At 36.7% G+C, this 1,153,433-nt stretch overlaps 33 protein-coding genes, 1 long non-coding RNA gene and 4 other non-coding genes across 65 annotated transcripts; 16 read left to right on the top strand and 22 right to left on the bottom strand.

The window, feature by feature from the left end:
• Positions 1-57,626: 57,626 nt before the first annotated feature.
• LOC120627957 lies at positions 57,627-58,558 on the top strand. Its single transcript, XM_039896088.1, has one exon. The coding sequence runs from the start codon at positions 57,803-57,805 to the stop codon at positions 58,556-58,558; it is 756 nt and encodes a 251-aa protein (XP_039752022.1). The 5' UTR covers positions 57,627-57,802.
• Positions 58,559-71,912: 13,354 nt separating this feature from the next.
• Positions 71,913-84,968, bottom strand: LOC120627956. The gene is made up of 4 exons (XM_039896087.1): positions 84,921-84,968; positions 81,078-81,277; positions 72,350-72,567; positions 71,913-72,195 (listed from the first exon to the last, which is right to left on the bottom strand). Exons 1-4 carry the CDS (start codon positions 84,966-84,968, stop codon positions 72,029-72,031), a joined length of 633 nt encoding a protein of 210 aa, XP_039752021.1. The 3' UTR covers positions 71,913-72,028.
• An 11,206-nt stretch (positions 84,969-96,174) lies between these two features.
• LOC120628272 (protein bric-a-brac 2-like) lies at positions 96,175-128,542 on the bottom strand. 5 transcript variants are annotated; one of them, XM_039896560.1, is made up of 11 exons: positions 128,439-128,542; positions 123,095-123,421; positions 120,899-121,071; positions 120,290-120,399; positions 119,954-120,088; positions 119,192-119,382; positions 118,107-118,152; positions 104,405-104,574; positions 102,775-103,082; positions 102,386-102,443; positions 96,175-98,536 (listed from the first exon to the last, which is right to left on the bottom strand). In XM_039896560.1, exons 2-11 carry the CDS (start codon positions 123,152-123,154, stop codon positions 98,420-98,422), a joined length of 1,368 nt encoding a protein of 455 aa, XP_039752494.1. In that variant the 5' UTR covers positions 123,155-123,421; positions 128,439-128,542; the 3' UTR covers positions 96,175-98,419. The 5 variants fall into 5 exon arrangements, with proteins under 5 accessions (XP_039752494.1, XP_039752497.1, XP_039752495.1 ...); XM_039896563.1 differs by having other exon boundaries at positions 128,474-128,542; XM_039896561.1 differs by lacking the exon at positions 128,439-128,542 and adding an exon at positions 128,095-128,231.
• A 2,051-nt stretch (positions 128,543-130,593) lies between these two features.
• Positions 130,594-136,659, bottom strand: LOC120628208 (26S proteasome non-ATPase regulatory subunit 13). Of its 2 annotated transcripts, none has more exons than XR_005658955.1 (10): positions 136,482-136,659; positions 136,299-136,412; positions 135,912-136,047; positions 135,210-135,358; positions 134,017-134,176; positions 133,171-133,277; positions 132,574-132,652; positions 131,641-131,781; positions 131,257-131,522; positions 130,594-130,777 (listed from the first exon to the last, which is right to left on the bottom strand). XR_005658955.1 is itself a non-coding variant. In XM_039896461.1 (10 exons), the coding sequence occupies exons 1-9, from the start codon at positions 136,595-136,597 to the stop codon at positions 131,367-131,369; spliced, it is 1,158 nt and encodes a 385-aa protein (XP_039752395.1). In that variant the 5' UTR covers positions 136,598-136,658; the 3' UTR covers positions 130,594-130,777; positions 131,336-131,366. The 2 variants fall into 2 exon arrangements, 1 of the variants encoding a protein (XP_039752395.1); XM_039896461.1 differs by having other exon boundaries at positions 131,336-131,522; positions 136,482-136,658.
• A 9,205-nt stretch (positions 136,660-145,864) lies between these two features.
• On the top strand, positions 145,865-148,411 carry LOC120628144. Its single transcript, XM_039896373.1, has 2 exons — positions 145,865-146,265; positions 147,678-148,411. Exons 1-2 carry the CDS (start codon positions 146,097-146,099, stop codon positions 148,346-148,348), a joined length of 840 nt encoding a protein of 279 aa, XP_039752307.1. The 5' UTR covers positions 145,865-146,096; the 3' UTR covers positions 148,349-148,411.
• On the bottom strand, positions 146,315-148,941 carry LOC120628143 (protein ALP1-like). The gene is made up of 2 exons (XM_039896372.1): positions 148,411-148,941; positions 146,315-147,501 (listed from the first exon to the last, which is right to left on the bottom strand). The coding sequence occupies exons 1-2, from the start codon at positions 148,713-148,715 to the stop codon at positions 146,628-146,630; spliced, it is 1,179 nt and encodes a 392-aa protein (XP_039752306.1). The 5' UTR covers positions 148,716-148,941; the 3' UTR covers positions 146,315-146,627.
• Positions 148,942-179,667: 30,726 nt separating this feature from the next.
• LOC120628145 lies at positions 179,668-242,877 on the top strand. Its single transcript, XR_005658952.1, has 3 exons — positions 179,668-179,836; positions 194,454-194,494; positions 242,826-242,877. It is a non-coding gene; the product is annotated as an uncharacterized LOC120628145 (long non-coding RNA).
• A 13,243-nt stretch (positions 242,878-256,120) lies between these two features.
• Positions 256,121-279,311, top strand: LOC120628487 (ubiquitin carboxyl-terminal hydrolase 2-like). 4 transcript variants are annotated; one of them, XM_039896885.1, is made up of 14 exons: positions 256,121-256,327; positions 258,436-259,115; positions 260,638-261,693; positions 269,003-269,108; positions 270,796-270,954; positions 271,584-271,714; positions 272,025-272,122; positions 272,964-273,116; positions 273,604-273,697; positions 274,234-274,322; positions 275,507-275,643; positions 276,903-276,981; positions 278,212-278,300; positions 279,213-279,311. In XM_039896885.1, the coding sequence occupies exons 2-13, from the start codon at positions 258,510-258,512 to the stop codon at positions 278,288-278,290; spliced, it is 2,787 nt and encodes a 928-aa protein (XP_039752819.1). In that variant the 5' UTR covers positions 256,121-256,327; positions 258,436-258,509; the 3' UTR covers positions 278,291-278,300; positions 279,213-279,311. The 4 variants fall into 4 exon arrangements, with proteins under 4 accessions (XP_039752819.1, XP_039752818.1, XP_039752820.1 ...); XM_039896884.1 differs by having other exon boundaries at positions 256,121-256,449; XM_039896886.1 differs by lacking the exon at positions 260,638-261,693 and having other exon boundaries at positions 256,123-256,449.
• A 4,023-nt stretch (positions 279,312-283,334) lies between these two features.
• On the bottom strand, positions 283,335-324,594 carry LOC120627810. The gene is made up of 22 exons (XM_039895860.1): positions 324,300-324,594; positions 308,185-308,301; positions 307,598-307,661; positions 307,376-307,530; positions 306,326-306,457; positions 305,638-305,761; positions 304,961-305,211; positions 304,731-304,824; positions 304,120-304,169; positions 303,437-303,538; positions 299,720-299,830; positions 299,100-299,153; positions 296,665-296,791; positions 295,561-295,649; positions 294,080-294,165; positions 293,356-293,446; positions 292,721-292,799; positions 289,806-290,807; positions 289,345-289,451; positions 287,034-287,118; positions 286,519-286,574; positions 283,335-286,442 (listed from the first exon to the last, which is right to left on the bottom strand). Exons 1-22 carry the CDS (start codon positions 324,447-324,449, stop codon positions 284,874-284,876), a joined length of 4,695 nt encoding a protein of 1,564 aa, XP_039751794.1. The 5' UTR covers positions 324,450-324,594; the 3' UTR covers positions 283,335-284,873.
• On the bottom strand, positions 298,436-298,507 carry Trnae-uuc. Its single transcript has one exon. It is a non-coding gene; the product is annotated as a tRNA-Glu (tRNA).
• On the bottom strand, positions 299,240-299,311 carry Trnae-uuc. Its single transcript has one exon. It is a non-coding gene; the product is annotated as a tRNA-Glu (tRNA).
• A 7,667-nt stretch (positions 324,595-332,261) lies between the features above and the next one.
• Positions 332,262-346,905, bottom strand: LOC120627827. 2 transcript variants are annotated; one of them, XM_039895891.1, is made up of 11 exons: positions 346,791-346,905; positions 345,248-345,434; positions 344,937-345,076; positions 342,422-342,559; positions 341,046-341,171; positions 340,884-340,976; positions 339,770-339,894; positions 338,722-338,811; positions 338,481-338,600; positions 337,682-337,844; positions 332,262-335,468 (listed from the first exon to the last, which is right to left on the bottom strand). In XM_039895891.1, exons 1-11 carry the CDS (start codon positions 346,852-346,854, stop codon positions 334,783-334,785), a joined length of 1,932 nt encoding a protein of 643 aa, XP_039751825.1. In that variant the 5' UTR covers positions 346,855-346,905; the 3' UTR covers positions 332,262-334,782. The 2 variants fall into 2 exon arrangements, with proteins under 2 accessions (XP_039751825.1, XP_039751826.1); XM_039895892.1 differs by having other exon boundaries at positions 338,722-338,808.
• A 2,777-nt stretch (positions 346,906-349,682) lies between these two features.
• LOC120628417 (gamma-secretase subunit pen-2) lies at positions 349,683-351,619 on the top strand. Its single transcript, XM_039896775.1, has 3 exons — positions 349,683-349,904; positions 350,171-350,275; positions 350,558-351,619. The coding sequence occupies exons 1-3, from the start codon at positions 349,844-349,846 to the stop codon at positions 350,695-350,697; spliced, it is 306 nt and encodes a 101-aa protein (XP_039752709.1). The 5' UTR covers positions 349,683-349,843; the 3' UTR covers positions 350,698-351,619.
• Positions 351,620-353,148: 1,529 nt separating this feature from the next.
• Positions 353,149-371,026, bottom strand: LOC120627962 (glucose-6-phosphate exchanger SLC37A2). Of its 3 annotated transcripts, XM_039896098.1 has the most exons (14): positions 370,473-371,026; positions 367,113-367,282; positions 365,445-365,525; positions 364,823-364,956; positions 364,205-364,337; positions 361,520-361,668; positions 360,499-360,564; positions 359,534-359,578; positions 357,551-357,740; positions 356,845-356,993; positions 355,986-356,109; positions 355,430-355,507; positions 354,248-354,362; positions 353,149-353,604 (listed from the first exon to the last, which is right to left on the bottom strand). In XM_039896098.1, the coding sequence occupies exons 1-14, from the start codon at positions 370,598-370,600 to the stop codon at positions 353,532-353,534; spliced, it is 1,635 nt and encodes a 544-aa protein (XP_039752032.1). In that variant the 5' UTR covers positions 370,601-371,026; the 3' UTR covers positions 353,149-353,531. The 3 variants fall into 3 exon arrangements, with proteins under 3 accessions (XP_039752032.1, XP_039752033.1, XP_039752034.1); XM_039896099.1 differs by lacking the exon at positions 359,534-359,578; XM_039896100.1 differs by lacking the exons at positions 353,149-353,604; positions 354,248-354,362 and adding an exon at positions 354,368-354,396.
• A 274-nt stretch (positions 371,027-371,300) lies between these two features.
• LOC120627963 lies at positions 371,301-374,194 on the top strand. Its single transcript, XM_039896101.1, has 7 exons — positions 371,301-371,315; positions 371,387-371,528; positions 371,918-372,114; positions 372,231-372,394; positions 373,333-373,392; positions 373,867-373,961; positions 374,061-374,194. The coding sequence occupies exons 1-7, from the start codon at positions 371,304-371,306 to the stop codon at positions 374,156-374,158; spliced, it is 768 nt and encodes a 255-aa protein (XP_039752035.1). The 5' UTR covers positions 371,301-371,303; the 3' UTR covers positions 374,159-374,194.
• Positions 374,195-374,775: 581 nt separating this feature from the next.
• LOC120627961 (putative tRNA pseudouridine synthase Pus10) lies at positions 374,776-385,768 on the bottom strand. The gene is made up of 12 exons (XM_039896096.1): positions 385,593-385,768; positions 384,930-385,234; positions 383,843-383,952; positions 383,172-383,311; positions 382,517-382,618; positions 379,975-380,096; positions 378,752-378,865; positions 378,175-378,277; positions 376,989-377,095; positions 376,450-376,543; positions 375,699-376,341; positions 374,776-374,974 (listed from the first exon to the last, which is right to left on the bottom strand). Exons 1-12 carry the CDS (start codon positions 385,713-385,715, stop codon positions 374,799-374,801), a joined length of 2,139 nt encoding a protein of 712 aa, XP_039752030.1. The 5' UTR covers positions 385,716-385,768; the 3' UTR covers positions 374,776-374,798.
• A 335-nt stretch (positions 385,769-386,103) lies between these two features.
• On the top strand, positions 386,104-406,233 carry LOC120628044 (sorting and assembly machinery component 50 homolog). Of its 2 annotated transcripts, none has more exons than XM_039896232.1 (13): positions 386,104-386,262; positions 386,503-386,616; positions 386,920-387,042; positions 387,654-387,749; positions 389,217-389,301; positions 390,008-390,137; positions 390,671-390,776; positions 391,489-391,576; positions 392,648-392,829; positions 394,109-394,261; positions 395,023-395,143; positions 399,840-400,027; positions 405,262-406,233. In XM_039896232.1, exons 1-12 carry the CDS (start codon positions 386,242-386,244, stop codon positions 400,022-400,024), a joined length of 1,404 nt encoding a protein of 467 aa, XP_039752166.1. In that variant the 5' UTR covers positions 386,104-386,241; the 3' UTR covers positions 400,025-400,027; positions 405,262-406,233. The 2 variants fall into 2 exon arrangements, with proteins under 2 accessions (XP_039752166.1, XP_039752165.1); XM_039896231.1 differs by having other exon boundaries at positions 399,840-400,069.
• A 763-nt stretch (positions 406,234-406,996) lies between these two features.
• On the bottom strand, positions 406,997-411,020 carry LOC120628282 (NADH dehydrogenase [ubiquinone] 1 alpha subcomplex assembly factor 3). 2 transcript variants are annotated; one of them, XM_039896577.1, is made up of 6 exons: positions 410,854-411,020; positions 410,510-410,612; positions 409,792-409,850; positions 409,495-409,588; positions 407,977-408,113; positions 406,997-407,459 (listed from the first exon to the last, which is right to left on the bottom strand). In XM_039896577.1, exons 1-6 carry the CDS (start codon positions 410,901-410,903, stop codon positions 407,351-407,353), a joined length of 552 nt encoding a protein of 183 aa, XP_039752511.1. In that variant the 5' UTR covers positions 410,904-411,020; the 3' UTR covers positions 406,997-407,350. The 2 variants fall into 2 exon arrangements, with proteins under 2 accessions (XP_039752511.1, XP_039752513.1); XM_039896579.1 differs by having other exon boundaries at positions 410,510-410,609.
• A 323-nt stretch (positions 411,021-411,343) lies between these two features.
• LOC120628283 (sodium/bile acid cotransporter 7-like) lies at positions 411,344-420,643 on the top strand. The gene is made up of 7 exons (XM_039896580.1): positions 411,344-411,733; positions 413,866-414,061; positions 414,710-414,845; positions 415,546-415,648; positions 415,903-416,019; positions 418,325-418,444; positions 419,090-420,643. The coding sequence occupies exons 1-7, from the start codon at positions 411,547-411,549 to the stop codon at positions 419,242-419,244; spliced, it is 1,014 nt and encodes a 337-aa protein (XP_039752514.1). The 5' UTR covers positions 411,344-411,546; the 3' UTR covers positions 419,245-420,643.
• Positions 420,644-421,663: 1,020 nt separating this feature from the next.
• Positions 421,664-466,662, bottom strand: LOC120628316 (multidrug resistance protein homolog 49-like). The gene is made up of 25 exons (XM_039896625.1): positions 466,353-466,662; positions 438,893-439,086; positions 437,988-438,132; positions 437,340-437,440; positions 436,659-436,830; positions 435,109-435,233; positions 434,004-434,199; positions 433,303-433,527; positions 432,659-432,845; positions 432,299-432,441; positions 431,653-431,861; positions 431,097-431,231; positions 430,674-430,786; positions 430,129-430,226; positions 429,604-429,768; positions 429,085-429,267; positions 428,737-428,827; positions 428,386-428,498; positions 427,543-427,672; positions 426,720-426,912; positions 426,030-426,192; positions 425,254-425,448; positions 424,069-424,278; positions 423,213-423,468; positions 421,664-422,729 (listed from the first exon to the last, which is right to left on the bottom strand). The coding sequence occupies exons 1-25, from the start codon at positions 466,446-466,448 to the stop codon at positions 422,629-422,631; spliced, it is 3,939 nt and encodes a 1,312-aa protein (XP_039752559.1). The 5' UTR covers positions 466,449-466,662; the 3' UTR covers positions 421,664-422,628.
• A 7,480-nt stretch (positions 466,663-474,142) lies between these two features.
• On the bottom strand, positions 474,143-477,080 carry LOC120628243. Of its 2 annotated transcripts, none has more exons than XM_039896521.1 (3): positions 476,756-477,080; positions 475,275-475,444; positions 474,143-474,270 (listed from the first exon to the last, which is right to left on the bottom strand). In XM_039896521.1, exons 1-3 carry the CDS (start codon positions 477,024-477,026, stop codon positions 474,166-474,168), a joined length of 546 nt encoding a protein of 181 aa, XP_039752455.1. In that variant the 5' UTR covers positions 477,027-477,080; the 3' UTR covers positions 474,143-474,165. The 2 variants fall into 2 exon arrangements, with proteins under 2 accessions (XP_039752455.1, XP_039752456.1); XM_039896522.1 differs by lacking the exon at positions 476,756-477,080 and adding an exon at positions 475,920-476,105.
• Positions 477,081-480,291: 3,211 nt separating this feature from the next.
• Positions 480,292-548,806, bottom strand: LOC120627998 (copper-transporting ATPase 1). Of its 5 annotated transcripts, XM_039896161.1 has the most exons (32): positions 548,517-548,806; positions 546,793-546,854; positions 544,825-544,861; positions 513,205-513,322; positions 511,999-512,126; positions 509,175-509,305; positions 508,370-508,537; positions 507,896-507,975; positions 507,026-507,143; positions 505,454-505,614; positions 504,188-504,288; positions 502,972-503,100; positions 501,223-501,409; positions 498,807-498,904; positions 497,651-497,786; positions 495,969-496,109; positions 494,870-494,978; positions 494,385-494,544; positions 493,956-494,055; positions 492,999-493,199; positions 491,993-492,149; positions 491,140-491,293; positions 489,988-490,120; positions 488,432-488,567; positions 487,696-487,838; positions 486,607-486,699; positions 485,500-485,610; positions 484,838-484,987; positions 484,144-484,214; positions 483,719-483,859; positions 482,869-482,913; positions 481,220-481,319 (listed from the first exon to the last, which is right to left on the bottom strand). In XM_039896161.1, exons 2-31 carry the CDS (start codon positions 546,803-546,805, stop codon positions 482,871-482,873), a joined length of 3,648 nt encoding a protein of 1,215 aa, XP_039752095.1. In that variant the 5' UTR covers positions 546,806-546,854; positions 548,517-548,806; the 3' UTR covers positions 481,220-481,319; positions 482,869-482,870. The 5 variants fall into 5 exon arrangements, with proteins under 5 accessions (XP_039752091.1, XP_039752093.1, XP_039752092.1 ...); XM_039896157.1 differs by lacking the exon at positions 482,869-482,913 and having other exon boundaries at positions 480,292-481,319; XM_039896159.1 differs by lacking the exons at positions 482,869-482,913; positions 544,825-544,861; positions 546,793-546,854; positions 548,517-548,806 and adding exons at positions 530,782-530,995; positions 541,078-541,188 and having other exon boundaries at positions 480,292-481,319.
• A 341-nt stretch (positions 548,807-549,147) lies between these two features.
• Positions 549,148-554,523, top strand: LOC120628343 (glia maturation factor beta). The gene is made up of 4 exons (XM_039896667.1): positions 549,148-549,367; positions 551,548-551,657; positions 552,327-552,414; positions 553,052-554,523. The coding sequence occupies exons 1-4, from the start codon at positions 549,260-549,262 to the stop codon at positions 553,169-553,171; spliced, it is 426 nt and encodes a 141-aa protein (XP_039752601.1). The 5' UTR covers positions 549,148-549,259; the 3' UTR covers positions 553,172-554,523.
• A 1,911-nt stretch (positions 554,524-556,434) lies between these two features.
• LOC120628219 lies at positions 556,435-569,409 on the bottom strand. Its single transcript, XM_039896478.1, has 6 exons — positions 569,317-569,409; positions 566,404-566,493; positions 564,689-564,786; positions 564,283-564,458; positions 558,585-558,751; positions 556,435-557,221 (listed from the first exon to the last, which is right to left on the bottom strand). The coding sequence occupies exons 2-6, from the start codon at positions 566,490-566,492 to the stop codon at positions 557,026-557,028; spliced, it is 726 nt and encodes a 241-aa protein (XP_039752412.1). The 5' UTR covers position 566,493; positions 569,317-569,409; the 3' UTR covers positions 556,435-557,025.
• A 3,436-nt stretch (positions 569,410-572,845) lies between these two features.
• Positions 572,846-654,266, top strand: LOC120627954 (tau-tubulin kinase 1; the record flags this gene model as incomplete). Its single annotated transcript, XM_039896084.1, has 29 exons — positions 572,846-572,972; positions 598,032-598,301; positions 609,539-609,609; positions 610,177-610,256; positions 611,973-612,034; positions 612,852-612,990; positions 614,548-614,698; positions 621,289-621,430; positions 627,457-627,529; positions 629,156-629,285; positions 631,372-631,511; positions 633,227-633,424; positions 635,133-635,213; positions 636,209-636,358; positions 637,207-637,290; positions 638,078-638,258; positions 638,718-638,786; positions 639,329-639,414; positions 640,596-640,697; positions 645,484-645,648; positions 646,111-646,258; positions 647,241-647,404; positions 647,823-647,949; positions 649,262-649,442; positions 649,950-650,024; positions 650,784-650,844; positions 652,343-652,472; positions 653,099-653,210; positions 654,209-654,266. Coding segments are annotated over exons 2-29 (3,216 nt in total), but the record flags the coding sequence as incomplete, so codon positions are not given.
• On the top strand, positions 601,589-604,482 carry LOC120628325. Its single transcript, XM_039896642.1, has 2 exons — positions 601,589-601,865; positions 603,151-604,482. The coding sequence occupies exons 1-2, from the start codon at positions 601,622-601,624 to the stop codon at positions 603,852-603,854; spliced, it is 948 nt and encodes a 315-aa protein (XP_039752576.1). The 5' UTR covers positions 601,589-601,621; the 3' UTR covers positions 603,855-604,482.
• LOC120628324 (protein ALP1-like) lies at positions 601,861-604,332 on the bottom strand. The gene is made up of 2 exons (XM_039896641.1): positions 603,995-604,332; positions 601,861-602,910 (listed from the first exon to the last, which is right to left on the bottom strand). The coding sequence occupies exons 1-2, from the start codon at positions 604,303-604,305 to the stop codon at positions 602,013-602,015; spliced, it is 1,209 nt and encodes a 402-aa protein (XP_039752575.1). The 5' UTR covers positions 604,306-604,332; the 3' UTR covers positions 601,861-602,012.
• A 12,597-nt stretch (positions 654,267-666,863) lies between the features above and the next one.
• On the bottom strand, positions 666,864-671,357 carry LOC120628197 (zinc finger protein 845-like). Of its 3 annotated transcripts, none has more exons than XM_039896448.1 (3): positions 671,290-671,357; positions 670,009-670,191; positions 666,864-669,760 (listed from the first exon to the last, which is right to left on the bottom strand). In XM_039896448.1, exons 2-3 carry the CDS (start codon positions 670,179-670,181, stop codon positions 668,182-668,184), a joined length of 1,752 nt encoding a protein of 583 aa, XP_039752382.1. In that variant the 5' UTR covers positions 670,182-670,191; positions 671,290-671,357; the 3' UTR covers positions 666,864-668,181. The 3 variants fall into 3 exon arrangements, with proteins under 3 accessions (XP_039752382.1, XP_039752381.1, XP_039752383.1); XM_039896447.1 differs by having other exon boundaries at positions 671,033-671,350; XM_039896449.1 differs by lacking the exon at positions 671,290-671,357 and adding an exon at positions 670,940-670,991.
• A 454-nt stretch (positions 671,358-671,811) lies between these two features.
• Positions 671,812-686,385, top strand: LOC120628171 (acidic fibroblast growth factor intracellular-binding protein). 3 transcript variants are annotated; one of them, XM_039896410.1, is made up of 12 exons: positions 671,812-671,831; positions 674,680-674,770; positions 676,923-677,019; positions 678,108-678,209; positions 679,148-679,229; positions 681,761-681,906; positions 683,654-683,753; positions 684,293-684,420; positions 684,617-684,685; positions 684,851-684,937; positions 685,157-685,255; positions 686,280-686,385. In XM_039896410.1, the coding sequence occupies exons 2-12, from the start codon at positions 674,743-674,745 to the stop codon at positions 686,356-686,358; spliced, it is 1,017 nt and encodes a 338-aa protein (XP_039752344.1). In that variant the 5' UTR covers positions 671,812-671,831; positions 674,680-674,742; the 3' UTR covers positions 686,359-686,385. The 3 variants fall into 3 exon arrangements, with proteins under 3 accessions (XP_039752344.1, XP_039752345.1, XP_039752343.1); XM_039896409.1 differs by lacking the exons at positions 671,812-671,831; positions 674,680-674,770 and adding an exon at positions 675,629-675,778; XM_039896411.1 differs by lacking the exons at positions 671,812-671,831; positions 674,680-674,770; positions 684,851-684,937 and adding an exon at positions 675,627-675,778.
• Positions 672,506-674,898, bottom strand: LOC120628170. The gene is made up of 3 exons (XM_039896408.1): positions 674,525-674,898; positions 673,741-674,098; positions 672,506-673,636 (listed from the first exon to the last, which is right to left on the bottom strand). Exons 1-3 carry the CDS (start codon positions 674,611-674,613, stop codon positions 672,728-672,730), a joined length of 1,356 nt encoding a protein of 451 aa, XP_039752342.1. The 5' UTR covers positions 674,614-674,898; the 3' UTR covers positions 672,506-672,727.
• Positions 680,942-681,080, top strand: LOC120628494. The gene has a single exon (XR_005658965.1). It is a non-coding gene; the product is annotated as a U4 spliceosomal RNA (small nuclear RNA).
• A 5,589-nt stretch (positions 686,386-691,974) lies between the features above and the next one.
• Positions 691,975-713,363, bottom strand: LOC120628177 (choline/ethanolamine kinase). 5 transcript variants are annotated; one of them, XM_039896419.1, is made up of 9 exons: positions 713,216-713,363; positions 704,460-704,581; positions 700,252-700,402; positions 699,575-699,727; positions 698,901-699,086; positions 698,320-698,449; positions 697,178-697,485; positions 693,813-694,010; positions 691,975-692,263 (listed from the first exon to the last, which is right to left on the bottom strand). In XM_039896419.1, exons 1-9 carry the CDS (start codon positions 713,222-713,224, stop codon positions 692,153-692,155), a joined length of 1,368 nt encoding a protein of 455 aa, XP_039752353.1. In that variant the 5' UTR covers positions 713,225-713,363; the 3' UTR covers positions 691,975-692,152. The 5 variants fall into 5 exon arrangements, 4 of the variants coding, with proteins under 4 accessions (XP_039752353.1, XP_039752352.1, XP_039752355.1 ...); XM_039896418.1 differs by lacking the exon at positions 713,216-713,363 and adding an exon at positions 712,520-712,642; XR_005658953.1 differs by lacking the exons at positions 691,975-692,263; positions 713,216-713,363 and adding exons at positions 694,929-695,067; positions 712,520-712,642 and having other exon boundaries at positions 693,872-694,010.
• An 8,885-nt stretch (positions 713,364-722,248) lies between these two features.
• LOC120628176 lies at positions 722,249-802,382 on the bottom strand. The gene is made up of 15 exons (XM_039896417.1): positions 802,278-802,382; positions 775,206-776,626; positions 755,945-756,146; positions 755,387-755,545; positions 754,550-755,035; positions 751,983-752,113; positions 751,224-751,444; positions 750,694-750,866; positions 749,430-749,608; positions 747,404-748,375; positions 742,453-742,610; positions 740,840-741,126; positions 726,216-726,379; positions 724,659-724,737; positions 722,249-723,537 (listed from the first exon to the last, which is right to left on the bottom strand). The coding sequence occupies exons 2-15, from the start codon at positions 776,616-776,618 to the stop codon at positions 722,681-722,683; spliced, it is 5,481 nt and encodes a 1,826-aa protein (XP_039752351.1). The 5' UTR covers positions 776,619-776,626; positions 802,278-802,382; the 3' UTR covers positions 722,249-722,680.
• Positions 802,383-849,621: 47,239 nt separating this feature from the next.
• LOC120627831 (DENN domain-containing protein 2B-like) lies at positions 849,622-920,771 on the bottom strand. 2 transcript variants are annotated; one of them, XM_039895903.1, is made up of 12 exons: positions 918,813-920,771; positions 890,484-890,819; positions 866,423-866,531; positions 865,763-865,952; positions 862,100-862,370; positions 860,263-860,402; positions 858,108-858,204; positions 856,491-856,873; positions 854,771-854,920; positions 853,153-853,321; positions 851,188-851,457; positions 849,622-850,409 (listed from the first exon to the last, which is right to left on the bottom strand). In XM_039895903.1, exons 1-12 carry the CDS (start codon positions 920,355-920,357, stop codon positions 850,101-850,103), a joined length of 3,969 nt encoding a protein of 1,322 aa, XP_039751837.1. In that variant the 5' UTR covers positions 920,358-920,771; the 3' UTR covers positions 849,622-850,100. The 2 variants fall into 2 exon arrangements, with proteins under 2 accessions (XP_039751837.1, XP_039751838.1); XM_039895904.1 differs by lacking the exon at positions 918,813-920,771 and adding an exon at positions 893,857-893,875.
• Positions 920,772-922,541: 1,770 nt separating this feature from the next.
• On the top strand, positions 922,542-922,660 carry LOC120628492. The gene has a single exon (XR_005658964.1). It is a non-coding gene; the product is annotated as a 5S ribosomal RNA (ribosomal RNA).
• A 23,353-nt stretch (positions 922,661-946,013) lies between these two features.
• Positions 946,014-1,087,021, top strand: LOC120628474 (scavenger receptor class B member 1). Its single transcript, XM_039896860.1, has 13 exons — positions 946,014-946,154; positions 1,020,794-1,020,959; positions 1,064,995-1,065,086; positions 1,066,524-1,066,684; positions 1,071,941-1,072,079; positions 1,072,804-1,072,931; positions 1,075,596-1,075,680; positions 1,076,732-1,076,862; positions 1,079,175-1,079,296; positions 1,080,579-1,080,713; positions 1,081,931-1,082,049; positions 1,082,533-1,082,664; positions 1,083,069-1,087,021. The coding sequence occupies exons 2-13, from the start codon at positions 1,020,824-1,020,826 to the stop codon at positions 1,083,627-1,083,629; spliced, it is 1,941 nt and encodes a 646-aa protein (XP_039752794.1). The 5' UTR covers positions 946,014-946,154; positions 1,020,794-1,020,823; the 3' UTR covers positions 1,083,630-1,087,021.
• Positions 1,087,022-1,092,372: 5,351 nt separating this feature from the next.
• Positions 1,092,373-1,140,025, bottom strand: LOC120627933 (homeobox protein PKNOX2-like). Its single transcript, XM_039896059.1, has 12 exons — positions 1,139,607-1,140,025; positions 1,108,030-1,108,131; positions 1,106,525-1,106,714; positions 1,103,013-1,103,142; positions 1,102,554-1,102,630; positions 1,101,116-1,101,203; positions 1,099,790-1,099,864; positions 1,098,793-1,098,938; positions 1,096,937-1,097,072; positions 1,095,895-1,095,978; positions 1,094,867-1,094,992; positions 1,092,373-1,093,911 (listed from the first exon to the last, which is right to left on the bottom strand). Exons 2-11 carry the CDS (start codon positions 1,108,101-1,108,103, stop codon positions 1,094,868-1,094,870), a joined length of 1,125 nt encoding a protein of 374 aa, XP_039751993.1. The 5' UTR covers positions 1,108,104-1,108,131; positions 1,139,607-1,140,025; the 3' UTR covers positions 1,092,373-1,093,911; position 1,094,867.
• A 1,551-nt stretch (positions 1,140,026-1,141,576) lies between these two features.
• On the top strand, positions 1,141,577-1,151,343 carry LOC120627991 (importin subunit alpha-1-like). The gene is made up of 11 exons (XM_039896150.1): positions 1,141,577-1,141,795; positions 1,142,574-1,142,724; positions 1,143,315-1,143,462; positions 1,143,802-1,143,883; positions 1,144,841-1,145,058; positions 1,145,677-1,145,768; positions 1,146,296-1,146,474; positions 1,147,371-1,147,564; positions 1,148,675-1,148,846; positions 1,149,068-1,149,169; positions 1,149,780-1,151,343. Exons 1-11 carry the CDS (start codon positions 1,141,733-1,141,735, stop codon positions 1,149,906-1,149,908), a joined length of 1,530 nt encoding a protein of 509 aa, XP_039752084.1. The 5' UTR covers positions 1,141,577-1,141,732; the 3' UTR covers positions 1,149,909-1,151,343.
• The last annotated feature ends 2,090 nt before the right edge of the window (positions 1,151,344-1,153,433 follow it).

Here is a 1,153,433-nt window from a genome sequence, read left to right as displayed (position 1 = left end):
AAAAGACCACCACTTTTATAGAGACATAACGCCACTGTGTGGCGCCGCCATCAGTCTCCTTAGACTCGGTACTTTGTCGTCGCCGTCGACTTCGCACCTTCGCCCTTATATAGTAGTGGCGCGGCGCGACGGGCCTAATGTGTGAGTGAAAAAAAAAAAAAAAAATTAAATTAATTGTTATTTTACAATATCTTCTAATATGAATAAGAGTACTTTGTATTGGTACGTTTTGTTTTTTGTTTTTTTTTTTTTTTAAACGGAACTGAACCTAAGTGACCGGCCTGCGGCCGGGCACCCGTCTTATTCATGTTCTAACCTAACCTAACCTATCCAAACCTTTTAAAACTAGTTTGGATAACTTTAGACCTAAGCCCACCGGCAACTACGACTAACTAATCACTGATCTAGCTATCTGGCTTTCATCAGTGCATCAACAGCAGCATAACTAGTATTAAAATAGTAATGAGTTTTTATTAATGCATATATTCACATTAAATCTTGAATCTAAAGTCTAAAGGAATCAAAACTAGATTTAGGTTAGGTTAGGTTAGAACATGAATACGAGGGGTGCCCGGCCGCAGGCCGGGCATTTGGGTTCAGTTCAGTCAAAAATTATATATTATTTACTATTATTTATATTTGAATGAGAATGAAAAATAGCAATTATTTTGAATAGTTTTCAGAATGAGACAGACGGGTGTGGTAGGGTAAAATCTCCAATTTAAAGTTCCCTTATTGCGTATATGTTATGTGTGTTTGCATAGTAGTTTACTATAATGGTAAGCGGTTCGTGTAACGATCTTGCGCGTCTATATTTACAAGTGTGTGGGCAGTTCGTGTATTGATTATTCGATGACGAGCCCTCGTAAGAGTCCCGTATCGTTATTTTTCGTCACTACCTACCCGTACCTCCCCCCCCGTGCAGGGAGTGGGTAATTTGCGCGCCTGCTGCCTTCCTTGGATGTGGTAGCAGTTTCTCAGGCTCCCTCACCGGAATCGAACCCTGATTCCCCGTTACCCGCGACAAACAATGGTAGTCGCAGAAACTCATTCCGATTACGAGACCTCGTAAGAGTCCCGTATCGTTATTTTTCGTCACTACCTACCCCCCTACCTCCCCCCGTGCGGGGTACAATATTGATATGATATTAAAAAAATACCATTAATAAATAACATAATAAAAGACCACCACTTTTATAGAGACATAACGCCACATAATTATAAAAAGTATAGTGTGTGGATCTAATCAACCACCACTGGCACCAGACCCTCAATGCCCTTAAATTTTACCTCGTTAAAATATTTAAAGTGTACTCATTCCGATTGCGAGACCTCGTAAGAGTCCCGTATCGTTATTTTTCGTCACTACCTACCCGTACCTCCCCTCTGTGCGGGGTACAATATTGATATGATATTAAAATAATACCATTAATAAATAACATAATAAAAGACCACCACTTTTATAGAGACATAACGCCACTGTGTGGCGCCGCCATCAGTCTCCTTAGACTCGGTACTTTGTCGTCGCCGTCGACTTCGCACCTTCGCCCCATATAGTAGTGGCGCGGCGCGACGGGCCTAATGTGTGAGTGAAAAAAAAAAAAAAAAAATTAAATTAATTGTTATTTTACAATATCTTCTAATATGAATAAGAGTACTTTGTATTGGTACGTTTTGTTTTTTGTTTTTTTTTTTTTTTAAACGGAACTGAACCTAAGTGACCGGCCTGCGGCCGGGCACCCGTCTTATTCATGTTCTAACCTAACCTAACCTATCCAAACCTTTTAAAACTAGTTTGGATAACTTTAGACCTAAGCCCACCGGCAACTACGACTAACTAATCACTGATCTAGCTATCTGGCTTTCATCAGTGCATCAACAGCAGCATAACTAGTATTAAAATAGTAATGAGTTTTTATTAATGCATATATTCACATTAAATCTTGAATCTAAAGTCTAAAGGAATCAAAACTAGATTTAGGTTAGGTTAGGTTAGAACATGAATACGAGGGGTGACCGGCCGCAGGCCGGGCACTTGGGTTCAGTTCAGTCAAAAATTATATATTATTTACTATTATTTATATTTGAATGAGAATGAAAAATAGCAATTATTTTGAATAGTTTTCAGAATGAGACAGACGGGTGTGGTAGGGTAAAATCTCCAATTTAAAGTTCCCTTATTGCGTATATGTTATGTGTGTTTGCATAGTAGTTTACTATAATGGTAAGCGGTTCGTGTAACGATCTTGCGCGTCTATATTTACAAGTGTGTGGGCAGTTCGTGTATTGATTATTCGATGACGAGACCTCGTAAGAGTCCCGTATCGTTATTTTTCGTCACTACCTACCCGTACCTCCCCCCCCCGTGCAGGGAGTGGGTAATTTGCGCGCCTGCTGCCTTCCTTGGATGTGGTAGCAGTTTCTCAGGCTCCCTCACCGGAATCGAACCCTGATTCCCCGTTACCCGCGACAAACAATGGTAGTCGCAGAAACTCATTCCGATTACGAGACCTCGTAAGAGTCCCGTATCGTTATTTTTCGTCACTACCTACCCCCCTACCTCCCCCCGTGCGGGGTACAATATTGATATGATATTAAAAAAATACCATTAATAAATAACATAATAAAAGACCACCACTTTTATAGAGACATAACGCCACATAATTATAAAAAGTATAGTGTGTGGATCTAATCAACCACCACTGGCACCAGACCCTCAATGCCCTTAAATTTTACCTCGTTAAAATATTTAAAGTGTACTCATTCCGATTGCGAGACCTCGTAAGAGTCCCGTATCGTTATTTTTCGTCACTACCTACCCGTACCTCCCCTCTGTGCGGGGTACAATATTGATATGATATTAAAATAATACCATTAATAAATAACATAATAAAAGACCACCACTTTTATAGAGACATAACGCCACTGTGTGGCGCCGCCATCAGTCTCCTTAGACTCGGTACTTTGTCGTCGCCGTCGACTTCGCACCTTCGCCCCATATAGTAGTGGCGCGGCGCGACGGGCCTAATGTGTAAGTGAAAAAAAAAAAAAAAAAATTAAATTAATTGTTATTTTACAATATCTTCTAATATGAATAAGAGTACTTTGTATTGGTACGTTTTGTTTTTTGTTTTTTTTTTTTTTTAAACGGAACTGAACCTAAGTGACCGGCCTGCGGCCGGGCACCCGTCTTATTCATGTTCTAACCTAACCTAACCTATCCAAACCTTTTAAAACTAGTTTGGATAACTTTAGACCTAAGCCCACCGGCAACTACGACTAACTAATCACTGATCTAGCTATCTGGCTTTCATCAGTGCATCAACAGCAGCATAACTAGTATTAAAATAGTAATGAGTTTTTATTAATGCATATATTCACATTAAATCTTGAATCTAAAGTTTAAAGGAATCAAAACTAGATTTAGGTTAGGTTAGGTTAGAACATGAATACGAGGGGTGCCCGGCCGCAGGCCGGGCACTTGGGTTCAGTTCAGTCAAAAATTATATATTATTTACTATTATTTATATTTGAATGAGAATGAAAAATAGCAATTATTTTGAATAGTTTTCAGAATGAGACAGACGGGTGTGGTAGGGTAAAATCTCCAATTTAAAGTTCCCTTATTGCGTATATGTTATGTGTGTTTGCATAGTAGTTTACTATAATGGTAAGCGGTTCGTGTAACGATCTTGCGCGTCTATATTTACAAGTGTGTGGGCAGTTCGTGTATTGATTATTCGATGACGAGCCCTCGTAAGAGTCCCGTGTCGTTATTTTTCGTCACTACCTACCCGTACCTCCCCCCCCGTGCAGGGAGTGGGTAATTTGCGCGCCTGCTGCCTTCCTTGGATGTGGTAGCAGTTTCTCAGGCTCCCTCACCGGAATCGAACCCTGATTCCCCGTTACCCGCGACAAACAATGGTAGTCGCAGAAACTCATTCCGATTACGAGACCTCGTAAGAGTCCCGTATCGTTATTTTTCGTCACTACCTACCCCCCTACCTCCCCCCGTGCGGGGTACAATATTGATATGATATTAAAAAAATACCATTAATAAATAACATAATAAAAGACCACCACTTTTATAGAGACATAACGCCACATAATTATAAAAAGTATAGTGTGTGGATCTAATCAACCACCACTGGCACCAGACCCTCAATGCCCTTAAATTTTACCTCGTTAAAATATTTAAAGTGTACTCATTCCGATTGCGAGACCTCGTAAGAGTCCCGTATCGTTATTTTTCGTCACTACCTACCCGTACCTCCCCCCTGTGCGGGGTACAATATTGATATGATATTAAAATAATACCATTAATAAATAACATAATAAAAGACCACCACTTTTATAGAGACATAACGCCACTGTGTGGCGCCGCCATCAGTCTCCTTAGACTCGGTACTTTGTCGTCGCCGTCGACTTCGCACCTTCGCCCCATATAGTAGTGGCGCGGCGCGACGGGCCTAATGTGTAAGTGAAAAAAAAAAAAAAAAAATTAAATTAATTGTTATTTTACAATATCTTCTAATATGAATAAGAGTACTTTGTATTGGTACGTTTTGTTTTTTGTTTTTTTTTTTTTTTAAACGGAACTGAACCTAAGTGACCGGCCTGCGGCCGGGCACCCGTCTTATTCATGTTCTAACCTAACCTAACCTATCCAAACCTTTTAAAACTAGTTTGGATAACTTTAGACCTAAGCCCACCGGCAACTACGACTAACTAATCACTGATCTAGCTATCTGGCTTTCATCAGTGCATCAACAGCAGCATAACTAGTATTAAAATAGTAATGAGTTTTTATTAATGCATATATTCACATTAAATCTTGAATCTAAAGTCTAAAGGAATCAAAACTAGATTTAGGTTAGGTTAGGTTAGAACATGAATACGAGGGGTGCCCGGCCGCAGGCCGGGCACTTGGGTTCAGTTCAGTCAAAAATTATATATTATTTACTATTATTTATATTTGAATGAGAATGAAAAATAGCAATTATTTTGAATAGTTTTCAGAATGAGACAGACGGGTGTGGTAGGGTAAAATCTCCAATTTAAAGTTCCCTTATTGCGTATATGTTATGTGTGTTTGCATAGTAGTTTACTATAATGGTAAGCGGTTCGTGTAACGATCTTGCGCGTCTATATTTACAAGTGTGTGGGCAGTTCGTGTATTGATTATTCGATGACGAGCCCTCGTAAGAGTCCCGTATCGTTATTTTTCGTCACTACCTACCCGTACCTCCCCCCCCGTGCAGGGAGTGGGTAATTTGCGCGCCTGCTGCCTTCCTTGGATGTGGTAGCAGTTTCTCAGGCTCCCTCACCGGAATCGAACCCTGATTCCCCGTTACCCGCGACAAACAATGGTAGTCGCTGAAACTCATTCCGATTACGAGACCTCGTAAGAGTCCCGTATCGTTATTTTTCGTCACTACCTACCCCCCTTCCTCCCCCCGTGCGGGGTACAATATTGATATGATATTAAAAAAATACCATTAATAAATAACATAATAAAAGACCACCACTTTTATAGAGACATAACGCCACATAATTATAAAAAGTATAGTGTGTGGATCTAATCAACCACCACGTGCACCAGACCCTCAATGCCCTTAAATTTTACCTCGTTAAAATATTTAAAGTGTACTCATTCCGATTGCGAGACCTCGTAAGAGTCCCGTATCGTTATTTTTCGTCACTACCTACCCGTACCTCCCCTCTGTGCGGGGTACAATATTGATATGATATTAAAATAATACCATTAATAAATAACATAATAAAAGACCACCACTTTTATAGAGACATAACGCCACTGTGTGGCGCCGCCATCAGTCTCCTTAGACTCGGTACTTTGTCGTCGCCGTCGACTTCGCACCTTCGCCCCATATAGTAGTGGCGCGGCGCGACGGGCCTAATGTGTGAGTGAAAAAAAAAAAAAAAAAATTAAATTAATTGTTATTTTACAATATCTTCTAATATGAATAAGAGTACTTTGTATTGGTACGTTTTGTTTTTTGTTTTTTTTTTTTTTTAAACGGAACTGAACCTAAGTGACCGGCCTGCGGCCGGGCACCCGTCTTATTCATGTTCTAACCTAACCTAACCTATCCAAACCTTTTAAAACTAGTTTGGATAACTTTAGACCTAAGCCCACCGGCAACTACGACTAACTAATCACTGATCTAGCTATCTGGCTTTCATCAGTGCATCAACAGCAGCATAACTAGTATTAAAATAGTAATGAGTTTTTATTAATGCATATATTCACATTAAATCTTGAATCTAAAGTCTAAAGGAATCAAAACTAGATTTAGGTTAGGTTAGGTTAGAACATGAATACGAGGGGTGCCCGGCCGCAGGCCGGGCACTTGGGTTCAGTTCAGTCAAAAATTATATATTATTTACTATTATTTATATTTGAATGAGAATGAAAAATAGCAATTATTTTGAATAGTTTTCAGAATGAGACAGACGGGTGTGGTAGGGTAAAATCTCCAATTTAAAGTTCCCTTATTGCGTATATGTTATGTGTGTTTGCATAGTAGTTTACTATAATGGTAAGCGGTTCGTGTAACGATCTTGCGCGTCTATATTTACAAGTGTGTGGGCAGTTCGTGTATTGATTATTCGATGACGAGACCTCGTAAGAGTCCCGTATCGTTATTTTTCGTCACTACCTACCCGTACCTCCCCCCCCGTGCAGGGAGTGGGTAATTTGCGCGCCTGCTGCCTTCCTTGGATGTGGTAGCAGTTTCTCAGGCTCCCTCACCGGAATCGAACCCTGATTCCCCGTTACCCGCGACAAACAATGGTAGTCGCAGAAACTCATTCCGATTACGAGACCTCGTAAGAGTCCCGTATCGTTATTTTTCGTCACTACCTACCCCCCTACCTCCCCCCGTGCGGGGTACAATATTGATATGATATTAAAAAAATACCATTAATAAATAACATAATAAAAGACCACCACTTTTATAGAGACATAACGCCACATAATTATAAAAAGTATAGTGTGTGGATCTAATCAACCACCACTGGCACCAGACCCTCAATGCCCTTAAATTTTACCTCGTTAAAATATTTAAAGTGTACTCATTCCGATTGCGAGACCTCGTAAGAGTCCCGTATCGTTATTTTTCGTCACTACCTACCCCCCTACCTCCCCCCGTGCGGGGTACAATATTGATATGATATTAAAACAATACCATTAATAAATAACATAATAAAAGACCACCACTTTTATAGAGACATAACGCCACATAATTATAAAAAGTATAGTGTGTGGATCTAATCAACCACCACTGGCACCAGACCCTCAATGCCCTTAAATTTTACCTCGTTAAAATATTTAAAGTGTACTCATTCCGATTGCGAGACCTCGTAAGAGTCCCGTATCGTTATTTTTCGTCACTACCTACCCGTACCTCCCCTCTGTGCGGGGTACAATATTGATATGATATTAAAATAATACCATTAATAAATAACATAATAAAAGACCACCACTTTTATAGAGACATAACGCCACTGTGTGGCGCCGCCATCAGTCTCCTTAGACTCGGTACTTTGTCGTCGCCGTCGACTTCGCACCTTCGCCCCATATAGTAGTGGCGCGGCGCGACGGGCCTAATGTGTAAGTGAAAAAAAAAAAAAAAAAATTAAATTAATTGTTATTTTACAATATCTTCTAATATGAATAAGAGTACTTTGTATTGGTACGTTTTGTTTTTTGTTTTTTTTTTTTTTTAAACGGAACTGAACCTAAGTGACCGGCCTGCGGCCGGGCACCCGTCTTATTCATGTTCTAACCTAACCTAACCTATCCAAACCTTTTAAAACTAGTTTGGATAACTTTAGACCTAAGCCCACCGGCAACTACGACTAACTAAACACTGATCTAGCTATCTGGCTTTCATCAGTGCATCAACAGCAGCATAACTAGTATTAAAATAGTAATGAGTTTTTATTAATGCATATATTCACATTAAATCTTGAATCTAAAGTCTAAAGGAATCAAAACTAGATTTAGGTTAGGTTAGGTTAGAACATGAATACGAGGGGTGCCCGGCCGCAGGCCGGGCACTTGGGTTCAGTTCAGTCAAAAATTATATATTATTTACTATTATTTATATTTGAATGAGAATGAAAAATAGCAATTATTTTGAATAGTTTTCAGAATGAGACAGACGGGTGTGGTAGGGTAAAATCTCCAATTTAAAGTTCCCTTATTGCGTATATGTTATGTGTGTTTGCATAGTAGTTTACTATAATGGTAAGCGGTTCGTGTAACGATCTTGCGCGTCTATATTTACAAGTGTGTGGGCAGTTCGTGTATTGATTATTCGATGACGAGACCTCGTAAGAGTCCCGTATCGTTATTTTTCGTCACTACCTACCCGTACCTCCCCCCCCGTGCAGGGAGTGGGTAATTTGCGCGCCTGCTGCCTTCCTTGGATGTGGTAGCAGTTTCTCAGGCTCCCTCACCGGAATCGAACCCTGATTCCCCGTTACCCGCGACAAACAATGGTAGTCGCAGAAACTCATTCCGATTACGAGACCTCGTAAGAGTCCCGTATCGTTATTTTTCGTCACTACCTACCCCCCTACCTCCCCCCGTGCGGGGTACAATATTGATATGATATTAAAAAAATACCATTAATAAATAACATAATAAAAGACCACCACTTTTATAGAGACATAACGCCACATAATTATAAAAAGTATAGTGTGTGGATCTAATCAACCACCACTGGCACCAGACCCTCAATGCCCTTAAATTTTACCTCGTTAAAATATTTAAAGTGTACTCATTCCGATTGCGAGACCTCGTAAGAGTCCCGTATCGTTATTTTTCGTCACTACCTACCCGTACCTCCCCTCTGTGCGGGGTACAATATTGATATGATATTAAAATAATACCATTAATAAATAACATAATAAAAGACCACCACTTTTATAGAGACATAACGCCACTGTGTGGCGCCGCCATCAGTCTCCTTAGACTCGGTACTTTGTCGTCGCCGTCGACTTCGCACCTTCGCCCCATATAGTAGTGGCGCGGCGCGACGGGCCTAATGTGTGAGTGAAAAAAAAAAAAAAAAATGAAATTAATTGTTATTTTACAATATCTTCTAATATGAATAAGAGTACTTTGTATTGGTACGTTTTGTTTTTTGTTTTTTTTTTTTTTTAAACGGAACTGAACCTAAGTGACCGGCCTGCGGCCGGGCACCCGTCTTATTCATGTTCTAACCTAACCTAACCTATCCAAACCTTTTAAAACTAGTTTGGATAACTTTAGACCTAAGCCCACCGGCAACTACGACTAACTAATCACTGATCTAGCTATCTGGCTTTCATCAGTGCATCAACAGCAGCATAACTAGTATTAAAATAGTAATGAGTTTTTATTAATGCATATATTCACATTAAATCTTGAATCTAAAGTCTAAAGGAATCAAAACTAGATTTAGGTTAGGTTAGGTTAGAACATGAATACGAGGGGTGCCCGGCCGCAGGCCGGGCACTTGGGTTCAGTTCAGTCAAAAATTATATATTATTTACTATTATTTATATTTGAATGAGAATGAAAAATAGCAATTATTTTGAATAGTTTTCAGAATGAGACAGACGGGTGTGGTAGGGTAAAATCTCCAATTTAAAGTTCCTTTATTGCGTATATGTTATGTGTGTTTGCATAGTAGTTTACTATAATGGTAAGCGGTTCGTGTAACGATCTTGCGCGTCTATATTTACAAGTGTGTGGGCAGTTCGTGTATTGATTATTCGATGACGAGCCCTCGTAAGAGTCCCGTATCGTTATTTTTCGTCACTACCTACCCGTACCTCCCCCCCCGTGCAGGGAGTGGGTAATTTGCGCGCCTGCTGCCTTCCTTGGATGTGGTAGCAGTTTCTCAGGCTCCCTCACCGGAATCGAACCCTGATTCCCCGTTACCCGCGACAAACAATGGTAGTCGCAGAAACTCATTCCGATTACGAGACCTCGTAAGAGTCCCGTATCGTTATTTTTCGTCACTACCTACCCCCCTACCTCCCCCCGTGCGGGGTACAATATTGATATGATATTAAAAAAATACCATTAATAAATAACATAATAAAAGACCACCACTTTTATAGAGACATAACGCCACATAATTATAAAAAGTATAGTGTGTGGATCTAATCAACCACCACTGGCACCAGACCCTCAATGCCCTTAAATTTTACCTCGTTAAAATATTTAAAGTGTACTCATTCCGATTGCGAGACCTCGTAAGAGTCCCGTATCGTTATTTTTCGTCACTACCTACCCGTACCTCCCCCCTGTGCGGGGTACAATATTGATATGATATTAAAATAATACCATTAATAAATAACATAATAAAAGACCACCACTTTTATAGAGACATAACGCCACTGTGTGGCGCCGCCATCAGTCTCCTTAGACTCGGTACTTTGTCGTCGCCGTCGACTTCGCACCTTCGCCCCATATAGTAGTGGCGCGGCGCGACGGGCCTAATGTGTTAGTAAAAAAAAAAAAAAAATGAAATTAATTGTTATTTTACAATATCTTCTAATATGAATAAGAGTACTTTGTATTGGTACGTTTTGTTTTTTGTTTTTTTTTTTTTTTAAACGGAACTAAACCTAAGTGACCGGCCTGCGGCCGGGCACCCGTCTTATTCATGTTCTAACCTAACCTAACCTATCCAAACCTTTTAAAACTAGTTTGGATAACTTTAGACCTAAGCCCACCGGCAACTACGACTAACTAATCACTGATCTAGCTATCTGGCTTTCATCAGTGCATCAACAGCAGCATAACTAGTATTAAAATAGTAATGAGTTTTTATTAATGCATATATTCACATTAAATCTTGAATCTAAAGTCTAAAGGAATCAAAACTAGATTTAGGTTAGGTTAGGTTAGAACATGAATACGAGGGGTGCCCGGCCGCAGGCCGGGCACTTGGGTTCAGTTCAGTCAAAAATTATATATTATTTACTATTATTTATATTTGAATGAGAATGAAAAATAGCAATTATTTTGAATAGTTTTCAGAATGAGACAGACGGGTGTGGTAGGGTAAAATCTCCAATTTAAAGTTCCCTTATTGCGTATATGTTATGTGTGTTTGCATAGTAGTTTACTATAATGGTAAGCGGTTCGTGTAACGATCTTGCGCGTCTATATTTACAAGTGTGTGGGCAGTTCGTGTATTGATTATTCGATGACGAGCCCTCGTAAGAGTCCCGTATCGTTATTTTTCGTCACTACCTACCCGTACCTCCCCCCCCGTGCAGGGAGTGGGTAATTTGCGCGCCTGCTGCCTTCCTTGGATGTGGTAGCAGTTTCTCAGGCTCCCTCACCGGAATCGAACCCTGATTCCCCGTTACCCGCGACAAACAATGGTAGTCGCAGAAACTCATTCCGATTACGAGACCTCGTAAGAGTCCCGTATCGTTATTTTTCGTCACTACCTACCCCCCTACCTCCCCCCGTGCGGGGTACAATATTGATATGATATTAAAAAAATACCATTAATAAATAACATAATAAAAGACCACCACTTTTATAGAGACATAACGCCACATAATTATAAAAAGTATAGTGTGTGGATCTAATCAACCACCACTGGCACCAGACCCTCAATGCCCTTAAATTTTACCTCGTTAAAATATTTAAAGTGTACTCATTCCGATTGCGAGACCTCGTAAGAGTCCCGTATCGTTATTGTTCGTCACTACCTTCCCGTACCTCCCCTCTGTGCGGGGTACAATATTGATATGATATTAAAATAATACCATTAATAAATAACATAATAAAAGACCACCACTTTTATAGAGACATAACGCCACTGTGTGGCGCCGCCATCAGTCTCCTTAGACTCGGTACTTTGTCGTCGCCGTCGACTTCGCACCTTCGCCCCATATAGTAGTGGCGCGGCGCGACGGGCCTAATGTGTTAGTGAAAAAAAAAAAAAAAATGAAATTAATTGTTATTTTACAATATCTTCTAATATGAATAAGAGTACTTTGTATTGGTACGTTTTGTTTTTTGTTTTTTTTTTTTTTTAAACGGAACTGAACCTAAGTGACCGGCCTGCGGCCGGGCACCCGTCTTATTCATGTTCTAACCTAACCTAACCTATCCAAACCTTTTAAAACTAGTTTGGATAACTTTAGACCTAAGCCCACCGGCAACTACGACTAACTAATCACTGATCTAGCTATCTGGCTTTCATCAGTGCATCAACAGCAGCATAACTAGTATTAAAATAGTAATGAGTTTTTATTAATGCATATATTCACATTAAATCTTGAATCTAAAGTCTAAAGGAATCAAAACTAGATTTAGGTTAGGTTAGGTTAGAACATGAATACGAGGGGTGCCCGGCCGCAGGCCGGGCACTTGGGTTCAGTTCAGTCAAAAATTATATATTATTTACTATTATTTATATTTGAATGAGAATGAAAAATAGCAATTATTTTGAATAGTTTTCAGAATGAGACAGACGGGTGTGGTAGGGTAAAATCTCCAATTTAAAGTTCCCTTATTGCGTATATGTTATGTGTGTTTGCATAGTAGTTTACTATAATGGTAAGCGGTTCGTGTAACGATCTTGCGCGTCTATATTTACAAGTGTGTGGGCAGTTCGTGTATTGATTATTCGATGACGAGCCCTCGTAAGAGTCCCGTATCGTTATTTTTCGTCACTACCTACCCGTACCTCCCCCCCCGTGCAGGGAGTGGGTAATTTGCGCGCCTGAAATAACATAATAAAAGACCACCACTTTTATAGAGACATAACGCCACATAATTATAAAAAGTATAGTGTGTGGATCTAATCAACCACCACTGGCACCAGACCCTCAATGCCCTTAAATTTTACCTCGTTAAAATATTTAAAGTGTACTCATTCCGATTGCGAGACCTCGTAAGAGTCCCGTATCGTTATTTTTCGTCACTACCTACCCGTACCTCCCCTCTGTGCGGGGTACAATATTGATATGATATTAAAATAATACCATTAATAAATAACATAATAAAAGACCACCACTTTTATAGAGACATAACGCCACTGTGTGGCGCCGCCATCAGTCTCCTTAGACTCGGTACTTTGTCGTCGCCGTCGACTTCGCACCTTCGCCCCATATAGTAGTGGCGCGGCGCGACGGGCCTAATGTGTGAGTGAAAAAAAAAAAAAAAAATGAAATTAATTGTTATTTTACAATATCTTCTAATATGAATAAGAGTACTTTGTATTGGTACGTTTTGTTTTTTGTTTTTTTTTTTTTTTAAACGGAACTGAACCTAAGTGACCGGCCTGCGGCCGGGCACCCGTCTTATTCATGTTCTAACCTAACCTAACCTATCCAAACCTTTTAAAACTAGTTTGGATAACTTAGACCTAAGCCCACCGGCAACTACGACTAACTAATCACTGATCTAGCTATCTGGCTTTCATCAGTGCATCAACAGCAGCATAACTAGTATTAAAATAGTAATGAGTTTTTATTAATGCATATATTCACATTAAATCTTGAATCTAAAGTCTAAAGGAATCAAAACTAGATTTAGGTTAGGTTAGGTTAGAACATGAATACGAGGGGTGCCCGGCCGCGGGCCGGGCACTTGGGTTCAGTTCAGTCAAAAATTATATATTATTTACTATTATTTATATTTGAATGAGAATGAAAAATAGCAATTATTTTGAATAGTTTTCAGAATGAGACAGACGGGTGTGGTAGGGTAAAATCTCCAATTTAAAGTTCCCTTATTGCGTATATGTTATGTGTGTTTGCATAGTAGTTTACTATAATGGTAAGCGGTTCGTGTAACGATCTTGCGCGTCTATATTTACAAGTGTGTGGGCAGTTCGTGTATTGATTATTCGATGACGAGCCCTCGTAAGAGTCCCGTATCGTTATTTTTCGTCACTACCTACCCGTACCTCCCCCGCCGTGCAGGGAGTGGGTAATTTGCGCGCCTGCTGCCTTCCTTGGATGTGGTAGCAGTTTCTCAGGCTCCCTCACCGGAATCGAACCCTGATTCCCCGTTACCCGCGACAAACAATGGTAGTCGCAGAAACTCATTCCGATTACGAGACCTCGTAAGAGTCCCGTATCGTTATTTTTCGTCACTACCTACCCCCCTACCTCCCCCCGTGCGGGGTACAATATTGATATGATATTAAAACAATACCATTAATAAATAACATAATAAAAGACCACCACTTTTATAGAGACATAACGCCACATAATTATAAAAAGTATAGTGTGTGGATCTAATCAACCACCACTGGCACCAGACCCTCAATGCCCTTAAATTTTACCTCGTTAAAATATTTAAAGTGTACTCATTCCGATTGCGAGACCTCGTAAGAGTCCCGTATCGTTATTTTTCGTCACTACCTACCCGTACCTCCCCCCTGTGCGGGGTACAATATTGATATGATATTAAAATAATACCATTAATAAATAACATAATAAAAGACCACCACTTTTATAGAGACATAACGCCACTGTGTGGCGCCGCCATCAGTCTCCTTAGACTCGGTACTTTGTCGTCGCCGTCGACTTCGCACCTTCGCCCCATATAGTAGTGGCGCGGCGCGACGGGCCTAATGTGTGAGTGAAAAAAAAAAAAAAAAATTAAATTAATTGTTATTTTACAATATCTTCTAATATGAATAAGAGTACTTTGTATTGGTACGTTTTGTTTTTTGTTTTTTTTTTTTTTTAAACGGAACTGAACCTAAGTGACCGGCCTGCGGCCGGGCACCCGTCTTATTCATGTTCTAACCTAACCTAACCTATCCAAACCTTTTAAAACTAGTTTGGATAACTTTAGACCTAAGCCCACCGGCAACTACGACTAACTAATCACTGATCTAGCTATCTGGCTTTCATCAGTGCATCAACAGCAGCATAACTAGTATTAAAATAGTAATGAGTTTTTATTAATGCATATATTCACATTAAATCTTGAATCTAAAGTCTAAAGGAATCAAAACTAGATTTAGGTTAGGTTAGGTTAGAACATGAATACGAGGGGTGCCCGGCCGCAGGCCGGGCACTTGGGTTCAGTTCAGTCAAAAATTATATATTATTTACTATTATTTATATTTGAATGAGAATGAAAAATAGCAATTATTTTGAATAGTTTTCAGAATGAGACAGACGGGTGTGGTAGGGTAAAATCTCCAATTTAAAGTTCCCTTATTGCGTATATGTTATGTGTGTTTGCATAGTAGTTTACTATAATGGTAAGCGGTTCGTGTAACGATCTTGCGCGTCTATATTTACAAGTGTGTGGGCAGTTCGTGTATTGATTATTCGATGACGAGCCCTCGTAAGAGTCCCGTATCGTTATTTTTCGTCACTACCTACCCGTACCTCCCCCCCCGTGCAGGGAGTGGGTAATTTGCGCGCCTGCTGCCTTCCTTGGATGTGGTAGCAGTTTCTCAGGCTCCCTCACCGGAATCGAACCCTGATTCCCCGTTACCCGCGACAAACAATGGTAGTCGCAGAAACTCATTCCGATTACGAGACCTCGTAAGAGTCCCGTATCGTTATTTTTCGTCACTACCTACCCCCCTACCTCCCCCCGTGCGGGGTACAATATTGATATGATATTAAAAAAATACCATTAATAAATAACATAATAAAAGACCACCACTTTTATAGAGACATAACGCCACATAATTATAAAAAGTATAGTGTGTGGATCTAATCAACCACCACTGGCACCAGACCCTCAATGCCCTTAAATTTTACCTCGTTAAAATATTTAAAGTGTACTCATTCCGATTGCGAGACCTCGTAAGAGTCCCGTATCGTTATTTTTCGTCACTACCTACCCGTACCTCCCCCCTGTGCGGGGTACAATATTGATATGATATTAAAATAATACCATTAATAAATAACATAATAAAAGACCACCACTTTTATAGAGACATAACGCCACTGTGTGGCGCCGCCATCAGTCTCCTTAGACTCGGTACTTTGTCGTCGCCGTCGACTTCGCACCTTCGCCCCATATAGTAGTGGCGCGGCGCGACGGGCCTAATGTGTGAGTGAAAAAAAAAAAAAAAAATTAAATTAATTGTTATTTTACAATATCTTCTAATATGAATAAGAGTACTTTGTATTGGTACGTTTTGTTTTTTGTTTTTTTTTTTTTTTAAACGGAACTGAACCTAAGTGACCGGCCTGCGGCCGGGCACCCGTCTTATTCATGTTCTAACCTAACCTAACCTATCCAAACCTTTTAAAACTAGTTTGGATAACTTTAGACCTAAGCCCACCGGCAACTACGACTAACTAATCACTGATCTAGCTATCTGGCTTTCATCAGTGCATCAACAGCAGCATAACTAGTATTAAAATAGTAATGAGTTTTTATTAATGCATATATTCACATTAAATCTTGAATCTAAAGTCTAAAGGAATCAAAACTAGATTTAGGTTAGGTTAGGTTAGAACATGAATACGAGGGGTGCCCGGCCGCAGGCCGGGCACTTGGGTTCAGTTCAGTCAAAAATTATATATTATTTACTATTATTTATATTTGAATGAGAATGAAAAATAGCAATTATTTTGAATACTTTTCAGAATGAGACAGACGGGTGTGGTAGGGTAAAATCTCCAATTTAAAGTTCCCTTATTGCGTATATGTTATGTGTGTTTGCATAGTAGTTTACTATAATGGTAAGCGGTTCGTGTAACGATCTTGCGCGTCTATATTTACAAGTGTGTGGGCAGTTCGTGTATTGATTATTCGATGACGAGCCCTCGTAAGAGTCCCGTATCGTTATTTTTCGTCACTACCTACCCGTACCTCCCCCCCCGTGCAGGGAGTGGGTAATTTGCGCGCCTGCTGCCTTCCTTGGATGTGGTAGCAGTTTCTCAGGCTCCCTCACCGGAATCGAACCCTGATTCCCCGTTACCCGCGACAAACAATGGTAGTCGCAGAAACTCATTCCGATTACGAGACCTCGTAAGAGTCCCGTATCGTTATTTTTCGTCACTACCTACCCCCCTACCTCCCCCCGTGCGGGGTACAATATTGATATGATATTAAAAAAATACCATTAATAAATAACATAATAAAAGACCACCACTTTTATAGAGACATAACGCCACATAATTATAAAAAGTATAGTGTGTGGATCTAATCAACCACCACTGGCACCAGACCCTCAATGCCCTTAAATTTTACCTCGTTAAAATATTTAAAGTGTACTCATTCCGATTGCGAGACCTCGTAAGAGTCCCGTATCGTTATTTTTCGTCACTACCTACCCCCCTACCTCCCCCCGTGCGGGGTACAATATTGATATGATATTAAAAAAATACCATTAATAAATAACATAATAAAAGACCACCACTTTTATAGAGACATAACGCCACATAATTATAAAAAGTATAGTGTGTGGATCTAATCAACCACCACTGGCACCAGACCCTCAATGCCCTTAAATTTTACCTCGTTAAAATATTTAAAGTGTACTCATTCCGATTGCGAGACCTCGTAAGAGTCCCGTATCGTTATTTTTCGTCACTACCTACCCGTACCTCCCCTCTGTGCGGGGTACAATATTGATATGATATTAAAATAATACCATTAATAAATAACATAATAAAAGACCACCACTTTTATAGAGACATAACGCCACTGTGTGGCGCCGCCATCAGTCTCCTTAGACTCGGTACTTTGTCGTCGCCGTCGACTTCGCACCTTCGCCCCATATAGTAGTGGCGCGGCGCGACGGGCCTAATGTGTAAGTGAAAAAAAAAAAAAAAAATGAAATTAATTGTTATTTTACAATATCTTCTAATATGAATAAGAGTACTTTGTATTGGTACGTTTTGTTTTTTGTTTTTTTTTTTTTTTAAACGGAACTGAACCTAAGTGACCGGCCTGCGGCCGGGCACCCGTCTTATTCATGTTCTAACCTAACCTAACCTATCCAAACCTTTTAAAACTAGTTTGGATTCCTTTAGACCTCAGCCCACCGGCAACTACGATTAACTAAACACTGATCTAGCTATCTGGCTTTCATCAGTGCATCAACAGCAGCATAACTAGTATTAAAATAGTAATGAGTTTTTATTAATGCATATATTCACATTAAATCTTGAATCTAAAGTCTAAAGGTGTCAAAACTAGATTTAGGTTAGGTTAGGTTAGAACATGAATACGAGGGGTGCCCGGCCGCAGGCCGGGCACTTGGGTTCAGTTCAGTCAAAAATTATATATTATTTACTATTATTTATATTTGAATGAGAATGAAAAATAGCAATTATTTTGAATAGTTTTCAGAATGAGACAGACGGGTGTGGTAGGGTAAAATCTCCAATTTAAAGTTCCCTTATTGCGTATATGTTATGTGTGTTTGCATAGTAGTTTACTATAATGGTAAGCGGTTCGTGTAACGATCTTGCGCGTCTATATTTACAAGTGTGTGGGCAGTTCGTGTATTGATTATTCGATGACGAGCCCTCGTAAGAGTCCCGTATCGTTATTTTTCGTCACTACCTACCCGTACCTCCCCCCCCGTGCAGGGAGTGGGTAATTTGCGCGCCTGCTGCCTTCCTTGGATGTGGTAGCAGTTTCTCAGGCTCCCTCACCGGAATCGAACCCTGATTCCCCGTTACCCGCGACAAACAATGGTAGTCGCAGAAACTCATTCCGATTACGAGCCCTCGTAAGAGTCCCGTATCGTTATTTTTCGTCACTACCTACCCGTACCTCCCCCCCCGTGCAGGGAGTGGGTAATTTGCGCGCCTGCTGCCTTCCTTGGATGTGGTAGCAGTTTCTCAGGCTCCCTCACCGGAATCGAACCCTGATTCCCCGTTACCCGCGACAAACAATGGTAGTCGCTGAAACTCATTCCGATTACGAGACCTCGTAAGAGTCCCGTATCGTTATTTTTCGTCACTACCTACCCCCCTACCTCCCCCCGTGCGGGGTACAATATTGATATGATATTAAAAAAATACCATTAATAAATAACATAATAAAAGACCACCACTTTTATAGAGACATAACGCCACATAATTATAAAAAGTATAGTGTGTGGATCTAATCAACCACCACTGGCACCAGACCCTCAATGCCCTTAAATTTTACCTCGTTAAAATATTTAAAGTGTACTCATTCCGATTGCGAGACCTCGTAAGAGTCCCGTATCGTTATTTTTCGTCACTACCTACCCGTACCTCCCCTCTGTGCGGGGTACAATATTGATATGATATTAAAATAATACCATTAATAAATAACATAATAAAAGACCACCACTTTTATAGAGACATAACGCCACTGTGTGGCGCCGCCATCAGTCTCCTTAGACTCGGTACTTTGTCGTCGCCGTCGACTTTGCACCTTCGCCCCATATAGTAGTGGCGCGGCGCGACGGGCCTAATGTGTTAGTGAAAAAAAAAAAAAAAATGAAATTAATTGTTATTTTACAATATCTTCTAATATGAATAAGAGTACTTTGTATTGGTACAATTTGTTTTTTGTTTTTTTTTTTTTTTAAACGGAACTGAACCTAAGTGACCGGCCTGCGGCCGGGCACCCGTCTTATTCATGTTCTAACCTAACCTAACCTATCCAAACCTTTTAAAACTAGTTTGGATTCCTTTAGACCTCAGCCCACCGGCAACTACGATTAACTAAACACTGATCTAGCTATCTGGCTTTCATCAGTGCATCAACAGCAGCATAACTAGTATTAAAATAGTAATGAGTTTTTATTAATGCATATATTCACATTAAATCTTGAATCTAAAGTCTAAAGGAATCAAAACTAGATTTAGGTTAGGTTAGGTTAGAACATGAATACGAGGGGTGCCCGGCCGCAGGCCGGGCACTTGGGTTCAGTTCAGTCAAAAATTATATATTATTTACTATTATTTATATTTGAATGAGAATGAAAAATAGCAATTATTTTGAATAGTTTTCAGAATGAGACAGACGGGTGTGGTAGGGTAAAATCTCCAATTTAAAGTTCCCTTATTGCGTATATGTTATGTGTGTTTGCATAGTAGTTTACTATAATGGTAAGCGGTTCGTGTAACGATCTTGCGCGTCTATATTTACAAGTGTGTGGGCAGTTCGTGTATTGATTATTCGATGACGAGCCCTCGTAAGAGTCCCGTATCGTTATTTTTCGTCACTACCTACCCCCCTACCTCCCCCCGTGCGGGGTACAATATTGATATGATATTAAAAAAATACCATTAATAAATAACATAATAAAAGACCACCACTTTTATAGAGACATAACGCCACATAATTATAAAAAGTATAGTGTGTGGATCTAATCAACCACCACTGGCACCAGACCCTCAATGCCCTTAAATTTTACCTCGTTAAAATATTTAAAGTGTACTCATTCCGATTGCGAGACCTCGTAAGAGTCCCGTATCGTTATTTTTCGTCACTACCTACCCGTACCTCCCCCCTGTGCGGGGTACAATATTGATATGATATTAAAATAATACCATTAATAAATAACATAATAAAAGACCACCACTTTTATAGAGACATAACGCCACTGTGTGGCGCCGCCATCAGTCTCCTTAGACTCGGTACTTTGTCGTCGCCGTCGACTTCGCACCTTCGCCCCATATAGTAGTGGCGCGGCGCGACGGGCCTAATGTGTAAGTGAAAAAAAAAAAAAAAAATTAAATTAATTGTTATTTTACAATATCTTCTAATATGAATAAGAGTACTTTGTATTGGTACGTTTTGTTTTTTGTTTTTTTTTTTTTTTAAACGGAACTGAACCTAAGTGACCGGCCTGCGGCCGGGCACCCGTCTTATTCATGTTCTAACCTAACCTAACCTATCCAAACCTTTTAAAACTAGTTTGGATAACTTTAGACCTAAGCCCACCGGCAACTACGACTAACTAATCACTGATCTAGCTATCTGGCTTTCATCAGTGCATCAACAGCAGCATAACTAGTATTAAAATAGTAATGAGTTTTTATTAATGCATATATTCACATTAAATCTTGAATCTAAAGTCTAAAGGAATCAAAACTAGATTTAGGTTAGGTTAGGTTAGAACATGAATACGAGGGGTGCCCGGCCGCAGGCCGGGCACTTGGGTTCAGTTCAGTCAAAAATTATATATTATTTACTATTATTTATATTTGAATGAGAATGAAAAATAGCAATTATTTTGAATAGTTTTCAGAATGAGACAGACGGGTGTGGTAGGGTAAAATCTCCAATTTAAAGTTCCCTTATTGCGTATATGTTATGTGTGTTTGCATAGTAGTTTACTATAATGGTAAGCGGTTCGTGTAACGATCTTGCGCGTCTATATTTACAAGTGTGTGGGCAGTTCGTGTATTGATTATTCGATGACGAGCCCTCGTAAGAGTCCCGTATCGTTATTTTTCGTCACTACCTACCCCCCTACCTCCCCCCGTGCGGGGTACAATATTGATATGATATTAAAAAAATACCATTAATAAATAACATAATAAAAGACCACCACTTTTATAGAGACATAACGCCACATAATTATAAAAAGTATAGTGTGTGGATCTAATCAACCACCACTGGCACCAGACCCTCAATGCCCTTAAATTTTACCTCGTTAAAATATTTAAAGTGTACTCATTCCGATTGCGAGACCTCGTAAGAGTCCCGTATCGTTATTTTTCGTCACTACCTACCCGTACCTCCCCCCTGTGCGGGGTACAATATTGATATGATATTAAAATAATACCATTAATAAATAACATAATAAAAGACCACCACTTTTATAGAGACATAACGCCACTGTGTGGCGCCGCCATCAGTCTCCTTAGACTCGGTACTTTGTCGTCGCCGTCGACTTCGCACCTTCGCCCCATATAGTAGTGGCGCGGCGCGACGGGCCTAATGTGTAAGTGAAAAAAAAAAAAAAAAATTAAATTAATTGTTATTTTACAATATCTTCTAATATGAATAAGAGTACTTTGTATTGGTACGTTTTGTTTTTTGTTTTTTTTTTTTTTTAAACGGAACTGAACCTAAGTGACCGGCCTGCGGCCGGGCACCCGTCTTATTCATGTTCTAACCTAACCTAACCTATCCAAACCTTTTAAAACTAGTTTGGATAACTTTAGACCTAAGCCCACCGGCAACTACGACTAACTAATCACTGATCTAGCTATCTGGCTTTCATCAGTGCATCAACAGCAGCATAACTAGTATTAAAATAGTAATGAGTTTTTATTAATGCATATATTCACATTAAATCTTGAATCTAAAGTCTAAAGGAATCAAAACTAGATTTAGGTTAGGTTAGGTTAGAACATGAATACGAGGGGTGCCCGGCCGCAGGCCGGGCACTTGGGTTCAGTTCAGTCAAAAATTATATATTATTTACTATTATTTATATTTGAATGAGAATGAAAAATAGCAATTATTTTGAATAGTTTTCAGAATGAGACAGACGGGTGTGGTAGGGTAAAATCTCCAATTTAAAGTTCCCTTATTGCGTATATGTTATGTGTGTTTGCATAGTAGTTTACTATAATGGTAAGCGGTTCGTGTAACGATCTTGCGCGTCTATATTTACAAGTGTGTGGGCAGTTCGTGTATTGATTATTCGATGACGAGACCTCGTAAGAGTCCCGTATCGTTATTTTTCGTCACTACCTACCCGTACCTCCCCCCCCGTGCAGGGAGTGGGTAATTTGCGCGCCTGCTGCCTTCCTTGGATGTGGTAGCAGTTTCTCAGGCTCCCTCACCGGAATCGAACCCTGATTCCCCGTTACCCGCGACAAACAATGGTAGTCGCAGAAACTCATTCCGATTACGAGACCTCGTAAGAGTCCCGTATCGTTATTTTTCGTCACTACCTACCCCCCTACCTCCCCCCGTGCGGGGTACAATATTGATATGATATTAAAAAAATACCATTAATAAATAACATAATAAAAGACCACCACTTTTATAGAGACATAACGCCACATAATTATAAAAAGTATAGTGTGTGGATCTAATCAACCACCACTGGCACCAGACCCTCAATGCCCTTAAATTTTACCTCGTTAAAATATTTAAAGTGTACTCATTCCGATTGCGAGACCTCGTAAGAGTCCCGTATCGTTATTTTTCGTCACTACCTACCCGTACCTCCCCTCTGTGCGGGGTACAATATTGATATGATATTAAAATAATACCATTAATAAATAACATAATAAAAGACCACCACTTTTATAGAGACATAACGCCACTGTGTGGCGCCGCCATCAGTCTCCTTAGACTCGGTACTTTGTCGTCGCCGTCGAATTCGCACCTTCGCCCCATATAGTAGTGGCGCGGCGCGACGGGCCTAATGTGTTAGTGAAAAAAAAAAAAAAAAATGAAATTAATTGTTATTTTACAATATCTTCTAATATGAATAAGAGTACTTTGTATTGGTACGTTTTGTTTTTTGTTTTTTTTTTTTTTTAAACGGAACTGAACCTAAGTGACCGGCCTGCGGCCGGGCACCCGTCTTATTCATGTTCTAACCTAACCTAACCTATCCAAACCTTTTAAAACTAGTTTGGATTCCTTTAGACCTCAGCCCACCGGCAACTACGATTAACTAAACACTGATCTAGCTATCTGGCTTTCATCAGTGCATCAACAGCAGCATAACTAGTATTAAAATAGTAATGAGTTTTTATTAATGCATATATTCACATTAAATCTTGAATCTAAAGTCTAAAGGTGTCAAAACTAGATTTAGGTTAGGTTAGGTAAGAACATGAATACGAGGGGTGCCCGGCCACAGGCCGGGCACTTGGGTTCAGTTCAGTCAAAAATTATATATTATTTACTATTATTTATATTTGAATGAGAATGAAAAATAGCAATTATTTTGAATAGCTTTCAGAATGAGACAGACGGGTGTGGTAGGGTAAAATCTCCAATTTAAAGTTCCCTTATTGCGTATATGTTATGTGTGTTTGCATAGTAGTTTACTATAATGGTAAGCGGTTCGTGTAACGATCTTGCGCGTCTATATTTACAAGTGTTTGGGCAGTTCGTGTATTGATTATTCGATGACGAGACCTCGTAAGAGTCCCGTATCGTTATTTTTCGTCACTACCTACCCGTACCTCCCCCCCCGTGCAGGGAGTGGGTAATTTCGCGCGCCTGCTGCCTTCCTTGGATGTGGTAGCAGTTTCTCAGGCTCCCTCACCGGAATCGAACCCTGATTCCCCGTTACCCGCGACAAACAATGGTAGTCGCTGAAACTCATTCCGATTACGAGACCTCGTAAGAGTCCCGTATCATTATTTTTCGTCACTACCTACCCCCCTTCCTCCCCCCGTGCGGGGTACAATATTGATATGATATTAAAAAAATACCATTAATAAATAACATAATAAAAGACCACCACTTTTATAGAGACATAACGCCACATAATTATAAAAAGTATAGTGTGTGGATCTAATCAACCACCACTGGCACCAGACCCTCAATGCCCTTAAATTTTACCTCGTTAAAATATTTAAAGTGTACTCATTCCGATTGCGAGACCTCGTAAGAGTCCCGTATCGTTATTTTTCGTCACTACCTACCCGTACCTCCCCCCTGTGCGGGGTACAATATTGATATGATATTAAAATAATACCATTAATAAATAACATAATAAAAGACCACCACTTTTATAGAGACATAACGCCACTGTGTGGCGCCGCCATCAGTCTCCTTAGACTCGGTACTTTGTCGTCGCCGTCGACTTCGCACCTTCGCCCCATATAGTAGTGGCGCGGCGCGACGGGCCTAATGTGTGAGTGAAAAAAAAAAAAAAAAAATTAAATTAATTGTTATTTTACAATATCTTCTAATATGAATAAGAGTACTTTGTATAGGTACGTTTTGTTTTTTGTTTTTTTTTTTTTTTAAACGGAACTGAACCTAAGTGACCGGCCTGCGGCCGGGCACCCGTCTTATTCATGTTCTAACCTAACCTAACCTATCCAAACCTTTTAAAACTAGTTTGGATAACTTTAGACCTAAGCCCACCGGCAACTACGACTAACTAATCACTGATCTAGCTATCTGGCTTTCATCAGTGCATCAACAGCAGCATAACTAGTATCAAAATAGTAATGAGTTTTTATTAATGCATATATTCACATTAAATCTTGAATCTAAAGTCTAAAGGAATCAAAACTAGATTTAGGTTAGGTTAGGTTAGAACATGAATACGAGGGGTGCCCGGCCGCAGGCCGGGCACTTGGGTTCAGTTCAGTCAAAAATTATATATTATTTACTATTATTTATATTTGAATGAGAATGAAAAATAGCAATTATTTTGAATAGTTTTCAGAATGAGACAGACGGGTGTGGTAGGGTAAAATCTCCAATTTAAAGTTCCCTTATTGCGTATATGTTATGTGTGTTTGCATAGTAGTTTACTATAATGGTAAGCGGTTCGTGTAACGATCTTGCGCGTCTATATTTACAAGTGTGTGGGCAGTTCGTGTATTGATTATTCGATGACGAGCCCTCGTAAGAGTCCCGTATCGTTATTTTTCGTCACTACCTACCCGTACCTCCCCCCCCCGTGCAGGGAGTGGGTAATTTGCGCGCCTGCTGCCTTCCTTGGATGTGGTAGCAGTTTCTCAGGCTCCCTCACCGGAATCGAACCCTGATTCCCCGTTACCCGCGACAAACAATGGTAGTCGCAGAAACTCATTCCGATTACGAGACCTCGTAAGAGTCCCGTATCGTTATTTTTTGTCACTACCTACCCCCCTACCTCCCCCCGTGCGGGGTACAATATTGATATGATATTAAAAAAATACCATTAATAAATAACATAATAAAAGACCACCACTTTTATAGAGACATAACGCCACATAATTATAAAAAGTATAGTGTCTGGATCTAATCAACCACCACTGGCACCAGACCCTCAATGCCCTTAAATTTTACCTCGTTAAAATATTTAAAGTGTACTCATTCCGATTGCGAGACCTCGTAAGAGTCCCGTATCGTTATTTTTCGTCACTACCTACCCGTACCTCCCCTCTGTGCGGGGTACAGTATTGATATGATATTAAAATAATACCATTAATAAATAACATAATAAAAGACCACCACTTTTATAGAGACATAACGCCACATAATTATAAAAAGTATAGTGTGTGGATCTAATCAACCACCACTGGCACCAGACCCTCAATGCCCTTAAATTTTACCTCGTTAAAATATTTAAAGTGTACTCATTCCGATTGCGAGACCTCGTAAGAGTCCCGTATCGTTATTTTTCGTCACTACCTACCCGTACCTCCCCCCTGTGCGGGGTACAATATTGATATGATATTAAAATAATACCATTAATAAATAACATAATAAAAGACCACTACTTTTATAGAGACATAACGCCACTGTGTGGCGCCGCCATCAGTCTCCTTAGACTCGGTACTTTGTCGTCGCCGTCGACTTCGCACCTTCGCCCCATATAGTAATGGCGCGGCGCGACGGGCCTAATGTGTGAGTGAAAAAAAAAAAAAAAAAATTAAATTAATTGTTATTTTACAATATCTTCTAATATGAATAAGAGTACTTTGTATTGGTACGTTTTGTTTTTTGTTTTTTTTTTTTTTTTAACGGAACTGAACCTAAGTGACCGGCCTGCGGCCGGGCACCCGTCTTATTCATGTTCTAACCTAACCTAACCTATCCAAACCTTTTAAAACTAGTTTGGATAACTTTAGACCTAAGCCCACCGGCAACTACGACTAACTAATCACTGATCTAGCTATCTGGCTTTCATCAGTGCATCAACAGCAGCATAACTAGTATTAAAATAGTAATGAGTTTTTATTAATGCATATATTCACATTAAATCTTGAATCTAAAGTCTAAAGGAATCAAAACTAGATTTAGGTTAGGTTAGGTTAGAACATGAATACGAGGGGTGCCCGGCCGCAGGCCGGGCACTTGGGTTCAGTTCAGTCAAAAATTATATATTATTTACTATTATTTATATTTGAATGAGAATGAAAAATAGCAATTATTTTGAATAGTTTTCAGAATGAGACAGACGGGTGTGGTAGGGTAAAATCTCCAATTTAAAGTTCCCTTATTGCGTATATGTTATGTGTGTTTGCATAGTAGTTTACTATAATGGTAAGCGGTTCGTGTAACGATCTTGCGCGTCTATATTTACAAGTGTGTGGGCAGTTCGTGTATTGATTATTCGATGACGAGACCTCGTAAGAGTCCCGTATCGTTATTTTTCGTCACTACCTACCCGTACCTCCCCCCCCGTGCAGGGAGTGGGTAATTTGCGCGCCTGCTGCCTTCCTTGGATGTGGTAGCAGTTTCTCAGGCTCCCTCACCGGAATCGAACCCTGATTCCCCGTTACCCGCGACAAACAATGGTGGTCGCAGAAACTCATTCCGATTACGAGACCTCGTAAGAGTCCCGTATCGTTATTTTTCGTCACTACCTACCCCCCTACCTCCCCCCGTGCGGGGTACAATATTGATATGATATTAAAAAAATACCATTAATAAATAACATAATAAAAGACCACCACTTTTATAGAGACATAACGCCACATAATTATAAAAAGTATAGTGTGTGGATCTAATCAACCACCACTGGCACCAGACCCTCAATGCCCTTAAATTTTACCTCGTTAAAATATTTAAAGTGTACGCATTCCGATTGCGAGACTCCGTAAGAGTCCCGTATCGTTATTTTTCGTCACTACCTACCCGTACCTCCCCCCTGTGCGGGGTACAATATTGATATGATATTAAAATAATACCATTAATAAATAACATAATAAAAGACCACCACTTTTATAGAGACATAACGCCACTGTGTGGCGCCGCCATCAGTCTCCTTAGACTCGGTACTTTGTCGTCGCCGTCGACTTCGCACCTTCGCCCCATATAGTAGTGGCGCGGCGCGACGGGCCTAATGTGTGAGTGAAAAAAAAAAAAAAAAAATTAAATTAATTGTTATTTTACAATATCTTCTAATATGAATAAGAGTACTTTGTATTGGTACGTTTTGTTTTTTGTTTTTTTTTTTTTTTAAACGGAACTGAACCTAAGTGATTGGCCTGCGGCCGGGCACCCGTCTTATTCATGTTCTAACCTAACCTAACCTATCCAAACCTTTTAAAACTAGTTTGGATTCCTTTAGACCTCAGCCCACCGGCAACTACGATTAACTAAACACTGATCTAGCTATCTGGCTTTCATCAGTGCATCAACAGCAGCATAACTAGTATTAAAATAGTAATGAGTTTTTATTAATGCATATATTCACATTAAATCTTGAATCTAAAGTCTAAAGGTGTCAAAACTAGATTTAGGTTAGGTTAGGTTAGAACATGAATACGAGGGGTGCCCGGCCACAGGCCGGGCACTTGGGTTCAGTTCAGTCAAAAATTATATATTATTTACTATTATTTATATTTGAATGAGAATGAAAAATAGCAATTATTTTGAATAGTTTTCAGAATGAGACAGACGGGTGTGGTAGGGTAAAATCTCCAATTTAAAGTTCCCTTATTGCGTATATGTTATGTGTGTTTGCATAGTAGTTTACTATAATGGTAAGCGGTTCGTGTAACGATCTTGCGCGTCTATATTTACAAGTGTGTGGGCAGTTCGTGTATTGATTATTCGATGACGAGCCCTCGTAAGAGTCCCGTATCGTTATTTTTCGTCACTACCTACCCGTACCTCCCCCCCCGTGCAGGGAGTGGGTAATTTGCGCGCCTGCTGCCTTCCTTGGATGTGGTAGCAGTTTCTCAGGCTCCCTCACCGGAATCGAACCCTGATTCCCCGTTACCCGCGACAAACAATGGTAGTCGCAGAAACTCATTCCGATTACGAGACCTCGTAAGAGTCCCGTATCGTTATTTTTCGTCACTACCTACCCCCCTACCTCCCCCCGTGCGGGGTACAATATTGATATGATATTAAAAAAATACCATTAATAAATAACATAATAAAAGACCACCACTTTTATAGAGACATAACGCCACATAATTATAAAAAGTATAGTGTGTGGATCTAATCAACCACCACTGGCACCAGACCCTCAATGCCCTTAAATTTTACCTCGTTAAAATATTTAAAGTGTACTCATTCCGATTGCGAGACCTCGTAAGAGTCCCGTATCGTTATTTTTCGTCACTACCTACCCGTACCTCCCCTCTGTGCGGGGTACAATATTGATATGATATTAAAATAATACCATTAATAAATAACATAATAAAAGACCACCACTTTTATAGAGACATAACGCCACTGTGTGGCGCCGCCATCAGTCTCCTTAGACTCGGTACTTTGTCGTCGCCGTCGACTTCGCACCTTCGCCCCATATAGTAGTGGCGCGGCGCGACGGGCCTAATGTGTAAGTGAAAAAAAAAAAAAAAATTAAATTAATTGTTATTTTACAATATCTTCTAATATGAATAAGAGTACTTTGTATTGGTACGTTTTGTTTTTTGTTTTTTTTTTTTTTTAAACGGAACTGAACCTAAGTGACCGGCCTGCGGCCGGGCACCCGTCTTATTCATGTTCTAACCTAACCTAACCTATCCAAACCTTTTAAAACTAGTTTGGATTCCTTTAGACCTCAGCCCACCGGCAACTACGATTAACTAAACACTGATCTAGCTATCTGGCTTTCATCAGTGCATCAACAGCAGCATAACTAGTATTAAAATAGTAATGAGTTTTTATTAATGCATATATTCACATTAAATCTTGAATCTAAAGTCTAAAGGTGTCAAAACTAGATTTAGGTTAGGTTAGGTTAGAACATGAATACGAGGGGTGCCCGGCCACAGGCCGGGCACTTGGGTTCAGTTCAGTCAAAAATTATATATTATTTACTATTATTTATATTTGAATGAGAATGAAAAATAGCAATTATTTTGAATAGTTTTCAGAATGAGACAGACGGGTGTGGTAGGGTAAAATCTCCAATTTAAAGTTCCCTTATTGCGTATATGTTATGTGTGTTTGCATAGTAGTTTACTATAATGGTAAGCGGTTCGTGTAACGATCTTGCGCGTCTATATTTACAAGTGTGTGGGCAGTTCGTGTATTGATTATTCGATGACGAGACCTCGTAAGAGTCCCGTATCGTTATTTTTCGTCACTACCTACCCGTACCTCCCCCCTGTGCGGGGTACAATATTGATATGATATTAAAATAATACCATTAATAAATAACATAATAAAAGACCACCACTTTTATAGAGACATAACGCCACTGTGTGGCGCCGCCATCAGTCTCCTTAGACTCGGTACTTTGTCGTCGCCGTCGACTTCGCACCTTCGCCCCATATAGTAGTGGCGCGGCGCGACGGGCCTAATGTGTAAGTGAAAAAAAAAAAAAAAATTAAATTAATTGTTATTTTACAATATCTTCTAATATGAATAAGAGTACTTTGTATTTTACAATATCTTCTAATATGAATAAGAGTACTTTGTATTGGTACGTTTTGTTTTTTGTTTTTTTTTTTTTAAACGGAACTGAACCTAAGTGACCGGCCTGTGGCCGGGCACCCGTCTTATTCATGTTCTAACCTAACCTAACCTATCCAAACCTTTTAAAACTAGTTTGGATTCCTTTAGACCTCAGCCCACCGGCAACTACGATTAACTAAACACTGATCTAGCTATCTGGCTTTCATCAGTGCATCAACAGCAGCATAACTAGTATTAAAATAGTAATGAGTTTTTATTAATGCATATATTCACATTAAATCTTGAATCTAAAGTCTAAAGGTGTCAAAACTAGATTTAGGTTAGGTTAGGTTAGAACATGAATACGAGGGGTGCCCGGCCACAGGCCGGGCACTTGGGTTCAGTTCAGTCAAAAATTATATATTATTTACTATTATTTATATTTGAATGAGAATGAAAAATAGCAATTATTTTGAATAGTTTTCAGAATGAGACAGACGGGTGTGGTAGGGTAAAATCTCCAACTTAAAGTTCCCTTATTGCGTATATGTTATGTGTGTTTGCATAGTAGTTTACTATAATGGTAAGCGGTTCGTGTAACGATCTTGCGCGTCTATATTTACAAGTGTGTGGGCAGTTCGTGTATTGATTATTCGATGACGAGACCTCGTAAGAGTCCCGTATCGTTATTTTTCGTCACTACCTACCCGTACCTCCCCCCTGTGCGGGGTACAATATTGATATGATATTAAAATAATACCATTAATAAATAACATAATAAAAGACCACCACTTTTATAGAGACATAACGCCACTGTGTGGCGCCGCCATCAGTCTCCTTAGACTCGGTACTTTGTCGTCGCCGTCGACTTCGCACCTTCGCCCCATATAGTAGTGGCGCGGCGCGACGGGCCTAATGTGTAAGTGAAAAAAAAAAAAAAAATTAAATTAATTGTTATTTTACAATATCTTCTAATATGAATAAGAGTACTTTGTATTGGTACGTTTTGTTTTTTGTTTTTTTTTTTTTAAACGGAACTGAACCTAAGTGACCGGCCTGTGGCCGGGCACCCGTCTTATTCATGTTCTAACCTAACCTAACCTATCCAAACCTTTTAAAACTAGTTTGGATTCCTTTAGACCTCAGCCCACCGGCAACTACGATTAACTAAACACTGATCTAGCTATCTGGCTTTCATCAGTGCATCAACAGCAGCATAACTAGTATTAAAATAGTAATGAGTTTTTATTAATGCATATATTCACATTAAATCTTGAATCTAAAGTCTAAAGGTGTCAAAACTAGATTTAGGTTAGGTTAGGTTAGAACATGAATACGAGGGGTGCCCGGCCACAGGCCGGGCACTTGGGTTCAGTTCAGTCAAAAATTATATATTATTTACTATTATTTATATTTGAATGAGAATGAAAAATAGCAATTATTTTGAATAGTTTTCAGAATGAGACAGACGGGTGTGGTAGGGTAAAATCTCCAACTTAAAGTTCCCTTATTGCGTATATGTTATGTGTGTTTGCATAGTAGTTTACTATAATGGTAAGCGGTTCGTGTAACGATCTTGCGCGTCTATATTTACAAGTGTGTGGGCAGTTCGTGTATTGATTATTCGATGACGAGACCTCGTAAGAGTCCCGTATCGTTATTTTTCGTCACTACCTACCCGTACCTCCCCCCCCGTGCAGGGAGTGGGTAATTTGCGCGCCTGCTGCCTTCCTTGGATGTGGTAGCAGTTTCTCAGGCTCCCTCACCGGAATCGAACCCTGATTCCCCGTTACCCGCGACAAACAATGGTAGTCGCAGAAACTCATTCCGATTACGAGACCTCGTAAGAGTCCCGTATCGTTATTTTTCGTCACTACCTACCCCCCTACCTCCCCCCGTGCGGGGTACAATATTGATATGATATTAAAAAAATACCATTAATAAATAACATAATAAAAGACCACCACTTTTATAGAGACATAACGCCACATAATTATAAAAAGTATAGTGTGTGGATCTAATCAACCACCACTGGCACCAGACCCTCAATGCCCTTAAATTTTACCTCGTTAAAATATTTAAAGTGTACTCATTCCGATTGCGAGACCTCGTAAGAGTCCCGTATCGTTATTTTTCGTCACTACCTACCCGTACCTCCCCTCTGTGCGGGGTACAATATTGATATGATATTAAAATAATACCATTAATAAATAACATAATAAAAGACCACCACTTTTATAGAGACATAACGCCACTGTGTGGCGCCGCCATCAGTCTCCTTAGACTCGGTACTTTGTCGTCGCCGTCGACTTCGCACCTTCGCCCCATATAGTAGTGGCGCGGCGCGACGGGCCTAATGTGTTAGTGAAAAAAAAAAAAAAAATTAAATTAATTGTTATTTTACAATATCTTCTAATATGAATAAGAGTACTTTGTATTGGTACGTTTTGTTTTTTGTTTTTTTTTTTTTAAACGGAACTGAACCTAAGTGACCGGCCTGTGGCCGGGCACCCGTCTTATTCATGTTCTAACCTAACCTAACCTATCCAAACCTTTTAAAACTAGTTTGGATTCCTTTAGACCTCAGCCCACCGGCAACTACGACTAACTAAACACTGATCTAGCTATCTGGCTTTCATCAGTGCATCAACAGCAGCATAACTAGTATTAAAATAGTAATGAGTTTTTATTAATGCATATATTCACATTAAATCTTGAATCTAAAGTCTAAAGGTGTCAAAACTAGATTTAGGTTAGGTTAGGTTAGAACATGAATACGAGGGGTGCCCGGCCACAGGCCGGGCACTTGGGTTCAGTTCAGTCAAAAATTATATATTATTTACTATTATTTATATTTGAATGAGAATGAAAAATAGCAATTATTTTGAATAGTTTTCAGAATGAGACAGACGGGTGTGGTAGGGTAAAATCTCCAACTTAAAGTTCCCTTATTGCGTATATGTTTTGTGTGTTTGCATAGTAGTTTACTATAATGGTAAGCGGTTCGTGTAACGATCTTGCGCGTCTATATTTACAAGTGTGTGGGCAGTTCGTGTATTGATTATTCGATGACGAGACCTCGTAAGAGTCCCGTATCGTTATTTTTCGTCACTACCTACCCGTACCTCCCCCCCCGTGCAGGGAGTGGGTAATTTGCGCGCCTGCTGCCTTCCTTGGATGTGGTAGCAGTTTCTCAGGCTCCCTCACCGGAATCGAACCCTGATTCCCCGTTACCCGCGACAAACAATGGTAGTCGCTGAAACTCATTCCGATTACGAGACCTCGTAAGAGTCCCGTATCGTTATTTTTCGTCACTACCTACCCCCCTACCTCCCCCCGTGCGGGGTACAATATTGATATGATATTAAAAAAATACCATTAATAAATAACATAATAAAAGACCACCACTTTTATAGAGACATAACGCCACATAATTATAAAAAGTATAGTGTGTGGATCTAATCAACCACCACTGGCACCAGACCCTCAATGCCCTTAAATTTTACCTCGTTAAAATATTTAAAGTGTACTCATTCCGATTGCGAGACCCCGTAAGAGTCCCGTATCGTTATTTTTCGTCACTACCTACCCGTACCTCCCCTCTGTGCGGGGTACAATATTGATATGATATTAAAATAATACCATTAATAAATAACATAATAAAAGACCACCACTTTTATAGAGACATAACGCCACTGTGTGGCGCCGCCATCAGTCTCCTTAGACTCGGTACTTTGTCGTCGCCGTCGACTTCGCACCTTCGCCCCATATAGTAGTGGCGCGGCGCGACGGGCCTAATGTGTAAGTGAAAAAAAAAAAAAAAAAATTAAATTAATTGTTATTTTACAATATCTTCTAATATGAATAAGAGTACTTTGTATTGGTACGTTTTGTTTTTTGTTTTTTTTTTTTTTTAAACGGAACTGAACCTAAGTGACCGGCCTGCGGCCGGGCACCCGTCTTATTCATGTTCTAACCTAACCTAACCTATCCAAACCTTTTAAAACTAGTTTGGATTCCTTTAGACCTCAGCCCACCGGCAACTACGATTAACTAAACACTGATCTAGCTATCTGGCTTTCATCAGTGCATCAACAGCAGCATAACTAGTATTAAAATAGTAATGAGTTTTTATTAATGCATATATTCACATTAAATCTTGAATCTAAAGTCTAAAGGTGTCAAAACTAGATTTAGGTTAGGTTAGGTTAGAACATGAATACGAGGGGTGCCCGGCCACAGGCCGGGCACTTGGGTTCAGTTCAGTCAAAAATTATATATTATTTACTATTATTTATATTTGAATGAGAATGAAAAATAGCAATTATTTTGAATAGTTTTCAGAATGAGACAGACGGGTGTGGTAGGGTAAAATCTCCAATTTAAAGTTCCCTTATTGCGTATATGTTATGTGTGTTTGCATAGTAGTTTACTATAATGGTAAGCGGTTCGTGTAACGATCTTGCGCGTCTATATTTACAAGTGTGTGGGCAGTTCGTGTATTGATTATTCGATGACGAGACCTCGTAAGAGTCCCGTATCGTTATTTTTCGTCACTACCTACCCGTACCTCCCCCCCCGTGCAGGGAGTGGGTAATTTGCGCGCCTGCTGCCTTCCTTGGATGTGGTAGCAGTTTCTCAGGCTCCCTCACCGGAATCGAACCCTGATTCCCCGTTACCCGCGACAAACAATGGTAGTCGCAGAAACTCATTCCGATTACGAGACCTCGTAAGAGTCCCGTATCGTTATTTTTCGTCACTACCTACCCCCCTACCTCCCCCCGTGCGGGGTACAATATTGATATGATATTAAAAAAATACCATTAATAAATAACATAATAAAAGACCACCACTTTATAGAGACATAACGCCACATAATTATAAAAAGTATAGTGTGTGGATCTAATCAACCACCACTGGCACCAGACCCTCAATGCCCTTAAATTTTACCTCGTTAAAATATTTAAAGTGTACTCATTCCGATTGCGAGACCTCGTAAGAGTCCCGTATCGTTATTTTTCGTCACTACCTACCCGTACCTCCCCCCTGTGCGGGGTACAATATTGATATGATATTAAAATAATACCATTAATAAATAACATAATAAAAGACCACCACTTTTATAGAGACATAACGCCACTGTGTGGCGCCGCCATCAGTCTCCTTAGACTCGGTACTTTGTCGTCGCCGTCGACTTCGCACCTTCGCCCCATATAGTAGTGGCGCGGCGCGACGGGCCTAATGTGTGAGTGAAAAAAAAAAAAAAAAAATTAAATTAATTGTTATTTTACAATATCTTCTAATATGAATAAGAGTACTTTGTATTGGTACGTTTTGTTTTTTTTTTTTTTTAAACGGAACTGAACCTAAGTGACCGGCCTGCGGCCGGGCACCCGTCTTATTCATGTTCTAACCTAACCTAACCTATCCAAACCTTTTAAAACTAGTTTGGATAACTTTAGACCTAAGCCCACCGGCAACTACGACTAACTAATCACTGATCTAGCTATCTGGCTTTCATCAGTGCATCAACAGCAGCATAACTAGTATTAAAATAGTAATGAGTTTTTATTAATGCATATATTCACATTAAATCTTGAATCTAAAGTCTAAAGGAATCAAAACTAGATTTAGGTTAGGTTAGGTTAGAACATGAATACGAGGGGTGCCCGGCCGCAGGCCGGGCACTTGGGTTCAGTTCAGTCAAAAATTATATATTATTTACTATTATTTATATTTGAATGAGAATGAAAAATAGCAATTATTTTGAATAGTTTTCAGAATGAGACAGACGGGTGTGGTAGGGTAAAATCTCCAATTTAAAGTTCCCTTATTGCGTATATGTTATGTGTGTTTGCATAGTAGTTTACTATAATGGTAAGCGGTTCGTGTAACGATCTTGCGCGTCTATATTTACAAGTGTGTGGGCAGTTCGTGTATTGATTATTCGATGACGAGACCTCGTAAGAGTCCCGTATCGTTATTTTTCGTCACTACCTACCCGTACCTCCCCCCCCGTGCAGGGAGTGGGTAATTTGCGCGCCTGCTGCCTTCCTTGGATGTGGTAGCAGTTTCTCAGGCTCCCTCACCGGAATCGAACCCTGATTCCCCGTTACCCGCGACAAACAATGGTAGTCGCAGAAACTCATTCCGATTACGAGACCTCGTAAGAGTCCCGTATCGTTATTTTTCGTCACTACCTACCCCCCTACCTCCCCCCGTGCGGGGTACAATATTGATATGATATTAAAAAAATACCATTAATAAATAACATAATAAAAGACCACCACTTTATAGAGACATAACGCCACATAATTATAAAAAGTATAGTGTGTGGATCTAATCAACCACCACTGGCACCAGACCCTCAATGCCCTTAAATTTTACCTCGTTAAAATATTTAAAGTGTACTCATTCCGATTGCGAGACCTCGTAAGAGTCCCGTATCGTTATTTTTCGTCACTACCTACCCGTACCTCCCCCCTGTGCGGGGTACAATATTGATATGATATTAAAATAATACCATTAATAAATAACATAATAAAAGACCACCACTTTTATAGAGACATAACGCCACTGTGTGGCGCCGCCATCAGTCTCCTTAGACTCGGTACTTTGTCGTCGCCGTCGACTTCGCACCTTCGCCCCATATAGTAGTGGCGCGGCGCGACGGGCCTAATGTGTTAGTGAAAAAAAAAAAAAAAAAAGAAATTAATTGTTATTTTACAATATCTTCTAATATGAATAAGAGTACTTTGTATTGGTACGTTTTGTTTTTTGTTTTTTTTTTTTTTTAAACGGAACTGAACCTAAGTGACCGGCCTGCGGCCGGGCACCCGTCTTATTCATGTTCTAACCTAACCTAACCTATCCAAACCTTTTAAAACTAGTTTGGATAACTTTAGACCTAAGCCCACCGGCAACTACGACTAACTAATCACTGATCTAGCTATCTGGCTTTCATCAGTGCATCAACAGCAGCATAACTAGTATTAAAATAGTAATGAGTTTTTATTAATGCATATATTCACATTAAATCTTGAATCTAAAGTCTAAAGGAATCAAAACTAGATTTAGGTTAGGTTAGGTTAGAACATGAATACGAGGGGTGCCCGGCCACAGGCCGGGCACTTGGGTTCAGTTCAGTCAAAAATTATATATTATTTACTATTATTTATATTTGAATGAGAATGAAAAATAGCAATTATTTTGAATAGTTTTCAGAATGAGACAGACGGGTGTGGTAGGGTAAAATCTCCAATTTAAAGTTCCCTTATTGCGTATATGTTATGTGTGTTTGCATAGTAGTTTACTATAATGGTAAGCGGTTCGTGTAACGATCTTGCGCGTCTATATTTACAAGTGTGTGGGCAGTTCGTGTATTGATTATTCGATGACGAGCCCTCGTAAGAGTCCCGTATCGTTATTTTTCGTCACTACCTACCCGTACCTCCCCCCCCGTGCAGGGAGTGGGTAATTTGCGCGCCTGCTGCCTTCCTTGGATGTGGTAGCAGTTTCTCAGGCTCCCTCACCGGAATCGAACCCTGATTCCCCGTTACCCGCGACAAACAATGGTAGTCGCAGAAACTCATTCCGATTACGAGACCTCGTAAGAGTCCCGTATCGTTATTTTTCGTCACTACCTACCCCCCTACCTCCCCCCGTGCGGGGTACAATATTGATATGATATTAAAAAAATACCATTAATAAATAACATAATAAAAGACCACCACTTTTATAGAGACATAACGCCACATAATTATAAAAAGTATAGTGTGTGGATCTAATCAACCACCACTGGCACCAGACCCTCAATGCCCTTAAATTTTACCTCGTTAAAATATTTAAAGTGTACTCATTCCGATTGCGAGACCTCGTAAGAGTCCCGTATCGTTATTTTTCGTCACTACCTACCCGTACCTCCCCTCTGTGCGGGGTACAATATTGATATGATATTAAAATAATACCATTAATAAATAACATAATAAAAGACCACCACTTTTATAGAGACATAACGCCACTGTGTGGCGCCGCCATCAGTCTCCTTAGACTCGGTACTTTGTCGTCGCCGTCGACTTCGCACCTTCGCCCCATATAGTAGTGGCGCGGCGCGACGGGCCTAATGTGTTAGTGAAAAAAAAAAAAAAAAAATGAAATTAATTGTTATTTTACAATATCTTCTAATATGAATAAGAGTACTTTGTATTGGTACGTTTTGTTTTTTGTTTTTTTTTTTTTTTAAACGGAACTGAACCTAAGTGACCGGCCTGCGGCCGGGCACCCGTCTTATTCATGTTCTAACCTAACCTAACCTATCCAAACCTTTTAAAACTGGTTTGGATTCCTTTAGACCTCAGCCCACCGGCAACTACGATTAACTAAACACTGATCTAGCTATCTGGCTTTCATCAGTGCATCAACAGCAGCATAACTAGTATTAAAATAGTAATGAGTTTTTATTAATGCATATATTCACATTAAATCTTGAATCTAAAGTCTAAAGGTGTCAAAACTAGATTTAGGTTAGGTTAGGTTAGAACATGAATACGAGGGGTGCCCGGCCTGCGGCCGGGCACTTGGGTTCAGTTCAGTCAAAAATTATATATTATTTACTATTATTTATATTTGAATGAGAATGAAAAATAGCAATTATTTTGAATAGTTTTCAGAATGAGACAGACGGGTGTGGTAGGGTAAAATCTCCAATTTAAAGTTCCCTTATTGCGTATATGTTATGTGTGTTTGCATAGTAGTTTACTATAATGGTAAGCGGTTCGTGTAACGATCTTGCGCGTCTATATTTACAAGTGTGTGGGCAGTTCGTGTATTGATTATTCGATGACGAGCCCTCGTAAGAGTCCCGTATCGTTATTTTTCGTCACTACCTACCCGTACCTCCCCCCCCGTGCAGGGAGTGGGTAATTTGCGCGCCTGCTGCCTTCCTTGGATGTGGTAGCAGTTTCTCAGGCTCCCTCACCGGAATCGAACCCTGATTCCCCGTTACCCGCGACAAACAATGGTAGTCGCTGAAACTCATTCCGATTACGAGACCTCGTAAGAGTCCCGTATCGTTATTTTTCGTCACTACCTACCCCCCTACCTCCCCCCGTGCGGGGTACAATATTGATATGATATTAAAAAAATACCATTAATAAATAACATAATAAAAGACCACCACTTTTATAGAGACATAACGCCACATAATTATAAAAAGTATAGTGTGTGGATCTAATCAACCACCACTGGCACCAGACCCTCAATGCCCTTAAATTTTACCTCGTTAAAATATTTAAAGTGTACTCATTCCGATTGCGAGACCTCGTAAGAGTCCCGTATCGTTATTTTTCGTCACTACCTATCCGTACCTCCCCTCTGTGCGGGGTACAATATTGATATGATATTAAAATAATACCATTAATAAATAACATAATAAAAGACCACCACTTTTATAGAGACATAACGCCACTGTGTGGCGCCGCCATCAGTCTCCTTAGACTCGGTACTTTGTCGTCGCCGTCGACTTCGCACCTTCGCCCCATATAGTAGTGGCGCGGCGCGACGGGCCTAATGTGTAAGTGAAAAAAAAAAAAAAAAAATTAAATTAATTGTTATTTTACAATATCTTCTAATATGAATAAGAGTACTTTGTATAGGTACGTTTTGTTTTTTGTTTTTTTTTTTTTTTAAACGGAACTGAACCTAAGTGACCGGCCTGCGGCCGGGCACCCGTCTTATTCATGTTCTAACCTAACCTAACCTATCCAAACCTTTTAAAACTAGTTTGGATAACTTTAGACCTAAGCCCACCGGCAACTACGACTAACTAATCACTGATCTAGCTATCTGGCTTTCATCAGTGCATCAACAGCAGCATAACTAGTATTAAAATAGTAATGAGTTTTTATTAATGCATATATTCACATTAAATCTTGAATCTAAAGTCTAAAGGAATCAAAACTAGATTTAGGTTAGGTTAGGTTAGAACATGAATACGAGGGGTGCCCGGCCACAGGCCGGGCACTTGGGTTCAGTTCAGTCAAAAATTATATATTATTTACTATTATTTATATTTGAATGAGAATGAAAAATAGCAATTATTTTGAATAGTTTTCAGAATGAGACAGACGGGTGTGGTAGGGTAAAATCTCCAATTTAAAGTTCCCTTATTGCGTATATGTTATGTGTGTTTGCATAGTAGTTTACTATAATGGTAAGCGGTTCGTGTAACGATCTTGCGCGTCTATATTTACAAGTGTGTGGGCAGTTCGTGTATTGATTATTCGATGACGAGCCCTCGTAAGAGTCCCGTATCGTTATTTTTCGTCACTACCTACCCGTACCTCCCCCCCCGTGCAGGGAGTGGGTAATTTGCGCGCCTGCTGCCTTCCTTGGATGTGGTAGCAGTTTCTCAGGCTCCCTCACCGGAATCGAACCCTGATTCCCCGTTACCCGCGACAAACAATGGTAGTCGCAGAAACTCATTCCGATTACGAGACCTCGTAAGAGTCCCGTATCGTTATTTTTCGTCACTACCTACCCCCCTACCTCCCCCCGTGCGGGGTACAATATTGATATGATATTAAAAAAATACCATTAATAAATAACATAATAAAAGACCACCACTTTTATAGAGACATAACGCCACATAATTATAAAAAGTATAGTGTGTGGATCTAATCAACCACCACTGGCACCAGACCCTCAATGCCCTTAAATTTTACCTCGTTAAAATATTTAAAGTGTACTCATTCCGATTGCGAGACCTCGTAAGAGTCCCGTATCGTTATTTTTCGTCACTACCTACCCGTACCTCCCCTCTGTGCGGGGTACAATATTGATATGATATTAAAATAATACCATTAATAAATAACATAATAAAAGACCACCACTTTTATAGAGACATAACGCCACTGTGTGGCGCCGCCATCAGTCTCCTTAGACTCGGTACTTTGTCGTCGCCGTCGACTTCGCACCTTCGCCCCATATAGTAGTGGCGCGGCGCGACGGGCCTAATGTGTTAGTGAAAAAAAAAAAAAAAAAATGAAATTAATTGTTATTTTACAATATCTTCTAATATGAATAAGAGTACTTTGTATTGGTACGTTTTGTTTTTTGTTTTTTTTTTTTTTTAAACGGAACTGAACCTAAGTGACCGGCCTGCGGCCGGGCACCCGTCTTATTCATGTTCTAACCTAACCTAACCTATCCAAACCTTTTAAAACTGGTTTGGATTCCTTTAGACCTCAGCCCACCGGCAACTACAATTAACTAAACACTGATCTAGCTATCTGGCTTTCATCAGTGCATCAACAGCAGCATAACTAGTATTAAAATAGTAATGAGTTTTTATTAATGCATATATTCACATTAAATCTTGAATCTAAAGTCTAAAGGTGTCAAAACTAGATTTAGGTTAGGTTAGGTTAGAACATGAATACGAGGGGTGCCCGGCCGCAGGCCGGGCACTTGGGTTCAGTTCAGTCAAAAATTATATATTATTTACTATTATTTATATTTGAATGAGAATGAAAAATAGCAATTATTTTGAATAGTTTTCAGAATGAGACAGACGGGTGTGGTAGGGTAAAATCTCCAATTTAAAGTTCCCTTATTGCGTATATGTTATGTGTGTTTGCATAGTAGTTTACTATAATGGTAAGCGGTTCGTGTAACGATCTTGCGCGTCTATATTTACAAGTGTGTGGGCAGTTCGTGTATTGATTATTCGATGACGAGCCCTCGTAAGAGTCCCGTATCGTTATTTTTCGTCACTACCTACCCGTACCTCCCCCCCCGTGCAGGGAGTGGGTAATTTGCGCGCCTGCTGCCTTCCTTGGATGTGGTAGCAGTTTCTCAGGCTCCCTCACCGGAATCGAACCCTGATTCCCCGTTACCCGCGACAAACAATGGTAGTCGCTGAAACTCATTCCGATTACGAGACCTCGTAAGAGTCCCGTATCGTTATTTTTCGTCACTACCTACCCCCCTACCTCCCCCCGTGCGGGGTACAATATTGATATGATATTAAAAAAATACCATTAATAAATAACATAATAAAAGACCACCACTTTTATAGAGACATAACGCCACATAATTATAAAAAGTATAGTGTGTGGATCTAATCAACCACCACTGGCACCAGACCCTCAATGCCCTTAAATTTTACCTCGTTAAAATATTTAAAGTGTACTCATTCCGATTGCGAGACCTCGTAAGAGTCCCGTATCGTTATTTTTCGTCACTACCTATCCGTACCTCCCCTCTGTGCGGGGTACAATATTGATATGATATTAAAATAATACCATTAATAAATAACATAATAAAAGACCACCACTTTTATAGAGACATAACGCCACTGTGTGGCGCCGCCATCAGTCTCCTTAGACTCGGTACTTTGTCGTCGCCGTCGACTTCGCACCTTCGCCCCATATAGTAGTGGCGCGGCGCGACGGGCCTAATGTGTGAGTGAAAAAAAAAAAAAAAAAATTAAATTAATTGTTATTTTACAATATCTTCTAATATGAATAAGAGTACTTTGTATAGGTACGTTTTGTTTTTTGTTTTTTTTTTTTTTTAAACGGAACTGAACCTAAGTGACCGGCCTGCGGCCGGGCACCCGTCTTATTCATGTTCTAACCTAACCTAACCTATCCAAACCTTTTAAAACTAGTTTGGATAACTTTAGACCTAAGCCCACCGGCAACTACGACTAACTAATCACTGATCTAGCTATCTGGCTTTCATCAGTGCATCAACAGCAGCATAACTAGTATTAAAATAGTAATGAGTTTTTATTAATGCATATATTCACATTAAATCTTGAATCTAAAGTCTAAAGGAATCAAAACTAGATTTAGGTTAGGTTAGGTTAGAACATGAATACGAGGGGTGCCCGGCCGCAGGCCGGGCACTTGGGTTCAGTTCAGTCAAAAATTATATATTATTTACTATTATTTATATTTGAATGAGAATGAAAAATAGCAATTATTTTGAATAGTTTTCAGAATGAGACAGACGGGTGTGGTAGGGTAAAATCTCCAATTTAAAGTTCCCTTATTGCGTATATGTTATGTGTGTTTGCATAGTAGTTTACTATAATGGTAAGCGGTTCGTGTAACGATCTTGCGCGTCTATATTTACAAGTGTGTGGGCAGTTCGTGTATTGATTATTCGATGACGAGACCTCGTAAGAGTCCCGTATCGTTATTTTTCGTCACTACCTACCCGTACCTCCCCCCCCGTGCAGGGAGTGGGTAATTTGCGCGCCTGCTGCCTTCCTTGGATGTGGTAGCAGTTTCTCAGGCTCCCTCACCGGAATCGAACCCTGATTCCCCGTTACCCGCGACAAACAATGGTAGTCGCTGAAACTCATTCCGATTACGAGACCTCGTAAGAGTCCCGTATCGTTATTTTTCGTCACTACCTACCCCCCTACCTCCCCCCGTGCGGGGTACAATATTGATATGATATTAAAAAAATACCATTAATAAATAACATAATAAAAGACCACCACTTTTATAGAGACATAACGCCACATAATTATAAAAAGTATAGTGTGTGGATCTAATCAACCACCACTGGCACCAGACCCTCAATGCCCTTAAATTTTACCTCGTTAAAATATTTAAAGTGTACTCATTCCGATTGCGAGACCTCGTAAGAGTCCCGTATCGTTATTTTTCGTCACTACCTACCCGTACCTCCCCTCTGTGCGGGGTACAATATTGATATGATATTAAAATAATACCATTAATAAATAACATAATAAAAGACCACCACTTTTATAGAGACATAACGCCACTGTGTGGCGCCGCCATCAGTCTCCTTAGACTCGGTACTTTGTCGTCGCCGTCGACTTCGCACCTTCGCCCCATATAGTAGTGGCGCGGCGCGACGGGCCTAATGTGTGAGTGAAAAAAAAAAAAAAAAAATTAAATTAATTGTTATTTTACAATATCTTCTAATATGAATAAGAGTACTTTGTATAGGTACGTTTTGTTTTTTGTTTTTTTTTTTTTTTAAACGGAACTGAACCTAAGTGACCGGCCTGCGGCCGGGCACCCGTCTTATTCATGTTCTAACCTAACCTAACCTATCCAAACCTTTTAAAACTAGTTTGGATAACTTTAGACCTAAGCCCACCGGCAACTACGACTAACTAATCACTGATCTAGCTATCTGGCTTTCATCAGTGCATCAACAGCAGCATAACTAGTATTAAAATAGTAATGAGTTTTTATTAATGCATATATTCACATTAAATCTTGAATCTAAAGTCTAAAGGAATCAAAACTAGATTTAGGTTAGGTTAGGTTAGAACATGAATACGAGGGGTGCCCGGCCGCAGGCCGGGCACTTGGGTTCAGTTCAGTCAAAAATTATATATTATTTACTATTATTTATATTTGAATGAGAATGAAAAATAGCAATTATTTTGAATAGTTTTCAGAATGAGACAGACGGGTGTGGTAGGGTAAAATCTCCAATTTAAAGTTCCCTTATTGCGTATATGTTATGTGTGTTTGCATAGTAGTTTACTATAATGGTAAGCGGTTCGTGTAACGATCTTGCGCGTCTATATTTACAAGTGTGTGGGCAGTTCGTGTATTGATTATTCGATGACGAGCCCTCGTAAGAGTCCCGTATCGTTATTTTTCGTCACTACCTACCCGTACCTCCCCCCCCCGTGCAGGGAGTGGGTAATTTGCGCGCCTGCTGCCTTCCTTGGATGTGGTAGCAGTTTCTCAGGCTCCCTCACCGGAATCGAACCCTGATTCCCCGTTACCCGCGACAAACAATGGTAGTCGCAGAAACTCATTCCGATTACGAGACCTCGTAAGAGTCCCGTATCGTTATTTTTCGTCACTACCTACCCCCCTACCTCCCCCCGTGCGGGGTACAATATTGATATGATATTAAAAAAATACCATTAATAAATAACATAATAAAAGACCACCACTTTTATAGAGACATAACGCCACATAATTATAAAAAGTATAGTGTCTGGATCTAATCAACAACCACTGGCACCAGACCCTCAATGCCCTTAAATTTTACCTCGTTAAAATATTTAAAGTGTACTCATTCCGATTGCGAGACCTCGTAAGAGTCCCGTATCGTTATTTTTCGTCACTACCTACCCGTACCTCCCCTCTGTGCGGGGTACAATATTGATATGATATTAAAATAATACCATTAATAAATAACATAATAAAAGACCACCACTTTTATAGAGACATAACGCCACATAATTATAAAAAGTATAGTGTGTGGATCTAATCAACCACCACTGGCACCAGACCCTCAATGCCCTTAAATTTTACCTCGTTAAAATATTTAAAGTGTACTCATTCCGATTGCGAGACCTCGTAAGAGTCCCGTATCGTTATTTTTCGTCACTACCTACCCGTACCTCCCCCCTGTGCGGGGTACAATATTGATATGATATTAAAATAATACCATTAATAAATAACATAATAAAAGACCACTACTTTTATAGAGACATAACGCCACTGTGTGGCGCCGCCATCAGTCTCCTTAGACTCGGTACTTTGTCGTCGCCGTCGACTTCGCACCTTCGCCCCATATAGTAATGGCGCGGCGCGACGGGCCTAATGTGTGAGTGAAAAAAAAAAAAAAAAATTAAATTAATTGTTATTTTACAATATCTTCTAATATGAATAAGAGTACTTTGTATTGGTACGTTTTGTTTTTTGTTTTTTTTTTTTTTTAAACGGAACTGAACCTAAGTGACCGGCCTGCGGCCGGGCACCCGTCTTATTCATGTTCTAACCTAACCTAACCTATCCAAACCTTTTAAAACTAGTTTGGATAACTTTAGACCTAAGCCCACCGGCAACTACGACTAACTAATCACTGATCTAGCTATCTGGCTTTCATCAGTGCATCAACAGCAGCATAACTAGTATTAAAATAGTAATGAGTTTTTATTAATGCATATATTCACATTAAATCTTGAATCTAAAGTCTAAAGGAATCAAAACTAGATTTAGGTTAGGTTAGGTTAGAACATGAATACGAGGGGTGCCCGGCCGCAGGCCGGGCACTTGGGTTCAGTTCAGTCAAAAATTATATATTATTTACTATTATTTATATTTGAATGAGAATGAAAAATAGCAATTATTTTGAATAGTTTTCAGAATGAGACAGACGGGTGTGGTAGGGTAAAATCTCCAATTTAAAGTTCCCTTATTGCGTATATGTTATGTGTGTTTGCATAGTAGTTTACTATAATGGTAAGCGGTTCGTGTAACGATCTTGCGCGTCTATATTTACAAGTGTGTGGGCAGTTCGTGTATTGATTATTCGATGACGAGACTCCGTAAGAGTCCCGTATCGTTATTTTTCGTCACTACCTACCCGTACCTCCCCCCTGTGCGGGGTACAATATTGATATGATATTAAAATAATACCATTAATAAATAACATAATAAAAGACCACCACTTTTATAGAGACATAACGCCACTGTGTGGCGCCGCCATCAGTCTCCTTAGACTCGGTACTTTGTCGTCGCCGTCGACTTCGCACCTTCGCCCCATATAGTAGTGGCGCGGCGCGACGGGCCTAATGTGTGAGTGAAAAAAAAAAAAAAAAAATTAAATTAATTGTTATTTTACAATATCTTCTAATATGAATAAGAGTACTTTGTATTGGTACGTTTTGTTTTTTGTTTTTTTTTTTTTTTAAACGGAACTGAACCTAAGTGACCGGCCTGCGGCCGGGCACCCGTCTTATTCATGTTCTAACCTAACCTAACCTATCCAAACCTTTTAAAACTAGTTTGGATTCCTTTGGACCTCAGCCCACCGGCAACTACGATTAACTAAACACTGATCTAGCTATCTGGCTTTCATCAGTGCATCAACAGCAGCATAACTAGTATTAAAATAGTAATGAGTTTTTATTAATGCATATATTCACATTAAATCTTGAATCTAAAGTCTAAAGGTGTCAAAACTAGATTTAGGTTAGGTTAGGTTAGAACATGAATACGAGGGGTGCCCGGCCACAGGCCGGGCACTTGGGTTCAGTTCAGTCAAAAATTATATATTATTTACTATTATTTATATTTGAATGAGAATGAAAAATAGCAATTATTTTGAATAGTTTTCAGAATGAGACAGACGGGTGTGGTAGGGTAAAATCTCCAATTTAAAGTTCCCTTATTGCGTATATGTTATGTGTGTTTGCATAGTAGTTTACTATAATGGTAAGCGGTTCGTGTAACGATCTTGCGCGTCTATATTTACAAGTGTGTGGGCAGTTCGTGTATTGATTATTCGATGACGAGCCCTCGTAAGAGTCCCGTATCGTTATTTTTCGTCACTACCTACCCGTACCTCCCCCCCCGTGCAGGGAGTGGGTAATTTGCGCGCCTGCTGCCTTCCTTGGATGTGGTAGCAGTTTCTCAGGCTCCCTCACCGGAATCGAACCCTGATTCCCCGTTACCCGCGACAAACAATGGTAGTCGCAGAAACTCATTCCGATTACGAGACCTCGTAAGAGTCCCGTATCGTTATTTTTCGTCACTACCTACCCCCCTACCTCCCCCCGTGCGGGGTACAATATTGATATGATATTAAAAAAATACCATTAATAAATAACATAATAAAAGACCACCACTTTTATAGAGACATAACGCCACATAATTATAAAAAGTATAGTGTGTGGATCTAATCAACCACCACTGGCACCAGACCCTCAATGCCCTTAAATTTTACCTCGTTAAAATATTTAAAGTGTACTCATTCCGATTGCGAGACCTCGTAAGAGTCCCGTATCGTTATTTTTCGTCACTACCTACCCGTACCTCCCCTCTGTGCGGGGTACAATATTGATATGATATTAAAATAATACCATTAATAAATAACATAATAAAAGACCACCACTTTTATAGAGACATAACGCCACTGTGTGGCGCCGCCATCAGTCTCCTTAGACTCGGTACTTTGTCGTCGCCGTCGACTTCGCACCTTCGCCCCATATAGTAGTGGCGCGGCGCGACGGGCCTAATGTGTAAGTGAAAAAAAAAAAAAAAAATTAAATTAATTGTTATTTTACAATATCTTCTAATATGAATAAGAGTACTTTGTATTGGTACGTTTTGTTTTTTGTTTTTTTTTTTTTTTAAACGGAACTGAACCTAAGTGACCGGCCTGCGGCCGGGCACCCGTCTTATTCATGTTCTAACCTAACCTAACCTATCCAAACCTTTTAAAACTAGTTTGGATTCCTTTAGACCTCAGCCCACCGGCAACTACGACTAACTAAACACTGATCTAGCTATCTGGCTTTCATCAGTGCATCAACAGCAGCATAACTAGTATTAAAATAGTAATGAGTTTTTATTAATGCATATATTCACATTAAATCTTGAATCTAAAGTCTAAAGGTGTCAAAACTAGATTTAGGTTAGGTTAGGTTAGAACATGAATACGAGGGGTGCCCGGCCACAGGCCGGGCACTTGGGTTCAGTTCAGTCAAAAATTATATATTATTTACTATTATTTATATTTGAATGAGAATGAAAAATAGCAATTATTTTGAATAGTTTTCAGAATGAGACAGACGGGTGTGGTAGGGTAAAATCTCCAACTTAAAGTTCCCTTATTGCGTATATGTTATGTGTGTTTGCATAGTAGTTTACTATAATGGTAAGCGGTTCGTGTAACGATCTTGCGCGTCTATATTTACAAGTGTGTGGGCAGTTCGTGTATTGATTATTCGATGACGAGACCTCGTAAGAGTCCCGTATCGTTATTTTTCGTCACTACCTACCCGTACCTCCCCCCCCGTGCAGGGAGTGGGTAATTTGCGCGCCTGCTGCCTTCCTTGGATGTGGTAGCAGTTTCTCAGGCTCCCTCACCGGAATCGAACCCTGATTCCCCGTTACCCGCGACAAACAATGGTAGTCGCTGAAACTCATTCCGATTACGAGACCTCGTAAGAGTCCCGTATCGTTATTTTTCGTCACTACCTACCCGTACCTCCCCCCCCGTGCAGGGAGTGGGTAATTTGCGCGCCTGCTGCCTTCCTTGGATGTGGTAGCAGTTTCTCAGGCTCCCTCACCGGAATCGAACCCTGATTCCCCGTTACCCGCGACAAACAATGGTAGTCGCAGAAACTCATTCTGATTACGAGACCTCGTAAGAGGTTCGTATCGTTATTTTTCGTCACTACCTACCCCCCTACCTCCCCCCGTGCGGGGTACAATATTGATATGATATTAAAAAAATACCATTAATAAATAACATAATAAAAGACCACCACTTTTATAGAGACATAACGCCACATAATTATAAAAAGTATAGTGTGTGGATCTAATCAACCACCACTGGCACCAGACCCTCAATGCCCTTAAATTTTACCTCGTTAAAATATTTAAAGTGTACTCATTCCGATTGCGAGACCTCGTACCTCCCCCCCCGTGCAGGGAGTGGGTAATTTGCGCGCCTGCTGCCTTCCTTGGATGTGGTAGCAGTTTCTCAGGCTCCCTCACCGGAATCGAACCCTGATTCCCCGTTACCCGCGACAAACAATGGTAGTCGCAGAAACTCATTCCGATTACGAGACCTCGTAAGAGTCCCGTATCGTTATTTTTCGTCACTACCTACCCCCCTACCTCCCCCCGTGCGGGGTACAATATTGATATGATATTAAAAAAATACCATTAATAAATAACATAATAAAAGACCACCACTTTTATAGAGACATAACGCCACATAATTATAAAAAGTATAGTGTGTGGATCTAATCAACCACCACTGGCACCAGACCCTCAATGCCCTTAAATTTTACCTCGTTAAAATATTTAAAGTGTACTCATTCCGATTGCGAGACCTCGTAAGAGTCCCGTATCGTTATTTTTCGTCACTACCTACCCGTACCTCCCCCCCCGTGCAGGGAGTGGGTAATTTGCGCGCCTGCTGCCTTCCTTGGATGTGGTAGCAGTTTCTCAGGCTCCCTCACCGGAATCGAACCCTGATTCCCCGTTACCCGCGACAAACAATGGTAGTCGCAGAAACTCATTCCGATTACGAGACCTCGTAAGAGTCCCGTATCGTTATTTTTCGTCACTACCTACCCCCCTACCTCCCCCCGTGCGGGGTACAATATTGATATGATATTAAAAAAATACCATTAATAAATAACATAATAAAAGACCACCACTTTTATAGAGACATAACGCCACATAATTATAAAAAGTATAGTGTGTGGATCTAATCAACCACCACTGGCACCAGACCCTCAATGCCCTTAAATTTTACCTCGTTAAAATATTTAAAGTGTACTCATTCCGATTGCGAGACCTCGTAAGAGTCCCGTATCGTTATTTTTCGTCACTACCTACCCGTACCTCCCCTCTGTGCGGGGTACAATATTGATATGATATTAAAATAATACCATTAATAAATAACATAATAAAAGACCACCACTTTTATAGAGACATAACGCCACTGTGTGGCGCCGCCATCAGTCTCCTTAGACTCGGTACTTTGTCGTCGCCGTCGACTTCGCACCTTCGCCCCATATAGTAGTGGCGCGGCGCGACGGGCCTAATGTGTAAGTGAAAAAAAAAAAAAAAAAATTAAATTAATTGTTATTTTACAATATCTTCTAATATGAATAAGAGTACTTTGTATTGGTACGTTTTGTTTTTTGTTTTTTTTTTTTTTAAACGGAACTGAACCTAAGTGACCGGCCTGCGGCCGGGCACCCGTCTTATTCATGTTCTAACCTAACCTAACCTATCCAAACCTTTTAAAACTAGTTTGGATTCCTTTAGACCTCAGCCCACCGGCAACTACGATTAACTAAACACTGATCTAGCTATCTGGCTTTCATCAGTGCATCAACAGCAGCATAACTAGTATTAAAATAGTAATGAGTTTTTATTAATGCATATATTCACATTAAATCTTGAATCTAAAGTCTAAAGGTGTCAAAACTAGATTTAGGTTAGGTTAGGTTAGAACATGAATACGAGGGGTGCCCGGCCACAGGCCGGGCACTTGGGTTCAGTTCAGTCAAAAATTATATATTATTTACTATTATTTATATTTGAATGAGAATGAAAAATAGCAATTATTTTGAATAGTTTTCAGAATGAGACAGACGGGTGTGGTAGGGTAAAATCTCCAATTTAAAGTTCCCTTATTGCGTATATGTTATGTGTGTTTGCATAGTAGTTTACTATAATGGTAAGCGGTTCGTGTAACGATCTTGCGCGTCTATATTTACAAGTGTTTGGGCAGTTCGTGTATTGATTTTTCGATGACGAGACCTCGTAAGAGTCCCGTATCGTTATTTTTCGTCACTACCTACCCGTACCTCCCCCCTGTGCGGGGTACAATATTGATATGATATTAAAATAATACCATTAATAAATAACATATTAAAAGACCACCACTTTTATAGAGACATAACGCCACTGTGTGGCGCCGCCATCAGTCTCCTTAGACTCGGTACTTTGTCGTCGCCGTCGACTTCGCACCTTCGCCCCATATAGTAGTGGCGCGGCGCGACGGGCCTAATGTGTAAGTGAAAAAAAAAAAAAAAAAATTAAATTAATTGTTATTTTACAATATCTTCTAATATGAATAAGAGTACTTTGTATTGGTACGTTTTGTTTTTTGCTTTTTTTTTTTTAAACGGAACTGAACCTAAGTGACCGGCCTGCGGCCGGGCACCCGTCTTATTCATGTTCTAACCTAACCTAACCTATCCAAACCTTTTAAAACTAGTTTGGATAACTTTAGACCTAAGCCCACCGGCAACTACGACTAACTAATCACTGATCTAGCTATCTGGCTTTCATCAGTGCATCAACAGCAGCATAACTAGTATTAAAATAGTAATGAGTTTTTATTAATGCATATATTCACATTAAATCTTTAATCTAAAGTCTAAAGGAATCAAAACTAGATTTAGGTTAGGTTAGGTTAGAACATGAATACGAGGGGTGCCCGGCCGCAGGCCGGGCACTTGGGTTCAGTTCAGTCAAAAATTATATATTATTTACTATTATTTATATTTGAATGAGAATGAAAAATAGCAATTATTTTGAATAGTTTTCAGAATGAGACAGACGGGTGTGGTAGGGTAAAATCTCCAATTCAAAGTTCCCTTATTGCGTATATGTTATGTGTGTTTGCATAGTAGTTTACTATAATGGTAAGCGGTTCGTGTAACGATCTTGCGCGTCTATATTTACAAGTGTGTGGGCAGTTCGTGTATTGATTATTCGATGACGAGCCCTCGTAAGAGTCCCGTATCGTTATTTTTCGTCACTACCTACCCGTACCTCCCCCCCCGTGCAGGGAGTGGGTAATTTGCGCGCCTGCTGCCTTCCTTGGATGTGGTAGCAGTTTCTCAGGCTCCCTCACCGGAATCGAACCCTGATTCCCCGTTACCCGCGACAAACAATGGTAGTCGCAGAAACTCATTCCGATTACGAGACCTCGTAAGAGTCCCGTATCGTTATTTTTCGTCACTACCTACCCCCCTACCTCCCCCCGTGCGGGGTACAATATTGATATGATATTAAAAAAATACCATTAATAAATAACATAATAAAAGACCACCACTTTTATAGAGACATAACGCCACATAATTATAAAAAGTATAGTGTGTGGATCTAATCAACCACCACTGGCACCAGACCCTCAATGCCCTTAAATTTTACCTCGTTAAAATATTTAAAGTGTACTCATTCCGATTGCGAGACCTCGTAAGAGTCCCGTATCGTTATTTTTCGTCACTACCTACCCGTACCTCCCCCCTGTGCGGGGTACAATATTGATATGATATTAAAATAATACCATTAATAAATAACATAATAAAAGACCACCACTTTTATAGAGACAAACGCCACTGTGTGGCGCCGCCATCAGTCTCCTTAGACTCGGTACTTTGTCGTCGCCGTCGACTTCGCACCTTCGCCCCATATAGTAGTGGCGCGGCGCGACGGGCCTAATGTGTAAGTGAAAAAAAAAAAAAAAAATTAAATTAATTGTTATTTTACAATATCTTCTAATATGAATAAGAGTACTTTGTATTGGTACGTTTTGTTTTTTTGTTTTTTTTTTTTTAAACGGAACTGAACCTAAGTGACAGTTTCCTGTAGACCTAAGCCCACCGGCAACTAAGACTAACTAAACACTGATCTAGCTATCTGGCTTTCATCAGTGCATCAACAGCAGCATAACTAGTATTAAAATAGTAATGAGTTTTTATTAATGCATATATTCACATTAAATCTTGAATCTAAAGTCTAAAGGAAATTAAAACTAGTTCTAGTTTAGGTTTTTAGTTAGGTTAGGTTTATGAATAAGACGGGTTCTTCAGCCTTAGGTTCAGTTAAAAAAAAAAAAACTTTCTATTTTGTACTCTTATAAATATATATTATGAAAAATAGCGATTAGATGAAATTCAATAATAACAATTCATATATAATTTTTTATTAATGCAATTAATATTCAGATTAAATCTTGAATCTAAAGTGTAACGGAATCAAATTTAGGTTAGGTTAGGTTAGAACCTGTATATGAGGGGTGCTCGGCCGCAGGCTTGGGTTCACTTGGGGCACTTGGGTTCGGTTCAGTCAAAAATTATATATTTTTTACTATTATTTAAATTTGAATGAGAAAAATAGCAATAATTTTGAATAGTTTTCAGAATGAGACAGACGGGTGTGGTAGGTTCGGTAGTATTAAATATGTAAAATCTCCAATTTAAAGTTCCCTTATTGCGTATATGTAATATGTGTTTACATAGTACTTTATTATAATGCATTTATTCAGCTATCGGTTCTTGTATTGTTTGATAGACATTTATATATTGATGTGGGCAGTTCGTGTATTCATTCTTTGATACTTTTGAAATATTTTTAATTCTCAAACTCTATGTCGTTACCAGTACTTGTATAGGATAATTATAAAAGTCAAATGTGTGCATCTAATCAACATATATGACCAAACGACCAACCTCGCCTGCAACTATTGCTAAGCTAACACTGATCTAGCTATCATCAGTGCAGCCAAGCGGCAGATGCAGACGCGGCTAGTAGTGTTTAAAGTACAGTTATTATATAATGCAGTTTTGACGCGTCCTCGGACGAATCACTCTAATTTGTTCAAAGTCAAATTATCGGCCCATCTTGACACTCAACGAAGAGCACCGCGATAGGATTTTAATATTGAACCGTAGTGGCGCGGCGCGACGTGCCTAATTTGTTGGTGAACAAAAAAAAAATTAAACATATTTAAATGGTTTTTTATATATACCCATTTACTTTATATTATTATTATTATTATTATATATTATTATAATATATATCGATATCAGTTTAATGTGACTTATGAAAACTATTGAAACTTATTGGTATTTTACAATATCTTCTAATATAAATAAGAGTAATTTGTAGTGGTACGGGTTGTTTTTTGTTTTTTTTTTTTTTAAACGGAACTGAACCTAAGTGCCCGTCTTTTTCATGTTCTAACCTAACCTAACCTAAATCTAGTTTGGATTCCGTTAGACTTTAGATTCAAGATTTAATCTGAACTGACGGTACATTTGCGCGCCCACGCCCACCCCTCTACCACTCCAACGCCCACGCCCACGGCCACTGTTAAGGCCGACAGGTGCGTGCGTATTCTATTTTTAATACACTATCAAGGAGTATACAAACTAAGATTTGTTGATATATTTAATATAATCATCGGGTTTATCATAGATAAAGTGCTGTAATTCCCTATTTCCTAACACGGCCATTCTGACAAGTACGTCGTTCTCGAAGTACATAGGGTTATTCTTTTTTAGGTATATGTATTGTGTGGACTTATGATAAGTCCTTAGGTACATAGAATATCCTAATAAGTACATCATCTTATGTACACCTCTATAACGTTAGTTCAAATGGTATATAAGCATAAAAAATCATCAATCAATCAAATCAAAATTCTGTTTACACTTTTATCAATAAACTGTAAACAATATTCTATCAAAAGATAGGCATTAAAAACATTTTACAATTGAAGTGAAAGAGACCAAAAAAAATTTTCATTAAAATTCCACACCATTTAACATATTACAACAATGTAATACTTCTATTAAAGTAAAATGATTAATTTTCAACAATGTAAATCAAAAATACTCATTTTCATTTATCTTGTACATTTTAACATGTAACATCACAAACCAAATATTTCCATCTCAATATAAATCTCAAACAATTTATCCTTTTGCCTCCAGTCCAACTTTATCAAAATATACACACAGGTAATCGTATTTCCCATCAATTCTGTCATTGACATTGTTAGTCTCATTTAGTCACAGATGCAATCGGTACAGTCTAATATATATATATCAAAACACCAACACCCGCTGGTGATATCAACATTAACTTCAACATCGTCACTCGCAAGTGATATCCGTAAAATCATCACAAACCTGGTGATATTCATATTCTTTCCACTGTCCAAGTCAAGTAATATATAAGATAAATATAAATAAATTAATATAAAAACGCTAAGATGGAATTATTTCTATTATGGAGGGTTTACATCTCTCATCATCTATCATCTCATCATAAAAGCCAAGGTTATAAACCTTTAATTATAACCTATAATTGTTATTTCTATTATTCAAAGTTTTATTTAAATCTAAACATCAATAAAACCACCTGTTTAACAGAATCATTTATCATGCAAGGACTCTTAAAATTTCAAATATAATTTGAAAATTTAAACAACTGTAGACCTAAGTATAATCTAATTATTTATAATGCAACTAATATATTTTCCTTTGCAGCAACAACATTAATTTAGTTTTTACTTGTATTTATTCTTTAGTTAATTTTAAGAACTTCTCTCAACATCATACTGAAAGATTTCAAACCTAGCCCACAACATTTAAGCTGACTCCTAACCCTTTCCTTCGCACCACCCAACATAGACACAAAACTATTTCATTTAACTATTCAGAAGTAATTTACCCTGTTTGTATTGTTCTGATACATAATCATATTCTATTCTATTCTACCAAAAACATTTTTTTTTTCTGTTTTGTTTTCTTTTATTTGTATTATTTTATATGTTCTGAATAATTTACATAATCTCACCTATCTCGGCTTTCCTGACAAGTACTTCGATCTCGAAGTACATAGAAAAGTTCCTTAATAAAAGTAAACAGCTTGGCTAACCTGACTAGGTAATTATTGAAAACTGAACACCCAAATAAAAATGAAAATTAACACACATTCCGTTCGGCTAACCTGACCAGTTAATTTAATTTTAACCTGGACAGACTAATAAAATAACACTTAGCACAAATTCCATTTGGTTAACCTGACTAATTAAATAAAACTTGATAATTCAAATTTAACAAACTTATCACACATTCTGTTTGGCCAACTTGACAAGCTGGTTTATAACAAACAAAACAAATATAAAATATAGGCCATACCAGTTTCAAATAATAAGTACTATCTTTGCAAAGTAGAAACCACAAAAATAAAAAATAAAAATATAAACAAATCCTTAAATGGAATTTTTCACTAAGTCTGGTGCTCCATCTCCAGAGTATCAGAGATTTTAGCACATACCAGCTAATAATTGAGACATCATCAAAAACATCAAACCAAGTACTATCTCCACATTTGCCGGGATGGTTATCCATTAGTTCCCCGGACCACATTACACATATCCTTATATAGAATTTCACCAAGCATGGTGTTTCTGTTTTAGCACATAGCAGCAAATAGTTGAGGCATCATCAAAAACATAAAACTCTTTACTATGTCTACATTTGACGGGATGGTTCTAAAAAAAGTAAATCTGCATTAGAGAAAGGCATAAATTGGACATGAATAGGATCCCACTTCTGATGTTAAAAAAATATAAAATGGGAGGCCAGAGTATTCAGATATTCACTTCAATACCAACAATATTCAGGATGGCACTTAGATCTTTCATTAATTAACAGTATTATTGAAGCTAAATACCTAGTTACTTAGCAGTAATCATTTATTCTCATGACTATTATTCTTCCTTCCTATTAAAGTATTCATTTTATAAAAGACATCTTTTTTTGGTGGGTAGGCATAAAAGAAACAAGTCACAAATTTTACTGCTCTGATTCTTAAATTTATTTAAATCATATAAAGTGTTTTATTATAATTTATTATGTACCTGTGAATAGCCTAATCCAGCCAGCTTGCTAAAACAAATTTGCACAGAACCTATCTTTAGCTTTAATTGTGTGCTAATATAACCTTACTTTTTCACTTTCACAATCACTATTACTTGTCAACAATGGAGTCACTTAAAAGAAGCCTTTATGAGATCAATGACCACTTCAATGCCACGATGGCAGAATTTCAGAAGGAGCTGAAGGGAGCCATCCCAGCCACTAGTCCATCTTCAAACATAAACTCGCAGTTTGTGGCCTTCCGATCATTTGTTATGACTGCTCTAGAAAATCTGCAGCTGCAGGTGGAACTTTTAGCCAGGCAACAAGATGAGTTGGAAATGCGGTCTAGAAGGAAGATTCTTCTTGTTCATGGTATTGCAGAAGGTGATAAAGAAGATCCCAGTGTTTCAGTTTGTCATATTCTTTCGCAACACCTAAAATTGTCAAAACTCTCTGCTGAATCGTTTAGCCGCTGTCATCGCTTGGGAGGTGCCGGTGGTGACAGACCTCGCGCCGTACTCATAAAGTTCAGAGACTGGTCACTCCGGGACACAGTTTGGTCTGCAAAAACTAAGTTGAAAGGCACTGGGGTAACTTTATCTGAGTTTCTTATTAAAAGCCGCCACAAGACCTTTCTGGCGGCTCGGCAACGATTTGGCGTTGCGAAGTGTTGGACCAGGGACGGCAACATCGTGGTCCTTGACTCTGACGGTAAGCGGCATCGCATCACAAGTATGTCTGAGCTGAACGCCATCCCGGCCGCTGGTCAGGATGTGCCGCGTGCCGCTGTAACCACTGCTGCTTCTGCTGCTACTGGTGTAGCCTCTAAGGACTCCAGACTTGCCAACTCGAGACTTAAGAGAGTTGTAAGGAAATAGCTGCACTAGGTTACTATGTACAACGTCCTTTTCATCCAGTGTGCTGTATGCTCAGTTCTCGTGTCGTTGCTTATACATTTATTACTTAAATCTTTACTTGTTATTATTTATTTTAATTAGAACTTTGTTTTGTAGGTAGAATGTTTATTTTAGGTTTAGTTTGTTTTTTCTATTTTGTGACAACCCAAAGACCATGACAGACCAAAATAATAATAGACTAGTGACAACTGACACTGACAGTCAAACGTTTATACAGCCCGTTTGATACTCATATATAGAAGCATTTGTAAAGCCTGCAGCTCACTGTGCAAATAGCGTTTTCTTTTTTTTTTTTGTTTGTTGCTTTGGGTACATATTTTAATTTAGTTGTTTGTTTTTTATTATTGTTTTTATATATATATTTTTTCTTTTTGTTGGTTTGTTTGTTACATTCTGTGTATTGTAAGTTTTTATTTTCTTGTTTTTTGCCATGCAGCTGGTGGATTGAGGTATCAGGTACCTTGTTTTAGTAGTCACTTTTTTCGGTATTATTAATTTTATATATATTTTTTTTTTATATTATTTTTTTATTTTTTTTGAATTCTTTTATTTATTATATATTATCATAAAATATTACAATATTATGTCGTCAAATAGTATAGATAGTATAGATACTGATATTTTTCTGTCTATGTCATCCAGTGATGATAGTTTCCACAGTACATCACTTCATCCTCTTGATGTTACACTTAATTCTAATTTCTCAGATTGTCTGAAAACCTTTAATGTTATCCATATTAACGCCCAAAGCATTCCGGCTCATTATCCTGATATGCTTGCGTCTTTTGATTCCCGTAACTTACACGCTATCCTAGTATCTGAGTCTTGGCTTAAGACTAGTTTACCCTCAACATCCTATTCACTGCCAGGGTTTCGTCTTATCCGAAATGACCGTGTTGGTAAGGGAGGTGGTGGAGTAGCGATCTATTTAAGATCTTACATTCCTTTCTCTATCGTTAGTTCGTCTTCACAACCTCCTCTACCCGATGCGGCTGAGCACTTGCTTGTGGAAGTTCTTTTATCCCACACAAAAATCCTTCTTGGTGTATTTTATTGCCCACCCTCTGTCTCTAACTACTTTCATTCTTTTGAAACAGTATTAGAAAAAGAAGTCCCCTTGTACAGCCATTCTATTATTATGGGAGACTTTAACACATGCCTACTCAAGGATGACTATCGTAGCAAAAAGTTAATGACTGTAGTGGAATCCTGTAGTTTGACTGTCTTGCCCCTTGCTGCTACGCATTACTCTCCTGGCTGTACTCCCTCTTTTCTTGACCTTATTATGGTCTCTTCTCCGGATTTTGTCTTCAAGCACGGTCAATGTCCTGCTGATGCATTTTCATATCATGATTTAATTTTTCTTTGCTATAAAATACGTCCTCCTAAAGCTAAATCTAAAATAATTCTCCAGCGTAACTTTGGTGGGATTGACAAGAGTCGCCTTTGTGATGATGCCAGTCTTCTTGATTGGACTGCTATCACAGATGTCGACTCGATTGATCGTAAGGTTGAGGTATTTAATACTTTGCTAACGCAGCTTTATGATACACATGCTCCTATACGACCGATAAAGATTAAGCATCTGCCAGCGCCATGGTTGTCGGATGAGATAAAAGTCGTAATGAATAAAAAGAATGCGGCTAGATATAAATATAAAGTGAAAGACTCGGAAGACAACCGTAAAAAATATCATAAATTACGGAACCGCTGCAATACCATGTGTAGAGATGCTCAACGACGCCACATTCATAAGTCAGTTGAAAATGGTGATACCATTAAAACATGGAAATTTCTTGAGTCGCTTGGAGTTGGTAAGTTATCCAGTCATACTTCTATTAATTTCGATATTGATCTCCTGAATAAACATTTCTCTACTTCCGATACAATCGATAGTGTCGATAAGGAAAATACTCTTAGACTTCTTTCTTCTGCCTCAACTCCAGACTTTCCTGCCTTTAACTTCAAATCTTTCACTGAATGTGATGTTAAGAAGAGCATTATGTCCATCGCCTCGAATGCTGTCGGTACTGATTGCATAAGCCGTAATATGATCATTCCTATTCTTGATGTTATTTCTCCCATTCTAACTCATATCTTTAATTATTCAATCCACTGTAGTAAATTTCCTGATGCATGGAAAAATGCACAGATTATTCCTCTTCCTAAAAAGACAACCCCCGAATCTTTTTCGGATTTTAGACCTATATCTATTCTACCCTTTTTGTCAAAAGTTCTTGAAAAACTAGTTTTCCAGCAACTGAATCTATTTCTTAATAAACATTCCCTTCTCAATCCTTTGCAATCGGGATTTCGTCTTGGTCATAGTACGGTTACAGCATTAGTTAAAGTGACCGATGACATTCGGCTGGCGATGGATAATAAGCAGGTTACAGTTTTGACTCTGCTTGACTTTAGCAACGCTTTCAATACTGTTGACTATGACATTTTGCTTAGTCTGATGTGCTCTATTAACATATCTCCATCTGTGATAGACTGGTTTCGGAGTTACCTCTATGGTCGTCGACAACGCATTCGCTTGGATGAGTCTATGTCTTCTTGGTGTGATGTTACGGCCGGGGTACCTCAGGGTGGCGTGTTATCTCCCTTACTCTTTGCTATATTCATCAATTCCATTACTCAAAATATATCTTCTCTCTACCACATGTATGCAGATGATATCCAAATTTATCGCCACTCAAGCATTGAAAATCTTGGTTCTGCTGTCTCTGCTATAAATTTGGATCTTGGGGTTATTTATGAGTGGAGCAAGCAATATGGTCTAAAAGTTAATCCTGTGAAGTCTAAATCAATCATCATTGGCAGCCCTGGAATGATTTCCAAAGTTGATGGACGTAACTTATGGCCTATTCTATATAACGGTGTAGGTATACCTTTTTGTGCTACCGTTAAAGACCTTGGCTTATATTTAGATCAGGATTTGTCTTGGTCCACACATATAAAAGAAATGAGTAGACGTATGTTTGCCACCATGGGCTCGCTGCGACGCCTAAGATCTATTCTCCCAATCCCGACTAAAGTTATGTTGGCACATTCCCTCCTTCTATCTATTCTTGACTATGCGGACGCAAGCTATCTTAATTTGACTGAGGACCAGCTTAACAAACTTGAGCGTCTCCAAAATCTTGCTATTCGGTTCATATTTGGCCTACGCAAGTATGACCACGTATCTGAATTTCGACAAAAGCTCAAGTGGCTCCCTATTCGCCGTCGCCGAGATATGCATGTCCTTTCACTTCTGTACTGTGTGTTATTTAATCCTAAAACACCTTCGTACTTGAAGGAAAAATTTGATTTTGTAGGATTGCCTGCTGATTTAAGATCATGTCGTATGCTGACACTTCACATGCCTTTTCACAAGACGAAGTTCTATAAACTCTCGTTTACAGTGCAAGCTATTGAGTTGTGGAATGCGCTCCCACTAAATATACGTGAGGCAAAATCGCTTGAAACATTTAAAAACGCGGTGAAAGCATATTATCTTGCACTATAATGACGACATTTATTATACCTTGATTATGTTTATTTTTATTATCTATATGTTCATATATGTGTATGATTGAGTATATATTAGTTTATTATTTTATATTTATTTATTATATTTTTCTTATTTGTGCAATTTTGTTTATGTATTTGTATTTAGCTATTTGAATGTACGTTTATAATAATTTTACACCACCTGTCCGCTCTCTCTCATCTTGTCCTAATCCAAAGGTTGCCTGGCAGAGATCGCTACTTAGCGATAAGGCCGCCTTTTGTATTCTACTTCTGTCTTTGTATTTCTTTTGTTTTTTTTTTATTTTCCTAACTTCATTGTGGTGTACAAATAAAGAGTTAAATAATAATAATAATAATCTTTAAAGCCCACCAACCTGCTTTACAGCAGTGTTGTGGGTCTGTACTCTATAAACCTGACTTCCCAAGGAGTGAAATAAAACAACTGGACTGACTCTAATACTGTATATTAAGCTTCTCTATAATTCATATTACTCGTTACCTTCAAATGACTCTACTACCAGTAAGGAATGCTGTCTTCGGCAGAGAAGACCACTGGCAAGAAACCCTACCGTTGCTCTTTTATTAAATCAATTTAAAAAAAGACTTATAAACACAATTACAACATTGTCATATGTTATAAGGGCTAGGCCCTTTTATACAAGACATATAAGACAGGTCAAATATAATTACTATGATCACTTATAACATCAGGACTTTTGGAAAAGTATTTTGTATAGAGCAATCTCTGCTACATAAACTGTGTGTGTAAAATAATGCTAGGGCTCCATATATGATACCAATAAATAACGCAAAGGATGAGATATACTTATCTGATGCAACATCAGGTACAACCATAGTACCAACAACTTTTAACAACTTATCTCAACTCCATCACCAGAATATACGACTCTTGTTCCGCCACAACAATATTTAGTTACGTTTATCGTTTCCATTATAAATCATCTATTCCCAATTTGTAACGTTCTATCCACAATACTTTACTTAATCTCTTTACTAATTTACTTTAAATCCGTCCTAACTTCTTCTTCTTCTTTTGATTTAAGGCTTTTCGTAGTGCCAAAACAGCACAATGTACTTTGCCAGTGTCAAGTAGCTTGGAAAAGGCACGAACTAGAGTGGTCAGTAAAGAAAAAGAAATGTTATTTCATAACTTCGACCTGCAATAGTAGTTGTTAGTGAAATGAACTAAGTACGCATGAATTTAACAATAATTTGAAGATGAAATAAAATTCAAAATTTATATCCAAAATATAAAAATCATAGTTTTAATTTGTTAATTTTAATAAATTTGCATAGATATTTAACATACCGACTATACACTGACATTAACACACACTCGGCATTTAAGGGACGAGGAATTTTAGAAGGAATTACACATCCTTGCTTCGTCCTTCGAGATTAGGTATACATTGTAGTAATACGTCAAGGTATCGCCTTTCTACCACTTATTTGAAAGCAGAAAAAAAACTGCAGTTTTTTGCGGGTAGGTACGTAAATCAACCTGGTACTGGGCGCCTGTAGTGTCCGTCATTCGCGTTTTAGTGCCTCGCCGATCACCACATTATAAAATTTTTTACCATTAAAAAGTTTCAAACGATGCCGACACGTAGTCACAAAAACGACAGTGATTATTTAAGAAGAAAATTAAGGAAGATTAAAAAGAAGCTTGCTAAACGTGACAAACGTTTGCATGATAATGCTTCTTCCCATAGTAGCAGCATATCAGCAGATGAATCAACCGTGCCCGTGCTACTGGATTCTGATGAAGGTATTTACAGTGAATTTTTTTTCTCAATCTAAGGATAATGTAAATAGATACATAGTTACAAGAACTATCACTATAAAGAATTTGTGATGTTACTATTCCAACCCATGTTGTGTGCATCTTGTGGGGATGTTACCTTCATTCTATTAGTGATTGTGTACATTTAAAAGGAATGTTACCTTCACATTGTTAAATTATATTTTTATTTGAACTCGTGCGGTTCATAAGAATTCCAAGTGTTGTGGATAGTTTTGAAGGACTATCGCCGCGCTAACAATAATGATATTTTATCGGCATACTTCATAATATATATAATGCATGTGTGTTGTGGCTATCTAATAGGGATGTGACCCTTCGCTACATAGGTGCAAATTAATGTAGAAGCCACTGCCGGGGGCTCATTGCCGATAGAACTGCCTCCCGAAACAGGAGTTACAGGTGACCCTCCGCAACTGGACGAGGAGATTCTGGTTTTATTAGGAAAAACGCCTTCAAAGGATAAAAAATATGGACCAGACATTCGGAATGAGTTAACAGTTCGCTGGGAGCATCACTATAACTAGCTTATCCAAAGATACCAGAAAAGGGCTCTTTGATAAACATCTTGTGCCAAAGAATTGCGCTAACATTGTTGCACCAAAGCTCAATCCCGAGATAAAGGCCGCTTTATCGGATGTGCTCATTAAAAAAGATAAGGCGTTAGAAAATAAGCAAAAACAGATCGCAGAGAGCATATCTTGCGTTAGTGAGGCTCTCACTCGTTTGTTCTGTTTAGAACACAGGGATCAGTCTGTAATAAAATTATTGATCAAGGCCGGTCAACTTATGTGCGATTCACAGCACAACGAATCCATGACGAGGAGGAACTTTATATGCTCCACAATAAAAAAAAAAAAAAAAAAGATATTGAAGATCAGCTCTTTAATACAGAAATAGACAGTTAGTGTTCGGCGAGAAGTTAGCCGACACACTCGGGTGCGGAGATAAAAATAACCCCACCAGTAAGAAAACCTCCCTTAACTCAAAAAAGCGCCTTGCTCCTGTCCAGACTTTAAACTGGACGCCTCCGCTCCTGGCTGCGAGGCAAGCCGGAGCAGCGAGGAGGTTCGAGCCCACAGCTACAGCACAGCGCTCACGGCAACTGCAGCAGCAGCGACAGCCGCCGCGCTCGCAGCAGCCCTCCGGCCCGCGTCGGCAGGTTCCGCTGGACGATTATCCTATTTTTATGACCAGTGGCGATTAATAACTAAAGACCCAGTCATACTATCTTGGGTAAGAGGATGTAAAATTCCTTTTTTCGATATCGGTCTCTCAATCTTACGTACCAAGCTCGCCTGTACTAACACCATCCGAATTCCTTTAATACAAAGCGGCCATCACTGACCTTATAGATAGCGGAGCAATATCACAATGTGATCCGTGTGAAGGACAGTTTCTTTCTAGCTATTTTCTTGTTAAAGAAGCAGATTTATATTAAATTTAAAGTCTTAAAACAAACATATCAATACGTATCACTTTAAAATAGAAGATTTGAGAACAACTTTGAAGTTAATATCAAAGAATAGTTGCATGGCCACTCTGGATTTAAAGGATGCATATTTCTTAGTAGCTATACATACGAGCTATAGGAAGTATCTTCGATTTAAATTTGAGGGAAAAAGGTATCAATTTTATGTTTTACCTTTTGGTCTTAATATCTCAGCCCTCTTCGTCTTTACGAAACTGGTAAAGCCAGTGACGTGTTTACTGAGATCTTTAGGTTACTTGTTAACTATATATTTAGATGATATATGCGTCATTTCTAAAGATTATCAAAACTGTCTAAGAAACATTTCACATACGAAAGATATTTTAGAGTCTTTAGGTTTTATCATTAATTTACAAACGAGTTTTACAATTCCTAGTACTGTTTGCAAATACCTCGGTTTTCTAATAGATACGAAAAAATTTCACGTCAGTCTGACTAAAGAAAAACGAATTTTAGTTAAACAAGATGTATACCAAACACATAGAAAGAAGTAAATATCTTGCTTTGTGTACTGCAAACAACTACGATAGCTAAATGTCACTACCACAATCACTACAAGGTGATTTTACTAGGTGGTTAAAATATATTGAAGAAGCAGTCTATCCCATTAAGCAAGACAGCTACTGTCTAGATTTTTTTTTCCGATGCTAGCAAAAAAGGGTGGGGGGCGGCATGCGGTGAGGAGACTGCTAGTGGCCAGTGGAGTAGTTCAGAATTAGTCAAATATTTTAACTACTTAGGCTGTTTTTTTAGGCCTCCAGATATTCGCAAAGGAATTAAAAGATTGTCGAATTTTATTGCGTATCGACAACACAACTGCTATTTCCTATATAAACCGTATGGGTGGTGTCAGATTTCCAGTGGTGTGAAGTTCGCGAGATATTTGTGTTTGCTTCATACAAAAGTTCAAAAGATAAGGAAATAGCAGATGCGGAGTCACGAAGATCTCATCCAGACATCGAATGGGAGCTAAAAGATCATGCTTTCGAAAGAATTGTGTAAGCCTTAGGCGAACCACAAGTTTACCTCTTTGCATCCAGAATAAATAAAAAATGTCAGAGATATGTCTCAGGGAATAGAGATCCCGGAGCGCGGATCCCGGATCCCGGAGCATTCGCTGTAAATGCATTTACATTGAATTGGAAAGATTTCTCTCTTTACGCTTTTCCCCTCTTTGCGGTTATATTAAAAGTTTTAAGAAAGTTAATAACAGCCCAAGCTGAAGATATAGTCGTGGTTCCATTTTGGCCCACACAACCTTGGTTTCCACTATTTCAGGACCTACTCTGTTCTGAAATAATTCAATTTAAATATAAGGATATTGTTTTATTATCTGTTTCCAACAGCCAACCCAAGCTCACTTCAAGCGTACCACCGTCATCGTTGGATGTCATGATGGCTTCTCTTTTAAACAATTCAATAAGACAGTATGATGTTGCAATAAGACGCTCGGTTAGCTTTTGTACAATATACAATGTAGACATATATGAGGCGTCAACTCCAATGGTAATCTGCTTTCTAACTGATTTACGAGTATATCAGTCCGGCTTACAATTTGGTTCATTAAACAGTCATCGCTCCGCTCTGTCATTGATCCTAGGCTCGAGAGTAGGGTCTGATGACCGCGTTACTAGACTTTTCAAAGGTTTCTACAGACTTCGTCCTCCAACCCCAAAAGATAATATAACATGGGATCCTACCGTAGTTTTAGAGTTTCTGTCAAACTGAATGACAGTTTAAATTTAGAAAATGTAACTAAAAAGATAGTCACTTTACTTACATTAGTAACTGCACATAAAGTACAAACTATGGGAAAAATAATATTACAAAATATAATTATATTATTAATATGCAAATATCAATTAGAATACAGGACTTAATAAAAACTTCACGTCCAGGTTCAGTTCAACCTTACCTAAGTATACCATTTTTTTTTTTTTTTTTTAAAGACCGACCGCAGATATGTCCCGCGTAGACATTGGTAGCATACATAGATAGGACGAAACCTTTAAGAACCAACGAAAAGGCCACATTCATCAGTTTTAAGAGACCACATAAACCAGTATCCACGAACACTATCAGTCGATGGATAAAAGATATATTATCAGTTAGCGGAGTTGACACTTCTTTATTTTCTGCTCATTCCGTCAGACATGCAGCAACCTCCGCAGCCTATAGGAAAGGTATTAATATTGACACAATACGAAATATAGCTATATTATTCGGATGGAGTGGCAACTCTATGATATTTGCCCGATTTTACGTAGAGATATTCAATGTGATCAATCAAATCAGTTCGCTCTATCAATCCTAAACACTAAAGCTGGATTGATTGATTAAGTCAGTCAGTTTTAATTTAACATGAAGTAAATTATATACATAGATTACATAGATATATAACACAAAAAAAATGCTAAGTTAGCATAATTTTGTTATAATCATAAGACCCGTTTAGTTATTTCTGTTTTTCAAATAAATATTGTAAGTTAATTTACAATATTATCAAAATAAAAAAGCGTTTTAATATTTCACTATCTTTCAAAATCTACAATGTATACCTAATCTCGAAGGACGAAGCAAGGATGTGTAATTGGAGATTAAACGAACTTACCTGAAGTGAAGTTCTATCCCAATTATACGACTTGCTTCGTCCGAAGAGATTAGCTCCCTCCCTGCCCAAAATCCCCCAGGCTAGGTGAAATATTAAGGGTCCAGGGCAGGCTTTCAACTAAATGACGGACACTACAGGCGCCCAGTACCAGGTTGATTTACGTACCTACCCGCAAAAAACTGCAGTTTTTTTTCTGCTTTCAAATAAGTGGTAGAAAGGCGATACCTTGACGTATTACTACAATGTATACCTAATCTCTTCGGACGAAGCAAGTCGTATAATTGGGATAGAACTTCACTTCAGGTAAGTTCGTTTAATCTCCAAGTATATCATACAGATTAAAGGGCAATTTCGGGCAGGAAAAAAGGATATGTGAGACTGATCCTTCGTCCAGGCCACACTCACACAGAGAATGATCTCGAACTCTTATTTTTGTCAAATGTACTGGGGTACAAGCATGTCCAATCCATAGACCACTGATAGTTGACGTGACCCAGCGAACAGATTTTTTATGAATAAAGAACCAAGGTTTTCGGGGGATATTAGGCTGGATTGAAGCATATTGTTTTCCTTTAACCGATTTGGATTCGACCCACACTGAGTTCCAAGATTTCTCCAAGTCTGATTTTGCTAAGCAACGAAGGTCTTGCGGGTGGATTTTAAAATAGGTCAAAGAACCCGATTCGGTTGCAAGTTTAGCCCAGGCGTCAGCTGTCTCATTACCAAATCCGTCCTAACTTTTGTTTCCCGCCAATTTATCTGGTCAAACTCGCGTCTCCCGCCATAGATCCTATATTTTTCTATGACAGTCTACTAAGGCCATTATTCTATTTTTAAAACACTATCAATAATCAAGAGTATACAAACTATGATTTGTTGATATATTTAATATAATCATCGGGTTTATCATAGATAAAGTGCTGTAATTCCCTATTTCCTAACACGCGCATACCTAAATTCCAAATTCTACATCGTACAGTTAGTTCAAGGTGGCATGAAAATCGATAACTATGTTCAAGTTGTATATTCTAGTATTTTTATATTTAGAACACGTGTTTCGTAACAGTACAAACAGTGTGAATAAATAAATATTATTAAGTTAATAAAACCTTTTTTATTTAAATAAAATCGTTAATCACTACTGCATTTTTTTACACACACTACACTTTGGGTTATATTATCGGAGTTTTATTAAGGATCCCGAATTTTTTTTTAAATATAATATAGCCTATGTCACTGATAGTGTAGCTTTTTTTACAGTGAAAGAATTTTTCAAATCGGTTCAGTAGTTTTGAAGCTTATTCGATGCCAACAAACAAACAAACGAACAATCAAATCTTCCCTCTTTATAATATTAGTATAGATGTACAGAAATCTTCCAGTTACAGTTTTATTATAAGTATAGATTATGCAATATTTGCAATAACTTACAGAAAACAATTTCGATGGTTCACATCTGCCAGGCGTCCCGTGACGGCTCACACTTATGTTGCTGAGGCTTGGGGTTTTTAATACAAGGACTTTTTATCACAAGTCAGATCGATACACATCGGCATTGTAGAGGATGAAGCAAGAACTTCATCGTACAGATTATTTGTTGATTGTATTTCAGCACTATGTAATTGTGACTGAAGGTCATTGATTATTGTATATGCCCTACTTAATTCTCCCTCCAACATGGAAATTTTTCCTAGAGCTGCTTCATAGGTAGTATGCATTGTTCAAATGAGCAGACTGCCTTCTGGACTTGGTCGCGCTCCTCAATGACCAAAGTGTGTGCACTGTTTCAATCTGCTAGTTCACCTTTCAGTTGGGAGTTCTTGGCTATAATTGCTCTCAGTTCAACTTTACTGTCATCTTGTTCCCTCACCAAGTCAGCATTTACTTGTGTGAGTGACTTGAGTTCACGGAAGGCTTTCTTTAGTTTCAATTGATTTTCCAATCCCGCCGCTCTTCTGGTTAACATTGCAGGAGCCATTTAACAGAACTTGTCTCTGAAACGCACCAAACAGGGTATGTAAGTGAAGGAAAAATATCTATTTTACCTACAGAATAGAGAGACAAAAGGAATAAAAAGTAGGATTCAAATTATTATTAAACAGAGTATTATTAAAGATCTGATTAGAAGTATAAAAACACTACTACAAGTACTAGTTTGGCATATCCAACAGTTACAAATACTATTTTTTGCGCTGACTATTGAAGTTATTTCTAAAATGTATTAATTACCAAAGTAAATTACTAGAACAGTGACCTATATCATAAGGTGTGCTTGAGTAGACTGTAAATGTTGTCTGAGTCAGTTTCAATAATTCTTTAACTTCACTTCCACAAAACCATCAAGTAACGCAAGAATGATTTTGTCGGAATGTATGTAAGGATGTGTCTCGCGATTAACGAGAATGTACTGTGTAATGTGTTTAATAACTAGCGGGATATAATATCGTGATAACATAAGAAACTAAAAGCAATACTCCCCATTAAAATCCTTTGAACGTAAACCATACGTCGTTACAGACGTTGGATTTTGAATTCTCGCCGGACGAACCTCCTGTCAGATGGATTGTTCGATTTTGGTGGTCGCTCAGTTGATTACACTTTTTATGACTAAGTATTTGTCTAATGAACAAACACTTATGTACAAATAATTTACACAGTTTTACGAATATCTATATCTATACTTATAATAAAACTGTAACTGGAAGATTTCTGTACATTTAATATATTTTGATAATTTTGATTGGGGGATGCTTTATAATCGATACTGAGTCCAAAACAGATTTATATTTAATTTTTGTATGTCTGTCTGTCTGTCTGCCTGTCTGGTCTGTCTGTCCGTCCGGGCATCACGTGAAAACTACTGAACGGATTTAAATAAAATTTGGTATAGTGGTAGCTGGTATTCCGGGTCAACATATAGAATACTTTTTATCCCGATAAACAATAAGTTTCCTCCAGGAAACGGGATGAAAGTTTTTATCAATTTTATTTCATAGCTCCGTTAAATTGGAACAGATTTTAATATTACTTTTTTTATTTGAAAGTGTATATTACCAAGCATGTGTGTTTTAATGAAGATCTGATGAATATTGTCTGAGATAAAGGACATAACTCTTCACAGATACTAGCAAGTCGCAAGACATATAGGCACAACGATTGAATGCATGCGTACCATCCTACTGATATTATAAATGCAAAAGTTTGTAAGGATAGATGTATGGATGGATGGATGTAAGTATGGATGTATAGTGTGTATTTTACTATGATTTTCTGTAAATTGACTGAAATATAACGATGTTTTCTAAAGATGTCATACCGACTTAGAGTTTTTCTGGCGTACGCCGCGAAAATGATCGATGGTACATAAAAATAAAGATACATGTTTAAAGTAATCATGATTATCTACAAAAAAATCCGCGATGCTATATGTCTAACTATTATGGTTAAGTCACAATTACTGCTTTTTTTTATAATTTTTCTTTCAAAACTCGGGTATAATCGTAAGATGTTGACATTCCTATCATGATATTAATGTTTATCCAAATAAATAGTTTTATAAACATTAATTTTGAATATATACCTGCAAATTCCTTTTTAAATTATTCAAATTGAAAATATCGCTTAGAATTTGCGACGGGTATAGAAAAGCAAAAAGCAAGAAAAATCAGCGGGCCGCCCGGCCGCGAATATCATAGTTTGGAAACAAAACTGGACCTGGTAAGCAGCGCTCAATTCGTTTCTTGGTTTTTTTAAGATATTGAAACCTCTAATAACCGATTCGGTGCAGACGAAGTTGCGCGGGTCAGCTAGTTAAGGAAAACCCGCTAAACGCCCGGCCGCGTATAATATTGTTTGTAAATAAAACTATATATTATAATTCTGTTGAACTCCTTTACTTTACTTAAAATTTTACTCAAATGAGTATTCAGAAAAATTTGTAATCCATCGCTATTTCAAGTTACAAGTACTGCGGCCAAATTGTAGCGGTCAGCCGAGTGCCTCCCGCAGCGCGCGGTGATGCAACAGTCTCGCGGCGTGAACGTCGCAGTGTCCCACGACTGTCGCGAGCAAGCTGCACTGCACATACGCCTGCTCCTCAAGCCACGCACCGCCTGCCGCCCGCGGTCCTATCACGCTATCCGTCTCGAGACTCTCTGTAATATCATAATATAAGGTTTAAATCCCATTTTAAATCACTCTGCTTGGTGTAGCACCAAAACGCTGGTCGTTGGACAATTACGTAGACACTCCCACACGCCGCAGCAGGTGTAGGGCACACCTGCTGCGGCGTGAGTGTCTGTGTCTCACCGCACAAGCGCGGCCAGGAAAGCGCGGGCAGGCCCCAACAGCGCCGGTCGGAGAACTGCACGCGGTGCCGGTCGGACGCGCCGTGCGAGAGCCGCGCGTTCGCGTCACACGCTGCGACCGTCGCACGTCCAACACAGAGCGCGCCGCACTCGTAGGCCACGGCGTAGCGCCAGCACGTGTTGTTGTTGGACTCCTCCTCCACCTGCCACGGCCCGGTGCTAGCGAATGCAAGAATAGATTTATACACTTAGATGTAAGGCAAAGAATAGCACTATTATGGAATTATTCATGTAGGAAGTTACACTAAATAAATTAATAATTCAAAACAACTAAAAATCACACTTGGTGTAAAAAAAGATCCTGTGCAATTTATTCACACACGGCAGAAGTGTAACTTCTAAAAATAGCCTACGAGAGATTTAGGTGGATGTAGACTATCAGAACTATTAGGATAAATGTAAGGTTTATTTATTTAGTTTTCATGGTAACTAGAATAGGTAAAAAAAATATAATGTTTTCTATCTCACACTGTTCTATACATTAATATATGTCTGTGTCTTTATCTTCATAATATTCGGTTTCCTTGGTAACTTGAATAGGAAACAAAATGTGTAAAACATTCTGTTTCATTCTTGATCGGGAAGCATTTCGCTACATAGAGTTTAAAATCACAACGGTTTTAATTTCCCTTCAATAATTATTTTAACACAAAACAATACAATATAACTCCGCAGTGCAGTGCGGTGCGTACTAAGGGTTCTGTGGATCACCATTTAGGAATCTCTGATGTAGAACATGGTAGCAGGAATTATATTTGAAGAGTGGAATTAAAATAAATAACTTTTTTGACGTGCACAAAATTCTCGGACACGTTCCGTAGAACTTTTTTCGGTTTATGAGATTCTATTTTCATTTTTTTTCCGCCAGTATTCACGATTTTTGGCATAATTTTAAAATTATTAAGGAGATAAAAATATTGACACAAATAAAAATTCATCAACAATCAATACTTATACTAAAACATTCTCGGCGCAACACATGCATTAAACACATGGAGTCCGAGAACGTCTAATGTGTTCTATCTCAATCTATCGCCGGCTGAATACTTTCCGTTTAAATGTTTGTGTGTCTATGGGCTTATTTTTTCGTTTCATAGAGTTTGAAATCACAACGATTCTATACAAGTTTCACTTCAAAAACCAATCTATATAATTTCCAGTTAAGTTTATTTATAAAAGCGTGATTTTAAGCTATTATTTTTTTAACAGGCTTACAAAAAAGGTTCTCATTTCGGTTGCATTTTTGAAGTTATACCTACTTCTCTTGGCGCGTTAGAGAAAAATGGTGAGATTAAATTTTTACGATGCGCGCGCACACCGACATCTGCATTTTTACATCGTTAAGTTAGTTCTAGGTGGCATAACTGGTGACATAAATCGATATATATCGAATAAACAATTATTATTTATTCTAGTATTTTTGAAGTTATACTTCTTTGAAGTTTGAAGGAGACTGCAGTTGAAGGTCTTCCATCGGTCCATGAAAAAATGTTTTATCTTTCTCTCTTGTAGTGATGTGTAACCCATCGACACTTGTAACGCGTGATAAAGCGATATAAACTAATGATAAGGGATGTTTTTAGTAAGTATATCGGAATTGTCGGAATTGTTGTTTCTTTATAGTTCTATAAAACAGTCCGCGACATATTTTTTGAAGTCGACTCATTCGCAGACGAAGTCGCGCGGGTCCGCTGGTATAGAATATAATGATGAATGACGTAAATGTTGGGTGGCTTGAGTTCCCGAAACTTTTGAAGATTGGTCAAAAAATTCGAAGAAAAGTCGCTGCGCATCAAATTAGTAAAACAGCAGTGCCTATCACGAGAAGACCCTCTAGGATTTCTCTAAATAAAAAACAATTAATGTTAAACGTTCGCATTTACCTTTAGTTTGTGTCTGTGCAACAACTATTCATAAGTCGCAAGGGAGTACATACCCAAATTTGTCTATGAATATGATAAAAAACTTCCCTTATCATTAGTTTATATCGCTTTATCACGCGTTACAAGTGTCGATGGGTTACACATCACTACAAGAGACAAAGATAAAACATTTTTTCATGGACGAAGACCTTCAATTGCAGTCGCCAATCTATGAACTGAATTTCAAAGACTCTCGAATAATCGTTTTGATTACTATCAATAACATCTTAAATTTCATTAGCCGAAGAAAAGGATTGACGGTGTATACTTTCAACTGTCAAAGTTTACGCGCTTGTTAGGAAATAGGGAATTACAGCACTTTATCTATGATAAACCCGATGATTATATTAAATATATCAACAAATAATAGTTTGTATACTCATTGATAATGTATTGAAAATAGAATAAAGGACTTTAGTAAACTGTCAAACAAAAGTATAGGATCTATGGCGGGAGACGCGAGTTTGACAAGTTAGATTGGCGGCAAAAGAAAAGTGAGGACGGATTTAAATTAATGAATTGAGAATAGAAGATTAAGTAAAGTATTGTGGATAGAACGTTACAAATTGGGAATAGATGATTTATAATGGAAACGACATACTTAACGAAATATTGTTGTGGCAAAACAAGAGTCGTATATACTGGTGATGGAGTTGAGATAAGTTGTTAAAAGTTGTTGGTACTATGGTTGTACCTGATGTAGCATCAGATAAGTATATCTCTTATATCCTTTGGGTTATTCGGGTATCATATATGGAGCCCTAGCATTATTTCATACAGATAGCTTATGTAGCATACGTTGCTCTATACAAACAATTTGTTTCAAAAGTCCTGATGTTATAAGTGATAATAGTAGTTATGTTTGACCTGTCTTATATGTCTTGTATCAAAGGGCCTAGCGTTATAACATATGATAATGTTGTAATTGTGTTTATAAGTCTTGTTTTAATTGATTGAATAAAAGAGCAACGGTAGAGTTTCTTGCCAGTGGTCTTCTCTGCCGAAGACAGCATTCCGAACTGGTAGTAGAGTCATTTGAAGGTAATAAGTAATATGAATTATAGAGAAGCCTAATATACAGTATTAGAGTCAGTCTAGTTGTTTTATTTCACTCCTTGGGAAGTCAGGTTTATAGAGTACAGACCCACAACACTGCTCTAAAGCAGGTTGGTGGGCTTTAATGATGTCTTTTATAAAATGAATACTTTAATATAAGAAACTAGGTATTTAGCTTCAATAATACTGTTAATTAATGAAAGATCTAAGTGCCATCCTGAACATTGTGGGTATTGAAGTGAATATCTGAATACCTGGGCCTTCCATTCTCTATATTTTTTTAGCATCAGAAGTTGGATCCTATTCATGTCCAATTTATGCCTTTCTCTAATGCAGATTTACTTTTTTTAGAACCATCCCGTCAAATGTGGACATAGTAAAGAGTTTGATGTTTTTAATGATGCCTCAACTTTTTGCTGCTATGTGCTGAAACAGAAACACTCTGGAGACAAAGCACCATGCTTGTTGAAATTCTATATAAGGATATGTGGTCCGGAGAACCAATTGATGTGATATTTTTATTTTTTATTTTTGTTGTTTCTACTTTGCAAAGATAGTACTTATTATTTGAAACTGGTATGGCCTAGTGGCTCTTTTTTTACTTGGAGTCAAAAATAGATTTGATTTATATTTGTTTTGTTTGTTATAAACCAACTAGTCAAGTTAGCCAAACAGAATGTGTGATAAGTTTGATTAATTTGAATTATCAAGTTTTATTTAATTAATCAGGTTAGCCGAATGGAATTTGTGCTAAGTTTTATTTTATTAGACTGTCCAGGTTAAAATAATTTAACTGGTCAGGTTAGCCGAACGGAATGTGTGATAGATTTTTCTTTTGATTCTTATTTATTACATTGAGCAACTAGTCAGGTTAGCCGAGCTGTTAACTTTTATTTAGGAACTTTTCTATGTACTTCGAGATCGAAGTACTTGTCAGGAAAGCCGAGATAGGAGAGATTATGTAAATTATTCAGAACATATAAAAGAATACACATAAAACAAAACAAAAAAAAAACAAAAAAAAAAAAAATTTTGTTGGTAGAATAGAATAGAATATGATTATGTATCAGAACAATACATATAGGGAAAATTACTACTGAATAGCTAAATGAAATAGTTTAGTGTCTATGTTGGATTGTGCGAAGAAAATAATTGGGAGTCAGCTTAAATGTTATGGGTTAGGTTAATAATCTTTCAGTACGATGGTTAGAGAAGTTCTTAAAATTATCTAAGAATAAATACAAATATAAACTAAATTAATGTTGCTGCTGAAAAGGAAAATATATTAGTTGCATTATAAATAATTATATTATACTTAGGTCTACAGTTGTTTAAATTTTCAATTTCTATTTGAAATTTTAATAGTCCTTGTATGATAAATGATTCTGTTAAACGGGTGATTTAATTGATGTTTAGATTGAAATAAAACATTGAATAATAGAAATAACAATTGAACATATACCTTGGCTTTTATGATGAGATGATAAAAAAAAAAGATGTAAACTAATATAAATAATTCCATCTTAGCATTTTTATATTAATTTATTTATATTTATGTTATATATTACTTGACTTGGACAGTGGAAAAAATATGAATATCACCAGTGGGTGATGATGTTGTTGATATCACCAGTGGGTGATGATGTTATTGATATCACTTGAGAGTGATGATGTTGTTGATATCACCAGTGGGTGATGATGTTATTGATATCACTTGAGAGTGATGATGTTGTTGATATCACCAGCGGGTGTTGGTGTTTTGGTATATATTGGTTTGACTATTAGACTGTACCGATTGCATCTGTGACTAAATGAGACTAACAATGCAAATAACAGAATTGAGGAGAAATACAATTATGTGTATATTTTGATAAAGTTTGACTAGAGGCAAATGGATAAATTGTTTGAGATTTATATTGAGATGGAAATATTTGGATTGTGATTTTACATGTTAAAATGTACAAGATAAATGAAAATGAGTATTTTTGATTTACATTGTTGAAAATTAATCATTTTTTTTACTTTGATAGAAGTATTACATTGTTATAATTTGTTAAATGGTGTGGAATTTTGATGAAAATTTTGTTTTGGTCTCTTTCACTTTAATTATGAAATGTTATGATTATGCCTATCTTTTGATAAAATATTGTGTACAGTTTATTGATAAAAGTGTATACAGAATGTAATTGATTTGATGATTTTTTATGCTTATATACCATGAACTAATTTTATAGAGGTGTACATAAGATGATGTACTTATAAGGATGTTCTTTGAACCTAAAGACTTATGATACAATACATATACCTAAAAAGAATAACCCTATGTACTTCGAGAACGAAGTACTTGTCAGAATGGCCGTGTTAGGAAATAGGGAATTACAGCACTTTATCTATGATAAACCCGATGATTATATTAAATATATCAACAAATAATAGTTTGTATACTCATTGATAATGTATTGAAAATAGAATAAAGGACTTTAGTAAACTGTCAAACAAAAGTATAGGATCTATGGCGGGAGACGCGAGTTTGACAAGTTAGATTGGCGGCAAAAGAAAAGTGAGGACGGATTTAAATTAATGAATTGAGAATAGAAGATTAAGTAAAGTATTGTGGATAGAACGTTACAAATTGGGAATAGATGATTTATAATGGAAACGACATACTTAACGAAATATTGTTGTGGCAAAACAAGAGTCGTATATACTGGTGATGGAGTTGAGATAAGTTGTTAAAAGTTGTTGGTACTATGGTTGTACCTGATGTAGCATCAGATAAGTATATCTCTTATATCCTTTGGGTTATTCGGGTATCATATATGGAGCCCTAGCATTATTTCATACAGATAGCTTATGTAGCATACGTTGCTCTATACAAACAATTTGTTTCAAAAGTCCTGATGTTATAAGTGATAATAGTAGTTATGTTTGACCTGTCTTATATGTCTTGTATCAAAGGGCCTAGCGTTATAACATATGATAATGTTGTAATTGTGTTTATAAGTCTTGTTTTAATTGATTGAATAAAAGAGCAACGGTAGAGTTTCTTGCCAGTGGTCTTCTCTGCCGAAGACAGCATTCCGAACTGGTAGTAGAGTCATTTGAAGGTAATAAGTAATATGAATTATAGAGAAGCCTAATATACAGTATTAGAGTCAGTCTAGTTGTTTTATTTCACTCCTTGGGAAGTCAGGTTTATAGAGTACAGACCCACAACACTGCTCTAAAGCAGGTTGGTGGGCTTTAATGATGTCTTTTATAAAATGAATACTTTAATATAAGAAACTAGGTATTTAGCTTCAATAATACTGTTAATTAATGAAAGATCTAAGTGCCATCCTGAACATTGTGGGTATTGAAGTGAATATCTGAATACCTGGGCCTTCCATTCTCTATATTTTTTTAGCACGCTCACTCCATTGTAAAATCTTAAATATTATACTATATACTACGACAATACACACATCGCCATCTCGCTCCAAAGTAGGTAGGCGTAGCTTGTGTTATGAGTACTAAGATGACCGATGAATATTTTTATGAATAGGATACATAAAAAATTAAAATATACATATACACCCAGATACTGAAAGACATTCATGTTCACCACACAAACATTTTCCAGTTGTGGGAATCGAATCCACGGCCTTGGACTCAGAAAGCAGGGTCGCTGCCCACTGCGCCACTCGACCGTCAAAAATGATTCAGTTAAGTATACAAAAATCACAGGTTTTGATGTTGAAACTTGGCTGGATCAGTTAGTATACCACATTTTAATTGCATAATTAAATATAAAAGACCAAATCGTCGAGCTGGAGGAGTTGCTATTTATCACAATGCAAACGATACTACAAGCATTATTACTCCTTGCATTAATATGACAGTCAGACAGTCTGAATTTGTAAGTTCATCATGGTCACGAAATTGTTTTAAATACAATTTATATTTCTACAACTCAAAAAATTTAAGACATTATTTTTTTTTTTTTAAAGAACATTATTTCCATACACAACAATTGAAGCATCATATATGGGTAAAAGTGAGGATAAGTAACCCATGATTTAAGTGGAGACTTTAATATAAACTTTAGTTCAGAGACTTCTGAGCCACTGATTAAATTTTTTAATGACGATTTTAATCTGTTAATAAAAAATGACTCTTCAGTTTTAACAACAAGGCATGGCACCACTATTGATGGTGTATTTACAAGATACTTATCTACAGTTTCAACGAGACCTTTTATATCATAACTTAGCTCTTGTTACTCACGTGCCTATTCAGTCACTACGAGAAGAATCTACGAATATAACAGTAGTTTATTTGAAATATTTATTAATATACTTGATTCATTGCCTTAATGACTAATGATTGTACATTTTTACTATGTTGTCATATTTTTAAGTTAATAAAACCCTTTTTATTTAAAAGTACAATCGTTTTGATTAATTTTAATATTTATCGTTAATCACTACTGCATTTTAGTTGTTTTTTTTCTATACGCCAAAGAAGTATAACTTCTAACGCGTGTACACAAGTACACACACTCTTTTTTTTTTTTAAAGTGTTTACTATCAAGCATGTATTATCTAATTTTAAGAAAGATCTGATAAATATTCTCGGAGATAAGGGGTATAACTCTTCACTGATAACAGCAAGTCGCAAGGCAACGAATGCATGCGTACCGTCCTACTAATATCATAAATGCGAAAGTTTGTGAGGATGGATGTCTGGATGTATGTATGTATGGATGAATGGATTTTTGTTACGTTTTAATGCTACAACGAATGAACCGATTTGGCTGAAATTAGGCAGAGACATGAAATATAGCTCATAGGCTTCTTTTTAACCCGGAAAAGTAAACAGCTCTTACAGGATAGCATTGCTATTTTTCCGCATTTGTCTTTCAAAATCCGCGCAACAGAGTTTTAGATTGAAGTGGTTTTTTGGATAGGCATAGTTGAGGACCTAAAAAGTGACAAAGGTTACTTTTTATCCCGGAAAAACAATTAAAAATATTATTACATATTATCAAACAAAGTCCCCCGCAGCGTCTGTCAGTCTGTCTAGGCGCAAAAAACTGATAAAGTACCAAATAGATTTTCGTACGGTTTTCACTAATGAAGATAGTGACTCATGTAGAAGGTTTTAGTGTATTTTATTATGGTTTTCTGTAAATTGGCTGAAATATAACGATTTTGATGAGCAAATTCCTCAATAATATGGAACTTTCGTTTAAAAGTTACGACGGGTATAGAAATGCTAAAAGCATGAAAAATGCCGAGGGCCGCCCGGCCGCATATTATATAGTTCGAAAATAAAAAAAATGGACCCAGTAGGTTACGCTTCAATTAGGTTCTTGGTTTTTAAAGTTATTAGTACCGATAATTGATGCAGACGAAGTTGCGTGGGTCGGGTAGTTACCTGTATGATACAACGGGACGCTGCAGCAATTACTTACTACTTAGGTAGGTTATAGGTACTATTGCTGTCGGAAAACTAAAAAGTTGTCAATGAATTGACTTGAAATGTTGCCTTGCATAAGTATATTCTTAGTAATAATCCGATGCACATTATGCTGTTTAAAATGCATCGACGAGAAATAAACAAATATCGACGTAAGCGACGCTCTCGCCAAAGCTTTGGAGTGAATGAAGTAGTGCTTGCAGTCTGAGACGGGGCGGGGAGCAGACTCACGTGTGCGCGTGCAGGCGCGCGTGGTTGGAGAAGTCCGCGAGGAAGTGCGCGAGCGCGGCGGGCGATTGGCCCGCGAGCGCGAGCCGCGTGCGCGCGCCGCGCGGCAGCCAGGGCGCCAGCAGCGCGGCCAGCGCCAGCAGAGCGACGGCCGCGCGGCCGCGGCGCCGCGCGGCGGAGCGCATGGCTGCGGCGGACGAGCACTGCGGGTATTCAAACAAATATGAACTTTATCAATCGTGTGTTAGGAAATAGGGAATTACAGCACTTTATCTATGATAAACCCGATGATTATATTAAATATATCAACAAATAATAGTTTGTATACTCATTGATAATGTATTGAAAATAGAATAATGGACTTAAGTAGACTGTCAAATAAAAGTATAGGATCTATGGCGGGAGACGCGAGTTTGACAAGTTAGATTGGCGGCAAAGAAAAGTTAGGACGGATTTAAAGTAATTAATTGAGAAAAGAAGATTAAGTAAAGTATTGTGGATAGAACGTTACAAATTGGGAATAGATGATTTATAATGGAAACGACATACTTAACGGAATATTGTTGTGGCAAAACAAGAGTCCTATATACTGGTGATGGAGTTGAGATAAGTTGTTAAAAGTTGTTGGTACTATGGTTGTACCTGATGTAGCATCAGATAAGTATATCTCTTATATCCTTTGGTAACCCATTCAGGTATCATATATTGAGTCCTAGCATTATTTTATACAGATAGTTTATGTAGCAGAGGTTGCTCTATACAAACAACTTGTTCCAAAAGTCCTGATGTTATAAGTGATAATAGTAGTTATGTTTTAACTGTCTTAAAATATGTCTTGTATCAAAGGGCTTAGCGTTATTACATATGACAATGTTGTAATTGTGTACATAAGTTGTTTTAATTGATTGAATAAAAGAGCAACGGTAGAGTTTCTTGCCAGTGGTCTTCTCTGCCGAAGACAGCATTCCGAACTGGTAGTAGAGTCATTTGAAGGTAACAAGTAATATGAATTATAGAGAAGCTTAATATACAGTATTAGAGTCAGTCCAGTTGTTTTATTTCACTCCTTGGGAAGTCAGGTTTATAGAGTACAGACCCACAACAGTGCTCTAAAGCAGGTTGGTGGGCTTTAAAGATTTCTTTTATAAAATGAATACTTTAATAGGAAGGAAGAATAATAGTCATGAGAATAAATGATTACTGCTAAGAAACTAGGTATTTAGCTTCAATAATACTGTTAATTAATGAAAGATCTATATATATATATATAGATATTTTTTTAGCACGTGCATCACGGTCACTATCCGTTCATCATAACTTGACGCATCGCTTTCACAGTTTGTGATCAATTTGCTTGCATAAGCCTAATATCACAGAATTAAGAACATACGGAAACCGTGTAATATTTTATGTTATTGCAGATATTGCATAATGAAAAGATAAAGCATTACAAATTTGTTCCAAAAATTATTAAAAAAATACAATCAAATGGATAACCACTCCTTTTGTAAGTCGGTTAATAATGACTGTTTTATTACAAAAATAACATTAATTTTTATTCTTACATACGAAATACCAAAATTCAATCATATAGCGTGGCGATGCGTCGCCACGGCCTGTGTCGCCACGCCAACAATCAGGTTTACCCACTTTACGTGCGATTGAAGTAAAACGCGCGAGTGAAAGAGTAAAATGTTCCTGGGACTCCGCCATTCGATTTAATATTCAAATAAATATTTGATATAATTAATTAATAATATATTTATTCCAAAAGTAATAAAGAGTATATTTAGAGATTTTAAAAACACTTTGCAATTTTTCTTTTTTTTTTTTAATTCACAATTGATCTTTTTGAAGAACCGGCGAACATCGTTTTGATGAATGTTATATTTTACTTATTGTCCTATTGCGGTCTAAGAGGAATCAAAAAAATCTAATATCATAAAAATTGGTCCAACAGTTCTTGAGTTATAAATGGTGTAACTAACACAACTTTTTTTTATATATAGAGAAATAATGCTAATCGTTTATGACATTTGGCACTAACTGGCGTATAATTCAAGAAGCTTGGAGTATATGATATATACTTACGGCCAATCCAAATTATTATTTTTATTAATAGCGGAAACTACACAGACGTCTGACGTAAGCGTTATTTCCGCCAGAAAAAAGATCTGAGTCACTCTCTAGTCGCGCCTAAAGAAGTTTTATTGATGAAAGAGTAAATTTATACCAAAACTTTCTAAGACGCAGGCGCAAATAAATACATGCATTAAACACATGGAGACCGAGAACGTCTAATATGTTCTATCTCATTCTCGACCGAATCCTATTTATTTATGTGTTTGCGTCTCAGTGGACTTATTTTTTCATTTCATCGAGTATGAAATCACAATGATCACAATCGTTGTGATTTCAAACTCGAAGTCCATAGTATAACGAATCTACCCTACTCGCTAAATCTATATATAATATATATATATATATATATATATATATATATAAATGAATCCCTATATCACTTTTAATTTTAACTTTGTTACCTGAATTTTCGTCAAAGATAAATTCCATTCTAAGCTAGATTATCAATACGAGATGATATGCAAATCAATAAAATGAATCTAGAAATTATAGAAGAACTAGGTCATCAATCCTTTTGATAAAAACAGTCATGGTTTTGAAGTATTTATATTTGATAAGACGCTGCTAACACGTTGGAAAGTTGGAAGGACTGGGGACTAAAGCGACGCAGGGATAAAAAAAAAAAAGAAGAAAAAGAAAAGATGGCGCGGAAACTGACATCGGGCGTTTGGGATTATTGGGCGAGGTTTTAAAAGGAAATAGGGAAAGGAATATATTAGTATAAGAGTAATTATTTTAAGACTTTAAAGTGGAAGTATATTGTTTGCGTAATCGACAAAGTATATGTTAGTGTATGATTCGAAAAGTGGTTTTTATTTGGACTGGAGTCTTTTTACATTTCAGAAGTGGGATAGCCTACGTAAGTTATAACTCATTTAATATAATGTGTTTTGTGTATTTAAAATTAAGTGCGTTTTTAAATTTGATACGATTGATATTATAGACCTACTAAATAATATGAGCCTACCGCCAATGATAAACGTTGCCATGGGTTTATGTAACAGTGTCCTTGAATTTTTTAATGACAAGGTTGCTTGGAAGCTTCCGGCTCCGCTTTCAGCTGTAACGTAATAAATGTCTATTTAATTTTATAAATTAATATTGTTGGAATTTGCGCGCGGGCAATCTTCCGAAATGTCGCGAAACTGGCATCCCGGCGCGAGGGGAGCGGTGCGCGGGGACCAACCGCGCTCGCGTCTTTCTCACTTCGCACGGCACGGCAGACGCCCGGAAATTCTACCAGAGACTGGACGCCGCGCGGCCGCTGTGCGGCCGCCGCATTTTTTTTTTCCTTACGACTCTCACCTGATTGCTGCTTTTGCCTTTGACCTTAAGGCTACTTACCCTCGAGCTATCTAAACCCCGTGTATCGGGTAAGTGTTGAACGTTTCCTTAAAGTTTAGACGTTAGAATATCTTTTAATCAGGTACATTACGCATGCGAGTCGGCCATTACGCTCATTACCTTTGTTCTTTAATTAATCACTTGCTTAATCCTTGCATATTCTTTGTTAAAATTTCATCTGCAGCTTAATTCCTATTTTTTTTCTTTATAATTAACTTTCCTATTTCGATAAATTCCCAGATTTTCATACTATAGTAGTTCTCTGTATTTTGCTAATAACCTCACGTACCTTTTGCTATTTGCTATCTTTTATTTAATATTAGTCTTAATGTCTTTTGTTTTTATTTTAATGCTTCTCACTCTCTCATAATGTAAACTCCGTCTGATTGTGAACAACGCATCCGCCATCTTGTGCAGTGCTTACCGCTTAGCTGAGCCGCGTGTTTGCAATCAGACGAGTTGAAGCGGAATTATTTTTCACACGCTGGACGAAAATTCCAGGGTCCAAGTTCGACACTCTGTTGTTGTCGACGTCACCTCCGACGCCGATCACCAGCGTTGCATCGCCAACGTGCCGGCTCCTGGTGCAGCTGAAGACCACCTCGTGTCTCCGCCTGCTTCGGTCCAAGTTCGACACTCTGTTGTTGTCGACGTCACCTCCGACGCCGATCACCAGCGTTGCATCGCCAACTTGCCGGCTCCTGGTGCAGCTGAAGACCACCTCGTGTCTCCGCCTGCTTCGGTCCAAGTTCGACACTCTGTTGTTGTCGACGTCACCTCCGACGCCGATCACCAGCGTTGCATCGCCAACGTGCCGGCTCCTGGTGCAGCTGAAGACCACCTCGTGTCTCCGCCTGTTTCTTCTGGGCCACGCAATCAACGGCTACAAGCTAGGGCAGTACTCGCCCACTGCAGAATTTGGAAGCGAATTAATTGACGGGCCCCTTTCACCCACGACCGCTGACCTTTTTACCCTAAATAAAATCTGTGATGACGTGTTCCATCTTTTAATAGACCTGGCTAGAACCGTTACACAGCTCACACAAGATAGAAAAATGAATGTTAAAATGCAAAATGTAAATTGTTGATGTTGGAAAAGAGCAACTGCTGAGTTTCTTGCCGGCTTCTTCTCGGTAGAATCTGCCTTCCGAACCGGTGGTAGAATCACTACAAACAGACAGACTTGACGTTTCAAAAGTGCTTATATTAGGCCTACTTGATATAAATAAATTTTGAATTTTGAATTTTGAATTTTATTATTAATACTCGATTTTAACATCGATTCGATTTAATAGAAAGACTTTCTTGAGTCGAAGGACTTACAGTGATCCTAGTTTCTGAAAATATAGCTGTCATTCAAATTTGTCTACGTTCCTGGATATTAATAACGGCCGATCGGCCCAGTGGTCAGTGATCAGTCTTTCTGAGACCAAGGCTGTGGGTTCGATTCCCACACATGGAATGTTTTGCAGTGTATGGGTGTTTATCTGTACATAATAAGTATTTATGTATATTATTCATAAAATATTCATCAGCCATCTTAGTACACAAGCTATTTTTTTCTTTGGGGCTGGATTGCAGGGTATGTATTGTCGATATATATTTATCTACATATTTATTTAATTTGTTGGATCGGATGTCGGATAATCTAAATTCGATTATCGTATTAAGTTATGATAGGCTGGACAGATAGTTCTCGTTCGTCGATACGAGCCACAGTACAATTGTTTTGAAAGGTCGATAAAATGGATAAACAGTGAAACCCACTTACGTCTGTTTGTGTTTTAATATTAAATCTGGTATACAAATATAGAGATATATCAATTAACATATTCCTTTGATCTGAGAGTTTTAGGATATGGATATGGATGATGAACGCGAACAACTAAAATTAGAGACACCATCGCGCAGCCGTCGACTAGGCCGAGATTCAACGAATATCAGCCGATCTCGCACTCGCAGCCGTAGTCGTGTTGGACGAGGCCGGACTAGAGAGCTGGACTTAGACAGGGAACGTGTCCGGAGGCTGGAACGGGAGCTAATGCGGGAAAGGGAAATTCTAAGGCAGCGCGAGAGAAGCTCACAAGGAACGTCAACTGAGAGGGCACGTGCAGGTTCACTTCATGCTGATGCAACGATGAGAACGAGGCGACCACGAGCGTCGTACATCACGTATTATCAGGTCACGTAGTCCTTCTTTTTCGTCCAATAATAAATCGTTAAAATTCCACAGTCCATAAAGCATGGTCTTGATCAAGCGCAATTGCCGCAAAACGTATCACCGAGTAATAAAAATATAGACAACAAGAATTTCATCCCAAATTTTGATCCCTATGTTAAAAATCAACGAATATTACATATATTAGTTGAAGAAAGTTACTGAATGCGCTGCAGTATATGGTTGGGACCATCTACAATCTTGTACACTTGTGGAAGGTGACACACACACATACGAGTGGAAGAAAAAATTTAAAGTGCGTTTCCTAATAAAATTAACTAGGGCCAATGTTCGGAAGATATGTTGAGGTGAAAAAGTAAATTTAATTAACCTATAGGTTTACTTCTATAGAAGCTTATTATTGTGAAAAGCAAGCATTGATAAATTAATTTGATATAACGGGCAAAAGCGCTGTTGATTGCATCATTCACGGGATCAGAGATAAAACTCTGAGGTCGAGCGCACCAGGATTTCGATGTTCTCAGCCGGAACAACTTTTACAGTTTTTAGTAAGCAAAAAGGTTGATTAAGAATTGTAGTATCCCTACAATTCTTAATCAACCTTTTCACTCGAAAGGTAGGGATCAATCAAAATGTCAGGCGGTACCGCGGTTTTAACGATCGAGTTCTAGCTGCACATTCTAAAAGAAATACTTCTTAACAAGGCATTGATATTTTAACTGTAAGGAACAAGGTCATCCATATTTAAAATGTCCAAAATCGCTAATGAAATGCAATCAATCAGAATTGGAGCTCGATATATACATGCTAGTACGATAGGAGTAGGGAACATCTTATTGCAACGGAGTCGGGGAAGTGTCGATTTGCAAATGTACCGCAAGGAAAAAAAAAACACGCGTACGAGCTTGAGACTTTAGCCGTGGCACGCACATCCATTCAAATTCATAAAAAAAATTCAGGACATATTTAATGAACCTAAAATCATTTCAGGATATATTTATTTATTGGGAAAAACGTTTAAGATAGTGACTGGTTGTAGTGCATTATGTTCAATATTCTAAAAAAGGGACTTGATTCCGCGGATCGCCCGTTGGTGGTTGTCACTACAGGATATGATTTTGATTGTAGCATTGAATATGCAGGTGGCGCATGCCGACTCATTGTCCCGTAATCCTATAATGACTGAAAGCAATCAACTCCATGAAGAAATACCAACTGTACTGACCATAAGAAACGAAAATTACTGGTTGGTTATTAACCCTCCAGTTAGGTAATGCAGAGTTAGGTAGAACTCGATATTCTTTCTAATAACATTAATTAAAACGAACTTTTAGGGTATGGAAAAAACTTAGAACAGAATAAAGCAAAATTACTGGTTTTCGAAACAACTCGTTGTGTTAGGTAGCAGCCTTTCCAGCTGAAGCACCTTTCGATAAGGCATTTAGTTTGTAAAATAGTCACCTGAGAATAGTCATTAGTTTTAATAAGTTTTAATGTAAATTAGTAATTAGTTTTCATTAGTTTACTTATGTGTGGAAGCTGAATAAAGTCTATTATTATTAATATTATTATTATTATTATTAAAAAGTATGTAGAAGCATGCATTGAATGTGCTTATGCGATACACCCTTTCACACCCTGCACATTGATCACGTCGGGCGACCTTTGATAGACCACATTGATCGACCTGTCGAAAAATCCAGGCATAGGCATAAGCACATTTTGGTGTTCGTGAACACTTTCACAAAATTCGTGTTTATCAAATCGGTAAGGAACACAAAGGCTCAGAACGTGATAAAGGTGCTGGAGGAAGTTTTAGAAATTATGCTTCTTTTGGCGCGAAGGAGAAAAATGATGAGTGATTTTTTACGATGCGCGCGCACACCGACACCTGAATTCTACATCGTAAAATTAGTTCTAGGTGACATAGTTGTATATTCTAGTATTTTTAAATTTAGAACACGTGTTTCGTAACAGTACAAACAGTCGCTAACAACCGCAACAGTAATGGCGCAGTCACTTGAGAAACAATATTGAAAAAACAACTTATGACCATAGAGAAATATAATAACTATTCTATTCATACCGAAATTATTTCAGTTGAATTTGCGCTTCCGCCAATCACCGCTAGTCACCGCGATTACGATGTTTACGTTAGTTCGGATGTCTCTTATTCAATTTTATCACGGTATATTCAGTGTTTCTCGGTACAAATTGAGTGCAACGTGATTGAAATGGGCAGCAAATACTCATTTACAATAGTTATTTATTAAAATTATAGTATAACTCTGACCTAAGTAATTATTCAAAAATACTAAAAAAAGACTTGAGAAGTATTAAATACCAGCTGTACCCTGCCACGCTTCGCTGTGGCACATTTTGTGGAAAATTGGAAATGTTGAACAACTTGACGATTTCGAGTTAAACTTATTAAAATCACGTTTTGTAACTATTCAAGAAGCTGAAACTAAATGTCCACATTTGATCCGATTATTTAATACAAATGAAGCTGTAACAAGATATATCAGTAAAATTTTAAATCTTGCACAAGAAAAAAAACTCAATAGTGAAAGATTCACTGATTTCACTGGTTGTACTTCGGCAGAGCAAACTACTTCCTTCCGTCAAAAATTACACAAAATGTCATTAATTGATACTGGAGAATTACCTTACGAAACTGTATTCGTGGTAAACGTCTTCTAAGTACATGATAACAACAAATAGAGACGTGTCTGATGGCTTAGCGAATGGGGCTGTTGGTAGGCTAGTTTATATGGAACTAACTGTTGCCCGCGACTTCGTCTGCGTTTGTTTTTGTTTTTCGAAAGACATGTGGCATTCAAAGATTTGATGTAGTTTAGAAAAACAATTCACATAATAAACAATTACGCAGTTACAAAATTACAAAAAACTCTCATAATTTTTCTCCATCGCACCAAAAGAAGTATAAATTCAATAATTTTTAAAATAAGATATTTTATAATGTACAGAATTTGACCCGTTACAGTTTTAATCAAGTAAAGATAGATAGACATGTAGATGATTATTATTATTAAGTGGCGTTATGAAACCCGCTCTCGCCTTACACATTACTACGTTTATAAAACCTTTGTTTAGACAAAGTTCTCAAATTTGTTCTTTGGAACTGTTTTGACGATATTATTATTGAACACGCCGTGTACACCTTATGTTGTAAATATTTGTAATGCGTTATTTGGTAACTTCTCGGGGAAAAAAAATAGAAACACTGGGTACCTACTTACCGGGAAAAAACTTGATGCTTTGGTCCGGAGTGGCGCAAAAGATCGTCTTACTTTAATATTTAAATAATGTAAAGTGCAAATATGCTTTACTATACTGGATACTTGGCGCCTGGCGGGGAACTGAGTCGTGTGCGCACATCAGGGCTCTATCGCACCGGACGTGACGCGAGTGATAGCGCTCCTTCCGGACTCCGCCGGTCAGTGTAAAATTAGAACAAACATCACATGATTGGAGATACAGGACATAACTCCGAAGCGGATAGCAGCAAACCGTTCACATAAGGCTTAGCGATACTGAGTATATAAAGTGTTGTCACTTTTATGAGGAGTTTAGTTTTCATTCTGTCTTTGTGTTTCAGAATTTACGGTTGGCAATGTTGACGTGGTTGTAGGGTTCAAATAGTGGGAGACTAAAGCTCGAAGAGCAAGAACACTTACATTATTCGCACACACTGCTTGCATTTGGTTAAATATGTTGAAACACTATCTCTACTTAATATCATAAATTTGTATCCCACCAAAAACATTCCGATAAAAAAAACGTGTGAGCCGTCACGGGACGCCTGGCAGATGTGAAACATCAAAATTGTTTTCTGTAAGTTATTGCAGATATTGCATCATGAAATGAAAAAGCATTACAAATTTGCTCCAAAAATTGAGAAAAATACAACGAAATGGATAACCACTTCTTTTTGTAAGTTTGTTAATAGTGACTGTTTTATTACAAAATTAATATTCATTTTTATTGTTAAAATACAAAAATTAAATTATATAGCGTGGCGATGCGTCTCCACGGCCTGTGTCGCCACGCCAAAGATCAGGTTTACCCTCCGCCTATAGATGTTTCACTTCAAAAACTAGCCAGCTCTTACCCACTTCGCTATCACCCCTTCCGCAAAGATTACCGCCTAAAATTATTTACATTCCCTGATATTAACAAAAAAAAACTGCGCGTGTTTAAAAAAAAAAAGTGTGTGTACTTATGTACACGCGTTAGAAGTTACACTTCTTTGGCGTATGGAAAAAAACAACTAAAATGCAGTAGTGATTAACGATAAATATTAAAATTAACCAATTTTATTTCAATAATTATAATTACACTCATTTGTATTAAATAATGGAATCCCATGTGGAGCTTCAGCTTCTTGAATAGTTACAAAACGTGATTTTAATAAGTTTAACTCGAAATCGTCAAGTTGTTCACCATTTCCAATTTGCCACAAAATGTGCCACTGCGAAGCGTGGCAGGGAACAGCTGGTATAATATGTATATATATTTCTCAAGTCTTTTTTTAGTATTTTTGAATAATTATTTAGGTCAGAATTATACTATAATTTTGATAAATAACTATTGTAAATGAGTATTTGCTGCCCATTTCAATCATGTTGCACTCAGTTTGTACCGAATAACACTAAATATATCGTGATAAAATTGTATAAAAGACATCCGAACTAACGTCAACATCGTAATCGCGGTGACGCAAATTCAACTGACATAATTTCTTTATTCTTCTTCTGGCACTCTTAATGTTAGTATGAATAGAGTAGTTGTTATATTTCTCTATGGTCATAAGTTGTTTTTTAATTTTGTTTCTCAGGTGACTGCTTCATTACTGTTGCGGTTGTCAGCGACTGTTTGTACTGTTACGAAACACGTGTTCTAAATATAAAAATACTAGAATATACAACTTGAACATAGTTGTCGATTTATGTCACCAGTTATGACACCTAGAACTAACTGTACGATGTAGAATTCAGGTGTCGGTGTGCGCGCGCATCGTAAAAATTCACTCTCATCATTTTTCTCCATCGCGCCAAAAGAACTATAACTTCAAAGAATTTGTGTTCCCCATACAATTTTTAAAGTGAAACTTCTTTAGAATTGTTGTGATTTCAAACTCGATGAAACGAAAAAATAAGTCCGTAGAGACACAAACACCAGACCATCAATTCGGAAACCTAATTCGAGGAAGAATTTAGCAAGAAACCTCTTAGAACTGATGTACATCTTTCGATACACAAAAGCTTAGAGTTTGTCTCTAACAATCATCACACAAAGATTTATTATTATATCTTTCATTAAAACAGGATATAAGAAATAATATCATATAGCAAATTATCTGAACTACAATAAGATCTGGGATCTTATTCACAACAATAAAGTAACTTCTCAAACAGTTCACTAAAAATGTAAAGACATGTCACCCCACACATTATTAATAAATATAAAATACACAATTGGGTACACACAAATATTTAAACATAAATTACACCATAAACTACGTCCCACAACCTTCTCATCGAATATATTTTATTATACAAGGTGGTAACCTAAGAACCACAATTACAAGTCAATTGTTTAATATCATAATAACTTCACCAGAGATAAGCTTTTATGATAAATCATAATTAAATATGATATAAAGTATCAAATAGTTACTTTAACTATTAAATCTTACTTAACCAGTACATAATATTATGGCTCATTTAAATCAAAGTATTTCTTAAATGATTATAAATTGTAATAACTATCTCTATATTAATTATTATTTATTTAAATAATATCCAAGCAGTTGCTGTATTTTAAATGTTTATAAATGACATTAATAAGCATAAATCAAGTAGTAATCTACTACAGTTATGGTCTACCAACTGCAAAGATAAAACAGTACAAGTGTTGACACACTTGTACAACTGAATACAGATGCCATACTCAATAATACTAAAGTAACATTGACAGAACTTTGTAGAATTATGTATAATATTTCAATATTTTACTACGGAAAAAAGTATACTAGTCTCTGACTATATTCTAACACATGCTTGAAGAATTATTAAATTCGGTTCAAATTTAACGGAGCTATGAAGTAAAATTGAAAAAAAACTTTCATCCCATTTCCCGGAGGAAACTTATTGTTTATCGGGATAAAAAGTATCCTATATGTTGACCCGATACATTAGCTACCACTTTACCAAATTTTATTTAAATCCGTTCAGTAGTTTTAACGTGATGCCCGGACAGACAGACGGACAGACAGACTGACAAACATAAAATAAAAATCTGTTTTGGACTCAGTATCAATTCTGCATCCCCTGGTCAAAATTTTCAAAATATATTAAATGTACAGAAATCTTCCAGTTACAGTTTTATTATAAGTATAGATAGCTGTCATTAAGAAATTCATCAAATGTGTAGTTTAGTAGTACCCTCGCTGTATTAGTTGTGTATTTATACATTTCTTACATGTATGCATTGGTAAGTCCAGAATTACCTCAGGAATCATATTATAAAAGCGTATACTCAACCCCACAAAGGAGTTCTGCACCTTTCGCAAATGGTATACAGATATCACCAATCTATGTCTATGTATGTATGTATGTTTTGTCTCTGACTGTATTATTATGGCGGTGGCTAATGGCGGTATACCAATGGCGTCAATTTGACTAGACCGCTCGCGCAACACAATCCAGGAGCTTCATTTTGACGTGACAACGTCTTATAAATTGGTTTGCCGGGTGACACTTCAAGAAACTGCGTTACGCTCCGCTCACGTTATGCGCTCACAATGAGAGCGAGCGAGAGGCACGCGTCCCTTCCACTCGGGCATGGTTAGCCCGCCTAAGAGCGAGAGAGACAGACATAAAAAGTGAAAGGCACGCGTCCCTTTGTAGTAAACGCTGTTTCATTGTACGCAAATGTATTGCAAGTTATTGTATGTATATTTGTATATAAATACGTATGTATGTGTAAAGGTAAAAATAAAATTTTGTTAATATGAAATTCAGTGCGAGATTCTTTGTATAAATTAATGTTTTAAATATAATTCTTTGTATAAATAAATGTTTTAAATTGTTACTATTATTTCATCCTTCTTCCTACTATACGAATGAATATTCACATTAAAATTATTTTACCACTCAAAGTCGTTGTCACGTAAAACTTTCGCCCGTATACCGACTTTACAGGCAACCAATTTTTTTTAAACTTAAATGCTTTGCAGTATTGGCATACAACGTTCATTGGTCCAATAGCAACGATTTGTTGAATGCAGCTCGATGGGGGTTAAACATTTTCATTTTTTCATTTTTCGGAAGGACACTTGCCGATAACCACCTGAGGGGTTGCTACGGCGTCACCGGGGGAGTGGGGCGAGCGCGAAAGCTCGCCATGAGAAGAGCCCCAGGGCTCGACGACATCAAACGCAACATTTCTATGTTATTGATTTCGATTCCATCGATTCCGTTCAACTTCATTCCGCGCTTCGCGTTGCTCGTCAGTTTGACTTGCTCTTGTATATCTTTGACTCGCATTGCGAGTTCTGCGACTCAAGTTTATGCGTCTAATTGCTGGCATTTTCAAAAACGTAATTTCAACTGTTAATCAAAGAAAACTATTGTATTCTTCTTTATAACCGAGTATATCACTTGTTATGTTAGTAACGTTCATGTTATTATATCCAAACTTACCAAAATTCCATATTAAATTGAACTTTTAATATTAGGCGTGATGGCTCTGAACTAACCGTGATGTACACTAAGAAATTCAGTTTTTTTACATTAGACTATCAAGGAAATAATAAATTAATTATTTTACATGTATTTTCTATCAATAAAATAACTTCGATCGAAGCATTTGTTTTAAACAATATTCAGTTTTTTTACATCCTCTGATGATATCTGCAGCACGCATTCTGTCAATTCCATGTCAAATGTCATAATGTTACCTACATTAAAAAAGTTTATATTGTCCAAAGCGCTAAGGTTAGATTAGAAAAAATATTATACGGTTAAGTTTTCTTATATAAGGATTCTTAAATTTTCTAAATGTCCGCGCAAGTTTTTAAATTTCTGTCATAAGAACCTTCTCGTGACAATAACAAACACAACAAAAAAAAAAGTGAAATCGGTCCAGCCGTTCACGCGTGATGGCGTGACCAAGGGATATAGGGATTCATTTATATATATTATATATATATACTAGATGTTGCCCGCGACTTTGTCTGCGTTTGATTTTGTATTTAAAGTATTTAGTATCGCTAAGCCTTAAATGAGTATAGTAGTATATATATATATATATAACATGTGACTGTCAATTAATTATAGACAAATAATTTGCAATAAAATAAAATTGCGACTATAATTAAAGATCTACGCTATCCTATCTCTTAAGTTGGACCATACTGCTCACGGTGTGCCAATTTAATTTAAAATCGGTTAAGTAGTTTAGGAGACCATCGCGGACAAACATCGTGACAGGAGATTTATATATATTAAGATATATATATATATATATATAGATTCAGTTAAGAGGGAATCGGGTAAAAATAAAAGCCAAGTTTAGACAAAATATTTTAATAGATCGCATCTACGCACCGGACGCCTTTAGTGAAGCTAGTGGCTACGGTTCTTGCAAAACTAGACTCTACGTCTTACGATACTAGGTAGAATTTACATTGTACAACGTTACGTGATAGCTTACACTACGCGAGACTCTTGATATCGGCATATGGCACATTAAACTCGAATTTAAGGTAGAAACACTCCCAATCATCCCAACTCATCTTCTACAATTTCTCGATTAGCTCCTAGAAGGCCCCTGTGCGCTGCGGACCGCACTAGCAGCTGGCGGTCGGGCCTGCTATACCAGTGAATCGTTAAGTGGTGTCCATTTCAGACTTCATACAAGGGCTATCAATTATTACGATACTAAAAATGTAAAGCGGTTAATATTGTCAAATTAAAACGTGCCGGCTATACATGGTAACAAGCTTTCGAAACCTATTAGGCTCGGGACAGGAGTACAGCTAGGGACTCGTGGAGACTTTTTTGGGAATCTTTATCATTCTGATGATATTTGTCTGCTTTCATCTAACCGCTAGAGCTGGAAGAAGCTGCAAATGTCGGTCTTACTAATCAACAAGGGTAAGACCGTGCACATGAGCTTAGTTTCGAGAAAAGCGACTCCTTGTTACTAACTGGGGACAGTCTTGAATTCGGTGAACGTTATATTTAACAGTAACGTTAAGAGCGTCCTACTATTCGGCTGCGAAACTTGGAAGCAAACTGCCCAACAAGTCAATAAACTGCACGTCTTTATAAACATATTCCTGCGTAACATATTTGGTATCTTTGGGCCTGACGCAATTTCAAATTCAGATCTCTGGGTCTTGGCTTAAGAAAACCATATCCTTAATAATACGGCGTATGAAACGGAGCTGGATGGGCAACGCTTTACGCCAAACATTCGGTTTCCCTGGCAATATGGAAGCAGTCTCTAGAAGCGGTTTGTGATGTTACAATTGACAGTACTTGTATGAAGATTGTTAAATTTTTCGTTCAAATAAATGCCTTTCGTGCGCCGTAGAGGCTGGCGCCAGTAATCTGACTGTCGGCGGCGCTCGGCTGACAATATGGAATAGATCGACTTGTCCCGCTGGCCCACTTTCACAGGTTTTCGGATTTATTCGCCTAACAGCTTGCTGTGTTGTCGACCGCCAGTTCAGGTGATTGTCAGTTGCAAGATCCATAATATATTATTTTCTAATATACTAAACCTACAAAAATATACATCTTAAGACCACTTATGCAAGTACTTACAAGCTATTTTGTTCAAAACATAATACTGGCGTTTCGCGAACATGTGTTAAATAAAGCTGATAACCCGCCGGACACGAACATAGCACCAGCAAATGGAATCATGAGCGCCGCAAGCGGTGTCCGGCGAGAGCTCAGCATCATAGCTGCCTGTCAACTGTAACTAATAGTATCCTTTACAACATTACAACTAGAAATGCGGCCTTAGACCAACAAAATAATACTTTCAGTCAACTAGACACCGGAGCAAATCAAATGCAGTCTTCACACAGGACGTCAGCGAACTTTCGATCGGACGACAGTGCAGTCGATGTCAGTGTGTCGTGTGGCGATGAATCTTGTGCGCCGTGGAATAGGATAGGTATTTCATTCCATTTTCAACTAAATGTTTATAATATTTTGTAACTGCATCGGAACACTCCTCGTTTAATTATTACAAGAAGGAATTCACTATCGTAAATTTATAACGACCACTTTGCTTGTATTTATGTATTTTATTTATTTATTACGCCTTATTCAGGTCTGCAGATAACAGAATCGATGCGACGCTTTGCTATTATACTCTAATTCACTTTTGGCCAAAACACGCAAGTGCCACAACGTCAGTTAATAACAACAATTGCGACTGATCGCAATAACTTAATCAAAATTTTAGCAATCGAGCCACCCGAGGGACGGGGCTGACAGACGGACACACGAAGTGCAGCACGTGCGTGTCGCTCGGCGGCGCACAACTGAAACAACTCACAACTGCACGTTACAACTACTGATGATCGGGGCAACCGTCGGCCGATCGCAGTCGGCAGGAAGGTGAATAAAAATTCGGCGGGAATTGCCGTCGGTGTGTCTCCGAATATCAATAAATATATACTTAGCACTAATGTAATTAGAATTATGACATATTAGTAATAAACGAACTGCCTTTTTAAGATCCCGGTTTAAAATAGTTAAAGAAATGACTACTTTTGATTCACTTCATTAATCTATACTTAATTAAAATGATGACATGCTATTAAGATACATGTCATGCACGCTCAAGTATTATATGTCGACAGCAAACTTTTCTTATGTCTCGGGTCATAAGTTGGGTTCTCAGCTCAGACTCGGGCTTATATTCGTAGGCCTGAAGGCAAAATTATCTTGAACACATAAATATAGTTTAATTAATTGTGATCATGATTTATAATATCTTAATCATGAATACTTCGACAATACAGTATAATATACAATATGAGATTCAATATTTACATCATAGATGATTAAAATTTTTCGACGAGTTAAACGTATCTGACTTCAGTGTCATTCGAAATATTAAGTAGGTAAGTATATAATGCACGACACTGTTTTAAGCATATTCAGCTCAAAGACATCGCTCTAAAGTTATGATAATATAGGTAAGAAAGATTCAGATCAAGTATGATGTCTAAGAAAGATAATCCTTTTTAACAAGATGGTCCATCACACGAAGCGATATTTTTAGGCGCGAGTAGAATATGAAGACCCTCGCAGTCGTATGAAAAGATAAAGTTGTTTTTAAACAAACAAATTGTTAAATAATAAACAAATAAGTTTATTTCAAAACGCAACACGCATGATCGACGTTGGAATCGACAAAAATCTCTAGTGGACGAGTCAGTGACAACTTGACAAATAAACACTTTACTGAAACACAACGTGACTCGGACATCACCTTTCGATCTTTCCAGTGGGATGCGACATCCTCTGCTAGCAGCACATACAGGCGCGCGGCGGTAAGCGTAGATATGCACAAAGGGCCGCTTCAAACCACTCTGGCGATTCACTCGATACACGGAGATTCCGAACTATCCCAGAGGCAGTGAAACTGAGTTTTCAACAGTTGGCCGTCGCAGGGTCGGCGCGGCGCGGGCCGGGGGCGGGGGCGGGGGCGGCTCCTCGGGGCTACTGCACGCGCGCGCCATCTGCACAGACGCGGCACACGAGGTCACAGCTGGCGACGCGCTTTACACGAGATGCTGTGTCGGTGGATTTGCACCATCGTTGCATTAAAGTAATAGTTTTCATTTGTAACTAGCTCACGCGTGCCTCTGTGATGTTTCGATATAATGGCTCAGAGCCGCACGAGGAGACCAAGAGATGCCGCCACTAGTCATTCGCCGCCAGTCAGTCATGTTATTTTCTATAAATTTATAAATTTTAAATTTCGCAACATAGCACCTCTATTGTACTATATAATGCTATAGTGCGGTGGACAGGTTTTACAGGCTTTTAGGATTAAAATGACGAATGCTGATTTGGAGCGCTGGTGAAAACAACGGTTTTAACATTTTTTTTTTCTTTCTTTTTTCTGCGAAGTCTTGCATGAAGCGCAAACATACAGACGGATAAAAATCCAATAATCTGGGCCCTGTTTCTATATCTAATCATACATGACCGGAACCGGAATTGTCCAACTTCATTATATGTACTAGCGGTCCCTCGCGACTTTGTCTGCGTATAAACCTTAAAATAGTCATACGCATATAAATAAGACTTAGTCGAGTACTCATGGACACTATTTCCGTTAAGATTTATCAAATTACAAAATATTGAAGCATAGATTGTTACAGGTTTCCATTACTACATTCAATTTATCATTCGAAATATATGAGAATCATTTAACTTAGAACACAATTTAGGTCTAAAAGTTCTAAGTTGAATAGTTCCTAGTTTTTAGTTTGGTTAAAGTAGTGCGACCGGTTCGTGATGTTTGGTACCCCATAATCACTCACCCACCAATACGACTCCGGACTCAGGCAGTATTTTATCCGGTGAAATCTAGTGAGTTAGTACTCGTAGGGTTTATCTAAAATTGTTTTATTGTCGAAGTTATATTATAACCCAAATCCTTACTTAGTAATTAAAATTGTATTAGTGTTAAAGGTACACTTATTATTGTACAAATGTTTGTACTTATTTCTTGAAGTCAGTTCAGGCGGAATTACGAGATTACGCTAAGAAAGCCGAGAGTGTAACAAGTAATTAATTAAATAAACATACGTGTTTCATACAATGATTTTTATCACACGTGAATTCTCAGAAAGAAATTAAGAAGTTATTTAAAATCGTTAGGTCATTTTTATTCTTCAGACTAGCTGTTGCCCGCGACTTTGTCCGCGTTTGATTTTGTTTTTTTGATGTGGCAATTAATTTAGTTGTAGTTCTAAAAAAAGTTAAAGTATTCCGTATCGCTAAGCCCTAAATGAGGGGTTTGCTGCTGTCCGCTGAGGAGTTCTATCCTCTATCTCAAACCACATTCATTAGATCTACACAAAGTTTGGGCAAAATTAAACACCTATTATATACCTCTATAGTACAAAAATAATTATTTAAATCGGTTATAATTTGTCGGAGTTATGTTGTAAAATCGTCAAACACTCATCCCCTCTCCCAAAGGAACCGAGCTTAATGTCGGGATAAAAAGTATCCTATATTACTGCTAACACTTCCAAGAATATGTGTACAAAGTTTCATGAGGATCGGTTTAGTAGTTTTTGCGTGAAAGCGTAACAAACCAAGTTACATTGACATTTATAATATTAGTAGGGATAGGGATAGGGAAGTAGGAATTATAACAAATTATGAATCCTTATCAAATGAAGTAAAGTTATCGTCTCATGTATTTAAGACAAAAGTCTTTTCCCTTTTACTGCATATAATTTGGACGAATGGTTAAAGAGACAGGTATGGCACCGCGATCATGTCGTAATCTTTTGAGTGATATTAATTCTAGTAGACGTAGATACATATGCAGTCAAAATATAACCCCCCTATTGGATGTCATGAAATAAATAATACCTACCGCTCAGTAGTAACCGAACCACATTAATAATTTCAACACGAGTAAAAATGTTTTAAACCCAATGAAGCGGGCACGGCTCAGCTATCTATACTTATAATAAAACTATAACTGGTAGATTTCTGTACAATTAATATATTTTGAAAATTTTGACCGGGGGATGCTTCATAATCGATACTGAGTCCAAAACACTTTGTTTTTCAATTTTATTGTCTGTCTGTCTGTCTGTCCGGGCATCACGTGAAAACTACTGAACAGATTTGAATACAATTTGGTATAGTGGTAGCTGATATCCCGAGTCAACATATAGGATACTTTTTATCCCGATAAACAAAAGTTTCCTCCGAGAATTGGAATGAAAATTTTCATCAATTTTACTTCGTATCTCCGTTAAATTTGCACCGATTTTAATAATTCTTTTTTTATTTTACAGTGTAAACTATCAAGCATGTATTGTCTAATTTTAATAAAAATCTGAGTAATATTGTCGGAGATCAAGACATAATTCTTCACAGATAACAGCAAGTCGCAAGGCATATGGGACACTAACATTATAAATGTGAAAGTTTGCGAGGAAAGATGTATGGATGTTTGTTACGCTTTAACGCAACAACGAGTGAACCGATTTGGCTGAAATTTGGCAGAGATACCTACATTATAGTCTGGAATATCTCAAAGGCTTTCTTATCTTTTTATCCCGGAAAAGCAAACAGCTCCTACAGGATAGCATCGCTATTTTATCCGCATTTGTTTTTCAAAATCCGCGCAACGGAGTTTTAGACTGACGTGGTTTTTTGGACAGGCATAGTTGAAATATTATAAAACTTTTAAATTTTGTTTGATTGAACGCGCTAATCTCAGAAAATGCTGTTTCGATTTTTTTTTGTTTTGGTAGTAACAATTATGGCTATAGGTATAACATCACGCTTCGACCAATGGCTACTATCATTAATGAGAAATGTTGCAAAAACTGCACAAAATATCCTTTTTGAGAAATTCTGATGCGTGCGATGCGTGAACGGTTAACGTTACGCCAAACTACGGAAGTATGCAGTAAGTATATCGGAATTGTCGGAATTGTTGTTTCTTTAAAGTTGTATACAACATAAGATTATTTTGTAAAGTCAACTCGCGCGGCTCCGCTCGTTCATATTATAAAGCTTTTGAGCTTGTTTGGTTGAGCGCGCTAATCTCAGGAACTGCTGGTGCGAAGTTTTCACTTAAAAAGTACAATACGATCCAACACCTATTTTAACCTATTTTCTTTGTGTTGGATAGTTATTTATGGGCTTAAGGCGATAGGCGTAAACAGCAAACAGTAAAACGATGGAAGTAAGTATGACAGAACTGTTCTCTTTAAAAAACAATTCGCGACAACATATGACTATGTTTTAAGGTGTACCTATACGCGGACAAAGTCGCGAGGGACTGCTAGTACATATAATGAAGCTGGACGATTCCTGTTCTACATGTCATGTAAGCTTAGATACAGAAACAGAGCCCAGATCATTGGATTTTTATCCGACTGTAAGTTTGCGCTTCATGCAAGACTGCGAACGGTTTTCAATGCTATACCTCCATAAAGCTCCGGGTTAACATTTAAGGTATATTTATCACAAAAACAATAGGGTTCCTACGGGATAGCGGATGAAATATTTAGACGATTTCACACCATAACTCCGTCAAATGACAACCGATTGTAATAAATATTTTTTTTATTGGAAAGGCTATCTCATCCGTGTAGCGCTGGCCAAATATAGTGACGAAAAAGTGAATAATTTTAGAGACGGAGAATATAACACTGCAGCAGACAGCAGCGATCCACTTATTCAAGACTTAGCATTGGGATGATATATAGGATACTTTGAATCGTGATAAAGCTACTAATGTAGCTGCGGAATGTCCGCCGGCCACAGGGCCGCGGGCGCCGGCCACAGGGCCGCGGGCGCCGGCCGAGAAGTGGATTACCAACATGCGTGCTGCGCCCGCGCCGCCGCCGCGGCAGGATGCCCTTGCGCGCCATGAAGAACCTGCGCACACACAACACTCGTCACACGCAGCAGAACACATTGGGAGATCTGATTGGAGGAGTCGTTAATTAAACTAATTAAAAAAATAAAGGCAATAGCTAATTTTGAACAAAAATATCACGTTTATGCAGATTAAAAGAAAGGAGGAGATAAAAGGAACAACTCTAGATCTTATGTTTTCAAAACCGCGGTAAACGGTAAGCGGTATTATTGCGTTGCTTGCATCCCAGCCAGTTAGTGAGCGGGCTTCGCACTGAGTTGCCGGAGACGCACGCAGCCTGGCTACTACGTACGTGTGCTCAGCTCGACGTGCCGGACTGGGCCCACTCACCGGATAGTGGAGATGGGAATGTTGAACCGCTCGGACACGGTCTGGAAGGTGGAGCCGCGCGACACGCAGTCGGCCGCCTGGCGCAGCAGACCCTCGCTGCGGCGGACGCGCTTGTTGATGCCCAGCTCGGCCGCGCCCGCCATCCCCGCCATCCCCGCCATCCCCGCCAGCCCCGCCAGCCCCGCCAGCCCCGCCAGCCCCGCCGGCCGCTCCGGCAGCTGGATGACGTTGACGGCGGGCACGCAGCCCGGCGCCAGCGTCATCAGGCCCGGCCGCACCTCCACGAAGGGGCCCTGCGACGCGGACGACTGCGACACAGTACACTCATTAGTAATAACTCACGGCGCACGCTTAGTTCGCGTTGTGCATGGTCGCAATCGTGCAGTAGATTTCAAGTATCAAAACACCAAAACGTCAAAGCGTAATATGAGTGGTTTTAGAGTTGCAAATTTTGTAAAACATTTTTTATTTTACAAGAGCGGTTTGTACGATTTTCCATTTTACTTATTAATTACAGGGTATCGATAGTCGAAACCGACCTTGGACTAAATTTCGATAACTTATAAACCTCAATAAATCACATACCAAACGTAAAGTTTTTCAAACGTTCTGAAAGCGCCAAATATAAAAACTTATGATATTAAGTAGGTAGGTACTGATAGTTTTGCAACAAATTTAAGCAAATGGGTCGAATAATATATTATGTGTTCTTGCTCTTTTTGGGCTTTATTCGACCACTATTTGAAACCTTCAATCACGTAAACATTGCCAAATGCCCGTCCCGAGGACCTACTACGGTTTTGCCTTATTAAAAATACTTTGAATTCCCTAAAACAAATGACTGCATTAATAATACTTATATTATGAAAATTAAGTTTAATTTGCTATACTCCGCGAAAGGAGAATCTGTATGGTGTAATTTATAATTTCTTCAATCCTTATACTCCACGCCAAACAGATCTTCGGCAATGAACCCTCTACGCACGTTTCGCTCCGAAACCGGAGCATCCTCAGGAGATGACTTTACAATGAATACTTATATGTTATCCAATATACAATATGCATTAATAATGTTTGGCTTAACAGCAGCACTACATGTTAGTCGATGGCAATTGGTAGGCCCCGTTGACCCAAGTCAGTAAATGGTTAGGTGGTCGTCTTTGGAAGTTTGAAAGATAACTTGTTATCCATCAGCCTCAGAACGTATCCCTAACAATCATATACATCAGATCTACACGAAATTTGGGCAACACTAAACTGATAGTCTAAACTACTGGATAGTAGTAAAAGACATATTTCAATCGGTTAACATTTGACTGAGTTATGGTGATACATCGTAGGAAAAGTTAACGTTACAGTTTTATTATAAGTAAAGATAGATTTAACTGTGGTATTCCACTCTTAGGGTTTTCATAACACGGCTGCTGCCCACAGGGTTGACTCTAAGTGACTAAACTCAGTCACGAAGTAATGCATACGCATTCAATTGTAATGGTCCATCCAAAGTTCCACCATAGCATGGCTGCCGCACTCAGAGTTGGCTCCTTACAAGGAGAAACACTTTAACGACTAATCGGCCCCGGCCCCGTGTGCCCCCCAGCGAGCGCGTCTTGGTGTCGCGAGTACCCACCGCAGGCAGCTGGTGTATGATGAAGGCGGGGGGCTCGTCGCGCGTGTCGTAGGTGTGGTCCCCGGCGGGCTCGCCCCCCACGGCTGCGCGGGAGGTGGTGCGACTCGGCCACTCTTCCGGCTCAGTGTCGCTGCACTCGTACTGGCACTGCACATTCGCGATTGCAAACTCTGCAACAAGAAACAAACTGCAATGTCCGATGTGTGTAGGTCACATTACTAAAGATTAAATGGTTTTCATTTAGTGTTTGAAATGCCATTGCACTGAGGGGGAGAGATTTGCTTTCATCCGTTCAGGAGTTCTGTCCTTCATCTCAAAGCCATACGTGGTTCTATTTTAAGAACAACAGAGATACACTCTGCAACATTAGATCCTTTCTTGGCCCTCACAATATTATAATGTAGATATAAGTAATGACCGATAAGGATAAAAAAATTGAAGTCTTGATTAGAATGAAGACCGACCTAGCCGACGTGTTTCACTCCCCAGCTCCCGCTCGTTGAGGCGGCGCCGGCGCTGGTGTTCAGACTACAACTTCACTTTCTTATTTTACTCCTTCGCTTATCGCTTGGCCTAGACCAACCGGAAATACGTAACTCTAGTCCGAGCCTCCTTGTGGCGTTTCCTCTCAAGCACTCTCTCAGGGCTTCCTGCTCAGTGCTCTGTCGCAGCAGTCCGATTGTAGCCTCGCGGAGATAGTTCGATTAATTAGTTGCGCTTAGTTACGTTTTGTTTTGGATTTTTTGTTGAATATAGATGGCGATTGGCGACCAGGTGGTCTCCGAAGAGCGGGAACTGTTGCTGCTATCGGTATGCAGCGAAATACCTACATTTGAAAGTCGGCATCAATTCAACGCGCGTCGCTAATCTCTGACTGAATTACTTGAACGGTGTTGTGACACAAACACGGGAGGGTGATTACTCGATCGGGCCGAGCATTCGCGGAATAGGAAAAAGCATATGTCAGTACACATTCTCAGATATATGTATTGATTCGTGGTTTTTTTTTGTTAACCGGCTAGTTTTCTGCATTACACAAGCATTGGAGCTGGTTCATAGATATTTTTAATAAATATTACAGTCGCCAGGGGCCGCTGATAGTTTATTTTTGGATTTTATCCTAGGAACGCGACCAAACGAGGCCGAAAGGCAAAATCGATAACAATGAACATTTCGGACCCATTCAAAGGTAACGACGTTTTTGAAGTAAAACTTCAGTAACTCAGATTTTTCTGACGGAAAAACCGCTTAATGAAATAGTGAATATTTAATGAAATGGCGGAGTCCCAATAACATTTTACCCTTTCGTCAATAAATAATAATAAAAGTTTTACTTCAATCGCTCGTAAAAGTTACACGCACACACTTTTTTTCATTACAACATTATTTCAAGCCGATGTAGCCCCACCGCGCGGAACGAGTCTCTTCACAGAGAACAAGAACCGCGGAGCTTAGACTGACCAGGCTGCACCGTGGCAGGCTGGCGGGCTCTATATTTTCCTATCAGGAAAACTAATTTTGCAATAGAATAATATTGAAAGTGTATGAAGTCGAGTATTAATCGCGAGTTAAATGACTGCACCTAAAATGTGTTGTACCTAAATGCTACTAACCTCAGAGTAAATGAAACAACGAACCACTTTAATTTTATCTTCGGTTTTATTTCATCTTAAAAATATATATTCCACTTACAAATTAACCAGCACATACATACACATTTAAACTAATCGTTGCAATTAAAATTACTAACCACAAAATTCAACAAAAAATACTTATACACACCTACCCTTTGGCGTTAAGTCTATTTGGGTTTATTAGGAACTAAACGTACAAATCAAAATAATTCACAGCTAAAATGTTAGTTGGCAACAAAAAAAGCTTCTTAATAATGTTCCTAACCGTATAATCTACCTAGACGTAGAAATGGTTACAGTATTTGCTTCAGCTGAGCACATTACGGCTACGTGTTGGACTGGCACTTACCCAACAGCGCCAGCGCCGCGCCAACACCGCCGCTGGCGCCGGCACGGGTGTTGGCCGATCCGGAACTGTAACTCAACTCTTACAACTAGATTCGCTCACTCGAAATCGAGGAGTCATTTTAAAAATACCAAAATCGAGTATCTGTATGCGAGGTCGTAAGACTCGAAGTCGGGGTCTGCATTTTACTTGACACCATTTAAAAATGTTGTCAGGAAATATTTATTTCTTACTTTTTGGTTGTATTATAAAGTCGGTTCAATTTGTCTATTGTTTTTGTTTAGTATAAAATTTAATTTCTGGCACTCATCATCACACACCTACAGCATGCTCATATTTATGCCTAATTTGCAAAAAAAAACAGAGGTTAAAAATTTAGGTTAACGAAAATTTTGTAAGACGTTCGGCTATTGCGTTTTTCATGAATCTTTGCACAGAGATAGATTGGACTTTTATACCGTACGGGCTTTTGCCTATTACATTTCTTTTATTCCAACGGCCAACGATGTATCCCGAGAAGGTCTCACCGATACAACTACTGCATAGTGTTTTCGCCGGCGAAGACGAGGTCCCCGATTACTGACGTCATACCCACGTTCATGCACGTGGGACTACTAACTAAACCCAAGTCCAGAAAAACCCAAACTGTCCGAACGTCACCCATTAAGTCGAGGTCCGAGCTTTAATTTCAATAATTAACTTTCAAAATAATTTCAATTCGCCGGTGAATTTGGTCTGTTTTGCCCTAACATCACAGTTTGTCGATGCTCGACAACGACTCGACGACTGGAGAATGTGGAAACCTACTATTCTATGACCTGCAAGCTTAGTATAAGATTCACGTGCTGGCACACGTGGCGTCGCGTCGGTGCCGAGGATCGATACAATGTGACATCTACGCATAATACACCCAATGTTAAAACTGTTAAAAGAGTTATTCTCCCAAAAGTAGATACAGTATGTAGAAGTGTGGACGAATTTAATTTTTAAAAGGATATTAATTATTCATTTCCCTCTCACATTACAGAGTATCGACGGTCGAAACCAAACTTCGATTAGGAGCGTACAAATCTTATACTAAGGGTAGTTTGCACTACTGGCAATTTCGACATTTTGGTACTAATGTTGCCATACACAATATTTTTTATAAATTAGTAGTTATAAATTATTCGTACATTTCTTACACATAATACTTTATTTTTTTATACTCTATAAATAAATAGAAGTTTAAACCAAACACTTATACTTATAGCCTATTTTTGACACCTCGATCCGTAAATAACTAATTAGACTAGACAATTTATATATAGCATTAAGTATCAGGTATATAAAACTAATATAATTTTATAAGGTTTGGTACCAAGCATTAAGCCCGAAAGTTAGGCGATGATTTGATGATTTGATTTGAATAGGGTCGAGAGTTTAATCAGGATTAGCGCACACGGCATACATCGCAACAACACGGTACTTGTTGTTCTCACCTGTGGCACCGCAGCGGCGCACGGCTGCCTCAATTGCTGAACTGACAGAGATACTAAAAGTAGTGTTTCGCTTTCAGAATGTTCCCTGCGGTGGCAGTATTTCTACACCTATCAATTAGTATAGCGAGTGAGTACCGTTTCGGGTAGCCTCTTATCTTATACGCATGGCTGGGGTTTGGAACCCCACTACTTCTCCCTCAACATCTACAAAACAAACAATGAATCCTAATAATGAATTCTCAATTATTAGGTTGAGTACGTACAGTTGTTCACAAGGTACAACGTTGTAAAGAAAGTTTTACTTAACGCACAATTTCTAAACCGGTTGCAGTCCGTTGTCAAAAAGTGGAAGAAACAGTCACGGCCCCTTGCTTTTATATTTTGACTCCCTGTGGTCATGCCGTAGGAGCCCAGATCCCGTCGGAAGACGTCACACATGCACAACAGAGCGATTAGCTATGTCCGGTTACTATGCTTCCAAATGTGGTTTTAAGAATGCCCGTTTTCACTAAAGACGAACAAAGCATTACCATAATAATAACGCCAAATCTAAGGATATTCCTAGGCATACATCAACTTTTACCAGGGTATCACCTAAAAGTAGGTGGAACGTTTTTGAAGTGAAACTTATCGACGTATCGCGCCATCTTCTATCTAAATTACATTTTCCCATTTGAAAAAAATTTTTTGAATTGCAGTTTTTAGAAAATCTCTAAATTTACTTTATTTATTAATATATTTTCTGATGATTGCGACATTCTATAATAAGTAGTCAATGACAATTTTATTGACATGTGCTGATCTAACCTTCCATTTTCTAATCTCAATTATTCTATTTAACAAATGTTTGTGTAAAATGTGAAAAGTATATTAATGAATTTTAAATAGAATATAAAGTGAAATATGAATATGAAATGAAATGGCAGAGTCCCAGGAACATTTTACTCTTTCAGCAATAAATAATATTAAAAGTGATACTTCAATCGCGCGTATAGGTTATATGCACACATTTTTTTATTGTAAACATCAGTTGATGTTAATAATTTTATTTACACTAGCAATTATTGCTTCATAGAATGTAGTAAATATCAATTAATTTTAATGAAATTAAAAAAAAAAAATGTTGTCATAAACGTGTTTAGGTGCACTAATACACTCACATTTTTATTTTTCTATGGACATCGCCTAACTAGTTAGGCATTTGATTTGGGCGATTCCTAGGTTAAGTAAAAACGGGCATAAATCTGATATTCTTTGAAAAGCATGTCTCGGCAGCCTGGGCTCTACTTAACTTATTTATTTGGCGGAAGAGTAGCGCCTGCGCACGACCACGAGAGGTGCGGCGCATGATGCTGGCAGGCTGGATGCCGTGACCCGCTGAGTGCTGGCAGGGATGGCCTATGATTCCGTTCTTAATTTTATTTCATTTTTTTGCAAATTGAATGAAAATGTGAGGTCATTTTACGAATTTACGTACCCAGTTGCCATGGGAAAATGCTCACGTTCGGGATTTTCTAAAGCCATTTAAACGTATCGGTTTGTTTTATAAATAATAAATACATAATATATCCATATAGAAAATTATCATTAGATATGTATAAAATTAAATATATTTTTGGCAAATTAGTTAAGTACTCGCAGCAGACACTAAGAGTTGAGACAATAAATTATTTAGATATTCAACTCTTAAACTATTTACTTTTCGGAAATGACTGTTTTTATAGAACTTTGAGGAACACCTACTACTCGTAAACTAGGGAATACATGTAAGTAGAAGCTACTCGTGACAAGTGTCCCGCGAGTAACCCTCCGCCGCGGGCGAGAAACTTGTCAAGTGTACTTGTCAAGGCGCCTCAGAGCGCGGGCTCGAAGCGCTCGGCGCGCGTGTCCGCCAGCAGGTCGAGCGGGTCGAGCGCGCGCGAGGCCCGCGCGCCGCGCCGGCCCTTGGAGAACTGGCTCTTGATGTCGTATTTCTCCATCCAGTTGCGCAGCGTCTTGCGCGGCACGCCGAACTTGTTGGACGCGGCGTACACGCTGTAGCCCCTCTTCACGGCGATGAGCGCGTCGCGCAGGTGCTGCGACGAGTACTGCTTGTACGACTTCTCTTGGAACACGTCGGTCTCGATGTTGACGATGGCGTTGGGGCGGCGGCCCACGAGGCGCGGGCGCGCGTGCACGTCGAGCGGCACGCCGTGCTCCATGTCGATGAAGTGGCGCGTCACGATTTCCGTAGACGTCCGCACACCTGCAACAAGCGAGGAGAAGAAACGGCCCTTTAGTAGTGGTGCGGGGCCACGCTCGCGGCGGCGGCGCGGACTGGGCGTTTCTTTTCCTGGCTTCCTACGGGAGTGGGGCGGGGCGCGATGTAAAAAGCGAGGAAAAGAAGCACTAAATACGATTCTCAGTATATTGTAGAACGAGGGAGCACGCCATTTCCCGATTCACGATCCAGTAGAATAGGCTGTCAATTGTTTGATCTTTTATCTGTCAATTCCGTTAAAGGTGTTTGCAGACAAATTTAAAATAACGTATGCAACGGTAAGCTAGAACTATCACGAGTAACAGCTTACTAATGTTCTTAAAAATAAACATCTAACATGAAACGTGATGGATACGTTGCGCCACAGTAGCTACTCGTACCACTAGTTGACGTTGTCGAACACCATGGACAGTTTCCGTTACCCTCAGCAGAGCGGACGCGGCTGAGAGAAAGAGGAAAGCAAATGGTGTGACAACAATCAGCGAGTGGCAGCAATCAGAGTCCCATTGTAAAATTATTGCATAACTTTTAAAATTAGTTACATCAATAGAAAATGTCAAGTCGGTGCGTGACGAAAAAAAATACCATTCATTGTTTGTATATATTTATTTCATTAAACCCTCAATATAGAACTGATACAATGATTATAATTATATATCTATATAATAATACAATAATCGGGCGGACATTTTACATACACATTTACTTTTGAGAAGTGGTCGGAAGTAACGTTCAATGAAAATAAAATAACAGTGTCGCGGGTACAGCGCGCGTCGTCAGTTCCCTTTCAACTGATAATAGAATTTAAAACATCTTAAAAGGAGTCTATCGGAAAGGCAATGATGCATCGGCTTTCAACGTTTTAATGAGCAAACATAACTACATTTTCAAAAGTTCAGTATCACTAGCTGTTGGTTCGCTTGGGGCGGCGCCACGTGTAGAGCGGCCCCGCCTTGATCTTGTGTCATCTCATCCAAAAAGTCACGAAGGGCTTTTTGCTGTTTGTGCGTTGCAAATTTCTGCCCTAACGTTTACCAAAATTGTCCGTTGTGGCCCAATATAATGTTTCGGAGGCACATGTTCGGCACTGAAACACTTTTCCCAGCAAATACAGACAAACGGATGTCAAACTGTACCTTAAAAGAAGAGATTGGATCAAATAGATCATTATTGATTTCGGGTGTAGGTACGTGTCTACTGTACGGGATGGTCACAGCGAGGTCACAGCGAGGCGGGGCTCAGAGCGGGCTAGGTCTCCACTGCGCTATCAAACATGCTGGATATTTTTGAAAGCCCCAGATTTTAGATTTTTACGTCGCGCTTAGAAACAAATAAGACGGCCTTAAGGTGTATTTCACAATAATCCACAAGCCAGGTTATTGAGGCGATGATAAACATTTTATTTGGTCTTGGAATTTAGTATCAGGCAGATATCATCCAGCATGCCTGCGTGTGTCCAGCCTAACTATATCACATATCGTGATAAAATAAATATAAAGATTTGAATGAATGATTTGGCATCGTCGGATTATGGACAGACGAAGCTGCCTCACAGGACACTAACAGTGTGACGATCTTATCATCCATAAAGAAACAACATTACAGAGCAAATTAATAACACTGTCCGCACACCACAACGCGCGCCAAAGCGTTAGTACACAGTACAGTACAGTACAGCGCCGAGCGATACAGACAACGCGCGCGTAGTAGTGAGCACACATATACACGCACTGTACTCCTAGCATGAAACGCATTCTTAGAGCGGGTTTCGAGTGTCAACACACTGTAACGTTAGACTAATGGACTGAATTCACCTTGTTCTATTCTTCCAAATCTACGTCCAGCGTTCCTAGAAAACGCTATCAAAATAAGAATTAAAAACGTAGAGTAAGTCAACTTTTCGGTGTTTTGATACTCAAAAGGGGCCCTGCAAATGCGAGTGATGTAATAACGATTTATTACATCGGTCGCAGACAATCAAAGACGCGTTCGACATCGTCGCAAACTTATGGCACCGTGGTGCGCAAACTTAAAGATGCGTCCGACACGCGGCGCGCTAAACAAACATAATACTGCGAAACAACACTGACGTTCCACATTATATCTACACAGCCTTACACTACGTTATTATGTATATATTATACTAATAGGCACTTTATGGATTTGGGACGCATGTGATATTTCTACCCAACGTTTTCAAATGGCAACACTCAATACCCCATATGCGAGTGTTTTAAATGGGATCAAGATTTATTAATTTTTATAAAAATGTAAATAATTTATAATTTAACATACAAAATTATGAATTTATGCACAAACATTTTAACACATCGCGACACAACGCAACGCGATAACAAATATGCAAACAACGATTGCAAGGCAAACGGAATCCTAGCAATTACATTAGGTAGGAGCGCGCCGATAGTGCGATTCTTAATAATATCTTTTGAGAATCTTTAACAAAATGTGTGATTATTCATTGTTATTAGGTGAGCTCCATAGGGCGTACCCAGCTTCTGGTCTGCAGGCAGGGGCGGGCAAGTGAGATCTTCGAAGTAGAACTTCTTTAGGTGCAACTAGGGAGGACCTCAGATTTTTTCTGAAAATGTACTGTTTTGTGAAAAAAAATTAGAGGGTCCTCTATAATCGGTATACGAATACCGAATTGTACCGAATGGTTTAAGGTGACATAGTGTTTCAGTGTCAGGGCATAAAATTGTATATTTTTTTTTAACAAAAATAAATCTATGAAGTGATTAAGCAGAAATATTCACATACGAGCTCAGGAAGGTGTAAAATAACCGAAATAAATACTCCAAGAAACTTCCAAACCTTATAAACTCACTAGATATACAAATGTAGGAACATATAATTAGTGGTAGGCCTCCTGTTACACGGCCGGGGGGCGAGCGAGGGTGGGTACGCGAGTATTTCCGAAACACTCAAATTAAAATAAGCTTTTTTGAAGTGGAACTTCTAATGCGACGTCCAACAAGCTTGCGTTAAACGTTTAACGCTACCATTCATGGGTATTTATATTATCTGACAGATTGTCATATTCTGATTCAATGCAGCTGTCGCCACTTCCAAAACATATTGAATACACCGGTTCTCATTCGATCACCGAATTGAAACAACATCGGGCGCGGTCAGTTCTTGGATGGGTGACTGCCTGGGAACACCGCGTGATGATGGCTTTTTTTTTAATTTCTATGTGAAATGGATCGCTTCTACCAGATATTTAAATAAATTTGTCCACTCGAAAATGATGATTAAAAGATGCGATCAATTGAGAATTATAAGAAATTTTAATAAAGTTTGTCGTACAGAAACAATATGAATTCACTAAAAGTTTATTTCAACCCCTACCTATTTTCATTTCCACATTACGAAGATTCACTTCTTCCACGCGGAGGGACTCCACGCACTATTTTTTTATCTGATTATTTAGTGCGGACGCGGCATGCAAACAACGTAAGGTGAATCTGTACTAATGAATCTTAATTATTTTATTCTCCCATGTCATCGGTCCCCACTCGGCACGGCCTCGTCGGAAACTACGAAACACTTATAAATCGAAACTCGATGAATCAGAAACAAAACATCAATACTAATTAATTACATTTAAGTACAATACTTTAAGTAACAAATAAATTACTATTACTATAAGTAATAATTAAGCATAATATATTTGCGCAGCAGTCGTGTTGTATGAGCACGCATGGCGTAGCTTATAAGCTTTCCGTGTGGCCGGGTCGGCCCGCCAGTCCGAGGGCACAATGTTTGCATAAACTATTATCATTTTTAAGAAAATAATTTAACTTTTAAATATCATAAAAAACGACTGCTGCCACAATAAAAATCCGTAACTTATACAAAATTACGCTAAAATTTCATTTTTTAAGTCTTTTATTTATCTTTGGACGAAGTCCATACAAGCACACGAATTTCAGAAAGGCCAATTTCCCGTTTTTACTACAATAATTAACTAATATACTACATTCTTGTATTCATAATATTATAACAAATAAATAAAACAAAACAAATGTACCAAGCTTAACATATTTCTACCAAAGTGGTAGGGTAGTTATAGCCTGGCAATTCATTACGAAGAGCGAATTCTGCGGAATATTCTTTTCTTCGTAAAATCGTCAACTACTTGAAATAGTTAATATAAAAAGAAAACAAAATAAAATCTTTGGGAATAATATTGCGCGTTGTAAATGAAAACTATTTTTAAAATAAGTATAATATCTTTATAGAAATCTTTGCTTTGTCTTTGGCAGTAAAGATAATTGAGTTGAATGCGTTTAACGACGCTATATTATGCAATTGAATCCATAGTCCTATAACACGTTGTAACCAGCGGGATGTTGCGGCCGCACCGGACACTCGACGAGCGATGCCCTTCCTACCGAGAGCCAACACACAAGTTTTTACTAAGCTTTGTTTTTGTTAATAAACTCTGGTTTCTCTTCCATTACTTCATTTGTTTGATACCATTTTTGTAGAGTTGAAATGGAAACTGTTATTTTTCCGTCTCCAGGATACACAGTATTTAGTGCAAAATTACGACAAGATCGATTTAGCGGCTGAGCCGAATATAGGTAACAAATAACCAAACACACTATAACAAATTATTTAATATTACTATGTAATTTCTCTGAAACAGACAAACTAATTCTTTTGGCGGGTTCGAGAAAAATTATGAGGGTAAATTTTTACGATGCGCCCGCATACCGTCACAAAAAACCGACACCCTGAAGTTAGCCATAAGTCAACATTTTAGTTATTAAAAAAAAAGGTTTGAAAAATCTGCGGGCTCATTCAGTGATTTAATTGATTAAATTGTACAAAAATTTTAATGTTGAGTAAAACTTGGATGTCCGATACCTAATGAGATGCCTTTTTTATATTGTTGGTGTCGTTTTTTCTACAAATGTAGAATAAGGCAAAAGATAAAATTTTTGTAAAGATTTTTTTAAGCCAAAAAAGTATAATTTCTAACGCGTGTACAAAAGTACACACACGTTTATTTTTTATATCAACGATTTTTACTACTACACTAAATTCTTGTAAAATAACAGACGTTCCAAAATATAACATAATTTTTCGTTCACGCATTTGTCGATCTTAAGAAACGTCGAAACTAACAAAAAAAACTACTATTGAGTAGGTGACACAGTTCGACAAACTTGCGTCTATTAAGCAAGTAACACCCCTCATCATCTCAGACCCTGAGTCTCAGGCTCCGAGTCTCAGGCTCCGTGTCTCATGCTCCGTGTCTCAGGTTCCGGGTCCAGCTCCGGAAAGCTAACAACATCTCCTGTATACAACGCGGTGAACATCGCGACGATCTATTGAACTGATTGGACTGCGGAATTAACGAACGAGACTCGCTTTGGTCTCAGTTCAGTGACATCGTATGGCTGACCTTAGTAGTTCAAGATGGTTTGACCTCGTAAATTCGTCTCAGATATATAACTGTATTTTCAATATATATAGGCGGGTTTTTTCTCAAAAAACCTGTTACTCACTAATAAACTTAAAATCTCTCGACGGATTTCTAACATCAAATCTAACTATCTCTTACTGCTAAGGTAAACGCCATTGCTCGTGTCAAAAACTTCTGAATTTTAATAAACATTTGCCTGTACTTGGTTTAACCTTTAGCAGACCATACGAGCACTCGGTGACGCCGTTCGTCTGTTCGTTGGCCGCCGGCCCGGCGCCGGGCAGGCCGCTCCGAGGAGCCGCGCGCCCGGCAACTGCGGTGTCGAGTCGAACATCAGCTTATACGTCAGAGTATAATGGCTTTAATTACCAATAATTATTTTAAAATATAACCTTACTAAATTACCTCTAAATCGGGATTCTATTATTTTGATTAATTCCTTATCGCCTTATTTGCTAAGGTTAATCAACCCCAGATGACAAAAGCTTGCAGTAATCATTAAGGAAGGAAGTGACTCTCACAACACAGTTTGTCAACGGAATTACATCATTGTTTATATTTCTCGAAACAAAATTTGTCACGTGTGTATGATATGGTCGATGAATTGATAATCATGTGTGACAGTACAATGTGTATCGATGAAAGACAACAATAAAGATTGAAAAGAATGAGGACCATTTTACTCTGACGTCGCCTCGCTTCAAGCGTCGAACACCGGTGGCGTCCGCGAAGTGTGCGCCGCGTCGGCGGCGCGTCACTCGCGCAGCGACATGTCGAGGGCGGCGCCGTCGGCGAAGGCGTCCGCGCCGGGCGGGCGCCGCGCGCCGGGCTTGGCCTCGTCGTCGCTGGAGGCGCGCAGGCCCGCGTAGGCCAGGAAGTGCTGGCCGAAGTCCGCGCCGGCGTCGCGCGCCAGCTCCTGGTCCTCGCGCTGGCGCTTGCTGTTCTCCACGAACTGCTTGAGCTGCTGCGGCATCGGGAACGACGACTTGATGTGGCAGCGCTTCATCCAGTTGCGCAACGACTTGCGCGGCACTTTGTGCGTCTGCGCCGCCCTGCGAATACACCTGCGTGAGAAACGACTCGCCGGCCGAGCCGCAGTGCCACAGCGCGAGTTGTAACTATAGCCCTGTATCCTACGAGACCAGTATTGGCCATAGTTAAATTGGTCGGTGTATCGCATGGCCAGTTCCGAAGCGGTCTGAAAAGGTTGCGCGACGTGGCACGATGTTCACGGCCGGGATCGGAAGAAATTCCGGAAAAAGACAGGTGTACACCGACCAAAACGAGGCGTGAAAATTGCAAGAGAATTGAAACTCGTTACGAGCGTTACGAGAAATACCTGTATATACTGCCTCCCTTCTTCACATCCATGAGTGCGGCCCACATCGCTTCGTTGGAGTATCTTCTGTTAGGATTAAACTTGCCCATCATCACTCTCTCTAAGTCTTTTCGGGACAACCCCGAAGAGCTGACCTCCTTGCCCTCTAAGAACTGATCTAGATCCGCTTTCAGGACCGTCTCCCCGATGTCTACGTTCTTGTCCTTGAAGATGGGCGGTCGTCCCCGTTTCCGCACTAACTTTTCTCCGACTTTAACGAACTCCTTGTTGGCAGCGTCTTTGCTTCTGGGGATGAGCTCCACTTCGGATTTTTGGCTTTTGATATCGTTCTTCGTTTTTTTGACCTGATTCGCCTTAAGGAGCGACACCTCCAGCTCGCCGTTCTGTTCCAGCCACGACTTGTAGTAATCGTTTTCGGAGTTCTTCTGAGAGTCCTCCACCATGTTCGTCAAACCGTATTTCGAAAACTCGTTTTGGATCTCTGCCGCATTCATTTTGGAGAGTCTGTTCATGTATTCCAGGTTCTGTAACTTCGTCTGGAAGAACAGTTCGCTCTCCGGCTTGACGCGCAGGTAGGGCGCGCGCCGACCTGCAAGCGAAGGGCGGTGTGAGTGGGGGGAAATCATTTGTGAACCATGAATGCTTTAAAAACACAAATGAAATGTCTGTAAGATATAGCTAGTAAAAAAATAAGAAAAAAAATTGGTATTTTTAACAACATTCATGGTTCAAATTCTACCAAAAAAGTAATAATCTACCAACTTTTAAATATCGAAACTTGGCCTACCTTACAGACATTCATTTATTTATTTTTCTCAATGCCCATTCACAATATGATCTTCGTTGCACACAAATCGCGACACAACCAATCGTTTGTAATAAAATTGCTTAGAATGTTAATTTCACGATACTCCTCTATCGCATGGAATGGACGTCAATAGCCCAGCGAGTGGGCTTTGAAGCTGCGACCTTTTGTATGTCAGTACGCACCCTACTGAGCTATTGAAGCTTCATAATTTAAAAAATATATTTTGTCAAATAAAACTTTTTTTATAAAAAAAAAACATGTTTTAAGCAAGTGACAAGAGGAAGTCACATTGCAAATAAACATTGATTTAAAAAGAAATGAAAAACTCAATAAAAACCGTATCAGCGAAAGGAAGGTAAGTACATCACAATAAACTCACCGGAAGATTGTCCTAAACTGCTGCCGGGTTTTCCAGTTTCTTCCTCCTGAAATTTAAATACTTTTGTTATCTATACTTATAATAAAACTGGAACTGGAAGGACGAAATTTCTGTACATATTTTTTGCAATTTTGACCGGGGGATTGCTTTATAATCGATACTGAGTCCGGAACAGATTTTTATTTCATTTTGTCTGTCTTTCCTGGCATCACGTGAAAACTACTGAACGGTTTTAAATAAGATTTGGTATGATGGTAGCTGGTGTTCCGGATCAACACCAGCTACCATCTAATTTATAAATAAAAAATAAATAAAGCTATTTATCACGATAAACAATAAATTTTCAAATTTACTTCATAGCTCCGTTAAATTTGAACCGATTTCAGTAATTATTTTTTTATTTTAAAGTTTATACTATCAAGCATGTATTGTAATTTGGGACGTTTCTATTAGATACTTATATAAATAAATAGTTTTATAATTTAAATTGATTATGTACCTACAAACTGCTCTTTAAATTATTCAAATTGGACCTATCGTTTAGAAGTTACGACGGGTATAGATATTCTTAAAGCAAGAAATATACAGAGGGCCGGCCGGCCGTGTATTATATAGTTTAAAAATAAAACTGAACCCGGTAGGTTGCGCTGCAATTATGTTCTTGGGGTTTTTAAAGATATTAAATCCGATAATACCCGATTTGGTGCAGACGAAGTTGCGCGGGTCAGCTAGTTTCTCAATAAACATGTGACTGCTAGGATTTTAGTTTAAATGGCGTTGTAATTTCCACCTATTTGTTTGTTTGTTATTTAATAAGATCTGTTGTCGTTCTCAGATTGGTTAACGCCGGTAGACGCATAACGGCGGGAGCCATTCAACTCGATGGTAACTTTCTACATGATACAGATTAAGAAATCTGGTTGCACATTTTGCGAATTAACAGAACGAATCCTTTTGAACTAGTAATTAAGACCATTATTGATTATAAATGTGAATTTATTCGACTATCGGTAGGTTTTCTAGTGTGCTTACGAACGAATGATTACAACCAAAGCTTGGCCGCCCAGGCCGCCGGAGCTACGCACCTCGTTGTACTCCAAGTGGTCGTTGTCCAGCTCGCCGTAGTACAGGCCGTCCTCCTCCACGGTCTCCTCTTTCACTTCTGTCTTTTCTCTCTCTCTCTCCTCAGATTTGCGCTTCTTGGGCCCGTTGGTTGTATTGTTGTTGTTGAGTGGTTTCGGCGTTTGTTGTTGGTGTTGCTGCTGGTGTTGGTAGGCTGCGCGCAATATTTATAATTATCGACATTGATCTTTGAGTTAATTTTCTAAAACGGTACGTAAGTAGTACAAAACTCTCCAGTTAACACAAACTTGAAGTACCGTGAAAAAGCGAGCGAGCTAGCGAAAAGCAGGAGAATCTGTGTGTTACCACACAGATTCTTCTGCTTTTCGCGGAATGATGCTAATGAATAATTGTAAAGTGACTTAAAAAATATTCTTTGTAAAGTCGACATCTCGGAGATGCTCCGATTTCGGAGCGAAACGTGCGTGAAGGGTTGAACAAATTGAACATTGGCGAAGATCTGTTTGGTGTAGAGAATGAGGATTGAAGAAATTATAAATGACACCATACAGATTCCCCTGCTTTTCGCAGAGTATAGCAAATTAAGCTTGATTTTCATGGTATATCATGGATTTCCGCAAAGTAACGCCTGCTTTCATCAAATATACAAACTAGTTGTTAGCTAGTTGTCTTAGGAGTTGTTTAAATGGTGTTGACAATTGAGTCGTCAGTTTTGCAAATTAGAATAGTCCCTAGAATATGAGTGTATCGTCTGTGGCACTGACCGTTGGTGCGATGCGCGTGCAGCAACGCGTCGCTGGCCAGCGTGAAGTCCCGCGCGTCGCCCCCCGCGCCCCCCGCGCCCCCCGCGCCCTCCGCGCCCGCCGCCGCGCCGGCGCCCGCCTCGCCCGAGCACAGGCCTGCGCAACAGAAGCGTAAGTGAAGCGGTGCCGATAGCACTTCATGTTTGCCCCTAGGGCATCGGGCATTAAATATAACATTTTTGTTATTAGATCAGTTTAGTTTTCAGTTACAATTAAATTTTGGTTTGGGTTTTTTAGACTTTATTACGTTCTTTTAGGATCTTCGTTGAACCTCTCGTCGACGATGATCGTTCTCACCTCTGATCTGTAGCGCTTCAGCAGACTTCAGCAGGCTGGGCAATTCTTCCTGAGTGACGTTCACTTCGCCCTTGTACATGAAGTCCACCAGCGCCTGCATCTCGCTGAACCTGCGCAGGAAGCATTACACATGACGTGGCGCGGGGCGGGACTCGGATTCGGACTGCTTTAAAATATGTCTGCAGCCTAAACTGTAAACGTTCGAAGCACTTTGCTTTCTCGTTTCGGATACACACCGCAAGGATCTTACATATACCATTCTTTATAAGTCTACAGGATTATAAGTCCTACCTTCAGATCAAGAATGAGTAGGCATCTCGAAGGCAAGCGCGTTCCAACCGTATTCCGTATTATCACTTACCGGGTGTGGTCCGCAGCAAAAGTTTTAACAGTTTTCTTTTTCCTTTCCATGGAATAGGGAGAAAATTTGAAGACTTGAGATTGTTAGAGATCTTAGAAGATAGAACATATCAGCAGATAACGGTAAATAAATACTTTCATTCACTGTTAACAACACCACCTAGAGATACACGCAGGGGTGTGGGTGTCGAAGAATTTCGTGGTCAGCACTAGGGGTGCCAAGCGGGCGCGGTCCGAAGCAGCACTCACCGCATGTCGCGCATGAGCACGATGGGGTGCTTGCAAGGGTTCTGCAGCAGCAGGCGCTCGAGGTAGGCGGAGCAGGCGGACAGCACCAGCTTGTGGCAGCGCAGCTGGCGCGACTCGCACGCCAGCGTCACGTCCGCGAACTGCTCCGTCAGCAGCAGCCGCGGGAACACGGCCTGCGACACAGCGACATACTTTAAGAAATTTAACTGTGCAAAGTTATCTCAAAAAATTATGCGGTGACAACCTAGACAGTACAAGTTTTTAAAGTGAAACTTTTATTACATCGTCTCGAAATTTTTCGTCTGTGTGTTGCATGTCGCGTGGCGGTCGGCCGCGGAGTAGGGATGAAGTGACAGCAGAGCAGAGAGCAGAGCAGCCGAGACCAATATGGCGGCGCCTATAATTCGAATCAGCTGACCGTGTAGTTTGTAGGCTATCACTGATTTGTGCCAGTGCTCCATAAAATATCGATTATAAAATATTGTTTTCAGTTTTTTAATATGTGTATATCATCCAAATAATTGTTAAGTATGTATTATGTACCTATGTCGTACTCTAAGACACAGAGTTCAATAAAAATATTAGTCCGACACCTAGTCTACTTTAATCATTTTCCATTATCATTCCCATTTTCAAAGTATAAAATTAATATTGATGAAACTATTTTTATACCCTCAATAAAATTTATTAATTTATTATTTTTTTATTTATTGTTCCGAAATATTATAGTTAAATGTCTATAATGTGCTTTTACGGTGGTTTCATCTTAATATATATAAATCTCCTGTCACAATGTTTGTCCGCGATGGACTCCTAAACTATTTAAGCGATTTTGATTTTAATTGGCACACCGTGAGCAGTCTGGTCTAACTTAAGAGATAGGATAGCTTAGATCTTTAATTATAGTCGCAATTTTATTTTATTGCAAATTATTTGTCTAGAATTAATTGACAGTCACATGTTATATATATATATATATACTACTATAATCATTTAAGGCTTAGCGATACTGAATACTTTAAAAACAAAATCAAACGCAGACGAAGTCGCGGGCAACAGCTAGTAAAACTATAAAACCCTTTTTTACTTTTAAGGTCAAATGACGTCACGGATTACACCATGTGAAATTACAATCATTTCTCTGAGCTCACTGAACTCAATATGAGTACCACTTTTTAAAAGTGGTATCCTTGTGGTTTAAGTCGTGCACCGTTTCTAAGTTAATTTGGAAAGGAGGTAAATAAATAAATATATTAGGTACTAAGGATAACTCCCAAGTCCCACTGCGTAACATCTAACTGCTGTTAAGATCAAACAAAACATTTTTTTGACAAAAAACCGCCTGTGTTACAATACACTACATTTAAAAAGAATTAATAAATATATTCTACAACATTTTAATGTCGATGCCAAGTAAAATGTAAAAAGTTACTATGTATAGATCATATACTTAGTCCTTTTAATATAGAAGCGAGGTAACCAGTGGGTAGCCAATCATATCTAAGGCACTTCACCATCAGTTCCTTTATTGTAAACAGCATAAATATTACCTTACCCTACTTCCCTACTAATATTATAAACGTGTAACGCTTTCACGCGAAAACTACTGAACCGATCTTCATGAAACTTTTTAAATATATTCTTGGAGGTATTAGAAATAACATAGTAAACTTTCATTGCAAGAAAAAAAATACGTAAGACACAAAAATGTTTGCGAAAAAATCTCAAAATCTCATATATATGACTATAGGTGCAGACTATGTAACGGTATGCTGCCTCCCAAAATTAAGCGGGCGAAGCCGCAGGGCGAATCTAGTATACTATAATCGAAACGCAATCAGTGTAATACTTAATATTGTGTAGTTCTCGTGGCCATCCGTGATCTTCCTCATCAGTTTTACTTGACCAAATGGTGCATTTCGATAGCAAATGCATAAGTTATTTTAAAGGTGCCCGAATAATATTTGAAGAGTTTCCTGAATTTCTCCAGGATCCCTTTAACAGATCTTGACGTAATGAAAATGGGACATGGGAAGTATACGCCTCAAACAAAAAATAATTTTCAGACAGTTCTGATTGAACAAACAGTTTTCGATCTCCGATTAAAAATATATAGGTTAAGATACAGTTTTGCGTACTGTTGACAAAAAAAATAATATGAGGTAGCCAGTGGGTATATAACTGAGGTCGGCTCACCTGCAGGTTGGTGTGGTAGGAGTTCCAGCGCACGCAGAACTGTTGCGGGGGCAGCGCCATCTTGCATCACTAATATTAATTACCTACTAAAATACATTATAAGTATTCTTTGGCCAAACCCTAATTAGTCCTTTTTTTGTAAAAAAAAAAAATTGCACACTTCTATAAAGTCCACCAAAAAGGTTTTTATCACAGATCCTTTACTAAAATAGTTTTAAGTACTGATATAATAAGTATAATATTTTTTTATATTCAAGTAGAAACTGTACGACTAGACTATTTTTTAGAATACTGAAACTTGCAAGAGTGTCGGTGTCGTTATGGAACCTGCAAAAGAAAATACTTCGTTACGTACTACTTAATACTTTGTCATCTTATAACGTTTTATTACACTGAATTAATTATTTTATATGCTCTTGCAAATCTATAAGGGTCACACAGCACACTGAAAGTATTTACTTGGACCAGCACGAAAAGTTAGCGATTATGTTTTGCTGTATTCGACCAGAGCAAAATTACTCTTAGTTATAACGATTTTCATTGCGATATAAACTAAAAATAATCCCTATCCCTACTTTACTTAATATTATAAATGTGAATGCAAGTTTATTTCTTACGCTTTCACGCAAAAACTACTAAACGGATCATCACGAAACTTTGTACACTTTATTCCTGAAGGTATTAGAAATAATATAGGATGCTGTTTATCCCGAATTTAAGCTCAGTTCTTTTGGGAGAGGGGACGAATGTGTTTGACGATTTTACTCCATAACGCCGTCAAATGATAACCGATTTAAATAATTACTTTTGTACTTTAGAGGTTATAATATCTGTTTAATTTTGCCCAAATTTCGTGTAGATCTGACGAATGTGATTGGAGATAGAGGACAGAACTCCTCGGCAGCAAAACTTAAGACTTAATACTAATAAGGCTTTTTTTAGAACTACAACTTAATTGAATGCCACAGCAAAAATAAAAATCAAATGCAGACGAAGTCGCGAGCAACAGCTAGTAAAAAATAAGGTAAGATGCATTTCGATTGGCATTTCATTGTGAATCCCCATCTCGTGCCACCGTCTATAACTGGTTAATGAGTTTAAACGTGGTCGAAGCAATCTCATTGATGATTTGCACAAATGAGAACGTGAAGATAGCGTGAGTGCTATGCGGTTAAGGATAGAAGCAGATAAACAGATCCGGAAACGTTGAGCCATTTACATGATTCAAGTTCAAATATAGTCTTACACGGACGTTTAGACATCAGCGAGCTGTAGTTACACTAGCTGATGGATACCTCTAACTCAATCGAAAGATCAGAAACACCGTACTTGAGCTTAATAATGTTTGAATGCTGTTGGTCGTTATCACAGAAGATGAGGTCCAACAGCATGTATAGCACCCATAGAGAGCTCTTATATCATCGAAGGCGCCTGTCATTTCTACTCGACTGTCAATTGTTATATAAGCCTTTATTTACCGGTTGCTTTTAAGGACGGTTTCCATGACGGCAGCGCTCTAGCTGACTCCACCAAAAAGTCAATCGAATATTATATAAAGTCAGAGAAATTTGTGAATTCGGAATGCTCAAAGAGGAACAGACATTAAAAAACACTATGGCATGCTATTCAATAATGGAGAGAGGGCAGGGCTCCTAATATTATATGATATTATTGTTTTTTTTCAACTTTCCGTGTGGTCTGCGTATAATATACATATGGTAAGGCACATAAAGAGAATATAATGAACTCAATACATGCATGAAACAATGCTCACATACGAGACAGGTAACCGTGCCGGGGGCTACAACTCCGGCACCTCTACGCCTTTCAATACGCAAATGCAATAGGCAAAGATGATACAAACACATCTTGATTGGATGTCCTAGCACTCTACTGAACCACAGACTTCATCCAATAATTATTAATTTCCGGCTCTCGAAAGGTGGAGACACTGACCTCTATTATACTTTAGTAAGCATATCAGGGTAGTATCGGTCAGTGGATGTAGGTATATAGTCCCTTTTAATTTTTTGGCGTGGTGGAAAAGCTTTATAGCTACCTCCGACCCTTGGGCAGGAGGGAGGTTATGCGGGGCTAAAACCACCACGGCATGTCCCTCTTGTTGGCTTTACAGCTAGATATGTAATCCCTAACAACTTGACATTTTTAAAGGAACTAGTTATCCCGAATCCAGAAGCCTTCTCATAGCTAAGCTGTTGCTTGAGCTGTATAATGGACAAATCAATTCCATTCGGGTAATCTGACTCGATACTGCACCCTATTTTACACAAAAGGTAATTTGGAAAAAACTAAGAAGTAGTGAAGAACTTATAGGTTATCTTAATCGATTTAACCAGCTTGTTTTACAATATCGATATTTCAATATCATTTTCAATTATAAAATTAGCGTTTAATAATATTGAATTGATATAAATAGTTTGTCACCGATTGTGTCTCGAAAACGTTTCGTATTTGATTTAAAGTCGACTGACATGTTCGTCGTGTAATTGAAATCGAATCGACGAACGACATACACCACCACCATAAGTACTTTTATTATTCTATTTTTAAAGTAATTAAATAACTTTCTCTTCAAGGTAGGGTGAGGCAACGGTAGGTTGAAAACTCCCCTCACGTAAAAGTTAGAAATAAAAAGGCGCCTTCTGAACATAGAAATCAATACCTTTCTGGCGACCTAAAACGAGGGATGTCCTGACCCTTGCGATAGGTCTGGATAATATGAAACGATGTTCAAAGTATTTTCGCTTTATTTTTAAGAAAACGTTATAAAAGTTGTAACGTAAGACTAAAATAATGAAATAAATCACTTTCACTTGGTGCTCTGTCTGGAGTGAATAAAGAAATATATAAGAATACTCCCAAGCGAGTCGTTGAAACGATTCAGTGATTCAATAGACATCTAACCTTTTAAGCAGACAGTACAAATAAACTCTCGAAACATCAGAAGGGAGCGCTATCTTCATAAAGATAAGCAAAAAAAACGCCCTAGCGGGGGGGTCTGGCAGGGCATCGGCCAACGACCCTAGGGGCGCGACCGAAATAGTCCGCGCGGGGGTCTGTCCTACACACTACGCCACACCGATCTATAGGTATCGTTTATATTTGGATACTTTTGAGGCCAACAATCTGGAAAGCTCTTTCGTAGAACAGTGTCATTGCGGAACCGTTCTTGTTAAATGACCTCATGAAACAATTGTGGGAAAACAGATACCATGATATCACTCTTAACAATTATCTATAATCAAATATCTAAAAGACGAAACATCTTTTTACTCTTTTTAGGATAACAAAATAACCTCTTTCACTTAATTTTTTTATATGAACGAATATGATTTTTTTCTTAAATCAAATCTGGAAAGATTTCGATTTTTTATTTGCACTTATAAAGAATTACCAACTCATTATAGATTTCTTAAATTTCTGATGAAGATTTTCAAAGATGTAAAACGAAACAGAAAACCGCGCAACTAATGCATTTGTATTCATCTATGTCTAGTTATGTTATATTATGCAATTCTTTATTGTAAAAATCACAATTGACAGAAATGAATAATAATTTTAGAAATTCATTTTTAATTTTCATTCATCAAAAGTTTGGATGTTTTAGTCGTTAATTTTTTTATCACATTCGTGAACGCATTGGTAGTCCTTACTTTGTTTAGAATGTGAGCTGATCTCACTGAATTATGCCATGAAATTCGTTTTTCAATCTTGCCTGGTCCTTTCTCTTTTACAATGGAGTTGTACACTATTCCAAAAAGACGTTGACGAATGTCTTTTATCTTTACCTACTAATACATAGAAGATACACAGTTTTAGTAATTTTTGAAAAAACAATGTGCTAAAAAACCAAATTTTATTAATATTTTGAAAAAAAAAAGGGTTCCTCATTTTAAAGATTTAATCAAATAAAATTATGCAATCGTAACGTCCAAAGCTGCTTGAAACATAATGCGATCCGTTCGCAATGCAACGCTAGATAAACAAAGTTACACGTGATTTTGAACAACTAACAACCTTAGTCTATTACTACAATAATAATAAATGTATTTTCGTAAAATACTTATTTTTAATTTATCATAAAATAACCGTTCTAATTTTCTACCTTGGTCGGACGGTAATAATATTTATAAGGAAATTCTTTACACCTATGTCAAGACAAGATTACGTATATTTTCCTAAAGATGTTCCTGCATGGTTGAATGCTCGAGATTGGTGAATCATGCAAATATCCAACCAACGGCAGGCATATCTGTGATTTATTGAATGTTGCTAATGAGCGACGACTAACATTGAACGCTTATCTTTTTCAAGGGTTTTATTGATACAGCTCTACCTGAATGTCAGGTTTTGTCTTGAAAATTATTGCTTAACGTCGAGATGTTAAGACCCATGAAATATTCAGGGCCTCTTATAAGAAATGTGTAATATCTTATCGCACTGTTACGCTCCATAGCACTGTAAACATGAGATTTTTAAGATTGACCGATAAAGTGCAAAAATCCAAAAAAAAAAACGTAACCTCCAATTTCCTATAGACTCACCGCAGATATGCATCCACAGTACACTCAAAAATATTGACACATCCATGAACAATAACAACAACACACAAAGCACTAAAATATCCTTTGGAATCGGAATAACAAATAATTCCATCCACTCTTGGGCGCTACACGAAAGCATAATGGTTAAAACATGAGCACAAAGCCAACATTTGGCCGATCCCAAAATAGTATATCGCAGGCCCCAACTAATGTTATAAACATTCGTGCATGAGCGCTTGACTCACACATGCAAACCCCCAATGAAAATCAATATTTAAACAATTACTCAAAGCTATGTTTGGATGCTGATGAGGTCCGACCCGCAGCGATCAGCGCGAATGAGCGAAATGGTCGTCTATCATTTGCTGAAAAATGTGACTTTTCACGTCCACAACCTCTAATATGGGAAATATACTAAAATAGATATATACTCACACGAGTGAGCGACCGCGCGGAACCACATCACGTATGCAATTAGCGGCGTCTGATGTTTTTTAACCATGAAAAATCAATAATTTTAAGAGCATGAAATTGTTCATATTTTTCCATCGGACCCTACTTTCCTCCCGCGGTCTCAGTCGCGCGGACACATAAAAATGAAAACTCTATTGCAAGAAAACTGTGAGCAAAAGAGACGCATATACATCGTCGATTGTAAATAATGGCAGGAAAGATTCATAACAAACGAGCGAGATGGGGGATAGTATCAGCGGCTCAATAAAAACATAAAGCATTACGTAATTATGTGCAATTACACCAAAAAGCTGAAATATACTCACTATAAATATCTCGTTACACATAAATTTAAACACACCTTAGATTTTTTTGATATTTTCAAAGTATCGCGAATGCATTTTGACGGCAAGCAACCATCCGTCACGCGGACGCCATTACAAGTAGGTATAAACTTGTCTAACATGGCACTTCAAAGCAATGACGTTTAACTTGTAATGTTTTTTCTTGCCACATTGTGTTTTTTTTGTTATCACCTACATTATAACAACAAAAATATTGATCTTCCGGGAAACTTGACGAAACACTAGTTATTTGACAATTAAAAATATCGATTTAAAATCGATGTAAAAATTGTTAGCTGGCATCACTTAAAAATAACTATCAACTGTCATATTAATTTTAGTCTGTAGGACGAAAACCATTTTTATTCCTTAGTCTTTAAAGTTGCACTGGTTTGGCGGTTAATATAAATTATTGATAAGCAGTACTTCGTTGTTTGCAACTACTCTCATTGCTTTTGTTTAATTTAAATTTAAAGTATGAGAATTTTTAACTTATTGTGATTCGGTCTAAGAACAATCATATATATAAAAGAGAAAGTGTGTGGGTATGTTCCGTATAGACTCCGAACCGGCTGGACCGATTTCAATGAAACTTTCAGGAAATCTCCGGATTGACCTGGCGAGTAATCCTGTAAAGTTTGGTGACGATCGGAGCACTCCTATTTTTGAACTGTCGAACTGTCAAATACAGCTTTTATTAAAATTTAATGATGTAAGTTTATTGTTTAAATAAAATAAAGCAAAATCTAGCCCGGAGAAGCGGGTTGGGTACGCTAGTGATTAATAAAAATTCGGTGCACAAAACACCGTGTGACAGTGGAATGATCATATTTTTCAATTTTACAGGTAAGGTTACGTATTACTTTTAATACTACCTACTTATTTTCTGAAAATATTTGAGTTTTTTTGAGTTTGTAAGTACTTTTGTTTGTGAATTCATTTGTTTGTACAGCATGTTTTTTCAGTCATGTCTGGAATTTTCTAAAAGGGTGCGTTAGTTAGATGATCCAGCAAGGAGTTTACTCCTTCTATTTTTTATACAATTAATACAAAACTCTATATGTGGTATATATTATAGCCTTCCTTAGCTTTGCGTATGGAATATTAATTTCTGATTTATGAAAAACTAAAAAAAAACATCTAAATGAAGCCATTTTAAGGGTGTGACTTGCTTTACAGCAATATAAGACCATTGACTTTAGTATTTAATATGTAGTATTTAGTATTAGCCACGCTATATGGTATACCTATTTATTTATTGCGTAGATGGGATAACTTAGTTCATTTTTCTGTTTTATAATTTAAGCACTATAAAAACAAGGTCAGCTATTTTGTTCGGAACTAGTAACTGAGACTAAGAGCAGTCTTCAAAACTTGTACCTGCTTCTATGTTGTAGTCTTTTCGAGGCATGTCTGCTATGAGAGTATTGTCTATTAAAACTCCATATAATTTTGATGATATAAGTTATAAGCTGCTATTACCAGGTGCTAGATACATGCATTTGGTGTAAATGTAATTCTGACCATGGTTATAGAATATGCACACTACGCATGTTGATCTGGTGACGTAGCCTGAACACAGGATAACAGATAAGACTATTGTTATTGAATAGCATTTTTACTTTCAGTGGCGACAACGTTTCTGTGTTATTTAATTTGTTATAAGCAACAACACCAAGATGAAGATAATAACCTGGTTTTTAACCAGTTTCTAAATAGAATGCCAGCAGTGGTTGCCAGTGACTTAAAATTGATTTTTAAAAAACCAATGGATTTTTTTTTGCAGCTGAAGATATTGTATGTCCATCTCCATGATGCAAGCTATGTTATGGGCCAAATTTCATCAACATTGTTACAGAGGTTTTTTCAAAGTTAATTAAAGTAAAAAACAAATAGATAATTTCAAATTTAATATATTCGCATTCTAATGTACATATCTTATATCTTTAAACGAGCAATTCTTGTATATATATAATTGAAATCTTGGAATCGGCTCCAACAATGTTCATGAAATTTAGTATACAGGGGGTTTCGGGGGCGATAAATCGAAGTTTTATTTACTTTTAAGAGGCTTTGGCGAAGTTATGGATATTACTGTAGACAGGACAGAATATTATTGCTAAAAAAAATTTAAGACTAAAATTGTAATTTGTTTATTAATTTCAGACATACATCATAAATGATACAGCTATAACAAATGAGTCAAAGTCACTTATTGTTCAATGTCCATATTCAGTAAGTAACCTTGGCTTGTGTCTGCCTCTTGATATTAACACTTCATTTCTAAGTTCTTGATCCTGCATGTTTTCTCATATCATAATCTGCAAGCAAAAACCAATTATTTTAATGTATTTCAAAACATTTGATACAGCAGTGTGGTAATTTGCATCGCATCATACTAACAAAATAATTGTCTTGCATGTGCCCCTCAGGAAAGTGGACCCCACCTCGTAGGAGAACAACGAAGAACTATATTCCTTACAACCTGTAGGTTGTAAGGAATATAGTTCTTCCCTCCAAACAGTTCTACAGTTTTTAATTAAATTAGGACCTGATCTACCAACATTCTCATGTAATTTGAGAAACGTCTTTGCAAGGCATGATTACGCCTACAGACACTGTGCTAATATTTACGCCTTAATTTTCACGTTTAGCAGCTTAGCAACAGAGTGCCACGTGTAAGATTTTCTAGGATTTTCCAGAGAGCGACATCTAGTTACAGTATCTTTCGTAGTTCACTTTCACGCGATCGAATATGTAAACATAGGTGAAAAAACTCACACTCGGCACTCTGACCTACCGACGTTCTCCTAAAGTGGGGTCCCGTTCAGTGTAGGGGCATGCCAAAAGACACGACCGTAGTTGGTGCAGATGTTTACGTCGTGATTAGGAGCCCGCGCGGAGTCGCGGCTACAGCGTGAGCAGGTCGGGCGCCGTGCTGTGCAGCAGGGCGGCGGCGCCGTCGGCGGCGGCGCACCACGCGTCCAGGCGCCGCGCCAGCGCGCCCGCGCCCGCGCGGCCCAGCGCGCGCGCGCGCACCCACGTCACCGTCACCGTCTCGCTGACCTGCACCACGGACATTTTTCTTAAACACAATATCTGAGGCGCCCACTAAAATGTTTAGCGAAAAGACCACGAGTGGAAAAGAAATGGGCCCGATTTGTTTGCCTCGAATGAGTCGTACCTGGTCGATGTGCCCGCGGATGAGCTTGTCGGCGAGCGCCTTCATGACCAGCAGCTCCACGTCTGCGGGCGGCACGCGCGCCTCCCGCGCGATCTCGCCGAACGACAGGCGGCGCTGCGCCGACGTGCGGTTGAACGCCATCTGCAGCATCGTACGCATTGGTCCTTCGAACCGGATATGCAAACCGGTTTTGTTGGCCGATGTGCTTGCATAATAAATTTATATTATTAATGCACAATTGATTGCTTGTCACCACTGCATTATCTAGATACAATTGGACACATTTAGGAACAATATGTTTAAGACTATGATGGTACTTCAAAGCTAAACCGATGGTGACGAAGTTTTACATTTACATAGTTTGCATTCACCAATGGAAGTAGTTGCGGACACGGCAAACTTGTTCTTTTTGTCAAGGCTCTGGCTTAAATTAATACTCCAGATACGAAAACACACTATATAGCTTCACATTTCGTTTGCCATTTTGAAATCGGGTGATCGTCTACTGCAACGTTCCTAATATGCGAATGGAAAGAAGATAGAGAGACATGAATAAAAAAGTTGCAAGAGGCCTTTGTCGTTAGACAAACAGTTCCAGTCGCCGAGGATATTATTTAAGTTACGCAATAATCTGAATAAAATCTTCATTTTTGTCGGTCCCTCACGACTTCGACCGCGCATAGGTCAGTCTTAAAAGATAAACATATGCTGTCGCACCCTTTTTTTTAGAACTTTTGAAGTGGAACAACTTTGTCATGCATGATTTTATCGAAAGATTACGCATCGCAAGCTCCCAAAGGGGAAAAACCCTCAACACTGAAGTAATTTTTCAAATGAGACCAGTAGTTTCCGAGATCATCGTGCCAAGCAAACAAACTCTTCAGCTTTATAGATGAGTGTATCAGTGGGTTCCGCGTCGTGGCTCGCACTCACCTCCATGAGGCACAGGATGGCGATCTTCTGGCGCAGCTGGCGGTCCGCGCGGTGCAGCTCCTGGTGCGGCGCCTGCGCTCTGCGGGCGACGCGTTAGCTCTCACGAGAACACGTGACTACAATCTCATGGCGAAAATATTTTAAGCTACGAGATTTCATGGACACTTACTTTTTAAATGGTCATTTTGTTACTTAAAAAATCAATTAGAAGATAAAACAAAGGACCATTCCCTTTTGGAAATGGTCATTTGTTTATAAATTTCTCATATACACACTACAACTTTATGTTTCTCAATTTTGTAGTTCCTAAGCTTGTTTCAGTGTATAATCTGTTGGTGAACCTAATAAATAAATAAATAAATAAAATATAGTAAGTATGTTGTTGCCAAGTAGATGTATTTGTGGTTTAGGACTATAATTTCGAAAGTTTAGTAGAAAATATAAGGATATGCAAATAAACAGAAAAACAGTTCAAATGTGTTTACTGGCCAGAGTTGTAGGTCATAAATTTTGGTATAAGAATTTAAAAAATGATAATATTTGACTGGCCAACACAGTAAAATATTATACCTTAGAGTGCAAACGAGCGCCACTCACCGAATGCGCTCGAAGGCGAGCACGTCGCCCGCCGCCACGGCGCGCAGCAGCTCGCACGCCCACGCGTCCGGCGAGCCCTGCAGCGACTCCAGGATGGGGTGCGCCAGCTGCAAGCACGAGCGTGCGCGGTCGGGGTACTTCAATGTGTAAACAGCTCGCTGTTGCCCGCGACTACTTCCGGAAACTAAGTAAAATCCCGGGACCTCCTACGTCCATCTCCAGTAAAACTTCGAAATAAGTTCCACGATTATACGTTGTCACGTCACAATCAGACAGAAATAAATAGATTAAGTTTGTAACTTTAAACAAAAAAACTGTTAAAATCTCTGCATATAAAAAAAGCATATTAGTAGTAACTTCAGGGTGATATAAGCAGATATTTTTGGCTGTGTATAATTCCTGATTATAATTTCGTTAAGATTAGCTCATTAGAAGAATCCGTTCATCCTGTATGCTGTCATCCAAATGTGACCACCTCATCCCTCTGTTTGACTTCTTCCCCAGGGCTGGTTACCGCATTTAAAACTTGTCTGTTGTGCGTGCATTTATTTATAATAATTCACCTAAAAACGGATTGTGTCTCCAACTTCAAAAACTTTCATATAAACATCCAATCACTTTTTACATTGAATGATGTCTACGTTTCAAAGAAAACCTTTTTTCCTAAAGCGAAAACTCCTCATTCTCAAAACCGTTTCTTAGCTGACACCTACATCCTAGAAAGAACTACCTTACAAATTTAAAGTTTGTAGGGTTTATAGTTTCTCAGATTTCGCGATGAATCATTCAGTGACGGAACAAAACAGCAACGCGTGACGCCTGACTGTAATATGCAAGTGCACCCACCAGCTCGCCCAGGTCGTACACGGTGGGCGCCAGCACGGCGGCCAGCGCCAGGCGCAGCGCGCACTCGCGGCGCTCGTCGGGCCGCAGCGCCGCGCCGCCGCCCAGGCAGCCCACGTAGCGCAGCGCCGCGCGGTAGTAGCGCGCCATGGGCCCGCGCACCCTGCACACGGCACGCCGACAAACAACCGCTACACTACATATACTTGTTTCGATCTATCGATGGATACTTCTCGACCTCAATCAACGACGCGTTTCGGTACAACAATAGTTGCTGTATTTTCAAGAAAAGTAGCGAAAAAAAGAGTAAAAGTTTTTTTCGCATTAAAGTTACAACAAACCTATAATTTCTTAAATAATAAATTATGATGAGTTCCTATTATTCATTTGAGATAGGTACTTGAATGTCATAACATTTAAATAATGTTTGTAAAGCACATGAATCTATATATATATAAAAGAGACAAATAAAAATCTGTTTTGGACTCGGTATCATAAAGCAACCCCCTGATCAAATTTTTCAAAATATATTAAATGTACAGAAATCTTCTAGTTACAGCCTTATTATAAAGCATAGATAACAGAAATGATTAAATTTCTTTTATATATGCTGTCAATGCCAAAGAAATTTTATTTCAATAAGGTGAAGGTTGCTCAGTTCTGGTATCTATATACCAAAATGAAAAATCTTTAGTTATGGAACAAGCACTTATGAAGGCAGAAGCTTTAATTAACCGACGATCTCACGAGTGCGGCCATGACACCCGGCTAGGGTTTTCGAGGGAAATATTTTTAAAATATTATTTGCAATTTATATCCACAAAACCTTTAATTTCTGAACATCAAAGTGCAGTTGTTCAAAATCATCCATCATACCTATTCAAGCTGGCAAGAATCTCAGCAGTAGCTCACTATTGACCATTTTTAATGAATTAAGCAAGAAATAAACAAACAAACATGATATGTATATCCACACAATATCTTGACATGATAAATAAAGGAGATAAATGTAAGTAAATGGTCTCCAATCAAAAACAACAAAATGTTACACAAAATCCAAAAGGACATATCAGAAAGTTGTCTCCACTTCCTCAAACTCAACACAACACCTGTTTATAAGAACTGGAATTATTAATTATTATTAATAGAAATATTAACAAAGATATACATTTCAAAGGCCAGCATTTGAAACATACCTGTAGTACTCAGAGGCAAGCTTGTAGAATCTGCCGTGCACTGGGGTGACACCATCTGCATCTTCTAGAGTATTCTCCAGCTGTTCTATAATCTTCTCTGTGGCATCCAAGTCATTAAGATGCTCAAGGTATATCTGACCTTGTAGGACCTGAAATAAAAAAAAAACTTAGGTTAAGGTTTCACTACTTATTTGCAGACTCCTATTAGTCCAGCCCTTGTCTAATCCAGCACATTATTTAATTTGACACATTACATGGGTGCTGATATTCACAAACAAACTCAAAAAAACTCACCACAAATTCAATAGTTCAACACTACCTAGGCCTACTGAACTGCAACGTCAGCAGTTTACCAAGTCATTGAGCATTGTGGCCATAACTAGGACAGTGCATTGCAGCACCCACTCAACCCATGCTCATTATCAATTACTAAAATGTTTGTTGGGCTAAAACAATCATGCACAAATGGATATTGATTACTTTTTTGTAGACATTACTACTTTTACTTTAAGAGGGTTTGAGGCTGCAGTCCAAAACATGGCTACACCTTTAATGCAAGTGATTTTAAATCACTTGACCATAACTTAGAAACATTGGAGATGCTGTGATTAGAACTCATCCCACCAAAAGTGAAACTGAAGTCCCAACCACTTTCACTGCTTTCACTAGGCAACCACTTGGTGAGCTCTGTTTAGTTTGTACCTTACAGAGGGCCAGGGCCTCATCATTCATCTTGACCTTAGCCTCCACCTTCTCCAGGAAGGCAATGGCATCTTTCTTGTCTGTGTACTGCGCCACCACCACAGCTATGATCTCTACAAGAGACAGTGGGTTGATTCTGTAAAGAAATTAGATTTTAGTATATATAAATAATCACATGTAGTAGTCATGAGTGCATGGAAAGTGGTCGAGTCTTAGACATGCAGCTGCAGTGAGAATGTGACTTAGCAGTAAACTTTTATTGAAATTACAACCGAAGATTCGCAATTGAATTCTTAAGCATGACATTACTATTGTAGGTTCTAAAACACTAGGTTCGAATTCTCAAACAAAGATGAAATGGCCTGCTGACTTGCAAACTACGCTTACTTGTTCTCGAAGGTGGTTAGGAAGTTGCTGTATAGCTGTATAAGATTGTCGCCGGTTTGTAGAGACGGATGCTTCACGAGTTCTTGTACTTTTAATGTAAGTTGGTGCCATAGCCTGCAAAACATTACATGGTAAATTATCAATTTCAGACAAAATTATACTTTGAGGTAGACAAAAACTTACTTTTTGTTGTAAAGCTCCTCTAATTTAGCCCAATCCTCCGATAACTCCGGCTCAGAGGTCTGTTTTTTAGCTAGAAATTCGTTTACATCAACAACAGCAAACTTTACAGAAGCCATGTTTTAAAATTAGTATCCGTAATTGTGTGAAGTTAGCGCAAATATCAATTAATATGTACTGTCATTTTGATTCATAGACAATTATTTATTTCTTCAGTAATTAGTGACATCTAGTAGGTTGAGTTTAGGTTAAAAAAATGTTTATAATTACTCTTTAAGCTAGATTTTAATTTTAATAGTCTCACGCGTGAGTGGAACTTTATAAAAGAAAACAAAAAAATCATAGACAATTTTTTTTTAGTAAATAGTGACATCTAGTGGTGAGTAGAAATATGGTTAGAATAAAATTGCCATGTCCAAAATATCATGCAAGTTTAATTTACTTCAGTAGATGTCGCTACCTGTCGTACTTATTTTGAATGAAATTATTCTTTCCAATAGAGTCAACTCTACATTTAAAAAAAACGTACCGGACTTCAAAGTTACACAATCTAAGATCGAAAAATATTTTTGAAAAATTTCTAATAAGTGTAATACTATCTAAAAAGCAAGAAATATTTATGAAAAATATGTAATAAATGTAATACTATGTAAAAAGCAAGAAACAATTATTTTCTAAAATTAATAAAAAAAAATACTTGGTACACCGTCCGCTTTTTTGTTCGCATGTACTAATACTAAGTACTAGTAGTAGATTTCTAGCCAAATAGGCAATCCATTGACATAGTTCATCCAATCAAAAATTTCCGATTTTTATATAATATTATGATATAATATCATAATATTATATGAATGGTTAGTAAATCTGCTACATTCCTGTGCAGTAAGTACCAAATGTGACGTGAAAAAGTAACAAATGCTCACAAAAATGAAAATAGATGTATATTTGGAATGAGTCTGATAAAAGTGATGCCTATTAAATTAATGTTTTTTAGTTGATATAAAATTCATGATATATTAGTATTTATAAGATATGGTATTTATGATATTGTAATAAAATGTGACAAGGGAATCAACTGAATACGACTTATTTCAAGATTCACCAATTAAGAAGATAATATTATATAAGCTTAAGCTTCCTATAAAAAAAAAGAATAGGTATTATTTTCAAACCTTTTTTAAATAAACGATTAATTTTCAGATTTCCTTTGTAATAATATTATAATTCAATTAAATTCGCAATCTACTTTCGCGTCGAAATTGTTGAACCGTGTACTAAAACCATAGTACTAAAGTTAAAAAAAGTCCGACAAGAAAATCTGTGTATAAGTTAGTACCTACGTATTTTTAAACCGGGCGGCTATGTATTTTACTAGCATAAATGTATGATCGTCCACCCTCAAAATAAATGTGTAATATATGTATGCAGACGCCTTTGTTTGAAAAAAGCCAGGGCATAAACTGCTTAGCCAAGCCAAATTAAGTCTGACCACACTTGGATGGACCATATTATTATAGCGCATGTAATCTTCCTCTTTCTTTTTCTTTTCCGCGGGAAACCGTGGAGATGAGTGTTTAAATCATAATAATGTCATTTTTCGTAAACAAAACATATGGCTATAAAAAAATCTATTTATATTTCTTTTATTTTCTTTTATATTTTTATGATATAGCTGATGCCGTGCTTAGATCTTTGTTATTGCACAATATTTCAGCATCATTAGCAAATCTCGTGGCAAATACATTTTCCAAGACGGGGATGTCAGCAGTAAGTATATAAAAGGTATGATGTGGGACTTATAACAGACCCTTGCGGCACCCCCAATTCTCATTGGCAATAATCTCTCATCTTATTGCAAATAAGATATCAGGAGCATTAAGGGGCTATGTTGAAGACGAGTCTTTGCTTTGAAGAGCCATCCGTTGTGCAAAAGCTTGTCGAACGACTATTTAACACCCAGAAATACAATGGAGCAATATTCTTTTCATATCTGTTAGTCTAGATTACAATGATTATTGGGAAAAATTTAAATAGGATGCACTGTCACTATTTAAGTATCTACTTCATTATTAGGTAGGCACACTTTTTTCGTAGTTATAAAAGGTCCTTCATAAGTCATTGTGTCTAAGTGATTCAATCATTAGTGACGGCTTATTTTTTAAAGAATGCGTTAAACTGAGTGATTTCTCAAATTGAATTAAACATAAGTACTAAACTGTTTAAATCTGACAACATATAATACGAAATAACATTAACGAAAATACATCTAGTTTAATCTTCACAGCTCTTAATAGTTCCTTGTTAACATTACTACTTATATATTAAATACAATTTTGAAATACTATAATGTACGTTAACTTCTTCACTTAGAGATTAATGGCTTCAAGGACACTAAACTCATAAAACATGTTAACGATGCCCGAGGCGGTTTTCAGAACACCTTTGTTTTTTTTAGATCTATCTAAAGCGTTCGATTGGGTTGATTATAAAACCTTGCTACCTACCATAAGCCACGGGCATCTAAAACGTTTATCAAAACATTTTGCCTCTTAACTCAATAATAGAACCAAAAGGGTATGCATTTAAAAGACAATGCTTTAGGGTTTACCTACCTTAGTGAGTGTCTCACAGGGATCTATTCTGGGTCCCTTTCCATCTAAATGATCCACCAACAAGTCAGTAACATTTCTTACAATTCCCTGTTTGTTGATAATACATTTCAAATATTTATATCAGATATTCGTCGATGTAAACCGCACTCAGTATAATATAAACTTGAATCACTTGCATTCCTATACATATAACGGCATTTTTTTTAAATGCGAAAGTGATTCTCGTTGTTTAGCTCACTGCACCAATCTCGATAAACTTTGGCAAATATACAGCCGGCATCCTGGAGGCTGACAAAGAAGGATTTTATTCCGGAACTCTGGAACCGTTTTCGTAGGACTAGTAAAATAAGCTTAGTTACCTACTAATATACGAAAGAATTTTGCGTAGGGTGCTTGCCTGTAGTCACCAACATATTTTTACTTATTAATCCATGAAAAACTGACGGGTTCCCGTAAAATAAAAAAAAAACAATAAATATGAATAAGATAAGCTAACTCATTTGGGCTCAAATAGCACATGGCTTATGTGTATTAAGAATATTGAGAATATTGATTTTGAAATTGTAATAAAAATCTACCAGCAAACATGGCAAGTTTATGTACATAGATATCTTTAGGAATATTACTACTAAAGCTTTTACTACCTAGGTTTTACTTGTAACCTATCTACGACACCCGGAGCACAGCACTAGGTCTTACAATAAATAAATACCTACAATATATTAACTTGTAGTTATTAAAAGGTATTAGTCTATGCATTACTTAAAGTACTCATTTGCATTTTTTTGTCACCATTAATTTGGTGTACCTGTCTCTCTACCGTACAATTTTAGGGACATTTACCTGCCAAAGTGAAAACTGCCCCTAAAACCATATATATACCTATATATATTTACATACAAAATAAAACAAAAACTTAAATAGGTTATTACTCTGAAAATCAAAGATTCTTTGTAGAACATATCTACCCCCCTGCAATAGGGTGCAGCAACAATACAAGTAGGCAGGTAAACAGTAATTTACGTACGTAAGGGCTGTTATGTATTTGATTGCAAGTCCTGAATACGCCTGCCTGAAGCCTGTCACCCTTGCCTTATGAACCAATGCTATTTATATATTTATACAAAGGAAAATGGAAAGTTATTAAATTTATTTTATTTACCCTCTATCTATCTATCGTATCTTTTTGTCAAAACCAATTTTTGCACGAAATAAAAAATGTAGAGCAAGGTATTTTACTCGAAATAGTGCTAATGGTGTTGAATCCAATATTTGCAGAAAAATTGCGATCGAAAGTCGGGTCCGAATTCGTAGGTACCCGCGGCGTATACCTACTGTAGGATGCCTCATTTAGGCATAAAACGGTCTGCGAGGTCGGGGATACAAGGTTACGTCGGCACTCGGCGCAAGAGTCGGCCGGCGCCATTTCGTCCGCGCGGCTCGGACGCGCGCCACGATCCCGACGGGCCTCGGGCCCCGCGCCCCCCGGGCCTCGGGCTCCGCGCCCCCCGGGGTCTCGCACCCTTCCGCGGCGACACTTCGCGTTTCGCCTGTAGGAGCGCCGGGCTGGCGGCACCCCGGACTCCGCTCCTGCAGAGCCAGACGAAGCTGGTGCCGGCCGCGCGGGACACGTGCTCCACGTGGAGCCCCGGCCTTCCAGCGCAGCCCGGGCCGGCGGCGCGTCGCCGGCAGAGCGGGCGGCCGCGCGCCGAGCGAGTGTAGGCCTAAATACACGGCGGCCGCGCGACCGCGCCAAATTTTTGCGAAACTTTCGGGCTAAAGTATCCAATAAGATTCTTATAGGCCTATTTAGTGAACTCTCATTTCTGGATGCTCGGACCGTGGACTCTGTGATTGAAGTGGATTTTTGTTTGAAATCTCTCCATTTCAATGATTTTTAAAGGAATTAGTGAAGTGCGAGCTGCGCGCTGTGCCTGCCGCGCCGGAAGGTGAGTGAAGCTTATATTCTGTCCATTTTCCAATACATTAATCGCAATCATTAGTTTATTATTCTTAAAATCGTGTTATAAAGTTATTTGCTCTACCAGTAAACATAATATTATTATTTTCTTACGAATAAAATAATCGCCTGAAGAATTTTAAGCAGTACTGCATCAAAATGGTCTAAATAAACAACTCCTTCGTACCTAAACTAAACAATATAGTATTTATTAATTCATATCCCTAAATTATTAGAAAAATATTATGTGTAAAATTAAAAATACTATTTTTCTGTAAAAGTAAATGAAAACAATCTACCCAGGTGCTATTTAGTTAGTGCAGCAATTTTATGAGCACTAAAAATAAATTGGTAGATAACATAGATTGATAATAGGATTTTATTATTAACTAATGGAAACAACATAAGTAACTTATCGCAAACTTCAGGTATTTTAACACAAAGAAGTTGCTGTAGAGCCACAACTGGGCAAAACTATTCTCACTAAGCAATATTTTTATAACTAAAGAGTAGACGATAACAGTTTTTGTAGTAACTACACGTTATCAGAAAACCAATCGCTTATAATAACCTTACAACACATAAGTATATCATTAACTTGGCTACACCCAATTTCAAAAATTCAACCCGTAACTATAATAGGGCAAATATTACAAAAACTGACTTCAAAAGTCGACCGATCGAGGAATTTCGAAGTGTGGGTGGCATACCGCTTAGAAAACGTTGGATTCGATACTCGATTTTGAATTCGGTTTATAAAGAATTCTTATACCTAGTTGGCTTTTTATTGGCAGCTTAAGTTGGCTTCTGGAGTCATCTATAGAAGCTACAAACTGTTCAACCTTTTCATTCGCCTTTCTTTTCCCGCCGTTAGCACAGGCCTCTCTCATAGGAGAGATGGTTCTAAGGGCATAAACCTACCACGCCGTTCTAATGCGGGTTGGTGGGTTATTTTCTCTATTATCTTTAAATATTCCACCTTAGTTAACGTTTGTCAAATTGAAGCCATTCGAGGCTTTTTTTATCGAATAAAATAACCATTCAAATTGATGTTATCAAATCTAAAATCGCACTGAAGTGAGAAGAGCCTTTACATCTCCCATAGAGAAGTTTGAAAGTTGAGTTGACATTGCCTTGATCCCTTACCATATGTAAAGTTAAAAAGTCTGTATGTACGATGACAAATTTCTCATTAGTTATTGATAAATCAAGTGTTCGTTCAGTGGCTGCTTTTGCCGTGGCTAGTATCCAGTATATCGCCATAACGCAGACGACCTGCCGGTCAAACAAACTAAAATATTTATATACCTAACTAGCCCTCGTAAGCCTTTCGTGGCTTTAGTTCTAAGTTAACAAGTGTAGTTATCAGTAGGTATCACCTCACTATAAAGAGAAATATCATGCATGGACGATTCACAAGCGCTTGTCGTATAGGCCTATTTGAATAAACAAGTTTTGATTTGATTGGATATGTTAAAAAGCAAGAATTTTTATCCTTATATTCCTAACCGATTTTTGATGTCGGTTGATTTTATAAACCGACAATTGCCCAACTTCAAAGCAGTGTAATTATTTTACTTTTGAAGTATCATCTACACCCAAGTAGTATCTACACCCATGTACACCCAACAATAGAATATCACCATAGTAAATAAAAGCTGTATTTGACAGTTTGACAGTTCAAAAATAGGAGTGCTCCGATCGTCACCAAACTTTACAGGATTACTCGCCAGGTCAATCCGGAGATTCCCTGAAAGTTTTATTGAAATCGGTCCAGCCGTTTCGAAGCATATACGGAACATACCCACACACTTTCTCTTTTATGTATATATATAAATAAACACCCAGACACTGAAAAACATTCATGTTCTTCACAGAAACATTTTTCAGATGTGAGAATCGAACCCACAGCCTTGACTCAGAAAGCCGGGTCGCTGCCCACTGCGAAAAGCAAAATTCCATACCCGAAAACGTGGCTTTTATGGAAGTTGGGCAAAACTGTGGCTAATAGTCCGAATATTGGTTTTAAGTTTCCTTTCCAACGAAAGGCCTCATTGTGTAGTGTACAAATATATGACTTGTGAATATATAAATCGCCCGCCCGCAGTTTTTTAATTCTACAGGAACCTCTATTCTCTATGAAGCAAGCTATCCCTTTGCATTTTTTTCCATGATTTTGGCATACGTTAGAAAATACATTTATTAAAACTCTCTGGAAACCTTATCCTGCTGCTTTTCGGGAATAAAAAATAAGTTATATCCACTTCTAGGGTGCAAGCTATATATCTATGTGACAAATTTTATCAAAATCGGTGTAGCGGTTGAGCCGTATTTCTCGAATTAGTCTCTCTACTACTCGAGCATTACTATTTTTGAACTGTCAAACTGTCAAATACAGCTTTTATTTACTATGATGATATTCTATTGTTGGGTGTACATGGGTGTAGATAATGATCTTCACCCGCTCGAGAAGAGAATAGAAGAGAATGAATACGGAGAGAAATTAATGATTTAATATATTATGAGACTTAAATTAAAAATGTAATAATGTAAGTTTATTGTTTAAATAAAATAAAGGAAAATCTAGCCCGGCGAAGCGGGCTGGGTACGCTAGTTATTAATATTTTTTTTGCGACATTCTGTAATATTTAATGACAAGGTTATATTGACATGTGCTGATGTAACTTTCAATTTTCTACTCTCAATTATTCCATTTCACAAATGAAAATATTTATAAAGTATGAAAGTTATATTAATGAATTTTAAATAGAATATAAAATGAAATAGTGAATGGCGGAGTCCCAGGAACATTTTACTCTTTCATCAATAAATAACAATAAAAGTTTTACATATACTTACGAGCAATCCAAGTCATTATTTTAAATAGCGGAAACTACACAGACGTCTGACGTAAGCGTTACTTCCGTCAGAAAAAAGTCTGAGTTATCCCTAGTCACACCTAAAGAAGTTTTACTTAAAAAAATACGTAACCGTGACAGGATTATTTGTCTCACTTCCCTGTGTGAAACACGACCAATAGGTATACCAATTCAGAAAGAGCTCATTACGAAGAATCTGAAAGTATAATTTATTCATAATATAATCAACCATTCTTGCGTACTTATGAGTCGCTATATTAAAAGGAAGGTGCCTACTTTGACAAGTTGTAGTTGTTAAACATTGTTTACCAGTGGTTTGTAAAAATGTCCCATACAAATTGGCATCCTCTTTCGAAGTGGTTGTTTTTATGAGAAAACGCTTTTAGAGGTATCTTATTATTTCTATATGCAGATATCTCCAACTTGAAAAACGTTGACCTTTCATAACATTAGTATAGCAGAATCTCAGGTAAAGCATTATGAATCGAAAACTTTTAGGCCTAAAAATAAATAATTATAATATGATTATTAGAATGTCCAGGGAAAGTCCTTTAGTAAAATACCCACTCACTATATATTGGTCTTACTTTGTAATTTCGAACTCCCAATCTTCCCCCCTTTTTAATTAAACTAAAAATTTTTATTTCAAAAGTGTTGGTGTTGGGCCACTATTTTCCTTTTTTATCTTTTACAAATTTCAGGGTCATTAAATTAAATAGCTACTGAAATAATCTAGTGTGACGGACATACATACATACATTCATACATACATACATACGTACATGCACACTCATAAATATATATATACATACATGCATTAATACATACCTACATACATACACGTACATACACACACACATAGAAGAAAAAGTCGCTTCATGTAAACTGTATATTTATAAGTAGGTACATAAAATAAAGTAATGAGACGTAAACTAACTGCAGCTTCTGGTACTTACAATCATTGTTTATAATATTATTATCCGTTGGAAAATCACTTTGCCCTTGTAAATCATCTAAAATAAAAAATAAAAAAATATATAAGGCTATACACAGTATACATTGAGGTTATATATGTGATTTATGAGTAATAAGAATTAATAATAAAATTTAATGATTAAATATGAAAATTTATTTATTTAATTTTGTATTAAAAATATTCAAGTAGGTACTTACTATTTGGTACACCGGGCACATTATCATTTACGTTAGAACTATTATTTTCTTTTTTTACATGTGATAATAACTTTTTTGACGTGCACGAAATTCTCTGACACGTTCCGTAGAACTTTTTGCGGTTTTTGATACTGATATTATACTTCTTTTGGCGCGTTAGGGAAAAATAGAGAGAGTAAATTTTTAAGAAAAAACCGATACCATGAATTAAGCTATAGTCAACATTATAGTTTTTCTAAAAAAGGTTTGACAGTTGACTTTCAATAATTCAAACAATACCTTTTTTCTATTGTTAGTGTCATTTTTTCTACAAACGTAGAATAAGGCGAAAGATAAAATTTTGAATCAATTTTTATCTTGTTACGCCAAAGAAGTATAACTTGTAACGCGTGTACAGAAGTACACACACGTTTTTTTTTTTAAATTTTATTTTTATTTTTTTTCCTCCAGTACTCACGATTTTTTTTCAGCTTTAGTCTTTGGCATAATTTTAAAATTAAATTATCAAGATGAAAATATTAACTCAAATAAAAATTCATCAACAATCAACACACTTATACTAAAACTTTCTAATACACAGACGCAAACACTTGTATTAAATACTCACAGTATTTTTTCGATGTGAAGAACTACATTGTTAATCATAGTTAAAGTAGCATGCCGCTAAAAACAAACTTATCCCGACCAAAGAAATATAATATATTTATTTTTAATCTTATAGATACTCATAAGTTTACGTTGTTTTCTTAGTTAGGGCGCTTGTACACGCTAAGAAAAAACGCCGGGCGTACCTAAGAATTCGTGTCGTAACTAGAAAATAACTGTGTACACTGCTCGCAGCGGTGCACGAAAAAAAATCTTGTCTGCGCAAGACACGACGCGGCGAACGTTGTTGCGGAGCGGCGGGGGGGCGGTGTAGTAGGGTTGAGCCAGCCCAGTTTTTGTTGTGCGTTGTGCGTTTGGTGTGGACGTGTATTGCAGCGTAGAGTACAAAATGGCTGATGAGTTACTTATAACTTTAGTAGAAGGACGACCGGTATTGTGGGACAAAACTTTAGACATATATAAAGATAAAAGACTCACATACGAAGCATGGAGAGAAATATTTACTATCTTAAACAAAGACTTCGACGAAATGACAAATGTCAAAAAAAATGAATATGGTAAGTACATACAACATATTACTATCTTTTTACAATTTTCAAAAATACAGATTACTAGATATATTCTATATAGCTATATATTATTATAAATATTAATCATTGTCGTTACCCACATTAAATACATCTACAATAAAAGATTTAAGTTGCAAGCAATCATAAGTTCAATAGCGCTAAGTAGCATACGGACACGGCTTTGCTAAAAACGATAATGACTAATACTTATAATAAAATACGTATAAACATGAAAAAAAATATAACATGTAATTGTTTATTTAAACAATATGGCAGGTAAGAATAATTCCTTGTTTCACACTTTTTGGATTAAAATTTAGTAGTCGGGTTTTAGTTTTAGAACTTATTTTTTATGTGTATTTATCTTGCCATGGCAGTGATCCTTCATCAGAGGAAAAATATTCAGTATATTTTTGACGAATTTCGTCTGCTGTGAGATTATTGCCTTCTAAATGCAATGGACTATTTAATCGGTCTCGATTGATTAAAGGCTCAACGTGACCTTCTTCTGTATGAATAAAATTTTGCAAAACGCAAGTAGTTTTTACAATAGCAACTGTTAAATCGAGACTTAAGTTTAAAGATCGGTGCAGAATTCTCCATTTGTTGGCCATTATTCCAAATGCACACTCGACGTATCTTCTTGCCCTTGTCAAGCGATAATTAAATATCTTTTGTTCTTTTGTGAGTTCGTTACCACCGTAGGGTCGAAGTACGTTAGCATGAAGTGCGAAAGCTTCATCAGCTACAAAAACATATGGTAATATATAGTTAGTATTTATTATAGAGCATGGGGATGGTATGTTTAACGTATTGTCAACAAGTTTTTTCCAAAACTGTGTTTCTTTGAAAACATTTGAATCACATTCTTTACCATACGACCCTACATCAATAAAAATGTAATTGTAGTTGGAATCCACAATAGCCATGAGAACAATAGAAAAGAAATGTTTATAATTTAAAAACATTGATCCACTTTCTTCGGGTTTAATTATTCTAATATGTTTCCCGTCCAGTGCTCCAAGACAGTGTGGAAAATTGGCATTTATTTCATATCTTTGTGCTATATTCAACCATTCTTCTTGTGTTGGCATCCGCATATAAACTGTAGATAATTCTGACCAAATATGATGAGTAACTTCACGTACAATGTTCGCTATTGTTTTTATTCCGATTCGAAAATCGAAATGAAGACGTGCGAAGGTATCTCCAGTTGCCATGTATCTGTAAAAAATTGTAACAATGTCTTAGAGCAAGAACACACTTGCAACTTGCAGTGCGATTAATTGCAAGTGTGTTCTTACTCTTACAATGAGGTCATTTCCTTTTTTATATGAAGTTTATGTCTACTTGCAATAGATGGTACCTACTTTCTAACGGTAGTTCGTTTTTTGTTTCAGCAAAGTCTACAGCAAAAAAATGGACAAGTTTGCGAGATAGGTGGATGAAATGTCACAGAAGACTTAAAGAAATGAAATCGGGATCGGGTGCTAAGAAGATTCGTAAATGTGATTTTTACGACGAAATGTTATTTTTGACAAAAATTGTAACACGCCGAGACACTGAGTCAAATATACCCGAAACAACAAACGTGGAAAAAAGTCCCGTAGAACATACACCGATCGCGAAAAAAAAGAAACAGGATGTTAGCGAGGTGGACAAAAATATGGCAGAATTTATAAAGGCTGTTACCAAAGAAGAAGAGAGCCGTGCCATGTCATTTTTTAAAAGTATAGCTCCGAGTGTTGATAAGTTCAGTGATGAGGAAATGGTGGATTTCCAGTTTGAAGTTTTAAAACTTGTGCGTTCTACGCAACAACGAAAGGGAAGTGATGTTCAGCATCAATGGAGTACTGAGTATTACAAAACAACGCAGCCTTCTACGTCGTCATTTAACGTACCCGGCCCATCATACTCGACTCGACCAGGTTACAGTACTCAAAAATCTACATCCATTGAATTTGACACCGAAACTATTAGTAGTGTGGAAACATCGCATACAGATGAATTTCACTTTGACTTTTCTGAAGAATATGAACATGTGGAGTCTGTTGAATTTGGAAACATGTAACACTTCAAAGACATTTATTATTGTATAACGTTCAAATCAATATGCTTAAAAAAATTACTTACCTTAATGTTACGGCCAATCTAATGTATGGAGGAATACTTTCTCGCATTTTGGTATTTTCATGTCGTATATTATTTTCTATTGTTGTCAAAAGCTTGTCAAACGTAGACATTTTCATGCGAAAATAATCCACAAATTTTTCCTCATGTTGTCGCATGACACGGTAAAGGGTAATGAACCCGCCAAACCCATTTTTCTCTTGTATAATTGGATGAACCCAGTAAAGTCTCTTGTTTTTTGTTTCCTTTTTTATTTTGTTATAATAATAATATGCAATTATCATTCTTTTTTGCTTTGTAGTTAACATTTATATAAATAAACGAAACTCACTGATTACACTTGTTATTACTTGCGCGCCCTACGCCCGACTGTCGACTGCACGAAAAGAATCGTGTCGTGTACACGTTTCCATTGGTCTTGTCTGCGGAAGACACGAAAAGTTTTCGTGTGTGGAACAGACAAAATTCTTGTCGTCTACACGAAAAATTTGTCTTGTCTGTCGCAGGAACGGCAAATTTTCTTAGCGTGTACAAGCGCCCTTACGGAACCCCTAATGTGCGAGTCTTCCTCACACTTGGCTAGTTTTTTCTTCTTTCTATTAAATCGATTTTTTAAGTAAAACTTCTTTAAGCGCGACTATGGAGTAACTCAGATTTTTTTCTGCGGAAGTAACGCCTGCGTCAGACGTCTGTATAGTTTCCGCTATTTAAAAATAATAATTTGGATTGGTCATAAGTATATAATGTCTTATACTCCACGCTTCTTGACTTATACGACAGCTAGTGGCAAATATCATAATCAATTAGGATATTCATTTCCAATATTTTCAAACGGATTAATTCTGAATAGCAAACTGAATAAAAATTCATCAGTTTTAAAAAAAATATTTCAAGTTGAAAAGGTTTTTGAGAATCTCTAAATATACTTGTTTATTTATTACTTTGTAATAAATAAAATGTGATATTAATGAATTTTAAATAGAATATAAAATGAAATCGTGCTATTTTACTTGCTATTTTCCACAAAGACCGTGCTATTTGGTGACATCCCTCCCTCCCTACTAATATTATATTTGCTGTATTCCTGTATGTCTGTTTGTCTGTCTGTTACGCTTTCACGCCTAAATAACTAAACCGATTTAAATCAAATTTGGCATAGATATAGATTAGACCTTGAGATATAGAATGAAAGTTTGTCCCGATGTTCGTCATGGAAGATAAAAGATTATATTTTGTTCTAGCGTTAGTCAAATTTCAACCAGTGTAGGCCCGTAGGGGTGAAATGGGAACAAAAGTTCGTATGACAATCGAAGTCATGTCTTACCTCGGAACCGATTTTGATAAAATTTAAAACAGTTATTTAAAGTTTTAAATTTTAGGAACACATTAAACAAAAAAAATTAAACAATTTAAATAGGAGACACTCGGATTCAATTCAAACCTCTGACTATTGGTTTTATAAATAATTAATTAAAACAATATTTCGTAATTTTGTGTAGCTTAATACAAAATTTATTTTTAACGGAGTAAAAAGGAGTGAAGTAATTTTTCTGTATGCCTACTAGGCTAAGGGGACTTTTTAGTTGTGATAAACTTAAAAGTGGTTAAAAGTGGTAATGAAGGATAGTTATTATTTACTAGCTTTTGCCCGCGGCTTCGCTCACGTTAAGTTAAATTATGATTGGGTAAATTTTAACTACTAAGATTTAAAAAATAGCCTTGCTGCTAATAGAAAAATGTGAAAGTAAATTAATAAAAAAATCCGAAACTTTCATTTACACGATGATGACTTTTATAATTATATGATTTCATCCCCTATTAGCCTTTGGAGTTGGAATTTAAAAAAATTGTGAAACACGCATTTCTTTCTTTTTAAACGAAAGCCTTAAATCAAAGTTTTATTGATGTAACTTGAAAAATAAATTGGTAAATGAAGGATGTTATGCAAACTTTTATCTCCCATTTAACCGTCTTAGGGTTGGAGTTTTCAAAAATCCTTTCATAGCGGATGCCTACGTTGATATAACTATCTGTGTGCAAAATTACAGCCCGATCCTTCTAGTGGTCAGAGCTATGCATTGATAGATCAGTCCGGCACCGGCCTCCTATACAATATGTATACAGATCCTTCGTGATGTTCCAATACGGTCTGGCACGACCACTATGGCGTGTTAGTGATCATCACCGGGAACGTGAAAACGTGCTCTCCCGGTCACGGCGTTGGGGTATGATAACTTTCTGATACCCAGATTTTCTGGCCAGAATCCCGATACCTATAAATTTAAGCCACATCCGGAAATTTAAGTCAGAGTCGTGTCAAACATTTATTCGAATAGGCACACAGGTGGCATTTTTGATGCGTACAGTAGATGAACAATGTGTACATAGTAGTGGAATGATGGCGATAACTACATAAGTATACTTAAAGAAGCCCGCGAACAATTTGGCCGGTGTTTTTGTTATAATCATATCGACCTATTACCGTTCCACTACTGGTGGGTCACGGGTCTCCTTCCACAATGAGAAGGGGTTAAGGCCGTAGTCCACCACGCTGGCTCAGTGCGGATTGGTGGACTCCACACCGTTGAAGCAAGTGATATTTTTAATTACTTAAAACGCACTTAACTTAGAAAAGTTGGAGGTGCGTGGTGGAAAAGGTGGGGTTCGAACTCGGCTCCCCGAAAGTGAAGTCGAGTTCCTACCCACTGCGCTATCACTGCTTCTTTTTTGTTATCACCATCACTTAAAACTATTTAGATCAAATGGTTAATGGGATCTAGGGCCTAGACAAAACGGTCCAAGTATTCTTGCGTAGGGTGAAGTATATATAACATAGAAACACCCCCCGTAATAAATCGCTAGTTACCCAGCTAGACCCCAGCGTGCCAAGCATTTATCTATCGTCTATGCGCGGCCCCGCGGCCAATGGAGCCGGCGCGCGAGCCACGTTGCGCCCTCCGCGCTAAACAGGTTAAACCGAGGCATGGGAGAGTCCTTGGCGTCAAGGGTGCGAAAGTTCCCCGCTCAAGGCCCGGGACCTGTCCCGATTGAATGCTCTTTGAAACTAGTTTGGTAGCCCGGCCGCGCTCGGGTGAAGGCCGCGACTCTGTAGGCGAATGCTCATTAGCATGACAGTGCGCGGTCACCGTCCGTCCGTGTGCCGCGCAGGGCTTCGAGGACGCAGACGCAAATATTAATTAATAGTTAGATCGTCCAGTAGCCGTTATACTAATTTTAAAAAAACAGGAAAAAAATAATCAAAATTAAAAAAAAAGAAACAAATAAAACGCATTACGTTACTTTTGGAAAATATATATATTCATGTAAATCCTTTTCAGGTAGGGTTAATAAATTACGCCAACAGTTTATCTGAATTAAAAAGGTTATTATTATTGGATATGTTAGACTGTGCTGCCAAAGACGTCGCTAGCGAAATATTAGTATTTTTTTAAATGAAATCTTCTGTTTTCATAAATATTTTAAGGAACAACGCCAACTTTGGCTAGGAATCATACAAGTCCAAAAAAGCGAAAGAAGAGACAAATATAAAGATGAACAAAATAGATTTTTTATTATAAAGATGAGAAAAGCAGTTGACTGTTGCGTTCGCCACTCCTGTGGAAATTGCCCGCTGAATCGCTTTGAAGCAATGTGGAGGGTCTTAATATGAGCTCTCGGAGGTAGACGGCGCTGCAGTGGGATATTACATGTGAGGGAAAAAAAATTTTATAGTAATCTAATCAAGACGTAGAACATTTATATAAGCTTACCTAAAAAAACTTGTAGAAGACACGTATCTAGTAGTTTGAATAAAGCAACAATTCATTTTACTAGGCGTAGACGAAAAAGTGTCTAATAATCACCTAGTAAAACTAATAGGCTACAGAAAAAAATTGGTTGCCTGTAAAGTCGGTATACGGGCGAAAGTTTTACGTGACAACGACTTTGAGTGGTAAAATAATTTTAATGTGAATATTCATTCGTATAGTAGGAAGAAGGATGAAATAATAGTAACAATTTAAAACATTTATTTATACAAAGAATTATATTTAAAACATTAATTTATACAAAGAATCTCGCACTGAATTTCATATTAACAAAATTTTATTTTTACCTTTACACATACATACGTATTTATATACAAATATACATACAATAACTTGCAATACATTTGCGTACAATGAAACAGCGTTTACTACAAAGGGACGCGTGCCTTTCACTTTTTATGTCTGTCTCTCTCGCTCTTAGGCGGGCTAACCATGCCCGAGTGGAAGGGACGCGTGCCTCTCACTCGCTCTCATTGTGAGCGCATAACGTGAGCGGAGCGTAACGCAGTTTCTTGAAGTGTCACCCGGCAAACCAATTTATAAGACGTTGTCACGTCAATAATATGAATACATCCCTAGTTTCAACATGATGTTACTTAAAAATGGGGAATGTGAGCATTCAAACACGCACACATATACATATACATAAACGCACATGCCGTATATAGTCATTTCATCAATAATGCTCAGAGGCAAAGGTCAATGCCGCCATAGTACCCAATGTTTAATCGGATTGCTAACAATATTGTACTTTAAGCTAAAGTAACAGATACTGTATGCCACCTGACTTCCAAAAATGAGAAGTTATCCAGTGACTGTGTTTTTCAAAAGGAGCGGTGGAGCATTAGAAATAAGAAATACTATAGAATAAATTGAAACATTTTTATTAAAGAACATTTTACTAAAATGCAAATAAAACAGAGCGATAAGGAAGGAGATACCTATAATTTGGTGGCCTTATCGCTACATAACGGTCTCTTCTAGGCAACCTTAAGCGTTAAAAGAAAATGCTGAAGATGCATTGCAGGTGGTAAAAAACACTTATATATTATATATTATGCACACATCAACATCATCATAATTTCAACCAATTGACGTCCACAGCTGGACATAGGTCTTTTGTAGGGAGTTCCACAATCCACAGTTCAGCGGCTCCCAGCGACTCGCCTGAGGTCATCTGTCCACCTCGTTGGGGGCCGACTTACGCTGTATTTACCTGTGCGGGGTCGCCATTCCAGCACCTTAAGATCGGTTCTCTGAGCTATCATCCCCGCCCATTGCCACTCCAGCTTCGCGACTCTCTGAGCTATGTCGGTAATTCTACTTCTTCTACGGATCTTCTCATTTTATTTGATCACGTAGAAATACTCCTAGCATAGCTCTGAGTGACCCTGAGCGACTCTGAGCCTTTTTATGAAGCCCATAGTTACACACACATGCACTTATATTATTGAGACAGTAGTAAAACGCTTTGACCTCGAGGTAAATGCCAACTGCATCGAGTTGCGACGCTGTGTAAAGGCTCTGTGTCTGTGTGTGTCCCTTACTGCTCAGACCAGGCAGGGCTCTTCCTCGCCCTGCACTTACCTTACGATTTATCTGTGTAGACGGCTTTTTAAGACATATGTACTATCCTTACTCTGTGGTAGCGGTCACTTGTAGCGACTATCCCTGCGAGAAAATCAAAATGGTGTTAGTGCATGTTGCGTGGTGGTTGTGTATGATGATAAAAACATATTTTCTAGGCACAGACTAACAATTCTTCGTTTTATTTAGAACTTGCAGGTTTCTTTTCAACCTCAATATTTTGCAGAAGGTTATGAGCAGTTGACATTTGGCTACAACTTAGATAATTGCAAAATTACGTCAAATAGGAGCCTCTTGCGAGGTCAAATCATTATTTCCTCTAGAGAAACAGAGTATACTTAAATATAGTGTCAAATTATTATTTTTTTTATTCAAGTAGGCTTATCCGAGACTTCTATCACGTTAAAGACAATTTCCTTGCTGCCTCGTGCCACTGGCGTGTCTGTACTGCGCCCAGAACGTGGCCAATAAAAAATGAGACTAGACTCGATGGCGTCTCGAGCGCTCAGTAGTCAGATCAGGTCCGGCCGCGTCGTCAGACTAGTTTACAATCGATTTCCATATTATTATTACCGGACTCGAAGAAGCCGTGCAAGTAATGATGAGACCCCTCGTCACGCAACGCAATGAAAATAGTTTTTGCAACCACAATAAAAACAAATCTTGAAAAATAATTTTTTGTAGTTGGTTCATTAAGAAGGAACGAGGCAGCCAGCCAATCAGGGATCTTTTGCCTAAGAAGTTTCCCTGCAAGCAAGTTATGGTCAATGCTGAAATTAACTTGAACTAAATGGTTGGGTAACACTCCTGACGTCAGGCTCATAAAAAACCTGAAACTCGGTGCGTGCCCTAGATACCGCAGGAGATGGCGTTGTGTCAATTAAGTTGTAGGCCTGATTGCGCATCGCCTAGGATGAGTCGCTTCGCGAAGCATCAGCCTTATAATATTCAAATCATTAACGCTTTACTGAACAGTTTTGTTATAGTATCTATGCATTAAATAATGTGATAAATATTACTCAGAATTAAGTAATTCTGTAGATCTACAAAAAAGACAATGGATAAGTAGATTGCATACGTTCTGTTAATCGCCTAATCGTACAGATTGTATGTACTCCTGTGACGTTACGCGCCTCGCTCGCCGACGCGACGCGACGCACGTCAGACGGTGAGTCCAGACGTTAAAAAAATGCTAAGGGTCAGCCTTCTATAGGCAGCTGATAACGAGCCGCTGATAACAGCGAAATGTTGACGCTAATTCGGTTGTGTAAAAAAAAATATTTTAACAAAACTGACTAAACAGCTCTCATAAATTTTATTTTATTAGTATTTAAACCAATTAATCCATGCAATATACTTAAAATGGAAGTCAGTCTCTATGCTTCATCTACTGCACCGGACTTGATGAAATTTCACACAAAGATATCCTGAATTCCTGGCTACGGTCATAGGGGCACCGTTCCCGCAGAATTAACATTAATGTATGTACATACCTATATACTTTTGAGCCCAAGAAATAACATATACTCTCAATCCAAATTAACTGGATACCTTATTTATACCATATATATTTATGATTACCAACTATATTCATATTGCAGAAAAGAGCTGTACGGTCAATATATAAACTTAAATCACGTGAATACCTCCGTGAAAAATTTAAAGAAATAAGTATCCTTACGGTAGCCTCACAATATATTTATAACAATATAGTATTTATAAGACAACATAAATTAGTGACATCTGCATATCGTCTGCGAAAGGTGCAGAAGTCATTTGTGGGACTGAGTATACGCTTTTATAATATGATTCCTAAGGTAATTTTGGACCTACCAATGCATAAGTTTAAAGAATGTGTTAAAACACATTTATTACAGCGAGGTTATTATACAATTGATGAATTTCTTAATGACAAGGTTGCTTGGAAGCATCCGGCTCCGCTTTCATCTCTCACAAGATAGAAAAATGAATTTTGAAATGTAAAATGTAAATTGTTAATGTTGGAAAAGAGCAACTGCTGAGTTTCTTGCCGGCTTCTTCTCGGTAGAATCTGCCTTCCGAACCGGTGGTAGAGTCACTACACACAGACAGACTTGACGTTTCAAAAGTGCTTATATTAGGCCTACTTGAAATAAATGAATTTTGAATTTTGAATTTTATTTTCTATTCGGTATCTTTATACAGAGTTTCACCTAATTCGCTAATATAATCAGAAATCGCTTAAATCGGCACGATCATCAGAATAGGTCGAATCAAACAGAAATGTGTGATATTGGATGAAAATTTTGTCAAAGCAGTTAGTTGAATCCGCACGGTAAAAGTTAGAGCGGTGGTCATCACTGGCAATACGCACTGTTCGAAGAATGATGACTTATGGCGTAAAAGAGTTGTCACAAACTAGGTGCCACATACGAAGCCTCAGGGTAACTCAGCGGGCGATGGAGAGCTTTAGGAATAGAGTTCTAAGAGCCGTAGAAAAACCAGAATTACCGACATAGCCCAAAGAGTGGCTGAAGTGGCATTAGGCGCGCCACATAGCTCGGGGAACCGATTGATGTTAGGGTTCCAAAGTATTGGAATAGCGACTTCGCACCGGAAAACACAGCGTTGGTCGACCCGGACGAGGTGGACGGATGACATCAAGCGAGTCAAGCCCAAGCGGCACGAGACCGTTGTATTTGGAATAATCTCTATAAAAGAGAGATGAGAGAATGTCCATTGGTTATGTCTGTTGGGTGGTGTGCCTCTATAACCCAATCAAAGCAACCCCTCTCTGCTGTTGGTCACCAAACCTCCTTTATTGCCTCTAAAATGTTATAGGTACTTAGTTATACAACTAAAAGTTGCGATGATGACTTTCTTATCGACGAGGTTGCTTGGAAGCATGCAGCTTTGTTTTCATCTCTCAGGACGTAGAAAATTGTAAAATGCTTTTAGATAAGAGCTTCTGGTCAGTTTCTTCTCGAGAACCGGTGGTATGGTCGCCTTTTGAACCGATGGTAGATAGAGTCACTACAAACAGACAGACTTGACGTTTCAATAGAGCTAATATTAGGCCTAATGAATGACGATGAGATAGTGGTCTATTCTTGTGAAAAAAACAATGTAATTCGTCTGCCGAGGGAGGCCGCTTCAACTCGGAAGCCGTCGATTAAAAAAGGAAAATCGGCTGCGCACGTCACACGTGGTCACGTTATCAGAAGCGGGGCGCCGCCGCGTCTCCGGGCTGAGAGAGCGCTATCACCGCTATCACTAGCTATCACTAGCTATCACTATCGGCTATCACTCGAGGCCGCTTTCCTTATCACTTACACGTGGAACATATTGCTAATTTTATAAACCGCCTTCAGAACGGGGAAGGTCAAATGGACGCGTAATGTTTTTGGGCATATCTATAATAATTGAAATTTATAATTTAAAGCTATTCTATATTTGTGAATTTTTCATTTGTCTGTCTGTCCGTCTATCAGAATGTAAACTCAAAATTCATCAATAATTTTCCCTCCTAAATTTTTCTTCCTTCAAACAAACACACCAGTTATTTAATTTTTATCCCACTACAAGTTAGCCCTTCACTGCAATCTCACCTGGTGGTATGTGATGATGCAGTCTTAGATGATAAAGGGCTAACCTAGGTTTTATGGAGACCTAATTGGTTTCTATGCGACATCGTACGAATCTGTAAATTGCTTCGCGGCACATCTTTGTCTAATAGATATCTAGCGACGGCCAACGCCTCCTACCAGACTAGACTAGAGAACATTCAGAAACTATTCATTCCCAAATTGCCACTGTCGAGATTCGAACCCGGAACCTCCAACTTAAAACCACGCTCACCGCTGAGACAGGGAGGTCGTCACATATAGTATGTAAGGTACATACTCCATCGCAACAAGATTATAAATAAATATACTACGACAATACAAACACCGCCATCTAGCCCCAATTTAAGCGTATATTGTGTTATGGGTACTAAGATGACTGATGAATATTTTTTATAAATAATATACATAAATACTTAAAATATACATATAAACACCCAGACACTGAAAAACATTCATACTCATCACACAAACATTTTCCAGTAGTGGGAATCGAACACACGGCCTTGGACTCAGAAAGCAGGGTCGCTGCAAACTGCGCCAATCCGCCGATTATGTTACGCTAAAAGGGTATTCGTCTCGTGGTCTTAGTCCGGGCCAACAACGAGTCTATATAGGCGTAGTCTAGGAGATTCTGTAACCGATAGAAGACAGCAGCGCCGCCGCTTCGACTCGGCCAGCACTCGGCGCGGTCGTCGACCCCGCGCCCCACATACCTACAGCGGGGTCGCCGCGCTTACCCCGGCGGCCACGGGACCGTGCCTGCAACGCTCCGTGTACCGTCCGCCTCGTTGAGCTACCAGTTAGCATGCTCCATTACAAATAACGAGCTTCTGGATTCGTTTGTTTGTCCTTCCTTTACGCCCTCTAAAAGCAACCAATCAATTTTATTTTTGGCATGGATTTAGTTGAAGGGACGGAGAGTAGCAGAGGCTACTTTTTATCTCGGAAAAACAAACGGTCGGTTTGTAAAAATCCGTAATTAACACGGGCGAAGAACACGGGCAAGAACTAGTATGGTATATAGATGAGTGGCCTACCTCCGTGCTTCAGAGAGTACATTTATTCGTGGTTATAGAGAAGCATCATATGAAATAATTTTGAACACATTCTAAATAATTTTTAAAAAATCACTACCGAGGCCTCTACTTCTAAGCGAAAATTTGAAAGAAATAGCGTAAATATAGAATAATACTTGTAAATATTACAGGATATTAAGTTTTTTTTTTAACTAACGAATTGAATTTTATTTAACGAATCGAATTTTATTTAACGAATTCAGCGATGTGGTATTTTAACACTGTGTTGGCCTACCCACTTTCTATGACAGCAAGAAAACTGTTTCGATTGATTGGGATTGGTATCGAGAAGAGACAATAATAATTTCTTTCTCTATGACAGTCCTAGTTACTGCTTACTCTATGTACTTGTACGTAATGTAACAATACAGAGAGGCACATTCGCCTAGCGAATCATCTCTTAAAATAAAGATTAAACAAAAATAAATGTGTGCGTGTAACCTTTACGCGCGATTGAAGTAAAACTTTTATTATTATTTATTGATGAAAGAGTAAAATGTTCCTGGAACTCCGCCATTTCATCAAATATTCACTATTTCGTTTTATAGACCAGTACATGTCAATATAACCTCGTCATTGAATATTATAGAATGTCGCAATCGTCAGAAAAACTATTAATAATTTATTTGTTACAAAAGTAAATAAATGAACAAGTATATTACGAGATTTTCAAAAAACTTTGCAATTTAAAATATTTTTTGAACACTGTTGAATTTTTATTCACTTTGCTATTCACAATTGATCCGTTTGAAAATATTGGAAATACAAAATCCTAATTGATTGTGATATTTAGCTGGCGTAGGTATAAGTCAAGAAGCGTGGAGTATATGACATATACTTACGGCCAATCCAAATTATTATTTTTAAAAAGCGAAAACTGCACAGACTTCTGACGTAAGCGTAACTTCCGTCAGAAAAAAATTTGAGTTACATCCTAGTCGCACCTAAAGAAGTTTTACTTCAAAACAATGAAAAACTTTATCAGCGCGTTAGCTTAGATTAGATTACTACAAACTAATAATATTTAGTGAATTCCATTAATTCACATCTTTCTGGATATCCGCGTGTTATTAAAAGCTCAATTAAGTTTGCTATTAAATATAATAAAATTGGTCTAAGACCATCTTAAGAGGTTCCTTGTAGTGTTTAAAAACGATCTGTAAAAATCAGTGTACTTTTTTCTATAAAAAATACGCGTCGCATTGACTCTATTTTTGAAGGCGGTTGAATATTACATAACCTATCACATTTTATAGCGATATGTATTATAACCGATAGGTTATAGTCGAGTAAACATATAAAACTTTGACCGTATTTCTACGAAAAGCTTGAGTTCGAAAAAAAGTATACCTGTCGAAATGTATCATAAATAATATGGATTATGTAGTTCCCTACCAATGGAGGCGCGGAGCCCGCGGGAGCAGGCCGCCATTGGTCTAGGGGGGACATAGCAAGGGCTCGAACCGGTTTATGAACTGACCTAGTAATAGTTGCGACGCCGGCGCTAGGCGTAGGCAAGTAGATACAAGCTCTACGAATGGGCTCTGCGCGGCGGAGCGGCCTGCGCCGGGGGTCCGTTTGGGCAAATGCACAGCCAAAAGCGAGCACCGTCATGCTCTTTTTTTTCTACAAACTTATACTAAAATAAGCAAAGTGGTTTTTGCGGCTCACTTTTCTTCCTTTCAAATCACCCCGCAGCTGCGAACTACTAGAATATCAGAGTGAACTTATTGATTCTTGATAGAATAGAATTACTTTATTTGCTGCAATGTTTTTAATGATAGTTTTATTTATTTGCTGTTGCCCGCGACTTCGTCTGCGTTTGATTTTGTTTTTTGATGTGGCATTCAATTTAGTTGTAGTTCTAAAAAAATTTAAAGTATTCAGTATTGCTAAGCATTAAATGAGGGGTTTGCTGCTGTCCGCTGAGGAGTTCTGTCCTCTATCTCCGACCACATTCATCAGATCTACACAAGGTTTGGGCAAAATTAAACACATATTATAACCTCTATAGTACAAAAATAATTATTTAAATCATTATAATTTGTCGGAGTTATGGTGTAAAATCGTCAAACACTTTCATCCCCTATCTCAAAGGAACCGAGCATAATGTCGGGATAAAAAGTATTCTATATTACTTCTAGCACTTCCAAGAATACGTGTACAAAGTTTAATGAGGATCGGTTAAGCAGTTTTTGTGTGATAGCGTAACAAACAAACTAACATTAATTATATTAAGTCGGGAAGTAGGGATGTCATGGACATGCTGCAGCTCGCATGCTTGCTGTGACTGTAATTTAATGTAACGTTGCATTGTATTAGTGTTGGACTCTTACTAATTTTAAGCGGTAACAAACTTCGCGGTAAAATAACGTCAATTCGTTTTCTACTATAGTAAGGTGATGCACTGATAATATGGTGATAATTTTTCATTATCACCATACCATACCGTCCGCGACACTAAATTAAATACTAGTTACTACAAAGAGTTCAACACTAGTGAGAGTTTTGTCTGGAGGAAGGCTTTGGCCGTGGCTAGTTACCGCCCTACCGACAAAGACGTGCCCTAAGCGATTTAGTGTTCCGGAGCGATGTCACGTAGAAACCTATTAGTGGTACGACTACCATACTCCCTAAAAGTTTAGCCCGCATCTTAGACTGCATCAAAACTCACCACCACGTGAGATTGCAGTCAAGAGCTAACTTGTAGTGGAATAAAAAAAAGAAAAAGTTCTCTAACAGTGTCTTTGTGATGATGATCTTTGCATAACGAAAATGATTCATAATAATTATGCGTACCTATGATGATTTAATTTCATTTCTACTTATAAGATAAACACAGGTGGAAATATAATTCAAAAGGCGGCCTTATCGCTGGCAACCTTTGATGATGATGACGATAACAGTGTAGGTTGCTCGATCGTTTCTGTCGTAGTGTACATGCACGCAGTGTGCGCGGCCCCACCCGCGGCGCACGGCCAATGGGCGGCGGCCATGTTTGATTTATTTTTGACAGACACTTTTGGAGGGAAGCGGGGACGTTGTTTTTTTAATTCGATCCGCTCCTAGGGCTAGGGTCGGTTTTGTTCTTGTTGCGTGGTCACCACGTACAATGTCGCGTGTTCTACGTGCCATGGGAAACTCGCGTCCTTCGACACTGCCGGCGTTCACTAATAAAGCAAGCTGATAACGACGCTCCGCAGTATTCCAAATCCACAAAACTTGGAACAACCTTGGTTACAACAATTACGAACATTTTTTCTTATATATCTATAGGTACTTATAATAAAACTGTAACTGGAAGATTTCTGTACAAATATTTTAAAAATGTTGACCGGGGGATGCTTTATAATCGATACTGAGTCCAAAACAGATTTTTATTTAATTTTTGTCTGTCTGTTTGTCTGTCTGTCTGTCTGTCCAGGCATCGCGTGAAAACTACTGAACGGATTAAAATAAAATTTCTAAAAAAAAGCTTTTACACAGCGGCCCGACACAGACAACAAACGACTAATTCTACCCCGTGCGGTGTGTAATGGTAAAATTAACCATAATAAATGAGGTTTTTTCATTACATCGTCATAAAAGAAGTTTTAGGCGACAAAGGGATCGAGGGGATACTGCACATATCGGCTTCATCAATATTTTTGACTTATTTAGAAATCGCTTGTAATTCTCGACAAATACCTACCAATTAATTTAAGAGCACCTCTGGATGCACCTGTCAGCCAGTGCCCAGTCGGCAAGTCATCATGCATCAGTGCCGGACACCGGGCTCCTCTCTGCGAGCCTCCGGCCGCAGTCGTTATCAGTAGATAGCGAGGCACTTGTCTCGAAATCTATAACGGAATTAGTGACATGCAAATTGATCGTCCTTGATACCAATACGTCGGTATCAGATAAGCGTAGATCCAAATACCTATTGCGTTTCTACTTATCGATATTGACACACTTTCCTAGTTCCTTTGTTTATTCAGAGGCTACTATGAGTTTATCTGTATTTTTAATTTTACAAATTAGTTGTCAAACAACTGAAAATAGTCCTTTTCTATAGCATAGGTTAGCCCCCGGTATAGCCCGCGGCTTAGCTTGTAAACAATTGTTAATTTTCCGTCGGGAACTACTTAAGGAATCGGGAAAAAAGATAGCCTATGTTCTTTTTCATGTCAATGGCTACACACAACTTAGTATTAAATTATGCACGTCAAATTTCATTCAAATCCGTTAAGCCGTTTTTGCGTGATTGATCCAGACTTTCACATTTATAATATTAGTAGGATATAGTAGGATTATAAAAAAGCTATATAAGCATAGTAGCAGGCGTAATTTTGTGGAGTTCAATTAAACTGAATATTAAGATTAATTTCCTTTATTCTGCGAAAACTGGGAACCGAACATTGACCAATTTATAATTTCTTCAATATTTACACGCCAAAAATATCTTTCAAAAATGTACTCTCTTCGCACATTTGGCTCCGGCCCCGGACGATTTTGAATTGACTTAGCAATTGTTGTACATATTCATTGTATAGATGTTACTCGTAACTCGAACCATGTTGTATATTTTAAGTGACAGCTACTTAGTGTTCTAGATGGGGAGACGCCGAAGTCATTAATACGGAGTGGTCTTTAATATTAGATTAAGTTATTTGTGATTCTTCCTATATCTACTCGGCAAGACCCGATAGCGGAGGAGAACGTATGCTTCTGTATGATCTTAATTCTGTGTTCCCTGTCAAAGATAAGATAATTAATAAGTTCCAAAAGTTCCATAGTGTAGGTACATTATTTTGCTTACTTTTCTAAATTATAAACTTCATTATTGCTTTAAATTTAATTCTCTAAGCAATATAAGCCGATGTTATTTCACAAAATACGGTTCTTCCAAGCCAATAAGGAATAATTATTTAATGTGGAATCATTTTATCTTCACCACAAGTAGATAGTACCCAGTTATATGTAAACAGTGTTTTTCTCGAGCAGGCAGCATATCGTAATCGGTGGGAACATTATTAATCGGAATGCGAGTGCTCTTGGCATTCACACAAAAATGCTGCTTTCATTAAAATACCTGCCCACGACTTGTGACCGAGTGGAGGCCTGTGGCTGTGAGCCCCTGTGGCGTAGCGATGACCTGGCATCGGACTTGTGGGTTTACGCCACTGATAGTGACCCTTACTGGTAAAGTACCTACGACTTACCTTTGTCAAAAGATACTGCGTTGAAACCGATTCCTTACAATAAACAAACAAAGCAACTAGGTGTTAATTAGGAACTGAGTGTAACCCGCGAGCGCGTGGGACTATGTGCGAGTCAAATCTTACAAGTATATACTGAACCACAGAATTCAGAACATACAGAAACCGCGTACACGACTAATATAAGCATCAAAACCACTCCACTTTAGAAGGGTTTCTCGAACAAACGGTTAGGCACTTTATACCATTTGACATTAGTTATTTAACCAGTTGACAGTAGTTATTGTACCTGTCATGTTCTAAACGTTCACCACAAAATGGGAAAATGGGAAAAAGTGTGTGAGCTAGCAACATTCCGCGGATGTAAAGTGAGCGCGGGGCTTTTACTGTTTTTGGACACAATGCACTGCATACAATAACGGCTGAATGAGGATTCTGTATGATCTTAATTCTGTGTTCAGAAATTTTCCCTGTCACAGGAATTTATATCATTTTACGTATAGCCATTCTAGAAAGGGCTACCCCCTTTCGGAATGACTTTTTCCAACACAAACTATAATCAGAATCAATAATTTAATATTCGATTGAAAAAAATATAATTTCAAGTAACAAGTTAACTTTCAATTAATATGTTTCTTGAATTGCAATTATGTTTTTTTATAGAAGTAACTAACGCAAAAGAAACTGTCAACTATAACTAGTTGTAATGACTTCACACAGTGAAGTGTGAAGTCAGTCACACACACGCTCATGCATGTGTTTAATGGTTGCTTTGATACGATCAAGAGTTGGATGTTATCTCTTTACTGTTTCTTGATCTTATTATAATTTTCGGCAGGGCTCCAGAGTGAGGAACCTCTTCACAATACGCGCGGTTTCAAGGACTACTGCCTTCTGTACCTGACCCTTGATCCAACAACCAAGCGAAAGCTTCTTAAGATGTTATTATAATTATTTTCACAATTTTCGATTTTTTTCTCAATGTTGTTTTCTCTAATTTAAGTCTGTCTGTCCGTCCGGGCATCACGTGAAAATTACTGAACGGATTTAAATAAATACAATTTGGTATAGTGGAAACTGATATTCCGGGTCAACATATAGAATACGTTTTATCCCGATGAACAATAAGTTTCTTGCGGGAAGTGGGATGAAAACTTTTTTCGATTTTATTTCATAGCTCCGTTAAATTTGAACCAATTTTAATAATTCTTTTTGTATTTGAAAGTGTATACTATCAAGCAATTTTTTGTCTTATTTTAATAATGCTCTGATAATTTTTTTCGGAAATAAAGGACATAACTCTTCACAAATCACAGGAAGTCGCAAGGCATATGGGACAACATCTATTATAAATGCGAAAGTTTCTGAGGACGGATGTTTGTGTGTATGTATGTATGTATCAACTAAAATAATGACAACTTAGTACCCCAGTATACCACGTGAAATAATAGTAAAATTTTAGTCATGGAAATATTGACTTTGGACTGAAATATTAATTGAAAGTTAACATTAGACATTATACCTTCCCCTAGCGTCCAGTTGGGCGGAGGGGGGTACTCCCACGGGTGGGATTTACACCTGCGACTTTTCGATATCGATTTCATTCCACCCCCACCTAAACCACTGAGCTTTTGAAATTTTAATTTGTACGTTCAGAAATAGGAATCGATTCGACTAGGGAATAGTTTATTTTATAGTATGGCCTCACCTTGGCAGTCATGTCTGTTGCAGAGACTCTAAAAAAGAAACGGCTTTGTCATGTACAAAAATGTTGTAGAAAAAATTTAATTCTTGCTTTTTAATAATAAATATTTTCTACAACATTTTTATTTCGGTGCCAAGTAAAATGTAGAACGTTACTGTGTATTTGTATACTTCATATACTCGTACCATTTTATATAGAAGCAAAAACACTACCACTAATTTCTACATTTTACTTAGCACATAATAAAAAATGTTGTAGAAAATATTTATTTCTCGCTTTTTAGTTCTATAACAAAGTCGGTTAATCGCTTTTTAGTGGGTAGGTTTGTAATCATATCTGAGTTATAATAGCCGAATGTCAACTGCTCATAACCTTCTACAAATTATTGCTTTTCCTGAAGCCGAGGCGTTAATGCTTGAGGAGTTTTCCCGGCTCTTATTATGACGAGCGTAAATTGCTTACTATATAAAATAATCTAAACGCAATTAGTGTAATACTTATTATTGTGTAGTTCCGGTGACCATCCGTGATCTTTATCGTCAGTTTTACTTGACCAAATGGTACTTTTCAATAGCAAATGCTCAACTTAACTTAAAAAAAAATACTCAAATCACTTTAGGTGTCCCGATAATATTTGAAGAGTTCCCTCAATAGCTCCAGGATCCCTTCGACAAATATTGAACTGATGAATTTTTTTTTAAATCTGTTTATAAATGACAGATTTCGGAGCTAACAATCATTAAAAAAAGTGTGTGCGTAAAGGCGATTGTAGTAAAACTTTTATTATTATTTATTGATAAAAGTAAAATGGTCCTGGGACTCCGCCATTTCATTTCATATTCACCATTTAATTCTAAATTCTATTTAAAATTCATTATCATCACTTTCACATTTCATAAATATTTTCATTTGTTAAATAAAATAATTGAGTCGAAAATTGAAGGTGAATATTATAGAATGTCACAATCGTCAGAAAATTTAATGATAATTTATTCATTACCAAAGTGATAAATAGGTAAACAAGTATTATTAGAGATTTTCAGAAAACTTTGCAATTTATTATATTTTTTTTAAAACTGTTGAACTTTTATTCACTTAGCTATTCAGAATGGAATTCTATTTGAAAATATTGGAAATAAATAATCCTAATTGATTATGATATTTGCCACTAGCTGGCGTATAAGTCAAGAAGCATGGAGTATATGACATATTACAAACATTATTACGCATTCGTACTTACGACAAATTCAAGTTGTTACTTTTAAATAGCGTAAACTACACAGACGTCTGACGTAAGCGTTTCTTCCGTCAAAAAAATCTGAGTAACTCGCTAGTCGCGCCTAAAGAAGTTTTACTTCAAAAATGCAACCGAATTGAAAACCTCTTTTGTAAATCGTTTACTAAGTCGGTTAAAACGTTTCGTAAGGATCTGAATATATTCTTTAGACATAGAGCACGTAACGCATGTTTCCTGAAAGCAATAACTTAACTCAATCAGAGCAATAGCTTAGTGGAAACTATACTCTTAACCAATATATTCATGAAATCATCGTCGTAGCGTTATAACTAGAGCATCAACCCACCAGGCGGCTTCAATGCGAGTGGTGGTGAATCATTATCACGTGTTGGTGACATAGACGTGGGCTTAACGTGCGCACACAGGTAATTGGTGCTGCCTGGGGTGGTCAACCTTTCTTCCTTGTCATAAAAATATCTGTAAGTAAGTGTACCTCACAATTCCTGGCTCGACCCGGTAATCGAATACGGACCGCATGATCTGTAGTGAAACACTCTAACTACTTGACGAAAGCTACCTCTTAATTATTGGAAATACTTTATGGTACCTACTTTTAAAATTTTATTATCATGAAATTAATAGATGTCCGTTTAGATCGGTTAGAGCTCGTCAAAGGTCGAGACTCGAACCCGCGTCCCCTGAGCGACGACTACGCTCTCTCTCGAACAAGCTCGTTTGTTACAAACTTCTAAAATTCAGTCTCCCAGACATTCGTACCAAATTTTAAATTGCTTTTACTTTAACAGATCGGCTGCAGAACACAACTGCAAGCCAATAGTGCCTTTTAGTGTAACACATAAGAACTATGATTGCTTGTATTATGAGAAATGGTGGCTTGAGAGACAGTCCTAAGTTTAGTCGTGGGTTGAATACAATATAGAACCGTCCGTTTATGACCGCGATGATGACGATTCTATTCTCTATTCTCATGAAACAAGTAGAATATAAACGTGAGAGACCCTTGAAGTTTGATGGAACCGACCGACAGCAGCAAATCTTTTAAACTACATAATCTAAAGTAATTTGTGCAATAGTTCACAATTTCTATTCCGAGTACAGTTGTCTTAAAAGGTTCACAGCACTGAAGATTGTCCGGTTAAATAAATTAACAGTTCAAAAAAACTAATAAACTCGCTGGTATAAAAACCAAACTTTAGTTAAGTTTATTAATAAAAGCGTGATTTCTAAACTACTATTTTTATTATAGCAAAATAAATCGGTTAACCATTCGCCATCAAATTTGTTAATATCAGAGAAATCGGCTAAAGAAATGGTTGGAAATAAAAAGTAACTTCGTTGCTGCCTTATCGACTATAGATGAAAATAATATTAATTAACAAAAATCTTATTTTGCTAATTGACAAATGGAATAATCATATCAAATAAGTATTTTGTTCTCAACAAATCTTAAAAGTTTGGACGAAATCAGACTGTTTGAAGAGGGCAAAATCAAGCCCAAAGGAGTCGGTTACAAACATACAAAACGGTGAAACTAACGTAAAGCATGTAAAAACAATTAAATTAAATTAAAAGTAAAAATATAAAAACCTTTTACTAATAGCACGTTGAAACCGGTTTTTGATATGCTTTGTTCAGATTTACCTTTAGCTTACCTTGTCGCAATGGGAAGCCAACAGATTCCTTGTCATGAAATAGCTTCTGTTCTTTAAAATCTGAGCTAGACTAACAAAAGCAGATGCTTCATCGTTTAACTCGCCCGTGAGGCTGCCAAGCGGAGAGCGGTAATCGCAGACTCGTCAACAATGGCGGTTAGCACAACAAATTCAAAACAATTACTCATTACAGCGGACCTAAGAAAACCATCTAGTATCAAAAGACGCATTCACCGAACCTCGTACAAGAGTAGTGACCGGCTCTTGTCCTACTAGTTTCCCAGACAGTATTATACTTATATAGAGGTCTTGCAGACTACCGAATTCAATTCTGCACAAATTTTGATATTCTGCCTGAAAGAGAGGAACAGCTGTATCGGTGACTGCGGGTGCGACAGAGATAGATAGCGTCTTCCTACAGCCAGACCCGTCTCGGTCTGTCGTGCGGTGCCAGTAGTAGCGGTTTGATAGCCGGAGCGATTGGAAGCCTCGAAAGTCCAACAGTAAGGGTGGGACTTAAAAACCCGAAAGGCCATATCGTTAAATAACCCTGCATTCTTATAATGAATTGTTGCATAAATTGTTATTATTATCAATAGTGCTCGCTAATATCAAGAATAGATGTGATTTTGCACCGGAAAGTCTAAAGAAACTGACTTCAATAGACTTTTGGTTTCATCTTTTTTATTTAATTTTAGTCTGTAGCAAAATCTTTTAATCTTTGAAATATTATGTTCCAAATAAAATGAAAGTTTCGTTGATTTGTATGTAATCCTTTCATGTAATATTTAATTTAGTCAGCTCATTTAAAAGACTATTCTAAAATAATGATTGTATAAAAATACGAGACTACTTTGAATGCTTACATAATGCAATACCGTTACAAACCATATAAGTCACGTTACTTTAAAAAGGCTTAAAATTCTCTAGTTCAAGATTTGACGTAAGAAGCTTGCCGTACTTTTATCGCTGTAACTGCGACCGCACCTACCTACCTAACTAAATGGTCGGTCGTCGACCCCGAAGGCTGCGCTTCCGCGTCAAGGATTATGTTTGTCTATCCTCCTCTAGCCACCGCGCGCCGCCGGATGCAGGCATAGCTGCCGGTACGCTCACTGACCCATGAGCTGCTAGCTCACTAAGCGAGCCACCTCCCCGGCAAAGTAATCTTCAACGGAGAGCTGCCAGGATCGATACCCGGAGAGGTTCATTTGAAATTTATGTTTAACTAAATTGGGTTAGGGGTTGTCTGATGGTCCACCGTCTAGAACTGTGCCATCGGACATGCGGCTAGTTACTACCATAATTGCAGAGACGTATTGCTAAGCTAAATAGCATTCGAGTTAATCAGGGGCAAATATATATAATAGGTTTTTAGTTTAATTCGTATGATTCCGTCAACTGAAACAACTTAAATGTGTTGCTCTGTAACAACAAAGAAACGACATTTAAAGTTTATTTCTTAAGTAAATTCACAAATAGTTTTTTGATTTATTCCGTTATATCCGTTATACAACAATGACACATCAAAATTGTCTTTTTTTGACTGCCATATTTGTTACTGTTTTATCATAACTTTTGAACTGCTTTGCCGACAGCTTGGAGCGCGGGAGAATTTAAATTAGAGAATATTGAAACTCTAAAGAAATATACTTTCTTTACATATAAATAAGTGCCATACCACTCCGATATTAGTAAGTATTCATAAAGGCTATATTTTCTCAAAAATTATATCACAGCTATCGAATAATACTACCGTTTCATGAAACTATTCACCATTGTTGAAGTTATATGCCTCTTGTGGCCATTTGAATTAACACGTTCTGAGTTCATTAAGACAATTTTGTAATAATTTTACATAACAAAATCGCAAAACCAGTGTGGCTTGCAGCCTTCGTGACTGTGCCTAATACTGGATTTCGATTCAGGCATACTTTGCCACTAGTATTTGATTCGCCCGAGCGGGTTTTGCAATTTTTTGTTTAAATAAAATATTTATATTTTAAAACCTTGTGGTTTTCCATATGAAAATAAGTTGAGACGGAGAATGTAGACAGTTATTCCCGAGGTACCTATGTCTACGCGATCAATCCTTATGAACGAGGAAATCCTAGGAACATCTATCCTTCAACGAGATGGGAAGTTCGAATAGCAATTTTCTTGAAGAACGGATGGATGGTTTTTAAGGTGAACAGGTTACAGATTGGCTCAAAACTTAGCCGGCAGCTTCCATTCTATCAATTGAACGTGGATATCGATTGTGAAGTGGTTTGCAGGGCCAGTAGAGACATACATATTTTTCCCTGTATTCTGTAATTTGTATAATGCACGACGACCCACGGAGTGGATATGATTTGCGTTGGGAGAGTTATACGTTGTATGTGTGTGTAAAATAATTTAATGTATTTTCAAAGCAATTGTAATAGAGATAATAAACGAAGAAAATAAACGAGAAGTGAAGTTAGCTCGCTTGCCGCTGTCACTGCGGCCACACGACGCCAGGCGGCCGGTCGTCGACCCCGCCGGCTGCTCGACGCATAAAGGGCTGTCTACGGGTCCCGGGTTCAGATCCGTGCGAGATCGATGCCGTCTAAGCCGCTTAGAGGTTTCGGGAAACTGCGGAAGCTCTTCATTTCGTTAAAAGCCCAAATTCAAAATACGAAAGTCTTTGATGTGTTCTACCTTTGGTGATATGAAGCGGAGCTTAGAGGACAATGATAGTTCGTCTTGGATCTCGTACGATTTGAAAGGCATATGTTCTGCAGTGGGGGCGGAAGGGTAGGTTTATTGATTGGTGGGAGGCATTGCAGTAAAGCGACGGCTAACGCGAACTCAGCGACGTAGGGTTCCGTTGACGCGTGGTCACTGGTCAGGGCCTCCGTGGCACTAATGGCCGTCGCATTTGTCGATGTAGACTTGCCTGTGCCCTTTAGTAATTTCCTGGTGTGTGGTCAGTTGAGACTCAGAGGCGGTGGCGCGCTACTGTCCCGCTCCTGGACACAAGCATCTTCCACCAAAGGACAGCTGCAAAGGCAATTATATAAGTATCTTCCTGGTACGAAACCGGAAGCTGAGTCCCTAGGCACTGCCAGCCTCCTACCAGGGGATAAGTAATAATAGGGAGGCTGCGAGTCGTAATATGTTACGGCAGCCCCAGCCTTGCGCCTGCGCCGCAAACAAACAAACAAAACCCAAGACTTGCCCGCTTATCAATTATTCGCCGTCCGGTTTGCGCGGCGCGGAGTGGCCCGTCTGCACGGCGAGGCGAGACAAAGCCGGCTGTTGCCATGCGCCCGCCGCGGCGGACTCGGCTACTCGAATACCCCCTTGGTACTACCGGAGTTACTGTATTTGCAGCGATTACCTTCCTTTTCCCAGTTAATAATGTGACAAGTCGAAGATGGGTAAACAACAAGCCCACAGAATCCCTGGATTGTGAGACAAAAGAATTCAATACAAATTATTGGCTCGACCTGGTATTTGAACCCGGGGCCTCACGAGCAACCGAATCGCTAGACCAATGAGGCAGTTACTTGTTGAATAAACTTATTTATGTGGAGAAGTTTGTAGGAGTTATATTCCTCATGATGCAATTATCTTATAGGATCACTTTGTTGCGGCTCTGTGAGTCCGTCCATCCGCCTGTCCATCCCTTTTTGCTCTGTTTTGGGTCGAGGTATTATTATCAAACTTATACCAAATATGTAATTCCATAATAAAAATATACAATTGTACAAACGTTGAATGATTATTACCTGTACATGTACCTTCTATTCATACCATTAAGTAAAATTGTATTGTAAGTGTTTGTTTCAAGCCAAATTGGCAGAGTTTTACCAATGCACATGAGAGATACTAACAAACAGTATTGGTTTGGGGTTAGTCGTTCCCAAACGGCTGGACCGATATTGACGGTATTTTCAAAGACAGATGGTTACAGAGGGAGTTTTTTTTTAAATAATTTTTTTTTTTTTGAAATGAAATTTATTGTTAGGGAGGGGGAGGTACAACGGGATTTTTTTAGTATAGAAATCTATCCCTTAAGGTAAGGCTATGAAACTATGTGAGTCCCATGTTTTTCAAAGTTGGGAATATTACTGTTTTAAAGTAAGATTCCATTTAGGGAACTTTCTAAAATCAACCTTTAAAGGGTGAAACGAATGTTTCCAACATTCGTTTAAATTTAATGTATTAAAATGGGGATGGTTTTAAATAAAATACCTCTAAAAGCTTTTTAATGAACTTGTATTACAATTAGTTTTAAAGTCGATTTGGTTTTTCGATTTTCATTTCATTAAATTCATTTTAATTAATGAAAAACGGGAACGCAAATGATTGAAGACACTTTCAATGAAAGTCCACAAGAGCGAGAACATAGAGCATTATCAGAAGTGTCATTCTCTACAACATATAGAACATATAGAAGCTACTAATATTTTGGGTGTCTCAGAGGGCTTACTTTTGAGGCCATTTTTTAACGGAGTATATAATTGATCTACAAAACCATGCACAAGATTAACCTCAAATTTTTAAGGCTGATAGAAATAAACACAATTCTGACGGTGAAAACCGTGCTGTATCGCATAACGTGTCCGTGTCGTAAATGTTAAATTGAAAATTTTTAAATAGAGCAACTGCTGAGTTTTTTGTCGTCTGCTTTTTGGTACAAAAACTGAATAAAATAAATATGGGGGCTCCCATACAACAGCCATGATGAAATACCGTTTGTATAGATAACGTAAAATATTAATCCATAGTGAGACTTTCACTAAGCCGGTTTTTGAAGATATTTTTTCCAGGGTTCTAAACGGTTTAGTTTTAAAAGTTGGAAATGTTCATGTAATTTCAGTAATAGTCCATTAAGACTTAATCAAGAAATAGAGATCAAAAATAAGCTTCAGAGATAAACAAATTAAGCAGACTGAACGACTTTGCGATGTACCGAATGATATCGCGCTTGTCTTACCGGAAATTCCTCGAAACAGTATGGACTCTTTACGCGTCAAATGTTTTAAGGTGACACTGTCCGTGATTCTAGGAAGCGCTGTGCTCCCACAGCGCCTCAAACTAGCGTTCATAAGCTAAAACGCAGAGCAAGTCCGCCGAGTAAGTTCGCCATTGCTTGTCATAAGCTGTTCTCTCATAGGAGAGAGATACAGCACATACCATACCTTAGCTAATACCACGTTGCTCCAACTGCTACACTAAGATAACGCTTAGGACCCTGGAGGATATTTTCTTCCCCTGAAAGAAGCAGATTCTTCTTTTATTATATGTTTTTCGTTGATTTTGACGGCCGACTGGCGCAGTGGGCAGCAACCCTGCTTTCTGAGTCCAAAGCCGTGGTGAGTTCGATTCCCAAAACTGGAAAATGTTTGTGTGATGAACATGATTGTTTATCAGTGTCTGTCTGTTAATCTCTAAATTATAAGTATTTATGTTTATTATTCATAGAGTATATTCGTCAGTTATATAACACAAACTCCGCTTACTTTGGGGCTAGATGGCGATGTGTGTATTGTTTTAGTATATTGATTTGGTTTGATTTATTGATTAATTCAATCAACTTGTCAAAGTTCTACACAATGTTTCCAATGCTTTATACTATCTTCTAATGAAAACAAGGAAATTAAATATTTTTTCTGATCAATTAATACTTTTGTAAAGGGAGTTGAGACCTGAGAGTTCTCTCTACTGATTTTCGGTAATAACGGTATTCAAACGTTGAATTTTACGTTGAGACGTTATTTGTCTACCAGTATTTGTATCACCGATCACCTCAATGGATTGGCATTGAAATGATGATTGATTACATATCTATCAATCTTACACAACATTCGTTGTTGGTGTCTGATGCAAGCATGGATTTCGACACTTTCGTTGCATTACAGATAAGAAACGTGTAATCTAGAAAGGAGGAGGAAGGGCACAACACAATTGTTTGACAGTTCTATCACGTACTGTTATTTTCACATTACGTAACCGAATTCTTGGACATCCACGGGCGGTTTTTCCCTTCGATGCCATACTCTAATCGTAACACACTCCTAAAAACAGTTTGTGACGCACTAAATTGCAGTTTTGGTTAAAGAAGTGACATTATTATTACGTCACAGAATGCAATAGATCTCAATGCTGCGGCAAATATAGGATAGAAGCAGGCGTTACAAGGAGATGTTGACTTAACAATTATGCATTGTAAAGTCCGGTTTCGGAGCGAAACGTGCGTAGGGGGTATATTGCCTAAGATTTGTTTGGTGTGGAGCATAAGGATTGAAGAAATTATCAATTACACCATACAGATTCTCCTGCTGTTCGCGGGTATAGCAAATTAAGCTTAGTTTTCATAATATAAGGAGCCGAGCATGTTCTAAACTACGTGTGGGCAGCTGGGAGCCCTAAGGAACATTGTCGTTGTCGTGGACGGATCAAATATTTATGTTTAATTTGTTATATTTGCATTTTTTTATTCCACTATAAGTTAGCCTTGAACGTAATCGCATCCTGGTGGAAAGTGATGCCGAAGTCTAAGATAGTAGTGGGCTAACTTGTTAGGGATATGCTCGTTATATATTGATTCAGTTTTATGCCCCATCGTACCGGAACGGTAAATTGCTATGCACGTCTATGTCAGTGGGGTGTTAACTGACCATGCCTGAAGTGTCCCACCGGACCAAATAAAATAGAAACCAGGGCCTCGGACCATAAAACATAGCGCTCACCGCTGTGCCAGGGACGTCGACAAAACCGTTTCGACCGTTCAGTTACGTAACTAGATTTTCCGCGTTAATCACTTTTTTTACTAATCCAGTTTTTCAGGGAAGACTATTATTTTCCGTCCATTATTTTTCTGTTCAGAAAAGAAGTGACGACTGTTATCGATTTTTCATGCAATAAATAACTAGTATTCTGCAGGTTCTTGCTGGATTAAAAGCCCATTTTAATCTCCGTCTTCTCTTACTATCTTTAAGCTAAAAATAAATTCCACTTGTTGCTTAGTGCGGGCGTGAAAGAAAAACTACTAACACTATTAAACTACTATTTTTATTTATTTATAATATTAGTTAGGAAATTGGGGTTTCTCGCAGCAAGGCAAGACATCACAACTGGGTAGCGTGTGCTGCGATGCGGCACACGCGGCCATTGAGCCAGTTCCGCTAAGCGTTATCTTAATTTGGCAACCGCAGCTTCCTAGAAACCGATTACAATGTGGCAAGCCGGCCATCTCGCGTGTCTTGCCTACTACTGAGGGCTACTTTGACCTGTCTAACCTGCTTTTACCATTATCAAATCCTCTCTCATGGAAGAAATTAAAGCTTTGACCCGCCGCGCTGCTACAATGTTGATTGACGGACTTTCATTTTATTTATTCCATTAAAGTTAAGTAATTATTTGTCGACCTCCCTGGCGCAACGGCGAGCGCTGCGAATTTAAGTAGGGAATCCCGCGTTCGATTTCCGGCAGAATTTATAATTTCTGAATTTTCTCTGGATGCTGGAGGCTTCGGCTATGGCTAATTACCACACTACTAAGCGGTTTAGTGTTCCGGTGCGATGTCGCGTAGAAACCGATAAGTGTATACCATACTCCCTAAAAGGTTAGCCCGTTCGTCATCACCTACGTGAGATTGCAGTCAAGGGCTAACTTGTAGTGGAATAAAAAAAAAAGTCGTCGTGGACGTACCTATAAATTTTTTGCACGACTCATGATGCGAAGCATCAGAGAGTGCTTTACTTAAAAAATTTTGAAAAAATTTTTTCGCCTCATTTCGGCGGCTATTTTTATTATTATCTATAGCCTTGTTAGTTCACGGAATCAAGATATTTTGCATACTATTGTCGAGATAATTTAATGGAGATTAATTCCATACTTTTAATAAATTGATTTACTGCATCAGAATTTGAAAAAAACACCAAAATAGGTCAAAAAAATTCTAATCGACGATTGTAGGTCACTGAATGCGAATGATTAATTAATTCAGTGTAGTTTAATTGCAATTAATAAAAAACGAAAACTGCAAGACTAGTAGACTAAAGTATACTTATCTATATATATCCATGTAAAATTAACATGGATGGTGATATATCTATATCTATAGATATTATGTACATTTTATTCCACCAGGGGCGCCTGTGCATCACTTTCCTAGTACAGCTGTTTTAAATTTTTTTTTTTTTGTTTTTTTTTTTTTTTCAATATTTGATAATTAAATGAGCATTATGAGTCGTGCACTTTTGGATTTTCAAATTTTTTTTTTATTTCTCTATAAGATAGCACTTTACTAAAATCACCCTATGATGATGTGATTATACAGTCTGAGATGGTAGCACCATAGCCTGTTAGTAGGAATGGCAGTAATATCGAATCCATACCCCTCATCGGTTTGCGACATGTCTTTGACGGCATGGTGAATAGCCACGACCGAAGCCTCCCACCAGACCAGGCTTAAGTGAAATTTACTGGTACTTTCCTTGCTACTATATAAATAGAAATACGAAGTATATGATGTACCTATACATAGTAACTTTCTACATTTGACTTGGCCCAGACTTAAAAATGGAGTAGGAAATATTTATTTCTTGCTTTTTAGTTGTAGGTATAACAAAGTCGCATCTTATTTTTTTGAATTTATACTTCTTTTGGCGCGTTAGGGAAAATTGGTGAGAGTAAATTTATACGAGGCGCGCGCACCGTCACAAAAAAACGACACCATAAAGTTAACTATAGTCAACATTTTAGTTTTTCTAAAAAAGGTTTGACAGTTGACTTTTAATAATCTAAACAATACCTTTTTCCTATTGTTAGTGTCGTGTTTTCTACACACGCAGAATAACGCAAAGCTAAATTTTTGGAAAACAAACTTCTAACGCGGGTAGGTACATAAGTACACGCACGTTTTTTTTTATTTGTATAAAAAAGTCGGTCCGTTTTGTTTTTTTTTTTAATATTATTAACGAGATAAGTCTTATCTAGTAATTGCCTTGTGTTGTAGTAATCAGCTCCTTTATTGTGAGGAGCATCAATCGTTTATTAACCATATAGAACAGAATAGAACGATATATAATATACCATAATCTAAGCACACCCCGAAAGAATGTGCCCAAGTTCGTTTTAAATATACAAATTGCATTAGATGTGCATATAATATTTGAAGAGTTCTCTCGATTTCATCAGGATCCTTTCTATAAATCTTCACCAAACTATAATGGGACCTCCTCTGAGGTATAACGTACCAAACAAAAGAACAATAATCAAAATCGGATTATAATTGGCGGACAAATCGCGTACCAAATATACAAAAAAAAAATACAGTCGATTTTATAAAATATTCTATAAATATTATCATACAAACTATTCAATAAAATGAGATTTTAAATAAATTTAAACTATAGATACATCTATGTACTTACAAATCTTTATTTAATTTTTTCGCAATCAAAATGAAAAGCGACAAGTAAGGAATCTAGGTCCGAAACCCCAATTGATCCTTATATATATCTGGGAAAAACATCTCGGATATAAGGGCTTGTTTAATGCAAATAATGGTAAATGTACATAACATTCCAATTTTATTAAAGCTAACTACTTAATTAAAAGATTGTATTGTTTAAGAATGTCCTATTATAAAAGGAATTGCTTATTAATATGTAATCGTTAGTGATTTGAAACGTTGAGTGCGGCAGTGCGGATGTCAGTGCTAGCGAGTCTTGCATCGAGCGCAACTAGGCTAGCAGCAAGTCCTGGAGGCTCCAGCCGGGGTATCGACCCGGCGCGTCGCAGGGCGCGGTAAGCATCGATCTAGTCTGCAGACTGCACCGAAGGGCACCCGCCGACCGACTACTCGCCCGCTTTTACTTCTACGGCGGGTTGATGGTGACATTTAATGCTGTAAGATATCTTTAAATACTTATGTTTTTTTAGTTACTAACAGTCATCATAGCACATGGAAGTGGCAGCTTTGTATTTTGGTGCGCAGCTGTCGTAGCAGTGGTGTAATGGACCGATTGCAATGAGGCTTCAACACATTTAACTTAAAAGCGACAGGTTTTTAGGTGGCTTGACGAAAAAGCTAAGTTTGTTGTGGGCTCTTCTTAGACCAGGCGAGTTTGGAAACTTCGTAGCTTAAGTTATAAGATAACGAATGTTGTCATCAATATTACCTCACAATAATAGAAACATTAATGAACGCTTCATCAGTGCGTGTGATAGGCGTGAATTATAAAGAATTTTTCAATTGAATTGCAATTAAAGTTTTTTACTTTTGTGCCTATTAATTTAAACTTTCCCCTCGATTTATTTAAATGCAGCGGATATATGGTGGCCAAGATAAAGACAGGCAGACAAAAATGAATGAAAAAAATTATTTGGATTCAGTATTGATTATAGAAGGCCCTCTGAAAAAAAAAACACAAAACAGCCGCGGTCAATCGGACCTAAAAAAAATCGCCTATGTACTCTAACATTTTTATTTTCTCTGGGCTCAACTGAAGACGGCATCTGAAGGCCGCATACAATGTAGCGTGCCCGCTAGCTAGAATATACTTATTATATATGTATTTGTTACCCAACTTCGACGTTACGGGCTTCTTGTCGGACCGTAGGAATAATAGGCGAGAATAGAGATTGAGCGTTTGCTCCTTTCAGACACAGATTCAGTGATGACAGGTTCGGTTCAGTGATAATATGACAGTTATAGTGTAAAATCGACTATGAGATAAAAATATACTAAGTGCTAACTCGGTTTTAAGAAACTTCTAGCGTACCAAATTTTAATTTCAAAGGTAAAAATTTAAATGAAAATCTGACACTAAAATAGATGAACTTTGAACTTATTAAGAGACATCTCTACAGATTTCAAAAGTTAGTTTATCGTAGCGCTATTTGCTTTACAACGCCTGACTGATGCATGAGGTGAGGTAGCATACCTCGGCGCCTGCCGCGGGCTCTGAGGTAGAGATGTCTCATGATCGGGGTAAACGATGTAGGAAAAATGAAATCAAAGACTGCGTTTGACATTCCCCCTCGATGGGTGGAAAGTGGAGTGCAAATGGCGTACAAGCTCTCGGCGTGCAGTGCCGCTCGGCTGCGGCGCGGCAGCGGGCCGGCGGGCGGCGCAGCCTGCCGTACAAGCCGCTACAGCGAGCGTACTTTCAGTTTGCTTCCATGGCTATTGAACCGCACGTCTCGCTCTGTACATGCCGGTGGCGCGGCGACTGCGCCTTACGGTTGTCGCATTAGGGCTCAGAATGGCCTGCAGACCGCGAGGCGCGGCCGTGTGCGTAGTGCGCCTGTGTGCACGCCCTGCGCGACTGCAGCAAGCCCTAGGTCAGTACTCTCCGATGCATCCGACTGAGTGCATTCGCGCCGCGAACCCGGCCGAACATCAAAAATCACAGAAAAAATCCCTGCCATCCCGATTACAGTGTCCACTACCATGCATCGTGCATTTTTTTCGAAAGAAAACTGTGATAGGGATGGATAAATGAAGGCGTCTTTGTTCGCCGCCATGTTGGATTGCACGGTGAGTTCGCTTTCCAATTTTTTGAATTCGGAACACTCGCACGCCATTTTGAAAAACCTCTTTGTTCAGCCTCCGGCGAACATCTGCCGTGCATGTGCAGCGGGGCGCACAATGCGCTGGCGGGCCGGGCGCCAGCTTTCGTTATTGCATTAGCCGCTAATCGGCTAATCGCGTGACGCTGTGAAATAGATCAATACTGCACTAAGACGCGCCGCACACGCCCTCGCCTCGACACTCCTTTGCCTCTTTACCCACTGTGCTTACGATTTTTGTTAAGAAAGATGTAAATGTTTTGAAAATATTTTTATGGAAAACTGATGTTTGGGAAACACTAAAATTCTTAATGATTACGTCATAAGATGCGCCATTTTGAACGCTCCGCGCCCCCGCTCCTTGCCGATAACTATGACATATAGCGCACACCGCACATAGCCCAGCGAACTGTACCTACCCATTCATGCTGATATCATTATGATATCACAACTACCAATTAACAAGTAAGCAAATAACTTCTTTTCTTCTTTGTCTCTGTTTTATTTGTTTCTTAATATTTAACTGAATAGTATAATGGTAGTACTTACTTGAAGGAGCCTAGTGGGCCAAAGCTGTCCTACGAACCTACCTCTGATTATGTATTTGTGTTATCACGTAGGTATCTATTTTGATGTGATAGCACCCGGTAGCCCGTCACCTCGCCCACTTTAGCTCCACATAAAGTCTTAACCAAAAAGCGGGAAGCCAGGGCCGAGTGGCGGCATCGAAGGTTGATGGTGATTACAATGATCACTTAAAACAGGGGAAAAATAGGTTGCTGTCGTCATCACAAGTTCGACCGGTTGGTGCACCGCGGCTGCGCACAGACGCTTCGCTTGGAGAGGGGTCTACATGCTAGATCCTTGAAACTGCTCCACCCTTATTGGCATCCTTCGTGCTAATAATACAAACCAACGGTTTATGTGTACTTCGAGCCAACGCCTTTTTTTTCCGGAGAATTTACTGGCAGTGACATCGTTGACGTTTATACAAGTGCTTATACAAATGCAACTAGGCCTAGGTACTTGAAATAAATGGATTTCGAATGTCAATTTTGAATTTTGAATTTTGAATTGTTGGCTCCGACTCGCGACTCAACACCGCCAAACCCAACCAACCAAAATCCTGAGGAATCCTCAGGATTAGGAGGATAGACATATCTTCAACAAGTCTAAACCATATTTTTTACCGTATTTCTCAGTAACGCTTCAAAATGAAATGAAATGAATATCAAATACCCAGGTCTATCTGGGACCTCTAAAAACATCAACTGATGAAGATTACAAAATATTTTAGTGCTATCCTTTCCTTAATTAATAAATAAATTAATAAACTACGACAATGCACACATCGCCATCTAGGCCCAAAATAAGCGTAGATTGTGTTATGGGTACTAAGGTGACTGATAAATATTTCTATGAATAATATACATAAATATTTATAACATACAGATAAACACCCAGACCCTGAAAAACGCTTATATTCATCCCACAAACATTAATGTTCGTTGGATGCCAAGGATGGCTAAACATATCTGGTCAAGAAGTTTTTGGATTAATGATTTTGGGCGAAGTCAACGCAATCAAAACATAAGGTCGTGGTCCCATACCTACGACCTATATTGGCATACTTGCAGGGATTAAAACCGATGACAAAGAATTTATAACTCGTAATTTAAGTCACGATAGAATAATTTGTAAAATATATATTCCTTAGTCAAATTATAACTTCAATTATAAAGTCAAACTTAACTTCAACACAAAACAAACAATCAAATAGAAAAGTTTTTACGAAACAGGATTGCAGAAGTCAGACTCTCATTTGGCTGGTTTTTTACACTATTTTTATGATCTAAACTTATTTAGATACTTAATTTTTTTCTATTTAGAAGATGTAAATCGTGTCTTCGCACTCTCTTGGTAAAGGTCTGATGATCAGCAACTTCTTCGTACCTAGCTCTCGCAAAGGAAGGGTGTAGTTTAATATCTTATCAGCATCGTTCAATTACTTGTCGACATACACAGACCATAAAAGTCGATTTAATATTTCTTTCCAATCCTCTTTTATTGTCGTTTAAAATTTCGCCCAACTTCTTTTGAACCCGATGAGGCTTCTTATTCATAATCGTGTTTTGGTGACACGGTGTGAGGTAAACAGAACTAAATTCTCGTTAGTTGAGCAGTTTTATATTTCAATGTATGATTAGAAAAAAATCTATACATATTTAGTATGCGGACATGTAGGTACCTAGGTGTATAAACATGAATATCAATAAATCAGCCTGTCCGAACATATGTCACGGCGGGTCAACGGCCCGGTATCGCGGTGGGTGATTGACACGCGTGTCGTCCAACAGTAAACAAGCATTTCGCAAATAGCCCTTGTTATTGTTGCAACTCTATCGGCCTGTCATCAGAGAACGGTGCGTCCTGCCGAGACGTCCTGCAATCGTTCAGCAGCTTCTGTACCACTGCAGCACTTCGCTCTCACCATGTATATTATTTCTGGTCACTTCTTGGAGTATTGGTAACGGATTTAAGTTCTAACACTGAAAGTAAGAATGCACGTTTGCCACTTACCGGTCGATGCAGGATTCTTTTTTTTTTGCGGTCCCCGCTCCTGGCTCCAAATGTCTCATCGTTGGTTACAAGTATAGATGCTGGCAGCGATAGTCAAAGATAGATGATAATGGGAAAAAGTTGAAAAGTCCCTAATTAACAAGGACGTGCGCGCCAAGCCGTGTTGCACGTTAGCGAGAATAGTCAGACAGCGAATGACATTGATAGGTACTCGTAGGTAGCGCTAGCGAACGTTCGGAATCTTGACATTTACATTCCTTTTCAGTGTTATAAACAAATTATTTATGCTTGCACTTTAGAATCATTTGATATACGGAACAGGGAGTATTTCCACCCTGAGTCATACACTACTTTTACTATACAATTAGAGATTATGATGTCAGAATTGTATCAGCACCATACCTTCTATACTTGGGTATAGTCACACAGCCTGCAGTCAGCTTAACTGGATGTTTCATGTCCTCTGCTATTTCTCAATTTTCAAAATAGGAACGGGTTTATATTTATTCAGTGCGTAAACGAGTAAACAAATAAATTCAATGGTAATTGTGCTAAGTATAATGTATACGTTTGTTAGTGTAGGCATGTAGATTACTTTTCACAACATCTACAGTTTGCCCGCGAGCGGTTTCAGCTGATCCAAGTAATCTATAGCTGACTCACATCTAGGTCATGAATGTAGGTCGATATCTATGTAGCACCTAGCTACAGTCTGCACTTAGCACACAGCTCGATGTGGTGGAAATTTAACGCACAAATGTTATATTTCTTGCTGAAGAAATATTATGCCAGTGCTACCTGCACTCCGATCAAAATTTGGGTTACAGTAAATTAAAAAAACCGTAAGTAATTCTACTTAAGAAAAATTGAAACGTATAAAATTTATACCACGTAGCCTGTTTACTGACTCTACCAAGAATATAAACGCTAAGCTTTGGCGACGGACCAAAACATATCTCAACAACATGTGCAGCTCAGTGGATAACTTGAGAATACATTACGGTGTCTGAAAAACAAAAAAAAATGTATAGTCTCTACAAAATAAGTATACAAAGATTAAGGAATGCAGTTTATTACTAGCTTCTTTACGGTAGAATTTTCATTCTGATCTGGTGTAGAGTTCCTAATAGTAAGTACTACGGACTATAGTCGTAAAAATATAATAGGCCCGTTTTGACATTTGTGCAAGACCATAGAATGTAACTTGGAACGAAACTGAAAGAAACAATAAAATAAAAATCAATTACATACAGTGTTTTAAAAAATACGTAAATTTTTTTGGGACGTTAAATAATATGAAAGAATATATCGCGAGTTTTCTTTTTGCGCTTACTTCACAGTAGTATGCAATTTATAATTGTTGCGAAACGGTTACGTTCTCAGCCTTTTTTTTTTTATACTAGAGCTGTAACCATTTTTTTACTGCATATCGAAATTAAATATTGTGTAGTTATCTTTACTGCAAAGAATGAGCTTGGTTCTCAAAATGGGTTCTAAATAATGAATCTGAGTTGATGTATCTGACCAAGCGGCACATGACTGAAGCGTCCCCGCGCGCACTGTGCAGTTTTTCGTTCCTCATCTTATAAAGTTGACTGTGCGCTCGTTTAAGTTTGATATATATTGTTTACTATTACGTTAACTATGGCTCTTCTATTTTGGACATTAATTTGAATCGATTTTTGTGTTTGTTGTTATATAGTACTAACTCTGTTTCAACATGTTGAAAAGTGGACGTATAATCAACAGCCAGTCACGCGTATTGGTTGTGAAGTTTAAGGAATACTTTGAACGAACGAACACTTTACAATACATAATAATATTAATCAAGTACTGATACAAACTTGAATTGATTTATCGTGAGTATCGAGTCCTGAGTCTTATGGTTCCATAACTAGTTACGTCGCGATGACAAATGTCAAAACGGGCCTATTATATTTTTACGACTATAAAGGACTTTTCTTAAATGCTTGTAAAAGGCCTTTGTAGAAAGAACGTTGCTATGATTTTCTTAATATGATTAAAAATAACCCCGTAATGAGTAAAAAAAGATAACACCGGACAAAAAATAGGGGAATAAATATTGACAGGAAAACATAAATAACTCTACGCTAGACCGGCGCAGTACATAAGTAGAGTCACCTACGTGGCTATGAAAGTAACCAATCGCCGACCGAACCCCAAAACTTAGGACGGGGACGTGAAAAAACAACGGAATAGATAAAAAACTATCCAACCGGTATTCCAAAATGCATACACTAAAAACTAACCAATCACGAGCCAGAAATAGACCAATAGAAAAGGGTCTAGGAGTCCTGCGACCAATGGAGGCCCTGCGCAAGAGTCCGCCCTTCCGGCCCTTCGCATAGCGCCACAGAGCGCGCCACAGAGCATCGCAACTGTAACTCACTGATGGCTCGGACGCGCGACCACTCCGAGTAGATCTATCGGCTCCTAAGCGACTACGTTGTCTTTCTTCGTAAGAACCGTAGAAAAGATGTTTTATGTGAGCTTCCCTAAGACAAATCTGCCTTCCGGTCCGATGATAGTCACTACACACTGTGTTTGTAGGGACTATCATGAGACGACATCTTGACGTTTCAGTAAAGCTAAAGTAGACCTTTTGGAATTAATGAATCTTGATGTTCTTTCTGAGAATTAAGGACATTTGTCATCATTCGCCCCGAAAAAATAGTAAAGCAAGAGTTGGGGAAAGCTTTTACTTTTAAGCGTAGTTTGAAAGGTTTTTTATTATAAACTTTATAAAGTTAATAATAATTCAAGCTGTATCTTTTGTAATAGTTACAGGTCTTAACATAACAGCTGTCCTTAAAATACTTAGACCTTGGGGGGAAAAATCTTTCTAAGCGTCAATTTTCAAAGTATTTTTTTTTATCTAGCGACGCGAGTTACCTACTTCTATTTTGACAGCCTGCCCGGCCCGTCCGATTGTCAGGGCCTAAATCTATAGCTTCTAAATAATGTAGAATTTATTAGTTATGTTTTTAATGTAGAGAAAACTATAGGTTTACTATAGTTTTCTCTAAATTCACAAGTATACAGTTTGATGACCGCACCTGGACCAAAGAAAGCCGTCTTTAGTATCATCTGCTTCTGACTCAACCACGCTAACTAGTCAGATTGTAAATCTGCCATGTACCTATGCCTATTTCCTAGCTTTAGTTTTAAGTTAACGAATGCAGTCATCACCATCACCTAACTAGTGTTAACAAGTTAAATGTATGAACGCTTCATAAGTGCCTGCGATAAGGTCTACATGAAAATAACATTGTTGAATTTGAATTTGAATTTAAAAGTGATTTAGGAGTAGACAGATTTGAGCTGAAGGTAGCGTCAGTTGTCCTTACAAAGAGGTAAGCGCGCCAGCGTTTTTGGCATATGTTTATAAGTGACTAACTGTTGCCCACGACTTCGTCTGCGTTTGATTTCACAACAACTTCACAAAGACAAACACTTTCATCCCCTCTCCCGAATCGGAACCAAGCTTAATGTCGGGATAAAGAGTATGTCTCATTGCTATTTACAGATCTCCCTCTTATAGACAATTAGACAATTTTATTAATAGCTTTAATACGGTTCTTACTGATTTGACACATTATAAGACTCTTGTTGTTATGGGTGATATGAACATAAATATTTCTCAACCAATTTATGACAACCGTTCCCATGAGTATTTGAATCTTATCAGTAGCCATGGTCTCCTACCAACACATTTTTTCCCGACCCACGATAAAAGCTGCATTGACCATGTATTATTAAAAACGCACTTTAAAAATACTACAGTAGTTTTAGATGCATGTGGCAGTGTGCCTTGACATGAGAGTTCCTAGACAACATGTCTCAAATAGTCGACACGTCATTGATTACACCAGTATTAAAAACAGCATTGATGAACATAATTTTAGTGATATAGTACACTCTCAAGACCCAAATAACGCGGCAAATTTGCTAGTTGATACTCTGAGCGGCATTATTCATTCCAACACGAAAATTGTTCGTATGTCTCGGAAAAAAGTACCAATTAAACCCTGGATTACTCCAGGTCTTTTGAAATGCATTAAACATCGGGACCGTCTACATAAAAAGCATAAGAAATCACCCAACAATGAAATTCTAAAATTAACTTATAATCGATACAAAAATTTCTGTAATAATCTATTAAAGCGGTTAAAACGAACTTACGAAAAACTGGAATTTGAAAAAACTAAAAACGATACAAAAGGTACATGGCAAGTTATAAAGAAAATTACTAATATTACTTCTTCACCCTCCCCTCCAATAGAACTTTTACAATTGCAAAGTGACCCAAAATCTTCACTCAATCTCGTAAATAAATATTTTGCTGAGGTGGGAAATAAATTGGCAACACAGATTCTCCAAAGCTCAAATTCTTCCCCAATCAGTAAAATAGGTGGTTCTTTCGGCTCTGTAAATTCTTTTGGCCTGCTACAAGCTTTGATCAAGAAGAAATACAAAACATTATAATGAGCCTAAAATCAAATAGCGCCGTTGGTTGGGATGGCATACCAACTAAGGTTATAAAGTCAAGTTCTATTATCTTAACTCCTATTATAACCAAAATTTGTAATGACTGTTTATGAAAAGGTATATTTCCAAATTGCTTAAAGAAGGCTTTAGTTATACCAGTATATAAAAATGGCGATAGAAGCAGTGTTAACAACTATAGACCTATTTCGTTGCTTACGGCTTTTTCCAAAATATTTGAAAGGGTCTTAAATAAAAGATTAGTTAACTATTTAGAGACTAAAAATATCTTATCTATAAATAAATATGGCTTTAGGAAAAATAAATCTACAAAAGACGCTGCTCTAGAATTAACTGAAACTGTTTCAAGGGCTTTGGATAAGAGACTAAAATGTGTTGGTGTATTCCTGGACTTGTCTAAGGCCTTCGACACAGTTTCTATCCCTATACTCCTGGATAAGATGGAAAAAATAGGAGTCAGGGGCATAGCGCTGGATATATTTAGGGATTACTTGACAAATCGTACTCAGCAAATTAAAGTCAATGAATACTTGAGTGATGCTTTGCCTCTGACCTATGGAGTCCCCCAGGGTAGCATTTTGGGCCCTACGCTATTCCATATATATATTAACAATCTCTGCTGTCTCTCTATACCTAACTGCAAAATGATAGCCTACGCAGATGATACCGTCTTACTTATTACAGGAAATACGTGGGAAAACACATTTATAAATACTGAATATGCTTTACAAAAGGCTGACCGAAAATTTACTTAGCCTAAACATTAACAAAACAAAATTACTTACCTTCTCACCCTCCACCACCTCGCAACCCAGTACTGATAAGTGCATTGTGAAAGCTCATACCTGTAATTCTTTTAGTAACAACTTAAACTGTGCTTGTCCTGTTGTCGAATATGTTACAAATATAAAATATCTTGGACTACTTATAGATAATACTTTGACATGGAATTTACACATATCAAAACTAACTACAAAAATAAGGAAATTTATCTATGTATTTAAAAATCTTAGATCATCAGCTAATAAAAGTACTATTTTTATGGTGTATTATGCAATAGTGCAATCATTACTCTTGTATTGTATTTCAGTTTGGGGAGGTAGCAATAAAACATCACTGCTAAGGTTAGAGAGAGCACAGAGATCTATTTTAAAAGTAATAACAAAAAAGCCATATAGATACCCCACAATAGATTGCAAAGTTCTTTCGGTTCGTCAACTCTTCCTATCGCAAGTTATAAAACGCAAACATAATTCTCTCACCTTTGATAAAAATAAAGTAAACAGAAGATTAGACATGCTTAGAACAGAAAGACATAATTCAAAATTCAAAATTCAAAATTCATTTATTTCAAGTAGGCCTAATATAAGCACTTTTGAAACGTCAAGTCTGTCTGTTTGTAGTGATTCTACCACCTAAGAACCATAGAACTAAACTGTCAGGGAGACAGTCCTATATCCTCAGCTCTAGACTTTATAATAAAATACATGAAACCATTAACATATATCCACTAAATGGAAATAAATGTAAAAATCGTGTCAAAGAATGGTTGCTCACGCAAACATATGCAGAAACTGAAAAGTTGCTTGAAGTTTTATCTTAGTTCGGTAATATTTCACACACACACACACACACATACACACGCGCACGCACACACACATACCCACACACACACACACACACACACACACACACACACACACACACACACATACACATATGTATAAAACGTTCAAAACATGTAACCTAGTACAAATATGATTACCAGCGTTACCTGCGAATTGATATCTTTATTTTTTTTTCTTTTTGTTTTAAACGAGCCATATTTATAAGGAGAGCACTGTCGCCTATAACACAGGTTTATACCTAGCTTAGGGACAGTTGATTTCTGTATATCCGTGTTAATTTTAACATTAATATAAGTTATACCTATTGTGCAGATGTAATGTAAATTTTACCTATGTTTTATTGAACAATAAACAAATATTATTATTATTATTATCCTATATTACTTATAACACTTCCAAGAACATCTGACAATCTGACTTCCATGAGGATCGGTTAAGTAGTTTTTGCGTGAAAGCCTAACAAACAAACTTACATTGGCATTTATAATATTAGTAGAGATAGGGATAGGGATAACTTAGACGGCATATTATATTTTCTTTAAAAAAATATTCATATATATAAATTTTGGCAATGCGAAAGAATATCTGTTTGGTTTTACGTTACTTAAGTTTGCACCACTGCACCGGTCTCAATGAAAAGCATGTATATCGTTTGCATGCTGAGGGCGGACCTAATATGACACTTTATTTCCGGGAAAACTAATTGTGTCAATAATTTAACAAGGAAACTGCATTTTCGGATTTTTGTTTTCAATAGTGCAAAGAAACCTCTGAATTGCCAAAAAATATAGGGTTTAAGTCATAGAACGCGCTTTATAAGCCTGTATTTTTTATGCTCTTCAATACATTATCATTTGTTCCTATCTAAAAAGATTGGTTACACTAGTACAGACAGATAGACACAATGCGATTACTATATCCGTTTTTCTATTGCGTCGATAAGGTTCAAGATAAATACAAAAATTTTACTTACATAAAATAGACTCAAATATCATAAATAGGTATAATGCAAGTCCGAGGCCCAAAGCCGAAAATGCCATTAAAAGTTACAAAGAGTTTTACTTGGGGAGTGCACTCATACAAATAATTAGGGGTCAAAAATTGTTTTCCACCCCGTACCGGCTTGTGTTGTGGGGTTATTGGTGCAAGGAAATATTATAATTTTAACGATATGTTTGTTTGGATCGGATGACAACACACTTTACTGGACTGTACTGGCAGTTATTCGCGTCGCATCGCTCCTCAGGGTGATGCAATGACATCAAGTAGCGCCTTCCTTTAGCTTCTTTAAAAATGGGACTATCAAAATATTGCAGATATGACTCTAAAAGTTCAACAATCTTTTTTGCAAGTTTAAACAGAAACAAACTCTACATGAGTTTATTCTTAGTAAAAGATTACTAGTTGTTGCCCGCGGTTTCGTTCGCGTGCATATTTTGATGCGTGTGTTAGGAAATAGGGAATTATAGCACTTTATCTATGATAAACCCGATGATTATAATAAATATATCAACAAATCATAGTTTGTATACTCATTGATAGTGTATTGAAAATAGAATAATGGCCTTTAGTAGACTGTCAAAGAAAAATATAGGATCTATGGCGGGAGACGCGAGTTTGACAAGATCGATTGGCGGGAAAGAAAAGTTAGCACGGATTTTAATTAATTAATTAAGAAATGGAGATTAAGTAAAGTATTGTGGATAGAACGTTACAAATTGGGAATAGATGATTTATAATGGAAACGATATACTTAAGGAAATATTGTTGTGGCGGAACAAGAGTCGTATATACTGGTGATGGAGTTGAGATAAGTTGTTAAAAGTTGTTGGTACTATGGTTGTACCTGATGTTGCATCAGATAAGTATATCTCTTATATCCTTTGGGTTATTCAGGTATAATATATGGAGCCCTAGCATTATTTTATACAGATAGCGTATGTAGCAGAGGTTGCTCTATACAAACAACTTGTTCCAAAAGTCCTGATGTTATAAGTGATCATAGTAGTTATGTTTGACCTGTCTTATATGTCTTGTATCAAAGGGCCTAGCGTTATAACATATGATAATGTTGTAATTGTGTTTATAAGTCTTGTTTTAATTGATTGAATAAAAGAGCAACGGTAGAGTTTCTTGCCAGTGGTCTTCTCTGCCGAAGACAGCATTCCGAACTGGTAGTAGAGTCATTTGAAGGTAACAAGTAATATGAATTATAGAGAAGCTTAATATACAGTATTAGAGTCAGTCCAGTTGTTTTATTTCACTCCTTGGGAAGTCAGGTTTATAGAGTACAGACCCACAACACTGCTCTAAAGCAGGTTGGTGGTCTTTAAAGATTTCTTTTATAAAATGAATACTTTAATAGAAAGGAAGAATAATAGTCATGAGAATAAATGATTAATGCTAAGAAACTAGGTATTTAGCTTCAATAATACTGTTAATTAATGAAAGATCTAAGTGCCATCCTGAACATTGTGGGTATTATAGTGTATATCATAATACCTGGGCTTTCCATTCTCTATATTTTTTTAGCACGTGTATGCATATGTTCTGTTATTCTCTGAGCCAAAAATGCATGTCGATCTCTTGCTCTGTTTAAAACAAAAACAAATCCATCCCATTCTTGTGATTCGGTCTGAAGGGCGAGGTTGCCGGTGTCATTACACAGGCACATTACAGGCACATGTGACATGAGGCTTAGCACCGCCACAGGGTGGTACTTTGTATGCCCTGCGACCTACCGTCAGGTGGACAATCTGCTTGGTCCGTCGGTATTAAAACTAGCTGTTAAATTTCCAATTGAATCCCTCGTACGCCGACCTAACAACTGGAAGCTCGATTTGTACACGTTTTGCTAGGAATTTTCTTGTCATTCCAGTCACGCTCTGCAAGATAGACGGTGGACAGATCGACACTGGTTTATTCATCAAATCAGATTGACGAGAGATGAGTGTTAATTTAAACTTGCATACAGTTCAACTGGCGGCCGCTGGCGCTTTGCGGCGCTCGCGAACTGCGCAGGCACAGTTAATACACTTTTGCTTATATCATTTCCATTTCAATTTATTGAAGTGTAACTTCTTTTCTGTTACGCACCATCTTCATTTCTAAGTCATATTTATCCGTAACGCGCTATATTTATTTCTAATTCAATGAACACGTGGGTGCGATTATGGTATTATTTTTTTAAATTTATTTTAGGTTAAACTCAATTTTTGATCGTAAATATCATTGAATGTGTTGATCAATACGACTGTTATGTATCTAGACATCACTTAGTTCTAATAATAATATATATATTTTTTATTATGGTATATAGAAGTTTTAATTCTTACGTGTCTACACCAATTTTTTTAAGACAAATTTAGTAATATATTATAACGTAGCAATGCACAGTTTAGGGGCAGCCATTTTTTAAATTAAATAATTTCAAGAATTACTAAGACTCCATCTGGGAAAGAATATTGAGTAGGGAAACCGATTTAATAAAGGATGTTCAATTATCATCTCTCTAATATAAAAAATCATCTAAGTACTAAATAAAAACAATGCTCAATAAGGTATTTCTTTTTTCAGTTAAATATTTTTATGGACATTGTGCGTATGGACGTTGGGAGTGCTTGTTTTGATTACTTTAATTACATAATTTAATTTTTTTTCGTATTTTCTTGAAAACGTTGTTCATTTTCTTACTTTTTAATACATTGTAAAGTTGTATATTTTTCTTTACGAATTTGCATCTATAGACTGATAGATACATATTGACTGTGTCGCAAGTGTGAGGGCGAACTGTAGCACTGCCCCAGACGTCCCCTGCTTGTACGGCGCCACTACACTGTGTCCGCATACCGATTACACATTATTCTGCTCGATTATTTAAATAGCTTTTGCACAAGTAAGACATTGTGATGAAATTTAAATAACAACCCTTGAATTTAAAATAATTACCTGCATTTTCTTGAATGAGGATACTCTAGCATTTGAAAAACATTTATAAATATGAAGTAATAGCACCAAATAAAAGTCCCAGTCGGGAATCGAATACAAGTTCTTCCAACGATGAGAAAATTGTGCAAATACTTAATATTTCCGCCAGAAATATCGCTAAAACTTAAAACCTTGTCTGCTAAAGCTTTCATCATAATAGTCTTAAACGATCAATTTGCAAGGCGTGGGTTTTTTTACGCATTTCCACTCACCAACTGTCTACGTAGTCGAGAATTTACTGACGCTGTGGATTCGTCACTCCAGCAGCTAAAAACCCTTAAGGCCCCTAAGCTATGTGCTTCGCCGTGCTTCATTTTAGCTTAGCAACTCGTTGAGCTATATGGGTATCTTGGATACTTGCTTCAAGTTTCATAACGCACTGATACTCCGAACATAACTGGTTGTCAAACTGAGGTCTGCAATTAGCGGCCACCTCTTGCATCCAGCAGTCATCCCTCCCATTACTGGAAGAACTGCCTTTCTACACTAAAAATTATAGCAATTCAATATCCAAAAGGACCTACGTTTTTGAGAGTGGTTTAAGGAAAAGCTATATTCCACGGTGCCGGCGCCCTTCACAACAAAACGAGCGTCCGCTGCCCAATGGTGTTCCCGGGCGCACGGCGCGCGGGCGAGGGGCCGCCCCCCGTGCACGTGGTTTTTTAGACGGTTAGGATAGATAGCCATAGGGCGGGCCGTGTTTTTTGCTTGCTCATATGTATTGACGGCGCCGCGGCCTTGCCTATTCCACGTCAGCGAACGCTTGTGTGGGACAGATAGCCCCAAGCGACGTGCATATCTTGCGCGCCAGTGACGTCATCTGCGTCTTGGCGTATTTTCAGAGGCGATACATTTCTCGTGTACGTCTTGCACTTGCCGTAGGTGGAATATGCTCAGCTGTGAGGCAATCTCACATTGCTGTATAGGAACCCTTGATAAAATAATTATAATATTCTTGAATTTTTACTTTAAGTAAATCAATAAAAAAACCCTTAATAGTTACTTACTTACTTTAGTTACTTAGCTCTAACGGGTGAACGGATTTAGATGCAATTATTTTCATAACCTACACATCTGGGTATGTTCTCAGAAATTTCAACTACAGGTTTTAAAAAAACAGAACGGTCTCGGCTTGTAGTTGTTTGCATTAAATCTAACAACTTTTGTCGTGTACGACTTTTATTAATTTGATAAAACAAATAAATAAATTATTCAATAAGTCTACTTGTTACTGCTCTGTTACGCATTACTTCAAACCATTAACCATTACTTCACTACTCGACGTTATCGAATCACATATTTGGTTTCACAGTGTAATGTCACTTCGCAGAAATAACATGTTTTTTTTTGTATTAAATAAATTAAATAAGTTAAAGTCTGGTCTACAGGCATATAAGAGAACATATACATTAAACAAACATATTTTTTTTATTTTTGTACCGTCGTCTGGTGAGGAAGCCTGGTCCGATGGGCATTCCTGATCTGATTAGGTATCCTGGTACGGTGCGGGTAGTGACAGTGGACGCTCTGGGTCGCTGGCCGATGGCTGGTCCAGGTGCTAACTGGACGCGAGTGCTATGGCAACTCATAACAATCCTAACTTAACACCTATTACAATTACGAAAATTAAAGATAAACCATTTACCTAAATGGTTTATTTAACCATAACCATTTAGGTAAACCACCTTTCTTTGGGGAAGAAGTGACGACAAGGTTGGTAACCAGCCATCACTTTTTAGCAGTTTTAATGTAACAGTATTGTAAAATAGTTTTAGATACAAAAACCCTTGCCCAGTTGTGAACCAGTAATGGGGTTTATCATAATGCCGATGGTATCTTATCAAATTATTTTGTTTGTTTCAGATTCCTTGATGCGGAAAGCTGGAGACTGATTTCAAAATAAGGTAAGTTCCGGTTACCGGCGATATACTTTCTGTTACATAACACTTGCATGATATAGTCACATAGTTTTTTAAATAAACACGCTGATGACCGCGACTTCATGCGTAAATTACAAGTTTTCATGGAACTAAACGCACCCGTTGCACGATAGTTGCAACTCTCATATTATATTGTGTCAGCCTCGATACTTACCTGTATAAGAGTTAAAAGAGTTTTATAAATGAACTTGTTTACGATTTATTAATTAACCTGCGGGATCAATTTGTATTGTGTCCGAGATATTTTAGTTAAAAATTTAAGTCAAATATTTCTTTGTTTAAGTAGGCCCATAGATAGGCGCAGAAATTTTTCTCTTGATTGTAACCTAATTGATTGTACCTATTACCATAATGTAAATATTTATATGCTCTTACAATCATATTAGGTGGTGTCCTTGATGTCATAAAATTCCAGTAAGTTTGTATGGCTACTGTAGCCACTAAATTATATAATTTTAGTGGGTATGTCCATTAAATTCACCGGAAGGAAGTGATATACCTTGACACTTTCTGTGTGCCATAATGTGGCTTAGATACCTCATTGGCAGCAGATCCACAGTGTCTACGTATCTAGTACGATCTAAGTCGACCCGACGGTTGTTAGTGCAGATACAGTTTAGGAGTTCAATCGCAGGTGACAAAAGTCCATGACACATTAAAAACATTGCAAGTTGTATGCGTATAAGTAAGTAAGAGTAATGCGTAAAGAAAACTATAAACTGTGTAGTGACTAAAATATTCCAGTACATTTAATAAACATATTCTGAATGTTTTTATCAGGAGAAGCTTAAATATGAAGAGAGAACCCAAAACTGTTTTTCTTTATTTTCTTTGTATCATGCGGGTATTACTTAGCGGATTTAGCCCATACTCCGGGTAAACATTGAAGCTATTTGTATCCCGAAAAATAAAGAGTTTTTCTTCAGGGGAGGGGATGAAATACTTTATCAATCTCACACGTCATTATTTCTGTCATTTCAAAAAGTATTTACATAAGTATTTTTTTAAATAACTTAAAATCTGCTTGAATTTCGTGAAGATCTGGTGAATATCTCTGGACATACGAGACAACAAACTTAATGTTACATGATAAGTACACACTTGCTACATGTAATATTATGACGTTGTAGCTGCTGACACTTCATGAAAATGGTAGAAGTTGTCTTAGTTAATCTTCAGCATACAAGTCAACTATGTTGACTCTTAATTAAGTATTCGTTATTAGTGATAGAAAACTGAAAGTAAGGTAAATTCTACGGCACACATCTCCAAATTATTAGCAGTCATTATATAGTAAAATAGGTGGTGACACCCCAGTAGTCACCCCAGACACGGACGCTAATGCATCACATTTGACAATGCTGATTGCGAAAGTGCGCCTGTTTGTCTCTTTGCGTGTGATCTATGTTATGCTCAACCTTCAACAATCTTGATGAAATTAATATATAATACAGGATAATTTTAAAACCACTGCGGATTTTTTTTGTTGGTTCGGTATCGGTTGAACATATTTCCACTAAATTTTTCATATTTTTTTTTTACCATGTCCGAGCACAAAATAAGCAAATAATGGCTACTCCTAAACGGTATATACCTAAAAAAATAATAGCCCACTACAATCTTAGGCTGCATCTTCACTTACCACCAGGTGAGATTGCGGAAAAAGAATACATCGTAATGTGTGGCATGCATAGGTAAGTAATGAGTTTTTAAATTTTAATTGTTTAAGTTTTTAAGTGCTTTATTTTATGGAATTACCGCTGCGACGATAGGACCGAGTGCGAGAACGGAACGTTGATCGCAAGTTAAGAGCTGAGAGCCATTTTAGGGTGCCCAAAATTATCTCTTCCGGGGACTAATCTTTTGTAACCGTTAATTTCTGTATCGTTAGGTCAAACATATAAATCTATATATATATAATGAAAATGGTCTTCCTTTGAGGCTCAATCACGCCTAAATCACTGATCGTATCGACACGAAACTACCACCATTCGATGCGAAATTTTTCCTAGATGGTTTATGGCTATCTATTTTTTGAATTCCAACATTCCTTCATTTTTTTATTGCTGTTTTACTTTTATGAACATTTATCCCGCTAATAAAAACAAAAGATAAGCATTTTCTTTTGATTCTTTTGTTTTCATGGATTTCAAAAGAGTGTATTAAACGGATTATGGTTTTTTACATTCAGCTAAGAATCTACTCACGGTAGTGGAGAACGGCTGGACCAATTGGGCTTTTTTTTATCTTCAGAATTGTCAGGAGAAAGTTTTGTATGTAAGAAAATTTTAAAAAAGCCCGATAAAAAGTTAAAAATTTCGATGATAATCGAAGAATTCCCATCTAAATAGTCACTCACCACGAAATCTCGGGAACCATAAGACTTAGAAACGTGAAACTTGGTAGGAATATTAGTTTTGCTCTATATGTAGAGGACAGCTATGAATAGATTTTAAGAAATTCATTCCCCAAAGGGGATTGCGGGGGCGTTAACAATGAACAATTCCCGTTTTTAAACTATAGCTCCTATAGACTTCAAATTTGGTAGGAATCTTCTGTAAGAGGTGTAGAAATAGGCTATGAACGAATTTTACGATAGCTCACCCCACAGGAGGTTGCGGGGGTGGGTATTAACAATTAATATTTTTAATTTTCCAGCTAAAGCTCCTACAAGCTCCAAATTTTGTAGGAATTTTCTATAAGTGATGTAAAAATGATTTATGAACAAATTTTACGATATCCCACCCCAAAGAAGATTGCAGGGGCGTTAACAATGAAAATTTTCAATTTCCAAGCGATAGCTCCTATAGACTCCAAATTTAGTGAGAGTATTCTATATGTAATATAAAAATGATCTTCGAGCGGATTTTACAATGAATCACCTCCAATAAGGTTCGCGGGGGTGGGTGTTAACAATAAAAAATTTCAATTTCGAAATATAGCTTCTAAAAATTCTAAATATGGTAGGAATCTTTTATTATTCACATAAAGAACATCTCAAAATGGATTTCAATAAAGTCTACTTCCGACAGGAATTGCGGGGGTGGGTGTTAAAATCTAAAATTTTTATTTCTAACCTGTAACTTCTACAGACTCCAAATTTGGTGGGGAGCTTCGTGTATGTAGAGATATTCGTGTATTTCCTTACAACAATCGTCTTTTTGGCAGCGGAGAAAAAGTCATTGAGAGGTTTCAAAAACTTAACTTTACATGTAGCTATCCAATCAACGGACTAAGAATTTTACATTCATTTTACTTTTGCAGACTACATAACCGACGAATTCTTTTATTGCGGGATCGCGGAAATGTAACAGATTAAAATGAATGCATTTTCCAAGCACATGAGATGTGGAAAAGAAATTTAGTTACTTATTCCAATACAATTCATAAAAAACATGCACAATTAATTTTCTATAAAAAATTGATGTCACGGAGAAAATTTTAGTTAACAGAAAATTCGGCGCACTTGAACCTAGATAGATTTCAACTTCACATATGAGACTTGCAATGACTTTAACTTAAACTTTCAATGCTCATTTCAAATTTTTTTCTTCATGTCAATTATTATTAATTTTTGGAAGAAAGGCACGGAAATGTTATAATGATTGCACATTGAAAGTTACAATGAATATTAGTGAGAAAAATCACCTGGATGAAAGATACAGGCTAAATCGATGGAATTTGGAATTTGAGTAAGTCTAAACAATATCGATGCTTACAGTTCTATCCGCGGGGCCTATTTATGTTCATACAAAAATAAAAAAAAAGGAGAATAATAAAAATATGAAAAAAATAAATAAAAATGAAACATAAAATGTAATTTATTTCCTTTTTCAATTCGCCCAGCGAAGCGGGCTGGAAACGGCTAGTAAATATATATATATATATTCATAAATTTGGTTCATATATGACAAATTAAAATATCCGCACTGAAAAAAAATTATCCTGTATAGAGATAGCTTGCATCACATACATAATGTCACGAAAAAGCACAGCGGTACCTTTGGAGAACCTAGATAAACGCAAAAGAAGTCGCGGGCAAGCGCCAGTTAATAAAACACATTCTACTATATTATTAACAGATAGTTAGTATTTCTCTTGGTCATTTGAAACTGAAACTCTGCTTCATCACACTCTGGCTCGGTGACGGCAATTACAGAAGAATCATTGTACAATTAGCTGAGCACTCGCGAGTGCGCTGATAACAGACAGCGTTATCAGCTACCAGCGATGCGCCGCCACTCCATGCCACCGGCTGCATGCGAGTGGAACTGACTTGTAGAACGTATTACATCATTATTCATTTCGCGTGGAAATAAATAAACTTACAATTACGCTAATATTAAAAAAACTGTTTTAAAAAGCGAAAAACCCCAGTTTATTGGTTAATCGAACTAAAAACAAAACAAGATAGAAAAAAGTTTTAAAAAAAGCAACTTCTGGTTTAAAAGTTATACCAACTTAAGTATTTTTTTTTAAATCAAGTTTTATAAAATGGGTAAATAATTAAACTTTTGATAACTTTAACTTGATATGTCCCAGATATTTTATCAAATTAATACGTATTTTAACCTACTGATAATTAGTTCTTATTTAATTAATTTATTGTTTTCGGTGGGTGCGTATTTTGGTACAGGTGCTTTTTCGATTCACTTCAGTCTCAGGAGACTTCAATATTTGGTGAATATTGTCAACGTTGCTCAACCATCGCCCCACAGTACTTGCAGTCATTTATATAAGTTAATACTTATATAAGTTTGGCAGGTTTGCCCGTCAATGTGTCTATGACATAGTAACTTGCAAACGGATGCTCTACCGGTTTAAATGCGGTTTTTGGAGTGAAACAACCGAGACTGCGGTTCATAATTTATGGACGAGAATTGATAGTGAAATGACCTTGTAGGTCACGTTTCTTTGCATTCTTTTTTTCTTGACACCAATCACACCCAATAGTATGTAAAGATTCCTGTTCATTCTTCATTTGAAGGAGCCCATATTATAGGAATCGGGGAAGACGGAAGCCGAAAGAGTATTCCAGATATTTGCGGTGCGAATTGGAACGAGGAATCAAAACGCTTTGTACGAGTCTGGAACATCAACTTCGTAACGATGCCTTGCAGTTTGATGGCACACTCTCCGAAATATTTCTAATATACATCCAAGATAAGCAAGATATATCGCAGCGGGAAGGGCTCTGGGAATTTACGTTATCCCGCTCATTGAACAGCCTCGGTGGTCTATTGATGTGTTCGACTATATATCAAGGTGGCGTTGGTTCCACTCCCGAGTGGCGTCCAGAATTGAGTGTTGAGTAGGTACCAGTCGAAATGTTGGGACTGGTCGCTTTCCCCCCCGTGACAAACAGAGCACGCTAACAGTTTACGGTCCCGGTTACTGCCACGTGACGTGAGAATCTTCATGAAACTTTGTACACATATTCTTGAAGTATTACAAGTAACAAAGGATACTTCTCATCCCGACAGTAAGCTCAGTTCCTTTTGGAGAGGGGATGAAAGTGTTTGACAATTGTACACCGTAACTCAAATGATATCCCGATTTAAATAGTTATTTTTGTACTGTAAGTAGAGGTTTTAATATCTGTTTATAGCCTAAATTTCGTGTAGATCTGATGAATGTGATTCGAGATAGAGGACAGAACTCCTCAGCGGACAGCAGCAAACCCCTCATTTAAGGCTTAGCGATACTGAATACATAAAGTGGACACATTTATGAGGACTTTAGTGCTAGAACAAAATAAAAAACATGCGATTTCGATTCCTCCTATAATATTATCGCGTTCCTCGAAATATAATATTATCGCGTCGTTTATTTGATATCGTGTTGTTTGGGGAGTAAAGATTTTTTAGAAACGAGGCACTGCTGAGGTTCTTGATAGTCTGCCTGCCTTTCAACCCTATGATGGAGTCGCTACAAACAAACAATTTTGCTTCAAAGGTAATTCAGAATTAGTTGAAAGTACTACATTTTAAATATGATTTTGGAGCACCCACACAAAATATCAATTTTACGTTACTTACTCTGAGTAGTAGTAGACTCTCAACTAAAGAAGTAGTAGAGCTTTTTGTGACAGAGCACATCCGGTAGGGTACTACTGCAGCAGAGTTGCTGAGTGCCGGACGGTTCCCGGTGTAATTACAGGCACATGGGGCTAAACACCTACGCCTCAGGTACATGGACACAGGACAGCATTCTGTTTCACGTGTTCACTGCATACGCTGTGAAGTGTTGCTCTGTTTACATGCGATGGCTTCCCACTTGCTATCAGGTGGGCAATCCGCTTAGTCCTTCATTTTTATCATTATCAAAATTAATAAAAAAATGGCCTGTACTAAAAGACAACAGTGAAAGGGGCGACATTACATTAGTTAAGAGATTCGAGTACAAGACAGACTTTTGGCTAACTAACGGTACCTTGTATTCGGAGGGGGGATATATATTTTTAAGATAATTGAGGTCAACGCTCTTTAACGCGAGCAAAGTCTGGCAACGAGCTTATAGAAAGGTAGGTATCAGCCGGACGCTTAATTCCCAAAATTAAGTGTCCGGCTGATATGGACCAGGTTCGTACAGACAGGTTTTATCAAATGCCCAAAAAGACCAAAAAGCCCAGTTGAAGGACCCGCCAACCAGCGTTAGAGGTCGACGACCTGACGACGACCTTTTTGGTAAACGTCATTTCAGCTTTAGCGAGTTATTTTTAGTCCAAAATTGATATTTAGGTCTCCGCAAAACAGTTGCAGCCATTGAGTCCAATGTATGGCACCAGGGTCACGAGGCTGACAGAATTACATCGTACAATAATGCGATTAGTATTCGGTTTTGTTACACATTAATTACCTACGCGTTAAATAATCACACAATACTTATTTTAGGCTATTTTCCACGGGAATTGCCTGTTTCCGGACTATAGCGGATCTTATCCTTAACTAGAATACAGTCTTTGTTCTAATTATATTGATTTGTTTAGGCGTCAAACGGTAACAGATAAACATGCAGAGTTCCTTTCGAACTTGTGATATTAATACTTGATGCCCGCGACTTTGTTCACGTGGAAATTTTGTTTATGCCATTCTCTGACCCCCGACCTGCCACTGCACTACCTAATAACATTTCGTTCTGTGAAGAACAAACCTATCCCTCGAGAACCGCACATTTCCCCGGGATCGGAATGAAGAAAGCTGCTATTCCAGACTGCTATTAATTTATGTCTCAATCCTTCGCAATTATAATATAACTGCTGCCCGCGACTTTGTTCGTCCACGTTTGTTCAAGTTTTTAAAGCACCCCGTAGGAACCGCCTGAACAGCTTTTTTCCCGGGGATAATATTGTACAATGTATATCGCTCGAATGCCTGATGCATGCAAAAAAAAACCTGTATTCTACGCTTTGTGGGTTATGTGCCGGATACAAATTGTGCCAAAAATCATTAAGATAGGTGAAGGCTGAGCCGAACAGATAACAAACAAACAAACAGACGTACCCGCTTTTTCGCAATCAACATTGTCAATCGCAAATGACTATCCCGGGGACCTACTACCGTTATACTTTACCTATTATTCTATTCATTCTCTATCATAAATTACTGGTAATAATCGAGAGTTTTTTGGACTAAGTAGCAGAATTAAAAAATAGTAAATTGCAATTACATAGTCGATTAAAAATACTCTAGGTAAGCAGCGTTGTCAAAAGTTAGTAAATGAGTGGGTGAAGATTTGAAGAAGATTTTGGCGAACGACGGATTCATCTTCTATCACTAACAAAGAAAATTCTTTATCGATATGAAGCTAACGGATTATTAACTAAAGTAAAATTACAGGTGTGTAAAAATATTTAATGCAATTCCAAAATCTCAAAATGTCAAAAAAATAAATTCCAAATATATTAAAAAAGTGGCAATTGAGCAATGCGTTTTATTCAATTGATGAATTTCTGCAATTGAAGCCTCAGAACTAGGTTGTTTATATAAAATTGACCAAATTTTATATGTTGGGGTTGCCTGATATGTTTTTGCGTGAAAGCGTAACAAACAAACTTACATTCACATTTATAATATTAGTAGGGATTCATACAAATAAACACATTTCATTTCCTTTCAATAATTGAATGTACAGTAATCGCCCAGTAACAGTTTGATTACCAGTAGATATAGGTAGAGTTAGATAGATAAAAGATACAGTAGTACAGTTGGCTACTGACACGGTAAACTTCACACACTCCGAAGTTGCTTCGAGCTCAATCTTAAGAGCAACCCTGGGTGATTCCGCGTTGTCTCTGGTGGAGATAGTCTGATCACCTTCCGCCACCTTCAGCAGACCAGCTGCGTGCACACTTTACAAGTTACACAACTACAATGCAATCAGCTTCATGGGATGATGTCAACGAGCGCTTGAAATGTATTTAATGTCATAATTAGGCTGCCCGCACACAATTGACAATGTAATATTGTCAAGGAAGCGGTTAGAGCCCAGTGGGTAGGACTTCAACTTCAGTTTGGGGGACCGAGTTCGAATCCCAGCTCCCGGCCACCTCTAGCTTTTCTAGGTTATGTGCGTTTTAAGCAATTAAAATACAACTTGCTTTAACGGTGAAGGAAAACATCGTGAGGAGAGTACTTCATAATGTTCTCAAAGGTGTGTGATGTCCACCAATCTGAGCCAGCATGGTGGGCTAAGATCTTAACCCCTTCTCACTGTGGGAGGAGACCCGTGCCCTGAAGTGTTGATATGATGATAATGAATAAATAAATATACTACGACAATACACACATCGCCATCTTGCCCAAAGTAAGCGTAGCTTGTGTTATGGGTGCTAAGATGACTGATGAATATTTTTATACATAAATACTTATAATATAAAGATAAACACCCAGACACTGAAAAACATTCATGTTCATCACTCAAATATTTTCCAGTTGTGGGAATCGAACCAACGGCCTTGGACTCAGAAAGCAGGGTCGCCGCCCACTGCGCCAGTCGGCCGTCGATAATGCACATTGTCAATATGTATTTATATTGTTTATATTTGAAGCAGCGCTGCGTTTTAAGTTGGAGGTCCCGGGTTCGGTGCTCAGCAAGGGCTATTTAGTAATTTGCAATTTCTGAGTTTTCTCTGGTCTATTGGTGGGAGGCTCCTGCAGTGGCTAGCTACGAACCCTACTGTACGCGTAGATACCGATAAGGGTATGGTTTTAGTATATATGCCATACAACTAACAGGTTAAACCGTTACCACCTTAGACTACAGCATCACTTACCACCAGGTGAGATTGCAGTCAAGGGCAAACTTGTAGTAGTACAAAAAAAGACAATATTATATAGCACTTCAATACGCAGGCAATACATATGTCAATATGCAGTTATATCCCTACCTCCATATATTCTTGGAAGTGTTAGAAGTAATATAGGAAACTTTTTATCCCGACAATAAGCTCGGTTCCTTTGGGAGAGGGGATGAGTGTTTGACGATTTTACATCATAACTCCGACAAATTATAGCCGATTTAAATAATTATTTTTGTACCATAGAGGTGTGAGGCCAAAACTGTGGTTGGAGATAGAGGACAGAACTCCTCAGCGGACAGCAGCAAACCCCTCATTTAAGGCTTAGCGATACTGAATACTTTAATTTTTTTTAGATCTACAACTAAATTTGATGCTACATCAAAAAACAAAATCAAACGCAGACGAAGTCGCGGGCAACAGCTAGTTGTCAATAATGTTGATGTGTATGCGGGGAGCCGTAGGGTAGCCCGGTACAAATGTATTAGTCCATTGCCATTCCATACTAATAGTATACCTAAATGCCAATGTGTGTCCATCTGTTTGTTACCTATGTTAGGCTCAACCATTGCACCGATCCTAATCAAACTTTGCACTCATATAGTTAGGTTTCTGGATGTGGACATATGTCTTTTTATCTCGAAGAGCACCGGAAAAAGTAACCGTGAGAATAGATACACCTAAACACAGGTATAGCTTACCAAATAAAATGCTTACCTACCCAGGAACCGAACCAAGATCTTCGAGAACCGCAGTTGACCATCTAACCACTAGTCACAAGGGAGTAAAAAAGGTACAAATGAACTAAGTTTGAACGAAGTTGTTAATAATAGTGTGGTGTATCGCGAAGACGCAGCTATGACGTAACAATTATCGCCTGTCACATCTCATGACAAAATATGATTGCGGTATGGTTTCCCCATGCACAGTTTCACTTTTCCGGGAAATGGACGTCCGGCGTCCGGCCCCCCGCGCGGCGCCAGTTCCGGATCAAACCGGAATCCGTACGGTTGTTCTATTAAGATCGACGCTCTATATCTGGGGCGTTGCTGACTTCAATTTACGGTGAAAGTATCAGGTGTCATTTGTTTCATTATAGGTACCTACCTACTGCGCTTACCCGCGACTTACCCGCGACTTCGCCTGTGCACTCTCTTATAGGTACATGGCTAAGAAATAGGGAGCCTTATCACGAATATACCAATGGGGTATTGCAGTATTCTCCGACTCTTTTGGTTAACAACTGTTTCCTTGAATCGATCCAATCAACCAAAATAAAAAACGAATTATTCTAAAGAAATACGCGGTGGCAGCCATAACAGCCAGGCGTGAAACACATTTAAGGTCAAATTCAAATTCAAATTCAAAATTTCTTTATTCATGTAGGCCTATTACAGGCACTTATGAAGCGTTCATGCATATTTGTTTACATAATTGTAACGGGATGGTAAGAACTTCGTTCGCCAACTTAAATCTAAAGCTACGAGGGTTCCAAACGCGCCCTGGTCTAAGAAGAGCCCACAACAAACTTAGCCGGGTAAATATTTTTTTTGTTGTCACCATCTTCCAGTAAATTTATATTAAGCTATAAAGCTAGAGCAATTCACACCCGAGCTTTTTTATCGTTCAAGTAATTTTTAATATTGTACGGGAGCTTTGGTGATACGCTCGACCGTAACAATAGGAAGATCTTCCTCCGAGCGGGTGATCGTGCTCGGTACAGAGGTCCGAACATTCATTTTTGGAAGTTGTATATATAGGCATTCTTTGTGAACACTTCGCTAGCGCGATGTAGGATTTTAGTAGCGCCATCTAGTTATGTAATGTGGAGACCGCCACAATATTATAATAGGATTTTTCTGTAGGTAAGCTTACGTTTTGAGAGACATCTCAAAGATTTCCTTTGGAAATTTGTTATAAAATAATATACAATTGCCCTTGAATGAATTAGCAATTTTGTGTAGCCTAGTAAACTGCACAACGAGTTTATTTTTGCTTCTAATATTAATATTGCTACAGTCCATTTTCTTTTTAAATTTTGATATATTTTTATGGACATAAATTAAATTATCATATACCTATGTACTGACTATGCACGTCATTATTTAAAATTCTTTAAATTTATCCCTTAATGGCTCTCTTGGGCCTATTTTATATTTCGCACGAACAACCCTTTACTGCAGGACGAAAATAGAATCTATATCAGCAGCATTACCCCATAATAAAATGCCATAGGACACAATGCTGTGAAAATAAGTAAAATACATAAGGTCATCAATGGGGGGTCATCGATTACTATGGAAACGTAAAAGAGGTTATTTTAAATATACCTTACCGAGGTATACACACAATACAATATTTTACGACTAGTTATATTTACACACACATAGGTAAATGTTAATTTTTGTTTGCCATTTTTTATATGCTTGGTTTTACATGAAAACTGAACGTACCCATCTACCCTAAAAAACGAATTACTTGATTTTATTAATTCATCATAATCGAGAATATCCTTATTATTAACGCGTAAATTACGGGATAAGGCGTACTGTTACATAATCTACACTTACCTCAATAAATCAGATACCAAACGTACAGTTTTTTTCAATCGTACCGGATGTGCCAAATATACATATGATATAAAGTAAAGATAGTATTTCAAGATATTAAAACAAATGACAAAAGGTGTCCCACTATTTGAAACTTTCAATCACGTAAACATTATCAATCGGAAATTTCCGTCCCGAGGACTTACTCCCGTTTTGCCTCAATTAAAATACTTTAATTTCCTGGAACAAATTACCTCCTTCATTAATAATGTTTGAGCAGCACAAGATACTTGAAAGTTAATAGCAGTGGGTAAGCAACATTGACCCAAGTCAGTTAATGGATGGGCGCCCGTCTTCGGATGTTTGAAAGGCAATTTGGTATCCACCCTCATAAATGTGACAACACTTTATATATTCAGTATCGTTAAGCCTTATGCGAGCGGTCTGCTGCTATACGCTGAGGAGTTCTGTCTTCTATCTCCAATCATATTCTTCAGATCTAAATGAAATTGGGGCAAAACTAACCTGATTATATAACCTATCGAGTTTAAAAAGAATTATTGAAATCGGTTAACATGTGACAGAGTGATGGTGATGAATAGTCAAACGCTTTCATCCCCTCTCCCGAAGGAACCGAGCTGTATTTCGGGATAAAAAGTTTCCTACGTTCTACCTCGTAGTAAGACCTCAAATCGTGCGAAGTTTCATTTGAATTCATTCATGTTGTTTCAGCGTGATCCGCGGCCCAGGTACAGACAGACAGACACGAATGAAAAAAATTACAGTTTTGGCTTCAGTATCGGTTATAGGTGCTCTCCAAAACGTTTTTTTTTAATCTTCAATGTACAGAATTTGACCTGTTACATTTTTATTATAAGTATAGATAATTACTTAATGTTTTTTATTATTGGGGTTTTCCTGGCACCCCCTGTCCAAAAACCCATAGACCTATAGAGAAGCACATATAACCCCTTGCGAAGCTAACTAGAGTCCCGTGGACATCAGTGCAGTAGTAGTTCCCACGGTAACCTGCAGCCTACATCACTCACTGACAACTAACTAACTTGTCTTCGAATGACAACAATATTATCACTACTTTTTAGTGTAAAGTATGTTTTAAAAATAATAAAAAGCAACTGTAATTAAATGAATAAAAGCAAATAAAATAGAAAGAGACTTTCTTTGAGAAAATGTGTTTTTATTATTGACTTAAAAATTTAAAATAAACTTTACACTACACACAAGAAAATATTGCATACAATTTAAGACAGGTAAGATACAATTGTCTTTTTTGTGGTCTTTTTTTTATTTGATTCAGGCAACAAGGCCCAAAAACACATAAAATACTATACAAGCCCAAAACATAATTAAATATGGAAAACAATATATACACTACGTGACAATCTGAAACATAAATAAAAAACAAAAATTCGTAAAGAGATTTCTTGTCACGTTTCCCTATAGCGACGGACTTCACCGACTCACTTATACATAACAAAAAGTAGTGTGTACCCGTAAAAGGAAAAAGTTTTTGCCACAGAGCGCAAGGTCTGAATTCGAGGCGAACCACATATTACAAAGGAATCGCCTGTAGATAATCTAGCGTTAGTTAGGCACCCCGAGTGGCCAAGCACGTCAGTCGCTCACACCGGTATTATTACACCGGTCGGAAATCAGAAGCTCTCTTTTGCAGTCGTTTGAAAGAAGCGCTCATTTTTAAAACAGTGCGGTCGCGGCGCGCGCGCACCGCCGCGCCGTCCTGCTCGCGCGAGACGCCCACCGCCTCCTCGGAGGTGCGGGCGAACGCGACGCGGCAGCTCTTGATACTTCATTATTTACATTTCATTTTTATAAGTAGTTCTCTCTATCTACTACTTTATTTAACGTCCACGGACGGACCAATAACTAAATAGGAAAATATAAGCTACAGAAACATTTCTCTTTCATAATAACTTAAATTGAAAAAGGTATCTTGTGCAATTTTCAAAAGAATGCATTTTCCATCCCATTCTCTCCTTACATTGATGTGTTGTGTTCTTTGTCTTCATATTATTCAGGTTCCATGGTATCCGAAATTGGATTTAAAATGTGTTATGTATTCAATCTCATTCTCTCTTACACATTTATGTATTTATTTCTTTATAATGACGTATTTTTGTTTCATCCAGTCTCAAATACGGCCGACGAACGACATATCTATGAGCTGTAAGAAACTTTTATGGCAAATATTTATTCGTACATAAGTGATAGTAAATACGAAGTAAGTAAGTAATAGGCCGTCACATTCAATGAAATCAATGTGCAAGTATTCGATAAAAGAAAAAATAATAAAATAAGTCAAAATAAATATAAATAATACAAAAATAGCGGGCCCTCGCGACTTAATTCCCCTATAAGTCAATCTTAAAAGACAGACATATGCTGTGACAGACTTTTTTTTGAACTTTTAATGGGAAACAACTATGTGATACATGATTTTATTGAAACTTTAACCGTTTACGCAGCGCACGCAGCGGAAGCACTCAAAAGGGAAAATAACCCCGATTATCAAACATTCTTCACTGGTGCTATGCTCATATTGGTCTTAGCATAAGGAATATATCCTATAGCCTTACACATATAGCCTAACACCTATAAGCCTTAACACTGAAATAATGTTTCAAATCGGAAAAGTAGTTCCTGAGATCATCGCTTTCAATTAAAAAAACCAACAAACAAACTCAGCTTCCGCTTTATATAGTAGTATAAGATAAGATGTAATGTTATTATTTGGTATCAAACTATTATACAGTCCTTTTCAGTTCCAACCCCATAAAAGCTATCATTGATTATTTCTAAATAGATTGGCATGCTGAACATATAAGAAAAATCCATCTAATAGAATAATTTTATATTAATGAAAAGATTACGACTTTGTCGCGTTTCCTTACGTATCTCGTATTATCTCTTTAACCATTCGTCCAAATTATATGAATAAATAGTTTTTGATAATATCTTTCTATATATATATATATATATATATAAAAAAAGTGTGTGGGTATGTTCCGTATAGGCTCCGAAACGGCTGGATTGATTTCAATGAAAATTTCAGGGAATCTCCGGATTGACCTGGCGAGTAATCCTGTAAAGTTTGGTGACGATCGGAGCACTCCTATTTTTGAACTGTCAAATACAGCTTTTATTTACTATGATAATATTCTATTGTTGGGTGTACATAGGTGTAGATAATGATCTTCACCCGCTCGAGAAGAGAATAGAAGAGAATGAATACGGAGAGAAATAAATGATTTAATAAATTATGAGACTTAAATTAAAAATTTAATGATGTAAGTTTACTGTTTAAATAAAATAAAGCAAAATCCAGCCCGGCGAAGCGGGCTGGGTACGCTAGTAATTAATAAACATAACCTAACGATTTTAATTATTTTTTTAATATGAAAAACAACTGTTTTTAACTTAAATATAAAAGTTATATGTATGCTATTACTAACTTTTCTGTTGGCATTATTAAGTTCTATATTTTTTCTATAGAATTCAATTATATATCTCTAATCTTTAAGGCAGAGTTTGTAAAAAACGTTTTAGTTTGAATGTTTTTCTCCGACTTACTTTGCAAACTCGACTACTCGGTAAAATTATTTTGTGTTCAGGTGAATATAAAGCCTATTGCACTCACAAATTATGTGGCTTTATTTTTGTGAACAAATTTTCTAAATTGCTTCAGTAGATCCAGAGATTACCCTGGCAGTGACACAAATTCACTAACTCCCAAACGTGACGTCTTTATAATTATAACAAAATATGTACAAATAATGTCAATTACTAATATAATTAAATTGTTCAATTAGTTCGTAAACATTCCTCGTATCCAACATCAAGTTAGGGATACCATAACTTCATTGCAGTGCCAGTATCAATATCGTAAAACAAACTTTAAAGCACAGAATCTCATATTAAAATATATTACCGTACTGCACATAACCTAATCCAAATTTATCATATTACCTATTTGGAGAAAAATTGTACCACCACACGCATAAACACATAACCTCTGATCCAAATCTTGCATAGATAACAATCTAGTAGTCTTTTGAGCTGAAAGTATTTATGGTGTATTCGTCGGTACGCGCATGCGCTAAAATTACTGACGCACTGCAGAATTGAGGACAGCCAACCAAGATTTTAAAGCCTAAAAATGTAGGTCAATTATAAAGCAATATGAGAATCTTAAACATTTTAACTTTTAATTACAAAATGAAAATCAAAAAATAGTAATTTTGACGAAATAAAACTCCTGTACATATACTATTCTATTTTACAAATTAAAATCAAGTTTTCATGACAGATATATTGAATTATTACTCACTATTTACAACACTAATTCTTGTTATCAGAAATACTTCGTTGACCATTTTTTTGTTGTTTTTGTTGTTACATATTAAACTTCATAGCATATTGCAGGTATATGTGAGTTAAAGGGAAATTTCAAGTGAATTAAAAAATGTTGTCAGCGTGAAAATGGGAACCTAGTTCAAAGTACACATGAAAAATGGTAACACGGCAGTTGACTACACTGATAAAGTAATCTAAATCTATATGGGTGCCAATGTCAAGAACTGTAGATAATCCTAAAACTTTGATTAGAATAACATACAAAATTATAAAATAAATTTAATTTCACAATTTAATAAAAGTTTAAAAAAATACAATATAAGTTCCTCAGGTTGAATTATTTATACAACGCAGGTTACTTATTTTGAATTGAAGCTCAGGATTTTTCTGTGTTAGTTGTTATCAGCAAGCATTTTTTTAGAGAAAGTAACATGAACAGATAATAATTAAAGTACCGATAAAATATTTTTTTCTATTTGGATTCCATATTATTACAGCGTAAATGTGCTCTATACTCTGTTTAACAAAAATGTTTCTTACCTTCGCGTTTAAAGTTGCTCGTGCCAGTAAGTAATATTTAATATCCAGCCAATACAATGGCTTAACCTTGACCATATTTAAACATACCAGTTTCTGAATACAGGAGAGTTTTAAATTCCAACACACTGCCTCGTAAGCATAATGAAGCACGCTGAGTTTTTGTCGGGCGAGATCTACGCAAGCGTGTCTGACATCAGTCGAACACTTGCTCATTAGCATATTCCAGAAGTATTCAATTTATGCATGCAAGGGCAGCTAGGTAAAACTCACTTTTGTACGTTGATTTATAGCGACAGCGGTATTAATAGACTTCGAGTTCTATTTACTAATATTCTACTGAGTATGTACCGTTTAAATTCTATAATTAACGTTGACGATAACATAGTTTTTAACATCACAACTACTTCTTTTATAACCCGCTAGGATATGGTATCGTCAACTAAGTTACCTAATTGTGCATTAAACGTTTTATTATATTTATGTTAGTTTAATTAATATTAAATAGGTTAACAACCCAGAATCATGCTCGTTAAAAAGGGTAAATTATGCGACTTTTTACTGTCTATCACAAGTCATTACAAAAGATATCTAAATGAAATTTGAAAATCATAGATCCAGCGAGAGAACAAGGATCCGCGGGAACTCTTTATTTTACCAGGATAAAAAGTATTCAATGTCCGTCTGCAGGATGCAAACTATTACAAATTTCATCGTAACTAAAGCTGGTTTAGATAAGAAATTTTTAAGGTATAGTTTCATTACGCAGAAAATAAACTATACCGTGATAGACGTACATACAGGCAAGTGACCATCTGTGGTTCCTGTTTTTTCATTTAGAAGTACGGAACATGAAAACATTTTTTACTTGGATGCAAAGGTGAGCTATCGGTGTTAATTAATTTATAAATCTATGGAATGTCAGCCACAAGTAAAATTGGAAATGTAAAAAATTGCATTACAAAAAGGCGTAGCCAGGAATCATATCTTCCACGAAGAATGTTGTCTCTACCGAGAATCGCCTCAAGTAAAATTCTTATCGTAAAACATTACCATGTTGCAGCCATTTAAGATTGGCGTTCTACTCGTCGCGTACACTGAGTTAGCAATCACCTGGACACACGACAACAACTCTTAAAATGTAGCGCTTAAGATATATAACGCTATAGCATATTGTTTCATTGTAGCCGATCGTACAGTCTAGACCTCTAATTGAATGATTCAGAGCTATAAATAACTGCCTATAAATAGAAGAGCTGTTGCTAAGCATAACATTCTATGCAATACCAACGTAAATGCATGCAGCCGCACCGCATACTTTGAAGCTTTAAGCATTATCGTGTGCACTTAATTATTATTATTTGATTATGTTTTAAAGCGTTTGATTCAAGTAAATACATATTATTTTAAATGCCATTTATAAATTCTTAACCAACCTCTAGAAGCTTTCAATTCAATGTGTTTTATTTAGCAAAAAAAGTGCTACTAACGTGAATCCTTAAATCGATTTTGATATTTTTGTTTCAATTTGGATGGGTTTACCGTCTAGTTGTCTATTTTGATTTTATGAGGATATGATGAAGATGGACATAACAAAAATAACAGCAAACCACCCAGTGATTTTTGTTACATTAGAACATAATCACATGAGAGTTGGTTTAGTTTTATTCAAAATGTTTTTTTTTGCATAGACTGCTGAATTTTGAGTTACTGAAATCTAATAGTTATTTAAGACATAAAAAATATCTAGTGAGCTGGAGCTTCATTCGTGTGGAATAAAATAGTTATCATTCATAAATATAATTGAAAAAATGCTTTAGTTGACTTGAAAATTACTTATTTTAAAGCCTTCATTTTTCACATCCTACACAGTAAACTGACAATCTTCATTCTGCATGAATATATTTATGTCTATCTCTCTGGTGGCTGGCATTACTGCAGCAAAAAAAGTGCCTAAAAGAAAATATTCCCTTGGTATTATCATGGAGGAGAAAAAAAACTTTTATTTTATACAACATATGAGAAAAACTCTGATACGTACGATTACGTATCCCATCCAACAACAGAATCACTGCTGTTCGAGCATGGAAACTGTTTAATTTCCAATCTTAAACATTTTAAATGGCTTGAAAAATCTCAAGTACCAAGTCCGGGTGTGTCGCGCTATATTGATCGAAATTCAAGTTCGGAGCAAGAAGTAGAGCACGCCGCTCTCGCTCGCGGCGGCGCGGGGCGCGTGCGAGCGGGACGGCGAGCGGCGCGCGCCCACGTAAGGAGGTGCAATGAACTCTTTAATTTGAGGCTGAACGTTGAAACCGATAGCCGTCTCGTTCGGGGCTTTGAACCGCGACTCAGTACTTGTTTTAGCGACATCATTTGTCCTTGTCTCGGAACGCGTACTTTCTTTCGAGTGATTTGACAGTTTTTTCCTTTTTTTGTGGATTCTAGTGAGTTTTGTGGCGTTTTCTGGATTTTCGTTTTGGGTGAGTCGACCACTTGACGTTATTCTCGTTTCTTAATCTCTGTCATATCTGCAGGCTGACAGTTCAATCTTGGGGCTGTGATTCCCTCCTGGAACCTTGATATTTCTTGCAAAGAGTTGGCACCTATATTTATTACTATCGAGTAAATTAATTATAATTTATAATTGTGATTTTAACAAATGTATGACATTTAGATGATTGTGTGCTGTGTATGAGGTAGGTAGGTATCTGTAAATCGTTGCAGGTCTGTTTTTCATGCGTGAACCTAGATAAAATGTCGTACAAATAGGTCGCTACCAACGTACTAGCTGATGTGGTAGAACTAAGTTATTTTAGGCCACATGTACCTAATCTAACCTTACCTGATACCTACCTACCTACCAAAATGTTGTCACGATAAATATTATGCAATTCGGATATGGAATGCCATAGCAGACTTTACCCTTAATGCCTAAAATTAATTCATTGTTCAAAAAAAGTTGAAACCCATTTTTTATTGTTACCTATTTTAATATATTTTTTACAATGTTTTCCACTAAAATCATATAATCATAGGGAAATGCCAATATTTTCTTTCCACATGTTATTAGAATGACAAGGGACACTCTGTCTTAAAAATACTTTATACTACTAAGTGCTGTATTTACCAAGACCTTCTTATTAAAACCTAACAAGTCGGTGAAAGTGTTTAAGTAACCCTACATAATATAATAACTTCTACAATATGATATTTGGCACACCCTTTACTTTGATATTTTTACCATCAATGCAAAAAGAGTGGTGCTATAATAATGACGGACTTTCAGTCAATCTGCATGTCCATGAAGCAGAGACTCGTGGCCACTCAAATTTATGTATGAATGCTTCTTAAATATTTTAAAGCTAATACGCCACCAGGGGGCGCTGCGAAAGTTGAAAACAATAAAAAACAGCGTTAAAATACAATTTATCAGGAGTTCTTGTTGTTATCATTAGAGTATGTAAATTATTAAAAAAATTAAACATTCCTACCTATTTTATTAATAAGTAACATAAAAAGAGGTTCCGTTTTTTTTTAAATAATAATAAATTTTGAATAATACTAACGGCAAATAAGTAGTTAAGTTTAATAACTTGATTAAACGTTTAACTGATACCAGTTTTATATGTACAACATGATATATACCTAGCAGCTAACTATTACGTAAACATACGGGGAAAAGTTTTGTAATTTTCCACGTAATAACTTTTCTATCCACCTACCTAGTAACCAGTGGCGTGCATAGAGGGTATGCACAGGGTATGCAGATCATATAAAATTAAGAAAATCTCCAGTACGAGTTATAAATATTTAAGGGTAGGTTTTGTATTACTCTTACAATGTCTAGCCTTAGGTTTTTTATAACTCGTACTGGAGATTTTCTTCATTTTATATCATCTGCATACCCTCTATGCACGCCACTGCTAGTAACGTAATATTACAACTTAGTACAAGAAAATGCCAAATTGCTCGAAAAAAGTTAAAAAGTGTTTGATTTATTGTGATATTTAAATGTCACAATAAATAAAAAAGGTTATATTCATAAGTTTGAACAATGTATTGAAAAACATTATATCACATAAAGCTAACTAAATAATTGATTAATTTCTCAAAGACAAGGTGGCGTTCATGTTAAACAAGATAGAATAATTAAAAATGATTTTTAAACAACTGCTACGTATTTTGCCGGCACCTACCTTGCGAACTGTCGGTAGAGTTGCTAGAAACAGACAGACTAAAAGATTAAAACGTGCTTATAAATATTCCTACCTGAAATAAATGATTTTTTCGATAATTTTTTGGTCACACATAACACATTGCACTTGTATAGAATTGAAAGGAGTTAAAAATAATAACATCCGAATATATAGTCCGCTAGAATATACTAGCGGACCCCAGCGCCATCTGTCGGGCTGATTTGTTAATCTAAACCATCCAGGGTGCCACCCAAAAACGCATACCGAAAAATTCATTCAAATCGATCCAGCCGTTTAGGAGGAGTTCAGTGATATACACACGCACAAAAGAAATATATATATAAAGACTAGCGGACCCCAAAGCCATCTGTCGGGGTGTTTTATTAATCTAAACCATCCAGGGTACCACCGAAACGCATAGCGAAAAATTCATTCAAATCGGTCCAGCCGTTTAGGAGGAGTTCAGTGACATACACACGCACCCAAGACATATATATATGTAGATTCAAAATTATTCAGTTAAAACAAGTTAATATAGACACTAAAGAGAACAGTAGATATTTATTAAAAAAAATAACTTGCACCTCGGAATTGATTTTAAAAATAAAGAAAAATTTTTGACCGACAAAGACGCTGTTAACAATTAAAAAGCAAAAAATAAATATTTTCTTCGACATTTCTACGTCAGTGCCAAGTAAAATCTTAAATTACTAAGTTTATAGTAACTAACAAGGAAAGTACTTCATAATAATAATTTACTCACAAGAATGTACGTACATAGAGTTTTTATTATAAGAATTAAATAGAATCCAGTACAATCTACCAGTTGGTGTACGAATATTTCACATTATCATAAATGAACTGTATTGAGATGAGGATACCTACTTAACAATTTATTAAAATTCAATAGATTCATAATTTAATGTCATTATATAGAAATTTTAAATTTTAATACTGACCTAAAATGTTAAAGAAAATATATTTTTCTGGCTTTTTAGTTGTTTAACAAAGTTGGTTATTTGAGAAAAAAAATATCTCACACAAGTACAAGATATTGCTTTTCCCGAGACCGGGGTATTAACGGTTGAGGAGCTCTCCCAGCACTTCACCATCAGCTTTTTTGTGTGACGAGCATAAATTGCTTAGCAATCGTTACCATAATCGAAGCTAAATCCTTGTAATGTTAATTATAGCATGTTCTTGTGGCCTTCATCACCAGTTCCACTCGACTTCATGGCGCTTTTCGAAAGAAAATGCACCTGTTCCTTCAACTTCTCCAGGATCCCTTCAACAAATCTTGACCTGATGAAAATGGGATCGAAAGGGAAGTATACCGTCTCAAACAAACAAATAACTTTTCAAATCTGTTTATAAATTACAGGGTTTAGAGCTAACATATATTATATAAAATAAAAAACTGAATTGCAAACCTCCTCCTTCTTTATAAGTCGGATAAAGATCTATTTCTAATTGCAGGAGTAATCGGGTAACAATATACGGTATACAAAAACTATGGTTTAAAAAGAGGTTGTGAATTAAAAATCTTTTCAAAAATTAAGTAAAAAATTTAGTCAATACAAAAATTATTTTTAATTATGATTTGGCCCTTGATATTGTATTTTGAAAATAATTTCAAAAACCATATATTGTTATCATTTATATTTAAGAAAATATAAGTATAAAACACTCCCAATGTAATACATTTATTCATTTCTAGTATTTATATACAAAGATAAAATAACCTATAGATAACCGCTATTATACCGTACTTATTGAAATAGGTAAAAATACTTGCCTATATTTAAAGGCATCGTAAAAATCAAAGGAAATAAATTGAACTGTACCTGAAAAATAAATCCATCCAACACCAAAACTTTAAACTACTTTTGCAAGCCCTAATGTCTTACACAAAAAAAAGTTGAATACCTACCAATTAATTTGTTGTATTTGTTGTAGTTGTTTTCATTATCGTGATATAGAATCACGTAGGTAGGCATATTCACAAAATATTTATTTTATAAAGAAGAAATCTGTTGGTAAATACTAGTAACAATGTCATGGTAGAGCTCACCAAGTTCTACAAATGTAGAGTTCATACAGATAGCGCCATCTTTCGTCAAGTAGCAGTACTATCCAAACTTTAAAGTGTCATAAAAACCGTTTTTACACCGCTCTTTTTGCATTAGAGGTTAAATCTTGTATGGTGAGACACCCAGGTATGGCCGGGTTCCGTAGTAATTCCCATTCCAAGCAAAAAATTTCTTTCGTAGAACTTAGGGTTCGTACGCTTACGACAATCCTTCCTGAATTTATCCAAATCCTGAAGTTTTGCAGAGTGCGAGTGTGTTTTTGAGAGTGTGTGTGCGATTAAAAAAGTTAAATGTCGACAGCTCAATACATTTTACAGAATACTTATTTTGCGCAGCGGTGAGGGGCAATACGGGGATTTACAATTTTTGATTTTATTTTGTCTGGTCTTGTGGGCTCCGACCGTGGCTAGTAACAACCCTACCGACAAATACAATCTACTTTATTAAGGTAATCAAAAGTCAAAAGTCAAGAGTCAAAAATATCTTTATTTAAGTAGGCCCATAGGTGGCACTTTTGATGCGTACATTACATGAGCAGTACACGGTACAAGTGAGATGATGGCGATTCATAAACTTAAAACTAAAGCTACGAGGGTTCCGAGCGCGTCCTGGTCTAAGTAGAAGCAAACAAACTTAGCCGGATGTTTTTTTTTTGTTATCACCATCTCACATTGTCATTTAAAATCAAATAGCAACTCATGAAATTCTTATTATTGCGTAGTTTCGTTGGCCATCGGTGGACTGCATCATCAGTTTTACTTGCTCAAATGGGGCTTTTCGATAATAGAATGCCGAAATTTCGAAAAACCTCCTCCTTTTTTAAGTCGGTTAAAAAAGATCCCACTATTTTATGATGACAATGGTTAAACATAGATACTTAATGACAACCATTGCGGCAACCGCATATACCACCTCCGCGCCACAATGCCTCGAGTCAACCGAAATCAGGAGTCTTACAATAAGACAAATCAGAGTCAGTTGCTAGCGCCATCTGTCAGGCTGATTTGTGAATCTAAACCATCCAGGGTGCCACCCAAACGCATACCAAAAAATTCATTCAAATCGGTCCAGCCGTCTAGGAGAAGTTCAGTGACATACACACGCACACAAGAAATATACATTTAAAAATATCACCTAACTTTGACAATTCTAAAATACACCATTCCGATAAGGTCCATACACTAATAAAACGTCGCATCGATATAATTAATGGTCAATATCGTTATATTAGATAAATATTGTTTATATACTAGTATAGATAAATAAATAAACTTCGAAAATATCTATCTATCATCGCCATCTAGCCCCAAAGTAAGCGTAACTTGTGTTATGGGTGCTAAGATAACAGATAAATATATATTTTGAATAATATACGTTAATACTTATAATATAGAGATAAACACCCAGACACTGAAAAAGATTTATGTTCATCACAGAAACATTTTCTAGTTGTGGGAATCGAACCCACGGCCTTGGACTCAGAAAGCAGGGTCGCTGTCCACTGCGCCAGTGGGCCGTCAACTAGTTTACGATTTTCCAAGAGGACATCGATGATCGCAACGAATCTTGGAATATCAAATATCACAACGATCAATCGACAGTGCTGCTTGGGATCCGCGATTACATTTTTGTCTTATTTTAATTATGTATTTATATTACGCCACGTCACGTTACAATCCATGAACTAAATGATTCAAGAATGCAATCTTTTCGTGCGTAGAGTCCAGTTATAGCAATCGATCGTAACTATTTTCTTGGGAACGATCGTCGCGAGCGTTTGGGCCCTTTTATGACTTGCATCCTCGTCCGGAATCGCCTTACCTGCGAAGTGCGAACCAGTCAGGTCGCGCCCGCCACGCATCGCAAGTGAAGCTTCGCGGAGCTCATGAGCGCGATCTACATTCGAGCCGGGACCCGAACTTGCGAGCGTGTCATTGCCTCGTGAACTGCGCACCGTTTCCATTAGCTCACTTTGTTGAGGGACGTGATTTTAGTCGCAGTAATGTAACTTTTCTCTTGTATTTCTTGAAGGCCATTTGACTGAAATTCAAAATGTCTTTGTCCATGTAGGCCTATCATAGGCACTTACAAAGCGTTCATTGAAGGCCGATTGGCGCATTGGGCAGACCCTGCTTTCTGATTCAAAGGCCGTGAGTTCGATTCCCAAAACAGTAAAATGTTTGTGTGATGAACATGGAGGTTTTTCAGTAGCTGGATGTTTATCTGTATATTTAAGTATTTATGTATAATTTTCATAAAAAATATTCATCAGTCATCTGAGTTACCCATAACACAAGTTACGCTTACTGTGGGGCTAGATGGCTATGCGTGTACTGTGGTAGTATATTTACTTATTTAAAAAATTAAAAAAAAATCATAATATATATATGTTTACATAATCGTAAGGGGATGGAACTTCGTTCGCCTATTTAAACTTAAAACTAGGAGAGTTCTAAGTAATGGTCTAAGAAGAACCCACAACAAACTTAGCCAGGTTTTTGAAGTAAAACTTAGCGGTGTAAAGTGAGTTTTTGTGGTGAGAGTCATTATCAGGCCTCCAATCTTACAGGAGTGAGAGCTTTCTAGTGTTAGTAGTTAAATCGCATAGCATTCAATTTAACGATTAATATCTAAAAATAATGATAATAAGTGGTACCCAAAGCTTCACGCACTCTTCAAGGCACGGGTGGAATAAACTAATGTTTAGGACACTCTTGGCTCACACTTCCTGGCTCACTCTGTGAAATTTATTAAAAAAAAGAATTCAATACTTAAATTTTTTCAAGACAATAGACCTAGAAGTGAATATTCGAATGACTTAAAAAATGGCTAAGTTTAAACTTAGGAATTTTTCAGTCCAATACCTGAATTAAGTAAATCTTCTTTAGGCGTGACTAGGAAGTATTTCTTTTTTTTTTCTGACGGAAGTAACGTTTACGTCAGACGTCTGTGTAGTTTCCGCTATTTAAAAATAATAATTTGGATTGATCATAAGTATATGTCATATACTCCACGTTTCTTGACTTATACGCTAGTAGCTAGTGGCAAATATAATAATCAATTAGGATTATTTATTTCCAATATTTTCAAATGGATCAATTGTGAAGAGCAAAGAGAATAAAAATTCAAGTTTTAAAAACAACATTTAAATTGAAAGTTTTTTGAAAATCTCTAATGCTTGTTTATTTAATACTTCTGTAATAAATAAATTATTAATAAATTTTCTGACGATTGCGACATTCTATAATATTCAATGACAAGGTATTGACATGTGCTGGTCTAACCCTTAATTTTCTACTTTCAATTATTCTATTTAAAAAATGAAAAAAAATTATAAAATGTGAAAGTTATATTAATGAATTTTAAGTAGAATATAAAATCAAATAGTGAATATTAGATGAAATGGCAGAGTCCCAGGAACATTTTACTCTTTCAGCAATAAATAATATTAAAAGTTTTACTTCAATCGCGCGTAAAAGCATAATATAGCTAAAGTATGCCTTAACTTCGTTTCCCGCCGTGCAAAAAATGGGATCTAAAACGTTAACCGCTTAGTTTCCCTGTCTCCGTATCATCTTTATGCTCAAACATACAGACCGAACTTGGCATATATACGTGTGGGTCCGTTCCATCATTAGTTTTATAAACATATCTAAGATTATAAGCCGCCAGGGCGAGCTGCAGAAGTTGTTAGTGGGTTTTGTGTAAGTAGTAAATAACGTAAATTCTTCCGAAAGGTTATCAATTCGACGTTATTACTTATTATCTTTTTTGGCGATCTTAATCCTAAACTCGGTGTGCCCACGTACACGGAGAGATGTCACCACCGTCCGAGATATTGCATTCTGTATTGCGTACGCCAGGAACAATGTATGCCAAACATCAGTTCAATCGGATGCAAGTTAAATTAGTATTTGAAAAAACAAAAGATTTTGTGGTTTGTACCTTTCCAATTTTCGTATTCCTAAAAATATTACACCTGAGTTTTTGAGAGTCACGCACATAATTTATTTAAATATTCTTAGAGATAGATAAGAAATTAAAAAGATACGTTTTACTCTGCTGCATGATTCTGCCATGTTAAAACTGAAGATGAATCGATAGAAGATATACTTGGTGTTTTCTGTTAGTATGCACGTCGGCCGTGCCGGCCGCGGCAGCGGGCCCGCGTCGCGTAACGCGGTAGCCCGACCGGCCCGGCCTGCTGCGTGAATCATGGCGCGCGTGTGAGTGCGTCGCAGCTGTGTGCGTGCGAGCTGTGCTTGCGAATTCTGTCTACACATAACCAACACCGTTTGACCCCAGCGCAATGGAGGAGTCCCTACTGCCGGGAGGTCAGAGTGTCTTTGCTATTTCAAATGTACGGTGGCAGTGTAAAATTTTGTTCAACAGCGAATTTATTCATAGCCAGTATCGGCTGAGCTCTATTTAGTATGGATTTCTCTACAATTTCTAGGTCAAACATTTTTTGTAGTTATAAAATATATTTTTTGTACTTGCGGACGTTGTGAGAGGATTAGCTCTAATCTAATATCAAAACAATACCAGTATCCGATGACCCCGAGTGCAGTAGAATTTTATCTCTTTTGGAGGTCAGAATATTTTTGTTATTATGATAACTGTGTTGTGAGTGTAAAATGTTTTTTTTTGGTGGCGAATTCGTTCACATTCATATTTTTATTGATAGCAGGTACGATCTTGACTAGCATCTCACCTGATGGTAAGTGGTGAGACGCAGTTCCTACATGATGAAAATGCGAGGAAGCGAAAGCTTAATATATCTATATAAACGAATAAGTAATGGAATGGTAGACTGACGAACAAGAACAAAACTTTAGTTGTTCATGTAAATTTTTGTTAGTGTTTATGGCCTGAAACGAAAGCTTCCCGTTCCGGTGTTGGCATAGAGCACATGACAAAGGTCAAAGTCGTACGTTCAAATTCAAATTCAAAAATGTTTTATTCATGTAGACCTTATCACAGGCACTTATGAAGCGTTTATACATTTAACATGTTACACTAAAGTAAGTGATGGTGATAACTGCATTCGTTAACTTAAAACTTAAGTTAGAAGGGTTCTAAACGCGCCCTGGTACAAGAAGAGCCCACAACAAACTTAGCCAGGTTTTTGAAGTAAAACTTCTTTAGGCGCGACTAGGATGTAATTCAGATTTTTTTCTGACGGAAGTAACGCTACGTCAGACGTCTGTGTAGTTTCCGCTATTTAAAAGTAATAATTTGGATTTGTCGCAAGGAAGTATAGGTCATATACTCCACGCTTCTTGACTTATACGCCAGCTAGTGGCAAATATCATAATCAATAGTGAATAGCAAAGTGAATAAAATTAAACAGTTTTGAAAAAAATGATTTAAAATTGCAAAGTTTTTGAAAAACCTCTAAATATACTTGTTTAATTATTACTTTTGTAATAAATAAACTATTAATAAATTCTCTGACGATGGCGACATTCTTTAACATTCAATGACAAGTTTATATTGACATGTGCTGGTCTAACCCTCAATTTTCTACTCTCAATTATTCTTAACAATTTAACAAATGAAAAAAATTATAAAATGTGAAAGTTATATTAATGAATTTTAAATAGAATATAAAATAAAATAATGAAAATTAAATGAAATGGCGGAGTCCCAGGATCATTTTACGCTTTCATTAATTAATAATAATAAAAGTTTTACTTCAATCGCGCGTTAAGGTTACACGCACTCATTTTTTCATTATCACCATCTCACAGTCGAGTTAATACTTAGCTATGAAGTTAGAGCAATTCATACCCAAGCTTTTTTATCATACATGTAATCCTTAATATTATAATAGGATTTTTCTATGAGGTTACGCTTTATAGAAACTTTAAACAACAGTCGTGGTGACGTGGAGGCCAACAAGGTAACATCAACTCTTTTATTCACCGAAATATCACGAGACGGCTTTACACGCCAATCAAATGTAAATTATTTATTTATTTATTTATTTATACACTTTATTTGTAAACCATCAATAGTAAAAAAAAAACAATGGACACAACAAAAATAAACTTAAAAAGTAGGATACAAAGGGCGGCCTTATCGCTTAGTAGCGATCTCTTCCAGGCAACCTTAGGATTAGGAAAACCTAGGGAAACCGATTGGTGGGGTGTTTTATTATTATATACATACTTACGAACAATTACACACTAATACTTATCAAGATTACACATAAAATATTAATAATAATAAATATAAAAAATAATAAACTAATATATACTAAAACATACTTAAATATGAGTAAGAGTTAATCACTGTCGTCTTTATTGTTCAAGATAATGGGCTTTAACAGCATTTTTGAATATGTCTAGTGACCTTGACTGTCGTATGCTTATTGGGAGTGCATTCCACAGTTCAGTAGCTTGAACAATGAATGAATGCTTATAAAACTTAGTTTTATGAAACGGCATGCTCAAAGTCAGCGTACGACAAGAACGTATATCTGACTGCACTCCAAGAAAATTAAATTTCTCCTTTAGGTAAGAGGCAGTTTTAGGGTTAAATAACACACAGTACAGAAGCGACAGAACATGCAGATCCCGGCGACGACGAATAGGGAGCCACTTAAGCTTTAGTCTAAATTCAGATACATGATCATATTTGCGTAAGCCAAATATGAACCGAATAGCGAGATTTTGAAGACGCTCAAGTTTGTTCAGTTGGTCCTCGGTCAGGTTAAGATAGCTTGCGTCCGCATAATCAAGAATAGAGAGAATAAGAGAATGTGCCAACATAACTTTGGTCGGAATTGGAAGAACAGAACGCAGGCGACGCAATGACCTAATAGTCGCAAACAACCTCCTACTCAATACGTTGACATGCACAGACCATGATAGTTTTTTATCAAGATGTAAGCCTAGATCTTTAACAGTGTCACAGTAGGGAATAGTGACACCGTTGTATACAACAGGAGGGAGATTCTGCCAATCAACTCTAACACCCAATCCCGGGCTGCCAATAATGATAGCCTGAGATTTTACAGGGTTAACCTTAAGTCCATACTGCCTGCTCCACTCACAAATGTTAGATAAATCACTATTAACTGCAGAAACAGTAGGACCAAGGGTAGAGTGACGATATATTTGAATATCATCTGCATACATGTGATAGAGAGAAGAAATACGATGAGTAATTCAGTTAATGAAAATAGCAAAGAGTAGGGGAGACAACACGCCACCCTGAGGTACCCCAGCCGCAACATCACACCAGGACGATGAGGACTCTTCAATCCGAAAGCGCTGTTGACGACCATTGAGGTAACTCCGAAACCATTCTAACACCGATGGAGATATGTTAATCCAGCGCAGGAGACTCAACAGGATGTCATAATCTACTGTATTAAAAGCATTACTAGAGTCAAGTAAAGTCAGTACTGTGAGTTCCTTGTTATCCATCGCCCTTCGAATATCATCGGTAACTTTTACTAGTGCTGTAACCGTACTATGACCAGGGCGAAAGCCAGACTGCAAAGGACTAAGAATACAGTTTTTATTAAGGAAAAGACTAAGTTGCTGGTATACTAGGACTAAAGGACTCAAGGACTTTTGAAATAAACGGCAAAATTGAAATCGGACGAAAATCGGAGAAAGATGCAGGGTTGGCCTTTTTAGGAAGAGGGATAATTTGAGCCTTTTTCCAGGCTTCGGGAAATTTGCTAGTCATGATAGAATGATTTAGAATATGGGTTAAGACAGGGGAAACAACATCAAGAATAGGAATGATCATATTACGGCTAATGCAGTCAGTACCAACAGCATTCGAGGTGATGGACAGTATGCTCTTCTTAACATAACTTTCAGTGAAAAACTTGAAGGTAAAGGGCAAAAAGTCTGGAGTTGCTAAATTAGTATTAAATGACACTGAAAATTTAATCAAATTCAATCAAAATTATCTTCTTCAATATATAATTGGGCAAAGGTTTGAAACCAAATTTTGTATAAATCGTACTTCAAAAGTGACGTATTCCTTCACCGTTGAAGCAAGTGATGAAACGCACATCTATCTATCTATAATTATATATAAAAGAGAAAGTGTGTGGGTATGTTCCATATAGGCTCCGAAACGGCTGGACCGATTTCAATGAAACTTTCAGGGAATCTCCGGATTGACCTAGCGAGTAATCCTGTAAAGTTTAGTGACGATCGGAGCACTCCTAACTCCTAACCTCGAACTGACAAACTGTCAAATACAGCTTTTATTTACCATGATGATATTCTATTGTTGGGTGTACATTGGTGTAGATAATGATCTTCACCCACTCGAGAAGAGAATAGAAGAGAATGAATACGGAGAGAAATAAATGATTTAATGTATTATGAGACTTCAATTAAAAATTTGATCATATAAGTTTTTTGTTTAAATAAAATAAAGCAAAATACAGCCAGGCGAAGCGGGCTGGGTACGCTAGTAATTTATAAAAGTTAGAGGTGTATGCTGGGACTGTAGCTCGCCCCCCAAAAGTGAAGACGAAATACTAACCACTGAGCTATCACCGCTTATATTTAGTACTTGATATAGATTAGACATATTGTCAATCAGCTTTACAAAAACGCCTCATTAAACATTCCGCCATTAATCAAGTGATGAGATACTAATGTAAATAATGTAGGTTCAGTAAGCTATCGACAGTAGCTCTTTCTTTGGTACAAGCGAGATCAGTTACACTCGGGAATCTACTTGATTTTAGAAAGTGAGACCTTTACATTTTGTTGTACGATGACGAGATGTGTAACTCTGTTGTGATAATAGTTATCTGCACATTATGCCCCGTAGTCCACCATCAACGTGCAATAAGCATTCGAGATTGAGTATCGGCAGAATTAGCACGAGTTTAGAAAGTAAGAAATTGCATTTGCATGGTTACAGTGGTTTTAAATATTGGATAGAAGTAGGCGTTTCTTTGCGGAATTCCATGACTCATTATAAAAATTAAGCTTAATTTGCTATACTCCGCGAAACGCAGGAGAATCTGTATGGTGTAACTTATAATTTCTTCAATCCTTTTACTCCATACCAAACAGACCTTCGGCAATGTACCCTCTACGCACGTTTCTCTCCTAAACCAGAGCATCCTCAGGAGATGTTGACTTTACAATGAATAATTGTTAAGTTTACCTTACAATTTTTCATTGTTAAGTTTACTGTACGTGTATACATTGTTTTGTACTTCTTAAGACATACGTTTCACATAAGGGGGTTCCAGCTTGCTGCTTACTATCCAACTATGAAATAAACAGTTAGCAACCTCGAGTGAATGTACTTTCTGGAAGCTCCAGCCTGTCGCCCCGCTCCCGTTGATGTCTATTGTACCTGGACTTTTGTATCGATCTCGGAAACCTTATTAGGCGAACTGTGACCGCACGTGATACGCGCAAACATCACCACATATTGAAATAAGTAAATATATCTATGCCATTTGTCAGTCGATTGGCATGAAAGGAAAGCTAAAAACTCACAGGGTTGGGGACATAAGTGTGCGCAAACGCACCGGTAAATATACAGAAAGTGCATAAGCTCTCGAGATTGCAAACTTCAAAGTTGAACGTTGAATATGACAAAAGTGAAAAGTGGTCGTCCTATACATTACAGGTTTACACATTGAATTAACTCAATAAAATTATATTTGTTTGCTCAATTTGTGACAATTATACACCTTCGAATCTGGTTCGATACCCAATTTTAAAGAAAATAATTTTTATTTCTTTTATGATTTTAAGGTATAATGTATGTTTATATTTTTATATGACTGTATAGAGTACCTACCTATTTCTGCGACGTTTTTTCTATTGTAGCTTTTGAATGCCATAAGAACCACCACCACACTCCCATAAGAATATTCTTATGGGAGTGACCTTGGAATGATTCAGTGCTACAGTGGGGTGCCCATATCCAGACACTAGCGGGTAAGCTCGCCTCAGCTGCATAAGTAGTCAGAATAATTAGACAGTTTGCCAACCTGGAAATAGCTGGGCATGTTAAATTTACTTACTTTTGTTGGATATGTCTTACTCTATATCCTCATGTGGCAAAGCCGCTGATAAACCTAAATTCTTTATTTTTATTACAGAACAGAGCTGTTTGACTAATATATACCACACAGATATATTCCTGCACTAGCTTTGCAGAATATTTATAATAAGTGGTCTTTTTAAATTAATGTAGAGATAATATTTAAAAAAAATAGAATTTTACACAAAAAGTTACATAAGTAGATAATACCAGAATCTGAAAAAATATAGAAATCCTTCGCAGAGGTTGAGTATTATCTGTTATAACATGCTCAAATACCCAAGGTAATATGAGATTTACCTATGCATAAGTTTAAACAATGTATATAAAACACATTTAATATATTGTGGGTTCTACAAACTTCATAAATTTCTAATTGGATAGAATCTGCCTTCCCAATAAGCGGTAGAGTTATTGCAAACAGACAAACTTGATTTATCCAAATATGTGCTTTAAGAAGGCCTACTGGAAATAAATGTATTTTGATTTTCATTTTCATAAGACAATTTAGAAAAAATATAGAGTGAATCAGCACATTATGCGGCGGCCTTATGTCAGTATAAGTAACAGTAAAAAAAAGTGGGCAACCTATTAAAACAGGTATATAATAAAATACCTAGCTATTGTAGGTAAGTTCGATAGGAGAACACAAATAGAATGTTTCTTAACAACAAAGGGGCTTCGAATCGATAGCTCGAGCAGTAATAATAGGGTGAAAGTAGCACCCCATTGGCCTGGCCCGGGGGGTGGGCCCGCGGGCGGCGGGGGCAGGGGGATCGAATTATTACAATCATTATATGCAATGACTTCACTCGCCTTTGGGGGATTCACCCGCAAGCAGCCCCTATCCACGTGTTTTAAAATTACATTATTTTTTACATTACACATTTACAAGTGCTTTATTTCAATAATGGAATGGAATATCCATACCATTTTTATAAATGGTATGTCTGTCTGTTTGTTTATTTTATGTGCGTTGCCTATGCTTTACACCGACATCTTATTTTGAATATTATCTAAATACAATTCTATTGATTATCTATAACACTAATATTATGAGTAGGAAAGATTTTTGGATTGCTTGTTTGTTTATAACGAAAAGGCTCTGAATCGGATTACGGATTTTAACAATTTCTTTACCAATAGAAAATCCATAAAGTAACATAGGATATCATTTATTTTCAAAAAACTACAAATCCTTAAGAAAATTGCTGGATGACATATAAAAGTTATGTACTACATGAGTTATGTAAAGTACTATTTATAAGCTAAAAAAAATCTGTTATGAAACATATGTAACTATAAAAAAGGATAGTCACAATAGCAAATTTTCTCTTTAAGGCGAGTGTAGTCTACCAATCCACACTCGAACAGTTACTCAATGGCGCCAGAACGACTGGACCGATACAGATAAAAATTAGCATAAGCAATGGTTATATTTTTTAATAGCACATACCGGGAAAAACGCGGAAAAATAGCTAATAGCTAGTATTAGCTATTATTAAACATAATCTCAAGATTAATAAAAGAAAGACTTTAATGCCCATACGACAAACGACATATTTATTAATTTTTTTAGGAAACTAAAACTACTTCAAAGTTTGTATTAAACGTAAGCTTATAGAAAAGTCCTATTATAGTATAAAGGACTACGTAAACGATAAAAAAGCTTGGGTGTAAATTATTGCTCTAACCAGGTTGCTCTTATAATAATTTAAAATGACATTGTGAGATGGTGATAACAAAAAAAAAACACCCGGCTAAGTTTGTTGTGGGCTTCTTCTTAGACCAGGACGCGTTTGGAACCCTCGTAGCTTTAGTTTTAAGTTTACGAATGTGGTTATCGCCATCATCTCACTACCGTGTGGTTCTTATGTACGCATTAAAAGTGCCACCTGTGGGCCTACTTGAATAAAGATATTTTTGACTTTGACTTTGACTACTTACAAGTGTAACTTATGCCCTTTTGCACTAACGTCGGACAACGAAATGCTTAATCAAAAAGTGTGTGCGTTTTACGCGCGATTGAAGTTAAACTTTTATTATTATTTATTGATGAAAGAGTAAAACCTTCCTAGTACTCCGCCATTTCATTCAATATTCACTATTTCATTTTATATTCTATTAAAAATTCATTAATATCACTTTCACATTTTACAAATATTTTCATTTGTTAAATAGAATAATTGAGAGTAGAGAATTGAAGCTTAGATCAGCACATGTCAATATAACCTTATCATTGAATATTATAGAATGTCGCAATCGTCAAAAAGTACCTTTATTAAGAAATTTTCAAAAAACTTTGCAATTTTATTTTTTTTCATAAACTGTCGAAATTTTATTCCCTTAGCTGTTCACAATCGATCCGTTTAAGAATATTCTAAATAAATAATCCTAATTGATTATAATATGTGCCACTAGCTGGCGTATAAGTCAAGTAGACTTTTAATACTCCACGTAGGTATATGACATATTCTTACGACCAATCCAAATTATAATTTTTAAATAGCGGAAACTACACAGACGTCTGACGTAAGCGTTACTTCCGTCTGAAAAAAATCTGAGTTACTCCCTAGTCGCGCCTAAAGAAGTTTTAATTCAAAAAGATTCCTAGGCATACATTTACCTTCCCCAATCGATTTTCACTAGGCATCACATATAAACTAACTTGTCTATGGTTTTTGCCGCAAGGTGTGGTATTTTTTGTTTGTATAATTTTTCGTATCTTTCGTTTACTTTCCAATTCGTTGGCTTATCCGGATGACATTGGCAGTTTTCTTACTGCTCGGTGCTCATATTGGCGAAAATGAATACTCAATCAAAAAAAGCAGTCCTCGCTCGGCCTTTATGTGCGTCAATATGTTTGAACCGACTGCAAAGTAAGGGGTTGTTCTCAATTCAGCGCGTATATTTATAAACTAAAATGAGATACGAATTTTGAATCTCGGTACATCGCAAAAAGCGACACGCGTTCGGTCGACGAACTTGTTTGCATGTGTGCGTTCGGTAAAGGTGCGGCGGTGTGCGCGACCTGCGCTGGTGTGAGTGCGAACGCGGTGACGCGGACGCGGACGCGGACGTAGCACGAACACAGCGCACGTGTGCACGTACGCTCGCGCGGGTGTGCGTGCGACAGCCGCGGGTGTGCGTGCGACAGGCGCGCAAGTGTGAACTAACTGATACAGCGTGATTAGAATCGCGTTCCTGATTTACTTTCTATAATAATTCAATCATATAGCGGCAACATTATTTTTATTCCCAGATATTTGAGCCCTTAGTACGAAATACATACATTGGAAGCGTTAATAAATCCGGCACTGAAACAATTTAATTTGAATCAACATGCCTTGATTTTTTCGATTTTTTTTTTAGATATTGAGAATATCCTTTTATATTGAGAAGTTTGTTTTTGTTATACGTTATTACTGCAAATTGTATTTTAATTTAAAAGTGATTTCCGTTTCAATAGAGCTTCGACACTAGAAGGCACGCCTGAAAGAAAAACACCGAAGATCTTCCAATAAATGCAATAGATCAGCAAAAAGTTAACTATATATCGTACGGTTGGCTTATTTTAATTAATTCATTGACTGTTCTTATGTTATATTTCATTCTTTGTATAGTTTTTTGTCACGTGGCTACCAAGGTTTTCACAAGTCTGAGTTAAATTTAGATCGACTTCATAAAGCTTTCGTTGTGAGATAAAAAAGTATACATCATTATCCCGTGGGCATCATGTATAAAGACTGGTGTGTCCGCGTGGCGGTGTGCGTCGCAGGGCCTGCGACAGACGTGTGTGCGTGTGTGCGTTAACGGCCGGGCTGCGCTGGCTGCTTGTTAGCTGCAAACAAGTTGCGTTGCCGTGGAGCCCGACAGAAGCAATGCTTCATACGCATTGTAAACCACACTTATATAAAATATTAATCATGATGCCTCGTATGTCTATTGGTTAGCACGTTCGACTATGGATCACGAGCTCATTGATTTGATTTCCGGATCAGGGTATAAATTGTTACGTATTTGACTTTCGTCAACAAACTCTCAATACAAAGCCGGATTTAGAAAAGTACAGAGTATGTAGAGCCATAATTAATGGACATTGTCTAAAACAAACTGATAATAATCGCTAGAGACCCTCTTAGTTAGTGTTAGACCCTGTCTGTTAGTAGTTAGACCCTCAAAACAAGTGATGTTTTGGGTATAAGGAAATTAAAAACTAATATAAACTATACTTTAAAATACCCAGATTTTTAGAAAACTTATTGCAACTATTTACAAACAAACTTATATAAACTTTATTGAACATCAATAAACCAATTAATTATGTACCTAGAGCTTTCCTTCTAAGGTTGGTCTTTAGACGTTTATTATATTTAAGAGTTAAGGGTTTCCCTATACTTTGGGTAGTCATTTTTAGTGAGTTTAACCACCAAAACCACTTGGAAACCTTCCAAAAACATTAATGGAAGCGACTACACAGCAAACCCGTTCTAATTAATGTGACCGTTACCTTCCCTTCGTGCCTCGCTGCGTACGTCGGCCCCGGATATGATCGCAGCGAGCGCATATCCGAAAAGCAACAGATCTTTTATAGTCGAAGTTCGTTCAATCAATGCTCGCTCTATACTTATACGATCCACTTTCTCTGAGTAAGGTGACACTGGCGTATCCATCAATAGCTCATAACAGTTGGACTGTAGGCCTCTCCCAAGGAGGGTCCGCTCATACTCAACACGCTGGGTAGACGGGTTGGTGATCGAAGCAGATGGTTGTAGTAGCAAAGAGGACGCTGCTGTCCATAAATTATTGCTACCCCGTGTTCCCTTAATCGCCTCGTACGACAACCACGGGACGAGGAAGTGGAGTGGTGACAGCTGTTTTTATAAACGTTTCTATAAAAAAAAATAACGACACTGTTGATACGATGGACATTTGAACAACGGAATTTCCTTTGGCTCTCCTGTAAAGTTGGAAAACCATCTAATCACACATCGAGGCCGAAATTAAACTCTAAAAAAAATCTACATTCATTTATTTCAAGTAGGCCTAATATAAGCACTTTTAAAACGTCAAGTATGTCTGTCTGTAGTGACTCTATCACCGGTTCGGAAGGCAGATTCTACTTTGAAGAAGCTGGCAAGAAACTCAGCTGTTGCTCTTTTACAACATAATTTAACAATCATTGTTCTATCTTGTGTAAGATGAAAGCGGAGCGGCTTTCTCCAAGCTTCCTAGAACTGTATATGTAAACCACAATTTACCTTGATAAAAAGCATCTTACATCCGTGTCCGGGATGCGAGATAGCGCATGCATGATATCAAGCAAGTGTACCGGGTTCGGCAAGCCGGCGCGGCGTCGCCGACCTTGAGCGCGTAGCGTGGCTCGCCGGCGACCTGCCCCACTAGTCGCCGTCTGCGACCTATGCGCGCCTAGTACCCCGATGCTGCATCCGCCGCGCTGGGAACGTAGGAAATTGCTGCTACTTTTGGTGTATGTTTGTTAAACATTTAATTAAGTAACTAATCTCAATAGACATAATTGAAATATAAATATATTTGAAAGTAACAGAACAGCGCCATCTCTTCCCGGTCGTGTTCCAACTGGTATAGTTATTTAGTAGTATATGTTATCAGTCTGTATCAAGTGATTAAGCCAAGTTGCTTTATACTTCCACACCTACTTCTTATAGCTTATTTTATCCACCTTGTTATTTTATAAACTGACTTCCCAAAAAGGCTTTCTCGCCATTTTTATGTTTCCATCGTACTCGGATTACGCCGGGACCGAACCCTCAATCAACAACAACAAATCTTAATGATAATAATCCACACTTCAAAGTCTGTATTCTTCTTTAACTTTTCATTTAATTAGGGATCGAAAATTCATGTTTTCGAAAATTGATATAGATAGGTTAAAATTTTGCGTAGGTGGTCAGTAAACAATGCAGTGCTAGCATGCCACTCTACAAACTCAGAATAGTTCCACACACTTTGATTGCAGACACCTTCAAGATTGTAATTTTGCTAATTATTTTCCAATAAGAAAAAACTCCAGACCAGAATCTATTTGGAAATAATTAATGATACCTTATCAAAATTATCCTTTTCCGGGGATCGATACAGGCTAACTTGTAGTGGAATAAAACAAACGGTGCCTCATCACACAATCGACCAATATCTTCAAATCGCAGAGGTTTTTCAAGTTCGCTCGGAACCTTAGTTCGCTGAAGGGAACTCGAGGGCAACCTGAAGCCGAGCGCCTGTCTCGGTGGCAGCAGACAGACAGAGGCGGGGGAGGCGGGTTCGACGCCCGGGCGGGGATGAGTCTGGCCGAGGACAGATAACAAAAAAGATTACTTATCAATTTTCTTTAATATTATTTTTTTATACTTAGTAATAATTGACGGATTAAACAAGCGTCCTGCGATGTGCCAGCCGCATGTGTTTAGACCGGAACACAGCATTGCACTAATGGTGCTAAGCGGCAAAAATAAGCATGGCGGTAGTACCTACTTCTCGGACAAGCCCTACCTACTACTTAACTGCTATGTGTTTGTGAACATGTTCTAGGCCACTTCTAAATATTGGACGAATTAAGAAGTAAGATATACTTATGTGGTTAATCACGTTATTCTTTTAAAACTTATAACGAAATATTCAAATAACATTTAAGGATAAATAATGCACAAAATACCACATTCACAAGTTGGGAATAAACTAAATTCTAATTCGAATGCAAAAGAGGAACACTATTAAAGTACTATGAAAATCCTTTTTCGTCGTCTACTTTAAATTGCGAACGTCATGCTTTCGGATGAACATCACAGGCGAACATACAACGCTACACCGATATATTATGCATTGCATTGCAAATTAACAGAAGTTTTTTATTGCCACTGTTAACCACAGAAAATAGTGTTTGGGAAGCATTGTTCATAGATCATAGATCCTGTGGCCGTCAGATAACATGATCTTATTCTACAATTAAGCCGGATTTGAGACGAACTATACAGGGGTTAAACGTAAAAAACCACACTGTACAAATATAAAAACTTGTTTAGGCCATGTTACGCTTAATTATGAGATTAAGCGTAACCTGTTTGTTTGTCCTACCTTAACGCTTCTAACTAAGCAACCAATCAATTAGATTTTTAGCATAGAGGTAGTAAAATGGATTGTAATTAGCATAGGCTACTTGTTAATCCCAGCTCGGCTAACATGGGCAGGAGGCAATTATCTCCGCGGAAAGGATAAAAATGTATCTTCTCCCAGAGCTTTATCAACTCTCAGAGCATTGGCGCACAAGCAGAAATAATATCCAAATAATAGGTATATGTGTATCTCCTAACTACGCCCTTCTGGAAAACAAACGGTTCCAACGGGATATAAAGGTAATAGACGCGGACGGAGAAAGCAGGAAACCGCTAGTATAAAATAAGAGGGAGTTAATTTGATATCACAGACAGACTCTTCTATTTTATTGCTTGTAAAGTTTTTTTTGCGAACAGTGCTTGTTGCTCGAGGTCATTACCCGGCTGCACTGGCCGCCCCACTGCAGGGCCGCGGAGGTGGGTAACTGATCAGGACTCCAAAGGTTACAGGTTCGATGCTTTGTCCACGGGGTGGCCACCCCGTGGACAAAGTGGCGAGGTTAAAAAGATAATTACGAGACCTGCTATGCGGCAGACAATGTTAATCCGCGTACAATGTCTGATATGTAAGTCTGTTTTTAGGCCTTTACTACTCAACCGATCATTATGAAATTTCGCATAAGCGTTCTCAGGGGTACAAAAGTGATGAAAATGCAAACGCCAGTTTTCACACTGTTAATAGTAGTTCTCACAGTAATACGTTTAAGGTATTATTATTGTTTTTAATCTATTCTAAGTATATAACAGAAACGAGGGTATTCCAGGATCGGAGCTACCGGCATTAGGCATAGCTGAACGACTTGCAATGCTGAAGTGGCCAGGGCACGGCAACGTAGCCTTTATGACCGGTGGACGCAGAGAAAAGCCTTCGTCTAACGAATATATTTTGCTGGTTTTTAACGAGGCTGAAACCGCGGATCAATGCTAGTCATTCATAAAACTTATCACTCCAAGGCTCCATGGTAACAAAACGCTAAAGTTGCTAAAACAAAATAAATGAAAAATAATAAACAAAAGCTTTCGAGTTATCTATTAAGACAAACTTATTATACAAGTTATAGTGATAGCAATACAGTTAAAAGTCTAATAGCAGTATGGTTTGAGTCAGTTGGTAGCAATGGGAAAATAAAGCAGAAAAGCTTTTTTCATACGTCATCCGTCAGTTGGCCACGAGCAGTCGTGTTGGGAGGTTGTGTCGCGCCGAGTCATAAAATCTCGCGTGTGTATTCACGAAGAGTATTTCGACGGTGTGTAGTGAAATGTACTTTGTGTTAATGGTTTGCTTACAAAGAAAAATAGAATAACAATAACGTAAGTACTTCTCAAAATATCCAACACATTCATTTAAGTATTTTAAATTTTTTAATATACTATATACCAAAGTAAAGTAAGATAAACAAATCTAAAGCAATTCAGAAACAATATTTGAATTTGGTTAATCAGTAATTTCGTAGGCCTACCTAGCTAGGTATGCAATCTACTTTAACCCATATAGTTAACGGAAGTAAAACTGCGGTGTACTGCTATTCTAATAAACCTCTTGAACATTTAAATCGAACCGTCAACATCGTGTAGCCCTGTATTTTATTTTTAAATATTTCAAATCATTTTGTGTGATATTTAGACAATAATTACTTTTAAAAAATTACTAAAATGTATCCTTGTGGTAAAATATATTATAGACTTGCATTTCATGGTAATATCTAAGGTGCCACTAACACACGCTGGCTCGCTCTGTCGCTTGTGAGATACTCGTAGATCTCCAACCCGGACTACCTATATTATGAGTTGAGAATCTAATTCCAAAATAAATATATTAGTGCAATGACGCGACGCGACGGTGAGAAAATTTAATAACAAATTAATCAATTTCACGGTCGCACCTCGTAGAGTTCACAGTTCAGTATTTCTAACAATTTTCCGTTATTTCGCAGAAATTAAACATTGATTGTACTCAATTACAGTAATCAATCTTTATTTGTTCTTTTCATACTAATTTGCGATACCAAGAATCGTGCTTAAAATGTGTGGTGTAAATTGTAATAAATTTTGATCTACAACTAGACGAAACTGCGATATATATTCGTTACGTATTAGAAGTTTTCTAGGCCTTTAATAGATTTTTGTATTTAGTAGGTGAGATCCCAGACCACGTTCGCATAGTTTCTGCAAGGTACACCAAGTTCGTTATGTTCTGTTTCGTCATTAATTTTTAATTCAAAATATTTTACTTTGGTATAATTCTCGTCATCGTCATAAAATCTTAGCTATTTCAATGATTTTGTTCTGTTTGTTATATTTATATATTTTGCTGGTGCCAAAGATTGTGATTTTCTTCGAAAATTGTGCGCAAATAAGTACAATAATGATAATTTCTTAGGAGCTCAAAAGGACTTAGGAGCTGAGAATAACATGATACAGTTACCGGGGAGTCGCACAGTACTGTATAACTGCAGTTATCAAATAACCGCACGAGACACTTCTTTGTGTTTAGACTTCAATAAAAAAAAGAACGTGTGTGTTCTTATGTACACGCGTTTTGAAGTTATATCTACTTATTTGGAGTAACAAGATAAAAATCTTTTGAAAATTTTTATCTTTCGCCTTATTCTACGTTTGTAGAAAAAACGACACTAACAATAGAAAAAAGGTATTGTTTGAATTATTGAAAGTCAACTGTCAAACCTTTTTTAGAAAAACTAAAATGTTGACTATAGCTAACTTCAGGGTGTCGGTTTTTGTGACGGTGTGCGCGCGCATCGTAAAATTTACTCTCACCATTTTTCCCTAACGCGCCAAAAGAAGTGTAACATCAAAAGTTATGACAAAAAAAGAACGGGCTTCGTTATAAAACTTAAAAGCAACAAATCAATATTTTCTACAACATTTTTAAGTCTGTGCCAAGTGAAATGTAGAAAGTTACTATGTATACATCATTTACTTCGTATTCCTTTTTATATAGTAGCAAGGAAAGTCTGGAAGTATACAAAAAAAAAACAAACGAATAGAGATCCTCCTCCTTTTTTCCCACGTTAAACATGGTTAACACCAGACTAACCAGGTGGTAGAACTTTAAATAGAAAAAAAAAATTAGCCCTTGACTGCAATCTCACCTGCTAGTAAGTGATGATGCAGTCTAAAATGGTAGCGGGTTAACCTATTAGGGAGGATGGTAATCATACCCCTTATCGGTTTCTACGCGACATCGCACCGGAACATTAAATCGCTTAGCGTTATGTCGTTGTCGCTAGGATGGTAACTAGCCACTGCCAAAGCCTCCCACCAGACCAGACAAGAGAAAATTCATAAATTATAAACTAAAATAAACTAGTATAAATTAAAATAAACTTTCGTGAATTGCGATTTAGTTCGTTGCATATTGTGGCACGTCTCGTTAGAAGAACTGTCGAGGTTGTCAGTACAAACTGCAACACACGCAAAGTTAGGAATTTAGTCTTTAACTGAGACAATTAGTAGATGAACGAAATTATAGTGTCAAAATAATAACGAACTGGCTTTCGCGTGCTGTGTTGGAAATGATTGCAATTGAAAACCAAACAGATGTGTTTGATTTGCTGTCGTTCGATGACCGGTTCCTCTCTCCGTCACCGAAGCTCCTAAAGTATAAATGTAAAAAACTGGTTACTGAAATCTTTAGCGTCAAAATAACAATTCTAGCATCCTTCACGGCTAGCACAGGCAGGGTACCATAATCCCCCGATTACATCCACTGACAAGGGATAAAATTTACTTGTCCATGTGCCAATGTGAAACAAAGTAAAGGAGAAACTCGCCCTCCTTTGATATTACACGCATATTCTTTTAATATAAATTTCCCCCGCCCATGCTTGGAGAATGTAAAATGTGGGCGAGAAAAATTTTGTGTACTGCTATTTTAGTGACGAGATGGTAATTTTGAAATCTACTTCATACTAAAGCTACGAAGATTCCAAATGCGCCTTGGTCTAAAAAGAGGCCGGAGTGAGCCGGATTTATCACCATCTCACATTTTCACTTGGAACTAAGTATATAAGTATATCTAAATTCAATCACGATTGCAATTGCGGATTGTTGGAATGAGACATTTCCACTTAATCTTCTTTATAAAGAATAGTTAAACCTTAAACTCAGAAAATAAAGGCTCGTTAAAATCAAAATATTTTAAAGAGCCTTTATTTTTGAACAGCTTACTTACCGACTAAAATGATCAATAAGGGCTTTTCTACAATGAAATACGGAACCCTCAAAACACCATATTTTCATGTTAGAGCAGATGGCGCGCGCTTTTTTCTAAATGGCTAAAAATTCGCTTATTTGTCCCCAAAATTAGTTTCCCTTCATTGTTCCACCCTTCTACAACCCTAACGTTTCGAACAATAGATTTGAAAAAAAATCAATATGGTTGCCAAAATCAATAAGATCGATCGCACCGTCACCGAATTTAGACTGCCGTTTGTTACTAAACTTATAAAAAATAATTATTTGTTAGAACAGGCGGGGTCGCTGCTACCCGTCTGTGTCTGCTCCCTTACCCAGTATTCCGGGGAGCTGTATACCAGGAAGTTTTATTTTACAATATTAAATTACTTCATACTTACTTTGTGAAACAAAATATTACTCTTTATAAACAAAAAGCTGATATTAACATTCGACCTACCAGAAACGGACATAAATTAGTGATATCTGTATGCGTCTGCCTTTGTGGGGCTGAGTATACGCTTTCACAACATGATTCCTAAGATAATTCTGGACCTACCGTTGCATACATTTAAAAAATATGTAAAAACACATCTAATATACAGCGAGGTTACTATACAATTGATGAATTTCTTTATGACAAAGTAGATTGGAAGCAGTCAGCCTCGCTCTCATCTCCCGTAAGGTAGAAAAACGATTGTAAATGTTGATGTTGGAAAAGAGCAACTACTGAGTTTCTTGCCGGCTCTTCTCGGTAGAATCTGCCTTCCGATCCGGTGGTAGAGTCACAACAAACAGATATGCTTACTTGAAGTTAAAAGTGCTTATAAAGTAGGCCTACAATTGAATTTTGCATTTGAATTTTTACTTCAAAATAATTATTTATTTTTTTACTAGCTGATACCCGTGACTTCGTTCGCGTGCATTAAGGTTTTTTTTTTCCCCACGGGAACTCTTTTAGTTTCCGGGACAAAAGGTAGCCTATGTTGTTTTCCATGTCAAAGGATACATGCATGAAAAATTTCATCTAAATTTTGCATGCATGCATTTCATTAGGTATTATATTAGTAGGATTAGGTTCGTCAACAGATATACACTAAAACTAGCCTAGGAACTACATCATTGAGAAACATAATATTATAGTTTAATTACAGGAAAGCACATGCGCATCTGACAATGATTATAATTATAGCGAAAAATAAAGTTAATAATGAAAAGGGAACTAATGAAATTGAAAACAACTATATATTCAAACAAAAAAGAAACGCGTTTGGAACCCTCGTAGCTTTAGTTTTAAGTTGACGAACTTAGTTATCGCCATCAACTCACTTCTATGTCATATTTTACATGCAATATACGTATCAAAAGTGACTTTGACTTTGACTTTCAATACGAGGCTATTATCATATTATAGCTGTATCTACTAATAATCTGCAGCAATATATTAAACTTGGCAGCACATATAGATAGTTAGGAATATAGATTGTTGTAAATAAATTTGTTCTATTCAATATAATACAAGAAAATAATTATGAAGTTTGCGTAAAAAACTAAAAAGACAACTATGTCTTTTCTTATCTAACTTTTAAAATGTTTGCTGAACAATTATTGGACTGAATGCGACTCGCTGCTGTCTTAGATCTTCAGCGTTCATAGGAACACCCTGAGGCATGTTTCAGATATAATAGTTACGCGTCAACATTTACGAAATAAACAAAAGAGGCGAATAAAAAGCTTTTTGATGTGAAACTTCTTTAGAAACTCAATGAAACGAAAATGCGTCACGGTAAGGAAACTAACACATAAATGTAAAAATACGATTATAAATATAATTCTTCCGTACGGTTCAGCTTCACCGATTTTGATGAAGTTTATTGTGTATATTTCAATGGGTATCTGTTTGGTTTTAAAACACAATTTGACCCGGTAGGTGGGTACTTCACCGGGCAGGAAGCAGGGTCCATCAGTAGATATTAAATCATGATAAAAAAGAATAAATCTTACATTCGTTCTAATATTCCAAATTCTCTATATCCTTCTCAATGTCTCGTAGGCGTAGGCTACTTTTCAGAATTTTCACTTCTGCTGTGTTTGTTTTTTAAATGACTGCCAAAACGTCTTAGGTTTAGGGATTTTGGGAATTTAGTTAATAACAGGTTGATATTACATGCGTAAGGACTTATCGTGTGGACGGTAGTCGCCCGCGCGGTCGCTCGCCTCCCGTCGCCGGTCGCCGCGGACGCTAGACGGGCGGTAGACATTTTTTCAATCGCCGCATAAACCGGATTGTGGGCGACGTGGTGTATGGCATAGGAGCAAGCGTGGCGGAAGAGGGAGTGATGTGTGTAGTACTGTGTCGCTTCGCCATAATTTGTTTTTGTATTGTCTACTTTCTCCTTACAAAGTTTTTAGAAATAGATTAGACTCAGAAGTTCTAATCGTTAAGAAGATTAAAAATATATAAACAACTTTACAACTACGAAGTGCAGAATAAACTCTGCTTCGTTCTCCAGTGTATTGTTTCCGCTTCGACAACGACAATATTATTTACATAGCAATGATTACATCATTTTTCACAACTCTCTCAATATCGGTATCAAATGAAAGGGCTTGACTAGTAGAATAATGTAACCTAAATTAAAAGTCATGCGTTTTTGAATATTCAATTTATTTACTGCATTAAACTAGAAACTTGAATTTAACATAGCAGTTTGAAGCTTCAGACGACTTTAGTACTCGACATTAATTTCAAATTTGGTATCTTAAGTGTGAAAATAGTCCAACAGGCCAGCAGTCTGATCTGCAAATATTTCGAATTTCAATAAGGTAAATTAAAAACAGAGAAAACTAATTAGATTTAAAACACCGCGACATCCTTTCGTTTGGACCGCACGGCAGGCTGAGTATCGTGACATTGCTCTTAAGAAGCTTCTCCCTTCGAAAGATATTTAAACCTTGCTAGTGGGACCCTGCGACGTTACTTGTCAAAAATATAATATGAAAAAGTTTTGAAACTGTAACCTAACTGTATCTCTGTGAACATCTCTATAGAAATGGGTAAGAATTCAGTTTTGACGGACACATACAAATTTAATAATTTAAAATTTAAAATCCCCGACTGTTAAAGAAGTGTGCATTATTCTACACATGACTAGTCTAGAAGGACAAGCACTTCTGTAGTGGCGGCTATCTTTGTTTGAATAACATTATTCTACTAGTCAAGCCCTTTTATTTGATACCCATATTGAGGGAGATGTGAGAAAAAATTTAATCCGCCATTTTGTCAAAGTTTAATCCGCCAAACTGAGGGTCAGTATGTGACAAATTTATTATTCCGTGCTAAAACCGTCACCGGCCCACTACGGCACGGCTAGCATGGGCAGGAGACAATTATATCCCCGGGGAATGGATAAAAATGTATCTTCTCCCACATCTTTATCAACTCTCAGAGCACTGGCGCACAAGTGGAAATAATATCCAAATAATATATGTTTAAAAATAAACTGGGGTAAACTTCTCCTATTCTCTGTTCCCGTGCTTTAGCAGGTAGACACGTTAATTATATCCCCTGTCCGGGGATATAATCGGGGGATATCATTTTTGTGTCTTGCCTGTGCTAGCCCTGCAGGGGACGAGCCTCTACGCAGAAAGACAAGGGTTTTGTCCACCACACTGCCCTAGTGCGGATCGATGGACTTCACGCACCATATGATGGAGATATATGTTAACTATACTAGGACCTGGGTAAAATTGATAAGTTCCTCGCGCCTGTAGTTGTAAGTCAAAGTATTTGTGCCAAGTCGCTCAACTTACTAATAATATCTTGTTTCAGATGCTGATGCCTGTGACGTCACGCGCCCCGCTGTTCTTGGAAGGAAATACCGGATGTCGTAAGGGCGTCTGCGCACTGACCGATGGCGACTTAACGACGAACGTAGACCTTGATCAATGAACGATAGCTATCTTCTATTTGCTCAAATAGAACGATAATTTATGAACAAATTTAACATGAAGCGAACGCTCAAGTATACTTTTAGTAACCAAACAGTTTGTTTAAAAATTGATTTTTTAACGAGCTGTCAATATTCTACTTCGACTGTATTGTCTTTTAAAAAGTTATGGAATCAATTAACGAAGATCTTCATCAGATCAGGAGGATAAAAAAACCTCCTTTTTTTAAAAAGTTCAAAAAACTTCTTATAATCTATGCAATGACGCTCTCCCATATTCAACATATAGATATACCTGCGCCCTTGTAACGTGATATCCACTACGATAAATCACTAAATGGCGTCAAATGCAAAGTTTAACCTGGAGAAACCCACCGCCACTACCTTATAGCCCTTTATACCATCCTTTTTGATGAATATAATCAAATTTCCTAACAGAAACTATCTGCTATTTAAAATATTCGCATCAATATTAGAATCAAGTTTTTTGTATATGGAAAAAAAACCAACGCAGTAAGAGGTCGTAGACTTTATTGTCTCTAAAAAAAGGTGTGGTGACTCGTGAACGGACCGACGGACAACTGAGCAAACGTAAGCATAATTATTGTGGACATTTAGTAAAGTTTTATTTATGCTCTGAATTGTAGTGATTGTCACATGAGGCATTGGTTTTCTTGATTTTAACTTGGCATCTTTTTTTTTTATTTTAAAGTTTAAAGAAAAAGCTGAATGCATGCTTTTTAGGAAATATTAGTTTTAGGAGAGTCGATAGTCGTTAAGTCGTCAGTCAATAGTCGTCAGTGCGGACGGAGCCTTGACGGCTAAGGCGAGACGGCACGACCAACAGCGGATGGGAGATCAGTTGAAAGGTAATTTTTATTAAATCTCTTCAGTAAATTTTTGATAAATTATTTGCACATTTAGAAACAAATTATTTACAATAAATAAACTTATGTAAATATTTCTATTTAAAAATCGATTGCCAAATAATTTAATAAAATAATGATTAAACATGCTACTACCGCGGTTTGTATAAAGAAACATTTAAGAGATAAAACCAAAATCAAACTAGGAGATAATTTTGTATTATTATCTAATGACTTTCCCAATAAAAGTCATTTGACTGATGCGATTCCCATACAAAACATATGGCGTTGACATTCTTGGTGGACCTATCATTTTACAGCTGCAACATGTTGCACCTATCCAACGATAGGTCCAACGATAATTGTGAATAAATTTCAAGTGATTTCCCTTAAAATATTTATTCTTTTAACATCATTTTCATGTTTGGACCACAGATACACATAATATTAGTCTTAGGTTCTGACAGAAATTAACTTCAAGTATTTATTTGCTTGCTTTACTTCATTATTTATTACAAAAATATTATTGACATTTCACCCCTACTTAAGGCACCCAAGTAACCCGAAACCTAAAGTAGTGACAATTTTAAATCCAACAAGTCGATCAGCTGTCTAGACAACCCTCCCCACGCTGCCCCCCTGGCCACCCCCGGCCCCCCGTCTAGACTGCCGGCAGACTACCCCACCTGTGTTTTTAGTGTTCAGCTGAGAAGCTAAGTCAATAGTCATAAAGGAACGATTTATAAAATATGTTCGTTATTATATTTGGCAAAGAACCTGTGTAGGTACTTACAAAAAGATTGATTTTCTTTTACCTGTAATAAGTAACCAAGTCACTTGTTAAGATAAACTTCTTTCTTTATAATGTGTTATTTTGATTTATTTTTGACCAGCTGTACGTCGCGGCTTTAGACGCGTTATCTTTATCATTATATAACATCGATTTATGATTTTTAACATCGCGGATTTTTTTACAGGCCTACATTATTTCTATAGAAAGCATTCATACTGTTATGGAAGGGTTCGTAAGCAAAGCACTCCTCGGCCGTTTCTACGTTTTTGGAGCTACCTACTTGTTGCAAAATTTATCACGAAAGCTGTTTTACCGGGATAATATTATGTCCACTGGAAATATAGCATAGCAATAACTTCTGAGATTAACTCTCGCTTTCCAAATTACAAACTTTATTTATGTTCAATGTGAGTGCAGCTTATTGTCATATATTATTATCAATTACTGAATATGACTAAAATTACTCAGAAGTACAACTTAACTTAGATAACGTTTAAAAACCACGTTTTGATGACCAACTTCAATTTAAGCAATGTTTCCTCCACCAGCCTGTGTTTGTATGAGCACCCTTCAAATAAATGTTTTAGTTTTATTTGTGAATTTAAAGCAATTATGTACGTGTCCGCTAACTCGGGCATGTTAATTCACGACTACTGGTAGTTTAAATTTTTTTCTCTTTTACCCACTCCAATGTGTATTGTCACATGTATTGTTTTTGTAGTAGTATTTTGGTACTGTTAGACATCTAAGTAGGTACCCTACGACGTACACCAAACGAATTTCAGTTGTTAGGTTGGGCCGATAGGTGGTTCAGTTCGGTACAGTAAGTGAGTTGCACTAACTCAACTTTAATATCTCAAATTAAGCGTATCAACTACCATCTTGTTCGACTTACGCACAAAAACCGATCATGGCTTTTTTGCGAAATAATATGTAAAAAAACCGCCATTGTACATCTAAGTAACAGCTGTTCACTTTCTCACGGGAGCTTTTTGTACTTTTTTACGATTTTTCGTTTGCAACACCTGTTTTGATTTGAGGAAAAATTGCAATTTACTTTTAAAATATACTAGTGATTGTTAATTATTATTATTTACTTCTAGAGTTATCAATAAATTTGTTAAAAAAAAAACATATAAAGTAATGTTTTACAAAGCTTTTGAGTAGGTAAATTTTTTTTTTTTATTATTTTACGGCATCTATCGTAGGGAACATTTGATGGATCATTGTCAAATTTAGGAAATTGTTAGCTAGTCTGTTTCGGGTGTTTGTCTGCCTCTGAATATCTTCGAATGTATTTAACTAGACTATCACCGCTTAAAATTTATACCTTTTTGTCGACAACTTTCCTGTAGAACTCAATCATATATCACTCACCGTTAAGGCAGCTTTCGTTAGAAATGTTTTCTTTCGACCGTTTTTCCCAACTTAATTTGCAAATCCGAGTACCACGTTCTCTTCAGTTTTCAGGTTAATATATATCCTTTGGCAGCCACAAATAGTGTGGCTTTGTATTGGTGAAAGAGTTTTTAAAATCGGTTAAGTAGAGATTATCCCCTTCAGTATGACAAAGTGACAAACTTTACCTCTTTATAATATCGCATTCATTACGGTTTGTTACAAATAACGCGGGAATCAGTCCTAGAGTAGCCTAGTTATGTGATATTCCAAACTATAATCTATCACTGTACCAATTTTCATCAAAATCTGTCCACCCGTTCTTGTCTCGTTGATTTACAAACATCCAGCCAAATTTCCCATAGTAGAAGTAAAATGAATTTGTTTTTTTTTTGACTAACGTTATTATTACCAAAATTAAATAAAAGGTAGTAAAAAGTTGTAAAAGCACCATTTTGAACACAATTGATTGTCACACATCTCTTTATTTGCAACAATAAGAGCAGAAGAATAGATCAATGCTATATAGCAGTCTTTATGATCTTTTTTTTTGTGCAAAATATAACGGTTTTTTAAGATTAGAGTTTCCTGGGTCGGAAGCGAGACATTACTATCGTTTCGCAATACAACTGCCCGATAGCGCTGATAATAAGAATTATTGTAATGTCTTGTTTCAACAGTTTACAAGTTCTTATTTAACTTGCTACTTTCGTAACTGTACCATGTCTGTATGTCTCGTGTATATTTGTATTTAATTTATTATTTACGCAACAGGCTTCATTTCTTTGGTCGTAAGTTAATCACTTATAAACTGATACTTTTTTTTAACCCGCGACGCAAAAACCACGGTGTGGTATAAGTTCGACGTTTCTGTGTGTGGGTCTGTCTGTGGAATCGTAACACCCTCACAGATTTAAAATTTCATTTTTTTTATAGCAAAAGACATTTTTTCAGCTTCCTCAATATGAAAGGGCTTGACAATTAGAATCATGTACGCTGTATTCAAAGTCGGGGGTTTTCTTAATAATTAATTTATATATTATATTCCGGATGAGCTAGATTAGTCTTCTGTCGCTTCAAGTTCTGTTAACGTTGTTTGTATTGTTCGATAGTGTAGTTATGTGGTCACTTAAGGTTAAAAACCTCGATTGATAAAAGCAATTTTCACCAACCCATTAAAAATAAGAACTTATTATAATTCAAAAATAATAAAGAAAATTTTGTCCTGTTTTCAGATCGAGGCTCAAGCAGACGCAGCCAAGCTTCATCGTGGAAGAAGCTAATATTATAAAACATTGCATTTTCGGGAAACGTCAAAACTAATTCAATCCGAAAATTTGCTGTTGTAAAATAACACAACATAGATACTTTGTAACACAAAAACATTGTATCTCACCCTAGCCACACACTTAAAGAAACATAGAAAATCATTTTTTTATCACAGATTGGTGTACCTAAAATTAAAGCGATAGGATTAAGGAGAAGGAGGAAAGAGGTAGGAGAAGTTAAAGGATTTGGATATCAGAAAGTATTTAAAAATAATGTGTGATTAAAAGGAGCTGCATAGCAGCACACTAAAGAGTTTTCAGTCGGCCTTCTTATCTTCATCATTGCCGACTATACAAATAACAATAATAAATGAAGAATAACTCAGAGAGGTAAAACAAATAACAAAAATTATCTATGAAACATCATCATAAAAAATCTGGCGACTATATTTCGACCGTTCAGAAGTTCATTTCTTGTCCTAGCTCCTTATGATTAATTTACATTTCTTAACCTTCGACAGTTTTTGGATAATAAAACTGCCTAAATTTACTCCTCAGTTAAGACCAAATTAACTATACCCGATATAAACTTAACTCAAGAATAAATTTGACATTTTGATAGATGCCACATACAGAAACTGTCAAAATGTTTAATTTATTGCTCAGTCAAAAGTTATTGGACGGTTGTAAAGTAATAAAACATATATATGTTTCGGGGATGCAAATATAATGGAAAACAATGTTAACATTTCATTCTTATTCTACACATTTTCCTATTTGGTGGAGCATCGTTTTAAAAACTTTTCAAAGGAATACGTTTTACTTAAACTGCTTTAAGAATTTATGTTTTCACGGGCTATTCAAGATGATTTTTATTTTGTCCAATAATATTTGCTTCGAGCAGGTCGTTACTTCACAGCTTTAATAGTTTACAGACTCTCTAACTAACCTACTTCCTTGTTGGTCTAGTGGTTATGTTCGACTGCAGATCACGAGTTCCAGGGTTCGATCCCCGGGTCGAGCCAATGAATAATATTGGTATAATAATATTGGTATGTTATGAAAATTAAGCTTAATTTGTTATACTCCGCGAAAAGATTATAGAATTATTCGGAACGAAACGTGCGTAGAGGGTACATTACCGTAGATCTGTTTGGTTATAAGGATTGAAGTAACTATAAATTACACTATACAGATGATTATCTTGCTTTTCGTGGAGTATAGCAAATTAAGCTTAATTTTCATAATATATCTTGGAATTCCGCAAAGTAACGCCTGCTTCTTTCTATAAATTGGGTTTTTCTATCAAGAAATTCTCGGCTCCAGCCCGGAGTTTGATTATTGGTGGTAGTTTACACCTGTGCCTCTGAGTGCATGTTAAGCTATCGGCCGATGTTGTTGAAGCTGCCGTCCCGTCGGACAATGAGAGGGAGGGAACAGAGAGTGCACCTGTGTTGGAGCACACAATTGTGCAGTTGGAAAATATCTTTGAGATGGGCCATCGTCAGTGAAAGACGTCAGGAAAACTGTGTGTGTGTAGTATAGAATAAATCATAGCATCTTTTACACAGGACAGAAGCGACGAAACTATGAGGCCACACGTTTATGGTTTTGTCATGGAACTATGGTGTTAGCTGGTACTAGAGGCCCTGCTCTACCCGCCTCGCGCCTGCAGGCGCTGGCCACGAAGCCTGTATCCGCTTTATGAAGGCCGTATCACGTACTAATGTTTATTTAATAACAGTCCGACAGTTGCCAACTCAATAGGAGCCCTTAGAATCTATTTAATATTTACTTGTTACATTTATTTGATCTGTCTTCATTTTATTTTTGTAAGTTCAGTTCTTTTGTTATCCTTTTGATCCATCCTTATTTTTTTTCTTTTTCCTGCATAGCGAATCCAAGAATTATATAATTATTTGGTTCGCTATCGCTTTCTAGCAAAAGCCTCCTGAACTGGAACCCGTAGATCCGAACTTGTGCGCAAAAGTCGATTGGAGGCACTGCTGCGACTGTTCTGTCGCACATCCGTTCTGAACACCAAACTGTCCGACTTCCGGAAACCATTCAAAATAAGTTCACATATAAAATAAATATTTTGTTGAATATGAATTACTTATAATCGAAAGTTGTGTAAACGTAGACTTCCGACAAGAGCGCGCAGCGGTCGCGCGACAGTCTAGTCGCACGCGCGTGCCCCACACAAGTTTGGTGATACGCGGGCGCAGTTTTGGCTGGAAATCGTCGCCTCTTCAATTTATTTATTCACTGTTCTTTTATTTATTTTTTTGTTTCGAGCTGCACATGAATTTAGTAAGTGCACGTTTTGTTCTTCAATTGTTTTGTTTGATCTTTTGTTATCACTGCTTGTTTGTGTTCGTATTACGTTTATTGGTTTTTGAAGCGGAGCTCTTTATTTCGCGCTCTAGATGGGGAGCTAGGTCAAAAAGCGAGCGAGCGATTCCTCGCCGCTCAGCCGATGAGGTGCACAGCTATTTTCCATAGCAATAATATTTATAGACACAAAATATCTCTCATTTGAATTCGATTAAAACTCAAACTTTTTTTAAATTTTCATACAAATTTCCAGTTACTTCTGCAGTGAACACGAATCTGTAAACTGAACTAAATGGACAGGCCTAAAAATAGCGCTGTCCTTTTCCCCCAGGGAACTTGTAAAAGATAGTGCTACTTTTAGACTTGTGAGACATTTTAAAATTATCAACAGATTTAAATTGATAAGTATTACTCGATAAATAAAATGAAATTGTTGCAAGATAAATATAAGAAGTAAGAACACTGTGCCTAAAACGAAAAATGAGGGCGCGTTAGTGCCTTCATTTTCTTTTGCCTGCTTCGGTTCGGAGAAAATGTTTTTTTTATTTTCTTGTATGACAGTATGTTAATTGTATGTGCTCGGTGTGTAAGTAATATTGAAACCAACTCAACAACAAATTAGTAACCACTTCAGAAACAATATTTAATTGCTTCTTTAAGGAATAAAATGTATACCCCCCTGGGACCTGCCGATACTTATCTGCTTGTTGTCTGCAGGGGTAGACCCTGAAGACTACCTACAGGAAAGTGTCTTTAGGCATATGATCATACACATAGCTCAATATTTTCGTAAAATTTGTACTCAATGTTGAATTTAGGTGTGGGCAAAGCGGCCATTCAACCACGGCTTTAGGCAGAACAGACTAAAAAGGCAGACTTAGTTCGTTAAATCAGCGGGGAAAATAACCAAGTAATGTATTAGAAAAGGTTCAAAAAGTTAACATTCGAAATTCAATTACTAAGAGTATCTATAGGTCTTATACAAGCACTTTTGAAAAGTCAAGTTTGTCTGTCTAATGAGTCTAACATCGGTTCATAAGGCAGATTGTACCGAGAAGAACCAGGCTAGAAACTCAGCAATTGCTCATTTCACATCTATCGTTTTGTGCGTTTTAACATAAATTTTAAATTAGTAACTTTTTTAAGTATACCGGGTTTGTTTTTATATAGTAGGATAAAAAATAAAATGTGGGATTTCTGCATTGATCTTGGGAATTCGTACCTACTGAAAGAAAAGTGCCAGAAGCCACTTTGCCCACGTCTATAGTACTAGTCCGCGCAACGCTATTGGCTGCTCGCAGTGTCAACAGCTCGAAGACGTCGCAGAGGACGCCGGCCGCAGGGGCATAAGCCGCCGGCGGGGTGAGGTAGTAGGTTGTATAGTACTGCATTACACCACATAGGAGAGACTGTATAGCCTGCTAACTTTCCCTGACGGCGGCAGAGCGACGTGGGAACAGAAATAAACACGCAAGAAAGAAGACTGCTACCGGCTCCATGTAGAATAAGATTTTGTTGTGTATATTGTGTTTTTTGGCGCTCGTTGGTTGGTGGATAGATTTTTCTAAGTCGACGCCAACGAATCATGTCGCGAGAAGTTTACATCGATCGGTGCTAATTCGGCGATATTAAATATAGTTTAGTCTAGGCGTTTAAATGTCTAAACTAAACTAGACTAGAAACTAACTAAATCTAAACTGACCGGTCTAAAAGTAAAACCTTTTGTGCTCTAGATTCGCTACCGGACACTATAACGCTACGTTTGGGGCAGACGGTTTATTTTAAAATTCGTGTCCAACCGAATCTGCTTTGATTGAGTAAATATTTCTATTGATGTCACGGAAATGTTGAATTTCAGTCTAGCAATCCTATTATAGGCGTATCGGAATCGGGTCCAACATCAGTCCAACGAGCACCGAGGAAGACTAAACTTGCATATCATTACCGTAACTTGAAATTTAAATTAATAACGTTTAAGATATATGTATTAGGATATTTAATATTTTAGCTGTGATTAGAAACCCTAAGGTACGGTGCAGGCGGACGACAAGACGGCTTTATCTGCTCAAGCAGAGTAATGGAACCGAGCATTGTGTGTGAGGTTTTGAGTTAACGATCGTTGCTAGAGTTGAGGTTCGTTGATGTGAACAATGCTTGTTCTACACAGACCAGAGCTTTATAACGCCTTACGTCATTGCGTTCTTTTCAAAGCATATATAATCGTATAAAAAATTGCAAACTTCAAAGGGAGTGATTGAAGGCAGAATGGTAAATTTCGAGCCACAGCAAAGCATACGTGCGTTGCTCGGTTGCGGCGGTAAACTCCGCGATGTCTGCATGAACCAAGTCATTTGTCGAAAGTCTGCGTCGGCACGAATATATTTTTACACAAGATCACTAGTTTTGGTGTGATTTCGTGTAGCTAAAGATGTGACACAGTGTGGGCGTATTGAAGATCTTAATTATGACGTACAACTTGTGAGTTGACCATTCTTGCACAAAGAGGTGTCAACTTTCTTCACAAAATGTATTTCGTGCGTAGTTAAGATTTCAATGGCCCAGAGAATCAAGCTCCGCGACCTGCGATAAAATCCATTTCCTGTACATTTATTGGAAATATCAAAATGTATGGAACAATGTCTTACCGTTTTCTTGGGAGAGATTAAGCTGACTGCAAGCATACCTTCTATACAATTTGATATTGTCCAGCGTTTGCAAACTAATATATTAAAAGTGAATACAAAACATGAATGTAAATTAACGAGGTAGATATTAATCTGGATACGCGGCTGGCCGTTACTGCGTTTTAGGCGTACTATGTTACAATGCTGGCAAGTGAGACATTTTAAAATTATCAAAGCAAGGAAGTTTTTTTACTGTGATACTATTTGATAAGAATTGGCAATGTGGATACTCTATAACTTGGAACAAGGGTAGGTACTGGATCTGATGTTACAAATCCAATACCCTTATTACAAGGTGTTTTAGCGACTAAAGCATTTAGTTGCGCGCAGATGACCAGTGTGCAAAGGCTTTACTTGAAGAGAATGGAATTTGTCTGTAGCAGAGTTGATATTATGTCGTTGTACAGCTATTCACGAAGCCTTTATGCAAGAGCGGGCAGGCAATGTCAGGGCGACGCTACGATCTGCATGTTATGTAACTTTATGATAACGAAATATATTGATGTAATGCAGTGATCATACGACCTGGCCACTTATCTCCTACCGTGCATACCGCTTGTTTATACATTTATAATGGGTGCATTCAAAATAAACTACATAAATATAAAGATAGTTTTTTTTTATATCTCCCGATAACCTTGGCTAACTTTTTACAAGAAAGGGTTTGCTCCCACGAAACTATTTAACCCGATTTAGTAGAACTCATTCAACATCTTCGTCAGCCTTCTATAACTTTTCTCATGAAGGAGGGAGGGATTTAGAGCTCAAACCCGCCACGCTGCTCCAATGCGGACTAGCTATTATCTGAGATCCATGTTTTAAATTATTTTACAGTAATATTATAAAGTGAGTAATAAATTAAAATTATAAAAACTATAATTTACATAAACTTTTAAAAAATGTGCTGATATTCTTATTTAATTAATAAATAGTTTCCAAGAAATACTTATTTATATTTGATCCATAGCAAATGTTCAAGACATTGTGTCAGTGGGTATTTTGATGTAAATAGAGGGGTGCATTTTCAATACACTTCAGTCCTGTATGGACTCGAACGATGCAAAGATGTCCCCCGTGTCTCAGTCGTTATGAATTGGTAAACCAATTTCTTACCTCGAAGCTGGTGCTGCGATTTGTCTGCCCAACACCAACTATTATTGTATACTTAGGTACAAGGGAATCGAACTCGAGACCGCATTATCTATATTCGAACATCCTGACCCCTAGCCTAACGAGACAGTAGGTACTCGTTACTTATAAAATGTATTATGTAAATACATCATCCCGTTAAGTTAAGGTAGCTTCAGTGCGGAATGTGCCCACTGCAAGACTGGGGCTTAGTTACCATCAATTAACACAATATTTTCTTAAAATGACAGTAAATATGACATCCTTGACGTCCTAAAAAGAAGGATTATAATTCTGTAGCAAAACGAAACGATAGCAGTGAGTTTTCTGTGCGGTAAAAAATTACGAATGGAGAATAAAGAAATTTTAAGTTACTCCGCGGATAGCCAAATATTTCTCTTTGTTGCCGCTGAAGCTGTAGTTACTGTGAGCAACGAAATGAGAATATGTACTAACTTTAACAAACAAGCTTATTAACATGGTGCCGCATTATGCACTTTGGGTACAGAACCCTAAACAGTAACATTGGCCATAAATTAATGGATCGCATTTTAGTCATATCCCACATTAAGTACACTAAATACATATTTTAGTAGTAACACGCGGTTACCAGCAATTTTGTTTGCTACAACTTCTGATTTATTCCCATACAAACTATCATCAGCTATTCTATACAATAAATCCTAACCCTTCAGGCTCCAAGTCGCATCGCCCGTCTGTGTTCTGTTCTCCTCAGAGTTCCTCTTCTACAAAGTGATGTACCAATAATCTTCTTGAAACCTTTCATATAATAAAGCTGAAGAGTTCATTTCTTCGTTTGAACTGGGAAAATTTGTTTTTAGATGTTGAGAAACCAACTCTTCAGCTTTATTATTAGAAAGGTATACCTATACATAACTAGATAAAAAGATCCATAAAACGAATTTTAAAAAAAATCTACTCATCTATGTTCCCTTTCACCCCGAAACCGGAAAATGAGAGCAAACGGGTAATGCTTTTTTTTAATAAATTCTAACACACTTCAAACATTTTTACACGAGTTTGTTTTTAAAGTCGTGACCAAAAAAAACTATAAAGGGTGTGACGCGGGGTAGGATTATATCGACGACAATGGTATTTTTTTACCCCATTTAGCACCTGGTGTTTATTAGGGTTAGCGATTTTTTTCTCAAAAAGTAGTCCAAAAAACGCGATATCGATTGACAGCTTTTGAAAATGAATACACTCGCAAATAACTACAGACATTGAGCGGTTATTACCTCCGGAGGGATTCCTATGCAGTGGGCCACCCACCCCACTCTGCCTTCTGAGTCCATGGCCTCGGGTTCGATTCCCACAACTGGGACATGTTTGTGTGATGAACATAAAAGTATTTATGTATATCTATATTTATAAAAGAGAAAGTGTGTGAGATGTTCCGTATAGGCTCCGAAACGGCTGGACCGATTTCAATGAAACTTTCAGAGAATCTCCGGATTGACCTGGCTTGTAATACTGTAAAGTTTGGTGACGATCGGAGCACTCCTATTTTTGAACTGTCAAACTGTCAAATACAGCTTTTATTTACTATGATGTTATTCTATTGTTGGGTGTACATGGGTTTAGATAATGATCTTCACCCGATCGAGAAGAGAATAGAAGAGAATGAATACGGAGAGAAATAAATGATTTATATATTATGAGACTTAAATTAAAAATGTAATGATGTAAGTTTATTGTTTAAATAAAATGAAGCAAAATCTAGCCCGGCGAAGCGGGCTGGGTACGCTAGTAATTCATAAAAATATTCATCAGGTATCTCAGTACCCATAACACAAGCTACGCTTGTGGCTAAGTGGCGATGAGTGTATTGTCGAAGTATATTAATTTATTTATTTATCATCAGAGTATTAACGGCCTACTTCCGGCCACAGGCCGTAGAAGAGAAGCCTAGAGCATAAACCTACCAGGCTCATGCTTTCGTAAGCTTATAGAGAAATCAAATTAAGGATTACATGTACGATAAAAAAAAGCTTGGTGAATGAATTGCTCTAACTTCATAGCTAGACATTAACTCGATTCTGAAATGGTGATAACAAAAAAAATCCTGGCTAATTTTGTTGTGGGCTCTTCTTAAGGCAGGGTGCGTTTGGAACCCTCCTATCTTTTTTTTAAATTAACGAATGCATTTATCACCATCACCTAACATTAGTGGTACCATGTTAAATGTATGAATGCTTCATGAGTGCCTGTGATAAGGTCTATAAGAAATGAATAAAACATTTTTGTCTTTACGTAAAGCTAGCTAGCTAAAGTTATTTAATAAAGACCACAATGGCTACGCAAAGAATGTACTAGGAGTGCCATCTATTGACAAGAAGAGAATAAGTACTCTTAGCGCTGTCTTCCGTCGAGTAGCAAAACCATTTCAACAAAACAGTTAACGATATTAGAATTTAGAAATTTACTGTAATAACAATTAAAATTATAACCACAACGCATAAAATAATGACCTATGATTTTTTTCACTTTCAGAATTCATATATTAATTATTTTCTACTAAAAATGTTTTTGTTAGTTCTCAGCTGACCGATGAGTCACCGAATTACGTCATGCATTATTAATTAATGCTCTGTGGAAGCGGGACAAAAACCCATATTTTCTATAGCAACACTAAACACAAAAGTCTATTAACTGTCAAGAAATATACTATAAACTTTATTATAACGCAAGAAGGACTAAAATCCTTGAAGAATTCGTGTCGGAAATCGTACAAAAATAGGATTGCCAACAATTTGAGTGACGTCACACAAATGGAGCAAACTGTGGGAGCGATGGAGCCTTGAGCCTTCTAAAATTACATGAGCGCTTAAGAAAAACATTATTCGAAGTTTACGCTCCAATTTTCACTACGTCGTTTTACATACGAGAGTAAGTGGCACAGTGTACGGCGCGTGTGGTTTTAAAATAAATAATTAGATTGTATCGAGAACAGTGTAAACGATTTATTGTTGAAAACAGTTGCTTTGGTTACGAAAAATCCCTTAATATTCGTAAGTATCGCATAATTTTTCATAGCTAATGCACACAATCGATTAGAATACGTCTCAGCTTGTCATTTATTAGAAAAATTAAATTAAAAGTGTTCGCATCGAGCACACAGTGTGTCATGCGAAATCTTATTTGGATACGCTAAAAATAAAACAAGGAGTGTATTTTTGGGTTGGATTTGGTGTTTTAGCGAGCGGTAGATCGGGTGAGTCGTGTGGAAGTGTTACTTGGGTGCATAATTTTCGTTGAACGATATCGGCACGTCCTTCGCCCGCGGTGTCGAGTTACACTATTGTATCGAAATAAGTTGACATCAAAATTGAAAATTACGCTCTCAGATTGTCGCTGCTACTCGTGTGGCACTTCGTAGCCGAGAGGCAGCGGGGATCAGTGAGAGTGCGACCTTGACACGCTAAACATGCACTGATCGCCAGGTGCCATGGTAAACACGGCATTATGTCATTTCTCACTGTATTATTCCCACAGATAAAAATATATGCAACCACACCATATTATAAATTACAATGTTTACAGCCACTAATGCAACAATAATGTACACCCACATAACAAAAACAATCACAATTGGTATTCTCTAGTATTATTAAATTATAATCATTGTATGCTTATTTCTTTACCATACCATCAACTTCTTTCCCAAACTGGTTAACAGATTTAAATGCAACTCAACATGGAGGATAGTGATTAAGGGCATTTTCTTTACTCACTACTGTAGTCAGCCAGTAATGCTATTTGTCCAGATTATTAAAACTAACACCTGACAGTAAGCATGACTTTGAATTGTGTTACTCAAAGGCTCTCTTATGACTAAAAAGGTCTGTGCCTCGCAACAAGACATGGCCAAAAGAAATGATTGGCCTACTCATTCACTCTCACTCGATTGGCCTACTCATTCAATCTCACTCATCAGCAAATTACTGGCTCACTATAGGACAGAAGTCTCCTCATACTGTGTGACTGATGAGAAGGCTGTAGTCCACCACACTTGCCCAGTGCAGATTTGTGGCCTCAACATGCCTTTGAGAATATTTTGGAGAACTCTCAAACATGCAGGTTTCATGCAGCAAATTAGTTATAGGTGCGTGCTGGGATTCAATTTTGCCCCTAGAGAGTGAAAAAAAAAAAATAAAAAAAATAGAAATAGTTTATTTCGGTAAGAAACCAAGTGGTATCAATATACCGCTGAAGCCTTCTTTAAAGAGTAGTATTACTACCCCTGTGTCAGAAGACTCCGCTCTTCTGACACAGGGGTAGTAATAGCGAAGTGAAGCTGATGTCCTAACCACTACGTTATCACAGTGTAATCATCTGCAGTGATGGTAGCCTAGGTCTACTATTATTAAAGAATTACATTGATTATCTCAAATTAAAATTTTTAGTTAAATGTACAATCATGATAAACGTAGGGTCATCTCAGTGTATAAAGTAGGGTCCTATGTCTGCAATTTCAAAATAACTGCCTCTTAAATAGTCCAGATTAATTTTCAAATCATGTTCATGTAATCTTCCCAAATTTCTATATTTCTATATTTGTCATAATTGGTCTTTAGAATAAAAAATCTGAATAAAACCCTGAAAGTTTTTTTACATTTATTAGCTCAGTTAAGACATACTTTGGTTTTGTCCACTTTTAGCTTTTATTTGTTAAAATTACGATTTTTTTCTCAAATTTGTATGGACTCTTACACATTGTATTAGTTCAACTGACAAATTGATATTAACTATATCAATTTGTCAGTTGAACTAATACAATGTGTAAGAGTTTGTTGCATTCCATACTGATACAACACTGCAATCGGTACTCCTAAAAAGGAGTAATCCTTTAGGAGTATATATAATTTGTTGAGTTCTAAAACATGACATAGGTAGTTAAAAGGATAACAAACATGAAGTTATGATTAAATTTCAGGCTGGAATAAATAATATGATAATCCTGCAGAATTGATATGAAATGTTTCCATTTGTTGCAGGTAATAAATTAAAGATGCAAAGAAGGCGTCCGGCCCGTCTGAAAGCATACTAAGAGAACACAAACAAACACAAAATGCCCGTCGTCTCGCCTTCCAGATACACTCCCACCAGTTCCACCCTCACCGGCTCCTACCGATCAACACTGACCTCCTCATCTAGCATAGACAAGCCTTATTATAGAAATAGCAGTGGCACCTACGTCACGTCGACGATACGGAGCAATCATGGGGATAGAACTACGGAATTCAGGTCCAGATATAGCGATGTGGACGGAAAGAGAGAAAGAAAAACATCTTTGGTTGAATACACTAGGAACTCCCGAGCGCCGAGCGTCGGAGAGTCCGACAGCGGCATTTCCAGCAGGTACCGCTCGGATAGAAGCGAGTCTAGATCCCGGGACGTATCGACGACTAGAAGCGAAAGTTCCAGAACCTCCGACCTGAACAGGGGAAAGAGAAACGTCCTGAGTACAGCCGCATTGGCCATGTCCACCGTGGACTTCTACAATAAGTACTCTCCCGCTAATTACGTGCCATTAACACAAAGGATACAACAGCAAGCCCAGAACAACTACGGGGAGATCTCCAGGTCCAAGTCCATATCCAACGACATCGGCCGCCCGCCCGCGGCCGACTGCCGGCCGCGCCGCGCGCGCCCCGCCGCGGCCTCCATCTCCGAGGTAACTCGTGCGATCGCCGGCCGCTCGCTGGACCCGTGCTGGTAGCGTCTTCCGTCCTAGCTGCTTCTGTACATTGGAGCATTTATCTACCTTTGATGGAGCATCAAGTTTGAATGCTTTCAATGACTATGGGATGCCGTAAATCGTTAAAATACCATATTTAAAAAATGGTTCATCTTGGGTAGATTAACTCCATTATAGATACAGTTATCGCGTTACGCGTTGCGAAATGACGTTACCACAGCGATTCCAATATAATTCACATAAAATGCGACCAATCGGGCTTGTTTATTCGCGGGATCGCTTTCATCATTGCTAGGATTCGATTTTGATTACTAGTCAATGCCAATTTTGGATAAAATAGTAACGAAGAAATGTTCTGCACTTTTGAAGTAATTAGTGCTAAATAATACTTCTATTTAATCTTTTTAATCTACTATTTCTTCTACCTAACTTTCGAAGTCAAAATGTGCGGCTGGAACACAAATTTGTCGGAATGTCTTCCTTTCTATTTGTGTATCCGATGTTTAATAGAGGGAAAAGACAAATTATTATAAATCAATGTGTGTAAAAAGTTAATTACTATTATTGTTGTTTTAAAAATATTGAAGAGCTACGTTTGTCACTTTTGTAATTTTGTATCAACTGCTTTTTCGTTTTTTCGTTGCCGACATATTACATATCAAACAGCAAGCGCTATAAACTTCAAAGTTCACTGTTGGATTTTAGTTTAATTAGCCTAATATTACAATAAAAAGTATCAGAATATAGGTTTAGGTTCATAGTTTCTAAGCGCGCAAAGAGTGCATCCCATGATTATGTATCTCGTAGTGAGTGCTTCAGCTTGTCTGACGTCATATCCCGCAGGTAAACAAAGCCGTGTGCGCGTGTGCTGTGTGTTTATGTTCTTAACCATCGCACCGAGCGAGCCATCCAACAGCTTTCAAATAGATTCACGTGCCGCCCGAAAGGCAATGTAAATACTTTCGAAAGTTAACGCTTTCTTTCCCAACGATAACCAAGAACCACCTACGAGAGATGGGCCCCCATTTGAGATGTTGTCACGGCAACCATTTTTGACGTTGAAAGCTCACATACAATTTTGGCACCAACATCCAATCTTTGTCGTAAGGTTTAAATTTGCAACTGCCGTGAGAATATCTTAAGCTTTCCGCCTTGTGTAGAAAATCATTTCATTATCACGTTATTCAAAAAGTATTGTTTTGGCGAATATATTGTTTATCGCGAGATCTGTGTTGCATATCTTTAAACCAGTCCAGAGCGGTCATCATCGAAGATAGATCCATTCCATCACTGTCTCCCGGGAACTCCGGAAGTAGCCGCCTCAAGCGTTAACTTTTGAAAGCGCAAGTCTTTCGCTCGGCTCCCTTCAATAGCATCGTAGTAACAGCAGTGACCCTCAAGGTCTGCGCATGTGCGGATTTGTTAGAACTAACACACACATCGCGCTATTCCCATGAATATTCCATTCTCGCTAAGTGTAAATTTTCAACACAACCAGAAACCCGAAGGCCGAAACAAGGACAGTTCCCCATCGCCCGGCTACAGCAAGCGCCACTCTCTATCGAACGGCATCCGCGACACTAATGGAAACGAGGTGCCCTCTGTGTCGGAAATGCGGAAGCGGTTCGACTCAAAGATGGCCGTGACCAAGCTTCCGGCGAACGAATCAAGATATCCTCCCAAAACTCTGGAACAGTATCTTAGTCAGCTCAAGGATTGCGAAAACGGAACAGTTGGCTACACGAAAATAAACGCTAAAGATGAACAGCCGGTGCCGGTTCACTTACCGTATGTCGAAAAGAATGGCGTCAGCCACAGGTGGGAGGGCTCACCCAGCTCTAGGTCTAACTCGAACTCCGATCTGACTATTAGTAAGACTTTATCCGAACCAGTATCCCTAGCGAAACCTTCCCTAGATAGAAATAGTACGATGTCTACATCTCTCACCGCCAAGCCTACGTCCGAAAGATTAGCTAGTATTAAAAATCAATTAGACCCTAACAATACATTAGGAAAAAATCTAGAAAAGTCCAAAGTCATCCAAATAGAAAACGGTGATATAGATTACGTGGAACGTAAAAAAATACGCAACAGTCCCGAAATCAAATTAAAAGATCTGAAGAGTGATATAGAAAAACAGAGCAAAACACCGAAACACACGACAAATTTTGCTTCGTATATACAAATATCCCAACCGATCGCATCTGGAGCTACGCCCAAGAAGAGTAATGAGGTAGCTACTGATAAACAGGTAAAAAACAAAGAAGCGAAGAAGTCTCTTAAGTATATAGATTCTGAGGAAGATCGTTTATTACTCGAAAATGAAATAGAATCTCCCAGCGGCACGGGTTTTGAAAACAAAACCTTCGAACACGAAAACTTTCTGAAGAAAAGAACTGAAAATAACGAGCTTGAAGCGAGGGATGACGGTGTCAAGTCGATGGAAACGAGCACAGAGAGTACCATCAGTGAATCCACAGAAGATTCTAGCCCGGAAACTCCATCGGCTCGAAGAAAGACCTTGGACATAAAGGACTATGATTATATCAAATCGGTAAGTGTTCATTTCTTTCACTTTACTTGAAGGCACACTTTTATAAAGATGTATTGCAGTACTGAGTTAAGGTGTTGGCAACAAAATAAACCAAATTTTACTGTTTTTTACATTTATCAATTGGAGAGGTTCGTGCGTATGCATATTTTTTATAATATTAGGAACTTTTTTAGACCATTTGCGTAATTATTTTGTCTTTCGATAGAAGCTCTGGAATAGTTACAATTTACTTAGCTTGACAGATTTCGATGTAGATAATTTGAAATTGCTAGGTGACTTTTGACTTCTAAAAAAAAAAATCCTTTCTAACATATAAATACACAAAGGAATGATTTATTTAATACCTAAGCTTAAATATTCCAAAAAGGTTATATTTTATTTTATTTTTGGGACGACAAAAAAAAATTTAACCATGATACATTTACTATCAGCAGGCAAAAAACTATCGTATGTTCAGGTCGGTTGACAGCAGGCAACAAATAAACAGACTGCAGAACCGTAGTTAGGTGAATGTGACACGCATTAGCCTTGTTATTTGAACCAACTTCCAGTGATCCAATTAAATGCGTAGTTTGCCCAATGATTTCTTCGTGACGGTAACCAAAGAGTTGGTGATGGTTACCGGCGCAGCTGGGCGGGTCTACTTCCCACATTCATATGAGGAAGCATGTGCCAGGGTGTAGGATAATCATTGATTAACCTTACATCGTAAAGGCAGCAATCGTTTAGCTATCTTCGAAAAGAAGCCAAAAGTTCATTGGCATTTATAACGGGGGCGTCGGTGTATTTGTGTGCGTGAGTCAGGTGCACACCGACGCGCAGATATATGCGTGCGAAATGTTGTCTGTCATCCTTTTCTGAACTCTTTCTGAAGCAGTTTTTTTAGGGAATCCTTATTTTATAAGACTATTCACAGGCAGCGATATTTAGCCCTCGCCGAATGTCATTTTCCGTGGAATAAAATTCTTCCAAAGTCTTGTCTACTAAACTCAAAGTTGTTGCAGTTCAAATAATGTCGTAAGATGATTATCTTGCACACACAGAGACTCGAATTTAACCTAATAGTATAATTTTTTGTTGAGCTGAGCTGATGGTTTTCAGTCATAAAATGTTTACTAATATCACTTGAGATCATAATAGCCTTGAACCGTCGTTAGTTTGGAGCGTGGTGGCTGGTGGTGCCACCCCTGCAGAGGCGGGTGGGTCAACTTGTATTGTCTATTATAACAGAATAAAATACTAAACGCATGCACGTGTGATAATAGTTACTTATAAATAATGGTTAAAAGTTTCCTTTTGCAAAAGTAATTTACATGATTTTAAGATGAACCAGGCATTTTTTTTTTGGCTCAAACCCGTAAAAATGTGATAAGGAAATATTCGTTATGCGAAGAAGGCCCGCGTGACGCGTCCTCCCAATAGATTCCGGAGTCTAATAATACACGCGCTAAATGTAATCTCGAAATAAAATACGCGGGAAATGTCGACCGAACACTCGCGCCACGTGGACAGTCTGACGTCGCGCCATGTTTAAAACAAGTGCTGCCAACATTGCCAAGTGACACTTTGCCGTAACACGTCCAGCCGCATCCGAGCGATATCCCATTTCTCCTGAGCAATAATTCCTGTGCCTTGAAACAGTGGGGCGGGCATTGATTAAGCTCATGTTATTGATGACATACATTTGACTGGCCATTTCACACTTACTGGCAAGTAATTAAATTAAAAAAATAAAAGTAGCCACGACGAAAATAAACTTTGTATAGGGCTCTCGGGGTCATAGCGATACAACATTTATATCAAGCCACAATTACTCAAGCTCCGACATGACATTCCTGCGCTAAAGTGACCAGGAGTCTCTGCACTCACAGCGTGTCCACGCTGCAGCAGGTTAACCTCGAGGCAACCAAATTAATGCTCTGGCATTAGGAATACTTCATTAGGAAATGTAGAAATGACATGAACATAAATTGTGTTAATGAAATCCAGCTATAAGTTGATAGCTGCAGATATATGTAAACATCGAACATATACACAATAGCATCGCGATTAAATAATTCAAGAAATCGGTCTATATAGGCTAATAAATCTGGTTGGGAACTATTTGAGAATTAAAGACAATCTCTACCGGGTTAATTTTCTGCTCACAGAGTAGAACATTTTTAATCTTTACTTACAACCAGTATACAATAAAACAGCCAATATAATGAAGTAACAATAACAATACTATTGTATTTGTTCTGGAATGAAGTAAAACTTTTGTGTCCGCAAAAAAAAGTATTGACGTTTCGTTTCGACTTAACGTCAGTCTGCCAAACTTTTCGACCCCTTTTAACAATTTTTGAACGCGTATTTTATTAATATTGTTTACTGATATTGCTAATGTGAAAGAGTTAAATTATGCTAAAATCAATTCCATCGACAACCCGTGTGTTTCCTCAGTTGCCGGATCTGAGATGAAGGGTGGAAGGATACGGATTTCTTGTAGTTCAAATCGATAGTACCATACACCCATGTACAGTACAACCATACGGTCTCAGGCCAGAGGATACGATTCTCATGTGAAGTTCAGACACAACCGATCAGGGGTAAGAGCTTGTATAAGGTTTTTTGAACGGGATGATTGACCACCCACCCATCACCTTGTTAATGTCATTGCTGAGCGCAGGCCTCCACCTCTTTTATCGGAGTATAATATGGTTCATGACTCCAATAAAAGTGGTTACAAAACAAAGTACCGTTGCACCATAACTGCAACACGCAAAAGATTAATACTGGACGGATTTTTTTAAACCACAAAACCACCCTATAATTAATCTCACATTGGTAGACATCCCATTGATCACAAGTACCTCGTACGCATCATAGCACGAGCATTCCGACTGGGCCTCGTTTACTGGGTTCCCTTACATTGTCTTATGCAATCGTTATAAATACCGCATTACTGAGGGGAAACCATACAAGTTAATATTCTTACGCCCGTGCACCACTGATAGAGCCTTGATCGTTCCACGGCCGCGAGTGGCGACGCGGCGAGACACGTTGGTATCAACTTAGCTCTAAGATTACGCATAAGTTCGATTGTGAAATTTGGCAGCGGCATTTGGCCTAGCGCGCTCGGCCGGCGCCCGCCCAGTGCACGCCGGGCGATCGCAATGGCCGCTTAATGACGTCACATACCATTCGCGCGAAATGCATTTTCCCGCGGGAATCACCTAATTCTCCGACCGACCATCTCGGATCAGTTCCCGCGCTTTTCAAACGTCAGTTTATGTAATCAGCCCCTTTTAAGTGTCGCGTTCGCTGCGTTGGGTATTTTACTTGTCGCGATTCTACTAGATTCTTAATTGGACTGTGGACTTGAGAATTGTTGTCTATCGAAAGTGACCTTGACTGTTTATAAACTCTAGTCATGTGCCAATGGAAAATGAGAGTGGAGTCTTACGGCGGATGAAATAAGAACCATTCTGAAATGCTATGCCTGCACGGTTGTCCATGAAATTGAAAGAGACAGTGATTAAGTTTAAGAATATTTCAAATTGAAATGTGAATTTGAAGATAATATATTTGGTATCCGTAAAAAATATCTCGAAGTTGTAGGTACTCAGGTAGCATTTGGTGGTATATTAACGGAATACGAGTACGGTTTATTAAAGACTTAAATATTACCAAGATCTCAGATATCGTCATACTGAGTTATCTATTTAAGTAATTAATGTACTTACTATCTGTGACGTAGTCGGAGGAGTTTCATAAACTTTTTCATTGATACCGTCACCCACGTGCTGTGACTAAATTTAAAATTAATATTTTCGCAGACTTCAGACAGTCGTTGTAATTAGTTTTAGTTCTATTACCGTTCCTTACACATTTTAACGTTTTGAATATTAAAATTCTTTTCAAAAGAGATAAACTTGAATTAAATTAAATAAAAATTCTCGTTAAGGCGTGAATGTACTGAATAAAAAAATTGCAACCCTTTAAAGTTGCGTAAAACCTGTGTAAAACTTTAATGAGTGTTTGAGCTTCAAAATTTGTTTCAAGAATAAAACCAAAGTGTGGATGGAAAGACATAGTTTTCAAAACAACGTGTATGAGCAACAAGGGAGAAAATATTTAAAACAATCATATTTCAAACACACCAATAATTTTTAACACCGGTCAATATTATTTACACGCGGGTTAGTGTAGAGAACCATGGAATAGTCTTGTGAACGTAGTGTATAGTGATTAAGAATACTCAGTGCACACAAATCATGCGCTTCATTCGAAGAACGAAGCAGTCCATATTCACCATTGGCGAATTAAAAATAAAAAGTTTCCCACCCTTAGCAAGTTCTGAATTTGACCTTTGAACGGTCAGGAGTGAAGTGAATATAGACAGTGTTAGGAGTGCAAAACGTGTCAAGGTTATACCGATACTTGCTACTGATAGCACCCGAGGTACCTACTGACTGTCCCTAGATTTGCACTTTGAAAAAGTTATAAAATTTGAAGTACGGAACACTTCCTGATGATAAACAATCCGAATCGGCTAAAGATCTATTGATCCCAGTTCCAAAAGAAATACCTGCATAGCAAAGAGGCTAGACAGGTCGAAGTCGAAAATTGTCTCGTGCAATACATCGGTGTAGTCGCCGCGGAGGGTGGTATATGCTCTGGTACCTGGAGCTGGCGGCGCTGGCGTGCGTGGCGACGGGCGTGCTGTCGGCGCTGCGGCATGAGGTGTGGCTGCCGGCGCTACTACGAGCCGCGCCCGGCGCCCGCCAGGCCGCTCCGCGCGTATGGGGTGCACTATCAGGTCCGAGCACAACCTTCCAGGACGTTCACTATGTTTACGACATGTGCCCATCTGGCAGGTCTAAACTAACTGAAAATCGTGACCGTAAATCCGAAACTTCAAACGCAAAAGTTTCCTAACTTATTTTTTATAAGTGTCAACTAAGGTGCACGAGATCAGGACTGACTCTACCCCATCCAAAATAGCGGCCGGCCATAACCCCTTGTTTTACTTACAAGGAAGTTCATACCGTAAATCAAACATGAGGTGCAATATTAAATCCGATTTCAAGACCTTCCAGAAGAAACTTTAAGTTTCGACATGATAATAATTGTGAGCGAGGGTTGCGGACGTTTAAGATTTACAGGCTTTGCTTAGTAACATAATAAGCTAGAAATTGCTAGATTACCTTTTCCTGTGGCGCTCACCAGAAGTATCTGCAGTAGTGCCTAGAGTACTTGTTTTCGGAGGTTTACTTCGGTCACTTTTTAATTTTCTACTTTACCCATGAATTAAATAAGTAAGCTAAGTAACTTTTTGAAGCTTTAATAACTAAAACCCCGCTGCTACTCTTTTTAACGGTATCGTTGGTTACAAGGTCGAGACGAATTTATGGCTATACAAGAATAATCAAAATATGAACACGCGTTTCGTTTCTAGAACGCCACAAAAGAACAAACTAAAACATGTAATACAGATGATTACTTATTCACTTATCATTTGATTCGCGCAGTCTAACTCAATTGAAAGTCGTCCAAAACAATCTGACACTTTTGCAAAAGCTTTCATGTATCATCAGATACGAGTTCCAAAATTGTTTTTGATCGTACTTCTAAAATTCGTTAACTATCTTAAAATATGCCAAAACTTTGTTATTGACTTAACGAAATATATACCGTTCGCGTGTTAACCAGTAGTTAGTGGCGCGAATATTTTCAACTGTCTCGGGGCCTCGCCTACAGTTTTCATTATCATGTCTGAAACTAAAGCCCAAGAGCCGTTGGAAAATGTTATGAAGCTGCCTGGCAAAGTAAAATACTTGGTCCTCTCTATCTTCCCTGACTAAACAAGTACTGCCCGGACGTTTTATCAAACATTTTCTAAAAACTTTCCACCAGCTGACCTGACTTGGCTATTCCAATTTCTTAACAGAAATTTAATAGACCGGCCATTTTAATTTTTGAATTAGAAAAATGATTTAAAGCAATTTGCTTTGCAAAAGTAGCACACTTGATTTTCATACTATTAAATTGACGGACGGATTTTCTTCGGTAAAAGCTGCTTTCTGAACTTATGACTTTTCAAGTCTGTACAACAGCCCGACCGGAAATTAAATTATTTATATTAGTTCCGATTTGACCTCATTTGTAATTGAAATATTAATATTGAAAGTATTGAATTAATATTAGACGACCATTAATTTCAAAGTTTGAGATCATTTTAGTAAAGATTTGTTCTACTTTACTCATCCCAGTTCTTAGTATAAGTGAAGTAGTTATTCGTAAAGTACATAATATGACGCCATCACCTCAACCTGTAAGGAACCCCGTGTAATGTGTGCACATGTCCGCCAGGGGGCGCGGCCGGCGTGCCTCTGTCGCCTAGGCGAACCGTGGAACTTTCTGCGGTGACATTCACACGAATGGTAATATAAACAGCCGAATATTCGCTCTTGTTACGTTGTATGAAATGTTATTATTGTGTGCTTGCTTGGTCTCAACGGTTATGACGTTTGTAAATTGCAGCCTTGGTTTTTTTGCAGTTTTCGAAATGTAGGTACGAAATCATTTAGTTAGGGAAGCATATAGGTCGATTGATTAAACCCAAAGTCATGCCAAAAAATTCAAACGAAATAAAATATAATTCAATACCTATACTCTTTTATAAACAACTATTTCCCAGATTGGTGTTTGAGCTCTTTAAAAGATTAATTTCGACTTGGGTTATTTTGTTGCCAACATTGTTACACAGAGGTACAACTTACACGTAGTTGATGGGGTGCCTTCATCAATAATGAATCCTTGCTCCAGTAGGTCACACATTACGCTATATTTTCATATGTTTGCCTGACATCACTCGTAGATGCATGACGTAGAAGTTTTGTTAAGTACTTAGTTTCCTTTAATTTCAGAATGTAATATGACTTGAATATTTAACCATTCTCTATTAACAATTCTAGTTATTATTTTATTCGCATGAACAGTCATACCAGTGTATAGTTGTTAGTTACTGATATGTTTGTTTGGTTGCTTTGGAAAACAAATTAACATTAAATGCGCATTAATTTTATTACTGTGCCAATTGTATATTAGTTAAATATAAGAGGGCCCAAAGTAGTCATTGAGGTACCCCTAAAAAATACCTTAGATAATTTAAGCAAAATCTCATCGTAGTACAGCTGCTGTTGTCAATAGTCAAAACTTAATTTATTATTTTTCTTTAAACCCATATATTATTTTGTTTGACTTGGTCGAACGCCTGCGACGAATCCGTCGTGTATGCAGCGGTGACGTAGAGTCGTGCTTGCAGGAGTTGGCCGGCGGTAAGAGCGGGCCCAGCGGACCCAGTGGACTCCGACGCAGCTCCGAGCGCACAGACGTCGGCGAACGGATCGAGAAACACTCGCACACCAGTGGTACGTTGGCAGCTTCACGTGACGTAGCGGTTTTTGATAAATTCCGCTACAACCGCACAGTTTTCCGGGATACAAATTAGCCTTCGTGTTTAACGTGCAAGAGTAACAAACACCCATCCACCCTTACCAATTTTCGCATTACAATAATGGTATAGTTTCATAAAATTTTTTGTCAACGATAGTTCTTAACGCAATTTGCGATGGGGACTTAAGCCACAGAAACTGAAACGAGCGAAAGATTACGGTATACGCTACTCACTCCATGAGATGTCGTTCATATTGAGCGAATCACGTAGCAGAAACAAAAGTATTTTTAAGGTTAAAGAAATAAAATTCATTTCACTCGGAAGTCTCCTCTTAATTTTTTTTCGATTGGTAGACTTCACATGCCATTTAGAACGTTATGGAGAATTGTTTTCTTACGATGTTTCCCTTCTCCGTTAAAGCGAGTGATATTTTAAATTCTGTGAATTAAAAACTCATAAAGCTCCGGAAAGTCTTGAAATTCGTGTCACGGATCGAACTCGGTCTCTCCGAAAGAGAGGCCGAAGTTCTAAAACGTGCCTAGTTTTTAGAACTTCGGCCTCTCTAGATTATTTCATCTATACATATAATAAAATCTTAGAATTACTGTCTGTAAATGAAAGATTTTTAAAAACATTAACTGGGAGTCATTAGTAATCTATCTATACTTATAACAAATCTGTAACTGGAAGATTTCTGTACATTTAATATAATTTGAAAATTTTGACCGGGGGATGCTTTATGATCGATACTGAGTCCAAAATAGATTTTTATTGAATTTTTGTCTTTCTGTCTGACTGTCTCTCTGTCCGAGCATCACGTGCGAACTACTAAACGGATTTAAATAAAACTTGGTATAGTTGTAGCTGATATTATAGCTCGTACCATCCTGGAATAGCCTCATAGGCTTCTTTTTATCCCGGAAAAGCAAACAGCTCCTACAGGATAGCATCACTATTTTTATCGCATTTGTCTTTCAAAATCCGCGCAACGTAGTTTTAGATTGAAGTGTTTTTTTTAGATAGGCATAGTTTTTTTTGCAAAATATCCTTTTTGAGAGCGTGTGAACTTACGACTACTTTTTGAAGTTGTCTCATTCGCGGACGAAGTCCCGCGAGTGACGAGTCACTAGACGAGTCGCTAGTAAGCAATCAAACGTAAAAATGCAATTTTTGTCTGTTTGTCAGTATGTCTGTTGGTTTGTGCACGCATCACGCAGTAACTACTGGGCGTATTTGCGTGCAATTTGGTACTATTATAGCTAATACTCCCGATTAAAATAATGGTAAATATGATGAAAGTTTATTGATTTTATTCCGCCATTTCTTAACCGATTTTAATAAATTTTTTTCTTTCACTGCGACGATTTTATAATTAGTTTGATTATGCCCAAATTTTGTTACGATGAGATCAATATCGTTGGAGATACAGGACTGAAACCATCAACGATCGCAAAGCAAACCCCTCACTTAATCTGTCATAAGTGTATGCAAACATGCTCGGTGAATAACGGCGTTAAAACCGTGTAACTTGTTTTTCCCGCCAATCCATCTCGTTCATCTCGCGTCACCGCCATAGATAATATAATTCTATTTTCAAAGTACTGTGAGTATACGAACGATGGTTCGTCGGCGCGGTGAGTGCTGTAACTGGCCGTCCCCAGGGCTGAACGGGCTGCGCAACATCGGCAACACGTGCTTCATGAACAGCGTGCTGCAGTGCCTGGCCAACACGCGGCCGCTGCTCGAGTACCTGCTGCACGAGCCGCACGCCGCCGACGTCAACACCACGCTGTCGTGCATGAAGGGCGCGCTCATCAAAGGTAGCCGCCGGAGCCCGCGCGCACTGCGGGAGCCCCGCTCGCCGACTCTTTACTTACCCATTTATTTATTTTGTTAAAACGTACAGTATACAGTACTATAATTAAGTAATAGGCGATACATATTTATAGTACTTAGAGATTGTTTCCTATGTTAGACATTACATTATTATGAATAAAGAGGGTATTATACAAAGTCCCCCGCCGCGTCTGTATGTCTGTCTGGGTGCGAAAAACTACCAAACAGATATTAATACGGTTTTCACTAATGTACAGACCGACTCACGCTGAAGGTGTTAGTGTATATTTTATTATGGTTTTCTTTAAAATGACGATGATCCTTAAAGATGTCAATAATCAGTTGTATTCAATGGACATTTATAGCGACTTGAGTATTTATTAAAGTAACTTGAGCATTTTTTGTCAAGTATGATGACTGATTATTATAAGACTTCGATAAGTCGGTTATAGCCTAGCTGGAAGGACTTCGTCTTCACTTTCGGGCTGTCAAATAAAGATTATCGGAGATGCGGTGCATGCCACGCCGCCGGATGGCGTTACGTGGCAGTGCTGCGCCGGCAGCCGCACGGGGCGGTCGTGCCGGGCGGCCGCTGAGTGCGCGCGTGTTGCAGCGTTCGCGAGCGTGGTGAAGGAGCTGTGGCGCAGCGGCGAGCGCGACGCCGTCATCAACACCACGTCGCTGAAGGCGCAGGTGCAGCGGTTCGCGCCGCGCTTCATGGGCTACAGCCAGCAGGACGCGCAGGTGAGCGCACCCCCCTCCCGCGCCGCACTCCCGCACCCCCCTCCCGCGCCGCACTCCCGCGCCGCACTCCCGCGCCGCACTCCCGCGCCGCACTCCCGCGCCGCACTCCCGCGCCGCACTCCCGCGCCGCACTCCCGCGCCGCACTCCCGCGCCGCACTCCCGCGCCGCACTCCCGCGCCGCACTCCCGCACCCCCCTCCCGCGCCGCACTCCCGCGCCGCACTCCCGCGCCGCACTCCCGCGCCGCACTCCCGCGCCGCACTCCCGCGCCGCACTCCCGGCGCCGTCGCTCACGTGTCCCGTGTTGCAGGAGTTCCTGCGCTACCTGCTGGAGGGGCTGCACGAGGACGTGAACCGCGTCACCACCAAGCCCAAGCCGATCCTCACGGAGATCGACGACACGCTCAGGTACGCCATTCCTCGGGGGGGCTACATTCGATACCAGTATTATAATCATAAATGCGTGCTGTTGTACAATCTAAATTCTAAACGAGACGAGAGAACCTCGTCGCTATGGTTGTGTCAGTCAACTTATTACTCAAACCTGGTCTGGCACCACCGAACGCTCAATCGAGGGTCTATTCCTGAAGATTGTCTCAAGAACTTCACTAACCTTAACCACACCGTCGACAAAGTCGTTCTTTCATATTTAGTTTCTTGAGAACTGACTCGATGGAACGTGATGCAGATTGCGTAATCTAAGAGATTTCTCCTGCATAAGCGTCGATTTTTGGGAAGAGTGATGTTTGATCAACTATTTCACCGATTGCGTTTACTATTCAGTGTATATGTTAATTTCAACAACGTACTGAATGGAATCTAATAAAATAGACGAGTGCGTCAAGGTGGCCGCGAAATATGCGGCGAGAGGTAGAATGCTCCATTTCTTAACCCGAAAACCGAAAAATTAGGAATTTTAGTAACAATCGAGCTGGTTGTGTCAGAGTTCGTCCGGCGAAGTACTCTATGCTTACTTCTGCCGCTAAGCAGTATTGTTGTTACGCTGTGTCCCGTTCTGAAGGGCGTGGTTGACGGTGTAATTACAGGCATATATGAAGCTTAACAACTTCGCCTCAGGAAGAAGGACACAAGGTAGCACGTTGCAGGACGTGCTACCTGCATGCCCTGTGAAGTTTTGTCTGCTTATACGTTTCCTTTGATCAAAAATGATTTGAATATCTGGTAATCGTTTGTTGACCTTGAGCATAGCAATCGGTAAGGTGTGTTAACCCTGGGCGCGGTGTCGCAGCGACTCTGCGGCGGCGGCGGAGGCGTGGGCGCGCTACCTGCGCATGGAGGACAGCCGCGTGGGCGACATCTTCGTGGGGCAGCTCAAGTCCACGCTGCGCTGCACGCACTGCCACCACGACAGCGTCACCTTCGACCCCTTCTGGGACCTCAGGTAGACGTTTTTGAATTCATTATTTCGCTTTTTTTCGCATTTTTTTCAATCCCTTCCTCCTGCGTAAAGATTTTACTCAACAGACGGTTATATTCTTACCGCTCGATGCGTGGTATTTGTATGGATTTCATATAAAGAATATTGTCATTCACGCGCATGACCGTAATAAAAAGATTTTATTCGATATTTTCATTTACAAAAAATGAGTGATTCAAGTTTTAACAGCAAACCGCCATATATGAAGAATCCGCACAATACTGTACAAAATATGAATTAATACGAAAGTCTTTCGATAATACTTAGTTTATTCGTATGTACTCACTAATGGATGGCATCAGGTTGTAGCCAGTCCTATTACTGGCTGTTTCAATGTTTGCCAACTGTTTTAGTTTTCATATTATAGGAGTAGATAGAGTCTCGTATACAACAGGTTTAAAAACCCCCCGACTACGCAGCAGTTGCATAAATAACCGCCGTGCCCTTGCAGCCTGCCGCTCCCCGCGCGCACCGGCAACCTCAAGCTGCAGCAGTGCCTGCAGCACTTCGTGCGCGAGGAGGCGCTGGACGGCGACGAGAAACCGGTCAGTGCACTCCCCACCCTATACACTACATTACTTCAATATGTACATATAATATATAAAAAAACAATATTTAAATATATGAAAATAATATTTACTAATTAATATGAAACAAAATATTATATAAAAGAAATAATTATCCTCAAATAAAAATTATAAAAAATCAATAAAAGAGAAGAAGGGAGCGGTGAACTACCCCGGGTCATCAGTTGATTGAGACATAAAGTGATCTTTCACAAGTTGTTTAAAGATTTGGATAGATTTTGCCTCTCTAATGGCCAAAGGCAAGGCATTCCAAAGCTTGCAACAGCCTGAATAGTGAATAACTTGTGGTAGAAAGAAGAATTGAGTAAGTAAGCGTGGGAAGAAAATCTCACCCTCGGCACTCTGGGCACGAAACTTTGTCCAAATTACTACTTAAAGGAAGTCACAGTTATTTGTCCCCGAATTTCCCCCTCAAAAGCAGTTCAATCTGAAAAGCGTTTTGTTAAACTGGAGTCAGCTATGAGCGCTCTGTAACGCGTGTGTTGTGTCCGCAGACGTGCTCGAAGTGCGGCGTGCGGCGCAAGTGCCTCAAGTGGTTCACGGTGCAGAAGTTCCCGCAGGTCCTCGTGCTGCATCTGAAAAGGTGAGGTCGCACCGGCCGGGTACCTGCCAATAATAAAGCAAAAACTACACTTTGTTTGTTCACGTAATGGCTAGTGTCGAACTGATGTCATCGTCGACCCATTACTGGTCCACCGCAGGGCACGAGTCTCCTTTCAGAATGGGAACGGTTTCAACCGTAGTCCACCACGCTGGTTGAAAGACACGCTCTTGAAAACATTATGGAGAACTCTTAGGCATGCAGGTTTCCTCGTGATGTTTTCATCGGAGCAGATCTCATTAAAGATTATCAAGAATTTAAATATGCCTGTCAATTATTTAGTTTAGCTTAAAACTAGTGTGGCAACTGTTTATACCGACCATCCCAATTTTACTATACACAAGTTTTTAAACGAAACTCCAATGATGAGGACCTGTGCACACGCTCATAGTGGGTTCACAAGGTTTGATTTTAGTTGATCAACATTTTTTTGTATAACAAAACATTGAAAACTACTATGAAGCAATACTTTTTGGTTTTAACAATGAAAATTGATTTAACATTAGCAAATTGGTATCAAACGATGGCGTTTTTAATCATATCCAAACAAAAACAATTCACACTTGCTCAACGTAAACAATAAACAGTTGAAGGCGCATTGAACGGTCAGTCGAGTCTACTCGCTTTCATCAAGACTTGAATCGACCAAAGTTGAAAGGTGCTATACTTGGATCGATTATCGTTGTCTCAATTTGATGGAGCGTCTGTCATAGTATGCAATTTAGCAGTCTTTTTCTTAAAGTGCCTCGTCTAAAGAAGGTCGGCGAATTCTGGCAACCTTAACTTTGGACACAGCATCTGTATAAAGTGAAAAAAGTAAATCTCCCGAAAGCGCTGCAGTACTGTTTCACTTTTAACTTTGACTCACCAGGATATCTTTAACATTCTTCTGTAAACGCCTCCAGTTTTTTTTAGCTCGACTATTTTTTTTAGACTCGAATTTATCTTACTTGATAGTTAGTAATGATCTAGTCTAAGATGGTAGCGCAATAACCTGTTAGGGTGTACGGTAGTCATACCCCTAATCGGTTTCTAGGCGACATCGCACCGCAACACTAAATTAGCGGCACGCCTTTGTCGGTAGGATGGTAACTAGCCACCCAGTTATCAACTAAAGCCGAACCGTGTGATCTCGTGTGGCGGTGGCGCTAACGGTGTGCCCGCAGGTTCTCGCCGACGGAGCGCTTCCGCGGCAAGCTGTCGGTGCTGGTGGAGTTCCCGCTCAGCGCGCTCGACATGTCGCCCTTCGCGGCCGCGCCCACGCACGCCGTCTACAACCTGTACGCCGTCAGCAACCACTCGGGTGGGTGCCAGAACATCGACTCACTCGACACCACACATTCAGGACAGACAACTGTCTGAAATTCTCATTTCTGTTATTTATATTTCTAAGTTCGCTAGCCTCGAACTTGCGCTACATGTTTTATCTTCTTCCCTTCACATTACACTGTACAAATAATTACAAGTAGATGTGTTATACGAGTCTGAGAGAATAAGTTTAATTTCAGAAATGTGATAAAATTTTGTCAATATGTCACCACTGTGGCGTCAAAATCCCATGTGGCACTAGACGGTATGGCTCCATACGTGGATTGCATAGTCAAAAATAAACTTGCAGTGCAATATAGTAACATAAAATAAGTAATTCATGTAAAGGAAATTGTATGCAATTTTACAATACACTACCAGTTGATATCTTGGAGAAATCTCTTAAAAAGTTCAAAGTTTGTATTAAACGAAAGCTTATAGAAATGTCCTATTATAGTATTATATTATATATAGTAGTATTAAGGGCAACGTCAACGATAAAAATTCTTGGGTGTAAATTATTGTTTTAACCAGGTGGCTTCTTAAATAGTTTTAAATGACAATGTGAGATGGTGACAAAAAATTGGTTGCCTGTAAAGTCGGTATACGGGCGAAAGTTTTACGTGACAACGACTTTGAGTGGTAAAATAATTTTAATGTGAATATTCATTCGTATAGTAGGAAGAAGGAAGAAATAATAGTAACAATTTAAAACATTTATTTATACAAAGAATTATATTTAAAACATTAATTTATACAAAGAATCTCGCACTGAATTTCATATTAACAAAATCTTATTTTTACCTTTACACATACATACGTATTTATATACAAATATACATACAATAACTTGCAATACATTTGCGTACAATGAAACAGCGTTTACTACAAAGGGACGCGTGCCTTTCACTTTTTATGTCTGTCTCTCTCGCTCTTAGGCGGGCTAACCATGCCCGAGTGGAAGGGACGCGTGCCTCTCACTCGCTCTCATTGTGAGCGCATAACGTGAGCGGAGCGTAACGCAGTTTCTTGAAGTGTCACCCGGCAAACCAATTTATAAGACGTTGTCACGTCAAAAACAACTGGCTAAGTTTGTTGTGGGCTTATTCTCACCACCACACCAGGACTTTACGTCATATATTACACATGTAATGTACGCATCAAAAGTGCCATCTATTTGTCTATTTGAATAAGACTTTGACATACGCGTTGCTGGACATGAAACAGTTAACAAGTTCCACTTGTTGTGTGCAGGCACGACGTACTCGGGCCACTACACGGCGTACTGCAAGCATCCCTACACTGGCGACTGGCACGAGTACAACGACTCCAGGTACTGATAGTTATTGGACAGGCAAAAAAATGAATCCGTTGCAAAACGATGCGAGATGTAAATATGTTCGCAGGTGACAATTATAACACTTGTTTATTTGGTTTGTCTTAAAACGCATTTCAACATAGTGTTAGTAGACGGGGAGGCGTATATTTTAAAAGCGGGATAAAATTATGTTGAAAAAGAGTAATCTGCCAAGTTTCTAGCAGGCACTTCTGGATAGAATCTGCCTTCCGAACCGATGGTAGAATTACAACAAACAGACTTGACTTGACGTTGCAAAAGTGCTTATAAACTAGGTCTAGTTAAAATAAATAAATTTTGATTTTTTTTAATTCACTCGAGCCGCGTCGTAAGGTCATATTGAATTAGAAATGCGAAAAAAAAAAATTGTGACCTCAAGGTTCAACGCGTCAGATTACTATACAAACGCTTTATCTTTATGTCCCTGTCCATCTGACAATTATGTGGAGGGATTACCTTAATCTGACAGTTAAACACAATAAAACTGAAACGTTGTACGTGCACGAGTTGTGGTGATCAACTGTAAGAGTGAGAAGGGCAGAGCGGCGAGAAGTATATAGTTCGCAGAGTCTGCATGCACCACACTTTATTCATGATTTTAGCAAATGCTGCTCGTGCAAATCGGCAGATTATGTTACTTCCTGGATTTTATTTCAAGGAATATAGTTACGTTTCATAAATAAAGTTCACTAATTTCCTTTAATCCAGGTTATGTTTTTTAATTTGCAACTTTGTGACTCTCCCGTTTCCTTATGTCACGCTCAAATCGTAATTTTATTGAAATACACACATCTTGCATGTAACGAATGTACTTTACCTTAATCTGACTCGAGTTTTTCTAACTATCTATGTTTTTAATAATCAGATCGGCTGCCCTACGTTTGACTATATATTTGGGCTCAGGTATGGTGGAATTACTTCACAAGGTGCAAAGTTATGTTATTCTGACGCGCTAGAGTAATTCCCGAAATCTCCTCTTTCATGGATTCTACCATAGCTCTTAATAGTTAAACTAATAATTATGTTGTTTATATTAGAAAGAAAATATTTTTAAAAGGATTGGTCTAAAAGAGGTTGTAGATTTGAAAATCTATATGTTTTTTGCAATATTGAAAAAATAAATCGACAAATTATCCGAATAATGGTATTCCAAGAACAATAGAGACTGATAAGGGCGGGCTGTTCACCACGGATGTGTCGTTCCAGAGTGTCGACGATAGCGCCGCGCGACGTGGTGTCGGCGGAGGCGTACGTGCTGTTCTACGAGCTGGTGCCGCGCGCGTAGCGCGCTCCGTGTGAGTGTCCCTTTGCCATTTAACGTTTCATTATAAACAATAGTTTCAGATGAAAGATGCTACCAAAGAACGTCACGTATCTTCGAGCGATAATTTTCTCCAGTCAAATTCCTTACAACGCTCGATACGCTTTTGTTCAATACTGTTAATTTAATGTATGACTTAAGATTTGAAATTTAAACTTTTCCATCCACAACTTTTCTTACTGACCAATTAAAAATAAAACCATTTGACCCTAGATGAGATATTGTTCGGAGTCATCATCAATTCAATTCATAAACGTTCATTGCTGGACATAGGTTCCGTGTTAGGACTTCCACATTCCACAGTCTTGTGAAGTTTGTGTTCATCGTCTCCCTCGATGTCATGTCTACCAACACTGCGCTTTACAGAGCGTGGTGGCCAGTCCAGCGTCTCGAGAGCCCCAACTTCTCCGTGCTATGTTACTCTTGTTATAAGTCATCATCGTCATCATCATATTGCTGTGGGAAGGAAGAGCAGAACGATGGAGTACATAATCCGGCGCCACCTCATCTATTCACCAGGGATTGTCAAACGACCTTTTTGATCTCCCTGCTCAGACTAACATGGTTGGAGAATTGGACATTGAATTTTAATTTATTAATCTGTAGACAAAATCAATATTACTACATATAAAATATACCATAATTTAATCATCGTCTTCATATTAACCGATAGACGTGCACCGCTGCACAGAGGTCTGTTGTAGAGAGTGCCAAATGCAACGACTTATTGCCAATAAGCCGTTGAATTTAACCGTGTCTGATGTCGTCTATCCACCTCGCGGGGTCCGCCGACGCTGCGCTTACCGGTGCGATGTCGATTCGAGCACCCCGGGACCACATTGCCATTTTGTAGATAGGTTGTTCTAAGAAGTGTGTCTACTTGCAGCACCCTGCGCGAGCGGGGCGGGGCTACTGCGGCGCTGTCCGCTGCGTGCGGCGCGTGTCGTGACCCGCACGCAGCGAGCCCGCCACTCGAGCTCAGCCACCGCTAGCACATTCGTCGTCTGCTGAACTCAATGAAGTGATCAGTTCGCGCCGCACGTGCCGATACATGTGCGGTCAGCCCAAAAGTGAGAGCTAGCATAGTCTCCTATCTCACGAAGACCGTTTGTCATAAATGTCGTCACTGTGTGAGATTTTCCACCTACGTCAACCTTATTCGATCGCGTGAAAGCTAACTACGATTTTTATGGTATCGAAGGAGCGCCATCTAGTGACAATACTCGGAAACCTTACTGCCGCTAGATGGCGATATTTGCCATACAAATCGTAGTTAACTCACGCAATCGAATAAGTAAATGTAGGAAGATTGGCATTCTAAGATTAATCGGTTCCAAACTTACGCCCACTATAGCAATATAAATGTGGGTGTTAAGCAACATCCTTAACCGGAAGGTCTTCGTGAGATAGAAAACTTATACTAACGTATGCGCGTCGAACGTTATACTTATTTCACCTTAACCTTATATATCATAATTTCTCTATTACAAATTCAATAACTGTTATTTTTGGTTTGTAACGTTGTACAGTAGAGCTTGCAGTAGCTGCGAGTGCTTAAAGGAGATCGCACACCGCCCCCAGCGAACCGCGCGGTATGATAGTTCGAAATACTAAGAGACATTTCGCTTGAACCTCCACTCGTAGTGTGCAATCAACTTAACTTTAGCACTTTCAATTTTTAAGTACGCCTAAAGTTGTACAACTTCAACAATTTGTCACCATCACAGTACTACAACTGACTAGGAAACATCACAAGTGTATAGATACGTTAGTAAATAGGCGTAGTTCAAATCACAGTCAACTCGGGAAAACCTAGGCGAAGGGGGGGGGGGGGGGGGTAGGCATTCTCTTTCCCCTCCACCACCTATGGGTCCTTCCACTTATCAAGATCGAATGCCTCTTGTCATAAAGCTTAAATTGGTCCGAACATAAATCGTCGAGCCAGCGCTAGTGGCTCATATATAAAAGTCTATATTGAATATCAGAGTATACAACAAGGAGCTTTTCAATTAGCTTTTACCTACTGAAATAAAAAGCAGACGTCGCAAATTGTTTTCCCTATTTCAGTTTTGTGTATGTTAAGACAAAGCTAAATTAACAATTGAATATAATATTTTATTCTGCAATAAACAAAAATACAAAAAATCTTGTAGTCTTTAAAGAAAGAACGCAAATATGTGACTAGTTGTCGCGAGGAGAGGGCATTTAAGACTTGCGAAGCGGTGGAAAATAATAAAATATTTTCTGTATCACGTTATAGGGTCAAAATATAATGTTAAAAAAGTTGAATAAAAAAAAACAAGTACAAACTCTCGATTACGTAGTTAATTGTATAATGTTAAACAAGTGATAAGATAAATAAGAGAATTATAACCGAACTTCAGTTGGGTCCATTTGTTTTACTTTTGTTTGTTTTAAATTATGTGTCAGTTGTATACGAAATCAGATGAAACAACTTGAAGACGTTCAAGTTCCTTTCATTGTTCATTAGTGGCGGACCTGACGTTCTTTATTGTGAACCTAACCTATTTCTGTTTTCATACTTTTGTTTATTGTGGGATAATGCTTTTTAACCCTACAGAAATCTAGTGAGGTTTAAGTGCGATTAACAACACATTTTTAAAATATTTAATCCTGTTAAACCGAAAAAGAGGAGTCAATAAAATTATGCTCCTTCAGTTATCCAAATCCTAAACTAAATAGAAGTGAACGATAAAAAAACGATTTAATAACTTAAACGGTTAGAATAGCCTGGTAATTCAATGGTTGGAGTTTATACGGTAGATGGCGCTACTATACAAGCTAAAGTATCATAAGCATGTACGAGAACGACTATCTGTCAATGTTTGGTTTGGTTTAGGTTTTATACACTGAATTAGCACAATTTATTTTGAAAGACAATATTTAAATAGCGAAGACATACATATATCATCCTGTTGTACTTATGATATTGTATGTATCAGATATAAATATATGCTCATGTGTATCAAGAATGTAAAATAACTGTATAATAGAGTCAAATTTTGTGAAGTACCAAAATAACTGCATTCATAGTCTAAATAATTATAGTATAATGAACCCTATTTCAGTTACTCATCTATTTTTGTATGACGTGGTATTTACATGCTGTATTATAACAACGTTTGATAAAATTTGACTCTAAATTTTATGTTGAGGCTTCATAGTAAGTCGTATTTACAAAATTCAAACAAGTGTTTAGCTTGGGTGAGACATTACGACGACACGCTCGGTTTTCGCTCAATCCGCGCTTACAAAATTTGTCAGTTTATTTTATTTATAAGTTTCATAACAAATCTGAAATTATTCCTGGGCTGGGCTTTGGGCGTTGCGCAATAAGCGGTGACTATGTTTTCCTACTGCATTATTCGTAAAGTAAATAAAAGTAAATAAATTTGTTTTAAGTAACACCAGCGTTACCATATCAGTTAGCTATTTTAATATTTGTAATCACGACCATAAAAGTATATTGAAACAAATATGTATAATATACGAAACGATTTAAAATAAAAGATATTCTATAAACGCCTTTCGGGCGGCGACATACGTCCATAAAATGCTTCGTCTGTCAAAAACATGAACTAGGGAGGAATTAATTATTAAAAAATAGAATACATAATATTATTGGCACAATATATTGCGTAACCGCGTGGATGTGTACGCACTCCCCACATGGTCCGCATTTTTTTTTTTTTTTGCAAAACCTTACATTGTTATGAATTATGTAAAGGTCGGATTTAGTACTATTGAGTTTCTAAAAGCCTCGCGTTTTGAGTAAGTACCCACGCACACTCGGGGTCGGTGCCATCTAACGATCTAGACTTGTTTGTCTAGTTCCAACATATTTATCAATTCAGTTTGAATTGCGATTATTTTGCTAATGACGACGCATGTATTGTATTTTTAATAATAAATTGGTATGTCATGCAAGTAGGTATATAGGCGATACATTTACCATAGAGTAAAAAATGCGTTCGTGCTTTTGACGGGGTAAGTCAGTGCTGCTATATTATAATTATTAATTAATATAAAGAGGTTAAATGCTTGGTCGCGGCGTGGTTGTTTTTTTGTTTTATTTTATCATTATTGTTATTTTGTGATACAAAAAAATGTACCAAACCTATCTACAGTTGAAAAAATTGCGCAGACCTGCAGACGTTCTGAGCTAGTTTTTGATAACAGGGGAAAGTCCTGACAAAATTTTAGTTTATAATCAAGCACTCCTTAAAATGTATTTTTACTCTTAGTTAGTTGTGTTGCTTCAGAATGTCGTACTGGTGCGGCGTTGGTACATCTTTTATATCGCAACATGTCAAACTTTTATTTTGAAAAATAAGTCATTTTATTCACTGTTGATAATTATAATAACAGAGGTTCTTGTTCGAGTTTGTTGCACAGAGTTTCTCAATTTATGTGACTCACTGGAATTCATATTAATTGCCACTCTGAAATAGTCAATTGAGCTGGAACCTCGAAACATTTCATCCACAAATGAATCTTAATTAGCCAAAGATATTACTTATTGCTAAATTGTTGAATCGCTGTATTATTAATATTAAAAATTAATTTATTACGTTATTATAATTGTATTTTAAAGTAATGATCGGTTTACGGGGCTCGCCTCACTAACTATTATGTAAATTATGTAACAGATTTATATGATAGAGTATATATTTAAATGAGTAAATTATTATTAAAACCTTCTGGCGTTTTGATTACGTCCTATCTCTGATACTTTAAGTAGGTATTTAGTGCAGCCGAGAGAAACGTTTTTCTGGTAACATTTAAACAAAAGTAGCCAGAAATGTTACACCGAAATAATACACAAAAATCCGGGCGGTTTCTCGTACCGCATATAGACGGAAGATTAATGAATTGATCAACCCGTAAACTAATATTTTGTAGGCTAAAGATTCTCAATGAAGGTTAAGACGCCTAGTATGAGCAAGGTAGGGCAAAAGCGTTTTGGGGTAAAACAAAAACAAGTGGGTAACATTATGGAATCGGAATTGTTTATTAAAATATTATTTACAAGATATTTAAATCTTCAATAACATGGCTCTAACTACACTTATGGCAAAGGTGTACCCTACGCGTACCTGCGTGTTGGGTACCAAGCCCTCACCTTGTCGCACGTACCTAGTACATCGGTGTACGAGCGACTGATCAAAACACATATATTTTAAATATATTTCCTTTGTTTACTTCTCATATGGGACTTGGTACACATTTCACACATACTCTTTACAACGTTTGATAGCTGTACCCTTAAGCACAAGATTGCACAACTCACAAGCTATAATGGTGTCCCCGCATCGAAACGTTTCACTAATCTCGCTGGCCATAGCGTATAAAGTATAAAGTACCAACGTATATAGCCAGCGCCCCTAGAAAATATTGTCACACCAAAGTTAGCGGATCGGAATGTACTACTTTAAAACAAGCGGCACTAGGTCCACTTTACTCTAACGTTAAAATGTTTTGATACTTCAAAACACTACGCCTATGAGGTGTGCAATCGCATTGTGAGGTACCCTTTACACGATACACCAAAATAATCGCGATTTTTGAAATCGTAATTGTGAGGCTTGACGTGTTTGTATAGATATTTAATTCGTCATAATTAAAATATAACCTAGTCTGGGCTTAAAATTAAAATATTTACACGAATTTATATTTAAATTACCCCTAAAATGGAATATTTACTTTAAAACAATATATTTTGGAATAAATAAATTCAATACATTTTTATCAACATAATATACAAATATGTAACAACTTGAAGTCATAACGTCTCCCTTCTTCTATTGCTCATAGCTTGGTAGCAGCAGTCTCGACAAGTTTCCATTTCAGCTCTGCACTGCCAATATGGCGGAATGCTTGGCCACAGTAAAAATAATAAAGTAAACTATTTTTCATTTGATCTCTATCTTTTTTAGGGTATTGCAATATTTCTATAACTGTCAGAATTACTGACACAAAAAATGGAAACTTTCTCAATTACAAAATATAAGCATTCGAACTATATACAAATATATAGCCAACTCCCAATCTAACTTGGACCGAAAGATGCTAACATAGAGTCTAAAATGGATTAAGATTTTATCCTACCTAAATAGAAATTTCTTTGTACACGAAATCAGTTTCTATCACACGATCAAATTATTTGTTCACTCAGTAACGTACAATCCGTAATGGAAATCGGAAAACACACTTTTATAAATGCTTCCAGAAAGGAATAAGTTATCTTTGAAAAACATCGCTCGAAGAGAACATTGTGAAAACTAAAATGTCTTCGATCGATTTAAGGTTGATATACGCACGAGTCGAATAGTCAAATATATCGTTGGCAGAAACTTATAAAACTACTTGGTCAGGCTTCGTTTGGAAACGCCTTCGCGGCTAGGATACTTGTCTTCCAGGGCCAGCCACTCGTGTGCTGGACGGGCGTTACATTTTGCAGAGGTAAGTTCATTGTTCGATTCACTGCATCGAACTCCACTTGGAGCGGTTCTCTGGCCGGGCGCGGCTACACCGTGAGGCTGGTGATGAGCTGCTGGCACAGCTTGCCGTACTCGCGCTGGTCGCCCGATATTCGTCTCATTTTCAGCCCCTTTTTCTCCTTGGCTTTGTTTTCGCACACGACCAACTCTATTTGAATCCCGCCAGAATATTCCAGATTCAAGAACCCTGTCAGCGCCTCGGAGTCATCGTGCTTCCCCATCTGATCCCCCGTTTCTACAAAGATGTTCTGCGGCGGAACCCTGGTGTTTATGGTTTCTTTTAACAGCTCCATTATTCTATGGGAGTCCAACTGAGAGCATACAGTGGACAGCGCCACCTCGTAGTACTCTTGGACGCAGGAAACTTTCTGAGGGCTCAGTAATATCGGGATCTTTTGCTCCTCGGGCCTGCAGATCTCGGTGAGCCTCAGATCCATGGTCGATCTCTGCAGTTGGTCTATTTCACGACTTTCCTCGCCGCACGGCTCTAATTTATCCCGCGGCATATACACGTCCTCGTAATATTCTTTCACTTCACCTAAAATCCCCTGGGCGGAGATCGACGATCGCGGAGTTTCTCCTTTCTCTGAAAAACTGCTTCTTCCGAAATCACTCCTTTCGGAAAACGAAGATCTCCCGAAATCGCCTCTTTCAGAAAAGCTCCCGCGGTCAGAAAAGGAAAATGACTCTCTGTTTTCCGAGAAGCTTCCTCTATTTTCGCTAAATCCTGAACTAACAGATACTATGTTGGAGTAAATAGACTGTATATTTTGTTCGCAGTTTGGAGACACATTGGCGGAGTCGTTACTTAACGAGTCATCACTGAAACCTAAAGATTTGTCACTTCCCCGCCTCGCCAGTTCTTCAGTTAAATATTTGCTAGTTTCGTCGACGCTTTCTTTAGGCGACGGCATTTCCGTGTCCTTGTCCACCAACTCCACGTGTCTGTGTTCCACGAGCTCGGTTTCCTGGCTGACCTTCCGGCCGATGCCCTTGGTGATGGAGGGCCGATCGTCCAGATCCGAAGGTTCCGATATGACGAATTGGGGTAGAGGATACTTGGAGTTCTCTAAACTATCTACACTATCCTCAGAGGACGATGCGACTAATGTGATTTCGGAACCTAGACAATCTGTCAGACTGATCTGTGGATGGGTCGACGGATAAGCCTGGAAGGTCCGATCGGGGAATTTCGTTCCTCCGTTGTGCGATCCGTTCCCGATTTCCTCCTGGATCATGTCTAGGGGAGAGCCGGGGTTGGATATGGGCGAGTTGTTGAGGGACCTGTGCGCTACCACGTGGATCTGTGGGTGCACCATGGGGTGCAACTGAGGATAGTTGGTGTCCATGTCCACATTGCTCCGCAAGTCTAAGGGCGTCGCGTTGGCTTGCGGCGTGCCCCTGGTGATGGAGCCGGTGTGAAGGTAGCTGAGCCCTTCGGTGATCTGGTGCAGCGGCGAGCCCGGGCTGGCGGGCGAGGTGTGCCCGGACAGCAAGCCGAAGCTGCCGTACGAGTGGAGGGACTTGAGCACTTCTTGCGACAGGTGGGATGTGTACAGGTTGTTCAAGTTGATACCCAGTTTTAGTGACAGGTCCTGGAAAGAAGCAATATGGTGTGAACGTTCATCTCAATAGATGAAAATCAAATGTAATCAAAGGTCTCGTAAGTACCTGCGCGGCGGGGTCTGCTGCGGCGAGGTCGAGTGCAGGAGCGTGTATAGGAGAACCTGTAAATTTAACCATCTGTTATACGCAGCCAAGGGCAAACCGTCTTGAATAATATTAGGTAGGCCTGACGAGAATATTCCAGCGCTAGCTGTTGCCCGTGTTCTTAAGACGTCCGCGTTAATTACAGTTTTTTAACAAATCCCGTGAAAAAAAGTTTGTTTCCTGGGATTAAAAGTATAGCTTATGTTACTCTTCGTTTAACTTTTAACTATGTGCCAAATATTAAGTGGATTGGTTACTTAGTTATGGTGTGAATTATGCACAAACAGACACTTTCGCATTCATGCGAAAGGAATAAAGTGTGACACAGCAGAGAAGCACAAAATTGTTACGTGATTACTTTTATGACACATTACATTTGTGACACCGAGCACCATGGTTCCTGTGCGTTGTCATCGCTATGAGATTCGCTTCTGGGGCCAGTGATCGGCCGTCCCCAAGGTGAGTTAAGAAGATACCTGGTACGGAGGCGGCGGGCGTGTGCGCGGGGTGCGGCGGGGACGCGGCGCCCGGCAGACTGGCGCCGCGCCGCTCCAGGCCGCGCTGTGACAGACGGATGCTGTTATATGGCCGTGTCGTGTTACACGGACTTTAGTTTATATTTTGCTTTTTTTATAAATGTGTCATTTTTGAGTAGCCTCAATTCGCAATGTTTTCTGCTAGATGGCGCTAACAGTCGCTAATCTGATATACACAAGCTAATCTAAATTTAAGTATCGTCGGACAAGGTCATGGTTTAATCAGATATAGAATTAAATGCAGGTTCTAATCTCACCGGTTCTGTGTAACGTAATAAATGTCTATTTAATTACGTTACATAAATTTTATAAAATAATATTGTTGGAATTTGCGCGCGGGCAATCTTCCGAAATGTCGCGAAACTGGTATCCCGGCGCGAGGGGAGCGGTGCGCGGGGACCAACCGCGCTCGCGGCTTTCTAACTTCGCACGGCTCGTCAGTCGCCCAGCTCTCTGCTAGAGGCTGGACGCCGCGCGGCTGCTGTGCGGCCGCCGCCGCATTTTTTTTACGACTCTCACCTGATTGCTGTTTTTTTTGCCTTAGACCTTAAGGATACTTACCCTCGAGCTATCTAAACCCCGTGTATCGGGTAAGTGTTGAACGATTCCTTAAAGTGTAGACGTTAGAATATCTTTTAATTAGGTAAATTACACGCATGCGGGTCGGCCATTACGCTCGTTGCCTTTGTTCTTTGTTCTCGCACATTGACCCATGCAATCGAACATATTTGGCTTAATCCTTGCATATTCTTTGTTAAAATTTCATCTAAATGTTTTAATTCCTATTTTTTTTTTATAATTAAGTTTCCTATTTCGATAAATTCCCAGATTCTCATACTATAGTAGTTCTCTGTATTTTGCTAATAACCTCACGTACCTTTTGCTATTTGCTATCTTTTTAATTAATATTAGTCTTAATGTCTTTTGTTTTATTTTAATGCTTCTCACGCTCTCATAATGTAAACTCCGTCTGATTGTGAACAACGCATCCGCCATCTTGCGCAGTGCTTGCCGCTTAGCTGAGCCACGTGTTCGCAATCAGACGAGTTGAAGCGGAATTATTTTTCACATGCTGGACGAAAATTCCAGGGTTCGAGTTCCGAGTTTCTCAAGTTCGAGTTTCGAGTCTCAAGTTCGAGTTCCTCGCTTCAAGTTCGAGTCAAACCCAAGTTCCGGGTTCGACTCTCTACTGTTGTCGACGTCACCTCCGACGCCGATCTCCGGGTGCAGCTGAAGACCACCTCGTCTTCGCCTGCCTCGCTTCAAGTTTCAAGTTTCAAGTTCCGGGTTCGACTCCCTGTTGTTGTCGACGTCACCTCCGACGCCGATCTCCGGGTGCAGCTGAAGACCACCTCGTCTTCGCCTGCCTCGCTTCGGGTTCGACTCCCTGTGGTTGTCGACGTCACCGTCAACGTGCCGTCTCCTGGTGCAGCTGAAGACCACCTCGCCTTCGCCTGTTCCTTCTGGGCCACGCAATCAACGGCTACAAGGGCAGTACTCGCCCACTGCAGAATTTGGAAGCGAACTAATTGACGGGCCCTTTCACCCACGACCCTGACCTTGTTACCCTAAATAAATTTGTGATTACGAGTTCCATCTTTTAATACACTCTAACTAGAACCGTTACATCTGTACTTTTGAAAAATAGTAAACGAAACTTTCTGGTGGAACGGATTTCAGAACAGTCCACCCCACCCTACGCGACGCATGAACTCCTAAGGTGTTCCAATAATTCCGCGCGTCATCAAGCGACCGACCACATCGTTGTCGCCTATGTTCAGTATATACCGGTTAGCAAGTTAATCGGGCGCTCTGCGTTGACGAGCTTGTTTGCCAATTAATTAATAGCTAGGTTACAAGTTAGCACCTAAGCAGGAAACTCGAATGGGGTGAAGCAGTTAGAATGGGGGTAGTATGCCGATAGGGTATAAGATTATTCATGATAAAGAACATTTTTGTTCCACAGTACTATATAGTAGTAGAAGCCACGCTTATTTCTGCGATAACGTTGTATCTTGCAATGTTGTGCTGCGGCTCGTAGGGTGGGTCGCCGGAGTACTAACGCCTGCGATTCAGGTCGATGGGCACGCTTCATATGGCGAAGTGTTTTTCTGTTTATATGCGATGGATGGGGCATTAGCTTGGTTCGTCAATGATTACTTAAAAACAAATAAAGAAATAACCACAGTTGTCCTAAAATTACGCGCTGACAACCATGAGCAGAATGCCGGCGCCGGGGTGACGCGCTCACCTGCAGCTGCTGGTACTCGAGGCGCGCGGACGCCAGGTCGTGCGCGGCGCGCGGCGGGCTCAGCTCCGCGCGCCGCACGGGCGAGTAGCGCTCCGCGTGCTCGCGCGCTGCAACACGACGCACGTCACAGCTGAGCTACGTGTCACACATTCCACACCCAACTACTCGCTATGATCAAGCAGGCTAGGTCAACACACAGTCACACACACACACGTACAAAAGTAGTGCCAACAATACTACAAGCAAATAAAATGCGCGAACTGAACTTTCAATAAAATGAGTGAATATTTTACACATTTACCGTCAGATGTTGATTTTCATGTCACCTTTTCTTAGACCACGATTTCCTGAAACACTGAAATCCTATAAACGGCCGAGATCCCTTCCGTGGCGTCAGTGGCGCACGCGAGATGAGCTACGGCGCGAGTTGTCCTCCACCACAAACAAGCAAAGTGAATTACCCATCTCCTGCACCGTGGCCAGCGCGGGCAACTTGCCTCGCTGCGCGCCCGCGAACTTGCGCGCGCGCGCGGGCTGCGCGCCCGGCCCGCTCGCCGCGCCGCCCGCCGCGCCGCTCGCCGCGCCGCTCGGCGAGTACACGCCGAACTTGGCGAAGCTCTTGGCGTCCACGGTCATGGGAGTGCCGGAGACGATGGAGCCTTGGGTGGGAATGGATCTTCCGGAGATTATGGACCCTTGGTTCGAATTGAAATTTTGGTTCTGAACGGGAATACCGGTCAAAATCGACCCCTGGCTTTGGATGAGAGTACCGCTCAGAAATGATCCCTGATTCTGAATAGACATTCCGGTCAATATTGACCCTTGATTTTGCATAGCTGATCCTGGAATTTGTACGGGAGAACCGCTCGAAATCGATCCTTGGTTTTGCATCGGGGTTCCGGATACGATGGACCCTTGCGTCTGGAATATAGCCGACGACGTAGGCCCTTGGCCTTGTAAGATATTGGGTGGGATTGACTGACTCTGCATAGGAGTTCCGCTCATAATGGAACCTTGTTTCTGATAACTTTGAGCGGGTATCGGGGTACCAGATACGATCGACGCAGAATTTTGTGCGTTAATACTATCGGAAAAGGCTTGATCCGGGATCCCCGCTTGATGGGAAATAGGGGTCCCACTGACAATGGACCCGGTCTGGGACGCGACCGTTCCATGCGTGGGGGAATATTGGGACACGGCAGGAGTGTACGGGGAGGCCGCCTGCGACGCGGCTCCCATAATGCTCCCCTGGAGAATCGTTTCCAGGACGGGCTTCATACAATTTTTGGTATAACTGGGGGTCCCCGCCGTGATGGACCCCTGGCTGGTCGGCGGCTGGCTGCAAGGCGGGGGGCTCTGGTAGCCCGCCTGGCCGGGGTAGGAGTATCCCCCCTGAATGGACGGCGGTAGGTAGTTCCGGTTCATCCGCGCCTCGACCTCCATTACGAGTTCTGGGCTTATGACTATAATGTGTTTAAACAAAAAATAAAAATTAGCGATGCGACATGCAAACTACTACTGTCAAACAAAACTTACTCATGTGGGCATTTACTGTGTAGACATGACAGCGCGACATAAAGTACAGGAACAGCACGAGCCAGTTTTACAAGGCCTTCCAGTAACACGCCTACTTAATGGGCCTGTCCTGGGCACAGGCCACCCCTTTCTAGCGGCTGAGACGAATATAACAATCCTTTATCTATATATATATATGTATCGCCCTGAACCCATCTATATCACCAATTTCTTCCGAAATGATATACAAGTTCTCCGTGTCTTTACATGGAAAACGCAGATTGAAATTAGTTTAAAAATCATAGGCCGGTGGCCAGATACTTTAACAGATGTTACTGATTTCGTTAAATATAAGAGGTCTCTATTATCTCAATAATTATGTTATGAAAATCTGGTGACAACGATTTTTTCTAAACATAGGTCATGAAGTCAAATAAAATATCTTTATCCGAACAACACTATGAGAACATTGTAAGAATTTTAATGTGTGAGACTCATATTTGCAACGCGGGACGTTACATGTATACCTCAACACTTTGATAGAGGGATTAGCGAGATTTGTCAACATGTATTTTTTTATTGGAAACGACGTTGTGTTGACCATATCGCATTCTAACAAAACAGTTTATTTGATTTGGCAGTATTTACTCATCTATATGTACTAATTGAGTATTAAGTACTGTAGATAAATAACAATCTAAGAACGCTTCAACGTTTTCGTCTATTTTCATTTCATTTTAATTTTTGAAAAGATGAAATTAAGAAATACTTTCAATCTCTTAAATCGCCTTAGTAGCAACGTAATATAGGACGGTTCTTCTGGTTTATATCAATGTAAAACTAAATAAAATCATAAATGCCCACATTTGCAAAATAAAACAGTAATAAGCATTATAACTAGCAAAAAACAACTTTAAAAATGTAAAAACGTTGTTAGCCGAAAATGTTTGAAATCAGATGAGCTTTGAAAACGGCAAAATCAATTATCTGGTAATACTTTTAAAACTTGCAGCTGATAACGTTTTAAAAATTAAAATTTGCAAAAAGTTAAGACAATAATTACAACACACAATATTAAAATGTCATTACAGCGCTACAGGAACTATACATGCTATACACATGTGCGCGGCAGCAAAAATCAGAGGGCGCTAAGTCGCTCGACACCCGTACCAGCTCAGTGCGACTGAGAGCTGAATGTGAGAGTTTTTACCATGTTTATTATTCGCTCGTGTAATAGTTTACTACGACTTGTATGGTTTCGAAATACCGCCATCTAGCGGCAGTACATTTTCCCAGTTGCTAGATGGCGCACTTACTCTATAAATCGTAGTTAACTTTCACGCCATCATAAAAGTAAACGTAGGTAGAAAATCTCACTCTCGGCACTCTGAACTTGACAGACCCGACAGACGTATACAGTCTATACATGATTTTGTCGCTCCGATGTTGTAAGCGGCGATAGCCCAAATGGCTGTAAGCGGCGATAGCCCAATGGGTAGGACTTCTACTTCACTCCGAGTTCGAATCCCAGCACGCACCTTTAACTTCTATAAGTTATGTGCATTTTAAGCAATTAAAATATCACTTGCTTCAACTGTGAAAGAAAACATCGTGAGGAAACCTGCACGCCTGAGAGTTCTCCATAATGTACGCAAAGGAGTGCCGAGTCCACCGATCCGCACCGGGCCAGCAGGGTGGGCTACGGCCTTAACCCCATCTCTTTGTGGGAGGAGATCCGTGCCCTCGTAGTGGGCCGGTAAAGCGTTGATATGATTAGCAACCGCCGATGTAAGACGGTTAAAACGTCCAACGAATATACATCTGTTTGTGTGAGAGCGACTACTAGACTAGTGCGCGTTACCTGGCGGCCGCTCCGTGACGGTCAGCAGGCCGGTCCTGCGCACGCGCAGGTTGGCCGTCGACGAAGGGTTGCTGCTAGCCTGGCGGTAGCACACGAGAGATGTACAGCACACATAATATAAAATATTACAGTGTCTCCCTCCCCCGTAGGTTGATAGTGTATACGGTACGCTTTTTGATATAGGCACAATATTATATGGGAGAAGAGAAATGCCGCGCCAGTCGCGGACATATGTCAAATAATCTATTCTCAATAATTTAAAGTTTGGATGAATGTTTGTTATTCAATGAGCCAGAGCGGCTGAACTGATCCAGATGAAATATAGAACAGAGGCTAATTTTTATCACGGAATAATGAACGGTTTCTGTGGGATAGATTTTGTTATTATTTTTGGAATAGAGGTAGACATGTTTTGTTTGCATAGTGATAGCTCAGGCATACACATCAAATCAAAACTTATGTCTAGCAGTGGACGTCCTTCGATTGATATGATAATGATCACGAATGATGAACATCGAAAATCCCATGGTAAGGAAGTCACGGGTCAGTCAGTCAGTCTTAAACATATTGCGGAAAACGAATTCATATCACGTGATTCTGTTGGTGCGGGGCGTCGGGTGCGCAAGTGCTAGTACCATGGCGGCGGGCGCGCACACGGACACGCCGGCCGCGTCCTCGGGCGTGGCCATGGTGTGCCGCTTGCTGCTGCCGCGGGTCAGCATGTACCTGCGACCGAGCACCAGTTTTACACTTACTTTTTTTTTATTTATTCTTTCCCATAGGGAAAAGGCAAAGGTATATCACCGTACAACCATATCTTCAGTATTTAATAATCATGTCTTGTATGATTGTAACGCATAAAGCCATGTCTTCAGTGTTCAATATTCTCGATCTCATAGCAAGTCGTAAGGCGATGTCTTTAGCCCTCTTACACTTACTGACAACATACAACTGAAACCACTTTGAAGAGAAAAATAATAAAAACTGCTGATAAACTCTTGTTAATCAATTATGTCATTGTGACTTCTGCGTTTGACTCTTGCGAAACTCTCGCTTGAAACTTGCGTATCATATGTAGTCTTTAAGAGATAACAATATATAAGGTATCTTTCCCTCTAAGTTATATCCAGTGAGAGATATTTTGCTCATGTAACGAAATGTAACTAAACTTGACCTCGAAGTTAAACGCATCCCATACTCTCGCCTATAATTGGTTCAAAGAAGGACAAGAATGGTCGCAAGCCAGAAATAACCACTCCGTTTCCCCCAAAGTCGCTCCGTTGAGGAAAACAGTTTTCTGTCTAAAAAAAGCACCCCAAGCAAGCAAAGAATTTTGATTAGACAAAAGCGCGTCGCTACCGGCACAGGTTGGAGTTGTAGCTGGCGTCGCTGGGCGGCTCGTCGGCTGGCTCGCCGGGCGCTCGCGGCGGCCCGCTGTCCGACACCTGAGAACGGACGCAGCTCGGATTATTCGTTCCGAGTTGGTTGCACCGACATACAATTTAAATTCAATTTGTTCCGTAGAACCAGTTTTTAATACACTTTGGGAAACACTTTTTAGAAAAAAAGATAATTAATAGTTAAAAAAAACACGCTTGGTAAAGAAAACCAAAATAATTTCTAAAGTATAAACGCGTGGTTTTTAGTTTTTCTGATTATTATTATTTTTATTGGGGCTTTTTTTTCTCTTAATATTAGAGTGATCGGGTAAAGGTTGGAAATTTAAATTGACATAATTCCCATCCTATTGACTATAAATGAAAATTATATAAATTTACAAAAATCAAGCCAATTGAAAAATGGGATAATATTATCAAATTAGTCCCTCCTCGATATATCTACAAAATTTGAACGAAATCAGACCGTTTGAAGGGGGTCAAAGTCAAGTCGGTTTCAAATATACAAACAAACATATAACTGAAGCTAATATAAAGCTTGTAAAAACGATATTACTTTTCATGATTTTTAAAATAATTAAATTAATTAAGTTTAAATTCGGAACGAATTATTACTAAATACGTTCTCCGCTGTGGGATCCCGATGAGTATAGGTACATCGGGAATGTCACTAAATACAAAAATTGGCTGTTTGCTTTCTTAGTAACGAGCGATAAGTTTTGCAAAAAGACGATACTTTTATGCAGCTGCAATTACATGAAGAGTTGCGTTAAAAATTTAATGCATTCAACAACGTTGCAGATTCTAATGTACACGATTGATGTGTAAAAGAATATCTTTTTTTTTTATATTAATAGCGGGCAAACGACCAAGTGGGTCACCTGATGGTAAGTGATCACCGCCGCCCATAAACATCTGCAGCACCAGAGGAGCCACCAATGCTTTGCCGGCTTTTAATTTTACATAGGTAACATAACATAGTGAAACGGACATCATATTTAAAGAGCTAAGAGCCTTGTGTGAGATTTTCTAGCTATGAGATGGTGTGAAAGTGACCTGACAAAACTGTTTCCCAGTATTGACACTAGATGGCGCTCTATCGACCCCAACAAACACAATCGCGTGCTTCCATCTTTCTCCTTTACAAGAACGAGAGGTGCCCGCCTTGGGCATCCAGTTAACCCTTGACTTCTTTCATTCATAGATACATTTCGTCATTTGAATGAATTGACGTCAATTGAATGTGCAATAACGAGAGAAGAACGTTTTGTGACGATGACGCGCGTTGATTTGATGATTTATGTCCATCCAGAAAGCACCCAAGGCGCCTAAAGGAGTTTTTACTTTAAAGAAAACTTTCACGCGATCGAACAGCTAGAACATGTCACACTGGGCATTGCGTCGTTGCTGCGTGAACTGCGAGGGGAGGGTGGCGGCACTCACGTGGTGCGCGGGCGCGGCGCCGCAGCACGCGGGCTCGGAGCGCCGCACGTGCGCGCCGCCGTCCGACGCGCGCCGCCCCCACGGCGAGCCTGCGGACACGTGACATCTTTTTCAATATTCTTTTGGTTGATAGGTTCATTCCGAAATGGCCCCTTTTTAAGTTCATACTAGAAATTATCATCATTTATGAACTAATTTGGAAAATAAAAAAAAAATACAACCAAACGGATAACCGCTCTTTTTTGTAAGTAGGTTAATAATGACTGTTTTATCACAAAATTAATATTCATTTTTATTGTTACATACGAAATACAAAAATGCAATCATAGTCGCGTTTCTACGCCGCGGCCTGTGTCGCCACGCCAAAAATTAGGTTTACCCTCAAATCAAAAAAAAAAGTATTAAGTGTAAAGTAGTATTATTTTTGATTATTCATAAAAATATTCATCAGGCATCTTAGCACCCATAACACAAGCTACGCTTACTTTGGGGCTAGATGGCGATGTGTGTATTGTATATATTATTATATACATAATTATATTGCAGAAAAGAGCTGTACGATCAATATATAAACTGAAATCACTCGAATCCCTCCGTGAGAAGTTTAAAGAAATAGGTATACTTACTGTAGCTTCACAATATATTTATAATAATATATAGTGTTTGTAAGACAACATATTAGTGTCTATAAACTAAAAGTGGATATAGTGGACTTACAAGAAATGGTCATAAATTAGGGACATCTGCATATCGTCTGCGATTAGGGATTGTGGGATTGAGTATAAGCTTTTATAATTTGATTCCTAAGGAAATTTTGGACCTACCAATGTATAAGTTTAAAGAATGTGTTAAAACACATTTATTACAGCCAGTTTATTATACAATTGATGAGTTTCTCAATGACGAGGTTACTTGGAAGCATCCGGCTCCGCTTTCATCTCTCACAAGATAGAAAAACGAATGTTAAAACGTAAAATATAAATTGTTGATGTTGGAAAAGAGCAACTGCCGAGTTTATTGCCGGCTTCTTCTCGGTAGAATCCGCCTTCCGACCCGGCGGTAGAGTGACTACCAACAGACATACAGTGCTAGTACCCCGCTCACCGTGCGCCTGCATGGCTTGGGGCGGCTTCAGCAGGTGGTGCTTGACGCTGCAGTAGCGCGGCGGCTGGTGCTGCACGGCGGGCAGCTTGGCGGCCAGGTTGGTGTTGGGCAGCAGCGCCACGCCCGCCTGCGGACAGTACATGCCTCGTGTGCTGTTGCTTTGAGCAAGTCCTACACTGCGATATGCTCCTAATGAGAGACCTCGAGGACGTAGCCCGATTCGTTGGTCGGATCAAATCCGCACTGCTCTCGACACCAAAGTGCATACGGCTTTAAACGTTGCTCAAAGCCGAGTCAAATGGCACAAAATCGTCCAAAAAGTTGTAAGTGGAAGGGGTCACGACCCTCAGCAATGAGGAACACGACGTAGAGAGAGAGAGAGAGACACTGCGATACCCGTATTGCACGAGTATCGAAGTAAAACTTTTATCAATATTTGAAGGAGTGAGATGTTCCTGCGACTCCGCCTTTACATTTAATATTGACCGTTTCATTTTATATTCTATTTAAAATTCATTAATGTAACTTTCACATTTTATAAATATCTTCATTTGTTGAATAGAATAATTGAAAGTAGAAAATTGAAGGTTAGATCAGCACGTGTCATTGAATATTATAGAATGTCGCATTCGTCAGAAAATTTATGAATTATTTAATTATTACAAAAGTAATAAATAAACGAGTATATTTAGAGATTTTTAAAAAACTTTGCAATTTAAAATATTTTTTTAAATCTGTTGCATTTTTATTCACTTTACTATTCACAATTGATCCGTTTGAATTAATAAGTCAAAAAGCGTGGAGTATATACTTACGACCAATCCAAATTTTTATTTTTAAATAGCGAAAACTACACAGACGTCTGAGACGAAAAAAATCTGAGTTACTAAATAATATAAATAATATTATAGTCGCGCCTAAATAAGTTTTACTTCAAAACACCGGCTAAGTTTGTTGTGGGCTTCTTTATAGACCAGGGTGCGTTTGGAGCGCTTTAGTTTCAAGTTTGACAGTGACTTGATGGCTTTGCCTAGATATCGCAATACCTCTGACATGTTTGCTGAATCAAGAGACTGACTTCTATGCTCCTTAAAACGGTTTGTGACGGGATGCCATATCTAAACAATGTTAATGGCTATCGGTTCAGCAGAGTAGAAATAAGAGATAAATATGTAGCCATGACGCATGGGAAGTGTTGTTTAAACCCCTTACAATTCTTGTGATTTTTTTGTATACTGGATATTTTTTGCCTTTAATAAAACTTTATTATTATCATTATAGCAGAGAAAACCGAAGAAATTCGAAGATTTGCAATATGACATCCTAACATATTTTTATGCGCTTACATTGCACTGGCTAAACCTTACAAGATAGATTAAATTAATGTTACATTGCACTGGCTAAACCTTACAAGATAGATTAAATTAATGTAGATACTTCATTCTTAGTTTTATTCCCCTACCACCTGTGAATTCACAAGATCTAGATGTAAGAATGATGATGAACAGCATTTTTGCAGTTGGTCAGATTTCAATTCACACAGTTTATACGTTTCAAACATTCGAAAGTAGAGTACGTCAAACAAATCTTCGAAATTCAAACATCAAGCAATAAAGAAACTAAATCGGATTAAAAAACTTTGCGTTCTTCTGGATGTCTATTACAAATTTAACTACTGACTTACTAAAATTTTAATTACATTAATTTTAATGTTAAAATAACTTAAAAAAAACTAATTGAACTTTGAAAATCTCTCAAAAATAAAAACTTCTTCCCGTACCGGGAATCGAACCCGAGCCTCCTGGGTGAAAGCCAGGTATCCTAGCCACTAGACCATACGGGAGATACGAGAACGCTTGAAATATTTGAATTGTTTAATTCAATATAGGTTTACAATGTTTTGTTTATTCAAGTGTGATGCATCCTACTTCATAAATTCATACAAACATATTATTGTAAAGAAATCTATATATTTAAAGACAAACTGCCGAAAGTTGCTAGTTATAATACTTGGATAATCAGATTTTGTTTGTTTAGTTTATTTTTATTTTTTAAAGTAAATTATTTAGATTTTTTCCCTTGGTATAATTTAGCGTGGGTTGAATACCAATTATGCATGTTGTAGCTACTTCTAAGTTGAATCATATGCGTATTTAGTACCTACATCTATTATCATATGTGAATGTACAACATGCCAATCCGTTGGTGGTGCTTTGAATAAATAAATAGACATCGCATCTTCTAATACTGACCAATTACCAGTCTATTCTTATGAAAGCTTTGTGCGAATTAACTAATATTGATGGAACTTAGCATTCCGTAATCAGAAATTTGTTTAATTAAACTGTTACTGAGGAAAGATGTTATAAGTTCTACAAAAAAAAAACAAGCCGTGGACAACATTTAAGGGTATGAGCTGCTATAACTTTTCTTACGTTAAAGTGCGCCGACGCACAGAGTGGTACCGTGCGTGCAGACAAGTCTCCCGCCTAGAAAAAAAAAATATTTTATTAAACAAAAACTTATTAAGTACCTAAATTTTTTTCCAAATCTGTTGCATAAATAAAAAATTGCTTTCCCGTACCGGGAATCGAACCCGAGCCTCCTGGGTGAAAGCCAGGTATCCTAGCCACTAGACCATACGGGAGATGACAAACGAGTCGAAAACATTATTATTATTAAAAAAAACACTGTTAACTACAAGCATTTAGAATATCTTTTATATATTCTTTGTAAGTTAACCAGAGATTGAGATAATATCGTCTTTTAGTACAATATAATATATATTATATAGTAATTTCGTAGCAACATGTACTACCTATATAGCAGAAATTATAATTTCCATCGAAGCAAGGAAGTAAATCTTATTTCATTTTAAATTTTACTCATCACTACATTTTACATCCAAAATTCAGAAACTATAAATACTCAAATTGTGGCTCGAACCCGGAGTCTGAGACTTAAATCCACAGCGCTCACCGCTCCGCCGGAGGTGTTCAGTAAGCATGAAGTACATGATTTTTTATTTCTGAATTGTGAATGTTGTGAGCGGTACCTGCGCGTGGCGGCAGTCGCCCGGGCCCACGGTGTGGCGGCGCGTGGCGTGCGGCGACGGCGGCGACTGCGGCGCGCCCGCCTCCTCGCTCGCCGGCGCCGACTCGCCGAACTGCGGCGATGGACACACACACATATTAAACGTTTTTTATCCACGCTTCTGATACGTTCCGCTAAGATGTGGTGTATAATAATAAAACGCTTTGGAATAATATTAAAAGAGTTACAAACTTATCTCCAACGAAGGTGGATAACACTGCTCTTCTCCGTTTTAGACATTTAGCAATTGATTCTGTTAATCATATTAACAATTATTTTGCAAGTGTAGGTAAAAACCTCGCCAAAAAAATATCTCTGACAACCATCTGTTCACAATTTAATTTTCCAAATACAACACCACATCCTCCACTCTCGTCTTTTGTTCTATTAGCCACGTCAGTTGATGAAGTAAATGCGGTGCTTTCGGGGCTTAAATCCACTAGTGCTGTCGGTTGGGATAACATTCCTACTAGTTTTTTGAAAATGGCCAGAAGCGAGGTGGCCCCAATTATTTCCCATTTGTCCAATTTATGTTTTGAAAAGGGTATTTTTCCATCCCCACTCAAGCAAGCTATTGTAACGCCAATTTACAAGAGTGGTGCCAGAGACGATGTCAATAACTACCGACCAATATCAGTTCTTCCTTCTATTTCGAAAATTTTGGAAAAATGTCTGAACTTAAGGCTGGTTAAATTTCTAGACAGATTTAATTTAATATCAGAAAACCAGTATGGCTTTAGACGGAACAAATCGACCGAAGACGCAGTATCTGATTTAAGTTCTTTAATTGTAGACCAAATTGACCAGGGTAAAAAGTGTCTTTGTGTTTTTTTGGACCTAAAAAAGGCATTTGACACCGTCTCTGTCCCCAAACTTGTAGAAAAACTGGACCTTGTAGGAATTAGAGGTACACCTTTGGAATTATTTAAAGATTATTTATGTAACCGAAAGCAAAGGGTCAAAATAGGTGAATACGTTAGTGATATGGCTGACATCACTTATGGAGTCCCACAAGGAAGTGTCCTGGGGCCAACCCTGTTTTTGGTCTACATAAATGAACTGTGCGAAATCAAGCTCAAGAATGGTCAGGTTTTCTGTTACGCTGATGACACCGCCATAGTTTTTTCTGGGCATACTTGGAAGGAAGTCCAAGAGACGACTGAAAATGGACTGACCATGATAGCTAATTGGCTTAGCGCGAATTTACTTACACTTAACACAAACCAAACCAATTATATATGTTTTTCAATCAAAAATAGTTCTCAACCAAAAAATGATTTCAGTATCAAGATTCACAAGTGTGGTGATCTTTCTTTTCAAAATTGCTCCTGCCCTACCATTGAAAGGGTATCCTCCACGAAATACCTTGGTGTTATCCTCGATCAAAAATTATCTTGGTACCCTCAGATAGAATTAGTAGCAAATAGAGTCAGAAAGCTAACATGGATTTTTAAAAAATTGCGAGCTATTGCTCCAATAGACTTACTCGAAAAAATTTATTTAGCTCTGGCTCAATCCATAACAACCTACTGTATACCTGTATGGGGAGGTGCTGCCAAGACCAGATTTATTGACGTTGAAAGGGCTCAGCGATATTTGTTAAAGGTCATGCGTTTTAAGTGTTTTCGGTATCCCACTAACTCATTATATGCCCTTAGCAATGTCCTAACAGTCAGACAATTATGTATACTCCTAGTAATCTTAAAAATTCATAAAACACTACACTTTGATCCAATAACTTTAAATAAAAGAACAAATAGTCGCATTGTCTCTACAGTTAACACAAAAACAGCCTTTGCCTCTAGGCAACTAAAGAAACAATCTTGTCTGCTGTATAATAGAATAAATAGAGTTTTGAATATTTATCCACTGAAACTGCATGACTGTAAAAAACAGTAACAAATTGGATAAAGTCATTAACGTACGATGAGACAGAATCTCTCTTCCTGATTCTAAAGTAAAAGCACACACATAAACACACACACACACACTCAAACACTTACACACACACACTCACAAATTTGCATGCTTGCATGATTGATTTTGAAAAATTCTAAACAAAAAAAAAGTATAAAATTATAAAATGTATTAAATTGGTTAAGTCATGTTATTAGTATATGTGTAAACTTTATATCGGAAAGAGCGAGACCTCCAAATACAGGTTTTTTTCCAAACTTAAATGGAGGTCTTAGCCTATTGTTTTGTAATGAAATTTAGATAACAAATAAATAATTTTTTCATTTTTTCATTTTCATTTTCATGTGGTGTATAATTTGAGTACCTTCAAGGCTATAGTGAATAGGCTTTTTCTAGGCAAGCGTGCTCCAACCTAGACCTCAACATTGCTTTCTAACGAGCATGATTGTAGTCAAGCGCTGGCGTTAATATATTTAAAAAAAAAACTTTGTACAGATTCAACATATCCTTAATTGTTGCCTGTCGTGACGTCAAAGCCGTGTCGTAACGGCAGATGAGAATACGTTTCTCACCACCCCTCTTCCTCCCGCGGGTGTCGTACGAGGCGACCAAGGGAAAATAACTACTACTGTCAATGTTGATGTTGTAAAAGAGCAACTACTGAGTTTCTTGCCGGCTCTTCTCGGTAGAATCTGCTTTCCGAACCGGTGATAGAGTCACTATAAACATACAAACTTGACGTTTTAAAAGTACAAGTTTTATAAAGTAGGCCTACTTGAAATAAATAAATTTTTAATTTAATTTTTTTTTTAATTGAACGAAGTGCAGTAGCGTCATCAGTGCTGCAACTACCATCTACTGCGATCACCAACCCGTCTGCCCAGCGTGGTGATTATGGGCAAACCCTGCCGTTGGGAGAGGCTTTTAGTCCAGCAGTGGACTGTATTAGGCTGTTGATGATGATGATGATGATGACGACAAATCTGAGAGCCAAGTTCAAGATTTTCGACCTAAGTTACTTATTCAATAGCGAAAAAGTTAACTAAACTTCGATATGATATCTAAATAGCGCCATCTAGTGACAATGCCGTTTTACAGTATATAAACTAGATGGCGCTCCTTCGATACCATATAAAACATAGCTAACTTTCACGCGATCGAATAACATCCGTTTATCTATATTCAATCTATCTGTAGTCGGTTGATTAGTTACTTAACAAAGTTATTATTTGTAAAAGATTGTACAGACATTTATTAACAATAACAATGTTGCTAAGCAGTAAATCCTCAGATTACGGACAGATCGAATATTGAAAATGAACATAAGTAAACCTAGAAAGAAAATCTCACACTTGGCACTCAGTTATCAAATTTTGACTTTGACGTCCAATGAAGGGCGTTTAAAAAGACCGATTTACTCTACTGTGGATGTGAGTTCACATTTTAGTTCCTGGGCGTAAGTTTTCTTATTTATTTAATTATAAAAATATAATCGTACGGTTATGTCATAACATTCTTTTGACATAAAATTTAGTGAAAGAAAAATCAGTAGTGAAGTATTCGCGACTCTAAAACGAGCGACATTAGGGGCCTTTCCCTATGTCAGCATAGTGTTTCTTTAATCTACGGAAGGTGCGTCCGATGAGCCGTGTAAAGGTCAAAATGTCTCTTTACACGGCGCTATGAATGAAGGGGATGTTGCATTTGTAGCTCTAAGTAGTGGGGGTTGAGTCGGTTTTCGCTCGGCAGCCGCGCTCTGTACCTTCTCAAAGCTGTCCGCAGAGTGCACGCCGGTGAGGTAGCCGGCCACCTGCAGCCCTTCGCAACCGCTTTCTTCCGCTTCCATTTGCTCCTCGTCACTGCTCTGCAACGTTTAACAAATAGTATATTATTTATAGATTCACCAAACTGATCGCACACCTCCCCAAGTGGCCCTCCCCTCCCTCGACCAAAATTACTTATTCGATCGCGTGAAAGTTCACTACGATTTATATGGTATCGAAGGAGCGCCATCTAGCTAAAATACTGGAAAACTGTATTGTCACTAGATGGCGCTAAAGCGCGTATATCCCGTAAAGTAAAAGCGTAGTTAACTTTTACGCGATTGAATAAGTAACATCGGTCGAAAATATTACTATATGGCTCTCTGTTGTCAAGTAAAATACCATCGCCTAACCTATAAAGAAAGCAAAACTTCGCAGGGCATGCAAGGAACACGTCCTGCAATGTGCCAACCTATGTCCTTTAACCTGAGGCGTATGTGCTTGTAAGTATACATTAAAAATACATTAAGTGTATTTAAAATAACGCTCGAGATGGTGTAAATGATGGTGTAGGATGGTGTAGTAATTTTTTATTGAATATTTACTGTAAATAACATTTTTTAAACAATGTAGAGTTTTATCATAAATACTATTATTAGAATTTGTGACTCTTGTGACTCACCTTACAACTAGTGAGATCGAGGGGTCGCCCCGTTGTGGAATCTAGCGAATCTGTGGAAAATTAAGGATAAATTACTGATAAACACAGTACCCAAAGCTATAGCATTAAGTAAATAAAAAAAAGATTCTCAAAAAATTTAAATATATAAATTAAATTAATAAATTAATAAAATTAAAACTTTCGCCCGTTTTCATCTCGTTTAATTTTTTGAGAATCTTTTTTTTTATTTACTTAATGCAATAGCTTTGGCCATACATTCACTCATTTACTCACTTAAATTTTTTCTGAACTGCCCTTTACTAAAATAACTATATTTTCATATTGTTTTTGGTAAGGCAGTAATATTATTATAACTATCAGAGCAAAAAGATTTTTTTTTATGTATATTTACATATAATTTTTTTTTTTTAATTATTACGATGCAATTTACTCTAAAGTTTTAATGGTGGTAAAAGTTATCAGTATGATGATTTTTAAGTGTCTGAGTGTTTATCCGTTTATCATCAGCAATCTCAGCACCAATAACACAAGGTAAGTTGAATTGGGGCTAGATGGCGATGTGTGCTTTGTCGTAATGTATGTATATATTATTAGTCAGCGTATCGGCGCACCTCTGTCCATGTCCGCGTTGTCTTTCTGCTGCAGCTTGTCCATCAGCAGGTGGTATATCGCGGAGATGTGGTCGAAGCGCTCCTCCTGCACCGACTGCAAGAACGCGTGACTAAAGTCATTCAAACAATTAAGAAGTGAAGCGGAGCTCACTGCCACCCTTGTGGAACTCCGAATTGCATGACTTAGACCTACAACCGACTAGTCGGGCGCAGTGTGCCGCAGGTCGCACCTGCTGTATGTGGTGGTGCGAGAGGCCGGGCAGCGCCAGCATGCGCGCCAGCACGGCGTCGTGGCGCGCGCCGGCGGCGGCGGCGGGCGCGCCGGCCGGGTGGCAGGCGCACGCGCCCTGCGACGCGTCGTAGCGCCCGGGCCCGGGCCCCGGCTGGTGCGCCTGCAGCCAGCGGTGCCGCGCCACGCCGCGCAGCGACAGCCGCCGCTCCGGCTCCACCACCAGCATGTGCCGTATGAGCTGCTCGCATTCTGGAACGAGCGGAGTGGGGGTCACTTCCAGATTCAACCTAACATATTTTGATTACGTACCTATACAATACAGAACGGCAATCTTTTATAGCTACACTGAGTGGCTAATTAAGAAATAATAATATATTTAGGATGTGAACGGTTGCAGAATGTGACTGATGATTTTATGACCTTTCTAAGGCATTTGATTGTACGTAACATAAAACTTTGATGCCTTAAATAAGCATAATTGGTATGAGATTGGGCTTGATTTTATTGCCTCTTATCGTAGTGGCAGAACTCAAACGGTGTGAGATATAAATGTTGTAAAGCCACAGACTTCCCTACTTTAATAGGTGTGCAACAGGGTTTAATTTTGGTTCCGTTTTTATTGTTAGAACATATCGGTGTTATGAGTTTGAAAAAAGGTATAGAGCACTGGCGCACCTTGCGACATGAAGTAGGGGATGCGGAACTTGCCGGCCAGCACGGTGGCGCGCAACTCGCTGAGCGTGGAGCCGTCGAAGGGCAGCGCGCCGCACACCAGCACGTACAGCACCACCCCCAGCGACTGAAACCAGCTGGCGCTCAGCAGCGAGCCGCGAGAACCCCGCGGGGTACCGTATCCCGTATGCCGAGTACGATAGAGCACGGGCAACCATCAATCGGACTGCTGGAGTTAGGTATCTGACAGGGATTTCAACGCTCCGAAAGTTTCGGGACTCAAAATATAATGGTTAAAAGATACATTTTTATATTATTTTCTAGTCTTGGTTTTCGTTAAATATTGATATTTTTTATATTAGATAAGCACCAATAATACCATACGTACTTCCCAGCAGACCTCGTCCTGGGAAGTACATCAAGTCATTCCGGTCCGAAGGGCATTGTTGCCGATGTAATTACAGACACAGACAAACACTTTGGAGGACGTGTTCCTTGCATAACCTAAGATGTGCTGCTGCGGTTGAAACAATGGTATTCCACCTAAAATCAGGTGGCCCATCCACTCTGTGTTGTCTGTCAAATTTACTAGTATTTAAAAAAATTATAACAAAACCAAAGCTGTATATGTCCGAGCAGACGTCTCCACTCCCGGACAATTGGGTGCGAGTAAGAGGAACAAGAGTGGTACCCATATGTCGGCCTTGGGCCCGTCGTACTGGCGGCCCTCGAACAGCTCGGGCGCGGCGTAGGGCGGGCTGCCGCACCACGTGGACAGCGGCGAGCCGGCCGTGTACTCGTTGCTGAACCCGAAGTCCGCGAGCTGGAAGCACGCCGGGTGCGGACTGAGCCATATGTGAGAGTAGCAGAGCTTTTTGTGACAGAGCTCGGTCGAATGAATGAATGAATACACTTTTTTGTACACTAAGGAGAAAATTCACATCGTCACACGTCCTGCAACATCCTTGTATGCCCACTGGGCATACATGATAGGTGTTGGTCTGTTTATAGGCAATGATTTTCCCATTTACCATCAGGTGCTTCATCTGCTTGGTCCGACGATTATGACCTACTGTAAATAAAAGAATAAATGCGGTTTCTACCGTCAACCCTACTTAACTATGAAGTATATTAACAGTTGTTTCTCTTCTCTTTAGAAAGAAGACTGAGTTCTGCTCATACTGCAGCGTAGTATACAACATTTAAATTTACAAATCGGACCACCCTCGCGATGACGCGCTCTATGATGAAGCATACCTATACCATTTAATAGTTTACAGTAATTATTTTACCTGTAATTTTCTAAAAGTTTACCATAAAATGGGAAAAACGGGAAAAGTTTGCGAGCTAGCAACATGTGAAGTGATACGTACTCGGGGCGTTTTCACTGTTTATGGACACAATAATAGCCGAAGAAGGATTTTGTAATTTCTTATTTCTGTGCGAGATTGGTATTTATTTTCGAGAAATAAAAATGCAAAATCGAGCGATATATAAACAAAATTTTTTACTGCTTAAACAGAAAAATCTCTCTACTGGCGAGGTATTTGCGTAGTTCACCTAATTTGTTATATAAAACTATCAGTTGATCGGTTTTGTGTTATCAAATTAATTATTTGCAATTTATATCAACAAAACCATTCAGGTCAGCAAAAAAGTTCCGAACATCAAAGGGCAGTTTTTTACAATCATGCCTGTCGGGAATTTCGAAAGCCCACAGGGCGGGCTTGCGCGAGCTCACCTTGATGTTCATGTCGCGGTCGAGCAGCAGGTTCTCGGCCTTGAGGTCGCGGTGCACCACGCCGCTGGCGTGGCAGTAACCCACCGCCGCCACCATCTGCGAGAAGGCCCGCGCCGCCGCCGCCTCCGCCATGCGCCCGGCCGCCACCAGGTGGTCTGCGACACACGACCGTCAGCACGCGCCCCGCCCACGCCTCACGCCGCTTGCGCGCGCGCCACTCACCGAATATCTCCCCGCTGGGCGCGTACTCCGTCACCAGGTACAACGTGTGGCTGCTCTCCATCACCTGCAACCAGTCGTACATACAGCTTCGAGCTTGACTGCAGCGCGTGGGAACCCCGAAACGAACGAGCGCACTTGTTCTAAGTAATACTGATCTTGCGAGCCATAGGTTAAATGCTAGACGTAAACCTCCCTTTGCGTGGGCTAGATGGAAGACAAGGTATTCGCCAAATAACTTTTATCTCGTGAGTGCAATGCTTTCAACAAATATACAGAGATGGACATTTTTCACGTCAAAATAGGCAAATTAGGAAATTAATTATGGCAAAATAAGTATTATAATATATTTATAAATTAAAAAAGGTTTATTTAATTACTTATGTTGTGCAATTTTCGCTTGGTACTTAATTCCTAAGCAATTTGTGGTTAATGTTATTGTTTATGTATAACTGAGTTGTGAAAAGCTAATAAATAAACAAATCTAGTACTGGGGAACCGTACTGTCACTAGGTGGCGCTCTTTCGATACCATATACACGGTAGTTAACTTTGTCGCGATCGAATGAGTTCAGTTCTCTTCAGCCTCACCTGGTACAGTCGCACGATGTGCGGGTGCCGCAGACGCTTCATGATTGCGATCTCGCGGAACGTCTTCTTGAGGTTGTCCTCGTCCAGGCGCGATTTGTCTATTATCTTAATGGCTACCTGCAAATAAAAAGATAATTTTAACTGCTCATTCTCTTTTGTACCTATACAAGGTATACAAGGACTATAACTACTTTGCATGCTCTTACGCATGAATGCTAGATATAATAGAATCAAGTGGCAAACGGAAAGTCAATCATTGCTCGGAATATTGATATAGCCAGTAATATTTTGCAAAAAAAATGCACTTCGTATAAAATCTCCTATTTTTTCCCGTACGATTGGGGAAAAATTTTCCCAAATATTTACAAAACCAATATTTCATTTGCTTGTAAAGCAGACTAAATTAACTGGTGAATCCTTGAAATTAAAATTATTATTATTTGCCATTGTTACCTCTCGAATCGATTTGGCTTTTTATCGAATAGCTATCTTTTATTTGAAACTAGAGTTCAACAGTCTCGTTTATCTAGTTTTTCTGCCTATTCATCGTCAGGTTCTTTACACATTTGTAAAATTCTAAATATCATACTAAGTTCACAGCGGATATTTATATAAAACCTATACTGAAAAACAACAACGTTATGTGAGGTCAGACAGACTTGTTGTTTTAGTTTTGAAATATTTTTTATGACCTGTCCGACGTCAACCCTTCTCGGGATGGTTTTGTTGGTGACATAACTATTTTTCAAACACTTTCAGTATTATGTAATATCTAACTAGAAGCAACAATGCAAGAAAAGTCGGTGTCATGACTTATATTTCTTATATTATCGAAGTACGACCCACACCAAACCACAGACAACAGTTCTTCCAAAGTCAGAGAAGTTTTCCATTTCGGAGAAGTTCCTGTTGATATCAAACGCATTGTAATCCTAGTAGGGCTTGTTATTATTGGGAACAGACAAATCTATGCGATAATTTGCGTTCAATTATATATTTTCTTTATTTTTTAACTGTCCTCTGTATCACTACTTTTTAAAATTATTATTCCAATACAAGTTAGCCCTTGACTGCTCACGTGGTGGTAACGGCCTCTTGGGACGTATTGCAGTTATAGTAAACCCATTCCTCTAATCGGTTTTAACGCGAAATCGTACCGGAAAGCTAAACAGCTTGGCGGCACGTCGATAGGAGGTCAACCAGACACCACCAAAGCCTTCTATAAATTCTCAAATTACCCTGCCAGGTATCGAACCTGGGACCTCCAACTTCGCCGCTGCTGCAATCACCAACCCGTCTGCCCAGCGTGGTGGTTACGGACGAACCCTCCCGCTTGTTGGGAGAGGTTTTTAGTCCAGCAGCGGACTGTTATAGGCCATTGATGTCCGTGGTATATTAGGATGACTCGAGAGACCCAAAGAAACAGTGCTTCAAGACAAACTTAAAGAAACCTTATTTCCAGAGGGTCAGTGCGAGCGCGCACAAGCGTCCTCAGCGGCGAGGTCGCCGCCCGTCCTTGCGGCGCGGCCTTGGCGCCCGGGGCCGCGAGACCCCGACCCGCATGAATACTCCGGTGAAGGAATACTTTACTAGCCCCCGAGGCAAAACACGCGTGTTATAAGCTCCTCTAGGTACATAGTCCAAAAGTCTTTGTAACCAAGCATGGCTAGCTTTTTAAATAAATGGAATTTCTGTCATGCTTAGGCGCAGTTTTTTTTCCATCAGAGAGAAGAAAGATGTAAAATGGGGAAAAGGAGAAAGAGAGCAATACATTGTATATCTAAAACAAATCGCGCATGGTCCAATCATGCAGAAGTGACAACGATTTTAGCTCTTTAAGAAGATTCCTTCTATCACGGCTACACAGAATTGACTACTACAACTGAGTATATATCGTATTTCTCGACAACGCAGATTTCCTGTAAAATATGTCATGTTTTTCGCTACTTATTTCTTAGTTATGTTAGAAGGTAAAATGCCATTAAACTTAATCTAAACTTGTACACGAAACCTTTTCAATTAATGTTGTAGTAAGAAGAGAAATCTCTTTATGACTTTATTTTTCGAAAAATGATCTACTGTATGCAACTTTAAAAAAATCAGTTACATAAAGTTAAATTAGATAAAGTTTAACAAAAGGCTTTTATTATCATGACATGAATACAATTATGTATTTCATTTTACATTATTATTACTACGATTATTACAGCATTTCATTAATTGTAATAGAATTATTACAATCATTGTTATCATAAAATTAAATTAGTTAATTAATTTACAAAAAGTATTTAAAATATTTCAGAATTTATATTGCATGATAATTAATTGATGTTTATTAAATTAACAGTCGTATTAGTTAACTAGCGGACCCTCGCGACGTCGTCCGCGTAGGAGTCGATCGAGAAGCTAGAATAGATCTGATGCTAACATGCTAATTATTTCACGTGGTATACTGGGGTACTAAGTTGTCATTATTTTAGTTGATACAAACATACATCCATCCTCACAAACTTTCGCATTTATAATATTAATAGGATGGTACGCATGCATTCGATCGTTGTCCCTTGCTACTTGCTGTTGTTTGTGAAGAGTTATGTTTTTTTTTTTTTTTTTTGACTTTATCTCCGACAATATTTAAGATATCTTCATTATAATTAGACATTATAGATTTGATACTATACACTTTCAAATAAAAAAAGAATTAATAAAATCGGTTCAAATTTAACGGAGCTATGAAGTAAAATTGATACAAATTTTTATCCCATTTCCCGGAGGAAACGTATTGTTTATCGAGATAATACGTATCTTATATGTTGAACCGGAATATCAGCTAACACTATACCAAATTTTATTTAAATCCGTTTAGTAGTTTTCACGTGATGCCCGGACAGACAGACATACCGATTATAAAACATCCCCCAGTCGAAATTTTCAAAATATATTAAGGGTACAGAAATCTTCCAGTTATAGTTTTATTATAAGTATAGATAATAACTAGTTTTAATGGAATTATATACATTGATCGATAGTTACAATCTAAAACTGAGGTTAACCTTAAATAACTTGAAAAAAATAAATACCATAATCACATTCACGTGCTGGTGTATTTAAAAAGATGGCGCGTAACGTAAAAATGTGACGCGTAACCGATAAATGTGACGGTAAATTTTTTTCCAACGCCGATAAAGAAGTCTCACTTCAAAAACATATTTCAGAACTTGTTGTTTTATTGAAGTGTTTTAATGATAAAGCGCATAATACGGGAAGGCCGGGCGCCGAATGAACAATAATTACTTATTGTGTGAAACATTATTGATAGCAATGCTGCGGTACGGCTTTTCGCCGCGTTCTCCTGCACTCGCACACTATGTCGCTAAACACGCCAACTGATCGTGACCGCAACCCGGCTCGGAATGGCTCCGATTGATATGCAACTCAGAAACTTTTCTGCCAGTTGTTAACTGGTTGGGACCTACCGCCTCTATCTGCCATGAATAGTATACAACCGGCGCGGCGCTGTGAAATATTCGGACCTGTCGTAAAAGTGACTGGAGACTGCAATTTGTTTCTCAGTTAAGTTCCATCCATTTTCACGGCGCACGGGATAGTGGCACGTGTAGAGAGCGCAACTTATCATCAGATTAGAGATAGAATAATTATAGAAAACGGACGTAAGTGAAGTGTCGGCTGCGTGTTGCATGTCGCGTGACGGTAAATTTTTTTACAAAAAGCGAATTTCCCTCATCCTGCATCGGTAAAAGTTGGCCGGATATCATTATTATTTTTTATGTTTTTTCTCCTTCTAACTGACAATATAGTTTTGTATTCGCAAGTTGTGGCAGTCTTTAAGTGGGTCTACAATATTACATTTATATGTTTTTTCATTTTTTGTTTAGTTTTTAAGAGTTGTTGTTGTAACCTGTTGATTGTCCCTTAAATAAATAAATAAATAAATAAATGCTTATGTAACCCAATTTTTACAGTAGTTACCTAAATGTTTAAAATGATTGATTGCGTATTGGTTTACTATGATCAATCGGGACGGCTGCAGCCACTGGCCGTGGCCGAGTAGTGCGCGAGGTCCCTTACAGTGCGGTTTTCCTCAGAGATAGTATTGGAAACAATGCTCGAGCCCGTAGCGACTACGCCATTTACAAGTAATACAATGAAAACCCTACGTAGATAACTTACAAACTTTCCGCAGGTCCGTTTTGGTGTATACACTCAACAACAAGACATGAGCCCGAAGACGATACATGGTGGAGTTTTCAGGTTCAACGCAAAACCAGTGGCATGCACATCATATATGCACAAGAGGACTGCCTACCCTAAAATGTTTATGTAACTCAAAAATGCGAAGGATTTTTCCATTTTATGGCATCTTATTTCTTTATGCATACCCCCGTTAAAATTCCTGTGCACGCTACTGCAGCAGACTGGCCTTTTTTTGGGTGGTGGTAAAGCTCTATGGTTACCCTTGGGCAGGACGGAGGTTATGTGGGACTCCCCCCTCTAGAGGATATAAGTATACCCAAACTAAAAACCACCACGGTATGTCCCTCTTGTTGACTTTGTTAGACGCCTGGGAAACCCGTTGTTCTCGTATACTTCCAGGACGTCTACCAAGTACCGCGACCGATTAATAATTTTAAATGACAATGTGAGATGGTGATAACGAAAAAATGTGGCTTCTTCTTAGACCAGGACGCGTATGGAAATCTCGTAGCTTTAGTTTTAAGTTTACGAATATGGTCATCGCCATCAGCTCATTGTAATTCTCATGTACGCATCAAAAGTGCCACCTATGGGCCGGGCCTACTTGTATAAAGATATTTTTTACTTTGACGTTGACTTCGATTGCTGGGGCCCCCGCACTAACGAGGAGGGTCTTGTATCTGGCCTGGTTGAAGCACTAGATCAGGGATAAGATATTGCAGTATCAAGTGGAAGACAACCATTATTCATACAAATAAATATCAGTTATATGAATGAAATCTCTACCAGCTGAGAATAAAGCCGATAAGCCTCAAACGGCTGAACAGAGTGATTTGAATGTGGTTAATTTTAACCGGCTTCTTTTAAAAAAAGGAGGAGGTTATCAATTCGGATGTTTGTTTGTTACTTTAATGTATGTCCGTCATTTATAGAAGGAAATTATATTTTTGTTAGAAAAAGGTTTGTTCCGAAATGGTCCCATTTATTTTATCTAGATCCGATGAAGAGTTTCGGAGACAGATAGCGAAACTATTCAAGCAATCAACCGCCATTGCTTCAACAGCATAATTATTAATTGTTTTCGGCCAAACTACATAATTTAATGCCTGTACCCTCGTTATAAAATATTTCAGTTGGTATAACAAGTGTACCAAGGTATATTTGAAGGCGATCTATTGAAGCTGCAATCGGGACAAAGAAATACGTCAATTCCTTGAAAGCTGATAGTGTGGTGTTTGGGCGCATTAATATGGCAGGCGCCATGTTATCGCGGTTTTTTTTAATTAATAATATATTTTTATGCGTTAGTTAGAGCAACAACCATTATGCACGAAATTTTAAAATTTACCGATTGTAGCGCCCCGTGAATTGCTGGATTAAATAAGAAATTACTGGACTAAGTACAAATTATTACAGCAATTCAGCTCGATAAGGGTTTTATAAACAAACAATAGATATTTTAGGTGTGAACGCGAACCGTTCCCCACCTTAATATGTGTCTGACACGAACCACGCTTTGTTGGGGTTTATACCTGTGCGTACTAGCTGAAACACCCGGGTTCGTTGATATAGAATGGACTTGACAAAGATTTACAAGAAATAACGGCTAAGGAGATAATGACGTCATAGTCTCAATGTCCTGCGGAGTCGCGATTCAGGCACCTTGGAACTTCTACGTCTACTTTGCACGAAGCTATTTGCCAACAGCTTTACAAATTGTTGAGCCATCCCGGTTCCCCATTGTATTTCATACTTATACAAATATACCCTATACGTTCCTAAGAGATGCAACAGGGTCCAAAGGACATCAGTAGTTTGGTAGGTATACCATTACAATATTGTTTGATATCAGTAAGTTTTCCCATTTTTTCAAAATTGGTGAAACTGACGAATTTACGAAAACTAAGGTAGTCTTTGTCAACGATTCATGAGTTTGATCGCCATTCGAGAGTTAGCTGGACGCGAATCTACTTGTGCTCAGAAAGTTAAACCAATCATTACCTTGTTTTCGAACAGTTTTACTTGTTGTTATTTAATTTTACCATATTATTATAATCGTTAAAGTAAAAGTGTTTCCTTTCAATGTTCCTGTTAAAATACCAAGCCCCAGAATTCTAATCAACTACCTAAACAGATACCTGCGGTCAACCGTCTAAGACATTATTTGTATAAAGTTTAAAATTAAATAAAAAATGCTTAATTAATTCGTTTATAATTATTACTTTTCTTTATTCAACGCAGGGAGTTGACCTTCTTTCCTTTAAACAACGCCGTGGCCGCTTCTTCGCTTGTGTGTTTATTTATTCCACTACAAGATAGCCCTTGACAGCCCTTCAATCTCACCTGTGACGTAGCACTCAAGATGGTAACGGGCTAACCTGTTAGGAGCAGTTTTATATGTCTATATCCCTAATCGGTTTGTATGCGACATTGTACCAAAACTCAAAATTTCTGAGCATTCGAACTGAGATAACAACGAACCTGTAGAGAGTTGCTAATCGATGATGCTACGATTTTGCCTGTAAATTAATTCTTAAACATCAATGTACTAAAATCTTCGTATTCGGTTTATGACTCAGGTCTACATCTAGGATTTCCCGAACAGAGTCATACCTATAATGATTAGCAGTTGGATTAAGAGAAGGCAACGTAAAAAATAAATGTACTTATCCAACCAAATGCCCTGCCTAATCGCAAGTCTACAATTACACTGTAAAAAAATAAAGCGGTTGGTTTTTTTAGTTTATTTTCTTTCAAGTCACAAAAAGCAATTGTCTCATGCGCGAAGGGAAGGCAACGACCCGCCTTGAGGCTGGCCTTGCCTGCAGCCGACTGAAACAAGAAGCTCGCGCTGATCCTACGCCTAACCACCTTACACACTCGTTATACAATAGCTAGTTATTTTAAACCAACTTCAAAAAGGAGGGGGCTATCAAAACAGGTGGTTTTTTATGTAGGTTCGAGCGTAACTCCTTCATATACAACGTGTAACCGAATTACTAAATATTGTTGAATGGTGCAAACGTATATTTCTTAAAGAGTATATTCCCTAAAAAAAATTAAACCAAACAAAGCATATTTATTTTTCCATACAACCGAATTGAAATCATTCTAGGTGTTTATTTATGACAACCATATTGAAGATAAAATACCGACACGTGCATAGAACCTACGCTACACGACGCGTTTTTAATAAGTAAAAAAAACTATGACGCTGTACTATTAGCGTTTCGGTTTCACAGATACGAGTAAGTCTCAGAGACACTACTACATAATGTACCTCTAAAGCATGTTAAGTAATATTTCGGTTTCCATATACACTTTGTATAATAGTAATTTTATTTCAAGCGTCTTATAGGCTCCGTTTGGAAATATTAAGACTTACTTTCTGTGTTATTACTATAAATATCTTTTTTGTTTACCATCATCAAACATCAAACGCAATCGGTATTTCGCGGAATTCATGGCATATTAAAGGTTTCTAAAAAAACATCCATAGGTATCCAACCCATGTCCATATCTCAATCCATACATATCTGTTATCAGATCATCACATACCTATACAAGGAAAAAATACTACTAGCTTTTTCCCGCGACTTCGTCTGCGTTTGATTTTGTTTTTTAATGTGGCATTACATTTAGTTCTAGATCTAAAAAAATTAAAGTATGCATTATCGCTAAGCCTTAAATGAGGGGATTGCTGCTGTTCGCTGAGGAGTTCTGTCCTCTATCTCCAACCACAGTATGGGCAAAATTAAACACATATTATAACCTCTATAGTACATTTAAATTCATTTGGTAGTTTTTGTGATGCGCGGCCAAGAAACAGGCGGACAGGCAGATAGAGGGTCAAAAATAAAATACAGGTGAAGCTAATATAAAGCGTGTTGGCTGCAGAATCGTTTAAACAGTGCCCTTAAAATTATTTTTTAAAAGGATCTTCACTGTACAGAATCGGACTAGTTACGTTTGTAATATAAGCACAGAAATCAGAACAAAGTATAAGTATAAATTCGATATACTTATTTTATTTTATAACGTTAGGTAAAAAAAGTTTCAATATCAAGTTATAAAAGCCCCGCTTTAATTAGGACTCCTTTCCACCGAAACTTTGCTAGAATGCGTTGCTCGCGATGTTTTGCCACCAGTAGAACTAACTAATGGTGGTTTCATGGCTAATGCTAAAGACTTGCTAAGGTTATTTTGGATACCTAATCACCTATCTGCGCCTATCCCATTATCTGGGGTCGGCTCTCCTTGTCCGTTTCCCTTTTACATGCGGTTTTGATCAGGTGCCACGTTAATATGTTTTGCTTCAGGTCATTTTTGACCGTCTGTAACCACTTCGTCGTCGTATGTCCAGACTCCAGGGCTATTCGTACCATTTGTTCTGCGGGTCGTCTATTAACTTGTCCGTACCATGGATGCAATTTTATAGCTACCTCTTACATACTCGTCCTTGCTTTGAATCAGCGCAACATGGGCATCGAAGTGGTGTATAACTGTGATTTGGTTTTTAGTAGAGGCCCAGTATTCCGTACACAACAAATCTGAAGATCGGATTGTAGTTTTGTATGCTTTCCTTTGAATGCTTTCTTCATTTTTTCGTCAAATTACAAAGCATTGGTGGGCCTGCCGCACAGTTCCAAAGCTTAGCATCGCTGCATGCGTCTAGTGGGTGGGTGTCTTTTTGCGGGGGTGTAAATGAAACACATTCTGCAGTCAACTGCGCGTAGAAACAATAGCTACGGGTGGGCTCCCTTTAGCTAAGGTGATATAAAAACATAAATACCTATTATTGGCTGCAATCATTTTATAACGACACGATAATGATCGTCATTACACTACTATATCCCCACTGCTGGGCTAATAGAGACGGTGATTTAGAGCTTTGTCCTTCCCCGCTGATTCAACACGGGTTGGCGAGCTTTCTAAGTTATCGCAATATTTTAGTGATAATAACCATTATGCCGTATAGCCATAACGTGCTCTCGAAGGCAAGGGGGTAATTAAACCAAGCCAAGCTAATTTTGTATCTATTGGGCTGGTATTGAGTTATTTTTTGACAGAAAACCCCAATACCGTACATGCTAACCACTTGACCAACAACGGCGTTTATGATCTACACAATAAACATCTCTTTAAAAACAAAATTAAAGAGTACGTCTCACGGGCCCGCTCGCGTCTTTCAGTTTTGTTTTTTTCCTCAAGTGAAGTGTTTAATTCGACAATCCCGAACGTGGGGCAAGAGAGGTCAGACAAATATCTCTACTAAGTGCCAGAGTCTAACATAACTTTTTCAAAATAATATACGTAAGTAATATAATTGGAAATAGAAAAACACAATGAAATCAAACCACAACTACCTCTGGTAGCCTATATTATGTAGCACATAATATTATCTGATCTGAGGAGATACCTGTGCTACGCAAAACACCGCATCAAAATCAGCTTATTACTTTTTCGGAAAAATTTAGACATACAACAAATAAAAACACTACTCCTGGCCCGTTGTTGTCTATAACTGTAAAACATATCCAGGTTACGTAAGGTAAACACCACATTCAAATCAGTCCGTCCGTTTGAGTGCTATGATGACCAACACACATAAAAAACAAAGCTAACCTAAAAGCGGAGTTTTGACACTGCGTCATCAATCAAAATTTTAATGAAGAATTAACTTAGAATGAACGTCGAAGAAATACAACGCGTTACCTTTGCTGGAGGGGAAAGGGGGGCTAAAACATTGAAAAAGTATTACGTTCTAGACTAGAACAAACCATGCAAGTGAAGGTTTCACGACTTAATACAATAAGGAAAAGATTTTTTTCTGTTTTTTTTTTAATCCCCAACGCAAAAAGCGGTGTTCTGAGTTTGACCATTTGGTCTGCGTCATCGTGACGCTTACGCGGATGGACCGAATTGGATGCTGTCTTCTTGAACTACCCTGGCCAAGTAACTATTCGGGGCAAGTTCTTGGACATGTTTTAGGGCTATAGGACAAAAGGGAGCGCTGCATACGTCTTTTAAATTCTTTTACTTGTTCTGTACGTCAAAAACCAATGTGCCGATTTTTATGCGGTCTTTTGCGTTACACAGGAGTAAACTTTGTTCAGGTTCTCAGATACATATACATATTATGTTTTAAGGTCATAGATTACCAAAGAGAACTCGACGGAAAATCTTTACCTTAGGAATCGTGTTATAAAAGCGTATAGGTAGTCAACCCCACAAAGGAGTTCTGCCTGGAGAATCTGGGAGAATGTTAGGAATTTCATGGATGCAGATTTTAATAACACAATATTCTTAGAAAGGCTAGATAAGTGATTTGAATTCTCGTCTGCCTGAATATCCCACAAGTGGGATTGGTGACTCCACATAACTTTATTAACCACCACAAAACATTATGCAGAACTCTCAGCCAAACAGGTTTCCTCACGATGTTTTCTTCACTATTGAAACAAGTGATATTTTAATTACTTAAAACGCACATAACTTTGAAAAGTTAGAGGTTCGAACTCGGCCCCCCGAAAGTGGAGTTCTACCCATTGGGCTATCACCGCTTCATTACTTAAATAATCAAAGAGGTACATTGTACAATCTATAGATCTATCTATCTACCTACCTACTCGTATATAACTATAATAAAACTGTACATTGGATCAAATTTTTTTTTTGGAGCGCATTCTATGACCGTTACTTAACCCAAAACTGTATTTATTTTTTGGGTCCGTCTTTCTGTATCTGTCATCGACATCGCCATCTAGCCCCAAAGTAAGCGTAGCTTGTATTATGGATACTAAGATGACTGATGAATATTTTTATGAATAATATACATAAATAAATAGCAATATACATATAAACACACAGACACTGAAAAAACATTCATGCTCATCACACGAACATTTTCCAGTAGTGGGAATCGAACCCACGGCCTTGGACTCAGAAAACAGGGTCGCTGCAAACTGCGCCAATCGGCTGTTAAAATTGCAAAATTGCATATTTGACACTTCCAGAACGATTGAAAAAACTTAATGTTTGGTAGATAACTTATTGAGGTAGATGCAGACTATGAAGCAGCATGCTACGTCCCGTAATTTACGCCGGCGTAGTCGCAGGGCACATCTAGTAGTTAATAAAAGTTTGTAATGAGCAATATTTTCGTGTTACTATTAAAGAGCGCGGACAAAGTCGCAGGCAACAGCTAGATATTAAATAAAGAAAATCTGAAACCTAATAATATAATCTCTTCACTGAAGAGCAGCCAACGCAAACAAAAAATATTATTACTTACCTAACTAATATTATTTTGTTTTCATTTCATTTGATTTCATCGCCATCACTCAATATATTTTTTCCGTTCAAGGACCATTTAATTTTCTGAAGTATCTTATTTACCAAGTGAAGCAAACATGGGTGAAAGTTGTATGATTTCAGAGCCTAAAAAAAATGTAATTCTTTAGAAATACGACTCTAAATTTATATAATATATGATTTAAATCTGTGACCCAAAAGAAAAAGCGAAATCAGAAGTACTAAACAGAAATATATTTAATTTGAGCCATTAAATACAAGAAACGGTGATAGTGTATTTGCGCACTTCTAACTTTTCTAAGTTATGTGCGTTTTAGGTAATAAAATATCACTTGCTTCAACGGTGAAAAAAAACATCGTGAGGAAACCTGTATGGCTGAGAGTTCTACGTTCGTTATGTTCTCAGAGGTGTCTGGAGCCACCAATCCGCACTGGGCCAGAATCTTGTACTACGGCCTTAATCCCTCATGTTTGTGAGAGGAGACCCGTGCTCTGTAGAGGGCCGGTAAAGGGTTTGTGTGATGATGATGATGATTAAGGTAAAAAAACGTTTTTTAACTTACTATTTAAACTTTATATATACTGTGATCCTCAGAATATCTGCAGTCATATCTGCAGGACTAGCGCAGGCAGGAGACAGTCAGGGGATATAGGGGATGTATTGATTAAGCTTAACAACTCCAGAACATTCAACAAGTTAGCAATTCCTGGAGGGATCCATTATTGCTTGTAAACTATAGCTATAGTAATGGTTACAGAAAAATTGAAAATAGAAACATTGATCACGGCTCACCGTAGCAAATCAACAACTGTTGAGCAAATGTGTATTCTGAAGTAATTAGCACTTTTTGTTTGGCTTGTGATGCTCTAGCTTAATCACAGCTGTTGCCCGCGACTTCGTCTGCGTGTTTTTTGTTACTAAAGCATCCCCTAGCAACAGTTCATTTGAGAAATGTCTGGCAGTAGCAGGAGCAAAAAATTGTAGATTGTTCTGGGTAAGCAATGATAACTGGGGTCAGTTAATAGACTTTTTTAAAGTTATACTTCTTTTGGCGCGTTAGGGAAAAATGATGAGAGTAAATTTTTACGATGCGCGCGCACACCGTCACGAAAAACCGACACCCTGAAGTTAGCTATAGTCAACATTTTAGTTTTCAAATTAATTTTTGACGGTGTACTTACACTTTCAATTGTCAAAGTCTGCAGGCTCATTCCAAAATCTCCAATTTGAATGCGTGTTAAACTCGGTTGTACGATAATGAGAATTTACTCTTATCATTTTTCCCTAACGCGCCAAAAGAAGTATAACTTTAAAAAAGTATAATTATATTATAAAGAAGTATAACTTTAAGAAAGTATAATTTCAAAATCTGGCGCAGTTTTTAAAATGAAATTTTTCTTTCTGTTTTGTTTAGGTGTAGTCTTTAATTTGTTTAAAATCGCGATAACTTCTTACTTAAATGGTCGTTTAGAATGAATTAAAAAGGTTTTGCTGCAACATAAACAACCATCATTGAAATCTATTTATTTGAATGTGTATTAATACTGAGAAGCAAATTTGTAACCCACTTTTGTTTATACCGGCGATCTAATAAAATTTTAGAACACAAAATCTGCTATGTGTCCAACTATGATTTGTAAGAATATACTTTTTCCAGGGCTTTTTTGTAACTAATAACTAGTTCTTTGTTCTCATAATGTTACGTTAATTCTTAAGTTATTTCCTCTATGAACATTAATATTGACCAGATCTACACGAAATTTAGGCAAAATTAACTAATAATACAGACTTTCCGGCGAAAGAAGAATTTTAAAAATCGGCTAAGGTATGGCGGAATTATGAAGTAAAATCTACAAAAACTTTCATCGCATATCCCGAACGAACCCTATCAGCTATAGATGTACCAAATCACATAACAATCCGTTTAGTAATTTTTGCGCGCACAAACAAACTGAAAAATTCTAAAAACTAGATTTTACTTTCTATTCCTTATTTCTAATGGCACCTAGTGGTCTACTTTCAAAAATCTTTAATGTACAGTACACGGCAAATCTACGATTTTATTATATGTATAGATTTTACCAACATATACCTTATTGTGTTTATATGATAAAAATTACTATATAAAATAATGTAAGCAATAGCTGGCAAAAGATAAGTAAAATATTAATAAATATACTACGACAAACACATCGCCATCTAGCCCCAAAGTAAGCGTAGCTTGTGTTATGGGTGCTAAGATGACTGATGATAATTTTTTTTCATGAATAATATACATAAATACTTATAAAATACTTATAAACACCCAGGCACTAAAAAACATTCCTGTTCTTCACACAAATATTTTCCAGTTGTGGGAATCGAACACACAGCCTTGGACTTAGAAAGCAGGGTCGCTGTCCACAGCACCAATCGGCCAAGTATGTATTATATTAGACAAAATCTTTAAAAGCAATGAAGTTTCTGAGCTATCAAAGTTTTACTGGAAATTATTTTGAAACTAAAATCAATCATCAACTTGGCTGTTTAATATTGTTTTATAGAGATCCAAATCCAAGATTAATGACATCAAACATTATAGTCAATCAACATCTTATGATGACAAAGATCAACAAAGAAAGAAAATATTCTAAGCCCAATAAACTTTTATTTCTTTGAAAATTCATTTTAAGCATTGAAAACTGTATAATAATACAAGGTTCTTGGCCAGGCATTGGCTTGCACTTCATATATGCTGAAAAGCTGTTTGGAAAAATGGCATTCTTTACCTAAACTGCGGGTGAAAAACACGTCATTACTTTACCGTGGGTGGTAAAATATGAGAAGTGAGCCAATTATCTCATACTTTACTACATGTTTATGTTGTTGTCTTCATTCATTGACCATACAACCTATTCAGTCATTTATTTTATATTTTTTAGACAATCCACATTAATGAATTAAATGTAGGCCAATAATATAGGCACATAGACAATCTTAATGGTTCAATGTATGCTTTAGTGAATTTTATAATGAAAAAATTTGTTTTAAGCTTAATTAAAAATCTCGAGTGAGACTGGGGTGTTTTCAGCCTTGTATAACAGTCTGCTATTACCAGATAAACTGGAGACGTTTTGCATTGGTGGGCCAACCCTGGACCCATTAGTGCCAGGACAGAAAAAAAATTGCTCTATAAGTCTGATACCTGTGTGGTAACAAGGCGCTACATTCCATTGGCATAGACAATTTATTCTGGGAAGAATCATTTATAAAAAATGCATTAGGTACTTTTTTGTGAATAGATACAAAATTACAGTGAGCAAGGTTTTAATTTAATTTATTTGTGGGAAACCCAGTTTGCGCATGTTCGCAATAGGTTAAAGTCAATGTACAGGCTCAAGCACTGCACTTTGTCAGATATAACTTACAATGAACTCTAAGCGGTGGACACTCTGCTTATGTTATAGGAAAACCTATACTAAGCTTAGGTGTAATTATTAACTCTTACTGCAAAAAGTGGGGCATTATAAGTTTGACTCCTTCAATATGTATTTATCATTTCTAGGCTGGGTGTTTTATGCCAATGTCCCACAAAAGGCAATGCCAGCATTGTTACAATGTTCACAAGTATAACTGATCCATTGGATGCAGTGTTTCTTTGCTTAGTGGCTTTTTGTGTTATTTATTTTCTAAATAAAGTTAAAGGTTTACCCATGATAATCCATTAGATTTCAACTTCAACTCTGTCTTGTGTAATGTTATGAAAGAAATCTTAAATTACAAAGTTGTTTACATCATAAGCTGTTGTTGCTTGTAAACAATCACAAGTCAATATCATTGCTGTACAATTTTTGATTATAGAACACCAAATACATATACAAAATTATAAGAGCCTATTAGACTGCATTCTTAGTAGGTAGTTATTAGAAAAGTTAATAACATTTCTCATGACAATTACAAAAGAGAAATCAGGAAACAATAAGATTCTTATAAGAAATTGTGAGCGATTCCCATGTTTGGAGTGCGCAAATTGTTCGCTCGACTTTTACATCTAAAAGAAGAAACCTTTAGTTGAATGGGGCACGTCAAATGGGCTTCTCAATTGAAAATAACTATCGCAAAACTGTTCCGGAAATCAGTTCCCCCTCTCTTCCAAAGGGAAAACTCATTCCAAAACAAGGAAACTATTATATTGAAAGAGAAAAAAGTTATAAATTTTCGAACAGAGAGTTTGATATTAAGCGACCAACTTGAAAAGTGCATACGGAGTATCATTTTATATAGTAAACAATGCACGTCCGACCGGGTCGGGTTGCAGTTTATTTTTTTACACGAAACACGTTTTCGTCCCATCAGTCACTCGAGTAGTCACGACAGTCAGTCGGATATCAACGGGAACAAGTTCTCAATGCTACATCGCTGACCTGAGCGCGGCTCGCAAATCACATCGTGACACGAGTGGAAAAAACCGATTCACAACACAACACATCACTCCGTGGACGACTCGATCCGGTGGCAACTGGTACAGCACGATCCAGAGACGCATATCCATATCGAATGAAGCACAACTCACTGAAATACGCGACGAAACGAGATAGATACCCACCTTACTCTTAGTAATAACATGTGTCGCTAGCTTTACTACTGCGAAGTTGCCCGTTCCGATTGTCTTTTCCAGCTCATAGTTGCCGACGCACACTAGCTGGTCTATCGGGAAGTGTTTCGTTTTGTGCATCGGCTTGATGTTGCTAGCCATTGTAGACAAACGCGCGGACGTCTACCGCGACGCGTACTCCCCGACGGATTTCAGGTTACTGCGCTTAGTTCGGCGAGCGGGCGCGGCGGCGCTAGCGGCGCTCACGTCATTCCGCTCGGGAAGTACAGCTGCGGCGTTTGACATTTCATTAATAAAAACAAACGCCCTGTACATTGACTTTTACTGAACAAGGTCAAACCGAGCACAATACTACTAGTTTATCAGTAGTTATGTTTTAGCGCTCGTGACATTCTCCAGATGATAACGTGAGACAATCTTATCACTGATTTGTTATCAAATTGTAAAGAACAAGTTGAACATCGCTCGCACATTTAAAGAGACGCGATTCAGTGCCTCTACGTGGTTATATCCGTCTTACTCGTTTCGCTTTGTTGTTAATTAGTGAGAGAGAGAAAGTGGTATGTGGAGAGTCTGCGTGACGTCAGAAGGTAGTTTTACGTCACAGGCGGCAATTTCAAACGAGTACAGAGTACGTCAGACAAAGATATCGATTTTTCGACTGAACCAAAATTTAACGCTACATGAAGATATGTAGCTACCGCGTCGAAAGGCTTGTAAGGTTACATGTTTGAGTTATTTAATATACCTATTTCATACACGGAATCTAGATTTAGGATACAACTGTATCGACTTCATTAAATCGCAATAGTAAGTCGCTTTATGTTATTTAAATAAACAGTTTGCTTTACACTTAGCTGTGAATCATTTTACTAATGTATAATGAAACATACTACAGCAAAACGATAAACTAACAATAATAGCAACTGAATCTTACTAATCGCATCGAACCAATATAAACAGCGGGTGTGTACGGCCGAATCTTTAAAGTAGCCGACGCAACACCCGCCTTTCGGCAATAAAGGACAGCCGCTTATATGAACATTTTAAAAATCCCTGTGGCGCTGAAGCCTTTTATGGAAAAGTCACCGGGAATTTGATTAAGAATGGCCATCTGAACGGACAGGCATCGCCGCGATTTTTGTCCACTTACCACCTTGCTCTGCACCATTAACTAAAACGAAAACGACATACCGCCAAAGACGCGTTCTGATACGATGTGGCAAAAAAACATAAATATTATTTTTACATTCAAAGTAAGAAGGTTCGTAAAAATCGCCTCTAAGGACCCGAAGAGTCCATCTAAAGACTGCTTTAGTCAGTAGTAGTTTATCAACGTTAAGTACCATCTATTACAATATTGTATTATCCTAACAATCCTTTTTCCTACTGTTAACGTAAATTTTAAAAAATACTTTCGGTACCCGTGACAGCCTTCATCCCGTTTCAGATATTTATGAATAGATTGGTTCGCTGCATTCATGTCCGGCCAAAATGAATGGGGTGCGTAGCTGGGTAGGTATCCATTAATTCAATCATTCATTGAACAAGAACTGTTATTGATTATTTAATGTTTTGAAATCAACGCCATCTTTAGGTGCTTTTATGAACATATCCACAGACTCTGCGAAAGATACGTTTGCGTGGAAGTTTCACCCTCTGATTACAGATGGCGGTTATTTCTTTAATTACTATCTATGGCGAATGGTACAGAGCCCTCATTCAGCCGTTAATAAATGCAGTGCATTGTGTCTAAAAACAGTGTAACGCCCCGCGCACGTCTCACTTCAAACCCGTGGAATGTTGCCAGCTCACAAACTTTTTCCCATCTCCCATTTTATGGCAGAGTTTAGAACATTAGAGGTAAAATAATTACTGTGAACTGCTAAATGGTATGAAGTGACTAACCGCCTGTTTCGGAAACACTACTAAAGTGGAGTGGTTTTTGATGCTTCAATATTAGTCGTGAACACGGTTTTCGTATGATCTTAATTCTGTGGTAATTATATTATATTCCATCTTCCCTATCCAATAACAAAGACCTTATAGTCGTAAAAAAGTAATAGGCCCGTTTTGACATTTGTCATCGCGACGTAACTAGTTATGGAATCATAAGACTCGGTACTCGATACTCACGATAAATCAATTCAGGTTTGTATCAGTACTTGATTGATATGATTATGTATTGTAAAGTGTTCGTTCGTTCAAAGTATTCCTTTAACTTCACAACCAATTCGCGTGACTGGCTGTTGATTTTACGTCCACTTTTCAACATGTTGAAACAGAGTTCGTACTATATAACAAGAAACACAAAAATCGAGTCAAATCACTATGTTTAAATCAATATCCAAAGTAGAAGAGCAAAAGTAAAGGTAATAGTAAACAGTATACATCAAACTTAAACGAGCGCACAGTCAACTTTACAAGATGGGGAACGAAAAACTGCGCAGTGCGCGCAGGGACGCTTCAGTCATGTGCCGCTTGGTCAGATACATTAACTCAGACTCATTATTTAGAACCCAGTGTCGTCAATTCAAAATTTTATTTGCGGCTTTGAGTACCAAGCGCGGCGGCTTTCGATATTCAGTAAAAAAAATGGTTACAACTCTAGAATAAAAAAAAAAAAGACTGAGAACGTAACTGTTTTCGAAACGTTTTACAACAATTATAAATTGCATGCTACTATAAAGTGAGCGCAAAAAGAAAACTCGCGATATATTCTTATTCTATTATTTAACGTCCCAAAAAAATTTACGTATTTTTTAAAACACTGTATGTAATAGATTTTTATTTTATGGTTTCTTTCAGTTTTGTTCCAAGATACATTCTATGGTCTTGCACAAATGTCAAAACGGGCCTATTACATTTTTACTATGGAGGGTAGAGGTAAGGAGAGTCATCTTATATGGGAGAAAAGTTGAAAAAGTGTCCAGTTGTTGCGCTAAATAACAGTTCAAAAATCCTCCACAATGGCGCTGGTGGATGCACAGGGTATGGTATGAATGTAGCAATCGTAGATGAATTGAAGTATGCCGAGTTAAAAAATTTAATGTCATTATCGACTAAAGTAGTTAGTTATTGAGAATTTCAACAACTTACGTTGTACAAAATATTGTGGTAAATATAACCTTACTTCCTTGTTTATTTTTCAAGCCTACTCTAACAATATTTATATTTGGCGCTTCTTTTAAGAGTTACCCTGATGCAAATGTGGCGCCATCCTAATTTAATACATTTTGACGACACTTTTTCATATACACAGATGACTCTCCTTGCATCTACCCTCCATAATTTTTCGACTATAGTATATATTATATTTCGACTATAGTTTATATACCTACTCTTTGGTCAATTGTTATTTTAATTTTATACTAGGGTAATGGATTTGCTACATCAAAAATCGCAATCGATAACGCTGCGTTTACCTTAATCGATAATTGGATTAGTGACCACCAATTGGAGATCAGAATTTAACGTTTACCTTCTCTACTACGGAATCGCTGAAGATAAACCATCTTATCTCAGTACACCATCCAACCATTAAGAACAGCGTGTTGGGTACCCTTGAGTCTGGCTATGTTTTCTATCTCTCTTTTAAATGACAAGAAGCCTACGAACCCACTCCAATGGGACATTCATAACGCTACGCAAGATGGCAAGAATGTGTGATTAACGTTTGAAATAAAAAGCTTAATATATTGAAACATAGAGTTTATTCGCTTATAATTACAGCTGTAAGGCATTCGCAAGGCTGGACTTTGTACTGTAACAATTAATGATCAACAATTGGCGAACTAACGTGTCAACATGCCCATACAGAATTTACCGCTATACATTTCAATGTATATTCACACAAAGTTTGTTGAGGGTTTTTTCTTAGAATGGTGCGTTTGGAGCCTTCGTACCTTTAATTTTTTTTTAATATCCACAACATTTTTTTGTGGGTCTACTATAAAGAAATTATGAGTTTAACTAAAATCAATTAAAAGTTCCTGCCTATCTTTTTTAATAACTGCCTCTCTTGATTTTGTAGGGACTTATGCAGAAAGTTTAATTTCTGTACTCAGATCCTCGCTCTCTGATATGCAAAAGTGAATAAAGCTCACAATTCAACTCTCGTATAACTGTCGCGTACGGTAAATTCTGCAGGTGTAATATACTAGGATTATCTCATTTGACATGTTCATTACATGGAAAGCCGTGAGACGTGATATGTAGTAGTTATTGTTTCATGTGCAATACAACTATGTAAATAAAGTTTAACAACAATATGTACAGTCCGTGGGACCAACTGGTTAGACACCTAGTTATAAAATATTTAACATAACGCGCCGATTCGGGCACCAATCTCTACACTATTAATTGACAGATCTAGAAATACCTTGGCGTTCTGTTTCGCAAGATGGCAAGAATGTGTGATAAGGATGGTACTTATTTTAGATCTATCAATTAAGTTATACCAGAGATGTCTGTACAACTGAGCTATCAACAATGCCATGATCTGTCAAGTAGTAGATTTTTATCCCCTTATCAATCTCGTGATTCTGTAACTTGTGACTCAAAAACACAATTTTAACGATTTTAGCTATGACGAAATATGTATATATATTGGAATCCTCTGTCTGAAATATATAGTGTATCTGCCAGAAACCCATTAAGTATGAGATACGTAAGCTCACGAAACACTGTAACGTCAAAGTAAAATGAAGCTGTACAACGTGTAAATGAAAACCGAAGTAATACTTCACAGGCTTGAGAGGTATATTATGTACTGTCTCTGAGACTTATCTGTGAAACGGAAAAGCTAATCGTTTTTGAGTAAACCACTGCCATAGATTTTACTGAAAGAAATTAGATACAGCCGTAAGTCACATGCAAAATTAAAATCATGTGACTACTGTCACTTAATCAGGTATACAGCGTCTCGTTGTTCAGCTACAATGCGCGTGTCGGTCTTTTAACTTCATTAGGGTTGTCATAAGTAAACGTTTAGAATGTTTTGAATTCGTTCGTATGGAAAAATAAATATGCTTCTTTTGATTTAATATTTTAACAGGGTGATTCATAATTATTTCGTATTTCGGTTACACGTTGTATAATCGCAGAGCAGCTTTCCTGTCCCTTCAGCCCTTTGTCGCCTTGGTTGCAGCAGTCGCGCCTGGCTTAGGGCCTGTTTGAATGTCATGCCAACACAAGCTTTAAAATGAGACAAATTAGGTCTATTTTACTCTGACGCAACAGAACATTTCTGCGTTCAAATGTGCAAACGTGTGTGCAAATCTCATAGTATAGCACAGTACTCGAGCAAAAAAATAAATTGTGGGGATAATTACGAATTAGGAAAATAAACCGAATTTGAACGATCGTATTATTGTAAAATCACCCAATGCATAGTCAGACCTTCAGCGCGTTTTTTACGTGTCGCAACGTTTATACTATACCATAATATAATGTGTTATAAGCAGATCTTTTAAAGTATTATTTACAATTGTCTATGTACTAAAATCTAGATCGATACCGAATTTATTGATACATAAAAAGCTAACAGTAAAATTTGTATCTAATGGCGTGGACATTAATGTCGTACCCTCAGTTCGAGGTGCACTTTTCGCAAGCGTCGATGGTTTTACAGTATCGAATAACTATTAACGAAAGGCTAAAATGGACCTTGAATTAAATCTCGACTGGAGAATGCGCATACAAGAACAGTTGGACAAGGACAGAAGGCTAAGGTAACTTTATTAAAGTTTATTTAGTCGAGCGCACAGGGGTAGGAGCTTTACTGGCAGAATCACATTAATTAATATATTATTTTTTTTCATTTCGTTAAAAAAATCAACAAATATCCCAACAAAATCGGATCGGCTTTACAACTAGGTTAAAAGGTATATTTAATCCTTTAAAACCATCGACATTGAGTAACCTCGAACTAAAGGAACCTACGTCCTCTGACAGGACGTTTTCTTTTAAGGATGCCTGAACGGAGCAGTTTACAAGATAACAACGCCTTTTCGAATTAATAACGTTTCCAACTGACTTCTAAAACGAAGGGGTAATTATTACGAAGTGTTTTATTGCATTGTTTTTCATACTATCGAAAAACAATGTTTTTTAGTTTAAAGGATTAACAAGAAATTCGGAGGTGGAGGTAGGCTTCCTCAACGGACAGCAACAAATTATTACTCAATAAGTATAAAGAATAATAATTTAGTAAACTGTTTACACTATTGATGTCACTTATTATAAATCTTTTAATTTATTTGAAGTCAGTCAAAATACGTCAGTGCGGCGTGAATTGTAATAAAATCAGCCAAATACAACAAATTACTACGAATTTACCAATACACTACAACCTGTTATACCCTTTATTAAAAAAAAGTTACTTTTTATGATACAAATTATATTCTATTGTACATGAATCTCTTAGCTAAATTTGCAAGTCTAGTAGTGTCGTCATTCACTATGATATTTGTGAAAAGAAATGGCACTTTTTAAGACCTGTTGATTTATTTTACATATGAGATTGATGTTAACGGTATTAGTACCTTCAGTCAAGGCAGACCGAGAGACAAACGGCGCGATTATGGTCGAGCACACATTTACATCAGTGAAAATCACATGAGTGAATTTCACCGAATGAAAAAAAAGCTACTTCCGTAGATTAGTGCCGGATGTACATTTTTCCGATGAGAATTGTTATTATTGCAAGTGATGCTGGAGTCCATGGGAAGCTACAATCAATAAAAGAAGAAAATTTAATAAGAATATTTTAGACATGTAAGGCAGAGTACCAGAAAGTTTTAAACTTCATCATATAAAGGAAATCAAGGTACACTGGAAGGCAGAAGGCCGGGCCCCAAAAGAATATCAAGACAAATTGAAAAGAGCACTAAATCATTATTTAGAGCAAGGAGACCTTCGTAAGGAGGCGATACCCCAAGACGAATATGACCGACACTAAAAATGTTACAATTACACATTCCTCTTTTAATTCCTCGTGGGCGAGATACTCGCCCATTCTCGCGCACTTTGCCAAGCAGTTTGTATTGACCCTTATTATATTAAATTTACAACAACTATGTGTTACTATTATTTTAATGTAATATTATAAAGCATTTTTGGTCGGTTCTGTTTTGTTTATTGTTTCACGGAGGTAGAAGAAAATTTTCATTAGCTATTATACAATATATACATTTTTACTCGACAAACGATAAAATAATAATTATAGCAACCGTCCCCCACACCAATATAACATTTTATATACAAACATTGTATTATTACATTCTAGGTAAGTTGCCGCAGAAAACATTAGCGAAGGGCTACTGTATTCTGTCTCGCTTGGGTGGTGTCGCACTCAATTCGTTATTTTTATAACTTAGCAAAACGATGTATGATCCCACCACCCACCGACTGCAAGCATTTGGTAACGTCGGACAAAGACATTGCCCTTAGATTGAAACAATGAAATCGTTACTCTTCGTCCATTATACTACTGCATGCCCTTTTTGTTGAGCATATCCCGATACAAAATTAATTTTAACGATGTAAATCTGATAAAACGGTTACATATTATCACTTGCCTGCGATAAAGTCATCAAAGCCGTGATTATGCAACTCAAGCCCACCAGACTTGGAATACTGAGACATCCGTGGTAGAACCCGCAGTAACGAAGTAGCATATTACTCTATAATAAAAGTGTTGTAGCGTTACAATAGTTACGCAGTGATATGTCACATTCCGTTCTGAAATTGAAAGTTGCTGTCAGTTGGAGTATGACACAACACTGCGTAACTGTTCTGACGTTACACCACGTTTATTTATAAGACTGCTGTTAAAAAAAGTATGATGGACGGAGTACAGGTTACACTTTTTTCACATTCCAGTTCCCATAGTTTAAGATTAGTACGCTCGCTCGTTTTCGAGTATCCAAACACTGGAAAATCATTTTTTTCAGTGGAATTTGTCCAAAATTGTTTGGCTAGTGTTTTTGGCATAACATTTGCAAGAATTTTCGACTCTAAGTCAAGGAAAATTAGGTCAATTTTGCTATGACGGGATAATGTTTAGATACGCGCAGTGACTCCATGTTTGCGAGCGTGCAAATCTTATACTAAGCGTATACATATAAAACTGTATCTATGTTGACATGATTACGAGTTATACATTAATAAGAAATATAAAGTACATTCACAACAGTATTTTAAGTCAAGTAATTTTAAATTAACAAATAAATACATATAAAATCACATGAATCACCTCATTTTTAAAATCAGTTTTGACTGATTCTTATCTTATTAATTATGATAAAAACTTTAAGTTATTTGTCAGTTGAACTTATTACAGTATTATTATTTATAGTCATTTTGAAAAAATATAATATTTCTAGACATTATTTTAGCATTTACCATTTCAAATGTGCTTTCTGAATTAACCCTCTATTTAGAATTATAAAGTTTTGAACTAATTTAAAATGAGAAATATTAATGACCCGGAACACAATTTGTTAATCCCCAAGATGTTGCACATGTTGTTGTTGTTGTTGTAGTATGCTAGACACATAGAAACACATTCAAACATCCGACAAAACGGTTCGACGGGTGTGTACGGTCCTTATATGCATTACGACGTTTTTAACTCAAAAAAATTAAACGCTCGATTGCTAACCATATCTGATGACTCTGTACGGACGCAATAAATGTGCTAAACTGGAAACAGTTGCAGTTTAACAGCCATACACTTCCCGATCCCAACAGCAACGTGACCACATATACAAAGAATGATCTAATGCTATTTATTCGACGGACCGACGATCTGAATCGCTAAGACCGAACGGAGTCCAGACGACACACGACGCGTGGAAGTTAACTATGATTTATATGGTACCGAAAGAGCGCCATCTAGTTTAAATATGGGGAAACAGTATTTTCACTAGATTCCGTTCTCTCTATATCGATAGTAAATCTCGGATTAGGCACTCTGGTGTAGGTAATTTGGTGCCAGCATACTTGAAATTTGATTTCAAGACATACGCGTCGTCACGCAAGGTCTATGCGGTTAATATCGACTTTTGTTGTGTATTACAAAATGGCCTCCGGGTCGTACATCTCGACACGTAGAGGCGGTGCGGTTTGACAATATGTTTCCATCATAATGGCACGTGCACATTAATTACATTTTTCACTAGTAACATGACTGGTGCATTATATTATACAGCTAGGTCGGTGATCCTATTAACAATGAGCAAAGCTGCGGTATGTGACTAGTTTGTTTTCATTGATTAAGGCACTTATTCATTAATAACTTCATTGACGTGCTATTAAATTTATAAAATTACACTACCAAAAACCAATCACTTTATTACAATAATAAAGAGAAACGAGTCATTTACTACAGGGATAATATATTCCATTGTACTAAAACATTTGTTTGAATTAATTTATATTTTGAAATCCATTAGAATTCATAAGAATAAGTCAGTAGTGTATATTAAAATCATATCGATAATGTCACTTAAAAAATAATTTCCCCTTAGAACATAACCTCACTAATTGAAAACCGTTACGAATCAAAGTAACGTAAAAATAGTTTTTTTTTTAAAATACTAACTACTTTCCCCGGCCCGGATGCTATTAAGTATCAATCTGAGCTAGGAGTGTCAAATCTCAATTTAAGAAGCCTGACAGTTAAGTTAATCAACCAAATTTCTATAGAGTTGTCAAATAATGTTACTATATACTGTTGGTCACAAACAAATGGAAATTTAACGATGGCGTTAGTCACGTTCCGCCGTCCCCGGCGCATAGTATGGCTATCAGGACTACTACCATGATTGTCTGTTCATTGCATTGTTCTCCCCGCGGCTGGCACGGGCATGAGATATTTTTCTCCCCGGAGATAGGATAAAATTGTATCTGTTCCCACAGCTTTATCAACTCTCCGAGCATTCCACAAGTGGAAATAATACCCAAATAATATACGTTTGATACATAAACGGGGATAAACATCTCCTGTTCCCCGTTTCCATGCATTGACGGGAGGTGGACATGCAAATTTTATCCTCTGTGAGGGGATATAGTCGAGGGATATTTATTTATTTTATATAAGAACGCTTAATAAGTGCCTGTGATAAGACAATTTTGAATTTGGATATGGATTTGGATGTTTGTCTCTTGCCAATACGAGCAACGCATGGGGTCCAAATACACCTTGTAATTTTAAAACTAATATTTTTGAAATTATTAACAATATTACGTACTTCTTTCCGAGAAAATAACTCAAGAAAAAGAAAAATAACACTAAATTAAAAATCTCATTGAATATTAAGTGACATGTTGTTAAAAACATTACTTTTAAAAAAAAAAATTTTTTGCGACGGGGACGGCGGGGTTCGTTAACTTGAACACCTACACTAAGAGCACTTCACCTTCATCGAGAGATTATCTATTCAGACCGAGTCGCCGGGCTCATCCTAGACTACGTGGTGATCGCGGCACTGCTGCCGTACAGCGTATCGTTCGCGTTCACGTCACTATCGATGGCTGGCAAGTTATCGATAACGGAACTTATGGTTTCAGGATAGCTGTCGTTGCCGATAAACAAGTCGTTATCGTTAACGGTAGTCGCGTCGCTCACGCTATCTCGCAATCCGTTAGACGTGACGTCGCTCCCCGCGATAATGTCGCCCGCGTCGTCGGTCGCAGCGGGAGTATAGCGGGCCGCGTCTACTGCGGCATCGTCCGCAGCGGGGCGGGCGCCGGCAGCGACTGCGACGTTGTTGTTGGCGGCGTCGGTGTCCGCGGCGGGGCCGAGCGCGGCCAGGTCGTCGTAGCGCGGCGGCAGCTCGACGTTGCTGCGCGCGGCGCACTCGGAGTCGGCGCCGCGGTAGGGCGGCGGCGGGCCGCACTTGTAGCGCACGGCCTCGCAGTAGGGCGGCGGCGCGGGCGCGCAGGCGGCGCCCAGCAGGCGGACGGTGCGGCCGTTGAGCGTGTAGGTGTCGGGGGAGGCGGGGGCGGGCAGGCGCAGGTCGAGGGTGAGCTCGGCCACGTTGGGCGTGTCGGGGCGCGGCAGGTCGCGGCGGAAGCGCGGCAGGCTCAGCTGGAAGCGGCCCAGCTGCAGCGCCGGCGGCCGCGGCGCCGCGCCCAGCTGCTCCATCACGCGCTCTGCAACCGCGGAGTTACGAACGTCCAGAACCCTCGCATGCAGGGCATTGTGCCCGAAAACAGCGAGAGCGGCCAACGCACGTCTGACTTCACACCCACACCGTCACCATTGAAACATACAGAGCCCTCGTTCGACTATTATCTGCGACTAATAAAACACCGTTTATACGAGTTCAGTAGTCAATGAACTGTAATTAAATTACATTGTTTTACAATTACAGATAGATATTTATGTAAAATGTATCTACCCAATAACTATATCTAACCTATCAAATTGTTCATGTAAATAATTTTGAAGTGTTTACGTATTCTTAGTAGCTATGTGTGCAGTATGTAAATTAATTTAATAAATAAATTATCGCATGCAATGCATTGTGTTCCAAAACATCGAAGCGGATACCATAGAATTAAAACATGTACAGAACCCTCGTTCAACCACTATCGCATGCATTGTGTCCAAAAAAAGTGAAAACGGCCAATGCACGTCTGTCTTCACACCCGCGGAACGTTGCTAGCTCACAAACTTTTCTCATTCTATGGTAGCCGTGTGGCGACGGCAGATCAGAATACAGTTATCACCACCCCTTCTCTGCCCGCGGGTCTCGCACAAGGCGACTAAGGGAAAAGAATAATATAACGCAGAACGGGTTGCAGCGTTCTCAGTACTGCGATCACCAACCCATCTGCCCAGCGTGGTGATTATGTCTAAATCCTACCATTGGGAGAAGTCTTTAGTCCAGCACTGAATTGTTACAGACTATTTATGTTTGATGCTAAACGTATAGAGAACATTATTACCGTCTAAATGGAATGAATTTATTCACCGCCTGTTCGAGAAACACTACTCAAGTGGAGTGGTTTTTCATGCTTCAATATTACTTGTTTACAAGGTTTCTGTATGTTGTTAATTCTGTGTGAGATGCCTTCGCGGGCTTCCCAGAAACTGTGTTCGTACACAGTTTCTGGGAAGCCCGTATCCATAGACATCTTAATGACAACACAGTCAACTTAATGTTTTGAGTAACGTCGGACGAGGCAATTCTTAGGCATACATTATACCGTACACCAATCTATTTCTGTAGGCAACTTGTATAACGTAACTTCAAATTCTTAATTTTTCATATAGATTTTAGATTATTAAAAAAATACCGAATTTATATTAGTATCATCTGTCATGTGTCAGTTTATGAGTTCCGGAAAACTTACGCACCGCCAAATCGGTGTTTAAAACTTTAGATGTCGCCTAACGTCGTTAGGTCTCTAACATCATGTGAGAAATTAAGAAACGTTTTTATTGGCTACGATGCTTTGATAAAAAAAACGTTTATAATCCAAATTATTAGGCATCCAATTTAAGCGTTTCCTAGGTTTAGTGAAAAAAGCCAGAAATGTCTTGTCATTAAGATTTTACGATCGTCCCCCTTCCTAGCAGAAGATGTAACCGAGTTGTTTTGTAACATTTTTTTTTTTTTAATTACACTATAACTTAGCCCTTGACTGCAATAACACCTGGTGGTAAGTTATTATGTAGTCTAAGCGGGCTAATCTGTTAGGGAGTATGGTAGCCATATCTCTAATCGATTTCTACGCGACATCGCACCGGAACCCTAAATCGCTTGAATGTTCCTGTTGCTCGGGTCAATTACGTCCACGCTTTTGACGGTGTCCTGACCAATATTTATTAGGCCGTGGGTTCGATTCCTACAACTGGAAAATGTTTGTGTGATGAACATTAATGTTTTTTTGTGTCTGGGTGTTTATATGTATATTATAATTATTTGTGTATATTATTCATTAAAATATTCATCAGTTATCTTAGTACCTCTAAAGCTACGCTTACTTTGGGGTTAGATGGCGATGTGTATTGTCGTACTTAATATATATATAATATCATTTATTTATCTCCGTATTCATTCTCTTCTCGAGCGGGTGAAGATCATTATCTGCACTAACAATAGAATATTATCATAGTAAATAAAAGCTGTATTTGACAGTTTGACAGTTCAAAAATAGGAGTGCTCCGATCGTCACCAAACTTTACAGGATTACTCGCCAGGTCAATCCGGAGATTCCCTGAAAGTTTCATTGAAATCGGTCCAGCCGTTTCGCAGCCTATACGGAACATACCCACACACTTTCTCTTTTATATATGTAGATAGATAGATATTTAAAATGCGACAGTATGTTTGTGTTTGTCGTTCACGCGGGCGTACCTATGGTGTTGCGGCGGGCGGCGCGGCGCCGGAAGAACTCGACGGGCGCGGCCATGTAGTCCAGGTCGCGCGGCGCCGGCTCGGGCTCGGCGAAGAACAGGTCGTCGTGCGGCGCGCGCGCACCCGCGGCCGTCAGCTCCACGTCGCAGCACTGCGTCGGCACCTGCGGCCGTGCTCTGGGTTTCTTACCAGGGTATGCATACAGCAGCAAAATTGCATAAAATAGAAAAAAATCCTCCTCCTATACGGGCTTTATTTAAATTTTAGGGTATGCAGTGCTTTTGTGCATGTATGAAGTGCACGCCACTGCCGCCGTGTCCGGCCAATTTCACCGAATCCCACTCCTCATACCTCGGTTGCCTTAGTACTTGCCCCTCGCAATCGCAGATTCGTTTTCGAGTTTAGAATCACTTGAACCTCCGAGTGAAATGGATCTTAGTAGCATTGTCGTAAAGCTCAATTTTAATAATAATAATAATCCTTTATTGCCATACTCCATTGTTAATACAAGTTCTTGAACTAAATTATTATCAATTTATTATTAACAATATGGCAAATGGCCGCAAACTCAGCCTTATGCTGTGCATTAGCTAAAATGCTCAGCGCTGATTTTCAGTCTGCTCCAGTATCAAACTGAGCAAAAAAACGCGCCGCCCGGTGCGTTATTATTATAACTGAGACTTAAAATTTTTAAGAAAAAATAGAAATTGATTAACGATACAGAGTTTAACACTTGAAAAGACTCCTTGATTGCGAGCGAACAAATCTTGTGCTAACGCTACAGATAGGTAGAACTCACCTGCCTATACCTGGAGCAGAAAATGGCGGATAACCTGGCGAGACCGAAGCCCCCGGTGTACGGGGGCGGCTCTAGCGCTTCACTCGCGCCTGTCGACGGGGTCTCCGGACTAGGCAACTCCTGGAATCCAAATGTACAAAATAATTTGACTCTCATCGACTTATTTGCAATTTCATTAAAGAGGTCACAGCTGTAGATTTGCATACACCACGCCTGTGAAATAGAGAGAGGAGCTACTCACCGAGGCGCAGAGTGTATTTCTGACTGGACTCGAGGAAACTCCGGGCTCCAGCAGTCGAGCGGCCTCGTACCGCGGCGGGTAGCGTGCCTGCTACAACATAATGACAATAAAATATTAAAATACAATAACAATTCCAACAATACAAGAATTGTTCCGACTCATAGAATGAAGAACATACAGAACCCTCACCCTGCCATTATTGCATCTCTGTATGCAAAAACAGTGAAAACACTCACGTCACGCGCGGAATATTGCTAGCTCACAAACTTTTTGCATTTTCCCCATTTTATGGTAACCCTAAGAACATTTTAATTAAACATTTTTTTAATTATTCTGTTATATAATATTGTAGATGGGTCATAGTTACCATATAAAGAATTATTATTACTATAAGAGGTAAAATAATTACTGTCAACTGCTAAATGGTATGAAGTGAGTAACCATTTGTTTGAGAAACACTGCTAAAGTGGAGTGGTTTTTGATGCTTCAATATTAGTCTTGTACACGGTTTCTGTATATTCCTAATTCTATGTTATGAAACCACATTAGAAATCTTTGAATTTCTTTGCTTTTCTCTACCATAATATGCAAGTATACTACATATCAATAAATAAATAAATCGATATACTGCGACAATACACACATCGCCACCTAGCCCCAAAGTAAGCGTAGCTTGTGTTATGGGTACCAACATAGCTGATGAATATTTTTACGAATACACATAAATACTTATAATATATGCGAGATGTCTCATTAAAAGTTCAAAGTTTGTATTAAACGTAAGCTTGTAGAATAGTACTATTATAGTATAAAGGACAACATAATCGATAAAAAAACTTGGTTGTGAATTATTGCTTTAAACTGGCTTTAAATCATTTTAAATGACAATGTTAGATGGTGATAACAAAAAAAACACCCGGCTAAGTTAGTTGTGGTATATATTCTTCTTAGACCAGAACGCGTAGCTTTAGTTTCGAGTTTACGAATATGGTTATCGCCATCATCAAAAGTGCCACCTATGGTACGGAGCCAGAGCTAGGGCACTCACGGCGTAGTGGTGCGCCGTGTCGCGGTGCGCCGCCGCGTAGCCGCGCAGCGCCACGCGCTTCAGGTGCATCTTGCACAGCGCCGACACCAGCAGCACCACCGCGATCATGAAGATGAGCGCGCACGCTGCAAGCAAACGCACAAATACGCGGTGACAACCACACATACAACCGCTTTTACAACTGAGTGCCTAGTGCAATAAACGTAGTGACTATTCCGAAGCTGAACTCTTTAAACAGTGTAAAGTTTTACCGATGCTGATAGTTGAAATATTCTATTTTAAATGAAACTTTTTCAATAGTTTATACTGGATTAAAGTACAACACGCGGAATATCATCGAGCGCACGAAAGTTTACCTAGTTCCTCGTCTAGTTAATGAATTACCCACTGATGTACGGGACGATATTAATCCTCGTAATATTAAGAAAAAACTGAAATTCTTCTTTTTATATACACAACATGTTAAACTGGCAATAATATTCTCGTACCAAGACTTAATTCTCTGTTATACATATTTTTTTGTACACTTTGATATAAATAAATATATAATAATAAAACTTATTCGACAATGTGCTTCGATCGAGACGACAGTACGGTTTCTCAGTATAGTCACTAGATGGCGCACCTTCTATACCGTAATAATTGTAGTTAACTTTCACCCGAACGAATAAGTAAACGTAGGTGGAAAATCTCCCTCACTCTGAGCCCAAATGTGGACGGAGACATTATTTATTAGCAACAAAAAGGAGAGTTCCTATGTCCTAGATAATAATTTACACTCACGTTTACACGCCATGCATAATTATACGCTACTTGCAATAGGGTATTTCAATGCAATTTTTTATAGTCTGCAATAACGACGAGGCAAACTGACACACGCACAATCATACACTCAATCATCGAAACAACAATTTAAGGAGAGCACTGTCGCCTGTGATACAGGTTTTTTCCCAAATCAGGGACAGTAGATTTTAAATTGCACCATTACATACACACAAATATAAGTTGTGAGATTTGCATTTGTTTGTATAAATATTATAAAAAAAAAAAAATCATTATGCTACTTTAAAGCAAACAATAATCCGATGCTACTAAGCACGAGTGTGAAACTGACCTGTGACAGTGTATATCGTGGATTGAATGAAGCCGTACTCGTCCGGCGCGTGTCTGTCCTCGAACAGCGGCGGGTACTCCACCTCCACGTAACCTGCCGATGTACCGATAGCGTCATGAGGGGCGCGAGTGATCCATTTGTTGGGAGTGGCGGGCCTCGTACCTTCCAGCGTGGAGTAGCGCGGGTGCTCGTTGCAGCACGTGGGCTGCGGGCACAGCGGCGCGCCGGCCCGGCAGCACGCCGCCTCGGGGATGCAGCGCCCCGACGAGCAGTTCAGCTTGTCGCTGCCTAGAAGGCATCAGGGTTCGTTTGCATCGGGCGATACGCTGCTCGGAGGCGTGCTAGCCACTAAGGAAATTCATTTCAGACTAACACAAATAAATGTTCCAAGTTGGCATGCAATTTGAAGTATTTCAAATACCTCCTAATGTGGACTTTGTGGCATGCTCGTTAGAAGGCTCTTACACCATAAATGCATTTCCTGTCGACCAATGAAAGTTCATCCGACGATTTCCTTCGTACCAAATTTAAAGAAATAGGTATACTTACAGTAGCCTCGCAATATATTTATAATAAGGTAATCTTTATTAAACAAAAATAAGTAATTATAAACAAAAGTCGATATAAACTAGAAACGGACATAAATTAGTGAAATCTGCATAATGTCTGAGAAGAAATTGAAATTAAAGTACAGAAATCTTTTGCGGGGATGGGTATATGCTTTTATCGCGTGACTAGCTGTTGCCCGCTACTTCATCTGCGTTTGTTTTTGTTTTTTGAGACACATGGACATTAAATTTAGGAGTAGTTGTACTGAAATTTTTAAGTTGTGTATTCTTATAAAAAAAAAAATTATTCGCATAAACAATATCTGAAAAGAACTGTCTGACCTCCTTCTATCAATCTCAGCTGCTTCTATCACTTACAAAAAATAGTAATCGTCATACGACAAATCGAAATCGCATTGTTAGTTGATTTATATGCTAAAGGTTAACGAAGATTTCTATCATTTCTTATATAATACTTGTGTAAAATCTTAATTTCGGGATAAAAAGTATCCTATATTACTTCTATTAGCTCCAAGAATATGTATCCAAAGTATCATGATGATCGGTTCAGTAGTTTTTGCGTGAAAGCGAAACGAACAAACTTACATTCACATGTATAATATTAGTAGGGTAGGGATGCCGAAGGTAATATTAGATCTACCTTTACCTTAGTTTAAACAATATATTAAAACACATTTAACAAATCGTGGTTACTCCACGATTGAGGAATTCCTTAACGACAAGGCTGCTCGGAAGCAGGCCACTCCGCTCCCATCTCTCACAAAACAGAAAAATTCTACAGATTGTTAAACTTTAAAAAGAGCAATCTGCCGAGTTGCCGGCTCTTCTCAGTGGAATCCGCCTTCCGAACCGGTGGTAGAGTCACAACAAACAGACTGACTTGATGTTTCAAAAGTGCTCATTAATGAATGAATTTAGAATTATTTGATAGAGCACGGGTTGGTGTCGGCGGCGCGGGCGACTACGTACGCGCGCAGGGCTGCGGCGCGCACAGCGGCGGGCGCTCGTCCTCCGCGTGCTCGCAGTCGCGGCGCCCGTCGCACACGTAGGCGGGCAGCACGCAGCGCGAGCCGCACCAGAACGCGCCGCGCGCGCAGTAGCTGGGCCCTGCCGACACGCGCACATCGACCACCACTCGCACGACTCACCGGGCTGACTACACCCGTTTTAAGTAAAACAAAGTCACATTAAAAGCGCCATATCCGTTTCAAGTGAAACTTCTTTAGAATCGGTGTGATTTCAAACCGGATGCAACGGAAAAAAGTACTGTACAAAAGTAAAACTAGTTGAAAATAATCGTGAATACTGGCGGAAGAAAAATTAAAACAAAATTAAAAAAAACCGCAAAAAGTTCTACAGAACGTGTTAGAGAATTTCGTGCACGTCAACAAAAGATTAAGTTAGATTTCTACCACACAAACTTGCACAAACACACACTTTTTTTTCTTTTTTTTTTAAATCTATAAACTAGCGCTTGCCCACAATCAACCCGAAATAACTGATGGTGCTACCTATGATGCAAAATGCTTGCCTATTCTCAAGGAACATACAGTAATTCAACAATTTACGCATACACTTATCAAGACAAATTTTTGAACTGGTCTGGCATGGCATCCAAAGTCATCATCACCCTACTTATTGTTCCCGGACAAATTCTAACTGCCAGATACAATGCAGTTTGGACTTAGGCATGATCATCATCAGATGTTAAAAAGGCCCAGGATTAGCTAGTGAATAGCTTAACAAGCACTGCCAGACACAAAATTCAAATTCTTTTATTTGCATAATACATTGTAGGCAGTGGCGTGCATAGGGTTTTCGGTCAGGGTATGCATTAAAAAAAATAGGTACTGAACATGCTATTTTGATGTTACTGTATAATTTTATTTGTGAGTAGGTACCTAACCTAACATTTTTTTGTGATACCCATGTAGATCTTCATCATCTCCTATGTCCAGTATAGACGACCGACCAGCGAGTTTTTAAAATTGTCTGCCATTGCGGCAATTACATTAAATAATGTTTTTTTAGTGTAAACAATAAACAAAAATAGGTATTATTATAAAAAAATAATGAAACAAAAAACTGATCACTGCCATTCGCCTGTTTATGTAAGTCAGTCAGAGCCCTTTTTACGTGCCGCTCCTTGTAGGTGCATTCCTTCCTTTACGAATAATCTCAATTAAACGTTAGTTAAGAATTAGCTCTAAACTTACCTACATTTCCAAGCACACTGAGCCATCAGATCACACGCCGAATATAAGAACTTTCTTACACTAAGCATATTCCTCACAATCATTTACAAACAGTACACTGTCACATAGGTTAATGTTAACAATAATAATTGTAACTATATACAAACAACCGTACAGCAACCGAAAAAAACAGTATTTAATTCTAATTCAGTGAATATAAGTTGTTATGACAGGTAAAAGGTAAACAATAATGGCGCTTAGCGATTGCCAGCGATAATGAGAATATCATAGTCAAAATATGTTCGAAATATTTTCTTAGTACACAAATGCTATTAAAAGTTGTCATTTGAACAATAAATAAAAAGAATATTACTTCATCAGTTGCAGTTGGTAAACGTTAATTATTTATTTAACATAATTCGGCAACTTTTAATTTGGTTATTTTAATATACTTTGTGAACAAATTAGGTACTCAAAAAGACCTTGAATGTAATGAAATTCATTGATAAATTTTTTAATTACAAAAAAGAATTATTGCCGTTTAAAACAATAAACAAACAAAGCAAATTAAATGTGCTTATAAAAAAACCAAGCATACATTTGGATTTCTAATTTCCGTAAGCAGTGCTTTGAAGATTTGCACACAAGCGAAATCCCTATACTGGAAACCTGGAAAACTGGCACACATAGAAAAAACCAAATATTGTGTTTAGCACGCACGCGATTATATCATTACACACCAGAACTTGCTAGTGTGCTCGTGCACACTAGTAACGACAGATGCATTCAATCGCCGTGCTTCTATGGATACCGCGGCGGCGCGGCTCAATTCGAGCGACGAATAAACGATTTACCCGGCAATGGATACTTAATTGTGAAAACCCCAGCTAATATTATGAGATTTAAATTATATTTCAAGCGTTACTTTTTATTAAGGGATACTGTTTACAATTAAAAATCAAAATATAATCGAAATATTATGCAGTTTGTCTATTTTAGTTCTAAACCATGACACGGGACTTGTCCATTGATTTACATAGAAGTGCGGCCGGTTTTAACTAGGCGCTTTTATAATTTTCTATTAATTGCTTAATTTTTTTTAAATCTTTAAATTTTAGGTCGTCCTTATGGTCTGAGAGGCCCTGAGGTCAGGGTATGCACTGCTTATTTGCATCTATGAGATGCACGCCAATGATTGTAGGTATACATGTTTAGTCATAATATATGACATTTCCAGAGGATTGTTAAAGGATATATTAGTGTGTCTCTAAAATGCATTCATGTTTTACCTCTCGGCTGCACCAGCACATACTTAGTGCTGCTGAACGGCGGCGCGGAGCAAATGTAATGGCCGCTATCGGACAGCTGCAGGTCGGTCCTCTCCAGCCGACTACTGCCTGTCTTGCCAGATGGCTCCGTGGCAAAGGGCCTGCGAGGTCATATAATATCCAGCTTTTACTTGCAGTTACAATTCTTGGCGGAAAGTGTTCTCTTAAAACTCGGCGGTAACTATTCGTATATTAATAAAAACTTTGAGCTTTGCGTCAACTCAAGTAGTGAAGAAAGCGAAAGCAGGCATCAGTGAAACTCCGACACCCACCGGCCGCTGTCGGTGTCGTTGTCGTTGTCGCTGACGTAGTTCCACACGAACACGCGAGGCGCAGGTTCGCCGCGCACCTCGCACACAAGCGTGAGGTTGTCGTGCGCGCGTCGCACCAGCACGTCCGTGTACTCGGTGTCGCCGGGGCTGTACAGCGCCAGGTACGGCGTTTGCGGCTCGCTTATACCTGAAATAACAATATTCCCTGTTTGTTATATTGACCTCCAACCCTATCAACTTAAACGAGAACAATGTGAAGCAATTTTATGTCATGTGTCATAGTGTTGTATGTTAAGTTACTATGTATAGATCAATTCCTTTTTAAATATTAACAAGAAAAGTACCAGTAATTTTTAACATTTTACTTGGCACTGACTTACAAAAGAAATTAATATTTATTTCTTGCTTTTTGGTTGTATAACATAGTCTGCCCTTTTTTGTTAGGTATATAATTTTATTCTTAGTTTTAGTTCTACTTCAATTAATCAATGTACAACTACAAAGCAAGAAATAATTATTTTGTAGAACAATTTTAAGTAAAATGTAGAAAATGAAGCTTATGATTTGCAAATGTAGAAATTAAATTTTAACCCCAAAAATAAAGCTAGACATACCAATTTTTAAAGAAATTAACTGCTGTTGCCCGCTTTGTCGCACTTTTGCTTTAGGATTTTTCTAAATAAATAGATGATTTCACAGTATGAAAACTATTTTAGTTAGGGATGTCATGTCATTTATCCTATAATGATAATAATTATATTTCTAATAACTTCTAACAGCCTATTTAATAATGCTTGTTTACAACAATGATAACAAATCTCAAAATTTAAATTTCACTGGAGCATACAAAGCAAGAAAATAGTGCTATAATGTCACATTTTCTACTTCTGACTTCAGATAACATCTTCAAGAAATGTTCTCATTTGAACTAAAACTTAAGGATGTCACATATTAGCGAAACATTAAAAACTTCTGAGCAAGGAGTGGACGAATGGAGCCAAATTCATATTATGATCTCTGAATATAGTTTTTTTTTTAATACCTTAGATCAGCATTGGTTAAGAGTCCACCAATACTATTGCATTATAAAAAGTGTGCTAGATTCAGTTTAAATTTAACGAATGTAGTTATCACAACTTGATACCATATAATGATGGTAACAGATGTGTGAACACTTCTCTTCTTCACAAATATATAATGCTTAAAGAAGTGTCATATGTGAGGCCTTCCGACTGGACTTGATACTCATGAATGACTAATAATTTACCGTTACATACCTAACGGTTACTTGGGCAAAATTTTCACCATGTTCAGCCAAATTACCAGTTTAAATTTTCTTCAATATCTAAGAAGTGATGCAGAACGGAAACCTTGAGCAAAACTCGTGCCTTTGACAAACAATAATGATGTAATATGCAATCAAGGCTCTTTTTATGAAATATTTATAAAAATATTCCAAGAATGCAAGGAAAACTTCGAATTACACGAGACTTTAAAAACGAAGCGAAGAATTCATGCTTTAAAAATTTGACTACCTACTTACATGTTTCTATAATTAATATTACAACGGCGGCGTGCACATAAAAACAATTTAAATACCCAAACATTTTAATATTTTATTTAGTTTACATTTTCACTGATCTAGCATCAAACAACAATACGCCATGTTGAACCACAGAGTACAGACTAAATTGAAAAATCGTATGACACTGATCTTTACCTACAGTACGCTAGACAGGCTTAATCTTTCCAGATTCGTTATAAACAATTTCCCAGGTAGTTCGTATTTTGTTTTCAGATTGAATTATTTTACCTTTAATATATAGCGATTTAGCATATACACAAACATTATTGAATATTTTAGAATAAGTTTTTATGTGTCGCTAACCAAACTGTTACTACAAACAGACATTACTCGCTTAAAAGTGCATTCAAACCAGTAGAATTCGTTCAAAATTTGCTAGATTGCTAGCGAGCAGATATTTCCGATTAGGAAATACTTGAACATCGGAGGAAGATGGATCTTATTTGGATTAGTAAAACACAAATTTGTCTAAAATTCTAAGCTCTGGGCTACGAATGTAGAACAAAAATATGAAGAGGATTTGCGACTCCCGAAAACAATTAAAATTAAGTCAATTTTACTTTGACAACACAAAGTATGATATGCAATAACAAAACCTCGATTGTCAGCAAGCATTTCTTTGTTGCATTTTAGATCCCCTATCATGTCCTGCAAGAAATACGTTGAGTTACCAGTAACCCTGTATAAATACTAAATAGTAAATTAGTATTTCTTTTCTCAGATACAAGACGTAGAATTTATTAACTGGTTACATATGAATATAAATAGATCCTTCAATTCAATTCAATTCTTGTTTATGGCTTTTGTCTGCGCCAACTGGGCACAAGGTATTTCGCCAATGTCTTGTAGATGAAGAAGGCACGAAGGAGATTGATCGGTGAAACTAATGAAAAGTTAATTTTGAATTTGTACCAAGAAATAGTTGTTATTAGCTAGTTAGCTCTTTAACCTAAGGACACAGACAACACATGCATATATATCTTACACGGATATTTTTTGTACATTATACTTTAATTTTATTACTTACTATATATTTACATAAAAATCTACAATAAGGACTGAAAACAAACATTAAAAAACATTTAACACTCAAAGGACGGGGGACTTTGGGAGGAAGAATGGTGGGATTATGAAGGTTAACTCATGTTTCTTGGGACGTAAACTTTTACAGTTCCACTGTAGCAGGGTTATTGGGCCCATTTTGGAGTAGTTTAAAAAGTTGGCTTAAGTTTTTGGCAACGTTGGGCGGTAAGGGAATTTCACTACATGGAGCGACAATACTAAGTAGAAATTCGGAGATAAACTCAAGCATTTTACCTTGGGAGGGAGGGTTCTCAACATTGTTGTTGAGAGCGCATCCATTAGGAAGGGATGAGGAGTAATCACCGACAATAGTCTGAACAGCTTTTTTATCGTAGCCCTTTGCTAGAGGAGCTCGGGGACGAGGAGAGCGGAAAACTGTTTGCCGGTAGGAGGTTTTGGAGGAAGTTACATTAGTAGGAGTAAACATTTCTTTTGTTATCTCAGCATAGGACCTGCGGACAGGAGGAAACTGAGATGATGCTTCAATGTAAGATTTATTATTCTGAGACATGACCATTTTAATAGATTGCTGCCTGGAGAATTCTGGGCAGTCTTTATCAGTAGCAAAATGACTACCAGAGCAGTGTAAACATGTAGATAATTCCTTGATGACCAAACATGAGTCACCTGTATGGGGCTGAGCACATCTGTAGCATCTGGGCTTAGATCTGCAGATTGTTTTAATGTGGCCAAAACGGCAGCAGTTCTGGCACTGTATTGTTGGAAGTTTATATGTTTCAACTGGCAGTGAGGTGTGGTATGAATATACCTTAGCAGGAAGCATTTGCCCCCTGAAGGTTAGGACAACAGATTGGGTAGGCACCCAAGTGATGACACCCTCTGTGACAGATTTTCTGTTCAGTCGCCTTGATTTCAGAACCTCACCACAGCCAGGCGGGAGCTCTAGCGAATCAACAAGCTCGTCCATCGACCAGTCCACGGGAACTCCTTTCACCAGCCCCATTCTGGTTATGTTGTATGTGGGAATTATAGCTCTATATTTGCATAACTTCAAAACTGGACTAACCAGAAAGTTGTTGGCAGCTTGGGCAGAAGTAAACTCTACAGTAATTTTGTTGCGGCCTATATTTTTGACGCCGTCGTGGATAATTGAACCAATTTTGTGTTTGTGCAAGAATTGACCGAAATTTATAGCCCGTAATGACGCTCCAGAGGATGGGTCCTCCACTTCCCGTGAGACTTGGACGATAAAAGGCCCATTATCATCGTCAGAGTATGACTTGGCGCCTTCGGTGAAGGAAGGATGTATGTAAAGGCTTTGAACGGATGGGTTTACCTGAGTAGGATCAGTTATAGTTTTTTTGGCCGCATATACGTTGGTATCCTCTCCTTGTCGTTTGCGAGACGAGGCTGATGCCCCCGGGTCGGGCGGCTCAGGAGGTGTATCTAGATCCATTTTACTGGAAACACTATAACTACAGACACATAATAAATATTTAACCAACACCAAATACGGTTAGATTTATACGAATATCACCAATAACAACTATTTCTGCTGCTGTGTAAATTCACATAAAACACCGAAATTACACCGGAATCTCACTAACACGTGTGCACAAATTGACAGGCCAAGTTACAGTTCAATATAAACAACACCAAATCCTTTTCAAGACGAGTTTACAGTAAAATCAAAGAAAAATTTGAGAAAACCGCGTCCGCCATGTACGAAGTTTCCCGCCGAAAAAAAAAACCAAATAGATCCTTAATCTGAGGCTCAAAAGGACTGACTGACAGTTGACACAGACTTCATTGTATTTGACTTTTTGTTCCACAATGCACAGATTTTTCAGTTCCCTGCTAACTGCTAAGCTGTATTTCTAGGAAACTTGACTTTTGAGAAAACTAAATAACTAAATTATTGTCCGTGAATTAAATTATCAATCCGAATTGAATCCTGCGATTTCAAAATGGATCTTAATAGATTGTCTAACGATAAAAAATTACAGCTATGCAAGTGGTATTTCAAAGGTAAATATTTCAGTCCCTTACTGTTATAATATGTCAACATAATAAATCATATAAGGTGGCATACATTTAAGATTTATAAAAGATTTAGAAAAGTAGGTATGTATTAGTATTTAATTCTTTATGCTTTGCTAGTTCCACTAGGTCAATAATGTTAAAAATAGAATAGGAGCAATTGCTGTTTGGTTGTTTAATGTAGTTTATATAGGTTTTTTTTAAATATGGTTAATTTTAATTAAACATTTATATTACATTTGTTTTATTTGTAGTGGGGTGTATACTGCTCCCATTTGTATGGGCAGTCAATTTGGTGTGGTTTTTTAAAGAAGCATTTGTAAAGCCACCGTTTGAAGAACAGAAGCAAATAAAGAAATGTATGTATCTCGATATTTCATTAAATGTTACAGTTCTTACCTCCTACTTAGTATTTAGTTTCTACAAGCAGCATATCAAACAGGAGTTCATAACACAACAAATATATTAGTAGCCTAACTAACTAACCTAGTTATCATACTCACTCAATTAACTTTATTGAATAGCAAATTAATAAAGCACCTTATGTACACTATGTGTCTATACTGTTTATAACACTAGCTAGTTAATTATTGATTAAAGGATTCATGGGATAATCTGACACTACTATTTCAACATTCCAGATGTGATACTGAGTGGTGCGGGCACGCTGGTGTGGGCTACACTGCTAGTGGCGTGGGCCACAGCATTCCAGCTGCAGCGGGTGTCATGGGGGGCCACAGGAGATGCACTGTCTTTCATTGTGCCGCTAGGACGTGCATAGATTACAATGTGATTGTGATGTGTCAATTTATTCTAATAATACATAAATGTATGTGCAGCACTATGTGTGATGAAGTGAAATCCTTAATATTATCAATTGTTAAGCTAAAAAAATATTAATAATGCGCTGTAACTCAGCCATTCACATGTCGTGTACACTATCTATCACTTTGCGTAAGTGTACATGTCACTCTTTTCCACTCCATTCCCATGGAGTAAAGTTTGTATTTTTAACAAACTACTACATTATTATCAGTGGCGCTATGCAGACTAAATTTACACATGTACAATGTAAAGATCTGACATACTGACATTTGCTCTGCTATGACACAGCATTGCATGTCATCTGCCACTGACGGGTAATAAAACATACATTGTTTATTTGTGAATGAATTCCAGCTTTAAATCATATAGGGTTCATTTCACTGTAGTTGTACTATGACTGTTTTTCACCATTTTCTGCTGTGACTCCTGGCTCTGTTCCATTAATCTATATTCTCCCAATTATAAATATACCATAATTGTAACTTTCAATTATGGTATACCTTAATTGGGAAATTTTACCAAATTCTTATTGCAAAACTGGTGCAAGATGTGCACTCTACTTCTAAATTCTCCCTGTACCTGACCTTTTCAATAATTATGCTAACCAGTGGCCTATATAACTAGGTTAGGCGATTTAGAATTTTTAAACAAGGAAACACACATAATACCTGAGACGTGTGGCGAGCAAAGGCATCGAATCGGTCAATCGTGAAGCAAAACAAATCTTTATAAAAAGTATGTTCGATTACTTATTGCGACGTCTAGCGTGGGTCCGCTTTCCGGGGACCCCGCTCCAAGGTCCAAGACATCCTCGTACTAATTATTAAAAATGTAAATACTTGAATGAAGTAAGTTGAATAAAACAAAATACCTTAATATGAAAGTATTTTTATTTGTACATAATAAACAATATTTCCCAAGATCCCAAGCGGTGATAGCCCGGTGGTTAGGACTTCGGCTTCACTTTCGGGAAGCCGAGTTTGAGTTCTAGCACGCACCTCTAAGTTATGTACGTTTTAAGCAATTAAAATATCACTTGCTTCAACTGTGAAGGAAAACATCGTGAGCGAATTTGCATGCCTGAAAGTTTTCCATATTGTTCTCAAACGTGTGTGGAGTCCACCACACGTTATCAAAGTGAGAGTCTAGCACACAGTAGAGTGTAGAAAAAATGTGCAAGTTACAGCGAATTCTACAGAATTTAAATGCGGTCCACGAGCATGATCTCGCTTTTATTTAGGTTTGTCATATCACGTGACTAGTTGCAGACTACAGAAGCCTGCTTTAAAGTGTAACACGGAACCCTTACAGATCCGCCATGTCTGTGCTACGCGCAGTTTCAGAGGCTATTTAAAACTGAGACTGGAAATTTACCACAGTCATAGAATATTGAGACCGCTTCCTTGCAACCTTCATATGCATATGTTTTCTTTCAGTCCATACAGCGTACAACTGACATTGTGACATTTGTACTGGAATTTTTGAAACAATACGTGATGTAAATCGGGAATATTGATTTTGAAGTGAGTTCAAAATTTGCCAGTCAAGTTTTTCTTTAAAAAAGAATATTTATAAAATAAACTGACGATAGTTGAACGCGACAACGTCATAAGAAAATACTGATGGAATGGTTGCATTTTTCAAAAGAAAATTTTAATTTTATTTGTTTGATAGATATTATCGTTGCTATAAACAATTGACACCACATTCACTTTTCACTGCACTTCATCCTTGACGAAAACATGTAAATGTATTATTGTATAGAAGCTGTCCACGCGGACGCATCGCTCACTCAAGTAGGAGAGAGACATATGTCGAACGCGGAGGCAGACTGTGCCTCTTTGTCGCTCGTTTCGCGCTCTCGCTTGCACTGCGCTGCACTTGAATGGAAAGCCTCAGAGCGAGGTAACGCCGCATACGTCATGTTTTTTCGTGCGGGCAGCCGGCTCCATCGAATTATAAGACGTTGTCACGTCAATAAATAAACGATTTCTAGTGCTTTTGCTGCGTTTTTTTTTATCTTTGGGTTTCTGAGAAAACCCTGGTGCCAAAAATGTTTGTCATGGTTTATTAGCTCATCTGTTGACGGAAGGGCTGGCGATATTATTAACGAAAAAGATCAGTCTGGCTGCTCAGCGTGGAATTGCAGCATGCATTCTTAGCAGCATTAGTTACTTGTACAGTAGGTTATGTTATATTTTAACTGATATAAGTTTTATAGCAACAAGGCAAAAACGCAAGGTACCTAACGCTTGCTTTCAATAACTCATAAAGATTGGAATACTTTGAAATACAATGTTTAAAAACATACATAAGATAGACTTAAAAAACTCAAAAATAAAGAAATCATAGAAAAGTTGATTTCGGTAGGGAAGTCTTATCTCCATATAAGTAGAAAAACACGAAATACGTTAGTTCGAAGACCACTGAAGTCACACAATTGTCATTTATTTCTATTTAGCTCCACTCAATAATGTACCTCTTCTATATTTGGCAGGCAACTTTTTCTGTTACATTTTGTAGTACCAAAACAGAAAAGTTTCCGGTTTTGTGCTTATACACATTTTGTTTAACAATACATAAATTTATGTTCTCACTTGAAATAAGATATTACATAAACTTTTTCTGGATGCCCAAATCGGCTCACTCACGAGTAAATTAACAAAAATAATTCAACATTCTGTGAGTGAGAACGCGTTTTTCGCATTCAGTACATTATTATTTATCAAAGATTGTTTTGAAAATCGTGTCGGCGCGGGGTCGCCTCCGCGCGGCGGCTAGCGTGTGACGTCATTCGATGCGCACGCGCGGCGAGGCGAGGCGCCGCTCGTGTCGTATCCGCCGCACTTCGGAAGACGCCATCCTGCAACGACATGACGCGTGTATTTAGAAATAGGGAGTTACGGCCTATCTCTATCATAAACCCAATGATTATATTAGATACTTGCTGACCCGCGCAACTTCGTCTGCACCAAATAGGTTATTGGAGGTTTTAATATCTTACAAAATACCTAGAAACGAATTGCAGCGCTGCCAGGTCTAGTTTTATTTACAAACTATGTTATTGGCGGCCGGGCGGCCCGCTGCATTTTTCTTGTTTTTTGCGTTTCTATACCCGTCGCAACTTCTAAGCGATAGGTTCAATTTGAATAATTTGAAAAGGAATTTGCAGGTATATAATCAAAATTAATATTTATAAAACTATTTATTTGGATAAGGATTAATATCAGGATAGGAATGTCAACATCTTAATTTTGAAAGAAAAATTATAAAAAAATTACTGATGGTAAGTGGCTCGCTTACAATCAGAGCAGCACCTCGCAGGGCAAGCAAAGAACACGTCCTACAAATTGGTACCCTGTGCCCATCAATTTGAGGCGTAGGGATTAAGCCGCATATGCCTGTAACTACAGCATTGCAACAATGCTGCTTAGCGGCAGAAATAGGCAAGGCGATAGTACTTCTCCGTCACTAAAAGCCCCGCTAGTGGGAGGTATTGGGCTCACCGGAGCAGCAGTACGAGCGCCATGACGTCGCAGCCGATGAGCATGTAGAACACGTACGACCAGCTGCCGCCGCGCCCCGACACCAGCCCCGCCAGCATGGGCCCCACGGCCGCGCCTGCGACCACGAGCCTCACCTCAAACTACATTCACTCCAGCACGCACGGAAATGTTCCAATTACATACGAAACAATAATACGCACAATACTACATTTATGGACTGGGCATAAACTGAATAAGATTTCCTGGCGGATATTGCTACCTTTTGTTCATAAAAACATTTCGAAATTTATAAAATATGGGACTGCAATATTTTAAACATTAGGAGTAGGAATAAACTTACAGTGCAATATCTAGGTTACATAAAATTCATAATTCGTTTAAAGGAAATTGCATACAATTCTACAATAAACTACCTGACATGTTGGAGATGTCTCTTAAAAAGTTCAAAGTTTGTATAACACGTAAGCTTATAGAAAAGTCCTATTAAAATATAAAGAAAAAGGACTACGTATTCGATAAAAAAGCTTGGTTATGAATGATTGCTCTAATCAGGTTGCTCATCTAATAATTTTAAATGACAATGTGAGATGGTGATAACAAAAAAATACAGCCGGCTAAGTTTGTTGTCGTGGGCGTGGGTTGGTTGTGGGCTTCTTCTTAGACCAGGACGCGTTTGGAACCCTCGTAGCTTTAGTTTTAAGTTTACGAATATGGTCATCGCCATCATCTCACTACCGTGTAATGTATGTACGCATTAAAAGTGGGCGCGAACGCTCTTATACTTGAATAAATATATTTCTGACTTTGACTTTGACCTTTGTATTTTAACTCCATCTTGAACTATCCTTCTTTTATTTTCTTAACTCCACTAACGCACTTCTCTAGAAAAAGTATATGATTTTTTTTTCTGGCGTGGTAGAAAAGCTTTATAGCTACCTCCGACCCTTGCAGGACGGGAGTTATGTGGGACCCCCCCTTTAAGGGGGTCATAATGTTATGAAGTACAAAGTATTATGAATCTTAGAAGAACAATCAAGCACTGACTAACGCTTGTGACAAAGTTGTAAAAGTAAAGTTTTAACTAATTGTTTGAAAGTAAAGTGTGTGTGGGTGCGATTGTGTGTGTGTGTATGTCGCCGTTAGCTATTGTTGCTGCCGCGGTGGCGACGGTAGACCACTTACCAATGCTGCCCGTGCCGTCTATGATGGCGGTGACAGTGGCCAGTGCGCGCGCGTCTCCCGCCAAGCTGCTGTGGGTTCCTGCACGGACATTGAACTCTTAAATCTACTGTACTACTATCAGCTGTTCAATAGCTGAACTGGCTAAACTCTAACGCCAGAACGGGACTTTCAGATAAAACCCAAAAAAGTGAAACGAGCGAATCAAATAATCATAATAATAATAATGGGATTATTTCATTAGCGAAACGGTTCTGTATTCCCTTTTATATTTAAATTTTAAGATAAATACAAAACGTAGTTTGATGATGATTTTAACCCGTATTATAGCGTATTATACAAACCAGATTATTTTTTATCATGCAATGTGACGTGAATTACCTTTAAACTTAATTTTTCGGGAGAAACTTTTAATAACTAATTGAATATCATGGTATCCATTCTTTATCGCGATTATTATTTGAATTTGTCTGTTTTCTATCGATTCATTCGCATAGATCTCCATCTATACTTATATTATAAAGCGGTAGTTTGTGAGTTTGTCGACGAGTCGGCTCACCCAGCTCGGCGCTGACGGCCGTGGTGATGAGCGCGTAGGGCCCGTTGACCAGCACGCCCGCCGCCACCAGCAGCGCCACGTTGAGCGCGTACGACGCCGCGCCCCACGACTGGTAGGCCAGCAGCTGCGCACGGGACAAGCGGAACTACTTTTACACCTTCGCGAAACAAATATTCATTACACTTATTCTTATACCAGCTGTTGCCCGCGACTTCGTCTGCGTTTGATTTTGTTTTTAAACTATTCAGTATCGCCAAGCCTTAAATGGGGGGTTTGCTGCTGTCCGCTGATGAGTTCTGTTTCACCACACCACATTCATCAGATCTACACAAAGTTTGGGCAAAATTAAACACATATTATAACCTTCATAGTACAAAAGTAATTATGTAAATCGGTTATAAATTGTCGGAGTTATGGTATAAAATCGTCAAACACTTTCATCCCCTCTCCCAAAGGAACCGAGCATAATGTCGGGATAATAAGATCCTATATTACTTCTAACACTTCCAAGAATATGTGTACAAAGTTTCATGAGGATCGGTTAAGTAGTTTTTGCGTGAAAGCGTAACAAACAAACTTACATTGGCATTTATAATATTAGTAGGGATAGGTAAGTAGGGATTGAGATGCCGCTCCCGTGGCGTCGGAGTTGTACGTACAAATTGCGTGCATGCGTGTCACTCGCAATTTGTAACCGTTTTAAACTGATTCTGTCTAAGTTGTATATATCTCCTTTCTCTTGTTAAGAAATTAACCTAAAATTTCTTTGTTTAGTATCTTCCAGTTTTCATAACCGCCTAAGGAGAATGCCTGGCGGTACCTGAAAGACTCAACAGTCGCGGCTAAGCGCGGCACTCACCGTGGGTGCGCACAGCGCGTAGAAGGCGCAGCACACGAGCGCAGGGCAGCTGGCGTAGTCGGCCAGCAGCCCCGCCAGCGCCGCGCCCACCACGCCGCCCACGTCGAACGCCGTGCTCAGCTCGCCCGACTGCTTGGGTGTCAGCGTCGCTGCGGACACGCGGCACACGTCACGACACGCGCTCTTCAGAGGAAGCTCTTGTATTATTTTTATAGTAACAATTCACTAAACAGATGGCCCATTTGCAGGGTTAGCACAGGCAGGGGACCAAACACGAAATTGGACAACTTTGCCTCCGTTTATTATTATTATTTGGATATTATTTCCACTTGTACGCCAATGCTCGTAAAGTTGATAAATCTGTGGGAGAAATTAGACATTTTGTCCTCGCGCCGGGGAGAACTGTCTCTCGCCTATGTCAGCCCTGCTGATTGATGGTAACGAAAAACCATCGCTTATAAACACAGCTTGCGGGGCCGTGCATTGCTCAGATTGGAAATAAGAAAACAAAAGGATAGTAAAATAGTGATGAAAAAGAGATACGATAAATAGCTAAGTTTTTAAGGGAAAGATTTCGATAATGTTACGTTTAATCTTATAACCAATGGACAATCTAAACTGCCAATCAAAGCCAAAACAAGTCTGCCTTCAGCCTCTTAGCTCGGTGAAGGTTAAGCGGGAGCTATGTGGAAGGCGGTCCACTCACTGGAGGAGTTGATGTACAGCGGCAGCCAGTACAGGAAGGTGTAGCTGACCAGCTTGGCGAAGAACAGCGACAGCGAGAAGTCCACCACGCCCGGGATGCGCAGCGCGCGCCGCGGCGACACGGCGCCGCCCGCGCGCCGGCCCAGCAGCGCCGTGGCCTCCGACGCGCCCTCGCCCGCCGCGCCCTCCTCCTGCACCGCACGACCGGGTTAACTCGCGCAGCGGACGAAACTCCTGCCACCCTTCGGGGGAGACGGAGTTCGATCCTCGGAATGCACGTCTAGCTTATCAGAATTATGTGTCCAACTTCAAAAAGCACACCGTCACAATATACCGACACCCTGAAGTTAGCTATAAGGTTTGACAGTGTACACTTACAATTGTCAAAGTCTGCGGGCGCATTCAATTGTACATAAATCTTAAATTTTAATGTTGGATGTCCGATAATGAGTCTAATAGTATTCCAAATTTAATTATATTTATTATGTCCATTTTTGATATTTAATAAACTTTATTTAACGAACTGATATTGCTTAAATACCTTTTTCTACAAACGTAGAATAAGGCGAAAGATGAATTTTTTAAAAGATTTTTAATTTCATCTATAAGGAGTATAACTTCTAACGCGAGTACATAAGTACACAAACGTTTTTTATATTCCTCACCTTTAGACGGAAGTTGTTTTTGTTCGAAAGCGATTTATTCCAAAGGTCCCATTTAAGTATAGATCATAATGACTTTCGGAGACAGACAACTCTTCAAAAAATTATAGTAAATCAACCGTGGCTGATACTTTCGCATGAATATGCATTATTTAAGCAATCACAAAACAAAACATCACGCCTATACCCTCGAAATGGTTACGCAGATGTGTTCAGTAGGTAGATATTTCAAGGAACACCTACACTTTCTATCAAAGTTTATATTATAGTAGTTGCATATTTTTTCGCGACTGAAATTTAGTTGTAGCACAAAGTAATCAAGATGAAATCCAAAATCAAATTAAATATTTCTTTATTCCAATAGGCACATAGATGGCACTTTTGATGCGTACATTGCAGGTAAAATAATATAGAAGTGAGTTGATGGCGACAACTAAGTTCATCAACTTAAAATTTAAGCTACGAGGGTTCCGAACGCGCCCTGGTCTAAGAAGAAGCCCAAAACAAACTTAGCCGGAGCTCGGCTAAAAAAAAAAAATTACATTGCAGTCGGCATAACATTTATTTCTTAATTATTGTTTTGTTAAAACACTTACTTTTTCAATAGGAAAGGAATACATCGTGGGTTTTATTCAGGCTTGAGAGTTCTCTATAATGGCGTGAAATGTCTACCAATCCGAGGTGGACTACCGCCTAAGCCCTTCTCATTTTGAGCGTTGAGCCTTGCCCTGTTGTGTGCCGTTAATGGATTGATAGTTATTGTATCATCATATCCGTCTCAACTAATCGACGTTCATATACGGTCTTGTGTCCATCCATGAAGTAGGGGTTCTATACACGCTTCTTTTTCCGACAACGCACTTTGTCTGCGCAGTACATTGAGGTAACTCTGGTACTTCTACGTCTGTTATTTGATTAGATAAAGTCCCTCTAATCTCAGTCAATTGCTGGCTAAGTTAGTCAAAGGGATGGTCCAAATTGAAAATAAGGAGGATTTTTAGCTTATGTTTACCCGGATTGAAGTTTATCAGGTCTTTTGTCAGCTGGTGTAGGAATTCAAACAGGCATTCAATGCTTATTTCGACAATTTCCCTTTCAAGGAAACAAAGGCCCTAAAAATGAGTGATGTGAGTGCAGAGTGAGTTAGTAAGTGAGTGCACGCACTGTACTCGAAAACCAAATCGAGTATCAAAACACACGTCGGGGTTAACAGAACTTACACCTAACCTGTGCCTGCTTGAGTTAAGTATTGCTAGACTAGAAAATCATTGAAATTTGCGAGTTGCATACCTCGCTTAAAGGCAATAGAGCGAGCGACTTACCGGCGGCGAGTTAGCAGAGTGACGCGACGGGCGAAGGCTGGCCGCCTGTAAACATGCTGTTATTTACACACTATCTATGCTTACAGCTACGGGCCTGAGCGCAGTGCATCATCTATGTTATGTGGGCAACTACTGATGGATTAGTTAGTAATCTTAGCTTGCGAATTTATTTAACATTCATCAAAATGGCGTTGCGAAACTCTGTGAAATGTGAATGCGGTAATATATTATTTTTATTCGATGTCCACTCCACAAGCTTACTACATTTAACACATTAGGCAATAAAGCTAGTAGGGATCCTTTTAATTTACTGTAACCTGAAACTGGAGTGTTACTAAAAAAACAATTCATATTGTATGTTTGTATAACACACACTGGCAATATTACGGGTTTATTGTGGATTATAATTACACACATAAAAGTACAGTGCCCTTCGCGTACAGTATAATAAATTGTTCAGGATGCTGATGGGATTGACTCGGTCTTGCAGCGCTTTGGGGTTGTTTGCCGAAGCGCAATATAGATTGTTTCTACACGATCATGCGAAATCGGTGTGCAGGGTTCGGGCTAGTTCCAGCGGCCTTCTGAGGACACTTGCTGGCAGGATTGGTTGTCAGTACCTGTGCCATTGCTGCATGGTACATGCGCTTACCAATCGGGCATGCCAGAAGGGCTATACTATTTCGTTAGGCTAAGTGTACTTATATTTAACTTTGTATTCTAATAACCATTTATGATCCAAGTCGGTCGAAATAAATGACTTTTATTTATTTATTTAAAAATAAAAAAATATATATTATTGTTGTTACAAGGGCCATAATGCAGGACGAACGGATTGGTTAAAAATTGGTAAACGGTGCAGTGGTAAAGCTAATAAAAAGGTGATAATAAAGAATTAATTATTTTCAGGGTTAAAAGTCATTTAGCTGCTTTTCTACAATTATGCATTTAATCGAGTCTTTTACCTGGTCTCCTACGATGACCTGCGTGGGTTCCTCTTCAGTCTCCGATCGGTGGGACTGCCTGCCTGGCTGTAAACAGTTTTACTTGTCAAATTAACATTTGTCGGCGACCTTTACAACTATAGTGAAATGTCAAGTACGGAAATAATCAATGTCAGTGAACTTATCCTAAGCTGTCAAAGTAACTTGTGAGGTCACATTTTTTATTGAAGCTAACTAGGGTCTGCCTGTCGGGCCCTATGGTGTGTCCAATCTAATTATTGAACAATATTAATGTGCTCAGATAAACTATATAATACGCAGTGGGACATATATAACATGAGGATGGTTCGGGTGTTCTTGTTATCACAATACACGTGATAACAAGAATACCTGTACAATGGGAATATTACGAAAGGTTGACCAAAATCCGGCTCGAAGGACCAAAATGCGTGAGTACTTGCTGAATTATGTGTGCTGTGTTATGACGAGTAAATGAAAGAGGCACTAACTAGTACTTCAGCATATGCCATGTGGCGATCAGAATACAGTTGTCACCATCTACCTATTCCCGCGGGTGCCGTTCGATAGAAAATAAAGAGAACACTACACTACACTACACTACATTACACTACACTACACTACACTAGTGTGCTACTACCACCATCAACTGCGATCACTAACCCGTCTGCCCTTGAGAGAGGCCTTAGGCCTTTGTTATAAACTATTGATGATGCCTTGAGCATACATACTAGTCTAATATAATATGTAGCTAACGAAAAGATAATAGTAATTTCGGCGAAGATACAAAGCCTGATAGCTATTGAGTCGCGTCCGGTTTCTACGCCCCATCGCCCGCGTTCAGTGCGAGCAGTGTAGGCCCGAAAGTAGCTGGCAGTATGTGATGTAGATGATAGGGTGTGATGGCCTCATGTCCCAGTAAGCTGTAGCCGGTTAAGCAGGTACTCAGCAGCGCAAGGCTCAGTAGATGACGGCGTGTGGTGGCCCGTCTCCCAGCGAGCTGTGGAGGCAGAGGGGTACTCACGGAGGCCCGGTCGACGGCCAGCCCCACGAGGCGCGGTTCAGGGGCCAGGAATAAGAACACGACGAAGCCCATGATGCCCATCAGCAGCGCGGGGTACACGAACGACAGCGCCCAGTCCGTCTCCACGTACTTCGCAGCCATCAGCGTACCTTGGAGGTGCCGGAGAAAAGTTTTATTATACTCCGTTTTCTTATATGCAGCCTTAGTACAAGTTGTGCTACCTAAATCGAGGTTTCGATTTCGCATTAAAAATCTCTCTATCGTCAAATTTCACTCGTTATAGAGACAAACCTTGTACTTTCGATTTTTGTTCTACAAAAGTTTCGACAAAAGCCCGAACTATAGGCAAATTATAAATTTGTCCTGGAAACTGCACATATCCAACTTAAAATCTAAAATAAATCAAATAAATCAATTATTTTTATGGTATACCATACAATAGTTCAGTCTTTACTTTTATACTGCATTTCTGTCTGGGGTGACAGTCATAAATCAACGCTACTACAGTTGGAGAGAGGACAAAGGGCTATGCTAAAAGTGATGACTAATAGACCTTTTCGGTATTCCACTACAGAATTATATAGAGATTGTAAAGTTCTATCAGTTCGCCAACTTTTTCTTCAACTATAATTCGTAAACATAATTCTACTACTTACGTTAAAAGCCAACATAAAAGAAGAGGGGACATAATCTTTCAAACAGAAAGGCACAAAAGTAAACTTGCTGGGAGGCAGTACTAACTACATCATTAGCTCTAGAATTTACAATAAAATAAATAGAGATATAAATATATACCCCCTAAATAAAATTAACTGTAAAAAATGTATAAAAGAGTGGCTACTGACAAAATGCTGACGCAATGCTGAAACTGAAAAACTTCTGGAAGTCTTAGGATCGAATTAATATGTAAAACTCTAACTCACATATACACACACACACAAACATGCAAACACGCACACATACAAACACACACATATACATACATACATACATAAAAACACACACATACACCTGCAAATCAAATTTATATATGTATATATAATTTAACTAGCTGTTGCCCGCGACTTCGTCTGCGTTTGATTTTGTTTTTAAAGTATTCAGTATCGCTAAGCCTTAAATGAGTGACTGTCAATTAACTAAAGACAAATAATTTGCAATAAAATAAAATTGCGACTATAATTAAAGATCTAAGCTATCCTATCTCTTAAGTTGGACCAGACTGCTCACGGTGTGCCAATTTAATTTAAAATCGGTTAAGTAGTTTAGGAGTCCATCGCGGACAAACATCGTGACAGGAGATTTATATATATTAAGATATAATAATTATCTTGTATAAGCAAACATATAAATACGCGAGTACAATTAACTACGCGACGCAAACTCACACACGCACAATCATCGGAGACAACATTTTAAGGAGAGCACTGTCGCCTGTAATACAGGTTTTTACCTAAATCAGGGACAGTAGATTTTAAATGGCACCATTACATACATTTATTACATACACACCAATATAATTTGTGAGGCACGCATTTGTTTGTATAAATATTATAATAACTACTTTACATTTTAAAAACTGTATGTATTCTTGTGAATAAACTATTTTTTTTTTTATTATTATTATTATTAAATTTGTGCTTTAATACAATGCAAATATGATCCATTTTATTCCCATTTTAAGTATTTCCATATTAAGGGTCATTTTACCCTTCGATTGCGATCGAATGAATCTTTCAATAAGGCTACTGAAGGTTGTATAAGAAAATCGTTATCATTTTATGTTTACTTTTAACGTATCGTTTAATTTACCAATAGTTAATTTCATTATTGTAGTTGGAGTTCTTAGATTTATCAAGATTTCTATCGCATTAGTAAGACTATCAATGAAGATTTCGGTTACTTAACTTGTGAATTTTTGTTAAAATTAATGTTGTAAATTAAAAATTTACAATTAACTTTTTTGGTGGAATTAAGCTGGTTCAAATATATCTCACTACCGTGTTATCTTTTTTCACTTAATGTACGCAGCAGATTTTGACTACCAACTATATGCGTGTCATTATAAAGAAAAAGATAAAGTGTGTCACACAGTCACACACGGTAGAAGTGAAACTTATGAAATGTCCCTGACTTATTGAAAAACTTATCAGTCGCTTCATGTAAACTGCATATTTATAAGAACATAAAATAACTTTTTTTGACGTGCGCGTAATTCATGGACACGTTCCGTAGAAATTTTTGAGGTTTTTTAAATTTTATTTCATTTTTTTTCGCCAGTTTTCAGGATTTTTACAACTTTAGTTTTTTGCATAATTTTAAAATTAATTTATCAAGGAGACGAAAATATTGACACAAATAAAAAATCATCAATAATCAACACACTTATATTATAACTTTCTGGTACGTGCAAACACATGCATTAAACACATGGACGAACGTCTACGTTCTATATGTCTGTACGTCTATGTGTTCTATCTCATTCTCTCGCCGGCTGAACATTTATGTGTTTGTGTCTCAATGGACTTATTTTTTCGTTTCATCGAGTTTGAAATCAGAACGATTCTAAAGAAGTTTCACTTCAAAAAAATTTATGGAATCTCTTTGATATACCATTCCGATACCGGGCAAATCCAAGATGTTTTATGATTAATAATTAGTTCGAAAAAAATTAAAGTCCCTACTTACCTAAGATGTTCCCGAGCGAGGTGTGCGAATTCCAGAGGCCGAAGATGAGCCCCTTCTTGGCGTTACCGAACCACTTGCCCACGATGGCCACCGTGCCCGGCCAGCCCGTGGTCTGCGCTATGCCGGCGCCCGCCTGCGTTGCAATTTGCACACTTGCAGCAATGCACCACGACCAGGACGAGGTATAACCTTATTATATAGTCCTTCATCATCATCATCATCCACTGCTGGACATCGACTCGTTTGATGTCGTCTGGCCACCTCGTGGGGGTCGAACAACTTTGCATTTTCCGGTCGCCATTCCAGCAACATGGGACCATTAGACCATTGGGGACCATTATTCGCAGTAGGGCATTCATTATCTATTATATCCATTTATTTTTAAATATTATTCTTATTATTATTCAGCCCTACAAAAGACCTATGTCCAGTAGTGGACGTCCAGTGGCGTGCACAGGGTTTTTGACCAGGGTGTGCATAAAGCAGGTACATGGCATAAAATGAAAATATTCCCCTCCAATACGAGCTATATAAAATGATTTGGGTATGCAGTGCTTTTGTGCTTGTATGAAGGGCACGCCACTGTGGACGTCCCTAGGATGATATGATGGAGGGTACCTGCACGAGCAAGTAGAAGGAGATGTCGTGCACGTTGAGCGTGCGGCCCAGCCCGAACAGGTAGCAGAACACGGCCGACGCCAGCATGCCCAGCGACAGGAAGTAGCGCAGGTCCACGCGTTCCGCCACCATGCCTGCCACCACCCAATAAATACTTGTATTCACCGCAACATTGCTTCTGACACTTGTGGACAATTAAGGGGACTACGAAGAATTCTATTAAATCTAGGAAAGCGTTATATTCAGATAAGTTTCGTAAAGCTTGCGCTGTATATCGGGTAAATTATAAAAATTATTAGTGTACACACGTAAGTAGTTAAACTTCTTAATGACATTTTCATTTGTTTATTTTATTATTACTATTAATTGATGTTTAGTAGATTAAAAGCAGTATTAACTAATAGTTGCTAGTTTTAATAAAATTATTTAAATTTACTGATATTTACAATCCAAAGCTAAGGTTAACCTGAAATAAGTTTTAAAAAAATACCATAATCACACCCACGTGTTGAATGTATTAGAAATAAATATGGCGCGTAACTGAAAAATATGACTTAGAAACGAAGATGGTGCGTAACGTACGTAACGTAACGTTTCACTTCAAAAACTTAAAATGAGTTACCGGAAACAAACATGGCGCCCGCGTAAGAAAATAGGAAGGCGGAGTCCAACGTTCCCAGCAACGTGTACGCGTCGCTCGTATCTGAAACAATACTGCAGTTAGATTTATCACCCCGTTCGTCATTTCTACAGATAAACAAGAACTCTTGGATCTGAGCTTCTCAAATACGGCATGGTGACCCTACTTATAAAAAATGAATAAGCGAGCAAGCGGATGGAACACATCAGTGGCTAAGTGCTTGGGTGGATTCGAGGGAGTCTCCTCAACGATTGTCATTGGATTCATGAACCCCTTGGTTCGGTCTAAGTTATCCATACCAACAGGTTAAGTAAAAGTTGAAGGTTGTAAAAGCGCAATCTGCTGAGTTTATAGCAAGTTTCTTCTTGGTAGAATTTGCCTTGCGAACCGGTGGTAGAGGCACTACAAACAGACAGACTTGTAGCTTCAGAAGTGCTCATAAACTAGGCCTACTTAAAATAGATGACTAGCTTTCAAGAAGTTTGTAATATCGGTCTAGGTCTAAACAGGACAGGCATTCGAAGTGAAGATGGTAGGAAACTGATAATAATCTGTTTTGGGTATGGCTAAACCCAAATCGGTGTGTACGCGACATTGTACCAGAACGCTGAATCGCTTGGCGGCATTTATTTATCGGTAGGGTAACTAGCAGCGGACTATGAGCACCCACCAGACCAACTTCTGCGCCAGGGAGATCGTCAAAAAGTTTATTACTTAGTAGCGTAAATTTTGTGAATGAGTAGTTTAATACACTTGTATTTTATTTTATATCTGTGAGCCATGTCTACCCATTATCTCGTCTATCGCTATAGAAAAAAATACGAGTAAGTGGTAGAGATAAATATCTCTTGGCACGCATGCTAGCCCTGCAAGCCTTCGGTTCACACGGTAAATTATCGCTCGGAGTTCGAACACGCGCGACCCGCTTTTATATGTTGTTTAATGTTTATATAATACCTACTTGCTGAGTTTGTTAAACTGCAATTTGGTGATACATCGTACATGGTGATAAGGAATTGTAATGTTCATATCTTGTATGAGTTGTAAGAGTTTGTTTGTTTACTTGAACACAATGATGTCCGGAACTAGTGCTCCGATTTGAAAAATTGTTTCAGTGTTGGATAGCCCATTTATCGAGGAAGGCTATAGGCTACATATCATCATGCTAAAACCAATAGGAATATAGCACCAATGAGGAATGTTTCAAAATCGTCGTTTTTTTTCTTTCCTTTTGAGAGCTTCCGCTGCGTGCGCTGCGTAAACGCTTACAGCTTCGATGACATAATGTATGACAAAGTTTCTACCAGTTCAGCCAGTGGTACCAGCAGTTCAGGTGCTACCGCATCCTGTCTCAATGTGATGATCGCTTACTTCGGACTCTCGGGAAGACCGTGTTCGAACCGGTGTGTACCTCTAACTTTTCAGAGTTATTAAATATGCTTGTGTTAAATATGTTGCTTTAACAATGAAGGAAAACATAGTGACGAAACCTGCATGCCTGACAGCTCTCCATAGCGTTCTCGAAAATTTGAGAAGTCTACCAATCCGCACTTGGCCAGCGTAGTCATTCTGAGAAAAGACCCGTGACCTCTAGTGGGCCAGGATGGATTGATGAAGAACCTGTCCTCACGCAGGGGCCCGTGTACTCACTGAACGGCGCCCAGTTGCACCACTGGTCGTCGGTCGGCAGCACACCCGGCGGCGGCGCCAGGCCGCTGCAGTTCTGGTGCAGCACGCTCTTCACCACCGAGATGGGCTTGCGCGTCAGGTGGTACGTCATGTACGTGAAGTATGTCAGCACCAGCACACCCGCCTGGTAGCTGTAACACAATGTATTACGTACACTAACTTAACAACATTCAGATCCCTCATTCAGCCATTATCGCATGAAGTGCATTGTGACCAAAAACAGAGAAAACGCCTCGCGCAAGTCTGACTTCACACCCGCGGAAATAGCCACTTTCCGCTAACAAACTTTTTCCAATATCCCTATTTTAAGGTAAGCACAGAGACTCACAAACAAAAGCGGTAAAATAATTACAGTCGACTGCTAAATGGAATAAAGTGACTAACCACGTATTCGAGAAACACAACTAAAGTCGAGTGGTTTCTGATGCTTCAATATTAATCGTGGACACGGTTAATGTATGTTCTTAATTTTGTGTAATGACATTTTTGTGTTGTAGCACAGGCGGAACGTTATGTTTTGTGATTGCGTACATATTTACATCCCATAAAGCAGCAACTGCGGTTGATTTACTGTAATTTTTTTACGTTGTCTGTCTGCGGAACTCTTCATCTTCATGAAATTTAAATGGGACCATTTAAGGGGTTTATTACGATAAACCCCTTTCTAAGAAGAAAATATATTTGCAAATCCGTTTTATAATGATGGTGTTATGCTCAAATATTCATCTTATTAAGAAAGCAGGCATCCTTTTTGAAGGAAGTCGGTTAAAAAGACAGAAAGCATATTTTATTAAACACCAAGAAACACCTACAAAAAATTTAAACAACAAATATTCTCTGGTGCTACATGATCGCTGGCAAAGAAATAGCAGTGGATATCATTAGTAAAAAGTGGGTTTAGAAAGGTGTACAAATAGTATTATCTATTTAATATATAATACACTAAAACAGCACACGCACATGTATACTCACAAATATATTACATAATATAATGAGGTTAAGGAAAAATAAGAAAAAAAGATGAAGAACTAAGACTAAAGAGAAAAGAAAATGTGAATTAAATTTTTTCGACATGTGATGATTAAACAAAAGTTTGGGTGGGACTTTACTTATCAGATCTAAGCACACAAAGCTGCAGAGGTTGCCACTAATTCACAAAAGTGCACCCTACTTTGTAGTTACCAAACCAAAATTCAGTTGACAACACAAGCTAGATTCATAATGGGCACATAAAATCATTACAACAGCAAATAACTTGTTATCATAGCATTATATGGCAGCAACTAAATATGAATCATTTTAATCACAAAAGTATCAAATGTGTCCAAACAATACCTACTTAAGAGTATGTACTTTTAGACCAGCCATGCATAAGTTTTCATATGTTTAAACCAATTTATTATGTCAGGGTCACATTTTCTCAATTCATTTTTTTACCATCTGACTTGGCAGGTCTGAATTTAAAGTATCTGTTTTAATTATTATTACTATAACAACAGGTAATTTTCGTTAAGTTTTGGTTCTCGTTTATATGTCTTTTCCTGAAAACAATGGTGCTGGTTCTATTGTACACAAATCTCTGAGCAAATTAAATTGAGAAGGGTAACAATTAAGCTATCCTATTTCACATAGAACATTGTGAAATTGCACTACTTACAAACCTGCCAATTTATAATAGTTTACAGGTTTTTGTACAACAGAACTGGCCCAACTGTTTTGTTTTGACTACAGCTAGTGTTATGGTATTGTGGTGGGTATCAGTAATATTTTAAGTCCCAGTCTCACAACAACTGTTACAAAGCACATCATAAGGTCATTTATTTCACAATTTGCCTATTGCCTTCAACTCACTGCTATTGCACAATTTTTTTAATATTCAATGTACTCATCGCATAATACTGTATTGCACACACTCTGTGGAACTTTTTGAGTAAAGAAATACAAAGATTTTGACTTAAACCTGAATGTATAAAAGTTTACAAAAGTAGGTACTATAATATGTTTAATTGAAAAAACATGTATCTGCTATCTAAATGTAATACTTGATAATAAGTACACAAAAGTTGACAACTACAATTAATATAATGATAACATTTTGATTAACTACTGCAACACTTTTTTACAATAACCAGCGTGTGGGAAATTACCCACTTATTACTTCCAGGCAGATTCTTAAACATTTTATGCCACAAAAGTACTGCAGAAATAAAAAGGTGATATACTTGTTGTAAAAAAACTCTGCTTTCATTCAGTCAGTTTTTGTTTACAAAAAGTAAAACTAACAAAAACATTTCAACTCAATCGCCTCTTCTAGCAGTTTTTATCTGAAATCAATTAGTAACAAAAACACTGGGAAGTATGACTAATTACCTAACAATGTTTAGTTTTTTTGTTTGTTTGAATTCTTTTGTGACATTATATAACATTGTTTTAAATGCCTTAACTTAAAGAAAATAAATACTGTAAATTCACAAATGTTTATCCATTCGTAAATATAAAATTGAGTTTTAATTAAATAATGTTTTACTGGCTTAGCATGGAGTTTTATAGGTTACTTTACATAGTAGTACAAAGCTACTTATATACTGATAAATATATGTGGCCCACAACTAGGTAGGACCAAATATGGGAAAAAGGTGACTTAAGTATTTAAGTAAATAAAAATACAACAATATGTAACAACAACACCATCTACCCCCTAACTAGCTTGTGTTATGGGTAATATAAATTCAATATTTAAAGTGGTTTTAATATATTGTAAACAGTGATGTTTTTAAAATACCATTTTAGAAATAAATCTAATACAATACATCACAATTAAGAGGACTATCAAACTCAATCTTTTTAGAGTTACTCTGTAGTGATGAGTTTTATTATTTTATGCAGTTATATTCTTAATGTAAGCAACAAAACTAATATCAGTAAAGTACATATTACACCTAAATTAAATTATTTGCTTTATATGCTTGGGGTGCAATAGCTCTAATATTCTTTTTAGTTTGGGTAACTCTTTTTATACAATTTTCAGCTGTCTCAATAAAATTACATATAACCAATGTAATCAGTAATCTCTACATAACATAAAGTTTGTAATTTCTTTCGGTCTTAATCATGTAAGCTGTAAAACTATATAGTTATTCCCTGTATAACTATATAGTCAGTAAGTCAATAACGAAATATCTCGTAGGTATTAGGGGACTGAAATCGTAGAATGTAGAGCCAGCAATTTTGTATGGAGATTCACCTGCTGGAGTGCAGTAAATATAGAAGGCTTGACTTCTGTGGTTTTTTAAAAATTCGAATAAAATCAACAAATCTTACCATCGTAATCTATTTAATTGGAGTCGAGGGCACATCCAAGAGCTGAACTTCTGCAGACATTGGACACCGACAGGAGCGTCTCGGCTGACCCCACTCATTTTTAGACAATTGAACAACTTCCTTTTCATAAAATCTAATTAAACACTAACAGTCACGAAACTCCAACTTATAATAAGTCAACGCACACACATTTTACAATAAAGCCTTTGTGTACGAAAAAAAAGGTTTGTTTATAAGCAACGAAGTAAACTTTTACATTTTTGATATTTTTCATTCAAATACTCGTTTCAATTGGATGTAAATAATCTTTAAGGCTAGATATCACTGTCGAATAGTAATTTTGTGTAAACTTAATTAGAAAATTATTTAAGTTATTAAACTAATATTTGCGAAAATTTACTTCGAATTCGGTCGCGAACTTTTGACACGTCCCCATTCCAAATGTCAAATACTGAATGCGACTATATAGGAGTGCTATTATTTATTATCGTTTAGCTGTCATTATCAGCCGTTCTAGTGATAGGGCACATTATCGATAATCTCAAAGAAGTCGATTACAAATTGATGTGTCTAATTTAACAAATTGATGTGGTAATTTAATTTAATTTAAACTGCACAGTAATAATAAAATGGAATATAGTTAATAACAATAAAAATATAATGTTTCAGTAAGAATTCGATCTTCTTACTAAAAATGAAGTTGAGATTATTTACAATAACAAGCTATAATTAAATATGCTAATTACATTGTTAATGGCCTATGTAATTGAAAGCGGTCCAAAAAGAAATTGTTTTGTTCAGAATTTCATTCCTTAATTCATTATTAAAACCATGTATACGTTCGTAAGTATAGAAATAAAGCCTTGTTATTATTATTATCCAAATAGTCGATGTACACTGTTTTTTTTTTGCAGAAATCAGCTTTAATTGGGTTTTTAGTGCCGTGGATGATGTGCTCAATTAGCGTGCGACGCGCTGGTTGGCTTGACCGCGTCGTGGAGTATCAAAAGAAACATTTTTTTGATGATCTCCTGAGTCAATCAATGAAAATCACAGGTTTTCCAGCCTTCATTTTAGTAAACTAGTGATGGCCTTTATTTTGAATAATAATTTTTGGTTGTGGGATGTAAAAAATAGATGGTTTCTTTTGTAAGAAAACCTATCCAGTTGATCTATTAGTAGATAAACTTAGTGTTAGAAATAATGTTAGGTCCCAGTGCTAAACGAGATGGACATGAGACAGGACTCTTTGTTAGATATCACATTGATTGGAAGCTCTGTTGATACGTGAGATGCAATCAAACCAACCTATATATTCTCTTTCTTTTTATTTGGATGAAAATAAGATTTATACAGTTTTCAAATCTAGGCACAATACTTCTTGTCATTCGATAGGCATAATATAATATTCTCTATAATCATTTTATCGTAATATTATGCAATAGTAAAAGTAGAAAAAGCGCCTCCTGGATATGCGGACTCTAAGGACTGGGATTATGATTCCGTCATCCGTCTGCTTACACTTATTCGAGATAGCGAAGGAGCCGCGCCAGTAAGACACGCATTCCGTCGTGCCATAAAAACCAACAGAGGGTTCATAAGCTTTTCTGAATCATTTAAAGCTTTTCCTAGTTTAATTAAGGTAAGATGTACTTTAAATTAAGCTTAACTAAATTAACAGAAATAAGGTTGGTACAAAAGTTTGGTACAATAACAACGGTCTCATAACTAATATACGTGTCTTTGCAATTTATATAGGACCACCCTAACGATTTCCACTACGAGGTAGATTCTGGAGAGTACTACGCAGATGTATCACCCATTAATATTGACGGAAAATTAGAAATGAACGATATCATCGTAGTCTCTAACCCTGTCGAAGCAAAGCTGCCCAGCGCGAGCATCAGCGTAAATCTGCTTAAGTAGGTTCTCTTTATTATATAAATCTATATTGTTAGTAATCTGTATACAGTGTTGAATAAAAATACCAGAAAGCTCTCGGCCTTTAGCGGATCATTAAAACTAACAACATTTGTTCTACGACTTTTTGAAGTAAAACTTCTTTAGGTGCGACCAAGGAGTAACCCAGTTTTTTTTCTGACGGAAGTAGATGTATTACGTCAGACGTCTGTGTAGTTTCCGCTATTTTAAAATAATAATTTGGATTGGTCGTAAGTATATATAATATACTCCACGCTTCTTGACTTATACGCCAGCTAGTGGCAAACACAGAACAATATTACTCCGGAGGCAAATATCATAATCAATTAGGATTATTTATTTCCAATATTTTCAAACGGATCAACAGTTAAAAAAAAAATAGCCAAAACAAAACAGTTTCTTAGAGAATTTTAATTTTTTTAAAAGAATAAAAACCTTAAAAATATCAGTAGAGCTAAAAAATAAATTGTACGTTTTTACAGATTACGTATTAAGGTAGATATCTTTATTTGAGTCAACTAAGAGTCTGATGTTTTCTCAATATAACTGTTACTATTCGTTATTAGTGATAGAAACTGAAAGTGACGTAACCTATGTTCTCCTTCAAACCCCTATAGTTAGTATACTTCATTTAGTGACTCCAGTTAATATTGCTTACGCAGCGTAATGGTCTATTACTAGCTGCTGCTACCGCCTAAATATCTTAAATAAACTGTTCCGAGACTAGGACGCTTTTAAAATAAAAACAAACGCGTATGAAATAGTGGGGAAGAGCTAGTACCGTATAAAATAATACTGTGTGATTATTGCGCAGAACATAAAATACAAAAGGAAACAGGTGATTGCCCATAGAAAATGCGCTCACAATAGCGTTGCTGAAGATTAGTTTAACATAGAATTAAGGTAAAATATGTTGCAGGCAAATTTTAGAGAATAGAGCAGCAGCGGGCAGAGTCTTACCAACAACAGTACTCGATATGTAAGTATTCGCAGATTAACGTTAGGTAATTGGTGTTCATTTTTGATAATCGAATCTGTAAAATTATCGTTAATCCGTAGGTACGTCTCTTTAATCAAATATGTCATCACACAGAATCTGGTGTTAAGAGTCACCACAGACCATTATATACACCTCCATACATTGTGCTGCTCTTTGCACATATCAGTGGTTTGGGATGACTTGATACTAGAGCACGAAGTGAAGTTATTAGAGAATTGTAAACTTTTAGACTATTTCCCAAATAATAGTAGCAGCTTTATCAAAATGCCATTTGTGATGATTTGACAGTGGGATTTGGTTTTCCCTACGCGATCCCTATACACAGATTATGACAAGAAACTAAGTACGTAGTAGTAATTGAGCTTGTATATGGCGCTGGAAGAGCACATTACACAAGGAGTTTTGGAATATCGAGTAGCTCTTCTATAAATTAATTGTTATCTCTTTGAACAGCTCCTGGCCAGTGACAGCCAAGAATAGTACTTCTGCTAAAGAAGTTACCGAGAACGCTGAGACCACTACCAGTTCCACTACTGTGCTTGCTGAAGGTATACGACGTCTTCTAAAAAGTATATATCTAGGCAAGTGGGCACAGTTGGTTTATAGGTACGTCGGGTCGTGGGGTTTTAAATAATGACTTGTTTCAGTAACAACTGCAACCTCACAAGGCAACGTGTCCGACACTGCAAGTGGTAATGACACGGCGGTGAACGCAACTGGCACTAATCAAACGGAAACTTTATAAACTAGATCAATAAAGCTTTAACTTGTAGAAATCTAATGAAGCATTTTATTCACGAAACAAAACATTTGAAATTAAAAAGGTATATTTAAACCAAACTGGATGGACCATTCGTCCAAAAGTTTTCGTTGTTTTCTCTTATGCTTCGCTCTTATTGTCGTAGCTTGAGCCTAAATCCTCTAAATGACCTATTGAACACAACGGATTTTTCCAATTGGAACAAGTAGTTTCTGTGATTGGCGAGTTCAACCAACCAACAAACTTATTAGCTTAATTTATTTATTTATTTATTAAGAGCACTAACAACATGCATATTACACGTTTTAAAATATAGCACACACACAAAAACATGGACCGATATGCACATTACAATGCACATAGCATTGACAACGCGTCATGTAAACTTAATTGAGTGAGTTTTTCCTTTATAATATTAGTATAAATACACAATCATCATCATCATCGATCCATTGCTGACCCACTACAGGGCACGGGTCTTCTAGAATAAGAAGGGTTTAGGCAGTAGTCCACCTCGCTGACCAAGTGCGTATTGGTACACTACACGTGCATATGGAAATTTTATGGAGGCTCTAAGGCATGTTAATTAAAAAAAAGACAAGTAAATGTAGTAGTAAAGTATGTATTATTGAGGTGGCCATTGTAAATGCACGGCTGTGACGTCGAGCGCGAGCATGTCCACCTTCGCGCCCAGCACGTCGCCCAGCGAGGGGCGCGAGCGGCCCAGCTCCCCGTGCGCCCACTCCTTGACGTAGGTGCCGGCGGACGTGCGCACGAACATGCGGAACAGTTGCGGGTGATCTGCGGAACAGTTCCCTTAGAACTCGGGGAGTCGTTTGAGAGGATTGAAATAGCTAACGTCAGAGTAAAATGAACCTTATGGTAATTGATTTAAGGCTCAACTTTGCCTGGCCTTTTTTTTAATTTAGCAAAGGCTTTTAGCAGAACTTTTGTAAAATAAAAAATTTAAGTACGGAATTTGTGTTTCTAACAAGATTAGAGAAGGCTCTTTGAAAGGCATTTTACCTTGACGGTATAGATATTGGCGCAAAAACGACGCCTCGATTGTCAGGGAGTAAATCTTGTACTAAGACTGCAGTTTTGGAAAAAGGGTTTTTATTTAGAACTTTAGAGTCTAGAATTAAGTAAAAAATGTTAAAATGAAGTCATTAGCCAGCGCCGCATATTTATGGCTAATACTAAATGATCTAAGGAATAATATTGACGTAATGACAGTTGTTGCATAGGAATAACCAAATTTATTCCTCAGGCGGATTATTATCCTAAATAAACCTAGTTCTAAATAAACTGTAATAATTTGTGTAAACAGGTTGTGTTTGATTTTCTGTTATCTATGTCATCTGATTCTCTGAGGATCTGCACTTTATTTCTTAGAAATAATTTTGAAGACACTTATTAAAATATCATTCGATAAACTCAAAGTTACATCACAGAAGATACAGTTCAAATTGAGAACCTACTCTCTCATTAACGTCGGCTTAAAATACACAGAAAAACATCTTACCAGGAACTTCTACAGCTTTTAATTCGAGTATATGTCTGGTCCTCGTAAGTAAGGGCCGCCTGTGGAGCACTCTTATGGGGGTTTTCTGCTGTATCATAATTCTGATATCTTCACAGTTATTCCGATTTTCTGACTCTCGGACCTCTACAGATGTGTCCAGAAAATCTCTTGAACTATCTGGAGAGTCCAGAACATTCTGGTCACTTTTTAGTGTGTCAACAATATCACTTTCAGCGTCCGTTTCACGATTTTTAATTTCTAGAACATTCACAGATAAATCTATTTCATTGTTTTTGTCATCATTAGGATTGTCTGGATTATCAGCCAATTTGACTTTCAAAGGAGTAGAATTGTCCAAAATATCTGTAGCATCCTTAACATCTTGACTATTAGGTTCCTTGACAGTTCCAAAATTATCTGGACTTCTCAAAGGAACTCCACTTGTGTCTTTGTCATCTTGGTGCATAGATTCACAATTGTCAAGATTATCTGTAGTATCCTTTATACCTCCAGATATATTGCATATTGATTTTGAATTTTCTATATTATTTTCGGTATCTTTTGTATTACGAGCAGTATTTCTGAAGGAATTGATCCGTGCTAAGTCTTCTGGAGTAACTTTTATAGGACTGTCTGGAGATACCTAAAAATAATAATGACATATTGATCTTAAAAGGTAAATTCATTCTTGTATTGTAGTTTATTAAGTCACTATAAAGTTGAAGCGATGTTATTGTTACGGTTTACTCACGTCATCATATTTGGAGTGAGACAGTTTTATACAAATCGCTTCATACGTTTTGCTTTTCGTCTCCTCGCCTTTCTTCAACTGAATTAGATCTTCCCTGAAACAAGACAACGATGTCATAAAAAATTAAATATACCTGATATGTTCAAATCTTATACCAATATATAAAGCTGATGAGTTTGTTTGTTTCCTTGAATCAATCTCAGGAACTACTGGTCCGATTCGAAAAATTATTTCATTAGTGTTGGATAGAATATTTATCGCGGAAGGCTATATATTATCATCACGCTAAAATGAATAGGAGTATAGCATCAATGGAAAATGTTACAAAATCGGGTATTTTTCCTTTTGAGAGCTTTCGCTGCGTGCGTTGGAGTGCTGAGCGGTTAAAGTTTCGATAAAATCATGTATGACAAAGTTGTTCCGCTATAAAAGTTCTAAAAAATAGTCTGCGACAGCATCTGTTAATCTTATCTTTCAAAGTTGACTTATAGGCGAACGACGTCGCAAGGGACCTATTGAATTAAATTGTGTTGATATACCTGGTTATAGGTACAATTTGTTTCACTATGACCTCTCCGCTCTTGGATATATGTTCGCACGCACTTGCGAGCTCCTCCGGCGTCAACTGTCTTGTAGGATCCGTTATCTGGAAACAATTCTTATTAAATTGACCACAGCGCGGCGTTGTACATGATTATGCGTCACGAACGGTTACATACAAGTGCGTGTCAGCACACTTATAACAAGGTTCTTAGTCCCAACAGCACGGCTAGCGTAGTCTGAGACTTAAAATTATATCCCCCCATGATATCCAATGAAAAGTAAAGATCTCAATAGAGGTCAAAATATTAAATCGAGATACCTGCGGCTGAGACTTTCAATCATTTGTCGGACAAAACATAAGAAAATTCCTAAATCATTTATTTAATGCTTTTTGTTATTAAAATTATTTAATTATGAAGTAAACGACTATTTCAAATTAAAAACTTTTTTATAGTCATTATTATTAGACTGAAATTAAACGTTAAATTAATTATATTATAATATGTATTATTGAAAATTCAGAATTTAGAATTTTATTGTTGGTAATTAGTCGTAATTATTATTATATCTCAACTTCAAAGTAACTATCGTTATATGTTCCTATAATTACAAGAATGTATCTTTAATATTTAATCATTAGTAACAATATTTATATCATTATTATATTCTATGTTGTTACTACCCATGTTTAGCTAAATAAATATTCTATTCTTTCTCCGGACAAGGGTTAAAATTAAGGTGTTCAACTGCCAAAGCACCACCACAGGGAATAGGAGAAGATTAACCCTGTTTATTATGACACATATTATTTGCACTTCTCTAATGCTCGGAGAGTTGATACAGCTGGTAGAGGAAGATAAAATTGTATCCTCATCCTGGGGAGACAAATGTCGCTTGCTCATACCAGCCATGTTGGTGAGATGGCATACAAAAGCTAACTTGAAGAGGAATCAAATAATAATTCATAAACTGAAACCCATTCACGAAGAAATGTAATTTTTATAGATAATTAAAAGTGGATAACTATATAAAGTTTTAAACCTTGATAAAGTAACAAAGATCATATATGTACAAAAAGGCATAGTCGGTGGCCACCGTACTGGTGTTCGTGATGCCAATTGTGTTTGTGTAAATGCACCAACGTCGTGTGTGTGTAGTGGGACGTGTGACGTGTGCACGTACCTCGATGGCGAACGGCCTGCCCTCTCCCAGGCAGCGCACGTCCACGTCCTCGCGGCCGGCCGCGATGAGCTTCAATCGGCCGTCCGCTTGCTCGGCGGCCAGGCTGCGGGCACAACACCCTCGGGGTGATTACGTATATCACGACACGCTTGCGACAGGCGTAATCTTGCAATCTATGCTGCCAAACGTCGCTTTTGTATGCAAAAATGACGACTAGCCTCCCTGTTGGCTCCAAATTTTACCGTGCACCTTGTAACCTATTTATTTACAGAAACTCCGTTATAAATAGGTTACACCATATTTTCTGTATGGTTCATTTACTCCTTGATCAATAAAGATTCTTATGCTAATGATCACGAGGTTTACGCGTGTTGCAAGACTAAAACTGGTAGTGGAAAAAAATGTGGCCCAGTCGTGTATTTACATACATGCAATATGAATGAATTATATGAATTTATTATACACCACAGATTAATTTCACAGAAATAAAAATAAAATAGAGCGAAAAGGTAGAAGGTCCAATTTGGCGGAAAGTACAAAAGGAGTAGAAGAGAATGTGAATGGGAGCTCAACTTACTTGTACAAATCCGCTAAGGGTTTGTATATGATCTCTTGGACAGAGGACGGTAAAACTCGTTTCCCTTCCAGTATCCACGGCGACTGCGGCAGGTGGCGACTTAATTTTATGTACCTTGGATATAAAAATATGACATTTTATAAGTTTCCCCTTTTTTAGGGAAATTTGAACCCCATGCTACGAATATTATAAATGCGAGAGTTTGTAAAGGTGGAAGGCTATTTGTTACTCTTTCACGCAAAAACTACTGATACTGAAATAATTAAATTGAATTTTGGAATGGAGATAGATTAAACCTTGGATTAACACATAGGCTGCTTTCAATCCCGGGAAAATGTACGGTTCCCGCAGGATTCATGAGAAAACCAAAAAACCGCGGGCAACACCTGGTTCATACATAAGCCCAATTAATGTATCTGCTATAAAAAAACGGCGTCTACTAACCGGGTAATGAATAACCGCCATTATTACGTGAGTTTCACATGATAGGGAAAAAATATGTAATTTTGTTTTCCTAAAGAAAGAGTTGTGTGCGAAATATCCTGCTAATATTATAAATGTGAAAGTGTGGATGTTTGGTACTCTATCACGCAAAAGTGGCTCAACGGATTTGGATGAAATTTGGCATGCATGTAGCCCGTGACATGGAAAAGAACATAGGCAACCTTGAAAATTAATAAAATACAACAGAACATAGGAAAATTGAAAATCGTTTACGAGCTAAGCCGCGGGCAGACAGCTTTGAAATTTGGTATGCTTATCACCTATGCTATGGAAAAGGACATGTACTTTCTATTACTCACATAGTTCCCGTCGTAGGATAAGAAATTGTTAACGAACGAGAAGAGAGGTACTCACGGGTAGAAGCTAGTAATATATAAATGAAATATTTCTTAGACCGCGTTTGGACAACGAGGGTATATTTTTAAGTTTACGAATGTCGTTATCGCCATCATCTCATTTCTATGTATATATTTTACACGCACTGTGTACGCATCAAAAGTGTCTATGTGCCTATTTGAGCAATTTGGGAATTTATAATTTCTGAATTTTGTCTGGTCTGGTGGGAGGTTTTCGCTACGGACAAAGAGGTGCCGCTAAGCGGTTTAGTGTTCCGGTGCGATGTCGCGTAGACTACCATACTCTCACTCGCTCACGTGAGATTGCAGTCGAGGGTTACCTAACGTAGTGGAATAAGAAAAAGTAATAGGTGTAGTCCGCACCTGCCGGCCAGGTAGTTGGGCGCGTGCGTGCACACGGCGCCGACGCACATGGCGCGCGCGCCCGCGCACGCGAGCCCGCCGCCCGCCGCGCGTAGCGACTGCAAGCTCGCGTTCTGCAACGCCTGCGACCGGGGGTCGGGGATTACATGGGACACCTCTGCTGGTAGGAGAGCCTTTTGTAAGAGCTCGTCCCGAGAAGCCACCGTGGTTATTTCTGACATTAAGCATACCATACCTACTGTAGCTTCACAATATACTTATAGTATTTGTAAGACAACCTATTAATCTATACTAGCCGACCCGTGCGACCAAATCGGTTATTACCGGAAAACACGAATAAAATGACATTTTCTAAAAATGAATCCTAGCTAAATCGATTTATCGCCACCGAAACCCCCTGCATACTAAATCTCATGAAAATCGTTAGAGACGACTCTGAGATTCCAATTATATATACAAGAATTGCTCGTTTAATAATATAAGATAAACAAAAAGTGGGTATAAACAAGAAACATAGATAAATTAGTGTCATCTGCATATCGTCTGCGAAAGTTACAGAGGTCATGAGGCTCCTACTACCATCTCCAGTCCAGTCCACTGCTGGCCAAAACCCTCCCATTTGGGGGAGGACTTTAGTCCACTAGTGGCCTGTTATAAAAAATTGCAAATTCAAATTTGCTAAGTAGTTTAATAACCAGGCTAAGTTTTTTTGTGAACTCTTCATAGAGCAGGGCGCGTTTGGAACCCTCCTAGCTTTATTTTTAAGTTAACGAATGCAGTTATCACAATCACCTAACATTAGTGTTTACATGCTTTATGTATAAACGCTTCATAAGTGAATTTTTTTTTGAATGAAATAACATCAAAAAATCATGACTAAGTATGTTGAGAACGTGCATAACACAATGGCATAAAGAAACAAATCGTACATGAACCAGTCGGATCACGGAATTGACGCGCACTTGATAGTCTTTTTAATAATGAGGAACTGAAACTGGAGGATACGACAGTTTTTCTAGGAATAACGTTAGTTTCTAAACTTCAATGGGGCCCTCATGTAAATAATTTATCGAACAGGCTTAGTTCTGCTGCCTATGCGGTAAAGAAGATACGCCATATGACCGACGTAGAAACTGCTAGACTGGTATATTTTAGTTACTTTCACAGCATTATGTCATATGGAATTTTACTTTGGGGTAATGCTGCTGATATTAGCACTATTTTCGTGCTGCAGAAGAGGGCTGTTCGTTCTATCTACAAAATGGGTCCGAGAGAGTCATTGAGAGATAAATTTAAAGATTTTAAAATAATGACAGTGTATAGTCAGTACATATTTGAAAATTTAATGTACGTCCATAAAAACATTTCTAAATTTAAGAAAAAATGTGACTGCAATAATTTAAACATTAGAAGTAAGAATAAACTTACAGTGCAATATACTAGGTTACATAAAATTCATAATTCGTTTAAAGGAAATTGCATACAATTTTACAATAAACTACCAATTGACATCTTGGAGATGTCTCTTAAAAAGTTCAAAGTTTGTATTAAACGTAAGCTTATAGAAAAGTCCTATTATAGTATAAAGGACTACGTCAACGATAAAAAAGCTTGGGTGTAAATTATTGCTCTAACCAGGTTGCTCTTCTAATAATTTAAAATGACATTGTGAGATGGCGATAACAAAAAAAAAAAAAAAAAACACCCGGCTAAGTTTGTTGTGGGCTTCTTCTTAGACCGGGACGCGTTTGGAACCCTCGTAGCTTTAGTTTTAAGTTTACGAATGTGGTTATCGCCATCATCTCACTACCGTGTAATTCTTATGTACGCATCAAAAGTGCCACCTGTGGGCCTACTTGAATAAAGATATTTTTGACTTTGACTTTGACTTTGACTTAAAGTCAGTCTAAAATGTTATGTTAATTTTGTTGCAATTACTGTTTAACCTTTTAACTTTTAAAATGTATGTTCACAAAAATATATCAAAATTTAAAAGAAAATGTGACTGCAATAATTTGAACGTTAGAAGCAAAAATAAACTTGCAGTGCAGTACACTAGACTACACAAAATAAGCAATTCATTTATAGGAAATTGTATACAATTTTACAATAAATTACCGGTTGATATCTTGGGGATGTCACTAAAGAAGTTCAAAGTTTGTATTAAGCGAAAGCTTATAGAAAAGTCCTATTATAGTATAAAGGATTACGTAAACGATAAAAAAGCTTGGGTGTAAACAATTGCTCTAACCAGGTTGCTTCTTAAATATTTCCTAATGACAATGTGAGATGGTGATAACAAAAAGAACACCCGGCTAAGTTTGTTGTGGGCTTCTTCTTAGACCAGGGCGCGATTGGAACCCTCGTAGCTTTAGTTTTAAGTTTACGATTGTAGTTATCGCCATCACTACTCACTGCTATGTACACATTTTGTATATAATAACGCATCAAAAGTGCCATCTATGTGCCTATTTGAATAAAGATATATTTGACTTTGACTTTGACTTTAACTAATATTTTAGCCCAAACATTAGAAAATTACCTGTTCGACAGATCTACGTGTGAATTCTGTGACAAATCGTCTCTTTTGCTTGCTTCTCTCTTCAAAGAGTTGCGGTGACACTTGTTTTAGAATCTCTAATTCCTGCAAATAACATTTTTTTTTATCAATCAACTTTGAACAGTTAAAATGGAAGTTTACTCCTTTTTTACAAGCTTTTTAATAGCTTCACCTGTACGTTTGTTTGTATGTTTGTAACAAACACCCTTGGACTTGATACCCTCTTCAAACGGTCTGATTTAGTTCTAACTTCAATAATACACTAATTTGGTAAGATTATTCCATTTTTCAATTAGAAAAATAAGATTTTTATATAATTTTCATCTATCATCGATAAGGCAGGAATGATGTTAATTTTAATTTCCTACCAATATTAACGGTAAATGGGTAAACGATTAATTTAATTAGTTTAATAAAATTAGTTTCAGAAAAACTTAAATGTTGCTTGCGTTCTACATCCTCTTTTGATACGGTTTTTACGAATAACGTGGGAACCGTCCTTCTGTCTTTTCAATTAATTCTATTCCAAAATTAAAATTGATTGGTGAGGATGGATAGAAAGTAAAAACAAACAAACACACTTTCGCATTTTTAATATAATTTAGGATGAGGGTGGAAAAAATATTATTTGGAGTACCTGCAAATCATCAGCGTAGTCATAGTTGAGTGTGATCAACAGTGGTGAGATAGCACCTGAGTCTAGAGTCTTGTTGATTTCTGTGGCCAGCTTCACTCCAAATGACCATTTCCATGCTTCTTTCAGAGCCGTTAGAATTTCTGACAAGAATTAACATTAAAGTTAAAGATTTACTTTAATAATAAAAACTAGTGCTAATCTAATATTTAATGGAAACGAATTATAATCAAAAGAATTGTTGAATCACAAAATAAGTCACAATAATTAAGTCAGAGAAATACAAATTTAAACATTTATATATATATATAATCATTCAAAATTTAAAAAAGACAATCTCATTATAATACATGCATCTAAATCGAAGTAACATTTTTCTAAGAGCCATTTATTGAGTTTACTTTACGATTTTCAAATTCTGTACTATCACTGATGAGAGGTTACAGTACTGCACTACAAATGTAATTGGATGATAGCTTTATTGTTTAAGGGTCTAATGTAGTCTTAATATATATGTCAGCATGTTATAAAAGTTAATAGAAGTTTATTATGCTTATTTAACTTGTATAAACCACTGAACGACACTATTCACTGGTGCAGAATTTCAATTTTCCCATCGGTCAGTTACCATACGCTTTGCTAGCCTCAGTTAAAAATAATATGTAATGCATTACTATCATCATATCCTGGAAACTCATCAGCGAGGCGGAGTGTAATTGCTCTTTCACGTAGCAATGTTGTGATTGGCGCAGACAGTGCACACGCAAAAGTAGCACATTCATACCTGAAACAAATGGGTGATGACAATTACTACAAGACAAGCACATAAATTAACCATCAAATAACCGTAGAAGAATAAGTAGAGCTTTTCGTGATAGCGCTCATGTGGGGAAGTACTATCCCCATGTTTATTTAACGCCGAAGCAGTATTGCTGACGCCAAGCCATATTGCTGAGTTCCGGTCTGAAGGACATGGTTGCTGTTGGATGGATGTTTCTTCACATGCCCTGTGGAGTGTTGCTCTGTTTTTAGGCGATGGTTTCCCACTTACCACCAGGTGAACCATCAGTCAATTATTTATAACGATAATAAGAAACCAAGGAAAATTAAATTCATTGTCTTATTCATTACCTTAATTGATAATGTCTACTGCACCCTTGATGCCTATAGTTTTCAGTGGCTTCTGTGTGTATACAGTAAACAATGTAGACATGCAAAGGCAGCCTTATTGAAGCTGGTGTTATGGGTGCTAAGATGACTGATGAATATTTTTATGAATGTTATACTTAAATAATTATAATATACAGATAAGAACCATTTATGTTGGTCACACAAACACTCCGCCAATCGGCCATTGTAAATTGTTACAGGAATTCCATTAAAAAAGCTCTAAAGCACCACTTCTTGTTGCCCTTTCTCTTGTTATGTGAGGTCAGCAAAAAATACTCAAAACTTGAACTTTGGTTTTGGCGTACCTCTCCTTGGGAATGTTTTTTTTCTTGGAATAACAACTTTTCTGTTTTTAAACTCTTTCATCACGAGTTTTTAATAATAATAGATTATTAACATATGAATTAGTACTACATCTTTCCCAAAAAAAAAGGTTACTAAATAATTGAATGAATAATCACTAGAACTTTAAAGTGGCCTGCAAACTCTTTCTGTTTGAAAACTTATTCTCAAAGAGTAATAATTAGATTCAATATAATAGGAGAAGCAGAGATATAATAAGATTCTCCTATTTTATACTCACAGACTTACCTCTTTTTGAATAGTATATCTTTTACCAAAACATAACCCTCCATCCAGTTATCCTCTTGAAGTACCCCGAGACAACTTACACAGATGTCTAACTTCCTTCTTTTACTAGGTGGTGGATTAGTATCACTATCACCATTGCTGATTTTCCTATCAGCACCATTTATGTCTAAAGAATTTCCATTGGAATTATTTAGGTCTTCTCTTATGCTTACATCAAATAAATTTTCTTTTGTATCTGTGATCTTTGAAGCTATATTTTGACTTTGTTCAATAACCCTCATTGGTTTGTCAACTTCATCTTGATACTGTAAGAAAGTTGTTAAATACATAGTAAATCCCTTGATGCGAAATAAAATTAAGACTGATAGGACACTAATAATTATGAGCTTATATAAATATACAGGTGATTTGTTTTTAAATTTTTATTACATAATAATTTTAGTTCACACTTCATTTGCAGTGAAACTAAGAATCCAGAAAATAGATATTATTTATAGTAACAAAAGAGACGTGTGTCACTTTATAAAGCGCGACGGCGGCAAAATCACAATTAAAATAAGGTAAATAAATACTGAAACATTTCTCACATAATTTGTATCTAGACTAGGTATTATCCCATGAACAAATAAAAATAATGATAGCTAAAAGAAACTTGATACAAACTTTAAGCACAAAATTAGCGACGTTCTCATAGGCATTGGGATTTTTTATTCCCATGTATCGAAGACAGCAAGCCTCACAACAACCTAAATGTTTACAATATTTATAAACAGCTTTTGGATTCATTTTGGTTTTAGAATGTAAACAGAAAACGCGTGTCCAAACTCTGAAGTTGAAATCCAAAACTTTGTTTCATAAAAGTCACACAAATGTCAATGTCAAAATTTAAATGGACCGTAAAATGGAGTTTAATATTTATGTGAAGAAGTAAGATTTGTTCTGTATTATTAGGTTTCAAATAAATATTTTTGTAAAATTTGAAATTATTCGAATTATGGTTTCATATTATTATAACACCCTATTTAATTTACAAAGAAAACTTAGTGTTATTAATGTTACCACGTAAATAATAACGACTTACACAGTCAGTGGTCAGTTCTCACTGTCAATCACAATGTACTCTGGCATGCTGGCAATCACCAGACCACCCCCACCACTAGTGACCAGTAAATAAATACTGGCAATCGCAAGGCGATTGTCACTGTCAAACTTTGTTTATGTAATTCAAAAATAAGAATATCCAAATTACAGCTACAAAACCTCCCGAGCCCCGACGTTTTTTGTTGGTTCTAATAAGTTTCGTTTTAACAACATGGGCACCGTGCACGCTAAAGTATATAATAAGTTTTTCTACTTTTTAGATTACTAGTTAGGTTATGTTGATTAATTTTTATAGGCACCACCTAATTGTTTTACGAACAACGGAACGGAGCCGGTTTAAGTATTATTTCTGAAAGAGATTGCTTTTAAAATGTATTTGTATGCACAAGAGGGCACTGCGATTTTTGTAATGTTGTTCTTATCTAGTAATTAGTATTAAGTTGTTATTATAAGTGTAACTTGTGCTGCGCAGGCTGAACAGAACAGTGACAAGGGTGCGGTAGGCAGCGGTATATTTGAGTTTGAAGAACCGGACACTTTTGAAGAACCTGCGCCTAAACCTGCTGTCAAACTCAATGGTGTACGGGTAAGTCCAGAATTGTAAAATATGTGATGCAGATGTGTTTCTATAGTTATTTACTTCATAGAATTTGTAAGAACTATTAAACGCAGATAAAGAATGCAGGCAACAGCTAGCCTTGGTTTAAGCATTGGTCGAAGTAGGATTTATATTTAACTATTTTTCAAAGTCAAAGTGAAATAGTCAAATGTTTCTTCATTCAAACAGGCACATAGATAGTGTACATTCATTTAAACATGTAAAAAAAAATTATATGCAATACAAATACTAATTTGTCATCATATCATTTTATTTCTTTATATTTACTAGGCTCGGGTTGACCGCGTCCATGTGGATGGACTAAGTAGAACCAAAGATGATGTCATTAAAAGTACAATAGATGATTTGTTCCATGCAACAGATTTTGAAGATGTTATTTTTCGTGCACATAAGGTTAGTCCACAATCTTAGTATAATAATAATAAGTAAGTGTCCTGCTTTCTTTAAAATTACTAACGTTACCAGAAATCTAAAAAAAATTATTGGCAAAATTTTTTTTCAAGCTTTTTAGTGTAGTAATATATACTATAAATATATATACATAATAAATAATTATATACATAATAAATAATTGCCTAGTATGACTACTAGCCAATTGTCAACTGCTCAAAACCTTCAACAAATTATTACTTCACCCAAGGTTAATGGATTGAGGTGTTCTTCTGACACCTGAGTTGAGCATCTTTATTGTCACAGGCATAAATTGCTCTCCTACTAAATACCAATATTGCAGTGTATCTAGTGTAATACTTAATATTGTATTATTTTGGTGGTGTGTATAATTGACAAAGCATTGTATAAATTTAATTTGAACAAATTTTTAAGCAAAAGAAACATAAAAATAATTAGCACAATACAAGATGATAGATATAATGGTATCATGCCGATACGACACCCTGAGTATTCTTTCTACTGACAATGTGTATAAAAATTGATTAAATTTACAAGACAAATCTATCTAATCTAATAGGCATCCAAGAGTGTGATCTTTTTCAATGTTTCAGGTCCGTCGAGCTCTCGACTCGATGGGATGTTTTCGTGACATCGGCGTGTTCATCGACGTATCAAAAGGACCAGAAGCTACACCCGAGGGATTGGAGGTATCTATGAAAATGCTATTTGAGGAATCTAGTAGTAGTACAGCTTATTGTGAAAAGCAAAGCAGATTTCTTGCTATGCTGTGTTCCGGTATGATTGGTCTTGTTTCGGCGGGGTGCGGAAACCACGCTGAAACCGGAACCTGCCGGTAGGCTCATGAGGCTTAACACCGCCGCCTCAGGTTGATACGCACAGTGCGGCATGTAGCAGGACCGGTTCCACGCATGCCCTGCTTAGTGTTGCCTTGTTTATAGGTGGTCATTTGCCACTTACCAGGTGGGCCATGTGCTTGGTCTGTTAACTACCACTGTAAAAAAAACTATAAATTACCACAATATTAAAAGTTAAACATTTTTTCACTTTATAGACATTTAACTAATAAATTTCGGAATAATGTTCCATTAATGGTATAAAAATAGCTTGATTATATACTTGGAAAATGGAAATGATACTAATATTTTTATAGAACTGTGTGTTTTGGAGTACGACATACATAATACTACTTAATTAATTAGATGATATACACATATTAAAAACTGAAAACAATATTTTATAATCGTTCATTTTGATCCGTTTTTCAATTATTTTCAATCATTCTATTATCAATTCCAACTTCATCCTGAATTTCACAGTTAATAAACGTAACCAATATTTCATGCAGTGGCACAAATGATTGATAGTCTATACACTACACGGTCAGCTGATACGAACTTTAGGCGCCGCCATATTGGTCTCGGCTGCTCCGACGAGCGCCTGTCACTTTATCCCTACTCCGCGGCCGACCGTCACGCGACATGCAACACACAGTCAAAAAGTGAGACGATGTAATAAAAGTTTAACTGTTATAATTATAAAGAGGTATTTTAGGAATATAAGGACAGAATTAATAACTCGTTAAATTGCTACGAACTACAAGATAGATTTCTAAGGCCTTAACATTTACACTAAATGCGATCATGCAAGTTAAACGCAGTTTGGATTTTAGCCATATTTTTGCATAATTTTATCAAAACCAATTGGTCTAGTGTATACAAAATATGAATGAATTCATACACCACACACACACACATACCTCACAAACACATACTACACACCCATTGAATATTATACATATAGACACAGAAAACCTACTAATATTAGAAAGTTTGTATGGATGGATGTTTTTTACTCTTTCACGCAAAAACTACTGAAACAATTTGGCAAAATTTCGGAACGATAATAGATTTTACCCTGAATTAACACATAGGCTGCTTATCCCGGGAAAATGCACGGTTCACGCAAGATTCTTGAAAAATCAAGAAAGCTATTAAAGAATATATCAGAAAACAGGAATACATAGGGAAAGTTAGATAGAGGATATTGCTGCATCTCTTCCATCCAAAGGCGTACAAATGTCGCAAAATTTGATATCAAACTGCCCACTATTATGTTATTAGGTATATCTATTATATTGTTCCTGTCTGTTACAGGTAACATTTCACGTGAAGGAGCTGTCTCGTATCGTCGGTGGAATCAACACCACTGTCAGTGAAAATGAAGGAAATCTTGTCTTAGGTATTTACTACAATTGCCATTTTAAACTGTGCTAGCTGTTCAAAATGGCAATGTTGCTCGCGATACCGTCCGCTATAATTGCTCTTTTTAGAGCCCGCGGGATCTGTGAGTTTTAACGATGTTTTTTGTAGGTCAATAATAAAGGGACTTTAACCATTTAGTACATAACTTTTATGTATCATCAATAGTTTGCAGCAAACGCCACTTAATAGATTTTATAGGAAGATTTTTGCTATTTTTTACGTTACGTTATTGCAAATTTTTAGCCTATGTTACTTCGTTGATTCAGCTTGCTATTTGTGATTTTTTTTTATAGTCTGTCCAGAATTTTGGAAGCCTATTTAGATTTTATATAGAAGGGCAAAGGATAAAAATTTTACTATTCCAGCCAGCAGCTTCTACAGCTATATCAACTCTGGCGCACAAGTGGAATAATATATGTGTAATAGTAAATGGCGATAAACTTCTCCTATTCTATGTTCCCCTGCTTTAGCAGGTGGACACGTTAGTTATATCCCCAGTCAGGGGATAAAATCGGGGGATATCATTTATGTCCCCTGCTTGTGCAAGGGAAGATGTATAATTTTTTTTCTCGATTAAAATTTTATGTATCCTTAAATTGGATTAATTTCGATTGGGAATTGATGGTTCGTAGCATTACGAATACTCGCAATGCTTCTGCTGACGGCTGCTGTGTGTGTGGCAGGAGTGAAGCTGCCCAACGTGCTGGGGCGCGGGGAGCGCGTGGCGGCCGAGTACAGCGTGGGCCATCGCAGCTCCTCAAACTTCAACGTGTCCGCCACCAAGCCCTACCCGCACAGCCCTCTGACCCCCGTGTGAGTACCTGCCCTGCCTGTTGGGCACTACAGCGTCGGACATTTGCGCGACGACAACGTGCCCGCTTGTTAAACTTACCTCACGAACTAACAGATGTTTATTATCACAATGGACAAAGTAATCCTCTTCGTCCACTTCTTTTTCTTTATCTGGGCACATTCAGTTTCCGCACGTAAGCATGCCGTCGCTTGTTGTGCGTCGAAATTTTCCGCTGTTGCTCGCTACTCCAGCCACCCAAGCTCATTCCAGAATCCTAACATGGTGTCCTGGTTGCTGAGGACTTCTGCTAAAGTGGCTGGGAATCTCAGGTAGATCTCGCGTTGCTCTGTTACGCCCCTGCACTCCAGCATCACGAACGTTGGTGTTATCCATACATGCACTGCAAAGAGGGCTGTCGGTACAAAGTAATATCTCACTGACACGACTCTATTATCTCTATAGAGAAAGTGAGAGAGAGAGGGAGAGAAAGAAAAGAGAGACAGAGAGGAGCCCTATGATCGTAGTAATACACATAGCACGTTGTTTGGCGCAGGTTGAGCGCGACCGTGTACCAGCAGAACCACGAGTACCCGTGGTCGGGCTACAAGCTGCTGGACCGCGGCCTGCTGCTGGACATCGCCTTCAAGACGTCCCCCGTGGTAACGAGCCTGTACATCATTCATATTGCATCATGTCATAGCGCCTGAGTCTGTCGCAATACTGAAGCATAAGAATGCACCCGTAATTCATATCAAAATACCCACCGGCGTGTCATGAATATTGGCAGTGCTTCAAATATAATTTTAATTACTTCTTGAAATAAGATTATTTTAATTAAATATCAGCAACATGGCAAGTTATAGTTATTAAAAGTTTCATTAGGTAACTATTAAATAAAACTACTGTAATGCTTTCCTTTTCCTAAGGTTGCCTGCAGGGCTAGCACAGGCAGTACACAAAAATTATATTTCCTGATTATATTAACTAGTCCACTTGTTAAAGCACGGGAACAGGGAGAAGAAGTTGACCCCCTTCTAATATTACACATATATTAGTTGGATATTATTTCCACTTGTGCGCCAATGCTCTGAGATTTATAAGACAAGATAATTTTTTATCCTTCCTCCGGGGATATAATTGTCTCCTGCCCATGCTAGCCGTGCTAACATAGATCGCTTCTGATAAGGCCGCCTTTTGTAGGTATACTGCTTCTGTCTGTGTTTTTTTTATTCCTCTTTGGTTTTTTTTTAACTTGTAGTGTAAAATAAAGAGTATAAAAAAATTATTACACGTCATAAATATTTATTGACTTCCATTTAAGAACAATTGGTATAATTGAATTGCTGACTTGATAAACCTTTTTTGTATCAGACAAAACACAACCTGCAATGGGAAGGCATAGTTCGGGATACCTCGGTGCTTAGCAAGACCACCAGCTTCAAAGTTCGGGAGAGCAGTGGTAAGCTACCTTCAAAAAAATCATCTTATAAACTCATCTCATAGAACATATATCGGATTTCTGGTTAAATTTTAAATTTCATAGTAAAACCATAGGTGTAATGATTTGGTGCGTCTACTACTTTGTATACTCATTGATAGTACCGGCGCGCATTTTCTATCTTCTTCGCACCGCACCCATTCGTTACCCTGTCGACCCCGACAGGGTCAGCGAATTGACCGACTGTTGCTATAGTTAAATGCAATTTAGAGTTTCTTTAATTGTCAAACTCCACAACAAACAGATATTCCGCAGTGTTCTATGCACGTTATTCCCCGACACCGGAGTATATCCTCAGGAGATGTTGTAATGAACAACTTTTAAGTTAATTGTTATCTTAATAAACTAAGTTAATTATCCTGCTTTTGCGGAGTATAGCCAATTAAACTTAATGTTCATTGTATAACAAATTGGTTATCATCATCATATCATATCAACTCATTACCGGCCCACTACAGGGCACGGGTCACCTCCATCAATGAGAAAGGGTTCAAATTCAAATTCAAATTCAAATTCATTTATTTCAAGTAGGCCTACTTTATAAGCACTTTTGAAACGTCAAGTATGCATGTTTGTGTGACTCTACCACCGGTTCGGAAAGCAGATTCTACCGAGAAGAGCCGGCAAGAAACTCAGTAGTTGCTCTTTTCCAACATCAACATTTAAGGCCGTAGTCCACCACGCTGGCCCAGTGCGGAGTGGTGGACTCCACACACCTTTTGAGAACATTATGGAGAACTCTCAGGCATGCAGGTTTCCTCACGATGTTTTCCTGCGCCGTTGAAGCAAGAGATATATTTAAATTTGCTGAAAACGCATATAACTTAATAGTTAGAGGTTGGGATTCGAACTCGGCTCCTCGAAGTCACTCCAAAGTGAAGTCGAATGGCCCACTGGGCTATCACTGCTTCAACACATTATGGACCAAAATAAACCGCAAAATGTTACCACATTTTTCAGGGTTTGAGTTTCTTTCTGTCAGTAGCGCAAACTATCGTTTTCTGCCCAACGTTGTCAGCTGTCAATGCGCAGGTCCCCAGATGAAGTCCGTGATTCGCCACATCGTGACGGTGGACCACCGCGACGAGCCCATCTTCCCCACGCGTGGGACGTGGGTGCAGTTCTCCAGCGAGCTGGCGGGGCTGGGCGGCAGCGTGGCCAACGTGCGCACCGAGCTGCAGGCGCAGGCCAACAAGGAGGTGGCGCCGGGCTTCGTGAGTAACACATGCGGGACAATCCAGCTGGAGTGGCAAGGGGTTCATAGCTGGGACGGTAGTTTCAAGGTGCTGGAATACAAGGAACGTTCTGTTACGTGCTAGGGTTCGAAGATTTGGAACAAGAACTGATGACTCTTGTAGAATTGTAATCTTCTTTTTAATACCAAGTTCCAGAACACACTTCCAATCGTAAGTCAAGCGTAGTCCTGATCCTTCGCGCAGCTGAAGTGGCAATAGTCCCCATCAATTTTTAGTGAGTGAACGAATGAATGAATACACTTTTACTGTACACCACAGAGATAAAAAAAAACACATAAAATAAGAATACATTAAGAAAATTTGGTAGAGGTTACAATTTGGCGGACTTATATTTTATCTCCCGAATTGACGTTTCGGGGCGAAAAATGTCTCCTGCCCATAGTAACCGTGTAGGCAACCAAACGCGTAATAGTAGATTGTTAAAAAAGGAGGTAAAGCAATGTCTTACGTTACGGGCGCCAAGATGAATCCTACGCGAGTAAGTTGCATCTAGTATCCTCAGTGTAAGGCAGCTTTAACTCTGAGTTGAATACTCTACTTTTCACACCTCGTTTGAGTGTTTTTACAATTTATACTCTATGGATCGCGCATCAAAGGCTCTCGTGAGTGACAGGTACGCCATCATAGATTAGAGCGAGATAGCAATATTAGAATAAATAGATTTTATTCAGATACGCCGTGCGCGATGTTTCTTATTTGACTCATAAAACTCCTAGTATCTAGGATCCAGTACAACATTACTTACCTAGCATGTATTGATGTATTTTATTTTATTTATTAAGACCCAAACAGTTTACTTTATACTTAAAATGAGTATAAAAAAATACACCAATTAAGTAGACGATAATAAATCATACGAATACATTAAAATTGACAGCAAACTTATAACTTAATTATGAAACTTTGAAAAATGGGTTTGAAAAAAAAAACCTATATCGGGGATAGATAAAGTTATTAACGGAAGACCCTTATTAACACTATGCATCAAAGTGGATAAAACATATGTAGTTCCTTTACGTAGAGCAATTATCTACTTGACCTTTTAATACTAGGTAATGTAATAAGGCATTGTCGAGAGAGCTGTAGAAGCAAGAAAGCTGGCGCGAATGCCAGAACCTTCGTAGCTTTAGATTCAAGTTGGCGAACGAAGTTATCACCATCCCCTTACAATTATGTAACCATATTACCTACATGAATAAAGAAATTTTTGAATTAGATTTGAGCGTCCCCAACGCAGGTGCTGCAAGCGGGCGGCGCGCTGGGCGTGCTACACGACGTGTACGGCACGGAGCTGCCGGACCACTTCTACCTGGGCGGCCCGGCCACGTTGCGCGGCTTCCGCCAGCGCGGCGTGGGCCCGCACGCCGACCAGCAGGCGCTGGGCGGCACCGTGAGTTGCCACAGCTAAGCAAACCACGCTCACTTCGGGGGCCGTACATGTGGCTTCCTCTTTACCGATCACAGATAATAGACAATGCATAGACTCATAGACAAATACAGACTAGAGATACCAAAGCACACACCTACAATGAGAATACAATATAAATTTCTAATATTTTCCAAATGAGGCAGTCTCTGGTTTTTTTTATATAGTGATAATTGACTGACCAAACACAAATCCCTTTTGACTGTACGTGGAAAATCGTCGCCTATAAACAGAGCAACACTTCTCAGAGCAAGGGACACTTGCTGCGAAGGTCCGCCCTGTGTCCATCAACCTGTGGCGTAGGTTTTAAGCCTCATGTGCCATTTGGAATTTGTGAAAATGACGGGATACATGGAATAATGCTAAATAATACTAGAATTAATGATCTCAAACTTTTTGTGATGCAAAAGCTGTCTTTATCTGCTTTTTGATAAAAATAACAGTAATGTTTGATATATATTTAGGAAGATAAACTAATAAAATTATAGAAAATTTATTTACCAGCCCAGAGTTACATAGTTGGCGTTAGCTAGCCCCGTTTCTCGGGGTATAGAAATCTGATAAGTCTAATTTCTTTCCTGAATGAAAAATGCCTACTCTTTTTGTGTGCCCAGCAATCAACAGTTGATCTGACTATGATCTTTATGGCTAGACTAGAATGAAACAGTTGTTTATTTGTTGAACACATGGTTTGTATGTCACAAGTGCGCACGTGTGTCGCGCAGGTGTACTGGGCGTCGGGGTTGCACCTGTACACGCCCCTGCCCTTCCAACCCGGCAAGGGCGGCCTGGGAGAGCTGTTCCGATCTCATCTGTTCGTCAACGCCGGCTGTTTAGCGCATCCAGGTATGTAAACATATCTATGCAACAGAGTGTTCCTTCCCATCAAAGCTGTAAAAGGTATTTTTTTTCTACAAATTTAACCTGTGGAACGTACAGTCCTTTTCACTTTTTTTAAAAACTGTGATACTGTGTACCTTTTTTATCAAAGCTAACCTGTCGAATGACATGTCATCTGCTACCAAAGCTTACCTGCGACGGAACGTCCTTTTTTCACATTAACTATAAACTGTGAATCATAGTGTCCTCTTACCACTTAAGCTAAAAGCTGTGAAACGATATGTCCTTTACCATTCAAGCTAATTTGTAAACTATGTATTTTTTCCATCAAGACTAACCTGTGAAACGTAATGTACTCTTAGGCTATAAGCTGTTAGCCGATATGTCCTTTTTCATCATAGCTAGTCTGTAAAACGATGTTTCCTTTTCCCAATTAAAGTTAAAGCTGTAAAACGATGTGTTCTTACCATTAATTTTTGATACGATTTCTTTTCTACCAAATCTAAGTTAAAAATGAATGTTTTTTCTTAGAAAACTAAGCTTAAAACAGGTTTATCCTTTTTCGCTTTAGCTATAAGCCTTACAACGGTTTTCTATCAAATCCAATAGGTATGATCACTGTAATAAAGAATTGCTAAAATATTGCATTAATCTAATTATATGGTTCAAGTAGTATGAAAAACTTTGTGTGTCAAGAATTTTGTGATTTCAAACTATCAGTTGCTAAGTTTTTTGTTATCAATACCAATAATCTTGTGTTGGTGAAGTTAGCAGAGCATTTGCCAGCAGTTCACAAATAAAAGTTCTAGAGTTTCTGATGCTTCTTATATGATCTTATATGATCTGCTAACTTACGATAGACCTATAGTTGCAGATACTTTTTAATAATAGTTCTGTCGTAAAGTCTGAAAAAAATTAAATCCCATCGCACACAAAGCTTTGGATAAAAAATTCTTTAGACCCGTAGTCGCCCGGAACTCTTTGGTTTCTCACAGACCAGTACATAGACTATAATTAAAAAATATTAAAGCGCTTCGAGATCGTAGCGAAGGTGAAAATTTATTTTCCAAGACAATTACATAAAATAATACAGTAAATTTATTTTTGAAAACCCTTCATATTTAAGGCATAAGAACTCAAGGATGTTAAGGGTCATCAAAAAAAATTTTTCCTAATGTAGGTAATTCTTTCGATTTTGAAATATTGACGTATGATATGCAGACTCAAAAACGATATATTTATTTATTTTCTTCCTTTATCTACTTACGTACATTATTTACTTGCATACATTATTTACTTCTTTGCATTGTTTACTTGTTTGCATTATTACATTATTTCCTTTATTACATTATTTACTTACGTACATTATTTACTTACATACATTATTTACTCTTTTGCATTATTTACTTGCATACATTATTTACTTGCAGTCATTATTTACTTAAGATAAATTATTGACTTATGTAATTTACTTACATTATATACTTATTTGTTTACTTTAATTTATTATTTACTTACGTACATTATTTACATACTGTTTACATTGTTTACTTATTGCAATATTTACAGACATAGATTATTTACTTGAAATTCGAAATTCAAAAAATTCTAAATTCATTTATTTCTAGTAGGCCTAATATAAGCACTTTTGAAACGTCAAGTCTGTCTGTGTGTAGTGACTCTAGCACCGGTTCGGAAGGCAGATTCTACCGAGAAGAAGCCGGCAAGAAACTCAGCAGTTGCTCTTTTCCAACATTAACAAATTACATTTTACATTTTAAAATTCATTTTTCTATCTTGTGAGAGATGAAAGCGGAGCCGGATGCTTCCAAGCAACCTCTTCATCTTAATGACAATAAGAAATTCATCAGTTGTATAATAACCTCGCTGTAATAAATGTGTTTTAACACATTCTTTAAACTTATGCATTGGTAGGTCCAAAATTACCTTAGGAATCATATTATAAAAGCCCACAAATGTCTTCTGCACCTTTCGCAGACGATATGCAGATGTCACTAATTTATGACCATTTCTTGTAAGTCGACTGTTTATATTCACTTTTTGTTTATAAAGACTAATATGTTGTCTTACAAATACTATATTGTTATAAATATATATATATTGAGATAAATTATTTACCTATATAACTTATTTACTATATATACTTATTTATTTACTTAGGTACATTATTTACTTTAATACATTCTTTACTTACGTACATTATTTACTTATTTGCATTAATTTTTTACATACATTATTTACTTGAGAACAATTATTTACCTATATAATTTATTTACATGATATACTTTTTTATTTACGTACATTATTTACTTGTTTTTTATTATATACTAACGTACATTATTTACTTACATTTATTTTATACTTATTAATTTACTTAGGTACACTATTTACTTACATACATTATTTACTCTTTTGCATTACCTATTTACTTGCTTACATTATTTACTTATTTGCATTATTTACTTGATTACTTTATTTATTTACGTACATTATTTACTTGTTTACATTATCTACGAACGTTCATTATTTACTTACATTTATTTTATACTTATTTATTTACTTAGGTACATTATTAACTTTCATACATTATTTACTTACATACATTATTTACTTGCAGACATTTTTAACTTAAGATAAATTATTGAGTTATGTAATTTACTTACATTATATACTTATTTATTTACTTATTTGCATTATTTACTTCAATACATTATTTACTTACGTACATTATTTAATTACATACATTATTTACTCTTTTGAATTATTTACTTGCGTACATTATTGACTTATTTAATTTACTTACATTATATACTTATTTATTTACTTAACTACATTATTTACTTAAGATACGTTATTTACCTATATAATTTACTTACAGTATATATTTATTTATTTACTTACGTTCATTATGTTCTTGCATACATTATTTATTGCGTACATATACTTGCGTACATTATTTACTTATTTGCATTATTTACTTGATTACTTTATATAAAGGTACATTATTTATTTATAGATACTTATATTAACGTACATTAATTACTAAGTTACATTATTTACTTATTTGCATTATTTTTTTATACACATTATTTACTTGAGATAAATTATTAACCTATATAATTTATTTACATTATATATTTATTTATTAAATTGCTGTCTTTACACATTTACATTATTTACTTAGGTACATTATTAACTTAAAAACATTATTTTCTTGGTGACATTATTTACTTCAATATATTATTTACTAACGTACATTACTTACTTAAATACATTATTTACTTACGTGTATTATTTAACTTCTCTCTTTATTTACTTACGATAAATTATATAATCCACGACAGAACTATTATTAGAAAGTATCCTAGTAGAACTATAAGGCCTAAGTGTCCAGAAGAAGCATCAAATTTTCATTTGCTTTAAAATGTTTTGCTATCGGAAGTCGGCAGATCATTTTTTGACACCCTTTTTTAACTTCCCGCTAAAAATTTTCAAAAGTTGGGAAGTTATTGGTTCCACCCCGTTTTTCGAAAATCGAGTTTTTATCAGATGACGTTTTGTGGTCCTCGATAGCTTTCCTGACTATTCCCGCGATGGTGTCATCATGTCTGAATGTATGTATGTATGTATGTATGTATGTATGTCTGTGTATGTGTATGTGTGTGTGTGTGTGTGTTTGTGTGTGTGTAAACCTCTCATAACTTTTGAACGGCTAGATCGTTTGGATCGCAATTGGCGGAATTCGGAAGGGCTTTACTAAACTTAGATATTCTACAATTTCAAGATCGATTCGGAGAACTCTTAAAAATAAAAATTTTGAAAAACTGTTTTTTTAGAATAACTTTTAAACGGCTCGACCGATCGATCCCAAAAACTAATCAGCTCTTAAGCGTGATAAACCCAGTCGATCGCCGCCGGTCCGGTTCGGTCAAAATCGGTTGATCCGTTCGAGAGATATCAAAAACAAAAAAAATCAAAAAAGTGTTTTTTTTAGAATAATTTTGAAGATTTTCGTTTATATGTTTTTTGATCTAGAATTCTGCATAGGACTCAATAAGCTGCGTCGAATGCCGCCAAACACGTGAAAATCGGATTATTCGTTCAAAAGTTATGATTAAATACGGATGATTAATTCAATAAATAGTGTTTTAGGAAACTTTCTCTCGAACTTTTCGAGCTCGAAGATCTCATAAACGATGTAATAAATTCAGTTTTAAGCACTTAGGTATGATATTAACGGAAAATTAAAGAAAGGACCTGAAGAGTGAACCACCATACTAATTTGAATAATGTAATATTTTTTTTAACTTCCCGCTAAGAATCTAAATTTCTTAATTTAACTTTGAAAATCCGAAAAATATTGCTTTATGATACTTCTATCAGACTTTTGAGCTCGAAGAACAACATAAGTATGGAATTAGCGGCAAGTTGCAGGGACGGCCTTTAGGTCAACCGTTTTCCTAATATTTTTCGGTAAAAACGCCAGAACTACTTATTCGTAAAAAGCATCAGGAACTCTAGAACTCTTGAACTTCACGCATGTGAAGAGAACTCCCTTTTATTTGTGATCTGCTGGCAAAGGCTCTGCTAACTTCACCGGTATAACAATCTTTAGCCATGGAATATGGACTTTTCGAGAATTATGGGAAAAGTGCGCAAGTAACAGTCCCACTCGCTTCAGAGGAGGCGGGCGCGGCGGTGCTGGAGGCGCTGGGCGAGGCGCGCGTGGCGTGCGGCGCGGGCGTGGCGCTGCGGCTCGGGCGCGCGGCGCGCGTGGAGCTCAACTACTGCGTGCCGCTGCGCGCGCGGCCCAGCGACGTCGCGGCGCCCGGCCTGCAGCTCGGCGTCGCGGCGCATCTGCTGTAGCGGGTGACTCTTGCTTACACTACGACAATACGCACATCTTGCGTTGTGGGTATTAAGATAACTGATGTCTATTTTCATGGAAATTATAATAAATACTTATAATATACATAAATACACCCAGACACTGAAATACATTCGTGTTCATCAAATTAGGAATCGAACCCACGCCGTTGGACTCAGAATGCAGGGTCACTGTCCTCCCAATCGGCCGTAAAAATTGTTGCAATGCTGTGTTCCGGGCGTGGTTGTCGGTGTAATTACAGGCACATGAGACTTAACACCTACGCCTCAGGTACATGGACATAGGTTATCAAGTTGTGCTCTTTATAGGCGTTTTCTCCTTACCAATAGTTGGGCCGTCTGCTTTGTCAATCAATTATTACTATTTAAAAAAAAGGCTGCCGAGACGCGGTGCGTCACGTAGTGCCCCATTTTATATTTTTTTTTAAAAGAAGTGAACTGTCATAGCTGTTCTCGTAGAAACTACTAAACTAAGCTAAGGCTTACTTTGTTCCGATAATAATAAATAAAACTATCATTATTCACACATCCGTTCGTACGAACGCACACATTATTATTATTAAAACTCTTTATTTGTATACCACAACATTTAAAATATAACAAAAACAGAAACATCGAAAGAAGTAGTAATACAAAAGGCGGCCTTATCGCTTAATAGCGATCTCTGCCAGGCGACCTTAGAATTAGGAAAAAAAAAGAAGAGGAGAATAGACTGCTGGTGGTACAAATATTAAAATACATACATGCAAATAACTACATGCCAATACATAAACTAGTGTGCACAAATAGATAAAAAGTAAATAATATAATAAATAAATAAATATAAAAATAAACTAATATATATAATAACAACACTTACATAATTAAATACTTTAACATACAATAAATGAGTAAGTACATATATACATACTATTAAAAGTCGTTAACAATATAATGGGCCTTAACTGCTCTTTTAAATATCGCCAGTGATTTGGATCGTCGTATGCTCAATGGAAGCGCATTCCACAATTCCACAGCTCGTACGCTAAACGAACGCTTATAAAATTTTGTCTTATGATAAGGCATACACAGCGTCAGCGCACGGCACGATCTTACACCAGATTGCTCACAAAGAAAAGTGAACTTCTCTTTTAAATACGAGGGAGTATTTAGATGAAATAACACACAGTACAGAAGAGAAAGTACATGCATATCCCGGCGACGACGAATAGGAAGCCACTTGAGTTTTTGTCGAAATACGGAAACATGGTCATATTTGCGAAGGCCAAATATGAACCGAATAGCCAGATTTTGAAGACGCTCAAGTTTATTAAGCTGATCCTCGGTCAGATTAAGAAAGCTTGCATCCGCATAATCGAGAATAGATAGAAAAAGAGAATGTGCTAGCATAACTTTGGTCGGAATTGGAAGAAATGATTGCAGCCTTCGTAACGAGCTCATCGCCACAAACACTTTCTGACTCAGCTCTTTGACATGCACTGTCCATGACAATTCCCGGTCGAGGTATACACCAAGATCTTTCACAGAGTCACAAAAAGGAATAGCGATGCCATTATAAATAACAGAAGGAATGCTCAGCCAATCAACCCTCGCGATCATTCCTGAGCTACCAATAACGATAGCTTTAGATTTTGCAGGATTGACCTTTAGCCCATATTGCCTGCTCCACTCAGAAATTGCAGCCATATCATTATTTATAGCTGCAATAGCAGAACCAAGATTTTGAAGGGTAGATGAGCGATATAATTGGATATCATCTGCATACATGTGATAGAGAGAAGAGATGTTTTGAGTAATAGAGTTAATGAAAATAGAAAAAAGTAAAGGAGATAACACGCCACCCTGAGGTACCCCAGCCGCTACATCACACCAAGACGAAAAGGACTCGTCAATCTGAATGCGCTGTCGACGGCCATTGAGGTAACTCCGAAACCAGTCTATTACTGATGGAGATATGTTAATAGAGCGTAAAAGACTAAGCAAGATGTCAAAGTCAACTGTATTAAAGGCATTGCTAAAGTCAAGCAGAATAAGAATTGTTAGCTGCTTGTTATCCATCGCCCATCGAATATCATCAGTTACTTTAGCAAGAGCAGTAGCCGTACTATGACCAGGACGAAAGCCAGATTGCAAAGAACTGAGAAGGTTATTCTTATTAAGAAAGAGACTAAGTTGTTGAGATACGAGTTTTTCAAGAACTTTTGAGAGAAATGGTAATATAGAAATGGGGCGAAAATCAGAAAACGATGAAGGGTTGTTTTTTTTAGGTAGAGGAATAATCTGAGCAAACTTCCATTCTTCAGGGAATTTGCTACAGAGAATGGAAGAGTTTAAGATATGGGTTAGAATAGGGGAAACAACGTCAAGAATTGGAATGATCATATTACGGGTAATGCTATCTACACCAACAGCATTCGATGCAATGGATATTATGCTCTTCTTAACATCACATTCAGTAAAAGACTCGAAGGTAAATGGTAAAAAGTTAGGAGTTGAGTGGGAAGAAAGAATACTAAGAGTACGTTCTTTATCGGAACTATTAATTGTATCAGAAGTAGAAAAATGTTTATTTAGGAGTTCGATATCAACGTTAATAGAAGATCTATGAGATGATTTACCAACTCCAAGAGACTCAAGAAACTTCCAGGTTTTAGCAGTATCACCACTTTCAACAGACTTATGAATATGGCGTCGTTGAGCATCCCTACACAATGTATTACAGCGATTCCGTGCTTTATGATATTTTTCCCGGTTAGCGTCAGTATTATTTGTTTTGTATTTATATTTCGCCGCAATCTTTTTGTCCATTAAATTTTTTATCTCTTCTGATAACCAAGGCGCCGGTAGATGTTTCAGCTTGATTGGTCTTAACGGAGCATGCGTATCGTAGAGTTGCGTTATCAGGGAATTAAATATCTCAATTTTGCGGTCAACTGAGTCAACAGCTGCGATAGCCGCCCAGTCCAGATGACTAGCATCATCACACAAGCGACGGCTGTCAATTCCTCCAAAGTTACGCCGCAGAAGTACCCTCGATTTTGCTTTAAGTGGACGTATTTTATATGAAAGATAAATCAAATCATGATAAGAAAATGCATCGGCAGGACACTGGCCATGCTTAAAGACGAAATCCGGAGAAGATACCATAATAAGGTCAAGAAGAGAAGGAGTACAACCAGGAGAATAATGCGTAGCAGCAAGGGGCAGGACAGACAAATTACAGGATTCCACTGTAGTCAAAAATTTCTTGCTGCGATAATCATTTTTGAGTAAACAAGTATTAAAATCTCCAAAAATAATGGAGTGGCTATAAAGAGGAACTTCTTTCTCTAATAAGGATTCAAATGAACGAAAGTAATCAGAAACGTATGGTGGACAATAGAACACTCCAAGAAGAATTTTGGTATGGGAAATAAGAACTTCAACAAGTAGGTGCTCAGCAGCATCAGGTAAGGGGGGTTGTGAAGACATACTAATAACAGTAAAAGGAATATAAGAACGCAAGTAGATCGCTACTCCACCACCCCCCTTACCAACACGGTCATTGCGAATAAGCCTAAAACCTGGCAGCGAATAAGAGGTAGAAGGTAAACAAGTTTTAAGCCAAGACTCAGACACTAGTATAGCATGTATGTTACGGGAATCAAAAGATGCAAGCATATCAGGATAATGAGCTGGGATACTTTGTGCATTAATATGAATGACATTAAGGTTCTTCAAACAATCTGAGAAGCAAGAATCAAGAGTTTTATCAAGTGGAAGGAAAGATGTACTGTGGAAACTATCATCACTAGACGACATAGACAGAAAAACATCACTGTCCATACTGTTCAACGACATTGTATAGAATAAAATAATATATCAAATAATAAATATAAAAAAAAAACAATAAAAATAACAAATATAAAGCAATATATATATAAACTTAAAGAGTAAAAGAAAAAAAAGAATACTAACTATGGTATTAATATATAGATTTTCCTAATCCGCCAGCTGCATCTTGAAAATATAAGAATACTAGACAATTAAAACATTTGCACAGAAAATATTGAAGTTAAACAAAAAAAAAACAATTAACAAAACTGCGTATAACAAAATAAAAATAAAACATAACAGTGTGTTGCAGGCCTTATAAAGTCTATGCTTCAATGTTTCTAAACGAACTACCAAATACACGTCAGTCAAAGTCATCTGTCACCGCTTGTCAGATGTCATTGTCAGACATTGAGAGTGCTCTTACCCACAATAACAAAACCTACAACAAAGAACATAATAAATTGATTAGAAGCTACTACCAAAAAAGATTATACTAATTATTTCATAACAGAACAAATACAAAGCGAGCCAAACAGAACAGTGCCAAGAACTGTAATTTTAAAAGAAACTAGTTGTATTCATTTTTTAATGATACGCTTCATTCTTGTGTTGGCGGCTCTGGTGTCCTTGGGGGCTTCAAACGAAGTAGCAGGCGCAACGGCAGGCGCAACGGCAGGCACAGGCACATCCTGAATGGAAGACGGGATAGCGTTCAGCTCGGTCATAGTCGTGACGCGATGCCGTTTCCCACTGGAGTCAAGCACCATAATGGTCCCGTTCCTGGTCCAACACCTCGCCACACCAAATCGCTGTCGAGCCGCAAGGAATGTAGAGTGGCGACTTTTAATAAGGAATTCAGAGATGGTTACCCCGGTGCCCTTCAAGTTAGTCTTAGCCGACCAAACTGCATCCCTGAGTGACGAGTCTCTGAATTTAATAAGAACAGCACGAGGCTTGTTACCACCCATACGACCCAAGCGATGACAGCGGCTTAAAGAGTCTGGGGACAGTTTTGACACTTTAAGGTGCCCGGATAAAAATTTACACACTAAAGCACTGGGCTCATCTTTGTCTGACTCAGCAACTCCATGCACAAGAAGAATCTTCTTTCTTGACCGCATTTCTATTTCATCCTGCTGTCTTGCCAAAAGCTCCACCTGCAGCTGCAGATTCTCCAAGGCAGTAAGAACAAACGATCTAAACGCCCCAAACTGCGAGTTGATGTTAGAAGTTTACACATTAAGGTTAAGGTATTCGGTTGATGATCATAATTTATCTAAATCGATTATAAGCGATTTATTATCAACTTGTCTTATTTTTTAAGGCTACTGACCATAACAGAAGTGGGTGTGGTGGATATTTTATTTTCGTCTTGTTTACTAAAGCAATTTTTTTTCCAGGTAATTCCGAAATCTGACATACGAATTATAAATTATTATGAAAATGTTCATGTAATATTTAATACTTCAAATGAAAGATATCACTTATGTCACTAACATATAATGGAACTAGATTTTTTTGTAAAATAGTTAAAATTGAAATGTAATTGAATAATTTGGTTTAAAAATACTGTATTGTTTTGCCATTAAATTATTTTTTCTTCGCTAATCAAACAAGTTATATTTGACTTATGTTAAGTTCTAGCGGTACCCTAGAGGCTAGATTAGATACCTGTCTACAGCAGTGATGCGAAGATACAAAAGTAAAGATGCAACATGAAACGTCCGTATTTACGTAACCTATAAGCTGAAAAAGGACGTATTTTTCTACAAATTTTAGCTATTAATCAATGCTAAAAATCTGAACAATGTGTCCTTTTCACCAAAAGCTGTTAAATGATGTGGCCTTTCCCAGTAAACAAAGTTTTGAAACGATGTGTCCGTTTCCACCAGAGCTAAGCTGTGGAACAATGTGTCCCTTTCCGCTTAAGTTTTAAGCTGTAAAAGAATGTTTCCTTTTTCAAAAGTTAAACTGTGGAACGATGTATCCTTTCTGAGTATTAATTAAAGCAAGTTGTAATCCAATGTGTCCTTTTGAATTAAGGATTCTAGCTTTAAAATAATGTTTCCTTTTCTCTGGAAGCTAGCTGAGAAAACGAGAAGACTTCCCTACCAAACTAAGGTGTAAAACGATGTGCACTTTTCATCAAAGCGAAACTGTGTAACATTGTGTATCTTGTCACTAAAGCTGAGGTGTGCAAGGACTTGTAATTTCCATCAAGCCAGTCTGTAAAACTATGTTCTTTTCCATAAAAGCTAAGCCTAATAAAATTAACTATTACGTTACGGAGTTTTCAGCCATGCGAAAGTGTAGACAAGTATGTTATCTAAAAATTATATTAATTGTTGAAATATATTGTTTTAGTTTTGAAACTGTCAGTGTTTAAATGATTGTCAACACCTATCCTATCCAATTTGTTAAAATAAATGAAGTCAAAACTTAGTTTTTTTTTAAATAAGCCCATAGAAGAGAGAAAATATAATTTTATCTTAAAACAAAGCTATGAGGCTTCAGATAGCGCCCCGGTGTTAAGAAAGTTCACAACAAACTTAGCCGGGTATTTTAATCAGCACATTATAAAAAAATAGAAGTCTAGTTGGAGCAATAATTCATACCCAATTTTTTTTATCGCTTTAATCGTTTAATCCTTTCTATTTGTTTAGGATTAGTCTGCAAGCTATGAGGCCCATAGCTTATATATACCTATACAGAGTCACTCAGTAAAAGGAAAAAACGTAGAAAAGAGGTAGGTGGTGCAATAAATAAGATTTAAAAATTATACAAATATATAAATATAAATAAAATATATATATATAAGTGTTGGTATGGTTATTCCGTGAGTAGTGTTTTTACTTTCTTTCTGTACCTCATCATCATAATCAAATCATTACGGGCCCACTACAAGGCACGGGAATAAGAAGTATTAATGCCGTACGCCACCGCGCTGGCTAAGTCCCATTAGCAGACTTCTCACGACCTGGAGAAATGTATGCTTAGGTACTTTGATAAGGCGTTTCGTAACTAGGCATTGCCTTGTTCATCGTTAGTGACAAACAGGCGACGTTCGTACGTTTGTTCTCAACAGGCGTCGAGTGGCGTGTAGTAATTTTGTACATTAATAATAACACAACAACAAATCGTTAACAATTAACTATATTTCGCTATAACTACCTAATATTTACATAGATTATGATGTGTTACTTAACAATTAATGTAGGTACTGCGACTAAAATTATTGGACATGGGTTTAAAACATTTGATACTTCTTTTGTAGTTTGTCTATTTATGACAACAATTTTTAATGAAATAAAATGAAAAATATAGCGTTTACTTCGGTTCCATCTTTTTTAATTACCTACAGTTAAAGAAAGAAGTTCACAATGTCTACGGGAAAATCTCATAGAAAGATCAAATCGCTGACATGGTGTATGGCGAACGATAGATATGATTTTTATTATTGTAAGGTATCTCGAACGTTTTAAACTGTAACTAATGTAATTCCTTCTTATACAAGTTCTCGTAGTGCAGTTTGGATTTCAGCATGTCGTCTTCGTTAACTTCCACGTGGAGGGGAGGAATTATAGCGCCCGCCACTGATCTGAAAATATAATTTATGGTAAATCTAACGAAGATATCGTATATTTGGATTGTATATTCTTGTATAAAATTTGTAGGATACGATAAATGATCCTATCCTGGGGGAATTTTGTTGCGTTCTGGGCACGGATGTGTGTTAAACGTGGCAAAAATATATCAAATTTGATAGTGTATATAAACATTTAGGTACTACCTACTCATTTATCTATAATATGTGTAATAAAGTAAAATTTTTATAGCTGAGTTGCTAGTATGGTTGATGTCTAAGGCTGCCCGTCCACCGGAGCGGAGCGAGGCAGCGGAGCCGTGAAACGGACTAATGCGGAGCGCAGTTGCGTACTGTGTCTGGTTCAATTAAGAGCAGCGGAGATCTTGTGCAATCCTATTGGTTAATATTTTTCCGTTTCTCGGCTCCGCTGCCTCGCTCCGCTCCGGTGGACTGGCAGCCTTAATGGCGTATCAGATTACTTTATGCTCAGCGCAGAACACAGCTGGAATAATAAGTAGTAATCGGTCACCTGGCCTCCGAGTTAAGGAAGTTGAAGGTGGAACAGGCGTGCTCGGTGGCCAATATCTCAACATTCAGCTTGACGGCCCGCGCCGCGCGGAACACGGTGTCTGTGGTGCTCCTGTCGTTGCTCTCGAGGCCAATGATCTGAAAATAAACAACATTTACCGCACGTGATAAAAGACGAGTGAAAAGAGAGTAGAGAAACTATAGGAAATTTATGTGGAAGAATGAAACAGCTTGTAGTACTTATGCGAACTGATATATATATAAGCCAAATTGACTTATTATACCAGGAAAGTAATACGTCAGTATCCTAGCACAGTTGAAACATGACCGGAAGGAGATGGCGCTGTTTTGTTACTTTTAAATAATAATATATTTATTTTAATTAATTATATTTATATAAAATAAATTAAGTAATATCTTTAATAAGAAATGAGGAGATCCCTAGAAGAGCCATAGTTATCGACGATTGGCGAAGCTGAAGTGTCAATAGCTTGGGGAAAGGATGGGCGTTGGGGTCCCACGGTGCTGGAATCCCACCGACAAAGACATCCCGCCAAGCGAATTAGCGTTCAAACTGTAGGAGTATGAGTTTAATTTAACTAGCTCCTTTACACCTTCACCTTTACAGACCGCCTATTTGGTTTAAATTGAAAATGCTTAGTCTACATACATACAACTTGCAGTGAGGCATAAATAAAACACAAGTGCGGTAATCTATAGTAAATTTATAAATTGATAGATGCTTATTACTCGATTACACGAGAATGGTTAAAAGGACCTATGTGAAATTTAGTTTTTTTTTGTTATAGTTCAAGGATCAGAGAATAACTTGGGCAAACAAATGAGATCCAATCATTAACATTTTTACAATGATAATGCTATGAAACTTCCAAACGATGGATATCCAATTTTAGACATAGGTTTTTGACGTGACAACGTCTTATAAATTGGTTTGCCGGGTGACACTTCAAGAAACTGCGTTACGCTCCGCTCACGTTATGCGCTCACAATGAGAGCGAGTGAGAGGCACGCGTCCCTTCCACTCGGGCATGGTTAGCCCGCCTAAGAGCGAGAGAGACAGACATAAAAAGTGAAAGGCACGCGTCCCTTTGTAGTAAACGCTGTTTCATTGTACGTAAATGTATTGCAAGTTATTGTATGTATATTTGTATATAAATACGTATGTATGTGTAAAGGTAAAAATAAAATTTTGTTAATATGAAATTCAGTGTGAGATTCTTTGTATAAATTAATGTTTTAAATATAATTCTTTGTATAAATAAATGTTTTAAATTGTTACTATTATTTCATCCTTCTTCCTACTATACGAATGAATATTCACATTAAAATTATTTTACCACTCAAAGTCGTTGTCACGTAAAACTTTCGCCCGTATACCGACTTTACAGGCAACCAATTTTTTTTTTGTGTGGAATTTATACCTCTCGATTGCCGTATGTTGATAAAGCAGAGTTTAAAATTTATTTTGATATGAATACAGGCGAAATTAATAGATTACCAGAAGATCAATCTTAGGTTCCAGTAGCTTGAAGAACCTCAGTGAGTCCTCTGTAATCTCCTTTGATGACTTTACTTGCCAAGATAATATAGTTCTGTGTAGAAAATAAACATTAAGCTTAAATAATTTAAAAAAATATAACATTCTACTAATATTCTATTAAAAATTAAAATAACATAATTAGCTTTTTAATAGGAATGGTCATGAATATAATTAAGAACCATCTTGGACAAAGATGTTGATAATAAAGGTGAGCTTAAACAACGTAACGTAACATAGGTAAAGAAAATATAATACCTGGGAAAAATAGCTATAGGTCCGAGAACTGTGATTCCATTGTTTAATCTAAATCCATACTAAAACAAAGCACTCATATTATTACATAAAACTTCAATAGTAATGCAATAAAATCTACAAATGCTGTTTCACTGGAACATATTTATTAAAACTGTTAAGGTTTCGCAATAATAAAAAAAAAGTATTATTGTAAATATTGGGGCAGTAATCATGTGCCAGAATTTTGAGGGTGAGATAGCACATATTACATAGTAAACAACTATTAAAATAAAGAAATATACTACAACAATGCACACATCGCAATCTAGCCCCAAAGAAAGCATAGCTTGTGTTATGGGTAATAAGATGACTGATATGTAGGAACATTAGATATATATAAATACTTATATAAACATAAATACATACTTATAACATACAGATAAACACCCAGACACTAAAAAATATTCATGTTTATCACACAAACATTTTCCAGTTGTGAGATTCGAACCCACAGCCTTTGACTCAGAAAAGAGGGCCGCTGCTTGCTGCAAAATCCCAAACATAGCCCTCCAGCTCCTATGTACAAAACTGATAGCAGTGAATTGTAGCCAATATTGGAATTGACAGCAAGACACAGCAACAGACAATTGTAGCCAATATGAGAAGTATATTAATGACTATATTCTGACTTATAAGTGTGTCAAGTTGCAGCTATGACAGCATTTTTGTTTTTACTTACCGTAGCAAAGGCATCTATCATAAGCCCTAAATCCTGCTCCTGGTTGATGACCCTTACTGTAGTCTTGCCATCTCCTTCGTAGGCAGCTTTGTATCGTACGCTACTACAAAAAAAGGGTTAGGTAGCTATTTATAAAAAAATATTTTTATCTCTGAAAAATTCAAAACTAAGACTACCCAAAATGAGAATTTCGGTAACCATCTCAAACGAAATCTCCTGCTCCTGCCTATCAAAATCGCAGCAATGCTATAGACATACATATTTTTCTAACAACCGTATGTAAAACTATAATAGCTAATTGTCTTGTTTCTAGAGGTAAAATAAACAAACAAAACAAATCTAACCTCAGAAACACCGGGTTCCTTTTGACTATGTGGCCTATTTGTTTAAACATTTTTTTAAATTGTTAATTCTTTTATTGCTATCCGTTTACTATTTTTTACTTAAGCGTTAAAATATAATTTGGCAGGAAAACTACGAAACACAATTATTCATTGGCCAGCTGCCATAACGGCGGTTGTCATAGTGAAACATGACTTTTGACATTAATGGCATCATAGAGAATTTGACACACTTCAAGTTTGTATACTTCGGAGCAAATATATGAATTACTTTAAATGACTTGAGTGATGGATGCATTTTTATTCTTTCTTTCAGATACTATTATTTCATTTAAGTTATATATAAAAATGGAATGATAGATCAAGACAGACAATAAGAAATCCTTTTAATATATGATATTAATATCCGAACGCGTTGACGTCATAATTACAAATTGTCATTATGATTTGTCAATGTAAGTTTTGAATTTTGTAGCAATGCAGATGCGCGCTATTTTAAACTTTTGTAATTTGTTGTTGAATTATTGAAAGGTATTGAAACTTTCATGCTGGCTTTGAGCCTTTGCCTCATATCTGAATCTGGAGGGTAATTTCTGTCCACAAACGAAGTTTCTTGAAATATCTGCTCTTTAAATAAAGAACATTTCTTTTATCACTATGAAAACTATTTCATGTAATAACTAAAACATTTTGAAAATGGACAGCGATAATGCTACAATTCAAGTGGTTTATGCTCAAAGGGAGCGTAGTCTTGATACTAGTGTTTTTAAAAGTGGATATGAGGTAGACTTTTGGCAGGAAGTGAAAAAACGTTGGATGGTCCTGGGAGTTCTCCTTGCCATGGCCCTGGCAGTCCTGGCTCCTCAGTTCGGAGCTCCTGGAGGCAACTACATGCATGCTCACGTAGATATTCCTAGAACGCATTGCACCCATTCGCCCATGTAATTACGATGATTATTCTCTTTTAAATTAATCAAAAATCACTGAAACGAAAACTTTACTGCATCATTTCATACAAATTATTAACACCTTATTTAAATAATTACAGTACTCAATAGTACTACACAAAGCTTTGCTTCTTAATTAAAAGTGATAAAAATATAGGTACATATTTATTAGACTAATAGTAGGAAAGGAAAACCTACAGAAACCGACTTTCCTAGTCCATATAACCATTAGCCATATCTAAAAACTTGCTTTGCGGTGATACCTGTATATGGCACAATACTGTTACAAAATTATCTTGAGTAACTTTTTAGGAAAATTGTATAATAAAAAACATAATCATACTATAAAAACAACATCCTCATTAAATAAAATGAAGAACTTGCAGAGATGTTCCTGCATTATGGAAAAAGGGCATTTGAAAAAGTCTTATTTGAGTGGTAATGTAATGCTACCTTTTTTACAAGCACTATAAAAAATTCAAATTTCGTTTATTTCAAGTAAGCCCAGTTTATAAGCACTTGAAATTTCAAGTCAGTGTGTTTGTAGTGACTCTTCCACCAGTTTGGAAGGCAGATCCCACTGAGAAGAGCCGGCAAGAGACTAAGCAGATTGCTCTTTCAATTAAACTTTTCAACATCAAATTACAGTTTATAACACATGTCAATTTAATGACTTTAGTGGTGTGTGTACAACTGGGTTGTCATAAATGACAGAGCTATAGATGAAAATAACAGTGTTATACACTCCTTCGTTTTCATTGGTTATATTGTTTCATTAAAAGTGCACTGATTCTGGCTTCAGATTTTTATTATTATTAGTCTCTAGTAATATTTGTGAATATGGTATACCTAAAGTAATGAGCAATCTATATAATATTTATAAGTATAATCTATATATTTTATTTATAGTCCCAGTTGTGATCCTACCTATATATTATATTATATTTGGAACCCCCCTTGAATTCAAAATAAGCCCCCAAAATAAGCTAGAATAATGCAATGGGTTTCACTAAAAACTGGAGGGCATGAGGTTTAGTAACCTAGTGCTTTGTAACCATTCCTGGTACAAGCTAAGATAAATAGAAGGAAGACACATTTAAAATAAAATATAAACACATTGCAGGCATGTTAAAATAATTATTTCCTTTTACACACTGCTAAAATAGTCTTTCGCATATCGTTTCATGAAGTGACTTTGCAATTAGAGTACAAAAATAGCTAAATATTATCAAGATATTTCTTTACAACATATTTAAAGTACTTTAAATTTTGTATATTTTAATTTCTATTTTGGAATAATTTGATTTGTATACAACAGTTTAATGTCTTATTTAATTGCAAGAAAAATACAGGCTGCAGAGTGATATAGGCTACTTTTTATCCAAAACTTTTGTCCAGTGAATGAGAGCTGCTTTTTTATAAAAAATACTTATTGCTTAGTTAAAAAATGTGGCCTAATTTTTGTAACACAATTCAGCTGTGTTCCCCGATGATGGAACTGTGATCCAAGTTTATAATTGGATGAGTGACTAACTTCTAAGATACTCCTCGGTGCCTTGTAGAGCACATAAGACACTCAGTCCCAGTTGTGATCCTACCTACATGCATTGGTCTAAACTTTATAATGTAAGGTTTAAGAGCTCTTCTGAGAGAGAAAAAGTATAAACCCTGGAAACTAGGATCTACGAATTTTCCGAGCTGGGGCAAACTTCCAATGCCTATAAAACGAAAATGCATTGCGACTTTTTCTTGTGTTAAATGTGACATTTATTTGCGTAGTGGGTATAAAACAAATATATGCTTTGCGAATTTTTTCTAATAGTGATAGTAACTGCCCTGGAATAGAGACTACGCACTATGAAAGAAAAATTAGATTTATTGTGTATATATATAATGTATATATGCCTATAAAAAAAACAATAAATTTATTTTTTCTTTCGCGCCCCCTACAGTTTCTTTCAGGGTAAATAGCCTGGTTGGCGCCCTTTTAAATCCGTGGCTGTGGGATATCCGTGGCAATATATATGATTCTGGCAATTGGTTATGTAAGTTAAGCGTCGTGTTCCAGGCGCTCTGCACACTGAATACTCGACGTACCTACCGCTATCATACATCTACTACTCGGCGGGACGCACGCGAACTCACGCGGGCCGCACCCGTCTGTACGCGCTGACGACGGTTCACGCGCAGATAGTCGCGTTTGCGATTTGCGCTGTCACTGTCAATGCCCTGTCAGTCGCTTTGGACCGGCGAGTCATTGAGGGGTGAGTTTAATATTTTAACATTCGACAAAGGAACAAAATACAATTTCATCTTCGTTTCTGATTCTTACCGCAAGGATCTGGAATGCACTTCCAGCTTTCATTTTCACCATATATAAATATATATATATATATATATGGACATATATTTATATATATATAACCCTCACCCATATATATTATTAAAAAAAGTTTTGAATAATATATATGGGGTTGAATGAATAATATATAACAGATTACAACAGGAATCAGGTGTGGCGTAATGAAAAGATAAAGCATTACAATCATAGTGTGATTTTGCTTTCTTTTTGGTGGCTGCACACTTTCACTTTCTGCTATCGTTTATTAAGTAAAACACAGCCTATCCTCATATGTGTAGTAAACAATACTGTATACACTATACGCACTAATACGTATGGACTACGTATAGTACACATAGAGTGGCGATGCGTGGCCACCGCATGTATGGCCACGCCAACAATCAGGTTTACCCTCGCCTATAGATGTTTCACATTAAAAAAAACAGCAATTCAAATCAGTTGCTGAACATTGGTCTGTCGTACCCAGGAAGTTCCATATTCCACTGCGGCGTTCCCGGCTAGCCGTGTGACATGCTATTACCGTGCGAGGTTTAGAGATGGTATGTTCTAGAGCGATGCTCGCGTCGGTGGCGCGCCCTTGTGCGTGGCTGCCGCTGTCGCTCAGCAGCGACGGCGTGACGCCCGCACTAGCTGCCGTCAACTACGCGTCCTCCTTCGTGCTGTCGCCTCTGGCTCACCTTGTGCTGGTGAGGATTTATATGCTACCAATCACCATCTAGGCCCAAAGTAAGCATAGTTTGAGTTATGGGTACGAAGATAGCTGATGAATATAAATGGAATCGAACCCCAAGCCTTCAACTCAGCAAAAGAAAGAAAGCAGCAGAAAGCACTGCGCCAATCAAAATGTGAATTCCCTTTCAAGTTAGCCCTAGACTGCAACCTCACCAGCGTGGCGGTAAGTGAAGATGCAGTCTAAGATGGTAGCGTGCTAACCTGTAAGTATGGCAGTTGTATTAACTCATACTCCTAATCGGTTTTTACAGTAACGATTAGTAGCTTAGCACCTGCCGGTGATCAAACCGGGGACCTCCGATTATAAGACGCTTTCCGCTGCGCCATGAAGGTCGTCACTAGGCAATGCTTTGCATATCCAAACCCTACAATTCTGTGTATAAACACAGAAAGACAACACTTCTAGCGGTTCAGCCTAATGTGTCTGTAATATCACCGGCACTAACGCTATGCAGACCGGAACACAGCATCGCAATAATACTGCTTAGCGGCAGAAATGAGCATGGCGTAGTACTTCACCCGACGAATTCTATAACAAAAACTACTGAAAGTGTATATAGTTAAACTAATTCATAATTACTTCACCCGACGAATTCTATAACAAAAACTACTGAAAGTGTATATAGTTAAACTAATTCATAATTTCATTTACAGTGTGGAAGAATCCCATTACCTTTATTGAAGCGCGTATTCCTGACTGCGGTGTCAGCTTTTGTGCCATTCACACTTGGTACTCTGTCACAGAAAACTGACATAGGTGAGTTCATTGGGTAGAAATATTAAACGCAACACAAGTAAATATTACTTGCTTTAACGGTGAAGATACGGTATAAACTCTTCTTATTCTGAGAGAATACCCGTGATTTGTAGTGAGCCGGTGAAGCGTTGAAATGACGATACATAGCTGCACTACCTACTCCACGTCGGGTTGACGTTCTACGGTGACAGTTATTGTAACTAATACGACGTTAGTGATACTAAATAAAACAACTCAATAGTACCTAATTTCAGATCCTCGGAGCAGCAAAGTATCAGCTCTAGTGATATTATATACGGAATGTTGCCAGTTGCTGAGAGAAGCTGAAGGTAGCCTGTACATAACTGATGTCATGGCAACACTATTTCTAGGTAATTAATCGGAATTCATCACATCATAATAATGGTAACATATATGTTTGGACAGCTTTATCAGTGCCGGTGAAAAATAGTATTCTTATTCTTGATTCATTCATATTCATTTAGATGGCCGATCGGCGCAGTGGGCAGCGACCCCGCTTTCTGAGTTCAAGGCCGTGAGTTCGAAGTGATGAACATTAATATTTTCTGGGTGTTTAGAAATAGAAAATATTTATTAGAAAAACTCAGTACAATAAGTCTTTGAAATCCTGACCCCTAAACTAGGAAATCTTAAGATCTTAGGTTCCAGTGCCTTCCCAAACATTGATTCAATCATTGAGATAATATATAGTGCACTTTAACAAAGGAAACTTTCTAAGGTGTGTTGAGTTCCCTAACGGTTAAGTGAGAATAGCATGCTGACTGAAACGCGTGTGTATGTTTATTTGTATTTTATAAGTATTTATGTGTATTATTCATAAAATTATTCATCAGTCATCTTAGTACCCATCACACAAGCTACGCTTACTTTGGGGCTAGATGGCGATGTATGTATTTCCGTAGTATGCTTATTTATTTATTAATTAGACCACATGAATCAAAAATTTTAGAATTTGATTATGCAGCACTGGGATATTTCCTACTAGGTGCACCTGTATAAACCCTGCTAATTGAATTGAGGTGTACAAACCGCGACACACGAGCTTTTAGGTGACTTATAGAGATTTTTACACCAGCGCTCAGGAGTGTTCGCTCATCGGGTAATATGATGCTTAAACACGTGTTTAATCATTACTGCTGCATAGTTGATTTATTCCTCCTCATTACTTTTTGTGATATCTAAGAACACTAATATATATCTTGTAAGCACTCTATGTTGTTCTTCCCTGTTGTAAACTTGTTTTTATTTAAGTTCCTATAACCAATTTAAAAAAAAGAAGTAATATCGGAAATGTCTTATTTTGTTAAGATTAGAAAAAGTGTTGGACTTATTATACCGCCTTGCACTACCCTACGAGAGATTCTTTTGGTTTAAGTCATTTTTAAAAGTGCTATACCTTTACCTTTCCTTAATTCACTTATTATTACTTATTGTTTTATATATTTACTAGTTGTACCCTGCCACGCTTCGCTGTGGCACATTGTGATTGAATGGTTGAGAAAAATAGATAAAAACAATCCTTGATCCGTATTATATATCATGCTAAAATTTCTGCCCGATCATTGCAGAATTTTTTGAGTTTTTGAAGCGTACAAAAACCAACATAACATTTTTATATATATAACCAACCAGTATTATTTGGAAATTATAGATAGTTGCAATAGGTCATTGACTGCGAATCTTACATAGACTCTTCCGCACTTGAAGTTTTAGTAGCACCTATTAAAGCATTTTGTGGCCAAGCTTGTCCCTACTACCCCCATGCCTATTTAAGCCGCTAAGCTGCGTTCCACTCCGAAGGGTGTCATTTCATAGGATGTGTTCCTTGCATGGCATTCAAAGTGTTCTTCTGTTTATGTAACAAATTATGGTTTTTCACTAACCATTCGGTTACCACAGCTTGGTCCATTATTTATTACTATAAAAATCCTTTAGGATGTTATCAACAATTATAATTATATAAATAATTTTAACGCCCCCACATTCTCCTCTAGGGCAAATTTTTTTCGAAATCTGATTGTAAGTGACTTTAATTTAACAAACATGAAACTTTTATTAAATTTTAAGTCTGTGGGAATTTTAGTATAAAATTTTCGAAGAGTTAAAATTCAAAATTTAGTTTTTTTATGATTTTTTCGAATCATTAACCCCCTATACACTTCGGAGATTTAACACTTATAAAAAACTTAGCCTATCCATTGAGTCAATGTATCCTCTACATGGATGCAAAATTTCAATTCAATCGGATGTATAGTTAAATAGTTTTAACGGAACAACCGTAAAAAACTCTATAGTATAGATATAGATTATAAGTCTCTTATTCTAATTTGAATTAGAGACTAATAATAAATAAAATCTAACTTGACTGTGGGATTTTGTCGGAGAACGGGCAGCAGCGTGCTCTGTGCTGCTACTACCCTATACTGCGATCACCAACCCGTCTGCCCAGCGTGGTGGTTAGGGCAAACCATCCTGTCGGAAGAGGCCTTTAGGCCTTTAGGCCTTTAGTCTTATAGGCTTATGATGATTGACGATGACTTTTCCATTTTGTTAGTATTTCTCCTGATTTTTTATGTGTAACTGTTATCTTAGTTTCTTCTTTTACTTTTTAGTATATATAGTAAAGAAAAGTGTAACGTACGTGTTTCTTTCTAGTAATAAGCTGGCTAACAACTGTAGCCACTTCTAGCTACCTGTATGTCAAGTGTGGGATGCTAACGTTGAATGAAGCCCAAGCGTTGTTGCTGGTTTCTACGCCAAAGTCCATTCATATTGGTGAGAATTACCTTAATTACATACTGCCAAATCTAAACCTGTCTACTTGCTCACTTTTGTGTTATTATTTACATTGCCTTATATAGTATCTAAGTAAAATTTAGTAAATAGTATTGTTAAAACATTTAAATTGGCTGTGTGAAAGAAATTAAATTGTTAGGCTGATAAAAATTAAGTATTTATCATCTAACAAACTCTTTTGTATCAATGCCACGCGTACAGCTCTGGCCAGCGAATTTGTCATCTCTCTTAGCTCGAGGAAATAATTTGTTGTGTATTATTTATAACCTTTGCTTGTAAGCACTCTATGTTGCTCTTTCCTGTTTTAGAAATAGTGTTGGACTTAATATACCGCCTTGCACTACCCTACGAGAGATTGCATTGGTTTGTGTCATTATTCAATGTGCTATAATTTTACCTTTACTTACTTTACTACATTTACTTTGTAACAAACGGGCTGTAACGACAGAATAGTAACGCAGTGTATTGTCACACTTCAACTGACTGCACTATTTTAATGAGTTGATGTTAAAGTTATTTAAGATTAAACTTTCTGAGATGTTCCAATATACAAGATGGACTGTGTCAAAAGCTTACGTCAAGTCTTAAGTGTTTTGGTTAATAAACGACTTTTATTCTTCGTAGAATGGATATCAGCAACACTATGCTCGGCGTCTGGGCTCGCTCGTTTGCCCGCTGTGTTCATAGCGCCCGCCCAAGCGCTGCTGTTAGCGGCTATCACCGCCGACGACCATGGTGATGATGATGACGGAGATTGCGGTGATGAGTTGCCTAGATAGGATTGAACGGAGTGTATACGAAACAAATTGGTTATAACATCAGTTTTGGGTAGTCTAACGCGCTCGTATTACAGAATCCTCGAATGTATTCTTAAAGATACCTAATTTTGGATTACCATTAGAGTAGCATTAAATAGATCATGGAAAAGCAACGCGTTGAAACCATTGTCTAAAGCGATTCCTATTCGTCAAAAATAATTGTGTTTTTCTAATTTTATCATTGAATAAGTCTTGCAAAGACCCCTAAGGCCTAACTTCAAATATAGAATTTGATTTGGAGGAATAATTAACCAGTAACCTTGATTAAATGTTTCGACGCTTACCTAGATTTTATATTTAAATCTTGAATCTGGATTGAACCAAGCGGTTGCCAGGGTTCTTCGTTTAGCGTTTATTACGGCTTTACAAATCCCGTATGAATCATTGGTTTTCTTGGGATACAAAGTACCCAATGTTACTCTCCGTCCTTTCAACTAACTCTGCCAGAAATCAAGTTGATTGATTGCTTGGGGCGTACATCTACAGAAACACTTTCACATTTATAATATTAGTAAGCAAGTAAGGCTTTTAAGTTGATGACGCTAGTATTTCTGAAGAATTCTATAAGGGATAGTTTTATAAATATAGTTAGAGGCCTTTAAGTTGATGAAAAAATGTGATGATGGTAGTGAGAGGAAATTTTTAGTGAATAATTTGTAGTGAAATAAATTGATGGATTATTGTTGATACAGTTAAGTTAACGGGTAGCGAAAACGAGGTGATGTAGAACAGTTTTGTATTTGCGGAATATTGCAAAGTTTTGTACCGCTTGCAAAGTTGGTCTGCAAAACAATCGCATCGATATTGGTATGTGAACGATGGTGAGCTGTGACTTATTTAACAAATTTTAAAACATAACTTTATATATTTTAATGAACTATTGTTAAAAAGAGGCCTTAGAAAAGATAGCCTTAAGTACCTAGTAGTTCAAAGTTACACATAAACATAAGAGTTTTTTTTTTTTCGTATACTCTAGTTTTGCGACTAGTTGTTGCACTGTTTGTTGCCAAGCAACAGGTAGCAAGCGACAACAGTTGGAGTGTCATTCAAGTCATTGAAAATGTTACATTCTGATTTGAGTGAACGCGCGCCGCGTATCATGTTATGAGGATGTATCTACAAGTAGGATACATTTTAAGAAACCTTGATTAAGAAACATGCTCTTCGTAGTAACAAATTTTAAAGGTTGTAATATTAAAACAATTTTCCATAGTTTCTAGATGGTAAATATTTCCTAATATAAAAACAAGTGTGCTCATAAATCTCCAATTTTTAAAACTAAGCGATAACAACGATATATTCCTTCTTATTCGTTGGGTCCATTATTGTGAAATTAATTATAGGTTGTTGATATTTTTAAATAAAAATTATTTCTTCCCTAAAAGAGTTTTATTTTAATCCTATTTTTGAATTTAAAACTTCTTTGAACGCGGTATGCATATTTTTAAATGAGATAAAATCTTTCTACTCGCGACACTGTTACGAGACGCAGCTGATTGAATTTTTTGATAGAGAATTTGATTTTACTATGTCCAATCAACGCAATAATAGCACAATGAGATATAAATTACAATTGATGCGGTATTCCCGAGATGTTTAAATATCTTCGAATCAAAATTGTTTATTTCCTATTTTAGTTGCCATTCACCTCGTTTTTTTATTTAAGATTGTAATACTATAACATTCATAAAATAATATTAAATATATTTCAAAATTTCTGAATACAATTCATAAATAAAATGCAATTTATATCCCAATTACCCTAGTACCCATAACGCGCCAAAATAAGTTTTCACATCTGTCGGCACTCCCGGAGTGCAACTCGTAATTTTTCTATTACTATTACGGCTATGCTGAAGACTATCATGCCTGATGGAAAGAAATCATGAGTTCAGTCACTATTTACTCTGAAGGTACTAAAGTTATTCGTGGCTAACAACACTGATGCAGCGAAGGCGTTCTGCGCCAGATTTTACTTACAGATTTACAAAGTTTGTGTGACAAAGAAGTGCAGTTTAGTATTATAAATATTTTAAAAGAACATTTGTACTTTAAGCCTCTATATAAATTTATTATATCTGCAAAAGGGAAATTGTAATAATTTTTAATTGTGTAATTTTAAGTTAGGCTATAAGGACTATGTATCCAAGGCTGTTAAACAAATAATGAATAAAAAAGAAGGCGTTCCGTTCCTCAGCGAATTGTATTGAAACTCCTAAATAACATAATCTGTTAAGATTTCGTCTCCACGTGAAGTTCCGCTTAACCTTGAATTTTTAGCAGCCTTTCAAGTGTTAGAATCGATTGTCACTTATTTGGCTCAATAACTGGTGACTATTTAAAATCCTACCAAGACATAAATAAAATACAACTTGCTTTTCCTTACAGTTTATTTTTTTACTTGTACTATTATCTTATAACAACTTCATTATTTGTACATTTTTGAACAGTGGCTTACTATCATAGCTGCAGTTTAAAAACAATTAAATGCCAGTTTTAGACGAGAGTGACATACCTTGTCCTTAACATCCTAAACTGAGGATTATGAAACAAAAATGCAAACAATACTAAAACAATACTGCTAGCGTTAATAGTAAGCCCGCTGAACTGAGTTGCTGGGCGCTTATATAATTACTTATAAATAAATTTTCAATCACAGTCAATAGCTTATATTACCTATAGGTATATCTAATTAGAGTCGTTAATATCAATTTTCATGAATCTCCAAACTTCTTTAATGTGTCTTTAATTCTTAGTTGTTAAATTGATCGTAAATTTTCTAAAAGCCTTAATTTTGTATAATTCTTACTATAGACAATTTGTGTACATCCAAGCTTTACAGATGACGTGCGATCACGCGTTTTTGTCATTCTTTGCATGTCATGGATTTTAGCAAAGTACCACTTTGCCATTAGCGTAGCGTTGCATATTTTATCTAATCCTCATTCATATACTATTATTTTATAAACTTTCGAACATACTTCGTGCAGCTTCTATACTTACTTTAACTTAATAATATTATAAATAACATAGCCGACTTCCTAACCGAAAAAGCCAACAAATGCAATTTAATCAAAATAAACAATTGAACTTTCAATTTGAAAAGTACATACAAAGGCCACTTGCATATATATTAAAATACAAACTCATTACGAAATCGCATTAAATTTACTAATACAAAAGGTGTATAAAAAGGTAGGCACCAGCCAATATTCTAAGAGTATAAATTATTTGATACCCTGATCAAAAGGCACTATGACTTCCTCAATCCTCATACGTCATCAACAGATTACACAAAATGGCGACAACAAAATAGCAAATATCAATATCGATAGATCGTCATTGTCACGAGCTGACTTCTGAAGGACCTTGCTGCTGCAGTAATTCCCAATATAGACCACGTTTGCGTACCAATTCTTCGTGTGAACCGCTCTCTGCAATAACGCCTGCAAAGAAATTAAGTTTAGCATGGAAAAAAAATATCAAAGGCAAATTACCTAAACAATATTGATTTCCAGTTTTTTAGAGTTTTAAACTTTAAATTTTCCGCAAATTATTACAAAGAAATGTTGTTATCAAAAAAACTAGCGGAATATGGCAATGAACCATTGAGTAGGTATTTACTTGTCCCTACGGGTATTTTAAAGACTTAAATTAAAGAAAACTGACTTCGATACTCAAAGAAAATTCAAAATTTATTCAGGAGTTATGCCCGAATCGATACATAACGTCCTTCTTTTTGAACGAAGTCTTTTAAAAAATATTTAATCCGCCATAGCGTGGCGACGGCCATCTTGGACCGATTTTCATCAAACAGAGAGATAACAAAATCAAAATCACAGATGAAACAATGCCGCAGAAAATTCAAACTTATAACACCCCGTTGTTTTTGCGTCGGTTTTATGACACATAAAAAAACTTGAACGGACCTTTGTCGACAACGCTGATGACGTCCGCGTTGCGCACGGTGGCGAGGCGGTGCGCGATGACCACGGTGGTGCGGCCGCGCGCCGCGCTGTCCAACGCCGCCTGCACCAGCTTTTCGCTGGCGGCGTCCAGCGCCGACGTGGCCTCGTCCAGCAGCAGCACGCGCGGCCGCCGCAGCAGCGCGCGCGCGATGGCCACGCGCTGCTTCTGGCCGCCCGACAGCGCCGCCGAGCCCGCCTCCAGCACCGTGTCGTAGCCCTGCGATGAAATTAAATGACACTTTATTGCACACCTTACAGAATGATATTATAAACAAAAAATACACTTAATATAACACACGCTCGGCCCGCTTCAGTACTAGTGGGCTTTATGTGACACAGCTCTGAAGGACGTGGATGCTGGCGTAATTACAGCCACATGAAGCTTAACCAGTCAGTTAAGCACACAACTCAAACTTTTCTGTTATGTGCGTTTTAAGAAGTTAAAATAAGGGTGAAGGTGTAATGGGTGAAGAACAGTTTGTCCTCCCTGCATGGTGTAAAGCCCATTGCTAGCCCTGTCCCCCCCTCAAAATGTGAAGGCATTTGCCCGTGACTCACCACGCACGCCAATTGCGAATTGGTAGACTTTACACGCCTTTAAGAACGTAATGAAAACTCTTAGACATCCAGATTTCTATATGATGTTTTTCCTTCACCGTCAAGCACGTTATATTTTAAGTGCTTAAAATAAAAAAAAAACACATCACTCCGAATAGTTAGAGATATATGCCGGGGATTGAAATCCCATCTCGAATATTTTTAGAAACTTAAAAATTTATGTTAGTATTTCTTAGTGTTACACAAAAGTAATGCTCACCGAAGGCAAGGTGGCGACGAAGGAGTGCACGTTCGCCATTTGAGCGGCCGCAATGATCTCCTCGAGCGGGACGTCGCGGGAATTATCGCCGTACGCGATGTTATCCCGGATGGAGCGCTCAAACATCACTGGCTCTTGTTGCACCAGGCCCAGCTGGGAGCGCAGGCGGGCCAGAGGCAGATCGCGCCGGATGTCACGCCCGTCCACGCTCTGCAAACACGAGCCATGCTCTTAATAATGTACTTGTCGGCCTCGCTAATATACTATTGCTTAATATACTCAACACTGACGAACTGTATTATTTTCTCCACGTTCTAACAAAAGCCCGAGCTGAGCAATGCTGATAAGATCCATTTTACTATGTTCTATTTCAATACTTGAAGACGACTCATCGATTGAGGCTACTGGCTACTAGATGAGTTCACTCGTGTGAGTGAAACCAGTTGATTTGAGCTTAAATATCTTCAAATGAAGCCTCTGATCTATACAGACAGAAGTTTTTGGACTTTGTTATATTCGACCGCAAGTTGTCCTTAACTGTACCTAATTGCACGGATTACTACCAAGTGATGATGCAGCCTAAAGTTGTAGCGGGATATCCTGTTAGGGGTATGTGAGTTATATAAATGCCCTAATCGGTTTATAGGCGGTATTGTCTCGAAGCGAGTTTAGGTCTGGAGGTCGATACCTTCCACCAGACCTAGTGCCTACATGCTTCTGAAATTCACAAAATTATTGATTTACTGTCGTTTCATTTACTATATCGAGTTATTTAGATAGAATTTGAGCATCGCAGCTGGAAGCCATAATAGCTAATTGTGGATTGATTTAATTTCTACGACGAGTTTTTTAAGTATCATTTTTGCTTTGATGAGCGAAATCACTTGTCTCTTATCCCTCCCAGGCACTCCGGCTCTGTTTGGATAGCCACTGTCATATAATTCGCAAACGTCACTTTGGTGGTGAAAATTCACCAAAATTCTATAACTTTTAGTGGCCGCTTTGGATTTATCAAGCCAATTTTTCCGTCGGAGGATTTCTCCCAAAACCCTCGTGCCCCCCTCTACTCCCACAACCACCGAAACCTAAGTAGACCGCGGCCTCTACGCCCCTCTAATTTGCCCTTCATCAATCTTCAAAACGATCAACTTTCGAAAACATACGTTGATTTCACATAGTCCTTACCACGACGCCCTGATTAGGATCGTAGCTCCTCATTAGAAGTTGCATAACGGTCGACTTCCCGCAGCCCGATGGCCCGACTAGCGCAAGCGTCTTGCCCGCGGGCACCTCCAGGCTCAGGCCCTGCAGCACCGGCACGCCGGGCCGCGTGGGGTAGTGGAAGTGGATGTTTGAGAATTCCAGTTTACCGGTCGCCACCTGGGAAAATTACACGCCATTTTTTCTAGCTTGTCTTAATGTATGAAAGCTTTTCATTACGTTAGTGTAAAGCACCTATGTTTTAGACATATAAAACAACATACGGGGCAGACCTTGGGGAATGTTAATATAAGTGCAAACTCAATCTATGTACATATTACAGAATTAAGCACATACAGAAACCGTGTATTGTCGAAAACCACACCACTTAAGTAGTGTTTCTCAAACAGGCGTTCAGTCACATACCATTTAGCAGTTTTAAGTGATAATTTAACCTCATCTTAACGTTTACCATAAAATGGAAAAATGGGGAAAAGTTTGTGAGCGGAATGCTAACTAACAATTGACTCGTTTGCGGGTCACTTTCACTGTTTTTGGACTGCACTGCATGCAATAATGGCTGATTAAGGGTTCTGTATGTTTTGAATTCTGTTTACAAATAACGATAATAATCGTTTTCTACTATATACAGCTCATGGAAAGTCGCGAGTTCAATGATTTTTGTTCGCCCAAAAAGTGCTCAACGCGCCTAAAGAAGTCGCACCTCAAAAAGTTAAATTTTCGGGTGTAGGATATCTTACCCACGAGGGATCATCTACAGCACTGTCTTCAGTCTGCACCGCCGGCTGCCTGGCCAGCGCGCGGATGATGCGAGCGCCGGAGCGCCGCGCCGCCGCGAAGTTAGGCGCGAACGACAGCGCCTCTGCTAACATCCACGCGCCGTAGATTAGAGCTTCGGAAACCCTGCGAAAAACAACCACAGAGTCATCACGCTTTAAAGCCTTAAAAATCAGACTATATTTTAATAAGTTGACACAACCCTACCAGTACACAACTGCTTTTTATTGCTTTTAATTTTATAACTTTTGTTTTGTTGTAGTTTACTTCAGGGCAGCCCTAATCCCTCCGCAACTCCGAAATAGAAAAATCGTCCAAAAAAGCAGAGCATAGACCAACCACGCGGCTTCAATGTGGGTTAGTAGGCTTTAACAATTATTATCACAAAATAATGGTTATAACCGGGACCCACGATTTAGCTGGCTCTCCGAGGCACGGGGGTTGACACAGCCAATATATAAATTTTTGTTTAACAGAGAAAAATTAATACCTACCTAACAATTTTTGCCTCATGGTCCGTAGTTGAACATGCTTACCACTAAACCAACGACCAACGAGGAAAACCAAAATTACTAAAAAAATCTAATAGCGAGTGTAGTTTTCAGTTTAGGAGGCTTCTCTGAAGGCTATCTGGTACACTATTTGGTACTCACAGTATAGCGTATTCGTAGTTCAGGTCCTCCCTGGCGATGAGGTAGCCGCCGTACGCGAGTGACACCGCGTAGCCCAGCGTGGGCGCGCACAGGCACAGGCCGTACACCGGCCCGCGCACCCAGCGCGATCGGTCCTGCTGGCGCGCCGAGTGCAGTGCCTGCTGGTAGCGCCTGAGGATGGCCCACTCCACACCTGAGGGCGACAATTCACTCTTATTCCTCCGTGGATCGAGGAGCCTCGCCGTGTAAGGTTGTAAGATTGATATAATATTTTGTAAGCATTGTTCTTAAGCCAAAATAAACAAGACCCTCGAGAATTATGTTGTCTTATTTCTATAAACACCCAACCTACATGTCGACCCTTCCTTTGAGCGATAGGGTTCGCGACGCGCTCCGATTACCTAATAAAAACTCGTGACTAATTCCAATCGCTAAAATTTATTTAAAACATGGACTAATTCACTTAAAAATTTGCGAATCTAGTGAAGAAAACTTCATTATTTCGCCACTGTAAAAATACGGCTCACATAGAAGAATTAAACTCCAAGCCAGAACAGCGAATGTAATTCTATCAATAATAACAGGTATTTTGTTAATTGGTGCTTCTCTATTTATCTACAACTTTAGAAACATTGTCACCATACTTGGATACGAGCAGCAGTAAGAGAGACGCTTTGTCGTTCGACGAACCTAAAATGTGAAGACCTTGAAAAGGTCAACCGAGATCAACCTCAAATTACTTTAATATTCCAACGTATTATAATGGATGAGGAATAATTTAGGTTAGGTAAGAAAATTAAACTAAGTGTGGCTTTGACGTTACCTAGGCTATGTACAGTCCGCACATTGATCACAGCTTCGGTAGCAAGTCGCGACGCACTCTCCAAGGCACGTTGCTCTTTAACCTCAGACTTCTTGGTCACCCAACCTTCCAAGCATATGCCACCGATTACCTGAACATTAAACTTAAATTAAGCTTCTTACGGAGGCTATTCGTATCGTAATAAAGGAGGGGCTATTTGTTGGTGGTTCTACTATTACTACTTCTTTTGCTGTTTTGGCTTTTAGCTGTGCCAAATTAGCACATTGTACTTCGCCAATATCACGTGCACCTAAAAGTTCATTACTATCTTTAGGATCTACAGGGCTAAAATCATGTTAAGGAAAATTAGCTTACTGCAAAAAGTCACTGTTAAGAACTCTATTTCAGGGGATCAAATTGTTTCGATTCAATTTTATTTATTTGCTGATACAGGTAAATAGGTGTAACGGAAAAAAAAATGTCGATCTTAACTGTACCACGCGAAATTGGCATGCATATTGTTGGCAGGGTAGTATTTAAATTTTAATTGATGTTACTACTAGGTACAAATAAGATATTAGCAATTACAATAATATTAATTACAATTATGAAATAAGGTTTATAATAATACAATACAATTAATAAAGTAATATATTATGTAGATTTACGAACAATAAAAGTATAAATAAGTAGTTAAACCCTTAAATCACGTCACGCAAAACTTATCCATTTCTCTTCTTTAATAACCCATGATACGTACAAGACTGAAAATTTAATTATGTTATTCCAGATTTTGATTTTAAATTGTATTACGAAATGACTTCGTGGAAGATAGATCGAAAATATTATAAAATTTGTACTTACACATGGCACGCTCAGCAAGCTGACGAGGGTCATCTTCCAAGAGTATGCCATCGCCAGCCCGACACCCAATACCATGGTACTAATCCCTTGTAACATCGTGCCCAGACGAGTACCTGAATAATAAATACAAAGTTTTTAAAGCCTTTAGGCATCAAGAGAAGAAAGTTCCTTTATCAAGAAACTTGAGAAACTTGAGTTTAATTTCCTATTGGAAATTTCATACTGCTGAATTGCTGTCTTAGCGTCTAAAGCACATGTATTCGTTTTTAATTTTATATTGAGAATGGTTGAAACGGATTAGATTTTTTTGAAGATAAGATATGAGGTCCTGAAATGTACATATGTTATTACCTGTAGCACCCTGCACTGCAGCACAATCAGAAGCTAGTCGTGCGCAAAGAGCTCCCACCGAATTCGCAGGCACGTCGAACCAACCTTGTTCCTGAAACATAAACAGTATTATTACGTTATCCTATGTTCGAACTCACACATTCTGCAAAGTACTAATTACAATTTTGAGAAATTTTTTGAATTTAGAAAGACAATACCCTAAACTTTGGGACTCTGTACTTACTCCACCCAATCGTATTGTTAGGATAAATCTATCCTTACTACCCAATGGTAGTTGGAATAAACGGAAAGAAATGGAGTTCCAAAAGTTGCTGCAAGAGTTTGAGCGATAGTTAAAACAATACAAACCTGTACTAAGTAGTTGTTAAAGGTCAGTATCCTCAATCTATCCGTTAGCTTCGCACCGGCTAGCCCAAACAGCCATGCTTGTAGGAACGTGACGATGCCACTCACGAAAGCTGCACAAGCAAACATGCCCGCGTAGATTTGAGAGTGTCGGAGGATTTCGTCGTGATCTGGCCACGAGAACATCTGGAAAGCGACTTAGATTATAGTAACTGCACTATTAATTTGGGCAAAGTTTACTGGGTATTTAATTGAAATTATACTTCTTTAGCGGCGTTAGGAAAAAATCATGGGAGTGAAATTATACGATGTAACGAAATGCGCGCACATGGTTACACGATTTTAACAGGACGAAGGTAGTTGCGAAACCGAGTGAAAGGTGGATAAATCGTCCGCCTGCTCACTGTATACGATGCGCTCGCACACCGTCATAAAAAACCGGGACCGTGAAGTTAGCTATAAGGTTCGACTGTGTACACTTTCAATTATCAAAGTCTATTACTTATATGTCGTTCGACCTACCCCATATAACTTGGAGAAGAGCAATGCGAACACAGGCATAGTCGCACCGATCAGAAGCGAGGCCACTCCTCCACCAGCGAGTAGTGGCCATTCTTTACTATTCAGTTTAAGTAGCTGCCAGGTCGTCACGTTGGCTTCTTTTTCTTCCACCTCCTCTTCTGTTTCCTAGAAAATTATTATAGTTTATCGTAACAACTTAAAAATAACCTAAGCTTGATGAAGCTTAGCGACAAAGTAATTAGTTAAACGCTTGGCCGCAATCTCAAGTAGATTTAAGTGGTTATCTCGAAGTATGTGTCTCACTTATAGTATTTAGATAAGATATCAAAACAATTAATATAAGCTTTTCAGTGACTGTACTGCATAATGGTAGACTGAACGTTATCTAAACTATTGGCAACTCGGACCAGCTTGGTGACTGACTTCCTTGGAAGTGAACGATTCCAAAGTGTCTGTAAAGTTCAACTGTTCTTCATTTACCTAGCTGCATTGAATGCAGTGTGATATGTCAAGTCAACTACTTACGTCTTCCTGAATATGAGTTGGTGCAGAAGCCATTTGATTTGAGGACATGGAGCCGAGTCGAAGACTGCCGCGGACGAATCGATCTCGCCGAAACGATTCTGTGCAAGAAACATCATAATCAATGCATTCAATTGGTATATTGTTAGGTATTTGATTTAATTCGCTCAGAATGACCTCTTTTCAGCCTCCTTTTGAAGTCTGACAAGTTCGATGGTTGGACTTCGTATACAATCAAATATAATTTTCGAAATGCTACGTATTTTGACTGGGATAGGTTAGACTTCTCAACTATGGATCACGAGGTCGACGGTTCGATCTCAGGTGGGGCAAATTTTGTACAGTATTGAACTAATGTTAACAGCTCGAAGTTAGGAAATTAGTGGTTTATACCGGTTATTATAACTAACATGTGATAATTATCGTTAAGGCCCATTATGGGTGAGTCTTTAAAACCCATTCTCCTATATGAGAGGGATGGGGGCCTGTGCCCAGCAGTGGGATTTTAACTAGATGATGTTGATTATGATGTCATTGTTGTAACGTACCTCTATGTGTTGAGCAAATGCTGCTGTTACGCCTAACTTTACTCAGTTTCTGCTCAACTTCAACTTTCACGATGTCATCTTCGGTGGACTCTGATTGTGATGCTGCTATGCTTCTGTAACAGGAGTTTCTATTTAAATATGGCAGTCGAATTCGGGGTAACACCAAAACTGACTAGCTTATAGTTCTAAGGAGTACTTTAAATTTTTGCAGCTAGCGTCAGAAGTGATCTACTGCAATATAGTTCTGTAAATGCTTATGGTTTAATCACTAGATTTTGTATAAAGCAGCTCCTATTGGTAACATACAGTTTGAATAGCGCGCCAATCTTTATTATGTATCTCATAGCTTTATCGAGGAATAAGAAACATATCGACAGATAAAAAAGTCTCGAATGTAAAATGTGTTCTAATGAGTATGCTCACTTATGCGTCATGTCGTCTTCCAACAGTTTCCAGTAGGCGCCCTTTTTCGCCAGTAGTTCCAGGTGCGTTCCCTGCTCCAACACGGCGCCCTGCTCGATGTACACTATGCGGGATGCGTTCACTATAGTCGATAACCTGGAATTATAGGAAATAGAATTTATAATCTAGTCGATAATGGAGTCGAAATTTGTGGTCTGTCTAATAGTGAAGAAGTTACTCGATAAACTACAATCTAGTGTTATAAGATATAACAAACCAACCCACACCGAGAGTATTCCCGAGTTTTACTAGCATTATGTATCTGAAGGAAGAAGAAATTTACTTAATTAAGTCGCGAAAGAGCAAAGTTTTGTATGATGAAAACTCATATTTTTTATTGCCCGTCTACTGCGCGTGGTACGATATTCGACTTGCTATATACTTGATTAATTGGGATGTAAATATGCCACCTTTTGGATTATAAATAAAACCATAACAAAATTAGAAATTTGACTGCCTGAATTAATGATTAAAAAACAAAGATAGGAAATATAGGAAGAAAGAAGTAGTTGCAAACCTATGGGAGACCACTAAAGTAGTCCTGCCTTCGCTGGCTGCATCCAAGGCAGCTTGGACCTGTCTCTCAGCAGCCGGGTCCAGTGCAGATGTCGGCTCATCCAGCAACAGGATCGCAGGCTTCCGCAGCAAAGCGCGGGCTATTGCCACTCGTTGTTTTTGACCGCCGGATAGTTGCGCTCCCCTTTCTCCGAGGGTGGTGTCATATCCCTGGTTAAAGATGTGTAGATTAATCACCCGACTATAAAACGGTTAATATTTTAGCAATCTATTAAGTTGATGATTCCTCAGCCTTCTTAGTTTCATAGACTTGGCAAAGTCAAATATGTGATAAAAGCAAATTGCAAATGTAGTATGGATTGATAGCAATGACGAATGAAAAACGGTTTATATATTTCTTGTTATGTGTGTGGAAGAATTGTGTTACAGAGGAGTCGGTCCATTAATTTCTTAGATGTCTCACCTAACCAACCAACTTAATAAAATTCTTTTACAATTTAGTATTACGTATTATTTTGAATTATTTTAATTTATTACATTTATTCCTTTCGTATCCTTAAAAGAGCTTTTTTACAGTTTATTTTTTTTTATAATTTTGCTGAGTTTACTAGGAATTCCTGGAATAATTATTACAAACCCTTACTTACATCAGCTAGTTTAGTGATGAACTGATGAGCGTGCGCAATTTTTGCTGCTTCGATCATGTCTGCCTCGGTCGCGTCGTCTACTCCCAACATTATGTTCTCTCGGATTGTGCCACTGAAGAGAACTGGTTCTTGACCCACAACGCCTGCATTAAAAAAACAAGTTTAGTACAATATTATAAAGTATAATTTTATAAGACCGCAAAACAAAAAGTTATAAGCATTCAAATTCAGTGACATAAGAAAATCAAACGTCACCATCACATTGATGGTGACGGTGAACTTACTGAAAAGAAAGAATCATTTCTCATACCGCGTAAAGGTAGAAAGCATAAGGAAGGTAAGGAAGCGCGTTTGACTCACCAATCCTCCTGCGGAAGTGGTGTAGATGCAACGAGTTCAGCCTGTTTCCATCCACCGCGATATTGCCGCTGTCGGGCTCGTATGCGCGCTGTAGGAGTTGCAACAGCGTGGACTTGCCGCAGCCCGACCCTCCCACCAGGGCCACTGTCTCACCAGCGTTCACTTTTAGACTTAGCCCTCTTAATACCTAAAAGAGGTGAAGTTATAAAATATAAATATACTACGACAATACACACATCGCCATCTAGCCCTGAAAACGTCCATCACTCTTAATTAGATTACCTAAGTTGCAAATAAATACGAAAGCAATATGTTGGGTCTTTCAAGCGGGGAAAGCCGAGTTCGAACCCCGCCATCCACCTCTAACTTTTCGGAGTTAAGAGCGATTCGAATTCTAGGTATTTTCATAATATATATATATATATATATATATATATATATATAGTTCTCCATAACGTCATCAAAAATTTGTAAAGTCCGCCCTAGGCTATCGTGGTGGACTACGGTTACGGTACGGTACAAACTGAATTATAAAAACCTATTAGTTCTAACAAGGTGAATTGCAATCCCCCGTTTAATTTTTAGAGATTTAAAGAACATGCATTAATACTAGGAGTGCATGCTCGAAGAAGAATGTATCTAACCTTAACATCAGGTCTCGATGGATAATTGAAATACAAATTATCGAACACGATATCGCCCTTAAATGCCTCGGGCTTAATTCCGGCATCCTGCAAAGCGTTGATCTTGGACTGTCGTTCTAGAAGATGAAAGAGGGACTTGGCAGCTCCTCGCGCGGTCGAGAAGATTTCCAGATGAGGGTTCAGCATCGCAATATTTTGAGCTGCCATGAACGTGCAGAAAAGGACCTGAGGAAAAAGTTTACTTTAACTGCAAAGCATCTTTTAACAAAGCTTTCATTAATTTCTGTTTTAATAGGTTTTGCACTTTAATATTATCACGTATTTATTACGTTTTAAGGTGTTAATTAGATAAAGATGCTTGCTTAATATATATATACGGTAATATTGCCACTGCTTATTAGGAGAGATCACGGATGAGCGAAAACTGTCGTTGTCATTTGTTTTTAGTAGCAGTAGAGCGTTTCGTGACGAAGCTAAACCGTTGAAGCACTACCGCCTTGCTTATTTCTATCCCTAAGCAGTATTATTGAGTTTCGCAGAATTTCTGTAGTCTGGTCTGGTGTTATTACAGGCACATGTGGTTTAACACCTACGCCTCTGATTAATGGACAAGAATAATTTTTTTTTGATGATTGCTATTGCTTTAGATCGGTAGCATTAGAGTGATTGGACGCAAGATAACATAAAGTTGTATATCTCACCGTGACCATGACCCCGGGATGGTACACCCTGTCCTCGGGCGGCAGCGGCATGTCGGCCACGCAGAGCGCGGCGCCGTACGCGAACACGATGGCGTTGAGGCCGTACGTCAGCAGCCAGCCGAGCCCTGCGCCCGCGCCCGACCACGCGCAGCGGCGCCGCGCCGCAGAACTTGCGCCCGTCAGGGCCTCTGAGTATCTGTGGGAGAAATAACACTTCAGTCTTCCTCTTTGACACGTAAACGAATCGCTACAGGGGAGGTGTGTTGAAAATGAAAAAAATATATCTTACAAAAAGAAAAACAACGTAACATACAATAATAAATCCATTGGTACCTACACTTGGTAATCCTGTATTGTGGATGCCTGTTAAGTATTTAACAATAAGTATTACAGTTTTATTACGACGATACACCGAAGATTATGGTAATGGATTTATCAAATCCTTAACGGTCCGAAATGAAGATACGTAAGAGAAGCAGAGTTCCCGACTAAGCTCAACGAATCTGAAGTGGGATGAACACATAGTTTTGATAGTCGATGGACGTTCAAAAGTCAAAGTCAAAGCCAAAAATATCTTAATTCAAGCAGGCCCATGGATGGCACCTACGTACATTACATGAAAAATTTGTACAGGGTAATAAGGTGATCGCCATGACCATATTCGTAATCTTCAAACTAAAGCTATAATAAGGGTTCCAAACGCGCCCCGATCTAAGAAAAAGGCCACAAAAAATTTAGCCGGGTGTTCTTTTTTGTTATTTATTGTTGCAATAATATATTAGTCTTAGGTTTGTTATGATAAAGACAAAAACAGAAATTAAAAGGGAAGAGAGCAAGACAAAAAGAGAACCTTACAACTAGCTCTGTTTTAGTTTCTGAACATTATTGTCATCATCATCATCATATCAACCCATTATCGACGCACTACAAGGCCCGGGCATCATTTCACAATTAGAAGGGTTTTAGGCCGTTGTCCACAACGCTGGCTAAGTGCGGATTGGTGGATGTACCTACATTATATAACTTAACAAGCTTTGGAAGAAATCTAAAATTCCAATACCAATTGCTTACTTGGCAAAGGTACTACTAAGTTCGACAGACTCACTTGGTGACTTCAACGTTTTCACCCGCGTAAGCTCTGACTGTGCGCACAGCGGACAGCGCTTGTTCGACTATCCGCCCCGCCGTGCCGTACGCCACCACCTCCTCGCCGGAACAGCTGGTCTGGTTCTGTGTAGGGTTAACGGTGTATATAGCGGTAACCAGCTGCCCAATTCACTAACTTTTCCATCAGTTTATGAACGGTGGCCACCGGTTATCGCCATACAAAATATGCGATAAGTTTACAACTGGACTATCAAATTATGCTGTTTGTATGAAGAGTAATGTAGGCCAAGTTTTTGAATTGGCAGCTGTAACCGATGTTGATACACCTAATCAAGTTTTTTTATTTTGGCAATTAAACTCTGACACCATACTTTGAGAATATCGATCCAATAGTCTGACTAATAATCGGCGGCTGTACATATTAAAACATCAATAATATAAATAAATCATGTTATCTATACTTATAATAAAACTGTAACTGGAAGATTTCTGTACATTTAATATATTTTGATAATTTTGATCGGGGGATGCTTGACAATCGATACTAGAGTCCAAAACAGATTTTTATTGAATTTTTGTCTGTCTGTCTGTCCGGGCAGCACGTGAAAACTACTGAACGCATTTATATAAAATTTTGTATCATGGTAGCTGATATTCCGGGTCAACATATAGACGGGAAATGGGATGAAAACTTTTATCAATTCAACTTCATATCTCCGTTAAATTTGAACCGATTAAAATAAGTCTTTTTTTCATTGACACTACTGTGTACTACCACGCATGTATTGTCTCATTTCAATGAAGATATGATGAATATTGTCGGAGATCAAGGACATAATTCTTCACAGATATCAGCAAGTCGCAAGGCATATGGGACAACGATCGAATGCATGCGTACCATCCTACTGATATTATAAATGCGAAAGTTTGTGAGAATAGATGTATGGATGGATGTACGAGTATGTATGGATGGATGTTTGTTACGCTTTAACGCCAGAGACAGAGATACCTACAATATAGTCTGGAATAGCTCATAGGCTTCTTTTTATCCCGGAAAAACATACAGCTTCTACAGGATAGCAGCGAAATTTTTTCCGAATTTGTCATTCAATATCCTCGCAACGGAGTATAAGATCGACGTGGTTTTTTGGATAGGCATAATTGAAATATTAACACGCTAATCTCGGAAAATCCTGTTTCTACTTTTTTTTTTTTGGATTGGTAGTAACAATTATGGCTATATAACATCACGCTACGACCAATGGCTACTATCATTAATGAGAAATGTTGCAAAAACTGCAAAAAATATCCTTTTTGAGAGATTCTGATCCGTGCGATGCGTGAACGGTAAATTTTACGCCAAACGACGGAAGTATGCACTAATTAAGTTTATCGGAATTTTTGGAATTGTTGTTACTTAAAACTTCTATAAAACAGTCCGCGACAACATACCACTATTTTTAAGTCGACTCATTCGCGGATTAAGTCGCACGGGTCCGCTAGTTTTCTATTAAATTAGTTTCTGAAAGTAGTTAATAGGTAACCCACCTTAGCAACAGTGGCGGCCACGAATAAAGCTACTGGCACGACAGCTAAGCCGGCCAATGTGAGCTGCCAGCCGTGTGCCAGCGCCACACTACACGCCATAATCACACTGCCTGCCAAGTATGACGCCATCGCAACATGCTCGCCGACACCCATTTTTAACTTTTCAGTGTCTCTGTGAAATAATAAGTCTATCATTTTCTGCAGATTTGTCTCAATGTTGTTTTTGTATAGTTATTTTGTCATCATCATCATCATTATAACAACCCATTATCGGGCACGGGTCTCCCTCTCACATGAGAAGGGGTTAAGACCGTAGTCCACCACGCTGGCCCAGTACGGATTGGTGGACTTCACACACCTTTGAGAACATTATGGAGAACTCTTAGGCATGGTTTCATCACGATGTTTTCCTTCACCGTTAAAACAAGTGATATTTAAATTGCTAAATAATAGCTGAAATTCTTCATTGACTAAACTTATAGCTTTTTTTAGTCCTTCAATCTCTACTTTGCGGAGGTCCGGTTACAAAGCAACAAAGCAGGATCATAGCTCGAGTTTTCTGTCTTTCTTCTATCACTATCTTTCTATCACACCCATATCATACTAAAAGCTCAATTGCTGGTCCTGTTTAAGGTTACCCTGCTGGAGCCGCCATTATTATATATAGAAAACGGTACTCACTCTGTAAGCGTCGATGCGAAGTTCATCGTGGTGTTGGTATCAAAAAATGCTGTCTCTTGACTTAATACTGATCGTAGGAGTTTCCATCTTAACCTCGTTATCTAAAAAGATATATAAGTTTGAAGAGACGTGATGTGGGGTATATGGACCTACAAGAGGCCAATATCTAGCTGTGGAGTTCTAGAAAACAGCATATATGCTAATCCAGGAAATCTTTTCATTCATTCATTACAAAAAAAGGGTTTATGTATCCGAAAAAAATATAGCAGTATGATAATAAGTAGTTTTAATGCACAAAGGCTACTTTTATCCCGGAAAAATGTACGGTTTCCGTGAGACTTGTTTGTTTTTTATAGACCTAGAGAACGACATGTTGTTTTGCATAGTGGTAGCTCAGGACTCAGAGAATAATGAATAACAGGCATACGCATGAAAATTCCCACGCGAACGAAGTCGAGGTAGCCACTATCAAAAAAACTACAAAGGATTGGTCTATGTTGTGATTTTGAAAAGTCAAGTAAGTATGTCTGTTTGTAGTGGCTCCACCGGTCTGGAAGTCAGATTCTACCGAGAAGAAGCTGGCCAGAAACTCAGCAGTTCCTCTGTTTAACAACATCAATGGTATCATTAATCATTAATGGTACCCACCATTCGTCCGGCGGCCCAGTTGGCGAGCGTCACCGCGCAGGCCGCAGCTACGAGCTGGCACGCCATGATGGCGAAGCTGGCCACCGCGAACGCGACCGAGTCCTCCACGAGGGCGTCCATGTGGAAGGTTCTGTTACTGTCATCTCTGCAAACAAACACATTAAATTTTTTACAAATCCCGTAGAAACCATTTGTTTTAAAGTGAAACTTTTATTACATCGTCTCAGACTTTTTTGACTGCGTGTTGCATGTCGCGTGACGGTCGGCCGCGGAGTAGGGATAAAGTGACAGGCGCTCGTCAGATCAGCTGAGGCCATTATGGCGGCGCCTAAAGTTCCTATCAGCTGACGGTGTAGTGTATAGACTATCACTCATTTGTGCCAGTGCTCCATAAAATATTGGTATCATTTATATCCTGCAAAACTCATGATGAAGATGGAGTTGATAATAGAATGATTGAAAATAAATTTGAAAAACGGATAAAAATGACTTAACTATTATAAAATATTGATTTATTTTTTTTTAATATGTGCATATCATCTAAATAATTGTTAAGTATTATGTATATCTAACTCTAAAACACAGAGTTCAATAAAAATATTAGTTATCATTTCCATTTTCCAAGTATAAAATTAACGATTTTTATACCCAAAAATTTTTAGTTCAATGTCTATAATGTGAAAAAAAATTTTTTTTAGCGTGGTTCGTAAAACCATGCAATCCTTTTTTTCTGGTATGAAATAGCCTATGTTAATCTCCATCTTTTCAACTAGCTCTATGACAAAAATTGAGATTTGTGGTTGCTTTGATTCTGCAGGGCAGTGAGCCCGTAACGGGTTAATTATGATGAAAAAGTCGGATCGTAATCAAATGTGGAAAATTGCGCCAGAGACTCTCATACTCACACTATTCTGTTTCCCCCGAATATGCTTAATATATACGCGTGGCCCGTGCTGTGCTCCGCCTTGTGGCGCGTGATGAAGAGCGCGGTGAGCTCCCCGTAGATCAGCACCGCCGCCACCAGCCCGGCTGAGCACAGGCAGCCGGATAGGGAACCCAGCACCGTGGCCAACCGCTCGCTCCATGTTGAATATCGCCACTGGGAACCAAGAAAGAACATTTTACTATTTACTTGAATAAAAAAATACATATACCACGACAATACACACATCGCCATCTAGACCCAAAGTAAGCGTAGCTTGTGGTTTGGGTACTTAGATGGCTGATGAATATTTGTATGAATACGATACACATACATACACATAAGTAACGGCATTCTGAAAGCACTAATAGATCGATACGACTCTCAAATTTACAAGTTGTATATTAAACTTCACGTAGGGCTGCCTGGACGCATAAATTTTAATTTGTAACTTTTTTTATTTTTTTTATTTAGTTTAGTTTTTAATTATTCTATTTATGTTATAGTGAAGTGCGTAGTGATGGGTCATAGATACCAAATATATACCAAAATACCAAAATAAATAAATAAAATAAATACTTATAATATACAGATACATATCCAGACACTGAAAACCATTCATTTTCATCACACAAACATTTTTCCAATTGTTGGGAATCGAACCAATGACCTTGGACACAGTAAACAGAGTCGTTGCCCACTTCGCCAACAGGCTGACTAATTTACTTGAAGCGGCGATAGCCTAGTCGGTAAAGCTTCGGCTTCCCTTTGGGAAGTTATCCCATCTAACTTTGCGAAGTTATGTACGTTTTTAATTTAAGAAATTTAACATCATATGCTATGCGAGAGGAAATCTGCATTTCTGAGAGAGTTCTTCATGATGTTTCCAACCACTTCACTTAATTCTTCATCTAACACAACTACATAGTATGAGGTTCTCTTTGAAGTTCTTTCTAATAACGGTTCTTTATAAATCCCGTTGGAAACGTTGGTTTGTCTATATAAAGTAGCCTTTATTACTCTCCGTCCTTTCAACTAACCACATGTCAGAAATCGAAATGATCACTCACTTAGGGGGTAAAAAATGGTACACTTATAACATTGTAACGAAGTAAGGATTGACGGACCAAGATGGCCCACCTAGATGCACACAGAGCAACATTTCGCACGTCATGCGAGAGGAACTTCCTTGGCCTGCCCACCCTGTGTCCACCAAACTGAGGCATTGGTATAAAGCCTTATGTACCTGTACTACAACAACATACAATACAATAACAAAACAAACCACGGTAACCACACAATTCAGACTGTAACACAGCGATGCTGCTTGACGACAGAAATAAGCATGGCGGTAGTACACCCCTAGAGCTTTGCCACAAAAAGTTCTCTTACTTCTAGAAACAGCTCTCCTACAACTATTATCTCCTCCTAACTCTTACTCGTACCATCAATATTTATTTGTTAACATTTGCTCTTAAAATTTCCGTTCGCTGTAAATTATTGCATTTGATAAAATGTTTATTAACACATAATACGCGGCATATGAGTAAGTGATATTAATCGTGGTCGTGGAGTGATTCAACAAAATAATTTCGCGTCCATTACAATTAAGAGTGTCGCGGGCTATTGCTTTTATTGCCTCGTTAAGACAATTGGAAGCTTAGTTTATTATTTTTTAGAGATACTCGCAAGGATTTCATATTGGAAATATGATTAACATTTCGTATGGATAACAAAAACAAAGCCCGAAATGTTTACTTTTGAGACATAGAGATTCAAAGTTCTAAATAAATCATCTCCCAGTGCAGGTTTTGATGATTATTCCCATTGAATTGAGACTTACATACGATTTTTTATTTTGTGTTACATTACGTATGTATACAAATTAAAAAATAATTTGTTAACTCTTCACTATACGTGAATTATGAAATCACATTCAACTTTGTCAAATAGAATTTTTAATTTTTAAGGAAATAGGATCTAGTTTGCATCTGGCTTCGGCCGCAGCTCATTAGTGCGTAAATATTTGTATCATTTGAATAGTGTTCCTCAGTTCAATATTTGCTCGACCGCATTCGAGGAGTAGATTTCGCATATACAATCTCTGCTGTAACGTCAAAGAAAAATGGACTAAGACTACAGGACCCGATAACTGCATGAAAGTCTCACACAAAGCGAAATTACATCAAGACGTTTAAAGAGGATAAATTTATTTTTATTTAAGATGAGTGCGTTTTATTCGTAACTAGAGTGTCATCAGAAAAGTTATAACATTTAATTTGTTTTGAGTAGGCAGTTATTTATAAGTATTAAGTAGTTAGCGGGGAGTGCCACTAAAAAAAATAATCACTTTATATTAATTCCAGTGGCAAACAAAAGGTTTACACTCTCGTGTTAAATAAAATCAAAAGTGACTATTATGAAATATTTAAAAAAGAAAACTAAACCTACTGTTATGTTTTATATCCTAATGTAGTGTTAAAGTAGTGTTTTCTTGAATATTAATATTTTTTTTAGTTTGGACTTGTTACCCTCCAACTAAAGATAAATATAGCAGTCACTGGAAATTTACTAATAAAATATTTTTGAAGTCCTCGATCCCGGAAGATTTTAATTATATATTAACCAATTTAAAAATATGGCCCCAACAAAACGGATCACTGTTATGAAATTTGACGCTAAAATTAATTTAAAACGCGATAAACAATACACGTTAACATAAACATACACACGAGCTTATTTCTTTTTTGGGAAATCGATAAAATCTGCTTAATTTGAGTCGCCTTCACCTAGTCTCACTGAGCTTATAATTTTGCAATGATAAAATGACCTTTTGATGGAAAAACAATCGCATAATCAGTTCCGACCGCACAAGGACTGTACCCACGACTGCAGACCGCAGGCATACAGCTGTCAGCCTGAAATATTGTAATATGGTCGACTCCATACATCAGTCCCACGTCTCGTCTGGAAGGTCAGCCATGAGAACAGTATTGTATACCCAACTACGCAACGCAAATGACTGGTATGTATTGATCAGTCCATATTTGTATACTTTATGTATTTTTCGTGTAAGTTCCTTTTTTTATATTTTGAAAGGCATATATTTGCAGTAATTCTCTTAGCCGTTACCTTAGAAGTGCAAACAAAGATCACACAGAAATTAAAATAAATATGGGTACCTCAAAGCGTCATATCACCATAGATGAGAGAGCAAAGCAAAGTTTGAGAGTTAGTTTATTTGTATGAACGCGCTCGTCTAAAGAATTTAAAACACACACACACACCAAATAAAAAAAAAGTTATTGTGTTAGAAAACCTATTATATTGAGGAAGGTTGTAAAACAAAAACCATCATGCTTATAATTAAAACGTCGGTGAAACCGCAGGTCATATTTAGTTCATATGAGTACAAGCTTGTAAATACAATATTTTTATTTTTGTATACGTGAATTTATTAGATACATTTACGTGCGTAACTTAATAATATAATTTCCACATTAGTGGTGACATGTTGAACGGAAAACCCTTGATACATCTATTTCCGATATATATATCTTTTTTATGAACTTTAAAAAGTTAATGCTTGTAATAAGGAAGGTTCATAAAGAAATTTGCATCTCGTGCAAAAGATCACTGAACTTTGCCGCAGTTCAGCATTTGGGTATGTTGTTTGACGAGTGTGTCTGAAATGTTTTTACATGTGTAAGAGATCTTAAGAATGATGCCAGGAATGCAGTAGGTACCATCATTTCTTTTAATTGGGTCTCAAGACGGTGCTGCAGTCAATTCTATTAACCAACACTGTAGATACTAAGTACCTAACGAGGAAAATGACTTTCAACGAAAGGGTTTATACTTAAGTTGCATTTGTAATTTACTCGTACTTGGAATCAAATCGTAAGTACCTATGAATATAAAATATGCTGGTTAAGGCAATTGCGGGCGCAAATAACACCGTACATATTTGTCTGGTAAATTTGTTGAGGATAAAGGATAATGTTTTAATGCTTGTATTTTACTACCGGGAGTTTGTAAACATATATCTGTATCATCTGTGTCTTATGCATCCACTGCTCTACATATCGCTCTTTTAAGCACCGTCATGTCTCGTACTGCAACAAACGTGATTTCCAATTAAATTTGGTAATCATTAAAAAAACCCATAGTGGCTAATGTAATTTATCAACAATTAAAAACACATTAAAAATTCATCCTTATTCACTTTATTATTGAATCATTTTGTATTTGAATTGTTTTTTAAAGTTTTTTTCTCATAAATCGGTTTCTTAATTGAGAAATTTTTAAAAGAACCGAAGAAAGAGTGATAGTGACTTTCATAATAATTTTAAGACAAGGAAATCAAACCAATACGCAGAAGAAATCCCAAACAAATGAAACATTCACAGGTCTCCCGCAATAAGAAGGGGCTAAGGCCGTAGTCCACCACGCTGGCCCAGTGCGGATTAGTGGATTCCACACACCTTTGAGAACATTATGGAGAATATGGGCATGCAGGTTTCCTCATGATGTTTTCCTTCACCGTTGAAGCAAGTGTTATTTCAATTGCTTAAAATTAAATAATTTAGAAAAGTTAGAGGTTGGGTTTCGAACTCGGTCCCCAAAAGTTAACTCGGGGTAAAACCCACTGGGCTATCACCCCTTCGATATATATATGAGAATATTATTAATAATTTAAATATTTAATATGTATTGAGTGCCATGTTGAATATCCCTACACTATGTATACATTCATAGAGAGAGAAAAGTCAATCCATTTTTTTCTAGCAATGTAGAGGTAATTTTGGTTGACAAATTATTAAGGATTTTATTAAGTAATTAGATTTACTAAGAAACCCTATTTAAAGCATTTGACTAATTATTTATGCGACAATTATTTTTAATTGAACAAATCAGAAGAATTAACAATAACTTTTAATGAAATCTTTTGTCTAATGACTGATACGACTGATAACGTATTGTTCTACGTGGAACCTTCGGAATGACTAATAATATACTGTCGGTTCATTATTACACAAATTATAGTTTTCAGCTTACCTAATTAGTAACAAGGCAATACTAATTTACTTAGGTGTTACTTCAACAAGTATCATGAAACTAAATAATAATAAAAAACAATGATTCACGATTACCGTCGGATAACACTGATTTGTATAGTTTTTAATTAGTAGGAAATACAAAACTGTTTAATTTTTGTAAAATCGAGAAATTATAATATAAACTATTTTGTTTTTCTATCACCATTCTAAGCCACTACCAAAGTGGAAGCATACATTTTGATCGAAGTCAGATCGCTTTTGTTGAGGGAACTCGGTAAAAATAAGATTTAATTCTTAGCTTGCGAAGCAGGGCTTTTAAGATAAAGTTCACTTTTGTTTTGAATATTCAGGAGTAAAGAAGAACTAATGAGTTCCTTTGAGGCCTCTTGCTTGAAGCTCCTTTCTAAACCTAAAGTAGCTAAAACGCACAGCTGGCGTTTTAAGGTGCTTATATGGTCCAGTGGTTGACATATTTGGATATACGGATCATAAGACCCTGGGTTCGATTTTCGGGTTGAACTAAACAATTTAGGTCATTGAGTCTTTTGTTAAGAAAGTCCAAATTTTTATTTTTTTTGCTTTCTAGTCCCGTGCTATAGCCTGTTGGTACTGATGTGTATACATACAATGATCGTCAAAGCCCGCCACCTCGCATTTGAGCAGCGTGGTGGGTTATTGCTAAGCCCCTTTTTCTTATTAGATAGGAGGTTTATGACCAACAGTAGAAAGTTAAGAGGCAGAGGATGATAAGGAAATATTGAGTTTCTACAAGATAACACAGTCGATGCACTGAACTTTAAGGTATGCCGGCCTGTAAAGTGTACCTACAGAGAGCGGAATGCGCTGGGAGATTTCCAGTTATACTGCATTTACGGTTAATATCATAGCGGGGAAGGCTCGGGGTAAGTCCCCGAGGCAATGCCCGCATGCGGCGTGCAGGGCTAAGTGACTAACCATAAAACCACACTTCACTGGTGTCATTAAAGTGATTTACAGTCGATTCTAGCGAATTGAGAAAACTTTTCCAAATAATCATTATCAATTCGACCGATTGACGTCCACTGCTGGACATAGGTCTTTTCTAGGGAGTTCCAAAATCCACGATCCTGAGCCGCTTGTTTCTAGCGGCCCCTAGCTACTCGTTTGATGTCGTGTGTCCACCTCGTTGTGGGCCGACCTGCATTTACTGGTGCGGGTTAAATACATACTAACGCGCCTGTAAATAAACCGGCAACCGAGTCTTGCAAACCAAAACACAGCAATGCTGCTTTGCGGCAGTAATATAAATTGCGTTGGTACTTAATCGGGAGAGCTCTAACACAAACTCCTTTCATCCTTGTGATGAGATTCCTATGAAGAATCAGAGTGAACTTGCTGAAAAATACAGTTGTAAAAGCATAGAAGTAGAAGTTTGTTATTAGGGCAGACCTATATTTGCTTCATATAGAACCCACTTGGTCCGATTATGTAAGTAGGTATCTAAAACGTTATCAATAAAAAAATATATTACATGACGATTTGTATCTATTACGAAACTCGTATTTTCCTCTTCGACGTCTAACAAGGAAATACTATTCGTCATTTAGAACGACCGTAAATGTTAAACCATACGGGTTTGCGATAAAGTATATAAGTAAGTATTTTAAGTAGGATACATAAACGTTTTTGAAGTGAACCTTCTTTATCGGCGTCGGAAAAAAATATTACCGTCACATTTTTCGGTTAAGCATCACATTTTTAATTAATTGCGGTAATAGTATAAATTCTTTGACAACATAACCGCACACGTTTAAGGCTTCGAAATGTGTAGTTGCCCACAGTGGCTTACTTCAAGAATTATGTATCTAGAATGATATCGTAGTTATACGGTAAATATAACTAAAAGGTAAACTCTTTGCAGACGGAATCGCTAAGAAAACTAGGTGTTACTAAACCGCATTTTTAAATTATCATAAAACGTGTAGTTTTAATAACACCATACTATATAATTGACTATTATCTTCACACCACTAAACTATGCAGAATCACTTAGTCAGTTGATTTCAATAAACCTCCTTTTTTTTTTAAACTCAGCTATATGTTCGCTGTAAAGATGAGAAAATATAGAGTTCAAAATTAATCAATCTCTTCATTCTAAATTCAAATACACATGAACTAGTTTTGACATTATGAAAATATCAGTTTCATTTTAAACTCCTACAGAAGAATTTCTGACTGTTGATGAATTATTACGCCATAGTTTACAGCTGTATTGGTATGTGATCGTTAGATGTAAGGTTGATCTGTATAACATTATTATTTATATTTAATAAATGATTAATGTTGTTCTATTCATATAAGGAAACATGTATACACTTGTAACATTTTATACATCATGTTATAACACGTGCGAGAAAAAATTACGTAAGAAACCTGCTCGTCTGCACTCCGTGTTATTAAATACATTAAATTTTACAAAAACACTGTATTATTAAATTTATATAAAATAGAAAGAAAGGTATATACCTAATATTTTTTACATTTCACTTGGCGTCAACAATGTTGTAGAGCTATATGAAATATGAATTAATTCCTAACAAACGAACATTGAGAAATTAATTAACTCCTAATTTTTTTCCAAGTTGGTTCAAAATTAATATTTTTTTGTCAAAATTTAACAAAATGTTAATAATAAATACCTTGAACAAAAAAGTTACGTGGAAGTTTTTGATAACTTAAAATTTTAATTAATGTCAAAAATATACTGCAATTTATGCATGATGCTTTTTTGTTGGTTATTGCAAAAACTATAATAATATGATGCAATCAAATATTATAAAACAAAAAAGGTTACATGTACTGAGAGCGACAGCCTGTGCCCAGTGTGCCGGTGCCATTAATATGGTTGCCTTTTTTTCTTTTTTTTTTTCGTGGTGGAAAAGCTTTATGGCTACCACTGTACTTTTCGGCAGGACAGAGGTGTGAGGTGGCGAGGTGTGACGTATGTGGGACTCGTTTACCCGAACTAAAAACCACCACGGCATGTCCCTCTCGTTGGCTTTATTGGACGTCCGGGGAATATACTTCCCAGACGAAAATGCCTTGACAAAATCAATGAAATAATGAATGTACTTTTATTGTACACTACAAAAAGTACATATAAAAGAAAAGGATAACAAAACGACGTATACAATTTGGCGGCAAATCGCTTCATAGCAACAATATAACAATGTAAGTGATGGGGCCGCGTTTGTAAGCTCTCTAATTCTTATTGTCAATACCCCAGTGCCAGTGGTTTCCACCCATAGCCACCTACAGGAAAGTCTACCACCAGACCAAACCAGAATAAATACAGAATATATCAACATCATATCAACTCATTACCGGCCCATTACAGGGCAGGTGACTCCTCCAGTAGTGGAGACAATGAGAAGAGGTTAAGGCCGTAGTCCACTACGCTGGCCCAGTGCGGATTTGAGAACATTATGGAGAACTTGACGGCCGAGTGGCGCAGTGGGCAGCGACCCTGCTTTCTGAGTCCAAGGTCGTGGGTTCGATTCCCACAACTGGAAAATGTTTGTGTGATGAACATGAATGTCTTTCAGTGTCTGGGTGTTTATCTGTATATTGTAAGTATTTATGTGTATTATGTTCATAAAAAAATATTCATCAGCTATCTTAGTACCCATAACACAAGCTACGCTTACTTTGGGGCTAGATAGCAATGTGTGTATTGTCGTAGTATATTTATTTATTTATTAACTCTCAGGTTAACAGGTACGCAAGTTTCCTCACGATGTTTTCCTTCATCGTTAAATCAAGTGTTATTTTAATTGCTTTAAACACGGATATCTTAGAAATGTTGGAGGTACGTGCTGGGATTCGAACTCACTTCCCCGAAAGTGAAGTCGAAGTCCTACCCACTGGACTATCACCGCTTCCACAGAATTTATATATACCCAAATTTCCCAGGCCGGGCATCGAAGTCGGGACCTCCTACTTAAAACCACAGCGATCACCGATCACGAGGGAAGTTGTCAAACGCAGTAATATCTCTCGACATTCCTGCAGGGATTCAGGATCACAATAAATGTGATTTACGACTCATAATAGCTATATACTTATCATCATCGTTTTTACGTATTACGCAATTATTAATCTAAGATTACCGGCCGGCATGCGGCACGGACGAGGAAGGAAAACTAAATAATAGCTCGAACATGTCGTAGGTAAATACATCGGTAGACTATACATTATGGTAATAATATAATGGTGTATCATTTTTTACGTTTATTTTGCGGTGTCTGTAACGTGCATACGTTTGTTTTATGTAGTTAGTACAGTCATTCGTCTTATATATGTTTAACTGCCTCGTGAGGTGAAAATAATTTTCAACGACGTTATCATTATTAAAAAAACGTCGGATATATATGTCTGGTTTGAACGGACTACAGCAAATTAAGCTTGATGTTTGTTGCGCATATAAAAGACATCAACGCGCAACGTTGCTTATAACTCTACCAAGTTGTTGGGTGCAAAGCGTCTGAACATCGGCATTAACACTAATATTTTTTTATTAGTAAAAATACATTACTTCTTTATTACTAAAAGAAAAAAAAAATGCATATTATTACACGCTTTAATCCATTTAAAATAGCACAGCAGTGACTCACATACCTGCAGTCTAACGTGCTAGCAATCATCGTCAATTCTTCTATTCTATCTAGGATGATATTGTTGCTCCCCCTTAACCTTCGCACTAGGGAGCTACATCTTTTGCGCATATTGGCATAAAAGCATAAAATCCTCTCACTTTCGCAAACATCCCTGATGCGCTACAAAAGTGGGGCGGCTTCATCAATCCCCTGAATTATTATATTGTATACAGAGAGCGTAGTAACTTTTCCGAGAGTACTTGACCCAGAGGATAACAAAAGTTAGTGCAATAGGCTCTGAAAAATGTAAATTTAAGGGCGTTAGAAGACCATGAAAAATACATAAAACTCTTTTACAATTATTGATTGAGGCTTAACAACGTGCATTTGAGTAGAGTCGTGGGTCATTTTTGCTAATAGACTCTGTCGTCTGTTAGATAGAAGGCATGTATCCGGCAGTAGGACATTAATAGATAAATGCATACAAGAAATAAATATACTACGACAATACACACGTCGCCATCTAGCCTCAAAGTAAGCGTAGCTTGTGTTATGGGTACCTACTAAGATGACTAATGAATATTTTTTATGAATAATATACATAAATACTATCCATCTCCAAAACGACAGTTGAATACTGGATAGAAGTAGGCGTTACTTTGCAAAATTCCACGACATATTAAGTTTAATTTGCTATACTCCGCGATAAGCAGGAGAATCTGTATGGTGTATTTTATAATTTCTTCAATCTTAAAACTCCACACCAAACAGATCTTTGGCAATGTATCTTTCTACGTACGTTTCGCTCCGAAACCGGAGTATCCTAAGGAGATGTTGTCTTTACAATGAATAATTGTTAAGTATAACAAATTAAGCTTAATTTTCATAGTAATGACAATTGAATTTAATATTTTTCAATGCAATAGTGTTTGTTTGTATTTTACCTTTATTCGGTACATATAAATTATATATATATATGTATATTTTATCTTGCACCATTGAGTACATTAGATGCTTTCTATCCCGGATAATCATGGTTCCGGGGTATTTTATAAAATAACCCTCGTTACTAATGGGTCTCAGCTTAAAGTAAACTTCGAGTATATTATGTGCTTTAATGCAATATGCTGAGCTGACTGGTGTGTATCTATTTAGGAAAAACCAACAGCTAATACATTTTTTCGTGGCCATGTTTTTACTCGAGAATGTTCAGTTTATTATAGGTTTTCACAACGTTTACAAATAGTCAAAATTAAATGTAGGTCTTAATTATATTTGTTTGAAAATGTGTTAATTATATGCATGGTGTTTCTTATCCATATCTTTTAGAAAACGCACGGAGTATCGTCAAATACTGACTTCACAATGCAAAATTTATGAATGAGTAGACTTTTTTATACGCCACAGAGAAAATTGACAAAAATACAAATAGCATAGATCGTTAAGATACACCGTACAATTAGGCGGCTTGATTGCGGTCTCTTCTATTTTCATAAAATAATGATAGGTATATCACAGTCGTTGGTTTGTTTTCGTTATGTTAAGTTAACTTTACACCCTTGCACCCACTTGATGTTAATTTCGGCCCGGTAACATAGCGAGCCGCCACGTTAGGTAGGTCATTGCCTGCACGAGGGGCTAGTTATAGCCCGTGCTACGTAAAAAGAACTCTTAGGATCGATATGCGCAGTGGGCAAGTTTTACAATTACATACCCAAGCATAGGTCCATATAAGGCTAGGAGTGATATTTAATATAATAATTAAGTTTAGTAAGTTATAAAAATATTTAAACGAGCAATATCTAAGTCCCTTTGAGCTTATAGCGGCTTTAAAGATTGGAGTGAAAGTTTATTTTTAGTTTGGAAACTTAAAATTTATATTTAAGTTTTGCTTTTAAAATTTATTAGACAAGTATCTTATATCTTCAAACGAGCAATTCTTGTATAATAAATGGAATCTCGGAATCGGCTCCAACGATTTTCATACAATTTAGTATACAGGGGGTTGCGGGGGTGATAAATCGATCTAGCTAGGATTCATTTTTAGAAAATATTTTTTTTTGTGTTTTCCGGTAATAACCGATTTAATGACGTATATATTTATTTGCACAAAGTATAACATAGTGTATATGTGTCAATAAGCCTTCTTGACGTGTCTGATTAGGTACTGTATCAACTCGGGAAAAACACGATTTTACGAAAAAAAAAGCGAGAAGTAAAAAACCGTAATAAACGTGAACGAAGAACCCGGGCAACATTTATTTCCTATATAAACTAATATAAACCGTTCACTAAGTCAATCGGAGGTATTTTTACCTGACCCGACCTATCTAAACACCACCCTCAGTCCGAATCAAAGTATTTAGTTATTGATCCGACGAAGGAAGTTTCCGCTCCACACGCCGCGAGCTGGTCACATCGACCTGCGACGCAGGCAGTGCTGCGGCCGGCATGACTCAGGCGTATTATGCGATAATTATAATAAAAATGTAGGTTATAACATATACCTATAGTAGGGTACATACAGTACTTTTAACTGACTTCAGACCAAAAAAAAACTCAAAATTCATTTATTTCAAGTAGGCTTAGTTTATAAGCACTTTTGAAACGTCAAGTCAGTCTGTTTGTAGTGACTCTACCACCGGTTTGGAAGGCAGATTCCACTAAGAAGAGCCGGCAAGAAACTCGGCAGATTGCTCTTTACCATTGGGACTAGCATGCGCGCCAGGAGAGAGTTACTTCTACCCTTTATCTCGTCTATCTCTATAGAAAAATACGAGTAACGTGTGGAGATAATTATCTCATGACTTTATATGTACATGCGACCTTTGGGTAGGACGGAGGTTATGTGGGACTCCTCCCCTATGAAGTGGGGTACACCCAAACTAAAAACCCCCACGCGAGTTCCTTTTGTTGGCTTTATGAGACGCCCGAGGACCCATTGTGTACTTCCCGAGCGTCTAACTACCGCCCAAGCAGAGTGTCGGAGCTCCCGAGCTTAAGAGGGATCGGGACAGCTTGATCTACTCTTCAGACAGGGAGTCTCATGTACTATATGACTACAGGTTCAGGTTATTAATTTGTTTCATCCGTTGTTTTGGTTAAGTTACTCCATAATTCTTTTAAAACTGAATAGCATACGATGATATTTTTTTTCATTCGGAAGGCGTAGTTAAATGTTGCGCTCGGAGTGAATTCACAAGGATCGCAATGTGGGTTATTTATAGTGGGTAGTTGTAGATAAATAAATAAATAGCATATGATATAGCATAAGGATGTTAAGTTTATTTAAAACCATATATGCTGTCGGTCTTACAATGTGTTCGTGAAAATGAAGATGTCACTCATAATTTGGGAACTTTTTGCATTACTTGTATGGGACAATATAATCAAATGACTATGATCAAAGTAATTCTGTCGTCGATTTTTCAAATTCGAGCTATATTTAGTGTTAGTGTGAGTCCCCGTTCTACAGAAAAAATTTAAATCGTTGGTATCTTTAATGTGACAGAGATCTTAATATGAAGGACTACGTAATCGATAAAAAAAGCTTGGGTGTGAATCATTGCTCTAACCAGTTTGCTCCTCTGATAATTTTTAATGACAATGTGAGATGGTGATAACAAAAAAAACACCCAGCTATGTTTGTTGTGGGCTTCTTTTTAGACCAGGACGCGTTTGGCGCGACCCTCGTAGCTTTGGCTTTAAGTTTACGGATATGGTTATCGCCAGCATCTCACTACCGTCTAATTCTCATGTACTGTACGCGTCAAAAGTGCCACCTATTGGCCTACTTGAATAGAGATATTTTTGACTTTGACTTAAAAATTAAAGCCTATCAAGCGTGGTGGGACTGAGCTCTTTTTCCGTTGAGAGAAGGAGGCTTGTGCCCAGCTGTGGGACATATATATTGAAGCGAGGCAAAGCGATGCGTAGTTCTGCGCATATTGTTATACAATAGTTTTTTTTTTTTTTAACAATCTATATATATAAAAGAGAAAGTGAGTGGGTATGTTCCGTATAGGCTCCGAAACGGCTTAACCGATTTCAATGAAACTTTCAGGGAATCTCCGGATTGACCTGGCGAGTAATCCTGTAAAGTTTGGTGACGATCGGAGCACTCCTTTTTTTGAACTGTCAAACTGTCAAATACAGCTTTTATTTACTATGATGATATTCTATTGTTGGGTGTACATGGGTGTAGATAATGATCTTCACCCGCTCGAGAAGAGAATAGAAGAGAATGAATACGGAGAGAAATAAATGATTTAAATTATTATGAGACTTAATTAAAAATTTAATGATGTAAGTTTATTGTTTAAATAAAATAAAGCAAAATCTAGGCCGGCGAAGCGGGCTGGATATCCTAGTCATCTATAAAGATATTCTCAGCTTATTAACCAGTTAAAATCAGACGGGTTTTATTAAAATATTCCGTTGATGACATCCAAGTCAGAATACGGTTCTTGAAGTTTTACACAGATATCCATATTTAGTGGATATTTACGTAACATCTATGACGCAGGTGCTGATATTTGATTTTGTAAAAGATGTTCTAATTTATATTTAAACAACGGCGATCGTAAAATTAGGCATTTCATGGGCACCTTAAGCCGTCATAATATTGAGATATTTGCATTTGACTATGGCCATGATTGGGACACGAGCTGCGAGTTTTGCAAATGTTAAGTGAGTGTGGAAGATTATTTTAAACCTTAGAAGGAGAATAAAAGGACGATAGCTGGTATATTATTTTCCAGTATATATTCTAAGATAGCTTTAATGCAAGTCACTAACACAAAAGAAAACTATAGGTATCGTATTCATATAGCAATTGGAAAATTAAATTGATATATTTCTTAATGGCAAGGAGGAGCCTTGTATATGAGCGGCATAAGGTCTTGTCGTGTGGATATCCCAAACAAAAGGACAAACGACGGTCCTGTAATGGTACGTAAATGTCCATCAGTTGACGTGATAATGTTTGAAAAACAAAAAACTTTGCGAAGACAAACTTCTAAGCTTTCTTGGAAAACTCTCGAAGGTAGAGTTAGATTTAACTTTACAGATCGACGAGTTTTACGTTTGCCTTACTTGAAAAAAAGCTACATGTAATAAATTTTTTCCCAAAAACATGGATACTATTTTAAAATTAAAAACAAGAAACAAAAAATTTTATTTTTTTTACTATCACCATATGTTTCTTTTAAAAGTTTTAGTACCTAAGAGAAAAATAAAACTTAGTATCGAAACAAAAATATAAATACACCTTTCATACCAATTCCACTGTCTTGGCAATATGTAGGTTGTTAGTTTGTTTTCGTTTTCGTCTAATGTTAATATGATAAAATCAAACCTATGATCTATGTTCTAAGACCTGTGCCCAGCAGTGGGACATTAACAGGCTACGGATGAAAATTAAACGAAATCAGGGAAAAATACAAGAGGGAAGATACTATTATTTCAAGTTTTAATTAAACCCGGATAACTTATTTTACCCGCAATCTTCTACGAAACTGAAAGTTAGTGATTTACTTCTATTATGGTTTGTAAGCGTGTTTAAAATTTACGTTGAAATCGGATTATTGATTACAAAAACTATCTGACCAGGAAATATAAAGTGAATTAATTCCACGAACTAACGCCGGTAGTTTGCAACACTTATTTTATATGATTTTTATTATGTTGGTATTTGATGGGAATCCCGTTGCCGTCCTTAAAGCAACAGTGAGTCAATTCGCGTCAGTTAATATGTTAATTGATAAGTTCTTTGTCTTAACAAGTTTCGCTACCTACGTTCCCTCTCTGGCGCTGTGGTTATATAAGTGTTCTAATTGTAAGCGGTCCAGGGTTCGCCCGTGACTAGTTATCACTTTGCCATACAAAGACGTACCGCTAAGGGATTTAGCGTTCCAGTACGTTGACGTGTAGAAACCTATTAGGGGCTAGTTTACCCTCACAAATTTCAGCCCGATCACATACGATATATAAACAAAAAGAGTAGGTTTTATAAAAACAACTTTAAATAAGAAATTCTCCCAAAGGAAAGTTAACCCAAGTTATATATCATCATCAAACTCGCGTGCATGTTTCTTTGTCTGTTCAGTGTCCGTCAGCCTAACAAATGTTTTTAAGGATTAGATTTGTAAACATCATATGGAGATATTTTCTTAACGGTTCAAATTCTATAGTCGAGCAGACCGAAGCTTCGCAAAACAAGTCTGAGAGCAGGTTTTTTAATGGCCGGACTTCTAAGTATCGGAACTTAGCAATGACGACTGACGAGTGACGACGTGTCTCCACATATTCGAGATCAAGCAAAACAAACACATCGAAGTGTTTCCAAATGGCAGTTATTATGTATGTTATCAGTTAGTTATTCTTGACATTTTATAATGTGTTTTTATTATTAAAATGTTTTGGATAGTTAAATTATTTTAATTTATAATGATTGATGTTATTATTTGATTTTGCACACCATCTTATTTTATGAAACATAATTTGAACTAATTTACCAAGCGGAATGTGTGTAAAATAAATTCAATATTATTTGTTACGTTTTCAGTTAGTTTGGCTTTGTAATGTTCCGATAATCGAACGTTCGTATAAAGGTACAATTGTAACAAAAACTTATTGACTTTAGGCATATAAAGTTACCAACGGTACGTATCTGTTACTCAACAATGGTTTTTGTATTTTTTGTTACTTACGTCGTCACACCGTCGACATTTTAAAACGATATTTGTTTATACCTAAATCATTGAGCTTTGATGTTTTTTTAAGACGGCTCGTACGAGAAACTGTCCACTCTAAAATAGCAGCACATGGCTCGGACGACTGCCTTTAATTTTCTCTTTTTCTTTCTCCTCTCTTACATAAGACGCAGATAGATTAATTTGATTGTATGTGGTTTTTTTAAGCTGTGTCTAAAACCCTTGTCAACTCACCATCAACATAACGTCCTACTGCTGGGAAAAGGCCTCATGTCTCATAAAGGAGATGGAGAGAGGGTTTCTGAGCATATATCGACCATGCTAGCACGATAATAACCGGGACCCATGGCTTAGCGTGCTCTCCGAGGCAGGGGGGACAGTGCACACTACCAGTTTCCTAACTTTAGAGTAAAATACTTCTTTCAAATACTACTACTACTGTCAGTCAAAATCGGTGACCTCTTGCTTTTAAACATAAATACTATGCTGTCAAATTTACACAAGCTTATTAAGAGGCAGTTATTTCGAAATAATATACCTACCTAGACAAATACTTAAATTTTATTGATTTGTGTACATTCGTCTTAGTTAAAATACCCTATCTCATTGACCTCAGTGAGTCAGTGAGTCTCCAGTGAAAGGTTAGATCCGTCTGTTATAATGAACAAAAGAAATAAAAATAGGCAATGATTTGCGAAAAATTGGATATTTTACAAAAATAATAATTGAAGTACTTCGGGAATTTAGACCAGAGCAATCGATAACGTCAGGTTTTGTTTACTTATTCTACTATCTTTCTTTGAAGAAGTTATAAAAGTTAAGGGCAGTAGCCTCAAGTTATATAAAACATACTTAATTCACCGTTGCAGATTCAGTGTTTTGTCAATTAAGCTGCGGTGCTCGTACCATCAAAGCTGAATCTATTAACAATGGTTTTTATCAGCTTCATAGCGTCTGTTAGCGCCATACTTGGATCATAAAAATATCTGTACAATCTTCGATAGAAGGCCGTTGATATTCAATGAACATAAAGCTTAATTTCCTATATTATTATTATACCTAATACGTGACTACTAGGCAAATCTGCACCGTGCGATTCATGATTTTCTTAGTCTTTATATATACCACACTAATTCCTCTTAAATATTTTTTGTTTTTGCTATTGTATATTGTCTATATCTCGACTGAGGAAGCTCCGCATAGAGCGCATTTTGGAAACACTGATGTTCTATGTTGCATATTCATAAAGAACTAAGAAATTGAATATCACACCATACTTAAAGAAATGGAATGCTTTTATTCTATGAAGTATTAGTTTCGTAAAATTCATAGTAACGTTCACGGATTAATCTACGGTATTCTATAAGTCTGGAATGCGCACGTAACTATTATAAATAACCCAAGGTAAAGTCTGAATCGACCGGTTTATTTCAGTAGTTCCCTCGGTTTTTTACCGAACCGACTATCTACTTCAGTAGTCAGTTTGGCTATTCATATTATAAATCTGTAAAATCTCATAAAATACTTTTTGTGGAACCGTGTAGGTTAATATGAGTGGATTAGGTTTCAACTTAGCTCAGTTACAGGTAAGGGTAGGTTAGGTTAACATATACATCCTATGCTTACAGATTTCAATTTTCCAGATAGATATTCTTAGGGTATTTTCATACTCAAGTCTCACTGGGTTACAAAATCTATAGTTTATTTACTGATAAATATATCCGTGAGGCGTGAAATGGGACTTTTAACCCAATTCTGTGGCACCCTAACAAATGTCAATGATTGTGGTGAAGCGCTAGTCTATTGCCAATAAAAAAATATGTAGAAATCGTTAAATGCAAATCCTGTAGTCAACTTTTATAAAAAAAAGAAAATTATTTAAGAGATCCAGATTTCCTTACCATTCAGTCGATCTCGTTAGCCATTCCGTCGAGTCATGTAGCGGTACGGATAACGAAAGCCAGGAAGTGAGTCTTGGGCCCGTATTAATAAACTGACATCGAGTTGAGAGCAGATTTTCAAGAATAGTTCAATCTATGCTTATAAAACCGAATATGAGAACCCGTTTTTAGCTCAATGTAGGTTTACTGTTTGTTTAAGTCGACACAGACGTATGGACGTGGTGCATGCCTAGTTCTACTTACGTTTTAATGTAATTGTTTGTAATCCCATTACCCATGTACAGAGAATTCGCAAGTAATGTGTGTTAATACGGATTTCCTGTGAAGCCACGTAGTTTGCGAGAAAATAACCACACCTACGTGTTGCAACAGAAGAAAATAAACGCGTCGAAGAATAATCTGGAAAACTATTTGAAACTTTTTTAATTCGAAGCCTTTCTCGTTACTGCAACTCGTGATGCCAAGAAGGAGATTTTGACGTCTTAGAAGTTAGGTTTACTGAATTCTCAGGGATTCGAATTTTTCTACAAAATAATTCAACGTAAACAACTTAAAAAAAATTGGTTGGCAAACGTATTTTGGATTTTGGCTCTCGTCATAAACGATGGACCCTCGGATAGGTCTCCGTCTAAGACGATCTACTTTTTTAATGCCTTTGAAGATGTTAAAAAATAATTTAATTTAAATGACTGACGCTAGTATTTATTTGTACCGTGGTAAAGTGATAACCTTTTCTTTTAATTCTTAACTTTATTTTCTGGAACCTCGGTCTTCAAAGTCTCCTAGGACAACGTATGTGGGATATAAATGACACGTCCGACTTCCGTGCGTCGATACGTTTACAATACGTTTAACAGTTGTAGCACCTTTTCGATGGCATTGAACTCTTGTTTATTATTATGCAATCCTATTGTATTTTCTTGTTGCAGGCTGCCTGTAGCTAAGCTGAAGCCTTCAGCTTTAATAGACCAGAGAAAAGTCTGAAATTATTATATCCATAATGCCTCTATTGATCCCGGGTCGTCTAAGTAATACGCCAGGGAGGTCAATAGTCAGTGTGCGGCATATTTTGTTTATCATGAGCAAATTTATATAAGCGGAGAATGCTTTATAATCGATATTGAGTGAGTTTTTGATTTGATTTGATTTGATTTGATTTGAAAACTACTGAACTGATTAAAATAAAATTTGGCATAGTGGTAGCTGGTATTCCCAGTCAACATATAGATACTAGCTGTTGCCCGCGACTCCGTCTGCGTTTGATTTTGTTTTTATAGTATTCAGTATCGCTAAGCCTTAAATGAGTATAGTAGTATATATATATAACATGTGACTGTCAATTAATTATAGACAAAAAATTTGCAATAAAATAAAATTGCGACTATAATTAAAGATCTAAGCTACCTTATCTCTTAAGTCGGACCAGACTGCTCACGGAGTGCCAATTTAATTTAAAATCGGTTAAGTAGTTTAAGAGTCCATCGCGGACAAACATCGTGTCAGGAGATTTATATATATTAAGATTTTTATCCCGATAAACAATGAGTTTCTTCCGGGAAACGGCATGAAAATTTATTTGAGTTCATAGCTCCGTCCGATTTTAATAATTCTTTTTTTATTTGAAAGCCTATACTATCAAGCATGTATTGTATAATTTTAATGGAGATCTGATAAATATTGTCGACATAACTCTTCACATAACAGCAATTCGCAAAGCATATGTAACTGTGTACTAATATTATAAATAAAGAAATAAAATAATATAAATATTAAGTTTGATTATATACCTGCAAATTCATTTTTAAATTATTCCAATTGTACTAAGTAATTACGCCATCAAGAGGTTTTTCTGATAAATTATACTGGACTGTGCCGGATTCACTTTTTACTACACTTCAAGTAAATTTAATTCGGATGTAGCTCGGAGTTAAAATCGAACTCGTAGTCTGTTAGTGTCTAACCCAAAAGTATATTTGTAAAGCACGAAATCATCAGTTGGTCGACATCAAGCGAGTCTTCTCGGGTAGCGTGCGTAGTAAAGCAGAAAAAAGTGATACACTTTGACTTTGACTAAGGCGTCTTTCCAGTTCCGAGGAATTCCAACCAAATCTAGATGGACCTGATCATCGCATATGTGCTAAACTAAACCAGGTGTTTATTATAATTTGTAGTTTCGGCAATTTGAATTCTCGTCTACAGTTGTAATTAGTGTTGAAGTGTTAACGCCTTGTCCCTGATCAAACTGAAGTGTATTAGTGTTTTAAACATATATTCATTTGAATATTAGCTATGTTTAGTTATTGAACTGTTCAAATACTCTTGCGGTTGGGAACAAGTGGTGTGAACTTGACGCTACTGCTGTTGCTTCGATCGTGTTTGATCGCGATTGTTGCGGTTGCGGTCAAACTCAATGTATCTAGGCTCTGATTCTTCATTACCTACATTATTATCGCACATTGTTATTGCACATGGGCGTACCCAGTTTCTGCTCTATGTGAAATTTCTTAGAGGGCCCTCTTTAATCAATACTGAGGCCAAAACTGTATTATTTTCCTTGTCTGTATGTATCTTGGCCGTCGTTTTTTAAGAGAGTTCATTACTTTTTCTATCCAACTGCCCTTTGCAATTCCCAAAAACATGGAGCTTAAACTCTGTAATGGAATGTTTGCTTTCAGTGGAAACAAATTTCTTTAAACCAATCTATTTTGTGTAATTAAATGTTATACACAAATTATGATGTACGTTTAATTTAGGAAGAGGCGTTATAAATCTAGATAAAAAATGCATAAATGTTGAATCCGGTAGAGAATCGAAGCCCTAGAAAGACAACAGATTACTACGCAAATTTTTCAATTTAAGAAAGGGACTTTGCGGTAATCGTTATTTAGTATTAGTAGTAAGCCGGGTAAATAAAACGTTGTGTAACTCGAATAAAAGTAGCATATTTATATAGGTAAGTCGTGATACAGTAAATAAGGTTGTGTGGTTAGCCTTAAACTTGAACGCGTGTTGGGTCGCAGCGTCGGCGGACCGACCCAACCTGTTTTACTTTACGTGGACGACGATGCGAACGACTAGCTACGACCAGAGATTTCTCTTGCTAATCTTTTTGCGAAGCTAAATCTTCATTATCCTGAGCCCATTTTTTTCAGGAAGTTGGGCTTAGAAGGTTTGACTCTCTAAGCAAATCCAATGCAGATTGGACGGCCAAAACAAACTCATTGAATAGGTAATTGTACTAAGAGGTATGGAAGATTTACATCGTCGGCGAATGAGATATCTGCTTGCAGTTACTCGTCTTTGTTTGCTTACAATTGCTGGCTCGTGGTTTTAGCTGCTGACACCATTTAACACAGTATGTTGGCTTATCTTCGTCAGATGTGCAGCAAAGACTTTGTTTATTTTGTAGTGAAACCGACTAAGCATTTATTGTCATTCAAACCATACTTAATAAAAGACAGTTTTCGAAATCACAGAAAGAAACTGCAATTTTTTGTATATACATAGTTATCTGAGGAGTCAAGAATCGTATACAGGTACCGGTTTAATGTGGAAGCTGCGTTTTTTTAGATGAAGTAACGACAAGCCTTTTATCTTATTTGATCCGAAATGCTCATTGAAAAATTTTAGTAGTATGTAGGTTATTAAGGAATGTATAGGTATAGCAAAGGGCCTTAAAAGTTACAAAGAAACGTGAAATAACGTCGGTATAGTTATTCAGTGTGTCACACTGAAAGCACCTTCCAAATGTGAGAGCGTGATAATACACAGAACATAACATATTCCAACGTTAGACCATGTTTATTAATTTATTTGTATGGCCATAAGAATTGTATTGTAAGTTTTGTAGTGCGCATCTGAACTGGTTTAGGTACGACTATTTTGCCATTTTTATAATAACTTAATTAAATTAGTGTTTCATAAAACTGTGTTTTGATTTCGTTTAAATATGGCACGGTCCACCAAACCATTTCTAGTCGTCGCGAATTATTGTTATAATAAAATACCTACTCCTAATGACAGACCCGGCAAGGTGATAAAAATATTTAAACAGGCTTTCAACATTTTAAAACTTGAGCAATCTTTGGTGCGTCTCCGCTTTCGATTATTTAAAAACGAATCTGACTTAGGAACTATATTTTTTATCAAGTCACTACTTTGTAAGTACTGGGGCAAAGATGTTTCAGTAAATAATACAATTTTTAAGAATTTTTGAGGGAGTGGTTCTCATTATTCTCGGTGATTAAATGGTGCCAAACTAATTGAGAGCGCACAATTTTATCGAGGGAAAGCTTTCAGTTGACGGGCGATTAATATAAGCATGCTTTAAGGCCCGCTTGGATTCGAAGAACTAAAGTAGTTAAGAACCGGGATCCGGGAGGATTAAAAAAACATCCATTAACATAAAACAAATTTTCTATATTTAAAATTAAGCACAATTTTTTTATTGTAATAGTCTTACTGTTCTCTAAATGATTATCTCAAAGATAAGTTCTATTAGACACTAAGAATGATGTGAATTATTAATAGCATTATATTTTTTATGATAAAAATTATTATAAATGACTGTTTTATTGTTAGGTACACTTTTAATATTTGGCTTTTTATATCTTGTAAACATTTTTTGTACAATATTGCATGCTGTAAGGAAATTTGGCTGAGCTTATCAGTGTTTCTCCTTTAGTCATCCATATATAAACCACCAAATTTCGCAATAAATTGAAAATCCAGGCTATGCTTTTCGTTTCCTTGTGAATGTGTTCCTAAGGTACACAAAGTAATCATCATTGTCAACACATTACCGGTCCACTACAGCACTCGGCTCTCCTCTCAGAATAAGGAGTGTTAAGACCGTAAGTATACTACTACCAAAGCCTGCTTCACAGGTGGACAACGTGAAAACGAACGAACGTGAACGAACTTATCCCTTGTTCAGAGGATAAAGTCGTGGTCTCATGCCTATTCTAGCAGGTACAGGTTGATTTAACCTTGGCCTGAGGCGTCAAGCTATTTAGTAAATATCCAAAACATGCATTATTCTGCCTTCTCACGGCGTCATAATAATCAAGTAGGCAATACCTGCGCTGACCCTGGCTGACGTCTGTCCACTAATTGAACACAAATTAGATATCTGCCACATATTTGAAAACTGCCAAGCGATTTATTGTTCCGGTATGACGCGACGCCGCGTGGAAACCCATTAGGAGCAAGGGTTTTATAAATTGTCATATCCCTTTCAGGGGCCGCACCTTTACTCAGTAATAATTAATGAAAATTAGATAATTGCTTGAGAATATATTAGTAAAAAAATAGCTGGACAAGGGTTTCGTATATTTATCTATAAAAACGGCTATAAAATCATGTATGTTGTATAGGAGCCCCCTTAAATATTTATTTTATTCTGTTATTTAGTATTTGTTGTTACAGCAAAATAAATACATCATCAGTAAAAATTTCATCTGTCTAACTATCACGGTTCATGAGATATAGCCTTGTGACATACAGACACAGACCGACGGATTCACAGCGTCTTAGTAAGCCCGTTTTACTCTTTGGGTGCGGCACCCTAAAAAATCCCCTTCCGGCTTAGCGCACTACATTTTAGTGTACGCTTGTGCATTACATACGAACCGAATCTAATGACCGTTTTCACCAACGAAGAACAAGGCAATGCCTAAGTAAGTAACGCCTTATCCAAGAAGATTCCTAGGCATACGTTTACCCCCATCCCCAATAGATTTTCACTAAGCAACTAAGCATATAACCTGACTGATTCTTTCCATAACGTATGGTATTTTGTGTTTATAGTATCATAATTTTAATTATTCGTATATTTTTTTCATTGCGATTGACGTGGCAGTTTAAGAGTTCCCTAAACATTAAGCACCGTCAAATCGGCTTTGTTACTTTGGAGGGCGCCTAACGTCTAAATTCGTGTTTGGACTGAGAACTTCTGTAAATAAAAACCAACTGGGTATATAAATATTTTGCAGTATAAGATTTGTGATGAAATACGTCTACACTTCCGCAACAAGCGCTCTTGGAAACTAAAAACAACTCATTAGGTCAAGACAAGCAATATTAGGTCCTATTTAACTCGACGTTACCGTGTTTCGATACTCGAAAAGGATTCTGCGACTGCAAGCATGCAAACCTTATTCCTACTAGCCGTAAGCTCATGTTCCGCAGTCAATCATGCTTAAAACAAGATCAACGAGCCGATCTTAAGAGGTTACTTTCATATTTTCCCAAGCATATGTAACACAATGGACATCCCGTCTCTAATAAATAGGTAAGTAATCTGGCCACCTATCCAATGAGTCACAGTCGGCCGCGCTGTGCTCAGCTCTCGGAAATACGGCAGCAAAAAACCGCACACCTTATGATAACTGCATAATTTAAACGGTTAGCATTACACGCGAAAAGGATTGGCGTCACAGAAACAACGATCCAGTCGTCGTCCATTGGACGGTAGATCTGAGGTAAATAAATAAATAAACTTCTATTGAACATAAATATTGACATATTTAAATAGAGCACGTTAGGTAGAAGAAGAAATACGAAGCGATCAAAGCCTAGTGAATAACCCGTGAGCCTCCCTTTCGGGGGTACCGAGATCGACACTCTAATTTTTCGGAGTTTTCCCCATTTTTAACAATTAAATATTTGTGTGACTCGTGCGATGAGAGGTAACATAATATACTTTAGAAGAAAATATTTCTGAACACTGCACGACTCATGTAATATTCAAACAAACCTATAGAGAGTGTTTTTTTAAGTTCTATCACGGAATACTTAATGTACGCCCAGTCGGTATGACTTTAACTTCACTTTCGAGAGGCCTAGTTACCTAGCCTAGCACTTACCTCCAATTTTTTTAAGTTACGTGCGTTTTAAGCAATTAAGATATCACTTACTTGAACGAAAGGTTCGTGAAGAAACCTGCATGTCTAAGAGTTCTCCATAACATTCTCTAAAGCCAGCTACACTTGGCCAGCGAGAGGGAATCCGGCCCAAACTCTTCGTTATATCTTAAAGTAGAACCACAATGTCTAAGATGATAAAATTAAATTCCGCGAATTTAAAATGTCAATCAACTTATGTAACGCTACTGCCGAGAAAAAAAAAAGTTGCTCACGAGCCAAGAGACATTGAAACTATAGAAACATCACAAGACCCAAATCTTAAAATATGCGAAACCGTCATCGAAGACAAGTTTTTGTCTGTTTGAAAGCAACGTATTATTAGGACCCACCAATTAACGAATTCTCGAATATATTTCTGAGACATCTGTCCATATCTATATATAGTTACTAATAATAAAGCTAAAGATTTATTTTTTGCTAGTTTTTTCTTGTTTGAACGCACGATTTGAAAAAAGATTATGTATTTGATAGTCCTAGTTTCAAGGAAGGCAGTAGGATAATTTATTCTTATATCTTTAAACGAGCAATTATTTACATGTGGACATTGAACTGATGCTATAGATATCTATTGAAAATTACATTTTTAATTGATGAATTAAAAATACCAATAAAACTAAGAAATACTTACCTTTTTACTTAGGTACCTAAAGCTGACATTTGCTTAAAGAAACTGGTTATTCTTGTTTTGATGGTTAGAAAAATGTATCTTTTAAATACTTTTAATTAGTACTTCATTATTTTAAGGGCCGCTTTTGCAACCGATCTTTAGGCTATGGCCTAAGCGTTCCGCAGAAGTTATCCGCACGCTGTAATTTGATACAGAAAGAGGTGCCTTGACAGAAAGAGGATAGGCTAATTTTGGTGCTGCAGATATGGATGCAAGTGTACCAAAACTTCTACTTATAACCTCTTTTTAGATCTTTGACCCATAATCACATTTGAAAGCCATTAGGTACTTATCTAAGTTTTACGACCAGCAAAATAAGTAATGAAATACTCATGCATTAAAACAGATTTGTGATAAAGGTACATCTATAATTTGTTACGAAACACAAAAAGCTTTCTTTCTTAAAAAAATAAATCGAAACAAATATAGCAGTCCTAGGTCCTAATTGTAAGTTGATCAAGTTAAACAAAGAGTAATTCCTTAAGTAACTTACGATATTATGTAGTTACTGTATTTTTTCATATTTAATAAATTACCAAAGATGAAAAAGGTATGCAAGTCCGCCCGACTTTATGTAGGTTTGATTATGTCTGTAATGTTTAGTCTAAATTATGGCCTGCCTGTTGCACCGGTATGTAATTTACTGTCGGGGGGCCGAGTTCGAATCCCAGCACGCACCTCTAACTTTTCTAACTTATGTGCGTTTTAAGAATTTAAAATATCACTTGCTTCAACGGTGAGGGAAAACATCGTGAGGAAACCTGCATGCCTGAGAGTTCTCCATAATGTTCTCAAAAGTCCACCAATGTGCACTGGGCCAGCGCGCAGCGTGGTGAACGACGGCCTTAACCCCTTCTCATTGTAGGAGGAGACCCGTGCCCTGAAGTGGGCCGGTAATGAGTCGATATGATGATGAGAGACTTATGCCTTATGCCACATGATTTTTTTTTCACTCGGAAAGACCCACGTGGCATAAATTAACCTAAACGGAATCCTAAAAATAATACTTAGCTGAGTTATATGTGGAGATTCAGAGTATTCTACCCTTTCCTAACAGGTTGCGACTCGATCGTTTTAGTAAAAAATAATATGACAGCAAAATATGGTAGTATCGCTGATTTTATTATCATTTATGTCTCTACCGGTACTCTCAGAAAAGTTGCAGCGCGTTTGAAACTCTCGCAGTGTATACTTTCAAGTTGAGAAATATTTTCTTTAAAATAATAATTATGCCTACTTACCTAAATGAATCTATGTAAACCCGATTTCAATGTGTTATGTAATAATAATTATTTTAATAATTAAAAAATGAAATGCAATGACTTCGAGTGACTTTTTGCATCCAAGTCACGTCCTTTATAGCTTTATCCAATTTTTAAAGGGCTTAGAAACCCTTTCAAAAGAATATAGAAACATCAGAATCGCTTAAGATTTGACTAAGATGAAGCTAAGAAGTAAGTTGTCCATTTAAAAATGTACGTGGATGTTAGGCCTAGGTCTGTTTGAGTAAAGAAAGTTTTAGCTCTAAAAAAAAGTACTCACCAGATCAAAAAATCCAATACTATCATCTTGTTTCTTCACACCCATGTCGTAAGCGTTTCCTTTGTGGTTCACAAATCTTTTACTCTGTCCCTTCATCACTTATTTTCGAAAAAAGACACAAAAAAGCGCACTTATATTTTCAGGCTCTACAATAAGTCATAACGACGTGTGAGCTACCTTTAATCTCTAACAATTAATTTACATAAAAAGTGTTAGATAGAAAACTAGTTTTTTTTTTATTAATAGATCGAGCAATTTTAATAAATATCTCGATTTTATACCACTGGTTTCCGCGCAACGCGTGCGTCTGCTCTACACGCGGCCGCGGTTAAAACTGGTTGCTTGTGTAAAGTTTACATTATAAAACCTCGCGGTTATTGGTTTCTTGGGCTCGGGAAACCCCTCGGTACATAAGGCGAGCTTTCTCAAATATTAATGCTAATAGGTTCTTTAATTAGGTGGGACCCGCATGTTTCTACGTACAAGGAAAGTGCATGGATTAGATTGGTTGTGTCCATGTTGTTTTTGCGTTCGTGATGGTGTGGTTTAGCGTGTTGGTAGATGACCGCAAAAAGCTTATAGCTTGTCTAAATACAGTGATTTCCGGGCGCTGCGTCCCATTTAAACCGGGCAAGAAACGGAAAGATTTTTTTGTTCAGCCGAAAATTTGGTCCTTCCTGGCACAATGTTGAGCTGTGGTTCACCGAAATTATATATATTGTGTAATTTGGCTTCCTCCGTTTGGTACAAGCTGCGCAAGATCAAAAGCTTGTTGAGTAGAGCTCACCATCTTAATTGCTGTACATTAAAAGCTTTTGATCACCTATAATCTAATACTAATAACATTTGCTTAAACAAACCACAAATAAACGGTAACGGTACGGCAACAAAAACATAAGCCTTAAAGGGGCATTAATGTATAATAAATCACCTAACTATATTGAAATAGAAAAAAATCAAGATTCCAATATTATACCTGAGTGCGGTCCTTGCTATGTATGAAGTATTTATGAAATTACCCTCAAGTTTTTTCTGATTGTTTCGTAGGTGCTGTTGTTTGGTTAATATTACATAAAAATAAGCTGTAAATATTCTCATAGAGTGAAATTTTAATTTCTATTCAGCAAAATAAATGTCTTTAACCACTATCTCCAAAGTCGTAATCTATATTCTATTGGGTATAGATTTCGAGATTCCTATTTGAAACGATTCCAAAAAGAGAAAGTTATAAATTTGACGTCTGTTTTTGTCAAACAACCTCGATATAATGGGGCTTTAAAAAAACATATAGTCTGGTAGGCAGCTTCGGCTGTGGTGGTAACTAGCCACGACCGAAGCCTCCCATCGACACCGACGTGTTGCGCAGCGTTACGATGTCGCGTAGAAACCGATTTGGGGTATCGGTTTAATATAACTGCCATACTCCCTAACATGTCAGCCAACTATCATCTAAGACTGCAACATCACTTACCACCAGGTGAGATTGCCACCAATGGCTAACTTAATTTTGTCTGGTGGGACTCCGTGGGAGACTTCGGCCAAGGCTAGTTACCACCCTAGAGACAAAAACGTGCCGCGTAGCGATTTACAGTTCCAGTACAATGTCGCCGCGTATGCTACGGTATTTAATATAAGACTGCATTATGCATAACCACTTACCAGCAGGTGCGATTGCAGTCAAGTGCTAACTTATGATGGAATTAAAAATACAACACAACCATTAATAGAGTTAGTTAGTAAGTTTACAATTACAAAGCATTAGTAGTACATAACAATCGTTTTAGTTTCAGTTTGTAAAACATGAGGAAAAGCTCAAAACTTAAATGGTATCGCACCTACCACGATGACAGAGACTGATTCTTTATTCTAGGCACGCTATTTTGAACGCCAACGTACAGCGTTGAACTTCATAATATTTGAGTTCTCTGACGCATTCCACTGGCAAACAAAAAGTCCCGGATTTGATTTCCGTACAATACTTTATAAATTATGTTAAGGACCTGATGTCTGCATGTTTACCTCCTACCGATTGAAAATGTGGTCAATTTATGTACATTTCCCATAATAACTTGAATGGCAGCGCTGTCTTGATTCGAAATAATTAACGCCAAACAAGGCGTAGATGACGCAGCGCGGTCCCGTGTTTGAGGCAGGGGCAATTTGAGTTTTTATAACTTCCGAATTTTCAATTGTTATAAATTTAAAATGCATATAAAAATTTTCAGAACCGACAGGATTTAAACCTGCGACTCTCTGGCAATCGCGTTCTGAGCGCTTTCTCCAAGTAAGCTACGGCTCTCCTACCGTCGATGCCGAAATTAGTATATGCCTTTCACATCAGTCTTATAGCGACTGTAGCGTCATCTAGTAGGAAGTAGTAATCGTTGCAGTTTCCTACTAGATGACGCCAGAGACGTTGACGTTCCGCTTCAGTTGGGGCTACTTACCATCCTACCGAGAAATAAAAGTGGTGCTAAGCGATTTAGCGTTCTGGTACGATGTTAAGTAGAAACCGATGGGGTAGGCGATATGGGTTTAATAAGGCTGCCATAGCCATACTCTGTAACAGATTAGCCCGCTACCATCTAAGACTGCATCATCACTTACAAGCAGGACAGATCGTTGTCGAAGGCTAACTTGAAAACGACGTAACGTTGTAACTTGCAACGTTACGTCGTTTTCAAGTTAGTCACGTTATGACGGCCGACTGGCGCAGTGGGCAGCGAACCTGCTTTCTGAGTCCAAGGCCGTGGGTTCGATTCCCACAACTGTAAAATGTTTGTGTGATGAGCATTAAGTGTTTTTCAGTGTCTGGGTGTTTATATGTATTTTCTAAGTATTTATGTATATATAATTCATAAAAATATTCATCAGTCATCTTAGTACCCATAACACAAGCTACGCTTACTTTGGGGCTAGGTGGCGATGTGTGTATTGTCGTAGTATATTTATTTATTTATTTATTTAACGTGTAAACGAGCCCTTAATCGTTGCTTCAATATTTACAAGTCCTGATGCCCTCTGTTCTGAGCTTTTGTCATAGGCCTGTGCACCGCCTTCTAGACTTTCCAGTGGGTAAAGTGAGTGGGGGAGTTGATACATTCAGAGTTGTCATAATCAAGTGGTTAAGACCGTAGTCCACCACGCTGGCCCAGTGGGGATTGGTGGACTTTACACACCTATGAGAACATTATAGGGAAGTCTCAGGTATGCAGGTTTTCTATCGATGTTTTTCTTCGCCGTTGGAGCAAGAGATATTTTTATTGCTTAACGCACATAACATAACATGTAATAGGAAAGTAAATAAAAGAGAATAACTTATGTTATGTGTGACTTCTGTTAAGTTATGTTACCTACAATTTTTTTAACTTCTTCGTACCGGCCGCCCGTTTTTCGACTCGGATTATCTTGATGTTAAATAGCCTTTAACATTCCTCGACAATTGGGCTTGGTTAATTTTTATATCTGACAGGCAGTTCAGGAGAATAACACGTTCAAACATACAGACAAAAAAACTCTTCAGCTTGGCCGTCGTGAGACGATTTTAAACTATTGCTAAGAACATGTTAATGTACAAACATAAACAAACGAATTCCTATAACTGTAAACTAAAACCTTGCGTCACTAAATAAAGGTTTCCGAGAAAAGTTTCGCGACAAACAGACTTGTATGACGTCACAGTTCCCGTAAAGTGCAGGAAGCTACGGAATAGGTAAAGATTTTCCTTATGTTTTTGTGAATTAACGCCTAATCTCATTACAACAAGAGCTGTAATTGTCTTAAGCTTTTATATTTTTAAAAAGGTTAATCTACATCACTGCAATCTCTCCTGATGGTAAATGAAGATGCAGTTTAAGGTGGTAGCGGGCTAACCTGTTAGGGAGTATACCAGTTATATTTAGACCATACCCCAAATCGGTTTCTACGCGATATCGTACCCAGAACGCTAAATGCGTAAATGCTAAATAGTAGGTTTTTTATGATCGCCCACTCACTTCTTCAATTCTGACTCTTGGCCCATATCCTGGTTTTCTCCTAAGATACTGCAGCCTCGCTGCACGAGTCTCATTGGCTCTGTTCTGTTCTATCTTAACAATTGAGGTCGATCCGGGATTCAAACCCAAACCCTTTTGATTCGTAGTCGAATATACCAACCACTAGACTAGTGTGGCAGTTAGTCCAATTAAAATAGATACTGACTTTTAATGTAAGTGATTAAATTTACCCAACCGCAAGTTAGAGAGCTCCGCTATTAAAACAACAAACAAGTATAAGTAGTACGGAAGACATATTTTTGTTTTATTGACGTTTACATTTCCATGTTTTATATTCGTTTATTTATATGACGCATCAGTGTTCGCTTCAGATGTGTATCAAATGCGGTTAACCACGCTCAAACATCGATTTAATATATTTATGTATATATATGTGTAAGGAAAGGAAAAACACTACGTCCATTTCTTGAGGAAAAAGCGTTCACCTGCATACCGCGTTATGTGTGGGTATGATTTGCATTACTAAGATTGCTTTGCTGATATTTGTAATTTCCAACCTTAGGTGCTAGAGCTGGATAATTCACGACTCTCACTGCAAAAAAAAAAGTGTGTGCGTGTAACCTTTACGCGCGATTACAGTAAAACTTTTTCTTTATTATTTATGATGAAAGAGTTAAATGTTCCTAGGACTCTACCATTTCATTTAATATTCTCTATTTCATTTCATATTCTATTTAAGAACCCTCTCATTTTATAAATATTGTCATTTGTTAAATAGAATAATTGAGAGTAGAAAATTGAAATGTTGCAATCGTCAGAAAATTTATTAATAATTTATTTATTACAAAAGGAATTAATAAACAAGTATATTTAGAGATTTTCAAAAAACTTTGCAATTTAAAATATTTTTAATAAAACTGTGAATTTTTATTCACTTTGCTTTGATCCGTTTGAAATTATTGGAAATAAATAATCCTAATTGATTCAGATATTTGCCACTAGCTGGCGTATAAGTCAAGAAGCGTGGAGTATATGACATATACTTACTCGTATGACCAATACACATTATTATTAAAAAAAAGTGAAAACTGCCAATATTGCATGCAGTGCATTGTGTCCAAAAACAGTAAAAACGCCCCGCGGACGTCTGACTGCACATTAAAGTCAAAGTCAAAAAATATCTTTATTTAAGACGGCCCATCAGAAGTACACGGTAGGGAGGTCTTCTTATGGTACTTATGGAGTGTTATCTTATGGTAGGTAAACGTTTTGAACGTTAGAGTTAAAATAATTACTGTCAACTGCTGAATGGAATAAAGTGTCTAACCGCCTGTTCGTGAAACACTTCTAAAGAGGTTATTGATGCTTCAATATTAGTCGTGTACACGGTTTCTGTATATTCTTGATTCTGTGGTGTAGGAATACCACCAATCCGCACTAGGTCAGCGCAGCCTGGTGGATTACGGCTTCCGCCCTTTTCTTATTCTAAGAGCAAACCCGTTCCCACGCTTTGCTATTTTTTTTTTTTTTTTTTATTTCTTTAGAAGTCTAAAGAAATCTAGCACTTGACTGCAATCTCAACTGCTGTTAAGTGACGATGCGGTCCAAATGGGTAACGGTAACTGGTGGTATAGCAGTTATATTAAAACCAGGTTCGGTTTCTACGCGTCATCGTACCGGAAAAATAAATTGCTTAGCGCCACGTCTATGTCGGTGGGGAGGTAACTAGCCATTCAACAGACAAAACAAATTGAGAAAAATACTGAAATTTCTCCTGCCGGGGATGGAATCCGGGAACGGTCACTTAAATCCATAGCGCTCACCGCTGCGTTAAGGAGGTCGTCAAAATGATGAGAGTATCCACTCTACATTTTGAACTCTATTGTGAAACTGTAGGTACGTAAGGCAACGTGTCTGTGAGCTAACTCATGCCGACAGGTTTAAAGCTGGGTAGGCATGCATTAAAAATAACCTACGCCTCTTGTTACGAGGACGAATATCATATTATTTAAGAACTTGCGTACTTATTTTCTGATTTACGGTAATTACTTTAATCCTTTTCTTATAACGACCTTTGAAATTAGCTATATTTTGTGGTAAATAAAAAAAGTGGAATATTTAGTGGAAAATTCTGTAGTTTTGGAAATCTTATTGGCTTATTCTTGCCGTGTTTGTACGCCTAGTTGTGTTCATACGAACAGAAATGGAGAATGAACCAGCGAACAAAACATTTTGTTCCCTAACTTCATTCTGTATCACATTCTAATCGAAACATATACTACTTACACCACACTTTTTTAAGGTTCATGTCAATTGGGAAAAGTCTATATCAACATTTCCTGGGTCCTGTAGCCTTAGTAGTCATAAGATTTGCTTGCTCGCAATCGAGGATCCAACTCTGTACCGACAAGTAAAATTGGCCTAAAGTGACAAGGTAGGTTAACTCTTTTTAGTCTCAAATCCTGTACTTCCGATTTGTATTTTAAAAGTTGCTTCAGCCCTAGCTGAGGAATTATAGGCAAATTTAAGTTTTTATGCAACTAGAATAAGATCCATTTTACTCTATATTTCAAGCATTTCGATACTCGAAAGCGACTACTCGATTCGAGAAAAAATCTTGTACTAAGAGTACTAATTTTCTATGGAATTGCATGATTAACTGCACGCGATATACAATTTGGTGCCAAAATTTTAAAACAAGCACTATAATGTTATAAAAAAAATGTAAGTTGAGTTTGTGTGCGTATTTCTTGTTTTCGTGAAAAGGCTACCCTTGAATAACATTATTTTAAACCTCAAATTCAAATTCTGTTTAAATTAGGGTATTTCTATACGAAACGTCAAGTGTGTTTTAGCGACTCTAACACCGGTTGGGCAGACAGACTTTATCGTATAGAAGCTAACGAGAAACACAGCAGTTGCTCTTTTTGGCATCAGCAAAGTAATAATATGACCAAAAAATATTACGTGCAATTTTCATGGAGAACGAAGAGGTTTTTATCCTCAGTCTATGGAGCCCTACTGCTGGGCCCTCCTTTGCAGATTGTTATTCTAACCAACAGAGAACATAGGCTTTTTTTATCGTAAGAGGTTGAGATTAAGAGCTTGGTTTCTCCGCAGCATCATAACGGAACACTGAATCGGCGTCCCATCAGCCGACATTATAAATCTCCAAAATGCCCTTGCGGTTAATTGAACCAGGGTCCTACCATTAAAACGCAACACAACACAACAAAACACAACGCTCCCAGTTGCGCCAGGGAGGTCGACATAATTTAGGTAGAGGTACATTTGTTTCAATCACCACCGTTCGCATTGTCAATGTCTCGTAGGCTCTCGTAGCTAGGAAGGAACAGTCCTCGTCAGGTCGCCCAGTCGGTGGAGGTTGTAACCACTCGCGATAGCCTACAGCCGCTTTACATATACTAACATGCCGGGAAATGATGCGTATAACGTAAGTAATGTAATGCCGTCTCCAAGTCTGTTTATCCATATAAGATTAACATCCCCACGCTCACTGTCTTCACTAAACTAATGTTCGACAGAATCTCCTAATGACATATTCACAGATAACTGGAATAAACTACTACTACTACTTTTGTGAAAGACTAATTTGTAGCTACTACTTTGATTTAATTTTGAATTGTTATCTTTGTTTCTCTACTTAATAACGTTTACGTATTACTCTTACTCTTTGAATAACAATGTTATAGTTTCTTAGTTTAAGTTGTCTGCATTAATTAATTAAATAAATCGCAGAGACAATGCAATAGTGAGATGGAAATAAAAGAGAAATTAAAATTCGTCTCGTTATACATTTATTTTTTCTCCATGGCCTCTTTGAAGGCGCTGCTGGCGGCACCCGTTGCTGCCTTCGCAGCCGCGCCGGCTGCAGCGCTGGCTGCCCGGAAGAACTTCTCCCCCTTCCATGCACATATAAATGGTTACTTAAAGCACCCTTCCATGTATACACAAGTGTTTATTTCAAACCTGCTGCCAGTTTGCACCTTGCAACATTCAATATGTAATTGCCGTTATATAGCTAGTTTTGTTTTAAACATCAAAAGATGTCACTAGTAATGGAATAACTCGCGCTATCGTTTAGTGTTTGCTATATTATACATTTAGTTTTATTGTATACGAAATTACCTTTATACATGATTTGCTCACTCGAAATCAAGAGTCGTTTTAAGACAAAGCTTGAACATCGGAGTGAAAAGGATCTTATCTGCATTTAATTAAAGATCAAATTTGCCTCCAATCCTTTAGCTCGGGCGTTTGACAGAACGTTTGTAAAACAAAAATCAGAAATACAGGAAAAGCAATTTTAAAACGAGTGTCATTAGGTCCATTTTACTTTGACGTTGAGAGTTTGATATTGGAAAACTACTCATTCCAATACTAACGACATATGTTGATGATATCTAAAACAAAACGAGGTTATAACGCCAGGGCCTGGTTACGTTTGTGTTAGTGTATGTTGCGTACTCAGATATCCCCTGACATGGTGCCTGAAATCTTCTTGATGCAACTTTTGCTCTAAATAGGTTCACGATTTACGTATTAGGTTATGCCATAAGTACAATTCCTTTTTTTTTTATCTCCCTTTGTATGAGAGGCAATGTATTCATTAGACATTAGCATATTGACATACCGATCAGAAATGGGCATGAAAATAGGTAAGTATTATTTTAACACAATATGACATTCGGAAATAAGTAAGTATCGGAATCTGCTAATAAAACTTATTTCTGCAGCAAATGTAGGTTTGGAATACAATTGCAAATTCCTAGGTTTAAAATGAGCGGAGACCACTTATTTGGACTGCTGTAGATAATCGACCCATCATACGTCACGTGATGTTTATACACAAACATATATTGCCTACAGACTTCCTTTGCAATTGCAGTTGTGCAAAACCATGTACCTCCTTAGCGAGGGTCTTGGTATAGGCCTCCACGTTGGTCTTCTGCTCCGCCGCCAGCGTGGCTATGGCCTGCTTGAACTTCTCTATCTCGACGTTGTGCTTGTCTTTGACGTCATCAAACAGCTTGCGGGCATTCTCCTCAGTTATTTTGACACCATCTACGATTTTGGCTGCAATGAGGTGAAACGTATTTAACATCACCCCAAACCTTACGGAGAACTTTGAATATGTAAGAATATAATACCTGTAGTTATCGGTCTATTTTAAGTCCTCTCTCTCGACCGAACGAACGCTTTCTCAGCTAATTCGTTCGAGGAGCAAACCAGTAGAAACAAGGGGCTTAAAGTTCTCTTAAAAAATTTAATAGTTTATTTTTGTTTATATTATATGGAACACAGATCTAGGTCTGATCTTAATAATAAATCTAATTTGATTATCGGATGGCAAATCGATAGCACTACTTAATTCGATCTTTAATCTCAAGTTTATAGATGAGATTGATTATTCTGGTAAAGAATGGTAGTGCCCAATCTGAGTTGATTGCCTAAGTCTATTAAGCCAAACTGAGGAAGCGCCGTGAATCTATTATCGCCCCGCCCCAACTTCTTAGTGCTCGTTGTTTGTATATTAGGTCAGTAAACTTACAGTCCTTCATCCAAGCGATAAGGTTATCAACGGAGTTGTGCCCGTCTCTTTTTAATTTATTAAAGGTGTCTTCCATTGGGTGCGTTTCAAATAACAAGAACAATGAAATGTATAAAACTTGTAAAATATCCCCTTCTTTACTTAGGAGAATAAAGATAGAATATATAAATAAAATTTGACAACTGTCTTCCAAACAGCTTTCAAATCAATAATCGATCGATGTTTCAAATTCCAAAGTCAAAATCTGTAGAGCTACATTTTGAATTCATTGACTACGTTTAATGTTTTGCCTCTCCTGAAGGTCTATTAGCATTCATTTCATCTTGACAGGGGGAGATTGCCTCTTTGTTGGCAGTATTAATAAGCACAAATTAAAATTATTATTGTATCTACGTTACATAATAAATTACTCTATTGCATTGAAATCTCGCGCATGAAATCAAAATGCAATTTCGTGATATACATTTTTATACCTTTTCAAGTATTCATTCAATTTGTACCTACATCACATTTAAGTATGCCTATTTTAGGCATACTTAAATGTGATATAAGTACAATGATAATTTAAATGTGTTATAGGTTTAGGTACATACAAATATATTTTGGAAATTGTAGTTAAGTATATTGTACCCCATAAGTAAATAAGCCAAGATAAGTTATCTAAAAGGATTTGGGAATGGATTTACAAATTCTAGATTAAGAATTTCGTCGGATATCTAGATTCAGGTCATGGTTTTGAAATTCTATCACAAAAGATTATTCTGGCACAGTTTTATTATATTACTGATCATTTATCTCTTTTAGCTGATTCTCCTCTCGTATCTCTTCAATAATACCTTGACTTACAGTTTCAAAGAGCGCCAAAAACACTTCCACCTCCAGTTTCGATTGTCTAGTTAAAATCCCTATGAGTTGCACAAACTGCACCAAACTCAGCTCCTCCCGGCTAGGACACAGCCTCTCGTAGGATAGTGTGAAGAACTCTCGGGAAATTAACCTCCCGTCTATGATTTTGGAAATTTCAAACCACTTTTGGAGTATTTCATACTTAGCGCCGTTTCCCCCGCTCGCACTGCGCAGAGTAGTGTACATGTCTTCTAGATTCATTTTAGTATAGTACAAAAATTATTTCTTTTGTATATTCGTACTCATTAATTTGGTTTTTTGGATCACTCAAAATTTTAGTTTAGGTATAATAGTAGCAAAAAAAATCGAGTAGGCTACACTGACTGTAGAGAAAAGGGGGGTCAACAAACCTGCGTTTTCAAATGCAGATCGGCACCTTGGGACCCCAACATGTCATCGTTAGAGTCCCAAGGTCGGTTCCTCTGGTCCATATATCGGTATTCAGATCTATGCCTCGACCGCTTGCACCTGCTCAACAACAGCTCAATTATGTAATAATTTTGTAACTGGGATCACGTAGAGATGAATTGTTCCCACTACGCCGACCGTTTACTAAAGAATCCTCCTTAAGAACTCCAAGCAAAGCACTCCCAATGATTGCGCTTTGGACAGTATAAATTAACGAAAGTACAGAAATTGAGTAGATAAATAATACTAAAATGGCAGTCACATCTTTTTATTATATGAGTATATAAAAATAAAATATTTATATTACAGTCAAAAGTAAAATTAGTGTTCCTAAGGCAACGTGTGCACTGACAGCTCACTCTTCTCACGACTTTATATACTTTGTACTAAAAAAACGCGCGTTTGAAAGTTAAGCTTTCAGTGCGCCTTTGCTCATAATTAAGGCTCCTTCACAATATAAGAATTTCGTATGTCGATGAATAGAAATACGTTAAATCAGCATTAGTATTCGGAACTAGTTTAATGTTGACGCTCTTCTTACAGAATTATAATCTTTATTTTAGTGACCTCAAGGTATAAAATAAAGATTATATTTTTAAAATAATATACCGCTTTAAGCGATTGTTGTAAGCCCACTGGACTAAGGCACTGGAGAAAATTAAAAACCGGTTTCGGTCACTAACCCCGGTATCGGAATAATTTCGGTAACCGATAGAATGAAAACATTGTTTTAATGGTTATTAAACACAACCTACCGGTAAATTGAAGCAATTGTTTGCACTAAAAACATTTCATCATAATGTGAAAGAGCTCCTATTCTAGAGTAAATTACCCGGTTATATTCGAGTCAAATTTCCAATCATGTCTGTAAACAAATATTATTGCTTTATTATCAACTTAAGGCCACCAACTCGCGTTAAAGCAGCGAGATATATGCTCTATATATTGTTCATATCTTTTCTGAGGGGGAACCTGTGCTTAGGAACATTAGTCAAGTTTATGGCCGTGGAAGTACCTATGTGTTTGAGCTTACAAATATAATCTTTATCATTACCAGCCTATTATCGGTTCACTGCAGGGCACGGGTCTCGTCTCAGAATGAGAAGAGTATAGGCGGTAGTTCACCACGTTAGCTGATCTCAAAGGCGTGTGAAGTCTGTCGAACCGCACTGACCTAGCGTGGTCGACTACGGCCTTAACCCTTCTCATTCTGAGAGAAGACCCGTGCCCTGGTTTGGGCTGATAATGAATTGGTAATGATAATATCATATTTCTTTCATCATCGTCATGTTAAGAAATGGCCGTCCAGTGCTGGACATAGGGAATTTGTAGGAAGTTCCAAATGCCACACCGCTTGCCTCCAGCGGCTGCCTGCAACACGTTAACCGGCGTGGGATCGCCATTCTAGCAACTTGCGACCCAAAAGTCCACCAGTTCTCCGAGTTATGTGCCCCGTCCTTACTTACCTACTTCAGGTTCGCTCGCTGATCTATGTCGGTAACTCTAGTTCTTCCACGGATCTCCTCATTCCTGATTTGATCACGTAGAGACACTCCGAGAAGAGCTTTGCTATTAAATACTATTGATGTAATCTTAAATATTAGTTGTAACGTTAGCAGCTAGATTTAACTTTACGTTGGATGAAAAATAATATTTATCATTTTTACAATTTACATCCTTAAATAAGTATGAAGTAAATTAATTCGAAAATATACATAAATGACTTCTAGCAAATAATAAAACCTTAAAAAATCCTCTAAGTATAATAAATTGGCAGGTCCTTATGCTAAGCAACAAAAATATATGATTATTGTGTATTTTTTCACGGACTACCTTTCAGTTTATATAAATAATACAAAAACAACAAAACTCTTATATAAATAAAAGTATTTCCACGATTAGAACAGGTATTTCATCAGGTATCGAGTAATTTATAAATTAACAAAAATAACTCCATTATTTACACGGTTCTTTGGGATTTTTGTTTGCAAATACACTTCGTTATTAAAAATAATACGTTATTCTAATTCTTTGTTTGCAATATTAACAACATACATGCAAAACTAAACTGAGAGTTTTATAAAAATTCCGGATTCAAAAACTTTTTCAAAAGACGGGTATCAAAAGAATAGTTCGTTCACATATTTTATAGTAGAGTAGTGTAGATGTTTACACTTATATTATCAGAATTTGATAAACAGTAGCCATTTTCTTTTCAATAAAGTACATTGTAAAATGTAATATACTAAAAATACATAGAAGCGTTACTTCTCGACCTGAATTCAGTTAAATTTAATGAGAAAACATGAAAGCGAAACATTCGTATATATTGTATTTAAGATTAAAATACTGGTAACTTAGCCTCGATTAATACGTTTACATTAAATACTTTTAAATAAATATACTTTTTAGACGTTATACTTCTTTAGCGGCGTTAGAAAAAAATCATCGGAGTGAAATTATACGATGTAACGAAATGCGCGCGCACATGGTTACACGAGTTTAACAAAAAATTTAAATTTTAATGTTCAGTGAAACTTGGTGTTCCGTTAATGAGATAACTAGATAATACGTTATAATAAAACTTTCAATGTATTAAATACCTTTTTCTATTGTTAGTGTCGTTTTCTCTAGAAACGTAGAATAAGGCGTAGGATAAAAAAATTTAAAAGATTTTTATATTGTTACGCCAAAGAAGTATAACTTCTAACGTGTACATAAGTACACCCACGTTTTTTTAAATAAAGACTGTACCGCAGTCACTACATATATATATAATCAGTGGCATTAGTAAGAGATGCGTATGCTTGAAAGTGCAGTTTTCGTGTATTAACTCAGAGTAAAATGAACCTCATTGGTATTTTTTTAAAGCTGAAGAAAATCAACAACAAAGAATGTACGACTCTAAAACAAGGCTCATTAGGTACATTTTACATTGACGTTGGGGGTTCGATACGCGAAAACAACTACGACCAGCTCGCAAGCATACCATTGGCATACTTAAAGGGCCCAAGCGTGCCAATGTCATATTAAGGCGCTTGTATATATATATAAGGTATGTTTTGTACCAATTATAATAATGGCAACTAAGTTTTTTATTTAAACCAATATTCTATATATATTCCGAATCCAGTATTAACACATTTCATCTGTTACGTTTTATGATTTCTAACAAAAAAACTGAAGACATTTAGCGTTCCAGTACGACACCGCGCGGAAATCGATTAGGGTTTAAATATGCTATATCCTTTCTAGCTCTGCGTGCTGCCTTCTTAGCTAAGGGTTAACTTATCACCGAATGAAAATATAACAGTGGATATCAGTCAGGTTAATCTTCTCATTCGATTCATGGTTAGCACCAATACAGATCACGATATGATAGCCAGTCAGGTCTCAAACTGTTAGTTTAGGTTAAAAAGTTCTTGATGCGGTTGTGTGCGTTCCCGTAACCCAATCACCAGTACGCTTAGAACAAGATTTGCTCGCTCTAAATCGGGGAGTCGTTTTCGAGTATCGAAATACATGAACATCAAGGAAAAATTTATCTTATTGCTATTGCATTAAAACTCGCATTTGCCTACAATTCTTCAGCTAGGGCTTTTGGTAGAACTTTATATTATAAAAAATTGGAAGTATTTTATCGGATAGGATTAGCGGTTTTTAAAACGACTGACATAAGGTCCATTTCACTTTAACGGTAACGAGTTCAACAAGCGAAAACGACTACTGGATTGCGAGCGAGTGAATCTTGCAGTAAGGCTACAGAATGTGTGGTGGTGGTGTTTGGGAACACCGTTTAGATTTAATCGGTAGAAGTCCGAGGTTCCATCGAGGAGTTCAGCACATTAGCATTGTCTTTGTAAACAATATGGCTTTAACAAATTCCATGCTGCATTGAGGTTACAAAGTTCACATTTCACACATGTTCCGAGTAACTTGTTCAGCACCACATATAGTTACAAAAGAGATCACTCGTTGATGCTCGGCTGGTCGCGCGTGGGCCGCTTGGGAATGAACGAGACGGTGAGCATGTCTTCCTCTTCCCGCAGCAGGCAGCCGTCGCTCGCCTTGCTGCGGTGGAACAGTCTGCAGGAAATAACACAACATTGTTTTATTTTTTATAGTGAAACTTTTATTACATCGTCTCAGACTGTTTCGACTGTATGTTGCATGTCGCGTGACGGTCGGCCGCGGAGTAGGGCTTAAGTCACAGGCACCTGTCAGAGCAACCGAGGTCCAAGTCCAATATGGCGGCGTATAGTGTATAGACTGTCATTCATTTGTGCCAGTGCTCCATGAAATATTGGTAACATTTATAAACTAAAGAAAGATGGAATTTTTAATAGAATTATATTGAAAATAATTGAAAAACGGATCAAAATTTCTTAAGGACGTATTCTAAGACACAGAGTTTTATAAAAAATATTAGTCGGAGACCTACTTTTGTCATTTCCGATTATCAATCCAATTTTCCAAGTATAAAATTATGATTGATGCAGCGATCTTTATACCCTTAATGGAATATTATTCCGAATTTTTTTAGTTCAATGTCCACACAATCCTTTTAATTTTTTGAATTAGCTTGGGCAGATTTTTGATAGTATTTTAGCATTACATAGGAATCACTTCAGGGCAGCTCCATGTTTTAAGGTTAACCTTCGGCAAGGGGCACCGAGGATCTTTATATAAAAGTGGGGGTTTTTTTTAAAATTCAAATTCTATAATCATGAGGAGCAAAAAGAAAAATAAGCACATTTGTTTGTTCACATGATTTCAGTACAGCTATCTAATCCAGCGTATTGGAAAGGGTAATGTGAACAGGTTTTAATTCTTATATCTACCGAATAGAGTTTATTTTTAGCACAAGGACTATTGATTTAATTTCTTTATAAGATAACTATTCCATTGAAATTTATATAGACCCTACTACCCAATTTATGCCGGGAGTTAACAAGTACGTCAAGTTAAAACACTAAGTTGACGATCCTAATAATCTACCACCATACTGGACTTTCCAATTTCATTTCAGTGCAGTGTAAAGCACTGGACTAATATAAAGAGAACGGATGTCAATGAAACTTATTGGATGCAGCAATGAGTACAATGTGAATTGGCCATATTTCAATAAAATTCCTACAAGTGCAATATTAACCCGTAAGACAATAAAAAATATACAAAACTCCAACGAAAATTGATCACAAAACATGATAAAATAAAACAAAACAAACAAAACCGCCAAACAAACAATTCCGAAACAAAAACACAAAAATTATAATCTCTTACATGCAACACATAAACCCATAAATAATTGTTTTATTTTTTTTATAAATTAAAATAATATAACTTTCACTAATAAATCGATGCAATAAATATAGTATCGCTGAATAACATAAATAGTAATAACATGTGATCTTAGGCCAACACACAAGGGCGTGACATGTATATATTGGAAAAGGCCTCAATAATTTATTTATGTACAGTTTAGTTCTGTACGCCTCTGTGTTTGCAAGCCTTAAAAGAGCAGTATTTTTGTATAAAAGCCGTACATTAATAATAACAACTCAAACACGTCAAACCTCCACCGCGGCCCGACGCACACAAACAAATATAAAATGTATCAATTTCATTGTATTACCATCACAACTTTAACAGAGTCGACTTCAGCGAGTCCCGCTTTCCGCTAGAGTGAGACACAAATACAGAATTGCGTGAGTAGGAAAGAGTGCGATATAGTGCTAAACATTGACTGGTACCTATTATATTCTGGGTTTAAATCAAAATCTATATCAAAATGTGTAAGAAACACGGTGAAAACTGTGAATAGTCATTACGAAACCTTTTAATGTTAGAAATGCGAAAGTGAGTTTGTTGGTTTTTTCCTCTTGCACTCAGAAACGAACGAGTTGCTCTCATGAATGTAGTGTATAATATTCAAACTGAGAGACTGACTTTGTATATTTTGTCCTTTCGCATTTATAACACTAGTAAGAAGAATCAATATTATTTCCAGTATTCTGCATATTGACAATCATCGCATCAACCTATTACCAGCCCACTATATTTTCCCAGTCTTCATCATCATCCCATCGACATCACAGGCCCACTACAGAGCACGGGTCTCCTCCTACAATGAGAAGGGGTTAAGACCTTAGTCCACCACGCTGGCCCACTGCGCATTGGTGGACTCCTAGTATTTTCCTAGTATTCCCTAGTGATTGTTTAATATGACTTGATCAGAATTACTAGATCATATTAAACAATTACTAGGGAATACAAGGAACATACTTGGAGACCACCAATCCGCACTGGGCCAGCGTGGTGGACTAAGGTCTTAACCCCTTCTCATCGTGGGAGGAGACCCATGCTCTGTAGTGGACCTGTGATGAGTCGATGGGATGATGATGAAGACTGGGAAAATATGATTTGTACTTATAGAACTATAATATTACCCTATGTTAGGAATGAAATAAAGCTTTGGCACATACTTGGCCAGAGCGGTGCCCCTGTCGTTGGGGTCCACCTTCTCGTCAAGCCCTCGGTGCACGGACACGGAGTCCAGCTCTTCCAGGTGTATTGACTGCAGGTATTCCGTCGTCCGCAGCTGTTCCGGAGAGGGCTTTTTGAATCTGTGCCGGGAAAGATCAGAATTATAGCAACGGTCACATTATATTTGATACGTCACCCAATTCCACGCAACGCGACGATTGTTGAGTCAAATTAAAGATTGGTATTTTTTCTGCCCAGATTCACATAACTTATAGTTTAGTTTAAAGTAGTTATAAGTCTGTCATGGACTGTGATTAGGCTAATATTTATAAAAAAAACCCTACTGGCAACGTTTCTAACGCAAAGTTAAATTTATAACTTTCTACCCCCTTTTCTGCGTTGGGGTAAAAGGTATGGAACTTACGTTCTGAGCAATAAACTGGAGCACACGACTGAAACAGAACTCATCGCCATCGCGGCGGACGCCATCCAAGGCTGCAAAAAAGAGAACTTACAGTTATAACGATATTATAAGAAATGCGATTAATAACATTTAGAAGAAAAAATAAATTGAGCAGTTTACTAGGCTGCATAAAATTATTAATTCATTTAAGGATAATTGTATATCATTTAATAACAAATTACCAGATGAAATCTTTGAGATGTCTCTCAAAAAGTTCAAAGTTTATATAAAACGTAAGCTTACAGAAAAATCCTATATAATATTAGGGATTACATGTATGATAAAAAAAACTCGGGTATTAATTGCTCTAACTTCATAGCTAAATTTTAACTCGACTGTGAGATGGTGATAACAAAAAAACCAAAGTTTGTTGTGGGCTCTCATTAGACCAGGGCGCGTATGAATACCGTTATCACCTAACACAGTGGCGACATGTTAAATGTATGAACGCTTCGTAAGTGCCTGTGATGAAGGTTTACATAAATAAACATTTTTGAATTCGAATTTAAAATTTGTAAACAAGCTAATGCTGTTGATAAGACGCGGGCAGAAAGTGTGGAGAGCAATATAGGTAAAATAGGTTACCCCAGAAAAAGAAACGGTTCCCACAGATTTTATAAAAAACCGTAATACGTATAGAGGAAGAACGTTGTACCTGTAACTGCAGCCCGTAGAGCGCGAAAGCCCCGCTGGCCAGCGGGATCCCGAGAAGGTTGTACACCGACGCGAAGAGGAAGTTTAGTCGAATCCGCCTCACTGTGGTGCGGGACAGCTCCAGACACGCCACCACATCCAACAGATCGTTCTGGAAACAATCAAAATTGCATTAAGACACTACCGCACTAAAATTTATGAAAACTTTAATTAAAATAAAACACAATTCAATTGAAATGATGATGACAATTCAATTAATATAATTATGTCAATACAATTGAATTCAATTGATAATGATCAAGAAAATTAATTAAATGAGAAAGTGAAAACTGTTGACTATTAAAATAAAATTTTTACATAAAAATATATACGACCACTTTGCTCTAAGAGTCTTGTGTTTCTGGTCGGCATTTTATATATTATAATTAATAATTGCAGTGATATTAAACACTTACCCGTAATCAGTTGCTACGCGACAACGTACCGGAACGGTAAATTGCTTAGCGGCAAATCTTTGTCGGTATGGTGGTAACTACCAACGGCCGCAGCCTCCCACCAGATTTTATGCTTCTAATCCCTTGCAATGCTTAGTTTCTGGTGCGAACTATACAGCTTTACAAGCTGGAGAAATATTTTTTTGGGGAGGAAGATGTGATCACTCACTCTCATAAGAACTAAGTCCGCGGCTTCCACAGCGACGTCAGTGCCGCTCGCGATGGCGATGCCAACGTCCGCTTGCGCCAGCGCCGGGGAGTCGTTCACGCCGTCGCCCACCTGGTAACAGTTTTTACACTTCTACTAGAAACTACACTAGGGTCTACGAAATCGTCGAGAAACCTTCCAGCTTTTAAGGTTAATATTTTTTATTTACAACTGCATTACATACATAGCACATAAGATTTTAAACTACGATTTTCAAGACATTTCTTAAATATAATTCAACGAGTCATACCAGGGTAATGTTTTTTGATTTGTCGATATTTCGACTATAAGAAACGGTGTAAATTAACGTAAAGTTTTAATAAATAACTTAATTATTCCCTAAATTATAATAATATAGTATTTACTTAAATTTCAATACAGGATACAGTTTGAAACACGTGTTCTATTTTTAAATATTATAGATATATTGAAATGGCTATGTAAAAGTGATATTTATTTAATAAACTTAATAATATGATTTATAAATATTATTTACACAATAACAACATACTGAACATACAACATATATAACTAGATGATTTGTAATGAATAAGTAAGATTATTGACAGCTGTCAATAATCTTACTCATAAAAAGGCGGAGCTCGAATGTAAGGGGATCATTTTGTGTTTTGAATTTTGAAGTGAAATAAACGTCTATTGCGAGCGTCTTTATTATCTTGTTCTACCGTTATTTTCTAATACGACACAGTTGCATGGATCGTGGTCACGACCTAATACGACAAATCACAAAATATTATCTTGGTATGTACCCGTTGAACTATATTTAAGAATTAGTTCATAAATTTTTGTCTTATGCCTTAATTTTAGCTTAATTTTATTTATGTTATTTTTCTTTTCGCTCGGCTCCTGTGGTGTTTACACATATTTTAACTTTCCTCATGAACTGGACTATTAAATGCAAAAAAAATATCAAATCTGATAGATTTCATTTTGCTTAAACACTCGACTAAGTGTTCAAACAAAAAAAAACAATTCAGTTTCGCTACAGACTTCGGTTAGGTGAGCTATAGTTGCACTTTAAGTATACGAAATTCAGAAAACTCTTACCATAGCGACTTTCTGTCCCTTTTCTTGAAGTTTCTGTATTTTTGCGACTTTGTGCGAGGGTAACACTTCTGCATACACTTTGGTAATTCCCACCTTGAACAAATACAACTTATGAGTTACGAATCAACATTTACATTAGGGTAATCTTGAGCGAGTAATTTTATAGTGTCTGGTTATAAAACAATTAGTATACCTTGACAAACTAATTGATACGCTAAAATAAACACACACACACGTTAACATCATAATGTGTCATATGTCATATTAGCTTTTGTCCGCGGCTTCGCTCACGTTAAGTTAAATTTTTGATTTGGTAAATTTTAATTAGAAAGGTTTTAAAAAATCAGAAACTTTCATATTAATTTTCATCACCTTTTTGATCCTGTTGCAGCTAACCGAAAACCTAAAATCAAAGTTTCATGGATGTAACATGAAAAATAAATTGATAAATGATTTTAACCGTCTTAGGGTTGGAATTTTCAAAAATCCTTTCTAAGCGGATGCCTACGTTGTAATAACTCTATTTTGATAGATCAGTCAGGTAGTCAGTCACCTATGAATTTTATATATCCCTACTAATATTACAAATGTCAATGTAAGTTTGTTTGTTACGCTTTCACGCAAAAACTACTTAACCGATCCTCATGAAACTTTGTACACATATTCTTGGAAGTATTAGAAGTAATATAGGATACTTTTTATCCCGACATTAAACTCGGTTCCTTTGGGAGAGGGGATGAAAGCGTTTGACGATTTTACTCCATAACTCCGACCAATTATAACCGATTTAAATCATTATTTTCGTACTATAGAGGTTATAATATGTGTTTATTTTGCCCAAACTGTGTAGATCTGCTGAATGTGGTTGGAGATAGAGGACAGAACTCCTCAGCGGACAGCAGCAAACCCCTCATTTAAGGCTTAGCGATACTGAATACTTTAATACTTTTTCAGAATTACAATTAATTTGAATGCCACATCAAAAAACAAAATCAAACGCAGACGATGTCGCGGGCAAAAGCTAGTATAGATATATTCTAAATGTCCTTGAGCACAAGCAATGTAACGAGCAATATCGAAATAATTTACCTGTCTCGCAATCGCTACAGCAGTCTTTCTGTTGTCCCCCGTGAGTAAACACACCTCGAGCCCCACCCGCTTCAAGCAGTACACCGCTAGGTGGGCTTCGGGCTTCACTTCGTCCGACACTCCTATCGTGCACACCAGTTGATCTGTTGGAAAAGATTTATTAATAATCTTTGTTGGTGATGTAACCTCTGTTAGCCATAGATTAAGATGGATAGAGGACAACAATATATTGTATTTACGTTATCATAATTTGGTAAATAAAGGCAGGAGGTTCTTTGTTTGTTGCATGCGTTTTTTCCCACTACGTACAAATTAGCTCTTGCCTGCTTAACAAAAATCGTACACGTAAATCGATTTCTCTGATATTTTTCTTGGCTTATTTGCCTTTTTTGTGTTTTTTTTTATTCTGCAGGATTAAAAATTAATAATAGGCATAATTTATGACAATAATTGTTGAAAAACAGCCGTAAAATACGAAAGAATTAAGTATTTTTCATCAGTTATTTTAGGCAAAAACTGTCAAACATTTAAAAACAAACTTTATTTAAAAAAAAATCAGCACTAAAAAAAATGTATGTAAAGTTTTTTGAAAGGATTAATTTATTTTATCATAAAGTCCTGCTGTTATTATCCGATTTTTTTGAGGTAAACATTATAGTTTGTCCCACATTACCCCAGGGTAATTTGAGTCTAGTCTGGCGGTTCGTTTTTACCCCAGAGTGTTTGGCGACGTTACCGTTAATAGCTGCCAACACGGCGGTGCGGCCGAGCTCTTCGTCCCGCTGCAACGTCTCGTGCACCCGCCGCGGCACCGACACGCCGTTACGAGCCATCCACTCGCGGTTCCCGATCAGTACGAGTTGTTCCACTTCCTGCGAGATAACCATTATAATATACACATCAATTAGATTTAACTTTGATCTAGTGCAAAATTTCTCGTTTTATTTTTAATTTTATCTGAGCTGAGTAGTTAAAAATATTGTGTTTAACATATAATATGTATGACCGGAAACTTTTACCATTTTTTTTATTTCGCTACAAGTTAGCCCTTGCCTGCTATCTCACCTGTTTGTAAGTGATAATACAGTCAAAGATGGTAACGGGCTAATGGATTTTTACGCGTCATTACGCGCACCGGAACACTAAATCGCTTAGCGGCACGTCTTTGTCGATAACAAGCCACGGCCACAGCCTCCCACCACACCAGACCAGAGTACTCAGAAATTATAAATACCCTGGAATGTATTTTATATAATGGAATATATTTTATATTTTTGTACATATCTTTAATATGTTATGTTTAATGTGTACTATGTTTTATGTTTATTTTATGTTAATTTAGTTTTAAATCCTAATATTTACTTATGTTTGTTGTACCTCCACCTACTTATTTCTTATAGCATTTTCTTGTATGCCTTTGGTTGCCTGGATGAGATCGCTATTTTGCGATAAGGCCACCAAATTGTACGTTCTACCTTATTGTGCTGTTGTATTTGTATCTCTGTAAATTTTCTCTGTGGTGTACAATAAAAGTGTATTCATTCATACCCAAATGGTCCGTACTGGGTACCCAACCCGGGACCTCCTACTTAAATATCAGTAGTCACCGTTGCGCCATTACATCCAGTATGGTATATTAACATGATTTAGAAATGTAGTTATCACTATCATCTTACTACCATGTTTTTTTATATCCAATGTGCAATCTATTAGCCTATCTAAATACGGAAATATTTGACTTTGTTTTTGTCATATCGGGCGAGTCGCAGGCAGTTGCTCTACTCAAGCGGCAGACTCATATCGTAGCAAATTCAAATTTCAAATTCAAAATTTCTTTATTCATGTAGGCCTATCACAGGCACTTATGAAGCGTTCATAAAATTTTGTTTACATAATTGTAACGGGATGGTGATAACTTCGTTCGCCAACTTAAATCTAAAGCTACGAGGGTTCCAAACGCGCCCTGGTCTAAGAAGAGCCCACAACAAACTTAGCCGGGAAAATTTATTTTTTCGTTATCACCATCTTCCAGTAAATTTAAATTAAGCTATGAAGCTAGAGCAATTCACACCCAAGCTTTTTTATCGTTTAAATAATCCTTAATATTATAATAGGATTTTTCTGTAAGCTTACGTTTTATATAAACTTTGAACTTATTGAGACATCTCAAAGATTTCATTTGGTAATTTGATATAAAATAATATACAATTGCCCTTGAATGAATTTGCAATTTTGTGTAGCCTAGTAAATTGCACAGCGGTGGACGTCACTCGTTTGTTATGATATACTAACTTCGTGATCCGCCCCGTGTGGCCGTATAACAGCGTGTAATCGCTGGGCGGCCTGTGCGGAACTCAAGGCCGCGTCCCCGCCTCCTCCGACGATTTCCACGGGCACACCGTGCAGTTGTATCGTGGAGCCTTCCCTGCCGAATGAGAAATATAACTTTTAAAAAGATAATGATACGTATACACAACGCTTTATTTAATGGATTCATATTTTTGACCGCTCTTAAACATTAGACTATAATATGAATAGTTTGGGCATTATATAAAGCCACTTACCAAAAAAAGTATATAGTGGAACCCAAATTCATTGAGGGGTAATCTTTATCTACAGGTCATCATTATAGCTTAAACTTTAACAAAAAGCTTATAAAATATATGGCTACAGCGACATATTTATTTCCTATTTCAAGCCATTCTCCGGCTGCTATCCTGGTCATAACCCCTGCGTCTAGTGTTTTAAATTCTTTTTTTTAAATAATTGACGCACAGAACAGATGTCCCACCTGATGGTAAGTGAAAAATCATCGCCTATAAACAGATCAACACTTCACAGGGCATACAAGGAGCACGTCCTGCAACATGCCGTCCTGTGACTATAAATTTCAGGCGTAGGTGTAATGACACCGGCGCCCACGCCCTGCTTGCGAGGTGGTACAGCTGGAAAATGTTTGTGTGATGAACATAAATGTTTTTCAGTGTCTTTGTGTTTATATGTATTTTATAAGTATTTAAATACTCTTTATAAAAAAATATTCAACAGTTATCTTAGCGCCCATAACACAGGCTTAATACCGGTTTTTAGTTTAATTCGTTAGTTTTATTACATTACGCTACAATTCAATTTTTAGACAAATACTTAAAAATAAGTAAATTCACAAATAGTTTTTTGATTTATTCCGTTATATCCGTCATTATAAGTCACGCACAATGACACATCAGAATTGTCTTTTTTTGACTGCCATATTTGTTACTGTTTTATCATAACTTTTAAACTGCTTTGCCTACGGCTTGGAGCGCGGCAGAATTTAAATTAGAGAATATTGAAACTCTAAAGAAATATAGATTCTTTACATTTATTTATATTTGTTTATTTGTTACTTCTCAGGACGAGCTCTGTAACTAAAGTTCTACTACTACTAATTATTGAAGAAGTCACCTGGCAGTAGCCAGCACGGCCCGCAGCTGCGGCGACGGCTGCACGTTCTGTCGCAGCGTGATCTTGGCGCGCAGGCCGCAGCCCGGCGCCGCCGCGAACCCGCCGCACGAGGCGCGCGCCTCGCCCACCACGCCGGCGCACCAGCGGACTATGGCTGTTGACAAATGGTCACTTTACATGGGAGTTATATTAAACCCATACCCAACCCATCATCGGTTTCAAAGTCAAAGTCAAAGTCAAAGTCAAAAATATCTTTATTCAAGTAGGCCCACAGGTGGCACTTTTGATGCGTACATAAGAATTACACGGTAGTGAGATGATGGCGATAACCACATTCGTAAACTTAAAACTAAAGCTACGAGGGTTCCAAACGCGTCCCGGTCTAAGAAGAAACCCACAACACACTTAGCCGGGTGTTTTTTTTTTTTTTGTTATCACCATCTCACAATGTCATTTTAAATTTGTATACTTAATATTGTATTTTTCTAGACGGCGCTTCACGGTAAGTCATTAAAATATCAATCTAACCTAAAATCTTCAGATGGCAGATTGAATTGGGTGCTGTTATTTTATCTACAGGCAAGAGTAAGAAAAGTGTAGTACTCAACCCAATTTATCATATTTACTTTTTGGATTGTTTATACATTTCAGGCGTTAATCAAAGAAGGGAGGTTAATGAAAAATTAGTAGTCCTGTTTGTAGCTCAAACATACTTTAATTTTTATTAAAAAGTAACAATTAAATCTGAGATGAAACCCAGATAAAATCTACCAAGATCACATAAACTCAACTGAATATTTTTTGCTCCATAATTTCAACCTTATTGTGAAGGGTTTAGTAACGATAATCTTACCGGAAGCAACAGGGTGTTCAGAGTTCAACTCCGCTGAAAGTATGCAAGCGAGGACTTCGGGTAAAGTCGACGGCTCGCCCGTTAGAAGTGATACTCTTGCCACACTTGTGCTGCCGCGAGTGATTGTGCCGGTTTTGTCGAATATTACTGTTTTAACCTTTGGAAAAAATTATTAATATTGTTATAATAGCTACCTAGTCATTAACCAGAGTCATTGAAGTTTTTAGAAAGCTATACAACATGTAAATGCAAACTGAAATAGTAGAGGGACATTATTTACCGTCTCTAAGACTTATCTGTGAAATCTAAACGCTATTAGTTTTTGAGTAAACCACTGCCATAGTTTTTACTGAATGAAATTAGTTACAGCCCTAATCTCACATGCAAAAGTAAAATCAAGTGACTCCTGTCACTTTATTAGATACGCGTCGCGTAGCGTGCGTACTATGCTTTAGTTTGAATTAATTGTATGGAAAAATAAATATGTTTCTTTTGATTTAATATTGTTACACGATGATTCCTTATGAAACATACTTATGCATCCTATAACAGTTTTCGCAAGATAATAATTAAGTGGTAATACTGAAATAAGAAGTCAAATAATGAATCACATTTACCCCACTATACTTTTCTTAACTAAATGATTGTATATTAAAATACCTATACTTATAAAAAATGTAAACTCATTCAATGTATTCAAAACTAAATTAGCTTCTTATATATTAAGTAATACCAATAAATTTAAAGACGAATACATTGAATGCGTAGATAATAGTAAAATTGAATTTAGTTTAGTCTAATGGCGAAGTGTATTAATTTATTATAGAAAACTAAGTTTCCTATGTAAGTGACTTAGGTCTTTTTATGGGAAGAAATGTCTTTAAACCTAAACCTAAACCTATATTTAGTTAATTTGAATATAAAAGTTCAATCATAAGCATACACAAGTTATCTAATTAATTACTTTGGTTATTTCCATTCCATAAGCTGTACAAGTTTTTTTTACCTTATGAGCATTTTCCAAAGGCTCCGCTCCCTTAATCAGAAGACCCAGTTTAGCTCCCACCCCTGTAGCAACCATCACGGCGGTGGGGGTAGCCAGCCCTAATGCGCAGGGACAAGCTATCGCAAGCACTGAGAGCGCGAAGTGGAACGCCGTCTGGATTATGAGCTCCCAGTCCGAAAAACCAGAGTCGAGGTAAATTTTCTGTTAATGATAATAAACAACTTATATACTACTAGCTGTTGCCCGCGACTTCGTCTGCGTTTGTTTTTGTTTTTTGAGACACATGGACATTAAGTTGTGTATACATATTTAAAAAAAAAATTCTAATCGCATAAACAAAATCTGAAAAGAACTGTCTGACCAGTCTCAGCTCCTCTGATCACTTACAAAAAATAGTAATCGTTATAGGACGAATCGAAATCGCATTGTTAGTTGATTTATATGCTAAAGGTTAACGAAGAACATTTCTATCATTTTTTATATAGTCTTTGTGTAAAATCGTCAAACTTTTTCATCACCTCTCCCAAAGGAACTGAGCATTATTTCGGAATAAAAAGTATACTATATTTCTTCTATTACCTCCAAGAATATGTTTCCAAAGTTTCATGATGATCGGTTCAGTAGATTTTGCGTGAAAGCGTAACTAACAAACTTACGTTTATAATATTAGTAGGGTAGGGAATCTTAATATCTATGAATATTTAAACGGTATCTGGCAGGCTGACAATTCCCTCTAAATTTCATGTTTACTCAGTTTGTACTGGTAAAGTTTTTTCTCAGTTTGTAAATCAAACAAACCCAGCCGGCTTTTCGAATTGCATACCTATTTGTATTGAAATAAAGAGTTATGCATAATTCAAATTTTCACATTAACGTATTCATTAACTTCGTCGTACGCTGTAATCCTGATTTATTTTACTTCATTAATAATGATAAAAAAACTTTTATTGCACTTACTGGTGTGATTACTTTTATTCTATTGATGTCTAGTGCTCCGCTGATGATCCAACACACTAGCGTCAACACCGACAGGAACACCACCATGGGAACAAAGTAACTGGAACAAGTAACAAAAGCTGATGACAAATGCTGGTCTAAGGTGTTTACAACGTTACCCCATGCATGTTTTGTTTTGAACAATCCTTTTTATGAGTATACTTATAACACGAAAAAATTTAATCAGTGTTATCACAAATAAATCATGTTTTAAAACGAGATTTTAAGCAACTCTAAACTAAATTATTAACCTTTATAAAAAAATATAAAATGTATAGCTCTCTCTCTCGTTCTGACCTATATACTTCTTCTCTTTCATATAACAAAATGTGTCCTGGACGCGGCCTTGAAATTTCAATCGACACCTAAGAAGTACCCAACGATACTTACCCAGCGATAGTATCGGCTAGTCTCTGCACGGGAGCTTTGGAGCTTTGCGCGTCTTCCACTAGTCGCACGATCTGCGCAAGCGTGCTCGCCTCGCCCGTGTGTGTCGCGCGCATCAATAGCGCGCCGTGTTGGTTTATACTGCCGCCTATTACTAGGGAATCTAGAAACAATTTGTCATTCAAATAAGCTTATAGAAATCACTTTAAAAATTAAAAAAAAAAAACTGTGTTTATATCTCTCTCTGTGTTTATGATCTCAATATAACGCTAAACTATGCATTAAATTAAATTACCGTATGGCAATGACAAAAAGCCGCGTTGGTTGTGAACTTCTCCATTGTTAATAGTGCATTCGCTATCTTTAAGTAAATTAATTTATTGTCATCACCATAAAGGTTTTCAAATAGTATATAATAGTAATTGCTCTACTTTTACCCAAATTATAGTTAAAAAATATAAGTTGGAGGATCAGAAGGGAATTGATACCTTTAGTCTTAGCTACAGGCATGGACTCTCCGGTGATGAGGGACTCGTCGCACGTGCTCTGCCCCGTCATCACTTTCCCGTCCACTGGTATCTTCGCGCCGGGCACTACCTAGAACAAATATTAGTACAGCCAACAGACTAAATTTATCTTTGCAGGAAATACTTAACTATCCGTGTTCGCAGTGTTAAGTTCTGATCAAACTCCATATTCAAATTGAAATTCATTTATTTGCTTAAAACATAACAAAAACATTCTAATCTTAAAGTATTCATATTGATTTATTGTAACATGTTCACCGCTCAATTACAAATATATATTATAAGAATGTTATACGAGCATTATTTCAGAATCTTCTAGAATCATGTAATGAAGACATGCCAGAGCACGCGTAGGCACTGATCGCCAGTAAGATTCTGAATTTTCTCTGGCCTGTTCTTGTGCGTTCCAGTACGATGTCGAGTAGAAAACGATTAGGGGTACTGCTTGGGTATTATAATGGCATCACCTACATACACATAATCAATATTTATAAAAGAGAAAGTGTGTGGGTATGTTCCGTATAGGCTCCGAAACGGCTTGACCGATTTCAATGAAACTTTCAGGGAATCTCCGGATTGACCTGGCGAGTAATCCTGTAAAGTTTGGTGACGATCGGAGCACTCCTATTTTAGAACTGTCAAACACAGCTTTTATTTACTATGATGATATTCTATTGTTGGGTGTACATGGGTGTAGATAATGATCTTCATCCGCTCGAGAAGAGAATAGAAGAGAATGAATACGGAAGGAAATAAACGATTTAATATATTATTATTATTAATTAAACTCTTTATTTGTATACCACAACATTTAAAATATAACAAAAACAGAAACAGCGAAAGAAGTAGTAATACAAAAGGCGGCCTTATCGCTTAATAGCGATCTCTGCCAGGCAACCTTAGAATTAGGAAAAAAAAGAAGAGGAGAATAGACTGCTGGTGGTATTATGAGACTTAAATTAAAAATTTAATGATGTAAGTTTATTGTTTAAATAAAATAAAGCAAAATCGAACCCGGCGATGCGGGCTGGGTACGGTAGTAAACAATAAAAGAAATTACCTTCAAAACGTCTCCTCTTTCCACGAGATCCACTGGTATACTCTTTTCGCCTATCTCCCGACCTTCCTGGTCCAGGGTTACTAGCACAGCTTCGGTTGGTTTTAACGACAGCAGTTTTGATAGTGCTTCCGACGTTTTGCCCTACGGCAAAGAAAACATTATTATATACTAAATATGCCCTGCGGCTTCGCAAACCTGTGATCTATTATCTTAAGAACATATACTGTTTGAACATACTTCAACAAACAACTAAGGTGCGTGCGAATGAAATATTTAAACATTGCCAATTGCAAATATCCGTACCAAAGACCTACTCTTTTAATAAAACTTTTACTCCTGTAAAAGTGGTAAATCCGTGGAATGAATTGCCGAGAGATATAAGACAGTCACAGACAGTAAACATATTTAAAAATCGACTAAAAGAATTTTATTTATCTAATATGATATAGTGTATGTATGTTCTTTTGTATGTTTATATATGTATATATTATAATTATATGTATTTAACTTAATTGTATAACTGGTTGCACTATCCCGTTTTCCCTAACCTAATTCTCTACCATAAAGGGTTGTCTGGAAGAGATCGCTTAAAGCGATAAGACCGCCTTTGCGCATCTTATATATATTTTTTTATTGTTTTGTTATTTCTTGTTTTCGCTTTTAATTTGTGCGATAAAGACTTTATCTATGTATCTATCTATCCTTTTTTGCGTTATTAATATTTATAATAATTTTAAAAACCTTGAATTCCCTGTAACAAATGACTGCATTAATAATATGTGGCTTATATTAGTTCATAGCGCTAGGCAACCAACGTTACCCAAGTCAGTAAATGGATAACCCATCTTAGAAATTTTGAAAGATAATGTGGCCCTCATTAATGTGGCAACTCTTTAGATATTCACTCTTGTCAAGCCTTTAGTGAGCGGTTTGATACTGTCAGCTGGAGTTCCGTCCTCTATCTCCAATGATATTCATTACATCTTCACGAATTTCAGAATTTGTCCCGTTACAGTTTCATTATAAGTATACATTTTTAAAGCCTCAGTATTCAATCCTATGTAATATGGATGTATTTGTTTTTGCAGGGTATTTGCAAATAATACACACTATATTTAAAGGGCAATAATGAATGTCTCCTGTGGCAGAACTGTGGGCTTATTTAATATAAGTATACCAAAATAGAAAATAAAGTAACGTATCTACTATTCTTCCGCTATTCAAGATATCAAAGTCAAAGTCAAAGTCAAAAATATCTTTATTCAAGTAGGCCAACAGGTGGCACTTTTGATGCGTACATAAGAACCACACGGTAGTGAGATGATGGCGATAACCACATTCGTAAACTTAAAACTAAAGCTACGAGGGTTCCAAACGCGTCCTGGTCTAAGAAGAAGCCCACAACAAACTTAGCCGGGTTAGCGGTTTTTTTTTTGTTATCACCATCTCAGAATGTCATTTTAAATTATTAGAAGAGCAACCTGGTTAGAGCAATAATTTACACCCAAGCTTTTTTATCGTTTACGTAGTCCTTTATACTATAATAGGACTTTTCTATAAGCTTACGTTATCCTTGACCCAAGCGTCGACTCGCCCGCCTGCACTATTACACCTGATATTAAATATCCTTTAACCTTCCTCAAGAACTATCAAACGCAAATTAACATAATATAGATGCATACCTTAGCTATATGTTCGAGCCATCGCCCCAAGGACACGAAGACGAGCAACATGGGCGGCGTGTCGAAGAACGTGAGGGGGCTCGTGTCCTTCTGCAGCGCCATCGCCGCTATCACCACCGCCAGGGAGTACGCGTAGCTGCGGACAAACGGACATGCGGCATTTCATACCTACTATTAAGTTGAAAGAGCTACTTAGTTCATAACAGCGCAAAAATTTATCTTACTAATTGTTGCCCGCGTTCTTCGTTCGCGGTCATTACGGTTTCAAATCCCGTGGGAACCGTTTGTTTTCTTGGGATAAAAAGTAGCCTATGTTACTCTCCGTCCTTTCAACTAATTCTATGTCAGAAATCAAGTTGATTGGTTGCTCAGTTTGGGCGTAGAGGAAGGACAAACAAACACACTTTCACATTTAAATTCCCTACTATAAATGTGAATGTAAGTTTGTTTGTTACGCTTTCACGCAAAAACTACTTAACCGATCCTCATGAAACTTTGTCCACATATTCTAGGAAGTGTTAGAAGTAATATAGGATACTTTTTATCCCGACATTAAGCTTGGTTTCTTTAAGAGAGGGAATGAAAGTGTTTGACGATTTTACACCATAACTCGGACAAATTATAACCGATTTAAAAAATTATTATTGTACTATAGAGGTTATAATATGTGTTTAATGTTGCCTAAACTTTGTGTACCACCCACCCACACTGAGAAAGGGTTAAGGTAGTCTACCACGCAGGCCCAGTGCAGATTGGTGGACTCCACACACCTTTGAGAACATTATGTAGAACTCTCAAGCGTGCAGGTTTCCTCACGATGTGTTCCTTTACTTCAACGGTAAAGGTAGTGACATTTTAATTGCTTCAAACGCACATAACTTAGAAAAGTTAAAAGTGCGTGCTTGGATTCGAACTCGGCCCCTGGAAAATGAAGTCGAGCTCATACCTACCGGGCTACCATCGCTCCACTAAACCGTGTTAAATTCGTGGTACTTTCCTTACTATTATATAAAAAGGAATACGAAGTATATGATCTATAAACACTTAAAAATGTTAAAGAAAATATGTATTTCTTGCTTTTTATTAGTGCAACAAAGTCGGTTCTTTTTGTTATTTTTTTTTTATATATTTGTAAAGACTGTAAAATGGAGCATACCTGATAGTAGTGGTCATCGATATAAGTACGTCCATGTTGGAGGTGCCGTGACTCAGCGCTTTGTACGCTTGCTTGTAGAAGTGCCAACCGCCAATAAACTGTAAACAAAACAAATTGTTTATTAGCTTCCATACCGTCCGCTCGTTTATATTACTTTTAAGGGATAATTGAGTGCTTTGTATATTATATTGAATATCCCACATATTCAATATAATATACAAAACACAAACTACATGGTAGTAAAGTGAAACCAAGAAACACGAAAAAATAAATCCGTCTCCAGCAACGTGAAAGACAGGTAAATATTTCTTATTCAAATAGGCACTTTTATGACGAAATTTGATCGTGGTATCGAGATGAAGGTGCCTTTTTACTTAGAGATTATGATCCGGATAGGGTATGACAACGGAACAAGAGTTTATGCGGAAAAAATGCGCAGTCCCTAATAGTATAGGACACTATATATTCCGAAAAACTTATTATTTATACACAATGTGCATGAGATATTAGTTTAACATTATAAATATTATCTAATAATGACAAAAAGACGTCTATGGAAACTGAAAAATAAATCCGTGTTCGGTAACGATTCTCTCCCAAGTATCACCACATTCCAAGTTAATCTTTATCCACCCCTATGCTTTAAATCCTCTATAAATGATTCTGAAACAGTTGGCTTATTGCCAACATTAAACCACCCCTCCTAATAACCATAATATCATCAAAACAATATATTATGATGATATAATGTTGTACTGAATTTCATTATAACAATCCTCTGCTTTTGATCCCCCTTCTGCGCATACAAGTTTATACTTTAGTCAACTTGATGCATTGTATCTGTATAAATCACGAGCTTTTCAATACCAGAACACCGCATACCGTACAACAAATAGGTTATTCGAATCCCCGATATTTTTTTGGGAATATTAAAGTTTGGTATATAATTTTCTGAACAAGTACTTTTTAATAATTGCACTTTACTAAATTTTAATTGCTACAACAATAAGTAATTTTTTAATTAATACTTAGTTTACTTGTATACACTCTTACTCAATAATGGTTGTTATTAGGTATCATATTATGGGTGTTGATAAAGGCTTGTATGCAACTGTTGATAAATAGGTATTAAAACACTCATGTGATACTATTATCATAAGCCCACGTTCGCGTTTTAATACTTCTTATTGTACAATAGTTTCATAAATAACCAAAGGACCAATCGCGGGCGTAGCCATGGCGACGAGACAACTGCTTTGTAAGAAGTGTAGTAGAATATGCATCAGTTATATGGTAACGTATACAAAAACAACACTTCTTTCTACAATCCTGTTGTTAGAATGTGCCGCCTTTTTAACGAGTTGGTTTTCTACTGCGATCTTGACATCCTTAATCATAAATCTGTTTCTTTCATTAAATCTCTGCACAGTTGTTGTACTCTGCTTGACAAATGTAAAAAAATAAAATAATTTTTCATAATTTAACTCGTATTCTCTTACACTATGTTCTTTTATATGATACTAGCTGTTGCCCGCGACTTCGTCTGCGTTTGATTTCTTTTTTGATGTGGCGTTTTAATAGTTCTAAAATTAAAGTATTCAGTATCGCTAAGCCTTAAATGAGGGGTTTGCTTCTGTCCGCTGAGGAGTTTTGTTCTCTATCTCCAACCACATTCTGATCCGCACAAAATTTGGGTAAAATAAAACACATATTATTACCTCTATAGCACAAAAATAATTATTTAAATCGGTTATAATTTGTCGGAGTTATGGTGTAAAATCGTCAAACCCTTTCATCCGCTCTCCCAAAGGAACCGAGCTTAATGTCGGATTAAAAAGTATCCTATATTACTTCTAACACTTCCAAGAATATGTTTACAAAGTTTCATGAGGATCGGTTAAGTAGTTTTTGCGTGAAAGCGTAGCAAACAAACTTACATTCACATTTATAATATTAGTAGGGATGTAAATTGTGGTTTTTTTTTGTAAGAAAATATCCAAGAACATAAGTCCGTCCCATCTATTGGCCGCATTTATACACGCGTGTGGTGGAGAATAAATAAATAAATAAATATACTACGACAATACACACACCGCCATCTAGCCCCAAAGTAAGCGTAGCTTGTGTTATGGGTGCTAAGATGACTAATGAATATTTTTTAAATGAATAATATACATAAATACTGATAAAATACATATAAACACCCAAACACTGAAAAACATTCCTGTTCATCACACAAAAATTTTCCAGTTGTGGGAATCGAACCCACGGCCTTTGACTCAGAAAGCAGGGTCGCTGCCCACTGCGCCAATCGGCCGTCAAAAGAATGGCTAGTTTTATTTTCATTGGTTGTTGTTCTTACGTTTATGTTTTGTCACGACCTGTTATATAAGTAATGGCGCCGAGGCCGGTTCACCTGCACGGGCGTGGCGAGCAGGAACATGAGCAGGTTCTCGAGGCTGAGGCCGGGCAGCACGCAGCACATGTGGCGCGGGTCGTGCGCGCGGCCCATGAGCACCATGAAGTACGTCATGGCCGCCATGCACGGCGCGCCGAAGATGAGCGACACGAGGAACGCGTTGCGCCACTTCCGTATTTCTTCTCTGTCAACGAGGCGCATTATATATCTCTGACTGTCCCGCACCGGTACACCGGAAGTTGCAAAAACACAATTTTTTCTCATATACCATCTAATTAGTAATTCATTTAAGGTTATCATTATAACAAATTACCAGATGAAATCCCTGAGATGTCTCTCTCATATAAAACTTATATAAAAGGTAAGCTTATAGAAACATTCTATTATGATGTTAAGGATTACATGTATGATAAAAAGGTTGGGTATGAATTGCTCTAACTTCATAGCTAAACTTTAACTCGACTGTAAGATGGTGATAACAAAAAAAAACCTGGCTAAGTTTGTTGTGGGCTCTTCTTAGACCTGGGCGCGCAGGGTCTACATGAATAAAACATTTTTGAAATTGAATTTAAATTTAGTTTTACATCCTTGTCAATCTTAAAGAACTCTCTTTCATCAAAATTAAGCTTAATTTGCTATACTCCGCGAAAAGAGAGCTCCACGAGGGCTTTTCGCGGAGTATAGCAAATTAAGCTTAATTTTCACACCTTAATTAATTCAAACACCACACATCCCATCTCGGAAAACAAGCTCTTATTATACGTATTTGTGCGAAATACAACGAGTTATCTAAAAAGGCACCAGGCATCGATATCTTCCATGACTCACCCATAGCTTTTAGGAAAAAACTCACTTAACACTTATCGATGCGTTAAATTTTTTGTCAAATTAAGTTTACATGGCGCTTTGTCAATGCTGTGTGCATTTGTAATTGACGTGCAAATCAGTCGATGTTTTTGTGTGTGTGTGCTATGTTTAAAAACGTGTAATTTGCATGTTGTTAGTGCTATTAATAAATAAATTAATTCTCAAAACTAAAATTCATTTACTTCGAGTGGGCATACTTTATCGGCATTTTTGAAATGTCATGTTAGAGACAACCATATATAAATGTTCACGCAACTTTAACATTGTTTTTAACCGACTGCGAAAGAAGGAGGGTTAAGTTTTTCGAGTGTATGTTACATACATACATATGTATTTTTATTTATTTGTATATACAACGTGCAACAGAATTACGAAATAGTATTAAAGGATGCTTAAGTATATTTCATAAGGAATTAACCCTGTAAAAATATTGAATAAAAAAAACATATTTATTTTTCCATACAAATTAATTCAAAACATTCTAAGTGTTTACTTATGACAACCCTATTGAAGATAAAATACCGACACACGCATAGTACCTCATAAAGTGACCGGAGTCACATGATTTCAATTTTGCATGTGATGTAAGGTCTTTATCGGATTTCTTTCTGTAAAAGCTATTTCAGTGGTTTACTCAAAAACTATAAGGTTTGCGGTTTCACAACACAAGTGAACAGTTTTTAAATTAAACAGTTTTTATCGTTTATTTAATTTACTTTTGTTTGATCTGCCCTGGACATCGAACCTTAGACCTCGAACTAATTTCCTCGCAATCGAAGTGAGAAGCAGAGTTTTTAACTCGGTCATGAAACCCATTTTATGTCCTTGTAGCACAACGTACTGTTTTTGTTTAATAAATATATAATTATATTGACATACTTATGTTCCAAATAATTGCTGGTGCCTCGATTGTGTGAACTGACAGCGGTCGCCTCGAAGCCCAGCTCATTGACAACGTCGCAAATCTTCCGCGCGCCGATGATCTCAGGGTCGTATTTCACTTTGCCTCTACCGACACAAACATGACCCACGTTAGATACAAACGTGTAAACTATATACGAAATACTGTTATAGGATGCATAAGTATGTTTCATAAGGAATCATCGTGTAACAATATTAAATCAGAAGAAGCATATTTATTTTTCCATACAAACTAATTCAAACTAAAGCGTAGTACGCACGCTACGCGTATCTAATAAAGTGACAGGAGTCACTTGATTTTACTTTTGAATGTAAGATGTAACTAATTTCATTCAGTAAAAACTATGGCAGTGGTTTACTCTAAAACTATTAGCGTTGAGATTTCACATATAAGTCTTAGAGACAGTAAATAATGTACCTCTAAAGCCTGTACAGTAATATTTCGGTTTTCATTTACAATTTGTATATTGCTACTAATATTTGTACTTCGGTCACCCAGCAAAAAAGCAATGGATTCATGAAATTCAAGGCCAGAATTGTTCTGATTATTCAAATAGGCACGTTTGATGCGTACCTACATACAAAATTTTTACAGTCCATGGTCCATATAATTTAGGGCCACGAGAGTAGTTTTTATGGGGTAAAAATGCGCAGTTCCAAATAGAATATAATATAGACTACTTAATTGACATCCCGAAAACTTAGTAACTATGTAAATGTGAAGATAGATTAGTTTTACATGTTAACCATTATCTAAAAGGGGCATAAAGCCCCATCAAAGCATTTTGTTGGTTTATCCTTCTTCGCGCATTTATAAAATTAGTAGAGAAGTTAAATATACTATACACGCAGGCAAAGTCGCGGGTACAATTAGTAACATATAACAGGCTAGTCATTGAGGGTTACTAGGTCACCAGCCATAAAATGTATCACTATTGTTCGATTAAGGCAAATGGTTATAATTTCAAATAATTGTTATAAATTGTATTACTCCTATTGAAGAAAAGAACAAAAAATTTGGGTGCACAAGGAAACACCCTACAGCGAGTGCGTGAGACTATAGAAATGATTGTTCTTATCATTCATTATCGATAGCATAGTGTTCGAATGACGTAAGTAACTGCTTTGACGTTGGAAGAGCTTCGGATATAATTGTAAAATAAATTGTGCTCACTTTGATGTAGTGAGCGCGATCGAGCAGGAAACTACACCGTTAAGTTTAAGTACAGTCTTTTCAATTTTGTTGACGCACGACGCGCAGGTCATGCCTTTTATCTGAAACAACACGCCTTTATCAAAATCGGCCAAGGAAACAATAGCATAGTGAAAAAAATAAAAACATAATTTTTAACCATAAGTTATTTTCCCCAAAACTGGTAAATGTTTGTGTGATGAACATGAATGTTTAACAGTGTCTATTTGTATTTTATAAGGAACTATTTCATTCATAAAAATATTCATCAGTTATATTAACCATAACACAAGCTACGCTTACTTTGGAGCTAGAACGTGATTTATTTTAAGTTATGCGAAAATCTTATTCAAATTGATTGATTTATCCTTTAAAAACTGGCATTATGTGGGAATAATTTCTTACGCAGACAATTGAAGTGTGACAAACACTGCATAACTATTCCAACGTTATGCCACGTTATTAAATAAGGCCCCGATACTTTTTCACTAAACAATTTTCCTCAAAATTTGATCATATCAACGGATAAATAAAATAGTCGCACAAAGTTATCAATAAGTGAAAAAGCAATACATTTTGTCCGGGCTGCAAAAAAGCCAATCATCGTTATCAATTGGGTTATGATCCAGGTGAATTCCGATTCGCTAATTTGATTATAATCAAAGTAACAAAAACTAGCCGGATGGGCGTAGTAGAGCTTTTTGTGACAGAGCTCGTCCGGGGAAATACTACTACTATACTTATGTCTGTCGCTAAGCAACATTGTTTGAACGCTGTGTTCGGGTCTTAAGAGCGTGGTTTCCGGCGTAATTACAGGCTAAACACCTACACCTCTCACCTAGGTGGATGGATACAGGGTGGCACGTAGCAGGAAGTGTTTCTTGCATACCGTGCAAAGTGTTGCTCTGTTAATAGGCGATTCCTTTAACCATCAGATGGGGCATCTGAGCTGTCCGTCAATTATTCTTCCTCTTTGTCGTAACACTGTTGCCAGAGTGGTCATCACGGTGGGACATTGTTTGGGGCAGTTGTTACTCGCCTCACGATCCGTCACTTGTCCATATTTGCAGAAACTCTGGTACATTCATGCAAGGGACCTCCGACTGCAGATTTGATCTGATCGGTCCATCGCATGGGTGACCTACCGCGCGCTCTGGTGCCTTCTGTTGCCCATAATTATTATTGTGACAATTATTACTATAACGAAAATTGGCGATTAAAATAAAACCATTCTCGGTAAATACGTACCAATATAGTCAAATCTTTCGGCGCTCCGCTATCGCTGATCAGTTCTGAGGGGAAGCCTAAATCGGTGATTGACTCTGCGATGGCTGAGGCCGAAATCTTCGCCGGCTCGTACCGGACTTCTGCTTTGGCCGCTAGCAATGCTATAACTATTGAGTGGACACCTAAAAACAACTGAAATTTAATAAATTTGGCAAAAACAAATTAATTTTTAAAAAGTTTTTACTTAAAGGAATTAAATATAAGGTTGTTGTGCTGAATTTTATCATAAAATAAAAACCTACATCTGAACTTAGCGATATAGTGAGTTTTTAGCGCTATTAAATTTAGCTTAAAATTGATCGGTAAGTAGTCCAGTAATTTAAGCTTAAATTAGGTAAGAATCTCGGAATTCGAGATACCCAGCTGTAAGTCTGTAAATACTTGTATATTGACACCCTAAAAGTTGTCTCAAAACCTACATATGGTAGGGTGTACGCAACTATTTAATTCAAGGTCAAAGGTCACAAAAATCGTTTTTTTGCGCTTTTTTTTTTGTAAATATCTCATTTCCTCTGGGTTTTTTTGCTATTTGTATTTAATATCAATATTGTAGAATACAAAATTCTCTACAAAATTTGTTTTTAAAAAAAAATTCACACGGTGAACGGTGCGTAGGTTTTGAGACAACTTTTAGGGTGTCCATATACAAGTATTTACAGACTTGCAGCTGGGTATCTCGAATTCCGAGGTGAACTTACTATAATGACTGGACTAAAACATTCAGACAGAAATGTACAGCCTGACAATATTAAAAGTCGCTCAGAATTATGCGCACACGCAAGTGATAGAGAACTTGTCTTACCGGAGTGATCGTTTATTCATTTATTTATTTATTAAGGACACTAACAATATACATATTTACTATACACAGTAATAAACTAGTGCAATATTATTTAACACATTCCCTTATATGTACATCTATAACAAGTGATCATGACATTAACAAAAAATAATAATATTAATAATGATCGTTAGTTAAAACCTATAACGGAAGGTTTTGTCAGGCTGATAATTTAAAAATGATCGTTACTCCACATCACAGAATTATGGTAAAAATTGTTGCATTGGCACAGCATAAGGTTTGCGGCCATTAACAGTATTATGTCATGGAGTTGTAACCATTAGTCAAGAGAACATATTTAATGGAACCTGCAGTAGAAATTGAGTTTTGCAATTAAGGTTTATTATTATGTAAAGTATACTATTATTATTAGTTTAATAAATAAATGATAGCGGTGATTGCACCGTAGGTCTTCTGCCTCCCTTTCGGAGCAACCGAGTTCGACCCCCCCACACGCAACTCTAAGTGAGTGAGAGTTATGTGCGTTTTTAATTTAAAGCAATTAAATATCACTTACTTTAACGGTGAAGGAAAACATCGCGAGCAAACCTGCATACCCGAGAGTTCTCTATAACGTCCTCAAAGGCGTGCGAAGTGCACTAATACAAGGCCAGCGTGGTGGTCTAAGCCCTTCTAATTCTGCAGTGGGCTGGCAATCGGTTCATGACTGCGCTTATTATTTATGCACTTACCATGCATTTTGGAACAATGTTTCTCTATAGCGGCGACGCACGACGCGCAAGTCATACCGCGCACTTCCAGCGTACATCGAGATATCTCTGTCCCCTCTTGCGTGGAAGGTAAGGTGCCCTGAACACATATAATATATAATAGATATCTTTATATATATTTCTTGTGTGCGTATGCATGTCACTGAACTCCTCCTAGAAGGCTGGATCGATTTAAATGAATTTTTTGGTATACGTTAGGGTGGCACCCTGGATGGTTTAGATTTACAAATTAGCCTGACAGATGGCGCTGGGGTCAGCTAGTCTTTATATATATATATATTTATTCCTTGTGTGCGTGTGTATGTCACTGAACTGAACTAGACGGGTGGACCGATTTCGAATTTTTTGTGTGTTTCAAGGGTTTTGGTCCACTGGAAAATGTTTAAAAAAAATTATCCGAGTTACGAAGTTCGCTGGGACAGCTAGTATAATATAAAAATAAACGGTTAAAATAATTAGGGACATGTTTTTTCTATTTCTTCCAGATTGTTTCCGGAGTCGTTCGAGGTGTTTTGTAAGTTTACGAACAATCACCAGTCAAGCCATTTAGAGGTTTCGGCCGTGGTTAGATATCCGACTGACATAGACGAGCCGCCAAACGATTTCGGTAATGCCGAAATGCCGCGTAGGCACAGACAGCGTGTATATACGGGAACGGGTGATACGCTCGACCGAAACAATAGGATGATCTTATGCGAGCCGTTGTTCGTGCTTTCGAAGTTGTACATGGTCATTATTTGTGAAAACTTCGCTAATGCGATACAGGAGATTTGTGGCGCCATCTATTTAGGCAATGTGGAGACCGCCACAGGTATGGGTGGATGTACTTACGTTAGCTTGTGTTTTACTCTTCGCGGGAGAGATTTTGATTCTATCACCCGAACCTTGCTCGCTTTTAACTTGTGCTACATCTGAAACAATTTATACAATCTCACTGTTAGAACCAGTACGTCTTGGTAGTTACGGCAGAATCCACACACCAGATAAGGTATTTAGAAATTATTATACTAATTGCCCCGAAATGGAATCGACTGATTCAACTTGTAAATATGATGTAAGAGCAATTCATACCCAAGCTTTTTTATCATACATTAGTGTAGATGCAATGCTTAATATTATAATAAGATTTTTCTGTAAGCTTAAGATTTATATAAACTTTGAACTTATTCAGAGACATCTCATCTTGTAATTTGTTATAAAATGAAATACGATTACTCTTAAAGGAATTACAAATTTTATGCAGCCCAGTAGACTGCACTACAAGCTTATATTTAGAAAATGGTAAGTGGACGTGGATGCGCTTACCTGTGGGAGCGTCGTCCACGCTGACGACGTTGACGTCGAAGCCGAGCGAGTAGATCGCGTCGGCCAGCTGAGGCGCGCTGGCGGCCGCGGGGTCGAACCGCACCAGCGCCGTGCCGTCCGCCAGGCTGACGGTCGCCGCCGACACGCCCGCCATCCCCTTCAGACTACCTGTCAATTCATGATTCCCTAGTACTCACACCTCAATAATGTAACATTGTTTTGTGCTTGTTTTTCGGTTTTCTATGCTTTTTTTAATAGTAATAAGTGGCGTACCAGGCTTCATCATCATCACAATGAGAACGGTTAAGGCCGTAGTCCACCACGCTGGCCCAGTGCGGATCGGAGGACTCCACATGCCTTTGAGAACATCATGGAGAACTATGAGGCATGCAGGCTTCCTCACGATGTTTTCCTTCACCGTCGAAGCTAGTGATATTTTTATCATAACTTAAAACGCACATAACTTAGAAAAGTTAAAGGTGCCTGGATTCGAACTCGGCCTCCCGAAAGTGAAGTCGAGCTCCTACCCACTGCGCTATCACCTCACATCGGCAACCACACCCTTCAGACAAGAACACAGCAATGCCATTTTGCGGTAGAAATAAGCTTGGCGGCAGTACTACCCCGGACTAGTTCTGTTACAATGGATCGGTAACAGTCAACGTGACCCTGGAGTCCTTAATAGCTGCGTTTCCAAGAATAAAAGAAGTCATGTAGAGCCGATTGCAGTTCGCTCACTGGGCGATCCGGAGTTCCGCGTACTCTCAATTGGGAGGTCTGCGGGTTACACCAGTACATTGCTCACCTTCGATAGTGTTGACGCAGGATTGGCAGGTCATGCCCACCACTGCGATGAGCGCGGTGCTGTCACCGGGCGGACCCGACGCCGTCATGTCGATCAGGAGGTCGGTGGGTATTTCGCGGGGAAGGAGATTCCTGGAAACAACAGGCAGATACATGAGCAATCATATTTTATGTAGGGTATATATTTGAAACGTGCTCTTTAAAGTTATACTTCTTTTGGCGCGTTATGGGAAAATGATGAGAGTAAATTTAAAGATGCGCGCGCCATTGTGCGCGTCACGAAAAACCGACACCCTGAAGTAAGCTATTTTAGTTTTTCAAAAAAATGATTGCCAATGTACACTTTCAATTGTCAAATTCTGCAAGCTCATATTCCGGTGATTTAATTGATTCAATTGTACAAAAATCTCTTTTTAATGTTGAGTGGCGGATAAAAATATCATTGTATGCAAGTGTAACTCTCGGAATACGAAATTTAAGATCTGATGACACGATCCAATGGAAATGGGAAATCCTCAAACTGTATAGTGAAAAAATTCTAACTTGATTTATAGTGTATACAAAATCTTTCCATTACTTTTAATAAAATAAATAAAAACAGATAAAAGGAAGTTTTTAGTGTACTTTTATTACTTTCTTAACAATTTAAAAAAAAAACCTTTAAGCTGAAAAGTAACGAACACTATGTTTACATTTTAAGACAGGAAAGAAAATATAGACTTTAGTTTGTGCGTTGAACTCTCCTTAATAAAAAAGTCCGAGTTATTGAATTAAAAAAAAGTAAACCTATCTTAAGACGTCATCCGTTTTTATAATAATTAATACAATTTTGTTATTTCACATGTATTAGCACAATTCTCTAACAATTTATGAGAACAATAAGCCTTTGGTTTGCTCAGTGGTTACTGGCACATAAATGCGCATGTCTGATAAACGATAATAAAATAATACCACGATGTTGTAAAATAGATATCTGCAGCTCCAAAGTCTATTTTTCTTACCTGTCGTACCTATTATATAGGTGGTAGTATTTTTATCTTTCGTTACTTTTTAGTGTAAATTATGATTTCATAATAAAAAAACAAATGTAATTAAATAAATGAGAACAACATATTTTCTATATCTAAGTTTGTTTTTATTATTTTCTTAATAATTTATAAATTAACTTTTTACTAAAAATTAACGAAAAGATTGTGTACATTATAAAACAGGTAAGAAAAAATAAACAATACAGCTCTATGTACTCGACTGATGGATTAGGTAGTTAAGAAATATTGATGTTAACAGATTAAAATGTGACAGGCAGTAATAAAATCGTGCCTTTGCTTTAAGAAGGCGTTTCCTACGTCTGCCAGTTGGTCAAAAAAGTTGGCTTAACCTTGTAAAAGCGCAGTATGAATTTTGAAAAATATGATTGGATAGCAGCAGGCGTTACTAATGACAGATATAATTTTCAGATACCATGATAAGTATTGTTTTTAACGATAAATAGTCAACTGCTAGCATGCATATAAACAATAAAAATATTTGACCCATGGTAAAGCAGCGCCACTTCAAAGCATTCTTTAAACGACCGAGCTAAGTATAAGCACAATAAACGTGATAAAATGGTGTGGTCCTACTGCACGTATACGAGCATTATTTTCTTATCTTATTGATTATTTTGTTCACACGTATGTACGCTCGATGTTTTTTCCTCCTCCTCCAGTATAAACATTACTAAGCTAATTTATATATATTTAACATATCACAGATCCTTAAAACAATCTCTCTATGCACAACTTTCAGATAAACTTTACAATGCTCAATTCTTAAGATTTTTGTTTTTTGTTTGAGTAAGTTTTTTAGAAGATTTGTGTGCTATGCAATACAAACAATTTTATAACAAATAAGTAAATATTTTATATTATGTCCAAGGGTAATTGGATAAATCAAGTTTTTATTAAAACCCTATGTGAATGAGCGGATAGCAGCAAATAACGATTTTCGCATTCCTTTCCTATATTTATTAACAACTGAAAGCTAAAGCTAGGTTAGATTAAATCACTATTATTCATGTGCCTCATTAATTATATAAATATACCTAGCGTAGACCATGGCGAAAACATATCTTGTATCCAATTATATTCGGTCAAACAAAACTTATGATGTTCATAAGTTTTGTTTGCAAAAAATCAACTCATCACACAAGATGATCAAGGTTAATAATAATTCTTGTATTATTTATAATTTTATATCTATTATTAGTGTTTTCACCTACACTTGGAGGAAATATCAATTAAATAAATTTAAAATGCATATAAAAATGTATTTCCTACTAGATGAAGCTACAGTCGCTATAAGACTAATATAAAAGGCATATACTAATTTCTTCATCGGCAGTTGGAGAGCCGTAGCTTGGTTATTGGTTAAAGACTGCGACTGCCAGAGAGTCGCAGGTTAAAATTCTGTCGGTTCTAAAAAAAATTATATGCATTTCAAATTTATAATATTCTTGTACATATACGTACATTACTAGATCTATTTATTTTTATTAGCTTTTACCCGTTCTTTGTCCGCTTTTTTACAAATGGGAACCGTTTTTTTTCCTGGGATAAAAGTAGGCCTTGTTACTCGCAATCCTTTCAACTAACTGTATGCTACAAATCAAGTCAATTGACCGCTAAGTTAGGGCGTAATTTATAATATTAGCATTGATGGTATGGATAGTGCCTAACTTCTGCCTAGCTATTATAACAGAATCTGGTTTTAGCTTCTTTTATAGCAAATTAAATTGAGCGCTTTTTTAAGTCGGATAAAAGCGGAGAGTATATATATAGACAAACCTGGTCTCGTCGTCTGTGCTATCCGTTGGAGCTTCGAACCCCATATCTTCTATATGAGACCGAATGATCTCCACGGAGCACGTTCGCGGGTCATATCTGAAGTAGCCCGCGTGTTCTGACAGCTCCACCTGGGAATACATGAAAACCGTCATTACGTGGTAGCCGATACGTTATGGGAAGTCTTCATAAAAGAAAAAAAACTTTGACTAAAATTGACGCAGATCATAAACAGCGAACCTATCATACACTTACCTAGAATGTATATATTCTGGTTTAACACAAGGCAGGTTGCATCGTCATCATAACTTCAACCGATTGCCGTCCACAGCTGGACATGTCTTTTTGTAGAGAGTTCTCAAATCAACGGTCCTGCTTACAAAAGCTCCCAGCGAATCGCTTTATGTCGTCTGTCTACCTCATTGGTCAAGCCCTCACAAGGTGGACTTTGTAATTGGTAAGTCTAAGGCAGGTTTAGGTTTACCTAAGCCAAGAAGATTATCACTACAACTAGAAGAAACATAGAGGTGATATCCGTCAAATGGCTAAATACATATTTATCAAGCATAGCTGAAAATCATTGCGACTAAAAATTACATTGGAATCGGTTAGTTATTGATTTATTTAAACTGTTTATTTGTACACTACTACACAGTTAGGAAAACAAAGGACGAATAGAGAGATAGTTGTTAAATAGTTGGAAAATCCAAAAGTGCACGCCTCATAATCTCATTCATTACAATAAAATTGAAATTATTTGTAAATTTGTAAAAGTATTTATTAAATAATAATTAAACTACATCTAATTATACCGTGAGAAGTAATAGGCTTCTATCCCTCATAATGCTGAAGCCTATAAAAAAAAACAACTCGATAAGAGAAGTATTTCGCTCGTTATCGTTTTAAACCATATTTTAATTAGTTTAAATAATAAGAAGAGATTTAAAAATATCATGAGTGTTAAAAATAGTTCTTTTTCTGAACATTTATCTATTCACTTATAAGAATAAAGCAATTTATATTAGCAATAAAGAATAAAAAAGTGACATTTTAAGTTGGAGAATCACTCGGTGTGCGTAAACTGACAGTAATACCCACCTCAACGCTTCGCTTATGAGGCGTGCAAAAGGTGGCCTTATCGATTAGAAGCTCTCTTTATCGGTTGATCTGCTTGAGAGCGGGGGCAGAGAAAGGTGCGCGGATCCTCACCTTTACGTGATGTATTCCGGAGAGCTCGCGCACGGACCCCTCGATGCTCCGCACGCAGGACTGGCAGGTCATGCCATTGATCGGCACCCGCACCGCCACCAGCTCCGGGGCAGACTCCCTGCAGACAAACACAAACACCCGCTATAGTTTATATATTACAATTATTAGAAATCCTAAAACTTTATCTTACACTAAAAGGTGAATATTTATATGTTTTGCTCCAAATAAATCGCCTTCTGAAGTTATGAAAATTAAAGACGCGCGTTTCGAAGCGATCCTCAGAAGATGATGAATTGGCAATGAATAATTGTTAAAAACTATTTATTGTACAGTTAACAAGATTGTAGAAAGGGTTGGAGATGCAGCATGAAGATTCTCCTGATTTTCGCGGAGTATAGCAAATTAAGCTTAATTTTCATAATAAATCATGGAATTCCGCAAGGTAACGCCTGCTTCTAACCAATCCTTCTGAAGTCTTTAATACTCTATGAATAAAACTTTTTTCAAAACTAGGTCCTGGAATGGCGACCCCGCACCGGTTAACGCAGCGCACGACATAAAGCGAGTCGCTGGGAGCCACTGAAAACGAGTGCCCCGGGACCGTAGACTTTGAAACTCCCTAAGATCCCTAAGATCTACATACGTCTGACAATAGGTTAAAGTGATGGAGATGTTGAAGATGAATTTTTTTTAGTAAATAAGTTACTCTACTTCAATAAAATTTTCCATTCTAACTAGGGCCACCTTACAGTGACTTGTGCAAAGTCAAGTCTGTATTAGAACTTCTTCTGGAAATTTATAGATAGAGAAGATAAGAAAGGAAAGTAATTGTATTCATAAGCCACAAACTTATGCGTGAAGCACCACCACGTACCTACGTTTTGTGTTGACATTACCACAAAAATATCTTTGGTTTGATATTTTTATCAGCTGCCATTTATAACTGTCCAAATGATTATCTACCCCGCTGCCCTTATCGTTCATATCGAACAGTAAATACTAACCCGAAGAGAATATGATCAGAACCAAAGTTTGTTTACATAAATAAATATTTAATGATATATCTACGTTTGGTTATGATAGCTCCGTGATTTCAAATCATTTCGTGATTCAAGTCATCAAATCATGGAGCTATCGTGCAGTAAAAATCGGTTATATTTCTATATATATAAAATTAAAAATCCTGACTAACTTCTAATCAATGTGAGCCTTAATCGCTGGGGTTAAAAACTTAGCCGATTTTTTAAAAATCAAGGGGGTTAAATAGAGTCTAAAGTTTGTATGAAACTCTGTTATTTTTCACGATATAGCCATGAAACTAGGTATTTTGGCTCTTAAAATAAAATTAAGGAATAATATATGTATCACAGTTTATTAAAATTCGAGGGGGTTAAATAAGAAATGAAATACGCCAAAAAAAAATCAACGCACAGCCTTAATCGCATAGTCATGAATGAATTTTGGAGGTTCCTTTATAAGGTGTAGGAATCCACTAAGAAGGATATAGAAATTCTACACACAGAGAGTGAAATGGTGGGTTGATTACTTTTAATGAAACTGTCAGTCATACATTGATATTTTTGTTTAACTTTAATCAGGAGAAGCTTAAATATCGTTCGAGATTATACACTGATTTTTTCACATTTTTGTGTGTCCGTCGTATATGTTATTAACGCATCGTATGTTATTTATGCGCATTACAGAGATTACAATGGATAAGTGACATTTAGTATACTAAGCTATTAAGAATACTAGCTAATATTACAGGTTAATATTAAAACTATTATTATTTTAAAAACTATAGGGTTCCTACGGGATAAGGGATGAAAGAGAATGAAGAAAATGAGCCCGATATTGACGTGATATTGATGAGAAGTTGCCACAGAAACAACGATCGGAATCTTATGATGAGCAGGAGAGTACCTACTTAAAGATAATCTCCGTCGTGGGTTTATTAAAATATTCGGTTTTATTACTTGTTATCGATTGTATCGGTTGACAGGCCGCTTTTCATTGATAGTAAAGGACATTGCTCCGGGCCCATGCAAAGTTCGCCTGAGAAAATCGCCCATGCAAAGTTTAATTTTGAAAGCCGAATAAAACTATTTGGATACTATAATGGCGACTAACGCTAGTGCATCCCATTGTTGCAAATTGTTTTTATAAAATTATCATAAACAAAATAGGTAACACTTAAAAATCTGCTCATAAATAAAATACACAATTTCCACATATGGTGCTCCCACATTGCCGTTATAAAATGTTTGTAAACATTTTATAACACCAAAACATTTACTAACAAATGTTAACAATTGTTGCACTTTGTTAGAAACTGTTACATGTTATAAGTGCTCCTACATTGATGGAAAATGTTTAAACATTTTATAACATCTAGTATTGGCTCGCAGTTTGGTTTCGCCTTCTGAGGGCTGAGGACGTCTACACGAAAATGGAAGAAGATTTGCTCATTGGAATAGCTTTTATTTTTTGTTTAAAAAAGAAGAAAAAGCGCTCTTATTGGATGCGCCAAACGCTAAAAGCTAGAGGAAAATATAGTGCCACAGACTATCTCAAGGATTTAGGTATTGAATTAGATATTAAAATGTTTACAAACAAAAGATAACACATGTTTTATTTTGTTATAATTTGTTTTGTTATAAAATGTTTACTAACATTACTAAACATTTTCTAACATGAAAATTTATTTGTGATTAAATGTTTGCTAACAAATGTTTACTAACGTTATTAAACATTTTCTAACGGCAATGTGGGAGCACCATAACACTTTAAAACGTGACAAACAACGCACGGTTGGCACGCTTGAGCCCTATGACTATGGTATCTTATGGCCGATCGTTAATATTCCTTACTAGCTTTTACGCGCGGTTCCGCTTGCGTGGTAAATTGAAAAACTTTGCCAGGAGTATAAGAACAGTGTACTACTTGAGGACGCTTGTGTAACAAATGGTGTGTGACTTTCTGTGAAATTTTTTTAACTGAAACTTTCAATGCTCATTACAATTTTTTTTTTTCATATTAATTATTATTCATTTTTGTAAACAAGACACGGGAATGTCATAATGATTGCACATTGAAAGTTACAATTAATATTAGCTAGAATAATTACTTGGAAATTTAACGACAGTGAATTGAACGCACATATTAACTAAGAAATTATGTCGTGTGTTACTTTAGATAATTAAAAAAAAATTATTCCGATACGATCATTTTTCGACCAATTTTGATGCCACATACACCCGTCCATACACGGACGTCCAGAAAAGATTATGTTTAATGTTATTATTTACTATGTTAAACAAAAAAATTGTTATTGAAATGTATTTTATGTGCCTGACAAATTATTTGACTTGATATTAGTGTACTCAAATTAACCTGTAAGTGCAATATAAATAACAAAAATCAATTTCAGTTTCGAGAAAACTGCTTTTTTTGAAATGTCGAGAGTAGAGCACAACCTCAACGCTTCGCTTATGAGGCGTGCAAAATATTCATCAGTCATCTTAGTACCCATAACACAAGCTACGCTTACTTTGGGGCTAGGTGGCGATGTGTGTATTGTCGTAGTATATTTATTTATTTATTTATTTACAGGGCACCATATATATCATATTTAACCCAACGTTGAGATAAGAAAATAAAAACTAATAAATAAAACGGTTTTGTTCTGTCTCCTTTAATAGTAAACCTTCAACCTATTTCGATTGTTCTAGACACGTCTGCTTTGGCACGTATACTAGCTTTATTTATACCTACTGAGGTAGGTATAAATTCGTATATTAAAAAAGCTAATAAAAATTTAGTTTTATATATAAAAAGAATTTGCTTGTCTATACTATCAGCCCGATTTACAATATCACGCTATGACGCGTGGACATAAGTTAAAAATATTCCACCACCTAAAATACTCGTATCATAAGGTGATGCTATTTATATATTTTAGTGATTTCCCTTGGGCATTCGAACTAAATATCTAGTAGCGAATTAAGAAAGCGTTATCAAACGCTATTATAGCCAGATAGAACTTCCGCCTCCCTTTCGTGGACCGAACTTGAAAACCTGCGCTAATTCAATATTACTTGCTTTAGCAGTGAAGGAATCCATCTGACCGCAGGCATGCCTGAGAGATATCCATAATATTCTAAAGGACGAAACCCCATCCGCACTTGGCCAGCTTGGTGGACTTCTCATTTTCAGGGGAGACTCGTTCCCTGTAGTGGGCTGGTAATGTGTTATAATGATCATGTAGCTAAGTTAATAATTTTATGTGCTAAATCGGAGAAATAAGCTGTAATAAAAGGAGAGACATGCGAATTATTATGATTGGATTTCGCCTTTATGGATTCCATTAAACGATTATAAGCACGGCATCATAAATATCTAAAAGGCAGTGCAATCTGAACAAGCGATCTCTTTTCTCTTGACATTGAAATGTTATCTGACCTCCAGACAAGTCGCAAAGCGTACTCGCCCCCTCGTGAGTTATCTCAGAAAAACGAAGACTTTTGGCGATTCTGAATACTCGCGCTCGCATTAACAAGCCACAAATCGAAATCCAGTTGAATAATGCGCAGGAAAAAAAATAAACGTATACCGAATACACCTTCTGACTTCCTAAGCTCATGTTAATTCGCGAGATGATGGAACACGCATTGTGGTAATATCGTTAATGACCATAGCCGTGACTCCGCGTCGTCGATGCTGCGGTCTGAGGAAAAGTATCAAGACACCGATGTCAATAGCGATTGAATTTTATCAGAATTATGTTGGGCAATAGAAGTTTATCTCAACAAGCTGTTTTTTAAGTCTAAATATTTGTTGGGCTTAAGAATTTAAGATCGCTCGAATGAAAATCAACCGTATCTAAAAGACTATTACTCTCTTTCTTTCTCCGTTATTTTCCATGATTAGCTAATAACTTATAGAAATTCAAGACCTAGAAATAATTATTGCGCAATTGTAAGTAAATTTTTGAGCAATGTTGGCAGAAATAAACAATTTACCTTCTTTCTATCTTTATTAATATTAAAGATTCTTGTTTTTTGTATGGTGTGTGTAGTATGTTTGCACGCGTTTAATAAAGGAAATAAGGTTTCTGACTGTTGACTGACGTTTCATTTGATTGATTGATAGACAAAGCGTTAAATCAGCTAAGATAAATCCGAGACCTTTAACTGATAAGTAATGTTATAAGTATTATACAGTATTTGTAAATAAAAAGTCGTGTAAACGAAATGTGGATATAAACTACCGACTTACATGAAAGGGATATAAATTTGTGACATCTGCTTATCGTCTGCGAAAGGTTCATAAGTCATTAGATGGATTGAGTCTTTTAAATACGAGAGACTTTTTTTAGAGATTTTTATAATATTCTGATTCCTAAAGTAATTTTGGATCTATCAATGCATACGTTTAAACAATGTGTGAAAACAAATTTAATAAATCATGGTTACTATACTATTGATGAATTTCTTAATGACAAGGCAGCTTGGAAGTAGACCGATACGCTCTCATCTCTCACAAGATAGGAAAATTAGGATTGTAAACTGTAAAATGATGTTGAAAAAGAGCAATCTGCTGAGTTTTTTGCCGGCTCTTCTCGATAGAATCTGCCTTCCGAGCCGGTGTGTCAAAAAGATTTAAAAACAAACTATTGGATAGAAGCAAACGTTACTTTGCGGAATTCCATGATATTTTATTTGCCGAAAATCTAAATTTCATAAATTTCACCATACAGATTCTTCTGCTTTTCGCGGAGTATAGTAAATTAAGCCTAATTATCATATTTTAAAACAAACTGACTTGAATTTTAAAAGTGCTTATAAAATAGGTCTACTTGACATAAGTAAATTTAGAATTTTTTGATTTTAGCAATATGTACGTAGTATATATATATATATAGATATATATGTATATACATTTATTCGTATAATAAGAAAATTTCTTGTACCTTAATGTAAAAGAAAGTTAAAAACGTTACGAATTCTCATAATATAAAGTACTCCCATGCATTCACACGAGCATAACGTTTTATTTAGTACAACAACTCGATTAACAAATCCGAAAGCAAGGTCATACTCTTTACCCTTAGTGCAAATTTCGTAAACGTGGACAGTTTTCGAGGATCAAATTGGAAATAGAAGCATAAACGAAAAAAATCGTTATGCGGTCTGTAAAACAAGATTTCTAGCGAATTATAAGTAACGGATAGTTTCTAGTTTGAAGCTTGACAGATCAATTCATCTTCATGATGTTTCAAACGGTTCGAGGGAGGTTACCAGTGTTTTGGTTACATTTTTATTCGCACATTCAGCTTAGTCGGAACCTATTTATTGGCAATATGCAGCTTAGACCTACTGAACTGTCTTTATAAAGTATAACCTACTTATTCGATTATAAGTAATATCCAATTATTATTTAAATTCATTTGTTTTATGCATTTAAGTGACTACAAAGGTTCCGAAGAGAGTGTACCGAGAAGAAACATCAACATTTCATAATTTAATATTCATTATTATGTCGTTCTGATAAATAAAAATAGTACCTATATTCTGCTCTCAATGCAACACTGAGATTTATTCGGTTGTCCATAAACGTTAAATCTAAACTAAATTGGCAGTTCTATGCATAGTAGTGCAATCCTTTTCACAATGTTAGCCGTGAAAAAGAATAGCACTATTTTAAGAACTATCAAACTCGTTTAGTTTAATGTATTGTGTGCGACAGAATTAGCAAAAAATATTAGCTTTAAATGGACAGAAAATATTAATTATTAATGTTAGTTATGCAGGAAAACGGACTGCGGCCGCTGTTGCGGTGACTCTCGATTGAGATAAGACCACATTAAATTTAGTTACGTAGCCACCGACTGGCGTTACAACAGAGTCGAAAGTACTGCATGCAGCTCACGATTATTGAGTTTATAATTCCTTGCCCACATCATCGGTCAAGATGTAAGACCACAGAAAGCGGACTTTTTCGGTAGTCCGAAAAATCGACACTGTGTCGGTTATACTCGATTGCATTAATGCCCTTCACACGTTCCTGATTGCTTGTACTTACTTGTCCATCATTGCCGATGGTGTAGAGGAGGCATAACATAATATTATCAATACTTTTGTAGCGAACAAGTAAACAGCGAGCGAACTAGGGGGTAAGCTTTACAAAATGGAGCACGACTGCATTATTGGGCTCGACTTCCGCGGGTTTCTATAACACTTAGTTGGTCGAACGGTAAGTATGTCCCACTGCTTTTCTGTTAAGATATTCTCAGTGCCTTTCTAAAGTTAGGCAAAGGGCCCAGTTACCCCAGTGCCTCGGAGAGCACGCTAAGTCTTCAATCCCTATTTATGGTCCCAGTTATCATTTACGTGGTATCGATACCCTTTTACTATAAACACCCCATTTATCACGTGTAAATCAAGACGTATTATTTTCATTTAAATTTAAGTTGACTTTAAATTTTAGTATCATACTTTATAGTATTCACTAATAGTTTATTTAAGTCATGCCTTTAATTTGATACCAATATTGAGGGAGGACTGATTTTCATAAAACATACCTAAGAAAACTCTACTCTAACCGACACACACACACACACACACACACACACACACAAAAACACACAAAAACACACTCCAAACACACAGCACCCCATCATTTTTTGCGTCGAGAGTTAAAAAGAAACATCTCATCATAGTCTCTTTTGAGCCTATACTCGTCAGGTACTTAAATTTAGAGAAAATAATCTTTCTTATCCTGAGATAACAAAACGGAGAAATAGGTACGTACCTAGTTGAATAAAAGCTCGTTTGAATAAATGCGTGCACTCACTACAAACCACTAATGACACGAATAACATAACTCGTTTCATACAGACTGACTCATATGACGTAAGTGCCCCGGTCTCCGGTAGAGTGCAAAACTGTAGCGCGGTGTGCAAACAGCTAACTCGTAGACAATGAAGCGCTTTGTGCTACTTCATTGGGAGACTTGTATGTATCAGAATTTCAGAGCCCATAAATGAAGAATAATTGTTTAGATTTTCAAATAGGCGCTTTAATTCCTATAGAGTCGCAGTATAATCGTTTTGTAGACCGTATACTGCATAGCTGAAGTTCAGTATGATTAAATTTAACGCGCTTGATTACCCTTAAATAGGAGTGCCACTGGGCATGTCTAGAGTATATTATAGTTTCTAAACATCTCAATTTGTGAGTCCACTAAGCGATAGGTGGAGGGCGCTTGCCTAGAAGATGCCTATACACTTTTGATTTGAAGGTAATCATATTGTAGGTACTGGGGAAAATGGAAGCTGGAAGGGCATTCCAGATCCTTGTGATGCGAATCAGAAACGAAGATACATCTTAACAACAAAGTGGTACAAAAAAGGTGTAACAACTAATTGAGCTTAGTTTACAATTAAAAGTAGAAAAACAAATAATAATCGATGGAAAATTATGCATACGGATGTGCGCGTGAACGACAAACCATACGATATTTTGTCGAAAAAAATTGTCTATAAGAATCCATTAATTTCCATTTGATCATCTCCGCTTCTTTCTTATGCAACCGAAACAACTTTTTGGCAGGCTGACAGATAACAATCGAGTGTCAATAATATTATATGCAATCAAGTTTATTGTGGTGATGGTAAAGGATTTTCCACACTGACTCATTGAATACATTTTTACGGATATCTTCATCAACAGGTATTTCCTCTATTTACCTTTACGAAGTTTATAATGTTATAGCGAGCAATAAAACAATCACTTCGTCGACCTCTCTGGCGCCGTGGTATGTGCTATTAATACCAATATCTTAAAAGTGGGATACTCTGGAATTTATAACTTTTGGATATTATGGTCAGGTCTGGTCAAGGGTTTGATCATTCGTTCGTAGCAATGTAGAAAGACGTGCCATGAAACAATTCAGCGTTTCGGTACGAAGCCGACGATGTGTTTAATATAACTGCCAAACCCCTTACAGATTATCCCGCTTACATGTAAGACTACATCATCAGTTACTACCAGGTTAGATTTCAGTTTGGGATCAACTTGTAGTAAGCGCAATCAAAGATTCATCATCATCAGAGTCTGACTAAATACTGCAATCAATACCTTTAAGGTATATAGTGCTACATTCTGAAATCGTCATTCGTTGAACTAGCAACCGGTTTAGAATTTTAGGTAGTACCTACTGAAAAAAGCCACAAGAAACTCAGGTAGGTATTAAAGATAATAGCACATTTTTTTTCATTGTAGACAAGCATGATATCAGACGAATCCAATGGCGAAATCAGTTGACCAAGCCAAGGTCTCTATCTAGGTCAACTAATAAGGAAAAAACTTTAACGTTACTAAAATAAAACGGTTAAAAGACTTACGTTCAAGCTCCAACAAATTCGATTCAATTGGTGTTCGGATTTTAAGTTATTGTCTAAGGTAATACTGTCACCTTTGGCAGTTCAAATATTAATGGCGGGAAAACTTAAACACAGTTACTAGGTGAGGCAGGTGGGTATTATTTTAAAAACATTCCCGTCACTTTCGAAGTTCAATACGGGTTAGTTTATTAAAGAAGATAATAGATGTTTAACATTCGTGTTATGATGAATCAATAATCTATTTAAGGTGTTAGGCGTATTATGTAAATACTGTTAGGTAACATAATCAGAACACTGTAGATTGCATAAGTTTATGCAGAGGAATTCATCAGCCTTGCCGATTTTACCTCCTTGCACAAACAGGGTTTCATACTATCTTAAAAGATGTTCATTTTTAATTTTCTTGTAAAAGAAATAAGAGAGTATATATGCCCTAAAGAATCCAATGTGATAGGTGTATCTCGTAATTCTTCTAAATAAATGAACAGTTCATTAATTCAAGCTATTGTACTAAATAACGCAAAAAAGTACAGAAATCAGACTGGTAGCTCCTGGGTTAAGACCAATCAAATCGCTCAAACAAAATCAGTAATATTAGGAGAAGTAAAGATTTATAAAAAAATTTCAGTTCAGTAAAATTGGCAGTTTAGGTATAGATGTTATGTTAAATAGAATGTTTTAAATATTTTCGTATTTTTGATGGATGGTCTATATACAACCTACGAGTTATTTTGCGACATGTTTTCGCGCCAAACACCTGTCTGAAAAGCAACATCTTTAATCTGTGCTTGCTGCCTTGTCTTTGTCTATGGTTCCTAGATCCGAAGCGATGACTTTGGTTTCGAAACCTGGTCGCTCTATGGCCTCTATGTGATCGAATCAACAAGAAGATCCATAGAAGAACAAAAACACCAACATAGTTCAGTGTGTTGCTAAGCGGAAATAGTTGGGCGGGGCACAATGCTTGGAGAATCGGTGTTGATTGTTGTCCCTAGGTGCTAGATCGGCGACGCCGAACTGTAAAGCGCAGTATAGGACCCCCAAGTTGGACTGATGACACCAAACCAGTCGCAGGGAGTCGCTGGAATAAAGCTGTGCAAAACCGTAGCGTGTTAAAATCTCTACAAAAGACCCATGTCCTTCGGTTGAGTTCATGACGAGACAGCGATCTAGTTTAGGCGGAATTTTCAAACATTCCCATAATCCATATTTATTAGGCACGCTTGAAGTTTGTTTTCATAACACTGCCCGCTGGTAGCAGCGCGTGCTTACGGACGAGTGGAATAAGACGACTCAGGGAAATGAGAATTCTGTTTGTTTTGAGAATAGCACGAGCTTAAGAAAGTGCGCCACAGTTGAAAGTTTTGACAAATAGACATGGATGGCCCTTTTACGAAGAAAGTTATTATTTCTATCCTCCATCCCTAGTCCGGATACTAATCGATTACTATTACAGTTAAAGATTGGCGGTCATAATAGATTAAATGAATAATTATAAGATTTCCTTCCGAAGTTTAATTTTTTTTAGTCGTTTTGTAAAATTGTTGTTGCAATAATGTCTTATTAGGTTTTAAATAAGTCCACTTAGCAAAATTTTCTTATAATATGTGTTTTACGCGGTTAACGCGGCAGTGTGTAAGTTCACTATGTATGCCGTTGTGTAATGTATACTGTATTGTTGTTTGTGAACCCAAATTAATAAGTAAATCATCAATCAAAAGACAACCATCTTGGGCTCCTTCGACAACATAATCAGGAGGTATTTACCCATTACAGGGCACGAGTCTTCTCATTAGGTATGAGAAAGGTTTTAGGCCGTTATACAACACGCTTGCCTAGTTTAGATTAGGACTTAGTGTGGACAAGTGGATGTAGACATCACGCGCCTTTGAGAACATTATAGAAGACTCTCAGGTATGCAGGTTCCGCTACGATGGTACCCTTCACCATTAAAGGAAGTGATTTTCGCTTCGCAGTTTTCCGGAGCCCATCTTTGAAGCAGAACTTTCATCGGCCTTCCGAGCTATAATCTTAACCCATCACCATTTTTGTGAATAAAATAATATAATAAATACTACGACAATACGCAAATCGCGAACTAGCCCCAAAGTAAGCGTAGCTTGTGTTATGGGTACTAAGATATCTGTTGAATATTTTTATGAATATAATACATATAAATGCTTAAAATATACAGATAAATACCCAGACACTGAAAAACAATCATGTTCATCACACAGACATTTTCCACTTGAGGGAATGGAACCCACGGCCTAGGACTCAGAAAGCAGGGTCGCTGCCCACTGCGCCAGTCGGCCGTCGACTTGTTCATGCAGACAACTCCCAGCTTGATCTTATGAAATTCGAAAGAAGTTACATGTTTCAGAGTTTGCAGTCATCAATAGCAACTGCACTCGCACTGAGAGCAATGCACTTACACTCGAAATTGTGTACTTTAATGTTAACCTAATTAAATATAATTACTGTAGAACATTCGTGAGTTGCAGTATGCGACGCCAAAAACCTGATAAGATGCATCGAATTTACTCAAAACGATGCATTTCATTAAAGTAGTAGTAAGTTTCAATGACCCTTTTACAAATTATATATCTACCTAACTAAACGTTTGTCTTATACACATCACACTGGATTGTCGTAAAACCTAGTCTGCAAAGAACTAGTACAAAGGGTCGTTTTACTTAATTATCCCGTATATAAAAAGAAGGAGATACTAACTTTCACTGCTTTATGTAGTGTGTGTCTGTCAGCGTATTTATGAAGCGGATGCACCAATTTGAATGTGATTGATTTATTATTTAATATCGTTGTTAGAAATACATAATGAATGATCTATTTGAGGATTATCAACGTTTTTCGCAGGCATTTTAATACAATTCATATTTACATAGAGTATTTTCTAACCTCCCCGTCGCAGTAGTGAGCGGTGTAGTTGTAGTGTATGTGATTACACTGTCTCGTGTGTTCCTCAGCAATGTTACTACGTCAGTATTACCCGAGCTGCTGGCGAGAGTAGACGTGTGACAGTTGGTCGTGAGCATTGCCGAGCCAGTGACTAGGGGACGCTATTAGCAGATCCTACAGTAGTCTTGGGTTCGATCCACGGCAGGGCAAATCGGGAATCGATAATTTCTAAATTATTTCTAGTCTGATTTGACTCATCAACAAAGATGTGCCGCCTAATGATTTGGCGTTCCGATACGATGCCACGTAGACACCGATTACGGTATAACTCCCACGACATGACAAGGTAGCCCGCTACCATCTTAAACTGCGTCATTTACCAACAGGTGAGATTGCAGTCAAAGGCTAAGTTGTACACAAAAACAAAAAAAAAATTACCACAATAATATTATTAAAACTGAATTCAACGGAACTGAATCAACGTACTCGTAATTCATGTAAATATTCAGTATTTTAATTGTTTACTTGTACACTGACAGACAGACAATTTACATGTACGAAAAGACCTCTAGATGTCACGCATAGATTTACATATTTACATTGTTAATAGATCAATTGCAAATTGCAATAAAGGGCGCGTTAATAAGTTTATGAATATCCGCAAGGAGATCTTATTGTGAATGAATGAATGAATATACTATTATTGTACACCACAAAAAGGACATAACACAGAAAAGCAATAACAAAACAGCGTATACAATATGTGCGAAAGGACGGAACATAATAATGTAATAGTTTATGTTTTAATGCGGGTAGTGCAACCAAGTTATTTTGCCTTGAATCAGTCGATCGTCTTGGTTATGGGTCATCGCACCCATGTTGGCACCAGGCAGGTGATCAACTTCGAAGATTTAAATTGAGCGTTCACCTTATTTGAGTGCCTCGGAAAGCGCAGAGAGCGATAAACACTTTTTGAAGTAAAACTTCTTTAGGCGCGACTAGGCCTCCTCCACCTCCAGACGTCTATGTAGTATCCGCTATTTAAAAATAACAATTTGGATGGGTCATAAGTATATGTCATATACTCCACCCTTATTGACTTATACGCCAGCTAGTGGCAAATATCATAATCAATAAGGTTTATTTATTTCCAATATTTTCAAACGGATTAATTGTGAATATCAAAGTTAATTAAAATTCAACAGTTTTAAAAAATATTTTAAATTGCAAAGTTTTTGAAAATCTCTAAATATACTTGTTTATTTATTATTTTTGATGCAGTGAAATAATAAGTGAAATAATAATAAAAATTTTACTTCAATCGCGCGTAAAGGTTACACGGACACACTTTTTTTTATTATATTGCTTGCGGGGCCGCTCATAAATGTACAAATTCCCACAAGACAAATGTTTCATTGAAAGAATACTAGAGCGCGTGAACACCTGACAGGATATTGAAGGTAGTCGCCTTTCTAGTAGCGAGCACGTATTTACGGCATACGGTGTAAGATTGTAGTACAACAAATATATTTCGTTAGCTGAATGAAATTTTATTAACAAACTTTCTTTACTATCTGAATGTTTCGCGGATTTTGAAAATAATAACAGCAGAATAACGTGTTCTTTAAAAAAGGAGTAGGTCCTCGATTAGTATATATGCTTTTTTATGTTTGTTCGCGGATGACTTAGTCGTATATGAACCGATTTTGAGGATTCTTTTTTTGTTGGAAAGAAAATATTTCAAACGTGGTCCCATGATAAGGAAATTAGGGTTTGATGATGACAGACCAGAGAAATCGAAGGGACCTTCCGAAAATCGTAGCGGCGACTAGTGCGGTTGTAAGTTTTTCAAAAAGTATTTTATTCTGATGAGAACTTTGCAACCATATGGGTTATAATGAAGCTCTACAGTAGATCTAATGATGGAGACTACAGGCAGACGAAGAAATTCCTCAACGATTAACAATGCTGTACATTGGTTATTATGAGCAGTAGAAATTCGGCTATTATTACTTCGACATGATTGCAAACCTACCCACTAAAAAGCGTGTAATTTTTTTTGAAGTTATACTTCTTTTGGCGCGATGGAGGAACCTGATGAGAGTGAATTTTCACGATGCGCGCGCACACCGACACCTGAATTCTACACCGTAAAGTTAGTTCTAGGTGGCATGAAAATCGATAACTATGTTCAAGTTGTACATTCTATTATTTTTATATTAACAACACGTGTTTCGTAACAGTACAAACAGTGTAAATAAATAAATATTATTACATTAATAAAACCTTTTTTATTGAAATGAAATCTTTTTGAATAATTTTAATATTAATCACTACTGCATTTTAGTTATATTTTTTCCATACGCCAAAGAAGTCTAACTTCTAACGCGTGTACATAAGTACACACACTCTTTTTTTTTACAAAAAAGAACCGACTTTGTTAGGTATAAATCTAAAGTAAGAAATAAATATGTTTAGACCAATTTTTTCACGGACACAGATCAGCGATACCTATGTTAGTGGAAGCACTGCATGAAATAATACGAAAATATAATTGCTTGGATGGTCCGACACTGAGACTGAGATAGGAGAAGCGTATCAAAGGAATGTCACAAATACATATAATGTATGCGAGTATCATCCATGCTAAGTCAATACACCTTCAAAAGACAAAACTTGCCATTGATCCAATATTAACTTATGGTAATGAGGATTGAAACAGAATGTATTGTGATTATAATCAGCTGCCGGTCTTATGGCCTTCGGCTCCGGATACTATTTTCATTAAAATAATTGTATAATTGGTACTAGCTGTGGAATATATTGTTCCGTATCAATTACAATTCTTTTCGGAACTTGAGAGTCTGCACATACTCGTATCGAAACGTTTTCGTGTATAGAACATTTATAGAGGCAAAAAAAGATCAACCAAAAAAAGATAAAAGGTTTTAAAGTCTATATTTAGGCCTAATAGGCCAACTTGGTGGTATGGGCCTCGAAGCATTGCTTCCTTACCCGGAACTTTTCCGCGGTAAGCAGGTAGGCAGGCTTCTCCGGTGTTGTGCTTTAAAAGCGAAGGCCTGCCATCTTGGCTTTGTGCCTGGTGGATATAATGAATTCTGAGACGGCTCTCTCTGCTCGTCTGTCGGCAGCAAACGGTTTTATTCATATCCATTCTTGGTGTACTTATTTTCAAATATTTAATACATTTCTAGGTACGCTAGAAATACATGAATGCGAACTTAAGCTTCAAAAAAGTAAAATAAGTTATTTATCACTCTTACGTTACAGTGTCACAGCACCCGAAAGCAACTCTAGTGTCTTGTAATCATCCTTACATTTCTGACAGTTGCTAATCAGTGACAATCAGTGACCATCTTCATCTTCATACAAAATTTGATGAGTATATAAAACGACTATTAAACACATTAAACAAATAAAAAAAAAAACCCCGCCGCCCCTCATGTTTGTCGATTTCTTCATTCTCAATATAGCTTCATAACAAGTTCTCATAATTTGAAGCAACCGCTATAGCAGTTATATAGTCAGGGTCGTTTGGTGGGCGTGCATTGAATTCCGACATCCCCTGGAATGTAATATTAACGCCCCGACATTTTTAGTTCAACTTAAGTGAAATTCATTAGATATCGATATCTATACGAGGGCTGAAGATGGGTTACTGTCTCATTTATGAACGATGTTTGCAAGAAGATCAGATAATATAGGAGATTATGTTTTATTTTAATAACCAAACTCGTTTATCAGTTATTGTTAAATGACAACATAGATGAGAATTATTATATACCTGATCATTTGATAAACGATATTATAAATAAGGCGAAGTGTGGGCCGGTAAATAAGTAACTCCTTATTTAAGAAGATTTCTAGGCAGACATCAACCGTCCACAAATAGTTAACATCTAAGAGTTTATTTTTATTTAGACATTGCCTAGATCCTTTGGCATTCGTTAGTGTACGCCTAGGTTAAACGGGCATTAGTATTGGTAGTATTAACGTAACTTAATATCTGGTTTACCATTTTTGGGGAGGATGCATCGCCACTTGCCACGGAATGTCAATATTTTATTAAAGATACTAAATTAATACTTTCTTAACTTAATGTTTACTGGAAAACGCGACACTTCCACTGAACTTTCCCTGGTCTGGTCGGGTGGAAAACTTCTAGTTACCACTCGTGAAGACGTGCCGCTAAGCGATTTAGCGTTCTGGTTATAGGTATGGGTTGAATATAACTGCTGTACCCCTAACAGTTTAGCCCGTTACCATCTTAGACAGAATCATCAGTTATCAGCAGGTAAAATTGCGGCTGAACGCTAACTTGTGTTACGTTGTTGATACGGCATGGCAATATTATTTTAAAGAGCGGCTCTTTCGCCTTTTGTGGCAACGTGCGATCATTTTTTACCTTTATAGTTCTAAGCAAGTTCTTGTCTGTACGGTACCACGGAACCTGTCCAATTGAATAAGTCTTGATAAATCTCTACCAGCGGAAATAAAAGTGTGTCAAGGAGCAGCACTTATCTGTATCTATGTTTTATGGCCTCGTCGCAGATTTTAACCATTACTACTTATAAAATAAGTAGCAGTAAAGTAAATGTCGGTTTTTCGGGGATATAAAGCAACCAGCAAGACACGCGGAGCGTGTCAGCCAAGTTCCAGCCAAGAGAGATAGTAATTTAGATTTAGAATTACGACAAACTTGTCAACATGTCTTCTAATTTAAATACACAATTAAAAATCTACTAATTTAACTCGAAATATAATAACGATGTAGTACAACTCCGTGTAATTCTAACAAGTTGTGAATTTTCAGACTTTTTAAATGCATATTTTATGTAGTATCACATACCTGCCTGTGAAAGTCGTCAATATAGTTGTTAGTTTGCTAGTTGTAGTTAAGCCATTTCGAGGATTAGTACTGACAGCCTACATTAATAAACATGTATTGTTAAAAAAACCCGTACTTAAATTTATCCGACTGAGCTTAACTATGAAACTTACACAAACATACAGATATTTAAATTTATAACTCTCCGGTATTATTATCATGGATTTAGAAAAGAAAGATGGGATACAGAAAAAATAAACAGCAAATATTTAACTTGTTCAACAACATTTAAACAATAGAGTCATTGAACATCGCAATAAATGTCCACCTGCACGTGAACCAAATTACCCGGTACACATGACTACATGGATTATTAAAAAAAAGCAATTTGTTAAAATCTTACCCATTTTCGTCGTCCTCCAGAAGCTTGTATTTAATATTTCGGGAAAGCATTTTTGTCACTTTACACTTTTCACACTTAATTTATCATTTTTACACTTCACACAACACTGTACTTGAACACAGTCTGTAATCTACGCAGGTAACGTTTCTTAAGTTTTTAATAGTATTTTAATGCTATAAAGTTTCCTAGCGTTACGTACCTACACATATATATACTATTTAAATGTTTAGATAAAATGGAGCCAATTTTGTTGTACATAAATCTATAAACTAAACTAAATTGACAGGTATAAAAATAGTGTATGATACTAAATTGACAGATGTTAAAATAGTGCTGTATTTTTCACTGAAAACATTGTGATGAGAAGAGCACTACTTTAACTTTCCAATTCAGTTTTGTTAAGAGATTTGTGTACTTAAGAATTGGGAACCTAACTAACTAATTTTGTTTGCTTGTGTAGTAGTTAAAAGCTCAATATATATCTTTTCTATGATAGAGCAGACCTACCCACAACAGTAGGGCTAATTTAGATCCGAGATTCGCCTTATTTTTTCTTTCTGGTCTCGTAGAGCAAGTTAAGACCAGAGCTGTCGTTTCAGTCCAATAAATAATCAATGCTAATTCAAAGATGCAGTTTCTTATGGCAATAACAATATACCTGCTAACTCTAAATTAAAAAAGTAAAGTCAATCAGCGGGCCAAGGCACACCAAATGATCAGAGTAATTCTACGTCAGTTAGTAAGACATCAGAAGATCAGCAGTCTTAGATCACAGCAATGTTCAACGGAAACTATGTGTGGGGCTCAATGGATCGATGGATCTCAAGGTACCCTTATAATACCCTGCATAGATGAACCACACAATAGGTTGACATCAGGGAAGGCTTTGATGCCTTGAACACCTACAACCAGCAACAACATCAGATATAGTTGCCTAGAATTTTCTCTAAAAAGTGAACACACCTCCCAGCCTTAAGCATTTTAATTCCCTGCGAGCCTATAATCAGAGTAGTAATAAATTGTTATCTTTTAATGAGGAGCCCAATCACGCATTCAATCGCTTATGTTTTAATATGATTTTAATCACTATTTTACAACACGATTATCAAAAGCGATATAAAACAATAAAACATTACGATTCTAGATTCGTCGGCGCGCTTAGAACTATTTTCGTTCCATTTTATCATCATCTCAAGCGATTGACGGTCACTGCTGAACGTATTATGCTGGAAGGTATTTTTTATACTGTACTGTATTTAGGTATTTCCTAACACTACGGTCTTGTGCCGCTTGTCTACATAATTGGGTGTCTGGGATGAGAGTGAATTTACCAATTATTCTTATTTTTGCCGGCCTGTAGTTAACCAGTTTCATAAGGTGTTGCGACGGAGAACGCCTTTTTAAGAATGAGGCCCCGGGTATGATCCTCGGCAGACTACCCCTAATCGGCTTCTACGTGGTAGCGTATGGGAAGTAGGTGTCGTATTCGCTAGTCGCTATCACGTAGAAACTGATTAGGTGTATGGGTTTTTTATAACTGCCTTGAACCAAACAGGTTAGCACCAGGTGAGATTTAAGTCAAGGGCTAACTCGTAATGGAATAAAAAGAAAATAACGCGTCACGAAAGCTGAAAAGCAGACAGTTGTTGCTCAGGTTTAAGCGACTCTACGCCAACGACTTTAAGGAGAAGACCTCTATAAAGGTTAAGTGCACAAGTGAAAACTACGCATTAATTGAATCACGATGTTTACGCCACTTTTTAAAATCTAAGTAGTTTTTATCATGCTAAACGATCGAAAGAATGCATCAAAACCTACCGAAATAAATAGGTATGATTTGAGTAGCCACAACTTTACATGACATGGGCAATTAAAATTTTATTTTTAAAACTAGTATACATTGTTTGTAATATAATCACAGAGAAATATCACTTTATAAAATAAGGAAGAGATTATATATTCAGATAGATCGATAGATAAAGTCTTTATTGCACAAATTAAAAGAGAAAACAGGAAATAACAAAAACAAACACAGCCAAAATACCAAAACAGAAACAGCCAAAATTTCAACGGTTCCCACGGTAATTAAACATTTTCAAACAACGTAGCACACCTTTTTTTTATTTCAGAGATACGATATATTATTATAAATCCAAAAACATTTCATATGTATTACGACACAACTGTCAGTCTTAAGAGTACATACACTTTACAAAATTGGACAACAGAGCGCGTGATTGCATCCTGTCTGGAAAATCCTTTAGCTTTACAGGTAAATTTGAGTAATAATATACTACGTACTAGAGACGACGCGACGTCCCAATAAAAGTTTTACCAAGAAAAAGTTTTCGTGTTATAATTTCATCGTCTACTGAAATAAGTTAGTTACAAGCGTAGATCTGTTTGTTCTAAGACAAGCCTGTCCCTATTTGCATACGAACAGCATTATACTATATCAACTATGTGAAGCGGTGATAGCCCAGTGGGTAGAAGCTCGACTTTACTGTCGGGGGGCCGAGTTCCAATAAAAGTTAGAGGTGCGTGCTGCTTTTCTAAGTTATGTGCGTTTTAAGTAATTAATATAAATATCACTTGCTTCATCGGTTAAGCAATCAGCATCGGTTCCCCTGCCTGAAATCGAACCCGTTTCGCCAAGGAGGTCATCAAAGATAAAAGTAAAATATACCTACTTGAATGAATGAATGAAATAATACATTTTTATTGTATAGGTACGATGACACAGAAAAACGAATACAATATATTATACAATATAGTTCCTTCGTTTTTTTTCCTAACGTTAAAGGTTGTCTGGAAGAGATCGCTTTAGTGATAAGACCGCCTTTGCATTTTTTTTTGAAGTTTCTTCTGTATTTGTGTTTAATTTATATAAAATATGTGTGTGCAATAAAGTCTTAAAAACAAACAAACAAACAAACAAATTATTGCAGGACACGATTTGGTGGAACTCTTCCGAACAATCAAAAGCGTAAAAGGAAATAGCTATCGATGCAATATAGGTATTGCAACAAATAACATAATATACTTAAATTAATACTTTTAATTTTAATTAATTAATTAATTTAATAATGATTTTGTTATCATTTGAAAATCTGTCATATTTTGCTACTGTTTATAAACAAAATAAAAATAAACTAAGCCAATCGCCTCGTACGACGACCGCGGGAGGAGGGGTGTTGACAACTGTATTTTGAACTGAACTCAAAAAATTGTTAAAATAAGAACTTTTATACCGTTATAGATTTTTTACAACAAAATGACATTCGTTGCATTATTTGCATGGTGCAATACACTCTAACCTAAAACCTTTTTAAATATGTAACAGCTTTAAAATAAGGATGAATGGGAAAAAGTTGCTAAATTGGTAAAGCTCATTATGAAAACTCGGGAAGATGACGAATGGGATAGGCAGAACACCGAAGCCTGAATTAAATTAAACAGCTGCCTTTCTGATGGAACACTTAGTGTAATACCGGAAAGTACAGTGGAGGATGGAGGAGGTTTTTAGTCCGTAGGTCACTTCATAATTATAGGTGAAGTCGGGCATGCCAGTTAGTGGTATCCATGAGGATTTTCCTCCTCCATATATATAAAAAAAAAAAAAAAAAAATTTGGTTTGTGTACAATAATCTGGCTACATTTGTTGACGACTACTCTAGTAGGTATCACATAATTGCTCAATAGCGATAAACGTTTATTATCAGCAAGTGTTTAGGCCCGTGTGAAGCCGGGTAGGTACTTAGTGTGCAACAGCGCCTCATGCGCCCAATGCGCGGCACTACCGATATATTGACGTGATAAGCGATGGACGATAGCGATAACGACTGAAAACAAAAATAGCACCGACTACGTCTCTAGTAACATGTAAATAAAGATATAAACGGTAACCATGTCGCGAAGAAAAAAATGAGAGGTATGGACTTCATGTAACTGCTACCCCCTAAAAGGTTAGCCAGTTACTCTTAGACTGCATCATCATTTACCATCAGGTGAGGTTGCAGTGACTATAGTGTAGTGGCATAATACAGAGGTATCGATATATTCGAAAAAAATATATAATACGTATAAAAAAAACTATTATTATAAAATATAGTAATATCCTTGAAAAATCCCCCGACTATATAGTTTCCATTATTCGATTAGTCAAGCCCTTTCATTAGATACCTATATTGAGGGAGTTTTAAAAAAATAAACGTTACGAATCCATCGGACATAAGGCAATAGGTCAGATCCCCTCATCAACTAGGTACGCAACAGATACGCAGAATACGTTAAACTTATAACAACCCCTCTCTTTTTGCGTCGGGAGTTAAAAAAACGACTCACGGGCATCTACTAAAAATACTAGTAAGATATACAAATAGAAATAGAAAAAACCGAAATAATACTTCAGAGGCTTTAGAGGTACATTATTGAAACCGAAAGGCGAATAGTTTTTAAATAAACCATTGTCATAGTTTTTACTCTAAGAAATCAGATACAGACCACATAAAAATCATGTGACAACTGTCACTCTATGAGGTACGCTTCGCGTAGCGTAGGCCGACACGTGTATAGTACACGTGTCGGTCTTTTATCTTTAATAGGGTTGTCATGAGTAAACACTTGTTTTGAATAACTTTGTGTGTAAAAATAAATATGCTTATTATGATTTTATATTTTTACAGGGTGATTTTTCATGAAATATACTTATGCACCCTTCAACAGTATTTCGCCATTCCGTTACACATTGTATATGCATGTACATTCAAACCTGGGTAAGTGAGAACTGGATAAGTGAGAAAACTCTATCAGTGAGAGAAATAGCCAGGACCCGTCATTTTAAGCTCCCAAAACCTCTATTAGCGAGAAACAGAAACCTTTGTAAGAGAGAGTCGTTTTTCCCTCATGGACCTCCGTAAGTGAGACTGCTACTTATCTATACCTCTATAAGCGACAGTCGAGCAAGCAATATTCGACAAAATTTATGAGTTAGAGAAAAACATTCAAAATACAAAAACAGAAACCCAAACGAAATTGACGGATTTTTTTTAATGTAAATAAGTTCTAAATAAAATAAAATTACATAGTGCATGAATATATGTCTTGTTATTGCTGCGTACCTCTATAAGAGAGAAACGCTACCCATGTACCTGCATTAGCGAGAAACTCGTGTTAGTGAGAAACCTCTATAAGCGAGAATGAGATTGTGCTCCCTTGAACTCTCGCTTATCCAGGTTTGACTGTATAGCCCGGTGCTAGATAGAGTATCCGCAAACGAAGTCGCGGGCATCAGACAGTTGGGCAATAAATTAAACGGATGCAAGTAACCGAGACAGTAACAGGCAACAGCTGCGTAATAACTTTCACTGCCGGTGGTAGCAACCTCATTGAAAGTTGCACCGTAATACTCGCCTAAGCGTAGATAGCATAGTGGGTAAGGCTTCGGGCTTTACTTTCGTGGAGTCCGAGTTCGATCGTCTACTGACTTTTCGGAGTTAAGTGCGTTTTTAATTAAAGCAATTTAAATATCACTTGATTAAACGGTGAGGGAAAACAACGTGTGGAAGGCGTGTGAAGCACACCAATCCACACTTTGCCAGCGTTGTGGACTTTGTGTAGTGTGTCGCTATAATAGGAAATATGACGAGAAATTGGTAGACATAACTATCCCGTGCCGCGCACGTTAGCCCTGTGGTAGTAGCGCCCATCGGTTAAAATGAAGACGACAAAAGACTTTGTAACTATATGTATATTATTTGTAAATTAACTGTACAAGAAAAACCAAACATGTATATACTTTACAGTGTTTAAAAGTTTATACAATGTGCATAGGTGGGTATTAAAGATAAACACGAACGGTGTCTCACGGATATATAAACACCGTCCGTATTGTCGTAGAGCGAATAAAATTAACTACAGAAGTTTTACAATGGGTTCAAACACATATATAAAGCCGAGGTTACTATACAACTGATGAATTTCTTAAATTAAAAAGATCATTTGGCTTTCCTTTTATATGTAGAAGAAAATGGTAATATAGTTAAAAATCACTGCAGTGCCCCCTAGTGGCCTATAGCCGTAAAACATGTATTAACCGGCCTAGAATCGACACCTAGGAGCGAGTCAATATCGATTAGACACTAGAAGTAGCAGTATCTATTGTAGGTATGAATAAAACATCTATAATTGAGAAAAAAGCTGATAATCCTCAAAAGGTTGAACATATGTTTAGCAAACGTAGCTCCGAACTATTGAAAATTAACCTTATACGGTGAAATTGCACTAAAAAGGTGACATTGGACTTGCTGAAACCGGAACAGCGAATAACAGATATCCACGACCGTTGTATCGTAGTTCGGCTCATCTATTTAGTTCAATATGTATGACACGTATGTTCTGAGGCTTAGGTTTGAACTGACATCGGGAGAGCGTCGCCCAAGGGTGTCCTCTAAGACCCATGACTTAAAGCCGCGTTAGCGCGTATCTGTTAGTTGGACTCAACCTTTTTTGCGCTACTTTAGAAATACCCTAAGTATATTAGGTATACCGTCAGATGTCAGGTTTAATGAGGCCAGGCAGTAGGCACGTCATTTAACTGCATTCAAAGATATGACAATCAAAAACTAAACAAACCGAACAAACAATGCATTACTACTTAAATAATTGAAACGCGTTAGAGAAGCGAGACAATAATAATTGAAAAGATTGAGAGTAAATATTTTGCTATAATACTTGCATAGCCACATATTAAAAAGATCACCCCAAGATAAGATATATGCAAATACTTGATAGCACGTCGAATGGCGTAAAAACCATACAAAGAAAATAACCGTAATCATCACGAAATTTTAACTTTAAGAATTATTGGTTAATTATTTTGATATCAGTAGTCATCGTCATCATCGAATTACCAGCCCACTACGACACGTGTCTCCTCTCGGTATAAGAAGGGTAGGGGAACGCAGTAGTCCACCACACTAGCCAAATGCAGATTGGTGGACTTCGCGCCCATTTGAAAGCATTATTGAGAACTCTCAGACATGCAGGCTTCCTACACATGTTTTACTCCACCGTTAAATGTATAGCCGCCCTCAATACACTGCCTATCATAATATTATCTTGTAACGATTGTGAGAGATATAAAAATATATCCTTGAATGGAAACTACGTTTTATGGTGAAATAACTTATGTAAGTAGCTTAAGTGCCATGTTATTGGGGTTAGTGTTAAGGAGAAGTGCAAGTAAATATCGAATAGACCAGGTTTTACTCTCATTGTAAAGCTATTTAATGTATGCAAAATTATTTTCCAGGCAATGATGTTTGTATATTGCGGTGAAAGCGGTGACAGCCCAATGGGTAGGAGCTCGGCTGCACTTTCGGAGGGCCGAGTTCGAATCCCAGCATGCACCCCTAACTCTTCTAATGTGCGTTTTAACTTATTAAAATATCACTTGATTCAAAGGTGAACAAAAACAGCGTGAGGAAACCTGCAGGCCTGAGAGTTTTCGATAATATTCTAAAAAGTGTGTGGACTCCGCCAATCTGTACTGGACCAGCGTGGTGGACTAAGGCCTTAACCCCTTCTCATTGTGGGAGAAGACACGTGCCCTGTAGTGGGCCGGTAATGGGTTGATATGATAATGGGGATGAAGTTTTTATTGTTATAAGGTATGTACCATGTTACTATTTTTTACTTTCTCGTTTCAAAATTATAACCCTTATTTTGGGGACTTAAAGGTATGACATATACTGGAAGATTTCTTTAAATTTAATATATTTTGACAAAAATAAAATAAATTTAAAAAAGAAAATTTTGACCTGGGGGATAGCTACTACTACTATAATCGATACTGAGTCCGAAACAACTTTTTATTTAATTTTTGTCTGTCTGTCTATCTGTCTGTCTGTATGTCTGCATGTCTGTCTGTCCCTCTGGGCATCACGTAAAAACTACTGAACGGATTTAATTAAAATTTGGTATAGTGGTAGCTGATATTCCGGTTCAATATATAGGATATTTTCTATGCTGATAAGTAAGATAAGTTTCCTCCGAAACTTCCTAAGAAATGGGATAAATTTTTTTATCAATTTTACTTCATAGCGTCGTTAAATTTGAACCGATCTTAATAATTTTTTTTTATTTGAAAGTGTAACCAATCAAACATGTATTGTCTAATTTTTATTAAGGACATTACTCTTCACACATAACAGCAAGACGCAAGGCATATGGGACAACGGTCGAATGTATGCATGGTACGGTAACCTACTAATATTATAAATGCGAAAGTTTGTCTGGATGGATGTATGGATGGCTGTATGTATGAATCAACTAAAACAATGACAACTGACTAACTCAGTATACCACGTATAATAATCTTAGGTACATACCTAGCTAGCCACGATGATTATGATGTTAGCATCAGAACTTTTCTAGCTTCTCGATTGACCCATACGCGGACGAAGTCGCGAGGTTCCGCTAGTTTTGAATATAATAGTGCTTGAGGCGATGATGTTCAGTTTAGTGTATGGAGGGTAGAGGTAAGGAGAGTCATCTGTGTATATGAAAAAGTGTCGTCAAAATGTATTAAATTAGGATGGCGCCACATTTGCATCAGGGTAACTCTTAAAAGAAGCGCCAAATATAAATATTGTTAGAGTAGGCTTGAAAAATAAACAAGGAAGTAAGGTTATATTTACCACAATATTTTGTACAACGTAAGTTGTTGAAATTCTCAATAATTAACTACTTTAGTCGATAATGACATTAAATTTTTTAACTCTGCATACTTCAATTCATCTACGATTGCTACATTCATACCATACCCTGTGCATCCACCAGCGCCATTGTGGAGGATTCTTGAACTGTTATTTAGCGCAACAACTGGACACTTTTTCAACTTTTCTCCCATATAAGATGACTCTCCTTACCTCTACCCTCCATAGTTTAGTGGTCTATACAAGTCACGTTTAGTTTTAACTGTTATTTTTATGCCTTAAATGTTATAACTTAATATCTTAGTGTTACCACAGTGAATATATTTTAACTTATTATATATTTACCGTGGTGTCTCGCTGTAAAGTAGCTTCTCGGTATAACTTTTAAGTTTTTTACAATGTTTCGGAGTTAACAACGAATCGAAAATACATACGAACAATAACAGGTTCAACAAGCTTCATCTAATTGGTTTTCCTGCTTTTTATAAAAAACAATAATAATTTTGAAGTACGTACATTTAACCGACTAAGGAAAAGCAATGGAAATGAAACCTATTTACGAATTCATGATTATTTATGTTTCTACTAGCTGTTGCCCGCGACTTCGTCTGCGTTTGATTTTGATTTTCGATGTGGCATTCAATTTAGTTGTAGTTCTAAAAAAAATTAAACTATTCAGTATCGCTATGCCTTAAATGAGCGGTTTGCTGCTGTCCGCTGAGGAGTTCTGTCCTCTATCTCCGACCACATTCATCACATCTACACAGTTTGGGCAAAATTAAACACATATTATAACCTCTATAGTACAAAAATAATTATTTAAATCGGTTATAATTTGTCGGAGTTATGGTGTAAAATCGTCAAACACTTTCATCCCCTCTCCCAAAGGAACCGAGCTGAATGTCGGGATAAAAAGTATCCTATATTACTTCTAACACTTCCAAGAATATGTGTACAAAGTTTCATGAGGATCGGTTAAGTAGTTTTTGCGTGAAAGCGTAACAAACAAACTTACATTGACATTTATAGTATAAGTATGGATAGGGATAGTGAAGTAGGGAAGTAGGTTTGATATCTGCCACTAGCTGGCGTCAAGAAGCGTGGAGTTTCTTTAATCAGAGTTTCTAAAAACAGAATTCTGGGGGAAGGCAGGAGGGCGAGTCGATGCGGTGGGTCAGGGTTGTAAGGGATCGCCACTAAGTAATAAACCCTTTCTAATAGATGCCTTTTGAATGAAGCCATTAAATTTGGTTGAAGTCGATGCATGATAACATTTAAAACAACGCCGAAATGGAAAGCAGTCAAGCGAAAAGTTTTCTAATCGGGTTCTGATCTCATTGAAAAAAAAGAATTATTATATTTTAAGAACTATATTTAATCAAAGCCAAACTCTGTATGAATTTAATGAGTGTAATAACGTACCATTTATTAGCGACAGCGCCGCCTTAAATAAAGGAATGGCAACTAAAGGGCTTAACAGAAACTGCATCTACAAATATATTAGCGTTTTTAACATTTTGTTATCTTTGATTTTTATAATAATATCTTTTAAAAATAAATCCAAGAATAGAAGGCGTACTGAAGTGTAAAACAAGACTTGCCATACACAAATGCACTTTCCCGCGCGAAATTAACGTAACTTTTTTCTCATTGGATATCCAAAGGTAGAAAGTCTGACAGCCGTGCGCTGTGGCGTAATCGCGATTTAACACTGAGGAGTAACTGGGTAGACGCTTGCATTGACTTGGGTTAAGTGATGTGTGGGAGTAAAGATATCGATAGAATGAAAAGCTTTACGCTCTACGACTGTTTGCCTGCCATATATTTTTGAAGGCGCGTTCATTCAATGCGCACTATAAAAAGTTTGTAGCATTTGCTTGCCGTTTCTTTTTCTATTCCCTGAAATTGCGTAATGGGAGCCATTACTTGTGCAATGGCGAAATCATGCTGGCTTCATTATCATATCAGCAATGATCACGATCTGCCTCCACACTACCATCGGGATAAATGTAGAGTTTAACCTAGGTGGGAACATTTAAACTATAATAGATATCTTACGATCACTTTCCAACTTTTATCGTAAACAGACACGCCGTTTGGTAACAGATAATTACATAAAGTGCAAATCGAAAGATACATACATACGCAGCAAGTTAAATAGAAGATTGTAGCTCGCAATTTAAACTGAACATATTATTAAAATCTCTCCTTTTTTGTTTTGTTTCTTTATTGATTACAAATAACTATAGCCCCGGGGTCATGACAAAATTTATTGGCATGATTAACACGAGAAATCGTTTGGCTGGCCTGAAGTGGCACAAAATAAGAATTTATTGAATGATGGGAGCGAGAGCTTTGTCCATTCGTGGGACACTTCTTTTAGAAAACAAAGCAACATAATAGGCTATTCACTTAGCTCTGCCCCTACGTGATGCGCTGCAGCTTACCAGTGAAACTTGTCATCTAATCGAAACAATGTACAAACGTCGATGTCAAATCGTATTTATTTCGGACACTACCGATTGACATACTTTTAGACAAGTTACATAGTGCTGCAACTGGTTAAAGTCTTTAAGGGTGCCAAGGATTTTACCGAAGCGTAGGCTATCGTAAACTATATCTATCGTAACTATAGCGTATCTTCCGTAAACTATATAAAAGCATAAAAAAAAATACACAGCTTAACACATATTATTACGTTTTGCATCTTACGAAAAGCGAATAAGTTCGTTACTAAAGCCCGCCGAACAATATTCAAGAAGCACAGTGAGCCTATCTGAGCTTTATATCCTTCTCACTAAGGAACAAAAAGGCTGCAGTAAGACTACTAACAATGGTAATGTTTTACTGTAAATTTTTCCTTCACTAACGTATTTACAATTCCCATAAATGTTTAAATTTGTAACCTCATTGCCTTTTTTTTACTCTTGCTGAAGCAGTCAAAGTATTTTATAATGTGTATTAAACAGTTTTGTTTTCCTGTCTGTGTTATGAATAGCAGAATCACAATGAATATCATATTGATAGGTAAACGGACACAAATATTCAATCATACTTTTGTCCGTTTACCTATTGTAGTAATTACGCACATGCCTGGGATATCCTCCTAATATGACAACATAAGTGAATTCGCATCACCTTAATCAGAATAATTGTGTAATTGGTGAACAAGGAAAACATTGAAGCACATTAAGAACGTTTGGTTTCCATGACTCCCATATGAATCTACCATGAGTGTGGACCCTACAACAGACCATAAAAGTTGCATAAACTTTTTCCTTTTTTCCAGCCACCGATAAAAACCTATTGACCTATGCACATCACTATACATATTACTTAGCAATAAAACCACTTTGTCCAGTGTCGCCGGTACTACGTTAGGTTGCAGAGGAAAGTCACCTTTAAGAAGATAAAAATACGATGTCAATTCAAATTAAGTTTGTACGGTATGTTGGGAGATAAACGAAAAAAAAAATGGATTGTTTCTATTTAGAAATTAATACCTATTACCTACTCGTATGATAAGACATAAGCACTGAATATGGGATGATCTTCGTGTTCACAAGGTCTCGACTCTGCAAACAACGATACTATCTTATACACCTACAGACACTTGGACTGATAACTCCTGTTTAGTTCCAACTTCACCGGTGTCAGTCTGTCTGTAATGAAATCTTGCAATTTAGATTTGACTCCCTTTACGATTTTCGATTAAGCTGAAATATTGCACGCCTATGTAAATCGGAAGACCGCCGACTGGCGCAGTGGGCTTGGTGTTTATCTGTACATTGTAAGTATTTATATGTATTATTTATAAAAATATTCAACAGTCATCTTAGTTCACATCCCACTTCACACCAGCAAAATGTCGCCAGCTCACAATTTTTTCCCATTTTCCTCATTTTATGGTAAACGTTTAGAACACAAGGGCTAAAATAATTTCAGTCAACTGCTAATAGGAATGAAGTGACTTACCGTTTGTTCGAGAAACACTAGTAAAGTGGAGTGGTTTTTGAAGCTTTAATATTAGTCGAGTACACGGTTTCTTTATGTTTTTAATTCTGTGGTCGAGTTATTCGGCTAAGCAAGAGTCAGATAGAATGGTACTGGATATAATACAAAGCCATGAGTTTCCCTATATAAGGTAGCTGCTCAATAGGAACAAGTGTATCTCTAATTAGCCGACTTACAAAACATGAGGAGGTTCTCAAAGACGCTTGCGAGTTGTATACGAGACGTACGAAACTGACATATAAGACTCTTGCGACCTATACGAGACGTACTATACTTGCATAAAATACGCTTGCGAGTTGTATAACAGACGTACGAAACTTACATATAAGACACTTGCGACCTATACGAGACGTACTATACTTACATATAAGACACTTGCGACCTATACGAGACGTACCTACTATACTTGCATAAAAGACGCTTGCGAGTTGTATACGAGACGTACGAAACTTACATATAAGACACTTGCGACCTATACGAGACGTACTAAACTTGCATAAAAGACGCTTGCGACCTGTATACAAGACGTACTAAACTTGCATAAAAGACGCTTGCGACCTGTATACAAGACGTAAGAAACTTGCATAAAAGACGCTTGCGCCCTGTACACGAGACGTACGAAACTTGCATAAAAGACGCTTGCGACCTATACGAGACGTACTAAACTTGTACATCTCTAATTGGGAGTAGCACTGAGTTGTTGATAGTAACAAAAAAATATACCCTGACGCAGTTTGTGAGGTTTGGTGCCTGAGCACCTAAGTAGGTATAAAGTTAGTATCACCACGCCGTTTTATCGATCGGCCTTAATTATTATGCAACCGGAAATCGAAACCGCGACCCCTGCAAACTACGCCTTGCGCCATACAGGAAGTTTGACAAAGACCTCTGTAGCGATAGATTAATAGAGAAAACTGAATTGGATAAACGGTCTTGAAGTACAAAGGTACCTATTTTGCTCCACACTATGTTATGGTCTAACTTGCTATCACGAAGTAACCCTATCGAATTTTGGGGTAAGAAATAATTGCACCAATTGCGAGCGAGCCAAGAACCGAGTGAAGGACTGATTCAATGACTGAAGCCAAGTAATGGGCATTGTCTAGCATAGTGTAAAATTCTGATAACTTACGGAAACATATAATCAGAAAAAAAAACAGTTTCAAATATTACTTTATTTAAAAAGGCCAATACTTAACTGACGTTTGGGTATGATTTCCGGGACCTCACTACTAATTCGATTTCTCGTCGATTAGTTAGTCGAATGGCGTGAATATTTTCCATAACTTTAAATAAAAAAATACAAACTTACTTTTCTGCCTCGTTGTTTAACATTTCCGACGTTTCGCCTGAAACAAATAAACATCATAAATAAGGTAATAAACCCCTACTATCGCGGCGATCCTTGCTAAAGATTATTATAATTCTGTCATACTTTTGACACACTTTTGTCACATGACAAACACTTTATTTAAGAAAGCGGTTAATAATTTTTTTTTTTGTAAACGGCCGTCATAATTTTTTTTATTTTCTTGCTTATTAGATCCTTTTTTTGCCTCTACAGGGTTTTTTTCAAGAAAAACGAAAGAGTTATCGAAGAAATCTTTAGTACGGGAAATACCACATCTCTGCGTTCTTTAGCTAGTAGGAAGTTCACCGTTACGTGTGGTCGGCACAACCAGTCTTCTTCAAACTTAGTGATGGAATCGTTGTTTTGGGTTTCATATTTTAACGCCCGAAGTGTGTGTGACTTAAACACTCTTAAGGAATATTTTGTTAGTGGAATAACCTTTCAGTCTCCCTGGGCATTTATATCATAACGAGCCCTTATGGAGACCATAATACATAAAACACCTTAAAATATATAATATAAGCATACCTATATACCTACCTAACCTCTAAGAAAGAGGAGGCATGCACCTAGAAAACGCAGGTCATTATAATAGGCTAAGGCGCGCATTAAGAAATTTCACTTCAATGCAATGAATGACAATGTATTGATATTTATTGGTGTGATACTAAATCATCTATCGCATCTATCTAATATCGCAGATTATAAATGCTACTTATTGTTATCAAAACTGATATAATCTATTTTAAAGAGGTACATAGTAACTAAATTACAAAGCATGATGTGTGACAATGCATATTTCTTCCAACCGATGTTAAAAAATATCAAGAACTAAGTTCCATCGCAGTATTATTTTAATATTTTTGAGGATTTTCAGGATTAGTTATTAAAATAAATTCTTATTATGTAGGGCAAACTGCCACTAAAGATTGTGAACGAAATCATATTTATTTAACAGCTTAAAATCTAGTAAAAGCTAGTTCGAATTGTGATGGCGGTCCACAGATGCTTTGGCACTCGGTAGCAAACAAGTTGACAACGCCAATTTCCGAATCTAAGCTGGTATGGAAAATTTCTTAATGAAAAATCCCTCAACCCAGAAAAAAGTCCAATTTCTTTGTGAAAATGCTTATCAGAAAGCATTTTCACAAAGAAAAAGTTTAAGCATTATTTACATTGTACGAGCATTATAATATGATGAGATTTCAATGCTTTTGCCTATATAACATTAGAACAGAGAGTAAGTAGACCTTACTCTCGGTCAATCTATACCCTATGAACCTCCTATGACCTTTGCAGAGAGACATTCGACTGAGGATGATTTTATGCTTTAAACTGCAAAAATACGTAATATCTCAATTGTAGAACTATTAATTTTTTTAACTTTAACTTGAAGCTTAGCCCAGTGGGTAGGACTTCGACTTAACTTTCGGGGGGCTGAGTCAGAATCCCAACACGCACTTCTAACTTTTATAATTTATGTGCGTTTTTAAGCAATTAAAATATTACTTGCTTTAACAACTTTAAATGAAAACATCGTTAGGAAGCCTGCATGCCTGTGAGTGCTCCATAATGTTCTCAAAGGTGTGTAAACTCCACCGATCCGCACTGGGCCAACGTGGTGGACTATGGACTGAACCCCTTCTCATTATGGGAGAAGACCTGTGCCCTGCGGAAGGTTGATAATGAGTTGATATGATGATCAACTTTAACTAAAGCTTTCCATGGATTCCAAACTGTCTAAGAAGAAGCCCACAACAAACTTTGCCCCTAATCCCATTCTTTGGGGTTGGGTCTCTCAATTTTTTGCACCAAGTTAAACAATCTTGCATTGTTAGTTCTTGTAATTGGGCTTGCTTGAGGTTACTTTTGATATTTGACCACTTGAATTAAGCTAATGATGTATATAGCATATTATTGTTTACTTACATGCTGATGCCATTGTGATCCTAGGTCATTTCATCTTCTGTACAAAGAAATTTCCATTTGACCTGTGAATGAAAAAGAAATAGAGTTAATATTTTTTCTGTTAATAAAGCAATGTGTTGTTTAGCAGATTTATATTAAAATTCCTAAAGTTTTCCACATATGTATTGCTTATTAAGTATTCTAAGTTAGTAGTAGATACCGTTCATAATTTAATAAACCACTTTACTTGATATATCTGAAACTAGCAAACTTGCCACCTTGTTTAAATTACTGAATCATGTTATTTGAATTAAAAACCTTATATGATACTACTCTTTGAACATAAACAGCAGATTGTAACACCCACACAGATCTATAATTTATGTATATTTTGTTATCTATACTATCAGTAGTTTCCTGTGCCCAGCTCAACAGCTGTCTCATCTAGGTAACCCTAAGCAAACCTTGTTGAACTGATAACACTTATGCCATGTACTTGTCAGTTATACTGCATTTTTCCAAATAAGTCTGCTAAATGCAAACTAGATTTACATTATTTTTTCTTGTTAAGAAAAAAACAAGTGGTTTAAAGAAACTACATATTTTAGACCAAAAGGTATTGGAAATATTATTTACATTGTAAGGCAGATAAGCCATTAACGACCCACTACAGGGTGTGGGTCTTCTCCGACAGTGGGAAGGGTTTCCAACACACTAGCCCAGTGTGGATTGGTGGCTTTAAGAACATTATGGAGATTTTTCAGACATGCAGGACACCTCACAATGTTTTTCCTCTTTGTTAAAGCATATTTAATTGCTTTGAAGGCACATAACTTACAAATGGTAGAGGATCATGCTGGGATTTGAACTCTGCCCCCAGAAATTGAAGCCCAAGTCCTAACCACAAGGCAATTGCTGCTCTTCACATAATAGACATAGCTTGCTACATAATATATATTAACTACAATTTACTTTACCTTAAAGTACAAGCACAAAGTAGGGCAAACACTATCAGTAGTTAAATGAAAACCCTTTATAGTTTTAGTAAGCATTACCTCTTCATTATCAATTACATATACTTAAAGTTATGAACTAGAATTTATTGATAACCCTTTTACAAGTGGTCATTTAATATATGACCAATTAAGATGATTTATCCACTTTTTTAATAAAAAAATATTGGGTAATACACCTTATAACTTTGTGTATGCCTAGAGTACAACAGATGAGAACTACATTTGGATTTCATTCTACCTCTGAAAAAACGGCTTAGGAATGACAATTAATGAGTAAATTGACAGCCGATTGTGTATTTTCGATGGCGATGTGTGTATTGTCGTATTTCATTTATTGATTCAATTCATAGAAACATTGAAAAAGCAGAGTATGAAAATGTTTACCTATTTAAGGTAAGATTGTTGATGTAGCTGCAAACCTCTATCAAACTGCTTTGTATAAACTACACCTGGCATCAGATATGCGATTAGAGATATTTGAGATCCATTCCAACCAGAATCAGTAACTTTCTAAAATTTTAAGCTGACACTTTATAATTTCTCGCTATTCATAGATTTTGTTAAACATCGCACGCTCTATCAAGAAAAAAACACACACACATTTACTTTCAAAAACGAGTTATTTACTGACAAAGGGTATCACACATGAAAATGTACCAAAACCGATAGTAGCTAAAACCATGAGTAATTGTGACTTTATAATGAAGAAATTAAAGCAAAGTTACTTACAAGTGTTCACAATAATGTTATTGACCCCTATATAGGCCAGAAATACGCATCAAACACGAATAAATCGCGGAACAGCCGATAACTTATAGCACCAACTTTTAAAGCGGTTTAAAAACTAATTAAAACAAAAAACAACGTCGTTTAGTATTCTCTATATGTACATGAATATATTATAAAGTCTCCTTTTGTTGGGATTATTATCTCAGATTGAAAAACGAGATATTTTTGATAGAATTAACAATTAAATCTTTTTACGAATTGTATGAATCGTAATCTGACAATACATCTTTTTTGACAGCACCTAACAGATGTCACTTGTAGAAAGCAAATGTCAGCTGTGTTTAGGTTTACGGCATAGTTTACGGCAATCGTTTCGTTGTACGGAAATTGGCATTAATTAAACATTAGGCACTTGGGCACATATTTCCCTTGCTATATAAATGCAGATTAATAGGCTTTTATAATCGTTTTCGATATGATAACTTTAAAAACCTAATTGGATTTGCAATGTATATAACCTGATATTATATTTTGTTTAATAAAATAATAGAAAATCTCGTATCAACTGCGTACAAAGTTTTATGGAACAGAAGATATTATAGTGTCTATAACAATTTGACGTTTCTCATTTGTCAATACCTACAAAATCAAATAGGTATTGTTGACGCGTGTTTAACTTCGGGGTGGAATTATCTCCTGTTAGTTTATTTAGAACTTTGTTGTTTAATTAATAATTTGTGATAATGTCAGGCCAAAACGTGAACGTGTGCGATATTGGCGAAGATGTAAAAGAGGTTTTGAAAAAGTTCCGTTTCCAAAAACATACGGCAAATGCTGCGTTAATTTTGAAGGTAAATACGTTTTTTCATTACTTTGCATGTCTTGAAGTTTAAAAGTTGCAATAGAATATAAGCCTAAAACGTAGCGGCTTCTTAGTTGGGGCAATCTAAGTGAGGAGAATATTCATTATACATGGAATGCTACTATTTAATCTGGCTAGTAAACACGGGATTATAAGATGCTCTTATTTTACGTTATTAGAATCTAAAGAGGGTTGTGTGGTAGAACTTATTTGCAACATCACATAAATCGGCAATAGCACTGGGTAAGCAACATTAAATTTCATCTATTTTGTGAATACAAGACCTAGTTGGCCTATTGCTTACACTTTGTGACTTAGGGAGAACATTAAGATAAGATATCCAAGTTATTACTACTAACACAGGATAATCATTAACTATGTGAGTCAGATTGCTATCTTAGATCACCAAACTGTATTTAAGCTACAAAATAACTATAACATAAAGCCAACTGAACATGGTAAATAAAGAACTCTGACAACTTCATTGCAAAAGAAAAGATGATGGGCACAAAACTAGGCATTGATTAGGCATACAATCATGATGTTGAATGTTCAATTCATGTAGACTTATCACAGGCACTTATGGAATGTTCATACATAACAGTGTTCATGGTGATAACATAAAACTGAAATTTGGTTCCAAAAGCACCCTGGTATAAGAAGAGTTATGTAAGGTGGTAAGTTATCACCACCCCACAGTCATATTCTTAGGTACATTTTTTGAATTCCACTTAGTTGTTTAATAAAGTGAATTAAATGGGTAATATGAAATATGGTATGACAAGATTAGTTTCAGTCAAGTTCACACACACACACACATACAGTCAAGTTACGTAGCTAATACTATTTGTTTTAACAAACTTCAGTGTTTTGTGTTTCCAAACATATTACTGCCCAAGTTACCAAGGACTTTTGGAAATGTGATTGTAATCCCACTAGAAGTATTGGTGTGCAACACTCAAGCATGTCAGCATCACATGCCTTGGTGTTTTATCTGCCTCCATGAATGAGCGCTGGAAGTAACTTGATAGAAAAATTACCAGTTAATTGGCTGTGTCCTCTTTTTTGCCACCATTAGTCCCATCACTTTCATGAGTTTATTATCTGTCTGCAGTTGCATTTGCTCATAGTTGACAATACTTCTTTGGTGTCAGTTTGTGTTGAAGGTTAAAGGTTATGTATGTTCAGTAACTTTCAGAGAATGTCATGAGTCAGTGTTAACGATTGCTCTATTTCTAGGTATCAGCTGCCATAACTAATATTGCATTGATAAATATTTTCTGTTATCTTTTGTGTTATGTACCTTATTAATGTTGTTTGAATAGATTTTTTATTTGAGAAATATTGTAAAATATCCTTTCTGATATGTGCCTCTATGGTTTGGAAAGCTATTCTAGCATCAGTGTTTCTTGCTGTATATAATCAGAATACTTATATGGCCTTAGACCTCATCTTTGCTTTCTATCAGTCTTGATAGTTGTCAAACGCATGCCCAACAAGTACAAAAAAAAATATAGATATATATATTTTGAAGTCACAATCATAATATCTTTAATTTTCGACCAGCTTCAGGTAATGAAACATTTCAACCACAGATTTTCTTCTAAGTATGTTATGACAGTATTGGTATCATAATATATTATTTAGATAACACTCTGTCATTATCTGCTCCCCTTTCTACTCTTGCCCACTTAACTAAAGAATATGTGGCTATATTATTATGTGCAATATACTAGGTTACAAATAATTTGTCTAAAGGAAATTGCTTACAACTTTACAATAAACTATGCAGTGACATCTTGGAGACGTCTCTTAAAAAGATCAAAGTTTCTAGAAAAGTCCTATTATAGTATAAAGGACTTTATAATCGATAAAAAAGCCTTGGGTCTTAATTGTTGCTTTTTAGATGACAATGGGAGGATGTTGAGAACAAAAAACACTCAGCTAAGTTTGTTGTGGGCTTCTTCTTAGACCAGGATGTGTTTGGAACCCCCGCAGCTTTAGTTTTGTTATCGCCATCACCTAACTACCACTCACTATTACTGTATTCACATTTCTCATGTAATCAAAAGTTCTCGCATCAAAAGTGCCATATATGGGCCTACTTGAATAAAGATATTTTTGACTTTGATTATCTAAGTTTATCATACCCTATGCCATATATTGCAGGTGAACAGAGAAAAGCAAGCGCTGGAGGTTGATGAAGAACTCGAAAATGTGGAACTGGAAGAGCTGCAGGACATCCTCCCCTCACACCAGCCTAGGTTTATTGTCTACAGGTGAGATAATAGATGCCTAGCCTACACTAATCATTGATAATCATGATGTAGATATATTCATCATCATCATCATAACATATCAACCCATTACCAGCCCACTAAAGAGCACGGGTCTCCTCCCACAATGAGAAGGGGTTAAGGCTATAGCCCTCCACAATGGGCCAGTGTAGTTTGGTCGACTCCAAACACCTTTGAGAACATTATGTAGAACTCTCAGGCAAACCTGCATTCCTCACGATGTTTTCCTTCACCGTTAAAGAAATATTCATATTTATTTGACAGCAAAATGTCCTATGATTTCATTTGATATACAGCTTGTTCGAATTGTGATTTGGGTTCACTGATGCTTACGGATTCGATGAGATCGGATGGTTTAACATTCCCCAGGGCACTCTGAGGAGTTGACAACACCAATTTCCAAAAAAATTAAATTAAAGTGAATGAAAAAGTTAAAAGTCTTAATTACTTAAAACACATAAGTTAGAAAAGTTAAAGGGGATTTGAACTTTGCTCCCTGCATGTTAATTCGAGTTAAAACAATACTTCAGTGTGTTAACTCATTATTACTAATTGTTGAAAAGTATACTAAAGGCAACAAAACAAGTCATGATAGAAAATTTGCCCTTTTCTTTCTCTTTCATAGTTTAACAAGTGTACTTTATGTTCCAGCTACAAGATGGAACACAGCGACGGGCGGACTTCGTTCCCCATGTGCTTCATATTCTACACGCCGCGCGACGCGCACATGGAATTGCAGGTTAGCCATTCTTGACGCCATGGTGCACCGGGTCGTGTACAACTTGAGCTAATTTGGGTGTACAACATACTGGAAATAAAAATCAATTGACTGGTCTAAGACTGCTCACACAGACAATATTTCTTTCCATTACTTCAATTCTTCAATGCGCTACGCACACAGGCAATATTGTGTGCGAGGGGGGGAGCCTAAAAAATATTAATTATTTCCTCAGTTTTTGAATTTATATTTAAATAATTTTATTGATACTAGCTTCTTGTAAACATCAATTTTCATAGTAATTGTCGTAGTAAATTTTTTTTAAAAAATATTTAAAAATAAGTTTTACTTTTTACGTGAGTACACACACACCACATTTGTTCAGTTTCCATGGTAACTAAAATAGGAAAAAAATGTAATGAAATCTAATCTATCTTATTCTCTCTCACTCACATGAAAGTCAAGGACTTTTCGAAATTAAAAATGACTGTATTTTTCTTATATTGCACTATAATAATATTATCCTTAAAGAATAATATTATCATATACATATATATCAAGAACAAAACATTCGTTTAAACGTATATTCAAACGATGTTTCACTTCAGAAAGCCAAAAATCTATTTAGTTTCTCATCTCATACTGCCGCCCCGCGCAGGTGATGTACGCGGCCACGCAACGCGCGCTGGCGGCCGCCGTGGGCGCGCCTCGCCTGCTGGAGGTGCGCGAGATTGACGAGCTCACCAACGACTGGCTCAACGACAAGTTGCGCCGGTAGAGCCGCCACGCCGAACAAACTCCAGCTGGTACACACCTCTATCATAACTGGAAATACAACTGGATGACGCTCTCATTATTATCAACCGATTACCAGCCCTATACAGAACCCGGCTTCTATCTCAGAATGAAAAACGTTTGAGCCGTACTTACATGAGTTTACCAAATTTAAAAACGACCTTGAGAATTTCAATATCTAAGCAGGAATAAAACACCATACACCTTATTGCGTCAATCGATTTATTAACGAGCGCCCGCCAGGTTACAGGATCGCCGGTACCACATATTTTATATTACAAGAATACTATGGAGGGTTAGGTACTTCACGATGTTTTTCCTCACCCTTAGGAGCAAGAGATATTTAATTTTTCAAAACTGGGTATCAAACTCTGCCTTTTCAAAAGAAAGGGTGAAGTCCTAACGGCTGCAATATCGCCCTATAATGTGACACTGTAATCCGACTCTTCGATGAACTAAATCATTATATTACTTATTAGTTCAAAAGACACTCGTACTTCATATGTGGCGCTTCTGTTGGGGACGAAATTAAAGCTGTAATGTGTATAGAGGAAGACAGTCCTGTGTACTATAAAGGTCAGTAGCTTCTTATATTTTGTAAACACAGAAATAAATGCTTTATTTTTATCGGACAGTTTAAAGCGGCTGTCGATTTTCTTATTTTCTATTTAACAGGTTCTAATGTACTATAATTTTCAGGGGTTCCGAGTCCAAATTTTGAGATTTTCTATCTACGTCTGCCTAAATGTTTACTACGATTGCTATGGAAGCCGCCGAAATAAGAGCGCCATCTAGCGACAGTATAGTTTTACAGTATTGAAACTAGGTGCCGCTCCTTCGATATCATATAATTTGTATTAAACCTTTATACGATCGAATAAGTAAACGTAGATAGAAAATCTTATATATGACACCCTGAAGGCAAACAAGGATCCATTATAGTAATTCTTTCTATATAGTTTCGTCAGCTATGTTTAAATATCTATCTTTTTGTCCTGGCCAGTTTACGCTGAAACTATTATTGCTAAATTCATAAACATACAAACAGAATCTTGTTGGAGTTACATATTAATCTAAATTTGAAAAAAAAACTAAAATTAGGATATTTTCCAAAGATGGATTATCAGCATATTCCTAGCACATGAATACCCCTAGGGTGGACTAGATAAAAAAATAGGTTCATTTGTTTATGTGATTGGCCTGAATAAACAGTCAGACAGAGATTTTCATTTCATAGATTTTGATGTAAGAAATCAGATGAGAAAGAATCAGAGACAGCCCTAACATCACATACAAAACTAAAATCAAGTGACTCCTGTAACTTTATTAGGTACGCGTCGCGTAGCGTTGGTACTATGCACGTGTCGGTCTTTTATCTTCAATACGGTTGTCTAAGTAAACACTTAGAATGTTTTTAATTACTTATGGACCCTTCAACAGTATTTTGTCATTGCGTTTCGCGTTGTATAGTTTGATTTAAACTTCCGAAAATACATTCCAATTTCGAATTGATTGATGATTCCAATTCCAATATGATTCCAAATATACAACTGGTTGTATATACGAACCGTTGTATGTTATAATATTTAAGGTGGATAGGATCGGAACTATAGCTGATCACCAGCGGTAGCCTGAGCTGAACAACAATAGGCCAATAGGATTGCTTCGTTTATGATGAAGCGATCCGTTATTCAAACGAATTCCAAGCAACGCGATCTCTGATCTCGGATTGAAAGGTGCGAATGTGTTTAAATAAGTCTAAAATAAAAGGGCGCCTCTGTAACTTGTTATCAGAACTAAATGTATTCATTTAAAAAGTGAAAATTTCGTATTGCCTTACTTTTATAACCTTGCCAAGTTGCCATTAAACTCTGCAGACTGCAGGGCTGCTTGCGCGTCACGAAATCAATGCGTTTTATTCATTGTAAGACGAGATAACGGGTAGACATACATATCTCGTGGTGAGCATGTAAACCCTATTGGACGTTCGAAACTAAAGTGATATATAAATAATATACTTTAATAAATAGTTATAAATGAAGTTAACCTATACAAATATCTTAAAATCCTGATTTAGAATTTTAAGATATTTACTGGGTATAGATAAAGTAGTATACCAAATTAGCACCTACCTAACCTAACACACTAATATTAAGTATTTATTTTTTGAGATACACATCTTTATCGCGTCTCGCTGGCTATCTTTGAAAGTATCTTGATACTGCAATGTTTCCTACTAGATGGCGCTAACAGTCCCAGCCGTTTGTCTCTTTGGCACAATATTCGCACGGCCGTATCCTGTGACAAAGAGATTGCACGTCTGTCGCCTTTTTGATATTTATTTTAAAATAAACATTTTATATTCCTTCAAAGTGTAGGTAAAAACAAAAAAAAACTGATGTATTCTGATTTCTAGAGACCACTATTATATATGGAACCGAGAGAGTTGATTAAAATAAATAATCGCTGTTATACAATAGTTTAAAAGTACTATAAAAATGTACAAATAATTTACAGTATAAAAAAATTATAACGTTTAATTCTTGTAGTCGCACTTTAGACGTGAAAAATAATGCTATTTGTGATGTAATGTGTGTAGTATTTTGCTAGAATTAATTGTAGGCGATGATTAAAGACAATTTGTAGAATTATATTAATTTATTTAGCGAGTTTATGATGAAATTAATAAGTTAAAACGGATTCGATGTTACCATGTTGTGCAATTAGTGCTAGAACATGCTACAGTTTCTCAAAATTTAATTCGGCACAGTACATAAGATGCAGAAGATTCGCCCGGTAAACTCTGTTAATGAGATACTCCACTCTAACATTGTGGCGTTAAGTTGAAATTTGCTTGCACTCCTAGAATAATACACAGACACTACGATAATGCGAGCCAACTTCAACTTAAACAGCAAATAGAAAAACCTATAACCGACTAAATTAGCTTAATTACTGACAACATTCCAGCAACGAAAGAGTGAACGCTGCTTGCACCATTTACGAGACCGTTGTTGGTCTTAGCCCGCTAGTCGAGTATATACACTAAACTAAATAATAATTTACTTTGATATGGATGAATTTTTGGATATTAAGCGTTTACAAACTACAATCGTCAGCTACTAAAATAAATAGTATGTTCTAGCACAACTTGAACAAGAAAAATGTCCCAAATGAGCTTGTTTTTGAAATTCCTGAATATTATATTTTAATCATGAGGTTTTTGGACGATTATGTACGGAACATGACATTTTTATAGTGATGTTACATGCATTTATAAATGTTTTGTATTTGTAAATAGGTGTAAGAAAACCACTGCGATTTGATAAAGTATTTTATTTATAAAAATATTTTGTGTATAATAATAAATTAACATTTATAAAATAGATTTGTTCCTTATTTCATTATCACTTACTAACCTTTTTATATAACTGGTATACCGTATACAATGCAGAGATTTAGTTACATACTTTTACCTTTAATCACTAAAGAAAGAAAATAAATACTTATTCATGCGTTACTTGCTCTTTTTAGTCGTAAAATTCAGGTAATAAGGCCAAGACCAAACATTGTTCTGAAAACTACGAGGTCTGACCAAGTTCAGAACTTAATATCGCAGTATTTCGAATGCAGAAACATATAACTACCAATAATGTCAAAACTCAGACTGAAACGGTCTGAGTGCTTCTTGTTTTGAAGACTTACATTCTGTATGATCGGTTTTTAAATATAAATCAGTCCTGCTTATGCTGCAAAGACACCTGATGGTCCTAACCAGTACCTAAAGCTTAAAGTGTGTGTAGGTACAAGATGCCTAGTCATGTAGTAATGACATGCTTATTCAAATTGAATACCCATGACCTTAGCTTCAGCGGTGCTGCAGCCGGATAAGTCGACTCCGTGTTTCACCATGTCCGCGTAGGGCAAGGTGGCGATGACCTGGTAATTGCATTTCGCCGCCAGCACCTGCGACGTCTTGGCTGTGAACACTGTGCAGGCTGCCTTGATGCCGAAAGGTTTGCACAGTTCTTTCCTGAAAAAAGGACTTTTATCATTACATCCCTACTTCCCTATCCCTATCCCTACTAATATTATAAATGTAAATGTAAGTTTGTTTGTTACGCTTTCACGCAAAAACTACTTAACCTATCCTCATGAAACTTTGTACACATATTCTTGGAAGTGTTAGAAGTAATATAGGATACTTTTTATCCCGACATTAAGCTCGGTTCCTTTGGGAGAGGGGATGAGTGTTTGACGATTTTACATCATAACTCCGACAAATTTTAACCAATTTAAATAATTATTTTTGTACTATAGAGGTTATAATATGTGTTTAATTTTGCCCAAACTGTGGTTGGAGATAGAGGACAGAACTCCTCGGCGGACAGCAGCAAACTTCTCATTTAAGGTTTAGCTATACTGAATACTTTTTTTTTTTTAGATCTACAACTAAATTTAATGCCACATAAAAAAACAAAATGAAACGCAGACGAAGTCGCGGGAAACAGCTAGTCACATATAAAGTGAATTTTAAGTACCTGTACCTGTATCTATACTTCATGGTAATAGTACATTTAGAATCTTGTTTTGTAACATTGCATTTTAAAGTCGAGGCGGATTAGAAGCATGAGCTGAAAGCGAACACCCTAAGAAAGTCGAGAGTGTAACAAGTAATGTACCAAACGCGTTTCATAAGACGATTTTCATCACGTTTGCAAGGAAAAAAAAAGAATAAACTTTAAAATACGATTATAACTTTAAAAGGAGAACGACACACGTTTTATTTTAAAATTACCGTACTTGTGCTTTATTAATTACGATCCGATAAGTTTAGTTTGCACCTCACTGCATGTTATTTGTATGCAGATGTACCACTTTAAATTTAGCCGGGTAGTACAGATTTTTTTGACCAACAAAGAGGTCGTATGCAGCTTAAAATGGTAGCTTCTGAATTAAGATAAACGAACGAAATGTTATCAAATTATTCACAATTCATAACTTATTATATTTCAAACTTATTATATTTTAAAAATTATGTTTTAAATACAAAAATATTCCCATTATACTATTTTTAATATCTATAGCAGCGAACGATGCTGGCTGTATGCTGGTTTACCTTGGCGCGCAAAAAACAAGTCCTCGCGCCATTTTCCATGATTAATATTTTCGCTTTTTGGTCTAATGTTAATAATTTAAAGGATCCAGTTTAAATTGGAGAGTAGTGCAATAGTAGATTTTACTCCGACGGGAATAATAATCGAGACACTAATCGCGAGTGAATAACCTGCTTCGACCAAAATCTAGTGAGCGGCGCCCGCGATAAAAGCTATGCAATAGCTTAAAAGGTTGTGTCGAAACTTTCCTGTGTGCGTTGAGACGCATCATTTACCTACCTGACGTCTATCAGACGAGCTCCAATGTTCTGCCCCCTGTGTCCCGGCAGCACGGTCAGGCCGCTGGACGACAGGTATTTATCCACGTTGTAATGCTCGAACACGTCCACCAGCTTCTCTGCGCAGACTAAGGTCTTCAGGCATTTGCGCCACGAATCACCCTTTACCTGTCGATAGATATTGGAGAATAATTATAATAGCACATTTCATAGGAGAACGGGCCACAAGTGAAGGAAATATAATTAAGTTTATTTATTACGACAATACAAATGTCGCCATCTAGCCCCACAGTAATCGTATCTTGTGTTATGGGTACTAAGATCGATATTTTTATGAATAAGGTTGTACCCTGCCACGCTTCGCTGTAGCACATTTTTACGGAATGGTTGAGAAATGAGAAACAAAACAAAGAATACATTACATATGTCAGCGAGTGTTTTTCTAGCTTTCGGCAGATGGCGCTGTCACTGGTACATCGATCGTTAGAAAAAACTAGTTTCGCGGTGGCGGATATTTGACAGATGGAAAAAATTTATAAAAACAATCCTTGATGCGGATTATATACCATGCTAAAATTTCAGCTCGATCGGTGCAGAACTTTTTGAGTTTTTGAAGCGTTCACAAACCACGTAACATTTTTATATGTATAGATATAGGTACATAAATACTTATAATACACTAGCTGTTGCCCGCGACTTCGTCTGCGTTTGATTTTGTTTTTAAAGTATTCAGTATCGTTAAGCCTTAAATGAGTATAGTTGTATATACATATAACATGTGACTGTCAATTAATTATAGACAAATAATTTGCAATAAAATAAAATTGTGACTTTACTAAGCTATCCTATCTCTTAAGTTGGACCAGACTGCTCACGGTGTGCCAATTTAATTTAAAATCGGTTCAGTAGTTTAGGAGTCCATCGCGGACAAACATCGTGACAGGAGATTTATATATATTAAGATATACAACGTGTAACTGAATTACGAAATACTGCTGAAGGATGCATAAGTATATTTCATAAGGAATCGCCCTGTAGAAATATTAAACCAAAAGAAGAATAAAAACATTTTGAATTTGAATATGTAGCATATTTAATTCTTGTGTTTCTTATGACAACCCTATTGAAGACAAACACGCGCATAGTACCTACGTTAAGCGAAGCGTACCTGCTAATAAAGTGACAAGAGTAACTACATTTTAATTTTGCATGTGATGTGAGGGCTGTATCTGATTTCTTTCAGTAAAAACTATGTGGCAGTGGTTTACTCAAAAACTATAAGTCTCAGATACAGTAAATAATGTAGGTACGTCTAAAGCATCTAAAGTAATTAGTGTTGCCCAAATTCAGTCTTGGTCTTGCAGTCTTGGTCTTGTTCTTGCGTTTTTGCAAGACCAAGACCAAGAACAAGACCGCGTATTTTTAGCAAGACCAAGACCAAGACTGACCGTGCAAGACTTGAGCAAGAACAAGACATAGCCTGCAAGACTCTTGCGTCTTGCAGCTAGGACTTAGCGCTATTTCACGGAGTAGTTAGGTGTAACAGTTCGGTGTATAGGTAGGTAGGTACGCTTAGGAATTCTATGAGACGCAAAAAACTATATCAAAGAATATGAAAAACCACCACCACCATCGGCACTTTGATAATGCGGCATCAAAGGTTTTGTACTTACTTCTCAAAGAAATTTGCCGCTTTTCGGAAGTACATGGTTATGATACACGCGCCGGCGGCTTCTTTTGAAATCTAAAACAATCGTTGCCGCCGCGCCGAAATCATAACATTTGACACTATTCATGCAAAATAATTTCGAATTTTAAGAGTACCTACAGGTGTTCCAAAGAATAAATAAGTTTCAGAGTGCTTAGAATGAAAATGAATACATTATACTGATCACGCAAGTAGTATTATGATTAGGATAAAATGGTGAGGATAGGTAGTAGATGTCATAATAATTAATTCTAGTAAGTAATTATAATATTGATTACTTATATGGTTTTAAACTAATTACTTAGGTACTATTATTGTACATTTAGTCATTATATTTCTTAAGTTTTTACAAGAAAAAATAGCAAAAAAGTGTTCGAATATCTCTGAGAGAGATGATGAGAGTAAGTATTTACTAGCTGTGCCCGCGACTTCGTCCACGAGGAATAGTAACTTTGGAGGTATAGTGACGTTCAGGATTTATTTATTTATTTTAAAACTTCTGTCATCAAACATACAAACGAACTCTTCAGCTTTATAATATTAGTATAGATGCACGCCAAAACATTCACTTATATGTAAAGAATAGTGATTGGCACTAATTCTTTACATATATTTTATTCACGGGTCGCGTCTGTACAAGTAGGTAATATTTAGTGTGTGTTTGTACGCCGCACGCGGCATCGTTCGATTTGCGGCGGCATCCTTTTCATAGAGCCGGCACGTGGCGAGGCGGCGCGGTAAAAAGCAAGGAAACGTACTATAAATGAAGGAATTATTTTAATTCCAGTCATTTCCAATTGAGCTGTGCTTCGATTCTAACTTAATAATTGTTTTTACTAATTCTCGTTGTTTTCTAAAAACGTATCACGTGTACAATTTAATATGAGTGACGAAGATTCAAATTATTCTAGTCCGAGTAACGAGAGTTTGAGTCACAGATCTAAAAGACCCAAAAGCAAATTTGAGGAGTTTTTCGAAATAATTCATGCATCCCAAACTGCCTTGTGTAAATTGTGCCAACATAAAAAGATTGAAATAAAAATGAAAAACAGAAACACTTCAGGCTTAAGGAAACATCTAATGTCTTTCCACAAAAAGGAATCAGAAATATTTCTTCCTGTTAAACCAAAATTAAGTGGAGATATCACAAGCTTTTTAGTAACCGCTGGAAGAAGTGGACAGGTAAGAATATTTTTTTAACAGTTAAAAGAATTTTAACTCCGCGTAGCTATTCATGCGATACTTTCAAAAACGCCATTAACTTACGTAAGTATTTTTGAGTTAGTGGTGTTTTCATCTAGGGGTGCGACATATTAAGTATGTAATTATCGTCTTAAATATTTCTTATAAACACCCATATTTTCATTTAATCGGCCAGTAACAACTAAGTACTTTATTTTGGTAAATTACAGTACAGTGCAACCTTAATATAACAAATATCAATTTAACGATTTTCTCGATTTAACAACAACAAACCTCCTCCTCTTATACGCTCAAACCTAGTATGTTTTAAATAATAACACAAGATTTATTGTTTTGTTTCAGTCGGAAAACAGCAGTGACAACATCACGACAGCTACAGTTGATTGGGTGGTGAAAAAATATCTTCCCTTCTCATTTTTCGATGACGAAGCTACACAAGTATATTTTCGACGTATTTGCCCTAATATGGTGTTTCCTAAAAGGTCTACACTTAGAAGGAAAGTCAAAGAGCGATTTGAAGAGCTCCAATTGAATCTCAAGGAACGACTTCAACCATTATCATCTAAAATGTCGTTTACCATTGATGGGTGGACGTCAATTGCTGGTAGGAGTTACTACGGGGTTACTATTCATTATATAGACAACGAATGGAAGTATCGATCTGTAGTTCTTGATTTTATACCATCACGCGGTCGACATACTGGGGAAGATATTGCAACGATTTTCCATGAATGTTTATTGGAATATGGCATAATTGATAAAATACAAGGTATCACGGTCGACAACGCAACTGCAAATACCAAATTTATGTATGAACTGGGCAAACAGCTGCCGCCACACTTTGATTCAGACAATCAACATTTCCGGTGCTTTGCTCACATTTTAAACCTTGGTGTACAAGATTTATTAAAGACCTTAGCATTACACTGTGAGTCTGACACTAACGCGCAAGATCAGCAGTACGAAGACTATGCAGACGAAACTGAGGATGAGGAAGATGAAGAATCTGCACCAAATATTGCTGACTCGCGTACATCTGTAACAAAGTTACGCAGTATTTCCAGTAAAATAAAAAGAAGTGAGATAGTGAAGAAGAAGTTTCAGTCTGCTTGTGAAGCAGCTGGCGTGCCATCAAATCTAAATGCCATTCTTGACTGTCCAACGAGATGGAATTCCACACATTATATGATTGGATTTGGTTTAAAAGTGAGAGCGGGCATTGACATATTGTGCAGTTCTGTCACCGAATTGAATGATTTTCAAATCACAGCTAATGAATGGCAGGTACTCGAAAAATTACATAAATTTCTAATAAACTTTAAACTTTTAAGTACAAAACTTGGTGACCCAATTTTAGACCCAAGGCATAAGGCTCAGACTTTTGACCTGACAATGTGGGGGAAGCAACTTAAAACAGAAAGTCTGCGCAAGTTCAATGAACTTTATGAAGAATATAAAAGTCTACACTCACTGAACAAATCTCTGGAATTACCAGAAAAAGACAATAAAGTATGTGATGAAGATGAAGACGTAATAGACTTTGATAAACTCTATGAATGTCCCTCGACGTCATCTGGATCTTGTCTTCAAGGCTTAGTGATAGACGAGTTGGAGGAGTACCTGAGAAAACCAAGAACTGCCAGCTCGGAAGACATTTTAGATTGGTGGAGGACGCATGAGACAGAGTATCCGATTTTATCGAAAATGGCCCGTGATTTTCTCTCAATACCTGCAACTTCAGTACCTGCTGAGAGGTTATTTTCTAAAGCATCATTAGTAATTAGAAAACATAGAAATAGGTTAAGTGATGAGTCAGCCAGATGGTTACTTTGTATTAATTCTTGGTCAAAAGAATTGATATAAAGTATCATAACCTAATGATAAAGCGGTTGATTTGTGTTGTATTTTATTTTTTATTCAAATAAATGATAAATCGTAAAACTCTTTTATTAAATTTCTTATAAGTTGAGGGTTCAATCTCTTTCTAGACAGATAAGTATTGTTCTTTAAAATACAGTCAAGTTATTGTAATTAATTTGTTTTTTTACATGTTTTAGCAAATGTAAGCTTATAAATCATAAATGTTTATTAAGAAACAGTTACTTCCATGGAAAACGACATATAGGTCAGTTGATTTTTCGAATTTCTTATCAAATCTTCAGTTATTTATTAATCTGCTTGATCTTTACTATGGCTATGTTAATTCAAGCTCACAATGTTCCAATTCTAATACGTTTTTCTAAGATTTAAAGTAAACTTTAATAAATAGTAATAGACTAATAGGTAATTGCAAGACTTGCAAGACTCTTGCTGCAAGACCAAGACCAAGACCAAGACTGGGAGCGCAAGACCAAAACCAAGACCAAGACCAGGTGTATTGGCGCAAGACCAAGACCAAGACTGGCTAAGTCTCGTCTTGTTCTTGCATTTGGGCAACACTAAAAGTAATATTTCGGTTTTCATTGGCACGTTGTATAAACACCTAGATACTGAAAACATTCATGTTCATCACACAAATAAAACGAACCCACAGCCTTGGATTTAGAAAGCACGGTCACTGCCCACTGTGCCAATCGGCGGTCCAAAGTAAGGAAGGTAAAGTAGACGATGTTAACATTAACGCTTAGAAGGCAGGAGAGGTTTTTAGCTTGTATGGGTCCGGCACTACAGATGACTCCCTTCCTAAACATAAAAAAGAGGAGAAAGGGACATGGAGTTTTTGGAATAACCCTCGGACACCCTTGGGAACGCAAATTATCAGAGTCAATTTCTATTATCCCCTACGTACCTTCGTAATGTCTTCCTCTTCATCATCCTTGCATTTAACCATCAATATGTTAAAGCCGACTAGGTCTTTGGGCTCACCATCTTCCTCTGTAAAGCAGGCGATAGAGATCTGTTGCAACAGGATCTCCTCCCAGTTTTTCCGTATTGTTTCGATTGATTCTGGGTCCGAGGAGATACCTGTACAAGATAAAGTTCATAAAAAATATTTTCAAAATACCGATTTCGAATGCTCTTATATTATAAAAAACTTTAGACATCGTCACTAGTCAAAATCTGATTCCTAAGCCTACCAACTAATAGTCTAGCTAAAGCTAGGTCTCCTATGGTACCGGAAACCTGAATGAATGCCCAACTGTGTGCTATACTACTTTTGCCGATGACGTTGACTGTTATAACTTAAAAGTTACCTAAAGCTTGACAAATAGGCTCATCACGTATGAAAGTTTCCTGCATCAAGTCCAAGCATGGTTTTCTATAAGGTTCTTCCATGTCCCTTATTTGATACCTGTAATATTAATACAAAATTACCATTATATTATGCCTCGATAGACACCTGAAAGCGAAATGAGCTTTCTGTTAAATAAGGTACCTACTGGGTATTATAGTATTTTGGTAAGATACCAACATAATAACTTATCTTACTCATTAAACTAAAGATCTGTTTTGTGTGGAGTATAAAGATTAAAGAAATTATAAATTACACAATACTGATTGTATTGTGTAATTTATAATTTCTTTAATCTTTATACTCCACACAATACTGATTGTATTGTGTAATTTATAATTTCTTTAATCTCCTGCTTTTCGCGGAGTAACGCCTTTTTCTATCCAATAAGAATTTCTTGTTTAAACATTTGTCTCTGTATACGAGTAAACTAAGGCTAGAATACGCATTTGATAATAAAGATCAAGCAAGCGAAATTTGAAGCAAAACGTTAAAATGCAATCATGTTGACAATGTTTACGTGATTGAAGGTTTCAAAACATCAAAGTTACTACATTATTACATTCGCAATTGTTAAAAGTTAGCTACGCGACTCCAATTCGCAACGCATGAAACTGCAACGTGAAATGCTACGAAGCCATTTCATGCGACCAGACGTAGCTCTTAATCTCCCGAAGTTTTGGGCGACCATTTACGCCTTCTGTTTCTGATAACAAGATGTACTTATAAGAAATGATATAAAATTTTGGGTTTATCTATTATTTGTAATTACACTGTTGGAAATAATTTTTGACCATCGATATTTGTGCTCATCTACTACTTTTATTTCCTATCTCATTTTGTGTGCGTTCCTGTTTTCGCCCATACAAGTAAAACCCTTTGTAATAATAAATAAATATACTACGACAATACACACATCTCCCAGCCCTAGAGCAACCGCAGCAGCTGTGCTTTGGGTACAAAGATGAGTGATGAATATTATTAAGAACAAATATTCGTCTGCGTTTGATTTTGTTTTTTGAGGTGGCGTTCAGTTTAGTTGTAGTTCTAAAAAAAATTAAAGTATTCAGTATCGCTAAGCCTTAAATGAGGGGTTTGCTTCTGTCCGCTGAGGAGTTCTGTCCTCTATCTCCAACCACATTCAGATCCACACAAAGTTTGGGCAAAATTAAACACATATACAAAAATAATTATTTAAATCGGTTTTAATTTGTCGGAGTTAAGGTGTAAAATCGTCAAACACTTATCGCCTCTGCCAAAGGAACCGAGCTTAATGTCGGGATAACAAGTATCCTATATTACTTCTAACAATTCCAAGAATATGTGTACAAAGTTTCATGAGGATCGGTTAAGTAGTTTTTGCGTGAAAGCGTAACAAACAAACTTACATTGACATTTATAACATTAGTAGGAATGTACTTATAATATAAAAAAAAACATTCATGTTCGGCACACAAACATTTTCAAGCTATGGGACTCAGCAAGCACCGCCGCCGCTCCCTGCGCCAATCGGCCGTAAAAATTTTCACAAGTCAAAGTTTGTTAAGCATTGTTGTAGACCATGAAGAGTATATACTATGACCGCTTGGTCGCAGTATATAGTGCCATGTAGACAACTCCGTTTAATATCGGCCAGAGCCGAACTAGCTACTTAATATTTGTCTGAAGGTAACTTACATGAGTGGTGGGGAACCATCCCGCTCCCTGCCTCTGAACCGGCCCCATACTCTACCAACTGGCACATCTGGCGGTCTTTGCCACGGCATTCTGTTAACACACAGTAAAAATGCGTAATGTACTATAATCCGAAATACAGTTTTTTTTTTTTTAAAACAATAATTGACGTACCAATCACATAGCCCACCCGATGATTAGTGTTTTCGAGAAATCCACAGCTTCTAATAGATCCTGTACAAGGCATCACTTCATGACATCTCCTATATAGGATCTAGAAGAAGCTGATTTGATAAATGTTTTGTAAAATGACTTTGGTTTTTTTAAAGATTTTTTCTTTTATTCTTATCAAGTGCAAATTCAGATTCGCTTTTAATTACTTACATTTAAATTTAAACGTACCTATAACCCGGTACGGTATCTTTTTATATTAAGATAATACGACACTGTGGGCCGATATGAAGGTAGGCAGTAGGTATTTAATATTGAAAACTATCAGATTAGATAAAATTATTAGCTATAATTATACCTACAACCTACCATGTTATAAAATAAAATATTGAAAATCAGATTCTGTAGATTTTAATTTAGTAGGTACCTACGAGTGCCTACTCACTGCACCTATAAAAGTCTGTGTAGAAGTAAAATCTCTTAGATTTTACAGTAGTAAGTGGGTAAATAGTGAAGCTCTTATTGACTAACTACCTGCTACTGTCTTGTTAATATCTGCTGTAAGCAGCATTCTGAGTTCCGGTCAGAAGGGCCGGTGTAATTACAGGCACATGAGGCTTAACACCTACGCCGGAGGTTGACTTGCATGCCCTGCGAAGTGTTGCTCTGCTTATAGGCGACAGTTTGCCACTAACAATCAAGTGGGCCATCAGTTCGGTCCGTCAATTATTACTATTGAAAGAATTTGCGTTTTTAAACGCGGTCAACCTTTCCTCCTGCGTGTGACCAATGGCAAGACTTGCTTGAATTCGAGTCTTGTGATTGGTCGTTCCCTGAACGCGACTTAGGATGCAGGATGGACGCTGCGGCTTGACCTTGACTTTACTTCGATCCCACGGGAATAGATTAAGAGAGAGAAATAGTAATTGTTTAGTTTTGGGGGGACGAGTTCGAATCCCAGTATGCACCTCTAACTTTTCTAAGTTATCGGAGCACGTAAAGGAAAACATCGTGAGGAAACCTGCATGTTCTCCAAAAAGTTCTCAAAGGCGTGTGAAGTCTACCAATCCACTCTTTGCCAGCGAGGTGGACTACGGCCTTAACTCCCTGCTCGTTGTGGGAGGCGACCCGTGCCCTGTATTGGTTGATATGATGATGATGATAATTTTAGCTATCGTTTCATAATCACCTACAAGGATTTGCGTGGCTGCTATGTTAAAAAAATGGCGGAACAGTCTTTGTAAAAGGAGTTTTTAATAAAGGCTCTATTATTGAAGACTTTGATCACTAGATGTCGACTAACAACAGCGGAGTACCTGTAATCACCTTCTGACTCTTATTTATATATCTGTATCCTAATAACTGGACAACATACTCCCGGAAGCAAATAACTCCCTAATTCTGGACCAGCACTGAGAATTCCAAATGAGATACTACCAATTTTTGATACGAACCAAGTACCTAATATACCAACGACGGTCCAAGAAGTTTTCCCTGCTCTATGGTATATTTTTTATTGTATTGCATTTTCAGCCAGATGGCCACAAGGCCATTATTCGTTGTTCTTAGGGACAGACATACCCATTATAACGAGCGAAACATCAAACAACTAATTAACGCAATAATAATAAAACGCGTTAATATTCTGTTATCGTTTTTTGTCACTTTGCATCACAACTAGCTAAGTATTTTGGCGTAACACGGAAATCGCTGATTTGAAGCTAATATTTGACTGTCTAAGGCCTCGATGGTCCATGACCAGCATTCTTGGATCGCGCAAGAAAGCAGTATCAGTCCAATCCAGTAAATTGGTGTTTATGAACCCTTTGCCTCACGCTGGTCTCAATTTAAATTCTTACCCGTGGTATTAATCCTTTATGCCCGCAAACCCACATTGGACTACCTGAATACCCATCATATTTGAGGGAATGCCCCAGAATTGAGAAAATAATGGAAAAATGATGTAGGTAATCCATGAATGTCAGGCTGGTTAGATTATATGGAGGAATACAACGTAAGATACAAATTTCAAAGAACCTACGCCGAAAACTGCTTCAGCCGTCCCTAATAAGACCAATTCAAGCAAGTCACATCTGCAATAAGTGATCAATGATTTGGCTTGGTCCAGCCAGTCCTCGATGCGGAATTTAGTCAAGGGTACTGGGTATATTCAGTTGCAATTTTATTATTTAGGACACCAAAGTTACAAATCTAAAAGACTAGATGATTTGAAATTGAATTGTTTATAACCTGTTAGGAGTATGACTACCTTACTTGCTAGCAAGTTAGCCCCTTACCATCTTAGACTGCATCATCACTTACCACCAGGTGACATTACAGTCGAGGGCTAACTTTTAGTGGCATAATAGACTAAGATTAGTAAACCTCATACCTAACAGATAAACATCAGATATCGCTGCACCCTAACCAATTCTTCGATCTGAAAAATCATTTTTCAATATTCCCTTCATTTGAGCTCTTCAACGACACTCACAGACAGACAAGGCACATAAATTTATTAGTATAACACTCCCCTTTTTACATGCAGGGGGTTTTAACAATAAAACACAACTTAGTATAAATGTAGGCATGATACTACAAATAAGCTTATGATCGGGGTTTTCCTCATACTAAGTACACAATCATAAAAACGATATTGTATACAGCTACTGTTATTTAATATTAAAAATAAAAAGTTTATACCTACTTAAATAATCAAAATTAACCTTGTTACTTAACACTTACCTTAACTTTTATTTAAGACTTATTACTATCTCATTAACCTCTTGAAAACACACTGTTTAGTATTTAAATGAGAATGAACGAACTAAAACTAACCTTCTCGTATGGAAAACAAAACCAGAATGGCATATACATTATACATCTTCAACATAGATATAGCGGCCGAGTTATCTGAAAACAAGCCTTATCTGGACGCGATAAGAGCTGGGCGACGCTAAAAAACAGCTGCTAAATTTTGTTTTTGTACTACTCATATATGACATGTGAGTAGTGCGCTTTTCCATTTTCTATGATTATTTTGTTAAAGTCGGATAATCATAAGAGTAACATAGATATACCTACTTGAGGTATATAAAAATTTACGAATTTTGTATTAGTAGTTACACTATTTGGCTACGAGTTTTGATTTTTTTTTATTACTTTGATTGCGTTCTCACTTGATATTTGAAGTGACGATGCACGTTGAAAGGGAGATGGAAGAAGTATTGTAGTTTATTAAACCTATAGATGCCACTAATAGTTTTACCGCGATATATTCCCGGAATGCTAAATCGCTTAGATGGACGGAAAAGATGATAAAGGGTCGGACGATGTTGAAATTTTCCAGAACACGCTTTTTTTTGTCGCTTTATAGCATTTATTCCAAGCAACATGCTAGACTAGCAACGGGCTAGAAAGTCCAATTCAGGTCGTCACCTTTGAGTAGTAAGTAGTAACATAAAACTTCCATAAAAGTGTTTGCTGATCCATAACTTTTCTCTCCTTATGCGAAATAACATATTTTGTGCCAGCGATTTTTAACGTGTGTCGTGTATCAATGGAAACGGGGTCAACTTAAGGGCACTCGAGCCGCTGCAATCTATGCTGTATACTATTAAGACGGACGGACGTGGTTTATTGATATGTAGCCTTGATCAGTATTGCCTCTAATTTGTACGCGATTTGAGACAGACATTTACATGAATATAATGCAGATGATTATTGAAATCAGTAAGTAACCGCCTGGGTAGAGTCGCTTTTTCAGAGATTCTCTGGGCTGAATGCAGAACGCCTTAATGGTCTACTGGTTTTTAATACCACTTGAAGTTACCCATTGGCTGCAATCTCACCTGATGGAAAATGATGATGCAGTCTAAGATGGTAGTGGGTTAACCTGTGAAAGGTATCGCAGTTATATCGACAGCGTACGCGAACGCTAAATCGCTTGTTTGGGGTACCACAGGGTAGACCGCAAATACCCGTGTTTTTAAAGATAGGATTATCGTCGTCATATCAACCGAAAGACGACCACTTCTAGATATAGGGGTTTGCAGGGATCATCGAATTGTGTACAGAAACTCCCTGCGAAACGCTTATTATGGTCTGGCCAACTAGCGAAGCCCACCAATCCATCACTCTGAGTTTCGTAATTGAGTGACCAGCGTGAGGGGGGTTGAGGGGCCAGAAGTGATGATAATTTGAATTAAAGAAAAATAAATTTTGTCGTAGCACGTATTAGTAAAATTGTAACAATTTCATTATTTAGAGAAGGCACAGTTGAGCTGAACACTAAAAGGCGCTGGTTTACAGCTCTCAAATTGGTCACATAACGTCAATAAACTACTGAAATGACGTCATATTCACTGTATCTCGGTGATTGTCACCGAGAGGGATGAGGGATCGTAATCCGTAGGGCACCTATACTTACGTCTGCCGCCACGAACTATGTCAGTTCAGCTTCGCAACTTGTTCAGCTATGAAGGCAACTTGTAAGGCGAATTGTCTACAGATCTCTACTTTTTTACATTTTTTTTCATCCTAAGTTAACATAATATTCGGTGATGTCAACAGTGGATGCCTTTGTGTCCATCTAACGCAAGTAAATATAAACCGGTAATGTTTTTAACTGTAATTTGGAGTAAATGGCGAAAAACTGTACACGTACAAAAATAAACAAAGGTTTCTGAGAACATCGCGTATTGCCAGGTGTTGTTGATATATGGAATGGAATCTAGTGATGTGCCATTACTTTTCGATGTTTAAAGCGTCTTTTGAAGCCAAAATGAAATCGTTTCTAGACTTGTAAAATTCTAAATCGATACTTACGCGCTGATATTTAGACTGGCCGGTTAGTGCTAGTAAAACTGACTAAGTACTAAAGCTAAGTACAACGAGCGCTTTGATCTTGTCGGTAATTTAGAGTTATCAATATTTCTGAACGGAATTTTCGATATTCGAATTTCACCTTTGCGATGAACGACCGGGATCTATGATGAATAAAGAGAGTTTTTTTTATGAAATTACTTAACTAACTTTAATTTAAATTATTCATCGGTGCCAGAAAACTATTTAGGTACGTGCACAGGCCAAGGAACAGAACGGACGATTTACCAAATTTGACGTTTTTAGGATTGGTCTAGGCTCTAGATAACAAATAATATTGTCTATACGGAACCGGTTTGTTAGCCAAGACATATTCTTGTTAAAACTACTTACTAGGTCAGAGTGAGTGTGAAAAACTGTATCAACTTTGATAAATAATAAGTAGGTACTCATAGTAGTGATTATCATTTTAATATTATTAAATAATTCACCAAATTAGCTCTACAAAACTCAAAGATTGTTGTCTTTTAGACATTGATACATACTTTAAAATAAGTAATTAATCGCTGTCTGCCGTTCACTTATCTCATAAAGTTTCTGCATGTCAAATACTTTGTTCAAATAGGCCTTGATGGTGATATGGCGGTCTGATGATAGAGCAGGAAGCTACTAGGTCACAGGGTGTGGAATCGATGAGGATATTATTGACCATACACACCAGACTCCAGAGGTGATCGAGCTTTTTATTTCTCATTTATATTCTGTTATTGTACCTATGAGATAATAATCTCAGCCACCGTTGCTTCTAGACGTAGATTCGCCGAATGTCATAATCAGCTTATTAACATCCCGATGCTGAGCTCAGGCCAGCTTTATCATAGAACAGTGCATACTCTGTTCTATGATAAAGCTGGCATGGCAGCGTGGCAGGCAAAAGGATGGTTAAAAATGTTTTAATTTTAAAGGGCTTATTAGAAAACCCGCTCTTTAAATTTTTTGCATAGTAATAGCTTGCATCCTGGAGACAGACATTGCATAATTTAAAGCCCAGGTAAATAAACTGTTCCTACGCGATTCTTTAAATATCTAAAACTTAAAAGAAGTCACGGGCATAAGCTAGTTTTTTATAAAACCTGGACCGTCGGCTTAACGTGTTTTACGAGGCAAGGGTAGGAGGCACCGCCTATTTCCTCACTCCAAGCTGACCATTTTTAACAGGAACACAGAAACCCAGGATCAAGGAAGAATATGCTCTAACCAGTATACTAACGAGAGTGCTAGCAGACGCTTATTACGTGTTCCTAATTTTCTTACTCTTTCAGCGAGTCGATGTTCTGTCGTTTTCCCATCGACGAATCTTTTTCCATCCCTAGCCCACCAGATATTTTATATTTCCCCAATCCCAATTTACTTTCTCGGGATCATAAAATTATTTTACTCAGACGTTTGCCGGCCACGGAGCGGACCGTCCGCCATTTCAAAAATAACCGCGAACGTACCGAGATACTCAGTGTTGTTCCAATAATAGTTCATATTTTTTTTTTGTGTTAGAGTGAGTTGACAATGATTTTGAATGGGTAAGTGAGTACCTATGTTTCAAATATTTTTTTCTTCTGGCGCTAATTTTTGGTGACGTGTGCAATGACCTTTACAATTGTGTAGGTAGACTCGACATGAACATGATCGCCGGTTTTGTTCAAAAACTAACATTAAGTGTGTTTGAAAGTACAACCCATGAGGAAGACAAATTCTTAAAATAGACTTTATTACGGAAACGACGATTGACAAACGTTAATTATGATAAGTTTACTAAAATATAGAAGCTAAAGAAATGAAACGTATGGGCAAGACTATTAACATACAAATAAGTTATAAGTTGAAGAACAGAACGTTTCTAAGGATGTAAGAAATATATATTTTACCATAGTTTTTTGTTTATCCGGCACATACCAACTATATATGCACTTAGTATAATACCGAAACACGTTTTTGCTATACAATCCATAACACTATCCAAATGCTAGTTACTTAGGCACTAAAAGTAGGGAAATACAAAAGATTGGGATTACTTAAGCGTGTTATTTTGCATCTTTCATAAATACAATTACCAACGATATGAGATGATGGTTGTTGATCTAATGGAAAAACAACCGAAATATGAAACTGGGGTGGCTAGAGTTCAAACAAATAACTGGATGTGAAAATCAGTGGCAAAAAAAAACTTAGTTAACGTAAGCAAATTTTTTTGCAAACTCAAATTCTTGCACGTTTTTTTTTACGATTTTTTCGATTACTCCACTCCAACCGTCTCATTGCAATTCGTTATTGTTCTTGAAAGAGGTTTTTCTGAAAATAGCTTTTAAATTTACAACTTCTTCAGTAATGTTTGTCAAGAAAACGAAATGCCTCGTGCAATATAAGATTTAATAAAAACAAACAATCTTATAACATTTTGAAATGATATATTTGAAGACCTATTTTAAAACGTTGGCAGTAAATGCCAGTTCGTTATTAACAAGCCATATACTTTGTCTTGATAAAGAACGAGAATTTATTTATGCAACACGTGAAAGACTGACTTGTCACTACATAAAGTCAGATATTTTACTGCAGATTTTATTTCCTACGAAGTTAAATTGTTTGATTTTGATTTTATCTATTCTTCTGTACATCCGTTGTCTCTGCACTGCACTGTGAATAGAGAAGGTGCTTATTTTGTGAAACAAACCACGTAACGGTTAAATGATTTTTCTCAATAATTAACATTTAAAGTTACAGAACTTTCAAAAGGATATGCAATTCCAGCCCTACAGTTCGTGTGACTTGAACTTGCATTTGATGCCAATTATATCGGATAGAAAGCAATGATAACTTTTAATTTTTTACCTCGGACTCAAAACAGACACAGACAAACATTACACTTTTAATGTTCTGTTTATTTGTATTGCACTATATGTTTACATACTATATTTACGAATTATTTTCAGTGTAAACAACGAAGTGATTTATCTTGTTAATACAAACGCTTGTGAAGTTAAAATATTGTATCGTTCGTTTAATGATCACAATCAAAGATTTTATTTCTAGTGACTATTTGATATCTCTAAAATATTACCACAGCTGGTCATCAGTGCCACTAGTGTCCAGTAGTTACCTACGACAAGCCGCTACTTTGGAATCCTCGACTACCACTACGCCTTTTAGTTAACAAGGCCATTCCAAGGAAGTATATAGCATCATCCTGATCTACTTTCCTATTTTATTTGGCCCTTCAGCATTTCCTTGAGCTCGGTTACTTTGGTCAGATTTTATTTTTGTTGAAAACAGATCTGACCGTGATGACCATTTTAAAATATTTGTAGCTTGACACGTAAAATCCACAGAGTGAACCTAAGCTTTCCTATCGAACGCATGATATTGACAGTTATCAAATTCGTGGATTTTTTGTGGTTACATCGCTCTTGAGGAGAACGAATAACTGGAGGGATAATAATTTAATAAGGCCTTGTCTTTCCTACTTCCCCGGAGAGCATGCTAGGTCATGGGTCGCCTTCATTATTACTACCACCTAAACAGAGTCTTAAAATTAACTGCGAGTCTTAACTGACAGTTAATTACCCAAGAATGCCAATTGACACTGTGGGGCTACGTTGTTGTTCTAAACTCTTCTACAATACAGGAATATTAACAGCCCTTGATCCTTTTAGGGATGAAATGTGCCCAGCATTAAGACATAAATACGGGTGATGAGATGGTGGGATTACTTTACGACTGACAGATGTCGAGATCCGTTTTAGTATTAGTTTGCTTAGCGATCTGATTTCACGATTGATCGATCTCTTCATGATAAGCATCTTTTTCTATAACCAACACAGAATATTTGCCAGCGAATTTTTCTAGAATAAAAATATTAAATTAAACATATACCAAACCAAATAATATATACGTGTCTGTGATCAAGATCTGAATTCAGGTATAAGAATGTTGGTCTACGACAGAGGCAAATGTCCGTGAGAAATGGACGTTCAAACGGGTTGTTAAAACTAGCGGAAGAACAAAAGAACAATAGTACAAAAAAGATTGAACACATAAATAACTTTTGTACGTAATTATCTGATTGATAAATAGCGCGTCAATCAATCAATTACCCAATGTTATCATGAGCTTTCAACACTGTTTATACACTCCATTGCTGCTAACGTGTGGGCCTTGCTTCTTTGCATATTCTATTTAACTAAAATAATCTAAAAGTATGTTCTGGCCTTTGTGGCATCCTTTACTTTTAAGGCAACAATTTCCAATTCAGATCTCTGTGTCCTTGCTAAAGAAAACACTAAACTTCTCAAAATACAGCGTAGAAAATGGAACTGGATAGGCCACGCTTTACGCTAAACAAGAAGCATTTCAATGGCAGCCTGGAGGGGTGCAAAGCGATAGCGTGGAAGGCCAAAGGCAACATGGAAGCAGGCTTTGAAAGCGAAATGAAGGATTCCGATTTATCTTGCACCATGCTTTAGTTGCAGCTCGCGATAGATCTGGATAGAAAAAAGTTGTCGTTTCTCAAAGAAGAGAACAAATTGTATGGATCTAAAGTGCAAGAAGTCCTTTTTTGAGATTGTATGTTGTATAACTGAATTTAAATGGGATTCGAGAGTTAAAATGCTCTACCAAATATAAAATAAATATTACAGAAATCGGATATAAACTAAAAGCACCCGCCGACACAAGTCTTTGACTAAATCTAACGAGGTTTCAAGTCATAAACTAAATTAATAAGTTGTAAATGGGGTATTATGTCTCAACCGATTAAAAGCAAATCTATAACTACTAATAAATAATTATAAATGTAAATTACATTATATAGGTATACTAGCGGACCCACGCTACTTCGTCCGCGAATGAGTCAACTTCAAAAAGTATCTTCATTAAAATTAGACAATACATGCTTCATACTATACACTTTCAAATGAAAAATAACTTCAAAAAATATTAAAATCGGTTCAAATTTAACGCTACAACTATACCAAATTTATTAGAATCCGTTCAGTAGTTTTCACGTGATGCCCGGACAGGTATAGATTTTATGTTTCCCATAAAAGTAACCTAAAAAAAAACAACTGACGACTGTTACTAATGATTCAAATTTCTAGAAATCATATTTACACACGCATGTGCGTATAAAGGTGTGTGTGAATTATTGTTTTATGTGGGACAGTGTTCTTTTTGCCATAGTAATCCTTGAGTCCATTCGACCTTCAAATTCATTGTTGCTATGATTGCATCCGCGTGTTTTTATGAAACTTTGCACAGTTTATATTCAATATTAATTTATTTTCAATATCATTGTATCGCGGTGAAATATTATTATCACTAAGTATGGATAAAATAGCATGATGAAATAATAAAATAAAATCAGTTGAGCAGTCTCGAAGTGTATTGATAACAAATAACCAAATATTTGTAATATTACTTAGTATGCATATATAATATGGCCTTATTCTAGTGATTCGTACATGAGAATAATAATGAAAAGAATTTTAGTTATTGTAATGAAATTTTGCGATCTAATGACTATTACCTAAATAGTATATGAATTTCTCCAAATCCTACTTCTTCTTTAAAGCGGTTTAAAATGAAAACAAACAAAAAAACATTGCGAAAATTGTAGCTCTCAACACATTTGTATGAGCTCGCTGACGTTACTACACCGATTTTTGTATCATGACATGTCTGCAGGATTGTCCCTACGTCTATTATTGTACCGCCGATACGATCTGTGTGTTTCTGCCAAATCACCCTCACTCGTGCGTGTTCATTAACGAGCTTTTCATCCTACATTTATTCTATGTTTTCATTAAATACAAATGAAACGATAGGAAATTAAAATTGCAAAGTATTATATTAAGGTAAATGCCTATTAACGCGGCAAATCGCAACACTTTGTACAAAATAAAGCAACCCTGCCAGCTTCCTTATGACCGTAAAATTTAAAATTTTGTACACGATATTTTACAAGAGAATAAAAACCTCTTGTACACAGTTTGAAGCAAAGACAATGAACCCTGGGTCAGTATTTACAATCGGAAAGCTCAGAAACCCCTAAGAAAAAAGCTCACTGAGGAAAACCTAAGAAAACCCACCTGGTTTTGGAGACACAGCCCCAAAGAGCAGTACCGGTCGACCTCCTACGATTTGTTAGACCCACACAACTGCGAGGTTTGTGGGGTCATATGAGCTTATCCAATTGAGTATTCCAATTGTAGTAGTAAGTAATCCATGATTGTAGCTTCCAAGTGGTCTCTGTTGTTTTAAATTACACGTAATTAAAGCCCAGCTGTTTTAGAGAAGCACATAGGTAGGTAGTACCTTGGTAGATTGATACCGTACGTACGTACCTAAACGTATCGTAAAACTGTAGGGCCAGCTGCTCTAAGTGCTACACGTATGGTAAAACTTTAGAACCAGCTGCTCAAAGTGCTACACGTGTAACGCAAAAAGCTCGTAAAGTCATGAACAAGATGAACAGCAACAATTAAGGAAAACAAAATGTGCACCATTAATTTTGTTCATGACATGATCAAAAATTCGGTCAACACTTTTTCCGTCTCAGTAATCAAATGTCCGACCAAAATAATTAATGTGGCCTTATGAGTATCTGGTTTAATGAAAATATTTACTTAAAATAAAACAAGGAAGTGCTACATATCCTTTAACACAATGTGCGCCCTTATTGTCAAAATCGCAAACATTTAGCATCAACGCATAAAGAGATATTCTTGGATGTTGCGTCTTGGAATTAGCGATTTTACATTTTTTTCCTGTCCTGTGTCAGTCTTAAATCTTGCGACTGTTATTTATATTTATTCCCCCGTGAATATAAGCTCAAATGTAAAAATTTTTGCACTGCATAGCCACAGACCATTTTTGTTCCAAAAGAATGGTGCTAGTCAGCAATATAAAAACGAACATTCTAGTTCTGGGCTGACGGAATAACTGAAAAGAGTTATTAATTTTAAAAAAGCCTTTACCTTTTACTAAACTTGAGAAAACGATTAAAAAAAGAGGAGGTTCTCAATCCCTTTGTGATTTTGGAAAATTCTTCTAGTCCCGGTTGCTGTGCTTTGGCAGGTGGACGCGTAAATGTTATCCCTTGTCAGCAGGGCTAGCACAGGCAGAATATAAAAATTATATCCCCCGATTATATTCGATTTATAATTAACGTGTTCACCTGATAAAGCACAGGAACAGGGAAAAGGAGAAGTTTACCCCCGTTTATTATTACACATATATTATTTGGATATTATTTCCACTTGTGCTCCAGTGCTCTGAGAGTTTATAAAGCTGTCGTAGAAGATACATTTTTATCCTTTCCCTGGGAATATAATTGTCTGCAGGGACATAATTTTTGTCTCCGGCCTATGCTAGCCGTACTGGAGCAGCCAGTCCGTCTGCCCTACTCGTGTGACATTTGCGATGTCGGGTGCTGCTATTCTCAGACCAATATAATAAGCTGCTTGAACTCGCGCCCGCAGTCTCAATAGCTTTTTCCTTTTTATTAGCGCTGCAAGACAATCATAGATTGATATTATTGGTATGTAGCATTGACTGATGCGACTTGCATTGTTGGTAGAGCGAAATTTATGTGATATTCAGCGAAGCTTGTACGGGAATGTGTGCGTACGCGACAACCGCACTGCTACCATTTCGCTGAAAAACGATTAACGTAACGATTATGAAATACGTACATATGCCCAGATAATAACTGTTTTCCGGTGGTTTCACCCGCGTGAACTATAACTATAATAATAATAATAAACATTTATTGAAACTAAAATGTTACACAGAATATCAATACAATAGTAGAAAGAAAAAGAAATACAACACAAAAAGTAAAACAATTTCACATGAATTGGTTAACATATTAAATTTGTAAAGCTGAATGCACATAATATTGATATTTGCCTCTTATTATTGATAACCTGTGGACCCCACACTAGGTGACCTGTATCGTGGGGCCCAGTTAATAGATTGCCAAAATTGATTGCTCGGCCAAAAAAGAGAAATTGATGAAGGTGACAGTTTTAAATAAAGGCATTAATGAGGTAAGAAACGAATAAAATAAACAAATTAGCCTGTGTATATAATATAGTTGCTAATAATAAGATATATATTATTTCTACATATATAAAATGGTAAGATAAATAAATATATAAAATTTTACTGTACGAATTTTAATATCTTTTCAGTGTCATCGTATGCAAGTGTGTTGAGCCAAAATGTTAACTTTTCCCTAGCCTCCTTTACAGTTAGGTCCTTAATATCTATATATTTAAGAATACTATTGTAGACATGTGCATCAATATACGGGAAAAAGCGTCTGGCAAATGCTGTTTTAAGTCGTGGTAAGTTTGCTTTGTATACTCTTTTTTTCGAAACTTTGCTATGATTTGGGGCATTAACCATTTCCTTGTGTTTCAAGAGGGTTGTTTTTAAAATAAAAAGTTGACGAACATTTAAAACCTTGGCTTCTTTTCTAACTAAGTATACTAATGATCTCTTTAGAATATTAATATAGTAGACTGTAGAATATTTAGAATATTAATATGTTATGCAGTGATGTGTAACTTGTAAGTTTGTTTACGAAGAAGGTTTATTATTTGAATTATAACTTATTCAACTTTATGTCGTTTTAAAATGGTGCTAGTTATATCGAATATAAGCGACATCACAATGTTGTGTGTTCATCGGTTCAAACAGAAGCTAGAAACTCGCAGCGTTGCGGTCTCACCCACGCCTCGTCCAAACGCGCATTTTCCATCAGTTTTTACTCCCATAATTTATTTATTTTTAGCCTTTGTTTTCTTTACGTAATTTATGTGGAGTGCTTGTAAAATCTTTATTTATACAACTACTTGTATTAAAGTAATTCATATAAGATATTCGATCGATTTAAATGGAATCCTTTCCTATTTTTTGTTATTCCACTACGAGTTATCACTTGACTGCAATGTCACAGCGGTCTAAGATGGTAGCGGGCTAACATGTTAGGGAGTATGGTAGTACATATCCTTAGGGTATGCCCCTAGCGACACGTCTTTGTCGGTAGGGTACCTAGTCCGGCCAAAGCCTCCCACCAGTCCAGACCAGAGTAAATTCAGACAGTATAAATTCTCAATAACCCCTGCCGGGAATCGAAGCCAGAGCCTCCTACTTAAATTCACAGCGCTCATCGTTGCGCCAAGGAGGTCGTCAAATTAAAGTAACATGATAGTTCTACGCTCTCTGCTATACCTATCTACAATGCCTTCGATTTTCAATTTCGTTCAGGAGGTCGATGCAGGCCGTTGCTCCCACAAAACTGAAAACCCAAAAACAGAATTCCACCCACATTAATGCGAGCCGTCAGTCATTCTGTCGCCCGTCCCAGATTCTATTCCCGCTGTAACAAATATTTATTGTTTGTGTGCGAAACTAGGACGAGTTGGCAATACGAAACACTTATGACGTCATAATGCGGATTACTTTTACCCGCAGGACTGTTAAGGTGGCTGGGCCCTGCTTTTCGGTGGCATTGAAGTCTTAACTGCGCACGATATCACGATTATGTGACGTACATTTTGGCAACTCTTCATACAAGTACTTGTCAATTTTTACGTCACAAATAAGCGTGTTCAATGGCGTGTTGCAATAAGAACGCAATGGCAAATAAGGGGCCCTAATGTCAAGGAGTTAACGCCCGTAATTAATAATTTATTTTATCTAAAATCTTCAGATAGCAAGTCGTGGTCGACCTTTTTGTGATAGAGCTCGTCCGGGGAAATAGGCCGTGCTTATTTCTCCCGCAAAGCAGCATTGTTACAATGCTGTGTTCCAGCTACAGAATAAAGAATATACAGACACCGTGTACACAACTAATATCGAAGCATCAAAAACCTCTACACTTTAGAACCGTTTCTTGAACAGGCGGTTAGTCACTTCACTCCATTCCATTAAGCATTTGACAGTTCTACTCATGTAGAGAATAGAGATCAAAGCAAAGCTCTCTTAATCCGACCCCTATTTGGTTTCTACAAATCATTGCTCGGATACGCTATATCGTTGTACATTATGGCTTTAATAAACTAAATACCAATATATCTGTCTTCAGATTGTGTTCGTTGGATGAGTGGCATAGGTATAGCTCGACGAAGAGAATTTTTTGGCATGTGCCTACATACCAAAAAAATGCCTGGGCTCATAGGTCAATGTCACGTGCCAAAAATAACTAGCATTTTATTATGCACCAATTTAATATATCGTAATTTTGAAAAAGAAAGAAAGAAAAAAGAAAATTTCTTTATTTATACATTATGCCACACATTACAATTTACAACACGTGCTCATTAGGTAGTAACTTTAGGTGCTACCAGACGCTTCTATTACATAGACAACAGAAGCGCCAGGATCAAGCTTGTCTTGTGTGGCACAACCTAGTAAGAGGGTCCAGCTCAGCATTGTGCTATATGCCCGGCCAGCATGCATGATTTTCAGCAGAAACCGTAGTCCAGGTAACGCCACGGAAATAACTATTACAGCTGTCGATCATAGTAAATTAATTTAATGCTAATTAAAATTATAAAAACCTTTTACATTTTACACAATGCCCTATAAATATTAATCCTATGCTATACCATATGGAACCATTAAATAATTCAATTATAACAAATAATCCTTACTATTAATAAAAACAAATTCAAAAATATCAACATGTTGCTACTTCAGTACCTTCTGAAGTTCATAATTCATCATAAACAATCACGGACGAAGTCGCGGGCATCAGCTAGTATTTAATAGGTATTTATAAAAATTTAATGTAACTAAAACATTTCTAGGAGCATCAGACAGCAGCAGTTCCGATCATCATAAAAATTACTATTTCCTTCCTAAGAATTAGGATTAAAAAAGTAACCCCTAAAACCTATATCGGGACCGGCTCCAATCATGTGAAAAAGGATGACCCTGACGCAGGGTTAATAAATGCAGTTGAAAGCGACTAGGAAGTCACTGTTTACGATTCTTGCAATAAATTACTTACAAAAATGGTTGAAAATATCAATGTTTACCAAAAACATTTACTATCCCAATCGTTAACCTAAGACAATGAGTAAGTGGACCGACCGCGGTTTCTTCGAAATTTTGTGTCTAATATTGTGAAAGGTTACTTTTTCGATGAAACAAATATCTATGCTCTATACTATCTTTTACTAAGAGAAAAGGCCTGTACCTACGGGATCTTTATAAGACCGAATCTGGAATGACCAGGATAACATTATCTTTTAAGATTCACGAACAATCTTACAGAATCGCCGTACAGATACTCTTTCGTACAAATCATCAGATCCAACGGAGATATAGAATAACATCACCAACAAAATACGTCAAATTGCTAACTTCCTCCTGTTTGAAGTCTTGATAAACTAGTTGTTTGTACCGGTGCTCCAAATGTGTAAAACAATGCCGACTTTTGGCCTGGTTTCAGAGTAATATTTCGGGAAGGCCATCGACCCTAAGACGAATGGTCGACTGTAGCGCCAATACAGATTAGTTTAATTATTTGTTTCATCTTCGAGAGCTACTCAAGAAGCTCCTACTGACCCAGTAATTATATCTACAAGTTACGTACCAATACAGTAACTGTTGATAATTGGGAAGATTATTGGGAGCCAAGAAATTCGCATTTAGTGCTTGACGTACGGTAATTATGTAGTACTAGCTTGTTTACGACGCTGAAATGGTTTAATTTCATGATTGATACGTCTGCCTGATTAGTTTAGTTGTTAACATCGACTGTTCAAGTCATGAGGTACAGGTTTTGATTCCCGTGTCGAACTCATTGTTGAGTTTGAATGAATAAATAAATATACTATGACAATATACACATCACCATCTAGCCCCAAAGTAAACGTAGCTTATGTTATGGGTACTAATTTAACTGATAAATATGTTTTTAAATAATATACATAAATATTTATAATATACAGATAAACAACCAGACGCTGAAAAACATTCATGTTCATCACACAAACATTTTCCAATTGTGGGAATCGAACCCACGGCCTTGGACTCAGAAAGCAGGGTTGCTGCCCACTGCGCCAGTCGGCCGTCAAATTAATTCACTTTTATTGTACACCACATAAACAATTTAACGAAAAAGTATACAATGCGGCGGCCTTATCGCTACATAGCGATCTCTTCCCTGCAACCAATGGCGAAAAACACAGCGCAAGAAGAGAGATATATATTTGCATATATGCCTGTATATACATAAATACTATATATGTATATATATAACTTACAATATTATGTTTACTGATATTATGTATTCCTATAGGCTATACAATGAATAACAATAATACATAAATAAACTAAGGTTCCGAAGATTCAGACAAAAAAATTATCTTTAACAAGTTTTTTAAAAATGCTGATTGACTGCGCCTCTCGGATTTCAAGAGGCAAGGCATTCCAAAGCTTAACAGCCTGAATTGTGAAACATCGGTTGAAGAAAGATGAATTATGTGAAGGCACCCTTAAGATCAGTTTTCTTGCAGTACGGTGAACTTCACCTAGGCGATCGCCAAATTCAAATTTTTCCTTAAAATAAGTTGGAGAAGAAGAAAAAAACAACACACAATAAAGTATAAGGTTTTTATTATAAGATCCTCTTTTACGGCATACACGAATTTTAATTCTTTATTCAAACGGAACTGTTGATTAAACTACATGGATCTAAAATTCTTTGTTACCTATTATAAAGTTCTGAAAAAAGCATATATCTATCTTTTAAGGTAAACGCGAACGCGGACGATGTCGCGTGGGACAGCTAGTCTAATATATAAAAATTTGTGTGTCCTAGTGCTCGGGGACACACTCCTCTGAAACGTTATGACCGATTCTTACGAATATTCGGTAAGACTGAGAATGGTTTGTAATATAGTTTAAAATTTTTTTTTATGACGATTTTTTTTATATATACATATTTCTATCATGATTAAGCATCCCATTTTATTTTTCGTTCCAAATGATGGTTCCTCTTCCTTAAAAATAGCACAGGCAACAAATAGTCTGCATACCGTCAGTATTTGTGTTTTGTCAATCGACAAACGTGCATTTGGGCAGCGCGTATATTTAGCTAAGATATGCAGATAATTATATGAACACATGTGGCGCATAGTAGCTACTACCCACTTACCTAAAAGAACTTTGAACTGAAAGACTGCTGTGTTCCTTGTTCTTCGGAGTAGAATCTGCATTCCGAGTATGTGCCGTTGGTAGAGACACAAAAAACAATAACTTTACTTTTTTTGGAAAAAAAATTGTGTACTTATGATGAGGCGAAAAAAAATTGTGTACTTAAAAATTATGATGAGTTTTAAAAAGCTAATGTATCCATTGCGAATGATTTTCAGTCGTAACTTGAGAAATAAAGTAAGATGACAAAAATTCGAATATTAAGGATAGAAATTGAAATGTGATCCAACTAAAAGGTTACAAAATGTTAAATTATATATCGCATGAATGAGCGATTTTGTATTGCGAATCAGCTAGCAATAAAGACATAAATTTGGACTGTCACTTCTATAACTATGTAAAATCTATCTATAAGTGTTTTTCACAACCTAAAAAAATGGATAACGACAGACAACGCTCTCAGGATATTGGGACTCAACATGTTTAATCTTATCATCAAACTGTCGCGCGTCTTCACCTTTGAGGACACCGATCCGGTCGTGGTCTCACTCAAAACCTAATCGATCTCTGTGTGATCCCAACCGTCACCTAAAACGAGGTACAGCCTTTACATTTGGCCAATCAGGTCCACAATCTCTGTGCTTCCTCGAGCCTTAGGGCCCCTCCAAGCAGAGCTGCGAAAGCTAACCACTTCCTCCGATATGCGACCCGTAGAGTACGTACATTAGGGCAACAGTTCTACACTGTCAATTAAAAAAAGGTTTTGACCTATATCGGGGCAGTCAGAGTCATCGGGCATTGACTCTTAATATCCAGGTAACCACGTCATTTCCTTTACGGAAAAAGGTCAAGCAGAAAAGTTTTTAGAAGTCTGAAGTAGTAATTCTAAAAACGTCCAAATGTGTTACGGCGTGTCGTTAACACTTATTCGAGATTGTCGGATTGCAAACAATAGCTATTTCTGAAGTCTGAGATGTTATTTCTTTTGTTTTCTGAACACCCCATCTCGCACAATCATTGGACGAGATTTGATTTGAAGCTAACTCTTAGCGGGTGGAATTTTTAAACCCTATGTTTTTCTTTATTTATGACTGAAAGCCAAAGTATGGCAATTCTGGTTAATATACCTTTTTCTTTCACGCCAATTTAGGGAAATGTTTTATTTTTCCAAAAAACAATACAAAGAACAACATTCAATTCTATTTATTTCCGATTTTTGCTTTTCAATCTTCTGAGATTAAGAGGAAATGTTATGTTTAGCTTTTAATTATGGTAAAAAATCTCCTTTATTCAGTACATTATTTACTAAAAAGAATTTCGTCAAAGATATTTGCTTAAAACCGGTGTGTTTTGCCTGAAACATCACCTTGCAGTTAGTTATCTTCAGTGAATCTATGGAGATATACCAAGAATATAATTATCAAGGTAGTACGCAAGTAAATAGGTCAAAGACGGAGCACAAGCTTACCGATCCGGCGGCTGATATAGCTGCTAGCTAGGTCTCAGTTAACAACACGTCTCAGGTAAACTCTCAGTGAGTCATGTGCCGTCGGAAATAGCTCAAGAATCATTTCTCTCGCATATCTGCTAACTTTATTTGTTTACGTTATCCTATTCGCGTGTTTGTACTATACTGTTTTGTATATAAGGGGGCGTGTGTAAAAGTTCCCATGAACTTGAAAAGTTGCTAAGGCTTCGGATCATCATAATGATGATAACATCTTTATCATAAGCCTATTGAAGTTGCACTACTGGGAGCAGGTCTCGGATCTCGTGGGAAAGAGCGTTTTGGTACTGTGAACATTCTTACCACTGACCAACAGTTAATTTTAAAGAAGCTTATCGGAAAAAAATAATGAAAACTGCAATACCTGTAGGTACCTTATCGAAGGTTGTCTCGCAAATCCCTCTGTGAAAAATTACTGTACTTAACTAGGTATACTTAATGTAGGAACGGAGGGTTGTACCGAGTTTCTTGCCGGCTCGTCTCGGTAGAATCTGCCTTCCAAATCGTGGTAGATACAAAACAAACCTCGGGGTCCGGAAACGGAAGCCGAAGTTTAAGCTCCTAGGCTATCAATACTTTGTTCAAATATTTCGGTCTTTTTTTACAACAACGTCGCTAGGTAATAAATCTATGGATGGAAATCTATTTATGAATGTAAAATATGGACGTTAGATTGCATCGTCAGTTGTCGCAGTCAAGCGTTAGCTCTCTAAACTGTGTGTGATGAAAATAATACAAACCAGCCAAGTCGGACTTCCGCACTGGGGTTTCCGTATTTGTATTATTTGATTAAATAGTTATTGTTCAACCGCATTGAAAACGTATCCAAGTACACATACATTTATAATTGGCATCCCCCATTTTTGAACGGAGATGATAACCTATAATTGTTTACAGATAGGAGTTTCACGCACCTAGGCAATGTAAGTAAATGTATAACTTACATTTCACCAAACGCTTTTCACTGGGCAACTCATATTAACAAACTTGTCTATGGTTCTTGCCACAAGGTCTGGTCTTTGGTGTTTGTATTATCATATTTTTCATATTTCGTATGGATTTAAGTTTTTTAAAAATTCTAATTTGTATCGTTTTCATCTATCAAGTTTCAGTTTACGAGTTCCCTAAACTGTACGATCTACCGAATCGGTGTCCTTACTTTGCCGTTGCCTAACGTCGTTAGACATCACATAAGAGCTCGTGAAACGTTTTATCTAGGAATCACCTAAATCGCTGGGTATTCGATTCTAAGGCGATTTCTAGGTTAAATGAAAACAGGCATTAGAGTTATGTGCGTAACTTAGCAATATAATTTTAGCTATAACGGGGAAAGAAAATATCGCGAGGAAACCTGCATACCTGAGAAATTTCGTGAAGTACAATGCGTAAATTTCTTCTCATTGTGAGAGTTGACTGGTAATGGGGCGATAATAATGACAACGATTTCGGAATGTCTGGATTTCTGCCTACCCTTGCAACCATTGACTTAATTTCCGCAAGTAGGTCCAATATTAGGTCAGTGTGCGGAATTTAAACATCACGTTGGGAGGCAGTCCACCTACACTATCGCTAGAAATCGTAAAACATAGTTCCAAGCAATGTTTACACGCCAGTGCCAGGGCTCTACGTCAGTAACCGGAGTATGCAATTCGCGGTGTGGTATCGACTTATCACTTACACAATAACAGTTAACTGCCATTCTAAATCTGGAGACAACGTTTAACTTGGTGTAAATAGCAGTTAAATTGAGAACGGACAAATATCCTCAAACTTTGCTTAATCCTGTAAAACGAATTTTTATCATTTCAACTAATTGACGCCCACTGTAATGAGTTAGAAGTAAAAGTAGAAGTAGAGTTGGAAATAACATATATTTTCAAGTGACATCCTTAAGTGGAACAGGTAGCAGAGAACCTCCCTACAAAACTCAAACTCTTGCTGTCGTTTTGTCGTCTACCAAATGGGAGAATTACGTAAGCTACGGTTTTCGATGCGGACTCGCTATACCAGAACCACAAAAAACTACCTTTAATAACTTCGAAACAAGTTGCAGTGCCTTTTTAGGGCCCATAGATGCACGAGGATGCTTGTAGCATACGCAAAATGCACAATCCGTATGAGCAATAAAATGTACTACTTTATATCGGGGTAGTGTGATATACCCAGAGATTTCTATCTCGATGAAGGACTTCAATATAATTGTATGCATATAAATTTTCCAGTTTGTTCATCCTACTTGTCTTATTGCAACTATTTTATGAACTTAATTCTTTCCGGGTAATTAATATAACATACTTGACTATCTAAATAGTGTTCATATTGTGTTTTCTCCACCACGAGCGATAAAATTCTACAATTTTGACATGACATTTTATTTACAATGCTTTATGCAATTCATGGTCTTCACGCCATGCCAACTACAACTGCACTGAGTAATATGTTAATTGATGAACTTGAAATCATATTTTACAGATTTATCCGTGGACGAGAAACTACATTCCCTCCACTGCGCTGCGCAATCGAATAATGAAACAGAGTTTCATTTTCTTTACCAGTATCGTAATAATATATAACAAAAACATAGTGCTAAGTGCGATTCAACGTAAAAATTGTAAACTTTTACATCGCACTTCTATACACTCAGCCAAGGTATAATCATCTTTCCTTCTTCACATATAGAGTTCACAATGCGGTATCGTAGTTGGTGCTCTCCACTAGACACATTCGACGGTTGGCGCGAGTCCAAAATGGTGGTAACATATACGCTGAAGCACAGCCACTCAAAGTTTGATGATCTTTAGTGTTTTTATTTTTAAACATTATTTATATTGTTTCCACTTTTCCACAAACCATATTCGTTGCCCAAGTAATAAGAGTTAAATTCTTATAGTTGTTTGTATAAAGCGCGTAATACAAGCTGCAAAAAAGCGCACTCAAGAAGGCTTTAAAAAAAACAAAAAAGGTGTAGGGTCTTTAAGGGGGTGTATAATTATTCCTGGCGTTGCGACCGTGTTTTCATTTCTTTTCATTGCTAGCAGTATTCTTAAAAACAACTCTATATACTATTTGGTTGCGGAATTTGCGTTATTCAGGTATCATCACAGATCAGGATATAGATAGGTAAGAACTGCTGAAGGAGAGGTAGTAGACTAAAAGGCACTCAAGTTTAGTAGCCCTAGTAGAGCTTTTTGTGACAGAACTTTTCCGGGCAAGTACTACAATTAGGTGTGAATTGCGTGGTTGAAATTGTAATCACAGGCACTTAACACCTATGGCCGTTGATGGACAGAAGGCGGTATTTTGTAGGATGTGTTCCACGCATGCCCTGCGAAGTGTTGCTCTGTTTTATAGATTACGATCAGATACGCCAGTCGCTTTGTCCGACATTTATTTATTTAATTGAAATCACCTGTTTAAGATTTGGGTCAATGGCACTGGTTAGCATGTTCATATATGGATCACGAGGCACCTGCGATCGATTCCCGCATCCGACTAAAAATTTCCACGTCGATTTATTCTCATAATGATTCCTGTATTTCGTAGAGCACATGAAGTCGTCGACCCCGGTTATATCATCAACGTATTTTGATGTACGTATGACGGCACTTCAATACAGAGCGTATTAAAAATGCCATCGAGCAAAACAGAGGCTCTAAAGTGTTCGCTAGAGATCTGTCTATCGGTCAGAGCCAGTTGATGCGACTGAAGACCAATAATGGTAGTCTTGTCTCTTCCAAACCTGAGATCTTGGGTGAGGTTGAGAACTTTTATGGACAGTTGTACACCACAGTACAGACGCCTGTTGAAGATTTGGCTAAGGATCCTAGAGCCAAATTAACTCGACACTATACCGAAGATATCCCAGACGTCAGCCTATACGAGATTAGTGTGGCTCTCAAGCAGCTTAAAAATGGCAAGGCGCCGGGTGATGACGGAATAACGGCAGAACTCCTGAAGGCAGGTGGAAAACCGATACTGAAAGTCCTTCAGCGATTGTTTGATTCCGTTATTCACCAAGGCACAACGCCAGAGGCATGGCACAGGAGTGTGGTGGTTCTGTTCTTCAAAAAAGGTGATAATACCTTGTTGAAGAATTACAGACCCATCTCGCTGTTGAGTCATATCTACAAGCTGTTTTCGAGAGTCATTACGAATCGTCTCGCTCGTAGGTTTGATGACTTCCAGCCTCCCGAACAAGCCGGTTCGCGTAAGGGCTTTAGTACCATAGACCACATTCATACGCTGCGGCAGGTTATACAGAAGACTGAAGAGTATAACCGGCCACTTTGCTTAGCGTTTGTGGACTATGAAAAAGCCTTTGATTCGGTGGAAACTTGGGCTGTGTTTAGGTCACTGCAGAGATGCCGAATTGACTACCGGTATATCCAAGTATTGCAGTGTTTGTACAAAAACGCCACTATGTCAGTTCGTATACAGGATCAGACTACGAGACCAATCCAATTGCAGCGAGGCGTGCGACAGGGAGATGTTATCTCCCCGAAACTATTTACCGCTGCGTTGGAGGACGTCTTTAAGCTTCTGGAATGGAACGGACTTGGCATCAACATTAACGGCGAGTACATCACTCAACTTCGGTTTGCCGACGATGTAGTCATAATGGCAGAGACTCTGGGAGACCTAAATACGATGCTCGATGGCCTCAGCAGAGCTTCTCAACAGGTTGGCCTACGAATGAACATGAGCAAGACGAAGATTATGTCTAATGCTCATGTTCCGCTTCAACCAGTAATCGTTGAGAACACTGCACTCGAAATTGTTGACGAATACGTATACCTAGGACACACGATCCAGTTAGGTAGGTCCAATTTCGAGAAGGAGGTGAACCGCCGAATCCAACTCGGATGGGCAGCGTTCGGGAAACTCCGTGCCATCTTTTCGTCAGAAATCCCTCAGTGCCTGAAGACGAAAGTCTTCGAACAGTGCGTGTTGCCAGTGATGACCTATGGCTCTGAAACATGGTCGTTAACTATGGGCCTCATAAGAAGGCTTAGAGTCACTCAGCGGGCGATGGAGTGAGCTATGCTCGGAGTATCTCTACGCGATCGAATCAGAAATGTGGAGATTCGTAGAAGAACCAAAGTTACCGACATAGCTCAACGAGTCGCGAAGCTTAAGTGGCAATGGGCCGGGCACATAGTTCGGAGAAAGGATGGACGTTGGGGTCCCAAGGTGCTGGAATGGCAGCCCCGTACTGGTAAGCGCAGCGTTGGTCGACCCCCAACGAGGTGGACAGACGACATTAAGCGCGTCGCAGGTAGCCGTTGGATCCAAGCGGCTCAGAATCGTGGAACTTGGAACTCCCTACAAAAGACCTATGTCCAGCAGTGGACGTCTATCGGTTGATGTGATGATGATGATGATGATGATTTTGATGTTTAACAACATTAGTGTTAAAGCCCGCAAACCCTCATTGGAGAAGCGTGGAGATTCTTACCTCTAAATCCTTCCTCTTCTACCTGCTGCGGCAAGATCATGGCTGAGAGTGACGGCGATGTTGAAGATCGGCAGCTCAATGTGTTAAGGCACTTAAGCAATCCAAGCCAACAAGAGGGACAGGGAGGGGGGAGTCCTACATAACCTCCCAAGAGTCAGAGGTAGCAATAAAGCTTTTCAACCACGTCAAGCTACAATTGTGTCTCAAGAGACCATAAATGATAATGTCATCAATCGACTACTAACAAAAAAAAATGATAATGAAAAATGGTAACAGGAAAATAAAAACATCGTCATGTTGCGGATAAAAATGAATTTTTGATGAACAGAATTTTTTAATTTTTATTTGTTTAGGCTTAAATAGTAGACTTGGGGCCCAGGAAATTGTCGCAATCATCAGTGCAGTGGTAGATCACCTTACTAACTTTTGAAGTCGGATAATTGAAGGTCTTTACCCTCATAAGATTTTGCGTAAATATTAACAATGTAATGTCATCTAAAAATAGGAGCGACGGCTTGTAGCAGCGTAAAAACTTTACGATTTCGGTGTAGCAGCAACGTGTACCTATATCTAATACTTTTTTCTTACTAGTATTTAGTCTTATTATGTAAGCAATATTTCTATCACTTTGTAATGTAAAGTATGTTTTAAAAACAGAAAAAAAACATATTCCAGAAAATTAATAAATTTTGTAATAGGTATCTATCATATTTTTTTTTTATATTTATAGATTAAACTGCACAGTACAAAATAATGAAAAGATCGTTTAGGTGCTTAAAAAAGTACGAAAAATTAGGAATACCTATAGTCTGTAAGTATATAAGTACCTACCTATATTTTTAAATTTGATGGCATTAATGCAGATATACGTATCTACTTATGAAACATTAAGAATGTTTTATTGATTTGATTGGCAAGTCTAGTCATCACGGAGAGAAAAGCTTGTGTAATAAAAACAACATACTCTAGACTTTGTCTATATATTTCAAAACAAAACACGCACTTCAAATTGTCATTGAAACAGTTCAACGGTTCTGCTATTATCAAACCAATGTGAGAAGGTACTTAAAGCTTCCAAAGTGCCTAGTAAACCCGCTCTACAAATTCTAGTATCGTATTCTTTGAATATTGAAAACGAGGACGTTCAAAGAAAACGTTGCTAAAGGTTTAACCAGAGAATTAAGAACATACAGAAACCGTCTACACGACTAATATTGAAGCATCAAAAACCACTCCTCTCTGGTAGTGTTTTAGGTGGTTAGTCACTTCATTTCATCTAGCAGTTGACAGTAATTATTTTATTTTACCCCTAATATTCTAAATGTTTACAAAAATGGAGAATATGGGAATAAGTAAGTGAGCTAGCAACATTCCCCGGGTGTGAAATTAGACGTGCACGGGGGTTTCACGGTTTTTGGACACAATGCAGTTAATGTAATAAGTTTAACCCTCATTAAGACACAATGCACTTCATGAAATAATGGTAACCCTCATTCAGTGGGTTCTGAAAGTTTTTAATTCTATGGGTTTAACTTACAGAGGTGACAAAAGGCTTTTCCAGGATTTAATGGCGGAGGCCTACGCCGTACAGGCGACTTCACGAAAATTATATTTAGTTTAGTTCTTATGTAAGATTAATATTAAAAACAATGCGTTTGCCAGTTTCTGCTTGATATTTTCCTTATCTGTCAGAGCAAGTGAGCCGTGGATAGTACTCAGGACCCTGTAAAGGAAGCCGAACTCCTAACCACTAGAGGCTAGTGACTAGACTATCAATAGTACTTAGGTACTTATATACTGGCTGTTGCCGGCGACTTCGTCTGCGTTTGATTTTGTTTTTTTGATTTCATGCATTCAATTTAGTTAAGTCTAAAAAAAATAAAAGTTTTCATCGCTAAGCCTTAAATGAGGGGTTTGCTGCTGTCCGCTGGGGAGTTCTGTCCTCTATCTGTAACCACATTCAGATCTACACAAAGTTTGGGCAAAATTAAACACATATTATAACCTCTATAGTACCATAATAATTATTTAAATCGGTTATAATTTGTCGGAGTTATGGTGTAAAACCGTTAAACACTTTCATCCCCTCTCCCAAAAGAACCGAGATTAATGTCGGGATAAAAAGTATCCTATATTACTTCTAACACTTCCAAGAATATGTGTACAAAGTTTCATGAGGATCGGTTAAGTAGTTTTTGCGTGAAATCGTAACAAACAAACTTACATTGACAATTATAATATTAGTAGAGATTAATTTAGTAGGGATAGCGAGCTAGCTAGCTAGCTAGCTTATAGCTTATATAACACGTTAGTCGGTTTACCATAGCAGTGCCATCTATTGATTACTTACTCAATCCAGTCGAAAAGTATCGACATCTGTTAGAATCTTATGTAGTTAACAGATAATTGTGACTGTCAATTAATTATAGACAAATAATTTGCAATAAAATAAAATTGCGACAATAATTAAAGTTCTAAGCAATCCTATCTCTTAAGTTGGAGCAGACTGCTCACGGTGTGCCAATTTAATTTAAAATCGGTTAAGTAGTTTAGGAGTCCATCGCGGACAAACATCGTGACAGGAGATTTATATATATTAAGAAGATTAACTTAGGTACTTATACAGTTAGCACATAACACATGATTGCAGCTACGGTTTTCTTCATTCGTATTATTACATAAGTATCAATGCAATGTATAATCCAGTATGAATCTACGTTGGATAGAAAACTATTTTTAAAAATTCTATTCTCTTGGCAAATTTGCACATATATAAATAATCGGGAATGTCGGCCAAACGGTTATTATGTGAATTGTGAAAGTATTACACAATCTCTAGGTAGGTATTTCCTCAATTAATTCAATAGCAAATTACCAGTGTTAAAAATAGCAATTTTTTAACCGATTCGTTGCGTTCTTGGAATTCCCCTCAATTACTTTTCCTTTTTACGACGCTTCTTTCATTAAAATCAAAGTCAAATCAATTTTTTTATACAAATAGGTCCATCTATCACTTTTTACAACTTCACATTTTGCAAACACAAATAAACATACTTCGATAACACATCACAACTAAAGATATTTATTTGGATAAATCCCGGAGGTCTAGGTTTCGTCCCCGGCAATTTGAGAAATTATAATTGCTAAATTGCTGGGCCTAACTTGTTGAAAATCGGTTTAGACAAAAAATTCAACGGACAAGCTGACTTTCGCAATTATAACATTAGTAGATATGGTAACTATAGATAGTCACTTGGAAAGATGTAGACCTTAGTCCATCATCATCAACCCATTCTGGTCTCCTCTCAGAACGATATTTTCCTTCACCATTATAGTTTGATATTTAACTCTTAAAACGCACATAACTTAGAAAAGTTAAATTTGCGTAGTCCATACCTTTGCGAAATCAAAGCGAGGCAGCTATTGTCTTTGATGAAATGAAAAACAAACTTTTACTGGACAAAACGCTGTTTTTTTATTGAAATGGTAACGAACGACCTCAAAAGAGTTGTTTATTTATTGTTTTGGCAACAAAGAGACGTCTTGGATAGAATTGACGACAAAGTCTGAGATCAAAGGGGGTGTAAGTATTTGATATTTATGAAATAGATTATCATTTATATCATAAACTTAATACCCAGTACCCACGTTAGATATATATTGCTCTAAATAGATTTATGGTTACAGTGAACCACGTAAAAAAATCGCGTGCGCCAGGTCGCAACTTAACTATTTTCTTAGCATTCCGTAGCTGTGGCGTAGCGTGTGTGTATCAAAAGGGTCCATGGCCCCCGCGGTAGGTTTCTGGGGTGGCATTTCGGAGATAAATTGCCAAGACGCTCAAGACATCTACGCGCTTCATTACAATAGTTTCTAACCTAAACTTACCTAACCTAACTACCTAACTCCTACTTTAAATAAACGACATTTTTTAAAAGTATTTCAACGGGTATACATACCGCAATATATTATGGGATTTGTCGATATTTCGACTCAGTTGCATGGATCGTGGTCACGACGGTACCGCGGAGGTGTGAGACGTTGTGTCCAGAGGTAGCATGCAAACCAAGAAAGCATCGTGCAGCATCTCAAATTAAAAGTGACGTTGTCAGTGTAGTTTGTCGATCAGTTCGTGAAATAAGAAAAAGATCACGTCAAAATTTTAGTATTTCATAAAAAAAATTCAAAACAAATTTTAATAATTTAAAAAATTAATAAATAACCTTTCCAAAACTGAAAGAATTTTTCAAATTGGACCAGTAGTTCCTGAGATTAGTGCGTTCAAGCAAAGATACAAACTCCTCAGCTTCCTATATTAGTATAAGATATAATTATGCTAACGGTAACTGATAATATATAAAACCCATCAATATATAAAATACTTAGACAATATAAGAAATGCCAAAAATCGTATAGCAAAACCCCTTACCATTTCTTACGCTTCATCTTACTAGCCACGGCTGAAGCCTCCAGCCCGACTAGACCAGAGAAAATTTAGATATTAAAAATTTTCAAATTTCCCCTGCGGGGCATCGAGACCGCAACCTCTAGCTCATGAGACAACAGCGTTCACCACCACTGCCTCAGGTAGGTCGGAAAAACAACAGCGAGCAGCCGCGGGCAGAAGCTAGTCAAATTATACCTAGTTCCTTAGTTACACAATAATTTGGTTTGCCAGTTTAATAGCTATAACAAAACAGTTTAAAAGATAAACTCTTGCTTTGGAGTGTGAGTCGCACTACAAAGGAACAATTCCGTATCTTGTTAATAATTATTGGGTTAAATAAAACAAAAAATATTCCTCATATATTAGTTCATTTTTCATCACAACATTATTCTTATACTGAAAATCTATTATAAAAAATCAATTGACGTTGTATTTGTTCATCTGTCATGTCTCTCTTCACGTCAATTGAGCATTCTAACGACTTGCCTTAATCCTAAATTTCAGTTTCAACCCATGTTTTAATGTGGAATTGTTTAAATTTTTTTCATTTGTAATAAAAATTTCCGTATTGTACATCGATACAAGCTGTTGGCCGCGTTCTTCGTCCGCATTTGTTACGGCTTTCCGTGGAAACGGTTCGTTTTTCTGTGATGAAAATTAGCCTACGTTACTCTCAGTCCTTTCAAATAACTCTATATCAGAGATCAAGTTGATTCAGGCGCTAATTAAAAGCAGACAAACACAGTTTCGTATTTAGTATATTAGGTATGGATTTCAGTTACTGATGTTATAGTTGTTACTGATATAAAAAGTTGGGACTAAAACACAAAGGAACTGAAGCTATTTACCATTCAAGCATTACGGAACCCTAAAACGTGTGGGCGAATTCGCTGGGACTCCTAGCGATTCCGAGACTCAAATACACTCTGGCCTACTTACATTGATACCGCGACACGATCACGCTTGACATGTTCACTGTTGTATCGCTTTATGAGTCACCTTCCCATCCCTGACCCCATAGCCCAACGGCCAAACAGGGCGCGGCGCGGCGCATGGACAAAATTTAAGCTTTAGTACTCAAATAGTTTAAATGGTTTCTTTGAGCCTGTGGTTTTAAATGGAAGGTCCCGAGTTCGCGCTCCGGCGGAGAATTTGAGAATTTATAATTTCAGAATTTTCTTTGTTTGGTGGGCTGGTAGGTCTAATCTGGCGGGAGGCTTCGGCCGTGGCTAGTTACCAACCTACCGACAAAAAAGTGCCGCAAAGCGATCTGGCGTTCTGGTACGGTGCCGTGTAGAAACCCTGAAGTGCTTTCTGAGTCCAAGGCCGTGGGTTCGATTCCCACAGCTGGAAAATGTTTTTGTGATGAATGGGTGTTTATCTGTTATTAAAGGTATTGATGTATATTATATTCATAAAAATATTCATCTGTTATCTATGGGTACTAAATCTATAACACAAGCTATGGTTACTTTGGGGCTGGATGGCGATGTGTATATTGCCGTAGTATATTAATTTATTTATATTATTTTAAATATAATATGTGCCGAGGCTCAATTATAGAGGCAATCTTCATAGCGCAGGCAAAGGATAAACTCTGACATCTTGAAGAAGGGTATACAGTACATAATACATTGTCATGCATACCACGGTATTTAAAATAATAAAGTACTGTTTAGGATCTAAACCTTAATGTTGGAGTTCCGAGAACAAATCATCAAATCATTAGCCGTGGGGTATTGTAATTATGTATTTTAAAGGTTTCGGATAGTGGTCATAATAAAATTCAAGAAGCTACTCCTATTAAAAAATAAATAGCAAAAAAGGTTCAAACGTGTTTGCCCCATAAATAGCCGAGACTTAATTGCTAAAAATATTCTGAAGGAGAGAAAAATTATTAAGAGAGAAAATTCTTTTTTTTTTGCTAAAAATCACCTTGTTGCAATATTTATAGTTGACTATACCGATCTAATTTTAAAGTGTTTCTATTTTTGTTACAGGTGTTAACATCGTCAGACTCGATACATACATAATCAAAATTCAATACTAGTAATTTATGAATACCTACTAGGTACTTATTAATTTTTCACAAGCTACTCAACCAAGATACCTAGACTGGAAAGAAAATGTGATGTTCTAGCGTATTAAATAACATCGGGGGTAGTTAATAAAATCATAGAAAATTTTGAGATAGTGGCTGAAGAAAAGGAAAAGATGTCGCTAGTCGCCCCGAGACAAGTCCAGCTGGGTTGGGCCCATTCGATACCATGGTGAGTTACAATCTTCTTTTAGGCCCAACAAGGAGGAGGCTGTTAACTTCCTAAATTATTATTCATTGCTTTTAGTTCCTAAAAGTGAGTATCTTTTAGCATTGACACGCATTTTAGGGTTTCTTGGTACCTGTTTCTACGTTTCTAACTCGATTTGTGAGATAAATGATAGAAATTAAAATATTCTTTATGTACTTATAGGTTTATTTAAAAATATAAATAATATTTAAAGAAAAAGAAGTGAAAATAAACTATTCAGGTCGTTGCCCTCCGCAGCTAACTTCACTCCGCGATGAAAAAACTAGTCCCGTCAGCTGAGCGACCGTAGCACACTTCACTACGTCAAAACGACCTGTCATGGCATCGCGATCGATGTCTGATTCGTGCTAAAATTACGAGAAAAACGCGAAAAATATGTCGCACGATGCGTTTAAACACGTTATACGCGTAGCGAGACAGTTTATAGCCACAAAACAATAAAAATCTAAACAATAGTTTACGTGTAAAGTGTATTTTCAGTGATTTTTCAGAGTATCTAAATTTATTCGGACCGACCTATCTCGATTTTCTGGGTGAGTACTGCATTTTACCCACGCGTTTGAGTAATGAGCATAATTTTTAGGCAATCCCGTGTAAATAGCCGATTATATTCCAGCGTTTTTTATTATGAAAAATAGGTTTGAATTGCTAAAAATCGATTATATGTGGGTGGGATAGCACAAAATATAGCTCTCTCATTTCCGTATAACCCGACCGCTTTGCGAAGTGACGTAACACCGGTATTACTGCATAGCGTCATAGTGCAGACTATTCAGCCGGGTTGCTATTGTCATCTCTCTTGGCAAATTTCCGATAATTTTCAAATTTCCTTTATATTTTGACATTTATCTACCAAATATTATGTGTAAACAAATCATAAGTATTGTATCTGGCACACTCAATATTATTTATGAAAAGGAGATCAGTAATTTACATACCTACTAGTATGTTACTACTCTAATTAATAATTATTTATCTTTCAAACGATTTTTAGTAATCCCCCTTTTCATAGATATTTATGTATGAATCCTTCATTGCTCAGTGCTTGCATTAAAATATCACTAATTTACACGCATTAACGTAATCAGTCTATTCCAATGCAAATTGTTATAATGGTACAAATATTTAGAGAAGAATATGGTGATGAACTCAAATAACATCCCTCTTTCTGCTCAGATCAAAATGTAAAGAACTTTTGTTCCTTTATTTTTATTTGTGAATTTGTGAGTGATCAATATAATCAGCATCATCCAAAGTGTATAAATGTCATACTGCTGGACATATGGCTGTATACTAAGATAAAAGGATTTAAAACAAGCTTTCTCAAAAGTGGGGTTTTTTTAAAGTATATACTATTTCTTGACTGCAATCATGTCTGATTTTGTAATGATAATGTGCCTTGAGATAGAGCACACTTGCCTACATATCTATTCACTCTTGAAGGACCTATTCCAAATATTTGATTGTAAAATGGTGTATGTGGAACTGAATATCTGCAGTAATCTATGCACAACCAAACTTGAGAATTGGGTCAGCAAGTATTTATCATATACTTGTGATTACAACCAGGTTTGTCTGCTTTAGTAATGAGGGTTCAAAAGGCCAAAGTTTTAACTTCAGGCTTAATTTGAAAATTTCTTTGAAATTGAATACCGATTTGCGTGATGGATCTTAGCAATGTTTAGCAAATATCTATTGAGCCAATTGAGTATCAGCTTTTCTCAGATTGTAGGATTTACAGTTTAATTGATATTTATATATTACTAGTTGTTTCCCACGTTCTTCATTTGCGCTTATTGCAATTTACAAACCTGCGGGAATAGTTTGTTTTCCTGTGATAAAAAGAAGTCTATGTTACTTAACCAATCATTCAACTAACTCTATGACAAGTTTATTGGATATTTTAGTTAGGGCATGAAGTGAATCAATCCTAATCATATTCAGTCACTGTTTGGGATTCCGATCTTGCATAACCTGATTTAAGTTTTGCAAAAGACCTGATTTCTCTACAACTTACAGAAGTGCACTGTTAGTTTTCACTCGGCTGTATTCTACATGTAATCTCCTTGAGTTGTGTTACCTCATTTATCTCACTTATTTAGTCTTAATAGATGTTTTTTTAGATAATATGCCACCTTAGAGTTGCTGTAGAACTTTTTCTGTTCTGTTGTGTGCTTTATTAAAAAATACCTATTTAATGTTACCCAATTTGTCATAACCATACAAGGTATTGAAGGATTTTGTTACTGAGCAATTTGCTTACATTTTTTTTGAACATGGGTAAATCAATTCCATTTTTTCAGGCTCTTGACATACAGATGGATATGTGTACAAATGATGCATAAGTTGTTGAGATGTTAAGCTAGACAAAGGTTGCTATTTAAAATAATAATTAATTTTAATATCCTAAATTACCTTACAAGTAATATGAATATACACATTAAAATCAGCTTTAAGATAACTTAACTTTTCTTATTTTTATGTTGGTTCATAGAATAATTTCATAGAGTGAATAGGAATTCTCTTACTATTTAATTTGCGTTTGAGGAAATTTTTTTCTGTGGGAAAAATTTAACTTAATTCTGTACAGCTGGAAATGAGAAATATGGTCAATAATAATGTATCTTCGTTTAGATGTAACCCATAGATATTATAATAATAAAACACGTTGTTTGACCCAGGAATCAAATACAGGACCTACCAAACCAGTTTATTTTTTATTTTGGATGAATTTTAAGTGACACAAATGTGCGCGTGCAGTTCGGAGCCATGGGTTATAAATTGCAATACGTACGAAGACTTTGGTTTTCGGGCACTGAGGTATTTTGGATGAGAAGATGTCACGGCTTTTCCCAAACGCTGCCCATCCGAGTTAGATTCGGCGTTTCTAACTCTTTTTCGAAATTGGACCTATCTATCTGGATTAAGTGTCCTAGGGGATTTCAAGTTCAGTGCATGACTATAGATAGTATTAAAAATCAAGAAGACCAGAAACATCGTGGGCGTGTTACGTTACGTACTATTGTCAGCGGCTAGCGGAGTAGATAATTTGCTACCCGTTGTTCAACTGAATTGCACGCCACATTAAACCTTTTAGAGCCCTCGCCCACGGCGACTTTTTGTAGCGATGCTGTCGCGCATTTACTAAACGCACGCCAGCATCACTACTAACGCGTGTTAGTCGCATTTGCAACGCGCTACTGCATCGCGACTGTATCGATGCAAACGCGCGACCGTGTCGGACGACATCGGGGGAAGAACGGAGGGAGGGCGGTGCGTGAATGGAGAACCGAGCATCAGTGCAACACAGACAGGTCGAGAGTGCTGTTGTCCGTCACATGCGTAAAATGGAGTCGTTCGACACTGAATCATTTATTATGGCAATTCAGAACCGTCCTGTAATATGGGACTCGCGTCTTCCTGAGTATTCGAATAAGATTGCAAAAAGAAAGGCATGGGAAGAGATAAATGAAATATTTGATTCAGAATTTGGAGAAAAAACAAATAAAGAAAAGAATGCTTGTGGTAAGTTATTTAACTTTATTAAATTTTATCATTATAAATGTAGATGAGTGGTGAGAATTAATGAGATATAGATGTTCCAGAATAAGTGAATTAAGTTACGTTTACAGCCCTTTCTAGTTACTTATAGCTATTTTAGGTGAAATTATTTCAAATTTTTGAATCTTGCCACGGTACAGAACCTACACCGGTGAAATAGTCAGTATATATGTTTCGGATTGCAGTACCACTTAGTTCTGATCTTCGTCTTCCAATTAAAAGTAAATTATCACTGGCAGGTGGATCTTGGAATCCGACTATACTCAAAGTGTGATCAAACTTGTACCCATCTCGCTTACGTATAAAATTGTGCAATACGCAACACGCTTTAACAATATTCGTAGCAAAATCTACATTAACGTTTATGGGCCGGTTGAAAATTTTAAATTTGTTACTCAATATACCAAACGTACATTCAATATAACGCCTTGCGCGCGTCAAACGGTAATTATATATTCTCTTCTTTCGTGGTAAATGTTTACCAGCGTATGGTCTTTGCAAGTGTTGTGATAAAGCAAATCCTTCGTCGCCAATAAACGAAAACGGTATAGGTATTCCATTGTTAGATATAGGTCTTGGTTGAGGTAAATTATAATTTCCTTGTCGTAACTTTTTTACCCATTCGCTGCTGTCATGTATTGTTGAATCTGAGCTCTTTCCATAACATCCGACATCTATATCTATGAAATTGTAATTAGCGTCACATATTGCTAACAAAACGATGGAAAAAAAATGTTTGTAATTGTAATATTCTGAGCCGGTATGACATGGTTTTATAATTCTTATATGTTTTCCATCTATTGCTCCAATTAAGTTAGGAAAATTAGCATGTTTCATAAATCCTTCAGCGGTTTCTAAATGTAATTCTTCTGTTGGCTCTGGCATGGAGATGTCTTTTACTTTTTTCCATATTACTTCCACAGTTTCCTTTACAATCGTACGTGCAGTAGTATGTCCACATTTAAAGTCCAAATGAAGATCTGTGAAATTACATCCAGTTGCTAAGTACCTGTAAAAAAAGGAAAAAAGAAAATAAAGTAATAAAAAATACATACCTACAAATATATAAATCACGCCTGTAAACCTGTAATCCTTGTCGGGGTAGGCAATTTAAGGGTGATATTCATTTTAACTCTCCGAGTCAAGATGATCCGAGCTAAATAGGGATGCCAAGGTCGTAAGGTTCTAGCTCCATTTGCATTAATTTTTCAATTGCATAACAATAATAAATTTGTATATCTTTTTTCAGCTATTGAACTCCAGAAAAAATGGAAAAGTTTAAAAGATTGCTTTAACAGAGAACGGCTGAAAGAAAAAAATTGTCCCAGTGGGTCCGGGGCTAAACCCAGAAAACAATATGTTTACTATAAATTATTGTCATTTTTACAACCTTTGACCGAAATCAGACCACCAAGTCGACCTACAGTTACTGAGGAAAACGACTCCGAAGGCTGTTTGGAATCTTTTGTTATTCCAAAATCAAAGAAGCTTAAAACAAGTGATGGCGTTGATGATGCACAAAACAAATTATACGAAATTCTAACTGAGAAATTGAACAAAGCCACGCCCGCCATTCAACATCCAGATCAACATTTTTTACTTTCACTTTTTCCACATTTTAATTCCATAAAAGAAGAATATAAACTCGATGCGAAAGCTGAAATGATAAATTTGCTTCGCAAATATAACAATATGGCACAAACGTCTGCATACACCAGTCACTATGGATATCAGTCTGGATACCAAAGCTACGACACAACTCCTGCTCGTACAAGCAATGAAAGTAGTGTGTCGCAACTAATAAATAGCTACCACTCGGCGCCAACGCCTGCTGGTGCCAATGTCAATACTGCAGGTAGTTCATTGCAACATAATGATAATGATAATGAATATAATTACAGTAATGATGATTCTACACAAGATTCTATTATCACAAACCTATATTCGCCGTAAAGTAAAAAGTAAGAAATTAAAACCTTAATTAAGTTTAAGTATGATTAATATTGAATTATAATAATTATTTTTTTAAGTTGTGATTAAAAATGTGCAAAAACTATTAAAAGATAATTAACATAAAATTTGGTTTTTCTTACCTTAAAGTTATTGTTAGTCGTTCTTCAGCTGATATACATTGTCTCATCACTGTATTTCTGCGTGTCAACTCTGGTTTTACAATGGAAAGCAATTCACAAAACGTCGAATATGACATTCTATAACAACTTCTGAATTTGAGATCATAGGATTTTAGTATTTTAAACGTTGTTACATGATGTCCACTGAGTAATCTCTCTTTATTAAATGGGTGCATCCAATATTGACGCTGCTTTCGTTGCCTGCGCTTCGGCTGCTTACGTAAAAGCAGCACCAAAGACAACGTGACTAATGTTGCCTCAACGGAGTCCATCTTGCAACTGTAGCGATCGCAGGTATTTTTGTGCTGTTACTGAATCGCGTTTGCATCGAGACAGAAGCGCGACAGTATCGCGTTTGCTTCGCGACTGAATCTAAGACCGTGGGCGAGGGCACACAGCTAGCGACCGTTTCGCGACTGTATCGATGCGGACACGCGACAGCATCGCTACTGTATCGCTACAAAAAGTCGCCGTGGGCGATGGCCCTTAGTTACAAAAAGTTGAGAAGCTTCCATGTGATTTACTGAGTTTCATTTGTGTTAACCGATAGACTAACGCTTGATAATCTTGTCTGACGGACAGTAGTAGAGGTTTATGTGACAGAGCTCGTCCGGGGAAGTACTACCGCCATACTTATTTCTGCCGCTACGCGGCATTGTTGCAATGCTGTGTTCCGATCTGAAGGGCGTGGTTGCCGGTGTAATTACAGGAATATGAGGCTTAACACCTACGCCTCAAATCGATGGAAACAGGGCGGCATGTTGCGGGACGTGCTCCTATCCCCAAAATTTCACAGACCATGCCCTGTGAAGTTTTGCTCTGTTTATCATCGAAGACCGTCAATTATTACTATTAAAAAAAATGTTACAATTCTTGGCTCAACCGGGATTCGAACCCAGGACCTTGCGATCCGTAGTTAGACAAGATAACCTTAGACCAACTACACCAATCAGACCGCTATAGTGATATTGAATTATTATTTATTCTTTACTCTTGTTCGTGACCTCGCCCGCGTACAATTTCTGATTTCCCGTGAGAGGTCGTACCGCCTCCAGAAAGAAAGCTAAAAATGTTTCCTTAAGATCTGTTCATTGGTTTATATGTTAACAGGTCACAAACAGACAGAGAGTCACATTTATGTGTGTTATGTAAGCGAAGAGAGCCTTCAAATGAAACTCCATATGAAAAGTTTTCCCTACAAACTTTGATAACGACTTATGTTTTTATATAACTAAGCCACCGTTGTCCGTCTGTATTCCTTCTGTCTGTCCTTAACCTTAATAGATTCACACAGTGAGTATGTGAAAATGTCAACCCTGACGCGACATTAGGGGTCTTTCAAATAAACGTTGGAATAATTTTGCGGTGTTTTTATATACTCTTAACATTTCAAAGGTGCCGCAGGATGAGGTGTGATAAAATACTGCATAGGTAACTATTACCACATTCCGACCGCATAAAGGTCCTATAAAGGTAACAAAACGATCTTAATGTGGGTAGGATCCATTTTGCCACAGAATAGAGAATCTGGCCGCTCACCATCTTTTACCTCGGTCGAAACCCGGGAAGATGGCCACTTGTGGTGGCACTTTTTGCCGTGCATACCAGCCATGCTCACGAGGTCGGGGGACCGTTTCTCCCGGGAGGAGCCTTTTGGGCGTTGCACAAGTGAGGCACCCTAGGAGATCCCGGAGCCTCCCAAAACATACCGAGATCGGCCACTGAGGAGGATTTAGTGGGTAACATTCCACCAGGAGGTTTCACCCCCACAAAAAAAGTACTCGACTTTGCTTACCTACAACACGTAATTATGCCACTGTATATATTATAATATACATGCTTCGAACGAGGCGAAATGCAACCAAGAAAAATACTAAACAGGAATAGATTAGATCGATAACCACCCTGCCTCGTTAGTAAAATTAACATACCCGAAGTATATTGCCGATATTGATTTTGTTCCTCGGGACGGGTATAACCGTGTAACTAAGTAGTTATTTTACAACGCAAAAAATACCGTAGACGTACTGGCAAACCGAGCGAAAAAAGAATATGCAAATTGAACCGTTTCATGTAAAACCCCAGTTGACCAAGTAACCTTACTTTAAAATTTAGTAATTTCTGGCAATAATTCAAAATGAAAATTGAAATCATTGATTTTCGGATTTTCCTCTTCACGTGTGCCAAAAAACCTGTCTATGATTATTTTGAAATGTAGTTACAAACTGCATTATTTGACTATACTATAGCTATACTACCTTGAACTGAGTTGTTGATGGAGGCCAAATTCCTTAATTGCATATCATTAATCGTAATCAACATCCTCAGTATATTATTGTCCCACGGCTGGGCACAGCCCACAGGCTTTTTTATTATAATAATAACTCACGGACCAAGCAGATGTCCTAGTGAAAGAGTGAAACCATTAAGTTTATAATTATTAATCTTATCTTATCTTATATCTTTAAACGAAGCAGTTCTTGTATATACCTATATAATTGGAATCTCGGAATTGGCTCCAACGATTTCCATAAAATTTTGTATACAGGTCATTTCTTCATTTATATTGGAATCTCGGGAAAAAACTGCAAAAAATAGCCTTTTTGAGAGATTCTGATGCGTGCGATGCGTGAACGACGTAACGAAGTATGTAGTAAGCATATCGGAATTGTCGGAATTGTTGTTTCTTTAAAGTTCTGTAAAACAGCCAACAGTCAACAAACGAATATTTTTTTAAGTCGGCTCATTCGCGAACGAAGTCGCACGAGTCCGCTAGTAATTAATTAATTGAAACATCGCTTGTTTCAATTGTGAAGGAAAACATCATTTGGAAACCTGCATGCCTGAGAGTTCTCCATAATGTTCTCAAAGGCATGTGAAGTCCAATAAAGTAATTTTGATTCTAGATGTCTACTGACGTCGCCTAAAACATGAGGCGTTCGATTTAGGTTAGTCGTTATCTCTTTATTAAAACCTCCGAGCAACTTATCCACCAAGTTACAATGTTGCTATTATCTGCACCCAGCGACACCCTTCTAATAAAAGCAACTTGACCTTTCTCTGTAAAAATAAACAATCCGTCGCGGTTTCCAATCTGCTTTTGTTAGAAAATACAATGTTGGGGTCAGCGGGCCAGTTGTCGGAATATGACAGCTACAATTTGTATGACGTTCTTAATGCTTTCAAAGTCAAATAGCGATGTGCAGCGATTTTTGTCTGCGTTAATTAATGACGCGTAAAATTCTTATGCCGTATTCTAGAACCTAATCTTCTCAAAGGTGTCTGGAGTCCACCAATCCGCACTGGTGGACTACGGCATTAACCCCTTCTCATTGTGGGAGGAGACCCGTGATCTGTAGTGGGCCCGTAATGAGTTGATGATGATGATGATGATGATGATTCTAGAACCTGGAGGGTTGTTTTAAATAACCGGTCTTACCCCTGTGGAAGTATTCTCTTGAATCTTCTCCCAAAGGATAAGAAATAAATTCTCTAAAAGCCTTTATAATTTTAACGTCTGTTAAAAACCTGAAGCTCATACAGTTATCAACCCATTGCACCCCTTAACGTAAATTCTTGAAATAAAAAGTATGTAACCTCTGCATGCCTGGGAAAACTGACTAAACTATGTCTACAGGCCTTCTATTTCTATGAAACTTTTCGCCAAAAGCTGTGCTTACAGGGTTGTCAAAATAACGGCTATTTTTTTAATACCGTGGAAACGGTTTTCGGATTCTTTTCCGGGATAAAAATCCTACAGAATGCTAGCTATATATGTACCTAATGAGTAATGTTATTAAGATCAGTGCAGTGTTTGAAACTGAGCATAGGTTACAGATAAATAAATCAACAAACGAACGAACATCACTATTTAGAAATTATTATATTAGTCAGTGAAAAGTAAGATTTACTAAAAGAATACGCAAAGTGACTAGTATAAAGATTATCATGGATGCAGAAACTGCAAGTATATATCTCTTTTTTACCAGGGGTTCAAATATACGATAGTTTCCATCGGATATGGAAATTAAATTGTAGCTAAGTTGACTAAGGAATACCTACCGCCACTCGGCAGCACTTCCTTCGACCTTATTTGTAGGACGCATTTCCTTTTATACATAAATAGACCAGCGTTTCCTGAAACCTGATTATTGAACCTAACAAAAAGCGCGTTTTCGATACACTTGATTAGGCTAAACTGTGTCAGTTCAGAGTATTGACAAAATACTTGTCGAACATTGCGATTGTCACTGTATCGCCAAGATTTTTAAAACTTTTAGAAGCATTTTTGCTCTCAACTGAAAGGTTATCCATACTTAGTTCTATAAAGGCCTTGGGTGGGGGTTTTTTATCCGTTTTCACTTATGAGTTATTTTAAGTGTAATGTATAAACAGCTTGATTAGCTATGCGTAAGATATCTCTCTTATTGAGAAAAATCAGAGATATGTACTAGTCTTTTTTTTTTGTAGAAAAATAGTACTTTTGTGGTAAATAAAACTTAAAGTCAGCAAAATAATAATTAATTAATGTTAATCTTTAAATAAACTAATCAAATATTGCTATGTAGTCGACAACGTGTAAATAAAAACCGAAATTATACTTCATAGGCTTTAGGCTCCGGTTTCGGAGCGAAATGTGCGTAGAAGGTACATTGCCGAAGATCTGTTTGGTTTGGAGTATAAGGATTGAAGAAATTGTAAATTACACCATACAGATTCTCCTGCTGTTCGCGGAGTATAGCCAACTAAGCTTAATTTTCATAACTATCCTTAACCGTTAAAGCGATGTTTCAAATTTCTTTAATTAAAAACGCACTTACTTCAAAAAGAGGTGCCTGCCGGGGACCGAACTCGGTTACCCCGAAAAGGAAGCCGAAGCTTTAACCACTACGCTATCACCGCTTACTAATACTTATTAGTTCTTCGCAATTATTTCGAAGTGAATGCAAGCACTGAAATTACACTTTCTCTTCTTCTTCTTGCTCTTATCCCACTCTAAGTGTGGTCGGTACAAAACGGCTTCTTACACTTACTTATATTAGCCGTCATCTCATTCACGTTATTTATAGCGACCTTTTAGGCGTAGTGGTGACCGCTGTGTGTGTCTAATAAGTGGGAGTTCTCTGGTTTGATTAGTAATTTATATATTTTTTAATTTTCTCTCGTACTATCTGGTGGGAGGCTTTGGCCGGGGCTTATTGCGAATACCATCCTACCCACAAAGAAGTTCCGCTAAGCGATTAAGCGTTGGATGCCGCGTCGAAACCGACTAGGCTTATGGGCTTAATTAACTAGCTTAATCCCTAACAGGTTAGCCCTGTTACCATCTTAGACTGAACGTCATTACTATTAGATTAAAAAAAACTCGCTATCCATACATATTTAAACAAAAGTCCTCTTTCTGTATGAAATCCATCGTATCTCTTCTTTGGCCTTCCTCTACTTCTTTGTCTTCCCCATAAACTACACTAATAGTTATTTATAGGATGAACTTGTTTGTTTCAGGGAGCAGGAGCCCGGTTGCGAGAGGGAGCCGTCGTTCAAGCGTCCAGCACAGCAGCCTTCCAACCAATCGGGTACGTTGGTCAACTGAATTGGTCTTCAACGCCACAATACTAATTATTTATTATTTTTCACTATGATAATTATCTTTAAAGCCCGGCAACTTTGGAGCAGCGCCTATGCTCTGAATTCCTCTCTTCTAGAGAAGAGGCTTGTGTCCAGTGGTGATAAATTGGCTGATAATGTTTTTTTAAGTTTAGCGGCGTTAGGAGAACATCATGGGAATGAAATTATACGATGTAACGCAATGTGCGCGCACATGGTTACACTTTTAAATGTTTTGTGAAACTTGGTGGTCCGATAATGAGATAACTAGATAATGCGTTATGACTTTCTTTGTATTAAATACCTACCTACCTAAACGTAGAATAAGACGTGAGATAAAAAAATAAAAGGTTTTTAACTTGTAACGCCAAAAATTTGTGTACACAAGTTTACATACGTTTATTTTTATTTTTGTAGGCTTTTATCCTCGAGGACATGCCAGCCCCAGGCTTATAATGATAATGATTATGACGATCGCAATACAGTTCCAATGATATAACGTGCAAGTATGTGTAAGATGCACACGTGTGTTGCAGATTCATCGTCGTCCTCCGCGGACACAGCCTCCCAGGGTTCCTGCTCGGCGCCAGCGCCCCGCCCGAGAAATGAACCCCAGGTAACTACATCGACTGAGCGAAGCTAACTTCACTATAGTACCTATTCCGCTTTTCTTTTTTTTTTGTTCCACTACAAGTAGTAGTAGGGAGTATGGTAGTTAAACCCCTAATCGGTTTCTACGTGACATTACACCGGGACACTATTTGTTATTACGTCTTTTGTCACGCTCTGTCATTTAAAATGTACTCAGTTTAAGTGTGATACAACACGTTCGTTAGTAAGGCCTTATAAGTTTAGGTTTAATATGAAAAAAAAAAAAATGTCGATGTTGGAAAGTGCAATTGCTGAGTTTCTTGTTGACTTCGTCTTGATAGAAACTGCCGTCCAAACAGTCGCTACAAACAGACAGACTTGACGTTTTTAAATAGATTTAAATGAAATATCCGGTTAGAATGCCCGCGTGTCTCGGTGTGTCAAATACCTTAATCCTCTCTTACGAAAAAGTAGTCCTATCTTCAACAGTGGGATATCAAAAGGGTATTCTTTTGATATCCCACTGCTGAAGATAGGACTACTATATACATAATGATGTTGTTGACACACCATCGCACAGTTCGGCTAGTTCCACTAAAATTGTAGTAGTCTGTATTTATTATCTAACTATTTATCGCCTTCCTTATTAGGAAGCTATACGATTTGGACCAGTCGTATTCGTGCACGGCGAGTTGAAATCTTGACAGTTTATTTTTAATTGTTAACCAATAAATTTAGTGCTTACTGCCAAATGAAGTCGATGGAGCAATCCGTTCTTCAAATTATTCAACTATCTAGTAGAGTAAGTAAAGAAGAAAGGATCTTTTTACTATCTGCGTTCAGTTAAAAAAAAAATCACATAAGTACTTTACAACGTCAAGTCTGTCTGTTTATTTGGTGGTAGAGTCAATACAAACAGACATACTTGACGTTTCAAAAGTGCTTATTAATTAGGCCTACTTGAAATACGAGTAAATGAATTTTGAATTTAGAATTTAAAGTGACTCCGCAGGAAACTCCGCTATTAGTCTTCTGTAACGTATACAATTCACAGTTTAAATTCATTATTCTATTATACTTGAGAAACAGTTTTTTTTATAAACATTATTGTACACCAAAATATAATGAAAAGTTGAACTGGAATAAAATTACAAATATAAGGCAGGTACAATAGGCGGCCTAATCGCTAACAAGAGATCCCTACCAGGCCACCTATCACAAAACAAGAGAAACGTTACAGTATAAGGTTTTTTTTCTTTTTTTTTTCGGATTGTGTGTAGCTGATTAACCCTAATGATTTTAACAGCGTAACGCGGGCTTGTTGGCCCCGGAATGGGGCTCTGCCAGGAAGAGTTTGAACCCTAGGGCTCGAAGAAGCGAAGGGATCGTCGGCCTGAGGGCGCCTCATGTGAGGCCGAACCTCGGCTCAGGCGACGTTTGGAGTGAAAGGGTTACGGACGGTAATTAGTCCGCACGCTTTCGAGAACGTGGTGCGAGCCCACGTCCGGTTGACGTTAGAAGTCGGGGACCTCGTCTTCGCCGGCCAAGACGCTGTGCAGAGGTTGATTGTGTTTTCTGATCCGGAGCATTGTCAGCAGTAGGGTGTACACAAAAAATACGAAAGTAAACAAAAGAAATACGAAAAGAAAACAATAGATTGAACCATTCTGAGCTCGTTTTCTCGGACTAAAATAGTAATCGGTTTAGGTTTCTTTTAATAATCGTTTACTTTAATTTTCAGAGGGAAGTGCGGCAGGCCGAAGCCGCCAGTGCCCGAAGAGTGCAGCCAAATCCTCTATTAAGGTGAGCACAATAAATAATGTTTTGCGTAAGCCACATATTGAAAACTATTATTATTAATATTTATTTAGAATATTATAAGGATAAAGAATTGACACAATAAACATGGGGCCGCGATAACTGTTGCAGAAGTATACACTGTGGCGCAACAATTAACGCCCACCTTTGCGGAAATCCATGATATATTATTAAAATTAAGTTTAATTTGCTTTAGTCCGCGCAAAGCAGGAATATCTGTATGGTTTAATTTATAATTTCTTCAATCCTTATACTCCACACCAAACAGATCCTCGGCAATGTACCCACCCTCTACGCACGTTTCGCTCCGAAACCGGAGCATCCTCAGGAGATGCTGACTTTACAGTGAATAATTGTTTAGTATTACGATAGGACGTAAACTTAACAATTATTCATTGTAAAGTCAACGTCTCGGCGAAACGTGCGTAGAGGGTGGGTACATGGCCGAAGATCTGTTTGGTGTGGAGTATAAGGATTGAAGAAATTATAAATAACACCATACAGATTCTCCTGCTTTTCGCGGAGTATAGCAAATTAAGCTTAATTTTCATAACATAAGTGTATGGTATCAATAAGACAAATTTATCATTGTTTTATCTAGGTGCATTTGAATAAATCTTCAATACACTGAGTAATATTTATCAGGTGACATTTTCACATGACCCCGTGTGGTAGATCAGAATGCAGTTGTCGCCATCCCTGTTCCCACGGGTGTCGAGGCGCCTTAAGAGATGTAAGAGAGAACGGGAAGCAGCTTCTTAAGTGCTACTACTACATACGCGATCACCGACCCTTGTTGTAGGTCCCGCACTCTCCCGAACTTTGGGGGAAACCGGTCCCGTGAGGCGTCCCGTTGTGACACGTCCCGGCGCGCGCAGCCCATCACCATGGCGACCGAGGATCTACTGCAGCCCGGACACGTCGTCAAGGAGCGATGGAAGGTGAGATATTAAGAATTTTGTCGCAGAGGTTAACGGTTTGGAGGGTTCTGGCCCAATTTAAAAAATGGCATTTAGTTTTTGGCCTATAGTTCATAAACTATTACTAACATTTAAGAATTTCAAAAAAGACTCTGAAAGAGGAGGAAATTTCAAACTCCCAACTCCCGGAACTCTTTCTCCATTATTTATAATTTTAATTTAACGCTTAAAATAGGTCTGCGCGTGCCAAAAAAATATAGGATAGACGGTAATCGGGTACCAGATATTAACTTCAATACTAACAATATTCAGGATGGCACTTGGATCTTTCATTAATTAACAGTATTATTGAAGCTAAATACCTAGTTTTTTAGCAGTAATTATTTATTCTCATAACTATTCTTCTTTCTTACTATTAAAGTATTAATTTTATACAAGATATCATTAAAGCCCACCAACCTGCATCAGAGCAGTATTGTGGGTCTGTACTCTATAACCCTGACTCCCCAAGGAGTGAAATATAACAATTGGACCGACTCTAATACTGTATATTAAGCTTCTCTATAATTCATTTTACTTGTTACCTTTAAGTGACTCTACTACCAGTTCAGAATGCTGACTTCGGCAGAGAAGACCACTGGCAAGAAACTCTACCGTTGCTCTTTTATTCAATCAATTAAAACAACTTATAAACACAATTACAACATTGTCATATGTAATAACGCTAGGCCCTTTGATTCAAGACATATAAGACAGGTCGAACATAACTACTATTATCACTTATAACATCAGGACTTTTGGAACAAGTTGTTTGTATAGAGCAAACTCTGCTATATAAGCTATTTGTATAAAATAATGCTAGGGCTCCATATATGAAACCTAAATAACCCAAAGGAGAGAGATATTGCTTATGTGATGCAACATCAGGTACAACCATAGTACCAAAATTGTAACAACTCCATCACCAGTACATACGACTCTTGTTTCGCCACAACAATATTTCGTTAAGTATATCGTTTCCATTATAAATCATCTATTCCCAATTTGTAACGTTCTATCCACAATACGTTACTTAATCTACTTTTCTCAATTAATTTATTTAAATCCGTGCTAACTTTTCTTTCCCGCCAATCTAGCTTATCAAAGTCGCGTCACCCGCCATAGATATCCTTTTCTTTGATAGTCTACTAAAGGCCATTATTCGATTTTCAATACAATATCAATGAGTATACAAACTATGGTTTGTTGATATATTTAATATAATCATCGGCGACATTTTTGGTTTGCGCGCGCGGCGTCGAAAGCGTGTAGGGCACAATAATTAATTTATTTAAATTATTGAATATATTTTATTTGAAAAATTATGGTGTGTTTCGAACACTATAAATGATTTATTCCCGTTGGAAATTTTACTTAAGGTTAATTTTTAAATAAGTTAAACAATTGTTAACCAACAAAATTTTCTCGCATATAATTTTCAACTTGTCAACCAGACTAATAAAGCAGGCAAGCTAGTGGGATATAGTTAATAGAACTGCTTTCATTCTATATAACCATAGCGAAAAATGTTTTGCTCAGGTGGTGAAAAAAATAGGCGGCGGCGGATTCGGCGAGATCTACGAGGGTTTGGACCTGGTTACGCAGGAACAGGTCGCCCTGAAGGTGGAGTCGGCGCGCCAGCCCAAACAGGTGCTCAAGATGGAGGTAGCAGTTCTCAAAAAGTTGCAAGGTACAACCTTCTTTCTTCTGCTTCCGGAGGGCAAGGTGTGGCGAAGGTGATAGTGGAACAGTAATCGTGAAATCTTGTTTTCAAACTTATTACAAGAGTACGTCCAGTGTGTGTACACAGTCAAGTGAAAATGGGACGCACTGGATAAGATATCTATTCTGTGATGTTTTCAAACATATCTTTCTTTTAGTAAAATATTTACACTGCTTCAAATTCAAATTCAATGAATTTGAAGCAGTGTAAATATTTATTAATGCAGGCCTATCAAAAGCACTTATGAAGCGTTCATACATATATGTTTACATAATTGTAAGGGTATTGTGATAACTTCGATAGCCAACTTAAACCTAAAGCTACGAGGGAGCTAAACGCGCCCTGGTGTAAGCCAAAAAACTTAGCCGGGTATTTTTTTTTTGTTATCACCATCCTACAGTAAATTTATATTAAGCTTTGAAGCTAGAGCAATTCACACCCAAGCTTTTTTATCGTTTAAGTAATCCTTAACATTATAATAGGATCTGTAAGCTTAACTTTGAACTTATTGAGAGACATCTCAAAGGTTTCATTCAATAATTTGTTATAAAATAATATTCAATTGCCCTTGAATGAATTAGCAATTTTATGTAGCCTAGTAAACTGCACAATTATTTTTTGCTTCTAATATTAATATTGTTAAAATCCATTTTCTTTTTAAATTTTGTTGTATTTTTATGGACATAAATTAAATTTTCCAATATGTACTGACTATGCACAGTCATTATTTTAACTTCTTTAAATTTATCCCTTAATGACTCTCCATTTTATATTTCGCACGAACGGCCCTTTTAGAATCTATGGCAGCAGCATTACCCCATAATAAAATGCCATAGGACATAAATAATGCTGTGAAAATAACTAAAATACACAAGCCTAGCAGTTTCTATATTTGTCCTATGACGAATCTTTTTTACCGCCTATGTAGCTTAGCATCTAACGTTATTCCTAAAAAGATTGTCGTATCCACCAAATCCAACTCCTCATTATTAAGTTGTACAATGGTTTTTACTTGTTTAACATTCGGTAACGTGAATTATTCGGTAATTAAAATTATTATACACAAAATTGCAAATTCATTCAAGGGCAATTGTATATTATTTTATTACAAATTACCAAATGAAATCTTTGAGATGTCTCTCAAAAAGTTCAAAGTTTATATAAAACGTAAGCTTACAGAAAAATCCTATTATAATATTAAGGATTATTTAAACGATAAAAAAGCTCGGGTGTGAATTGCTCTAGCTTCATATCAATTTACTGGAAGACGGTGATAAAAAAAAAAAAAAATTATCCGGCTAAGTTTGTTGTGGGCTCTTCTTAGACCAGGGCGCGTTTGGAACCCTCGTAGCTTTAGGTTCAAGTTGGCGAACGAAGTTATCACCATCGCCTTACAATTATGTAAACGAATATGTATGAAATGAAAGCTTCATCTTCAAAAAATTTTGATTTTTTGATTTAATCTTTCTTTTTTTTTTCTGTGGGTAGGCATAAAACAAACAAGTTGTAACTTTTATTGCTCTGATTTTAATTTTCACTAAAATTACATTAAGTGATTATTAATTACAAATAATGTACCTTTAAATACCCTAATCCTGCCAGCTTTCTCATCAATTATTTGCACAGAATTATTTGCACAGTAAATCCCCAGTTTTGACAGTGTGCTCATATAACCTAAAGTTCTCACTGTCACATTCACTTTTTGAAACTACACTATAATGGAGTCAATTAAAAGAAGCTTATGTGATATCAATGACCACTTCAATGCCAGGATGGCGGAATTCCAGAAGGAGTTAAAAGGAGCCATTCCAGCCACAAGTCCGTCATCAAACATTAACTCCCAGTTCGCAGCTTTTCGATCTTTTGTTTTGACTGCTTTGGAAAATCTCCAGCTGCAGGTAGAGCTTCTGGCGAGACAACAGGATGAGATAGAGATGCGGTCCAGGAGGAAAATTCTTCTTGTTCACGGTGTTGCAGAGAATGATAAAGAGGATTCAAACGTTTCAGTTTGCAACATACTTTCACAACATCTTAAATTGCCACAGTTGTCTCCTGGATCTGTCAGTCGCTGTCATCGCTTGGGAGTGGCTGGGGGTGACAAGCCCCGTGCTTTACTTATTAAGTTTAGAGATTGGTCACTTCGAGACTCTGTTTGGTCTGCGAAAACGAAGTTGAAGGGTACTGGCGTGACTTTATCGGAATTTCTGATCAAAAGTCGGCATAAGACCTTTCTTGCAGCACGACAGCGGTTTGGGCTGGCAAAGTGTTGGACCAGGGATGGCAGAATTGTGGTGCTTGACTCGGATGGTAAGCGGCATCACATCACGACTATGTCAGAGTTGAACGCCATCACCAGCACAATACAACATGTTCAGCCTTCCATTGTAGCTGCTGCTGCTCCTGCTGCTCCTGCTGCTCCTAAGGAATCCAGATCGGTCAACCCGAGAGCTAAGCGAGTTATCAAGAAATAATTGCAGTTGGTTTCCGTTTGTAACTTTCTTTTCAGTGTGCTGTAAGTATTTTATTGCTATAAAAGTATTTTATTACTGCCAATCTTGTAGTTCAGTTCTACTTGTTATCTTTGATCAAAGAACGTTCAATCCTAATCTTGTTGTGTTTACAATTTTTCGTTTGACATCTTAGGTTTGTTGACATTGACAATTGATACTGACAACCGAGGTATCACTTTTGACATTCGACATCTCGTTTAGAAATTTTTCATATTTATTCAATATAAGGCTTGCAGCACACTTATACTTAATTTTATTTTTTTTTATTTTTATTTTTAGATGTTTTTTTTGTTGTCAATTATTTTCGATATTTTGTTACTTACTGTGTAATATTGTGTGTGTTTCTCTGTTATTTTTATAGTGTTTTTGTTAGCAGCTGGCGGATTAGGAAAATATTTGAGATACCTAATTTTTTTTAATCTTTTTCTTCGGTACCTATAATTAGATTGTAATTATTAAATAGTATATTATATACTTTTATTATTATTATTATTTATTATTTATTATATGTCGTCAAACGGTGTAGATAGTGATTGTTTTCAGTCTTTGTCTTCTAGTGATGATAGTTTTCACAGTACATCTTTCCTTCCGCTTGATGTAACCATTGATTCTTGTTTCTCAGATTGCCTGAAAACCTTTAATGTCATTCATATTAATGCTCAAAGCATTCCGGCTCACTATCCTGATATGCTTGCATCTTTTGATTCCCGTAATTTACACGCCATTCTTGTGTCTGAGTCCTGGCTAAAAACGTGTTTACCTTCAACATCATACTCACTGCCAGGTTTTCGGCTCATCCGCAATGACCGGGTTGGTAAAGGAGGTGGTGGAGTAGCGATCTACTTGCGTTCTCATATTCCTTTCTCTATAGTTAGCTTGTCTTCACAACCCCCGCAACCTGATGCGGCTGAGCACTTAATGGTGGAAGTTCTCCTATCGCATACCAAAATTCTTCTCGGTGTTTTTTACTGCCCGCCCTCTGTTTCTAATTACTTTTGCTCATTAGAATCAATGTTTGAAAAATTTGTCCCCTTGTACAGCCACACTATTATTATGGGTGATTTTAACACGTGTTTACTTAAAGATGATTTTCGTAGCAAGAAATTAATGTCAGTTGCGGAATCCTGTAATTTATCTGTTCTGCCTCTTACTGCAACACATTACTCGCCTGGCTGTACTCCCTCTCTTCTTGACCTTATAATGGTTTCTTCTCCGGACTTTGTCTTTAAGCACGGCCAGTGTCCTGCTGATGCATTTTCCTATCATGAATTGATATATCTTTCCTACAAAATACGTCCTCATAAAGCAAAATCGAGAATACTTCTGCAGCGTAACTTTGGAGGGATTGACAAGAGTCGCCTTTGTAATGATGCCAGCCTCTTGGATTGGAATGCTATCACAGCTGTTGACTTAATTGATCAGAAGGTTGAGATATTTAATACTCTTGTAACGCAGCTTTATGATACGCATGCTCCGATAAGATCTATTAAGATGAAGCACTTGCCAGCACCGTGGTTGTCGGATGAAATCAAAGTCTCAATGAATAAAAAGAACTCCGCAAAATACAAATACAAAGTTAATAACTCGGTTGATAACCGTTTAAAGTACCATAAATTACGGAATCGCTGTAATACATTGTGTAGAGATGCCCAACGACGCCACATACATAAGTCAGTCGAAAGTGGTAGCACTGCTAAAACATGGAAGTTTCTCGAGTCACTTGGAGTTGGTAAATCATCTAATAAGACTTCTTTTAACATTGATATTGAACTCCTGAACAAACATTTATCTACCTCCGATACAATAGATGGTGTCGATAAAGAAAATACACTTAGAACTCTTTCTTCTCCCTCAACTCCAAACTTTCTCTCTTTTAACTTCGAGTCTTTCTCTGAATGTGATGTTAAGAAGAGTATAATGTCCATCGCCTCGAATGCTGTCGGTACTGATTGCATTAGCCGTAATATGATCATTCCTATTCTTGATGTTATTTCTCCCATTTTAACTCATATTCTGAATTTTTCAATCTGTTGTAGCAAATTTCCCGATGCGTGGAAAAATGCTCAGATTATTCCTCTCCTTAAAAAGGCTAGACCTGTTTCTCTTTCAGATTTCCGTCCCATTTCGATTTTACCTTTCTTGTCAAAAGTCCTTGAAAAATTAGTTTACAAGCAGTTAAGCCTATTTCTTAATAAAAATAATCTTCTTAGTCCCTTGCAATCGGGATTTCGTCCTGGTCATAGTACGGTTACAGCATTGGTCAAAGTCACCGATGACATTCGGTGGGCGATGGATAATAAGCAGCTTACTGTTCTGACTCTGCTTGATTTTAGTAACGCTTTCAATACCGTTGACTATGATATCTTGCTTAGTCTTCTGCGCTCTATTAACATATCTCCATCGGCGATAGACTGGTTTCGGAGTTACCTCATTGGTCGTCGACAACGCATTCGGACTGATGAGTCCGTTTCATCTTGGTGTGATGTTACGGCCGGGGTACCTCAGGGTGGCGTGTTATCTCCTTTACTATTTGCCATATTCATTAATTCTATCACTCAAAAAATAGCTTCTCTCTATCACATGTATGCAGATGATGTCCAGATTTATCGCCACTCAACTTTTGAAAATCTTGGCTCTGCTATTACTGCTGTTAATGTTGACCTTTCACTGATCTGTGAATGGAGCAAGCAGTATGGGCTGAAGGTGAACCCCGCAAAATCACAATCAATAATTATTGGCAGTCCGGGAATGATTTCAAAAGTTGATTGGCAGAACATCCCTTCTATTGTTTATAATGGTGTCGCTATTCCTTTTAGTGCCACCGTTAAAGATCTTGGCATTCAAATAGATCAGGATTTATCATGGTCAACGCATATTAAGGAGCTGAGTAAGAAAACTTTTGCGACAATGCATTCATTGCGACGCCTACGTGCTGTTCTGCCAATCCCAACCAAAGTTATGATAGCCCATTCTCTCCTTCTCTCAATTCTCGATTATGCGGATGCATGCTTTCTTAATTTGACTGAAGACCAGATTAACAAACTTGAGCGTCTCCAAAATCTTGCTATTCGGTTCATATTTGGCCTACGCAAATATGACCACGTTTCCGAATTTCGACAAAAACTCAAGTGGCTCCCTATTCGCCGTCGCCGGGATTTGCATGTACTTTCGCTTCTGTACTGTGTTTTATTTCATTTAAAAACTCCTTCTTATCTTAAGGAGAAGTTTACTTTTCTGGGAGTGCAATCTGATTTAAGATCGTGTCGCGCGCTGACTCTGAGTACGCCTTTTCATAGAACTAAGTTCTATGAGCACTCGTTTACAGTGCAAGCCATAGCGCTATGGAATGCGCTCCCAATAGACATAAGGCAGTCTTAAGACACTTTGTATTTTTAAGAAAGCTGTCAAAAACCACTATAGTTTGAATTGAAGACGACTTGTAATAGTATTTACTGTTGTTAATGTATTTATGATATGTTATAGTATATATTAGTTTATTATTATTTTTTATTATTTAATTTATTATGTATTATTTTATATGTGTAATCTAGTTTAAGTATTAGTATGTAGTTATTAGTATGAATTTTTTTTTAATATGCACAACCTGCAGTATGTTATCCTTTTGTTTTCCTTATCCTAAGGTTGCCTGGAAGAGATCGCTACGAAGCGATAAGGCCGCCTTTTGTATACTTCTTCTGTCTGTGTTTTCTTTTATTCTTTTTTTTGTATTTTTATTTGTGTGCAAATAAAGAGTATAAATAAATAAATAAATAAATAATCTAAGGAGATTCCTAGGCATACATGAACTGTTTACCAGTAGGTATTTTCTTAAGACATCGACTAGTCCATAAGGCATAAAATGAAGGCGGTTCCCAAGCAGTGGCGTGCACAAGGTTTTTATCAGGGGTAGGCACAAAGCACGAACATGGCATCAAATGAGTAAAATCTCTTTCTATACGGCCTTAGTAAATATTTGAGGGTATGCAGTGCTTTTGTGCATGTGCGAAGTGCACGCAACTGTCCCCGAGTGTAGTGCGCGGGTTGCAGGCAAGGAGCACGTGTGCCGCTTTATCGGCTGCGGCCGCAACGCGCGCTTCAACTACGTGGTGATGCAGCTGCAGGGCCGCAACCTGGCCGAGTTGCGGCGCGCGCAGCCGCGCGGCGCCTTCTCGCTGTCCACCACGCTGCGGTGAGTAATGCTTAATGGTTTTGACGTGACAACGTCTTATAATTCGATGGCGCCGGCTGCACGCACGAAAAAACATGGAAACATGCGGCGTTACCTCGCTCTGAGGCGTTCCATTTAAGACTTGAAGTGCAAGCGAGAGCGCGGAACGAGCGACAAAAAGGCACAATCGGCCTCCGCACTCGGCAGCGTTCGACATCTGTCTCTCTCTTACTTGAGTGAGCGAGGCGTCCGCGTGGACAGCTGCTATACAATCATACATTTACATGTTTTCGTCAAGTATGAAGTGCAGTGAAAAGTGAATGTGGTGTCAATTGTTTATAGCAACGGTGATGATAGAAACTATGTACATTGTAAAAAAAATTGACATAATTGTATTCATGCGTACAAATAAATGTAACTTGATCAATTCAATTAAATTAAACAATAAAATTACTTAAATATTGGTGTGCAGAATAATAGGAGTGCATAAAGTGAATACAGTATCTTCCTCGGTCAATAATTAGTGAGTTACGATTCATTCATACTATTCTATTGCTCATGAAACAAACAATCATTATATGAGGCGAAATACAAAAACAAAAGAGATGACATGATTATCTAAGACCGCTTAATAATCTTACATAGGTCAACGAAATCTGGACGGACGATAAATGTATATGTAATCGTCGATAACCACCATTTTAATGAGACCTCTTTGAGTTATTAACTCTTTGCAAGGTATGCGCTCCTAGTAGATTGGCTTGACTTGATTGTCGGTACGGCCCGTGCGGCGAGACAAATTTAATTAATTGCTTTTCCATCCCTTGCTATACGTGCTGCCGCAGGCGCCTTACGTTTCAACTCCCGCGCAGCCGGAAATAATATTAGGCATGGAAGGCATAAAGATGCAACACGGCGACTCAGCGCCTGATCTACCTACGCTTGGACTAAGCATTACCGAGCGCAAAAAAAGGAAACATGACGGACTTAGTCCCGATACTGCGACATACATTAGTGAGATGTTCAACTCTTTTTCAAAAAAACAAGACAGGCTTTTTCAAGAGTTAAAGGGGACAATTAATAACTTAATGGAGCAAAATGAAGACCTAAAAAAAAGTGTCGACACAATGTCGAGCAAACACGACGAGTTTATATCCAGGATCTCCATTCTTGAATCGGAGAGAAAAAATGATAAACTTACTATTCACCAACTTGAGGAAAAAATTGAAAACCTGGAACGTAAAACACGATGTACGGGAATTGAAATTAGAAACATTCCAAAAAGTAGTGGAGAAACTAAAGATAATATGACTGACACGGTTAAGAGCCTAGGGAAAGCCCTTAAAATTGATCTGATTGGCTCGGATATACGTGATGTGTACAGAATTAATACAAAAGATGGATCAAACCCTATTATCGCGGAACTATCTAGTGTCCTAATTAAAGAAAAAATCCTATCCAAAGTAAAACAATTTAATAAATTAAAACCAAAGAATGAAAAATTAAATACATCACATCTTAAATTTGCTGAGCCTATTAAACCAATCTTCATTTCAGAAACTTTGACACAAAATACACAGAAGCTCTATTTTTTGGCGAGAAGTTTCCAAAAGAATTATAACTACAGTTTTTGTTGGACATCTAGAGGAGTAGTATATCTACGTAAAAACGAAAAATCTCCACAGATCAAAATTTGCATGGAATCGGATATCGAGAAATTAAGAAAGACACAATGACTAGCTTTGAGAATTTATTACAATTTGTCTCTGTTATATTTTATACACTTATATTTTTTACACTTCTTACAACACACCTTTACAAAAATTTTACACAAAACTATGCATAAAAATACAAACTACAATTTTTTACACCGAACACTAGTATTTATAAACAACAATTATACCTATTCACCTTCAAGGAAATATATACATATTTTTTACATAGTCAAAAGACGATACAATCTACCGAAAAATATTATAAATAACTATAAAATTCAATAATTTAAATGAAATATCAAATGACCTGGACAGTGTGTCTATTTCAAAGAGTTTAACATGTGAGCTTGAGGATTGCTTCGAGCATATTAACTCAAGATTAAATGACAGTTTTACAATGATTACACAAAATATTCGCAGTATTAATTGTAATATGAATGGTTTTGAGGTGTTAATGACTAGACTTAGATTAGATCTGGATCTAATAGTTTTAACAGAGTGCTGGGTATCAAACACACAACACTTGCCTGTAATTAGCGGTTACAATTCTTTAGCTACAAAAAATAATAAAAATCAAAATGATGGAATAGTAGTGTACTACAAGGAACAGCACAGTTTTATATTTGAAGAACCATCATTCCAAGACGGAAATTGTCTTGTTTTGATATCACAAAAAATGACCGTGATTGCAATTTATCGATCACCGTCGTTTAAAAAAATTGATAATTTCCTGATATCCTTAAATAACGTACTTCAGAGCTATTCTAAGTGTAGGAACATTGTAATTATTGGAGATACAAATATAGACCTTATTACGGACAGAATGGACGCTAACTCAGAGAAGTATTTAAATTTAACTGCATTTCATGGTTTATTACCGGCGCACAAATTTGTGACGCGAGATGCTAGTGGCTCGTGCATTGATCATATTTTATTAAAAACATTAAGTCCCTCAACAACATTAGTACCACAAACATTATTAACCGATCATAAGCCTGTAATATTTAATATAAAATTAAAACAAAGTTATACTCATTATGCTATGGTTAACATCAAAAAAATCGACACAAAAATGCTATACTCAAATATATCAAATATTGATTTTGCTCCAATTTTAAATTGTCCGGACCCAAATACCGCTTTAAATTACTTAATTGATAAACTAAGAAAAGCTATCAATAATAATACACAAATAATCACATTGTCTAGACGAAAGAAAATTATCAAGCCATGGATTACACCTGGCCTTCTTAGATGCATCCGTCACAGAGATAAATTACATAAAAGGGCCAGATGTTCTCCAGAAAATGTTACACTATGTTTAATTTACAAACGTTACAGAAATTATTGTAATACATTATTAAAGAAACTTAAAAGAAATTACGACCAAGAACAGGTGAATATGGCAAAAAATGATAACAAAAAATTATGGAATGTACTTAAAAATCTTATGAATTCCAAAAAACAAACAGGGTATAACAAAGAGTTATTAAATTTGTTAGACTCGCCACAATTGTCGGTTGACATGGTCAATAGCTTTTTCATAAATATTGGTAAAAATTTGGCTGAAGGTTTTAGCAATGAAGTTGACATTGCACCTGATTTGTGGCGGGACTCACAAAATCATATAAAATCTTTTGTGTTGTTGGATACGGATGAGGAAGAAGTACACAATCTCATAATCAACTTAAAAAGTGAATGCACTGTAGGATGGGATGGAATTACAAATAAACTGCTTAAAAAATGTATAAAATATTTAATAACACCTTTAACGTATATTTTTAATTGTTGTCTTCGAAAAGGTATTTTTCCAAAAGCACTTAAAAAATCAGAAGTTCGTCCAATTTTTAAGAATGGTGATAAAAATAACCTGAACAATTATAGACCTATTTCTATCTTGTCATCAATGTCTAAAATTTTAGAAAAAATTATAAATAGGAGATTGGTGCAATATTTAGAAAAGAATAAATTCCTATCACGCAATCAATTTGGCTTTCGACACGGCAAATCCACTGATGATGCAGTACATTATTTAACCAATTACATTGCTACCAGTCTCGATCAGGGGAAAAAAAGTATATGCATTTTTTTGGATTTAGCTAAGGCCTTTGATACCGTTTCCATACCTTTATTACTAAAGAAGCTAGAAAAAATAGGTATCAGAGGGCTCCAGCTACAACTTTTCAAGGATTACCTAACGGATCGATACCAGTGTGTTAGAGTTGATTCCTACTGCAGTAGTGAACAACTGGTTACCCACGGTGTGCCACAAGGCAGTATTCTGGGACCAACACTTTTCCTTGTTTATATTGATTTGCTCACACGTATCCAACTGCACAAAGGTCAAATATATTCATATGCGGACGATACTGCCCTAGTTTTTACAGCAGATACCTGGACAGAAGTTTATGAAGCGGCACAAACTGGCTTTAATGCTGTTACTAAATGGTTATATAATAACATACTCTCACTTAACGTAGAAAAGACTAAATACATCACATTCTCTCTGCGGCAAACTTCAAACTTGCCGAATGATCTGTGCCTGATATATCACTCTTGTGCTAATGATTATAATAATTCCTCTTGCTCCGGCCGAAGTTTGGAACGAGTTGAGTCTATAAAATATTTAGGCGTTACTCTAGACTGCAATTTAAATTTTAAGAAACATATCGAGTTATTGAGTTCTAGATTAAACAAAATGATTTACATTTTTAAAAATCTCAGGCATGCCGTAACTGCTGCAATCATGAAACGCATCTACCTTGCTTTGTGTCAATCTCTAATTACATATTGCATATCTTCGTGGGGTGGAGCCTCAAAAACTTTTATAAAGAAAGTTGAAATCGCACAACGTGCTTTATTAAAGGTTGCTACTTTTCGCCCTTATTTGTTTTCGACATCTTTGCTTTATCAAAGCTGTGAAGTTCTCTCAGTAAGGAAATTGTTTATATTAAGTGTCTTATTAAAGCAACATGCTGAACTTACGTATGATACTGCCCATCTTAATAAACGCCGAAAACATACCGTAGTAAAAACATCACAATTATCAAACACATCATTTATTAAAAAATTCTTTTCTTTCCTGGGACCTCATTTGTATAACAAAATAAATGAGTCAACGAACATCTACCCTCTCAACAAAATAAATTGTAAAAAAGCCATAACTGCATATTTAAAGAGTTTATCATATGACGATACTGAAAACCTACTTACTATTTTAAAATAAAAAGGGAACCCATTTTCTGTTAAAATTTAATTTATTTACTAACAACTTTATTTACAAAGTACCCTTTACACACATTCATTCTCATCAATGAATACAACAATACACACCCTCTCTTCACTACACAACACACACACACACAGGCATACACCTTTATATTTATTATTTTTTTATAGAGAGGAACAAGTAGTATATAACATATTAATAATCAACCTTTTACAAAAAATATAAATAAATTAGCCCGTAGTAGTTAGCGTAGTCCTATTATTATTAAGTAATTATAACTGCATGTTTAATATTTGAGCTAAAAATAATCAAAAACCCTAGGGGGTGAAGGCACTGAAGCTGAAATACAAGGTTTCTTAGTTTAGCTTCAGAAGCTTGTAGTAATATAATTTTTAAGATTTCATGGATGCCCCATCCTATAAAATAAGAAATGTTTTTACTATATTGTTTAGACTTAAGATTTTTGGAAATAAATATTATTATTATATTTATTATTATATTAATTGTGATTTCAATCTATCTACTTTCTATATCCATACAAAATATCTATCAAACAAATAAAATTTAAATTTTCTTTTGAAAAATGCAACTATTCCATCAGTATTCTCTTATGACGTTGTCACGTTTAACTATCGTCAGTAAACCGAATTTACAGACAATCGATTTTTTTTTATAGGGAGATATTTATTTTGATAAACGATTGTATACAAAGATATCTATAATTAAACATAGACATTAAAACTTACATGGAACTGAAATAATTCACACATTTATTTCAGATATCACAATAATAATGAAGAGGAATAATAAGTTTTTCTTAAACATGCTTGGATTTTTTTGCCTGGTGGGAGGTTTTGGCCGTGGCTAGTTACCACCCTACCATAAAAGACGTGCCGCTAAGCAATTTAGTGTTCTGGCGCGATGTTGCGTAAAACCGATTAGGGATTAGATGATTACCATACTCCGTAACAGGTTAGCGCGAAATAAAAAAATAAAAAAACAACCAGCAAAATTTTAGTTTTAATACTCTTATTGTACAACAGTTGCATAAATAACTATTATGGTTTGATTGAGTAATAAAGCTTGTATTTTATTCCTTGCAGGTTGGGTCTTCAAATATTGAAAGCGATAGATTCTATACACTCAGTCGGATTTCTACACAGAGATATTAAACCTGTGAGTATAAAAATTACCTTTTTCTTATAGCTCAATTTGTATTACTTAATTCTTACCTAGAATTATTGATAAGAAAAGCAATTATCTTACATTTGATTCGAAATGAACCCTCACTTGAAATCGAACCTAGATCTTGTGATTTGAAGATATTACGCAGGCAGTGGCGGTACTACCATACAAGCCGAAAAGCCGGACTTGCGTTACAAAAAATATCTCCTGCTCCTAAATTTTTCTCGACTATTCCGAAATGAAAATAACTAAATATTTAAAACTGAGGATATAATTACAATGTTTTAACTTTTGCTTAATAATGTATATACTCTTTGTCTCCGTTACTGCAAGCACTACGTTTGAATCCATGGCCGTAAAATAAATTAAAAAAAAAGCACTACGTTACTCTGGCAGGTAGACTCTGTGGTAGCAACCAGCCGCGCCGAACTATCACTATCGCGCTCTTCGCGTGTCTTCGTACGCGATCGGAGGCCCCGCTTTGTCTCGCTCACACTCATTTGCTTATATGGGGCTTTTATTTTACTGCTCTCTCTCATAGAAATTTCAATGTATTTAGCAGAGACAATCTAGATTATTTAATAATTTAGTATGGAGATCAAATGCCAGATTGCTAGTTGAAGTTAGTGAAGATGACCAGCGAGTGAATTGAAACAACTTCACGCGTGTTATTATTTGTGTTACAACTAGTTGACACTTGACAGATTCATGATTATTGATTAGTAGTTAGGAGTTTATTATTGTTTTTTTGAGTTGAATAGTGCATTTTACTGGTTTGTTTTCTTATAAATTAAAGTAAATATTGTTAAATATGAGCTCAAATTGTGTGCAAATTGTTTCTGTGGCGAAATTTAAAAATAATTCGCGATCAACAGGTAAATTTTTTTAATTTCTTAAAAAAAAATACAGCTCTTTACTTCACCGAAACCTACGCCAGACTTGTGTATTTCTCATACTAAGCCCATAAAAGACATCCTAATGGATCTGTAGAACTCTGTTTGATGTTCCCATTCTAATAAATTGTTTGTTGGTTTTGTATTATTGTGGTATTTGTGGTATTTTTTTCTAATCAAAAGAATGGTTGTAACGCGGCTGGTTATGACATAAATTACCAGGCATCATAAAAATTCAAGAGAGCAGAACTCACAGAAACACTTGGAGTTCTCTAATTACTTTTTTAATTTTGGCAAACAGTGCATTCAAACTTCTTTAACCAACCAATTATCAATCGAAATTTCCAATCATAATTCGCGTGCTGACATTAATCGTAGTGTTTTTCAAAGATTTGTTGATATTGTTTGTCAATTAGCAGAACAAAAATGGTGACTTAGAGATCATGACGAGTTAAATTTGTCCTATAGGTAACTGGGCTTGCTCAAATTCAAAACCCTAGGAACGCCACTGTACGCAGGTATGGATGAAACTGTCACAAGAAGAAAAACACTTTGTCCTTACCCCGTGGCATAAAGCAAGAAGATGACAAGATTAATACAAAAATTGTAGGGTATGCAGTGCTTTTGTGCATGTATGAAGTGCACTGCACTGATCACGGATGCAGTGACGGATACAGCAAGGCGCAACTCTCACAGGCCGCTTACGAGGCGCGCAATGTTTCAGAGCAACTTCAGCATCGGCCGGCACCCCGCCAACTGCCGGCGCGTGTACATGCTGGACTTCGGCTTGGCGCGCCAGTACACCACCAGCAACGGCCAGGTGCGCCCGCCGCGGGCCGCCGCCGGCTTCAGGGGTGGGTCCTTAGCTCCCGTTGTAGGGAATAGTCCGAATCAAACTGTATGACTTCTCGAACTTCTTGCGTTACCAATAAACATGATGAGTAATTTTGAAAAACTGCTGTATGATCTTTGGAAGTATCTACTATATCCACAAAATGTTTTTGGTCTGGTGGAGGGCTTCGGCCGTGGCTAGTAACCACCCTACCGACAAAGACGCACCGTTGAGTGGTTTAGCTTTCTTGTACGATGTCGTGTAGATTTTTTTTATTGTTCAAATGATTTGTTTTACAAACATTTTATTATATCATCAGCCATCCTCTCAGAAACTTTACGATCAGAAGTATGGGCCAAGTGTAACTGCCATGCCCCTAAAAGGTTCGGCCGTTACCATCATCTTAGACTGCATCATCACTTACCTGTAGTGATATTGCATTGATGGGCTAACTTGTAGCGGAATAAAAATAAAAATAAACTTATTGATGCACAAAATACGTTTTGTTAAAATAAATTGCAAATTATACTTATTTTCAAATATTTCCTGACACATATAAAAGACACTTAGGACCTGCATACGAGACTAAACTTGCATAAACGACATATTTTTTTTCCCGTATACGAGACGTACTAAACTTGCATAAACGACACTTTCTTTCTGTATACGAGACCTACTGAACTTGCATAAACGACACTCTCTTCCTGTGTAAGAGACGTACTAAACTTGCATAAACGACACTTTCTTTCTGTATACGAGACGTACTAAACTTGCATAAACGACACTTTCTTTCTGTATACGAGACGTACTAAACTTGCATAAACGACACTCTCTTCCTGTGTAAGAGACGTACTAAACTTGCATAAACGACACTTTCTTTCTGTATACGAGACGTACTAAACTTGCATAAACGACACTCTCTTCCTGTGTACGAGACGTACTAAACTTGCATAAACGACACTTTCTGTATACGAGACGTACTAAACTTGCATAAACGACACTTTCTTTCTGTATACGAGACGTACTAAACTTGCATAAAAGAGACTGTTCGTGTATACGAGACGTACTAAACTTGCATAAACGACACTTTCTTTCTGTATACGAGACGTACTAAACTTGCATAAACGACACTCTCTTCCTGTGTAAGAGACGTACTAAACTTGCATAAACGACACTTTCTTTCTGTATACGAAACGTACTAAACTTGCATAAACGACACTCTCTTCCTGTGTACGAGACGTACTAAACTTGCATAAACGACACTTTCTGTATACGAGACGTACTAAACTTGCATAAACGACACTTTCTTTCTGTATACGAGACGTACTAAACTTGCATAAAAAAGACTGTTCGTGTATACGAGACGTACTAAACTTAAATAAACGACACTTTCTTTCTGTATACGAGACGTACTAAACTTGCATAAACGACACTCTCTTCCTGTGTACGAGACGTACTAAACTTGCATAAACGACACTTTCTTTCTGTATACGAGACGTACTAAACTTGCATAAACGACACTCTCTTCCTGTGTACGAGACGTACTAAACTTGCATAAACGACACTTTCTGTATACGAGACGTACTAAACTTGCATAAACGACACTTTCTTTCTGTATACGAGACGTACTAAACTTGCATAAAAGAGACTGTTCGTGTATACGAGACGTACTAAACTTGCATAAACGACACTTTCTTTCTGTATACGAGACGTACTAAACTTGCATAAACGACACTCTCTTCCTGTGTACGAGACGTACTAAACTTGCATAAAAGAGACTTTGTTCGTGTATACGAGACGTACTAAACTTCCATAAACGACATTTTCTTCCTGTATACGAGACGGCTGTGTGAGTACACAGTGACTGCAGCCAGGTTCGCAACCTGGGTTTCCGTGCCTGTATGGGTTATGTTTTCGCTTCTGTAAGATGATAAAACCTTAATCGAGTAACTGGGCCGATTACCGGTTTGGCATCAATAAACCCGAGTAAAACTCGGTACTCGGTTACTCGGCAAAAAATGTAGCCGTTCACATCTCTTTCTTGACCACACTCTGCGAAATTATGCTTTTAAACACCAAAAGTAATATGTAATTCCGTTTGTTTCCAGGCACAGTTCGGTACGCGTCGATCAACGCCCACAAGAACAAGGAGATGGGTCGGCACGACGACCTGTGGTCGCTGTTCTACATGCTCGTGGAGTTCGTGAACGGGCAGCTGCCGTGGAGGAAAATCAAGGATAAGGAGCAAGTAAGACCGCTCTGTATACTAATAGACGATTGATCAATGAGGGGGTAAAGCAATGTCTTACGTTACGGGCGCCGGGTTTACTCCCAAGCAAACGATGGATTTAGGCACACAATGAAGGCAGCCTTAACCCTGAGTTAAATACTATACTTTTCACACCTCGCGAGGCATTCAAAAGTTTTTGAGGGTTTTTCTTAGAATCCATACTCTATGGTTCGCGTTTTACAGGCTCTCGTGAGTTACAGGGACGCCATCATACGTTAGTGCAAATTATTCAAATCATAAAAGCACGTAGGGGCTACAGTACAACTATGACTTAAGGATGTATTGACGTTCTTTACCTTTAAAAATAGGCTTAAAGGTAAAAAGGCATTGCCGAGAGAGTGGTAAAAAATAATAAAACCAGCCAAGCGCGAGTCGGACTGTATTGGGCCCTTTTAAGATTTAATTTATTTTTAGTGTTTTTGGATTTTATAAAAATCGCATTTTATTATAGCGCACAATTCACAAGTGTGTGCGCTATAATAATTCGTGGCATTCGTGTTATGATAAAGGCGCAAGTCTGCTGCTGTGAAGCCAAGTGATATTTCAATTGCTGGAAAAACGCACATATCTTAGAAAAGTTAGAGATGCGTGGAATTCGAACTCGGCCCTCCGATAGTGAAGTCGTAGTCCTTCCCACTGGGCTATCACCTATCACTGCTTCAATTTTCAATTAACAAAATTCTAAATTCATTTGCTTCAAACCTAGGCCTAATATAATCACTTTTGAAACGTCAAGTCAGTCTGTTTGTAGTGACTCTACCACCGATTCGCAGATTCTACTGAGAAGAAGCCGCCAAGTGATTCGTAGGACTTGTAGTGTATAGGTTAGGTATATAGGTGTAGGAGACAGGTTGTGTTAGAGGAGAGTCGAATGCCAGTTGTCAACTGTCAGCTGTCAACTGGGGGCCAAAGTTAGGGAAAAAAGCGTGCGGTGTTTGCTTACGGGGTATGGCTACCAAGACAGTGGAATATCAGTGATGTAAAATACTAGTTATAACTTTACTAGTATTTTACTCTCAATAAGTTAAAAGTTTATATGAAACGTAAACAGAAAAATCCCATTTTAATGTTAAGGATTACTTAAGCAATAAAAAAGCTTGGGTGTGAATTGCTCCAACTTCAAAGCTTAATATCAATTAACTGTGAGATGGTGATAACAAAAAAAAAATTACCCGGCTAAGTATGTGGTAGGCCAGGGAGGGCGCTTTCGGATCCCTCGTAACTGTAGGTTTAAGTTGGCGAACGAAGTTATCACCATCCCCTCACATTTATGTAAACACTAGATGTTGCCCGCGACTTCATCTGCGTTTGATTTTGTGTTTTGATGTGGCATTAAATTTATTTGTAGCTCCAACCACAGTTTTGGCTTCACACCTCTATGGTACAAAAATAATTATTTTAATCGGTTATAATTTGTCGGAGTTATGTTGTAAACTCGTCAAACACTCATCCCCTCTCCCAAAGGAACTGAGCTTAATTTCGGGATAAAAAGTATCCTATATTACTTCTAACACTTCCAAGAATATGTGTACAAAGTTTCACGAGGATCGGTTAAGTTGTTTTCGCGTGAAAGCGTAACAAACGAAGTTACATTGACATTTATAATACTAGTAGGGATATATATGAACGGTCCCCAAGTGCCTGTCAGTGGTCACAAGGCGCGCGTGCCGCAGGTGGGGCTGATGAAGGAGAAGTACGACCACCGGCTGCTGCTGAAGCACCTGCCGTCGGAGCTGCGCCAGTTCCTGGAGCACGTGCAGCAGCTGGAGTACGCCGACACGCCCGACTACGCCATGCTGGGCTCGCTGCTCGAGCGCTGCTGCAAGCGCCGCGGCATCCGCGATACCGACCCCTACGACTGGGAGAAGGACGTGAGTGCCCGGCGGGACACACTGCCTACCCTACACGTTACATACTACTTGCATAAACTACACTTGCGACATGCCTACGAGACGTACTAAACTTCGTACTAAACTTGCATAAACGACACTTAGGACCTTAATACATGACGTACTAAACTTGCATAAACGACACTTGCTTTCTGTAGACGAGGCATACTAAACTAGCATAAACGACACTTACGACTTGCATACGAGACGTACTAAACTTGACAAAACTACACTTTCTTGCTGTATACGATGCGTACTAAACTTGCATAAACGACACTTACGACCTTTATACATGACGTACTAAACTTATATAAAGGACACTTGCTTTAAGTATACGAGACGTACTAAACTTGCATAAACGATACTTAAGGCCTTAATACATGACGTACTAAACTTGCATAAACGACACTTGCTTTCTGTAGACGAGGCATACTAAACTAGCATAAACGACACTTACGACTTGCATACGAGACGTACTAAACTTGACAAAACTACACTTTCTTGCTGTATACGATGCGTACTAAACTTGCATAAACGACACTTACGACCTTTATACATGACGTACTAAACTTATATAAGGGACACTTGCTTTAAGTATACGAGACGTACTAAACTTGCATAAACGACACTTAAGGCCTTAATACATGACGTACTAAATTTGCATAAACGATACTTGCTTTCTGTAGACGAGGCATACTAAACTAGCATAAACGACACTTACGACTTGCATACGAGACGTACTAAACTTGACAAAACTACACTTTCTTGCTGTATACGATGCGTACTAAACTTGCATAAACGACACTTACGACCTTTATACATGACGTACTAAACTTATATAAAGGACACTTGCTTTAAGTATACGAGACGTACTAAACTTGCATAAACGACACTTAAGGCCTTAATACATGACGTACTAAACTTGCATAAACGACACTTGCTTTCTGTAGACGAGGCATACTAAACTAGCATAAACGACACTTACGACTTGCATACGAGACGTACTAAACTTGACAAAACTACACTTTCTTGCTTTATACGATGCGTACTAAACTTGCATAAACGACACTTACGACCTTTATACATGACGTACTAAACTTATATAAAGGACACTTGCTTTCTGTTTACGAGACGTACTAAACTTGCATAAACGACACTTACGACCTTTATACATGACGTACTAAACTTATATAAAGGACACTTGCTTTCTGTTTACGAGACGTACTAAACTTGCATAAACGACACTTAAGGCCTTAATACATGACGTATTAAACTTGCATAAACGACACTTGCTTTCTGTAGACGAGGCATACTAAACTAGCATAAACGACACTTACGACTTGCATACGAGACGTACTTAACTTATATAAAGGACACTTGCTTTCAGTATACGAGACGTACTAAACTTGCATAAACGACACGTAAGGCCTTAATACATGACGTACTAAACTTGCATAAACGACACATTCTTCCTGTATACAATACATACTAAACTTGCATAAAGGACACTTGCTTCCTGTTTACAAGACGTACTAAACTTGCATAAACGACTCAGAACAGTACAGACCTTTCAAGTTAGACTAAGTTTTAGTTAAGAGTAAGTTACATAAGCTGTAAAAATGGTCGACGATAATGGACAACTCGTGTTCCGCTCGCCGTACACTCCCAACCTACAATCTCATTGTTTCAGTCGGCACCTGCCACGCGCGCCCGCGCGGCGCTGGCGGCCGGCGCAGACCATCAGCCCTCACCTGACCATCAACCAGACAAGGTTAGTCTATCTCTCGCTACAATCTCTGTTTCACTTTCCTTCTCGGACTTGTTATCTCTGCCTCTTTCCTAATTCTCTCTCTCATTTAATATTACTTAGCATAGTACTTGAGCACAAAAGATCCTCGAGGGTCGAAGTGCATCCGCTGAAGCGGGCCTCATTACAAGATAGCATAGTACTTCAAAAATACTATTTTGATACTATTTTTCCCGCCATATCATACGCGCATATACAACGTGTAAATGAATCAGGACTTAGATGTACTGTCTCTGAGACCTATCGATATTGAAACGAAAACCTAAAAGTTTTTGAGTAAACCCCGGCCATATTTTTTACTGAAGGAAATCATATACAGCACTAACATCACATGCAAAATCAAAATCATGTGACTCCTGCCACTTTATTAGGTACGCGTCGCGTAGCGTAGGTACTATGCACGTGTTGGTCTTTTATCTACAATAGGGTTGTCGTAAGTAAACACTTGGAATTTATTGAAATCCTTTGTATGGAAAAATAAATATGCTTGTTTTGATTCAATATTTTTACAGGGTTATTCCTTATGAAATATACTTATGCATCCTTTAATATTATTTGGTAATTCTGTTACACGTTTTATAAATGATATCTAGAACTGCTAATAATGTTAACTTATGTAACTGATAAGGTTATCTCAATATATCCAAATTATTTCAGCTTTTATAGAGCTTAGTCTGTAATTATTTCGCGTACTCGTATAACAAAGACGCAAGCAAACACAAAAAGTATTTTCAGGATCTTAATGTATTATTAAAACAACGGTTCTCCACGATTTCGTCCGCGTAAAATTGGCTTTGATCGTGGGTGCCGGTACAATGACAGTTGCAGGACGTGTTCCTTGCATGCCCTGAGAAGGGTGATGGTTGGCCATAATAATTGCACCGTCACTTTTTACTATAAAAACCGACGGTATTCCACGTGTGTTTGCAAGACCTTGAATGGATGTCCGTGTGATGCAGGCGCGTCGGGCGCGGCTGGAGACGGAGGCGACGACCGCCGTGGCCACGGACACGCAGAGCAACATGCCGCGCGACAAACTGGCGAACGACAAACGCGTCGCGCCCGCGTCGCCGCGACACGTGCCCGCGCCCGTGCACCTCAACGGATACGTGAGTGGCGAACTCCCTCAATTAAATCCTCTTTAAATTGAAGATTGGCGGTCAACAAACCGGAAGCCTCCTACTAAGTGCCGCTTTCTATAGATCTCGGTAACAAAGTCCGGTCCACCCCCTTATATAGTCCAACCATTTGCGTCTCTGACGGCCTGGAGATCTCTTCCCAACTATTTTACCGTATAGTACAAGTCTTGCGAAGGAAAACTGGTCTTCTTAGGTAGGTGGCCAAATAAAGCTTCTTTCTGCGCATAACGGTAGACATAAGTTCTCCGTCTCTCGGACTGTATAATAACATAAGTTTATCTTACAGAAGGTGGCTTTCAGGTGTAAAGAGAATTTATCTAACTTATGTAAATCTTACGTAAGACCAAAATTCAAAATTCATTTATTTCCAGTAGGTAAGCACCTAGTTTAGCACTTTTGAAACGTCCAGTCGGTCTGTTTATAGTGACTACCGCTGGTTCTGAAGGCAGATTCCATCGAGTAGAGCCGGCAAAACTCAGAAATGATACGCTAGCCTAACAAAGGTCAACGGTCATTCTGGTCTGAACACTGCATCTGCGCTTTTATTTAAGTGGCAATCTGTTATTAATATCATAAATACGAGTGTGTTTGTTTGTTTGTTCCTCCCTCCTTGACGCCATAAATAAACAACCAATCTACTTGATTTTTGCTGTTAAGTTAGTTTAAAGGACCTCCGTCATTTAAATTTATTAACGTTTCGTTGCCATACCTTAGCATAGATTTCACGCTGCTAACACCATTAACGAACTAGTCAAGCCGCGCTGGACGGATAACTATTTCTATATAGTCTATAGTTTGACACCGTGTCTTGTTTTCAGCAGTCAACTACAGACAAGCCTACGCCAGAAAAGGAAGCGGAAGCCAGGACGACACCCGCGCCCTCTCCCGACAGACATGCGAAGGTAATAAAACATTGCATGGGAGTAAAGTGGAAGGCCTAAGCTTACTTTGCCAAAACAGTACTTCTGCGAAGAAGTCCCAGGCATTGCCTTGAAACCCCCATCCCACCTGGATGTGGGTCTTTTTGCGTAAAGCTGGGCAGCACCATTTTGGGAACTATCCTTTGCTGCGATGTCATAAAACTGACTGCGCCATTTGCATATGTATACTGATTCTGTTGTACATAAATCTTTTAACAAAACTAAGTTGGCAAATATTAATTAGTGCCTTTTATTGTGTTCTTAGTGGAAAAGGATAGCACCATTTAAACACAATTTAGTTTAGATATTTTTGAACAAAAGAACTGACACCATTCCTATCAAATCTTGGTGCCTGTTAGAGAGCTTCAAATTGTTTACACTGTGTTGTGCTTTCTTCATCTGTTATCTTTACTATATATCAAACTGTGGGCTTGATGTGATATGCTGACTCGGAGTCACTCAACGGGTGACAGAGAATAATGCTCGGAGCATCTCTACGCGATTAAAAGAGGAGGATCCGTAAGAGATAGTATTGCGAAAACAAAGTTTCTGGACCTTGAAAATACCTCCTCAATATGTACAGAAGTCGATAACCCTTTTTATGTGATGGTGTAAAATAAAAGTATCATCATCATAATTTTAATTTTTTTTACGCTGGCCACAGCACTCCTCTCTTATAGGAGAGAGGTTTGTAGAGCGTAGGCCCACAACGCTGCTCCAATTCAGGTTTGATTATTGTCACGTGTTAAAGTGTATTCATTCCTTGCAGGAACAATCGAACTCTGCAATGACCGGCACCCCCGCAAACCGCCCTGAGAGGCAAAGCGTGCCCCCATGCAAGCCACGGGCCCCCGTGCCCGGTGGAGGACCCACGCTTTTAAGGCTGCGGGTCGTCACCGCGCCCCCTACTTGCGTTCAGGAGCTGGCGCCCGCCACGCCGTCCGTCACAGGTGAGACTATCGGACATGGTATCAAATTTAACAGGTTTATAAGTGCAGTTCATACTTATATTATGTATGCGAAAATTGTCCGTTTGTTTGTTACCTATGCTCTGCTAATCACTGCACCAATAGTTACGAAAGACGATTGGCACAGACGTAGCTTGTATCCGGAAGACAGATTTAGAATATTTTTTAGGCTTGGAAAATAATCCCGCAGAACGAACGAAACAAGCGCAGGCAAAAGCTATAGTGTAACTGTATCCCTGACCCTACTACATACATACTAACTGATAGATACAAAATGGTCCGTCATCAAATTACATGAGTTTCCATACAACTAAAATAAGCATTTCTAAAAACCATTACATTATTAGTTCCAAAGACACTCGTATGTCACATGTGTCGCTTCAAATGGGAACTCAATATAGAACGTCAATTGTTTTAATACAACGGTCTATTCTTTTGCAGGCGAAGCCAGCAGTCCGCGCATAGTGGCAGACGTGGACAGTGTCCACTCCGACACACATTTCAAGAGAGGTGAGAAAAATACAGTTTTGGTTTCAGTAACGATTATTTTGGCTTCAGTAGAGATGGAACAACCCCTTTGTGTATTATCTAGATGTATGATACCCAAAGTTGTGCATATCTTGTGCGTGGATGCAATGGTGAATAGCAAATACATTGAGGTTCCAAGAGATAAATTGGGGTTAGCGATAAACAATTTTATGTAAGCAGCTTGTATAATAATTTTGAGGTCCGGAGAGAAGCGGTTACAAAACCTGTCGGGTTTAAAATTTTTACATGCATTGTAAAGTAACATACCAGATGGAGCAGTAACATATTAATACACGCTAAATTTGTATGTTTTGTATGTATGTATGTATGTAATGCAGTTACTGAACCAATTATGAATTGATTTTTGATGCTTTGTTTGAAATATTAAGAAAAATAAATAAATGTTGACAACTTTTAAAAAAAGTTATGATTTATTATTATTTGTACTTATAGACGAATTGATTGTATGAAAATGAAGTCGGTTTTATATTTGTTCTAAAGTATTAACAAAAATACATTCGTAGGTCCGCGACGCACGCGCGCTCGTGCCGATCAGAGTTACACGCAGTTTGCGGTCATGGACGACGAAAACGTATCCGCATTACAACAGGTATGTGTGTTATAAAGTTGGAGGCCATTCGTAAATGACGTCACACGGTGACACGGATAGTGCGAACAAACGAAGGGACGTGTGTTATGTTAAACTCTAAACTTACTCTCTAAAAAGTGATTTGATTTGTTATGTTTTGTACGTTTTTGATAATACGTTTTATTTATTATTGTTGGTATGTGAGGTAGTAAAGATGTACACTATTTCTTGAACGAATGTGTCCGTAATGATCAATGTAGAATTACATTATTAATGAAGGTAGGTGTGTTTTATACCACCTTGTCTTCCCCAACTTCTGGGGAAGCCAAAATGGTATATGATCTTTGTAGAAATAGTTATTCATAAGTTGTAGAGTAAGGTACGATAGGGCTGACATATTTTTGTAAAATAAAAGCACTTTAATAAGAATAAAAAAAATATATTGCTTTAGTAGATAAAAAACTCTGTTTATTTAACTGAGGTTCGAGTTTTACTTCGTATAGTGACCATTTTAGCATTTTTTTTTAATGTATAGCGGGCAAGGTCACCTTTTCTTAAGAGGTCACAGCTGCCCATAAACATCGTTGACGGTTTTCAGGAGTTTATTTATTTCCTTTTAGTAATCCTAAATCTTAGTGCGGTGTGCGGTAGAAATCTGGTAATGCAGGTATAAGAAGTATTCCAGCTGTTGAAGGGTGGTATTTGTTTGCATTGCGACTGGCTTCGATCGAGATTCCCAGGAGATCAAGTTGGCTCAGAACAAAGCCTTGGTGTTTTACGTATACACACAATTGCAAAGTTTGTTTATTTATATGTTCTGTATGTCTCAGTATGTATTTTCTTCGTAACTAGTAAATAATATAATGTTATATTTATTTATATTATGATCCGTGGAAGAACAAGTGTTACCGGCATAGCTCAACGAGTTGCGAAGCTGGAGTGGCAATGGGCATGACACAGCTCGGAGAACCGATGGACGTTGGAGCCCCAAGGTGCTGGAATGGTAACCCCGCATCGGTAAACGGAGCGTTAGTCGGCCTCCAACGAGGTGACGATATTAAACCGGCCCAAGCCAATGACCGTGGCTTTTGGAACTCCCTACAAAAGACCTATGTCCAGCAGTGGACGTCAATTGGTTGAAGTGATGATGATGATGATATATCTACCGTACATACTGTATTCTATTATATATTTCGTTGCAGGTAACGAAAGGCGGTGCCCTTACCCTGGTGTCGTTGTGGAAGTCGCAGTTCGACGACTCTGAGGAGACCACCGACAATGAGTGGAAGCAGGAACAGCTGCAGGTAAATATTGTATGCAGTAAAACTGTTAGAATATAGCGCTACAGTGGCGCCGCCACACCCCGACCCCCTGGAAGTTGTGGCGCTGCTCCATACCTTTCAAAGTTCTCTTGGATAAAGGCCTCTCGCAACAGGATGGACCATCTAGTACGGGGAGTAGTAGCACAGAGGACGCTGCCTGCCCGTTCTCCGTTTAATTCCCTTAGTCGCCTCGTATGACGCATGTGGGAAGGGGAGGGGTTATTACAACAATATTCTGATCCGCTGTTCTGATTCACGGCCCGCTCCGTACCTAATGATATAGAAAGTGGTGCCAATTCTGTTGTATAACCCATGCCTATAAAGAATAGATTCATAAAATACGGCTGGGATCGAGCTTTCTCATCAATTTGCACCAATGTCACACCCATATTTAACCTTAAACGGTTATGTTTCCAAAAAGTCTTAAACAGGTGTTTATATTACTAAATATATTCCATAAGGCTGGATTTTCGAAAAAGCCTTAATGCTTTTGAGCAATACGTTACGAATATTAACGCATTATGGCTTTCACACCATATACTTAACGAAGACTGTGCACAGTTGATAACATTGAAAAGTGAGCTTAATCCAAAACAAATAGTTTAATGTGAAAGTGTGATGGTTTGTCCTTTCTTTACGCCCTAATTAAGCAACCAATCGACTTGATTTTTGGCATAAAGGTAGTTGAAAAGACGGACAGTAATATAGGCTACTATTTATCTCAGGAAAACAAACGATTCTCACGAAGAAAGTGGGTAACATGTATGTATATGTATATGCAATAGAAACACGAAAATGTTGCTTTATGTCACATAACCTAATGCCCATTTTCTATCAATTACAGTAACAGGTATCATTAGAAAATGGGCATATGACATAGTATAAAATTTGTTCTCTCGTAATCGTGCAGTTGTTTTAGAAAATCGTAACGTCATGGTAAAATGGGTCTAATCTTGCACATTTTAAGAGTCACAAGTTCTGTAATCCAGTTTTTTGTATTGCTAAGAAAAAATTTGGAAGCTTTAAAATAAAAATCATAAAATGCAGTTTACTCTGGCGTTACAGAACATCAAAAGTCGAAACTTACCTTGGATTAGGAGCGTACATGAATCATAAATTAAGGCTACAGTTGATTTGATATTGTGTGAGAAGGTCATAAGACTGTAATCGATCAATTAGGCCAGGTCCTTTAATTTTGATGTAAGAAGATTGCCATTAGTACGGTTGTAGTGAGCTCTTTTTATAGGCTACGAACAGATATCAGATTATAAATAACACATTATATTGTACATAACTAATTATTTGCAGTTGAATACCTCGCTTTATCTAAACTCATATCTTAAAATCAATCATGGTAACATTTTTTAACAAGCTTTTATTTTTGCTTTTTTCGTTTGAATTTTTGCTGCCAGAATGTCATTCACCGCTATCACATTATTTTATACTAACCGCTACGTTTCAAATTTTTCGATAAAACACTTTTTAAATAGTTTAATAATATGGATATAAATTATTTTTAAATTAAAAAAAACCAACTTCAACATACACCGAAGAACTAAGAAATTTGCCTTTGGGTCTACAAATCTAAAAATCAACAATAATGTATTATTGTTGAATTTTTAATAACAGCTCCATCGGTTTCGATTAAATTTAAATGGGAACACGTGGAAAATATACGCTTTAAAACAATTTTTAATTCGGTTCCGGCGTTTTCGAGTAATTTACCCAATTACATACTCGTACATACGAATTGTTACCCAATGACTCGAAATTGGGTAACGAATTGAGAACCTCCATCTCTTTGAAGTCGGTTAAAAAACCATTAAATTACTGATGCTATCGATAGGTTAGACGTTAAAATTTCAGTTTGTAAATTTTACCAACTTTAGATATTTCACATCTGCCCAGGCGGCACCCAGCGACTATTAATTAATAAAGCGTTTTTTTGTAATGTTTTATATTTTTTTTTATATTAGAGATTGGCAAAAAGTCTTGAATATATTACCAGATTTTAATAATATGAGTGTGGATAAAGTTTAATTATTATATTGAAAACATTTGCTCAAAATATGTTTCCTATTAGATTTAGCTAGAGTTAGCTATCACTGCCTTAGGACGATTTTGATATTAATATAATAAACAATATTTTGATATAATATTGTTATATGGAGTTTATATGATGTATTGTTGTTAAATATATAAATAAATATCTATAAATTACTATATTTTAATTAGAATGTGATATTATATTTTTAAGTATTCCTGTAATTTATATTTTATTTTATTTTATTCTTGGCTACCTAACGAATAATATGTGAGTGGCTTATTATGTTTTTCAATAAAGTTTTTTTACCTTTCCTATTTTATTTTTCTTTACTTTCTTCCATTACCAATATTTATTTAATATTTATAACATAGTATTTATATTCCATTCCCTAAATCCTACGCAATTACTTAACAGTGCGAGATGTGTTTCATTTTGTATTACTAAATTAACTGTTTTGTTTATAATATTTGTAAAATTGTATTCAATTTAAAGCTTTGTTTTATAATAATTTCAACCCATTTAAATCACAATATTCATTAATCTCGCAAATATAGCTACATATAATAAAGGGACGATGCGGTTTACAATGTACCTACTACTAAACTTAAATATAACGAGTAGAACGTTATATTTAAGAGATGGATTTTAAAACCCGTAAGTGAGTAAGTCATGAAAAAAGAACCAGTGCTCAATAAAGCTTTCTCGAAAAACTCTACTTAACAGTGACTTTTTAAATAGCTGATGACTATAAAAAATATATACAAGTCAAACAGAAGCATGCCAGTTCGAAATCAGCTAGATAGTGGCTATTGGGTGTACTACAAACTATACCCAGTTGCGTGCACGAGGTTTTTTGACAGGGTAAGCAAAAAGCAAGAAGATAGCATAAAATGAAAAATGCTTTTATGCGAGTGATACAGAAATGTTGGGGTAGGCAGTGCTTCTGTGCATGTATGAAGCGCTATTGTTATGAGCAGAGTATATGCACTAACGTATGATTGATTTTAACAAAAAACCCTTCTGCGTTCATGATTAGTAAACGATTAATAAATAGATATTAGCTAGGGTCAAGGCCAATCTGGCCATCTCCAACGTTTGCATGCATTTAACAAATTTGTATTAGGCCGATTCTCTGGTCAAATTAAAATTAAAATAGTTAAAGAGTAGGACGGGTTTTTTATGTTAAAATAACTCAGTATCAGCTCAAAGATAGTAAATCTGATACCGATGATTTAGGGAAGTTCTAAGCCTTAACGATCCTATGACAGGAGGCCGCAGCGTAAACGTAAGAAGTAAAATAGACAATGAATTACTGAAAAATTACTGTCATATTATGATTGAATTACGGATACCCGCTATTATACGCGATTTGATTTTATTTACGATGTATGATTCTTTCTTATCGACTTTATATATTTCTTCTATGTCATGTAACGAAACGTGACCTTGAAAAAATAAACTCAACTCGTCTCAACTGTATATCGTCAAAACAAGAAGTATCAAACTCGAGTTATTAGGCTATAGTTATTAGCCCATTGCTAGACGCAGGCCTCCCCTATCTAAGCTTAAGCAGTATGGAAACTAGATCCGATAACCGCTCGCCTCGACACGGTAACCCCGACCTAAAAACTTCTATAACAGCTTTAGGGCCCCGTAAATTCGTGCATCTGTGTTAGAGTGCTGTTTCGCTCATTTAGTCGTAGGTTGCACACTGCTTTAATATATTTAGTGTGGCTCTGTGTTACAGTACCATGGCAGTAGGTACCTGTTTAGGAATTTTGCAACGCTGGTGTTCAATAGGGACTTAATAGCGAAAATATTTTTTGACGACCTCCCTAGCGCAGCGGTGAGCACTGTGATTTTAAGAGGGAGGCTGGTCCGATTCCCAGCATGTGTAATTTGGGAATTTATAATTTTTTAATTTTCTCTGATCTGGGATCGGTGAAAGTTTCGGCTGTGACTAGTTACCACCCTTCAGCGTATCGCAATTTTGCTTCGCATAGAAAGAATAGAACGCGTTAACCTGTTTTTGGCGCCATACCAAAAACAAGTTAACCCGTTACATCTTAGACTGCATCATCATTTACCAGCACGGGTAAAATGGGCAGGAGGCGAGCATTGGCGGACTGGTGGAAATAATATACGTGTAATCCATAAACGGGGATAAACTTCTCCTGTTCCCTGTTGCCGTGCTGCGACACCGCTAGCATGGGAAAGAGACCATTATTTCCCCGGGAAAAGGATAAAAAATCGTCTCCCACAGCTTTATCAACTCTCCGAACACTGGAACACAAGTGGAAATAATATCTGTGTAATAATTAACGGGGGTAAACTTCTCCGATTCCGTGATGCCGTGCTTAAGCTAGTCGACACGTTAATTATATCCCTTGTCGGGGGATATAATTTTTGTCTCCTGTCTGCTGGTGGACAAGTTAATTTTGTTTCTTGTCAGAGGATATAATTTTTGCCCCCTGTCTACATGGACTGTTTCAACTCCTAAACCAGGGACTGTTTCAACTCCAGGGCTAATGTTAGCCCTGAGGCAGTTTGAACAGTCAAGAATTTTAGCCCCTCCACAGATATTATGAATATCATAAGATTATTATCAAAGTGTTTTATTACACACAAAAAAAATTAGAAACATTAGAGAAACTTAAAACACTCGCTGAATGTTATCGCTACGCTGCGGGCGAGGGAGTGAAGTGGCGCGTCTGTCCGCAGTCCCCGGAGCACCGCAACACGCGGGCGGCCACGTCGGCGCTGTCCAGCTGCTCCAACGCGCCGCGCACGCAGCTGCCGCTCACGCACACGCAGCACACGCTGCCCACGCAGCAGTCGCCGCCGCGCGCGCCGCCCGCCGCGCCGCCCGCCGCGCCGCTCGCCCAGGTCAGTGGCAGCTCTCAGGACTCGGAACCCAACCTAACTCTTCCCCCATATGCATCTTTGAAATTGTTATTTTATATTTTCAGCATCCCCAATTGAATACTTATGTTTTGGCATTCATAGAATTATCTATATATATAAAAGAGAAAGTGTGTGGGTATGTTTCATATAGGCTCCGTAACGGCCGGACCGATTTCAATGAAACTTTCAGGGAATCTCCGGATTGACCTGGCGAGTAATCCTGTAAAGTTTGCTGACGATTGGAGCACTCCTATTTTTGAACTGCCAAACTGTCAAATACAGCTTTTAATAAATATTTAATGATGTAAGTTTATTGTTTAAATAAAATAAAGCAAAATCAAGCCCGGCGAAGCGGGCTGGGTACGCTAGTAGAATTATGTAATATCGTGTACTCAACCCGTATGTAGGCTGATAATAAAACCCTTTGCATCTACGTTCTAACAGGTGGAAAAACCCGAGAAGACTGAAAAGACAGAAGCGGCGGACAAGCCTCCGCCGAAAAGCACAAAATGCTGCCTCCACAATGTGGGCATCGACGCCTTCCCGCGCCTGCAACCCGCGCTGCCCCGCAGCTGGACGCTGCCCGCCATCGGTGAGATTGCCCAGCAGCTTTGTAGTAGGAGAAAATAGTATTGGTTCCCTATTAACTGTCAGTACTCTTTTCAACTCTTCAACGTCATCATCATAACTTCAGAGATTGACGTCCACTGCCGGACATAATTATTTAGTACAGAAACCAATTCTTCGGTCCTGGGCCGCCTGTGACCAACCCGCGACCAAGCGACTCGTTTATGTCGTCTATCCAACTCGTTGGGAGCTGACCAACGCTGCGTTTACTGTGGTTAACATATCAGCACCTTGGGACCCTAACGCCCTTGGATTGCCCTACACACCGCACACTCTGCAAGGTCGCAACATAACCGTAAGCGCATATTTAAATCACGCCATCGAAAAAGTATATGGTTTTTTATGTTTTGTGCAAATACCACCTGTATTTCCTCGAGTGAGTAACAAAGCTTTTTAGGGAGGTCTAAAGACCGTTGCAAAGACACAAAATCCTAAGTATATAATTTAAACACAAGAAGTAAGAATTAACTTGCAGTGCAATTTACTAGGTTACATTAAATTCATAATTCGCTTAAAGGAAATTGCTACCCATTGACATCTTGGAGATGTCTCTTAAAAAGTTCAAAGTTTTTATTGAACGTAAGCTTATAGTAAAGTCCCTATTTTAGTATAAAGGACTACGTAATCGATAAAAAAGCTTGGGTGTGAATTATTGCTCTCACCAGGTTGAGGTGGTGATAACAAAAAAAAACATCCGGCTAAGTTTGTTGTGGGCTTCTTCTTATGTATGCATCAAAAGTGCCACTTATGGACCTACTTGATAAAGATATTTTTGACTTTGACTTAAAGGTTCTGATATACAGTCAACACAAAGAAAAAAGTTTAGTTTCTTTTAGAAATTGCACATATATGAAACCATGTACACAATGACATTGCATCTGGCAAAGCGGATCGCGCCACATGATGATGGGTCACGTGGTATTTAGGATAAGTTTATTTCCCTACAGGCAGCAGAGTCAGGGAGCTTCGCCCCCCGCTGTTGCAACAGGCATCGTTCGATGACGGCACCGGCGGGGCGCTCCGCTACCGCCTCGACGTCATGCGTGGCGTCGCCGCACGTGCACATGGGCCTTCGCCCCCGCCGCAGAGACAACGTGCGCATAGCGCTCCTGTGAGTATTTATTTATTTGATTCAGGCAGCAAGCTCCCTTTAAAACAAATAAACACATAAAATACGATACAAAAATTGATGAGTATAACTGATGTCGTATTGATGAGTGTGACTGCATTGTATTTGTGTTTAAGGCCCGACCCAAAAATAGGTCTGACCGTTTTGTCGATTTACCTGTATTATTTATGCACTGAAATATAACGACCAATTTGATTTATTTAACTACTTCTGGGCAGTTTCTAAGATGTACTTGTGTTTTAGGGGTCGGCAATAACATGTTAAATCTACTATTATATTGCCATTTTCATGATTTAAAGCAGTTCCTTTTATACATTAAAAGACTACCAGGGATTTAGGGGTGCTAGGGAAGATGTTTTCTTCGAGGGTTCATTGATTGTGTAATGTTTTGCTTGTTCAGAGTATATCGCGGTCGTCGAACAGCGCCTCCCCCCCTCCCGCGCCGAAGCCTCCCCCCGAGAGCACGGTGTCCAGTCGCCTCGAGATCCGCGTGCGGCCTCCGGACAACGCGTCGCCTATGCACTCGGGTAAGCTTATAATAATAATAATTCATTTGTTTGCATTAAACATGGGTCACATATAAGTGGTAAATAGGTACCAAATATAATTGATCCAAATATGTTTTCCCAAAAAAGCGCGTAAAATTTACTTTAAATATCAACTTCTTCAAAAATGGATGCTTACATTAGTCAAATTAAGAAATGTCTATTTATTAGCTTGTTTTGAAATACGGTAATCTCACCTAATGGAGACATCACATTCAAATAATAAACAATCTAATCCAAAATGTTCAAATGACAGCTTGTAATTTATAGTAATCCTTATCTACAGCGAACAGTAAGAAAGGGAATTCGAGGGCTCAAAGGGCTAGCAGAATGGGAATCTCATTCCGGAACTCGCCAACCAGCACGCGTTACGCTGTTGAAAACTTTAGGCTAATCCTAATCCGGGTACACACAATCAAAATAAAAGAAAACAATTGAACTTATTTACTCTGCCTTCTAGAGATTTTGAATTATACATATTATTTTAGAATTTAGACTATATTGAGTAGATTGATTATATTATTTTCCAGCGTAAGACTATGATGGAACCGGTACTGGAATTTCACGCTCCTGTTATCTACTATTGTGTGTTATATACAATTCGAATTAAATCTATTACTGATACATAAGGATATAGACTCCTGCGTTGTTGATAAACTATGAACGCGTACGAAGTGCTTTGCTTTCTCGTCTCTGACTCGCACCGCAAAGATCTGGAGTGCCCTTCCAGCTTTTGTTTTCCCCACTACCTACAACACTCGTACCTTCATATCATGAAACATATACTCAAACTCAAGTGAGTTTCAGGATTCGAAGAGTTCTAATTTTAGTACTTTGCGTAATCAAAGAAAAATAAATATAATAAATTCACATTCAGGCCTGATTGCAGCCAAGTGAATGTACAAGGGGGAAAAAACGTATGTGCATTCTTGTACACGCGTTAGAAGTTATACTTATTTGGCGTAACAAGATAAAGGTCTGGCAAAAAATTTAAGTTTTGCCTTATTCTTGTATTCTCGTATTCGTTTGCGGTAAAAATTACACTAACAATAGAAAAAAAGGTAATGTTTGAATTATTCAAAGTCAACTGACAAACCTTCTTTAGAAAATTTAAAATGTTGACTACAGCTAAATTCATGGTGTCGCTTTTTTGTGACGCTGTGCGCGCGCGTCGTAAAATTTTACTCTCACCATTTTTCCCTAACGCGCCAAAAGAAGTATAACTTCAAAAAGTGTTGAACGAGATATTTATAATTCTTGAGAAATTCCATTCTATTCTATCTTCTCGTTGCAGTGAAAATACACTCAGTTGTGAGCGGCGGTGGTGGCAGCGGTGGTGGCGGTGGTAGCGGTGGTGGTGGTGGTGGTGGTTTGGGTGGCGGTGGTGCTGCTGGTGGGGGAGCGGGCGAGGTGCGGCTCAACCACGAAGAGGCGTCCGTTTACTATGACGCCACTGAACACCAAAGGGACAAACGGTAACTAAACTTTTGGCAAACTTCTTCAATTCTTCGCGCTTTGGAATCCGTGACAAAGCTGGACGGACTGAAGTTAGTCACGTGTATCAGCACAGATGTAGTTTTTTTAGTATTTAATAGTCATGTAAACTTTCGCGCATGCTGAGATTAACGCGAACAGTTACATACGTAGGCTGAATTTATACATTATATACTAGCGTTCCCGTGCGACTTCGTCCGCGTTTGAGTCGACCTTAAATTATAGACATAATAGGCATGATGACAGTAACAAAGAATCGCTGTTTTATGAAAAACGTATTTTGGTTTATATTGGAATTGAGATTGGTATTTATTTTCAATAAATAAGACGCCACGTCTATATAAACGTAATTGTGTACTGCTTGAACGACGAAAATATCTGCGTATATCAAGTATTTTGTAATTTCCAACTATCACTATACACTGATCCACCGCTTTACCTCTTTATATCAGTTCTTTATGATGTTAGTATACAAATATGTATTGCAGGTCTTCCACGCGGAGCGGTGAGAAAAGTCAAAGTCCAGCCGTAGAGCGAACTCGCTTAGATGCTATACAAGATAGGTAAGGCGGTAACATCTACGAGTATATTAAGTGGTCCGTGAACACCGAATTAAGAACATATAGAAACCGTGTACACGACTAATATTAAAACATCGAAAACCACTTTACTCTAGAGTTGTTTCTCGAGTAAAAGGTTATTATTCTATTCATACCATTTAGCACTTCAGAGTAATTATTTTGCCTCTGATGTTCTAAACGTTTACCATAAAATGGAAAAATGAAAAAAAATTTGTGAGCTAGCAGCATTACGCGGGTGTAACGTGAGACGTGCGCGGGGCGTTTTCACTGTTTTTGGACACAATGCCACTGCATACAATAATGGCGGATGAGGATTCTATATGTGTCCGTAAAGCGCGTGGATTCCGCCAAAAATGCCTCATTAGATAAAAGAAAGCTTAATAGGAATTCTTCTTACATAGGCATTGCTTTGTCAGTCGTTAACGTTAACGTGAACCGGCTGTACATTAGTGCCCCTGTTAGGACTCGCGCCTATTAGACCGCAGCGCTCGCCACTGCGCCAGGTAAAGTGGAGGAGACGGTCACGAGGTGGGGAGACGATCACGAGGTGGGGAGACGGTCACGAGGTGGGGAGACGGTCTCGAGGTGGGGAGACGGTCACGAGGTGGGGAGACGGTCTCGAGGTGGGGAGACGGTCCCGAGGTGGGGAGCCGGCATCAAGCGAGTCTTTTAGTGTGGCCCAGCATTGGCCGACCACTGGTAGAGACGATGACGAATACTAATTCAAAATATCTTTTCCAGAAGTACCTCAGTAATAAGACGGGAAGCTGGCAGCGGAGACGGCTCACAAAGTTTAAGAGATGTAAGTACGAATAGTTAATATGAAGGCAAGGCTTCACCGCAAAAATAAAGCAAATTTTGAACAACACAATCTCTGAACTAAACTAAATTACAGGTTTAACAATTGGACGTTTGACTATTTTGTGGAACGATACTACTACAGTTTAAAACATTAAAATAATGTTTTTGCAACTTTATTCATTCATTGTGGCAGTCATGTCAAACGTTAGTTAGTTCAGTTAATTTGCTAAAATTCTGTGTGTCGAATGCATAGAAATGTCATTCTTATCGCTTACCAATTGTCAATGTCACTTAGTAGTGTCACAAATGTCATTGTCAAAAAGATGGCCGTCAGTTGTATTTTATGCAACGGAAATCAATTTCCTACATTAGAAATAGAACTATTTCTATTACTATTAACCGTTTCATTGAACGGTTTCCGGAAATGAACATTGAAAGATCACTTTTTTTTTTTTCACAACTTTTTAGAAAAAAAGTGGAGAAGGCCTTCGTGAGATTTTTATTTTTACTTATTTTATTTATTTATTACTTATACTTATACTGATACTTGTTCAAGCGCTGCTATGGGTATTACCCCTTTATATACCCAACCAAACTTATTTTAGGTTGCTTAGGGATCAAACCCCTTGAGGTCAGACGGACTTGCGACCAATTAAAAAAATAATGTGCCAAATCTTACGAGGAGACGTCGATGCTCCAGATCTTCATAACCGACTGTGTTTTATACGTGCCCCAAAAGGCAATAACCTTCGTCCACGAAAAAACAAATTATTCACTTCCTGTAACACTGTTGCACGAAGCATGGCACCTATACCGCGTTCATTGTCGTCATTCAACGCGCTCTTATACAGCACTGCTCAATGGGATCTATTCCATGAGGGGTGGACAGCATTGTTCCGTGAATTGTTGACTCTACTCTGAGAATATTAAATTACCTTTATTCCAATATTCGCAGAGTATCACTATAGTACACTATATTAATATCATGTCTTATATAATGTTTTATGTCATCTTTCATTCACTCGTCTTATAGTTGTCCATAAATTATGTAGTTCTATCTAGTAAGTGTAAAATAAATAAATAAAAGATCCCAAACATTTTGATTAGCTGTATAAATACCTAGCCAAGGCTTCATACATTTCTGCAACCACCCTTTGTTGATATTTCTTGTGTCGTCTTGTTGACTACTGTTAAGAAATGTTGATTAACCAGGGAAAGTTGAGTTTAAAGCTAGAGCCGTCCTGCCTGCAGTGGCGTGCATAGAGGATCTGCACAAGGTATGCAGACGATATAAAATGAAGAAAATCCCCAGTACGAGTTATAAATACTTAAGGGTACGCTTTCTATAACTCTAACAATGTTTATCCTTAAGTTTTTTATAACTCGTACTGGAGATTTTCTTCATTTGATACCATCTGCATACCCTGTGCACACCTTCTATGCACGCCACTGGCTGCCTGGCTTGTATCGGATGTGTCAGTAATGTGTGTCGGTGGCAGCGCTCGTCCGGCAGCGGGTCCCGCATCCCGGTGGCCACGGGCGCGCCGCCGCCCGAGCACCGCCTCGCCAAGTGCGCGTCGTGGAGCGGCGACGGGCCGCTGAGCCACGACCCCGCCGACCTCACTCCCGGTACGTCTCCTGCGCAGCGCCACCTTGCCTCGGAGAGCACGTTCAGCCGTCGCTCCGGGATTTTATAACTAGCATGACATTTTCCTCAAAAATACAATCTAGGGTTATTCAAGGGGCGGATAAACAAATTTCTTAAAATAATCTACCTTCAGAACCGGTGGTAGATTCTATCTAGAGTCACTGAAAACAGACTGACTTGACGTCTCGATCTAGACGAATGAGAAGGTAGCTTTGACACATTACATAAATCTGGCATAACGTCATAATAGTTATGCAGTGTTTCGTCACACCAACTTTATTGTTTTCCTTTATAATTCAGATTTTTTTTAATGCATAACCTTGCAATGCGCCGTCCTTAGAAACAAAACAGATTTTGTAAGAATAGCGAGTTCACAAATAGTACGTAAAACGGAACAACCTAAACAGAATTCTACACCGAAAAATACAAAAAAAAAAGGTTTTCAAATCTTCATAATGATAACTAGGCATAGGTAATACCCATCTATTTGCCATTAGCTTCAATTACTATTAAAGTTAAACTTATAATTATTTCACTTATTTCATCTGCTTTGTACGTCAATAATTAAGACTTAAAAAGCTAATAGCTGTGTTGTGCCGCTCCCCAGCGCTGCGCAGGCGGCGGCAGAACGCGGGCGACAAGTACGCGTCCGACCCCGCGCGAGAACTCAACCTGCGCTTCGCACGCCCGCGCCACCGCCACGCGCAGCCGCACACCAGGTGAGACCGCCACTCTTGCAGTTAGGCTCTCCGGAAACTATTGTCTATGGATATTAACAAGAATTCTTTCAACAAAAAAAACACTAGTTCGGAAATAAATAAATTCTTCTTTAAAAGCCTCTCCCTACTAGAGGTCAGCAGTCATTTTTTTTTTGTCTATGTCCATGACTAAACTGAATAGTTTTCTGGCGGTCTTAATTTCGGTCTACTCCCTTATATTTCCTAGCCAGGACGTCTGTCGCCTTCCAACCCTCTTTTTTGCAATCTTTCCCATCATTATATGTATATGTTGTAGCAGTCGGTAACTATCTCGTCGCAATATATGGTCTAGGTACGAGATCTTACACTGCTTGATGGCACTGACCAACTCGGTTCTCCTCTGGGTTCAGGAAATAAATACACCTAGTAAAAAGGACATATTTTATGGCCGAGAGCTTTCTGGTATTTTTTATTTAACGCTTTAGATCAATAGTTACAGTTTAGTTTGGCGATTGGCGCAGTGGGCAGCGACCCTGCTTACTAAGTGGAAGACCGTGGGTTCGATTCCCACTACTGGAAAATGTTTGTGTGATGAGCATGAATGTTTTTCAGTGTCTGGGTGTTTATATGTATATTCTAAGTATTTATGTATATTATTCATCAGACATCTTAGTACCCATTACACAAGCTACGCTTACTTTGGGGCCGAATGGCGATGTGTGTATTGTCGTCGTATATTATTTACATGGAAAAAGTATACGGAATAAATTGTGCAAGTGTGTATTGTGCGTGTGTGTGAGTGCGTGAATTTCCAAACATGCAAGAATATAGTATGTATACTGTGGCGTGGACTTCATACATGCACAAAAGCACTGCCTACCGTAACATTTTCATATAACTGGCAACAGGGGAGGGTTATGACATTTTATGCCAGTTTAATGCTTTATGCTTAGCCTGGTCCTAATGACTGTGTGCACGCAACTGGTATCCAGCCCCGTACATAGTGTGGTGTGCCGCAGCGCCGCCAGCCGCTGCCGCAGTGCGGGCGTGGCGTCGCCGCCCGCGTCGTCGTCGTCGTCGGGGTCGCCGCCGCGCGCGCCCGCCGCGCCGCCCGCGCCCGCCGCGCACAACGCCGCGCGCGCGCGCCGCTTCCGCCCGCTGCCCGCCGACCGCAAAGACGACCTGCCCGCGCCCGTCTACAGCGCCGTGGGTGAGCGCCGCCAACCTGCGACCTTCCCGACATCGCGACTATACTCTAAACACACACTCGCTCGCAACTAGGACCTTAATACATCCACATACAAGACCTGATAGCCAGCCTTTTACTGATTTTGCAAGGTCATATTTACTGGCATTGATTAGGTTTTTGTTTACCTTTATAAATGTATTGTATATGTATATGTATTGTATATGCCGGTATGTATGTAAGTTGTATATGTTGCCGGCGCCGTCATATACATTTATAAAGGTAAACAAAAACCTAATCAATGCCAGTAAATATGACCTTGCAATATCAGTAAAAGGCTGGCTATCAGGTCTTAGCTATAACGACACTGAAGATATACTTAAGATTATGATGTAAACATTAACACAATTTACATTTCACACATTTGTACAACATTCTTTCATGTTAGTGCACTGTTTTGAATGTCTTAAATGTTGTTCACGCACGCACACAAGGATCCACTTGCACATTCATGTACGCACTCACGCACATACGGTCACACACACACACACCCAGAATACCCCACACAGACCTACAAAATTTATTCTTTAGTTATAGTTTAATTTTTATTTTGTTTTCTTATTTTTAGCTCTTAAATTTTTATAATATGTATATTTTATAAAACATAGGTTTCAAATAAATAAGCACCCTTTGTAACATCAGGAAGGACCTAGCCTCTGTAACACAGGTTTTCCTTCCGCAGAGGTTAGGGCATTCATGTAATTATTGTATCCATCATTTTTAGCCTGAATAAATGATTGTTATTATTATTATTATTACATAAGGCTCATAATCCAAGATGTTAAACACGCGAGTTTTTATTAATATTTTATTTTTGAAGTAATGCTTCTTTAGGCGCGACTAGGGAGTAACTCAGTTAACGCTTATACAGACGTTTGTGCAGTTTCCGCTATTTAAAAATAATAATTTGGATTGGTCGTAAGTATATGTCATATACTCCACGCTTCTTGACTTATACGCCGTCTAGTGGCAAATATTATAATCAATTGGGAAAAGTTTTTACTACGCACACACTTTTTATTTATTTTAAATTATAGTTTATTGTCCAAGTACAGTTACCAATTACAGGATAGACACGTCATTGAGGTTGGTACGGTTAAAAATAATTAAATTAAATTGAAAACAAATATTAAAATTTAAAAAAGAAAAACGTTTAATTATACCCTAAAGCTGAATAAAAAAATTACCGTAGTAAAAATACGTGCTTTATTTATGATGTCCAGATTAAGTTAATTGTACCTCACTGCAAGTTATACCTATGTACTTGTATTATTAAATAATTAATTCAATAATATTTGAATACACTATTATTGCATACCAAGCAAAATTACAGAATATTTTGAAATACTAACGCAACAGTCTGCGCGTCATATGTCGACATTACCGCTACGAAGAGATCTCTTCCAGTTTACCAATATGTTTCTACTACTTTGCTAACAATAAAAATGTATTTGCAGGTACAGGACAGCGGCTGTGACGTCAACACAAGTAACCTTGATAAAGAAACGTATAGCAACCACCCAATGCTATAAATAGGGTTAACATAACTCCCAAACAAATGGGACCTTTGTGCTCCACAAGATCTGATGAATACCAAACTTTATATACATTAATTAATTGATAGAATGATCATTAAATTGCAGTAACCCATTGACTGGTTAATTTACCACTAAAACTTAATTTATTTATATATTAACAATATTTGTTAACCTAAAAATAGCCACGTTTATGTTTCATTGCGATTTAATTGTGCTACAAATGCCGGAATTTAACCAATTAATGGGTTGTATGCTTATTGCAATGGTTTGGGTTAACTAAAATAAAATCTCGGCAGGTGATAGAACATAGATGATAAAAAGTATTTAACCTATTTCTAATCTTTTTGTGGTAAATAAATAATAAAAGAACTAGTTTAAATAAAATACAACACACAACAATATCATCGCATTATATTTATTTTACAAGAAAAACGACTGCGAAGGTGGTCAAATTAAAAAAAAGTGAAAAACGAGTATACACACTGAAAATTTGGTTTACATCGAATGTAAAAAAGTAAAGGTCGTCTTAATTTATGGCACTCGACAAGGATAACGAACTTCTGTTTACTTTAAACCACTAATCTCAAAAAGTACCAAAGAGATTTCAATGAAATTTGATTGAAAACTAGCTGCTTGAAAGTAAAACAAAAATACTGGAATCCGATCGCATTGCCATCTACCAGGTTGTATTAAAAATCTAAATCATCCTGAAAGCCGTTTATAAGTTTCGTAACCAAACAAATATACAGATGAATATATCAAACTACCTCACGACTTTGTCCGTGTAATATAACATTCTTCATTTGGGATATGCTCCTAGTGGTCTTAGCTTGATGTTATATAGCCGAATAATCATATTTATTGTTTTCAACAAACATTCAATTTGAATATTGAAATAAAATATAAAAATTAAATTAAATTTTTATTTAACAATTACACTCAAAAATAAGAGAAAATGATGAAATACTTTAGAGTTCAAATATTTCAAAGATGAGATACGATAGATGGCGATGCGATATTTATTTATTTAAGTATGCATGTACAAAAATTGTAACGAGCGAGCAAGTTTCACACAAGAAAGCGTAAAAAGCTACGGTTCGGTAGGGCTACCCATTGAGTATTATTATTATTTTCGTTTCAAGAAAATTAACTTCATAATTTTAATTTAGACGACCTCTGCTGTATATAAGTTAAAACACATATTACGACTATAAATTATTATTATCACTCTATTCCACTTGTGTTAGATTGAAGAAATATTAAAAAAAAAAACGTTTTTTTTCTAAATGTAATAATGGCAATTATGTTGTAAATAAATATTTAAAACTGTTTTGTCATGTCTAATAATAGTTCTGTTCTTTTCTACTGGATACATTGTGAAAAGGACAGAACTACTAAGGACTGGTCAAGTACTAGACTATACTAAGCTGACCTGCTGTTGTCAAATTAGTGCCATCCTTTACGCACAGCTTCCTGTTGAAAAAGATGGCTCTATTTTCACGACTGTCAATTTAGTTTACAATTTGTGTACTTATAATAGTTTCTTTTATATATAGGGTTGAGTTAATGAGACTTCTTGCATTTTTAATTTTATGTTTCATAAAAAAGCTGTTTGTTTTCTTCAATAAACACAAGTGGCAACAACAGATCAATTTCTAATATTAAATAGTTATCAGAAGCCAATAAAGTAGATAATATAGTTATTTTTGTAAAATAATTCTATGTATAAAATATATGAAGGGATATTGCTTGCTCTTGCAGTAACGGAACGAGAACAAACCTCGGCTATTTAAGACCTTATTCTTTAGAAATAAGGACGTTAATAGCGTAATTCAAGTATATACGTGGATATTGAGACGTACTAGAGGTGGCATTCTTGAATTATTATTATCTGTTTACGTTAGCGATTTCAGTTTTTGATCCAGTAGATTACTTGGTCCTAAAGGCTTATATAATGAAATTAATTTTGTCAAATAACTTAGTGGTGCAAAATAGTTTATTTAATCAAGTTGTACTTAATAAATCTAATATATATTATTTTTTGCCTTAAATATTAGCTTCGAATGTCGTGAGACATTTCATATATATTGGACGACATTAAAAATTTAAAAAAATCCTTGATCCTTGAACGCAGTTTTAATACGAATGAAAAACTGAGGGATATCTAAGATAATATAACAAAAACAATTCAATATGTCATATTAAATATAGTAAACACCAAATATAATGTTTATGACCGTCACTTTGTTAGTAACATAATAATATATACAAAATTAAACTGCCTTACTACTAGGTACACTAATATATATATTGCGTGTATTTTTCGCCTCGAAAATATCAAGAAAATTTAGAAAAAAAATCTCTGAGATAATCTGCTTTAATTCAGTAAGTTAACGAACCTCAGAAACATTGCCACCTAGTTTTAATGCGGAGAAAGTTGAATGATTTTCTTATTCTAAAACTCCGGGAATCACCAACAATTTATCATACTATAAAAAATAAGTTTTTAGTCTCAAAAGCAAAATAATAAAAAATATAAAAATAGTCTCAAAATACTACAATGATACAATGAATTGTGTACAAATTGTTATAATTGTTCATTAAACAACTAAGTTTGCTCGCGCTAAGGATACACGGACAAATTCGTTATTTAGACGTCATTAAGGCTTAGTTTAAAAAAGTACAGTAAGAGGAAAAAAATTAGTATATCTTATCACACACCGATCACCACAAAGCATCATAGTTTAATGTGCGTATAGTTAATACGCGGCAAATTAACGCAAATTACGTCACTAGCAAGAGTTGCAGTATGGAAAAATGCGCGGAGACTTTTTGAAGACGTAGTTTTATTATTAAGGGCTTAAAATGCTCGTTTTGATTGGTCTGCGGTTAGAGAAATATGTCATATCACTTCTAGTATTTCCTTATATCTGCGTTATAATTTTTGTTCTAACCCAATGGGTTAGGGTTCAAAATTAAGTAGTAGTTTATGAAAATGTCACGAAATATTATTAATCGATTGCCTATTTGAGTGCAATTTCATATATTATTTTATCTGAACTCATATCTTAAAATCCTAATCATCAATCTTAAGATAAGTTTATTATTCGGTAAGTTTTCTTAAACTTTATAATTGTCTGTGCAACTTCCTTAACTTTAAAAAAAAGTTGGATAACATCGATAAAGTCAATCTCAAGTTATGGCGTGACTAAGTGAAAAACTTCGCACGGCTGCAATGCAATAATTTGGAGCAGTATCAATTGATTAATTAATAATACGTTTCCGTAATCTGTATTCTAAGGTTTAGCCAGCGTTTGTTTTGTTAGTTGGTAGTTAAAATCCGCTGCGACGTTAAAATGATCTATGCGTACAAACGGCGGGAGCGACTTTGTTTTGTACTATGTAAAGTTAAAGAAGATGTCAATGGTGCAGATTCTGTTGTATACAAATGTAAACTAAACTAAATTAGCACGTCTTAATGTAGTGCCATCTTTTTTCACTTAGTTCATTGTTGGCATGAGAGCACTATTTTTAGACTTGAGAATTTAGTTGTAAAAAAAATTGTGTACTAAAAATTTAGGGTTTTTTAATACATACTAAGGGTTTTAAGATATGAGTGTAGATAAATAATGTTAAAACATTCATTAGATCTCTTTAGATAGGACCTGCCTTTTAAGCTGATAGAAGTTTTTGAGCTAAAATGTGCGAGGCGCACAGAATTGGTGGCGCAGCTTTTGCTACTATAATTCCGGAATCCGAAAAGAGGTTATATTTTGCAGTAGCCATTTAACTGACTTCCAAGAAGGAAGAGTTTAAATTGGATGCATTATACCAGTTCAGAAGATTAGTAAGGTTTAAATTGATCTCAGTATTAAAGTTGCTCCATTAATAATATTATGAATAAGTTTCTTATATATATCTATGATTATAACTAATCTTAAAGATGAGATTTTGTAAATAGAAAAAAAAACACCTTATACGAGAACAAAATAAGACTCCGTCGTTAGTGATGTTTGACGTCAGTTTTGAACTTTTTGTACATTTACTTTTAAAATTAAAGTCAGTCAGAATAGCACCTAAATATATGGTCACCCTACTTATTAAGATTGTTCATTACATAAGTATAATTTAGATACCATTAAGTTTTGAGATACGTTAACCTTATCAAAGGTAAGCCGCCAATATACTCCTTCAAAAATATGATTATTTGATATTTTACTATACTCTAATGAACGCGTTCGATGCACTGCTAAAAGTAAGCGTATTTTAATGTGGATAAATAGCTACTGTAAAAATATACCTCGGACCAATTTAGCTCATATTTAAGTCGAGTAAGGACGCTCATGTCAAGTACGCTCGTGAATCTAAAGGGACATATACCCACTTACGAGCATGTTAAAGAACTGTGCCTGCACTGTAAATTACAGGGGCTTTTATTGCAGCTCAGAAACAACTTGTTTCTTGCTGTGACATACTAATTCTCTCTTCATAACTTATCTTGTGATATAAGGCAGTAATGTTTTGTGTAAACTTTATTTAACACTAACGTTTTGGTGCCAATTCTATTGTACACATATCTCTCAACTAAATTGACATGTTGGAAAGTAGAGCTATCAGAGTTTTCTCTTTACACCTGTCAAATTAGTTTGCTTAGAGATGTGTTGGTACAAAAGAATCATCATCAGTGTCTAATCGATACCATGTTACGTATATGTCACACGCGCGTTCGTCATTTTCTAGAACGATTATTCGGATGATATTGGATGGTCTGTGTAAATACAGGGAAACTACGAGTTGGATGTTATTGTGGAGTTTATTATTGTTTTAAGAAAGCTCACTGTTTTTTTTTTTATTTATTTATTTCATTGAAATTCTATTTAATATGCTATAATATATAGGCCCCTAGGTAGTAAATTATCTACACTGGTATCTTAAAATCAATGAGACAGGTATATGAACGAGATAGACAAATGTAAACAGTCAAGAAAGACAGAATGCCTATCTCAAGATATTTAGCTCCGAATTATGGTACAGTCATATTAATATGTATTGCATATCTCATAATATGTACAAACTAGTTTAGGAGAAAATATACGCTTAATGACAAATGTGAACTCTATTTTTTTGTGTGGACTATAGAATTCATATTTGTCATTATCATATCAACGCGGCGGTCAAGCGGCTATCGTGGGACGAATGTTTTCACGTCATCTAAACGCAGCCTAAGAAAGCGTTGTTTTCTTGGCAAAATAATGTACACTGTGGCACGACCAAGGACATGTCAATGTTTGCGGTCGTTTGTTGTCTATGGACTGTTCAAAAAGGCTAGACGCCTACTTATTATTTACTCTTTTTGAGATTACAATCATTTATCGATGATTTTAAGATAAGAGTGTGGATGAGATACATGATGCGATCGTTTTAACAGTTTAGGAATTCCTAAAATATATCTTAATGTTATTAGTAATTTTTATGACACGTTGCATTAGGTTGTAAATGTAATATTTAGGGGTTCTATTAGTTGTCTCAATGATATTGTTTTTGGAATATTTAATATCGGTGCGCAATTTTTTCAAATGTTTATGTGGTGCCTTTATTGTTTTCATCGTGAGGAAGAATGTTTTACTCTGATTTGTATTTCGAATCATGAATAGTAATATATTTTTGCAGAAACTAATTGTTCTTTATCGCATCGTATGTCGGTACGTATGTACCTTTGATATATGAACTGTAAATACTTAATAATGTAAAATTATCCAAATATGTATGTACCCACTATGGCACATGCGCGAAAAGAAATATTTATTTTAATATATTGCTACACTCTTCCCTTTTTAATAAATAAAATTAACGTTAGCCTTTTCCTGGAGTGAGATGTGACGCTAAACTTTATTGTTCGAAATTGTAAAGAAAAATTGTTGAAACAAATTTTTAAAATTTAACAATAATTATGTATTCGAATATTCGTATAATGATAATTGTTCTGAATGTGAATCGTGGTACAGTCATGATACGGGCAAAGTAGGATGTGAACTGATACAGAATTGTCTGGATAGAGTCGTTACTAACTGATAACATATCAATGCTCAGTTTAAACTATTAGAAATAACTTAGCTGTACTTAATATGAAAGGGGTACAAAATCAGAATATAGTGAAATCTATAAGTAGGCAAGGGAGGCGTTGGAAACTTCGTACCTACTACATACTTTGCTCATGACATGACACAAAAAACTAAAAATTGACACATCAAAGTGAGAAATATTGAATCATTTCAATAAGCAATTGAATTTAAGTGCGTCTAGCTAATCAAGCGTCGCATGAAACGTTTAAACCATTTCAATGAAACTTTCTTGATAACTTGAAAAAACTGTTATATTGGTTTTGAAAATTCTTCCTGGAATAAATCTCTCATACATCCTTACATCTGTAATAATATAATTGTATATTGGTTGGTGGCTTACGTTTCAGTCACGAGAGTAAATTACATTTTTAGTCAACGTTTAAACTATATTTGGTCCTCTTGATGGAAATTTCGGAGTTATTAGTTTTAAGTTTTAAAACATAATTTCGTATATACGGACCAAATGCTGTTTCTTTCGCGGGAAGTCCTCGTGGATACTGCCACGGGGAGTAAACCTCCAAGGTGGTCCAACTCACCGCCTGGTATGTCGATTCTGGGCTACGCGAATGCTTTCAACACAACAGCAAAACTGACCAAGTGCCCTCCTTAAAATATAACTATATGCGACCCATGGTTAAAGTGTTCTCGAGGACCAACTTTATAATAAATCACGCCTATTATAATAAAACAACTATAATTAAAATGAGTTCATGGAATACATTTTGATTTGTCAATTTTAGTTTAAGGAATACTTGTGTATTTTGAAATGGTAACAAGATGGATCAATGGATGTTGTAAATTGGAACTGATGTTTGTAATTGTACAATTTATGCTTAAGTCTGTATCGAGAAATGAACAAAATAGCTCGTATAGTGTTGCACAGCTCTCAATTTTTTTAAGTGTCTTTATAATATTAAGCTCTTGATGCCAGTGGAGCGGTGAAACCTCAACGATGTTTTTCAGTCGAAGTTTAACAACCGTACCAAGTTTTTAAACAAACAGTAATATGAAGTCAGTGATATCTGAAAGCACATTAAAGGTTCCGTCTATCAGCAGAAGCCCCGTTACACTTTGCAGTTTAGAAGCAAAACTAGACTTATGAAAATTAAGCTTAATTTGCTATACTCCGCGAACAGCTACTTCAATCCTTATACTTCACACCAAACAGATCCTCGGCAATGTACCCTCTACGCACGTTTCGCTCCGAAACCGGAGCATCCTCAGGAGATATTGACTTTACGATGACTTAACAATTATCCAATATTCAAAACTAGACTCTCAGTGATGCACGTATCTTGATGTTTCTTATTCCTTAGCTTAGTATGGGAAATGAGATGAGAAGGGATTACAAACCAAAAGGGTCGGCGACAAACTAAATAATTGCCATTACAGCTCAATGACTGCAAAGACAATTACTTATTTCTTAAATGGTGGCAACCACAGAATTAAGAATTCTTTCGAAATGTTCTTAATCGTATGTGTATTGTCTTAGTATATTTATTTACTTCATTCTGTGACAGTCGAAACAGTCATTGAACCATTATTGCGTGCAGTGCATTGTGTTCAGAAACAGTGAAAACGCCCCGCGAACGTCTCACTTCACACCCGCATAATGTTGCTATCTCACAAACTTTTCTCAGTTCCCCCATTTTATGGTAAAAGTTTAGAACATTAGAGGTAAAATAATTACTGTCAACTGCGAAATGGAATACAGTGACCAATCGCCTGTTCGAGAAACACTACTAAACTGGAGTGGTTTTTGATACTTCAATATTAGTCTTGTACACGGCTTCTGTATATTCTTAATTCTGCGGTGGCCCCGTTTAAAGAAAAAAAACCCAACAAATAAACATGTTTGCTAAAAGAAACAACATAGACACAAAAGCTGCCAAGAAGTCCTAAAGATTATTGATGGATACTTTAAAAAAGCAGGCTTGGGGAACAGAGAAAATGTTGTTGAAAAACAAACACTTACAGCCTGTTATGTAATGTTACGGAGGTGTGAGAAATTGTCTTTCGAGCCGTTATAAGTTTATTGTTAGTCGGTGTGACGTCAAAAATTCTATATTCAATTAGGATAGTATATAACTTAAATGAACGTCGTTCAAAGATCCCTAGACGGGGCTTTTATTTTTAATTTTATAGCCCCCCAATACTAGCATGTCCTAGCCCTACGATAACTACGCTACTAATGTTATATAACTGTTAGCTTATCTGAAAACAAGAATTTAATGTGCGTTCGGATTCTGATTTAAGAAATACGAACCATTTATAGTATTTATACCAACACCGTTGAATTCATTCTCATCTACATTTTAGATAGGTAGATCATTATTTACTTTACAAATATTTTATTTACATACTTTTTATTTATATTAACGAACTTATGCAATACTTAAATATTATAAAGACACGTCTTATAAAGAATGTATAAATTTAAAACTATCGATATTTATATATATAATATATATATATATATATATATATATATATACGTTATGTAGACGCCATTAAATTCTAGTCTGCTGCTTAGTTTAGATAAAAAATTGTATGTAATTTAATATTAATTACAATGCCTAGATCTAAGAGTTACGATAATATTACAAGAGCGTTTGAGCGTTATTGCGTTGCCGGCCATTTGCAATTTTGCGGATGTCAACCTAACAGGTGTTAGAATTGCAAAGCGCGGGAAATCTCAAGCTGAATTTAATTGCTTGGAAAATACCCGTGTGGGGTTGTCTATGGCTTCATGGAGTAAGACAAATTAGTTTCTTTTTAATTGGCTAAAGACAACCACGCACGGGTTTTTGAAACACATTCTAGTCTACAAAACAGCTTCCGTCTCATAGATTTATCGACGAAAAAATTGAGACAATTTATTTTTGTCAGAAATAAAATAAAATTATGTATAAAGTTGTTGTTATATTGTAATTTGTAGACCCTTTTTTTATTGTATTTGTCGAGTCAGCGGCCTGAGGTTGCGGCGAAGCGCAGTTTTTTTTATAATTTTAAATGAATGCACGCTCAGTTACATTTTATTTTGCCATATTTTTTTATATTTATCGAAATATGCACAATAAAATTTAAATAAAAGGTATTTGTCCTTGGATTGTGGTTTCATTTTTTTTTCTTTTTTACAACATTGTTATTGAAGTTGTTCAATACAACTCTTAAATAATTCGACTTAGATTGAACAACTTCTAACAAGGAGGTAGGCAAGAGTCTTTAACTAGACAAAGTCTAAATCTTGAAAAGACTGTAAAACTTAGATATTTCTAATGTAAGGAGCGGAAACGTTGACAAACAAAACATGGCCTGACAAAATCGCTGTGCTTGGAGCATGCTAGGGTATGTCAATAATAATATGGTCAAAAAATCCGTAAGAAAACGTATTATCGACATAGCTCGAAGGATTAGCAAGATCAAGTGGCAGTGAGTAAAACAGACATCTATTCAGAACCGATCGCCGATGGAACAGAAGAGTTCTTACTTGATACCCTGTACATATCCGTGAGCGCATCGTAGATAGCCTAATGGGCCGGTGTCAAGGCATAGCGTGCTTTCAGGAAGATATGTCCTACAGCACTGGATCCTACTTAGCTGTTGGTTATATAGGTCAGTGAAATAAATTATCAAAAGAAATACTATCGATATTAAGTATAATAATTGTAAACTTTTTTTCTCTTAATGTTCTATCGTTATTTCATCACTGAAGATCGTGGTCCTGGTGAGATCTCACCTTCGAGTGGGTAAATTGTCTCCGTCGGCTTCTGTTTGAGGCTATTTTGGTGATTTGATAGAAACTGCACGATTTTGACTTTTTCAACTGGTCAGCCCATCTCGTTGAGGACCGGTCTCTAGTATGTAGCCTTCGGTGCTGCCTTTTTTCTAGGCTCTCATTCGTATTATGTTTTTGTATTAAGAGGTATATAAAGGTATCGGTCCGAATGGCGGGTGTATGATTAGATCGAAACTATGTGGAATAAATGTACGACAATGTACGTAATTTTACTAAAGTTTGTATAAATGATATAATAGATATTAAGTGTTGTTTCCTAAACATACGATAGTATATACGTACTTTAACAAACAATAAAAGTACCTATTAATCTCACTTTAGAAATAATAATGGAGAGAGTGCAGATAGCTATTTTAGCCAATAAAAAAGTGATTCATTGCATTAAGACATAAAAATATTATTGTCCAAACTAATATTATAAAATGCAATAGTTGTTTGTCCTTTTCGCTAACTCCGTATCTACGGGCTACGCTTCGGCATAGAGTCAACATAGAGTTAATTGAAAGGCCGGAGAGTAACATAGACTAATTTTGATCCTGGAAAACGTCAAATTCTCTATTATAACGTGCACTGGTTTACAGGAAGGCCCGTATTTCCACACCAAATATCTTCCTTCACGTCCTTACTCCCGGGCGTTTTTTATACCTCATTGGTAATTAATTGCTTATTATTCCAATGCAATATTGTAAGCGTTTTAACCATGACGTCTTCAACATATTTAATTTTTTTAAGTTAAACCCACGAGGAACACAAACACTTGCCTATAACTTAAACCAATGATGACGAGCTGCTGAGTTATAGCCGTACGTAATAAAATAAAGTGTTTTCAGAAATGAAATTCAGGTTTTTCAAAATATCAAGTGGAATTCTGACCTAGTAATAACTTTTAATCTTATTTCATTTTTTTACCGAATTTAATCTATCTGTTAAGCTTTTTCAATGTGAGTAAAGTATGATTAAAACAGGTAATAATTTGACAAATAAAATATTTATTTACATAATATCGACATATTTTATGAATCTTACGTCTAATTTGTATCTTGTGCACAATAAATTGTATATAATTTTGTAAAAAATTGACTTTAACATTCAAATCCAGTAGTCAAAAATTTAAATTGCAAAATTATAAAGCCGAGAACTCACTGACAGCATGCCATTGTTGCATCAACTTGTATGCCCAGAAACTTAACAGCCGACATGTTAACTTGTACTCTATCAAATATATGCAATTTTTTCTATTTTTAGTGGAAAGTATGTTTCAAAAAAAAATTCAAATTCATATTATATATGTAATAATATTTAAAATTTTGGAGACATACTTGACATAAAAAAATAATGAGAATATTAGATAAAACGGACTATTAAACTAACATTGCATTGTGCATTGCAAATTTTCTATAACTTCAAATAAGAATACCTATCTTATTTGCATAACGAAATATGCTATGAATACCTATAAAACCACAATTTGTAGGTGAAAATTAGCAATGCACAATGAATAATGTCTGTTTGAATTGGCCAAACATGGCCGCTGTTTACAATATTTGTTTGATTTTTAAGCACACACTTGGTACCATTTTAATGTTTTTATGATAAGTGACTATCTTGAGCAAGCAAGGTGCAGGTTCACAAGTCCATAACAATCGTGCTGAGAATCTCCAGCAACAACAAATGAAACAGAATACTTCCTTCTTGATAGCACTTGACTTGTTGCTTGTAGGAACAAAAAAAGCGCTCTGACGGTCATACTTGCTGACGGCATGCTCGCGGTTTATATAAATTACATATTTTTATGAAAAATAATTTAATGTACATTAAAAAAAAAAATCTAATACAATCGCACTAATTTGTTTGCAATCGTAGAAAATGCCTACTGCCTAAGTTCGATCCTCAGAACTCTTTTAATGTCATACAATACAGCTCTATTTACATGAACAGTTGCAGTAACTCCGGGCGTGAGGCGCCGTAGCGAAATTTTCGACAATGTGGACTCACCCTTACAATATAAGCTATCAAATTGAATTAAATCTCAAATGGATTCTTTACCTAACCTGACTACAGAAGTTAATGCATTAAAATATTAACAATAAAATATGCATAACAACATTGCTTGATAAAATTAATTGTAATTATTTGTACATAAAAATTTTACAATCTAAATATGCTTTTCTATAAAGGCTTTTTAAAATCTTATAATTATTTACACTTTTGCAAAAGCTAATCCTTATGTGAAAGGAGACACTCCACACCCAGCTGTGTGATCCATAATTATTTTAAAGCAAACAACTTAATGGGCGAGTTCACTAGTTTCTCCCATATTTACTTTAAAATCTTTCATGTCGATTGGATCCTTCCATCCCATTTTTTGTTTGATCTCTTCCAAGCTGGACCCTAACAATTTTGGATCTATATTATCACTTATCAATTTTGGTAGTGGCACTTTTAACGACTCAATCTTATCTTCACTAACAATTGTTATGTCCTGTTTTATGTCACTGTGGTACCTCTTCAAATGATAATCTAACAAACATTTCCGTACAGACATGTACGGGCAGTGTGTACATTTGAAAGGCTTGTTACCTGTGTGAATTGTTTCATGACACAGCAGACTCTCTTTCCTAGCTGCTCGGTAATCACAGAAACTGCACTTTAGCCCGTTACCCAAATGCATAGTTGTAAAGTGTTTTTGCAATTCATATTTGTGTCTGCATGAGTACGGACATATAGTACATTTGTACGCATAATGACACTTCTGATGCATAACAAATTGACATTTGTAATTAGTGGTAAAGTTACAGATGACACAAAACAATATCTTGTCTGATAAGCTTCGTTTATTGTGCAATGCTATCTGATCTTTAGTTTTTGTTGAAAAGTCACAGTTTACACATTTGTAAGGGCGATTTTGGCTGCCTGTGTGGTGTCTTTGAAAATGACGTTGCACAGCAGCTTTGAACTTGGATGTGTAGTTACACATGTGGCACAAAAATGGCCTTTCCTTGTCCTCTGATTCTAGAACTTGAATGCTGTTCCAATCTAAGCAGTTTGGATCAAGTGTGTATTGATTTGGTTCCCGTTTCTGTGGCTCAAGCATTTCTTTAGTTATGAGATCAGGTTTCTCTTCCACCACCAGGTTCATTTGATCCATTTCTGGCTTATTGTTAAGATAACCATTCCCATATATTTTATTATAATGTGAAACCTTATGTTTTTTACTCTCACACATGTAAATCGTTTCAAAGTCGCAATGCATGCACTTTATAGGATTCTCTTGTCTGCTTCTCTGTTTATGAACGTTCAAACGCCAACGAACTAGCGTTGCAAAATCACACATGTCACACTTGTTGGCTTTCTCTGTAACTTCGTTGTGTATTTTGGACAGATGTCTTGTGATGTGGCCTTCAAACTTTGTCACAAATGGACACTTATCACACTTATAGAACACTCCTTCGTTATGCACTTTATTGTGTTTCAGGAAGTTGTGCCTGTATGCTGTTGCATAGTCACAATATTTACATTTGAATTGTTTCTCTAGCTTGTGTTTTCGTTTGTGAGCATTCAGATTCCATTTAAAGTATGAAGTATAATCACAGTCGCTACACTTGTGAAGTGGCATTGTCTTTTTTTCTTCATCAGTAAGGGTCCTAGGTTCTCGTGCTGTGTGTTTGATTGTGATGTGCCTCTGCAGGGCCGTGGAGTACTTGGTGGTGTAGTTGCACTGGTCACAGGAAAAAGGTTTGGAGGCACTGTGACTGGCCACGTGGGCCTCTAAACAGTTTTTGTATGTTGTAGTGTAGTCACATTCGCCACAGGAGAGTACTTTATTAGACCTTTTTCTCTTATACTTTTTCTTACTTTTCGAAGATCTGTAAATAAACAAATCATAATTTTATAGTCAGATCTATCAGATAAATATTGGTTAGAATACTGGACAGCTATTAAAAATATTCTTTAAGAATTAAATGTTATATCAATGATGGAATGCAGATCCTAATCAGGCATGTCTGAGTTATGTATAGCAACTTAGTGCTATGAATTTTAGAGACATGTGAGTTTTTGTGATTTGACACGTGTCTGTCACTTGTATGAGAAGGCGTTAATGTTGTATACATACTTCTTAACACGATTGCTGAGTTCATTAGCATCATCTTCCTCTACTTCCACTTTCACCCACACACTAGCAAACATGCTCATCATGTCTGCGTCCTGCTCCTCCGATTGGATTATATTATCCTCATCCTCTGATGATTCCATATTGGAATCCTTTTCTAAAATTTCTGCTGCCATTTTTGGTGCTCTAGAAAGAAATTATCATATCTATACTACGTATAACCTCATTGACCTAGTGATTAGCATCAGGTTGCAATATCCAAGTTGGGTCAAAATTTGTTTTAGCGTTTTTCTGTAAAGATGATTATACTTATATAAAGATTTGATTGAATAAACAAATGTATAACCAAGCTCTCAACAGCTTGACTGCCTGTAAAATTATATAAGCCCACTTATATTCATTGCTATTATCATTATATTGGCTGATCACCAGCTCAACTGCCAATATGGGCAGTCAAGTTGTTAAATGCAAGGTTTTTAAGCTGCCTAGGAAACGGTAAGAGGATATTTTTTACAGGTGCAGTGTACTTCATTTACAAACCACTGAAGCAAAAAATAGTTGAGTCCAAATGATAAAGAAAAGAATACCAATTTTACAATTGGACCATAAATTAATGAACATCGTTTTATAAAACACCACAGAGAAATACTACAGAAATACTATCAATAAGTTCTACTCTCATCAGAAAGTGCCATACATAATTGATAAAAGCAATATACTACTGTTCGTTTATTTGTTACCTAAGTTTGAAAAATCTTTTTATGTTAAACTAACTGAACTAACATAATGATCACGAGAAAATAAATTGGCCTAGGCACTGCACTCATTTTAAATGAAATCTTTCACATAAATAGCTTTCATATTGAAGATGGGATCTAGGATACTTTTATGCAGGTAAACAAAAGGATTCTTATGGGGCACACATAAAACGCACCATTTATAAAAATATCCTAAATAAATATGTTGGTGTGGTGACCCCAGTTCTACCTCTAAACTAAGGTCACATTCATTTTAAAACGGTACTTACTTTACTTTCAATATACCTACAGTAAGATTACTGAGACTTAATTTTACTTTAAGAATCCAACAAAAAGCATAGGAAATTCGTAGTTCAAGGAAAGCATACGGCACGTCACGATTTTTTTAGCCGCATTTGAATGCCTGTCGAGGACTATTTTGGGAATCGAAACACTGGAAATATATCTTGTTTAGATGATGTATCAGCACATTTACGTGTTATGAAGATTTTAGTACATCCGGTTTGGTATCAAATTTCGTACTTACTATTGTATTTACAAAACAAAGCCAAATAAAAATAGCATTTTTTAAGAATCCAATGTTGGAAAAAAATCAATTATACTTTGTGATGCGTTCAAAAACAAAAATCCCGTGTATTTATTTAAAACGTTCCAAAATCAGTAAACGCTGATAAAACTTTGCATATGTAATTGAATTAATCAAACTTTCTTATTGGATTATAATTTATTAAATAATAATTTTAACATGATTGTTTTTCTAATTTTATATTTTTGAACTTAAGTAAATTACCTCTCGGATATTTGTAACGTAGTTTTTAAAAACTTTATAATCTGGATACCTCAATTGTATACAAAATACTAGATAATGAATCTGTGCAAAATACTGCATACGTAGACTGAGTAATAAAGAATGTATTACTCAGTCTACGACTGCATACTAAAGAGGATATAAACACATTTAATAAATAAAAACGTGTGTGTACTCTTGTACGCGCGTTAGAAGTTATATTGGAAACTACTACAAGATAAAAATCTTTTCAAAAATGTCATCGTTTTAATAGAAAAAAGGTATTTAATTAATTGAAAGTTTTAGTATAAGGCATTATCTAGTTGTCTTATTATCAGACGACTTCTCAACATTAAAATTCGAGATTTTAGTACAGTTGAATCAATTAAATCCTACTTGGCAGTGGTGAGCGCGGTTTTAGCCGTGGAGTGTAAGGAGAGTAAGTCCCGGGTTCGAACCCTGCAGGACATTTTGGAAATTTACAACTTCTGTTTTTCTGTGCCTTCGGCCGTGGTTGGTTACTACTCTGCCAACAAAGACGAGAGTTTGAAGTCAAGGGCTAACCTGTAGAGGTATAAAAAAAAATTGTAACTCGCCATGGCGCTAAAGACTAAAATGTAATTTTTGCGCATTTATAATTCACCCAACTGTAAAAAATGGTGATTGTAAAATGTGTTGTTAATGCAATTATATTGAATTGATTAAATACTTGTTTAATGATTGCTTTCATGAAGTGATGACCAATCATTGTTCCAAGGAACAATGAAAAGGAAAAGCCATAAATCAAAAGAAGAAGAAGAGTACTTATTATACTATATATATTGCGTGTGAATATGCAGAGTGGTAGTACTTTAATAGAGCGGTTTTAAAGGTGGTATCTCTTTTCAAAATTTAAATTGTAATTACCCTGGTCAATATAAGGTAACAGACATGAACAACAAAGAAATTGAAGATCTAGCTTTGAATACATAAAATATATCAGATTTAATCAAAATGCATACTGCAAACCTAAATAACAAATGTTTAATTATTTGATCATAATAACTAGTTCTCAGTCTTTTTAAATAAGATCTTTACAATAATAATAGTACTTAAATAATTAACAACACAACATTGAAAATGTTGACTATTCATTAAAACATTTCCACTGTTTTAAAATATAAACAGTATTTAACCATTAAAGTAAAAAATGCAAGTCTTTGGACTTTAAAGGAAGACTTTCATTTTCTGAACCTGTACAATTCCCATTTTCTGTAACTGGTAACTCCCCATTCTCTTCATTTTTTTCAACTTCAGCTTTCATTATGTTTCCTAATCGTTTTCGTCTATGTCTTACACTAGAAGCCCTCATTCTCTTCGCTTCACACCTTTTCTTTGCATTTCTCAATATTTTCTGAAAGAATGCATGGCACTCAATCATTGTGAATCGCTTGTCCGACGAATGTATCACTTGAAAAAAGAAATCTATAACATTAACATAACTTTTAAAACACACTTTAGAGTCAGAAGATCGCGATCCTCCCGCCCAAGAACATTGCAGTAGGAAGCGACGTTCAAACATAACATCCAATAATACATATGCATTAGTAATGGCCCTCCCTTTTCCGTAGCCACATATAACTGAATAGGTTTTCTTCAATTCCGCTGCTCTATGTTTATCTTTCAGAGACTGTTCCAACTCATCTAAGCTTTTATGATCTGAGATTGGTTTTAATGTTCCTGTAGATAAAATTTCACTAGGTTTTGTATGTCTAAATGACACAGATGGTTCTACTTCTGCATCATTTGTCAAAGAACTGTCCAATCTTTGAGATATATCTGATAACTTCTTCATTATAATCTCCTGGTTTCTAACTAGAACTTGTTGATCCTGTGCTATTGCAGAGACAAAAGAACATAAGGAATCAATTTTGGAATTTATTTCTGAGTACTGTGTTGTTCCCCTGGTATCAGAAGTAACAGCTGCCTTTAATACAATTTTTTTTGGTTGAAATGAACTAGATCTACTGTTTTCTGCAGGTATTACCAGAATATTTGCAAAGTCTTCCATCTCTGGTTCATTCTCTACAGCTTCTGTGGGTTCTTTCTGAAAATAAGATAAATTAACATAATAAGATAATATGTCTGAAAGATGACAGAAAATTATTTCAAGTTCAAAAGAAGTTAACTGGTAATTAACTGATAACTTACTGGAATATGTTGAAGATATCTCTGATTTTTAACATGATTTTGAGCCAAGCCAAATGATTTTAAGGGTTGAATTTTGTCACCATTTATTTGATCATCTGTTTCAATATCTTCATTATCACTTGGATCGGTCATGAGCCTGATCACTGTTTCAGCAAAATCAAAACTCTCTAAATCACTCTTTTTTAGTATACAATTAGTAATTTGCCAATTGTCTAGTGGTTTTGAATGTGGATTTCGGCGTAGTTTTTCAACTTTGAATCGTGGCCACCGCAGTAGTCCACCTCTCTCCCAAGCTTTTGGTACAGTCCACAAACATAATTTGCCATCTTCAATAGTTTGTACTATTTTAAAAGAACTCCTAAAACGAAAATAATGACTAGACAAATTAATGAATACCAAAAAAGGATTAAATAATATAGTATCACAATATATCATTGTGAAATGGGTTAATTGGTATTATTACGTAGACTGCATTTACCTCAGCACTAGAACATTAATCTAAATTGATAACTGGATGGCTGTACATTTTTGGCTGCAAAGGCCAAATTTGGAGAGTCTATCCCTTCCTGGCTTCTATTCCCTCAGTACTTTGGAGAGCATGTTAAACTTTGTCCCTCTCATTAATTACCAATATCACTTAATACTAATCATTAATTAGTTGCAGTATTTTTATTCCACTATTACCTAAGGATGTCGACCTATAACCAAGGTGTGTTAGTGCTATAATCTTTATTATGTCTTCTATAAGAGAGATGCCTGCAGCATACCTTACAGCTTCATTTACCTCGAGTCGGTGGAAACATTGTGAGAACAGTCGTTTATCTCAACTTTAACGTCAAACAACGGATCTGCATTTCGGTCCTCCTCTTCCATTTAACTAGGTAGTCTATTTTACTTCTAGCTTGAACTTCGCTTTTAATTAATGTTAAATCTATACAGTCTTTCAGGTGAAGTCTCAGGTGGAGTTACAAGTCAACGATTAGATTTGCAAGTTTGGTTTTAATGAAGGTACTGAAGGTTTACATTTTGGGTAACTACTGTCACAGACCAGTATATAAATATTAAATACTACTGTTAATTATATCTCAAAGTTTAAACAGCAAATTTTAGTGAAATATACTAAAAATGAAAGCATAACTATATGTTATGGAGGGTAGAGGTAAGGAGAGTCATCTGTGTATATGAAAAAGTGTCGTCAAAATGTATTAAATTAGGATGGCGCCACATTTGCATCAGGGTAACTCTTAAAAGAAGCGCCAAATATAAATATTGTTAGAGTAGGCTTGAAAAATAAACAAGGAGGTATGGAGATACAAGGAAGTACGGTTATATTTACCACAATATTTTGTACAACGTAAGTTGTTGAAATTCTCAATAATTAACTACTTTAGTCGATAATGACATTAAATTTTTTAACTCGGCATACTTCAATTCATCTACGATTGCTACATTCATACCATACCCTGTGCATCCACCAGCGCCATTGTGGAGGATTTTTGAACTGTTATTTAGCGCAACAACTGGACACTTTTTCAACTTTTCTCCCATATAAGATGACTCTCCTTACCTCTACCCTCCATAGTTTTAAGTTTAATTGCTGCCACAGATTAACGATTAGTAGAATTTGCTATTTGCTCCTATGCACTGTCGTGCATGTCAATTGACATTTAACCACAGATTAAAGCAGTTTTGAGCCTAAAAAAATAATTACCTCGTGGATTTGTTTATCTGAACTTAATGAATTAGTAGTTGTAGTTCGTGCCATTACACAATGGCTAAAACTCGCAGATAAACAAATCAACATTTATTAATTTTTTATACATATAGATAATAGATATATTATACTAATATGTGTTTACTGATCTGTGGGTAAGATTGCTTATGTCAAAAACAGCTGGGTAGTTTAAGCTGACATTTTCATTCATTTATCAACAGAATCACAAACAAAATAAAATGTACACAGAAGTGGACGTTTTTGTTAGTAATTTTACACTTATCGATCCTGAAATATATCAACTGTGGGTTGAAGGATGCTCATGTAAGTTATTTAAACATAGAGATAAAAATCCAAAGCACATTACATTGGTATAAACTTTGTATAAATTATTATCTAGTTTGGCAGCAGCTTTGGAATTATTCTATTAATAAATTAAAATATTTGGAGCCGTCCGCCGGTTTAAGCTTCTTTATTCTCAACAACCTAAGCCTCATTGTATTATATCATTCGTTAATTTTTTATTTAATTTACATAGCAACTACAAATATGTAAAAACTTTACAATTTTTTTAGATGTATAAAATATAAAGGTGTAAAAAAATGTAACTACCTAATAACTATATTATTAGGTAGTTACATTTTACATCACAAATACCTATGTGTAGTTGTAAAACAATCAAATTGTTCATTGACTACTGAACTAGTATAAACTATTTGGTAGTCAGCCTTCTCAATTATACCGGAAAAATTACACAACAAGCAAATGGTGAGAGATTTTAACAAAATAGAATTTCAAATAAAATTTATAATTATAGCATGCAAGTATGTTTATAGTGGTGCTATGTATAAGGTGTGTGTAGTGAATGAATGACACGTGTTTGACATTAAAAGTAAAATTTATAAATAATACTAGTGTTTGAGTTGGTTTGCCCATATTCCATGCAGTTTTAGAGCCACAGATCAACATGATTTTTTGCATGGAGACAGCAAAAGAGCCAGAGTGATTATTTTGAAAACATAATTTCAAATTATTAATTTAATTATTATAATTCCATGTATTTTCAAAAAACTAGTAATAATTATCTGAAACTAACCCATGCAACCAAGTCACTATGTAGATAGGTTGCAGCATTCAGTTATTTTTCTAATTTAAGATTTTCTGCCAACACTTTGGCAGAAAATATAAAAAAGTTAACTAAATATAAATTTGTTAAAAACCACTGTTTCATCTGTTGTTTCAAGTGTCTCATTGGACCTTGGGAAATTATATTGAAATTGCAATATTTCTACTAATGCCTGTCACTGAAAGTCTGATATTGCTAGAGTTGTGGGTGGTGCAATGAGCACAGTAGGGGCAGTTTGGTCATTTATAATTTAACATAACTATCTTCTAACAGGTTAACTCGTAACCATCTTAAACTGTGTCATATCTTACCATAATTTGATGAAGATTTTTAACATTTCAGCTAGCGAGGCAGTTTCAACTCTTCACCAGAGGTCCATCACTCAGAACACAGGAGCAACTGTTGAACTCATTGCTAGCGATGTCTTGGATCATTACAGGTATGCAATTATTTCTATGACTAATTTGTTGATACCCCTTGGTTTGATTCCGGCCCCTTATGGTTTCTGAATTTTCTTTGGCCTGGTCTCATGGTTGGCTTGGGCTGTGGCTGGTAAGCATCCTGCTGGCAAAGATGTGCCACCAAGCCATTCCGGTATAGTGCAGCATGCAAATAGATTAGGTGTGTGGGTTTAATATCATTGCCTTACACCTAACAAGTTAGCCTGCTATTGTTTTAGGCTGCATCTTTGTTTAATACCAAATAAGATAACAATCGAGGGCTAACTAGTTATTTAACAAAATAATATGAAATTACATTAAGAATTAAAAAAAAAACCCCAACACATAATTTACTGAGAGTTATATAAAAAATCAATTCACTGCCACTCTCTCGGCCACACTCACATTCACTCCCACAGCCACACCCACAGCCACACCCACAGCCACACCCACAGCCACAGCTTCACCCACAGCCCGTCACAAAGCCACACCCACAGCCTCACACACAGCCACACCCACAGCCACACCCGCAGCCACACCCACAGCCCGACACACAGCCACGCCCACAGCCACACCTACAACCTCTGTCACTGCCATTCCCAATCCCACTCTCACTCTCACTCCCTCCGCCGCACCCACACTTAGTTTGTCAGGGTCTGACTATATGAGCTGATTGATGAGATTTCATGGTAGTTTTAGCTAGGTTAACAAACATAGTTCTCACCATCACCTGTACCACCACCACAATACTAAACCGGTTTCAGACCTACCTGAATGGGCTTAATTTTGCTATACTCTGAGAAAAGCTGTTGAATCTGGACGTTGTTATATATAATTTCTTCAATCTTTGTACTTTACACCATCAGATCCTCTTTTGCACGTCCTTTGGAAATTTTGACTTTACACTGAATAATTGTATACTTTACAATTATTAATTGTCACTGTATATCATAGAATCCTGCAAAGTAACAACTATCCAATATTTAAAGAATATATTATCTACCCGCATTGATGATTAAGCCCAATCTGTCCTTGAGTATAATTTGCAGTACAAGCCTATTTTCATGCATACTTTAACAAATTTCAGAACTTTTGCCCTGTTGGAGAGGCTCTTCACAGTTCCATCAAAACTGTCCGAGCAAATGATCTTCCAAATTGATGAACCTACTAAGCAAATGTTGATCGAAAAGTAAGTATGGTTTAATAATAATAAAAGAATTATATAACTTTGTAATCAATTATTTACAAGGGAAATATACTGATCAAAAGTGTTTTCAATCCTTTTTTTAATGATATGCTTATACACATGACGGGAGACAAAGCAGAATGATAGTTCTATACTAATAATAAAGAGGAAAAATTAGTTTGTTGGTTTATTTGCAATCAATAAACATTGTAAATACAGACTAATTTAATAATTCACTCATGATAAGAATGCTATATTATCTTGAAGTAACATTAGCAATGCAATCTGTAGCAAGGCATAACATATTAAATTTATTTGGAAATATTGTAATGAAAAACTTGGATAGTGATGTGTGTCCAATTTAACAGCCACTTTTTATTTTTTAGGTTTACCCAAAGAGTATAATAATAATATATATAAGTCTTTATTTCAGGCGTAGCCCATATACTTTGAAATTACCATTTTAAAGAAATACAATTAATTGATATTTAAACGAAACACAAATTAAATTAAATACCATTATAAAATTATTAAAAATAATAAAATAATCACAAAATAACTATTAAATTAAATATCCTAAACGGGACCCTTTTACTTAGACTCCGCTGCCGCTGTGTGTCAGTCTATCTGTCTGTCTGTCTATCTGTCTGTCTGTCAGGCTGTATCTCATGAACCGTGATAGTCCAAGGCCGTGAGTTCGATTCCCACAACTGGAAAATGTTTGTGTGATGAACATGAATGTTTTTCAGTGACTGGGTGTTTATCTATATAATTAAAAGTATTTATGTATATTATTCATAAAAAAATATTCATCAGTTATCTTAGTACCCATAACACAAGCTAAACTCACCTTGGAGCTAGATGGCGATGTGTGTACTGTCGTAATATATTTATTATTTATTTAATCGATATGTATTTTATTTTCCCTTATCACTTTTCAGATACTATGACTTAGATGATGCAGTTATAAGAGAGCTTCTGGGCCGGAAGTTGTCATCACGGCATAGGAAAGACCTAGATGAGGTTAATAAGTGGCTCAACATTCTTTATTATGAAAAAAAAACGCTCAATATTCTTTACTAAGAAAAAACACTCCATAATGTAAGCGCCTCTTTTTGGAGTAACACTCTTGCCATAAAAAACAGCGATAAAAAAAATCGTATGTCAAAATTTATTGAAGTCTAAAAATAATATGTTAATTTGGCAAATAGTGTTTTATTAGTAAATTTTCACCATCAGCTGTTAATAAAATAGCATAGATATATATCATCTATATCTAGACCATATACTTATACTAAATTTATAAACAAAAACATTTTTTTTTTGTCCCGAAACTCCTGGACCTATTTTATCCATTTCTTCAACAAAAAGATCAATTATCAGAAACGATCAAAGGCTATAATTAATGTTAAAAAAAAATGAATCTTATGAAAATTGGAATAATCCCAAAGTAGCAAAGTAGCAAAGTTTGGTCTATAAAATTACATGGCGTGCGCTGATTAAACTATTGATGATACATAAAAAACCGAGCTAAGTGACAGCCGAGTGGCGCAGTGGGCAGCGACCCTGCTTTCTGAGTCCAAGGCCGTGGGTTCGATTCCCACAACTGGAAAATGCTTGTGTGATGAACATGAATGTTTTTCAGTGTCTGGGTGTTTATCTGTATATTATAAGTATTTATGTGTATTATATTCATAAAAATATTAATCAGCTATCTACTACGGTACTAGACCCATAACACAAGCTACGCTTACTTTGGGGCTAGATGGCGGTGTGTGTATTGTCGTAGTATATTTATTTATTTATTTTTAAAAAAAATGTACTACATGGCTAACGTACATATTATTAAATTCAGAATATCTGAAGAACCTTCTCCAAACTGCATGCATTTTACAGAAGAAGTATTTTCTTTGAGTCAAGTAAGAGTACGATGCTGACTCCTAATTTCAAAATCAAATTATTTTGCAGAAACATTTTACATAATGTATTTCATAGTTTTATTGCATATTTTTATGAATTAAATACTTATAATATACAGAGAAACACCCAGACACTGAAAAACATTCATGTTCATCGCACAAACATTTTCCAGTTTTGGAATACAAACCCAAAATTGTTTCGCCTTAACGGTAGTCATGCCAAAACATAATCACATTATGAAATCAAAGCCTACGTCGGTTTCAGCTTTGCTAAATTCTCCTTCAAACCTCCAGTGAACAACGCATACTTCGCTCAATCGACTATTATTTCCTGCTGCTACACATCACTAAAATAAACTTACTACGGGATGCTTCAAACACCAAAACAAAAGTGGGCGACGTCGCGCGAAAAATAAAGCTAAATATAAATTATTTATTTATAGTGATCCCAGCCTATTCGGCAAAATTTGTTTCAGATTTTTGATTGTCTGCTATTTAAATAATAATAAAGACTGATCAATTAGCTAAGATAGCCAAAATATTTGACGCCCTTTTTACATTTTTTAAAAGCATACATTATTAGTCATGTCAAGATTATTTACGTTTAGTATAATTAGGATAGAACCAAACAATTTAATTTTTAACAAAGTATGTTACTTTTCTTAAGTTTTTTACGTAAAGTAAAAAAAAAAACCACTGTTCTATTTTTTTTTAGTTCACTCTCGTGTCCATAGATGGCACCAGTTTACACTTGCATCGCGCTATCGAGTTGCTCTCCTCAAAAGTATAAGTCGGTGTGGTTATTTGATCAGGGTTAACTTTGCGCAGAGGCAATATCGTAACCAATGAGGTTAATCCGAGGTGCGATTATTGCTAGTTGAAAACTTTACCAATACCCCGCCATGTGGTCGTGAAATACCGACCGCAACGGCAATTTTTGAACGGCCGTTAAGGCCAAAAAATTAACATTTAACCTCTCGGTTTGAATAATACGAGCAATTATTACATGATCATCTTCATAAAATGAGAGCTGGTAGAAGGCTTCGGCCGTGGCTTGATACCACTCTCCTGAGAAGCAAGTGCCTCAAAGCGATATAGCGTTCCGGTACGATGTCGCGTAAAACCGATTAGGAATATGGATTTAATATAACTGCCATAACAGGTTAGCCCGTTACCATCTTTGACTGCATCATCACTTAACACTTAAGCAGGTTAGATTGCTAACTTATAGTGAAAAAAAAATATAATTTTGATGTCCACTGGTGGACATAGGTCTTTTGTGAGTTCCAAAATCCTTTCCGCTTGCTTCCAGCAGCGCCCAAAATTCTTTACGACAAAGCTGTTTGGAAGCAGACCGCTCCGCTCTCATCTCTCACAGGATAGAAAAAATCCAAAGATTATTAAACTGGAAAATTATGTTGAAAAAGAGCAATAAGCTAAAATTTTTGTCGGCTTCTTCTCGCTAGAATCTGCCTTCCGAACCGGTTTTAGTCACTATATACACATTTACTTGATGTTTCAAAAGAGCATATATAATTCAAAATTCAGTAAATTCTAGATACATTTATTTGAAATAAATGAATTTAGAATTTTTTGAATTTTGATTTAATTTGAGACGTTGCAACTTGTCGCCAGGTGGCCGAACGTTCCGGAGCGCCGCTGCGCTGCTGCCGGCGGCAGTTCGATAACGTGCGGCGGATCTTCAAGGCTGTGGAGGAGATTCCTGGGAACGTCGTAGCCAACATACGTTCCACGTTCCTCATCTCTGAGCCACTTGCAAAGTAATACTTACATGTGCCAGTAACTAAACCGACCACCACGCCTGTGCAAAGGGTAACCTCAGCACGCCATAGGCGGAAGACAATAAATAATATTAAAAATAAACTAAATAAACACGCTTTTATAGAAAATAAATTTTAATTAAAAATAGTGTAACAAATTCTAATAAGTATAGCATAATAGTGAAAATAAGAAAAACATGTTTTATTTAGAAAAAAAGCGTCGGGAGCTTTTGAAGATATTATCGAAATGATAATCCTACTTTTCATAACTGTCAATAAAATATTTAGAACTATTATATATTTTATATACACAACATTTTTTTCTTATTTAAACTATTATTTATGTATATTTATTAGAACTTTTTACATTACTTATTTATTAAAATTTATATTCTTTTTTAGTTAGATTTTCTATAAACTATTCTTTAGTTAGTTTTTTAAACTTTTATTTACTTTTTAGATCAATTTTTAGTTTAATTTTTTCAAACTATGGTTTTTTAAACTATAATTTAGTAGAATTTTCTATAAAAGCGTGATATTTAGTTTAGTCATTATCTGACTTATCTGGGATCGGGGGTATCGGCCTGCTGCCTTTTTTTGGATGAGGCAGCCGTTTCTCGGGTTCCTTCTCCGAAAGGTTTATTTTATTTAAAGTCGATGGCTTTATCGACTGTAGATCCCAGGCTATGCTAATAACTAAATGTTATTGGGCAAAAGAAATAAATTGAAATTTCTGGCCTGAATATTTTGTTTTGTTGTATATAAAAAGCTTTTTTGGAAATCACGGTTATCATTATATTATGGATTTTATGACGGCCGATTGGTGCAGTTTGCAGCGACCCTGCTTTCTGAGTCACAGGCCGTGGGTTCGATTCCCACAACTGGAAAATGTTTGTGTGATGAGCATGAATGCTTTTCAGTGTCTGGGTGCTTATATGTTTATTATAATTATTTATGTATATTATTCATAAAAATATTCATCTGTCATCTCAGTACCCATAACACAAGCTACGCTTACTTTGGGGCTAGATTGCGATGTGTGTATTGTCGTAGTTTATTTATTTATTTATGAAATAATAATAGTATGCGTGTTAGATTTGTCGGTACATTTATGTATGTATGAGGAACAAGACTCAACTACCATGAGTTTATCCTACGCGGTTGTGCTGAGTGCCCGATAAAAGAGTAAGTCTCTGGAACAGCAAGCATACGTAGTTCGCGCACTCGCTCTATCTCTCATACTCTCATTCAAAGGATGCGTAAAGAAATTGATGAATCCCGGCGAATATAATCAGGATAATCGGATATTTTAATCGAATTATTGCATCGTCGTCGGTTTTTGACAGATCTGCAAAGTTGGAATGTAATCTGGCCGTTTAAAGTGTGCCAAAATCGCGCCTTAAGGAGTCGGCTACAAACATTAAAACATACAAACAAGTTAAAATACAATACAAGCTAATATAAAGCATGTAAAACTAATATCCCCTGTCCACGTGTCCTTTTTCCTATTCTCAGTTGTACGGCAACTTATTTGGATATTATTTCAAACAATATTGTTTACGTATTTTGTTATGAAATTGTATGGTAGGCAGTGCTTTTACGCATGTGCCACTGGTCAATGTGCTAGTCAGTATATTATTTGCACTTGTGCGTCAATGCTCGGACGCACAAGTGAAAAAAATAAAGCTGTGGGAGAAGTTAAAATTGTATGAAGAGAAAAATGTAACATTCTTAATTCTGTTTGTAGGAAATACGGCGCCGTCGTGTTCATAGCGTGCATGAGATTCGAAACGGCCAAGCGTAAGCTGCAGTATATGACCTTCAACGATTTCTACCATTGTGCACAAGTGAGTTATTTATTATGGCTTGATTACATGAAAAGCATTAAAAACACAAAATGCATTATATATTTTATAAATTTTCGGAACCGACAGGATTTGAACCTGCGACTCTCTGGCAATCACGGCACGAGCGCTTTAATTAATTAAGTTACGGCTCTCCTACCGCCAATGCCGAAATTATTAAATTAAATGCCTTTTAAATCAGTCTTATAGCGACTGTAGCGCCATCTAGTAGTAATCATTGAAGTTACGATCTACTTCTTTTAAAGATCCGTAATGAAAAAAGAGCTATTTTTTAAATTTTTATTAGTGTTTTACTTGAAGGGATTATTATTTTATAAATATATTTTTTGACAGTTTTACTATTTTTTTTTACATGTATTTTAAGAGTTTTTAAAATACATGTGTTGAAGAGTTTTCTTTTTAACGCCTGTGATAGGCCTACATGAATAAAAAAAAATTGAATTTGAATTTGGAGCCCCTGGCATAAAGAGCTCAACGACTGCATGGCTATTGTTTAACGGCGCGGGTGCGGGACTGCGCAGGCTATCATGGGCAGCTGGACGTACAGCTGCACGGGCCCCGAGTACTACGACACGGAGATGGACAGAGAGTTCCTGCTGGAGTTGCGGGAGCTTCGCATCCTGCTCGACAAGGAGAAGGAGCACAAACAGTAAGCACGCCCTTTAGCACTTCATGCATGCGCAAAAGCACTGCCTACAGCGCAATTTATATACAACGTGTGATAGAATTACGAAATAATATCGAAGGATGCTTAAGTATATTTCATAAGGAATCACTCTGTGAAAATATTAAATCAAAGAAGCATATTTTTTTTTTATATATTAATAGATTAATTTTTTTTCCAGTTTAATATGTATGCGTCTGAAGCCAAAACTCCTCGAAAAGTCATATCAAGAACTGGAATTGAATTTTAGGTGAGGCTTCCCTGTTAACTACAAACAATGCAATGCTTAAATCAAATCATTTCAAATCAAAAATACTTTATTGCACACAAGAAAAAATAAATAAAAGAGAATAAAGGTACAAGTCAATTAAATTTAAGCACTTATATAAATTTTTAAAGGTGGATTAAATTTCAGATTATACACTCGCGCGTTGGTCGGTTTGGCTTGCAACCTGCATCGTGGCAGGGAGCTAAGATCTCTGTTTGTAGACCTACTTGAGAGGTAAGGAGGTGATCTCTGCATTCACATGTCCCAACACCCGTTTCAAGCCGGATCATATTACGGTCCGTTACAGAAATCGTATTTATTTTATACAGGGTTAAATAAAAAATACCAGAACGCTCTCGACCTTGTAGTTCCTATCTTTAAAACAAACGACTTTTGTTCTAAGACTTTTGAAATTCAGTATACGTAGTAGTATATACTCACTCCTGTTTTCAGATGCGTGGAGCCGCTACGTTTGGGAAGCTGGCCCAAAACTGATTTGGCTCAGTTCCTGTGCGCCTACGAGCAGTGCGCTTTGCAAATGGACGTGCTCAGGTCAGTAGGAAGTACTTTTATTATATTTTTTTCTTCATGCCCTTATCCCATGTTGTGTTGGGTCATAGCGTCTCTTCTTCAAAGCTGGAGAAATGGTGTACTGCAGAAGTTGAAAATACAGAGTACCAACCCAGCGCCATCTGCATATCCGGACGCTCACTATAGTGAAGCGAGATTTTTTACGCTGCATCGCAGATCAGCTGGTTCGGCGATTGGACGCTAGGTGGCGCTAAATTGATGTTTTTGTTTTGGAATATTTTTCAACATGTGAACTCCATAATGTGAACCCTTCAGTCGTCTACGGATTGGGCATGCTTGTACCACAGTGCTTTCGCAATAATAAGAGTTCGAGATCATTATCTGTGTCACATATCCTTTTTGTTCCTTAAATGTCAAGTGTGTTTAAATGTCAGTGTATAGTCGGTATGTTAAATATCTATGTAATTTCTTAATTTATTTGTTAAGTTAAAACTATGATTTCAATTTTTAATTTTTATTACATTTTCAAATAATTGTTTTATTTATTTTATCCTTTACTGATCACTCCAGTTCGTGCCTTTTCCAAGCTATTTGACACTGGCGAAGTAAATTGTGCTGTTTGGGCAATACGAAAAGCCATAAATAAAAAGAAGTGAACCGTGCTTCGGAATGTTTTCGTTGGTGGAATATCCACAACCTTGGACGGCACGATTGACTACCGTCGACGACGTTCGCTGACTTAGCTGTGACGACAGAGTGCCTTGTGTGAGATTTTCTATCTAATTATACTTATTCGATCGCGTGAAAGTTACCTACGAAATATATGGTATGGAAAGAGCGCCATCTATTGACAGTACCGTTTCCCAGTAATGTAACTAGATGGCGCTCGTATTGTTGAGCCAATAGGAACAGCTACAACGGGTCGTAAATCGATAAAAAAGCCATCCAGCACTTAGCTGTTAATTGGGCTGATGAGGAACAAACTTTTCAACGTTTCTAGAATGTTAGCCATGTGGCGTCCATTTTAAAATCTTGTTGTTTTCAGGGAGGCAGACTTGAAGCTGGTGTGGGAGCGCTACATGAGAGTCGTCAGCCAGTGCTTGTTGACGATGTACCAGATTTAGTCGAAATAAATGTTTTATACTGAGTGTTAATATCGTTTCTATTTCTTAGTTACCTGTCTTTTTTTAACTCCCTTGGGAATCGTTATTTTTCCTGGTATGAAAGTAGCTTATTTTACTCTTCGTCCTGTCATCAGTCGTGTCAACTTAATGCAAAAATCCAGTCCATTGGTTGGTTAAAGCGTATTGGACGGACAAATAAACACACTTTCGCATTTTTTGTATTTATATTTAGACATCATTATTAAAAGAGTAATCTTTCTCTTTATAGAAAACAGCAAGGCGCAAGGTATTTGGGACAACGATCGAATGCATGCGTACCATCCTACTAATATTATAAACGCGAAAGTTTGTGAGGATGGATGTGTGTACGGATGGATAGATGTTCGGTACGCTTCAACGCTACTACTATATAAACTGATTTGGCTGAAATTTGGAAGAGACAATATAATCGGCAATATGTCATAGGCTTCTTCTTATCCCGGAAAAGCAATCCACGTCAATCTAAAAAGGGTTGACGTGGGTTTTTGTATAGGCGTAGTTGTAATATTATGAAGCTTTTGAGTTTGTTTGTTTATGTGAAGTCTACCAATCCGCATATAGCTAGCATGATGAACTACGGCCTTTCGATTCTGAGAGGAGACCTTTGCCCTGTAGTGGGCTGATAATGGTTTGATAATGAAAAAAAATAAATGAGAAAATAAGACAATTTTTAAGTCATTTTTATTAAATAATTTCGTCACTAGTTTACGCAAGGTACAAACAAATCTTTGTGATCTCATCTGATTAACAATATAAGTTCATTTAAATCAATGCATCACAATTCACAACACAAAATAAGTACTTAATTTATTATAAACATATTTTATACACACCGCATACAATTAATGAGTAAAGCTGATCACACATTGTAGAACGCGCCTAAAACCCATATTCTATATAACTTAAATTGTACTTGTTGCAAACGGCCAAGATTGTAAGCAAAACTTGTTTGTGGAACTTGAAAATTCTGGAAAACGTTTTTAAGTAACTTTGAATGTAATCTAAAAATTTTACAGTTAATGTGGACAGAGGAGTCAGTTTTGACATCACAAACACGAGAATAAGGGCGGCTTATTCTTTAATGTACGATCTGCATAGTTGAGTAAGTCCACATTGGTAACTTGTAGCCACGCGACACGGGTTAAGTGAAATCAAATTGTAATATTTTTTTATGCTTGATTAAATTTGGCTATGGAATAATATATAAGTAACATCGCGTGACGAATTTATAAGAGTACCGGAATCATAAGATAATCTAGAAGTTGCCATTATCATAAAAAGGTGTAGTAAGGGAATCTCCATTGTTATTGAGTAAAAGTTATGTATTTTCAATACAGAGTTCCTCGGTCAAGGCAACGTGCTCTTGAACGTGTCTCAAGGAACAAATGTACCGGAAAATCGAGACCGCGCGTAAATTATATTCACATTCGTACGCTTTCATCTTTAACACGTTGGCTGCTGAAACACAACGTTTGTGTTTTAAAACTACGTAACGCGTGTGCGGCTCAAACACGCTAGGCGTGTTAAAATAAATGTACCTACAAGGATGCGGCCGAACACGCTGGGCGTGTTTTTCCGGCGTTCTGCGAGTGCGGCAAACACAAACGCTGTGTTGTTTTAATATACTGTTAGAGCGGCCTTTACGCAACAAGTGTGTTATACGTTACCGCAAGTACGTTTTATTAAATATTACGTTTTATTATATAGACAGTATACCTACTTAAAATTCGTTGTTTTGTGAGTTATCTAATCATTATACATGAGTGTTTTTCTTAATAATTCCCATGCCATCGAGAGAATCGACCATCACACGTATAACTAACAAGTTCATATAAAAAACATGTTTTCGACCAAATATTTGCAACAATAGAATAATACCATCGATCACTAAATAATACCCACCTAGATAATTGCATTGTTTTAAAATATTTTATAGGGACGCGAAATAGATATTGATATCGATATAGGATCGTCGTCCTATGTTTTAGCATACTCTACAATGTTTTTCTGCAATAAAGGTATCCGCAACATAAGTTTGACGTCTATTTGTATATTTTTTAATATTTGTACGCCTGAGTTCGCCTGCACTATTTTCATTGGTATCGGTATCGTCAATAATTTATTTTATAAATATCGGTTTGCATTCCTTTATACCGACAGAATTACAAAACGATGCATCCGCATCCTTATTTTTTCTTATCGTCTTAAATAAACGTTATCGGTGCGGCCAGGTGTACCAATAAACTACTCAGGAATGAGTTACTATTGTTTCGAATTTAAAAGTAAATTTAACAATGGTTCTGTATATTTACTGGAAGGATTATTATATTTAAAATGCATATTATTTTAAAATTTGCTTCTTTGTCGGCAATCCGCATTCGTATGTAAGTAGGTATTTAATACTGTTTTTTTACTTATTTATTTATCATGATTCGTAAATGACATTCACAAGTTACACACAGGTTGACGTTGCCGCGATTTTGAATATAGTAAAATAGTGTACCTACCAGATGTAAAGCCACTATATTTAAAGCTCTTTAGAAAATGATTATTTTTGAAAAAAAGAAAATCTGTGTTGACTACATTAAAGTTTTATTCTATTTTATCCAACAAAAAAATACAAATTGCTATTCAAATGCGACAAGTGTTGGGTTTTCATGTTGTTCAATAAATAAATGAGAAAATACGAGTGATGTAAATAACACACCTGTTGCGTAAATGCCGCATAGCTGTCGCGATAAGTTTAAACACGCCAGGCGTGTGGGGCCGCATGCTCGTAACGCCTGTTTCGAATACGCTTCACCAGTGCTGAAAACACGCCTAGCGTGTAATCCTGCCGCACTCGTGTACCGTATTTGTTAATGTTAGGCAGCAGTCAACGTGTTAAAAGTTTCAATTGTCTATGAAACTTTGTGTGATTACCACAAGTGTCATGAACAAAAGTACCATTGACAAAACTGTCTGTGTTTTTTTTTGTTTCTGCTATTCCTTAAGCAAATTGTTTTGGCCTAAGCAATGGCATGTTTAAAAAAAAGCAACTGCTGAGTTGCTATCTGCTTTAAATCTTAAAATAGTACAGTAATAATTATTCTACTAGAAGTTCAATAATATGTTGGTAATTAACAAAATACAGAAGCAGCAACAAAACTCCCAAGAAAAGAATACTTCTTAAAAAAGAAAGCGCAAAAATGAGGACACAATGGTTTAAAAGGTTTTGTAGGAAATCTACCTTTTAAATTTAATCAGAGTTAAGTTATTTAACAATGTTCAATTCAGCTCCACTCTATTTTAGGGTTATGCGGATTTATGTTCTTAAAACATTTTTGTCTTTCTTTGGTAATTTACATAAACAATATGTAGGAATCCGTTAAGACATAAAAACACTATATACATAATTAAAAACTTTTTTGATTTTAGTTTTATAAAAAATTATAATTTACATGAATGTTGCCATAATTGGTTACTATAAAACGATACACAATAAATTAAGACACACCTAAGTTTTGGTTTCAACCAAAGCATAATATAAAAAAAATAGGAATCCATACACAGTCGAGTAATAAAATAAAAGTGTGTACTACAAACTAAGCGAAAATATAAATTACGATCACAAAACCGACATTAATTATTTTTTTAAGTACTACGTACGAAATGCATTTTTTTGGGGGTTTTTTTTTTTTTTTGGGAATGTTAAATTTAATTACGCACAAATATCACACTTCTTTTATTCTTCTAGAGGATGCAATAAATAATTGTTTTCTTTAATAAATTTTGAAAGAAGTTAGATTTATATAAAATTTTTATTCACTCAAAGGCCCAATCGATAGTTTTAGTGAGGAAATTAAGAATGTAAGGGTGGAAGCGTATTTATAATATACCACGCGACGCGTGTTGGTATATGTACTACTAGCATATCAAACCTAAAACCAGAATAAATAGTAACTTCATAAATTTAAAGTCACTTGAAATTACACTCGAGGCTTTGGGAGAAGTTAGAAAAAAGGTTTTGGTATGATTTATATCTCGTACTGTATTGTACTTTATCGAATGCATACGATTTTATTGAGTATGTACATAAACAGACTGTTACTATTTATATATCTAACAATTATCATTATATCGCAACAATCAAGGCACATTTTCACCTTGATATCTTTTTAAACTAGCATTTTCGGTGCCAAATAAATATTAAACTACGTGCGAACCTACATTCTAAATATGTAATCAAATCGATAGATTAAAAAATATTGTTCATATTGCATTAAAATGCTACTTAGATGAATCGAGTATTATTTTTTCAACATTTTATTACAGTTTTTTTAAAAGGAATGTTTAAAAAAATTGTGCGTTAATACTGTTTCAAAATGGTATACACTATGAAAGATTATTTACAAAGTTTTTATCTTATTTGTGATTACAAAAATTTGGATACAAATGTACAATCGGACGATGACTTACACAGATTTTTTTTTCCTTATTCAATTTCGAATATCAAATTTTAAATAAATAAATAAGTAAACCGATTTTGCCTACTAACATAATGAATATTACTTATATTTCGATTATTTACATGATACGCTTTTTTTAACATAGATGGATAATTATCAAAGGTACACTCTCACACTAAATAATGTTCACGTTTAATGTCGAACTTGACCGCGTGTCTAAATATTACGGCTTGGAATCGGCCTCTACAAAACCAAAATTGATTTCGGCTTAATAGGTATTATTCGAATGATTTGAGAACGCCATATTAAACCGCAATTGAACCGGTTTCACGTATAATGTACATGGGGTTAAAGAATTAGATAGAATGTCCGCGCGCCGCTTCCGGACTGGATGTTATAGAAATTGAGATCGAAAACGAGCGGTCAATCAACCCGGTTAGAGCTCAAGCAAGACAACGCACCTGGTGAGTGGATTTAGACAACCTATTTTTGAGAACGAAACCGTTTTTAATTAATTTTGACTTTAAAACAGGCCGTGAAAAGTAATATTATTATGTGTGAAGACAAAGGTATAATCCATATTGTATGCAGATTAAAATCTTTGACAAGAATACATATTTTTTAATAATATTATATAGTATAGTAACGTTACAGTAATGATTTGCGATAATTCCTAGATGTTGATCCGTTAGTAGTAGAGTGGGTAAGATTTCGGCCGCTTTTTCGAGGTATAATAGATAATTAACACAGGAAAAACCCTACCTACAAAAACACGAGTAATTAGATATTTTACGCGTAGCTATAACGTGTATTTTTTTTTTCAGTAATCAAAATGTATTCAAGTGAATATGTTGCTTAATGATAAAAAGCTGTAGAGAAACAGTTCGATCCAAATTATCACTTTTATCACACTTCAAGATTTTTGATAAATACATTTTTATAACTACATATATAGTGTTGTAAGAATTCGATTAAAAAAAGTCTATATCTATATACAGGTTGTCCTTAAATATCAACGAGACAGTCGCTTTTCATTCACTTTATATTTTGGAAATCTATCACGGTGATTAAAAGTCTTATAAATACAGGATGTTCTTAAAAAACCATTTACTTGATATCGCGTTTTCTGTTTTTTTTTTTCAGTTTAGGTTGTTTTAAATAAACATATGAGATAAATATTGTCCTTATGAAATCGGCGATAAAAACGCGTTTTTCAGTTCACTTCACTTTCCACGGGCACAGCTCATGTTGTCGTCTCGCTCGCACGCCTCAAGTAAGACAAGGACTTACACTGGCTGGCCCGCAACTCATATGTCCACCTCACAGATTTTCCTCTTCTGTGGGAAACCGAATTTATCCTTTTTCAAGATTTCCTGTTTTAAACGCATATAATGTTCTAGTCTGCAAAGGGCGAATTCCTGTAAAAAAAATAAACCTAGTTTTAGTTATTTATCGAAATAGAAACTGATTGAATGGCACATAGCTCGGAGAACAGATGAATTTTGGGGCCTCAAGGTGCTGGAAGGAGCCTGATAAACGCAGCGTTGGTCGTTGGTTCTCTTTTTAAAACATACATTACACTCGTAATAGAAACCATCGATATAAATCTATAGATGCGCCCTTTCATAGTTAAAATTAATTTCACTGAGGTGCGGTGTGGGCACCGCATGGCCAGCGTGCAACGACCGACGACCATAGATTAATTAAGGTAGAACACCTATTTTAGGCACAAATACTAATTAAACGCACTGTTTCGTAATAAAGCGATAAACCATAAAAAATCGATGCAATAACAAATCTGCAAGGAAATATCAAATTATTTTTTATTAAAGGTTGAAGAAAGAGCTTTTAAAATAATATTATTTCCGGCGGGGCAATTTGGGAATTTATAATTTCTGAATTTTCTCTGGTCTGATCTGGTGGGAGGTATTGGCCGTGGCTACTTACCACCCTACCGAGAAACACGTGCCGCTAAGCGATCTGGTGCGATGTCGCGTTGATACCAATTAAGGATATGACTAACATACACCTTAAAAAGGTTAGCCCGCTACCATCTTAGACTGCATCATCACTTACAACCAGGTGTGATTGCAGTCAAGGGCTAACTTGTAGTGGAATTTTTATTATTAATAAGTACTTATTTTAATAATTGAGTTTTAATTTCAATATTAATAACATTTATTTAATATAACAGTGACGAAGACGTGTGACGTATTAATAGGTATTGATTTCATCCACTCGTTTAGTTGACGCATCTGTTTTAAAATTGCTTTATCTTTGACCTAATTCGATTGTTTCACCCACTTTACAATAGATGGCGTAAGAAAATATTTTTAGTATGGAAGAGCGTTTCTACTTAATTGAAGTCGTTGTATAGTATATATATATTGAAAAACTATATCTTATACAGTTGTCTCCTAAATCTTAGGCCAGCAAAAATATTGCAGACTACCTACTCTTTTAAAAGACTATTTCCTGTCTAGTATGTAGCAAAATATCTATGTATTTTATGTGTATGTTTAAATAGTAATATGTATTTAAGTTTATATATTGATATATATATATTGATATTTATATACAAATATATAAATATATGTTTTACTATATATATGTAGTATTAGTATGTAATGTTTATAATTAGCACAATTTAATTATTGCACTATCCCGTTTTCTCTCATATGTTTCTTCAACCAAAGGTTGTCTGGAGGAGATCGCTCCAAGCGATAAGACCGCCTTTGTGCATATGTATAGTTTTTATTTTTTATTTTTTTGTTAACCTGATTTTATATTTGTATGTGCAATAAAGACTTTTTCTTCTTCTTCTTCTTTTCGAACCCCCTGAACTATTTGCAAGATCACTTCAAGACGGTCAAAAAGTTAAGAAACTATTGTATAATGTATGCCTCTTTCTATTTTATTACTTCTTAGTTTAAATTATGTTACATATTATGTAAGAAAATGTCTTACCCAATATCCAAAAGGAATCTGGCTTTTCGAAGCGTTAACGATGGACCATAGACACCAGAGGAGATGTGTTGCCAGAGTGAAGGCCTCCACTTCGTACAGTAGCTGGTTTATTTCATCTATGGACGGATCGTGGACGTGATTCTTGTCCTCCGATAGGTTAGTGTGGTAATGCTTTAGGTACTCCTTGATGAAAATCTCCTGCAAGTTTACAAATTTTTTTGAAGATATTTTTTCAAGCATAAAGTTAAAAATACTAGTTATTTTTTAAAATTGATAATGTAGTTTTGCGCTGTTTACTAAATATTTTACAGCATATTGTGTGTATTGGGGTAATGGATTTTACGAGTACCATACCCCGCAAGAATTTCGAAAATCGAAACAGTAGTTTTCCAGGAATAAAAAAGGTTATCTAAAAATCTGTTAAGATCAGGTAGATTCGTCTGACGCTTTAGGAAATTATTGCACCTGTGATGACCTAGCGCCAACATCAGACTCTGATCCCTATCCGTCAGCAAATATTTAATTTGATTAATCTGACGACCACAAACTCGATGTTTTTTTAACAATAGCGATGATGGTTCAATCACCTTCCTACTCGATGATCAGATAACGTCAGATCCCGATTCGATTCGATCATCAGATGACTTTATCCCGATGGCGAGAATTGCTTCAAAAGTTAATTGTAAAATTTTATTCTAAGTGTGCATGGCGTCAGTAGCGCCATCTAGTAGACATTCGATCTTCATTTAACAAGTCCATAATGTCCACAATAGGACTTTTTGAATCAAGAAGACACATTGCTTTTTTAGTGTTTTATAATGTTTATTATAACATTATAAAAGTATGAACAAATGAATCATTAAAATGAATCGCTCAAAGATTGGAAATATCTCAAGAAACCATCAGCATGCTCTTAGTTTTAGTAAAATATTACTCAATGTGTTCGTTACAATATCAAATGAAAGGAACTCGTAATTTCACGCTGGTTTACTTGAAAACTAGGGGTTCACGAAACTTGCTAACATATTGTGTAAGCCATTTTTTAGATAATGCAACAATACATGACAAAATGAGCATGAAAAATCGTAGACTATGAATAAAAAAAAATGTATAAACTTTTGTCCTCGGCACAAGTCCATCTCGAAGTGTACCGCCATGTTACCATAGACATCGCGCTATTTTCCCTGTTTTGTATATCTTTGTTCTATGGTGTGTATGCCCTATGCTCCAATCTGGCAGCCATTTTTAGCGGGAGCTAAAAATCAAGCATAAACAAACACAAGCTGCGTAGTGGTTGTTATTTTTCGCGCCTTTTTATTAGTTACGTCAATTTATATATTTTTTTAAAACACGTACTTTTATAATTATACTATTTAAAAAAATAATCTTGATAATATCATAAGTATTCTTGACATAACTAATATTATCGAGTTATTAAATTAATGTGGTGAAAATACGGCGCGTTATATTTATATAGTTGTGATTTCATATTATTCCCAAGTTAAAACCTCTTTCAAATACCATTATTTTATTATCTAAAGTATTCTTTTAAGTATTGCATAATTTATTTCTTCGTATATATATAAGTTTCATCGCACATTACGCAAGAACGCATCGGTCGAACCTGAGAAATGCGGATGACGTCAACAGTGGACTGTTCTTAACAGCTATGGCGGAAAATAACGGGAAATCCCCCGTTCTCAGTTTAAGGCTTATCGCACGGTTGCGTGGAATAGCTTCCCCATAAGAGACAAGATCAAATTCAGTGTTTTGGAGCTGCCATTTTGAATTTATCGAGATAAAATTGTGTTAAAATGCCGCGCGGTTTATCTTTTCCTGCTGACGTCATTGGCATTATCAGTAAAGGAAACAGATCGAAAATATTATTTAATATTCGAAAAGCTAGTGGCTTTGACCGCTTATACAGTATCCTTATTTTGCCACCTAATGTTATAAATGCGAATGCGATTAAACGTGAAGAGGCTATTTAAGAGATCGCTTCAGCGCTATCCCTTAGGAACTACGCCTTTTTTCGGGATAAATGGTGTAGGAACTATCATATTAGTACAATAAAACAAACGAATAAAGATACTTTCGCATTTATAATATTAGAAGAGTTCCTCTTTGCGACTCATCTCGTAACGTGGGATGCAACGTTAATAATATTTGGCATTTGATAGAGGGTCTACGTAAAATGGAAATGATTACGAACCTCGCCGCGTAACGGCGTACGGACCATCCGTTCTGAAACTTTAAAAAACATGATCAAAGCATGGCGTAGCGAGCGATTTCGTACTTTTTTTTATACTAACAATATAATTTTTAATTTTGGGTGATTCTCAAATCATGGTGCAAAAATAGTTATAGATTATATTGCAAAGGACCTTATGGCCAATTTTTCAAATCACCTTTTTCTCTGCAGCTAAGAATTTAGTAAAATTGTTTTTAAATGTGTATTAGGTCCTTCGCGCTTATTTAATGTCCCTTAACTTATTACACACAACACTATGAGAATATATTCCATAGTACCCATTCATGTATATTAAAAATGCTTTCTAAAGACACAGAGCTGGTCAATATTACTGGGATAGCTAAATTTATCAATGTGTCCAAAAAAAAAGATACTACAAAATCGCTCGTTAAAATCGCCCCAGAGTAATCGTACACGTTTAAGGTAAAATCCTTATAAAGCCACGATGATAATAATGTAGTTTTCACGTGTGAAATTGTTAGTAAACTATTATTTTTCTTAAATAATTAAATCAAAGGAATTGATATAGATAGTAGATACACTGCAGTAAATATACAGACAATATATGTAACTATTTAAAATCGATATTAGAATATAGATACAGGAAAAAAAGCGAACGAAATCGCGGGCAACAGTAAAGTTTTTATTAATATATTATAAATGAATCGCACGGAAGCTGATACTGTACGTCCCTTTTACCGTGTAAGGTTAACTATATACCAATATGAAAATACTATTAGTAATATAATACTCATACAAATGACCACAAAAATTTGAATTCTACAGTTCTGTTGCAGACAAATGTCTAAAGCCTGAAGTTAATAAATAATCAACCGTATTTAAAATTTAATCTAGAATCACTTAATTTTAATTTAAAACATATAGAATTGATGGATATCAGAAAATGGAAAATATCTACAAAGATGAAGCCTATGTCGATCACGTACAACGGTTTATAAAATAATGATTTTTTTAAATTGGGATCACTATTTTTATTTGGAACAACAGTATTTAAAGACCTGGTAATTTAGTTTACAAAAATTGGTCTACAGCTGATATTAGCACTAATTATATATATATATACCTCATGTAATTAAATAAGATAATATCTTACCTTTTGCTCCAAAGTGGGCTGACTGTCCACGTATTCGTAATAAAAGGGGTGTTTCGGATTTGTGTAATCGTACGCCCACTCTTGGAAATGATTGGCGATATCGAAACCCCTGTGGTTGTACGCGCAGTACTCAAAGTCTATGAGGACCAGTCTGGGCTCGCCCGTGTCGGAAATCTGGCTGATGATCGAGTCGGACGTGTTCTGGTCGTCGAACTGTGTCAGAACGTATTTGGAGTTTTTCGGATCATACTGCGCGTAGTCGTCGTCCTCGGTCGGTTGGATTTCGTCTTCTAACAGTAGGATGTTTCCTGGAAATAAAATGATTTCCGTGATTAAAACCTTATTAATATATTCCAAGTTTATTTGGGTATTTAAAAATCCCACCGGAATTCTTTTTTTTTGCCGAGAGAAAATGTAGCCGTCTTCTTCTTATTTCTGTACAAAATTGAACCTAAATACAATTAAGTAAAGCTGAAATTGGTATTTTCTGAAAGTGTAAGTAAAAAGTAATTTATAATTTTTATTAGTGTTTTTACCTACACTTGGAGGAACTATCAATTTTATTAAATTAAAATGCATATAAATATTTTCTGAACCGAGAGGATATAATTAGAGTCGAAGGTTCGAATCCTGTCGGTTCCAAAAATTTTTATATGCATTTTAAATATTATATAAAAAGTTACTTACTTTAAAGTGGTAACTCTAGTGTATGTTCATGCTATGTTTAAGAGGACTTAAAATGTATTTTTTGCTCTAGTGCATAAATGCTTATAACGTGCTTTGCAGCTCTGGGTTCTTATTCCTTGTGATCCTACTATAAATTATATAGTAGGATCACAAGGATCACAAGGTTAATTTTTTTAATGTTTTCATGCATTTAAAAAGGATTCACTAAAAATATAAGACTAAGACTAAGAATATACATTATATATGAAGAAAATATAATATATATTCCTATGTGAATGACCCGTGCACTTTAGTGGACCGCTAAGGGGTTGTTGTTGTTGTGGTTGTTGTTGTTGATGACGACGACGACGACGATGATGATGATGATGATGAAAATTTTGAATGAAAAATTGCAACATCGTATACTGAAAGGTGACATCGTGAAACATGTAAGGTACCTTCACCTTTCAACTAACCTTCTTGCAAGTCATTATGACAGAATACCACTGGCGAGTCTACAGAGGATACGAACTTCTTTAACCATTCTATTTCCTTCTCGAAATCTATGAGCTTCAGCTCCTTTATGACGTTCTGTTCTTCTGCAGTCTGAAAGAAGAATAATATTTTGTTCGTTAACATTAGAAAGATCCTTCGTCATAAAACCATGTGTACATATATACTTTTGTTTATTTTTCTACAATTATGTTGAGATCTCTAATGTATAAATTTTTTAATTCAAATTTGGTGATAGCTACGCGGTGATAGCCCAGTGGTTAGGACTTCGACTTCACTTTCGGGGACCGAGTTCGAATCCCAGCAGCAACTTTTCTAAGTAATGAGCGTTTTAAGCAATTAAAATATCACTTGATACAACAGTGAAGGAAAACATCGTGAGGACGCCTGAGAGTTGTCTATACTGATCTCAAAGGTGTGTGGAGTCTACGAATCCACACTGGGCCAGCGTGGCGGATTACGGCCTTAACCCCTTCTCATTGGGGGAGGAGACCGGGCACGCCTGTAGTAGGCCGGTAATGGGTCGATACAGTTGCTATCTCACCTTTCCGACGGCGTTTGGCGCCAGCCGTTCATCGCGGGCGGTCTTCATCCACTTGCCCATGGTCTTCCACAGCCAGTTCGGTTCTTTAGATAGCGGCACGTCCATGGAGTGGATGGCGGCCATCTTTTCCGCTATCTTCATGGATATCGCCGGCTCAGAAAGCTCTTTTGTGAGGAGTGATCGAGCCTGGAATGCACGAAACGGAACTTAATTCAATGAAACAACGTTTTTTCAACTCGTGGTTAAAATTAGGCCAATTATATATAATTAATATTCTGTATTAGATAGATAGATAGATAAAAATATAATTTTTAGTAACATTATTAAAAATAATTTATCCAATTTTTTTAATTTTTTTAAAAGAAGAAAATTGTTTTTCAAATAGACGAAAAATGGTGATTAAATAAATTTACTTTGCTGATTTATAATATTATGCAAACAACTTATTCATAATTTTGTGTTGTAAAGAATGTTATAAAAATGAAAAGAAAAAAAAAAGTGTTTTTTATAAGAGATTTTCTTAGTTAATGTATGTTTTAACATTAACGTTCTTTTATTATCGCTTATTTAAATAAGACAATGTTGAATGAATGAATGAAATACTAATGGTCTAAAAACGAAAATTTTGTATTTTCGACGCAAGCCTTGGATGGGAAAACCTAAAGCAAACTTACAGGTATGTACTCCTCGATTCGGCCTCCCGAGAACACCCCATGCAGTTTGGGCCCAAGCCTCCTCTCTGACAGCAAAGTGAAGATCACAGACTCGGTGACTATGGCATCCATAGCGCGCTCGCCGTGCACTTGGCCATATATTCGGAGGAGTACCTACAACATTAACACCCTAATTGAGCAAAAAAGGCACTAACTACTTTATATTAAAAAAAAAACTAATTTTCGTAACGCCATATCACATAATACGCAGCCTAGTTATTACTATTAAATTGTTTGACGGCTGTGGCTAGTAACTAGGTTACCACCGTACCGCAAAGACGTGCCGCTAAGCGATTTAGTGTTCCGGTGCGATGTCGCGTACCAGCCGATTACGGGTATGACTACGATACTCCCTAACAGGTTAGCCAGCTACCATTTTTGACTAGGGCTTACGTGTAGTGGATTAAAAAAAAACACAAGTTAGTGACCATATATTCGTCCTTTCTTCACGTCCGAACTATGCAACTAATCAATGTGATTTTTGGCATAAAGTTAGTTGAAAAGGAGTAGACTAACATGGCTACTTTTGGTCCTGGCAAAACATCCAAATCCCCAAGGAATTTTTACACCAAATATCGTCCTTTCTTCACTTCCGCGAGTATACCAGCAAGACGTAGCTAGTGGACTTTGTGTTATACCTTCTTTGGTTCGTCCATGGTGAAGGAGTGTGAGCTGAGTACGGGTTTCCTAGTGTCGTCGGCTTCCGGGGAGCTGTCCCGCGCATATCCGCCGATCTTACTGGCGTCTGACGGCAACGCCACGTAGTAGATGAAGTTTGACAGACCACCGCTGGAAGCACACAAAAACAAATTGAAAACCTTGAATTTGTATAATGACACCAGCTGAGATATTTTTTTAAATTTTTATTCTACTACAGGTTAGCCCTCGACTGCAATCTCACGTAACTGTCAACGGGCTCACCTGTTAGGGGTATGGCAGTTAAACCAAACCGCTAAAATAAAAAATAAACTTTTCAATTAACTTCCTATAATAGGGTAAATACAGATCGTACGACCAAACTTAACCGGCCTGAAGTTGGCTCTCCTAAGAAGTTCTCGCATGTACACACAGACAATGCCACCATGCCAACACTGTCATTAATCTGCGCAGCCATGCGTGACTTACTCCTATCGAGCAATATTATACGAGTAAATGGAAACCTAAATAATACTACACAGGCTTTAGAGGTACATTATGTATGTCTCTGAGACTTATTTGTGAAACCAAAACCTTTTTGAGTAAACCACTGCCATAGTTTTCACTGAAAGAAATCAGACAGCCTTAACATCACATGCAAAATTAAAATCATGTGACTCTTGTCACTTATTAGTTTTTCCTTCTGCCAGAGGTTGCCTGTAAGAGATTGCTTGCAGCAACAAGGCCGCCTTTGCATGCCTACAATTTTTTTTCTGTTGCTTATTTTATATTTTATGAGTATTTCGATGTTTGTGTGCAATAAAGTATTTCTTCTTCTTCTTCTTCTTATTCCCTACTTATTCCATGGTCGTGGGTTCGATTCCCACAACTGGAAAATGTTTGTGTGATGTACATGAATGTTTCTCAGTGTCTGGGTGTTTATATTTATATTCTAAGTATTTATGTATAATTGTATATTATTTATAAAAATATTCATCAGTCATCTTAGTACCCATAACACAAGCTACGCTTACTTTGGGGCTAAATGGCGATGTGTGTATTGTCGTTGTATATTTATTTATTTATCTATTATTCACTTATTAGGTACGCGTCGCCTAGCGTAGGTACTATGCGGGTGGCGGTCTTTTATTTTCAATAGGGTCATAAGTAAAAACTTAGAATGTTTTGAAATCGTTTATATAAAAAAAAATACGCTTCTTTTGATTTCATATTTTTTCTCTATTGAAAATCTGAACTATGATTTTTACCAAACGAGATAATTACTATAAATTATGTATATATGCGTAGTATCTTTTCCGCATTCAGAATAAGGTATCTCAAGTTAAAAACAAGAATAAATACCACGTGATAATTTACAACTTAACATCGCAGTTCATTATAATTTACTTCGGCGTAGTTTCCAAGTAGGGCAGTGGAAAACTACGCATGATAAATTAGTCACTTATTTGTTACTTATGGTCAGAGATAGTTTAAGTTTAGATGATTACGAAAACGATAAAAAGAATAATTGTTAGTACTTAACATTATTAATTGTAAAGTCAACAGGATCCTCCGGTTACGGTGCGAAACGTAGGGTAGGTACATTGCCGAAAATATGTTTGGTGTGGAGTATAAAGATTGAAGAAATTATAAATAATACCATACAGATTCTCCTGCTTTTGGCGAAGTATAGCAAATTAAGATTAATTTTCAAAAATATATCATGGAATTCCGCAAAGTAACACCCTGCTTCTATCCAATATTTTTGGTATATTATAATACTAGCTTCTGTCCGCGACTTCTGTCTGCGTGGATTTCACTCGTTAACAAAATTTTTAATTTTACCACGGGATCTACTTAAGGAATCGGGATAAAAGGTAGCCTATGTTCTTTTCCACGTCAAAGGCTGCATGCATGTCAAATTTCATCCAAATCGGTTTAGTAGTTTTTGCGTGATTGAGTAACAAACATCCACACTTTCACATTTATAATATTAGTAGGATAATATTTTTTTATATTTTGTGACTTTATATAATTATTTCAAACTATTACTATTGCTATTATTACGTATCATTTTTTAAAAAAAGAAGGTGCCTACCAAATTGGATTCTTTACGAAATACCTTAGCCATAGTTGGTTAACAATAGATAAAAAAAGGATAGAGCTATTGATCGGTAATGGTGAACATATTTTACCTTAAGAAGGTAATTTACGCGATTGGTATAAGTCATAGAAGTTTAAAACCAGCTCAATCGCGTTAAGAAAAATATTTATAAAGACGAGCTCAAAACCCATGCTTTAATTAGCTGTGTAATCTTTAAATCTATAATCTCTAAATCTATCTTGTTTAATCGCTCTTTTAAATTTTTGACTGTTTTGTGTGTCCAGAAAGTGCGTTAAAAAGCTTCACGTCTAAAACGAAACTCTAACCTATACTAACTGCAATTACTATGCAGTAGACAGATAACAGGCAAAGAGCCCAGTGCAATGACTTCACTCACATATATGACCTTTGTCTAATCTTAGAATGTGTATGTTTGTACTTGCTACAAGCTAGCATAACTGACGTCAATAGATTTGGCCGCTATTTGGTCTGCTTTTAATTTTTAGAAAATAATTGCTTGCTTATGGATTTTTTTTTAATGACAACGTTGCTTTCTTAATTGCTTGGAAGCATGTTAAAATTTAAAATGTAAATTGTTGATGTTGAAGAGCAAGTGCTGAGTTTCTTGCCGGCATCCTCTCGGTAGAATCTGCCTTCCGAACCATAAAACACCTACGGTGGTAGTACAAACAGACAGACTTGACGTTTCAAAAGTGCTTATATTAGGCCTACTTGAAATAAATGAATTTTGAATTTTTTGAATCTTGTGCACATCTTGCGTAGTATATGCTGTTTCAAGCTTGTTCTTAAAAAAATACATAAATTTCAATTAAAATTACAATTAAAACTTTTGATTTACTTTAATTGGGTCAGTTGTTACTAACGAATTACTGCAATATAATTAATGACAGAATTTTGAAACTCGCTTCTGCTTGTACGTTGGCCCAGCCATCGTAAAGCGATAAAGCGTCCAAGGTTATCACGCCATTGTTTACGTTTCTTTACAATACCCTTTGTGGTAAATTGAAGACCTAAAATTATTGCCTGACTGTTCACATACTTTACTTTTTTGTTATTTTTAGCTGCCACCTCATTTGTGTCAGATGTTTAGCGTCCTACTGAGTAAACGATTCGCAGTAGCGTGCACCAAGGGTATGCACAGGGTAAGCAGATCATATAAAATGAAAAAAAACTCCTGTACGATTTATAATTTCGACGGCCCATTGGTGCAGTTTGCAGCGACCCTGCTTTCTCAGCCAAAGGCCGTGGGTTCGATTCCCACGACTGGAAAATGTTTGTGTGATGAACATGAATGTTTTTCAGTGTCTGGGTGTTTATCTGTATATTATAAGTATTTTATGTATATTATTCATAAAAATATTCATCAGTCATCGTTGTACCCATAACACAAGCTTCGCTTACTTTGGGGCTAGATGGCGATGTGTGTATTGTCGTAGTATAATTATTTATTTAATTATTATTTAATGGTAGGCTTTTAATAATTCCTACAATGCCTATCCTTAAGTTTTCTATAACTCGTATTGGAGATTTTCATCATTTTATATTAGCTGCATACCCTCTATGCACGCCAATGATAATTCGTTATACGTAAATACAATGTACTAAAAAAAATGGTATTTAGTCCATAATAAATTAGTCACTTATTTGTTACTTATGGTCAGAGATAGTTTAAGTTTAGATGATTACGAAAACGATACAAAGAATAATTGTTAGTACTTAAAAATTACTTATTGTTAAGTCAACAGGATTCTCCGGTTTCGGAGCGAAACGTGTGGAGTTTAATTAATATTGAAGAAATTATAAATTACACCATACAGATCTCTCCTGCTTTTTATGGACTAAATACCATTTTTTTTAGTACAATGTACTAAAAAAAATGGTATTTAGTCCATAAAAAAACCGATGAGCCATATACCTAGTTATATAGTTAGGTTATGGCTATAGGTATAGCCAACTTGTAAAGTGCGCCGCTGCTGGCCTAATAAGTTGGGGAACCCCTGGCCTTAAGGGTTTACCTTTAAATCCTGAGACGCGATACCTGCCCTGAGGCGGCCGGTTATGGGTTGGTGATGATGATGAAAATACCTGATCCTTTTGAAGTCCAGGTCAGTAGGATCTACCGACTTCCAAGCGCCGTGGAGGTAGTTCCTGCAGATCCTACCCGCCACCTCGCGCATTTCCTCCTCCGTGCCGCACATTTGAAGTTTCTGGAATGAGAGAAAAAATATTTTTCACTCATCATTGTCATTTATGATAAATCATTCTATGCACACCCTGTGCCAGTGGCGTGCATAGAGGGTAGGCATATGATATAATATGTAGAAAATTTCCAGTACGAGCTATAAAAACTTAACGGTAGGCTTTTTATAACTCTTACAAAGCCTATCCTTTAGTTTAGTAAGTTTTTTTTTAACACGTACTTTATATTTTTTCATTTTATATTATTTGCCTGCTTAGTGCATCCCCTGGGCATACCCTGTACGCACGCCACTGCCCTGTGCATACCCTGTACGCACGCCATTGCCCTGTGCATACCCTGTACGCACGCCACTGCCATGTGCATACCCTGTACGCACGCCACTGCCCTGTGCATACCGTCTATGCACGCCACTGATGGTGTGAGATTTTCTGCCTACGTTTGCCTGTTTGAAGTTAACCAAGTTACAATTCTGGGAGACAGTAACTGGGTGTTTAGAAAGTCTTACACTAAACACTCAGGTGTTATAGAAATATTATATTTACTTGGTTAGGTGCACTTTTTCATTAGTTTTATTTATTAGTACAAAACAGTTATTTATTAGTCACTCGTTAACTTGTCTAACGAAAAAAGAAATTCCAGTATTATCAGTGTAACAACCGCGGTCATTCCATTGTACGTTTATAACCCTGATTACACACTAGTGTCATAAATAATAAGTGTTGTCAAGGCCTACAATGTAATCACTGATATGGCCAGTATTGGGATTTATAAATGTACATACAAGTAAACATGTTTATCATAAACCTAATGCCGTGATAAACATCTAATCGTTAGGCGCGTGCCAGCATTAGCTCGACCATTTTAGTTTTATAATAACAACTCGTACCTGTACAAAAATAAGAGTTAAATTGAAAATAGGAATTTTATCCCAAATAGTGGGGGGGAAAAAAAATACATTTAGAAGTGGTTTTTTTTCTGGATTTTTTTAAATTTTCGCGTATAATTTTATTGATAACAATAAAAATTTGAGGAGCTAATGAAATTATCCATGACTTTACAAAATAGTGCTTAATATATGCGGCGCAAACAAACTAATTTTTGTGTTTCATGTCCAACACGAGTTAGGTACATCACAATAGTTTATTTTCATACGATCAATATATTAACCGCTACCTGCGTAGACGCACAGTTAAAAAATTCCAGTTGCTTCCACTGTACTCGACACACATTACGTTGAGCGCTGACGGCATAGTGGTTACCACGAACGGCCTCCCTTTTGGGGTGACGAAGTTCGATTGCCATATCGATATTTATTAATAACTTCACTTGGTCTACCCGTGAAGAAAAACATCGAGAAGAAACTTACTTGCATGTCTGAGTTCTGCATAGTGCAAAAGCGACTAGTCTTTTAATTCTCACTGGGTCAGCGCGGGAATTCCCCTTCTCATTCAGAGAGGAGACCAGTGCCGTGCAGAGTTCGCACAGGCGGGAGACAAAAATTATTTCCAAAAAATATAAAGGGAATATAATTAACGTGTCCACCTGCTAAAGCACGGGAATATGGAATTCGAGGAGATTAGCCCCGATTATGATTACACATATATTATTTGGATATTGTTTCCACTTGTGCGCCAGTGCTCTGAGAGTTGATAAAGCTGTGGGAGAAAATACATTTTTATCTTTTTCCCGGGGATATAATTGTCTCCTGCCCATACTAGCCGTGCTGTAGTGAGTCGATAAAGCCGCACACACTGGCAGCCCATAAAAAAAGTTCGGTGTAAATGTCCGGCCGCGGCTTTGTCCGCGCTTTTTGGTTTTTCATAAATCCTGCGGGATTTATGAAAAACATTTACACCAAACTTTTTTTATGGGCTGCCAGTGTGTGCGGCTTTATCGACTCAACGGTATATATTTCCCCTATTTTTAGCCCGTAGGTAAGGTTTATCTAGGTTATAATCTATCTACATCTTTCAGCAAATCCGTTCATTCTTTTTTGCGTGAAAGAGTAAAAACCCATCCATCCATCCTATAACTTTCGCATTTCTAATATTAGTAGGATGGAACCCTAATAATGATTTTATGCGTTATCAATGAGTCAAAATGAGTAAATACTAAAACAAGTATGTATTATTCAAATCGCGATAAGTTAAACGAGGATGTTTCGTAAGGTGGGGCGGGGACGTATCAGTAGGCTTTTCATAACGTTATCATGTATTTATCAATGTTTTATTTCATGTTATTGAAGATAAGTGACAATGGACGGGATTAAGATAAAGAGAATCGTGGTTGTAAAATGTTTGTGGTTTAGATGATCTAAAGTACGTGCTTGTTAAACCTTAGCTTTATGAGAGTGATTATAGTCTGTCAGGACTCGTAATCTGAGCAATTTATAGTTTATTTTTTGTTAGTTAATCATTTGAAATATCAAGTGACGGCCGATTGGCGCAGTGGGCAGCGACCCTGCTTTCTGAGTCCAAGGCCGTGGGTTCGATTCCCACAACTGGAACATTAATGTCTTTCAGTGTCTAGGTGTTTATATGTATATTATAAGTATTTATGTATATTATTCATAAAATTATTTTTCAGTTATCTTAGTACCCACACAAGCTACGCTTGTTTTGGGGACTAGATGGCGATGTGTGTTGTCGTAGAATATTTATTTATTTATTTATCTATTTTATTTACTTTCGAACGGTTTCTGATCGAAGAATAAATTATTACCCATTAATATCCCACTGCTGAGCATAGACCCAACACGCTGTTCTTAAACGGATCGGCGGTTTATAACTATAATGAGCGCATGTTTAAGATAACGACCGAGATCGAGAACTTAACGTGCTCTCCGAGGCAAGACAATGTCAATTACCTAAAGACTATGATTGAGTTTTTTTTATAGAATAACCCAATACCTAAGACGCTAGCCGTTATACCAGCGAGGTAGTTAAGAATATACAATACAAAATAATGATAAAAAAATACTGTAAGGATACACCTACGGACACTTAGACCACTCATAACGCTTATTGTCAGTGGAATTATCTAGAAACAAGGAGGCGGAGTAAGTGGAAATAAAAAAAATTGGTAAATTGAACCGTAGTCTGTCCAGTTAAATACTTGTGTCAAAAAGCACCGTCGATTGATTTGCGTCGTCACAGCTGGGCCACACCGCTGACGAAAGATGATAGGTACCTACTAACTACCTATAGTATACCTATAGTAAGTAACCTATAGTTACATTATTTTTCCTGACCACAAAACAATTTATGATAGCTAATAATGTAGGTTTACTATTCCATCCTTGTTTACGAAATACAGGTTATTCTTGAGGAAAATTTATCATTTTGTATTACGATTTTTAGTATGCTAGGTAGAAATTATATGTACACAAGGAATATTATTCTATATTTTCTAGTTATAAATGTCTTAACAAGACAAGAAAGAAAGTCTTCTTCAAGTAGTGTTATTGTATTAAAAGATATGCTATTATATAAATATTAAGGTACATGTTTGTCATATCCGGTTCGAACGACCGAAACATCGTGCAGTCATTCTAAAATTGTAAAATACAAAATTGCTTCTTTAAAACATAACCTTTTTGACAGCTTTTTGTGTTTACTTTTATTCTTTTAAAAATTAATAGGCATTTTTTTTATATACGATAAAGACTTAAATTGTATAGTGATGGAGTTGTTTTCAAGAGATACATTACATCATCATCATATCAACCCATTACCGGCCCAATACAGGGCACGGGTCTCCTCCCACAATGAGAAGAGTTAAAGCCGTAGTCCACCACGCTGGCCCAGTGCGGATTGGTGGGCTTCACACGTCTTTGAAAACATTGTTAAGAACTCTAAGGCATGCAGGTTTCCTCATGATATTTTCCTTCACGCAAGCAAGTGATATTTTAATTCCTTAAAACGCACATAACTTAAAAAGTTAGAGGTGCGTGATGGGATACGAACTCGGTCCCCCGAAGTCCTAACTACTGGGCTATCACCGCTTCCAGGACCCGTGCTCTAGTACTTTGAGGTGGCTTCCCAAGACACGGCGCGCTCGTTCATTAGATACATAACAGTCATAAAAATGGAGACACAAGTTAATAATCTTAGTATGAAGAAGAGATACAGTAGTAAAAAAAACTTTTTCTTTAGAGGACGCCATTCATTTTATTGTAAATGCTAACTTTGTATATTTCTTATGGACATCCTTTACCACTGAGGTCATTCTTTTCCTCGCATTGATCACACGACTACTCTGTTTAGACGGCTTCGTCCGACCTCAGTATGGCTACAATCTCTGTGGTACTATAAAATTGTTGTTGATTTATTATCCTTTTAGAATCTAGTAAATTGGACTAGTTAATGGTTGTCAGAATCTTGAGTGTCTCATCAATTATCTTGCGTTTTAATAATCAATTAAAATCACGTCACACGTCGTTAGTCGATTCATAAAAGTGCAGTGCACAATTGGCACAAATAATAAATTATATAATTGCTATGTACCACTGACATCTGCTAACTAGGAGTGATGGGAATATCACAAATGATAAAATGCTAATTAATTATTTATGTGTTGCGGTTGGAATTAATGGCGAGATATCAGGTATTACATGATATAGTTTTATTAATATAACACATGCTACTGCCAGAGTCGTGGATTGCCGTGTAGATTTTGGTTTTTTCCTCACACAATCTCTGATTTACTGTTTCCCGCGACTTCGTCTGCGTTTGATTTTGTTTTTTGATGTGGCATTAAATTTAGTTGTAGATCTAAAAATTTTAAAGTATTCAGTATCGCTAAGCCTTTAATGAGGGGATTGCTGCTGTTCGCTGAGGAGTTCTGTTCTCTATCTCCAACCACAGTTTGAGCAAAATTAAACACATATTATAACCTCTACAGTACAAAAATAAGTATTTAAATCGGTTATAATTTGTCGGAGTTATGATGTAAAATCGTCAAACACTCATCCCCTCTCCCAAAGGAACCGAGCTTAATGTCGGGATAAAAAGTATCCTATATTACTTCTAACACTTCCAAGAATATGTGTACAAAGTTTCATGAGGATCGGTTAAGTAGTTTTTGCGTAAAAGCGTAACAAACAAACTTACATTGACATTTATAATATTAGTAGGGATAGGGATAATGCGATAAAATATAAACTACTAGCTAACGCGAATATCGTGTCGCGGATCTTTTTTTTTTTTATTTTGATGAATGTTATATTTTAATACTTATCCTATTCCGGTCTAAGAGGAATCCAAAAAATCAAATATCATAAAAATTGGTCCAGCCGTTCTTGAGTTATAAATGGTGCAACTAACACAACTTTCTTATATATATATATATATATATATAATATATATATATATATATATATATATATATATATAGATCATTTTTTAATTTAAATAATTGAGCTTTAACGGAGAAAAAAAACATAGAAACAACTTGCACGCTTGAGAGTTATCGATAATATTCTCAAAGGCGTGTTAAGTCTACCAGTGAACGGATTTTTCAACGTTGTGGACTACGGCGTTAACCCTTCTCATTCTGAGAGAAGACCCGTGTACTGTAGTGGGCCGGTAAATGGGTTCATATAATTATATTTGGTCAGTTTATAATAATATATCTCCGTCAAATTAAATATATATCAGTTCCAACGATGTAGCCTGGTAACTAACAAATGGATAAACATTCGCATTTCAGGACACGAAAGTTATTTTTTTTGTATAATCCCTATCCCTACTAATATTATATATATATATTTTTTTTTAAAACTACACCAGTTGTTTTTTTATATAAGAATACACAACATAAAAATTTCAGGAGAATTACACCTAAACAGAATGCCACATGTCTTTCGGAAAACAAAAACAAACGCAGTCGCGGGTTGCCCACTAGTATATAATAAATCGAAAAAATCCTTTCGATTTAACTTCTGCTAGATTTTTCTATTTATCAGTTCCCTCCAATCCGAACATAAAGAAACACACCCTTTAGCCGTGATAACTGATAACCTAGTGAGTGAAACTAAAGCTTCCCTTTCCGGAGCATTAAGTTCAATCCCTGTCATGCACTTGGATTTAAGGCAATTAAATACCACTTCCTTTGAAGGTGATAAAAATATCATAAGATAACTTACATGCTTGGGAATTCTCGATATTGTTCTCAAAGGCATCTCAAGCCTACCAATCCGCTCATGGCCAGCTTGGTGTAATACAGCTTAACCTTTTCATCCTAAAAGGAAACCCGTGCTCTGTTGTGTGCAATTCAAGAGTGAATACTCAAGGTTATAAGCTACAATTGTGCAAGAATGCAATAACTGATAGGGCTGTGGAGTTTTCCTGATTGATTGATAACAATTTGTTACATTTTAATCAGTACTTTGTTACTTTGTTGTATGATAACATAAGGGTTACAAATCATCATCATTAACATAAGGGTTACAAATGATCGTACAGTGCTGGACATAGGTCTTTTGTAGGGATTTCCATAATCCACAGTCCAAGACTGGTGACGTAGCCGTTTTCCAAGTGTTTTACATGGTTACATTTTATGCCATAGCAAATAAACTATGTTGCACCTAGACAACAGTCCATTACAGATGATAATGTCAGCAGTATAGCAACATGTGTAATAATATTATAATATTCCATTAATGACTATGTAGCAACATGCCGAGTCAGTTATTAGATAATGTACAAAGTATTACCTTCAGTCATAACACTAGTAAAATGACATAATGCAATTATCACAATTGTTCTGGACTATTTATGATGCATTTCAAAAACATGAGATTTGTGTAGAAAGAAAAAACTAACACTTTTTACCACCTGAATGTACCTTGAGCGAGGGTCACTGAATCAGCCAAAAATAATGTTTGCTATAATTTAATTCAAATAAATCTTATTCATGTAAACTTGTCATAGGCATCTATGAACCACTCATGCATAATATATTTGCCATAATCGTGAGGGATGGTGATTTTCATTGACTTTCAAATACCCTAGGATCAAAAAAGTACCCAACTATGCCTGGTTTTTTTGCTGTAACAATCTCACAACCAACTCATACTTAGCTTGGCTATGAATTGATATAGAGTTTTTATCACTTTGTAATCCTTTATTTTACAATAGGATTTTCTGAAGTATCTGAGGGTAGTGTCTCAGAAGTCAGTACGACAAGATAAAATATGATAAATTACAAACTACATTTTGTATATATTTTTTTTAAATATTTTATAAAAAATATTTTCAAATACTCAGACCAGGACTAAAACTCAACAGATAAAATATGGACTAAAGATTGGACCTACCTAGTGCTAGCACCTCCCAGGTAGCCTGCCTAGAGTAGGATTTTATTATAAGAGAAGAATTGTGGGGTGTTGGGATTTTCTGTTAAGAACTTTCAGTATCAACATTCACACCTATGTCCCAGAGCATCATAGGCATAGGCATTCACCCTGGTTATTATCATTAGTGTGTGAAAGTAATTAGTAAAACCCACTAAGCTCCATTACATAGCAGGAGGTGGGGTTGTGCTCTAAATTCCTCTCTCCTGTAAGAGAGGAGGTCTATGCCTATCAGTAGAATGCTAAAAGTTAACAAGCTGATGATAATGATACCTTAGGAAACAGGAACATATAAAATTAGAGTTAACGAAGTCACGATAACAGCTGTGACTTCTACGACTGCTAGTCTTACGTACACATAAAACATCCCATATGATGCAACAATCTACGAAAAAATATTTTTATGTAACTTTTACTGTGACGGAGGAAGGAAAATTCATGATTAATAAACCATCAAATCGCAATAAAACCTCTTTCACTTGTTACGGCAAGGCATAATTAGAATATTTGTAAAGATAACAAGGATCAATTGCTGAACAAACTTGTGAGTCACAAAAACGTGATTATACTAATTAAATAAGGCGAACATACCCAGTAAGCGCTCTTGTTCATATCTATCAGTCTTCTATAACAATTTTTCGCTTGCACTAGTACTTTTTTAATATAAAAAGACATTAAAATGTTATTAAAATAATAACACAAGCGACCGGCACTTTTCACCTGACTTTGACAGACTGTTTTTTTTACATACTTACCTACCCATGCAAGATTATTTTATTGATCTAGGTTCAGGCAATGTTGCCGGAGCATAAAAATATATATTTTATACGTGCAGAAATCGTATGCTGTAGCCTGCATGTGCAGTGTAGGACATATTTAATGATTATTATTTTATTTATGTAATTTGTTTATTAAAATATATCTTATAGAGTACAATGTATGTACATTCTAAGATAAAACTATTTTATGAGTGCCTAAGTAATGAAGCAAATATTAAATAGTACGAAAACATAGCACCACTATTAGAAACTTTTATTTGAACTACAATTAGTTTCACATGATACTGTAATTAACTTATTATAAATATGGTTTAATTTCAATAATATAATAATAAGACAATATGATAATTATTGTGCACAGCATGAATAAACAATACAGACTTAAAAATTCGCGAGATAACTTAGCTCATACGTCACAGGGTGGTCTGATGTTAGTACAATCGAAAAAGTCTTGTATTAAATCAATCACTAACATAAAATTACAGATTCCCTTATAAATGGGAGTTACCTTAGCCATAGTTATTCAGTCTCTTCAACGTAGATAGAGTTTAACCGGGTAAACAATTTATAATTCAATTGTAAAGAAAATCACCGACGCTTTTAACATTCACGTAACGTCTACACCCCGTAAGTTAAAAATATCTACTGAACTGACATCAGAGGGAGATGCAAGTACAGAAATTCGATAGCAAATTAAAAATAAGCTACAGCTATCATTGGTGCGAGCAAGATAGTCTATACGAATTTGCACGAGCCTTGGCGAATATCGATGCAACATAAGTACAACGTGTCTAAAACGTCATAATAATTATACGACCAATTTTAAATGTACCGCATGCTGCTCTTATTGTTATATTTACCGTTGCCTCACACAATTTATGTGGATTACAATGTATGTTTTTAAAATTGTATGAATCATTGAATGAATCCCTACACTGTATCATAATTAATAAATTATTGTTTTGTTTAGATTTCGACTGCGTAAATTTAAGCCTGTAAACAAATAACAGAACAAAAATAAAAGGTAAATAAAGCTATGACCATTTCTGAGCGTAAATATCAAATTATTGTTCAGTTTACGATTACGTTTTTTTTCTTAGGATAGACATGACGGGTTGCAATGTTTTCCGATGTTATCAACTATTTACATTTCATTCAAGCGTGAGATAACTATGTACCTATTAAGTTGTTGTTTTCATATTAATAACTACTTATGAAGTACATAAACTATCCGCGACTTGGTCTGTGCACAATTCTGTAAAATGTCAAATGTCACATCAAAATAATTTTAGCCGTTCCAGATGGACGGGCATGCCTAAACAAAAACGGCTAAAGCTAAACGGCCTAAGTACGTACTACCTGAAATAAATATTTACACGATCTGACTGGTTTCTGATAGATCCGGTCATAAAAACAGTTCAGCTTTTTGTTAATAAGTATGTGCAGATGGTTAAGTGTGCAAATAGCGGCAGGACAGCTGTACGCCCGCTGCAAAACTGCGTTTTAGATGCAATTTTTTGTGCGGTTGGCATAACAGCTGGCTTAGTACAGGATTCTACTGTTCGCTCGCAATCCAGTCGACTTCGAGTATAAGAATACTAGAACATCGAGATGAAATGGATATTTGCCTTAGGTGCTAATGAAGTGCAAATTTCCCTAAGATTCCTAAGCTCGGGCTATGGAAAGAACCTATTTAAAAGGATTCGCAACACCTAAAACGAGTGACATTAGGTCTGTCAAACCGGAACACAATAATACTGCTTGGTGACGGAAATCAGCAAGGCGGTAAAACGCCGGACATGAACTGTCTAAAAAAGCTCTACTTCTACTACTAAATCTTAACAATCTAAAAATTTTATTTTTAGGGTTTAGTGCTGAAAGGGTAAAAATTACCGCAGTACCACCTCTATGTTGCAAATCGACCGTTTTTTTTCCTAATATCAATTGCTTAAGAAAGATAACGCTTTTTTATTTTTCCACGTGCTTCCTACGTAATTGTTTTTTATCTTATGTATGTCAAAACAGTTATAACGCAGAGATTTTCTACATACAATTATTATTCTATTTGTTCGCCTGAAATTAATTACGATTTATATGGTATAGCGCCATCAAGTGACAGTAGTGTTTCCCAGTATTTTAAATAGATGGCGCACCCTCGATACCATCCCATATCAGACCACTTTCGAAAATGTCACATTCTGTGCGGATGAAAACAATCGTAGCATTTACGCTGCAGCTACGGAAAAACGTATTGTTACATCACTTTGTCATGAAATTGGAAAATATGAATTATGGAAATATACTGTGACATGCTTACCTTGGCCTCTTGGCGTGTTTTGTTTGACAGCCGCTGATTTTTCTGTATGATAGCTGAATAGTTGCTTTCACGAGTCTGTAATATAAATAGTTATCGGTACAAGAAAGTCAGAAAGGATAATTTTGTGTGATAGGGGTGCATCAAACTGCACTACAAGGGGTATCGCGCAACAGAAGCGAGCACAAACACTTTTTTAGCTCCCTACGAAAAAACGACGCAGTGCTATAAGTTTGACGTGTCTGTTTATGTGTGTGTCTGTCTGTGGTATTGTGTTTCCCGAACGGATGAATCGATTTTGGTTTTGTTTTCTTTGTTGGAAAGGCTAATTAGTCGGGAGTGTTATTAGCTATGATTGATAAAAATTATACCAAGATGACCGCTGCAAAAAAATGGTGGATTACATATTTTTTCACAACGACCTCAATATTAAAGGGCTGGACTAGCAAAATACTATAAACTATAATAAATTTAAAATTCAAAATGGCCGCCCCCACAAAACAATTGCGAAGAAGAAAACATATGATTGTCTCATTGCGATATTATTGTACTGCATTGGTGTTCTATGCATTAAGCTACATGGCCTTCAACAAAACTTTCCCAACGTCATATTTGTGTGTCGAGTGTTAAAATGGAGAAGAAGCTGGAAAGAAATCAGCTTTTACTTTAGCTGCTAAAGTCTATCCGAAAAGGTAGGTAAGCGACACTACCGGAAACTTTAAATTCCGCGACATTTATTTGAAAAGACACTAAAACTGTAAATTTCGACAACTACGAATAAAACCACAATCACTATAGTTTTGGGAAAAGGTGCCGGATACAAAATGCATTATGTTTTAAGGATAAATATGTCTCGATTACTATAAACGCAATGCAATATACCAAAGTACATAAACTATACAGTTAATTAAACAATAATTAGTCGCATTTCCTTTGACATGACAGCTGAAGATATCTTTATCAAAACAAACAAATAGAGCGAGTGTACCCTGATATTGTTAAAGTGTCCTTGCATAGCTACCTAGATGTGCTATACAAAACCAGTAAATAGAAACTAATAATCGGTGTAGCGGTATAACGTGATAGCCTGGAATAGAATAGAATAGAAAAACTTTATTACAACACAACACAATAGAAAAACACAAGGAAAACAGTAATAGTACTCAGTGGCGTGCATAGGCGGTATGTACAGGGTAGGCAGATGATACCAAATTAAGAAAATCTCCAGTAAGAGTTATAAATACTTAAGGGTAGGCTTTTTATAACTCATACTATGCCTACCCTTAAGTTGTTCATAACACGTATTGGAGCTTTCCTTCATTTTATATCATCTGCATACCCTGTGCATACCGTCTATGCACGCCACTGATAGTACTTAGTGCTAGGGTGGAAAGGCGGCCTAATCACTAAAAGTGATAAAGCGAAGGAAAATATCGTGAGGGATTCTGCATGCCTGAGAGTTCTTCACAACGTCGTATGTGGTCTACCAATCCGCACTTCGCCAGCGTAGTTGACTACGGACTAGACCCTTCTCTGCTTCTCATTTTGGGTGGAGACCCGTGCCCTGTAGTGGGCCTGTAATTTATTGATGATGATGAGTCTTAGGAAATTATTATCTACCTGAATATAAGTTCAATAAATGCATGTTTGTAATTAGGTTATAATGGACATATCTGTACACACTTTATCGGATGATTACACTTTTTAGTAAAGAGCTTAAGAGCATACGACGCTGATCAGGAATACATCCTGCAACGTTTCGCCCCATTTCCATCCACCTGAGGCGTATTGGTTAAGTCTTATGTGCCTGTAATTACACCGGCAACCACGCCTTTCAGACCGGACACATTTTGACATTGCTGCTTAGCGGCAGAAATAAGAATGGTGGTAGTACTTCCCCGGACTCTACTACTACTGAATATGAAACGGGTGCGTCGACTACCTCACTTATCTGGACTGACCAGTGTCTTGGGCTACGGCTGCGGGTTTATTTCCTTCGATCTTACCAGTAATCATAAGCTTTTTTATATTGTTGGCATTTTTCCTAGTAATGTCACCGAAGTAGTCGTGTATCTACTGCAGACAAATGTTGGATAGCCTAGAAAAGTAGTATATAATCCAAAAGGGTCAACCCATTTCTTTTTTAGACTGCATCATCAGTTACCACAACGTGGGATAGACTTTTTGGCCATTAAGAGTCCAGCAAAATTATTGCACTTCCCCGTGGCATTCATGGAAGATACCCTGATACGATATCATGATAATGAAAACAGTTAGGAAATAATTATTCATTACAAACTCACGGTTAGTCTGTGTCGATCTTCGAGCCGCTGCAGACGTCGCTCCATAAGAGATATACGATTCTGGAAATCATTTGCAATGCAGTGACACAAGTTCAGGGACTCCCCAAAGATGCGCATCTTGCATTTCAGATCGTCGAAATCATTGCGAAACCTGTTACAAATTATACTTTTGTCTGGTTGAAGACTTCGGCTGTGGTTGTTACCACCGTATCGACTTAAACATAGCTAGTTGCCACTTGCCAGTGTACTTACCTCCATGTGATTATGCTAACAGATATGTTAATATGCTAACCACTAGATCAATGAGGCAATTTCAAGGGTATTACACCACTATTTTAGTTTTCGATAGTTTTCGAGGTCATAAACTCTTTATCTATGATTAACTATGGTTCCGAAACATGGTCGCTAACTATGGGCCTTATAAGAAGGCTCAGGGTCACTCAGCGGCCAATGGAAAGAGCTATGCTCAGAGTATCTCTACGTGATCAAATCAGGAATAACGAAATCCGTAGAAGAACCAGAGTTCCCGACATAGCTCAACGAGTCGCAAAGCTTAAGCAATGGCACATAGTTCAGAGAACAGATGAACGTTGGGGTTCTAATTTTCTTGAATGGCAGATCCCTAAATAAAATTCAGCCCACAACTGGAAAATGTTTGTGTGATGAACATGAATTTTTTTCAGTGTATGGGTGTTTATATGTATACTATAAGTGCTTATGTATGTTATTCATAAAAATATTCATCAGTCACCTTAGTACCCATAACACAAGCTACGCTTACTTTGGGGCTAGATGGCGATGTGTGTATTGTCGTAGTATATATATTTATAATATATATTTATATTTAATGCTGAGTTCCGGTCTAAAGCTCGTGGCTGCCGGTGCAGGCTCCACATCTGTACCTCAGCACGGCTAGCATGGGCAGGAGACAATTATCTCCCCGGGGAAAGGATAAAAATTTACCTTCTCCCACAGCTTTATCCACTCTCAGAGCACTGGCGCACAAGTGGAAATAATATCCCAATACTATATGTGTATTAATAAAGGGGGGTAAACTTCACCTCTTCCATGTTCCAGTGATTTAGCAGGTGGGTACGTTAATTATATTCCTTGTCAGGGGATATAATTTGTATCTCGCACCCATGCTAGCATGGAGTACTCTTGCAAGGGACAGGTGCAAATGGAAAATATGGAGGAGGCTTTTACGCCGCTGGCGGTCCTTACGTAAATTAGAGAATATAAGTTCAATAAGGGCAATATATTACTTAGCTATGAAAACATTAAAATAGAAAATAAGAATTTAGGATTAAGGAAAATTGTATTTAACTCTATTATATTTAGCCAGTAAGGTACTTAATTGTAAGGAATGTAAATAAAGCTTTATTATTATTATTATTATTATACCCATGCTAGCAATGCTGGTTGACACAGGGCGGCACTTTGCAGGATGTGTTACAAGCATGCCTCGCGAAGTGTTGCTCTGTTTATAGGCGACGGTTTTTCAATTACTTATATCTGCGTGGTTCATCAATTATATCTTATCTTCTACTATTTAATGTATAAAGCTGTTTAAGGAAGTATTAGTACGATTTGAAAAATTATTTCTGTGTTGGATAGCCCATTTATCGAGGATACATGTCAACAAGCTAAGACCAGCTAGCGCCAATGAAGAATGCTGCGTAAACGGTTTAAGTTTCGATAAAATCATGTATCACAAAGTTGTTCGCCGTTTGGAGTTTGAAAGTCCCCATCAGCATATGTCTGTCATTTAAGGTTAGCTTATACGCAGACGAAGTCGCGAGGGACCGCTAGTTTACTATAAAAAAGGTACCTGGATATAGAAGACGAAATAGAGGTTTTAGACATAGACGTGGAAGTATCGGTGGTGGAGTATATGGATGAGGACGCGGCCTCGTGGCGCTGCGGCATGTGATGGACTTGCTGGCTGTCAGAAGATTCCTCGTTGACAAAAAAGGTGCCACCTCCTGGTTTGCGGTTCTTCATTGTTCTAGAAAGAAAAATCGTTAGAAACAATTGAATTTAAGCTAGAGTAGAGGTTCCCAACCTTATTAAGCCAGCAGCGCACTTACAAGTTAAGAAATTTCGCGACGCCCGCGTCCTAACCTAGCTAGTTAAAGTAAATAACTACTTGTAAATACCGCAGATAAGCGCTAAAACTAAAACACTCAAATTATGAAACTAATAACCTATGAAATACTCTGGGAAATACTGTGGAAAAATCCGCGACACCGCTGCACAAAAAAAAATACGATACGAAGCCCTGATCTAGAGAATACAATAGTTTTACTGAGATCTCATAACAAAGTAGGTTTCATACAGAAATAAAATCGGCAATTCAGAGTCGTACTTACCCACCGAGGGTTCCGTTATACCTTGAAAGAAAACGTTTCAATAGTTATTTAACTGAACCCTAAAAGACGCCTGTATAAAAGTAAATAGCAAACTTAATCATTCAAAATTTTGCTGTACGCCGCAGGTTAGTTTATTAACCTTGGAACTAATTTTGTTTTTTATATCTTCCGCTGTCCGGTCAAGCAGATCAGAATACAGCTGTCACCACCCCTTCTCTACGCGTTGTCTTACGAGGTGACTAAGGCAATCAGTACTATCCCCATACCATCTGCGTTCACCAACCCGTCCTGGGAGAGGCCTTTGGTCCACCTTGATTATACCGTCCGTAGGTATTAAATTACCACGGTTATGTATACTTTTCTACTTATGATATTCCCATGCCATAGTAGTAGAGCTTTTTGAGACAGAGCTCGTACGGGGAAATACCATCGCCATGCTTATTGTTGACATTGCTGTGTTTCGGTCTAAATAGCGTGGTTGCCGGTGTAATTACAGGTACATGAGGTTTAACACCTACGCCTCAGATTAATGGACACAGGGCGGCATGTTGCCGGATGTACTCCTTGCAACAACTATGAAGTTTTGCTCTGTTTATAGGAGATTATGCTGTGTACTGTTATGCTGGGTCCGTCAATTATTACTATAAATAAATGCGTTTATTTCCTACTGCTTTTTGTTTGTATTTCGTTTTGGTAGATAGAACCCCACCCAAATCTATTATAATGTAGAGTATACAGAGTATTTGATGAAAAGTGTTGCTGATGATTCTATGCCATGAAATGCTTTAGAAATTATTTACTGCATAAGCAATTCTTAAGTACCTGCTTAATTTTTACTAGGTACTTTTGGTAGTTCCTTCCGTAATATCTTTTTTATTAACTTTGCATGTACGAAGAAGCTGCAGTTCAAAGTATTAAGCTAAGCTCATAAGTGATTATAGCTCCTGCTTGCTTTAATACACAGTACACACTCGGTTTCCTGGTACTCGACTTTCGAAGTTAAACTTGTTTAAACTATTTTAATCGGTAATTTTCAAACATTAATGTAGTTATTTTATAACTTAGATAAAGGTAGGCACAGTAAAACTGACAAGAATTTTGACATGTTGATTTTATGGTTGAAAGATAAAATCATAGATTTATCCAACAGTTCATTCACTATAACTTGTCCCATATACAATATACGGGACTGAACAAGAAACGGGACAAATTAAAGTGAATGACGTAGATATGTCAATATCTTAATCTATGGATGCAATAGGCAAATGTATTATTCAGTCTTTGGGTATTAAGTTATTGTTCTTAGAGCCAAATTAAAGTTATAAAATAAAGCCCCTCCATTTATTTTCTGTTATTCATTACTAGCTGTTTCTCGTGATTTCGCTCGGAATCGAACAAACGAGACACTGGCCTTTGTACTCTTAATCGAAGAGTCTCTTTCAAGTGTTAAACTGTGTATAATCAAAGTCACAAGTCCTGTACTTAAAATTTTTGTGTTACAAACTGTCAATAGCCCGAGCTAAAGAAGTATGAGCAAATTTGAACTTTAAAACTAATGAATAAGATCCATTTTACTCCGATGTTCAAATATTCCATAGTTGAAAACGCCTCTTCTATTGCGAGTGGGCGAATTTTGTACTAAAACTACTGATGTAAAGTGATGACCGCATGCTGTGATAAGACAAGCTTTTTCCATCTTAAGTCACATCTAAAATTAATTGTAAGATTTAAAAAAAGTAAAATTCTATACTAGATCGTGAAACGAAATAAAACGATATGATATATTATGTAAAGTACCTTCATTTTAATCTTAATTTTACAATTCTAATATAGCAATACATAATATATTGACTAAATACTTACTTACATAATTATGTATGTCAGTTTTTTTATATAAAAATAAACTTACTTTTAAAAACTAAGACCAATTTTTTATTAGATAGTCGACCATTTCGGTAAACTACAACCAAGATGGTCAAAAATCTAATTGTTTATAACGATTTAAGAATACAATTATAAATATTGATACAATATCAGTATTCAGTACAAGGTAGAATTTTTATCGGAACGGCAGTTCAAAAATAATGGATCTAATAATCTAAAACATACATACAATACAATTCTTTTTATATATAAATAAAAATACTTTGTATGACACAGAATATCCTACCTATGTACAGTTTATATAAATAAAAATGTCGGTCGCCATTTGCAAAAATAACGTAAAATGGTTTTTTCTTTGTTAATTAAGCAGCAAAAATAACCGGGTCTTTAGGAACTGGTATAAATTTTTTTGTACTGTCAATCGAATATTTTTGAAATATTTTTACAGATATTAATTACGGCATACAGACTAAAAGAAAACGGTAGACGGAAGTCGGGCAGAACGTGTTGCACTGTAACCACTATCTAATAAGATGTTTTTTTAAATCTTGCGACCAATTAGACACCTATTTATGGACAGTGTGCAGTTCGACGTAGCTAAATGTTGAGTGTGTTGTCATTTCAACAATACAGCTAATATGGGCCTTAGTAGAACTTGCCATTTTGCATCATACTTTGATAGCAAGGTTTTTTTTACGCTCGTGCTGATTCAGTAGTAAAAATCCTTAACGAAAGATCTAAAAGTAAGTCCTTTTAAATATAAAGTTTAACAAAGGAAACGGAATTACATCAACAACAATTAGTTCAATTTATGGATTCCTAAATAAGTTTTCAGCAATATATCTGTTGGAACAATAATCAGCACTGATAGCTATGCAATAATTAAATGTTAAGTGCAATAAAGTAAGAAGTATTCGGAATAACACCAAGAACATTTAGTTTAGTTTTGGATTCGTTGATCTAATTTGCACTATTATCTATTGGTACAATATTAACAGCAGTAACGTAGAAGCTTTGGATGGTCTTGGACGGTTTTCGTCTACAATTTTCTTTTAATCTGTGTTATGGCACTAAAACTTAACGACCAATGGTTCCCCTGTTTACTTTTTGCCCTCAATGCACTTACATTTCGCGTTGTGCGTGTGCTTGTGAACGATATCCGAGAAGGATTCGTTCAGCGATGTACCAGGCGCTACGTACTGTGGATTGGTACCGCTTCCAGAGGTTTCGTACCTAATAATCTGTGGTTTCGTCGTGTATGTAATGATTTGTGGTTTCGTCGTGTAGGTCACTATTTTCGGTTTCGTCGTGTATGTTACAATTTCGGGTCTCGTCGTGTATGTTACAATTTCGGGTTTCGTTGTGTACGTAACATATTTAGGTTTCGTTGTGTACGTGAAGTATTCCGGTTTAGTCGTGAAGGTTACTATTTCGGGTTTTGTCGTGAAGGTGACAATCTCTGGTTTTGTCGTGTACGATATAATTTCTGGTTTCGTCGTGTACGTTATGTACTTAGGCTCGGTTTGGAAGACCTTCTTTTCTGAGTAGGTTGCGCTGAATCCATTGGAGATGGGTTTCAGGTCTCCGAAATTGAAGGCACCGCCTCCGCTACTGGCACTGCTCGAAGCCGAAACCTTTCCAAAGCCTTTGACACTTGAGAACGCTTGGGAACCCTGGCTGCCAAAACCGAACTGGTTGTTACCTACTTGGAAACCTTTTCCAGCGTCTCCGACAGATCCAGATGTAATTTTACCGGTAACCAAACTTGATCCTGCACCCAGATTCTTAATACCACTTCCCTTGACGCCTCCTTTGATGCCGGTGACTTTGGTGGTGGTGATTTTGGTGACGGTGCTGTACTTTGCGAACCGCACGCTTTCGATGAGTCCGATGGCCCACTGGTACCATTCGATGTCGAATTTGTAGAAAGCACCGATCTGGTTACCAACTGCGCAGCCTGAAAGTTAACAATACGGTTAAGTTTTGGGGTTTGTCGGTAGAGCAGCGCTGTGGGCAGCGACTCCAGCTTTCTCAGTTCAAGGAAAATGTTTGTGTGATGAACATGAATGTTTTTCAGTGTCTGGGTGTTTATCTGTATTTTATAAGTATTTATGTATATTAATCATAAAAGTATTCATCAGTCATCTTAGTACCCATAACACAAGCTACGCTTACTAAGTTAGATGGCGATGTGTGTATTGTCGTAGTATATTTATTTATTAATAAAAAAAAAAGTTTGCATACTGATTTATAGATCGATTTCCAAAAAGCAAGAATCATAATCAGTCTATTGTCGTCCCACTGCAATAGGGGAACGACGGTTTTAGAGCATATACCCACCATGCTTCTCCGATACAGCTTGGTTTGCTTAAATAATTATTATCATCAGAGCCCTTTTGTATGTAACAGTCTGAGTTATCAAGTTGAAATTATCTATTAAATTTTATTGATGCTAAAAATGAAAGTTTCTAGTTAAACGTAATAAAAAGAAACAGCATTTTAAACCGTGTGTTATAGTTTTATGTCAATAGACTGCAATAAAACTTTATAGGATACTTCTTGGTGATATTAAATCTTGTAATCATGCGAGATTGTACGAATTTAGATAAAGTGAAGAGAGAAATCCGAAAACGAAGGATTTCATTTCCCGTGTTGAATTATTGGCAGAAATAGGGAGCGAAATTTGAAAGGCAAGTGAAGAAATAATTTCATATGCATATTTAAAAAAAAAAACTCCTTTCTCTATAGCCGCATAACTTTCTTTATCATTCAAAGAATAATAAGAAATCATTGGCCCTATTAAATAAATAAATAAATATACTACGACAATACACACATCGCCAATTTAAGCGTAGCTTGTGTTATGTATTATATATATATACTAAGATGTCTGATCAATATTATTAAATTAATAGTATTCATAAATATTTATAAAATAAAACATATAAACACCCAGACACTGAAAAACTGTCATGTTCATCACACAATTATTTTCCAGTTGTGGGTGTGTGTTCTCGTAAGTTAAAGTAAAATCTGGAGTGAGTGGCAGAGGTTTGTTAATATGGAATAGCTTCTTACCTGAGTCCCACGAGTAAACTCCTCTCATTACATATTGTCCATTTCCGGTGGTGCAGGCGAGGGCGCTACCGATGTCCACCTGAGAAAGAGATGACTCATATGATTAATATGTACTTCCAACATAATATATATAATCTACGCCATTATTGATCAGTTGTGATTCGCTACACGCCAAGATAATCCTCTCACAGTACGCGCTGTCATAAATTCAAAATTCATTTATTTCAAGTAGGCCTAATTTATAAGCACTTTTGTAACGTCAAGTCAGTCTGTTTGTAGTGACTCTACCACCGGTTCGGAAGGCAGATTCCACTGAGAAGATGCGGCTAGCAACTCAGCAGATTGCTCTTTTCCAACATCATTTTATAGTTTAACAAGAATTTTTCTGTTTTGTGAGAGATTGGAGCGGGGTGGCCTGCTTCAAAGCAGCCTTGTCGTTAAGGAATTAATGTTTGTACATTCCAGTGCTGTACATTGGTACACTTAACCCACCCTTGAGAACATAAGGGTAGTAGTAGAGTTTGTGATGGAGCTTGTTCGGGGAAGTCCTACGGTTTATTTCTGCCGTTAAGTGCAATGCCACTTGACGGCAGAAATAAACTGTAGGACTCCGACTGTGATCGGGTGTAATTACCGGTGCGCGAGGCCTAACCCCTACTTTTCAGGTTGATGGACTCGAAGCGGCACTTTGTAGCACAATGTTTTCCTTCACCGTTGAAGCAAGTGATATTTTATAATTTTTTATAGTGTTTTATAGTGTTTAGTGTACAGTTGGAGGAAATATCAATTTTAAATTAACAATTTAAAATGCATTTAAATTTTTTTTGAACTGAAAGGATTTGAACCTGCGACTCTCTGGCAAATCGCGGCCTGAGCGCTTTGACCGGTGGGAGTTGGTTGGCCAGTTGGTTCCAAAATTTTCTATATGCATTTGAAATTCATTAAAGTGATATTTTAATTGCTTAACACGCACGTAACTTAGAAAAGTTTGAGGTGCGTGCCGGGATTCGAACTCGCCCCCCGAAAGTGAAGTTGAAGTCTTACCCACTGGGCTGTCACCGGTTCAAGGGGCCCTATTCATCATAACAACTCATTACCAGCAGAGACAATTTGGGAGTTCATAATTTATAAATTTTGCTCTGGTCTGGTTTGGTGGTTTGGGGGAGTCTACGACCGTGGCTACTAACAACCCTACCGGCAAAGACATGCCGCTAAGCGATTTAGCGTTCCCAGTGGCGTGCACTTCATACATGCACAAAAGCACTGCCTACCCTACAACTTATATATATATATATATATATATATAGCTCGTTTAGGAGAAGGATTTTTGCCATTTTATCCAATTTTCCTGCTGTATGCATACCCTGGTGCGAAAGCCAGTGCACGCCACTGAGCGTTCCTGTACGATGTCGCGTATAAACCAATTAGGGGTATGGGATTAGTAACTGCCATGCTCCTAACAGGTTAGTCTGTTACCATCTTAGACTGCAGCATCTCTTACCACCAGTTGATTTTGCAGTCAAGGGCTAACTTGTAGTAGAATAGCAAAAAACATACCCTGCAGATGTTGTTGAGCGCGTCGCTGGGCTGTGCGCACACGCAGCTGTCGTCGTCGTACTGCTCCAGAAGGTGCGGGTAGTCGGACGCCAGCTTGGCCTGGCAGTCGTCGGGGCGGACCAGAGACACGTTCAAACTGTGCATGATGGCGCCGGACAGGTGAGCTGAAACCAACGCACAGGGCTCATGAATAATCTAAAAAATCTTATTGAAAGGACTTAGATCTGATAAGGCCGCTAATTGATTGATGTAGTTGATTTTAAAATCTTCTTGCTAAAACAAAAATATAACTGTTTTGTTTTGTATAAGGTGTAATTACAGTAGACTAAGGATCTATTCACACGTACCACAACCACACCACGTCGCAGTGACAAAATGTGGTCAAGCTGTGGTTACGTGTGAATAGTGTCGCAGTGGCTTTCTGCAGTTGCGTTGTGGTACCGACAAAATGTCGATGTGGTTGCGTTGTCGCTGTCGTAACAATGTGTCAGTGTAACGTGGTCACGTTCGTAAGAGTTGTGACTTGTGACTAATAGATTTAACAACTATCGCAGAATTTATTTAACAGGTGTTGACACTAAAAAAAATTAGCAGCGTTAATTCAGCAGCTTATTAATTTCGACCCATCTCTAGTGGCGATGTGGCCGCGGTGCCGCCGCCGGTGGTGGCGTTGCCGTCGCGATGTGGTTGCGATGTGGTCGTATTACACAGGTGGTCGATAACAACGGCAAAATGTGGTACGTGTAAATTGTAATATTCATTTTCAATACAAAACATACGCCCGAGCACATGGCGTCGTTGTGGTGTGGTTGTGGTACGTGTGAATAGATCCCAAGTGTATTTGCATTTCATTTCAGCTTAATACATACTTATATTTCACGCATTTACACGTGTCAAGGTGTGTTTGAACTGTGCATTATTGGTTTTCCTATGAGATAGTTCCTTCGTCTTCAATTTCAATTTATTCAACACACTACATATTGTTACATTTATAATATTGTAAGGAATCATTTCCAACAAGGGGGGTGCAATTTACCTATAAAAGGCAATGGGTGTGAACTTTGCTCGTGGAGTGCTAATATTGAATGACACTATGGAGCTAAATTATTTAGTTTTTACACGCTTTATATTAGCTTCACTTGTATGTTTGTTTGTAACCGACTTCTTTGGGCGCGATTTTGACCCACTTTAAACGGTCAGATTTCTTTCAAACTTTGTAGACATATCGAGGATCGATGACAATACACTAATCTGAAAAGATTATTCCAATTTTCACTATAAAAAATAAGATTTTTTACTAATTACTACAGCGCCATCTAGACCGAAATGTAAAAAACCTATGGTGTTCGCGTACCTAACAAATTCCACAGAAAACATTAAGCTACTAGATGGTAGAGGGCGTTAGCTATTACTTTTTAATGGCCTGTTTTAAGTAATAATTAAAACTTGCATTTCGAGAGACGGGCACACTGAATAAAAAAAAATATATTTATCTCTATAATCGGTAACCCATCCAGGGTTACCGATTAATTTTGCTCTAATAAAAATAATAGATCAAGAAAAACTAAAAAAAACATCGCTATTATGAAAAAACTAAAAGAAAGAAATTAGTTTAGTTTTTTATACCGAGCGTGTTTTTTTAGTTTGTTTTAACTATTTAATTATTTTCCGTTACACGCCGTTTCCTTTCATTTTAGTGTAAAATTCTATATCTTTATAATTTAACAAACTTTTAGATTTCAAATTGTATATGTTGTCTTATTATACTTTTCTTTTTTTATGTACTTTATACTTTATATATATCAAAACTTTTACAGTTATTACTCGAAATGAGCAGGAAAATGTTGTGAATGCTGTGAAGGCCCACCGGCTTTTCGCCTGCCGTGGAATTGGTTATTTCTGATTTTTTTCTGGTCTGGTCTAGTGAAAGGATTCCAACCGAATGCCGCTTTGGTGGTATGGCTTTCATAACTGCCATCCCGAAAACTGGCATTATGGCATTTGCAAATTGTACGTATGCGCTAAGTGTCACGTGCAATATATAACACCGCGTATCTACCAAAAACATTATTATAATATAACGTAATTAGCTATAATGAATAAATCCCTGTTATAAATGATCAAAGTTAACATTTAATAGCGTATTTTGTGGTATGAACCATTAAATCCATTAATATTACGTTTAATTTCAATTCAATGTTGTATGTTAAAAGTTTCGCCATACTGGCACCGCCATCTTTCTTTCGCAAAGGTTAATGATAGTACAATATTTATGTACACGTACATATCGGTAAGTATTTTAAGTACTACTAAATTGATTTTTAAATTATTTAAAAGATGCGAGGTTTTCAATTCGTTCTGTATGTAGATATGTTGGTATTTAGGTATATTACGTCGACGTTCACGCATTATGATTTCATACACATTTTTTTTTTTTGCCTCGATGGTCCAGTGGCTTGAATATTTGACCACGGATCAAGAGGGTACCTGAATCCGTAAAATTAACCTAAGAAATTTAGGTTAGATTTCCTGTCAACTACTTCAAAAAAGGTACTACGGTCTTGAAGAAGAGAGTAGGCGACAGTAATATATCACCGTCATCAACCCATTGCCAGCCGACTACAGAGAACGGGTCACCTCAGAATGAGAAGGGTTAAGGCCGTATTCTACCACGTTGGCCAAGTGCGGAAAGGTAGACTTCACACGCCGTTGAGTACATTATGGAGAACTCTCATGCATGCAGTTTTCCTCACGATGTTTTCCTTCACCGTTAAAACAAGTGATATTTAAATTGCTTAAAATAAAACGCACATAACTCCGAAAAGTCAGTGTGTCGCCGGGAAAGGAACGCCTTAGCCTTACCCACTAGGCTATCATCGGTTTTAGTAGTATATATATTTGATATTAATCTTCACAGAAGCGGTGATAGCGCAGTGGATAGGAGCTCGACTTCACTTTCGGGGGTCTGAGTTCGAATCCCAGCACGCACCTCTAACTAACAAGCTACTAAAAAGTTAAGTGGGTTTTAAGTTATTAAAAATATCACTTGCTTCAACGGTGAAGGAAAACATCGTGAGAAAACCTGCATGTCTTAGAATTCTACAAAATGTTCTCAAAGGTATGTGGAGTCCACCATTCCGCACTGGGCCAGCGTGGTGGACTACGGCCTTAGCCCCTTCTCATTGTGGGAGGAGACCAGTGCCCTGTAGTGGGCCAGTATTTAATCTTAAAAGCCTGCATTGCTGCACTAGGGGAGAATGGTGGATCTGAGCTCTCTCTAAATATCTTGTCTGAACCTGACATTTTCGCTGCGGTCGCATACAATCGCTCGCTAACTAATATTCACCAAGGCTATAACGGTGACCGTTAATTACACCGTTGCGTAACTGCATTATTATTAATTGTGCGTGCATAAATATTATTAGCATCTTATAATTAATTGAGCAAGATTGTCTAGTTAAAGTTACATAACTCCTTCACCATTTTATGACCACCTTTTGAAGTATTTGACATGTTTGAAAATTGATACATTACATAGGATTTTTATAACTAGCATGCTTTAACTTAAAAAGATAATGACTTATTTTAGAATTGTCTTTAGTGGATACCTCATTCTAATGAATTTCTTTTATGTCATACCCGAATCCCTTTCGTTTGGTACCCGACACTGTATAACGAACTTGTAGCCCTCCATTGAAACTACAAGATCTTTAACACGTCTCGATCAAATTTCAAAAAGACTTAACAAGACAGTTCTATAAAAATATATAAATTGTTTTTATTTTATTGGGTATATATGGAGTAAGGTCACTAAGAAGAAGTTCGTCAGATCACCACAAAATTATTATTCTAGACATATTTATACAATATATTTAACAATTTCTTACACAACGGATCAAAAAGAATTTATGTATAATTTAAAACCTTGTCGATAAAATATAGGATAGGAAGTAGTTCAAAAAGAATACCCGGCTTTCTAAGTCCAACGCCGTGGGTTCGATTCCCACAACTGAACAATGTGTGTGTGATGAACATGAATGTTTTTCAGTGTCTCGGTGTTAGTCTATATGTTATAAGTATGTTTGTATATCTATATATATAAAAATGTTACGTTAGTTTGTGTACGCTTAAAAACTAAAAAATTTATGCACCGATCGAGCTGAAATTTTAGCATGATATATTATACGCATCAAGGATTGTTTTTATCTATTTTTTCTCAACTATTCAATCACAATGTGCCACAGCAAAGCGTGGCAGGATACAAACTAGTTATTCATAAAATTATTGATCAGTTCAGATCAGATCAGTACCTATAACACGATGTGTGTGTTGTTGTAGTATACTTATTTATTTATTTTTTATTATTTATTCCAATCTCTAACAATTGAGCTAGTTTTAGGAATATGAAGATTTTTTTTCCTGCATCCTGTACGTGATATGTTTACTAACTAAGACATTTGCTACTGTATGACGCTGTTGCAGAGGTCAGATTGTAATCGGTTCGTTTAAACGAAGCCGGTTTGGTAGCATTACGATTGCACATTAGATAAACTTGAAATTGCATTATACTCGCACGTTTGCACTTTGAAGAGGACTATGCGGTTGATTTGTATGAATACATTTGAATTTAATGTTAAAACAGTGAAAACACGGCTGCCTAGACGAAATCGGGACGAGTCAGTTAGATTGTAGCATCTCAAATGGTTTCATAATGTTTTTAATAATTAACTTCATGCAGAAAACTATGGTGTAATAATAATTTTAGTAACAACTCTAAAATAACTAAAAAGAAAGTATATCAAGAAAAAAAGTTATTGAAGTAGGGCGTAAACTAGGACCGACGCAATGCAACTGAAGGTGATCGCACTTCAATAAGAAAAATCAGTCAAGAACGGAGGATGAAAAAATTGCACACAATTGATCTTCAACTTTCAGATAGATTGAAATCTATAAATATTAGATTCAAATGCTTAGGCGCCGTAAATACTCCGTTATTTTGAATGACTACGTTTTTGCGGCGCTTGCGTTTGAGACTCTGGGCCCATGAGCTTCGGACACGAAACATTTTATTAACATCGTGTCCAAAAATTGGTCTTGATGTCTGGTGACCCAAGATCTGGCGTTTATTAAGCCCAACGGCTAAGTCTAGCAATTCAAAGGTGAAATAGCGCCAGCATTTTGGGTACCATGCCCATAAGTGAAAAGTTAGACTGCTTATATTTTTTGTAAATATGAATGTTAGCTTGTAATTATTATAATGTGTTTTCTAATTGAAATTATTTTTACTTAATACTTATAACATTGTATTTAATCAATTCTCTAATATATTATTGCGTTGTAAATGCAAAATATCTCAATGACAAATTTCGGCAACATTGATACAGAGTTTCAGCCGAAAATAGGTAACAAACAAAGAGAGACCATTCTACATTTATAATATCATGAGCAGTTAAAGCTTCGGTGTGATGCATGGTCGAAGGCCGTGAAACGTGCATCCAATGTTAACAAACTATGACACCTACAGGCTATAACTTAGTATTAACCGCGCGGCCGGCATTGAGGTTTGATGGAAAGCTTATTAAATTAACATAACTATAAAAACGCTTTTAATATATTACCCCAAGACTTCATTTTTATTAAATTACGTTTGGCAGATCATAAAACTTATTAATTTCAATAAAAACATAACGCGATGCGATTACATTCGCATAGCGTAAGTGTGTTGGGCTTACTAAAGCAGTTCCTATGTAACACATAGTTCATCATAATTTTCAACCCATTGCCAGCCCACAGCTGGGCACCGGTCTCCACTCAGACTGAGGAGTGTTCGGGCCGACTCCACGAATCTTTGAGAGTTATGGAGAGCTCTGATGCATACAGGTTTCCCCACGTTTTCCTATTAAATTCCTTAAATTAAGAAATGCACATAACTCCGAAAATATAATGCGTGCTGGGGATCAAATTCGGTCCCCGAAAGGGAAAGTTGAAAGTTCTTACCTCTACCACCTCTTTTAGGCTATCACCTCTTAAAGCTATCAACGTTTTATACCTATATGATATGAATAAATAAATAAATATACTACGACAGTACACACATCGCCATCTAGCCCCAAAGTAAGCGTAGTGTGTGTTATGGGTACTAAGATGACTGATGAATATTTTTATGAATAGGTAATATACATAAAATACCTATAATTTACATATAAACACCCAGACACTGAAAACCATTGATGTTCATCACACAAACATTTTCACGTTGTAGGAATCGAACCCACGGCCTTGGACTCAGAAAGCAGGGAAGGGAATGTATGAAAGTAGAGATACTTGTATGATAAAGAATAGCGACATACCAAAAATATGTTATGCGATATTAGAGGTATACTTAAATATAGGATCACAATTATTACAATTAATCCCTACAAACCTACCTACTAATATTATAAATGTCAATGTAAGTTTGTTTGTTATCCTTTCACGCAAAAACTACTTAACCGATCCTCATGAAACTTTGTACACATATTCTTGGAAGTGTTAGAAGTAATATAAGATATTTTTTATCCCGACATTAAGCTCGGTTCCTTTGGGAGAGGGGATGAGTGTTTGACGATTTTACACCATAACTCCGACAAATTATAACCGATTTAAATAATTAATTTTGTACTATAGAGGTTATAATGTGTTTAATTTTGCCCAAACTGTGGTTGGAGATAGAGGACAGAACTCCTCAGCGGACAGCAGCAAACCCCTCATTTAAGGCTTAGTATAATATTATTATTTTAGGCTTTTTATGAATACTTACTTTAATTTTTTTTACAAAACAAACGCAGACGAAGTCGCGTGCAACAGTTAGAAATTAATAATAGTAAATGTTTTAAGTGGTGCTAATAAAGGTGCCGTAAAAATCGTAGCTTAGTACCAACGTAGCAGCTCCTGAATACGTGCGTTAGAAATTAATACCACTAAAATCAATGTTCAAATATGCCGTTTGGCTGATTAGAATTTAAATGACAGTTGCTAAATAAATTCAGGTTTTAAACAGAAACCTGTTTTATGTCTACAACCTGGTTAAAATGTAGAGTTAGCAAGAACGAGGTAAATTTTCAAGTTGTTTTAGCGCTTTTTTTAACTTAGTCCGCCTTATAAAGTATTTAGTATGAAGTACTTGTGTTTTTATGTAGTTACTAGCTGTTAACTGGAAGCGCTGATAGCCTAATGGTTGCGGCTTCGTCTTCACTTTCGGGGGCCGAGTTCGAATCCCAGCTCGCACCTCTAACTTTTCTACGTTATGCGTTTATTATATAAACCCTTTACCGGCCCACTACAGGGCACGGGTGTCCTTTCCCAATGAGAAGGGGTAAAGGCCTTAGTCCACCACGCGGGCCCGGTGCGGATTGGTGGACCCCACACACCTTTGCGAACATTATGGAGATCTCTAAGGAATAATGCTTGTTATGCGTTTAAAGCAATTAAAATATCACTTGTTTTAATTGCGAAAGAAAACATCGTGTGGAAACCTGCATGCCTCGAACTTCTCCATGATGTTCTCAAAGAGTGTGGAGTTCACCAAACACCACTGGGACGGCCTAATCCCTGCTCATTGTAGGGGGAGACCCGTGTCCCGTAGTAGGCCGGTAATACGTTGATATCATGATGATCAGTGACGTGCACTTCATACACGCACAAAAACAATGCCTACCCCAAAATGTATATATAACTGGTATAGGAGGAGGATTTTTGCCATTTGATGTAATCTTCCTGCTGTATGTATTCCCGGGTAAATAACTGAGTAATGATGATGATGACTAGTGATTGCCCCAGTTCATCTTCGGTGTGTATTATGTTTTTTTTACAATTCCTATGGAATCCGTTTATTTTTCTAGGATAAAAAGTACCTCTACGTACTATAAACTAGCTCTACGCCAAAAGTACAGTCGATTGGTCTCTTAATTAGGGCGTGAAGGAAGGACAATCAAATACACTTTCGTGTTTATCTATCTCTATATATATAAAAGAGAAAGTGTGTGGGTATGTTCAGTATAGGCTCCGAAACGGCTGGACCGATTTGAATGAAATTTTCAGGGAATCTCCGGATTGACCTGGCGAGGTTTAATCCTGTAAAGTTTGGTGACGATCGGAGCACTCCTATTTTTGAACTGTCAAACTGTCAAATACAGCTTTTATTTAATATGATGATATTCTATTGTTGGGTGTACATGGGTGTAGATAATGATTTTCACCCGCTCGAGAAGAAAATAGAAGAGAATGAATACGGAGAGAAATAAATGGTTTAATATATTATGAGACTTAAATTAAAAATTTAATGATGTAAGTTTATTGTTTAAATAAAATAAAGCAAAATCTAGTCCGGCGAAGCGGGCTGAGTGCGCTAGTAATCTATATATATAAAAGGAAGTTAGTTACACTATTTATAACTCAATAACGGCTGGACCAATTTTTATTATATTTGATTTTTTTGATTTCTCTTAGCCCGGTATAGGATAATAAGTATTAAAGTATAACATTCATTAAAAATAAAAAAAATCTGCGGCACGAAGTTCGCCGGGACAGCTAGTATTAGTATATAAATAAGTATTCAACAGTCAAAAGTTGAACTCTTTTCATTTTTGTAAGGATTTTTAATATTATTAAGATTCATGGTCGAAATACCTAATTAATCTATTTGGGTTAAACCCGAATTCCGAGTTCACGGTCACGCATCCTACAACGAGTGCGAGTCAAACATTACTAAACTTTTAATAAATTTCATCATATGTACCCGCCTAATGAACGTAATGTGGTGCAATCGATTAATATGAAAAACATCTTTATTTAATTAGCCATCAGATGTTTGTTAATTAGAATATTGGCTAACATAATGGATATATATAGTGGTGAGAGCCCAGTGGGTAGGCCTTCGACTTCACTTTCGTGGGGCCGAGTTCGAACCCCAGCACGATCCTCTAACTTTTCTAAGTTCTGTGTATTTTAAGGAATTAAAATATCACTTGCTTCAAATGTGAAGAAAAATCTCGTGAGGAAACTTGCATGTCTGAGAGTTCTACATAATGTTCTCAAAGGTGTGTGGAGTCCACGAATCCGCAGCTGGGCTAGAGTGGTGGACTACGGCCTTAACCCCTTCTTAAGGTGGGAGGATAACAGCAGAGAAAAACATCATTGGGAATCTATCATGTCTGAGAGTTTTCCGCCCTTTTTTTTTTTTAAGTTTTTTTTTTCATGTTTATAGACGAGCGCTTGACTGCAATCACACCTGATGGTAAGCGATGATGCAGCCTAAGGTGGAGCGCGCTTGCCTAGAAGATGCCTATTCACTCTTGATTTGAAGGTATTCATATTGTAAGAACTGGGGAAAATGGAAGCTGGAAGAGCATTTGGCCTAAAACGGCCGAAGCCTCCCACCAATTTCCAAAATTGCCCCTGCTGGGAATCGAACCGGGACCCCCCACACGTAACACACCCTCCCGCTGGTAGAGCCTTTAGTCCAGCAGTGGCTGTTTTAGGCTATTGATGATTTAAGAAGCGGTTATAGCTCAGTGGGTAGGCCTTCGACTTCTCTTTCGTGGGGCCGAGTTCGAAAACCTCTAACATTTCTGAGTTATGTGCTTTTATGTAAATAAAGAATCACTTGCTTCAACGGCGAAGGAAAACATCGTGAGGAAACCTGCATGCCTGAGTTCTACGTTATGTTCTCAAAGGTGTTTGGAGTCCACCAATCCGCACTGGGCCAGCGTGGTGGACTACGGCCTTAAACCCTTCTCATTGTGGGAGGAGAAACGTGCCTTGTAGTGTAATGGGTTCATATGATGATGAGTCGATGATATTATTATCACATGATACGAAGAAATAACGTGACATAGCGATAGCCGGTTGTGTACAAAAATCTCGAACTGGTAGTTTTACGCAACAGACGACGCCGGTGTCGAGCACCGATGACAAACCGGTTGTGGTAGCGTTAGCAGAATATTGACTCGTTTGTTTTTTTTTACATAATACCGACTTTTATAAAGGAGGTGGTAGCTTTTAAACAATATAAATGATGAATGTTTATAGTTGCACTGATTGGATTTGCCATGAGTTCTGTAAGAAATAGCACAAGCAACAAGCAAAAGTTGCTCATAGTTTTCGCTTTCAAAACAGAAGTAGATTCTCGCGCGATTAATATCGACTCAATAACTAAAAACAATAAAAGCAATAAAATTATACGAGTAAATAAAAGAAAAAAAAACAAAATGTAGCCGCTTTTCTTTTTATAAGTACGTTAATAACTAAACAAAAAAGAAACATCCCTATCCCTATCCCTACTAATATTATAAATATCAATGTAAGTTTGTTTGTTACGCTTTCACGCAAAAACTACTTAACCGATCCTCATGAAACTTTGTGCACATAATCTTGGAAGTGTTAGAAGTAATATAGGATACTTTTTATCCCGACATTAAGCTCGGTTCTTTTCGGAGACGGGATGAAAGTGTTTGACGATTTCACACTATAACTCCGACAAATTATAACCGATTTAAATAATTATTTTTGTACTATAGGGGTTATAATATGTGTTTTATGTTGCCAAAACTTTGTGTCGATCTGATGAATCTGGTTGGAGATATAGGACAGAATCCCTCAGCGGACAGCAAACCCCTCATTTAAAGCTTAGCGATACTGAATACTTAAATTTTTTTAATTGAATGCCACATCAAAAAACAAAATCAAACACAGACGAAGTCGCGGGCAATAGCTACTAGTCACATAATGATACCTATATGAGATAAGCTATATTATTGATACCTATTTATGTGGGTTTTAATCTAATTTTTCATTTTAATTATGCTAAATAGCGACCGAACTTGAAAATTTCGCAGGACGCGTTTCTTATGGGTCGCCAGAGTTTAAGACATTACCCCCTCCTATGAGCGTATTATATATTGACATCTAAATCAATATAATGTTGAAATTATGTAAATAATAAAACAGGGATTATTTTCTAATCAAAAAACGCATAGTAAAAAGACGTCGATAGAATTTAAAGTCAATTTATTCTAATTGGCGACCGTCTTTATGTTAATTTACGTTACATGGAATAACCTATACGCATGGCCTTGAGACCTTCGAATGTTCTTGTCATTAGTTCTTTTTTTATGCTTGGGGAAATTGAAGCTTTTTAAAACCCACAATACTACCTGTTTTACCCACGATGGAGCCCGTATGTACTTTTGGCGTTACAGTAGTGTGGTAGTGTTTGTATATTCTTTGTCACCATTTCAAATGAAAAATGGACTGGTTCAATTTTAATTCGGATTTGTTTAGGCAACAAGGAGATACTGTACTAGTTTTGAATTTTTTTTAAGTTCATTCTTTACGATTTGCATAGTTTCAAGTAGATAACTAAGCATATTCAAAGATTAAAAAGTAGAGCTAACAGACGCGCAATACTTGTTTACTCAACCAATGGATCTTAACTTCTGGATATATGTATTTTAATTTAGATTTGACTTTTACGTCTTCACGCAAGAGATCTGAAGGAGATCTCTAGGTACCAGCCGATAAAAATTAATTTAGCTCCATTGAATCTGCACTTTTGTTATTGTGGTTTAAGTTAAAACGGGAAAAAAATGTGGCGTAACGTCACAATAATTATGCAGTGTCACCCTTCAACTGACAGCTCTTTTCAAATGTCTGACATTTGAATAGTGCTTTCAGTTGAAGGTGTGACTAAACATTGCGTAACTATTCCCACATTCCAACCTTGACAGTTAAAGCTAGTGATATCAAAATGTTTGAAACGCACGAAACTCCAAATAGCCAAACGAGGGTCGAACTCAATCTCTCCGAAAAAGAGGATGAGAAGTCCTAATGTCTAGACTACCTACTATTTATAATTTCTGAATTTTCTCTGGTCTGGTCTGGTGGGAGGCGTGGAAACATATTAGGAGTATGGTTACCATACCTTACCAGCTCAACCCTACCATCTTAGACTGCATCATCACTTACCACCAGGTGAAAAGCAGTGAAGGGCTAATTTGTCGAGGAAAAAAAACGTACGCTTGTGATTGATGGATACAGGATGCCACTATGCATTTCATAGTTCGCATACTTCATAGTGTTGCTCTGTTTATAGGCGCTGGGTGTCCACTCTGGGTGATCTCCTTGGTCCGTCAATTATTAAAAAAAAAAAAAGGCCCATAGTAACGAAAGTTTAGTTACAGATAAAGCGTTGACTTGTTGCTAGCCGTCTAACTGAAGTTATGTAAACGTTTTTGAATTTCCATTACAAATATTAATTTAGGACAAATGTGCTAAAATTATGTAGTATTTGCTTATCATATTCACATATATGTATATATATTATATACAACACCATTCCGCGAAACCGTTGTCTTAACTAGGCCTTCGTTATGCAATAAAATATTAAATATTTATTTATTGAATATATTAACATGTTTTAATAAATTTTATTCCTTTATTTAATTAAAACATATTGAATATAAATTAATCGTGATTATTATTGTTGTTTTGGCATTGAAAAATTAGTTTTTTTTGTTTTCCTGTACATTTGTGTTATTTTTGTACTAAATATTTATAATTTGTCTAATATTGTTATTTTCTAACTTATTATATTTAGGCAAAAATATACCACTTGTCTCCTCGCATGATAATATAAATTAATCACATTGAATTCTTTTTGTATACTTTGTTTGTTTAAAATTAATAATAAAAAGTATGAGCTTTCGAATCAGAAATAAAGAATATTGTTTTGCACAAAATATGTATTCCATTGATATATATTTTTAAGAGTTCTTTTGGACAATTAATCTTATGAATTGGGGAGCATTGAAACGGACTTTACATTAAATCTACGTTTATAATTTAACTAATTAATATTTACAATTTAATAAAAAACACAGACTACACATAGTTGTCGAGTAAAATATAGTAGAAGTAGTAAGATTGATATTAATTTCTTTATAAAATGGAACTTACATGAAATTAGCGAAACCATAAAAGAAATGGGTATTTCATTTAGCCTGTGTTATATTTTTGTGTGTGTGACTTTTTATAACTTGCGTGACTGTCTGTGCTTTTGTGTACTTCCATTTTTCATTATCCTTAAAATTTCTGGACTAATTTGAGTTAAAAAAGTGTTTAAATTACGATATTTTACATTACGTACTTATGAAATGGAGAGGTTTTTACGTCGACTAAAGATATATCAGTATGTATAGCTGACAGGCCGCGGTTCTACTCGTGTTGAAATATGAGTGAGAAACTAAATCTTTTAGTTATTTTGCGCTCTCTTATATTAAATTATCTTTATGTTTTTACATTTAGTATTTTTCTGCGCACGCTACCGTCCCGACAATGACCCACAAAATGGATTCGACACTTATTTGCGCCCGCTTTCGTTTTCCATCCACAGCTTATCAGTTTTCGATTAACAGACGTACATACATTGTGTTTATTACCATTCGTTATCATAAAGAGATTTGAAAAAAAGCTGCCATTTATATGTCAGAACTACTGAAAGCATGCTGTTCACTAGGCGGAACGAGCGAGCGAACGGAAGCTACTTTTCTTAAACGGATAGTGTCTTCCAGGCTGTATTAGTAGTAGGGCTACATCGGCACGATCCGAGAATATAGCCCTGGTCCTTGTGGGACACGCTAACCAGTAGGCTAAAGGTAGTTTCGATACGATATAAACACGACTCTCGAATACGCAAATCATATTTATTAACACAGTTGGCAACATATTTATCTTTAGGCAGATGAAGTTTACTTAATAGTAAGATATAACCTCGGCATTCTCGTAAAAATGTGTGTAGGTATCTTATGGAATGTTAAAACATTTTTTTTTTCACAATGGGAAAATTAGTGCCAATTAGCGTGTGCAATCGGCTACGCTGTGCAGAATATGTTGTGTTACAACTTGCTGTGTCCCGCGGTTTTATCCGAGTTCAATTCAAATAAGGAAACCAATAAACTTCTCAAATAACTGACTAATTCATTTTTAATTCAGGCTGATGGTTCTTGAAATTAGAACTTTAAATTCTTCTACAATTTAAGAAGTAGTAATAAATAAATTTATAACCTTTTCATCCGCGTTATTGAAAAAATTTTGTTGTCACTCAGCTGTACTGAGGTCTAGTGGGCCCCAGATATCGTTTCGGGGATTGACGGTCTTTTTTTATAATATTTCATTCAATGATATTGTAAGCTTTTTATTAATTGTGAGGCAATGATTTCAAAGGCTTTGTTGGTAAACAAAACTAAATTAAGTACAATTTTAAATAAACAATTCCATTTAAAAGCTCCCGAAAGTCAGTTCCTTCCCTCTTATGTCCGCCCATCTATATAATACACCACAAGTTTTTTGTACCACTACAAACATTTTTTTTTGTACCTACTTATGAGCATTGAACAGAACATTTTTATTTTCCCCTTGATTTAACCTACCCAGCTTGATTTTTATTGGTGTGATATTACCTAAAGTTTTCTTTCTATTCAAAACTCGATCGCGTAATATGTTCTGTGTACAGTCAATGAGTTTCCTTAGAGAATATAAACTTTACGTACTAATCAAAAATTTGTGGGGTAAATATAAAGTCCACTAACCTTGAAGTACTTGCTTGCCCCATCCAGTGACAATGCAGGTTCCTTCACCAGCGTACAAAGCGTCATATGTATCTTCAGCTTCCGGCAGACATATGGGGTAGATGTTCTTGGCGAACCTCAGGTTCTCTGTTAGTACCAGGATAGCAGCATCATAGAGAAGGCTGCCAGACTTGTACAGAGGGTGACGTAGGATTGTCTTGACTTGGACGATCTGGAAGGGTAGAGGTTCGTCGTCGATTCCGAGTTTCCATTCTCCTCCCTTGATGAGGACGTTCTTGGCATCGAGGCTGTAAAGAAGAAAGTTGTTGTAGAAACGTAAGAATTTTGCATTTTTTATAAGTATTTTATATGTTACATTAAACTCCAAATGAATAACTCTCAAAAATAGGACGCAAATCATAAAATAAAAATGCGTCAGTGGCCTTTGGTACCTACATACTTTTATTTATTTTGTTTCTATAAATAAGACTACAAATAAATTGTGCATCCAATTTCAGTAAATGTAAACAGGGTTTTTGGATAAGTAAACTAAGGTTTGTTAAGGTAACCACTACAAAAGTAAAAAAATTTAAGTCGGTGTGGCTAAAACACAACCAAGTTATATAAATAAAACGTTTACCGCCGGCTTTGCACGTGTTTTTGGGAGTTTTACAGAATCTTATCTATCAAGTAACCTATAAAAAGTTTTAAACCCTATTTCACAAAAAGTCGTAAGTAGTTGGTCACCAACGTAGTGGTTTAAAACGGCGGCTTTCCAGCTCTGTCGTTTCAGTTCACTGGAATATGTGGCCACCGACTACGCCTATTTGTTGAATATAAGATCTTGGAAAAAAATTGGCTTAGAAAAAAGGTATGAAAATTAAGCTTAATTTGCTATACTCCACGAAAAGCAGGAGAATCGGTATGGTGTTAGTTATAATTTCTTCAATCCTGAATTTCCGCACCAAACAGATCTTTTGCAATGTACCCTCTACGCATGTTTCCGAAGCCGGAGCATCCTCAGTAGATGTTGACTTTACAAAGACCTTTCCGCGAAGTCACGCCTGCTTCTATCCAGTAGTATAAAATAAAAATGTCTAAAATTAAGATCAAACATATTCTTTAGAGCTGTCTAGCTCTGGTCCTGCAACATGTCTATCACTGCACTGCGGGTGTTAATGCCATTGAAATGTTGACGCGGTCATCATGGTGTTTGAGCTATAAAGCTAAAGCTGTATAGCACTCTATGAAGCTAGATAGTTAAGTACAACATATGCTAAGATGACATTCAAAATTCAAAAAATTCAAAATTCAATTAGGCCTAATATAAGCACTTTTGAAATGTCAAGTCTGTCTGTTTGTAGTGACTCTACCACCGGTTCGGAAGGCAGATTCTACCGAGAAGAAGCCGGCAAGAAATTTAGCAGTTGCTCATCAACAATTTACATTTTACATTTTAACATTTATTTTTCTATCTTGTGAGAGCTGAAAGCGGAGCCGGATGCTTCAAAGCAACCTTGTCATTAAGAAATTCATCAATAGTAACCTCGCTGTAATAAATGTGTTTTAACAAATTCCTTAAACTTATGAATTGGCATTATAACATCAAGCAATACCGTAGGTAGGTAGCTTACCCGTCAACACAGGCTGCGGAAGTCACGACGACATCAGGTCTGGTGATCACTCCACCGCACAGGAGGCTCTTGTTGGTCTGGAGCAGCACCATCGCTTGCCAGGGGATCTCTGCGAAGTCCACTTCCAGGTCTTTGCGGTTGCCGGCCGGTCTTTGGGGCTGGCGGAAAAAGGCAAAGATAAATAGTGTTCCTCAGGTCAAACTTTTGGCCTGAGGGTATTGTGTACCGTCGTTTTAGGGAAAAAAAACCCCTTCTAAAGCTTACTTATTTGTTCTGTATTTATGTATAGTATATATATCAAATATTTATAATTGTTTATATATTAAGTATTTATTTAAAAAAATTATCGTTGTTTGTTTTTGTCATGTTTTAAGGCTATAGTTAGCCAAGCAAGGAAGATATTTGCTTATTATAATTTTTAGCTATGCCTTGAAACTACTAGACTGATTTTTATACGGTAATTTAAGCAGATCGCAGGTCCTATGTTTTAAGATTATATGCCAGCAGGGGGCGTTGTTGTTAATTTCATTTATATTATAATTATATTGATCCGTAGATAAATAAAAGCCGCTTACTATATTTTCTGTAACTCGTTTTTAATACCGGTTATTATAATACGGCGATCGTTAACTTTTCTAAACCTGCGCTACTGGTCAGTGATGTAACGGTAAGCAGAGGTCAGATAGCCATCCCTCCATAATCACGGAGGGTATATCAATTTGGTTGAGATTGGGTTAAGGCCGTAGTCCACCACGCTGCACCAGTGCTTATTGGTGGACTCCACACACCTTTGAGAATATTATCGAGAATTCTAGGGCATGTAGGTTTTCTCACGATGTTTTTCTTCAGCGTTGAAGCATGTGATATTTTAATTACTAAAAACGCACATAATTTAGAATGAGAAGAGAGGTGCATGCTGGGATTCGAACTCGGCCTCCCGAAAGTGAAGTCGAGCTCCTAGCCACTCGGCTATCACCGCTTCAACTAACTAACTCTATGCTAAAATACAAGTCAATTGGTTTGCGGAGAACCGAGTTGATGGCTTCTACGCAATTATTAGGATTGAGAGAAGCTCTAATATTGTTCTGAATGTTTTAACTGACAGGCAGGATAGTGTATTTAAAGCGCACTGGATTTCAGCTTTAGTATGTAGTAACATTAATTATATTAACTAAGATAGATATTAAGTTTATTGTGAATTACTAAAACATGGACCTTTGTAGTCTGAAATAAATGCAACACAATACAGTTACTTAGTTAAGGCGTTAAGTAAGGACAAACAAACAAGTACACTTTCGCATTTACAATATTAAATAAGTACCTAAGTAAGTATGTACTAGTATAGATAATATGGCCGATATTATACAGGAAATAAAAAGCAATCAAACCTTTGATAGGTGTATAAATGTTATGAGTACTTATTTATAGTCAAGAGATGATAGCCAATAAAACCAAGATGCGATCGCCATTGCTAAAATGTCAGAAGCATTCAAAGAAATGTGCTTCTGGCATTAACACGTGAACTTTGTATAAAGATTATAAAATTTAAGAACCTTTAGAATACAATTAATGTGAATTTAATTTGAGAACCGGATTACGTGGAATAATAAATATGTCGATAATAAATTGATTCGATGCTTTCAAGACGTCTTTTATAATTTCGCAAATTAGGTAGGTATTAAATTCAGTAATAAACTAATTCGACATTTAAGTTTAGGTTATCAACGATAAAGTATCGGCAGTCGTACGACTCATATCGTATTGGTGAAGTGCAGCCGACTAGAAAGCCGTCATCACCACCAACCAATTAGCGGCCAACTACTGGGCTCGGGTCTCCTCTCAGAGTGAGAAGGGTTCAGGCCGTAGTCTACCACGCTGGCAAAGTGCATATTGGTAGACTTCACACGCCCTATAATGGCGCCCGATAATGTTATGAAGAACTCTCAGGCATGCAGGTTTCCTCGCGATGTTTTCGTTCAACGTTTAAAGCATGTGATTTAAATTGCTTGAATTAAAAACGCACATAGCTCCGAAAAGTCAGTGGTGCGTGCCGGAGCTCAAACTCAGTCTCCACGAACGGAAAACCGAAGCCTTACCCACTAGGCTATCACTGCTATATGGTAAAGTACTTACTATACTTCCTACGGCCCTGAGCGAGTGCACGTACCTCAGTTCGAAATTAGGCGTCGCTGAAGGGAACCGAGGCAAAAATATCCCGTTTTGAGTGTTATTTTTCTATTGATGCATTTTTTAAATTGTGTTTTATATATGACTATATATCTATTGTAAAGTATTCTATGTGCTTTGTATGCGACAAAATAATGTTTTTAATATAACCATAGGCCCTTTTTGAAGAGATACTTTGCTAATCAATTATCTATCCATACTTTTAGTTTTAAGGCACTTTAATTTATTTTGTATTTTCAGTACATAGAGACAGTAGGTATTTTTGTTATACACTAATAAAGGTTTTGTCAATGCGTTAAAAGGTATTTTTTAATGGCATGTTAAACTTATAAAAACTAAAGCTCGGAAAAACTTCTATTTTTTTCTTAATATACCAAAAATAACATTTCGGCCAAAGGGTCTTTTGTAACATCAAGTCTGCGATTACCAACGTAATGAAAGCAGAGTCTACTACGCAAAACTTCCATAGTAGAATGAATAGTCAAATATTTCAAATGTTTCACCCCGGCTCTTGAATAAATTCGTTATAAGGTGGTACGAAACCGGGCTGTTGCGAAACGGACGTATATTAACATGACATTTGATGTTTTAACTTTTAACCGACACGACGAAATGGTGTTGCAATCACAAAATTCCATACATCAATAGTAAGGTTGCATCTTCGAATATTAAGGTTGCATCTACGTATATTTGTACTTGAACATTATTGGCGATTCCTTTTGAACCCCGACGGGTTTTCGCACGCAGTGTGTAAACCGTAAGGAATTTACTGAGTTTGATGCGTTTTTTTTGGAAGACCTGTTTAATCACCATTGTTCTTGCTTAAGATTCATCGACATCTGTTCTAGCTGGCAAAGTTTTTCAAATTACCACGCGAGCGAACCCGCGGCTTAAAGCTATAAAAATAACTATAAAAATCTTCTAAGATTTGAGGGATATAACATCGCCCAAAAATGCATCGAAAAGACAAAACCTCCTCTTGTTAGAAATTGGTTGATATCACCAATTGATAATTAAGAGTTTCGTATAATATTTTGTATCCGACTCTTCTATCATTATCTTTTTAAGGCTAGATGAGTCAGCCAAATATGGCTTGACTTAACCTTGATTCGTTTAACACAAAATCACCGATTCGTTATTATTATTATTTCGATTTATTGGTACAATACGCTGTGTCATAATGGAACGAATATAATAAAAATTTGCATCAAATTATCAAATATCCATTAAGAAACAAATTGCATACGAATAAATTATAATATAAAATTTTTAATAATACGATAGGATTGCGTTATATTTAGGACTCGTTTTTTATTGGATCCTTGACAGATGTTGTCATTAAACAATCAAAAGAAGTATTTTTTTATTCCAAAACAAGTTAGCCCTTGACTGCAATATGACCTGGTGCTAAGTGATGGTGTAGTTCAAGATGGTAGCGGGCTAACCTATTAGGCAATATGGCAGTTGAAAACCCATACGTACACCTAATAGGTTTCTACGCGACTTCGTACCGGAACGGTTAATAGCTTTGAGGTATTTGCTCATTAGCTTTGGGCTAAGGCCGTAGTCCACCACGCTGGCCAAGTGCGGATTGGTGGACACAACACACCTATGAGAACATTATATAGAACTCTCAGGCACGGAGGTTTCCTCGAGATCTTTTGCACCGTTGAAGCAAGTGATATTTTAATTACTTAAAACGCACATAACTTTGAAAAGTTGGAGGTCTTTCGAATTCGAATTCGGCCCCTCTGAAAGCGAAGTCGAGTCGCGCATGAAAGAAGGTTACAGAGACTAAAAAGACTTACGCCCGTTTTTACTAAACCTAGATATCGCCTAAATCTTATAATTAATGATTCATGTTCAGGCGATGTCTATAGAAAGAAATCATTGCATACATCAACCGTCAACCAATAGGTGATAACTATTGGTTGACGGTTGATGTATGCCTTGGAATCTCCTTAGCGTTACTTATTTAGACATTGCCTGGTTCTTCGTTAGTCAACACGGGCATTAGAGGCCAGTGGATTGATGGAGTGAAGGGCGACATGAGGGTATTTAGAGTTTCAGCGTAAAAAGAAAACGGCTATTGACTGCCTCTGACAAAAAAGTTTGCTTGAAAAAGCAAAGGTAAAAATGTGACTGGCCTGTAGAACCGGAACGACGATGATGTATAAACACATTTATCTACTTCTATTTACATTTTAGTATTTAAATTATTAATAAAAAAATATACTACGACAATACACACATCGCCATCTAGCCCCAAAGTAAGCGTAGCTCGTGTTACGGTTACTAAGATTACTGATGAATATTTTTATGAATAATATACATAAATACTTATAATATACAAATAAACATCCAACACTGAAAAACATTCGTGCTCATCACGCAAACATGTACAAGTTGTGGAAATCGAGCCTACGGCCACGGGCTCAGAAAGCAGGGTCGTTGCCCACTGCGCCATTCGGCATTTATATTGAATGTTTGTGTTATTAATTGTATCAAAGTTATTATATATTATTCTAGCATAAGCACGTTTGAAATGTCAAGTCTGTCTGTTTGTAGTTACTCTACCACCGGTTCGGAAGACAGATAGCTGGCAAGAAACTCAGCAAATAGCAGTCTCAGGAAGGGATTGCCCATCATACTATATACTACATATTACATTGTTCGATTGTTAAACGAAACAGACAAACCAGGGTAATAAACGAATGAAAGAAAGTTTAGGGAATAAAATGTTGAAATCATTGCTATTACTTACATTCAAAACTCCACACTGTCCGCCTCCGCCGGTGTACCGCTGCAGGAAAACTCTGTTTACTGATTCATCATATTCATTTTCTACTCCAAAACCTTGTCCCTGGCTCACAATCTGGCCTTGCCCCTGGGTCACAATCTGACCGACTCCCTGACGAATTGCCTGACCGAATCCTTGTGAAGTAATCACTCCACCACCTTGGCTCACGTATTGCCCTTTTCCTTGGGACACTAATTGCCCTTGTCCACGGCGAATTCCTTGGCCGAATCCTTGGGACACTAGCGCTCCTTGCCCTTGGCTCACATATTGACCCTGTCCTTCACGAATTCCCGCGCCAAAACCTTGGGATACTAAAGCTCCATTTCCTTGAGAAACGAGCTCACCCTGTCCTTGAATAACACCCTGTCCGAAGCCTTGGGTAACGCCTTGTCCAACTCCTTGGGAAACGTATGCTCCTTGACCCTGGCGGATGCCTTGGCCAACACCTTGGGAAACGATTGCACCTTGACCCTGACGGATACCTTGACCGACTCCATTGGAAACATAGGCACCTTGGCCTTGACTGGCAAGACCTCCCTCACTCTGACTGACTAGACCTCCTGCGACTTGTGATACAAATCCTCCTGCACCCTGAGATCCGAAGCCAGCTTGTCCTTGTGTCACAATAGCACCTTGACCTTGACGTACACCTTGGCCAACTCCTTGGGACACAAACTGTCCTTGTCCTTGTCTCACTCCTTGTCCAACTCCTTGGCTCACGAGTGAACCTTGACCCTGGCTGACAAACTGGCCTTGCCCTTCACGAATGCCGAAACCTGCGCCTTGAGACACAGCGGCTCCTTGTCCTTGAGACACAAATTGTCCTTCTCCTTGAGATACTAACACGCCTTGTCCTTGTAATCCGTACTGGCCCTGTCCCGTGGTCACGCCTAATCCTACACCTTTTTGCCCAACGCCGAATTGTGTTTGTTGACCCTGTTAACAACGAAACATTATTTAGTGATGTTCATTTCCAAAACGTCCTTTTAAGCTAGTGGAAAGAAGCTTCCATCGCAACCACAACCGTAATTTTGGTAAATAACGCCGATGATCGTCCTAAAACTGTTACATACTTTTTAATAATGCAATTATTAACTTTAGTTCTGTGGTCAATAAACATAAATTTATAGATACATATGTAAATTAACATAAAGTGATCAATCATTTAATGTACGAGTATACCTACATATTTTTATTTGAATCACTATTTTAATTTTATTTATTACTAAAGACTTAATTGGCGACTTCCGTTATTAATAATTTAAAAATAAATCGTTTTGCATTCTACGACTCAATGGAGCACTTGCTTATTCCTGCGACTCCCTGACCATATATATAACTTATTGAGGATTGTTATTCGAATCATTTCTTTTTGATTGAAGTTCAGCGCCGAAATAGGTTTTACCTTTCTGGATAGGATTAAAGTGGTTATAGCGCTGAATGTTACCTAACTATCAACACACACGATTGTTATTTCCATGAATATCAGTTTTTTTTATTATTTTGTACTTTAAATTGTACTGTATTCACAATTCAACAATGCATTGTTAAAATAAAAGTGCGACTGTACAGGCAATACCACATACTTGTAACGATTGCGTATGTCTACACTTCCAACTTATTAAAGTTTCTAAATCGCTATCAATATGATATATACAAACATAAGAACAAGTATAATTTATTTTACTTAATCGACCTACTATTAATAATTAACATGTTGAATAAAGCGTGTCGTTACACTGAAATGTATGTACTTTAAGACAACTATGCGGAATGTTTTAAATAATTTATTATTATTTTATTTAAATGATAACATCAATTAAGCGGCATTAATTAAATTAATTAATCTTTAATTAAACTCTATTTATAATAACTTTTAAAATAAATTAAAAACGACTATGTATTATGTCAAAGTAAAAAAAATTACGAAAATATCCTGTTTTCTATGTTTTGTATCCTCTACTAAAAGTTTTGCTGTGTGATAACGTACCTGTCCAGTGAGTCCGAACTGTCCTGCTCCGCCAATACCAATTTGGCCCACTCCAACCTGGCCGTATTGCCCTTGCCCTTGAGACACAAGCTCTCCTTGCCCTTGAGAGACAAACGCGCCTTGGCCCCTGGTGCCTTGCGCGAAGGCTGTGTTAGTTTGAGATCCTGAACCGATTTGACCTGTTTAAAAAATAAATATACTCATTTGGCTAGTAGTCAGAGAAATCATTATTTTATTATTCCTGCATTGCGAGGTTTAGACAATTACTTTTGTGATTTGTCAGCCTAAACAGTAAAGATACGATGAATTAAAAATCAGTTGGAAATGAATGACGATTACTTTAATTTATTTTAAGTTTAAGTAAATCAAGACATTACGAAACACATAAAAGTGTTACATTAGTTCCTTTAAAAATTTGTAATTCAAATCAATTTACATCCATCTACAATCTATAAAACAATAAAAAATGCTAATGCGCATCCATGAAATGGTCACACTATCGTCATGTCGCTCGACAAAAAGTTGTACATAGTATACACGCATTATATCTTCAATAAAAAAAAAATACAATATATATAAAAACAAAATAACTTTTGAAAAAATTTTAGTAAAACCTTTTACAAATTTGTATAATAACGATCAGTAATAAAGGATTTATGGCGCTAAGTCCAGTAACATTATTTACTTTGACGTTTTATTGATCCGTTCTCGAACACGACTTTACGATTACTTGTCTTCTAGTTCTACTAAGGATCCTGTTGTATCTAAATATAACCTCTGCATAGCTTCTTTGCTGTCGAAGACGACGCCCCCGATTTCTGTCGTCACCCGGACGTAGGCTTTATCGACGTTGGCGACTTTGACGTATGTCACGGGGGCGTTCGTACTAATCCCTAGTCGAATAAACCCAAATACCCAAGGTCGTCTAAGGTCCGAGTCTCACAGAAGACAACTTAATTCCAGTCCGAGTCTCACAGAAGACACCTTAATTCCAAACCATTCCCTCAATTTCGTCGTGACTGAACGCACCAGGGTGACACTGTTTTAACCCATAGCATTTCCTATCATCTACAGATAATTCTAAACAGCAATTTGATTTTTATTTGTAGTTCGTCTTTATTGGCTCATTCTCTTCTTAATCCAATCTATTCTCATTGACCATCCATACATTGGTGAAGAGTTTAGAAAATATACATAATATAAGTATATTATGAAACAAAATGTCGCTAGTGACTTCGCTAACGATTCCAAGAGTTCGACTTACCTTGTCCAACAATTCCGACCTGACCTCTGCCTCCCTGGCCGTATTGTCCTTGACCGCCGATACCGAACTGACCCTGACCTCCGAGTCCGAATTGACCCTTCGCGGGGAAGGGGGTGATTGGGGTCACTGGGGTCACTGGAGGTCTGTACGCGGAAACTGTTGGTTTGGGTGTACTGTGGAGAAAAACGTAACATATAGCAAGCTAGATAAAGTAAGGTAAAATATACCAGGTAAATCAGCAGGTTTTGCAAGATAAGTATATTCTCAAAACTAACGAGTGACTCTTTGGTCGTTGTGGAATTCAGTTTTCCGGTTTCTTAAGCTAACTTAAAAAGTTCTGTCGCAATCCGTTCAGTGCTGCCTTAAAATAATCTAAATCATTCCTTGCAAAGTCCTCTACAATACCAGCCTGCATTACAGCTTGGATACAAAAATAAATAAATAAAATTTTGTTTTATAAAATCTCGTACATATATAAATATGAATTTACCCATGGAATGCTAAGCCAAAGAGAATTATTTGATACTGACATGAAGTTGTTGAGGTAGACGGAGCCGGTCGCAGGTGGGCGGGCGGTTGCGGGCGGTCGCACGTTGTTAGGGCTGGGCCGACTGTCTGGCACGTACTTGCCGTCGTTGCCACCGAACACACCGGGCACCCACTTGCCCAGCTGATTGGTGGGCCAGGGGTCCGTGTACCACGGGTCTCGGCAGCACTTGCCAACGACCCCGGTCGCAAGGTCCCTGCAGTCCTGCGAACGGAAAACAGCCTTAGGTCTCTTCCCTCATCATAATCACTACCATCCTTATTATCAAACCATTACTGGCCCACTACAGGCCACGGGTCTCCTTTCAAAATAAGAAAGGTTTTGGCCTTAGTCCACCACGCTGGCGCAGTGCGGATTGGTAGAATTCAGATGCCTTTAAGAGCATTATGGAGAACTCTGGTTTCCTCACGATTTTTTCCTTTACAATTAAAGCAATTAATGTGCCCCCGAAAAGGTAAGCCCTAAGAGGATAATTGGGGTATTTAACAGGCGTCGCGTTATATTGAAATTATACTTAGTAGCTTTGGCCAAAAAATGTGTCTTTGATATGGAAGAGTGAGGCCGCCTGACACAGGTATTTTGTTGCTTACCAGGAAGTCTCCACAACATGTATCATTTACAATGTATGAGACTTAATAACCGATTTTTATTAAGAAGAGGTTCTTCATTTGTGTTACTGAGCCCTGTGAACATTTAATCAAAAGAAAAGGAACGCTTATTATTATTTAAAGATCGTACTCACAGTGAGAGGTACTCTGTAAGCGTTTTGATCCCTGGTCAGGAAAACGGTGGTGTTGGAAATGACTCCCTCCGCTGTACAGAACTCGATGGGCGTGCACTTAAGGGCTGCGGCGCAACCAGCTGGTATTTCACCTGATTAATAAACACTTGGTAAGTATCAAATGGCCCACAGCTGAGCTTAGGCCTTAGGTTAATTTTATGTATACAACGTGTAACCGAATCACGAAATAATATTGAAGGTTGCATAAGTATATTTCATAAGGAAAAATAAGCCTATTTACTTTCCATAAAAACGAATTAAAAATATTCAAATTGTTTACTTGTGACAGCCCTATTGAAGATGAAAGAACGCCACGCGCACAGTACCTACGCTACGCGACGCGTACTTATATAAAGGGACAGGAGTCACATGATTTTAATTTTGCATGTGGTGTTTTGGGCTGTATCTGATTTAATTTAGTAAAAACTTTGGCAGAGGTTTACTGAAACACCATTAGGTTTTCGGTTTCACAGATAAGTCTCAGAGACTGTATATAACGTACCTCTAAAGCCTGTGAAGTATTATTTCGGTTTGCATTTACACGGAGCTATTTCAAAAAACATGTCGATTTGATGACGGATGAAAACGAGTGGTTGATACAAGAATTACAAAATCTTAACATAACTTTTATACAATAGAGAAAACACTATTTTTAACGCACTGTTATAATTGCCGCGTTGGACTTAAATTAGCAAGCTGGACTACAAATGAAAAGGTGGGGTTCTAGCCCCGTTTTTGTTGGGTCAAACTTTATTACGTATGTGGGTTATCACTAAATAATAGTCAAAGCCTGGCGGGCTTACGCAGCACGGAGTATTTTAGCAATAAAACCCATATATATATCCTCCTATTTTACGGGAAGGCTGTGCAGGGGACCTAGAAATGGTTGATTATGATAATGAAATGCTTGCAAAAAGGACGCGAAAGTTGAATAGAAAAAACCGACGCGTTGGATTAATAATATAATTGAACGCGTAATAATATCAATAATTATGAGATTAAGTTTATCTGAATTCATGACATCTGAGGAGTGTGTTTTAGTACAACTTTGTTATAGAACTATTGCAAATTTTGTTGCTAACATTTAACTTAAACCTATTTTATTTTCTAAAAACTACTAAGAGGTTAGTAGTTTAGTTTTAGGTTTAGCGTTTTGTGACGATGATGAGCTTAAGTCATTCCATTTCCTGCAGAGAGGACAGTTCCATCTACAAGCTAAGGTTATGACAACTGAGTAACCAGTGGCGTGCATTGCATATACGCAAATAAGCAGTGCATACCCTACCCTCAGGGTCTTACAGAGCCTTCAGATAGGACCATTAAAGTTTTGTAATTAAAAATGTTGTGCAAAACACCTTGTGTATACCCTGGGTCCAAGGGCTATGAACGCCACTGTGAGTAAGGTACTTAAAAATCTGCGGGTACAGGTGTGTAACGAGTAACTGAGTAAGGTGCATAACGTTTCTAAAATGCTATGCTTAAGCTATGCTAAAGATCATAAGCTTCGCTATTATAAATAATACATTCAGAAGCACAAGTAAACAGCGCGATAAATAAAAAACGTATAACGACTAAAAATTATCATAGTTAGTGCTAGGAAACGGTTTTTTATTTTTTATTTCACCTCGTGTTTATGTGCAAAAACTTGCTATACCTAAACAAAATATTATTCTTAAATGAGCTTAATTAAAACTTGATTTTCACGAACGTACCTACAAATTATCTAGTTAATCCAGTTATGTATTAGTGTGGCTATTATTTACCCGAACACCTGCTATTTAATCTGATAATTGCTATTTTGACTCGAATGACCTCATGTCTAGGTATTTGATTAGGTACAAGAAATATGCGGAGTCGGAAATCGATTTTATTAATATTGAGATTAAAAAATGTCTAGCCTGACTAAAAGTTTGCTATGAAAGGTTATAAACCTTAGATTAAAATTAAAAAATACTGATATATGTGTAGTTATGGTTCTTCAGCGTTAATCGCTTTTTTACTAAATTACCACTTTGTCTTTAATAACTCATCACCTCATCTTTAGCATCTCTACGACTACGACTATGTCATAATATTAAGAAAACAAGTTAATCCCACTAAAAACGTTCTGTAAAAAAACTAGCCAAGTCTCGAAGGAGCTGCTTCTTCATCTCTAAAAAGTAATAAAATCATGTCATGCCAAGTCTAAGGTTCCTTACTGCGATTTCTTTATTATTATATTAAATGGTGTGTAACTTGGCCGTTAAACATTCTTCATACGTTAGAGGGTAAAAGTAAATTTTGTTTACACGTAATGTTATATCTGTTGTAACTACCTATGTTTGTTATTGGTAATTGGACGCTAGTGTCTCATTTTAGACTGTTGTTGCAGCATTGACAATGCTGACTTCTGCTCTCTTCTTTTTGGAGCGTCAAATTGACCACCGATCTATCATAAAATAGACGTACAGACGGAATTCTATCAATGATTAGAAGTCATGAGGCAGGGCTAACTTGTAGTGGAATAAAAAAAAATAGATTAAACTTACTTGGAATGGGAACTGGAGTAGGTTTGACTACAGCAGGTCTGAGCTGATCCAGAATCAACGATCCATCGGAGTACGGAGGTACAATGGTTTCCCTCTGTATCGTCTGTTCTCCAATCGGGGGTAGGTAGGCGGGGGCTGCGGTGGAGGTAATAGGGCGCGGGATTGGGGGAGGTATGTAGGTAGGCTTACGGGTAACGATAGGCCGTGGGGTAATGATGGGTCTGGGGGTAGTGAAAGGTTTAGGGGTAGTAACAAAGGTGGGGTTAGGGAAAACAGTGGAGCTCACGATGTTAGTGCCGCTGTTTGTGTTATCTACAGGAGGGAGGTAGGGGATGCCAGGTTTAAGGACTGTGCCGACCGCTCCAGGTCTGTAAACTCCAGCTGTCTCGCTGCCAGCGGAGAAAGAGTCTGTGTCGATGAAGTTTGATTGGCTGACCGGCTTGAGTCCGGCGCCGAAACTCGTTGTCGGGGCGACGGTGGAAATGCCTAGGAGAGAAAGACACACATTTTATTTTTAGAGCACATTTACCAGAGTAGGTATTAATCCAGTATTCAGTTAAGATTTTTCATTATAATTCCAATTCGATCGGTAATGCACGTACAAGTTTGTCCAATACAAAATGTAGCAGAAATGTATTCGGCTTTAGTTGTTAACTGTACTGATAACCATCTGTCAAGGTAGAAAAATTCTAAGTAAAACATTTATTTATTCAGATAGGCACACTGCTACTTTGTATATAGGGCGACTACTTTAAAACGTGTTGTCATATCTAGTACATTATTGATTGATGTTTAATTTAAAGCGTCAGCGTGATATAAAAAGTGTGTATGTTTAACCTCTGTTAGCTCCAAAAGCCGCAGTTGATCCGTAGCCCTTAGCTCCTAAACTGGAACCGAATGCCCCAGTCGACGATGAACCTAAGGTAGATGTTCCGCTGCCAAACCGTGTTGTACCTTTAGCGGCTGTAGCTCCGAGGGTTGAGCCGAAGCCAGAACCTGGTAGGGTAACATTCACATGAGTACAGCTCTTAGATCATATAAAGACTGTAGTCTGTTATCGCAAAACAAAATGTTGTTAACAAAAGACGAGCTGGCAGTTGCAACGATTGATTTCATTGGCGTACAATTTGTAATACGTTAAATTTTCCCATACGCACTGTTGTCCCAAATTCTACAACCTTGATCCACAGAATTAAGAACATACAGAAGCCGCACCACAAACTGTTGTTAGCAAATGACTAGCAGTTGCAACGATGGATTTCTTTAGCGTACAATTTGTAATACCTGAAATTTTCCCATATACGCATTTTGTCTCATCTAAATATCTCATATATATATAGTATGCGTAGGTCGAAAAAGGTTTCACTTAAAAATAAAAAAGATATTACAACTCACCGAAGGCACTTTGGGTTGTGCCTTTTCCGAAGCTCGATTGCGATCCGAATGAGGAACCCCGTTGGGCGTTGAAAGCGTTGGCGCCCTGGCTGGCGAACCCGGCGCCTTGTGCGGCGAAGGTGGATCCCACTCCAAGGCTACTTGCTATGGTGCTCACGTCAATTCTGCAGCAGATTTCGGTGAGGGTGCTGCAGTATGGTTTCTGTAACAAAAGAGATTTCTTTTAACTTTAGGTAAAATTTACATGTTACGATCAAGAAATTTTAAAATAATAGACTAAATAACGACCTCCGTGGCGCAATGGTGAGTGCTGTGTCTTACAAGCGGAGATCCCAAGTTCGATCACCGTAGAGAAGATTTTATAGCTACCTATGGGGATTTAAAATTTCTAAACTGGGTACTAATTTAAAAAATGCGAAAGTGTGTTTCTTTATGTGAATCTAAAATTTTCGCTGTGTTTCTTTGTTTTTGTATCGGTCCTTCCTAGACGCCCGTACTAAAAAACCAAGCTTGAATTCGACATAGAGTAAGTTGAAAGGACGGAGAGTAACATTATCTACTTATTATCTACACTTCTAATAAAACTGTAACTGGAATATTTCTGTATATTTAATATATTTTGAAAATTTTGACCGGGGGATGCTTTATAATCGACACTGAGTCCTAAACAGATTTTTATTTAATTTTTGTCTGTCTGTCTGTCTGAATGTCTGTCCGGGCATCACGTGAATACTACTGCACGGATTTAAATAAAATTTGGTATAGTGATAGCTGATATACCGGGTCAACATATAGGATACTTCTTATCCCGATAAACTACGGTTAAGTTTCCTACGGGAAATGGGATGAAATTTGTTATCAATTTTACTTCATAGCTCCGTTAAATTTCGACTAATTTTTATAATTATTTTTTTAAAAGTGTATACTATCAAGCATGTTCTGTCTAATTTTAATGAAGATCTGATAAATATTATCGGAGATATAGGACATAACTCTTCACAGATAACAGCAAGTCGCGAGGCATATGGGACAACGATCGAATGCATGCGTATCATCCTACTAAATACTAATATTATAAATGCGAAAGAAATAAAGTAATATAAATATTAAGTTTGATTATATACCTGCAAATTCAGTTTTAAAATATTGAAATTGAACCTATCGCTTAAAAGTTGCGACGGGTACGGCCGCGAATAACATAGTTTGGAAATAAAACAGGCCCACCTGGTAGGTAGCGCTGCAATTAGTTTCTAGGTTTTTTTCTAGGTGCAGACGAAGTTGCGTGGGTCTGCTAGTCTATCTATATAACTACTTATTATCCTAGGAAACAATTGACTCCCACGCGATTTGCTTAAAACCGTAGTAAACGCAGAATAAGAACGTAAGCAACGGCGAGCAATAGAATTTATAAAATGCTCTGTGTTCTAGCAGGTCCCTGGTTTGATACCCGGCGGGAGTGATATGGAAATTCATATTTCCTGAATTTGGTCTGATCTGGTCTGGCTGTTACCAAAGACCACTTAGCGATTATGCGTTCCGGGACGATGTGGCGCAGAAGTCTATAGAGGGTATGAGTTTATTTGAATTACCCTAACCCGTTTTACTGCTGCCATCTTAGACTATCATCATCACTTGCCATTAGGTGAGATGCTAAGGGCTAATTTGTAGTGGAATAGAAAAAAAAAGACCCACGTAGCTGCGAGGCAGCGTTGTTAAGCTACAAATACCTCTCTTATATGAAAGAGAGAAGGCCCGTGCTATCCACACAACATTATTTACGACTTTTAATAGTATGTATATACTTACTCATTTATTGTATGTTAAAGTATTTAATTATGTAAGTGTTGTTATTATATATATTAGTTTATTTTTATATTTATTTATTTATTATATTATTTACTTTTTATCTATTTGTGCACACTAGTTTATGTATTAGCATGTAGTTATTCGCATGTATGTATTTTAATATTTGTACCACCAGCAGTCTATTCTCCTCTTCTTTTTTTTCCTAATTCTAAGGTTGCCTGGCAGAGATCGCTACTAAGCGATAAGGCCGCCTTTTGTATTACTACTTCTTTCGATGTTTCTGTTTTTGTTATATTTTAAATATGTTAATGTTGTGGTATACAAATAAAGAGTTTAATAATTATTGTATTATTTAAGTATGTTTTAGTATATATTAGTTTATTATTTATTATTTTTAGTATTTCATGTGTGTAATCTTGATAAGTATTAGTGTGTAATTGTTCGTAAGTATGTATATAATAATAATACACCCCACAAATCGGTTTCCCTTGGTTTTCCTAATCCTAAGGTTGCCTGGAAGAGATCGCTACTAAGCGATAAGGCCACCCTTTGTATGAAACTTTTTAAGTTTATTTTTGTTGTGTCCATTGTTTTATTTTCTTATTTGTGGTGTATAAATAAAAATAAATAAATTATTAGCAAAAAATATACATGCATATATGCGTTATAGGCAATTGCCTATAACAGTCTGGACTAATAATAGTCTGGACTTTTTAAGCTAGTGCTAGGTAGTGTTTAAGCCTAGCAGCTATATTGATAATTATTGGATAGAAGCAGGCGTTACTTTGAAATTACTAACTTAACAATTATTCATTGTAAAGTTAATATCTCCTAAGGATGCTCCGGTTTCAGAGCGAAACGTTCGTAAAGGTACATTGCCGAAGATCTGTTTGGTGTGGAGTATAATGATTGAAGAAATTATAAATTACATCATACATATTCTCCTTCTTTTCGCAGAGTATAGCAAATAATGCTTAATTTTCATAATATATTGATAAGGAAACGAATAAGTTCGGAAAATTACTAACTGTCCCCTCGTAGCAATAGGAAAAAAAGTTGGGTCTTTATGTAGTTTTTAATATGAATATATAACCTACGAAGTTCTACCTGTAGCCGATCTATCACACGCCCTTACCGGGTTATACGAGAGCAGCCATTAGGGCTTTAACTAGCAGGGGGAGCCTTCTATTATTTGATGACTAAACTTTGGGAAGCCTCAGATATTTATCTACGTGGTCGGCAGTCAAGATAATTTTCAAACAATATCCATCTTAGTTCAAAAGCTGTCTCGTTAAATCCCACAATTTACTGACCTATGCAAATTGTGGTGACATACATATATTATATCGCGATTAGTTAATTTATATTGACGTACCCTTTGATATAATAGATAAATTTAATATAAACGATAGATAAATCCATAAGTGGGTGCCATTTATGGATCAAATAGGCCGTGTGGTTTAAGTTATAAACTAGCTTTGCTCCGCAGTATCTATCGCTTAAACAATAGGTTGTAGTTTAATAGGATATACATATCAATAAATAAATATAGCACGACAACATTCACATTGCCATCTAGCCCCAAAGTAAACATAGCTTGTGTTATGGGTATTGAGATGACTGATGAATATTTTTATGAATAATATACATAAATACTAAATATATAATCCCTACTAATATGTGATTGTAAGTTTGTTTGTTACGCTTTCACGCAAAAACTACGATCCCGATCATCATTAAACTTTGTACATATATACTTGGAGGTATTAGAAGTAACATAGGATATTTTTTATCTCGAAATTAAGTTTAGTTCTGGGGATCAAAGTTTTTGACGATTTTTCACCGTCAAATGATAACCGATTTAAACAACTATTTTTGTACTATAGATATTATATATACGGTTATAATTTCTGTTTAATTTTGCGCAAATTTCGTGTAGATCTGATGAATGTGATTGGAGGTGGAGGACAGAACTTCTCAGCGGACAGCAGCTAGCTAGAAATGTGTATTGTCGTAGTACAAACAAAATTAAAACAGGCTTTGTTATGTATTTTTTTATATGAGGTTCTTAAGCGCTATAAAGCACACATAACTCTTATATTTTAGTACTAATATTAATGGTGCTTAACATTTGAGAAGGTTTTATAAATTATGAATTACTCAGTGTTAAGATCAGGGAGCTCACTACCATCGCTTAGAGCAGTATTATTTGAAAATAACAGTTTATATGACATACCTATCAACAACAGAGGAGCAGCAAAAGAATATCGCCTTAGGCGATGCGATTGTGTTCTTTTTATAATTTTTCAAGATGATTCAAAACTGCGATTATAAAAAAAATGTTTTGCTACAAATAAAGTCCTTTAATCTGGAAACGTATCTTTACTATTAATTAAACTGGTAATGTGTGTTTAATTGTTTGTCTTTCCATCACGCCTTAACCAAGCAACAAAAAATATAAGGTATAGATTTAGTTGTAAGGTCGGAGAGTAACATGGCCACTTTTTATCAAAGGAAATCATTGTTTGTTTTCCTATGATTTGTTTCCTTTCCACGGGATATGTAAAAGCCGTTATAAATGCGGCCGAAAAATAATATTATCATATCAATTGCATTGCCTTTTTAACAATAAAATCAGTAAATTAACCTTCAGCTCCATCAAATTACACAAGTGCCACAGATAAACGAAAATAGCAGGTTGAATGGTAGCTGATGGTTGCTCTCTGACAGCTGTCAAAGTGGCTAAAGGTTAAATGTCAGTTATACTTAGTATCTACTGAAATTTACGAGATTGGAATGAACTAAAATATCGCGTTAGCCGGATCTTCGTGATACGTTATGATGACCTTTCTAGCACAACGGATTGCGCTGTATTCTTATATCGTGGAGGTCTCGTGTTCAATTCCCATTAAAGGCATTAGAACTTATAATTTCGTTCGGGAGGGTTCGTCCATCACTACTTCCGGTATGATGTCGCGTAGCAACCGATTATGTTGAACATGGTTGATCTAATATCGCTTTATCTATTACAAAATCGTTGTCCATCGTACCACCAGTAACTATGGACCATCCAGACAAAGGGAAATTCAGAAAACATAAATTCCCAAATAGCACTTGCCTGGGTTAGAATATGGGACTTCCCACACATTCACCACTAGTCCAACGGGGTCGAATACAATTTGTATGGAGATGCGGACCGGTCGTAACTCTTATTATACGTTTCTATGATTTTAATGCCCGTTTTCACTGAAGACGAGTTAGGGAATGCCTAACGCTTAATCTAAGAAGATATCTAGGCATACAACAACCACTCATAGTTATCACCTAAGGGTTGGTGAAACGTTATTTTTGTATAGCTATCGCCTTAATCACTAGGCCTTCGGTTTAGGCGATAGTTAAAATAATAAATAGCTGACCCGTGCAACTTCGTCTGCACCAAATTGGTTATTACCGGAAAACACGAATAAAATGACATTTTCTATAAATGAATCCTAGCTAGATCGATATATCGCCACCGAAACCCCCTGTATAGTAAATTTCATGAAAATCGTTGGAGCCGATTCCGAGTTTCCAATTATATACATACAAGAATTGCTCGTTTAAAGATATAAGATTGATTTGGAACACTTAAAATATTAGCAAAGGTGGCACTGCAATAGTAAAACTGTGACGATGCTTAAGTGTAGTTAAAACGGGCATATTTCTAGTAAGATTCCTTATGTAATAAATACGCTGTCATGTATGATAAATACAACAGCGAAGCGCGGATACAAGACGTGCATTTAAATATTGTAATGAATGCAAATCTCCGGGAACACAGCCTCCTGTCTGGGCCGGTATTGCTGACACTGGCTTTATGGTAATCTTTGCGAAACAAATTGATCTTCTACGATCATCCTGTAATTTCATTTCAATTCTCATAATCATCGTTCTGTTGGAACAAACAAGCAGCCCCGGATCTATGATTTTTTCGAATCAGTGCAGAAACTTGATAGCTTTGAAGCGTTGAGATAAATTGTTAAAAAAAACACTCAAAAATATAAAAACTTCTTTAGAATCGTTGAGATTTCAAACTCGATAAAACGAAACAATAAGACACAAACATTTAAATGTATAGGACAGAGTGAGATAGAAAACATTATAATTTTTTTTACCTATTCTAACCTAAATAATAAACCTTACATTTATCCTAATAGTTCTGATACTCTACATCCACCTCAATACTAGTTTTCAGAAGTTACACTTCTGCCGTGTGTGAATAAATTGTACAGGATTATTTTGATTAGTATTTTTCGTGAATATGACAATAAACTGGTTCTTTATTATCTACTAGCTGTTGCCCGCGTCTATTACGGTTTTTTACAAATTTTTAGTTTTTTGTCCTAGGATAAAAGCTAGCCTATGTTATTCTCCGTCTTTCCAACTAACTCTATGTCAAAAATCAAGTAGATTATTGGCCCAGTAAGGGCGTAAAGAAATAACAAACAAAGACACGGAAACCAGTTCAGTCCCTAATAGTTCTACATCATTAATTACTACTTTACTATGAGTTTAATATTAAAACTGGCAGTTTGAGCACTAACTTGTGTAGAGCTATGCAAATGCAAATATTGCAATACCAGACACGCTTCGCTAACGGCTTTAAGACCATGTAAATCTGTCGTGACTTGAGGATTTTATTAGTGAAAGAAATACATCCATATTCTTGGCCTGAATAGCGTTTGCAATCTTCGACCTATACCTACTTAAAATTTACACCAAATCCTCGCGGCTTATATGTGATGTTTAAATATAATAAATACTGTCTTTATTTGCTTGTTTCGTTTAGTTTAGGCATGACTGCGGATCATTATTTTCTGTCAAGAAATTTTTAGTATCGGCCTGGGCTTAGAAATTTGCAGTGTTCCACCTTTTAAATTTTCGGATGAACACTTGCCGATAACCAACTGAGGGCTATGGCTTCACCGGGGGAGTGGGGCGAGCGCGATAGCTCGCCATGAGAACGACATCGGGGGGAAATGAATGATATCCACCTTTGTGCCTTTTATGCAATCCCTTTATGGTCTATCTTTCTTCGTCTTTCATGCAGTGACTTCTTCTGCCACCCAGTGACTTGATGATTTTGAATAGATAGCTGTGTTTATAGTTCAATATTTATGGCGAAGAGGCATGTCGACTAATTTTGAAAAACTGCCCTATGATTATCGTAAGTATCTACTATATCGAAAAAAACTTTATTCTTGCAGAATTTACAGTATTTTTTTGAAGTTCAAGCGGCACATAATTATGGTTATGTAGACGTGACGTCATAATTTTGAATTCGGCGGTTCACCTGTCTTATTGATAGATTTTACAGTTTTATTAGATACGAATCTCACTTCTAGTATAAATAAAAATACGTTTATCATAATATACATATATGATAAACGTGTTTTTATTTATATGATTCATATAATGATATTATGTAAAATACATTATATTAGCGATTCTTAGTTACTCTTATAACGCCTGTTTTAAACATTTAATGAAAACGTAAAGTAATATCTTTTGTACATATTATAAAGCAAGTTATGAACGATAAATAATAAGCTGTATTAAACAGGTAATTATTGCTTAGAGTTTGTTATTTTTACATAATAAAACGCCTTTTAGTTCCCAGATAAATGACACACTATGTATAAAATGCAAAATTCTAGAGAAAAACAATTAAATCCTTGTCTACATTTCATGATATACAATCATTACAAAATCCTTTTTTTTATGCGCTTAAAGAATTATAGTAATTGATGGTTTGCTTATTAATTTCCTCTGTAATGTTAAGATGGTAAAATAATTACTTTCAAGTGCTAAATAGTATGAAGTGACTAACCGTTTGTTCGAGAAACCACTCTAAAGTGGTGTGGTTTTTGATGCTTCAATATTAGTAGTGTACAGGGTTCTTTGTGTTCTTAATTCTTTGAAACCATCCGTAAGAAGCAACTCTTAAGGCTTATTTAATTTAACCTTTTGTATCGGAAACCATGTTTAATAAACCCTGTTTAGTTAACCACCGCCGTAAAACGACGGAGTGCTTTTATTTTGACGTGTTTGTGTGTGTGTCTGTCTGTGGCATCGTAGCGACCGAACGGATGAATCAATTTCGAGTTTGTGTTTTTTTTTGTTCGAAAGGTGAATTAGTCGGGAGTGTTCTTATATGTGTTTGATGAAAATCCGTCCAAAATGGCAGCCGTAACGAAATGGCTGTTTACATATTTTTTCACAGCTACCTCTATATGGGTATGAAATGGAAGGGCTTGACTATAAGAATACTATAAACTATGGACAATATCAAACCCGAGTGACCGCCACGTTAAAATTGCAAATTGCATTTTTTTCACTACTTACTTAAATACAAATTATATTACTTTTTGAAATATGGGTATTAAATAAAAGCTCGACTAGTAGAAAAATTCAAAATTGATATATTATGAAGATATTTATTTACGGAAGTTATGTGGGGCTGAGTATATGCTTTTATAACATGATACCAAAAGTAGAAGAAGAAGAAGAAGAAAAAGTCTTTATTGCACATACAAATATAAAATCAGGTTAACAAAAAAAAAAAAAAAAAACTATACATATGCACAAAGGCGGTCTTATCGCTTGAAGCGATCTCCTCCAGACAACCTTTGGTTGAAGAAACATATTAGAGAAAACGGGATAGTGCAATAATTAAATTGTGTAAAACATATATATTTATATATTTGTATATAAATATCAATATATATATATATCAATATATAAACTTAAATACATATTACTATTTAAACATACACATAAAATACATAGATATTTTGCTACATACTAGACAGGAAATAGTCTTTTAACCGTGATTTAAAGATGTTTAATGATTTGGACTGTCTTATATCCCTTGGCAGCTCATTCCATAAATTTACCACCTTTACCGTAAAAGAATTGCCATACGCCAATGAACGACTAGCAGGAACGTGTAACAAGCTGTCGTTATTAGCTCGCAGATTTAAGTGAACATTGCTACCAAGAAAGGTGAATCGCTCTTTCAAATATGGTGGAGTTTGCGGATAATATAAAATGGAGTAAAGGAGAGAAAGAGCGTGTAAGTTTCTACGAGAACGAATTGGTAGCCACTTCAATTGAGCACGATACTGAGACACATGATCAAATTTACGTATGCCGAAAATGAACCGTATACACAAGTTTTGCAGCCTCTCAAGTTTGTTTAGCATGGTCTCAGATAAATCCAAATAGCAGACATCTGCATAATCCAAAATAGGCAGTAATAATGTATTAGCTAAAAAAAATTTAGTTTTAATAGGTAAAAAGTTTTTCCACCGCCCCAAACACCGAACAGCACCAAAAATTTTGCGACTCATTTGAGAAACGTGTGGTACCCAAGACATAGTATTATCTATAATGAGTCCAAGATTCCTGACCTGAAGTAATATAAGATCTATGATTACATAATTTTAAAGAATGTATAAAAACACATTTAATACATCGAGGTTAGTATACTTTTTATGAGTTTCTTAATGACAGGGTTGCCTGGAAGCAAGCCGCTCCATTTTCATCTCACACAAGATTTTTAAATTGTAAAACGATGCGGATTCTTTTCGGTAGAATCTGCCTTCCGAACTGGTGGTAGAGTCACTACAAACAGACATACTTGACGTTTCAAAAGTGCTAATATATTAGGCCTACTTGAGATAAATAGTTTTTTTACCATGAAAATTCTGTAACACTAAACGTCTTATTATACGTTCGACATTTCAAACTGATAGTAAAAGAACGGAGAGCTTAACGTGCAATAATATAAATGCGAAAGGGTATTTGTTTGTTTGTCATTACGCCCTAACTAAGCAACCAATTAACTTGATTTTTGGCGTAGAGTTAGCTAAAAAAACGGACAGTAACATAAGTTTATTTTTATCCCAGGATAACAAACGGTACCTGGGATTTGTAAAAAACTGTAATAAACACCGACGAAGAACGCGAACACTTTAGAAATTCAATATTTTATGGCCAGACTCGAAGGCCCAATTTCACCGTTGAAACTTAAGCGTATCAAGCAAGCTAAACTCAGTTTAAACTTGATACAGGGCTGCAGTTTGAAATGCTGAACGTATTACGAAACGTGTTTGTATCAATCTTGGTTTTCGAAGCGGTCGGTGAAACCACGCCCTAAGACAGTAAAAAAATAATGTATACATATCACGGGGAAGTAGGTGCATAGCAAATATAATATATATACCAAACACGTGAGACAGTTAAAAGATATTTTAAGATGTTATCTACAATTATACAAACAATTATTTAAATTATACCCCGTGGGAATCCGTTCATTGTACATTGTATAATTGTCTTGAAAACATTTTTTTGTAGAAGATCGATTGTGGATTAATTCAGCTATTCGTTTTCTTGTTGTTGCTTAATTACGTCATTATGATATAACTTTCTGGTGTACTTATGAAGTACTAAGTATGGCCCGCGTCCTTCGTCAACGACTATTACGGTTTTTCACAAATCCCGTGGGAATTTTTTGTTTTCCTGGGATAAAAAGTACCATATCTTACGCTCCGCCCTTTCAAATAACTCTCTGCACAGAGTTATTTAAGCAACAAGTTTATTGGTTGCTTAGTTAGGGAAGGACAACCAAACAAACAAACGAACACACATTTATTAAGAGATTCCACCGAATGCCTATGCCGATAAGCAGTGGCGTGCATAGAAGGTATGCACAGGGTATGCAAATGATATAAAATGAAGAAAGCCTCCAGTACGCGTTATAAAAAACTTAAGGACAGGCTTTGTAAGAGTTATAAAAAGGTTTTCTTAATTTTATATCATCTGCATACCCTGTGCATACCCTCTATGCACGCGACTACTGATAATTATCATAAATTCGACTTGAAGTAATTAACACGTACTATTTAAACACACTTTCTTTCTCTTTTTGAACCCCCTTAGGTGTAGAAAAAACCTCTAGAACACTCAAGGAATATACTTTCAAAATTTCAAATTTATACGTTCAGCCTTTTGCCTTATAACTCTTGCTTTTTGTATAATTTGATGCTAGTATAGATAGTATGTCTAAACAATATTAGAGTTTGCAATATTCTAAATTACGTGATATATAAAAAGGATATGCTTCGAATTTTCTAACACGCCGGGTATTATTTGTTGATTTATTTTGTTTATGTATAGACAGGGTGAATTTTTAGTACGTTTTCATACTAGGTATTTATCTGGTATAAGTAAACTCACCTTTTTCTTACTATGTAATTATCAGGGTACCTGTCAGGTCATATTTAAGAATTTGTTAAGTTAGCCTTTAGGGTGGAATAACACAGGTATGTTAAACCTTAAAAGGCAGTTAAAGTGTAGAGTTTAGTATTTAGAATTGTAGACAATGCATTTATGCTTATTCAATATATTATACGCTGTACGGTTAGCAACAAATAAAAGAATTGCTTAAAAATATAAATAAAAGAGACATGAATTTTCTAAAATCTACTATATACAAAAATATCTTATTTTGCAGAAGTTAAAGATTTTGTTAATAAAAATTGTTAATTCTTTTTAAAAAATATTTTCATGGAAAACAATCGCCGGGTGTCATGGCCGCACTGGTGACGTAATAGGCAAATTGGAGCTTTAGTAAGCTTAAGTATAGCTAAGGATTATTGTTTTTGTATTGATAACAAAAACGTAGCAACTGATAGTTTATAAGTACAGAATACTGCTACTGCTGCTACTGCTGCTACTACTTTGACAGCCGAGTGGCGCAGTGGGCAGCGACCCTGCTTTCTGAGTCGTAGGCCGTGGGTTCGATTCCCACAACTGGAAAATGTTTGTGTGATGAGCACGATTGTTTTTCAGTGTCTGGGTGTTTATTTGTATATTATAAGTATTTATGTGTATCATATTCATAAAAATATTCATCAGCTGTCTTAGTACCCATAACACAAGCTACGCTTACTTTGGGGCTAGATGGCGATGTGTGTATTGTCGTAGTATATTTATTTATAGTATATTTATTTATTTATTTAATACTTTATACACACGGAGATTTTCGAAGATTAGCGGTACAAAATTATGTTTATATAGACGTGCCGACGTAATTTTGAATTCGCAGTTTCCTCTCATGGCGAATCGCTAGTTTTTGCAGTTTTATTTATATAATGAATAATTAATTTATTTAAATAAAAATTCGTTTTTCATAATACATAAATCATATTTCGTTCGATAAATACAATATTTCAGCGATTCCTTGGTACTGTCATCATGACTATTATATATATATTAATATGCGTTAAAAATGCAACTATTCATAATGACGTCATAAATTACAGGCACTAGTGTGTTATGATTTGAACGTCCGCGTTATAGTGAGTAAGGGATACATTATCGTAATACGTTATCATAAATACGCGTTTATCACTGACACACAATAGCATTAGTCACAAAAGGGTCATAGCACTCCGGAATAATATTTATATGCTGTTAAATTATGACAAGTACGGGTGGCAAAAAAGGTTTTTTTTAATTTCACTACAAGTTAGCCCTTGACTGCAATCTGGTAGTAAGCGATGATGCAGTTTAAGATGGTAGCGGGCTAAGCTGTTAGGGAGCATGGAAGTCACACCCCTAATAGGTTAATTATAATTTACATTCATTTTTAAGTCCAAAATTTTTAATTAATTCATTCATTAGTAATTTGCTAAAATAGGTAGCAAATATTCAGTTTTTTCATCACTGATTTCAGATAAATTGATTTACTAACAGCAACTAAAATATTTTTTAGAAGTTTAAAAATATTTTTGTATCCAAGTATTAAAGCGTATATTTTCAATATTCAAACAATATTAAAAGAAAAAAGAATGCAAATTGCGATGCAACACACTGGGAGTAACTTAATCATGAATATGTCATAATATATTCATTTATGGTTTATCGTTATTTGGATTGTACCCGTTAAGGATTTATCATTACACACATTAAGATCTATTATGTGATTATAATGTATTAATCTTGGAAGAAGCGTCAGCAAATTATTTAAATTAATATAACAAAGATGTTTGTAATATTAAAGTACGATATTAATATAGCATTATAATTCTTGTGATTATGCCATAGCTGGACTAAGGCCATCCTATAAGAGGAAGGCCTCTTATAGGATGGCATCTTATATCCGTGAACTCCTGAACCACGCAACCAATGTTTTAAACTGTATTGTTTAAATTGTTCATAGATAGTTTATGTTTAAAAAAATGCGTAATTAAGATGTTTTGTGAGTAGGAAAAATATATCATATACAACCAAGTCGCCGTTATATACTAACGTAGGCTTTTTTTGAGTGGTACGTAGAAATAGTATTCCAGTTTCCAATATGTAATATATTTTACGATATTAATATTATTTAATGTGTGTGATCTGGATAAGTATTAGTGTGTAATTATTTCTAACTTTGTTTCTCTCTCACTTTTCTTACGCTTTTCCTAATCCTAAGGTTACCTGGAATAGATAACTACTAAGCGATTTTAAATTACTACTTTTCCTGTCCATGACCTAAAGTCGATTCCGCTGTCTGTCTGTCTGTCCCTATATATGCTTAGATCTTTTTGATGCGGATTTTTTAATGGAGAGAATAATCCAAGAGAAAGGTTTATGTTTTTAATGCAGGCATAATATAGTTCAGAAACACTGATAATTTTGATGATGTCGTAAATAAACACATTTTCGGTGCTTACATTGCCAACGCTGGCTAAATTCCACCGAGATTTAGACGTTATTAGACAATTAAGTCTAGAATGGCATATGTCTATCTCTTAGGGATAATCCACAATGCCCATTTTTTATCCTTTACTTTTTACGAGAACTAATTATTTATTTATGAAGCGATTTTAAGCAATACAGCATTAATCCCTATACAATTAACCTTAAATACATTGTGACTTTAATGTAGATAAATATCGCCCTTTATAGCATGTAAATTAAATGAATGTTTTCGAAGATTTTACCGATTTAAGTAACGGGCAGGAGGCCCGGCGGCGTTTGCCTATCTAAAAATGTTTTGAACGTTGTATATAAAGATTTTCTAGTACATTTAGTATCAGAATTGCACCCGTGCGAAGCCGCGGCGGGTCGCTAGTAATATATAAATGAAACATTTGTGTGTCAACGGTACCCGGTGGCGGGTACTCGATTGCGCCACGCGCCGTCCCCAGCGTCACTTGCGAGAGGCATCCGTGCGCCAAACCTGTTGGCGGCGGGTCACGCATTTATCGAACATTCTTGCCAAAACAATGAAATAACACTTACTTATCGACCTCTCTTAATGGAATTTATGCTTTAAGCAGGATCCAGAGTCTTAAGTGAGTATTAAATTTAAAACATTACACTGCATTTACTTTCAAGGGAAATTGTATATTATTTTATAACAAATTGATGAATTCTTTGAGATGTCATACATGTTTTGAGATGTAATATGTTCAAACTGTATATAGTACGTAAGCTTATAGAAAATCATATTAAGGATAACATGAATGGTAAAAAATCTCGGGTATGGATTGCTTTAACATCATAGCTAAATATTAATTTGACTGTGAGATGGTTGAAACAAAAAAAAGAACCAAGGAACTTTTCTTAGACCGTTTTGACGATATTTTGTCGTCCATTTCTTACTAATATTAGTTTGTTTTTTGGTTATTAAATCACTAAAACTAATTTGAGTTTTCATGTTGACATATTTTTGTGCCGGCTAAAATGTAGCTTAAAACATCGCGACGTTCTTGCAAAGGGAATATAAAGAAAAAAATAATACACAAAAATGCGCAATGGCCGCTTACAATAAAGCTGTATTTTATTTTACGTGTTTTACGCTAATTAAAATTATGATCAGTCATTTACGTCCGCTAGGCCAGCCGGTATGTAAATATAATATGTTTGTCTTTGTTTACTATTCACGTCGTCACGCCCAAAACATAATGTCAATGGTACGAGTAACTTTGGATTTTGACAAAAGATTCTCTTTCCAACCATTTATGGAGACATTATGGACTGTCAAATGTTATTTTTAACCCCGGGATTTTTAACGGGATGTTATAAGTAAGGCGTTTGTGTGTTTGCCTGTCTTTAGCATCGTAGCTCCCGAACGGATGAACCTATCAAAGTAATGGTTTGACTAGTAGAATACTACTAGTCACACTATTATATAGACTTCGGCTTGGACTTGGTTTCGGAATTCGCGAAAAATCTAAATCCTCCAATGTAGTATCTAAAACCTATTATATTAAGACTATTTGAAATGAAATTAGCGTTCGTGAAACCATTAAGCTAAATTAGGTTTAAAGGATGGTTGTATCGTACGAATCCATCTCAATGCCACTTGTACACGCAACATTTAATTTTTACTAAAAGTAGTTTCTTGTTGCTCGCTAGTTTCACTATTTTTGAGTTAAAAAAAAAACATATACGTACGGGCTATCAATAAATTCAATTTATAAAATTGTCTCCTGTGGCTTGACAATTTACCCCAGTCTCTCTATGTGAATTCGACTTTACCCGGACAGTTTTGACTTTGCCGACCCGGCGTACTTCATACGTAACATATCTAACTCGTTAGCAACAGTATTGTAGTGTTATAAATGGTTTTCGCGAACAAATGAACAGACAGATGGACGCGTCCATTTATGTAAATGCCAAGGTTGAACCTAAACAGGATGCGACGTCTCGTGGATATCATTTAGATAGTTCTCTAGAGAACAATTTACTTTTTTAGATAAGCATAATCTTAGACGTGGTGAGGCATGGAACATAATTTAATTTACTTAACCGATTTCCTAAAAAGGTGATTTCCTATTCCTTGCATTTTACGTTTTTTTATTTTTGTTCGACGGTAGATACTCTGATTTATATGGTGCTCCTTACCCTTATTGGTTAAATAGTTTTTTGACAGCCTGAAATAATAGGAATTATTTTGAAAGTAATAAAATTTAGTACCGAGCCTGAACTATCTTTTATAATAAAACAAGAACATAATCAAAATCAGTTCATCCATTCGGGAGCTACGATGCCTCGGACACACACTCACACTCACACACGCACACACACAGACACGTTAATTTTTAAACTCCCCTTTAAACACCCCGTCGTTTTCGTTAAATGTGTCCCTATCGAAGTCGCAAATAAACTACAATGTATCTCCTATTCATTGAAGTATCCAAGGAGCCACCAACATGCCGTTGTCATCGAATTTATGTTTCGATTGCAATACCGATAGTTTCCATGTATATGAGATGGTGATAACAAAAACTTTTCTTAGAGGACGCGCGATAGCTTGAGGTTTAAGTAAACATTTACTAAGGTAGTTGTCATCATCAACTTACAATTATCTAAACTTATATATATGAACGCTTCAGTGCCTATGTAGTACTTGTCTCAAATGTAATTTACGCAAACCCTACCTACCTAAGCGTTTTTATTTCACTACACGCATAAGTGGACAGTGGGAAATAAAGTTTGGAAACCTATGTTTCACTAATAGGCACTCGACACTGGAGCCTCAATAATTATAAAATAAATATTTATTTACACAAGATCACGACACAAGTGTGTCTAATCATGCGTAATGTGATTTACGCAAATAAACGCTATTTTGTTCTCTTGAGTGGCGACGGGGAATCGTTTGGAAACATATAACTTACAACTCCACTGAAGAGCTATGTATTATTAAAATATATAACATAAAATCAATGTTTATTTATATACGTACCTTTTAGGATACCAGGTGTAGCAAGTAACGAATTCCAATTTGAAATGTATTTATTACAAGTAGGCTTACACTATAAAGACTTTTGAAACAGCAAGTCTGTCTGTTTGTTTGACTCTACCACCGTCTCAGAAGAAGCCGGCAAGAAGTTGCTCTTTTTCAATATCAACAATTTACATTTTAAGATCCATTTTTAACACGCTTTTATTAGCTTTACTTGTATGTTTATATGTATGTTTTTTTACCACTTTTTTTTTACAATATTTTTTTTTTATTCACACTATTATTAATTTATATTTATTGAAATGTTTAACACTATTCTTAATTAAAATTTATTAAAATTCATTTTCTGTTTTTTAGTTCGGTTTTCTATAAAAAGCGTGTTTTTTAGTTTTTTTTTTAAACTATTATTTTTCTATCTTGTATGCTTTGATTAGCCCTCTGTTTCAGAAGTGCGTATTAAGTTTTGCAACCGTAAACTAATGTTATTGTCTGCAGCTACGCACACACAAACACACACATCCACACACACGGATTGCAGCTAGGAGCCAGTAAGCTACATCAAGAGGTAGGCATGTCAGCCTTGCAACAAACAATCCACGCACCAATTACCGATTATCTAACCAAAAATAACAATAGGCGTTCAAATGTTAATACTATAATCGACACCCGACCTTCCTCATGGTGTAATAATAAAAAAATATCGTTTTGAAGACAAAGGTCACACACACGCGCACTCAAATGTCATAGCTCTGAGCCACACCTCAGAAAGGTCGTTTGGTTACCGCTATCCAACTATGGCGAAGCCTGAGAAGGGTTTTGTATTTTAACATTCTATATCCGTATTTTACAGCGATAATTGACGGACCAAGCTGATGGGTCTTCCTGATCACCATCGCCTATAAACAGTAGCCTTAGTACAAGATATGCTTGCTAGCAATCGAGAAAGCGTTTTCGAGTATTAAACTCTGTATCGTCAAAGTAAAATGAACCTCAATGCGACTCAAATCAGCGTAGTCCTGTACTTCAGATTATTGTTACTACTGGGATCAAAATTTTATCGAAACTTGAACCCTTATACCCTTAGTACAACATGAACACGTCTTACGTCCGTCTACCTAAGGTATGGAGTGCCATGTGCCAGAAGCTAAAACAGCAACCACGCCATTTAGACCAAAACACAGCATTGCTGATCGGCAGCAAAAACGACGACGAGCTTTTTTACTAAAAGGTTACCTAAGGGTACAAACCACTACATCGAAATCAGACCCAACCATAGAATAATTTTTTGACGTGACAACGTCTTATAATTCGATGGAGCCGGCTGCACGCACGAAAAAACATGACGTATGCGGCGTTACCTCGCTCTGAGGCGTTCCATTCAAGGCTTTAAGTGCAAGCGAGAGCGCGGAACGAGCGACAAAGAGGCACAATCGGCCTCCGCGTTCGACATCTGTCTCTCTCCTACTTGAGATAGCGATGTATCCGCGTGGACAGCTTCTATACAATAATACATTTACATGTTTTCGGCAAGGATGAAGTGCAGTGAAAAGTGAATGTGGTGTCAATTGTTTATAGCAACGATAATATCTATCCAACAAATAAAATTAAAATTTTTTGAAAAATGCAACCATTCCATCAGTATTTTTCTTACGACGTTGTCACGTGCAACTATCGTCAGTAAGCCGACTACAACCAATTTTTTTCCACGACTATAGAAATTCGTAAATTATCATAACGTTTATTATCATTTTGTCTGGTGCGAGGCTTTGGCCGTGGCTAGTTTGAAAAAAAGTAAATTTCCAAAGCTCCCACCGAACCGCGCTAGTTTACTGAGCCAGAGAAAATATATCTCGAAACTTCTTTGTGCTTCTGTTATGTTATGTTACCACGCCCAGCTACTCTAAGTATCTTATTATTATTACTAAAGAGCAAGGTTTATCTGTAGATTATCTTAATCACGAAAGCCAGATTACAATTTATTGGGCGTCTGTATAGCGTAAAAAACTAAGTACAACTAATACATTGTTAAGGCGTTTCTTTGCATACATCTAAAAAAGCGATTGATTGGCATAGGGAGGTATAAACAAGCCGTCAAAAATTTAATCGAGCTATTAACTTTTATGTGGTTTCATCCATTGTGGTTGATTCTTATTGGCACATACAATTCATAGTAACGTTGTTCGTATGAAATGGTATTATTAAGAAGGACCTACGGGATCATTGGTGATCACTGATGATCTGCTTTATTTCGACCCTTTAAAGTCATCAGTTAAATCTATTAAGTACTCCAAGACATACATACGACGCCACACTCATTGCATAGTTCGTTTCATAAAGTAGTCTCCAAACTTTTTGGCTACTCTGAAGTGAGCTTGCGCTTGTTTAAGGCGCGCAGAAAGAGTAGTCCTTACCTTTTACCTTTTGGATATCCTGAAGAGCGCTTGCTCGTAGATTTACGTTCCACAAAATTGTATTAAAATTCTGATAGTAGTTGATGTCAATAAGTTACCACGCATTGTTTTCTAAACTAAATGTGTACAGAATCTCAGTTTGACCAAGAATTTGGTTCAAATTCACATACAAGATTTGACCCACACGTAATAACATTTGATCTTCACAAAATATACACGTCGAATTAAATTAAAACTTCGTAAATAAGACACTTACCTTAGGTTGAGCTTGAAGAAGTGCTACTACATTTGCGTTGACGACGCCGTTCGTGCATTGAGTCTTCAGGGCGCACACGTACCCCTGGCTGTTGCAGGCTTGCTGAAAATCACCACCACTCACTTCCAGTCCGACGTTTCCAGAACTCTGGAAAATCTCATCGATATTCTGCTGAGTCTGTTGCTGTTGTTGGAAATCGAATTCGTTAGCTTTTTCGCTTTGGATCAAGTTGACATTCGAGCCAGAGGTAGGCACGAATGGGCTAGGGGATGAGCCAGTATATCCTGTGCCAACGTTTCCTGCGGCACCGAAACCAGCATTGTAACCACCGGCGCCGAAGCCTTGTGTGTTTGCTGCGCCACTGGCACCAAAGGTTGAGCTTGCCGCACCGAAGTTTGAGCTTGCTGCACCGAAGTTTGTGCTTGCTGCACCCAAGTTTGTGTTTGCCGCACCAAAGTTTGAGTTTGCTGCAGCCAAGTTTGTGTTTGCCGCATCAAAGGCTGAGCTTGCCCCGCCAAAGTTTGAGTTTGCAGCACCAAAGTTTGTGTTCGCAGCACCTAAGTTTGTGTTGCCAAGTGCTGCACCATAGCCTTGAGAGTTTGCTGCTTGTGCACCGATTGCTCCTTGGAATCCGGCAGCTTGTCCAGCCTTAAATCCACCGTTTAAGAATGGATTTTTGGATAAGTCGACTGCTCCATTATTGGAAGAACTATATGAGGATTCGAAAGCAGATGATGATTGGAAAGCGGCAGGTTTGATAGCAGATCCTACTCCGGCGCCTGCTATGCCCAAACCTTTAGATAAATCTCCATTTAGGAATGGGTTGGCAGCCAAGTTTAACGCCGCAGCTCCGAAATTGCCTGCATTGGCTCCACCCGAGAAGCTTGAGCTTTCAGATTGGCTGTATTTTTCAAAGGTTGCACCCGATCCAGCTTTGAATGGGGAATCTTTGTTCATCCACCAGAAAGGTGGATTGGCGCTGTTGCCTAAAGCGGCACTGAAAACGTCACCCAAAGCTCCAGCTGCGTGGAAGGTAAAGTCTTTGTTAATGTCGGCTGCTGCTGCAGCGTTAAAAGCGTCTACGTTACCGTACTTTTCGATGATGTTACCATCTTTCACTTTGATTCCTGCACAGCCTTTTTCGCTGGAGCAACCTTGGAAGGATTGTTGTGTATGGATTTCAGCCCCTGGCAACGCAGTGAGCGCTGCGAGGGCTTCTTTGGGTGATTTAACTTTTAAGACGCTGGTGCATGATGTGCAGCGTTCTACCCTCGCCTGGGCTTCGGATTCCTCAGCCTCTAACACTGGTTCTTTGGACTGGGGCAGTTGTTTTACTTCTTCGATGTTCTCGGGGAGTGCGTGAATGCATAGTAGAAGGCTTATCACCACCACTGACCGGAGTAGTGGCTTCATTATTATAACTGAAACAATAGGAAAATCTGGGTTACTTCTCTTCATACTTAAAGCAAACCTAACTAGATTATTTATCGCCCAAAATGATTAATACATTTAAAGTTACAAAACCCGCTCTGAAAGTTTATTTAGCCTTTTGCTTAGTTCAAGTTTATCTACCTATCTATCTTATTTTACCTTATTCCTAATACTTACTGATTACAATAAATATACAACCTAAACTTGATAGAATATTGAGGGGGTGGGCCTTTGCCCTAAACACAAAATTTAATTTTTCGGTTTTAATTAAAAACCGCGACGTGTTACACAGTTTTAGAAGTTCTACAATTTGAAATAGGGGATACAAAATTTAAAGAACAGTATTTTTCTGAAATATGTTACTTTGATTTTATTTGCTTATAGTCACGTGAGGGAAATTTACGCGGGATCTCAAAAATCTCAGAATTTTTGTGAATTTCCTGTGTACAATAAAAGTGTATTTTATTTAAAATCTACTCAGAAGAAGTTGTTTGTGTCCGCTATTGGTATATAAAAATCAACGTCAAGTGCTTGTATGTGTATGTATTATATAAATGCCATACGAATTGAATGTGCCACGGTGTTAAAGGTTATAGAAAACTCAATTTTACCCGAAAAACCCGTTCTGTAGGTTTATTTAGTTTTTTGTTCACATTGTTGAGGTTATATCAAACAAATTCAAACATTAAATAACGATGTGTAGTATAGTTCAAGGACGTATATTTCAATAATAATTAACCTAATACATTATACCGTCCTAAACATATTTAACACACCATATTACATGCTATATAAAGTTGTTAATTGAATGCTTTTTGCTTCGCGATACGCAGAATTAAGTTTGCCAATAAATAATGTATGTATATGACATTTTTGTGCGTAATCATCTGTATTTATAAGCATTGATCTTTGACTCTTTGGTAATAAAGTTGAATTTGACTTGTCGTTTTTGGTGTTTAATCAGTCTGCTTGTCTGCCAGTTTAAACATAAGTTTTCCTCGAGTTCAGCCAGATAAAAAATCCTGCGAGTATAGATAGATTCGGTAAGTGTAAATAAAAAAATCAAATAGATAACACCTACTATGTTAAAAAATAGGTACTTTACAAAATAGGTTCATTAATACACTGTGCTTTAACTGAATTAAATAAAAATGAATAAATAGTCAAAGGTTAGTAGCTATCACGGTGAATTTACCATTGGTTCGGAATATAGTTTATGTAGAGACAAACTAGTGTGAAAATCTACCACCAAGGACTTATATTCAAAGCTTAAAAAATCCTTATTTATTCATCTTGAGTTAAAAATTATTTAAAATTTTTCTATGTTAATGAATATAATATTTTATGAAGAAAGTTAAGCGTTAGCCCAGAGTCAGGGAAATGGCGTTGTCCACTCCCGTGCGTCGGATAGTAAGTCAAACTTTCGGTTTTGATTCTAAAAAATTAGTCTGGTTGTTTTATAGACAATGCTGCCAACGTCTTGGGTGCTATGCCTAAATGCGGTCGAATCCAAAAGATTTAGATTCAATTTAATTATAAGTTAATTATTCTGTCATCTCGCCTGTTTAAAAAGCTTCTGGCTTCTCCCGCCATAGCGCCCTGAACGACATCATGTGAGGACCTCTTGCTACCGCTCATGTACCAGCTGTATTAGAACCTATTTGTTAGGCGGGGAGCGATGGCAAGAGACCTGATGGTATGACGCTCCTTCCGTGGAGGCTGGGAGTCACTTGTGTTGGATGCTATGTGTGTTGATACCCTAGCTGCATCAAACACCCAGGCCACCTCAACAATGGTGGGTGCTGCTACCAGTGCAGAGCAGGCCGAGCCTAAATTTGATAGCAGTTAAATTTTTGTGTCTTTTATGGGTAGAGACATGGGACCATGGAAACCGGGAGAAAAATTGACAAAAAGGGTTAAGAGTCTACTTGATCCTAGAGTGGGTCTTAGCCAAATAATTAGATTGGCCATTCAAAGGGGCAATGCTGCCAGCATCTTAGGCACTATGCCTGCGCTATGCGGTGGTTTTGAAGAATTTTATTTTAGGTTACTTTTATTCATGAATAAAATTATAATAACTGTTGTCAAATGTAAATAAACTTACTAGTTCATATATTATTTTGGATGACTTCATGTTTGAATTCAAATAGCTATTCGGTTATTGCTAACTAAATTTTGTAAAGCAAGAAAAGTTTGGTGTTTCCTATGACAGTTCCTATTTCAAGGTTGCAAAGTCAAATTCCAATTGCAATTTTAATGTCAAGCACACTTACCATAGAGGCGCCATAGAGTCGCCTTAGAGGTCAGGTATAAGCTTCTTAATAATCAAATATGGTTTTCTTTCCAAGAGGTAGGTACCTTATAGAGATTTGCAAATAACTAGTGACTCATTTACATTCGTCACTAGTTAGTGGCAATGCGTGGGGTGACAAGGCTTGCTTGTCTTATCCATTAATAATGTTCCGAAATAAACCGATAACCAAAAACAGGAGATTAGCAATTAAACAAATTATTTTCTTGTTTCGAAGTTATAAGAACTAAATTACATATCTTTTTTATTATTATTAACGAATCAAAGAGATGGTTCACCTGAAAACAGAGCAATACTTTGGATGGGAGGGAAGTCCTGGCTACTATGTCTATCAACCTGTGTCGTAGGTGTTAAGCCTCACGCCTATGCAACGTGTAAATAAAAACCGAAACAATACTTCAGAGGTTATAGTGGTACATTACTTACCGTCTCTTTAACTTATCTATGAAACGAAACGCTAATAGTTTTTGAGTAAACCATTGCAATAGTTTCTACTGAAAGAAATCAGATACAGCCGTAAAAGCAAATGAAAATAAAATAAAGTGACTCCTGTCACTTTGGTCGGTCCTATTATACACGTGTCGGTCTTTTATCTTCAATAGGGTTGCCATAAGTAAGCACTTAGAATGTTTTGAATTGGTTCTTCTCGGTTCTGATGCTTCTTTTAATATAATATTTTTACAGGATGATTCCTTATGTAATATACTTATGCATGTTGTGTAATTAGTTTGTGATATTATTGTTTTTTTTTTTTAATTTCATTACAAGTGACCCGGGAAGTTATAATGCAGTGTAAGATGGTAATGGTGGGCGGGCTTATCTATAAGGAGGTAAGGGAGTTACATTAAACCTATACACCTATTCGAATTGTACGCGGCATTGTATAGTAACGCTTGATTGGTAGGCAGCAAAGCCTCCCGCAAGACAGAATTTTGAAATTTAAAGTTCACTTAGAATATCGCTTTCTCCTTCGCTCTAGGTTCTAGTTTTCTCACCTTTCATGTAACGAAATGTGCGTAAACGTAACGCGTTCTCGAAATCTTACTCTCAATTCTCAAAATGTCCAAATAGTTATTAAATCAGTCTAAAAAGTTTCAACAAAATGAAAATCCACATTTATATGAAATTCAAGCTCGTCAAAATTCACTGACGATGACTGTCAACGCATTTAATGTTAGGAGTAACGAAAATTAGTTGATTGAGACTCAATAACTTTACCACGACGACCATGGATCCATTTTACGATGTTAAAGTTTTTCTATATTTGAAAACTACTTTACAATGGCGTGCGACTAGTTCTTGCACTAAGGCTAACGTTTACCAGTGAATTTATAGTGCAAGCCTCTCCCAATATAAAAGAGTTCAACGCACGTACGTCACACGAAATTCCAATCAATATATTTTTCCACGTGATAACACTTTGTTTGTTGTGTCGGTAAATATAGCGCCACCTAAGGCCGAAGATTATAAGACGAGTAAATATTCCTAGTGGCCTCAGTGGAGGTCGCTGCGTCAAACGCTTAGACAAATGTATTGCTCTTGGCTAATTGATTGTGGAATTTACCGGAAACGTGACGTGGTTGAACACAACTTGCTGATGCGACTTCTTCCGCGTTTAAATATTTATTTTAATCCCGAAGGATACCAACCAACTATAAAGTTATCCTAAATATCTTTAATCCAATAGACTAGGCTCAACTACAATTTCACATGATGGAAAAGGCAGTTTTGATCTAAAATGGGACGTTGTTGCCTAGAAGATGCTTATTCACTCTTGTTATAAAGATACCCAGGTTGCAAGAATTAGAAAATGTAGAACTCTAAAAAGCGTTTCATAACTCAGCCATGCGTATAAGAAAAGAAGATGCAAATCGCTGGTGCCATCAATGGTGAAGAGGGAACAAGATCAAACGAGCGAACGAACAAGAAAGAGTTCCTGAGCATCCTCCCCGAAGTATTTCCTATAAAACACTGACAAACTGGTTACTTTACGAGGATGATTGAGACTTTAGAGTTTAGCCATAGTGAATCCTCGCCTATGAGTCTCCTGTAACTTTTACTAAGTCGAAGACAAACTAAATCAAACTTATTTTCGTAGCTATTTCGTAGCGCTTACAAATAGGTATGGGACGATTACCAAACTGGTGCAACGATGCTTCACATGACCATATACTGATATATTCGGATGGGTAATTTATGAACTTATATAATTAATAACGTAACCAAACATCAAACAAGTTATGTGTTTTGTCACACACTGACAGCATCTTTTAAATAATTTGTCGTCACTACAAGGCACAAGTTAAATAATATATAAATTTAAAATTAAAAACTCCCATCTTTTAATTTAGTGTACATTATTCTTGTAGTAAAACCTTTTCATTTGAAACCCTTATTGAAGGAATTGTGAAAGAAATGTAATCCGACATTTTGTGGTGGCAGCCATCTTAAATTTGAAATTTGTGAGTGTATTACGATATTCTACTAGTTCCCGTCGCTTTCTGACGTGGTTTGAATCACATCATCATCATCACATCAACCAATCGACGTCCACTGCTGGACATAGGTCTTTTGTAGGGAGTTCCAAGTTCCACCGTTCTGAGCCGCTTCCAGCGGCTACCTGAGACGCGCTTAATGTCGTCTGTCCACCTCGTTGCGGGCCGACCAACGCTGCGCTTACCAGTTCGGGGCTGCCATTCCAGCACTAACTATATTTAGTAAAGTAACGCAAGTAACTATATTTAGTAAAAAAAAACTCAGAGCTAATAAATAGGTATTATTAGGAGATTTGTGGAAAACCAGAGTTACTTACGTATCGAGTTGTGCAGTTATGCGCAGGGCACATAGCTGAAAGCTCGATTTATGTTGGTGAGAATGAATCTTTGTGGTATTGGCCTGATAAAAAACTCAGTTTCATTGAACGTGCGTTGAAAAGAAATAAGCTCTGAATCAGAAATATGGAGTTTCTTAAAATAATAATATTTATGGATAACTCTTGCTTGTGTGTGTAACCGGGAGGGGAATATGACTTGAACTTGACTTGAAGTCATAGACTTATTGTATCAAGATGCTGGATAAAAAACCCCGAAATCTAAACAGCAGAAGGAGCTTCTGGGCAAAAGCGGCGCCAGGCCATCGCATTTGGACTGGAAACCCCTTTTAAAAGAATATCTGTAAAACCTTATCTCTTATATAACACCCGAATATAGTGCTAAATATATAAACGCCAATTTCGATCACCAACCAGACATAAATGATTATAAAGAGTCATTTCGCCCGCCATGTTTAGCTCGGCGCGGCTTATGTGAGTCAAAGTGAAGTAGCAACCGGCGCCTACGCATACCTCGTAAGTTACATCATCACTTTCAATGCCCTCGCGCCTACGCAGAGACCTAAGTATCTAAATTCTAAGCTATTGACGAGATAACAGCTTAGCAAAGTCTATTAGGTACTTTTTAAGCGCTAGAAAATAGAATATATTATATTTACGTTGCATTTTTAAAATATTTCAAATTTCTTCATTACATTGACAGAATTATTTAAATTTACGAGCAAATCTAAACTTCAACACAGGCGAAGCCGCAGGCATCTGCTAGTAAATTAATAAATATACCATGACAAAACACACATCGCCATCTATCCTGAATGTAAGCGTAGCCTGTGTTATGGTTACTAAGATGAGCGATGAATATTTTTATTAAAAAAATAGAAATAAATATTTATAGTACACAGAAAACACAGACCCAGACACTGAAAAATATTCATGCTCATCACACAAACATTTTTCCAGTAGTGGTATTCGGACCCACAGGCTTGGACTCAGAAAGGAGGGTCGCTGCCAACTGTGCTAGTCCATTTTTTTCTTTTTTGTAATAAAATTGAAATGTGGCCAATTTCTTCATTAGATTTACTCATTTTGACAAAAAGAAAAACAGATGAAATCTAGCAAACAACATTTCCTTTGTTTTTTCAAATTAACCCTTGTATGTCATCAAAACCAGCCAGATACAAATAGGACAGCCAAAGAGATTCTATAACAAGTATATGTATATACTTAAGGCGAAGAGTTTTTCTCCGAGATATTATATCAAAGTTCTATGTATTCCGTGTTAAAATTGTATGATTTACTGAACGATTGTAGTCACTTGAGTGATTTGCTGATGTCGAATTTAAATAATTAATATGCTATTGTTATTCGCTGATAAATAAGTCAAGCAGTGAACTAAATAGCCTAGTGGTGAGAGGTAGTTCTTCCTTTCGATCGCGGGCACGTACCTCCAACTTTTTATAGTTATATGCGTTTTTAATCAGTTAAGGCCCATTATATTGTCGACGAATTAATAGAATGTATTCACTCTCACGTAAATATTTATTGTATGTTAAAGTATTTAAATAATTATGTGTTGTTATTATATACATTAGTTTATTTTTATATTTTATGAATTATATTATTACTTTTGATAACTAGTTTATGTATTAGTATGTAGTTATTCGTATGTACGTAGTTTAACTATTTGTACCACCAGCAGTCTTTTCCCCTGTACTTTTTTCTAATTCGAAGGTTGCCTGGCAGAGGTCACTATTAAGCGATGAGGCCGCGTCTTGTATTCTACTTCTTCCTTCATGTTTCTGTTTTTATTTTATTTTTGTATATGTTAATGATGAGGTAGGTTTACAGTGAGTTAAATAATAAAGATGATTGTAATCTACCAATGCGCTTTTGGTCAGCGTGGTGAACTAAGTACGGCATTAACCTTTCTCATTAAGAAAGAATACCCGTATCCTATGGTGGATCGGAAATGGATTGATAATGATGACAAGTCAGTCCTTGAGAGCATCTAGTTTCAAATGATAGCGGGCTAACCTGTTAGGGAAATGCCTGTTATAATAAACCGATAACTGGTTTTTGAAACGCGACATCGTTCCGAAAACGCTAAAATGCTTTGCGCCAGATCGAAAACATGGCATGTTTGCATTCCCCTTCATATCTATGTAAAACGAACTAAATTACAATATGTATTTCAAGCATCAACTGTCCATATATTGCTAAATACTCTACAACGTTACTGAACTACTGGAATAATATTATAATGTTAATTTCAAGTCTGTAGGTCAAGATGCGGTTAAAAATTGACTTGCGAGATTTAAACTAAACAAACTTTAGCATAAATACCTATAATTATTGCTTTGATTTGTTAATGAAAGATACATGGATGGGAACATCTTCGCTTTCATCTGCACCCAAGGTTGTACATAAATAATGTAAAACTTTGACCTTTAAAATATCAACTGCTGACTTTCTTGCTGGTTTCTTCTCGGTAGAAGCTACATTTCAAACTATTGGTAGAGCCACAATAAACAGATATATAAGTTTTGAGAGAGCTTGTAATATTGTGTGAGCTTAAATTTGGTACACAGGATATTATAATATGCCACAACGTTTGGCAAGAATCATAGACTAGTTAGGTTATGAGTTGCCTAGTGAAAATCGATTGGTGAAAGGTAAATTATGCCTAGGTATCTTCTTTGATAAGCATTACTCACTTAGGCATTTCCTCGCTCGTAGTTAGTGAAAACGGGCATAAGAGTCGTAGGCTTAACCAGATAACATACGATAACTTGCCTAGGGTTTTTAAAACGGTCCGATTAATAAAGATGGCGCTCAAACAAAAATATGAAAATCTTTAGCTTCAAATTAGTGTAGGTATGTAGGTATTCATTTACGTTTAAATAATAATTAATTTTGTATAAAAGCTGTTAAGATTGAACCGGAACTATTCAAACAATGTGGTTAACTACTTCTAGGGAGTACCCAACGCGTAGCACATAAACTGATGTGGTTGACCATATACGGATTATATAATATTTGGAATGTGGTGATTATATGTTTGAACGTGGGCAGAAATGTATGGTTGTATTAATTGTTATTGGTTTTAGTAACGATACCTATAATGTCCAAAAAATATGTTTATTATTTGCCTGAGGTTTTTATAGTAATAATAGACATACATACATACATTCAATTTCCTGGCACACTGCCACAGGCACTTATGAAGCGTTGACATATATATGTTTACATAATTGTAAGGGTCGCCAACTTAAATCTAAAGCTACGAGGGTTCCAAAAGCGCCCTGTTCTAAGAAGAGTCCACAACAAACTTAGCCGGTTAATTTTTTTTTGTTATCACCATCTCACAGTAAATTAATATTATTATTTTTTTTTTTATAAAATAAATAATAAATAAATATACTACGACAATACACACAACGCCATCTAGCCCCAAAGTAAGCGTAGCTTGTGTTATGGGTACTAAGATAGCTGATGAATATTTTTTTTTTATGAATGAAATACACATAAATACTTATAATATACAGATAAACACCCAGACACTGAAAAACATTCATGTTCATCACACAAACATTTTCCAGTTGTGGGAATCGAACCCACGACCTTGGACTCAGAAAGCAGGGTCGCTGCGCACTGCGCCAATAGGCCGTCAATTATGCTATGGAGTTAGAGCAAATCACACCCAAGCTTCGTTCTATCGTTTAAGTAATCCTTAACATTAAAATAGGATTTAGAAGCTTATGTTTTATATAAACTTTGATACTCATATGCAGACTATCTGTAAATGGTAAAACCATCGCCTATAAAGACAGCAACCCTTCGTAGGGCACGCAAGGTGCTCGTCCAGCATCGTGCCGCCCTGTGTGATGTGTCCATCATCTGAGTCGCCCGCTCATGTGCCATCTGCAACCACAACGTTCAGACCGGAACACAGTATTGCAACAATGAAAAGCAAGGCTGGCGGCGGCAGCACCTCCCCGGACGAAGTCGGTGAAAGAATGACGATGAAAGAACTAAAACTTTTAATTATCTATGTAATTTTGTATCGCAGCAAAAAGATGTTATTCTTCGACATTACGGCCCACTACAGCGCACGGGTCACCTCTTAGAATGAGATGGGTTACGGCAGTAGTCTACCATGCTTTGACGGCTGATTGGCGCAGTGGGCAGCGACCCTGCTTTCTGAGTCCAAGGCCGTGGGTTCGATTCCCACAACTGGAAAATTTTTGTGTGATGAACATGAATGTTTTCCGGTGTCTGGGTGTTTATATGTACATATTAATATTTATTGGTTATGTGTATTATATGTCAGTAAGTAAGTAAGTATATGTCTTATATCTTCGTAAGTATTTATGTGTATTATATTCAAAAAATTATTCATCAGTCATCTTAGTACCCATAACACAAGCTACGCTTACTTTGGGGCTAGATGGTGATGTGTGTATTGTCGTAGTATATTTATTTATTTATTTTATTTATTTATGCTGACCAAGTGCGTATTGGTAGACTTCACACGCCTTTGAGAATTTTATGAAGAACTCTCAGGCATGCAGGTTTCCACACGATGTTTTCCTTTTCCGTTTATAGCAAGTGGTAATTAATTTTTTTTGATTAAAAACGCATATAGCTCCGAAAAGTCAGTTGTGCGTGCCGGGGCTCAAACGCGGTCTCCACGTAAGGAAAGCCGAAGCCTTACTCACTAGGCTATCACCGCTTACATTCTTCGACATATTTCTGATTAAATGGCTCAATTTCTTTACTTCATTCTATAGCATAGGATAACATTCAGAGCGTTATTGTGATCAACACGAGAGTTTTGTCCTTTATTGGTAACACAGTAACACGATCCGAGAATAAATTACTTTTATTTCATGTTTGTAGGCTTAATCTATAAACAGTTTTGGTAAGTCTGTCTGATTGAAGTGACTCTACCACGCACCAGTTCGGAAGGCAGACTTTACCGAGAAGAAGCCGGTTAGAAACTCAGCAGTTGCTCTTTTCCAACATTAACAATTGGCAATTTAACGTTATTTTTCCTACTCGTATGTTGCGATAGATGAAAACGGAGCTGGTTGCTTCCAAACAACCCTGCCTTAGACCAAAAAGTCAGTTTATACTCCAGCTGAAACATTGTGTACCAGATAATTTTATAGTGGCGGTGTGTGTCATTGGCGGATAGGTTTGCTGTATCCGCAGCTGAAGTCGCGCGATTTAACAGGTATCAAATAACGAGCCTTCAACTTTTCGAACTCACACATACAAAAATTACCATAACAATACTCAACATGATTTTAGTCTTTGAAAATAAACCTGTTGCGAATAATATATTATCATAATATTATATACTGACTAATTGGCTTATTATTAATAAAACTTATATAAAATATTATAGTGTGATAGCGTTTGCCCGCGAGTTCGTCCACGATTATTTTAGTTGGACTGCCGATATAAGTGAAAACATAATCTATGCACATATATACACAGTACACATATAGCTCCTGGAAAGCGCGCGGCGAAGACGACTCGAGCTTCACGCTTTTTAAAAATAAATTTCACTTTAATAAATATCCAAGGTACCCGGGGGATACTATGCCATTTTTATAGACTTAGAAACCGAGCTGAAGATTTCGTTTATATAAGTCTAACATGCTGTGATAGCGCAGTGGGTAGGAGCTGAACTTTACTTTCGGGGGGCCGAGTTAAGTGCGTTTTAAGTAATTAAAAATATCACTTGCTTCGACGGTTAAGGATAACATCTTGAGGAAATATGCCTGAGAGTTGAAAGAATGTTCTCAATGGTGTGTGGAGTCCACCAATCCGTACTGGGCTAGAGTGGTGGACTACAGCCCATAACCCATTCACTTTTGGGAAAAGACCCGTGCCCTGTAGTAGGACGGTCATGGGTCTATATGTTGAAGTCTAAAAAAAAAAAAAATGGTTAACCAATTCTTGTATCAGTTGAAATAAACTGTCAAGGATATAGCTAAATAATAAGTATTAATTATATTTTCTTTTATTATTGTGTTGGCCTTCCCAAATCAATAGTGATGACCGGCCGATCAAAAACATCGTAATTTCGGAATGTCATTGACGCAAGCACGCCGCTGTGGCGACGCTCGCCGGACCTTGTGACGTCAAACTAGTGATGGAATGATGTGGCTATTTTATCGACATGTTTTTTTATTTGGCATTCCAAAGAAAATGGTATTTTACTATTTTAAGAAGGCACACCATAAACCATATGCAAACGAGACCAACAAATTTTTTTGTCCTCTATCCGTTTTGCAACACGATGTTAGGTAAAGCAGCGAATCTTGTGTTTAGGGCTTATTTTGGAGAAACTACCTGGTGTTTTTTTTTGTGAGAAATTAAATTATAACATGCTTTAACGGTAAAGGAGAACATCGCAAGGGAACCTTTATGCCTCAGAGTTCTCTATAAGGTTCTCAGCCGTGCGAAGTCTACCAATCCGCACTTGGTCATTTTGAGAGACGAACCGTTTCTTTATAAAACAAAAACGATCAAATGATTAAGACTTTAGATCCGATAATTAATATATAAATTATTATTACTAACATGTGATAACACTACTGATAAATCGTATTTGTAGCTTATAGCTTAACATTTCGATACGTATAACGAAAGATTCTATTTATTTATTTCTCCAATGAGAGAGAAGTCCTACGAGGAAGAATCTTCTTCTTCTTCTGAGTCCTAAGCTGCAGGGCTAGCACGGGCAGGAGACAAAAATTATATCCCCCGATATCCCTGACAAGGAATATAATTAAAGCATCCACCTGCTAAAGCACGCGAATATGGAATAGGAGAAGTTTGCCTTCGTTTATTATTACACATATATTACTTGGATATTATTTTCACTTGTGCGCCAGTGCTCTGAGAGTTAATAAAGCTGTGAGAGAAGATTAATTTATATGCTTTACTCGGGGAGATAGTTGTGTCCTGCCCATGCTAGTGAGCTAGAGTTGTTACTTACAAATAAAATATAGTTATGTAAAAGCAAACTTAATGTCAAACGGAGTTAAAAGGATACGTAAGAAATATAAACACACTAATTGGGTAACTGTTAAATTCCTCATAGTGACGAAAAAAGTTTAGCGGGCCGGAGAAAACTTCGTGAAGGTTGAAACAAGACGGTTTGACCGTATACTTGCTATAGCGAAATTTATTAGCACTATTTAGTTTGAAGGCTTTTTGTGTGTTCCGTCTGATTATCACAAACGGAAGACGTTGATTTTATTTATAGGTAGGTAACCTAATATACATAAAAACATGGGGTTTTCGTTTCGATCAGTATGTACTCTGATGTTCTGGCGGAACGTTTTAGTACGCAGACCTATTTTAATGATTTTTTTTTATTTGCAGATCGCCCAATTCAAAATTGGTGAATAACTTAAATAGATTTTAGAATTTAGTGTAATCATAGCACTTCTCAGAGGCAAGTCACTTGAAAGAAGTGCAATAATAAACCGAATAATCTTTTAAAACTACCAACATTTTTTCTAAAATCTATTATAAGTTAGCCCTTGACTGCAATCTTACCTGATGGTAAGTGATGATGTAGTCTAAGATGTAAACGGGTTAACCTGCTTGGGTGTGCTACATTATACCGGAACGCAAATTGCTTGGCGGTACACCTTTGTCGGTATGGTGGTAACTAGCAACGGCCGATACTTTACTTTTTTTGATCTGTTATTGCCGTTCTAGTTTGTATTCGCTTTCCAATTATTACTAGCGTAATGCAGTAGTAACATATTAAATCAATGACATAATGTCCAAACTGTTTTATTTCCACGGCTTTAGCTTCAAACTACTAAACTAAGGCGATGGCCTATACAACGTGTAACGGAATTACGAAATACTGTTGAAGAGTGCATAAGTATATTTCATAAGGAATCACCCTGCAACAATATTAAATCAAAAGAAGCATTTTTATTTATCCATACAAACCGATTCAAAACAATCTGAGTGTTTACCAATGACAACCCTATTGAAGATGAAAGACCAACACGTGCACAGTACCCGCGCTACGCGACACGTACCTAATAAAGTGGCAGGTGTCACTTGATTTTACTTTTGCTTGTGACGTTAGGGCTTTATCCGATTTCTTTAAGTTAAACTATGGTTTACAATAGTGGCAATGGTTTACTCAAACCGATTAAGGTTTTAGTTTCACAGATAAGTCTAAGAGACAGTTAATAATGTAAAGCCTGAAGTATTAATTCGGTTTTCATTTACGCGTTGCGTTGTGTAATTTTAATGTTATAAAATGCGCAAATAGTTATGTAATTTTGCTAAATATATAAGTACCTACAATAACACATCATAAACTTTTCTAAATAAACATATCACAATCATAATCAAAGAGGTGTAGAGTAGACACCTTTATAACAAACATAAAAAATAATTATGAATGAATGATCATGATTTTTTACTCTGTAACGCGGAAATAATTTTACGAGACACACAAAAAAATACGTGTTGAGTAATCTTTATACATTTTTTTTTTGCTAAGGACCGTTAAATCTATACTAGATATTAACCGCAATTAATTCGTTGCATTTACACCATTAATCACGCCAGCACAGATGCTAACACAAGATTGTTTTTTTTTCTATATTAATCGTACAATCTTGTTTTATATTATTTTAGGCGATTTACCGATTCAGGTTTCATCCGTGTACAAAAATTCTGAAAATAAGCGATTTGTTTTGATTTAAGACATAAAACAATCATAGAGCAGGGAATCGTGATATTTTAAAAGATGTTAAAATTTAAGGTTATTTTAAACAGCTTAAAGATGCGGTAGTATTTTAGATATTTTTTTAATTTTGTATTCTTTTTAATATTTGTAATAATATTTATAATAAAAGGAAGACCTTGGTAAGGATGTACATAATTATTAAGTTCTTGACCGAGTTGTTTTGATTGTCTTTTATGTATCGTACGATATTAAAAAAACATTTTTAATTAATTCTGTTTACATCGAAGTTCAATTGAAAGTTTATTATTCAATATATTATACAAAGTCATACATTTATTAATATTTAGCACCTATCCAATCGCATTTTTTTAAATGTTTTACGATTTAAATACGCCAATAAATCAATCAATCAAAAATACTTTATTGCACACCAGAAATAAATACATAAAAGAGAAAAAAAGTAAAAGTCATTCAAATTTGTGTAACAAAGGCGACAATTCTCTGGCGATGGTACTATACATTTTTGTCGAATCTTAAATTATTTTAATGTAAAGCAATCTATATTTGAAATGACGACAATATATTTTTTAATTTAATTGCGATGCACCATCTACAGTGGATATACAATTTCTATTTCACACACACAGGACATTGTATGGATAAGATAATTTTATTCGTAATTATTTGGTTTAGTTTTTGACCACAACTGCGGCACTAATTTGTGTTTTTTTCGGTTACAAAGAAGCCTATGCCATTTTATGCAACTAATTACTCCGTAAACGTTACTCCGTTTTCCCGTGAAAGAAGGTAAAGTAAACAAACCCAGTTATGCCGTTTATATTATTGTATAGTATGATGTTACATAATAAGATAAAAAGTTACGTTTTTAGGTCAATCGACGTCCAACCTAGAGAACTATGAACTTGTGTATTACTGCTTCATGTTGACAGTAATATGTGAAAGTAATTAATTTCGATCAAATAAAGCGGCACACTGGGTGCAGCCGCGTGATTTGCCCATTAAATATATTCAAGTAACTAGGTATGTATCGCCTGCGATTTTGTCTGTAGATAAAATTTGATTTCTGTGAAAGTTACGTTTAACTGTGACAGTTCAGCCGTTAAAGACTAGGCCAGATATACTAAATCAGTATTAAAACTTGCGTTACAAAATCATAGACAGCAAATTAAATTGTATTATTTGTATACACACAAGTAACTAAACAAATATCTAATCTTTCCCATTTCACTCATCTCACTCATTCAAACGTGAGATTTTTTTCTCGTTCTAGGGAACATAAAAAATCGGCGATAGTCTAGTTAAGCCTTCGGTCATTCCATCAGGGGACCGTGTTCAAACCCCTGGACGCTAGCATTTTGGAGTTTTCTGCGTTTTTTAAGTTACTTAATTAATTAAATATGCTTCAACGGTGAAGGAAAACATCGTGAGGAAACCGGCATGCCTGAGAGTTCTCCATAATGTTCTCAAAGGCGTGAGGAGTCCACCAATCCGCACTGGGCCATGTAGTGGACCGGTAAGGGGTTTATATGATGATGATGATTGTTTAAACACTTTATCTAAGGCTTTTATTGGAGTTGCGTGCCGAGGTATGAATCTAAGTCCCCTCGAAAGTAAGTCCGAAGTCCCACCTACTAGGCTACCACAGCTTCCTTGACCTTGAACTGTTTAAAATTTTAGCCATCATAATGTCGTATATGCTATTTTGAAAGGTATATGGTAGATACCTATAATAGAGATCACGAGTCCGACCCCGGGTCGAGACATTTCGACCCAATATGTTATATGTTAGTGTCGAAACAGCAGTAGGCATATCGACATATGGTCTAGTTGTGTGTAGGTCAAATACGAAATTTAAATTAGAATCTTTAATTACGCAGCTTTTGGATACGTTGTCCTTCACATTTTGTGATTGATTTTTGGGAGTCTTTAAATTTTCGACCAAGCTGAAATTTTGTATTCTTAGTTTTGTAAGGCTAATTGAATTTTCGTCAAAGATGAATGCCATTCTAAGCTAGACAATAAAATAAATCTAGAAATTATAAAAGACCTTAGTCATCGAACCTTTTGATAAAAATAGTCATGGATTTGGAGTATTAATATTTTATAAGACGGTGCTGCCACGAAAGTTGGAAGGACTGGCGACTAAAGCGACGCAGGGAAAAAAGAAACAAGAGAGGAAAAGAAGGCGCGGAAAGTGACATCGGGTGTTTGGGATTATTTGGCGAGATTTTAAAAGAGAAAAGGAAAAAAGAAAAGGAATATACGAGTATAATAAGTAAAAGAGTAATAATTATTTTAAGAGTTTAAAGTGGAAGTATATTGTTAGCGTAATCGACAAAAATATGTGTTGGTGGTTATAAAAATATCTGAAATTGGTTTTTTATTTGGACTGGAGTAATTTTACAGTTTAGACAATATCAACCCCAAACCGACCAGGGCACCACAATGAGAAGGTAGTGAGACTGTAGTCCACCAAGCTGGCCCAGTGCGGATTGATGGACTCCACACACCCTTGAGAACGCTCAGGCATGCAGATTCCCTCACGATGTTTTCCTTTAACGGTGATTCGACGGAATTTATTTAATAAGTTGTTAACTCATCTTCGAAGAAGTCGAAAACCTACGGAAAATGTTTTACTAAAGCCTAGGTAATTCAAGTAAAATAAACAAAACACTTTAACTTAATAAGAACTCCCTGAAAACTATCAAAGTAAGTATGCTATAAATTTTGAAACCTAATCAGAAATAACTGACACACTAATGTTTTTTTGTTCACGTTTTTATTTCGAGTCAACTATTTAAAATAAAGTGGCAATAAATTATTGAATATAAAATATATCGCCCATATATAGAGCAAGAAATGTTTCAATTAAAATATATTAACATGAATCATATAGATCGGCAACCTAGCTTCATGCATCTCTCCATAGTTACAACATTTATTTTCATTTTATGATAATATTCAACCTTGACGCATGCAAATCAAAATTTTCATCACATTACTGATACATTTCGCAAAGCATTTGTTATTTAGATCATTTTCTTTTGATTTGCATCAGAATATAAATGTGAGAAGCGTTTATTATTGTTGTCAAGGTGGGCACCTTTTCTATTCAAGTTTTTACAAGCTTTAAAATAACTAACTCTGGACGTATCTTTAGGGTTCAAAATTTGTATTCAATTCGAGCACCTTCTAGCTTCCGATTGAGCTCAAATTCGAAATAACTTCAGTGATATTTTAATCCATAGATTTTGTTTTATTATGAAACCGGAAGCCATACCAACTCCTCAACTACAAAACCCCTCAAATACCCTTATTTTTCGGCTTTTTACATCAGCTAGTGTTATGTATAGTAAAAGAATACCGTGGCCACTACAGGGAACGGGTCTCCTCCAAGAATGGGGAAGAGTTAAGTCTTTAATCCTCCACGCTAGAAAAATGACAGTTTGTCGACTTCCCACACCTTAGAGAACATGATGGAGAGCTTTCAGGCATGCATGTTTCCTAACGATGTTTTCCTTCCCCAATAAAGCTAGTGATATTAAGTTGCTTTAAATGTACATGACTTCGAAAAGTTCGTGCATTTAGACGACGAAATTTATTTCTCTTTCGGTTTGGTCAGAGAACAGGGATGGCGGTATCAATACAAACGAGTCTTCACAATACTCCTCATTCTAAAGGCGACAATAAATACTTCAAGGTAAATGTGGGATTTTCCGCAAGTCGGACTAAAACACTATAGCTTAACAGTTTTATCTTAAAATAACAATTAGCTTGACGTCCTTATAATAAGGATTATAGTTCTGTAACAAAACGTACATAACATTACAATAATACTGTTTCAAGCACTGCTACTACTACTTTGGTTTATTGGTTGTCATGTTAAACTACGGATGGCGATCTACATATACCTTGTTTTATGAGAGATTACATCCAGAAAAATTGATAGCGCAGTGGATTGGAGCTCAACTTCGCTTTTGGAGGGCCGAGTTCGAATCCCAGGACGCACATCTAACTTTTCGAAGCTATGTGCGTTTTAAGTAATTAAAATATCACTTGCTTCAACGGTGAAGGAAACCATGCCTGACAGCTCTACATAATGTTTTAAGGTTGTGTGGAGTCCATCAATCTGCACTGGGCCAACGTGATGATATCGGCAATAAACCCTCATTTTCGGAGGAGACACGTGTAATGGGTTGATATGATGATGGCGTAAGGTATTTTTAGGTAAGTTTAGGTATTCTTTTGCTATACTGATAAATTATATAATCAAAGCATGTGTGACATTCACTTAACCATATAAGACTATACAAAGAGTATGTTTGTTTATTGAGGTATTAATAGGCCTGATTCAGTGGTTGCGGCCTACTTTGATGCCTTATATATCCGTTAGGCTGTCATCCCTTTTATTGCGTAGTCGGTTTGTTTTATGGATACCCGCGGTCACAAGTAATGCTAAGTTATGATGCGTTCTGGAAACTCTGCAAGAGTTTCATTTTGTTTTAATCTAGAGTTATATCCCGATCATGTTTGAGTATGAGCAATTTAGAAATTTATAACTGATTTCATATATGCTCTGGTCTGGTCTGGTCATGGTTACCACCTTACTCACAAAGACCAGAGGAGTTAAGAGTTTCCTATCAGCATTTATACTACCAGGGGATTTTATAGTCAAGGGCAAATTTTTGTTGAGAAAAAAACCAACGCATTCTTGACTTTAACCTTATTTATAGCCCCTTTTTGATACTTAGAGGTTATTACAGACTTAACAAGAGGATTATAGCTCTAATTCAAGAATTATAAGGGTGGTAACTAGCCACCGGAAAAGCGACCCACCAGACGTGCTGGGATTCTTATAAAAATTAAGCTTAATTTGCTATACTCCGCGAACAGCAGGAGAATCTGTATGGTGTAATTTATAATTACTTCAATCCGTATACTCCACACCAAACAGATCCTCGGCAATGTACCCTCTACGCACATTTCACTCCGAAACCGGAGCATCCTCAGGAGATGTTGACTTTAGCACAATAAGTCGCCTTTTATGCCTTTCGTACCCCTACCTATACCCTTCCTTATCTATCTAAGCCCTTCCCACCTCATGCTTGGATTCGAACTCGGCCCCCCGAAAGTGAAGTCGAAGTTCTATCCACTCGGATATTCCCGCTTAGTCAATAATATTAAAGAGCACTTTCGCATAATTCCTACATTTAGCTATTTGTGTTGTAGGTTGCCTGTCTTTCAGTCACGGCAATGTATTTGATCGTTATTTAAGGCACGGACCTCACAGGTCAGGACTTCACACGCCATTGAGAACATTATGGAGAACTCTCAGACATGCAGGTTTCCTCACGATGTTTTCCTTCGCCGTTAGTAATGTTTTTTTTGCTAAATTTGAAAACACACATAACTCCGAAAACTTAGAGGTTAATTGATCGACCGGGGATTGAATTCGTCGCACCGTCTAACTACTAGGTTATCATCGCTTAGAAGATATTACCTAGTGGCATTTTCAGTAGGACACCCGTACAATGCCGACCCCGTATATTTCGTATGTTTGCATCGTAGTTACGTATACCTCGCGAACTTTCATAATTCGGTGCGACAAGTTACGAAAGGATGAACAACCGGGCTTTAGTGGCGACCCACGGTATCGAATATCGATAACATCGGTGTATCGTTATTTTATCGATCACTGCTAATGCCCTATGGTAGGGCAGATTGAATTTCCTACTCTTCCCTGTTGATAAGGACAGCATTACTAAATTCAATCTACTGTCTGAAGATTTTGGATTAGATTATAATATGATATGAATATAAATTTTAGGTCATCATCATATCAACCGTTAAGGGGTTAAGGCCGCAGTCCACCACGCTGTCCCCGGGTAGATAATTGTGTCCTGTCCTTGCTAGCTTTATTGGTGTACGCCACCTTTCGGTTCAAAGGGGTAAGGCTGTAATATCATTTCAATCACAGGCAGTCAGCCTCCTTGAGCATATGATATCATTCCGGACTGTTTCTGAGAAGTTCTTCTTTGCTTCAGAATCATTGTGTAAGATCTGATCTCAGTTGTGTAATAAAAAATCAATTATGGTACAAAAAACCCTCTAATCACAAAGTAGTTGCAGGAAAATTAACTAAGTACCTATTAATACGTACGCACATAAAACGCTTCATAAACTCATGTACTCTTACGGCCAGATAGCTAGCTTTACGACGTAATATTAATTAGTTATTTATCTCCGCGCTAACAAGGTCAAGATTAAACATTACAATTGTGTCTTCGTTGCTCATGAGAAAAACACTTGCTTCCTTCTCGGACGACCTGACGCTTTGCTATTTCTTACTTTGATACAAATAAACGTAAAAAAGAACATTAAGTAAAATCTTTTTTGGAAATTAATTTTTTAAATGGCTGCATTGGACGAGTCTACCGAGTTCCTACTTTCAACTAAAAAAATAATAACCTTTTTTGCGATCCGTTTTTTTACATGTCTATTATATCATATGACAGAGTTTTTACTTTGACACATATAATTTGTGTACGGTGATATACTTTTGCCTTTTCATATAGGAAAGAAAAAAGAAAAAAAATTTATACAATAAAAAAAGTACTTGATCAATTTTTTTTTATGTCTAAAATCGTGACCTAGTTCTAACGATTACTGACTTGCAAGCAATTTAAAAACAACCACAAATTTAAATACACACTTTTTATATTTTATTCTTAGCATTATAGTGTACAAACTGTTTGTTTTTTTGAATGGGTCTGTTGGTTCAATGTTCGAATTCCCTCGCTCCTATGAGACAGATGTTTAGAAAGAACAATTTTTTTGGGATGAAAAGTAGTCTAAGGCAACTATATCTGTATGATTATTTATTATCTATCAACCACAGCACCAATCTTGTTGAAATATGGCAATATATAGCTTGTATATCTAGAGATTGACATGGGATACTTCTTTATTCCAAAACAGAACTAGGGCTAGCATACGCACCACGAGAAAATTATGTTTATCATTATTTCATCCATGACTGTAGAAAAATATAGTAGAGTAACGGGTAGAGATAACTATCTCTTGGCACGCATGATAAGTTTATTATCATTGCACAATTTGACTGCAAGCATTTTGCATCAGGACACCTTACGTCCTAGAGACGGACAAAGAACGATTTGTTCCTTAAACTAACTGATCCGCGGGATTTTTCTAGAAACCGAAATAACCACGGGCAAAGCCTTGCGTTCGTCATGTTTATTATTATTACTGAGGTTTGAGTTTTGCATTGGTTCTTTTCGTCATTGATCGACCACTGATACAAAATTGTAATAGCAGACTTGGGGTGAACATGTGTAACACGGGATACTGTAATTAAAATCGTCCAAAACGTAAACTCTTATTTGGCGTATTTCCCAGAACACGCTTATTTGCATGTCTGTTACCGAACTTCGTATCCGCATGATGTCACGCGATTTCATAAGGACGGAATTTATGTATAATAAAGCGCTGTTTATTTTGTACGCCGTCCGTTTATGTTCCTTGCTGTAAAATTGAGAAGAGGAGTGTAATATAAAATTTTTTAACTCCCGAAGCAAAAACAACGGGGTATTCGACGTGTCTGTCTGTGGTATCGTAGCTCGCGAACGAACGAACCGATTTTTATTATGTTCTATTTATTGCGTTAAAAATGGTGGAAAACATTATTTTTTCTCAACTCACTCAATATGACTATCAAATGAAAGGGCTTGACTTGTAGAATAATGTACACTATATTGAAAGTCAGGGTTTTAGTCAGTACCTAGCCACTGCCGAAGCTTCCCATCAGACAAAACCACAAGTTTGCTTTAATTGTACTACTTTTAACACCCCCATGCAAAAAGAGGGCTCTGACCTGTATGTTAGTTCTAGATAGAACTCAGTTCTTCTATTTCTTAAATTTGAAATCTAATCGTTATACTTCATTTTGCTTTTCAAGTAAGCGGCTTCGCCAGCGATTGCTTCAGTCTCTGAATATCCTTCTACAGTTCAACAAACAAAGGGGAGTTTAATGCCGTAGTCCATCACGCTGGCCCAGAGACTGGTGGACTCCACAAACCTTTGAGAATATTATGCAGAACTCTCAGGCATGCAAGAGATATTATAATAATATAACTTGGAAAAGATAGAGATGCAAGCTGGGATCCGAACTCGGCCCCCCGAATTCCTACACACTGGGCTTCCACCGCTTCACCGGGCTGATACTCGCGGTGAATTACTCCGCGCACATATCTTGTTGGAATTAATAAATGAATGATTTCCAGAACCAAAAGCAGTCGAAACTTTCTACTTATATATACTACCGATACTTTTCATCCTTTCAAATATCTTTATGCCTAAATCCAGTCGATTGTTTGTTTAATGAGTGCGTGCAGGAAGAACAAATATACTCATTTGCATTTATATTATTAGTTAGGATAAACTTTATCTAATTAATTACTTGCATGCTTTGGAACTCTCTTATAATAAATATAGTTATGGAATGAAACCAACTTTAAAGTGAGAAAAGAAATCATCCTCTATCCCGCAAGAATTTAATTTATCTAGATTATATATTCAAAATTCAAATTCAAATTCAATTATTTGCTTAAAACATGACAAAATGTTATACATGTTTAGCCGCAGTCTACGACATGTAAATCTTATAATTATATAAAATAATAATTTCCCTATAGATTATATAATGTATATGATGTAAAAAGAATCTTTGTACATATTTTAGGCTTTCTAGATCAAATTGGCTGTTTTAAGATGAATGTACAGATTTCACCGTCACCTCATTTCAGTGTACAAGTACTGATTGATTCTAGTCGGATCGTCTCTGGTCGACTCTTCAATCCGAACCTATGATACGATATATAAGTATACGATAGTTTCTTATTAGTTCCAAGATAGTCATTAAAGTTTGATTCTAGCGTTGTTGAATTTGATTGCAGACTTTCAGATATTATGTAAATTAGAACTCCTTGTAATCTTTGATAACTGAAAAAGCTACTTTGAGTTTAGTTTTGCCTTTCCCCTAGGTATTTTTGTTCCATTCTGCTCAACAAGAATGTACTAGTCGTTTCAAAATAGGTTCGTTTAAATATATAAAAAAAAATTAAATGTATATTTGTATCTGTTTGAGGTAAAGAACAAACAGACAGGTTTTAGAGTAAGCTTAGAATTTCGAGTTTGTCATTTTAATAATAAGGGCAATTGTTTTGAAACCAACATTATTACTGACACTGGTTTTATATATCTGCATCGATAAAACGGATTGTAAGAACTGATTGTATCATATTTATTTAATTGCTTCTTCATAATATATAGTTATATTTCTTGGTCTTTGACATCTCATCATATCAGACGGAGTTCAATGTATAATATGATCGTGAAAGTAATCATTTTATTTAAGTTGGTGATAACGTAGGCGGAGTCACGGGCGAATTGTAATTTATTTAAAGACTAGCGGACCCGCGCGAATAAGTCGACTTAAAAAAAAAAAGTTAATCTAAAACTCCGTTGCGCGGATTTACAACAAACATCCATCCATCTATACATATATTCTTACAAACTTTCACATTTATAATATTAGTAGAATGGTACGCATGCATTCGATGCTATCTGTGAAGAATTATGTCCTTGATTTCCGACAATATTCATCAGATCTTCATTAAAATTAGACAATACGTGCTTGGTCTGTCAAATAAAAAAAGAATAATTAAAATCGGTGCAAATTTAATGAAGATGTGAAGTAAAATTGATAAAAATTTTCATACCATATCCCGGAGGAAACTTATTGCTTATCGGGATAAAAAGTATCCTATATGTTGACCAGGGATATCAACTACCACTATTTTATTTAAATCCGTTCCGTAGTTTTCACGTGATGCCCGGACAGACAGACAGACAAAAATTAAATAAAAAACCGTTTTGGACTCATTATAAAGCATGCACCGGTCAAAATTTTCGATATATATTAAATGTACAGAAATCTTCCAGTTACAGTTTTATTATAAGTATAGATGATTATTAACATAAAATTATAATAAAATAAGTTATATCTAGAGATTGAAATAAAATTGATATACCTAAAATAGTTGTAGTTTAATGCCGGATATCTTGTCTTTAGTACTAGTCATTTATGGTAAAAAGTTTACTGTTTCCCAAATATACCACTATTGTACCAATAACAAGGGATACGATGTTTTTGTCCCTAGAGGATTTTTACTCCATATTTGAATTGAAGTGGGACTTACTCGACAGTAAATACTTTCAAAAGTAGAACCAAACCTGCCAAGATTTTGACAGTACTATGGGGAGGAGAAAATGCTATTTGATAAATAAAAGAGGAGACTTCCACCCTCTTTGCCAACAGAATATTATAAAATGTTAATGGGATAAACTACACGGTTAAAACCTTTAGATGAAAAATCTTCTTAAGAAAAAGAAACAAAACAATAAAGGTTTAATAATCGTCAAAACAATTAATTTTATGTTGTTTATTTTTATCCTATTCATGTGAAAGTTTTTGAAGATATGTGTATATTTATTATTAATTTGCGCATCGTCAGATTATCAACCGTGCAAAATATCCCTTTTCCTGTTTTCCGCAGAACAAAGTTGTCAGTACTCCTTACAAAGTCCTCCAGTCAAAATCGGTTTTATTCCAAAAGGTAATCGAGCTTTTCGCAAATTATTGTTTGTGAAACCTGCATTATTTATTTAAACTGGTTTTTGGTTGCTGTCATTAGAAAAATAACACAAGCTAATTCATAAACAGTAATTTCGAAACACTTCAATTTTATTTATTTGTGAATATTTCAACGTATAGGTAAACTTGATTCTTCCCACCAAACACGCATCTATAGCTAAGTAAACAACTTATGTATGTAAGTATTACGCGATCGGGCTAAAGTAGGCAGTAAGTAGGTGGCACTTGAAACTATGAAACAACAATGAATGATCCGGACTTGACCGGGATTTGTATAATCTGTGAATAGCAAAATCGTAATCCCTTCCCTAAATTCCCGAGTTTAGTAAATATCTATCGCTATGTAAATAATAATCGTTTATTTTTCATATATTGTTTAGTAAATTACAAAGAACTAAAGGCAAATATATTGTATATACGGAAATAATATACAATAACATAAAATATATTAGTACTTTTATATAGTGATTCATTAAAGAAATTTTCATTAAAAAGACATCAACGGGTTAAATATTTTTGGAGATTTTAAAGTAGTACGACGAAAAAAAAAACTTTTTTCTTTCAGACTTGCAATAAGTAATAAACAAAGCTTAATCATATTCATGTTGTATATTATTTCAATTAAATTTACAATAAAATTAAGTTAAGAGAATATTAAACCTTCATTAAAAAATTATGCACTTTGAATAATTGGAATTCAGGAATGAATAGAAAATTAACAACAGTTTAATAAGAAAAAATAATAAGGCTTCTTGAATCTTCTTCTTATAATTGTATTAGTTTAAAAGTTAACAATAATCGATAATCTTTTATGGATATTTTTAAAATAAATTAATTATAAAATACCTAATATTTTGGACATGGATAAAATGTTTTTTCCACAGTTAATGAATCAATCAATAGAATCGTGATTAATATGTTTTAGCAAAATCAAAACATCTTAATAATGAATCACTATATAAAAGAAACAGACTCACGCGTGCATAATAAAATGATAGAGAACTCACTTATCGCGCTCCGTCTCACACACAACACAGCACTGGTCTAAAAACACAGAATCCTCTTTATTTAATATTTCTGTGACGTCACGATCGTTTTTTTTTCACCTCCGAGTGAACCGCGGGCAGTTTGGTAACAACCTTATGATGCATCTGTCCCATTCTTATATACTTACGTTTTGAAATACGCGTGACCTTTGCCGCGACATCGCTGCGGCTTGCATTTTCATCTAAGTTAAATATACTGAAAATAGTAATAAATTACCGATGAGACATTAATAATAGTGTGGAAATCCGGGTGTTTCTAAATCGTATTTTTGAGTTCATGATTCAAATCCAAATTCAAAATTCATTTATTTCAAGTAGGCCTATTTTATAAGCACATTTGAAATGTCAAGCCAGTCTGTTTGTAGTGATTCTACCACCGTCTGGAGGGCAGATTCTACCGAGAAGAGCCGGCAAAAAACTTAACGGATTTCTCTTGTTCAACAACATTTTACAGTTTACAAACTTGAAACTTTTCCGTTCTTATGAGAGATGCTAACGGGGCAACCTCGCCGTTAAAAAATTCACCAATCGTATAGTAATCACGATTTATTACATGTGTTCAACACATTGTTTAAACTTATGCGTTGGTGGGTCCAAAATTACCTTAGAAATCATATTATAAAAGCATATACTCATACAATGGACTGAAATCAGCTTGGTCTGTGATTTTTTAAACCACTAAAATATGCAGTGAAAAGGTCTGTTTAAACGGAAATATCTACTCGACTAATGTTTTTGACGTTTAATTTTTTTTAAATAGAGTTTGCTCAGGAGTCTGTGTTTTTTAAAAGCACTACAAGAAGGCCCTTGATTGCAAACTCACCAAGGGTAATTGATGATGCAGCCTAAGATTGTAGTAGTTACGAGATTTGTTCAAAAGGCAATACCAGCAGCCTATGTAGACCTATACATAGGGTTGGGATTTTGTTTCCGACGTGTAATTCAATTTCCTTTACTTGGAGCTTATGTTCCACTTTTACACTCATTTAAAACCCCCAGTTGGACTGCTTAGGTTAGGAAATAAAAAACTTTAAGGTTCATCCCCCTCACTGAAATGCGCACTGTTGATAGACCCCCCCATATGGTTAACAGATGACATAAAAAGAGTCTCAGGGAGCCACAGGATACCAGCTGCACAAAACTGTAGTGATAGTGAGGTATCCCTACAAAAGACCTTTCTATAATCTGGACCTCACTCTATTTACTATTCAACTCACTTCGAGAGACGGGTGACGTGACGTGACGGGTATTGGATGACATATAGTATTGAAATTCCAATCAAGTTCAGGTCTACCAATAGAATATTATAGGATATTAGGTCATCTAGGTAATGTTACTAAGATAGACAAAAGTAGAGTTATGATTTTGACAGAATGTAGTGCTTCAATTAAAACACCCCTAAAGAACGGTTGTTGTAATTTTGACGACCTCTCTGGCTCAGTGGCGAGGGTTGTGATCTTATAAGCGGAGGTTCCAAATTCGAACGCATTTATATTATCTGAATTATCTCCGATGTTGTATGACAACGGCTGCGGAGTGGAAGACGTGACTTTGTTTGTTTAAAAACTTTATTGCATACACATTTTATACAAAGTTAACACATATAATACAGAAGAAACAGAATAGAAAATGGGGCGTGCAAAGGTGGTCTTATCGCTAAAGCGATTTCTTCCAGACAACCTTTGACACACTATTGAGCCTCATGTGCCTTAGTTGAAGAGGCAACCACGCCATCAGCGCGCACAGCAATGCTGTTTGGCGGCAGAAATAAGCATGGCGAAAGTATCTCTGCACGATCTCTGTCACAAATATCTCTACTACTATAATAATTTCCGGAATAGACAGCTTCACTTGTTCTATTAAGTAGACACCGAAAACTTCCTAATATCATAATCCGCAGCCTATTAACGTCCCACTGGTGGGTAAGCCCTCTTTCATAAGTTTGAGAGCATAGACCCACCACGCTGCCCCAAAGCGAGTTGGTGGGCTTTTACGACTATTACTTATCATAAGTAAGTTATAATAATCGGAACCGATGGCTTAAAGTCTAAATAGTAATTTTCCCTGCTTCGCGCTGGTGCTGAAAATTCTTTAACGGAAAATACACTATACTTCATTTAATTTTTGGTCTGACTAGGGATTCGAAACCAGGATCCTGTTGTCTGTACTTGTATCGTCATCATCTTGTGAATATTATAAGGCCTTAATAGGCTAAGTCATGATATTGTGCTTAGGGTATAAACTAAGTCAAAAATGTATTTATTCAATGGCATTTTATGCTTTAATTACATAAAGATGTAAATATGGTAGTGAGATGATGTCGATTATTGCATTCTTTAACTCAAAGTTAAAGCTACGAGGGTCCAAACGCACTCTATTGCAGGGGCAGGATATATTTTCTAAACGGGTTAAGGATAAAAATGTTTATCTTCTCTTAAAGTTTTATCTCCATCTCTGTGTTGCTGTGAGTACGGAGACTGTGGCAATGCGCTAGACCATAACAATAGGAAGATCTTCCTCCGAGCGGGTTTTTGTCCGAGGTCCGACCAGTCATAATGTCGGAGTTGTATACAACGTGTAACAGAATTACAAAATAATATTAAAGTATGCACAAGTATAGTTCATAAGGAATCACCCTGTAAAGATATTAAATCAAAGGAAGCACATTTATTTTTCCACAAAAATGAAATCAAAATATTCTAAGTGTTTACTTATGACAACCCTATTGAAAAAGAGAGAAGAAAAGCTTGCATTATTATTATACCTACGACACAACGCGTACCTAATAAAGTGGCAAGAGTCACTCATTCTAATTTTGCATGTGATGTTAGGGCTGTCTCTGATTTCTTTCAAAAACTATGGCAGCGGTTTACTCAAAATCTATTAGATTTTCGGTTTCACAGATAAGTCTCAGAGATGGTACTTAATGTACCTCTAACGCTGGTGTCGAATTATTTGATTTTCATTTACACGTTGTATATGGTCATTATTTGTGAGCACATGGTTAGCGCGATGAAGAATCTTTGTGGCGCCATCTAGTTAGATTATGTCGAGACTGCCAAACTGTGCTTTGGCATGGGCACAATGTTATCCCTTGTCAGTGGATATATCCCGGGGATATATCCACTGACAATACAAACAATCAAGATAAGAATTTTGTCTCCTGTCCATTGAAGCCGTTCAGGTCTTATCAGAAGACCACAATAAACTTAGCTTAGGTATTACATCAAATCTGACTGGGTTTAATTACCTTGATTAAGTTATCAATCAAAGGGGATTGCAAAAACCAATAATTAGTATACTGTCTTGCAACGTTTGCAATAAATAATAGTGCTTATTTGTTTACCTACAATTAAAATTACTAATAATTGTTGTACTACTACTAGCTGATGCAAACGACTTTGTACGCGTTGATTTTCTCGGTTTCTCCGGAACGAAGGTATATTTAGTACAACTTAAAAGTAGATTCTAAACCAGTATCTGCGATGTTTAAGGTGATTTGGTATTGAAAGAACTTAAAATATTAATAATCTTTGTAGTTTTTGTAGCGAATAAAAGATCTTATTCTTGACCATATGTTTGACTACGTTTTATACGTTTCAATTGAAGAAACTTTTCTCATTAGGAAAAATTACAAATATAGTTCATATTAGTATTATAGGTTAGTGCTTTAAAACCTAACACGACGACTTAAGGTATTCTCCGATAGAACGGAAATTTTCTGATTGGTTAGTAATGAGAATTTTTGGACTGATAAAACCAATAACCAAATGAATATTAGAACGATAAATCAAGATCATCATTATCGACATCATTGACACCTTCTGCCACGGAGAAGGGTGTAGGCTTTATTCCACAATGCTGGGCAAATTCGGAATGGTGGACTTCACATGCCTCTGAGAACATTATGGTGAGCTCTCAGCATGAATAATGAAAACAACTTTCGAGCCAAGAATTGAACTTTGTGATCCGTAGCCAGTTAACTGCAAGAATAACATCGCAACCTGAAAAGATTAGGCTGTCTAAATTTCAAGACCCACATTTCAATAGTACTCTGAATACATTCTCCGTTGCAAGAGAACCTATAAAAAGATTTCTGCATTGAGTGAGTATTCGATAACAGTTTCCAAAATTAGATTTCTGACATAACGAGACCATTTTCGTTATTTGATACTTTCGCTCTTGTCCTTAAACAGATTTACAACTTGCTGAGCAAAGATTAACTTGTTCTGTGGATGACAATTAAGTAAGTCAATTTAAAATGCAGAAAATTTGGCTTTCCTGTGCGCATTGCTGAGTTATGTGATCTAATAAAGTGGGAAGGCCTAGGTTCGATCCCATTTGAGGGTAATTTAGGAATTTATAATTACGAAGTTTTACAAAAATGTCCCGCCGATTGTGATTTAGCGTTTCGATAAGACGAAAACCGATTTCAAGTATGGATTTAATATGTCTGCCTCGCATCACTTTTCACACGAGATACGAAGATCTGTTAAGTGTGTTTCGTATATAAGTGTCTTATGTCAATAAAACTTAAAAATATATCCTTAACAGTTTAGCCGGCTAACACGTTAGACTGCATCATCACATGCTACCATGTGATATTGCAGTCAAGGGCTCTCATCGTCTGTGCTCCGCTCACCACTTTAGTTTCGCGACTCTTTTAGCTATGTCGGTAACCCTTCTTCCACGGATCTCCTCATTCCTGAATTGACCACTTAGCAATACTCCAAGCATAGCTCTGTCCATCGCTCGCTGAGTGACCCTGAGCTCTTATGACGCTCATAGTTTTCCTACCTTCTGAGGAATAAAAATAATACAAAGGGGTCAAAAAACATCCGTATTTTTTTTTATTCCGTTTCCGATACAAGTTAGCTCTTGACTGCAATCTTACCTGGTTGTAAGTGATGAGACAGTATAAGATTGTAGCAAGCTAACCTGATAGGGAGCATGGTAGTCATACTCCTAATAGGTTTCCACGCGACCCTCGCACCGGATCGCTTAGCGGCACGTCTTTGTCGGTAGGGTGGTAACTAGCCACGGCCAAAGCCTCCCACCAGAAGCGTCCACTACGCTGGCCCAGTGCGGATTGGTGGACTTCACACACCTTTGAGAACATTATGGAGAACTCTCAGGTACGCAGGTTTCCTCACGATGTTTTCCTTCACCGTCAAGGCAAGTGATATTTTAATTTCTTAAAACGCACATAACTTAGAAAAGTTGATTGCCTTATTCCTTACATGAACGTACGTAACGTATAATCATAATTCTAATAAGTGTCGTCAGCCTGTGACGTTTGTAAGATTGTTTTATGTTGTGGTATCAGTGGCGTGCATTGGGTTTCTTATTAAGGTATGCACAAAGCAGGAAAATTGCATAAAATGGCAAAAACCCTCCTATATATCAATTTTAGGGTATGCAGTGCTTTTGTGCATGTATGAAGTACACGCCACTGTGTGGTATAGATATTTGATTGGGTAAAGCACACGAAGCTCCAGGCATTTAGCTTTAAGCTTATTGTTAAAAAAGCAGAAGCAGTTAACATAGTAAGTGTGTCGGGTAAGTCGTCCTTGACGAAGTATGCGGCGCCTACGCGCGTCCGGGTCCCATGCTACACCGAGCTAAGGCGAGTATACACTCACTACAAAACTTCATCATCCGCAGCCTATAAACGTGGAACGTTGGGCATGAAACCCCTCTCACGCAACAAATATGGTTTAAGAGCATACACCCACCACGCTGCCCCAATGAGGGTTGGTGGACTTTAAAACGACTTCTAGCATATGTTAGTGTTAATATCGGGCTTATTGTGTAATCCAAGGCAATTTCAAATTTCCGAACTTCGGGCTAATACTGAAATTTTTTTAAAAGAAAAAACACAAAATCTAACTATTATTTGTCGGCCGCCTGGCGCAGTGGGCAGCGGCCCTGCTTTCGGAGTCCAAAGCCGTGGTTTTGATTCCCACATGTGGAAATTTGTATTTGATGAATATGAATGTTTTTCATTGTCTGGGTGTTTATCTGTATATTATAAGTATTTATGTATATTATTCATAAAAATATTGATCAGCTATCTTAGTAGGTACCCATAACACATTCTACGCTTACTTTGGGGCTAGATGGCGATGTGTGTATTGTCGTAGTATTTTTATTTATTTATTATTGATCCGCCCCTGATTCGAACCCTGGACTTCGTGGTCTGACCATGCTAGCCACTAGGTCAACGAGGCACCACATAACAACGAATAGATATTTTAGCTGAATCTATATATATAGTAGGTAGAAGTATACTAATAAGGTCCCCGCAACTAGACTGCGTTGTCGTACAAGTTCTGATCAGTTTCCCATTTAAATTTTCATCCGCTGCTCTACATAATATACCCCAACCAACCACGTCGCGCTAATTATTCATTTGCATGGGCTAATCGGGAGGTACCAGTGGGATTACTTAATCTTTTCTACATTGGATAACCCATTTCTTAAGGTACTCGTAGGTCATAGAATTGTTTAAAATTCATTCGGATGAAAATTTTGTATGTGGAATAAAAATCCAGAAGTTGTACTAGATAGAAGTTTAATAACATATGCCATAACCGGGTGGTGTAGTTGACCAAAAGTTGGCACTTGTAATATTTTTGAGGTGATCACGTTAGCCGCGTTAAGCGATTTTTTGTGCGGGGGAAATCTTATAGGTACGCATTATCGACATGCGACATGCTAATCTGACGTTTTGGGGCTTTGTGCATATACATGCGTATATACTGATACATGGTGAAGCGGATTCCAGGCGGCCGTGGCGCTCAAATAAGTACCAAACCATTTTGAAACTTGGCAGTTTGCTATAAAATTGTGTTTTAAATAAATCCAACCATGAAAACTAATATGTTTAATTTTTTTTTAATACCACTACAACAACTCCCTTAGGAGACTATATAAGCAATGAAAATAAGTAATATTCGAAACCTTAACGGAAATCTGTTATATGCATTGATACAATTTAATCAAAGTAAGTACGGATTTAACGCAGATTATCATGAATTAAAATCTAGACTAGATATTAAATGTGAGATCACAAACAGACAATAGCAATACAAATTCTTAATTCAAGATCATATGTAGATGTACAATAGTATAGTTTTAAACTTAATAGTATGTAATTATAAGCACATAGTATCATCGCTGTGATTTATGTATCTGGGTCGAAATAAAGTCAAACATAATAACTCAGTGAGTAAACCCGCATAATGTAGCTAGTAATATAATTATCTTTTTCAAAATCAAGGTACATATTAGTTTTTTTTTTAATATTTATTATATTATGTATTATTTTATTTTTGTAATCTAATTCAAGTATTACTATGTATTTTTTAAATTATGCACAACCTGCAGTATGTTTTCCTTATCCTAAGGTTGCCTGGCAGATCGCTACTAAACGATAAGGCCGCCTTTTGTATACTGCTTCTATCGGTGCTTATTTTTGATACTTCTTCTGTATTTTTGTGTGCAAATAAAGAGTATAAATAAATAAATAAATTCGGAGCAGAACTGATCAACCTCTGGGAATAAAGGTAATAAACAAACAAACTTTCGCATTTCTAATATTAGTACAGATTTCTTGTCATATTTCAAACCATGGTATCAGACTGGAGACATCCTAGCTATCCTCTTCACACGTTACTCGTCAAAAGCAATTTGCAAGCCGCCGTAGCAAGGCGGAGCTCAAATATCTTAAGTGTCCGGTTCTATGATGTATTATTTTGTTTAGTCATGTTTATTTATGGTTTACTGTCAATAATTTACTTTTAAATGCAAAAAAAACTAAGTGTGTGGAATTTATTTTACCAAATGTAAAGAAAGTTAATAAAAATATAATAATAAATGGAGAATCACTAAAAATGGAAGATTCCACAGTTTTTCTGGGCATGACCTTGGATTGTAAGCTTCAGTGGGGTACCCATATAGATACACTAGCAGGTAAACTAAGCTCGGCTGCCTACGCCGTCAGGAAAATTAGACAGATTACTGACGTAGAAACAGCAAGACTTGTTTACTTCGCGTACTTTCATAGTGTGATGTCTTACGGGATCTTATTATGGGGCAAAGCTGCTGATATTGAAACTATATTCATATTGCAGAAAAGAGCTGTACGGTCAATATATAAACTTAAATCACGTGAATCCCTCCGTGAAAAATTTAAAGAAATTGGTATACTTACGGTAGCCTCACAATACATTTATAACAATATAGTATTTGTAAGACAACATATTAGTCTTTATAAACAAAAAGTGGATATAAACAGTCGACTTACAAGAAATGGTCATAAATTAGTGACATCTGCATATCGTCTGCGAAAGGTGCAGAAGTCATTTGTGGGATTGAGTATACGCTTTTATAATATGATTCCTAAGGTAATTTTGGACCTACCAATCCATAAGTTTAAAGAATGTGTTAAAACACATTTATTACAGCGAGGTTATTATACAATTGATGAGTTTCTTAATGACAAGGTTGCTTGGAAGCATCCGGCTCCGCTTTCATCTCTCACAAGATAGAAAAATGAATGTTAAAATATAAAATGTAAATTTTTGATGTTGGAAAAGAGCAACTGCTGAGTTTCTTGCCGGCTTCTTCTCGGTAGAATCTGCCTTCCGAACCGGTGGTAGAGTCACTACACACGGACAGACTTGACGTTTCAAAAGTGCTTGTATTAGGCCTACTTGAAATAAATGAATTTTTGAATTTTGAATTTTGAATTTTATTTTCTTAATCGCAGGAATTATCGGTTAAAATTAAAAAGTCATCATCATCATCATATCAACCCAGTGCCGGCCCACTACATGGCACGAGTGTCTTCCCAGAACGAGAAGGGGTCAAGGCCGTAGTCGGCAACGCTGGCACAGTGTACCACTTATTAAAATGTAACCCAAAAACAGGGCGGACGTTTGGCGTAGTGAGCAGAAACTCTGCTTTCTGAGTCCAAGGCTGTGGGTCGATTCCCACACCAAATGGAAAATTTTTGTGAATGTTTTTCCGTGTCTGTATTTTATAAGTATTCATGCATATTATTCATATAAATATTCATCAGTCATCTAAGTACCCATAACACAAGCTACGCTTACTTCGGAGCTAGATGACGATGTGTGTATTGCCGTAGTAAAAAAAGTGCCGTGCTTTTTTTTCTGTAAATGAAAAACCATCGCCTATAATTTTTTTTATAATTTTACTACATGTAAACCATTGACTGCAATCGCACCTATTGGTATGTGATGATGTAGTCTAGGATTGTAGCGGGCTAACCTGTTAGGGAGTATGGTAGCCATACCCCGGTTGGTTCGGTTTCTACGCGACATCGCACCAGAACACTACATCGCTTGGCGGCACGTTTTGTCCGTAGGGTGGTCTAACTAGTCAAAGACCTTCTCCCACCAGACCAGACAAGAGGAAATTCTCGAATTACAAAAACCCTGGACCTTCTACTTAAATTCACAGCGCTCGCCAAATATATAAGTGATATTAAACAATTAATTTTTCAACCTTTTCGTATTAGTGCAAGCATACGATTACATCTGTATTGGCTTAGTTTTTTTTTTTCAATCATAATATTATTACCAAACTATCGGGGAAAACCAATATGTATAAATTATTTATATAATAAAAGGAGTAAAAAAATATTTTTTTATGCCCGTAGATTTTTGTATTTTGTACTAAAATCAAATAAAATCACAATAAGTGTGAAAATTATAATGTTAGAATTACAAGATTGGTATTATAAAGTGAATACCTATCATATAATTTAAAACAGAATCGTTCTTTATTTTTGAAGTTTGATATCAAATTTGCGCGACTCGAATGACTTGCTTTGTTAAATATGCAAATGAAACCCGAAATTAAATTAATCACATTAGCATAAATATGAGTAGGTATAAAATAATTAATATGTCCTAGCAACTGGAGAATTTTACTGTCGGTAAATATAACTTTTTAAAGAGTTGAAAAAGTTTAAAACTGGTTTTATTAGTAGTGTAGACACATTTTGCCTTCGACTTCCCAGATTGACTTTTTAAACTGGCCTAGGCTATTCAGGGGAATGGGCCACGAGTATATCCAGCCAAGATTCGCGAGTTAATTCACTTTTATCTTTACTTCGTTAATGTCATTTTGTAAGCTAAAGACTTAAGTGTCCCGCACACGGGTCACTGAAAACAACCACAATACTTTGCCGGCAAATCGTCTCGATCACGACCAAAAATTTGTTTTTAGATGTGGCCATGATAGAGGTTTTTACTTTTTAGATGTGGCCAGTGGCCCGAGTGCAGGGCACTTATGCTGGACGTCCTGGCGTTAGAGCGATATGGATCGGAGAATTAGGATAAATGTATGGTTTATTATTGAAGTATAGTATAGCGCACACCGTCACGAAAAACCGACACCCTGAAGTTAGCTATAGTCAACAATTTTGTTTTTTAATGAAAGGTTTGTCAGTGTACACTTTGAATTGTCAAAGTCTGCGGGCTCATTCCGGTGATTTTATGTTTCAATCGTACAAACAAAAATCTCAAATTTTAAAGATAAATCTTGGTTTTCCGATAATGAGATAACTAGATAATGCGTCATAATAAATGTTTCAATGTTTCAAATACGTTTTTCTATTGTTACAGTAAGTTTTATCTACAAACGCAGAATAATGCGGAAGATACAATTTTGGAAAATAATTTTATTTTGTTACGCCAGAGAAATATAACTTCTAACGCGTGTATATAAGTACACACACGTTTTATTTAATATTATTTAAAATGTTAATGTAAAATGTTATATTACATATTTCTTCTTACGGTTCAGGTTTGCCTGGTCCCTGGTGTCAAGTTGTCAGGTTATCTATTATGACGCCGCTGTCTCGATCTCCCAGCAAGTAAAGGTTGGTCCTCCTGGCAAGTTTCACAGCTTTAGTTGTCTGAAAACTCTTGCAGTGTGCGGCAGTCGTGTTCTTCAATTCGCTACGTTCTCGTTCTCGTTAACGAGGTTTCCAAAGCTGTTGATATTTTATTGTTCTTTCGTTGCCATTCTACCACAGAACAGCGAGCCGCAGTGGATGGTGGCTTCTTTATGTATATATTAATCAGCGTTTCTGAACTTTCCCAAGGAAACTGTTTCGGCCACGTGATACTCAAGTACCTTCAATGCGATAGTGAATATAATATTTCTAGGAACATAATATTTCAACAGGCATCCCGCATAGCCTATCTCGTTTATATAAATAGAATACAAACAAACAAAACAAGCACGTTAAACAAATTGTAAAGAAATCATCAAATATGTGCACATGCCCTTAAACCCGTGATACCATTTTGGGCGTTCAATAAAAATGCTAATTCATTGCAATAAAGAAAAGTGGAAACATTTCGATCTGCTCTTATAAATTCTTCTTATAGTTTTACTAGCTTAATAGTTGTTTGTTATTTATTGCGCAAGAGGTCTAAGGTGATTGTTTTTTATTGTCACTCTTATGACAATAAAAACATGCTCTTGCACTAACTCAAAATATTCAAGGTTACCGGACTTGTATGGAATATTAGTTTCGATGAGCTTTCTGCTCAGGCATTTACTGATATCGAATCAGGTTTATTTGACCTCGTTTTATTTCACCATATTATTATCCAACTAAGAAGCGTAGTAATGCACCCTTGCTTTTAGATTTAGCACACATCGAAAATTTCATCAAATCATTTCATAATTGAAAAGCATAGATCAACACAATTCGAAATTAAATATACGTAAAATATTTATTTACAATTACCTACCGCAGTTAGTTTTGCAAACTTGTTTAATACTTTATCACTTGCTTTAACGGTGAAGGAAAACATCGTGGGGGAACCAACCTGCCTGAGAGTTCTACATGATGTTCTCAAGGGCGTGGGAAGTCTTCAAATCCGCACCGGCTTTTTGAGCAAGTTGAATCATTGTTTCCGTTTAATATCACTAGCATGTGATATTAAAAGGAATTCACAGGCGATGGTTTTTCACTTACTTTGACAATTGAAAGTGTACACTGTCGAACCTTAGCTAGCTAACTTCAGGGTGTCGGTTTCTTGTGACGGTGTACGCGCGCATTGTAAAAAGTGAGCTGGCGTACGATATATTCCCCTCTCACTCGGTTTTGCAACTTCCTTCATCCTGTTAAAATCGTGTAACCATGTGCGCGCATTTCTTTACATCGTATTTATCATCTCACTCCCATGATTTTTGAAGTTATACTTCTTAAGCGGCGTTAGGAAAAAATCATGAGATCAATGGCGCAATCACGTTTTTTTCCTGACCAGACCAGACCAGAGAAAATTCGGAAATTATTAATTCAAAAATTTACCACGCCGGAAGTCGAACCTGGGCCTTCTACTTATAAAACCACCGCGCCAGGGCGGTCGTTTAATTTATAAGTAATTAGGTGTTACCCGCATTCTTCAAACGCGTTTATTACGTTTTTTTACAAATCCCGTGGAAACCGATTGTTTTCCAGGGATAAAAGTACACTGAGTCACTCTCCGTACTTTCAGCTTACTCTAGGGCAGAAGTCATGTTGAATCGTTGCTTACTTAGGGCGTGAAGGAAGGACAAACAAACAAGCAAATAGACTTTCGCATTTATAATATTAGTGAGTAAGGTTGATTGCATATTAGTCAGAGCGTAAAAGTTCTTGACTAATTTTCCATGTAGTGTCAATACTTTAAGATAGAGCAAATGTTCGCATAATTTGCTTTATAACACAATTTCCAGCAAAGTTGTCATATTTCTGAGTCAGAAATCACCGAAGGTCAGTATAGGATGTACGAGGTGTAACATAAACAAGCATTCGATGCGGTCGGTGAGTCAGTCGATTTTTCGAAAGGTTTTGAGTCAATTTATTTTTTGAATTCTTAGTTCGATTCATTTTATAAGTAACTATTCACACGCCGCCGTGACGTTTTTGGCTGTTTTGATTTCAAGGCTACCGTGACGCAGCGTTTCAAATCTTTGCAAAACTTCTTTATTCTAATAAGCTTATCACAGGCACTTTGAAATCGTTCATATACATAACTATTGATTTACGCTGATTTTTCCACTTATTTCTCGGTTTTTTTCTGCGGCTAAAAAGGATCCTATATCCTTGCGAAATTTTATTGAAATCTTTTTAGTGGTGTAGTTTTTTTAAGGTTATGTACAAATAGAGTTAAATTAGTATAAATGATTAGCACTGTAGTGAGGTGGTAGTGATACTTGTTAACATAAAACTAAGTATACCAGGGCTCTTCTTAGACCAGGGCGCGTTTAGAACCCTCGTAGCTTTAGGTTTAAGTTGGCGAACGAAGTTATCACCATCCACTTACAATTATGTAAACATATATGTATGAACGCTTCATAAGTGCCTGTAATAGGCGTACATGAATAAAGAAAATTTGAATTTGAACGTTTTCTTTAGGACATTATTTCGCCATAGTTACGAGTAACGGGAAGAGATAATATCTAGCGCGCGCTTGCTAGCCCTATTGATCTAAAGTCCACAACAAACTAAACGGAGTTTTTTTTTTATTATCATTTCACAGTATCAGGTAAAACTGATTACCGGTCTGCCTATCGTATTAGTAGTCTAGCTTTTAGACAGAGCTCATCCGGGGAAGTACTATCGCCACGCTGCAGTATTTTCGCAATGCTTTCTTTCGGTCTGAAGGGCGTGGTTGTCGGTGTAATCCCACGTACATGGCTTAACACCTACGCAATTAGTGGCGGAGAAGATTGCAAAGAGCCCTTTATAATACTTTCAAAGGCATGCTAAGTCCGTCACTTAGCCAGCGTGGTGGATTACGGCTTAAACTCCTATAATTCTGAAAGAAAACCCGTACCCTATAGTGGGCTTGTAATGGGTCGATAATGACGATGAATTCAGGAAACGCGGTGGAGGAGAAAAACTGTGTTGAATACGTATTGAGTCATAGTTTGACCGTCACCGTCTATACGGTATAGTGATGCGTCTCACGTAGTCATAAAGAGGTAATTTCTGGAGAAATTTATGTAAGGTTACGCCCAAAACAATCAATGTTATTACCGGGTTGGCCAAGGATACGTATCACGTTCGTTGAACTTCGAACGTCTGTCAACCACATTCCGAGAGCAGCAAGGAGAGTTAATAAATGAATGAATGAATGAAAGAATCGACGAAGGAGTGGATGAATGAGTGCTGTGTGGTGACGGCAGATCGGCATACAGCTGCCCCCTGTATGGCCGGCGTATACAAGGCTAATAAGAGAAGGGAATAATAAGGGACTAAGGGAATATAACAGTGCCACTACAACCATCTACTGCGATTACAAAACCGTCTACCCAGCGTTGTGTTTATGGGCAAACCCTCGCATTGGCAGAATCCAGAAGTGGATTGTAATTGGCTATTGTTGATTGGTGATGTATGAATGTACCTTTTGATGTATAAACTTAGATAACGCGAGTCCTTCCGTACCAAATTTAAAGAAATAGGTATACTTACAGTAGCCTCGCAATATATTTATAATAATATTATCTTTATTAAACAAAACATAAGTAGATATAAACAGTCGACTAACTAGAAACGGACTTAAATTAGTGATATCTGCATATCGTCTGAGAAAAATACAGAAATCCTTTGTGGGGATGGGTATATGCTTTTATAACATGATACCAAATGTAATATTAGATCTACCTTTACCTAAGTTTAAACAATACATTAAAACAAATTTAACAAATCGTGGTTACTACACGATTGATGAATTCCTAAACGACAAGGCTGCTTGGAAGCAGGCCACTCCGCTCTCATCTCTCACAAAACACAAAAATAAAAATTCTAAAGATTGTTAAATTTAAAATGATGTTGAAAGAGAGCAATCTGCTGAGTTAATGAATGGTGCGACAACAGAGCTGCATGACGATCTTACACCTCTCGTGCAGTTTGAGTGAGTTGTATAGAACTGCACATCGACTCCAAGCGGCCAGCGCTGCAAAAACCGTGAGTTTGACTTTCTCCCTGACACAGTGGTGACTTAGTCCCGGTTTCGTGCCACGGCGGGAACCTGAAACGGAAAGACTTATAAAAAAAACGAATTAGATAGGTAGGTAGAGCCCATTTTGCAAATGCAAGACCAGTCTTACACAGTCCATTTTCATTATCCTGGCAGATCAATATACGGGACTGATAGTTTTACTTTCTCTCCGAGGTAAGGGAGTGCCTTAATAAGCACGTTAATTAACCCGCCTGCCGGGGGCACATAGCCTATTTAACCACTCCAGACAGACACTCATAATTTTGAATAGATAAATTAAACCCTTACCAAATCTTGGTCGGACCCAGGATTCGAACTAGCGCCTTACTGATTCGTTGTGAAATATGCTAACGCCTAGACCAACGAGGCAGTACTAGTGGTGCAGTAATAATACCTAATCTAATGCTATGTTGCACAATTATTGACAATGCTTTAAATACTGCTCACCCACACATGATTCATTCACGCACACAAACAGACATACACACGAGGTTAAGGCAAGGCTGAGCTCGAGAGAAATTCCCGATCACATCATTCGAGTAGGTACAAGCCACCAGGCTGTAGTGCAAGGCTGACGGCAGTGAGATGTTTTTACAGGTAGAGGCGTATATTCCATACTGAAAAAAGTGGAGCCATCGCATACATAAGGGAAAACCAATAGACGTTTTAAATATATCTATCACTATGAAAGGTTGTTGGTTCAAATTTTAATTTTTTAGGTTTCCATTTATTTTCTATTATGTCGGGTCGATTTCGTCCATTTATATAGCTACTATGAATAATTAAATCCACGCGACTTTGTCCACGTACAAATTCTGTAAAGTAATTGATCCCATACAAAATTTTAGTCGCAATACACAATAATATCCCGTCACTCCGACCGCCTTACATCGCCGGGCAGCGTTATGACTACGTTTTTGATATGCGTTTTTTCGTTTTATTGTATGGAACGTACAGTGATGTGAATTAATTGCCTATCAAAAAGGGGTATCAAATACAAAAAAGATTTATCAAATAAGTGGTTATCCCAGAGATAATCACATTAAAACAACGTTTACGTATCCACGATCGATATGGACAGCAGTCGAAACATGCAAGCGTTGTGCAATTTTGGGGCGCCGCCGCCGATGCGGATGGTGGGGGCTCTAAAGGTACATAAAATCTCGCTGGCTGTAGATATTTATTTTGGGTTAATTTCCTACTGTTTGCTGGCACACTTTGAAAAGGCTGTGTTATATTTTTTAAATCAATATACATATAATGCAACTTTCGCAATTCCAACATGGTAAATTCCAAAAAACCCAGAAAGTTCCTTAGTCACATAAATTTTCCACGGTTAGGAATACGTTGTCTCAATAAACATAAGTCTGAACCCACTACTACTTCAATGCAGTTTGGTCGGTTTAAGTAACGATGGCCTCATGATCATTATCATCATCATTTCAACCAAGAGACGTCCACTGGAAATAGGTATTTTTAAGGCAATGCCAAATTCCAGTCTTCCCGTCGTAGTACAAAATTCATCTTTTTAAAGTAGGCCTAATACACGCACTTATGTAGCGTCAAGTCTGTTTGAAATGACTCTTCTCTCTATCGCCTCTCTTCTTACGTCTGTAGCCTTAGTACAAGAATTGTTCCCTCGCAATCGCGGAGTCGTTTTCGAGTATGGAATACATGTAGATCGGAGTACAATGAATCTTATTAATAACAAATTATAGCTCAAATTTGCCTACAGTTCTTTAGCTCTCCCTTTTGACAGAACGTTTCTAAAACAAAAATCGGGAGTACAGGATTTGAGAATCTAAAACGAGTGACATTAGGTCAGTTTTATTTTGACGGAACAAAGTTTAAAGCTCGAAAACGACGCAACGAATGCGAGCGAGCAAATCTTGAACTAAGGATACTGTCCACTTTAGCTTCGAGACTCCTTAAGTTGTGCCCTAACTCTAGTCCTTCTACGGATTTCCCAACACTTGATTATGATCCTGTACGGATAAAGTTATAGTCAAAGGTCTGGCCGGCCGATTGGCGCAGTGGGTAGCGACCCTGCTTTCTGAGTCCAACGCTGTGAGTTCGATTTCACTGGAAAAATGTTTGTGCGATAAATATTTATGTATTTCAGTGACTGAGTGTTTATCTGTATATTATAAGTATTTATATATTTTATTCATAAAAATATACATCAGTCCTTTTAGTACCTTTTAGGCTGAATGGCGATGTGTGTATTGTCGTAGTAGTAGAATCTATACGTAAAGATTTGCACGGGACAGCGCTTCAGCAATGTGTGCGGATGCACGCGGGACGATTTTTACGCGATTATGCGCAATCGCTCTGCGTCCATGATGAGCATACTTGCGAGTAGCAGTAGTACTAACGCCCTTCTGAGCAGGCATTTTTTGGCTGGCAGACTAAACAGCCCTCTCTGGAGAACTATTTTTTTTTTTTTTTTTTTTTTTATATTTATAGACGAGCGCTTGACTGCAATCACACCTGATGATGCGATGATGCAGCCTAAGGTGGAGCGCGCTTGCCTAGAAGATGCCTATTCACTCTTGATTTGAAGGTACTAATGTTGTAAGAACTGGGGAAAATGGAAGCTGGAAGAGCATTCCAGATCCTAGCGGTGCGAATTAGAAACGAAGATGCGAAGCGCTTCGTACGCGTCCGCGGTATATCGACCACGTAGGGATAAGGATGCAGATCCTTCCGGTGCCTCGCGGTTCGATGGTAAAAAGGCGAGGGGGGAACTAGATCAAATAGTTCTTGAGCACACTCTCCGAAATATATCCTATAGAATACCGAAAGGCAGGCAACCTTGCGACGATGTTCCAAACTCTTAAGTTTTTTATTGGCTAGGTCACCGATGAGCCTTCTAGCACGGCGATCAACCGAATCCAGGGCATCAAGCTGATACTTGGCAGAGCCATCCCATAAATGGGAACAGTACTCCATGCACGATCGAACTTGAGCTTGGTACAAGGTAAGAAGCTGTTCAGGCGTGAAGTACCGCTTGACCTTATTGAGGATGCCAAGTTTCTTGCCAGCTGTTTTTGCCCTGGATTCGATGTATTGTCCAAAGTTGAGGTTGGATGAAATATTGACACCTAGAAGCTCTAGACTGTCGGTAATAGGCAAAGATATACCTCGGAAAGTCGGAGTCAGGGGAAATGGACTCCGTTTGGTAGTAAATAAACACGCTTGCGTTTTGGTAGCATTAAATTTGACCAAATTGGCGTCTCCCCAATCAGACACCTCATTTAAGGTCAGATTAATGCGTTCCACCAAAGCCTCTCTGTGTCCTAAAATTTCAGCACCACTAGCACGGGGACCGGGCATATATCTCTCCGTTACAGTGCTATCATCTGCGTACCCAAAGATACCGGGTTTCAACAGATCATTAATGTGAAGCAGAAAAAGTGTAGCGGTGAGAACAGACCCCTGAGGGACACCGGCATTGATTGCCATTTGATCTGACGAGGAGCCATCTAAGACAACTCGAAAAGATCGACCACTCAGGAAATCAGATATCCAGTTGATGAGACTAGTGGGTATCCCGTAGCTAGGTAACCTATTTAAAAGGCCTTCATGCCAGACCCGGTCAAAAGCCTTTGACACGTCAAGGGAAACGGCTAGCGCTTCACCATGTTTGTCAATGGCCTTGCCCCAGATGTGAGTGGCATACACTAAAAGATCCCCCGTCGATCTATTTCGACGAAAGCCGTACTGTTGATCCGACAGAAGGTCATTTTTCTCGAGGTATGCCAGGAGCCGGTGGTTCAATACACGCTCCATACTTTTGCAAAGTACGGAGGTGATTGCAATAGGCCTGTAGTTGGCCGGGTCTGCACGACTACCCTTCTTAGGTACCGGTTGTACGTTGGCAACCTTCCAAGCTTTCGGGATTCGGGCATTTTTGAACGAGAGGCGAAACAAACGTGTTAGTACTGGAGACAGCTCGGCAGCACAGGTTCTGAGCACTATTGCTGGTATCCCGTCTGGGCCGCTGGCCTTATTCACGTCTAGATTGCGCAGCACTTTTAAAACCTCACCTTGGCGAATTTTTATCTCTGCCATGACGGAGTCGCAGGGTGAAAGGGTAGGTGGAGAGGCGCTTCCAGAATCGAGACGTGAGTTTTCAGCAAACAGAGTCGCTAAGATGTTAGCTTTTTCTGTTGCAGTAAAAGCCAGCAACCCATCCGGTTTTAGCAGAGGTGGCAGCGAAGGACGGCAGAAGTTCGTTTCCACCGACTTCGAAAGAGACCAAAAGGCTTTACTTCCACGCGGATATGACGCTAATTTGGCCCCAATTCGATTAGTGCGGTTGAAACGAGCCTTCTTAAGAACCTTCTTGTAAGACTTGGCGGCATAATTAAAGGCTCGTTTTTTCGTACTGATGTCCGGAGCTTTTTGGGCACGCGCGTCAGCCCATGCAGCAAAAGCCATGTTCTTACGAGCTTCAGCTTGGGCGCATTCTGCATTGTACCAGCGTGGAATCTTGCTATCTAGCGATACGTCAGCGTAAGGTATAAAAAACTCCATTGCTTGACGTATCACTTCCGATATGGCTTTCTCGCAGTTCGACGGATCATCAATAAATAACTAACATAGGTCTAAGTTCATATTGTTAATGACAAATTATAAAATTTATTCTGAATATCAAACAAACAAAGAAGAGGCAATTTATAAATATATATGATTGAAGGTCCTCCCTTCCGTAGCCATATTAAATGGAGCTTTTATGAAAAAATAAATTCCTATGACATGAAAGTAACATAGATTAATCATTAAATATTGTAAAGTGAAGGTTAGTCACATTAAAGTTCACAATATCTGACCTTTACTTATTTGAATATTAGCGTGATATCATTCTGCATTAAACAGGGCTTCTAAACCATTTCTGATACAATTAAAATGATTAAGCTTAATTTGCTATACCCCGCGACAAGCGAAAGAATCTGTACGGTGCCACTTATAATTTATTTTATCTTTATACTCGTCACCAAAAAGATCTTATCACTATAAGAGATAAAGCCGCCTTTGTTATACAAATTAAAATGACCTGTGCCTTTGTTCTTTTTTATTTATTTCTGTTTTGTTCTTGTGCGCATTATTAACATTTTTCTCAATGAACTCTCTACGCGTGTTTCGCTATGACACTCGAGCATTCTCAGGAGATGTTGACTTTACAATGAACAATGCTAAGAGATCAGCCATTTCTTACTTTTTACAAGTTCAGAGCCATTTCTTACTTTTTACGAGTTCGTAAAAACATTGCCATTTAAAATTTTACTATGTTTATTTCGTCCCCCCTTAAATGAAAGGCCCGAGAAGGTGGCAGCGGCCTGGTGGCCAACGACGATGTGGTACACAAGTAGTGGGTTTAGAAATAGTGGGTGTGCGTTGTATATGCATGAGCATCCGGTACTCTAGTACATAGAGTTTTTAGTGGGATCAACAGCAAAATCACTCTATTTCTCCAATTAAGTGTTCGGTAGTCAGTTATTCTTATTCTTTCGGACATTTTTAAGACTCAGCAATAATCCTTTAGAAACAATATTTTTGATTTGTTTTCGATATGGTGTAAAAATTTAGCCAAATAAATAATTATACTTTTCTTTAAAAAGGAAATCTTTAGAGTGATAGAACGACAGTGCGTAGCATATAAATTATTCTAAATCAGTGCAACGCTTTAAATTACTCTTAGTAAACGTTTTTCTTTTCAATTATTATTTATATGTAGTATAAACAATACATGCCCTAGTAGGTACTTATATTCGCAACAAATGCAAAATGTTCATAACCTCTGATGGGATAGTTGATAGTTCTCCAAATGTCAGCTCACATGTTACTACGGGTATTTAAATAATAAGTATTTGGCATTAAAATAATTCTCGCATACTGGTTTGATCGAGTGCTTTGACTTTGTTTTTTTTTAATTTATCAATAAATAAATTTTGACTCGTCTTTTTATAAATGTTTTTATCTGTATTTTAAATAAATAACGTTTATGTATCCAGGACTTTTATTAGAGCGATCCATTACACTTAGGTAATATATAAACAACTTTAGTTTAATAAAACAAAAACAATAATTTTTAAACTGAGTGTAGACATTGCATTTAATATATAAAACCAAATCTTCATATAGGCTTCATATGCGAGGGGCCCGAGTTCAACCTCCGGCACGCAACTCTAACTAAAATTAATAAATGTGCGATATTCCTAAGTAAGGTAAGGTAAGGGGATTTACCTAAGTTTAAACAATATTTAATATATTGTTTAAACTTAAGTAAATTAAAAAAAATAAACACATTTAACCAATCGTGGTTACTACACGATTGATGAATTCCTTAACGACAAGGCTGCTTGGAAGCAGGCCACTCCGCTCTCATTTCTCTCAAAACAGATAAATTCTAAAGATTGTTAAACTATAAAAAGATGTTGGAAAATAGCAATCTGCTGAGTTTCTTACCAGCTCTTCTCAGTGGAATCTGCCTTCCGAACCGGTGGTAGAGTCACTACAAACAGACTGACTTGACGTTTCAAAAGTGCTTATAAACTAGGCCTACTTGAAATAAATGAATTTTGAATTTTGATTTCATTTAAGGTAATAAATATAACTTCGTGAGGAAACCTGCATTCCATAAAGTTCTCAAACGCATGTGTCTTCCAATCCGCACTTTGTCTGGTGAACTACAGCCAAACCCCTTCCTAATTCTGAGTGGAGACATGAACCCTATAGTGAGATAGCCTAGTGGATATGACGTTTGCTTTTCTTTCGGTGGCCATATTGAAATCCCAGCACGCATATATATATATACTATAGGTGCGTTTCGGTTTTTCACTATTCTAAGTTATGTGTGTTTCAAGCAATTAAAATATCGCTTTCTTTAACGTTTTAAAAAAATATCACTTGTTTCAACGGTGACGGAAAACATCGTGAGGAAGCCAGCATACCTGAGAGTTCTCCAAAATATTCTCAAAGGTGTGTGAAGCCCACCAAACCGCACTGAGCCAGCGTGGTTGACTACGGCCTTCATGTGCAGATATAGATAATTTTCTATTCTTTTAATTACTATAACTTATTCTATGATATACCTACCTTAAACTATCTAATGACAACGGAACTGCTATAGCTATAATACGCAGAAGTAATGTAGTGTAGAAGTTTTTCTAGAATTACTGGAATAACAATGTACGATACGTTGTGAAACACAGACGCACATCCATTGTTATTTCCCATCAATTAAGTACTGCGGTCTGTAATTATCGGAATTGGTTGTTAATTGTCAATTAGCTGTACAAAGAAAGTAATTAAAGCGAACACTTATGTATGTGTTCATAAGATACGATCTGAAACATGCTCTGTTCAGACGCAGTTTATGTTAATGTGGCGCGGACAAAAAATTTCTCTTATAGAACAAGTATGGAGCAAGCTACAGGGGAAGATGCAAGCACAGGGGAAAAAGGCTAAAATAGCTTGAAATTATAGAGGGTTTGATTTATAGAGAAAATGGACTGTAACTGTATGAGTATTAGAAGCAAATATAAACTCGTTGTGCAGTTTACTAGGCTACATAAAATTGCTACATCGTTCAAGGGAAATTGTATATTATCTGATAAAAAACTAGTTACCTAACTAGTACATACATACACATTTTTATGAAATGGTTGAGAAAAGAGAAACAAAACAAAGAATACATTACATATATCAGCGAGTGTTTTCTCGCTTTCGGCAGATGGCGCGGAGACTGGTAGATCGATCGTTAAAAAAACTGTAGTTTCGCGGTCGCGGATATGTGACTGATGCAAAAAATAGATAAAAACAATCCTTGCTGCGGTTTATATATCATGCTAAAATTTTAGATCGATCGGTGCAGAAATTTTTGAGTTTTTGAAGCGTACACAAACCAACATAACATTGTTTTATATATAGATACCGAAATAAATCTTTGAGATGTCTTTCAATAAGTTCAAAGTTTATATAAAACGTAAGTTTACAGAGAAATCCTATTATAGTGTTAAGGATTACTATCACATTTTAATATGAACCCATTAGTAATCTCTGTACCCACTTAGGTACACCTTAATGATGTGGGATTGAGTTTTGTGTATCACCCACCACTCTGCTCCTGGGGGTTGGTGGGCTTTAACGACTATTACCACAATTAAGAAATAATAACCGGCACTAACGGCTTTACGTGCTATTCTAGGCAGGGACACTTCCTAACACCGAAAACAGTCATTGACATGCTAACCACTAGACAAACGAGGCAGTCCAGGCGTTTTGTATATACTATTTATAACCGAGATTTCAAAGGCTAAAAATAGTGCCTCAGAGTGCAGGTTAAAGCTAGTTAACTAGCTTTAACCTGCACTCTGAGGCACTATTTTTATTGTACCTAAGCAAAAGTGACTTTTGAACGCAAAGGTCGTGAGACTCACGCCTGTTGTGACATACGTTATCTTATCTAATATAAAAATCTGCAAAGTTTGTTTGTTGTTTACTTGGACGCTATGATCTCAGGAAATTCTGGTCCGATTTGAAAAATTATTTCAGTTTTGGATAGCCCATAGTCTATATATCATCGAGTTTAGACCAATAGGAGCATAGCACCAATGAAGAATTTTAATATCGGGGTTTTTTTCCTTTTGAGAGCTTCCGCTGTAAGCACACACACGTAAACTGTTAAAGTTTCAGTTAAATCATGTATGACAAAGTTGGTGCCTATTTAAACTTCTAAAAAAAGTCCTACACAGCATATGTCTATATTTTAAGGTTAGCTTATACTCGCGACAACGAAGTCGCGAGGGACCGCTAGTCAGTAATAAGACTGCTGGCTGGGTACTTATTTAAAGAAATTTGTCAAGACCTGGGACCTCGTGGTCGGTAATCGAACCACTTAGAACTAGGTTGACGGGGTAGTCGAGCCGCTATCTTTTCATCAGCGCTACTGCTTGACAACATTGGGGAAAGGGGAAAACGTTAAAACTGAGGGCGCGTCTGCGGTTATTCCAAAAGTGTGCGATGAACTTTATCCTCCACACAAATAAATAACCTTTTAAATGCGTGCAAAATATTATGCAAATAAATAAATAACTGTCCACAATTATACAATTTCGAGTTCTCTATTGGGCGATTAAAAATTCGTCTCGAGCCGTCTTCCTGACTGGCTTAACCCCTAACTTATGCTACACTTCAAAAGGACTTTTGTCGACCTCGTGGAGCCATTTTGAACGCTGAGGTTTTATAAGTGGACTATCTTTGACTGCATCATCACCAGGTGAAATTGCAGTCAAAAAGTAACATTTTATTTATTTATTCTTTTTATTCCACAAACTACTAAAGTTAGTATTCTTCGCATCCTAAAACTCACATGAGTTTATTTGGACGCTGCACATTCCTCTAATAAATAATAAGTTTAATTACCGGTAATGGAAATGCGAATTCACCTTCTGGGCGGACTACCGTCGCATAAAGCAGTATTATTTTAAAATGACAGTTTTGTTAGACGTAACTTTGTCTCCCTAAACAAGGGATTAAAATTCAAGAGTGTTAAAATGATATTGCTTTAAGCTATTGTAGTAACATCAAGTCTGCTGGTCTGAGCATGAAAAGTACTCACAAAATTGTTAAATACCTCCATCATCATCCCATCAACCAATTACCAGCAACTACAAAGCACGGGCCTCCTCCCACAATTAGAAGGGGCTAAGGGAGTAGTTTACCACGATGGCCCAATGCGAATCCTCTACACTCGGTGTCCTCCACACTCCTTTGAGAACACGTACACGACGCTGGCCCAGTGCAGGTTGGTAGACTACACACACTTTTGAGGACATCTTGTAGAACACTCAGGCATGCTGGTTTCCTCACGAAGTTTTCCTTCACCGATGAAGCAAGTTATATTTGAATTACTTGGTTAAATACCTTAGTTTGTAGTAAATCTTGTCTCTATAATACAGCGATTTGACCCTAAAAATTATGTCTGAAAGGTATTCAACGCCTCGTCTTTTGATAGAATGAAGATGTCTGGGGCATTTATGATCCAAATATGATTGTTAGTGTTAAGCTATTAGCCTAAGTAGTTAAGAAACAAAAACTCAAATCCAGGCTATATCAAAACCAATTTTAAAATTGTAACTGTCTAACGTTTTTATTTTCGTCATCATTTATTTTATTATTTGAACAGGATTATTGTTTTGCAAGCTATTATATAGCTTCGGTCATTTGTATATTACGAGGGTAAAATTTGCAATTTTGGAGCATTCGTAGGCATCTGCTGACTTTGCAACCAGTCAACCATATTTAAAAAAAAAAGAAAAGAGTTAGTTGCAAGACAGAAAACAATATAAGCTACTTTTTAGCCAACGAAAAAATACGGTTCTTAAGAACAGGATTTATAAAATACCGTAATAAATAATAAACAAATAAATAAATATACAATACACACATTGCCATTTCGACCCAAAGTAAGCATCACTTTTGATATGAGTTTCAAAGTTAGACTCCGGGTCAAAAAACCTCATAATACAGCTAGTTTTATAGCACCAAACCATTAATTACCAAGGTAGATTTAATAAAAATGGGGGCGTTGGCCTTTGCTATGGTGTTTTGTTTTACTTTGTATACATTTTCTTGAACCTAGCAGGTAGCCGTTATTCTGGGTTTTGCATAACATTCGTCTTAACTTATGTATCCTTAATCTCGATAAACCTCATCGACATAGGTCCTTTAAAGACAGGCAGACAGACTTTTTCCACATTGAGCAGCGACCCTGTATTCTGAGTCCAATGCTGTGGGTTCGATTCCCACAGCTGGAAAATATTTGTTTGATGAACATGTTTTTAAGTGTCTGAGTGTTTATCTGTATGTAAGTATGTGTGTATATTATTTATAAAAATATTCATCAGTCATCTTTGTACACATAACACAAGTAACGCTTACTTTGGAGCTTGGAAGTCGCGTTATACAATAATGCGGTATAAGGGGATTACTGTATAAAGACTAATATTGTTTATAATACCTAAGGATTTAAGTAACAATAAATGCTAGCGCTATAACCTACCCGATGGAGACATCAGGTTTTGCGTGTTATATACCTACTAGCTAATTTACGTTGTCCTTCACAATGACACCGTCACGTGAAAGCAATATTCTAATTTATTTGCGGTTTCCACGTGAAATAGTTACAAATCACAAATAAGTTAGGAAATAAATATTTTAATATTATTAAGAGTTATTGCTTAAGTTTAAGAAATAGTAGTTTTTCTAGCTTTTACCTCCATCTTGCGGTGCGGCCCAGTGGTTAGGACTTCGGCTTTACTTTCCGGGGGCCAAGTTCGAATCCCAGCACGTACTTCTAACTTATTAAGTTATGTGCGTTTTAAGCAATAGAAATATCAACTTCAACGGTGAAGGAAAACATCAGAAATTAAAAAAAGGACAGGACGCGCACTGTCGTTGTGCACGTCCTGTCCTTTTCATCTGCAAAAAGATTTCTTCTAGAAGCCTTCATCTACAACTGTTCTTATATTCACCTACAACTGTGTTAAAGCTCAAAAATGCAACAGCCTGTCGTTTGAGTTGCAGCATAACCAGTCAAGTTATATTTAAGATAAGAAAATTAATAGTAAATAGGGTAAATACATTTTCAAAACGACATTAGCTTCGGAAACGGTTGAAATCAAAGCGGCAGGGTTCACGGTCCGTTTTGAAAATGTCAAGCGATTGCATCGGTCAATAAACGTAATGGCTTTCCAATTATCACGCGAAGAAGATTCTAGAATAAAGGTAGCTAGTTAGCTACAAGGTAAACAGGGGCAGTTCGACCTGTGGACAATTCCTAACTGCTTTAGGAGTCTTCAGAACAGCCATGAAACCATACAGCTTCCTTAACAGTTTATCAATCATCGCACACACCTCAAGAAATTCTTCGCATCCAACTTGATCACAATACCAGAAAAACTAGCAAGTTACAAACTTTTGAGAATGTGAGAGACGTAAATTCAGTTTGATAATTTATGAAAATTAAGTTTAATTTGCTATACGCCGTGAAAAGCAGGAGAATCTGTATGGTGTAAGTGACGGCCGACTGGAGCAGTGGGTAGCGACCCTGCTTTCTGAGTCCAAGGCCGTGGGTTCGATTCCTACAACTGGAAAATGTTTGTGTGATGAGCATAAGTGTTTTTCAGTGTCTGGGTGTTTATATGTATTTTCTAAGTATTTATGTATATATAATTTATAAAAATATTTATCAGTCATCTTAGTAACCATAACACGCTACGCTTACTTAGGGGCTAGGTGGCGATGTGTGTATTGTCGTAGTATATTTATTTATTTATCTTCGTGCTCACGCAAATCTATTAGACGTGAGATATATTAATACTCTTCTCCATCCTTCTCATATAATTTAGTTTTATTCTACACCCTTGTTTTAGGTTCTGTATCAACCACTATCAAAGACGGCACTTAGTTGTACCAAATAATTTAGTACTCGCGTACCTAGTTTTTTAAAGTTTGCAGAATTATCTGTAGTTTTTAAATCCAATTATCATTATCTTTGACTTTGACTTAAATATCGTTTAAGTGCTCGTATTATTTTTAATATTATAATCCGAATTACTTAGCGGAGGTTAGGTACATATAAGCCGATGTTCAAGTCGGAGGTCACAGTAAAAGTTTGATCTCAATCTTATATAAATTTGAATCCGCCATCGAGGCCTTGAACTTTATAACAAAGACACAATATTTGTTCACGTACCTTCCAGCTTTACATTCGGTATATTTTATGTTTTATAAATAAGTCTGACAGTCACGTATTTGTAGGTCATAGATTATTGAACGATTAAGTCAAATCTTGAATTCTTTTTATCTCTTTATCGCGCGGAAAAATCGTTTTACGGAAATCTTTGAATGTTAGTTTGAATTCTTGGTCACGGCTAAATTAAATAAATAAATAAACTTTTATTTCAGGCCATTAGACCCATAATTGTGTTAGTATGACAAATAACTTAAACTATGTTAGTAGGTACTTATTTCTAGCTTAACAACTAATTCTATAACTAAAAACTATAACTAAAAAGCCCGAGGGAGCCTCTTGGCGCCTATGTGCGCACCCCCCCAGCACCTCCAGAGAGGACTATCTAGTTTCCTGGCCGTAAACGGGGCCGTTAAATTAAACGGGGCTGCCCGTTTCCCCTAACGACGACAAAGCGATGCCTAAATAAGAAACGGCTTATCTAAGGAGATTCCTAAGCATACATCAACCGTTATCACGTAAGAGTTGGATAAACATTTTTTTTTCTATAGGTTTAGCGAAAACTAGCGTAAGAGCCATTCTATCGATTAAACGCCGGCGACTCGGTCTCTCGGTGACCAAAACAAGGGCCACTAGAGCCAAAAACTAGCCTAGAGGCATATTTAAGTAAAGTTTCTTGTACATAAATACAGAATGGATGTCGAAGAAGCGTGACTAATTTTAAAGTCAAAATAAAATGAAGAATGTTTTAAATTCGTTTGTATGGAAAAGTTAATATGTTTCTTTTGATTTAAAATTTCTACAGGTGTTCTTTATGAAATATACTTATGCACCGTTTAATATTATTTCGTAATTCTGTAACACGTTGTATAAAACTAGTAAACTGTTAAATATTTGTTTGGAATAATAATCGGACTGTTTTTATTTTTTTATTTATATACAAACTGTGCTTTTTCTGGCGGCAACCAATACTTGCTTGGAGATCTAGACAGCGGCGTTAGAATAGATCGTAACCGGTCGACGTGACACCGGGAACCAGGCGAACCTGACCCGCAAGAAGGAGAAGTAGAAGGAGTGTCTAAGTCAGTCTAAGATGGTAGCACGCTTACCTGTTAGGTGTAAGGCAGCTAAATTGAATCCATATCCAAAATCAGTAATAAAACAGTTATTATAATTTCAACTTATCAAAAGATAAACACAATACTATTATTATCATTATATTTTAATTTTAGTCTCAACTCATCGAGTTATACGTTTCCGGAGCAATTATATTTTCGTTAACAATATTTTGTACATTCAATTTTAAATAATAAATGGCATTAAAGGTCGTTCCGTTCAAATAATTAAAAGCTCAATAGTTCATAGATTATACGGATGAGCTAATCTCCTAAAAGTTATCCTTTTCTACTCGAAAAGCGCAGAGTGAAGTAGTCCGTTAGATCAGTTTTTGAAGTTATATTTCTTTTGCGGGGTTAGGAAAAAATCATGGAAGTGAAATTATACGATGTAACGGAATTCGCGCGCACATGGTAACACGATTTTAACAGGATGAAGGTAGTGAGAACCGAGTGAGAGGGGAATACATTGTCCGCCAGCTCACTTTTTTACGATGCGCGCGCACACTGTCATAATAAAACGGCACCCTGAAGTTAGCTATAAGGTTTGACAGTGTACACTTCCAATTGTCAAAGTCTGCGGGCTCATTCCGGTGATTTAACTGATTCAATTGTACAAAAAATCTCAAATTTGAATGTTCAGTAAAACTTAGTGATCCTATAATGAGATAACTAAATAATGCGTTATAATAGAACTTTCAATGTATTAAATATCTTTTTTCTATAGGCAGTGTCTCTACAAACGTAGAATAAGGCGTAAGAAAAAATTTTTGAGAAGATTTTTATCTTGTTACGCCAAAGAAGTATAACTTCTAACGCGTGTACATAAGTACACACACCACACACACGTAGTAATCATTGACGGACCAAGAATCTGATGGCTCATCTTAGAAATTGGATAAATATTGGATGGAAGCAGGCGTTACTTTGCGGAAATCCATTATATATTATGAAAATTAAGATTAATTTGCTATGGTCCGCGAACAGCAGAAGAATCTGTATGGTGTAATTTATAACTTTTTCAATCCGTATACTCCACACCAAACATATCCTCGGCAATGTAGGAAACATTACGCACGTTTTGCTCCGAAACCGAAGCATCCTCAGGAGATGTTGATTTTACAATGAATAATTGTTAAAATGAATGAATCGAATGAAATACCGCGCACTTGCAAACCATGAAACGGTCTCCCATCTGATGTTTCCTCAGGGATACAATCTGGGGTTGTTCAAGGGGCGGATAAAAAAAATCCTTAAAAGCCGGCAATGCATAGCCGGCTCCTCTGGTGCTGCAGATGTTTATGGGCGGCGGTGATCACTTACCATCAGGTGACCCACTTGCTCGTTTGCCCGCTATTAATATATATATAAAAAAAAAAAGAATGTTGTTCCACCAAAATAATCGCCAATAAACAGAGCAAAACTTCGTAGAGCATGCAAGGAAACGTCCTACAGAGCGCCGCCCCGTGTCCATCAAGCAGACCTACGCCCTTCAGACCAGAGAAAAGCATTGCTGCTAGTCGGAGGAAAGGAGCCGACGAGCTCTGTCACAAAAAGCTCCACTGCTGCTACTACTTCTACTTAATTTCTCATATTCGCTTGGAACGCCAAGTCTGTCTGATTTTACCGATAGTCGATCTATAAATATAAATAATCCCTATCCCCACTAATATTATAAATGTCAATGTAAGTTTGTTTGTTACGCTTTCACGCAAAAACTACTTAACTGATCTTGATGAAACTTTGTACACATATTTTAGGAAGTGTTAGAAGTAATATAGGATACTTTATCCCGACATTAAGCTCGGTTCCTTTGGGAGAGGGAATGAAAGTGTTTGACGATTTTACACCATAACTCCGACAAATTATAACCGATTTAAATAATTATTTTTGTACTATAGAGGTTATAATATTTGTTTAATTTTGCCCATACTGTGGTTGGAGGTAGAGGACAGAACTCCTCAGCGGACAGCAGCAAACCCCTCATTTAAGGCTTAGCGATACTGAATACTTTAAATTTTTTTAGATCTACAACTAAATTTAATGCCACATCAAAAAACAAAATCAAACGCAGACGAAGTCGCGGGAAACAGCTAGTAAACGAATAAATAAATACTTATACTACGACAATACACACATCGCCATCTAGCCCCAAAGTAAGCGTAGCTTGTGTTGTGGGTACTAAGATGACTGATGAATACTTTTATGAATAATATAAATAAATAAATATACTACGACAAAACACACATCGCCATCTAGCCCCAAATTACGCATAGCTTGTGTTATGGGTAATAAGATAGCTGATGAATATTTTTATGAATATAATACACATAAATACTTATAATATACATATAAACACCCAGACACTGAAAAACACTTATGCTCATCACACAAGCATTTTCCAGTTGTGGAAATCGAACCCGTAGCCTTGGACTCAGAAAGCAGGGTCGCTTCACACTGCGCCAATCGGCCGTCGAAATAAAGGTATTGAAATTTAGTTTTAAATGATACATGTATAAAATTTCTTTTATATTTTCAAAGTCTTGAATGATGAAATCTTAATATATATAAATCTCCTGTCACGATGTTTGTCCGCGATGGACTCCTAAACTACTTAACCGATTTTAAATTAAATTGGCACACCGTGAGCAGTCTGGTCCAACTTAAGAGATAGGATAGCTTAGATCTTTAATTATAGTTGCAATTTTATTCTATTGCAAATTATTTGTCTATAATTAATTGACAGTCACATGACAGTCATACTACTATACTCATTTAAGGCTTAGCGATACTGAATACTTTAAAAACAAAATCAAACGCAGACGAAGTCGCGGGCCACAGCTAGTAAATTTGTATAGCAAGCAATTCTAGGTTATAACATCTTCTAGTAAAAAACTACAATCACTATTTGATAACTGATTAATCAATTATAACCTACCTATCATCTCAAATAATATAATTAATTGATAACCGGAAATGCGGTTGAATAGGCCAGGTGCCTATTATATTTTGAGGCATTTAAGGTGCCAAGATAAGGAAAACATCGATATTTCCTAATATATTTATAGCATAATAACTAGCTTGTACCGGCGGCTGAGTTCACGATAAATTCTTTCTTTATATAAAATTCATAACACTCCTCCTTGGGTAACGAATATACAAAAATTTCTTTCACCAGGTTACAAAAATTGCTTTCTTTTATTTCTTTCTTTCACCAGGTGCTCAAGAGGGTATTTACCTTAGTTAGGAGATTCCTAATTTTTTATTATTTATATGTTTGGCCAATTTTAGTTTATAATATAGTAAATAAGATAATTGTTATTGCTGTAGCTATGGATTTTTATCTGAATTAAACGTTGTTATTATTATTATTATATTATTATTTATTGGACTACATCATAATAATTGTCTGTAAGCCGAATTGCAGTCCAATCCATCCAGCAGTTTAACCTGTACTTTGATAGATCAGTCAGTTAGTCAGTTAGACATTCAATCAGTAAGTCAGTCACGTTGTGCTTTTATAAATACAGATACTTTAAAAAAACGATGGTTATTCTGTTATTAGTGTTGCTTTTATAGGTGGCGACCTGGTATCTACTCCCTTTTCGAATTATATATGTAGGTAAGAGGATAAGACATCGCTTCAGTGCCTACCCGGATATTCTTAGCAGTTTGGGTTTTCCGCTGGCAGTAAAATTACGCCTTATCAATATTTTTATATCTTCCACGAAAGTTTGCAGTCATAGAAACCACAATAATTTTATTCTTCTCGAATCCAGGTGTAATTGGAATGAGAAAAACTCGGTAATTAATTAATTTAATTCTCAAGATTTTAATTATCATATTAATACAATTACTTAAGTGTAATATCAAAGCCGAGTTTCAGAGTAATTAATTGTTTTAATTTTATTTTTATCTTATAACCCTAATAGTTCCAAGTATGAAACTAGTTGTGAGCAGTACTGTAAACGTAGACTTGAGTGTCGTGCAACTTTGCGTCTCGTCGACCAATTGTAAGTATAAAATTTTCACACCCGCTTGCAAAGCTAAAGAGAACGGATGGACGTTGGAGTTCCTATGGCGAAACTGCTCTGGTAAGCGCTGGCACATATTATATAAAGATGGACAAAGGATACTTTTATCTTGGAAAAATACCAGGGTATAATAATATATAAGTAATAAGTATATTAATAGCTAAACCGCTCTTAGCAAAATTTTGGCGAAGCCGCAGACAAAAGCGTTAGGGCTATGATAGAGGGATAAAAATACTGACAAACTGGTACTTATCCCAAGTACCTTTACTTTGATCAAAAGCTCATAAGTTTGTGTTTTTTGTAGTATAGTGGAAGCGGTGATTGGGTAGGAGCTCGACTTCACTTTCGGGAGGCCGAGTTCGAATCCCAGCACCTCTAACTTTTCTTAGTTACGTGAGTTTTAATTAATTAAAATATCACTTGCTGCATCGGTGAAGGAAAACATCGTGACCTAACCTACATGCCTGAGAGTTCTTCATAATGTTCTTAAAGGTATATGGAGTCCAACAATCCGCACTTGGCCAGTGTGGTGGACTACGGCCTTAACCCCTTCTCATTGTGGGAGGAGAGCCGTGCTCTTTAGTGAGCCGGTAATGGATTGATTTAGTATAGTGATGTGATTATATGGATGGGTAGACTTTTTTGACGTGACAACGTCTTATAATTCGATGGAGCCGGCTTCACGCACGAAAAAACATGACGCATGCGGCGTTACCTCGCTCTGAGGCGTTCCATTCAAGGCTTGAAGTGCAAGCGAGAGCGCGGAACGAGCGACAAAGAGGCACAGACGGCCTCCATGCAACCATTCCATCAGTATTTTCTTACGACGTTGTCACGTTCAACTATCGTCAGTAAGCCGACTTTACAGACAACCAATTTTTTTTTCTAAAAAGGCAACTTACATAATACTTTAATCAGTTTTAGAGCTTTAAATGGGACAACGATTGCAAGTTTGTATTACAAAGACTTAATGAATGTGATAAACGCATTCCTTTGTAAAGGCCGATTCCTTTGATAGTCTTGCTCTATTCAGCTGAAACAACACGTACCTACTGCGATCTCAGCTCGTAATTTTCGTAACAACTTCATCTTGTACGGTATCGCATAGGTATTTTATTCGCTCAAACAGTTTGCAGAACATCCAAAGGCTATTTTAGACTGATGAGCGCTGTTTTTAAAAAGTGGTCCCGGTTTAAATTTTTGTTTTACAAACTTTCCGTCAAAACCCCGAGCTAAAGAACTGTAGGCAAATATGAGCTTTAACTTTATAAAAATTAGATCCAGTTGACTCCTTAGTTCAAGTATTTCCTTACTCGAAAACGACTCTTCGATTGCAAGGAAGCAAGTCATGTACTAAAGCTACTGTATGGCAAAAAAAAACTAACTCATCACGTAAAACGGAACTCGGCGATGTGATAATTTCAAAGAACTATTATTTTAAACTGTGTGACGTCATTCCGTTAATTTAATGCAAATCGATAGAGCAATTGTATCGTACTAAGTTATGTAACGCTGAATGGCATCCTTGTGTCATTGTTATGTCAGATTGCAGATTATAGCAAGAGTCATTCATAGATTTTTTTGTTGTTTTAAATGTCTTTACATTATCCATACAAATTAATCATAATAAAAAGCCTGTGATTTTGAAATTTTTACAACGTAAGAATTAAAAAAAAAATCCTACAAACGAATAACTAAGTGCATGCTAGGTGCATGCATGTGTAATTGGAAATCACACGTCGAAGTAGTATGTAAATAAATAAATAAATGTGCATATCTTCTGAACTAATTGCGAAAAACTTCACCACTAAACACTGTTCTTACTACATACTATGGATGTTTATTCCGTTGAAGTATGGAATGCTAATATTGGGAAATTCCACGGATAAAAATAGTATTTATAGTATTTAGTACTCAAAAAAAATCCATACGCGCAATGGTGGGAAAGGCCCCATTCGATTCGTGTAGACAAATATTTAATAGTTTAGGAGTTGTTTTTTTATTATAATAAAACTTAAAATCAACTATTATACACAAACTAAGTATACACTTTGTAAACTGTTGCATTTTTAAATAAACTAGCAAGGAAATTACCTAGAAATTTTATACATTTCACTTGGCCCCGACTTAAAAATGTTGTAGAAAATATTTATATCTTGCTTTTATTCGTTTAACAATAACTTTGGTCTAATTAAAAAAAAATATATAAGTTTCTTTGTTTCTCGTAGGTGTAAGCTATGAGAGCAGATGAAGATTTTTATAAATATAATATTAATAAATACTTATAACATACAGATAAACACCGAGACACTGAAAAACATTAATTTTCATCACTTAAACATTATGCAATTTTGGGAATCGAACCAACGGCTTTGAACTCAGAAAGTTGGGTCAAAACGCACTGCGCCAATCGGCTATCAAAATCTAAATTATAATAGCAAAATATTAAGTGCTTTTAACTTTTTACACCATATAACTTTTCGAATATTGGATAGAAGCAGGCGTCCTGCTTCTGTATTGAAATGCTTCTGGAATGAAATAGAATTAACAATTATTACTTATAAAGTCAACATCTTCTGAAGATGAAGGGGACATTGCCGAAGATCTGATTGGTGTGGAGTATAAAGGTTGAAGCAATTATGAATTACACCATACAGATTCTCCTGCTTTTCGCAGAGTTTAGCAAATTAAGCTTAATTTTCGTAATATACCTTTTCGTCCAAGTTTCTACCAATTCAAATTCAAAAATTCAAAATTCATTTATTTCAAGTAGGCCTAATATAAGCACTTTTGGAACGTCAAGTCTGTCTGTTTGTAGTGATTCTACCACCGGTTCGGAAGGCAGATTCTACCGAGAAGAAGCCGGCAAGAAACTCAGCAGTTGCTCTTTTCCAACATCAACAATTTACATTTTGCATTTTAACATTCATTTTTCTATCTTGTGAGAGCTGAAAGCGGAGCCGGATGCTTCCAAGCAACCTTGTCATTAAAAAAATCATCAATTGTACAATGTAATTCATAAAAGGCATCCTATATTACTTCTAATACCTTCAGGAATATGTGTACAAAGTTTTGTGATGATCCGTTTAGTAGTTTTTGCGTGAAAGTCACATTTATAATATTAGAAAGTAAGTATAGGGATAGGGATAGTGAGTCCAAAACTGATTTTTATTTAATTTCTGTCTGTCTGCTGTCCGGGCATCGAGTGAAAACTACTGAACGTAGTTATATAAAATTTTGGTATGGTGGTAGCTGATATTCAGGGTCAACATATAGGATACTTTTAATCCCGATAAACTATTAGTTTCCCCCGGGAAATCGGATGAAATTTGTACCAATTTGAATAATTGGATTGTATGTATTGTCTAATTTCAATTGGTCTAATTTTAATGAAGACCCAATAAATTTTGTCAGAGATAAAGGTTTACTTTTCACAGATAACAGCAAGTCGCAAGTCCTACTAATATAATAAATGCGAAAGTTTATGAGGATAGATGTATGGATGAATATAGTTTGGAAATAAAACTTTGGTGGATGGCGCTACAATTAGTATCTAGGTTTTTTGAAGATTTTAAAACCTGTAATAACTGATTTAGTGCAGACAAAGTGGTGCGGGTCAGCTAGTACGAGTATATTATACATCCTGCCGTATATAGTGTTATAGCGTCGCATAGAAACGACGGTAATGGCATGTCAGTGAGGTATTTTCGATGTATAATCCTAATACATAAATGACTCATGACTATTGTATTTCGCATCCGTTTTCCTACAAAATAGACGCGCTCAGTTTGGGTTTCCGTAAAATTATTTAAATTTTAATGAGTGGTTCATAGATGTTGACTTTTTGCCGGCTAAATAATATGCCTTACAAATAGTTAAATCCATACTAATATTATTAACGCGAAAGTGTGTTTGTTTGTTTGTTTGCATCATGTATGCCTATGAATGGATTAATGCATGAATGAAAGAATGAATATACCTATTTTAATTGCACACCACGAAAAGCACGTAATAAAAAGGAAAGTATAACAAAGCATTGCAATTTGGCCTTATCACTTTATAAATATTTCTTCCAGGCGAAGAAAGCAACTAGAGAAAAAAGTTAGGTAGTGCATAAAGGTATACATATACCCAAAATAAAAGAAATTTCATTACTTAAATAAATATATATAAAACAATCATCATCACATCAAGCCCACTACAGAGTAGGTACAGGTCTCCGCCCACAATCAGAAGGGGTTAAGGGCGTAGTCCACCACGCTGGCCCAGTGCGGATGGACTACAGACTCCTTTAAGAACATTACGTAGAACTCTCAGGCATGCAGGTTTCCTAACGATGTTTTCCTTCACATTTCTTAAGTATAGTTCAACGGGTACATACCACGATAATATTTTGGATTTGTCGATATTTCGGGACCGCGTAATACGAGTACGAGTTGTCAAGTTGGATGTCACTGGGGCAGAAACTGACTACCCGCTTTCGTGTTCTTTTTGCCGTTATTTCACGAACTGTTCGACACACTACACTGACAACGTCACTCCTAAATTGAGAAAGCTGTACGATGCTTTCTTGGTTTGCATAATTCTTCCACCGGATTCCACTTGCTAATTTGAAATCGTCCTCACGATTGAAATTTTTGCTTCCGAATTTCAATCGCTTCACGAACTAGTCTTGGAATATAATGACGGTCGGTGGAGAGAACTTTAGGGTCATGTAGCTCTATCCAGTGCTGGGTGCCTCCTTGTAGAATGTGCCTTGCAATCAAAATTACATGTACGGTGGCTATGGATCATTATCGTGGTAAGTACCCGTTGAACTATACTTAAGAAATGTTGATTAGCCACGAAAATCTTAGTTAAAAATTTTCCTTCACAGTTGAAGCTAGTGATATTTGAATTGCTTCAAACGTACTTAACTTAGTTAGAGGTGCTGGGATTCGAACTCGGCACCCCGAAAGTGAAGTCGAAGTCGAAGTACGCACTGGGCTATCACCGCTTCTAAATAATAATAAATAATGATTAAGAAGCAATAAATAACATGTGATGCGAACCGTTTTCGGCAGCAGAAGGATATTGGAAGGAAATTGAGATCAAGCTATTACTAAATTTTAACCTCTTCGTCTATCTAATACTAATATTACACACTGAAGTAAACCTACTTCAATAAACAAGGCTACTGCCTGTAGTAGGTTAAGTGAAGTAAATACGTTGGTCTAAATATCCATATTTAGGAGAAAAGTGCCTATAGAAGATTCTACACCTATACCTCCCTGGGGAATCTATCATTTTTATTTCGTAAATCTAGTTTAGACATACAGCTGTAATTTATTTTTCTTAAAAAACTAAACACTAGAAAACCTGACCCTCTAAAATGACCAATAATAATACCTACATCTTTTTCCCGATATTTCAGAGGACTCAAAGACAATTTAGGTAAAAAAAGAACATGAAAGAATGAAAGAGAAACGTAGACTCTTTCTTTAAATTTTCATGCCAAAAATAGATGAATTAGCTTAGTTTTGGATGAGAAAAAAGGGGAAGGTGACGTCGGTCTGCCAGCCACATACTTCTTTATCGCACTCTCCGGGGAAGGCAGGCTCAGCGCGACAGCAATAATTAAAAAAAATAACTATTCATCAAATATGTTCTAGCTAGACATCAGGCTGGTATCGCTGGGAGCCGCTGGAGGCCCGGGGCCGCGGACCAATGTCCAGCAGTGGACGCCAATTGGTTGAATTGTTGATGATGATACCATGGTCTTAATGTCTAGAAGCATATTAACACAAAAGTTGAATAGCCGATAAGAATTCGCCGATCAGTCGCAATATCAAGCCTAAGTAGCTTCACAATATATTTATAACAATATAGTATTTGTAAGACAACATATTAGTCTTTATAAACAAAAAGTGGAGATAAACAGTCGACTTACAAAAAATGGTCATAAATTAGTGTCATCTGCATATCGTCTGCGTAAGGTACAGGGATCATTTTTGGGATTGAGTATACGCTTTTATAATATGATTCCTAAGGTGATTTTGGACCTGCCAATGCACAAGTTTAAAGAATTTGTTAAAACACATTTATTACAGCGAGGTTACTATACAATTGATGATTTTTTTAATGACAAGGTTGCTTGGAAGCATCCGGCTCCGCTTTCAGCTCTCACAAGATAAGAAATGAATGTTAAAATGCAAAATGTAAATTGTTGATGTTGGAAAAGAGCAACTGCTGAGTTTCTTGCCGGCTTCTTCTCGGTAGAATCTGCCTTCCGAACCGGTGGTAGAATCACTACAAACAGACAGACTTGACGTTTCAAAACTGCTTATATTAGGCCTACTTGAAATAAATGAATTTTGAATTTTTTGAATTAAGTTCACCCGGGATTCGGTCTACTGCTAAAATTCGATCTTATTTATCCAATACATGTAGTTCTCTTTAAACTTATAACACGACCAGGGTTGAATCGAAACCGTGATTGTAAATTAAACCAGTTACTAATTTTCTTACAATCATCTCTAACTGGCTTTCATATGTTTCGTAAAGTTCAACATTGACCGATAGCTTGGAATTTATTAATTGACTTAATAAGGCATACTTCTTACGACATAATGTTTTGATATGTAAAGAACATAGCAGACGCCGTTCGAAAGGTGACACCGAATTAACCGTAGCCTTTAGATATATAAAACGAACTAATATCTACGCCGCAGTAGCCGCAGTAGTTATTTACACAGTGTGCAGTGTAAATAACTACTGAAAAGGCATTTATAAGAGCTGTGTACATAATTGCTTTAGAAAATTTAAAAAAATCCTGTGCAATTTATTCACAGAAGTGTAACTTCTGAAAAGTAGCCTACGAGAGATTGAGGTGGATGTAGAGTATCAGAACTATTAGGATAAATGTAAGGTAATATTATAGGTAATATTTCGTTTCCATGGTAACTAGAATAGGTAAAAAAAATTATAATGTTTTCTATCTCAATCTGTCCTATACATTTATGTGTTTGTGTCTCTATGGACTCATTTTTTCGTTTCATCGAGTTTGAAATCACAACGATTCTAAAGCAGTTTCACTTCAAAAATGAAATGCGGTGATAGCCCAGTTCTTAGGACTTCGGCTTCACTTTAGGGCGGCCGAGTTCAAATCCCGGCACGCACTAACTTTTGTGCGTTTTAAGTAGTTAAAATATCAGTTGCTTTAGCGGTAGAGGAAAACATCGTAAGGAAACCTGCATGCCTGTTCTCCATAACGTTCTTAAAGGCGTGTGGAGTCTACCAATACGCGCTGGGCTAGCGTGGTGGACGGCGGCCTAAGCCTTTCTCATTCTGTGGTGCTGAAGATGAATTACTATAGAGCATAGGTAATACAAGCTATGCAAGAGCTATATTTAGCTGTGTTCTACATAGGAAGGAGACAATAGTTGACTCTCAATTATTTATCTCTATCTTAGGGATATTGGTTTAATAATTCTGCCATACTCCCTAACTGGTTTGCCCGCTACCGTCTCAGACTGCGTCATTACTTATCACCAGGTGAGATTGCAGTCACTGCTGCTGGACTAACTTGTAGTTGAATAAATAAATATTACTGACAAGGGATAAAGGACCAACGATTTGGCTTTGCAATTTTTTTATCTACGTCGATTGCTTTGGTCTTACGGATTTCAGACTTGACTTATAATTGACTTATAATTTTAATTGTTACTTGGAATCTATTTATTAATTAAATAATAATTATGCGCGTATTTGTAAAAATCCTAAATATTTTTTTTTAAATAACTGGAAAATATGAATTAGTTATCAAATGTTTAATTTTTGACCCACTTTATAAAATTACTGTTACATTTAATACTTTATTTGATTGGATAAGGAAGAAATAGTTGGAAAATCCAAAAGTGCATGCCTCATAATCTCATTCATTACAATAAAATTGAGATTATTTGTAAATTTGTAAAAGTATTTATTAAATATTAATTAAACTACTAATAATTATACCGTGAAAAGTAATAGGCTTCTATTCCTCAAAATACTGAAGCCTATAAAAAAAACCAACTCGATAAGTGAAGTATTTCGCTCGTTATCGTGACCACAAGATACGGGATCCGCACATACAGACAAACGGACGCCCAAGACAGAACTTTTTTAAACAATTTTTTAATTAAAATAGATTTAAAAATATCATGCGTGTTAAAAATTGTGTTTTTCTCAACATTTTTCTATTTATATTGACTTATAAAAGCTATAAAGAGTAAAAAAGTGACATTTTATGTTGGAGAATCGATGTGCGTAAACTGACAGTAATACCCACCTCAACGCTTCGCTTATGAGGTGTGCAATACTACGTATAGCTTTCCATCGCCTTCTAAACTATTACTTTTGCGTTTTCAGAACCCACAGTTAGCGACCACGTTTTAGATGCACTATTGGCAATACTGTTTGTTAGTGCATTGAAGGATTTTAAAACGAATTATCTCTCCAGTCCGTGCTTTATGCTTGACCTCTTTCTCGGAATTAAACTTAGCAGAACATGATATTAGGTAAACATGGCGGAATCTCAAAGTCAATGAGGGAGCTCAAATTTTAACAACGTTTTCTAAAATCGTTTTGAAAAACAGTTAAGAAATACATAAAATTAAGAAATCAGTCCTAATCTAATCGATTGAAATATCGAATCTATAAATATTAAAACCAAGCTATCAAAAGCTCTATATTTTGTCTGTTGCAGAATAAATGTGAAAATGGTATATTTTTAAAATTCCTTATTTCTTGTCCTAATTAATGGCAACACTGGGACCACTAAGAAACATTAATTTGAAAACTCACTTCTATAATTTGCCAGCTTTAATAAAAGATTACTTATAAACTACTGCTAACAGTTGAGAGGAAATGCCTTTTTTATTGCATAGATTCATGTGCATAGAATTAGGAGGGAATTTTTAATTTTCGACATTCCACGGCAGCAATAGTGTGAAACAAAGCCCTAATGGTTCTTTGGTTGTGATAGTAACCGATGTTGGTACCGATTTCACGAGCTAATGAATTGAAAACTGATAAATGGCTCCCAAGGTGCTTTAATGGCGAATTCTTACCTACCAGTAAACGCAGCGTGCGCAGACGACACCAAACGAGTCGCTGGAAACAAGAGAATATCTACTATGCCCAGAAGTGGACGTCAATCGGTTGTAGCTGATATAGGTACCTAGAAAATGTAACAACACAAACCAAAAATTTTAACTGCAGTTGTAGGCCTTCTACAAAATAACTCTATTTTATAACTGACCGCGACATAGATTGTTATGAAATACATTCCTAGCAAAAATTATGAATAATTTAGTTTAATCTCGTTTGACCATTGGGGTAATATAATTAATCATTTTTTAATGATTTTTAAACATTTTTAAGTTATTGTGTTGAAAGGTTTATTTCAAATGGAATTTCACATCGTTAAATAGACAGATTATCATCATTCATCTTTAAATACCACGAAGCAAACACTCATTCTGAAAAGGAGAAGGAGAGCATAAACCTAACACGCTGTTCCAATGATGGTTGGAGTTTATCCTATAAAACGTGTAAATGAAAACCGACATAATACTTCACAGGCTTCAGAGGTACATTATGTACTGTCTCTGAGACTTATCTGTGAAACCGAAAGCCTAATAGCTTTTGAGTGAACCACTGCCATAGTTTTACTGTAAGAAATCAGATACAGCCCTAACATCACATGCAAAATTAAAATCATGTGACTCCTGTCACTTTATTTGGTACGCGTCGCGTAGCGTAGATACTATGCGCGTGTCGGTATTCTATCTTCAATAGAGTTTTCATAAGTAAGCAATTAGAATGTTTTTGATTAGTTTATATGGAAAAATAAATATTCTTTTGATTTAATATTTTTGAAGGGTGATTCCTTATAAAATATACTTATGTATCCTTCAATTTTTTTTCATAATTCTGTTACACGGCGTCGTAAACTTGTTGTTTGTCCTAGATTATAGAAGATACACTTTTTTTCACTACACTACAAGCTAGCCCTTGACTGCAATCTCACCTGGTGGTAAGTGAATATGAAGTCTAAGATGGTAGCGAAAAACCAAAGTTTTTTTTAAACATCCATACTGATATTATAAAATATGTAAACGTATAATTTTTATTAGTGTTTTTACCTACACTTGGAGGAATTATCAATATTATAAATGGGCGACATGTTGCATGCCCTGTAAAGTGTTCCTCTGTTTAAAGGAGCTGGGTTTCAACTTACCATCAGGTGGATCTGATTGGTCAATCAATTATTACTTTTACAAAAAACATGCGCAAAAAATGTAAACTCTCATACGAGTATTTTAATCTGACTGAGAGGCAGTTATAGACAGCTAAAGGGCTTGCTTATTGATGATTACGCGGACGATTGCGCAAGGTTATCATTGTTTTTAGTCAGCGGAAGACGCGTAGAAACATCACTGGCTGTTAGTTGGTATTACACATACGTTCACATTATATAAATTTAAAATGCATATATAAAATTTCGGAACCGACAGGATTTGAACCTGCGACATATCTCTGACAATCGCGGCCTGAGCGCTTTTTCCAATTAAGCTACGGCTCTCCTACCATCGACGCCGAAATAATCCTAAGGTTGCCTAGCCGAGATCGCTACAAAGACGCTGCCTTTTGTATTCTACTTCGGTCTATGTATTTCTTTTTATTTCCCTAACTTCATAGCTGTGTACAAATAAAGACTTCAATAATATTAATAATTGTTAATATTATTATCTTTCGCTTGGTTGTTGGATCAAGGGTCGGATACAGAAGGCAGTAGTCCTTGAAACGGCGCGTATTGTGAGGAGGTTTCTCACTCTGGAGCCCTGACCGCCGGTTGCTTGGGCATTTAAAAGCCCCGCAAGCGGAGGGTGGATGTTTTTTTTTATAAATATTTAATTGTGTTTTTTATTTTATTTTTAAGCATTGTTAAGAATTTAAAAAAAAAAATTCAAAAGAATAAATCATAGAATATATTAAAAATAACGTTTAACTGCCTAGGGCGAGATTTTTTACGTATTCGATCGTGTGTAGTCAACTGCGTTTTGTATGGTATCGAAAGAGCGATATAGTTTTAATGTTTGGAAACAGTAGTCACTAGATGGCGCTTTGTCCATTCCATACAAAACCTAGTTGACTTTCACACAATCGAACTTAGGTAAAAAAATCTCAAACTAGTAACTCTTAAAAGATACAAAGAAGACTTCGTAAGGTGTTCTGGGCTATTTCATACTGCGATAAAACAGAAATTCTACTACTACTTTTTTATGAGCGTTCGGTTCGTTGTTGAAATTAAAGACAAAACTCACATAACTACTTTATTTTATATAGTTAGTTTTAAAAGTTATATTTACAAGACTTAAAATATATATATAGATAAAATTGTGTACAATAACTTAGGTGTAAAATAAAAATAAAAATTGCTAAGCATCAAACCATAGCTGCAAACGATGAGTAAAAAAAAACATTCATTTCTTCATCGTTTAACTAAAACGTTTTTTCATTCGGATGAACATGTTTGGACTTACCTGATGATTTAAAAGTGTATTTTACCAGCCTAATTAAAATAGGGAGTCAATTTTACATTTAAAATAAATTTTATTCCATCGGAAACTTGCGCTATTTAGGTAGTTTTTCTTAAGCTCTTTAATCGATTAGATAAATTGAACAAATGGAGTCAGAAAACTCATCTACGATTAAAAATACTGTGACGAAAACAAAGGGCAATTATCCAACGATTACTACTTACGGGAGATACTGAATGAAAACAAGAATGATGTATCCGTGCGAGAGATTTTTTTTTTATTTCTCTACAAGTTAATACAGCCTTATCTAGTGTTTAGAGATAACGCAGTCTAAGATTGTAGCGGACTAACCTGTTAGGGTTACAGTAGTTTTATTACCCCAAATCGGTTTCTACGAGGTATCGTAAATGCACGTCTTTCTCGCTGGTAACTATGGCGAAAGTCTCCTACAGATCAAATTATAAATTCCCAAATTTTCCTCGTGGGCGGTCAAACCCGGGATCTTTCAATTTAGAAATCACAGCGCTCACCGTTGCGCCAGGGAAATCTTAGAAACACGGTGTATCTGACCCCTTTCATTGAAACGCATATAAAGCCAAATTTTGAAGCAGTGAACCCATTTACGCTTAGACTGTTTCGAAGTAGTAGACTAGAATTACACGAACGTGGACTTAAAATGAAAGTTTAAAAAAAAATCACAAGATAACATCATCCATGTTTTAATTCCAATTCTAGAGCTCTTACTTTTGACAGTACTAGTAATTAGAAGAGGTTTTCCTTAGTATACAACGTGTAACAAAAAAAATATTAAATCAAAAAAGGCATACCTTGTTTTCCATACATTAAAAAATATATATTTTTGACAACCCTATAGAGGATACAATATCGACACGAGCATAGTACCTACGCTACGCGACGCGTACCTAATAAAGTGACAGAAGCCACATGAGTTTAATTTACAGTAAAAACTATGGCAGTGGTTTACTCAAAACTATTTGGTTTTCGGTTTCACAGATAATACTCAGAGACAGTACATAATGTATCTCTGAGGCCTACGAAGTATTATTTCGGTTTTCATTTACACGTTGTATATCCAATAATGTTCATCCAGATGAATGTGGCAATTATACAATCAAACAGATCTAAAACAATGATATGTATTTAATTATATAGTTTAAACAAATTGCATTGGAATTTGGACAGCATACATGGTTAATTTATTGGTGGTTTACTGGGATAATTTATTCTACATTGGCGGCGATGGGCGACCAACGTTGGACGTAGGGGTTTGTAGAGATTTCCTACTCCAGTTTTATGCTTGAGTCCATCGATTCGTTTGATAGTCCCTTCGTCAATGGGGAGTCTACCAACGTTGGACTTATACCGCTGGATATCAATACTTATAAAGCTGTAACATTTAAAATTATAGTACTAAAAAGGCACTGCAGATTTCATTACAGTCTCCTAATTTCTTGTATTGTTTTTGAATTTAACAATAACGTTTGATTCATGGAAAAGTAGATTAGCAGGAAGAATAATTAAAAGAAGATTCTCTTCGGTAACAGGCGTTGCGTGCCAGGCGTTATATTTACCTACTCTACGATTGTGCAAACCAAATTTAACCTAAACTCTACATGAAACGGCTCATAATATTTTAAACGTACATTCGACGTTAAAGTTCGTTTGGTACGTGCGAGACGCTGCTTGCACCATTTAACGAAACATAGAGACATTTGCTCGGCAGCTAAGACATAAATAAATAAAATGAAATAAAAGTACAAAAATAAAAATAAAGAAAATACTATAAAAATCTAATACAAAACATAGAAGACATACGAGTCACTGAGTAATCTGGATGAACTTTAATTAGCACCGACGTCAGGCTCGACCATAGAAGGTATGTTTACGTAGCTAAAAAGTGAGGTGAAACAAATTTCGACGCACGATATTTATTATTTGGATACATAAAATATCAGGTGTCGAAAATGTATCAAATACGATATAATTTCAACGACTGCACAGGATTCAAGAAAAAATGTTTAGCGTAATATTCAAAATGACATATCGTTGTAAGTTTTTCGATATATCCATATCCTTTCCTGAATACCTGGTTTAAAACATATCAGTATTCAAACGTCCTACTTATATTACGGGCACTCAAACACACGAAGGCTGTGAAATTGGCCGAACAAGAAATTGGAAGACTATAAACAGTAATAAAATTGATATTGGTGCTAATTTCACACAACTCTCTAAAATGACAGCTCAAAAAAGTAATACTTGTGGATACTAATTTTACAGCTCTTTAATTTATTCGAAATTATGTGTATAGTTTAATTAGCACCATTAAAATACTTAACTTAAAAAGGCATGATTTTAAGGCACCGTTTTTTTATAACTAGATTATAATTTAAAAGCCTTACTTTTTAAAATAGTACACGAGAGATTTTTATTTCGAAACTAGTAGTCACTCGCGACTTTTGTTCTCGATCTTTTGAACTGCTGAGCCGATTTTTACAGGACTTTCAAGGTCAGGTAGAGGACTTTTTGAAGACGAATACCGCTGGAAACGGGAAAACAGAAACTATGCTCGGACAAAGCCGCGAATAACTACAAGCTTAACAATACAACGTAAATCAAATTAAATAATAATTATCGACAGTCAGCATCTTATGATGTAGAAATGTAGGCAGTAAAAAAATGTTCACAAATTTTGTACAGTATGTTTACATTTAAAAAAAAAAGAATTATGTAACTTAAAAAAACGTAAAGGAATGTGAAATAAAACTAAGTAAAAACTATTCCATTTTCAAAATATTTTAAAACTAAAAAAAAAAATATCGAAAAGCATTGTATAAAATGAGATATAAATTTGATGATCGAGACAACCGACATTCGTATAAGATTTACAACATAAGTATGAAAAACTAACGCCAAAGTAAAATGGCTCTAAATTACTTTGTTTTAAAGTTGTATGTTCAGTGCTACTGATTTTCATTTTACAAACATTCAGATTGAATGAATTGAACATTAAAACATTTATAGCAGTTTTGAAAAGGCTGATAAAATTGAGTACCTATTCGAATATTTTTTCACTCAATGTAATGTGGTACACACCGCCGCACGCTGGCGCTTGCACTCTCTGTAGGGTGCTTCTTATACACCGAATTAATAATAATAGTTTAAACTTCAACTGGGAAACCAAATTAAATTTCCGAATTGAAATCCACTTTTTGCTCTAATTTCAATACCTAATTTTAAAGCGTTTTATGATTAAGTAACAAGATCACGCAATTTAGTTTTCAGCAACCTAACTTTTTTATTGACCGCATTTTTGTAATCTATTTTATTGCTGCTCTTCTCGGATTTGGATCTGCTCTTGACCCTTTCGTGGAACAGTTCGTAGTAGTTAGGTAGGGGGGTGTCGACTAAGTCGGTGTTGATGTAATCGCTCGGCAGCGGTAGGTCGTGGTAGCAGAGCGCCATGTTCTGTATGAAATGGTTGAACATGGCCGTCTCCGTGAACCACTCGAGGAAATACTGCACTTGTTTCGATGATGCATTCTTGATGAATGCCTCTTTCTGTAAAGAAAACACACTCCATTAGATTCTATATAGTTATCATCATCAATAGCTGTCCACGTTGGTCTAAATGCCTCTTCTTAGCAAATTTTTCATTGTAAAGTCAACATCTCCTGAGGATGCTCCGGCGTCGGAGCGAAACGTGCAAATATTTTTTTGTTTATCCACTAAACTACAAGTTAAATTACACCATACATATTCTCCTGCTTTTCGGGATGTTTGTTTGTTTTTGGGAGTTTCAAATAACGTAATAATTTGAGCGAGCGAGCGGAAGCGGTATCCCATGTCTTAGATGATAGTATATCATCGCAAGTATTGTTTAATATATATAAAAAAAAATATAATACTAAATATACTACGACAATACACACATCGCCATCTAGCCCCAAAGTAAGCGTAGCTTGTGTTATGGGTACTAAGATTACTGATGAATATTTTTATGAATAAGAATCTTTATATATATATTTCTTGTGTGCGTGTGTATGTCACTGAACTCCTTCTAGACAGCTGGACCGGACCGACTTTGATGAAATTTTTCGTGTGAGTTCAAGGGGATTCAAGGATGGTTTAGATTCACAATTTGGTCCACAGGAAAATGTTCTAAAAAAAATTATCCGCGGAACGAAGTTCGCCGGGACAGCTAGTATAATATAAGTATTTGTGTATTATTACACATAAATACTTATAATATATAGATAAACAGACAGACGCTAAAGACCCCAAATTTAATAACAAAATTGATTATTCTACTAAAAAAAATAGTACAAAAAATACTCACATCAAAAACGACACCGTTCTTCCCCAAGTCGCCGTCCTTCATTTCCCTCTCGGAGAAGAACCGCCAGAAATCACCCAAGATGTCGACGAAGAATCGTAAAAACGCCTCCGAGATCATCACGTTGCGCGTCCGGGTGTCTTCGGGCTTCGTCTTCGACTCCATCTGTAGGGAGGTCTTCAGGGTTTTGTAGCTGGCTGTGGGCACGATGGTGGACTCGTCCCCTTGATAGAACAGCACCTTGGACGGGTGGGCCAAGTCTATCAGCATGCCCTGGCGAAACAAATATTAATCTATTATATATCATTCCAGAGTCACGATGTTTGTCCTGGATAAACTCCGAAACTACAGAACAGCTTTTAACTTTTCATTTTTTATTGTGTTTTGTTCCCACTAAACTGAGGAGATAGGATAGTTCACATCTCAATTTATAATGCAATATTGCTTTGTTGCGAATTGAGAAAACCACAGGAAATACAGATACAAGAAACGCGTGGTCGGGTCTTGTAAATTAATAAAATCGCATAAATCTTAATTAAGCAAATACAAACTTTTATTATTATTAATTCTTAAAATATATTTAAAACGTTATTGCAAAACATTATTTTATTATTATTGCAACAAACTGTAAAAGCTCGTTGCATTTTAAGTAATGGTGATTTTTTTAATTCCACCTTTATGGTTGACCATAAAAATTACACATTGCAGAGGCCTTTTATATAGGGTTAATTTTCGAAGTCTCTGAGTAAATTGCCTAGGTTTTAAAAGGGTACCTGTAAAGCAGGATAGCTTCAACATTTATTTTTTTATTTATTTATTTATTTTTTTATTTTATTTATTTATTTATTCACAAGAATGTAGGGTACATACAGTTTTTAAAATGTAAAGTAGTTATTATAATATTAATACAAACAAATGCGTGCCTCACAAATTATATTGGTGTGTATGTAATAAATGTATGTAATGGTGCCATTTAAAATCTACTGTCCCTGATTTAGGTAAAAACCTGTATTACAGGCGACAGTGCTCTCCTTAAATTGTTGTTTCGATGCTTCGTTGTTTGATTGCGAATTCGGCTTGCGTTCTTTGTCCGCAAAACATTCCTAAGAGATTTAAGACGGGTTTATCACGGTTCTTTTACAAATCTCTGAGGAACGTTCTCTTAGGAATGAAAATAAGCCTATGTACCTCTCCGTCATTTAAAACTGTATGCCAGTAAGTAAGAAGATAGGTTGCTTATTTGGGACGTAAAAGAAAGAACAGACAAATATACTTTCGCATTTAATATAATCGGAAGGCCCTTCATAGAACAGCTTAGCGTAAGTATGACTCTCGACCTAAAGTATAAATACCAAATTAAAATTCGAAAAGTTTTATTGATGTAGACCAATCACAGTCACCTATGTAGTCTCCGTACATATAATATATTACCTTTAATGTTAGGTGATGGTGAGAAATACATTCGTTAACTTAAAACTAAAGCTTGGAGGAGGGTTCCAAACGCGCCCTGCTCTCATAGGCTACTTCCCCTCAAAATATTCTGTAGCTCCAAACCTCCCCTTTGTACCTTGGCATCTAGCCATTAATACTCATTAAATCGCGGCGGTGATAGTCTACTGCGTAGGACACTCGACTCTTTTTCGGATGGACCGAGTTCCAATTCCGCGTACATCTATCTCAATTCTTGGTCTTGTAAGCAATCAAATATAAGCAATTAATTACTTAAAATGAAGTACTTAGAAAAGTTAGCGGTGCTTACAGGGATTCGAAATCGGCCCCCCGAAAGTGGGGGGGGGGGAGGGCTGAAATATCACGCTTCAGGAAGCGATGATTTATTGGATATAGATAGAAAAGATAAATGAAAATTAATTAAAAACCGTTTTAAACTGAGATGAGACCCATGACTTGTAGTGGGCCGGTGATGGGTTGATGATGCTGACTCATGACAATTATGCGAGTGGTACCCACCTCCTCGAACTGCGAGGGATGGTGGTGCGCCAGCATGCCCGCCAAAATGGGCAGCGGCGCCGTGAGCACGTCGCGCTGGATCTCCGACGGGATGGCGGAGATCAGCGGCTGCTGCCACACGAAGGGGTACAGGCAGCTCTGTAGGGCCTCCATGCACGATGAGATGACGCTGGGAGAGAAACAGATGTTGAAATGTTTCGAAGTCAAATTCTAAACTCATCTTTTTCAAGTAGGCAGGTAATATAAGCGCTTTTGCAACGTCAAGTATGTCTGTTTGTAGCGACTCTACCACCGGTTCGGAAGGCAGATTCCACCGAGAAGAAGCCGGCAAGAAACTCAGCAGAAAATTTTGAACAATCTTTGGGTTTTATAAATTTAATATGCATATAAAAAATTTCGGAACCGACAGGATTTGAACCTGCGACTCCCTTGCAATCACGGCCTGAGCGCTGTTTCCAATTAAGCTACGGCTCTCCTACCGTCGATGCCGAAAATGAGTATATGCCTTTCACATCAGTCTACTTTTTGGGTGCACAAAAATCCTGGAATCCGACATCGGCGACGCTTTCAATGAGCTTCGTAATATAGAATATAGATTTAATTTTCACTCCTATCGGTAGTCAGCATTTATGTAATTTAAATAATAATAATAGTAGTTTTTTGTGACGATGCGCGCGCACACCGTCACAAAAAACCGACACCACGAAGTTAGCTACAGTCAACATTTTAGTTTTTCTAGAAAAGGTTTGACAGTTTACTTTCAATAATTCAAACATCACCTTTTTTATATTGTTAGTATCGTTTTTTCTACAAACGTAGAATAAGGCCAAACGTAGAATAAGGTCAAATTTTTTAAAAGATTTTTATCTTGTTACGCCAAAGAAGTATAACTTCTAACGCGTGTACATAAGTACGCACACGATTTTTTTTAATATGTAACTATTTGTAAGCTCACAGCTTGAATGATATTGCACGGCTGAAATGGCAAACATTAAGTCATATTTGGCTCAGAAGACCATTATATGTCAAAGTCAAAGTCAAATATTTCTTTATTCAAATAGGCACATATAGATGGCACTTTTGATGTGTACATTAAATGTAAAATATGACATAGGAGTGAGTTGATGGCGATAAATAAATTCGTCAACTTAAAACTAAAGCTACGAGGGTTCCGAACGCGCCCTGGTCTAAGAAGAAGCCCACAACAAACTTAGCCGGTTGTTATTTTTTTTTTGTTATCACCATCACACATTGTCCTTTAAAAAAAAACTAATTGCAACCTGGTTAGAGCAATAATTTACACCCAAGCATTTTTATCGTTGACGTAGTCCTTAATACTATAATAGGATATATATCTATAATGGGATATGTACACAGTTTATGCAATAAATACAAACAAATATACTACGACTATGGGTACTAAGATGCCTGATGAATATTTTTATGAATTATATACATAAATACTTAGAATATATATATAAACACCCAGACACTGAAAAACATTCATGCTCATCACACAAACATTTTCCAGTAGTGGGAATCGAACCCACGGCCTTGGGCTCAGAAAGTAGGGTCGCTGCAAACTGCGCCAATCGGCCGTCAACAAATGACGACTCACTTGAGCTGGTCGCCCATGACGATGACTTTCCGCTCCAACAGCAGCGAGCCGAACACCTTGATGACCAGTCCGGCGCCGAACGAGTCCAGCAGCACCGACATGTTGTCCTCGTCGGCGCGAGGGTCCAGGGGGCGCTTGATTACGCGGGTCCTGCAACCAGTGTGAACATTATATTACCACGCTTTTCGGGACTTCATTGCCAAACTGTCTTGAATTTATCCTATAGTATAATATAATTCTATAATATAATTAATAAATACTAACAGTCGTTTAAGTTGTATTACTAACAAAGGTGGACCTTAGTTGTCTTAATAAAGAGATTATTATTATTGTCTTGCTATTCCAGTTATCTAGTTAGGAGTGAAATATTCACCCAAACATACCGACAATTTTTTTTTTAAGTTATAATTTTACGTGTATATAAATTAATTTGTATGACCTTGGCTGTAAGTGCGTTCAATGTACAACTGATGTATGTGTACTTATTATAGTAATAAAAAATAAATAAATAATTGTTATAGAAGCGGTGATGGCCCAGTGGGTAGGAGCTCGACTTCACTTCCGGGGGTCGAACCGGGGGACCACTAACTTTTTAAAGTGATGTGCGTCTTAAATTACTACTACACTACACACATCGCCAATTAGTCCCAAAGTAAGCGTAGCTTGTGTTATGGGTACTAAGATGGCTTATGAATATTTTTTATGAATAATATACTTTTAATATACTTTTAATTTACTATTTGTGGGAATGGAACCCACAGCCTTGACTCAGAAAGCAGGGTCGCTGCCCACTGCGCCAATCGGCCGCCAAATAATTAAAATATCACTTGGTTCGACGGTGAAAGAAAACATCGTGGGGAAACCTTAAAGAAACAATTTCAATTTTAATGTAAAAAATCCCTATCCCTACTAATATTATAAATGTCAATGTAAGTTTAACGCTTTCACGCAAAAACTACTTAACCGATCCTCATGAAACTATGTACACATATTCTTGGAAGTGTTAGAAGTATTATAGGATACTTTTTATCCTGACATTAAGCTCGGTTCTTTTGGAAGAGGGGATGAAAAAGAGCTTGACGATTTTACACCATAACTCCGACAAATTATAACCGATTTAAATAATTAATTTTGTACTATAAAGGTTATAATGTGTTTAATTTTGCCCAAACTGTGGTTGGAGATAGAGGACAGAACTCCTCAGCGGACAGCAGCAAACTCCTCATTAGGCTTAGCGATACTGAATACTTTATTTTATTTTTTAGAACTGCAGCTAAATTTAATGCCACATGAAAAAACAAAATCAAACGCACACGAAGCCGCGGGCAACAGCTTGTAAATAATATGGAAGTAAATTCAAAATTTATTTATTTAAACTAGGCCTAATATAAGGACTTTTGAAACGTCAAGTCGGTCTGTTTGTAGTGACTCTACCACCGGTTCGGAAGGCAGATTCCACCGAGCTGGCAAAAAACTTGCTCTTGAAAAAAAAGAGCAACTACTGCTCCTTTTCAACATTGTCATTGGCACAATAGCCTTATCATGATTTAATATAGCTCATATTGTTTCTCAAATATATTTAAACCAAAAATAGTATTTTGAATGGGTAACATGTAGTTTCTGCGAATAGTGCTATCAAACTGCTACTTTATAATCACAAAATACATGTACAGTTAATGAAATAAAGTAGATTAATTTATATAATTCCACTAGAACTCACCTCGGTCCTTCTAAACTCAACATGACTCTTTTCGGATGATTATTATTCTCCAAATCGTAGTATTCCGGTAAAGCGTGACTCTCCGTTTCTATAAAAAGCTCACTATCCACTTTCTCCGATCTTTCCGGACTCTCCGTCAAACTCTCTTTCGTGACGGAAACGTTCACCGTACTTTCATTCCTCCTGGGGTCGGGCATAGTTTTACACTTGTGTATATCGCCCAAACTAATCGAGTATCGATTAGGACTTCTCGATAAGGTGTTCGTGTACATTATTGATATTTGTTCGCCCGGATTTGGAAAATCTGTTTCGAACAGTTGATGTAGTATTTGATTTATTTCCACCTCGGAATTGCCGTGATGCGATTCTATTTCTTGCAGAATCTGAAATAAATTTTACTCTCATTTAAATATTTTTTTCACCCTGAACTTGTGCCGTTTCTATAAAGATATTCTACTGCCTATATAACGTGTAACCGAATTACGAAATAAATATTAAGGATGCGTAAGTATATTTCATGAGGAATCGCCTTGTAAAAATATTCAATAGAAAGAAGCATATTTATTTTTTCAGACAAACAACAACCATATTGAAGTTAAAAGACCGATACGCGCATAATACCTATGTTACGCGACGCGTACCTCCCCTAATAAAGTAACACACAAGTGAGTAATAAAGTGACACAGTGAGACACATGATTTTTATTTTGTATGTGATGTTTGGGCTGTATCTGATTTAAATATGTTATAAAATTTTAAAGCATTCAATGCGCAGAAACGCAGTTTGGCAAAAGTTGTTTTGATATGGCACCTAAGATTGCATTATAGGTATAGCTTACTGAGAAATTTCTCAGTACATCTATGCTAAAAACATAAATTAAAAGGCTGTCGTATTAAAAAACTTAATTATTCCATAGTTGAACACTTTTTTGATAAGTTATAGAAGTCCCGAAATTAAATCCAATGTAATTATAGAGAATCGGACGTAAAATTAAACTATGATAAAATTTACCTATTACTCCCTACTTCCCTATCCCTACTAATATTATAAAAGTCAATGTAAGTTTGTTACGCTATGACGCAAAAACTACTTAACCGATCCTCATGAAACTTTGTACACATATTCTTGGAAGTCTTAGAAGTAATATAGATACTTTTTATCTCGACTAGAAGGGATGAAAGTGTTTGACGATTTTACCATAACTCCGACAAATTATAACCGATTTAAATAATTATTTTTGTACTATAGAGGTTATATTATGCGTTTAATTGTGCCCAATCTTTATGTAGGTCTGAATGTGGTTGGAGATAGAGGACAGAACTCCGAAGAGAACTCAGAAGGCTTAGCGATACTGAATACTTTTTGAACCACAACTAAATTGAATGCCACATCAAAAAAACAAAATCACACGCAGACGAAGTCACGGGCAACAGATAGTAGCATATAATTGACTTAATCTGAAATATTAGTTTAATAATTAATTAATTTGCATGACTTTAAATTGGCTAAAGCATTGTAACTTCTTTTTGTAACATATATAATTTCACATGTTTTTTTTGCAAATAAATGATTATGATTAAGGTTTTTAGTTTTAAGAAAAGCTCTTAAATGTTTTACCTTATAATAGAAGCCAGGCGCTCTGTATTTGCCAATAAGGCAGTAACATAGTGGCAGACACGTCGTGGCACCTTCTGGCAGCACCCTCCGACAATACCTGAATAATAAATCTATTATTTATATATTATATTACGACAATACACACATCGCCATCTAGCCCCAAATTTAGCGTAGCTTGTGTCATGGGTACTGAGATGTCTGATGAATATTATTTTAATGAATAATATACATAAATACTTGTAATAAACAGATAAACACCCAGACACTGAAAAACATTCATGTTCAGCATGCAAACTTTTTTCAGCTGTGGGAATCGAACCCACGACCTTGGGACTCAGAAAACAGGATCGCTGCCTTTTAAAAAGTTTCAAGTTTGTATTAAACGAAAGCTTATAGAATCGTACTATTATAGTATAAAGGATTATCAACAGGATAAAAAAGCTTGGGTGTGCATTATTGCTCTAACCAGGGTGCTATGTAAATAGTTATAAATTAAAATGTGAGATGGTGCTAAAATAAATAACATGCGGCTAAATATGATTATCTACGTGTATTTATGCAATAAATCTAATTATTATTATTATTATTATGTTCTGGCTTAACTTTAGTTTTGAGTTAGCGCATATAGTTGTCGCCATCCGCTCACTACAGTGTACATTTTTACGTAAAAGACGGACTAGCGTAGCCTAGCGGATCTTGGCTTTCTCGTTTTTAATTCAGCTTCAACCTCGTTGGCATACAATTATTAACAAATAAAAAAAAACAATCTGTGACGCATCAACTATATCACTTATTACCTAGGTGAGATTGCGGTCAAGGGCTATATTTTTGTGGAATTAAAAATGCTTCGTTTACATAATAAGCTTTTGAAAAATTTCTCGTAAAATTTTAAAGGTGTCTATAATATTTTTGCGTATTGAATTAAGAAAATACAGAATCCTCATCCCGCCATTATTGTATGCGGTGCATTGTGTCCAATAACAGTGAAAACGCCCCACGCACGTCTCACAATACACCCGCGGAATGTTAGCAACAGTGTTAGCTCCCAAACTTTTTCCCAATTTACACATTTTATGGTGAACGCTTAGAACATTACAGGTAAAATAATTACTCTCAGCTGCTAAATGGTTCATATTAGTACTAAACATACATGTTACATACAATGCCTATCCCCATCAAGGTAAGTTTTTTTGTTACGCTTTCACGCAAAAACTACTTAACCGATCCTCATGAAACTTTGTACACATATTCTTGGAAGTGTTAGAAGTAATATAGGATACTTTTAATCCCGACATAAAGCTCGGTTTCTTTGGGAGAGGGGATGAATGTGTTTGACGATTTTTCACCATAACTCCGACAAATTATAACCGATTTAAATAAGTATTTTTGTACTATAGAGGTTATAATATTTGTGTTTAATTTTGATAAAACTTTGTGTGGATCTGAATGTGGTGTGGAGATAGAGGACAGAACTCCTCAGCGGAAAATAGAAAACGCCTCATTTAAGGCTTAGCGATACTGAATACTTTAATTTTTTTTAGAACTACAGCTAAATTTAATGCCACATGAAAAAACAAAATCAAACGCAGACGAAGTCGCGGGCAACAGCTAGTTCTACAATAAACTAAACATTGACATCTTGCAGATGTCTCTTAAAAAGTTCAGTTTGTATTAAACGTAAGCTTATAGAAAAGTCCTATTATGGTATAAAGGACTAAGTAATAGATAAAAAAGCTTGGGTGAATTATTGCTCTCACCAGGTTGCTCTTCTAATAATTTTAAATGACAATGTGAGATGGTGATAACAAAAAAAAACACCCGGCTAAGTTTGTTTGTGTTTGTTTGGCTTCTTCATAGACCAGGACGCGTTTGGAACCCTCGTAGCTTTATTTTTTAAATTTACGAATATGGTTATCGCCATCATCTCACTACCGTGTGATTCTTATGTACGCATCAAAAGTGCCACCGATAATTGAATAAAGGTATTTTTGACTGTGACTTTGACTTTGGTATGAAGCGACTAACCGATTGTTCGAGAAACCATTCTAATGTGGAGTGGTTTGTGGTGCTTCAATATTAGAATGCTTTTTTTCTTAATTTTGAAAACGGTTAGTAATGGGTTTTTCATTGAGTAAAAATGTTTGCTCTATCTCACCCATAAGCCCGTTCCCCCTTCTCGTCGGTGAGAACGAGGGAGTAGCACTGCGCGGTCTTCTCCGTCGCCCACTCGCCCACGTTCCCGGAGCTTATCGTCTCCGGGAATATTAGGTTCTCGATATGCGGCGGCACTTGAACCTGGAAACAGCATTATTATATATAATAATAAAAAATATATTATGATTGGATAGAAGCGGACGTTACTTTGCCGAATTCCATGATATGCTATGAAAATTAAGCATAATTTGCTATACTCTGCGAAAAGTTGCAAATGCAAATTATTTTATGTTCCTTTTCACAAATTAGTTCGTGCGGTCACTGACCCGACAAACGCGACGTTGTCGAATCACATGTATTTGGTTTCACAGTGTAATGACACATGTAACTATTTCGTATGAAATAAATTAATACTGAATTTTGAAAAGTCATAGAACGTTTTAATATTAATCGCGTGCAAACGATCAAGTGGGTCACCTGATGTGGCACTGCGTTTGACAGCTGTGTTTGACAGCAGTGATTGCAAGATTTACGCCTGTCGCATTGCTGTCGCGAGATACGTAATCACCCTGCGTTTGTTTTCCTGCTACCAGTACTATGTTGATTCTACTCTGTGACATTACATTGACGTTGTACATGAAGTATAACTCACGAAAAAAGGTCGGGAGACCTCGCGGTTTTTACGGATTTGTGTTGTTTGTATTGTACATTTTGTAGTGTTGGTGTCATTCACATTGTAGTTGGTTGTCTGTATGAATGACTGAATAAATATACTTTTATTGCACACCACAAGAAGTACATAAAAAAAAAAAAAAGTATAACAAAACAACGTATACAATTTGGCGGCCTTATCGCTTCATAGCTATTTCTTCCAGGCAACTAATGGCGAAGAAAACGAATACAGAAAATAGTTTGGTGGTGCACATATACCCATAAAATAAATATATCATTACTTGAATAAATATATATAATATTTATAAAACAATATTGGTAACTAAAGACAAATAAATATTATATAAACCGACACAAATAAAATATATAAAAGTTATGTTTACTTTATAATATTATAATCAATTAAATATTAAACGTAATAAAATATAATATGTGTATTGGTGAGTTCTTTTAAAATATTATAAAAGTTTACAATTTACAAAAAAATATTTTGAAGAACTTGCGGCTAGCTGCTGTGGGAGTGGCGCTGGTACTGCGGTATGTGCAGTTTAAACAGCACCAGTCCTTTTCGGGGCGAGTTTGCGGTATAGATTTGGGGAAGAGTTTGGGGGGGCCGCGTCCGCCATTTGCAAAGTTTCCCACCCTTTCGTCAGTCAATTTCTCGGGATATTTCATTGTTCTAGTTTCCCTAACTTTTATTAAACACGTAGACACCTGACATTGGCTGATCTGTGTAAAGCCAGAAGAAAAAAAAACTACTGTGTACTTATGTATATATATAGACGTTATACTTCTTTGGCGTAAAAAGGATAAAAACCGTTTCAAAACTTTTATCTTTCGCCTTATTCTGCGTTTGTAAAAAAACTACTCCAACTTTAGAAAAAGGTATTTAATATATTAAAAGATTTATTATAACTCATTATCGGAAAACCAAGTTTCATCATTAAAATTTCGAGTTTTTTGTGTGTACAATTGAATTAAGGAAATCACAGGAATGAGCAGCTGACTTTGACAATTCAAAGTGTACAGTTTCAAACCTTCTATTGAAAAACAAAATTTTGACTTCAGCTAACTTCAGGGTGACGGTGTGCGCGCGCATCGTAAAAATTTACACTCATAATTTTTCCCTAACGTGCCAAAAGAAGTGTAACTTCAAAAAAACTCACCTGACTAGGAAAAACGCTCTTCACGTACGCCTCCCCCGTCATGTAATTCAGTCCAACGAGCATACACACGTTGAACAAGCCCTTTTCCCTTGGCTCGAAGGGCAACTCGAGGCCCACGCACCCAGCTTTCTCGTCTATGCTCAGATTGTCCAGAGAATCATCGCTGACGTCTTGAATAGATAGTATGTTCCCACTCGAATCTGTCAGGTTGATCTTCGAATCCGTTGAATCGTGCCTCTCCATTTTGTCTCTTAAATTGCTTTGGGAGGTTCTGAAGCAAAATAAATCATATCATCAAACATAGTGGTAAGACCTGGGCCTGCCTTTCGCAGTGACTGAGTTCGATTCCCGGTACGCACTCTTACTTTTCGGAGTTATGTTCGACTTAAAATTAAGGAACCTAAAATAACGCATAGAATTTTCTAATGTAATATAAATAAAACACGAATGTAAATAAAACACGAATGGGTGATATTAAGTTACTAGGACTCGCTGTTTTAATGTTAACAGAAAGCTAACTGCTTCAAAATCTTTTCTTGAAGATTCTTTTTATGGGTGTAGATAAAGTCTTGTATGCAACTAGTGATAGTAAGATACTAAAAAACTCATGTGATACTGCTATCTCAAAACAGCGTTCGTGTTTTAATACCGCTTATTAACAACAGTTGCATAAATAACTATTAGAAAATTCTAAAAACCTCCGTATGCTCAATGAAAGCAATCAGTCAATCAATTTATATCCACCTACCCTCATCCACTCTTATTTATTTATTGTTTAATTTCGTGGCAATGAAGGTCAATTTGGTAGACTAATAAAAACAAGTCAAATATGAATTTGCTATATACCTATGTGATGTAATAAACAAATTGTATTTTGATCGTAAGCATAATTTTTTGAGATGTCCCAGAACGTGGATGAAGTTACACCATCTAGGAATGTATTTAAAACTATTGTAAGAGCAGAACCACCTTTCTTTTTAGTATTATCTTATTCACGGGAATTTTAGTGAAATCATTTCAATATTTTCAAGAGATTAGCGCCATTCCTTTAAGCTTCTCACCTTCGCCTTCAATTAAGCAGAAACTTTTTAGTTCGTTCGCTCAAATGTTTGGCTCGATTTGTGGGCTGACGCGTCATGCCGAAAGGCACGCGTTGATTTCTAAAGAAACTTGGTATGACGACATTGGCACCCGTCGTGTATGGGTCGCGATTAGATGGATTCAGATGACTTAAACTAAGTATTTTGATTTTGCGTTGTTTTTTTATAAAAAATTAAAATTGATGAGTGGTGCCAATTCTGTTTTACACAAATTTCTTAACTAAATTATGTTGTCTGGTCTGAAAGTATCGCTATCCTTATCAAAATGTGCTGTATAAAAGATCAGGACTATTTTTAAATTTTTTGGACCCCCTAAATCAATCAATATCCTTGTTAATTCATAGTAGTAGTAGTATTTTAAGCTGTAGCTATAAAAGGATACTGTTCCTCATTCCTGCCAGTCTCCTCTGGTGTCCCTCAAGGCTCACATCTTGGTCCGTTGCTATTCAACATCTTTATCAATGACGTTATTTCTTGTTTTAAAAATTCAAAGGTTTTGCTTTTTGCAGATGACATGAAAATTTATAGGTCTATCAATACACTTCATGATTGTAAACTCCTACAAGAAGATCTTTTTAGATTGAATACGTATTGTAAAGTCAACCTTCTTGATATTAATGTCAAGAAGTGTAATGTTATTACTTTTACCAGAAAGAAAAATCATATAATTAGTGATTATTACCTAAGCAATAGCTTGCTTGTTAGAGTGGATGAGCTGCGTGACCTGGGTGTACAACTTGATAGCAAGCTCTTGTTCAGGTCGCACATAAATATAATTACTAATAGGGCATTTGGAATGCTTGGTTTTATCATGCGTGTTACTAAGGATTTTAAGAAGACGTCAACTCTGGTTCTTTTATTTAATGCCTTGATACGTTCTATTCTTGAATACTGTTCAGCATGCTGGAATCCGCAGTATAACGTGTACATTGATGCAATTGAAAGGATTTATAGTAAATTTCTGCGTTATATTAAACGTCGTAATTTACTATGTGATCACAGTATATCTGCAACTGAAATTACTTTAGAAAAAAGACGCGATTTAAGAGATCAAATGTTGTTATATAAAATAATACATAATTTAGTTGACTCCCCTCTTCTTCTAAGTAATATCGATTTTGCATGTCGTAGGTTAAATGCAAGGCGTAAACCTCCCTTTGCGTGGGCTAGATGGAAGACAAGGTATTCGGCAAATAACTTTTTATCTCGTGCGTGCAATGCTTTTAACAACAAATATTGTGAGACGGACATTTTTCATGTCAAAATTGGCACGTTTAGAAAATTTATTTTGACAAAATAAGTACTATAGCTTTAAAGTTTTTGTTTTTCATTTTTGTTTTACTTACATTATTATTATTTTTTCTTTTTTTTGTATAATAATTGCTTGCTAGGTACTTACTCCTAAGCAATTGTGGTTAATGTTATCGTGTTATATGTATAACCAAGTTGTGGAAACTTTATTGGTCTATGTGATACAAAAATACGGCATTACTTTTATGTATAATTATACTGTTTGTTTCCCTTGAAAAGCTAATAAATAAATAAATAAATAAATAAATTTTATAGTATCTCTATTTATGAAGTTATACTTCTTTTGGCGCATTAGGGAAAAATGATGAGAGTAAATTTTTAGAATGCGCGAGCACACCGTCACGAAAAACCGACATCCTAAAGTTAGCTATAGTCAACAATTTTGTTTTTCAAAAAAGGTTTGACACTGTACACTTTTAATTATTAAAGTCTGCGGGCTCATTCCGGTGATTTAATTGATTTAATTGCACAAACAAAAATTTCCAATTTTAATGATGAAACTTGGTTTTCCGATAGTGAGATAACGAGATAATGAGTTATAATAAATCTTTCAATGTATTAAATACCTTTTTCTATCGTTAGAGTGCTACAAACGCAGAAATAAGGCGAAATATAACATATTTAAAAAGATTTTTAACTTGTTACGCCAAAGAAGTATAACTTCTAACGGCGTGTACATAAGTACACGTTTACTTTTGTCATAGTTTTCCAAAAAAATATCTGGTTGGTCTGCTCACTTTTTGAGTGAATGAACTATATGGTTGCAGCCTACTTTTTCACACGTCTTCTGTGGGTTAACTCGCTAAATAGCCGGACTGACTCAGCTCACGACTTTGTTATTGTTACAAGCTTGTATTTAACTTTACTGGTGTTCATGTTGTAGTCAAATCTTACAAGTACTTAAGTACTGAACCAGTTTTCAGTATCGATATTGTTTAGTACATGTACGATTTAGTTTCTCAAAGGGAATGAGATGGTTCGATAACTTTTTCAGACGAGAATCAGGCGATCTAGCGTTCCGATACGATGACTCGTCGAACCGTTTAGCGGTGCTATATGAAACGACCGTAATTAGTTTACACTCCGCGCCGCTTACACTCGATATAGGTTACTTCTTTAACCAAATCGTTGATTTTATTATCTTGATGTTTTCTTCAGTTTTTTTCATTTAAAAATAAATAACAGACATTAGATTACATTAACTGGGTCACTGATGTAAGACGAATTATAAATATAATTTAAAATTGCTTACCTAAAACTTTTCCAGGATCGGAATGTCGAGTACGGGTTGTCTATGACGTCGGACTTGTAGGAGCAGATGGACGTTTGGTGTCTGAATCGCGGTGATCTGACATTTTTGTCCAAATAGGCCACCCTCGAAGACACTCGGCGCACGTAGTTCTTGCGCTTTTCTGTCAAACTGCGGGTCAGCTTTACCGACTCTGTAAAGAGAAGGATAAATAAATACCCGCCAAACAACACAGATCCGAGTTCCTTAGCGGGCAGTTGAGAGATCTATGGAAATTTAAATATATAATGCGCATTATTCAGAAGTAACTTGTATAGGATAACTAGGGCTAACATGTAATGGACTAAAAAAAATTAAGTCCATTACAAGTTAGCCCTTGACTGCAATCTTGACTTGCAAGTTCCAGCACACGGTGTTTTTTAGACGTGAATCATTTTTCGCTGTTTTTACGGTGTTATGCCCTAAACACAGCGAAACATGTTTAGAAGGATAGGAGTATCTAGTGGCGTAGGAAAAATGGAGTATAAGAGTCTTGACAATTCATAAAATTGTAGAAATGCATAGGGGCACGAAACAGATGTCTGTCTTTGTGTGATCAGAATTAAGAACATACAGAAACCGGGTACACAATAAGTCTTCTGCATAGTATTTTGGTGTACTGACCTTCACTGGCTGTGTCGGTGAGGTCAGTGGGAAAGCTTCCGGGTTTGTTCTCGTCCATGTTGCACGCAGCTGTCACTGTCTCGTATATCTCCGTCATCAGACGGTTCAGCTGAAAGAAATAAAAAAAAATAAAGGATCTTCTGTTTCTATATAAAATCAATTCTTGTATATATACATATATATATAATTGGAATCTCGGAATCGGCTCCAAAAATTTTCATGAAATTTAGTATTCAGGGGGTTTCGGGGGCGATAAATCGATCTAGCTAGGATTCCTTTTTAGAAAATGACATTTTATTCGTGTTTTCCGGTAATAACCGATTTGGTGCAGACGAAGTTGCACGGGTCCGCTAGTATATACTTATACATAAAGTCTAAGGTATGATATTTGTTTAGATTTATTAATCACATTTTTTGTGACCCCAGCCATCCTTTTGAAACTTGGTGTATATGGTAAAAATTGTGAGTTCGCAATAGTATGTATTTATATATACTGTGCGTGTGTATGTCACTGAACTCCTCCTAGACGGCTGGACCGATTTGAATGAACTTTTCGGTATGCGTTTGGGTGGCACCTTGGATGGTTTAGATTCACAAATCAGCCCGACAGATGGCGATGGGATATAGAATTACTCTGAGTCATTCCAAAAGTTAGTGAATTAACAAGATATTTTTGAGGGAATGTACCAAGTTGAAACACAGTGTAGAGTTTAAATAGAGTTCAACCTTGTATATATATATATATATATATATATATAATATTCTAAAAGGAAACCTACTAAAAAATTATGATATTATTTAATATAATAAAAAAAAATTAAAAAAAGCTAAGAATAAGAATAATTCAAACATTAATTAAATTTCTTTATTATTATCAACCTATTGCCATATTGCCATATTAGTTAGTAATAACTATACACGGGCCTCTTCCTAATTTTTTAATGGTATAATGGTATTAGGTCGCAGTCCACCAACCTAATAAGGCACGGATTGGTAGACTTCACACGCATTTACAGAGACCACTCACTTTTGCAGGCTTCGTAGCCTGCGATATTCGAACACGAGGCTCATATACAAAGGTAATTAGAAATTAGATGTTACGCATAATGTTATTACAATATAATATTTATATAATCTTTTGTTCCACGCCCTTTTCCTGAGGAGCTACAGCTGTTGCCATAGGAATGACACCTATAACATCAGCTGTTTACATTGAGGGTCAAACGGGGTCACGGCATAAGAAAAAGGTTATGTTCCTAGATCATATTAAATCAATTATTCTCGCACACTTTTTAAAGCACAGAAATACATTCAAAATTCTTCTTTAATTCTTCTACAATTAGCCAGGATTGTCAATCTTTCTCTTTTGGTTACCTTAATATGAAAACGTATGTTTAAAGATGTATTTTTAATTAAATAATACTCGAATATACGTTATTTGAAATTAGAATAATTTCTCAAAATCGAATGTTCCATCTTTCCTATGGGTGTGTTGACACTATTCTTTCAGTTTTACCCACAACGCACTGTACGGAAGTTGAAATTCCGATCGAAAAAGTAGATTTAAAAATATTATCTGAGGTGTTGTGCACAAACAAAGTATAACCTTGGCGTGTCTCATGATATGTAGGTATAAGTACTTACTTAAATTTATAATTAGGCCACTCTGATTTATCGATAAATACTTGCTGTTTAACAAATTAGGGCACTCAGAATTAATGATAACTAATTGCGGTTAAATATATTAAAGGATAGAATCTACGCCTATAACTTCAAATCAGTGAGTTATTTTACTACATAAAGAAAAAACCTTTCTTTTTAAATGGAACTGAAAATGACTTGTATGTAGAGTAACTTAAAAATGATTATTTATCAAACTTCTGCACCTATCGCGGGTTATTAATGCCCGTTTTCACTAACGACGGACAAGGCAATGCCTAATCAAAAAGATTACCTTTCACTAATAGATTTTTACTGATATAACCTAAATTGTTTATGGTTCTTGCCATAAGAATCTAATTTTTATATTTTTTTCATCTGTCAAGTGTTAGTGTTATATTATAGCTTAAGATGGCGCCTAACGTGGTTAGGTATCACATAAGAGTTCGTGAAACGTTTTTTCCTAGGAATCACCTTAATAATTAGGCATCTGATTAAGTAGATTTTTAGGTTTAGCAAACGGACATAAGCTGATTTTCATTAAAAACTTGCCCTCTTCCTATAGAGATTCTTATCAGATACTTATAAAAATTTAATGGGACTCCATGATAAACTGAAAATCAAAATCGATTCTGGTTTGACGCTGTTAAAGAGTAATTTAGAAAAGTAACAATAACATGAATATTGAATTGATAATCTTATCCTCTTGGAAGATGCGGAAACTACTAGTTAAAACTACAAGTAAAAGCAATAAATAATAATGAAATTACCTTTAAAAAACATTTTGGATGATATTTAAAAATACAGTAAACTGTTATGTAATCAATTGTCACGATTTTTTATAACACGGGCGTAAAAAAACCACTGGTAAACTTAAATAATAACACTTCACAAATATATTTTTATTCCTTCAACCTTATTACTTTTTCTGCGCACTTAGAACTTTGCGGTGCACTACCGTGCACCTAAAATTGGAATATGTTTTTGAAAGTCAAATATTGAAAATCGCAAATCTTCGCCAGTTGTAAACACCTCAAGTAGGTACTTATTTTATTTTTTTAATTGTATTACGATTTGTTTCACACACAAAACGTACCTCGTATGTACAAGATTTATTTTTAATTATTTAACTAAAGTTTTTACAGTTGAATAATTTATTTTAACAATTCTTAAAGGTTTTTTTTTAAACACAACAGTGTTTCTCAGTACAAGATTTTTCTTTTATTCTTTAATTAAATCACTTGCTTTATTGGTTTACACGATAATAACACAAAGATTTTCTGAACAAAATACAACTTTTTTTTGCTATGAAAGTAGTTTTTTTAATTATTTTTTCTTAAGACACAATACAAACTTCCGAACTATGGGCGTGAACAAATTTGAATATTAAGAAACTGGTCTTCGCATAACGCATTGTTGATACCCGATAATTAGGACGATGTTATGCTAAACGGAGCAATTAGATAATGATATCATCTTTCCTAGTATTGTTGGAAGTTCAATGGATTTTGTTTGTTTGCAAATGGAATGTATGTATATTTTTCTCGCTCATAAGCTAATGTTCTTATTGGCTGCCCGCCACGCGTCAATATTATTAACAATATTGTCAAAATACTGCCCGACTTATATTAAGGGTCGCAGTGTGTATTGTAAAAAAAAAATTGTTAATTATTTTGACTGGGTGCGGGCAGCCATTTGCTTATTTTTCTTACGTATAATTTCCCATACATGCAGAACAGTAAGCCTTGGAAAGTTTTTATGTGGAGCTTATTAAAAGTTGTACGCAATTAAAGTTGCGTGTTATTGCTAGTATAAAATACAGAGGCTCTCTGAAAGAGGCAGTGTTGTCGTTTAGTAAAGAAAAAATAAAAAAAAATTTTTTTTGCACGCCTCATAAGCGAAGCGTTGAGGTGGGTATTACTGTCAGTTTACGCACACAGAGTGATTCTCCAACTTAAAATGTCACCTTTTTTATTCTTTATTGCTTTTATAAGTGAAAATAAATAGACAATTGTTAAGAAAAACACTGTTTTTGTTATTTAAACTAATTAAAAAATCTTTTAAAAAAGTTCTGTCTTCGACGTCCGTGTATCTGTATGTGCGGATCCCGTATCTTGTGGTCACGATAACGAGCGAAATACTTCACTTATCGAGTTGGTTTTTTTTATAGGCTTCAGTATTTTGAGGAATAGATGCCTATTACTTTTCACGGTATAATTAGATGTAGTTTAATTATTATTTGAAAATCTCAATTTTATTGTAATGAATGAGATTATGAGGCGTGCACTTTTGGGTTTTCCAACAATTTTTATTTAGTTGCACCGCACAGATTTCTAGGATCGACGCGGGTTAGTTGCATTTAAATTTTACCCTTAAAAGGTATTGTATGCAACAGCGCAAGGTCTTAATTCGAGGCGAACTGCACTTGTTTAATTTCTTTACATCCTGGTTTTTTCGGCGGATCTTTATATTTCATTACATGTATATTTGTATATAATCGAGTATAAATTATATGTATATTTTATTACTCTCATACAAGTTAACCCTTGACTGCAATCTCATTTGATGGTAAGACTAAAACTAGCAATGTTTTTGACAATATGCACAACATTGTCAATAATATTATGCATATTGTACAGTATTGTGAATAATTTAGCCGACCTCCCCTGGCGCAACGGTGAGCGCTGTGAATTTAAGTAGGAGGTCCCGGGTTCGTTTCCCGGCAAGGGCAATTTGGGAATTTATGATTTCTGAATTTTCTCTGGTCTGGTGGGAGGCTGTAGCCTTGGCTAGTTACCACCCTACCGACAAAGACGTACCGCTAAGCGATTTAGTGTTCCGCGATGTCGCGTAGGAAACGATTAGGGTATATGACTACCATACTCCCTAACCGGTTAGCCCGCTACGATCTTAGACTGCATCATCACTTACCACCTGGTGAAGTTGCAACCAATGGCTAATTTGTAGCTAAATAAAAAATGAATAATAATAACAATATTGCTAGTGTGTACGGGAAGCCTAAGATACCTACCAGTTTGACAGCTATACTGTACTAGCGTACTCAGCCCGCCTCGCCGGGCTAGATTTTGCTTTATTTCATTTAAACAATAAACTTACATTTATCAATTTTTAATTTAAGTCTCATAATATATTAAATCATTTATTTCTCTCCGTATTCATTCTCTTTCTATTCTCTTCTCGAGCGGGTGAAGATCATTATCTACACCCATGTACACCCAACAATAAAATATCATCATAGTAAATAAAAGCTGTATTAGACAGTTTGACAGTTCAAAAATAGGAGTGCTCCGATCGTCACCAAACTTTACAGGATTACTCGCCAGGTCAATCCGGAGATTCCCTGAAAGTTTGATTAAATCTACATTTATTTTTGAGAAAAAATTAAAATTCTACTTTATAAATAATAAGTCGTTTCCGGTAAACGATGATCTTTGTTTAAGTCGATGTTTTTGCTCGGTAATATTTGTGAAACTACCCGATTGTACAAACATTTTCTTTTAGCTGCATTAAGTTATGATTTATACATTTATATGTACCTTCTATAGTGTACGCTCACATTTTTTTTTATTTTTAAGTTTAATGTTTTCTCAACTAAGCGAATTTTTTGTAATTCTTTTGAGAAATAATGATCTTAAACCACAAATCGGACCAGCCGTTTCGGAGCCTATACGGAACATACCCACACACTTTCACTTTTATATATATACACAGAAGATAGATAGATGTCAGCAGTTATATTAAATTCATATCTCAAATCGGTATACAGGAGAGTGGTAACTGGTGACCATGGTAGCCAAGGCATATGCCTCCCATCAGACAAAATAGGTCGATAAGTTGTTTTCTACTATTGTTGCCAACTTTCGTGACGCTTACTGTGATTTAAATGTAACATTTCTTAGCTCACTCTCGCATATTGTAGCGTTCGACGCAATCGAGGCTAGGTCACCAAACATTGTACAACAACAATTATGATAACGCGTAGTGATGTCCGACACTTGGAAATATACGAGTGCCTTTATCGATGGAATGATTCGACATGGCCACGTCTGTCTTTGTAATGTGAACTAATTAACCAGGAATTTATTGTAATTACTGCACAAATATAAACAATTGTGACTGCTGATGATTAATTAAGCACATAAAGGAGTAATTAATTAACGGCATTTTGACAGTTGCAAGTCTTGTCTCGTAACAGAGCAAGTGAGATACTATTTAAAGTGATCTAGTTTTTTCAGTAATTTTTTGAAATAGTCGACATAAAAATGCCCGGCAAAGACCTGCCGCTAAGCGATTTAGCGTTCCGATATGATGTTGCTTGGAAACCGATTGGGGTAGTAATATATCTGCCATATCCCTAACACGTTAGCCCCTTACCATCTTAGACTGCATCATCGCTCACCAGCTGGTTAGATTGCAGTCGAGAGCTAACTTGATGTGGAATAAAAAAATACAATATTAAATATGCTTAACATGGATATAATCTCCGAAAACCAGTTAATCTGTAAATGCATTTAGTTAATTATTATTTTATGTGATTCGCGAACATTGAATTCATAATAATATTACCTACACTTCATAATAGAAAAGTTTGTAATGAGAGCAACTTGACCAAAACTTTCGTATGTGCAAGTTTCTTTTTTAAACAAATATCGATATAGATTATTCACAACACTACATAGATATCGGAAAATTATAACGACGCCCAAAACATTGAACCGACAGACAGACGGACGCCCCGTGACACCAAAAGACAAATGAGTTAACGCCTTTCGTGTTTGCCGCCATATCTTAATGGCTGCAATAAGATAGTAATTTTTAGCGGTGCCTATTGAAAAATCGAGAGTTACTTACATTTGTGCTAATTAGTTTGTACACAACTCTCATAACTATAACGGCGAGATAAAAAAAAAAAACTTAAAATTTCAATGCGTGTCAGATTAAATGTTTTGATTTGGGAAGTTCTTTATTTTAATTATCTATGATAAATAGCTTCTGCCAGCGACTATGTCTGCGTGGACTTCAGAATTGGGATTAAATCTTCGCTCGTTAACAATTTTTAATCCTACCACGGGAACTATTTGAGCGTACATGTCCTTTTCCATAGCATAAGTGACATGCATACCAAATTACATAATTTATAATAATATTATAACAATAAATTATTTATGTCATATAGAAAAATGTATACAGCAGGAATCTCCTTATGGACACAGTGATACTCTATTGATTTGTGCACAAAGGAGTGTTTAAACAGTCGCACTAAGGTAACTTGTGTTACGAGTGTCGCCACCTTCCTTCGGACCCATTACAACAACGTGAAATTAGGAAAATACAATCATCGCGATACATAAAAGATAAAACAAAATATATGTGTGCGTGTGTGCGTACTTTTGTGTGTGTGTGTGTGTATGAGTTTGTTTGAAAAGTGCGTACATACTAATTATTTTCTGATTTTAAGTAGCTCCTCTGTTACCTTGTATGTCAAAGTTTTTAACCACGACGTAAGGTCTTGCGTGCATTGATTCCGTGGCTCGGAACTTATAAACTAATTATCTCTGACTTTGAAAAAACCGCCTCTCATTAAGTTCATAGGATAATTTGGACCATGACATAATCAGCAGAACACTCGCAGCATTCTATTCTGACTGTGTGTCCGGTTCTCGCAGCATTTTATTGTCTGTCTGTCTCAGTGGCGTGCACTTCATACATGCACAAAAGCACTGCATACCCGAATTATCTTATATAACTCGAATTTTTCAATTTTATGCCATGTAACTGCTTTATGCATACCCTGGTAACAACGCCTTGTGCACGCCACTGGTCTGTCTGGTTGATCGGGCTAATATTTGGAAGATTGAATCAAATTTCACGACATACAAGCAGTTTAATCTAAGCAGGCTCATGGGGTGAATGAAGATTGCATAAAAGTCCCATTTTCGAAATAAGAAACATTAAAAATATGCAGCTAAATTTAAATATTTTATTGAAATAGCGTTTTTTATAAAACTAACTATAAAGGACGAGATTTATGCGAACAAACTAAGCAACTAACTAAAGTGTTAGATCCCCTTGTTTTTCATTTTAGTCCCTTTGCAACCAAATCTGTAAATAGTATGCAAACGCCATACTTTGCATGTTTAAATGTTTTTAACCGCCTTTCTGGCCTTGTTTGGTACATTATTTTTTTTTTTGACTTCTCTCAAAGCTCATTTCGTGGAAGTACCTACGTGTTTCCTGGCTTTAAACAGCTTTATTGGAAAATTATAGCAACTTGGTGTTAGAGTTGACTATAGCTGGAAGGGAGCTGAAGGCACCGATTCGTGAATAATAAACTGGTAACACTATTCGCATTAAGACACATTTGATTGTACCTTTTGATTGTTTCGATATTATGATAACCCGTGCCGATTAAAATAAAATAAAAACTTATGATATGAAAAAATGTTAAACATTTATATCGCCGAAGGTTAAAAGTCAGGTTTATACCTATTAAAGAACTTTATATTTTCTTTAAGAATATTTGGCATTGACATAATACAAAACATAAACAAAAACTTAAAATTTTAATTTTAGGTTTTTGTTTATGTGTTATATCTATTTGAGATAATAGAGAACAAACAGACAGACCGACAGACAAAGATATATGCATACATACATACATCGTATGCATACATATATATGTATGCGATGTATGTATCGTATCGAATTTTTTTTCGTATGATAAGTTTTTATTTTATTTTAATATCTCGTTATCGTAGTATTTCAATATTACAAAGACTCTCCAATTGTATTATATGTATAGATGAATTGAGGTTCAAACAAGATATACTATGATTAAATCTGCAAAGTTCTTTGCAGACAAAAAAGATATGTTGTACTTGCCACATAGGTATCTGGCTATATAGTTAACTACGATTATGTTATAAGAATTTTCTCGTTCAATTACCAAGTTACCTCTACGCTAGGTAAGGTAAGATGTTCTTGACCGGACTAACGGATCCGAAACGTGGTCGCTTCATAAGAACTACGACTCAGAGTAACTTGGCGAGCGATGGGAAAATTTATGCTAGGAGTATATCTACGTGATCAAATCATAAATGAGGAATTCCATAGAAGAACTAGCGTTACCGACATAGCCCAACGAATCGTGAAGCTGAAGTAGCAACTGATGGGTGTCGGGGTACCAAGGTGCTGAAATGGTGACCCCGCACCGGCAAATTCAGCGTTGGTCGACCTCCAACGAGATGGACAGCCATCAAACGAGTCGCTGAGAGCCGCTGGAAACAAGCGGCCTAGCACCGAGGATTTTAAAACTTTCTACAAGAGGACGTTAGTCGAATTAAATTAATTTAATTGACGTTAGTCTAATTAAATTAATAAAATTGACGTTAGTCGAATTCAAAAATTTCAAAATTCATTTATTTCAAGTAGGCCTAATATAAGCACTTTTTAAACGTCAAGTCTGTCTGTGTGTAGTGACTCAACCACCGGTTCGGAAGGTAGATTCTACCGAGAAGAAGCCGGCAAGAAACTCAGCAGTTGCTCTTTTCCAACATCAACAATTTACATTTTACATTTTAAAATTAATTTTTCTATCTTGTGAGAGATGAAAGCGGAGCCGGATGCTCCTTGGGAGCATCTCAACATTGTCTATAAGGCGGTTGAAATGACTACGTTGTGATGAGGTGTTCTTATTTATATATTTAAATTATATTCAGTATGTAGTAGGCACTAAGATTACAAATCGTATACTTAGGGATTTATTATCAAAATTAAGCTTAATTTGCTATACTCCGCGAAAAGCAGGAGAATCTGTGTGGTGTAATTTATAATTTCTTCAATCCTTATACTCCACACCAAACAGATCTTCGGCAATATACCCTTTACGCACATTTCGCTCCGAAACCGGAGCATACTCAGGAGATGTTGACTTTACAATGAACAACAATTGAATGAATGATAATTAACAGTTGTTCAATTGAATTGTAATTATGTAATCATTGATTTCCGCAAAGTAACGCCTGCTTCTATCCAATAACTAAGGGATTTTCCATAGATGCAGTATCTACATACATGTATAGAACCTCCATTTGCCATACCTAAGTTAGAGTACCCCATGACCTTGAGTCACAGGCCGGAAATACACCATGACTCACCCACGTCGCCATTTATTACAGCCATCAAATAGCCATGACTGTAGGCCATTTGATTACATAGCAAAGTTCTTATTAAGCATACTAACTGTGGCCCGCGGCTACGTACAAATTGTTATAAATATTATTTACTATCTATTGCCCGCGACTTCGTCAGCATTTGATTTTGTTAAAAAAATTTAATGTATTCAGTATCGCTAAACCTTAAATGAGGGGTTTGCTGATGTCCGCTGAGGAGTTCTGTCCTCTATCTCCAACCACATTCATCAGATCTACACAAAGTTTAGGCAAAATTAAACACCTATTATAACCTCTATAGTACATAAATAATTATTTAAATCGGTTATATTTTGTTCGAGTTATGGTGTAAAATAGTCACACATTTTCATCCCCTCTCCCGAAGGAACCGAGCTTAATGTCGGGATAAAAAGTATCCTATATTACTTCTAACACTTCCAAGAATATGTGTACAAAGTTTCATGAGGATCGGTTAAGTAGTTTTTGCGTGAAAGCGTAACAAACAAACATACATTGACATTTATAATATTAGTAGGGATAGATAGGGATTACAATTTGTATTTTACCTTCCGAACCGGTGGTAGAGTCACTACGAACAGACTGACTTGTTTCAAAAGTGCTTATAAACTGGGCCTACTTGAAATAAATGAATTTTGAAATTCATTCCCACTAAAACTTTCATCCCCTATAAGCAAAGAGTTATTACTCAAAATAACTAACAGTTTTGTAAAACATTGTATATCCTTCCTAAAGAAATTTTTTTGTCGACAAGTTTGTCCCAGGTTTGATATCCGGCAGGGGCAACTTTGTAATTTCTGAATGTTCTCAGGCTTGGACCGTGTCTAGTAACCACCCTGCCAAATATGTGCTAGGGGCGACTGAGCGTACCGTTACGCTGCCGCGTATGAAACCAACATAATTAGAGTTATCAGTTTAATATAATATATATGATATATATGGGATAGAAGCAGGCGTTACTTAGCGGAATTCTATATCATATTATGAAAATTAAGTGAGATTGCAGTATAAGGATAACTTGTAGTGGAAATTATAATTTTTTTCGAAATTATAATTAGAATAAAATGGAATTCCAATGTGACATTCGCCATTCTCCATCGCTCTCCAAGAGATCGGGCGGGTTTTCATCCCTATCCCAAGAACTCGCTCGAAGCGATTGGTCTTCTTTTCTTAAACGCATGGCTGGGGTGTGAAACGCCCTCCCGAGTTCTGTGTTTCCTAATTCTTACAACCTGGGCATCGTTAAAACACGGATGACTAGGCATTTTCTAGGCAAGAGCGTCCCATATTAGGCCACAGCTACACTTTCCATCAGGTGAGATCGTGGTTAAGCGTTAGTCTATCAATGTTTAAATTGTTTTTTGAAGTTATACTTCGTTTGGCGCATTGGAGAAAAATGATGAGAGTGAATTTTTACGATGCGCGCACACCGACACCTGAATTCTACATCGTAAAGTTAGTTGTAAGTTGCATTAAAATAAATAACTATTAGTCTAGTCGACAAGTTGAAAATGGTACAAAATAGAGATACTGCTCTTAAAACTACGTGCGATAGCTCATTGGATCCGGAATGACGTCTAGAAAAATGTGCTAAAAGCGTGTATGCACATAAAAAATTGCAAAAGTTATAAACAATTAAAGATGAAAAAAAAATGGCATTTCGTTTTTTGCCAATATTTCATAAACTATTAATATTTAAGAAATTTCAAAAAAAGATTCTGAAAGAGGAGGAAATTTCCAATAAAAAACTCCTAACTCCCGGAACTCTATCTCCATTATTTATAATTTTAATTTAACGCTGAAGATAGGTCCGCGCGCGACATTTTTAGGTTGCGCGCGCGGCGTCAAAAGCGAGTACGGCACATTAATTAATTTATTTAAGGTATTAAATATTTTTTTTTTTATTTGAAAAAATTATGGTGTGTTCTGAACACTATAAATAATTCATTCCCGTTGGAAATTTTACTTAAAGTTAATTTTTCAACAAGTTAAACAATTGTTAACTAACGAAATTTTCTCGAACTACCGTCTTAATTGTAAGTGAAAAAAAATGTTTAAATAATGGTCGTAAAAAATTTTCGCTTCGTAGAGCCTTTCTTACATACATACTTAACAAGATCGTGCCATAAAAGTTAAAAAAATATTTATACTTTGTTTATAACAATTTTTTTACTTGAACAAAAACTTAAAAATCCAAGTAATGTTGTTAAAAAATTTTTTTTTTTTCTAAATCATCATATTATCGTTTTTTTATTAATACAAGATATTAATTGATTTGCAAAAAAAATTTTTCCCGCCATTTGTTGATAAATTTTTTATAAACAAATTGATTAAATCAATATTTTTAAAAATTTTTTTTTCACAACTTTATTACATTATAAATATTATGATTTTTTAAAAAAAATTTTTCCTTAATAACAACTTTTAATTGTTTATAATCGTTTTTTTTATATTTCTATTGTTTAAATAATTAGTTAAGAAATTTTTTTTTTTCTAAAAATCATAATTGACATTCCTCTATAAAGTAACAAAAAAAAATTTTTTTTTTATTAACAATTCTATTGTTTATTAACTTACCAATTTGTTATAAACAAATTTTCAACTTTTTTTAATTTTTTTTCTAAAACTTCTAAAATTAACAAAAACAACCATATATAACAAAGTATAAAAAAAAAATTTTTTCAATTTTTTATTGTACTTTTAAAAAACACGTGTTACAAAAGTTGCAGCGGCTGCTTCGTTTGTCTACTAAAAAACTGAAATAACTTTTAAACTATTAGAGATACAAAAATAAACATTCTAGTCGATTTTATAAACAGTTAAACGATCTTTTAAATGAATTATTCAAAAAAATTTTAGTTATTACTAATTTATTGTTACGCGCATTTGTTTATAAAAACTTATATTCTTTTCGATGTTTTTCGAACTTTCGTGACTCCTAACTTTTTAAATAATGCAGATACGGTTACAGACCTTCAAGACTATTTTGTTAAGTAATAAAATATATAAACGTTGTAGTTATTTATTTATAAATCATGTCATTTTTTAATTAATTATTGGCATTTTTTCTCTTTTACGGTTCTCTCGTTTCTCACAGTTATTATTTTTCTTGTAATATTCATCATTTATTTCGAGTTCTGTACTTAACAATGAACAGCTGCTTCTTTTAGAGCCCATTTTTTCTGTCCGACCTTTGAATCTTGTCCCTTCTGTTACCTGCTTTCTTTGCTGACGTGGCTTATAGTCTATACCTGCTTCAGTTGAAAACGTGGCTCATAGTCGATCTTACAGTTACCAAAAACAGTTCAGTGTATAAGCCTCATGGTGTATTAAAAAATTTTATTTAGTATTGATGTGATTGCATGAAGTTTTGTTGAAATTAATTTTTCATTCCATCAAAAAGACATTGAATTTTTAGTACATCGAAGTAAAATCGATTTCTATAAAATATTATTAACTGAAGTGCCACGTGTTTAATTTATTCTGAAGGATTGTTTGATATTTTTCTCTTAACAGTTTAATATTTTATAACAATGGACTTCTCAGTGAAATGTTTTCTTTGTGAAAAAAAACTCATTAGTTCTTCTCACGAGTGGACGTTAGTTAAAGAACGTGAAATAAGTTCAATGTGTGAAAATAGTAAAAAAATAGGGGACAATAAATATAAACTATTGGAAGGTCAGTCTGAAATTAAAGTTCATGAGAAGTGTCGAGTAGCTTATTTAGTTGCAAATAAAGCCTACAGGGTCTTCTAATTCATCCGAAGTATCAACTCGTAGTTTTTCAAGTACTTTCGATTATAAAAAATTATGTTTAATTTGCCAAAAAGATTATTATCAAAGTATACGTAAAAAATGTATTATAAGTTCCGACGAAGTAAAAGAAAAGTTATTAGAAGTTGCAAAACTGCGTAATGACTTACTGGGAAGTCAAGTCACAGATTTAATTTTACGTGTACAGTCATTAACAGAAGCAAAAGCGCGTTATCATTGTACGTGTCTCAATGATTTAAAAAAAATTCCAACTAATGCAAGTGATCAAGAAGATTCACCACTTGAAAGTTCATTGATATTTATTTTTCATTTCATTGAAAACAATTTAGAATGCCAATTAACACTATCGGAATTGATAAAAAATATGGAATACAAGCCAAAACCATCAACTTTGATCAGTAATTTACGAAAACATTTCGGCAATGATATCACGATTACTGGGGTGGGCCTGAAGAGTATTGTAACATATTGTGGAACTGGTGATTTACCTCTCGATGATTTGTGGTATATGCACCATGAGCAGTGTAAAGATGATGAACACATTCGTATAATTCGAACTGCGGCTGAACTAATACGAAAGCAGATTAAAGGTACACAGTTCAATGTCAAAACATTTCCATCGTCGACTAGCTTCCTTGAGACTGCTCAGGGAGATATACCAACATATTTAGATACGTTTCTAGAAGAGCTGATGATGTACGATGCACATAAGAATAAAACAAAATTGAATCAAAAGAAAAAATCAACGAATGCTACAGAAGATGCTGAATTGCAAGAGAGTGATGATGACGATACAACCGACGAAGATGAGAATGCAAATTTTATTATTTTTGTAATTCATGCAAATAAAATTCTGTTATTAATCAAAATCAAATTTTTTTTTAACAATACAATTATATCCTAACATTGCTTGTATAAATTTTTGCTTGTGATAAACGAATGGATAGTAATCGACATTAATTTTTTATGAAATGAAAAAAAATTTAGAGAAAAATGCCAATAATTAATTAAAAAATGACATGATTTATAAATAAATAACTACAACGTTTATATATTTTATTACTTAACAAAATAGTCTTGAAGGTCTGTAACCGTATCTGCATTATTTAAAAAGTTAGGAGTCACGAAAGTTCGAAAAACATCGAAAAAAAAAAAAGTTTTTATAAACAAATGCGCGTAACAATAAATTAGTAATAACTAAAATTTTTTTGAATAATTTATTTAAAAGATCGTTTAACTGTTTATAAAATCGACTAGAATGTTTATTTTTGTATTTCTAATAGTTTAAAAGTTATTTCAGTTTTTTAATAGACAAACGAAGCAGCCGCTGCAACTTTTGTAACACGTGTTTTTTAAAAGTACAATAAAAAATTGAAAAAATTTTTTTTTTATACTTTGTTATATATGGTTGTTTTTGTTAATTTTAGAAGTTTTAGAAAAAAAATAAAAAAAAGTTGAAAATTTGTTTATAACAAATTGGTAAGTTAATAAACAATAGAATTGTTAATAAAAAAAATTTTTTTTTTTGTTACTTTATAGAGGACTGTCAATTATGATTTTTAGAAAAAAAATTATTTCTTAACTAATTATTTAAACAATAGAAATATGAAAAAAACGATTATAAACAATTAAAAATTGTTATTAAGGAAAAATTTTTTTTTTAAAACTCATAATATTTATAATGTAATAAAGTTGTGAAAAAAATTTTTTTAAAAATATTGATTTAATCAATTTGTTTATAAAAAATTTATCAACAAATGGCGGGAAAAATTTTTTTTGCAAATCAATTAATATCTTGTATTAATAAAAAAACGATAATATGATGATTTAGAAAAAAAAAAAATTTTTTTAACAACATTACTTGGATTTTTAAGTTTTTGTTCAAGTAAAAAAATTGTTATAAACAAAGTATAAATATTTTTTTAACTTTTATGGTACGATCTTGTTAAGTATGTATGTAAGAAAGGCTCTACGAAGCGAAAATTTTTTACGACCATTATTTAAACATTTTTTTTCACTTACAATTAAGACGGTAATCTCGAGAAAATTTCGTTAGTTAACAATTGTTTAACTTGTTGAAAAATTAACTTTAAGTAAAATTTCCAACGGGAATGAATTATTTATAGTGTTCAGAACACATTATAATTTTTTCAAATAAAAAAAAAAATATTCAATACCTTAAATAAATTAATTAATGTGCCGTACTCGCTTTTGACGCCGAGCGCACAACCTAAAAATGTCGCGCGCGGACCTATCTTCAGCGTTAAATTAAAATTATAAATAATGGAGATAGAGTTCCGGGAGTTAGGAGTTTTTTATTGGAAATTTCCTCCTCTTTCAGAATCTTTTTTTGAAATTTCTTAAATATTAATAGTTTATGAAATATTGGCAAAAAACGAAATGCCATTTTTTTTTCATCTTTAATTGTTTATAACTTTTGCAATTTTTTATGTGCTAATACACGCTTTTAGCACATTTTTCTAGACGTCATTCCGGATCCAATGAGCTATCGCACGTAATTTTAAGAGCAGTATCTCTATTTTGTACCATTTTCAACTTGTCGACTAGACTATATGTTCAAGTTGTATATTCTAGTTTTTTATATTTAGAACACGTGTTTACAAGACGTAACAGTACAAGAGTGTGAATCGATAAATATAACACGTTAATAAAACCTTTTTTATTTAAATAAAATCTTTTTGATTAATTTTAATATTTATCGTTAATCACTACTGCGTTTTAGTTATTTTTTTTCCATACGCCAAAGAAGTATAACTTCTAACGCGTGTACATAAGTACACACACTCTTTTAGTACTTTTGGTTATCTTAAAATAATTTGTTATCAGTGTTAAGAATAAACACGTCACATAATAGTGATGTCACCACCCTTATCTGGTTTGTTATCGAGAGTAAAATATTAGTTAAAAGAATACCAAAGTGGAAAAATTAATGCTACTGTTATTTTAGTGTATTTACTTTATTATTTTTAACGCGATAAGCTTTAAGTAGGTATTTTGACGTAATGGGCCACTGAGGAAGTATTTCCAAGACAACAAATAAATGATGACAAAAAGACTTCCATGCTTTAAAATAAAATGTTAATTATTTATTATAGGGATTTGTATAAACTAATTGCCGTTCTTCGCCTTTATCAAGTCAATGTCAAAGTCAAAAAATATCTTTATTCAAGTAGGCCCATAGGTGGCACTTTTGATACGTACATTACATGAGTAATGTGTACACGATAGTGAGATGATGGAGATAACCATATTCGTAACTTAAAACGAAAGCTACGGTGGTTCGAAACGCGTTTTTGTCTAAGAAGAAGCCACCAAGAAACTTAGCCGGACGTTTTTTTGTTATCACCATCTCATGTCATTTAAAATTATTAGAAGAGCAACCTGGTTAGGGCCATAATTCACACGCAAGCTTTTAATCGATCACGTAGTCCTTTATACTATAATAGACTTTTCTATAAGCTTACGTTTGATACAAACTTTGAAATTTTTAAGAGACATCTCCAAGATCTTAATCTAAGTAATCTTAACTTATATTATAAATGTGCTTGTTTGTTGGTTCTTACTTTTCGTCCTAACTAACTTAAGCAACCATTCAACTTAATTCTTGGAATAGAAAAATTAAATTAATTCCTTTACTTAAAAGGACGGAGAGTGACATAGGCTACTTTTTATCACGGAAAAACAGTTTTTTTTATCACATTTTGATTCGCACAATATACCCCAGCACATCGCGTAGTGTCAGAGCTTCGTTTTCGATGAGCGTTCTCTCTGAATCTTTTTCCCACAGCCCGGCTCCTTAACTAGTAGCATAGCATCGAAATTTAATTACAATTCGAGGCTCAGTTTGACAAGAATCTACATGTATTTAGAAAGTTAAACGTTACTATCTATGTGGTTCCTGGGCAGTATTCAACTCACGTCTTACGGAAGGTGTTTAGATTTCTCGTTAAATCCTGATATCAACATATCCACATTATTTGCTATTTTAAACAAGATTCCCATCGTCCACGTGACTCGTAATGACCCATAATTGTTTATGATTATTATTACCCAACTAAATAAAGACTGGTCACGTTTCTCCGCACGGTCTTCGCACAATTAATAAGCAAAAAAATACTGGGAAGTCTTCAATGATTAATTATTAAAACCTTTGTTACTGATGTACTGACGACCCGTTTGGAAAACTTATTACATTATATACAAGCATTGGACGATCCCAAGGAGTCATTTTCTAGTAGCGAGACACTTATGTTAATGTTAAATGGAAATACATTTTAGAAAACAAACATTGTTTGCGATGTCTGAAATGGAAATTCACAAAATTCTAAAATCTTCGCACTTCTCATACAACGGTTTCACCATTCCAATACATGTTTTTTAAATTTATAATCCAGTTATATTACGTTATACTTGGTTAACATAACCTCGAAAGTTTAGACAAATTTCAAAGCAAGTAGGAAATTATAATTTAGAGGTGTACTCGTATGTCCTTACGATATAATTCCAAAACGACAGAAGCAAATCCCTTGTACTCAAAGCAACAGCTTAGTAAACAGTGTACTTTTTACGTTTGCGTCATAACTACGCAAAACATTGTTTTTTTTTTAATTTATTTTTATCGAAGAAGATGCACAAATTTGTTTTCCCTCCCTGAGTATATTTTTATAGCAAAAAGTCATTGATTCAAGCGATGATAGCGCATTGGGTAGGAGCTGGACTACACTTTCGGGGGGCCGAGTTCGAATCCCAGCACGAACCTCTCACTATTATATCTTGTGTGTGTTAGTAATTAAAATATCAATTGCTTTAACTGTGAAGGAAAACATCGGGAGGAAACCTGCATGCCTGAGAGTTTAACATATGTTCTAGGTTTGTGGAGTTCACCAATCCGCATTGGGCCAACATGATTGACTACCATACCCCCTAATCACTGTGGGAGAAGGACCGTGCTCTATAGTGGGCCGTTAATGGGTTGTTGTGATGATGCTGGTGAATTAACTGATGAACCCAGCAGATGGCCCACCTAAAGTGGTAAAGCATCGCCTTTAAACAAAACTTCGCAGACCATGCAAGGAACAGCTCCGGCATCGAGCCACCCTGCGTCCGTCAACGGCTCAAGTGTCTGTTAATACACCGGCAACCACCAAGCCCTTCAGACCAGAACACAGCATATAGCTGAGCGGCAGAAATATGCATGACAGTATTACTTTCCTAGATGAGCTATCAAACATGCATTTTTAACACGTGTACAAGCCTAACAAAGAACATAACACTTCGCAGTGCCAGTTAAACAAGACAGTGCAACTCATTATTATGTATGCCGGTCGCGAATCAAACACTCCGAGTGAATGACTCAACAGCTCTCTTGAATTTTGTTTCATCTGACACGTTAGCTAAAGAATAACATTACTTCACAGTTTTTAAAATGTAATACAAGCCCCAACAGCCCAACGACATAAGAAAAGTGCAACAAATTATAAAACAAGAGGTCATTGTCAATCCATTCAACTTTTAATATAAAACTTAAGTGGTGAAGTGGAAAAAGCTTGTTGAAAACAATTATAACTACACCTGGTTCAATCTCTTCTCAACACCTTTCGGATTTCAGTCTTTTTCTTAATTCTTAACGTTATTTCAATTATTATATTAGATAAGTTATGAATGTTTCTTACCAAAAGAAATTATCGATAACGTTTTTAATCGATGACCATCACTTTCTCTAATTGTTGCTATAATAACGTACACACACATCACATCACAAAAACAATTACTTTTTTTTCTATGTAAACAAATATTATGTAATTCCCTAAACAGTATCAAATAAAATAAAACACAAACCACACAACACTAAAACTTCACAGTCCTGTTTCTATCCAAAAACACTATAACACCCGTCCGTTATCTGACATTTATTTTATGAACTGCCTTTGTCGGAAAACCTTTGCTAGAGAGATCAAACATGGCGTCACTGACATTTGCGCGGAAAACCGCGGTTTTTTCAAAATGGCGCCGGAGTAAACCAGAGCGCATCGCCGGTCAATTTTCAACTAACACGATAGTTCGCGAAATCCTTGGGCTTGGGTTTATGGTGGGCTTACATGGATTTCATTACGATAGTTTCATGTTATCTTTTTAGGAATCAACTACGGTAGAAATAGGATTTGTTTCTTGATAAACATTCAAGGACCAAACAGAGGAATATAAAGTCCTGTAAAATAGTAGAAAAAAGAAAATAATGTAAAAAAAAGTTACAATAACTTAGCCAAATTTTAACTTAATAGCTTTTCACAACTGTTTTCGTGTTTTTTTTATTGACTTAATACTTTTCAATCGCGTGAAAGTTAGTTACAAATAATACGAAATCCATAGAGCGCCATCTAGTGTGAACACAGTTTCCCAGTACAACTTTACGGCCCGTTCCATTCCTTCGTTTACAGTTAAAGATGACATAGATCTGGGATGGCACCATATAACCGCTCTATTACGACGTTTCGTGCCTTTTTTACGTCGAGCCTGACTCACAGATAATGGTGACTATTTTGCGTTAGGTTTGTACAGTCACAAAGATAAGCTAATTATTGTTTGTATTAGGAAACTAAGCAGTAGGTTTCTATTAACTAAATAACTAATATCACGTAAAAGGTTCTAAGACCTGCTTTTTGTTTCCGTACTTCACTTAAGTTCTTGGTGTAAGATGAAAAGTAGAGTCACCCAAAATATCTCCTCCTCTCCTTCATCTCACTTCTATCTACAATTCGTTTTTCCACGAGTAATCTCTTTCAGAAAAACTATAAATCTTTTTATTTTCAGAATTACTAAAACCTACTTTCAAGAACGTAGTGTTACACGGAACAAAGTAAAGCTAGCTTGGAATTTCATAATATGTATAGGACATGTGTAATTACAAAATTATAAAACAATTAATGTTTAAGCTAATAGGTCTGAAATAATAAGCAATTATTCGGTGAAGGTAAGCAACACAATATTTCGGCCATGGTCAATGTTAATCAACACCTTTTGTGTTGAGTTGAGACATAAATATTTGCAAAAAAATCAATAACAGCGGTTTAAAAAAAAATAAGGTTGAGTTGTTATGGGAGGATGAGGTGTTCCCATAGACATCGTTGCTATGGCAACCAGCCTCGCATCTCAATGGTTGGCTGTTTCCACTCGCTTGCTCGTTTCAGTTTTATAAAGTTAGGTACACATCCCGATCAACCTAAAAAGGTGCGTTAACGAACTTACAGAACACAAAACCGACTTCAATGTGCTATTCTGCTTTTTATTTCATCATCATCATCATGACAACCCATTAACGGCCCACTAAGGGACACGGGTCTCCCACAGTGAGAAAGGGTTAAGGCCGTATTCCACCAGGCTGGCCCAGTTGACATTGGTGGAGTTATTTATTTAATCATTTTTTTTTTCAAAAGTTACGATTTGATTGTAACATCGCGGCAATCGTCAGGATCTTTCCGTTCATACCCACTAACACGTCAAATGGAACAGCTTGTTGACGTCGATTAAAAAGTACATCGTATTGAATAAGGAAAATTATTTTAGTATTTTCTATGCGCCTGTACAATAAACAATTAGTTTAAGTAATGGCGCATCTATCTCTATTCAACTTAAGCAAACTTTCTAGTTGCATCCCTTTCACTAGCAATGGTATGCCGGTAATCGATTGACGTATTGAACTTTCGACCTTCGCAACATCATAATAAGATACACTATTCTCTTGCATGCTCTTAAAGTATACATGTATAATAATTGTTATTAATTTGTGATGTTGGTGATATTCTCGCAATTGAATTACTTATTATTCCTATAATAACAAAGGTTAAACAATGGTCCGCGGGCCGCGACGGTAACAGCACTGATTCTTCCTTTAACGATTATTCTTTTAAACTTCCATAAACGGGCACCCATCCATTTACTGACTAGGGTCAAGCCGTGGCATGCATTTCATACATTTACAAAAGCACTGCCTACCCTAAAATGTACATGTAACTCGTATAGAAGGAGGATTTTCGCCCTTTTTATGCAATTGACCTGCTGAATGCATACCCTGGTAAGGAACCCGGTGCACGCCACTGGGGTCAAGTTAATATATATAATAATATACTACGACAACACACACATCGCCATCTGGCCCCAAAGTATGCGTAGCTTGTGTCATGGGTACTAAGATGACTGATGAATATTTTTATGAATATAACATACACATAAATACGTATAATATACAGATAAACACCCAGACACTGAAAAACATTCATGTTCATCACACAAACATCTCCGGTTGTGGGAATCGAACCCACGGCCTTGGACGCAAAAAGCAGGGTCGCTGCGCACTGCGCCAACTGGCTGTCAAGTTGGGACCAGCCGCCAGCGATATCGACTATTATGTACTTTATGTAGTGCTGCTGTTGAGCCACACATTATTAATGCTGTCATTTGTTAAAGGGAAGTATTTTAAACGAGGCAAAACGTGAGCAGGTCCTCGGGAGGGGCATTTGCGATTGGCAATGTTAACGTGATTGAAGATTTCAAATAGTAGTTCCAGTACTATTGAAAAAACGTTACGTTTCACATCTAATTAATTTAAGAAGTTGTAGACAATGTAGCAGTAAGGTGTCCCGTAATCACCCCGGGCGAAGTAGCAGGGCACATGCAGTAATTTTAAACTTAACTCGATTGACCTATTTTTTTTACTTCTGACCTATTTTTAAACTTAACTTGATTGACCTATGTGTGTAAGTGAGCCTGCGAGGCGGTAACGTCGATATAAACTGTATTGATACATCGTAGTGTATAAGCTAATGACTGCACAGTGTATCTCACATGGCTCGAAACAAACAAAGAACTATTGTAATTAAAGTACTTCAACATCTGGGAGTCATTAAATACAGTGCGTTAGGGTTACGGTGTACGGTAATCTTACTTCCCTCGTCTTTCAGGTTCAGAGTCCTTAGTGTTACGTTAGTGTGACAGAGCTTCAATGACGTCAAATATTCCATATGCGGTAATAGCCTAGCGGTTAGAGCTTCAGCCTCCTTTTCGGTGTGACCGAGTTCGATCCCCGGAGTTATGTGCTTTTTTGATAAACCTGATTATCGGCGTGGCGACACAGGCCGTGGCGACGCTTCGTATTTCGTATGTAATATTAAAAATGAATAATAATTTTGTAAAAAACAGTCATTATTAACCGACTTACAAAAGGGGTGGTTTTCCAAATGGTGTTTTTTTTTTAATTTATGGAACAAATTTGTAATGCTTTATCTTTTAATTATGCAATATCTGCAATAACTTGCAGAAAACCATTTCGATGTTTCACATCTGCCAGGCGTCCCGTGACGGCTCACACATTTTAATTGAATGAATTTAAAATTTCGCCTGCTTAACGTTAAAGGAAACCAGAACGCCCGAGAGTTTTCCATAACGTTCACTAAGCAGTGGGAGGTCTACAAATCAGCGCCTGGCCAGCGTGGTGGACGATGGCTTTAACCCTCCTTATTCTGATAAGAGACCCGTGCCTCGTAGTGGCCCGGCATTGGTTTGATTATTATAACGATGAGATCAAACTTTGACGTGTAGTTTTCTAAAAAAAATTACAGAACTCGAATGTGGAATTTGAAAACTAACACTAAGGCTGTTATTGTCCTACCAACAAGGAAGGTACGGTATGATGCACGATGTCGCGTAGAAACCAATTCGAGGTACGGGTTTAATATAACTGCGATACCTCTAAAAAGTACCGGCCTTTTACTCTCTTAGACTGCATCATCAAGTCTAGGGATAACTTCAAGTGGATCAAAAAAAAAAGGCTACATAATTTGAGACCTAGTTTACAACCTATTTTTTTGTGTTGCTTGCGTTCTTCGTCCGCGCTTGTTACTGTATTTTAGAAATCCCGTGAGAACGGTGTTTTCTTTGGATAAAAAGTAGCCTTTATTACTTTATTCAACTAACTCTAACTCCAATTTTGTTTGATTGGTCTCTATTTTGTTGACACATTGTGATCCAGCTCTGATAATGAAGCTTGATTGGGTATTCATTAACGCTGGATTTTCTGATCCAAGATTCTTAAGCTAGTTCACCTTGCATCTAAAAGACCCGGAACATGTTTGCACAAATAAAATATGAATTAAAAATTTCAAAATCCCCTATTTTTAATAAAGTGTACTTTTATCTACTACACTCCCGATTAATTCACCTTCTAAATAAAAAAAAACAAGATTAAAAGCGATTCATCCGTTCGGGAATACGATGCCACAGACAGACAAACACACGCACACACACACACACCACACACACACGCACACAGTCAAAGTAATAATACCCCGTCGTTTTATGCGTCTGGGATCAAAAAAGTTAACTACAGACAAAAGCCATACTCACATTTTCCCGATCAACGTCCAGCTGGCTATCTCTCTTGGGCAAACTGAACATCATTTTAGCTTCATTCTTCTTGTACCTCTTAGTTTCAGTTGCGAACTTCTTCTCCACCGCCCTCTTAGCCTTCCTGAAATCATCCGAAACATTTTCTGTTGATTTCCACACTTTCTTACTCAAAATCGGTTTAAGTGGCTGCGTCAACGGTTTCTCCTCTTTTAGTTTCTTGACTTTTTGGGAGGCGTTTTCGAAGTTTTGTCTCAGTTTTTGGAACTCCGTTTTAGGTATTTCTGGCGTCGGAGGCCGAGATATCTCGCATGGTTCGTCGTAGATTTTCTGGTCCTGAGAAAAGCCAAAAATTATAATTAGTATTTATTCAGCTAGCATATTAATGATTTCATTTGCTAGAGATTACTGCTGACCTGATAGTAGTAAATCTAGAATGGCTTTAGCAGAAGTCGATAGATACCTATTGAATATTTCTACACGCAGCGCGAACAGCTGTGGTGACCTGTCACTCTTGTTATCTAATATGATATGTCCGGGCAAAACGGCTTTAATATCTTTTCATACTGACTCGCCACAACACGCGTAAGTAGGTATGTTATATCTATATCTTCTGGCCTTTGACAAATCATAGCTTATGATGGTCCATAAAATTTTGCAGATGTCTACTGACCTTGATAACAGAATTCGTCATTTAATGAAAAACCTACATTAATGTTACAGCCTATTAAATTTTTATCGGATTACTTATTTGATACTTCCTACGTTGCGTATTGTCTTCTCTTTTTATAATCTCGCCTAGAAATTCCCTATTCGCTCTCGCCTTGTACTGTGTCTCTAGGTGGTAGGTACATGTGAATGGAAACAGAGACTAGAAATGCGTCATACCTTAGTGCGAACCACTACCAGAAAAGTGGGAAAACGTTTCGTACGAGTTGATCGAATGTCACGAATGCCACCGCTCTAAAGTGTTTTTAGCTTAATTATAATTTTATTAGCCCTACGGTGAGCTTACAAAAAAATATTTATGTATTGAATCATCAATATTTATTGACCACATTTATTATTACAAACATCGATAGTATATAAGAAAAAATATCCGGTAAGTATCGTATGTATCAAAAACGATATACTTCCACCTACTGAAAACCACCAATAGAACTGCATAGAGTACAAATATATTTTAGAATTTTTTACCAGCAAATCGATATATATCGATGTACTTTAATCGCAACCGATAAACATTTTATTTTGAAATTAGGGTACTGAATCAGAACATACCCGGAACCTATTGCGAAACATATAATAACTCTGGGTCCATCACAAAGATCGTCAAAGACGTTCAATAAAGGCAAACTTTCCAAACCCATTAGCATGTCGCTCACGCGACGGAAGTGAACTATTGTAAACAATGGACAGACGGCCGGTTCCGCTTGATGGAGTAGATGACATTATAATAGCTCTAAGAACAGACTCACTCTCTATTCCATGTAATATATATGCTTTACATCATCATCTATCTCAGCAAACAAAGGTCACCTGATCATCGTCACAACCAACTGCCTAAGCACGGCAAAAGTTAATTTTAGAAATTTACCCCCGTTTATTTTACAGGTATCCACCAATCCGCTACAGCTCGGAGAGTTGATAAGTGGGAGAAGATATAATTTTATACTTTCCCCGGGGAGATAAATGTCTCCTGATGGGATGGAAGTTCTCGAGCTGTGTGGCCCGCGCATCGGCTGTACGACTCGTGACTACTATGTCGGTAACTCTGGTTCTACAAATCTTCGATCAACGAATTTAGTCATGTATAGATTCTAACAGCATAGCTTTCCCCAGCGCCCGCTAAGTGACTCTAGCCTTCTAATGAGGCCCATACTTAGCGAGCACGTTTCAGATCCGTAAGTCATCACTGGCAACAAGCACTGTTCGAATACTTTTGTCTTCAGCCACTGAGGAATTTCGGATGGGAAGATATTGCAAAGCGTCTCGCTGCCTAAAGATGACCCAAGTCGCCCGCATTTTAATTCAAAAGATATCAGCAGATCTGCTGCCGACTATTTTTTGTTACAGGTCCTCAAACGAAGCGTGATATATCTAGGTGTATCTGAATTCATCCAGAAACGTTAGCAAGAATCTATTCCGTAATTTGTTTAAAAAAAACGTAACATATAATATATACTGTGATAGAGGGATTTCGCGTATCCCTATTCCTTTCCCTACTAATATTATAAATGTCAATGTAAGTTTGTTCGTTACGTTTTCACGCAAAAACTACTTAACCGATCCTCATGAAACTTTGTACACATATTCATGGAAGTGAATATTGGATACTTTTTATCCCGACATTAAGCTCGGTTCCTTTGGGAAACAAGATGAAAGTGTTTGAAATTATAACCGATTTAAATAATTATTTTTGAAGTATAGAGGTTATATGTGTTTAATTTTGCCCAAACTTTATGTAAATCTGATTAATGTGGTTAGAGATAATGTCAGAACTCCTCAGCGGACAGCAGCAAACCCCTCATTTAAGGCTTACCGATATTGAATACTTTAATTTTTTAGAACTACAACTAAATTGAATAACACATCAAAAAACAACAGCTAGTAGACAATGAAATGTCTTGGGCAAACTAAGTTCTAACTGACTAATGCAATTAAAGGACTATATCAGAGCGACACTTCGCAGGGCCAGGAATGCTTCCTTCAACGTCCCGCCCTGTGTCCATCAAGGCGTAGGTTTTAATCCTCATGTTCCTGTTATAACACCAACAACCATGCTTTTTAGACCGGAACACAACATTGCAACAATTCTGCTTTGCCACAAAACTAATCATGGCGACAGTACTTCCCGGACGTGCTCTGCCACAAACGCTAAAACGTGATGACTCTTGAAGTATTTTAATGGCAATTAACTCATAGTAATTATGAAATACTAGACCAATGTAACCAAGCAATGCACCTGGTAACGTGATAGGTAAACCGCAAATGTAGCTTGCTGACCGCAGGGGTCGATAACCTGTAGACTGTTGAGGTAGGTTGCGTTACATTGATTGAACTCTAATCACGACTGCAGGGAATTATTAACAAATACTAAAACGACCGAAGACCGAAAGAGTATTTTCTTTCAACACATGTGAGAATTATCGGATAATTCCTAGCGAGTTTATATATTTAATTTTAAAAATAAAAGGTAATACTTTAAGGTAATTAATTTTTAGATTGAAGCGAATAGCTAGATTTCGGGGGAGCGAGATCGAATCCCGGCACGACCTAAGTAATAAACCTTTCTAAGTTATGTGCGTGTTATACATTTGAAATATCACTTGCTTCAACGGTGAAGGCAAACATCGCGAGGAAAACTGCTTACCCGAGAGGTCTCCATAATGTTCTCAAAGGTGTGGGAAGTCCACCAATCCGCACTGGGCTAGCGTGATAGATTACGGCCTTAACCCCTTTTTATTGAGGGAGGAGACCCGTGCTGTAGTGGGCCGGCAATGGGTTGATATGATGATGATTTGTAGGTTTACTCTATATGCACTTTTGAAACTTGTTTGTCTGTTCGTAGTGACTCTACCACCGATGCGGAAGGCAGACGACTCTACCAAGAAGTAGCCGGCATGAAACTCAGCAGTTGCTATTTTCCTACATTTGCAATTTAACATTTCGTTTTCCTAGCTTGTGAGAGAAGAAAGCGGAGCAGCTTGCTTTCTAACAACCTTATCATTAAGAAACCACCGCCAGTAGCGATTTCCGGAGAGATGCGGTTTCAAATCCCAACGGTTCCAAAATTTTACATGCATCAAAAAAATATGTATTTGATATAATATGCATTCTAAGACGATAGCGGGATAACATGAGAGGTTTTTATACTTTAATATTATTTTAGACCCCAGATGGCCCAACTGATGGTAAGTGAGAAACCCATTCAAAGAAAACCAACGCGTATAAACTTCGAACGTCCTGCTGCAACGTGCCGCCCTGTCCGTGTCCATCATCCGGAAGCCTAGGGGTTTCGCCCCATGTTCCTGTAAATTTACCTGCAACCACCCCCTTCAGACCGGAACACAGCAATTCATGGAGACAGAAATAAGCATGGCTGTAGTACTTACATTTTAAACTGAGGCTTATCATCCCTATCCCTACTAATATTATAAATGGCAATGTAAGTTTGTTTGTTACGCTTTCACGCAAAAACTACTTAACCAATACTCATGAAACTTTGTACACATATTTTTGAAGTGTAAGAAGTAATATAGGATACTTTTTATCCCGACATTAAGCTCGGTTCCTTTGGGAGTGGGGATGAAAGTGTTTGACTATTTTACACCATAACTCCCAACAAATTATAACCGATTTAAATAATTATTTTTGTACTATAGAGGTTATAATATGTGTTTAATTTTGCCCAAACTTTGTGTAGATCTGATGAATGTGGTTGGAGATAGAGGGCAGCAATCCCTCTTAAGGCTTAGCAATACTGAATACTTTAGAACTACTAATTAATTGAATGCCACATCAAAAAACAAAATCAAACGCAGACGAAGTCGCGGGCAACAGCTAGTAAATTATATTTATGATTTAAAATTAGAGATCGCTACTAAGCGATAAGGCCGCCTTTTGTGTACTGCTTCTGTCTGTGTTTTTTTTATTCTTCTTCTTTATTTTTTGTGTGCGAATAAAGAGTATAAATAAATAAATAAAATATTTATCTGTCTATTTCTCTCGCACTTACGTTAGGACACGTAAGTGTGGAGAAGTGTGTAGGTGTGTAGTGATGCCCGTAAGCATCGTAGACGTGCATACAGTGGCGCGCATACAGGGAATGCACTAAGCGATCAGATTATATAAAAGGAAAAAAATCTCCAGTACGAGTTATAAAACTTAAGGATAGGCTTTGTAAGAGTTATAGAAAGCCTACCCTTAAGTTTTTATAGCTCGTACTTGAGATTTTCTTCATTTTATATCATCTGCATACCCTGTGCATACCCTCTACGCACGTTACTGCGTGTGTTAGGAAATAGGGAATTACAGCACTTTATCTATGATAAACACGATGATTATATTAAATATATCAACAAATCATAGTTTGTATACTCATTGATAATGTATTGAAAATAGAATAATGGACTTTAGTAGACTGTCAAATAAAAGTATAGGATCTATGGCGGGGGACGCGGGTTTGACAAGTTAGATTGGCGGCAAAGAAAAGTGAGGACGGATTTAAATTAATGAATTGAGAATAGAAGATTAAGTAAAGTATTGTGGATAGAACGTTACAAATTGGGAATAGATGATTTATAATGGAAACGACATACTTAACGAAATATTGTTGTGGCAAAACAAGAGTCGCATATACTGGTGATGGAGTTGAGATAAGTTGTTAAAAGTTGTTGGTACTATGGTTGTACCTGATGTAGCATCAGATAAGTATATCTCTTATATCCTTTGGGTTATTCAGGTATCATATATGGAGCCCTAGCATTATTTCATACAGATAGCTTATGTAGCATACGTTGCTCTATACAAACAATTTGTTTCAAAAGTCCTGATGTTATTAGTGATAATAGTAGTTATGTTTGACCTGTCTTATATGTTTTGTATCAAAGGGCCTAGCGTTATAACATATGATAATGTTGTAATTGTGTTTATAAGTCTTGTTTTAATTGATTGAATAAAAGAGCAACGGTAGAGTTTCTTGCCAGTGGTCTTCTCTGCCGAAGACAGCATTCCGAACTGGTAGTAGAGTCATTTGAAGGTAATAAGTAATATGAATTATAGAGAAGCCTAATATACAGTATTAGAGTCAGTCTAGTTGTTTTATTTCACTCCTTGGGAAGTCAGGTTTATAGAGTACAGACCCACAACACTGCTCTAAAGCAGGTTGGTGGGCTTTAATGATGTCTTTTATAAAATTAATACTTTAATATGAGAAACTAGGTATTTAGCTTCAATAATACTGTTAATTAATGAAAGATCTAAGTGCCATCCTGAACATTGTGGGTATTATAGTGAATAAGTGAATACCTGGGCCTTCCATTCTCTATATTTTTTTAGCATCAGAAGTTGGATCCTATTCATGTCCAATTTATGCCTTTCTCTAATGCAGATTTACTTTTTTTAGAACCATCCCGTCAAATGTGGACATAGTAAAGAGTTTGATGTTTTTAATGATGCCTCAACTTTTTGCTGCTACGTGCTGAAACAGAAACACTCTGGAGACAAAGCACCATGCTTGTTGAAATTCTATATAAGGATATGTGGTCCGGAGAACCAATTGATGTGATATTTTTATTTTTTATTTTTGTTGTTTCTACTTTGCAAAGATGGTACTTATTATTTGAAACTGGCCTAGTGGCTCTTTTTTACTTGGAGTCAAAAATAGATTTGATTTATATTTGTTTTGTTTGTTATAAACCAACTAGTCAAGTTAGCCAAACAGAATGTGTGATAAGTTTGATTAATTTGAATTATTTTATTTAATTAATCAGGTTAGCCAAATGGAATTTGTGCTAAGTTTTATTTTATTAGACTGTCCAGGTTAAAATAATTTAACTGGTCAGGTTAGCCGAACGGAATGTGTAATAGATTTTTCTTTTGATTCTTATTTATTACATACAAGATTTCAAGTTTATATTGAGCAACTAGTCAGGTTAGCCGAGCTGTTAACTTTTATTTAGGAACTTTTCTATGTACTTCGAGATCGAAGTACTTGTCAGGAAAGCCGAGATAGGAGAGATTATGTAAATTATTCAGAAAATATAAAAGAATACACATAAAACAAAACAAAAAAAAAAAAAAATTTTGTTGGTAGAATAGAATAGAATATGATTATGTATCAGAACAATACATATAGGGAAAATTACTACTGAATAGCTAAATGAAATAGTTTAGTGTCTATGTTGGATTGTGCGAAGAAAATAATTGGGAGTCAGCTTAAATGTTATGGGTTAGGTTAGTAATCTTTCAGTATGATGATTAGAGAAGTTCTTAAAATTATCTAAGAATAAATACAAATATAAACTAAATTAATGTTGCTGCTGCAAAGGAAAATATATTAGTTGCATTATAAATAATTATATTATACTTAGGTCTACAGTTGTTTAAATTTTCAATTTCTATTTGAAATTTTAATAGTCCTTGTATGATAAATGATTCTGTTAAACGGGTGATTTTATTGATGTATAGATTGAAATAATCTTTGAATAATAGAAATAACAATTAAACATAAACCTTGGCTTTTTTGATGATATGATAAAAAAAAAGAGGTAAACCCTCCATAATAGAAATAATTCCATCTTAGCGTTTTTATTTTAATTTATTTATATTTATCTTATATATTACTTGACTTGGACAGTGAAAAGAATATGAATATCACCAGTGGGTGATGATTATGTTGATATCATCAGTAGGAGTTGGTGTTTTGGTATTGGCTAAGTAAGTCATGTGTCAGGTTCTTGCCCACAGCTGATTAAGCTTCAGTGTTTGTGAGTAAGGAGCTGTTGAGACTTGTATTGCACATTGTTCGAATTGCCTTGGCATATTTAGACTGTACCTATTGCATCTGTGACTAAATGAGACTAACAATGCAAATAACAGAATTGAGGAGAAATATAATTATGTGTATATTTTGATAAAGTTGGACTGGAGGCAAATGGATAAATTGTTTGAGATTTATATTGAGATGGAAATATTTGGATTGTGATTGTACATGTTAAAATGTACAAGATAAATGAAAATGAGTATTTTTGATTTACATTGTTGAAAATTAATCATTTTACTTAATTAGAAGTATTATATTGTTGTAATATGTTAAATGGTGTGGAATTTTAATGAAAATTTTTTTTGGTCTCTTTAACTTTAATTATAAAAAAATTTGATTATGCCTATCTTTTGATAGAATATTGTTTACAGTTTATTGATAAAAGTGTATACAGAATGTAACTGATTTGATGATATTTGTGCTTATATACCATTTAAACTAATGTTATAGAGGTGTATATAAGATGATGTACTTATAAGGATGTTCTTTGAACCTAAAGACTTATGATACAATACATATACCTAAAAAGAATAACCCTATGTACTTCGAGAACGAAGTACTTGTCAGAATGGCCGTGTTAGGAAATAGGGAATTACAGCACTTTATCTATGATAAACACGATGATTATATTAAATATATCAACAAATCATAGTTTGTATACTCATTGATAATGTATTGAAAATAGAATAATGGACTTTAGTAGACTGTCAAATAAAAGTATAGGATCTATGGCGGGGGACGCGGGTTTGACAAGTTAGATTGGCGGCAAAGAAAAGTGAGGACGGATTTAAATTAATGAATTGAGAATAGAAGATTAAGTAAAGTATTGTGGATAGAACGTTACAAATTGGGAATAGATGATTTATAATGGAAACGACATACTTAACGAAATATTGTTGTGGCAAAACAAGAGTCGTATATACTGGTGATGGAGTTGAGATAAGTTGTTAAAAGTTGTTGGTACTATGGTTGTACCTGATGTAGCATCAGATAAGTATATCTCTTATATCCTTTGGGTTATTCAGGTATCATATATGGAGCCCTAGCATTATTTCATACAGATAGCTTATGTAGCATACGTTGCTCTATACAAACAATTTGTTTCAAAAGTCCTGATGTTATTAGTGATAATAGTAGTTATGTTTGACCTGTCTTATATGTTTTGTATCAAAGGGCCTAGCGTTATAACATATGATAATGTTGTAATTGTGTTTATAAGTCTTGTTTTAATTGATTGAATAAAAGAGCAACTGTAGAGTTTCTTGCCAGTGGTCTTCTCTGCCGAAGACAGCATTCCGAACTGGTAGTAGAGTCATTTGAAGGTAATAAGTAATATGAATTATAGAGAAGCCTAATATACAGTATTAGAGTCAGTCTAGTTGTTTTATTTCACTCCTTGGGAAGTCAGGTTTATAGAGTACAGACCCACAACACTGCTCTAAAGCAGGTTGGTGGGCTTTAATGATGTCTTTTATAAAATTAATACTTTAATATGAGAAACTAGGTATTTAGCTTCAATAATACTGTTAATTAATGAAAGATCTAAGTGCCATCCTGAACATTGTGGGTATTATAGTGAATAAGTGAATACCTGGGCCTTCCATTCTCTATATTTTTTTAGCACGTGCATATCGATAACGCATAATAAAAAGTTATACTAGGTACTACGATTCGCCGATGAGTCGAGAAATTGATGGTTCCAGTTATAATATGGCTGAAACGTGGTCGACGCCATCTATGGGCCTCGTGAGAAAGCTCACGCGGTGGGCGAAGGAGAGAGCTATGCTGCGCGCACATTTACATGTTTCGTTTTTAGGAGGTGAATCTCTTCGCCTACTGGAAACTTACTAGGCCTCGAATTTCAAAGAAACTATTCATCAACTCTTTCAGTGAGTATTTTAAGCTTTTTTTAAAATTAAACCTAAAATTAGCCCTAGCCCCTAATCTTACTTAATTAAACTTAAAATCGACAAAATGTTGCCAGCACCCCTCTTCTTCAAATTAAAATCTTCATCAAATTAAAATGGGACCACCTCTGAGGTATGGCATACCACACAAAAAAAGCATGATCAAAATCGGTTTCATAATTGGCAGAGTAATCGGGTAACAAATATGCAAAATAAAGAAACATTCGAATTGAGAAACTCCTCCTTTCTATTCAAAATTTATTTATTTCAAGTAGGCCCATTTTATAAGCACTTTTGAAACGTTAAGTCAGCCTGTTTTTAGTGACTCCACCACCGTTACGGAAGGCAGATTCCACCGAGAAGAGCCGGCAAGAAACTCAGCAGAATGCTCTTTTTTAAGTTGATTCAAGAGATCCCATTGTTCGTACCGACAATAAATCTACTAATATTTCAGTATATTAAAACCTCTATTAAACTAGGCGGCTTCAAATTAAGATGATATTAATAATGTACAACAATAGTGTGAGTCGGTCACGACCGGCCATTGTTCTGTAAGTGTGCCAATAGATGAATATCTAAGTGGGCTGTGACGTGTTTGAAATAACTTTGCCGCCGATTGTACGAGGCAGATGATTTGCACAATGTTATGAGAGCAACTGTAACACGTCTGGGAGAATGGCCCATTGAGATCAGTGTTGCGAGGGGTTGCAGGTTACAAATACGTGTATCTACAGTCAGTCAGTTAGCTGGATAGGACAGCCGTTGGTTCTGTGGGTTCGATTCCCACAGCTGGATATACTGTTTGTGTGATGGACATGAATGCTTTCAGTCACTTTCTTTTAAACAACTTTATTGCATAATAAAGGAAACACACACAGGAACACATTAACATAAATTATATGCAAAAGGCGGCCTTGTCACTAAAAGCAGGGTCGCTGCCCACTGCGCTAATCGGCAGTTAAAAGGACGCAGAGCAACATGGGCTACTTTTTATACGAGGAAAACACACGGTTCCCACGGGATCTGTAAAAGCCATAATAAACGGTAGCAACAGATAGTAGTATTAATATAATTGGTCGCACAAGTCGGAACTCTATTCATCCGTATGTATCGAGATGGTGAAATCTGCGACATTGAACTGGTGTGAAACCAATAAAACGCAATGTCGCACAGATAATGTGGGGCCACGGCCCACGATGCAAAACACATAAAACTTATAATTGATTACTAATTAATGTTATTGTTATCGCGAGCGTAGTTAACTCCCGCGATTCCGTCTGAAAGATTATGCTGTTATTATATTTTTCATTACAAAGGAGATATTGATATTTATTAAGGACTTTCGACGTACGCATCAGGAGCAAAGATAAACTAAATATGAATTTTTTTTTTCCAGTACATGACCGGAAAAAAATGGGAACGCGACCCGTGCACCCACAGACTTCTCCTTTATCGTTGTTTTAAAGTAATCGCACAAAGAAATTTGTTTCCTACTTAATCTAACCGCTTATATTATTGCCTCGCAGGAATCTCACATAATTTTCCGGCCTCTTAACGATGAATTTTAGTACTTCCTTACTTAGTAGATACGAAAACACTAAATATTAAGTATATTTAGTGTTTCGTTTCATTTCTCTAACTTTTAATATAAAATAGAAATAGGGTAGAGCTTTTTGAAACAAAAAATACCCTGCATAAGTCCCTCTCAACCCTCCGAAAGCATAAGCAAAAGCTATATTTACATTATTTCACGGTTACCGCAAATAAACACTATGGGACGCCCTTCCCCCAAAACATATGAGTATCGACGTTTTTTTCAAAACACGTCTACAGAAACGGTAATTTAAAATTTACACTGGTGGAAAATGCCTCTGGGAACTAATTTCCAGCTGTTGTTTTTAACCCCCGACGCAAAAAATACGGCGTATTATGAGTTTCCGTGTCTGTGTGTGTATGTCTGTCTGTGGAATCGTATTCCCTGAACTGATGAACCGATTTTGACTTTGTTTTTTTCTATGAAAGGTGAATTAAACACTTTACACACACTCACTTGCGGACTATAATATCTCCCGCGTAGTTGGAAAATCTATCTGAAGATTGACCAACGTAACCGAAATCGGTCAGGGTATCTGCGAGTAGTAAGTACTAGAAACAAGAACACCTATTACGTAGGATTTTAGGTACATGACAAGCTACATGCTCATAATCTGAGTCAGTAAACAAACAGAGTAAAGGTAATTAGGTTTTGACTGATAACAATTGTCTGATATATATGTTGGCAACTATGCGATAAGATTGTAATCGAATGTAAATCTTTTTAATATGGCAGACAAAATATATCACTACTGGATTATGACTGTGATATGGCGTGTTGCAAATCAAAATGTAGAGCATATTGCTCGCCTCATAAGCGAAGCGTTTAGGTGGGTATTACGTCAGTTTACGCACACCGAGTGATTCTCCAACTTAAAATGTCAGTTTTGTTAATCTTTATTGCTTTTATAAGTGAATATAAATAGACAAATGTTGAGAAAAAACACTATTTTCAACACTCGTGATATTTTTAAATAGCTTTTTATTATTTAAACTAATTAAAAAATTGTTTAAAAAAGTTCTGTCTTGGACGTCCGTGAGTCTGTATGTGCGGATCCAGAGCGAAATACTTCACTTATAGGCGAAATAACGAAATACTTCACTATATATATTTATTATTTTTTTATAGGCTTCAGTATTCTGAGGAATAGAAGCCTATTACTTTTCACGGTATATCTTTATTAGATGTAGTTTAATTATTATTTACAAATAATCTCAATTATAATAAATGAGATTATGAGGCGTGCACTTTTGGATTTTCCAACTATAGTATTATTTTTCCAAGTAGGTATTATTTTGTTTTAAAATAAGATATTCTTTACAAATGTAGGCTTTTATAATATGTTCAAAATGATATTGACACTAAAAAGTAATGGAAAGATTGTTTACATAATAAGACATGTAATGAAAAGAATTGTGTAGTTTACTCAGCGGACATTTGATTTCCTTTTATTATAATAATAATAAGTATTTATTTGTAGGCAATAAACAAAGAAATGACGCCTAAACACCGCGACCTAGGCCCCTAGAGTCTAATTGGTGCTGATAATTTCCAGGATCATGTGTTACGAGTTCATATCGTACGTCACCTAAAGTAATGCAAAATAAATAATTAGCATGAACTAACTACGGAAATAATACTATATTTTTTTAAAGTTTCATTTAGTCGGCCTGCAACCAAATATATGTGTAACTAGCTGTCGCCCGCGACTTCGTCTGCGTTGTTTTTGAGACATGTGGCATTCAGCTCAGGTGTATCTGTACTGAAATTTTTAAGTTGTGACATCTTATAGAAAAAAAACTGGTGTAGTCTTTTAAGAAATTTTTTAATCTACGTAATAAACAATATTTAAAAAGAACTGTCTGATCAGTCCCAACTCCTCCTATCACTTACAAAGAATAGTCATCATTGAAGGAAGAATCGAAATCGCATTATTAGTAAATTGATTTGCTGTAAATAAATAATAAATAAATAAATATACTACGACAATACACACATCGCCATCTAGCCCCAAAGTAAGCGTAGCTTGTGTTATGGGTACTGAGATAGCTGATAATTATTTTTTTATGAATATAATACACATAAATACTTATAATATACAGATAAACACCCAGACACTGAAAAACATTCATGTTCATCACACAAACACTCTCCAGTTGTGGGAATCGAACCCACGGCCTTGGACTCAGAAAGCAGGGTCGCTGCCCACTGCGCCACTCGGCCGTCGGCTGTAGGATAACAAAGAAAATTTCTAACATTTTTAATTAGTCTCAGCACTGAACTCCTTATAAATGTGGCAGCACTATGTATTCAGTATCGCTAAAATGAGGGGTTAGCTGCTGTCCGCTGAGGAGTTTTGTCCTTCATCTCCAATAATATTCATCAGATCTACACGAAATTTTGGCAAAATTAAACCAATATTATAAACCCTATAGCACAAAAATAATTATTTAAATCGGTTATCATTTGATGGAGTTATGGTGTAAAATCGTCAAACACTTTGATGCCCTCTCCCTAAAGAATTAAGATTATTTTCGGGATAGAAATGAAAGCGTAACAAACAAACTTACAATCACATTTATAATATTAGTAGGTGTGCGGGAACGATATACTCGTTTGTAACGCACGGGAGGAGACGCGCGGGGGGCCAGGCATATTATTACACTTTTCTTATATTCCTTGTCAGGGGTTATAATCGGACGATATAATTTATGTCTCCTGCCTGTGCGAGCCCTGCTGAGACATAGTATAGATGTTCAAAAAGTTACATCGTAAAATGAACGAACAAACGTGAAAGGAAGATCTCAAAATACCCGCATGAACTTATCCGCAAACGCACTAACTTCGGGTTTACGCTCTAGGATAGCATTCTAGGGCAGCCTCTATATAAAAAAACCCAGGAAAGAGGAACTGCCCTATATAAAAAAAACCAGCATTGAAACGTTAATTCCATTTTATTGACATAATGACGATAGAGATAGATGGAATGTTGATTTTCTAAGGGTCCCGAGATATCCCGAGACAATATACTATAACTATTAATATATAAACATACTACGACAATACACACATCGCCATCTAGCCCCACAGTACGCATAGCTTGTGTTATAGGTACTAAGATGACTGATGAATATTTTTAAAAATAATATACATGAATACTTATAATAAACAAATAAACACCCAGACACTAGACAACATTCATGTTCATCACACAAACATTTCCCAACTGTGGGACTCGAATCCACAGCCTTAACTCAGAATATAGGGTCGCTGCCCACTGCGCCAATCGGCCGTCAGACTGGTACTACATGAAATTCCACTTAGAGCCAAGCAGTTGTCCGGCCACCCGTATAGTAGGTAATTCTAGATACGACTACAAATAATTTTGACGTCATAGCTCCTCATTAGAAATTGATAAGTGACACATTTTGATTTGAGTCTGACATCGTTATCTCAGGAAATGCAATCAAATTTACGGCTTCCCAGTAACGGCGCTTACTTCAAAGATATAAGTCATGAAGTTGATCTGTTCTTACACGCTTTATATTAGTATGTATGTATGTATGTTTGTGACCGACTTGATTTTGACCCTCTTCAAACGGACTGATTTCGTTCAAACTTTGTAGATATATCGAGAACCAATGACAATACACTAATTTGATAAGATTATTCCATTTTTCAATTTGCAAAATAAGATTTTTGTTAATTTATATAATTTTCATCAATAGTCGATAAGGCAGGAATTATGTTTATTTTAATTTCCAACCATTATCTTTATCTTTATCTTTTAAAATCACGCTTTTATAACTAAACTAAGAAATTAGTTTGGTTTTTTACACCAAGCGTGTTACAAGTGTGGGACGTGAGTCGTGTAAGAAATTCGAGTAAATGCCTCGTAGAGTTACTTCTAAACTGGAAACTTGGACGAAAGTTCTCAAGTCGATGCGAATTGTTGGAACTGTTCGCTACCAACAATTCGCATCGACTTGAGAACTTTCGTCTGTTTGAAATCTGTTACAAATCACTGCGAAGTCAGGGCGAACCAGCTAGTGCAGGTTTATATAAGCGTTCGTCATATCATTATCCAATTAATTATTTACGTCAGCTATAGCATGTAGTTTCCTACGCAATGTTTCCGTTACAAAAAACTATTAGCACTATCTAACTAACACTTTAAACTCGCTAGGGTTGGCACTTTGGGAAATAAAATGTAGGTGGCGCCATCTTATTAGCGTTTAAAGGAAAAAAAAACAAAAATATAAACAAACCTAATTATTAGATACTTATTCTATTCTACTTAGTCTACATTTCAAATTATCACACAATATACTACTTCAAATAAAATTAGTACGTACCTACCTATTAAAATCCACTACCTACCTAGTTAGTGGCAAATATCATAATCAATTAGGATTATTTATTTTAAATGTATTCAAACGGATCAATTGTGAATAGCAAATAGAATAAAAATTCAACAGTTAAAAAAAAAATTAAATTTCGAACTTTTTTGAAAATCTCTTTAAATACTTGCTCATTTATTACTTTCTAAATAAATAAAGTACTAATAAATTTTCTGACGATTGCGACATTCTATAATATTCAACGACACTTGCTGATCTAACCTTCAATTTTCTACTCTCAAGAATATTTATAAAATGTGAAAGTGATATTAGTGAATTTTCAATAGAATATAAAATGAAATAGTGAATATGAAATGAAATGGCGGAGTCTCAGGAACATTTTACTCTTTCATCAATAAATAATAATAAAAGAAAAAATCAAGTACCTACCTGATAATATCTTGACCTATAAAAAACTTAAGTGTTCATTTTTCAATTGTTAAACTTATTTTTTTTTATATATTGAAATAAAATATACTAAGTCTCATTTGTTAACAGATTGTTATTATAAGTTAAATGTTTACTTCAATCGCGCGTAAAGGATACACGCACGCATTTTTTTTATCACATGCTATTACCAAATGTGATCTATCACTGAAAAATATTGTAATTCAATTATAATACTTTCCCAATTAAACTGTTCCCTACACAATTAAATTTCCTCCTTCAGTTTAGGTGACAACCCTATGTCTCACTTTCAATAGCGCCTACACGCGATGCCTAGACAATTGACTTTCGCCTGCCAATACCGTTTAGATACACCGTTTCCCAATGACTACTTTTGTGCACGTTTATTTGCTTTTATCCGTGTCACCACCGTACTGGGAGAGAAAAGTCTGGTACCGTGTTGATGCGGTATGCCGATATTATATGCACTTCACATAACATTAAATAAATAAATAATCATTTATATGCCAGAATGTGTGCACATTTGTGTGATGTTTAATACAGTTTTTTTCAATAAATTGGCTGTTACATTCAACTAAACTGATACAGTGCAAATATAAGGAAAAAGTTCTGTAAGGAGTGCGATGTCCACCAATCCACACCTGCAGCACGGCTAGCATGGGCAGGAGACAATTATATCCCCGGGGAAAGGCTATAAATTTATCTTCTCCCACAGCTTTATCAACTCACAGAGCATTGGCGCACAAGTGGAAATAATATCCAAATAATATATGAGTAATATGGAATAGGAGAAGTTTACCCCCGTTTATTCCATGTCCCAGTGATTTAGCAGGTGGGCACCTTAATTATATCCCTGTCAGGGGATATAATCGGGGGATATAATTTTCATCCCCCGGCCGTTCTAGCCCTGCAGGGCAAGCACAGGCAGAAGACAAAAATTATATCCACCGCTAATATCCCCTGCCAGAGGAGAACATGGAATAGGAGAAGTTTATCGGTTATATAGTGCATGGGTAATGGGATATCGAATATTGTAAACCAATTAAAAAAAAAAATATTTATAACCACCTTCTTCTTACAGTCATTTAAAAATAACAACTAACAGTAAGTCAGTGAAAGGGTCCTTAAGAAAAACTTCTTACGTACATGGTGGTGACATTCTAAGCCGGCGGTCATGTCGCAGCGACCAATTACACAGCTTTTATACTAGAACCCAGACAGGTTCTCGAGTTATGCTGTTACCGGTAAATTGCTAACGGAAAGCCGGTTTTCTGATTTGGTGCTCTAATATTACTCTCCAATTTAGTCGTAACTACTTTAACAGTATAGTATTCAACATGTTCGTTGTATCACTGGGTCCTGGGTTTAGTTCACGGGTTGCGTTTTATTTTTAAAGACCTCCCTGACGCAGTGGTGATTGCTGTGTGAGGTCCCAGAATCGAAAAAGCGGGGGCTAATTGGAAATTTACTATAACCGATTTCATCGTGGCTAGGTTACCACCCATCCGACAAAGACGTGTTGCCAAGCGATTTAACGTTCTGGTGCGATGCTGTGTAAAAACCTTAGGTCAATACCGATTTAACAGAACAATCTTACCTCTTAACAGGAAAGACCGCTACCATCTTAGAATGCATCGCCACTTACCAATAGGTGAGATTGCAATCCGGAGTTAGGACAATAACGGTAAGCGTAACGTTAAGCAATCGATCCCGGTTATTATAACTGACTGTGAATCCACCAACCCGCATTGTTGAATGAATGAATAGAACCTTGTCTAAAAAGACAAATCTGCAACAATACCACACAAGTATAGTAGTAGTAATATGTACCGGTATTACAGATGTATAACATGATTTCAGCTCGCCCTAGTGAGCTACAAAGGCTACAAGTCTGACATATCGCTACAAACCTGTACGGAAGTCATACGTAATGTTAAAAACCACATTCAATAAGTCGATACTTTTGAGTGTCACAGACAGACAATCAAATTTATATCTAATCAATAAAAAATCGGTATGTATGATACTTTTGAGTGTCACAGACAGACAATCAAACTTATATCTAATCAATAAAAAATTGGTTTGTATATCAGACAGAAAATAATATGAATAGCATTTAGAGTTACATATTTCCATTTGGAAGTCGGTTATGAACATAATATTTCCAGTAAACATGGAACACATACAGTATACATTGTGAAGTGTATAATAACCATCGTCTTCTAATGTTTACAATCCATACCACAGACTAGGCACAATAAATAGTATAGACGATTCACTTCACTAGCACTGTTAACGAGATAGAATATAATATCTCGGATGATAGCCTAACGTTTATTAGGCGCCGGTCCCTTATAATTAGTCGGATTTAAATTAGAGTTTCACTCGTAAATAACCTAATATATTATTGAGTCTATGAAACTATGTTTCACTGGTTATCTGCTGTACACGATGGAGCCAAATTTTACCTCTAATTCACGAAATTGCGCAAAAAAATAAATTAGTTTCTTAAAAAAATAAAAAAATCGCCAACAGTCAGTATTATTCTACTAGTCAAGCCCAAATGAATGTGGGCTAACTCAATAAATATTGAGTTGTGAAAAAATATGTTGGTACACTGCAATTTTATGGCTACGACCATCTTGGATTTAAAATTCATCACAGTGTGTAATATTTAATGTAATAATTAAATATTAAATATTATTCAATATTAAATGTTATTTAATTAAAAAGGATTTGTGAAAAAATATGTAATCCGCCATTTTGTGCCGCCTCCTTCTTAGACCGATTTTCATCAAACACAGCTAAGAACACTCGTGACCAACTGATTCACGTTTCCAAACAAAAAAAACAAAATCCAAGTCGGTTTATCCGAACGGGAAACACGATGACAGACACACACACGCACACCCAGACACGTCATACTTATAACACCCCTTCGTTTTTGCGTCGGGGGTTAAAAATAAAAACCTATTTAACCTAACAGGTTTTTTAAGATATTAGAACCGGTAATAACAGATTTGGTGCATTCGAATTTGCGCGGGTCAGCTAGTTGCACAATAAACTTCAAAACACTACAATAAGCACCGACGTCGGGCTACGACGGTATAGGTATAGCATAGTTAGCAAAGCATAGTGTAACAGCCCATACTTTCTTATCGATTCACTCAACACAATGCATAGTCAGTGTTGACACAACTGTAGTTTGCCGGTTTACTGTTAAACGTGGAATACAATATAGGTGGACGTTGGGTACTTCCCACGTGTATACATTACTAGCTTTTAGCTGCGGCTTCGCGGTTTGAATCATCCTCCTATGTTTAATGTTACCTAGGATGAACAACACTTGTACTATTTGCATATTTGATGTTCTTATATGTATACATACATTATAATTTATTTGAGTTGTCCCATTTAATATGAAACCAAATATTTTAAATTATTTCACAAAACTAGAAAAAAAATTGTAAGATTCAGCTTCCAAGCTGTCAATAGGTTAGCAGCGAAACAGAAACAGGCTGGTGATGGTGATGAATTATGATAAACGAGAATTTGAAGAGATCATTTGAAACATCAGAAGTGGGATTCGATAATTCTACTTATTATATAAAAAAACCTAAAATTGACAGATTTAAAAGTAGTGCTTTCCTTTTCCTTATGTTATATGTAAAAAAGAATAGCACGATTTAAGACCTATCAATTTAGTTTAAAGATTCGTACAACAGAATGGGCATCAATAATAGCTTAATTTATCTCAACGAACTGAAGTGGTTCTTGGCATCTGCAGCAAAAGTATCAAAACATATTTGAAAAGTTGAAGGTTAAGTGACAATAATAACGTAGTTATAAGCAATCTATACATATAATAAAATTGGAGTGTCCGTTTGTAATATTGAAATAACCGTTTCTTACTACAAGCATAAGAATATACATACGGTACATACAACAAAAAACATTTTCTGTCTGTCTGTCTGTTTGTTCCGGCTAATCTCAGAAAAAGCTGGAGCGATTTTGACGGGACTTTTATTGATAGGTAGCTGATGTAATAAGGAGTAACTTGGATTACGATTATTTTAGAAAATTTCGATCGGCGCATTGGGCAGCGACCCTGCTTTCTGATTACAAGGCCGTGTGGGCCTCCCACAACTGAAAAAGGTTTGTGCGATGAACATGATTTTTTTTCAATGTCTGGGTATTTATTTGTATATAATAAGTATTTCACCAATCCGCACTGGGCCAGCGTGGTGGACTACGGCCTTAACCCCTTCTCATTGTGGGAGGAGAAATCGTGCCGTAGTGGGCCGGAAATGGGTTGATATAATGACAATGATGATAAGTATTTATGTAGGTATTTTATTCATAAAAATATTCATCATAAGTTTAAGGGTTCAAACTCGGTCACCCCAAACGCTCTAACCACTAGGCTATCACAGCTTTTTTCTATGTAAGTGTAACTTTCTAAACAGATTTCTTACTAGATTCGCGTGAAGCTGAATCTCGAATGTTTATTCAACTTTATCCGCCAGCGAAACTGCAACGTTGCTAAAATGGCATCTCATCGTTTACAATCAATCCGTCATGTCTGCCGTGTTTGGAAAATCAACATACATGCAGATGTCGATAGCAAAAAAACTATTCGCTAAGCTAATAACGTGTGGGAGGGAAATGGCGTGAAAGAAATTGGTCACCGTTCCATGAATAGCTTCTCAAATTACTTTAATTGGTCAAGCTGTCTTTCTTCTCAATGCGTGATGAATTCCTTAATGACAAGTTAGATTGGAAGCAGCCAGCCTCGCTCTCATCTCCAATAAGCAAGCAAGATAGAAAAATGTTTGTAAATGTTGATGTTGGAAAAGAGCAACTACTGAGTTTCTTGCCGGCTCTTCACGGTAGAATCTGCTTTCCGAACCGGTGGTAGAGTCACTTTTAACATACATCCTTGACGTTTCAAAAGTGCTTATAAAATAGGCCTACTTGAAATAAATTCATTTTAAATTTTGTTTTTTTTTTAAATGTAATGTAACTCTTTTTATATTCTTAAAATTGCAAACTGTAAAATTATGTTGAAAAAGAGCAATTTGCTCAGTTGCCATGCGAACTGGGGTTAGAATCACTAAAACAGACTGACGTGGCGTGGCGCAAAAGTGCTCATAAAGAGTAGGTGCTTACTTGAAATAAATGAATTGTCATTTAATTTTTTTTTTAATGTATCTGCAACTCTGAGGTAAGAATAGGTAAATGAGTTCATCTAGGCGGACGGTCGATTGGTACGGATTGGTGGACTCTACACGCCTTTGAGAACATTGTGGAGAGCACTCTGCTGGGATTCGAAATCGGCACCGCGAATGTGAAACCGAAGCACTCACCACTAGGCTATCACCGCTTTTCCAATAATATATCCAAATAATATACTGTAATAACAAACGGGGATAAATTTCTCCTATACCCTGATACGTGCTTTGGCAGGTGGAGACGTAATTTTTATCCCCCGTCAGGGGATTAAATCGGGGGATATATTTTCGTCTGCTTCCTATACTAGCCGTGCAGTATAATTTAAGAAAATATCTAGTCACGTTCAAAAAGCGATTGGTGTAGTAACACAGGATGTGAAACCGGCTTCCCAAGGCGGCTGCCGATAATAGCTACCAAGTACGTACATACATACAATACCTGCTTATAACTATATATAGAAGTTATTCAGTCGATTTCGTTACTACAGTTGCACCTGCCAGGGTAAGAAAAAGGAAAACTGGAATAGTGGCAGGACTCTATGAACTACTATAGAATCACTAGATGTTGCTTGCATAGGTACTTTGTCCACGTTTATTACGGTTTTTACAAACCCCGATTCTTTTGTGTTCCCTGCAAAAAAGTAGCCTTTATCACTCTCTGTCCTTTTAAATAACTACTCTGCTAAAAATCTAATTGAATGGTTGCCTAGTTAGGGCGTGAAGGAAGGACAAACAAGCAAACGAACAAGAAAAAAAAACTATATCAAAACGGTTCAACCGTTCGTTCCACACACACACACACACACACACACACACACACACACACACACACACACACACACACACACACACACACACACACACACACATACACACACACACACACACACACACACACACACACACACACACACACACACACACACACCTGTCGTTTTTGCTTCAGGTGTTAAAAATAGAAAACTGGATTGAAAATAAAAATAAATTACAATCATGTGTTCATTTGTACACAAATCTCTTTACTAAATTGCTAAGTCTTTTTTAGTGATATTATACTTAATTGACAAATCAAACTGATGCGCCTTTAAGCAGGGCATGACAGGAATACGTCCTACAAAGTGCCGGTCTGTACCCATCAACCTGAATAACCTCATGTGCATGTAATTACACAAGCAAGTGTCAAAGTAGTAAATGTAAATGGACCAAAGACCTGATCCTCAATCTCGATCGGGACCTTACAAAGTGGCAAGAAAGAAAGCAAAGAAAGAAAAGTGAATAACACAGGCACTGAGTGGGCATGGAGCCTTCAATTCTTACCTGCACGCAAAAGGCAAAGCACCCAGTGAAGACTGTCCTAACTGTGGTGAGGCAGACACGCCAAATCACGCTTGAGTGCATGGAGTTCGAAGAGGCGAGAAATAAATTCCGCGGAGATGGAGTGCCTCTTACGAGGGTAAATATGGTGCCTCAAATGTTGGAGAGTGTAGTAGGAGTGCAACAATGCTTCAGAACATTATGCAAAAACGAGTAAAGGACGAATGGGATCGGCAAAAGGCAGACGAAGCCTGAGACAGCCCCCTTTCTGAAGTCATGCGTATTGCGGTACCGGCAAGGACGGTCGGGGTATGCAGGAGGTTTTAGTCCGTAGGTCGCCAAGTGTTATACTCTCAGCGAAGTCGGGCATGTTAAGAGGTATTACCTGACCTATTGACATCCATGAGGATTTCCTCTAACAATAAAATAAAAAAAAGTGTCAAAGTAGTGCTTTTCAAAATTGGTCAAATTCACATTAGTCAATTATTGAGTGTAATTATTTGTCTGTAGGTAACACAATAATTGGCACCTCTGATTAATGCTGCGTCAGAGATTTGTTCAAACAACACTACAAATACAAATTAACAGACCACCGTTTTAAATACCGTTAATTTAATTGACACGGTATTACACTTTTCATTCACAGTTGCAGTTCTTAACTTATCGATTTTGCATGTTAAGCTGCTATAAATAGAGTTCAATTCATTTTTGGAAATAGCGAATCAACAAGTCATCGTGATTTGTGAACGAGAAATCAACTTAATCATTGACTTGTACCTCATCTTGCAGTTTTACATTGATCATACCTTATCAATAGTCACAAAAGGTCTAGGGTAACTTTTTTGAAGTAAAACTTCTTTAGGCGCGACTAGGGGTTACCCCCTCAGATTTGTTTCTGACGGAAGTAACGCTTACATCAGACGTCTGAAGTCTGCAGTTTCCGCTATTAAATCCCTACTTAACTTCCTCCTCTATAACTATACTAATATATAAATCGATAGAGTTTTTTACGGTTGTTCCGTTAAAACTATTAAACTATACATCCGATTGAATTGAAATTTTGCATCCATGTAAAGGAAACATTGACTTAATGGATAGGCTAACTTTTTTATAAGTGTTAAACCTCCGAAGTGTAAAGTCGGGAGGTTAATGATTAGAAAAAATCATAAAAAACTAAATTTTGAATGTTAACTCTTTTAGACATGAAATTTTGACACAACTTTTTTGGGCTTTTTTGGGCTATGGGCTATTCTTGTTTGCTTTTTTGCTTTGCATTCTTGCTCGTAGCAAACAAGAATATATTGAATGAAGTTTAAATCACAAAAACCGGTTACGGGGGTGCTAATGACAAAAAAATGAAAATTTTATACTTAAATTCCCACAGACTTAAAACTTAATAAAAGTTTCATGTTTGTCAAATTAAGGAACGCAGCTTAGCAGCTTAAATAGGCATAGGGGTAGTAGGGACTTCCCGACAAGCTTGGCCACAAAATGCTTTAATAGGTGCTACTACTAAAACTTTAAGTGCGAAAGAGTCTATGTAAGATTTGCAGTCAATGATTGCAACTATCTATAATTTCCAAATAATACTGGTTGCCTCGGGAAGTAGGCGGGACATCTTTAGTGCTAAAACACATCTCTATATTTATAAAAATGTTATGTTGGTTTGTGTACGCTTCAAGAACTCAAAAAGTTCTGCAATGATCGGGCTGAAATTTTAGCATGATATATAATACGCATCAAGGATTGATTTATATATTTTTCTCAACCATTCAATCACAATGTGCCACAGCGAAGCGTGGCAGGGTACAACTAGTAATATTATAAATGTCAATGTAAGTTTGTTTGTTACGCTTTCACGCAAAAAGTACTTAACCAATCCTCATGAAACTTTGTACACATATTCTTGGAAGTGTTTGAAGTAATAAAGGATACTTTTTATCCCGGCATTAAGCTCTTTGGGAGAGGGGATGAAAGTGTTTGACGATCTGTCTGTCCGGGCATCGGGCGAAAACTACTGAACGGATTTAAATAAAATTTGGTATAGTGGTACCTGATATTCCGGTTCAACATATAGGATACCTTTTATCCCGATAAACAATAAGTTTCCTCCGGGAAACGGGATTAAATTTTTTATCAATTTTACTTCATAGCTTAGTTAAGTTAGAACCGATTTTAATAATTATTTTTTTTATCTTAAAGTGTATACTATAAAACATGTAGTAAATAAATCTGATCTGATAAATATTGTCGGAGATAAAGGACATATATCTTCACAAATAACAGCAAGTAGCAAGGCATATATGGGACAACGATCCGCTAGTTAACGAATATTTTTGTGATAGTTCTAAATTAGTGTCTAAAGTTTAAGCTTAATATATTAGTCATATGTAAATTAAGTCTAAATATATATATGTTGTTTTATAATAATGTTTATAATGGGTACTTGAAATATAGACGAACATGCGTTTCTGTAAAAATACAAGAAACAACATTTAAAGCCAGGTGTTTAAATCAAATAATTTCTTCATAAAATAAACTCTTAAATATCTTTTTAAATGTCACTTATGACTGTAAAAAACACTGGTAACTTTAAGAAAAGGTTCGATATACGAACTCGAGAAAAGAGTTCTTTACATATATAAGAAATTGCACGCTAGAAAGTGGCAAACTGTTTGAACTATTCCTACTTACAACACCAAAAAAATGTACCCAGTTAAAGTAATAAAATTTATTCTATTCTATTCTTTATACATATTCTATATAGTTGGTGAACTTGAAATACACAGAGGCTTAGGAGAGAGATTTAACCTGGTTGAACCAGATAGTTATTCGATAGCTTTTGTTCATGCGACCGACACAACCATCGATGCATGAAGGTGAACTCGCGTCGGACATCGAGACGCCATGCTTCAGTGCGTTGCCCGTGAGAAACCACCCTAAGCTAATAACTAAACAAGCAATATAACTTTTACAATCTGAGGATATTTAACTGTATTTAAAAGCCACAGATTTTTATTTTATTCAACTACAAGTTAGCCCTTGGCTGCAATGCCACCTGCTGATAAGCAATGATGCAGCCTGAGATGGTAACGGGCTCACCTGTTAGGGGCAGTGGCGTGCACAAGGTGTTTGACCAGGGTATGCATAAAGAAGGAAAATGGCATAAAATCCTGCCCCTTTATGAGTTACACAGAAATTTTAGGGTAGGCAGTGCTTTTGTGCATGTATGAAGTTAACGCCACTCGTTAGGGGTATGACAAATATATTAAACCCCTAATAAGTTTCTAAGCTACAAACATGGAACATTTTTGTCGATAAGGTAACTAGACACAATAGAAGTCCAGACCAGAGAAAATCCAGAAATTATAAATTCCCATATTCCCGCTGCCGGGGATTAATCCCGGGGCACGGGTCTCCCCCACAATGAGAAGGGGTTAAGGTCGTAGTCCACCACGCTGGCCCAGTGCGGATTGGTGAACTCCACACACCTTTTTGAGAACATTATGTAGAACTCTCAAGCATGCAGGTTTCCTCACGATATTTTCCTTCACCGTTGAAGAATGTGATATTTTAATTACTTAAAACGCACATAACTTAGAAAAGTTAGAGGTGCGTGCTGGGATTCGAACTCGGCGCCCCGTAAGTGAAGTCGAGGTCCTACCCACTGGGCTACCCACCGCTTCTCGTCAAATATAGTGCGTGCTATTTACCTACTAGCTTAATAAGAGTTAAAAGATTGAAAACTTGACTGCCTCTCACGCTGACAGTCGTGATGCGGGGTGCAGGGCGGGTGCCCGTCACGCCTAAACGCGTGATCGGTTAATAGAATGCTAACACTAAACATCCGGGAATCTGACTAACAAACAATCCGCTAGGAATGCAAAGAACTTCTTTCTAATCCCTACTAATATTATAAATGTCAATGTAAGTATGTTTGTTACGCTTTCATGCAAAAACTACTTAACCGATCCTCATGAAAATTTTTACACATATTCTTGGAAGTGTTAGAAGTAATGTGGGATACTTTTTATCCCGACATTAAGCTCGGTTCCTTTGGGAGAGGGGATGAAAGTATTTGATGATTTTACACCATAACTCCGACAAATTATAACCGATTTAAATAATTATTTTTGTACTATAGAGGTTGAAATTTGTGTTTAATTTTGCCCAAACTTTATGTAGATCTGATTAATGTGGTTGGAGATAGAGGACAGAACTCCTCAACGGACAGTACCAAACCCGCGAGCATTCAAGGCTTAGCGATACTGAATACTTTAAATTTTTTTACTATAATTAAATTTAATGCCACATCGAAAAACAAAATCAAACGCAGACGAAGTCGCTGGCAACAGCTAGTATTAAATAAAAAGAAGCATATTAATTTTTTGATACAAACTAATTTTAATTTCAAGTGTCCATGTGATGTTACGACAACCCTGTTGAAGATAAATGACCGACACGCGCATAGTACTTACGCTACGCGCTATAATGAAGTGACAGGAGTCATATTATTTTAATTTTTCATGTGATGTTAGGGCTGTATCTGATTTCTTGCAGTAAAAACTATGGCAGTGGTTTAGTCAAATACTATTAGGTTTTTTGATTCACAGATAAGTCTCAGAGACAGTACATAATGTACCTCTAAAGCTTGTGAAGTATTATTTCGGTTTTCATTTACACATTGTATTATAAAAGGACCAGTACATATTTGAGTGAAGAATACAATAATAATTGATGGTCCAATCAGATAGCTGACCTGATGATAAGTATAAAACCTTCGCCTATAAACAGAGCAACACTTTGCAGGGCATGCAAGGAATTTCCTGGAACTGCTTTAAACAATTGTAGTAGTATACCCGCAGGTGTTATGAATTCGTACAATCTTAACTAGTTGTTGACCTAGTCTCACATAAACTCCATTCATCATTTGCTAATTATCTAATTCTTTTTACACCGCCTACAATTAGGTATGCCTTATTGTTCATTATTCAAATTATGATTCACTACTATATGTATGTATTTAAATTATGCTTAATTAACAAACATCTGCAGATACTATGAACGGAGAAGCTCTACCGTGTGTATGATTTCTTCAATCTTTATACTACACACCAAACAGATCTTGAGTGCATTTTACTCAGACACTGGAGCATCCTCAGGACATGTGGACTTTCAATTTTTTTTTTTATTCCACTACAAGTTTAGCCTTTGACTGCACTCTCACCTGGTGGTAAGTAATGATGCAGCCTAAGATGGTAGCCGGCTAACCTGTTATGGAGAATTGTAGTCGTATTGCTAAACGGTTTCTACGCGACATCGCACCGGAACACTAAATCGCTTAGCGGCACGTCTTTGTCGGTAATGTGGTAAATAGCCACAGCTAAAGAGAAATTATAAATTCCCAAAATTCCCCTGCTGGAAATCGAAACTGGAATCTCCTATGTAAATTCACAGCACTCACTGTTGTGCCAGGAAGTTGGTCAATTTAGTCAAATCATTTGACCAAACAAACCGACTGACTAACTAAGGAAGATAGTAAGCATGATAACAGGGCATTGCCCATTAAACAAATACCTTTTCATTTTACTTACAGTCCTCTATACATAGCTTGCATGGAGGTAGATTAAACACCAACCAACGTAATGCTCCAATGCAAGGGAGTAGCAGACACATACAGAATACCTTGGCTCTCCAGCATCACTCCCAAAGCACTAAAGAACCTAGGCGGCCTGCTAAGCTTCTGGATTGAGCTTGGCTGGCTGTAGTGACCCAGCGGAGCGCTGTACCATTGACATTATGTACAAAGGAAGGTTCTGGCTGACAAAGTATGCAGATAAGCCCAGGAGAAGAGGATGATTATAGGTCTTCTTCTCCTTGCTTAAGAGTTAAGAAATAGTAAAATTATTCTCATATGTCTATTACTTACATCTTTTGCACAGCTCAAGTCCTCCATACTCCTGCTATGAGATCCATTCATTTTCCAAAAATTCAAAGTTCCATACCGACGGTCACCATCACCACACTGATTAAACGGCACATCATAAATATGCTCCTTAACAAAAAACTCAGACTTTTCCTCCCTACATTTACAACTTAAATGACACTTAAAACCGTCCACCCTCTCATTAGTTTGGCACTTCAAACATTTCTCTTTCAAGAAAGTGTTCAAATTGTTTGTATCAACATTTTCTGTGCTACAATGGCATATGTTAGGATTGTGTGTACTAATACGGGTGTATGGCAAGCTTAATGTTGAATTATTAGTTATTATGGCACAGTTTAATGAATTTAAACATTTTGTAAAAGGATCTTTTACATTTTCGTTGATAGGCGTAAGAGTTCTATGTTTTAAGTCTAATAGTTCGGTACATAAATAGTGCATTTCTTTAGGTTTATTAGTTGTGTGATCAGTCTCTGCTATGTCATAAATATTCTTGCTTGTATTTTGGGTTTCACGTTTATGCAGTGCAAGTTCCAGCTTTTCAAGCATTTTTTTTGCGTCTTTTTTACTTTTTTCTGGACTTTCTTGTATAGTTGGAGAGTTAAAAGACCTTGGTGGCTTCTTTGGTGGTGGACCAGCAGGCAACGGTTGTTTTAAAGCCTTTTTCAAAGTGTCCGTTAAAATTAAATGTGGGTTCTTACGTTCTAACTTCATAGTTTCACTGGAGGCACATAACATATTCATAGTTTCTAAATTAGGTTTGGACTTATCTGCATCTGACTTTTGATCTGGTTTCTCATATTGTGAAACAAGTTTTTTAATCTTACTGGTCTTCTCTTCTTCTACGTTTTCAGTTTCTGAGCTCACACCACTATCTGTCATAGAGTCCTGCCTGCTTTCGTGCTGTTTATTTTTCACCACCTTCGCATATTGATCCAATATGTCTTTAGGGACTTCGGAATCTGGTATTGAGTTCAAAACAATATCAGGAATCTCTAGAACTTTACCAACTACGATACAGTCTTCACTGTTGTCACTTTTAGACGGGTGGAAGTTTTCCTTCCTCATTTGGTCTTCCAGAAAGTTACCAAGCTGTTTAAGTCGATCTTTGCTTAATTTTTTCTCCATTTTTAATGAAAAATCACTGGTCTCTGACCTGCCCTTACAGCTTCCGTGTCGTTTAGGAGTAAGGTCAATTTTCTGACTACGATCGCATCTGAAAGCGTGGCTTCTATGTAACTTTTTCCCTGGGTCGCTAGTTTGACGTGTTAGAGAGGTTTTACCGTCACTTATATTGCGTTTTACCTCATTTTTACTATATAAATAACTTGTGTTAGGTTTGGGCTCGAGTTCATTAGTGACGATATGTTTTTCCTGTGTAACCTCATTACGAGAGTTTTTTTCGTCGGTTACTTCAACCTGCTTATCCTGCAGAGGGACCCTTTTAGGCAAAACCAACTCGTTCTCCGACTGGAGGCTTTCAAATTTACTCTTTATAGCTTGAACTCTGTTTTTTGGATGAGCCAGCATTATTTTAAATTGTAAAACATTTTCGTCGGACGAAAATTTTTAAGTCGTTATTTGATAATCCTCAAAATAATTAAAAATTTATGTACTGCATTAATTACGTCGTAAAGTTCTAAAATGATAAGTGAACAATGAAAAAACCAATTTAACATAAATTTCGAGACCAAAACAGATGGTGCTATTTATTGTGTTAAACTGTTGTCTGTTATCAACTTGTTTTTTTTATTTGAATCACTCTGGCAAAGGATATCCGAACAGTTTAAACTTATTACACTTCACAAATAACTCCAACGTTTCAGTTTATAGTTGCTAAATCTTTTTTCCACATTTTAAACAGCGTATTTTAAAGCAAAACACCATTGTACAGTATTCACTTGACAGAAAGTTTACATAAACAGTTGTTCGTTGATATCGCGAGGCGAGGGCATGGCACTTTGATCTAAGATTGCCATATAAAAGATAAGACTTCCCTACGTAAATTGTTTAATTATAATAATAATAAATTAGATAGATACTACTATCAACCGGTAGTTGCATAATTAATAATAATTTAAAATAATGGGACAATAACTTCAGGGTTGCCCTCCTTCCAAATTATAGCCTTTTTTCCTTATCTCTGAATCCTAGTGTGAACATAAGTCATTTTAAATTATATACAGACTTCAATAGTAGTGGGTAATATGATTTTAAAACGGATTGCCTCTTTAAAAAGAGAAAGATTGGTTTTGATTTGATTACCTCGGTATAAAAGTGCAATAAGTATTAAACGTTAAATTTTCCCTCATTTTGGGTAAATATTAAAATTATCATACAATACAGATACACATCAAATAAGCGACATAATAAAAGGAACCCACGTGGAACAATAAAATAAATAGTTTTTTTTAAGCTACTGTGTATATCCCTGCAGTTATATTAATTCTGTTTCATTTTGAATTCATTACGAGTGCTGCCATCTTACATTACATTTACTAAAATGTACTATGGTATTGCGTTGTCAAAGTATCCACTCATCCACGCCAAGAACAGTACTAATATAGTGTGAGACTTCTTCAATAGGTGTCACTAATGCGGTTTAAATTACGTTCACCAGATGTCACTGATTAAACAAAATACAACTATAAATTATTTTGTAGATTTTATTTAGTTTTACTTAGTTTATTTTAGGTTATATTTCGATATAAATTTACAATAAATTAATATTATAATTTTAAAGAAAGTGTGGTTCGTTTCACAGTCATTCCTCATATTTAATTCTATCTCATATTTAAGTATGTGGTATGTTAAAATATGTATTAGTTTCATTTTTTTTATTTATCAATAGTATTGTTGTATTTGTGTAGTCTGGTTTATGTATAAGTATGTCGTTATTCGTATGTATGTTCTAAATAGTGTACCCCACCTATTCGTTTTCATTTTTAGTTTTCCTAATCCTAAGGTTGCCTGGCAGAGATCGCTCCTTAGCGATAAGCCTGCTTCATTCTTCATGTCTTTGTTCTTTTTTTTTCGTTTTTCTGATTGGTTTACAAATATAAATAAATAAATCTTTTTCCATAAGTGTTTTTTACTTCTGAATAAAAGTTCTTGCTTATTGAACCATTTTACTATCTACCAATAACTCATTTTTGCAAGTTTAATGTCCTTTCTGCTAAATGACGTCCAATGAATATTCTTCCCATACTCATAGCGATAAGTTACTTATCTTTTTGTTTTGTCTTAAGACTTCACGATTACTTCCTATTGTTTTTGACTTATGAGCTGTTAGTTATAATGAAAAAATTACAGCGTATAATTACAAAAACTAAAGTTCTAAGACCCTCGAGATGTGTGGTTGTCGCGGATAGCAATGCTCATTCAATATTTTATCTCATTTGATGTAATAACGCCTTATTCAAATGAAATAGCAAATTATTTGAATCTTCATGGCACCTCATATGCCAGTTTTCACTAACGACACACAAGGCAGTGCCTAAATAAGTAACGTCTTATCTAACGAGATTCCTAGGCATACATAAACCGCTCACCTATAGTTATCATTTAAGAGTTGGTGGAACATTTTTTGAAGTGAAACTTCTAACGCGACTTCCAACAAGGTTGCGTAAAGCGTTAAACGTTACCGTTGATACATATTATTTATATTATCTGACAGATTGACATATACTGATTGAGTAATTCAACTCTAACATCGCCAACGTCCATACCATGTTGAATACACCGGTTCTCGTCCGATCACCGAAGTTAAGCAACATCGGGCGCGGTTAGTACTTGGATGGGTGACCGCCTGGGAACACCGCGTGATGTTGGCTTTTTGCCTTGTTTTGAATAGAATATAAAATAAATGAGGAAGTCTATTTATTTTAGATTCTATTCAAAATAAAGCAAAAGGCCAACATCACGCGGTGTTCCCATATTATATATATATGGTTTTTTAACTTATTTTAAATAAAATTAATACCTAACGAAAAATACTACTTATCTACTTATTTTCTACTTATCACGTGAAATGACTAGCTAAAAAATTTAACAAGACGTCGCCTAAATCATTTGGCATTCGATTAAGGCGATGCCTAGGTTTAGTGAAAACGGGCATATGAGTCTTAGCCTTACTGCTTCACCACTCAGCGTTTATGAAAACAGCTATGTATTTTCATAGCCTTGCTTTAAACTCGCTCTCTTATAAGCAACAGGACACATCAGGTGGAAGTCCTCCGTTTGCAATAGTAGGTCTCGGAAGGAGCTATAGGTACTCGAAGTTATCTCTACGGGCCTTATTAATAACGTGGAAACGTAGTGTTATTTATTTTTAGTAGGTGCAGGAGTAACGTGCACTTTTGAAACTAAAAGCTTGTATGATATAATATATTGATCAAGAATGTTTAACAGACACAATATTATAGTTTATCATTATGTTGATATTATAATTTGACATGAATAAATCAAAAGAAGAAGAATAATGTGTAATAAAAAAAATGTTTGTAATTTTGATCTCAGTCTTTTAATTTGTTTTTTATTTTAATAAAGTAGATTGGATTTAAGATAGTAAAATTATAGAGAGTAGGAGTTAATGTAAGAACATATTTTTTTTCCATTCCATCTAAGGCGGATTGTTTGTCCTTATATTTTATCCACCAAAATTGTAAAGCCAATCAGCTAATAAACGAATTGAATTGAAATTGAATTGAATTGGTAGTGACTCTATCTCTACTGGAGGTAGATTGTAACGAGAAGAATCGGCGAGAAACGCGAAGTTGCTCTTTTCATCTCAATTTCCCATATCTCAATTATATTATATGTATCTTATGAGAAATTAAAGCGGTAAGTAACGTGAAATCAAATCATCTTTATTTGCCAAACGTGGTAAAGGTTTGGTTTTCGTTCGTTTTAAAATGCTTTTGCCATAGGAATATGGCGTGCAAATATTTTACAATTTATGTCTTGTTTATTTATTTATTTATAATTTTTTTTTTTTTCAATAAATATCGTTTATTTCCTTTCTTACATTGTAAATGATACTACATGTTGTGAAGACCTCCTAGTAAACATCAAAATACCTGTGTAAGGAGGCCTTACTCTTCCATAGCAAAAACAAGTTTGAGTAGTGTGTCTTGGTGTGTTTGTGTGTGTGTGTGTGTGTCTGTGTGTACATGTTATTATACTATTTATAATTATGGCTGGTGTAATAAGAGGTAGCTCCCTACCTAGATGGATAGTCACATCAAGTGATTACAGAAATGTCGTAAAATTTTTGCTAGAACATAATCCGAAATGACAAGCAATATCTATAGACGCGGAAGTCACATTATTTTGTTTGAATCGCTATTATTTGAAGTCAATTAATAATCTAACAATGGCACTTTTGAGCTTCAAGATTAATACTCAAAGTCAAAGAGCAGGCTGTAATCGTAATTATGTGTAATTATTCTCTGAACTATGGGGCATGTTTATGGTGCTAGTTAGTAAATATTGTTACGTTTATGGGTTACCTACTTACCTACAGCCGAGTATCTACTTGGAATTTTATTATTAGTTACAGACCAGTGGAAAATCACTAATGGCGCTAAATGATTAATTAAAAAATACTATTATGTATAATTACGTATTAGTTTAATGACGCACAACGTATTTTAGTCAAGGCGGAATAAACAAATAGAATGCCATACGTTCTACAATGTTGCATATAATCTACGAAGAATATATCTAGTTAGTATTTCTTTGTACGATAAACTTCCGGACTGTCACAAAGATCTACCACTAGTAAAATTCAAGCGAGCAATTTTTGATACTCTCAACAAAAAAAACTATTATAGTGTAAGGGATACCTAAGTGACAGCAATAACAACTATTTAATTAATTTAAAATTACATTATTACTTATTACTGATTATTGTATTTTTATTCTTTAAATACTAATGTAATTTATATTTTATTTTTATAAAAATTTGCACACTGTCTGTGACAGTCGATTGTGAAGGGTCTGTTTAATGAAATGTGTTCTTGGTTATGTACCCACAATTTGGCAAATAAATAAATATTATTATTATTTTTATTATTATTATAATAGTAGTAGAGCTTTTTGTCCGGGGAAATACTACTGCCATTGAATTAAGAACATAGGTACTCATTCAACTATTGTATGCAGTGCATTGTGTCCAAAAACCGTCTCACTTTACACTTAGAATGTGGCTAGTTCACAAACTTTTTCCCGTTTTCCCATTTTATGGTGAACGAAGAGAGAGAAGAAGAGTAATTATTATACCTCTATTCTAACATTAGAGCTAAAATAATTACTGTCAACTGCTAAATGGTATGAAGTGTCTCACCGTTTGTTAGCTTGAAACCATGCTGGAGTGGAGTTTTTGATGCTTCAAAATACCTAAGTCGCGTACGCGGTTTCTAAAATTGATAGATAAATAAAAAAAAAATTGATATACTACAACGATAAAACATTGCTATTTAGCCCCAAAGTAAGCGTAGCTTGTGTTATGCGAACTAAGATGACTGATGAATATTTTTATATTGAGCCGGTGAACGTAGGTCGGCCCCCAACGAGGTGGACTGATGACATCAGGCGAGTCGCTGGGAGCCGCTGGAGGCAAGCGGCCCGGGACCGTGTATTGTGGAACTCCCTACAAAAGACCTATGTCCAGCAGTGGACGTCCATTGGTTGACACGATGATGATAAGTCTAGTTTGAAATCTAGTTGTTTGTGTCGTGGAAGAACCAGAGTTACCGTATAGCTGAACGAGTCACGAAGTTGAAGTGGCAATGGGCGGGGCAATAGCTAGAAGAACGAATGGATGTTGGGGGCCCAATGTGCTGGAATGGCAGCTCCGCACTGGTAAGTGCAGCGTCGCAGGGAGCCACTGGACGCAAGCTGCACAAAACCATTGAATTTGGAAGTCCCTACAAAACAGCTTGTCCAGAACAGTGGACATCTTTCGGTTCAAAATTCAAAATTCAAAATTCATTTATTTCAAGTAGGCCTAATACAAGCACTTTTGAAACGTCAAGTCTGTCCGTGTGTAGTGACTCTACCACCGGTTCGGAAGGCAGATTCTACCGAGAAGAAGCCGGCAAGAAACTCAGCAGTTGCTCTTTTCCAACATCAAAAATTTACATTTTATATTTTAACATTCATTTTTCTATCTTGTGAGAAATGAAAGCGGAGCCGGATGTTTCCAAGCAACCTTGTCATTAAGAAACTCATCAATTGTATAATAACCTCGCTGTAATAAATGTGTTTTAACACATTCTTTAAACTTATGGATTGGTAGGTCCAAAATTGCCTTAGGAATCATATTATAAAAGCGTATACTCAATCCCACAAATTACTTCTGCACCTTTCGCAGACGATATGCAGATGTCACTAATTTATGACCATTTCTTGTAAGCCGACTGTTTATATCCACTTTTTGTTTATAAAGACTAATATGTTGTCTTACAAATACTATATTGTTATAAATGTATTGTGAGGCTACCGTAAGTATACCAATTTCTTTAAATTTTTCACGGAGGGATTCACGTGATTTAAGTTTATATATTGACCGTACAGCTCTTTTCTGCAATATGAATATAGTTTCAATATCAGCAGCTTTGCCCCATAATAAGATCCCGTAAGACATCACACTATGAAAGTACGCGAAGTAAACAAGTCTTGCTGTTTCTACGTCAGTAATCTGTCTAATTTTCCTGACGGCGTAGGCAGCCGAGCTTAGTTTACCTGCTAGTGTATCTATATGGGTACCCCACTGAAGCTTACAATCCAAGGTCATGCCCAGAAAAACTGTGGAATCTTCCATTTTTAGTGATTCTCCATTTATTATTATATTTTTAAATATTTTGGTAAAATAAATTCCACAGGTTGATATGATGATTGATGATGACCAGTCTAGTTTGTTGTTAGGATTTCCGCCTCATTGTCAGGGGACGGCGTCCGAACCTCATCACGTAACCGAATTCAAATATAAATATCTATCAAACAGGAAACCATGACCAATCTCCTTAAAAAAAGTTATCTGCGCTAGGACTCGGAGAGCACGTTCTGATTATATTCACATACGCGTATACATGTGATAATATTTAAACTCCGCCAAGCCGCAACGGAGCAGCTTGGTGGTCTTTGCACTAGAAGGAGGTATGCTGCTAAGAATGAGGTAGGCATAAGATCACGGTCAAACGTAAACATGTCATTGAATGATTGATTTGACCTAACACAATGTAATATTTCATCATTTCAAACAGCAGGCTGCGGGAAAAACAATTCTTGTTAAAAAGGCAGTAAAATACACATGGCTTATGCAAATACGATCATCACAAACACGGAATGCTACGCTAGAAACATATTAAATAGTACACACGCTACATGTGTTGTATGAACGTGTTAAATAGAAGTGCATCTGGGATGAAGTTTCATGACCTTGCGCAGTGCTGAGCGCCTTGGTTTATAAGTGCGTCGATTTCCGGCGTGGGCAAGTCGGGCTTCGGTCGCGGCTTTTTACCACCCTATTGACAAAAAAGTGCTGCAAAGCGTTTTACCGTGCTGTACGATGCCGCGTAGAAACTGTTTAGGTGTATGGGCTTTATTTATATAAACTACTAGCTGTTGCCCGCGACTTCGTCTGCTTTTTAGTTTGTTTTTGATGCGGCATTAAATTTAATTGTAGTTCTTAAATAATTTTAAGTATTCAGTATCGCTAAGCCTTAAATGAGGGGTTTGCTGCTGTGCGCTGAGGAGTTCTGTCCTCTATCTCTAACCACAGTTTGGGCAAAATTCAACATTCCTCTATACTACAAAAGTAATTGTTTGTATCGGTTATAATTTGTCGGAGTTATGGTGTAAAATCGTCAAACACTTTCATCACCTCTCCCAAAGCAACCCAGCTTAATATCAGGATAAAAAGTATCCTACATTACTTCTAACACTTCCAAGAATATATGTGTACAAAGTTTCATGAGGTCGGTTAAGTAGTTTTTGCGTGAAAGCGTAACAAACAAACTTACATTGACATTTATAATATTAGTAGGGATATACATAAATACTTATAAAATATATATATATAAACATCCAGCCACTGAAAACTGCGCCAATCGGCCGTCAAATATCTTAATATATATAAATCTCTTGTCACGATGTTTGTCCGCGATGGACTCCTAAACTACTTAACCGATTTTAAATTATATTGGCACACCGTGAGCAGTCTGTTCCAACTTAAGAGATAGGATAGTTTAGATTTTTAATTATAGTCGCAATTTTATTTTATTGCAAATTATTTTTCTATAATTAATTGACAGTCACATGTTATATATATATAATACTACTATACTAATTTAAGGCTTAGCGATACTGAATGCTTTAAAAACAAAATCAAACGCAGACGAAGTCGCGGGCAACAGCTAGTATAATATGTATATTTGGCTTAGTACCGAGCTACTCGTAGTTAACCGCGAGTATTGTTAAGTGTGTTTCCACTCTTACCGTCGGGTAAGTACCGTTTATAGGTAATGTAACTTAGATTATTAATTTTATTAGGTTTTATATGGTATGTCTTATTGCTGTTTTACAGCGAGATGTTATATGGTCTATTAGAAGTTATACTACCAGTAACCAGTTGGTAGGAGCTAGAAGCGGTGATAGCCCAGTGGGTAGGAGTTAGACTTCACTTTCGGAGGGCCGAGTTTGAATCCCAAAACGCTCATATAACTTTTCTAAGTTAAGTGCTTTTAAGTAATTAAAATATCACTTGCTTCAACAGTAAAGGAAAAAATCTTAAGGAAACCTGCATGCCTGAGCGTTCTAAATAATGTGCTCAAAGGTGTGTGGAGTCCACCAATCCGCACTGGGCCAGCGTGGTGGGCTACGGCTTTTCCACCTTCTCATTGGGTGGAGGAGAACCGTGCCCTGTAGTGGGCCAGTAATAAAATAAATAAATATACTACGACAATACACATATCGTCATCTAGCCCCAAAGTAAGCATAGCTTGTGTTATGGGTACTAAGATGACTGATGAATAATTATATGAATAATATACATAAATACTTATAATATATAGATAAACACCCAGACACTGAAAAACATTCATGTTCATCACACAAACATTGTTTTTATTTTTTATATCATCTATTCATTAATATAGGTTTTATATTATATTTAAGTTTATTATTTTTATATTTATTTCATATATATATATTATTTTATGTCCTTTATTTTCCTAACTGTGTAGTGGTGTACAAATAAAGAGTTTTAATAATAAAAATAAACATTGTCAGTTGTGGGAATCGAACTCACGGCCTTCGACTCAGAAAGCAGGGTCGCTGCCCACTGCGCCAATCAGCCGCAGTAATGGGTTGATATGATGATTAGAAGTTTTAATATCTTCTGCAAACTCCAACTCTATAAATATATGCCATAAAATCACATTAAACCTTTCCGTGCTGCGTGGAAGAAGGAATAACAACAACACTTGCATTTATTCAATGACTTCCGTTACAGTTTTATATAAGTACTAGCGGACCCCAGCGCCATCTGTCGGGCTGATTTGTGAATCTAAACCATCCAGGGTGCCACCCAAACGCATACCGAAAAATTCATTCAAATCGGTCCGGCCGTTTAGGAGGAGTTCAGTGACATACACACGCACACAAGATATATATATATATAAAGATAGATTATGTATCTGCTAATAGCCTAATCCAGCCAGCTTGCTTACACATATTTGTACAGAACCTAACTCGAGCTTGGATTGTGTGCTAATATAAACTTACTTTTGCACTTTCACAATAGCTATTTCTTAATCACAATGGAGTCACTTAAAATTAGCCTATGAGATCAATGACCACTTCAATGCGAGGATGGCAGAATTCCAGAAGGAGTTAAAATAAGCCCTCCCAGCCACAAGTCCATCTTCAAACAAAATTTGACAGCGACCCGGCTTTCTGAGTCTAAGGCTGTGGGTGCGATTCCAACAACTGGAAAAATTTTCTTCGATGAACATGAATGTTTTTCAGAGTCAGTTTGTTTATCTGTATATTATAATTATTTGTGTATATAATTCTTAAAAAAAAATCATCTTAGTACTCATAATCAAGCTACGCTTATTTTGGGGCTAGTTGGCGATGTGTGTATTGCAGTAGTGTTTATTTGTCACTTTGCGTGTGTAACTGAATTCCTCCTAAACGGCTGGACCGATTTGAATGAATTTTTTTGTATGCGTGTATGATTGGATGGCAACCTGGATAGATTAAAAAATTTTTTATAAAAAATTATAAAAAAAAATTATTATTATTATTATAATTATTATCATTATTCACAAATTATAAAAGTTCGCTAATTTATTTATAAAATTGCAGTTTGTGGCCTTCCCATCGTTTGTTATGACTACTTAAGAAAATCTGCAGTACAGGTAGAACTGCCAGTGCCAGGGTGAGTAGGAAATGCGCTCTTTATAATATTAACTGGGTGACCAAACGCTTAACGTGCTCTCTGGGGCACGGGGGTTGGACAGCGCCAATTATTTAACCACGCACTGGGAGGTACTAAAATAAGAAAAAAAACCCTACTTGCCCTACTTGTGGAGGAAACCTAGGAAGTAGTGATCTAAAGACATATATGCGAGCTCATCAGCAACCCACTACCGGGCCAATACAGGGCACGGGTTTCGTCTCACGCTCGCCAAGTGCCGATTAGTGGATTTCACACGCCTTTGATAACATCATGGAGAACTCTCGGGCATGCAGGTTTCTTCACGATGCTTTCCTTCACCGTTTAAAGCAAGTGATATTCAGATTGCTTAAATTCCATAATAAAAGCTATTATTTCTTAGTTGTCTTTAACAAAATTTTTGTTACCTTTTAGTATAAAATTTATTTTTTTAGAAAATAATAAGAAACGCACGTACGTAAAGATGTCAGTGATTACTAAATTGTAAAATTGTGTTAGAAAGACGGCTCAGTTTCCTGCCCGTTTCTTCTTGATAGAATCACTGGCAGACTAGATGTTTTGAAAGTGCTTATGCGTTAGCTGATTAAATGTGATGCCAAAAGCCAATTTTTGGAGGGTACTATCAGAGAAATAGCAAACGGCTTGAACAAGTTCCTATACGCCTGCGTTTATAACAGAGCAATGTTGGGCATGTGAATAAAATACACATTATTAGTAGTGCCTTTGATTACAATACTCCATGTACAAGTGAGTAGAAAACGCTGTGTGGTGACGACAGATCATAATATAGTGGACGCCACGAGCGAGCGTCCTTTGTTCTGCAATTCGTCTGCCCGGCGTGGTGAACCCTCCCGTTGGGAGAGACCTTTAATCTAGAAGTGGACTGTGCGACTTGATCACTTGGTGAGATAAAAGCCAAGGGCTGACTTATAGTGGAGTAAAAAAAGAGGAATTCCGAGATCCATTCTCGGCTCCAATGCGAGTTGGCAGGCAATAAGTAGGTATAACTATTAATATGAAAATCGTCTTTATGTACTCTCCGAAGTACGGCAGGGTGATGACGTATATCGCGACAGGCAAGCGTAAATATGGCAATGACTGCTGTTAATCGTCACTGTATTTTTGTATGAAATAGTGACGTTTGAAAGCAGTGATTGCAAGATTTACGCCTGTCGCAATCCTGTCGCGAGATACGTCATCACCCTGGTCCCTGCGAGTGTTGTTCCTAACACCCGGCCACTACTGAGATTTTTTTTTAAAGCAAAACTCAATAAGCGACCAATTTTAGAACCGAACCTATAATCGAATCCAGAAGACCGTAGTGGTAAATGTTAACCACTAGATGAGATAGGCATTTCAGCAGCAGTCGGCTATATAAATGAAGGTTAAGATAAATAAGGCTTACATAGCGTGGAATGGAGCATATTATGGTTTGAATGCCATTCGCCAAGTTTTACGCCTTTGGTTGTCTAAAAGATATCACTATGCAGCAATAAGGCCGTCAAATTATACCTTTCAGATATTATTTTTATTTTTATTTAAGTGTTTTTACCTCCATTTTGGGGAAATGTCAAGTATATAAATTTAATGCATATAAATATTCCGGAGCCGGCAGGATTTGAATCCATCTCTCCGGCAATCGCATCGTAAGCGCTGAGTGCTATGCCAATTTTTGGCAAAAGAAGCAATAAATATAATTCCACCTAAATTATTCTGTTGCTCATGTTTCTTCAACCTCCCTCATACTCTTAAGAAGGCTCAGAGTCACTCAGCGGGTGATGGAGAGAGCTATGTTAGGAGTAGCTCTACGCGGTGAAATCAAAAATTAAATGCTGGGATCGCGACCCCGCACCGTTAAACGCAGGTCGCTGAGAGCCTCTGGAAGCAAGCGGCCAAGGACCATGGGTGTTGGAAATCCCTACCAAAGGCCTATGCCATCTGCATTGGACGTCAATCGGTTTAAAACTTTAAAATAACTTGCCAGCCCCCTTCCTATCATAGCTGGAACACGTATTATTTTAATATCTATTAGGTTTTGTTTCAGATTTATAATGCTTAATTTTAGCACAGTCAATTCTGTCACGTTAACTTTAAAACGATAGTTTACTAATTCTGCTAGTACAAGGTAATAATAATAATAATAAACTTTATTTAGGCCAAAAAAATAGTTTGTACGCTGTTTCTAGATTAAGTATATAAAAAAACATTGCGTTTAAGATTTATAAAGAAACAATACTTCTTAAAACATAAGATTTGGTTGCTGGTGCCTTCATCAGGTTTCACAGTTTTATAAATACCGGCGACCTTTAAACCAAAAATTAATACCTGCTTACATAATAAATGAGGTAAGTAATTGCAAATATATAGGAATGTACAAAATGTTTGTAAGACCAGGTTCCAGTTACGCCAACTCCTGTACTAGTTAAAACTGTATCACAGTGAGTTGCCATTCCTCGTGCCCAAGTACTTACTATAAATCTATACGTTTTATTCTATATCATGAATAGGTAAATAATATGTATGCAGTTTTAAGATAATATAATAATAGCGGGTAGGTGGCTAAAATTTTATGAGACACGTTTAACCATCCACCCGCCACTTCACTATTGCTTTGGCAGTATATGGCAAAGGTATTTCATAATAAATATTTATAACATTATTACGCTGGTAGTTTTAATTATAAATCATTATTATAATCACACTCTTAGATTGTTCAAAGGTAAGTTCTCGATACTAATGAGTGGATGCTCCAAACTTACCTTTCCTAATTACTTATCATCATCATCCTCATCATATCAAACCATTACCGGCCCACTACAGGGCCCGGGTCTCCTCCCACAAAAGATGTTACCACCACGCTAGCCCAATGTAGATTGGTGGACTTATTACTTATATGATCATTTAGTAATGCACGTGTATCATTCACTCATAAATCCTTTCAGTATCTTAATAAACGTGTTATTTGAACATGTTGGGTTAGATAATAAATCTAACCCAACACGATAAAACAAACGTTTATTTATCACGTTTATTCACTCGTTTATTAATGTATTAATCTTGAACAGCGACGTAATGTTGGAGACATCTACCTAGCTGTTCTGTCACCAAACTGCTGTTATTGCTTAGTATTAATTGAATTAACTGGACATCAGTTTGCTAAGAAGACCCCCGCGAGTTTTTGTAACAATTTGTTTTAATTTTTGCTCATTTATTGACAGTCCGGACCGGATTTTGTGCAATCGATGATGGCTCCTTAGAAATGCAGCATTTTTGCCACCCTTCCTCACTGGCGTGTCTTGTATCTGTAATAAGATTAGGGAAAAATACAAGCTTTTATTTATATAAATAAATTAAAATAAAATAAAATAAAAATAGCCTTTAATTCCGCAACGTCATACATAAACATCTTAATACTTTTAAATTTAATAAACAATAATTCGTTAGGTTAGGTATGTTTTTACAATAATATTGAATTAAAATTATGTACTTAAATTATTAATTTATTGTGTCACGCGTTTCGGATTGCCTGTTGGCAAAGGCCTCCTCTAGCTCTCGCCACTGCTTCCTGTCGTGCGCTACTCTGCGCCAGTTAGGTCCCGCGGTCTGTTTAATGTCGTCTTTCCACCTCCTATATGGTCGGCCTCTATTTCTCTTTCCATCTCGTGGGTACCAGTTTGTGACGACTTTGCTCTATTTTTGTGAAATCTCATCTCTTTGTGAAATCCTATTTCCATTATTGTATGTCAATCTTACTTAGAATATCAATAACTCTAGTTTGATTTCTAATGTTGTGGCTACTATATCGGTCTTTTATCTTCACTCCTATCACGCTTCTTTACATTGCTCTTTGGCAAGTTAATAGTTTCGTTCTATGATTTAGATATAGAGTCCAAGTTTCACAGTCGTAAGTAAGACAGGGTAAAAAAGTGTTATATTTTATATTATACCTACTTATGAAAAAACAGTTTCCCTGAACTATTTCGGTTACATTGGTCAATCTTCAGAGGGCTTCAACTACGCGAAAGATAATTTAGTAAGAATAAACTTACAGTGCAATATACTAGGTTGCAAAAAATTCATAATTCGTTTAAAGGAAATTTCATACAATTCTACAATAAACTACCAATTGACATCTTGGAGATGTCTCTTAAAAAGTTTAAATTTTGTATTAAACGTAAGCTTATAGAAAAGTCCTATTATAGTATGAAGGACTACGTAATCCATAAAAAAGCTTGGGTGTAAATTATTGCTCTGACCAGGTTGCTCTTCTAATAATTTAAAATGACATTGTGAGATGGTGATAACAAAAAAAAAAACACCCGGCTAAGTTTGTTGTGGGCTTCTTCTTAGACCAGGACGCGTTTGGAACCCTCGTAGCTTTAGTTTTAAGTTTACGAATGTGGTTATCGCCATCATCTCACTACCGTGTAATTCTTATGTACGCATCAAAAGTGCCACCTATGGGGCCTACTTGAATAAAGATATTTTTGACTTTTGACTTTATTGCACAACACATTGCTCTCTATTTCCTCACACTTATTCCGTTGGGACGGCAGCTCCAACATGACCGGAAGATTTGGTGCAGGACCGAAAGCTTCACGTGCTCTTCGAGGCACGGGGGCGAATAACCACAACCTTCCAAACTCCGGGCTGGTAATAAGAATTTCTTAGTAAAATACCCAATCCTGTTTATAGGATCGACCCGGGTTTAACATGCTTTAACCGCAGAAATAGGCTGTGATCTGAATCATATAATTATTTGAACAAACATATACCGTTTTTGCTGCTATTAGGAAACACTGAAAAACTATTTCAATGACATGTTTTCCTTTACGAAGAATTGTTAAAAGTTTTCTGGGCTACTTTATACCGCGTGAAGAGAACACAGGCAATGTTGCGGTTTACTGTTAGTAAAATATAATATAGTTTTTAAAACATTTCCTGGTAATAAAGCAATTAAACATATTACTCTAAAATGATCTGTGCAGTGTCATGTTGATGTCAGAACAAAAGCGTCCTACAAGTGAGGACAAAAAAAATATACATTTAGATTTCCTTTAATTTAATTCAAAGGTTCGTCAGCTCGTTCGCCTACGAGCGTCCACTGCTGAACATAGGCCTTTCCAAGAGAGCGAAACCACCCAGAGTGATGCGAGTCTCCACTTATGCGGAGGAGAACGCGGAAAACATCGTGAGGAAACCATGCCTGAGAGTTCTCCATAATGATCTCAAAGGTGTGTGAAGTCCATCAATCCGCACAAGGCCAGCGTGGTGGACTATACGGCCTTTTTAACCTTTCTCATTGAGGAAGGAGACCCGGGCCGGTAAATTGTTGATATTATGATGTTGATGATACGTAATAAGGTAAGGTAAGTTTTGAAAATCCGCTCAGTAGTAACGAGAACTTACCTTAGAACAATCTATAGAGTGTGGCGTTAATAATGATTTATAATTAAAATTACAAGCCTAATATTTTTTATAAATTTACGAACTACGCTGAGGACTTATTAGCAGAATTAGATAGATAGATAAAGTCTTTATTGCACAAATAAAAGCGAAAACAAGAAATCACAAAACAATAAAAATGTGTATATATAAGATGCAAAGGCGGTCTTATCAACCTGGTCTTAGGTCTTAGGTGACAACCCTTTATGGTAGAGAATTAGTCTAGGGAAATCGGGATAGTGCAACTGGTGATACAAATAAGTTAAATACATAATTATAATATATACATACATATAAATATAATATATATATATATAATATATAATTTTGTATGTTTATATATAAATATAATATATAAACATACAAAAGAACATACATACACTATATCATATTAGATAAATCAAATTCTTTTAGATGTTTTTAAATATGTTTACTGTCTGTGACTGTCTTATATCTCTCGGCAATTCATTCCACAGATTTACCAATTTTACAGTAAATGAGTTAGCATACGCCATCGCACGACTGGCAGGAACGTGCAACCTGTAATCATCTTTAGCCCGTAAAAAGCTCTGAACGTTGCTACCAAGAAAGTTGAATCAGAATTAGTTAACTGGGTCCCGCAGATAAAGGCAAATTTCACACTTTATTGAGCCAGCAGTGTACATTCACGGTAAATATACTGCGACAATAAAATGACAAACAATTTACTGTTATTATTAATAATTGCTACTATTATTTTAATAATTGAAAACCCGAGCCGATTCTTGGGTTAGGGGTTTTATACGTGCTAAATCGCGGTGACCTAGCAATCAGAGTGTGGAAAATAACTCAAAAAGGTTGCCAGCTTATAAAGTTATAGTTATGTTACAGGAATTTTGAAGAGTAGGTAAATCATTAATCTTTTGATAAATATAAAATTCAAAATTCATTTATTGCAATAGACTTACTCTATAAGCGCTTTTTGAAACGTGAAATCTTTCTGTTGGTTGTGACTCTACCACCGGTTTAAAAGGCAGATTCTACCTAGACTATTTCAGCAGTTACTTTATTCCAACCTCAATTTTTTTACAAAAAAAACGCAATTATTATTCTGTTTTACGGAGCTGAAAGCGTAGTGGAGGGCTTCAAAGCATTTTTGCCATTAAGAAATTCATCAACTGTGTAACCTCGCTGTACTAAATTCTATTTAACATAATGTTTAAACGTATGCACTGGATGGTTCAAATTCATCTTAGGAATCATCTTACGGTTTAAGATCTTTATTTCTCAAAATAATTACAAAAAATCGCTTATTAGAGAAAACATTTAACTTGAAACTATTACATAATGTGAACTTCTAAACTTCTTCATTTATAAACTACTACTACTAGCTGTTGCCCGCGACTTCGTCTGCGTTTAATTTTGTTTTTTGATGTGGCATTCAATTTAGTTGTAGTTCTAAAAAAAAATAAAGTATTCAGTATCGCTAAGCCTTAAATGAGGGGGTTTGCTATATTCTTGAAAGTGTTAGAAGTAATATAGGATACTTTTTATCCCGACACTAAGCTCGGTTCATTTGGGAGAGGGGATGAAAGGGTTTGACGATTTTACACCATAACTCCGACAAATTATAACCGATTTAAATAATTATTTTTGTACTATAGAGGTTGTAATATGTGTTTAATTTAGCCCAAACTTTGTGTAGATCTGATTAATGTGGTTGGAGATAGAGGACAGAACTCCTCAGCGGACAGCAGCAAACCCCGCATTTAAGGCTTAGCGATACTGAATAATTTAAAAACAAAATCAAACGCAGAAGAAGTCGCGGGCAACAGCTAGTAGTCTATAAACTGAGCTAACCTTCGCAGGGCGTGCAAGGCACTCATCCTGCAACTTGCCGCCCTGTGGCCATCACCCTGGGTCGTAAGTGTTAAGTTTCATGTTCCTGTAATATCGCCAGCACCATGGCCGTGCATTCAGGGTTTGCACTGAACAGGTAGATGATATAAAACTTATATAATCTCCATTACGAGTTATAAAAACTTATGGGTAGGCTTTTTATAACCAGGAGTTTTTACAAGTCACTAGATGTGCCCTGCGGCTTCGCCCGCGTAATTTTGGGAGGCAGCGTACTGCTACATAGTATACAGCTATAGTCATATATGAGATTTTTAGATCTTTTCACAATTTTGTTTCATCTCAAGTAATTTTATTTCCAATGAAAGTATACTATATCATTTCTAATACCTCCAAGAATATGTATAAAAAGTTTCATGAAGATCGGTTCAGTAGTTTTTGCGTGAAAGCGTAACAAACAAACTTACATTCACATTTATAATATTAGTAGGGATAGGGATAGGGATACTTACTAGAGATTTTTACCATTTTATACCATCAGCACGGCTAGCATGGGCAGGAGACAATTATATCCCCGGGGAAAGGATAAAAATGTATTTTCTCCCACAGCTTTATCAACTCTCAGAGCATTGGCGCAGGCGCGCAAGGTGAAAGAATATCCAAATAATATATGTGTATTAATAAACGGGGGTAAACTTCTCCTATTCCATGTCCCAGTGATGTAGCAGGTGGGCACGTTAATTATATTGTGGGGGGGGGGCTGTAGACCTTGTAAGGGGTAATCAGGCAATTTTTATCTTTGACGGCCGATTGGCGCCGTGCTAGCCCTGCGGCTCGCTTAGTGCATACCCTTCGCACACAATGCACGCCCTGTTGAACAGCAGGGTGATTCCGAATCTCGCGACAGGCTTGCGACAGACGTAAATCTTGCAATCACTTCACTTCACTTTTACATACAACAAAAAAACAAAAGTGTCTGCCAACCTGTCGCGAGATACGTAATCACCCCACATAACGTAGCATTTTGACAATGCTGCGACAGAAATAAGCATGGTGGTCGTAAGTACGAGCCCTAGACGAGCTTTGACACAAAAAGCTTTTACTACTACTCAAAGTCAAAGTCAAATATTTCTTTATTCAAATAGGCACATAGATGGCACTTTTGATGCGTACATTACATGTAAAATATGACATAGGAGTGAGTTGATGGCGATAAATAAATTCGTCAGCTTAAAACTAAAGCTACGAGGGTTCCAAACGCGTTCTGGTCTGAGAAGAAGCCCACAACAAACTTAGCCGGTTGTTATTTTTTTTTCGTTATTACCATCTCACATTGTCAAGGTACAGGTTGGTGGGTTTTGCAGATTAGGTTTTTTTTTTGGTTACGTGCAGGTTACTAGCAGGCGTAACCGCGTGAAACCGCTAATAACATGTATAATTAGCTTAATCTATGTAAGAAAATCATGTTATTAAATTTTTCCAGTGACAATGGAGATATAAAAAGTTTATTATTTTCTATTATATTCAAATACTTAATTTGCGCACTTAGAGGTCGCCATGTTGTATTACTACATATTTTGTGCAGGAACTCGAATTTTTTGCATTAACTCACGAGCTCATGGCCGGCTTCATCGCCTTTAAATATTGGATAGAAATGGGCATTACTTTGAGGAATTTCATGATATACAATGATTATTAGGCTTAATTTGCTATACTCCGAAAAATATAGGAGTCTTTCGGGGCAACTGAGGGCACTTTTACATTTAATGCCCTCATCATCATCATATCAACCCTTTACCGGCGCACTACAGGGCACGGTCCTCCAACAATGAGAAGGTTAGTCGACCACGCTGGCCCAGGTGGTGAATTGGTGGACTCCACACGCCTTTGAGAACATTGTAGAACTCTCAGGCATGCAGGTTTCCTCACAACGTTTTCTTTCACCGTCGAAGCAAGTGATATTAGGTAGGTAGATTATTATTAATATTATTATAATAAATATACTACGACAATACACACATCGCCATCTAGCCCCAAAGTAAGCGTATATTAATATTTTTATGAATATAATACACATTAATATTTATAATATACAGATAAACACCTAGACACTGAAAAACATTCATGTTCATCAAACAAACATTTTCCAGTTGTGGGAATCGCACCCACGGCCTTAGACTCAGAAAGCAGGGCTGCCCTCTGCGCCAACCGGCTGTCAGAATAGTCAGTTTAAGAATAATCATAATATTTAGTTTAGTCAAACAGCTTTTCTCTTAAATACGAGTAAATTGTCTTGTTTTTCTTCTCTTTTGGAGTCTCTGTTCTCTAACGGAAGCACCTAATTGCTTCTGCTAGAGAACAGACTTCAAATGATAGAAAATTCGTGCGTAACTGTACGTAAGTGTACGCACGAGTGTACCTCTAGTTGTACCCTAGGAGTCAAAATACAAATGATTTTTTAAAAGATCAACAAAAAAGAGGAGGTTCTCAATTCGGTTATTTAATTTTTAAAGTAAAACTTCTTTTTAAAGTAATTTAGTGAGTGGGCATCAATTGAACTGCATAAGAGTAGGCAAAAAATGTACGAACTTTATGCAGAACGTCAATACAATACTGATGCTGAGTTTAGAGATTGTGTTAAATTATGTTCCAGTAGTTTTAAACGCGATTGCTTCTTGGAAAAGTCCCGATACATACAGAATAAAATAAAAAATAGCAATAACATAATCAAAACTACTTGGAAAATAATTAATGAGGAGACGGGAAGAGTACCACCGCGGCATAATAACTTTAAACTTAATGTAGATAATAAAGACTTAACATCTGATTTCGAGGTGGCTACTGCTTTTGAAATCTTTTTTACTAAATTTCCTATCTCCACCACTAAATCATTGAACTCTTCACCAAATATTGCTCTCTCTCTATTGAAGAATAACGTGCCCGAGTGTAAAAACGCTTTTAAATTCAGCCATGTTAGTGGCTCTGACGTTATTAAAGCCTTTAAATTATTAAATAATAAAAAAACAAGTGACTTGTGGGGCATTTCCGTTGAAGTTCTCAAATCACTAATTGATATCGTTGCACCCGATTTAGCATTAATATTTAATAACTGTATAGATTGTGGTGTGTTTCCTGACTTAATCAAACATAGTAAAATAGTTCCTTTGTTTAAATCGGTTAGTACTTCTGACCCCACTAACTTCAGACCAATATCAGTACTGCCCGCTTTCAGTAAAATTTTTGAAAAACTTATTTTAAATCAGTTACTTTCCTATTTTCATAAGTATGATTTACTCCACGTTAAACAATTTGGTTTTACACGGGGTCGCTCAACTATCGACGCTGGTGTTGAGCTAATACATAATATATTTGAAGCTTGGGAGGAGTCACATGATGCACTTGGTGTGTTCTGTGATTTGTCTAAGGCGTTTGATTGTGTTGTACATGAAACGTTAGTCAGAAAACTACACCACTATGGAATTCAGGGTGTAGCTCTCGACTTGATTAGTTACTACTTGCGTGATAGGGTGCAAATGGTAGACGTTAATGGAAAGCGGTCTAATGGGTCATTTGTGAAAATTGGTGTTCCACAGGGTTCTATATTAGGACCTTTTCTATTCCTTATTTACATTAATGACCTGCCTTACCTTGTTAAGTACAATCACGGGATAGTATTGTTTGCTGATGATACATCACTTATGTTCAAAATTAAGAGACGTGAATTAGCTTTAGACGATGTAAACAACTATCTCGCTAAAGTAGTACAATGGTTTGAAGCTAATAATTTGGTTTTAAATAAAAATAAAACTAAGTGCATAAAATTCACATTACCAAATGTTAAACATGTAAAAACCACTGTACTACTTAATAATGAGGAATTGAATCCGGTGGATACAACAGTATTTCTAGGAATAACGTTAGATGCTAAACTTCAATGGGGCCCTCATGTAAATAATTTATCGAACAGGCTTAGTTCTGCTGCCTATGCAGTAAAGAAGATACGCCACCTGACAGACATAGAAACTGCTAGGCTAGTCTATTTTAGTTACTTTCACAGCATTATGTCATATGGAATTTTACTATGGGGTAATGCTGCTGATATTGGCACTATTTTCGTGCTGCAGAAGAAGGCTGTTCGTGCGATCTATAAAATGGGTCCGAGAGAGTCATTGAAAGATAAATTTAAAGATGTTAAAATAATGACACTCTATAGCCAATACATATTTGAAAATTTAATGTATGTTCACAAAAATATATCAAAATTTAAAAGAAAATGTGACTGCAATAATTTAAACGTTAGAAGCAAAAATAAACTTGCAGTGCAGTACACTAGACTACACAAAATAAGTAATTCATTTAAAGGAAATTGTATACAATTTTACAATAAATTACCGGTTGATATCTTGGGGATGTCACTAAAGAAGTTCAAAGTTTGTATTAAGCGAAAGCTTATAGAAAAGTCCTATTATAGTATAAAGGATAACGTAAACGATAAAAAAGCTTGGGTGTAAACAATTGCTCTAACCAGGTTGCTTCTTAAATATTTTCTAATGACAATGTGAGATGGTGATAACAAAAAGAACACCCGGCTAAGTTTGTTGTGGGCTTCTTCTTAGACCAGGGCGCGATTGGAACCCTCGTAGCTTTAGTTTTAAGTTTACGATTGTAGTTATCGCCATCACTACTCACTGCTATGTACACATTTTGAATACAATAACGCATCAAAAGTGCCATCTATGTGCCTATTTGAATAAAGGAATATTTGACTTTGACTTTGACTTTAGGCGGGACTAGTGCCTCAGTACTAATAACTCAGTTTTTCCAGACGTCTGTGTAGTTTCCGCTATTTAAATACAATAATTTTGATTGGTCTTAAGTATATGTCATACACTCCACGCTCCGTGACTTACACGCCAGCTAGTGGCAAATATCATAATCAACTAGGATTATTTATTTCTAATATTTTCAAACGGATCAATTATGAATAGCAAAGTGTTTAATAAATAAATTATTAATAAATTTTCTGACGATTGCGACATTCTATAATATTCAATGACAAGGTTATATTGACATGTGCTGATCTAACCTTCAATTTCCTAACCCAATTATTCTATTTAACAAATGAAAATATTTATAAAATGTCATAGTGATATTAATGAATTTTATATAGAATATTAAATGAAATTGCGGAGTCCCAGGAACATTTTACTCTTTCATCAATAAATAATAATAAAAGTTTTACTTCAATATTAAGCTACGACTCTTAAAAAAAAGCAATGTTTCATCTCTTGTTTCAAACGTGTCTCATTGTAATATGGACCTTTGAAAAAGTAGATCGAAACTGCAACGTTTCCTACTAGATGACGCTACAGTCGCTATAAGACTGATGTGAAAGGCATATACTAATTTCGGCATCGATGGTGGGAGAGCCGTAGCTTAATTGGAGAAAGCGCTCAGGCCGCGATTGCCAGAGAGTCGCAGGTTCAAAGCCTGTCGGTTCCGAAAATTTTTATACTTATTTTAAATTTATAAAATTGGTATAGCAATTTGCTATACCAAAGCTTAATTTTCATAATTCATCATGGATTTCCGCAAAGTAACGCCTGATAATATCCAAACCTTAGATATGATTGCAAAACTACCCACTAGCAAGAAATAAAAATTTTCAACAACATTTATAAGTCGGTGCCAAGTAAAATGTAGAAAGTTACTGTTACTGTTACTGGTACTTTCCTTGCTACAATATAAAAATGAATACGAAATATATGGGTATCCTAAGTATCTATAGGTAAGTACACAGTACCTATAGAATATATAAACTTCGCTATATACTATACATATATAATTCGCTTATTTGTTGCTTGTTTTTGCTCGATATTGATAATGGCAACAGACAATGCTCGGCGATTGAAATATTCACGGAATATTTAATTACTTGATCGATATTTCTAGTAATTATTTGGTAGATACTTATTCGTCTTGACGACCTCCCTGGCGCAACGGTGAGCGCTGTGAATTTAAGTACGAGGTCCCGGGTTCGAATTCCAGCAAGGGGAATTTGGGTATTTATAATTTCTGAATTTTCTCTGGTCTGCTCTGGTGGGTGGCTTACCGCCCTAACGATAAAGACATGCAGCTAAGCGATTTAGTGTTCCGGTGCGATGTCGCGTACAAACTGATAAGGGGTTTGACTACCATACTCCCTAACAGGTTAGCCCGCTACCATTTAGACTGCATCATAACTTACCACCAGGTGAGATTGCAGTCAACGGCTAACTTGTAGTTGAATAAAAAAATATATATTGTCTAAGATGGGCGCAAAGGAGCCAAGGGCGTCCAAGACGGGGTGCCAGGTCGGGTAACCTACACGTGTGCCTGGGTGCTATAGCTCCCGTTAGATTTGCCAGAGGGGAAGTCTGGGGCCTGTTCGGGCTGGTGCAACCCGGAAACATACTGATGTTTCTGGGTCAGCCATAGTCCAACAATTTCCCATATATGATATTGTTAACCGAAGAATATCTCATATGGAATTTTGTTAGACTATGGCTAATGACCAGACGTGGTCGGGGTCCCCGCGCGGCTCTCCCATCTCCAGGGCAGGTTGCAGTGGATGGACCCAGGAGGTGGAAGGGCCGGTCCAGGTATGGGACTAGTGGGCGGGGGTGGACGGCGAACTTTCGCTGCCTTCGTCATCGGCAATACAAGGCCGGGAGCGGGAGGGTATTTCATCTACACTTTTCTAGCTCCTAGTGCTTTTGGAGGACTTGCGGGTGATAGAAAAGGTGTTGTCCATCACCAATATAACAGTTTTAGAGTTGGCGTGCTTTCTGCTGTTCCAGCATGCCTCTAATGCGGGTCTGGTACTCCTGAGGATTTCCCCAAGAAAATATAAATAAGGGCGGCTAAGACCGCCTGTCCGCCACGAATATAACAAAAACAATGGTTATTAAAAAGGTATTTATACATTAATTAGGAATTTCACGCGAAAAATAGCCAGGTCAATACTAAGTCAAGTCTGGTAGAATAATTTTGGAATACATACATCATAATATTTAATTAGCCACTTTATTTCGTTAGTTTAATTTTTGCATACTAAGTATTCAAAAAGTGATGAATAACAACTTCTTTGTCTAGATAGTACAACAACAATGTCGATTCCAACATATGTCTGTATGTCTGGTAAAATCCGGTAAAATGTCCATAAAGTTTCACAAGTGGTTTATAATAATTTTTCTGGTCCGATGTGGTCCCATTTTCATCAGGTTAAGAAATGTAAAAGGGATGGAAATTGTAACCTTTAATAACTTTCTACATTTCACTTGGCACCGACTTAAAAATTTTATACAAAATATTTATTTCTTGCTTTTTAGTTGTACAACGTACAATTTTTTTAAGTAAAACTTCATTAGGCGCGAGTAGCTCAGATATTTTTCTGACGAAGGTAACGCTTACGTAAGACGTCTGTGTACTTTCCGCTATTTAAAATAATAATAATTTGGATTGGACGTAAGTATATGTCATATACTCCACGCTTCTTGACTTAAACGCCACAGCTAGTGGCAAATATCATAAACATTTCGGATTATTTATTTCTAATATTTCAAACGGATCTATTGTGAACAGTAAAGTGAATAAAAATCACAGTTCAAAAAAAAAATTTTAAATTGCAAAATTTTTTGAAAATCTTCAAATATACATGTTTATTTATTACTTTTATAATTAATAAATTTTCTGAAGATTGCGACATTCTATAATATTCAATAATATCTTGACATGTACTGATCTAACCTTCAATTTTCTACTCTCTATTTAACAAATGAAAATATTTATAAAATGGTGAAAGTGATATTAATGAATTTTAAATAGAATATAAAATTATATAGTTAAATGAAATGGCGGAGTCTCAGGAACATTTTACTCTTTCATCACTAAATAATAATAAAAGTTTTACTTAAATCGCCTGTAAAGGTTACGCGCACAGACTTTTTATTAATATGAGTTAGCAGTGCCTTTTAGTTAATCTATATATGGGTGTAGCCTAGCTGTAAGACTTATTATCCATCTGCCTGCCGATAGTATGTATTCATCCAAATGTCAATGCGATAAACCGCATTAAAATCGGTTTATCCGTTTGAGCGCTACGATGGCACACACGTAGAACATAGCAGAGAAAATTTATAAATTATATTATTGTTATATACCCTAACACTGAAAATCATTCATGTACATCAAACAAACTTTTTCAAATTGTGGGAATCGAACCCACAGCCTTGGACTTAGAAAGCAGGGTCACTGCCACGGTGCCAATAGGCCGTCAAATAAACTGAAATAAACTGAAGCAGCGTGACGAAGCCTAGCTCTCGATAGAAAAAAAATCATACAAAATCACAGTGATAAGCTAGTGTCCGCTGAAAATGAGTGAATGTTGCAGTCGGGCTTTGCGGCCCGCGTGAATTAAACGTGCGCGCGCGCAGTGAAAGCGACGTGCTTTAAGTGACAGTTTGTGTTTTTTTTTCTGAAATGTGACAGTGATTTAGTGTTAACTTTTCTTTTACACTCACTTTGCTGACTTCTATTTTGAGGTAGGTTATAATTTAAAATATTTACAATACAATAACAAAAAAAGTCGGAAAACGGAAAATTAATTTTTGGAGGTTTTCTTGTTGGTGGTAAATTTTCCGATGGTCGTTTTTTTTAGAAAAGTTTTTATATTCCAAATTAATTTTATTTGTGCGACATAATTATTTTCTGTTTCCTGTATTCAGCCATTGTTGTTAAGTAGAGTTAAAAAAAAAGATCTAGTATAATTCGATAATTATACTGAAATGTATAAATTAAATAAATAGTAGACAAATATATTGCACCTGTATGAAAGTAAATAACGTGATGTGCGAAAACAAATAATAATGTATAACAAAAAATATGCAAATATCTATTTAAATATTATATTATGTACCCATCAGTCAAATGATTGCAGAGTATTATGTCATTATTGGTTTTTACTAAATCTGCTTTCACTACTTCGGAGGGGGAGGGGGGGTATTTAGGCCAGTGGGACACTTGAAAGTGATCTCAAGTGATACGGAGGCTGGGCCTTTACATTTTTTTAAAGTTCACGATACTTTTTTGTATTAAACTTTTATGACTTTTGAATGATGCTGTACCGGAAAGGTCATTTATTGAATTCTTTGTTCTGTACGAATTTATATTTTTATTGCTGTGTTACAACTAATATATGTTTATGATTATGATTATGTTAAAACAGTTGAATTACAAGTTTTTTGTATTTATTATGCCTTTCGATTGATGGGGTTTTGGAAATTCTATATTAATTCTTTGTTTCCTTGTTTTATTACCCTCGCGACTCTACCCAAAAAGTGACGGTTATTATACGTTTAGTATTGTTGGTTGTTTTGTTTGCGAGTTCGTTACCATTTTCCTCAAAAGCGGCTTGATCGATTAAGATGGGGTTTTTTATTGGCATTTTAGAACATATTTTGTTATTTTTTTGTTGAAGCATGCAGGTTGGGCCAATGCAGTCGCAGATTTTTTATCCCCTTGTTTATTTATCAAGTGAGTTATCTTGATTGTCTCCTTGATAAATAAACAACTGTTTTATTCTTGTCTGCACTTTAATTGTTGCATCTATTTTTATTATTGTTTAATCAAATAAAAGTAATATTTTTCTTTTTAACATTTTTACTAATTATTATTATAAATTTGAATTTATTTGATAAAAATTATATAAAGTTAATTTTGTTATGCCTTTAATGTCTATTTCTTAGGTTTAATTTAAGGTAGAAGTTGCCTTATCGGTGTAGGCCTCCCCCAAGTGTTTCCAAAGATCCCGATCCCTACACTTAGTCATCCAGTCTGTGCCAACTTTCTGCGCAAAAATAATAATATATTATACTAATATATAAATCTATAGAGTTTTTTACGGTTGTGCCGTTAAAACTATTAAACTATACATCCGATTGAATTGAAATTCTGCATCCATGTAGAGGGTACATTGACTTAATGGATAGGCTAACTTTTTTATAAGTGTTAAATCTCCGAATTGTATAGCGGGGGCGTTAATGATTAGAAAAAATCATAAAAAACTAAATTTTGAATTTTAACTCTATTAGACATGAAATTTGGACAGAATTTTTTTGGGCTATGTAACGAGCAAACAAGAATGTATTGAATGAATTTTAAATCACAAAATCGGTTACGGGGGTGCTAATGAATAAAAATGAAAATTTTATACTGAAATTCCCACAGACTTCAAATTTAATAAAAGTTTCATGTTTGTTAAATTAAGGTCACTTACTATCAGATTTCGAAAAATTTTAGCCCAAGAGGAGATTGTGGGGCGTTAAAATTATTTATATAATTATAATTCTTGATAACATCCTAAAGGTTTTTTTATAGTAATGAATGCTGTGGTAACCTAATGGTTAGTGAAAAACGATAATTTGTTACATAAACAGAGGAACACTTTGAATGCCATGCAAGGAACACATCCTATGAAATGGAACGCAGCTTAGCAGCTTAAATAGGCATGGGGGTAGTAGGGACTTCCCTGGACAAGCTTGGGTACAAAATGCTTTAATAGGTACTACTACTAAAACTTTAAGTGCGGAAGAGTCTATGTAAGATTTGCAGTCAATGATTGCAACTATCTATAATTTCCAAATAATACTGGTTGCCTCTGGAAGTAGGAGGGACATCTTTAGTGCTAAAACACATATCTATATTTATAAAAATGTTATGTTGGTTTGTGTACGCTTCAAAAACTCAAAAAGTTCTGCAATGATCTGAAATTTTAGCATGATATATAATACGTATCAAGGATTGTTTTTTCTATTTTTCTCAACCATTCAATCACAATAATAAGCTAAGGATAATAAGCTACAGTGGGGTGCCCATATAGATTCACTAGCGGGTAAACTAAGCTCGGCTGCCTACGCAGTCAGAAAAATTAGGCAGATTACTGACGTTGAAATAGCTAGGCTAGTTTATTTTGCGTACTTTCATAGTGTTATGTCCTATGGAATCTTGTTATGGGGTAAAGCAGCTGATATCGAAACTATATTTATATTGCAGAAAAGAGCTGAACGGTTAATATATAAACTTAAATCACGCGAATCCCTCCGTGAGAAGTTTAAAGAAATAGGCATACTTACTGTAGCTTCACAATATATTTATAACCATATAGTATTTGTAAGACAACATATTAGTCTTTATAAAAAAAAAAGTGGACATAAACAGTCGACTTACAAGAAATGGTCATAAATTAGTGTCATCTGCATATCGTCTGCGTAAGGTACAGGGATCATTTGTGGGATTGAGTATACGCTTTTATAATATGATTCCTAAGGTGATTTTGGACCTGCCAATGCACAAGTTTAAAGAATTTGTTAAAACACATTTATTACAGCGAGGTTACTATACAATTGATGAATTTTTTAATGACAAGGTTGCTTGGAAGCATCCGGCTCCGCTTTCAGCTCTCACAAGATAGAAAAATGAATGTTAAAATGCAAAATGTAAATTGTTGATGTTGGAAAAGAGCAACTGCTGAGTTTCTTGCCGGCTTCTTCTCGGTAGAATCTGCCTTCCGAACCGGTGGTAGAATCACTACAAACAGACAGACTTGACGTTTCAAAAGTGCTTATATTAGGCCTACTTGAAATAAATGAATTTTGAATTTTGAATTTTGAATGTGCCACAGCGAAGCGTGGCAGTGTACAACTAGTAATATATAAGGTTATTAATCAGATTAAATTGCATATTATATGTTGTATGGACATTTCATCGACTGATTTACATAAAAGTAAACTATTTGATTTTATTATGAACTAGCTGTTGCCACGTTCGCGTTTATTAAGAGTCAAAGTCAAAGTCAAATATATCTTTATTCAAGTAGGCAATAGGTGGCACTTTTGATGCGTGCATTACATGAGAATTGTTTTGAAATGTTTTTCTGATGAACATGAATGTTTTTCGGTGTCTGGGTGTTTATCTGTATATTATAAGTATTTATGTGTATTTCATTCATAAAAAAAAAAAAAAAAATATTCATCAGCTATCTTAGTACCCATAACACAAGCTACGCTTACTTTGGGGCTAGATGGCGTTGTGTGTATTGTCGTAGTATATTTATTTATTTATTTATTAATTACACGGTGGTGAGAAGATGGAGATAGCCATATTAGTAAACTTAAAAGTAAGGTACGAGTGTTCCGACGCGTCCTGCGCGGCTAGCATGGCCAGGAGACAATTATCTCTCCGGGGAGGGAATAAAAATGTATCTTCTTCACAGCTGTATCAATTCTCACAGCATGGCGCACAAGTAGAAATAATATCCCAATAATATATGCGCAATAATAAACGGGGATAAATTTCTCATATTCCTTGTTTCTGTGGCAGGCGGTGTCAGGATATATAATCGGGGATATAGCTTTTGTCTCCTGTCTGTACTAACCCTGCAGGTCTAAGAAGAAGCCCACAACAAACTTAGCAGGTTGTTTTTTTTTGTTATCACCATCTCACATTGTAATTTTAAATGATTAGAAGTAATCTTTACGAATCCCGTGGGAACATTTTTTTGTCCTGGTATAAAAAGTAGCCTATGTTACGTCATTTCAACTATCTTTACCGAAAATCAAGTTCATTGGTGAAGTCAAAGTCAAAATTATCTTTATTCAATAGGGTCCATTGATGGTACTTATGATGCATAGGTACATTACGTGAAAAATGTATACGTACAAGGTTGCTTTATTAGGAAGTAAAGGAAGGACACTGTGCTAATTTAATTGCTAATATTATTAAAAAAATGCTTAAGAGTACGTTTATAGCTTATTGGTTAGGACTTCAGTCTCCCTTCCGAGAGGGACTTAGTTCGATGGACATAAACATGCTGGATTAAAACGCACAACGGAAATTATATCACACACACTTTTTTCTAACTACATAACGCATATTAAATATCACTTTCCTTTCATTTTTAGAGTAAGTTGTTAAAGATTCATACAATTATGTAGATACTAGCTGTTGCCCGCGACTTCGTCTGCGTTTGATTTTGTTTATTGATTTCATGCATTCAATTTAGTTAGTCTAAAAAAATTAAAGTATTCAGTATCGCTTTCAGTATAGCCTTAAATGAGGGTTTTGCTGCTGTCCGCTGAGTAGTTCTGTACTCTATCTGCAACCACATTCAGATCTACACAAAGTTTGGGCAATATTAAACACATATTATAACCTCTATAGTACAAAAATAATTATTTAAATCGGTTATAATTTGTCGGAGTTATGGTCTAAAATCGTCAAACACTTTCATCCCCTCTCTCAAAGAAACCGAGTTTAATATCGGGATAAAAAGTGTCCTATTTTAATTCTAACACTTCCAAGAAAATGTGTACAAAGTTTCATGAGGATCGGTAAGTCAAGTAGTTTTTGCGTGAAAACGTAATAAACGAACTTACATTGACATTTATAATATTAGTAGGGATAGGGTTAGGGATAGGGATAGGGATATACTCGCGCACTCCCCACCATCACCATATAGGCAAAGTTTCTAAGAGGATGGCTGATGTTATTCGAAAATGTTTGTTACAATTTAATTTGAACAACAATAAAAAATAAAATGAAAAAAAAGGTGAAGGATACCTTCGTGTGTCAGCCAGCATGCCTGAGAGTTCTCCATTATGTTTACAAAGGCGTGTTAGGGCTACCAATGTGGCCGCGTCGTATACTATGGCCAAAACCCTTCTGATACTAGGATAGCCTGTGGCCTATAGTTAGCCTATAATCTTTATATATAAAAATAAATTGCTGTTCGTTAGCCTCACTTAAACTCGAGAACGGCTGGACCGATTTGGCTAATTTAGGTCTTGAAATGTTCGTGGAAGTGTACGGAAGGTTAAAACGGTGTGAGAAATACTAATATATATAATTCTCTCTCTGTACATATGTGTATTTGTCAACTCCTAAACAGCTGGGCCCAAATTTTGCGTATATATCAATGCAAGTCTGATTGGTGTGAAGTCGCGATTGGACCGCGTGGGCATTGCATTAACGGGCAGGAAACATCTGCCAGGCCCACTTGTGGGTTGATACAAAAATATGATTGCATTATGCATAATGTATCAACCCACAAAAACATTAATAATTAGCAATATTCTTTTACATGTTTTTTTCGGCCAAACACTCCCATAAATTCATGTCATTTCTTAAATTGTTATTTTAAAACGGACGGAGGAGAGTTGTGAACTTAAGCAGGGGGGCCCGGGTTCCCGACAGGGGCAAGTTGGGAATTTAACAAATTCTGAATTTTTCGGACTTCGGATTTCGGATTTCGGATTTCGGACTAAGAGGTGCCGCTAAGAGATTTAGTGTTCCGGTGCGATGTCGCGTAGAAACCGATTATGGGTTTGACTACCTACTCCCTAACAGGTTAGTTCGCTACCATCTTAGACGGCACAAACACTTACCATCACGTGAGATTGCAGTCAAAGGCTAATTTGTAGTGAAATAAAAAAAATATTTATTAGGTTTTGTTTTATTTAGACGATCTTTTTTGTAAAACACACACGGCTTATCGGGTAGGATTTGACCTTGGCTAGTTACCACGTTTAAGGTGCTACCGTCAAGCGGCTTAGCGTACCAGTACGCACGGCATTTTAGACTGCATGGTCACTTATCAGGAGAGATTGCTGTCAAGCCGCAACTTGTCGCGAATAAAATAGATATATTTTATTTTTATAAACCTTAACCTTGCTTGTATTTGTGTTTTTTAACTTTTGAATGAAACGGAAGGAAGGTCAGTTTACAAATTTTTTACCACTATAGATAAAAACAAGAATTATTTACTTTAAATACAAGTTACTAGCAACAATATACTGATACCTATACCAGTAAAGTGGCTAAATATTAATTCGAGTGTCAGATTGTGATAACAAAAATTAAACCTGGCTAAGTTAATTGTGGGCTCTTCTTAGACCAGGGCGCGTTTGGAACCCTCCTTGTTTTATTGTTAAGTTAAAGGATGTAGTATCACTATCACGTAACTTCAGTGATAACATGTGATAAAGATCTATGTGAATAAAGCATTTTTTAATTTGAATTTGAATTTTACAATATTGTGGCTACAAACTGGTATTTAATTTCACTAAACGTCGTAAAATATGAATTGCTGCATTTAGATGTAAAAACGTATATAAGAACTTTATATTTTGTTACTATTTAAGGCACGTTTTTTGCCTTATATGTTCGTTGGCTAGACACTTTTATTATTATTTACTATCATTAAGGCGTTTATGAAACTAAAAAAAAATCACTTGACTATCGAGTACCGAAGCAACCCGGCGGCCAGGGCTCTAGAGTGAATAACGATACCCTTTCACAATACGTGCCGTGCGTTTCATGGACCACTGCCTTCTGTATCCGATTCTTGATCCAAACAACAGCTTTAATAGGAGAAGTTTACCCCCGTTTATTACTACACGAGTCGCTGGGAGCCGCTGGGTGAAACTCCGTACAAAAGACCTATGTCCAGCAGTGGACGTCGATTGGTTGACATGATGACGACTTTTAATAGTATGTATATACTTACTCATTTATTGTATGTTAAAGTATTTAATTATGTAAGTGTTGTTATTATATATATTAGTTTATTTTTATATTTTTTTATTTATTATATTATTTACTTTTTATCTATTTGTGCTCACTAGTTTATGTATTAGCATGTAGTTATTTGCATGTATGTATTTTAATATTTGTACCACCAGCAGTCTATTCTCCTCTTCTTTTTTTTCCTAATTCTAAGGTTGCCTGGCAGAGATCGCTATTAAGCGATAAGGCCGCCTTTTGTATTACTACTTCTTTCGATGTTTCTGTTTTTGTTTTATTTTAAATATGTTAATATTGTGGTATACAAATAAAGAGTTTAATAATAATGATGATCTGTGTATTAATAAACGTGGGTAAACTTCTCCAATTCCATGTTCCAGTGATTTGGCAGGTGGGCATGTTAATTATAACCCTTTTCAGGCGATAGAATCGGGGGATATCATTTTTATCTCCCACCCGTGCTGGCCCTGCTGCCGATGCTAGCCGTCCATTAGAGCAATGCACTGCTATTTTTAAGAACTGACGCCAGGTCGTTCATTTAGTAAAGCATTAAACAAACTGGGGAGCAGTGGCGTCGACAGGGTTTTTGACCAGGGTATGCATAAAGAAGGAAAATGGCATAAAATTGAAAAATCCTTCCCGTTTATGAGTAATACAAAATTTTTAGGGTATGCAGTGCTTTTGTGCATGTATGAAGTGCACGCCACTGCTCGGGAGCACATTGTAGCTAGATTATCCTGGGTATGATTATGTATTTGCCGTTAGTAATAAAATAATAAATAGTAGTAGTAAAGTGGGTAAATGCCAAGGGGAAATGGGACGTAACTTCTTGAATAAAAAAATTAAGGATAGAGTGAGAAATATCTTTATTAGGAAGAAAACAAAGACTACAGATGCCATAAAACATGTATTCGTTCCGAAATCGAAATGGGCAGGACATATACAAAGATTCAAAGACGAGGGGGAGGGCACATAGTTACCAATTGGTACCCACGATACTCTAAGCGCAGACGAGGCCGACCCTTAAGCCGGTGGTCTGATAAAACACAGATAGCTGGAAAAACATGGGCCAGAGCAGATATGGACAGAGAGTCGTGGCTACTCAAGGACTTCTACAGCCAAAGGCGGTACTTAAAACAAATATTGAATCTAACATAGTTTTAAGTAAAATTACTAACCGAAACAGTTTATTGTATTTAGAATTTAATTATATAAATCTATTTAGAATATAATTAGAATTATATTTAAAAGTTTATTATTATGATTTACAGTTTATTGAAGCAATAACACCATATTTCCGCCAAAAACCTACCCTAGTCTCTCCAAGGTGTTGTAATCTTGAGCTATTTTGGCCTGCTTTATGACTTAATTATACCTAATTAGTTATTTAAAACTAAGTAGCTGACTTAATTAGCATCGAATAAACTAATATTTTAAAGTAAATGCGTTTACCAGTACTTATGTGTTAAAACATATAATACAGGTTTGGTGTGTTATCTGAGTCTCAAATTTAGTAACTAATTATTATTTTATTATTTATTTAATTATAACCATTTTTTGTTGACCGAACTGATCTGAAACTCCACACCTTGTTCGCACGAAAAAAAATTAATTTTTTCGATACATTTTTCAGTATTATTGTATATACAAGATGAAATCAATTTTTTATACACAATATGGATATCATGTGGAAGAAATTGACTAGAAAACACACCATGAAAAAAATTAACAGGCAAGATGGCCGCCCCAAAAAAAAAGTAGAATACAGTTTACCATGAAACAATCCAAGATGTCCGAGACAAAATGGCGAATATTAAAGTTTACATCGTAAATAATTTACAATTAAAATTCAGAAATAGATACTAATATTATGTCTTTCTGGATTTAAAATTTAAAGGCAAACGCCTTTGCTATGTTGTATTTATAGCAAAAGCCATTGGTAAGATATAATCTTGATTCAAGCCTCCACCCAAGCATATCAAAAGCTAGCTGGTAGAGGGCGTGTTGCCATGATGATTACTTGGTCGCAACTGGTCGCTAACTATGGGCCTCATAAGAAGGCTCAGAGTCACTTGGCGAGCGATGGAAAGAGCTATGTTAGGAGTATCTCTACGTGATCAAATCAGAAATGAGGAGATCCGTGGAAAAACTAAAGTTACCGACATAGCTCAACGAGTCGCGAAGCTGACGTGGCAATGGGCGGGGCTCATAGCTCGGAGAACCAATTTTGACGTTGGGGTGGTCGACCCCCAACCAGGTGGACAGACGACATCAGTCGACACACGAGTCGCGGGGAGCCGGTGGATAAAAGCGGCCCAGAATCGTGACTTTGGAACGCCCAACAAAAGACGAGTCCTATGTCCAGCAGTGGACATCGATCGGTTGATTTGATGATGAAAACATCACACTGCATAATAATCAAAGAGGGGTTAAAGATCGTCATAGCGGCAGCACAGAGGACGCTCCTGCCCATTCTCCGCAATATTTTTTTAGTCACCTCGTACGATATGCGGGTATGAAAGAGTAGATTTTGACTGGGGGAGGCATAAAAATGTGGGAGGAAAATGAAGGATTATGATTGCCAAAAACTGACGGGAAAAAACTTCCTAATAATCAGGCACTAAAATAACTAAACAGATTGAGAAATACTAAGTAGATAACTAAGAGAAAAATTAAAGACATAGCAATAAAGCGAATATAAATCTTAAGTACGACATTAATTTTATCATTTAAATTTATACTTAGGTATATAATTATGTTGGGATCTCTTAGCCTTAACATTTTGCGGAATTATCAAAAATAAATTAAAATGTTCTATTTAAGTACACACAAAAAATCAGAAGAGTGATTTTCAAGGTTATGCTTGATTCTTAGGATTAGCGGTGATACTCCAGTGGGTAGGATTCAGCCTCCCTTTCGGAGAGTCCGAGTTCGATTCTCAGCACGCCTTAAAAATATCACTTGCTTTTCATTCTGCGAGGATATCCGTGCCCTGCAATGACCCAGTGATGGGTTAATGTTGATGACAAGTATTGTGATGAAGCGTGTAACAGAATTACGAAAAAATATTAAAGGATGTATTAGTTTGTTTCATAAGGAATCACCTGTAAAAATATTAAATCGAACGAAGCATATTTTTTTCCATACAAACGAATTCAAAAGTTTGTTTATGACAACCCGGTTTCTAATTGTTTATTTATGACAAAATTCTAAATTCAAAATTCATTTCTTTTAAGTAGGCCTAATTAATAAGCACTTTTGAAACGTCAAGTCAGTCTGTTTGTAGTGACTCTACCACCGGTTCGAAAGGCAGATTCCACTGAGAAGAGCCGGCAAGAAACTCAGCAGATTGCTCTTTTCCAACATCATTTTAAAGTTTAACAATCTTTAGAATTTTTCAGTTTTGTGAGAGATGAGAGCGGAGTGGCCTGCTTCCAAGCAGCCTTGTCGTTAAGGAATTCATCAATCGTGTAGTAACCACGATTTGTTAAATGTGTTTTAATATATTGTTTAACTTAAAGGTAAAGGTAGATCTAATATTGGTCTGTCAACTATCACTAGAAAAAAAAAAGTAAACTATTTGTAAATGTGTAAGCAAACAGAGCGTATGCAGTATTACATAATCCCGCGTTAAGTTAATAATAAGGTTGCTTGAGACCGTTCAATCGATTTTCTAATGCTTTGAACTCAAGGTAACAGAACCAGCACTGATTTTCATAATTGACCAATTAGCGGGTATCAATTAATTATTTTAATTTTATTTATTTAGGATAACAACATGGAGTAAGGGCCTTATTAACCGACCAACCAAAAAATTTCAGTTTTTCTTTTTGTTTATCTCAACCAGTGACTTTGGCCGTGAATTTGCATGACCTTTTTATAATTTCTAGTTGTATAGGTTTATAGGTTTAAGCATTTATAAACCCGGCTAAGTGATAGAACAGGGTGTGATTGGAACCCTTCTAGTTTTATTTGATAGTGTTTTTCTGGGATAAAAAGTAGGGAGTGTTACTCTCCAAAAACCAATTGATTGTAGCTACTTAGTTACAAACCAAAGGGAGGATAAACAAACAAACAAACTTTCGCATTTAAAATACTCATAAGGAAGTAAAGTAAGCGTTGATAGCCCATTGGGAAGGAGCTCGACTTCCGGGGGTCCGAGTTCAAGTCCCGGCACAAACCTCTAACTTTTCTAAGTTATGTGTTTTAAACAATTACAATATCACTTGCTTCAACAGTGCAGGAAAACATCGCGTGGAAACCTGCATGCCTGACAGTTAATGATAATGTTCTCAAAGGTGTGTGGAGTCCACCAATCCGAAAAAAAAAGAAAAGATACTTATCACCATCAGCACACAATAATATAAACGCTTATGTTTGAAAACTTTATAGGGCCTCGTAACGGAGATGAAAATTTTGAACTTTGCATTTGCGAAATCTGTATCAGTAAGTGTAGGTCATTTATTTCTAAATTTCATACCAGATATCCAGAACCGCTAAAACTTTACGTATCCATTTGGTTTGGATGACAATGCATGGTAGCTAAGTTATATGATTCTAAATCCAATATGGCTGACTCTCAAGGATGGGGGACCAATTTTTTTGCGCTTCGGTTGTTAATAGAAATTGCTTATAAGAAAAAAAGCTTAATTTTAAATTTGCGTGTATGTACGAAATATCAATTTTGTAATTTTTTGTTTACATAACAAGGCAAGTTAGAAAAAATTGAGTCTATGTGGCTCGCCCACTGCATTGCATCCGGTTCTAAGTTCTTGAGTAGCGAGATAGCGCTGTGTTTTTAAGTGGAAGGCTCCAGGTTCGATTATAGATCCTGGGAATTTATAATTACTTAATCTTCCCTGGTCTGGTCTAGCGGGAGGCTTTGGCCATGGCTACCCTACCTACAAAGCCAGCCGCTAAGCTATTTAGCGTTCCTTTACGATGTCGCGTAACCAATTAGAGGTATGGCCTTAATATAACTGCTATACCCCTAACACGTTAGCCCGGTACGGGTTAGACTTGATCATCACTTAAAACCAGGTGAGATTGCAGTCAAGGGCTAACTTGTTGTAGAATTTAAAAAAAAACATTTAAAATTAAGCTTGTTCAAGTTATAAAACAACAAAACTTTGTAGAACTTAAGTTATGTCGAATTATATAATATGTTCCAATTAACCTTCATGTTCAGTTTTAACGACACCGTATTTTTCCTCGATTAATAAACATCGAAATAGCCAACGTCAATACAAACATTTAATTCCATTTTTTAATATGTGTTGGTTATTTGAATCAGCACGCGGGAACTCGATCAGCAGGTCCCTAAATTTACAGGTACTAAGATAAAGGCGAATAAAGGATCAAATCTTGCAGATCCTCTTATGAGATTTTATCTGGTGATAGCGCATTGGATAGAAGCTCGACTTCACTATCGGGAGGAAGAGTTCAAATCCCGCACCATCATCAAAACATCGTGAGGATACCTACATACATGCCTGAGAGTTCTACATAATGTTCTGAAAGGTGTGCGGAGTCCACCAATCCGCACTGACACAGCGTGGTGGACTATGGCCCCACTTTTCATTTTCCCACAATGAGTAATGTGTTGATGTGATGAATAGATAGGCCAACCTATAGACCTCCCTGGCGCAGCGGTGAGCGCTGTGAATTTAATTAGGAGTACCCTGGTTCGATTTCCATCAGGGGCAATTTGTGAATTTATAATTTCTAAATTTTCTATGGTCTGGTCTGGGAGGCCGTGGCTACCACCCTACCGACAAAGACATGCCGCTAAGCGATTTAGCATTCCGGTACTATGTCGCGTAGGAACCTATCAGGGGTATGCTTACCATATTCCCTAACAGGTTAGCCCGCTACCAGGTGAGGTTGCAGTCAAGGGATAACTTGAAGTGGAATGAAAAAAAACTGGCTATTGTTGATGAAAGTTAAAATAATTTTCAAAATCTCAGTCGAACATAGAACTTTTCCTTCTTGAAGTCGGGTTATATAATCGAATAACAAGTTCTAGGTAGGCGTAGCAAAGATCTTAATAACCTTATTACCTTGACCCGATAGTATAATCTTCGACATGATATCCTTTGGTCGAAAATCAACAAATATAGAAAACGAGTCAAGTTCAAACCACTCGGCCCATAAACCCAGCCAGGCGGACTAAATGTCAACCGATTATTTTCTACCTAAGTATAGATTATTACCTTAAAAAAAATTTGTTTCAACACAAATCGCCTATATACCTTGACCTAGGTACATTTTTAGAATTCAGTTTTTGCATGTTTGTTTGTTAAAAACCGTTTCTTATAGCAAATTCATATTCAAAAATGTTTTATTCATGTAGACGTTATCACAGGCACTTATGAAGCGTTTATACATTTAACATGTTACACTAATGTTAGTGATGGTGATAACTGCATTCGTTAACTTAAAACTAAAGCTAGGAGGGTTCCAAACGCGCCCTGGTCTAAGAAGATCCCACAACAAACTTAGCCAGGTTTTTCTTTTTGTTATCACCATCTCACAGTCGAGTTAATGTTGGCCTATGAAGTTAGAAAAGCATAGGCCTTAGATACTACGAGTAAAAGGGGGCCGAGTTTGGATCACATACATCGAATCAATAAACGTTTTGTAAATATAAACCCAAGTTAATATTTTAATATAATTTTTAAGTAAATAGATGTGGAACACATTTAAGGACTTTTAAATTTAACAGGCTTATAGTCCTTGCCGAAAAAATAAGTGGAAAAGGCCAATAGATTATACGAACATTATTAAAATCTTTATGTCTGTTTGTTATGTTTTAAGCCGAAGCGGTAATAAATATTTTTTAGTGATATTGTACAAATTAAAAATCAAATTTATTTATTTCAATATTCTTATTTATAAGCACTTTTGAAACGACAAGTCTGTCTCGGATCGGAAGGCAGATTGTACCGAGAAGAAGCCGGCAAGAAGTTCAGAAGTTGCTCTTTTCCAATAACAACAATATAAAATAGTATAACATTCATTTTCCTATTTTGTAAGGTTGAAATTTAACCCAAATCTCGCTGTAATAAATTGTTTTAGGTCCTAAATTACCTTAGACAAAGATCGTATGGCAGAAAAGTATACTTATCCAATAAATTCCTTATGTCCAATTCTAGTAATTCGCTACCAATATAGACAAATTACTTGGTTATTTAATACCGAGGCGAGATATTATTTTTGCAAACGATATACAGATGTCACTAAGTTATGTCCATTTCTAGAAATTCGCAGTTTGCAATAAAGACTAATTAAAGCTACATAATACCGCAGGGAAATTAAAATGTAATTACTATTCACTTAATTATAACCATGAATTTCACGCAGGCAAATCCGCGAGCAAAAGTTCGTGGTCGCCTTTAGAACTTGACCTACATTACAGATAATATAAGGCAATGATGACTAAAACACTCGCAAACCCAATAAAGTTAATTATAAGACTTTACTCAGTTTATTCATATGGAAAAATTTAATAAATTAAAATTGTTAATCCTTATTAGCTTGTTCTAGCGGTTGGCCGTGACTTTGTCCGTGTAGAATTTCTGATTTCCCATGAAATTACGTAATTTTCTGCGATAGGTTTTACCTTATGCAAACAAACAAGCTGCAGCCTACAGGCAAATTCGTAATTTCCTTCAGTGGCTTATACGTTAGAAGGTCACAAACTGACAGAAGGACGTATTTATAATTATATTCCACGGTACAATCTTTTCCTATAAGTTTTACGGTATTCAATAGAAGTTTTGGTAATATTCAATCATTAATTACTAGATGTGCCCTGTGGCTTTGCCCGCGTAAGTTAAGGGATTCTACACAGTCTAAAACTACTTAAATATAAATCAATTACTAATCGCTGGAAAAGCAACCTTAGCCCAAGTCAGTAAATTGATGGGTGACCGTCTTTAGAACTTTGGAAGATAATTTGTCCACTAGTCTCAGCTCCCATCACTAACAAAGAATAGTACCTACTCGTTAAAGGAAGAATCGAGCTCGTTAATTTATCCGTTTGTTTAAGGTTAACCAAGAATATTTCGAACTTTTTTGTTTGGTCCAATACTGTGTGTGGCAACACTTTATGTTTTCAGTATTGTTTAGCTTTAAGTGAGGGGTTAGCTATTGTCCGCTGAGGAGTTCTGGCTTCTTTCTCCTTATATTCGTCAGATCTTCACGAAATTTGGGCAAAACTAAACTGATAGTATAACGTATCCAGTCCAGCAAGAATTATTTTAATCGTTGAACATTTGACGAAGTTTTGGTGTTAAATCGTAAAACACTTTTTTCCCCTCTTCCAAAGGAACTGAACTGAATTTCGTGACAAAATATCCAATGTCCAGAAGTAGTGTCTACCTCGTAGTGCACTCGTATCGTGCGATATCATTTGAATTCGTACAGTGCAGCTTTAGCGCGATGCGCGGCGATGACACAGACAGACAGACATGAATAAAAAATTACAGTTTTGGGTTAATTATCGGTTATAGAGTGCTTTCGAGAAAAAGATATATTTATCGTCAATATGCACAAATCGACTCGTTGCAGTTTTATTATAAGTTGCGGTATAGATAGATTATAATAGTAGTACCGCGACGTCAAGAGTTAACTTTTAGTGAAAAAAAAATTATCCAACCGAACATTTTTTTTAATTCCACTGCCCTGCAATCTCGCCTGGTTGTAAGTGATGTTGCGGGCTAACTTGTTACCTTTTAGGTTCTATCGCAGTTAAATTAAACCATAGCCTTAATCAGTTTCTAAGCGACATCGTACCGGCGTATCTTACCGCGTAGACTTCTTTAGAACAACAAATTCCCAGCGCAGTCGGCCCGAATGAGACCACAAACCAGTTGTTGCGTTGCCACTTGCCACTTCTACCACTTGCGCCGCGGCCTAACCCGCGGTGGCGTAACGCGTATAATCGAATAACTTCATACTTTTACTCGCCGGCTTACTTCGGCTAGTTAGTTGCGCCAGGTGCTTAGTTTAACCGACTACTGAAATGCATTCATATTTTTTTTTATCAGAATTCAAAATTCATTTATTTCATTATTGAAGTCATACTTCTTTTGGCGCGTTAGGGAAAAATGGTGAGAGCAAATTTTTACGATGCACACCGTCACAAAAAACCGACACGATGAAATTAGCTATAGTCAACATTTTAGTTTTTCAAAAAAAGCTTTGACAGTGTACACTTTCAATTGTCAAAATCTGTGGGCTCATTCCGGTGATTTATTGATTCAACTGTACAATAATGTCGAATTTTAATATTGAGTAAGACTTGGTGGTCCGATAATGACAACTAGATAATGCGTTACAATAAAATTCAATGTGTAAACTTTCAATGTATTAAATACCTTTTTACTATTGGCGAAAGATGAAATTTTTGAAAAGTTATCAAAATTAAGCTTAATTTGCTATAATCCGCGAAAAGCAGGAGAATCCGTGTGGTGTAATTTATAATTTCTTAAGACTGTTGAAGTCTAGGACTTAACAATTATTCATTGTAAAGTCAACATCTCCTGAGGATGCTCGGTTTCGGAGCGAAACGTTCGTAGAGGGTATATTGCCGAAGATCTGTTTGGTGTGGAGTATAAGGATTGAAGAAATTATAAATTACACCACACAGATTCTCCTGCTTTTCGCGGATTAAAGCAAATTAAGCTTAATTTTGATAATATATCATGGATTTTCGCAAAGTACCGCCTGCTTCTATCCAATATTTTTGAAAAGATTTTTATCTTGCAGTAGTTGTAAGTAAAACTTCTAACGCGTGTGCAAATGGCGGCGAATACAAGTTTCGTTTACGATTGGAATATTCCCTTAGTCACCTCGTACGACACCCGTGGGAAGAGTAGGTGACAACTGTATTCTGATCTGCCGTCACCACACCGCATCGCGTAGAAACAGTATATACTCGTACATATATTTTTTGTAATTACCTACTTATGGAATTTATTTGTTTTTTTTTGCATACTAAGAAACATTGGACATGGCATTTTAACTGGGTCGCCGTTGTTTTGTCACATCGGCCATTGCTGACACGTGCTAATGGCAAATTAGTGAGTTGGCGCTTTTTGCGTTGAAAACTTTTCACCATAATAAGGCTAAGATGTGATAAAATTGACGGCCGACTGGCGCAGTGGGCAGCGACCCTGCTTTCTGAGTCCAAGGCCGTGGGTTCGATTCCCACAACTGGAAAATATTTGTGTGATGAGCATTAAGTGTTTTTCAGTGTCTGGGTGTTTATATGTATTTTCTAAGTATGTATGTATATTATTCATAAAAATATTCATCAGTCATCTTAGTACCCATAACACAAGCTACGCTTACTTTGGGGCTAGGTGGCGATGTGTGTATCGTCGTAGTATATTAAAAAAAAAAAAAAAAAAAAAATTGCCTCGCTGGGTGAATTTTTAGCGTGTGTAGATGCTGTCATCTACACACTACACTACACTCACTACAGTCACTACACATCTCTGGGTTGGACTATACGGTCAAAGAGATATGTTGAGTTTTTTTTTTATATCAATTAAACGCCTTAACTAAGCAACCAATTAACTTTTTGGCAAGGAAATTGTTAAAAAGACGGGTAGTAACATAGGCTACTATTTTTTAGTGGGTCCTTTATAATAGAAACTGAAGAAAAATTTTTTTTTTTCTTTTTTGTCTGTCTGTCCGTCTGCATTTTGGCCGCCATACATTTTTGAGATTTACAACAGCAGCAATCCTAACCAGTAGCATGAGAATCTCACCTGCAGCTAGAATGCAGTCTAAGATGGTAACGGGCTAACCTGTTAAGGGTATGGCAGCTATATTAAACCTATACCTCTAATCGGTTTTTACGCGACATTGTACGGGAACGCTTAGCGACAAGTATATGTCGATAGCGTGGTAACTACCTACGGCCGAAGCCCCCAGACCAGAGAAAGTGCCTCTACCGGGGACCGAAACCGGTATGTCCCTATTAAAAACCACAGCGCTGATCGCTGTGCCAGGTGCTCTTAGTTCAAGTGTAACAAAACATTTATTCGTTATACCACGGTTATCAGTCTCTCTTTGAACCCCGCAATGCAAGATGGCCCCAACTTCCGACCAATGTCAAGCGTCGACATCAATGTCGGCTGTCGGAACCAACCAGCCAGATCGGCCGTCTTGTAACCGTCCGAACCGGCTTCATTTGCAAGTATGCCGTCCATTGAGCGCTGTGTTGCAACAGCGGACGCAACCATGGCTCGGAACGGTAATATATGAATAAGGAAACGGCCATTTAAAAAAATACCGACACAGTTTTGTTTGAGGTAAACATTGCATCACAGTCGTAGCACCAGTAAGGCTAGCATGCGCGCGACGAGATAATCATCTCTACCTGTCATGATATAGACGTATCATTATCGTACAGGGCCCAGTACTCCTCCCACAATGAGAGGAGATTAGGCTGTAGTCCACCACGCTGGACGGCGGTGGCGTGCACAGGAATTTGGACCAGGGTAAGCATAAAGAAGTAAAATGGTATAAAATGGTAGAATCCCCCTCCGTGGCCAGTTTTATGAAAATTTTAGGGTATGCAGTGCTTTTGTGCATGTAGTGCACGCCACTGCTAGACGGCTGCGGATTGTCGGACTTCTCACGCTTTTGGGAACATTAAAGGGATCTGTTAGACATGTAAGTTGCCAAGATGTTCTCCTTCACCTTTTTTAATTACTTCAAGGAAAAATTTTTGAGAGATCGGTATAGAAAGAACATGTCCTTTTCCATAGCGTAGGTGACATGCGTACCAAAATTATAAGCTGTCCGCGGCTTAGCTCGTAAACAAATTTAAATTCTCCCTATGTTCTTTTCCATGTCAAAGGCTACATGCATGCGAAAATTCATCTAAGTCCGTTCAGCCGTTTTTGCGTTATTAAGTAACAAACATCCACACTTTCACATTTATAATATTAGTAGGATAATAATATCTTCAAATTTTATTCTGTTTTAGTACGTAGCATGTTGTAAATTTTTAGTATCATTATGTACTTATTATTTAGTACATTGTCCCTTACCTTGACCTTTCACAATGAAATCATGTTACTCACATCTCGGGGTAGCTGGAAGGGATATCTTATAGAGATAAGCTTTCCTTTGTACACTTCATGTATAATAGGTCCACCAAACAATTTATGGTACAGAAATAATAATATAAACCAATCGGTTTGTAGAATTCTATTCCAACTTTATTGAAGTTGTACCTAATTAGGTAAAAATTGTACCCGGGTTAAAATTGTACCTAATGAGGTAAAAATTTTATTGTATTGTTGTTTATAACTCGGAAGGACATGGCTACGCAAAAACGCTGTTACCTAAATTGAAGTTTGTAAATGTCTGTCACACACGCAGTATTTCGGCCATCGGTGGGTGAACTCATTTTTATATTATTGATTGGCGCAATTGATGTAGCGTCAGCAAAAACTTACGCGTGTTATTTGGTCACTTTGTATACCTATAAAATTCAAAAAATTCAAAATTTATTTATTTTCCTTTATGGCCTAATATAAGCACTTTTGAAACGTCAAGTCTGTCTATTTGTAGTGACTCCGGATCGGAAGGAAGATTCTATCGAGAAGAAGCCGGCAAGAAACTCAGCAGTTTCTCTTTTCCGACATCAACAATTTACATTTTACTTTTTATCATTCATTTTTCTATCTTTTGAGAGATGAAAGCGGAGCAGGATGCTTCCGAGCAACCTTGTCATTAAGAAATTCATCAATTGTATAATAACCTCGCTGTAATAAATGTGTTTTAACACATTCTTTAAACTTATGCATTGGTAGGTCCAAAATTACCTTAGGAATCATATTATAAAAGCTCAATCCCACAAATGACTTCTGAACCTTTCGCAGACGATATGCAGATGTCAATTATTTACGACCACTTCTCGTAAGTCGACAGTTTATATACACTTTTTGTTTACTTTATGTTTATAACTGTATTTATATACGACATATCTATGACGCACTGGCACAGCGGTAAGCGATGTGATCTTATATACGGTTTACGGTTCCGTGTTCGATTTCCGGCAGCAGCAATTTGTGAATTTATAATTTCTGAATTTTCTCTGGTTTGGTCTGAGGCTATTTACCGACAAAGACGTGCAGCCAACCGATATAGCTCTCTGCACAGAATTATGAACGTACAGAATCCTCATTCAGCCATTATTGTATGCAGTGCATTGTGTCGAAAAACAGTAAAAACGCACGTCTCACTTTACAACTGCGAAATGTTGCTAGCTCCCTTTTTTACCATTTTCCCATTTTATGGTTTGGAACATTACAGGTAAGATAATTGCTTATCATTATAATATCGACCCATTACCGGCACGGACCTCCCACAATGAGAAGGGGTTAAAGCCGTAGTCCACCGCGCTGGCCCAGTGCGGATTGGTGGACTTAGAATTATTACAGTCAACTACTAAACGGTATGAAGTGACAAACCATTTGTTCTAGAAAAACTACTAAAGTGGAGTGGTTTTTGGTGCTTCAGTATAAGTCGTGTACACGGTTTCTGTATGTTCTTACTTCTGTTGCTCTCTGGTACGATGTCATACATTCAAATTAAATTATTTTTTATTCCATATTGACGCACCTAGTGCAGAGGCGTACGTGTGGTCTTATGAGAGGAAAGTTCCGGGCTCAACCCTCGGTACGGGCAATACGGGAAATCATTAATTTCTGAATCGCCTCTGTTTTGGTGTCAGAGGCAGGCTTAGTTGCCACCATACCGTCAAAGAGATTTAGCGTTCCGGTACGATGTGGCGTGTTAACCGATTAGAAGAAGGTATGGGTTTGCGACAGCCACCCAGTTTTTTTCCGTCTTCAACATTTTATGCACCAAACTTTCAGCGTTAAACTCTCCGATTTCCTCACAAATTTCTCGTCTTTCGACGCAATTTAAAATATAAAAAAAAAGTGGGTAGGAGCTCGACTTCACTTTCGGGGGACTGGGTTCGAATCCCAGCACGCACCTCTAACTTAAGTTATGCGTTTTTTATGTAATTAAAATATCACTTGCTTCAACGGCGAAGGAAAACATCGTGAGGAAACCTGCATGCCTGAGAGTTCTACATTATGTCCTCAATGGTGTGTGGAGTCCACCAATCCGCACTGGGCCAGCGTGGTGGATTACGGCCTTAACCCGTTTTCATTGTGGAAGGAGGCCCGTGCTCTGTAGAGGGCCGTTAATGGGTTGTTATAATGATGATGATGATGAATCGCACCCAGGCCCTCGCGATCCATAATTGACCTACGAGGCAGTTGTGACTGCTATGATAGTCATGTCATAATTTATGTCACTTTTTCCCATCTGTCACTTGAGTCAAGTTCTAATATCTTCGCAATATGCCCGCACTAAATAGGTTAAAAAGAAAAGTAGGTATGCAGTTAAATAGTAGAGACAAGTTGTTTAGCAACAATAATGCGTCAAGGTTCTACGTTCTCATTGATGGCATTCAAGATAGAACCATGTAACAGTGACCCGCAGTGCTAAAACAAACAGACTAACTTTCACTCTCTGACACTGACTGTACGTAGCTTTTACACGGATCTTCATATTAAAGGTTGAATGCACACTATCGACAGTCGTATAGGGTATTGAAGATAAACGTTAAAAAATGCTTTTTATTATAAAACTGTACGGAGACTTACTATCGTTAAAACTTCATTTCGCAAATAGGCCTCCTTTTCTTTATAAATATATTTACCACACATACAATATACATATTCTATCTAGCCCCAAAGTAAGTATAGCTTGTGTTATGGGTACTAAGATAAATGATGAATAATTTTTATGAATAATATACATAAATACTTAAAATATACACATAAACACCCAGACACTGAAAACCGTTAATGTTCATCACACAAACATTCTCCAGTTGTGGGAATCCTCCAGTTGTGGGAATCGAACCCACGGCCTTGGACTCAGAATCTCTATAAGGCTAGCTCGCTACCGTCTAAATCGTACGGTAATAACTAGCCATGCCCAAAGTCACCAAACTAGACGAGAAAAATTTAGAAGTTCTAAATTCCCCTTACTGAGCATGGAGGCACGCTTCCGCCATTTTGACTGTTGACCTCCCAATTATAGGAAAACAGCGCCCACCCCACGCCAGAGAGGTCGACATACCTACATTAGTTTACGTACAATGTCATTAAAGTAAGTACGCGATGTTAAAAATGGTCAAGAAATCGTAACTTTATTATTTCTTTTTTGTTTATGTATTTGAATGTAGGTTTATAATAATTTTACATCACCTATTCGTTCTCGCTCATGTTGTCCTAATACTAACGTTGCCTGGCAGAGATCGCTACTAAGCGATAAGGCCGCCTTTAGTATCCTACTTCCGTCTTTGTATTTCTATTGTTCTTTTATTTTCCTAACTTCATAGTGGTGTACAAATAAAGAGTTAAATTATATAATTTAAAATACTGATAATAACTTTAGTGTGCTGCGGATCTTAATTTTATTTATACACCGATTATTGAGCACTCCGTTATTGTTATTATCTTCAATTGGTTTGCGGATCTCTAAAAATATAGACACCGAGGCAATTCTTTATATAGGTCGCAACTTCCACCATAATTGTATAGCCAGCAGAAAAATTGCAAAACAGCAGTGTTGCAAGTTTATTAAAAAAATATGTTATTCAATAAATAATAACAACGATTACCTATATACCTAGGCGTAGAATAAATTCGACATTATTGTTACTAGTTTTATAAGGAGACTTTAGCCGGAATTCAAACTAATCAGTAAAGGTATTCGTTTTTTTTAAATTTTATTTTTATTCTACTACAAGTTAGCCCTTGATTGCAATCTTTTAAGTGGTGATGTCTAAGATGGTAGCGGGCTGACCTGTTAGGGATATGGCAGTCATGCCCCTAATTGGTTTCTACGTGACACCGTACCGGAACGCTAAATCGCTTAGCGGCAGGTCGCTTGTCAGCAGAGTGGCAACTAACCACGGCATTAGCCACCCACCAGACCAGAACAGAGAAAATTCAGAAATTATAAATTCCCAAACCATGCAGGGCAGCAACCCTGCTTTCTGAGTCCAAGGCCGTGGGTTCGATTCCCACTACTGGAAAATGTTTGTGTGATGAGCATAAGTTTTTTTTCAGTGTCTGGGTGTTTATATGTATTTTCTAAGTATTTATGTATATATAATTTATAAAAATATTCATCAGTCATCTTTAGTGGCCATAACACAAGCTACGCTTACTTTGGGGCTAGGTGGCGATGTGTGTATTGTCGTTGTACATTTATTTATTTATTCACAATCAGGTGGACCATCTGCATCAATTAAAAAAAAGTGTGTGTAATATACACGGGTTAGAAGATATACTTCTTAACAAGAAATTTTTTAAAAATCTTTTTAAAAATTTTATCTTTGGCCTTATTCTGCGTTTCTAGAAAAAACTACCTACTCTAACAACAGAAAAAGTTATTTATTACATTGAAAGTTTTGTTATGACGCATTATCTGGTTATCTCGTTATCGGAAAACCAAGTTTCATCATTAAAATTTGAAATGTTTGTACAATTAAATCATCGAAATGAGCCCGCAGACTTTGACAATTGAAAGTGTACACTGTCAAACCTTTTTTTGAAAAACTAAAATGTTGACTATAGCTAACTTTGGGGTGTTGGTTTTTCGTGACGGTGTGCGCGCATCGTAAAAATTTACTCTCATCATTTTCTTTTCCTAAAAAAAAATAACTTCAAAAACTTGACTATAGAAAACAATAACAATGACATATTATGAAAATTAAGCTTAACTTGATATGCTCCGCGAAAAGCAGGAGAATCTGTTTGGTGTAATTTATAATTTCTTCAATCCTTATACCCAACACCAAACAGATCTCCTTAATGTACGCTCTACGAACGTTTCGCTCCAAAACCGGAGAATCCTCAGCACGGCTAGCATGGACAGGATACAATTATATCCCCGGGAAAGGATATAAATTTATCTTCTCCCGCAGCTTTATTAACTCTCAGAGCACTGACGCACAAGTGGAAATAATATCCAAATAATATATGTGAAACTAGCTGTTGCCCGCGACTTCGTCTGCGTTTTATTTTGTTTTTTTTTATGTAGCATTCAATTTAGTTGTAGATCTAAAAAAAATTCAAGTATCGCTAAGCCTTAAATGAGGGATTTGCTGCTGTCCGCTGAGGAGTTCTGTCCTCTATCTCCAACCACATTCAGATCTACACAAAGTTTGGGCAACATTAAACACATATTATAACCTCTATAGTACAAAAATAATTATTTAAATCGGTTATAATTTGTCGGAGTTATGGTGTAAATCGTCAAACACTTTCATCCCCTCTCCCAAATGAACCGAGCTTAGTGTCGGGATAAAAAGTATCCTATATTACTTCTAACACTTCAAAGAATATGTGTACAAAGTTTCATGAGGATCGGTTAAGTAGTTTTTGCGTGAAAGCGTAACAAACAAACTTACATTGACATTTATAATATTAGTAGGGAAGGGATAGGGATAGAGATAATAAACGGGGGTAAACTTTTCCTATTTTATATTCCTGTGATTTAGCATGCGGACACCTTTACAATATCGCTTGTCAGGGGATATAATCTTTGTCTCACAAAAAAATGTTGACTTTACAATGAATAATTGTTAAGTTAACAATTGTTAATTTTATATCATGGAATTAATCCAATCCAATGACAATTACACTACCCATCCCTTGATTCCTCAGTCGGTTTAGAAATACCACCTACTGAAACCTAGATAGATCACGTCACACGTGTCACACAGGGGCTGTTAAGCTTTCAAACGAGTGTAAACAGATAAAGTGGCGGGCAGCAGTTAGTGTTTCAGAGATTAACATCGGTAGTTATGTATACACTTGCGAAATTTGATGACGTAAATTCACACGCAACAAAAAATGGATGTAAAAAGATTTCAAACTAATTTTTTCGCTAACTTTGTGTCTCATTGTATATTGTTTCAATAGAACAAGGTTTTCCCTAATATTTTAAAGAGGAAAGATTATTTGTTTGTTTGCACCGAATAGGCTCCGCAAGTGCTTTTACTAGACCGCTTCGTATTAATTTAACTTTCTACTGGTAAACACTAATTTATAATATTGTCGCATAGTCAATGTAGACTATACGGCATCTAGTTTCTAAATACGAGTATGTTACGTAAATTTTTTGACTTACTTAAGGTTAGGACTTTTGCTTCACTTTCAAGTCAAATATTTCTTTATTCAAGTAGCCATATATGGCAATTTTAATGCGTTACATACAAAATATACAGTAGTGAGTAGTCATGGTCATAACTACATTCGTAAATCCAAAACTAAAAAATGGCCGAGCTGTTACGCACGCACGCAACTATAACTTTCGGAGTTGTGTGCGTTTTAAGAACGATATAAGAAACAATTGTAAGGATACCTGATGTGCTCTACCTGACATACCTATTTAGCTAGTGAACCTATTGAATCACGTAAACAACTAATTCTCCACGTGTGTACTCATTGTGAGATAATACAAAGCGATAATGTAAGACCTCAGGGATTTCCTTTTGCTTAACATAATTAATCACGACTTCGTTGTATACTTTACTTCTTTACTAGTTTAATGTATGCCATCTTTGCGTCGATGGTTTATTTTCGTTACAGCTGAAGTCTGAAAGCGGTTAAAGTCCTAACTGACCGGACAAATCGAAAGTAAGCTCATGTTTTTACTTAAGATGCGATTATTTCAATATTCCAATACAAGGGTTCAAAGTGACCAGTGGTGTGCATAGAGGGTATGCACAGGGTATGCAGATAAATAAATCCCTATCCCTACTCCCTACTAAAATTATAAATGTCAACGTTCACGCAAAAAATTATTAGCGGATCCTAATGAAACTTTGTAGACATATTTGTGGAAGTATTAGAAGTAATATAGGATACTTTTTATCCCGACATTAAGCTCGGTTCCTTTGGAAAAGGGGATGAAAGTGTTTAACGATTTAACACCATAACTCCGACAAATTATAACCGATTTAAATAATTATTTTTGTATATAGAGGTTATAATATGTGTTTAATTCTGCCCAACCTTTGTGTAGATCTGATGAATGTGGTTGGAGATAGAGCACAGAACTTCTCAGCGGACAGCAACAAACCCCTCATTTAAGGCTTAGCGATACTGAATACTTAATTTTTTTTAGAACTACAACTAAATTGAATGCCACATCAAAAAACAAAATCAAACGAAGATGAAGTCGCGGGCAACAGCTAGTAAATAAATAAATATAATAAGTTAATACACAAATCGCCATCTAGCCCCAAAGAATAATGTACATAAATACTTATAATATACAGATAAACACACAGACACTGAAAAACATTCATGTTCATCACATAAACATTTTTCAGTTGTGGGAATCGAACCCACGGCCTTGGATTCAGAAAGCAGGGTCGCTGTCGACTGCGCCAGTCGGCCGTCAAATGATAATATAAAATGAAGAAAATCTCCAGTACGAGTTATAAAAAACTTAAGTGTAGGGATTGTCAGAGATATAAAAAGCCTACCCTATAAGTATTTATAACTCATATTGGATATTTTCTTCATTTTATATCATCTGCATACCCGCTATGCACGTGTTAGGAAATAGGGAATTACAGCACTTTATCTATGATAAACACGATGATTATATATCAACAAATCATAGTTTGTATACTCATTGATAATGTATTGAAAATAGAATAATGGACTTTTAGTAGACTGTCAAATAAAAGTATAGGATCTATGGCGGGAGACGCGAGTTTGACAATATAGATTGGCGGGAAAAAAAAGTGAGGACGGATTTAAAGTAATGAATTGAGAAAAGGAGATTAAGTAAAGTATTGTGGATAGAACGTTACAAATTGGGAATAGATGATTTATAATGGAAACGATAAACGTACCGAAATACTGTTGTGGCGGAACAAGAGTTGTATATACTGGTGATGGAGTTGAGATAAGTTGTTAAAAGTTGTTGGTACTATGGTTGTACCTGATGTTGCATCAGATAAGTATATCTCATCCTTTGGGTTATTTATTGGTATCATATATGGAGCCCTAGCATTATTTTACACACACAGTTTATGTAGCAGAGGTTGCTCTATACAAACAACTTGTTCCAAAAGTCCTGATGTTATAAGTGATCATAGTAGTTATGTTTTAACTGTCTTAAAATATGTCTTGTATCAAAGGGCCTAGCGTTATTACATATGACAATGTTGTAATTGTGTTTATAAGTTGTTTTAATTGATTGAATAAAAGAGCAACGGTAGAGTTTCTTGCCAGTGGTCTTCTCTGCCGAAGACAGCATTCCGAACTGGTAGTAGAGTCCTTTGAAGGTAACAAGTAATATGAATTATAGAGAAGCCTAATATACAGTATTAGAGTCAGTCTAGTTGTTTTATTTCACTCCTTGGGAAGTCAGGTTTATAGAGTACCGACCCACAACACTGCTCTAAAGCAGGTTGGTGGGCTTTAATGATGTCTTTTATAAAATGAATACTTTAATATGAGAAACTAGGTATTTAGCTTCAATAATACTGTTAATTAATGAAAGATCTAAGTGCCATCCTGAACATTGTTGGTATTGAAGTGAATATCTGAATACCTTGGCCTTCCATTCTTTATATTTTTTTAGCACACGCGACTGGTTCTAACATACAATCAAAATCAGTTGTGTTTATTTTTCCACTACAAGTTATGTACTGGAAACAAGCGGCCCAGAAGCGTGGATTTTGGAACTCTACAAAAGACCTATGTCCAGCAGTGGACTTCAATTGGTTGAAGTGACGATGATGCCCTGATGTCCTTGACTTCAATATTAACTGGTGGTAATTGATGGTGCAGTTTAAGATGTTACCGTGCTGACCTGGTAGGGAGGATGGACGTAATATTAAATACCCATATCTCATATCGGTTTCTTCGCGACTTCGTACCGGAACGCTAAATCGCGTAGCGCACGTCTGTGGGTAAAGTGATAACTAGCCACGGCCGAAGCAGCCTTCCAGAAATTCCCAAATTTTTACTGCTGGGAATCGAACCCTGGAACTCCAACTTAAAACGAAAGCGCTAACCACTGTGCCAGCCATGAAATTGTTTGCTTAAAACATTACAGGGGCTAAACAACTTATATCTATCTATACCTAAGTTGTTTTCGGCTAAAAAAAACCAAAGGTTAGCATAACCATTAGATTAGGTCACAGAATTGATAATATACAGAATCCTTATTCAGCCATGTACAACAACAACAGCATGCAGTGCATTGTATCCAAAAACAGATAAGACGCCCCGCGCACGTCTCACTTGACACCCGCGAAATGTAGCTAGCTCGAAAACTTTTCCCATTTTCTTGATTTTATGTTGAATGTTTGTAGCATTGAATGTAAAATAATTACTGTCAACTGCTAAATGAATGAAGTGACTGTCTGTTCAAGAAACACTGCTAAAGTAGAGTTGTTCTTGATGCTTCCATATTAGCCATGTACACGAACTCTGGATGTTCTTAATTCTTTGGGTTAGGTATACAAAGGTATAATTAATGACCATATTCTTAAAATGGTTATCCGGTGTACACGATTAAGTTTTTTCTCGACCGAAAAAATGTCAAAGTTACTCCTAACACCAATTAATTATATTTCCAGTCAGGACTGTTGTAGCTATTAATTAAAGTTTTGGGATGCAATAAAAACTTCTTAGAAATAAGTTTTTAAGTGTTGCTAATTCCATATGTATGCTAATTCCATACTTATTTTGTTCTTCGAGCTCCAAAGTGTGATAAAAAATTTCATAAAACACAATTTCTTTTATTCTCTAATTCTCGAATGGATCAACCGATTTTGACCGGACCGACGGCGATCGAAGGGGTTTATCAAGCTTAAGAGCTGATTAGTTTTTGGCATCGACCGGTTAACCGGTTATTTATATATAAAGATGTGTGTTCGTATATATATATATAAAAAAATATATATATGACAAATAATATAAATACTTGACGTTTAAAAAGTGCATAAAAAGTCAGGTAGGTACTAGGAGAGTATGAAAATTAAAAGTTGCAATTATGTTCTCATTATACGGGCGGGTACAAAACCTTATAGGATACAGCTTAATTGCTAAGATTATTAAAAGTGACAATCTATTATGGTTACGTGTAGGTATTATAGGTATTAGGTGGCTGCGACGGTCTAGATTCAGGTCTTAACGCTTAATAGGAGCTGGGACAGGTTAGCTACGATCTTGACCGAGATGACGGCTTGCGGTATTTTACTATGAGGCTTAAATGCGTATCACTCGGCTATATACTACAAAAATAATTAAACTAGCTTTTGCACGCGGGTTTGCTTAAGATAAGTGTTACTGTATCTTATATCTTTAAACGAGCAATTCTTTCAACGGGTTTCGGGGGCGATAAATTGATCTAGCTAGGATTCATTTTTATTGTACTCTTGGGAAAAAACGGAAAAAAATATCCTTTTTGAGAGTAATAATTACGCCAAACGACGGAAGTATGTAGTAAGTATATCGGAATTGTCGGAATTGTTGTTTCTTTAAAGTTCTATAAAACAGGCCGCGACAACACACGAATATTTTTTTAAGTCGGCCCATTCGCGGACGAAATCTTGCGGGTCCGCTTGTTTTAATAAAGTGGGTAAATAATTAGACCTTTGAAAACTATAAATTCGTATTTGTCTGATATTTTATTTCAAGATTTTTACAAATGCGCTAATTCTTTATAAATATTTACTAATTGGAATTACATAAAGATATAAAGAGAAAAGCAAAAAAATTATATGCGGTAATCATTATTATTTAATTAATAAATAGTTTTGAATAAATAATAAAAATTATACTTGATTCATAGCAAATGTTCATGACATTGTGCTGATGGGTATTTCGATATAACCGCGGGTGCATTTTGCGTTACATTTTAGTCCTGTATGGACTCGAACGATGCAAAGAGACGTCCCGGTGTCGTTATTCGAGTCCCGAGTCGTTATCATAAGTTTGCTTTTCATACAAATTCAAACTATAACTCAAATCACAGGACGGATCGCGCAGAAACTATAAGGCCGCCTAATTGTATACTTCGTGTAAACTAGTTTTTTTTTATAATTTTTTTCGGACGCGCGCCCCCGCCATGTCTAGCGTGAAGCAAACACTACCGTGCCAGCCTTTACTGGGACAATTTCGCTGCATTTTCAGGCTCCTTTTTGAGAACCTCTAGATAATATTTACACGACGCTTTCTCAATGCTATGTGAACTTGTAAATTATTGACGTGCATATCAGTGCATGTTCATATTTAAAAACGTACACTATGTATGCTGTTAGTGTTCTTAGTAAATAAATAAATGTTTTTTTTAATTCTTCAACGCAATTTCCTTATGTAAGCGATAAATAACTACAGCATTCAAGTGTACACGTAATTTTGGAATTTAATTGATCTAGGATTTTGGTAATTTCAATTTTGGAACACTAAATTCAAAAATTTTAGTTATTTTTGCATTTTTCTCTCATAATGCATAATGTAATTGCATGCAATTACATGCGGTTTAATTACACAAGGTTAAATTATGCATAAAGAGCGGAAAATGTGATAATGTTATTTTATTTAAGATGCAAGTTTATTTAAATACTTTGTCAGCGTAACGCCTTATAGTCAAGCACGGCTTATAGCTCAAAATTTTTGAATAAGACTAAGAAATAAGAATTCATATATTTCAAATGTTCTTATTTCTACTCATAGACAGGAGACAATTATCTCCCCGGGGCAAGGATAAAAATGCTTTTAGTATTTCTTTATTCGTCGTAACTTCTGGACGATAGCTGCAATTTGAATAATTTAAAAAGGAATTTTCAAATCTTAATTATAATGCTTACTATTTATTTGGATTAATTTCGTCACCATCTTTCGATTGTACCCGTGTTTTGACCCGTATATGACATAACAGTTAGACATTTTTAGATAATAAGGATTACTTTAAACATGTAGTACATTATTTTTATGTATCATTAAATATTTAAGCTCCAGCTCCATACCCACTATGACATATTTAACAAACATCGTTATATTTCAGCAAATTTACAGAAACCCATAATAAAATATACACCTTTGAAAATCCGTTCGGTAGTTTTTCTGCTTTTCGCGCCCAGACAGACATACAGACGCGGCGGAGACTTTGTTTTATAATATGTAAAGATAAAAATATTCATCAGTCATTTAAATTCAAAAATTAAAATTTAAAATTTCTTTATTCATGTGGGCCTATCACAGGCACTTATGAAGCGTTCATACATATATGTTGAAGAAGATGGTGATAACTTCGTTCGCCAACTTAAACCTAAAGCTACGAGAGTTCCAAACGCCAGGGCGCGTTTGGAACTCTCGTTCCAAATCTAATCGTCTAATTAGAGCCCACAAAAAAATTAGCCGAGTAAATTTTTTTTTTGTTATCACCATCTCACAGTCGATTAATATTAAGAGCCATTCACACCCAAGCTTTTTATCGTTTAAGTAATCCTTAACATTATAAGAGGATTTTTCTGTAAGCTTACGTTTCTGTAAACTTTGAAATTATTGAGAGACATCTCAAAGATTTTATTCAGTAATTTGTTATAAAATAATATACAATTGCCCTTGAATGAATTAGCAATTTTATGTAGCCTAGTAAACTGCACAACGAGTTTATTTTTGCTTGTAAAATTTATATTGTTACAATCCATTTCCTTTTTCAATTTTGTTATATTAGAATTTTGTTATACTACCCATTACACAAACTACGCTTACTTTGGGGCAAGATGGCGTTTGTATATTGAATATCTTGTATTTTTCTTTAACTTCTGTTATTTCATGATTATGGATATTTCACATTGGTAGTTTTTATGAGCTAATAAAAAAACATACAGTCAAATTAAGAACCACCTTCTTTTCTTTTAAACCGTATAATGTGATAACAAAAATAACACCCAGTTAATTCAAAGTCAAAGTCAAATATATCTTTATTCAAATAGGCACATAGATGGCACTTTTGATGCGTTATTATATACAAAATGTGTACATAGCAGTGAGTAGTGATGGCGATAACTACAATCGTAAACTTAAAACTAAAGCTACGAGGGTTCCAATCGCGCCCTGGTCTAAGAAGAAGCCCACAACAAACTTAGCCGGGTGTTATTTTTGTTATCACCATCTCACATTGTCATTAGAAAATATTTAAGAAGCAACCTGGTTAGAGCAATTGTTTACACCCAAACTTTTTTATCGTTTACGTAATCCTTTATACTATAATAGGACTTTTCTATAAGCTTTCGCTTAATACAAACTTTGAACTTCTTTAGTGACATCCCCAAGATATCAACCGGTAATTTATTGTAAAATTGTATACAATTTCCTTTAAATGAATTGCTTATTTTGTGTAGTCTAGTGTACTGCACTGCAAGTTTATTTTTGCTTCTAACGTTCAAATTATTGCAGTCACATTTTCTTTTAAATTTTGATATATTTTTGTGAACATACATTAAATTTTCAAATATGTATTGGCTATAGAGTGTCATTATTTTAACATCTTTAAATTCATTTTTCAATGACTCTCTCGGACCCATTTTATAGATCGCACGAACAGCCTTCTTCTGCAGCACGAAAATAGTGCCAATATCAGCAGCATTACCCCATAGTTAAATTCCATATGACATAATGCTGTGAAAGTAACTAAAATAGACTAGCCTAGCAGTTTCTATGTCTGTCAGGTGGCGTATCTTCTTTACTGCATAGGCAGCAGAACTAAGCCTGTTCGATAAATTATTTACATGAGGGCCACATTGAAGTTTAGCATCTAACGTTATTCCTAGAAATACTGTTGTATCCACCGGATTCAATTCCTCATTATTAAGTAGTATAGTGGTTTTTACATGTTTAACATTTGGTAATGTGAATTTTATGCACTTAGTTTTATTTTCATTTAAAACCAAATTATTAGCTTCAAACCATTGTACTACTTTAGCGCGATAGTTGTTTACATCGTCTAAAGCTAATTCACGTCTCTTAATTTTGAACATAAGTGATGTATCATCAGCAAACAATTTAATTGTGGGCTTCTTCTTAAACCAGGCGGCGTTGGTAACCCTTGCAGCTTCAGTTTTAAGTGTACGAATGTAGTTATCGCCATCACCAAACTGCAATGTACATATTTTTATATCACATCTATGTGCCTATTTGAGTTTAGTGACTTTTGCTTTGAAAAACGTAACCCTTTTTTTTCTATACCTATAGCTCGAAAAGAGCTCTATGGGTATCGCATACTCACAACTAGGCTTCACATTCCTAAATTATTTGGCAGTAATTTCAATGATGGAATATAAATTATTTATAGGATAGAGGAACCAGGAGTAGGTCCCCGGGACGTTAATTTGTGATTGGCAATGCATCCGTGATTGATGGTTGCAAACAGTAGATGCTTGAAGCTCCAAAAGCTAGAATAGATAATATATCAAATATGTAAATATGAAATGCAGCCGAAATTTTTATGTGCATTTAAAATTGACAGAAGTATCTTATCTGCGTAGTTTTTGCATAATAAGGATAAAGAAGTTAGTTGTAAACTATAAATTAAGTTTATTTGCATATTATGTTCATTATTTTGGTAAAATTGGACTGAAATTAAATAAATTTATTTCATTATTTTATTTATTCATTTATATTTACGAGGCAGTTATTTGGTTGTATAATTTACGGTATAGTTTAAATGCATTATTGACAAGCAAGCTACTTTTTGACGACCAAGATGAATAGCAAGATTTGCTCGCTCGCAATCGAAGAGTAGTTTCCGAGTTTGGAAATACTTGAACATCAGAGTAAAATGGATCTTGTAAGCATTGGGTTAAAGCTCTTATTTTCCTATAATTCTTTAACTCGGCTTATTCTTTAATTCTAACACTGCGACCAGGTGAGAAAGCCGTCAAGGGTAAACTTCTGGAATAAAAATAAAAGACCAGGCAAGTGCGAGTCGGACTCTCGTACATAGGGTTCCGTACCATTATCTATAAAAACTGCAAAAATATCATGTATGTTGGATTGGAGCCCTCTTGAATAGTATTAATTTTATTCTGGTTAGTCTATTTTTATAGTGGCACTAAAAATACATCATCTGAGACAATTAATTAGACATTAAATGTGAATCTAGCTATCACGGTTCATGAGATACAGCCCGGTGACATACGGACAGATAGACGGAGGGCAGCGGAGTTTTGGTAATAGAGTCTCGTTTTACCCTTTCGGTACGGAACCCTAAAAAGCCTAACGCAACAACTGACTCAGTCGCGTGACACAGCCTGCGTCGTTTGTCATCTGACGCTCCAAGGCCTAGGTCGATTACATACAAACCTCGGGCTTTCCTAGTTTCTACAACCATCATCTTATTAGTTACCTACTTAGATGACACTTTAAATAGAATTTTTAACGTGATACCTACTCACATTCACAGAACAGCCTCTAACAGTTTCCATGACCGATTTCGAGTTGGCTATATTACCGTATTCGATTTTGATTACGTTTTGAGTTTAGGAGTGTCGTAGAACTTCAGCCAAGACCATTGGAACTATTTTTAGTTGCCGCAAATGCATTTTGAATTATTTATTGTAAAGTAAATTCCACAAGTTTGCGTAGAATGAAACGCAACTTTATCAATTTTGGTCTATTCTATTTGTTATATATCAAATTGACGTAAATAGTAAAACGGAACGCGAATCGTGTTTGCGGCCATATTATCCTCGTCCGACAACTGTCAAGTGGCAAACAACAAGCGTCGTTATCTCGCCAAATTTTTTTATCTTTTACGTCGCCAGTTGGCAAAGACAAAAGCCATAAACAAGAATTGAATTGAATCTTTTACGTCGACGTCTTCTGTTTTGAACTAGAAATATAATTGTGTCTATATTTCTACAATATTTTGAAAGCAGTCATAAAACCGAATTCTCATATATATGTAATAGTTAAGGAAAAACAAGACAGAACTAATATTGCCAACAAGAGTTAAGATGTTGTCACGAGCGAAGCGAGCTTGGGAATCGAGGCACCCAAATCGATCAAAGTTTGGTTAGTTTAGTCATTTGTGTAAGGTTTTTTTTGGACTTAATGGTTATTTTTTATAGGGAGACTAGCGGACCCCAGCGCCATCTGTCGGGCTGATTTGTGAATCTAAACCATCCAGGGTGTCCCCCAAAGGGTTTCCAAAAGATTCATTCAATTCGGTCCAGCCGTTTAGGAGGAGTTCAGTGACATACACACGCACACAAGAAATATATATATAAAGATATATATTTTGATAATTAATATTTTCGATAATTATTATTTTGATAATTATTATTATCAATTTTATTTTGATAATTAATTAACGACTAAGACACCGGGTGGTACCTTTGCATCGTTCGAGTCCATGTAGAACTGAAGTGTATCGAATTTATGATAATGCACCCGTATTTATATAAAAATACCCACCAACTCAATGACATAACCATTGTTTATTAAACAAATATAATTTTAAGTGTTTCTTGAAAACTATCTATGAATTAATTAATAATTATAAGGGTATTTGTAAAATCCTAATTAATTTAATAAAATATCTAGCGAATATCAATTTATAGCTATGAAAAGGTTGGATATTTACCCACTTTATAAAATTACTGTAACAATTTATTTATTTTATTTATCTGTCCACTTCTTACACCACAAAAAAAAACAATGGACACAACAACAAGAAACTTAAAAAGAAGAATACAAAGGCGGCTTTATCGCTTAATAGCAGTCTTTTCCAGGTAACCTTAGGATTGGAAAAAACAAGGGAAACCGATTGGTGGGGTGTATGATTATTATATACATACTTACGAACAATTATACACTAATATTTATCCAGATTACACACATAAAATAATAAAAATAATGAATATAATATACATACTGAAATATGAGTAGGACTTAATCACCTATTGTCGTCTTTTTTTTATGTCGTTTTATTTATTGAGATAGAGGTAATATCTTTCTTCTATATATATAAAAGAGAAAGTGTGTGGGTATGTTCCGTATAGGCTCCGAAACGGCTGGACCGATTTCAATGAAACTTTCAGGGAATCTCCGGATTGACCTGGCGAGTAATCCTGTAAAGATTGGTGACGATCGGAGCACTCCTATTTTTGAACTGTCAAACTGTCAAATACAGATTTTATTTACTATAATGATATTCTATTTTTGGGTGTAGATAATGATCTTCACCCGCTCGAGAAGAGAATAGAAGAGAATGAATACGGAGAGAAATAAATGATATAATATATAAGGAGACTTAAATTAAAAATTTAATGATGTAAGTTTATTGTTTAAATAAAATAAAGCAAAATCTAGCCCGGCGAAGCGGGCTGGGTACGCTAGATTTTTATAAAATAAACGTAGCCTAGGTCACTCTTTATTACATCAGCTACCTACTAATTATAACCCCATCAAAATCGGTTTAGCCATTTCAGAGATTAGCCGGACCAAACAGACAGCAAGAGAGACAAAAATTAAAAAAAAAACGTGTATGTACTTATGAAGCGCGTACGCGCGTTAGAAGTTATACTTCATTGGTGTAACAAGATAAAAATCTTTTCAAAAATTGTATATTTCGCCTTATTCTACGCTTGTAGAAAAAACCACACTACACTAACAATAGAAAAAAGGTATTGTTTGAATTATTGAAAGTCAACTGCCAAACCTTTTTTTGGAAAAACTAAAATGTAGTCAACATTTTAGTTTTTATATAGCTAACTTCATGGTGTCGTATATTTTTGCTACGGTATGCGCGCGCATCGTAAAAAAATACTCTCACCATTTTTCCCTCACGCACCAAAAGAAGTATAACTTTAGAAATGTTATTTTGGTGTATGTACAGTATACATATTCATATACATGTAGTATAAAACGGCCATTTCAATGTTACAAACAGACACTCAAATTTTATTATATGTATAGATAAGAGTTATTATTGGTCGGATATATTAAAGGAGCTGTCGCTGTTGGGCAATAGAATAAACATGCTTGGCAGTCTTTGGGGACTGCCTATAGAAGTGAAACCTAATTCTATGTACTTATAAATACTACTTCGCAGGCTTTATTGGTACATTATGTACTGTCTCTGAGACTTATCTGTGAAACCGAAACGCTAATAGTAAATTATTAACCCACCACCATCGTTTTTACTGAAAGGAATCAGATACAGCCCTAACATCACATGCAAAATTAAAATCAAATTACTATTGTCACTTTATTAGGTAGGTAGCGTAGCGTAGGTACTATGCGCGTGGCGGTGTTTTATGTTCAATAGGGTTGTTATAAGCACACACTAAGGATGTTTTGAATTAGTTTATATGGCAAAATTATTATGCAACCTTTGCTTTAATATTTCCTTATGAAATGTACTTATGCACCCAGTATTTTGTAATTCGGTTACAATTTGTATACACACTATACATAAAGCTCATGGAAAGCGTTCGGTGACGATGACGCGAGTCCCATAATTTGTTCACCGAAAAAAGTGAATAACGCACGTAAAGACGTTTTCACTCCAAAATAACTGTGTATATATTTGAGCCTAAGGGACATCTTTAGAGCACGGTCAGATGCGAGAAACCTCTAAATAACACCTTTCTTCACCTGACGCAACTCGGCACAAGAACACTAGGAAATGTATCTCTGTCTGTGTGTCACTAGGTGAGGTTACGTAACCCCATAACTGTGCGTAACCAGTTTCTGCATACCTACTGTACCTACGCGGTCGTATCATAATATGGAAATTGTATATGGAAAAATACGCACCGGCTCTTTGAATAGTTCCAAGAACGGTTCGATTCTAGTTTGGGGCTGCAAAATTGTATTTTACATGATTCCTAAGGTAACTCTTGACCTACCAATACATACATTTAAAAAATGTGTAAAACACATTTAATACAGCGAGGTTACTATACATTTGATGAATTCCTTAATGAAAAGGTAGCCAAAGGAAGCAGCCAGCTTCGCTCATCTCCCGCAAGATAGAAAAATGATTGTAAACAGTGCAACTACTGAGTTTCTCGTCGGCTCTTCTCGGTAGAAACTGCTTTCCGAACGCGGGTGGAGTCACTACGAACATACATACTTGACGTTTAAAAAGTGCTTATAAAGTAGGCCTACTTGAAATAAATTAATTTTGAATTTTTGAATTTTAAACTTTTCACTTAATTCATATAAAGATGAGGTACTAATTCTTGAGCAGTAACATGAGTAAGTGTTCACTTTTTTGCAAAATTAATAAACATATATGTAGAGGTAAAAGTTTGTCGATAAATAAATTTCAATCTACGCAAATAATTAAAAAACTAAGAGTATTTTGTGTTTTAAAAATCATTAGTGAAAGCCCAACAAGCTTTAACAGTTCGTGTTAGTGACATACTGTCGGCCTAACGTGCTCTTCGAGGCACGGAAGTGGATGACGCCTATTTCCTAACCCTGGGCGCGTACCGAGATTTTTTTTGTACCAGACCTGGGAATCAAACGTATATTCTACGTCGTATGATCGTAGGTGAACATGCTTTTCACTAGACGACCAAGACAGTCTTATTCCAATCACATATTTTAAATTCCATAAAACAAATAGTAACAATTGGTAGGATCACAGCAAACAGACAGACGTGATGTTTTAAAAGCTTGTAAAGTATGCCTACTCAAAGTCAATGTGTTTTGATTATTTTTAATTCAAAATTTAATTAAAGAACAATATTATGAAGTCAAGAATTTTTTTCTATAATTTAAAATTAGATTTAATAAATCAAAATTTCGAAGCCAAGAAAAAGGTACCACATAAAGGTTCCACAAGGCTACCTTTCCCGCCGCTGTTAGGTTTAATTTCACTAGTTTTGTTATCATAGTTTTACACTAATAAACAAACAGTGTTGAAGGATTAACGATTATCGCAGGATGTCTGTTACATCAAACGCTGCTCTCAGCCTCCGAGATACTGCTGGAATATAAACGGCTAATCAATTTTTACACTACTATTGCTCGCGTTTGTTACGGTTTTTTTTACAAATCACGTCAACCGTTGTGGGAACCGTTTGATTTCCTGGGATTGAAAGTAGCCGTTTTTTCAATTAACTCTATGCCGAAAATATGTTTGGTTGCTATGTTAGGACTTAAAGGATGATCAAACAAACACTTTTGCATTACTACATTACTTCATACATGAACCAAAGCGCTGCCTACCTATTTTCATATAACTGGCATCAGAGGAGGATTTCGCCATTTCACATCTTTATGCTTACCCTGTTCCAAATTCCTGCGCACGCCACTGGGGTGGTGGCTATAATATTAGTAAGAACTAGCTTCCATGCCCGTTAGGGCAGGGTATAATCTTATTTTATATAAAAAAATATTCTTTTATTTTAATATTAACTGTTAAATATAGACAAGTGCTTGACTGCAATCACACCTGATTACGCTTTTGCCTAGAAGATGCCTATTCACTCTTGAATTGAAGGTACCCAGGAATCGGGGAAGACGGAAAATGGGAAGGCATTCCAGGCCTTTGCGGTGCGGATCAGAAAGGAAGAAGTAAAACGCTTTTCACGTGATGATATTTCAACTATCCCTACTAATATTATAAATGTGAATGTAAGTTTGTTTGTCACGCTTTCACGCGAAAACTACCTAACCGATCTTCATGAAACTTTTTATACATATTCTTGGAGGTATTAAAAATAATATAGTATATATACTACCCATTAAGAAAAAAAAATACGTAAGATAAAAAAATGTTTGTGAAATCTCATATATGACTATAGGTGTAGACTGCCTCCCAAAATTACGCGGGCGAAGCCGCAGGGCACATCTAGTATTTAATAACCGTTAAAAGTAGTCTTAAAACGTTACGATAATTACATTAAGTCAAAGCATAAAAGCAATTAAGATTAAGAGATAAAAGCTTAGAAGCGGTGATGGCCCAGTGGGTAGGACTTCAACTTCACTTTCGGGGGGTGAATTCGAATCTCAGTTCGCACCGCTAACTTTTCTAAGTTAAGTGCGTTTTAAGCAAATAAAATATTTACACTTGCTTCAACGGTGAAGGAAAACATCGTGAGGAAACCTGCATGCCTGAGAATTCTCCATAATGTTCTCAAAGGTGTTCGAAGTCCATCAATCCGCACTGGAACAGCGTGGTCTACGGCCTTTACCCCTTCTCATTGTGGGAGGAGACCCGTGCTCTATAGTGGGCCGGTAATGGGTTGATATGATGATGATGATTTATTTATATTATTCGTAAAAGTATTCATTAGTTATCTCAGTACCCATAACACAAAACTACGCTTACTTTGGGGCTAGATGGAGATGTGTGTATAGTCCTAGTCTATTTATTTATTACTAGCTGTTGCCCGCGATTTCGACAGCGTTTGATTTTGTTTTTTGATGTGGCATTCAATTTAGTTATAGTTCTAAAAATTTTGAAGTATTCAGTATCGCTAAGCCTTGAATGAGGGGCTTGCTGCTGTCCGCTGAGGAGTTCTGTCCTCTATCTCCAACCACATTCATCAGATCTACACAAAGCTTGGGCAAAATGAAATACATATTTTAACCTTTATGGTACAAAAATAATTTGTCGGAGTTATGGTGTAAAATCGTCAAACACTTTCATCCCCTCTCCCAAAGGAACCGAGCTTAATGTCGGGATAAAAAGTATCCTACATTACTTCTAACACTTCCAAGAATATGTGTACAAAGTTTCATGAGGATCGGTTAAGTAGTTTTTGCGTGAAAGCGTAACAAACTAACTAACATTTACATTTATAATATTAGTAGGGATAGGGATTTCTTATGTAAGATTGTCTCCATAGTAAAATACCTTGTTTGTAAGGATTTTATTACATTTAATTTTTTTGCGAAGATAATTTTTTTTTTTTAATAATATAAAGAATAATGCATCAAAACGCAGACCGCATTGTCATCTACCATTAACAATAAAATTATTTTTTCATTCGAGCGATTTATAAATATCGATTGCTACATTTTCGCAACATGACGTGACCTTGTAAGGACGTCAAAAATAATTAGTTTTATTCTTTATGACCATATAAATTAGTATGAAAGATTTCGAGTGCCAATATAAATCAATCTTTAGAAGTTACCACAACTTCGAAGTTATGTCGACAGTATTGCTTTACAGACATTTTAATGTAGCTACATTTTAAGAGCATTTTCATAATTTATAATAACAGCTCTGTAACTTTTTTTACTCTAAGACATTCCTAATAAAATTGAGAAAATCATCAACGGATTTCAGGAAGTAGCATCAAATAATTGAATCGGTGAACATACATTTTAATCATTACTTACATAGTTACCTTTTTAAAATCCTAATATTTGTTTTACAAATTTTAAAATACGTTTATAAAATTTCTGAACTAAAATTTGAACCTGCTACCCCAGGGCGCAATCGACATATTCGCAGCTTCACATCATGTCGGTTCCGACATTTTTATATGCATGTTAAAATTAATTTTAATTTATTTCAACATATAAACTTAAATCACGCGAATCCCTCCGTGAGAAGTTTAAAGAAATAGGTATACCTACTTACTGTAGCTTCACAATCTTAATATATATATTTCTTGTGTGCGTGTGTATGTCACTGAACTCCTCCTAAACGGCTGGACCGATTTAAATGATTTTTTTGGTATGCGTTTGGGTGGCACCTTGGATGGTTTAGATTCACAAAACAGCCCGACAGATGGCGCTGGGGTCCGCTAGTATATTTATAATAATATAGTATTTGTAAGACAACATATTAGTCTTTAAAAACAAAAGTGTTTATAATTGGATATAAGAAATGGTCATAAATTAGTGACATCTGCATATCGTCTGCGAAAGGTACAGGGGTCATTTGTGGGATTGAGTATACGCTTTATAATATGATTCCTAAGGTAATTTTGGATCTACCAATGCATCAGTTTAAAGATTATGTTAAAACTCACTCCGCTTTCATCTCTCACAAGATAGAAAAATGAATGTTAAAATGTAAATTGTTGATGTTGGAAAAGAGCAACTGCTGAGTTTCTTGCCGGCTTCTTCTCGGTAGAATCTGCCTTCCGAACCGGTGGTAGTCACTACAAACAGACAGAGTTGACGTTTCAAAAGTGCTCATATTAGGCCTACTTGAAATAAATGAATTTTGAATTTTAATAAAATTGATATATCCTCCATAGCGGCGATAGTCGTAGGAGCTCGACTTCATTTTCGGGGCGCCGAGTTCGAATCCCAGCACCTCTAACTTTTCTAAGTTATGTGCGTTTTAAGTAACTAAAAATAGACTTGACTGTGAAAAACATTATCATGTGATAAAAATTAAAGAAAATTAAAAAGAATTATTATTTCAATTTATAGGGTTCAAGTTCAATAGTACTTATTTATTACTTAATGCGTAGACTGCGAAATCTTATCTAAATAAAGTGTTAAAAGCTCAGTGGTTAGGTTTCAGCCTGCCTTTAGGCGGGATCATATTCGATCCCCGGCACGCACTTCTAACTTTTGGAGTTATGTGCATTTTCATTTAAGCAATTAAATTTATCACTTGCTTTAACAAAAGGAAAACACCGTGAGGAAACCTGCATCCCTGACCATTCTCGGAATGTTCTTAACGGCAGCGTGTGAAGTCTACCGATCTGCACTAGGCCAAGATAGCTTACGACCTAAAGGCTTCTCAGTCTGAGAGAAGACCCTCTGTAATGAGCCGCAAATGCGTTGATAATGACAATAGGATTCTTGGACCTTTAATTATATGTGTATACTAGCGGACCCTCAAATGAATCAATCGAGAAGCTAGAATAGATCAGATGCTAACATCACAATCATCGTGGCTAGCTATGTACCTACTATTATTTTTATTATAAATAAATAAATAAAAAAAAAAATATAATAAAATCATTTTATTTCAGGTAATTACATATACAAAATGGAACACAAAATAAATATAAGACAGATTTTAAAACTAAATAAATAAAGAAAAAAAAAAACCAATAATTAATTAAAATCTAGAATTAAAAATTACAATCAATAAAATTTCAATTAAAAAAATAATTTAAATTTCAATTAAAATTTAAATTAAAATTCAACTATTACAGGTGTTAAAATTGTATGGTTACCTCGAACTCATGAGCAGGACGGAGGTTATTTGGGAGATGCCACTCTAAATGGGGTTATACCCCAATTAGAAACCACCACGACATGCCCTTGTTGGCTTTCATAGACGCCCGGGGAACCCGTTGTTCCCCACCCCAACTACTGGGGCTCTAAAATGACTATAAACAATAATACTGTGACATGTGCTAATGAGAATATAGAACAAGCATCTATTATAACATTTTTGGGTATGCAATTAGACGAATTTTGTACTTGGAGAGCTAATATTGAAGCTATATGCACTAAAATCAATAAGTTTGTATTTGCTCTCAGAAGAATTTCAAAAATTGCTAATCAAAGTACAGCATTACTTGGCTTATCATGGGTACGTTGCATCCAGTATGCGGTACGGGATTATGCTTTGGGGAAATGCTTCCGAGGTCAATAGAATATTTTTAATACAAAAGAAGTGTATTCGGGCCATATGCAACAAAGGTCCTATGCAATCATGCAAGCCGCTCTTTAAATCTCTCAAATTACTAACGCTGCCAGGTATCTACATTTTAGAATCAGCATGCTTCGTAAAAAGGTACAGAAGTGATTTTTTTGAAATATGCGGAAATATTGTACCTTTCAATACCCGTTACCGAAATAAAATATTCTACCCGCGATGTAACACAGCACTCGGTTCTAAAAGTTGTTATCATAATATGATTTTGATTTACAACAAATTGCCTATGGCTATTAAAGATTTGCCATTTTTGAAATTCAAGGCAAAATTACCTGACTGGTTGGTTGGTTTTACTCGGTAAAAGAGTTCTTGGATAATAAAATATAATTATTAGTTTAGTTATTTTTTACTTGACATTCCTAGTTTATTGTTCCATACAGTAAAATTAATGAAATTTTATTATATTCAGCCGATTATTTTGATTTTATTTATTTTAATGTTTTATTAATTATTACATAAATGAATTTGTTTAAATTAAGATTTGCATGTAATATATTATGACTAAACATGTATACCTACAATGTTTTATGCAAATAAAAGGATTTGATTTGATTTGATTTGACCAAGCACATGTTTTACCTGATTGTAAGTAGGAAAACCATCGCCTATAAACAGAGCAACACTACAGTAGTCCACCATGCTGGCCTAGTGCGGAATGGTGGACTCCACACGCTTTTTATGGACAACGTTAAGGCATGTAGGTTTCCTCACGATGTTTTCTTTCACCGTTGAAGAAAGTGATATTTTCATTACTTAAATCGAAAATAATTAAAAAAAGTTAAAGGTGCGTGCTGGGATTTGAACTCGGCCCGCCGAAAGTGAAGCAGAAGCCTTAACCACTATGCTATAACCGCTTCTGGTAAAAAATAAAGAAATAAACATACAATCGAATTATTCGGAACCTTGCCATTTTCTGAAGTCAGTTAACAGCCACATAGATTTATATTGATTTCGCGGTATTAAGCAAATAATTTCGGCGATATCTACAAAAAAAAAATGTTTCACCAGCTCTTCGGTGACAGCTATTAGTGAAAAAATAATATATGCCTAAGAATCTCCTTAGATTACGCATTACTTATTCATGCATTGCGTCGTAAGTGAAAACGGGTATTCATTTCCATTGTATCCGTTCGTATAACAAAAAATTGTTACGCACGCAAAGTTATTAAAAACAACAAAAAACATTTTTTACCTAAAACCTAATAAGCCACCAAAACTAAGACAAGTTCATATGAAATACGATTGTCGTCTGACCTCGCCGTGTCAAGGGCGTGCGAATCATTACCGTAATCATTGCATCTGCCTCAACTTCACGATCGCTGACTGATTTGTCCAAATGATAATAATTTATTAGGGGTATTGTACAGAATTATAACTGCACGCTTCTCTCCTTTTTACCTTACTCCGGCTATATTTATATACTTAAAACGAACTTCTGACGAAGCGAGCAAAGCGATCATATTATAATGCGAGATCCGGTGTAATAAATTTATAACCTCATCTGTTATTTATTAAAATTATTATCATCAATTCAACTAATTGACGTCCACTGCTGGACAGTAGACATGGGTCTTTTGTACGGAGTTCCACAATCCGCGGTCCTGGGCCGCTTGCCTCTAGCGGCTCCCAACGACTCGCCTGATATTGCTGACCACCGACCTGCACACAACTAAAAGTACATAAAAAGAAGAGTATAACAAAACAACGTATACAATTTGGCGGCCTTATCGCTTAATAGCGATTTCTTCCAGGCAACCAATGACGAATAAAAAAAACACAAAATATGTAGGTGGTGCAGATAAACATAAACCCGTAAAAATATTACTTATATAAATATATAACATATAAATGAAAAACGAAATAATAGTTTACAGGCTTTAGTTTACATTATGTACTGTCTCTGAGACTTATCTGTGAAACCGAAAACCTTCATTTGTTTTTTCCGTTCCGAAGCAGTTTTCTTTATTTGGCAGTTCATGCCATAGTTTTTACTGAAAGAAATCAGATACAGCCTATAGTCATCCAGATACAGTATAACATTACATGCAAAATTAAAACTTAATTACATTATTAGGTTCGGCATGAACACTTTATTAGATACGCGTCGCGTATCTAATAAAGTACTATGCACGTGTCGATATTTTATCTTCAATAGCGTTGTCATAAGTAAACACTTAGAATGTTTTTAATTCGTTTATAAAAAAAATTAAATATGCTTCTTTTGATTTAATGTTTTTACGGGGCGATACCTCATGAAATTTAGTTTTGCATCCTTCAATATTATTTCGTTATTCTATAAGTTGTATATACAACAACACTTGTAACTAAATACAAATCATTTATATATATCATATTCATTGAAGAATATTCTACAGCTATTATATATACTTTTCTCCATATTTATTTATTTATTTATTTTTATTAGGACTACCAACAAAATTACATGTATTATAGTTATAAATAAAGCTAGCCTTAGGTTACTAATGACACATAATTTCACTTATAGGTAGTCACAGCATGCACTGGTTAGTATGTACGATAACTCAATTTCATACAAGCATTATTAAAAGATATGTATATTTTTAATAGTAAAATTTAAACAGACAGCTTCATAAGTGCCTGTGATAGGCCTACATGAGTAAAGAAATTTTGAATTTGAATTTGAAATAGAAACTAACATTACCAATGTTAATATTTAAGGAACTATATCACAAGGTATGCTTACTTCGGGGCTGAATGGCGATTTGTGTATCATCGTAGTATATTTATTTTAATCCAAACGGAATTCATCAAAGACGATATGAAAGGAGCGAGTTCATCAAAAGTTTATTATACAAAACCTACTTACCAAGTGTGATTCCATTGAGAGCAAACCTTGCGAGCTGCCAGCTCCACCGTCTAGTGGAAAGGGAAAGCTGATTGCTGTGTCGCAAGATGAGCGCTAGGCGCAACCTGTTATTGTATTGTGCGCTTTTCACATCGATTACATGAGTTACAAGTGCATCTTATATGGGGTACGGGTTCAATAAACTGCTATGCTTCTGCCAGCGCTTCCATTTTAGCAACGAAGAAGTTATACTTCTTTAGCGGCGTTAGGGAAAAATCATGGGAGTCAAATTATACCATGTAAGGAACTGCGCGCGCACATGGTTTTACGATTTTAACAGAATGAAGGTAGTTTCGAAACCGAGTGAGAGGGGAATACACCGTCCGCCAGCTCACTTTTTACGATGAGCGCGCACCGTCACAAAAAACCGGCACCATGAAGTTAGTTAAAAGGTTTGACAGTGTACACTTTCAATTGTCACTCTGCGGGCGTTTAATTGATTTAATTGTACAAAAATCTCAAATTTTAATGTTCGGTGAAACTTGGTGATCCGATAATGAGATTACTAGATGCGTTATAATAAAACTTTCAATTTATTAAATACCTTTTTTTCTACTGTGAGTGTCGTTTTCTCTACAAACGTAAATAAGGCGTCGAATAAAAATATAGAAGAAATATTTATATTGTTAAGCAAAAGAAGTATAACTTCTAATGCGTGTATATAAGTACAGACGCGTTTTTTTATATATTCCACTACAAGTTAGCCCTTGACTGCAATCTCACCTGGTGGTGATGATACGGTCGAAGATGCTAGCGGGCTTACCTGTTAGAAGTATGGCAGTTAAATGAAACCTTTAAGTGCCCTCAATCATTTGTACGCGTACGTGAACGTCTTTTTCGATAGGGTGATAACCAACCACTGCCGATGGTGCCAAATAAAATGAAGAAAGTAACTAGGTACTTTTCTTGTTAGCTACCAACTATAAACTTAGTAATTTTAGCAGAATATATTTATTTCTTGCTTAACAAAGTCCTTTTTTTGTGTCAAAATTTTTATACTAATTTCAATTTCAATTTCTTTATTTGCAGATTGAGTTACATAGTTGGTGGGTACAATAAAATAATAGTGCTACAATCGCCATCGATTTGCATGCAAATTTGATTTCTTAAGAACTATGTCTTTACAATGCTGTTTTAATTAAATTCTTTTCCTATTTAAATCAAATAATAATAATATACAACAAATCTGTTAATAAAATATATGTCAAAGTTCTATAAAATGTCACATAAATATTCTTTAATATCATAATATCGCTTTTTAAGTAAGAACTCCTTAATTTTACGCTTAAATGATAAAACATTCAGGTTTCTGTCCGCCAATGACGCTGGTAGCTTATTATAAATAATAGGTACCATATTAAAGATACTTTTACCGAAAAATTTTGTATAATGATGGGTAGACATAGTTAATTCCTTCTACGTTCATTGTTACACTTAGCGAGGCATCATTGTTATCAACCCATCATCGTCCCATAACTGGTCACTGCTCACCTCTCGGAATCAGTTTGGATCGTTCACCACAATGAACAAGTTTAAATTAGTAGACACGCCATTGAGAATACTAAGGTTAACCCAGTGATATTGATTGTTTAAAATGCACATAACTCAGAAATGGTGCCGGAGATGGAACTCCGCCCTTGCGAAAGGAAGGCTGAAGTCCTAAACATTATCACGACTTCTGTCATTATTACGTCTTCTGCCATTATCACGTCCTACTCCTAGCCGAGGCCTCCTCTAACATAAGACAGGAGGAACTGGAGACCAACCACACTGATCCAACGAGTTGGTGGTCTTTAACTATGAGCTTTAAGTTGTAATAACTGATACCAATAGCTTAACATGCTATTCGAGGCACGGAGATAGAAAAAGATAATTTTCAAGTTCCATTGAACAAAAATCGACTACGAGCTTGTTTGAAATCTGCTACCTCGGACGCTCTTTGCCCATCACTATAAGATTAGCTTGCTCGCTCGTTTCTCTTTTTGTGAGCCCAAACCGTTTCATCCCAAACGTAATAATAAGTTTATGTTTAAAAAAATACAAGTGTAAAGTTTGTTTTTGAAGTAATCAGATTTTATAATAATCAAGTGCAAGACTAGTTTCTTAGACGCTAGCTTATATTTACTTTAGTTTTCCTGTTCACAGGGTTTTCAGTCGTGACGAATCACTAGCGAAGCCAAATACTAACTGGTAAATACAAATAACTGGTAAAGTGAATGACAAATATCTACGATTGGGCATAGAAGTGAAGACTCGATCACCTTTCTGAGCTATGTGCGTTCTTAATTAGAGCATTTAAATAGCATTCAAATTTCACTTGCTGTAAGGGTGAAGAAAACATCTCGCATCAAACCGGCATGCCTGATTCTCCATAATGTTCTCAAAGGAGAGTGATATGTAATAATACACCAATCTACTAAACCATGAGCATTAAGCACGTACACGCATACTCATTCACTCACACGCAAACATACAAACTCACGCAAACACACGTACATACTTACTTTGTACATCAATTAAATAGGTTGTATTCTGAGAGAAGACCCGTTCACTGAGTAGGTTGTATCTTATTTTATCCGGAACTGTTGGCTCGTGCTCTCCAAGGCACGGGAGAAGGTAATGGTCAAATTTGAACCTCTAAAGTCAGTCTTCCGCTGGGTAATGCTGATAAAACTCCATTGCTTAGCTTCATCCAATGAACACTATTATTAGGCTTTACCATCTGTCCTTAAACTAGCTCGTCTCCTAAGACATAATACCTATACACTTTTTCAGTGGCGTGCATAGAGGCACAGGGTGTTGCAGATGATATAAAAAGAAGAAAGTCGAGTTATAAAAAACATAAGGAAAGGCATTGTAAGAGTTATAAAAACCTTCCCTTAAGTATTTAACTCGTACTGGAGATTTTCTTCGTTATGGCTGATTCGACTATTTATGTCGATAGTCTGTTCAAATAATTCACTACGTGCAGTGGCGTGCATAGGAATTTGGACCAGGGTAAACATAAAGAAGTGAAATGGCATAAAATGGCAAAATCCTCCTCCGTTGCCAGTTATATGAAAATTTTAGGGTATGCATTGCTTTTGTGCATGTATGAAGTGCACGCCACTGCACTTTTTAGCTCAGGAAATTATATACTAAAAATATATACATATATTTAAAAAGCGGTTGAAGTCACGGGCGGCAGGTATAGTTACTATTTTTTTATATTCCATCCAAATTTTTGATAGCAAAGATTATAGTGTATAGTGAAGCGGGGTATGGAAGACCTATCATTATCGGGGTCTTTGCTCTAAGACCTACGTTTTTATGGTTCAAATGGCTTTCAAACGCTGGACGGATAGGGTAGCCACGCCGGGTGATACGTAAATTATTTTCTGACTAGCTGTCTCACCCCCCTAACAAAAGTTAGGGATGCGGGGTTCGAATTCAGTCCCACCGAAAGTGACACCGAAGGTCTGGCCGATAGGCTATCACAGCTTTCCAACTTAAATAGGGTTTGTTACCCAGAAAATATTTTGTTATTTTCTAGTATTATAAAGAGCGTAAAGAGTATTTTGAGGCTGTCTCTGGAGGAGGCCTTGACCTTGAAAAAGGGTTCTTCATAACGGAGTTTTTTTTTTTATTATTTAATTATTATAACTATTATTATTATTATTTTTTCACTTTATATACTTATAATTAAGGATAAATATGAAACTATGTAAATGTATGAAGAAATAAAAGGCTTTTTTTTTCTTTTTTTTTTTTTTCGTTTATTTATTTATTAAGGAGTATTTGAGTTAGTGAGTTTGTAAACGTTACCCCAAAACAACAAAGTAGTAAGTATGACGGAACTTTTTCTCTTTAAAAGTTCTAAAAACAGTTCCCGGCAAAATATAACTATCTTTTAAGGTTGACTCACGTAACAATAAAGCAGAATAATTTCAAAAAGATACATTTATATATTTGACGGTCTACTGGCGCATTGGGCAGCGACCGTGCTGAGTCCAAGGCTCTGGGTTCGACTCCCACAACTGAAAAATGTTTGTGTGATCAACATGAATATTTTTCAGTGTCTGGTGTTTATCTGTATAGTATAAGTATTTAGATAGGTATATTACCCATAACACAAGCTACACTTACTTTGGGGCTAAGTGTACGATGTGTGCATCATCGTAATATATTTATTAATATCTGTAGTGCAAATGTAGACTTAATTATATAACCCAAAAACTTTTTTCAATTGAGATAAATATATTTTATGATGACATTAATTTTTAGCAATTGTGTATTCCAGTTTTGATAAATGTCGATACAAAATTATAATAATGATTTGCATGCAAAAATGTCTTAATAAATTTAATATCCACATAATCTTACAACTCTAACGACTAATAAATAGTATTTCTTTTCTTAAATACTAATCGTAACACATAATCAACCACGATTTACGACTTAAACGTTGAATTTCCTTGTAAGAAGTGGTGTCGTTTAATTTATAAAATGCATTTTGTTTCGAAGTTTATATTTAAATAAATTTATGTATTTTTTTTTTTTAAATAAATAAACCAGAAATTTATCTATGGCTGTACACCTGGTGGTAAGTTATGATAGCGCCCATGATTCAAGGCACGGCCCATTGGCGCAGTGGGCAGCGAACCTGCTGTCCAAGGGACTCAGAAAGCCGTCTGTTCGATTCCCACAACTGGAAAATGTTTGTGTGATGAGACTCATAACACAAGCTAACTTTGGGACTAGATGGTGTTGTGTGTATTGTCGTAATATATTTATTTTATATTTTTATTTATTTCATTGTTTCCGCACGTTTCCCAAGAAGATGACCATTGTGGTTAGAAACGATAAGACAAAGCGCTTCGTACATTCCCGATTCTTCGATGAGGGTTAAACAACATATACCTACTATTATGTATCTAAGTAGCTCTATGCAACGAAAACAATATATTTTATTCTTTACTTTATTTCTGACCAAACAGTTATACCTTGTACACTATTAATTAAAACATTGTTGATTAGCATAGCTATTCCAAAATTACTAATCAAAGCCTACCAGAGCAGACCACAGAAATGTGCCTCAGCTGGGAATCGAACCCTGCCACTTTAAATCACATAGCTTACCGCTGCGCCAGGGAGGTCGTAAAAAATTAAGTTGAAACAATGAAAAAAAAGAAATGGTGGCCCTACACGCCAATTGCCAGCGTTTTTACCGTTTACCCGACAGTAAAAAAGCGCGGTTACGATGGTCGTTACCCACTACCGTTTGCTGACCTTGATCGTTCATTGCCAATATAATAATGCAGCATTAGTCACGATTCACGACGAAGCTTTTGTTGTGAAGCCGTAATTTATATTTTGATCTATGCGGTTTTTACCTAACTGTGACATTCGGTGTGTTATCCGTACATACCTATGTGAAACAAAAACTTCGTACCGCGTTTTACGAGAATTGCTCGGACGGAAGAGTATGAAATTTCCCACACTTATAGTTTATATAATTCAAATCCAAAATATATTTATTTCAAGTAGGCCTAGTTGATAGGACTAGCACTTTTGGAACGTCAAGTCAGTGTTTTTGTAGTGACTCTACCACCGGTTCGGAAGGCAGCTTCAACCGAGAAGAGCCGGCAAGAAACTGCAAGAAACTCAGCAGATTTCTCTTTTTTAACAAAATTTTATACTTTAACAATCTTTAGAATTTTTCTATCCAGTGTGAGATGAGAGCAAAGTGACCTGCTTGCAAGCAGCCTTGTCGTTAAGGAATTCATCAACCGTGTAGTAACCACGATTGATTAAATATGTTTTAAAACATTATTTAAACTTAGATAAAGGTTCACTCGGTTTCGCAACTAACTTCTCGTATAATTTCACTCCCATGTTTTTTTCCTAACACCGCTAAAGACGTCAAAAGAGAAGACTTCAAAAGAAGTGAAAAAATAAAAGTTTTTATTATTTTCTTTGCCAATTTCAGAATATTTATTAAGATAAAATGTGACAAGTATTGTTTACACACACTGTTCATTGTTTTATCGACCCCTATGACATAGAGGTCGGTCAAACAACGTCAAAAGTCTTTTTCAAAGTCACGTACTTAAAATTGTACACGTAAAAGACCTACCAAAGTTACTGACCCCAAAGTGGAGGACTTTGGGGTCTTTGATGTCAAAAAAGATGGAGTTTCTCAATTGGCCGTAGTTTCTTTTTAATCTTTACTACCTCAAAACTCCGTCATGTTATATCCGATTTGGATTATAAACAATTAAATTACGACAATACACAAATGGCCATCGATGTTTTAAATGGGAAGTCCCAGGTTTGAATCCCAGCAACATACAAATATAATTTGTAGGATTGAATAATCTGAAGGTAATTTTAGAACGGTCAATGCATACGTTTAAACTATGTGCTAAAAACATTTATTACAGAGGCTACAGTTATAAAGTTCATGAATTTATTAATGGCAAGGTTGATTGGAAGCATCCTGCTGCGCTTCCATCTTTTACAAGATAGGATAATGAATACTAACTGCTGAGTTTCTTCCCGGCATCTTTTCAAACTTCAAAAATCATTTATTTCAAGTAGGCTTAATAGAAGCACTTTTGAAATGTCAGGTCTGTCTGTGTGTGACTCTACCACGGAACGCAGATTCTACCGAGAAGAAGCCGGCAAGAAACTCAGCAGTTCCTCTTTTCCAATATCATTTCGATAGACTCAGCCTTCCGAACCGTTGAAAGAGTCACTACAAACAGACAATTATGAGGCTTGTAGTGGAATAAATAAAAAAGCCTCCGACCGTGGATAGTTACAATCCTACAGTCGAAAACGTGCCGCCTAGCGATTTAGCGTTCCGATACGCGTGGAAACCGACTAGTGGTACCTACGGGTTTTAAATAAAAGCCTTACCTCCAACAAGTTAGCCCACTACCATCTTAGAATGCACCATTACTTACCACATGGTGAGATTGCTGTCAAGGGCTACCTTGAGATGTGCCAACTAACCCGTCGGGCAGTCAGACAATTGTCTAGACTCCAAAACTTGACAGGAACGGGTTTGTTCGATATTTGAATAAAAAGGATCCACTTTTAAGCGAGTATACCTTCACAAGCTTGCTATGCTTCCTATGCAGTAAAGAAGATACGCCACCTGACAGACATAGAAACTGCTAGGCTAGTCTATTTTAGTTACTTTCACAGCATTATGTCATATGGAATTTTACTATGGGGTAATGCTGCTGATATTGGCACTATTTTCGTGCTGCAGAAGAAGGCTGTTCGTGCGATCTATAAAATGGGTCCAAGAGAGTCATTGAAAGATAAATTTAAAGATGCTAAAATAATGACACTCTATAGCCAATACATATTTGAAAATTTAATGTATGTTCACAAAAATATATCAAAATTTAAAAGAAAATGTGACTGCAATAATTTGAACGTTAGAAGCAAAAATAAACTTGCAGTGCAGTACACTAGACTTCACAAAATAAGCAATTCATTTGAAGGAAATTGTATACAATTTTACAATAAATTACCGGTTGATATCTTGGGGATGTCACTAAAGAAGTTCAAAGTTTGTATTAAGCGAAAGCTTATAGAAAAGTCCTATTATAGTATAAAGGATTACGTAAACGATAAAAAAGCTTGGGTGTAAACAATTGCTCTAACCAGGTTGCTTCTTAAATATTTTCTAATGACAATGTGAGATGGTGATAACAAAAAGAACACCCGGCTAAGTTTGTTGTGGGCTTCTTCTTAGACCAGGGCGCGGTTGGAACCCTCGTAGCTTTAGTTTTAAGTTTACGATTGTAGTTATCGCCATCACTACTCACTGCTATGTACACATTTTGTATATAATAACGCATCAAAAGTGCCATCTATGTGCCTATTTGAATAAAGAAATATTTGACTTTGACTTTGATTTTGACAAGACTCATTACAAATAGCCATAAAAAAATTGTTAAGAGCTAGGTTGTTTTAAAAACTACTTGGAACATAATTAATGAAGAAACAGGAAGAGTATCAAGGCGAAATAATTATTTTATACCGAATGTGGATCACCAATAAAGTTGTATTGTGAGATCGCTAGGGCCTTTGGATTTTTTTTTTACCAACAATCCTGTATCTACAGCCGAGCAAATAAACTCTTCAGTCGACATCGTTTTCTTTGTTGAAGATGCTGAAATTAAAATAACTTTTAAATTATAGCTTATATTAGAAATTTTTTGACGACGCCAGGGAGCGCAGCGGTGAGCGCTGTTAATTTAAGTGGGAGGACCCAGGTTCGATTCCCAGCAGGGGCAATTTTGGAATTTATAATGTCAGAATTTTCTCTAGTCCAGTCTGAGGGGAGGCTTTGGTCGTGGCTAGTTACCAACCTACTCTGAGCTACGTGCCCCGCCCATTGCCACTTCAGATTCGCGACTCGTTAGTATGGGGTTATTAAATTTAAGTCATTATAATCTTCATTATCCACTACTAGGCCGCTCATTATAAGTAAGCTCTTCATTATTTCCCGCGAAAACGCTCATCTCGCACTTGTGACGTCACAGGCAAATTAGCGCTGTATAGAAAGTCCTTATTCCATAACTGAAGATTATTGATTTTGGTATATATAACACAAAACTGAGCAACTGATAGTTTGCTATCACAAAATACTTTACAGCAGCGATTTTCTTAATTAAAGCGGTACTAAATTATGTTTATATAGACGTGACGGTTTCACCTGTCATGGCGGATCAATAGAATCACCTATTTCACTAAGAATATAAATAAGAATGCGTATTTTATAATGTTTCAAATGTTCCCTACACTCTATGTCCTCCACACACGCACACACTGACACACCAATCAAATGTACCTACGCAGCCGCCTCAAAAATTTATATCATTATTTTTTTTCCCTTTATATACCTTTTTCTGTTAATTTGTCAAACGTTATAGGGAAAACACTGCCTCCTGTAACACAGTTTAAACTACCGTCGGCTTCACACTTTCAAACGTATACGTTTTTCTGATTAAATATATATATTATTATTAATATTACTATACTCGAATAATAATAATACTTGGAGTAATACAATATTTTAGCGATTTTTTGTTACTGTCATCATGGTAGGTACATAAGGTTCGTGAGGTAGACTTCTAGCGCGCATAATTTATTGGACTCTCATCTCGAGACGGACAAAAAGAAAGTTCAAAACACTTTCGAGACCTAACGTTGCAGCGGCCTTGAAATTATCTTTCACTCAACCATTCATCTGCGAGCGTTAACTGTTGATTGGCACACTGTGAAGAAGTTCGTTAACCGCGTTGTAAAGATATAAACTTTTTGAAGTTATACTTCTTTAGCGGTGTAAGGAATCATGGGGTGAAATAATACGATGTAACGAAATGCGCGCGCACATGGTCACACGATTTTAACACGACGAAGGAACGAGGAGAATCGATACATCATCCACCGGCACAAAAATTCGGCTCCCTGAAGTTAGCTATAAGGTTTGACAGTGTACACTTTCAATTACTAAAGTCTGCGGGCTCATTCGGTAATTTAATTGATTCTATTGTACAAAAATCTCAAATTTTAATGTTCAGTAAAACTTGGTGGTCCGATAATGAGTTAACTATATTATGCGTTATAATATATTGTCAGTGTCGTTTTCTCTACCAACGTAGAAAAAGGCGGTAAGATAAAAATTTTCGAAAAGATTTTTTTCTTGTTACGCCAAAACAATAACCTAACCTAACCTAACCTAACCTAACCTAAAACTAACAAATATTGATATACGACTGTATAGCTGTATAGCCAAAAATCTTTGCCTGTCCTGAAACCTAAATAAACAACAAATAATGTATAAAGTGGCGCGATGAAAAAGAAGTTAATTTGTTTTCGGAAATATGTTTCGTTTGCCATCACATTCTTTTGCCACACTATCGAAAGTAATGTGTACAACTCCGAAACATACCCCGTTTTCACCCTCAAGCACAAAATATCTCGTGTGAGGTTGGTGTGGCTTCCGTCTCGTTTAACAATCTACTCGTTAATTAATAAACTTAAGGGACATCTCGAAGATATCACCTTCGAGATGTCCCTTAAAAATTCAAAAATTTTGTTACGAAAAATAATATATATTGGAATTCCGCAAGGTAACGCTTGCTTCTATCCCATATTCAAAGTTTGTATTATACGTAAGCTTATAGAAAAGAAATAAATTTTTGCTCTAACCAGGTTGCTTCTAAAATAGTTTTAAATGACATTGTGAGAAATTAAAAAAAAGACTAAGTTTGTTGTGGTATTGTTCTTAAACCGGGGCGCGCTTGGAACCCTCGTAGCTTTAGTTTTAAGTTTACGAATATAGTTATCGCCATCAACTCACTTCTATGTACATATTTTACATGTAATGTACACATCTAAAGTGTCATCTATGTGCCTATTTGAATAAAGAAATATTTGACTTTGACTTTGACTTTGACTCTACTATTCCTTTGCACTTTCCGGCATTGGCTGACCACAGACATTTGAGACAGCAGACTAGAGACCAGGTGCCTACTTGCATCGGAAGCTACGTCAATAGGTGCTATCAGGTGTGATCTAAGCCACGCGTTAATCTTATAAAAAAAACAGCTATGTGTGTGTTGGATTTGGTTGGTTTCCGAGTTGCAATATGAAACACTATATATATTCATAATTAAGATCGAGTAAAAACACCGTTTAAATCCCTTACTTATATTATTTTAATCTGTTTATTTTTGTTCTTTGTAAAGGCGGCAATATTACCTAGCAAAATTCTGTGAAAATTTAAATTTTAAGCCCGCTAACAGACGTACGGACATACAGACAAAAAACAGAGGTCAAAAATAGTGATGTCAGTTATTTGCGCCTTGAAAGGGTTGCGCACCTACCATGAATGGGAACAAACAATATACAAATTTATTTTGACGCTCCTCGGGCAGTACACAATATGAAATGAAACGCAAATATAAGTTTGTCCCGAGTCTTCAATAAACGCAAAAAGGGACTCCTACTAAGTCCTCGTTTCTGTTTTATATGCGTAAGTAGGTACTACGCAATGCCACACATAGATCTTCAACTACTTATTCTCCTTACGCACGTGCTTCTCTGACATCGGAGGGTTCTTAAGAATGGTTGTTTGCAACGCAAAAACTACAAGCAAAAGTGTGAAAATTCTGGCTATAGTATCGACTTTACAGCTAGGGCAGGGCACATAGCCCGACGAACCGATAGACGTTTTGGTCCCAAGGTGCTGGAATTGTGACCCCGCACCGGTAAATGCTGCGAAAGTCGACTACAACAACGTGAGCAAACGACATCAAGCGAGTCACTGGAAGCAGCTGGGCAAGCGGCCCAGGACCGTGTATTGTGGAGCTCCCTACAAAAGACCTATGTCCAGCAGTGGTTTTGAGGTGATGATGACGATGACAGATATCACCTTAAACCAAGTTTTTAAACATGCCTTTAGGAATGTTTAAAACCTTGGTTCTTTTAGGGAATGTAGCGTAGTCTTTGAATAATAACAAGGAATCATTCATTATCATCATCATCATCTCAACCGATTGACGTCCACTGCTGGACATAGGTCTTTTGTAGGGAGTTCCACAATACACGGTCCCGGGCCGCTTGCCTCCAGCGGCTCCCAGCGACTCGCCTGATGTCATCTGTCCACCTCGTTGGGGGCCGACCTACGCTGTATTTACCGGTGCGGGGTCGCCATTCCAGCACCTTAAGACCACAACGTCCATCGGTTCTCCGAGCTATGTGCCCTGCCCATTGCCACTTCAGCTTCGCGACTCGCTGAGCTATGTCGGTAACTCTATATAAGTAATAATTACTTTGAACTAATTGTACGCTATGTACGGGCCAGTGGCGTGCATGAAAATATCCAGTACAAGTTACAAATACTTAAGGGTAGGTGTTTAAGAACTCTTACAATGCCTATCCTTAAGTTTTTATAACTCGTTCTGGAGATTTTCTTCATTCTACTCGTATATTATCTGCATACCGTGTGCATACCCTCTGTGCACGCCGTTGTATGTACCTATTGCTTTGAACTTGGAACTTAACGTAATATAACGAAGCTGGCTTAAGATCTTAGTATTAGATTTTAATTTCAGCTTAATATAAAACTTAAATACGAGAGAGATACTGAGAAAAGAGACCTTGATTCACAGGCAACAAACCGATCCTATATTTTCGTTTTCTTCTTTACGGAACCCTGATACTTTAAACGTACAAATAAGTAGTAGGAGCAAATATTTGTTGGAATTCGTGAAAAAATATTGATATATAAAACCCAAAGAACGGTTTGTTTATTTGTTGATTTGCGATATATTGTTAAGGATTTCCGCGTTGTCTTACAATATCTATCTGCGGACAAATAAATCACATTGTTATACAATGAATTCATCTGAATCTACATATATACATACTCGGAAACGTAAGTTTTCTGTACAGTGCCTAATGATTTCCTACATTAACCTATCCGTCTTTCTTTATTCGCAGTCGCTTGCTTTGCCCAAAGAAATGTCGGCCATAGTTGGTAATGATGATTTAATCGCTATTGTTTTTTATTTTCGTCACTTTGGTTTTTTTTAACTCCATTTCAAGTTATCCCTTGACTCTGCAATCTCACCTTGTAATGCAATTGACGGCCGATTGGCGCAGTTTTCAGCGACCCTGCTTTCTGAGTCCAAGGCCGTGGGTTCGATTCCCACAACTGGAAAATGTTTGTGTGATGAGCATGAATGATTTTCAGTGTCTGGGTATTTATATGTATATTCTAAGTATTTATGTATATTATTCATAAAACTATTCATCAGTCATCTTAGTACCCATACACAAGCTACGCTTACTTTGGGGCTAGATGGCGATGTGTGTATTGTCGTAGTATATTTATTATTTATTTATTATTTATTAATTTAAGATGGTATGGATGGCTTACCTGTAAGGAAAGTTATGTTGAACATATAAACTAATCGGTAACTTCGCGGCATCGTACCGGCACTTTAAGTTGCTTGGCGGAACGTCTTTGTCGGTTTTGTTGAGATTTTCCACCAGTATAGACCAAAGACAATTTAGATTTTTTAATTTCCAAACTGCCCTGTTGTGATGACCACAGTGCTGCACCAGGGGACTAGTCCGTTCAGTGAACATCCATGCTTGTCTTTTTTTTTAGTCCTCTACAAGTTAGCACTTGACTGCAAGCTTATCTGGTGAGTGATGCTGCAGTCTAAGATGGTAGTTGGCTAACCTGTTACGGAGTATGGTAGTCATACCCCTAAAAGGTTTCTACGCGACATCGCACCGGAACACTTAATCGCTTAGCGGCACGTGCTTGTCGGTAGGGTGGTAACTAGCCACGGCCAAAGCCTCCCACCAGACCAGACCAGAGAAAATTCAGAAATTTAAAATTGTCCCTGCCGGGCATCGAACCCGGGACCTCCTACTTAAATTCATAGCGCTCACCGTTGCGCTAGGGAGGTTGTCTAAGTCCTTTATTATAGAAATTAAGATACCTAGATTCTTATATATTATTTCCAAGTGTGTCATCTACGACCCAAAACCAATTAAATAAAGTAAATATTAGAAAACTGTATTGCGGAGGAAGGCTATTTAACATCACGCTCCGCGAAGGTTATAGGCACAGAATTCAGAACATACAGAAACCGTTTACAAGACTAATAAGCAAGCAAGCAAAACCCAATCCACTTTAGGGTTGTTTCTCATACAAACGTTTAGTCACTTCATGCCATTTGGCAGTTGACAGTAATTATTTACCTCTAATGTTCTAAACGTTTATAAAATGGGGAAAATAGAAAATAGTCAAAGTCAAAAATTAAAAATATCTTTATTCAAGTAGGCATAGGTGGCACTTTTGATGCGTACATTACATGAGAATTACATGGTAGTGAGATGATGGCGATAAACATATTCGTAAACTTAAAACTAAAGCTACGAGGGTTCCAAATGCGTTCTGGTCTAAGAAGAAGCCCACAATAAACTTAGCGATATTTCGAGGGTATGAAGTGAGACGTGCGCGGGGTGCTTTCCCTTTTTATGGACACAATGCACTGCATGCAATAATGACTTAATGGCGGTTCTGTAAGTTGTTCAGAATTTAGAACGTACAGAACCCTCATTCACTCGTAAATAAACAGCTGGTTATAAGCTGTTTACCACTACTATTTGCTACGAGAAGACCAGGCAGGCGACGCGGCGCGGCGGGTCGAGTCATTTAGTGTAGAGGAGAAAGGAAGAAAGTATGTTTATCATAGAATTATAAAGATAGAAATATAAAGAGTATTTCGAATCAATCTTAATTGTTTTTCGGTCTATCCTTTTGAGATTCGATTTAAAAATAACCAGATGTAAATCTTTCTCTGATGGAGAATAATACCTAACTCAATTAAATAAGGTGTTATTTTGCAAGTATTATTTTTTCATCTCGCAAATCTGTACGGTCATCACTTTCTAACCGTATGGCGAATGCTAGGTACAGCCTTAGTACGAGATTTGCGCGCTTGCAATCGGCGCGTCGTGTTTGTGTATTAAACTTAATATCATCAAAGTAAAATCGACATAACATCATTCATTTTAAAGCAGTGAATCCTATACTTCTGATTTTTGTTTTACAAACGTTCTGTCAAATGTCCGAGCTAAATATTAATAATAACAATAATAAAGCCTTTATTCAGACATAGTTTTTTTTTTTTTTTACAATTTACACTAATATTAACGACTCTGGTGAGTCTAATGACACCGACAACTTAGTCTGTTTGCCCAACGTTGGCAAAGGCCTCCCCCATTCTATTCCACTCTTTTCTGTTTAAAGCTTTCCTAGTCCATGTTTTCCCTGCTACTGCTATCAATTCGTCTTCCCACCTTCGAAACTGTCTGCCTCGATTCCTTTTTCTATTTCTTGGGTACCAAAATAAAATTTTTTTTTTGAGCTAAATAATAGTAAACCTTTAATACAAAGCCTATATGATCTATTTTACTGTTACATGTTCAAGTATATCCATACTCGAAATCGACACGTCGATTGCCAGCGAGCAAATTTTGTACTAAGGATACAGTTAGATATATCTTAGATGCATTCTATGAAGCTTTCTTTTTAACATCTTGTTAAAACTGTATTGATTAAATGCAAGTTCAAGTAACCGGAAGTAGGTTTAGTGCTACGACCTACATAAGAGTCTCAGGCTTGATGCCAAATAGTGAAAATTTCATTAAATTGATAAGATTATTATTCACTTTTAAAAATATGAAAATAATTTATTGAATAGTTTAATACGACGACGGCTGGCGCAGTGGGCAGCGACCCTGCTTTCTGAGTCCAAGGCCGTGGGTTCGATTCCCACAACTGGAAAATGTTTGTGTGATGAGCATAAGTGTTTTTCCGTGTCTGGGTGTTTATATGTATTTTCTAAGTATTTATGTACCTATATATAATTCATAAAAATATTCACAGTCATCTTAGTACCCATAACACAAGCTACGCTTACTTTGGGGCTAGGTGGCGATGTGTGTATTGTTGTAGTATATTTATATATATTTAGTTTAAAGAAATCACCGCAACTAAGATATTACGCGTTACTTTGCGGAATTCCATGATATTTTATGAAAATGAAGCTTGACTTTACAATTAATAATTGTTAAATTCCTAATTATTCATTGTAAAGTTAACATCTCCTGAGGATGCTTCGGTTTCAGAGCGAAACGTGCGTAGAGGGTACATTGCCGAAGATATGTTTTGTGTGGAGTATAAAGATTGAAGATATTATAAATTACACCATACAGATTCTCCTGCTTTTCGCGGAGTATAGCAAATTAAGCTTAATTTTATACAATATCTGTGTAAAATAAAGCTTAATTCAAATTGTATACGTTGTTTTGTTACACTTATCTTGTTTATGTGCTTTTTGTGGTGTGCAATAGAAGTATATTCATTCATTCATTCAATATTTACATTACGTGATGTCAGGAGTTTCCAAACGTTATTTAAGTATTAAAAACGTGTCGGTTTATCCTGTTTTCACGGCTTAACTTAGCAACCAAACCAAAGGAAAGGACGGAAAATAAAGTAGGCTACTTACTTTATCACAGGAAAACTACTAACTATTACCACGGAATTTGTAAAAACCGAAATAAATGCGAATGGTACACGGAAGAAGTCGTGGGGTACCGCTACTAACTTCAATATAAATTATGATGCCGGTGCTTGTACTTTATGTATTTGCAGTATGAATCACTTGTTAATCTCTTATATATATAGTTACCCGCGCGACTTCGTCTGCGAATGAGTCAACTTGAAACAGTAGTCGTATGTTGTAGCGGGCTGTCTTATAGAACTTTAAAGAAACGATTCCGATATACTTACCGTTTATGCATCGCACGCATCGGAATCTCTCAAAAAGGATATTTTTTTGCAGTTTTTGCAACATTTCTCATTATTGATGGTCCATTGGTCGTAGCGTGATGTTATATAGCCTTAATTTATACTAACAATCCAAAACACCGTTGCGCGGATTTTGAAAGACATGCGGAAAAAATAGCTATGCTATCCTGTGGTGCTGTTTGCTTTTCCGGGATAAAAAAAAGCCTATGCTACGTGCCTACGTATCTGTGAAGATTTATGTCCTTTATCTCCGACAATATTTATCAGTTCTTCATTAAAACTTGACAATACATGCTTATTAGTATTCACTTTCAAATAAAAAAAGAATTATTAAAATAGATTCAAATTTAACGGAGGTATGAAGTAAAATTGATAAAAGTTTTCATCCCATTTCCCGGAGTAAACCTACTGTTTATCGGAATAAAAAGTATCCTATATGTTGACCAATGACCCGTAATATCAGCTACAACTATACCAAATTTTCACGTGATACCCAGACAGGACAGACAGACGGACAGACAGACAGACTAAAATTAAATAAGATCTGTTTGGACTCAGTATCGATTATAAAGCATCCCCCGGTCAACATTTTCAAAACATATTAAATGTACAGAAATCTTCTAGTTACAGATTTATTATAAGTATAGATAATTATCGAACCATCATACTACAACAACTTGTATAATATTCTTGTAACTAAACGAAAAACTATAAATTACTAAATATATCTTACTTAACTAATTATGCGTTCATTATAATTGCCTTAAATAAGTTTGTAGGTAATTCTCTATGTACATTGAGCATCGAGGGCGTTACACCGAAACGTAAATTACACAATACAATACTTCTATTCAGCTAACCGACTTCGACGAATCGGCGGGTGCTTGGCCTTCTGTGAACTGAGTTTTCACCATAATTGCCGCTGTCTTAACATTCCAGACATGCTGATTACATTTTATCTGAACCCTTATTATGATGCATTTTATTTGTTTTTTTTTTCACGGTCCATCGAAAAATATATTTTTCTAGGGAAATAATAATTACAAAGTAAAATAAAATACAATCCTTATTATTATAAAATGAGAAGGTGTGTTTGTTTGTTTCCTTCACGCCGTAACTAAGCAACCAATCAACATGATATTTGGCATAGATTTAGTTAAATGGACGGAAAGTAACATAGGCATAAAATTGTATACTAGGAAAACGAACGGCTCAAAATAACCGCAATAAACGCGGAAGAAGAAAGCAACTAGTATAGAATAAGTTTCGATGAAAATTATAAAACACTGTTTTGTAACATTTTTAGTGTTTTGAGTAGCGGTCGAAGTAAGCATCAACTAAACATCAGATAAACAACGTGCACTAAAAGCCATACAAGCTATACAGCTATACAAATGCAGTTGAAGCCGTAAAATTATCGTTATAAATTTTTATCGGAGGATGCCCAACTAATATTGGACCCACCTCCTTAGTGCGTGCGATAAGGTCTGATACATACTCGCCTAAGGTTTTGGGTTGTGACACGCAAAAACCGGACCTAATTTAATTGACACACGAGAAAGTTGAAGTGAAGACTGGAAAAAGCCAACAATGATACTAAATCAGCAAAACTAATTTAAAATTAAACAGTCCAAAAATTGGTGCCATCTTTTTTCATAAACAACACAGTGAAAAGGATTGCACTACTTTACTACTAAATATCATCTTAGTTTAGTCTAGTAAAACTAATAACACACTTCTTCAAAATGACAGACGACAATAAGATGTAATACTTCATTAGGACCAGCTACTAACTGGCCTTGAATATTAATTAACAACTCGGTATGATAAAAATGTCGAGGAATAAATAGAGGACAATAATTATCAATGTAATGAACATCAGGACGGAAACAGATATACGTTATTGTTGTAGCATCACACCTAAGCGATACTTTGGTATTTATCTTATAAACAAATAATATTAATGAAGGTCTAAGTTTTGAAGTAGGGAAAACCCTGTAAATATGATCACTCCGCAATATATATTTAAATGGTAAATCGCTAAATGGTGTTTGTTGAAGTTATATTTAACATTTATTATCGTCATCGATTATAAAACCTTTGTGCAATGTTTATAAAACCTCCAAAATTAGATCAAAATGACTTTCAGACGACCGATAAAAGGAAACAAACAGAAGTTACGTCACATTTTTAACAATAAAGCTGAAATTACGAATATTTCGTAAGAATAAACTCCCACTTCGTTTGATGATATCTGCATATAGAGCTGAGCTAGGTTCAAAGTATCATGGGACTGCTAAAGTCGTATGGTCCATTAACTAACTTGCAGCATTAATCCATTAGTTACATTTGGTCACCGTTTGACCGTTTGTACATTGAATGAGATACTAACTATATAACATTTCTGGGGTAGTCATTATAATAATAATAATAATAATAAAATTTTATTTCAGGCATAGCCCATATAGTGTGCACTTAACAGCTTTAAAAATAACATAAAATGAAGCACAAATTAAATTAACAATAATAATAATAATAATAATAAAAATAATTAAAATTAATAAAATACTAATAATTAATAATTAAACCGAAACAAATATTAAAATAAATAAATATAATGTTAGTAACAATACAAAACCACTATCCTATGTTAGACAACTTAAATCCTAAACTATACCGGCCCAACAAACCAAGCTCTGGGGGTGGCCCTCCTATAGCCCGTGTGTGCACCATTCCAGCACCTCCAGAGGGGGCTATCCAAACCAACAAAGGATTAAAAGAGTAGTTCCACCACATTTATCAACGATTATTTAGACAACATTTGCTAAAAACTAGGGTCTAGCTAATAGCGTGATAGAAAAATATAGTAGGTACTAACTTAGGCCCGGGTATCAAAGTGATCATACTCAAAATATATTATTCAAATTAAGCTTAATTTGCTATACCCCGCATAAAGCAGGAGAATCTGTATGATGTAATTTATAATTTCTTCAATCCTTATACTTCACACCAAACAGATCTTCGGCATTTACCCTCTACACGCGGTTCGCTCCGAAACCGGAGCATCCTCAGGATATGATGACTTTACAATGAATAATTGTTAAGTTACACATAATATATCATGGATTTCCGCAAAGTAACGCCTGCTTCTATCCAATCTCAAAATGCTTCAGCGGTATGCCCGGGAAACTCAAGTACCTGTCGGCATTTACCTCGAAATCAAAGGCGAACGAATGAGACGACAGTATAGTGTGTTTTATTTCTTCCTTACACTGCAGCACTGCCGGTGCCACTCCCGATAAGCAATAACCGGTCGACTGTATCTCTTCTTTATACTGCGGTATTGTTCGTGTCTTTCCCGACAGGCAAGAACCGGTCGCACAAAAGGCAAGCGCGCCGCTATCGCGGATGGCCGATGCGATCCTTGACCGACTTGCCGTAACAACGCAAACATTGCGCGCATCCGAGCGCGCAGCGGATTTTTTCATCAATTAGCATTATCTGCCTTATATTAATAGCGATAAGAATTTACTTATGTTCATCTCGCTTTCTAATTTTAGCATCTGTGAGTTATCTATAGTACGCCTAAGGTTCCCTTGTGTCTTCTAAACCAGACTCTTCTATCCATCTGTGAATGATGAAAGTTGAACTAGGATCCATAATAAACATGTATTATTTATTTTATTGTGTAGGTACTCATATTTCTAAATGTTGATATATTTTATTTTATACATTGATTTTTTTTTTGTGATCAGATTACAAACGATAGATAACGTAAGTCATCTTTTCGTTTAAAACTAAGTTCCAACCACCACTCCTATTACATTTTTGTCTACGAAAATATAATATAAGGTTTAGCGGTAAATTATGTACTGTCTATGAGACTTATCTGTGAAACTGAAAACCTGAAAAATAGTTATTTTGCAAACCACTGCCATAGTTTTTACTGAAGGAAATCAGATCCAACCCTAACATCACATGCAAAATTAAAATCATGTGACTCCGGTCACTTTATTAGGTACACGTCGTGTAACGTAGGTACTATGCGCGTGTCGGTCTTTTATCTTCAATAGGGTGGTCATAAATAAACTTAGAATATTCTGAATTCGTTTGTATCGTTAAATAAATATGCTCGAAGGGTTCGAAAAAATTGATAAAGCTGATTTCCGTCGCAATTTTTTTTAATTTATTTTCATGGCTAGATAGTTATAAATATGGCTATGGAATGTTATGTTTAGAAGTTCAAAATTCAAAATTCATCGTAGGACTTTTGAAACGTCAAACGTTTAAGATTTTGGTATTGTATACTTTGGCAAACTATTCGAATGTGTGATAGCGTTTCGGCATAATTGTGTAACAAACACACAAACTGATTAAGTTAAGTTACGACAGCGTGTAATATATCGCGATAGCATTTATGGAGCAACGCTAATCCAAATGATATGGTAACCGGATAGGTGATGTGACTGTGGCGTTAGGTATTTTGTTACGCCATTTCTTTACTGCGGTAAACCGGGCCCTGTAGGTCTCTTTTCCACCTCGGCTACCATGGGCAGGGGCCATTTCCCAGGGGGAAAGGACAAAATGTTTATCTTCTCCTATATTATTTCCAATCTTCAAATATGGACGTACCTACCTACTTAATGAAATAATATCCAAATATAACGTGTAATCTCAAATTCCCTTGTTACCGTTCTTTGGCAGAACAAGAATTTAAGTCGGAGGCCCGGGTTAGATTCCCGGCAGGGAATTTACAATTTCTGACCTTTCTCTGGTCTGGTATGGTGGGAGGCTTTGGCCATTGCTAGTGACCACCTCATCCAAAAAGACGAGCTACTAAGCGATTTAGAGTTTTGGTGCAATGTGTGTTATGTCGCATAGAAACCGTTTAGGGGTACGACTACCATACCCCTAACAGGTTAGCCCGCTACCATCTTAAACTGCATCGTCACTTACAAGCAGGTGAGATTGCAGTCAAGGGCTAACTTTTAATGGTATAAAAAAAATATACTTAGCATAAAGTATAGGTAGAAGGTTAATCAGTTATGCTTCCACTTTGTTTAAATAAAAATTTATTAAAGGGCGGTGAAATTGCATTTTGTCCCTTTGTCCAACGGCCTGTCCGTCAGAACGCTATAAATACTGATTCAAAGAAAGCAATATCTTCTAAAACATGAATATTGCGTAGATATGTAAATCTATTGCACAAAGCTGATAATAAATAATATTATCACATCGGCTTAAACCTATAAAATTATTGCCTATTAGCAATAAAAATAATTAAGGAGAGCTGTTCGAAAAAAAAGGGGCTTTTAATTGCTACTAACACTATAAATGCGAAAGTATGTTCGTCAGCTTCTTTCATGCGATGAAAGAGTAACGGATCACCTTGTCGATTATATACAACAGGTTACTAATAAATACAGAGCAAAGCGCTCCCGACTAAAGACGCGGGCAGAACTAATGTATACTAATAAATAAGATAATATTATTTCCTCTCTTGTTTTGTTTTGTTTGAACGAGCTAACATCAGGACAAGCAGTCGATTAAAAAAAAGTTTTCCAATACTCGAGGTTATTGACGGCTTCTAGTTGTTGACTTCGTGTGTTATCCTCTGACCCTAAATTAACACTATGCAAAAGAGATTTCGATCTCTTGTTCTATATACAAATAGAAAAACATCCCACGGGGACTATACATATGTTGTTATAAGAAGTAGCCTGTATGCTATTTTCGATTATAATGTATCTATGAGCTAAATTTCACTTAGATCCATTCAGCCATTTTCGTGTGATTGAGTATTGATTAACAAACATCCATCCAAACTTTCACATTTAACATCGAGCTACGACCCTTATCTAGGCAGTGGCAGGGTATCCAGATTATATAAAATGAATAAAATCTCCAGTAAGAGTTATAACAAACTTAAGGATAGACATTGTAAGAGTTATAAAAAGCTTTACCCTTAAGTATTTATAAAGATGATATCTGCTTACTCTATATATACCCTCTTTGCACGCCACTGAGTCTAGCTATGACCGGACGATGAGACGCGACAGATCGTAGTGTTAAAATTTGTATAGGGTCGAACGTACCGGCGTTTTATGCAGATGACGCCGCGGGGCACCGCTAGTTAATAATAAAATGTGCTAGTCAAAATCTTAATCACGAAAGACGATAGCGCCTTGACCGAGATGTCGCAGAACAAACATTTCACAGCGCAGTCGTATTAGTGTAATTAAATATCGACGCTGCATTACTGTAGAAATATCAAGTATTTATTGGTTATTTACATAAAACCAATCGGAGATGGAATATATTAATTATACTTTAGCAACTGCAGTCTAATAACCTGTAGGCACAATAAGATATATCATTATAATTTATATGCCTATCAATACGATACGATGTTTGTCTCGTTTTTTTTTAATACTTTATTTATTAAAAATGTAATTATATTAGTTCTTCACAACGTTTTCAAGGGCGTATGAACCGGTGGTAGTGTCAATATAAACACACTGACTTGAAGTTTCAAAAGTGCTCATAAACTGGGCCTACTTGAAATAAATGAATTTTGCATGAATTGGTTACTACGCAATTGGTGGATTACGGCCTGGTAGTGGACCATGTATAAGTCGATTGTTGATGATATATGAAAAAACCACTTGAATAAAAATATATAATGGTCTGTAATGAGCATTTAGATCGACTCTCGCTTGTATTTAGTCAGAATTTCATCGTACTCAGTTATCAAAAAGTCAACCAAATAGAAACAGGATAGTAATTATGTACGCATAATCCGAAAAATACCTAATTTAGTTCCTTTAATTTACTTTTCTACTAGGGTTATTTTGTGACTTCTGACTTATATACTCGTAATTACATACCGTAACTTATATCTATAAAAGTATAGAAATCTTAATAAAATATTTAGATTATTAAAAAATCATAGAGATTTTAAGACATTACGATTTCTATGCTTTTTTAGGTCTAAAAATTTACTTAAAATACTTATTTTTTCATAAATTAAAAGCATACAAAAATAAAGACACAAATTTTAGAATTCATAATCTTATTCCTCGTAAAAACGTATTAATATTTAGTAACATTTTATTCGTATCTTTAAGTTTAATCTAATTCCGGCGTAACTCATTATAATCTCAAACATAAACTACCTACTTATTACAATAACATGATCCATAAGTAGATTCCCACCGCTTTTTCAAATCTGTTCCTAGGCCTCTTACACTGGATTCTTTCAAAACCACCTGATACCAATAGTCAATACCCTTTTTCAATAACTCAATTTACGAATCTTGATTCCTGCCATTTTGAATTTACACTTGAACTTTTAAGGACTACAGATTATGCATTTTTTTGGACATTCTGACCTAGTAACCGTTTTTTTTTTTAAATAACCATTCAGGCAAAGACAGTTTTGTTAATGCCCGTGGTCCTCAGTAGCTCCTTCATCCGATACGCAGAAAGACGACGTTTCTAAACCCTGCTAATACAGCATGGTTTTCTTTTATTCCACTACAAGTTAGCCCATGACTGTTATTTTAACTGGTGGTAAGTGATGAATGGTCTAAGAAGGTAACGGGTTAATTTTCTTTCATACCCCTTTATCGGTTTCCACGCGAGATCGTACCGGAACGACAAATCGCTAAGCGGCACGTCTTTGTCGGTATGGTGATAGCCACGGCCAGGCCTCCCACTCAACGTATGTGCTCGCTGCTCCCACCAGACCATTCCACCGAAAATACAGATATTATAAATTTCCAAATTGCCCCTACGGGGAATCAAACCTGTGACCTCTAGGGAGGTCGTTAATAATACTCGGCTACTTACAATGAAGGTACTTAAAACGAGAAATGAATACATCTTTTTTCAACAAGGAAGCATTGCCGACTCTTCTATTAGCTATTCTTAAATGGGTGTTGGTACAAGTAACCTTTTTCTGATTCGTTAAAATAGACAATCTTAGGTTTATTTACAGGCACACTAAGTTATTAACTGTTTCAGAAAAAGGACGACGTTCTCAATTCGATTGTTTTTTTATGTTTGTCACCTCCGAACTTCGCTATTTAAAAACCGCTTTCATTAAATATTTATGTTTTGAATGTTTGTACAAGTTTCGTCAAATTTCAAATCAATGCAACTGGAAAAGATGTCAAAGTCAAAGAAATTGCGTATTTTGAATAATAGTATAGTAGCAGTAATAGTAATAATAGTAGTAATAGTTACTCTAGACAAATTTGGATGTCCAAATTTGTCTAGAGTAATTTGTCTGACTTTTTGTCGGTATTTCACGAACTGTTCGACATACTACACTGACGTCACTTTTAAATTAAGAAGCTGTACGATGCTTTCTTGGTTTGCATAATTCTACCACTGGGTTCCACACACTTGTTAATTTAAAACCGTCCTCACGATTGAAATTTTTGTGCTTCCGAATTTCAATCGCTTCACGAACTAGTCTTGGAATATAATGACGGTCGGTGGAGAAAACTTTAGGGGCATGTAACTCTAGCCAGTGCTGGGTGCCCCCTTGTAGAATGTGCTCCACAATCGGTGACTTCTGTGTTTCATTGTCTCTAACCACTTTTATATGTCCAGTGACCCGAGTGGTATACTTAAGAAATGTTGAATAACCACGAAAATCTTAGTTTAAAATCTTTAATTACGGAAAATTAAGCTTAATATTTATGTTCATAATGAAACTCATTTTACATTTTTAAAAATTCTGTTTAATTTAGACTGATAATAATCGTGGAAATGATAACAAAGCAATTTGATTCGGTTTAAAAACTTTACAGCTGAATTAATTTTACAATTTATAAAAAATGGCGGACTATGGATAAGACTGGCTCAATACTAAATTATTCAAACCACTTTCAAATAATTATCGTGATATGTACACGTTTTTCATTAAAAATGACTTTTATACATCTAGTAACAACACGGTAGTTGGACCGTAATCCCAGTCATGTTGTTAACTCTCAACATTTATAATAATAATAATTAATCTACACTAATAATAACACTGAAGAGTTTGTTTTTTTTTCTTTTTATTTCTTCTTTTTATCTCGCTAATTTTAGGAACTAAGTTCGACCAACCACCAACCATATTTGAAGAATAGTTGGAAAATCCAAAGTGCACGCCTCATAATCCCATTCATTATTTATTATTTTTGTAAATAATAATTAAATTGCATCTAATTATACCGTGAAAAGTAATGGGCTGCTATGCCTCAAAATACTGATGCCTATATAAAAAAAACCAACTCGATAAGTGAAGTATTTCACTACTTATCGTGACCACAAGATACGGGATCCGCACATACAGACACACGGACAAGACAGAACTTTTAAACAATTTTTTAATTATTTTAAATAATAAAAAGAGATTTAATATGATGAGTGTTAAAAATAGTGTTTTTTCTCAACATTTGTCCATTTATATTCACTTATAAAAGCAATAAGAGAAAAAAAAGTGACATTTTAAGTTGGAGAATCACTCGGTGTGCGTAAACTGACAGTAATACCCACCTCAACGCTTCGCCTAAGAGGCGTGCAAAATTTTTTGCATTTGATAGCTATAAAACAAGGGGTTGTAAACTATTAAAAAACAATTTTCCCGTAGGGTAGTAACTAAAATCCAATATGTAATAATAAGACCATACACAAAATGGGAACAGGGTATATGGTATACTTTAAAAATATATAACATACAAGTATACTGGAGCGGTGCATGCCAGAGAGTTCTCCATACTGTTCTCAAAGGCATGTGGTGTTCTGGGAGGGAACCCGTGCTATAGTGGGCCGTTAATGGGCTGATATATATATATATAAGTAAACTTAAAAAAAATCAACGTATAGTCGCGGGAAAGCGCTTGTTACTAAATAAATGCTAATGACAAGCGTCTGCAACATTGTACCTATAAGTAGTGAACCGTGTTACAGATCGGATTAGCTCCATTATGGGAGTACATTATAATAACACCCGACGCCTCATTAATATACGGTGTTTGTAAACAACGTGATATATTTATTATGTTAAAAATGTATGGGTATTCATTTTATTCTGTATGAACTATGAAGTTGTATACAGAACTATACAACTTCAGATAGACGTAACATTTTCGCATGCTATCTTTAAATCTTAATAAAACGCACATAACTTAGATAATTTAGAGGTGCTTTCTGGGATTCGAACCCGGCCCCACGAAAATGAGGTCGCTATCACCGCTTCATAATGAAATTTACCTGATATTAATATGGATATTGATTTTAAATTTTGAATTACACATCACCTGATTGTCAGTTTGTAACACGAGCTGTTGTGCAGACATACGCCCAAAACTCGTTACGCCCTGATAATGCCGAACTACCAACGAGCGATGCTCAATTAAACTGTATCTTAAATTACGCTTATCACATAATCTAACTGTTTCGAAGTAGTTACCAATCTATGTTAGAGAACAACTGAATTAATCATCATACATACTCTACTTTATACCAATTTTATAAAATGTGAAAGCATGTCTGCAAGTCTGCCCGTGGACGTGAGTTTTCGCATACATAGAATTCATTCAAAGTGAGTGAGGGAGCAAAAGCTACTTTAGGTAGGCCGTCTATCTTACTAATCATTGACATTTACACAGTAAAACATACTTTTTTCTCCGCCCATAGATGATCGACCGTATTCGAAATTTTAAATAGGCTTTTATTTTATTACGTTTTAAAATGTTTTCGTGCATCTCTTGTTTAAATTAATTAATTCTTTCATTTAAATATATACTTGAATCAAATTATTAAAACAATTAAAAAGTAGGTTTGTTATCGTTGTCCATAGGCTACGTCTTCATAATTGTCTCGTGTCGTAATTGTTGGCAGGAAATCATGAAGATCCGACAGAAACATATGGAAAATATTAGTATCCAGTTGTTTTTTAATCTATTCTAATTGTGTTGTAACCGTATCATTAATTTAAAATATTTTTGTTTGAAAATTATCGAACTTTGAAAGGTTTTTTACTGGAGCTCGAGCGATAATCATCTTGGATAAAATTGATTGATTTATGCACACCACAGAATTAAAAAAATACAGAACCCTCATTTAGCCATTATTGCATGCAGTGCATTGTTTCCAAAAACAGTAAAAACGCCCCGCGCACGTCTCACTTCACACCCGCGGAATGTTGTTAGCACACAAACTTTTCCCATTTCCCCATTTTATGGTCACCGTTTAGAACATAAGAGATATAGTAATTGCTGTCAACAAAACATTCTAAATTTATAGATAGATAGATAGATAAAGTCTTTATTGCACAAATTAGAAGAGAAAATAACAAAACAAAATCTCAGTCTTATCGCTTTAATGGAATGACGTGACTAACCGCCCGTCCGAGAAACACTACTTAAGTGGAATGGTTTTTGATGCTTCAATATTAGACGTGTACACGGTTTCTGTATGATCTTAATTCTGTGATGCACACGTAGCACAATGATAGAATGTATCGTTTTCTAAAATGAACTTTTATATCTTTGCAGCTTATCCGGATGTATCGTTAAAGCCGCACGATGGGGCACAAGCAATACCTGGCGGTGGGGCAATCGGCCCGGAACCGACTGTTCGGTCTCGCGCCGCGTCTGCCCGGGGACAAAAAGCCGCTGCCACTGAACATGCTCATCTCGCAGCAGGGCAAGATCAGTCACGGTGAGTACCTAACTGAGTTACCGAGTGCAACACAAACATATTACCCGTAATGGCTCGTAACCGGCTTTTCCCCGGGGACAAAGTACCGCCTCTCATCATTGCTCATCTCTCAACAGGGCAAGAACTTAGCTAAGTTATAGAGTGGGGACAAGCAGTATCTAGCTTAAGATATTAAAGTTTAGTTAACAAAGTTTTATTTTATTTTATTTATTGGAGACACCAGACAGTCATATACTAAAATAACTAAATAGACTTAGCTAAAAATCATTGTCCATAAATTACTAAACTTATATACGTTAAGTCATCATGTTAAGTTATAGAGAGCGGCATTACCTGGCGTTTAGGTGGCCCATATTCGACTTTTCGCGGAGACAAAATAACACTGCCAACCATCATTTCTCAAATCTCACAAGGGCAAGAATAAAGCTAAGTTATAGAGTGGGGACAAGCATTAGGTACCTAGCGTTCAGATACTTGGACTTAAATCATATTTATCACAGATACAAATTACCATTGTGACTCATCGTCGCTCACCTCTCAACAGGGCAAGAACATAGCTAAGTTATAGAGTGGGGACAAGCATTACCTAGATTTTCCCCGGGGTCAAAAACCGCTAACCTCACGTCAGGGAAAGATTAACTGTCCATAGTCTCTTCACATTTCATCCCTACTACCTGTGACCCAGATTCAACGCGGTCGAGATCGAGGTTAAAAGCTATTCATAAATATATGGTTCTTGTGTACAGGTAAACCCGGGGCTTCTGCTAGTTTCAAAGAAAAACAAATTCATGACCCAGTAACACTGTATTATGCGAAACATTAACAAGTACACAATTTTTTTTGCATTGCAACACGAATAGCGTTATTTTCGTAATTCATCAAAGTGCGTAGCAAGTTATTACAATCAGCGTTTTAAAAATGCTTGCACTTAAATATGTGTGACGTAAAATATCAATATCAACAGTGTTTGTTTTAACACGCGTGCTAAAAAAATGCTGCCATGCTAAACTTAATAACTGACTGAGTTAAGTACGGCTTTCCAGTTTACTCCGAGTAAATCTAGTAATTCACTAGAACTGTACCAGCGGGGCCACCACAGACTAAATTAAAATAAATATATACTACGACAATACACACATTGCCATCTAGCCCCAAAGTAAGCTTAGCTTGTGCTATGGGTACTAAGAAAACTGATGAATAGTTTATGAAAAATATACATAAATACTTATAATATGGATATTGACCCAGACACTGAAAAACATTCATGTTCGTCACACAAACATTATCCAGTTGTGTTAATCAAACCCACGGCCCGCCCAAAAAGCAGGGTCGCTGCCGACTGCGCCAATCGGCCGTCAAGGGGATAAAAATTATATCCCCTGCACGGCTAGCGTGGGCAGAAGACAATTTTCTCCCCGGAGAAAGGATAAAAAATTATATACTCCCGCAGCTTTATCAACTCTTAGAGCACTGGCGCTAAAGTGGAAATAATATCCAAATAATATATGTGTAACAAATAAAATAAGCCGAGGTAAACTTCTTCCATTCCATGTCTTAGCCGGTGGACACGTTAATTATATCCCTTGTGTTGTGCTATAATTTTTGTCTCCTGTCTGTGCTAGCCCTGCTGATAAACAAAGCGTGGCAGATCAGAATACAGTTATCACAACATCTCCGCTTCCCGCAAAAGAAAATCTTGAACGATGGCTACAGGTCCCAGTCTGATTTCAGAAAATTGCAAAAACAATAATAAATTGAATGAATGAATGAATGAATACACTTTTATTGTACACCACAGAGAAATTTACAGAGATACAAATACAACAGCACAATAAGGTAGAACGTACAATTTGGCGGCCTTATCGCTAAATAGCGATCTCTTCCAGGCAACCAAAGGCATACAAGAAAATGTTATAAGAAATTAGTAGGTGGTACAAAAACAAAATTAAATATTAGGACTTAAAACTAAATTAACATAAAAAAATAAATAAAAAAAAAAAAAAAACAAAACATAGTATATACTAAACATAACATATTAAAGATATGTACAAAAATATAAAATATATTCCATACATATATACAAACATATAAACATAATAAAAAAAAAAAAATTAAAAAAAATTAATAAAATAAAAGAACCCTCAATTACCCAACTCAAGAACCCTAAATTATAAATTATATGTGGTAAATTAGTAGTGTATACCAGACAAACATAAACATATACACTTAATTTCATACCCTTGAATGGTGAAGGTTTTTTCTTGAACTCACTGCAAATAATCAAATGATAAAGAAATACATGAGTTTTTTAACCTCGCACGGAAGTAGCTTGGAAAGGTGATCATTTCTCTTAATCACTCTCTCTTATTATGTTCACAGAAATTAATCAACCGCTTCGTCTTATAAAACTACTAGACCTGACCAGCGTAACTTCATCTGTACCAAATCATTTTTACCGGTTTTAATATACTTAAAAAACCTAAAACCTTATTGCAGCGCCACCTACGGCGGCTCGCGGCATTTTTCTTGCTTTTAGCATTTCTATACCCATCGTAACTTCTAAAAGGTTCAATTTGAATAATTTAATTGGAATTTGCAGGTACATAATCAGTCTTAATTATAAAACTACTAGCTATTGCCGCGACTTAGTCTGCGTTTAACTTTGTTTTTTAATGTGGCATTCAATTTAGTTTTAGTTCTAAAAAAAATTAAAGTATTCAGTATCGCTAAGCCGATGAGAGGTTTGCTGCTGTCCGCTGCGGAGTTCTGTCCTCTATCTCCAACCATATTCATCAGATCTACACAAAGTTTGGGCAAAATTAAACACATATTACCTTTATAGTACAAAAATAATTATTTAAATCGGTTATAATTTGTCGGAGTTATGTTGTAAAATCGTGAAACACTTTCATCCCGTCTCCGAAAAGAACCAAGCTTAATGTCGGGATAAAAAGTATTCTATATTACTTCTAACACTTCCAAGAATATGTGTACAAAGTTTCATGAGGATCGGTTAAGTAGTTTTTGCGTGAAAGCGTAACAAACAAACTTACATTGACATTTATAATATTAGTAGGGAAGTAGGGATAGGAATAGGGATTTATTTGGATAAAGATATTAATATCATGATAGGAATGTCACTATCTTTCTATTATACCCGTATTTTGATTGACAAATTATATCAGAAGCGGTTATTGTGACTTAACCATATTAGGATTTTAATTTATACTATATTTTATACTATATTTTATCAAATATTTATACAATATTTCCTCCAAGTATAGGTAGGTAGTTATTCTAAAGTCATAGGCAAATAGCAACATTCCATTCTGAAATCTAAGCTACTGATAATAGCTCAAGAACCGATGGACGTTGGGGTGCCAAGCTGGAATGCGTACCTAGTCGTGGTAGATCCCCAAGAGGCGAACAGAAATAAAACGAGTCGCAGGGAGTCGCTGGATACAAGCGGTACTAAACCGTAACGTGTGGTAATCCCTTAAATAAGACCGGCTGTGAACGTTCTGTATTCGAGTTTATGATTTTATACTGAAACTTAAATCTGATCAAGTCACTTCTCGATAACTAAACCGCTATCGCTTATGACTTGCTCGGCCGCGAGAAATAATAACACGCGATGCTAAATATGCATTTTGCAGTGGCTCCAAGTAGTTAGTTATTGCTTGCGCATTTCGTAACGCTGTGTCAAAGTCAGCTGTTTTTGAACGATGCGACGTCAGACACGGTTGATGGTCTTTATTCGACCGATATAAGATTATGACTTAAAAGTGATCGAGTTGGACCTCCTCTACCCATGTTTCGTCACATAGCCCTCGACTGTTATCTCACTAACCCAACCCTCCTCTTTCCTGTCGTTGGAAGCGAAGGAAAATGTTCTACTACCACCATCTACTGAGATCGATAACCCTTCTACCCAGCGTGGTCATTCAAAATTCAAAATTCTAAATTTCAAATTCAAAATTCATTTATTTCAAGTAGGCCTAATTAATAAGCACTTTAGAAACGTCAAGTCAGTCTGTTTGTAGTGACTCTACCACCGGTTCGGAAGGCAGATTCTACTGAGAAGAGCCGGCAAGAAACTCAGCAGATTGCTCTTTTCCATCATCATTTTAAAGTTTAACAATCTTTTCAAAGTTTTGTGAGAGATGAGAGCAGAGTGGCCTGCTTCCAAGCAGGAATCGGAAAGAGTGATCGCCAAATGGCACAATTTTGTCGCTAGATAAAGTCTTTATTGCGCAAATTAAAAGTGAAAACAAGAAATAACAATAAAAAAGTTAAATAACTACTGGGTTTAAAATGCTGGTCTCTGGTCAATAATGTCTGTTTGGTGTTGCGTACCTTAACAGTTTTTTTTTCATCATCATCATCATCATATCGACTCATTACCGACCCACTATAGAAATGTATTAATATGGGTTTTGCCTGAAATAAAGAAATTAATAAAAAAAATTTAATTATTATAGAGCACGGGTCTCCTCCCACAATGAGAAGGGGTTAAGGCCGTAGTCCACCACGCTGGCCCATTGCGGATTGGTAGACTCCACACACCTTTTGAGAACATTAAGGAGAATTCTCAGGCATGCAGGTTTCATAACGATGTTTTCCTTCACCGTTGTAACGCGTGATATTTTAATTGCTTAAAACGCACATTACTTACAAAAGTTAGAAGTGCGTGCTGGGATTCGAACTCGGCACCCCGAAAGTTTAGTCGAAGTCCTGCCCACTCGGCTATCACCGCTACTTATGCTTTACGGAGATCTTATATAAATTTGATAGAGATCTGATGAAGATCTCCGTTAATAGAGACTAGATATCAGAATATGGCGAGCAATCAATGCAATAGTTTAATAACCAGTATTTATAAGTTGGATTGGCTATTTATAAATGCTACTGCGCTTACACCTACTCAAGTAGTTTCCGTTACAAATCAATGGTATTTATGGATGTACTTTTCAAGTGACTTGTTAAAAAGGACTTTTTTAATTTAATGCAAAGATACACTTTATATGGAGATACTTTATTATATATATATTTTATATGTTATTTTGAATATTTTACAATTTATTTATAATTTTTATTAATACATAACTATAACCTAAAATAAACTATTTAAAAACTAAATAAAATCTAAAACGTCCTCGAAACCACCGCAGCGAGGCACAGTTCCTAAGATGCTGGCAGCATTTCCCCTCTGGATGGCCAAACTAATTCGTTGGCCAAGGTAACTGCCCGCTCTAGGATCACCGGTAGACTCGATAACCCTTTTCGATAATTCTTTGAAAAGGGCTCTTGCCTCCGGACCCCACGGTCCCAAAGTCTCTACACCAAAAGGCACAAAAATGAAGCTGCTATCCAGGTTTTCATATTTACGCCTCTTGGCCTGCTCGGCACTGGAAGCAGCCGCACCTACCATTGACGAAGTGGCCTGGATGTGTGATGCAGCTAGGGTATCAACACAAGTTGCATCCCACAGAAGTGACCTTCCAAGCCTCCAAGGTATGAGCGTCATACCATCAGGTCTCTTGCCATCGCTCCGCGCCAAACCAATAGGTTCTAATACAGCTGGTACGTGAGCGGTAGCTAGAGAACGTCGGATGATGTCGTTGATGGTGCTATGGCGAGAGAAGCGACCAGCGCTTCTTGAACAGGAGAGTCCATGGTGACCGTAGGTGTCAACGCTGTCACCGCAGTGGCATCGATGAGGCTGAATTATAGAGGCGCCAAGCCTAAGACCAATCACCACCGATAGAGTGGTGTGGTCTAACATAGTGCCCAGGTTAGCTGAAGGGAGAGCATGTAGCCAGTAGCCGGACTCCTTAGCAGAGAGAGCGAGAAGACGAGCACGGTCTCTTTTAGATGGCATTTGGTCTAAAAGTGTGTCAAAAGTTTTTTTGCAAATAATGTCGTCCCACTGTCTCTGTGAAGAAAAAGAAACCGGCAAAATACTGGGACTAAGAGCAGACCAACTATTTCTTGCCTCTGCCAAGTATGACACTTCTATGGAACCCAAAGAATTGGATATAATTTTTTGAAAAAGAGTGTGTGTACTGTACACAGAGGAAAGAAAAGCTGGCAGCGAAACACTTGAAATTTTGCGAATTCCAAGACCGCCATACCCTATCGGAAGTGAGGCCTGGGTCCATGCCTGATTACTTATGGGACAATTTAAAATATTAACAAGAATATCTTTTATAAAAGTATCCAATTTTTCCATTAAAAAATTAAATTTCCAAAGAGGTGAGCATCTAAGAAAATACGTAAATTTTGGAACAAATAAACAAAAGCGAATAATAGTTAGAGCCATATGTGGATTAATTTCGAAAAGACGATCGGAATTGTTGCTAAATTGGGAAATTAAATCGTCAATAAACTGTGGGACTGACGTTTCCAGTATAGGTGCCCCTAGGAGACGAAGTGATTTATCATTTAAAACTTTGATGCCGGGAGCCAAGTTATTAAATTGTTCTAAAATGTGCTGTTTCGATTCATCCGAAAATGAATTTGGAATAAATATTTCACATTTATCAAAGTTAAGCTGTAAGCCAATCAGTTCAAATTTTGATATGATACTCTTAAGATCGTCCAAAACTGTGTTCACTTTGCCACCTAAGGTCCCATCATCTAAATACCAGATATTAAATTTTGAATTTATAGTTGAAATTATAGGATGTATAGCTAGACTAAAAATAGCGGGACCAAGGGGATCACCCTGCTGGCAGCCGACGGCGGAGCTCAAAACGTTGTTTTTATAAACTAGCCTCGAAGGATTCTGGTAACACTGCGCTAAATATGGGAACAACTGTGGTAATTTATTTACAACTTCTGAGAGGAGGACTCCGCGATCCACCGAGTTGAAAGCATTTTTAACGTCAATTTTCAGCAGCACTTCCTCCTGGGAGTTAAGGAGAAATGTACGAGTAGCATGTACAGCTGCTTCACACCCCCCCTTAACTCCGAAACCTAACTGTATTGGGTCAAAAGTTGATTAAATAGAAGGTAGAATTTTTTTACAGCAAATTTTGGAAACGATGCGACGGATTGTTGAACCTACTGCTATGGGACGGATACCACCATCTTTTTTCCTTAAGGCACATAAATTTGCGCCATAAAGTGTAGAGGTTATCTCTTCAGGTACTCGTCCAGATAGCATCAGATTCACCAGATTAGTGATGGATTTCAGGAGGGCTCCATCCGTATCCACGTTTGTACCACAAACTAAATCTTTAAAATGTTGTGGAGACAAACCATCAAGACCCGCGGCGGAGCCACTTCTGAAAGCCGCCAGAGCTCCCAGCACATCGTTTGTAGTGGCCTGAAAAAATGAAGTGCTTAACGGTGCGTCCGGAAAGGATAAATTAGGAGATGGGGATGAATGTTTTGAGCGCAGTGCTTCCAGAGTCTCCGGTGTATCAGGGGCAATAGTGTCACTTGAGAACAAAAGACGAGCTGCTCCCTTAAGGTCTCCATCGCCTATTTTATTTTCAATCAGTTTATTTAAATTAAAATTGTGGTTTAAAGTGGAATGTGATGGTATACTAAATAATTCGAAGCTACTACTAGTGACCGTGGAGTCATTTTTAAGACAATTATTTTTAATTTTTTGAGTAAGTGAAAGGTTTTTGTCCTTGTCTGCGTGGAGAGTACGGTACGCGAACGTGAGCAAGAGTTCCCAACTACGGATGGTGTTATGGGTGATGACGTTATCTATAGTTTTTTTGAGGGATGATAATACCGAATGGCGTGAACCTCGTGGAATGCGTCTGATTAATGGTATTGAATTTTTAAAGTTGCTTAATGATTCCCATAAGGGGCAAACAGGTATATTTAATGATTGCGAGTTACTTGAAAGGACAGGAATTGCTGAAGAATCTGATGATCTATGAACTCTACCTATGTGAATGTTTAAACCTTTTCTGTTTTTAAAATAACGGCTCTCTGAACACCGGTCACAGCGTACGTTTTCAAGTGGCATATTACCCCGGCAACCAACTCAATCTGGGACAGTTCGCATGGCGCCTCGGTAACAAAATAATATATATTATACCTACTAAAAATACAAATAATAGTAAAAAAAAATCACTAACAAATTTCACAACAATCACAAACACACAAAATCCGCGCAGATTGATAAAATTGTACACGCCTTCGGATCCAGTTCTCCTTACTGCTGACTGGGAATTTACTGGATTGGCAAGGTAATAAACAAAACTCCTGAATCACTTGATTACAAATGGAAAAATGTGATCTCGGTTGAATCTAATTACTCCTAATATCGCCTTGGCTGTGAAATGTAATATATACTCGTAATTATATTGATACGTAATCCAATGTTTTAATAAAGATCTTCTATGAAATTCGACGGTATTACAAAACTCTTCTATGATTTTTGTATCGTTTTAAAATATTTAAATTAAATAATAAATTTGCAGAAAATTTTTCATGACGTTGACGTTGACCGCTTTCAAAGATACTTTATTATATTTTTAATATTAGTAGAACAAACATTTTTATTTATTTTATTTTTTATTTTATTTATCATAGGTAGTTTATACATGTGCAAGTAAAGTAACGTAAAGTAATTATAATAATTATACAAACAAATGCGTACCTCACATCTTATATTGGTGTGTATGTAATTATGTATGTAATGGTGCAATTTAAAATCTACTGTCCCTGATTTAGGTAAAAACCTGTATTACAGGCGACAGTGCTCTCCTTAAATTGTCGTCTCGATGATTGAGTGTATGATTGTGCGTGTGTGAGTTTGCGTCGCGTAGGTACTTGTACTCGCGTATATATTTTTCTGAAAGCTTGTCTTTGTCTTGCATGGGGAAGTACCTAGTACTAGTATAATATTTTAGGAACCTAGTACAGAGGGCGGCAAGTTGCAAGGCGTATTTTTTTCATGCCCTGCGAAGTGTTTATGCCTAGTGAAGTGATATTTCGGTTTTCATTTACACGTTGTATATTAATTTCGGTATCGGCTTTAAGAGATCCGTCCGTTGCTTGGTTGGCCAATGCCGGAGAGATAAGGGTTAAAATCCTAACGGTTCTGAAACCATCTATCTATATATATATAAAAGAGAAAGTGTTTGGGTATGTTCCGTATAGGCTCCGAAACGGCTGAACCGGTTTCAATGAAACTTTCAGGGAATCTCCGGATAGACCTGGCGAGTAATCCTGTAAAGTTTGGTGACGATCGGAGCAATCCAACTTTTGAACTGTCAAACTGTCAAATACAGCTTTTATTAAAAATTTAATGATCTAAGTTTATTGTTACAATAAAATAAAGCAAAATCTAGCCCGGCGAAGCGGAATGGGTACGCTAGTGAATTATAAAAATCAAATAATTAGATTAAAACGCAACTGCGTTTTATTTTGGGCTTTCTTTTTATGCCTTCGTTTCCTGTCATTGAGGTTTTATAATCGAGTCGAAATTTAATAATTACTTGGACCCCAACATAACAAGATGGTCCCTTTTAATAACACCATAAACGTGCCACCATAAAGTCTTAGAGTATATATACAGAAATTAAAAAATACCAAAAAGCTCTCACTATTAATTTATTTCATACAAAAAAATATATCATGTTATTTCTGTAAACTAACAGAGTAGTAAAAAGTATGTAAAATATTCAATATTCAATATTTCGCAATCAATCGAATTCAAAAAATCAGTTGTTAGTACCAATGTTCTCAATGTATCATTCATGTTGGTATGCTCTTTGTGACAGCACAAAGAGCATACCGACATGAATGTTGCTACCCGCCAGTTAACTGCAAGGGATCGCTATATAGCGGCAATGTATAAAAAATAGCTCAGTTAGTTATTGTAGTATTGATTTGCTATTGCTAGGCTGAAGATATTATTGTTTTTATCGCCTGACCCCAGCTCCGCGCAACCCACTTTAGCTGCAATTAAGATACGTTTATCTGTCTCTCAGTTAGTGTGTCAAGATCCAACATTGAGAACTTGCAGGCCCTTGGTGTTTGCCCTTGCATACGTTTAATAGATTAAGTACCTACCTATGATCCCATATCTGTAGATGATTATAGAAATGACTGACTAACTCGCTTAATCCTAAGACTAAGGTAAACGAGCATTATTAAAATAATAACTAATCCGAAGTCGATACCATAAATCACCAGCATTAACATAATTAATTAGAAAATATTTGACTTGATTTATATAATTACTTGAACTGACATTATCCTACTAATATTGTAAATGTGAAAGTGTGGATGTTTGTTACTCAATCACGCAAAAACGGCTGAACGGATTTGGATGAACTTTGGCATGCATGCAGCCTTTGACATGGAAAAGAACATAGGCTACCTATTAGCTCGATTCCTTAAGAAGTCCCTGAGGGAGAATTGAAAATTGTTTACGAGCTATGGCGCGGGCAGACAGCTTTGAAATTTGGCATGCTATGGAAAAGTACAAGTGAACTAGACGAATACGCGGGCAGAAGCTAGTACTTTATACGCTTTATTATTTTACCTCAATATTTGGACATCGATGTAAACGACAAAATACGCGTGAAACAAAATGTTAACATCTATATTATACTATATTTTTTCCAAACAAAGAAATTGGATTTGAAATTAAATCGGTGTACTTATTTATGAGTTACATGCTCTAAAACTGTCTCTCACACGAGAGACAGTTTTAGAGCTTAGACCCACCACGCTTCTCCAAAGAGGGTTGGTGCGTTTTAACGACTAATGTCACAAGTTATTGATAATAACCGATCATACTCGTATGTCGATAAACTTTGCCAATTGCAGCATGTTATTTGGACGTATAGTTTAAGAGATAATGAAAATTTAAATTAAAACTCGTACGGGGGGGGGGGGGGGGGGGTTTACGTCTATAAGTTAGTAAACAGCGCAGCATGCTTTAAAATTACACACTTAGTTAAGACGTGAAACAGTTATTTGGGCAGCCTGTTTTCTCCCTTGTTCAGAGTAGGTATCTCTCTCATTTTTGCACGTCGAGACAAAATAGTGAAAGTTTTTTCATAACCGGTGCAATTTTGTGGTGCAGTAGGTAGGTATGTACAATACGGCAGTACTTACTTTCAAAAACCTACTTTTATCATTCCACATTTTTAGGGTTCCGTACCTTATATCAACCGATTACCGGCCCACTACAAGGTCTACTTCCACTCTCTCTCTCTCTCTCTCTTAGGTATGTAGATTTCCTCACGATATTTTCCTTCACCATCAAAGCAATTGATGCTGGAGTCATTGAATTAAGAACGATTATGGTATGCAATATATTGTATAGAAAAACAGTGAAAATGCCCCGAACACGACTCGCTTTACTCCCACGCAATGTTGCTAACTCACAAACTTTTTCCCATTTTCCCATTTTATGGTAAACTTTAAGCAGATCATAGGTGAAATAATTAATGTCAACTGCTAAATGGTATGAAGTGTCTAACCGTTTGTTCGAGAAACCATTTTAAACTGGAGTGGATTTTGATACTTCACTATTACTCGTGTACACGGTTTCTGTATGTTTTTAATTCTGTGGCCGGAGTGAAGCCGGAGTCCTAACCAATAGCAATAGGCTATCACGGCTGTCAACCGCTTCCACAACAACTTAATTCCATAATCAAATAGGTATGTACAGTAGTAAGTAAAATTGTAGTAGTAGCGTTTCCTGCGACAGACCACGTCCGGGGAAGTACTACTACCAACCTGTGACGTGGTGGAACAAGTAATTGAGCGAACATCGGTGAAATACACTCCTGAAATTAACCTGGCGAAGAGGTCGTTAAAAGAGAGAGAGTGCAAATTAAAAATATATGAGCAAATACCTCATTCTACATTTACTACTTATACAAAATTACTGATAGAAAGTAAGAAAGAAAGAAACAAAAACCTTTTATTTGGGTATACACACAATAAAATTAAAATACAACTTATAATCTACACAACAAAGCTATACTTAGCATTGTTTTGTAGATCGGTGTGATCCCAAAATGATCTTCACTCAGCAAGTTTGTTTTGTCTTTTGATACTTACTTTAACCGAAATTTATTCTTTAAAACATTTTAATAATTAACTCAGCCGAAAGAGATAGGTTCAAATGTAGTCTTTCAAAATCCAAGGTACACTTTATCTGAGTGAGAAGATAGAAAGAAGCATTTACTCACAGGTTATTGAAAATGTTTTGGATGGTTTGACAAATCACACACACCGCTAGGTGTCGCCACGCTACAAACATTTTTCTGCTGCCAATCAGCATTTACCGTGTTCCGGTCTAAGGCTGCCAGTCCACCGGAGCCGAGAAACTGAGAAATATTAACCAATAGTGCACAAAATCTCCGCTGCTCTTCAGTGAACCAGACACAGTACGCAACTGCGCTCCGCATTAGTCCGTTTCTCGGTTCCGCTGCCTCGCTCCGCTCCGGTGGACGGGCAGCCTTAATGGCGTGGTTGACGGTGCAATTACAGGCACAAGAGTTTTAACACTTAGGACCGCCTCAGGTTGTTGGCAACATAAAAATATTGGATAAATAAAAATATAAAATAAAAAATATTGGATAGAAGCAGGCGTTACTCCGGTTTCGGAGCGAAACGTGCGTAGAGGGTACATTGCCGAAGATCTGTTTGGTGTTGAGCATAAGGATTGAAGAAATTATAAATAACACCATACAGATTCTCTCGCGGAGTATAGCAAATTAAGCTTCATTTTCATAACAGAGTGTCACTTGTAGGGCAAATTCCTTGCATTGTTATTAGGTACACAAAACAGGTAATTACTAAAGGTAGATTTAAATATAAGTTAAAACAAGTTTTGTTCTAAGCTACAACAAAAATAAACACTTAAAAAATAATCTAAATATGTAATTTATAATCCCTTAAGTTATATGGAATAGTGCTTGATAATTAGATTTTTTTAAATATTTAATCTTTTGTTAAAAATTACAATATTACTTGCTATTGGTGGAATCTGCCTTCCGAACCGGTGGTAGAGTCACTACAAACAGACTGACTTGACGTTTTAAAAGTGCTTATAAACTAAGCCTACTTAAAATAAATGAATTTTGTTTTTTTTCTAGAATTTTTTATTACCTTGCGAAGAATTTTTCATTTTGATAATTGAAAATTTGAATTTTTTAATTTTTATTTTGATAACTCTGTTTATATGGGATGGTTTCAAAAAACCAACAAAAAATAAAACTTCAGCCTAATTATTAAGTAATATAGATAAAATGAAATTTATCAGAAATAATTAAAATTTCCGCGGATAAAGTATTTTTTGAACCATCTCAAAGGCAGGCCTACTCGCAGTTAACTGTTTCTTATACTCATTTACAGGTTTCCCGAAATCGCGAATACTTTTACTTAATGGAAAGTGACGTTTTATATGCGCTCCGCTTTGCTTGCCCTAAATTTGGGTCCTGTTTTAGACCTAAGAATTCCCATTACTACTTACTCCCTTTAGAAGACATGTTGACTTCAGAGCAAGAGGTCCTGGATTCGATTCCCGGATCGGGTTAAAATTGTTAGCTGTTGGGTTAGTTATTTTTATTTTAAATAATAATATAGTCATCAATAGTTAGACCACTGCTGGACTATATGGCGAGTTTACTCATAATCACCACGCCGGGCACACGGGTTTTTAATCCAAGTAGGCGGTAGCAGTAGCATAGTGGACGCTTCTGCCAGTCCTCCGATTTATTCCCTTAGCCACATCATAAGCCATACGCGAGAAGAGTGGTGACATAACTGTATTCTGATCTGGCGTCACAAAACTATCCTATAGTTTTCGTCTCGAATCAGAAAATTACCCTTATAGTTGAGCGACACGTGCGCCACACCAAACAGATCTTCGGCAATGTACCCTACATTGCCGAAGATCTGTTTGGTGTGGAGTATAAGGGTTGAAAACCTACCTTTATATATTACACCATACAGATTCTCATACTTTTCGTGGAGTATAGCAAATTAAGCTTAATAGCCTAATGAGTCAAAAAAAAGCTATTTTACATTCGTTTGGCAGAAAGCTTTTCTTACTATACAATCGTCGATAAAATTCAAGAGCCATTTATTTTAAGTAGGAGTTTATAAGAACTGTTGTAACGTACAGTTCGTCTGTTAATCAGAGACAATCACTGGATAGTGTTTATCACTTTAATGTAAAACACTACACTACAATCGTAAAAGTCCGTTTACCCATATTAGAGACTGCAGTAGCCTGAAGATCTTGTATGAAAAAAAATAAGCCCAAAGAAAATAGAAACAAGATAATGCACAAAGAAGACTTGCCTAGACTGTTGGTAAATACCTACATCGTCGGACTAATGAAATTTAAATGTAGATGTATAGAAAAATATAGAGATAAGACCCACCACTCATCGTATGCGGATCGGCGGTCACAAATAGGTAGGCCTAAAAATCGCCGGTAGCTAAAGTGTGTCAAGTTACCGGAAGGCCCTGCAGCTGCCCTTGTACTCGGTGCGGTGATCATCGAAAGTGGATGAAATGTAGATGAATAGAAAAATATAGAGATAAGACCCACCACTCATCGTATGCGGATCGGCGGTCACAAATAGGTAGGCCTAAAAATCGCCGGTAGCTAAAGTGTGTCAAGTTACCGGAAGGCCCTGCAGCCGCCCTTGTACTCGGTGCGGTGATCATCGAAAGTGGATGGACTGCATTCTTGCGATGGGCTGATAGTGGTGCGCCTTTATCGACATTTACGCTATCGATAAATTGACATTTGTGAATTTATACTTCAAAAGTAACATAAAAGTAAGCTATCTAACTTCTTAGCAACAAGTAGAGAAACTTAATGAGCTGTGTGTTGAATATTATTGCTATGGCAATCTAGCATTATATTGTAAGCTTAGTTTAGCTCTTCGTTAAAAAAGTCATGAGTATCTGAAAAAAAGCTGATCTGAGTCATGAAAGCAAAATTCTTTGAACAATAAGTGTTATCATTAAAGACTTACGAGTTTGGCTCAGAAACGTGGTCCGCAGTGGCGTATATATAGTTTATGGCCAAGGTAGGCATAAAGCAGGAAGATGGCATAAAATAAAAAAAATCACCTACTGTAAGAGTTATATCAAAAAAAATTGCGTAGGAAGGGCTTTTACGTTTACGCTTTTAATGACAAGTTGGTTGCCTGGAAGCAAGCCGCTCCACTTTCATCGCACATAAAATAGAACAATGTTTGTCAAATTGTTAATGATGTTGAAAAACCCTGCCTCCGAACCGTTGGTAGAGTCACTACAAACAGCAACATACTTGACGTTTCTAAAGTGCTTATGTTAGGCATACTTGAAAGAAATGAATATTGAATTTTTGAATTAAGAATGTATTAAGTGCACGCCACTGATTATCCGTCGGTACTGCTACTATTGTACTGCGTAGTTACCAACACTACTCAGTCAGTAAAGAAGATGTCTCTCAATAAGTTCAAAGTTTATATAAAACGTAAGCTTACAGAAAAATCCTATTATAAGGATTACTTAAACGATAAAAAGCTTGGGTGTGAATTACTCTAGCTTCATAGCTGAATATAAATTTACTGTGAGATGGTGATAACAAAAAAAATTTTTATCCGGCTAAGTTTTTTGTGGGCTCTTCTTAGACCAGGGCGCGTTTGGAACCCTCGTAGCTTTAGGTTTAAGTAGGCGAACGAAGTTATCACCATCCCCTTACAAGTATGTAAACATTTATGTATGAACGTTTCATAAGTGCCTGTGATAGGCCTACATGAATAAATAAATTTTGAATTTTGAAGCTGAAAGCAGTGAACGAGGACATATTTCTCAGAACCGATGATTATCAGGGTATTCAGATAAGGACAAGTATGGAAACCTCGTAGATTCAGTTTTAGTTTTAAAATGCATTTATCACCATCATTTCACTTCAATGAATTAACGCATCAAAAGTGTTTGTAACATATTTAAATACATACAATTTTGATTTGATATTTTGAATATTGCTAGAATGGTTTCAAACGAGCCCTGGTCCAACAAAAAGTCCACAACAAATTCAGTCGGGCAAAAAATTCGGGTTCTCACTATATCATCACTGCCGTTCGTCTTTTTAATTTCATGGCATTGAACTCAAACAGATATGACAGAATAATCACCAAGTAATTATGTAACGTAACATATTATATGTTAATTTTTTCATACGTTTCTCGTGTTTTAACTCATAAGTGTAAGGTACGGTAATTAAGGTATTTCCTTATTGTCATTTTACAGGGCGTATCACTAATCTATCGATATCGATGATATTTTTTCCACTGACAAACTGACAAGGCATAAAAATTCCGTATAGCCTAAAATTCGAAAGTTGTAGGTCAAAATTACAACTGTCTCATCAACATATCCATTATCTCATAGGACATTTTGAGCTTATCTGAAAGAGAGTGAAATATATACAGAAAAGTGATTTTTGTGGCTGCAAATGGGAAGTGCGTGCCTAGAAGATCCACATTCGCTCTAGTTTTAAAGATGCCCAGGCTGTGTGAATCTAACAAAAACTGAGCTCGGAACGGCGTTTGAAACGCATTCTAAGGGGCTGGATGATTTGGATGAATGATTTTAAGAGAGTGTCATACCTTCTTAAAATCATCGATGTCGATTTTAAAATTTACCACTGCAGTCGCATCACTAGGTAGCTCATCTTTTTAATTTCGTACGACATTGATCCGAAACAGGAATGACAGAGTAATAACCAAGTAATTATGTATGATGTATTAATTTTTTTCATACATTATCCTTTGATGATGTACGAATGACCTAGATGTCTTGAGCAGATACCTATGCTTTTGAGTCAGGGACGGTTTCAACATAAATTATAGGGTGACAAGTTTAAATACGAGTGGCTTCTTCAGGCTAGCTTTATTAGGTCCGCGGTCGGTTGTGATTATTTCAACTGTTTGTTTTTACCAAATACTTACTTGGAAAGTTGGAACTCTCTGTAACATCCGTAGACAACTCGCCCATTACATTATATGGGATATAAAACAAAAATGTATTGTTCCTAAAACTAAGACTAATGCATTTTATCTAAACTTATTATTAAGTCGACTACATTTTGAAGTAGGTTGACGACCTCCTGGCGCAACGGTGAACTCTGTGAATTTAAGTAGGAGGTGCCAGGTTCGATTCCCGGCACGGCCGACCGGCCGTGGCTACTTACCACCCTAATGACAAAGTCGTACCGCTAAGCAATTTAGTGTTCCGGTGCGATGTCGCATAGAACCCGATTAGGGGTAGACGTAGACGTATCCCCAACTAAGCGAAAGCTTCTTAAGATGTTGGTCGAAACTTTTCGCGAGAAGACCATCGACTGAAACGACGAATTATTATTGTTATTATTATAACTTATAACAATAATTACATGTATTTGTGATGCATTTTAAAAAGTATTCGTACAATTCTTTATGTTTTTCATAAGTGATGATTTTTCTATAAATATGCAGCGTAAATGAAAACATTATTTATAAGAAAATATGGATTTAAACTTGACCATGGAAGGAAACGTCATAGTGACTATTTCGCAGTTATAAACTGAGACGCATCCGTTTTCTTTTTGATATTTATTGCCATTTGGGAAATGCCAATACTACGCCTAACATTTATTTATTTATTTATTTTATTTATTTATTTATTCCCATCTTACATTTTTGTCATTACAGGAAAAAGTTATCCTAATACGACAATGCACCATGTTATGTAAATTTTAATAATATATATAACTATAGTGTATATGATAAAATCCAATCGCTATATTTGTGAGTTCACTCAGGGGGTGACATATAGGGGTATGTTAAGGAAACAGGGTAGCCCGCTATCATCTTAGACATCTTCACTTACTACCACGTGGCATAGCAGTCAAGGCTAGGAAGGGGTGGGAGACATCCCTTAAAAGATAAAAAAATGACTTCAGGTTTTAAACTGTAAACTATTAACGTCCTTTACCTATGGGCAACAACTCCATATATTAAAGAAAGAATAAGTTAAGACCCATCATACTGCTCCCAGCCAGGTTCATGGTCTGGGCCCCTACATCAAGTAAAAAATATTTACAAGCCACACTGTCTCATATAAAATTTACGAAAAAAGCGTCCCGAGTTAAGTTATATATATGTAGATAAATTTAAATAATTTAAAACATCGTTACGTATAATTTTTGGCTGCAACAAACTATCATCTTACGCAGTTTCGTCCATTTCGAGCGAACAGTCAAAATAATTAGGAATTTTTTTGCCTATATTCTATTTTATATTATGTCCGTGACAAACGCAATAACAAAGTTAAAAAACAATGTACTGCTGTCACCTACGTATTAAGAAAACGGGCTTGCCTATGAAACGACAAACAAAACAAAACCCTTTTTTACATTAATTATAGAATGACAGTTTATTCGAAAAACTGTTGTTATTTATTACTTATTACTACGTTCGAATGAACTAAGTTTTGTAAACAACTGTGAACGTTGAACTTGACCCTGTGACTCGTCATGGAGATTTCATAGACAATAGTTACCGGTAACCCATAGACATAGGTTTATTTTTGTTTCCTTTTTTTTAACAATAATTGATTAAATATATTGACCAAGCAGTAACCGACCATGGTAAGTTTAAAACCATTGCCTTTAAACAGAACAACACTTTCCAGGGCGTGCAAGGAATACGTCCTTAACGTAAGCGTAATACGTTACGTCAACCTATAGGTGTTAAGGCTCATGAGGCTGTAATTACACCAGCAACCATGCCCTTCAGACCGAACACAACATTTCAACAATGCTGCTTAGCGGCAGAAATAAGCATGTAGTAGGTACTACCCCGGATGAGCTGTCACAAAAAAATTTACTACTACTACTGAGGTATTGTGACCTCTTATGAAAACTTTTCATAGAGCCATACTTCGATTTTAAATAAAGAAGACAGATAGGATAGATAGAAAGTCTTTATTGCATATACAGAAAGAACCAAATTAAAAAAAAAAAAACGTGTGTGTCTTATGTACACGCGTTAATAGCTATATATGATAAAAAATCTTTTCAAAAATGTATCTTTCGCCTTATTCTACTTTTGTAGAAAAAACTACACTAACAATAGAAAAAAGGTATTGTTTGAATTATTGAACTTTCAAACCTTTTTTAGAAAAACGAAAATGTTGATATAGCTAACTTCATGGTGTCGGTTTTTTGTGACGGTGTGCGCGTGCATCGTAAAAATTTACTCTCACCATTTTTATTTAACGCGCCAAAAGAAGTATAACTTAAACAAAAGGTTAATAAATATATATGCGCAAAGGCGGCCTTATCGCTTGAAGCGATCTCCTCCAGCGACCTTTGGTTGATGCATTTTTGGTACAGAAATCGCGATAAAGCAACATTCAATTTAAACATGTACATCCTCACTCACAGGTGATATTGCAGTCAATGGCTGACTTGTAGGAGAATTAAAAAAAAACACAAAACGCAGAAATCTCACCGTAAAGAATAGTTTTAGCCATTTCGGTACGGAACCCTTAAAAGAGATATACGGAACTGTTCAATGCACTTGGGCAGAGTACGGGTCAATGGCAAGTCCGAAGGTCACGGTAAAAGATACATTTTTCCGTTCCTATAGATAAAGCATAATTAGTACTGTGTCGGAATCATGAGTTATAACGGCTTTTATTCCTAACTAACTTTAATTAGGGAAGCAGTGTTTTATTTATAGTAATAATTGAAGTACCAAGCCCATCTGATATTTAGTGGGAAACCATATATATATATATATATATATATATATATATATATATATATATATATATACTAGCTGTTGCCCGCGACTTCGTCTGCGTTTGATTTTGTTTTTTTTATGTGGCATTCAATTTAGTTGTAGTTCTAAAAAAAATTAAAGTATTCAGTATCGCTAAGCCTTAAATGAGGCGTTTGCTGCTGTCCGCTGAGGAGTTCTGTCCTCTATCACCAACCACAGGAGTTATGGTGTAAAATCGTCAAACACTTTCATCGTCTGTTCCAAAGGAACCGAGCTTAATGTCGGAATAAAAAGTATCCTAAATTACTTCTAACACTTCCAAGAATATGTGTCCAAAGTTTCATGAGGATCGATGAAGTAATTTTTGCTTGAAAGCGTAACAAACAAACTAACATTGACATTTATAACATTAATAGGGATAGGGATAGGGATAGGGATGTTATGACATATTTTTAAAACATTGCACTATCCCTTTTTCATAATCATTTATTTTCTTCTTTCAATAAGGGTTGTCTGGAGGAGATCGCTTAAAGCGATAAGTCACTACAAACAGACATACTTGACGTTTAAAAGGTTATTAAAAAGAAGGTCTACGTAAAATAATTGAATTTTTTAACTAATCCTAATATCAATGGATACTCCATTATTTAATACGAAAATACGTTTTTCCTTCTTTTTGAACTGATACAAGTAAAATATATTCATAAATCATTAATCAATAGATAAGATATTGTGTACCTTTATAGTTATCGGATTATAGGAATTTAAGTTTAAAGTTCACATTTCGATAGATGGTTGAACACATTCATTGTAAAAGTTATCGCCTTTGCGCATTTTTATTTTTCATGTATTACAGTTTCCAATATTTATTATCTTTATCCCTTAATTGCGTGCAATAAAGAATTTATCTATCTATAAAGCTAAATATAAGCTACACTCTGCAGGGCGTTAAAGAAATACTTCCAACAAAGTACCGCCCTGTGACATTCGACCCGAGACGTAGGTGTTAAGCCAGATCTGCCTGTAATTACACCTGCTTAGCGGCAGAAATAACAGTGGTACTATTTCTCCGTTTTACTATATGGTACTCGTACTATCTCTCTCATTTCTCTTTCTGCTTGTTCTATTAAATGTCACTTGCTTTAAGGTTAAGTTAAGACTAGTTTTAAGTGACAATGTGAGATGGTGATAACAAAAAAAACCGGCTAAGTTTGTTGCGGGCTTCTTTTTAGACCAGGGCGCGTTTCGAAGCTTCGTAGCTTTAGTTTTAAGTTGACGAATTTAGCTATCGCCATCAACTCACTTCTGTTATATTTTACATGTATTGAACGCATCAAAAGTACCACACCTATGTGCCTATTTGAATAAAGAAATATTTGAATTTGACTTTGACTTTGAAGGAAAATATCGTGTGGAAACTGGCAAGCCTGTGAGGTCCTTATGCTGTGAAGTAAAGGCGTTTGAAGTTCACTAATCCACACTTAGCCAGTGTGTTGGATTACTGCCAAAAAGGTTATAGGTGATTTCGATATTGTGCAGGCAAACTTTAGGATTACAGGTGTAAAAGTTTGTAATCACCATATTAACCCACTACCGGCCCACTACAGGGTTATGAGTCTCCTCTCAGATTCTCTTAGCCTAAGCAGTCCTCAATATTCATCTATTTTTGTTTTGTTTTTGTTTAAAGCGAAAAGATACATGCGCGCGGATAAGAGGACGATACGCGTAACAAATTAACATATTTTAATATATTAATAAAATTATCATATATTTACATACATCAATTTATTAACATCTTTTAATTGGAAAAGCACACCTTATGAGTATTCTAAGGTCATCATTTGTTACACTACGGTGTAAGGATCTAGACTCTAGAGGTTTGATCCCAGATAAATCTTACAATTGTTAGGTAAGGTCAATAAATTATCATTAAGTCATTTGGCGCTATCTTACCCCTTGCCTTAGGGAGCACGTTAAGTCGACTGTCTCTTTTTTGCACGCCATAAGCGAAGCGTTGAGGTGGGTATTACTGTCAGTTTACGCACACCTAGTGATTCTCCAACTTAAAATGACACTTTTTTTATTATTTATTGCTTTTATAAGTGAATTTTAATAGACAAAAAACTATTTTTAACACTAATGATATTTTATTATTTAAACTAATTAAAAAATTGTTTATAAAAGATCTGTCTTGGACGTCCGTGTGTCTGTATGTGCGGATCCCGTATCTTGTGGTCACGATAACGAGCGAAATACTTCACTTATCGAGTTGGTTTTTTTTATAGGCTTCAGTATTTTGAGGAATAGAAGCCTATTACTTTTCACGGTATAATTAGATGTAGTTCAATTATTATTTACAAATAATCTCAATTTTATTGTAATGAATGAGATTATGAGGCGTGCACTTTTGGATTATCCAACTATTTATATACAGTAGTAATTGACAGAAAACCACAGGGGAACTGTAAAAAGGGAAGGCTAAAATAAACCTGCGGGCGCACAACCATAGCAGAGTCGCAGAGATGTGGCTTAGCCACAGAATTAAGAACATACAGAAACCGTGTACACGAATTATATTGAAGCACCAAAAACCACTTCACTTTAGTAGTGTTTCTCTAACAGGCGGTTAGCCTCTTCATTTCATTTAGCAGTTGCCTGTATTATTTTACCTGTAATATTCTAAACGTTTACCATCAAATGGGGAAAATGGGAAAAGTTCGTGAGCAAGTTACATTCCGCGTTAGACATTTATCAATTCATTTTTCAAGTTAATTCCATGAAATTTCGATTTTAGGTTTACGTTTAAAAATAAAGAATAAGTGTTTCACAAATTTTGAAAATTCCAACTGCAAAGGCACCAAATAGGGGACGAAAATTTATATGAAAATTTCTGATTTTTTAAGTAATTTACGTTCATATTTGTCTTTTAACAGCAAGACATTTTTTTAAACCTTTGTTGTTAAAATTTACCAAATCAAAATTGAACTTAAAGTATGCGAAGCCGCGGGCAAAAGCTAGTCTTACATATTAGCCATGCTGTTGAGCGGCAGAAATAAAGGTGGTTCTGTCACAAGAAGCATTTTCAAAGCTAACATTAACAGCAAGAGGATCTTAGACATAAATGCCTGTCTAATATGAGAGAAAAGGCCTGTGGCCCAACAATAGGTCGTTAATAGTCTGAAGACAAATGAGTTTGACACTGCGTTATGGTGATAACACAAATAATACCACGCTCAGGCTTCTTCTTAGTCAGTCCTACGCGTTCATCGTAACTTTTGTTTTAATCTCGTAAATGTTGACATCTGTACGTTCGGATACGTTTGCAATAAAAATACCTTTCATCTTTTTAAAGTTCCATTCGAATGAAAAAGTTTTGAATTGACTTTCAAATAACACACGATTTCGACAAGTGGTTCACGCTAGATTTCACTTAAACATACTTAAGTGAAGTTAAATACAACTTTTATAAATTGTAGTTGACGCTAATTCATTCATCCACTAGCCCATACTCACAACGCGTAACGTGGCGAGACAAAACAAGAAAAACTTTTAGAGAAAAACACGCTAATCGTTCCATTATGTTCCCAAAACACCACTATTTTCACACCTAATGTAGCAATTAAAACACATTTCTGGCATTTTATACTGTTTGCGCAAACTTTTCGCCAGGTAGTGTTAAATGTTGTAAATTAGCATGTCACCAATAGCTTTACCTACTTACCTACTGATCGACCAAATAAGGATGGGTTTACACGTATTCCGGATTTGGCCAAAAATATTTTGATAACGTTTCCCGTAGCGTCATAACAAGATTTGCTTCCACGCAAACAAGCATTCGTTTGACATATAAACTATATCATCAAAGAAAAATCGGTCTTATGTTAAGTGATTTAGAGCTACAAATCCTGTACTTTCGAATTTGATTTTAGTTCAGTCAAAAGCTTAAGAATTGTAGCTAAATTTGAACTTTCATAAAGTGAATTAGATCTATCTTACTGTGATGCTTTAGTTTTTCGATACTCGATAACAACGTCTCGATTGCGAGTGATCAAATCTTTTACTGTGTAGTGTGTCTATTAGGTACCATCATCATCACATCAACCCATTTAGGGCCACTACAGAGCACGGGTCTCCTTCAACAATGAGTAAGGGTTAAGGCCGTTGTCCACCGCGCTTGCCCAGTGCGACTCCACACACATTATAATTATAACTTAAGTGACAAATTATGTTCTTGAACATACTTCGACACTCTAGTTCTACTTGTCCCTGACACCGAAAAGGCAGTTAGACTAGACTCATCTTGCTCACGGTTTTTAACTGTCACTACTGAAACAAGGTTAATTTAACCACACCTCTCATATCCCCGTTAGACGTTCATTAAAACACATCGTAAAATCCATGTTAAGTGAATGCTGCATGTAAAATAACCATTCTCACTTTTTGCTCTATTTAAAAACACATTATGTTTATTATATTATGATGATAAGTTTTTCTGGTCGTAAAAATATTACAGTCTTTTTTACCCATTGTTTATTGTCTATATTTTAATGGTAAATACTCCTGATGGTAAATAAAGATGCGGTATATGATTGTACGCGCTTACTTAAAAGAGATGGTGTCTATTCTCATTCTCATTCTCAATTGACGGCCGATTGGCGCAGTGGGCAGCGACCCTGCTCTCTGAGCCAAGGCGGGGGGTTCGATTCCTACAACTGGACAATGTTTGTGTGATGAACTTGAATGTTTTTCAGTGTCTGGGTGTTTATCTATATATTATAAGTATTTATGTATATTATTCATATAATTATTCATCATTCATCTTAGTATCCATAACACAAGCTATGCTTACTTTGGGGCTAGATGGCGATGTGTGTATTGTCGTAGTAAATTTATTATTTATTTATTTATTATTTAATTCTCTCATTGGAAGGAACCGACACTATAGATATTTGCGTCGCGTATTAGAAACTCGGAAGCAAACCTCTTTAGAGCGTTATTTCAATCTTCGGAAAACCGATGGATGTTGGGATCCCAAGGTGCTGGAATGGCGACCTCGCACCTGGTTATGGAGTATCGATTACGTGAGAATGCAGACCCTTTCGATATCTTGAGGTCGCTTGAGGGTGGAACCAAAATAGCCCTGAGCCCATTCTCCGAAATATATAAATATACAACACCGATAAAATTCAAAATTCAAAATTCATTTATTTCAAGTAGGCCTAATATAAGCACTTTTGAAACGTCAAGTCTGTCTGTTTGTAGTGTTTCTACCACCGGTTCGGAAGGCAGATTCTACCGAGAAGAAGCCGGCAAGAAACTCAGCAGTTGCTCTTTTCCAACATCAACAATTTACATTTTGCATTTTAACATTCATTTTTCTATCTTGTGAGAGCTGAAAGCGGAGCCGGAAGCTTCCAAGCAACCTTGTCATTAAAAATTATCAATTGTATAGTAACCTCGCTGTAATAAGTGTGTTTTAACAAATTCTTTAAACTTGTGCATTGGCAGGTCCCAAAATCACCTTATTATAAAAGCGTATACTCAATCCCACAAATGATCCCTGTACCTTACGCAGACGATATGCAGATGACACTAATTTATGACCATTTCTTGTAAGTCGACTGTTTATGTCCACTTTTTGTTTATAAATACTAATATGTTGTCTTACAAATACTATATTGTTATAAATATATTGTGAAGCTACAGTAAGTATGCCTATTTCTTTAAACTTCTCACGGAGGGATTCGCGTGATTTAAGTTTATATACTGACCGTACAGCTCTTTTCTGCAATATAAATATAGTTTCGATATCAGCTGCTTTACCCCATAACAAGATTCCATAGGACATAACACTATGAAAGTACGCAAAATAAACTAGCCTAGCTATTTCAACGTCAGTAATCTGTCTAATTTTTCTGACTGCGTAGGCAGCCGAGCTTAGTTTACCCGCTAGTGAATCTATATGGGCACCCCACTGTAGCTTATTATCCAAGGTCACGCCCAGAAAAACTGTGGAAGTCTCTATTCTTAGTGATTCACCATTTATCATTATATTTTTATCAATTTTCTTTACATTTGGTAAGATAAATTCGACACACTTAGTTTTTTTTGCATTTAAAAGTAAGTTGTTAACTGTAACCCAGTGCGACACATGCGACATAACACGGTTTACTTCGTCAGAGTTATCTTTCCTCCTATCAGTCTTAAAAATTAGCAATCAACACATTCATTGAAAATTATGGCTAAAAGAGGAGCAATGACGTCAATAATATGAGATATTACCTTTACCGACATTCCCCATATATCACCTGTTTTCTTTAATTTTAACAACTTGAAGTTTTTAATGATATCCGATGCATCTATATGTTTGAAATGAAATAAAACTTTGCACTCATTAATGTTGCCTCTTAATAAATTCTGAGCTGCAGTAGGTGAGGAATTTAGTGAATCTGTTAACAAAATAGGAACATTCTGAAAAAAGTTTTCAAAAGTACTAGCAACTTCTGTATCAGTAGTTACCATATTATTATTAATAATTAATTCAAAATTTCCGTCTCGAGATTTAGTTTTCCCAGATTCATTATTAACAATTTTCTAGGTTGTTTGTATTTTGTTTTCAGATTTTACTATCCGATCTGTAATGTATAGCGACTTAGCTTGTCTACAAACATTTTTAAATGTTTTGGAGTAACTTTTTACATATTCAAGGAAAGTTGGAGTCTGATTGTATTGTTTTTCATCATATAGCTCATACAACTTATCCCTGCTTTTGTAAATGCCTATAGTCGCCCAATCACTAAACCTCATTTTTTTATTAAAATCTATGTATTTAATATTAAATACTTTATTAAATGCACTTTCTATTTCATTGAAAAGCGTACGATAAAGATTGTCGGGATGACAGTTTTCAAAAAAGAGAGCAGGAATTTTGGCTGATATTTCTCCTTTAAATCGCGTTAGTTTACTCTGAGTTATCGGCCTGTACTTAACAATATGTTTATTTCTATTTGTACCAACAACAGTAAACAGATAAACTAATCTTACCACGTAGTTCTTCTTCGTAGTCACTTCGTAGTCTTCAGTGTCTGGAGGTACCAGGGCTGCATAAATATATAGGAATGTTATCGTCTATCGAAAAGGCGAAGGTTTAAATCATAAACAAAATTATTTTGTCAAAAAAGACAGAAGCTAAATTCAATATTTCCTGAGTAGACTATCCTACTACCTATCCTATCCTAGTAGTATCCCAGTAGTAGTTAGAAACATACGTAATGAATAATTATCCATACCGACGTATGATAAAATAGCGTGGGTATGAATTGTTTTAACTCCATAGCTTAACATCAACTCGACTGGTGATAACAAAAAAAACCTGGCAAAGTTAGTTGTGGGCTTTTCTTATACCAGGGCGCGTTTGGAAGGCCTCCTAGCTTTAGTTTTAAGTTAACGAATGCAGTTATCACCATCACTAACATTAGTGTTAACATGTTATCTTAGTTGTTAGTTATGTTTCAAGCCTACATTTTGCTCTGAAGTCTACATTTGACGCTGTATGGCTAATAACCCATAGAAAGTCCGTCGAAAAATAATGAATGAATCACCCGTAATTGAGATCTTACGCTAAACATAATAAAAGCTGGTAAAGGTACTTATAAAGCATAACGGGGTGACACACATTGGGATGGTCTACAAATGATGAAACTCTTACATAAACGCGGCTCTCTTACACGTAACTGTTTAATTAGTATAATAAGCGGTATCCGATTGTGAAGATAGCTTAGGAAGGTATACTTTGCACTTTCGAAAACGATTTAGTTATTCACGCTACGAGAAGAAACCTTGTACCCGAGGTAATTGTTTACTCTTTTGGTTTTTAAAATTAGATAGTTATTATTGTTGGCAGCTAAATTCTGCTTATTCTCAATATCTGCCAATCTGAAATGCGAGACGCTTAAAATATCCCGATTCCACGGAAACTTAGCAGTTGGAAATGTAACAATATAAACAAACTCAAATCTCTACTGATATTATAAAGCTGAAGAGTTTGTTTGGTTTACCGTGCTAATCTCAGAAACTACACTGAAAATTGAAAAGCCTTTTGTATTGGAGAGTCCATTTATAGCGGAAGGCTATAACTGCGATGCATAAACTGTTTATTTTACGCCGAAAGAAGCTTAACGGAATTGCCCCTTCCCCTTTGAACTTCTAAAACAAAGTCCGGGACAGCATACATCAATCTTTCAATTCATACGCAAAAGTGGCGAAGGACAGCTAGTCAATCTATAAAATACTTTTTGATTTTATTAGACAAGCACGCGGAAGCTGAATAATTATAGTCTGTGATGATTTATTAGGTACTAAAGATGACAAATCGTATTTGTGACTTTAAAATATATTCAAATATGAATAACAACAAAAAAATATAGTCATAAGACCCATGATCTTCTGCATTTGACCGAACTTAACAGTCGTTCTATACCTACTTATTTATTAACAATAAAATTATTTTGCAAATGGAGAAATGCAATTATCTTTTATTAGGCGGCCTATTGGCTCAGTGGGCAGCGATGCGATCCTGCTTTCTGAGCCCAAGGCCGTGGGTTCGATTCCCACAACTGGGAAACGTTTATATGATAAACATTAGGTAATTTTTTTTGCAGTGTCTAGGTGTTTATATGTATGTATGTATATTATAAGTATTTATGTATACTATTCATTAAAATATTCATCAGCCATCTTAGTACCCATAAAACAAGCTACGCTTACTTTGGGGCTACATGGCGATGTGTGTATTGTCGTAGTATATTGATTATTATTATTATCTACAAAGTTTTCACGAATTCAGACTTGAAGAGGGTCAAAATTAAGCCCAAAGGAGTAGGTTACAAACATACATACAGGTGAAGCCAATATAAAGTGTGTAAAAAATCTACTTCGATGTAGCACCTAAGATATTTTCCTTTAGTTTGTTTTTAATCCAAAAAAAACATAAGACTTTTTCGCATTCATATAAATAAATAAATATACTACGACAGTACACACATCGCCACCTAGCCCCAAAGTAAGCGTAGCTTGTGTTATGGGTACTAAGATGACTGATGAATATTTTTATGAATTATATATACATAAATACTTAGAAAATACATATAAACACCCAGACACTGAAAAACACTTAATGCTCATCACACAAACATTTTCCAGTTGTGGGAATCGAACCCACGGCCTTGGACTCAGAAAGCAGGGTCGCTGCCCACTGCGCCAGTCGGCCGTCTAAATATATTTTGGTGTATTTAAAATGAGCTACGCTGGTAGCTCATTTTAAATACGTAGATAGAAGGTAGAAGCGATAGAGTTACTGATTTAACTCAGAGTCGCTAGCTGAACTAGGAATGTAGGGCACATCTTACAGAACCAATAGACGTTGGGGTGAACTGACAACTTTAATTAGACTTATTTAATAATTTTATTGATGAATAATTTAACCACTGTAAAGTCAACATCTCCTAGGGACACTCCGGTGTCGGAGAGAAACATGCGAAGAGAGTACATTGCTATGTATGTTTGGAGTAGAGTACGAAGATGAGATGGTAGCGGGCTAATCAGATAGGGAGTATGGTAGTCATACCCCTAATCGGTTTCTACACGACATCGCACCAGAACACTTAATCGCTTAACGGCACGTCTTTGTCGGTAGGGTGGTAACTAGCCACGGCCAAAGCCTCCCACCAGACCAGACCAACTGACCGGACCAGAGAAAATTCAGAAATTTAAAATTGTCCCTGCCGGGCTTCGAACCCGGGTCCTCCTACTTAAATTCATAGCGCTCACCGTTGCGCCATGAATTCCGCGAATAAACTTTTGCTTCAATCTATTAATCACTTGATGATAACAAACTCTAGGCAGTTGAAGCTTCAAGCATTCGCAATTGACGCGATAAAGTCATAACGCTTCCGTACTATTGTAACAAAGGTTACAAACAAACATACAGGTTAGTCAGTCGTGCGCTGGCGAGGGACCAAGTAACCAAATCACACGGAAGGACAAACCGATAGACAATGCTAACTGTGGTTTATCGCTGCTTCAACCATAGACTTGGGCAAAAGAACCAGAATTCGTACCAATAAAGGTTCCAATCGAATAATATGGTAAATACCTTACCTAGAACAAGAACAAATTATGGTAAAAATCCCTTACCTTTGAAGGCGCCATATTTTATAATAAAATACCTATACTTATAAAAAATGTAAACTCATTCAATGTATTCAAAACTAAATTAGCTTCTTATATATTAAGTAATACCAATAAATTTAAAGACGAATACATTGAATGAGTAGATAATAGTAAAATTGAATTTAGTTTAGTCTAATGGCGAAGTGTATTAATTTATTATAGAAAACTAAGTTTCCTGTTTAAGTGACTTAGGTATTTTTATGGGAATAAATGTCTTTAAACCTAAACCTAAATAATAGTAATAAAAAATCCTGTGCAATTTATTTACACACGGCAGAAGTTTAACTTCTGAAAAGTAGCCTACGAGAGAGTGTACGAGGTTTATTATTTAGTTACTAGAATAGGTAAAAAAATGGTATAATGTATTCTATCTCACTCTGTCCTATACATTTAAGTGTTTGTGTCTCAATGGACTTATTTTTTGGTTTCATTGAGTTTGAAATCACAATGATTCTAAAGAAGTTTTACTATATGTTCTATGAACCATCTATACTATTATATAAAAGAATATTTAAAATAAAGTAAAAATCAAAAACTAAATCAAAAAACAACGTGTGTACTTAAGTACACGCGTTAAAAGTTATACTTTTTTGGAGTAACAAGATAAAAGATTTATCTTTCGCCTTATTCTAACGTTCGTTGAAAAAACCACACTATAGTCGTAAAAATATAATAGGCCCGTTTTGACATTTGTCATCGCGACGTAACTAGTTATGGAACCATAAGACTCTGTACTCGATACTCACGATAAATCAATTCAAGTTTGTATCAGTACTTGATTGATATTATTATGTATTGTAAAGTGTTCGTTCGTTCAAAGTATTCCTTTAACTCCACAACCAATACGCGTGACTGGCTGTTGATTATACGTCGACTTTTCAACATGTTGAAACAGAGTTAGTACTATATAACAACAAACACAAAAATCGAGTCAAATCACTATGTTTAAATTAATGTCCAAAATAGAAAAGCCATAGTTAACGTAATAGTAAACGGGCGCACAGTCAACTTTACAAGATGAGGAACGAAAAACTGCGCAGTGCGCGCGGGGACGCTTCAGTCATGTGCCGCTTGGTCAGACACATCAACTCAGACTCATTATTTAGAACCCATTTTGAGCCAACCAAGCTTATTCTTTGCAGTAAAGATAACTACACAATATTTAATTTCGATATTCAGTAAAAAAATGGTTACAGCTCTAGTATAAAAAAAAAAGACTGAGAACGTAACTGTTTTCGGAACGTTTCGCAACAATTATAAATTGCATGCTACTATGAAGTAAGCGCAAAAAGAATACTCGCGATATATTCTTTCATATTATTTAACGTCCCAAAAAAATTTACGTATTTTTTAAAACACTGTAGTAATTGATTTTAATTTTTTTGTTTCTTTCAGTTTCGTTCCAAGTAACATTCTCTTCTATGGTCTTGCACAAATGTCAAAACGGGCCTATTACATTTTTCCGACTATAACAATAGATTTAGTATTTAATACATAGAAAGTTTTATTATAACGCATTAATCTTACAAATCAAAATCTTACAACCAAGTTTAACTCACATTCAAATTTGAGATTTTGGAATGTGCCCGCAGACTTTGACAATTGAAAGTGTACGTATGTCTGTCAAAACTTTTTTGAAAAACTAAAATGTTGACTAAAATGTTGCTAACTTCAGGGTGTCGGTTTTTCGTGACAGTGTGCGCGCGCATCGTAAAAATTTAATCGCATCATTTTCCCTAACGCGCCAAGGGAAGTATAACTTCAAAAATTATATTAATATTAAATACACAAAATAGTTTCTGCCTCCAGGCAGCCCTTCATGGAGTTTAAAATATAGCTTGTAAATTGGGGAGTCATATCTATTTATTAAGGTCTCCAGAATGCCGTTACTGTTTACCCACGTTCTTTTCATGAAGGTTGCTATTCGATTTCTTCTACTTCTCTTCTTCTTTCTTCTCCTTTCTTCCTTACCCTGACAAGGAATATAGATAATGTGTCCACCTGCTAAATCACGGGAACATGGAATTGGAGAAGTTTACGCCCCTGGCCCGTTTATTAACATATTCTCATATATTATTTGGATATTATTTCCACTTGTGCGCCAGTGCTCTGATAGTTGATAAAGCTGTGGGAGTAGGTATATTTATATCCTTTCCCAGAGGATAGAATTGTCTCCTCCTAGCCGTGCTGATCGCAAAAAGTCATCAGTATGAGCCCTCGGGAACATTTCAGATGCGCTACAATAACGCGATAACCCCAACAGTATTCTAAAATCATCATTATACTGAACTAAGTAGTAAAAACTATACTTTTTAATATCATCTATCTATCTTCTATTTATATATATTTATAAAAGAGAATGTGTGTGGATATATTCCGTATAGGCTCCAAAACGGCTGGACCGATTTCAATGAAAATTTCAGGGAATCTCCGGATTGACCTGGCGAGTAATCCTGTACAGTTTGGTGACGATCAGAGCACTCCTATTTTTGAACTGTTTTATTTACTATGATGATATTCAATTGTTGGACATGGGTGTAGATAATGATCTTCACCCGCTCTAGAAGAGAATAGAAGATAATGAATACGGAGAGAAATAAATGATTTAATATATTATGAGACTTAAATTAAAAATTTAATGTTGTAAGTTTATTATTTAAATAAAATAAAGCAAAATCTACTTCATTTAGATAAACAGTTCTCTTAGTGTACCAGGCAATAGATTTTCAACACAATATGCGTATATCAATTTACTAGTTGGATGGCTTATTACTTTGTGTCAAGGGTTTTTTTAATTTTTAATTTCATTTTATATATTTTTTATGCAATAAAGACTGTATCTATGATAGCCTTCTTTATGGCATTCGGTTAAGCACAGTTGCCAAGTTGACAGTGTGAGTGGTCGATGTGAACAGCTGTCGGTGACCTTGAGTATCTAATGGCGAACAATAGCTTGTTATCAGACGTCACCAGGGTTCATTTCTGTTGTTCATTGTTGCAAATTTACTCATACTTTGTGATACATTCGCAACTGCAGACAAACGACAAACAGATCTATTTTAAGAATAGATCAATTGGTAGGTGCATACAACGACAATATTATGGAATTTATCGATATTCCAAATCCCATAATATTATCGTGGTATGTACACGTTTAACTATTATTAAGAAATGTTAATTAACCACGAAAATCTTATTTTAAAATCTTAAGAGACAGTGATGTTTAAATAATTAATTTAAATGCTAACTTCTCTAAGGTATGCTTCCTCACAGGATTACGTAAGTTAGGCCTTAGTTAAGTTAAATCTATAGGTATTATAAACATATTGTTGTAAATAAAAATTCAAAATACTTTTATTTCGAGTAAACCTTCTTTATAAGCACCTTAAAAACGCAAATTCCTCTGTTTGAAGGGACTCTACCACCGGTTCGAAGGCAGATTCTACCGAGTAGAAATCAGCAAGAAGCTCAGCAGTCGCTTTCCAATTAACATTTTTACAATCGGTGTAATGTGTTGTTATCACGATATAAAAATATAAAACCGTCACTTGCACAATAGGAAATCGACGAAGGGATTATAATTTCTCAACAATTCTGTAATCCATTGTCCATGCATGACCTCAGACAACTGAATTATAAGAAAAAAAAACAACTTCCTAATGGAGGATTTCCCCCACTCTGCCTCGTTTGTCTAGCGGTACGCATTTTTGACCCGAACTACGACATCATGGGTTCGAATTTCCGGTTCAGGCCAATAAGTGCCATTGGAGTCCAGGGAAAATTCAGATATTATAAAGTTACGAATAGCCCCTTCCGGTAATAGAACCCACTTGTACCCTCAGCCCACCACAGTGGGCCGTTGACAAAACGTACAGGGGTAATTTTTTATATTATTATTAAAATTCCAGCTGCATATCAGGCAACTTTTAAAAGATTATAATGTAGATATGTCACGTTAAACGTAACTATGACGTCAATCATGATTTGGCAGTTTAGTTTTATTGACAACCAGGCGTTTGTGAGTAAACTATGTGATTTTCCATCTAAGCTAGGTTTCTAGACCGCGAGTATCATTATAATTGCTCGAAGCACGCTATTTTGTTAAACTTGTAGAAACGAGTATGTTGAAACTGCAGTCTTCTTGTTATTTATTTATTAGATACTAATTCGCCCCGAACTGCATTATCACTTCAACCGATTGACGTCCACTGCTGGACATAGGTCTTTTGTGGGGAGTTCCAAAATCCACGGTCCTGGGCCGCTTTTTCCCAGCGGCTCCCAGTGACTGGCTTGATGTCCGACCGACCAACGCGACGCTGCGTTTACCGGTGCGGGGTCGCCATTCGAGCACCTTGAGATCCCAACGTTGATCGGTTGTTCGAACTATTTGCCTCGCCATATTCAGCTTCACTAAAACATACCTAGTACGCAACTGAATTACTCATCTTCTCTATTTCTCTCTATGGAGCTGGGACATGGACCGTAATGGCTGCCGATCGCAAGAGAATCGAGGCTTTAAGGTCTTTTTCATTGTATCTCTTCACTGTAAATCAAATCAAATCAAATCAAATCCTTTTATTTGCATAAAACATTGTAGGTATACATGTTTAGTCATAATATATTACATGCAAATCTTAATTTAAACAAATTCATTTATGTAATAACTAATAAAACATCAAAATAAACAAAAAAAAATTATCAAAATAATCGGCTGAATATAATAAAATTTTATTAATTTTACTGTATGGAATAAAAACATGGAATGTCAGTTAAAAAAGAACTAAACTAATAATTATATTTTATTATCCAAGAACTCCCTTACCGAGTAATAGCATTTATCAACCAACCAGTCAGGTAATTTTGCCTTGAATTTCAAAAATGGCAAATCTTTAATAGCCATAGGCAATTTGTTGTAAATCAAAATCATATTATGATAACAACTTTTAGAACCGAGTGCTGTTTTACATCGTGGGTAGAATATTTTATTATTCTGTATTCTCGGTTGGCACAATTTTTTCTTTACTGTGGAAAGTTGCTATCAAATAACGACCGGAGAAATTTGGGAATCTATCCGGACCAGACCAGACCAGAGAAAATACAGATATTTTCTCTGGTCTGGTCTGGTCCGGAATTACTGTTTCGGTGCGATGTCGCATAATGATATGTAGAAAAACACAGACTTAAGAACACAGAAACCGTGTAAACGACTAATATTGAAGCCTCAAACACCACTACACTTTAGTAGTGTTTCACGAACAGGTGGTTAGTAACTTCATTCGATTTAGCAGTTTACAGTAATTTGTTTTAAACGTTTATCTTAAAATGGGAAAAATAGTTTTTGATTTAGCAACATTCCGAGCTTGTGAAGCGAGATGTGCGCGGAGCGTTTCCATTGTTTTTGGACTGTATGCGATAATAGCTGAATGAGGATTATATATATCCTTGCATATAAATAATCCTTATATAATCATCCTCTTGATAATTTAAGAAAAAATGTGACTACAATAATTTAAACATTAGAAGTAGGAATAAACTTACAGTGCAATATACTAGGTTACATAAAATTCATAATTCGTTTAAAGGAAATTGCATACAATTCTACAATAAACTACCAATTGACATCTTGGATATGTCTTTTAAAAAGTTCAAAGTTTGTATTAAACGTAAGCTTATAGAAAAGTCCTATTGTAGTATAAAGGACTACGTAAACGATAAAAAAGCTTGGGTGTAAATTATTGCTCTAACCAGGTTGCTCTAATTTAAAATGACATTGTGAGATGGTGATAACAAAAAAAAACACCCGGCTAAGTTTGTGGGCTTCTTCTTAGACCAGGACGCGTTTTGAACCCTCGTAGCTTTAGTTTTAAGTTTACGAATGTGGTTATCGCCAACATCTCACTACCGTGTAATTCTTATGTAAGCATCAAAAGTGACACCTACTTGAATAAAGATATTTTTGACTTTGACTTTGACCTTAATTCTGTGTAGAAAGCCATCGGTTATGAGCCATCGGTTATCGGTGATGATCGGTTGCGGATATGAGACCTACAAAAGGCCACCCTGCGTTCATCAACCTGAGTAATAATACTTTGTGGCAGAAAAAAGCATGGCGGTAGTACTTTTCGGGTCGAGCTCTGTAACAAATAGCTCTACTACTACTAAATGTAATAGTGCCAGCGACAAATGTTTCATTTTACCTGGATCGATTAAAAAACCAACACCTTGATAAAAAAAACTTCCGTTGCACGTAGTGCCACTGGTGCGGCTCCCCGCTGTGTCACTCCAGCCAGCCGAGCTCACATCAGAAGCTTAGCAATTCAAGTGTTATGTATTACAATAACTTTGTAAAGTGGGTAAATAATTCCACTTTTGATGCCTGTAAATTAATATGCGCTGGCTATTTTATTAAATTTATTAGCATTTTAACATATGTGCGAATAATTCTTATTTAATTAACGAATATTTTTCAAGAAATCCCTATCCCTATCCCTACTAATATAAATATCAATGCAAGTTGCCGCAACCGATGGCTTTCACGCAGAAACTACTTAACAGATCCTCATGAAACTTTGTACACATTTGGATGTGTTAGAAGTAATATAGGATACTTTTTATCCCGACACTAAGCTCGGTCCCTTTGGGAGAGGGGATGAAAGTGTTTGACGATTTTACATCATAACTCCGACAAATTATAACCGATTGAAATAATTATTTTTGTACTATAGAGGTTATAATATGTGTTTAATTTTGCCCAAACTTTGTGTAGATCTGATGAATGTGGTTGGAGATAGAGGACAGAACTCCTCAGCGGACGGCAGCAAGCCCCACATTTAAGGCTTAGCGGTACTGAATACTTTAATTTTTTTTAAGAACTACAACTAAACTGAATGCCACATCAAAAAACCAAATCAAACGCAGACGAAGTCGCGGGCAACAGCTAGTAATTAATATTTTATTTCATTCACAACTAATGAGTTGGTGTCGATGGGTGTTTTACAAATATTTTCGATACACTTGAATCATGTGAAAGCCTCAGACGTTGCAAAACCTTCAGTTTTCTTAATACTTAAGAACAGCAAAACGCAACGATTGTTTGATTTAAATTAAAACATAACAATATCCTTTAGGAGACACGGTGAGGCGACTAAGGAAGTAAATATTAATAATAAAACCGTAGCAGCATTAATATTACACAACGCGGGGGAAAAAAAATAATAGATTCACTTTTAATGCTTGTATCATTTCCATGAACATAATGTTCTTGTGTATAATTGGCTCTATTATGGTGGCTTTAGCAAAAAACATTGTCGCACGCGCAATTATTTTGTTTAAGCATAGTCTGCGTATGTTAACACCATGTAAAGCGTTACCGAAACAGAGGCGGCAGCGTTCATAGACGCTGTGTAACACGCCAGTTGCCAGTAATAAGTATACAGAGAAGCGGTTCGCTGAATTAGGTTACAAAGTGCCATAATCTTTTTCGTAGTTCTAGAGTTCACATTCAGACAAACAAAGAAACAAACACTTCAGATTAAATTTTATTAATAAGTATAGTTTGCAGTGGTGAAGTGATAGTGCTGTGGCTAGAAGCTCGACTTCACTTTTGGGGGGCCGAGTTCGAATCCCAGCTCGCACTTCTAACTTTACTAAGTTACGTGCGTTTTAAGTCATTACAAATATCTCTTGCTTCAACGGTGAAAGAAAATATCGTCTGGAAAACTGCATGCCTGCGGGCCAGCGTGGTGGACTACGACCTTAACCCCATCTCAATGTGAGAGACCCGTGTCGTTTACCACATAAAATAAATAATATAACTCTTCTTCTTTTTGCACCTCTCCGCTACTGAAGGTTGCCGGCTCAGCGAACTTCTCGTGACGTGCACACGAAAAAAAAAACAAAAAAAAGAATTCCACGCTAACCATTTTTCCTTGTTGGCCAATTCACGGATGATTGTGAAGACCTCCCTGAAGCAGCGGTGAGTGCTGTGGTTTTAAGTTGGAGGCCGCCGGTTCAATTCCCGGCTGTGACAGTTTAGCAATTCACAACTTCAGAATTATCTCCGGTCTGGTCTGCAGGAAGGCTTGGACCGTGGCTACTTACCACGTTGATTTAGAGTTACCTAAGTACCTCGGTACCTAAAGAGAGGTATGGATTTAATAAAACGGTCCCACTCCCTAACATCCCTATAGGTTAGCCCGCTATCATCTTAGACTGCATCATCACGTAACTCAAGCTGAGAATACAATCAAGGGCTAACTTGTCGTGGATTAAAAAAATTCTTTGCAACCAGGATTTCTTTCTTCTTTCCACGCGTAGTTTTCCCTCTTCTTTGTCTATTGCTACTTTATTTGTACTCCACTGAGAAAATGAAGATAAATCAGACTCTTCAAGTAGTAAGATACAAAAGCTAGCCTTATCGCTAAGTAGCGATCTCTGCCAGTCAACCTTAGAACTAGGAAAACTAGAAAGAAAACAAAAAAGGTGCACTATATATAAAACATACATCCAAATAAATACGTACACCACATAAACACGTACACCACATAAACCAGACTACACACTTAAAACAAAACTTATAAAAATAAATAAAATAATATATACTTATTAGAGAGAAGGGAATAAGGCCTTCGTCCACCACGCTGGCCCAGTGTGGATTGGTGGACTACACACTGAGACATTATGTAGAACTCTCATGCATGCAGGTTTCCTCACGATGTTTTACTTCACCGTTGAAACATGTGATATTTTAATTACTGAAAAAGTAGTTTAAGTTACGTTTTAAGTAACTTAAATATCGACGGCGATATTTAAGTTACTTAAAACTCGAGTCATCTTTATTGTGCTATAATGAGCCTTAAATGCATTTTTAAATACTCCCGGTGACTTAGCCCGTCTTATGTTCATTGGTAACTCCCAATTCCACAATTCAATAGCTTTGACAGTGAACGAATGTGTAACGAAATCGCATGCTCAGCGTGCGACATGATCTTAGTTCATCATTAAGGGGTAACCAACGCTTATGTACCAGGACGTGGCCCAAATATTGGACTTTTCTCTTCTTTCTTGCGACGCGCTGGAGTACCTACTCCTTCTGTGTCTAACTAAATAATATTTTATAATAATAACACTTTGCGGTAGTACCAAGTATCGAAGGCTACGAGACGTTTCAGGACCCTGAAACTACTACCCTGACTGACTGACTGACCCTGCTTTCTGAGTCCAAAGCCGTGAGTTCGATTCCCAGATCTGGAAATTGTTTTTGGGATAAGCATGAATGTATGGGTGTTTCTACAGCGTGTAAATGAATACCAAAATAATACTGCAGAGGCTTTAGAGGTACATTATTTACTGTCTTTGAGACTGATCTGTGAAACCGAAACTCTAATAGTTTCCGAGTAACCCAGTGCCATTGTTTTTACTGAAATAAATCAGATACAGCCCTAACATCAAATGCAAAATTAAAATAAAAGAACTCCTGTCACTTTATTAAGAACGCGTCGCGTAGGGTAGGTACTGTGCACGTGTCGGTCTTTAATCTTCAATAGGGCTGTCATAAATCTGATTACTATCTGATTATCTACGTGTATGCAAGATGTATATCTTATCATTGTTAAATAAACACTTAGATGGTTTTGAATTAGTTTGTATGGAACAATAAATATGCTTATTTTGATTTAATATTTTGTAAGTATAAATTTCTATTAATAATATATATATAATTTATGTATATTATTAATAAAAATATTCATCAGTCACCTTAGTACACATAACACTGGCTACGCTTACTTCGGGGCTAGATGGCGATGTGTGTATTGGCGTAGTTTATTTATTTATTTCTTTATAAACTCTGAAAATTGCACGTCGGGAAATGAACTCGGTCTCTCCGAAAGGAATATTAAAGCACTAGGCTATTACAGCTTATTAAATACCGGTAAGTAATAAAAATTAAATGGAAGCGAATGCGTGACCGGTCATGCTAAAGATGCATTTACACGCGGTCAGGTGTCACGGTGAAGTACCCAGATACGTGGAACACAGATATGGCGTCATGCGGTCATGAGCACAGACGTCAACATGACTTAAAGATGGCGGACGATGAAATACATCTGTATCGTTAAAAAATAAAATAATAACTATTAAAATGAACTAGGATTTATTTATGGCAGTTCAGATAACAAAAATAATTCTCCTCAGTTAACACGAATAATTGAATATAAAATATCATTTGCCATTATTATGTTCCTTGAGCTTTGCAAACATTTAGATATAGAGTTAAATGCTTGTGTGACTTTGAATAACCGCATACCTCCATCATTGTGATGGGACGGATTCTTTGCAGGAGCGATTTAATATGTTTATTCTGAATTTCCTCTGGCTTGTTGGGAGCGTATAGGCGGCTTTTTTTATTCCTTTACAATTTAGCCCTTGATTACAATCTCACCAGGTGGGCAGTAATGATGCAGTCTAAGATGGTATGGGGCTAACCTGTTAGGGAGTATGGTAGTCATACCCTATCGGTTTATACGCGACATCGCACCGGAACACTACATCGCTTAGCGGCACGTCTTTGTCGGTAGGGTGGTAACTAGCTACCGGCAAAGCCTCCCACTAGACCAGACCAGAGAAAATTTAGAAATTATAAATTCCCAAATTGCCTCTGCCGGAAATCGAACCTCCTGCTTGAATTCACAGCGCTCACCGTTGCGCCAGGAAGGTCGTCAAACTTACACACTTGAACACTTTGGTGTATTTAGTTTTTTTGGTCTCGCCTTAGTTTTTCATGGCCAATATATAGGATATAATAAATCTATGTCTCAGGCTCTTAATTACTGAACCCACGTCACTACATACCTAAAAAAACCTGATCCGACCAACAGCCGGTCTGATTGCCTATACGTATTATGTTTAGTAAGATCTACAATTTCCTTAAATTAAAATCTAGAATATAAGCAATAAAATATAAGTAAAAAATTGACAAATTATGGTAAAATGACTCCAACCATCATACGAGAGTAATAACTAGTTGTAAGCAAATTAAAAATGAAACCTGTTTATTCGTCCGCTTGTTTGAAATTACTTTTGATTACAAGTAATTACGTTTAGCCAAAAATAGCTTTAGGTGTTTGATAAAGGTAAAAAAAACTAACTTTAATTATTAAATTATATTGTTCTCGTATATTGACTGCTAATCGCCTAAAATTATATAGTTTGTAAAATTGCATTAATTCTTAGTTATTTTTGGACGACATAGGAATATTTTCCTCATACATCACCAGTAGATAATTATAAAATTAAAATGGCGGTAAAAATCGACTCGCGATAATTCACTTTAATTTAATACTCGTGTAGACTAACAGAACTATTAGACTAACCCCCAATGCAAAAACGATGGGTCGTTATAAACTTGACGCGTAGGTGCGTGCGTACGTGAGTGCGTGCGTGCTTGCGTGCGTATATAGTTTTTACAACTCCCTTTATATAAGTATCAATTTTTATTACTAGTTAAGTACATTATACTACTATTTAAGTACCGAAAGTACATTATAATGTACAATATATTGATAGGAATGAGGTAAATCCTCATAAATAAAGAAACGAAAAAAGACTAAAACCTAGTTTTATTGTTTCGGGGGTTTTCAACTTTTAAATTTAATTTTAGATTCATCTAAGTTATACGTTCTCTCACGGACTTAATGTTTTTACTTAATTTATCTATTGTTCTCCAAATGTACAAAAAGCGTCATAAATTAACTGTATCTTGAAGCTTTGGTGTAGAAGTTAGAATAATCGACTGCGTAACACGAGGTCTCGAATTCGAATACGTATCTGCAAGGTACCTTTACCTTTAAAAAATCAAAATGGCTACTGTATGACATCATTTATCAATAAACCGTTTTTGTTTATTTTAGTTTACTACAAGTTACTCCATCTTACCCGGAAGCAATTCGTGGAACAGTAAGAACTAAGACGAGCTTACCTTTAAGGAGTATGGCAAATAAACCCATACCCCTAATCGACGAGCGCTGCCACAATAAGCTCTACTACTACTGAAATTCTCTATTTCCTAAGCTTTACTTTATATACCACGCCATATTACTAATTCTCCATTTCCCAAGTTTTACTTTATATAGCACGAGATTACCGCCATGTGGTGTTGAGTCAACAGTCATTGTTCCGATAGTTGTTTCAGTCAATGTTCTTTTCGCGAAAAGCTTCTACCAATATCTTAAGAAGATTGATTGGATCAGGGGTCGTATACAGAATGCAGTAATACTTGAAACGGCACGTATTGTGAGGAGGCTCCTCACTCTAGACTCCTGATCGCCGATTGCTTGGGTACTCGAAAGCCCCGCAACCGGAGGAGTTTCTAAAGTCAATTTTGATGTAAAAAAATCTTATCGGTACTTTTCATTGTAAAGTTTATCTTAAATCGTTAAGAACAAAACTTAACGCATAATCACATACGTAAAATCTCTTTTATTTTGTTTGTAATAAATGCAATAATTTGTTGTAACAAAATATTCAAAAATATTTTTAAGATAATAGTGTTAAGATTAATGAACAGATTTTTGACATTATAACATTCAAAAAATCTTCCAAATTCAAGATTCATTTATTTCAAGTATGCCCAGTTTATAAGCACTTTGGAAACGTCAAATCAGTCTCGTTATGTAGTGACTCTACCACCGGTTCGGAAGGCAGATTCCACTGAGAAGAGCCGGCAACAAACTCAGCAGATTGCTCTTTTTGAACATCATTTTACAGTTCACAATCTAAAGAATTTAATACCATATAAGACAAATTAGAAAAAATTCAGTGTATGATTGTGTGAATCCAGTTCTAATGATTAGCAGAGTAGATTTAAGAATGAATGATTTTATAATGTACATAATCAATCTAGCTTTAATTGCCAGGTAATAATTGTGGCACTAATGGCCTATGAACATCTACGGAGCCCTAGTTTTATTGGCGCGTCGTCGTTAACATGATAATCTCGGGGCATGTCGCTGTGATTACTTTAATTGTATCATTATTCAAGTTATCATCTCCATTGGCTTTATAACACAAGTGAGATGAATTACTGTAGTTAAATGCCTCTTTGGTCGAGTGGTTAGATTAGGTTTAAAAAGAGATAACTACTTAGTTACTACTTTACTGCTTTACTAAATACCAATCAAAAATGGTATGAATTGTTGCTCTGACCAAGTAAAGTTTGAAATGGCTATGGCAATGATGATAACAAAAAAAAATACCCGGGTCCTTGTAGCTTTAGTTTTTTGCTTCGAGTTAGTTGAAAAGAAGGAGAGTAACATAGGCTACTTCTTATCCCAGGAAAACAAAGCGTTCCCTCTTAAAAACCGTGATAGTAACAAACACGATCATATATTTCTTATCGTTAAGGCAGCGTTCGATCGACTGTTTTTGTCCCAAACTTACTTTGCAAATCCGACTACCAAGGAAAGTTCTTTTCAGTTTTAGGTTAATATGGCTTTCTAATTGGCATCACAAATAATGTGGCTTTATATTGGTGAAAGAATTTTCTTAATCGGTTTAGCAGATCCAACAATCTCACATACAAACTTTACCTCCTCATTATCTTAATAATCAGAAATGAGTAGATTCGTTGAAGAACCAGAGTTACCGACATAGTTCAGCGAATTGCAAAGCTGAAATGGTAATGGGCGGGGCACGTAGCTTAGAGAACCCAAGGACGCCGGGGTTCTACGTAGCTGAAATGGCGACCCCGCACAGGTTATCGCAGCGTTGGTCGACCCCCAACGATGTGGCCATACGAGTCGCTGGGAGCCGCTGGAAACAAGCGGCCCAGGACCGTGGATTTTGGAACTCCTACAAAAGACCTATGTCCAGCAGCGGTCGTCAATCGGTTGAAGTGATATTAATAAAAGAAGATGTCCAGAATTTGACATAATATTTCCAGTAGAATGCCCATCGGTTGATATGATAATGATGGTGAGGAACATAGAGTATCTATGGCTTGGAGTTGGCTTACCCACTAAGGAGTCTGTTTGTTGCAGGTCGGCTCGCAGTCATCACATTCAGCATCGCCACCGTGGCCTTGGGCGTCATACTATCCTTCGTACCGTGGTTGGATTACATTATATTTAAGGTAAGGCCATTATTTTCTCCCTTCTATTATTATTTATAAACTCATGACTTAATTTTCAATCATCGTCTTAATATAAAGGTGTAAGCACATACTCGAAATAATTTGTCCGTACACCCAACCGTTGACAAATTTATAGTTGGTTAATCTAGTAGAGCGGTGATAGGGTAGGAGCTCGACTTCGCTTTTTTTTATAGTCTTTATTTGTACACCACTCAGAAAAACGAGATAAAAAAAAGAACAAACACATGAAGAATGAAGCAGGATACAAAAGGCGGCCTTATCGCGTAGCGATCTCTGCCAGGCAACCTTAGGATTAGGAAAACTACACGCTTCTCGCACTTTCGGAGGTCCGAGTCCGAATCCCAGCACGCACCTCTAACTTTTCTAGGTTATGTGCGTAGTAAGTAATTAAAATATCACTTCCTTCGACGGTGAAGGAAAACATCGAGAGGAAACATGCCTGGAAGTTCCACATAAATAAATAAATAAATAAATAAATAAATAAATAAATAAATAAATAAATAAATAAATAAATAAATAAATATAGATACTACGACAATACACACATCGCCATCTAGCCCCAAAGTAAGCGTAACTTGTGTTATGGGTACTAAGATGATTGATGAATATTTTTATGAACACATAATGTTCTCAATGTCATGCGGAGCCTCCAATCCGCACTGGGCCAGCGTGGTGGACTACGGCCTTAACCCCTCCTCATTGTGGGAGGAAACCCTTGCTCTGTAGTGGGCTGGTAATAGGCTCTTATAAACCTACACACATATACTTTGTATGTTTTTAAGATTGAAAATCATTCTTCTGAAGAAAATAGATTGTTAATTCTGTTACACAAAATCTGTCCATTCCATTTAGAGCAATGAGGTACGTCTTTGAAACATCGAATAGGGACAATTTTACATAAATAAATAAATAAATATACTACGAAAATACATCGCCATCTAGTCCCAAAGTAAGCGTAGCTTGTGTTATGGGTACTAAGATAGCTGATAAATATTTTTTTATGAATATAATACACATAAATACTTATAATATACAGATAAACATCCAGACACTGAAAAACATTCATGTTCATCACACAAAATTTCCAGTTGTGGGAATCGAACCCACGACCTTGGACTCAGTAAGCAGGGATGCCGCCCACTGCGCCACTCGGCCGTCAAAATATAAGTGCCGCAAATTGGAAGCTGCTATCTGCCTTATTTTCAGACCCAAACACAATTCAAACATCAACCCAAGCCATTGTCTGTTTTTTATTTCCTTCTATTTTCTTTTGTAATCTATTCGTAATGTATACATTTATTACTTACATTGTTATCGTCCAAAAAGTTCTAACAAAATATAACAACTTGTTTAAACAGCTTATCAAAAGATTACCTATACCTTCAGCTTATCTATAAAGATTTATTGCATCTCCAGGAACTGAAGCTGTGGAACGGGTCTCTGAGCTACAGCTACTGGCAGCGACCTGGCGTCATCCGGCTCACGAAGGTCTATATCTTCAACGTGACCAACCCGCAGGGCTTTCTGGAGCACGGGGAAAAACCGAAACTTAACGAAGTTGGGCCTTTCGTCTATAGGTAACATATGAATTAATAAAAAAAAAATTATTGTACACAAAAGTACATTTATCATCCTACTAACGTACTTCCCACTAATATTATAAATGTAAAAGTGTTGATGTTTATTAGTCAATCACGCAAAAACGGCTGAACAGATTTGGATGAATTTTGGCATGCATGTAGCCCTTGACATGGAAAATAACATAGGCTACCTTTTATCCCGGGAAATAAGAGAGTTCCCGCGGGAATAATAAAAACCTTAATCCACGTAATCCAGTTGCGGGTACCAGCTAGTATTATATATAGTATATACTAATACTGTTTTACGCGTTCTTCGTCTGCTTTTATTACGGTTTTTTTTTACAAATTCCGTGAAAACTGTTTACTTACCTGGGATAAAAAGTAGTATATGATACTTTCCGTCCTTTCAACTAACTCTAAGTAAAAAATCAAGTTAATTGGTTGCTTAATGAGGGCGTAAAGGATGGACAAACAAACAAACATACTTTCACATTTATAAAATTTGTAAGGATAAAACAGAGTCGCTCCTGCTTTTCCAATCGATCAACTTGATTGTTGGCATAGAGTTTTAGAGACTACAAGATAGTCCTTGACTGCAATCTCCCCTGGTAGTAAGTGATGATGCACCCTAAGATGGGAACTGGCTAACTTGTTGGGGGTATAGTAGATATTTTAAACCAATACCCCTTATCACTAAATCGCTTAGTGGCTCGGCTTTGTCGGAACTTTCGTAACTAGCCATGGCGTAGCAACCTCCAGCCCAGATCAGAAAAATTCAGAAATTATAAATTTCCGGGGATGAAACCCGGAATCTCCCACTTGAAACCACAGCGTTTACCCTGCCACCAAGGTCGTCAAAAACATAATAATTGATAAGTATGGTATATAGAAAATAATGGACTCTTTTTCTCTTTTAAATTACTATTCGAAGGTATGCTTTTTAAAAATATTTATTATGACGAGTCGTCGCCCACTGGTCGAATTCCTAAAGTTTGAGCATTATTAAGTTTAAATCTTCAAAGACTCCATTTCGTCAAGGATTTAGGTACTATTATTTGCCTGTTTTTATCAAAAAAAATATTGTCAAAAAATATATAAAAAATAGTAGTTAGGTATATATGCGTGTATGTGTCAAATACGTGGTAGATTTGATGTATGCTTTATGCGTTATCAAAAAAAAAGAGTGTGTGTACCGTACCTACTTATATACACGCGTTAGAAGGTATACTTCTTTGGCGTATGGAAAAAAAATAACTAAAATGCAGCAGTGATTAACGATAAATAATAAAATTAATCAAAAAGATTTTATTCAAATAAAAAAGGTTTTATTAACGTTATTTATTTATTCACACTGTTTGTACTGTTACGAAACACGTGTTCTAAATATAAAAATACTAGAATATACAACTTGAACATAGTTATCGATTTTCATGCCACCTAGAACTAACTTTACGATTGTAGAATTCAGGTGTCGGTGTGTGCGCATCGTAAAAATTCACTCTCATCATGTTTCTCCATCGCGCCAAAAGAAGTATAACTTCAAAAATATTTTAGCATTCTGCACTCCTCTGTACAACGTGTAACCAAATTACGAAATAATGTTGAAGGATGCATAAGTATTTTTCACAAGGAATCGGCCTGTAACAATATTAAATCTAAAGAAGCATATTAATTTTTTCCATAAAAACTAATTCAAAACATACTAAGTTTTTGCTTATGACTACCCCATTAAAGATAAAACACCGACATGCGCGATACGCGTCACTTAACTTTAATTTTGCATGTGATTTTGGGGCTGTATCTGATTTCTTTCAGTAAAAACTTTGGTAGTGGTTTACTAATAACTATTAGGTTTTCGGTTTCACAGATAAGTCTCAGAGACAGTACATAATATACCTCTAAAGCCTGCGAAGTATTATTTCGGTTTACACGTTGTATAAACTACAAGTGTGGGAAATTACATACTCCAACGGTCAATTTGCGTAAAAAAGGGGACAGAGTTCTTGCTTTACGTATTAATATATAGATTTAAATAGTCATCATAAAGTTGACGGCCGATTGGCGCAGTTTGCAGCGACCCTGCTTTCTGAGTCCAAGGCCGTGGGTTCGATTCCCACAACTGGAAAATGTTTGTGTGATGAGCATGAATGTTTTTCAGTGTCTGGGTGTTTATATGTATATTATAAGTATTTATGTATTATATTCATAAAAATATTCAACAGCTATCTTAGTACCCATAACACAAGCTACGCTTACTTTGGGGCTAGGTGGCGATGTGTGTATTGTCGTAGTATATAAAAAAAAAAAAAAAAAAAAAATGCCTGAACCCCAGAGGCCAGAGGAGAGCCAACATCTCGCGGAGATCAGCTAGCGCGACGGAAACAATGGAACCGTAATTATTACAATTGGCTATAATTTACTGAAACCTACGTAGGTTCCTAAATTAATAAGCTGTTATTACGTCGAAAATAAATAGATGGTAACACAATTGTCTGCGAATTCTTTTAAAAATACAGACTTCCAATGAATTACAATTTATAAAAAAAATTGTTAGAACAAAACGGCGATTTTTTCTTTTCGATAGTTTTTTTTTGGTAAATGAATTAGGAGTTACAATTTTTCAAAAGTGTTATAACCTTACGACAATTTTTTTTGATAAATTAATTACTAAAATAGGTAGGTATTTTTATAGCTTTCTGTCTGACATAAAAATATAATATTAATAGTACATGCCATATTATATAAGCTCAAACGAGCTGCTTCTCTCAATGCTATATTCCAAATGGCTTCAGGCACTCCAGACACAAAGAGACTGAAAAACTGATATAAATTAAAAGTTCAATAATTAGCTTAAGTTTCGGAGATTGGAGTAGCTGATGGAACGCAGTTTTAAGCTTTTCCTGACTTCATCGTTATCGATCTAATAAAATCTGATCATTATTTTTTTTTTTGTGCAACGTGCGCTGTCGAAATGGTCCGCCATACCATAATAGATACTACTAGCTGTCCCGGGCAACTTCGTCTGCATCAAATCGGTTATTATCGGTTACACCACCTACCGGGTCCAGTACTATTTCTAAACTATATAATACGCGGCCGGACGGCCCACGGCATTTTTCTTGCTTTTAGCATTTCTATACCCGTCGCAACTTCTAAACGATCCAATTGGAATAATTTAAAGACGAATTTGCATACAAAATCGATTTTAATTATAAAACTATTTGCACATAATCAATTTTAATTATAAAACTATTTATTTTGGACAAGGATGTATGTACGCATGCATTCGATAGTTGTCCCATATGGCTTGCAACTTGCTGTTATCTGTGAAGAGGTCCTTTATCTCCAACAATATTTATCAGATCTTCGTTAAAATTAGACAATAAATACTTGATAGTAGACACTTTCAAATAAAAAAAGACCGATTTTAATGAAACTTTCAGGGAATCTCTGGATTGACCTGGCGAGTAATCCTGTAAAGTTTGGTGCCGATCGGAGCACTCCTATTTTTGAACGGTCAAACTGTCAAATATAGCTTTCATTTACTATGATGATATTCTATTGTTGGGTGTACATGGGTGTAGATAATGATCTTCACCCGCTCGAGAAGAGAATAGAAGAGAATGAACTCGGAGAGAAATAAATGATTTAATATCTTATTGTTTAAATAAAATAAAGCAAAATCTAGCCCGGCGAAGCGGGCTTGGTACGCTAGTAACTTTTAAAAGTTAGCTGTGCGTGCCCCCGATAGTGAAGCCGAAATTCTAAGTACAGAGCTATCACCACATTTAGATTTGTAATAAAATAAATTAATTCTGTGAATGTCATAAACAGAATCGGTGTCGACAGCAACTCAATTAGTTTACGATTTTCGCTCGCGTAACTTTCTCGTGTAAGTAAATTGTAGATATTTGTGGTGACGCTAATTGCCGCTGTAGTGGTCTGCGCAGCGTGGAACAGACAGGCGGATCGTACGAGCTTTCATTTTTTTACTTACTTTTACATTTTATTTCGATGTTCCGTAGCCGATTTTGATGAGAGTAATAGAGCTAATAATCATTTTAAATGACAATGCGAGATAGCGATAACAAAAAAAACACCCAGCTAAATTGTGGGCTTCATCTTAGACCAGGAAAAATGCTTTATGCTTTTGGCTTTAGTTTTAAGGTTACGAATATGGTTATCGCCATCATCTCACTACCGTGTACATCTCATGTAATGTACGCATCAAAAGTGCCACCTATCTCTGTTGTAAAACTGTTGGCCCCTACTTGACAAGAGATTTTTTTGACTTTGACTTAGAGCTTTTTGTATTTATTCCTTAGACTTAGAACTTCTATTTATCGGGGCGGACCTGCCTAGATTAGTTTTTGTGAATGTAGGCCTAAAAGTCTGCTTATTCTGGATATCAGATCTCGCATTATACTAAGGTACTGCCAATCTTACCCTGTCCGCTAAACTTGAACAATCAATACCACCATTAATAATTTTATGTAAGAAACAAAGATCTATCATGTTTCTGCGATTCGTGAGTGAAAGTGTTTAATAAATATTTAATAGGTCATAGCCAGTATCTTCATTCAATATTTTGTCCTTGTAGCCTAAGTGTCGTAAAAACTCTCTTCTCTGTCTTTTGTACTCTCTCTTTTCTATTCTTATGGACTTGATAGTAAGGATTCCATGCAAAAGAGCAGTATTCAAGTCTGCTACGTATTGATGAATTGTACAGTGCTAGCTTATTAGAACATTTAAAGAGAAACAACTTGGTGATTTATCGAAACTTTAACTGTTTACGCAGCGCACGCAGCGGAAGCTCCCAAAAGCAGAAAAAGCCCCCGATTGTGAAACATTTTTCATTGGTGCAATGCTCCTAGCGTGGTCTAAGCGTGCTTATATATAGCCTTTAGACTTCCTCGATAAATGGTCAATCCAATCCAACACAATTTTTTAAAATCAGACTCGTACATGAATTAATCAGCCTTTTAGTTGCAGTATAGATAAATAACCTAGATACCGACTGCAGCGCCATCTGTCAGGCTGATTTGTGAATCTAAACGATCCAGGATGCCACCCAAACGGATACAAAAAAATTCATTCAAATCGGTCTAGCCGTTTAGGAGGAGTTCTGTGTAATATACACGAACATTCGAATTATATATATAGAGATAAGATATGTATAAAATACAACCATATAGAGGACCCCTCTTTTTATTAAGTTGCTTTATAAATAAAATGAATTCGATTCGTTCGCAGAGAAGACATGGAGAAGGTGAACATAAAGTTCCACGACAACGACACGGTGTCGTACCAGCACAACAAGATCCTGCGCTTCGTGCCCGAGCTATCCGTGGACAAGACACAGAAGCTGGTGGTGCCCAACATTCCGCTCTTGGTTAGTAGGTATCACTCGTACAGACGGTGTCTGTGATATTGTAGCACTAAGCTTTGCGTCCCAGAGCTGCGTGACAAGCATATACGAAAGAATAAAATTATGATCCCCGATTATATATATATTACTAGCTGTTGCCCGAGACTTCGTCTGCGTTTGTTTTTGTTTTTCGAAAGACGTGGCATTCAAATTAGGTGTAATTCTACTGAAATTTTTAAGTTGTGTATTCTTATGTAAAAAAAAGTAAGTAAGTAATTATTTAAATCGGTTATCATTTGACGGCATTATGTCGTCCCCTCTCCCAAAAGAACTGAGATTAATTTCGGGATAAAAAGCTTCCTATATTACTTCTAATACCTTTAGGAATATGTGTACAAAGTTTCATGATGATCGGTTCAGTAGATTTTGCGTGAAAGCGAAACAAACAAACTTGCATTCACATTTATAATATTAGCAGGGATGTATTTTTATCGCTATAGTCAACATTTTAGTATTTCAAAAAAGGTTTGACAGTGACAAACTCAGCAGATTACTCTTTTCCAACATCAACTGTTTTACCCTGGTCGCTTTTTTGCCCTGGACTAGATTGATCACGTACTGGAGCTACGCTACATCCCAGCATAAACAGATAGTAGTTCGACGTCTTTGATCACGTGGAAAATGTCATCATCCATTAAGTGCAGTGTGTTTCCATAAAGTTAAAAAATTCCCAGCGGTTCCCTTACAGACGGTGACGTCGTTCTCACCCAACCTGGCGGGCTGGCTGTTCAACTTGCTGGTCTCCGGGCTGGCCATCACGTACCGGGAGCGCGCCAAGCCTTTCGTGCACGTCACCGCTGAGGAACTGGTTTTTGGGTGAGCCTTCATCAGTGTCAATTCATTACAATACCGGCACTCCAGGATTTACCGGCCCACTACAAGAGCCTCCTATCGAATTTAGTCCACCACCCTGGCCAAGTTACTAGTAGAGCTTTTTGTGACAGAGCTCGTACGGGGAGGGAATACCTCCATGCTTATTTCTCCAGCGTTGTCGCAATGCTGTGTTCCGATCTGAAGAACGTGGTTGGCAATGTTATTACAGACACGATCTATTCTCTTCTCTCCTCTCCTCTTCTCTGGTCTTGTCTTCTCTTCTCTTCTCTATTCTGTTAAGTTCTGTTCTCTTCTATTCTCTAATATTTTGAACTATTCCATTATATTCTATTGTATCTTGTCTTCTCTTCTCCTCTCTTCTATTATCTTATCTTATCTTCTCTCTTCTCTCTTCTGTTAAGTTCTGTTCTGTTCTTCTAGTCTGTTGTGTTCTGTTCTATTCTATACTATTCTGTACTATTGAATGAATGAATGAATGAATGAATAAATACACTTTTATTGTACACCACATAAACATATAGTAAAATTGTAAGGAAAAATTTAACAAAAAGTATACAATTTGGTGGTACTATTCTGTAGAGAGAGATATTCTGAGATTCTTGCCGGCTTTTCTAGGTAGAATTCTTCGGAGACGCTGATAGAGCCACTACAAACACACTGAATTGACGTTTCAAGGTGCTTATAAACTAGGCCTACTTGGAATAAATGAATTTTTAATTTTGATAACATAATGACAATGATGAAACCCCTAATTGGTTTTAACGCAGCATAGTAACGGAACTCTAAATTGCTTGCGGCACGTGTGTGTCCAGCGGTGATTGCTTAGAGGTTAGTAATTCGGCTTTACTTTCGGAAGGCCGGATTCGAATCCCGGCACGCACCTCTAACTTTTCTAACTTAATAAGCCTGTATGCATGAGAGCTCTCCATAATTTGACGGCCGACTGGCGCAGTAGGCAGCGAACCTGCTTTCTGAGTCGTGGCCGTGGGTTCGATTCCCACAACTGGAAAATGTTTGTGTGATGAACATGAATGTTTTTCAGTGTCTGGGTATTTATCTGTATATTATAAGTAATTCTGTGTATTATATTCATAGAAATATTCATCAGCTATCTCAGTACCCATAACACAAGCTACGCTTACTTTGGGGCTAGGTGGCGATGTGTGTATTGTTGTAGTATATTTATTTATTTTTTTATAATGACACTCTCTGGACTAAACAGCCCTTCTCATTGTGGAAGGACCCGGGTCCTTAAGTGGGCCGTTAATGGGTTGAGATGGTGATGATGATTATGACGTGATGACGTCAGTAAATACTAAATAGCTCCATTCGAAATAATACAACTGCAGCTTTAAGCGATTAAATTAAGCTAAAAGACGCAGAATAGCAAACTGTGTAAAAAATATTTAATAACAACAAAAACATAGCCAAGTAAAGAAGAATAGGTTCTAAATTCAAAAGTGCACGACTCATAATGCTCATTTAATTATCAAATATTGAAAAAATTAAAAAAAATTTAAAACAGCTCTACTAGGAAACTGATGCACAGGCGCCCCTGGTGGAATAAAATGTACATAATATCTATAGATATAGATATATCACCATCCATGTTAATTTTACATGGATATATATAGATATACAGTCTTGCAGTTTTCGTTTTTTATTAATTGCAATTACACTACACTGAATTAATTAATCATTCGCATTCAGTGACCTACAATCGTCGATTAGAATTTTTTTTTTTTAAATTTAACTTAAATTATGGATTTTTCACAAGTTACAGTGTTTTCGGGTTTCACACATGACGGACAGGAAAATTTTTTGACCTATTTTGGTGTTTTTTTCCAATTCTATTGCAGTATATAAATTTTTTAAAAGTATGGAATTAATCTCCATTAATTTATCTCGACAATAGTATGCAAAATATCTTGATTCCGTGAACTAACAAGGCTATAATAATAAAAATAGCCGCCGAAATGAGGCGAAAAAAAATGTTCGATCGTAAAGCACTCTCTGATGCTTCGCATCATGAGTCGTGCAATTCATTTATTTCAAGTAGGCCCAGTTTATAAGCACTTTTGAAACACGTCAAGTCAGTCTGTTTATAGTGACTCTACCACCGGTTTGGAAGGCAGATTCCACCGAGAAGAGCTACCAAGAAACTCAGCAGATTGCTCTTTTTCAACATAATTTTACAGTTTACAATGAAAAAAAAAATATATATATGATAAATTTTCTATCTTGTGAGATCATGATGAGAGCGGGGCCTGCTTCCAAGCAGCCTTGTCGTTAAGAAATTTACAATCGTATAGTAATCACGATTTATTCAATGTGTTTTAACACATTGTTTAAACTTATGCATTGGCAGGGCCAATATTACCTTGGGAATCATAACTTCTGCAACTTTCACAAACGATATGCAGATGTCACTAACTTATGTCCATTTCGAGTAAGGCGGTTGTTTATATCCACTTTTCGTTTATAAAGATAAATGTTTTGTCTTACAAATAGTATACCTATTTCTTTAAATTTTTCACGAAGGGATTCACGTTATTTAAGTTTATATTAAACCGTACAGCTCTTTTCTGCAATATGAATATAGTTTCAATATCTCGTATTTACGATGATCATTTTGTTCTATTTCAGTTACAACGATCCCCTAGTGACGCTCGCTCACTACTTTTACCCTAAGGGAAAGAGACCGAACAGCCAAATGGGACTGCTACTTGCCGTAAGTAGAAATACTTGGATATACTCGGAACAGATTTACAAAATAGGTTTACCTATTAAGCTTTTTTTATTTATTCATTAATACATAAGACACACCAGCAATTAATTACAGAGACATTCATAAAAAAAAAAGTTGAATTACAGTTACAAATTATTTCTAGTACGATAACAATAATCAATTATAGATGTACCATAATTATAATTATTATCTGCGGCCAAGAAAATATCCAAAAAAAAGTATTAAACTAAAAACTATTGAAAATGATGATGTGACAGATTGATAATAATGTTCAATTATAATTAAAATGTATATCTAATATCTGTTCTGTTCTGTTCTGTTGTTTGTTATTAGCTTTAGTTAATAGTCTTAGGTAAAAGACTTTTTTTGATTGCATGGGAACGGTTCCTGAAGGCTTGCATTGAATTATTTTCAAACCTCTTTAGGTATACTTACTCCAAAGTTGCGATTTCGAAACGCATTGTTGGTACCTACTTAATCTAAATTAGAATTTTACTAGAATTCCTTGATAGAAAACTCCAAAACTTAATTCAATAATCTAACATCACATCATAAAATTTCAATTTATTTTTTCTACCTAAATCTTGAAATACATTAGTCTGTATGGAATCGAAAGCACGACACCTAGTGTCACTACTGGGAAACAATTGACACTAGATGGCGCTTCGTCAAATCCGACTCTGGGCACCCTGCACATTTAACTGCAAAAATAATTAAAAAAACTAATAGAATTTGTTTTTTGTCCATTACAATAAGTCGATGGTGATGACTCGATATTTCAACAAAAAACAAGGATAGGTATTTCATGCTATATTGTAATTCAGCTTACACATTTATCGTGTTATACTTATGTCTGTTTGACACTTGAAATCGAATTTCATTTTCGGAAACTACAAACACTAGCAGTACGGGTACGTGTGTCAGTTGCACAAATACTCCTAGCCTCAGATGATATGATTGTTCTACCTAACGTATTTTGTGTCAGGGAAGCATCTCCCATAGACAATAACAATGTATTTAATATTGTTTCAAGAGAAACGGCACCCTAGATGAGGTGCACACGATCAACACTGGCCAGCGGCTGGACAAGTTCGGCTACTTGGACAAACTCAACGGACTGGACCACCTTCCGTATTGGAGAGACAGCCCTTGCAACAATATCAAGTAAGTCAATTCCACAAGTGTACGGGATCTATGGTTATATGCTCCACCGTTACAATATAGGAAGATCTTCCTCCGTGCTGGTGTTAGTTGAGGTCCAACCATTCTTATTTTTCGGATGAACTTGCGAATAACCGCATGGGGGGTTGCTACGGTGTCACCGGGAGAGTGGGGCGAGCGCGATAGTTCGCCATAAGAAGAGCCCCAGGAAAATGGGGTACGCCGAACCGAGGTTGCCTACATAGTCTATTTTTGTGAACACTTCGTTAACGCAGGATCTTTGTTGCACCATCTATATTAGTTTGTTAATGTAGAGACCGCCTCATAGAGCATTTAAGACAAAGCTTGTCCGGGGAAGTATTATCGTCAAACAGCATTGCTGTGTTCCGTTCTCAATGGCGTTGTTACCGGTGTAATAACAGGTACATAAGGCCTAAAACCTTAGGTTAGTCAGTGCGGCACGTTGCAGGACATGTAGCTCGCAATATTTTTTTTCTTTTGCCTTCAGATTGGCCATCTCGTCCGTCAATTAACAGTAAAGCAGCATTTGATTTGTATAACAAGCCTAAGCCTAACGTGTGGGGCGATGCAGCTACTTGTTATTAATATAATAAATGCGAAAGTTTCTTTGTTTGTCTTTACTTTACGCCTTTACTAAACAACCGATCTATTTGATTTTTGGCATAGAGTTACTCGAACGGAGTGTGAGAAAATAAATGTTCCCACGATATTTGAAACAAAGTGGGTATATAAAAGAGAAAGTGTGTGGGTATGTTCCGTATAGGCTCCGAAACGGCTGGACCGGTGTCAATGAAACTTTCAGGGAATCTCCGGATTGACCTGGCGAGTAATCCTGTAAAGTTTGGTGACGATCGGAGCACTCCTATTTTTGAACGGTCAAACTGTCAAATACAGCTTTTATTTACTATGATGATATTCTATTGTTGGGTGTACATGGGTGTAGATAATGATCTTCACCCGCTCGAGAAGAGAATAGAAGAGAATGAATACGGAGAGAAATAAACGATTTAAGTCTCATAATATATGAGACTTAAATTAAAAATTGAATGATGTTTATTGTTTAAATAATATAAAGCAAAATCTAGCCCGGCGAAGCGGGCTGGGTACGCTAGTAACATATTAAATACTTAGTTTGGAAAAAGGGAAAAAGATTCTCTTCATTAGTCACAAATTAGTCATTATTCCATCAGTAATTATTTTATGTGGACATATTTAATAGTTCTGTTCTAAGGAATCACAATATCAATAAGGATAGCGGAAACAAACAACAGACGTCTGTTTGTCTGTTTGTTTCCGTAGTTACTTAGTATATACTGTGCAAATAATTCTCAAGGAACGTTACTTGGAGGATTAAGTTATATTATGTTCCAAGTAATAATGACATATATGATATACGAGTAAAAGCGGTGATAGCACAGTGTTTAGGGCTTAGAGGGGAGCGAGTTCGATTCAAGCAATTTAAATATCCATCTCAAGGAATGAGGGGTCGATTGAACGATTGGTGGTGCAAGGACAGGTTGAAGGAAACAGAGCAAACGGGCGGTCACCTACTCGTTAGACCGATACGGTGAAATCGTTGACCCAGTCTACTGCGGTGGAATGCTTCCGACACGCTACCGACCGCCATAAGTGGAGAAGACTCGCGCAGGAAGCCGTTACACCGCGCATTCACCTCAGCAGCCACGTCAACTCTGCCAAGAGTGCACGTCAAGGAAGAGAAGACAATTAAAATATTACTTGCTTTAACGGTGAAGGAAAACATCGTGAGGAGACCTGCATGCCTGAGAGTTGTCTATAACGTTCTCAAAGGTGTGTGAAGTCCACCAACCATTATGGGCTATGGCCTTCTCATTCCGAAAGGAAACCCGTGCTCTGTGGTAGGCCGGTAAAAGTTTATAATGTTTATAATGATTAAATGATGTTATGAGTCTGGTAAGTATTTGCTTACCATGTATATTTTGTTCACAAATCACCATCCATATATAGATATTGTTTCCAGCGGCTCCCTACAACTCGTTTGATGTCGTCCGTCAATCTGGTCCGTCAAATTAAATTTCTTTCCACTTTGAAAGTTTAACAAGCCCTATCAAAATCTGTTCCTAATTTCATGTCTCACATTATCAGGGATACATATAATATTTTACCAAAACTATTTGGTAGGATAGTATTACTAAATTTTTTGTATTGGCGGAACAACCGCGTAATACATATAAGAACATACACGTATAATTATTCAGAGCCTCCTTTTTTAAAGTGAGTTAAAAATTCTGACTTTGACTTTATTGTAATTCCAGGGCTTCTGAAGGGTCGTTCTTCCCGCCTCCCGACACCACCAAGGAGAAGACGGTGTACGTGTACGACAAGGATCTGTGCAGGATCATGCCCTTTACCTACCGGAAGGATGTATACAAAGATGGTAACACTCAATAGTAGAATGTTCAACGCGGTGGTACTTAAAACTGCCTCGTTGGTGTAGTGTTTAGCATATTCGACTGCAGGTCACTAAGTCCTTGGTTCGATCCATCGCCGATGAATACATCGGCGTAATAGTTATAGTGGGATTTTCTATCGAGACATTCTTAGGACCATCCCGGAGTTTGAATCCCAATTAACGGTGATTCACACTCGTGTCTCACAGAGCACGTAAAGCTGTCGGTCTTGCGGGAATTGGGACTTCAAACCAGTTCCCTCACTCTCATAGACCGATGTCACACTTGTGCACATATCTCCAGAGTAGTTGGAGAATCTATCTGGAGATTGAGCATAACCGAAATCGGTGAGAGAACTGTTAGGTATGGTTTATCGTTTAAATTGAAATTCAAATCTTTATTTGCGTGATTGCAGGTTAACAAATTTGATCTTACAATAAAACAAAACAAGAATTTTATTTCTCAAAAGAATTACAAAAAAAGAAAACATTAACTTTAAAACTACAACATGTTGTGAGCGTACACTATAGAAGTATGAATGAATGAATAAACTTTTATTGTACACCACAGACAATATTTACAGAGAAACATATGCAACAGCACAACAGGTACATATAAATATATAAACTATATTATTTATTAGCATAACTGATTGCAGCTAAAAAGAAAATGTTCGTTTAAGCGGGTAGTTGCACAAATATAACCGACGAAAAACATAAGTGACATATTATTTATAAAGTGTTTTTTTTTAATAAACGTAGGCTTCTTTTATATTAGATGGTAGTTAATTATAAATCTTACTACTAAACTGTTAACTTTTAACGCTATATGTTACATTACTGAGTTTCTTGCCGGTAGAGTCTGCCTTCCAAACCGGTGACAGTATCCTTACTAATATTATAAAAACGAAAATTTATTTGTTCGTTTGTTTGTTGGTCCTTCCATTGCGCCCTTACGAAGCAACCAATCAACTTGTTTTTTTGCATAGAGTTAAAAGTGCGGAGAGTAACATGAGCTTCTTTTTATCCCAGGCAAACCAACGAATTGTTAAAAACCGTAATAAACACGCACAACAGCTAGTCTTAATACCAGAGCAGCAGTGGCGTCGCATAAAAATGAAAACTTCTCCTTCTATACAAGTTGTATGAAATTTTTTGGGTAGGCAGTGGCATTTGTGTCTCTATGAAGTGCATAGCAGGCATGTATTGCAAGAATGAATAGAACACCGATTGATTTAATTAAGCTTTAATTTTTTGACACGATTCCCAGGCATCCTCACAGGGCTGTACACCCCACCCAGCTCCATGCTAGAAGACGCGGAAGTCAACCCCGACAATAAGTGCTACTGCCAAGGGGAGAAGTGCCCCCCGAGGGGGCTGCAGAACATCAGCCCTTGCCAGTACAGTGAGTTCTTTTATACACTAATTCCGGTCCCATACGACTTCTTTATTATTATATAAATATTTATTATATTATTTTTATGTATTTTGTATATATAGTATATTCAAATTTCATTGTATTAGTGTGTAGAATTTTGTTATTATTTAGATATATTGAATATCCTTAGTAGTTATTATGAAGTATATTGTACCTTTATTTGAACTATACCACAATTAAATCATCTTACTCACATCCTGGGGTAGCTGGAAGAGATCTCTTATAGAGATAAGCTTTCCTTTGTACACTTCATGTATCTTATGTTCACAATCACAATTTATGGTACATAAATAATAAATCTTAAAAGATAGAAAGAGAAATAGCTGTCTCTGACTTTTTTCTACAACTTTTAAAAGGGGAGTAATTCCACGATAGGTCAATATGGCGTAACTTTAAACGTTTACTTACGCGTCACACGCATGAAAGGAACTTCGCGTTTTTCTAAATTTTTCATTGAAAATCCGCTCCTATTGGTTGTAGCGGAATATATACAACATATAAATGAAAACCGAAATATGACATCCCATGCTTTACAGGTACATCATATAAACCCGTTTACAGCCCTCTACAGGGCACGGGTCTCCTCCCACAATGAGAGCCGGGTATAAGGCCGTAGTGCACCGGGCTTGGCCATTACTGTGTTCCAGTCTGAAGGGCATCGTTGCCGGTTTAATTACAGACACATGAGGCTTAACACTTACGCTTTAGGTTAATCGACACAGGGCGGAGCTTTGTAGGACGTTTTTGTTGTCTGCCCTGCCAAGTGTTGCTCTGTTTACAGACGATGGATTCGTCAATCTTCCACTATTCTTCTCCACTTCTTCTTAGGCGTTACAGTCTTGACAGACTGGTCGTGGTCGTCATCTGGGTGCTGTGGTTCGCTTGACAATACTTCGCCACTCTTCTCTAACGGTTGCCTTTCTTGCGCATTCATGTAGAGGAGCCTCCATTGTGGCCTTCACTTGGTCCGTCCATCTCATCGGTGAGCTACCGCGTGCTCTGGTAGCTTCTACTTTCCCTTTAACCACAAGACGCTCAATCGACACGTCATTACGCCTGGACACGTGACCGAAGAAACTGATAATTTGCACTTGCACTGCAGAAGATAGGCGCTGTTTGATGCTGAGTTCGTCAAAAATTGTGGGTTTCCAGCTACCGTGATAAAATGGATTTATTAATTGCAGATGCGCCGGTTTACCTGTCCTATCCTCACTTCTACGACGCCGAGCCGTCCCTTCTAGAAGGCTTCGAAGGTCTCAATCCCGACAAAAAGAAACACGGCAGCTACATTTTGCTACAACCAGTAAGTGATTACATCATGTACAGCCCACTAGCGGCACACTACAGGACACGGGTCTCCTTACAGAATGAGAAGGGTTGAAGTTCTCAGAGAGTTATGGAGAACTCTCAGGCATGCCGGTCTCCTCACTATGTTTTACTTCTCAGTTACAGCAAGTGATATTTAATTGTTGAAAACACACAAAACTTAGAAAAGTTGGAGATGCGTGGCACCGAAAGGCAGGAATCGTTTCCAAAGGGACTTGAAAATAAATTAGCTGTGTCTGACTTACCAAATAAACCGATCGGTTAAACGATCTTGACAAAATTTTGTACGGATAGCTTGCGTTCTAAAAACGGGCACAGCCTCCATGCAGCCTCACATCTTGCAACGAAGAAACTATAATAAGTCTTAAAAGTGCCCACAAAAAAATGTACCTTATGTGTTCCCACAGAAAATAAACCTTATGTTTGCCCACAGATAATAAACCTTTTGGTGTGCTTACAGAAAATAGGAGTGCCCCTCGAGGCGCAAGTGAGAGTGCAGCTCAACATAAAAGTGGACAGGGCCCCTAACATCAGAGTCAACAATATCCACAAATTCCCGGACATGATGTTTCCAGTAATGTGGGCACAAGAGGTAAAGAACAATCTAGAAGAGCTTTTTGTAGTAGTATTAGAGCTTTATGTGATAAAGCTCGTGCGGGGAAATACAACCACCATGTTTATTTCTGCCGCTAAACAGCATTGTTCCATTGCGGAGTTCCAGTCTGAATGGCGTCGTTGCCGGCAATTACAGGCAATTATTACTATAAAAAATAAGAAACTGCTCTTCAACCGGTTTCTGGTACGAGTACATGTACATTGTAGGTACACGAAAAAAATAAGAAAGCAAGCCCGCGTGCTTGTTTCGCCCCTACGTTTGCTGCCTGACGCGATGCTTAATGTAAGATTAGAAAACGAGCGGACAATCAACCCCGTCAATGCTCGAATGAGCAAAATGTTATTTTAACAATTTATTTTTATTTTGTTATTTGTTTTCAGGGAATGGACAGTGTATCTACATCTATTTGGCGATGGATATGGCTGGGCACCACATTTGGGCCGATCGCCGCCGCCGTCATTTCCTACTCCTTAATAATCATCGGTCTTGCCATATTAATAAATGTTTTCATCAAAGCGTACAAAAGTTTTGTCATCGGGCAAAACTCACTAGAGTTTGTCGAGTTAGGAAGGGAAACCATTAGGCGTGGATCGACTTTAATAATAAACAGTTCAAAGATAATTAACAATGGTAAGGACGCCTCGTACCAACCTTTAAACAAATCTAGCAAAACTAAATATGACCTAAATAAGTCGTTTATTTCCACACCAAGAGGTAGTAAGGAGGAGAAACTACAAGAACTTAACTTTATCAATAAAACGGAAAACTTAAGTTCGAGTATAGACGAACTTAAATTAATATTAAACAGGGATTTAGTTAAATCCCATTTTTTGGAGGCGGAGAGAGAATCGCTCATTCGTTCTGACAACACTTTTATAATGTCAGAACATAGAAGGAGTAGAGTGTTTCAGGACTATAAAATACCGGAGGACTATTATTGATGTGTTAATTAATGTTTTAAGTGTAGTTTAGCTGTTTGGTTGCAACGGCTGAAATGTGAAATAGTGAATTTTGGTCATCTGAATATCTGACTCTAGGACGGAAAGGGTTAAATTTGTTATTTTTGTCTTACTTTCTATTATTTCCCCAAGCTCAATTTTACCAGGTTGGTAAAAGTTTCAAGGTGAAAGCAAAAACCTACTGGGGATTCCTCTTATTCCAAGTATTTTTTATGTACTTAATTTTTGATGATTAAAATTATGGTAGCTAAAAGTAGGTTATAGGTTGCGCTAAACTTCTTTTTCACCCTAAGTTTGCCGACCCAGCAAAGCTTTAAAAAGGTAACTTCAATATGAAGTCATCGTTCAGAAGTTTTTCACAACCTATACCAAGTAGTATTAAGTAATCTAGTATTATCGGTGGTAATGTTAGATAACTAATTAATAAACAGTCTTTGTACATAAAGTACGTTCATATGGAAATTTCCAAGTGCCGTTATTTTTGATCGTGATCACATTCACATTTCAGCAATTAAGTAGCATCTGGATAAAACTAGGTAAGTAGGTAAGTTAATGCACATTTAAGCTATCCGCAACAAACTTGTTGGAAATTTCTACGTGAACAAGCTTTACATTTCCAAAGATGTTAATAATATGTTATTATGTAATTCTGTATGAAATTTGTGAGTTTTATTTCACATTAGTTCATGAGCTACTCCATGGTTTTTGTAACATTATGTTTTAATAATTATTATAAAAATTTAGATTAATTTATTAAACAAAACATTAAAGTTACCCAGTCTACCAATGTATAACAATATGTACAATTTATAATACTAAAGATCTTGGGTATATAGGCTAAAGATGTTGAATAAGGTATACATTTACATTAACAACGAAACAACGCTGAATCAGACGAGTAGTTGGGTGAAAACTGTATCCTCTATCTCTACAGATAGGTTGGTCAGATATGTTTTCAGTTTTAGTACTTGATTTTTAATTATTGCATTGTGTAACAGTTATACAACTTACAGCGAATTACCTGCGCACACGCATGACGAGTTTGTACAGATTCTATGCAATGCAATGCGTTGGTCAATAGACAGCCTCAATCGCGGTGCTGGGAAAACACTGACGGTTTCAGTTTTCTTACCATCTTAAAGTGGTATTATAATATACTATCTTAGGTTTTTAATGTGCAACGATATATTATTTTCGATAAAGGGCATTTTATTTTGACTTTGCGCAAATTTAAAGGACGTGACAATGTTTTAAATGATTTCTGAGTTGCGCAGAGCAATTTCTATTAACAATAGACTAGTTGACGTAACATTGAAATTAACGAAAATGGTTGCTCAAAAGTTTTGAAATATTTGTTAAACCAGACTTTTCTAAGTATATGTTGTCTTGTTTAACAAAAGTTCGTGTATTTTTAAATTAAAGTCATGGGAAAATTTTGCTCAATTTTTGTACTACGGGACCATTGCTTGGGACTTTTAGATTTTAAGTGTGACGTAAGGAGGTGGTATTAACTATGTCTTTACTTTATTGTATTGTTTGTGGCTCTGCTGATTTTTTTGAATATTTGACATTGTCCTTTAGAGCTTAATGAATACTTTTACGTTCCGCCCATTTTTTCTTTGCTCGATAAAAAGTACATAGCACTACGGCTGGTTCCTGATCCTGCCTAACTAGGCAGGATGAGGAACCAGCCGTAGTGAGCTAGATTTGTAAAATGAATTTATTTCAAATGAAACCTGATTGGTCACCACGCCTGCGGGGATTTCCGGCCTACGAGGATTCAAATTTCTAACCGTTTTTAAAAAAGCAAGAATTTTTCTATATTCTAAATAATAACTTTATTCTAATTAATAACACTTTTACACATTTAAATCTTTTCGTACTGTAACTTTGACAGTCAACCCAAAATTAAGTTTTATCTCTGGAAAGTTGTTTGTCTGTCTGTGTTTTAAAAAAAACGGGAAATAATGAGAAACAATATTAAAGTTTGCCATAGATAAGCACATACCATGGATACTACGTTTCTAAAGAAGTTATAGAATCCCATTTTCCAACGACGCATTTCGTTTCGCACAAAACAAGATTTTTTAACTGTGCTACGTTCACCTATAGATATCAAGTAATTATATGCTAGGTACCTAACTATTACTATAATAATAAATGCCACAAACTCTATAATGATGTAATTAAAATAAAAAGCTCATATTAAGCTTTAAAAAAGAAGACTTCTTACTAACATTAGTAATAGATATCTGATATTATTTGATTTACGGCCAGGTGTAAACGGTCAATAAGTATCGAGAACTATTAAGTGTCATAAATATTAACACCGGTTTAACTGGTGTATATTCAGTTTAAGCAGGTACCTACACAAATCGGATAACTAAATGGACACATTTAAAATTGGTGCACTCCTTTCCCCTATTTTTTTTATGGAAAGATATACAACTTTTACACATAATATAAAGATTGGACCTGTAAAATTAGGTAATAAAAGTTGTATAGGTACAAGAGAATTGGCACAATTCAATCCTTTTTAATTTTTTTTTTATAATTAAACAATATCACTATTAATTTCAAAATCCGTTCTCTGGTAAGAACAAATCCAAAACCTACCATAGGTCATTAAGCTCTGCTTCTTTTTTCTGAGAAATTTTGATAAAACGACATTGACAGGTTAAAAATGTAGTTCTATCCTTTATATTATCTTCCTTGTAGAAGAAGATAGCTACTTTTAGATTTGTCACTTCAGTTTCGTTTCGAGGCTTCCGTCAGGAAAATTAGCACCACGCGATATTTATTGACCGTTCGAACTTGCCTAAATGGGGTAGGCTGTTTTGGGTCACAGCCGGTACATTTTACGTGAATACATCGTTTGGGTTTTAAGATATTGTAGAAAGTTCGCAATATAGTAGATCGTAGACCGCAGTTATAGTGCGTTTAGGAATCCGAAAGTGGCATTAGTGCCAATTCCAACGGACTGGCACTTCAATTATATATCGATGGCCAATTCTATTGTATACAAATTACAAACTAAACTAAATTGACAGATCAAAAAGTAGTGCTGTCACAGTGTCTGTAGTGAAACAGGACAGCGCTATTTTTAGACCTGTCTATTAAACTTTATTGAACTTAATGCAAAGGGTGTTTGGAATGATATAAACAAGATGGCTTCGTTTTTACGGATAGAGGGACAGCGAAGAAGTATTCACGTAAAAGTGCCTAATACCATTCCAGTTTGTTTAAGAAAGGGTAGTACGGTTATTTACTATATAAGTGCCTAATGTGAAATGGTTAAACATTGTAAATATTGAAATTAAGGTTGCAATTTTGTATTCGATAACTTGTTTATAATAAAAAATGTAAACACTAAACGGTTTTTTTTTTAATTTACACCCGCCTCAAGTTCAATAGAATGCTTAGGCCATTCGAATGACGATTCGTTGTTGTCTGCGTTCGTTGGCCGGGGACACTATTTTAAAATAAATATCTGTACTTTAGCAATTTTGCTGAACTGAAAGTTAGACTATAAGATCAATCAATAATAACGATAGTAAACAATCACTAAAAGCTATGGAGGGTAGAGGTAAGGAGAGTCATCTTATATGGGAGAAAAGTTGAAAAAGTGTCCAGTTGTTGCGCTAAATAACAGTTCAAAAATCCTCCACAATGGCGCTGGTGGATGCACAGGGTATGGTATGAATGTAGCAATCGTAGATGAATTGAAGTATGCTGAGTTAAAAAATTTCATCATCATTATCGACTAAAGTAGTTAATTATTGAGAATTTCAACAACTTACGTTGTACAAAATATTGTGGTAAATATAACCTTACTTCCTTGTTTATTTTTCAAGCCTACTCTAACAATATTTATATTTGGCGCTTCTTTTAAGAGTTACCTTGATGCAAATGTGGCGCCATCCTAATTTAATACATTTTGACGAAACTTTTTCATATACACAGATGATCCTCCTTACCTCTACCCTCCATAATCTCGTTAAATACCTCTGACGAATGATTATTACCAGTAATTAACGCGGATTACCTTAGAAAACCTGATTCATTAATAGCATGCATTTGTATAAAAATTTTATTGCTCAGGTAGAGAACTGTTTGGCCCCAGATTATTTTTGACATCAGCTTTGAAAGTGAATGATGTCGTCTGTACAGTGAGGGACCATTAGGTTAACAGATCTATGTACAGAATTGGACATACATCGGTGCAAATGGAGATGATATTCAGAAATCAGAGAAGTGAAGAATAATTCAGGTATCAGACAGTCCTCCATTCAATCTGTCCGGGGAATTATACTGGCGCATTTTCTGGTCCAGTGCTGCTCTGCCTAGGCATCTTCTAATAAACTTTGCATAGTTCTCAGAAGCTGAATTATAATTATCATTAGGAATTATAGGAATAGTAATAAAACACACATTTGGCATGCGAAAAAGATTATATTTTGCAGCGAACTGTACATGATCTTGTATCGAGGGGATTTTTCGAAGTTTTTAACTATATTCGAAATACTTACCCACAAAAAGAGAATGATACCATAATGTAGTGAGTACTTTAGAAGTAACGAGGAAACAGACAAGCGTATACACAAACAACCAATGCTTTTCTCGTTTAAATACTGACAGTACTTTTTTATTTTGTAGAGTAAGGGTGCCCCTTGTTCCCACAAATGGGAAATCTCACAGAAATCTGGCAACACTGTCTAATTACGGAAATTAAATAATAGTACGTAGCACATGGCTTCTATTCATTTAGTTAGCAATATTTAAATTAAGATAATTTATAAAACTGAAAACAATATGCAAGACATTACTCTCATCATTATGAAACATTGATCAAAATGTGAGCACGATATAAGAACGTTTTAAAATTTCGATTAAAAATTTCGACAAATCCCGCGATAGTTCGTAAAAATAGAAAAAAAAATCATATAGCGAGACTGTTTTTATTGACTAGTAAATTATTATGCCTTAATTATAATTAATAGGTATAATTAATCAACTTGAAACGTTATTCTAAAAGCGTTTTTTATCATCTATGGTATACTACACTGGACATTTCTTATCAGGACATATGAGATGAATTGCTAGATACAGTTCGCCCGGCCTAGCTGCAAGTATCAAAGGTTAATACTGTTTTTTCAGGCATTTTGTTGTATGAACATATGACCTGATGTTGCTTCCCCGTTGCTAAATATTGCCAGCTCTCCGATTAACGTAACAAATAGGAAAGGGAGATATGGTATCTTTCCTTACTACTTATTAAATCGAACATAAAGTTGTCGACGACACTTTATACATCGATTTAGGACGATCCTATATTTATTTTAAATTCATGATATTTTTGCTACGTTAGTTTGGTCAGGCATGTTTTGTGAGCAACTTATAAGATGAATGTTTTTTTTGACAATTGTCAATTTTAACTTTTATTAATTTTATTATGGAATTATTTATTAATCGACAGCCATTTCGGCTCCGGGTTCTAGCTTATTTGAATATAATTGTTAACTATTTTACAATGTTGCCAGCGTTTTGTCATCTATGAATTTATTTAAAGCCCTTATTTTAAAACGTATTACGTATATTCACACGGAATAAAATAACTTTAGCCGTCTTACTCTCTTTTTAAATTAATTTATATTAAAATGGCGCAGTTCATATCATATGTCTTTTTTATGCATACTCGATGAAAATCTGCCTTGAAATTAAAAAGAATGATTTCACACAATGTAGGGAAAATTTTATGTACACAATATAAGAATTTAAATAAATATCAGTTATATAAAGGGGCTGAATTAAAATATATAGATAACTTTTAAATTTTATTTAAGGTGACTATAAATATTGTCCACTTAAATTTAGTAAGTACATCGTTTTTAATGATAAGGCAGATGATACTTAATTTTAAAATAATTTATCACTAAGGGCGTAAATATAAATGCTACTTTTACATCAAACACATGAAATTTCTCAAATAAAAGGTTATAAAATAATATGTTATTCATACATATTATTTTTGAGATGGTACTTTTAATGAGAGTGCGATACTAAAAGTAGCATGTTATGATTCGGCCCTTCCATATTTACTAGATACAGACGAATTAAAAATTATTATAAAAAAATCTTATATTTCACTTTAAAAATTACGTATATCCGTTTCTTCGTATAACAGACGATTATACCGACATTTTTATGTATAATTTATATATTTTAACCACGTTAACAATTAAAATTAATTATACAATTATTTATTGCTAAAACTTAGCGTAAATAACACATATATGATAAATAAGACGAACTTATTTTTTAGTTATTAAAAATCACAGATAAAATTAAAAAGTCAACGTGGTCCAATAGTATGCGAGTATATGAAAATGTGATAGGTATTATAATGTGATTATTTTGTGTTGTTTCTAAAATCTTTATTTCGAAATAATACATCTGTTCCGTTCCGTAGGTAGAAAAAAACTTTTCTATTTCAAAATAATTTCAATTCCATATGTTTACATTCATAGATATAAAAATGTCGGTACCCTAAATACTAAAACCTATATGCTACTTTCACAGAAATCGATAATAGGCCAAAAATCTAAGTAAAACTTTAACAAAAATATCTCTTACTCTATATATTAATACAGTTCTTTTCTTAAATACAAAATCATGGAAGATACGAAGCTTGAATCTTAATATATTACTTCGCCGATCCCGAATAATGAAGCAGGGAAATCCTATCTCAGTCGTATACTCCATTTATTATATATATATACAGTATTTTTTAAACAACCTATTTTCCGTTGCTGCATGATTAAAAAATAATAAAAAAAGAAAACCGTTTTAATTTTATTTATGAATACATGTATATATGAAGGTATAAAATATTTTTAATAAATGATAAATTTAGAACAAAAAGAAGAAATAACCTACAATTTTTAAACACTTTGAAGGAGTGCCTTTGTTGCCACAGATTACAGTTCGTGTATACTAACAACTTCACTAACTTCAAGAATTATTATATTATTATTTTAGTATAGTATTATAGTATTAGTGTGTGTAATTATTTAGATTATTCATGGAAAGTATATTTTCAAAAATAGAAAAAACAAATTGGGTTTAAAAGTATATTTAATAAGTAAAAAAAGAGTTATTTTAAAACATATTTTCAACTAAAAAGTTATAAAGAAAACTGGCATCAATTCCAAGTGACTTTATTATTTTTTAATTGTTATACCTTGCTTCATTATAAGGAATCGGGGATGTTTACGATCACTGGGGTTGCCATATACATAGCTTAAACTGCCCAATCTTCATCAAAAATTGTAGCGAAATCATATGAGGTTCCTCGTTTCAACTTTTTGATAGATCGTTCCGTTTATATTATGAAAGGCATAAACCTACATTGATGTTGCATGAGTTTTGGTAGTTATATAATATGTATGTGAGATAGTTAATTAGTTTCAAGTTTCTTACACTATGACTTCGAATTCGTAACACACTGGGTTTTGTGATCACGCTTGAAGTATTTCATTACAAATTTGGCGTCATAAAATTAACCTCGGGCATTTGTTACGATTTTAATGTCATGAAAATGCTTGGGTAGCAGCAAACACCGAGATAAGTATTAATGCTAATTATTTAAATCCAGACCGAAAACTGTTCTAAGTATTTTTTTTATATTATTAGGTACGTTAAATGATTTATTGATTATATTTATTGATTTTTTTTGTAATACCCATTCAAAGTTTACGCAAAATAACCGTAAATTATTGTTCGTTTTAAGTAGATACATTATAATTTCGTATTATTGCTATTCGTAAATTTGACTGTTGATAGCACAATTATTATTATCGAATATTGAAAAATACGCTTACAATTAAAATACTTAAGAAAATCGATATCGATTTCCGTTAATCGAATACTGCGAATTGTTTTTTAAAATTTACATCTAAATTTAAAATTTTCCGATATTATATACTTTCTGCGTATACAGGTTTTGAATCGAATAGGTTTCTTGAGTATACATTTTTTTTACTTGAATCGTATAATTTGATCGTATAGCCCTTTAAAAGTACATAAAAATCATAAACAAATAGAATAAGAATGAAATCACCCTCTTTTCTTTCTTTTTAATCTCAGTTTATGTGACTGCACTGATCACACTAGCAATCGTAGAGTAGCGAAACACTGACATCCAAGTAAAATGGACCTTCCTTTTTGGAAAATGGAAATTCCTTAGTTGTACAACTCAAGTTTGTCTATTTCAACGTTTGTAAAATAGGTAAAACAGAAAGTACGACTTTAAAACTAAGTACATAAGGTCTCTTTTACTATGACATAGTGTTTCGATACTAAAAAACCGATTCTAAGATTATGGTAGTGGGAATGTCACGGAAATCCAACTCGAGAGGTCACGGGACCTAGTAAAAGTGGCGATACCCTTTTTCGTATTCTACATGTTTATGCTACGATAATTCTTAAACTAGTATGGCGGCTGTAAAAAGAAATTAAAATAATAATATGAGTATATTAACTTATTTTTACAAATAAATACAATTTGTCTATGGACGGTATTGTCTATAGTTTTTTTTTTGTGGTAAAAAATATTCTTATTCTATTTCATTTTGCTCAGTCGGTGAAGGTTGAAAAACAAAACTACATTATTCACAACCGGTTACGAAAATTGACGACGCATACATATTATGAAGATGACACTAAAATATTGCGATTTTAAAGCTGTTGAATAAACCATAAATAGGGTAATTTTTTAACTATGGCAACATTATCATTTTTACAGATTGTAATTTTACAATTTCTGGACTACTCACATTATCTAAAACTAAGCATTAATAAATACAAAAAAATAATCCATTTTGTTTTTCGTAAGAAATTTTTCTTGTGAGTTCGGACTTTTGTTATTACATATTGGTAAACATAAATATCACTGGATTATATAATAGCACTTCTAAGCATAAATGATAATGAAGCCACAATTTCTCACTCATAAGAATAATATAAAACTCAATCCACATTTGAAGAAATTAGTTTCTAAATATATCTTTTTTATACTGAAAACAGATAAAAGCATTCAAAGTTTTTTATAGAATTATAAAGAAAGCGAACAGTGTACATTTTTCACCTTATGTGTGACATTGCTGTTTGTTATAAAAGTATACTGTTCAAATACCATTGAAATTCTCTTTTACGGCTTGTAGTCCGCGCTACAGCAATTATACCACTCTAATAGAGTTTGCGAACTTAGGTTCAGTTGATCTCTGTTTATGGAGTTTTTACACCTATATCAAACATCAACGTATTAAAAGGAAAACAAGGTACACTATTCTATAAATATAAATACACAACGACTTTTTTCTCGCTATAAAATGGCTTCTATTCATAAATAGGTGATTTGATTGGTTGTATTAAGAAACACCCTCACCCATCACTCTCAGCGACAAATAGACACTTGATTGGATTAACATCATTTTTTAATATTGTTGCCATGTTAACGAAAACTGAAACCATACATGGTTTCAGTTCTGAACATGTTTCTAAAATTTTAAGTCGGTCTTTTCATGGATTTGACGATATTTTAAAGATTTTTTTTAACTTATTATTGCATTTAGGCCGTCTGAAATAGAAATTAAATAAAAGAAAATACGATAATGACCAAAAAAAGCAATGTCAACTTCAAAGCGTACGCAAGCAGCTGTTTCTTTTTTTTTTAGATTTTCAAATAGATGCCACAACACGGTCAAATATTATAGAATTAAAGTGGTATCTATTTAAAAAAAATATTATTCCATTTGATTTATTTTATCAATAAACACGTACTTTGTGTTATAAACAACAGAGATGCTATCCAAAACATCCATTCATAAAGAAAATCTCTATTTTTTATGTGTTTCGCTTTGTTTTTCGAACTTGCACACATTAAAACCAAAAAATATTAATATAATGATACAAGTTAGTAAAAATAGAGTATAAATACATACCACATACTCTTTTCTTAGTATATTTATCAGTAGAAACTTTTTTTTTAACAGGTTGAGACGTAAAAAAAGTCGCAGTGTACAAAGAAATAACAGATAATAAAAAGCGTCTATAATAATTAATGTAAGTTTAAAATAGTGAGGTATGTTTACGTATACAGGTTTCTATACTAACTTATGTCCTATGGTATACACAGTTTTGTCTTTTTAACGTTCTTGTTGAAGTTCTGTCATGTGTCGCGCTGTCTTTCTCGCTCTTTCGTGCGCTGGAAGAAGATAGAAAATAATATAACGACCTTCGTAGCGCTTAGTGAAAGCAAAAATATACTATCATAACTTTCATATCTATGAAACATTATAATTATTATTTATTTAATGATTATCATTATCATATCAACCCTTTACCGGCCCACTAAAGGGCACGGGCCTCCTCCCACAGTGAAAAGAGGTTAAGGCCGTAGTCCACCACGCTGGCCCAGTGCGGATTGGTGGACTCCACAAACCTTTAAGAGCATTATGGGTTAATGAACATACTACATGGATTAATTAACATACTATTAAGTGAAATTAATATTACATCAATATTAATTTTCCTTAATATTCCGTTAAGCAAAAACTGCCACTTAAGAAACCCTCCTCCTTTTGCATATAGATAGCTTTTATTCGGAGATCGACATGATATAGAATTTTGAGTTTATTTTTTATATTTAGCTCCCGCGGGATTTAAAAAAAATCTATGTTACACGTACATGTCAAGAAGCATAGGGCGGATAAGAATAATGTATGTTTTTTTATGCAAAAATCTATAATAGATATCGCTATTACACTTTAGAAAAAAAAAATTATCCTGTTTATTGAAAAAAAATATTATTTATTATGGTTTTATTAGTTTCATAATAAGGATTTTTTTTGCGCCTATCTGCCTAAATAACAAGTACCTATATATTTTAACTAGCTAGGTTAGAGCGAAAGACAAATTTCTTAAATTGTAAGTGCGCCACTGGCTTACTAAGGTTGGGAACCCCCCATGTACTAAACAACTACAATCGAAAACTCCGCTCAACTTTAAACGTTTTTTCGCGAGTCACACATGCATGCGACAAGTTTTCGACACGCATTCGACACGCATTCGACCCGCGTTCGACACGCATTCGAAACGCATGCGTGCGCGGCACGCACTCTGAGTGTAATGGCCTTTACTGGTTACAGCGTATCTCTCACCTCAGTGCATGGGCTGCTGGAGCGGCGGGTAGCTGGCGTGCTCACTGGACTCCTCGCCCTGCGACTCGTGCTCGTCCGCCGAGTGCTCACCCTCCTGCTCCTCATCTTCAGACGACGAGAGGAGACCTGCGGAGAGAAGAGAAAGAGAAACACTTTATTGTACACCGAGATACATATATGAAAACGTATCTCTTTTAAAGTGAAAGTCAAATATTTCTTTATTCAAATATGATGCCCATAGATGTCACTTTTGATGCGTACATTACATGTAAAATATGACATAGAAGTGAGTTGATGGCGATAACTAAATTCGTCAACTTAAAACTAAAGCTACGAGGGTTCCTCACGCGCCCTGGTCTAAGAAGAAGCTCACAACAAACTTAGCCTAACTTATTTTTATTTGTTATCACCATCTTACATTGTTTCAAACTATTAAAGAAGCAACCTGGTTAGAGCAATAATTTACACCCAGGCATTTTTATCGTTGATACTATCCGTAGTCCTTAATACTATAACAGGACTTTTCTATAAGCTTACGTTTAATACTAACTTTGAACTTTTTTAGAGACACCTCCAAGACATTTGGATTTTATTATCCCTTTATATGACAAACCCCCGTTGGCCGTTGGCCTTTAGACCAGAAGTCGACTGTTATATATATATCTAAGATGATGAATGAAGCTAGTTAAATGATTTGACGACCTCCGTGGCGCAACGGTGAGCTCTATGAATTTGACTTATATTATGACGGAGGTCCGTCCGGGTTTCGATTCCCGGCCGGGCCAATTTGGGAATTTATTATTTCTGATTTTTTTCTGGTCTGGTCTGGTGGGAGGCTTTGGCCGTTACCACCCACCCTACCGACAAAGGCGTCCCGCTAAAAGATTTAGTGTTCCGGTGCGATGTCGCGTATAAACCAATTAGGCGTATGACTACCATTCACCCTAACACCGCTGCCATCTTAGACTGCATCATCAGTCAGATGCCAGTCAAGGGCTAACTTGTAGTGGAAGAAAAAAAAGTCTTACCAGCGGTGAACTGCGGGTTGGTAAGGGCATCGGTCCAGTACCTCTTGCTTATCGATGAGCCGTTTTTACTTTTCTTACCGCCCGCTGGAAATAAATATTTAATTGCGTTTGAATTTTATTCGTTTACTTATATAATTTAACTAACTTTTCTAAGCTAGGGGCGTTTTAAGCAATTAAACATCACTTCCTTCGTTACGTTGGGGTGTCACCAGGGGGTGCAAATAAATGCAAATATAATTTTAAACTAATTTAAAAAATTTAAAAATTACTATATAAAACCACCAATTCTTTTAATTCTTCTCCTTTAGCATTTCTAGGCTTTTAGGTGCCAAATCAGCGCGTTGTATTTCGCCAATGTCACGTACAATTGCAAGAAAGCTATAACTAAATATGTTATTACTGATTGACGTTAGATCAAAAAGTGATAATTCTACACCTCGCATTTGAGCCGTATTGACGTCAGTGAAACCAGGTCACCTCAAATAGGTCTGTGGGTCGTGGCTGACAGCGCGATGTATAGAGATTATATATGTATACATACATATTTAGGTATATAATAATATATATATTATATTTCTTAAATATAGTTCAAACACGATAATAATATGGGATTTGATTCAGATTCTGGCCGTGACATCAAACTTGAAATACAAGATGATCACGTGCCTCCGCAGTCCCGTCGTTACCAAGATTGATGAAACTGGGTCGAAATATCGACAAATCCCATAATATTATCATAGTATATTCCCGTTGAACTAAATTTGAGAAATGTTGATTAACCATAAAACCTTTAGGTAGATTATAATATCTATAAATATAAAAATCAATGCCACTTTTCGTTGTAATTTTATAACTCAAGAACGGGCTCACCTATGAAAAACAAATGTTTTTTTGTACTATTAAATGGATAGTTTATGTGAAGTTTGCACAAAATCCGTTGAGCGATGATTTATCACATTTTTGTAACTAATAAATTCAATAAATGGCGGATCACCTTGTATTATTTATATAAATAAATAACAGTCACCCCCGCAAACGTTACCTGGTTTGTCCTGGCAGTCCAGCATGGGCTGTAAGATGCGCCGGCGCGCGTTGATGAACCAGTTGTTGACCTGCAGTAGAGTCAGCCGCGTCTGCGCCGCGAGCGATCTCTTCTCCTCCTCCGTCGGGTACGGGTGCTGGAACCGGGAGAAGAGTCAAAGTCAAGGTCAAAGTCAAATATTTCATTATTCAAATAGGCACATAGATGGCACTTTTGATTCGTACATGACACATAATGTGTACATAGTAGTGAGTAGTGATGGCGATAACTACAATCGTACACTTAAAACTAAAGCTAAGAGGGTTCCAAACACGCCCTGGTCTTAGAAGGAGCCCACAACAAACTAAGCCGGGTGTTCTTTTTGTTATTACCATCATTGTCATGTGATAATATTTAAGAGCAATAGGTCACACCAATGCTTTTTTATCGTTTACGTAATCCTTTATTCTATAATAGAACTTTTCTAAAATCTTTCGCTTGATGACCAACTTTTTTAGAGAAATCCCAATTATGTCCGACGGTAATTATCACGAAACAGAATGAAAGCAAACAAACATGAGAAAACCTGCATGCCTGACAGTTCTCCATCATCCATTGTTCTTCACGTTCTCAGCGGAGTGTAAAGTCCACCAATCCGCACTTAACCAGCGTGGTGGCCGGCCTAAATCCTTGTCACACTGGGAGGAGAACCGTGGGCTGCTAATGGGTCGAAATGATAATGACTATATTCCAAAAATAGGTAAATTTTTGATATAAAAACTTTTGATGTGAAACATCTATAGGCTGACTGAAACCTGATTGTTGGCGTGGCGATAGATGCCTCGGCGACGCATCGCCACGCTACATGTACTATACGTAGTCCACGTGACGTATGTGAGGATAACCTGTGTTTGAGTTATAAAAATATGGATATGTAGATTATGAATTACGCTTAACATCTTTGTGTATGTAACATGTTCAAGCAAAAAAATAATAATTAAATAAAATATTTTTAACAATAAACTATGTCTGACAGCTATAATTCGCAATAGAAAGCAAAATCACACTATGATTCTAACGCTTATCTTTTCCCTACGCCACATCTGATTTCTGTTGTAGTCTGTTCTTTTATGCATATAACTTACCTATTGAATTATAATAAATTGTAACGTACTTAATTTAATCTCATTACTGTATGCATTACATTTGTTGATATTGTGAAATATTCATACACCAACTGGTAGAATGTACTGGATTCTATAGAATATTAAAAAAACTCTATGTACCTACATTCTTGTGAATAAATTATTAGGTATTATTATTATTTAAAACAATTTCGATGTTTCACATCGGCCAGGCGTCCCGAGACAGTCCATACTTTTTTTTTTCACTACCAGATAGCCCTCGATCGTAATGTTAACTGATGCTAAGCAACGATGCAGTCTAAAATAGCACAAACCGTTAGGGGTATTTATTTATTTATTTATTTAAGAGCACTAACAACATGCATATTACACGTTTTTTAAACATAGGACACACACGAACACATGGACTGATATGCACGTCAATGACAAGTGCACATAGCATTGACAAAGCGTCATATAAACTTAATTTGCAAAAAAAAAATTTAACACAAAATTTAACTCACCGATAAATGTTCGGTGAGTTTTTTTCTAAAAGCTGTGGGTGAGTTATGGAAGATATCGATGCTAGGTATCTTTTTAGATAAATCGTTGTATTTCGCACAAATACGTATAATAGGCGCTTGTTTTCCGAGATATGGACCGGATTCCGGGGTATGGACGCGAAGTCTTACACGCTAAAATTTGGCACCAGATAAATCGACGAGTTAATAAAGGCTTAGTAATAACACTTACAACTAAATGCTGGAACAACCAGGCGCGCATAACCTGCGTGGCGTGTCGGGGCAGAACACCCCGCTTGCCACCCTCCTCTCCCTCCTCGTCCGCACCCGTGGGGGGAGGGGAGCCCGACACTGATGAGCAGGAGTTAGAATTTGTACCTGGGGAGGCGAAACACAGTCAGCATGGCAATAGTAAGGCACATTATGCGTATTTTTTCTGTCTTCTGGCTTTACACAGATCAGCCAATGTCAGGTGTTTATCTTATATACGAGTATATAAAAAAGAAAGTGTGTGGGTATGTTCCGTATAGGCTGCGAAACGGCTGGACCGATTTCAATGAAACTTTCAGGGAATCTCCGGATTGACCTGGCGAGTAATCCTTATTAGTTCGGTGACGATCGGAGCACCCATATTTTGAACTTTTGAACTGTCAAATACAGCTTTTATTTACTATGATGATATTCTATTGCTGGGTGTACATGGGTGTAGATAATGATCTTCACCCGCTCGAGAAAAGAATATAAGAGAATGAATACGGAGAGAAATAAATGATTTAATATATTAAGAAACTTAAATTAAAAATTTAATAATGTAAGTTTATTGTTTAAATAAAATAAAGCAAAATCTAGCCCGGCGAAGCGGGCTGGGTACGCTAGTGTTTGATAAAATTAAGGCAACTTAAAATATAAAACATCAGGAGAAAATAGAAACACGTCCTACACAAGTCCCGCCCAGTGTCTAACAACCTGAGGTGCAGATTGGCGCAGCCGGCAGTGACCCTGCTTTCTGAGACCAAGGCTGTGGGTTCGATTCCAACAACTGGAAAATGTTTGTTTGATGAACATGAATGTGTTTCAGTTTCTGGGTGTTTATCTGTGTTTAAAGTATTTATGTTTATTATTTATATAGATATTCATCAGTCACCTTAGTGCCCATGACACAAGCTACGTTTACTTTAGGGCTAGATGGCGATGTGTGTATAACATATTTCTTTCATATTTTCACTTACCCGTGAATGAATCCGTAGAGAGAAGTCCCGCACCAATTTGTCCAATGGGCGTTGACCCTTGGACTACTAGAGGTGCTGAAAGTAATAAAAAAAGGTATGAACTTCTGTTACACATACATATATATTAAGAGATAACTGTTACTGAGGGATAAGTGTAACAGAAAAAAAACTCATTTAACTTTCTTTTTTTAAATGTTCTATTAAATTTATGATTCTGAACTATAAAACTATTGCATAACAGTAACTTATTATAAAATTTCTGCCCTTTGATGTTCGGAAGTATCTGCTATACCCAAAAAATATATATTTCTCAGAAATTATTATAGGTTTTGTTGATATAAATTAAAAAAAATATCCCGAGACAACGTCACTCGTGACGTCATAGGCAAATAAGAGTTGAATTTCAAGTCCTTGTACCATAACAATAAGTTATTGATTTTGGTATTGATAACGCAAAACTGAGACTGAGAATTTAAAGCGGTTCAAAATTATGTTTACATAGACGTGACGTCATTCGGCGTTTCACCTTGTCATGAACACCGTTAGATTTTGCAGTTTTTTTAATTTATCGAAAATAAGTAATAGTTAAGAACATAAATAAAAATACGTTCTTCTTCATGAATTATCATGATTTGTCATTAGATTAATACAATATTTTAGCGATTCTGTATTACTATGCATATTATTGTATTAGTATTACAAAGAAATAAGACTATTTGTTTGTTACCGAATAGGCTCCGAAACCAATAGAATTTTTAACCAATAGAAGCTAAGTTATCAGGAAGTATAAAAAATTCAATAAATATTTAAAAACAAATTAGAGATCCCGATGAAATCCGTGCGCTGAGTGCTCGATTGTATACTCAGGGGGCATACTAGAACGTTATTGTCGAATGAGAGCCATCTAGTGACAAAACTTAGTACTTTGGAGAGTGTGCTCAGGAACTATTCAATCTCATCCCCTCCTCACCATTTTACCATCGCACTGCAAGTCACCGGACGGGTTTTCATCCCCATCTTGTTCGTATCCCAAAAACTCGCACGAAGCGATTTGGATCTTCGTTTCTGGCATGGCTGGGGTTTGTATCACCATTCCGAATTCCGTGTTTTCTAATTTTTACAACTTAGGTAACTTTAAAACATGAGTGGAAAAACATCCTATAGGAAAGCTCTACACTTTCCATCAGAAGAGTTTGTAGTCAAGCGCTAGTCTATTACAGTTTAGAAAAAAACGTAGGTAGAAAATCTCACACTTTCACTCGATTGTATACGACGAGGTCAGACCTTTTGAAATCCGTTTTTAAACCACTTCGATTGTATACTCACGGGGATCCCGGTGCGGGGCGAAGGGTAGGTCGGTGACGGCGGGGTACACGGGCGGGAACGCGGCCGCGCCGAGGGGTGCCGCGGGGGACTGGGGACGCAGATACAACACAGTTATGCGGGGGCAATGGTTGGAGTTAGCTGGTAACGGATTGTTTATTATGCATATACACTGGATTTTAACCGCATTACTACTAATATTATACATACAAAAATATCTCTTGGGTAGTCTTTTCCTCAAGGAGCAATAAAATTAATGTTATATTTAATGTTTCTGCGCTGTGTGTGTGCTACTTTTTGTGTTTGTGCGTTTGTTGGTCCATCATTCATAAAACAATTTCTATATTTAGAACAGTATTAAGGAAGTCGAGTCCGGATAACCTTTAAAAAATAACATGTTCATCAGCTTTTAACCTCCCACTGTCGTAGGAGAGAGCTGTAGAGAATAGTCCCACAATGCTGTTTCTATACGGATTAGCGGGCTTGAAATCTTATCATCACAGGCTAGTAATTATACCAGCTCCGTGATAACTCAGAATCAAATTGCTCGCCGAGCCGCTGGGACGGACACAATTGCCTAGCTCCCACCTGTTTGGCCCGACCCGGAAATTAAACCCAAAACCTTGTTATTCGTAGTATAACATTCTAACCACTACACCATACAGGCAGTAATACTAATAATGGAACTCTCAGAAACTCGATTTAGTCGGTTAGTTATTCGTAAATATAACTAATTTCGTTCTAGTCTCAAGTGGTTACCTATTCGACTTCGCCGGAATTTGAACATTCTTTCTATTCTCTACTGTGTGTTATTTATTCCTTCTTCTCCACCTTATTTAAAGGAAAAATTTGAATTCATTGGTCGCCCAGGTGAAGTTCACATAATTCATCTTTCTTCCACCGATCTTTCACTATTCAGGCTGTTAAGATTTGGAATGCATTGCCTTTTTAAATCCGAGAGGCACAGTCTATTACCATTTTTAAAAAACTTTTTAAAGATCATTTTTTATCGGAATCTTCGAAACTTTAACATGCCTATTCCCTTCTGTTTTGTTTGGGGTTTGACAATATTGTAAATATTTATGTATTCTTGATATTAATTCTATAGGTATATATTAATTATTAGTATTTATATATTATATTATAAATTTATTATATGTATATATTATATATATTATATATATAGGTACATATGCAAATATATATGTTTATTTATATGCACCACCTTCCTCTCTTCTTGAGCTGTGTTTAACACCTTTGGTTGCCTGGAAGAGATCGCTAAGTAGCGATAAGGCCGCCAAATTGTATATTTTTTATTTATAATTTTACTATATTATGTTTATGTGGTATACAAGTGTATTCATTCAAATATCACTACTTAATATTTACTGCTATACAAATAAGCATAATTTTTTAAAAGTTTATCTCAATTGTTATTTACCTGATATTGCGGTGAATTAGACGTGCTGGACTGGTCGTCCATCGGTCCGGATAAGTTATTATTGCTTTCAACGCCACCTGGACATAAAAGTGCCATTTACTGTGGGCTACCATTAATTTCAAATCAGTAATAAGTAATAAGTAATAAGTAATAAGTACTGATTGAATAAAAAGTAATTTGTGAAATTGAAGAGAATCTTCTCCCCTATCTCCTATTCTATTGGGTGCAGAGTCGCCATTCCAGTCAAGAATAGCAGCAATTTCCTTGCTGGAAGAAATTTAGCATCGTCTGGGTGTATTTAATACTTCATCAAAAGAATGCTGCGTTTATGCATCAACGCGGGGCAGGAACAGATTAAGTGCAGCGGCGTCTGCGCAGTCTCTATGCAGAGTCTGCATAGATCTGTGTCCTGCAGTTGTAGGTTGAACGATGGTAGTATAGTAAGAGGAATATATATACCAGCACTGTAATCCGTCCTCAAAAGGTTTTCGCTCTGCATCTTGGTCTTCAAGCAGGCGATGTACCGACCGCAGAAATCTCGACATAGCTCCTGAACCTTTTCCAGCTCAAGCAGGTGGATTCTGAGGACCTGGGGACGAAAAACATACCTATTATAAGCATCTATGGTAAAATCATCAGGCGACAGCAAGGGTGAAGATTTTTTTATTTGTCGTATTACGACTATGTATTCTGCAATTACACTTGATAGCGGCGAACCAGCTATATATCGTCGTCATCATCATCATAACAACCCATTACCGGTCCACTACTGGGCACGGGTATCCTCAGAAAGAATAGGGTTTTGGGCTGCAGCTGGCCAAGTGCTTTAAGAACATTATGTATAACTCTTAGGCATACAGGTTTTCTCGCGATGTGTTCCTTCACCGTTAAACCAAGTTATATTATATAACACAACTAAGAAATAGAATTAAAAGTAAAAAGTTTTCGTAAAATACCAGACAACCTTAGCGGTTTGTAAGTTCAATTGTGCCATGGAGTACTAAGGCGGCAAAACAAAGATTTTCAGACCTAGATGTTTGAAAACTCTTTCCCTGGTCTCATCTGCAGGGCTAGCGCGGGCAAGAAACTAAAATTATATCCCCCGATTATCCCCTATCCCCAGTGGCGTGCATTGCATATATGCAAATAAGCAGTGCATACCCTACCCTCAGGGTCTTAAAGAGCCTTCAGATAGGACCATTAAAGTTTTGTAATAAAAAAAACAATGTAAAAAATTAAGTAAAAAATATATGAAAGCGCCATCTAGTAATGAGCGGCCAAACTTCTAGGTCAATTGTCCCTAGACAGGCGACAGCGCAACCGGCGCGCGCGAGGCGTATAGCGTACAAAATAAAATCTTCTACTTCGTATTTTAATATCTAACCGTAAATGCTAATCATTTACCTTTTAAAACACGTAAAAATACCGATATTATTATTTAAATCTCATGTTATCGATTGCAGGGTAAATCAATTATTATTAATCACTCGACATATGACGCCATCTACTGTTGCATAGAAATATCAAATAAAATAATCACGCCCAAAGAAAGAATCGTTCTGCTAGATGTGTGCGTGCAAGTTAGTAGTTTGTGTCGTGTAATGTTATAATCGTGCGCTTGTACTTACAAGATTAGCATCGGTCTTGTGTGAACAGTTTCATTCATAAATTCTCTAAGTATAGGTGTCTATAAGCACTGCTTACGGAAATGGATAATCAATTACGTGTTTGATTTTTTTATGAATAAAATGATTTGCTTGGTTTGTAATTGTTGTATACTGCCATTATTCTTTTTTAGAAATAAAAATATCATTAACAAGTGTAAATACCTTACAGTGTCTTTTAAGAAAATTAAGGAACTAATATTATCAAATTAGTCTTTCGTTTTAAAAATGAGTTATGAAATCAAACGCTGTCTTAATTATGACAAATGAATAGTTTACGTTTTTCAGGAAACATTGGAAAGTGAGAAAGTTAACAATAAATATTGTTTTTATTTATTGTTTACATATCAAAGTAAAATAGCGTTCTAACCTATACTTACAAAAAAATTAAAAACATATTTTGACTAATTTCGATTGCAATGTTTTCATTGGCATATTCAATCGCCATTATTGTTTACCTTCGAACAATGCTCAATGGCGTTGGTGATAAATTAACGGTTCAAGTGCATAAATTCAGTAACTTATAAAAGTGTGAGTGATAGTTTAATGTGTTATGGTTAATTTATAGTTTATTCATTCATTTTATAATGAAAGCATATTCGTGCGGCCTTTGTTTGGGTTCAGTGTGCCTGGAAGAAGTACTTAGAGAAAACTTTAATTTCTATCCCTATATCGTAAAATTAGAAATCATTCGCAAAGAAAGGTGTGTACCAATGTTACAAATATCCCAAAAAAAAAGGTGATAAAGTAACACGTATGTTTAATAATAAATATTACGAAAACTATTCTTGGCTAAGCGGCTTTGTACACACCAATCGATTATTTTGCTTTCATTTTGTTTTATTGTCCAATATACGTAAAGTGTGGATAAAGGATATTGTGATCTTAATAATTTTCATAAAGACGCTAAAAACATGATATGTTGGAAAAAAATATTATCATCATCAGTGTGCTTAGAAAATGCTGCCGAATGGTGTGTCATAATTTTGTGACGTAAATCAGGGTATGTACTTTTATTCAATTAGCAGAAGATACACGATAGTATTAAATCAATCAAAGATATAACTTTCGTAAAGTAATTTGATTATAAACTGACATATCTAAAATCTAAATTTTACTTTATGTTTGTGTTGAACACCTTGTGCATACCCTGGGTCCAAGGGCTATGCACGCCACTGCCTATCCCCTGATAATGGATATAATTAACGTGTCCACATGCTAAAGCACGCGAATATAGAAAAGGAGCAGTTTACCCCCTTTTATTATTATAGTCGTAAAAATGTAACAGGCCCGTTTTGACATTAGTGCAAGACCATAGACTGTAACTTGGAACGAAACTGAAAGAAACAATAAAATAAAAATCAAATACATATAGTGTTTTAAAAAATACGTAATTTTTTTTGGGACGTTAAATAATATGAAAGAATATATCGCGAGTATTCTTTTTGCGCTTAATTTATAGTAAAAGCATGCAATTTATAATTGTTACGAAACGTTCCGAAAACAGTTACGTTCTCAGTCTTTTTTTTATACTAGAGCTGTAACCATTTTTTTTTACTGAATATCGAAATTAAATATTGTGTAGTAATCTTTACTGCAAAGAATGAGCTTGGTTCTCAAAGCACTGGGTTAAATGAGTCTGAGTTGATGTATCTGACCAAGCGGCACATGACTGAAGCGTCCCCGCACTGCGCAGTTTTACGTTCCTCATCTTGTAAAGTTGACTGTGCGCTCGTTAAAGTTTGATATATATTATTTATTATTAAGTTAACTTTGGCTCTTCTATTTTGGACATTAATTTAAACATAGTGATTTGACTCGATTTTAGTGTTTGTTGATATATAGAACGAACTCTGTTTCAACATGTTGAAAAGTGGACGTATAATCAACAACCAGTCACGCGTATTGGTTGTGAAGTTAAAGGAATACTTTGAACGAACGAACACTTTACAATACATAATAATATCAATCAAGTACTGATACAAACTTGAATTGATTTATCGTGAGTATCGAGTACCGAGTCTTATGGTTCCATAACTAGTTACGTCGCGATGACAAATGTCAAAACGGGCCTATTACTTTTTTACGACTATACACATATATTATTTGGATATTAGTTCCACGTGTGATCCAGTGCTCTGAGAGTTGATAAAGCTGTGGAAGAAGATAAATTTATATCCTTTCCCCGGGGATATAATGGTCTCCAGCCCATAATAGCCGAGCCGGTGGGTAACTTCGGCCTTGGTTACCACCCAAGTTAGAAGTGCGTGCCGCCTGCTGGGATTTATCGTCGCTTGAGGAACTAACCTGAATGCTCTTAATCATCAGTCCGTCGATCTCGGGGTCGTCGACGAGGAAGGGGCGGCGGTCGCGGCGTTGGTGCTGAACGAAGGCCTGCAGGTCAGCACCGAACGCGTCCGCGGCCGGCGCCTCCGCACCCGCCGTGGCCTGCTCGCAGCGCTCGAGCAGCAGGGCCAGCAGAGGGAACAGGGGGTGTCTATGGGTCGTAATACATTATACATAGATTAGACATATATATTTTTTGCATGCCATCTAAGGCGGATTGTTTGTCCCTATATTTTGTGTACCAACAATGTAAAACCAATCTGCAAATAAACGATTTGAATTTGAATTTTGAATTTGAATAGACAACGTGTAACCGAATTACGAAATAATGTTTTAGGTTACATAAGTATATTTCATAAGGAATCACCCTTTTTATAAATAAAAAAAAAGCTTTATCGCTACCTCCGACCCTTGGGCAGGACGGAGGTTATTTGGGACTCCCCACTCTAAAGGGGGTACCACGGCATGTCACTCGGTTTGGCTTTATTAGACGCCAGGGGAACATAAGGAATCACCTTGTAAGAACTATGACATCATGAAGAAGAAAAGAATCATGTTCATTTTTCCATACCAACGAATGCAAAACATTCTAAGTGTTAACTTATGACAACCCTATTGAGGATAAAAGACCGATACGCGCATAGTACCTACGCTATGCGACGCGTACCTAATAAAGTGATAGGAGTCACTAGATTTTAATTTTGCACATGTTGTTAGGTCTGGATCTGATTTCTTTCAGAAAAACTATGGCAGTGGTTTATTTAAAAACTATTAGGTTTTGGATTTCACTAGAGCTGCGAAGTATTATTTCGGTATTCATTTACATGTTGTTTAGATTTAAAATTTTAACTTTATTCTACTAGGCAAGCCTTTTCAATCCTATTGAGGGAGTTGTAAATAAAATTTAATTCGCCGTTTTGTGCCGAGTGTAGTATTTTTTTAAATCAATAATTGATGGACCAAGCTGATAGCCCATCGCCTGTAAACAGATCAATACTTCGCATGCCATGCAAGGAGTACGTCCTGCAACATGCCGCCCTGTGTCCATAAATTTGAGGCGCAGGTGTTAAGCCTCATATGCCTGTGATTACACATAGATTAGACTTTTGATGTGAAACATCATATAGACGGAGGTAAACCTGATTGTTGGCGTGGCGACATAGACCGTGGCGACGCATCGACGAATATGTGTACTATACGTAGTTCAGTTGTCGCAATTTTAAATAATTTTTTTTTTTTCGTTTTTAATAGTTTCTAACTTTTCAGTACGCTTTATCTTATTCCTGTCGTAATCTATATCGTATTTTATGCATATAATTTTTAAAAAAAAGTTTTAACGTTTTACATCTGCCAGGCGGCATCCCGTGACGGCTCACACATTATTTTTACAACTTAAGAGTCATTTATAGGCTAGTGATGACGATGCTGTGGTCAAGTCTCGAAGGCCGCACTCAACAGTCTCTTACTTGTAAACAGCTCGCTTGTCGGCCTCAAACTGCGCCTGGTCGGCGTCCGCGGCGGGCGCGCCGCCGCCCTGCATCCCGAGCGCCTTACCACCGCCACCGCATCTGTGGACAACGGGACACTTGCTGAGAAACATCCAGACAATCGTCATAGACAATGAACTATGGAGAGCTTCTCTGCTCTTCTGGAAACAGGAGGAAAGTAAAATAAGTAAGGTAGACAACGGGACAGTTGCTGAGAAACCTACAGACAACCGTCATCGACAAAAAACTATGGAGAGCTCTTCTGGAAACCGGAGGAAAGGAAAAGAAGTAAGGAAGACAACGGGTCACTAGCTGAGAAACCTCCAAACAATCGTCATAGACAAAAAACTATGGAGAGCTTCTGCTCTTCTGGAAACCGGAGGAAAGTAAAAGAAGTAAGGTAGACAACGGGTCACTAGCTGAGAAACCTCCAAACAATCATCATAGACAATAAACTATGGAGAGCTTCTGCTCTTCTGGAAACCGGAGGAAAGTAAAAGAAGTAAGGTAGACAACGGGTCACTAGCTGAGAAACCAAACAATCGTCATATTGTAACATGTTAAAAGTATGAACGCTTCATAAGTGCCTGTGATAAGGTCTACATTTTTGAATTTGATACCTGCATCAGTACAATGAAGTGATTAAAAAAAATTAAAGCAATTAAGTATAAGAGTGTAATTATTCTTAAGTATGTATGTATGTTGTAATAATACACCCCGCCAATCAGTTTCTCTAGGTTTTCCTAATCCTAGGAAGAGATCGCTACCAAGCGATAAGGACACCTTTTGCATCCTAGATAGATAGATAGATGGATAGTCTTTATTGCGCAAATTAAAAGCGAAAACACGAAATAACAAAACAATAAAAAATATATATATAAGATGCGCAAAGGCGGTCTTATCGCTTTAAGCGATCTCCTCCAGACAACCCTTTATGGTAGGTTAGGGAAAACGGGATAGTGCAACCAGTGATACAATTAAGTTAAATACATATAATTATAATATATACATACATATAAATATATATTATATATATAATATATATATACTCCTACCTTTTAATCATCCTCTTGTACCTACTGGCCAATTTTTTTTCTTAGTGCGTGTACAAATAAAGTGTATAAATATATAAATAAAGCGACCAAAATACTCAGTAATGTTTACATCTTCTTCTTCTATATATATAAAAGAGAAAGTGTGTGGGTATGTTCCATATAGGCTCCGAAACGGCTGGACCGATTACAATGAAACTTTCAGGGAATCTCCGGATTGACCTGACGAGTAATCCTGTAAAGTTTGGTGACGATCGGAGCACTCCTATTTTTGAACTGTCAAACTGTCAAATACAGCTTTTATTTACTATGATGATATTCTATTGTTGGGTGAACATGTAGATTATGATCTTCACCCGCTCGAGGGGAGAATAGAAGAGAATGAATACGGAGATAAATAAATGATTTCATATATTATGAGACTTAAATTAAAAATTTAATGATGTAAGTTTATTGTTTAAATAAAATAAAGCAAAATCTAGCCCGGGGAAGCGGAATATATACTATACATATATATTATTATTATTTTTCACACTTGGAGGTACTATCAATTTTATAAATTTTCTCAGCCCGCGATTGCCAGAGTCTGCGACATTCACTGCGACGTTCAATTCCTGTCGGTTCCGAATTTTTTATATGCATTCTAAAAATTTATAGTATTATATTGATTGTATCTCAAAATTTTAATAAATAACTCATCTATGGTTGCCTATTTCGATTCGATTCCCACAACTGGAACATGTTTGTGTGATGGACATGAATGTTTTTCAGTTTCTGGGTGATTATCTGTATATTATAAGTATTTGTGTATATTATTCATAAAAATATTCATCAGCCATCTTAGTACCCATAACACAAGCTACACTGACAGAGGCTAGATAAAGATGTGTGTATTGTCTTAGTATATTTATTTATTTATTTATTATCCTACATACCCATACTCAGAAGATTTGTTGATAGATCTAAATGCATTCCAAAAAAAGTTGGTTTAAAAAGCTGAACCCGGATATTATGTTTGAGCTGCATATTACTATACTCCGCTTCATAAGTGCCTGTGATAGGCCTACAGGAATAAATAAAATTCAAATTTAAGTAGGCCTAATTTATAAGCACTTTTGAAACGTCAAGTCAGTCTGTTTGTAGTGACTCTACCACCGGTTCGGAAGGCAGATTCCACTGAAAGGAGACGGCAAGAAACTCAGCAGATTGCTCTTTTTCCAACGTCATTTTATAGTGTTTTGTGTAAGATGAGAGCGAAGTGGCCTTCCAAGCAGCCTTGTCGTTAATAAATAATGCACCAGCCAAACAAAATCGTAAGCAAATCGCAAACAATAAAATACCTAATGCTTAAGAACAACTAAACACAATCCTACAGAGATTAAGCTTCGAAGTAGGGTGGTTGGGGGAATAGTAGAATCTTATATCAATCTAGTGGCAACACTTGTGATAAATGCGACGCGTTTGGTTTTTAATATCCGTTTTTATTGCCCGCCGGCTTTAGGTGTTGCTGCTACCACATTATTTGTATTGTGAAAAACCATCTCAGATGTAAACCATTGGCTGGAAAATACTCAAGGAATCGTAGATTGTACAGCGAGTGCATAAAAAATGCATTATTAATACGGTGTTATTGGCTTCAGACGTATGAATGTTTATATGTAAAGGAATCTTTGAACATGATTTTGACCCCCTTCAAAACGTCGGATTAACTAGAAATTTGGCATACTTATTAAGGACCAATGACAATTCAATATTTTAAACCGTTTGACCCGTTATCTTTACTAGGATAATCAGGATAAGCGATTTTGTGTTTCCCTGAGTCTACCAGGCGCGCCAATGACTTATTTCTCGGATAAGTTACCGACTGTGCTTAAGATAAAATTTTCGGAGAGGTAACCTGAGAACCACCCGCGTATTTTTTTAGTTTTTTTTTGAACTATTATATTTTGCGTGACTTTCCATTTGTAATGCTATCATTCAGGTCTCGACAACTATGTTAGACGATTTAAACATTGTCTCGAAGGCATTTCGAGGATAAAATGGGATTAATATCTGGTTATATACTTCGATGGCGAGGAAAGAAAATCACTCATTCCAAGCTAGCCATACTAATAATATTACAAACGTGATGTGTGTCTGTTTGTTTGTGTGCTACCGATTTTCGGCGTCTATGCCGCTGCTTTCAGCTTAATGAAATTTGGCGCAGAGATAGCATGCCTCGCAGGAACGGAGATAGGATGCCTTTATCCCAAAAAATAAAGTGTTCCTACGGGAGTCATGACAATATTCGTTTTGTAGTATATTGTAACTTACGCGTATATTTCGCTTAACCGCTGATTATATATTAACGTTATTACATTAGAGAGATACATTACATCCTAGAAATAGAAAAGGAATACAAAAGAAAAAACTATATTACCCCTACATACTACGATATATACCTACCTGCATAGCCACGGGGGATAGATAGTTACCTTTTTAAAAATAATAATCAATAATCGGATAATGGTTATGGCCGATGGCAGATGGATATTTAGGAAAAAACCACAGCCTATCGTTGCCCACAGCTGGACACAGGCCTGCTCGTCCACAGAAGTGGGCCCCAGAGTAAAGGTGACGATTTTGTTGGTTTGTACTTCTCGGACCGAAAACCGAACCTTGGATCTCGTGATCGTTAAACCACAAGACTAGCGGAGCGCAGTGATATTGCCAGTAAACAAAATATTAAATTGAATAGGAGGTAAGCAGCAATCATCAAAATTGGAAATAGTTTGAATTGTTTTATGCTCTTTTTGAAATATTTTATTTAGTTAGGTTCTGGACCTCACATGTAAATTCCTAAGATTTAAAATTTCCCGGGAAACAAAAATAATATTCGTAAACCGTGGTTTTGGAAGTGCAATTCCACCGAAATATTTACAAAGAAATCTCCAAGGACGCTGGCCTACATAATTTCCACAAAGATACATTTGTTTTCTCGGGCTTTCCCGGACCAAATAATATTTCGGCCTCTAACTATTAACCTAATGCCGCCCCTCCCACCCTTCCGGGAAAACAGGGGATACATAATTATATTCCGTTTATTTCTCCCATGAAAAAAGGGGCAACCATTTTGTATCTTTGCTAAGCCTACAAGGTCGGGGGCACACCGATGTATTTTTTACAATAATAAGAGAATTGCACTTTAATATGAATATAGAATCTCTTTAGTCACTTGAATATAAATACATACTTTAGCTGTGCCATCAAATTATTTCCTTTATTTCTTTTATTAGTCATACTTACAATTAAATTTTAGTCTAAAGGATCACGTAAACAATTTAAGAAACTTGGTTATGAAATATTGCTCTAAACAGATTGCTGTTAAATATTTTGTAATCATGTGAGAACAAAATGACTTGTTATCTAGCTAATACGGCTAAGTTTTTTGCGATCTTTCCAAATTCCCTCGTAACTTCAGTTTTAAGTTTGCGAATATAATTATCACCATCATCTTCTCGCATCCTATGTAAAAAAATTGTAACACGCATCAAAACTGCCTTCTATAGATCCGTATAGGTATAATCTATGTGTACTTAATCTATCCTTTTGAATAAGAAAGAAACTTTTCATTTCAAAATGTTTGTTACCCAGTAGTCCGGATAAAAATCTGCAGAAATTAATTACGTATAACTGGACACAGACCTAATCTCTGCTTCATTTAAATTTTCAATTAGCCTTCTATCCTGGTCAATGAACTTGTGCACGGCACTGAGTGTGCCCCGGACCGAAAGTCATAATGACGTAAGCAAAGAGTCGGGAGGAGCGAAGCCCGTAAGAGTGAGGAAAAATGTTTATTCATTTTGTAGCCAAATATCAGAGTCAAAGTGAACTGGATACGATAATTGGTATATTTTACTTACTTAGAAAGTATAATAAGGTTTGGGCAAATTACGCAAGAAATTCCCACAGTTGGGCACAAGAGTATATTAGGATGTATATGCAATTACACTACCACAACCTATCTGTTTACGTCCCACGACTTTATGCTAGCTCGTCCTCAGTATTTTAAGTCCCACGGCTGGGCACACGAAAATAATTTTAGGTATAGGTAGGTATAGGCAATCCTCAGTCTGTCTGTGTCCCACGGTTGGGTGAAAGAATATATGACGTCCTTTGTCAGTTTGCGTTCTACAGTCAAGCACAGGAAAATATTTGAAGTATAGGCAATGATATTATTACATCCTCAGTCTAATGTCCTATGGTTGGCACAGGAAAATATTTTGGGTTATAGGCAATGATACAACCTCGGTTTATTTATGTCCCACGATTGGGTAGAGGAATATATTTTGGGATAAGGGCAGTATAAATACCACATTCTCAGGCTATTTATAACCCACGGTTGGGCACTCGATCTCTCTTGAGATCCAGGGATTTACGACGTTTTCCTGAATCAACGTCATTGGTTGGTTTCAGTACAATCAGCCAACTGAACATCTAATCTATACTTATAATAAAACTGTAACTGAAAGATTTCTGTACATTTAATATTTTGAAAATTTTGACCGGGGCATGCTTTATAATCGACACAAAATCGATAAATCGAGTCCAAAACAGATTTTTATTTAATTTTTGTCTGTCTGTCTGGAATCACGTGGAAACAACTGAACTGATTTAAATAAAATTTGGTATAGTGGTAGCTGATATACCGGGTCAACATATAGGATACTTTTTATCCCGATAAACATTAAGTTTCCTCCGGGAAATGGGATGAATTTTTTAATCAATTTTACATCATAGCTCCGTTAAATTTCGACCGATTTTTATAATTCTTTTTTTATTTGAAAGTGTATACTATCAAGCATTTACTGTCTAATTTTAATGAAGATCTGATAACTATTGTTGGAGATAAAGGACATAACTCTTCACAGACAACAGCAAGTCGCGAGGCATAAGGGACATCGATCGAATGCATATCTTCCTACTAAATACTAATATTATAAATAATATAAATATAAAGTTTGATTATATACCTGCAAATTCATTTTTAAAATATTGAAATTGAACCTATCGCTTAGAAGTAGCGACGGGTATAGAATAAAACGTACGGCCGCGAATAACATAGTTTGGAAATAAAACCTACCTACCAGGTGTTCCTGGTAGGTAGCGCTGCAATTAGTTTCTAGTTTTTTTTAAGATATTAAAACAATTTGGTGCAACGAAGTTGCGCGGGTCAGCTAGTAATCTAATAAAATTCTTGACCTATTCAAAATAAGTAACAAGTTCTACATTCTAAAAGTAATTAAATATTTTTAAATGATAATAATTTATGTCGGATGATGGTGATTTCCAATATATATTTAACCTAACCTAACATAACATTCGACACAATCAAGTAACGACTGGTAAAACCGCAGGAAACAGCAATCTTCTATAATATGTTATATCATACATATCCAGTTAGTTACCTATAGATAAATGATTAGCCCGTCTATCGACGAAATCCAGGCCAGTACCCGAGGCGTAAAAGAAACAACATTAGCGCCGTTCTAAAAATTACACGCAATTAAATTTCTAATCTATCAAAGCATTTAACATTTATTCCGTAATTATTGTGCCTCGAGGTGAAAATCATGATTTATTGCCATTAGCCGTGTAAAAATTGCCACACGTAAAAATTGAGAGCACGTCGAGTATTAAGTTTTTATTAGGAAGACACATTTAAAATGCCAGACGAGTTTCAAATTAACAACATTTTACCTAAAGAGATCAAAATATATAACTTAAAGGAAATAATAGCGTGTTTAAGTAATGCATGCCTCTGGCCAGATTAAAAATAATTATGTATAGCTGCTTAATTTGACGGCCGATTGGCGCAGTTTGCAGCGACCCTGCTTTCTGAGTCCAAGGCCGTGGGTTCGATTCCCACAACTGGAAAATGTTTGTGTGATGAGCATGAATGTTTTTCAGTGTCTGGGTGTTTATATTTATATTATAAGTATTTATTTATTATATTCAACAGCTATCTTAGTACCCATAACACAAGCTACGCTTACTTTGGGGCTAGATGGCGATGTGTGTATGGTCGTAGTATATTTATTTATTTATAATACGATGCCTCATTTACGGAACAAAATTTTTGACGCTTCTCTATATTATATACGTACTAGAGTAGTAAAGTACTATTCTACTTCTTAAAGTGAAGCAGGTAACTCAAAAAATCTTAAAACTACTTTGAAATACTAAGGTATTCCATATGGCTAAAGCCTAATTTCCCAATCGCTAACCTCTAAAGTGCTCTCATTCTAATGCTGCAGTTTTTTCTGGCAACTTAGCAAACCAAGCGCGTTCGAATCGGCGTCAACTTTTCAGCCAGCACGCGCTATCCGTGTATTGTAAATATTCAAAATTCGAACGCGCGCCGGATCGAACGCGAGTGGAATTCAAATTGCTAACTTATCTACATTTGTTGAGTCTTTGAACAGTGTTGCCTGTTTGTCGATGGAAAATTTCTACCGTTTATTTTGTATTAACGTTCTTTCTTTCAAAATGAGTCGAAACGAAAAGCATTCTGAAGAAGTTGTAGATTCACATGCAACCTGCAACGATTTAAAAGTACAGAGCTCTATTAGAAATACCTTGACTTAAATACTACCACCAACATGTTCGATTTTATCGGCCTTATAAACCATAATAATAACGTTTCAAATTATGTGTGAAAAACCGAAAAACAGTAACAAAGTTAACTCATCAGAAAACAGTCATTTTCGAGAGTTTGAGATTGAATTTTTTTTAAATATCTAACTTTCAATTTAGTAATTAAAGTAATTCATGTTAAATCAATGTTGTTCAACAACATTGTTCGAGTCGAAAGCGTGTCGAGCAGGGTAGCGTACCTTGTACTCAGAATAACCAAACGGTATTCCCTGAAGGTTATACAGGTCTACGCACCCACAACTGCGCACTCCGACGAGGAAGTAGAGGCATTGTATGAGGATATTTCGAAAGCCATACATGCCTCGAAAACCTACTACAGTGTTGTGATGGGGGATTTCAACGCGAGGCTGGGCAAGCGAAGCGGTGCAGAGCTGAGAGTGGGGCAATTTGGATATGGGCAACGGAACGAACGGGGCCAAATGCTGGCCGACTTTATGGAGAAGGAGGGCCTCTTTATGATGAACTCCTTCTTCGAAAAGCGGCCGCACAGGAAATGGACCTGGCTGAGTCCCGATGGTTCGACGAGAAATGAGATCGACTTTATCATGTCGACCAAACGGCATATATTCAATGATGTCTCTGTGATCAACAGGGTGAAAACCGGGAGCGATCACCGTATGGTAAGAGGCACATTGAATATAAATGTAAAGCTGGAAAGGGTCAGACTGGTAAAGTCTACGCTCCGGCCTACTCGTGCTCATATCCAAAACCCCGAGAGCTTTCAACTGGAGCTGCAAAACCGGTTTGATTGCCTGGACTGCGATTCTGTGGACGATCTTAACAACAGGCTTGTGGAAACTGTCCATACGGTTGGGTCCAAGTTCTTTAAGACCCACCGTAAACATAGAACCAAAAAGTTCTCAGCCCATACACTCGGGCTTATGGAGAAGAGACAAGAAATGAGACTACAGTCTTCAAAAGATGCGTCTGAATATCGACGTATTAATAGACAGATCTCGAAGTTGCAGACGAAAGACTTGCGACACTTTAACACTGAGAAAATTAAAGTCGCCATTGAGCGCAACAAAGGCTCGAAAGTGTTCGCAAGAGATCTGTCTATCGGACAGAGCCTGTTGACTCGCCTGAAGACTGACAATGGTAGTCTCATTTCTTCTAAACCAGAGATCCTGAGTGAGGTTGAGAAATTCTATGGACAGTTATACACCACAAAACAAACACAACACAAAAGCCTGTTGAAAGTTTGGCTAAAGACCCTAGAGCCAAATTGACTCGACACTTCACTGAAGATATCCCGGACGTCAGCCTTTACGAGATTAGTATGGCTCTCAAACAACATAAGAACAACAAGGCACCGGGTGATGACGGAATCACAGCAGAACTCCTGAAAGCGGGTGGAAAACCGATACTTAAAGTCCTTCAGCGGTTGTTCAATTCCGTCATTCATCAAGGCACAACGCCAGAGGCATGGCACAGGAGCGTGGTTGTTCTGTTCTTCAAAAAAGGTGATAATACCTTGCTGAAGAACTACAGACCTATCTCGCTGTTGAGCCATGTCTACAAGTTGTTCTCAAGAGTCATTACGAATCGTCTCGCGAATAGGTTCGACGACTTCCAGCCTCCTGAACAAGCCGGTTTCCGAAAGGGCTTCAGTACCATAGACCACATACATACGCTGCGGCAGGTTATACAGAAGACTCAAGAGTATAACCGGCCACTTTGCTTAGCGTTTGTGGACTATGAGAAAGCCTTTGATTCGGTGGAAACCTGGGCTGTGTTAAGGTCACTGCAGAGATGCCGAATTGACTACCGGTACATCGAAGTTTTGAAGTGTTTGTACAAAAACGCCACTATGTCAGTCCGTATACAGGACCAGACTACGAAACCGATCCAACTGCAGCGAGGAGTGCGACAGGGAGATGTTATCTCCCCGAAGCTGTTTACCGCTGCGTTGGAGGACGTTTTTAAGCTTCTGGATTGGAACGGGCTTGGCATCAACATTAACGGCGAGTACATCACTCAACTTCGGTTTGCCGACGATGTAGTCATAATGGCAGAGACTCTGGAAGACCTTAATGCGATGCTCAATGACCTCAGCAGAGTTTCTCAACAGGTGGGCCTTCGTATGAACATGAGCAAGACGAAAATTATGTCTAACGCTCATGTTCCGCTCCACCCAATTACTGTTGGGAGCTCTGCACTCGAAATTGTAGACGAGTATATATACCTAGGACACACGATCCAGTTAGGTAGGTCCAATTTCGAGAAAGAGGTAAACCGCCGAATCCAACTCGGATGGGCAGCGTTCGGGAAACTTCGTGACATCTTCTCGTCCAAAATCCCTCAGTGCCTGAAGACTAAAGTCTTCGAACAGTGCGTGTTGCCAGTGATGACTTACGGATCAGAGACATGGTCGCTAACTATGGGCCTCATAAGAAGGCTCAGAGTCACTCAGCGAGCGATGGAGAGAGCTATGTTAGGAGTGTCTCTACGTGATCAAATCAGAAATGAGGAGATCCGTAGAAGAACTAGAGTTACCGACATAGCTCAGCGAGTTGCGAAGCTGAAGTGGCAATGGGCGGGGCACATAGCTCGGAGAACCGATGGACGTTGGGGTCTTAAGGTGCTGGAATGGCGACCCCGCACCGGTAAACGCAGCGTAGGTCGGCCCCAAACGAGGTGGACAGATGACATCAGGAGAGTAGCTGGGAGCCGTTGGAGGCAAGCGGCCCAGGACCGTGCATTGTGGAACTCCCTACAAAAGACCTATGTCCAGCAGTGGACGTCAATTGGTTGAGATGATGATGATGATGATGATGTTAAATCAACGTTGGATACCGGAATATTTTATAAATAATATACATAAATACTGAGAATATACATATAAACACCCAGACACTAAAAAAACCTTTATGCTCATCACACAAATATTTTCCAATTAGTGGGAAGCGAACCCACGGCCTTGGACTCAGAAAGCAGGGTCGCTGCCCACTGCGCCAGTCGGCCGTCAAAGAATAATAGTATAATTAAGCATTCTGAGACGCTTAGCTTATTTTTACCTAATTGGCTGTTGACGGTTTATGTTACTTATATTCTAGAAACCAATCCTAAAATAACAGTAGGTTACTAATTGCTGACAAACATACCAGATATGTTTCTACTCTGTTTAGCAGATACTTTGATTTGCAGATTTCTTGTCAAAGAATAATTATTTGTTTACTCATTTAGTCTAAATAATTATTGTAATATTTTAATCATTGCTGTATCAATGGTCGCTACCATATAATCGTGATCAGTTTATTTTACGTTGTTGCGACTTACAAGCTGATTCACGGAAGAACCTATGAAGAACGAAAGGTTTATAATTACTTGCAACGCACAAATTTGCCTGGTTATCGCGGATTATAGCAAATTAAAATGTATTCATTACATATCATATTAACTTGAAGTGAATAGTTAAGAATGAATGAATGTTAATTCGACTTATCGGTAAAAAATTACGATAATATAAAAAGCAAAAGTTATCTTGCTACATGAAGGCTGATAATCCCTAACCCTATCCCTACTAATATTGTAAATGTGAATGTAAGTTTGTTTATTACGCTTTCACGCAAAAACTACTGAACCGATCATCATGAAAATTTGTAAACATATTCCTGAAGGTATAAGAAGTAATATAGGATGTTTTTTATCCCGAAATTAAGCTCAGTTATTATGAGAGAGAGGATGACATAACGCCGTCAAATGATAACCGATTTAAATAATTACTAACTTACTTTTTTTATATAAGAATACACAACTTAAAAATTTCAGTAGAATTACACCTAAATTGAATGCCAAATGTCTTTTGAAAAACAAAAACAAACGCAGACGAACTCGCGGGCAAAGGCTAGTATATTATAAACTCGCAAGGCATTATAACAATCAATTAAATAAATAGTTCAGATATTTATTTTTACCTATAAATAATACTCAGTGTTGAATTTATGAATTGAAAACACCTTCAGCTTTATGAATAGTAAATAATTTATCAAAAGCCGACATAGCTATCTGTTATCATTCAATTGATCGCAGTAATTAGTGATTTAATGCCTTTTATGGGCTGTATCTTTTTATAAGTTTCATGTTTAAAAGGAAATAGTTAAGTTTTTAATTGTATCTTAGTTCTTATAATTGTTTAAGCTAAAAGCAGTTCACCGGTACAGCAGCAGTTTATGCACTAAATAGTTCCAACTAATTGCAAATGTTTGCCCGATTATTTTAATTACGGCCTGCCGCCACTCCATGCGCCAATATTAAGTTCAAAAACACGACTGTTGAAATATATACTACAGAGGAACAGTGGCGTGCACAGGGTTTTTGACCAGGGTATGCATAAAGAAGGAAGATGGCATAATATTGAAAAACCCTTCCCCTTTTATGAGTTATACAATAATTTTAGGGTATGCAATGCTTTTGTGCATGTATGAAGTGCACGCCACTGCAGAGGATAGATAGAAAGAGATGGAAGAAAACAAAATATTTTGCGCATTTAAGTGTTTCATATACATTTCTTTATCAATTCTAGAATACAATCAAGATTGAAATATCAATAACGCGTCAATGATACATTTTGTTTCATTAGAGAGAGTTAATCGGGGTACAGCAAGCGAGTAATACGTTGGTGCAGATACTGTTTATCACACAACTTTGGCACGAATAGTAGTAACTACCTTTTAACTATCTTCTTTGCGGAAAGGACAGCCTTTAAGTAGGTAATGTCAATTTAGTTTAGTTATTTCCAATAATGTCACTTTCACATTTGTTTTATAATAATAACCTAAAATAAACTATGTAAAACTAAATAAAATCTAAACTTCTTCGAAACCACCGCAGCGAGGCACAGTTCCTAAGATGCTGGCAGCATTGCCCCCTTTGGATGGCCAAACTAATTCTTTGACTAATTTAGTTTAGTTAGAGACTAACAGCCCACATATTTAACGCAAAAACAAAAACTACTGAACTGATTTTGTTAAGACTCAACAATAATATAGGTTGTAAACACGGGCTATAATTTATAAAGATATTGTGTAATTGGCCAAAATATAACAATATGCTTCAAGTAAGCCGCAAGAAATCTGTCATCTGAGAGCTAACTTGACGTCCGCTGCAAATAGCTTTGTTTTATCTTGAAGCCATGAAGCCAAAATAGTAAACCATAAATAAACTTTAACTGAATACTATATTGACAATAGATTAACGTTTTATAGTATTAAGTTATAGGCGCTGATCTGATCAGCTAATACGTTCTGGTTAAATAGAGTACGCAGCGCGCAGGGTGCCAGAGCAGGGTACAATGCGAAAAACACTTCTTACTCGCAAGATATCAGAAATTCTACGCAAACGGAGTCAGGGGCATCTGGTAGTATTTAATAATAATAATATAGTAGTTATTGGATTGCGTGCTCAGAGTTATGGGGTGGACGACAACCATTAACAGTAGAAATCTTTTTTTTGGAAAGTTTTTTTTTTAATTTCCAATTTCTACAATTTCTTCTTTAGTTACTAAAGACTCAAACGGCGTACAATAATGCTTAGTGTTGTCATATAGGTGTAGGTAAAATACCTACGATTTACGATTTATTAAGAAGACACACAATTAGTAAATCATCTAAAACCTCCTTTAATAAATGCACACTCACAAAGCGCGATTTAATTATTTCATCTTGTTATCATCCCCTCATGCTGAAGAGACTCCGAGCTTAAATTAAAAGCTCTCAGCGAGCGACAATTAAAACAAAAAAGATGTTCTTTCGGAAGCGCACTCTTGAATCGTCGTCCCTTCCCAATTAGTTCTGTTCTCAACGGTGTTGCCAGAGTGGAAAAATAATTCCAATTTAGTAGTTTTTTTGAGTGTTAACGACGTTGAAGAAATAAGCGTTTAAAAAAAAAAGCGTATATTCGTTGCATTAGTAAATCTGAACCCAATCGTTTGAATTTCTCTATCCGTCTGGACGAGAAACCGCTATCTTTGGCTAGAACTGTGTGTGTGTAGACATCATCATTCAGACTCCGAATCCCAAAACTGGTTTTACTTTTTCATGTAAGTGTGAGATTTAATAAAAGCTTTAAGCCCGCCACGCTGTAAAAATGTGCGGATTAGCGGTCTTTATTATCTCGTGGTAGTGATAATATCCGGAGCCGAAGGTTCCACGTGCTCACAGAAGCACAGAGGGTATCTCAACTGGACGAGATTCGTATTAGAACATCATCATCCTAAGAACGCCCAACAGCTCATAGGGGACAGGGTTTTCGAGCACAGATTCACCACGCTGCGGGTTGGTGGACTTTGACGCTTAGATATTATCATATGATGGTCAAATACGAGACCAACACGTTATCGTGTTCTCGAAGTCATGGGAGCCAATGAGAGCTTCTGGCTGCTACTGAAAACTTTTAACAGAAATATGCTTGTAATCATTTATCCTAATAATTCTTGGCCCGAGCTGGTATTACCAGCTCGGGCCAAGAATTGTGAACCTCGAAATTCTCAAATGGACATAAGTTGGTGACATCTGCATATCGTTGTGTATGCTTTCATAATATGATTCCCCAGGGTAATTTTGGACCTGCCAATGCATAAGTTTTAGCAAAGTGTTAAAACACATTTAATAAATCGTGGTATTATACGATTGATGAATTTCTTAACGACAAGTAGTAACTTCTTGGAAGCAGGCTCCGCTCTTATCTCGCACAAGATAGAAAAATAAAAAGGTTTTAAACTGTAAAATGATGTTGAAAAAGTGCAACCTGCTGAGTTCGAACTCCGTCCCCATAACTTAACCACTATTCCTACGTGGTGTTAATTGTAAGACACTCACTTTTACTACATGCGACGTGAGTGCGAGGTACAAATCAAAGGGTTAGTAAATACGGCCAGAAAGCTGCTTTGGGACAAAAATCGAGCGTGATACTATTACATATTGCATTAGATAGAATTTTATTATTCTTACTTAACACTGATGAGATTCTTCACCTTAAACGGTCTTTTAAAGTGAATTTTAAATCAAACTTTATTTTGTTTATTTATTCAATATATATAAATAAATAAATAAAAATAAAAAATTCTATATTAATTATTTGAAAAACAAAAAAAAGGAGAATATTAATGCACGAAACAAAAAATCTGAATAGACAAGTAATTTTAGTTTAGGTTTAAAGACATTCCCATAAAAAGACCTAAGTCACTTACATAGGAATCTTTTCTATAATAAATTAATACACTTCGCCATTAGACTAAACTAAATTCAATTTTATTATTATTTACTCATTCAATGTATTCGTCTTTAAATTTATTTATATTAAATTTATATCAAATTCAAATTCAAAAATGTTTTATTCATGTAGACCTTATCACAGGCAGGTTACAATAATGTTAGTGATGGTAATAACTGCATTCGTTAACTAAAAACTAAAGCTAGGAGGGTTCCAAACGCGCCCTGGTCTAGTTAATGTTGAGCTATGAAGTTAGAATATCGATTGAATTATCCTTTACTATAAAATATTCGCATAAATTGGTTAATCTTTTGATTACACAACGTGTGGAACATCAGCTGTTCATTTAAAGCCTGACTCTATCAACATTTTCTTCAACTCTTTATTCATTTTCCTATTCTTTCTCGTTTAACGAAACTTAGCTGCTGTGTATCTCAATTCTCGCCCCCAAAAATGTAAGCGCAGTCTAAGAAGTTTTACTTCATAAATAAATAAAATAAACAATGGTGGGTTTTAAAAACAGTAGCCTAATGCTTTAATAAACGGACAAACATACAAACTACTCGTATTTGCCCAACCATTGTAACAATACCCGTTTGGGCTCGTTAATTATTAACTCATACTCTCATGGTGTGGTACCATTCATAAGATTCTGATATTAATTAGTAAGTAATTAGTATTATGCCGTTATTAAACCCTACTTAAGGATACCTACTTAAGGACTTAAGGATAATAAATAACGCTTCTTTAACTTTCACCACCGTTAATCTGTCATATTTAAAGGATACATTTGTTCGTTCCTAAGTAGGTTTTAATTTCTGCCAAATAAGGCCATAGTCCACCACGCTGGACCGGTGCGGATAACTGTCAGGCATGCAGGTTTCCTCACGATGTTTTCCTTCATGTTCGATGTTCACCGTGGAAGCAAAATTATGATATTAAACAGAAACTGAAATACGATCAATATATAAACTTAGATCACGCGAATCGCTTCGTGAAAAATTTATAATAATATAGTCTTTGTGAGACAAAGTATTACTTTTTATAAACAAAAAGCTGATAATAACAATCGACTTACCAGAAACGGACATAAATTAGTGTTATCTGCATATCGCCTGAGAAAGGTGCAGAACTCCTTTGTGGGGTTGAGTATACACTTTTACAACAAGATTCCTAAGGTAATTCTTGACCTACCATATATTTAAAAAATGGGTAAAAACACATCTAATACATTTGATAAATTCCTTAATGACAAGGTAGATTGGAAGCAGCCAGCTTCGCTCACATCTCCCGCAAGATAGAAAAACGATTGTAAATGTTGATGTTGGAAAAGAGCAACTACTGAGTTTCTTGCCGGCTCTTCTCAGTAGAATCTGCTTTCCGAACCGGTGGTAGAGTCACTACAAACAGACATACTTGACGTTTCAAAAGTGCTTTTTAAGGAGGCCTACTTGAAATAAATAAATTATGAATAAAAAAAAAAATCCGCTGTCTCCTTTAACTTGGAGCGCATAACTTTGACCACACACGGTCTACGACTAAAATTACGACCACTTAACGAAACGGAACGTGCGGGAGGAATTTTTAAAAGGTGTAAAATCGTGTTAATTGTCATATTTGTTTAGCAGCCCGTTGGAAGCGGACATGGGAGTTTATTGTCTAATAAACACTTCGTTATTGCATAAAATACCAGCCTAGTCTGTTATTTAGCCAAGTTTGAAAAATGAGTATTGAATGGTGATTGAGACCGGTTGCCAAAGTTGTGATAGTCTAGTGCGTTAGGTTTCATCTTCCCTTTCAGGGGGACCGAGATCGATTCCCGGCAAACAGCTCTAATTTTCCGGAGTTATGTGCGTTTTTCATTTAAGTAATCCAATATTACTTGCTTTTACGGTGAGGGTAAACATCGTGAGGAAATTGAGAGTTCTCCATAATATTGTCAAGGACGTGTGAAGTCTAACAATCCGCGCTTGTCTACGACCTTAACTCTTCTTCTAAGAGGGAGACCTGGTGCACCATAGTGGGCAGCTATAGGTTGAAGATGATGAATTGGGAGTGAAGTTGAAAGTGAACAGAAGAAAATAAAGGACACGGAAAAGGGTACATTTCGTTACGCAAGAAAGAAGACAAACTTGAAAGACTCCAGAATTTGTGCATTCGCTTTATTTTCGGATTGCGCAAATTCGATCACGTTTCTGATTTTCGTCGTCAATTAAAGTGGCTGCCAATTCGTTTTAAAAGGAATGTGCATATTTTATCTGTCCTTTACAATATCCTTTATAATTCTTCTATTTTTGTGATCGTATAAAGCTATGTCTTCCGCCTGCGAGACCCTTGCGGTCTTGCGTGTCAAAAACTCTTCTTGATGTCCCTACTAACTATTTTCTACCAGAAATCTTTCTCCGTCCACGCTACACGCCCTTGGAACTCACTACCAGAACATATTAGACACTGCCGATCTGTGCACTCTTTTAAACACAATGTAAAGGAGCATTATCTATCGTTGTCATAGTATATTTATCACTGTTTACTTATTATAGATATATATTTTTATATCTTTATAAAATCACCGGAATGAGCCCGCAGACTTTGACAGTTGAAAGTGTACACTGTACTAGTGTACCGTAGCTAACTTCAGGGTGACGGTGTGCGCGCGCATCGTAAAAAATCACTCTCATCATTTTTCCCTAACGCGCCAAAAGTAGTTTAACGTCCAAAAATGAAAAAGAGAAACAAATATACAAAATTATACAACACGAAAATAAAGTAAACTAATTCTATATTAATCTTTTCTATCCATATAAACATTTTTTTTTACCAACTTTAACATACACCACATTGCAACCCCTTCATGGGTTGAATAAACAGAAAACTTTGGTTCATCTTAATCTTATCAACCCGTTACAGGCCCAGTAAAGACAGGACACGGGTCTGTAGCAATGAGAAGGGGTTAAGGCCGTACCCCACTATGCTGGCCTAATGCGGTTTGGTAGACTTCACACACCTTATGTACACACTTAGATGTTCACCATTAATATGATGTAGAGTTAAACACCCCTTGCTTAGCAGATATGCGTGAGTCTATGTCAATGTCTAAATCAATTCACATATATTTTTAAAAACCCTTGACCATATTCAGAACCTACATTCCAAACGTGATGCCTTCCTACGAGTAGATAGATATACCTACCTAACGAAGATAAAATTCACAGTAACTCAAACAGAATTTATATACATAGTTGCATCTAGTCGAAGCTCCTCCGAGAAGATCTTTGCCAAAGGTCTCTCTGTTGGCAGTTAAACACATTGACACAGATTTGAAATTCGAATATCTAATAGAATAAACGAAGCAATCAAGTTCCATGACGTTTCTGGCGCAACGATCTGTGCCATGATTTTATAAGTGGGGATTTCCCTGGTCGGGTCAATTTGTGGATTCACTGATATTAGTAATATGAGAACTTGACAAAGTTTGACACTGATTACACTTAAATATATTTTATAGCTGGGAAAGCTACCGGGAACCATTGCCTTTAAATAAACAAGATAATAGTTACAATTTGGAGTTGAACACAAATTTTGAATTCAGAATCATTTCTTATTTATCCACAGGCTATGTTTAGAAATCAAATAAATTGATCGGATGCAATGGGAACATTGGCCACACAAAAAACAACCATCCGTTCGGAAACCCTTCAATATTTATGATAATATTCGCTAAATAATAGAGCAGGCACATGTATTAAGAAACAAATTCCTTTTGGAGACGCGCGGGGTCAGGATAGAGCGAGCAAAGGGTAATTTTTGCTAGTGATGCCAAAGTATCGATGCTCTTAAAAGTGTTAGTAAAGTTACGGGGCGTTGAAATTAACTTAAATGTGTGTGAAACTTTATGACTTATCGAACTTCGTGTGTTTCGATGGGCAGAATTCAATACATCTTCAGCCTATCAATCGTGCGGTACAGTTGGCTTGCAAGTGTAGTTGTCGAAACTACACTCGCAACCTACTGTCGTAATTTTGATTTGAAACTTATACAAACGGCCGTAATCGGTTAAGAAATATTATTATTTTATTATTTATAAATTTTGAGCAATTATTATTATTTATAGATTTGTAGACAACCAAACCAGTGTATGAAAAGTCTTTTATACCTTACAGTATCCGCCGTATATTTGTGTTCGGCGACGTTAGATACATGTTTAATTGATGATTTTATTGTTATCGATACTCCGCAGGCCGCACCGTGTCATCCCTACCGCGGGAATTTCCATGAAGATCGCATCAAAGTAACATTTTCGCGCGCCTGCGAACATCTGCTCAAATATTGAGTCGCATGGCTCAGCCGCGTTCGGAATACAGGATTGACTCCCAAAAAAATATTCCCTTCTCATAATGAAATTTTGCAAAAATTTTACAAGACGTCTTCGACCAAGAGTCTGCTGCTAAAAGACAACTGTAAGTATATTAAGATATTTTTGTATGGTTGCGCTAGTCTTCCTACATCCTCTTGTATTGTAAGTATATTGTGTGGATTTTGATTAATTTTGGTGATGTGCCACGCCGAGTTTGAGATTGAACGGAGGATTATGTATTAAATATTTAAAGCATAACTCTCTTAATATTGCCTACCTCCGCCTGCTAAAATTGTTTTGGATTTCAATGAAATTTTGATATCTTTTCTATACTTTTGGTAAAATGCAGAGCTCTTTATCCCTAACCTACTTATTCATTTCAACTAATATTATATATGTGAGAGAGAATTTCGTGTTTGTTTGTTTATCCGTCCTTTAAGTCCTTACTCAGCATACTTAGCAACCACTCAACTTGATTTTTGGTATAGAGTTAGTTGAAAGGGCGGAGAGTAAAATAGGCTACTGTTCATCCCAGGAAAACAAACTGTTCCCACGGGATTTTTAAAAAACTGAATTTAAAGCAGAAGAAGGAAAGCAAAAGCTAGTATACGATAGAAATGTGATTATTATTGGAATTTCACATCAACTGTCGTATTGATATCATTAGCAGGGAAGTTCAACACTTCACCTGCTAAAGGGTGACTAAAAACAAACAGACTTGACAATTCAAAAGTGCATATAGAGTAGGTAAGCATACTTGAAATAAATAAATTTTTAATTTGACAACTCTTACTGATAACTATGTTGAGATTTAAAATATTACATTGCATAGAAAACTTTTCTTTGTTAAATAAATGTCAATGTATAATTATATTTTAATTCAATTCTTGTTCTGGGCACGAAGTACCTTACTTCGCCAATTTCTTGTAGATGGAGAAGGCACGAAGGAGATTGATCAGTGAAACTAATGAAAAGTTAATTTTGAATATTTATCAAGAAATAAATAGTAATAATAATGTTTATCAATCGATACATATATTTAATTAATCAAAATGACTCTATGTCAAATTTGATTTACGTACCTACTGTCTGGCCTATGTCCCTATTGTTCATTTACTAGGATTGTGATCTTTTTTAATTAAAACAATTATTTGCCTGCCGAAGTAATACAATTTTTTTCATTCAAGTAGGTACAATTAGGCAGAGCAAGAGATTTAAAATGTTTCTTTTCAAATAGTCGTATTTGAACGGTTACAGAAGTAATTGGATATCGGCTTAAATATTTTCTTCGTAAATAATAAAATGTGAATTAATATTATGTGATCTCCATATTTTTGTAAGCATTTATAATGCTTACAAAATATGATTAATTTATTTATTTTATTAACAACTAATCGTAGCTGAGTAAGGTTAGAAGCCTCTCGAAACGGAGCGACGTGAATATTTTGGCAAATTTTTTAATTACTACACAAAATTTAGTGAGCATATATTCGGATTTTTTTATTAGTCGATCAAGTAAATTTCTGGTAAGAATTTAAACACAAGCCTTTATTTGCGTGCGTTATTTTTGAATGGCCGATGCTGTATCGATGGTTTGTCAAGTTATTGGTGCCGCCCATCCCTACCGCAGACATTTCCATGTAGGTCGCATAAAAATAACATTTTCGCGCGCCTCCGGAGCACATCTGCTCAAATATTGAGTTGCACGGTTCAACCGCCTTCGGAATACGGGATATACTCCCGAACATTGCCTTCGTTTTCTTACATTTCGAACAATTAGGTAAAGTCTATATTTTCTCAACTGTCTTTATAACGTAAACAATCTTTTTGTTTTTATTGTACAGTTAATTTTAATTGAAGGGTTGAGAAGAAAATAATTAAAACACCCTTACATGAAGTAAATCTCTTTTTATTTTGTTTGTTTTTATTATTTCATCACAATTGTTTTCTTTTATATTTTTAAAACATACTGTTCATTAAAAAGTAATGAACAGATTGTTTATATTTTAAGACAACTTCGAAAAAATGGAGAGTATAGGTAATAAGTAACACAATAAACACATCAACCATAATCGGCTCACTACAGGGCACCTACCACAATGCGAAAGGGTTAAGATTGTAGTCCACCACGCTGGCTGAGTGCGGATTGGTGGTCTCCACACACCTTTGAGAACATTATGTACAACTCTCTGGCATGCGGATTTCGTCACGATACCTTCACCGATGAAGCAAGTGATATTTGAACTTAAAACGCACATAACTTAGATAAGTTAGAAGTGCGAGCTGGGATTCGAACTTGGTCCCCCTAGAGTGAAGTTAAGCTCCTACCCAATTCGCTATCACCGCTTCATTAACAGTAAGCATACTTAGTTATAATCCACAAAAAACAGGAAAATCTGTACGGTGCAACATATAATTCTTCAATCTTTATTCTTTGGGAGAAACCCTATGTCTAGCAGTGAACTGTTCCAGTGTTATACAGAGCAGATCTTCCAAAATGTACTCTGTACGCACGTTTAGCTCGCACACCGGCGCATCCTCAGAAGTTGATTTCACAGTGAATAATTAGTAGAAAAGTTCATTGTAATGTCAACATCTTCTGAGTTAGTTGAAAGATTGCACCGTACAGATTATAGTAAATTATTAAGCTTATTGTTTATAATGGAATCAGCAAGGTAACGCATGCTTCCATCCAAAATGTAAGCTACGTTAACTTTGCTACTAAGATAATCTCACCATCATTCGCAGCCTATTAATATCTAACCAATGGGAAAAGTTTTTAAATTTTAATTTAACTAATTAAATATACTACTACAATACACACAGGGCCATCTAGCCCCAAAGTAAGCGTAGCTTGTGTTATGGGTGCTAAGATGACTGATATTTTTTTATATTTTTTATGAATAATATAGATAAATACTTATAAAATACATATAAACACCCAGACACTGAAAAACATTCCTGCTCATCACACAAACATTTTCCAGTTGTGGGAATCGAACCCGCGGCCTTTGACGCAGAAAGCAGGGCAGCAACCCTGCTTTCTGCGTCTGCAGCTGCTGCTAACTGCGCCAATCGGTCGTCTTGTGGACTTAATACCATCGGTTAAACTAGGATTTTGTTGCATAGCTTGACTTCCCTTAAATCAAGATTATAATTATGAAACAAAAGCGACAACGTAAGTAAGCCCTCAGGCCTCTTCTCTCATGACACAACTATTCCTTGATGAATAATGCTACTCCTTGATTAATGAGACTTGACTAATACTTTAAGCTTATGTGTCATTTTTAAGCTCAATTATTTCTCTTGATAGTTATGTTTAAGTTGATAGGATAGAGAAGTTTGTTTTATCTTGAACATTTTCATGTTTATGTAGCGATTATTATCGAAAACTTATTTGGGTTCGTATAATAATTAGGTACAATTTATGCAACTGTTACGAAATAAGGGCAAATTGAACTCGTGTTTTTGTTGTTTAAAAAAAAAAAAAAAAGACACGAGAGTTAAAGCAAATAATAACTTACCGCATACATGATTTTATCTACGGCCAGGAAAATATATTAATAAAACAGCAAAATCAATTGATAAAGAAATAAGTTGTGAGTTTTGGTGAATAGTGATATTTAATCAGTTACGATCAATTTTTGATGTCTGATGAGGATGTCGATGCAGACATTTTCGTTCAAAATCAATCGACAAAGCCGCGCAAATAAATAGTGCAAAAAAAACTTCTCGGGTAGATAAATACAGGAAAATTTTTCGGTAAAAATTATTGTTTATTTTTGAGGCTCCCACCAGATGATGGCTTTTGAGCTCCAGACGATGGTTATATATACACAGCCACGTATACTTTAAGTAAAGATGGTTGTGTATAGGTATTGATCCCTTCGCCTTTCTTTAGTTTTTTTTTAATATTAAAATTTCGATGAGAATGAGTTATATACAAGTTGAAATGCCATATTGCTGACAAATTTATAATTTCAATAAAAATAAAGTACATTCATACTTTTTCGTGGAAACGTAGTAGACTGTATATAAATACTGTCTCAACCCGCAGTATTTATATACTGTCACAACAAATAAGCGGGATTAATATATTATAAATGTTACATTTGGTAACATCATTAGTTTATATTGTGTAAGTAGCTACTAGCTAGTAATCAGAGTATTAATATTCCAACACAATTTTTTTTCATCCCATCCGTGTAAACAGATTAAACATAAAAGAAAACTCGATACTCTCAAAATTAAAACTACCCGCGGACGTTGCCTGAATATTAAGCGTCCATTTTTCCCTCAAAAGAGAATGTCTTGCATCACAAATTCAAATTTGAAACTGTATCGAGGGACGTTGTCTTTGCCTTTCAAGAGGGTTGATACAAGGGTTACCAAGCATCCCTATTTCCTCGGAACTTTCATATCTAAAAACCTGACAGCTAGGAAAGATAGTGTATTTTTTTTATAGTAAGTTATAAAATCTAAAACGCTTGGGCTTTTCATCAGGTAAAATAGTTGTCAAAACTATTTCACCTCATGAAAGCTATTTTAGAAACTACGAATCGAGTCCCTTTTTATCATTAATTATTTATTTATTTATTATCAATTAATTAGTACAGACAAATCCACTTACACTATTTAACAATTACATTATTATTCTCATTATATTTATGAACTACACGAACAATATGTACTTTTTTCAATTAGGTTACAAAAATTGAAAAGTGAGAAACACTTATCATAATGCTAACAACAATAAAAAGAAAAACAAACAAAAAATTAATAAAAACAAAAAAAATCTAGTAGGAACACCCAATTTAAAACGTTGGCGGCTGTTTATATTATCATAATCAGCTTTAATACTGTCAGTGGAACAGCTGGGCACGAGCCTCGACTCTCACAGGAGGGAAGGGCATAGAGCTGCGACTCTCCGGGGCACAGGCCTCGACTCTCACAGGAGGGAAGAGTCATAGAGTTGCGACGCACCGTGCTAGTCCAATACGTTCAACCTATTAACATTATCAATAGAACTATATCGTTACTATATCAATCTAGCCCCAGAAAATATCTCTCTAGATATCTGATGTTTGTATAAAATTATCACGTAGCATACGTATTCAACTTCAAACCAGCTAGCGTCATCAAATTTCGCTCGGTCACGAAATGTGAGCGAATTTTCGGGCAGCCAGTGAAAACACTGTCAAGGAGCCATTACACATCGTTAGGTTCTGGAGTGAGGTATGTTTAGAATGTGAATATTAACTTACATCGGAATGAATATCTCCCCCGTTAGGCTAGTGGATAGCATGCTGCAGTAGGTACAGATCAAAAGGCGCAAGTTCTAGTTTCAGGTCGGTCTTAAAACTTTGAGTTTTTCTATCATTGTCATCATGTCATGAATTTGTCAGGAAGTCAGTATTGCAAGACGACTTCGTTAGTCTACATCAGATTAGACTGCTGCAGACCTACATTTGTTTATTATAGGGGGCTCAAAAAGAGGTTCTGGAACGTTTGTGGGAAGTTTTAAAAATTGGTAATCTCACAAACTTACACTTTGCCAAAGTATCTCTGAAAGATGGCAACCTAAAACAAGTGCTCGAGAATGTATAAATATACTAAAAGACTAGTAAATTACGAGCAAAAATCTTCAAGACGAACAAGCAATAAGTTGAGGTTGAACGTTATTAAAATCTGTCCATAACTCCCGCTCGCCAATTACACCGCTGGCCGAGGCGTCACTTGGCTGTAATGGCGGCCGTTCCCGCCTTTTTCGCTGTCAAAGCGGTTTTTTCGCGGGAAAGCTGCGTTAAATTTTCCGTTCGGTTTCTGCACTTGCGACAAAACGTAGCGAATATTTTAAAAAATCCTTGTCTTATTTTTTGAGTAAGATACTTTTGCTGGATGCTTTAAATTAAAAAAGTAGTTTTTTTTATTTAAAGCACCCAATTCAATTTATTATTATTTCTTATTACAAATTAATAAATACTGAATCCCAATACGATACGTTCAAGTTGATTGTTCATTGTTTGTTCGGAAAAGCAGCTCTCTGTTTATCTTCTAGCTATGCTTTCTGTACTCGAAGTCGCAGTAACACTTCGATCGAACCCCTTATATTGTGATCCCTACTATCAACAGTTCCCAACCAGTACAGTTGCTATCTGCAACGGAAACTGTTTTGCGGCTGGCAGTTGTATAGCCTTCTCGTTGACTAATCATCTTCAACAAAGTCAAAGTCAAAGTCATAAATATCTTTATTCAAGTAGGCCCCATAGGTGGCACTTTTGATGCGTACATAAGAATTAAACGGTAGTAAGATGATGGCGATAACCACATTCGTAAACTTAAAACTAAAGCTACGAGGGTACCAAACGCGTCCTGGTCTAAGAAGAAGCCCACAAACTTAGCCGGGCGTTTTTTTTTTGTTATCACCATCTCATAATGTCATTTTAAATTAGAGCAACCTGGTTAGAGCAATAATTTACACTCAAGCTTTTTTATCGATTACGTAGTCCTTTATACGATAACAGGACATTTCTATAAGCTTACGTTTAATAGGAACTTTGAACTTTTTAGGAGACATCTCCAAGATGTCAATTGGTAGTTTATTGTAGAATTGTATGCAATTTCCTTTAAACGAATTATGAATTTTATGCAACCTAGTATATTGCACTGTAAGTTTATTCTTACTTCTAATGTTTAAATTATTGTAGTCACATTTTTTCTTAAATTTGACTCTCTCAGACCCATTTTGTAGATCGAACGAACAGCACGAAAATAGTGCTAATATCAGCAGCATTACCCCAAAGTAAAATTCCATATGACATAATGCTGTGAAAGTAACTAAAATATACCAGTCTAGCAGTTTCTACGTCGGTCATATGGGGTATCTTCTTTACCGCATAGGCAGCAGAACTAAGCCTGTTCGATAATTTTTGTACATGAGGGCCCCATTGAAGTTTAGAATCTAACGTTATTCCTAGAAAAACGGTCGTATCCTCCAGTTTCATTTCCTCATTATTAAGTAGTACAGTGGTTTTCACGTTTTTAACATTGCTAGACAACCTATAAATTATACTGCTAGGCACAGACCTCCTCTTACGTTGGAAAGAAGTAATAAGAGCACCCATCAGAGGCTTTAACACTTATTTCACATGCTGTAATAACCGGTATCAACAGCTCTACCAGGCACGAGGGTAAACACTGCCAATTTTCTAACTCCGGACTGGTTTCTGAAATATTCTCAACCTAACCAATTCGAAGACAGAACCTAAGGATCTTTAGCCATCATGCTAAACACTAGATCGATGAGACATTATCCTTACTAATATTAAAAATGCTAAACTGAGCAACCAATCCACTTTTGGCATAGAGTTACTTGCAAAAACAGAGAGTAAACAGGCTTCTTTTTATCCCCGGAAAACAAACGGTTCCAATGTAAAATACCCTAATAACCGCGGTCTACAGCAAGTCAAGGGTGAATCACACCTTGATGTCCTAAACACACTTGTTGTGAACTTGTATAAACTCTAAACCAAAACAGTTATCGCTGTTTGCTGATTAGTAATTGACCATACCCGAACACAGACAACTGTTCTTCTGTCTAGTTATACCTTGACTTAGTTAGATTTTTGGTTTTAAATAATAGCCTAGATGCTTTAAGCAACTAATAGTTGCTTGAGTAAAGAGAGTTGTTTGATGTCGTGACATTCAGTAGTTTAATTTATATAATGCAGTATTTCATGCAGGCACAATTTCCTGATTGAATTACCCTTAACCTTAGAAATAATTTAATAATTCTCAAACGATGGTACACAAACATCATGCCTTCCACAATCATGAACTATCGAGAAAAGACACTCCTTCGAATGAAAAAACTAGATTCAAGTCGAGTTTCTAGCAAGAAATACAGAATGAGAAAGGCCCTACAAAACGTCGAAACGCAAATTGGTGAACTTCACAGACCTTTGAGAAATCCAATGTTTTTCTTCGTCGCAAGTGATATTAAATTGCTTAAACATAGCTTCAAAAAGTTAAGAGGTTCCAGGGTCGAAATCCCCCCGAGTGACACGAAGTCGTAGCCACCAAGCTATCGATCATACATACATACATAGGGAAAGACAAAACGGCAAAATTTATATTTTTAAATTAATTTGTTTATTCATCGTTTACCAAAAACATAAAGAGTCTGGACCTGGCTAATTGCATCAAATAAACTTTAGATTAAAACAAAAACAAAAACTCACAAGTCAAAGTCAATGAACTTTCTAATGAAGACGTAGAAACGTTTGCTGATCCCGAGTTATTTCGTTTAATTGTATTTAATTTATAAACTTTGAGAACATTTTGTGGTGTGTTTTAGAATTTTAACCAAATAAAAGTAATTTAATTTTAACATTCTTGGACCAGTTCATGGATCGTTAAAGGCAAGATCGTATTATGTTTAACCGTCCATTCACTAAAGACCTGAAGTGCTAAAAATAATGAAGGCCTTTTTTAGGATATCTTATTAATTTGTGAAAAAAAATATATTATCGTAAATTAGAATTAATTTGAAAATGATCTACTTTTCTGCAACTTAAGTAAGAAAACGCAGCCACTGTCAAAATTTTTCGATAAAACTCGTAACGCAACTCCAAAAATGCGGGGGTACATTCGAGTAAGGTGGATGGTCTTACTGCCTTGTTGGTTAGGTTAGTAGGTTATGTTTCAATGCGGAACACGAAGTCCAGGGTGTGATTCCATTAGATTTGTTGGTGTTTTGTCTTGACAATTCGAATAAAAGTTTAGAGTTATTATCGTTGTCCACCCATGCCTCTGAGCCGTTAAGCCGTCGATTATAATCACTTACTCGTTTTAATAATCTTTGAAGGCCTAAATCGCATAGGAGCATTGAGAGCGGCGTTAAGGGTCAATGTTCTAATCCATCTATCCCATATGAGAGGAGGCCTGCGACCGGCAGTTTTGAAGACGGACTGACCGCAGTGTTGGTGTATCTATCTATATGATGACATCGTCTCGAGCTCACGGGTTGGGAGGAGTAGTCACGTAGAAGCCACCGGCGAGAGCGGACTATTACCCGATACTGATGTGCCACCGAGCCAGACATAAAACCACGGTACTAAATGAACTATTGCTCTTAAGAATCTAGCCTAGACTAACGCGTAGTAGTTATAAACTTGTGATATCAAGTATAATGCCTGGGAAAAACAATAAACTAAGTGTAGACGACGTCATCGTCACCATCATCTCAAACACAGGGCGTTCATTGCTGGACATTTCTTTTGCAGCGAATTCCACGCGAAATAGTTTTGTACTGTTTATATTCAGCCACTCGTCTGTCTACCTTGACTACAACCACTGCGTTCTCCAGTCTGGGGAAGCCATTCCAGCACCTTGATACCACGACATCCATGGGATATTTCGAGCTATTTGCTGCACTGTATGCCTTTGCAGCTTCGCAACTTGCTGAGCTATGTGGTAACCCTGACCTACGCATTATTTAGGCTTTGCGAGCTCTTTCCATTGTCCACTGAGTTGAGGCGTTTTCTATGGCCAATAATTAACGATCATGCAAACGCACTAGCAAAACGCACTGCTCGAATTAGGAGGTACCTGTCGATAGAGCCTTTTATGAAGCCCATAGTTATCGATCTTTTTTCTAATACATATGCCGTAACTGGCAAAATTCACTGTTCAAAATCACAGGTACTTGTTGGTAGAGTTTTCGTATGAGGCCCATAGCGATCATTTTTGTGCTCCATATGACGTCACTGGCAATTTAATTTGGTGCTAGACCTGCAATTCATACTACTTGTATTTTCAAAGTCAAGTAGGTAATTACTAAAAATATACGTTTCTGCATAAAAAGTAAATTAACCTAAACCGGCTTACTGCTGATAGTGGCTTCTTACAATATTTAGATAATTTAGTCGTTGATTACGGAGGTATAACTGACTACTTGTTTTTTGCTTTTAATAAATATTTGATGAGTGCAATCGCTCTTTTGCAAGGTGGGTCGATTGCGACACTTGCGTCCTCATAACGTCCCACATATGATAGACAAATGCCTCCCCTTTTCCAAAAGACATGGTTTGTAATGCAAAGACCCGTCACGCTGCTCCATAGCGGGCTGGCGGGCTTAGATTGCGTTTACGGCAATTGATATTATTATAGTGTTGCTAATTTGGAAATTTATAAAATCTTAATGTTTTCTGGTCTGGTCTGACTGTGACTGATTACCATCCCACCAAGAAAGATGTGCCGCCAAGCTATTTAGATTTCCGGTTTGATGCTGAGCAGAAACCTATAAGAGCTTAGGTTTTTAGTTTAGGTTTTTTAAGAAAATTTTGTGACCATGTGTCAATCGTTGCTTCGTTAGAATCTTAATAACTATTGAAATCCTTAGTTAGTCATTAATTCTTAAACAATTGCAGGGTTCAGAAAACTTTTAGCTTGTTCTGTATCTACGTCAGAATAATTTTTGAACAATTCAACTGCTTATAAGGAAAGACACAGACATTAGTTTACTAACATAGTTTGATGCTAAATGTTATCTTATCAAAACAATGATAAACGCATCTAGAGAAGATTATGTAATTTAGTTGAGAAAATTATCTTAATTGAAACAGTTTGTCTGGTAACCCAAGAGCTGGCGCTTATTTAGCCCAATTGCTAAGTCTAGCCATAGAGAGAGGTAATGGCTCCCGCATCCTTAGGACCATACCATATTTGAACATATGGATGGCCCACATCTTAGGTACCATACCTAATATGAACACGGTGGCTTACTTTGTTTTTTTTTTTTGTAAATAATTTTGTAGTACCAAAGATTTTTTTTTTTATATATATTTCAATGACCTTTTTAATAAATAAAAATGAAATATTACAACATTACACTCATCAGTACAAAAGTGAGCATAGCTTGTGTTATGGGTACAGATAACTGCTGAATATTTATGATTAATATAAAAAGACATAATACAGATGAAACAGCTGAAAAACCTCTTTCCAGTTCATAACAAATGAACTTGAATCAAACCACAGCCTTGGATCAAAAAGCAGTCACTGCCCAATGCGCCAATCACCACTAATTCACATAATAATGAAGCAATTATAGTTTTGTCTTTTTAATTGGTTTTACAATTGAACCAATTAAAAACTTTAACTGTATTAAAGTATTTTTCGATTTCGATTTTCGGATGGACACTTGCCGATAAACACCTGAGGGATTGTTACAGCGTCATCAGGAGTGGGGCGAGCGCGAAAGCAAGCCTGATACAATAATCTTAACAATTAAACATCAAAAATATGAAGCATTCCTTAAAATATCCAGTATGTCCAAGACATAAAGTGTGTTTGAAATATCAAAACGGGTATGTATATAGCTACTGTAAAATAAGTTGATACCAATAATTGTCTTTTCCAAAATACATGACGATAACTAGACACAAAAATAAATAAAGGATACATGTATGTAACTAGCAGTAGTCCACTGAATTATTAAACTAATAGTAGGTACTACCTAGTAACTAAAAATGTTATAAAACTCAATTCTTGAAACTTGTACTTTAAACTTACCATAAACCAAGAACCAAATACCAGCAATTTTTTTTAAATTTACACAAAATTTTCGAAATTTTACACAATTCATATTTAGAAAATATTGATAAATTTTAATATTTTCTTTATCTCATTTACTAAACTATAATAAACTATCAACAACAAATAATTTCATAAAACGTAAAAATTTCTTAGTGATGTAATCAAATTTTTATTAAAGACGTCATGAATCCAATAATAACATAAAAAACGATTCACAAACAAAAGAAAGAACATCGTCTTGAAACCACGTGGTGCGCCAAGGTCGAATTTATGTTTTCAACTTGTCAAGCGCGGCGTGTGATAAATTAATTCCACGGGCTGTTATCGCATTACTCTTCAAAGCATTTTCAACTTTATAGCTAGTCTCTTTAGGTTCAAATTTCTATATGCATATTGCCCACGCATAGTCGCCAACCCAGGCAATATATCTTAGGCCGTATACTCCCCGTGACAGTTCGTAAACAAACTGGAGCTACCGCAACAATGGGCAAGTGACATTTTTTACCTTAAAATAATCTAAATGCCAATTATTCATTTCATTGAATTTCAGGTCTATTCTATCCTTTAATACACAAATCGACAAAACATCATTTTTCTAAAGAAATATTCCTTTTATTAGCATTACTCGGTAATAAAAAACTCACCAGATAATTAACACGATGCTGAATTTGATGCAAAGTCATCTGTAATACATCTTGCACATATCGATCACGTCTTGCAGTTCTCAAAACACAAGTAAAAAAAGAAGGAGGTTAGCACCAAATATACGTTACTGCTCAGTTAATCTATCACTCGTCACGAGTCAAAGTTTTGTAAATACGAAATAAATCACTATTGGATACACTACGTGTAAATAAATTCAGTCAAGTAGTTATATGATTCACAATCAAAATAAAAATAGTCTGGCAGACGCTGCGTCGACGACCGCGCCACTGTCTGTCTGCCGTGCTGTCAATATTCGTCAAAACGAAAATGGCGACACCCTCGACAGAATACGATCAGCACCAGCCTGCTCGTATCTTCCCTCCCTCTCTTACATAAGGCATAAAAAGAGATGGCCATTAGACGTGTTGTCTTCAGCTCGACCGGACTGATTTGTGATGTCACGCCCAGCGGCGTAACGTTTTGCGTAATTACATATCCACGATGGCTTGTAAACTCGTTTTAATAACTTTAATTAATGATCGTTCTATGTTTTAAGGTCACCGGATGAAAGTGTCGGTCATGGCATAGGTTAATAATAGTGCAACGTGCAATAATGTAGGGTAATTCGTCTTTGCGCATGTTAGGCCCGTCCCACCACTCAATATCTGTCGTAAAAGCGCCTCCTACTTCTTATTTTATTCAGGATTTTTTCAGATCTTCGTCTCGACTGCATTAATTCGATGCCACCGTGCTGTCGCAATGCAGTTTGATTAATAATGAATTCAGGTTTAATAAGGTCTTTTCGTTCTTTGTTTAACAAATTACATTAAATCAGTGATTCAATTTTATTTTATATTAAATAAAACATATGCATTCGTTATTTTTGTTACACTGACATGTTGTTATTAAATCCTCTTCAATTATCTTATTGAATTATTTAACCATTGTTTAGTTCCTAAGTATAAAGTTTGTTCAGGTTGGCCTTAATTTAGCACCGCAAATTCCCAAAATGCCGACCAACAAAATAAATATGCAGGATTATTAGATACCTAAACCAAATGTAGCTAAATAACACTGTGTAAGTGATATAATTATTTGCTACCTATATATTTTTGTGTAATTTGTTATCTTATAAAATTATTTACTTAATAATAATTCTAATCATTCCATCATTTATTTATCAGTATTGCCAATATACTTCATGCTGCCTGCTGCTACGTCGTTGTATCCCTTCATGCATTAGGAAGTATTGTAATACGTAATACAAAATGAGTGCCAATTTATTAAGCTTCATATTCTAATTATGGAGGGTAGAGGTAAGGAGAGTCATCTTATATGGGAGAAAAGTTGAAAAAGTGTCCAGTTGTATGCGCTAAATAACAGTTCAAAAATCCTCCACAATGGCGCTGGTGGATGCGCAGGGTATGGTAAGAAATAAGAATGTAGCAATCGTAGATGAATTGAAGTATGCAGAGTTAAAAAATTTAATGTCATTATCGACTAAAGTAGTTAATTATTGAGAATTTCAACAACTTACGTTGTACAAAATATTGTGGTAAATATAACCTTACTTCCTTGTTTATTTTTCAAGCCTACTCTAACAATATTTATATTTGGCGCTTCTTTTAAGAGTTACCATGATGCAAATGTGGCGCCATCCTAATTTAATACATTTTGACGACACTTTTTCATATACACAGATGATCCTCCTTACCTCTACCCTCCATAATTCTAATTAAACTAATTGATGAAAAAAAAATGTTTCATAAATGTAATGCAATATTTTTAATCGATTACGTAATTACTCATTAAACCCACAATAACAGCACTAACAGCTGAGGTTTCTTGTCTGTGTATCCAGCTGTCATTTGGGTCAAGGGTCTTTGGAGGATCGGTGATGCTAGTGTACTCTGTGTTCCACTCCATGGTAATTCTCGATCTGTGACTCAGTGTACTAACTATGGTACTAACCAATAACCATTCATCTGTGGCTCTGTGATTCGTTGGCAGTTGAAATTTAAAATTTTAAACTAGTGCATGATCTCCTTTATCTTTCTCTTTTATTTCACACGTTCTTTCGAAAAATCTATTTTGTAATCAAGATTTATTATAATTCGCGACAATAATGGCAGAAAGAACGCACACGTCGAGATTGGCTTCGTACAAACATGCCGGACAAGGAACTACAGTAAGTTAATTTGAAATAAGAAATCGAACATCCATTTTAAAACGCATGTTTCGGGCCGTTTCGGCCTCAAGTTCAAATATCTCATTAGTCGTTTTCATTTATTTATTTATAATTGAGACTTAATTGAATACATAAAAAATTTAAAAATTTTAGATGCGTTCTATTATCAATTTTTGTTTGGAATTGGAGTCAAATCATGACCAAGATGATATTCGTACACAGAACATAAAATATATTCTCCTTGTTTGCTGTTGGTTCTTTACTTTATTTTGGGGTATAAAGATTAATACTTCTAATATATATTTAAACACACAGGCATTGAATTTACTTTTTGATGTATACATCTGAAACAAAATAGAGATAAAAACATCCGAAACGAGTACTTAATTTTGTAGCGCCTCCCTGGCCATGTATCACCATCGTCCCATATTATAGACATCCACTTCGCTACTTCCTAATCTACCTTGGGAGTGACCACCCTTGAAAATGAGGTGCTGTTTCAACACCTTGGGACCCTAATATCAGTCTCTATCTGAGCAAAATGTTATTGGGCAATTTGCCTTAAGTTTTACTAAAGGTTTTTTGGCTTTGTTTTTAAAGAAAAACAGATTACCATGTTGCTGGATATAAAGGATTTTGATTATTTTTTTAAAGTAAATAAGTTATAGTTATAATAACATAAGCATCACCCTTTGTTTTAATGACTTTGGGTAATCAGTCAGGGAGGCATTTTGGTTTTTAAACATTGATGCGGATACTTACTTTTCTAAACCATCAGGAACTCCGTCGTAAGCGTGCAGAACTCAGTGTCACTCTCCGAAAGCAGGCCCGCGATGAACAACTACTTAAGCGCAGAGCCATGTCTCCTGAGGCAGGGGAAGAGGTCCAGGCATCTGAAAAGACCATGACACCAACAGAGATAATGCAAGGTCAGTCTTGAGTATGACTCCCCGTTTATCATGTGGGGTCCAACTGAATATGATATTTTGTGCTTGCCCTATCATTTTAACTTTACTTATTAGTTTGGTTTTGACTGTATTAAGCCATTTCAAAATTCTAATAAAGTCCAGAAGAAGGCATTCAGCTTAGTAGGAACATTCGTTTGTTTTACTTTTGAGAACCTTAATGTTCTTATTAGGATATTACAATTTGTCTGCCATAACCATACCATTTTAAATCATATAAAATATCTGTTTCTTTTGATCAGTCAATCTAAAGTTAGTGCTTCTACTTCTGTTGCTGAGCCTGTTCCGAACCAGATTGGCTATTGTGCGTAAGGCTGCTGAGCACAAGTATAGTCGTATATAGGCTGTTGAACATCAGCTACGACTCTTAGCAGCCAGGTAAAGAAATGTAGACCGATGACCGGCTTCGGTGGGTCTGGGGTATATTGTGTTGTTGCCAAAATAAGTTTGTTGTAAGTTGAATCTTCTTCTTCTGTTTGTCCAGCCAAGCTCATTCCAGAAGCTAAGCAGGCCGCCCAGGCACTATATGATTATAATTATAATTTTTTTTCTAGGTCTGAAATCAAGCGACCTTGTCACTAAAATCACTGCAGCACGAGCGGCTAGGCGAATGCTTTCACGAGAACAAAATCCTCCCATCAGCACCATGGTAGATGCTGGGGTACTGAAGCCACTAGTTACTGCTCTGGATAGAGATGATTGGTGAGAACTTTACTACATAGCATTTACTCCGTCTACTACCTTCGATAAAAATTTCTAATACAGTACAGTATTTTAGTACATTGTGCAGATTTTAATGAAATTATCATTAATAGATAGTATAGTCCACAATATTATCATAATATTTTCATTATACAGCATACTTAGGTATGCAAGTGGCATTTTTTAATATGACCTGGTTAGATAATTATGCTACTTTTGTACATTACTCTAATATCATTGTAAGCCAGCCAAGCCGGTCAGCTTGTACATTATATAACTGGAAATTTTCTAATATTATTTATGTTTTAATATTAATTTGTCTAATATTTTTATTTTCAGTCCAGACCTACAGTTTGAGGCTGCTTGGGCAATCACTAACATCGCTTCAGGCACACATGAACATACTATGGCAGTAATTGATGTAAGTAACTAGCAGTTTTATTTTCAATTGAAGCAAAATAATGATCAAATCACACTTCTGAAAGTCTAACCACAATTCTTATACAAAAGTCACAACTCTTATACAAACATGGAACACTCTAATGATGTCCATCATTATTATTCATTATTCATATAATGTCTAATGGTTTTATATTCATTATTTATTTGACAATTAATTTGAGATGCTTCGGTTTCGGACAGAAACGTGCTTAGGGGGTACATACATAGCAGAGGATCTGTTTGGTGTGAAGTATAACGATTGAAGAAATTATAAATAACACCATACAGATTCCTACTTCCTCCTGGTATTCGCGGAGTATAGCAAATTAAGCTTTATTTTTTACAATTTTTTATATCTGTAAATAGTTTCTATAATTTTAAGAATGTATCTTTAATATTTAATCATTAGTTATTATTATATATTTGCACGCCTAATTTTTGGAAAAACATGTACAGGCTTTCATTACCATTTTCTATGTTGTTATTACCCATGTTTAGCAAATAAATATTATATTTTATTATATAAGTGAGAACCTTCATAGTAAAAGTGAAATAGTAACTTCTAGGTGTCTTAAAGGCCTTCCATCATTCCTCACTACAATCATCCTACAATTAGTGTTAGCACGCGCGGCGTAGTGGGAACAATTCTTTAAAAATATTTATTTGTAAGTACGTAAACGTGAATAATTTCTTGGTGGTGCCCTTAGTATAAGATTTTAAAGTTCCTAATCGAAAATTGGTTTCCACTGTCGATTATTTTTGACGGTAGAGTAGAATTGTCTTTATGGGCCTAGTTTTAAAGCTTAAATAAGCCAGCATATCTAAAAGTGACCATGGCTACATTAAAAGCAAAGTAAATAAAGTTGCTTTGACGTTAAAGAGTTTTGATATTTCGAACTTAAAACATCTTCAGTTAAAAAAAAAATTATCATTCTAGAGTGGCTCAGTCCCAAAACTGGTTACTCTGCTCGGGCGCGGCGGCGTGGTGGGCGAGCAGAGCGCGTGGGCGCTGGGCAACATCGCGGGCGACGGCGCCATGCAGCGGGACATCGTGCTGACTCACGGAGCCCTACCAGCCCTTCTGCCAATGCTGACCCCTGACACTGCACCCAGTCAGTTGCGGACTGCCGCGTGGACTTATAGCAATCTCTGCAGGTAACAGTCATAATAACTTCTAATGGTAACTTTTGTGATGGTATCTATTTTACCTGTAATTTGTACACTTATAGTAACTTCTTCAGATAACTTCTGTAATCGTAAACTCACTCACTTTGCAGGTAATTTGTGTGATTATAGAAGCTTGTGCACGTAACGTTTATTATTGTACCCACTATAGGCAACTGCTGTGATTATAGTAACTTTGCCAGGTAACTTCGGAGTCATAGAAACTTCTACAGATAATTTTGTGATATTAGCTGTACTATAACTATAACTAGTAACTTTTGGTATTTTAAGGACATCTGCGAGTAGCTTGTGGTGGTAATCACTTTACAGGTAACTTTTGTGACTATCACAACTTTTGTGGGTAACTTTGATGTAGTCACTACAGGTAATTTTTGTGATTATATCTTTTGATATTTGCTATATATAGTAGGCAGCGTTGTGTTTAGAAGCAACTTCTTTGGGTAATTTTATTGAACTACTAAAAGTAGCTATAAGATTATAGCAACTTTTAGAGTCACTTCTGCAGGTGACTGCGTTATTTTAAATATAACATTACTAGAAGTAGCAATAGTATTTCTATCATTAAATTTTGAACAACGATTGTTTCAGAAACAAAAATCCCCTTGTGAAATTTGAATTAGTTGCACCTGCATTGTCCTACATCGCGGAACTACTGACTGTTGCAGATCCGGATGTACTAGGTAAGTACCTTTTAAGAACTACATGCCTGTCATCTTATATACTTTTTAACTAATAACTTTTGTTATATAAAACTAATTAGAAATTACTTAGCTGATTTCACTATTCATAGTATCATAACTCGTGAGGTTTTATCGCATATGAATTCCCAGATGTGAACATTTAAATAAATAATAGAATTCTTAATGTTAGTGTCAAATCATAAGGAGAAATAATCAAAAATCTACTTTACTCGAAATAATTATGTAATAATATTTTTATTACACAAAATTGTCGAACAAAAAAAAAACAGAAGTAGATATTTAGGGAGAATTAGATTTTTAAAATTTTATTTGAGATTAGCGATTTGATTAGATATTATACCAATTTCTGAAATGAAGGATATATAATACCACCCCTCCTTTGGAACCTTTCTATAACATAGTATGATGATCACATTTCCCTTAAAGAAAGTGCTATGCCATTTGCTGTGTTGCGGCATACGTGTCGTGTATGTATCGTGTCGGTATCAAAATATTATTTGTATCAGCGGACATATGCTGGGCCCTCTCCTACCTGACCGACGGCCCCAACGAGCGTATCGAAGAGGTGCAAACAACAAAACACCTTCTGCCGCGGCTGGTTAACTTGCTGCAACACAAGTCCCCAGCAGTGCGCACTCCCGCGCTGAGGGCTACTGGGAACATGCTTACTGGATCTGATGTACAGGTAAGCCAAGTCAAGTACAGGTAATATACATACCCTGTTATTAATAAACGTGGTGTAGCGTTCTGACATTTGATAGTTACCAGTTGAACTGTGACAAAACAATGCGTATCTATTGTGACGTGACGTGTATATTAATATTACATTATGAAGCATACGTACACGTTTCATACGGCGTTTTTCATCACAATTGCGAGGATATTACAAGCTTACTTTCAAAAACTCTAAGAAAATAACTGACCGTTTTTGCTGTTTTTTTCCAACTTTCGTAGACCATTCCCTGAACAGGCAAATCACTCGCGATTTTTTCCTTGATTGAAATTTCCTTCGGAGTCAAATCTACTATTGCTTTGTTTCCTAAGCTAATGGTAATTTTAAATATATACACAATAATCAACCATGAAGCGGAAATATTAACGGAAGTAGATGTTGACGGTGTTTTCGTACGCGTTTTTCTGGTATAAAATGTAGCCTATGTTACTCTCCTTCCATTCAGCTAACGCTATGCCAAAAATAATGCTAATTGTTTATAAGGTTGTTTAGTTAGGGCAAATAGAAAAGACAAAAAAATTATATTAGTAAGGATAATGTCTCAAATCTTTTGTTTTGGTGCACAATTGCAAAGCCGACAATACATCCTTAATTAAAGCCTTAATTAATAAAGAGAATATTATCCTATTTAAATCATTAACTCACTATGAATTGTCAATAATTTGCTAAAATTTAAACATTCATTTATCATAATAAAGAAGGTACAAAATATATGTTCATTTAAGAAAATTAATAAAAACTGTTTGGTAGATAGGACCTTTCCGTTTAGAGAGACCTGTAGTCCAGCAGTGGACTGTGACAGGCTTTTGATGAAAGGTTAATTCGTTATGAAAAAATAAATGTTCCAGACGGACCGCTGCCTCGAGGCTGGTTGCCTGGAACACCTGGCCGTGTTGCTGCGCTGCAACAAGCCCGCGCTAGTGAAGGAGGCGGCGTGGGCGGTCAGCAACGTGCTGGCCGGCACGCAGGCGCAGATCCAGGTGGCCGTCGACCGTGGCCTACTGCAGCATCTAGTGCACGTGCTCACCACCGACGACGTCAGGTATGTTGCGTGTAAACAATGTAAGCAAAAAGTTAATAGCAAGCGGAATTATCCACAAATATTTCGCAGTTTACTTACAAGTGGTTTAATTAAAATTTATTTTAAGATGTTTGTTGAAGCAAACATTAAATAAAAAAAATATGTTATTAGCTATTGTAATTATGCTGTATATTTTAATAGGTGCTTTAGCCTTTTAATTTAATGTTATCTTATGTTTTACTATTTATGTCTTATGTATGCATATACGTTTCTATAAAATGATATTGATCAATAAAGAATTTCTTAAATAAATAATAATAATACTAGCCATTAAAATTATATCGTTATTAATAATTGCATTTGTTAGTCGCGTATAAAATAAATTTCAATTTTTTTATGAAATAAAACAAAACATATCCGCTAGATATTTTCTATAGTGAGTGCACCAGTAACCTTTAACTCGCCTTACCTGTATGAGATAAATTATAGGCATAATAAAGCGGTGATAACCTAGATTAGGGGTTCCCCCAGTAACTTTTGGGAGTTATATGCGTTTTTGACGTGACAACGTCTTATAATTCGACGGAGCCGTCTGCACACACGAAAAAACATGACGTATGCGGCGTTACCTCGCTCTGAGGCGTTCCATTCAAGGCTTGAAGTGCAAGCGAGAGCGCGGAACGAGCGACAAAGAGGCACAGTCGGCCTCCGCGTTCGACATCTGTCTCTCTCCTACTTGAGTGAGCGATGCGTCCGCGTGGACAGCTTCTATACAATAATACATTTACATGTTTTCGGCAAGGATGAAGTGCAGTGAAAAATGAATGTGGTGTCAATTGTTTATAGCAACGATAATATCTATGAAACAAATAAAATTAAAATTTGCTTTTGAAAAATGCAACCATTCCATCAGTATTTTCTTACGACGTTGTCACGTTTAACTATCGTCAGTAAGCCGACATTACAGACAACCAATTTTTGTCATTCTGTGAGGAGATAAAAATCACATGAGGCTTAACACTTTAGCTGCAGATTGATGACTACAGGGCTATATTTGCAGGACCAGCCATCAATATATATTATTACTATAAAATAAATAAAAAATTATGTATGTCTTATCCGTGTCACCAGGAGTCAAAGGGAAGCCGCGTGGGGAATCACAAACCTGACGATGGGCGGCACTCCGGCACAGCTAGACGCTTTAGTGGCATCCGGTTTCCTGGAGCCCTACTGCAGTTTGCTCGATTCCAGTGACCTAAGAGCCATTGTAGTTGTTCTGGATGGACTCAACAACTTGCTGCAGGTAAGAATAGAAAGAATTAAAAAAAAATTGAAATTTTATCTACTTTTTCTAGACATTGCGTGAGGCTGAACACTGCGCCGTCCCTAGTCGCGACTCAAGCTAATGAGAACCCTAAGTACGCTCGTAATCTTAGACTTGCTCTGAGAATTGAAGTTGTTAAAAAATTCTTAGTACCCAACAGAGCAGTTACATAGATTCTATAAAATATAACTTTGTTTCAGACCGCTGCTAAGTTCGGTCAAGTAGAGCCACTATGTGTCACATTGGAAGAAATTGGTGCGCTAGACCTGATAGAAAATCTACAGAACCACGAAAATGAAGAGGTATGTATGTACATTAATCTCTGAGAGAGATCTTAAAGATACATCCTGAGAGATTAGTACTTACAGGACAGAAGGAATTGTCTGCAGATCTCCAAGACCATAAGAGTCCATATCTGGTTCACCAGATGCCCAATCATCAAAGCCTTTGATACTACAGCCAATTTCTTGTGCTTTGAAGCTGCATTTTTTGTGTATCAGGGAATGCGAAATCCTTTGACCGGTTAATGAGTTGCGACGACGCGAGAACGCTGTGCCGAAGTTATATGTGTGTCCTTGAGATGATTTTCGGTCATCATTTGATTGCCTGGATCAAAAAGAAGTGTTCAGGGCGCCTCTTAGAGCGAGTCAATGTTAAAAATTTCTTAAATCAACTGGCACATAGATGGAAAAATGTGTTCATTGCAGAGAGATAAGTAAATACATTTGTACACTTAAAACTAAAGGGTTCAAACCTGGTCTAAGAAGAACCCCCTCAACAAACTTAGCCGGCGCGTTCTTTTTTCATTGAGCAGTGTTGGTGTTGGGAGTGTAAGGGGGCGCCTCAACGTCAGCGGTTTAGAATGTAAGGCGGCCAATGTTGTATGTCAAACATTATAATATCCATTTTCAGATCTACCAGAAATCTCACACAATTATAGACACGTACTTCGGTGAACAGGATGTGGGCGCCATACCGGATGAAACCAACGAAGAGTTTCGTTTCGGCTCCGACCAACCCAACGAAAATATTCATTTCTAATGTAAATAATATCAAAATGTACAGATCGCGCCATGGCTGTTGAAACTCGCTATTGGTATTTACAGTCTTGACAGACCTTTTAAACTCGGTACATCGTGCAAATATAACAAATTCATTTGCTACAATGATACAACTTTTACTAGTAAGGGTGGTAGTGTTTGTATCCTCATTGTATATTGCAACGTAATTCTCTGGCCCAGTCTAAGAACAATTTATTAATTGTACCTAGGGCTGGGTAGCCAATATTTGTGCTGTTTTAAATTGAAGTTTGTTTCACAACTTTGCTGACAGGACTAATACTCCTCCTTTAAAATGCTCTGAAAAAGATATTACTCTTAAACTGTCCAGGGATGGAATATAAATTTGAAATATATAGAAATCGGGGGATATGGCTGCTTTTAACTTAAATATTTTGGTGGAAGAAAGAAAAAAAAATGATATACTATTGGGTCTTTCGACTGTGCTGTAAATTTGTTCTTTAAACTGAATTGACAGGATAAAAATGTGAAGTGAAAACTAAGAACAAAGAATAATTCACATTGTTCTTAACGCGTTCTTGCCACATACTTTCAATAGCAGTGTTAAAATAAATAAAGAAAGAACTAAGTATATGGTATGTCATGGCGTGAAAAGTTTTTATGTAAACTAGTTATAGATAAATAATTAATTAAGATGAAACTAAAATAAGACTGAATTGTTACATAACTAAAAATAATGTAATTAAATCGAATATACACAGCAGTAGTAGGGATATCCAGACAACTTTAGCAAAATCTAATAATTTACATTTCCTATACTAAATTTGTGGGCCTATTGTATATTGATTCCAAATCGTAACTCTTAATTTTAAAATTTAATGAAATATACATTCAGGTTAACACTAACCTGTATGTATATTTCTTACAAATGTATACAAAGTTTCATGCAGTTTAGATTTCAATATTACCAAATACCATTACCAACTGGGGACCTGATTTCAATTTTTAAAATATGTGAAGTGACAAACTTTTTATTACTTATTACTATTTGTGGTATTTTGGTTATGCACAAATCTCAAATTAGATAGACAGCTTTGTTGGGAACACTGTACAAGAAAAGAACTATTTTTGGAGCTGCTTAATTGACCTGCCTGACCTAACTGCTTTAACCTTGCTTAATTATGTGATTAGTGTAAAATTGGCACCTAACTTGATTAAAAAAGTACCTACATTAAATTAATCAATTAAAGGATCAAATTCAGGTATTTGGAATAATCTTCCGGCCTCTTGTAAAATGTGATACATATAAGTCAGTCAATGAAAATGTGCAAAAGTTGTTTTAATCAGTTTAATCAAGAGCTGGTCTCTAAACAGGTTAAAAAAATGTTCGGTAATCACTTAAACTGGAGATATATTGTGATATTTTGTGAATAATAAAGTCTTCTTATAAAACCCAAGTTTTTTTTTATGTTCTTGGTGCTCTATTTTTCTTATTAAAGTTAATCCAACTGTACAAACAACTAAACTTCCCACAGAAGATAATATGATGAACAGATGAAGAAAATCTTATTTGGCTGACACTGAACTTCTAGATAATCCAATTTGGCATGCCATTCCCGAATAACTGAACCTACCAATCAATTTAATTAAATATTTTATCATAACGAGTTGGTGAATAGTTTAAAAAAATTCAACACCCTCCCGGTAGCCTACGTTTGTTGAAGTACAGGTATTTAATTCAGGTTAACTACAAAATGAAAGTTGTTAAATACTTATGGAAAAGTTTTAATCAATAAAGAATTAGTTTTACATAATATTAAGGAGTAGTCCAATGAAATGTTTTTTACCAATAGATGTATTATTTAGCGGCTTACTAACTAAATAAATAATTGAGACCTATTGGTACTAATTTTTCTAAACACAAATCTCTAAACTACGCTTAATTGAAAACTAGTGCACATTAGTATAGTATTCTCACATGAGTTTACATTATAGGGTTGGTGCAGATAAAGTTTTTTGAACACTGCACTGCACTGACCTCTCAGTCTTGAAGTTAATATAATGCTTTAAGAGTCAACATTGTCATTTCACATGAGGCTTTTTTGAACTCTGTAATGTTTCCTACAATGTGAAATTGACAATTTATTTTAGTTCAGAGATTTGTGTTCAGTCAAGTAATACCTTTGCTGAGAAAAAAAACATTTATTGGGTCTAAAAATTAGATTGATGATCTAGCTTTTGTTCTGTTCTCGCAGCTTCTCCAGTTGTTGCCTGAAAAAGAATAATCAAGTTAAAAAGACTACCAGTAATTTAAATCCAAAATTACAAGATCACTTATGCCTGTTTTCACTAACATTGTAACAAGGCAATGCCTAAATAAGTCAAGCCTAATCTAAGGTGACTCCTAGAGTCACCTCCGAAGAGTTGGTGCAACATATTTTTCTAGACATTGCCTAAATCATTAGGCATTCAATTTAAGTAATGCCTAGGTTTAGTGAAAAAGGGCATTGGTCCTATAATGCTCTACTCTAAAAGGAAAAATACCTAAGTAAAAGGCTAGTGGGTCAGTAGCTAGCTTTGCTTTGCTATTCTACTGATCTATCACAAAGTCTTGGATAACGCCATATTTCAAAAAAACAAAAAATCAAAATTCATTTATTTCAAGTAGGCCTAATATAAGCACTTTTGAAACGTCAAATCTGTCTTGGTGTTGTGACTCTACTAGTAGTACCTACCGGTAGAATCTGCCTTCCAAGGCAAGAAACTCAGCAGCTGGCTCTTTACCAACATCAAAAATTTACATTTTACATTTTAAAATTGCCAGTGCATTGCCCAACTATGTGTCTCAAAGCTATGACACTGGCATTTAAAGTGAATATTGGACAGGGAGGAATCATGGAACATTTTTTCTCTCAACATGATCTTTGTCTTTTGTAGGGATTTCCATATGCTATAGTTTCGAGCCAGGACCGTGGATTGTGGAACTCACAACAAAAGACCTATCTAGCAGTAGACCTGGCCTGACCATGGTTGAATTTTAATGACAATGATGAGTTTTGAGCAGCTTGTATCCAGTGACTCCCTGCTAGTTTTCCTGATAAGATAAACTTTAAGTACTAGTCCTCAGTTAGGAAATTAATTGGTGGTTTTTTTTACCACTCAACGTTAGCCCTTTACTGCAATCTCATGTGGTGGGAAGACATGATGATATCATAATGATTATAGGCTAACCTGCTGATTATGGTAGTTATATTAAACCCATAACTCTAATTGGTTTCTACACAACATGGTACTGGGACACTCAATTGCTTGGCGGAATCTTTGTCAGTTTCGTGGTTTCTAAATTTTTCCTAAAACAGGATATTAAATTATTGGAGAAGTGTAGTGATCTTACGCTCTAAAACCTCAGTGGGATGCTGATAATTACGATGATCTGAACAAATAACTAAATAACAAGTCCTCAGTATCCCTCCCCGACACAGATCCACATAAGAGAGAGGAATATAATGCAGTTTGGGGGTTCGATGGGACAAGAAAGCAGTCTAAA

Source organism: Pararge aegeria, chromosome 12 (genome assembly GCF_905163445.1).
Source record: "Pararge aegeria chromosome 12, ilParAegt1.1, whole genome shotgun sequence".
Taxonomy (NCBI): Eukaryota; Metazoa; Arthropoda; class Insecta; order Lepidoptera; family Nymphalidae; genus Pararge; species Pararge aegeria.
The sequence above is the reverse complement of the archived record's forward strand: the minus strand, read 5'-3'. Positions and strand labels throughout refer to the sequence as shown.

Coding starts and splice junctions, on each gene's coding strand:
- LOC120627957 (XM_039896088.1), top strand. CDS start 57,803: ATGGAGTCACTTAAAAGAAGCCTTTATGAGATCAATGACCACTTCAAT.
- LOC120627956 (XM_039896087.1), bottom strand. CDS start 84,968: ATGGCGGATGCGTTGTTCACAATCAGACGGAGTTTACATTATGAGAGA. Junction 72,568..81,077: donor GCGCGCCTGCACGCGCACAC/GTGAGTCTGCTC, acceptor TGCATTCGCTAG/CACCGGGCCGTGGCAGGTGG. Junction 72,196..72,349: donor TTCCTGGCCGCGCTTGTGCG/GTGAGACACAGA, acceptor ATGATATTACAG/AGAGTCTCGAGACGGATAGC.
- LOC120628272 (XM_039896560.1), bottom strand. CDS start 123,154: ATGGCGCTGCCCCCGCAACAGTTCTGCGTGCGCTGGAACTCCTACCAC. Junction 121,072..123,094: donor CCTACCACACCAACCTGCAG/GTGAGCCGACCT, acceptor GCTGTGTCGCAG/GCCGTGTTCCCGCGGCTGCT. Junction 118,153..119,191: donor ACCACTTGGAGTACAACGAG/GTGCGTAGCTCC, acceptor TTTAAATTTCAG/GAGGAAGAAACTGGAAAACC.
- LOC120628208 (XM_039896461.1), bottom strand. CDS start 136,597: ATGGCTTCTGTAAAGTTTGCTGTTGTTGATGTAAACGAATTTCTAGCT. Junction 136,048..136,298: donor CTAACCACCTTCGAGAACAA/GTAAGCGTAGTT, acceptor ATTTCTTTACAG/AATCAACCCACTGTCTCTTG. Junction 135,359..135,911: donor AGGCCCTGGCCCTCTGTAAG/GTACAAACTAAA, acceptor TTTTTATTTCAG/GTCCTACAAGGTCAGATATA.
- LOC120628144 (XM_039896373.1), top strand. CDS start 146,097: ATGGCTGATGAGTTACTTATAACTTTAGTAGAAGGACGACCGGTATTG. Junction 146,266..147,677: donor TGTCAAAAAAAATGAATATG/GTAAGTACATAC, acceptor TTTTTGTTTCAG/CAAAGTCTACAGCAAAAAAA.
- LOC120628143 (XM_039896372.1), bottom strand. CDS start 148,715: ATGTTAACTACAAAGCAAAAAAGAATGATAATTGCATATTATTATTAT. Junction 147,502..148,410: donor AGATTGGCCGTAACATTAAG/GTAAGTAATTTT, acceptor AATTTTTTACAG/ATACATGGCAACTGGAGATA.
- LOC120628487 (XM_039896885.1), top strand. CDS start 258,510: ATGCCCGTCGTCTCGCCTTCCAGATACACTCCCACCAGTTCCACCCTC. Junction 272,123..272,963: donor GAGATCGACGACACGCTCAG/GTACGCCATTCC, acceptor GCGGTGTCGCAG/CGACTCTGCGGCGGCGGCGG. Junction 273,117..273,603: donor GACCCCTTCTGGGACCTCAG/GTAGACGTTTTT, acceptor GTGCCCTTGCAG/CCTGCCGCTCCCCGCGCGCA.
- LOC120627810 (XM_039895860.1), bottom strand. CDS start 324,449: ATGGCTAGCAACATCAAGCCGATGCACAAAACGAAACACTTCCCGATA. Junction 304,170..304,730: donor CAACGCGGACATGGACAGAG/GTGCGCCGATAC, acceptor AATTTTCCACAG/ATTCGCTAGATTCCACAACG. Junction 289,452..289,805: donor GGCCACGGTGCAGGAGATGG/GTAATTCACTTT, acceptor GTCGTGTTGCAG/CGCGCGAGCACGCGGAGCGC.
- LOC120627827 (XM_039895891.1), bottom strand. CDS start 346,854: ATGTTTGGGTATTTAAATTGTTTTTATGTGCACGCCGCCGTTGTAATA. Junction 342,560..344,936: donor TGTGCTGGTGCAGCCGAGAG/GTAAAACATGAA, acceptor GCGTGTCGGCAG/GGCCCAGCTACTGCGCGCGC. Junction 340,977..341,045: donor GCGCTACTCCACGCTGGAAG/GTACGAGGCCCG, acceptor GTACATCGGCAG/GTTACGTGGAGGTGGAGTAC.
- LOC120628417 (XM_039896775.1), top strand. CDS start 349,844: ATGGATCTTAATAGATTGTCTAACGATAAAAAATTACAGCTATGCAAG. Junction 349,905..350,170: donor ATGCAAGTGGTATTTCAAAG/GTAAATATTTCA, acceptor TTTTATTTGTAG/TGGGGTGTATACTGCTCCCA. Junction 350,276..350,557: donor ACAGAAGCAAATAAAGAAAT/GTATGTATCTCG, acceptor TCAACATTCCAG/ATGTGATACTGAGTGGTGCG.
- LOC120627962 (XM_039896098.1), bottom strand. CDS start 370,600: ATGAAAAGGAAGTTGTTCAATTGTCTAAAAATGAGTGGGGTCAGCCGA. Junction 360,565..361,519: donor TGGCCGTCGACCGGGCCTCC/GTGAGTACCCCT, acceptor AACTGTTTACAG/CCAGGCAGGCAGTCCCACCG. Junction 357,741..359,533: donor ACTCTGCTAACTCGCCGCCG/GTAAGTCGCTCG, acceptor CGTGCGGTGCAG/GAGGAGGGCGCGGCGGGCGA.
- LOC120627963 (XM_039896101.1), top strand. Junction 371,529..371,917: donor TCAATCAATGAAAATCACAG/GTTTTCCAGCCT, acceptor ATTATGCAATAG/TAAAAGTAGAAAAAGCGCCT. Junction 372,115..372,230: donor CTTTTCCTAGTTTAATTAAG/GTAAGATGTACT, acceptor CAATTTATATAG/GACCACCCTAACGATTTCCA.
- LOC120627961 (XM_039896096.1), bottom strand. CDS start 385,715: ATGAATCCAAAAGCTGTTTATAAATATTGTAAACATTTAGGTTGTTGT. Junction 376,544..376,988: donor CAAATTGTACCTATAACCAG/GTATATCAACAC, acceptor GTCTTGTTTCAG/GGAAGATCTAATTCAGTTGA. Junction 376,342..376,449: donor CTCACTCCAAATATGATGAC/GTGAGTAAACCG, acceptor TATTATTTTTAG/GTATCTCCAGACAGTCCTAT.
- LOC120628044 (XM_039896232.1), top strand. CDS start 386,242: ATGGGCACCGTGCACGCTAAA. Junction 387,750..389,216: donor CTACACCCGAGGGATTGGAG/GTATCTATGAAA, acceptor TGTCTGTTACAG/GTAACATTTCACGTGAAGGA. Junction 390,777..391,488: donor CCTTCAAGACGTCCCCCGTG/GTAACGAGCCTG, acceptor TTTTTGTATCAG/ACAAAACACAACCTGCAATG.
- LOC120628282 (XM_039896577.1), bottom strand. CDS start 410,903: ATGTTTAAACAAATAGGCCACATAGTCAAAAGGAACCCGGTGTTTCTG. Junction 409,589..409,791: donor CCTATAGCTATTTTTCCCAG/GTATTATATTTT, acceptor TTTTCTACACAG/AACTATATTATCTTGGCAAG. Junction 407,460..407,976: donor TTCCTTAACTCGGAGGCCAG/GTGACCGATTAC, acceptor TTATATTTTCAG/ATCAGTGGCGGGCGCTATAA.
- LOC120628283 (XM_039896580.1), top strand. CDS start 411,547: ATGGACAGCGATAATGCTACAATTCAAGTGGTTTATGCTCAAAGGGAG. Junction 414,062..414,709: donor GACCGGCGAGTCATTGAGGG/GTGAGTTTAATA, acceptor GGTATGTTCTAG/AGCGATGCTCGCGTCGGTGG. Junction 416,020..418,324: donor CATGGCAACACTATTTCTAG/GTAATTAATCGG, acceptor GTTTCTTTCTAG/TAATAAGCTGGCTAACAACT.
- LOC120628316 (XM_039896625.1), bottom strand. CDS start 466,448: ATGAAGGGACAGAGTAAAAGATTTGTGAACCACAAAGGAAACGCTTAC. Junction 433,528..434,003: donor ATCCCGGGGTCATGGTCACG/GTGAGATATACA, acceptor CTTTTTCCTCAG/GTCCTTTTCTGCACGTTCAT. Junction 428,499..428,736: donor TGCAGTGCAGGGTGCTACAG/GTAATAACATAT, acceptor TTTATTATTCAG/GTACTCGTCTGGGCACGATG.
- LOC120628243 (XM_039896521.1), bottom strand. CDS start 477,026: ATGAATCTAGAAGACATGTACACTACTCTGCGCAGTGCGAGCGGGGGA. Junction 475,445..476,755: donor CTTTGAAACTGTAAGTCAAG/GTATTATTGAAG, acceptor ACCTCATTGCAG/CCAAAATCGTAGATGGTGTC. Junction 474,271..475,274: donor CCAAGACCCTCGCTAAGGAG/GTACATGGTTTT, acceptor TGTGCATGGAAG/GGGGAGAAGTTCTTCCGGGC.
- LOC120627998 (XM_039896157.1), bottom strand. Junction 492,150..492,998: donor CTTTGGAAAATGCTCATAAG/GTAAAAAAAACT, acceptor TTTTTTCCAAAG/GTTAAAACAGTAATATTCGA. Junction 484,215..484,837: donor TCTACGGGCTGCAGTTACAG/GTACAACGTTCT, acceptor TCTTTTTTGCAG/CCTTGGATGGCGTCCGCCGC.
- LOC120628343 (XM_039896667.1), top strand. CDS start 549,260: ATGTCAGGCCAAAACGTGAACGTGTGCGATATTGGCGAAGATGTAAAA. Junction 549,368..551,547: donor ATGCTGCGTTAATTTTGAAG/GTAAATACGTTT, acceptor CATATATTGCAG/GTGAACAGAGAAAAGCAAGC. Junction 552,415..553,051: donor ACGCGCACATGGAATTGCAG/GTTAGCCATTCT, acceptor CGCCCCGCGCAG/GTGATGTACGCGGCCACGCA.
- LOC120628219 (XM_039896478.1), bottom strand. CDS start 566,492: ATGCCGTGGCAAAGACCGCCAGATGTGCCAGTTGGTAGAGTATGGGGC. Junction 564,787..566,403: donor GATGGTTCCCCACCACTCAT/GTAAGTTACCTT, acceptor TTAATATTACAG/GTATCAAATAAGGGACATGG. Junction 558,752..564,282: donor AAGAGGAAGACATTACGAAG/GTACGTAGGGGA, acceptor ATCTATCGACAG/GTAAAGGGTGATTCGTGGCG.
- LOC120628325 (XM_039896642.1), top strand. CDS start 601,622: ATGGAGAACCGAGCATCAGTGCAACACAGACAGGTCGAGAGTGCTGTT. Junction 601,866..603,150: donor TAAAGAAAAGAATGCTTGTG/GTAAGTTATTTA, acceptor ATCTTTTTTCAG/CTATTGAACTCCAGAAAAAA.
- LOC120628324 (XM_039896641.1), bottom strand. CDS start 604,305: ATGGACTCCGTTGAGGCAACATTAGTCACGTTGTCTTTGGTGCTGCTT. Junction 602,911..603,994: donor CGACTAACAATAACTTTAAG/GTAAGAAAAACC, acceptor CTTTTTTTACAG/GTACTTAGCAACTGGATGTA.
- LOC120628197 (XM_039896448.1), bottom strand. CDS start 670,181: ATGGCAGCAGAAATTTTAGAAAAGGATTCCAATATGGAATCATCAGAG. Junction 669,761..670,008: donor CTCAGCAATCGTGTTAAGAA/GTATGTATACAA, acceptor GTTTATTTACAG/ATCTTCGAAAAGTAAGAAAA.
- LOC120628170 (XM_039896408.1), bottom strand. CDS start 674,613: ATGGAAGAGGAGGACCGAAATGCAGATCCGTTGTTTGACGTTAAAGTT. Junction 674,099..674,524: donor AATGTTTCCACCGACTCGAG/GTAAATGAAGCT, acceptor TTTTCGTTTTAG/GAGTTCTTTTAAAATAGTAC. Junction 673,637..673,740: donor GATATCTTCAACATATTCCA/GTAAGTTATCAG, acceptor TCTTATTTTCAG/AAAGAACCCACAGAAGCTGT.
- LOC120628171 (XM_039896409.1), top strand. CDS start 675,694: ATGTACACAGAAGTGGACGTTTTTGTTAGTAATTTTACACTTATCGAT. Junction 677,020..678,107: donor GATGTCTTGGATCATTACAG/GTATGCAATTAT, acceptor AACAAATTTCAG/AACTTTTGCCCTGTTGGAGA. Junction 681,907..683,653: donor ATCTCTGAGCCACTTGCAAA/GTAATACTTACA, acceptor TTCTGTTTGTAG/GAAATACGGCGCCGTCGTGT.
- LOC120628177 (XM_039896418.1), bottom strand. CDS start 712,603: ATGTCTTTTTATATTAAAAAAGTACTAGTGCAAGCGAAAAATTGTTAT. Junction 699,728..700,251: donor CCATGGACGAACCAAAGAAG/GTATAACACAAA, acceptor TTAATGTTGTAG/GTACTCCTCCGAATATATGG. Junction 694,011..697,177: donor AGCCCACTTTGGAGCAAAAG/GTAAGATATTAT, acceptor GTAAACTTGCAG/GAGATTTTCATCAAGGAGTA.
- LOC120628176 (XM_039896417.1), bottom strand. CDS start 776,618: ATGAAGCCACTACTCCGGTCAGTGGTGGTGATAAGCCTTCTACTATGC. Junction 749,609..750,693: donor GGTCGGAATTGTTGGACAAG/GTAAGTCGAACT, acceptor TTTTTTAAACAG/GTCAAATCGGTTCAGGATCT. Junction 748,376..749,429: donor AGTTCGGACTCACTGGACAG/GTACGTTATCAC, acceptor CGTTGTTAACAG/GGTCAACAAACACAATTCGG.
- LOC120627831 (XM_039895903.1), bottom strand. CDS start 920,357: ATGCTGGCTCATCCAAAAAACAGAGTTCAAGCTATAAAGAGTAAATTT. Junction 856,874..858,107: donor CGCCTGGCTTCTATTATAAG/GTAAAACATTTA, acceptor AATTTATTTCAG/ATTCTGCAAGAAATAGAATC. Junction 850,410..851,187: donor AGAACGGTGTCGTTTTTGAT/GTGAGTATTTTT, acceptor TTTTCTTTACAG/AAAGAGGCATTCATCAAGAA.
- LOC120628474 (XM_039896860.1), top strand. CDS start 1,020,824: ATGGGGCACAAGCAATACCTGGCGGTGGGGCAATCGGCCCGGAACCGA. Junction 1,075,681..1,076,731: donor AAATGGGACTGCTACTTGCC/GTAAGTAGAAAT, acceptor TATTGTTTCAAG/AGAAACGGCACCCTAGATGA. Junction 1,076,863..1,079,174: donor AGCCCTTGCAACAATATCAA/GTAAGTCAATTC, acceptor TTGTAATTCCAG/GGCTTCTGAAGGGTCGTTCT.
- LOC120627933 (XM_039896059.1), bottom strand. CDS start 1,108,103: ATGCAGGGCGGCGGCGCGCCCGCCGCGGACGCCGACCAGGCGCAGTTT. Junction 1,103,143..1,106,524: donor TGATGATTAAGAGCATTCAG/GTTAGTTCCTCA, acceptor TTTCGTCCCCAG/GTCCTCAGAATCCACCTGCT. Junction 1,095,979..1,096,936: donor GGACTGCCAGGACAAACCAG/GTAACGTTTGCG, acceptor ATTTATTTCCAG/CGGGCGGTAAGAAAAGTAAA.
- LOC120627991 (XM_039896150.1), top strand. CDS start 1,141,733: ATGGCAGAAAGAACGCACACGTCGAGATTGGCTTCGTACAAACATGCC. Junction 1,143,463..1,143,801: donor GCTCTGGATAGAGATGATTG/GTGAGAACTTTA, acceptor TTTTATTTTCAG/TCCAGACCTACAGTTTGAGG. Junction 1,149,170..1,149,779: donor AGAACCACGAAAATGAAGAG/GTATGTATGTAC, acceptor ATCCATTTTCAG/ATCTACCAGAAATCTCACAC.